This window comes from Heteronotia binoei, chromosome 17 (genome assembly GCF_032191835.1).
Source record: "Heteronotia binoei isolate CCM8104 ecotype False Entrance Well chromosome 17, APGP_CSIRO_Hbin_v1, whole genome shotgun sequence".
Lineage (NCBI taxonomy): Eukaryota > Metazoa > Chordata > Lepidosauria > Squamata > Gekkonidae > Heteronotia > Heteronotia binoei.
Window position 1 is genome coordinate 16266724 of NC_083239.1, and position 1130638 is coordinate 17397361.

The 1130638-nt window shown below is 45.5% G+C and overlaps 2 protein-coding genes across 3 annotated transcripts; one reads left to right on the forward strand and one right to left on the reverse strand.

Moving 5' to 3' along the window:
• Positions 1-17372: 17372 nt before the first annotated feature.
• On the reverse strand, positions 17373-36878 carry C17H1orf94 (chromosome 17 C1orf94 homolog). Its single transcript, XM_060258599.1, has 6 exons — positions 36589-36878; positions 27109-27779; positions 24967-25136; positions 23033-23107; positions 19381-19565; positions 17373-17788 (listed from the first exon to the last, which is right to left on the reverse strand). Exons 1-6 carry the CDS (start codon positions 36864-36866, stop codon positions 17713-17715), a joined length of 1455 nt encoding a protein of 484 aa, XP_060114582.1. The 5' UTR covers positions 36867-36878; the 3' UTR covers positions 17373-17712.
• A 23417-nt stretch (positions 36879-60295) lies between these two features.
• CSMD2 (CUB and Sushi multiple domains 2) lies at positions 60296-892028 on the forward strand. 2 transcript variants are annotated; one of them, XM_060257873.1, is made up of 71 exons: positions 60296-60544; positions 145839-146055; positions 205765-205877; positions 327689-327883; positions 373566-373773; positions 541853-541965; positions 544435-544512; positions 551885-551972; positions 555343-555467; positions 563295-563416; positions 577520-577623; positions 588113-588225; positions 605836-606018; positions 639374-639700; positions 642962-643156; positions 650789-650927; positions 652506-652693; positions 660708-660896; positions 662275-662391; positions 672509-672724; positions 674291-674479; positions 676460-676629; positions 679081-679237; positions 683500-683691; positions 693704-693830; positions 705736-705938; positions 708480-708671; positions 716568-716706; positions 718883-719070; positions 732261-732455; positions 732913-733029; positions 743242-743355; positions 744272-744367; positions 750805-751008; positions 754071-754195; positions 764549-764645; positions 767876-767980; positions 772641-772759; positions 773063-773132; positions 779545-779661; positions 780584-780793; positions 785516-785704; positions 791904-792081; positions 795055-795200; positions 795734-795814; positions 798551-798664; positions 801283-801471; positions 803403-803549; positions 808750-808938; positions 821604-821789; positions 823434-823628; positions 827046-827219; positions 833037-833210; positions 839556-839729; positions 841930-842118; positions 854972-855145; positions 858322-858507; positions 863713-863889; positions 870295-870474; positions 875070-875243; positions 876993-877166; positions 877567-877640; positions 882574-882685; positions 883241-883420; positions 884626-884691; positions 885406-885567; positions 886927-887027; positions 888984-889071; positions 889338-889473; positions 890370-890547; positions 891448-892028. In XM_060257873.1, the coding sequence occupies exons 1-70, from the start codon at positions 60388-60390 to the stop codon at positions 890527-890529; spliced, it is 10782 nt and encodes a 3593-aa protein (XP_060113856.1). In that variant the 5' UTR covers positions 60296-60387; the 3' UTR covers positions 890530-890547; positions 891448-892028. The 2 variants fall into 2 exon arrangements, with proteins under 2 accessions (XP_060113856.1, XP_060113857.1); XM_060257874.1 differs by lacking the exons at positions 551885-551972; positions 555343-555467; positions 563295-563416; ... (1 more) ...; positions 588113-588225; positions 605836-606018 and having other exon boundaries at positions 60297-60544.
• The last annotated feature ends 238610 nt before the right edge of the window (positions 892029-1130638 follow it).

Genomic DNA, 1130638 nt, shown 5'->3' on the forward strand with positions numbered 1-1130638 from the left:
TTCCAGCAGGTGCAAGTGGAGGAGTGGGGAATCAAACCTGGTTCTCCCAGATAAGAGACCGCACACTTAACCACTACACCAAACTGGCTCTCACTAGAGGGCAGTGCTTGGGGAGGGTGGAATGTGGAGAGCGTATGATAGCACTTCTGGGTGAAGCTCTAGGCTCCAACCCCTGCCTAGTATCTATGGCAGGAGAGTCCCATTGTGGTGCCCATGGGTGCCATGGTGTGCAACAACACCTTTCCTTGTGTCTACCAAATGTCTTCCAAAAGTGGGTGGAGCAAGGTGGGGATCCTGCCCACCAGGGCTTCTGATTGGCCACTGGAGATCTGATTGGCCATACTGGTCAGTTCTTGTTTTTACAGCATCTGCTCTAAAAGTTTTGGTTTTATTCTGTCCCATTCCTCTTTCTCCATGTTTATTTTAGTGACTCCTCTGTCACATGCCCTTGTGCTTTGTGTGTGTGTGTCTGTGTGAGTGTGTCTCTGTGTGTGCGTGTGGTTGTGGTGACTCTGCCTCCCATGGCAACCCTTTCATGCTTGCCCACATTGCCCTGTGTCACAATTTGAAAGGCGCCCACAGACTCACAAAGATCAGGGACTACCACAGAGAAATTTCTACAGCATCACTATGTGGAGGTAATTTTTTTTCTCTTCAGTTCTTCCAGGGGTAGGAACCTGGGGTTGGGTTGGGATAATTCTTCTCCCTGGGCAGGTAAATGGGAGGCGTAATGAGCTGGAAACTGGGTTAAATCTACAATATGGAGCTAGAACTGCGCATATTTCTTGCATCAGGAACACATGAGCAAGCCACACTTCCTGTTTCCATGTTGAAGTTGCAAAAATCTTTTGTTTACAGGCTCATGGTGGACATTCTACAGCCCTTTTATCCACACACATTTGAAGAAGAAGAAGACAACATTGGATTTATATTCCACCCTCCACTCAAGAGTCTCAGAGCGGCTCACAATCTCCTTTACCTTCCTCCCCCACAACAGACACCCTGTGAGGTGGGTGGGGCTGGAGAGGGCTCTCACAGCAGCTGCCCTTTCAAGGACAACCTCTGCCAGAGCTATGGCTGACCCAAGGCCATGCTAGCAGGTGCAAGTGGAGGAGTGGGGAATCAAACCCAGTTCTCCCAGATAAGAGTCCGCATACTTCACCACTACACCAAACTGGTTCTTGCATTTGTTTAACCCCATAAAGCTTCACCTGTTGGTTTCTGCCAATCAGAAAGCCTTTAAATGTGTAGGAGCAGAGCAATGTATGTCCCCCTTCTCTCTCTCTCTCTTTTTTTTGAGGCAATGCATTCCCTGTTTCAAACAACCCTATCTTTCAGGCAACCCTACTGTCACATTTGAAAAGGGTTACTCAAAGGGGAAGGGGAGATAAAAGAAGGTCCGAGCCCTTGATGCCAAACAGGTTTATAGCTCTTCTCAATCAGATTCTTGCTCCATGAGCTGATAACTGACAACCTCTCAAGAGGAAGGCCTGCCATGGTAACAGACCAGGGAGGGGGGGGGGAATAGCTCACTCATAGGGGAGTGCTATTTATAGACCCCGGCTACCAGAGTTAATAGAGCCATTCGTAAAATCAGACAATAAAAACGGTTGGTATCTGTGTCTGTGTCAAAGTGACATTGAAGCACGTATGGGTAGCGCAAGACACAAAATATACTGCAGAGCATTAATAACATCCCTTCTTCCTATAGATCACTTAGGAAAGGGAACCACAAAGCAAGAGCCAGTTTCTGGAAACAGGCTGGGCTTTTGCACTCTGAGCGTCCTCGTTTTGTTTGAGGAAGAAGATTTGAGAAAGTATAAGGGAGGGGAAGTACAGAGATTGTAGTAGTGTCCATTAGCTTCCCTTTAGGGTTGCCACCTGACCAGAAAAGCAATCTACTCTGCTCCTGTGTCTTTAAGAGCCATGTGATGTGCAGAAATCAACAGGTGCAGCTTGAAGGAAGCAAACTAACACCTGTTACCATCTGCAGATGAAGTTGCTAGGGAAGTTGTAACCACAGAGGCCCTGTTAAAAGAGAGCAGGTATCAATGCTATTTCCCTTTGACTTTCCATTCCCCGTTGCCTCCCTTGACCAGTGTGTTTGAAATGACAAAAATACCCCCCAAAAGTGCAAACTTTTTAAAAGTTTAGAAGTCCAGAGGGGTGGATGTGTTAGTTTGTTCTAGCAAAACTAAACAGGTTTTCTACGGCTTAAAAGGAAAAAAAATCATATGTTCGTAATTGAAATTGAATATTGCAAGTAATGGAGGCAGTCCATTTAATTCTTCAGGTTTAAAAAATTATTTCCTTTTATTACAGTTAGTAAAAGATAACATTGTGGTAAGAATGGTCTTGACAGCTGGTTGTTGGAAGGCACATGTTTTTCTGCAGACCATTAGAAACCCTGACCATGGTTCAAATCATCATTCTGATTCACATGAGATCTTGGGGGCATATAATTGCTCCACACGGATGGGGTGGTGGGCAACACAGGGTCCCTTGCTAGTCCTGCCACCAAGCCTTCCACCCAGTTCAGCACCGCAAAGTGCCAAGGGCAGGCACCAGAATGCAAACACAACTTCCTATCAGAAGCACCCAACAGAACAAGCCACTCAGAAGATCACAGAGAAGGAGAAAAACTATATCTGCATGTGTGAACGCCTGCATGGTTTTTGTGTCCTCTGTGCGATAGATTGACTTGCTCTGATCTTTAGCTCCCTTTCTCAACTGATTAGCTGTTTCACCCCAGTTTAAAATACTCTGCTGTGGTTTTAATAGCTACTGTGCAGAGTGGCTCACTTCCTCAAGAGATTGCCTCTGCATGAACTTCAGATTCTCGGCTGTGGGCTCCCTGATTATCTTGAATTCTTTCCTCTGCAGATTGTAGAAGGGTATGCTTCTCTGTCTGTTGGTAGCAGTCTATGGACTGGCTCTGAATTTCCTAGACAATTAGGAATGTAGAATTATGTATTTCTTAGTCTCATTTCATTTCCATGCATGGCTGGGAAGACAATTTCATACAGCTTTTCTTTTTTAGCCCATTTCCAATTTTCTGTTTCTTTCTTTATTGGCATTTTAATGCAATTGATGCAAAAATGGGCATCAATTTCCACAGTAATACTTCTATCTAATTTCATTGATACCCACAGTTTTGTCCCCAGTGTTTCATAGCAGGAACTCCTTTGCATAGTAGGCCACACACCCCTGATGTAGCCAATCCTCCTGGAGCTTAGGCCCTGTATTAAGAACCCTGTAAGCTCTTGGAGGATTGGCTCCATAAGGGGTGTGTGGCCAAATATGTAAAGAAATCCCTGCTACAAAAAAGGCCCTGAAATCCATCAAAGAAAACTGAACTTTTGAATTGAATCAAACTTGTCAAAAAATTTGGTTGTATCCCTGTTGGTCCACTTGGCATGATAGAACTCCATCGCTCAGGATGATAGACATCCAGGCTGTTTTTTCTTCCCCAGTCTCCACCTGCCAGATTCTTCCATTCCCTTCTACCTGCCCAGCCTCTCTCCACTTTCCTTCTTACTTGCAGAGTGAAGCAAAAGAGTTCATCAGCCTTTAGCTGACACTCTTGGTCCTGGTTTAGTTGTCTGGGATTTCATCCTCCTAAGATCAGCTTCCACAGTCTTTCTGGACACAAGCTCCAGCTTTTGGCCCCAAGACTGAATCCTGCCAGTGTAATCACTGGACAAGAGTTAAACACGTCCACTATTTTAATAAAGGATCCTTGCATCTGAAGTCACTGATAAAGACATACTGGCTGCCACTGATTAACTTTATTACAAAGTATAATACTGAGGCACCAGGCAATCCTAAACTAAGCGCCTTTCATTTGGAGTGTGCTCCTCAGCACTGTTCTCTAATCACCTCCCTTCAGTTGTGAATGAGAGGAATAAACAGATTAGAATGAAAATGACACATAGTGCATATTTAGGAGTGACGGTGGAATCAAGATAGCAATACCACAGCAGTAGCAGATACTGAGTGACTCAGTGAAATAAACAGGCAGATCCACAGGGATTAAAATCCTCCCCCAGGAGAGGTACAGGACCCATGACTGACTCTGAATGGCTAGCTACAGCAACAAATCAGTCTACTCCTAATCCCATAACCCCATAGCAGTTTGGAAAATGTGAAAATAATGCTTTTAAAAAGTATATTGCTAAGATGTGCAACACAATCCAAGAGTTTGTAAATGTTGGTGCTACTGAACTCAGGCTTTGTTCTGCTGCTTCAGACCAACGCAGCTACCAACCTGAATCTGATTTCGATAAGAAAATCAACTATGTGATCAAATCGCTCTTGTTGAAATCAAAGGGGCTTAAAAGAGCTCACCGTTAGCTGGATCATGCCTATAAAGCAGGGCTTTTTCTGTAGGGAAAAAAAACAGCAGGAACTCCTTTGCATATTAGGCCACACACCCTGATGCCAAGCCAGCTGGAACTGCATTCCCGTGCATTCCTGCTTAAAAAAAAACACCCTGCCCTTATATAAGGCTGAAATCCTCTGGAGAGGGACATTATATCCTCACAGTGACTTCCCATCCCCACTGCCATCCTACACAACATAAAATGCTCAAAAACCCACCAGTCACAAACAGGGAGCTTCTTTTTCAACTGCCTGTTTGTTGATTTGTTAGCCCAGCTGAGGCGGCTGGGCAGGTTGTTTTACCCTCATCCTTCTTAAAAGTTCAGTAAAGTGCAGCAGGCTTTCTACTACCGACAAGGAGAGAAAGATAGAACTTCGCCTAGATTTTCCTTTGTGGAATAGATGGTCCAACTGCAAGTGACTCTGACAGCATAATGATAGTGCCCTGTCTAAAAATGTTTGGCTGCAGTCTTAGACTCTACCTTACACCAGCTCTGAAAAACAGCAAACCTCTGAAACATCTATGTGGCTCACTGGCTGCTCCTCTCAGTGTGCATGCAAGACATAGCATCCATGGTATTCATGCGCACTAGATCCTCGTAAAAGGCAGCAAAAAATTTAAAAGCGCCTGTATATGGACTTGCAGTCCTGGGGGTGGAACTCCTCAACCTAGGGTTTAAAGCTCTGCCTCAGCCAATGTCAAGCATACTGCAACCCTCCTAAGGGGTCTTAACTCCAAGTCCTGACCCATGAGTTCAAGTCCTCTGGCTTTGCCCGTTTTTTTGCAAACCCTTTCCCCTTCTTTCCTCCAGTTCTTCCTGCTTCTGAAAGATTTGGCTGAAGTCACCAACAGCAAACAAATATACTAAAGTCCTAAGTGGCCACGATCCCATCTCCCAGCCAACCACATGGGGAGGGGGGAGGGGTCTTTCATGCTTATCAATCCATGCCACTTCTCTCCAGTCACAGAGATTGCCAAGACCTTGACAGCAAATCATTGGAGTTCATCTCTTCCATTCTAAGAGAACGCTGATGGGTCGGAATGATTGCCTTCGGACTCCTATCTGTAGGTGACATTGATGGATGGTTTGGAGGCATTGATGGAATGGAGGATATCAAATTGCAACAATTTCTAATCAAATCAAGGGGTCGGCAATCTCTCCCACCCTCCTCTGAGCTCCCTCCAATGCAAATACTTCCCTACAGGTCTGCTATTTTGAGTCAAGACACCCTGCCTCCTTCCAAAACGAGAAGCCATCTTTGAACAGTGTGCTGTAAATCAGGCTTGCCAACAAGCTCACAAAAGATAATAGTCCATAGTTTTCCAAAACTCATTTGAATTTATTTGGCTGTCAGTCCATTGAGAGTTACTGCAGGGGGAGAGTTTGTGAAACCACCCTGCCTGGTTGCCTTTCAGCAATTTTGACTCACTGCAGGTGACTTGGCCACCAGATTCTAAGTACCAAAATTGGACTCATTTGGAATTCAATCCACAATTTTGTAAGACTGTGGTATGCCTAGCAACAATGGAAAACAACAACAAGAAAACCTCTTAGGTATGTTTCAAATAAACCTGACACACACAGCCTTTGTTTAGTATCTGACTTGGAGAGTTTTAGTCCAGTGATTTTCTGTATACAAAATCTGTTATCACTGATTGTAATTATTGGAAATCATTTTATTTCTAGTTGCTATGAATGAATCCAGAAACTTAAAAAGCAAATCCAGAAACTTAAAAAGCAAACCTGCCATATAAGCAGGTCATTTCCAGCTGCAAGATGCAGCCAATAGAATGATCTTACATGACCTTGAGCTAATGTTACAATTTCTATCCAACTATCACATGGTAGGAGTCATGAAGTATACTGGGTGATTTTTATGCCAGTCATTCAATCACAAACCAACCTGCTTCTAAGGATTGTTGTGAAAGTAAAATGGAATCTAGAATTCTTTATTAATCACATTGGAGGGGGCTGTTGAATACCCAGTTCCCCACCAAAACTTTTAAACTGGCAGGTTATTGCATCATGTTGCTCAAAATCCAAAGGGCAATTTTTTATTTAGATATTTCCTCCACACTTCTCTGTCTCTCCGTCTCTCTATCACACACAGAGAGAAAGAGAGAGAGAGATCTAAAACTTTCTGTTTCCTGATTTAGATGCTGAAATACCATTTATTATAGAGTGGGGGAGATTGAACTGGATCAGAATCCATTCTCTTTGAGTCATTGTGAGCCAAACTGAAACAAATGCTGGTTTGACTTCCTGATCTGAATCCAGTACTTTGAGATCTGCTCCTGGCTTATCTCCACTAGATACTTCCATACCACCACCACACCACCCCCACAGTGCTGAGGAGGTGAGTGTTGACCACCAATTCAATAAGACACTTAATTTCTGATGAGGCCTCTTTGCATAAGTGCCCTGGAAAGATTAACTCACAGGCATGTTCATTTTAGAAAAGAAAAGGTGAATATGCAAATGGTATTAGATTTCCATATCAACGCATCAGGTGCCATTCCAGAGCACCCTTTGCTCTTCCCTAATGACAGATTCTCTCCTTTGCTTCCATCAGAAAGATGGATTTAGCCACTCAGAACCGTTGACAGCCCCTCTCCCCCCTCCCCAAGAAGAGCAATTACACACACAGATTGATAAATACCTCCTTGGCATGTACTGCGTTTCAGTCCCTGAGGCCTGCTAACAGTACAATGTGCTCATTACCTGTGTCTATCACGGCACAATCAAGTGTTAAGAGGTTAATCTGCAAAGTGCCTCCACGAGTCAGAAAGAATGTGCAGCAAGAAACTTAGTGTCTGATTTAGCAATGCATAAAGAAGGGAGCTTCATTCAGCCTTGGAAGAGTGGTAAGAATGAGAGATCGTTCGTGGCTTGGGAAATTGAGGGTAGTAAACACACAAGAAGCTGCCTGACACTGAATCAGAACAGTCCATCAAGGTCACTCTTCTCTACTCAAGGTTCTCAAGCAGTGGTCCTTCCCACCACCTACTTGTGAGGAAAAAGCCCCCTACTTCTCATACATATGGACATCGTGATCACCAGTATGGTTGCCAGGGTGCCTGGAGTTTTGACTCTCACACATCTGCTCTAAGAAGTGGACTTTGCTTACAGTTTCTAAGGCTTATGTGGATACTATAAGCCTCAGCTTTGCAGCAGCATTCTACAAATGAGCTGCCAGCTGCTCGTGTGCCCAGTCTTGGCCACTGCAGTGGCAGAAGCCACACCACCATGAACTGTACAGGCAAGCAGTTTCTAGCCTGTTTTCCATGAACCAAGGGCTAACACCACTCGTAGCCATCTTCCTGCCAGACTGGACTTCATTCCTTCATAGTGGAAGGCTCACGTACACACCCTGTGTCACCCTTGGCTCGCAAGCAACCCATCTGCCCCATGAATGGATTAACAGCTCAACTAATGTTCCTGATTGCCGGGCGATACCGCTGTGGTGACAGCTGCTGCTGAAGCAATGTTTTTAAAAATCTGCCCAGCCCCTCAAATCTTCAGTGACCAATTAGAAGCTTTTCTAATGGGCAAAAGCCCCATCTGTCCCTGCCCACTTTATAAAAACATGTCAGGCACCAGAAAAGGTGTTGGAAGGTGCCATGGCACCCACAAATACCATGTTGTGAGTGGCACTGTGATAAAGGCACAGAGGTTGATTGGCCAACATATCAGAGTGAGAAGTTAGAAACTCTGGATGTCACTCCTTTAAGACAAAAGCTCCTTTGACCCCAGTCTGGGCTGCTCTATACTTGGAAAAATTGGAAATTTCTCTAAATTTCACTTTAAATCATATGTAGTAGTAAATGAGATTCAAAAGGAGGAGGGAGGGAGCTGGAGGACAGACTCCAGCTATTAGACTCTGCCTCATCTGTTCTAACTTTTCTTCTAAAATGCAATTTTTATGCAGCATGTTACCTCCCCCTCCCCAATTCTACCCTTTCCACTTTATGTAAAGAAATTTACCAGATAGGCAGAAATGGCTTATTAAAGCTATCTATTTTTCCTGGCGTCGCAGTAATTTAATGAACGGCTCAGGTTTCAGCCGTGGCATCTTGTGACATCACAGGAATAATAAGCCTCTTGGCTGATTAATAGCGAGTTCAATCAAGCCCACCCCCTCCTTTCTCCACCGTGTGTTAGCCAAAGTGGAATGGATTGTCTAGGAACGTTGCTAGATAATTGCTAGAACAGCTGGCTTGCCCTTGCAGGGTTAAATGATGCCGTTGCAAAAACCACAAATATGGGAACCGTACACCTTCAGTGTGTGGGGGGTGGGGGAGGAATCTGGAAGCCTGTGTGCTGGAAAAGAAGAATGATGGATACGGACAAGGTGTCTAAAACCATGTCAGCAACCTTAAGATTCACATTTAGCTTTCCAAGGCACATGGCAATGCTCCCCATAGGTGGTGGGAAATGCTGTCAGGTTGCAGCCATGTTATGGCAACCTGTCATTTTTTTCAAGACAAGAGATAAACAAATGTGATTCGCCGAATCCTTCCTCTGCATAGCAATCCTGGACTTCCTTAGTAGTCTCCCTTCCATGTACTAACCAGGGCGCCCCATAGCTACTTTACAGAAATTACCAGCAGAGAATCTGTTAAGTCTGTACAATGAACATTGATATCACTCTTCAGTTCCATGAGGTAGCCGCTGGCTTTCATTTTCTCCCAATAATATCCTTTCCATTGGCCTGTATTGCCCAGTTGCCATCTGGCCCTCCCTTCTCAGCCCACATAAGGGGAAGCTTGCCCTGCTGAAGCAGAGAAAGACAGGCTCTAGATCAGGGGTGGCAAGAGCTTCACAAAAACACATCCTTTCAAATTAAGGTTGCCAGCAGAGATTTGGCGAATGCTGGGAGATTTTGAGGGTGGTGCCTAGGGAGGATGGAGTATGAGGAAGATAGCACTTCTAGGTGACACTCTAGGAATTTTCCTTAAGCTCCATGGCAGGGGTGGCCGAACTGTGGTTCAGGAGCCACATGTGACTCTTTCACACACATTATGAGGCTCTCAAAGCCCCCACCACCCCATTGGCCAACTTGGAGATGGCATTTGTCTCTTTAAATCACTTCTCCAAGCTGAACCAGTCAGCAGCTTGGAGAATGCATTTGAAGTTAAAGTTGCTTTCTTTCCTCCTCTCTCTTCCTCCTCCCTCTCCCATCTATTTGTCTGCCTGCTTGCCTTCCTTCCTTCCTTCCTTCCTTCCTTCCTTCCTTCCTTCCTTCCTTCCGTCCGTCCGTCCGTCTTGTATATATGCACATATGAACCTTCAGTACATCAAAGTCGGTATTGTCTACTCAGACTGGCAGCGGCTTTCCAAGGTCTCCAGCTGAGGTTTTCCACACCTATTTGCCTGGACCCTTTTTTAGTTGGAGATGCCGGGGCTTGTGGCTCTCAAACATCTGACATTTATTCTATGTGGCTCTTACGTTAAGCAGGTTTGTCCACCCCTGTTCTATGGTAAAGACCATACAGACACAGGGAAATTCCTAGAAAGTCAATGTAGAAGCCATTTTCTGGCCATTTTTCTCCTGCTCCTCAATTTCTTCTCAATGTTCACAAGGAGCTTTTATAAAGGGAATAGGGCTGTCGTTTATTGCACTGCTTATTGAATGTATTTTCTTGGTTTTACTGCATTGCTTCCTAATTTTTGTAATCAAGTTTTTATATTGTTTATGGTATGTCATAGTTTATACAAGTTTTTTTCGATGGTTTTTCCATGGTTTGTAATCCACCTTGAGTCTCCATGAGGAAGGCAGACCATAAATAAAGTAAACAAATGCCTGATTTGTGTCAAGTCGAACACTTCACACAATTTTCACAATCACTTTGAGCAACTGAACATTTGAGGCATTCAAAACAAAGCTGGCCAGATAGCTATTGATGAAGCCCACTCACCATTTACTGCCTTGCTTGCATTATGCATGATGCAGGGCTATCAACCTCTTCAGAATATATGTTCTGCTTTTGAAGTTGGTGGCATTCATTGTGATCAAAACTAATCTGATTGAACTATATCTCCCAGGTGGCTGTGTGAGAACACGTAAATACAGTTAATACAGAAGAACATAGGGTTGCCAGGCAACCAGAAAGAGGTTTGGGACAGGGATAGGGGGCCATGATGTCCTTTGCACTACTACATCACTTTTGAGGAAAAACCAGAAGTTTATGGTAGAAGAAGGAACATTTTTATACCCCGCTTTTCTCTATCTTAAGGAGACTCAAAGTGGCTTACAATCTCCTTCCTTTCTTCTTCCCACAATAGGCACCTTGTGAGGTAGATGAGGCTGAGAGAGTTGTAAGAGAACTGTGACTGGCCCAAGCAGGTTTCATGTGAAGGAGTGGGGAATCAACTGAGTGCTCCAGATTAGAGTCTCCTGTTCTTATTCAGTACACGATATTGGCTACATAGGGTACCTATAGGAATTGCTGGAAATTGTGTGGTTTTACCACAAAGTTTCAGACCATTGCTAGAGCTACTGTACATCACTTCCTGTCTTTCTAGAAGTGACAAAGTGGTGCACACAACTCCACATTTTTAAAAGAAAAATTATCCTAGCCCCACTTGGAAAAGTAGTGGGCAAGGACTGCTGCCATCAGGAAGCCTCCCACCATAGGAAGTCCGGTAGCCCTAGCAGAATGTTTGGCTTTGGGATTTGGACAGGAAGGTGAAATGGCCAAGGCTTGAAATGTAATGAGGAACCCTAGAACCGTAATCCCAAACCGAGCAGGATCCAGGGCTTTTTTATTTTTTAGCAGGAACCTATAGGAATGCAGTTTTGGCTGGCTTGGCATCAGGGTATGTGACCTAATATGCAAATAAGTTCCTGCTGGGCTGTTTCTACAAAAAAAAAAACCCTGCAGGATCAAAACAACCAAAGAAACCACCTCCTTTGTAAATTAGGGGTGTCTGAAGAAAAGAAGAATCATTTTGGCCTTCAGGACTGGGAAGGGGTCCTAGCTTCTAGCTTGTGAGTGACTACAGGATGAACAGCAAACAGCCTCTGCAACATGTTGGCCTCGTGACCCTCTACGGGGACTCCCGAGGGTCTCAGCCTCTGATGACCACCCCTTCCACTCTGCCATCTCTGTCTAACTTGTTTCATGTGGCCAAGTGCAAAGTAATAGAGGGCCCAAAAGGAAATTTAACTATGGGAGTTTGTTATCGCCCACCAAATCAAAAGATAGAGGATGATTATAATATGATGGAAGGATTAAAGATAGTGGCTAAACATAAAAACTGTATCGTAATAGGTGATTTTAACTACCCGTAGATTGATTGGGTCAATATGTGTTCTGGTCAAGAGAAAGAGATTGAGTTTCTTGATGCTCTCAATGACTGTGCTATGGAGGAGATGGTCTCAGAACCTACCAGGGGTGGGGTGATCCTGGATTTGGTCCTAAGTAATGCCCAAGACTTGGTGAGATATGTGAAAGACCATAACATTATTGATTTCACCATTTGTATAAACAGAGAGTTGCCACAAAAGACCAGCACAAACAAGGGGTAAATTTAAAAGGGGTAAATTTTCTGAGATGAGGCATGTGAAGAGGAAAGTGAAAGGAAAGGTAAATACAGTCCAAACCCTTGGTGAAGCTTGGAGGCTATTTAAAACTACAATCCTAGAAGCTCAGATAAAATATATACCACAAGTTAGGAAAGGCACAAACAGGTATAAGAAAAGGCCTGCATGGTTAACAAACAAAGTAATGGAAGCTGTAAAAGGTAAGAAGGACTCCTTTAAGCGGTGGAAAGCTAGTCCAAGTGAGATTAATAAAAGGGAACACAGGCTGTGGCAAATCAAATGCAAGACTGTGATCAGGCAGGCAAAAAGGGACTATGAGGAGCATATTGCAAAAAACATAAAGACCAACAATAAAAATTTCTTCAAATATATTAGAAGCAGGAAACCAGCCAGGGAGGCAGTGGGGCCCTTGGATGACCAAGGGGTAAAAGGATTACTGAAGGAGGATAGGGAAATGGCTGAGAAGCTGAATGCATTTTCCCCCTCAGTCTTCACTGTGGAAGACGAAAAGTGTTTGCCCGCTCCAGAACCACTAATTTTGGAAGGGGTGTTGAAAGACCTGAGTCAGATTGAGGTGACAAGAGAGGAGGTCCTACAACTGATAGACGAATTAAAAACTAATAAGTCACCGGGTCCGGATGGCATACATCTGAGAGTTCTGAAAGAACTCAAAGTTGAACTGGTGGATCTTCTGACAAAAATGTAATCTTTCGTTGAAATCTGCCTCCGTTCCTAAGGACTGGAAGGTGGCAAATGTCATCCCCATCTTTAAAAAGGGTTCCAGAGGAGACCCGGGAAATTACAGGCCAGTCAGTCTGACTTCAATACCGGGAAAGTTGGTAGAAACCATTATCAAGGACAGAATGAGTAGGCACATTGATGAACACGGGTTATTGAGGAAGACTCAGCATGGGTTCTGTAAGGGAAGATCTTGCCTCACTAACCTGTTACAGTTCTTTGAGGGGATGAACAAACATGTGGACAAAGGAGACTCAATAGATGTTGTTTACCTTGACTTCCAGAAAGCTTTTGATAAAATTCCTCATCAAAGGTTCTTTAGAATGCTTGAGTGTCTTGGAGTAAAAGGACAGGTCCTCTTGTGGATCAAAAACTGGCTAATTAATAGGAAGCAGAGAGTGAGTATAAATGGGCAGTCTTCGCACTGGAGGACGGTAAGCAGTGGGGTGCCGCAGGGCTCAGTACTGGGTCCCATGCTCTTTAACTTGTTCATAAATGATTTGAAGTTGGAAGTGAGCAGTGAAGTGGCCAAGTTTGCAGATGACACTAAATTGTTCAGGGTGGTGAGAACCAGAGAGGATTGTGAGGCACTCCACAGGGATCTGTTGAGGCTGGGTGAGTGGGCGTCAACGTGGCAGATGAGGTTCAATGTGGCCAAGTACAAAGTAATGCACATTGGGGCCAAGAATCCCAGCTGCAAATACAAGTTGATGGGGTGTGAACTGGCAGAGACTGACCAAGAGAGAGATCTTGGGGTCGTGGTAGATAACTCACTGAAAATGTCAAGACAGTGTGTGATTGCAATAAAAAAGGCCAACGCTATGCTGGGAATTATTAGGAAGGGAACTGAAAACCAATCAGCCAGTATCATAATGCCCCTGTATAAATCGATGGTGGTCTCATTTGGAATACTGTGTGCAATTCTGGTCACCACACCTCAAAAAGGATATTATAGAATTGGAAAAAGTCCAGAAAAGGGCAACTAGAATGATTAAAGGGTTGGAACACTTTCCCTATGAAGAAAGGTTAAAACGTTTGGGGCTCTTTAGCTTGGAGAAACGTCGACTGCGGGGTGTCATGATAGAGGTTTACAAGATAATGCATGGGATGGAGAAAGTAGAGAAAGAAGTCCTTTTCTCCCTTTCTCACAATACAAGAACTCGTGGGCATTAGATGAAATTGCTGAGCAGTCAGGTTAAAATGGATAGAAGGAAGTACTTCTTCACCCAAAGGGTGATTAACATGTGGAATTCACTGCCACAGGAGGTGGTGGCGGCTACAAGCATAGCCAGCTTCAAGAGGAGGTTAGATAAAAATATGGAGCAGAGGTCCATCAGTGGCTATTAGCCACAGTGTGTATATATGAGTGTGTGTATATAATTTTTTTGGCCACTGTGTGACACAGAGTGTTGGACTGGATGGGCCATTGGCCTGATCCAACATGGCTTCTCTTATGTTCTTATGACTACCTGAAGCTGCTTTATCCCGAGTCAGAAAGTTGGTCTTCCAAGGTCAACATTAACTGCTCTGACTGGTAATAGTTCTCCACAATGTCAGGCAGAGATCTTCCATATCTCCTGCTACCTGATCCCTTTACTACTGAGCTGCTGCCCCTCTGCAAGGCAAGAGCAGAGCCCCTTGACAAAAGGCTCTCGTCACACATTCCCCCCACAGATTTAGCCACCCAGAGGTTAAGAGGGGTGTTATCACAGCATAGGATGTGACACCAACTCTAAAGTTCAGGAGAAGGCATACTCAGTAGCAGGGCTTTTTTGCAGAAAAAACCCAGCATGAACTCATTTGCATATTTAGCCGTACTCCCTGACACCAGCCCAGCCACAACTGTATTCCTGTGTGTTTCTCCTCAAAAAACGCCCTGCTCGGGAGGGGAAGAAATGCAACAGCAAGCATTAGGGAAAGGCAGTGCACTGATTCACTCCTGGCCTCAAGGTAACTGCCAGATAAGAAATGCAATCTACTGTATTTCACAAATACTTTTACTGATGGTTTTCCTCAGCACACTTCGCAAAAGGGGTGCGGTGAAATATTGCTTTGAATATTTGTTTCTTAAGTGTATTTATTAATTCCTTGCATTACATTTACAACCCAATGGCCCCTCTGGGCAGCTCACAGCACTCAGGGTAATGCTATATCTTTTTTAAAAAGCCCCAATAAATAACTCCAATGTTAAAAACACTCAAGATAAAATATCACAAGAGCTCCATAAAAAGAAATGCAGAGACACATTTTTTTAAAAAGCAAACAAGGTCTTAACCTGTCTCCCAGATGCTGTACATTTTTTGCTTCTCATTAGGCATACAAGTCAGAGGCATATTGAGATATATACCCTTAAAGCAAAGCATCTTGAAACTGGGTCTGTTCAAGAAAGATTTTGTGTTGTTTTTAAAGTATTAATGTTAGTATTGCTGAGTTAAAATATGAATTGGCTTGCATTTGTTGATTGCCTCACTGAACATGTAGAAAAATATGGGTATTTGTCTGCCATTCAACTTATTTTATGTTCACCTTACTTGTGGAAGACCTTAAAATCATATGACTTCTTGCCATAAAATCATGTGATCACAGAAGGGATCTTGAAAAAAAAGAGCAGCATTTTTCCTCTAAGTGCTTTTTCATCTACCCTGCTGATTGACAGATGAGAGTTTTTATTGGATACTCTAACTTAATGAACTCCTTTGTGGTAAAATAATTCAATAACAAATCAGGTTCCTACTTTGTCAACAGCCTTTTGCAAAAGGAGAAGAGGGGAGGGGGAATGTAATTTGACTTGACGATGGCGTTATCTCATTACCTTAATTGTGTTAAGAATCCTGGAGCAACATGGTTAGCAGAGTGGCTCTTCCCTAGTACTGGAAGGCAAAAATATCAGCCTAGCTATCCATCATAATCTCCATAACACAATGTGCTGTTCAAAACTCACTATGATTGAGCTATGCCATTGGTTTTCACACCATAATCTGAGGACCTTTGGGGATCCTCAACCAACCTGACCTGGAAACCTTTATAGGGATCATGGAGCTTCACCTGGTCTATCAAGATAAAGAGACATTCATGGCTGATGCAGCTGATTTCCCTACATTTCATTCCAAACCCAAAAAATAACACAAGACTGATACCGATTCCACACTAGCAGTCACTCCGCCCCTGGGATTCTGCCTTCCTCAGAGCAAGTGACTAATTCCCCACTAGTCACTGCTCAGCCGCATTTTAACTTGCACAGGTACTGGTGTATTAAGCACAATATATCCTTCAAAACCTCAGCGGTTGAATTATCACTCGCACACTAAAAGTGTGTAAACAAACATTTAGTGCACAGTTTATAATAAGTTCATATAGCAAAATAATAGAACGAACACCTACACGACGCTCCCCCAGACTGTTTTCTAAAGTCACGTCTCAAAGGCACTGCCTTCAGCCGCTTCTTGCAGTTCAGAATCTGGGTAGAGACAGGGAGCGTTGTTCTGCACAACCTCTCACAAAGAGATCAAAAGACCGTATTTCCTGGATTTCCTATGGTTTTGTTGGTTTTACCCTTCGTCAATCTTCTCTCAATGCTGTTTTAACTGGAGCCACAGTACAAAGAATTCAATCACGGATCAACGCGTACATGCTCAAGTCTCTGCTACCGGCTCTCCAGGAAATGGATAATTCAACCGGTGAGGTTTTGAAGGATATATTGTGCATTTTAACTTGCAGCTCCCTCCAATTTCCCTTGCAGCTTCCAGATCTCCAAAAAACAAGACCAAGTCACCACAGGGGAACTAGAGGGAGCCGCAAGTCAAAATGTGGCCACACAGCAACTAATGGGGAATCAGTTGCTTGTTCTGAGGAAGACAGAAGCCCAGGGGTGGAACAACTGTGAGGAATTGGTATGAATCTGCTTCCACAAGGTGCTTTTACCCTGAACAAAGAGCAGCATGCCCCTTACTTTTTTGGGGAGGGGGAGCTTCCATATGACATTGTGCTTATTCCAAGCATCACTTGTATGGCTCTTGGGAGTTCCCTGTTTACGAAAGAAGGAGGGGAATCAAAGAACAATTTCCTTTTATCCAGTTTAAACAGGGCAATGCAAGGTGCCTGTGGGTGGAACTTCTGTGTGGGAGCTCCACTCCCACACTTGCCAATATGAGGCAAGGGCTCTGCCTTCAAAATGGCAGTTTAGTTTTGCACTGTGGCTCCTTTGAGAAGAGGGAAAGGAGGGTTCCTTGTACAAGGGTCCTGTACAAGTATCACATGGATTTCAAGGGGGAAATTCAGGTGGGGAGAGCAGCATCAGAAGCAAGTGGCCCAGGAATGGAGCATCTCTCTACTCACTTTGACACCACTCTCTGTTGCTTCCAAAGCAGGAGCACCCTTTTACAAATTCCATGTGGATGCAGCCTGAATCTGACACAACTCATATTCTCAGTTGAAAACTTATGGTTGTCTGGAGTGCTGCCAGGAATTTGGAATGTAGTGGGAAAGTAAAAAGCACAAAGACTATTTTTCCCCTCCTATGCATGCATGCCTATGCATGGTGATTTTTTTCCCCCTCCCAAAGATGAGGGATGGTTTTCAAAGATACAGCGTATCAACCTCCATGGCGTGTCACCCAGCCACTGAATTAATCTCAATTCTGAATACCCACTTCTGAATACCCAACAAGAGTTATCACCTCCAGAAATTTCCAACTGTGAACTTTCTCTATCAGCCATCTTTATTACAGCAAAATTCAGTTTTATGTAGCACAGGTATTGGTCATAAATAAAACTTTGAAAATGTCTCTTTCTCTCTCTCTCTATCCTAAAAAAGAAAAATGATAACTTTCTAAACGAGTATTTCATACATTCCAGGTAAACAAAATTCTGCTCTGTTGGAAGAATTGACCACTCATTGATCCTCCTTGCTCTGAAATTATGTGGACTCACTTGGAGAATGATTCTTTAACTTCAGGGCAAATGTTTTAAATACAAGTCCTTGCAAAACTCCAAGCATTTCTCACTGTCCTCAAAAGATGCTTATCTTCAAATAAATAACCAAAAAGAGTTAAAAACTGTTGCCGCCTCCATTGGAAGAGAAATATGGGTTGGTTCTTACAGGTCCAGCAGTGGTAGTCGTAAACCTGGGAATAAAATAAACAGATTGTCTTATTAGATAACGAGCAAAATGCCAGCCGGGAAGGTACAGATCAGCTCTGGAGCAGCCTCTGAATATTTATGAACTTCATCTTGTTCATAATTGATCTAGGGGGCAGAGGTGAGTAGTAAAGTGCCCGGCATTACAGATCACACCAACAGAGTCACACCAATCCTAAGCAAAGTTACAGCAAGTCAACTGGATTCAGTCAAAGTTAGCCAGAAAAATCAGACCTGCACCCATTCCATGAATGTCTTAAAGGAGCAGATGGCATCCTTGCTACACTGATTACAAAGATTTTGTATTTTGGAACTATCATCATCATCATCAATTTCTATCCCACCCCTCCTGCATGTGCATTCAGGGTGGGTTACAACATAAAACTCACAGGAATAAAACCAACTCTACTACCTGAAACAGAAAGAAGTGGTAGAGTCCAGCCATGACAGCAGCCTCTACCACTTCATGCCACAGATGGGAGTACTATTAATGAACGCATTATCCCATGTAAAAAAAAAATTAAAGGAGAACAGTGCAATGTGGAGAGGAAGCTGGGCTTGAAGTGTTCCTCTGGTGTTGCTGCCCTTACAGGGAGCCCTTTCCTGAACAGTATACAGCCTGACCTACCACCTACATTCTACTGTGCAGTTATCAGCAAAGAGTTGGTCTCTTCTTATTTCTCACTACATCCTGCTGTTCTGCACAAGATTTTTGAAATGCGTTCAGTGGCATGACACTGTCTTCAGGGGCTGCAGCTAACTTGGCCCCCTCCCTGAATCCCCCCAGTTTCTCCCTCTTGAGGGCCTTTCCTGGTATTCTGATATCCCCCAGGAACAGCTTTTGGGAAACCCCTTTGAGCTGCAGCAAAATGGGGAAGGTAAGAAAGTATGCTGATGGAAATCTTTCCCTCTGGATTCAGTCTTTTGTCTCTGGATGTTCTTTGCCAGCAGTTACTAGCTATGGTGACTAAAAAAAACAGGGGGCTCTTTATTAATCAACCCCAGACAATAATGTTTGGCATCCCTGAACTTGAGAAACTGAGCAGTGGAATAAAAAATGGCACTCTGCTGGCACTCTGGGAATTCTCTCCATATCTCAATGGTCTTTACCACAGAGATTAGGGCTAATTCCAAGAGCATCATCTGGAAGTGGTATAATTGCCTCCCCAAACTCCACTCTCCCCAATCAGTGCCCTCAAATTATCCCAGCATTTACTGAGGCAGTATGGGCAACCCTAAAACTTACTGACAATGTGACAATGTCAGACTGTCCTGAAGTCAGTCAACTCTCACAATGTCACAAAGTCAAACCAAAATGGCCATTCTTTCTGTTCATATTGAATTGGTGAACATTCATCAGTGGGTTGTGTAAACCCCCTGAATGACCAATGAAAGCCAGCAGTGTTTCAGAGGCTTGAGGCCATTAGCACCTATCCATATAGCACTTTAAACTCTCCTTTTAGCATTAAAAAAGCTATTCGTCCCATATGGGTTGCCTTATCACCATCTGCAAACTGAAACAGCTTCCCAAATATGACCTGGATATCTTGTACATATTGTCACTACTTAACATACTCACCCATAAGAAGGAGAAAATGGATATTGTGGCCCATCACCTGCCATGGCTGGGGGATCACGGACACTGTTGGCTGGTTTGGCTGGGGTCCTCTGCTGGTAAGAGTAACCAGGTTGAACCAGTGGGATGTAGCTGAGCACAGGTGTGTAAGGTGAGCGGAAGAGTTGCTGGGGGTTGTAAGGAGTTACCTATAGAACAGGGAAAACATTTACTTTGAGGAAGGAACTCTTTACTTAACAAAGTCACAACAGAATTGTCAGGGGATGTGGCTGAACAAAAGAACACATGAGGACATGCAACTGCCTTATACTCTATCAGACCATTGGCCCACCAAAGTAAGTATTGGCTACTCAGGCTGGCAGCAGCTTCCCAAAGTCTCAAGTAGAGGTCTTCCCATCACCTGCTAGCTGGTCATTGTAACTGGAGATGCCAGGAGTTGTTCCTGGGGTCTTCTGCATGCCAAGCAGATGCTGTACTTCTGAGCCACAGCCCTTTCTCAGACATTTGCTTCATGTTCTGGAAGTGTCAGACCCAATCTCCAACAGCTCCAGGTAAAAGGATTGTAGGTAGAAGGGTTGGGAAAGATCAGGAACTGAACCAAGGACTGATCTACCTCTGAGCCACTCCCCCTGCCTTTTACCCAAAATGTAATTCCATATGACACAGTGTGTGATGCTGTCTTATACTCAGGCACACTGTTGGTCCATCTAGGCAGCCAAGCATTCTCCACTCTGACTGGAAGGATCTCAGTTTAAGATCTCTCCCAGCATCTGCTACCCAAGATCCTTTAATCAGAGTTGTCAGGGATTGAATTTTGGACTTCTTGCATGCAAAAGTTTCATCCTCTCTCTGCCTCCACTCTCTTCCTTCAAGCTGACATCTGCAAAATCGGCCTAGCTTGCTTTGTTGAAGCAGAAGAATCACACCCTTCTCCTTAGCCTGATGGTGGCACAATTGCCTGCAAACCATGGCAACTCATCCTAAGAACATAAGAAAAGCCGTAGCACTCTGTGTCACACAGTAGCCAATATATGTGTGTGTGTATACACACACACACACACACACACACACACACACATATATATATATATATATATATATATACACACACTGTGGCTAATAGCCACTGATGGACCTCTGCTCCATATTTTTATCCAGTCCCCTCTTAAAGCTGGCTATGCTTGTATCTGCCACCACCTCCTGTGGCAGTGAATTCCACATCTTCCTTTGGTTGAAGAAGTACTTCCTTCTATCCGTTTTAACCTGACTGCTCAGCAATTTCATTGAATGCCCACGAGTTCTTGTATTGTGAGAAAGGGAGAAAAGGACTTCTTTCTCTACTTTCTCCATCCCGTGCATTATCTTGTAAACCTCTATCATGTCACCCTGCAGTCGACGTTTCTCCAAGTTATAGAGCCCCAAGCATTTTAACCTTTCTTCATAGGGAAAGTGTTCCAAGCCTTTAATCATTCTAGTTGCCCTTTTCTGCACTTTTTCCAATGCTATAATATCCTTTTTGAGGTGCGGTGACCAGAATTGTACACAGTATTCCAAATGAGACCGCACCATCGATTTATACAGAGGCATTATGATACTGGCTGATTTGTTTTCAATTCCCTTCCTAATAATTTCCAGCATGGCATTGGCCTTTTTTATTGCAATCGCACACTGTCTTGACATTTTCAGTGAGTTATCTACCATGACCCTAAGAGCTCTCTCTTGGTCAGTCTCTGCCAGTTCACACCCGTTCAACTTGTATTTGTAGCTGCGATTTTTGGCCCCAATGTGCATTACTTTGCACTTGGCCACATTGAACCTCATCTGCCATGTTTACGCCCACTCACCCAGCCTCAACAGATCCCTGTGGAGTGCCTCACAATCCTCTCTGGTTCTCACCACCCTGAACAATTTAGTGTCATCTGCAAACTTGGCCACTTCACTGCTTACTCCCAACTCCGCCCTTCTAACCAAGCATCTTCCTAAGCAGGCAATTCTCAACCTGCTCACCTCAGTAATATGTTTTATTTCTCTCCCCTGCTTCCAATATTTTACACTGCTCCTTTCAGGGGTTTTTACTGGGGCCAAATTTATCTTTGGTACTGGCCTGTAGAACCTCAAGGCTGGGTCAAGCCAGGCCTGGGGGCAGAGGAATCAGCTTCATCTCCTCCCCTCAGCTTTTTACTGTCACCATTCATCTTATTGTGGTTTATCAATTCCAGGGCCAGCATCAGCATGCAACAAGGTGGGGCAGCTGCCGAGGCCCAGGGTTTCTGGTGGGGCCCACTGCCACTGACTATATGCCTCTCCTGCGGCCCCTTCACTTTCTCCCCACTTGCTTGCTTGCAAACACCCTGCCATCTCAGCTGCCCAGTCTTGTCAGGAAATGGGCATGTGAGTGGTGCAAGCAACAGTGAATACAGGTGGTACAAGGGCTCATGATGCATAGGCATGCGGGTCAGTGGGTAGGAGGAGAAGCATGATAGGGTGGTAGGCAAAAAAAGAGGAGAGGGACCCTGGGCATTTTGCCAAGAAACTGCCCCCCTCCCAGTCTGGAACTAACTCTGATCCATTTTATTCCCCATCTGTCTCGTTTAAAATAGAAACTCTGATTTCATTGTGCGGGGTTGACTGTGCTAGTTCCCTCTGAAAGCCCATCTGTCTAAGCTGATGCAAAACTAGAAGGCGGTTCTGGTGCTTGGCTTTGGCTCATCACATCTCATAATTTTGAGTGTATTTACTACAAACACTCTTAAATGCTCCTTCTGGGTTGACAATGCACAAAGTGCCATGTGGGTTCAAGACAAGGACACCTCACTTGCTGAGGCTGAGAGTCTACAATAGCTGGGATGTGACGGAGGCCACAGACTGACATGGGTCAGAGAGATGCAAACTCTCTCTCATAGGCACCCATCACCTCCATAAACCTTTGCTAATCTTAGAATTCCTATGGCTTGAATACTGAAAATTATTTCATTATTGCAGTCAGTGCAGCTGGCAAAAAAGAAAAGGCACCACACTACACAAATTTGGTAGAAATGACTTGGCTGAACCCACAAGTGACTGTTTCCAGGGCTAGTCAGGCCATTCAGACAATGGCAAGGACTCATTCTGCTCCTAGCCCTCACCAGCACAGGAAGTCTGGTGTCCTCTCCTTGGTATGTAGCAACATGGGTCCAGGAGGGGATGGGTATACCTTGCTTGAGAGAACAAAATACTTTAAACAGGCTCTGAGCCTCTGACTATTACTGTTGATTTGGCATTTGCAATTCATGTTTACTGGTTTCCTGTGGCTTTTCTTGCATGAGGTCCCTCTGATGTAAACTTAAACAGAGGTACTACCTCTGGTTTGGGAAATTCCTGGAGATTTGTAGGGTTGCAGAGGGGAGGAATCGCAGAAGTTATAATTCCTCCAAACAGCCATTTTCTCCAGGGGAATTAATCTCTGTAGAGTGAAGATCAGCTGTTATTTCAGGAGATCTAGTCCAAGCCCCACCTGGAGGATGGCAAACCTAGTAGACTGCCTGTGATTCATCTCTAGGGGCTTGAGTTAGCAGGATTTGTTCAGAACTACGAAAGCTGAAACAGGGACATACGTTTCCTCTGCCCAGTCCCAGCTCTCTCCGTGCCATTGAAGATCTGCTGAAGTGTAAAATACCTGTCTGGAGTAGCACCCCAGCTGAGGGTGTAATGTCTGCTGGTACGGGATCCGTGCTCTTTGCTGATACAAACTCTGTTTTTGAAAAAATACACAAGGAGGGAGCTGAATGCAGAGGATCTGGGGTCTCTTATCACTACTACCCCCGTATTCAAAACCTACCCCCAGAAGCCCACACAGGAAGAGATCAGTGTTCAGATACAAGCTGTTGTTTTGACAATCTTTGCTTCCCGTCTTAACTTGATGGGTAATTCAGCCTTTTCCTTCAACTGACTGATCGATTAATGGATGAATCATATTTATACTAACTGGCATATTACTAAAAGCTCAGGATGTGCTTTTTCAAAGGTAATTGAATGAAAAAATAAGACAACTTGCAATTTAATAAACAGGAGCTTCCGGTTGTTTGAAAGCCTTCTCCAAAGGACTGCCTTCTGTGGGCCTATTCTGCAAGCAGAGGGACTTTTCACTAGCAGAAAGAGCTTGCCCCTCACCCAAGATACTCCTCAGAATATCCTGCATCAATGAAAGCCTCCTTCTGCTAGTAGAAAGCACCTCTGTTCATGGAATAGATCCATAGGATCCAATCTCCTATCCAACAATATGAGACCCAGTGTCATGTAGTGACTGGTGACAGTGTCAGACTAGAATCTGGGAGAACCAAGGTCAGATTCTCATTCTGCCATGGAAGCTTGCTGGGTGACCTTGGGTCAATCACATACTCTCAGTCCAGCCTAACTCACAGTGTTGTTGTAAAGCTAAAATACAGGAGAGGAAAATGAAGGGGGAGGGGAGTCAGGATACAAATGAAGTCAATAAATATAGAAATGCAGTGTACACACAACAAACTGTGGTACAGGATTAGCTCTCCAGGACTGGCCAATTCCTAAGTTTGTTGAGGGGAGGGCTGCTTTGGCCCAAGGATTCCCAAGTAGCTTCCTGGCCCAAGTGGGGATTTAAACCCAAGTCTTCCCTGCCCTAATATATGCCAAGATCTATCCTGACCCAGCTTTGATTTGGGAAGAAGATTCTTCAAAGAAGAAGGACTAAGGGCTGAGGAGTACCTTTTGACCCCCCCATACCTTCCTGCCCCCCAGCATCTCCAAGGGAAGACCTCCTGCCTTCTCTACCACAGCAGCCCCTGTTCAAGACCCAGTGGAATAAGTATATTAGGAACCTCCTGAAGTATCCCCCAGAATATCCCAGAACATCCCCCAGAACCTCCAGAATATCCCCCAGGAACAAAGAAGGCACAGAACCAAAGCCTGGAGCAGGCAAAAAAGTGCACACCTCACAGCTTTAGAAAACCCACTCTCCTATAGGAAGAGAACACCTGATTGTCTTGGCACGATCTGAGACCCAACTCTAGATGTAGGAAGAGAGGATGTTATCGGCTCTCTGTATGAACCTCCAGTTAAATGCTAGCATTTGCAGGTCCAACAGCTCTTCAACATTGTTTGTGATGTTCTTGTATAGCTCCTTATTTATTTCTTTTCTCTCCCCGCTGAAGGAAGGCTCAGGGGAGCTCACAAATTAAGGGTCACACAATCACATTAGTTGTTCCTAATCCTTGCTGTTACTAATCCTTGCTGTTTAGCTTTTCTTCTGCACTGAGGATCAACTACAGCTTCATAGAATCATGGCTCCCTGGTGGAGACCACTTTCCCTGATGGTCCATGTGCAGAATGGGAGAATAGGACACTCTTGGTATCACACTCTACTGGCTCTCCATACAACTGGCAACCCCCCCCCCTCAAATCTCCCATATTTTGCCTTCTTTCCAGTCAATGGGGGCTGATTCTTGCTGACTCTTCAGCAGGAAGTTAATTGTGTTTCTAAATTTGAGTCCGTACAACCTCATAGTGATCTCTACCTCCCAGCGCTGTACAAAGACCCTGCCTCTCCCCAGCTTTTCATCAGTTTGGTAACATTACCTGGTACTGTGGGAAGCTTGAGTGGTTTGGGAAAATGGGAGGTGGAGGATAATTCAGGCTAAGCCACAGTGGGTGTTTCAATGTAGTAGTTGTCGAGGTTGTTGGGAACCGTGGAGTGAAAACATTCCCATTGTACTTCAGATTGTTCTTATCCATGGCTGCTGAAGTTGCTGTGGAAAGTTCAAACTGTTGTTATACAAGTTATCCTAGATGCTGGGTTTTGCGTATGGAGGCCAGGCCTCCTGAAAGATAGACTCTAAGATTCAGGAGGTAGAACTTGGCAAATCAAAGAGTGAAACCTGGTAAGATATAGAGAAATCTACTGGAGGGGAGGGGGGTGACTGCATACCATCATCTCCTGGGCCTGTGCTGCCACTAACTGCATCCAAGCCAAGGCTGCCCAGTGGGGGCCCAGGAGAGGATATCAGAAACTTCCCATGCCACTGATGGCTAAGAATGAGCTGACCTCTGTGGAATATCATGATGGACTGCCCAAAGATGCTGCTTGGCCCAAAAACTGGCCCTGGCTTGGACTTTGGACAGCCCCTTCCTGAATGACATCTTGAACTGCAAGTCACAGGCTATAAGAACTCCCTGGCAATGCATTCTGCAACTCAAGCATAACTATCTATACTATAGATAGAATTCATTTCTTATGAAGGCTGGATCTAACTTGTTACTTTGTCAGGGTGGGCCATATATGCCATAAAATGTAATGCCAGGTATTGGAGATATGAACTTTATAAAAGACACAGGCAAACCCAATTAACACAAGCAAATCCAATTATTTTTACTCAAAAGGCAAACAAAAGCAATTGATTCTTAGCAGTGAAAGCAACTGGTTTACTGGGGAACCACCAAACCCCAAATAAATGTATTTAATCACATGCAAGACAAGTTTTTTCCATAAAAGAGGGGGGTATCTTAAACTTCCATACAAATTAGCTGCTTTTTACATATATAGCACTTTTAAGAGATGACATCATCCTTGCAAGTAAATAGAGTAGTTTTTCAGGGGGGGCCCAATACACCCAACCTCAGCAGCTGAGCACAGCTGTGATCCTTCTCCTGCTCTTTGTTTCCTCTCTTCCCCCATCCTACTTCTGAGGATATTGAGGAGGCACATTGGATTCCCCTCTGCACCACCCCATCCTCATCAACAACAACTCTGTGAGGTATGCCATGCTGAGTGACTGGCCCCAGGTGACCCAGACAACAGGGTCCTGGCTCAGGAGGAAGGGGGTCTGAACCTGGCTCTCCCAGATCCCCCATCCCAAGTTCTTATCCCTCCTGTGTTTCCCACAGAAGTGGTGGGCTGAGGGAAGGCCTGAGGGAGAGACTGTTTCTAAAACCTCCAGGGGACACTTTTTGTCCTCCTGTACCCTTTTTCCCTCATGGGCTGAGAACGGGGGGGGGGGGGGGGGGGAGGTCACCATCCCCAACACTCATTCTGCCTCCCGGCTCTGTGACTCTTCAGAAGTGCAGTGGCAGCATCAGTGGCCCGTTTCCCCATTGTTTCTCCATTTGCTTCTGAAGCTGGGAAGAGTTTTCTCCTCAGAGCAGCATGCACATGACAGCCCCAGTTGCTTCCCAATCCATGGGCCAGCCCTCCTCCTCCTCCTTTCTTCCTTGCTGACCCTGTCCCTCCCTTTGTCAGCTACCTGCCGCTCTGTGTGCATGCTCTCACCAAACCCCCTCACTGTCACCATTTGGGAAAACATGAAGCCAGCGGATGCAATGAGGGCAGCACCAGCCGCTCAGCTCAGCCCCGCCCCCCGCCCCATGTAGTGGCTTCTCCAATCCTTGCTGAGCTGAGGTAATAGGAGGTGGGATTGGGAAAAACCACACTTCCCCTTTCTTTGCCTTCACTTCTTTTCCCTCCTCACTATTTTAACTTAGCCTCCTAGCCCCACTCTATAGCAATTTCCTTTCTATTGCTTGACAGCTTTGACCACACCATGTGCTCCTGATTGCACCCCCAAGAAGCCTCCTGCCTTCCCTTCCTCACACCGGTTGCTCATGGACTGGGTAAGAGCCCTGGATGGGCCATATCTGGCCCCTGGGCCTTATGTTTGCCAGTCCTGATCTATAGCCTAGCCATGACACTCCCTCACTCATAATGACCCTCCTGGGAATCCTTACCATTGTTTTGACAGAGCCCGTCGACAAACAGTTCAGGTTCTGTTTTTGAGCAGATCTTGGCAAACACGGGGAGCTGCTTCTTCTGCCCAGTTCCTTGACTTTCGGCCACTGTCATTATCGAAGCCGGCCTTGTAAAACTGTCTTTGTGGGCAGCAGACCCAATCATATTGTTTTGCAAGAGGTCTTTGATCAACTTGGTTTCTTCAGCCACCATCTTATTGTCCAGAACTTTGGCTGCCTCCACACGTTTCAGTGGGAACTGTGCCAAGAGCTTGGCAATCTGAGTGTTGGAACCCATCGTGTTACTGTTACCACCATCTGCGTTTTTGGCACTCTTGTAGATGTATTTTGCGGGCAGCAGGATGCCCGTGACGGTGGACTTTGTGGACAGCTGGACATCACAGATGGACCTCAGTTTCATCTCCCTTTTGTTTCCAGTGAGAGCTCTGTAGACATTTTGCACTGCTTCCCTCTCCTCTAATGTCTGGTCTCCATCAGAAAATGTCATAAGATTGTTATTAGATGGACCTTGAACTGAAGGAACAGAGGCTGCCTTGTCGTCTTCCAGCCTCTGTAACTCTAGTTCGGTTGTGTTCTCCTGGGTGAGACTCAAATATTCTTGCTCAACCAGCAAGGAAATTTCATCTTTGCCAATGCTGGTTTCCAAAGATCTGCAGGAAAGGAAAAAATGAACCATCAGACCCTCACTTATAGGCCCAAGCCCAAAGGAGCTTGCTGTCTGAAAGAGCAGCAATGATATACATGAACCATAACCCAGAAAAAAAATCAGTGCTTCATGTAGAGTGCACAGGGGCTGTATGGATGTGCAAATTCTCTGCACTAGTCCCTTTGGACAACTTGGCCATGGTGGTGGTGCAACAGGAAGAGTGTTGAACTAGGACCTGGGAGACCTGGGTTCAGGTCTCCACTCTGCCATGAAAGCTCTCTCGGTGACCTTGAGCTAGCCACACCTCTCAGCCTAACCTACTTCACGTTGCTATGTGGATAATATGGCAGGAGGTGAGTAGCTTAATGCTGCTTTGGGTCTCTATTGAGGAGAAAGGCAGGGCACAAATGGCATTAATACATAACAAATGGCAACCTCAGGCATCAGGAGGACTGTAGGCCGCATGTACTAACTCATAACAACTGAAAAAAGCTAATACCTTATATATTTTGGGGCAGTAATTTTACACTCCATCCCAAACTGTGATCCAGGACAGGTAGGGTTGCCAACTTCAAGGTGGAGCCTGGAGAACTTGCACTTTTACAACTGATCTCCAGCTAGCAAAGATCAGCTCCCCTGGAGAAAATGGCTGTTTTGAAGGGTGAACTCTATGGTACTGTACCATGCTGAAGCCCCTCCCTTCCCCAAACCCTTCCCTCTCCTGGCTCCACTCTCAAAAGCCTCCTGGTATTTTTCAATACAGACCTGGCAACCCTAGACAGAGTCCTCAACCCTGGCGCCCAGTTTCAATCGGGCTTGTGCCAAACAAGGAAGTTGTGGTAATCAGAACAGAATTATGCTTCACCATGGAGCCCAAAGAATGATGCACAAGAAAGGCCAAACTGAGGGATCCTAAGTCCTACCTAAAGCTAGGGACTTGTTTGGCTGCCTTGCAGAAAGACCCAGAAAACATCACATTGAGACTTTAAAGAACAGTGCCATCTGGAGTCTCCAAGAAGAACTTCCTCAACTTTCCACATTTGTTCCCAAGCACCAGGAAGCGCTGACACATGGTTTTCTTCTCTCCTTTGTTTGTCATAAGCTCCAAGGACAGAGAACAGCTGGTGTGATAAACATGCGCTACATATGTACTTATCTATACATATAAATATCGTGCCAAATTTCTTAGTAAACTGCATATTACTTAATTATCTCCAATTATGGTATCACTGTGTAATTAGAGCCGTCTTTATTATTCTGCAAATTGAACAAATCTTGCAATCCTTTTCATTCAAACCATCCCTGAAACTTTGGTGCTTCTTGAGACAAATAGATAATCCAGCGTTTCCTCGCCAAAGACATACACATTGCAAATTGATCAGGAGTTTAAAATGTACTTTATGGCCATCAGTGAGAAGGGCAGGAGGTCAAGGACCTATGTTACACATCTCAAAATGTCTTGGTGACATAGTCAAACATTCTCGGCTATGGTTGCCAACCTCCAGGTGGGGCCTGGAGACCCAGAAACATAACTGATCACCAGACTTACAAATACAGTCCCCTCCTGGAGAAAATGGCTGCTATGGAGTGTGGACTCTATGGCATTATACCCCACTGAGGTCCCTCTCCTCCCCAAACTCCATCCTCCCCCGGGTCTACCCCCAGGGCTTTTTATGTAGCAGGAACTCCTTTGCATATTAGGTCACACACCCCTGATATAGCCAATCCTCCAAGAGCTTACAGGGCTCTTAGTACAAGGCCTACTGTAAGCTCCAGGAGGATTGGCTACATCAGGGGGCATGTCCACCCCTAAATCTCCAGGAATTTCCCAATTCAGAGCTGGCAACCCTATGCTCAGCCATACCTCACTTTTACCTTAATAGGAAGCCAAAAGGCAATAGAGGCTAGATCTGACCCACAGAGTGCCAGCTACTGACCACCTCAACTGCGTTGCTTTGATTGAAGTCCAGAACTAGTCATAGAGATGGGGTTGAACTCAGATTAAATTGGCCTTTTCCACTGATTCCCCCTTTCTGCAGCAGAGCCCCTTCCAGTCATTCCTTGGGATCCCTCTGTTCTCCAGGAGCTGCATTCATGGAGATCAGTGGGCTGCACTGGGACAGGGGAGAGAGGAATGTTTCATTCAGCCGGTGGAAAATTTAGTCTGAATCCAGTCCTTAGTTGCTTCAGCCCAGCCATTTCAAAAATCAGTTTAGCTAATCCCACCAAGCCCTGACTTGAATGGTTTGGGAAACCCAATCTCGTCAGATCTTGGTAGCCAAGCAAGGTCAGCCGTGTTCAGTACTTGGATGGGAGACTACCAAGGAAGTCCAGGGTCACTATGCGAGAGACAGGCATTGGCAAATCACCTCTGAGCATCTCATGCCTTGAAAGCCCTTTGGGGTCACTGTAAATTGGCTCTGATCTGATATTTTCCTCTACCATCCTTTTCACAAAAGCACACCAAGGGAAAGAACATCTATATTAGAGAGTATCTGGCCTTCATACTTAAAATCAGTAACAGTTATTTCCCTTCCCTCAAATAAGAGGCACTTTTTGAAGCAGTTAGCTCCCCTCTGAGCAATTCAAAGGGAATTCAGAAGTTCCTGCCTGGGAAAATTTCAAGGGAAACTGAAGGCGAAGTTATGATGTCATGCTGAGTCATGATATCATCACGAGGCAGGTTAAATACTATGTGTCACAGACCTCGGGGGCTCTGATCTGGGACTCCCACATTCAAAGACAGCCCCCAGATTCTTGATCACACGTCCTGCCTTAGAAGACTATTATGAAAGGCAATTGAGACAAGCCTGATTCTATGTCTTAATACATATTCTGCAAGCTAGCTAATTTCAAAGTTGCAAAGCAAAACCTGAGACATTTCACATTCTAACTCAGGTACCCATCTCCAAGTGGGGTCTGAAGTTCTCCTAGAATAATAGCTGATCTCCACACTACAGAGATCAATTTATCTGGAAAAAAATGGCAGCTCTGGAGGGCAGACTCTGTGGTATACTTGAAAGTTTAAGAGAAATATCTCCAGTGACCTCCCTAGGGTTGTCAAGTCCAATTCAAGAAATATCTGGGGACTTTGGGGGTGGAACCAAGAGCAACGTTGTGACACGCATAATCAAACGCCAAAGGAGTTCTAGCCATCACATTTAAAGGGACAGCACACCTTTTAAATGCCTTCCCTCCACTGGAAATAATGGAGGAAATGGCTGCCTTGGAGGATGGACTCCATGGCATTATGCACTGCTGAGGTCCCTCCCCAAACACTGTCTTCCCTGGGTGCCAGCAATTTCCAGCAGTTTCTCATTCTGGAGTTGGCAACCCTCTCTGGTTTAGAGGTACTGCCTGGGGAGGGTAGAGTTTGGGGAGGTCTAGGGTTGCCAATCCTCATGTGGGGGATCCCTGGTTTAGGAGCCTTCCCCCCACTTCAGGGTCATCAGGAAGTGTGGGGGGGGGAAATATCTGCTGGGCACTCCATTTTTCCCTATCGAGACTGATTTCCATAGGGTATAATGGAGAATTGATCTGAAGAGTTCCAGGCCCCACCTGGAGGTTACACAATAAAAAAGAGAGACTCATGGGACAGATTACATTCATTATTTCATTATGAATGAAATAATTCCTGGGGATTACTTCTTTGTAGAAACTCACAATTCATATACTGGTAACCCATACAATAGGTACAAAAATCAGTCTCTAAAGTCTTCCAAAAAAAGTTCAGTCACATGCTGTGCAAAAAGTTTCTTGATGAGTGACTTTGGAACTTTTTTGAAGACTTTAGAGATTGATATTTGTACTGATTGCATGAGTTACCAGTATATAAATTGTGAGTGTATTTGTAGGGCATTTCTATGGAATGGATGTAAGATGTTTCTACTTATGTGAAGATTATCAATGACAAATATTCTTACAAACATTTCATTAGATTTATTCAGAATTATATATTTGGACATTGTATAAGATTTCAGCATTCATTATTATGTTCATAGTTTTTCCCACCTGGATGCTGGCAACCACAGGTAACCCTAATATCAGGCATTCAGTCGCTATGTGGGAGAGAAAATGGGGGATGACGTTCAAAATGTATGCATGGGGATGTGTGTATTCCTGTTGGCTTCCACTGAGGCATCAGATTAAACCTTAGTAAGGAAAATGAAGAGGATTTTTCTTGTCATTTTACAGTCTCCTGATCTTGGCAGCCAAAGCATCTCTTCCAGATACCTTTGTTGTATAACCCTCCCCTCCAAGGGCAAGTTTTTTGGTGCTACTCCCCGTTTAGATCTCAGTCCACGCTCACCTGCCAAGGATAGAAAGTGCCTGTTCAATTTGTCATCCTCAGTAGCATTTGGGACCAAGATTATACCTCGTGCCCTTTTGCTTGATCCGGTGGCCTTTAATTATTTTAACATATTGACTTATGCAAATCAGGCTCACCAAGAGCAATCTGAAAGGGCTCTGGAATCTTTTGAACAAACATCAAAGAATCCCTTTTCTGGTCTGGCTTTCTGTTTTGTTTTGTTTTGCAACCACAGGGGGATGAGAATTAGAAATATGCGAGTGTTCCTTCATATTCCGTGTCAACATTATTTTCCATTATGTTAAGGCTGAGAAGCGCCACTCAACACCAGGCCTCCCTTCTGGCCCCATTCATTATCCTACTCTTATTCTGACCGTTGAAGTATGTTTCCCAAATGTTTGATACTTGCAGCACAGATCAATAGGTACAAGTCTAATAGTGTCCCCAGCTGCAAAGTTCATCTTTTGGGGAGACTGTTACCTTATCTAAAACAAGTTGACTCCTTAGTCCTCTGCCAATTAGCAAGTGCTAGCCCACAGTCACATAATGTAATCCTACACCTAATGAGGGGAGCATAAGAATGGTTTGGCAGCTTGAGATGGGAGCTCTGTATTTCCATATACGGTCACCAACAGCTGGGGGGGATGTCCTGCCCCTTTAACAGAAGCTCATTGGGTTATTATTTACCAGGTGATGTCATTGACCACTGTGCCAGAAAAGTGTCACCTGTCTGTTTCTGCACATTAAGCCCCTATTAAAGTAGCTCCAGGCCTGTTGGCAACCCTTAGTCTCATTACTCTTAGCTTCACTTCCAGATTCATGTCTGCCCCCATTATAACAATATGTGTACATTTTCAAAATACAAATACAACAATTAAAGATTCACAGAGACCAACTTTTCTGGACCGGGTGAGAGGGGTTGTGGCTCACTGGTGGAGCATTTGCTTGGTATGCAGAAGGTTCCAGGTTCAATTCCTGGCATCTCCAGTTAAAAGAATCAGGTAGGAGGTGGGGTTGCCAAGTCCCCAGACTTCCCCGGCAGGGGACTTTCGTGCGTGCACATGGAATGATGTCAGCCAGAAGTGGCATCATCATGCCGGTGATGTTGTTCGCGGCCGCTCTAGGCATTTCCAGGAAAACTCTATGGTTTTCCCGGATGCTCTAGTCATTTGGGAGGGGAAAACTCTATGGTACCTATTGTACCATAGAGTTTTCCCTCCCAAATGGCTACAGCATCCAGGAAAACCATAGAGTTTTCCAAGAAATGCCTAGAGTGGCTGCCACATGATGTCGCTGGTGTGCTGATGTCACTTTCGGGTGGCGTCATCATGCCAGTGGCGTCAAGGGAGGTTCCCACCGCCGGCCCAATGTGGGCCGGTGGATTGGGAACCTCCTGGGTGGGGGAACCCCTGCCCGGACCGAGGGTTTGGCAGCCCTAGTAGGAGGTGATGTGAAAGACCTCTGCCTGAAACCCTGGAGAGCTACTGCCAGTCTGAGTAGATAGTACTGACTTTGATGGACCAATGGTTTGACTCAGTGTGTTCATGTAACCACATGAGAGCCAGTGTGTTGTAGTGGTCAGAGTGTCAGGCTAAGATCTGTGAGTCCTGGGTTTGGAACCCCATTTCACCATGGAAGCCTGCTGGGTCACTGTGGGCCAATCAGACACACTCTCAGGCTTACCTACCTCATAGGGTTGTTGTGAGAATAAAATGGAAGGGAGGAGAACAATGTAAGCTGTTGTGAGTACCCCTTGGAGAAAAAGGCACAGTATAAGTGAAGTAAAATGTAATAAAAACATATACTAGATTTGTATGGAAATATCAACTTTCCCCCCATTTTTTAAATAAACAGCAGCACCTGGACAGCTGCTAGTTGCTACTAATTAATGATAATATTTGGAAAATTTCCTATAAACTTCCTATTCAGAGACATATAGGAAATGCTGTCTTCTCTTATTTTCTCTCTTCTTTCTCTACCCTGCTCCTGAACATTTCCCCATCACCAGAGGTTTTGTTAAAACTTCTTCATGCCAAATTCAGGATTTCTGAAGAGCAGATGTTCCCAGCCACTACCTTTTGTGTTGTGATTTTCTCCTTGTGAATACTCTTTTCTTCCCCCTTTTCTCCTGTAAATATTTTGATTCGTTTCAATGCAGAAACTATGGAGGGGACTTGCTGCATGTGGATAGCTGCTTCCAAAATCACAGATGAAAGTGAATACCATGGGGAGACGATTTTTACACAGAAAAAAAACATTTCTTCATTACACTCCTCCTCCATTACTGTGTTATGGAAGCTTCTTGGTTGGAGGGCCAAAGCAGATTTAAGGCCGGGCTTGGAAACTGGAAACTGTTCCTTAGCCCCTTCAGTTCTGGAAGATCCCTTTGGTTTCCCTGTTTTGTACTTTTGGAGGGCAAGAGTTCTAAAACTGGGGAATAGCCACTTATAGAACACTGCAGAGCAATACTCCCTCTAAGCTGTGGAGTCAAAAATTCTTCTTCGTGAGCTACTGACATTAAAGACATGAGCTACTGCATAAATTAGTTTGCTCTGGGGCCATTTTTCCTAAGCTAAGACAAAAATGTGTGACCTGGAGGCTAAAAACCTGTGAACAAGCTCACACTAACTCTGCTTAGAGGGAACACTGCTGCAGAGTTAGATCCTGGATGCAAAACTGGGCTAGCCCTGGCTAGTACTTAGATAGGAGACCACCAAGAAAATCCAGCATTGCTACACAGAAGGACACACTGAGATCACCTGTGTTTGTCTTTGCATTGAAAACCCTACAGGGGTTGCACTAAGTCAGCTGGAACTTGACATCACTTTCCATCACCACATGCTCTCACCATTTGGAGCAGCCAGATGTAATGCCATATAAACTGCAATTCTTTGGATGGTTATCTGGGAGTAAACCCAATTATATACCATGGGTTTACTTCTTTGTAGAACTACACAGGATTGGGAAGTGCTGAAACTTCCTAGAAGTCACACTGCTCAAGCCTTAGGTTCTCTTGTCCCAGGTCTGTGAGAGTGCCTGCGGTGATGAGAATGGACTCTATAAGCACAGGGGCCCCCCCTGCAGTTTACTGTGATTTCACAGGTCCTTGGAATTCAAATGGAGATTGTTTTATTGGGCACCAGAAGGACCTGGCACAAAAGCTCTACGCTAAAAACAACACAGAAGAAGATTTGACTTCCATTGAACACAAAGAAAACACACCAGTGTTCTCTCTAAGCTGAGTTAGTGTGAGCTAGCTCACAGGTTATTTAGCCTCCAGCTCACACATTTTTGTCGTAATTCAAGAAGGAAGGACCCAGAACAAACTAATTTATGCAGTAACCAAATTGCTTGCTCACAACCTTAATTCCAGTAGCTCACAAAGTAGAATTTTTGCTCACAAGACCCCACAGTTTAGAGGGAGCATTGATGGTAAGACATATGGGAGGAACAGCCCAGGCTGTTGGCGTCAATATTTATATTGAATATTTTCTTCCACTTTATCCTCATAACAAACCTATGAGCTAGGTTAGGCTGAAAGTGTATGTGCCTAGAAATCATCCAGCAAGATTCCATGACAGGGCAGAGATTCAAACTTGGGTCTCCTGAAACCTAATCTGACACTCTAATCACTATACCACCCTGACTTTACTAGGGCACTATTTATTTATTTATTTACTTGGTAGGAGCATTGTTGGTTCAAATAAATCAATGAAAGAAACACTCTCCCATTATTCCCTTTTGGTGCCTCGGAAGATCTCTGCCAGTGTCATTTGATACGGGCACGTACATCTTCAATGGGGAGTAAAAGTTACCTGAAACATTCTCTCTCTCCTCTCCGAGGAGGGGGATGGACCTCCCCTACCTTCTGCAATGGCCTGCCTGGGGAGGTAAGAAAGGCTCTCCCACAGAATGTGTAAAAGAGAACTATTCAGGAGAACATTTTAATAAAGGGAATTGGGGTATAGCATAAAGGATTTGGCTCAGAAGGAGTCTATTGCACTGTTCATGGTATGTATTATCTTTTTCATATTGCATTGTGTTCTGCTTTTATCATCCGTTTTCTGCACTGGCTATGGTAAGCCATAACTTTTATAATTTTATAATTTGCATTGTTTGTTAAGACAGCTAGCATGGCACAGTTGTGAAAGTGTTAGAGTAGGATCTAGGAAACCCAAGTTCAAATCCCCACTCTGTCATGGAAGCTCACTGGGTGACCTTAAACCAACGGCACATTCTCAGTCTAGTCTACCTCACATGTTGCTGAGTGGATAAAACAGAGGAGAGGAGAATGATGTAAGCCACCTAGGTCCCCCTTGGAGAGAGAGGCGGAATATAAACAAAATAAGTCAATTGTAATCAAGTCCAGTTGAATTATTTACTGGACACCTTGCTGGTCTTTGAATGCATTGCTCTTACTTTTTGTGATCCACCTTATTCCCAGTGAGCAAGGAGAACTACAAATAAAATTAGAAAATAAAATAAATTTTTAAAGAAGACTCACTCCTTTTGAGAGCTGCTGCTGGTGCTGCTGTTGTCTTCTATGAGGGTCTCTGAAGATGGGATGGGAGGGCAGCTAAACTGAAGAAGCGGTGAAGAGGATCTTGGTTGGAGTTCCTCAGGAAGACCTTGGACCCTTTTCCAGATCTCATGACAGGCTTTATCCAAGCTGTCAAGAGGAGTGTTGTGATGGATCCAGATGTGTCTCGGGAAAGGACCCAACGGAAAGGGGCCTTTGGAATTGACTGCTGAACACTGAAGACCACTTCTACTCGTCAGCATCCTGCCTCTCACACTGGCAAGGATCTGGAGAAGAATGTAAGAAAAAAAAACAGGAGAACTGTTCACCTTCTTTTATTTTGCAGTTTATTGTGGGGGTTTTTTAAAGACAGCCTAGAATGGAATAGATGGCAACGAACCCTGGTAGCCAAGTAACCATAGAACCCTCATGGCCTGGAAACTCAGAAGAAAGATAACAGGTGGATGGAGTTACAGGGAGTCCCAAAAATCCAGGAGTAGTGGTAGGAAGTTGATCTTGGCAATGTTGACTGAAAAGCATACAAAATATACCTCAAGGATGTCACTTTCCTGTCTTCAAATGAAGTGGGTTGTTTAATTTAATTTTAATTTAATTTTTAATTTATATCCCACCCTTTCCTGCATGTGGGCTGTTGTAGCATTGCCAGCCTCCAGGTGGGGCCTGGAGATTCCCAGGAATTACAAGTGATCACCAGACAACAGAGATCTGTTCCCCCGGGAGAGGGGGAAAAATGGAAGGTTTGGAGGACAGACTATATGGTATTATATCCTGCTGAGGTCTCGCTCCTCCCCAAACTCTGCTCTGCTGAGGCTCCTAGCCCCAAATGGCTAGTATGGTATGGTGCTGCCATCAGAAGTATTTTTTTCTTTTTTTCTAGCTATTGTGCATAGGATACAGAACTACTCCTAGGGTTGCCAACCTCCAGTTGGCATGTAGATACCTCTTACACTTGATCTCCAGATGACCAAGATCAGTCCCCCTGGAGAAAATGGCTGCTTGTGAAGGTGAACTCTATGGCATTATACCCTGCTGAAGTCCTCCCCTCCCCAAACTCACCCTCCCCAGACTCAACCTCCCAAATCTCCAGGCACGGTGACTGAACCCATGCCCAACTAGAAAAAGGCCCATTTCTTATTAAGGGGATTTTGATTTATATAGCATTGTGAAGAAATGCCTTTTTTCCTGGGAGGTTTGAAATGAGCAAAACTTCCACATTTCATATTTAAAGTTTATTTTTTCCATCTGGGCAGAGACAAGGTAAGCGGGGGACAGAAATCAGTTCAATTGTTTCCCAGATGTACCTCAGCTCACCTTCATAATGCTAGTAGATCTATCAGAAGAGATAATGGGTGGGTCAGAATAATGGATAGTAGATCTATCAGGAGAGATAATGGGTGAGTCAAGATCTCCCCCTTCCTCCTAGCAGGGGACAGAGAATTGGAGGGATGAAATGCCAAAGGGGCTTCAGGAAAGAAATGTCCTGGAGATCTCCAGGAAAAGCCTCTTTGACTTGGCATGATCTGACCAGGGAGTGGAGAAACAAATATGATAAAAAAAAAATATTGCAGCAGAAAGGAACGTGTCTTTTCCATGAGAGGAGACAGGACTCTCAGTTGAGGAGACAGCCATTGACCATGTGGTTGACCTGGACAGCTGAAAGGAGCTTTAAGGCCATGGTACTCTGTAGAGATCTGTAGCTTCTTAAACTAAAGAAGCCTGTCTTATTTTAATATCTGAAAGGGCATATATAGAGAAAGGCGTTTTGCCCATTTCTGTTGGAATCCCTTGCTCAGTCTGCTGCTGTGCTAAAAGTATGCTTCTGAATATTTTATTTTTAATAAATACTTCATAACTTTTGATGCTGGCACTGGTTCTCTGTACCAGATAAGCCTCCACCATCTCAGACACAAGATTTTCGAAGGAGCACCAGGGGGGAGGCAGTCAGTTGGCAAGTGGCTATTCCTCCAAGGGGTGCAAGGCAGTAAATTGTCCCCATGGTGACCAGGCACTGGGCAGCAGAAAATACAGAGGCAAGGCCTCAGAACTTGAAAGGAAAGCTGGGAGTCCTGACCCTCTCCATGAGCAATTCTGTAGAAAGGTCAGGTGGTGGCAGCTAGCTCTCTGAGAGTGGAAGAAAAGCCTCTGCAGGTAGTGAGAGGAACCTAGGAGGGTAGGGCAGAATAGGTCCTGCAGGTCAGAGCAGGCACGTTCCACTACAAGCACCATTGCCTGACTGTGATGCTTTACAGATCATTGGGCCCCCCAGATCTTACTCCAAGGAACATACGTTCTGTCTTTTGAAAGAGGGAGGGGAAGAAAAGAGAGAAAGAACCTAGTATGTCAACATGTACAAATGCAGGCCTAGAAGTGGTAAAATGGCTAGGGTTCCGAGCTGCAAGGTTGGAAATTCGTGGAAATTTGACGTGGAGCCTCAGGGGGTTGGGATTTAGAGAGGGACCTCAGCAGGGTATAATGCCATGGTCTACCTTATGAAGCAGCCAGTTTATCCTGGGGAACTGATCTTTGTAGTTTGAAGATATTTAGGCCCCACCTGGAGATTGGCAATGTGGTTGACCTGGACAGCTGAAAGGAGCTTTAAGGCAGTGGTACTCTATAGAGATTGGAATGTTCAGGGTTGTGCTACCAGAGACTTTGCTGAGCTTGAGGCTCCAGAACAATAGCTACCTGGACTTTGGGAGGTGGCCAATCAGGAGTCAGTGGGCCAGTACTTGTACCTATAGTTAAGAGTTTACACCATCCACCAGGCTGTCTCTTCCTTTGAGAACGCACGCATAGCTGGTCTTGAGGACAAAAGGAGATTGAGGAAGAATCGCACTGCTACAGCACCAACCCCAAATCAGACTTTTCCCTGCAGCCACTGTGGCCGGATCTGCCTGTCCTGCATTGGTCTTGTCAGCCACCAGCGAGCCTGCAGCAGACGTGGACTACTGCACCCTTCTTAAATCTTCATTTGCGAAGTCAAGCCGAGAGAGAGTTAAGAGTTGACAGGCTTAGGGTGGGGTCATTTGCATGTATATAAGCAGGGCCGTTGGCCTGGGTCTTCAGTCTTGTGCTGATTTCACTAAATAAAGCAGAGCTGTTTCACTGCAATGTGTCTTGAACCCAGTATTTAATACTGGTGATGAAGGTGGGATCCTGTTGAGTGGAGCCCAGCATCTATCTGCACTGCACCACACCGCCCATTGAGCTCCATTGCCATCACACATTGCATTGCATCAGAACCAGACCTGACCATTGCTGCCACTCCAGGATACTTCAATGAATTTGAAGCTACCGCCAAGGACTGGGAGTCCTGCACCACCCAGTTTGCCTTCTTCTTAGAGTCCTCTGACATCACAGACAATGCAAGATCGCCCCTTTCACTGCTGGCTCCAGCCGACCTCAAAGACACTCCGTAGCGGAACTTTATGAATCGTCTACAAGAGCACTTCGCTCCCAAACCCTCCATTATAGTGGCCCATCACGCATTCTACGCAAGGAACCAGGTAGCCAGGGAGTCAATCACTGCCTTTGTTATGGCTAACCAGAGGGCGGCCCACCACTGCAATTTCAGCAACCTGGAGGAAACACTCCAAGACCAGTTGGTGTGCAGCAGTTCACACCATAGTCAATGCTCCTGAACCCAAGTCCAAGCAGGAGCTGCAGGCTTTTCTGGGACTCCTGAACTTTTATCATTCTTTCCTGCCCCTGAAAGCAACCACAAGCCCTTCCTGGGTCTCCTCGCCTCAGACCAGCAGACCCTCCTGTGGAGAAACGCCATTTTAGGCTATGGTTATCTGGGAGTTGTCAGGAAGAGGCTGTCAAACTTGAGGCAGGCTTTGGCCTAGTCTCTTCCTCCTGCCCCCTCCCCTCCAGCCTGGAACCAGCAATTTTTTTGGGGGGGGGAGGGCTCCTGGAGAGACAGGAAGTCCTTGTGGCCTGTCTCCCAGAATGCTGTGTTCAGTTAGTTAGTATGGAAACCGTCAGAGGAAGGTATGGTCAAGCTTGCAACAGTCTAAGTAAAGTGCCTGCCCTGCATGTCATCCAGTTAGGGCAAGTATTATAACAGGGAGAGAAGGAGTGGTTTTCCCCTACTATGATTTGTTTTTTCTGTTTATTTTTTTTAAATGCCTGTAAATAGTTGTATACTTTAAATAAATGTTGTTTGTTTAAAGTGGAGTCCCTCTGTACCACATAGTTCCCCTAACCACTTGGAACACTAGGAGTGGGTTGGGGAATCCCTAGGGTGAAGAGAAGTGGCACAGTGGCTGGTTGTCAACTCTCCAGGGGAGCCCCAAAGGTCCAGAGGGAGGTTAGGATAGGCTTCCCAATCCTCAGGTCACAGCGGGGGATCCCCCAGTTTTACAGGCTTCCCCCCACCCCCAGCCAGCTGGCTGGCGGGGGAAGCCCAGCACCCACAGCTACCATGCAGCTCTAGATCTTGGGCAGGTTTAGAAACCTGCAAAGAGGTCCATTTCAAAATGTGTGTGTGTCTGTGTGCCTTTAAAGTTGAGCAGGAAGTACTTCATGGGAAGGGTCAGCAACAAAGTCCCTTGGTTTGTTTTGCTTTCATTTCAGAGCAACTGTGTGTGTGTGAGAGAGAGAGAGAGCAGCACAGCCCCTATTCTTTTCAGATGTCGTTGTGGAAGAAACAGACCCAGTAAGTGTGTGTGTGTGTGTGTGTGAGAGAGAGAGAGAGAGAGAGTGTTGCCAATCCCCAGGTTTGGATCCCCCCCCCCCCCGCTTTGGGGTCATCAGAAATTGGCCATGCTGGCTGGGGCTGATGGGAGTTGAAGGCAAAAAACATCTGGAGAGCTACTGTTTGCCACCCTTGCCATAGGGAATAATGGGGAATTGATCCACGGATATCGGGGGCTCTGGAGGGGCCCTGTTTTTTTTAGGTAGATGCACTAAATTTTCAGTATAGCATCTTGTGCCTCTCCCCAAAATACCCCCCAAGTTTCAAAATGTTTGGATCAGGGGTCCAATTCTATGAGCCCCAAAAGAAGATGCCCCTATCCTTCACTATTTCCTATGGAAGGAAGACATTTAAAAAGGTGTGCTGTCCCTTTAAATGTGATGGCCAAAACTCCCTTGGAGTTCAATTATGCTTGTCACACCCTTGCTCCTGGCTCTGCCTCCAATGTCTCCTGGCTCCACCCCCAAAGTCCCCAGATATTTCTTGAATTGGACTTGGCAACCCTAGGTTAGGAGGCTGTTCTGCCTAACTAGAGCCCAGAGAGGGACAGTGGTGGCAGCGAATATCCTGAGGCAGCAAAGTGGAATGGCCCTTTCAGGTCAGTGTACAAGGAAGGGTTGGGCAGGATTGGGGCCAGCTAACAGATGCAAGACCAGTCTGCCACACCCCCAAATGTTGTCTCTTTGGGTGCTGGTTGTGCTGGTCCATTTTCCTGGCAGGCTGCCAATACTCCCTCCAGTGCCGTCCTGGGAAGGCTATGGATTATGCTGATGCCCTGTTGCATGCTGCTTCATGCCAATGACTCAGATTGGGGCTGGGGGCTGCAGCCCCCCCCCCCTCGGATTTTCCTGCCCAGGGCTAAGCCCCTGCTGGGCAACCAACACAGGATTTGGGGCTTCAAAGGCATGAATGGAGTGATAAAGGCTATGTGTGATTTTCCCTCTGAGCTTCAGAGTCAGTGAATGACTTTATGAATGACTTTACAACCCAACCTTAGCTCCTTAGAAATGCTAATTGAGCTTCTCCCGCCAGAGGCTAGATGTCAATATGCATATTAACCAGTGTTGGTAAACTCTAAATTGGTAAATCAATACATTGGCAGACAAGAGTCAAGGGGGTGAGGAGATCATAGCTTTTGCAGCACACATGAGATACAGACCTCTCTGAGATCCATCCAGCCGATCCAGAGTGTTGAAGGACTCTTGATTTTGTAAGGTAATTGGGATATTTAGGACCTGCCTACCTAAAGGACCGCCTCTCCCCATATGTACCCCGGAGAGCACTGAGGTCTGGTTCCCAGAATTTATTAACAATCCCTGGGCCAAGAGAAGTTAGGTTGAAGGCCACTAGGGAGCAGGCCTTCTCGGTGATAGCCCCTCGTTGGTGGAACGACCTTCCAGAGATGGTGCGAGCCCTGCGGGACCTGAACCAATTCCGCAGGGCTTGCAAAACATTTCTTTTTCAGTTGGCATTTGAGACAGAACCTGATTAACTAACGAACAGACGCTTAGCCATCTTATGTACATCAGGATTACATCATTTTAGCACCTATTTTTATATGTTTTATCTATTTTAATTAATTTATTTGTAATTGATATTTAAACTGTTATGTTTTATGTGAATCATGGGACTCCCATGTCTGTTATACTGTTTAATGTGAATCATGGGACTCCCATGTCTGTTAGCCGCCCTGAGCCCGCCTGGCGGGGAGGGCGGGATATAAAAATAAAATATTATTATTATTATATCTGCAAAAGTTTTCACTTGTATCTTTGGATTCTCTGGATTAATTACTAAAGTATTGATATCCAGCACATATCAATCCTTATAAGTTTGGTGTCTGTTGGAAAAAAAAGCCTGGCTGGTGGCTACACCCACTTTTAATGTACCAACAGTCAGACTGCAGGCTCTCTTTGGTGGATTCAATATACTTGCTTGGTTCCAATTCACATTTGGGAGGAAAGTGAGATTGAGTGTGGGTGGACATGAAGATCAGAGGCCTTTAAGAACAAAAGTTGAGGCCACTGGCACCTTTAAGAACCAACCAAGTTTTATTCTGGGCATCAGCTTTTCTGTGCATATACACTGTTTCATTTAGATTGCACACACACTTATTTTATCTGACATGAGCTTCTTTTTTTGCTATTAATCATTGATCTTATTTATTGTTTTCCTGCTGTTGGTTTTATGATGTGAGCTATCCTGAGCCCATTTTGTGGGTCGGGCCGCCAACACACAGCCAGACAGCCCAGAGCCAGAGGTATCACCTCCTGCTGCCACTGACTTTCTGGTGTCTGCTCCTGCTCCTTCACTACCTGCTAGCACAGCTTCATCAACCCCAACCAGAGTTCCTGGTGCCTTGCCTGCACTGAGTGTGCTCCAATGGTCCAACCGAGAGTGGTGCAAGCCAGCACACCTCAAGGACTATGTTTGTTAGCTGTTTTGGGACTTAGAGGGGAGGAGTGTTATGTATTGGTACTGGAATGTTCAGGGTTGTGCTACCAGAAACTTGCTGAGCTTGAGGCTCCAGAACAATAGCCACCTGGACTCTGGGAGGTGACCAATCAGGAGTCAATGGACCAGTACTTGTGCCTATAGTTAAGAGTTGATGGGTTTAGGGTAGGGTTATTTGCATGTATATAAGCACGGCTGTGGCCCTGGGTCTTCAGTCTTGTACTGATTTCACTAAATAAAGCAGAGCTGTTTCACTGCAATGCATCTTGAACCCAGTATTTAACAGGCAGCTTTACCTGTACTTCAGATTCCTGGTGAAGTGAGCTTTTTAACACTCTCCCCATAAAAACTCTTAGCAAATGAATAAGGAAGAAAGGTTGGGATGGTGCTATGAGTCGGGTGCTTTCACACGTGCTCAGCAATGCACTTCCGATCCATTTTACAACTGGATTTTACTGTGTGAAATGGCAAAACCCACTTGCAAATGATTGCTAAGGTGCATTGAAAGTGGCCTGAAAGCTCATTATTCACTGTGCATGAAGATTTACAGGGATTTATGAATAGAAGGAAACTCCAATTTTGGTTAAAGCTGCACTAGCAGGAGCCACAGCCAGTTTAGCAATATCTTCCAGATGAACAGAGTTATTGTGGCAGAAACCTTTTGTGAAAGAGAGCACTGTGGACAAATTATATCTGACCAAATAGGCCAGGGATGAGCATCTTGTTCTGTTTCTGTATTGCTCCAGAAGGTTGCTCCGCACTGTATTTCAATCTCATTCTGGTTAAACTCAGTATATTTATAAATTTAATTCCAGATCTGGAGTGTATGTACTGCACTGAAGCTTTTCATTCCTGCATTCCATTTTTATCTGTATCCCCCTTCTGTGTTGTCAGTGTGCACGTACATCTGGACAATACAATGTGCGTGCAGGAGAGGGAAGCAAACAGATATGATTGTACGTCAGGCTTATGATATTTTACTAATGCACACAAGTGCTCTTAAGGACTGGTTAAAAACATCACGCGTACAAAGAAGCATCTTGTTTCTGTACTCAGCTCCCAACTGTACTTTCAATGCTTTATCAAAGTGTGCATGATGCAGAAGAAGGAGAAAGAAACCACAGAACTGAAAGCCAGAAGTCTGCTGTGGTGTCATGGTTAGAATGGCAGGTCAGGATGTGGAGATTAGGGTTCGGATCCCCTCTATAAAGCTCACCGGGTGACCTTGGGTCAGTCCCACTCTCAGCGCAGCCTACCTCACAGGGTTGTTCAGAGGTTTACACAAGAGGGAAGAACCAGCTATGCTGCCTGGAGGATGAACAGAATTTTTAAAAAAATGGTAGACAAGCTCTATGCGGAATGTAGGAATATGACATGAAGCAATGGAGGGAGAGTTGCCACAGCACTGGGCTCCTCCTCGGAGAGCTAATTTCAGAGGCATCCCTAAAAGAAATGAGTTCCTGCCCACAAAAGATTTTTTCACAGCACATTTCACAACATATTGTCTCTCTGAGTTCATCAAGACTCTTTGCTGTTTTTAAATAATAATATATAGCAAGAATCCTGCAAAGATACACCTGCAATTTCCAGGAACTTGGACAGATCTCAAATTGCAGCACACCATCTACCAATCAAATATTTAACTGTGACAATTCTGCACCAACATCATCATCAATCATCCTTTTTCTTTTGACAACAACTGCAATGATAAATAATTACAATTATTCATTTACGTTGACTAAGTGCAAAGGTTTATTTTGAACCAAAATAAATGGATTATCCCTTAAGGTGCCACTTGGTTCTTAATGTAAAACCCAGAAAGTATGGGGAGCACACAAGCAGGAATTCCTATTTCACTCCATCTTCAGTTCTCTGGAAACCCCCGCCCCGCCCCCCTCCGCCAATAACTATCTCCATCCCTAGGCTTCTTGATTGGGAGCAGGTTCGCTGACTGAAGTCACTTTGTTGTTGTTTTATCTTTTGACTGTAGGTGGCAGTGCAGAGCACATGTTTCCGCTGCAATTTTTGAAAAAGATAAAGGGGGTTTAAAGAAGTTCTCTTTGCAAGAGGAAAGACCTTACCAGTGTGTTAACCACCACAACCCCCACCAAACTATAATCCAAAACCATTATTTGGAACATATGCCAACTAGAAATGTACGTATGTGTATTTCTTGTTTCTCTTAATTTTCATGGATATTTGGGAAGACATTATTCATCCTGCCAATTTCTTTGGTAAATTTCCTGCTTTAATTCACTTCTGTCATGCATTTTTGCATCATTTATGTACAATGGACATGAAAGCACTGTTGACAGCATTATTTCCAGCAAATTTCATTGATTTGGTCTTGGAGAGAAAAGATTTGGAGTGCAAAGAAGCCATAAAAGGTCTTTGATTTTTCCCTGCAAAGCCAATTACTTCACTGTTTCTTAAAGGTATTATTTATTTATTTATTTCCTTTACCTATAGCCCACCTTTCTCCCCTAGACTTGAGGCGCATTGCAAAATATTAAAAATATATATATTCAGGTAGCATAAAATATCCAGGAAATGATGCAATGCAACTAGGATTACAGAATTAGAGAACAGTGCAAAGAAAAAAATGGTCTAAGAAATTATTTGTCATAAACAATGAAGAAAATGGATTACAAATGTAGAGGAAAATGCAGTAAATATCTGACACAAAACAAACATTGCAAGAGAATACAGTCCTATTCCATTATAAAAGTGCCCTCATGAAGTCCTCAAGCGGGGGGAGGTTACCAGCATCGAGGCACTGCTGTTGAAGACGCAGCTGCGCTGGGCAGGGCATATTTCTAGGATGGAAAACCACCGCCTTCCCAAGATTGCCCTGTATGGCGAACTCTCCACCGGCCATCGAAATAGAGGGGCACCAAAGAAGAGGTACAAGGACTCCTTGAAGAAATCCCTTAGCACCTGTCACATCAACCATCACCAGTGGTCTGACCTAGCCTCAGATCGCAAAGCATGGAGGCACACCATCCACCAGGCTGTCTCTTCCTTTGAGAACGCACGCATAGCTGGTCTTGAGGACAAAAGGAGATTGAGGAAGAATCGCACTGCTACAGGACCAACCCTAAATCAGACTTTTCCCTGCAGCCGCTGTGGCCGGACCTGCCTGTCCCACATTGGTCTTGTCAGCCACCAGCGAGCCTGCAGCAAACGTGGACTATTGCACCCTTCTTAAATCTTCGTTCGCGAAGCCAAGCCGAGAGAGACATGAACTGTTCCATTATGCTACAATTCTAATCCCTTTATTTAAGAAATGCTCTCCTGAACATTACTGTGCTGTGCATGCTGCAGAGTGGCAGATGCTTGGAAGCCTTCCTGTGGTCCTCAGGCAGGCTGTTCCAAGAGGTGGGAGCCACAACAGAATAAGGCACACTTGTGGCCATTTGCCAGTCTTACCATTTGCAGGGTGGCACCTGCAAGCTTTGCTCAGATTATGGAGGCTGTTGCAGTGGAGCAAAGCAAGAGAGGAGGTCCTGCAGGCATGTTGGTCTAAGCAAGCAGCAGAAGAAAGATGCACTACTGCAGACACCAGATCCTTATACGTTTTGCATGCTGCTTCATCAGGGGATTGTAGAGTAGCAATTGTAGAGTAGAGTTCCCATTGTGATTGAGGTATCAGTCCAATGTCATGAAGTCTTTCTAGAAATTATAGAACACTCCTACTGCAGTCAACAGGATAGCTCAGGAGGAAGATTTGTAGGCTTGACACAAACAGAAAACTAGTGAATGTTCATTTTTTTCCCCTCCCAATTGTCACTGTTTAGCAGGTAAATATGTTTATGCTTCTGCAAGCCAGGAATTCATCCCAAGCAGTGCATTAGATCATTCGCTTAGATAGTTTATACCTTTTGCAAAATGTATTTTCAAGGCTGGGGCACCCTTCTGTGATAACTAGGACGGATGAGCTTGTACAGTAGTCAACAAACCCAATCTTTCTCCTATCCTACCTTGGTTCTCTCTCTTTTATGGGGGGGGGGTCACTTTGAACAATATAATTGGTATGAAGGATAGTCTGGAGGTCTTCCACTTTTCTAGACCCACTGAGCTGCAACCCTGTCATTTGCCAGGAAGAGGGGACCCAGGCTTCTATCACATCATTTTCAGGCTTCCCTCTGGTCACTGCAGAGCCATTCCTCCTCTGTAGAGATTGCTTCCTCCACCACTAGCATTTCTGCATGCATAAAGGCTTCTTGAAAAACATTGATCTTGCACAAGGGCAGAGGAAGTTTGCACCACAGTGAAGGAAAGACTCTGCAGCGACCAGGGAGAAGCACAAGGTGAATGACATCATAGGATCCGACTAACAAAGGTATGTGACCACACAGGGGTAAAATCAAGGACAGTCAACTGTAGACCAAAATAATTGGGGATAGAAACACAAGCCAAACACCGGAAGGTGTACTGCAGTGCTGAGCAAGTCAAGGGCCAGAGTCATGGAGGAATCTTCTGCACTGGGTGACCCCCCTTCACCAACAAGATGCTCCTCTTAGTGTGTGTGCAAATACTGACAGAAAGTATGGTGCCCTATTTAGGATTGCTGGCTTATTCAGTGTAGGACATTTCCTGCTGCCTCCTTTTGACCCTATAATATAGTGGGTTCTATACATTAATGAGGCGAGGTGGTAGTGAACATAGCTCTTTTATTGAATACAGCATGGTATAGCGCTGCCTATGAAGACTGAAAACTAGGGCCGTAGGGCCCACTATATATGCACACCCAAAGTTCCCGTGCTGCCTGTGACTGGACCATTCAAACCAGTCGGGGGCTCTTGATTGGAGCAGGGCAGCAGGATTTGGATCCTGCTGCCTATTGTTCCTGAGTCCCCCAAGCTCTGTCCTTCAGGCCCCAGTGAGCCATGCAGGAACTCCAGCTTATAGATACAATTCTAAGCACATATACAACATCCCTCCCCCCTTAGTTTGCAAGCCTAGCTGATGTAGTCATTGAGGTAGGCTGGCTTGCGATGCTCTCTGTTGGACCGCCTGAGCCCCGGAGGGGGTGGTGGAGCGGATGCAGTTGCAGCGGCGGTGAGTGGAGGGGCTGCTACAGTATCACTCTCAGTCAGCAGTTCCCGGGCCTCTGTGACCGCCGGCTCCACCTGAAGGGCGGGGCTCTGGGTCCCTGCCTCTGCTGTGGTGGTTGGGGAAGGAGTGGAGGTGGCGGTCTGGTTGTCAGAACTGTAATCCTCGACTTCTACCTAGGGGCTCTCGTGGGACCTCAGCTGGTCGATGTGCCTCCTTATGGTGGTCCCCCCCTCTGTTGTAACCTCGTACATTATGGACCCCAGCACCCTGGCAACCCTTGCCAGAATCCAAGTGCCCCCCCAAGTTCTTAGCCATAACCCGGTCCTCTGTATCTAGCCCCCGAGGTGCCCAGATCGATTCTGGAACCTCCTGCAGGTCGAGGGCTCTGTCTGGGTGCAATCGGTCTAGTAGGGTGGCTCCCTGGCAGCCCATGAGGTGTTTGGCAGGGCTGCGGCCCATGGCTGAGGAGGGGATACTGTGCTGTGATAGTAAGAATTCTGCAATGTGGCCCTCCCAGTCCCCCTGGATGATGCAGCGGAGCGATTCTTTAGTCGTCGGCACCACCCTTTTGGCCTGGCTGTTGGTGGCCGCGTGGAAGGGGGCTAACCTGATATGCCTAAAGGGGTTGCGGGCGCAGAAGTCCTGGAATTCTCCCAACATGAAGGCCTTCTTGTTATCCGAGACCAGCATGTCCGGGAGGCTATGCGTGGCGCACACCCGGCGGAGGCCGCCAATGGTGGCCTGGTGGATGCCACCGGGAGCACCTCCAGCCATTTCGAGTATGAGTCCACAATTAAGAAAAACGTTTGTCCCTGGAAGGACCCCGCAAAGTCCAGGTGCAACCAGGACCAGGGTTTTCCTGTGGATTCTCAGTGGTGCACCGGAGCCCGGAGAGGTGCCAGCCGGGTCTCCTGGCAGGGCTGGCATCGAGCAACCCAAGACTCGATCACATCAGCCATCCCGGGCCACCATACATAACTGCGGGCGAGTGCCTTCATGTGCACGATCCTTGGGTGCAGCGCCGTGAGGACTTGGTGTCTCAGAACCGGGGGCACCACCACCCTGTTCCCCCATTGCAAACACCCCTTATGGAGAGAGAGCTCGTCCCTGAGGGACGCGAATGCCCCAAACTCCGGTCCCACCTGGCCCGTGGGGCATCCCCTCCATACCCAGTTCAGAACTCGGGAAAGTATTTTGTCCTTGGCCGAGCAGTGTGCAATGGGTGGTCCGGGAGGGACTCTAGAAGCAGGATCTAGTGTGCTGGGGCTGAATCCGGATCTTCGGACGACAGTAGCAGGAGGCTGAGAGCGTCCACGTGGCCCATGGCTTTCCCCGGCCTATACTAAAGACCATACTGGTACCCTGCCAAGAAAATGGACCACTGTAGTACCCTGAGTGACAAGATCTGGGGCGTTTGTCGGTCAGGGGCAAAGAGGCCAAGTAAGGGCTTGTGGTCTGTATGCTGGTGAAGGACTGGCCATATAAGTAATCATGGAATTTTTTTACTCCTGCCATGATTGCCAGGCCCTTCTTGTCTATTTGCACGTAGTTGTGCTCCAGTTTCTGCAATGTTTTGGAGTAATAGGCCACCGGGACCTCCCTGACATCTGGCAACACATGGGCCAGGATGGCACCCACCCCATAGGGGGAGGCGTCGCAGGCCAAAACAACGGGCAGCCTCTCATCGAAGGGTGCAAGCTGTTGGATGTCAGGAGGTCTTTAATGGCCTGGAAGGCGGCGGCTTGCCGGCGGCCCCAAACCCACAGAGCCCTTTTGTCTAAGAGCCTATGCAAGGGTTTTGCTACTGCCACCTTGTGGGGGAGGAAGGAATGGTAAAAGGCATGGTGAGGACACCGCGGAATGATTGCAATTCGGCTTTGTTAGTGGGAGCTGGCGCATCGCAAATGGCTTTGATTTTGTCCTTGGATGGGTGGATCCCATTCACATCCACCATGTACCCCAGAAAGTCTATTGTAGGGACCCTCAGCAGACATTTTTCCCTCTTTACCTTGAGCCCTGCCTCACTGAAACGCTGTAGTACAGTGCGGAAGCAACTGGCGAATTCCTCTTCCGTTGCTGCAGTGATCAGCACATCGTCAAAGAATGGCTGGACTCCGGGAATCCCTTTTAAGAGAGAATCCATTAAGCTCTGAAAAATTCCCGGAGCCACGCTGACCCTGAACTGGAGGCACTTTACCCGGAAAGTGCCCCGATGTGTGACTATGGTTTGGGCCTCGGCCGTGGCGGCGTCCACCGGCAATTGCTGGTATGCTTGGGCCAGATTCAGCTTCCAAAAAAATTTGGCACCTGCAAGGGATGCTAACACATGGCTGACCACCAGGACCGGGTAGGCGTGGTCCTGCAGCACTTTATTGATCATGCATTTGTAGTCTGCACAGATGTGGATGCTCCTATTTGGCTTGATTGGGCTTTCCCATCGTGTGTTGGCGACCGGCTCCAGGACCCCTTGTGCCACTAGGCGGTCTAGCTCCTCCTCTATCTTGGGTTTCAAGGCAAAGAGTACCCGCCGGGCCTTTAGACGTATGGACGGCACGTTGGGGTTTATTTGTAACAACATGGGGGAACCTGTGTATGTTCCTAGTGTCCCATCGAAAACTGCCGGGAACTCTCCAGATGTCCTCAAAATCCATGCTGGCGGAGGCATGATGGATTCCCTCTACTCGGATCCCCAAGGGTGCAAACCAAGCCCAGCCCAACAGGCTACTCAGGTCCCCTTGTGCCACCAGCAAGGGAAAGTCTCTCAAAAATTTCCCGTATTGCACCTTGACTACCCCTCCTGTGTTAATAGAGACTAAAAGATTAAAAGCCAAGTTATACCTCTACACTAATATAACCTGGAATAGCCTGAGGAGTGAGAAAACCCTAGTAAAAACAACATTGTGATAACCAGGGACAAGGGGGGGGGTGAACCTGAGTTTAGTATAGTAAGTCATTTCAGGGACAGGGCTGAACTAGATTCAAGTCCTAGTAGGCTGAGGAAAAATCTACAGTGGCAAATTATGTATGACACTGTTTACAAGTTTGCCCAGTTTCCAGTCAAACTAGTCATACCCTGGCAGTTCTGAGTTTGGAGCGCTCAGTGATTTTTGAAACTTCTGTGTGAGGATTTGCAACTGGGCTCTGAGTGCACATAGGTGGCTTAAAGCCTTTCTCCCCATGCTGTTGCTCCTGACCCAAAATGGCTCAGGGAAGCTGTTGTTTGCCCTGTGGGATGCTGCACGTATCCTGATGGACTACAAATCACATTTCCAAAATGAAGCCAAAAACTGGCTTCATGGGGCCATTTTTGTTTGGAAAAATGATGTGTGGAGGGGAAGTCTAGGTCCCCTCTGCCCACATGAGGCCCACTTGTGCCTGGGAAGCACCCAACCCCTTAAGATGTCCCTTTGAAGCAAAATATGATGTTAGCCCTGCAGACCTTTCATCAGTTATGTGAGAAATGCCTCCACATTGGAATGGGACATTGGTACCCTCCTAGACCATGCTAGAAGTTTCAGCTAAGCTCTGCAGTTCATTGCTATCAATCCAAAATGTCTTGTCAACCTCTTTCACCATTACCTCAGCACATCCATGAGGCAAATGCATGTTGTTGGATGGAAACTTTTCCTCTACAGTCCAAAGCTTCTAGATGCTTTCTTTGGGTGATAATCTAGTCAATTCTTAACATACAGGATTGCCAACATCCTGTACAGAAAGAGCCCTGTCTCTTTAAAAACTTAATGAGGTGTTGTTTACTTCTATGCCATGAAAAGTTTCAGCTACCTATTTTCACCCTGTAAGGGCCAGCACTTATAGATCTCAAGGCTTTCATTAATTGTGGTCAAGCTGCATGTTTTACAGGTTAGTTGCAGCCTGTTTGAGCTGAGCATTAATTAAAAGCACCCGGTGGCCTTGACCAACTGATATAGGATGCTCTGTGTTTTTGTGTGTGTAGAAAAAGTCCAGCAGGAACTCATTTACATACTAGGCCACACCACCTGTCCTGGGAGCTTGTGACTGCTGCATGGCTGGTCGGTCCGTCCCAAATCCTGGCCAGCCTCCACAGAGCTCTGCTCCTGTGTGCTCCAGCAGGGGGGGGGGGCAGGATGCTCTTATCTGGTTGTGGTGGAGCATCAGGAAGGCAGAGGTTCAGGCCTCCAGGACTTCAAGCTGGAATGGCAAAGACTGCTTCAGTAGGAATGGACTTCCTTTCTTAAACCTCTTGGTGAGAAAATCACTGTGGGATTATCCCAGAGAGGAAAACCAACAAGCAATTAATGTTTTAGTGACTCAGCCTCTACCCAGCACAAATATATTGTCATTCTCTTCTGCACCACTGTTGTGATTTGAGAGTGATTTCTGCTCCGCATACATTCTTCATTATCTGGAAGACTGAATAAAGGCAAAGGTAGCTTTTAATTTACTGCACCAGGAGTACTGCCGAAGGTCTGTTCATGTCCTCAAAGCAAACCCAGAAGCTAAAAGGCCTCAGTAAGGGACTCAGGACCTGGTGAGTCCTAGGTGGCTGGGGATTCAGTGCCTGAGAATAAGAGTAGGGGTCATCATTGGTCCAGACACACCCCTTTTGCAGGGCAGATTGTTTATCGCCAGGCCTGTTGACAAGCTACTGGTAGGGCAGTGGAAAATGCAGCCTAGTCACAGCTGATTTAGGATGACCCCATAGAGTTTTTCAAAACATAAGACAAGCAGAAGTAGCTGCCTCTGTGTAGCAGCCCTGGCCTTCCCAGTCCCGTCCAAATGTTAAGCAGGGCTGACCTTGCTTAGCTGCTGACATCTGATGAGACTGGATTAGCCTGGGACATCCAGGTCAGAGCAACTACCAGTATAAGCCCCTCTTTTTGTTATGGAGCCCTGTATGTTCTTAATCAACTGATGTCTCTAAGGACCTCTTCCTTGGGATTGTGTTGCCACTTTGTCCTCTCTAGGGACTTTCCATAGTTCCAAAAATGTTGAGTCCCCCCCCCCCAGGTTACTCTGAACTTTTTGTTTTTTACTGCATTTTACAACGAATTGAACATAAGGAGAGGAAGATAGAATAACAGACCAAAAATCTAGTTTCCTATAATAAAGAATTGAACATTTCTGTTCAGTTGGGGGAATACTGTCAACGTAACCTGAGGATGCTATTTTCCCCACTGGGGAAGCACAGGGCTTTTTTTGAGCAGGAACACAGTTCCGGCTGGCTTGGTGTCAAGCGGTGTAGCCTAATATGCAAAGGAGTTCCTGCTGGACTTTTTCTACAAAAAAGCCCTGTGCTAAACAATGGTGGCCTCAGAGGGTGTGGCCTAATAAGCAAATAGTTTCTGCTAGGCTTTTTCTACCAAAAAAACAACAACCCAACCCTGGGGAAATGTATTCATATCGGTATGTGAGTCCCCTCCCCTGGGCAAATGGTGGTTCCAGGGGCCATTTCAGGTTAGGAAAAGGGTGGGGGGATTAACTTTGCTCTCCCTGTGTGGCATGATCCCTATCTGAACTGGTCTTCCATATGCCTGAGAGTGAAGTTTTGACACAGAATTCCCAGCACAGATCTGGTTTTGTTGGACATGGGACAAACTCAAGCAATGTAACATGGAGTTAGTAGGGTTTGGATTTTTTAAAAAACTCCTGTCTCCTTAACAGAGGCTTAATAGGATGCTCTTTACCTGGGGCCGGATCTAGGGGGAAGCAGAGGGGGCGCTTGCCCTGGGCACTGCCGGAGGGGGGATGCCAAATTGGGTATGGAGCCCATTCTATTCTATGGGCCCATAAGGGGTCATCATTTTTAAAATCCTCCCCCCCCCCTCAAAAAACATGTAGATCCGGTCCTGTGATGTGATTTCCCCGCATAACACAGAATGCTGCAGCTATTCCTTTCCTCACCTTAAAGGAACACAGCATTTTTATCCTGGCCTGCTGGCAATTCCACCTCTCTGCCTCTGTCCACTCTTTCCACAAATGTTGGCTTTGTGCACTTCTTGCCTAAATAGAGAGTGGTAGTCCTAGCCTGTGCCTCTGAATTTTTAATAGCCATTAATGTGAGAAATATAAAATGAGCAGGAGACAAGTTACACAATTGCACGGTCTGCCTCCATACATTTTTAAATTAGCATTTTAACATGTTTTATGAAGCTGCCTTAAGTAACTCCAGTATCCGGCTGACGCAGGCCTCTTCAGAAGTAACTCCAACCATGTCCAATGAGGCTTCCTTCTGTGTAAGTGCACACAGGATGGAATGCAACCTGAATGATGGAAGTTGCTACAATAATCACAATTCTTAGTATTAATGTAGTGCTATTAGGGATCAGAGTGCTTGAAACATGTGATTTTGTAATCTTCAGCCCTGCAGGCCCATAGCCACAGGGGGCTTGTGGGGGCACTGCCCCCTGACTTCCAGGCAGGGGCACCCAACCCCAGGGAGCCCTTTGAGGCACAGCCTCCTTTTTTATTTTTGCCATGGCTGAGCCAGTGAAGTGTCATCAGTGGCAGCCAGAGATGGGAGAGCTGAGCAGGGCACAGTGCGCAGCAGCAAAAGCAGCAGGTGGAGAGGAGGAAGGCAGAGGAAGCTGCATGGAATGGGCTGGGGAGGTGGGAATGGATGGAGCTGCTGGCTGCAAGGCACAGGGGTGGGGGAGAGGGAGGTGGAAGGAACTCCTCCTATTTGCACACAAAGTGAAGTCCCTTCCAGACTCCAAAGTTTTAGGCTTTACTGCCTTGACTTGGCCACATTCAGAGCCTCCAGTTTTTGCCCCTACCCCAGAAAGCTTCTGAGAAGTGGCGAGCCCCAGAGTGGATGGCAAGGGGTGCCCCCTGACCTGAAAAAAGCCCCCAGATGGCTGGGAAGAAGACGTGAGTTTGTTTGTGGAGGTGGGATTAGAACTTGATGATGGTGGAAAACTCTGTCAAGTCACAGCCGACTCATGGCATTCCCCGTAGTTTCCAAGGTAAGAGACGTTCAGAGGTGGCTTGCGATTGTTCGCCTCTGTGCAGCACCCTTGGACTTTCTGAGAAGTCTTCCATCCAAGTAGCAACCAGGGCCGATAATATTTAGCTTCCAAGATCTGACAGGACTGGGCTACCCTGAGCCACCCAAATCAGCACAGAAACCTGCACCTCCTGGATGAAAAAAAAGACACATTCTCTGAGCCTCTACACTGCATCAGAAGAACACTGGCTCTCAAGTTGTTTGCCCTTCAGATGATTTTCTGCATTGGTCCAAATATCGCTGTTCATGAAGAACACGGGCTCCCAATTGCTATTGCTAATGGGCAGTGATGTCACATTCCACAGCCTAGTAGAAATTTTGGCGCCGTCAGCTGCCCATTTCTCAAGCAGCAGCTTCAACAGTTACCTGTGTTTTCAGTTGGCAAAGGCAAACCGTGCATTTGGCCGACTGCACAAAAGAGTGTGGAGCAACAAGCATCTGAAAAAAGGCACAAAGATCAATGTTTACAAAGCGGTTGTGATGACAACCCTCATCTACGGCTCCAAATCGTGGGTTTTATACCGTCATCACCTGCGACTCCTTGAGCGCTTTCATCAGCACTGCCTTCGCACCATCCTCAACATCCACTGGAGTGACTTTGTGACCAACACTGAAGTCCTCAAGAGGGCGGAGGTTACAAGCATCGAGGCACTGCTGTTGAAGACGCAGCTGCGCTGGGCAGGGCATATTTCTAGGATGGAAAACCACCGCCTTCCCAAGATTGCTCTGTATGGCGAACTTTCCACCGGCCATCGAAATAGAGGGGCACCAAAGAAGAGGTACAAGGACTCCTTGAAGAAATCCCTTGGCACCTGTCGCATCAACCATCACCAGTGGTCTGACCTAGCCTCAGATCGCAAAGCATGGAGGCACACCATCCACCAGGCTGTCTCTTCCTTTGAGAACGCACGCATAGTTGGTCTTGAGGACAAAAGGAGATTGAGGAAGAATCGCACTGCTACAGCATCAACCCCAAATCAGACTTTTCCCTACAGCCACCGTGGCCGGACCTGCCTGTCCCGCATTGGTCTTGTCAGCCACCAGCGAGCCTGCAGCAGACGTGGACTACTGCACCCTTCTTAAATCTTCGTTCGCGAAGTCAAGCTGAGAGAGAGAGACTGCAAGCAGCACCATTTTTTACCGCAAAAAAACACAGCAGCTGCCACAAGAAATCTGAGGAGGACTGCTGCCTTTGGCCCAAAGTCCATAAAAACCTTACTTAGATGATTTATAAAACATGTCTAGGCTGGTGGTATTTTAGAATAATTAGGGGGAGAGAGGCCTACTGCCATCTTGTCCAGCTTCTCCAGAAGCATCTCCTGTGGAGAACTAGATGGATGCTGCTTCTGATCCAGTGGGGTCTTCTCATGTTCTAAACCTGCAGCCAGCCATGGAAGCAGAAAGAGAACACCGTCATAGTGGAGCAAAGATAACTCGCAGGGAGTGTATCCGGGGGGGGGGGGGAGGACCCAGCATATTTTAGCAACTGCAAAATAAGGGGATAAGGGGAGTGGATATGAGAAATGGCATGTTGTAAAATTAAAGATTGGGGAGACCTGGGTCCCAGTCCCGTGTTTGTGTGGTGTACGGAGAAGATGACACAGAACAATACTCTGGGAGATCGAGGTTCAGCTCTGCAGTCTGCCAAGGAAGTTTGTTGGGTGACCTTGGGCCAGTCACAGACTCTCAGCCTAACTTACCCCCACAGGCTTGGTTGCAAGTTTAAAGGGACTTTCTTCAGGGCTGGTTCCCCCCATACCTATTCCCTCCTGGTCCCTGTTGCTCCCAGCTGGGTCCAAGCCCAGGGTTTGGCTTGGCCTGAGCTGGGGCTGCCAACCTCCAGGCTGGGATTTGGAGACCTCCCAGAATTACAGCTTACCTCCAGACTAGAGATCAGTTCCCCTGTGGGAAATGGCAGCCTTGGAAAGCAGATTCTGTGGCTTCCAATCCCAGCTGAGTTCTCTCTTCTCTCCAAATCAGGGGCTTCCCTGAGGAAATCTCCAAGCCAGACTTGTCATCCCCAAAAAGGCTTAGTAGGGATGCCAGTCCCCTCTTGCACCACCATGGATTGCTAGTAGCCCATGGGGCATCAGCACCTGGTGGCTCTGCTGGGAACCATCCCAGACTTGGACGTGCTTAGGACAGGTCTTCTAAATCAGGGGTCCCCAACCCCCGGTCCGTGGCTTCTTAGCAACCAGGCCACGGAGTGAGGCAGAGACATTTGCCTACTCCTCATTTAAAGACTCCCATAGGGGGGCAGGGATGGAGTGTAAGCATGGGGGAAGCCCCAGCACCCCCACCAGTCCATGGAAAAATTGGCTTCCACAAAACCGGTCCCTGGTGCCAAAAAGGTTGGGAACCGCTGTTCTAAATAAGCCTGCAACAAATTGTGGGTTTCCCCTTCTGCACATGAAAAAGAGGAACAGTGTCCAAGATCATTAATTTAGGGAGAAGGTATTTGTGAGTTTCCTGCATCATGCAGGAGTTGGACAAGATGACCCTGGAGGTCCCTTCCAACTCTATGATTCCATGAAAAGGGGAGGGGGGAACCATTCTGGAAGATAGTAGGCGGAGAGACAGGGTGAGTGCGCCTGAATCAAGGTCCTGCTCCGTAGGTCACATGAGAAAAGGAGCATTTCCCTCTCTTCTCTTGGCACTTTTTCCCTACAGGAAAGGGTGCATGTCGGGAAGGTGGGGGGAGCTTTATGGATGCAGCTGGGCTGGCAGGCCTGCCACAGACACAGCCTGAGCCTATGCACTTTACTCGGTAGTAACTGCTCTTCATCTCTTTGCGACTACTTACTTCCTCCAAATCCACAGGACTGCAGCCTCCCCACCGCTTTCTCCAGCAAACCTGCGGCCCTGTTGTCTGGCATAGATGCGTCGTCTGGAAGCCAAGGCAGCCGGGGGAGGGGAGGGGGAATTCAGGCTCAGGAGTTTCCCGGCTCTCTGACTCTCACGCTGGTTTCCCTCGCGCATCCCTCCCCCCTTTACATCGCGGAACTGTTGCGATCTTCCTTTTCGCCCCCTCCAAATTGCTACATTATTTCCCCGTTGCCACCCCCCGCGCTTTGCAATAATGATCGCTAGGCTATAAGGGTGATGGGGGGAGGGGCTTTCATTTGGGGGAAGCATCAGAAGATTCACTGCAAAAGTGGAGTGTCTGGGAGATACTTGGAACCTACCCAGAACCGGGTAGGGGGGGGGGAAGGAGGTTGCATTCATAGCGCGATTCATTCCAGCCCCCGCCCTGCGCATCGCTGCCAAACCTAATGAAGCCTCGAAATGTGGTGGGTCTATTTAAATTATATTGCAAGCTTCCTCCCCCCCCCCCCATTTTGTTTTGCACTGCGTGCAATTATAAGGGGCACCTCTGAGGGAGACTTGCAAGGAGATATTTCAGAGACAACACCCCCCACCGCAAAGCTTTCTCGCTCTTCGCTTCTTGGGCCAAAGGCCCGCAACAGCCAGTCCCGCAATGGGCATGTAAAAACTGCCGCTGGGAAGAGTGTCGGTGAATGGAGAAAGATTATAAATCGTCGTCCCCCTTTTCCAACACCCCCCCCCCATGCTTGTCCCACCCGAAGCCGTTCGACCAAATCGTCAGAAAGACTTCTCTACGACGGCTCTGCTTGATTGTGGCAAAGGAGAACTACCTGGTAATTCCTAGCGAGCTTTGTAGGAATTGGCTTTGCAAGAGCTTGCAGATTGCTCACTATTGCAGACAAGCTCCCCCCCCCCCCGCCTTTCCCTTACAGAAAAAAAGAGGGGTGATTCTTGCCGCTTTCTCCATCTAGGGATTGAGTCTTGTCAATTTCACTCCAAGATCTGTGAATTGTTCATCAGAAGAGATGGTTAAAAAAAAAGGACTTTTTCCCTTTTAAGGTGCGCGAGGAAGATCTTTGCACAGGTTTTATACACGGAATGGAAGGGGGAGTGTTGCAGAATGGGGAAACCAGTGGTGGTGAATTAACGTAGCATAGAACAGCAATCCAAATCCCCCCTACCAGCATTTTAGCAAAAAAAAAAAGAAAGAAAGAAAGGGTACCATTAAAAAAAAACAACCCTAAGGATGCAGCAATTATTAATCACTTGGAATTTAAACGTATAACACCCATGGGAGTTTTTGCTGTTAATCCTTCAAAAGCTCGATCCAAAATAGGCGACGTTGTTTAAAAAAAAAATGCAAGAAGAGAAAGGAAAGGGGAGACAGAACCAGTTTTCCTTTCTCCCCAGCTCTTGTGCGACTTGGTTTAGTCCGGCTGCAGCCGCTGGAAAGTGGGGGGGAGATCTTTGGATTTCTTGTTCCCTGAGCAAAAAAAAAAATACAAATAATGTATAGACGACATTAAATAATAGCTATCCCGCCCCCCGCCTCATTTTATTTTTAAAAGGTAACCTGATTTTCCTTCCATTGTAGATCATTCCACTGAGCAAAAGGAGGGGGATTTTTTTTTTTTTAAAAAAAAAATCCAAACCAATCATCCTCCGCTCCCTCCCTCCCCCCCTCCTTCCCCTCCCTCCTCCTTCTCCTCCAAGCAAATCAACCCCCCAGCCCCTCTTTGACATGCAACCCTCTTTTGGCTGGGACAAGCCGGCATGCCGCTGCAGCTTTAAACGGAATTGGGGGAAATTGGGGATTTTTGCTCTCATGACGGTGGAGGTGAGCTACTGGAGCCGGATTCTTCTGCTATCGGTGGGGGTTCTGGCAACATCAGCCGCCGGTAAGTGCAACTAGCGAAAGGAGGTTAAGTTTCGGGGAGCGTTCTGTTGGGTATGTGTGTCTATTGCATGGGTAATGTTTGCGCTTTGGTTGGAGGCTCCCCCACCCCCTGGGAGAATCTCCAGTTATTTTGCATTTCCCCCCAACTTGGGTGTGTGTATGCGGGGGGGGGGGGGAGTCATTCTGTTTGGGTCTCTCTCTGGAAGGAGAGCCTCTTCGTGGCAATTGTTTAAAAGCATGATGTTAAAGTTTGCAAGAATGTGGAGTAAGATCAACAAATATGAAAAATAGGTTTTTTTTTTGTTTTGAAGGATGGGAAAAGAAGGGGGGGGGCTCTGCTTCTTACGAAGAGTATCATTTGGCTGTCTTTCTGGGGGAGCCACTGTGTGAAGTCATCAAGGCTGGGGAAATAAATATTCTAATAGCTTGCCCCCCCCCCCCCCATTCACTACGTACCTTGGACCATGTTTTTTCTGGAGATGTTGCATTCCTATGGAAACACTGTATGAATGAAGCACACGCCTTGCCCTGCCTGTGATAAGAAAAGCAGGAGTGAGGATTTGCCCCCAGCTTTCTGATGCTAACAGAGCCCACCTGCTTTCTGAAAAGGGACCCAGCTAGGTGAAACAGGAAGGTTATTTCCTTAGTAAAGGCTCCGGTATGCCCTTGCAGCAGAACCCAAGCAAAGAACTAATCTATTGCTGAAGTTTCATTTCTTGATGGAGTGACATTCCGGCAAGGAGGGGGATATGGGTCCTCCTGTCCCTAGGAAGGTTTTTTTGCAGAGCTTTTGGTGTAAGGTTTCTTCCTCGCTGGATCTTTTTGGCAGATTCCCTTCAAGAATTGGGGGGGGGGGGGGGTCTCCCTTCCATTTCTCTCTCTGTCTGTTTTAAAAGAAAGTGAATTATACATGGATGTAATCTGTCAACTTCGTGATTCCAATTGAAATGCAAGTCTGTTGTCTCTCATCATGGGGAGATTCTCTCCAAGAGGTCTTTGGCTGACAATTGGCTGTTTGTTCAAGGACATCTCTTGGAAACCCTTCCAAGGATGGAGGTGGGGGGGAGAGATACAGAAAGAGAATGAGAGTTAATGAACTGATTAGGGCTGAAATATTCCTTTTGACTCGCTGCATACCATTTCCTGCCTCAAGGAACCTTTGTGACTTTATGCATGGTTATCCTACAAGTGGGACACTGGGCCAGAGTTGAAAGTGGTTGACGGATTATCTGCTCTCTTTGACTACCAACAGGCTGCTAAAAATTGATCTTGGTTTTGAAGTCAACAGAAATGTCAGATGATGGCCCCTGATGGGTACTCCATCTCTGTTGGTTCTTGCCCCCATCCGGGCTTGGTTTTGATGGGCGGTGGTAGTGTCAGAGAGTCTTTTTCTTCTTCCCTGCAAACCTTTTCCCTTCTGTGCATCAGCTGTATTCATCTGTGTCCCTCTTTACTGAACCTGATTATCTGTTTTTCCCCTTCCTCTAACGCAAGTCAAATCCTCAGACTTTCCTTTTCTAGGGCAAGTAACTAGTGCTTAATGAAAAATAACACTGGGATCATTGTATGCCCCATTGGCTGCATGAATACTATTGTTTCTAGTTTGTAGACTTTTAACAAAATAGATTTTGGTAGAATGATGAACAATTAATGAAAGGTTGCTGTTTTGTGGTGGATCGGAAAATGGATCTTTGGCGATGGGTTCCACATTGTCATACAGTGCCCGCTCCAACCCATTTCTTTGCTTGGAAAAAAGGTACAGCGCTGGAAGTAATAACCCGCAGTGCCCAAAGAGTGGCAGTACAGCTGTGCAGAAAAAAATTGCTGGGGAGTAGTTATAGCCTGTATTAAATATATACATCCAGATGTATACCTAAATCCACCTACCTTTGCTGGTCTTCTTTGCATCTGGTTACTGAAACTTGCCAGTAAGTCTTGTTGATTGACAGAATACCTTAAATGAGGAGGATTTAAAGGTGGGGGGCAACAGATTGCTGCCAACATCTGTACAGATGTTGTTATCTTGGAGAAAATCATAAGCAACAATGAGGTCCCTGAGCATGCTGGCAGTTCAGGCTGCATTAGCAACCAAATTCACTATCAAAAGGGCTTTTCTGTGAAGAAAGAAGAGGAGATTGCAGCCAGTTTCCAGTGAAATACCAGGGTTCTGTTGTGCTGGGGTATTTCCAAAATAAAGTGCATTAAAAAAAAAGTTTTCTCAAAACAGGCTAGCCATAGCGGTTGGTTACTGAGCCCAGTTTTGTGTCCTAAGACACATATTTAAGCTCTCCGCATATCTCTAGCTTCTTGTTTCCCTAACCTTCATGTTCCATTGCTGAGTTGCTTCTGACAGCATGCTGTCCAAAGAAGACTAAGCAGCTTTAAATCCCCTTGAAATCAATGGGTGTTGAGAGTATTCTTAATATTAAACTTCAGCTTACTTTCCTGTGATTTGAATTAAAGATGTGTGGAGACACTTTGCACATTGTGAGAGATTCAGATAGCCTTGTCAACATTCTTTTTTACTTCCCTCCAGATTTTTCAGACGTTTTCTCTCAGAAGGAACACAGCCCCTGGCCTTCAGTTCTAACCCTTTCCTTTTGTGCCAAGTTGGCCTGTAAAATTTCTTTTTCCGCTGCCTTTTTGGGACAACATTGGTGTGTGCCATTAGTCTATCATTAGTTTAAGGAACCTGGAGGTTAATAGTATCTCCTCATGGCAGCTCTAAGATCACCACTGAGCTTCATGGCTGAAGGGGGATTTGAACACAGTTCTCCAAGACTAGTATTCCATTCATGTCACCCCACTGGTTCTCTTGTTTAGACCTGGAAGACCAGAGGTTGTAGGTTGTCTTCAGCCCACTGTATCATGTGGCTGTGTGGGGCTACCATAAGGTAAACAGCTTTTCCATATCACCTCTTTGACCGCTTTGAAAACGTTTTGTAAACCATCAACTGATCTACCATCCTCCATCTTTTCTGGGATAAAACAACACGTCTCTCTCTGTAGACGTCATTTGTGCCTCTCAAAAGCTCATATTGATACCATATGTTATCAATAAAATTGTTTAACAAAAAAAGCTCATATTGATATAAATATTGTTGGTCTTTAAGGTGCCACTGCATTTTTGTTATAAATGCAACAAAACATCCTCTGGCTATCTGTATTGTGAGTGTGAGTCCTCTTGCAGACAGAGAATAAACCAGGCTTTAGTGACTGGTGTTCTGTTTATCTTGTGCACTTTTATCCTTCCCCCATCCTCTGGAGCTTTGAGTGGCATATGCCTTTATCTCTTCTTTGTATTCTCACAACAACCCTGTGAGGTAGGTTTGGCTAAGACTATGGATCTGCCAAAAGTCACTAAGTGAACTTCATAGCAGAAGGGGCTTCTAAAACCAGGCCTCACAGATCCCAGGGCAGTGCCTTAAATATTGTATCATGCCACCTCCTTTTTAAGCTCAAAGGGAAAGTCTCCCCCAGAAATATTTGTACATTGGTCCTAAAGTGAGCTGTTTGGTGATGGTGTTTGGGCAGTTTCTCCCAGCTTCAGATTGCCGGGGATTTAAAGCATCTCTTTTCAGAGTCAATGGCACAGGACCTGAGCTCATGCTGTAAATCTTTATGTCAGGGGTGCCCAACTTTGTGATGTCCTTGAGCACTTCTGGCTTTTTGAGAACATTTGGTGAAGCAATAAGGGGGCCAGGAAGCACCTCAGCGAGGGCCATGGCAGAAGGCACCATGTAGCGAATCTTTGGTCTATATGAATGCCAGTTCCTAAGATTCTGTCGTGATTTGCTATGACCAGCAAATTGGTGGTGCTATGCAAGTGATGGAGTGGATGCTGTATCATCTTGCAGGATGGAGTGGAATCTGTATCATCTTGCAGGGTCATTCAGATGTGCTGCACCTCTGAGGATTATTTGCCTTGCATTCATCATTACTATATATTTTTAAAAAGATATGCTGCACTTTCTGCCCCCCAAAATAGGCCCTTGAAGAGAACTGCAGTCATGAAAACATTTAAAACTGCATGTCCTCCCTCCAAGCAGGTATTTTGCTAGTTACATATAAAGGTCATTTTCTGAATTCCTTATCTCTTAGTTTTCCTAGAAACTGTATGGCACAAATAGGTGGGCTCTGGCTTCATAATAAAAAGGGTGTGGCCTGTTGCGCAGTTAAAAAGAGGGAGAGAGACCCTCCTGCCTTGGATAACACTTCTAGGAGTTCTTGCAAGGTATGCTGATCTTGGACCCCACTGGGAGTCTCAAGTCTGTTGTGGACAAGAAGCTCTGTTCACATGTTACAGTGAATGTGTGCACATCTGTTATAAGATACAGCCAATGTTCATTTGGTTTGCAATTGAACCTAGGACCTGCAAAAACATGTGGTTTGTTTCACACATTCATGTTCAGGATACATGTGTTGAATGTAACATGAGAATTACTCTATACATGTATTTTTTAAAAATCAAATGTACACTGAATATGAATTGAATGTGTATTCACTGTAATGTTAACAGGGCTTCTGACTTGAAAGGTTCATCGTTTTTGAACCTGCAAATGATGCCAATAGCTAGGGTTGCCAACTTTCAGGTGGCACCTGGAGATCTCCCATTATTACAATTAATCTTCAGACAACCAGTATCAGTTCCTCGGAAGAAAATGGCTGCTTTGGAAGATGGACTCTGTGGCATTATACCCTGCTGAGGTTCCTCCCCTCTCCAAACCATGCCTTCCCCAGGCTCCACCCCCAAAATGTCCAGGTATTTCCTAACCTAGAGCTGGCATCCCTAAAATGCTGCTTTTGGTGTACACATAATGGACATGAGAGTGGACAGTTGTGTATTCTGTCTGAAGCAGATTATATGCATACTTGGTAGTTAAACCTGAAGCAGTAGTTGATAGAAATGAGAAAGAGATCCTGATATTTCAGGGACTTTTTCTCCTGCTACCTTTGTGGCATCAAATCTTTATAAAATGTAGATTGGATACAACTGGAGATATGCTCCCAACTTGATGAAGGCCCTGTTGATAGGCCTTCATTGTGCCAGATAATGAATAGTTAATATTTTTTTTAATAAACTATGGCGTTTTTCTCACTGTAAGGCTAAATGGACAGAAGCAAATTCAGGGTTATGTTCAAATGAACATGGTATCTTTTAATCAAGTGTTCATGTTTTATGGTGTGCTGGACAGTCTAGAGAAAACATCTGGATGGATCTCCATCTTATATTAGGATGCCTATTCAAGAGAGAGGGCCAACTCTTAAGGAATCTCCTAAGGGAGGTGTTGAATTGATGAAACAGCAGGAATATGATTTCTGCTCTAAAAACCATTATGAATGTACCTCTGTTCTTAAACTGTTCCTTCATGGCAATACCACCACAGTCTATAAGAAAGGAAGGACTGCTTTGCTGCATAAAGCAGCTAAGGTATCATTTGAAAATGCTCAGGGGAACGGTAATAGGTTTCCAGTATTGCTTATTTGTGAGTGTTCTTCTAGTGCTTTTGTCTACATTGATTCTGAATTTGTTTGTGCTTGGACAGAAATAACATTCCTTTGATTCTCCACCACCTCTTCTCCCCAGACCTTGAAGTGTATATATAGGCTTTTCTTATTATCTTTCTTATTATCTTCACAACAACCTTGTGATGCAGATCAGGTGAAAGAAAAATTGTCAACTCAGATTAGATCATTGAGCTTCTGGGGTGAAAGGGAATTTGAATCTGAGTCTGCCTAATGTTTTTTGGGTCCTTTTTGACATATAGAGTAATACCATTGGCTAGTGTAACCTTCTCTGGTTTTGTTGGTCATATATGTAGGGGTCATTGAATCCCAAACCATCAGAAGTCTGGTGATATTCAATTTCAAACATTTATATCTTTTACCCAAAGACTTGGATTCTAGGCTTGCTTCTGGTTGTTCCCCTCTTTGTGGTGGAGACGATGCATAGCACTTTTGTCTGGTACTAGGTGCTTTTTGTTTTATGGAAGGTTTCGCAGGAATGGAATTTCCTAGTGGTGGAATAACACATTTTTCAACAGGACAACTGTCTCCACCATTGGAAAGCATGCAGCACAAGCTGAACCAAAGCTTAAGCATTACCGAAGCAGGTAATATGAGCAATAATTAGAACAAGAAAAAAAATGCAAAGTCAGTGATAATTATAAAGCCTGCAGTGAAACAAATTCAGGTTAGGAGTGTTAAAGTATATATTTTTCTTGTTTCTTTTTTTACATTTTTACTTTGCTTCCCCCCCCCCCTTGGGGACCCAACATGGTTTACAATATAGTTACCCCCTCTGCCATTTCATTCTCACAGCAACAACCCTGTGAGATCTAGAGTGATTGGCCCAGAATCACCCAGCAAAATTCATGGTGGATCAGGGATTCAGTCTGATACTCTGGGTCTCAAGTATGTCCATGAACTCTGTATCCTGTCCTGGATAGCCCAGGCTAGCCCAATCTTGTCAGATATCAGAAGCTTAAGCAGGATCAGCTAGGGCTGCCAAGTCCTTACCTCTTGCTGGTGGGGTGGGAGGGAGCCTTCTAAACGGAGAGCAGTGGCATCGTCAACGCAGTGATGTCGTGCAGAACTGATGTAATCACATTGGGGGTGTCACATGAGGGCATTCTGGTTTGAGGGCAAAACTGTATGGTAAAATAGCCCTCAAACCATAGAATTTTGCCCTCAAACCAGAGCATCCCTGTGTGACGTTCTCCAGTGTGATGATGTCACTTCCTCCTGATGTCGAGTCAGTGATGCCACTGTTTGGGGATGAGGTTTCCCTGGCTGGCAGGTGGTGGAGAGAAGCCCCCAAAAGTGGACTTATGGACTGGGAACCCTAGGGTCAGCCCTGGTTAATATTTGGAAGGAAGACCACCAAGGAAGTCCAGGGTTGCAATGCAGAGACAGGTAGTGGCAAACTACCTCTGAATTGAATGTCTCTTGCCTTGAAAACCTTATGGAGTCACCATGTCAGCTGTGGCTTACAGCAGAACAAAAAAAATGAACTCTGTGATAGTTTGAAGATGCACGAATGTGCTCTTTCTTTGTTTTCATTCTGCGCATTGTTATTGTCAGTGTTTGGACAATACAGCATTTTTATGGCATTTATATACCACTGACAATTAAGACAGAAGAAAGAAAACACATTGGACCTGAGAGGGATATTATTTCCCACCCTTGTATATGATGAGTAGTTTGCGTCTACATGAGGAAACTGTATCAGGATGGATGTCTATTCAACTGGGCCTAGTTATGCCAGTCTTTGAAATCCTAAATCCTTTGAAATCCTAATGATTCTGAACATGGTGCCCAGGGGCACCATGGCACCTGCCGACATGATTTCTGAAGCCTGCCAAGTGTTTTTTTATAAAGTGGGTGGGGACAGGTGGGGCTTTTGCTCAATAAGGCTTCTGATTGGCCACTTCTGATATTTGCTGTGCAGATTTTTTTTTAAATGTTGCTTTCGCAGCAGCTGATGCCACAGCACAAGGATCTTCACTTGTGACTAAAGGTAATCTGGGACAACCATTTTGTAGATGGCTCTACTTTCTGCAGCAGCCATTTTAGTGGCAGTCATTTTTGTGGCTGTGACCAATCTCAGCATTTGTAATTCTGTGACAGAATTACATTGTTGTCCTCAGACTCAGAAAGGTTGGGGATGTCTGCCCTAAAGCAGTCTTAGAGAATTATTTTGAAAACAGAGTGAGAGGCTGAGGTTCATGTCTTCCCTTCTCATAGGGATGCCAGGTCCAACTCAGGAAGTATCTGAGGACTTAATGGTGGAGCCTGGAGACTTTCCCATTCCCTAAATAAAAATATAGCAGGCTGTCCCCCTGAATACAGTCCATTTCCTCATCCTCTCTTTACCTTCAGATGTTTCCCCAGCACCTGCACTTCCACTAAATGAAAGTATAATTGTCATACCCCCACTTGTGAAGTATAATTGTCATACCCCCACTTGTGATGTTGCCATCCCCCTTGCCAAGCTCTGGTAGCATTTCCGAGTGTGGCTTTATTAAGGGGCATACATACACACATAGCAGCCAAAAAAAACAATTAATCCTTTTCCAAACACAAATAGTTTGCAAGTCTGCACTTTTGTGATCTCATTTGGGCAATGGTATAAATTGCTTTACTCATGGGAGTTGCTAAATGTATCCAGTCTGTTTCATTTCAATCAACTTCAGACTAACACAGAAAAAGAATAAGGAAGAGAGTAGTCTAGGGGTGGAGTTTTCCTCCATCTCATAATCAGATTCTAGTTGACTCTTTACTATCCATTTTAATATACACACACAACTTCTGAAACAAATGCAAACCATAGAGGGACTCTGCTCACTTCTCTCTCACACACTTAACACACTCACTGGGAAGAGCCATGTGACTTGTGCCTGCTTGCCCCACCCCATGCAGCTTTTATCCTGTTGAAATTTAAAGGCATACACACATCCCTAAAACAAGCAGTTTGCTAGCTCCTATCTACGGGACCGCCTTTCTCCGCATATTCCCCAGAGAGCACTGCGTTCAGGGGCAAAAAACCTACTCTCGGTCCCCGGACCAAAAGAAGCCAGGCTATGCGTGACAAGATCTAGGGCTTTCTCGGTGGCAGCACCAGAGCTTTGGAATGCTCTTTCAGAAGCCATACGGGCCCTGCGGGATCTGTCTGCATTCCGCAGGGCCTGTAAGACCGAGTTGTTCAAGCAGGCCTTCTAGGCTTGACGAAGATGGCTGCCACCGGACATCACACAGAACGCCGGTGTTCACGGCTTGGAATTCTAATGCCGCTATAATGTATTCATCACTATATAATGGTTTTAATAATCTCGAATTGTAATACGTTTTTAAACTGAAAATGTAAATTATGGTTTTATATATTTTATTTGTTTAATTGTCTAGATACTGTGAGCTGCCCTGAGTCCGCTTGCGGAGAGGGCGGGATATAAATCAAATGTAATAAATAAATAATAAATAAATAAATAAAATATCCTGCCCAGATTTAAAGGCACATTATGGCTGTTGGGGTGGGGAGGAGCCTGCAAAATAGGGGGATTCTCTGCCCAAACCTGGGACTGGCAAGCCTACCTCCTCAAAGTACTACAAACACTCCTTCTTTATCCCTTTTGGCCTCTGGATTGGTAACTGCTAGTGGTAACACTCACTGATTGCCCCAAAGCAATCAGCCTGGTGGTAACTCTCACTGATTGCCCCAAAGCCCTCTCGTTACTGATCCTTGAATGAAAAGAGAGCAAGAACTTTTTTTGTGTATGAGTGGGTGTTATGTGCTAAAAATGAGTTAATCAGGACTTTTTTTGTGTATGAGTGGGTGTTATGTGCTAAAAATGAGTTAATCAGGAGGTTTGGTATTTGAGGCAAGTAACCAAGTTAATCTGCTGAGGCCCAGTAATATGTGCCAGTGCCTTCCCACTTTATAGGATGAGATAGGTAGCTTATCAGGGGCATTACCTTCTCTTCTGTAGCACTTTGACTCCAGAACTCCCTTCGCAGAAGCATTTGCTCAGCACAGGATCTCTTAAAATTCAATTTAATTTCAACATCCAGCAAGAATGTGAACTTTTTTTATTGTTCTAGCTGAATACTGCTAGGGACCTTGAGAATATTTTAATGAGAGAATGGGATCTGTATATTAAATTAAAATGCTTCTTTTCACATATACTTGGTTGTTGGTTGTTTTTCCCCTCCCCGTTTCTGAATCTTTAATAGCGGTCAAATAACTTGTTGCTGTACAGGTTTTAATGCTGGTTTTATAGTCTAATTTTAAAAAAAAACCATCCTTGTTAGCCAATTATATGAGCACTATTGAATTTCTCATCCCAGTTGGTTCAACTGAAAAATACTCGTTTCAGTTTTTCTTCTCCCTTGTGCAAATTGAACCCATGAATCTTTATTTTAAACCCATGGTGTTCTCTCATGTTGAATTTTTCTGATCCAGTGTATGCATTTCTCAACATTACTGGTGTGTCAGTGGTATATAAAGGTTGAAAGAATTGCAGCGTTAGTTGATCACAAGCTGAACATGAGCCAGCAGTGTGATGCAGCTGCTAAAAAAACGAATGCTGTGTTAACAGAAGCATTCATTTCTAGGCTGCAGGAAATGATTCCATTCTGTTCTGTGCTGGCCAGGGTTCACCTGGAATACCATATCCAGAACTTGTAGGTCCCGTTCTGGGCCCTGCATTTCAACAAGGATGTTGACAGACTAGAGTGCATGCAGACAGTGTGACCAGGATGGTGAAGGTTCTGGAAACCAGAGGAAAGCTAGAAAGACATGTTTAGTATGAAAGATTAAGGAGATACACAATTGCTGTCTTCATATATCTAATTATTAGGCTTTTTGTTGGCTTGGTGCCATATAAATAAACTGACTGGCATATATCTAAAGGGACATCATATAGAAAATGAAACAGAATTTTTCTGTCTTGCTACAGAGAACAATGTATGGAAATTACACTGGAATACATTTTGGCTAAATATTAGGAGAAGCTTCCTAATGCTAAAAGCTGTTCAGTAGTGGAAAACCCTGCCTTGGGGGGTGGTAGATTCTTTTTCACTGAAAGGCTGTAAGCAGAGGATAGATGACAATCTGCTAAGCAGTGTACATAAAATACTCTTGCAGTGAACAGTTGGATATATTAATGTCTCAAAACAGTTTGATATCTTCATGTTAAGGTCAGGCAGTCCTTGTTCCATAGCCAGGATTTGGTACGGAGGTCAAGCCAGTAATACAGGTGTCTTTATTATTTTTAATTTGGGGTGAAAAGACAAATTACCTTCTTGACAGATAAGTGTCAAAATTTCAGATTTGGGTACTTGTTTCTTCCAGGAGTCAGCTTCATTTCTGAGTACTTCCAATCCAGTCCTTGTTGGGTTACCCATGCAAACCTGGAGCAGTTGACAGTCTCTTTGGTAGCTGAGCTATTCTGCAGAGCTGCTGCTTGAGGGAAGGGAGGAGGGAAGATCTGGCTGCCTTCCAATTGTCTTGGAGTTCTGTCAGAAGGAAACATGCATCAAAACAGGTGCATGGAGCATGATACAGGCAGTCTGCCATGGACCTTGGTCCTGCACGTTCACTGTCAAGTTGGTTCAATGTTGAGAGCATCACTGAGCAATTTGCCAGAGTGTGTTTTTCCTCTCTGTGCATTTTGCAGTAAGCTCTCCTCCATTAAGGCTGTCTGAAACAGTGCAGAGAGTGATGAGGTCCTCTTTGCCACCGGTTGCTGGGCCAGTTAAAAAAACAAACCTGTTATTTAGGCACAGTTAATATAACTTCAGATGTGGTCCCTGGTATGGGGCAATGTTTGTGGAAGAATTCATATATAAACGAAGAGAAGTTCTTGCAGTCTGTAACTAAAAGTGGAATTCTAGGTGTGGCTATGAAGATGAAAGGAGTGGAGCTGTGCAAATCACATGGACTCAGTTCTGAGATTCTCTGAATCTAAAGTGATCACCCTTAGTGGCTTTTTCTTGAAGACCTCCAAGGGTAGTGATTTTATGCCATCTCTCTTAGGAGCTCGTTTTGTTTCTATGCTGCCTGGAATGTCCTGTCTAGAGTTTATATAGTTGTTTCAAATGTTTTTAAGCCCAATTTATTCCCCCAAAACAAATCTGAGTCAGCGGATGATGACAAATTTAAAACAATAAAATAGCCTCTCAGTTTAAACAAAATACAAATCCAGCTTGGATGATTGGAGCTGATGTACAGGTATATACAGGAAGGCAAAGTCATTGTATGTGGCTTGCAGGTTGTGGGGGGCTTTTAAAGATAGGTGCAGGCACCTTGAATTGAATCTAGAAGCTTGTAGGTAGCCAACATAAGAATCTGTAATGATACTAGCATAACAACTTACTCCTGATGGCAAATGGCTGCAACATTTTGAACCAAGTGCAATTTCAGGATACCTTCAAGAGCAGCTCCATGTACAGTAGCCAAGCCTAAGGGCCATCTGACTTTATCTGAAGCACAATGTCAAGGCCTGCCCTAGTCCAATCTGCACTTGGGAAGAAGATGCCTCAGAAGAGGAGTTTCTTGCTATGTGGTCCACCCAGAAGCTCCAGGGTGGACCACATTTCTTGTTCAAGTCCCCTTGGAATCAGCAGGCCAGGAAACCCCTCTGAATAGATCTGGCCACCTCTTGCACCTCCAGAGTTTTTTTCAGGTTTGAAGAAAGGTGGAGAGCCAGAGGCAAAGTCTGGAACAGGCAGAGAACTGCATACTTGGCAGATTAAAGTCTCCATTTCCACTCCAGTCTCTTGGCAAGATCAAGGACCCAACACTAGAACTTAAAAGGAAGAAAGACCTAGGTCTCGCTACAGGAAATGATGGGACTTTCTGTTCCATATCTTGAAGATAAGTCTAAAACTTAGTTGGCTCAGAATTGATGCAAACCTGGAGTTTCTTCCTGGATGAAACGTTAGCAAGAAGCTTAAAGAGTGCTTTGATGACCAGTGAAATTGTTCAGGAAGGTTTTGTGTATTGCTAACCAACACTAATTTTAAAAACATACTGGGGTTGGAGCAAGAGAAGAATTGCCCACATCTTTTTGTTAGTGTGGAGTAGCACTGTTCTTTTTTTTTGTTAATGGGAAGAAAAGCATACAAAGCTTAAAGGACCTGTTGAATTTTCCCCTCACTTCCAGTTATTCAAGGCGTGGAAGCCATCTTACAAAAAACAATGGCAACTTCCTTTCAACTAATTCCAACTCCAGATAGCTCCCCTTGCCCTTCCATGGTTGAGCCATTTAACAAAATGCAAACTCCAGGGCATGCATTGCGCCTGCATTCACTGAACTTGTGAAAAAGGCATTGGTGTACACAGGGGGGGGTTTTTTGTAGCAGGAACTCCTTTGCATATTAGGCCACAGACTCCTGATGTAGCCAATCTTCCTGGAACTTAGTACAGAGCCTACTGTAAGCCCCTGGGTGTACGGTATATATTTGATTTTTTTTTATTTGTGTGTTGGGTAATTCTCATGTTACATTCAATGCATGCACACTTATTCAGGACCTGCATTCATTGCTACTTGTTAATAGAGTTACTGTAAGTCCACTTTATGGGGAACATCAGTATTGATGATCAACATGGTTTTCAGGGAAGCTGATTCTTTGTTACTGGTTTTGTTATTGAAGCTTTCCCATAAGCTTCCTGGGATGCCAAGGATCTCTTGAGACACAGGGCATTTTCGCACTGACCTTTTACTGGCGCGACCACCCTCCTCACGCCGGCGGATCTGCAGGGATTTCGCACCAGAAGCGCCGGCGCAGCCAAAAGAGCCGGCTACTTCCGTCGCGAAACCCGCTCAAACGTTTTCCTGCTTCTTGGCGGTTTCCGTTTGAGGTGGTTTCAGGACGGAAGTTGCCGGCTCTTTTGGCTGCGCCGGCGCTTCTGGTGCGAAATCCCTGCAGATCCGCCGGCGTGAGGAGGGTGGTCGCGCCAGTAAAAGGTCAGTGCGAAATCAGCCACAGTTTTGGGGGGGAAAACCCACTTGTGTTGTGGATAGACTGTTGGCCTTAGATTGAGGAAACCTGGGCTCAGATCCTTGCCCAGCTGTGAAGCTGGACCTGGTGGGGTGGCTGTGAATGAGTCATTTTCTTTCAGCCTGTTCTACACCACAGGCATGTTGCAATGATAAAGTGAGATACCCCTCATAAATGCTTCTTGTGGTTCCTTAAAGAAGAGATGGGATATAGTTCTGGTGTGAACAAAAAGAAATATTAAACCATTTATATCATCTGAAGCCGGTGAGAATTAACGGGTCTGCTGCAACTGTGCAGGATTGCACCCAGAATCAAGGAATGACAGTGGTCGGCCAGAATGGTGTTTCTCTTGAAGATGGAAAATCATTGATAATGCTATTTTGTCAATAGTCACCATAAATATTCATAGCTTGGCAGAGTAATTTATGCCCTATGGTAAAATGCTTGACCTCATAAGTCTTTTTTTTCTCCATGGCTCTTTCACACGGAAAAGCAGGTTTTAATGTGCTTAATAGAAAGTCAGCAAAGATTGTAAGCATAGACTTCAATGTGCTTGTATCAAGTTCAGATTTCATTGCAAACCAAGCTATTTAGTCACTTAAAATCACAATTCCAGCTAGATAAGAGTCTGTAACAGCAAAGTAAAACAGATACCTTCAGGTCTAACAAAATTGATACCAGCACAAGCATTTGCGAATCAGCTTGTACTTCCAACAGATGTGTTGGGGTATATGTCTGTTAGTTGGATGTATCTGTTAGCTGGATATACCTGTGTTTCTTTTGTGTATATAAAAAACATTGATTTAATGGATATACACTAAAAAGCATCTTGTTGCATGTATGCTGTGACTTGGAGCAAAAAAAAAAAAAAAGCTTATGCTGCAATTAATATTAGATTTTTGTCTGGGTTGGAAGTCCCTCACATTCACCTACTCTAGAGGAGACTGGAGCAAGAGATGTCCTTACCCAGGCACCTCTGAGGCAGGCAGCCCAACCAACAGTTGTGGGGGGAGGATCAAGGGCAAGGCCATGCTCAGAGATGAGCCAGCAGCAGCACATGCCTCAGAAGAGAGGTGGTAGGCCCAGCTCATGCCTCAGAAGGAAATAAGGTTGCCAGGTTTGTGTTGGAAAATACCTGGAGATGTTGGGGGTGGATCTGGAAGAGGATGGGGTTTGGGAAGGGGAGGGGAGGGGCCTCAGGATGGTACAATGCCATAGAGTCCACCCTTCCAGGCAGCCGTTTTCTCCAGGGGACCTGACTTTTGCCAGCTGGAGATCAGTTGTAAAAGTGGGAGATCTCCAGGCCCCACCTGGAGGCTGGCAACCCTAGATGGGAAGTGGGGATCAGGCAATAGGCTGTCCCTGGGAACAAGCCAGGGGCCTGGCAGCAGCTGCAGTCTCTTGGGGGCCTGTGCAGGCAGGCAGAACAGCCTCTTAAGACCTCATGGCAGGGCAGAAGGGAGGGCCTAGCCAGGGAGGCCGTTGGCTCAGATTGGGAGTCAGCCAACCCCCAGGCAATCCTTTGTTGGGCTTGGTCAGAGAAGGCCAAGGAGGAAGGGCCAGACTGCTCCCATGATGCTTGGATGGAGAGGGTCAAAGGTGAGCTAGAACACCTGCCTGGATGACAGGGTGGATGGAGCGGGTCAAGGGAGAGCTAGAACCCTTATCTCTCTATACTTGAGGCTTAACCAAGGTTGAGCCAAAAAAAAAAGGAATGCTGGAAGATAGGGTTGCTAACCTCCAGCTGGCACCTGGAGATCTTCCACTCTTACAGGATCTCTGGATGACCAAGATCAGTTACCCTGGAGGGAAAAAATGGCTGCATTGTAGGGTGGACAGGCATTATACCCTGCTGGGGTCCCTCCCCTTCCCACGTCCACCCCTCCTCAGGCTCCACCCCCCAACCCAGTGTTGGTAATCTTACTAGAGGGTGCTTTGTCCCTGAACTACAACCTGCCACTGAGGGCATCTGGCAACTTTAAGGTGCCACAGAACTACTGCTTTATGTTACTGAACGTGGCAAACTTTTTGATTTTTTTTAAATGTTAAAATAAGTTGATTTTATTTTTTAATTACACTACATGCCATTTTTTAGCTCTGTAGTATTTATATGGGTTTTGATGTGTATTCTGCCATATTCAGGCAAGATTATTGTTCTTATGATTGGCTGCTAGCTGCTATTCCTTTTGCTAAGTGTGCAGTCTACTTGTTTGAGCAGTGATGCAGCTGTGTGGTTGCCAGGTCTGGGTTGGGAAATACTTGGAGATTTGGGGGCGGGGGGGAAGAAGCCTGGGGGAGGGCAGAATTTTTGGATGGAGGGACCTCAGATGGTCTAATGCTCTTTTTTAAAAAAAAGTATGTCCCATTTTTTTTCTGATTTGGAAATCAGAGAAGCTAATGCGATAGAGCCCACACTCCATAGCAGCTGTTCTCCAGGAGAACTGATCCAAGTAGCCTGGAGATCAGTTGTAATTCTGGGAGATCTCCAAGCCCAACCTAGACACTGGTAACCCTAGTTTATGGCTCTGATGTAGTGAGTGGTGATGGAGCCGTGAATTTATGGCTCTTATTATGCAGCTCTTGTGAATGAGCTCTTTTGGGGGGAGGAGGGGGGAATTACCATAAATCAGTCTCAAGCACACATCATCAGAGGTGAACACTGTACTAGGGAGTCCCTTGGTGTAGCCTTGCTTCAGTGGTCCTACCGTTTTTGAAATCACCTGAAAGCAGTTAAGAGAGTGTATGAGGACATTGCCTAGCAACGGCACAGTGCTGGTTTGTTGATCTCCTCCTCCTCTGCTTCCCAGGGACAGACACTCATTCAATAATAATGGTGACAGAGAAGGTGGGTTGTGTGTGCTGAATGAGGACAAGGGGGGAAGTGGTAGGCGTTTTCCATTTGCCCTCTTCCCCTTTTCTCTTGCTCACATCCATTTCTGCCCTTCATTGGCTAGGTGCATTACAAGCATCCCCCCCCCCCCCCCATATGGGAGGACCACACCATTTGACAGTGTATGCTGACCCACACATGGAAGCCCTTTTGTTATCTGTTTGTTATGTTTTCCCCAACAGACTACTCCCAGAATACCCTCCCCAGATTTCTCTTGCAATGAGACAGTGCTGCTTCTGTGGTAGTGTGAAATCTCTGCAGATGCCTTCTCCATTTGACAAAAAGCAACTTTGCATGTTTGGGACACTTATCTGCAAGAGCCACGGTTTACTTTTTGCAAGAATAAGAAGTTCCTGTGTGATATTCATTCCTGTGGGATATGGGAACAGGTTTGGATAGTTTATCTCTTATGGCTGCCAGTACAGCCCAGTGGCAATGGAGCTCCAGCAAAGCAGGCTTCCCTGCATTTTTCTTGCATCAGCCCCTGGCAACAGCCCTTCCCCCATGTCACCATGGACTTTTCCAGATTTTTATTAAAAAATGGCTCATAAATATTTTACACTGCTGTAACATTTATAGCAATCTGTCTGTCAGGTTCTCTGAGGCCTTAGTTTTCATGTAAAACAAAAAGTCTCTGCCCCATTTCTTTGTGGAGATATAAGGGGTAAAGCATATGTCAGCATTAAAAGGAACTGGAGCCTCTTTAAAAAATAAAATCTGAGGATTCAGAGAACATAAAATACAGATTGTTATGATATTATCTTATGCCAGTTGCTGTGTGTGTGTGTTTTAAAGGCCTCTGCTGGTGAAATGATACAGAAGTGGGTGGAATCAAGAAGATATGGACTTTTGCATCCATATGGGTGCAAGTCCAGCTTCACAAAACATCACAGCAAAGCAGGCTAGCAGAAATTATGAGAACAGACATGGAAATGTACAGAAACAGCATGGTGTTGTGGAGCAGGGGTGGGAGGGAAGATTCACCAGTAGTATCCAAGCTGTGGCAGGTATAGTCTTGCTGATCAATGAAGTCTCAAGACTGTTCAGTTTTCTTTTCACCACTCCTTTCTTTATGAGATCCTTCATGAGAGCTTGGTAACCTGTTGCTATATCTATGATACTTGTCCATAACAGCAAATATGGGGTCTTCATTCACAAATTGCAGTAACTGGTTGTATCTAATGATAACCTTTCTATGTATAATATTCCTCTAAAATAAGAAATGTCATTGGATATTTTCTCTGAGAAGAAACCTGACTGGCCAAATACAAAGATAAAGGGGTATTGTTTCTGGGTCTATTTTTAGTGAAAAGAATACTGAAAGGGGGGGTGGGAATGTTAATTACTCAACAGGTGCTGAGGAATAAAAAAACAAAAAACCCCAAGCTTCCTCCACTACAGCTCCAGCAATAAAAGCAGAGATGACCTTATTAATCCTGCATATTCGACTGGATTTCCCCCCTATATTCTAGTTCAGTGATTTTAATGAACTCCCATATATAGGTATGAATATTAACGGGGCACTTAAAAGCTTTGATTTGTTCAACTTTCTCTTTTGCGAGCATGTCGGAATTTACTTCCATTTTCCCTCCTCAATAAATTGGTGTTATATTCTATATGTTGGCTCTCAATGAATGTGATGATGGTCAATCCACCCTGAGCCCGTCACAGGAAAGGGCAGAATATCAATTTACTAAAATAAATATAGTTGAGCTCTGAATGTTGTAACATTTCAATAAAGTGTATGTGTAAATTTGTCAAACATAATAAATACTACGATTTTTGTATTGCTTTATTGTTTACCCAGAAGTAGGGGTGTGCAAAAAACCAAAAAAATTCAGTAGTACACAGATTTGGAAATATACGGGGGGGAGGGGGGAATATGGAATCCTGTATATTTCTGAATTCTGTAGTCGGAATAGCTGCATATACGGAAGATGCGCAGCTATTTCCAAATATATGGCCCCATTATACCCTATGGGCCATTGAAATCAATGGCAAATAGGGTATATTTGAAGCCGCCTGGAGTGGAGGGGGTTTGAGGGAGAGCCCCCAAATTTGCAGGGGACCTGCAGGGGACTCTCCCCTACAAACCCCCCAATTCCCAAAAAGATTGGGCCAGGGGGTCCAATTCCTGGGGCACCCAAAGCCAAACCTAACTTCACACCACAGAATCTCTATAGGACCCAAATGCACTATATACATCTATCTACTCTATGAACCCTGCCACACAAAACACAATCTGCTCAAGGTCTGTAGAGCAAACTGGCTGCAGCAAACCCAGATGCCAGCTCTCCAGCCCTGCCCCAAAGAACGCAGGGAGAGCTGGCCAAGCACAACAAGCATGCTGGCTCTGGGTCTCTCACCCAGGTGCCAGCTTCCCTGTCACAGAACACAATCTATAGATGCCAGCTCTCCAGCCCTGCCCCAAACCATACCATACCATACCATACCATACCATACCAAACCTTTAATGGCATAATAGATTCAGATAAAAATACACAGAATATAAAAATTTAAACATTGGAGATAAAATCAAAATAAAACCGAGCTTACAGATACATTCAAACATGCTCAGAATTAAATTTAAGGATGTCAGCCAGAAATTTTGCCACAGCCTCACTAACCACCCCCTCAGTATCACTCAATAAATAATAACAGGGTGGCAGAATAGACAAATCTGGAGAAAAAGAAAGCTTGCCAAATAAATCTTTACGGAGGTTATGGTAAAAAGAACAATCAAGCAATATATGCTGGATTGAGTCAGGGGTATTCGCTCCACAGGAGCAAAGTCTGTCGGCTAAAGGGACTCGCTGATATCTCCCTTGTAAAACTTTGGAGGGAAACGCGTTTAGTCTGGCCAACATAAATGCCCTGCGATGACTTGGAGTGGTTAGGTCTGATAGATAATTGGGCATTTTGCCACAAAAAGCATAAAGACCTAAGGAAGCTGGAGAGCAAGTATAAGGGAGAGTTGGCCGTAATTTCGTTTCCTCCAATTCCCACAGTCTCAGTTTAATACATCTGAAGATATATGACTCTTCAGAGGTAGAAAAATCATCTACCTCTAACCCCAATTGATTGAGTTTAGACAGAAGCACTGCTGTCCAGGACGAAATATATGGGTCTCTTTTCATACAATCAAGAAGGCTGTTGGGATCTGTTCTAAAATGAATTTTGAGCCAGAATTTAAACACTGCAATCCAGGCTTTTGTCTCCACCAAAGACTGACCCACTTCAGAGCAGAGAGCAAAGTAGGACACACATTTTGGCAAACCAAGAATTTGTCTAAAGAATGAGGCTTGAATGCCCTCCACTTTCCTGGTAAAAGCTGAGATCCATATAGGGATACCATAGAGGATTTGGGCAAGCGTTTTGGCTTTGAATACTTTAATAGCTGCTGGAACTAATTGGTTGCCCCTTGCAAAGAAAAACTGTTTAATTTGAGCAGCTGAACACTTAGCCAAGTTGATGGTGTTGTTACGATGTGAAACCCAGCTTAACTTGTGGTTAAAAGTGATCCCCAAGTATTTAAAATTTTTTGTTTGCTCGATTGTTGAATTGCCAATAAACCATCTCTGTGGGCCCCAGCAATTTGAAAAGACAACTACTTTAGATTTGGTATAATTGATAGTAAGTGAATTACAATTACAGTAGTCATAAAAGGCGTTCAAATACCTTTGCAGGCCCACTCTTGTACAAGAGAGGATGGTAGTGTCATCGGCATAAAGTAATAAGGGGACCGCTCGGCCTGCAAGTTTAGGCGGATGACCATTGATAGGGGTCAAAAATTGTGCCAGGTCAGTTAAAAATAAATTAAAAAGATGTGGGGCCAGCACACAACCTTGTTTTACCCCCTTTAACACTGGGATTTTACTAGTCAAGTCACCGCTAGAAGAAAATTTCACTTGGCAAAAGGTATTAGAATGAAGTTTCCTCAAGAGAAACAGCAAACGAGGGTCCATTCCCAGGTAACCAAGCCCCAAACAACACAAGAGAAGCGGTGGACCGCACCTAGCTCCACATCATTCTGTATCTGACACAAAGCAAGAAGCATTTAGACTTAACTTGAGTGATCGATGTTGGCTGGTCTAGGCTCTTTTGCGTTACCCAGGGTGCACCACGAGGAGGCGAGCCAGAGTTGCACCCCAAATGAGGAAGATCACTGGGAGGGCCTCAAATTGTGTGAGAGGAAGGCAACCATTCCTTCTCTTTCAGCTCAGCAGCAACACACCAGTTATCACTGTCCCATTAGCGGGACCTCAGCATTGGTATGGCTGCTGGCTGCCTGTCATCATCAATGGCACCTTCCTCTTTCCTCCTCCTGCCCCTGAAAAAAAAAAACTGGGTTATCCTGGCTGGGCCTGTGGGTGCTGTCGGTTACAGTTGGGGGCTGCAATGGCCCTTTCTGTATTATTAGGCATGTGTGGATGGGGGACTGGGAAAATTTGGATTGCTTTGCAGATTTTAAACCAGCATTCACTTTTGATTTGGGGAGGGATGAGGGGTGGGGGATGCACTGCCAATCAATTTGTGAGTGAGTTTTTGAGCTGTCTTTGGACTCTAGTCTATTTTTAGTGGAGGAGTGTTTTACACCCACCTTCCAAGCACGGGCCAAGAGAGGATGCAGGCACAAGTAGGTGCTCACTTCATTCACTCTCAAACTCTACGTTCGAGGAGCCGAACAGAGGCAAGTTGACCTTCAGGAAGACCAACTGCTCAACTGTCCAAGGTTGCAGGCGATTGCGATGTGGGCAGACAATGTCGCCCATATGCGAAAAGACGTGCTCGCTCTGCACGCTTGTCTGTGGGCATGAGAGCAACGCCTTGGCCATGGAGGAGAGGGCTGGCCAGACCTCCTCCTTCATGACCCAGTAGTCCAAAGGAAACGTTTCCTGCGGCTCGAGGGGCTCCAAAAGATAGTCCCTCACCATCGCAGCACCTGTCTTTGCTCTTGGTTCCCTACCCACTCCTAGAGGGGCCAACGACCAGCCCGATGAGTGTCATCTCAGGACTCTTTGTGGCATGAGTCTGGTGGGAAACACTGCCTAGGAGGTTGGGGATGAACAACAGCAGTGGAAGTGGCAGATGAGCTGCTTCCACCCCTCTCCTCCTCACCTACCAGCACTGGGCCTGCCCTGACTCTGGAATGCTCGACCTTCTGGGAGAGCTCGTCTCGCCAGTGATTGAGCTCGTTGGCCCGCTCGGCGACTGTGCCCTTAAGGCATGGGTCTAACATGGTCGCCATCATGTTGACCTGATCCTGGGTGAAAGTCTGAAAGTGGGCCTCAAGCCCTTCCTGCAGCCTAACAACCAGGGCATGCACAAGTGGAAGAACGTCTGCATGGCCTTGAGCTGGCACTAGAAATGAGGCCAGGTCCTCACGCACCATCTGGACCATGGGGACGACCAGTGTGATGCTCGCCGTGTCAGACGAGAGCATTTCTCTGTGGGTCTTGAAGGGCTGAAGAACCTCCACAGTCTGAGAAATGACCACACAATCCTCTTGGGTGAGACGGTTCTCATCCCGAAAGACCCTCGTCTCAGAGACAAAGGCATCCAGGGCTGCTCTCTGTTCCACCATGAGCTCCAGCATGGCACAGGTGGAGTTCCAGTGTGTGCTGACGTCACCGATCAGGTGGTGCCCTGGCACGCCTGTCAGTGTCTGTTTCTCACGCAGCCGATATGAGTCCGTATTGCTGCGTGAGAAGTGAGCCGTAATGTGCCGACACTTCTGGAGCAGAAGTCGGTACTCATGGGTCGCGGCTAGATACCGACGATCCTGGCTTTTCGTCTGGCCCAATGCGTCCTTAACCACGAGGTGGAGAAGGAGGGCCACGCAAGGAAGGCGTTTTAGGCCCTGACGCTGGACAGCCGCCTTGATGTTGGAGCCACCATCAGTCACCACGAAGCCCATGGTGACGTCCCCGCTGCCTACCCAGCCCTCTAACTGCCATGAGAGGATGGCTCTGAGAGTGTCCGCCGTGTGCGACATGTCGACTGCTTCGGCGTGCAGAAAGGCCCAGCGATAGCTGGCCTGGCAACCCTGACCCTGCCTGCTGCTACTGCTGCCACCCCCACACTGCACTGCCCCCAGCTCTCTGGGTTGCCACCAATGCGCAGTCAGGGAGAGATACCCCTTGAACACATGTTGGGAGCTCCAGATATCTGAGGTGAAATGAACAGTCCCCCCGGCAGCACGGCACAAATGCTCCTTCACAGATCTGGTCGCCCTGAAAACAGCTGGCACAATCGTCCTGCTAATGGTGGTTCTCACAGGAACTTTGTACCAGGGCACCAGGTACTCGAGCAACCCTAGCTCCCCAGGATTCTCAATCACTGAAAATGGAAGCCCATGGGTGATCGACCTGGCAAGGTTCCAGGCGATCACCCTCCTGCCATATCTGATTCCCCCTCCTAGCACACAGGTGCGTCCCCCACCAAACATCTCAGGCAGAGATGCCTGGTGTCCCTGTACTCCCACGGAACGCTCCTGGAGAGCGGAGGTAGTCGCGATGGGACGGACCTCCTGGCTGGGTGGTGTTGGCCGCTTGGGCACCACAGCACCAGCCTGCTTCTCCCCCTTAAGAAGCCCTGAAAACACCCTTAAGGGTGGTGCTTCTGCAGGTGATTCCGCATCTTCCCTGGAGTCAGGTGGGCAGGGTCCTGCCCACGACTGATCCAGGCCCTGCTCAGCTGGCACTGCACATAGCGTGGATCCTCCATAAGTTGGAAATGCTTCCAGACTTCGGAGGTGAACGGATGCCCAAACTGACTGGCAGCTTGGGTGTCCTGAGACACCTCCTTTGAGGTGCTCGGGGCAGACATATCGTGTGTCGGGGTGGCAGGAGGGGCTAGCCGCTGGGGGGAAGTGGGCAGAGATGGAGGCACCTCGTGTGTCTCCATCTCTTCCCCCTCCATTCCATGCGGCCTCCACTCCTGGTCACCCCCTGAAGGACTGCTGGTGCCTGAAGAAACCGAAGAAGGGGGCTGGTCCTCCTCAACCTGCTTCTCCTCCAGCTCCTGCACGACACTCTGCACCCTCCTTGGGGTGATCATTTTGGACAGAAAACTGTCCCCAAAGCTCATCTCCAAGGAAGGCTGCTCTTGCTGCCCCTCTTCCGGCTGCTGAGGCCAAGTGACATCAGCTGGAGGAGAGACTGCCCGAGCAGCAGACCCCTGCTCAGTGCCAGTATCTACCCTGCTCAGTGCCAGTATCCAAGGCGGGCCTTCTTCATCGCACTCTGGCCAGACGTCGGAGTGCTGGAAGGCGGCTGTGGAGTGGCCCCACGCACAGGTGGGGGGGAGACCTGGGTCCTCCCCCTTCCCTCCACCCCTCTAGTCTTCTCCTTGGCCTTGCCCCCAAGGCCCCTCTTCTGCTGCCTGTCACTCATGTCACCCTTGGCCAGTCTCACACAGCCTGAACTGAGAATGGGGTTTTTTACAAACAGTGGCCCTATACACAGGTGGGGGGGGGACTGGGTCCTCCCCTCCACCCCTCTAGTCTTCTCCTCGGCCTGCCCCCAGGGCCTCTCTTCTGCTGCCTGTCACTCATGTCACCCTTGGCCAGTCTCACACAACCTGAACTGAGAGTGGGGTTTTTTACAACCCCCCCTCCCAAGAACCAGAAGTGAAAAGGAACAACAGCAGCACAACACAGCAGCAGCAAATCAAACACATAATCATTTTAAAACAGTAAAAAAATTAACTTTTAACAATACAGGAACTTTACCAACCCCTCCCCCCCAAAAAAAACCCCTTCACCCTAAGCCCATGAAATCCAAGCCACCCAAATCAGGAAAAGTAAAAGGACACTGCACTTTTAAAAGTCCTCTCACTAAAGTAAAGTCAAACCCTAACCTCAAATAAGCTACCCATCCAAATCTGGATAAGTAAAGGGACTCTGAGTCTTAAAAAGTCCTTTTACTTTTAGCCGAACTAAAATAAAATCAAGAACCCCAAGACTGTCTTACCTTAGATGTCTTCTCTTCTTCAGGCAGGTCAGGCAAGGCTGAGAGAGAGCAGCAGCAGCTGAGGCCAAGGGCCAGCACAGCACAATCTCTCTCACACCAACACAGCAGCAATGGAATGGAGTCCAGTCAGGCAGACTCCTTAAAAATGTTCTCTGGCGCTACACAGAGCAGTTTCAAAAAAATACCACTGCTCTGTGATTGGCCAGAGAACAGTGTTTACTTGGATACCCAAGTAAACAAAAGAACAACAATGTTGCTGATGGCTGGGGGATTAGCCCAGCCATCAGCTACACAACAGCCCTGCGAAGCATGCATTTGCATTGCATTTTGCCAATGCATGCTTTGGATTGGCTGCTGGGGCTCCTCTCCCCCTCCCCCTCCCTTCCTGATCCCATGGAGGCTATGGGAGATGCGGGAAAAGGCTTCCAAAGGCAGGAAAGGAGGCAAGCAGCTTCCCTGAGGCTGCAGAAGCTCCTTTCCCGCCTTTTACATTGACTTCCGAATACTTCCGAATATTGATTTGGAAGTATATGGGAGCCGTATATGGCTCCCGTATAATGCTTGCAAATTGGATTTGGAAGTATACGACACCATATACTTCTGAATTGGGGTATTCGGTGATCTATTTGGTTCGGCCGAACTGAATGCATACCCCTACCCTAGACTTGATGGTGTTTTACACACACACACACACACACACACATGCATGGAGGCGGAGTGTGTGTGGCTTTTAACACACATCTGATTAAAGTCTTTGCAGAGTATGCTGTCTCAGCCTGAGGACTTGGCAATATGTAGTTAGGTGCAGTAACTGAAACAAAGCCTTCCTAGTAACTGTTTGGTGCCTTAGCTGCTAAATTACAGTTGTGCTGTATCAGGCACCAGGTCAAACAAGATGAGTTGTTAGAAAATCTCTGAATATCCAGTGTATGTTTAATAGCTGCAGACCAACCAGAACATCAGAAAAGAGTAAGTTTGCAGAATTCTTTACTGTGCTAGAGAATCTTGAAAAAAATGAGGTGTTTCAGGAAAAGTTCCAAGGTTGTTGTTTGTGAAGTTCTGCAAAGGGAGTATCAGCACATGCTTAATTCAGGCTAACTGTGCAAAATACATTCCAGGTTGTACAACAGGTTAAGGGGGCAGTGAAGTGTGTAAGAATCATAGGAAAAGAGATGTTAATTTAATAGGAAGTCTTCAAAGACACAGGTAACTATGGCTAGAAGCTGTATTAGTAGATGAACCAGCTAAAGCTTTAGTTGACAGATTAACTGTGCTGTGATTTAAGTAGGACTTTCCTTCCTAACAATGGGGAGCACCTTTTTTTGAGGCCTTGGAAGAAGAATACCAAGCTCACAACTAAATAGAGTTTTCTTAATTTGTATTTATTAATCAAATGCCTGATTTGATTCAATACAAATACTTATTTGAATCTTCCTCAGTATGTAAAAGGTAACTTGTTCATGTGAAAGGTAAAGGTATTCCCCTTGCAAGCAACAAGTTATTACCGACCCACAGGGTGACATCACATCGTGATATTTTCTTGGCAGACGTTTTGTTATGGGGTGGTTTGCTATTGCCTTCCCCAGTCAACTATGCTCTACCCCCAACAAGCTGGCTACTCATTTTGCCTACCTTGGAAGTCTGAGTCAATTCTACGCTAACTACCTTGAACCCAGCTTTCACTGGGACCAAATTCCGGTTGTGAGCAGAGCTTGAACTGCAATACTTACTACTCTGCACCACAGGGCTCCTCATAAAAAATTGCTCATGTACATTGATGCAATTTGGATGGGAGAGGAAGAATACAGAGAAAGGAGGGATTATCCCTATAACTCCTGCCAAGTTTTTGCTACAAGAAACTGGCCTTTCTTCACCATTTAGCTTCCGAGATCTCCTCTGATCTCGGAAGCTAAATAGGGTCAGCCCTGTCTAGTATTTGGATGGGAGACCTCCAAGGAATACCAGGTTTGTGATGTGAGGCAGGCAAAACCATCCCTGAACATCCCTTATCTTGAAAACGCTGCAAGGCACATTCCATCTCCAGTGTTTTGAAGGGAAATGGTAGGATTTAAAAGGACACATCTTTAAGGCTGTGATAACTGTTAAAGGGAGCCAGTTCATGACACTGGAACCACTGAGTGTCACCACTTTCCAATAATTAGAACAAAATTATCACAGAATCTGGTAGTTGTCAAAAGGCCTGACAGTTCACTAGGGCAGAGGTGTCAAACTCATTTGTTATGAAGGTGTCAAGCATGAGATCTCAAAATAACCAGTCCTTGAATCTTGAAACAAAGTTTGGTTTATTGATAATCCATGTGGCTCATCCGAGCTGGGAAGAAATTGGAACTGATACTTTGTAACAGTAGAATACAGGCTTTAAAATGGCACATCAAAGGTTCTATAAACAATTCTACATTCACGTGTGAAATTCACACGCTGGGTTCCTTATCTATCTTGTGGCTAGCACATCCTGGGTTCAGGATGTTGTAATGCCAGGTAGCAGAGATATGAACTTTATAATGGACACAGACAAACACAATTAAATATTTTTTTAAAAAAAATATTTAAACATGCTTAAAACATTAGCACTTGTTGGTCTTAAAGGTGCTTTCTTTGTATCTCTCCCTTGGGATCCAGGAGCTCGTGCTCTTTACTTCCTTCCCCAGAGGACCAGGAGGGGGAGGAGCTTCAGCCAATAGAAGGAAGAGAGGCTTGGCTCAGTAGCTCTGCTGTGTGATTGAGGGAGCCTGGCAAAGCAAGCTCCCCTCCCCCCTTCCTCTCCAAGGGAGGAGCATCAGCCATTGGAGAAAATAGAGGTTTTGCTCTGTAACTCCTGTGGGATTAAGCAAGCCTTGCAAAGCAAGCTGTTATGCAGAAGGAAGCAAGAGAGGGAGAAGGAAGCAGGCAACAGCCAGTTGCTTGGGGGCCTGCTGGAGTCCTCTGGCCTGATTTGGCTCCTGGGCTGCATGTTGACACCTCTGCACTAGGGGGTTGCAATGTTGTGGTGATATGCTTGAACCTTGGGGATATGGTGGAAATGATGACACTGGCACAAATGGGGCCATGGCCCAGTGGTAGAGCATCTGCTTGGCACACAGAAGGTCCCAGATTCAATCCCCGGAATTTCCAGCTTTAAAAAGGATCAGATAGTAGATGTTCTGAAAGACCTTGGACTGAGACTCTGGAGAGGCTTTGCCAGTCAGGAGGCAAGACAGCCCTTGATACAGTGATCTGGCTATGTACAAGGCAGCTTCATGTAGGAGGCAATAATTATAGTACTGAACATTTACAGTCCATTTTAAGTCTTCAGAGCCTTTCATGTTGGTGGACTGATTCAGTTCATACGTTGCCCCAAACCATTTGTTATGGAAACTTAATTATTTATCAGTTTAGAAGCAACAAGTAAATTCAGGTTTATTTAGACACTTTGTAGCATTGCCAACTCCAGACTGTGAAATTCTTGGAGATTGGGAGGTGAGGTGGTGCTTGTGGAGGGCAGGGTTTGGGAAAGGACCTCAGTGGGGTATAACAGTATAGAGCCCACCCTCCAAAACTGCCTTTTTCTCCAGAGAGACTGGTCTCTGTAGTCTGGAGATAAGCTGGAATTTTGGGAGAACTTCAACCTCTGCTTGAGGTTGGCAGTCCTAGATGCTTGTCCACTCAGGAATATATGTTTTGTGAAACAGGACACTGAGCTCCTAGGCCATTAGCATGATCCAGAAGGGCTGTTCTTACTGTCTTATGCAGCCTGGAACTTTTTATTCTTCTTCAACCCCAAATCTGTCAGTATAAATAAATGAATTTACTGCTGTGCCAGGATGGCATGCCACTGCTCTGCTGGGGATGAAAGCGCATGCTTGAATGCATGGCTCCCTGTGTTAAAAGCCTTGGTTAAAAAAGAGCATCGCTCTTGGAACTGATCTAATGAGAGCTGCAATTGCAATCCAAAGAAACCTGCTGCGTTTCACTTTGTTCCCTCTGAACTCACTCTGTCCTTGCCTGGTGTGAACTGCTCTGTATTGGGCCCTGTGCTTTTGTAAGATTTGCCTTGGTGTTTGAAGAGAGATGCAGGGGCCTTGCTGGGAGACTAGCTGTTCATCAGTGCAAGATTGCGCAAAAGTTCTTGTTGAGGTAATGTGGGAATCTGAGAACTGCTTGAATCTGAAGCTTTGCACATTGAAAGAAACTAGGAAGGAGGGGTGTGTGTTGCTTTTGTAAAATATTTGTGGGTATGTTTGCGAATTTGAACAAAGGAAGAAAGAGATTAACCAAATGTGGCCATCCATATTGCCTATTTATGATCTACTTTAAACAACCCCCCCCACACACACACACACACCTCTTTTTGTAATGTGAAATTGAAACAGAGTTGTGGAGATTTATAACTTCTGCTTCTGGTAAACATAGTGCAGTGTGAGATTGGGATGCATGTATGCACACACACAGTTCCTGTTGTGCACTGCTGCAGTGGGCTAATTCAATGGCATTTAATGTGAAATGGAGAAAATCCAATTGATTAAAAGAATCTAATTAGCGTGCTTTAACTGCCTCCCCCCCCCCACTACTGTGGGTGTGCTGGTCAATTGGGTAGAGATTCTCTACTGCTGTTCAAGGTACACTGAAGCTTTATCTGCTTTCTGACATGTGGAAGGATGCAGACTGAAATGGGATGTCTGCTTGTTGAGTCTGCTGCTGAGGGTAAAGACAACAGTATGTGTATACCTGAATTCTCTCTGTTTGTGTATGCATTGCACAGGGCTGCTGACTCAATGGTAAGAAGTCACCCTGCAGTGCCCTTCTTCCTGTCCATGGTTTGCTTGGAGTGTGGGTGAGTGTGTGTGTAGTACAAAGCCGTGGAAATTGTATTGTGCTCAGTTTCGTGGACATGGCCTCTGTGCTTAGGAGACAAAATTCATCACAATATTTATCCTGTTTGGAAGAAGATGATTTCCGTCTGTCAGGCATTTGTGAAAAGTTCCAAGCATCAGTCCATGAATCGGATGGAAACACTGAGTGGAAAAGCTGGGCTCTCCTTCCATAGCAGCTTTTGACAGACGCCATTTTCTTTCAAGAAAATTATAATGTTGTTCATATTGTTTAAGAATTCTTTGTGTTACACTTTCATGCATATGTTTATGGACACTGGTAGAATGTAAGCAGATGCTTCCTGCTCACTGTTGGAGAAGTCAAACCAGCTCCAGCTCTGGCTATGTGGAGTGTTACTCAAGTGCAAAAGGACTGATGTCTAAATGGTTTAGGAATATGCCCTGAGAAACTTCTGAAAATGCAGACTTTACATATTGAAATCTGTGTGTTATTGGGGGGCAGGATATTTCACCCAGATAACCAGGTTTCTGCACATCAAAAGTGAATTCAGAACGGTAAATGTGTATCATTTGGCATAATTCTGCTTTTCTGAAATATAAAGAAGGAGCAAATTTCATCCCCTGACTGATAGGAGGAATTAGTTATCCCTCTGGTGTCTGAGATTTCTCTAGGTACTGCACATTTTCTAGCGCATATTTTCCAACCATGAGGGCTAGAAACTTGCTTGCGAAATAGTAAGACAAAAGTAAAATTGAGTTTCTTGAGAAGCTGGAAATATGTATCCAGTGTTGTGCTTGTATGTTTAGTGCCATGTATGCAGCCCTGGCTTATAGCATCAATTTGGAGAGGGAGATTTATAATTTAAGTGTAGTCTTAGAGAACTCTGCAATGTTTCCCTCTTCTAAAATCACTGGATTTACAAGACCTTGTTCCTGAATTTACTAAAGTTAGTGTAATCAGAACTGCCACTGCTTCTTTGGATGGCATTTTATGGGTTAACAGAGCTCCTCCAGTTTGGGGCATTTAAAAATGTGCAGATGGTTAACCCATTTGTTTTTTTGTCACCATGCTATTATCCAGCAATTCATGTGCCTTCAGAGCTGTACTTGCAGAATTTGGCATGGGTATTGCCCTGAAGAATGCTGTATAGGCTAGGATGGGGTGAGGCCTATCACGTCTGACCCAGTTTCTACAAGAACTGAAGATGACCTGGAAAATATGCTCCCAGGGCCTAGTACATCACACTGGGGTCCTGTGACAGATGTTCAAGAGTCCCTTGACAAGATGCATCAGTGTAGAAAAGATTTCCTGAAACTAGATGGAAAGAATCATTGCCCAGGGCCAAATCTAGGGGGGAGCAGAGGGTTTGTGTGCCAAATTGGGTATGGAGTCCATTCTATTCTATGGGCCCATAAGATAGAATGGCCCATAAGGGGGTGTCATTTTTAAATTTTGTCCCCCCTCAAAAACATGTATATCTGGTCCTGTCATTGCCCCCTTGAAAGCCTCCATGGTGCAAATTAGATATGAAATGAGAAGGAACATCAAAGTGACCAGAGCAAGATTCGAGTCCAGTCGCACCTTTAAACTAACAAGATATCCAGAGTATAAGCTTTGGAGACGCAAAGCTTCCTTCATCGAATACCAGTAGCAAACTGACAAAGGGAGCTTTCACTCTTCTGCTACAGAACAACATGGCTACTCACCTGAAAATAGAAAACAATCAGCCTGTGATCCATCTGCAGCAGTGCCCTCCGTAGTGCCTGCCAATGAGCTTCCTGCTGCCCTTTTCCAACAAAGTGATCTCTTCTCCAAAGCAAAGAGCCTGTCTTGGATTTCCTGCACCTCATGGTGGGGGGGGGGTGCTTTAGAAGAACCCAGGAGGTTGCACCTTTGTTTCCACAGGGAACTCACATTCAGGTTGAAATGGCTGCCTTTGTTGATTGGCTTTTAATGTTTCTCTGTGTTGTGATTAGCTCCAGCACCTAGAATCAAAAAATATCTGGGGACTTTGGGGTGGAGTCAGAAGCAAGGGAACAAGCATGATCTAACTCCAACGGGAGTTCTGGCAATCACATTTTAAGGGACCGCACACCTTCTAAATTTGGAAATAGTAGATAGGAGCACCTTCTTCTGGGGCTCATAGAACTGGACCCCCTGGTCCAATTTTTTTTGAAATTTACATGGTGTTTTGAGAAGAGACACTAGATGTTATGCTGAAAATGTGGTGCATCTACCTAAAAAAACCAGCTCCCCTAGAGTCCCAGATACCCACAGATCAGTTCTCCATTATACCTTATGATGGGAATCTGTCTCCATAGGGAATGGAGTGCCCAGCAGACATTTCCCCCCTCCTACCCACTTTCTGATGACCCTGAAATGGGGAGAGGGCTTCCAAACTGGGAGATCTCCTGCCCTCATCTGGGGCTTGGCAACGTTACCAGCACCCCTTGGCAGCCATTTTGTGGTGGTGCCTACTCCTCAAAATTATAAAAGTGTCCACAGAATGACAAGATTGGGGACCTTTGCTCTACATACTGTATAACAGGAGTCTTATTTCCTGAGAAGAAACATTTCAGAAAATGGGAAGTTTATCAGGATACAGTGCATATTCTTGCTATGGCCCTTCTATATTACCTTTGCTTTTGCAGAGCTGCAGTAACTGCAGCCTATGGACATCTGATAGCAAAGCACAACAAGGGCTGTTTGTGTAAAAGTCAAGTACCATTTTGCAGAACGGTGACAATAAAGCGGCATTACTTAGAGGAATCCAGGGAGATTTTTCGTGAAGTTGCCCCTTAAATGTTAAAGGCTGTTAAAAAGGAGTTGACGTTCAATAAAGCAGAAATGAATTTGCAGCCTAATGTTTGAATTCCCTCATGCCAAAGCCAAATGTCATGGAATTCTGGGGTTGTTTAGAAAGATTGCATTTGAGAAGCTCAGCTTATTTTGTTCCAGCTAGGCATGGGCAGACTTCTTTCTTTCGGTGGAAGGTTAAAAAGAGAGGTGACAAGGGGCTGCCTCCATCTAGAATCATCCTCATTCCTTCATTCAGTTTTAGTGGAGAATGCAGACCACAGTATTGACAACATTTTATCTGAGTATTTCCCCCATTGGCTTCCTTTCTCTTGGTCAGATGTGATTTGTGGTGATTCCCCCCCACCCTATACAATGGCAGCAGGCTGCTTGGTGTGCACAGTGGTACTGAGGGTTTCGCAATGCTGCTATCTGTTCTTCTGTACTGTATTTTCAGGGCTAAATTACGATTCATTCTTCCTGCCGCTGTTTCTGTTTTTCATCTTTAGTCATTAATACTTTTTTTTTTAACTTTCTGCAATTAATCCTTTGTTATCCATTCTTATTCTTAAGTGGGTGCTATTCTCTGCCCTTAAGCAAGTTATTAACCCTTCCATGAGGGGGAAATGATGATACTACCTTAGCACAAGGGTCAAAGTGACCCCATATTACAGCAAAAAATAATGGAAGCTTGATAGTGCTCTCAATCATGGCATTCGCTACTAAGAAAAAAATCAGGCCTTAAGAATGACTTTTTTAGCAATGCAGGACAAAGAGTGAAATTTGGAACTGGGGTCAAAAATCTCCCTCATTGAATGCTGCTGTCTGTCTTAATGCTGCAGATGGCTGTACCATTTCACCTTTGGCCTAACGGGTCATTTGACATTCAAGGAAGTGATGCCTTTTCTTTGTTTTGGATCAGTGAAGCTGTGAACAATTCGTAATATAGCTCTGTATGGTCTCTTTTGATTGGTTGTGGCTCTCCAAGAACTCATGGGGAGAGAATTCTTTCCCACCTCTGCTTCCTGAGCTCTTTCATCTATCCAATCAAGATGGCTTGATAGAATATTAGATGCTCCTACCGAGTCATAGTTAACATAGTGTGAACCAATTTGGGAAGAACCACTTAAGCAAATGAGCTGATATAGACACAGCATCATTGGTAGTTTAGGGGTGTTACTGTGTATGGATGCTAAACTTAAATAATTCATTTGATGGTGTTAGAAAGTGCTGCCAAGTTGCAGCTGATTTATGGTAACCCTGTAGGGTTTTCAAGGCAACAAGCAATCAGATGTGGTTTGCTATTACCGTCTCTGTGTAGCAGCCTTGAACATGGACCCCTGTCATGATCCTAGGTCTAGTGAGGCCTCCAGGGAAGCCTATATTAAATTAGTTACAAGGCCCATATTTCTCAGGATCCCTTCTGTCCCTCTGATTGGGTGGGCAGCAGTTTTGGAGGGAAAACTTGCCCAGACGGCTGGGACCTGGGAGAAAAGCATAAAAAGGCTAGCTACAGAAAAGAGAAGTGTTTTCAGTAAAGGCTGGGCTGGAGTAGGGTTGCCAAGTCCAATTCAAGAAATATCTGGGGACTTTGGGGATGAAGCCAGGAGACTTTGGGGGTGGAGCCAGGAGACATTGGGGGCGGAGCCAGGAGCAAGGGTGTGACAAGCATAATTGAACTCCAAGGGAGTTCTGGTCATCACATTGAAAGGGACAGCACACCTTTTTAAAGCCTTCCTTCAATAGGAAATAATGAAGGATAGGGGCACTTTCTTTGGAAGCTCATAGAATGGGATCCTCTTGTCCAATCGTTTTGAAACTTGGGAAGTATTTTGGGGAGGGGCACTAGATGCTATACTGAAAATTTGGTGCCTCTACCTCAAAAAACAGCCCCCCAGAGTCCCTGATATCTGCGGATCAATTCCCCATTATTCCCTAAAACTGCCGGAGATCTAGAGCTGTGGGGGCTGGGGGGGTGGGACTTCCCCCTGCCGGCTAGCTGGCTGGGGGGCGGGGGGACACCTGTAAAACCAGGAGATCTCCCGCTGGGACCTGGGGATTGGGAAGCCTAGGCTGGAGAGAGGGGTGGCCAGACCGTCCCGGTCTCCCGGGACATTCCCGGATCTGGCCACCCAATCCCGGATCCCGGGCTGCCTATACCGGGACCATTAAAGGTCCCGGTTTAGGCAGCCCAGGAGCCGGTGGGCCGCGGGCGCGGGCGGGGAAGGCGGGGAGTGAGGGAGGGAGCGTCCCTGCGCCTGCGCAGGGCCCCTGCGCACGCGCAGGGACGCTCCCACCCTCACTCCCCGCCTTCCCCGCCCGCGCGCGGGGCCCGGCGGCAGTGGTGGAGGCCTCTCCGTGGCCTCCGCTGGTCGCTGGAAGCCCTCCAGAGACTCTGGAGGGCCTCCAGCGACCAGCGGAGGCCGCGGAGAGGCCGCGGGGCACCCGGCGCTGGTCCCGGAAGGCCTTCCAGAGCCTCTGGAAGGCCTTCGGGGACCAGCGCCGGCCAGCGAAGGCTTCCCCGCGGCCTCCGCTGGTCCCTGGAGGCCCTCCAGAGTCTCTGGAGGGCCTCCAGGGACCAGCGGAGGCCGCGGGGAAGCCGCGGGGCACCCGGCGCTGGTCCCGGAAGGCCTTCCAGAGCCTCTGGAAGGCCTTCCGGGACCAGCGCCGGCCAGCGAAGGCTTCCCCGCGGCCTCCGCTGGTCCCTGGAGGCCCTCCAGAGTCTCTGGAGGGCCTCCAGGGACCAGCGGAGGCCGCGGGGAAGCCGCGGGGCACCCGGCGCTGGTCCCGGAAGGCCTTCCAGAGGCTCTGGAAGGCCTTCCGGGACCAGCGCCGGCCAGCGAAGGCTTCCCCGCGGCCTCCGCTGGTCCCTGGAGGCCCTCCAGAGTCTCTGGAGGGCCTCCAGGGACCAGCGGAGGCCGCGGGGAAGCCGCGGGGCACCCGGCGCTGGTCCCGGAAGGCCTTCCAGAGCCTCTGGAAGGCCTTCGGGGACCAGCGCCGGCCAGCGAAGGCTTCCCCGCGGCCTCCGCTGGTCCCTGGAGGCACGCTGAAGCAGCCTGTCGGTCACTTCCAGGTTCCTGTCCTGCATCTTGACCGGTGTTATTAGTGACAGGCTGCTTCGGCGTGCCGCTGCGCCGGCCCCCTTGGTCCCACAACGATGGGACCGATGCCACAGGGACGGGCTCGAAACACTCTATAACCCCTCAAAAGAACAGCAGTCTAGCTCGCTTCCCCCGAGCCCTGCCGCCATAAGCCTCAAGGGGGCTCATTTTGCGGCATCTCCCGGCGGGAGGGTGGCACCCGCACGGGACACATATCAAATGAAAGAGGGGGCGCAGGGCTATCAGAAACAGTCGGCGGAGGGAGTCGGGAGACCACCCCACTGGGGGATCCACACCCCGAAAGTGATGAAGGTGGCGCAGATAGAGCCAACAGAGCCAACAGGACAAAATAAATAGGCTGCATTATGCAGCACAGTTGAGAAAGTGCCTTATCCCATATACTGATGAAGTATATACAGGATTTGAGAACAAAATTGTTTCCGGCGGTGATATTTGGGGGATTTTTGGGGACGTCACAGGAAGTGCTGTGAAGTCACTTCCTGTTTCCGGCAGGTGACGCGGGGGAAATGATGTCACAGGAAGTGATGCCACTTCCTGTTTCCGGTGGTGGCATGACATCACCGGAAGTGACGTCACCGGAAGTGACGTCACTTCCTGTTTCCGGCGGCGCGCGCGCTTCGAGCGCGCGCACCCCCCCCCCCCCCCCCAGTGTCCCTGGCTGGCCTTCAGACATTATGGTCACCTTGGAGGTTGCAGCTAGAAGTGATCCCTCACCCAAGGGGGTGGTGAGTCTGTAGAGGAAGGAAACCTTTAGTTCGTCATCTCAGGGCTATTATTTTCTTTGCATCACCTTTACTGTTTCTACCTTTCACTGTTGCACTAATAATTAAAACTGAGTCATTTAGTTTTGAGCACCCACAATAAAATGATTGTTATACTGCCTGGGTCCTCACGTCTCTTTGGTCACGGATAGAAGGTGCTTTGTAAAGAAGGAAGACAGAGGTGGGTGGGTGGTCTGGGCCCTCCCACACAGACTCTTATCAGAGTGGTGGCAGCCAGTAGAAGCCCCTCTCCGGTCCCCTGCTGCGTGACAACTTTACACTTTCTTTACCATTGGTGGTGTCCCATCCAAGTACTAACCAGTACTGTCTCCTTTATGAGATCTGTCAAGATCAGGCTGGTCTGCTCATCCAAATCAGGGTAAGAATTCATTTCCTGTATAATATACATTGCTGTGAACATTTAAATGTTTTCCGAGGTTTAGGAGATTGTCAATTGCAATTGTTTGTTGCAGGATAGTCTCTGCTTGCAGAATGTGCGTTTTCCAGTATGGACTTTAAAGTTAATCATCGGCTAGACCAGGCTGACACAAGAGCATGTTAATATGTTAAACTGCTTTAACGGAAATCATTAGCAGAGCTGATAATGTGTATGGGGACTAGATGGATTGTGAGCTTGTTAATGTTCAAACGATAACGGTTTGGGGTTGTTTAAACAGATGCTTTATTAAACAGAATTGATATCCCTGCTATTGTTATGCTGTAGCTGTCGTTCCAACTTGGCTGTCCTTTGCAGAGAAGGCAATCCAGGAGGGAAAAGAAGGCTATAATGCAATATCCAGTGTGGATGCCACTATAGAAACAGGCAGTTTGTATGGTTTATGAAATGAGAGATTTCAAGTTTATGTCAGGGCTTATGCATTTTTCTCTTCGATTTGTGCTTTCCAGGCTTTATTAAGACTTTTAAAAAGTTTTTCTTTACACTTTTAAAAATAGGAATAGAATTAAAAGAAATATTTGACTAATAAAAAGCCCCATACTCGGAAGACATAATTGTAGCTGAAGTTCACTGTACAGCTGTATGCCGGAGCAAAAGTAGATCTCCTCCCCTCTAAAATAAGCTTAGAGCACCTTAATTATCCTGTGATGGAAACCACAGGGGGAAAAATGATGGATCAGCCTGAACCTGCTAAGGAAATGGGTAGTAAATAGAGCTTGTTTTTTAAACTGAAGGCTGTAAAATGACAGTCATCAGCAAAGGTCTTCCAACTGGCCTGTTCAAGAAAATGACTTTGCTTAGCTTTGAAAATGAAGGATGGCATAGAGGAGACCTTCTAGCAGCCAGAGAGACAGAACAGCTGCAAGGAAGATTATGTAGACAAAGGTTTAAATAAGTGTAGTGGCTGTTACAAACCAGTCCAGGTCTGGCAGGGAAGTGATGAGTTTTGTCAAATTATAAATGACGTGAAGCAAGACTGAGAAGCATTCTTCCTCCCCACCCCCTTCTAAATACTCGAATGTGGGGTCACCCAAGAAGATTTACAGCAAATGTCAGGCAGACATGGTGTGTAAAGACCTCAGCCTTGCGAATGGATCTGCAGAAGTTGCTGCTAGCTCACAAATGCTTTTATTAACCTTCATGTTCTTATGTTAGCCATATATTTATTTATTTAGATATTCATACTCTGCTTTCCTCCCCAGCGGGGACCTAAAATGCCTTACATCGCTCTCCTTGCTTCCATTTTATCAACAACCCTGTAAGGTTGGTGGGGCCGAGTGTGAGTGCCTAGCTAAAGGCCTCCCAGGGAGTTTCCATGACAGAGATTCGAACCTGGGTCTTTCAAATCCTAGTCCAGCACTGACTAATATACCAGTAAGGCATATCGAGAGCCGCAGAGAGAAGAACCCTGTTACCTTTGAGATTGCATGAGCTTGCCTAGCTGATCAGTCCTTGCTTGCTGCTGTTTGAATCAGACATGAAGCTGCTTTATACTGAATCAGATGTGCCTTGGTCCATCAAGGTCAGTATTCTCTGTTCAGATTGGCAGTGGCTTTCCAAGTTCTCAGGCAGAGGTCATTCACATCACTGCCTACCCAATCTGTGTATTGAACCTGGGACCAAGCAGATGCTTTACCATGGCCCGTTGGCCAATGAGTGGCTGCTTGGAAGCCTGTATTAATTTGTTCAGTGTATTGTCACAAGGAACTGTGAACCCTGCTGATATAAGCCTGCTTTACCTAGAGAGCAGAATGAGAAGTAGAATCCTGAAGTATACTGCACCAGTTCAAGGTGCAGGTGAGGAAAGACTTTTTAAACGTCCCCCTCCCCACTTAGGAATGACAATCCTCTGTGTTGTTAAAACAGAATGCAGCACTTCTGGAGGAGAGATTCTAGTCTAGCATATTCCCCATTGTGCTAGTTTTCTATTTGCAAGGAGTTTTTCAGATAGGGGAGCAATGAAAAAGTGGCCCCAATGTGCAGCTTTCAGTCTCTTTGGTGACTGTTAGTTATGGTATATCAATGAAACCTCTTGCAGTGTACTCCTGAGTAACATGTAAATAAGAACCGTCCTGCTGAATCACTGGGTCTCCAAGAATCTCTTCCAACAGCAATTAGCTTGGTGCCTCCAGGAAATTTCCAAATGGGTTAGCTGGCCTGTTTGGAAAGCTTCTGGAAACATATGGCTGCTTGCTTAAAGGGGGGGGGGTGGAGAGGGGAGATTGGATTTACCCCATCCTTCACTACCTGAAGGAGTCTCAGAGTGACTTACAATCTCCTTTCCCTTCCCCTCCCCACAACAGACACCCTATGAGGAAGGTGGGGCTGAGAGAGCTCTCCAAGAACTGCTTTTGAGCAGAGCAGCTCTGAGAGAGTTATGACTGACCCAAGGTCACTCCAGCAGTTGCATGTGGAGGAGTTGGGAATCAAACCTGGTTCTCCCAGATAAGAGTCCTTTGGGTAGTGAAAGGTGGGTATAAATCCAGTATCCTCCTCCTCCCCCCAACCCCAAGGAATTGATGCAGGTCATGTCCCTGACCCACTACCTCTTACTTTTTTCTCATCCTCCAGAATACATATTTTCCAGATATGAATAATCCAGGCTGCAGTTTACCACATGGAGGTGATCACAGACAAATACTTTTGGATGCCTTTGAAAAGTGGCGGGATGTTGCTGTGCAAAGTAGTTTTCTGATGGGTAGTGTGTTGGGGCTAGTGGATAACACAAGGGCAGAAGAGCTCATGACCTGAGAAAAGCTTGGTTTTGTAGCTGTACTAGACTGTAACCACAAGGAAAGACTCTTACCTCTGGTGTAAGGTGACTGCTAGCAGAACAGATCTGTAGGATCTAACCCAACCGAGTGGGAAGCATTTATTTGAAAACTGGTTTTGCTTGCCTCTAAGTTTCTGAGCTGGATAACAACAAGCAAGAATTACAGTTCAGATGGTATTAAGCAATTACCAGTAAAAACTGCAGTACTAATCCATCAGTAACCAAACAGTAATATAGATCCAGGTGGGTAACTGTGTTGGTCTAAAAGCAATAGAACAAAGTGAGAGTCCAGTGACAGCTTTAAGACCAACAAAGTTTTATTTAAGGTATGAGCTTTTGTGTGCATTATATCTGAAGAAGTAGGCATGCACACGAAAGCTCATACTTTGAATAAAACTTTATTGGTCTTAAAGGTGCCACTGAACTCTCACTTTGTTCAAACAGTAACATGTCGGGATAAAACATTTCAGCAGTCAAGAACAGTGCAAGTGTGGTGAAGGCGGTGAATCCAAGCTTGGATTGTGAGGTTGCCTCTCTTCTAGTACCTTCACACAGACACACATTAAGCTGCTTTATTCTGAATCAGACCACTGGTCCATCAAGGTCAGTATTGCGCCCTCTGACTGGCAGCAGATCTCCAGGGTCTCAGGTGGAGGTCTTTCACATTCTCTACTTCCTTTTAACTAGAGATGCTGAGGATTGAACCTGGGATCTTGTGCATGCCAAGCAGATGCTCTGCTTCTAAGCAGCGGCCCCTCCCCAGTCCATGTGAAAACTCTACATTCTGGCCTTGTGTGTGGTTTCAAGAGAAACCACAGGAGTTCCATCAAATGGTACAGTGAGACCCAGTGTGTTGTAGTGGTTGGCAGGTCAGAATAGAATCTGGAAGACCCAGGGTTGGGTCCTGATATGGCCATGGAAGTTTGCTGGGTGACTTTGAGTCTGTCATACACACTTAGCATAACCTATCTCACAGGATTGTTCTGAGGATAAAATGAAGGGGCAAATGATGTAAGTTGCTTTGGGAAGAAAAATGGTGTATAAATATCTCAATAAGTAATAGCCAAACAAATCTGCAACTTATCCCTGCCCCAATTCATTAGACAATCTACTGGAAGGAGGGATTCTTTCCTGCTCTCTATTGGGGTCATGGGCTCTTGTTTCCATTAAAAAAATAATAGAAAGAGATGGTGGTGGAGGCACTGTATGACTCCTTGCTACCTTGCAAATGGGGACTTCTCTGGAATATGGAAGCCTATGAAAAACTAGTTACAAATCTACCAGAATTGTTTTGGCCCATCTGGGTTCTATTTTTCTCGTCCAGCAGAGGTCTCCTTATATCTTACGTAGCACATACACAGTGAGGCATTCATATGTATGTGTACATAATGGTATTTGCATATGTTATGCATGCAATGCATATGTTATGGACAACCATGTGGAAAACCTGTCCTTTCAGTAAGGAGTGCTTGCAAGTGGCTGATACTATTTCAGAGGTGTGTTTGTTGTGATTGCATACATACATGTTCATGTAACTGTCACTGTTCAGACAAGAAAGCTATCTTTGGCCAAAAATGAAGGGGCCCCATTCATATGCTCAGCTTGTAATGGAGATGCCGATAACTGCCTCTTCACTCTCTGTTATGTCAGACTTTTGCCATTTGCAAGGGGATCTAATAATGGGATCATTGTGAATAGCGAAATCCAGAAGTCTTGGTGTCCCCCAGTAGCAAATAACCAATTTCCTTTAATAGGTGACAATTACAATGTAACTGAGCTGGAAATAGGACAAGAAAAAATTGATGGAAATTAGTTAATCCTGAAGTAGGCAAGAGATGGCTGCGTCAGTTTTCTGGTGTTGTTATAATGACGATGTTGATGCAGCAGGACAGAGTTGTGATGGTAAGGGACCCACCAGAGGTGATTACAGAGACAGTTTTGAAAGGGGAAAAAATTGAAAAGGTAAAACTTTGTCCTTAGAGAAGAATCTGTGGATGAAACATGGAGAGTTCTCTGATATTTGCTGCTCATTTAGAGGAAGGAAAGTATCCTTGACCCAATTCATCCATCCACCAGAGGGCAGTGATACCTTCCCTGTTTCAGCAGTTATGGTCTGTGTGGAGTTCCTGGCTGCCTTCTGCCCTGCAATTCCCAAAGCAGCATTACATCCCCACTGGAAGTGACTGCCTGACTGGGGTGTTCTGTGAAATCTAAACATAATGCTTTCACACACACTAAACAATGTACTTTCAATCCACTTTCAGTGCACTTTACAATTGGATTTTACTGGGTGAAATGGCAAAATCCACTTGCAAACGGTCACTGAAGCTGCATTAGTTATCATGTGTGAAAGCACATTAAACTTGTTATGTCTAGAGCACAAAGCCTCAACTGTGAAGTAACACATTTGACTCTGGTGTTTGCATTGGGAGTGGTGAGTGTCTGGAGTTACTGGGGTTTAGAACTGCAGGCTTCCTGATCCCTGTGTTGCTACTCCTTTGAATGCTTGAGCCATTCAAGTGAGAAAGCTGAAGCAGCTGTATTAAGCTCCCAGGCTTCACTTTGGCTCTGTTTATTCAGGAAGTTTTGTGGGCTGTCTTCAGGATAAATGCACCTGGATCGGGTCTGGGTCTTTGCCTTGGAAACAGCCACAATTTGACCTTGACTGTGTTGCTTTCTAGGTGCCATTCAACAGCCTCTCCCTTGATTCAGCTCCTCTTTGTTTGCTTTCTGTGGTCTACTGTGAGATTCATTTCAATATTTTCCTGTGAGACAACTCTGTTGGGATTCAAACCACCTTGTGCCCCTGTCTGCAAGTTACAGACTGCATTGGATTGCTTTGTCTGTAGGAAAACTTTTTCAAACAAAGCTCCCAGCTTTCCAGCAAACTGGACAGCCAAATAGATGTCTAAAGGCTAGATTGTGGGTTAAACTGGTTAAGTGGACTCTTAACCTCTGCCCACGTTGTGTGGTTTTGGATTTTGTAACTTTTCTGAAGCATTTGTCTCACCAGGATATTTCTACTTGGGGTTCAAATTTATGCAGTTGGGGTTGCAAAGGTAAGAGAGGGGCATTGTCCCAGAATACTCCAGCTTGATAGGTTCCCATTTTCATAGAATCATAGAGTGGGAAGGGGCCATATAGACCATCTAGTCCAACCCCCTGCTCCATGCAGGATCAGCATAAAGCATTTCCCATTTTAAAATCATCCCATTTTAAGGCATGTGGACAAAAAAAAAATTGGGTAATGGAAAAGAACTTTCGATAATTTCTAAAGGAGTTTCTTTACAGGACTTTGGGAAATATAGGTGCTTTTCCTTGTTTGTTTTTTTTTCTCATTTGATATTGTCCTGCCTATAATACTCTCTAGTACTATTCCTCTCCTCCCCAGTCTTATTAGTTTTCACAACCTCAGTGAATGTTAATCATGGCTGCTGGAAAGCACTGGAACCATATCAAGTCATAGCCAACGTATGGCAACCGCATAGGGTTTTCAGGGCAAGAGGTGAACAGAGGTGGTTTGCCGTGGCCTGCCTCCATGTAGCAACTGTAAACTTCTTTGCTGGTCTCCCATCCCAAGTACTCATCATTGCTGTCCCTGCTTAGCTTCTAAGATCTGTTGAGATCAGGCTACCTTAAGCTCTCTAGATCAGGGTTTCCTTTAGTATAAGCTGACATTTACTTATTGTTCCCAAAGACATCCTTCTTCATTTTCCCTCTGTTGCCCCCTGCCCTCCAATATTTGCAAAGCTAGTTTGTCTGTCTTTAGAATTCCATAGGAAAATCTTGGGATGCCCTAAGGAAATATGGATTCCTCCCTCCCCCCTCCCCCAATTGACTGGTTTTAAAACCTTTTTGACTTCCTTGAAAAGTTTTTAATATTTAAGGGTGCTCCACCGCTGAGTCACCCACACAGCCATACCCTTCTTGAGGCCATTTATTTCTGTGGATTTAAGAGTGTAACTGCAAATCTAATTTAGGTTTTAACCTTAAATCTACTTAAGTCTGCAATGAGCCTTAAACTGGTAGCCTTAGTGAAGGATTCATTGGAGTCAGGCCCGGCACTAGAGGTACCTGCGCCCCGAGGCCGAAAGCCACTCCTTCGCTCCCTCCCCCTTTTTCTTTTTCATGTGGGAGATCTCAGCAAAGACTGGAAGGGCAGTGGGCACACCTAGAGCTGAGCTCTGAGCATGCTCGCTGCCCGCCCCCCGACTTTGCTGAGGCCTCCTGAGCCTCGGGAGACCTTGGCAAAGTCAGGGTGTGGGGCATAGGGAGAGGGGACACCTCGGGCCACCCCTAGACCAAGTGGTGCCCTAAGCAGTCACCTACTTGGCCTATTCCCATGCGCCGGCCCTGATTGGAATGTATGCTGCCACTTCCCCTGAGCAATGATTGTTTGTTAATTAAAACTTTTGTACTCCATCTTTTCTTTTGGCTCACATTTAAAGCCTTCCTCCAGTTTAAAGAGACTTTTTCCAAATTAAGTGACCTTTCAATTGGAAGAAGAGCCACATGCATTGAATGAAAGCCTCTTAGGCTGGAGGAAGGCTTCTTGGAGGATGGTTGGGTCCAGTGTGTGCTGTCACTTGACTTTAAAAGGCTTACAGACAGACAGTTCCTGCTTTTGCATGTGTTTCTCTGTGGCTTCCATTCAAGGAGCTGACTCAGTCTACATTTCCTCTCTGTCAGCCATGCTGCAACTTCAAGAGCGCCAAGACTATTCCCAGTCACAGAATGACTGTATCAACCAAGTGGCCACTTACTGAGCTCTGTGGCCAATGGTGTGATTTGAACTATGGCCAAGTCCGGCTCCAGGATTTTTGGTGCCCTTGGCTGCAGACCCCGCTGCCCCCACATGAGCCCAGCCAGCTGGGTGAAGTAGGCATACAGGAGCCACCTCTGCTGCCTGATGGCGCTATAGGCAGCGGTCTGCTGTGCCGACTCAGTTGCGCTGGCCCTGGCTAGGGCAGCTTCACAAATCGCACTCATTTCTCATGTGACCCATCAGGAACAAATTCTTCCTCCACTGAAATCAAAAATCATTTTGCCTCTCTTACCTATGATGAGATGGTATCTACTTGCCTTGTTCTGCTCCTGCGCTGCTTTATACCACCTTCCAAAGCCTTCTGACCAGGAACTCTTGTGTCTTGTTCCCTGTTTCCAGCTCCTTGTCCTGCAACTACATAAAGCCTGCCAGCACTGCTGCCCTCTCTTCCCTTTCCACACGAGTTTCATGTCCTGTGGTGTATCAGACTGCAGTTTGTGTTCTCTGAATACTGATCATTTTTTGGTGCCGCAGAGGCAAGGAGGCCACAGACTTGAGCGGCATCCTCCTTGAACACAAGACAGGAGTTTGCCAAGAGCCATCGGTTAGTCCAGTCCACCCTCATTCTTTCTCCCTCAAAGTCTTTGTCCTTAACCACCAAACACTTGTTATTTATTTATTTATTTGCTTCCTTCCAAAGCCCGGCTGTGAGGGAACGGCGGCTCAGCAATTTCCTGTGTGCATTTTGCCTAGCAACTGTGCCTAGCAACGTCACAGCATCACAACCAAGAATCCAAGGGTAGGGGCTGAGCTGGGTTGGCTGTCAAGGAGCTGGTTAGAATGGTAATTTGCAGTGAAAGATACTTGAGCCTCCTTCATGAGGTGTTCAAAGGCTTGTTTCTCACGCCTTGATCTTCAGTCTTTCTTGCAGAAAGCTTTCTGATGCTCTCCCTCAGCCAGCAGGATAGGGGAGGGACACTAGCCTGCAGATGCAGTCCTTCTGAAAAGACTTCTGTTGCTTAATAGCAAAACCTGTAATGCTGTTGAGTGTGGCGATATTGTCACTTGGGAGAAAAGACTTTTGGTAGAGAATGGAAGTATTTAAAAATAGAAGTGCGTGTGTTTTAACTGGGTTGTGCATGGCTCTGGAATGTACGATGTATAAGTGGCAGTAGCCCCCCAAGTGATGGCTACAGGGTGTGTGAACCCCCTCCTCCAGAACCTACAGGCTACAGTCAAATAGCATGGCTATTTGGGATGTCTGACTGCAGGCAGCTGCACACCCAAACACACATGAAGCTACCTTACACTGAATCAGACCATTGGTCCAATGAAGTCAGTATTGTCTACTCTATCTGGCAGTGGCTCTCCAGGATCCTCAGGCAGAGGTCTTTCACATCACCTACTGCCTGGAGATGCCAGGGACTCAACCTGGGTCCTTTCCAGACAAAACGAAGTCACATTCCCTCCCTTGACAGCCCCTCCCCTAGTCTTATTGACTGGTACCAAATCAAGATTTCAAGTTGGTATTTGTTACTGATTTGTGAATCACTAATTGTGGTTTGCGATGATGTCACAATTCAGAAACCAGCCTTGGATGCCAAAATTGAAGAGGTGCCTGCCTCAACCACATGAATGACTTGCAGTCAGCCGTAGCGAGACATGGTGAGAACAAATGTTTATGCAAATCGGATCTGAACTCACACTTTGGCAGCATGCAGCCAATGCAATAAAGTGCGGTTTGCACAAACACTGGTTTGTCAGCCTGCTGTAAGTAATACATCCTCATTCATATGTAAACCCTATTTCTTCGCTTCTAGTCTCTCTCCAGCCTCCCAGCAGCGAGAGTATCCTCCCTCTATTCCCATCTCTGTACTCCCATGTATGTAAAATGCCATCAAGTCACAGTTGACATGGCAAACCCTCAGGGGTTTTCAAGGCAAGAGATGAACAGAGGTGGTTTGCTGTTGCCTGCCACTGTGTGGTAACCCTTCCTTGGTGGTGTCTCATCCAAGTATTAACTAAGACTGACCTTGCTTAGCTTCCAATGTCTGATGAGATTAGGCTAGCCCAGGCTATCCAGGTCAGGGCAACTTCTGCATTTGGGAACTGAATTCCCAGTTACAGAAGGAACTGATTTGTACTGGGACTGCAACATGCAGGGTTGCTATTCTCACCATGTCTCACGATGGCCATCTGTAAGTCATTCATATGGTTGAGGTAGGCACCTCTTCAGTTCTGGCACTCAAGGCTGCCATGGTCACCTTTGTGCTTGAGGTGCTGCTGGCTTTGAGTACTCTAGATCAGTGTGGTGTAGTGGTTTATAGCATAGGGTGGATAGACTAGGGAGATCTCTGTTCAGATCCCTCCTCTGTGAAGCATGCGGGCTGAATTTGGGCCATTTGATGAGGAAGTGGTAAACAATGCCATCTTGTCCATGGAGGAAGGATGAGATGCAAATGCAGCAATATATGTCTGGTTTGTAAGTAGGGTTGCCAGCCAAAGGTGCCCAAGGTATGTCTGAGGAGACTCTCTCCAGTGATCTCCTGACATTACTGATGACCTCACTTCTACTGTTACCTGGAAGTGATATCATCAAATGGGGTAGTGCTCCAGCATTTTCACTCCAGAAGTGACATCAGCAATGATGGCAAGTTACCTCCTTCCCTTTACCCCTGTTTTCCCATCAAGTGGTGGTGGAAGAGGATTGGTGGTAGGAGGTCTTCCACTCTTTGAGGAAACCTGGTGGCCCTATTTGCAAGTGGTCAACTTTTTGACCACCTGAGAAGTGCTTCTGTTGGATGTTGGAATGAAAATGAGCAGACTCCCTCTTATCTTATTTCTTCTGGACTGTAGGAATCTTCACAATCTTCTGCTGGTGTGTTTATCTGGCGGAACTGAGAATTCCCATAGCTGGAATGCAAGTCTATTGTATGCTCCCCAGAGAGATGAAAAATCAAGTCTCTGGCAAATAGTTTAATTAGAGTAGACCTCCTGCTTGGCACTCTGCAGAATGCTACCCCTCAACCACCCTGCACTGCATGTCTTCTTAGGAGCAGCACTGCCAGAGATCTATATTATTTAACCTTATTTCCGCTCCCCGACCAAGTGGGAGGCAGACTTGCTTGTGTGATGTTTTTGGAGGGGTGGGGAGGAAAGGTGCTAATTTAGTGTGTTTCCAGTGAGACCATCAAGGAGCTCCAGTTGCCTGGCTATGTTTTCCTTCTGGGCTTCCTTGTAGCATAGCTTTGGGCAAAATATGTTTCTGTTTTCTCCCCTTGTGAGCCAGGCTGGCCCCTCCTCACATTCACCTGTGACCTGGGGCCAGTAAAGCATCATTGAGCCTTGCTGTTGCAGGGAATAAAAAGCATGGCACAGAGTGGTAAAGCTGCAGTACTGCAGTCCAAGCTCTCTGCTCACCACCTGAGTTTGATCCCGGTGGAAGCTGGGTTCAGGTAGCCGGCTCAAGGTTGACTCAGCCTTCCATCCTTCCAAGGTCGGTAAAATGAGTACCCAGCCTGCTGAGGGGGGGGAAGTGTAGATGACTGGGGGAGGCAGTGGCAAACCACCCTGTAAAAAGTCTGTCATGAAAACGTCGTAATGTGATGTCACCCCAGAGTCAGAAACAACTGGTGCTTGCACAGGGGGCTACCTTTACCTTTAAGAGCAACACAGGGAAGGAAAGTTACTCTCCAGTTTTGCTCAGAGATGCCCTGATTCTTGGCCCTTCTTAGAATGTAAAGGAAAGGTGGGGAGCAGACCAAACTCAAACCTTCAGTCTTGACATCCTAGTAGGAGAAGAAATGTGGAAGATCCTGATAGCAATCTTTCAATCATAAAGCACGTGCTTCTCAATATTACTGTTCCAATACATTAGCCATTCAGATATCTGACTATGATTAGATAAGAACCAACATCAACATTCCTAAGTCTCATAATTGATTAGCCATGGCCTTTTAGGGCCTTGCGTCTTTGAGAGGAGGGCTTGAACACATGAAACTGCCTTCTACTGAATCAGACACTCAGTCCATCAAAGTATTGTCTTCTCAGTCTGCCATCAGCTCTCCAAGGTTTCAGGCAAAGGTCTTTCACATCACCTGCTGCCAGATCTTTTAACTGGAGATACTGGAGATTGATTGATTGACTGAATCTGGGACCTTCTGCATGCCAAGGGAAAGCTCTGCTACTTAGCCATAGCCCCTTCCACCAGGGTTTGTGTCTGGCTCAAAAACTTCATGGTGAGGTGGCACAAGCATGTGTAAGCCAGAAATAGTATGCCAAAGATCTCTTTCAGTGTGCATTCTGTGTAGCTCCATTATGTTATTCCTGAGTGATAATGACCATCTAGTTCAGGGGAGGAGGAGATGCTTTGTCCTTGCTCAGTGCATTGAGATGTTCCCTGGTGGAGTTGAGAAATGTGTTCTGGAGTTCTGCAGTTCCCAGATGTGCGTCAGCACCATTTAACTCAGGAGGTGACAGGGGCTTAGACTTTCCTCGGTGTGCCATTTCCCCAACCTGCTGTTTTCCATGTTGGGTGCACCAGGTGTCCTCATGGACTTTAGGTCATGCAGGGCAGATGGCACCCTGGGCAGGGCTGGTCCTGCCACTAGACAAACTAAGCAATCGCCTAGAGCAGCTTTCTGGGGGTGCCAAATTGGGTGTCCCCCATGTGACTCAGTGACGTTATCAGTGTGTTTGTGTGTGTGTGTGTGGGGGGGGAGTTAGCCTTGCCTAAGGTGCCAGGCAGTCTAGGGTCGGCCTTGACCTCAGCGCAGTGTCAGGTTGGGGAAATGATGCTGTGGGGCGGGAGGGGGGAGGAGGAGATCTAAGTTCTCTCTTCTCCCACCATGGTCATTACCCAATTGGGGTCAGTGTGTGCCCAGAACGCACAAATCAGGCTCACATCTTTGAAGCTGTCCTCAGTCTTCCACTTTCGTCAAAGAAAGTAAGCCCTACTGTGGTGGTGGCTAAACCTGCCCCTGGTAAGGCTTGTCTCTTGGAGTCACACATGCCTCTGTTTGCATAGCCCTTTCTGGGTTTTTGTTTCTTAGTCATTCAAGGATGTGATGGAATATAGGGAACCAGATGTATTTGTGTAATAATATATAATGAAAAAAATAGATAGGATTCATTTTTTACTTCTGTTGATTGGTCTAAGACCAGTGTGGCATAAAATATTTGCAAGCTGTGTGCTTTCCTCCGCCCCCCCCCCCCCTCCGTACACATTTTTCCAGGGTAAATGGTGGACAGTGCGGGAGGGAGGTTTAAAGCCCTTTACAGCATTGTTCTGATCCAGTGTGGGACACCATCTGTGTTGTGACTTTTAAAAAATGCTGGGAGCTCCTGATACGGAGTTCCCCATATGTATTGCCTGGTTAGATGTCAAAACCAATGAAGAACTTACGGCCCTGCTAGTCTAGCCTGGTCTCTTGAAGAGCTTCCTGTTTCTTCTGTTGAAGCCTGTTAGTTCTGCACAGGGAGGAACTTGAATTCTGAATTCAAAGTATTTTATCCACGCTAATTAAATGTATGCAAGTTTCGTTTTGCATATGTTTGCTCAATTTGCATGATGTATTTATCGGCTTTATTTACCACCCTCTCTTCTGAGGTTCCCAGTGGCAAGAGAAATTTAAAAGTGTGAAGGAAGAATGTTACACAAACAGTAAAGAGTAAAATGAGAAGAAACATAAACAGGAATTAATTTCAATTGATACAAATTGTGTAAAGTAATAATAGCAAAAAAAAAAATGTTTTACCATGCCTCCCTGAAACCCCTTTGTAATTAATTTCAGTATTCACAACAATAGTTTGATTTTTTTCTAGTACTGAGAATGGGTGAAGAAGGAGTATAGGTATCAGGACCCTGGGCATTATAGAAGTACAAGGTGGGACATGAAGCTTGTGTGGGGACTCCCATCCTCCCACACTTATTGAAACAGTGCATCCTGGCCCAACCGCACGCGTTGGGCCCTTGCTGCAGTGGTATCTGGGAGCCACTCTAAGCCCTGAGTGTCTCCTTGTGTCCATAGTGGCAGTGGCCAGACTCCAAGCAGGTCCCAGAGTTCACTGCTGTTCCCACTGTGTGACTGAGCCCCAAGTGGCTCCCTGCAGCTACCACTGCAGTGGCTGGCCCCCTAGTGGCTCCAGGACTACATTGCAACTGCTGCCAGGCTCTGCAGAAGTGCAGTAAGTCTGTGTATGCTCAGACAACTTTTTTTTTTTTACAATTTTTACTTTAGTTTTGGGGAAATTTAAACATTTCATATTTTTTTGCACACCTGGGGAGACCCCCAAGTGTATTGAAGAATATTTTTAACCTCTGTGTGGCCCTGATCTGCAGATGGGGGCCACAGGTAGCTAATAGTATATAGATGTCAGCAAGTCTACAATATGGAGTATGATGAAAGGTATACAAAGCTTAGAAATTCAGTTAGCATTTATTCCAACATGAGCTTCTGTGAGACCGAGCTCACTTCCTCAGATACAGTGGAAAGAAAGAAAACCATTTTCTTCATTTTAAGAAAGTTGCATAATGTGGGGGAATGTCTTTTGAAAATGCCTGGAGTCATTCATTATACTTTTATCACTTTTGTTTTGTTTTGGGCATCTTGTTCACAGAGCAAGTCTGGGTCTTTGGAAAGACACATTCTCTTGCTTAGGTTTCCTCTTAGATCTTTGTCATTGCGGAGGAGGCATGGCTTCTTGAAACTCGAAGAGAAAGCAAGTAAAACTTTTTTGTTCTGTCTGAAGAAAACGGGAGGGAAGTGGCAAGGAATGATAGATGAGCTTGGGTGGGGAACAGAAGGTGTAGTAGAACGCACAAGCTGCAAGATTTGCATGGATGGCGCAGTTATTTGATTTTGAGGTTACCAAGTTTGGATCAGATACCACTACACATGGAGGTGCCTTATACTGAATTACAACTTTGATCAGGCTACCAGCCATGGATGGCACACCTCTTGTGCCAGCCCAGAAGGCAAAGAGCCTGGGAGTGATCCTGGGTGCCTCACTTTCTGTGAAGGCCCAGGTCACCCCAGTTGCCAAGTCGGCCTTTTATCATCTTCAACAGATTTAGTCAACTGGTACTCTATCTTTCCCCTCAGGATTTAGCTACAGTGACCCATGCAATGGTCACTTCCAGATTGGATTACTGTAACTTGCTCTAAGTGGGTTTACCCTTGGGGCTAATCTGGAAGCTCCAGCTGGTGCAAAATGTGGCAGCATGACTGTTGATGGCATTGCTTATATAGGCGTGTATTTGACCGGTGCTACGCGATTTGCACTGGCTACCTATTGAGTACCAGATTTGCTTCAGGGTTCTGGCCCTTTAAAGCCCTGTGTAGCCTGGGACCAACGTATCTGAGGGACTATTTCTCCGTATGTGCCCCAAAGGGCTTTACACTCACTGAACCAACACCTGCTGGTTGTCCCCAGCCCTAAGGATGTCCGTTTGGCCTCAACCAGGGCTATAGCTTTTTCAGCCCTGTCTCTGGCCTGGTGGAACATGCTCCTGTTGGAGGTTAGAAGCCCTGCCAGAATTGTTACCATTCTGCAGGGCATTTAAGATGGAGCTGTTCTCCAGGCCTTCAGTTGAGGCAGCAGGCGTCCATACTAAATCAATATTGGCCTCCTTTGCCACAGTGCGCTGACATGTCCAAAGTATACTGAAATGAAGTGTGCTGAAGTGTCCATTTGATGGCCCAGTTATGACATGATATTATCTGATTTATCTGCCAGCTGGAAATTTTGTGAACTGTTTCTGTCTCCTGTTCGTGACTACGAGGTTAACTGTTTTAAATATTGTTTCATTGATTTCATTGCCTTTGTTTTAAATGTTTATCGACGGTGTAATGCGTCCTGAGCCCACTTGTGGGATAGGGTGGAATATAAATATTTGATGTAAATAAAATAATAATAAATAAATCCACAGAGGTCAGGATTGTCTACTCAGACTGGCAGTGGTTCTTCTTGAGCAGAGATCTTTCACATCACTTCTTACTTGTTCCTTTTAACCAGGGGTGGAATTCTAGCAGGAACTCGTTTGCATATTAGGCCACACACGCCTGATGTAGTTAATCCTCCAAGAGTGTACAAGGCTCTTTTTTATAAGCTCTTGGAGGACTGGCTACATCAGGGGTGTGTGGCCTACTATGCAAACAAGCTCCTGCTAGAATTCCACCCCTGCTTTTAACTGACAATGCCAGGGATTGGACCTGGGACCTGCTGCATGCCAAGCAGACGCTCTGCCACTGAGCCATAGCAGAGGGTGAGTCTACTACTCTATGATGCGTCCATAGAGCAACAGTTGAAGGTTTCCAGAAGATGACTTTCCCTGCCCTTTAGGATTCTGAGGCTGCATTCACATGCTGCAAGGGAGAGCTGAGGGGACCCAGAGAGCAAGGATATGCTGCCATTGTCTGTCCTAGTTGACTGTTGCTGGTTCAAACTTTGTTGGTCTTAAAGGTGCCACTGGACTAGAACTTTGTTCTCCTGATTCGTACCAACATGGCTGCCCATCTGAAACTGTAGGAAATTGTTCTTGAAGAGAGAAGTTCCCTTTTCTTTGGCATGTGGTGCACAGAAATCTTATTCTTTTCCTAGTGCTGCAGAGTTGTATAATTTGGGCAAGCAATTTGTTATCTCTTTTGTTAAGGTGGTTTTTCATTCATTCTATTCCCCCCCACCCAATCTTCTACAAGCATGAATTAACAGAGAAGAAAGAAGAAAAATGGTTGGTTCAATATCACAGAGCTGTCACTATTTATCACAGCTGACAACATGATGCCGTTTAAGGTGACATGGAAACAGCCCGGCCCAAAGTAGCTTTGCTGGCTGTCTCTCCTGTTAGCCTCCTTCTCAGTTCCACACCCTGTTTTGTCCACGTTGGCAGAATCCAAACACAGACCTATAAATGGCCATAGAGCAAAGTCAAAATTCATTCCACATTATCCAGTCTTTTGACGTATGTGGAAAGAGGATACTGCTTAGCTGATAAAGCACATGTCTTGCACATGTCAGCTGCTGCTTTCTATAGTAGACTTTCAGAGCTGAAAGACTTTTGATGTCTTGTCCAAAATGAAGAAGAAGATGATATTGGATTTATATCCCGCCCTCCACTCCGAAGAGTCTCAGAGCGGCTCACAATCTCCTTTACCTTCCTCCCCCACAACAGACACCCTGTGAGGTGGGTGGGGCTGAGAGGGCTCTCACAGCAGCTGCCCTTTCAAGGACAACCTCTGCCAGAGCTATGACTGACCCAAGGCCATGCCAGCAGGTGCAAGTGGAGGAGTGGGGAATCAAACCCAGTTCTCCCAGATAAGAGTCCGCACACTTAACCACTACACCAAACTGGCTCTCCCGAATGAATCTGTGAGAGGAGGACTACTTGAATTATCCAGGACAAGAAAATAAAAATTTAGTTTTAATTTTTTTTTATTAATAATTCGTGTATTTTTTGGAGCAGCTCTTTCCTTAAGGTTTCCAAGCTCTTTACATACAAGCACCATTGTGAAGACTGCTAGCTAAGGATGTTTCTGCACAGATGTTTTTCTTTTTCAAATTGGAGCACTTTTGTTTTCCAGGGATGTCCACACAATGCCATATTCAAATTGTCCACTTTCCTGGTTTCCCCTCATTCCTCAATATGCACTTTCCCACACCCGCTTTAAAGGTAGCGTATACTGTCAAGCTGCAGCTGACCCATGGTAATGCTTGTGGGGTTTTCAAGGCAAGCACTGAGCAGAGGTGGATTACTCCAGTCTTCTGCAGTGGTCTCCTAGTACTGATGAGATTGGGCTAGTCTGGGCTCTTAGGCCTGCCACAAACCTGCATTGCTCTGATCTTCAAAAGAATGGAGGCCAAGTATGGTATTGCATTAAGTTGCCTTATGCTGAATCACCACTGGTACATTAGAATCAGCATTATCCACTCAGAGTGGCAGCAGCTCTCCTGGGTCTCAAGCTGAGGTTGATGATGATGATGATATTGGATTTATATCCCGCCCTCCACTCCAAAGAGTCTCAGAGCGGCTCACAATCTCCTTTCCCTTCCTCCCCCACAACAGACACCCTGTGAGGTAGATGAAGATATTGGATTTATATCCCGCCCTCCACTCCAAAGAGTCTCAGAGCGGCTCACAATCTCCTTTACCTTCCTCCCCCACAACAGACACCCTGTGAGGTGGGTGGGGCTGGAGAGGGCTCTCACAGCAGCTGCCCTTTCAAGGACAACCTCTGCCAGAGCTATGGCTGACCCAAGGCCATGCTAGCAGCTGCAAGTGGAGGAGTGGGGAATCAAACCCGGTTCTCCCAGATAAGAATCCGCACACTTAACCACTACACCAAACCGGCTCTCCTACTGGACAGGAGGATGTGCCTTTTCAAACATCCCACCTGCATTCATACCATTAAACCCCTTGCAGCTGCCCTTGTCCCTTTGTCCCATCAGAAGCCCTTTGGAGTTTTTATTTATTTATTTAGATTTTTGTTCTGCCCTCCCCTCAAGCAGGCTCAGGGCAGACCACAACAAAAGCATAACACTGGGTCAGTAATTATATAATTAAAACAGTTAATCTAATTGGTTAAAGTTGCTATGGTACACTAACAGTCACTGCTACCCTCTGGTGGTATGGCAGGGGAAATTCTTCCTTGGGGCAGCATAGAAATGTTTTAAATATATGTTTTGTTTTGTTTTTAAATTGTTGACTTGGAGGAGCTGGAGGCAGGAAATGCATAGAAACCTCCCATTTAGGAGCTCCATTTCCAGTGCTGATGCCTCTGTCCATACAGCGGTGATGAAAGCTGTGGAGAATCTTTGCTGAAAGGGTGCCACTGTGATGTATTAATGCTTTACATAGAACTTGCAGAGAGAGGGTATGTTCTGCATAGGGTTGCCAAGTCCAATTTAAGAAATATCTGGGGACTTTGGGGGTGGAGCCAGGAGACATTAGGGGTGGAGACAAAAGGCTGTGACAAGCATAATTGAACTCGAAAGGGAGTTCTGGCCATCAAATTTAAAGCGACAGCACACCTTTTCAATGCCTTCCTTCCATAGGAAACAATGAAGGATAGGGGCACCTTATTTTGGGGCTCATAGAATTGGACCCCCTGGTCCAATCGTTTTGAAACTTGGTGGATATTTTGGGGAGAGGCACTAGATGCTGCACTGAAAATTTTGTGCCTCTACCTCAAAAAACAGCCCCCCCAGAGCCCCAGATACCCGCGGAGAAAATCTCCATTATTTTCTATGGAAATAAATCTCCATAGGGAATAATAGAGTCCCCAGCAGACATTTCCCTCCCCTCCCCCCGCTTTCTGATGACCCTGAAGCAGGGGGAGGGGCTCCAAACCGGGGGATCCCCTGCCCCCACCTGGGGATTGGCAACCCTAGTTCTGCAGGATTTATTTTTATTTTATTTATTTTATTCGATTTTTAGCCTGCCCTTCCTGTAGGGCAGACTTCTTGATTAAAAACAATCAACAGTAAAAACAAAAGACCAAATTAAAATATATAAAATCTAAAACTACAGAGTGACAATAGACTAAAATGGCAGGTTCTGCCTCACAGACATGGCCTATTGTCCAAGTCCAGCATATTTTATAGCACTGGGATGGAATGAAGAGAGGAGGCCGGATTTGGGTTTGCACCTCAGGAGATGGGATGGACATTAACTAACTCCTGTGGGGATCTGAGTGCCTAGAAACTAAAGTGGGGTGATTTCAATTAAGAAGGGCCAAAATACAACTATGGTTTGAGACTGTTGACTAGGGCTCTTAAGGAACAAAATTTGGCTGCTGTGCTCTCAATATCAGGGAAGCAGGAATGCATGTGTATAGTTGTCTCTCTGTGTGGCTTTATGGATTCCCAGATTTTGTTCTTAAGAGGGTGTCAGAACTTGTAACTTTTCCTCTGTCTGCCTTGGCCAAACCGACTCCATGCTGTAACTTAATACTAACACAGAATCCCTGGCCTGAGCAATTAACCCTGCCCTCATAGCTATTCCAAATATTTAGGGCAGCAAAACGGGCGACAGATAGTCTCTGTTCAACATCCACAGGTGCCCTTTTGAAGACAGGCCGTTTGGCCTTCACCACAGGGAAGCATCCTCCCTTCTGATAACGAAGCCTGGGAATAGAGACACTTGTCTGTGACCCGTGTGAATGATAGCTTTATTGTACTTTACTGATGGCATAAAATGTAACCAACTGCCAGAACGCGGCATTACTGTTATCTCGTTGCTCTAGCACTGTAGTTCTTCAATAAAGATCCTAACTTTGTAACAAGTATTGGAATCGTCTGAAGTTCGTTCCAGTTCTGACATTATAACAGTAATCTCTATTTTGGGACTTATCTGGACTGGCAACCTGGCCCAATGGCGGCAAAGGCTCCAGACAATGGAGAGCCCAACATTCCGCCGGAGGAGGAACCTTTAGACCCGAAGGTAACGGGGGCGAGACGCAAACTCAAAGTCCCCGCACTCTTCTCCGTCGACGCCTTCCCCCCGCGGACCTGGAGCCCGAGGAAATCCACGGCCGCTATGGACGCTGCGGAGCAGCGATACCGGGTCCTAGCCACAGGCGGAGGGGAAGGAGAGGAGGACGAGGCCAGAGACGAGGGACTCGGCACCTACGGCGGTGGGGACCCGATCCGAACGCTGCGCAACAAGCTGTTCGATTGGGTGAAAGAGATCCACGACGAGGTCCACGCGTCCCGAGTGCTGATGGCCGAGGAGATGCAACAGAACATAGGCGCGATCCGCGACCAGATACAAGCGCTCCAGGGCGCTGCGCCTGCAGCGCCGGTTCCGCCGCCCCCGGGCCCTGCAGGCGGAGGAGGGGGTGGTCCCGCGGGGCCACCGCCGGCCGCCCCTCCGGCCCCGCCACCGGGCGGACTAGCACCCCCCGCGGCTCCAGTGGCCCTGGCAGCGCCGGTGCCGCCCGCCCCCGCCGCCCCGGCAGCCCCAGCCGCACCGGTGGTGCCGGCTCCCGCCGCCCCGGCCGGGGCGGATGACGGAGGGGCCAGAGAACTAAAGATTACGTTCGACGGGGACGGGGACGAAGTCGAGTACTTCACCATCCAGTGCAACACGTTTTTTACGCACTGGGGAGCGGGCTACCCCACGGAGGCGAGCCGGGTCGACCACATCGCCTCCAAGTTGAGGGGGCCGGCGCGGAATGGTACGTGGGGCTATACACGGGAAGGAAACCCGAGCTGGCCACGGTAGCCGACTTCCTGCAAGCGATGCTCCGTCAGTACGGGGATCCCTTGAGGGAGGAAAAAGCCATCAAGGCGCTGCAGAGGATCGAGCAAGGGAACCGGACAACGCGCGAGTACGCCACCGAGTTCATGGGCCACTGCGCGGCGGCCCGGGGTTGGAACGAGGTGATGAAGTACACCGCGTTCAAGAACGGACTGAACGCGAACATCCTTGACCGATGCTACCACCAAGGGAGGCCTGACACCCTGGTGGGATGGATCCAGCTGGCAGGGGAGGTGGAAACCGACCTCCAACACGTCGGGATGCGGCGTCAGCAGCAAGGGAAAAAAGGGGAGAAGCCGAGTCCTGCGTCCGGCGAACCCGAAGGGAAGCGAGTCCCCGCAACCTCGACCCCTACCGCCGCGGCTCGCAAGTGCTTTAGGTGCGGGGATCCGAACCACCTAGCCGCTAACTGTCCGGTGAGACAGACACCAACCCCTACTCAACCCAAGCCGGCACCCACCGCGCAGAAGAAGAAAGGCAGTCGTTCCAAGGAGCCCAGTCGGGGCGCCGTCGCCACCTCCTTGGCGATTGACGAGGATGTTACCACCATAGAGGAGTCCAGCGAGGAGTCCTGGGACCAGGAGTCGGCGGGAAATGACAGCGACCTGCTTTAATCGGTGCCGCAAAGCAGGTCCAGGAAACGCCGGCACTACTGACGCCTGCTTCGCAAAGATCCTGGAGCTACGTCCTTTCACCCTCGCCCTCCGGAACCGCCTCTGACGCTAGTGAGGGGTCAGAGTCACCATGAGGTGCAGGAGATCCTGGATTCCAAAATCCAACGGGGTGTGTTGTACTACCTCATCAGGTGGAAATACTTCCCCCCGAGCTGTGATGAATGGGTAAAGGCTAGCGATGTATCCGCTCCGCGACTGCTTAAAAGGTTTCACTTACTGTACCCACACAAGCCCAAGGCGAAGAGCTAAGGGGGGGCAGTATGTCAGAACTTGTAACTTTTCCTCTGTCTGCCTTGGCCAAACCGACTCCATGCTGTAACTTAACACTAACACAGAATCCCTGGCCTGAGCAATTAACCCTGCCCTCATAGCTATTCCAAATATTTAGGGCAGCAAAACGGGCGACAGATAGTCTCTGTTCAACATCCACAGGTGCCCTTTTGAAGACAGGCCGTTTGGCCTTCACCACAGGGAAGCATCCTCCCTTCTGATAACGAAGCCTGGGAATAGAGACACTTGTCTGTGACCCGTGTGAATGATAGCTTTATTGTACTTTACTGATGGCATAAAATGTAACCAACTGCCAGAACGCGGCATTACTGTTATCTCGTTGCTCTAGCACTGTAGTTCTTCAATAAAGATCCTAACTTTGTAACAAGTATTGGAATCGTCTGAAGTTCGTTCCAGTTCTGACATTATAACAGTAATCTCTATTTTGGGACTTATCTGGACTGGCAACCTGGCCCAATGGCGGCAAAGGCTCCAGACAATGGAGAGCCCAACATTCCGCCGGAGGAGGAACCTTTAGACCCGAAGGTAACGGGGGCGAGACGCAAACTCAAAGTCCCCGCACTCTTCTCCGTCGACGCCTTCCCCCCGCGGACCTGGAGCCCGAGGAAATCCACGGCCGCTATGGACGCTGCGGAGCAGCGATACCGGGTCCTAGCCACAGGCGGAGGGGAAGGAGAGGAGGACGAGGCCAGAGACGAGGGACTCGGCACCTACGGCGGTGGGGACCCGATCCGAACGCTGCGCAACAAGCTGTTCGATTGGGTGAAAGAGATCCACGACGAGGTCCACGCGTCCCGAGTGCTGATGGCCGAGGAGATGCAACAGAACATAGGCGCGATCCGCGACCAGATACAAGCGCTCCAGGGCGCTGCGCCTGCAGCGCCGGTTCCGCCGCCCCCGGGCCCTGCAGGCGGAGGAGGGGGTGGTCCCGCGGGGCCACCGCCGGCCGCCCCTCCGGCCCCGCCACCGGGCGGACTAGCACCCCCCGCGGCTCCAGTGGCCCTGGCAGCGCCGGTGCCGCCCGCCCCCGCCGCCCCGGCAGCCCCAGCCGCACCGGTGGTGCCGGCTCCCGCCGCCCCGGCCGGGGCGGATGACGGAGGGGCCAGAGAACTAAAGATTACGTTCGACGGGGACGGGGACGAAGTCGAGTACTTCACCATCCAGTGCAACACGTTTTTTACGCACTGGGGAGCGGGCTACCCCATGGAGGCGAGCCGGGTCGACCACATCGCCTCCAAGTTGAGGGGGCCGGCGCGGAATGGTACGTGGGGCTATACACGGGAAGGAAACCCGAGCTGGCCACGGTAGCCGACTTCCTGCAAGCGATGCTCCGTCAGTACGGGGATCCCTTGAGGGAGGAAAAAGCCATCAAGGCGCTGCAGAGGATCGAGCAAGGGAACCGGACAACGCGCGAGTACGCCACCGAGTTCATGGGCCACTGCGCGGCGGCCCGGGGTTGGAACGAGGTGATGAAGTACACCGCGTTCAAGAACGGACTGAACGCGAACATCCTTGACCGATGCTACCACCAAGGGAGGCCTGACACCCTGGTGGGATGGATCCAGCTGGCAGGGGAGGTGGAAACCGACCTCCAACACGTCGGGATGCGGCGTCAGCAGCAAGGGAAAAAAGGGGAGAAGCCGAGTCCTGCGTCCGGCGAACCCGAAGGGAAGCGAGTCCCCGCAACCTCGACCCCTACCGCCGCGGCTCGCAAGTGCTTTAGGTGCGGGGATCCGAACCACCTAGCCGCTAACTGTCCGGTGAGACAGACACCAACCCCTACTCAACCCAAGCCGGCACCCACCGCGCAGAAGAAGAAAGGCAGTCGTTCCAAGGAGCCCAGTCGGGGCGCCGTCGCCACCTCCTTGGCGATTGACGAGGATGTTACCACCATAGAGGAGTCCAGCGAGGAGTCCTGGGACCAGGAGTCGGCGGGAAATGACAGCGACCTGCTTTAATCGGTGCCGCAAAGCAGGTCCAGGAAACGCCGGCACTACTGACGCCTGCTTCGCAAAGATCCTGGAGCTACGTCCTTTCACCCTCGCCCTCCGGAACCGCCTCTGACGCTAGTGAGGGGTCAGAGTCACCATGAGGTGCAGGAGATTCTGGATTCCAAAATCCAACGGGGTGTGTTGTACTACCTCATCAGGTGGAAATACTTCCCCCCGAGCTGTGATGAATGGGTAAAGGCTAGCGATGTATCCGCTCCGCGACTGCTTAAAAGGTTTCACTTACTGTACCCACACAAGCCCAAGGCGAAGAGCTAAGGGGGGGCAGTATGTCAGAACTTGTAACTTTTCCTCTGTCTGCCTTGGCCAAACCGACTCCATGCTGTAACTTAACACTAACACAGAATCCCTGGCCTGAGCAATTAACCCTGCCCTCATAGCTATTCCAAATATTTAGGGCAGCAAAACGGGCGACAGATAGTCTCTGTTCAACATCCACAGGTGCCCTTTTGAAGACAGGCCGTTTGGCCTTCACCACAGGGAAGCATCCTCCCTTCTGATAACGAAGCCTGGGAATAGAGACACTTGTCTGTGACCCGTGTGAATGATAGCTTTATTGTACTTTACTGATGGCATAAAATGTAACCAACTGCCAGAACGCGGCATTACTGTTATCTCGTTGCTCTAGCACTGTAGTTCTTCAATAAAGATCCTAACTTTGTAACAAGTATTGGAATCGTCTGAAGTTCGTTCCAGTTCTGACAGAGGGCGCCTAATGTTCTGTGACAGAGACATGAAATAATTAGAGGTCCAAATTTCTCCCGTATAGAGGAGATTGTCAGCTGCATCTCTGTATGAGTCTTTAGTTTGGTCTTTCCTATTGGCCTTTGGTTGCAGTGGGTGATCCTGCTGTCTCTCTGTGATTAGACGTCATCTCTCTCGGTGCCCAAATATGAAAGAGATTGCTTGTTCTGTCTATGTTTTATGAGCTGGACTGAATTCCTGATTAGGATGCAAGCTCAGATAAGTAACTTCTGAGGAAATACCAGGCATAAGCTGCTGTGTAGGTAAATAATTCACATTCTGCAAATGGTCTTCATGAGAAGAATGGCATTCCAATCTTTGTTGCTTCACTTTTTTCTCGGTGGAATAGAATTGCTTGCTTATGCCAGCTTCCCTGCCCGTTTATTTTCTGTTTTTCATTCTAAACAGAAGGGGGGAGAGGGAGAGAGAGGTGTCTGAGAGCCAGCAGGTGCTACAATTCAGCATCCTGGTGGCACATGGCGATGACTACTGTCCTTTGTGTTCTCTTGACATCTTGAGACCTCTTGTTTCTGTTGCCAGAGAAAGTGGAAATCAGAGCAGTTCGAAATAGCAACAGCAATGACACAAAAATGTGCGGCTATTAAAAGCCTCTTTTGGAGAGCCTTCTTTCGGGAAATGCTACTTCTTTTGTCTGGCGACGTTTGGGTCAATTTATGCGCTTGTTTGTGTGCCTGAGAATAGACCAGCTTAATAGAAGGGGGGGGGGGGAGAACTCAATAGGATAATGAAATTACTGATGAGTTCCTGGCTGCTTCCGAATAACTTGGTTAAATTTTGTAGCAGGCAGCCTTGGCTGAGGAAGTCACTTTCTGACAAAGAAGTGGCCATCCTTACTGATTGGAGTGATTGAAAACACTGGGCACCTGAACTCTGTAAAACTACTGGCTGTGAAAACATTAGAAGCTTGGTCGATTATTTGTTGTTATAAGAATGAAAGCCAACCTGCTAAGCCTAGAGATGGCTACTTGTGAAATAGTTGCTCATTCGAAACCATGATGCCATTGAAACCAAACAGAAACCTTCCTGAATCTAGAGTTCTTGAAAGCCAACCTGCTAAGCCTAGAGATGGCTACTTGTGAAATGGTTGCGCATTCGAAACCATGATGCCATTGAAACCAAACAGAAACCTTCCTGAATCTAGAGTTCTTGAGAGATTTTGTTTTAAGTTTTGAAGGGTTTTTGTGTGTGGGAAAAAATAGCAAACCAGGTGAGTTTTAAAGGGCATGTGAAATTTGAGAGATGTAGGTATGCTTTGTGGTTTCTAGGTCAACTTGCAACATGTGGCCTGGATTGGCCATGGCCAACATAGGGGAAGAGGTTGTTCCTGATTGATGTGGATAGGATGCAGTTTTGTAGTGGGGATCCTGGGCTACCAACTTAGATTTGTTGCTCTTCTCCAGATTTGAATAGTGACTACTCCATTGGGGAGGTGCTGTGGCTCAGTGGTAGAGCATCTGCTTGGCATACAGAAGGCCCCAGGTTCAATCCCTGGCATCTCCAGTTAAAAAGGACCAGGTACTAGGTGATATGAAAGACCTCTGCCTGAGACCCTGGAGAGCCACTGTCAATCTCTGTAGACAAGACTGGTGTTGATGGACCACACATCTTAATCAGTATAAGGTGGCTTCATGTTTGTGTGTGGACCTCTGAATTGCTTTACAGCACAGTTACCTTGATCTTGGCTCTAATGGAAACATTCAAATCCTTTTCCCACCCTGGAATCATTTTTATGGTGTGTTGGACAGGAAGAACAATCCTTCTTTCAAATGGAGCCAAAACTGGCTGAGACTTTCTTTGATTCAGCAGTCCATCATGGCCACTGGTTGAAATGGCTTTCAGAAATAACCCAAGGTAAACTCATTAATGGCAGATAGGTCTATTTAGTGACTACAGAGCCAGTGTTGTGTAGTGGTTAGTATATTGGACTAGGATCTGAAAGACTCATGTTCTAATCTTCATTCTGTCATGGAATTTTGCTGGGCCTATTATACATGTTGTAAACCCATCTCACAGAGTTTTTTGTGAGGATACAATGAAAGAGAGAAGAATGACATAAGCTGCTTTAGGTTTCCATTATGGAAAAAGATGGGTGTAAACAAAGTATATTACAGTGCAATAGCAAAAATGGAGTGCTGGTGTTCAGATACTGAACCTGATTCAAACTGCATTGAGAATTGTTATGGTAAACCCCAGTCAGTCATCTGGCTAGCTTCTGTAGGGAACCCTGGAGGTAGGCTTCCCAAACCTCCCGCTCTGGCGGGAGACCCCTGGGTTGGCAGCCTCATCTCCCGCTCTTCAAAAATTGGGAAGTGGGGGGGGGTGGAGGGGGGGAGAGCATACCTGTAGGCTTCATGTTATTATAGAGCTCCTGAGCCGTTTGTAAAATGTATGCCCCTTTAAGGCTGGGCAGGAAGCAGGAAGGGCTTGGGAGAACGGCCCCTCCCTTTCTTTTGCTTTCGTTTTCACAGCAAGAGTTCTCCGGAAGAAGATCTGGTAAGTATTTGTGTGTGAGAGAGAGGGAGGGGGCAGGGGATTCCCTGGTTTGGAGGCCCTCCCCCCCTTTAGAAAGCGTGGGGGGGAGGGAAATGTCTACTGGGCACTCTATTATTCCCTATGGAGAACGATTCCCATAGGGAATAATAGGGAATTCATCCATGGGTATTGGGGCTCTGGGGGGGGGGTCTATTTTTTGAGGTAGAGCCACCAATTTTTTAGTATAGCATCTAGTGCCTCTCCCCAAAATACCCCCCAAGTTTCAAAACGATTGGACCAGAGGGTCCAATTCTATGAGCCCCAAAAGATGGTGCCCCTATCCTTCATTATTTCCTATGGAAGAAAGGCATTTTAAAAGGTGTGCTGTCCCTTTAAATGTGATGGCCAGAACTCCCTTTGGAGTTCAATTATGCTTGTCACACCCTTGTTCTTGGCTCCACCCCCAATGTCTCCTGGCTCCACCCCCAAAGTCTCCTGGCTCTGCCCCCAAAGTCCCCAGATTTTTCTCTAATTGGACTTGGCAACCCTACCTGGAGGAGAGGAGTCCTTTGATCAGATTCAGGAAGTTATATCTGGACCATAAAAAATAAGGCTTGATCTCAAAAACATTTAGGTTTATCTGATCCATGCAAGTGACAAGGCTGAGATTTTCAGTTGCTGTACTGTAAGCTTCAATCCCTTCCTATCACGAACAGCCTGGGTTTTGCCACCTTCTGGAACTAGTTGCAAATTATTGAAAAAATTTGACTTTCAATGAAAGCTTTTAGCATTGAGTCTTGTTTCAGCCATGTAATTCACAAGGTACAGTGTGGATAGACTGACTCCTGATTGCATTTTCTGAGATTAATGACTGGCTGTACTTGGATTATGGAAGGTGTTTTTATGCTAGTTTGATACTAGCTTAATGTCTGTGGCTTCCTTCAAAAAATCAGGAGCATTGTAGCTGGCAGAGGAGTCAAGTTCTGTGTTACAAATTCTCTCCCCCCCCCCCCCAAAAAAAAACAGCCTTTCTCAGGGTTCTCTCAAGAAGAGGGAATGGGTGATAACTGGTTTAAGTCTGTGTCATCGCTACATCTGGCGTACAAAATGTCCCTTTGGTAGGTGGCCCTGTCACCCAAAGGCCAAAGCTTCTAAGCAGGTTGCCTTGGGTGATGAGACAAGAAGTTCCTGGTTTAGAGCTCAAGCATACTGTTGAACATTTTACATGTGTTTTCTTTAAGATATAAGCAAGCATTGACTAGCCGAAATGACATCCGCTTTCCCCTTGGTGTGCTCTTCTCTATACTGGTGAATTTTGATTAAAAGTAATAGCAAATGGAATTGCCCTGCATTATTCATTGCCCAGAAGACTTCAGCTATGAGACAGTAAGCTAAATACAGAGAGCAGCAGAAAGCTGAAAGGTTTGGTACAGAGGCCAGAAAAGAGCTTCAGCTTGAAGGGTCATCCCTGGCTGCTGTATGATGTGTTTGAGACTAGTCTAGGCATAACACAAAATTTATTGCTGATACCTCAGAAACCAGATTTGCAGCCAGAGTAACCCAGTTACTGAAAGTTGCTGCAATCAGAACTAGGATCTCAGAATTTGTAACTATGATCGCAGAATCTTGCAACATTTTATGTGGCAATCCCCTTGGTTGTGTGAGGCTTGCATCTCAAGATCCTGCTGCAGCAGAATGTGCTTTGTTGATATTACCATTCCACAGTTGGCACTGAAGAATGCCCCAAGGTTCTACATATTCTTTTATCTCAGTCACCCCATCCCCTCTGTTAAACTTAGCATGACAAGGAATAAGCCCTTGACTTCTTGCCAGCTAGGAGCTGAGGAGCGTGGTGTCTATCTTTTCAGTTGCACTGGGTTTTGGAGGCTCTCTAAGTTCAGCAGTACAGCAAAGATGAGACTCTGCCCGGATAGGACTGGTGGCAAGAACAAGAGTGGGCTGCCAAGTAAGGCTGTCCAATATTTGCGGACCCCTGCTCTGTGCTCTGGAAGGGCCATCTGTGTTCTGGAGAATCCTGGTTCTCTTTAATTTTGTCACTGTATTTTTTAACAACAACAAAAAATCATTTGTCTCCATACTCTCCTGCAAAATATTTTCTGTATTGTTTGAATGGCGCCCTCCTTACTGGATGGGGTCAGAGGTCTCAGAATGATTCCCCACTAGTTTGTGCTGCTCTTCTCTGTGGGGCTTCAGTCGGATTTCACACTATGTGCCCTGGGGCTGCAACTCTCTTCACCTTTTTCGCATGGCAAACAGAAACCGGTTTTTAGAAAATCTTGTTTGCTGCATGGAAGAGGTGGAGTGAGTTGCAGCCCCGGGGCAGATAATGTGAAATCCGACTGAAGCCCTGCGGACAAGAGGAGAGTGAGAGCGGCATAAGGCTACTGGGGAATCGGTCTCAGTTTCTAAGTCCTGGTGGTGCTGATGGATGTCATTGACATGTGCCTAGGCTGAAGGATTGCTTAATGAACTGATACGGATCCGGATAGACTCTGAATAATTTGTGATCAAGTCTGAGATAGATTCTTGGGGGAGAGTGGGCTGACTCTGTTCTGCAGTGCAGTTGAGAGTAATACGTGTGGAGGCACTGAATGGTTCTTGGGTAGCTTTCTTTAGTGCCTGCCCAACTGTAATTTTTGCTGTCCCAAGTAATATTTTGCTGGAGTTGATATAGGCTGGTGGCTGTTATGGTTGGGGGAGGGGGGCTTGTCTCATAGATTGCAGCTTAAGTCTTTGTTTATGGGTGTGGATTGTGTAAATTAATTTGCAGGTTGATAGTCTAGGGTACTTGGCTTGATAGACTCTTAGTCTCTTCGTTACTCTCTGACCTGAGGTCCAGGCAAAAAGCATCTCTCTGTCTCACTCTCCCCTAGGATCTGCTGCCTGCCCCGCTAGTCAAGCATCCCTGCTGCTCTAGGAAATTGCATTTTGCAATCACATTGGTTCTGTCTGCCCTAGTGTTTTGCTGGCATCCACTGTGATGATGATTTAGCTTGATCGGGCAGCTCTGAGACGATTTGCAGGGACAGTGCTGGGACACGCTGGATTTATGACAGCATTGGGTTCCGCCTAAACCGTAAATGACTCAAATGAAGTCCTGCTTCACAGAATTTCTTACAAGGGCATTCCCAGTCAGATTTAATTCTCTGTGGAAATATTCACATGATACTTTTGTAAGGGTTGCTGAGAAGGGCAAGCGTTGCTGCTGTACTGTTCACATACATGCACTTCATTTTGGGGAATGCTTGCTCTACTCCTCTCCCTCCCTTTTAGTCATCACTACTAAAAGGACTGCTTCATATAGCGTTAACAGGATATCTGAAGCTTTTTCTCTGCCTTAATTTGGGGCGACTGTGTAGTCTTCTCTACAGTGGGAAGAGATTATTTGGACTGGACCCAACTCAGGATGTACCCATTTTGAAAAAAGGAACCCGTGTTCCTTATTTAGCCCCACGTTTACTTCTCTCCAGAATCTGTTCCATGTGCAAACTTGCAGGGACAACACAATGGGCTGATGGAGTCTTTCAGTGTGCCTGCCGTTGTGATGCTGGGTTATTTCGTCACCCTGATATAAAAGCAAGGGGAAGCAGCTTGTGTGAAGGAGACTTTAATGGAAAAAGAACAGGAGATTTTCTAAAAAAATGAGTCAAGTAATTGTTAAGCCACAGTAGTTGGGATTTTAGGTGGAGGTTACCAGTGACTTTTTAATTCTGAGATATAAAAATAGATCATTTGACAACAGCAGATGTCTCTTGCTACCTTCCCATCCTGCAAATGCTTAGCGTGGACACTTCCTGCTGTTTCAGGCTAGTTTTCTGCAGTCATCTGCTTTGGAGACTTTTTGAACATCGCGTCCTTACTTTGCATGTTTGGTTGGTCTGGGTTATTTCTTGGGTACTGCAGGCTTTCCCCTACTGTGTAAGTGTTTGCATGTGGTCAGTTGAGATGCCATGGTCTGGTTTTGTTCTGGTTTGGAGAATGTTTACACCATTATTATCGAGTGAGAATTACCTTCTACACATGCCTTGGAGGGGAGAATGTCTGGAGATGTTCCTGAGAAACAGGTGGTTCTTTCTCTGCCTCATTTCCTCTTTCCTCATGTCTCCCTTCAGAGTTTTATCTTACAGTAAATGCTTATTTTGTGCTTAAGGACATATTAACCTTTTCTAGTTGTTCTAAAACTGTAATTGTTCTAAAGCTCTAGTTGTTCTAAAGCTCAAACTGATGATGTGTCTTGAACCCATCTTGTTTTGCTCTGGAATTAGCTAAATGGGAATGCAACTTGTGTGCTACCACCCTGCCCTGGCCCAAAGAAGGTATTATACACCCAAACATGAAAACAGTAGGCCAGGAAGACTGTGTTATCTCACCTGGGAAAAAGAGTCTTGCTCAGACTTCCTTGATACAGTATTCAGTCCTTCCCAAGGCTCAAGGTGACCTACATTGCCAAGATTCAAAACATACAAAATACAGAACCTCTGCAAGAAAGTACCTACATCTTTAAACCCTATTAAAAGCTCTTGTAAGTAAAACAGGCTTTCAACACCTCCGAAAAAGTTCTGAGTATTGTACTTCCCTCTCCTTCTTTGGGTGTCAGTGTCAGGGCCAGTTCCAGGTTTTGGGGACTGCAGGCAGAAATAGGGTTGCCAATCCCTTGTTGGTTATACTGAACTCCTCAGCTAGTTGTGAGGAAGGTGTTCTTCAGTTGCGGGGCAACTGGGTTGCACTTCCTGCTTCCCTCTGCTCCCTCAAGGTGTGCAGAAGTGTGTCTGTTGCTCACCTGATCCTAGTTCTCAAAAGGGATGGCTAAATTTCCCCCAGCATCCCAGGTATTTCTGTATCTTCTGAACTTAAAAAAAAATTTGCAGGTGAGAGAAATACACAAAGAGGCATGTGGAGGAACCACAGGAGGGTGAGATCCACATTACAAGCAGGCCTCTGAGATGCTGGCAGGGGATTTGCTGAAACATAAACTCCTTTCTGTATTTAACAAAGGCTGCTGGCAAGAGAAGCAAAGAAAATTGTGATGAACCTTCACCGTGTCTCCCCCCACCCTTCCAAAATGCAGAGTTCTAAATCTAGGATGGATGATCAAGCTCAGACTGAACAAGCGCCAACCCAAACTAGATTATTTAGTGTGAATGAAACCTCCTGTGGCTCCTTCATCTCTCCCCCAAGCCTTCTGACGGGTCTCATCACCGTCCAATATAATCCAAGCTCCTGCCTATTATCGTTGATAAAGAATATATTGCCTTCTTGGTTGTCAGCTTTGGGGAAAATCTGATTTTTTTTCCTCCCCTTTTTCCTTGCAGTAAGCAATTCTTCTTTTGGACACATCCATCTGCAAAGTGCTTCTTAGCCAGGATCATGAATGCGAAATTATTTTAGTAGATTGATTGGAAATGTATGTGGCTCTTTCTTCTGTTCATTTTTTCCCCCTTTTCTTGTTTTGCACTGCAACCATCTGTCTTCAATCTGGTCTGCCCCTTCTTTTTAGGATGTGTCTGGGGCACTAAAGAGCCCCATGGCATAGAGTGGTAAAGCTGCAGTACTGCAGTCTGAGCTCTCTGCTCACAACCTGAGTTCGATCCCAGCAGAAGCTGGGTTAGGGTAGCTGGCTCAAGGTTGACTCAGCCTTCCAGCCTTCCGAGGTCGGTAAAATGAATCCCCAGCTTGCTGGGGGGGGGGAGTGTAGATGACTGGGGAAGGCAGTGGCAAACCACTCTGTAAAAAGACTTTGTGGGGCCAGACCATGTGTCTCATAAAATGTAATGCCAGGTAGCAGAGATACAAACTTTATAAAGGGAACAGACAAACACAATTAAAGATATTATTTCTTTAACCTAAAATACAAAGATGCTTAAAACTCTTGCAGTATTGTGTTTAAAATGAAAAGGTGGGGGAATAGCAGGATTTGGCAATACAATTTTTAAAAAGAAGACATCAAGAAAAAGCACAAGGGTTACAGCAGAAACTAAAAAGATAAAATGCTGTAAGCCTGGGAAAATGACCGGGGATTGCAAATTTCTCCCCCCCCTCCCCCGGTGTATACTCAGATTAGCAATGGGTCTCTAGTGTAATATCCCCCTTTGGTTGTGGGTTGCCTGGCTAGAGTGCTCACCAGGCACCAGATCTCAAGGCCACTGAGCAGAGACAAGCTGGCTCAAAGTATCAACCTTTTATTTGCAAGAAGCATCAGCTTCAACTGGCCATACAAACAATGGAAACTGAAACTACTTGAGCTCCACTCCATTAAAATAAATTGCAGCACAGACAAAGCTGCAAGGAAAATGTGGAATGGATTTTCCATTAAGGTATCTGGGCCAATATAGACTACTCCCAGAGTAGTCTCCCTGGGTGCAGAGGCCTTTTTTAAAATCCATTCTGCATTTTCTTTGCAAGCCCAGAAGAGCTTCCTGTTGACATAGCCAAAGACAAGGCAGAGGGAGCTGGAAACAAGCTTCAAAGGGTGGGGACAGGAAAGGGAGGAGAGGGGAAAAAAAGAACTGTAGGCTTCATTAAATCCCTGGGCAAGCCGGTAACCATCCCATGGGCTGTAAGTTTGACACCCCTGGGCTAGAGTGTTGGGTTAGGATCCACTTCCATCATACAAGTTTGTTGGAAGATGTTGGGCCAGTCACCCTCAGCCTGACCTACTTCACAGGGTGGTGATTGTAAGGGAATAGTGAACAATGCTCTAAGCCACGGGTGGCCAATGGTAGCTCTCCAGATGTTTTTTGCCTACAACTCCTATCAGCCCCAGCCAGCATGGCCAATGGCTGGGGCTGATGGGAGTTGTAGGCAAAAAACATCTGGAGAGCTACCGTTGGCCACCCCTGCTCTAAGCCAGGGGTGTTGAACTCATTTGTTATGAGGGCCAGAGCTGACATAAATGAGACCTTGTCAGGCCAGACCATGTCAGGCTGGGCCGTATGCATACCTATGTAAGATTAGGTAGGAGGGATATAAACTTTATAAAGGACACAGACAAACACAATTAAAGATTTTTTTAAAAAAAAAAAACCCTTAAAACAAAACATGCTTAAAACATTAGCACCCGTTCTTAAAGGTGATTTCTTTGTACACACACAAGCCTTTATTGGCATTTATCAGATTATAAATAAGGCAAATAACAGATACAGAAATAACAAAATAAACCAGTCATATACATCGGACAATCAGTCCTTATCAGACTCAAGAGTAAAGCAACCTTTTCAGTTATTTCAAATGACAAATCATTCAGAAGATGGCATACCTTTGCAGCATTTGAGCAACTTGTCATATTGAGCAGAATTGGGTCTAGAAACCTAAGGCGTATAGTATCATATTGGGAACAATAAAGAAGAATATGGGACAATGAATCAACTTGTTTTAAGTTGCAGGTACAAAGTCTTAATGAGAGTGGGATTTTTTTATATCTACCATAGGTTGATGGGTGCTTTCTTTGTATTTCTCCTATGGGAGAAATCTTTCCTTTCTTCCCTAGGGAACCAGGAAGGGGAGGAGCCTCAGCCAATAGAAGGAAGAAAGGCTTGTCTCAGTAGCTGTGCTGTGTGATCGAGAGCCTGACAAACAAGCTCTCCCTCCACCACTTCCTCCCCAAAAGAGGATCCTCAGCCAATGGAAAAAATAGAGGTTTTGCTGTGTAGCTCCTGTGCGATAGGACAAGCCTTGCAAAGCAAGCTGTTATGTGGAAGGAAGCAAGAGAGAAGGAGAAGGAAGCAGATGACAGCCAGTTGCTCGGGGGCCTGATAGGAGCCCTCCAGGGGCCTGATTTGGCCCCTGGGCTGCATGTTTGACACCCCTGCTCTAAGCTGCTTTGAGTCCCACCTGGGAAGAAACATGGAATATGAATAAATAAGTGCAGGCATGCAACATTCAGACTCCATAAGCAAATTCTTCAGGTACCTGGGAAATATCAGTATTCCAGAATATTCAAAAATCCCAATATTTGGGAAACCTGAATTTATTCAGCTCCATTATACCCTATGGGGACCATCACCGCAGGGTATAATGGAGCTCAGAAGGGATTTAAACTTTAAATGTCTTCTGAGTTTACTCACCGAGTCATGCTGCAGTGGTGGCACAACTCAGCACATTTAGAAGGCACTTAAAGAGACCACAGTCTCTTTAAATGCCCTCTAGCCATGCCCAAATAAAAGCCAAATAATATTGGGGGGTTTTCCGACGTGGCTATTTTTGGTAGCTGAATCAGGTTCTCCAATCTAGGGTTTCCCAAACTTTCCTCCTCCATGGCCCAGTTCCTTCCCTGTGGTCCGGGCGGAGGACAGTCAGGGAGATATACAGACACTGTGTGCTGGCCAGGAGCTTTCCCAGCTCTCTCTGATGTTTCCGAACATCAGAGAGGAACGGGGGAGGGCTTCTGGCTAGCATGCAGTCTCAGTATCACTCCGTGATCATTCTCTGGGCAGAGGACGATCAGGGAGCAATACAGGCACTGTGCACCGACCAGGAGCTTTCCCCATCCTTATCTGATGTTTCTGGGGCTGGAGGGGCTGGAGCGCAGCAAGGCATGCAGCACTGAAGATAAATAGAGAGGATAGGGGGCGGGGACTGCAGGGTCACTCCTGGCGACCCGGTATTGAGGCTTCCGTGGCCCAATACCGGGTCATGACCCTGCAAATGGGAAACGCTGCTCCAATCTGATTCATCTGAATAAATATCTGAAGAGTACTGATAAGATATTTTTGGGGTATTTATTCAGCTTGGTATATATCAAGCACACACCCCTAGGTTGCTGCCAACTGAGCCCCACAGACATAAGAGGCTTTTTAAAAAATGTTGCCAACTCAGCACATCCAACACTTACTAACTTTTGCCTTCTTCCCTGCTTTTCCCCCCAAGCCAAAATGGCCCCATGGAGTGTTTTTTGTCCTGTTGTGGTGCTGCTTTAGAAAGTAACATATAGTTTGTGTCTAGCTTTGTCCCTAACTTATTTGTATCCCATGGTGTGTGTGTGTGTCTATGTGTGCCTATCCATTTTATCCTGATGATAACCCTGTGACGTCCTTTGGACTGAGAGGTCACCCAGAAAGTTTCATGATTGAGCAGGGATTGAAGGTTCCTGTTTTGTCATATTGCCTCTCATTTTGTTCCCCTGAACAACCAACATATGAACATATGAAGCTGCCTTATACTGAATCAGACCCTCGGTCCATCAAAGTCAGTATTATCTTCTCAGACTGGCAGCGGAACAAAGATAGCCTCAAAGCCTCTGTGAAGTTTATTTCCATTGTGGGAAATCCATGCTCAAATCCCCAAGAAAACATCCTTCCCTTTGGTGTGTGAGGTTTTCAGCTGTTTGCGATTTTTTTTTCTGTGTGCACCTCAGCCCTGCAGCCTTGAAATTGTACAATTAGTGCAGTTGCTGGCACCTGACGGACTTCTCAGGAGCATCTCTGGCAAAGTGGTCTTTCTAAATTGCTACTCTTTTCATGTTGTCGTGACATTTCCTGATTATTGAAATTAAAAGTGTGCTGTAGAGTCAAATTGCTTCCTCTGTATTTTTTTCCTCTTTCCCATTTGTTCTTGTATGGTGTGACTGCATTTGTGATGAACGCAATTTGACAGAGAAGGTGGGGAATTGTAGGTTGGCGCTCCTGAGATCTGTCTCTGAGGTGTGGAGGTAAACATAGAGCTGTTCCACACTTCAGGGTCTCTGTAGCTGTAGCACTTTTCCAACACATGCATCACTTCTGTGCAGGAATAGAGCTTGGCCTGTTGTGTGTATGCCATCGTGGCTGAAGAACACACATGTCTATTTGTCTGAAGTGATATTTAAGAAGGGTGCAGTAGTCCACGTCTGCTGCAGGCTCGCTGGTGGCTGACAAGACCAATGCGGGACAGGCAGATCCGGCCACAGTGGCTGCAGGGAAAAGTCTGATTTGGGGTTGGTGCTGTAGCAGTGCGATTCTTCCTCAATCTCCTTTTGTCCTCAAGACCAGCTATGCATGCGTTCTCAAAGGAAGAGACAGCCTGGTGGATGGTGTGCCTCCATGCTTTGCGATCTGAGGCTAGGTCAGACCACTGGTGATGGTTGATGCGACAGGTGCCAAGGGATTTCTTCAAGGAGTCCTTGTACCTCTTCTTTGGTGCCCCTCTATTTTGATGGCCGGTGGAAAGTTCGCCATACAGAGCAATCTTGGGAAGGCGGTGGTTTTCCATCCTAGAAATATGCCCTGCCCAGCGCAGCTGCGTCTTCAACAGCAGTGCTTCGATGCTTGTAGCCTCCGCCCTCTTGAGGACTTCAGTGTTGGTCACAAAGTCACTCCAGTGGATGTTGAGGATGGTGCGAAGGCAGCGCTGATGAAAGCGCTCAAGGAGTCGCAGGTGATGATGGTATAAAACCCACGATTCGGCACCGTAGATGAGGGTTGTCATCACAACCGCTTTGTAAACATTGATCTTTGTGCCTTTTTTCAGATGCTTGTTGCTCCACACTCTTTTGTGCAGTCGGCCAAATGCACGGTTTGCCTTTGCCAGCCTGTTGTCAATCTCCTTGTCGATCTTGGCATCTGAGGAGATGATGCACCCCAGGTAGCTGAACTGCTGGACTGTCTTCAGTACTGATTCACCCACAGTGATGCAGGGAGGGTGATAATCTTCCTGGGGTGCAGGCTGGTGGAGAACTTCTGTCTTCTTCAGACTAACTTCTAGGCCGAATAGCTTGGCAGTCTCTGCAAAGCAGGACGTCATATGCTGCAGAGCTGATACCGAGTGGGAGACGAGTGCAGCATCATCAGCAAATAGTAGCTCTCGGATGAGTTTTTCCATTGTCTTGGAGTGAGCCTTTAGTCGCCTCAGGTTGAACAGGCTGCCATCAGTGCGATAGCAGATGTAGACACCATCGTCATCATCTAGATCTACTGCGGCTCTTTGAAGCATCATGCTAAAAAAGATCGTAGCATACTGTTTAATGTAGCGGACAGCCAACAAACAGGACAAAGAGGCCAGGACCTTCCCATGATGTTGCCTCTTAGCACCAGTATATGGGGATATACTGTCTTTGAAAACAGAGGCTTTCTTTTGATGGCATCCTTTTTGGCAGGTGGACTCTCTTTCCTCCAAATTCTCTCACTGTTTTTGAAACTCGTCTGGCTTCCTTCAATACTACCATCTACTACTCGGAAAGCCTGCAAATACGCCACCAATAAGTGAAACCTGGCAGCAAATCTTCCTGCTGCACCATTCCTTGCCTGTCTTCTTGATCATACCACGTTGCCACTATAGCAGTTGTCTTGGTGTGGCATTTGCATCACCCTTTTAATTTAAATAGTAAAGAAAATGTCAGTATGGCCTGAAGCAGCAATGGGTGTGAATGAAAACTCTGCTTTATAGATAAAGTCTATCAGCAGTCGCTAGCCCTGAGAGGCAGAAGGGAAAATATACCTCTAGCTACCAGTTGCTGAGCTCTTATTTTCTTCTGTCAGAAAGGATCAGTGCTTAATTGTCAAAATGAAAAGTACTTGTGTAGCTCATGTCTGCCTGAGTTGGAAGCATGCTACATTCACTCCAGCTGGTAGGAGAGAGGAGGAAAGCTCTGCATGTGATTAGGAGCCACTATCTTGTATTACCTCACAATTTGCACCCCTAGCAGCAGATTTTCAGGCCGGTGTGCTTTGGATAAAGTTTGAGAAAGAAACTGAAATGTTATGGACTTTTGTAGAATAGGGTAAGCATACAAGAGAAACTTGAAAGACTATGAAAATCAGCCCTCTGTGTAAACAAAAGTCTCCAAACTTGGGTCGTTCAGCAGCCATTGGCTATAATTCATGATATCAGAATATTGGGATCTGCTGATAGGGTTGCCAACTGTGGGTTTTCCTGGAGTTTTGGGGATGGAGCCTGGGAAGACTTAAGAAGCAGAAGGATCTCAACAGGGTATCATGCCACAGATTTCATCCTCCAAAGTAGCCTTTTCCCTCAGGGAACTGATTTCTGTAAACTGGAGATAATTTGTGATTCCAGGAGATCTTTAGGCCCTACCTGGAGGCAGGCACCCCTACTTATGGTGGATGTCCATAAGTAGGCTGCTAGGTCCTACCTGGCTGCTGGTGGGGGGACTTCCTTTTGCACACTTTGTACACATTGTGTGATGATGTCACCTGGAAGTAGAGCGTCACATGGGGATGCTTTAGCATTGGTATAAAACTCTATGGTGCTGATGACTTCCAGGGTAGGAAAATGCCGAGCTGAGCTGCTTCTCATAAAGGGAGCAGGCTGGAACTTCTGTTTGGGGTAGTGGAAGGCAAATTAATGCCTACTGCCTACTTTTCTCAGTCAGAGATTAGTCCAAGATATGCACAAAAAACTTTGAGATTTACCTTGGCTAAAAGGGAGTCCCGGGGTGGGGCTCCTTTGAGGCTTTGAGGGGTCTTCGGAGAAGAGTTGCATTTTCATCATCTGCAGAAGTTTCCGGAGTCATTTATCTGACATAAGCTCGACAGAATCCTAACCTTCTTGGACATTACTAAACATCTAAAGCTACACAAGACCGGTGTGGATCTGGATAATTTGCTGAAAAGGTACAGATTACTATCTTTCATTCCAGGACTATTTAAAGTTAAATAGAATAAATTCAGAAGGTGGGGAATGGAAATCTAGAAAGCTTGGAAGAAGAAGGGATGAAGAGGTGAAATTTGGACTTTTTAAATTTATGGGACAGTGCTAAAAAGTGAGAAAGAATTTGTTTGGTCTACTTGTGGTTTTGAAAAAAGAGCACCATCATCACAGACCTGCAGCATACACAGTCAACACAGGAAGTACGTCAAGTATCGTGAGATCTTTCTACCAGTGAAAACGGGATTTGGTGGCAAGTAAAGCAGGAAGCATTAGATAAAAAGCCTACTCTAGGACTATAATACCATAGAAAAACATCTGCGGCCATTGCAAGGAGGTCAAAATTAAAATAATATTTTAAGCTGTTCGGGACATTAATAATTGTTGGAAACAATTGAGGTGATGAAAAGATAAATACTATTGGACATTATTGTTAATAATGGATTTTAGAAGCTTTTAAAGGAAAAAAGAATTTTTTAAAAAAGGGAAGTAGAAAGTCGCGACTGCCATTTTGAAAGAAATAAAAACTTTAAAAATTAATATCTCAGCCTAGGAGGTTCTGAGGATGGCGAAATTAGGATTGTTGGAAAAAGCAAGCTCTAATCTTTTGAATCTGATAGTCAAATTTTAAATTGGTTAGAGTAAAATTTTCGGTGTTTTTAAATGTCAGAGCATAAGCAAACCTGTACAAGGGCTACTTCTCTGAAGAAAATGCAAGAACAATTAGAGGCAATGGAGGCTAGAATGATGAAAGGTATGAAAGAGATGATAACTGCCTCTAAGAAAGAAATTATAGAAGAGATTAAAAAAGATATTGAGGATCTCAGAAATGAGACTGTGGAAACATCTAAGAAAGTGCAGGATGTAGAAAAGAGAATGAAAGTACATGATTCCATCTTGTTGAAAATACAAGAAAAAGTGGCAATCCATGACTGCAAATTGATGGAGACTCAGATACGTCTGAGAGGAGTACCTGAAAAGGAAGAAAGTGACTTGAAAGAATATATAATAAAAACAATTGCAGAATTTTTGGAGGAAGATCCTTAAGTGACTAAAAATATGTATGACTATATGTATAGAGTGAATTCATTCTATGCAAAAAAAAAAAATAATCTACCAAGAGATGTGGTCATAAGATATATGACAAAGGAAATGGTGGGAAAGATCATGAACAAAAATTTTGAAAAGACATTGATAGTGAGAGGTAGTAGAGTAAGAATCATAGTTACCAAGGCAAGTGATAAATGATAGAAGAACATACAAAAAACTGACAGAGAAATTACGGGAAAATGAAATGAGGTATAGATGGATAATACCTGAAGGTTTGAGCTTTGAACTTCAGGGAAAAAGAATTACAATTACAAATGAACAGGAACTGCGTAGATTTTATGAAGAACATAAAGAATTTGCATCATGATGGATTACAAATTATTATCTTGGAATGTAAATGGACTAAATTCACCACAAAAAAGGGCAACATTTCATTTGATTAAAAAGCAAAATTGTAATATAATTTGTCTACAAGAAGTACTGGCTGAGCAGAAGAAAAGGGGAGTGATTTTTTATGTTAAACAGGAATTGGGTCCAAAATTAGTACTTAAAGATAAAAATGGAAGATTTGTAGCAGTAGAAATAAATTTGAATGGGGAAAAAACGTTATTGGGATTGTACACGCCAAACGGAGCGAAAGATGTATTTTTTAAGGATGTTATACAACAACTTGATGAATTGACATATTATCAAGTTTTGATAATGGGGGACTTTAATGGAACAATTCAGAATGCATTGGATAGAACTGGACAAAAAAAATAATAAAGAAGGAAAATTGCCAAAATCTTTTTTTTTGAATTGGTTAAACAAGAAAACAGGACGATATATGGAGGAAATTTAATCCTGAAGTACGGAACTATACCTTTTTTTCAGCAAGACATAATTCTTTTTCTAGAATTGACTACTTGTGGGGCACTAAAGATTTGGGCCTTATAACAAAGAAAATTAAGATTTTGCCTAAAATAGGAGCTGATCATAACCCAATAATGTGGATTACAAATTCGTTGAAAAAATCAAGAAGATGGAGATTAAATGATTTACTACAGAATAAAGAAATAGTGACATCTCTAGAAAACAAAACCAAAGCTTTCTTCCAAATAAATGACAGAGAAGATATTGAATTCCAGATGGTGTGGGATGCCTATAAAGCAGTAATGAGAGGAATATTGATAACATTGAACAATAACGATAAGAGGGCAAAAGATAAACAGATGTTGGACATTCAAAATGAAATAAAGAAAAAAGGTGAATTAAGGAAAAGGCCAGGGAAGAAGAAAATTATGAGGGAGATTACAATATTGCAAACACAAATGAGACATTTGTTAAATAAAGAACTGGAATGGAATTTGAAAAAAATTACAGCAAAAGTCTTTTAAGAGAGCAAATAAACCTGGAAAGTACCTGGCCTGGCAATTGAAAAAAAAGAGAGAAAGTAAAATTATTAGTAAGATTGTGGCTGATGGAAGAGAGATGGTGGACCAAGAAGGAATAAAAGGAGAATTTTTATATAATGCTAAACTATTTAAGGGTGTTAAAATAAGGACAGAAAAGATGGAATTGTATTTACAAAATATTAAAATAGCACCCTTAACAGAAAATATAAAAAAAGTTTTGAATGTGCCAATTGAAAGAATAGAGATTGAAGCTGCGATCAATGCAATGAAAATTGGAAAGCCACCTGGGCCAGATGGATATACAGCTAAGTTCTTTAAAACCTTTAAAGAGGAATTAATATCGAAACTCCAAAAATTGAAGAACATGATAAGATTAAAAGGTAAAATACCAAATACATGGAAGGAAGCAGTGATTTCGTTAATTCCTAAAGATAGAGATATCACAAATGTACAAAATTAAAGACCGATTTCATTATTGAATAATGACTATAAAATATACACAAGAATACTGGCAGAACGACTTAAGCAATATTTGATAAACTTTATAAAGGAAGATCAAGCTGGGTTTCTTCCCAAAAGACAGATAAGAGACAATATTAGGACTGTTGTAAATATTGTAGAATATTATGAAAGACATCCAGAAAAGGAAGTATCATTATTCTTTGCAGATGCAGAGAAAGCATTTGATAATCTAAACTGAGACTTTATGTTTGCAGTTATGGAGAAAATGGAGTTGGGAGAAGACTTTATAAGAATGATAAAAGCAATATATACTGAACAACGTGCAAGGCTATGTATAAATGCAGACCTTACAGAAGATATGATAATTAGTAAAGGTACAAGACAAGCTCTCTCCACCGTTGTTTATAATGACACTTGAAATTTTGCTGATGCAAATTCAAGAAGACAAAGAAATAGAAGAATTACAAATAAAAGGATTTACTTATAATATAGAGCATTTGCAGACGATATAATATTTATAAATGAAAATCTCACTCAAGTAACACCCTTGCTGTTAGCTAAAATACAAGAATATGGAGAACTGGCGGGATTTTATATAAATAAAGAAAAATCAAAAATTTTATGTAAGAATATGCAAGTAAGTAAACAAAAGGAGTTACAAAAGCTAATGGGTTGTGAAGTTACCTCGAAGGTAAAATATTTGGGTGTGGAGATAACAATGAAGAATATTGATTTGTTTAAAAATAATTATGAGAAGTTATGGCGCAAAATGGATGAAGACATGAGAAAATAGAATAAACTTAATTTGTCATTGCTGGGAAGAATAGCTGCAATTAAAATGAACATTTTACCAAGAATAATGTATTTATTTCAAACTATTCCAATTGTGAAGGACAGCAAACAGTTTAACAGATGGCAGAGGAAGATCTCAGAATTTGTGTGAGCTGGGAAGAAACCAAGGATCAAAATGAAAATGTTAACAGGTGCAAAAGAGAGAGGAAGATTCCAATTACCAGATTTAAAACTATATCATGAAGCAGTCTGCTTAGTGTACATAAAAGAATGGGTGATGCTACTAAACGGAAAACTTTTGGCGTTGGAAGGTCATGGAAATAAATTCAGCTGGCATGCTTATATGTACTATGGGGGGAAAAAGATGGATTTTTTTTTCTCTCACCATTATATAAGAAATAATTTGTTGAATTCATGGATGAAATATAAGAAATATGGTGATGAGAGAAAACCGTTATGGATAGTGCCAGCAGAAGTGATAAAAATAACGGCTGAAGTGGGTGAAGAAAAGTGGTTGTCATATAATCAGCTATTAAAAATACAAGGTGGTAAAATAGAGCTGAAAACTGCAAAAGAGTTGAATAATAAATATGACTGGTTTCAAATGCAACAAATAAAGAGTTTGGTGGAAAAAGACATTAAAACTGAAGGAATAAGAAAAGAACAAACAGAAATTTATACCAAAATGCTAGAGTGTCTCTGTGCACTTCTGGGTGACATCATTGTGCCAAGCATGTCAGGTGCTTTTGGAGCTCTTTGGGGCAGGGGGGCTCCCACTGCCAGCCAATCCTTGAGACTGGCAAAACCCCCCATACCTAGCAGGAGTTTGAGAATCCTACTTTGGAGACTAGGCTGACAACCTCCAGGACATAGGCCTTTGCTGGAGTAGCCGCTTTCCTATGGGATTTCTTTCCGAGAGGTGCTAGTTTTGTGTGCCTTGAAAAAAACCCTCTTGCTGAGTTCAGGCTTTGGAGGGGTGAGGTGATTGTTAAGTAAGACTGTAGTTTTTATAAAATAGTTTTTTAACAAAACTATTTATAAAATAGCTTACCTTTAAAAAAAAACCCTGAGATTTATAGCATCTTACATGCCTTTTTAAACTGTTGCTCCTTTGATCTTGTTATGATTTTATGCTCTAATATGATGCTTGTAGAAAAAAGAGGTGGGCTATTCATGTAAAAATAATTATATATTGTTTCATTTAATGCATACTGAATCTATGAAGCTGGCTTCTATAGAAATCTTTTGATGACTAGGAGCATTAGCTGGGAAAGGATAAGATGCATGAACAAAATTGCTGCCATGGATAGAGATGGCATAGATCTGTCAAGCAAGTGATAGGTATTGCCATCATGCCCTGTTTGTGAACTTTTCATGGCCATTGTTAGAAGGCAGAATACTGAGCAAAATAAGGTTATCCTCTGACTGCAATAGCATCTTGCAAGTTATTTATAGACAGGTCACCTTGGTATTTTCTATTGTAAAGGCACTGTACTTTCCCTTTGCTGGAATGACTTTAACTGTATGACTCAGTTATGTGCTATCCCTCTGATGCCACGCTAATAAATATGGTAATTTTCATAATCCCACCATAGACAAGTTCTTGTCTTGGGATAAATACGGTAGCTGGAGATCTATGGAGGCATAAACGCTTGCAATCAGGCTTGGGGAAATCCAGCCAAACCCTTGCATCTTTCACAAAGCAGGGATACTTTGAAGATCTGTGGGTTTCTTTTAAAGATTTTTTTTTTCTTTGTGCAGGAGCAGGTCAATCAAATTATATCTGGCTCTAATGAATGCTCATGTTGAGTTTAGTTCCTTGGAATTTTTTTTCCAAGAGTGCAGCTGCCTGGTATGTGTTTGGGTGTATGAAATGCTGTTTGCAGTTTTTGGAAAAGAGGCCTTGAGCAAAAGAAAATCAAAAGGCTGCTGCATTTTAAAATGACAGATGTTCAGCAATTGGCATATGCAAGAAACCAGAATCAGAGGCTCAATAGAGATGTCTCACATCCACATCTATGGCTTAATTTAAATAATTATGGTTACTGTGATTATCTGAACTATGGGCTGCTCTGCTAACTTTGGTTAGTTAGGGTACTCCAAAGTAGGATCTGAATCCATGGATATTAGTTTGATAACTGCAGGTAGTTGTAATTGGTTTCAAGTAGACTATGAGCTGGGACACATGAGGCTGCCTTATATGGTATCTGATCATTGGTCTGTCAAGGTCAGCATTTTCTGCTCTGGCAGAGACTCTACAGGCCTCCAAGTGGAGGTCTTTAATATCAACAACTGCCTGATAATTTTACTGGGAATGTCAGAAGTCAAACCCTGGACTCTGCTATTGAACCACATTCCTTCTTGGCTTAATCCTGGCACTGCTGGGAACTGAATTCCTAGCTGTAACATCCTTTCCCTGCCTCCAACCAGCTTGGTTTGGACATAATGCAAAACCATGGTTCCTTTTTAACTATGGCTAACTTAAAAGTCCAAGCTTCAGTTTTCAATTACTGGTTTGCTTTGAAAAATCCCATCTCCCCCACAGTTGAGGCATAACTGGGAAACAAAGCAGGATATTAGGCCTATACTTCTGTGTCACTTGAAACAATAGTTAAGACCCATAGTGGCTGGTAAACCAACTTTTAAACCATGGTTTCAAATCTAGGTTTGATGTATCCTAATTAATCATGGTTACGGGATTGTTCCTGTCACACCACTGGGCACTCTAATCCTGGGAGGAGAGGGGTGGAGCAGGTCAACCAGGTATCCTCTGGAGTAATGTTCTCAGGCCTGGATAGCAAGGCATGGGCATTGACAGGAGCTAGAGGACCAGGTCTCTCTCTCTCTCTCTGCCATTAATAAGAGTGATGTAGTAGTGGGTTGGTTTTTGTTGGCAAAGCCATTTATAGTGGGTGACAAAGGCTTGTACCTAGTAGACCAGTTGTTTCAGTAAGCTTCCCCTCCCAGCTCAAGGCTTACATAGGGCAAGAGAATAGCAACTCCACCAGATGTGCAAGCAGCAGCTAAAACTCATCTCATATAGGCTTAACTAGGGACAGAATCCTGCAAAGCATCCATCATGATCTGGCCCAGAAGGTGGAGCATGGGCTGCAAGCCTGGCATTGTGCTAAGAAAATCCCAGGTGGTTTCTAGTCTAGGTACTAGCCAGAACTGACCTTCTTAATGGTAGCAGAGTGGTTGCATTATATATGTGTTTGACTAAACTCTGAACTCTGCCCTTTATTCAGATAAAGATTTCTTTGAAGTGGCCATAATCCAGCATGGTATGTTTATGCATATGGAGGTAATTGGTCTTAAGGCAGCATACCTCAAAGTTTTTCAGTTTACAGAAGAGATGACTAAAAGGGGAGACATGATAAAGGTTTATAAAATAATGCTCGGGGTAGAGAGAGAGTGGATAGAAAGAACTTTTTTGACTTTTCCCAAAATATTAGAATATAAGAGTGTCCAATGAAGCTGATGGACAGTAGATTCAGGATGGACAAGAGGATTTTTTTTTATTAGGGGTGGGCATGAACTGGCTCAAGAACTAAAGTTCATGACAAATTTTGGCCAGTTTGTCACAAACTGTTGTTCTTGAGCCAGTTCATGCATGAAGTTTGTGGCAGTTCAACAGGCATGAATTTTCCATGAACTTTCAAACATGTTTGTGGGCAGTTCATGTGGTTGGTGAATGGATATACTTCCTGCTAGACAGTCTCCACTCAATCAAAATATTCACCTAACTTCTTGTCAGTTTCAAGAGTGCCCCCCCTCTTTGCCAGTGTTCCTTCATGTTCCCTTCCTATTTTCTTGCACAGAGCTTGCAAAATCCACCCCTATCTTCTTGGATTTGTGACTCTGTGCTTTGAGATCAGTTGTTTTAAGCTTGAACTGTTGTGTCACTAGGTATTGCTGGACGTTCTACACATTATAACTGGTTGTGCTGGGCTTGCTTACAAAATTCTACTGCAGAGATTCTCTGGTTTGACCTTAGTTGTGTTGGGTTTGCAGTGCCCACAGTGCCACTGGTTTTGCTGGGCACTTTGCACTGATTCTGCTGGGTTTGCAAAGATGCTCCCCCACCTTCAGTTTCTACTGAAGAGATTCTCTGGGACTTTGATTCTGTTCTGCTGGGTTTCTATTGGAGGATGGGGGCATCTTCTATGAAGGGCTGTAACTTGAATCCCCATAAATCCAATCTTGGGAGGGCAGGTAGAGGAGAGTCAGCTGGAGATCCTCTGTGAGCTTGAGGTGTTTTACCACATTACGAACCTCGCAAACAGAACTAGTTAGTTCAGCTCTTAAATTTTTTTGAGGGTTCATGGCTTACGAACTGGGCATGCCACAAATTGAACTGAACCACATTTTCTTGGTTTGTGTCCATCTCTATTCTTTACTCAATGAGTGATTAAAATGTGAAATTTACTGCCAGAGGATGTGATGATGGCCACAGGCATAGATGGCTTTAAAAGGAGGTTTGACAGATTCATGGAAGCGGTTGTTAGCCATGGTGGCTAAGGGGAACCTCTGAATAGCAGTGCCAGGAGGTCTCATTCTGTGCCACATTTATTGGCTCTCCATTGGAACTGGTTTGCCACTGTGTGAGACAGCATGCTGGACTAGATGGCAAAGCTCTTTTTTTGGTTCTTAATTGTTTGTGGCATTGGGATGCAATGGTTGGAAAAGAAAATGTATTTACTACAATTCCACTTCTACAAGCTGTGGGGCTACACATACTTCAATTTAATATTAATTTTTTTAAATGAAAGCACAAAGCGCACTTGGGGTAATGGAACATACATCAGATGGTTTGCATGATTTAATCTCATTTAGCTTTGAGATTGTGTCTGAAGAAATACCTTGCGCTGCTTCTTGGGAATCAGAAAAAGAGAGTGGGGATACAATTGCTTTCACTTAGTGCACGTAATATGTAACTAGATCCCTTAGGATGATGAGGAGTAATCTTAGCACTAGGACTATTTCACTTGTGGAAATCTTCTATGGGATCCACCCCATTGAGTTGACCAGTCTTCTGATGAGACATTGGAATTCCAGTCAGATTTGGCACTTCCACTCTAGTGCAGTTGGTAGCACTAGCTGGGGTGGTGGGGGAACCTTCTCTCTCTCTCTCTCTTTTCTTTCTGTCGTTAAAAAGAGTGATGTAGTAGTGGGTTGGTTTTTGTTGGCAACATCATTTATAGGTGACTAGGTTTATTTACTTACTTCATTGTACTCTGCCTTCTCTCCATTGTGGGGACCCAAAGAGACTTTGCAACATTCTCTCCTCCCCTGTTTTATCTTCACAACACAGCAACCCCTCAGAGAGGGTTAGGCTGAGAGTGTGTGACTGGCCCAATGTACCACAGTGAGCTTCCATGGCAGAGAGCAGAGATTCGAACCTGGGTCTCCTGGATCCTAGTCCGACATTCTAGCCATTCTACAAGACTGATCTGCGTTGGGGTGCTGGACAGCTGCTGTTCGACTTCTTAAAATGTTGGGATGATAGTTTCATAGGTCTTCTGGGGTGTCATCTAGTTATGTAAATCCTAAGTCATGTACTCACAAATAACTTGGATAGGATTGCAGTTGTCTGGCTGTGAACCTGCAGTTATAAAGATAATTTATATCCTTTATTTTTCCCCTCTCTTTTCTCCCCAGCCCAGAACTGCAGTTACATTTTGCAAGGTCCAAACGGGACAGTGCAAAGTCCTGGCTTCCCGTACGGTTATCCAAATTATGCCAATTGTACATGGACGATCACAGCCGAGGAGCAGAACAGGGTGCAGCTTGTATTCCAGTCCTTCGCTTTAGAGGAAGATTTCGATGTTCTATCTGTCTACGATGGATTGCCACTGCAGGGAAATCTAAGAACGAGGTATGGAAATGAGTCTGTCTATAACTTTTTTTTTTTAGCATCCTTTCCCTTGATGGGGAAGTTTTTGTAATCATTCTGAGATGTTTGTTGGTTGGATTAAAACATTTATGAAGGTTTTGTATTGCAATAAGAGCTGGGGCTATTTATTTTGGTGAAATTATCTCAGCTTCCTGGATGTCACATGCTTGATAAAGCCTCAGAAGTATAGCTTAAGAGTATTTGATGGCGCAGTGTTTATCTGCTTGGAGTTGCCACTTGAAACATCTGGAAAAGTTGATTTAGAAGTTGTTAGCAGAGGAGCAGGGTTTGGAAGGAAGTTCCTTAAAAGGGAAGGTAGATCACTACTTTGGCAATTTCTGTAAATCCTAGAGGTTGTTAAACCCCTCTTTTCAGCCACTTGAAGATTTGTCATTATTACTGTGTGACTCATGAAACCAAGATGACAAGAGGAAAAGTCAAAATTGTTTGCATAGAATTTGATAAAATTTAGTTTTGTCTAAAGTGGACCTTTTATCATAAGGGTTTAGTTTAAACACAACTAAATAGGTTGAACAGGGTTCCTAGTGGTACGCTTGGTTCCTTGTTCCTTCCCAGTTGCTACTTAAATCAGAACAGGTGCCATCAGGTTATATGCAGACCTGTCCCAGTAACACAACAGTTGAATTACCAACATCTTCATCTTTGGCATACAGAGAGTCTTCGATTCAGTGCCTGATATCTTCATTTATAACAAGACTTCTGGTCTAAAGAGTGGGAAAGAATGCTGCCTGAGATTTTTGTAGGGTGCTAACTGGAACTAAGGGTCTTGTTTAGGATAAAGATTCCCATGTTTACTTGTGCAACAGCATACTCAATATTTGCTATCAGAGGTTGAGAGTCTGTGTTTCTCTAGCATGGGAAGGCCAGACAATGCAGGTGACATACATTGGGTCAGGAGCTGCTGACCTGATCTGTGCTCACGTGATACTCAAGGGAATTAATATTTCCCAGTTCTATGGGGCCAGAATTGCCAGAGAGAACTGAGGCAGTGATCTCCCATCAGAGTTGCAAGGCAGGAATTAAGTGGTTGGATTTCTTCTATGTCATTTTTCCTTTTTTTTGTACACGGAGGTCAGATGTTCACCCCCTCTAATGGTCTCCTCTGGCCTTGAAGTACTCTGAAAGTTCTAATGTGTTACATGTGTACAGGAAAATATTTGCTCTCCTGTGTGACTTCTGAACAAGTCCCACAACCTTTGTCTCTCTTGGTGAGCTCAGCTGGAAGAATCTGGGTTAAAGAAGCAGAAAAAGACAGTGAACACTATCTGCTCTGATGGTGTGAGAGATGAACAGAGTTGTGATGGGTAAATAAATGATGTCCTGTGTGTCTGAACAGCATTTTTTAACTTCATTACTGGAGGCAAGGGATTACTTGGCAGGTCAGAAAGCAGAAATTGTCTTGTAACTTATCCCAAGAGGTCCTGGGGTATGTTCTTTGGCAAGCACATCAACTTGAAGGACACAAATGTCCATGTTACCTGTTCATGGAAGAAGGTGGATTGTAGAAAAAGGTGGCATGAGAAAGACAGCATGTCCCCAAATCATACATATAATCTTGCAACTGATTCCCCTCTAGAGGTTGTCATGGTTCTGTTAAATCAGCAATCAACAGCCATAGTAGTATGCTCCGGATTCCTTGTCAACCCCACCCCCCGCAAAAAAAAAACCAAGCATGATCACGTTCCTCTACTCTGTGCAGCGTCCGTCGGATTTCCCACTATCTGCGCTGGAGTTACAGGAAGTGTTGCGGCTTTCATGCAGCTAACGGAAACTGGTTTTTAGCAGTTTTTGTTTGCTGCGCAAAAGCTGCAATGCTTCCTGTAACTCCAACGCAGATAGTGGGAAATCCGATGGACGCTGCTCAGAGAAGAGGAACATGACCGCGGGGTAAACTGAGTGCGAAATCAGTCATGGTTATAAAGTACAGTGGCATAAGAAGAGAAGGTAATATGTGGATGGATTCTTGTGCAGTTCCTAGGAGTGAATAGCCCACTGGTACCTCTTGAGAGTCAATGGGAAGAGGCGAGTCAGTTCCAGCCAATGGATGATTCTGAGATGACTCACGTGTTCTTTCAGCCAGGTAAAAGAACAGTTTTGATGCATCCGTTGAAGGAAGAGGTGTAGCTGAGTATCTGCCTTATATACAGAAGGTCTCAGATTAATCTCCAGTCTAAAATAATCAGGTAGTAGTAGGTGATGTGAAAGACTTCTTATCTGAGCTTTGTCTCTTCATTCACATCTTTTTTTATAGAATTTCCATGCACAGAGGGAGTAATTAAAAACCAACTGGAATAAAATAAAAATCAGAGGAGCTGAGAAGGTAAAATGGAGACATGGGTTTTTCCTGTAAGTGTGCCCCTGTACTAATCTGGTGCAGAGAAAAGATGCTTGCATGCAGTTGCAAAGAATGAGCTAGGATGTTCAGATCTCACCTGAGCCATAATGAAAAGTGTGGGTGAGTTCATGCAATCCTTTGATAGATTGTTAATGTGTTACAGGTGTTCTTTCTTCCATTCATGAATGTTCTACAGCCAATAGTTTCTTGAGACATTTGAACCTGGTAACTGTACTTTAGTGTGAACATTCAAACCAGGGTTTAGGAAACCCACTTCATATTATAGCTGCAAATGCTAAGTATTCTTTCTGATTCCTTAGGTATAGTCTTCCTCTGTCACCTCTTGCAGCTTCTTTTAAGTCAGTAGTCTTTCTGAGTTCAATGTGATTTAGTTCCTGGTGAAAAGATTTAGGTTTGCACATGCAACACAAACAAGATTCTACCTCTGTTTCACCTTTGGAGAGCAAACACACACACACACGTTCTTATTGCCATGGACCTAATCAGCCTTCCAATCTCGGTTCATTTAGTATTTTTCACAGCAACCTTTTCCTCATTAAACTTTTTCTTTTTTCTGCTGTAGCTCCCCAAAACAGAATTTTCGTTTCTTTCCTAAGCTATCAATTTTGTATCCCCTCCCCCTTCTCTCTCTGCTTTCCAAATGTACTCCATTCATCATCTAAGTACTAGTCTTTGAGATGGATGACTGTACATCATTTATCAAAGCTTACACCACCAGCCTCTTGGCCAGAAAACACCAGGGGGAGGGAGGCTAGGGGGAATGTTCTGGGAAGTGGATGTACAATAGGGTGCATCTGGGCAACAGCCAGAGGTCCCCAAACTTGCTGTGCCTGTGGACACCTTTGGAATTTTGAGAAAGGGTGGTGGGCTCTGCTACCAAATGGCTGCCCTGAGGGAAATTACAAAATGACGGAGACCCAAAGATGATGTCTCCAGGGTCTTCTGAAATGCCTCCTCCTCCAGTGAGATGAAAGAAGGCCATGGTTTGTTTTGTGTTTAAGAAGCATCTGGAAATCAGGCACCATGGAGCTCAAGAAGGCTATGCTAAGGATCACTAACCCTGTACAGACAATACACTCTCCCCACACACTTAATGAACTTTCAGGGAGAGAGATCGGACCCAAATGCACTGGCCCCACATCCATCCTGCATGCAATGAGCATTGGCCTGTGAGCACATTGCCTATTCTCAGATAGTGTACACAATCTCCCCATTGTCAATGATGCAGTTTTCTAAACACTGCTGATCACAGGCAGGGAGCGTATGTGCAGATACTTTTTCCACGTGTTGTCACCATACAGTCAACCTGGGGGTTGTGGGGGGAGGCAGCATGTTGTGCTACCTCTTCCTCTCCATGTATTCAGAGTGTGAAGAGGATGCTCATAAAGGGCTACTGTGTCAAGGGGCAAATTGTATGCACATATGGATAATGAAGTGTTTCAGGAAAAAAAAAATGAAAAAGAGCCTAGGAAGGCTGAGATTTACACCTGAGGAGCAAAGGAGACAAGAGTCCTTCATCCTTTAACTGCAAGCTGTTTTTTTGCTCTGAATGCTACCCCCAGCTGTTTTTCTCCCTCATTGGCCCCCAGATGCATGTCTGCAAGGTCAACCCATATCGGAAACCTCATGAAGGGTAAAACAGCGGAGGTGACTTTGAGTGGTGGCAAAAGATGCATCAAAGTTTTGTGTGGTACAGCTTTTTTCAAATTGCCGTTTTGAGAGCCATTAATAACTTTGACCTTCGATTTTTCTTTTTTGCACCTGTTTTCTCAATTCTCATTCCCTGGGTCTGCTGCTGGGGGGGGGGGGGAGAACTCTTTCCAGTTGCCAAGGCAACCCCAGCATGTTCTGTGAATTAAATAAATCCCCAGTATTTTAAAAATGTAGCTGTGGTTACTCTTTATTGTATTAATTCCAGTGGGATGTTCATTGAGGCAGGCATCTTAAGGTGAGGGTGTTTGTCAACTGGGAGACCTGTTCAATGGCCTTTCTTAAAGGGCATGAAAAACTAAAGGAAAAAAAAAGGGGGTGGTTTCATGGTAAAGTGGTAAAAAGGTTTGGAAAAGGTCCCTCCCTTTCTGCTGAGCATTTTAAAATCTTCCCTGGCCTTCCTTGTCTTCAAAACTGTATGTTTCTGATCCTGGGTTTCATGTTTAAAAAATTACATTGGATCTTTGTTGCACACAAAGCAAATGCAGCTTTTGCTCCCTGTCTCTCCTGCCTGTTTTTTCTTGAATTTAGCTGCTATATTTTTTTTCCTGGCATTGCTTTCAAACGTAACACATTTGCCCTTTCCCTAGGCCACGTTCTTTGCCCATTGGCTTGAGTACCCTTCCCAAGAGAGTGACTTGCAAGGAACTCTGTAAGAGGAGTGCAGGAAAGATATTGATCCAAAATTACAATGTGTTGCTGGGGGGGGGGGAGGGTGCTGTTCATCCTTCCATTCCATATAATATTTGATGCCATTATAGGTCTCTCCAATGAATGCACTGGTGTTTGAGTCTTTGGATTGTATAGCTTGGAGTATGTGTGAATGATTCTTGGGCTATAGTCTTTTTCAAATCCTGTGGAAGAATAGTACATTTCTCTTTGTGGTCTTTGTGCATCACCCTAATCATCTTGTTCCTCTGCTCTTTTTCCAGCTCTGTAGTTTGTTTGTTTTTTGAAACATGGGGACCAGAACTGTACACAGTATTCCAAATGTGGCTGCACCATAGATCTATATAGGGGCATTACAATATCAGCCTCAGTTCCTTTCCTAATAATCCCTAACACAAAAGTTTGCCTTTTTCACTGCTGTAGCCATTAGACTGAGACTTCCATTGAGTTATCCACTATGACCCCAAGATCTTCTTCCCTCTCCGTCTCAGCAACTTCAGACGCCATTAGACTGTACTGGAAATTGAGATTGTTTGTCCCAGCGTGCATAACTTTACACTTTCCAGCACTGAGCTTCATTTGCCACATTGTTGTCCACTCACCCAGTTTGTGGAGGTCCTTTTGAAGATCTTCACAGTCAGCCTTGTTTTTCACCATTCTGGATAATTTAGTATCATCTGCAAACTTTGCTGCTACATTACTCATCCCCAGTTCTATTCATTGTTGAATAAATTAAATTACTGCCCCCCAGGGCTTTTTTTGTAGCAGAAACTCCTTTGCAATTAGGCAACATCCCTCTGATGTAGCCAATCCTCCTGGAGCTCACAGTAGGCGCTGTACTAAGAGCCCTGTAAATTCTTGGAGGATTGGCTACATCAGGGGTATGTGGCCTAATATGCAAAGGAGTTCCTGCTACAAAAAAAAATCCGCTGGCCCCAATACCAATCCTTATGGGACCCCACTTCTTAGTTCCCTGCCCTGATTCCTACTCTTTGCTTCTTGTCATTCAACCAGTTTAATCTGAAAGAGAATCCATCCTTTTATCTCATGACTGCTAAGTTCACTAAGGAGTCTTTGGTGACATACTTTGTCAAAAGCCCTTTAAAAGTCCAGGAATATAATGTCTTCTGGATCACCATTGTCTAAATGCCTGTTCAGTTTCTCAGAGAACTCCAAAAGTTTGATGAGGCAGGACTTTCCTTTACTGAAGCCATGTTGATTTTCCATCAGCAAGCTTTGTCCCTCTATATGCCTAACAATTCATAATTTTATTACAACTTCTATTAATTTGCCTGGGAAAAATGTTAGGCTTTCAGGCCTGTAATTTCCTGTTTTCCCTCTGGATCCCTTTTTAAAAATTGCTTTCAATTTGTTACTCTTCAGTCTTCTGCAGCTGAATGTAGTGATAGATTACATATATGGGTTAGTAGATCAACAATCTTACAACTGAGTTCCTAAAGAACACTAAGGTGTATTTCATCAGGACCTGGAAGACTTTCCCAGTAGGTCTAGAATTTCATCTCTGGTCACCTCAATTTGGCTCAGTTCTTCAGATTCCCTTCCTGAGAGTAGGGACTGTGGCATGGCTATATGTCCCACACTTTCTACAGTGAACACAGAAGCAAAACAGTATTGAGCTTCTCTGACATCTCCACATCTTTCTTTAGCAATCCTTTTATTCCTTTGTCATCCAAAGACGCCATTGATTCTCTGACTGATTTTCTGCTCTGGATATATTTAAAAATGTTAATTGTTTTGATGTTTTTAGCAACCTGCTTCTCAAAATCTTTTTTTTTTGGTACACTAATTATTAACTTACATTTTTTTTGCCAGAGCCTGTGGTCCCTCCTGTTCCATTCATTGGGAAGACCTTTCACTTTTTAAGAGACACTTCTTTACTTTTTATAGAAGAAGACAACATTGGATTTATATCCCACCCTCCACTCCAAATCTCAGAGCGGCTCACAATCTCCTTTATCTTCCTCCCACACAACAGATACCCTGTGAGGTGGATGGGGCTGAGAGGGCTCTCCCAGAAGTTGCCCCTTCAAGGACAACTTCTACGATAGCTATGGCTAACCCAAGGCCATTCCAGCAGGTGCAAGTGGAGGAGTGGGGACTCAAACCCGGTTCTCCCAGATAAGAGTCTGCACACTTAACCACTACACCAAACTGGCTCTCTTGACTTTTCTTGACTTACATTGTTAACCATGCAGGCATTTTTTTTTAGACTTGGCAGTGCCATTCCTCATCTGCATTCTATTTGGGCAATTAGTATGGTTTTAAATAGCTTCTAAGCATCCTCTAGGAATTTGACTTTCTTCTGCTTCCTTTTTATTATTCCCCTCATTTTTGTAAACTTCCATCTTGTACTGTGGGGGTAACTTTTCATTGATCTGTACTACTCTGTTACCTCTATGTTTTCCTTAGAAAAGATAAGCAGCTTTGATACAGGGGGAAGGAGTCAATACCATGCTGTTTCTCTGTCTACAACAAGGGTGCATGCATGCTTGCAGGCATGGGGAGGAGGTGGAAAAGTGTACTGGAAAGGGTGCTGGTGTGCTCAGTTTCTCATCCAGAGAAATTAGTGTCTCCTTCTCCTTTGCACAATAGAGAAAAAGAAGAGAAACTGTTGTGGTAGCTTTAAAGAGAAGGGATACAAAAGCAATAGCAGTAGTAGTGGAGAAGGAGCAGAGAGTGACTTTTGACTGCTTGAAGGGTAGCTGCTCACCTCTGGTCTTAAAGAATGAAAAGAAGGATCTTTCATTAGGTTTGCAAAGCTGCCTGGCTGACCTGGCAAGATTCTTTCTCACCCAAGGTGAGCAGGAAGGCACAGCTCAATAAGCTGGAATTAGTTATCGTGACTTGCAGAATTTGCCTCCTTTTTGTTCTTTGTGCCTTCTGCCATGTCTGGACCAGCTGATTTCTTGTCTTCCTCTTACTTGTCAGGGAGGGCCAGGGAATGATCAGAAAGGATGTGCTGCTGGTCTGCCAAAGAGAGGAGAAGCAGGTGTAGCTCTGTAAGAAGCCGGACTAGGAGACCCTGCTTGGGAGCCATATGTTGGCTGCTCATAGTTCTTTGGAAGGGTGTGAGTGTGAACAATGGGTAAATAAATATGGCACTGCATAAATCAAGAAGAGGGAGCAGAAGAGACTGTTTTGATATGCCTTCTCCCTTGTTGTCCGTGTTCTGATTATGGAACCTAACATCAAGGAGAGAACATTTGCTAACAGTGTTACTGTAAGATTAGGGGAAACGCTGGAGTCTCTTATACATTATTCAGTGAGCGTCTGTTGGCAATCGCTGGCTGCTTAATGGTAGCTGCTGAGCCTGGTGCCAGAAACATACATCATTTGTTAATAGAGAAATGTCCTTCTCAGATCTGCGAATGAGCGCTGTTGGCTTTGGGAGAACGAGTGTCTTGAAATGCTTCTGCCACCATAGGTCTCAACTTCTTTTGGCTGAATTTTTAGCTGATGAAAGAAATAATTTTTAATATTACCATTTTTTTTTAACAGAACACTTTCATCATGAGATTGCAGGGCTTGGTTGATGAGGTGGCAATTCTAAAAGCAAGGGAGCCAATTGAAAGATCACCCCAAATTGCCCGTTTGAGAGTGTTGGAGCAAGAATCTACATAAACCCAGTCCGACAGCTACAGTATGACAGCTGGTGATCTAGCTGCCAGGCTAGGTCACAGTGACCTGATCAGCAGACCGGCTTGAGCCGGCAGAAGCCAAGTGATGCAATCTGCTGAGTCAGCATGGCCAGGATTGGCTGCTTGGACTATATATGATCTGTGTGTGCATCACACAGGTCTCTCCCTGTGAGATGGTGGTTAGGCGAAGCACTTTGCCCGTGGAGGTGATATTGTATAGACTGCACAAGAGAGCACTTGTCGTGTATATATGTTAATACACCTTTTGGCACTAGTTGCACGTGTCTGCCTGATTTTCTTTCCTGAAGCCCTGTGTCGGGCAAGTCATCTCCCTCACTCTGCTACTCCCGCTCCGACAGGGTTATGGGCCCAGGGCGGTTCCGCTGCGCGGAGGAGAGAGTTGAGAGTTGAGCTGACTGTGAGTTTGGAAAGAGCCGGAGGCGAGGAACGCCGGTGAAGGACACAGAAGCACCACCGTTCTCTGTTTGAGAGCCAGAGGGACGTCGGCAGCCAGCCGTGAGGAGGAGTCGGCACGATGGCTCAGCAACAGCTTGGAGTAGCCGTTGAGAAGCTCACCTCAGCCAACTACGCGGTGTGGAGCCTGAGAATGCAACACTACCTCAAGCGTGAAGGGCAATGGCTGTTCGTGAGTAACCCCCCTGCTGACTTATCTCCTGCCGAGACTGTGTTATCGGATAAGGCACTGGCCAACATAGTGCTGTCTATAGGAGATGACCAGCTGGTTTATGTGCGAGGGAAGGACACTCCCAAGGCTGCCTGGGACGCGTTGAGTGCGGTGCATGTTAGCACCACTGCTGGTTCCCTCATGGCCTTGACAAGGAGGATGTTCCGCACCGTTATGCCGGCTGGAGGGTGTGTGAAAGATCACATCAAACGGCTAACGGACTGTTTCGTTGAGCTGGAGGCAAGAGGCAAGACTGTAGCTCCAGACGACAGAGTGTACATTTTGCTGTCGTCGTTGCCACCTGAGTACACTCCCCTGATAACTTCTCTGGAGACGGTGGACGTAGCGACCCTGACCATGGAATACGTCTGTGCCCACCTGCTTGACTTCCAAGAGAGAATTGCGGCCGTGAGCTGTCCGGGGGTGTCGGCCGGGCAGCGTGCTGTTATCGGTGTGTCCGGGAAGACAGCCAAGAATGAGCCAGCTTTTGCTGCTGGCAGGCGTCCGAAGGTGGAGGAAGTGGAGCCGACTGCGTTTGCAGTCCGTCGCTGCTATGGATGCGGGTCGTCGCAGCACCTGCTCCGAGCTTGCCCTGAGAGGGAGAAGAGGCGGGGGCGTGTGCGGCGAGAGCGGAGGACCGCCAGCCCGTGTGAGGAAGCAACCCGGCTGGTCACGTCTGCAGTAGAGAGCACAGGGTCTGCTTGGATTTTAGACTCCGGGGCAACGAGCCATCTCTGCTGCGAGAAGGAGTTGTTGAAAAACATTGACAGTCCTGAGCATAAGTATGTGAGATTGGCTGATGGGACCACTGCCAATTCTGTTTGCTCAGGCAATGTGGAATTTCCTGCACTGAAATGTATGTTGCAAAATGTGTTGTATGTACCCTCACTGCAGTCTAACCTGTTGAGTGTTAGCACACTGTTTGACCAGGGATACCAGGTGAGATTTGAGAAAACCTGCTGCAAAATCCTGGGAGGTGGGGGAAAGTTGCTTGTGACAGGAAAGAGGGAAGGTAAACTGTATGTGGTCCAGAGTGATTGTGCCCAGGTGGCTCAGGTGTCGAATGAGCCTGTGCACAATGATTGTATACATTTGCTCCATAGGAGACTTGGGCACTGCGGATTTAGGGCGTTAAAGAAAACCCTGGAGCTTGTGCCTAGTTTGAAAGTAAATCCTTGCAAATGTTACTTGGATTGCCAGGTCTGCAAGAAGACCAAAAGCAAGGCGTGTGCTGTTGCTAAAGAAAGCTCAAGGGAAAGCACACGAGCCCTGGAACTAGTCCATTTAGACGTTATTGGCCCATTGCCAAAGAGTCTGTCGGGGAGGAGATACTGCTTGGTGGCCACCGACGACCACACGAGGTACGCGTGGGTTTTCACCATGGTGCATAAGTCTGAGGTGTATAAGACATTCACCAAGTGGGTCAAAACAGTGGAGAGACAATTAGGGGTTAATCTCCTAGCTGTACAAACCGACAGAGGGGGGGAATTCTTATCTAACCAGATGAAACGTTGGCTGGAGAACAAGGGCATTGCCCACCGTCTGACGAACCCGGCAACGCCCCGAGAAAATGGGCATGGGGCTGTATTGCAGAATGTGATGTATTGCATGTTAGAGGATGCACAACTGCCAATGACCTATTGGGCAGAAACCATACATGCAGCTGTTTTTTTGCAAAACAGGGTTTGGTGTAATACTGTGAAAAATGTGCCTTACAGGTTACTGTTGAACAAGACCCCAGATTTGAGTTCTTTAAAAGTCTTTGGGTCACGGGCTCGGGTTGGCATCCACTCCACGAGTAGCGGGGAGGGGGATGTCCGGGCAGAGAGCCTAATTTTTCTGGGCTACAAGCCAAGGGCCAGGTGTTATCGTTTCTGCAATAGCAAAAGCAAGATAACACTTAGTAAGAGTGCCCAGTTCAATGAAGAAAGCAGCTGGCCAAGGTTGCACTCCTTGCAGAAACAATTTGTCCTGCTGCCAAGTAGCGATAACGATGTTGGAGCGCAGCCCAGAACTCCAGCCCAGGAGGTGGCACCCAGTGGGGCTGGAGAAGGTGAGCCGAATGCTGGCACAGAGCCTGACGAGCAGAGTCAGGAGGCAGAGCCTCAAATGCAGGAACTGGAGGTAAAGTGTGAGAGTCAGGAGGTTCAACACCCAATTACAGGGGCAGAGCAACCAGCCCAGGAGGTGGGAACAGAGCAACCCGAAGAAGACAAAGCTGGTCCAAGCACAGGGCCACGGGTGTCTGCCAGGTCCACCAAAGGCCAACGTCCCGCTAGGTACAAGTGTCCCTATGTCACTCTGACTGTCAATCCAGACCCACCCGGATTTGAGGAAATGTTAAAAGAAAAGGCTAAGAAATGGAAAGCCTGGGTGGCAGAGTGCGAGGCAAGGGAGAAGGAGGCTGAAGCCAAGCGTCTGAAAGAGCTGGCTGAACAGGAACACGATGATGTGTTTTACAATCATGATGAGTTCCTGAACGAATTCCGGAAAGGGTTCCGAGCTACGTAAATATGAACTGTAATGTTGCTGGTGGACATGTATGTAAACTGTGTAAAGTGTTTTGGTGCACTGGGTTTAAATAGATTAGGAGGTGTGTTGGAGCAAGAATCTACATAAACCCAGTCCGACAGCTACAGTATGACAGCTGGTGATCTAGCTGCCAGGCTAGGTCACAGTGACCTGATCAGCAGACCGGCTTGAGCCGGCAGAAGCCAAGTGATGCAATCTGCTGAGTCAGCATGGCCAGGATTGGCTGCTTGGACTATATATGATCTGTGTGTGCATCACACAGGTCTCTCCCTGTGAGATGGTGGTTAGGCGAAGCACTTTGCCCGTGGAGGTGATATTGTATAGACTGCACAAGAGAGCACTTGTCGTGTATATATGTTAATACACCTTTTGGCACTAGTTGCACGTGTCTGCCTGATTTTCTTTCCTGAAGCCCTGTGTCGGGCAAGTCATCTCCCTCACTCTGCTACTCCCGCTCCGACAGAGAGGTCTTTGAATGGAGTTTTGGAGAGAATTGGACTGTCATGTTATACAGTCAGGTTTGACCAGCATTTAAGGCTTTTTAAAGAGGGGGGTGGAAGTCTGTATAAAGGTCTATCTGCAGCAGTATTGTCTATTCCAGTTGGCAGCTCCTCTCCAGGATCTTGGGCAGATGTCTTTCATACCACTTACTACCTGATCCCTTTGACTGGAAATTCTGGGAATTGAACCTGGAACCTTCTACATGCCAAACAAATTGTTCCTTGCTCTTGCTGTATGAGCCCCAGAGAGCGCTGAGGTCAACTGGAAAGAACCAGCTGAATATCCCTGGGCCAAGGGAGGCCAGATTGAAGACCACCCAGGATCGGGCCTTCTCCATTGCGGCTCCACTGCTATGGAATCAACTCCCGGGGGAGGTACGGGCCCTGCGATGTTTAGACCAATTCCACAGGGCCTGTAAGACCTACCTCTTCAAAATAGCCTTCACCTAATACTGAGCTAAGGAAGTGCCGCTGGATACATTTTTTCTGCCACTGAACCTAGGAAAGACCTATATTATAGCACCATAATGTTAATTTTAACATAATCTGTAAATTGATTTATGATGATTTTATTGTTATGTATGATTTTATTGTATTGCATTTGTATGTTGTGAGCCGCCTTGAGCCTGCTTGTGCGGGAAGGGCGGGATATAAATAAAAAGTATTATTATTATTATTATTACAGTTTTGAGGGAAAAGGCCAATTTAACAATGAACCTCTTGAGTAGAACCTCAGGGCTAAGGAGTGGACCTGACCAATGGGTTTTCTCACTAAGCCAGCATTTCCCTTGCCTTTTTGGCTAAAGCCAAACTTTCCTGTGCTCCGGATCACCTTGTTACTTAACTTCCTTCCTTGCAGCCTCTGCGAAATATCCAAATAGCTGTATTCAAGAAAACTATGAATCTCTGCATCAGCCTTTTTGAAAGACAAGACCTTGCTATTCTGGAGAGACGTGGGAAGTTTATTTTTTTGTCATGTTGCATTAACTTGCCTGCCGGTGGAATGTAATAAACTATGCGCTGTTTTGCTTGCAGATATATTCACCTGAGAAAGGTCAGATTGTCAGAGGTCCTGTCATATCACTGTAGGGAGGTTCTGAATATTTATACCTAACTCTCACTGCTGCATCAGGCAGGAGACAGGCAGGGTGATCAAGGCCAGTCTCAGGGAGATCAATCTGTACATTTCTGCAGAGGCAAGAGGTTGGGGATTTTGTAGCAGGCTAGAATGGGGGATATGAATACATCCAACTGCAATGAGATAGGTGTGTGCGTGTTGTATTGGTCAGATATCACTCATAAGCCAAAGTTCCGTTGGTTGATTAGAAGGGATTTGGAGGAGAGGAAGAACTCTATGTCTGTCTGTCTGTCTCTCTATCTATCAAATCATACTTAGCTGTGAAATGCAGTTGCTTTTGAATTGAGGGTACAATCAGACAAGGCAAAGGAAGAGAGGAAAGAAGGTGAGAACAAGATCCAGTCTCTGAGATGTGCATACCAGCAAGCAAGCCTGACCTGCAATCCTTTAGAACAGTGGCCCCCAACCTTTTTGGCACCAGGGATCGGTTTTGTGGAAAACAATTTTTCCACAGCCCAGTGGGGATGCTGAGGTTTTTGCTGCATCAGGCTGCCTCCCTATCCCTGCCCCCTATGAGGGTCTTTAAAGGAGGAGTAGGCAAAGGTTTCTGCCTCACTCCATGGCCCAGTTGCTAACAGGCCACAGACCGGTACTGGTCCACGGGTCGGGGGTTGAGGACCCCTGCTTTAGAAGAGCCACATAGTCCTCTTGTCAAGCATACATATTTCGGTGTGCCATGATGGTTCCTTAGACAAAGAGCAGGTCACCAATCTCTACCCTCCCCTTTCCTTTCAACCTTTGGGCAAGTAATAAATCTATCTAGTCCAAGGATGTTTACGCTGCAACCTGGCTAGTAAAGCTGTGAGGTGCATCTCCCCCAGATTCACACAGACAGTCCTTATCTGATCTCAGAGAAGTGTGAGAAAGGGAGATGTTTTTAAATAGCCTAAATTCCTTAGTAATAAAATAGATACTGTGTAGTAACCTTTGGACCCGTGAATCAAGCTGCATCTGCATGATACCCTTTGAAGTTATTCTATATAGTAACTATGTATTGAGTTCCTACAATAAAGCAACTTTTGATTTAATAACAAAAGACTGTTTATTGAGAGATATCAATGCTTGACACCTCTTCTATCTGTAGTTTTGTTGTCCTTTTCTTAGCGCATGCTTACAATGTATGCAGACAGATCCTCTTTCCAAGCTCTGCTTTCTGTTCCCTCTCCTGAAAAAGTAGGGGGAGAATGAACAGAAACCGGACTTTTTCAGTGGTGGCTCTTTGCCCTTGGAATGTATTGCCCCTTGAGGCTCACCTGAAATCTAACACAGTGTCCTTCAGGTGCCAAGCCAAAACATTTATCTAGGCTTTTTTTTTTTTTACAGACATCATATTTGCCACTAAATGTTGTTTTATGCTGGTTTTTATGCTGTAGTGTTGTTTTAGTGCTGAGAATTATTATTTTTAAATTTATTATTGTGCTTTTTTTTTTTTTTACTTCATGAGCCACCTCAAGTGGGTTTCAGGAGTGGTAGCATATAGATTCTCGAAATAAATAAGTATTGCTTGGGCTTTGTTTTTCCATATTTCCTTTCAGGAACTCAGGTTCTGAGCAAAATTCCACTGCTGTTGTCCACCTTAGCCTGGAGGCTAGCACAAGATATATTAAGGAAAATGAATTTCTTATGCTATAATGTGGTGGGTTCAAAGCATTGAGGAGATGAGGCAACAGTGATAACAGCTCTTTATTAGAGGTAGCATGGTAGATGGTTGCACTAACAAGACTAAAGAATGGGCCCACAGGCCAAACCTATATACAACTACTGGTTCCCGCACAAGCACGTTATTGGATCATTCAAACAGGCAGGGGCCTGTGATTGGTGTAGGGCAGCAGGTACTTGGATCCTGCTGCCCATTGTTTCCAAGACTCCGAGCTCTGTTCTCATGGCTCCAATGAGTCAGACAGGAATCATATCCTAAAACCATATACATAACATATGGGCAGGCCATAGGCAGAATGTCCAGTCTGTAATATTGATTACGGGTGTGGAAAACACTGTAGGGCCAGTAAAATATCCTGGTAGGGCCTGTAAAATATCAGACAGTTGGAAGCTTTAGCCATTCTTAGGTGTACAGATGTCCTTTCTGAACTGTTCAGATTATTAGCTTATCATGTGCTGGTGATGCTGGTTTTGGGAAGGAGGAGTTTACTCTCCTGCTGCTGCATCCCTCCTCCATCTGTCAGTAGTGGCATCTGCCTCCCCACTGCTTCTGGACTGGAGGTGTTACAGAGTTCTCTGAGGTCTGTGCCAATGAATGATGGTATGAATAGAAAGTATTTTTAGTATCTGTCGCCTCCGTTTCGCTAGGAAGCGTCTTGCTATCACTGACCCCAAGTACTTGCCGCAAGCAGGTTTCACAAATTGCTATGACTGTTTTTTTTTTTTGTAAAAAAATAAAGCTATCCTATTGCTTAAAATAAGATGCTATTCAGACCAGTTTTTCTCCCCTTTAAAATGTCATTGTTCCCTCCTGGTTCTGTCCTAAAAAATGATTTTTTTTTTAAGTATTTACCTGAAAAGTTGGTTTTGACCTTCAATTAGTATGGTTAATGAGAAAGTGTGGAAGAGCTTGTTGAATGAGAAAAATAACAATTCAAGATTAAAAATAAGAAGAAAATTGTTTTTAAAAAGAGGGGCTGAAATGGAAGCCTGTAACTTAGGCTGGGTGACTAGAATATTTAAATTCTCCCAGGCAATCCAGAATCCTCACCAAAGGTGAGTTTTGGAAAACCATATGAATGATACAAATGGAACTTATTTGCATAATGTGACTTGAGTTAACTCTGTATTTTTAGTTTTATATATAGTTTATTCCAGAATCATTAATAATGGTGAGGAGCAAACAGTTTTATAGACACTGCGTTGTTATTCGCAATCCCTGGAAATCAGATCCAGCCATACATGTGACTTCTGAGATTTTTGTTCAGCAGGTCTTTGCATCTGTAAGATCTGTCTAAAAACAGAGCTGGGGTTCTTAAGAAACTGAAGGGGCTGTGGCTCAAAGGTAGATCATGTGCTTGGCATGAGGAAGGTCTCATTTCAATCCCCAGCATCTCCAGTTAAAAGGGTCAGGTAACAGGTAGTATGAAAAACAGCTACCGAAGACCCTGGAGAGCAGCTGCCAATTGGAGTAGACAGCACTGACCCTGATTCTCCATACAAGGCTGGCTCATTTATTTATGTGTGCCCAGTGGTATATTCCTGCAGAATTGTGGCATATAAGCGACCTTGATAATGATTGCCTGTGGGGTTGTTACAAAGGCTAAGGTCATAGAAATTTAGTTTGTACATATAGTCTGTCTTTCTCACTGGGACTCAGGGCAGATGGGACAATTAAATACAATGCAAAAGAGGACAGTGTTATACAGATGGTACGGTGTCACTGGTTGACATGGTTAACAGCAACACATGCTATGCAGTATAGAATATATAGTGAACAATGGCAAGAATTGCCTAAAATTTCACAAGCAATACTGTAGCTGTTTACAGAACTGCCCTTCTGAATAGTTCTGCTGCATGTTTTCTGTGGAATGATAAAGGCTTGATGGCCTTGCTGACCTCTCCAGGCAAGGTACCACAATAAGGTACTGGGGCCTATTAATTTGCAGGGCAGAATTTTCGGGAGGCTTTGCTCAGATGAGTGATGCTGCCTATTTAAAGAAGTATGGACAAATAACTGCACAGGGCCTGGTGGGGTCAGGTGTGGACACTGAGGTTTCTTCGAGAGCCAGTTTGGTGTATTGGGTAAGTGTGTGGACTCTTATCTGGGAGAACTGGGTTTGATTCCCCACTCTTCCACTTGCAGCTGCTGGAATGGCCTTGGGTCAGCCATAGCTTTTGCAGAAGTTGTCCTTGAAAGAACAGCTTCTGTGACAATTCCCTCAGCCCCACCTACTTCACGGGGTGTCTTTTGTAGGGGAAGAAGATAAAGGAGATTGTAAGCTGCTCTGAGACTGATTCAGAGAAGGGCAGGGTATAAATCTGCTGCCTCCTTTTTCTTCTTCCTCCTCCTCATGAGCAAGGATCCCTGTAGAATTGCTTTTTCATAGAATCCTTGAGGCTCTAGAGTTGATGGATGTGAAAAGAACAGGAGAGATAAGGTAATGGAGAAGAGATCTCACTGCTACTGCAGTCCACCAGGAGGGAAGACTGAATAGTAGCATCACTTCTAGTGCAAGTTCATTTGAACCTAGGCCCAAATTTGTGATTTAGCTGCAAAAAAAAAAAGTCAATGTGTGTGTGGTGGGAAATATGAACTGAGGGATGGGGCAACTAATTGTTTCTCCTGTGCCAGTTTTCTCAGTTGCAGATGTTTTCACTTCTTTCTGGAATGCTGAAAGCCCCATTAGAGAAAAGAGAGGGACAAGATGGCAACCTGTCTCTTCTGTGATGCTGCAAGGGGACTTTAATGGCTAGAGGGAGTTGGTGCAAATCTGGGAGAGGCGGGTATGCATGAACAAAGGTGCCTTCTCTCAGGACACCAAACTGATGTTGTAGAGGGTGGCCTTGGGCCTGCTTTTCTGCTTAAGGAGAGAACAAGTGTGTGTGCAAAGAGGGGACAGGGCACTCAGCTCATGCTGATGTTGTAACTGTACATATTGGGGGAAAACAAAGAACTTGTAATAGAGAGCTTGTGATTCTGTTTGGGTGGGGGAGTCCCAGCACCCCAAAAACTGTCTCTATGTTTGTGATACATCAACATAAGCATGCCTGGGGGAAAAGAGAAAGGCTCTCTCAACTTCAGTTTAATAACAAATACTTCTCAGGCGCGACCTTCAAAGTTTCCCCCTGGAGCAAGGCACCTCCTTAGCTGCTATATTTGCCTTTTATCAAAATTAATGACTGCCTATGAGAGGAGATGCAATCTGAGTAGATAATTGAAGATACAATGAAATTGTGAAGTGCGATTGCAAGAGATATCAAATGGAAAATTGACAAATCTTCTCTGCACCCATTGACTTTAATTCATTACTCCTGCTGGGTCCTCTGGGAGTGGGGTGGAGGAGGAGGGGGGGGATGCAAGAGCTGCTGGGAGAAGTATCTTCAGAACCGGAATGCGGCATATGGGGAGGGGAGCTTCAAATCTCTCCCCCTTTCTGCACAGGAAACAATTTCAGTAGTTGAAGGAAATGCTTTTTGGCCTCATCTTGTGAACCCCTGTGATGAGGGTGGAAGTATGTTACAGAGACTACCAGGCAGCTGCTGGAAAGTAACATCTCCAGGGTTTAATTTGACCCCCCCCCCCCCTTTTTATGATGCAATTCTAATGCATGTTTCCCCACCACTGCTCTGTCAGGCTGGTAGGATGGATGCATTATCATCATGTCGTGAAGATGCAGGATAAATTAAAAGACACTCTATGGAGAGGGAGGTAGGGTTGCCAATTTGGGGCCAGGAAATTCCTGGTGTTTTGAGGGTGGGACCTGCATAGGGGAGGGACTTCAGTGGGGTATAATGCCACAGAGCCCATCCTTCAATGCTGCCATTTTCTCCAGAGGTAATCAATAATACCCAGGAGACCCGGGGTAAATGTATAACTACAAGATTAAAGGGATACCCCAGGTTGACAAAATTCTTAGATATTTAACATCAGTAATTAGGTACACCATGTAAAACTTCAAAACACACAGTATAGCAATGAAATTCACAATCACCAAAGTAATACAATTTGTAGTACAACGAAGTGCAGTAGCACAATACAGTTGCTGGTTGCTCTTAACAGATAGAAATCCAACTAGTCCAAAAATGTAGCCCAGCAAACAGTATGCTTCTCCTGTCACTCCAGACTTTGCCACCTTAAGAAAGCTGAGCTGAACCGGGAATCAATAATGTCCAGTTCCAAGTAGTCTTAGTCTTCAGCTCACATAAATTTTAGAGCAATGTCCCCATATCAGAAATAAATTCCAAAAAGGGAAAAAAATATTCAAACTGTTGGATAGTCCAAAGGGCATTCGTGGTTCGTTTTCACTGACAATTTCTTTGTCAAATGCAAACATTCTCCCATGAGGCTTCCCTTTTGGTTGGGAGTGGGGACTTGAATGTGGTTAATAATACATGCAGGCTAGCATATAGATGTGTTTAAAGTTAGTGTCCATGTGACAGAATATCAGGTCAGTGGATATGCCTTTTTAAAAAAACCTTTTGAACAACTGTAACCTGAAAGATGGATGTTCCCAGCCAACATTGGCATTTGTTGCCCTTCAGAAATATGCTTCCAAACTCACTTCCTTGGGATCAAGCAATTTTGCTCTAGAAATTGGTGGGTCTGGGGCAGATGAGAAACACCCCCTCTTTCCACAAGTATGCCCTGAACAGTTTGGTGAAGGATCTTAGAGCAGAGTTGAAAACACTCTTGTCAAAGCAACCTCTGCTAGCTTCATCAACATGGGAAGTATGTTTCAGGCCAAGTCTGCAAGAAGTGATGAGTCAGCCCTGGCACATCGACCAGTAATGGTATACCTCCAATGGCAATATTTCTTTGTACGAGCTGGGAACTATTCTTAGTCTTTGGCTTAGGTTTGCCTCTAATTTCTGCCTCAGCTCTGGATAAAAATAACCAAGTTGCTATTAATTGAAATTGTTCCCTTGGGGTGCTTGGAATCATTATTCCTAGTCATCCCTTGGGGTGCTTGGAATCATTATTCCTAGTCATATTGGTCACTGTTCACACAGCTGTTGCATAGAGCAGCATGGGAAGAACTTGGGTGGAAGCATCTCCCACACTGTTGGGATAGCATATGAATTGGCCCAGAGTCAGGATTATGCCCTCCTACATACGGTGCACTCTGTGTCAGTGTGTTTGTGTGCGTGTATGTTAAGTGCTGCAAGTCACTTCTGCCTTAGTGACTCTGTGTACTAATGGCCTCAGAATGTCATTTCATTAACAGACTTGCTCAGGTCTTCTAGAACCCACATGTTCATATTTTTGGCATTCCACAGTATCCATGCACCTGATTTGTTGGTGTATGTGTATAGTCATCCCCAAAAGCCCTCCCTCTCCTCTGAATCAATCCCTGTGATTTAGGCTTCATGCAAATCCGAATGATTGTCAGCCAATCAGGGCTATGGTTGCCAGCCTCCAAGTGAACCTGGAGATCTCCTGGTATTACAGTTGATCTCCAGACTACAGAAGTCAGTTGCCCTGGACAAAATGGCTGCTTTGGAGGATGGGCTCTATGGCATTGTACCTGCTGAGGTCCCTCCCCTTCCCAAACTATGCCTTCCTCAGGATCCACCCCAAAATCTCCATGTATTTCTCAACCCACAACTGGCAACACTACTTTGAGTCCATGGAACTCCATTGGGATGGGAGCAGGTGAGTCAGGTTCTACGTAAGTAGGAGAAGAATCCCCCTCCCCTTTGGATGGGGATTTTGTGGCTCTGGAAAGGAATGTCAGCTTAGCCAGGATTTGATTTGGCCTTTAGTTAGGGGTTGGGGATTGGCTTAGGGAAGAAAGCTTATTTTAGTGCGATAAGTAAGCATCCTGTTACGGACCCATCATTCCTAATGTGTGTGTAGCTTCTGTTGCAAGGTGATCTGCGTAGGAAAAGAGCAGCTATGAACCTGCTGAGGTAGCCTGTCCAAAGGAAAAGGAATCAAATCTTCCTTCAGGGTTTATTTACTGTACTGCTTAGCTAAAAAGTTTATTTATTTATTGGACTTTTAACCTGCCTACCCCTGCAACCATCTCATTGGGGAAATGTTTATAACCTTTGGGGTTGAAGTGGAGAGTCTGCTTTACTTGATATACTGAAGCCACCCACACATAATATTTATCCTGTTAATCTTATCTTCTGTTAAATAAACATTCATTTATTTCCATCTGTGTTGTTTCTGTCTAGTCAGATATCGAGGAAAAAATTATTTCCATTTACTTCACAAATAATTACAGCCTTGGTCCTACAAATTTGAAATAAGGGAGCTTTAGGGAGCATATAACTTAGACGCTACCAAGTCTTTGTTTCAAAACTTGTGTTCTCCATTTTATTTAATTGTGAGTGGCTAGAGTTAAAAGAATTTATAGGAGAAGCAAGAGTGGTGAACTGGACATTCTTCAGTCCAGAAAACAGTTTCCTCAGAGCCTTCCTTCTCTCTCTCACCCCATAGCCACTGCAGAAGATGCTATATGTGAGCAGGGCTTTCTTTGTAGAAAAAGCCCAGTAGGAACTCATTTGCCTATTAGGCCACACCTCTGACACCAAGCCATCTGGAACTGCATTCCTGTGCATTGCTGCTCAAAAAAAGCCCTGTATGTGAGTAATTCCTTGCCTTTGAAGGTAAAGGAATATTTAGCTTGGGTTTGGAGGGGAAGAACTGAGAAAGGCTGGTAAGATTTGTAAAAGAAGCAGAAGAGACCAAATTGTTTCCTAATATTGTATTGGATTACTCCTGTGATGCTGTCAAATCTTCTCCATCCCCAGATTTGCCCTTGCATGTGCCTTCTCAGGGATGGTATAAAAATGGAGGAGCCTTCTACATTGTCCTGGAGATCAGAATGGCTGAGCTGCCAAAGAATTGTCCCTTTTCTGAAAGAACACAATAGGAGACTTGCTGATAGTCCTTGCAGACCAATGTAGAAAGACGCAAAATACTGGAATAAAAGTGATTTGCTAATTTTATCAGCAAGTGTAAAAATAGCTTATTGAAGTGCTGCTTTCTGGGAATCAAATTTCTGAGTGGAGGAAGAATCTGTTGCAACACAAGGATCAGGCCCAAGGCAGTTAGAATAGCACAATTACCACTAGCTCAGATATTATGAGCAAGTTACCAAGAGGTTCTCGCTCTGAGGAGGAGGGCATCTTGGAATGGGTGATTCCCACCAATTGCTCAGGGTGGCAGGACTAATCTCTTCAGGTTCCTGTCTCCTGGGGGGAAGTCCCCCTGGCTCAGTTTGCTTCCTGCCTCATTAGGGAGTGCAGCTTTGGCCATGCCCACGAGTTCACAGAGGGAAGATAGGAAATGTTTTATTTAATTTGGTTTTATCTGTTTCTGGAATGTAAATTGCTGTGAAGTTCCCTGAGCCGGACTATCAGTCTCCCAGATCTCTTCCTTCCTCTCTCCCTCCCCCTACCAAACTTATGGCCTTTAGAGACCGTTCCCTCCAGAGTTTACACTGTATTGTGTGTGCATGCCCAAGAAAAACAGGGACTGGAGAGCCATTCTCAACCTGAAATATGTGAACAGGTCACTTCCACATGGAGACCCTATGATCTATCAGACCTCCACCTATCTCACGGAAGCCTGCTTACAAATTCCCATTCTTTTTGGGCATCTTAGGTTTCTCCAGTTTCTCTCCAATTCAGGGTTCTTTCCTCTGGCCTAACATTGACTTCTTGGGTCTTACTCATGGTCCTCATAGCTCTAGTGGTCCTGAACCACTAGCAAAAAACCTAAATCCATCTTTATCTGATCACATTCTGATCTGTTCTCCTACTCAGGAGCTAGCAATCAGGGATGCCCTCAGAGCCATTTAACTCCTGGAAACCCAAGGTTTCATTTTAAACAAGGAAAAGACCAACCTTACCCCATCGCAGGGGCTACAACACCCTGGTGTGATCATAGGCACATGTCAGAATATGCTGTACCTAAAAAAAAAAAAACCCCTCCCCAGCGGACAAGGCTTCTAGGATTTTGGGCTTGGCCAAAAGATCCTATCAAAATGAGGACTACCCAGCTGATGCTCCTAGCATGACATGACTCCAGGGCCTAATAACCTCCCCCATAGGGACAGTTCCATGGATGTGATTACCTGCCAGATACACTTCAGGGGTTTCTCCAGCTCTATCAGCTAGAGATCCTGCAGAGGAAGATAAGTCTTGGGCCACATCTTGCAACTTTTCAGACCATCCATCTCCTGGTTAGGCAACATCATGCTTGGCCATTTAACCCAAGGCATATGAAGATCAAAGGCAAAAACAAAGGATATCAGCACCTTGGATTTCTTCTGGCAGACATTATGAAACTGACATGTACTCATCAGGGCAGGTAATTTTTCAGCCAACATCCATATTAAATGTGGGGAAGGGGTTTCTAGATAATTCCGCCCCCCTCCTCATGCCCAACTTATCCTTTTTCTGGGTAGAGAAACATTCATCTAGAAACAAAATGTGTGCAGAAAGCCTGTGCAAGCACCGTCCCAATGTCTGTCTGCACAGATATTGATGAACAACTGTTAAAGCTTAAAGGTAAGTTCCAGGTCTGTTTTCTTTGGCTCTCACTAATCCTCCTGTAGGTATTTGTGGGTTTCCTGCATTGTGCAGGGGTTTGGACTAGATGACCCTGGAGGCCCTTTCCAACTCTAGAATTCTATGGTTCTTTGATTCTATGATTCTATGTTCTTAAGAGAGGTTCCCCCTAAAATGCCTATGCACAAAACTCTTCTCACAGCAATGATTTGGACTAGAAGAGTGTCAAAACTGAAAGCCTTGTCAGCCAGAAAAGGCCTTCATGTCTTCCACAAGGATTAGGTGGTGTTCAGGCTGGATCCCACCTTTATTGCCTCTGGAGGGCCCTTAGAAATTACTCCCAATGTACAGAATACATTTTTGTGTGCATTTTAATAGATTTATTGGATTTTCAGGTGAAAGGGAATGGGGAAGGGAAATGGAAGGAAAGGGAAAAGGGTGGGGTACATGAATTAAAATTTTGTAGTGTTTCTACTTATACATTGTTCATTTTGTACAGAATTCAAAAGGAAGATGGGCTTTCTGTTCATTTAATTAACATCTACAAATAAAGGATAGTTAATCTCTGATGCCTACAAGGCAAGCAACTTTCTGGTTCCAATGGGGATCATGATCCATTTGGTGAGAAGTGCAGCCTCTACTGTAGACTTAATTCCTTCTCCTCAGCCAGTGTCACCTTCTAGTGTAGACTGCTGCAGGATATGGTGGGAGATTGCAATTCCCATCATCACTGGGACACAGATATTGGAAGTCCCATTCCAAGATGCGCTCCTCCTCAGAGCAAGAACAGAACCTTGGTTACACACTGAGGGTTCCTTCTGCTCTGAGTCTATAAGGTCATCATTGTTTAGATTCAACAGGGGAAAACAGTGAGTCAAATAAATATGTCAGAATTGGTGATACATGTGTAAATATCTACTTCTTAATTATGGAGTGTTTAGAGCAATCATCTGACCCTACTGTCATGCTCCATCCGTCTCCTCTCAAGTGTGAAGGAAACTGATGGTATCTTTTTCTAAACTTGCTTGTTAGTACTGTTTGCATCTGTTAAAACATTTCATTGTGTTGTATGCTAATTTACTGTTCAACTTTTGCCTTAAATGTATGGACTAGTAAGTTTCATTTCAGTTTGTCTGAGGAAATGTGCATGCACATGAAAGCTTGCACTTTGTATAAAAGTTTGTTGGTCTTAAAGGTGCCACTGGATGCTCACTTTGTTCTGTTGCTTCAGACCAACACTGCTGCCCACTCACAAGGACTCAGTGGTGGTTGGATCCTGTCGTTCTGTTCTGCAAGTGGAGGCACTTTCCACCAGTGCAAATAGCTGAGTCTCTGCATTAGGGAATCTTCCTCTGGTTTGGTCTCTGCCAGGGTTTGACAGAAACTATATGTTCTCTTTCCTTTGAATTTCTGGACACCACTCACTGGAACATGGGAGATGCCTCAAATCTTAAATGCCTCAAATCTTACCTTGAATCCGGAGAAGTCGCTTGCTCACTGTTCTCAAACAAAATAAAACTGAAACTGGTGTATTTGCTCCCTGCTGCTGCCATACCGTACACCCCTTGCCTCTTCCTATATTGTATCTCCTGCCTCCAATCAAATGGAGGTGGTAAGGTGGTTGAATCTTCTGCCCTTGATATCCTGTGAAGTGGTGTCTATACTGATAAAGTTGTATAACCAATGATGCATGTTTTTGTTTGCTATTAAAAACACACATTTGTGCTGTCTCTCTAGAGAACCTGCTTGATTCAGCTAACAAAGCAAAATTTAATAAAATCATAACAGGCATTAGCAATTTTAAAAAACAGAGTTAAGTAGAACATCTTTAGAAGAAACTCATGAAACAGGTCTCAGGCTAGAAGCAGACTATCAATATGGTTTTAAAAGATCAACCCCTTGGTTTAAAAGATCAAAAATTTGGATAAACAGAAATATTTTGGCCTGGTGCCTCAAAGAGAGTAGGATAAGTGCCAGGTGCATATCAAGAGGATAGCAAGGCAAGGTGCCACCACTGAAAAAGCCCATTCTTTGACTACCTTTCACCTCTCCTGTGAAAGTGGGGAGTGGGGATTGTGAGACAAAGAATTTAATAAGGAAAATTGGGGGGGGGGGGAGGGGAGAAGCTTGCAAGAACCTGCAATCTTTACAATCCTTCAATTCTCAAGTTGCAAGAGTGTGCAACCTTTCCAATCCTTAGTTGTCAAGCCATAGTAACATTCTTGCGTTATTCCTGTCTCCTTTTTCCGCAGCCCATGTGCAGAGTGGCAGAAAGAAGCTACTCCCATGCAAGTCACATATATTTGTAGCGAGCCCAGAATAGCCAGCAAGATTCTCATTCGCTGTGTAGATTTGTGCTGTCAATCCATATTTATTTTGCCCATCAGCTGCTGTTCATCACAGCTGGATGGGATTCTGTTGTCTTAATCCCACGTCTCTGGCTAATGGGCTGTATACGTGTGTGTGTCCCCCCCCCCCCCCCATCAAGGCTAGAAAGTGAGTAAACACATATTTCTCAATTTTGATTTCTAATCGCCCCACTGCCTGTGAATCACAGAGACTCACCATATTGCGGAGATGATGGTGTGGTTGTTAGTATTGTTATTTTTAATAACACCTGTCTTAGTGTAGCTCTTCCTTGCTGCTTGTAAGAGCTTCCTTGATGGGAACTTCACTGTTCAACCACCCTTTTTTTTACAATACCCATCTTCCTACAATGGCGAGATGACACCAGAAATTTTGTAGCAGCTAATCAGCTGCAGCACACACAGGGGAGCAGGTATAGAGGGAAGATAGTTTTTAAGTCATTGCAAAAGTGCAAGAGATCGGTGTACAGAGGTGGAAGGAGCTGTGTCATTTGAAGTGAAGATGGGAAATAAAGGATTGGATCCTAGGGAAGATTTCAGCATGTGAGCAGTCCTTGTGCAGGCTGAAGCACTGAAAATATTCATTGCAGGATTCTTCTGCTAAGCGAAAGTAATTGTATCCCCCCTGTCTTTTCTGCATGCATAAAATATAGCACAATGTATTTCTTCTGATACAGTTTCAAAGGAGAGTTAAATAAAATCATGTCAACAATCTGTTGTACATTCTTTTTCTCCAGATGCACATTATTTCATTAAACATTATATTAAAGCGCTGTGTGTTGCTGCAGCCCCTGCACCTACTGTCCATGCAAATGGAAAAGATGCTAAGTGCATTTTCCTTGCTGCCTACGTGTGGCTGGACCCCCAGCCCCCATATGTACACTGTTGTGGATCAGAGGAAGCAAAGGTCATTTGCGGGGCTTAAATGTTTCTGTTTTCATGTAGATGCTTCATGTTCTTTGACCTGCAACAGGAAAGCATTTACCAATCAAAAAAGTCAGTAGCTCTGGCATGGAACACAACTCCTTCAGTGCAGGCTATTGCTAGAGAACAGCTGCTAAACTGTGACCTGGGGGTGCCCTGCCTGCCAACTCCCCCCTGTCTGTTCCAGCTTGGTGTGAAATCCTTCATTCTGGAGCTGACCATTGCTGACAGCTCCCAAGAAACCAAAGCCCAGCCGGGTCACATCCCCTCTCCTTCTACTCTACTCTGCTGCTGATGTGCTGCCTTCTGGTAAGTTTTCAGATATCCACACTTCCCCCAGGCTTGTGCTCGAGGCCTGACTTAAAGCTAAACTAGATATTATGTGTGACACAAGTCAGGATATGGGCGTCCAACCAAACTCACTGTCACATGTAAGAACCGGGGCACTGGTTGGCTCCCGAGTGCTGCGATGGGGGAGAAGGGGCCTCCTTCCTGCACTGTGCTTGCTGGTGGAAATGGCCACAGGAGGGCCCTGTTTTCCCTTTTTTCCTTGTTGCAGTTTCCCCCATGGATGTTTTTGGGGGTGAAAATTGTGCAAGAGTGAAGTTCAAAGCCCCTACTCCATCCTTGCAGCTCTCCAGAGCAGAACAGAGAACTTCTTTTAAGTGAAACTCTCCAGTTTATATGTGTGACAGCTAGTCAGGTCAGGCACCCATGTCCCAGCTCATGTCACACAAAACTTCTAGTTTGGCTCTGAGGCACCATCTGCAGGTTGGAGGTGTTTGTTGGGGAGCAAAGCAGACTTTCTACCATTTGTGTGATGAGCTTTTTGTGCATCTCAAACCCAAACCAGTTATTTTTAGCTAGCCACCGTGATGTGTATGTAACACAGTGATTTTGTAATGTGCAGATGAAGCCCTAGTTTGTGGTAACATTGAAGACTTAGCCGGGCTCAGGGGCTGGTTGATAAGGAGCTTGTACTCTCTGCTCTATTTGGGAAAGTGAGCAGTAACAAAGACAGGTTCTTTCATTTCCTGGGGGCAAGTACAAAAGATGATATCCTTCCTCTTTGCTCCTCCTCCATGAGGATGATGGGGAGTGTGAAGGTGAAGTACCAAGAGAACTAGGGGTGAGGGGAGGACCTGGGGTAGGCCTGCCAAGAGCCTGCTGTCTCCTTGCCTCTTGGGTTGTGGGGGGTGAAAAGAGGGGGGAGGCAGAAATGATATCTGGCTATGTACCAATGGCCCACATGGGCAAAACCCTGGAAGTGTAATCAGTTGATGATCTAAAAGTTCTGCAGTGCCATGCTGGTTGAAGCACTGATGTCACATCCAGATTTTTGCCCAGATGTGATGTACGTGGCCTAACATCATTTCTGTCCATTGCCTGGTCCTGGAGCTAATATGGGTCCTATGCAAAGTCAAACCTTGCCCCTGAGAAATGCTGTGCTCTGCTGCCTCAGTCCCCTCCTGCATCTCATACCTGGGCCTCCAACTCCAACATCCTGAAGCTTACTCAGTTTCTGTGGACAGTGGTCTACCAGTGTATGTAGCGATGGCTGGCTTAACACACACCTTTTCTTGTTTGCATCAAGGCATTATTTTATACCGCATTCATAAGTGGCAAGTGTTTTATGACAAAGTTCTTCATCTGTTAATTTCATTATTTTACTAGGGGTAACTTCCCACTTTTCAAAGCCAATCTGTCACTCTCCAGCCAATTCAGGTATTATAGTGTGTAGACATGTGCGCGCACACACACACAAATGCACATCCTTCAGAGAAATCAAAAAGCAAAGGTATTTTGAAGAGTGGGAAATAAATGCAACTATTACAGAGCAATTAAGGGGGGGGGGGAGAAAGACAAATAAGGGGAGGGGGAACTACCCTGACCTATGAGTCATATATTGGGGAGAAAAGATACCTTAAACTGTCATTTACCCCAAATGGCTGCAAATTGTTGATCAAAATGATATAATAACAAAAAATAACCCATCCATAAATAAAATAGTTCCATAAAGAAATGGAGAGTGAGATTGGGAGGAAAGTGAACCATTTGCAGGAATGGCCTGTAGGCAGTAATATTCTCTTTTGACATTATTGATTGCATGGTGCATATTCTTCTGGCTAGAAACATAATTAACCATTCTGTCAGGCTGACTAGATGGACCCGCTTGTCAAAATTTTGTTCAAATTGATGTTTTTGTTGCTGCAAGAAACAGAAACAAAAAGGGAAATAGACGTACGCTTAAAAAAAGAAAACAAAGACCTACTATGTTACTAGTCTGCATGCATCCCTTAAATAAAGATTTCTGTGGCGAAATCAGGTTTAAAATAGGCCCCCTCTGTGAAGCTACCTGAACCAGTCACTCTCTGTGTTACTTACCTCACAGGTTTGCCAGCTCTTGCTTGGGAAATTCCTGTTGGTTTGGGGGTGGAGCTTTAGGAAGGGAGCTATCTCTTCAGGCTATAATGCCATAGAGTCTACCCTCTAAAGCAGCCATGTCCAGAGGAACTGATCTCTGTCATTGGAAGATCAGTTGTTAATTCCCAAAGACCTCCAGTACTCACCTGGAGGAGCCAAGCAGGAATGTGATCTATGTAGTCCACCCTCAGAACCTGTCATTTCCCTCCAGAGGGATTGGAATCACTGCTGACTTAGTCCACATCAAAGAAGAGTATATCCAATAATGTAATTGAACAATGGAACACAGAACACCTTCACCTTCTGCATTCTGTTGCTGGGGGAAAATAGCAAGGGTAAGTGTTGGCTTACAATAAAGTTTCTGGCAATTGCTAGAGCTATTCACTTCTCACTTTTAGGTAGTTCTAGGAATCATCAGGAACTCTATGGTCAGAACTTTTGGTAAGTAGCCAGGGTCTTACTTTCATTTTAATCCTGGTACTCGGATTGTCAAATCCGATTTAGGAAATATCTGGGGACTTTGGGGGTGGAGCCAGGAGCAACATTGTAACAAGCATGATTGCACTCTGAAGGGAGTTCTGGCCCATCACATTTAAGGGGACCACACTTGTCAAGTCTGATGTTTCAATAACGAGACCTTCTTGATAAAAAAAGTTTCTAGTTTATTGTAACATGTTGCAAGACTGTAGAAGCAGATTGAGAGACTGGCGAGCATGCACAAAGAGCAAACATTTAAGGTATACATCAAAGGAATTCCTGAGGGTGGGGGCACTCTATGCAGGGCACATTCACACATTGTTATTATTTTATCGTTCTCAAGCACCGGCTGGCCTTGGGCGCTCTCTTAGCACCGGCTATCTCTGAGAAGGCACCACAATCTTGTTCCCATATTCCCATTTCCAAGCATTGCTACATAACAAAGGAGGGGAGGGAGGGAAGGAGAGTTTAAGCTAGCAGCATCTGAATACAGAGTGGTTTTACCCAGGATCCTTTTTCTGAACCAGAGTTTGTGACTAAACTACTCAAGCATCATAGCAGACTTGACAACACTCCTTTTAAATGCCTTCCCTTCATTGGAAATAATGGAGGAGGGGGCACCTTCTTTTGGGACTCATAGAATTGGACCCCTGGCCCCATCTTTTTGAAACTTGGGGATTTTTTTTTGAGGAGTGGCATCAGAAGCTATGCTGAAAATTTGGTGCTTGTAGCTCAAAAAACAGCCCCCAGAGCCCCAGATAGCCACTGATCAGTTTTCCACTATACCCTATGGAGATCTGTGTAGTGACCCTAGATTTCCTTGGTAGTCTTCCAGTCCTGCATAGCTTCCAAGACCAGATGAGATCAGGCTGGCCTGGGCTATTGAGCTCAGGGGAGCCTTTATTTTCTTGTGGCCCAAGTCATGCACAAGGAGCCTGTATGTGATGCTAGTGGCTAAGCACTGCCTAGATTTTAATCATGGGTAATTTCTTATTGACCCTTTTTCATTGCCATCTCTGCAGTCAACCCCCAGTGTGGCAAATATACAACTTGTACAGTGTCAGTGTCTTTCAAGGAGTTGGCGCTCTATTTTAATTTTAATTCCTGCTTATTATGTAGGGATGAAAATGAAAGTGTGTGTGTTTCTTTACTTAATTGCATTTCTCCAAGCTTTTCCGTCCATTTAATTTAATTTAACTTTACGTTAAACTCTTCATAAACCTGAAAGTATGTTGTGAATTTGCTTATGCAGACACCATGATCAGAGCTGCTCAGGTAGACTCGGTTTGGGGTTCAGGTGTTGTGAAAGGCGCTGTTCCTGAATGTTTGCAAAATGCAGATAGGTTGTCTGTTAAAGGATCATTGCAAAAAACCAAGGCTTCCAAAAAGTCTAGTAATATACATTTTCTGTCCTATGTGCAGTTGGCACCTAAAAGTTCAAACTTCAAAAAATGTGCTCCCTCACCATCTAAGTGGTATTTTGACCTAGACCGATTCCCCACTAGCCTTATCCCGCTCTCACTCTTCTCTTCTGGATTTCACATAAGTTGCCCCAAGGCTGCAACTCACTCTGCCTCTTTTGCAAGATCCTCTAAAAACTGGTTTCTATTTGCCATGCGAAAGAGGCAGAGTGAGTTGCAGCCCTGGGGCAGCTTGTGCGAAATCCAATGGAAGCCGCATGGAGATGAGGAGAGTGGGAATGGGGTAAGGCTAGTGGGGAATTGGTCCTAGTGTGTAATTAAGATTTGGATATCAATTCACATGGGAGCAGGAGATGGAATCATTCACACTGGACTTGTTTTGAAGCTTTTGCAACATTTTCAGAAATCTTGGTTTGTTGTTTGGGGTTGCTGTTTGAAATGGTGTGTTGCTTCTGCTGAAATCTTTGTTTTACATCTGCTTGTGACCTTTGAGAAGATGCGAGGCAAGTAAGCAACCCAGTGTTAGTAGGAATGGAATGTTTTTCTACTCCCTTGAATGCGCAACATGAAAATGTGATTTGTTGGGGTTTGTAATGTTTCCAGCTAACGGAGATGTGCAGGCCTTGGCTTGGATCCAGACTAACATTTCTGCTAGTAGAAGGGGAGATGTAACTTCCATCATTTTCCCTGTCCTGCTGTAGACCCCCATCCTATTTGCCTCAGTACCTATTCTTGAGGGTCCCCATCCACCTAGGAGTAGCATTTCAGGGAGATTTCAGTGATTGTAGTGGGAGAATTCTGCTCTGTTCACAGAAGTGCCTTCTATTAGCAGGAGACTTAGTCTGAATCCACCCCTCTGTCTGTGCAGGCTTAGACGTTTGCTGTTAAGTGTTGTTTTTTTTTTTCTAACAAGGAAAGATAAATGGAATGCACAGATCCATCTGGTCTGAAGTGTGTGACTGCCCCAAGAGGCCTTAGGTATGTGGCTAATGTAATGTTTATTGTGTCAGACTGGCAAGCAAGAAAGCATTTGGAGGCTGACATGTTGCCTTTGGTGCATGGAGAGTCAAAGAGAAAAAAAATGGGAAAGGACTTACCTGCAGTGTTAACGCTCAAGCTCTTTATTTCAGTTGCTAGGTTCGGGCTGAAGTGGTAACGATTTGAGCACATAATATATGTGGAAAGGCCAAAGAAAAGAATCCCATTGGAAATTAGAGAAGGAATCTTAATTATAAGGGCATTCCACAATGTTCCAAATTCATTTGGCATGAGCTGTGGCTGTAGGACAGAATTGGAGTCCAGTAGCACCTTTAAGACCAACAAAGTTTTATTCGGAATGTAAGCTTTCATGTGCATACACCCTTTGTCAGACAATAAAATGGGACACAGTGAGCAGAGTTACATATAGCTCCTGGGCAGTGGTTAAGCATGAAAAATAGTACAAAGTTAGAATGCAATGGCAAAATTGTTCTTTCAATGTGTTTATTTCACTATTTTGCCATTACATTCTAACTTTGTACAGTTTTGCATGCTTAACCACTGTCCACCAGCTATATGTAGCACTGCTCACTTTACCTTATTTCATCATCTGACAAAGTGTGCATGCACCCGAATGCTTACATTCTGAATAAAACTTCGTTGGTCTTAGAAGTCCCACTGGACTCCAACTTTTTTCTATTGCTTCAGACCAGCATGGCTGCCCACCTGAATCTGTTGGCTACAGGGTTACAAGCACTAGGTTGGCAACAGGGGCAAATCAACCAGTCTGGTGGGCCTTGCTGGCAATGTAGTGATATTGTTGGCACCATGATGACATAACTTCAGGGTGACTGAAAGTGACATCATTGTGACATAATGATGCCAATAGCTGCATTTCCCTGCCCCCCCCCACCCTCGCCACGCAGCTGAGAAGCAGTAGGAAGGGGCACTTTGGGGCATGAGACCTGGCAAGCCTAGTTGACTGAAGGTTCCCTCCCCCTCCATTTTGCATTGCTGTTCTGGCCAGTGAGTAAAGATAAGAGCTGCATTTTAACTTCCCTTTATGGATCAGATTAGATACAATGTGAAGCCATGGGGATGGATCCACTGATAATTTCTGCTGGTGAAAGGAGCTTCCATCCATGGAGTGTGACTTTCTTGCCTCCCTCCCCACCTCTCTTCTGTAGCTTCTCCTGGGAAGTTCTGCATTCTGCTTGATGTACAAGTGGATTTTTCCCCCATGAAAGAGTTCATATAATTATAGAATTAGATGGGACCTCCAGGGTCATCTAATCCAACCCCCTGCACAATGCAGGAAACTCACAAATACCTCCCCCTAAATTCACAGGATCTTCATTGCTGTCAGATGGCCATCCAGCCTCTGTTTAAAAACCTCCAAGGAAGAAGGAGAGCCCACCACCTCACGAGGAAGCCTGTTTCACTGAGGAACCACTCTAATGGTCAGGAAGTTCTTCCTAATGTTGAGCCGGAAACTCTTTTGATTTAATTTCAACCCATTGGTTCTGGTCCTACCTTCTGGGGCCACAGAAAACAATTCTGCACCATCCTCTATATGACAGCCCTTCAAGTACTTGAAGATGGTGATCCTATCACCTCTCAGCTGTCTCCACTCCAGGCTAAACATTCCCAGCTTCTTCAACCTTTCCTCATAGGACTTGGTCTTCAGACCCCTCACCATCTTCGTCGCCCTCCTCTGGACCCGTTCCAGCTTGTCTATATCCTTCTTAAAATGTGATGCCCAAAAATGAACACAATACTCCAGGTGAAGTCTTAACAGAGCAGAGTAAAGTGATACTATCACTTCATGTGATCTGGACACTATACTTCTGTCGATACAGCCCAAAATTGCATTTGCCTTTTTAGCCACCATATCACACTATTGAAGATCTATTCACATGCGCAACTGGTCCCGCCATAACAAGGTTCTTCTGTGTGCCTTCCTCTTCTGTGGTACCAATTCTAAAAGCACTCCTGCCACAGTAATGTTTAGAAGGATGGCCTTCATCCCTGCTTTTAGGGCATATACTCAAGACAATAGGAAAGTGGCATGGGATGAAACATTAATGGCTTGGCTCAGGTTTGCAACTGCCTCAGCTTGCAATTATCCTTTGTGGTATAGACAAGAGAATGTACAAGAATACAGCTGGTTGTGTTTTTCTTTGCAACATGGCCGTGACTGAAGGTGTTTGTTTAGAGATCTATTTGCAGCTTGACTTGAAAATAAAAGAGGCCTGATTTTGGTCATCAATCATTCCAGTGTGTTGAGTGGACCAGCTTTCATTTTCACTGTGGGAGTGATGAATGTTTTCTCTCTCCCTCATGGGCTGCTCATTGGGTTTTTAAATAAAATATTAAAGATGAGAATAAGTATATGGGGATCAGCGAGCTGTGTAACAGGCAGCAGAAGGCTTGACAACATTTTGGTGAATAGTCAGTAGGGATGGGCAACCTCTGTCTTAGTATTCTCTGCTGGCCTTGGATCTGCTTTGCAGGATGAAAGTTCTTTGGATTTTCTACCCTTTTAAGGATTTAATTTAATTTTTCAATGTATACCCTGCCCTATCCTGCAAGCGGGCTCAGGGTGGCTTAAAACATTAAAACCTTACAGCAACATTAAATAAACCGCATCAAAATTAAGCAATATCATAAATACAGAAATATTAAATTAAGTCAAAAGACCATAATCCATATCATTGGTAACAGACCATAAATCATTGGTATCTATTGCTTGCATATCACTAGGCCACTCACTTGAACAAACATCCTTGTTTCTTAAACCTAGGTTAGCTTGGAAAAGAGTTGGTGTATAAAGCTACCCGAATCATGTTCATCTTCTGAAAGGTTGCTGCAGCACTTAGAATTCTGGACATTAAATCCAAGTCTGGGCCTCAGAGGAATGCCACCTTGTCCCCTTGCCCATTTTTGAACCCAGAGTTAAAAGAAGAATAAAGAGAGGGTGGGCATGTCTGTAATAACAAGACTAGGTAGTGTGTATATGCTGTGTGTGTTGTCTGCTCCTTTCTACTCCCTTTTCAAAATGCCTTTGGAAAACCAGTTGCTGTCCACAGATTTTTGTTTTGTTAATGTGTCCTAACTGTTGCAGTGACATTCTTAAATGTCTGGGTACTTTCCTCTAACTTGCTGTTAGGAGGACAAATAAACTGGAGGGATTAACCTAATCATAAGGACATGGACTGAATGCCATTAAGCAAAGACAAATGGATGTCCAAACCCTGCATGGAGGCTTTGCTTTTTGTTATGTCATAACAATATAATTTTAAGTCAGCGGAGTCTTTTGGTGGCCCAGAGCACTGCTTCTGCCTGGCGGGAATGCAAACTAAAGGACACCCATCATCATTGCGCCGCCAAGCACAGCTTGGCAGACAGCACTGGCCTTTAAATGTTTCCAGAGAAGGCGACATGGTAAAATTTCCCTCGCCTCCTGCGCTGAACTAATTTTCTTTGCTGATGGATGAGGTTGTTTAAGATATCAATTATTATTATGCCAATATAAAACAGTGTCACTCCAACAAATCTCATTGTAATGGCTTGTAGTATTAAAAATTTAAAGTAACATCTCAAGGAGAAAAAAGGGAAATTGATGGCAGGAGAAAATACAGAGTGAGATCTTGGAACTTTTGGCAAGGACTTTTGTCCATTCGGTTAAGGCCTTCTTTGGACAGGAGGTATCCTTGAAAAGTTGAAGGCAGTAAGGAAACAGGAAGTCCCCAACTGAGATAGACTGACTCAATAAAGGAAGAAACTACGGCCTTCAGTAAAACCTAGACAAGGCTGCTTATTGAGAGAACATTTTGGAGGTCATTAATTCATAGGGTCCCCGTAAGTCGGAAGCAACTTCACGGTGTGTAAGTTAACCCACACATTCTTCCATGGTGGTAACAGTGATGGCCAGTACTAAGCTCTCATTGTCCATTAGCTGTCTTGTCTTTACCTAGCATTATAGAAGGGGCTAGGAGCCCAGTGGTGCAGAGTGGTAAGCTGCAGTACTGTAGTCCAAGCTCTGCTCATGCCTTGAGTTCAATCTCCACAGAAACCAAGTTTAGGTAGCCGGCTCAAGGTTGACTCAGTCTTCCATCCTTCTGTGGTCAGTAAAATGAGTACCTAGCTTCATGGGGATAAAGTGTAGATTACTAGGGAAAGTAATGGCAAACCACTCCATAACAAAATGTCTGCCAAGAAAATGTTGTGATGTGATGTCACTCCATGGCGACAGTGATGACTCAGTGATTGCACAGGGGACTATCTTTACCTTTATAGAAGGGGCAAAGAAGACCGAAGACTGTGGATTTATACCCCGCCTTCTCTCTGAATTGGAGTCTTAAAGCAGCTTACAATCTCCTTTATTTTCTTCCCTCACAACAGACATCCTGTGAGGTGGGTGGGGCTGAGAGAGCTCTCGCAGAAGCTGCCCTTTCAGGGACAACTCCTGTGAGAGCAATGGCTGACTCAAGACCATTCCAGCAGCTGCAAGTGGAGGAGTGGGGAATCAAACCCGGTTCTCCCAGATAAGAGTCCGCACACTTACCCAATACACCAAACTGGCTCTCGAAGAAACCTCAGTGTCCACACCTGACCCCATCAGGCCCTGTGCAGTTATTTGTCTGTATTTCCTTAAATAGGAAGCAGCACTCATCCGAGCAAAGCCTCTTGAAAATGCTGCTCTGCAAATCAACAGCTTCCAGTACCTTGTTGTGGTAGCTATGGTTGCAGCCCTAAAAGAAACACTGGGGAGCAGATGGGATGAGGCAGTATCACATAAAATATCAGGGTTGGATCCAGTGGCGGAGTTTGCTGAAGTGGTTGGCAGAGCAGATCTTTTGCCTGTTTATATGTCTTGAAACTCCTCCAAAGGGTGGGAAAGCCTCACAAGCAAAAGTGCAGGATGGGGCTCTATGGCTATGTCGGGAATAAGGGGAAGTTGTGTTTCTTCTTTAACTGCTGATTCCATCCTCAAACGAGACAAATTTACCAGATCCCCACTACTCACTGCAGTGCCCCAGCCTGTTGTGCATTTTGCTTGTGTCCTGATCCTCAGAGAGGGGTTTGCTTGTGGGAAAAAGTAGGGAAAGAGCCACAGTAGCTACACCTTGGATCCCGTTCTGCATGTAGAAGAGTAAGTGCTGCAGAGACAACAACAAGGTTTCATTAAATTTGGCATCAAACTCTTAACTACCTTCTAGGCCAGATTTCCTTCCCAGCAGATGCCTTGGGACTGCATTCCTCCCCCCCTCCCCCGGACAAATGTAAATTCTGTCTGCATTTTACAGAAAATTGTTAAGCACTGTGAGGGAAATGGAGTGAGATGATGCCAATGCCACTGAAGGCTCCTTAAGTTCTTCCATTGGACAATCTAGTTTTGGGCAAATCATCTGCGGCTAGCTCAGGCAGTGGGCACTGGTAGACCACCTGGACAGGAGTCACACTCTTATGGAATCTACCTGGGTGACCCAGACTCAGATTCACACTGCAGCCTGCCACATGGCTCAGGAGACTGTTTATGTGCTTGAGTGGCATTATGGATCTGGTTTCTGTAGCATGTTTGGTAAAAACAGCTGGTCATTCAGAAGTCTTGCCATTTCCAAGCTCAGAAGGCACCTAAACACTATGCCAAATTCTGATGTCACTATCACAGAGCATAGAGACTTCTATTTTTGCTAACTTTGTTGGTTCACAGTTGTGATACTGTACTTTATGCTTCCCCCCAGAGTTGCCAGGTCTGACTCAGGAAATACCTGGGAGCTTTGGGGGTGGAGCCAGGAGCAAGGTTGTGACAAGCATGATTGAACCCTGAAGGGAGTTCTGGCCATCACATTTAAAGGGACCACACTTTAAAAAAAATACCTTCCCTTAATTGGAAATAGTGGAGGATGGGGGCACCTTCTTTGGGGGATTGTAAAACTGGACCCCCTGGTCCAATCTTTTTGAAACTTGGGGGTTTTTTTAAGGAGAGGAAAATTGGGTACCTCTACCTTAAGAAACGCCCCCCACACACACACCAAGCCCCCAAAACCCATGGATTGATTCTCTGTTATACCTTGTGGGGACCAGTCTCTATAGAGTATAATGGAGTGCCCAGCAGACATTCAACCTGCTCCTCCATTTTCTGATAACCCTGAAGTTGGGGGAGGTTCTCCAAACCAGGGGCCCCCCTATCCCCAACTGGGGATTGGTAACCCTGTTCCTCCCCTCCTTGCCTTTAGAAGCCATTGGAATGTTGGTAGGAGAAGAATTGCTACAAATCAGGTGATGCTAAAGATCAGCTATTAACAGTTGATAAGTCTAAAGTGGACAGAAACCACACTGATATAGCACCTCTCCAGCAGATTTCAGATGTTTCCTTTTAGATGTGTTTACTTGCTTCATTCTTGAGAAGTCAGAAAATCTGTGTCTTAAGATGCTACACCCTGTTTCCCTGAAAATAAGACCGACCCAAAAAATAAGCCCTAGCAGGATTTCTATGCATTTGTTAAATATAAGCCCTACCCCGATAATAAGACCTAGTGATGGGCGTGGCTATGAAGCGTATCTGCACAGCCACACCATGCATTTCGGCGCAGAGTGGTAAGGAAGACTGAAATACCTGGAGAGTTATGACAATGTTCCAGAAGATGACTTCACTGTATTTGAATAAATGTAGATTGTTGTATCATACTTAATAAAAAATATGACATCCCCTGAAAATAAGCCCTAGTGTGTCTTCTTGAGAAAAAACAAATATAAGACAGTGTCTTATTTTCGGGAGAACACGGTATATATTGACACTATTTCCTACTGTAACACCAGATATAATAAACATGCATAGAAAGGTGGATACAATATCTCAGATCTCCAAAATGATACAAAGACTGGAACGCCTCCTATATACATGAAAGATAACAGTCCAAGCAACTGTAAAAACAGCTTGTGAAGCGGAGAGAATATTACAGGTGCAGATTCCAAAAGAAGTGAACACTTAGCGACTTCCAGATAAATCCACTGTTTCAAGATTGAAGCTCTTCTTCAGGAGAATATTTCTAAAAGATCAAGGAGGAGGAAAACAGGATAACATTCTCATACAACAGTAATACACTGTTGCCAGCATCTTCTTGTATCCCGGGTGGGTGGCATTTCCTAACCTCCTAGTGCTTTTTTGATTAAAGAGGTTGTATACATAGTGGGCAAAGATGCAAGACTACGGAGGAAGCGAAAGCATTTGAAATATACAATCAGGGCCTTTCCGTTGATTTCATTCATGCCTGTGGGGCTGAACGCTCAAATGAGTGCAGATTTTTTTTAAAAAAAGTTTTGCTAGGTTCATCAAATTTTAATTTTGAGGAGCTTAGATGTTGTTTTGCATCAAATATAGACACTGTGACATGCTCATGATGCAAACTGAAGTGAATTAATAGCACTTCCCTGAAAAAGAGGCTCCAAATGGGGAATACTGTGGATGATTTTGTTGATCTGCAAAGACAGGACTCATGGACCATAGGTGGGTAAGATGATACTTGCACTCCAGAAAAAAATCCAGAATCAACATATATGTGCTTTCCATTTTTCTCTTCCTATTTCATTATCTGAATTTTGTGTGAAACTGAATGTTGGATTGGGGTGCATCCAGGGCTGACCCTAGACTGTCTGGCCCCCTAGGCAAGACTACTTCTGGTGCCCCTCCCCCCACATTGAGTCACATGGGGGGTGCCCAATTCTGTACCCCCAGAAGGGTGGTGCCCTAGGTGATCACCTAGTTTGCCCAGTGGCAGGGCCGGCCCTGGGTGCATCAAGTTGGGGGAGCAACTGGGGTTCATGTGTTTAGAATAACAGGAAACAAAATTATTGCTTCAGATAACAACTGATTTTATTTCAGTCACAAGGTTAAGATCAATAGGAGTAACACTTTTAAGGCCTTACACCAAAAAGAGCCAATGAATGGGTGTAACAAGGAATTGGGACTCAGTAAGGGTCAATTAGGGCTTCAAGAATTATTCTACTGGCCTATGTGCTGGTTTCTGTTGCCTCATGTCCAGAGTTCCAGGATCTCAGCTGTATGGATTTCTTGGTGAAAGATGTTGCCTGCATCATTGGAGGAGATGTCAGAGGCCCTTCAATAGCTGGTTTGGTATCCAGGGGATGCAGTTGAATGCCTTTTGCTCTCTGTTGGCTGCCAGCAGCGTAAGTAATTGCAAAGAGGAAGTAAAGAAACAACAGCTATTGAAAATTAGGTCATTATAAGTGTGGCAAATATGAACTCTTCTGGTGACAGTGGGTACCTTCTACTGTCTGATTGACCAGGCTGGGCAGAAAAACCTCCAACTGGGTCGCATCCACTTGTAGTCAAAGGAGACAAACTTACTGAGAAATTGATAATTGATGAGAAGAAATACTGTCTCTGGGAGAACTTTGATCAGTATGACTTCACCATTGATCACCAGTCCTGTTCCTGGATCCATGCTGCCTTGCTCTGCCACAAACATTTTGAATCCGTCTTAGCAGCACATTTGGCACAGTTTTGAACCACATTATAAATCTCCTAAGCCACAGTAGATTCAGTTTGACAGTGAGTTGAAGGGAATAGTTGGCCCTTTGGCCTAACTTAAGAGGAGACAGAGTTAGATAACCTGGCAGAGTTTAACACAGCCCACAACAATATGGTTTCCATATTTACCACAGAAGAAGGTAAATTTTCAGAGACCAAAATAAAAATGGAAGAACTCAAGATTCAGGTTTGCTGATGATAATGAGATCATCAGTCCCAGAGGACATGGACCCTTGTTGGAGACACAAATGTGACAGATGGCAGTTGTCCGATAGAAGAGTATTCATTGTGCTGTTGTCTTGCTGCTCAGCATGTAATGTTATTCAAGATGTGGTGGGGGACAGAACTTTATAGTTTCTTTAGGGTGGGAAAATCTTGGGCTAGCCTTGCCCGGAGGCTGCAGAGGAGAGGGAAGAGCAGCATATTGCATCACTGGTCCCATGGCTCTACCTCCTGGAAGCTCATTGAGCCATCCTGTTCCCCCTTTCCATATCAGCCCAGGACTTTTGATTGGGCAACAGTTAACTTCTCATCTAGCTTGAGCAAGATTCTCCAGTTTTCCTTCTGAGACGTTGCCTGCTCATCCTTTCTGCATGCTTCTCTTCCAGTCTTTCCAGCTTCATTATCAGCTTGCGTGCCTGCATTTTTATTTCTACCATAGCCTCCCACAAATACTTTGGATAGACTTCTTAGGTCAGTATGCCTTATGATGGATTGACACTTGTGTCTTTGCCTTAGTAGTGGTACACAGGGTTGATAACTCAAGTTTGGGAAATTCCTGGAAATTTGAGGGGGGCGGGGAGCCTGGGGAAAGTGGAGCTGGGTAGGACAGGTACCTCAATAGAGTATAATGCCATAGAGTCCATACTCCAAAGCAGCCATTTCCTGACCTCTGGAGATTGGCTTAAATTCTGAGAGATCTCTAGGCCCCATTTGGAGGTTGGCAACCCTACTCAAGTCAGGGTTGGATTAACAATTAGGCAAAGTAGGCACTGGCCTATGAGCCCTCACAGCTTTAGGGGCTCCAGGCTGGTTCCCCCCCCCCCCATTTCTCCCCTGTTTGCAGCCCTCCCAGCCTGCACTCACAGCAAACAACTGAGCCGCTCTTTGCCCGACTTGCCTGGTGTGGCTGCTGGCGTCATTTCCAAGTTTGCCTCTCTCTCCTTCTTCCCCACAGCTTTGTTAAAGGGGCTTTTGAGAAGGGGCCTGCAGGCTGCAGTGGGGGCCGGCAGCAGTAGGGCAGGTGCTCCAACTCTGAGATAATTTGTGATGGGGCCCTCAAGATTTTGACTGCTTAGGAGCCTGCACAGAGTTTAATCCAGCACTGACTCAAGTTTAATTGTTTATTCTATATTTAGAATTGTTTATTCTATATGTGATCCTTGATTGCCTGGGATTGCTTGAGAAAAGAGGAGGATTACTCTGAAGCAACAATAAGGGGAAAAGATGTCTGCTAACATCTTTCTTTTTCCCTCCAAAGACCAGTGGTTGCTTACAAATTGACAATACGCAATGCCTCTGGATAAACTTGAAAACAGTGAAGTATTCAGCACCTACCTAATTTTGTTCTATGCAGTTCGCTGATAGTGAAATGAGAACAGCAAATTAATGAAGGCTGAACATTCATTTTATTAATCCTTCCTACGAAGAACAGTTAATTCCTGAAAAGGCTCTTTGGTTAGCCTTGGTTATTGAGTGAACTTTAAGAGGTCGACTGCTTAATTAATAGTTGAATATTAAATGTTTCATAACATTTGGTATTCTTTGTGCTTCCATCTCCCCTCCTAGTGTGTTTTACCATACTATCATTTTTCCTGGAATAGATACAATGCATGAATCTGAATGCTGTTTTTCTCCCACAAGCTATCATATCATATTAACTGCATATGGTTAAAAGCAGGAGTGCAGCTAATTTGATGGGGAAATTCTCATTAATAGGTGGCTTTTAAATTGGGTGCGGGAAAACTCACTGGACTATGAGGTAGAGTAATTTAATGCCAGGTTAAATGATGCATTCTGCTGGCTTTCCATTAGAGGAAGCCAGAAAAGTTTGGAGAGAGTTCTTCAGCTTTTTGTGCTTTAATGGAGGGTGGGTAAGTCACCGGTAGCAATAACAGGTTTTTTAAAAAATTGCTGTAGGAGATGGTGATGGGAAATGCATTCGGGGGGAAAAATGTAATGCACGCTATATTTAATTTCCCTGTCAGGGTTTAAGATACATGTTGGAAGTGGAGGGAATGTGCCATGTTTAGTAATATGACAGAATCCTGTTCTGTATTGGGTTGTATGACACATAAACTTGTTTGTTTGTTTTTTTACTGGATGAAATCAGTGTGGTTCCCTGAGATGTTTATCTTTACAAAGGAATTGTCAAATTGGCTTCATATTTTTCTTTATGCAATTTCAGTGGTTGCTAACAGATGGATTCAGGTGAGTAGCCATGTTGGTCTGAAGCAACAGAACAAAATTCGAGACCAACAAAGTTTTATTCAAAGCATAAGCTTTTGTCATATCTGAAGAACTGTGCATGCACACAAAAGCTTTATTCGTTCATTCTTTATTATGGTCATTTGACCAATCATCACGAAAGCTTACACCTTGAATAAAACTTTGTTGGTTTTAGACTTGCATTTTGGCCTGTTGATATAGTCTCCGAAATGATACTCATGCTCCAAAATTTTTGTAAAAATGTTAACCATACCCTTTCTGAAATTACAATAAATAAATAAATAAAAATTCTCCTACCTGTTATCCAAGAGACATTTTTCAGATGGTCTACAGTAGGAAAGCTGTGTTGGTCTGCAATTGAAGAGCACGATTTGAGTCCAGTAGGAATTTAAAGACTAGGAAGATTTCCAGTGTACAGTGTTTTGAGAGTCAATTACCTCTATAATAATAATAATAATAATAATTTTTTATTTCTATCCCGCCCTCCCCGCCGAAGCAGGCTCAGGGCGGCTCACAGCATAAAACACACATTACATCAGTTGCAATTATAAAACACGGTTAAAACAATTACAAAATATTAAAATTCACATAATAATATGGCGTTATAACAGATTTCAATAAATTTCAGCAGTAAAAACATTTCAAGAGTAAAAGCATTTCTAGCAGCATATCTAGTTTTGTCACAGTTTTCCACTAATTTTCGCTAGTTGAAGGCCATCCTGAAAAGGTGGGTCTTACAGGCCCTACGGAATCCCTCTAAACATCGTATGGCCCTCACCTCCTCAGGAAGTTGGTTCCACAGTAGTGGAGCAGTAATAGAGAAGGCCCGATCCCGGGTGGCTTTCAGTCTGGCCTCCCTTGGCCCAGGGATATTCAGCTGGTTTTTCCCAGATGACCTCAGTGCCCTCTGGGGCTCATATGGGGAGAGACGGTCCCTTAGGTAGGTAGGTCCCCGGCCATATAGGGCTTTAAAGGTAATAACCAGCACCTTGTAGCGAACTCGGTATGCCACTGGCAACCAGTGCAGTCCGCGCAGCCCTGGCTGTATGTGCTCCCACCTTGGGAGCCCCAACAACAGCCTAGCCGCCGCGTTCTGCACCAGCTGCAGCCGCCGAATTCGGCACAAGGGCAGCCCCATGTAGAGGGCGTTGCAGTAGTCCAGTCTCGAGGTGACCGTAGCATGGATCACTGTTGCTAGGTCACGGCGCTCCAGGAAGGGGGCCAACTGCCTCGCCCGACGAAGATGAAAGAACGCGGACTTGGCAGCGGCCGCTATCTGTGCCTCCATTGATAATGAAGGCTCCAGAAGAACCCCCAAGCTCTTGACCCTGTGTGCCGCTTTAAGCTGCACACCGTCAAGGACTGGCAAGGGGATTTCCCCTCCCAAGGCACCGCGACCCAAGCACAGGACCTCTGTCTTCGTTGGATTCAACTTCAGCCCACTCAGTCTGAGCCAGCCTGCCACGGCTTGCAATGCTAGGTCCAGGCTTTCTGGGACGGAGCCAGGCCGGCCATCCATTAGCAGATAGAGTTGGGTGTCATCAGCATATTGATGGCACCCAAGTCCAAACCTCCGGGCAATCTGGGCAAGGGGGCGCATATAGATGTTAAATAACATCGGGGAGAGAACTGCCCCTTGTGGGACCCCACATACTAGTGGGTGCCTCCGGGACCGTTCCCCCCCAATGGCCACCCTTTGTCCCCGTCCTTCGAGGAAGGAGGAAAGCCACTGTAAGGCCAATCCCCCAATCCCCGTGTCGGCGAGGCGGCGGGCCAGTAACTGATGATCAACCGTATCAAATGCGGCCGACAGATCTAACAATATCAGCACCGCCACGCCGCCTCGATCCAGATGCCGCTGGAGGTCATCCACCAAGGCGACCAGCACTGTCTCCGTCCCATAACCCGGACGGAAGCCGGACTGGTGAGGGTCTAAGGCGGAAGTGTCATCCAATATTTCTAATATCCTATATTTCTAATATCCTATATCTAATATCCTATATTTCTAATATCCTATATCCAATATTTCTAATATCCTATATTTCTAAGACTCTGTTCGATACACAGATGGAAGCTTTATAGGGCCAGATGAAAGCCCCACTACTGGGCTTGTGTGATCTGACAGCTATTGAGTCAGCAACTGCCTCTGACCCAGTGCATTAGTTGTACAAAAGTGCAATGGACAGCATTCCAGAGGCAGCTTAGGGCTGCTAATCCCCAGGTGGGGGAAGGGGATCCTCCCCCCACTTCAGAGTCATCAGAAGGTGAGGGGGTGGGAGGAACTGTCTGCTGGGCACTCTATTATTCCCTGTGGAGACTGATTCCCATAGGGTACAATGGAAAATTGATCTGAGGGTATCTGGAGCTCTGGGGGGGGGGGCTGTTTTTTTAGTTAGAGGCATCACATTTTCAGCATAGCATCTGGTGACTCTCCTCAAAATACCCTCCAAGTTTCAAAAAGATTGGGGATCCAATTCTATGAGCCCCAAAAGAAGATGCCCCTATCTTTCATGATTCCAAATGGAGGGAAGGCATTTAAAAGGAGTATGTGGTCCCTTTAAATGTGATGGCCAGAACTCTCTTTGGAGTTCAATTGTGCTTGCCACACCTTTGCTCCTGGCTCCACCCCCAAAGTCTGCTGGCTCCACCAAAATCCCCAGATATTTCTTGAGTCAGACTTGGCAACCCTAAGGCAGGTCCTTCTGGTAACCTCCTGTGGGGCCAAGGGAGAGTAAGGTAAATAGGTTGTGTTTACTGTAATCTCTATTTAAAAAAAAAAAACACCAATTATCTCTTTCTAATGGCCACAGAGGTGTTGGCATCCCATTATGTTTCTAGTGCAGTTATTCTCCTGTGAAGCCTTACCAGGCTTGATAGATAGCAGGTGAGTCTTTGCTGATGGTAGCCTTATTGCCTCTCCATTGGCAGATGATTTTGCCGCACAGTGCTCTTGTCAGATGATGTGAAGCGTGTATATGTGGGCGTTAAAGACTCTTCAATGTGTCAGGGCATTGACATTACTAAGAAAACCATTTTATTGACAAGAATGTGTATTCTCCTTGAAGTGCAAGAAAGTGTTCATGCATCGCTTTTCATGAGCAGCTGTGTTTAGTTGACTTTCCCCTATTATTCCAGTTAAAACCTACTGTTGCGACCATGACACGATTGTATATATGAAACTGCCTTATATTGAATCAGGGCATCAGTCTATTAAGATCAATATTATCTACTCAGTTTTGCAATTAGATTGAACTTGGGACATTCTGAATGTAAAACAGATTTGCTACCTCTGAGGCCCTCTCCGTGTATGCATATGTATCTGAGAGCTGAAAATCAAATGTCACTGAAGGTCACAATTGCCACCACGTTCCAGAGTATGAAGGTCAGTAGTTTACAGCTGAAGACAAGAATTGCTACCCAAGAATTCTTCTCTGACTTGGGTTATACTCCAAACCAAAGAACTTAGGGGTGAAGCTTTGGTAGACCACTCGCTTTGCGTGTAGAACATCCCTAGTTCAACTGCAGCATTTCCTGTTAAAAGAATTCAGTCGTGGGTGATGTGAAAAACCTCACCCCAAGAAGCTTGGAGAACTACTGCCAGTCAGAGTAGACAAGACCGACTTTGATAGATCAATGGCCTGATTATGTATAAGGCAGCTTCAAGTGTCCCTGTGTGTATTCAGCTACTACTTGTCCACCATTCACCCGCCTATCCAACTGTTGCAGAGGCAGAGAATGTCCAGGTGCCATGGATTTTTGACAGTGCAGTTCCTTCAGGGTACTGTATATACAACTATATTTCTCAGGCCCTTGTAGCATTTCAGTTAACCTTGGTAATGAGTCCTGAATTCCCTGTTGCCCACATTTCATGAACAGCAAAAAGTTTTTCATGGTTCTTTGTGGGATCAGGGTGGTTTTAAACTTACATTTCCATTGTGATATGCCTCTGGAGTCTTTTAGGTCTCAGAGATGGGATATAAATCTTGTAGAATGGTATTAGGAGTTGTCCAGGTGAAAATCCATTCAGTTCCTTCTGCTTTGCTGAAACCGGAAAAAAGGCATGTGAGACTCTTGACACCTCATTGCTTCACTTTACTAGTGGGGATCCTGTTCAGGTATACCTGATATTGTGCCCCCAAAACAAAGGCCATAATCAGTGCTCAGAAGCTGGTAACAAGGCAGCAAAGCTGGTATATTTATTTATTTACTTAATTTATATTTCACTTTTCTTCCCAGTGGCGACCCAAAGTGGCTCACAACATTCTCCCCTTCTCTTTATCATCACATGAGGGAGGTGAGGTGACTGACCTCAGGTCACCCAAGAAGCTTCCTCAGCAGAATGGGGATTAGAACATGGGACTCCCAGATCATAGTCTGACACACTAACCGCTACACTACACTGGAACTGTATGATGGGACATCAGTGTTTTGTCTGTTGTTCTCTGTACTAGCTGAAGTTTGCGAACCCTTTACAATAGTATTCCTATATATAGTATGTTACTATGGCAGAATGGGCCCACTCTGGCCTGCAGGCCCTGTTCCACCATGCCCTCCAAGGTTTTCCCAAGACCTGGAGAGGCTTTTCTTCCTTTCTCAAGTACTGCCTGACCTTTGTAAGGAATTGTCTGCTTGGAAGGTCAGGCCTCCCAGCTTCCCTTTAAAATGTTCAGGCCTTGTCTCTGTGACTCCCACTGCCCAGTGCCTGGTCACCATGGGGCTGTTTTTGTGTGCCCCTGGAGAAATAGCCACTTGCCAACTGTCTTCCTTCCCCCAGCACGCCTTTGAAAATAGCATGTCCAAGTTGGTAGAGATCTATGTGGAACAGAGAACCACTACCAGCATCAAAAGTTACAAAGTATTTATTAAAGCGCAAATGTTCAAAAGCATACTTTTAGCACAGCCCCATACTGAAAGAAATTGGTAAAATAAAATTCTTCTGTCCCTCTCTCTATACATGCCTTATCAGATGTTGAAATACAATACAGGCTTTTTCCTTTAGGATATTATTGATCTCTACAGAAACCATTGCCTTCAGCTCTTCAGGCCAGCACATTGTTGCTGTTAAGAGTTCTGTCTGCTCTGATAGACTCAGCACAAAAGAGCCCTTTCTCCTTGCTCCCCTGAGTTTTATCACCTCTCTTTTCCTACCCACTGAATGGTTAGCATGGTTTAAAGAGGTTTTTCCTGGAAACCTCCAGTTACTTCTTGAAGTCTCTCTAATATTTAATTTCTCCAAATCTCTATTCTCTGCTTGGATAGAGGGGGGAGGGTGCATGACTATCCCATTGTCTAGACCTATTTGCATTTTTGTGATGGTGGACTGAAAAGCAATTGAACGGACTCCCCCTCTTTCTGCCTGTTCTCCATCTGAGAGGATTTTTTTTTAAAAAAAACAACAACCCTCAGAGTGAAGGTTTTGTTGAATTCAGACCTCTACAGACTAGATGCAAACCACGTTGAATGCAGGATCAGATTGGTTGGTAGTGGAAAGTGCTGTCAAGTTGCAGCTGACTTATCTATACAATTTTCCAGGCATGAGACTAAAAGAGGCAGTTTGCCTTTGCTTGACTCTGCATAGCAACCCTGGCTTCCATCTCAGTACTAACCTGGGCTGACCTTGTTTAGTTTTCAGGATCTGACAAGGTTGGGCTAGCCTGGAACATCCAAGTCAGGGCTGAATTTGGTTACAGTTCCTTAAATAGATGAAGTCAATGCTTGTGTGATAGTGGCCAGATGAGCTCTGCCTGAGAATAGGCACAGCAGGTTTCACAGCCTGAACAAGAGAGGAGCACCCCTGGCCACAGCTTCCACATGGCAACCAGGAGCTCTCCAAAATTGTAGATCTGATTTGGGAGGGTGACAAGAAGTCCCATCCCAAAGAGCCTAAATACCTAATCTTGGACCAGCCCTCCCACTGTCCATCAGTGCCTCCATCTTGTCTGGTTTTAAGATTCAGGTGGCTAGCCTGGCTCTTTGTAGGCATCACTTCAGGATTTCCACAGACTCCTGGAAATCTGATGGGAAAGTTGTAATAGCTGGAAGTTATAATCTGAAGTGAAACAGGCATAAGGGAAAAGCCTGGCCAATCCAGAAGCTTCATAGTTCCTTCCAGCCCTTGGAAGTAATGTTGCACATCTGTTTTCTTCTGCACCTAAAGCAGCCCAGGAGAACTGTGAATACCCTGTCTAGTGTAGGTCTTTGTGCTACATATTGATCTAAGGCCATGAGATTCTTGGTTCAGGGCCCTGAATCCCTGACTTTTCTTCCTAGTCCATCTTGTTTATACCCTTGATATGCTTCTAGCTAGGGTTCCCAGGTCTGTTGTACCAGCACGTGAGGGAATGAGGGTAAATACAAATTTAAAGTAAATAAATGAAATAAACTTACCAGGAGCAGGGAGGGAAGGAGATGGAAATAAATGTGACAAGGCTATGTCACTCGGAAGTGATGTAGGCACATTAGAGACTCTGCTCTGGTTTGTGGGCAAAACCTCTATGGTAGAATTAGCATCTAACCATAGAGTTTTATGCCCAAACCAGAGCATCTCCTCTGACATCATGTTTATTTATGGCTTTTTGCCTGTTGGGAGAGTAATTTCCCCCTGGCAGCCAGCTGGCTGGTGGTGGATTGGAGTGCCTGAAACTGGGGAACCCCCACCCACACTAGGGGTCTGGAAACCCCACTTATAGCGGAGATGTGATCCTCTAAAGTCTCAGGGGTGTCGAACTCATTTTTTATGAGGGCCAGATCTGACATAAAACAGATCTTATTGGGCCGAGTCAGGTTGGGCCGGGACATGTGTGTTGTACCTATTTAAGATTAGGTAGCAGAGATATAAATTTTATAAAGAACACAGACAAACGCAAATATATATTTTTAAAACACTTTAAACATGCTTAAAACGTTAGCATTCATTGGTCTTAAAGGTGCTTTCTTTGTATTTCTTCCATGGGATCCAGGGAACTGGGCAAAGGAAGCTCTGGCTCTTTCCTTCCTTCTCCAGGGGGCCAGTAGGGGGAGGAGCTTCAGCCAATAGAAGGAAGAGAGGCTTGACTCAGTAGCTCTGCTGTGCAATTGAGATAGCCTGGCAAAGCAAGCTATTCCTCCCCAAGGGAGGAGCCTCAGCCAGTGGAGAAAACAGAGGTTTTGTTCTATAGCTCCTGTGTGATTGAGCAAGCCTTGCAAAACAAACTTTGATGCAGAAGGAAGCAAGATATAGGGAGAAGGAAGCAGATGACAGCCAGTTGCTCGGGGGCCTGATAGAAGCCCTCCAGGGGCCGGATTCAGCCCCCAAACTGTATGTTTGTTGCCCCTGCTCTTAACACACCTGGTACAGTCTCTTGATGACACTGTCACAGGAATTAGGGTGATTGATACTACTTTTCATGGGCTGCTCTTTTGCCCTTTGAAGTGATCTGACCCTCAGAAATTCGGCTGGTGTTCCCCCACCTTTTGCCTTCATGCTTGGAAAACTAAAAGCATTGCTTGTCAAATATCTACACATTAGACACACAAGCAAGGTCAGGTAAAAGTAATGGCAAGCTGACTTAGGCAGGGTCGGCAAGCCCATTAGGTGACCGTAGGTGGTCGCCTACAGGTGCAGCTCTGGGGGGTGCCGAATTGGGTGCCCCCCTCTTGGGAAGTGGGTGAAGGAATCGGCAACTGAGCATGGAAGGGAGAGCCACTGCCCTTTCCACTCGCAAATACGTGCTCTGCTGATCAGCTGATGGGTGGGCTCTTCTGGTGCCCTCCCATGCATTTTAAATTGTCTGGGAGGCGGCAGAGGCAAAAGCAGGGGTGTGCATCTGGACATGTGTACAGATTGCAATGCCCACAGCCAGGTCGTGCAATGCCACAGCAGTGCAGTGAGACCGAATCTCCAGCTGGCAAGGTGGCGGCAAGTCTGGCCAGGTGTCTGTGGGGGGAAGGATGGGGGTCTAGGGTGGCCATAATTTCTGCAGGCCAGCCAGGGACACCTTGAGGGGGGAAGGAATGTGTGTGCGCACGCTCCCCGCCGGAAACAGGAAGTGACGTCACTTCCAGTGACGCCACTTCCGGTGATGTCATGCCAGCGCCGGAAACAGGAAGTGACATCACTTCCTGTGACATCATTCCCCCCGCACCACCTGCCGGAAACAGGAAGTGACATCACTTCCTGTGACATCATTTCCCCCGCGCCACCTGTCGGAAGCAGGAAGTGACATCACTTCCTGTGACATCATTTCCCCCAAATGACATCATTTCCCCCAAATGCCACTGCCGGAAACAGGAAGTGACTTCACAGCACTTCCTGTGACGTCCCCAAAAATCCCCCAAATATCACCGCCGGAAACACCAAGATTATTTATAGAGAGGGAAAGGGGGAAATAAAGTTAAATAAAACTCTTTTTTTACTTTTTTCAAAGTGAGAAGACTAGAGAGAACGGGTTCCACGCTGAGAAGCCAGTCAGATTCCAGTGAGATTCCAGTGAGACTGTGCTGCATAATGCAGCCTATTTATTTTGTCCTGTTTGCTCTGTTGGCTCTATCTGCGCCACCTTCATCACTTTCGGGGTGTGGATCCCCCAGTGGGGTGGTCTCCCGACTCCCTCCTCCGGCTGTTTCTGATAGCCCTGCGCCCCTTCTTTCATTTGATATGTGTCCCGTGCGGGTGCCACCCTCCCGCCGGGAGATGCCGCAAAATGAGCCCCCTTGAGGCTTATGGCGGCAGGGCTCGGGGGAAGCGAGCTAGACTGCTGTTCTTTTGAGGGGTTATAGAGTGTTTCGAGCCCGTCCCTGTGGCATCGGTCCCATCGTTGTGGGACCCAGGGGGCCAGCGCAGCGGCACGCCAAAGCAGCCTGTCACTAATAACACAGGTCGAGATGCAGGACAGGAACCCGGAAGTGACCGACAGGCTGCTTCAGCGGGCCACTGCGCCGGCCCCCTGGGCCCCACAACGATGGGACCGATGCCACAGGGACGGGCTCGAAACACTCTATAACCCCTCAAAAGAACAGCAGTCTAGCTCGCTTCCCCTCAAGGGGGCTCATTTTGCGGCATCTCCCGGCGGGAGGGTGGCACCCGCACGGGACACATATCAAATGAAAGAGGGGGCGCAGGGCTATCAGAAACAGCCAGCAATGGGAGTCGGGAGACCACCCCACTGGGGGATCCACACCCCGAAAGTGATGAAGGTGGCGCAGATAGAGCCAACAGAGAAAACAGGACAAAATAAATAGGCTGCATTATGCAGCACAGTTGAGAAAGTGCCTTATCCCATATACTGATGAAGTAAATACAGGATTTGAGAACAAAATTGCACCAGAAGACACAAACACAAAGCTCCCTTACACTGAATCAGTGCTTGGGTCCACCAAAGTCAGTATTGTCTACTCCAGGGGTGGCCAGAGTTGCTTAACAAAAGAGCAACCCAGAATAAAGGTCAGATGTTTGAGAGCCGCAAGACATGAACATCGGATATTTGAGAGCCACGGACAGACGGAAGGAAGGAAGGAAGGAAGGAAGGAAGGAAGGAAGGAAGGAAGGAGGGAGGGAGGGAGGAAAGGAGGGAGGAGGGAGGGAGGAAGGAGGGAGGGAAGGAAGGGAAGAGGGAGGGAAGGAAGGAAGGAGGGAGAGAGGAAGGAAGGAAGGAGGGAAGGAAGGAGGGAGGGAGGAAGGAAGAAAGGAAGGAAGGAGGAAGGAAGGAGGGAGGGAAGGAAGGGAGGAGGGAGGGAGGGAATGAAGGAAGGAAGGCCGCCCCCTCCCGCCAGCCGCCCCCCCCGCTTTCGGCCCCCTCCCTCCCTGCCTGCCCTGCTTACCTGCTTCCAGGGCGGGTGGAGGCCCGCGCGCGGGGCCTGGCGGCGGCGGAGAGGCCGGGGAGGCGGCGGAGAGGCCGGGGAGGTGGCAGTGACCAGCGCCGGCCTCTCCGCCGCCTCCCCGGCCACCGCCGCCGGGCCCCGCGCACACAATCGCCGCAGCCCGCCACCATCGCCCTGCGCACGCGCAGGGACGCTCCCTCCCTCACTCGCCACCTTCCCCGCCTGCGCGCGCGGCCCATCAGCTCTCTGGCTGGCTAAACCGGGACCTCTAATGGTCCCGGTATAGCCAGCCCGGGAGCCGGGAATTGGGGGCCAGAACTGGGACTTTCCCGGGTGACCGGGACGGTCTGGCCACCCTAGCTTTGCCTGTGGAGGGGGTGGCAGGTTCAGTCGGGCACCCTAGCATCAGTGCTGGGCTTAGGCTGAAGTGTTCAGTTAAAAATGCAGACAGGATTTCCCTGTCAAGAGACTAGTTCTTGTTTTAAGCAATTGTTGACTCTTGGGTCTTGAAAAGAGATTCGGAGTTTATGTCTGAATCCATTTTATGTCTTCCTCACCTGTTAATGTCATCAGTGGCTTTCCACCTATCTAAAAATGACACCCAGATGGAAGATTATTTTATGAGGCCAGGCTCAGTGGTTTCTGCGTGGTCTTGTTCTGCTGCTGGCCACTATTGCTAGGGTTGGATGGAAGGATTTTTTTCCTGTTATTGCTGGAAGGTTGATAACTAATGCATCCTCAGTTATTGTATTTAGATACTGTAAGAATTCTGTGGCTAATGACTCTAGAGGTTTTCTCTTAAAAGCCGCTGAAGCATGGAGCGTCAGATCTCTTTGTTCAGGCAGGGGTCCGCTGGCACATTATTTACACACTTCCAATGGGGTTTCAAAGAATGTACTTCTAATCGTTAGGTTTTAATTTTTCAAGAGCGGAGAGAAGAAGCAGGTTCCCTGGCGCTATTGTAAATCGGTGGGATCTGTGCTGTTTAATAACCTTTGACGTCTTTCAGATCCCCAGGTTGCCTTGTCGTCATCTGGTTAAATATGTCATCCGATTGAGCCCTAAAGGTCAGAGTGGGGGCAAAACATGTTTTAAAAACCACTGAGACCTGCAGGGCTTCATTCCTGCTGCTCTGAAGTGCTGTTACTGATTTGTTCATCAGTATACCTGACTTTGCAATGTGTTTTTTTGTGCAAAAGTGGTGTTGTGCAGAAGGTATTATACAAAAGGAATTGCTTGGTAGCCCATGTGGGTCAGAAGAACCGCCCCCCCTCAATAGTTTCCAGTAACCTTGTATTAGGATGGACCCCTCTAGATATGACAAAAAAGTGTGTATGCATTGGGCTCTCCAGAACTCTTCATCATGTTGGCTGCTCAGTACCTTAACAATTATGAACAAAATGGAGTGGGGCGTGGGAAGAGATCTTTGGGCCATGAACAAAAAAGAAAGTACTTAGCAGAATAGTCAAGACTTTTGCTGTGAGACTGAATCAGCATTCAGGGGTGTCAAACATGTGGCCCAGGGGCCAAATCAGGCCCCCTAAGGGCTCCTATCAGGCCCCTGAACAACTGGCTGTCATCTGTTTCCTTCTCCCTTCCCTCTTGCTTCCTTCTGCATCGCAGCTTGCTTTGCCAGGCTTGCTCAATCGCACAGGAGCTACAGAGCAAAACCTCTATTTTCTCCATTTCTGAGGCTTCAGTGGTAGAGCATCTGCTTGGTAAGCAGAAGGTCCCAGGTTCAATCCCCGGTATCTCCAACTAAAAAGGGTCCAGACAAATAGGCATGAAAAACCTTGGCTTGAGACCCTGGAGAGCGACTGCCAGTCTGAGTAGACAATACTGACTTCAATGGACCGAGGGTCTGATTCAGTATAAGGTAGCTTCATATGTTCATAAGGGGGGAGGAATAGCTTGCTTTGCCAGGCTCTCTCAATTGCACAGCTGAGCTACTGAACCAAGCTTCTCTATTGGTTGAGGCTTCTCCCTCTCCTAGTTCCCTGGGGAACGAAGGAAAGAGCCAGAGCTTCCTTTCCCAGTTCCCTGGATCCCATGAGAGAGATACGAAGAAAGCACCATTAAGACCAATGAGTGCTAATGTTTTAAGCATGTTTTAAGGTTTTTTTTTTTAAAAAAAAATCTTTGTGTTTGTCTGTGTCCTTTATAAAGTTTACGTCTCTAATACCTGGCATTACATTTTATGACACACATGGCCTGGTCCGACAGGGTCTTATTTGTGTCCAATCTGACCCTCATAACAAATGAGATAGACACCCCTGGCATAGGTGATCTGGGTGTAAATTTTTTCTTGAAGGTATTGAGCTTTCTGGAATGGCAAAGAAAAAAATGGCAGCCTCTATTTAAAATGCATACAAAATTCAGTTGTTGATCGAATCTCTCCAGCAAAAGACGTGCACTGTTCTGTTAAAGGGCAGAGGAAAAAAGGTGGTAGCAAAGCTGAAGATTAATTTAGATGATGCCCTAGGTAAGGAATCAGCTTCCATTGCAAACCTTATGAAATGCCATCAGAGATGGTGCCTTGCGGACAGTCTGTGGAAGTCCATTGCACAGTACAGAGAAAGTAATTGAAAAGTCCCAGGAACATATGGAGGCAGAACGAGCCAATTAAGAAGAAAAACTGTTAAGGGAAATGCAGTTAGTATAAGAAGAGTTAGTCCTTTGGATATGTTCAGTCTCAGGTTGTAAGGAAATAGGAAACAGCACTTTGAATTGAACCTGGAAAAAATAGGTAACAAGTGCAGCTTTGAAATTAATGAAATATGCATGTAGTAGCTAAGCCCTGCAAGAAGATGAGAATTCACACTTGGAAGCTTGTCTTCAAGGCCAGCCCTGCACAGAGCTCTGTTGTGGTCATATTTATCAAGGCACAAAAGTTCTGAGAGCAAAGAACTGTGGCAATCCTACTTCTGGTCCTTTCACTGGCTTCTAAGCCCTCTCTGCCTTCTTCATTATGTGCTCTTGCTAAGATGTTCCACCTCCTGTAATATTTCAACTGATCTGCCTTTCCACCCTGCTTTCCCCTGGGCAGCCTTTTTAGGATTAGCTGTTGCCTAGGGTACATCTCTAGTTAGAGACTTTCCCTGTGGATTGTTGTGTGTAGTCTTTCACCAAATGAGATACATTCCTGGCCCAGATCCAGAAGAGACTTGACTTTGATTCAAACAGGATGGAAATCACAGCCACTCATTTAAAGGGAAATGATAACTGGGCAGAAGCCCAGTTTGGAAGAGGCCTGTATGAGAAGGAGAGAGCAAATTCAATCCTTTCACTTCTTGCATGGTTTCTGAGATCAAAACTTCACCCACTCTGCCATTATTGGCATTTTGGGGGAGGGGAGATTAGCTTACCCATTTTTTGCCCATCTGTTTAAAAATACCAAATTATAACTGTGTAGAGGAAACTTGTTTTGAACTGCAATTCACGGATGAACTCCCCTCATGGTCTCGATCATGCCCCGCACTATAATTGTGTGCGAAGTTAGGATTTTTAAAAACCAGTGCGCATCACTTCACATTATGGATGATGCACTTCCCTGCCATGTTGTTTCCCGCTCACCAGCTCTGTTAAATAAGCTGCAGCTGTTCCATGCAGGCTCTGTGATGCTCCAACATACAGGCAGGACCGTCATAGAAATTGAGAAATTAGGAGTGCGAGTTGAGCCCCTTCCCATATTTAGTCATATTGCATATATTGGGCAGACTCGTACCTAGCGTCTGCGCTGGGACCCACTTGAGTGCTGTGAGTTGGGCTGAAGTGTGTCTTGAAAAAGAAGGCTAACAATCTGTGTAGAAGAATCCCAAGTAGCACTGGTCTGTCTTTTTCTCTGCCTTGACCTGGATAGCCCAGGTTAGCCCCATCTCATCAGATCTTGGAAATTAAACAGGGTACTACTTGGAAGGGCAACATCCAGGGAATAGCAAGGCTGTGACTCAGAGGCAGGCAATGGCAAGCCACCTCTGAAATGTCTCTTGCCTTTAAAACAAGTTTAGCTCACCACGTAGTGGTGCATAACATTAAAAGAGCAAGAACTTCTGGCTGCCAGACAATCTTGGGATCCCCTAGCTAGACTACACACAATGCCATACAATCATCGTCATCATCGTCATCATCTCTGTCCTTTCCCACTCTTACAATGCTTATGCAAGCATGTGCAGAACTGACTAAAGTGATTAAATTGATTAACTCTGCACAGAATTGCCCTGCTAGTCACTTTGGCAGAGAGATCAACCCAAGAGTGGAAGTTAAGGACATATTGGGCTTCCCTAAAATAGAATATGGTACATTGATGGCTATGGAGGAAATCTCAAAATCCAGTAGGGTTAGAATAAGGATGAAGAACATGCCTCTTCTTCTCTCTCTAAAATCAAAACTGTGGGGTTATATAGCCTCAGTCTGCAGGAAAGGGAAGAGGGACTTTAACCCTTCAAAATATAAGTCCATCGACTCCTTAAAGACTAACAGCATTTTGTCAATCAGAGACCATTTCTTCAGATGGTTCTGCTAACAGAACCTGTTCTGTTGTTAGCATTTTAAAAGGGGTGCCTTTTCATCTTTAAAATGCTGTTTGCAGAGTGGGGAGTGGCAAAATCTGAAAGGAAGTTAAACCCCTTCTCTACATGGCCTTGAGGCAAATTGAGGCAACACAACCCTGCACTTTGCATTTTATGGACAAAGCAAGATCCGTAATCTCCATTTCCTTTGTTTGTACCCTATGGGCAGGTCTTAGAAGCAATAGTAAAAAGGCTATGTGCCTTAGTTGCAAAAACAATGTGTGTCCATTGTTACAGAAGGTTGGTGGAAAATCTCTCTCTCTCTCTTTCTCTTTGCTGGTGAGAGTGATGTCTGCCTTACATTTTAATTCAGAAATGATAAAAAAAAAATCTGTGCCTAGGTAGGGGGAAAACAGGATTAAAGTTTTAGACTAGACAAGGAAGATAAAGGAGAATAAAACTGTTTGAATTCGTAGAAAGGCCCAAGAAATTGCACATCAGAACAGAAGACTATTGCTGATTTGATTCTTCAAAACCTGCTTTAAATCCAGTTGGAATCTTCATGACAGTGAGTTCTTAGACTGATTGTGGAGTTCAAAAATATGGGCTGGATAGCAATAGAGGACTTTTACATAGTAGCATTTTGTACTTTAAGCTGATGGAAGCCAAAGGAGGGGAGGGTTCCCACCCCCCACCCCCCATCCCCCGCTTTCAAATTAAAGCCCACATTTAAATCTATTTTGTGAATTGCCTTAGCCAGGTGAGAGGCAGTTGGATTAGAAGATAAAACTGTAATTGTTTGCCAGAAATGTATATTAGTCGTTTCCCAGCTGTGTCAATAGAGCAGCTGGGAATTAATACCTGGGATTGTAATGTTAGTTCAGAATTATTGCTGAACAAAAAAAAGCTTGTTAATAAAATTAACAATTGCTATCCAGCTAAGGAAGAAAAGTTGTTCCAAAAGACAGAGAGAGGGGCTTTAATATGTCACCAAGAAGTATTCTTCATTCACTTAACAAAGTCAGTACTTTGAAGCTGAACCTATGAGTTGCTTTGTTGGCAACTATGATGTAAATGAAGGTGTAACAACATGATTGTTTCATTAAGCACTTCCAAAATGATCACCCTTATGTTGCATCAGTTTTCCAATATTTTCCAATATTTCCCTTCAGAAATGGCACATTAGGCACCCTTCACCAGCTTAACAGGGTTCAGATTTATTTGAACAAACTGGTAGGGAAGGGAATAGATATCTACAGATGGGTTAAGTTTTGGAATTGGTAGACAGAAAGTAAAATATTTTTACAGAACTTCAATTTATGGCTCTGAGTACACTAGAGACGTTTTAGGACTTGAGTCTGTTTTGCTTTCTTTGAAGCTATTAGAGATGTTACAGTGATTTTGCTTAGATATTACTTGTTCTGGATTTCCTTATGTTTGCTTAGATATTTCTTGTTCTGGATTTCCTTTCCTTTTGAATGTAATATATTTGTTGGTCACACAGACTTGAGGATGTACTCAACTTTATCCCTTTGTCTTCCTACCGGACCCCTTTCTCTGGCAAGAACATTATTAGCTTCTCTTTAAGATCAATAGCCTGGGCTTTCTGCATGTTTAAGGCCTTTCAATGCCACTTCAAACCATTTGCCAAATCCTTATCTTCCAGATGTATTGTCTCTTCACACTGCTTATTAAATTTATAAATGGAGAAGTAATTCTCCTCTCATGTTTCTTTGTTTCGCATACAGACTGTTTGAACTGTTAGAACAGTCTCCTTCAGAGTCTGTCCTTTTTTAAAAGCCATACCACACTGGGTCTGAAACAGACGCTGCTTTTTAGATCCTTCTCACACTAGAGAATCTCCCAAGCCATCACTCTCTTCTCTAACCAACTCTCCAACTGCCTAACTGTCTCACTCCCATCTACAGTTAGCTGCAGCTCTCCAGTCAAAGTGAGTTCCATGAGGTGTCAATCAGTTCAGCTAACTCTCTTCCAAGCAGCACTGCCTATAATTATGCCTCTGCTTGCTGTCCACCACAGAAGAGCAGGCCTTGAATTCAGCAAGAGCTCACAGGAGCACAGCTCCTGAATCTTTCTGAGGGTTCCTCCTCTTCCTCCCTCTCCACAGTCTTCAATGTCACTTTTTGCTTGGAGATGAGTCTTCTTGTAGCCCTTGTCATTGGGTGTATCATTGGCCTCTTCGACTGGCAGGTATGTGGGACATTTGAGTCTACTTGACAGTAGATCCCAGGTTGTGCTGATCTGCCCAACAGTTTGTGTAACCCAGTCTTGGAAGCCTAATGTGAAACTATTTCTGTTTTTGACTGTTTTTCAGGTTAACCGGTTTCCAGTTGCCTCCTCCCATCGTGAGTACTGGGATGGTGCTGTCCTTGTGGCTTGTGAGCGATTATGCAGTCAGTGCTCAAGGTTTCCAGGCAAACTACGAAGGTAGGCTTGCTTCCCAAAGTGCTGTTCTATATTCTGAAAGCAATTTCTGAACTTGAAAATATCCCTTTGCTTTTTGGAAGGGTCAGATTTTGTATCGCTGCTCAGACCTTTACACTCTATAGAATCCTTTCTGTAAAGTGCACACCCAGATCTGTTGACTGCACATGTGGACAGATTCTGTTTTGGGTTTTCCTTGTTGTCCTTTTGATATTCTTAAGATATTTTTAAAGCATAGGTGGTCATTGGGCCAGCACGCTCTTGTTTTGAACCTGCTTGCTAACAAAAGGGCTGACTCTGCCTTTCAAATGAAAACATGCTGGGGGATCGCTTGTTTGTCTTTAACCTTCCTGTTCCTAGTTATTTTGCTTGAGGTGGTGAGTTGGTTGCTGTACTGTGTCAAAGAAAGAAACACCTTTGAGAGGAAACAGCAACAACTTGGATCCTATAACAAATCTCTGCTGGCAAAAGGGACTCTGTTTATTGGAGCAGGTTCTCGCTGACTTCCAAACTTGAATTGCAGCCCAGAATAGCACCAGGTATGCTTCTATTAGGGTTGCCATGCAGTCCTTGGCTTCTGATGAGAAGGCTATGGGCAGGGAGATGTGGGGCTGTAACACCAACTGCAGTGCAACATCACTTCTGCTAAGAATCTGGAAGTGGTGCAGAGCAGCTCTAGGAATCATCAGAAATACCAAAAAACCACAGTTTCTGGAGATTCCTAGAACTACCCTACATCACTTCCAGGTTTCTACCTGAAGTGACCCAGTGCTTCATGTGATGTTGCCAGGTGTTTGACATTTTTCTCCTGCCTCTTGTGTGTTAGCAGAAATTTTCTGTTGGATTCAACCCAGAGTTTGCCCTTCATTCCTAATAGAGATCTACCTTCCTGAAAACTGCACATAATATTGCAATATTAAAGCTGCTTTTATTGCTGCACTTGTAAAAGATCCTAAAAGAAGCTACACTTGGAGAAAGTCATGGGGGTCCACTTCAAGTAATCTTCTTCTTTAATGTATAACACAACAGAGACCTTGTTCATTCATGTTACATCACCATGCCTGTATGTTTTTTTCCTACCAATGATTACAATCTCTGCACAGTACAATGATCCTCAATTTGGGGCCACCATGTTCTGTGGTATCTTAATGTACAGATCTTCTTTGTGGTCTCTGTGGTGCACACTCATGGGATGAAGCGCCAGCGCCGATCCCCAATTGGTAATTCCAAAGTCCGGGATTTTTTGCTGCCCAACCCCGGTAGGCATGCGCGACAGCCCCAGTGTGCATGCCCACCCGGTGGGCGCAAATATCCTGCCAGTTCCTTCTTTACCGCTACGTCAGATAGACTTGTTTTTATCACTCCGGTCGGTAGTTATTACTTTTTTCCTTCTCCGGGTTCTCTTCGTTTCTTTGGTTTTTTCTCCTTGTTCCTGTTATATATATAAATTAGAGATTATTAGTTAGTTGTTTCACCCCTTCGGGGTTTCCCCCCCCCCCGCCCTTTTCCCGCCATCCCTGTCTATGGAAAAGCGTTGGGGTTTTTTTAAGCATTGGGGGTTTTTTAAGTGTGGGAGCAACATCCCTCCTCTGGACGGACATTCTCTTTGTCTGCTGTGCCTTGGGGAAGGTCATCGGGTGGAATCCTGCCATCACTGCTCAAAATTTTCTAAACAGACCAGGAAAAACTGAGTGCCGAGATTTTCGGTGGTGCTGGTGAAATCGGCTCTTGCACCGCAGATGTCAACATCAGCGTCGACAAGCACTTTGATGGCCGCCCCGGCATCGATATTGGTTCTGGCCTCATTGTCGAGCCAACCGACCCAATCATTCCAGGGAGTCGACCACCCCCACAAGTGTGCGGGCTCGACATCCCATTCGGAACCATCGACCCTGGCCAAGAAGGCCAAAGGGGCCTGGGACTCATGCTCTGCTGAGCCCAGGAAGCACAAGGAGAAAAAGAGGTGCCAAGACAGGCAGACCCCTTTTCCACCACCGAAGGACCTGGAAATTGTTTTGGGGGAGCCTCCGGAGAAAATCCTTGCTTCTCCAATTCGACTGAAGAGCCCCTTGGGTCCGACGGATGTTCCACAGACCTCTCTCTCTGGCTCCAACCAGGAGATCGACCCTATAGAATGGTCAGCAGACTCGAAAGAGGGTGGTGATCTTAGCTCGGCATCGGACTTAGAGGTTTCGCAGCCGAGGGACCACTCGACACCGAAGATGCCCTTGATCCAGCCCGAGAGATTCGGGGAGCCTTCGGACCTTTTTAGACGTCCTCATTCTCTGCCCAACTGGGACCCGCGACCGTGGGTTTGTGTATTATATATATATATATATATGTGTGTGTGTGTGTGTGTGTGTTTATATGTGTGTGTGTGTATATATATATGTGTGTGTGTGTGTGTGTGTGTATATATATATACATATATATACACACACACACACACACACACACATTTTTGGTCACTGTGTGACACAGAGTGTTGGACTGGATGGGCCATTGGCCTGATCCAACATGGCTTCTCTTATGTTCTTATGTGACACAGAGTGTTGGACTGGATGGGCCATTGGCCTGATCCAACATGGCTTCTCTTATGTTCTTATCCTTACCATTCTCCATATGTGTGATACCCTCCTCAGAACTCTGATTGGGATCAGCACTCAGAGGCTTTGCACCACTCTAGAGTCTCGGCACACTCTCCACCAGGTCGCCAAGAGGCATCGATGCCAACTTTGACCCCGAGGTTGGTCAGGAAGCCGGCACACTCCAGCAGTCCCAACGTTGAGAAAACTTCCTCGACTAGGATTGCCATTGACACCCCAAGTTTACCATCGGCTGAGAGCATATCTTCTTCGCCATCGACCTCCAATGATGATGGGGAAGAGCAATCAGGCCATCAGGAGGGATTGTCCCCAGAATCTAGAATAGCCAAGGACCTTCCAATCTCTCCTTCAGAAGATTTGAAGTCCTACGGGGAACTCATTAAAAGGATGGCAAATTCTTTGTCTTTGCCTGTGATCCAGCCTCAACCGGTCATTGACGATACAGACTTATACATTATGCAGAAGGACACTTCAACAGTGGTAGCCCTTCCCATTACCAAGGTCATCTTGCAAGCCATCAAAGATCCTTTGTCCAAGCCTACCTTAACCCCTATCTCGTCCAAGCGCATGGATCACATGTATAGAATCCAGGAGCAGGGTGCAGAGTTCCTCTTCAACCATCCACGCCCCAACTCTGTAGTAGTGTCGTCCTCCTCTAAGGCAAAGAAGACCCATGCCTCACCTCCAGATAAAGAGGGGAAGAGGATTGGAGGCTATTTAAAACTACAATCCTAGAAGCTCAGATAAAATATACCACAAGGTAGGAAAGGCACAAACAGATATAAGAAAAGACCTGCATGGTTAACAAACAAAGTAATGGAAGCTGTAAAAGGTAAGAAGGACTCCTTTAAGCGGTGGAAAGCTAGTCCAAGTGAGATTAATAAAAGGGAACACAGGCTGTGGCAAATCAAATGCAAGACTGTGATCAGGCAGGCAAAAAGGGACTATGAGGAGCATATTGCAAAAAACATAAAGATCAACAATAAAAATTTCTTCAAATATATTAGAGACAGGAACCAGCCAGGGAGGCAGTGGGGCCCTTGGATGACCAAGGGGTAAAAGGATTACTGAAGGAGGATAGAGAAATGGCTGAGAAGCTCAATGCATTTTTTGCTTCCATCTTCACTGTGGAAGATGAGAAGTGTTTGCCCGCTCCAGAACCACTTATTTTAGAAGTGGTGTTGAAAGACCTGAGTCAGATTGAGGTGACAAGAGAAGAGGTCCTACAACTGATAGACAAATTAAAAACTAATAAGTCACCAGGTCCAGATGGCATACATCCAAGAGTTCTGAAAGAACTCGAAGTTGAACTTGTGGATCTTCTGACAAAAATAGGTAATCTTTCATTGAAATCTGCCTCCGTTCCTGAGGACTGGAAGGTAGCAGATGTCACCCCCATCTTTAAAAAGGGTTCCAGAGGAGATCCGGGAAATTACAGGCCAGTCAGTCTGACTTCAATACCAGGAAAGTTAGTAGAAACCATTATCAAGGACAGAATGAGTAGGCACATTGATGAATACGAGTTATTGAGGAAGACTTCGCATGGGTTCTGTAAGGGAAGATCTTGCCTCACTAGCGTGTTACATTTCTTTGAGGGGGTGAACAAACGTGGACAAAGGAGACCCAATAGATGTTGTTTACCTTGACTTCCAGAAAGCTTTTGATAAAGTTCCTCATCAAAGGCTCCTTAGTAAGCTCAAGAATCATGGAGTAAAAGGACAGGTCCTCTTGTGGATCAAAAACTGGCTAATTAATAGGAAGAAGAGAGTGAGTATAAATGGGCAGTGTTTGCAGTGGAGGACGGTAAGCAGTGGGGTGCCGCAGGGCTCAGTACTGGGTTCCATGCTCTTTAACTTGTTCATAAATGATTTGGAGCTGGCAGTAAGCAGTGAAGTGGCCAAGTTTGCAGATGACACTAAATTGTTCAGGGTGGTGAGAAGCAGAGAGGATTGTGAGACACTCCAAAGGGATCTATTGAGGCTGGGTGAGTGGGCGTAAACATGGCAGATGAGGTTCAATGTGGCCAAGTGCAAAGTAATGCACATTGGGGCCAAAAATCCCAGCTACAAATACAAGTTGATGGGATGTGAACTGGCAGAGAATGACCAAGAGAGAGATCTTGGGGTCGTGGTAGATAACTCAATGAAAATGTCAAGACAGTGTGCGATTGCAATAAAAAAGGCCAACGCCATGTTGGGAATTATTAGGAAGGGAATTGATAACAAATCCACCAGTATCATAATATCCCTGTATAAATCGATGGTGCAGTCTCATTTGGAATACTGTGTACAATTCTGGTCACCGCACCTCAAAAAGGATATTATAGCATTGGAAAAAGTCCAGAAAAGGGCAATGATTAAAGGGTCAGAACACTTTCCCTATGAAGAAAGGTTGAAACGCTTGGGGCTCTTTAGCTTGGAGAAACATCGACTGCGGGGTGACATGATAGAGGTTTACAAGATTATGCATGGGATGGAGAAAGAAGTCCTTTTAACCCTTTCTCACAATACAAGAACTTGATGAAATTTGATGAAATTGCTGAGCAGTCAGGTTAAAACAGATAAAAGGAAGTACTTTTTCACCCAAAGGGTGATTAACATGTGGAATTCACTGCCACAGGAGGTGGTGGCGGCTACAAGCATAGCCAGCTTCAAGAGGGGGTTAGATAAAAATATGGAGCAGAGGTCCATCAGTGGCTCTTAGCCACTGTGTGTGTGTGTGTGTATATATATATAATTATATATATATATATATATATATATATATATATATATATATATATATATATATATATATATATATATATATATATATATATATATATATATATATATATATATTGGCCACTGTGTGACACAGTGTTGGACTGGATGGGCCATTGGCCTGATCCAACATGGCTTCTCTTATGTTCTTATGATACATTTGGCAGGTGCTTCTGTTCTGCGGGCACTCTGGGGATCAAAATTTCTAATTATTCTGCATGCATGGAGAGGTACCAGTATTCTCTATGGGAGCAGCTTTTACCACTCCTGGCTTCTCTGCCTGAGGATAAATGCACTTTGGCCAAGAAGGCTCAGAGGGAGGGAATGCTCCTGGCAAAACAACAGCTACAGGCTTCCAAACATATGGTTGACACTTCAGCTAAAACTCTCACCTCATCAATTATGTTGCATTGTCAGTCTTTGCTTTGGTCCACCACTCTCTAATTGGACACAAGATCCTGGGTCGAGGATCTTCCTTTTGAAGGTGACCGTTTATTCAGCTCCACTACGGACGCGGTCCTACAGGAGATGGACAAGAGTATAAAGATGTCTTGTAACTTGGGAGTACCTTCATCTTCCTCTCGCCCTGGTCTCGCCCATGGTCCAAACAATGGCCTAAGAAACCCTAGCATGCTAAATCCCCTGAGGGTCTGTGGAAGCCGCGTACGGGCATCATGAGGCTAAGAGTTCCTTTACTGCTGGAAGGAAAACCAAGTTGTCTTCTTTTTCCTCACTTATGGGAAAATTTAAGGCTGGCAGGAATCCCAAGCAGGGACTTTGACTTTGGTATCCCCCTTTCTCCCCCCCGCCCTCCTCGGGACCCACCCGCCTCCACAGTGTCTTGCAAGCCTGGCATCAGATTACCACCGACAAGTGGGTCTTGTCCATCATACAGGAGAGTTATGTGATAGAATTTGTTCAGTCCCCTTCGTATCCCAGATTGGTGATAACGCACCCTAAAGTGGTTTTGCTGGAGGAAGCCAAAAATCTGCTCAGCAAGCGAGCGATGGAACCCGTTCCCAATTATCTCAAGGGCCAGGGGTTCTATTCCAGGTACTTCACGGTTCCCAAGCGGGGCGGCAGACTTCATCCGATCATGGACCTGAGGGGCTTGAACGAATTCATCGCTTATCAGAAGTTCAGACTCTACAAAGCATCTTTCCACTCATCAACAAAGGAGATTGGATGGCTACCCTGGACTCGAAGGATGCCTACTTCCACATCTGCATCCTCCCCAGTCACAGGAGGTTTCTTCGGTTTGCCATTGGGATGCACCATTTTCAATATCAGGTGCTCCCTTTTGGGCTCTCTGTGGCCCCCGGGGTCTTCACAAAGACCATGGTTGTTGTGATGGCTTACCTTTGGCTGCAGGGTATCATCCTTTTTCCCTACATAGACGATTGTTGGTGGTTCTCTCAGAGCACATCTACAGGTGGTTCTCAGCCTCTTGAGTGCACTAGGACTTCTGGTGAAGACATCTCACCGGGTCCCATTGCAAAGAGTTCAGTTTATCAGAGCAATTTTGGACACCACCCGGCATCTGCCGTTTCTTCCATATTCCCAGGTGATGGATATCATCTCCCTGGTCCAGCTCATTCAGACAGTGAGATGCGCTTTTGTTCTGCAGATCCAATGTCTCTTGGGCCTCATGGTGGCTACTACCAATGTTCTGCGCTTTGCGAGGCTGAGGATGCGAGTCCTCGAGCTTTGGTTCATCAGGAACTACAATCCGGTGAGAGATCTCGCCTCCAAGATTCTGCAAGTTCCTTCGCTGGTGCTTCAATCTCTGGATTGGTGGAAGCTGAAGTCCAATCTTTACGGAGAAGCTCCATTTCATCTCTCTCTCCCCTCACTCACGGTAACAATGGATGTCTCGCTGTGGGGGTGGGGAGCTCATCTCGGAGATCTCTGCATAGGTGGCCAATGGCCCCCATCGATGGCTCACCATCATATCAGTTTTTTAGAGCTCATGGTAGTTCATCTGGCCTTGAGGTCGTTTCTACCCCTAACCAGTGGTCAGACCCTAGCTGTGATGTCGGACAACACAACAGCTGTCATTTATATAAATCACCAAGGGGGGACTGTGTCCAGACGGCTCTGTGCTTTGGCAATGCAGCTTTGGGAGACCTGCATAGCTTTGTAGACTTTCATTGTAGCCACCCACTTACCCAGGGAGCTAAATGTTCAAGCGGACTCCCTGAACAGGAGAGAGGTCTCTCATCACGAATGGAAACTGAACTGGAGATACCTCGAACCTCTGTTCCGGGAGTGGGGTCATCCCAGAATAGACGTGTTTGCCACGGCAAACAATCGGAAGTGTGAACAGTTCTGCTCTAGGTGAGGGATGGACCCAAGATCCCTAGGGGACGGTCTTCTGCTTCCATGGGTGGACAAGTTCCTCTTCCTGTTTCAATCCTTGCCTCTTCTCATCAGACTGCTTCACAAATTGACCCAGGAGCGTCCAGAGTGTATCCTAGTTGCTACTTGGTGGTCTTGACAGACTTGGTTTCCTGTTCTCCAAGCCATGGTGGGGGGTGTCACCACAAGTTCCCGTCGGAACCAGACCTTCTTTTGGCTCAAGGTGGCCGCCTGTTTCACCACGACATCCCTCACCTCAAATTGATGGCTTGGAGGGTCAACTTCTAGAATTCTTTGACAGAGTGCAACATGTCATCTTGAACAGTAGAAGGCTGTCAACTCGCCGCTCCTATGTGGGAAAGTGGTCTAAGTTCCTGTCCTTTCTACAGAACAAAGGTATCAATGCATGTTCTGCTGGTCTTGAGTTTGTGTTTTGAGTTTTTACTTTCTCTTGTTGATGTTGGACTTAATCATTCTTCGGTTCGAGTATATCTCACTGTCATCTCGGCTCATCATGACCCTGTGGATGGCGCTTCCGTTTTTACCCATCAGCATACAAAACATTTTTTGAAGGGTCTTCTGCGGCTTCACCTGCCGTCTAAGGTTCCTTCTCCTGCTTGGGATCTGATGCTCGTACTGGTCCAACTCTCTAGGCAGCCTTTTGAACCATTGGCTACCTGCCCATTGCATCTTCTAGCCTGGAAGACTGCCTTCTTAGTGGCCGTCACTACAGCCAGGAGGGCAGGTGAGCTTGTGGCTCTGCGATGTGATGCGCCGTACGTTTCCTTTCAGGTGGGGTGTCCTTGGCCCTGGACATCTCGTTCCTCCCTAAAATGGTGTCTAGTTTCCACCTTAATTTGGAATTCTTTTTACCCACTTTTTGCCCTTCTCCTCCTTCGGTGGAAGAGAGACGTCTGCACGCCTTGGATGTTAAGAGGGCGTTGTTGTTTTTTGTGCATCGCACCAAGCCGTTCAGGAAGGATCCCAATCTATTTGTCTTCTATGCGGCGCCTAGATTGGGTGTCAAGATCTCCTCACAGAGACTTTCTAAGTGGATCACGGAAACCATTACACTTTGTTACCTGTTGGCGAAGTGTCCCTTGCCGGGGCCGCTCCGTGCACATTCCACTAGGGCTATGGCTACATCCACAGTGTTCCTGAAGGGTCCTTCTCTGGTGGACACCTGTTTGGCTGCAACCTGGGCATCTCCTCATGTCTTCATGTGACATTATGCCCTGGATGTCTGGAAGCGTCGCAGAGCACAGTTGGGTATCCTGGTCCTTCAAACCCCTACTTCTGCATAACTGCCAGCTCTCTCCTCCAGGTAAGCCTAACTTGCTACTCTCCCATAAGTGTGAAGCACAGAGACCACGAAGAAGATAAACATGTTGCCTACCTGTAACTGATGATCTTCGAGTGGTCATCTGTGCATTCACACTACCCACCCTCCTTCCCCTCTGCTGCCGGTCATGGTATACTCTTGATAGGTGGCGGTGGGAAGGAACTGGTGGGATATTCGCACCTACCAGGGTCGGGCAGCGAAAAATCCCGGACTTTGGAATTACCGATTGGGGATTGGCGCTGGCGCTTCATCCCATGAGTGTGAATGCACAAATGACCACTCGAAGATAATCAGTTACAGGTAGGCAACCTTTTTTTTCATCAGTGACTCCAGACGTTTTGGTGGGCGAGTTAAAAAATCTGCCTGAGATCCCTCCCTTCCTCAACTTGCTATAGATTACATTCTGCAAGGAAGTTCTCCAGTACAAGTCCTTTTGAGCCAAATAAGACTGTTGATTTCTAAAAGGCCTGCCTAAGAGAATTGCCTGCTAGATTGAACCCCATAGCTTACTTTTGCTTTCATCTCCTCTTTCTGTTCTTAATTTAGCCTCTTCTACCCCCCTCCCGTTATTTTTGGTTCCCAAAATTGCTTTTAGCATCTTCCACCCGATGGTAGACATCTCTTTAATCTGTTTGTTTTAAACAGGCATCCTTTGAGTCTGTCCTCTCCCCACTCTGAGCTACTGTACTTTATTATTTTTGACTTGCTGTCTGAAAATCCTAGCCACCTGGGATAACTTTCTGAGATCTGGCTCGGAGTGTGAGTTTTCTGTTGGTATTTTGCTTTTGGTCCAACTTTGAGCTCCCTGTGAAAACTGATGCTGCTTTTGTTCCTTTGTGAAAACCCTCGTTTCTGAGCAGTCCTGCTTCATTACATATCTCGAGCAGGTAAAGAGCTATCCCTGCAGAACTGGCCTAGCAATCTGTCTGCTAGTTACTCTGAGCACCAAATATAAATTGTTTTATCATTTATAATAATAAGTAGAATTACAGCCAAGGATTTTTTGGCAGTGCAAACAAAGACATTTTCTCTGCAGTGTCTGTATTTTTCTTGGAGCAGTATTTTACAATAAATTTTGCAGTGGACAGGGTTTATCTGGGGCCACGTACTTTAGAAAAATAGAAATTTTACACCAAGGTAACCTAAATTTTTCACCAGCAGCAGAATTCAGGAACCTGTATACATTATGCAAGTTAATAATTTATATAGGTTGTAGCTTTTGCATATTTTAGCCTGCAATTTAGATAATTTGCATAATTTATTCTGCTTCTGGTGGTTATGCATAAGCATCAAGTGTTATGCGGGACAGTGAAGTCTCATCCCCAATGAGTGGGAATTCACTCAGCCAGCATGTTGGAGTCTGAGATCTCAGCACGCTTTGACGCATATCTTCTCTGCTACAAGGGTGAAAGTTACAAAATTGTTTTTGGGTTTTAAATAAGATGGGAAAATGAAATCTGTACTTGCATTTTGGTAGAACGGCAGCTTGTGGTCCTGGCTATATCTGTCAGATATTGGGCAGACTGAGGGGCTATCCAGCCATTCTTTGTGAAAGAACCTGATTAAATGGCAACAACTCAGATTGATGGCTTTACTTGACTCTTGCATTGGGCCAATATTTTCTGCCTGTTTGGTAGGGGCCAATGTCATGGATCACATAGGGCTTTCTCTAGTAAGGGAAAATAGTTATTCTGTGGTATAAACAATTTTATTAGTAACATATGGTAGCAGAACTATATCTACAACTTATAAAAGCTTAAAGTAAAAGAAAGATCTTTCTACCCCATATCTTACTTTCCCCCCACCCCTCCCTCCGTTACTTGACCCCCGCCAGTGTTATTTTCTTTAAAAAAAGCAAATATTAAAGGTACCCTTAACTATTAAGAAAAAACAAAAAACCCCCAAAAGTTATATTCTGGAGCTTCTTTGTGTGGGTCTTTTCAGTGTGTATCCTGCACTTGTCACAGAATTTGATGGTACATAAACATCTATAAAATTGCTTCAAATAATATTCTTCTTACCTGTAAATGCAGATGTCAAGTGCTTGGAACACTCCAAAGCTTTGATATCAATAATAATAGTAGTACCACTAATATTTAAGCACAGACACAGTGCTTTGGATATGACGAGAGCAACAGTGAAGAAATTTAGCTCTTGTGGCAGAATAAAAGTCAGAATGCTCATAAAACATTGCACGTGCACTGTATCAACAATTACTAATGCCCCACCCACCAGCAAAAATTGTCTGCTGAACATGTTTGGAAATAGTTTTTACTGTTTGGAGCTTATCTCCCTTCATCTATGTGCTTTTCCCTCACCATAGAGGCAATACAGTGACATGGGTGTATCAAAATATATGAAGCAGTTCACACGGAGTAAAACTACTCTTGTGGCAGAATAAAAAGTCAGAATGCTCATAAAACATTGCACGTGCACTGTATCAACAATTACTAATGCCCCACCCACCAGCAAAAATTGTCTGCTGAACATGTTTGGAAATAGTTTTTACTGTTTGGAGCTTATCTCCCTTCATCTATGTGCTTTTCCCTCACCATAGAGGCAATACAGTGACATGGGTGTATCAAAATATATGAAGCAGTTCACACGGAGTAAAACTACTGGTCCATCTATTCAGTACTGCCTGGTCAGATTCGCAGTGGATCTCTAGGTTCTCAGGTGTCTGGGCAACAACATGGCAGGTAAAATTCTATAAAGGTGAAGTATAAAGTAATGCAAGTTGGGGGAAAAATCCCCATCTTTAGATATATACTGGTGGGCGTCTGAAATAGCCAAAAATGATAGGAGAAAAAGATCTTGAGTTATGATGGGCAGTTCAGTGAAAATATTGACTTGGTCTGCAGCAGCAAAACCATGCCATGGGTTATTAGGAAAGGATTTGAAAATCAATGTATTGTAATGCTCTTGTATTACACTATGGTGTAACCTCATTTGAAATACTGTGTAAAGTTCTGGCCACCATATAGCAAAAAAGGATATTGCAGAACTGAAAGAAGCACAAAGGAGAGCACCTGAGATGATAAATGGGTAAGAGAAAAGGCTAAAGAATCTGGCACTTTTCAGTTGTGGGGGGAAACAGTAAGGAGGAAACTGGTTAAAAAGGTAAAGGTAGTGTCAGAACTTGTAACTTTCCTATATGCTGTTAGCCTGAGTGACGCCATATTGTAACCAAACACTAACCCATGCAATCTTGCCTCAGCCACTAACCAACATTTTCATGCATTTCAAACAAACTGTGATCACTGAAGGGTGACAGATAGCCTCTGGTCAACATCTGCAGGTGCTCCTTTGAAGCCAGGCCGGTCGAGCTTTCTCAGCGGGGCTCCATCCTCCCTTACTGATAACAGACCCTGAGAAACAGACAGTTGTCTCTAGCCATGTGAAAGATCGTTTTATTGTTGTCACCATAACCGCCTAAAATGTAACCAATGCTAACTTTCGGTATCAGTGTTATCCTGTACCTTCAGCTCTGTAGTTCTCAATAAACGCCTATACTTTTGTAACAAAGTCTTGGGCCTCATTTGGAGTTCTTCCAGTTCTGACATTATAACACTGATCCCTTTATTCCGGGACTTATCCGAACTGGCAACCTGGCTGAATGGCAGCAAAGGCTCCAGACAACGGAGAGCCCAGCACACCACCGGAGGACAGACCGTTAGAGCCCGGGGTGAACGCGGTGAGACGCAAAATCAGAGACCCGGCGCACTTCTCCACGGACATCTTCCCCTCGCGGAGCTGGAGCCCGCAAAAGTCCACCACCCTAATGGACGCGGCAGACGAGAGATACCGGGTACTCGCCACTGGCTCTGGCGGAGACGACTGGGACACCGACAGAGAAGAGGGCCGGGTCCCCGGGAGCGGGGACCCCACGCAAACCCTCCGCCACGAGCTGTTCCAGTGGGTGAGAGAAATACACGACCAGGTCCACGAGACCCGGATCCAGATGGCGGAAGAAATGCAACTGCAGCTGGGCGCCATCCGCGATCAGATCCGTACCCTGCAGGGAGCCGTACCGGTGGGGCCAGTCGGGCCCCCCGGAGGAGGACCCGTCCCGCCGGGGCTGCCTCTTGAGGGGGGCCCCTGCGGCTCCAGTTGACGGGGCGCCGGGGCAGCCCGCGGGCCCCCCCCCCCGACGGAGGAGGGGGGGTCCGGCTGGGCCATCGTGCCCGCACCGCAAGCCCCGGCAGCCCCGGCTGCACCCGCGGCCCCGATCCCTCCCCAACTACCGCCGGCTGGACCACCCGGGGGGGCGACGGCGAGAGGCCTCACGAGCTACAGATCACGTTTGATGGGGACGGGGACGAAGTGGAGTACTTCACCACCCAGTGCAACAACTTCTTCACGCACTGGGGGGTGGGTTACCCGACAAAAGCCAGCCGGGTAGACCACGTCGCGTCCAGACTAAAGGGGGCCGTGAGAAAATGGTATGTGGGGGTTGTACACCGGGTGGAAGCCCGAGCTGGCCACGGTGGTGGAGTTCCTCCAAGCGATGCTGCGGCAGTACGGGGATCCCCTGCGGGAGGAAAAGGCCATCGAAGCCCTCCAGAGGATCGAGCAGGGGAACCGCACCACCCGCAAGTACGCCACCGAATTCATGACCCATTGTGCGGTGGTGAGAGGTTGGAGCGAGCTGATGAAGTACACGGCGTTCAAGAATGGACTGAACGCGAACATACTAGACAGGTGTTACCACCAAGGGAGGCCCGATACCCTCGTGGGGTGGATCCAGCTGGCAGGAGAGGTAGAGACGAACCTGCAACATGTCGGGATGTGTCGGCAGCAACAACTGGGGAAGAGAGGAGGAAAAGCGACCCCCACAGCGTCCAAGCCAGAGGGGAAGAAACCACCGGCAACCTCCACCCCCACCGGGACCGGCAGGAGGTGCTTTAGGTGCGGAGATCCGGGGCACCTTGCCGCCAACTGCCCCGCGAGGCCGCCCACGGCCACCCCGCCGCCCAAGCCATTCGCGAGCGCCCCGAAAAAGGGAAGAGGCCACGCCAAAGAGCCCAGTCGGGGCGCCGTCGCTGCATCCATGGCGATTGACGAGGAAACTATAACCATCGCGGAATCGAGCGAGGAGTCGTGGGACCCCGAGCTGGCGGGAAACGACAGCGACCTGCTTTAATAGGTGCCGCAAAGCAGGTCCGAGAAACACCGGCACCAATGACGGTGAGAGTTACCGGGGAACCTTTGTTTATGGCAGTGACTTTATTGAACCCCGGCCCAAAACGCTTTATGCACACCCGAGCCCTAATTGACTCAGGGTGTACCCGAGACATCATTTCCCCCCGACTAGTAGAGGCGCTCGGTCTAACCAAGTCCCCCCTGCCCCGCCTGATCCAATTCGAGCAGATGGACGGGTCAGTAATGAAAGGGGAACCATGCACCGAAGAAACCCAGGCGGTGCCGGTAGGGACCAGCGACCATTGGGGGATAGAAGTGTTCGTGGTGGCACCCTCCTCTTCATTTGACCTGGTGGTAGGGGCGGGCTGGCTAGCGAGGCACCAACCAGACATACAGTGGGAAGCCCAGATAGTGCGTTTCCCAGACTGGCGGTGTGAGCACCACCACTGGCGGGAAGAATGGGGGCCCAAAGCCCCGCCGCAAAACGAGCGGCTGTGTTTAACCATAGAGGAGGTACGATCGATCCCTAGGGAGTATCGGGATCTGAAAAAGGCATTTAGCAAACAGGAAGCAGACGAGCTGCCCCCGCACCGCTTGACCGATTGCGCCATCGAGCTAATACCGGGGCAAGAGCTGCCGAAAGCTAAGCTTTACTCGATGGGCTGGGCGGAGAAGGCGGGATTTAAAAATTCATAGACAAAAACTTGAGACGGGGTTTCATCCGGCCGGCTACAGCCCCCCATGCCGCCCCCGTGCTATTCCGAAAGAAGAAGGATGGTAGTTTGAGACTTTGCACAGATTTTCGCGGGATAAACGGGATTTCCATGTCGAATGCCTACCCGATCCCGCTGATAAAAGACCTGCTAAGCACAGTGGCGGAGGGCAAAGTATTCACAAAACTCGACCTCCGCGATGCGTACTTCCGGGTCCGAATCAAGGAAGGGGACGAATGGAAAACGGCGTTCAACACGCTGATGGGACAGTTCGAGTACTTGGTGATGCCATTCGGACTGCAGGGGGCACCGGGAGTGTTTATGAACTTTATCAATGAAGTACTGAGGGAATACTTGTATAAGGGGGTGGTGGTTTACCTGGATGACATCATTATCTATTCGAAAGATCTCGAATCGCATGTGCCGTTGGTCAGAAAAGTGCTAACTACCTTGTACCAGAACAAATTGTATGCCAAATTGACCAAGTGTGAGTTCCACAAGTCGGAGCTGGACTACCTGGGCTTTAGAGTGTCGGGGGAGGGGTTAGCGATGGATCCCGCGAAAATACAAGCCGTCTTAGACTGGGAGCCGCCCCGAACCCGACGGCAGCTACAATCATTCCTCGGGTTCGCAAATTTTTACCACGGGTTCATTAAAGGCTTCACCCAGGTCATGTTACCCTTCACTGAGCTCCTCAAGACAAAAGGGAAAGGGGAGGAGGCGAAAAAGCCCAGGGCGCGTCTCGCCTGGTCCCCAGAGTGCCAGCACGCCTTTGATGAACTGAAAAGGTTGTTCACTAGTGAACCAGTACTGGCCCACCCCAATGAGCTAAAACTGTTCATAGTGCAATGCGACGCCTCTGACGTCGCGGTGGGGGCCATATTAATGCAACGGCACAATGAAGGGGGGCTCCGACTTTGTGCGTACATTTCCCACAAGTTTTCAAACAAGCAGAGGAACTGGTCAGTGTGGGACAAAGAGGCTTTTGCGGTCACGTTCGCCCTAAAAACCTAGCGGTCGTGGCTGGAGGGAGCCCGGGTCCCATTCGAAATCTGGACAGATCACAAAAATCTGGAGGCGCTAACCGGCCGACGTAAACTGACCGCCAAACAAATAAGATGGGCGGGGTTCTTCGCCAAATTTGACTTTGTGCTAAAGCACATCCCCGGCACCAAGAATTTTTTGGCCAACGCGCTCTCACGCATGCCCCAACATGACAGTCAGAGGGAGGAGGTGATAGATTCCCTGGTTCCCCCCACCCAGGTAGCGGGCGGGGTCACCACCAGATCAGGGAAGACGACAGGGATCCCAGAGCCGAGAGAAAAGGAACGCTTCGTGGCCGAAACGGAGGCGGAGGGAGGGGAGCGGCCCGAAGGAATAGAGAAGGGAGAAGGGGGGCTCTGGTACCGCAACAGGAAGATCTATGTACCAAAGAACCTAAGGGGGGAAGTACTGGAACAGTGCCACTCAAACCGCCTAGCGGGGCACTTCGGCTACGTAAAGACGCTGAACTTAATCACCCGGCAGTTCTGGTGGCCGCAACTGAAAAGAGACGTGTCGGAATTTGTAAGCTCCTGCCCAACATGTATCATGGCCAAGCGAAGGGGGGGGAAACCGCCAGGCCACCTCATCCCCTTGCCAACGGTGACTCGGCCATGGGTGGTGGTTTAGATGGACTTTATAGTCGAACTACCCCTCTCCCAGGGGAAAACGGTGATACTAGTGGTGGTGGACACTTTTTCTAAACAGGCTCATTTCATCCCATGCAAGCAACTCCCCACCGCCAAGAAATTAGCCCATCTGTTCTTTAATCACGTGGTCCGCCTCCACTCGTTCCCAGATAAGGTCATTAGTGACCGCGGGCCACAATTCGTTGCCAACTTCTGGCGGGAGTTTAGCAAAATCACGGGGATAGAGCAGGGACTCAGCTCAGCCTACCACTCCCAGACGGACGGACAGACGGAGAGAGTGAACGGGCTTCTCGAGCAGTACCTTAGGTGCTACGTTAACTTCCAGCAATCAAACTGGATGGAACTGCTGGCCTTTGCCGAATACGGGTACAACAACAGCCTGCACAGCTCCACCAAATCCTCTCCGTTCCAAATAGTGAATGGTTATGAGGGCAAGCCCTTCCCCCACCTCCCACTACCCGCGGGGGGGCCAAACAAACCTCCTGTCAACAATGGTGGGAAGGGATCCGGCAGGGATGGGGGGTGATCCAAGAAAACCTGGAAAAAGCCAAAGAGGAGTACAAACGGCAGTTCGACAGAAAACACTCCCCCCAGTGGGAGTTCAAGGAAGGGGAGAAAGTCTTTCTGTCAACCAAGAACCCTCCCCTGCCTCAGGCCTGCCGGAAACTGGCCTACAAGTATTTGGGCCCGTTTAAAATAAAGCGGGTGATCAATAGCGTAAAGGTGGAGTTGGAGCTGCCAAAATTGCTGAGTAAGATCCACCCTGTTTTTCATTGCAGCCTACTTCACAAGGATCCTGGGGCTACATCCTGGCACCCTCGCCCTCCCGAGCCACCTCCTACGCGAGTGAAAGGCAAGAGCCACCATGAGGTGCAGGAGATCCTGGACTCCAGGATCCAGCGGGGGGTGTTGTACTACCTAATCCGATGGAAGTACTTTCCCCCGAGCTGTGACGAGTGGGTCAAAGCTAGCGATGTATCGGCTCCACAATTGCTTAAGAAATTCCACCTACTGTACCCACACAAGCCCAGGGCGAAAGCTTAGGGGGGGGCAGTATGTCAGAACTTGTAACTTTCCTATATGCTGTTAGCCTGAGTGACGCCATATTGTAACCAAACACTAACCCATGCAATCTTGCCTCAGCCACTAACCAACATTTTCATGCATTTCAAACAAACTGTGATCACTGAAGGGTGACAGATAGCCTCTGGTCAACATCTGCAGGTGCCCCTTTGAAGCCAGGCCGGTCGAGCTTTCTCAGTGGGGCTCCATCCTCCCTTACTGATAACAGACCCTGAGAAACAGACAGTTGTCTCTAGCCGTGTGAAAGATCGTTTTATTGTTGTCACCATAACCGCCTAAAATGTAACCAATGCTAACTTTCGGTATCAGTGTTATCCTGTACCTTCAGCTCTGTAGTTCTCAATAAACGCCTATACTTTTGTAACAAAGTCTTGGGCCTCGTTTGGAGTTCTTCCAGTTCTGACAGGTAGTCCACCAGTTTCTGACTCTGGGGTGACATCACATCACAACGTTTTCATGGCAGTCTTTTTACGGGTGGTTTGCCATTGCCTTCCTCAGTCATCTACTCTTTCCCCCCCAGCAAGCTGGGTACTCATTTTACCAACCTCGGAAGGATGGAAACTTGTTAGAGGTGTACAAAATATGTATGAGATGGAGAAAGTGGATAAAGAGAACTTTTTCTGCCTGTCCCAAAATGCTAGAAATCAGGGCACCTCATAAAGTTGATGATAGATTGAGAGAATACTGCTTTATTCAAAGACTTCTTCAGTTGTGGAATTCACTGTCAATTGATGTAGTGACGACCACAAACATCGATGGCTTAAGAGAGAATTAGATTCCTGGAGGGCAGGCCCATCAGTGCTGTGGGGAGGCCTTGGCCTCTGTGCCCTATTTGTCTGCCCTCTAGGGCAGGCGTCCCTAGCCCCTGAGGGAAGCGGTAAGCCACTGTGTGAAACAGGATGCTGGACTAGATGGACCACTGGTCTGATCCAAAAGGGCTCTTCTAATATTTTCATGTTCTTATGTTTAGATAGAGGACGGTGTGTCCAGGTCCTTTCCCTGGAGATATGGTTTTAACCTAAGGAGCTTATGAAAGTGAACCATGTGCTTTGAGCAGGTACAGGCTAATGTACTGTGTGGCACCTGCTATGTAACTAGGGTTGCCAACTAGCTTAGGAAATTTCTGGAGATTTGGGGGCAGTGCCTGGGGAGGAGCATCTGTTTCTCCTAAACTCTTTGGGATACCATAAATTCTGACCTCTGGAGCTGCCTTTTCTTCCAGGAGAAGTCAGCAACAGCAGAAATGGTTTGACAAATACTTTGTTAGAAGAGTCAAAACCAAGTAGTGTTAAAAGGAGAAGATGTTCTAGTCTTTTTGGATTCATTTTGTTAGCTGAATTACTGGGAGTCCATGCTATTGCTTTGAATTTTATTGTTGTATCATGGTATGAAGTACTATGTCTTGTGAGCCGCCCTGAGCCTGCTTCGGCGGGGAGGGCGGGGTATAAATAAAAATGTACTATTATTATTAGTAGTAAAGATTCAGAAGCTGACCCTCAGATTTCCAAAACATATATTGACGACTTCTCTCTGTTTTATCGACCAGTGTCTCGCATTGGTTCCAATGCATAGTCACATTCAAATGAGGTGTTAATGTGTGGCCTGGTATATTTCGCAGAATCTTTTGCATGGGCTCAACCTCTGTGGCAGTTGTCTGGGGATAACTTGTCAACTGTGGCAAAAATGTTTTCTTGATATTCAGGATCAGGGGGGGGGGGGAGGGTGTCTAGCAATCAGTCCAAGATTTTTTTTGGAGGGTGAAGAAATTCTTTGTGATCTTCATAGTAATGTAGATGGTCTGACAGTTTTTGCTGCATGCCTGTGCTGACCCCCTTTTGTGGGATTATGTATGCTAGTCGCATAGGTACGATGTGAAATTAATTACAGTCTCCACTACAGCATACCTGATGAATATATAGCGAGGTGACATTTAAAATAAATTGAGTGAGTGTTTTGCAGTAAGTGGGAAATCAGTATGAATTCCGCACCACATCCTGGTTAATACCAACAACAGTTCATCATGAGTGCAGGTTAGGTAGGGTTTTTTTTCTTTTTTTTTACTTTCAATAAGAGCGTATTAATATTGTATGCATGACAGAATTGCATTATAATTTATACACCGCAGCCTCTCTGCTGTCTTGTTGTTATCGTGGAGAGCATGAGAAATAAGTGTGCGCACCTATGTGTATACTCAATGCTGGTCAGATTTGTTCTTTTTCGGCATGCAAATTAAGAAGCAGCTATCTATAAAACAATGCCTGGGTTTAATAAAACTTTCATAATGTTCCAACATTCTGTATGCTTATTTCTGGTTCCAGCTTTCAAATTCCTTAGGGGGAAAGAAAGCTGTCTTTCTTGATTGTGTGGCATTAGGTATCCTGTGTGGATATCCTGACATTGGTGGTAAGCAGTTTGAAGAATTTAAGAGCAGTACTGAAATTCATTTATCCTTCCTAACCACACCGATCAGCTATGCATGGTGTGGTATTTGTAGAATATCAAGGGAAATTTAAAGTTCAGATCCGGAATGAGAAGTGAAAAGCAAATCTCTGTTCCAAGAGTTCTGTGCCACACTTTAAGCAAGTACCAGGGAATGTTTAGTGTGAATTCCAGGACTACTTACAAAATCTAAAGGGGTGATAATGCGTAGTATAGCACATTTCCCAGAATATTTTCCAGTGTGTTGAATCTCCACAGCAGTTGTGTAAGGGTTGTTTTGATATATGGCAGAAAAGATTCTCTGATGTTAGGTTGGGTGAGCCCAGTTGAAGTCCCCCAATGTTCTTCTAAACTGGTAAAGAAATTCTCTTGGAGCTTTATAGGAATGCAAATGGTTTGGCAGTTTTTGCTGGGTGTGGGGGGGTGGGGGGAGGAAATAAGCTACTGGTGGTAGAAACAGCTGTCAAGTCAGAGCCGACTTATGGCGACCCCAAAGAGTTTTCAAGACAAGACACAGCCAGGTGATTTGCCAGTGCTTGCCTCTGCATAATTACTCTTGACTTCTTGGTTGTCTCCCGTACAAAGTACTAACCAGTGTTGTCCCTGCTTAGCTTCTGAGATTGCCATCTTGGGCCATCCAGGTCAGGGAAAATTAGCTGCTAGAAAGTAGTAAAAAGTACTAAATAAGTTACTTTTTTCAAGAATCAAAAATGCTTGAAGTTAGATGGGGCAATGCTGGAATAGCTCCCAGGGCTTGTCCTAGCAGGATTTTTTTTAATGGTTCCCCTTTTTCTGTTCTAAGAGCCCTGCGGCGCAGAGTGGTAAGCTGCAGTACTGCAGTCCAAGCTCTGCTCATGATCTGAGTTTGATCCCAGCAGAAGCTGGGTTCAGGTAGCCAGTTCAAGGTTGACTCAGCCTTTCCACCCTTCCGAGGTCGGTAAAATGAGTACCCAGCTTGCTTGGGGGTAAAACGTAGATGACTGGGGAAAGCAATGGCAAACCGCCCCGTTAAAAAGTCTGCTATGAAAACGTCGTGATGCGATGTCACCCCAGAGTCGGAAACAACTGGTGCTTGCACAGGGGACTACTTTTCCCTTTCCTGTCGGATGGAATCACAGTGAAATGCTGACAAGGTAGATATCTCTTTGAAGTTTTCAGGGCTTGTTGAAGAGGCAACCCGTTTTCAGTTCCAAATTTAAAGGCTCTGCGTGCACACAAAGCTACATCAACCTAGTGCTATTTTTTTTCCTCATGGATGGGATGATCTTGACTACCTCACATCTTATCTTTGCAAAAGCAAGATGTCATTCTTGTTCCTCTTGTCCATGCTTTGGTTGGTTTGTCTACATGGTCAGTTGTAAGAAGGCTATGAAACTGCTTTAGAGATGGGAGGTGAGTTTATGAAACAGTTACCAGCCAATCAGTTCTGTGCACAGCCAGCTTCTGCTGTAGACTAGCAGAATCTGCCCCCCCATACAGTTTGGCCTCTAAGGGGAATGTGAAGGCTGTGAGTGATGCATGCCTCTAGAATCCAGCTTTGTAAAATTAACTTTGCACGGAGAGGTGGAGTCGATGACTCGTATGTTTTTTCGATGCCCTTTCCACCAGGTACAGAGGGATAGGTTTGTTTCCCCGTTTGTAGTTAAACCAATGGCAGACGCGGACGAGGCATGTTTGGAGAAACTTTTGGTAGATGCAAGTCCAACTATCTCTAGACAGATAGCCAAATTTTGCCATTATCTTGTGAAGTTCCATACTAAGAAACAAGAAACTGCATGTCTTGTATGATCTCTTGGAATTTTAGTTTATAAATGTTTTTATATACTCTGATTTAAAGGATTTATATAAATTGGAACTGACTTGAATTTTAAAATTGGTTCAATTATATTTTAGTTATCTTGGATTGTATAGGTGGGGAAATGTTTATGTATTTTATTGTATTTTATGTTTTTTTAGGAGGGTATTTTATACTATCTTAGGTATTTTAGGAGGGTTTTATATGATGTGTTATAGTTTTTATATTGGTCTATGACTGTAATAAAGTTCATTCATTCATGCCTCAAAACATATTGCTTATTTTAAGAAATTAGAAGCATTTAAATACAGGGAGAAACTGCCTGAAGTAAATGTGATAGTTCCTTATTTAATAAATACTTCCTTTCCCTTTATTTTTGAAAAAAAGTCCACAAAATCTCTTTCTTTCTCTTTTTGCTAAAGTCGTATTTATTATTAACCTTTAATACTTTATATATGTATATATATTTCCTCTTGGCTCATGGCAGCTTGTACTCTGGTGATGTTGAAATGGCCTATCTCCCACAGCTGTTTCTGGTGTATGGCCTGTTTCCAGTCTCTAGTGTGCTTAGGGCTTTTTTTGAGCAGGAACACACAGAAACACATTTCTGGCTGGCTTGGCATCAGGGGGTGTGACCTAATATTCAAATGAGTTGCTCCTGGGATCTTTCTACAAAATGGTGATGTCAGGGGTGTGGCCTAATGCAAATGAGTTCCTCCTGGGACTTTTCTGCAAAAAAGCCCCTGAGTATGCTCATCGCTCGAATGACAAAGCAGAAGCAGGAATCTGTCAGCTGGAATGTGTGTGATGTTCAGTTTCAAGGAAAGCCAGTCAAATTCATTCTTAAGTCTAGGTAACTGGTTGCAGGTATTACCATTAGACTACTTTTCAGGCTGGCTTTTCAGGCGAACTTCTACCTGCTTCTTGCTGGTGGGGTGCTTTGTACGTTTGCCCCCTTTGTTACTTGTCCTTTCCAAGCATGTCATATTGAGCTGGATCCAACAATTTTACAGAACTTATACCTGTCTGACTTACACAAAGCATCCCACTTTTCTTTGGTGTTGGTTCCTGTGCAACCTCATCAGGTGCTAGGGATTACCACTTCCATTCTGTGTTTCTGAGTGCCTGATAGTTTAGGGAACCCCTTTGATTGGTTCTTAAGCTGCCTTGGGGCTCCTTTTTTATATTATGACATCCCTCTCTCCCTAAGGAAGGCAAATTCCAACTGGCCTTGGGTAACTAAACCTTGGCTACCTCCAGTCAGCCCCCCCCCCCCCACACACACACATTTGACTGTTGTATTAACAAAGGAGATTTCTCTGTTTTGTCAGAGCCCTTATGCATTTTGTGGAATGGAGGAGCTGTCTGACAAAATGGCTTGCAATCAGCTGCATCCCTCTTAATGTCCTAAATTATTGAACAGGTTCTAAAGAGCACCTCTATCTTTTGAGATGCCTTCTGAATAGCTTGAGGCTTTCTGGGTTGTGAAAGCATGGTCTTCTTTTTTCCTAACACTTAGAAGCCTACTTGTCCAAGACTTTGGGCGCCAAAGTGAGGTTCTTCTGCGTGCTGGTTCTTGCACCAAAGGTACCTGTTGTCCTACCTTCTAAGCCAGAGGAAGTCCTGTTTCTTACCAAAGATTACTGAAAATGTATTCTGTTTACATGGGACTGGTGAGATGGGAGCGGGCGAAGATGGCTTGACAGTTATGATGATGGAACATGGTCTAGGCTTCATGGCTAGGGAGAAGATGCTCTTTGCTGGATTCAGAGCATCCTTTCTAGCTGGGAGGGGGTAACATGCCAGCCCTCTTGTTTGAAGGGTGCTAGTTTGGTGGGCTGGAGCTCCAAGGTTTGTAGGAGTCAAGGAGCCGTGGGAGTCAAGATACTGTGGGAGTCAAGAAACCAGACGAGATGACCGTGGGGTAAAAAAGCTGCTCTGTCGGGCCAGGAGCGGTGCTTTATTTTATATCCTTGTAAGCCAGGCGTTGGCTCAGGTAATGATTGATACCCTTTACAACAGTGCCATGGCAGGGCAAAGTACAATGCATACGAAGCAGTTTCGGTTGGGGCCCTGCAGGGTACAGGTAGCACAGGCAAGTCACGTGGTTTGCCAGCGTGATGTCTGATACTTGTTCCTGTACCCCTACATCTCCCCCTTTTTGTTTTTAAGCTGATGATAAGCATAATACAATGCACGCCGTTGCCATGTTTCCTTAGAACGTGTACACATTTGCAGCAAATTAGGAAGGCACTGAATACAACAACAGGCAATGATTAAAAGAACAACAATTACAATTATGGCACAAATCAATTGTCGGAGCCAAGTAGGGTCTGGGAGCAGGGAGGTTAGCCAAGCGAAAGGGTCCCAATCAGGACGGAGTGCATTATCCGCAATGAGGTTGTGCAAGTGCTTCAACTCTTCCTCGATGGTCCGGTTGAAGTCTTGAAACCGTACCTCACAGGCTGCTGGCCCAACAATCTTGCAAAACCCTCCTTGGTGTGCCAACAGATAGTCCAGGGCAAGCCGGTGCTGCAACTGTATTTGGTGCAGACTGAAGATTTCCTTCTGTAGGTCACGAATGATGGAGGTAGTTGCATGAATGGATTGTTCTAGACGGCAGGTGAGTCCAATGATGGAAGCGCGGTTCTCCTGCGCTACTATATTAGAATAGCCGCCTAAGGTTAAAATGCCTGTGAGACTTGCAGCGGCTGCCCGCCCCGTACCCCAGAAGAACCATAAATCGGGGTCTTTTATGATCCACCCACTACAAGTGGACCCGGGGGTAAAGGTTGAAACATTTGGAAACAAGAATGGAAAAGTGACATGAAGCATGTCCCAAGTAGAATTCATGAGGGAAATATTAACATTATAAGAAGAATTACAGTTCATGTTATTACCGCCTCCCACCCAGAATCGATCACTACAATGAGTCTGATTCTTGTGACTAAGCCAATGTTTGTTCCCATCAGCAAGTCCCTTCCACTTGGAAAAGGCGTTATTTGTAGCGCCGCAGCAAAAGCACAGTCCTGGTAAGGCATATTGGTAATGAAACATGCGAAAGCGAGTAGCATTAACATCGTCCTCCAATGGGTTGGTAAACATATAGGATCGATTTAAGTTCTGTAATTGGGCTAACACTATTTCTGGAGCTTGAAAGGGGGTGGGCAGGAAAGACATAGAGGAAACAGACATGGGGGGTTCATATACAAGTGTAACATTAGTACCATGGTGCCAAAACATATACGCAGCGTGTCGAACCCACAAATTCTGAGGAGGAGACTGATTAACTAGTTCTGCATTGACTGGAACCAACAACAAACAGTAAAAAGGTTTTGTGCTCAGAGCATGTCACAGGAAACAGCGGAGGGGGATTCTCCCCCTTTCTGTTTTTCAAGAACAGCCAGGGCAGCGTTCAAGGTACGGTTGGCACGCTCCACAATAGCTTGACCTGTGGAATTAAAGGGAATACCGTAGAGATGCCGAACGTGCCAGTGGCCACAAAATGCAGCAAAGGCGGAGCTACAGGAAGCAGGGCCATGGTCTGTTTTGAGGGTGGCAGGACGATCCATAACAGCCATGGCGCGGACAAAATGAGAAATAACCCGTTGCACGTTCTCCCCTCGTTGATAAGCTTCTTATACTGGGGTTGGAAGAGGATCTTCTGCCATGGACCTATTGGGTATGTGAAAGGCCTAGGGGAGGGTGAACTAAAGAGCCTGCCCACCCCCCCCCCTAGCACCCAATGAAATGTGTCTTTATGGTTGCCAAAAGGGAATTCCTCCTGTAACCCAGCATAGAATTGGCAACGGTGCTGTCCTGCCGGTATCACCGATGGTCCATACAGCAACAGGGGGCTTGAGGAAAAAAACCAAAAAGGAACCAAAAACATTCACACATGACAACATGGAGATGACTCCGTACCAGTGTAGGGAGCAGTGAAAGCAGATCAAAAATGCATACATTCAACCATGAAGAAAGGAGTCTTAAAAAGTTATTAGTGAAGCGTCTTCCTGTCCAGAGTATGGTGACCAGTGAGCTTTGACGTCACAAGCGTACATATGTCACGTTAGGGGCCTGCATTGGGCAGGTTTGCCTAGTACACTAAGCATTCAGGACTTCAGGAGGCTTCTTCCTTGTCAAGGGAGGAAAGTAACATACACAATACAGAAAACACAACCCAAAATATTCTTTGTCGCAACATAAAACTTAAAATAAAACATTGTGCACAATCCAGGAAAATGACCATAGGTTGGGGCGTCCCCCATATGATGAAAATAGTTCCATAAAAAAGAGACAAAAGAAAACCTTTGCTGTAGCCTTGGAATATAATAAATTGTCAAAACAATATAAAAACTTCAAAAACAAAAACCGAGGCCTCAATAGAACAATGCTAGCTAGCTTTATATGATAGGTGAGCTAGATCAGAGAAATTAAAAACCTGGACATAAGTGAGGTGATCAGGTCCCACCAAATCCAGTGTTTCTCTGGGCTAGGTCAGCTAAAACGATCTTGGCATGGGGGTCTCACATGTGAGCATAGAGTTCAACAAAAACTTAACAAAACAAGGATTCTGAAAAGGAACATAATGGTTACACATACATAAAACAATTCTTAACAGGACTATCAACAACCTTTAGAACTACTGAGCATGCATTAGACTTGATTTGCAGGTCCAGATTCCCTGCACATCTATATTGAAAGAAAAGATGAGCAAACTTAACAAAAACAGTCACAAAATCCTAGAAATCAAATTATGGTTAATACCTTGATAGACACACTAAAACAATGCATAAAAAGAGAAAAGATGTGTCAAGGCATCTGTAGGACCAAGATTAAAATGCTGAGTTGTTGCAAGGACAAGTCAAAAGAAAGACTAGAAGCACGAAAGCATATCCCTTTAAGAAGAGACCTTTTATGGAGTAAAAGGTAGAACTAGGATGATGGCACAATGCTCCAGGTTTAAGGCTTGTGCCAGAGAATGATTTTCCTCTGTGCATACACAGAGTGCAAAGAAGGTGTTGCTGGAAGGCAACACGCTGTCAGTAATACCAAGGAGACCAAAAGTTGAGCATAAGACAACAAGACTTAAATTGAAGGGCCTTTATTGAGGCAAAAATAACACAAAAGGACATTTAGTAGCAAGAAGAAAATCATGATCAGAAATGAACCCTGAGGGATCTACATTAAGAATCTAACAGGTTATGGCTCATTTCCTTGAGAACATGGAAAATAGAAAAGGGTGTTCACTCAGAAAAGTCTGACTCTAACAAGATATACTGAGCCCACAAGGTGGGGCCTTTTAAGAACATGTGGATACCTCTTTCCACAGGCAGACTGGATTAAACAACAATTAAAACTCAAGCTGCACCAAATAGCTAGAAAGGGGAAGATTGATCATAGATGGAACATAACTACAAATGACATGCAGAGGGCAAATGAAGATATCAATAGTTGAAATACATTTGAGGAATCCAGATTTCTAAGGGAGACCAAGAACTTTCAGGAATTCTGCCAAAAAACAAGAGTATGAGGTCTGGAAGCTTAAGAGAGAAAAAGCACAGGGAGAGGGTAAGTTTACCCCAAGGAAATGTACAGATGTCCTATACTGCTTGTAGGAACCAAAATTTGTGAGGTAAAGTTTAAAACATTGCCCTGTATAAGAAAACTACTAGAAATAACAAAAAGGATTCTCTATGAGGTGCACCATTTCCTTAGAACAATGGAAATCATAGGCGGACTATTTTAAAAGGGTTTACCAGTCACTAGAAAATTATTAACCTAGGAGAACTCCTGGTATTAGGGCAGTTTACAGGCAGAGGAGTCTCTCCAGCGGAGAAGGATTAGCTGTAAGTAGAACTTTGGGATGCCAGCTCCAGGCTGGAGATTCCTGAAATATTGAATCAGATGTGAGAATCACAAGGCATGCAGTTCATTTCCTTGGACACTTACTTTCTCCAGAGGCACTAGCCTCAATGTACTGGGGAAAAGGCTATGATTTTGGGAGAGACCTCCAGGTCCCACCTGGAGACTGGCAACCTTACAAAAACAAAGTCGTATGCACATCTTCCATCCAGGTATTTCTCTGGCTGGGGAGAGGCTGTCTGTGAGAGACTGCAATATTAGAAAAAGGTTTGGTAATGAAAGACTTTTGAAATTATATCTTTTAGACCCAAAATCAGGAGATGAGAATTCAAAATAGCACAAAAATATTTCCACACTATGTCCACCCTCCCCCCCTAGATGGGAAAGAAGGGGAAGGTTTTAACAGACACAATGGATTTGGCCAGTACTCTCTTATCTAATCCTGATAAGTTTTTACAAAGAAAGGTGGAAAAGAGGGACGTAATGAGCTTTCTGCCTGGGTGGGGCTCAAAATTGTAACTCTTTCCAGTTTCTTTAACTCAAGCTGAATCTGGCTGAGTTTATTTCAAGAGGGTTTTCCAATCATAGGGCAACATGGCATATCCTTGGGCGATGCCCTCCAAGGTCCCTTGCACAAAGGTGGATTTTAACCCATATTCTTTAATAGATTTATTCAATTCTCTCAGGACAGAATAAGGTAGACCTGACCAGGTTACCTGAACTCGGTTAGGGTGATTAGGATCTGGTCCCCGTGTTCTGGGGAACAGCCCTGGAGATTCCCCCCCCCCCAATCCTCTGACAAGTCCAGTTCCCCTGCCTCTTGGGCTCGAGCCAAAGAGAGCTCTAAGGGACTGAGAAGGATGGCGGGAGAGGACTGGGGCACCGGGAGGGCTGAGCCCAGAGGCTCACTGGGTGACACAACCGTCTGGGGAGCTCCCACGGGAGCTGAGGCCTCTGACCAAGGGGCCAGGGCCGGGTAGAGATAAGGAGGGGGTTCACCCGACGTCTCAGGGGGCTTACAGAGGATGTTCTCAGCCGGAGTGAACTGGCAAATAGCATGATGAATCCGCTGCCAGGTTATGAGCAGAGACATAGGAGCGCGGGGTTCCTGTTTTAATTCCGCCCCGATTTTCCCCCAGTCACTGGGCTTCATGGAACCACATTGTGGATACCATGGACACTGGCAGTCTATCTCCCGCAGGAGCTCAAGGATCTCTTTCCCTGACGGGCATCTGTCTGGCTGCTGTGACTGACATAATTTCCTTAGTTCATCTGCATGCACTACCTGTTCCTTAGACAACGTTTCCCCCATACTCACCTGAAATTGGTGCACCGTGAAGACCGAAGGGTCGGGTGAGCAGGAGCCGGGAGCTGATCACGTCGGGGTCACCAGCTGTAGGAGTCAAGGAGCCGTGGGAGTCAAGATACTGTGGGAGTCAAGAAACCAGACGAGATGACCGTGGGGTAAAAAAGCTGCTCTGTCGGGCCAGGAGCGGTGCTTTATTTTATATCCTTGTAAGCCAGGCGTTGGCTCAGGTAATGATTGATACCCTTTACAACAGTGCCATGGCAGGGCAAAGTACAATGCATACGAAGCAGTTTCGGTTGGGGCCCTGCAGGGTACAGGTAGCACAGGCAAGTCACGTGGTTTGCCAGCGTGATGTCTGATACTTGTTCCTGTACCCCTACAAAGGTTTAACATTGAGATTGGGTGAAGACCCTAGAATGCATGTGGGGAGGAGGTTCTTCCTTAGTTTGACGCTTCTTCTTGGTTCAAGCTTGTGGGGGAAGGGCTCTGTGCTTAGCAGCTCTTTGGAATGTATGTGTGCCATGAAGGATGACAGAGGAGAATGATGCTAAAGAGAGTTGCAGATGCACAAGGGCAGGGGCATTATGTAACTACTTGAATTTGATGCCACCTGGATTGTAAGTACTTTAGTTAGTACGTCTCTTTTTGACTATTTTCCATAGTGTGCTTATGTCCTGTCCTTTACTATATGCTGAATCTGTGCCTTGTAGAAATTATATTTTAACTTAAGAGAGTCTGCATAAGTTCTTACCCACCTGCCTAGCTCCCTGCGAAGCTGGCTTCAGGCAGCCATGTGACAGAGTGAGGCTGGATTTTACCCAAAGTAGTGGTAGTGACCAAAGCGGGGGCAAAACAGTGTCTAATGTTGCCCCACAACATGACAGAGAGCACAACAGGCACTCTAAAAAGACCACAACAGGCACTCTTTTTCCCAGCAAGTCACAGCCGACCCTGTTCAAGGCAAGCAAAGTTTAGAGGTGGTTTACTGTTGCTTGCCTCTGTGTAGCAACCCTGGTATTTCTTGGAAGTTTCCCATCCAAGTACTAGCCAGGGCTGATCCTCCTTAGCTTTTGAAATCTGATGAGATTGGGCTAGTCAGGGCTATCCAGGTCAGAGCAGAACTCTGTTAGACTTTGCCTAATACCTGAGTGAGGTTCCAGGCTTGAATCTCACCTTTGTCATGAATTCACTAGGTAGCTATTGTTCTGTCTGCCTCACCTTTCCATGTGCAGTATGGAGACAGTGACAGCCTTAGACTGGAGGCAGTTGCGCTGGAGGAAGAGCAACTTACGTTGAAGAATATCTCTTTATGCTGGAGGAGAGCTGGAAGCTTGGCTCAGTGTGTTTTTGTAGGCTGCTTCCTGGAAGTAACTCACACCAGAGTTGTTTATTTGAAAACATACTGCTTTCAAAAAGTTTTAAAATAAGTTTTAAAATAAATATAATTTGGGGGGAAAAATTGTCACGAGCAGGAAAACTTGAGGAGTGCCTTGAGGCATCTATTGATGAAGAGAGTTCACCTAAGTTTCACCTAAGCCAGCTGTACAGCCAGGAGGCATGCTCCCTTGGTGCAAATTCAACCTTAGCAGCTGTATGGCAATGAGGTGGGGTGTTGGTGGAGCTTGTCACTTGCCACACATCTGTGCAGGAAATAAACAAGATGCCAAAAATGTCCTTGCCATTCTGATTTGCAAAGCAAAAAAGAAAAGAAAAAAAATACTAGGCACACAAAAATTTCATTAAATTAATGCACAAGTCAGTGGGCTTTCTCTGGGTGTGCTTGTGCACTGGGTGTGCTCAGTGTATACAAGTCATTGATCCAATGTCCAAAGTTGCTGTAAGGATTGCCTCACAGTAATGTGTGTGGAGCATTTGGAACATTTCAAAGTATTATATAAATGCTAGGTATTAGTATTTGTTGGTTTGAAGCATTTTTGTCCTACCCTTCCTTATAGTTCAAAGCCTTTTTTGACAGTAGACTCACAAAGAATGCCATCAAACCACATACAATCGAAAAATGGCCATTTAAACAACTATCAGAGAGCTACTATCAATAAAACTGGCAAAAAGACCCCTTCAAAAGTGCTGTGCTTTACAAACCTTGCAAAAAGAAAAGAAAAAGCAAAGGCTGTTCAGTGCTCATTGATTTCAGCAGATAGGTCTGCCTGTGCTGTAGCTGAACCAACTTGCCTCCAAGAAGGGCTGAAAAGCAGACCTGGTTAAGAAGAGTGGCGTGATCACACAGGTTTATATAGGGAGAGGCAATTCCTTGGATATGTGGGTCCTAGGGTGTGATTGTGGAACAGTGGTAGAGCATCCACTTTGAGTGGTTCAGGTCCTTACATCTCCAGGAAAACAGGATCAGGAATTTCTCATGAAAGCTAAAATGTGTAATCTGAGGTTATTGTACTTGGAACAGAAGACAAGAGTCACTGGAAAAGACAATTATGCTAGCATAAGTTGAAGGCAGTAGGAGAAGAAGTTGGGCAAGAAATGGATTGTTTCAATAAAGGAAGCTATGGTCTTAAGTTTGGAAGACCTGGGCAAAGCTCTTAACAATAGGATATTATGGAGGTCATTAATTCATAGGGTTGGCATAAATTGAAAGTGACTTGATGGTAAAGAATACATTCAGTAGGTAATGTGAAAGACCTCCAATTGAGGTCAGAGGTAACCATACCAGCCTTGATAGATCAGTGGTCTGACCCAAAATACAGCAGCTCCCAGTTTTGAAGGCCTTTAAAAGTAAAATAACAAGCATCTTTAACAGAATTTGGAAACACATCAGCAGCCATTATAATATAGGTGTAATATAATGAGACTAACGCTGCTGCATTATGTATGAATTGCACTTTCTGGTTTATCTTTAAGGGTAGCCCCAAATAAAAGCATTGGGTCAGTATGGCTAGACTGGGTTTGTTCACAATGGGATACAATTCTTAAGCCGGATGTAATTGATGGGAGTAGGGGGCATTGCTAATAGCACTAACTGACTGGCTTTTCCACCAGCAAGCCTTGATCCAGGAGTACTTCCAGGCTCCTAACAGAATCTGCTGATGCAAGAGCTATCCATCCAAAGCTGGGAAAGCAACCCCTTCTCAGAGCATCAGCCTTATCAAGTGGCATTTCTTATAAGATCTAATAAAGTGTGCTTTGACTCATGAAAGTTTATGCTGCAATACGTTTTGTTATCCTTTAAATTTTAGGTGCCATTGGCTCCAGTTTTATTTTTCAGCTACAAACTAGAATGATGACCCATCTGGGATCTACAACACCTGGATTCATTTTTGCTTGTTCTATCTTAGCCATTTGATCCTGGAATTCAGACATTGGCTGAGAACAAAAGAGGGGGGGGGTGTTCTTAGCATATTGAGAGCATGTGACTTTGGAGCAAGGGCAAGTATCTTTAAGTGGTGGTGACCCAAGAAAATGGCATAATCATTTGTCACACGTTGCAAACAAGTTCACTAGGGATATTTTCCCCATCCATCTAAAAATGGAGATTTTCTACCAGAGCAATCAAGGCTCTCTTGACCTCTGAGCCAAGAAGGTCAAGGGCAGATAGTTAATCTAAGAAAACCTCAAGTTGATCTGCACAAAGAAGTCACCTTACCACAAATAGGAAAGATGTGAAATAGGTGTATCATCTGCTAGCTGAATCATCTGCTAGAATTGGGAGGGGGAGTTGTTTGTTTTTTCTTTTTAGCAAAGAGCCAGTTTGGTGTAGTGCAGGGGTGGCCAATGGTAGCTCTCCAGATGTTTTTTGCCTACAACTCCCATCAACCCCAGCCATTGGCCATGCTGGCTGGGGCTGATGGGAGTTGTAGAAAAAACATCTGGAGAGCTACTATTGGCCACCCCTGGTGTAGTGGTTAGGTGTGCAGACTCTTATCTGGGAGAACCAGGTTTAATTCCCCACTCCCCCACTTGTAGCTTCTGGAATGGCCTTGGGTCAGTCATAGCTTTTGCAGAGCTGTCCTTGGAAAAGGGCAGCTTCTGTGAGAGCTCTCTCAGCCCCACCTACCTCGCAGAGTGTCTGTTGTGGGAGAGGAAGGAAAAGGAGATTGTAAGCTGCTCTGAGATTCTGAGATTCAGAATGAAGGGCAGGATATAAATCCAATATCTTCTTCTTCTCTTTGGGAATATTACTCAAATAATCTCTTTGGGAATATTACCCTCTGCCAAACAGCTGTTCAAAATCTAACCAAAGGTACTGCAATTTGTTTTCAAGGCAATACTGCATTAATGGAAGAGGGTGAGAACTTGTTTACAGAAAGCAGCAACAATTCTTTCCTGTCAGTATCCATCAAAGAAGCCAATCTGAAACTATTCATACAAGCCTGACCTGGCAATGCTATGCATATTGACAGGGACAGTGCTATGCACACCTCTAATTCCTGAACTGAATCATAGATCTTTTTCACACAGCCTACATATTCCAGTATGCCAGCTGGTCAGTTATTGATCAGTAACGGGTTTCTGCTGGCATTTCAGACAGACCCGATTCAGTAACTGGCTGCTACCGGAATACTCTCACCTTTTCACACAGTCCCGCGGCTGTCCCGGTAGTGAGGCGTGCCTGAGTCGTTACTAACAAAGAGCAGCTTCTTCCACTTTTCAACCCCTTCTTCCGGGTTGAAATCGCTATGAGGTGATGTGTGAAATGTCCAGTATCTAACCCGGGAGCAGTTTTCGCGCCCTTTTTCGCCTGCCGGTGCGCGCGATCTCCGGCTTTTTTTGGGGGGGAACGTCCGGCTAAGATCGCTATAGCAACGTATCACAACAGCAACACCATAGGGATGTCTGGGCTCCATTAAGATGCCAGATATCGCCGCTGCTGAAACCTGGTAACTTATCTCAATAGAGCCTAGCCATCTCTATGGTGTTGCTGTTATGATACATCGCAATAGCGCTATAGCGATCTTTGCCGACGTTCCCCCCCCCCAAAAAAAATAAGCTGGAGATTGCGAGCCGGCAGGCAAAAACAGCTGGCGCTGGTGGAAGCGAGATAAGAGTGAAACAGTGTGAAATGGCTCGCTTCAATCACGGAACCCTATAGGAAAAAAAAACATGTGTCTGAAAACTCCCATCCCTGTCTCGGATTACTGCAAGGCGGCACAATACCGACTCCCTTCCGGCTTCCACTGGTAAGTGTGAAAAGGGCCATAGTGAAGTATGACAAACCTACAAATAATCTAGCAAAATAGCCTGAATAGCCTAGACTAGTTCATCAGAGCAGGATTGGCCATGGGTAGTACTTGGATGGGGAAGCCACCAAGCAAGACAAGGGCTGCTTTGCAGAAGAAAGCAATGATAAACCACCTCTGAGAGCCAGTTTGGTGTAGTGGTTAAGTGCACAGACTCTTATCTGAGAGAACTGGGTTTTATTCCCCACTCCTTCACATGCACCTGCTGATGTGACCTTCTCTCAAGGCTGTTCTGCTCAAGAGCAGTTCTGGGAGAGTTCTCTTAGCCCCACCTACCTCACAGGGTCTCTGTTGTGGGGAGGGGAAGGAAATGGAGATTTGTAAGCCACTCTGAGACTCCTTTGGTTAGCAGAGTGTGGGGTATAAATCCAATCTCCTCCTCCTCCTCCTGTACATTGCTTGCCTTGAAAACCCATTGAGGGGTTTCCATAAGTCAGTTGTGACTTGATGGCACTTTAATTATTTTAATCTGGCAAAATGATTAGTTCATAAGTAAGTCTAATCTCCTTCTAATTAATGATTACTCTCGGCTGCACTAGGAGAGTCAGCTTGGGTTGATTGGTTCTTCCGGGATGCCCATTTTTGGTTTGTCTTTAGCCAGCTGAGGGGGATTTATACTGTTTCCCCAAACCACTTTCATTATTATTGTTTTCTTGGCAAAAAGCCGTCCTGCTTACTGGCTGGTGATTATGGGTGCTATGTAAGTAATATTAGTTATATTTTATAACGTTTTTATTTTGTTTTCACCAGTCTATTCTGAAACTGCCTGCCAACCCAATAAAGAAATATTTTTGCTCATCTTTGAGTTGCGTTGCCTTGTCTGCCACTGTAAAGAAAACACCTATCCCTGCCTCGGGGTGGGGGAGTATAGGTTGTTTACATGGTAGGATGGTGGCTCAGTGGTAGAGCATCTGCTTGGTAAGCAGAAGGTCCCAGGTTCAATCCCCGGCATCTCCAACTAAAAAGGGTCCAGGCAAATAGGCATGAAAAACCTCAGCTTGAGACCCTGGAGAGCCGCTGCCAGTCTGAGCAGACAATACTGACTTTGATGGACCAAGGGTCTGATTCAGTATAAGGCAGCTTCATATGTTCATAAGTCAAGTTTGAATCCTGCCAAGGTATCCAAAAACCCTGTACAATTTTAAATAATTGGGCTGAGTGGTATTTCAGCAGATGCAGTTGTAATGGATGGGAAACTGTTCTTCCATGCTGTCAGCCACCACCTCATAGGTGTGCTGTGCAAAGTGCCAGCAGGATGGTAAACCAGCAGGAGACTCAGTCTGTTTGGTGTCCTTCACAATGTATTCTACATACTATCAATACCAGCTCTTTTTTGTGTGCTGGGAAACTGGAACAGGAAAGGGTCATAGTTTTCTGCACCTGAACTGATAGTGCACCTTAGTATGCATCCAAAACTTCTGCTCCTGGTGGCGTGGTACAGAGGAAAATCCATTACAAAGTGATGCTGGTCAAACTCCCTTTCAGGGAAGCTTTGTTTATCATAACAGATCTTTTCAGACAAGACTCTTTCATAAGCTGTTGATTCCCAGGGTTTGTAGAGCACTGTTGAAGCAACTAATGTCAGGTCTGTTTCTTCATTGAGTTCTAATTGCATCCACAACGTGACTCTAGCTAGTGAAGTTCCATTAATTGGGCAGGATCTTGGATTCATATTCCATCTGTGCCCTGGAGGAAGATGGCCCTACCCTCGATTTCTGTCTGTAAAATAGGAACAGAGTGGTTGTGGTGGCCCATGCAGTTAATAAAGCTCTAGGGCATTTTTGCTATCCAAAGGAGTTTAATAATTTTTAATGGCTACCAGAGAATTTACCCAAGCAGGGATTATACATTCTTGGGCTTCAAGGGAGCTAGTTGTATAGATTATTTCATTGTTTCTTCTGATCTCAGCTCAATGGCCAGCTTCCTGGGAGTACTGTTCTTATGGAGCAGTGATCATTTCCTGTTGTTTCGCACATGAATATGCCTAATTAGGGTTGCCAAGTCCAATTCCAGAAATATCTAGGGACTTTGGGGGTGGAGCCAGGAGACTTTGGGGGTGGAGCCAGGAGACATTGGGGTGGAGCTAGGAGCAAGGATGTGACAAGCACAATTGAACTCCAACGGGAGTTCTGTCCATCACAATTAAAGGGACCACACAGTAGTCCAATGAGATGGTATTGTTTCTGAATGCTCCTCCTTGCACAGAAAAAGGGACTTTCTGCAAACACAATACCAGCAGCCCAGGGAGAAGAGACTGAAACCCTCCAGTCCAGATTTTTTTTTGTGTAAAGAACCCCCTCCACTTTTTGTCTAGGCTATCATCCCCCAACTGCTATCATGCACTTGTTCTCTGAGGTGGTACAGCCCTCCCCACAAAGCACCTGAGGACTCTACCACCACCCCCACGCACTGGGTCAGGGGTGGCCAAACTTGTTTAATGCAAGAGCCACATAGAATAAACATCAGATGTTTGGGAGCTGCAAGCCATGAACGGCAGATGTCTGAGAGCTGTAAGACAAGGAAGGGATACAAATAGATGGAGGGGGAGGGAGGTGGAAAGAAAGTAACTTTAGTTTTAATGAGGCTGTGGGGGCTTCGAGAGTCACACAATATGTAACACAGTTTGGCCACTCCTGCACTGGGTCAACCCAAGGAAGGCCACTCATCAGCTGCTTAAGGTCCTCCTGAAGGCGGGCCGGCCGGCTGCTGCTCGAACTCATAGCGGGTGGTCTTGGCCACCACCACCACCCGAGAGGGGCGGAACCCCCTGCCGCCGGCTTTCGAGGGGAGCTCGGAGGAAGCATCCACGCTGAGGTGCCGTGGCTTCCTCAGCGGCGGCTCTCCCTGCGCTGCCCTCCACTCCCTGTTCAAATCCTCGGGGCGGCGCCAGCATCATCATCACCATCAACGGCGCTTCACCTTAACGTCCAAGCTTACCCTCCTCGCCTCCGCCGGGCGGTGAAGCGCAGTTGATGGTGATGATGCTGCTGGCGCCGCCCCGAGGATTTGAACAGGGAGCGGAGGGTGGTGCAGGGAGAGCCGCCGCTGAGGAAGCCAGGGGGGCAGATCATAGCCCCGGGGGCTTCAGAACGTCCTGCGGGCGCTGCTGCCACCACAGACCGAGGCCAGACAGCCACGAGCCGGCCGGCCCGCCTTCCCTCAGCCTGCACTTCAACTACACAGCACGTGCTCTCGAACGGAGCCACTGCGCATGCGGCCTGCCCCCCCCCCCGCGCCCCCCTCAGAGGCGGAGCGGGTGATGCCGCTGCGCCGCCGCCCCCTCCCCGCCCCATCCCAGCTGCTCCTCCGAGATGGGCCCAGCCTGAGCCCATCTCGGAGGAGCAGCCATGGTGAAGTGGAGAAGGGGCGGCTCGCCACGCTCCTTCGTGGCGTTTCTTCCCCCGCTTCCGTTTCTTTGGGGAGCGGGGGAAGAGGCTGGAAAACCTGGGGTACCCCGCTAGGGCGGGAGGATTGGGACCCCTATGCCTAATGCCAAACTTTCTGTTATTAATTAAGACTGTACATCTCAGAATCAAAACTCCCTATGTTGCATCCACTGGAATTCAGCAAGTGAAGGAGTTTTCATCTTTGGGTATCCCTTTCACATCTAACCTAAAACGGGGGCCTCAGTAGTTAATGATAAAGAGAAAAGCATAAGCATGTGCCAACAGCATACTAAACTTTTTTCCCCCTAAATGGTGGTGGGAACTACTTTCCAGGTGCTGCTCAAATCCTTAACCTAAAAGTCATTCCTATTTTCCTTTACAGAGCAGCCAAGAGGTTTGTCTTGGTAAATGAAAACACTGACCATCTTATTTTATATTTTCGAAGAAAATGATTAAACATCCCTCATTGTGGCGCTAGTGTGGCTCTCCATTCAGCCAACCTTCCCTTGAGGCAAGGGCTTAGTTACAAACATTAGATTGTTCATCGAGTCATACTTGAGCACCAAGGGCTACCTGGCACTCCTGAAAGAAGTTTCTTACAGTTCAGTGTGTTTTAAGGCTGTCTTTGAGAAACTGTTGGCTCTTGATGTTAATCTGGACACTGTCCAGGCCCTGCATTTTCATGCAGTGTCAGCTCTTGGGAAGGTTCTGTTGAGCAGTCTGGACTGCCCAGCAGAGCCCCAGCCAAGCCTGTGGGGAGAACTCTTCCGGGCTCTGGTGGGCAGTCCAATCTAAACTGGGCTGTCCAATTGCAGGCCCAATGGAGCCTGTGGGGATAGTTCTTCCCACAGGATCCGCTGCTTGGCAAATGGTTTTTTGGGCAGTCCACTTTAAGGAGACTGCGCCAAAGAGCCTCTGCTGAGCCATCTCTCAGCTGTTTTTAGTGGTTTTGCTGCTTCCTCCCTCCTCTGTGGTTTTTGATTCAGAACTGTTGGACAATGAAGTGTTTGATTTCTTTTTTCTTTTCTTTTTTAAAGGATCAAAATACTATACCGGTATTGGGATCTTCCAAGGTCGGTAAAATGAATACCCAGCTTGCTAGGGGTAAAGTGTAGATGACAGGAAGGCAATGGCAAACCACCCCATAAAAATTCTGTCGTGAAAACGTCATGGTGCAATGTCACCCTGGAGTCAGAAATGACTTGTGCTTGTACCTTTACCTTTATTGGGATCCAGGGTTTTGTGGAATCCATTTTTTTCAGTCTCTCGGCTTGGCTTCGCGAACGAAGATTTAAGAAGGGTGCAATAGTCCACGTTTCCTGCAGGCTCTCTGGTGGCTGACAAGACCAATGTGGGACAGGCAGGTCCGGCCACAGCGGCTGCAGGGAAAAGTCTGATTTAGGGTTGGTCCTTTAGCAGTGCGATTCTTCCTCAATCTCCTTTTGTCCTCAAGACCAGCTATGCGTGCGTTCTCAAAGGAAGAGACAGCCTGGTGGATGGTGTGCCTCCATGCTTTGCGATCTGAGGCTAGGTCAGACCACTGGTGATGGTTGATGTGACAGGTGCTAAGGGATTTCTTCAAGGAGTCCTTGTACCTCTTCTTTGGTGCCCCTCTATTTCGATGGCCGGTGGAGAGTTCGCCATACAGGGCAATCTTGGGAAGGCGGTGGTTTTCCATCCTAGAAATATGCCCTGCCCAGCGCAGCTGCGTCTTCAACAGCAGTGCCTCAATGCTGGTAACCTCCGCCCGGTTGAGGACTTCAGTGTTGGTCACAAAGTCACTCCAGTGGATGTTGAGGATGGTGCGAAGGCAGCGCTGTTAGGGTAACTGCTCTCAAAATGAGATTGGGGAATTAGATTGAGAGACAGTTGTCCCAATAGGAATCTTTATTATCTGTGTATACCAGGCTCAACCATTCAGAGAGTCAATGCTCAATAAAAGGACTCTAATTTAATGAAAACCAATTGTAATTTATTTAGAATAATATTTCTTTCATACAAGGTAAAAATACAAAACATTCACACATTCATACAGGTCTAGGAAAAATAGATAGATTGATAGGGACACATATCAGGGTAGACATACAGGGCGATATTTACCATCGTAGTTCTTCCAGGAAGGTTCCAATGGCGACATGAGAGGACAGGGGAAATGGACCCAAAACTGTGGCCAGAATTGGGGATGGATCTAGACAGCGGAAGGTGGGTTGCTGAATAGAAGCACACATGAGTGGAGTTGGGTCAGAGGTTAAATAGGCTTCCTCAGACCCTTAGGGACTGGGAGGTCCAGGGGAGGAGCAGGGGGAGGCTCTATGATGACCAAGGAGGCTGGACATCCCTTGCTGACACCTAATTGGATGCCAGTTTTGACCAATGAACTTCACCTTAGTCTGGTGAAGCTGGAAATTTCCAAGCTGCGATGCTGCCTGGGGCGGCTCCAAGGTATTAGACTAGGGTGAGAATGGAAATGGCTGGATACTTAAGATTAAATGGGATTAGCTGGGAAGGTGACAATAGGGAATCAAATGCTGGCCTAGGTACCACCCGGTGTAGACAAAAGACTTGATGGAGACAGGAGATGTCCTTCCTCTTTCTCATCTTCTGCTGGGCAAGATTTATTGTTCTGGTATTGCTGAGCAATTAGGATCAACAGTGGAGCTATTAATCCATTCATGAGGTAAATGGGTTGCTTGCAGGCTCAGGGTGTGTACGTGTGACTTTCCCACTAAGAAGGAATGAGTTCAGCCTGGTAGGGTATGCTTGGGTCAGGAAAGCAAGCTGGATTCTGCTGTTGTTAGCTTTAGGTCCATGGAGCCAGGCTGGAAACATGGTGGCCTGGCTTCTTCCACTGCAGTGGCCAAGACTGGACACACAAGGAGCAGCTGGAGCATGTCTGTAGTTCTGGCTAACACTCTTCAGAGATGTAGAATGCAAAGCTGCCATATAAGCCTTAGAAACTGTAAGCAAAGTCCACTTCTTAGAGCAGAGGTGTGAGAGTCAAATCTCCAGGTACCCTGGCAACCATGCTGGTGATCATGATGTTCACATGTATGAAAAGTAGGGGGCTTTTCCTCACAGCGCTGATGAAAGCGCTCAAGGAGTCGCAGGTGGTGACGGTATAAAACCCACGATTCGGAGCCGTAGATGAGGGTTGTCATCACAACCGCTTTGTAAACATTGATCTTTGTGCCTTTTTTCAGATGCTTGTTGCTCCACACTCTTTTGTGCAGTCGGCCAAATGCACGGTTTGCCTTTGCCAGCCTGTTGTCAATCTCCTTGTCGATCTTGGCATCTGAGGAGATGATGCACCCCAGGTAGCTGAACTGCTGGACTGTCTTCAGAACTGATTCACCCACACTGATGCAGGGGGGGTGATAATCTTCCTGGGGTGCAGGCTGGTGGAGAACTTCTGTCTTCTTCAGACTAACTTCTAGGCCGAATAGCTTGGCAGCCTCTGCAAAGCAGGACGTCATATGCTGCAGAGCTGATACCGAGTGGGAGACGAGTGCAGCATCATCAGCAAACAGTAGCTCTCGGATGAGTTTTTCCATTGTCTTGGAGTGTGCCTTTAGTCGCCTCAGGTTGAACAGGCTGCCATCGGTGCGATAGCGGATGTATACACCATCGTCATCATCTAGATCTACTGCGGCTCTTTGAAGCATCATGCTAAAGAAGATCGTAAAGAGAGTTGGCGCGAGAACGCAGCCTTGCTTTACACCTGTGCCTATTGGGAAGGGCTCCGAGAGGTCATTGCAGTGTCTGACTTGGCCTCGCTGGTCTTCGTGTAGCTGGATGATCATGCTGAGGAACCTTGGGGGACATCCTAAACGTTCCAAGATTTGCCACAGGCCTTTCCTGCTAACGGTATCGAAAGCTTTGGTAAGGTCGACAAAAGTCACATACAGAGCCTTGTTCTGTTCCCTGCATTTCTCTTGGAGCTGCCTGAGAACAAATACCATGTCGGTGGTGCTCCTGTTAGCTCTGAAGCCGCACTGGCTCTCTGGGAGGAGTTCTTCTGCAATGGTGGGCACCAGTCTGTTCAGGAGTATTCTGGCAAGGATTTTGCCTGCGATGGAGAGCAGGGTTATCCCCCGGTAGTTGGAGCAGTCTGACTTTTCCCCTTTGTTCTTGTATAGGGTGATGATGATTGCATCGCGAAAGTCCTGTGGTAATTTGCCTTGTTCCCAGCAGGTGACAAGTACTTTGTGAAGTGAGCTATGTAGTACTGTGCCCCCATGCTTCCAGATCTCTGGTGGAATTCCATCAACTCCCGCTGCCTTGCCACTTTTCAGTTGCTTGATGGCTTTAACAGTCTCTTCTAGGGTGGGGATCTCATCCAACTCTGTTTTCACCGGTTGAAGTGGGGTGAGGTGGATTGCTGAATCTTGAACTACGCGGTTGGCACTGAAGAGAACCTGAAAATACTCCGACCACCGGTTCAGTATGGATGCCTTGTCTGTGAGGAGCACTTGGCCGTCTGCACTATGCAAGGGACTCTGAGCCTGATATGATGGACCATATACTGCCTTTAGGGCTTCGTAGAACCCTCTTAAATCACCAGTGTCTGCACACAGCTGGGTTCTCTCTGCAAGCTTGGTCCACCACTCGTTCTGAATGTCTCGAAGCTTGCGCTGGAGGTTGCTACATGCAGCGCGAAAGGTTGCTCTTTTCCCAGGACAGGAGGGCTGAGCAAGATGTGCTTGGTAGGCAGATCTCTTTTTTGCCAGTAATTCTTGGATCTCTTGATTGTTCTCATCAAACCAATCCTTGTTCTTCCTTGTGGAGAACCCGAGGACTTCTTCAGAGATCTGCAGGACGGTAGTTTTTAGGTGTTCCCAGAGTGCTTCTGGAGAAGGGTCTGTGGGGCAACTGGGGTCCTCAATTCTTGACTGGAGTTTTGCCTGGAAGGCAGCTTTAACTTCGGCTGACTGGAGGCTGCCAACCTGAAACTTCCTCCGAGGGATACCTCCTCTCCTGGGTGTGGGTTTAAAGTGAAGACGGAGATTGCAGCGTACAAGACGATGATCCGTATGACATTCTGCGCTGGGCATTACTCGGGTGTGTAAGACATCTCGAAGGTCTCTCTGGCGCACCAGAATGTAGTCGATAAGGTGCCAATGCTTGGACCGTGGGTGCATCCAGGTTGTCTTCAGACTGTTCTTCTGCTGGAAGATAGTGTTGGTGATGGTGAGCTGGTGCTCCATGCAGAATTCTAGTAGGAGGCGCCCGTTGTCATTGCAGTTGCCAATGCCGTGTTTGCCAACTACTCCTTTCCAGGCTTCTGAGTCTTTACCTACTCTGGCATTGAAGTCGCCAAGGATGATCACATTGTCCTCTGTAGGGGTCTTCCGTACGAGGTTGCGTAGATCAGCATAGAACTTGTTCTTTTCTGCAGGATCTGCTTGAAGGGTTGGGGCATACACACTGAAGAGTGTTGCATGCTGCTTGTTTTGAAGTGGGAGGCGCATGGACATGATGCGATCTGAGTGACCTGTTGGCAGGTTTTCGAGTTTGGAGGCAATGGAGTTCCTGACCATGAAGCCAACGCCAGAAAGGCGGCTCTCAGCCTTTGACTTACCCGACCAGTAGATGGTATAGCCAGCACCGTGTTCTTGAAGACTACCTTCCTCAGGGAAACGGACCTCACTGAGAGCTGCTATGTCGATATTCAACCTGAGAAGTTCGTGGGCAACTAGAGCAGAGCGTCGTTCAGGGCGACCACTGCCTACTGTGTCAAGCATGGTTCTGATGTTCCAACACGCAAGCTTTAGTCTTTGCACACTTTGTGAGGCAGGTGCATGCCTTTTCTTTGTTGTTATTTTTCGACCGCAAGTAAGGATGCCCGTTGACCGCGGCTAGCCAACTGGGGTGGGGGAGACGAGCTTTGTTTAGGCCACCTTTTCTAGGCCCCTCTCCGTGTGGAGCAAGCAGTGCTGTCCCTAGATAAGGCTGCTTGGTCGTTCAGGGTGCTGCCGAAAAATGCTTTTGTCTCCGGGTTAGCATCAGGCGACCAATACCCTGAACCGCCTACATGCAGGATCGGGACTGCGGCTTCCAGTGGCACCTTCCACCTGCCGTTTCGCCCCTTGCCCATCGCTGCAGGACTTGATGCGTTGTGTGTTGTGTGTGTGGATATGCCCTTCAGGCCTGCGCAGAGGAATTTTTTAGGTGAAGCGCAGTGTGCGCGGTACTGGCTCCACCCTTTCACCTGGGGGTCATCTGCCATGGCCCAGTAAGCCGGGACGCCGGCAGCGAGTCCTCCAGGTGGTAGGTGTTACATTAACGAGCTCTATCTGCCCGGGTTTGATGTTAGAGTTTTCCTTCTCTTAGGCTGGCGAGGTTGGTGGGCCCAGCCTGCCCTTCCGGTTATACCGCCGGACATTCGGTCGCACCATGACGTAGCAAACTCTGTGAAAACGGGGGGGACCAGCGAGAAGGTGTTGCTATGGATGCAGTAATGCAGGAGAGGCCATTGCAGTGACCATCTGCCAGGCATAGCCAGACAGTGACCACGCGGCGTTCACTACACCAGGAGAGGAGAGGCTATGTATTGCGCATGCACTTTCCCTGGGGGGGTAGGATTCCCAGAGGGAGCCCACCCCCCACCCCCCCATTTTTTTCAGTACTGAGGGGAAAAAAGACAAGTACAGAGAGAAAAATTGCATACTCCTATCAATCACCTGTTCATTCAAATTGTTCGTATTCCACCTCCAGAATCACTTCTCCGCTGTGCCTGTCTGTTGTCTTCACAAAGCCTTTTTAGGGTGTCATTCTGGCCAGACTAAATGCTCACTCCTCCTCTCCTGGTAGCCTGAGTTCCTCAGGCTCTTCTGCAAGGACTCTGAATCTCAGGGCTGGTTTGAGGAGGTCATGACAAGTTCAAAGCATGTTGCAGAAGTGGAAGTAACTTTGGTTTTTGCCATTGGGAGGGAAGAGCAAAACCAGGCCTATGACTGTTCTGTGGCATTAAAACAAACAGTGGTGGATAAACTGTGCCTTGATTGCAATCTAGTTTATGATAAATGATCCAGCAAACCAGGCGTTGTTGACTGTCACCAGATTGAGATTTCGAACTAGGAAGTTAGGGATGCCTCCCTCTAGGTGGGGCCTGGGGGATTCCTGGAATTACTATAACTCTCCAGACTAAAGAGATCTGTTCCCCTGGAGGAAAGGATAGCTTTGAACAGACTTTACGGTCTTTTCATGTGTTTACCTTATTCCGAACGAATCTGCTTCTGTCCTTAGTTAAGATTGACACAATAGCACGTATCTTCCTGGAGTTTCCTTTGTACACTAATCTCAGGAGGCATTATATTTTACTGTGTTTGCAAATTCATTTGGACATATATTCCTATGACTTAGTTACCTTTTTACTTTCTGGCAGGGATCCAACAAAGAGCAGGCAGTTGCAATTTTTAAAAATCCCTTTCATTGCGTGGTAAGTGATTAGCAACTATTAACTGCTCAAGATTGATGTATATTAGAGCTTTTATGGAATAAAAGGGAAGAAATGAAATTTTACATTCTTAAACAGCCGAATTCTGTAGCTGATTTTGCCTTTTGTAATTTTGCTGTGGGTTCCATGGTATCAGAGCACACCCCAGCCTTTGTCTGATGCTCTTCTGTGCTTTTGTTTCATGCTACTAACCCTTCAAGAAGAACATCTCTACTTTGGGGGCATTGTATGAAATGAAGGTCTTCAGTACAGCTGAGATCTATTCTGGAAATTCTTGGCATTGTAAACTTGAGAAATGTTCCTTGTTTTGTATATACATAATGATTGTAAATGAGTTTCTAACTGGTTGTTTAAGAGGTGGCCATTCTTAAGCCCACGAATTTCCTTGCTGGTGAGCAATTTCAGTTTGTATCCATGCTTAAAGTAATTTAAATCCACATAAACAGCATTCCAGTCCTCAGGGATTTCTTAATCTTTTTTTTAAATACAATTTTCCTATTCTAATTTTTTCCCAGTGGAGCTGGCCTCATTTGCCTTTGTTTTATGTGTTTAGCCCCTCTGCGGATAAACCTTGCAAATTTTGATTGCAAGGGATCCAAGAGACACCCTATATCATTTCTGAGTTTTCTCTGGAAGTGACATCACAATGTAACTAATGTTGCTTAAAAAAGAAATCTCTCACTGCCACTTAGAAATGAGGTGGGCAAACAGGGTTGTCTGCAGTAGATGTCCCACCACAGCAGAAGGCCTGGGAGCTTTAGAAAAAAATCAACAAACATAAATGGGGGTTGAATTTTGCCATCCCTGCCCCTAATTTGCAGCTGTAAGAGGCATCCGGTGTTGGCCCTTGCACTTTGTTACAGATGGCTTGGGGCAGAATTAGATGAGTGTCTCCAGGTCCATTCCTGGGGTCAGTTGCAGCTTGATCATTCCTCCTTGCCTTTTCATGTTCCGCCCTAACTTCCATGCCATGTGGTTCCAGGGCAGGAGAATTTGCAAAGCTGCATGACCCTGCAGCTGTTTTAACTGCTGTTTTACAACATCTGCGTTGCTAGCTACAGAGTGTCACCAAATAATTGGCCAAGGCACGCAAAAGTTGGCAATAACATTGAGTGGCAGTTTCTGCCTTCAAGAAGAAGCAGTTTTAAGGGAAGGTGGGGGCACACGGATAGAACCATGGCTTCCCCTCTGCTAGTGTTGTGGCCTTCAAATTGGCAACAGCTGGGGCACAGCTACACGTGCTTGCATGCCATGTGTCTTGACTCTTGACATTTCTCTGGAATAATCTGTCAAGGGAGAGTTGCTAAACAGATTTCATCTCAAGCAAAAGCGGAGGTGAATTTGGAAGTTCCTGATCAGGCAAAACACCTAAGGAGGTGCATAGTAATTGTGCAAAAAGCCTGCCTGTCTTGTGCATTGAGGTCTGAACGCTGTCCCATGTAAGCATCCCTGCCACTCAAGATTACACTGACTGTGTCGTGAAATTAAAAATTATTGTGGCAACACAATCGAAGTTGGCTGCCGTGTTAGAATAATGCCCAGCCTTGTTTTGCTAGTTTGTTTTGAATTATGGCTCCAGGGAAGAGAATTCTAAATTTATCAGGTTTGGATAATCACCTGTTGGAAAATAGATTAGCATGAGATCTACAAGCCCTAGATTTGGTGCTGAATAAATGTAGAGTCTTTAATTCTCACCCATGCTTAATATTTGGCATTTCTTTCCAACGACAAGTCTGTGAGGTAGGTTAGCCTGAAAGCATCTGACAGCCCAAGGACACTCAGCAAGCTGGTTGTGCAAAATGAAGATTTGAACCTGGATCTCTCAGAGACTAGTCCTGTGTTCTAATCCAGGGTTATTCAGTCTGTGGCGCTTGGAAAGCCACATCCCCAAATAGCATCAGCCAAAATAGCCATGTTTGTTTCCATCCTTGGCATGAAGCCTGCACCTCAAGGAGCTTCACAGTTCACCTGTTTCTCTGGCAGTGGCTGTTTCAGGGTGGGGATGACCTGCCGACAACAAGCCCCACAAGGCAAGGGCCTTGCCCACTTTTCTAAAATATGGGTAAATGCCTGGGTCAAGGAACAATATGGGACTTCCAGGCCCCTGAGCGAGCATTGCTCCTTTAGCCACTATACCACACTGGCACATGTGGGAGACAGTGCTTCCCAAACTTTTGCACCCATTTCTCATCTTATTGCACTTTTTGGTTCCAACTTAAGTTGCAAAATAACTGCATGCTGCTTTTCTGCCCCCGGCAGAGAATGCAAGAATCTTGTGTCACTGAACAGTGAACAAGCTTATGTTTTACCTTTTTTCATATTTTACTTTTTCATGTTTACTGTTTAGAAATAGACAGCGTTCTTTAGCAACTGGCTGTATTTCATGGCCACGTTGGCACAGTGACAGTGAGTCATTTTTTATTTCCCTTCACTTTTGTAGAAGGATGATGAATGCTTTGTAAATTTATGCTGGATGCCAACGATGGGTCTAAGAAGAAGGTGGGAGTCAGAGAGTCATTGCTTCCAAAGGAAGGCCAGCAAATCTGCAAGGGGGAATGAAACAGACTTAAGTATTTGTTGAGGGCAGGGAGACATCTTCTCCCAGCAATGGTGAGGCTGGGATGTCTTTACTCTGCTCTGGTAAGACCTCACCTGGAGTATTGTGTTCAGTTTTGGGCACCACATTTTAAGAAGGATATAGACAAGCTGGAACGGGTCCAGAAGAGGGCAACGAAGATGGTGAGGGGTCTGGAGACCAAGTCCTATGAGGAAAGGTTGAAGGAGCTGGGGATGTTTAGCCTGGAGAGGAGGCGGCTGAGAGGTGATAAGAATCACCATCTTCAAGTACATGAAGGGCTGTCATATAAAGGATGGTGTGGAATTGTTTTCTGTGGCCCCAGAAGGTAGGACCAGAACCAATGGGTTGAAATTAAATCAAAAGAGTTTCTGGCTGAACATTAGGAAGAACTTCCTGACCGTTAGAGCGATTCCTCAGTGGAACAGGCTTCCTTGGGAAGTGGTGGGCTCCTTCCTTGGAGGTTTTTAAACAGAGGCTATATGGCCATCTGACAGCAATGAGGATCCTGGGAATTTTGGGGGAGGTGTTTGTGAGTTTCCTGCATTGTGCAGGGGGTTGGACTAGATGACCCTAAAGGTCCCTTCCAACTCTATGATTCTGTGTTTCTCAGGTGGGTTGTATTTCCTTCCCTTTGCTATGATTCATGGTTGATTGCGAGCTACTGGCCTCTTGGTGAATATATGATAGTGTCTTTGACTAATATGTGTGGTGGTGAGGTGTGAGCCATCCAACTGATGAACAGGGTGGTAATCAGCTCGACTAAGGGATGAAACACAGCTCTGCCATAGGTAATGAGAGGATGTTACAAGGTCAAGCATCCTAGAGAGTCATGTTGGCTGAGATACCTGGCAAAGTCTCTGCTGTAGTGAATGGTGAGGAGAAAGACAAGAAGTTTGGAAGAAGGCGGCATTGTTATTATTTTTTTTGGTCACTTGAGTTGCCCATCTTGAGTCCAAGGGTTGAAAAGGGTAGAGCTGCAAGTAAACCTTGGACCTGGGATGTTCCTGACTACAGCATTCTGTAGTATCCCCCACCCCACCCCTAAAATGTAGAAAACATGTATGATGTCAAGTGCCAGCACTATATTTTGTGCTGCTCTACTCCATAGGGAATTGGAAGAGAAGTGGGGAAGAGTCCTGACTCAGTGGTAGAGCATCTGCTTGGCACACAGTCCCTGGTTCAATACCTAGCATCACCAGTTAAAGGATCAAGTCATAGTTGATGGGAAGGACTTCAGCCTAAGAACCAAAGAGTCACTTCCAGTCTGAGTACGCGATACTGGCTCTGGTGGACCAGAGGTCTCATTCGGTAAAAGGCGGCTTCATATTGTTCTTGTGTTCAAGTTCACATAGGGTTGCTAGGTCCGACTCAAGAAGTATCAGGGGACTTTGGGAGTGGAACCAGGAACAAGGCTGGGAGAAGCATGATTGAACTCTGACTAGGAGTTCTGAACTCTGAAGGGAGTTCTGGCCATCACATGTAAAGGGACTTTCAAATGCCTTCCCTTCATTAGAAATAATAGGGGCAGCTTTTTGGGGGGCTCATAGAATTGGATACCCTTGTCCAAGCTTTTTGAAACTTGGGGACGATTTTGAGAAGAGGCACTAGATGGTATGCTGAAAATTTGGTGCCTCTACCTCAAAAAACAGCCCTCCCAGAGTCCCAGATACCCAAGGATTGATTCTCCATTATACCCTATGAGAACTTGTCTCCATAGGGGATAATAGAGTGCCCAGTGGACAGTTCCCTCCCCTCTCCCACCCACTTTCTGATAACTCTGATGAAGGGGAGGACCTCCAAACCAGGGGATCCCTGCTGCCCCCAACTGAGGATTGTTAACCTTAAGTCCACACAAGGGTGCTTGTTGTGTATGTGTGTCTTTGCTGAGAGGAATGAATAGCTCTACTCTCCAATCATCAGCAGGTACCTGGGGGGGGAAACAGTATTCAGGTGGCTTCAAATCTCAGCAGGTTGACACAGACATTTGTGAAATTTAGGCAGCAGACTTGCATGGTTTTCTGGTGCTTCATCTCCTCCCTCTCATGTCAGACTTCTGGCTTATTTTAAATTCTTCTGTTCCTTAGCTACTTGGGGTTCTCTCTCAGTTCTAGTCTTGCCTTATTTTCAAGACTGATGTGGAAGCAAGCTGGCCCAAAGAGGGGCAGCAAGTGAGCAAGGAATGGTAGAATGGGGAGAAGACACATCTGCATACACACCCTCATTCCCATGTTCTGTCCTGAACTGGTTGACTGGCCAACTTCGTTGCTGGCCACCAATCATGATTAATGAAATGGTTGTCTGTTTTGCTCTGACGAAGGCCTTGTTCTCTCTCTCTCACCTCTGCTGCAGCCGCTGCATCCTTTGAAGTGCTAACAAAGGAACAGTCCTGCTGCATTTTGTTCCTGGAGACAAAGATGTGTTGGCTGGGAGAAGGGGCAGTTCCCGCTTATCTCTGCCATTATGCCCTGTGCATGGGTAATACTATCAATGTAACATCCCATTTCAATGAATAGTCAAACAGATGCCGAACTCTCCCCCCCCCCCCCCATTCCCCATTACAACTCCAGATTAAAACGACTCCCAGGGGGCACTTGGGACTCGTGGCCAAGTCTCCTCCACATGTATTTCTTCTTCTTTCTCTTGTACTTTGTTAAACGATACAAAAAAGATTTTTATTACTTAAATGAGCTCCCAGCTAGTGTGGCTTAATATACTAACTAATTGATTTTTAAGGCTGGGAAAGCAGTGAAGTTTAATAGCATTTGCAGAGTCAGCTAGAAGACGAAGAAAAAGAGCTGCTTGCAGACATGAGACACCCATTTCCTTCGAGTGCAAGTCTCGGGCAACCAGACGTGGGGCGTAATTGTTTACTTAAAATACCCATTTCCTTCTTTTCCGTATGCTCCAGGTGGCTAATTTCATTTAAAGCAAAGTAAAAACCAGCTACCAAAACCGAACTGGTATTGAGATGCAGAGTTGTAAGCCATCCTGTTCACAAGTTATAATGAATCACGTATGATCCCTGGACAGCATTCATTGGATTTTTCTTTGTTGCACGCATTGAGTAATTATCATGTTACTTTCAGCGCATGTGCAACTCAGTGCGTGATTGAAACCACACATTTATCCAGGTACTGATCCCTGGTTTCATTTGTAAAGTGAACACATGTTTACTCTTTCTTACAAGCAGCTGTAGGATGTACATTCACTGTAACATGTGAACAGGGCTAGAGGCAAGAGTTGCCAGCCTCTAGGTGGGGCCTGGAGATCTTCTGCAATGAGAGCTGTTCTCCAAACTTCAGAGATCAGTTCCCCCAGAGGAAATGACTGCTTTGGCAAGTGGCGTCTATGACATTATACCCTGCTGCAGTCCTCCCCCAAATGTGCTCCCCAGGTTCTACCTCACTCAAATCTTCAAGTATTTCTGAACCCAGAGCTGGCAGCCTTCCTAGAGGTGGTGTTGCATTAAGCACCCAACAAAGAGGCATGACTTGTCTGTATCACAGGGGAGGGACTGTGGCTCAATGGAAGAGCATCTACTTGATATGCTAAAGGTCCCAGGTTCAGTCTCCAGAGTTGGTAGGAGGTGATGTGAAGGATCTCTGCCTGAGACCTTAGAGAGCCACTGGCAGTCTGAGTAGACAGTACTGACCTTGATGGACCAAGGGTCTGATTCAGTAGAAGGTAGTTCCATGTGTGTTCATCATTAAAAGTATAAAGGTAGAGATGAGCCAGGGACTGAAAGACAGAGATGAGCCAGGGAATGAAATTGCTGAGCAGTCGCGTTAGAACGGATAAAAGGAAGTACTTCTTCACCCAAAGGGTGATTAACACATGGAATTCACTGCCACAGGAGGTGGCGGCGGCTACAAGCATAGCAAACTTCAAGAGGGGATTGGATAAACATATGGAGCAGAGGTCCATCAGTGGCTATTAGCCACAGCATATTGTTGGAGCTCTCTGTCTGGGGCAAGTGATGTTCTGTATTCTTGGTGCTTGGGAGTGGCAACAGTGTGAGGGCTTCTCATTTCCTGGCCTCACTGATGGACCTCATGATGGCACCTTTTTTTTTTTGCAACTGTGTGACAGATAGACTGAATGGGCCATTTGCCAGATCCAACATGGCTTCTCTTATGTTCTTATGAACCTGCCTGGTATGAAGCAGTGCAAGTCTTGAACAGACAGCCCTGGTGTCAGGTCTCCAGTCTCAGAGAGAGAAGTATGGAAGGTGGCATACACTGCATTCCAGTAACCAGAAACCTCTTGGCAGGACCTTTCCAGCCACAGTGAGTTCATTCATAAGGGATTCTTCCTACAACAAAACCCTCAGGAATTCACTTGCATGAGTGGGTCATGCATAGAAACAACTTGGCAGCTCCTCAGGAACTGTGAGTTGCTTACACCTGCACACTTTATTCCACTCCACCAGTCTGCTCTGTCCAGCCTTGTTTATATGGTGCTGCTGAATACCTGGTGGTAGGAGTGTCTCTTGTGCAAATCTCTTTGAAACAAAGGGGGTGGGGCCAGGGCTGTGTAATTCACTTCCCTAAGTATCTCAGGTCATTCTTGGGGCACTGTTTTTCTCTGTGAAACTGTGAACTGCATACTCCATGGACAGTCAGCCTCTGACGTTCACATGAGAGATGATGGTACTTGGCCCTGGGTGCTGAGACAGCAGTTGCAGGCTTGCCTGCAGGTAGCTTCATTTTTTCTCTTTAAGGGAATATAATATTTGAAAGAGTATAAAATCATTGCATCTGTTCTACAACTCTGTGGCTCTTGAACGTTCTTGTACTAAAACTCGCTCTGTGTAGGGCTACCATTGAGACTGACTCGAAAACTCCAGCTGGTCCAGAACGCAGCGGTGCAGGTCTTACAGCGACCCTGTGACCAGCACATATTTTATCTGTGCTGTGTGAGCTGCACTGGCTTCCAGTGGAGTACTAGATCCCATATAAAGTCTTTATTCTTTTATTAGTTTGTTGACAATCAGATACATATATTTAGCAACATTGTAAGATGCAGATTTTCCAATAGGAAACAGCAATATCAGAGTGATGGTTTGTGACAGAGGAAGATTTGAGGCAGCGGAAGTGTAATAATAGCATCTAACAAATAAAGACTAACAATACCTCAATATAGCATATAAATAGATGGTATCTAAAATTGAAGTGTATTCTTTAGTTGACAAATAATTGAGGAAAGGGAACCGTGTTGGTACAAATCTTGATGCACATAGATCTGTATCTTTCGATAAAAGAGGTTCAGTAAGTTTGTCCATTATGCAAAACTCACATACCTTACCCATCCAGTCGGAGATTAGCAGTTATGTGTTACTTTCCCACAATCTGGCCAGTGTAAATCTGTCTGCAGCATAAGATTTTTTTAAAAAGAAAGTTTTTAATAAAGTTTGTTTAATACATGCTACGTACATATCACTCCACAAAAAAAGAGGGAGAAGGAAAAGAATGAAGTGAAAAACAAGAACTTATACAATCAAGGGAAGTATCAACAGAAAATCAAGGCAGGGAAGGTCAACGTTATATTTCAGGTTTGATCAGAAAATTGCCTCCACTCAGTATTTTGGGATCTACCCCATACTAGATACTACCCCAAACTTCTTTTTGGCATGCAGATGGTTCCTGGTTCTATCCCCTGCATCTCCAGTTAAGGGTCAGCTCATAGGTGATGTGGAAAAACCTCTGCCTGAGACCCTGAAGAGTCAGTCAAGAAGAGAAGACCGGCTCTTGTAGACCAAGGGACTGATTCAGGATAGGGCAGCTTTGTTTGTTGGCTACTGTGTAAGAAGAAGTTGGGTTGTTGCTTAAAATTTCCAGTGGGTGCTTTCACCCAGATTTTGCTATTCTTACACAGTGAAAACCCAATTGCAAAGTGTGTTACTTAGTGTGTGTGAATGCACCCAATGATGGAAAGATTTCCACCAGCATAACTTCCCTCCCTCCCTCCACCCTGTGCAGGTCAAGATGCCTCCTGAAATGCTGCTTCTGGATGACAGGGGATTTATAAAAGGCAGCCTGAAGGGGAAATTGGTAACCTTCCCACTGTCAGCAGAAATCTTCTGCAGGATCCAGCCTGCTTTCAAATAGAAGCTCAGACGTCTTTATTCATTCTCTGTTGCTGTGATCTTGTAAAGCTGTATTTTCCCAGAGAACCATACCCTTAGCCAGGGGTTTCTTTGGTGTCTCCAAGATAGCTGCTTGCGCTGCAGAAAAATAAAATTGGCAGCTGCTTTTCAGGTTGAATCATTAAAGTGCCATCTGAAATGTGGCTTGCTTCTTCAGCGAGCTGGAGGGATTTTAAAAGATGCCCTTTGCTTTTCTGCATTTTTGCTACAACCTCAGGAACCAGGACCACCCTTTTAGATCTGCTGGTGTCCGTTTAAGTGAACCAGCTCATAGCGAGAATTCACCTGGGCTTTTTGTGGGCAACAAGTTTTGTTCTTAATCAGTTAATTTCCCTGTGGCGGAACCGGCCCGATTCTGCCTTCAGACCCGGTCCCGTCAGCTCCCTATTGAGTCGCCAACTCCTGGAGGGAGCTATTTCTCCTCCTGCCCCTTGGGCGCGCTGCCACCACCTGCTCAGTGCCGGGGTTCAGATTGAGAGGAACAGGACTCCCAATCCCCCTCTCCCGCTATGAGGCCAGGCCTCCAGGTCCTCTGCCACCCTGCACTTGGGTTTCACAGAGACCTCAGCGCTTCTTTGGGGCACCCCTGGAGGATTGGCACCTTATCCAACTGCATGCCTTCCTCCTTCCCCGGGGCCCCCTTCTCAACACAGCGTGGTCTAAAGCGGTTTGGGGATCTATGTGGTACAGAGATTGACTGCCAGTATTTAAAACAGAAAAAACATTTATTTAAAAGAGAAAAAGATAGGGAAAGAAAAACAAAACAAAAACAGTTGCCTTTAAAAAGTTAGCACAGCACAGCACACGCACAGCAAACAGCATAACAAAATAAAGGTGGTTTTTAAACGCATCGTATTGTCCCTGGTCTACACTTGCCCTGACTATGAGAATGACTTACTTGGTCTGACTGCCTGGGGCCTCCCAGGCAGGAGCCTCCATTGCTCACCACATGCTCGCTCGAGCGCTAGTTCAAATCTGGCCTCTCTTCCTGCCTAACACATGCCAAGAACAAAAGAACTTCCTGCCGCTCTAGGAGGCTTTCCCCCTAGAGTTGTTGGTTTGGCTCTGGAAGGGAGGGGGGGAGTGAGGGGAAGGCTACAAAGCCTGCTGAGGAATTTACTGATCCCTGCCAATGAAGCACCAACACTCTAAGATGGTGTTTCTCCACATTCCCACTAGAATACTCTTTTCCTTGTCTTTTGCAAAATGACTACACTGCTCATTTTGGAGATCTGTTTGCAGATCACAGATTAGCTGTGTTTGGTTTTGATAGAACAGACAACCTCTCTGCTTTTTACCTCACTTTTTGAATATTGGCTATCAATGAGCAAATGTTGGCTACTAATTAGTGGCAGTTTTGGTGCCAAGCCTGTTTGGTTAAAAGGCTTGCCTTTCTTTATTAGCAACTGAGCTGACTTTGTGCTCACAGGAGGAACAAACAGGTGTAAATTGTTGAGGCTGCCAAAGGGAAGGAGATGACATTTCAGATCTTTGGAATAGCCCCTCGCCCAATGCTGTACAGCTGCTCCCTTCATAATTTTTATTTGGTGTAGGGTTCTTAAAATTTTTATCCTCCATATGTTAGTTTCCCAGTTGTATCTCATCAGTGGAGCTGAGCCATCAGAATCTAGAACAGATTTTCACAGAGCTGCTGGTGTTTCTGTTCAGATGTAGAATCAGCTGAGTCTCTCCCCATGCCTTTCTAAGTTTACCCAGTGTATGTATATAGATCTAAGTTGGCAGCCGTGTTGGTCTGAAGCAGCTGAACAAAGCAGGAGTCAAGTTGCACCTTAAACACCAACCAAGTTTTATTCAGAATGTAAGCTTTCGTGTGCTCTCTAAGAACACTTCATCAGACGAGGAGATCAGGTATAGACATACCAGTGTATGTATGTGTGTGGTGTTAGAAACAGCCTTGTCTTTCTTTTAGACTTGCAAGTAGCCAATACCACTCAGCTCTGAGTACAAATTATCCCCGGAGGCAAAATGGATGTAGTAAATTGGAAGGGAGGATTGGTTTTGTGACCTTTCAGACTCTTTTTCCAAGGACTCACACTTTGTATGTTTGAACAGATGCAGTAAAAGTTTTGTGGGCTTAGATCTTCTGTGGATTTCTTTGATCCATTTAAGTATAATCTCTTCTTGGAATTTTATATCCATCCACAAAACATTTTGTTATATACGTAAACAGCCCTGATCACCCCAAATGTGGGTGATGTGATATTTAAATATGTTATTGGAGGTTTCACAGGTAGCCCAGTAACTGTCAGACCAATCAATGGAGGGCAAGGAAAAGCCATAGGATAAAACAAAGGAACAGCAGTGCTCTGTGTCTTAGGAGGTTAGGACTTGTCTTGAGATCAGAGAAACACTTCTCCTTGAAGCTTTGGTAAGGCATCATGCTGTACGATATGATAGTCTCTGGTCTGTTGAGGGTAAGGAAGCATCATGTTGACTTGGCTGGTTTCCCTACAGTCCTCTCTTGGCTAGAGTTTTTGGTGGTGGCAAACAGTTGAATTCTCATTAAACATCCTTCTGGTCATCTCTAGACCTCCTGTGGGTTTGAGCTCAGTTAGCAGCTGTGCAAATTTCAGCCACCTGCTTCTGTGGTGGCACAGGTCACAGAACAGGTTTGTCCACCAGAGTGCATGTCTGGAACTGGAAGCATCTGGGGTTACCGTTGTCTTGCTGCAAGTCTAACCAGGAAAAAACAAACAAACAATAAACCTTCACTGGTATTAGGATCTGAAAAGACAGTATACTGAAGAACAGCAATGTTGATTCTATGAATCAGGCAGGTCATGAGAAGGAGGACAGGAAGGGTTGACCCTTTCTTACATGCCTGGGGAAATGCTGATTGCCACTTTGGAGTCAGTCAGCAATTTTTCTCCAGGCCAGTTTGACAAGGGATCAAGGTTTTTGCCATCTTCTGGGCATGGAGAAAGGGTCACTGTGGATATATGTATGTGGGGGAAGATATTTGTGAAGTTCCTGCATTGTGCAGGGGGTTGGACTAGATGACCCTGGAGATCCCTTCCAACTCTATGATTCTATGATTCAGTATTTGCTGTAAGAGATCAGAGATAAAGTTTAATATAATGTGGGGCAGCTCTTGTAGCTCTTTCCAGGGCTACTTGTAAGATGCTTTCCTCTCTCCATTGTGGAATGTCCACATTTCATCCTGGCTCAACCCCTGATTCATCACACACACCTGCTTCAGTAAGGAAGCCCAGGATTAAAAAAAAAAATACTTAGAAGCTAGTTGGTATGATGCTATAGATATCAGCTATGTGAAGAGGTTGTGGCTGAGTAGTAGAGCCTTTGCTTGGAATGCAGAGGGCCCCAGGTTTAATTCCTGGCAACTCCAGTTAGAAGGATCAGTCAGTAGGTGATGTGAAAGACCTCTGCCTAGAACCCTAGTGAGATGCTGCCAATCACAGTAGACAATACTGACCATGATGGATAGGTTCAGAAGGCAGTTTCATGTGCTTGTGTGGTCCATCAAGGTCAATATTGTCTACTCAGATTGGCAGCAATTCTCCAGGGTCTCCAGTAGAGGTCTTTCACATCTCTTGCTACCTTAATACTTTTAACAGGAGATGCCAGGGATTGAACCTGGCACCTTCTGCATGCCAAACAGATGTTCTACCACTGAGCCCAACCCCTGAAGCTTTCCTCCCTCCAAGTCAGAATGGAACATTGGACTCAGTTATGCTTGTAGATAATAAGAGAATCCTTTGTCATGTCCTGTTTTTTCTAGGGCATGGGGGTTTAGACCTCGCACTGGGAGCTGTGGCTGTTCTCTCCCATTATCTTGGCATCCTTGTCCTTCAACCTTTTCACTGTGATTGACTGAGGGGTCTCCCCACATATAAATAGGGCTTCCTTTATAGTGTTTCTTTTGTTCCCCAGTCTCCATATACACTTACTTTCTACAATAAATTATGACATCATTTTCCTAGTGTGCTTTACAGTAATGGTGGAAGTCTTGAATGGGAGGAGGTGCATGCAGTTGGCATGCAAGCATATTTTGGCCATTACTGATACTTTTGATGTGTCCTTCCTTTGTCCCATAACCTAAGCTCAGAAAGAGAAAGTTTAAAGCCCCCAACTCTAATACTTATTGCCATCCCCTTCTAGAATCCTGGAATGGACAGTCAAGCCTCCTTGCATGTAACTGCCTCCCTCCCCTTTAATGTAAAGTGCTGTTGTTTCCTTTCCCAAAGAAACGCCCCCCCTTCCCTTTGCATCCCACCACCCACTCCACAGAAAAGACTCCTGATCGGATGAGTTCCTCCCATGGAGACAGGAAATGGGAGAATTGTCCAGTCTCCAAATCAGGTTAGAAGGGTGCTTTTCTTACTGCCAGGTAGAAGGAACAGTTGTGGCAAATCCAGTGTTCTTTTTTCTTTCCTTAAAGGAAATAGCTCAGTGGAGTTCTGTATTTCTTACCTGGTTCTCCTTGTGTTTTTACTCTTGTGTTTTCTTTGAAATGTCAAGTGGGTTTTCCCCCCTGATTATGCTTTTTCACTCTCTTTTACTATGCTAAATGCGCCTCACATCCTGTGCACGTTTTTCCCCTAAGGGTCCCCCCCTCTCTGTCTTTCTGTCTCTGTCTCTCTCTCTCCCCTCTCCCCCTCTCTTGTTTTGGCCTTGTGGTGTCACTCAGGATCTTGTTGCTTTGTGATGTCTACGCCACTCTGCATGTGTTGCATGAGTGCATGAAGCTGCCATGTGGGGCGGTCCTGGGGCAAGATCCCGGGGAGGGCACCGGCTAGGGCCCTTTCGCCTGCCCTTGCCTCCATGGTGAGGGAAATCGCCAGGCACAGTTGTGGCATGGCAGGGTGCCTGTGCCTCATAGTGCACTGCCAGCTGCCGTTGCTCTGCCTCATGTGTCAGATGCAGGAGGTGGAGCTGCAGCAGCCTGGTGGCATGTGCTCTAAGGTGTAGCTATTGTGCCATGCAGCTGCTGCACCCACCCTCACCAGGGATAGGGGCGGAGCACTTGCCTAGGGTACTGGCCATGCATCAGCACTCTGGAGCCACTGCCATTTACTGAGTCAGACCCTTGAGCCATCAAAGTCACTATTGTCTACTCAGAGTGGCAGTGGTTCTCTAGGGTCTCAGCCAGAGGTCTCTCACATCACCTACTACCTGGTTCTTTGGTCTGCAGTAGTACAGCTAGATTCAAGTCCAGTAACAACCTAGAAACCAATAACATTTTCAAGAGTCAAACCTGACAAAGGGCGCTTTGACTTTCAAAAGCTTATACCCCAAAAATCTTGCTGATCTCTAAGGTGCTCTGGACCTTGAATCTAGCTGTTCTACCTGGTTCTTTAACTGGAGTTCCTGGGGATTGAACCTAGGACCATCTGCTCTGCCACTGAGCCTTCTCTTCGCATTTCTCCTCTAAAAAGCCCAGCTCAGTAAGGGAGAGGAAACCTTTCTTGAAACTGGCCCAGAATCACTTTTGCTGACACCAAGTAAAGGAAGGTAACAAAGGCAGCTAAGTAAAATCCACTTTTACTGGCTGATTTGGATCTAAGCTGTTTACAAGTAATCTCAGCCTGCTCAAATCTGAGTGGTATTCCTCGCCCCCTTTTTTCACCCAATGTCATTCCCTCTCTCCTTCTTCATATCATTAAAATGTCAACTGTTCAAGCAGAACTGCGCTGCAAAATCTTAACAACAAAACTAGGAGTTCAAGATATGTCTTCCTTGACAAAGAAATAAACATCCCTTCTTTGTTCTGCAGCTTCTGAGACTAGTGTTCTTGAATTCTAAAATGCCAAAGGAGGCTTCTGGAAGCAATTTGCTGGAGAAACTGGTAAATTAAGCTAAAATGATCAAGTTGATGCTATTGTACTTTGGTCACATCATGAGAAGACTCACTGGAAAAGTCAATAATTCTAGGGAAAGTTGAAGGCAGCAGGAAAAGAAGACAACCCAACATGAGACGGATGGACTCAATGAAGGAAGTCACTGCCTTTTGTTTGCAAGACCTGAGCAAGGCTGTTAAGGATAGGACATTTTGGAAGTCAGTAATTCATAGGGCTGTCATAAGTCAGATGTGACTTGATGACAGTTAACACACACATGTGACAAATTTTAACAGCTGCTGTGCCCTAACCTATATAGCCTAGTCTTGTCAGATATCAGAAGCTAAGCGGGGTCAGCTGTGGTTAGTACTTGGATGAAGATAACTAAATTAGTCCAAGTTTGCTATACAGGGGCATGCAATGGAAAACCACCTTTGTTCATCTCTTACTTTGAAAAAACTGTGGGTTGCTATAAGTCAGCTGCAACTTGTTGGTAATACAAACCAATCTGCTATGGTGTCAGAAGATAGATCCAATGCAGACTCCTCCTACCTTGATTGGGAGGCTGGGCAATTCTCCTATTTCCTCTCTCAGTTGGAGGAAGTCATCCTAACAGGAAGCTTCTCTGTGCAGAGGGAAGATGCAAAAGAAATTCTTAGACAATCTAAGCCAATGGGCAGTTTAGAGGATCAGTGATTTCAATGCCTGTTGTGATTTCAGAGCAGCCCAGCTGATGGTCACCAAGATAAGTCAGAAAAATGATGGGAAGATGAGAAAGCAAAAGCGACTGGAGAGTGTGGGAGGGAATTCAAGGGTATTGCAAGGGAAGATCGATGATGCTTGCGGCTGTTTGCTAGTGGAACATTCAGTGTTGCAATACAGAAGGGGATGAACCACAATTCTGGCTGAACTAAGGGTGGGGGTGATAATAGGACTGTGTGCATTTGGGCAAGGATCTGTAATGTGTACCGCTTGAATCAAGTTGGAAGATGGCAGCATGACTGCTGAGGGTGACTGCAGAGTGAATCCATCTTAATTCAAATTAAATGACTTTAATTAACGTAATCTCTGCTTCCAGAAGTGAGTTCGCGCACCACATGTTTATCTGTGTCTGTCTGATTATATTGTATTCTCACCTTGAACAATATTTTGATTAAGAATTGCAGGACGATTAGCTGTCAGCCGTTTAAGATAAAGATAGGACCAAAGGAATTGGGTTGGAGGGAGGAGGGAATGGGCTGCCTCCCTCCTTCCAGGCTGTGTTTCAGATGGATGTTTCTACTCACACTTGAGCACCTCCCCAACCAGAGGCTGATTGCTAGCCCATTCCACTGAGTTGGATGAAAGCCTACTTTTGCTCTACTTCAAGTAGAACAGTGGTTGATTTGATGTGTAATCATTCCCCCTCCATTGATACGTAAATGCAGCTCAAAGAACTGATTGGCTTGTAGGCAAGGGAAGGTGTTCATTTATTGAAGATATTTATATCCTGGCAGCTTCCTTACCAGGGCACCTTTGTGCCACCTCTATCAAGTGCCAACATGGTGTACTGGTTAGATTTTTGAACTAGGATGTGAGCGAATAAGGTTTGAATCCTCACTCTGCCATGAAAGCTTGCTGGGTGAGTTTGGGTCAATCACACATTCTCAGCTCACCTAGCACACAGGTTGTTGTAATGATAACATGGAGAAGAAGATAATGATGTAAGCAACTTCAGGTCCCCATTGGGAAGAAAGGTAGTGTTAGAAATGAAGTAAATAAATGTGAATCAACTGGAACAGTTATTTTAGGGCCTTCCTCATGCTTCTTTGTATAGTGATCCACCTTCTGGGTTTTCTCAGTACCACAGTGGATTTCCCCAAACTTTCTTTGGTACAGTTGTATCCAAAAAGGATCTGGGGAAAAGTATAGACAGGAAGGGGTAGATTTCTGCACATGCCCCATATCTAGTGTCGTCTCTCCATGATCTGTAGGCTTTTTGCTGGTATTTTAAAAATCTGTAGTATTTAGTTATAGCATTACATTATGGCAATATAGCTACTACTATTTATCAAAAAAAGTGAACCCAGTGTATTCTGGATGGGAAATAGCTGGCATGAGTGGATCCTGCAGGAAATATCCCTGTGTAGAAGTTCTATTGCCTCTTTGAAGCAGCAGTAACAGCAGAATGGAGAATTGTTCCAGTGTGGAAGAGTTGTCTATTTTCCTGTTCTCAGGCCTCCTAGGGCAGCTCACAGTAGCTAAAATGCAAACAAAAAGATCCAAACCAGCATTTTAAAAATAATGTTATTTAAAGCAGCAACATCATCATCCACCAAATGTTCATTTTTACTTGGCACCTGAGAGGCAGCGAAGCTATGCAAACATTTCTGGGCATCAGTGCCACAAAATATGAAGCTTGTGCAGATCTATTTAGGGCTCAGCAGCCAGTTGAAAACTGTGTTGGAAAAACATATCTGTGAGATCCTGGAAGGTTTGTATAGTCTGATGGCTTTTAGACAGTGTTTCCAGAGAAGCCTGGGGACTTTGGAAGCTAATCTGGGGTTCCTCATTGGGAAGACCAGTGCTTCAGATTGCAAACTTCAGATTGCTTAGTGACTGATCACCCCATATGAAGTGAAACTGCAAAAGTGTGTTGGACTCATTCTGGGCTGCATTTTCAGTTCATACATGGTGACATGAAGGTCCAATAAACTCAACTATTGCCCTGCATTAAACTGTGCGTGCGTCTTAGGAGGACGAGGAGACCATTTCCAGTCTTGTGTGGTCTAAATTTTTCTTTGAACTAGAATTTCCAGAGGCTACTGATTATGTTTTGAAAAGCTTCAGAGCAAGAGTAAACACTGAAAATATCTCTTTAGCAGTTCAGGCCTAACATGTTTGTGGTTTATAAGCCATCAAGTCACTTCCAATTTATGCTGTTCCTATGAATGAATGACCTCCAAAAGGTCCTATCAAACTAAAGACCATGGCTTCCTTTATTGAGTCCATCTGTCTCATGCTGGGTCTTCCTCTTTTCCTACTGCCTTCATTTTCCCTAGCATCATTGTCTTTTCCAGTGAGTCTTGTCCTCATGGTATGGCCAAATTAGTAAAGCCCTGGTTTACTAATTTTATCTTAATTTACTTTGTTTCTCAAGTAGAATTGCTTCCAGAATCTTTCTTATAAACTGATGTACACATGTATGGACAGGTTCACTGTCATTTGTCAATTCGGCTAGTATGGATGAGTACGAGGACTTTGGATCAAATGTGATGGTAGTTTTGTGTACAAAACTTAATCCCTAGGCATGTGGAGGTCTGGTTTAGTTTGGGACCACAGCACACAAGGGGAAGGTTCTGAATCCTCCTTCTCTGCACTGTTTTCCATAGTTGAAATGGCTCTTAAGGCCACTTTTTGTCCCATTGGGGAAATGCATAAGCCATCAGTCTACATGTGTTTTCCCTCTGAGGCAAATACTAGCTTCCTGTGCTGTTTCAGGTCAGGAATGGATGCATGTACAAGTCCCTTCTTCCTGTCTGCCACAGTCTCTGCACATGGCTATTATGTTCCCAGTAGCAAACTCCAGGTACATAGGGGAGAGAAAGTCCTTGCAACAAACTCAGGGACTTCAGAACAAGCATGTGTGAATCAGCTCCTTGTTATGCTTTCTGTCTCTGAGATTTTACCAGGTGTTGTCAACATTATTGCAAGTACATATTTGCAGCCTTAAAGGCCAGAAGTTTGCTGCTGCTTTTTTAACACGTGAAACCTGAGCAGCTTGGGAAGCAGAATTCTGGCAACTGGTACCATATCCTGCCCTTCTCTTATGTGTCTGCTGCAGAATCACATCACAGATGTAGCACTGAATTTATCCAGCTGAATTTTTAATAAGGGGAAAAGAGAAGGGGCAGAAGTATTTCAGAAGATTGTTGTCCTGGGGCTCAGAAATCAGAGAAGATAAGGGAAAATCTTTATTAAAAATAGTGTTTGTTTTTCTTTGTTGATTATTTCATTTTCTTGTCATTGTTGGTCAAACAGTTCTGTCCTTTTCTTAAGATAAAAGATCTTGATTATTTCCCTCTGTCTCTCTTTCTGCCTTTGGGAACAACAAACTTGTTTATGTTTTAATGCTGGCAAAGATTAAATGACTAAAATGACATGCGCGCACACACACACACACACTGTCTTGCAGTGCTTTGGACATAGAACAGAGCCAACCACAAAACAGCCTCTGCAGGAAGTGGAGATGCACAAATACAAACACATACACAGAATACTCAAGTGAAGAGGATGTAAAAGTAATATATGTATATGTCCCTTTATGAATCTGATCTTTGACCCATCAGGGAAAAAAACAGTCACCTTTTGTGGAGCAAATAGGAGTTTTGGGGCAAAGACTGCAATTCAAATGGGGAAACCAGCATAGGGAAACTTCTCCTCCTCCTCAAGTTGGCTATTCCCAAGCTTTTTTTTTTTTTAAGCAAACGTTTCTTTCTCTGGATTTTCTTCCGCCTTCCACTTGGACCCGTAATATACAGCATTACTGGTTAACACTTGATCCCTCTCCAAAACATGCAGATTTTAATCTGTAGTATGAGCTGCCACATTTAATGTTGGGATTTGTTCGTAAATTCCATTTCAGGTCTGTGAAATGAAATCCACCTGTGCATAAGTTCTGCATGTCAGTTGCTTGTGTTGGTTACCTCACAGGTGCTCTTTCATGGTTGTGTCAGCCTCACAAAACAATTGGCTCATTTATCTGGTTATTGGCATGAAAGTGAGAGAAATCACATCTCGATAAAGCCATAGAAATCACCTTCTGCCCCTGCGGCAAATGTTGTACTAGCTTGAAAATTAAGCAATGAGGGATTGTAGTTGTACGAAAGCAAAGCAACAAAACCCTGAGAGCAGCAAATGTGCCTCCCCCATCACTCCTACTCAGATATTTATCAACCTCCAGGACCATTAAATTTCCTTTTGCAGCCAGATTAATTCAAGATGGGTTTACATAATCAGCAGAATACAATGATGAAATTTGCCTACAGGTATTTTCCATTTTCATATTCTGTATGTCGGATTGCATGCTTGAATGCTTTTCTCAGGGGGACAAAAATAATTCCTTGCTTGTGGAAAACTAATATGTCAAGGAGAAAGCTAGGCCGATTCTTATCCTTGATAGCTTTTGATACGCAGCCTGAAGTGCTACACCTCCCCAAATAGAAAGAGAAAACTCCTGAAAGCCCCTCAGCTTTATTGTGGTCATGCACTGATTATGTAAGGTGACCCTGAACTAATCTGTGTGAACACAAAACACACGCAGGAAGCTGCCTTATACTGAATCAGACCCTTATTCCATCAAGGTCAGTCTTGCCTCCTCTGACTGGCGGCAGATCTCCAAGGAATGTCAGGCAGAGGTTTTCCCCATCATTAACCACCTGATCCTTTTTACTGTAGATGCCAGGGCCTGAACCTACACCTTCTGTGTACAAAGTAGATGCTCCAGTATGTGTATTACCATATATTTGAACTCTGTTATGGTTTGTGTGTGTGTAACCATAACACAGTTCAAATGTATGAAAATGCCTTCTAAGATTCAGACCCTTGATCTGTTCAGGTCACTGTTGTGTGCAGTGACTGGCAGTGGCTCCCCAGGGGTCTCAGATGAAGATCTTTTCGCATAAACTGACCCTTTCCCTAGATATGCTGGGGATTGAACCGGGGAGATTCTGCATGCCAAGCCTGCAGCCATGGCAAAAGCAAGCTGTAATAAACCAAATAGTTGATGAAGCAGCATTTGATTCCTTGTGTATCTAAACCTTTTCAGTTTCTAGGCTTTGTCATTACTTTCATCCCTACTGTTGATGTGGGAGATGAGTAAGCTTCCAATGGGTTCAATGGACCACATGCTGAAGTGTGACATGGGTCACCATGAGTCTCCAATCCATCCTCACAGAGCCCCTGGTATGTCACAGGATTTACACATGATGAAAAGGTTTTTTAGATATTTATTCTGGTTTCACAGCCTGAAGTTGTAGAGTAAGTTCAAGCAGCTTTTGGGAAGTCTCACATTTCAGAGTTCAAAGGATGTTTTCTTCTCACCATCCCCCAACATTTGAAGAAGAAGATGATATTCGATTTATACCCCACCCTTCACTCTGAATCTCAGAGTGGCTTACAATCTCCTTTACTTTCCTCCCCCACAACAGACACCCTGTGAGATAGGTGGGGCTGAGAGAGCTCTCACAGCAGCTGTGCTTTCAAGGACAGCTCTGCAGGAGCTATGGCTGACCCAAGGCCATTCCAGCAGCTGCAAGTGGAAGAGTGGGGAATCATACCCAGTTCTCCCAGATAAGAGTCTGCGCACTTAACCACTACACCAAACTGGCTTTCATTTGGGCCATGTTCCTGTAGGAATTGCATGCTTGTACCCTTTACATACTAGCAGGTTTTAAGGCAGTGTATTCAAAAAGGGGTCAGGCCCTGTGATTTAGCCAGCTCCAGCCTTTTGCTTCAAAAGGTTTTGTTCATTTATTTATATTCTGACTTTCTCCCCACTGGGGACCTGAAGTGGCTTACAACATCTCCCATAGGAATGGGCACAAACCTTGTTATGAGCCTTGTCAGTAGACACTTTGTCCTTCTTCCAAGGAGCCTGTTAATACCGCGCATGTGTCCCCCCCCCCCCCCAATCTGTCTAGTATGTTTTTATTCCATCTTCCCATCCCAGGAATTCTTTGCTGACTCTTTCCCCTGTCCTTGCACCTCATGAATTTCATCCAGTAGTCCATTGAACAGTTTTCTGTCTCTGTATTTAAGCACCTATTAGAAAGTAACACTGTCCACTGACTGGAATTTGGGTTTTGGACTGCTGCAGCCAATCTCTATTAGTAGAACCTGTGTTTTTATGGCCATGGCAATCATGACATATGGTGATTATGAGTTCCATGGGTTTAACTGCAAGCGGTTTGAGGAACAACTGTGCGAGGTACTGAGAGCCAGTGTGGTGTAGTGGTTAAGAGTGCTTGACGAGTATCTGTGTTAAAACCTCCACTTGTGCCATGGAACCTCACTCGGTAACTTTGGGCCAGTCACACTCTCTCAGCCTAGCCTACCTCACAGGGCTGTTGTGATGATAAAATGGAGGAGAGGATAATAATGTAAGCCACCTTGGGTCCCCATTGGGAGACAGGTGAGCTATAAATGAATTAAATAAATAAATAATAGATGTTCTGAACCAGAGCAGAAGTTCAAATTAATCCCTGGATCAGATTCTGAACTTCCGGATGAATATCAGATCTCACAAAACAGCTTTGGTGACAAACTGTTGGGCATTGCCACTGAACTGAAATGGCATCTGAACAGAGACTCCACTGTTAAGCAGATGGTGTTTTAGAAACGTCACAGGGAGATGTATTGCTAAGAGATTGGCCTTAGGCTACAGCTCCTGCCCTGGAGGAATGTCCATCAAAATTGAAAAGGAGGGGGAGAGAGCAGAGAAGCACAGCAAGCATCATTAGGTATGAATTTTTTGTGGTTTTGCACTTCAGATTTCTTCACTTTCCTGTTGCATTTGAGCTGTTGCTGGCTTGTTGATTTATGGCTAGGGTGCTTATTTTGGAGGGATGGTTTATGGAAAGGTGTCAACTCTTCTCTCATCTTTTTGTGCACATTATGTCTGGGTGCAATAGGGGGGCACCTACCCAGGCAGGTGGCAGGTTCGGGTGAGGTTAGTGGGCCGCTTATGATTTCTTGGATCTGCTTTGTTTTGGTGAGCCACCTGCTCCAGGCATATTAAGATCAAGCTGGAGGGGGAAGAAAATCCCAAAGGGCTGCAACACTTTTTAAAATTGAAGGTGAGTATTTGAGAACCACTGAAAGACTGTATCTCAGGCATTGATTCACAACCTTTTTGGTATGAGGCCCTACAAATCCAAATGTACTTGGCATAGTGACCCACTTAAAAACAACAACAGCATAATAATCAGCAACAACAGCAGCATGCACAAGTCAATATAATGACAAAAGCCATTTTCAGAGCCTTTGCAACCCAGTTTTGAGTTGAGGCCCACAGACTGAAAATATTGTTCTAAGGAATACGAATTTTTGATGTCATCCCTAAACTTTCTAGATCAACCTAAGATCTGCTTCCTCCTGTATTTTTATTTTTTTTAAAGATCCGAGCAGGTACTTGATCATCCACCAGAAATTGGCCACTGGCCACTAGTGAAACACCATCGACCTTCTTCTATACTCTGTATATACTTTAAAATGTATATGTATAGCACCCTTCTCTGAATTCACAGGGCAATTAACAACGGAAACATACAATTTAAAATCCAGAAGTGGAAATAGCTAAAATAACATCAGATGGCACCAAAATACTCATTCATTATGCATTGCTGTCTTGAAATATGTGGAAAAAGCAGGGTGAGGGAGGGGAAGGAAGTGCCAGGTAGTGGCCAAACTGTGGCTTAGGAGCCGCATGTGGCTCTTTCATGCACATTGTGTGGCCAATTTGGAAAATGCCAAGCCAAGCTCTCTATAAGCCAAGCCAGTCAGTAGCTTGGAGGCTGCATTCAAAGTTGCTTTCAATGCACCTCTCCAACCCTCCCTCCATTTGCCTTCCTTCCTGTCTTGTGGCTCTCAAACCTCTGACATTTATTCTGTGTGGCTCTTACATTCAGCAAGTTTGGCCACCCCTGGCCTGGAGGAACATCTTTGCCTTGCATGTCCTGCAGAACTGCATAAGGTCCTGTAGGGTGTGGATGTTGTTTGGCAGAGAGTTCCACCAGGTAGGAGCCAGGGCTGAAAAAGCCCTAGCTCTGGTTGAGGACAGCCAGACGTCTTTAGGGATGGGGATCGCCTGTAAGTTGTTCTCAGCAGAGCATAAAGCCCTTTGGGGGACATACCAGAGCCCCCACTCTGTGAAATGCCCTGCCTGAAAACATCGGGGCCCTGCAGGACCTGCCACAATTCTGCGGGGCTTGTAAGACTGAACTGTTCAAATTTGCTTTTAACAGTTAAGGGGAGGTGACTACTCTTCCACAGCACCGACAATCCCACTGAACCAATACAACTGAAACCAGAAACATCAGAATGATCAGGAACATCAGCGTGCATCTTGGACTTTTAATGATGGCAAAACATTGTTTTTAACTGTTATTAGCCCCCATGAGCCCGCCAGGGGAGAGCGGGATATAAATTTGATTAAATAAATAAATACCAGATTAGGTGGTCCCACAGATACATGGGTCCCAGACCACTCATGACCTTAAAGGTCAGTACCAACACCTTGGACCTGACCTAGTACTCCACTGAGAGCCAGTGCAGTTGGTGCAACACAGGTTAAATATGTGTGGTCTGTGGTGTTCCCATCAGGACTTGTGCCACCTCATTCTGGACCAATTGGGCCAGTTACACAGACCAGCATAAAGCAGATCATAGTAATCCAGTCTGGAGGGACTGTTGCATGGATTACTGTGGCTTGGTCAGGGCGAGGCAGGAAAGAGGCCAGTTGCCTTGCCTGGCACAGTTGGAAAAACTCCAGCTTGGCAATGTTTGTGATCTGGGCCTCCATAGACAAGGAGGTATCCAAGACCGTGCCCTCTAATGTCTTTTGTCTCATTGGTCGTTTTTGCACTCACCTCCAGCTGGCGCGACCCCCCTCTTCACCGCACAGGATCTGCGCGGATTTCGCACTAAATGCCGCGGAGCATCCTTTTGCGCCGGAAACTCCCGTTGCAAAAGCCGCTCAAACGTAAATTGCCAAAAAGCAGTTTGGCGTTTGCGCGGCTTTTGCGATGGGAATTTCCAGTGCAAAAGGCTGCTCCGCGGCATTTAGTGCGAAATCTGCGCAGCTCCTGCGCGGTGAAGAGGGGGGTCGCGCCGGCTGGAGGTGAGTGCGAAAACAACCTCTATCACTCTTGGTTGATCAGACCATGTAGGTTTTAGATTGCTATGAAACTCTGCAAAAAAATTTCTCACCAGAGGTGATAGTTGGACAGCCAGTTTGGTGTAGTGTTTAAGTGCGTGGACTTTAATCTGGGAGAGCCAGATTTGATTCCCCACTTCTCTACTTGCACCTGCTGGAATGGCCTTGGGTTAGCCATAGCTCTGGCAGAGGTTGTCCGTGAAAGGGCAGCTGCTGTGGAAGCCCTCTCAGCCCCACCCACCTCACAGGGTGTCTGTTGCATGGGGAGAAGATATAGGAGATTGTAAACTGCTCTGAGTCTCTGATTCAGAGAGATGAGCGGGGTATAAATCTGCAATTCTTCTTCTTATAAATGTTGTATTACTGTTAGCTTCCAACTTGTCTCCCACCACAGAAAAAAACAAACCGGACAAATCTTAATGCCTGAGTTCTTCCATTTGGCCATTTTGCTGTCTAAATTCTCTACCAAGAGGCTACATACAAATTGAATCTTTTTTCTTCCCAGTGTAATCTAGATCTCACTGTTATCAAATTCCTCCCACTCATCTTCTCTTTCTATGAAATTAGACTGGGATTGCAAAAATGTACACTGGGAAGAAAATTAATTTTACTTCATTCTACGGTAATTTGAGAAGTGATTTCATTAGCAGGCATGTGCTTCTGCTTGAATTTGCAGTGTGTGTGTTCAACACTTTCCCCATTACTGTGTTCCCCATCACCAGTGCTTGTAGAGAAAAAGTTAGGAAAGCTAAAGCTCAGTGTGAGTTTAGGCTGGCCAAAGATGCTAAAAACAACAAAAAAGGGTTCTTTTCTTAGAGTAAGAAAAAGAGCAAGGACATGGTAGGCCTGTTGCGAGGGCAAGAAAGTGAAATTGTAACACATAATGAAGAGAGGGCGGAACTGCTCAATTCTTACTTTTCCTCAGTCTTCTCTTCTGAGGGGAACGGTACTCAACATGGCAAAAACAGAACATATGAGGAGGGTATGAAGTTCCAACATAGGATCAGCATAGGGATAGTACATAAACACCTAGTTTCTTTAAATGAAACTAAGTCCTCAGGGCCAGATGAATTGCATCCAAGGGTTCTAAAAGAGCTTGCAGATGTAATTTCTGAGCCTCTGGATATTATTTTTTGAGAATTCTTGGAGAACAGGAGAGGTGCCGGAAGATTGGAGGCGAGCGAATGTAGTCCCCATCTTCAAGAAGGGGAAAAAAGACGATCCGTGTAACTACCGACCCATCAGCTTGATGTCTATACCTGGAAAAGTTTTAGAACAACTCATTAAACAGTCGGTCCTGGAACATTTAGAAAGAATGGATGTGATTACTAAGAGCCAGCATAGGTTTCTCAAGAACAAGTCATGTCAGACTAACCTGATCTCTTTTTTTGAGAAAGTGACTACCTTATCTTGATTTCAGTAAGGCTTTTGATAAGGTTCCACATACTATCCTTGTTGACAAGTTGGTAAAATGTGGTTTGGATCCTGTTACCGTTAGGTGGATCTTTAACTGGTTGACAGATCGCACCCAAAGATTGCTTGTGAATGGTTCCTCATCCTCTTGGAGAAGAGTAATTAGTGGAGTGGCTCAAGGATCTGACCTGGGATGTGTTTTGTTCAACATCTTTATCAATGATTTGGATGAAGGAATAGAAGGAATGCTTATTAAATTTGCAGATGATACAAATTTGGGAGGGGTTGCAAACACAAAAGAAGACGGAAACAGGGTACGGGATGACCTTGACAGGCTGGAAAACTGGGCTAAAATCAATAAAATGAATTTTAACAGGGATAAATGTAAAGTTCTGCATTTAGGTAGGAAAAATCCAATGCATGGTTATAGGATGGGGGAGACTTGCCTTGGCAGTAGTATGTGCGAAAAGGATCTAGGGGTCTTAGTGGATCATACGCTGAACATGAGTCAACGGTGTGATGCAATGGCTAAAAAGGCAAATGCAATTTTGGGCTGCATCAACAGAAGTATAGTGTCCAGATCACGTGATGTGATGATATCGCTTTACTCTGCTCTGGTAAGACCTCACCTGGAGTATTGTGTTCGGTTTTGGGCACCACATTTTAAGAAGGATATAGACAAGCTGGAACGGGTCCAGAGGAGGGCGACGAAGATGGTGAGGGGTCTGGAGACCAATTTCTATGAGGAAAGGTTGAAGGAGCTGGGGATGTTTAGCCTGGAGAAGAGGCAGCTGAGAGGTGATAAGATCACCATCTTCAAGTACTTGAAGGGCTGTCATATAGAGGATGGTGTTGAATTGTTTTCTGTGGCCCTGGAAGGTAGAACCAGAACCAGTGGGTTGAAATTAAATCAAAAGAGTTTCCGACTCAACATTAGGAAGAACTTTCTGACCGTTAGAGCAATTCCTCAGTGGAACAGGCTTCCTTGGGAGGTGGTGGGTTCTCCTTCCTTGGAGGTTTTTAAACAGAGGCTGGATGGTCACCTGACAGCAATGAAGATCCTATGAATTTAGGTTTGCGAGTTTCCTGCATTGTGCAGGGGGTTGGACTAGATGACCCTAGAGGTCCCTTCCAACTCTATGATTCTATTCTATTCATTGCATCCCCCCCCCCCCTTAGAATTCTTATCTACCTGTCTAGTTAATTTTTACCCTACCCTTCATCCAAGGAACTGGGGACACCATACATACTTTCCTCTTCTCTTTAATCTTCACAACAGCCTTGTGAGGTAGGCTAGATGGAGTATGCAGCCCAAGGCCGCTCATCAAACATTATGACTAAGTGGGGAAGCTGGAATTCTCAGGTTCTGAGTCTGATGCTTCAGCCACTGTGCCACACTGGTTCATTAATATGAGTTTGCAAAGGGGTTTTAGGAGACGGTCAATCAATGTCTACTAGCCATAATGACTAAGGGGAACCACTGTATTCAGAGACAGTAAACTTCTGAAACCCAGTCTTAGGAGACCACATTAGGGAAAAGCCTTTGCTTCTGTGCCCTGTAAGGCAACTGATTGGGCACTGTGTGGAACAGGATGCTGGACTAGTTGGGCCACTGGTATTGGTCTTCTTATAATCTTACATTCAGAGTGTAAATTCTTGAAACTGTTGAACTATCCCCTTGTGCATGGATCTTATACCATGCTTGTCTGGTGTGTGATTTGTTTTAGTGGGACAAATACTGTAATAGAATGGATACCAATGCTGAGATACATTCAGAGGTTTCTACAATCCTGCCTTTGTCTGTGACAGGCCTGAATGCAGCTTGTTCTTTTGCTCCTCTGCTCCTTACCCCTCATGCGTGAATACGACTGAAGGCTTGTGGGATTGGAAGTGTCAAATCAAAGCTCTGGTTTTCTGTGGTGCCTGAATGCAGGCTGGGGTGGGTGGGGGGTTAGTCTCTGTTTGTGGGAGGAAAGAAGTTCCAGTTTGTCTGGGTACCTGTGTTTAGATGTGATTTATTAATTAATTAAATATTTTGCCCTGCTTTTCCTCTTGGCACAAAACAGCTTACCATAGTAATTAAAACATCACAAGTTAAAACTAAAATAAAGCTGAAATAAACCAACAACCCCCCGTAACTTCCACCACCACATGCACACACAAAAGATGACTGCTATTCATTTGCTCATTAAAATACCTGCTGGAGCCTCTTAAAGATCTCCAGCAAGGTGACACCCCTCACTTCTTCAGGAAGCCCATTCCACAGAGTGGGAGACTTGCTGGAAAAAGCTCAGAGTCTGGTCCACTGTGTGTGCAAACAGGGAGCTAGCGCTATGTGTGGCAGCCTAAAGACCTTAATTGAGCCGTGAGAATATAAGGGATGAGATAGTTCTTCAAAGAAGGGGGCCCCAAACCACAAGGCCATATTGAACACCATGAACTGAACTTAGGAAAATGGGCAGTTGTTTCAAAGTAACATCACAGCAAACTGGACCTTAATTGAAAGCTTCCCAGAAATCTTTCAGTCATAGTCTGTGCATGAAAGAGGGAAGGATTTGTCCACATCACAAACCAAAGTTTGTTGTGATATCTGAATGCAGCATCATTTATGTCACAGCTCACTGCTTTAGAAGGGAGCAGAAAACCTATCTGCTCCAACCCTCACCATTTCCCCAGACTTAACCTGCCCAGTCTGGATTTGCAGTGTGCTTCATGCAGAGGGCAGATGCACCAAGATAAGTGTTCACAGCTCCAGATAATTCAGGCATACCTTACTGCTGCTTGCCTCTTGTCTTAACACCTTGACATGTTGAATAACAACATGTTCTTACATTATAATTAGACTTGCCAGTGAAATTGTGCCTCAAGCCAAAATTGGAAGCAGGTTTGGTGAGTCTGCCTCAGATGTTTTGCCTGAGGAGGTTTGAAGGATGCCGAAAGGGTTTCCATAAGACCAGAGTCATCTCCCCCCAAGGGCTTCACACATCTCTTGCTGTAGTGCAGTGCACTTCACACCTATAGTTAGACGAACAAACCCAAAATAAGAGGTTAACAGCAAACAAGATGCTAAATTTGCAGAAAGACGAGTCCCTTGCATCTTTGATGTCCTACAAGATTCTTTACCTTTTGCTTTCAGCATGTTGGGTTTTTCTTTGAGTTTGAACTAGAAAGGAAGGTTGTCCTTAAAATGTTGTTACTTTTTTTTATTTGTGCTGCTTGTGTTGTTTCATCTTGCTAAATGACTGGTTACATATTTCTTCTGATTTTCAATTAACAAGAGCATGAGCATTTTGTGCATTCCTGGCAGTGCATCAAAGATGAGTAAGCCTTCGAAGAACAGTGGATGGTGTAGAAGTGGTCACTGAAGCCTTGTGGCTGGGTCTGTTTTCACTCTGATTCTGCAGCTTTGGCGCCCTCTGTGGATTTATGAGGTTGGGGTGTGTGTTTTTTTCTCCTGAACCACCTCCCCGCATCAAATCAGGCTTTAAGTATTTTGTATGATGAAATGCAATGGAAACATCCCCTGAGATCCAGTATGGTATAGTGGTTAGGAGTGGCAGACTCTAATCTGGAGAACTGGGTTTGATTCCCCACTTCTTCATATGAAGCCTGCTGGGAGATCTTGGACCAGTCACAGTTCTCTTAGAACTGTCTCAGCCCCACTTACCTCACAAAATGCCTATTGTGGGGAGAGGAAGGGAAGGTGATTGATTATAAGCCACTTTGTGACTCTTTAGAGTAGTTAAAAGTGGGGTATAAAACTAACTCTTCTGTCTAGCGGCATGAAGTGATAATAGAACTGTGGCAATTGTGCTGCTTCAGTAGAGGGCCCACTGATGACTCCAGTCTAACAAAGTGGCAAATGCATCATCTCTAATTCACTGTTAATTGAAAATGCGGTAGTTATCACCAAATGGGCATGTTCTGATTTATATTTATTTATTTATTTATTTATATTATGCCTTTTTTCCTGATGGGGTTCCAAAGCAGCTTACATTGTTCTCCTCTACTTCATTTTCATTCCCACAAAAGGAACACTGTGAGGTGGGTTAGGCTGAGTGGGTGTGACTGCCCCAAGGTCACCCAGCAAGCTTCTAAGGGAGAACAGGGATTTGAACCTGGGCTGCCCAGATCCTAAACTAGCACCTTAGCCACTACACTATGCTGGATCTCCATTGTAACATGTTTCCTGTGTATGAAAAGACAATGTTCCCAAACAGGGTTGCTAGTCTCCAGGAGGAGGCAAAACCGGAAACCACAGTGTACTGATTAGTAACAACTGAAATAAACCACTGCGTTACTTATATATTGCAAATAATTGCTTCACAGATATTTCTTATATCCTATTCATGTATTATTCATCACAATTCTTAAAAATGTTCATGAATACAGCACAACTCAAAATACAAATTAATTTCCAATTGCTGTAATGGTACCAAAGTCCACTGTCTATATCCTTTCATTGATAGACATGTGCAGTACCGATAAATGTGCTACTTCTTGCCTGGGTAGCAGTCCGAAATCCAACAGGTGCGGCGACACGGGTCCTAGGTTCAGTCCATGTTTCATTCACCCTTCTACTGGCTGCTTTTCTTCTGTTCTGGAACCCGTGCCCACAGGCCCACAGACGGCTCCTATCAGGCCCCCACGCAACTGGCTCTCATCTGCTTCCTTTTCCCTTTCTCTTGCTTCCTTCTGCATAACAGCTTGCTTTGCAAGGCTTGCTCAATTGCACAGGAACTACAGAGCAAAACCTATTTTTCTGCATTGGCTGAGGCTCCTCCCTGGGGGAGAAAGGGGAGGAGGGACAGCTTGCTTTGCCAGGCTCTCTCAATTGCACAGCAGAGCTACTGAGCCAAGCCTCTCTTCCTTCTATTGTCTGAGGCTTCTCCCCCTCCTCATTCCCTGGGGAAGGAAGGAAAGAGCCACAGCTTCCTTTGCCCAGTTTCCTGCATCACATGGGAGAAATACAAAGAAAGCACCTTTAAGACCAACGAGTGCTAACATTTTAAGCATGTTTTAAGTTTTAAAAAAATGTATATATTTAATTGTGTTTGTCTGTGTCCTTATAAAATTTATACCTCTGCTACCTAATCTTAAATAGGTACACACATGACCTGGTCCAACATGGCCCGGTGCGACAAGGTCTAATTTATGTCGCATTCGGCCCTCTTAACAAATGCGTTCAACACCCCTGCTTTAGTCTTTCCTCAGCCTGGCACCATTTAACCTTTTTTTTAATGGCTGCATATTCTAGAAAAGAGAAGGAAGACACCCACTGAGCATTGCTTGCCCTTGCTGTGGGATGTGCCATGTAAGCCTTCTGCAGAGGGTTAGGGTTATCTCTGTGAAGGCTGAAGAAGGGAAGACAGAGAAGTGTTAAATCAGATTTGTTGCATTCCAGGTTCAACTTTGGCTGCATTGTTCTGTCTTGCCTATGCACGCAATTCCTTTTCAGAGTTCTTCACGTGAAAGTACATGGTTTGTTTCCATGGTGATGCTCATAAAATACCCTTGTTGTTCACCCCTTCTTTCTTGCCTATTTCTTTTCTGTTGAAACAAACAATTCCATGTGATTTTATTTTTTCCAAACAGGGATGCTTTTTGCTCAGACATTGTTGAAATTCTCTGTTGTAAGCCAAAATGCCCTCAAAACGAGGTTGGGGAATTTTCAGGTGGGCACCTGGCTCACTTAGGAACTTTTTACCTGTGTATACAGGATTCCACGTCCAGAAAAGTAATGCTTAAAATATTAGGGACTCTAATTAAGTAAAATAAGTAAAACATTTATTAAGAAAAATATAGGCTTCCATACAAGATACAATACTCATCAAAACACACATTCAGTCCTAGGAAACATAGATAGGGTAACACATGGGTAGACAAACAGGGTGATATTTACCTATCATAGTCTTCAAGGAAGGCTCCAATGGCGGCAAGCGAGGAAGTGGGAGAAGGGGACCCGAAACTGATCAGGAATCGGGGATGGATCTATGCAGCGGAAATTGGGATACTGATAGAAGCACACCTGTGGGTAGCTAGTCCACAGATTATAAGGACTCTCTTGAGCCCTTAGGGGATGGGAGGTATGAGGGAGGAGGAAAGTGGTCAGCTGGTGCATGACCTCATGAAAAGGGGAGGTTTCGCAGTGACCATAAGGGCTGGACTACTGCGACAACCAATAGAAAGTTCATTGGTGGCACCTAATTGGGTGCTTGCTCTTGACCACTGGACTGGCCTGGATCCTGGATACCTGAATGAACTTTCAGGTTAAAATGGACCAGGGGGGAGGCTCCAAAATGACAGTTGGGGAGAAGAATAGAAAGATTACTTGGGTGGAGAGATGCTTAGGACTATGGACTTATCTAAAAGGGTGACAATAGAGAGTCAAATCATGGCCTAGGTAACACCCAGTTTGTACAAAGGAACTTGGCTCTGGCTGAAGATGGTCTTCCTCTTCTTCTGTCTTCTTCTGGGCACCAGTCTTTGTCTTGAGTTCTGTCAAACAAAGAAAGAAGCGGTTGGATGATTAACCACTCCTGGGGTAGGTAGGTTGCTTGCAGGCATAGGTGACATCTGGTGTGTACGTGAGCTGTCAGCTTCGCTGGAATGGAGTCAAGCCTGGTAGGAAGATGGCTGCGTGTGGTGTTAGCCCTCCACGGTGGATTCCATGGTCAGAACTTCAAAACCATTCGCCTGGATAGCTCCTGGCAGCGCAGTCTCTTCTGCTCCATGGCTGAGATGAACGTCATACGGAACGACGGGAAACTATCCGTTCTCCTGGTGGGCACTCTTGTACCGCTCTAGAGTGCCTTTGTAGCATTATGGCTGCTAGTACTGCATAAGTCCCTTTTGCCCCTGGATAGGTTTACCCACACTCTCTGGCCAGACGTGTGTGTGAGTCCCTTCTCCAGGTGCTCTGGCAACCAAGCTGGTAATCATGAAGTTTAGTAAGGGGGGGTTTTCCTCACACTGTGTCTTCCGAAATCTCATTTAAAACTCCGTAGAAAAATGTTTATGTGCTATGGAAAGATGATAGTACATAAAGTTTGGCAAAAAATTTATTTGATGAATTTACTAAGCACCTGTATCCTCCTGAAGGCTATTGGGAAGCTATATATTTTTATTTCTTTTTTTAAAGTGTGTGTGTATATGTGGTACACAATTTGTTACGGAGTTTTACAAAATACAATTCATTAGTTTTGACTTGTCAGGGCACCCCCAGCTTCCTGTAAATTTAGCTCCCAGCAAAATCTTATTAAAACCTAAGAAGGAATTACAAAGATACAGTCCCTCCCCACCCCCACCCCACCCCCAAAAATCACCTCTCCTAGAGAATATCCCCTCTGGAGAAATACCTCACCCATCACATTCACTTTTAATTTTGTGTTATGCAGGATTTTGGTAGCTACACATGTTTTAAAAAGATAATCTCAAGATAACCTTCAATTACTGATGAACAGTCAAGAAAAAAGGCAACCAGTTTCACACAGTGGGCAACCAGTTGCCTTGGAGGGCCAACAGGGCATAGAGATTGTGACACTCTTAGCACTGGTGTTCTCATCATGTCGGATACTTTTACTCACCATGGCTAGTAACCTCCCCTCCATGAATCTATCTAACCCTGAAGCTATGAAGCAGGTCTTGGCTGTGTACAAATAGGATGGCAAGATACAAATGAGATGGAACCCCGCCAGTTGTCTTCCAAAAAGAGGGCAAGTATTAGTCCCCCATGGGTGCAGAGATGAGGTTAATATCAAAGGCCTGGGTGATCAGAAACATAAGCCCTAGCCACAATCCAGCAGCGAACTCTGCAAAAGGTGTTCACCTTTATAAATGTGGACTGCACTGAAGACCTCTGCTGTCCTTTGGTGGTAATGTGTTTGGCTGCTTTTCGCCCTGAACTCTTGGGTCAATGTGGGCCGAGCTGCTTGTTCAGACTAATCTAAAATATAATTTGAAGCAAAAAAAAAAAAAAAGAGTGATTCCAGCCTTACCATTTTCCTATGACATTTTGTGATCTTTCAGTACCATTTTAATGTTTTGAGGCAAGTTATATTAGCAAAATTCTGCTCTTGTTTCTTTTTCTTCGGCTGTGGTGGGGGAAGTGGTATGTGTATGCTGCTAGGTGTTCTGTTACTGGGTTTGAATGTTAAGCAAATATAAGCTGCCAATCAGTGGTAGGAGGGAGTAAGCAGCCCCTCCCCTATTCCATTTGCCCTTCAAATCCTACAGGTGCAATTAAGGGTTGCAGTGCAAACCAACCCTCAGGGTGAGTGTTGTGGTGTGGATACCTTTAAAAAAAATCATAACACTGCATTTGGTACTGCAGAGTGACTGGGGGGTCTGATGTGTCCCCTGATACTATTTCAAATGCATGTGTGTTGCAGGTTCAGTCTTTTGCATTGGGTGAACTAGCCCTTTTGTAGACCTATGATCTTTAGCATCCCATACAGGCATTTTAAATACTCTTTATACTGGGGACCCCCAGCCTTTTTGGAGCCTTCAGGCACCTTTGGAATTCTGACACCAGGTGATCAGTGCAGCCACTAAATGGCTGCTGCAGAGGCAGAGCCCTCCACAAAATGTCAAGAAGTGAGATCATGCAGAACTCTTAATTGTAACTCTTCAACTTTTCAGGCAGAAACTCTGTTTAGTAGGCACCTTTTAAAATGAACGTATTGTTCAGAAGTATTCTCTTGCAAACACACAACTTACCTTCAGATATAGTGATGATCTTTGTTCTGTAGTGGCAGCTGCTGCCAAAGCAGTTTTAAAAATCAGATCTCCAGTGGGCCGGTAGGAAGTTCTGCTGGAGAAAGGCCCCACCTGGCCCTATTCATTTTCTAAAGAAACACTTGGTGGGTGCCAGAAAAGATGTCAGTGGGCATCATGGCACCCTCAAGCACCATGCTGGGGTCTTCTCATTTATACTGTTGAATTGGATCACTCCCCACCCCTTGGTTTTCTGGCATCTTTTGCATTTCATTCAATAGACTATAATTGGCACTAATCCCCTTTTGGCTAGATAAATCTGATTGCTGCAGTTGTCAGAGTGGCAGACAAGAGGTGGTTCAAGTCCCCAGTGCCATAGTTCCCTCTAAGCTGCACTAGGGGGTGCCTCCAAAGAACAGAAGGAGGATGGGGTCACCTTCTTCTGGGGCACATAGAATTGGACCCCTTGGCCCAATATTTTTGAAACTTGGGAAGGTTTTTGAGTTGAGGCACTATATACTGTAAATGTGGTCACTCTAATTTAAAAAACAGCCCCTCCCCGAGCCCTTGATGCCCCCAGATCAATTCTCCATTATAGCCTATGTGGCCATTGACTATAACGGTCCCCATAGGCTAATATAAAACATTTTTTTGCACATCTCTGTTATGCTTTTCAGTATGATTTGTAAGCTGCCTTGAGTCACAGCAAAACATGGGATATCAATATTTGAATAAATAAATAGTTTGGGCAGGTTGATAACATTTAAGCAACTTCCTGTTTGTTAGGCTAGCAGGGTTCTGACTGTGATTGTTCTTCCTTTGTTATACTTACCTGTAATGCTGGTTGTCATATTTCACTTAAAAAAACCAAAGTAGATTGCAAGAGGCCCCCCCCCCACCCCTTTGCCCTCCAAACTGGTATGTTTTCTAAGGCTCAACACAGAGCTGCAGTCTGGGGCATGTAGACCTGTTCTCCGGACAACAGGTCTACCAATATAGTGGAAAGATGTGAGTGAAATTGGACTTGATTCTGTTTTCTCTTATACTGTTTATATTATTCTTAAAATCTAGTTTTAATATGATTTTTAAAAATTATTCTTAGATTTTTATATGGTTATGTTATGGAAGTAATCTGAAAAAACTAATTTACACAACACAAATGTAGACTCACTCACAACTTTAATGCTACTAGTTTTTTTTTTGCTCATGAGATAGAATTTCTGCAGACAAGACTGTGGAGCTTAGAGGGAACATTGGTCCCTACTCAGTCCTAAAACTTAGGTAGCTTGGGACAGTCATGGTCTCTCAGCCTTACCTTTCTCAAAGAATCATAGTGGTAAATGGTGCAGGAAAGAATGATGAAAACTGGTCCTCCACTCTGTTGAGTAATGATAGGATAAAAATGGAGTAGGCAGAATCCTCATTGTTTTTCAAACAGGAGCAAGTATCAAGTTCCCATGGTTGCAGAGATGAATTTAAAACCAGTGACATGAGTAAAATACCAAACAAAAGACAGCTGTTGCTGGAACAGCCATGACCTTGCTCTTAAGGGGTTGAATCCCATCAAAAACATCCATGCACAGAAGAACTTCCACACACAGGCACTCAATTTCCTCATCACATCCCTCCAGTGGCAACACAAAATGACCCCAAATGCTGCTCGAGGGGGGGGGGGGGATTTCGGGATTCTGTAGAGTGGGGGAGGTCATATGTCTCTGTGTGGAATCCTTCCATATGTCAGTCTTTTCAACATGACTCCACACGAGATTTGCAAAGGCTTTTCACCTTGTTTTATGTGGAATTACCTACCAGTGATCTTCCAAGGACTTCAAATGGACATGGTTTGCATCCAAATGTGTCTTTGCATAATGTTCAGTGGCCGGATTTGCAATAAAGTGGTAGGTGAGAATTTTTAGTGACAGTCCGAAAGTCACAAAATATTCTACAAGAAATGTTTTGTGCTTTGTGTATTCACAACTCCTTGGGCAAGCTAAATGTGAGATGTCACTGAAACTTGGGGAACCAGTAATCTGTTTCAGAATCTTTCTGGAACCTAGACCCGGGGCTGATTATTTTGTTGCACTTTTAGGCATGTAAGGGAACATGTGTTTGAGCCTCTCATTGTTTATTTCTTCCCTCATCTCTTTTACAGTGGAATTTGATAGCGCGCCTTGAAGATTAGGAACCTGTGGCTTAAACTTTACAGCCAAATTTTGCAGAATATTAGTATTACCTTGAAACATACCCTCTAGGGTTGCCAACTTGAGGTTAGCAACCAGTGGGGGACTTACCTGGGTTGGGGTTTTTTTGCTGGTGTTGCCTTGATGTCTCTTATAATGTGATATTGTGTCACTGGTGATAGCCTAGAAATCATCCCAAACCATAGAGTTTGGGGTGAATGTTAGAGCACTGCCCAATGCAATGAAATCATGTTTGGATTATGCCAGGAGTGATGCCAAGGCATTAGATCTTTTTCTCCCACCTCACAGGTAACCAGCACTGATCAGAGAAAGTGGAAAGCTAAAGCAGAAGACCTAGCTTACCTCATGCCCACATACTGATGTCAGAGGGTCTGGTCATACTTAAATTTAGATGAGGCAAATGTGCTCTCTATCCCTGGAGGTGGGAACTGGGGTGAAGAGTTCAAAACACTAGAGCCAGAAGTGCACCAGGAAAAAACTAAGGATCTGTTAACTGGGGGAAGGCAGATGACCCGGCTCCTAGCCAGGGCTTTTTTTGTAGCAGGAACTCCTTTGCATATTAAGCCACACACCCCTGATGTAGCCAATCCTCCTGGAGCTTACAGGGCTCTTAGTACTGGACCTACTGTAAGCTCCAGGAGAATTGGCTACATCAGGGGTGTGTGGCCTAATATGCAGAGGAGTCCCTGCTACAAAAAAAGCCCTGGCTAGTAAAGGTACAAGACAAGGGTGTACGCTCTCTCCACTGTTGTTTATAATGACTCTTGAAATTTTATTGATGCAGATTCAAGAAGAAAAAGATATACAAGGTTTACGAATAAAAGGATGTACTTACAAATACAGAGCGTTTGCTGATGATATAATGTTTATAAATGAAAACCCCATACAAGTTACACCTTTGCTGTTAATTAAAATACAAGAATATGGGGAGTTGGCGGGACTCTCTATAAATAGAGAAAAATCTAAAATTCTGTGTAAAAATATGCAAATGAATAGACAACAAGAATTACAGAGACTAACGGGTTGTGAAGTTACCTCTAAGGTAACATATCTAGGGGTGGAGATAACAATGAAAAATATTGATCTGTTTAAAAATAATTACGAGAGGTTATGTCATAAAATGGATGAAGATATGCTAAAATGGAATAAGCTTAATCTGTCATTGCTGGGCAGAATAGCTACAATTAAAATGAATATTCTACCAAGGATAATGTATTTGTTCCAAACTATTCCTATTGTGAAGGATGCCAAACAATTTGATAAATGGCATAGGAAAATTTCAGAATTTGTGTGGGCTGGGAAGAAGCCAAAGATTAAAATGAAAATTCTGTCAGATGCAAAAGAGAGAGGCGGATTTCAATTACCAGATTTAAAATTATATAATGAAGCAGTTTGCTTAGCGTGGATGAAAGAATGGATAACGCTGTTAAACAAAAAACTTCTAGTGTTGGAAGGTCACGGAAATAAATTTGGCTGGCACGCATATTTGTATTATGGAAAAAAGAGGATGGATGGTCTTTTCTCTCACTATTATATAAGAAGCAATTTATTAAATACATGGACAAAATACAAGAAATATGGAGATGAGAGAAGACCTTTATGGATAGTGCCAGCTGAAGTAATAAAGATTAACGGCTGAGATAGGTGAAGAAAAGTGGCTGTCATATAATCAATTGTTAAAAATACAAAGTGGAAAAATAGAACTGAAAACTGCTGAAGAATTGTCACAAATATGATTGGTTTCAAATGCAACAAATAAAGAGCTTGGTAGAGAATGACATTAAAACTGAAGGAATAAGGAAAGAGCAAACAGAAATGGAAAAAGTTCTGCTTGGAGACAATGATAAACTAATTTCAAAAGTATACAAATTACTTTTACAATGGTCTACAGAAGATGAAGTAGTGAAATCTCAAATGATTAAATGGGCAATTAATGTAAATAAAGAAATAAAGATGGAATCTTGGGAATATCTGTGGAAAAACTCTATAAAACTCGCAACATGTCAAAGTATTAAAGAAAATTGTTTTAAGATGATGTATAGATGGTATATAACTCCTAAAAATTGGCAAAGATGAATAATAAGATGCCAGACAGATGTTGGAAATGTAAAAAGCATGAAGGTTCTTTCTACCATATGTTGTGGATTTGTGAAAGAGCTAAAATGTTTTGGTAGATGATTCAGCAAGAGATTTCTAAGATCTTGGGATATGAGTTTAACAAAGTTGCAGAGACTTTTCTGTTAGGACTACAAATGGAAACATTTCCAAAAGAAGATAGAACTTTAATCTGGTACTTGCTCTCAGCTGCTAGGACATTGTATGCGCAGTTGTGGAAGCAAGAAAAAATGCCAGAAAAATGGGATTGGATTATAAAAGTTATGACATGGAGTGAAATGGACAAATTAACAAGAATATTAAGAGATTATGATTTGGAAATTTTTAAGATGGAGTGGAAGAAGTTCAGAAGATACGTAGAAAAAGAGTGGAAAATAAAAGGACATTGGACAATTTTTGATAATGATTAAGTTTTAAAAGAAGAATATAACTTTTGGTTTTCTTAATAGTTAAGGGTACCTTTAATATTTGGGTTTTTTTAAGTAAATAACACTGGCGGGGGTCAAATAACGGGGGAAGGGGTGGGGGAAAAGTAAGATATGGGGTAGATAAATTTTTCTTTTTAAGTTGTAAGATATTGGTATAGATTTGCTATCATATGTTACCAATGAAATTGTTTATACTCAGAAAAAAGCCCTGCTCCTAGCATTTATACAAAGTGCGGCCAATCTAGGAACTTCTAGGTAGTCCCCTGTGCAAGCACCAGTCATTTCCGACTCTGGGGTGATGTTGCATCACAATGTTTTCACGGCAGACTTTTTTACAGGGTGATTTGCCATTGCCTTCCCTGCTTCCCCCTCCCCCCCCAGCAAACTGGGCACTCATTTTACTGACCTCGGAAGGATGGAAGGCTGAGTCAACCTTGAGCCAGCTATCTGAACCTAGCTTCCGCCGGGATTGAACTCAGGTTGTGAGCAGAGTTTAGGACTGCAGTACTGCAGTTTTACCACAGAGCTTCTAACTGCTTGCCAATTCTGAGAGTGGATCTTGCATAGCCTCTACCCTTCCTAGCCTGTAGGGGGCTCTGAGGCCTGAACATTCGAAGTAATTCTCCTGCTAGGCAGAACAGTAGGCTTCACTCCAGGAGCATTCCTGGCTCAAGCCCTGGAGTCTGTGGAGCTTCCCCACACAGATCTTTGCATCTGGTCACTTCTGCAATGCAAGCCTCCGTGAATAATCCCTGCAATGAGACGCTGAGCTCTCAGGCCTGTGTTTATAGCACAATTATGCGCTTTTTAGCTTTGTTTGCAGTGCAGCGTAATAGAATTTCTTCTTGGACTTCTTCCCCTCCCATTTGATGATCGTTTATGACTGCGCATTATGTCATCAATCTCCCAGCCTCTGAGAGAAAACGCCATAATCATTACAACAGTGCGATGGGCTGGCGGCCCTGTTGAGGAGAAATTTATGTGGCCTTTTGCCTGGTAGCGTAAGCTTCCTTGAACTATGAGCTCAGCATTTCTGGAGTGCCTTATTAATGAGCTGCTGGCTGCCAGGGAAGAGGCCAGCCCTTGCCTTCTCCTGTGGCAAAGGTACACCGTCTAGGGCAGTCTTGGCATCATGGCACTGAGATGTCAAATGTGTAGAGTATTCTTTGATGATGTGACTAGCTGCACACTGCTTAGAGTATATGATTCCAACCCCCTTCAAAAAAGTATGCACAATCCCACAGTTTGGGAATAGCAAAATGTTCCCTCTTTTAGGGATATCTATACCACACACCAGGATTCTAGCTAGAGTTGCACACTTTGGATTTTGATTTGTGACTTTGTCTTTTATTGGTAGATATATGTTTATTTTTGTAACTGGTGTTTATTTTGGGGTGCATTGTCCCTATAATATATGCAGTGAGCGTTCCTGAGTAAATGGCTTCTTATATTTATGGTTGTGTGCTGCGCACTGTGTGCATGGTAAACCCAACTTTATTCACTTATTTGCATCATTTATTCCCTGCCTTTCTCCCCAGTGGGGAGTCAAAGCAGCTTACATCATTCTCCTCTCCTCCACTTTATCCTCACAACAACCACCCAGTGAGGTGGGTTAGGCTGAGAGAGTATGAGTGGCCCAAGGTCAGCCAGCAAGTTTCCATGGCAGAGGGGAGATTAAAATCTCCCAGAGCCAACTGCTACTCCACACTGTTGGTACTTGGTAATGAACATGCTTGGTACTAATAAGATTTACAGTGCAATCCTAAACAGATTCCTGTCTTTTAAGCCTGTTGATTTAGATGGATTTAGAAGGGTACATCTCTGCTTGGGATTGCAGTATTAAATCGGGGGAGGGTGAGAGTGTTGTGCGTAGGAGCACAAGAACAAGTGGATACAATTTGCCAGCTCTGTGATTCTTAATGCTGTTAGTCACAAGAATAGCCAAATTATGCCTTGAAAAATGACAGCACCATGTTGGCTGCACACCCTACTGGACTGGGGAATGTAGCTATTGGATGTACCCATAAGATTGGGGAAGCCCCAGGCAGTATTGATTCCCCTGGATTGACTAAGGCCAATTCCCACTTGCCTTGCCGCAGAGCTGCGACTTAGCTGTCTCCCAAGTTCTCTCTGCGCCTGCAGGATTCTCTGAAAACTGAATTTTGAAGCCGCAGAGAGAAGGCCCGGCCCTTCCCAGCCAAGCCGGCATCGCCGGCGTTCAGGCTGGGGGCCGTATTTGCCCCCCCGGAAGGAGGGAGTGACGGAATGCCTTACAAGGTACATCCGGGTCTGTTGCTGGGCGCGGCGTCAGGGCTATATGAGCCCCGGCCCCGCCCAGAACTTCTCAGTGCCTTCGGGCTCTCTGAGGGAGAGCCATGTGTGAACGAGCCCGGCGGGAGGAGGCCGGGTGTGTCGGGCTAGGGCCGTTCCGAGGCATTTATAGAGTGTTCGGCGGCTTGGCGGCGCTGGCGGCGGCTGAGGCGCGAGCGGCCGGTGCCAGTACTTGGGGGGAGCGGCGATTCTGCGTCCTTTCGGATCGGGTTTTTTCCTGTCAGCGCGCATGCAGCGACCATCCCTGTATGAGGGTTGAGTGGGCCCCGGGTGGGTGGTATCTCTCCCCCCCCCCCTCCAACAGGCCAGTACTGCCCATGTTACTCTCACAGAGAGCGGGCCGTGGAGTGCGGAGGTCTTTGGGCTTTGTCCAGCCGCTTCTTGCGCTGCGAGCCCCCCCCCTCCACATTAGGGCGGTAAAGGGAGGCAAGAAGCGCGCGGCGGCCGTGGCGCTCGGCTCGCGGCGCGCGCGGCGGCCTTTTCTACAGAATATTACCCTGTTGGGCGGGGAGACTGGATGGGCGCATTCGGTGGTCATTTGGAGAATGTAAATGTGGACCCTCGAGTCAGGCGGTTGAGCTTGCCGGTGGTGCAAGCGGCGGCCATTATTTCTGTGATAGGGCCTAAGCTTGTGGTGACTCTCGAGTGCGGCCTGCAGCGCATGTGGCCGCCATCTTAAATGGAATGCGGCGGCCATTTTAATGGATCTCAACGGTTCCCAGGTGGCATAGGGGACAGTAATTATATATTTTGAGGGAGGTATATTGCAGGCACATAGGGGTTTCACAGAAGGCTAGGCATTTTAGATTCATCACACAGCTGAGGCTGTTGAAGAATGGAGTTGGGTTTAGTTTTCGGCCTGAGCCCTATTGGGAGGTCCCCCCCCTCTTCATTTCATGCTGCCTTTTGGGTCCCGGCCTGGCTTCATCCACGCCCCCCCCTCCGTCCTTCACGGTGGGGGGCTGCGTGGCTCATATAACCGCACAGCTCTGTCTCTGTGGTGCGGCCGGGATTAAAGGCAATACCATGGCGTCTAAGAGGGGTCAGGGATTTTCTAGGGCATGCGGCCTGCCAGCTCGTCCCATAGGCGGGGGCAGCAGCCATGCCTTGCTGAAGACCCAGGTCGAGGGGAGCGGGCCCGGTTGGCCACCATGAGCAGCGTCAGGTGCGGTTGGCCATCTTGAGCAACAAAGGGTCGCCACGGGGGCTCCCTTATGGCTGGGATGTCCCATATGGAAATGGGGGATGGAAGAGTTGGAATGTCTCATATGGAAAGGGGGTTGGAAGAGCCATTTAGAGGGTTAAAGCTGCCGTACTGCAGTCCTAGGCTCTGCTCATGATCGGAGTTCGATCCCCGGGGTAAGCTGGGTGCTCGGGTAGCTGGTTTGAGGTTGACTCAGCCTTCGATATTGGAGTTGCTGGGGGTCTTACTTGATCTTTCTCTCCCCTTGTGGGGCTGGGTGGCTAATGGGTACATTGCCTTTTAGGCCCCCTCCCCCCCTTTTTACCTTTTTTCGGGTCAATTTGCCTTGACACGGGAAACTTGAGCCCGGCTAGCTAAGTGAGCACAGTCACTGCTTTGGGCCAGGCTGCGGGTCTGACGCATTCTTAGGGCACCCACGTAAGTTCAGCCCAGGTTTAACAGCCTGCTCACCCGGCCCGGGGGGCGGGCCGGCAGCTCGGTCATGCTGAAGAGCTGGGGCAGGGGGAGCGGGTTTGAAGGGCCATTATGGGCCTGTTAGAGGCTCTGGAATTAGGAAGGAGTTGTTAGGGGTGCTTCCACTTGAGAAGGGCGTCATTGCGTCTCTGGGCGCTCAGCGCGATCAACTTTGGAGTCGGAGGTGCTGGCCCGCTCGCCGGCTTTATACGGCGGCGCAACGGGGCCCGAACCTCTAGCGGAACCGGACCGGGTTGACGGCCCTGATGAGGGTCCGTCGGGCGAACAGGCGAGTGGCGGCGCATATGGGGCGGAGTGCAGCAGACCCCGGGCGGGGTTCGAACGCGCTTGGGTATTGGTGGTGAGCTTCGGTTGCAGCGGACACAAGGGTTGCCTTAGGGTTCTTTTCAAATGCCATCCCTCCCCTCGGCGGCGGGGGGTGGGGTTTGGGGCTCTGGGCGGTCCGTGGGGTGTCTGGGCTGCTTTGGGCCCGGGGGCATGCAAGGAGTGGCTCCCTATGGGTCCGCTTTGAGTAGTTCAGGCTTTGGGGCCGGGGGGTCAACAGGCTGCCCCGGCATTGGCGCCTGGTGCCCTCATGGTGTCTCTCCCCCCCCTGCTGGGCATTTTGCCCTGGGATGGGGTGGCAGTATGTGCGTAGGCGGTTGGCGTGGCCCGGTGTGCAGAACAGTGGCTCTAGGCGGTGCCTAGTGGGCATGGCAGAAAGCCCGGCAGTTTCGGGCACTAGTGTCCACTTTTTAGGCACGGGCGTCCACTTTACAGTGGGGTTCACAACTTCTCCGCAGGTTGTGGGTCGAAGCCGAGGCCCGGGGGTAGGCGCCCCGGCGGTGGCAGGGGTGGCACTCAGTACCCCCCCCTCCTGAAAAAGGGGGGCCCTCCCCTTCCAACTGAGCGTGCTCAATAGAGTATTGAGTAGGGGGCCTAGGAGAGGCTGATGGCCTGTAATTGTAGGTGTGGTTTTTCTTGGGGGTTTCAGAGTCCTTATCAGGGACCTAGCCCCCCCCCCTTTATTTTGGCGGTTAATCGTCGGTTAGTGTACGGTCTTGAGCATGTAGTGAGGGCCAAGATCGCCTAGGAGGGTCAGGGGGGCAGGGTTTTAGGACCCCCTTTGATTTCTGCCTATACCTGCATTGTGCGTAGTTACCTTGTGGGTGGTACCTATTAAGGCGTCAGGGGAATATCGCCTTATTTTTTCACTGGCCATACCCCAGCAGGAGGTTGGTAAATCATGAATTATGGTTTGGTACGGTACATTTCTTTTGACCAGCAGGTCGAAGTATTGCGGGGTAGTGGTTTTGGGGTAGTGATGGCAATGTGCGACATCTAGCCGGCATTTTGCCTCTTGCCAGTTCATTTCAGGAGTTTAGAGCTCCTGGTGGTTTTTGTTTTGAGAGCAAACTTTACATGGATCGTGGCATCTCGATTGGGTGCCCAGTCTCCTGTGCGACATACGGGTGCTTTAGCTCTTTGGTTGAGAGGGTGTTATAGGATTGGACCGGGCTTAATGACCCACCGCTTTGTGCGGCTACCTTTTGCCGGTCCAGCTGGTGCCTGGTGGCTCCCGGCTCTTACATGCCTTTCCGGAGTTGGCCATCAAGCTAGGGGTACCTCTGGCGTAGGCGAATATCGAGGGGCACAGTTCGGTGAGTGCATGTTTCGGCATGTAGCTCGATACCCATCAGCAGGCGTTTTGGCTGCCGGAGTATGAGGTTGCTGACCTTAAGAGCCGGTTTGCTGCCCAGAAGGGGCACTGCAAGGTGTCACTGCTCTAATTATTGTGGGTGGGCGGTCACCTTATCTTTGCATGCAAGAGGTGGCACCTGGCAGGGCCTATTTGAGGCGTCTTTGTGTGCTTGGGTCACCTGCGTGGGACAGCGGGTTCAGTTGGGACCCGACATTTGGAATTTTGCCCTCTGCTAGCGTCGTTTGGTGTTGGCGAGAGCAGCTCTCCAACTAGCTTTTGCTTGTCTGGGGCGATAACATGGTGGTAGTGCATGTTACCATCCTTTTTACCTGGAGTTAGGTTGGTGATAACATGGTTAGGTTATTCACACCTCATTACCTCCGGTGGCGTTATTTGGTCCCTGATCGGGCATGTACCCAAAGGTTGCTATGGGGTGACTGACGATCTATCTAGCCAATAGATGGGACATTTTCGGCAGATCACCCCGGAAACTGACTCGCAGACAGCGCACAAGCCCCTGGTCCTTTGGTACATTGGGAAGCGGAAGATGGTAGGGACATTCAGCGGGCTTTGCTACCCAGTAACAGACTGGCTTATGGTAGAGCGGTTTCCCTACTTGGTAATTCGGAGGGCCGCTGCGCTGCATGATTGGTGGACAATTTTGACGGCTTATAGGATGCAATTCTGTGTATGGCCGAAAGAGAGGTTTGGGTTGTGGGTTATGAGGGGCCAACTGGCGGTGTTGGCCTCTGTCTGTAAAGCCCATAGGTTTGCAGAGAATACCTACTAACAGTAGGGCATGCGACAACGTAGCTTCCCAACTCTGGGCAGTTGGGAGCACCTCGGGGCTGCATGTTAGTTCATGGGTTCCGCAATATGGGTTATGCTGTTCCCCGGTTGAGGCCACTCTGCTTCATATGGCCTCGTTGAAGGCCTTTTTTCGGCGCTATGCATTAGCGAGTTGGTGGTGCAGTCTAAGATCTCAACATTGGGTGGCCGGTGGAGGGCTGCTGCCTTGTGGACCAGGTGCGCCTGTTGGGGGCAAACTGGTTGCCCGGCGTTTCAACTTCTGCAGGCGTCATCGTCAGGGCGCAGCCGGCTTGTGCAGCCGTGGTCTCACAGGGGGTAATTTTGGGGGGCGATGGTTTTATCGTCTCTGGGTTTTTTCCCTGTTCTGACAATGTTCTGTTTTTTCAGGTGCTGTGGCTCGTAGTGAGAGGTATCGTGTTCTCATCCGTGCGCACAGCGGGATGCTCCAGGCGGCCCATTAAGCCCGGCGGTCTCCATCGGGCACCCAGCTGGGCCTCAGTGCTGGGGCAGCGGGCGAAAGGCTGGGTCGTCGGGGGTCGGTGTTGGCCTATGATTAGGCCATCGTGGTGCGGAGAGAGGAGGGCACCTCTTCCGCATATATTTTGGTCATTCACTTGGGCGGTTCAGGGGAGCACCTATGGCCTAGCACCAAGTGTGCAGGTGTTCTGTATGAACCGCAGATGGGCTATACGGCTCAGTGTGGGGACTGCAGACCACTGAACAGCCTCACCAGAGCGTATCTTTCCGTGGGGGATTGACGCTAGCTCAGGGGGTGAACGGCTCGGGGCCTGGCCGCTCAGCAACAACCCGAATCTGGCGGGCTTGTGCTGGGGGCAGGGTTGCTCGCCCTTTGGACAAGGCGGGGTTCGGTGGGCAACCCCAGGGGCTTGTCCTTCTTGGCTGGTCCTGGTGTGGTCAGCCAGATCGCCCATAAGAGTTGGAGGTGTCCCCATTTCACCCGCTAGGTTAGAGCGGGCTAGACTTAAGGCCTACTGGGCACTGTAACAACCATGGAAAATGGCTGGGGATTGTTCTCCCTCATCCGGCCATATGGGTCGAAGATGCCGTCCTGTAGCAGCCAGATGGGGTCTCATCACTCGGAGTTGGGTAACCGGGCCTTTTTAGAGGAGTTGCGGCAGGGTGGCGGTCGGCTCAGGGCCGTCCGGTGGGGCGCTAATGCCTAAGCAGAGGCTTGGCATTGGCGGTGGCTGGAGGATGTTTTGGCCACAGCGTTTTCAGGGGAGCACCTATGGCATAGCACCAGTGGTGCGGGTGGTCTGCAGGAACCGCAGATGGGCTACACGGCTCAGTGCGGGGAATGCAGATCACGGAAAGCCTCACCTGGGCGGATCTTTCCATGGGGGATTGATGCTTGCCCAGGTGGAGAATGGCTGGGGCCTGGCCGCTCAGCTACAACCCGAAATACGGCGGGCTTGTGCTGGGGGCAGGGTGGCTCGCCCTTTGGACAAGGCGGGGTCCGGGGGTTGACCCCAGGGCTTGTCCTGTTAACGCCCATCCCTGCCAGTTATAGGTTGATTAATTATTAATAAAGCGGCCCGGTTTTTATACCCAACACTTTGTGTCTGTCTCTTCATTCCGATTGGGGGGGCAAGGCCCGGCCCTTCCCAGCCAAGCCGGCGTTCAGGCTGGGGGCTGTATTTGCCCCCCCGGAAGGAGGGAGTGATGGAATGCCTTACAAGGTACATCCGGGTCTGTTGCTGGGCGCGGCGTCAGGGCTATATGAGCCCCGGCCCCGCCCAGAACTTCTCAGTGCCTTCGGGCTCTCTGCCCGCCCACCCTCCCTTGACAGTACAGGTTTATACTGGTCGCCTTGTTAGGGGCCAGGTAGGAATTTTTTCATCTTCACATAATTGGCTCTTGTGGAGTTGTTTTTCGCCTACCTTGTACTGCCTTTTAGCCTTAGGTGTTATCGGTGGGAATTTTTTATTCGGTCGCAGGCTGGAGGATGTTTTGGCCACAGCGTTTTCAGGGGAGCACCTATGGCATAGCACCAGTGGTGCGGGTGGTCTGCAGGAACCGCAGATGGGCTACACGGCTCAGTGCGGGGAATGCAGATCACGGAAAGCCTCACCTGGGCGGATCTTTCCATGGGGGATTGATGCTTGCCCAGGTGGAGAATGGCTGGGGCCTGGCCGCTCAGCTACAACCCGAAATATGGCGGGCTTGTGCTGGGGGCAGGGTGGCTCGCCCTTTGGACAAGGCGGGGTCCGGGGGTTGACCCCAGGGCTTGTCCTGTTAACGCCCATCCCTGCCAGTTATAGGTTGATTAATTATTAATAAAGCGGCCCGGTTTTTATACCCAACACTTTGTGTCTGTCTCTTCATTCCGATTGGGGGGGGCAATGTGGGAAAGAGACGAGGCAAGTCGCAGCTCTGTGGCAGCTTGTGCAAAATCGGGCAGAAGCACCGTGGGAAAAAGGAGCACAAGGCCACAGCAAGGCTAGTGGGAAATTGTCCCCCAGTGTCCAGAACTCATACTCCTGGCCCTACTTCCTGACTGCCTGGGCTGGGCAAAGGGATGGGGTGTGTGTGCTTACCTGGGTTGTGGGAGACTTTCCTGGCTGTATTAATTGCCTTGTATTAATTAGAGGGAGGGGATGTCAGTTGGGTTTTCCATAGTAAGAATAACTGTGTTCTGTAAAGTCACTGACAACTTGTGGAGACTCCAGGACAATGGGGTTTTCAAGGCAAGTGATGAGCAGAGGTGGTTTGCCGTTGCCTTCCTCAGCATAAGAACCATGGTCTTCCTTGGTGATATCCAGGGGCGTAGCTAGGACTTTGGGGGCCTGGGGCCCAAGATTTATGTGGGCCCCCCTATGTGTGTGGCGGAGGGGAGGGGCTTCCCTGCCTTAAGACGCCGAGCGGCCCGCGGCCCTCCCCACATCCCTCCGCCCCCGCAGCCTGCCTCGCGCAAACTTTCCACCCGAAGTTCCTCTTTCTGGCACGCCGCTGCGGCCCGGGCCAGGAGCGGCTGAGTCGTTGGCGCCTGGGAGTTGAGGGGGCCGGAGAGCTCCGGGGCACTGCTGCTGAGCGCGGGGATGCGGCCACTGGGCGCGCAACGCCGCCGCCGCCTCCTCCTCCTCCTGCTGCCCGCCGCCGCCTTCTGCTTCCTGCTGCTGCCCGCGGCACGTGGAGCAGCAGGAGAAGCCTCGAGCAGGCGAGGGTCGGATGCCGCTTCCCCTGCCCCGAGCTGGGACTGTGGCCGGAAGGTCTGCGCAACGCTCCGGAGCCCTGCCGGGGAGGGGAGGGACCCCCCTTGGCAATGCGGGGGCCCCCCAGACCTAGGGCGATCCTCCCCCCCGCCCCCCCTTCCTACACCACTGGTGATATCCCTTCCAAGTACTAACGATGATTGACCCCGCTTTGCTCCCAAGTTCTGATCAGAGTGGGCTAGGTTGGGCTATCAGACTGCTGGATTTTCACTGTGAGCAGCAAACTGTCTTCACCAGTCCTCCCCCCCCCCCTCCACTTTCTCTTCTTGACTGAACATCATTCTCATTGTGTGTGTGAGAGAGAGAAAAGCGAATCCACGTAGCAAATTATATTTTCACTCACTTTGATGAATGTTCCCAACCACGTTCTTGGCAGGATGTTTTGTTCTTCTTAGCTGGGCAGTAGCTAGGGAAGGTCAATGAGAAGGCAAACTTTCCTGACTCCTTAAAAGTTGGAAGGTTTCAGAGTATTTTCTTGACCAGCAGCAGAAATCTTGTCTTAGACCCAAGTATATTGTAGTGTAGATCAATACTGGCACCCAGTGTTTAGAGGAAATCATTTCAGATTTCAACTTCAGAGAGCATCACTCTCATTCTTTATTGTTTGTTTGTTTCCTGGGGTGGCACATCAGAGTCAAAGATGTTCTGGCCATGTTTGATAGGTAGACTCCAGGAACACAAACCTCGGTGTCGGTGACATCTATGGCTGTTCACATGCTCAACACTTACAGTTGGTGCTAATGCTAAATCATTGGAACCTGACTTTCGTTTTAGAATTTTCTGAAGTAGAAATTTGAGGGTCTTAATGAGGTTTCTGATCCAGCAGCATATCTAGGGAAGTTTGAGGGAAACTAAAGGAACATTGGCAAGGCTAGTTGAATGCCTTGAAGGGGACAGGACTGTAATCCTGCTTTTGGTACTGAATTCTGCCTAAATTTCAGCTGGATTCGATGGTTCCTTCTTGTTCAAAACCATTGGATCAATATTGGGAGAAGTGCAAGCAGCTTCACCATCTTAGGAAAGTGTCATGCAGTCCCACCTCCCCCTCCCCCCCAAAAAAATCATCCCTTGACTTTTGATACATTTCTCTATGGCTCAAGAGAGGCTGATATTTTAGAGTGTTTTCTCTGCCCTGGTTCTCAGACTGACCTGTGGTTTTTCAAAGTATCCACACCATGTTGTTCTCCAGCTGTCCTGTGGTTTCCTCTGGTTTACCCAGTGTTTCACAAACCTTCTTAGCTCCACTCTTTCCAAAAAGATTAGAGTCAAAGGAGGTTTGGACTCAGCGAGGACAGGACAGAGTGAATTTGTGAACTTCCCGACTCACATCAGGTGCCATTTCCTCTCCCTGTCTTCTTGCATCTACCACTACTACCCTGCCACCAGCAGGCTTGTTCTTGGCTTTTCAAAAGCAATGTAGTGATATGCTTACCAATTTTTTTTAAGCCAGCAAAAAGCATTTTGGCAGTGGTTGGTGGGGAGGTAGCAGACACATGAGGATCTATTTGTAGTGACAATGAAAATCCAGCACGGAATTACCCCCATGTGGGAGCAGCCAGAGTGGTACTTCTAAAGCCAAAAATAAAATAGCTTCTCAGCCACTCCAATATGAATCGGACCATTGCACTTTACCATAGTTTGTCTTAGTCACTGAGGTCTTTTCCACAGCAGGCTTTTGTATCAACTTGGCTTCTTTAACCACATCAGTCCCCCCACCCACCCACCATTACACCCAGGATCATTTGCTGGCTGTTGCTCTCTTGGGTTTTCATTGGGGTTTTTTCCTATGTTTTTTTTTTCAGACCATTTTTGTGGTGGTCTGGGGGATAAACATGGGTAAAAGAAAACAACAACAATAAAACAAGAGGAGGGCAAGGAACGATACTGTGTGTGAGGGAGGGGAAATGTAGAAAAGCCTGAAATGTGGCAGGGAGGATGTTGGGGATGTGTTCTAGATCTTCTCTCTGAATTTTCATTTTCTGTTTTATTTAAAGTAAGTTTATCACCTTTTATTTTTTTAAGATGGGAGGATGCGCCTTGGAAATCTTTCTACCTGGTTGGGGAAAGTAATGGACACCTGTCCCTTGTGATGGAGCTCTTATAGAGCACCTGACACTTCATCATGGCTTCTAATGATTTTTCAAAAAAATCCATTTCCCGCTTTTCTCCCTGATTAGGGATTCAAAGTGGCTTTTTGATTCGTTCCCTCCTCCTCCACTTAATTTTCACAACAGCAAATTTGTGATGGTGGGTTAGGTTGAGACATTGTGACGGGCCCAAGATCACCTGGCAGGATCCCACAGTTGAGTGAGGGATTTGAACCTGTTTGTCCCAGGTCCTCATTCAATTCTCTAACCGCCATGCCATGCCAGAAGATCTTGCAGTGACTTCCCAGGGGCATCAAGTTTCACATTCCTAGACAAGATGCCCCAGTATCATTTCTCTCATATCTCTTGTAAAGAATTCCACAGTCATTGCTGTGTTTATTCCTAGTAATCAGAGAACAGGTTTTAAGCAACAGAGGTATTGAAATGATAAAGCAAGTCCCCCTTCAGCAGATTTCCTTGAAATGCCAGTGTATAAGGGTGATTCACGCTTAAGTGTTTTTCTGAATGTGAGCCAAAGTGATGTGGATCTATACACTGGACAGATGGATCCGGGAACAACAACAACAAAAAATCCCTGAGGATCTGCAGTTGAGGGGAGAAATCTGCAATTACCATACACATTGTTGAGGTGGTGGTTCATTCTCTGTACTGAAAAGGCATTTCAGAGTCATTTTTGGGGATACCTACTAGTCAGAAATGAATTTTGGAAAATGCCTCTTTATTGGAGGCTGGGTTATTTTTATTAATTTTGCCATCAAATCACAGTCAACATATGGCAACCCCATAGGGTTATGAGGACAAAAGAAGTTCAGAGGTGGTTTGCTGTTGCCAGCTTTTAAGTAGCAATCCTTGATGGTCTCCCATCCAAGTACTACCCAGGTCCAACCCTGCTTAGCATCTTCAACTTGATGAGATCAGGTTAATCTGGACTGTCCAGGTCAGGCCAGCAGGGAGGCTGGGGAGCAAAGGTTTCTTTACCGAGAGCCAGCAGAGCATAGTGGACGGGTTGGACTCTAGGACTGGGAGTTGAGAGACCTAGGTTCAAATCCCTATTCTGCCAGGGAAGCTTGTTGGGTTATCTTGGGCCAATCACTGCCTCTGACCCTAATTTACCTGATGGGGCTGTTGTGAGGAGGGAAGAACCAGGTTAAATTTTCTGCTAAAAGAAGGGGAGATGCAATTTCAGCCATTTCTCCCTTCCTGCTCCAGATACCTCTTCCTGATTTGTCCCTTGTGCCATTCTTGAGGGTCCCCCTGTTCCTCCCGGAGCAGCTTTTCAGGGAGATCACTGGACTTTACTGGGAGGCAGGAAAGTTTCCACTAACTGCTCCATTAGTGGAAAATTTAGTCTGGATCTCACCCTGTGTATGTTGTCCTGAGCTGCTAAGAGGAAGGATGGGATACAAATGTACTAATTAATACAATTAATAGAATTCTTTGTCATATTTATTCCAGAAAATGGAAAATGCCAGAGATGACTAGTGCTATAAAGTAGAACATTGGAACAATTAATGTTCATAACAGAGAAGGGGTTGATGCACAATATCATTGTGTGTGTGTGGATGGATAGATAGATAGACAGACAGACAAACAGATAGAGATGTATACCATTACTGTGATGGCCAGGTGCTTTTCCCCCATCATACCTTTCAGTAACAATGACTGAGTATGGCGTGGGTTGCAAGTGGTAAGTAAGGCAATTTTAACAAATAACTGTGCTGCTATTACAGAGGGAGCCTAGGGAGGTCGAATAGGAATTTGAGGTAATTTCTACTACTTCCCCTCTCCGCTTTTCGTAGAGTGATTCGTGCCAACATCTTCTTTTCACAACACAAAAAAAAGTTTATTGTCTCTTCTTTAAAAGTGCTAAATGCTTAGTGGTTTGGTGGGTAGGACAAGGAATGTAACAGGTTTTTGGTTGTTTACAGCAAGGTACAGCAGAACTCTGCTCTAAAACAGTTGCAGTTTTACACACCCACAGTTTTACAGAATTGACAGAGTGTTTCTGTCAGAGAGTAAAAGAATGATTTCATTTGGAACTCCTCCCTAAGCCCAGGCATCTCAGCCTATTGAGATAGGGTTAGGTTATTTCTTAATGTATTTCCCTCACAAGTCCCTAACCTCCTCTTTCCCTAAAATAACACAGGATATCTGCTCTATTTCTGCTTCTTTATAGGCCCCTGAGTCCTGTGTACCTATACCAAAGATGTCTTTCTTTACCTTCATTGGGCAAAGCCTAACAACTTAACTAATCTCCTGATAGTTTTTCCCTGTTGCTTCCTCAAGTCCTGTATGAAGCAATGACAGACTTTCTTTCCACTTAACTCTGCTTCCTGCCCAGAGATCCTGCAGCCTCTCATTGGCTGATGCTGCTTACTATTGGCCTACTCCCTCCATAGTTATGGATTTGCTGGGATTCCTGAAGGGCAGAACTAGAGACTGTCCATCAGAATTCAAAACTCACAGTTTGATCTCCTATCAGCAGGCGATCCTCTTCAGCAGGGGATCACACTTATTCTAAGATTTTCCTTTTGGATATTATGTGGCTTTGAAGTTCCACGGTCTTTTATTTTTCAGTTGAGTAGCCATGTTGGTTTGCAGTAGAAGAGCAAGATTCAAATCTGGTAGTACCATAAAGACCAATATTATTTCCAGGGTATGAGAGTCAAAAGTAGCTGATGAAGGGAGCTTTAAGTCTTGAAATCTTTACACAATTAAAATCTTATTAGTCTTCTAAGATGCTGCTGGCATCTTGTTCAATCTTTATTTTTTTTTAACAATGTCTGTCTGTCTGTCTATCCGTCCATCCATCCATCCATCTATCTTCGTCTATCTATCATTGTCTATCTATCATCTATCTATCTGTCAAGCATGCAGATTCAATGACAAGTCAAAGTTGATACAAAGACTACGTTTATTGATAGACCGATACTTTCTGTGTAACAGGTTCTTGAGAGTAATGCTGCCAATACATTGATACAATACTTTTAAGGCTTACTTCAAAAGGATTCCAAGGGATGGGGGTGCGGGGTAGCACTCACACATAAACCATCATAAATGTCTATGTTCCCATAGTGTTATCAGGACTTCGTCCTTGCTTTCCCCAGATGTCTCGTACTCCCTTACAGGAATGTATGGGAAGGTGCTGATTACTTAGTTTCAGTTCTCACTACTTCTATTTCTAAGCCATAAAGCAAGACGGGGGAAGGGAAAGAATAACAAAGCTAACAAAGTTGGATCCTCCATGATACTTCACAGACCAGGTTTAGGCAGGACCATATAACAATCAATTATCAATGGAATTTCACCATGCTTGACACTATCATTTATTCATCTGTCATCCATCTCTCCGTCTGCCTGCCTGCCTGCCTGTCTGTCTGTCTCAGAGTTACTTCAGTCTAAGTCTGTTGAAATCAGTGGACAAACTTGGCTTAACTTTGCATAGGATTATACTGTTAAAGCCTGTTTGTTTTTTGTGGTGTTTTCCCTCTCCTTCTCCCTTTATTCCTTTAGTGGCAGTACCAAGATGTGGCTGGTATTGTGTACGTTCATGACTTGGTGAATGACATCACCAAGTGCATATCTGAATTTCCATTATCACTTTTGTTTCTTCCTGGAGGCTGGAAACCATATGTAGATTGCAGCACAATTTGCACAAGACCTTGAGTCCATGCAAGGTCTCACAGTGCCTCTTTGCTTTGCTAGTATCATGATTAAAATCAGGCCTAAGCTGGGTTTTCTGGGGCAGGAGCCAAGGAGATAGAAGTCACAGCAATTAGTAGTAGCATTAATATAATTGTGTGAGATTGTAAATTATCCAGAGGATGTTGGGTCCCCTTATTACCAGATGTTCAGGCTCTTCTCTTAAGAGATTTAATAAAGCATGAAGGACCTCTGGGAAGGGGGAAAAAAAACATTCTTGAGTCCTGCTAAGGAAACAGGGTGTTAATTTGTCTTCTGTTGCTTACTAGAGATGACAGACAAGAGTTTTACTGGATACCAACCAAACCCATAAGATTGGTGGGCAGAAATGCATATCTAGAAAAAATGTGGGTTTTTTTTTTATCTGGATATCAGGGAGCCAAAAAATATTGGTATTCCTGGTTATCCAGGTTCCAAATACCAATTTAGTATTTGGATCTAGGTTGTTTTTTTGGGGGGGAGGGGGAGATTCTGATATTATTTAGCTCCATTATTCCCTATAGGGAATATTTCTGGAAGACTAAAGGGTTTGGGTTTTGCCCTCTGAATAACTCCCTGGGTTTCAATGGGCCCCTGAACAAGGTGATCCCAATATCCTCCATTGTTTCCTATGGTGAGGGGGGGGGAGAATTCATGCTTTGTTCAGGGCAAAGAATAGCCAAAGACACAAGAAGAAGCAAAGTGAACCTAGCCAAAAGCTTCTCAAAACAGACAGAACCAGTGAGCCCAAGGAACCAATTCAGAACCCTAACAGAAGTGCTGGACAATGTGGCGAGCCTAATACAACAAATGTAAAACCCAGTGTCAAACCAGAGAATCACCCAAGACAAACAAAAACAGTAGGGGTGTGCATTTGGCTATATCTGAGCTGGAAAAAAACCCCTGGAAAATACCTTAGTGTTATTTTTTTGGTATTGATTTAACCAGATAATCATGTCAGATATTGTTCATCTATCCAAAATGACTAAGACATGAAAATTCTGAAAATATTTGGGATTTTCAGGACTGGTTGGTTAGACAAAGGACATTTAAAGGGATCATGATCCCTTTAGGGTATAATGGAATACACACAACACAAAATCAACTATAACTATAACGGTCCCTATAGGGTATAATAAAACAAAAAAAAGGGAGGGGGGGTCTGAATATTTCCCAAATCTGAATACCATACCAATATTGAAATTCAGGAATATAAGAAAATACCAAAAATTTCAGGTTCAATGTACCTGAAAAATACTTGATTTTTTTTTTTGCACAACCCTAAAAAATAGAAATGTGGTTGCAACCTCAACAAATGTAAAATGAGAGAAACTGAGCAAATGTACAACCCAAGAATCAAAGCAGTGTTGAGCAGAATCCACCGCAAACCAGACACAAACCAACTCACATAAAATAATACAAGATTTCAAGACCAACAAAACTAATTTCAAAGGACAGAATCAAAGCTAAGCTAACATTACAAGCCCATACAAAGCTACAGGAAGATACAGACACATAGACAAAATAAAGAACAAACAGTCCTAGGAGCCTTAATATGCTGGCTTTTGATAGCTTCCAGTTACTGCTGAATATTTCTGGGATATTTTGAGACCCATTTCCCAGTAACCTGAAAAATCCCAGTTACCACCCAGACATTTGAATATATCTGGATTTATATTTGGACCAGCTGTATCCAAATGCTCATTCCTGTTAGGGTGCAAAAGAAGTGAATAGATTTGCTTCTGAGGAACCACCACTTTTCGATTCCGTCTCCTGTGCCAACAGATTTCAGAATCAGGGAATTGAAAAAGTGAATTTGCGCGTGAAAAAAAAATCCTCTTAAAGCTACATCTGCAAATAAGATGGATGATGGAACATCTAAGTCTATTACTGTTGCGGATGGGAAGGAAGTATCTCTCTGGCTGTTTTTTTAGTGAACAAAGAAATAAGTGAAGAGGGAGAAAATAGTTTCCATTTAGCTTTATCTTTCTTGGCCATACTACGAATGAATCATGACATAAAAAGGGGATAAAATGAAATAAAAGAGAGAGAGAGATACCATTTATTTCCTCTTCTTTAGAGCTCACTGGACACTTATTCTGAAGGTTAAAAAACTTTGCTTCTGAACTGAAACACATCATGTGAAAAGCTAGATAAAAGGCCCCCAAACAGTCGTGCCTTACTTAGAAAAGAATTATAGCCTAAGATGGGAGGAAAAGAATTTATTTCCCCATCTGCCTACAAAAGCTAGTAAGAGTTAAGTGTTTTTAAAGGTGGTAAATTTTCAAAGAAAGGCCATAGTTTAATGGTAGCATCACTTACTTGTGCTTTGCTTGCACAAGGTCCTAAGTTCTGTGTTTGATCCCTCTAGTTGAATACTCACACAGTCACTTTGCATGCTGGAAAAAGCTAGTGAATACACACATGCAAGTGACCATGTTTAGAAAGGAAGAATCTGCCCCACATTAAGGTGCATGTTTTCAGTTTGCCTCACCATAGAGTGACCACATATCTTCTTTTCCAGAATCTGTCCTCTTTTTTGGAGGCCTCTCTTCTGAAAGATCTGGATTGTGTCCTAATTGCTTGCTGTTGGAAGGTGGACTGCCCAAATTAGACCAGGCTCTTTTGGGATGACTCAAAGATGAGGAACCCTAAGGCTTCTGAGAAGTTCCCCATCTACAGTTAGCACCTGGACAGTAGATAGAACTGGCATTGAATTGAATTATTTTTTAAATGAAAATTGATGTATAAATTGGCATCTTTGATGAATATTGTGGTGAAGTGTTATCAAGTCCCTGCTGACTCATGCCCCCATAGGGTTTTGAAGGCAAGAGACATTTAGAGGTAGTTTGCTGTTGCCTACTTCTGTGTCTAAGAGCCCCGTGGCGCAGAGTGGTAAAGCTGCAGTACTGCAGTTGGAGCCCTGCACACGACCTGAGTTTGATCCCAGCGAAAGCTGGTTCAGGTAGCCAGCTCAAGGTTGACTCAACCTTCCATCCTTACGAGGTTGGTCAAATGAGTACCCAGCTTGCTGGGGGGGGGGGGGGAATGCAGATGACTGGGGAAGGCAATAGCAAACCACCCCGTAAAAAGTCTGCTGTGAAAATGTTGTGAAAGCTACGTCATCCCAGAGTTGAAAACGATTGGTGCTTACACAGGGGACTACCTTTACCCTTTTTTTTTTAACTTCTACGTCACAATCCTGGACTCCCTTGGTTGTCTCTCTTCCAAGTACTAACCAGGGCTGACTTTGCTTAGCTTCTGAAATCTGATGAGATTGGACTAGCCTGGCTATCCAGGTCAGGGTGTGAATGTAAATTTGCACATGCAAATTCTACTCTCTTTCCTCCTTTTTTCTGTTGAGGGCTGTTTTCTCTCCCCCCCCCACCCAGTTATCTGTTATATACCTCCTACCCCACCACAGCTATATCTTAATAATTTTATTTCCTGCCCCTGTGTAATAACTGTCTTAGTTTTCAGCAGATGGGAAAGTAAGCAAAGTAATCACACAAGCACTGACCACATTCTTGCATGAGGTCTCACTGTCCCAGAGCTAGCAGCAGAGACTACTGAACATACAGAGGGAAGAGTAGTGTTTGGGCCACTGTCCATTTCCTTCTGAATAGTGAGCAGCATGTTCTGGAGCCCTGGTTTGTTTGTTTTGTGTCCCCCCCCCCCCCCCAGCATCTCTCTGGGAAATAGTAGTGCTTATTGAATGAGTAAACTGGGAGCCGGGATGTTTGTAACAGCAAAGCTGCATTCTTCATTTGCTTTTCCAGTGTTTGTCTTTCTAGATCTCATGGTGTATGTCATAATAGGAGCTCAGAGAGTGACACATCATTTCAAAAAACTTTGGGAAGTTGAGTGGGATTTTTGGTGCAGGGTGTAATTTTGAGGGATTTTTTTATTGCTGTTTCCTGTGTGATACAGCTCTTAGGCATGTAGTGCATAATGAGTCAATCCCAAACATGACCTTGTTCTCTTTCATGGTGGTGAGATTTTGGAGGACCATGTTTTGAGCAGATACTAGAATAGATACCATTAGCAATATCTGGTTTTACCACTTTTGTTTTTCTGGTTTTATCACCTGGGGACTTTGGGGGTGGAGACAGGAAACTTTGGGGAAGGTGTCTAGCAAGGATGTGACATCACTTTATGATGTCATGTCTTGTGTTGTCACTTCCAGGTCAAAGATAAGGTGATGGCACCTCCCAAACTCCATTCTTCCAATGATGTCACATCCTGCACCAAACCCCCACCGCTTCTTGCGATGTCACTTTCAGGTCAGTCTCCCAGACCTGCCTCTTCCTCCAAAGTCACCTTGCAACTCTCAAGCATCTGACATTTAGTTTATGTGGCTCTTACATGAAGCAAGTTTGGCCTCCCCTGTCCTAGAGGCAGAAGTTCATCTTGCTTTTGTTGGGTTCTTGTAATCTTCCAAGCCCATTTTAGAGTCTGGGAAAGGCTTCTTCTGCCTAGGACAGTGGCTGCCCCTACAAATAATGCTGTTCCTGTGGTCTGTTTTTCTCTTTAAGTCTAAAGTAATTTCACTTAGTGCATTTAAAGATGAAATGTAGTAGAAAATAATTTTTGCATATATACTAAATTTTCACCAAACAGGGTTTTCTGTGTCTGCTCATAGACCCCACATGTAGACAAGAGGAAATGGGGAGAGAAAGAGGGACAAATGACCTTCTCTGTGCAGAAGGAGGAAGATGAGGTGTCAACACAGAGAGCAGTTTTAAGCCAATGTCACTTTTTCAGTAGCTGTACATTGCAGCAGTTATTTTATTTTCTTGTTTTCCTTATACAGTTGCATTTAGTGTTACTTGTCCTGAGGCCATGGGGGAAGACAGGTTCAGTATTGAAATAAATAATGTGCATCTGAGGAAGCTTCTCCTCCCAGCACTGTTCACCTGGCCTCGGCGTAGGTAGTGCAAAAACTTCATTTCCTAAAGGCTGAAGATGGCTCTCTTCTTGATAAGGCTTCAAGGTTAGAGCCACAATAGTATTAACATAAAGCTGTCATGGACTGCCACAGATAATTCAGGCAATAAAATTGTTTCTTTTAGCCATGTAAATAGGGCAATAGGCTAGGCTGAAGTGGCATTCAGCTGCTTATTTGATATGCAAGCTGTGTGGGGGGAAATGTGTTGGTGGGGGTGGGCTGGGAGAATAGGGCCATAGATTGATCTGAAGGAGAACTGGGGAAGACATTTAATCAGACTGGCCAGTAAGCAAAAGATGGCTTTCTCCAGCTGAAAATTGCCTGAAATCATGCCTGTTTGAGCAATATTTGACTGCATGAGAAATAGTAGGAAGAGGCATCTCTTCTTCTGTTCTGCAGAAGGGGGCAGCCTGTGAGCATGTGTGATGCAATGCAAACTAACAGGAATATTCACCCTCAGGCAGGTTCATAACCAATAATGTTATGACAAGGTGGAATAAGAGTACCTGGGGGTGGGGGTGGTAGGGAGTTGTCTGGTTCCCAGTTTGTAAGACACTGAGATTCCTGGAGTGAGGATTGGTGACATCATAGGGTGGAACCCACTGATCACATTGACTGGCAGTCTTAATGGTAGTATGATCACAATGCGTATGAGGGATCACTGGGTGGTAGCTGTTGGAGTGTATCTTCACAATCACTTTTGAAGTGATGGGCTATTCACGGTGCTTAAAATTAATTAAGTGCTAAACATAAGATTGAGATTTATAAAATTATGCATGGAGAGAATGAGGTGGATAGAGGGAGTTTTTCCTCCATCTCCCCACAATATTACAGTCTGGGAAAGAGGTGGACCCGGTGAAGTTGTTGGGTGGTAGTTTACAGAAAAGACAAAAAGAAGTACTTCTTAACAAATAATTAAACTGTGGAATTCACTACCAGTGAAGACAATAATGACCAGTGTTCCTTCTAAGCTGAGTTAGTGTGAGCTAGCTCACAGTTTTTTAGACTCTGTTTCACACATTTTTGTCTCAGCTCAGGAAGGATGGCCCCATAGCACACTAATTTATTCAGTAGCCAAATCGCTCACTCAGAACTTTAATGCTGGTAGCTCACAAAGTAGAAATTTTGCTCATAAGACTCCACAGCTTAGAGGGAGCATTGATGATGACCACAAGGATGAATTACTTTAAGATTAGATGGATTCATGGAAGGGCAGCTCGTCATCAGTAACCTCCATATTTAGAGGAGAAACCTCTGAATGGCAGCGCTAGGAGGCAGCATCAGTGAAGGGCCTTGGGTCCTATGATCAGTTTGTTTGGCTCTCTGGGGCAACTGTTTGGCCACTGTGTGAAACAAGATGCTGGATTAGATGGACCGCTGGTTGCTCTATCAGTGCTCTTGTTATGTTCATAGAATATAATTGAACTGTTAGAGGCAGGGACATGGTGTGGGGGGGGTGCTATCATGGAGTGTGATGGCATTACTTCTGAGGAAAACATGGAAGAAATGGCGGTAGTTCTAGGAGTCACTGGAAACCATAGCTTAACGACATTCCAGGTTTTTCAAGGAAGTGATATCATCATGCTCATGACACTGGTGGGCTTGGTTGGCCTGGACAAGAGTGGGGGCACTGCCAGAAGGCATCTTGGAACAGTAGAGTTCTAAATAAGCTTGATAAACTGAAAGGTTACTTATGAAATTTTAAGTTGAACTGGATTTAAAGTCCCAGGTGTCCAAATGTCCATGCAGGGTAGCCTACTACCTTATTTGTCCTTTGCTTAACCCAGACTTGTAAGCAATAGAGCAATTAACAGGCAGCTTTTATTACCTCCTATTGGTTTCCCATGAAAATGCTATCCAGACCAAATGCTCTTTCAATTTGTTAATTTCACTATTTTGCCATTGAATTCTAACTTTGTACAACTTTGCATTCTTAAACACTGCCCACCAGCTATGTGTAGCTCTGCTCACTGTACCTCATTTCATTGTCTGAAGAAGTCTGCATGCACACGAAAGCTTACATTCTGAATAAAACTTTTTTGGTGTTAAAGGTGCGACTGGACTCCTGCTTTGTTCTGTTGCTTCAGAGCAACGTGGCTGCCCACCTGGATCTACCTTTTTTTCTGTTCACAACTCTGCCCAATATAGTTTTATCTGACTAAATACTTGTTTTGCATTTGCCACAGAGATGAGAACCCTCTGGTTAAAGGAATGGGGAGTAATGTGATATGTCAGAAATAATCCTGAATTCCTGCCCAAATAGAGCTCAGGATTCACTGGGGTTGGGGAAGGAGGCAAGCTGGGATATCAGCATGGATCTAGATAATATAATTCAGCTATTTTTTATTCAACCTGTTATTTTTAAAGCTATGTTTATCAGTTGTAACTAATGATATGTAATCAATTTGTAAAATGGATTTGATTATAAGACCCTGTTAGCTCTTTAATTAAACATAGGTAAAAGGTATATTTCTTTGAGAGCTTTATTTTGTGTTTTGCTGGTGATTTCTTAATTTTTAAAATTTGTCCTATGAAGTCAGAGAGAGTACCATTAAAACACCTAAAATGTTTTTTTAAACATGCTATTGGGCTTGTGAAGGCTGTAGTGTTTCATACCACCAGGTTTTCAGGATAAAGTGATTTGCTTCTAATCCTTCTACAAGCTCCTCAGTGATTCTGTTGTTAAGACATGATGTGCAACATAAAGACTGAAATAGGGCTAGGAACTGTTGGGAAAGCCAGGGCGGGTGGCAGGGAGCAGTGGCTATTAATCAGTGTTTTAACGCTTGAAACGAGAGATTTTTAGAATTAAACGTGTCTGCAAATTATTCCCTCCAACTTAGAAATTCATTGCCTAACTCCTGGTAGATAGATATAAGTGGTTTGTAGTCCTATTGCGCTTTTAATTGGAGTTCTCTGCTGTCAGATAATTTCATAATCTGTAATCTATTTTGAGTTTTAGCAAGAAAGGCAACTGACTGTTAATGAAGTAAATAATAATGCCAGAAGAACATTCTGTGCATGCTTAGAGTATTCTTCAGGAAGTACTCTGGGCATGTACAGAGTGTTTTCAGCCTTAGCATTCAGACTGGGGATTATTCTTGACTCAGATTTATTTGCATCCTCCTGTCCATTTTTTTTTTAAAAGAGAGGCGGTAGGCCTTAAGGACCCCTTAGCCTAAGGTTGCTAAGTCAGACTCAAGAAGCAGCTGGGGACTTTGCGGGCTGGAGCCAGGAGCAAGGTTGTGACAAGCACAATTGAATTCCAAAGGGAGTTCTGGCCATCACATTTAAAGGGAAGGCACACCTTTTAAATGCCTTCCCTCCATTTGGAAAGAATGAAGGATAGGGGCACCTTCTTTTGGGGCTCATAGAACTGAACACTTACTAACATCCTTTTTGAATCTTGGGGGATGTTTTGAGGAGAGGCAGCAGATGGTATGTTGAAAATTTGATGCCTCTACCTCAAAAAACAGACACCCCCTTCCCCAAGCCCCTGATACCCATGAATTGATTCTATAGTATACCCTATGGGAACCAGTCACCATAGGGAATAATGGAGTGCCCAGCAGACATTTCTGTTTCTGATGACCCTGAAGTAGGGGAGGGCCTCCAAATCAAGTGATTCCCTGCACCCAACTGAGGATTGGCAACCCTACCTTAACCTCTCTGATATAGGCTTCCCAACCCTCCCACCCTGGCGGGGGACCCCTGGATTTGCAGCCTTTTCCCCCGCTCTCCAAAAATTTGGAAACGGGAGGAGGAGGGGGGAAACGGCACCAAGGACTATGGCGAGCCGCGAGTCCCGGTCTTTCTGAGCCCATCTCGGAGGAGCAGCCTCTAAATAGATCCAAGTGGGCAGCCCTGCTAGTCTGAATCCTACTTTGTTCCTCCAGCCTTGGATCGCTCCTACATTGTAGGATGCGTTCGCGGCAGACCAGGCAGGCCAGACTCTCTTTTGGTTGCGCTCGTTTAACCAGATAACGCCCTCACTCCCAGGATTACTTCAAGCTGGGAAAATGGTGGGGAGGGGGCCTGAAACCCATTCTCCATGCACACCATGGTCTTGATCAATGTTCCCTCTAAGCTGCAGAGGCTTGTGAGCAAAAATTCTTCTTTGTGAGCTACTGGCATGAAAGTTGTGAGTAGGGTTGCCAATCCCCAGGTGGGGGCAGGAGATCTGGGGGGGATTGTTTTTTGGGGTAGAGGCACCAAATTTTCAGTATAGTATCTAGTGCCTCTCCCCAAAATACCCCCCAAGTTTCAAAAAGATTGGACCAGGGGGTCCAATTCTACGAGCCCCAAAAGAAGGTGCCCCATCCTTCATTATTTCCTATGGAAGGAAGGAATTGAAAAAGTGTGCCGTCCCTTTTAATGTGATGGCCAGAATTCCCTTTGGAGTTCAATTATGCTTGTCACAGCGTTGATCTTGGCCCCACCCCTAATGTCTCCTGGCTCCACCCCCAAAGTCTCCTGGCTCCACCCCCAAAGTCCCCAGATATTTCTTGAATTGGACTTGGCAACCCTACTCTGATATGTATATATTCTTAAAATAAATTCCTTCCACCTTTGTCCTGCATGGTTTTATGAACCTCTACTTGTGTTCTTCTCCTTTGGTTGTTTGTGTTCTAAAAAAGATCTAAAATATATATGCAGAGTGTTGGTCTCCCACTTCCAGTTGGAACACCCAGTTGTAGTAAACTGTGGAATTCACTGCCAGTGGGCATAATGATAGACATGGGTTTAGATAGCTTTAAAAGGGGATTAGGCAGTTTAGATAGCTTTAAGAGGGGATTAGATGAAGGAGGAGAGGTTCATCAGTGGCTCCTAGTCATGGTGACTGAAGGGAGCCTCCATTGTCAGAAGCAGCAAACCTCTGAATCTCAGTGTTAGGCAGCAACTGGATGGACACTGCAAAAAAGGGATGCTGATGTAATGGTCTAACCCAGCTGCAACCCAGGCATCTTTCTGGAGGGCCAAACTTGCCATGCAATTCCTGGTCTAATTCAGTGGGGCTGTTCTTATTCATTTTAATAGGTGATAGATTTTGTGCAAAATGGAGAATCCTTGCCATGTGGATGGAGCTATTGCTTGTTTTTCATCTTTCTCGCGTTTAGCTTTATCACTAGAAGTCACAGCTAAGCCTATTTCTCCCTGTTTTAGAATGTCCAACAAATCCTCCGACAGAACCCAAACTCATTTTTCTTTTTTACACCCATTAATTTAATGCATCAGGCAAGGGATCAGATTTTATTTGCTAGCCAATAAACAAAGCTTTTATGAATCTATCTCTGTCTTTTGCCTGACTTCATCTTTATACAGTTGTGTGTGTGTGTGTGTGTGTGGGTGCATATGTTTGTGTGTGCGTGCAGTGGGGGGGGCTTAGGTTGATTGGTTGACAAATGTTTTTATGGGGATGGGCTGAGAGGGGGAACATCCAAAGGCTACATAGGAATTTGAAAATGGCTAGAGCAAAGGTCTTGTATTATTATGCTGTGCAGCATCCAATATAATAAATAATACAGATGCCTTAATCTTGGTAGCGGTAGAGGGGGAAAAAATGATCGCTTTGACAATCAGGCGAGTGTAAGCAATAATATTAGTTCAGGGGAGGTTTGAGGTAGAATGTTTATGTATTTAGATTTATACCCTGCTGTATCCCTGGAGCTCGGGGGTGTGATTTACAGAGCATTGTAAAACATGAAAATATACTGTTCCTTGGCCCAGAGGCACACAGTCATTGAAAATGTGGAGTTATGAGAGAAGGAGAGGGAGAAACATGAAACTAACTGGTCTTATTCCCCTGGATGTCACCCAAGGTGCTGCTCCTATTTGTTCTTTCTCTTCCTCTACCCACCACATCAGCCCAGTTTGTGGATACACTGGGGAGCCCATTTTGTTGTGGCAGCTGCCCTGTTTGTGCTGATTGTCAAAGATTCGAACTTGGTCACTTTGATACATGTCCAAAGGTAGACATGTATCAAGCAGTAATGTATGGAGAACAAGTCCGGGTTGGTGCTGTTTCGTTCAGTAGGAGCATGACTCGTTCAGTTCTCTTTTGCACAATCGGTAGCACTTGTCATGTCATGTAATCATATTTCCGCTTTTAAATCATGTAGCACCGGGTTATTAATGGTGTAAATAAATGGCCTTTCATTGTCAACCTTGGTAGTCTTGTGCAAATGGAAATAGCTATTTGGATACAATAAAGCAGGGGTGTTGAGCTCACATAAATGAGACCTTGTTGGGCCAAGCAATGTCAGGCCAGGCCATGTGAGATTAGGTAGCAGAGATATAAACTTTATAAAGGACACAGAAAAACACGGTTAAATATATTTTTAAAAACAACCTTAAAATAAAACAAAACAAAACATTAGCACTAGTTGGTCTTAAAGGTGCTTTATTTGTATTTCTCCCATGGGATTCAGGGAGCTCTGGCTCTTTCCTTCCTTCCCCAGGGGACAAGGAGCAAGAGGAGCCTCAGCCAGTAGAAGGAAGAGAGGTTTGGCTCAGTAGCTCCGCTATGCAGTTGAGAGAACCTGGCAAAGCAAGCTATTCCTCCCCCCCTCCTCCCCAGGGGAGGAGCCACAGACAGTGGAGAAAATCAAGGTTTTGCTCTGTAGCTCTGAGATTGAGCAAGCCTTGCAAAACAAGCTGTTAGGCAGAAGGAAGCCAGTTGCTCGGGGGCCTGATAGAAGCCCTTCAGGGGCCTGATTTGGCCCCCGGGCCATATGTTTGACACCCCTGCAATAAAGTTTTATTTTCACAGCACTATACTGCAAAGAAGAGGAACCACTTCCATTTTCTTGGTGCCAATTATGCAAGCAGATATGACTTACAGGACACACGCCATTGTACCTGCTGTGCCACACTGACTGACACAGAGCAGGTCACAAGTGGAGTGTTATCATTTTAAATAAATGAACAAAAATTCCCTTACTCTAGGAAGAATCCCCATCTGATTCAGCTCCCGTGGATCCATTCACTTGTGCCCACATTTTCCAGCAGTGGGTGGGTCTGGATTAAGGATATGCACAAACCAGGAAAATGGAGGTCTATTTCAGTTCATGGGGCTGTAGACACTGCTGACACATCCTACCATGAGACACCCAAACCTCCAAAAACCACTTGGAGGGTTATGGGAGGGTCATTGAGGCAAGATTGCATGGACCTCAGCTCACAAACCATGACCCAGGAAATTTTAGTCATGAATTTAGGGTCATGGTGTCAAGTCTGCTGTATTTTTGGGAATATATTTTTTAACTCTGGTTCAGAAGCAAGGGATTCTGGGTCCATACTGAACACCGAATGCTGCTAGCTAACTCTCCTTCCCCCCCCCCTCCTCCTAGCTATGCCTTTGTTGTGTAGTCTACTTTGAAATGCTGATATGGGAATGAGATGTTGGAGCCTTCTCAGGCCAAAAGGGCTGTGGGAGTACAGAGCGCCGCGGCCTTGGTGTGAGAATGAGAGATTAACATCCTAGTGTGAAAACCTGCTGCTTAGTGTACCCCACCCGTAGGAATCCTTTCATCTATACCTTAAAATGCTTGGTTCCTGTTCTTGTACCTTAGTCCTTCAATTGTTATCATGGTCTACTCTTCTGCTTTCAATAAACTAGAAGCTTGTTTTCAACCAAGGACTCGTTATTGAATCCAGCTGACTTGACACATGGGTAGGTTTGTGTCCATCCCTACTCTGGATAGGTGGAGCTTGCTCTGCACAGAGCAACTTAGAGCTGGGAACCAGATGCCCTCCTCAGCCAGAGACATCACAGCATAGCTGTAGCTCCAAGGTGAGATAAACAGAGGTGGCAAATCTTGCCTTGCATAGCTTTCTAAGAACTGTAGCTAAGGGGATTGGTGTTCTGAAAGATTGTATGTAGGGGCTGCCTTGGGACCCTTTGAATTTCAAACATGACATGTGATCATTTGGGGCTTCATCGTAGTCCAGTTATTCAGTCAAAATTACAGGTTGGATCCAACCTGCTATTCCATTGGTGAAAAAGGGAGAAAGAGGTCCACATTCATCATCCAAAAGACCATGCTGGGATTGCAGGATATGTACTGCCAAGTCATGTTGGGTGAGGACTGAAGTAAGGGAAGGAATTAGGGTGAGACTGAGACAGATTTCTCGCTAGCTGTTGCTCTACCCCCAGGCTTTTGCTTTCCCCAGCTCAAGCAATCAATTCCCCACCAGTTGCTGTGTGGGTGCATTTTGACCTGTGACTCCCCCCAGTTTCCCACACAACTTCTGGATCTCTAAAAAACCAGACCAGGAAGCTTCAGGGGAATTAGAGGGAGCTTTAGATCAAAATGCTCCCACACAGCAATTGGTGGGGAATCGATCACTTGAGGTGGTGAAAGCAGAAGCCCAGGGGCGGAACAACTGCTAGTGAGGAATCAGTCTGAATGATAAAGCTGAATTGATCCAATTTAGGACTGCCATGCCAAGCCTGGCAACCAGCAAGAGGCCTTGGGGTGGGAACATAGTGGTGGTGGGGGCTGTGTCACAAGAATAGCTCTAGGGATTGCCAGAAACGTGGTTTTAACATAGTTTCTGGTGATTCCTAGAACTGCCTCTCTGTTGCTTCTGGAATGCATCTTTCCTAGAAATGACATAAGGACAAAAGAAGAGCCCTGCTGGATCAGACAAATAGTCCATCTAGTCCAGCTCCTGTCTCGCAGTAGCCAACCAGTTCTTTCGGACAGCCAATAGGACATAGTGGCTAAGGCCTTCCCCTGATGTTGCTTCCTGGCTCTGGGATTCAGGGGCTTAGTGCCTCTGAGTGTGGAGGTTTCCCCTCACTCACCATGGCTAGCAGCAATGGATAGACTTATCTTCCATGAATCTATCTAAACCTCTTCTAAAGCTGTTCATTCCGGTGGCCATTATTACATCCTCTGGCAGCAAATTCCACATCATACTACCATTCTGTGTAGTATTTCCTTTTGCCCATCCTGAACCTATTGCCCATCAGCTTCATTGGATGCCCTCAAGTACTTTGGTAGGGAGAAGGGAAATCTCTTTGTCAACTCTCTGCATTCCATGCATAATTTTATCAGCCTCTATTGTGTCCCCCTGAGCTATCTCTTTTCTAAACTGAAAAGTCCCAGACTCTTCAGCCTTTCCTCCTAGGGAAGGTGCTTCAACCCCCTAATCATCTTGGTTGCCCTCCTCTGTACTTTTTCCAGCTCTGCAATGTCTTTTTTGAGACATGACGGTCTGAACTGTAGACAGTATTCCAAATGAGGCCACACCATAGATCTATACAATGCTGACCATTTTATTCTCAGTCCCTTTCCTTACACAGAGTTTGCCTTTTTCACCATTGGAGAACACTGGGCTGACACTTTCATTGAACTATCTCCTATGAAGAAGAAGACGACAACTGCAGATTTATACCCCACCCTTCTCTCTGAATCAGAGACTCAGAGTGGCTTACAATCTCCTATATCTTCTCCCCCCACAACAGACACCCTGTGAGGTAGGTGGGGCTGAGAGGGCTCTCACAGCAGCTGTCCTTTCAAGGATAACCTCTGCCAGAGCTATGGCTAACCCAAGACCATGCCAGCAGCTGCAAGTGGAGGAGTGGGGAATCAAACCCGGTTCTCCCAGATAAGAGTCCGCACACTTAACCACTACACCAAACTGGCTTAATACCTTTGAGCTTTGGAGATGAATGCCTTGGTCAGCAGCTGGATGCATAGGCAGGTCATTTTGAGAAGAAAGTGTGGGATCTCCATTTCTCCCAACGGAGCCTTCCAGCAAGTTTTGTGGCTTCAATTCTTTTGCTCCTGGGTTCCCAGATTTTTTCCCCTCTTAGTCTCAGCAAGTTCAGACCCCATTGGCCTATACCTGTAGTGGATATATTTTGTTCCAATATTCATCACCTTACAGTTTTCAACATTGAACTTCATTTGCCACATTGTTGCCCACTCATCCAGGTGATGTTAATGAGGGAGGTTTGTTTTATCTTTCCTGATGCTGCTTGGAACACTGGTGAGCTCAGGGCAGAGAATTTCTCATGCCAGCCATGGAATTGGCATGCCTAATTGAACCATACACAGGCATCATGGGTCCTTACCTCATGAAGCATTGACAGGAACAAAAGTGTTCATCAATGGCTCCCATGATTGCTAAGCAGCATGCAGCTTCTGGGTTGGCCAGGTTAGGTATGAGTATCAGGAGCAGGGTTTCTTCCTGCTATGCTCAGGGTGCATGTCTTCCTTCTGCTCAGATTTTGGTTCTGGAATTGCAAGATTTCTGCTCTGTTCCTGTCCATAGCCAACTCATGTTGCAGTTAGGCGTTGGCTGGTTGTAATTGTGCACCGAAGCCCTCAGTCTGTGCATGTTGCCTAGAAACGTAATGCGACATTAGCGAACAGGGGCAAATGAGGCAGAATTTGTAAATGAGACCCTGGCTTTCCAAATATGATGTTAAGAAGCAGACAGTTTCGACCTGCGTCGTCCCTTAACGGTTCATTAACTAAAGAGCAGTGAGTGTTAGAAAGTGTCTTTAAAAAATGATAGATTTTTTTATTACTTGGAGTGAAGCACCAGTCATTAATTTCCAAAGAAGAGGGTTCAAAAGCAGGAGTGTATCCATTAAAAAAATGACACCAGCAATATAATTAAATTGAGGGGTTTTTAGCATCAGTGCCGAAAATGAAGCATGAGTTTTGGGCTGGTCCCATCTGGGATCTCAAAATGTGCCTGTCCTTGGCCTGGGAGTGTGGAAGAAAGCCTGCCTCCCAGCTGGCCACATATTATCTGCCTTGGCACAGGTGTTCTTTGGGCCATAATCATGGAGCAGGCTTAAAGGCTCAGGCTATTAAAAGATGTTTAATGGGGTGTGTCTGCTTGTATGGAACATGTCATGATCATCGTTCAGGACTGCTTCATATCACTGAGCTACTGAGATGAATGCCCTGGTCAGCAGCTGGATGCATAGGCAGGCAGGCCATTTTGAGGAGAAAGTGTGGGATCTCCATTTCCCCCAGTGGGACCTTTCAGTAAGTTTTGTGGCTTCAATTCTTTTGCTCCTGGGTTTCCAGAAGGCCAGTTCTTACATGACTCAAGCATCAGTATAGTGAAGGAATTAGTGTATTCAAGTCAAGCCAGTGTGGTCTTGTGGCTAGTGTTGGGCTTGTAACTGAGAAACCCAGCTTCGAATCCTTGCTCTGCCATGGAAGCTTGCTGGGTGACCCTGAGCCAGTCATGCAACTCTCAGCACAATCTACCTCATAGGGTTGTTGTGAGGATTAACTGGAGGAGGAGGGTGTTGTAAGCTGCTTTGGTCCCCACTAGGAAAGGCAGGTGGGTTGGAAATGACATAACTAAAAGTATCTACTTATCTATAAAGTTCATGGGTTTGAGTGTGCATCAGTTCCCTTCTGTTCATCTAACATATCTTGCCAGGTGACTGTTGGGATAAAGTGGAGAATGGGGGAACCATGCCATGAAGCCCCTCAGAGGAAATGAAGAATTAAAAGTGTGTGCCAGTCTTGGCCTTGAGGCCTTCCATTATTGATTGCTGGCAAATCCCTATATTCATTTTAAATCTTATGCAAAATATAAATGCAAACAGAGTGTTTAGAGACATGTTTTTCATTTATTTTAAAAAATTGTCTTTCCATTTTCTGTTATCAGAGTGGTATCTAACACAATAAAAGTGTTACAGTTTGCAGCACTGAAGCAGTTTTAATTTAAAACAATTTTTATTTAGTAACATATGATAACAATATCTATTTCTTGCTTCATTAATAACTTCTTTTTATCTATCCCATATATTACTTTCTAACCACCCCTCCCCCCGTTACTTGACCCCCGCTGGTGTTATTTACTTAAAATACTAATATTTAAAGGTACCGTTAACTAATAAAACCCAAGATTAATATTCTTCTTTCTTCTAAAACTTAATCATTATCAAAAATTGTCCAATGTCCTTTTATTTTCCACTCTTTTTCTACATATCTTCTAAACTTTTTCCACTCCATCTTAAAAACTTCTAAGTCATAGTCTCTTAAAATTCTTGTTAATTTGTCCATTTCACTCTATGTCATAACTTTTACAATCCAATCCCATTTTTCTGGTATTTTTTCGTGCTTCTACAACTGCGCATACAATGTCCTAGCAGCCGAAAGCAAGTACCAAATTATAGTTCTATCTTCTTTTGGAAATGTTTCCATTTGTAATCCCAACAGAAAAGTCTCTGCAACTTTCTTAAACTCGTATCCCAAGATCCTAGAAATTTCTTGTTGAATCATCTGCCAATACTTTTTCGCTGTTTCACAAGTCCACCACATATGGTAGAAAGAACCTTCATGTTTTTTACATTTCCAACATCTGTCTGGCATCTTATTGTTCATCTTTGCCAACTTTTTAGGAGTCATATACCATCCATACATCATTTTAAAACAGTTCTCTTTGATACTATGACACATCGAAAGCTTTATAGAATTCTTCCACAAATATTACCAAGTTTCCATCTGTATTTCTTTATTTACATTAATTGCCCACTTAATCATTTGAGATTTCACTACTTCATCTTCTGTAGACCATTTTAATTTATACAATTTTGAAATTAATTTTTCATTGTCTCCAAGCAGAACTTTTTCCATTTCTGTTTGCTCATTTCTTATTCCTTCAGTTTTAATATCATTTTCCACCAAGCTCTTTATTTGTTGCATTTGGAACCAATCGTATTTATTATTCAGCTCCTCAGCAGTTTTCAATTCTATTTTGCCACTTTGTATTTTTAATAGTTGATTATATGACAACCACTTTCCTTCACCCGTCTCAACTGTTATTTTTATTACTTCTGCTGGCACTATCCATAACGGTTTTCTCTCATCCCCATATTTCTTATATTTCATCCATGTATTTAGCAAATTGTTTCTTATATAAAGGTGAGAGGAAAAAAACATCCATCTTTTTTTCCCATAGTACATATAAGCGTGCCAGCCAACTTTATTTCCATGACCTTCCAACGCTAAGAGTTTTTTGTTTAACAGCATCACCCATTCTTTTATCCACACTAAACAAACTGCTTCATGATATAGTTTTAAATCTGGTAATTGGAGTCCTCCTCTCTTTTGCATCTGTTAAGATTTTCATTTTGATCCTTGGTTTCTTCCCAGCCCACACAAACTCTGAAATTTTCCTTTGCCATTTATTAAATTGTTTACTGTCTTTCACAATCAGAACAGTTTGAAATAAATACATTATTCTTGGCAGAATATTAATCTTAATTGCAGCTATTCTGCCAAGCAATGACAAATTAAGTTTATTCCATTTTATCATATCTTCATCCATTTTACGCCATAGCTTCTCATAATTGTTTTTAAACAAGTCAATATTCTTCATTGTTATCTCCACACCCAAATATTTTACCTTAGAGGTAACTTTACAACCTGCTAGCTTCTGCAGGTTTTTTTGTTTGCTTACTTGCATATTTTTACATAGCAGTTTTGATTTTTCTTTATTAATATAAAGTCTCACCAGTTCTCCATATTCTTGTATTTTAATTAACAATAAAGGTGTTACTTGTATGGGATTTTCATTTATAAACATTATATCATCTGCAAATGCCCTATATTTACAAGTAAATCCTTTTTCTTTTAATCCTTCTATTTCTTTGTCTTGGATTTGCATCAGTAAGATTTCAAGAGTCATTATAAACAACAGTGGGGAAAGTGGACAGCCTTGTCTTGTACTTTTACTAATTGTCATATCTTCTGTAAGATCTGCATTTATACATAACCTTGCACGTTGTTCAGTATATATTGCTTTTATCATCCTTATAAAGTTTCCCCCCCAACTCCATTTTCTCCATTACTGCAAACATAAAGTCCCAGTTTAAATTATCAAATGCTTTCTCTGCATCCGCAAAGAATAATGCAACTTCCTTTTCTGGATGCTTTTCCTAATATTCCACGATATTTACAACAGCTCTAATATTGTCTCTTATTTGCCTTTTGGGAAAAAACCTCGCTTGATACTCCTTAATGAAATTTATCAAATGATGATTAAGCCGTTCTAGCACTTATGCAGTTTTGAAACACATCACCTACAATTTTTTTTTTAAATTACTCTTAAAAATAAGCAAAAGTTAGCAGAAGCGCATAAACCAAACCCACTCACCTTCTGGTGGCACGTAGTGCGATCCTGAGTAGCCAAGTTTTTACCAGCTGTCAAAACACTCACGGAGAGGTTTTGAAGTCTACTTCTAACATAAGCGTACTTTAAAGTGTGGTAACACAGGAGGTGTGGGAGTTTTCAGTATATATGTTAAAAAGACAGCTAAGGAGAGATGGTCATGGGGTGGAGAAAGTAGATAGAGGGAATGTTTTCTCCCTCTCCCATAATGCTAGAACTTGGGGGCACCCAATGAAATGGTTGGAAAATGGGTTCAGGACAGACAAAAGGAAGTACTGACTAAGAAGAACAAGAATGTTCCATGGAGTTGCAGCTGACTCATGGCAACCCCAGCCCTGGGGCTTTCAAGGCAAGAGAGGAGCAGAAGTGCTTTGTCATTGCTGTCCTTTGCGTAGCAGCCCAAGTCCTCCTGCACAGTCTCCCATCCAAATATCGACTGTGGCTGACCCTGTTTAGCTTCCACACTCTGACAAGCTCAGGCTAAGCTGGGCTAATTGGGCTGCTGCTTCTTTCTTAAATGAGTATTAAATGAGATCAATGCCAGCAGTGGTAGTGATGGCCGCAAGCATACATAGCTTTCAAAAGAACTTAGATTGTGCTGGAGAGGCCCATCCTTGGCTTCTAGCGATGGTGACTTAAGGGAGCCTCCATTTACATAGGCAGCAAATCTCTGAATACTAATGCTCAGAGGATCTTAGCCTCTATGCCCACTTTATTTGGCCATTCAGAGTAACTGGTTGGGCATTGTGTGGGATAAGATGATGGACTAGTTGAACCACTGATCTGATCTGGCAGGGCTCTCCTGGTATTCTTATGGCAGTCACCAGCTCTTTGAATTGAGCTCAGAAGCAGATGGAGAACAAATGCACCTCAGCCAGGATAAGCATCACAAGCATCAGTGTTGCTGTAGCTGCAACCTCTGACATGAAGGCAACTCCCATATAGAATGCACTGAAGTGACCAGTGTGTGAATTTTCAGAAACATGACTGATTGATCTTGACTGAGAAAGAGAGCTGCAGCTGGATCTACAGCTGGGATGCAGAAGGTGATCCTGTCTTAAGGATCCAACAGCAAACAGAAATGTAGGAGAACATTCAGATTACTGAAGTGATCTTTTAAGGGAGCTGCCTGTCTGGGGTGTGGCCTGGGACCCTGGGTGCCCATTGTAATTGTTCTGCCACAAGACAGGTGAGGTGAGGTGAGGCAGGGTGCTTTAAGATAGGAGCTCCAAACCACCTTTCCAACCCTTGTGACAATGGCTGGAAATTGAGGTTGCCAATCTCCCAGTATGGTCTGAACATTCCCAAAATTACAACAGATCTCCATATGGCATAGGTCAGAATTACTGGAGAGGAGAGGAAAGCAAAAGGGCAGGGGGAAAGGAGGGTCCAGCAGGGCTACTGGCAGGGGGAGTAAGGGGACAAAATTCGAGTGGACTAACTCAGTTGGAGGACCCTTGAAGCCAGCATCCTGCTGCATCCAGCTGAATGTCCATTTATTTTAATGCAGTCCTGGCTGCCGCCACTAGGAGCACACGGAGGTCTGAGCACAGTAAAAGGCTCTCAACTATGAGCTAGACTTGCCTTTCTCCAAGACTGAAGCAAACTTGCCTAACAGTTCATGCTAAGCCCATCAATCAAGCGAGCACTGGAGCAAGACAAGACAATATGCTGATGGCTGTTTGGTATTTGCCAGCCTGCAGCCTGCTAACAAGGTCATTTTCTTCAACAGCCTAGCCTTTCTCTCTTCCTTTCCTTGCACCCAGTTCAGTCAGATCTTGCAAAGTGGTAGTTAGGGTGCAGCACTAGGATAACCTACACCACAGGGTTGATGTGAGGATAAAATGGAGAAGAGGAGAATACTTTGGGTTGTCATTGAGGAGAAGGCGGGATATAAATAAATAAATAAAAGCAAGATGGACAGATGGGCTTATTCTTTTATTACTATGGATTCATGGTGACAGCAAGCTGTCTTGCATTCAGTGAGTAATATGGGAGACAGCGGTCAAGTCGCCGCAGAATTGAAAATTCTTATCATCACCACCCCAACATTATCATCAGCCAACAGTATCAATGCCATATCTTATGAGATCTGGATAGTATTGGTGATGATGCTTCATTAGTTATTATTTTTAACTGATTTATATATTGTATCTTACTATGTAATAACTGTTGTGATTATCTTATGCTTTTATGTTTTTATAGCCATAATGGTTGTTAGCCGCCCTGAGCCTGCTTGTGGGAAGGGCAGGATATAAAAAATAAGATAAAGCCAAGTTTCATAATATTTGGTTTGGATCACGGTCATATGCAGAGGCGCAGGTGGAATCTGTGGCTGGAGGCCCATAGTGGTTCTCAGCGACCCTGAGGTTCAGTGGAGAATGAGGAGGGGTTCAGGGTTTCCAACTTCCAGCTGGGCTGAGGGATAGCCTGGAATTACAACTGATTTCCAGACTACAGAGATCCTCTCCCTTGGAGGAAATGGCAGCTTGGCAATCCTTGCTGAGTTTCCTTCCCTCCCTAAAATCCACCCTCCCCAGGCTCTGCCCCAAAAATCTCCAAGGATTTTTCGAGCTGGAGTCGGCAATCTTAAGTGGGTTGGGTTGAAGAGGTAATGAACTGCCATGCTAGTTTTTGAGGGAGAGTAGCTACTGCCAATGGGATGCTTTTGGATTGTGCTTGAATGTGATTTATCTCTCCCGACAGTTCTACCAAGTCACACATGTGGAAACCCGGGAAGGCTCCAGAATGGAATCCAGCAGGGGACAATGTTCAGCGTGGGCGACAAAGTGCGTTACAGCTGCAACCCAGGCTTCTTTCTGGAGGGTCATGCACTACTCACTTGCCATGCAAATTCGGAAAACACCGCCTCCTGGGACTTCCCTCTGCCCTCCTGTCGAGGTAGATATGCATTCCTTTATCTTATTGCCCATTCAGCCCCATGTTTTAGCTCAGAATGAAACAGGATGTGTTCTGGATATTTTCTCCAGCCAGGAGAGGGAATCCAAAGCAGTGCCATAAAAATAGAGTTCCCTCATTTTTGTTTTTATTTAATGTTAAGTCACAACCAACTTATGGCAACCCCATTGGGTTTTCAAGGGAAGAGACGTTCAGAGGTGGTTTGCTGTTGCCTTCCTCTGCAGAGTGACCCTGAATTCCCTTGGCGGTTTCCCATCCAAGTACTTACTAGGCCAGGCAGTGGCAAACCACCTCTGAATGTCTCTTCCTTTGAAAACCAAACACTAACCAGAGCTGACCCTGCATAGTTGCCAAGATCTGACAAAATTAGGCTATTCTGGGCTATCCAGGTCAGAGTGGAGTTCCCTGATAGCATCACAATTTATTTGGGGAGATGGTCGCTTGTTTGGGTTTGTACAAAAACATTTAAAAATATGTCCAGGCAATCTGGATTCTGCGCCAAAGAAAGGTGAATTCTGTGTTCTGCAGAGGTATTGTGTTTACTTGAAAGGAAAACTATACATCAGGAGGGAAGAAGTATCTCCTTAAAAATGTTAAAGTTGTAAAGCTTTTTATTATTGAACATAAATATAATTTGTATGTAAATATAAGACACTCCCCCTCCTTTTTTTGATGACATACCTGGAGGAAAAACCTAATCTTGTATTTGAATACAATGTGTTGAGATAACGTGTATATATGATTATGCGCATGTACTATTTTCATAACTGATTCTGATTCTGCTAGTCATGGGTAGAGGAAGGAGTGATGCAAAAGCCCTGCTCTTAACTATGAGAAATCTTATTCAGCTACCTCTTTATTATTGGATTTCAGCAAAAGTTGCTCACACACTTTCAGCCAGATGTTTGTAACAATAACAACAACAACAAGCCTTTATTGGCATAAAACAGAATTAGCAGTACAAATAACAATATAAGTAATATAAAATCCTGGATAATAGAGTACGCAGGGGAGCTAATGTACATAAAATGGGTAAAATATATGTAATTTCAAGTTTAACAAAATTAAATGAATAAAACAAATAAGATATGGTCATTCCAGAGCCAGTCTCTGTCGGATTTTCTGCATAGGTGATCTCATTATCAGTGATCACCTTCCACTTATTTTGACCCTCCATGCAGAGTTTTCCCCTGACCTTTCCCTTAATCCCTCTCTACACTTGGTGGATTCTGCGTTCTTACCAAAAATCTGCTGGAATAATCAGACAAAAGCTCAGTTACTTTTAAACTCTCATTCCCTTTCGAATCTTAGAAGTGTTTTCACTAATGCAACTAATCCTTCAGTGCTAATAACAGCCGATGATTCCCTAATATCTAACATTCTTAGTTCATTAAATGCTAAACCTAAAAATGTAAAAAAGGAAAGAAACATGAAATCTCTGCAGCCCTGGTTTGATAAAGAATGTAGAGCCGTTAAAACTCTGTTGCGCAATACCTATAGATGCTACCGTGACTCCGGGGCTTTGTCTTTACCATCAGAGTACTTTGATCTTCAGATGTTTGTAGCTGTTAGAGCTAGAACCTTGAGTTTCTAAAAGAAAATGAAACTTGAGATACTCAAAAACCGGAATGCCACAATCTGCAGTTTTTTTCCTGCACCCTGGCATATATGTAGCCCTACCTATGCTGGTTTGTTTTTTGAATGTGTAGGAAAGGTTCTTAATTCTCTTTTGCTGCATTTTTGAGGGACTAGCCAGTGAGTAGGCATATATAACTGTTTATTGTAATCTCTGAAGGAAAGTTGAGTGTTACTCCTGTGCATCACCCTTCCCAGCAAGTAACCCCAGCATCCTTTAGTTGAGTATCTTGTATTGATTCTTGTATTGACTCTGCGCTTGTCTGATCAATTAGCAATCCCAAGCCAGAACATGAATCTTGCATTTATATTGAACAAATATGGTATGCCCAGAGATATGCATTTTTAGTGTTTCCCTCAGTAAGCCACACAGCCATGATATATGTGGCTGACTTGTTTTTATCTTGTGCTCATCTGTTGTTGCCCGCTTATGTTCCCAATGCCCCAAATATGAGGCGTGGAGTAGATGCAGCGGGATTGATACTGGAGAAGGGACCATTCTACCTCCTCTCATTTTTCTGCTCTTAAGTTAGCGTCATCCATCTTTGACTTCTTAGCGGAACTTCATGCTGAGTTGGTGCTTCCACTGCGAAACCTTATTTTTCAATTCAGCTGTGGGAAATAACCATTTCATCTTAGTGTTCAGCATTGGATCATTCCTCCCCCCACATGAATAAGGGGGGGAGGGAATGCTGTCCTAGTAGAGACCAATCTTAGGTTGAACTGAGCTGAAAATACTTGCTGTTTTTGGATAACATTCTTGGTGACAGTGAAAAATGCCACCTCTTCTTAGTCTGTTTTTTTGTGCTGCTTATAAAAACATTTGCCTATTTGATCAAATGAGAGCGGGAATCCATGAGAAACTGCAGAGAGGGGACCTCTTGCAGCTTCAGCACTTGACCTCCCTCCCCCCAAACATGGTTCCCCTGCCTCCTTGTCACCACCCTGCTCTGGTCCAATTCCCCACCTTCCTGGCTCCTGTTCTCCCCCATCTTCGTGGCCCCCATTTCATCCTTCCCCACTGCCATCTCCACTTTTCCTCCACCCCCCACTTCTCCCCCCTTGTCTTCTCTTAGTCTTTAAGTTGCCTAGGAAACCTGTAATGGCAGCTGAGATTTGTATGAAAATCTTGGCATGCTTTGCCTTTTGCCCTTCCCCCTCATTTTAAGATCCTAGTTTGGGGTGATCCACTTAGCAGATTTATTTTTTATTTTTTGTATTTATCGTTAGGTACAAGATTACTCTCACTCACCATTGCCTTCTTCACCTTCAGTGATACCATTCTGTAGGATGGTTACTTACTGTCTGGAGAAAAATGTTTTCTCCCTTTATGTATGAGTGCTGCCAAGTTGCAATCAACTTCAAGGCAAGTGGAAAGTGGAGATGGTTTGCCACTGACTTCCTCTGCAGAGTCTTCCTTGGTGGTCTGCCATCCAAGTACTGAACCTGTTTAGCTTCTAAGTCCTAAAGAGACTGGACTGTACCATGCTGCCTTCCCTCTCCCTTTTATAAAGGCTTAATGGAATGTTCTTTACCAGGTGATGCTGTTAACCTTCACACCATGAAAAGCTTCAGCTGCCCATTTCCACACATTAGGCCTTTATAAAAAAAGACCAGGATCTTTTTTCTCCAGGTCTATTGGCAACCCTATTCTTTAGCCCAATTTGATATTATCTCTCTGAATTGGATATTTCGACCAGCATAAGATCATTTAACCATGTTCTCTGACATAGTGCTTGGATCTGTTGCTGTGGCGTCATTGTTTTACGTGAGCTCTGCATCAAGTGGGGCCTGGAGATCTCCTATAATTACAACAGAGTTCAGTTTTCCTGGAGAAAATGGATGCTTTGGTGGGTTAATTCCATTGCATTATACCCCACTAAATAGTAAAGAGTCCATTAGCGCCTCTGAGACTAACAAATTTTGTTGCAGGATAAGCTTTTGAGAAACACAGCTCTCTTCGTCAGATGAGAGCTGCATCTGACTAGGAGAGCTGTGTTTCTCGAAAGCTTATGCTACAATAAAATGTGTTAGTCTTAAAGGTGCTACTGGACTCATTTCTGTTTTGCAGCAACAGACTAACAAGGCTAACTCCTCTGGATCCATCCCACTGAAGTCACTCTCTCCCCTGGGCTTCACTCTCAAGTTCCCAGCAATTTTCCAACCTGGACTTGGCAACCCTAACGGAACTTAGTAGTGACTCACGAGCCTGGTACCTCCACAGAACTTGCTTCACGTTCCAGTCCTGAGCTCCTGAGAAAAGAAAACTGTTGTGCTGGAGTTTTGGTGGGATAGCAGTCAGCACTGGACAGCGCAGTTCTGTATCCATACTATAGAGTAGTTGTTGCAGCTGAGCTCAGTAGAGGCCTTTCCCACAAATTTCTTGACGTCTGTGAGGCAAGATGATACATTTTATTTTGAGGCATAAAACCTCATGATTGCTTTACATGCACACATGCCCCGGAGCCAACATTTGCAAACAGATGTCATGCCTCGTCATGATGGCAACAGCTTTCTTTTATTAGAATGGCAGGATGCTGCTATTTGTCTGTCTGGAATTCTTGCTTTTTGCGGAGTGGATGAGAAATGCACCCAGCATCCCTAACGATGGATTGATGTAACTGATACAAAAGACCGGAATGCTGCTAACCCTCTGTTTGGAATTGCAGCTACCTTGAGCTTCCAATAAAGCATTATAGTAATAAGCTCAATAATATTAAAGGGAATGGGTGGGATAGGACAGTATTTTTCAAGTGTTTTGCTGCAAGCTGTAATGGGGTCTCCAGTCTAATCCATTTATTGTCATCACAGCTGGGCAGTATGGTGATCTGTTCTTCCAGACGGGGAGGTGGAGGTGAAATGCTTTAGCAAATGGGCAGAATGGTCATTGAGGGTGCTCCCAGGTTATCTTTAAAAAAAATACAAAATTTTCTTTATTATAAACTCAAAACAGCTCCCAGGTTATCTAGGTACAGGTAGGGATTGGACTTCTCCTTTAATTGCATCTTATCTCTAGATTACACAAATCCATTCAAGTAGAGGAAATGGAACCTTTGGAAGGTGGAATCACATAGCCTGTCAGCTCCCTCCACAAAGCCCATTGTCCCCAGGCTGTGACCCAAATCTCCAGGAATTTTCCAAGCTGGAGTGTGCAGCCGTAGTAAGCCCTCAGTCCTTTTGAAGTTTGAGGATGGTTCATGTGCCCAGTTGGAATTAATATTTGCATCGCATATGACTTTATGCTCTGAACACACTGACACTGGAACACAAAAAGGAAACATAACATGACCTTTAGTCTTCAGGGGACCACTAGTGACCCTGTCACCTGATTTGTCTCTCATGTTAATAGGCCTGGCAAGTCTTCTATCCCAAAGTGTTTACAGGCATTTTTGCAGGTTGGGACACACTGACTCTATGGACCTCTGCTACTTGGAAAACAGTCCTTTCTGACAAATTTCACTTTTCTTTTCAAAGTCTTAATGCTTTCCTTGACATTTCCACATGTATATTACAGAAGCAGAAGCCAGTGTGGTGTAGTGGTTAAAACTGTTGGGCTACTATCTGAGAGTCCAAGGTTCAAATCCCCACTTTTGCTACTGAAGCTTGCTGGGTAACCTTGGGCCAATTACATTCTGTTAGCCTAATTTACCTCACAGGATTGTTGTGAGGGGAGGAATGGAGGAGAGGAGACTGATGTAAGTGGTTTTGGGCCCCCACTGGGAAGAAAGGCAGGGTATAAATGAATAAATAAAATTTTAAATTTGCTTCACATTTAGGTTTTAGTGAAATTTAGTGACAACCTGTGGGGGATATAAAGTGCCCTCACCCTAATGAAATTCACTTGGTATTTAACGGCCATCAAAATTCCTTGGATTGTTTGTTGTAGCAGGAATCTCCCAGCTGCACCTTGAACTCTGACGGTGGTAGTAGCAAGGAATCAAAAGTTCCACCTTATCTTTGGGCAACAGAAACATTTTGCTTTTTTTGTTCTTTAAAAAAACTGTTTGCAAAGTTAAGAATCCATTGACTGTGAAGAATTCCCTTGTTTTTCATTCTAGCTAGTTCCTTACGTATCTTTGTAAACACCAGCAATTTGTTCTGCAGTTACAAAACCACTCTTGGTGACAATGGGAGCATCAATTATGCACCACCACCTGCAGCCCATTAGAGGCAGAATTGCCCAAATAATACTCATCCCATTCTGGAAATTAGGATCACATCCCTGCACAGCCAGCGCTGGTTTTTTGTTCTTAAGACTGTTTCCCCCAGTGATCTTGTTCTTTACACACACACCCTGGCTTGGATTGTTTCTGTTCCCTTTGTGCTGTTGACCTAAACTTTCCTGTTCTCTGCCATCGTAGTATCACCACAAAATACAACCAGTTGTAGAACTAGAAAGATGCACACTAGGCCACCTCCTTGCCATATAGGTCAACCCACATAAACCACACATTGGAGCACCACAGAGCAGATGCACTACTGAGAAAAAAGAATATGAAGAGCAAGTAGTTACACATGATAAGAGTTGAAAAATACAAATTCTTCCAGGGCCTGCTCAGATGTAGCTTAGACAGGGAGACCACATCCTATTTGGAATAGGACTTCACTATACCTGAAGATCAATAACAACTGGCAGAATCGTAATCTATACAGAGAAGCTGAGATACAGCCTCTAGCCTCACTCAGGGGAATGTGGAAAGGCAGGAAGCCAGGAGCACTGTGATTGGACCCTTCCATGTGAACCAAGTGTATACCTAAAGCATGGTTCATGGTGTCAGCAACTCACAGGAGCTCTGCATTGAATGTAGGAAGGTCCCTGTTTAATGCTGATGTGAGAAGTGTTCTGTAAAGGTAGAAAAGTTTCAGAATTGCTTCTGTAAAGGATGTCTCTATTGACAGAAAGAGTAGGAATTGTTAAGCCAAAGAATAATGGATATCCCAATAAACTGTTAGTCCCTTGTTAAGAGGTCTAGACAAGTCAATAGGTTGCTCATAACCATCCATCATGCCTTCCAGAGAGTGAATCCGGAACAGTCTTCTCATTTACTTGGGCTTCTATTAGTAGCATAAATTAGGGATGTTGCAGGAGACCTGAGCCAGCCTCTGTTCTTGTCACATTTTTTCAGCAGGATCTTTCAGGTGACCTCTGAGGGTTTTTAGTTTAAATATTGCAATCTGCCTTGAGCCTCAGCAAGAAAGGCAAGCTATAAATTAATATGTGCCTCATTTTGGTGAGGTTGTGGTGAAAAGAACACCCTTACACCCAGATCAGCCCCAAACAGGTTTTGCTAAGAGTAGGAAGGCAGAGGATATGCTTTTTAGGAGGAATGTTGTCACAGGACTTGCTGCTTTCTGTTAAGTGGTTCCGAAGCCCTTGACGCCACAGTTGATTCTGGAGCTCTGCTCTTCAAGGGGGCACTTAATGCCTCTTGGTTGCGCAGCCTTCTTGGCAAAGATAAATCAAAGCTGGCAGTTAGCCAAAATGAGAGGATTGCCCTGCTGACCCACAGCCCAAGAGTTTGGGGCAGGGAGCCCTGCTTTTTGGAATGTTTGTGCAGGAGCAGGTTGGTACCTCTACTCAAGGAATACACTACAGGAGACAGATTAGCATCATTCTCTGCCTCAAATTGTTCTGAAATTCCCTCTCTGGTTAGTTTACTAGATTGTGGACATATTATGTTCAGAGGTTTCTTGCAGAGACATCATCTTGGTTAAAAAAGAATACCATTGCCCATTTGAAGTACCTTCTTTCCCTTTACTTTGGCAGTTCAGGTTGCTGAGAGCATGACCTCAAAGAGACTTGAAAACAGCACAAACAGCCATGTTTTCATTTGGACTTTGTGGCCTGGATCCCACCTTGCAAGATTTAGAAGTGAAAGAAGGATACTTACATCTGCTGAACTGCACCAGCCAATGCAGAATAGCTAATGCCTACAGTAGCCTTTGCTGGCCACAGGAAAACAGACCCTTCTCCAGAGGGGAGCCAATTATGCTAGAGTCATTAGAGGGCCAGATTAGGATTTGAGTGACCCAGGTTTTGAATGCCCACTCTACCATTGAAGCATTGTAGGTGACTCTGGGTCAGTCACATCCACTCCTTTCAGCCCAATTTATCTCACAGGCTAACAAGCTAACATGACTGCCATGTTGGAAACATCACTGATAATTTCTCTAAGTTTGAGGAGTATTTTCTCTTTGAAACAGCCAGTAATCAAACTCTGAGTTCCAAAAACATTTTAATCAGACATTATTTTCATTGCTCTGTGTCTGGAAAAAAGAATTGGCTTGTGTGGGAGAGGCAAACATACTAAAACTGAAAACATTAACATCCTTTGAGCATGCTCAGAAATGGCTAATGTGTTGGAATATATAGCCGTTAGTCTCCCAAGTTCCTCTAAGGTCCTTTTGGGGCTTTCTCAGGCTATTAAATGCAGAATTCAACTTTTCAAACAGATTGAGCATCTTTCTGCTAGAAGAACCAGGGAGAGAAGCATTTGCTTTCCATTTGCTTAGGCAATTGGAATCCAGCTTCTTGAAATGTGCATTTTTGTGGCCTTGTTAAAACCATTGCAAATGCAAAGCCAGGTGTCTTCAGACAAATAAAACAAATAACATCCAATTTAAACTGCTTATAAAAGCCATTTCTTTATAGGCTAAAGTGGGCTGGAGCCAAAACAGGAGCCCTGAAAACAGCAAGCACGGCAGCACAGCCATTTCCTATTTCATATTATTTGGTTGTGGTTTAATTGTTCTTTTCTTGTTTTATGAGAAACCCTGTGTTTGTGTGTTGTTTGTTTAGTATGGTACTTAGCGTATTTTATGTTCTTGAAGTGCCGTATTTTATGTTCTTTGTATGAAGTGCCACAGAATGAAAGCAAATTCCAGTCCTCTGAACTTGCATTGCCCCCAAAGCTACGGATCCTCCAAAAAACTGAAACTTGGTGAATCTTCCACAGTTGCATGGCTGTCATGAAAAGTGCCTTCTTGCAATTTTTTTCTTGTTGGTGGGTAGGAGAAGAGTTAGACGACAAGATTAGCATTCAAGATTACATATTAGTGCCCATCAGGGTTGACTGGTTCTGGGTTTTTATCATGTTTATATTTACAGGCAGGGGTCATTTTGTAGAAAAATAGGTGGTAGAGCTTGTTAGCATAATTAATTAGCATATGCTGCCCCCCTCCCCAGCCAAAAGCAACCTGGTGCAAGAAAGGAGACCCCCCCCCCCCGGGTGAGCGAGGCTTGCTTGAACTGGCTAGAGATCCAGGCAGCCCAAGCAGGCCTTGCTCGCCTGGGATTCTCCTGGGCCACCCCCCACCCCCAGTCAAAAGACCAGCAAGCCACCCACCCACCACCCAGAATCACATAAGAAGTGGAGAAAGGGTGGTGTGGGCTTCTCCAGGGGTTAATGAGGGCTGCTGGGGGCGTGGCAAAGCTCCTGGTGGCTGAGGTGCAGGAGCTCTGCTTCTGTGAGCTCTTGCTGAATCTGAGGCCTGTTTACAGGACTGTAGTGGGAAATTTCTTTGTTCCCTAGGATTGGAAGCAGTTTTTTTCAGATGTTTGAAAATGGTGTTTCTGTCTGTTCCTTGGCCCAACACTTTCTTTGGTCAAATACATTTTGCAGATTTTTAAAGTGCTCCAGAAAACTGTGAAACTTGTTTGATCAGAAATAGTCATAGGACTGGCAAAAATACATGTAAATATCTATTGTGAACTGGAGTGGTCTTGGGTTCTCCATGCATAGCCTTACCATGCTAGCCACAGCTAGAATGTGAACACAGCCAGCTACAGATCTCTGTGGGGCTTTGAGTGCATAGGGTCCACAAGGCACCTGCTACAGCTCCCTTCCATCACTCCCATTGTATCCCCTCAACCCCCAACTGTGTCATCCTTCTTTGTTCCCCACTTCTGAACAGGTAGCTCATGCTGGAGGGAGCAAAGTATGGTCATCTTTCACACATCCTAACTTTTCACAAATTCTATCCAGGAGACTGGGGGACAGAGTTATAACCTCACTGGTTAAGGATTCAGCAGTGTGGGCTGCAGACCAAAAGAGCTGGGGATGGGAAGTACCAGCCAGGCATCAGGAGAGGGGCTGTTGTAAGTTGCCTTCCCACCCATGAATGACCTCAGCTCATCCATGTTTATTTTCTTCTCAGAATGCATGCAAAGGGTAGCAGAAGCCCCAGAACCATACTGCTTTCTAGGCAGCTGGTCCTTCCAAAAGTGAAAACAAAATGAAACAAAAAAACTCAGGAGGGGCTTATGCCCATCCAAAGGTGCTCTGCAGTCCACCCGAGAGTGTGTGAAAGTGTCAGGGTTCTGCTGCCTCCATTATCCTGCCCATCCAGATGGCCCATTGACCCAGGAACTACTGTGATGCCATCAGGGTCTCTAGGTAATCTCCCATTTCCCAGCTGGAGGAGACAGTAGAGCGTTCCACTTCCTCCACCATTCACTTTTGCCTTTGGCCTATGCGTGGTTGACCAGTCATTCCCAGCTGGGGTTGGGCTCTACATCAGCTGCAGCAAGTCCCCAATCAGTGATAGGAGAATCAGACTAAGGTCAGTTGTGGCAAGATGAAGAAAAGTTCAGTTTTGAAGAAGATGGCCAGAAGTCAGACTGACGGGGCAGAGGGAGAAAGAAGCCATCTTGTGGAATCATAGTGGGGAAGAGAGACTGTGAAATGTGTGTAGAGGTGGTCCTCTGCTTCACAGAAACTAAGTCCTTTTCAGAGTACAAATGGGCATAATGGGAGTATGAGCTACCTGCAGTCCCCCGATCACCATGCTGTGTGAACAGGGTGAATGTGTATATTTACCATGCATGTACTGTCTTGGTACATGTGAACATGAACCATGAAAAATCCACTGTCCAGTTTGCTCCTACAATAAATGCATAAGCATGGGTAAATGCAGGCCTCATTTTGGGCAGGAGCTCAGAGGAGCGGAGCTCTGGAACCTCTAAGTTTTATTGTGCTGTTGCTTTCTGACTCCCCCCCCCCCCCAAATACTTGCTTCTTGGCTCCATTGTTTTTTGTCTATTGAGAATTTTGCTGAACTCTAGGATTTGGCAAACTTTTTCCTATTTCCCCCCATAAAAAAATGGGGAAATAACCAAAACATATAAAGCAGACAGATTGAAATATTCATTATGCCGCTTTGAGCACATAGGGAAAAGTAATTTAAAAGGTATGATGGGAGTAAGGTTTTATTATGACAATTATAATTCAAGAAGCATTGTAAGGTAGATGCTGAGCTGATATAATTTAGTACACCTTCCAGTGATGTCAGGGGTGTGTGTGGCATATGCAAATGAGTTGCGTTAATGAGCTCCGGCACCTTTTTTCCTATGAAATGACACCTGGGTAAATGTATACTTTACATCTGTTCATGCAACATGGTGACCGCACATATGGGGGGATTTCAGATAACAAATGCTCCCATTATGTGTGATTGGTAGGCTCCTGGTACATGCAGTAATCATGTCTGTAAAGGACCAGATGTCTGGGGAGAATCAAGGGGCAAAAGAGAGGAGGAAAAAGAGCCAAGGTGAATGATGATGAAAAGTCAAAGTATGTACAATGTTACTTGGATTTCAGGAGGTGTTTGCTCCTCAAAGAGCTACAGTGGCTCATGGATTTGGGCTTTAACTCAGTTCCAGAAGGTCCTGTGGTTTGAGACCACTGATGACTCATGACTCTGACTGGAAGTAGTGGCTTCATCATACCTTTTCCAGCTCTCGTAGCAGTGGGAAGACCCCTACAACTCTCTTTCTAGCCATAGAGATGGCGACATCTAAACAAACAAGCCTTTCCTAGTTTGTTTGCTGAATTTAAGTGAACCTGATGGGTTTATGACTCCACTCGGCAGCTCAGCCCAGATTCAGTAAACCAGACAAAGAAGTTGAGAACATTTGTAATGCCGCTTTTTAAGCGTATCAAATATGCATTATCTCATTAAAAATGTCCCGGCCTATTATGGCTCCAAACAGTGCTTGGAGTGTACTGTGCCCAAAAAGTGTATGCATTTGTCTTTGTTTTAAATCCAGGGTTGTTGATAGGCATTTTGAAATGTCACAACAATAACTTAAAACCATCCTCATCAAATTAGAGGAAATGTTAACAAACACTTATTGGATTTGGAAGCTGTTAATATTTTAACAGGATTTTTAATTAAAGTTCCAAGAACAAAAAGGAAGATTGGGGCCTGGGGGGGGGGGGGGAGGCCAGCTGGTTTATGCTGATTTAGTGCTGGTTCTGATGTATTAATTTCCCTCTGAAGGAGTGCTGTGGAATGATTTCTGTGGAGAACTACATGGCAGCTTCTGCCCAGGGAAATTTTCCCAGGTGGAGCACAGCCATCTCTGTTTTCATAAGGAGCCTTCACAAGACACAGTGCTTATTGTTAGAACAATTTGTGGGGCTGTTGTGGCTTTTCCATTAGAGCTAGGGCAAAGGGGGGGAAACCTCCTTTGTTCTGACTTAAAGGGGAAATGAAACTCTGCCCTCAGCCAGCCCATGGATGGTGCGGAGTGTAGAGCAGCTCTCTAGATCAGCCCTTTAATGGGTTTTTTCTTCAATGACTGAGCTTCTGTGAGCCATTCACTGATGCTTCCACAGTGTGGTACCTGCCCAAGTGGGGGGAGGGAGGAATTGTCAAAATGGAAAATTGCGGTTTACAGCTACAGAGCTCCAATGATTTTACATTGGTTTTTAACTTTTTTAGTATTTTTGCTGTCTCATTTCTTAAATAACTTGTCAGTGGGACCTGTCTTAGGAGATCAGCCTCACAGCTCTCTTGAGGGAGTGAATTGAACAATAGAAACTTGCAAGAATTTGTAGAGGGATCCTCCTTTTCCCCCTTCCTGCCCCTGCATTACCACTGCCTTTACATCTGTCTGGGTTGATATTGCAAAACCAAAATTAAGGAGAGCTGTCATTTTTAAGCTGTTTTATGGTCTTCTGCAAATTTGTGGGCCAGGATTCAGCAACATGCTGCCTGTGAGTGTTGTGGTACCTGCAGGCACCTTTCCTAGAGCCTGCCAAGTGTTTTTAGAAAGTTGGTCGGACTTTTGATTAACAGGGCTTCTGCTTGTCCATTGGAGATCTGATTGGTTGTGCAGATTTTAAAGAAGTTGCTTTGGCAGCATTTGCTACCACATCACAAGGATCTTCACTGTATGACTGAAATAGGGTTGTCAGATATCCCTGACAAGCAGCAGGGGGCATGAGACTTTCTGAAAACAAACACAGGCCTATGCTTGCATTGCTGGTGATACAGTGGTATCACAGAAGTGATGTCACCGGGGTCACTCTGGTATTTGGGCAAAAACTCTATGGTAAAAGTTGTTCTTTTCACCATAGAGTTTCTGCCCAAATACAAGAGTGTCACTAGCAACACGATAATGGTACATCTTCTTCGTGATCTCTGTGCTTCACACTCATGGGATAGTGCGCCTGCGCCGATCCCCGAATCGGTACCTGAAAAAGCCCGGGATTTTTCCGCGCTCGGCGCCAATGGGCATGCGCAGGCATCCCAGTGCGCATGCTCACTGGCACCAGTGAGGGGATCCCGCCAGTTCCTTTCTGACCGCTGCGCTGAAAGGTTTACCTTTCGTGTTCCCCGGTCGGTGAGATTTTTGGCTTTGCCTTTTCTTCTCGTGCCTTTAGCCCGTTTGTTCTTTCTTCGTGTTAGTTAGTTAGTTTACTAGTTAGTTAGTGTTTTTTTTTTTTTTTTTTTAAAGAGGACTTTCCCAGTTTGTTTTCGCGGGTTGCCCTTCGGGGTATCCCGTTTTTTCCTTTTCCCCCAGTTTTTCCCCTCAGACTACTCTGAGCGGTTTTTCGCGACTAACTTCTATGGACAGTCGCTGGGGGGTTTTCAAGCGCTGTCGTGCTTGTGGGAAAAAGATCGCCCCCCCAGACGGCCATTCCTTGTGTCTGCTGTGTCTGGGAGAAGCACATCGAGTGGAAGCGTGCCCGCACTGTCTTCGCTTCTATAAACAGACAAGGAAGAACCGTGCGGCCCGACTGTCGGCAGCTTTGACTGAATCGGCGCTTCGACCACAACGATCGATGGCGACGTGTCGACACCGAAGTCAACTGACACCCCGGCACAGGAGCTTGCATCGGCTGATGCTGCTCCGACCCTGACTCTAACTGAGTTGCCGGAAGAGCGCGGCTCCACGAAACGTCCCCGTGAGGGTTCGGTGGACATGCCCGCTAAGAAACGCCGAGAGGACTCGGGGACCCGAGCTCCTAAGAAGGCAAAGTCGAAGGAGAAGCGAAAGCGACTCCGCACTCCTTCGCTTTCGGTCGACGCTTCGGCATCGGCAACCCCTTTGCTGCTGAAGAAGATCTTGGCCTCCCCGCGCCATAGCTCACTGGCTCAACCGCGTCAGCCGACCTCGGAACAGGAGCGTGAGATCGACCTGATCCAACGCTCCTCGTCATCGGGTTCCCATCGGCGCACCGCTAGCGAGTCGTCGTCGGAGGTAGAAGTTTCGGCACCGATCATCCCGCCGGTCCGGATGTGGTCCCGAGAGAGAAGAGAGGTGGAGACCTTCCAGGCACCGCACCGCTTCCCGATACCACCGTGGGAGCAGCGCAGGTGGCAACCTCCGTATTCCCGGTACCAATCGTACCACTGGTACCCGGAGGAGTACCCAGATTGGGAACAGGAGTCTGAGTTCTCTTCCATGTCAAGGGTCTCGCATCGATCCTGAAAGGCATCGGTGTCGATCCCTCCGGAGCGACGCATGGTCCCACTCGACGTTCATCGACGACCATCGCCACCAGTCCGGTCTCCCCCGAGGGAGTTGACGCCGATGCTCTCGGAGCACTCCGCCCACCAGGAGTCTTCGTCATCGGAGTCAGATAGCGAGGCCCAAGACGTGGAACCTTCACCAGTCTCCCAGACGGCTGAGGATCTTCCGATTTCACCGTTGGAGGATCTAAAGTCTTATGGGGACCTCGTGTGACGGATCGCTGCCACCCTCAATCTGCCTGTGACTCAGCCAGAACCCGTAGTGGACGACAACGTGTTCGATATAATGCAAAGGAACACGTCCACTGCGGTCGCCCTGCCAGTCACCAAGGTGATCCTCCAAGCTGTCAAGGAGCCTTGGAAGAGGCCTTCATCTACGCCGGTCTCATCCAAATGACTGGACCACATGTACAGGGTCCAAGAGACAGGGGCTGAATTTTTATTCACCCATCCAAGACCAAATTCTGTCGTAGTCTCCTCCTCCTCGAAGGCTCGGAAGGTTCATTCCTCCCCACCGGATAAGGAAGGGAAAAAGATTGACGGAATGGGCCGCAAGGTCTACTCAGCGGGGGCACTCGGTATCAAGGTATCTAACTATGCAGCCTGCATGGCTAGATACCAGTATGCCATGTGGGAACAATTCTCCCCCTTCCTCTCTTCATTAAGTGAGGATAAGAGGGCTGCGGCAAAAAAGTTGCAAAAAAAAGGGCTTGCTGTAGCCAGACAACAACTGGCTGCAGCAAAACATATGGTGGAAGCTTCGGCCAAGGCCATCACTTCTGCAGTCTGCATTCGACGCCACTCATGGCTTAGGTCAACGGCTCTTCACCAGGACACTAGAACCTTCATTGAGGACTTGCCCTTTGAGGGCGACGGGCTCTTTAGCACCACGACAGACACGGCGCTGCAAGAGTTCGACAAGAGTGTCGAGACCTCAAGGAACTTAGGTGTCCAAACTGCTCCCAAGGCTTCCAGGTCCAAGCAATGGCCTAAGCCCTGGACCAAAAAGCTCTACCAAAAGTTCTCCCCTGAGCACTGGTGTCCTCGTTCTTCACAGGCTGAGCGTCCCTCTTATCCTGGCAACAACAGGAATTGTTACGGAGCCCAGCCAACTAATAAATCCAAGGGGACTCGTCCCCAGAAGCAGGGGGTTTGACTTCCCGCAAGCACGCGTCATCGCCCCCACCGGTGTTTCATCTATCCGCCTACGCTCTTTCCTGCCTGCCTGGGAGTGGATCTCCACAGACAGGTGGGCTCTCTCCATCGTAAGAGAGGGCTATAAAATAGAGTTTGTTCAGACCCCGAATCAGTCCGTGGTAGTTACCACTCCCCCTTCCCCACCTCTGCTGGCGGAGGTGAACAACCTCCTACAGAAACAAGCCATAGAGGAAGTTCCATTGGAGGCCAGGACGGGAGGCTTCTACTCTCGCTACTTCCTGGTTCCCAAAAGGGACGGGGGTTTGAGGCCTATCATGGACCTTCGGAATCTGAACAAATTTATTCTGTACCAGAAGTTCAGAATGGCCACGCTGCAAACAATCCTGCCCCTCATGAATCAGGGAGACTGGATGGCGACCCTGGACCTCAAGGATGCTTACTTTCACGTCAGCATTCATCCTGCGTTCAGGCGTTTCCTAAGGTTTGCTGTGGGTGCTCGGCACTTCCAGTTCAGGGCCCTACCGTTTGGACTGTCTACTGCTCCTCGGGTGTTCACGAAATTGATGAGCGTGGTGGCTGCCCGCTTTCGTCTTCAGGGAGTAGTTGTCTTCCCATACATCGACGACTGGCTTCTTGTGGCGAAGTCGAGGGAGAATCTAACTGCTCACATTGCCATCACTCTGCGTCTCCTCGACACCCTGGGGTTGCAGGTCAACCTGGAGAAATCTCATCTGACTCCATCAAAAACAGTTCAATTCATAGGGGCTCTGCTGGACACAGATCAACATCGAGCGTTTCTTCCTTTGCAGAGAGCAAAGGACATCATCAGTCTGGTACAGCTTCTCCAAAGGCGGCAGTGGGGCACGGCCCAGCAGCTCCAGCGGATGCTGGGGTTGATGGCTGTGACGACAAGCGTGCTGCGTTTTGCAAGACTATGAATGAGGGGTCTTCAACTGTGGTTCTTGCGCCATTTTCGTCCCCTCATAGACTCACCTCGAAAGAGGTTCACCATCCCACCTGCGACTCTCCAGTTACTGCAATGGTGGGGATCGGAGAGCAACATCTGCCAAGGGGCTCCCTTCCACCTTCCAACCCCTACCGTGACTATCGCTACTGATGCTTCCCTGTGGGGGTGGGGAGCTCACCTGGGAGACCTATGTGTGGGAGGTCAGTGGCCACCGAAGCTGAGTCGGTGCCATATAAATTACCTGGAACTGCTGGCGGTGCACTTTGCCCTTCGTTCTTTCCATCCACTAATAGCAGGGAAGACTGTGGCGCTGCTTACAGACAATACCACTGCCCTGTGCTATATCAACAGGCAGGGGGGGACTGTGTCTCACAGGCTATGCTCGCTGGCGATGGATCTTTGGACGGAGTGCCTCCGGTTGGACATTTTTGTGAAGGCAGCACATCTGCCGGGGGTCCTCAATATACAGGCGGACTCTCTCAGCAGAGGTGGAGCTTCTCCACACGAATGGGAACTGCAATGGTGCTTCCTAGAGCCTGTGTTCCGACTCTGGGGGACCCACAACTAGATGTTTTCGCGACAGGGGAAAACAAGAAGTGCCCCTTGTTTTGTGCCAGGGGGGGTGCAGATCCAGCCTCGTTGGGAGATGGACTCCTACTTCTGTGGGGGGGCTGGTTCCTTTACATGTTCCCACCCTTACCTCTGCTGACAAGGGTAGTCCACAAGCTAGTGCAGGAGAGGCCATGTTGCATCCTGGTGACTCCTTGGTGGCCCCGTCAGGGCTGGTTCTCGATCCTGCTCCAACACTCGAGGGGGGTCTTTTACCAGTTTCCGGCGGAACCGGACCTGTTGTCGGCTCAGGGCGGACACGTACTCCACCACAACGTGCCACACCTGAAGTTGACAGCGTGGTTCATCGACCATTAGGTTTTTCTACCAGGGTCCAGCAAGTCCTCCTAAGCAGTAGGAAGCCTTCCACCCGTGCCTCTTACGAGAGGAAGTGGAAGAAATTTAGTAGCTTTGTGGCTGACTCTCCTGTGCCGCCGGACGCTGTCGGGCTTCCGGCAATTTTTGAATTTCTTTTGGCTTTGGTGGATGAGGGACTGGTATTCTCCTCCATCAAGGTTTATCTGGCAGCTATTTCTGCTTTCCATGGTTCAGTGGAGGGTTACTCCGTTTTCACTCACCCTCATTCCAAAAGGTTCATGAAGGGATTGTTTCGCCTTCATCCTCCCTCTAGATCCCCTCCGCAGTTGTGGGATTTTACTTTGGTTCTTTGAGCCCATGGCAACTTGTTCCTTACAACTTTTGTCTTGGAAGACTGCATTTTATTTGCCATCACTTCAGCACGTCGTGTGGGGGAGCTCACGGCGATGCGTTGTGACTACCCCTACCTTGCTTTTAGAGAGGCTGGGGTTTCTTTAGCTCCAGACATCACTTTTCTTCCCAAGGTGGTTTCCCAGTTTCACCTTAATTTAGAAGTTTGGTTACCTACGTTCTACCCTAGTCCTTCCTCGGATGAGGAACGTAGGCTGCATGCACTGGACATTAAGCGTGCTCTCCTGTTTTATTTAAATCGTTCACGGGGTTTTCGTAAAGACAAGCAGCTTTTTGTCTCTTATTCTGCCCCCAAGCTAGGGTCCAAAATTTCGTCTCAGAGACTTTCAAAGTGGCTTACTGAGACAATCAAACTTTGTTATTTGTTGGCGAAGAAGCCTTTACCTGGACCTGTTCGTGGACACTCCACAAGGGCGATGGCCACGTCGGTGGCATTCCTGAAGGGTGTGTCCCTTTCCGATGTCTGCAAGGCGGCTACCTGGTCTTCTCCGCATGCCTTCATGAAGCACTACGCGCTGGACGTGCATGCTCAGCAGAGGACTCGGTTGGGAGCTGCGGTGCTGCAAGCTGTTTCTTCAGGTTGACCGTCTTCCCGCCTCCAGGTATGCTTTGCTTGCTAATCTCCCATGAGTGTGAAGCACAGAGACCACCAGTTACACAGAGACCTGTAACTGTAGATCTTCGAGTGGTCATCTGTGCATTCACACTACCCGCCCTCCTTCCCCACTGCTGACGGTCTCCCTCCAGTAGGAGCTTCCAGCGGTCAAGAAGGAACTGGCGGGATCCCCGCGCTGGTGCTGGTGAGCACGCGCACTGGGACGCCTGCGCATGCCCATTGGCGCCGAGCGCGGAAAAATCCCGGGCTTTTTCAGGTACCGATTCGGGGATCGGCGCAGGCGCACTATCCCATGAGTGTGAATGCACAGATAACCACTCGGAGATCTACAGTTACAGGTAAGCAACCTGTCTTTCCGGTGCATGCCAGAACAGGCATCACTGCATTGCCGGTGACACAGGCCTTGGCCTCCTTTTGCTATTGGTAAGTCCCCCATCAGCCAGCTGCTCAATGCTGGGGAGAGGGACCCAGAGCAGGGATTCCCTTGTCTCCAGTGCAGCTCTAGCAACTCTAGATTGAAGGTAAGCTGTGTGCATGCAAAAGAGTGTTTTTAAAAATATATTTATTTTTAAAAGCATCCTGTTAAAACAGGGCTTCTGAAGAGTTACTATTAGAGTAATGCATGACCTCACTGCCTGATATTTTGTGGTTGGCTCTCTCTTGTAGCAACCATTTTTTGTTGGCTCTGCCTTTAGTGGCTGCTGTTTTGAGGTTGCACATACCACCCTAAGTCAGAGTTCAGGATATGCCCATTGGCTCAGAAAGGTTGAGGACCCCACCTTTGGATTGTCCTATCAATATAGTTTAGACCACTCTATTTGTGTTTTGCTTCGGAAAGCCAATTTGGTGTAGCAGTTAAGTGTACAGATTCTTACCTGGGAGAACCGGGTTTGATTCTCCACTCCTCCACTTGCAGCTGCTGGAATGGCCTTGGGTCAGCCATAGCTATTGCAGGAGTTGTCCTTGAAAAGGCAGCTGCTGTGAGGAGCCCTCTCAGCCCCACCCATCTCACAGGGCATCTGTTGTGTGTGGGGGGGGGGAAGATATAGGAGACTGTAAGCCGCTCTGAGACTCCGATTCAGAGAGAAGGGTGGGGTATAAATCTGCAGTTTTCTTCTTTTCTGCCTTGGCATGTTTTTTATGACCTAGCTGGTTTCATTGGCTTGGTTAGTTCTTGTTGTTTTTAGTTGTAAGCCACCTTGAACAGGTTCTAGAGAAGGAGTATACACTAAATAAATACATCTAGTGGTAGGCACAAACAACCACAATCACTGTGACTGGCTGCCAGTATGGAATACTAGACTAACCAGACCAGACCAAGTATCAGTTGCCTGATGCCTCTGGCTACCACTTACCAGCTACATCGTAACCCCAGTTCTGGCTCCAGCAATATTTCAAATAGTTTGGTATCACCCATGAACTCATGAAGTTACTGTAGGCCAGGGTGGCCAAACTTGCTTCATGTAAGAGCCACATAGAATAAATGTCAGATGCTTGAGAGCTGCAAGACATGAATATTAGATGTTGGAAGGAAGGACGGAAGGAAAGAAGGAAGGAAGGAAGATGGGGGAGGTAGAGGTAGAAGGAAAGCAACTTTAGATGCATTCTCCAAGCCGCCATCTAGTTTGACTTGGAGAAGTTATTTAAAGAGAGAAATGTGTTTTTCAAGCTAGCTGATGAGGTGTTGGGGGCTTTGAGAGCCAAATAATATGTGTGAAAAAGCCACATGTGGCTCCTGAGCTGTAGTTTGACAACCCTGTTATTATAGGCAATATTGCTTCAGCCTCAGTCTCTCCATTCCCATTTACAGTATAGTAATGATAACTTTGCCCAGACCTGAATGGCCCAGAATAGCCTGATCTTGGATGGTAAGCAAGGTCAGCCCTGGTTAGAATTTGGATGGGAGACTACCAAGGAAGACCAAGGTCACTAAACAGTCAGCCTCTGAACATCTCTTGCCTTGAAAACCCTGTAGGGTCACCAGAAGTCGGCTCTGACTTGGCGGCCCTTTCTACCACCAATGATTGCTCTGCCCTACCTAACAGAGCTGGCATAAGAATTGCTGAAAGATCATGTGTGGAGTGCTTTGAACACTTGAAAGGCGCTCCATGGATGCTATGTAAGTTGTATTCTCATTCATTCAGTTCTGTATAGAAGGAGGTTAGCACAGATTCTGGGCTGCCTGTTCTTGAGGTTTGCTCCCTTCTGTGCCAATGAAAGGCTTAATATCCTGCTCTGCAGGAGACCAGACTAAACCCTTGGAGGTCGGGGGTTAAAGCATTATTAAACTTGATTCCTCCCCAAGAGCTGTGGCTGGTCTCTATTCTGAGTTTGTAAGCTAGGCCCAGATTACAACATCCCCAAAGCCCACTGTACATCTTATTTACTAACTGGGTTATTATTTTTTCAACATCAACACTGGGTTATGGTTTGGGACTATTGTCACACCTCTGCATGCAGCCCTCCTGTGTTTTGCGCTGCCTTTGCCTTGGTAATAAATGGTCATGAGAAATCTGAGATGGTGTAAGCATGGCTTGTTTTTGTCATGTAATGGAAGGGCAACAGTTGCTGGCCCTGCCATAGTTTGACTTATGTCAATAATTCAAGGTGCTTTTATATAACCTGCCCAGTCCAAAATGGCTTATGTCTGGTGTACTTTCAACAATGATGCCTCCTATTGCATCCCATTTTGATTTCTGAGATTGGAGGTCTTCTCTTTAACAGTGGCACTCTCCCTGCTGTTGACTGACCAAATTCCAATCCTGGGCACAATTTGGAAGCACAACTACTTACTTGGACTGCTGTTTGGGGCTGAGGGGTTATATCTAGAAATGGTGGGGTTATTTCTGTGAATTTGGTTGTTGTTCTGTACAGTTCTCTCTTTTGCTGTTTTATCGACCCTAAGCTTTTGCCTTAGGCAATAAAGCAAGCAAGCAACTGCTGTTGTGAGTGGGTGAGACCCAGCCAAGTCCTGTGCTGTGGTATTACAGCCTAGCTTACACAGGGCATCACATAATTATGTGCCATTATAGGTTTGGCACAAGAGCCCCATGGCACAGAGTGGTAAAGCAGCAGTACTGCAGTCGGAGCCCTCTGCTCACGACCTGAGTTTGATCCCTGTGGAAGCTGGTTCAGGTAGACAGCTCAGGGTTTACTCAGACTTCCATCCTTCCAAGGTCGGTAAAATGAGTCCCCAGCTTGCTGGGGGAAAGCATAGATGACTGGGGAAGGCAATGGCAAACCACCCCGTAAAAAATCTGCCGTGAAAACGTTGTGAAAGCAACATCACCCCAGTGTCAAAAACGACTGGTGCTTGCACAGGGGACTACCTTTATAGTGTAAGCCAAAATGCCCTCAAAACGAGGTTGGGGAATTGTCAGGTGGGCACCTGGCTTAATCAGGATCTTTTTACCTATGTATACAGGATACACGTCCAGAAATTAATGCTTAAATTTACCAAGGACTCTAAGTAAAACAATTAAAATTTATTCCAGAAAAATATAGAACTCACATACAAGGCAATGTGCTCATGAAACATACATACAGTCCTAAGAAAAGAAAAAATACCTTGAGCCCTTAGGGGATGGGAGGTACACGGGTGGAGGAAAGGTGGTCAGCTGGTACACAACCTCAGAAAAAGGGGAGGCTCTGCAGTGACCATAAGGGCTGGACTTCTGCAGTAGCCAATAGCAAGTTAATTGGTGGTGCCTAATTGGGTGCCCATAACTGACCAATGAACAAGCTTGGGCCCTGGTTACCCGACTGGACTTCCAGGTAACAATGAACCAGGGTGGGGAAGCTCTAGGATGACCGTTGGAGAAAAGAATGGGGGGAAATCACTGGGTGGAGGTGTGCTTAAGACTATTAAACTTATCTAGAAGGATGACAATAGATGGCCAAATTGCTACCTAAGGTAACACCCGGTCTACGCAAAGGAACTTGGCTCGCTGAAGATGGTCTTCCTCTTCTTCAGTCTTCTCTTGGCACCAGTCTTTGTCCTGAGTTCCATTAGACAAAGGCTTAGGCAGTCCAGCTGGATCCACGCCTAGATAAGCTTGATGGCCTCATGGATGGGTGACATCTGTTGAGTACATGAGCCTCCCGCTTTGCTGAAACGGAGTCTGGCACTGCAGGAAGATAGCTGGTATTAGCCTCCCAAAGTGGATTCTATGGTCAAGGCTGAAACTGCATGGCCTGGATAGCTCCTAGCGGCGCACCTTCTTCTGCTACAACGATAGAGATGGTGTTCGCACGAAGCGACTGGAAACCATCCATTCTCCTGGCTACCACTCCTCCAGAAACACAGAGTGCTGCTGTAGCATTGTAGCTGGTAGTACTCATGAGTCCTTTCCAGTCTGGTAGACAAACCCACGTTCTCCTAGCAGATGTGTGTGAGTTCAGTCTCCAGGCACCCTGGCAACCAGGCGGGTGACTACGATGTTCTGAATATTAGGGGTATTTTCTTACAATAGGTTTGGCACAGCCCATAGCGAGTGATGTAAGTAGAGTCTTAGGGCCCATATAGCCATCACCAAGTCCTCATATTTGTTGGGCACACCACAAAGATTTTGTCTAGGGCCTGAAGTGGGGCTTTTGTGCCTCTCAGAGTTGCACTGGCCCTTTTCTAGTTGCATTTATAGCGAGAGGGAAGAGAAGAATCAGCTTCCCCATCCCATCTTTTCACCCTCCAACCTCTGTATGGAGTTGTTAGTGGTACTACTGTGAAAATCATGTAATTTTCACAATGGAGCCAGAGTCTCCATGGAGCAGAGTGGCTAGCTGAAGCCATTTCTTCCCATGTGCCGCAGTCATGAGCAGAAAATTCCCACCTCAAGTCCGATACAAAGTCCAATAACTGTGACTACTTTGTAGTATGTAGGCTGGCCCTTATAAATATTCCTCCCCCCCAATCTGATAATACGTAGAGTGTGTTGTTAAATGACACTTTTGTGTCTGGCATAACATCATGACCTGCAATCCAGGCTTGATCGGTGTGACATGACACCCACCGTAGCTTGCCAAGTGAAGACCACAACTTCATCTTGAAAGTTTTTAAAAATAGCCTACTTATGCTATGGTTTCAAACCCACTTGAAATAAACAGGTGCTTTGTTCATACTCTAAAGCCAGAGAGAGCCCCTTGACTAACGCATCTGAAACGCCATTCTGTAGGGCACATTGGAAAGTTAACAAGCTTTCGCTGTACCTTCTCCATAAATAGCATGGCATTTTTGACGGCACTTGAGCATGCACCAGTGACACGCCGCCACAATACAAGTCAAATTAATTCTTGGTTTCCTTTTATCTTCCTACCCATGTTTTCCTTCGCTCGATCCTCCTACTCTCGTTTGCTCTAATAGCTTTGCATTAATAGAGGCTGCTTGTACAGGCAGATAACCTATGGCAAGTAGCGGATCCAGTCCTGTTCTCAAACATTACGCTCTGTCAGCTATTCAGTGACATCCCTGGTTCTTCTGGCAATGTGTAATTTATTTATATTGGCTTCTGCGGGGTGTTCCCCCTTCCCTGCATTCTGGTTATGTGGTCTGGAGTCTAGCTGCAACTAGCACTTGAATCTAGCTCCTTTACCATCTTTAATGTTCACATCCCACTATGATGTGGGGGGCTGCAGTGGTGTCCTTGATTCTGCCCCCTTTATTTACAGATCAGTTGGTATGCTGATGCAGGATGAGCCAAATATCTCCCTTTTCTTATGTATTCTGCTTATGGCAATTTATTAGCATTCTTGTTGGCTTTGGAATACAGGAGTACAAGACAAGTTGCGCAGGCACAGTTTGTTTCTGCACATTTCATTGTACAATAACCTTAAAAAGATCCTGGAGCAATCCTAGAGTTGGACTGAATGTCATTGCTGGTTTTTTGTTTAATGATATTTCGGGGAGGGATTGTAATCTGCTTTGCATCCACCGTAGGAAGAAGAGGGGGCTATAAATATTTAAACATATCATGAAAGAGAAAAAAAAACTAGTGTAGAAAAAAAGTCGCTTGGTTTCCACAGAAGACTTTGCTTGTCTTTCTTTTCATTGGCTGTTGAGAAGGCAAACACTGCCACTAGTGGTGCTGGTGGGATAGCTAACCTAGAACAGATCCAAGAATTAGCCTATGCAAATGCTTGCTACTTGTGGTCATTAAAAAGCGTTACTTTTATGTTGTATACTTCTCATTTGGCCACTGGTCATAAACAAGCCATGCACTCAGGAAGGAAACTGCTCAATGAGGAACGTGTACCCAAAAAGGATTGAACTGGGGTCAGATCCACAGAATGTCTTATTAAATCCAAAAAGCCTTCAACTGTTAATTGCTCTTGGTACACAGTCAATACAGGCAGCTATAAAAGGTCAAGAGAGGGAAGATGTCTCTTGATGAGACAAATCTCTAGAACAGGGATCAGCAGTCTGTTGCAATGGTTCCCCAATTCAGAGCGAGAGAGCAGCAAAGAGCCATTATAAAAAAGCCTATATGAGTAAGTGAAAATATTTGTATAACTGTTTGTATAACTTAACAATTACTGATAATTGACATGTTGCTTAGTAATCTATCCATTCCTACTGAAGCTCACAAGCAGGGGTGCTTCTTAATGTAGAATTGAACTTCTGCGGTTTAAAGTTCCAGATTAACTAGTTTAGTGTTTTATTTCTGAATTTTATATGCAGCATTGTGCATGCATGGTTTCCTACAGCTTTCAGTGAGCAGACTCTTATCTGCGAGAACTGGGTTTGATTCCCCACTTCTCCACATGCACCTGCTGAATGACCTTGAGTCAGTCACAATTCTTGAAAGAGCTGCTTTCTCAAGAGCAGTTCTTGAAAGAGCTTTCTCAGCACCACCTACCTCACAAGGGTGTCTGTTGTGGGGAAGGGAAGGGAAGGGAAGGGAAAGGAGATTGTAAGCCACACCCATGGGTAGTGAAGGGCAGGGTATAAATCCAATCTCCCCCTCCTCCTTATGCACAAGGGTCACTCCCCCAAACTGCAGTACTAGTTTGGAGATAGAAAGCTGTGAATCTGAAAGCCAGCATGTGGTTAGAGTGTTGGACTAGGACTTGGGAGACCCTGGTTTGAATCCCCACTCTGCATGGATGCTTATGGGGTGACTTTGGACCAGTCACAAACTCTCAGCCTGACCTTCCTCACATTTGTTAGGATAATGTAGAGAAGGAGAAAATGTTGTAAACCAGTTTAGGTGGGGTATAAATGCAGTAAATAAATCAAACAAGAAGGTTATCATATTTCACCTGCATTAAAATTTGACGCTAAGGCTAAGGAGTTTGGAAGGCTGCCCAAGGAGTTTCATTAGGATGAGCAGCACTTAGGGGCCTTTTCACATCCGTAACTAAGGTTCTTCCTGGAATAGGTCTCTGCTTCCAAATTGGTTTGCCCACCTCAGGGAAAATGTGTGTGTGAGAGAGGAGAACACTCAGACAGCATCTTGCAGGCACAGAGACAAATGGTCCTGTGGTTCAGCAGTCTCAGGGGATGTGATAGCAGTTATGTTCTTCCTGGTACTTAAAATCAGGCTGAACAAATCACTTGTAATCATGCCTTGGGGAATATGCATGGTATAGCAAAAAGATGACCTGAAAGACCTTGAAAAGCGCTATAATTCTTGGTAGCCATAGAACTGGGGTGGGCGGAGGTGGTCTGCCATCAGCTCCATGTACAAAAGAAAGAGATCCAGTAGTAGTGTCTCACTGATGATGTTCTCTGAAAGGTATACTTTGTGATTGCTATCATTATACTTTTGAAACATGGAGGGAGGTGGGCGAAGGAGAAAAATCTGAAGACAATTGTGTTTTTGTTATTTTCTTTGAAGCTGTTAATTTCAAAGGGGAAAGAAGAGGATTCTGAGGTGATGTCAGTTGATCAATCTGTCTTGTCTTAAGCGATAGGATCACTTTACAGCTATATGCATCAATTGCCATATATTCAGTGTATGGTAGACAGATACTGTTAAGTGAAGAAGTGTTAGTACAAAAAACAATGCAAATCAGTTGCTAACACAAGAGATAATTCAATACAAATTGCCAAAGTGATACAAGACATTTCTATATACAAGATTATACAAAATCAAGCAATTATGGATCAATTATCTGTGTTGCTATCTGCTTGCTTGTTTTGCAGAGATTGTGCTCTGAGATTCAGTATACTGATTTTTTTGTAACTGATAGTGGTGGTATTGTGATTTGACTGTATGCACAAACACTTTAGACTTTATTGCATTACCATTAAGACTAGGAGTATACAAGAGGGGGGAAACATTTTTCCAGATTCAGATATATTTGACTAGGAAAAGATTAATATTTCCCAATATTCCTGAATCCCAGTTCCAGTATGGTATTTAGATTCGGTAAATATTTGGGAATCCTTAATTTTTCAGGTTATACCCCATGTGGTCCATTAAAGTTAATGGCAAATCTATTGTGGGGTATATTCAGTGGTCAAGAAGGAGCTGAAGTTTTGTCTATGGAAGATGAAGTAGTGAAATCTCAAATGATTAAGTGGGCAATTAATGTAAATAAAGAAATACAGATGGACACATGGGAATATTTGTGGAAGAACTTTATGAAACTCTCAACATGTCAGAGTATTAAAGAAAATTGTTTTAAGATGATGTACAGATGGTATATGACTCCTAAAAAGTTGGCAAAGATGAACAATAAGATGCCAAATAGATGTTGGAAATGTAAAAAAAAAATGAAGGTTCTTTCTACCATATATGGTGGACTTGTGAAACAGCGAAAAAGTATTGGCAGATGATTCAACAAGAGATTTCTAAGATCCACAGGATTTTGCAGGGGAGACCCTATAGCCTAGCACCAGTGGTGCGGGTGGTCTGTATGAACCGCAGATGGGCTACACGGCTCAGTGCGGGAAATGCAGACCACGGGTAGCCTTACCTGGGCGGATCTTTCCATGGGGATCGATGCTGGCCCAGGTGGTGAATGGCTGGGGGCCTGGCCGCTCAGTTACAACCCGGATTACGGCGGGTTTGTGCTGGGGGCAGGGGTGCTCGCCCTTAGGACAAGGCGGGGTCAAGGGGTGACCCCAGGGCTTGTTCTGTCAGGCATTCTCCCTGCCGAGTTTACAGGTTAATTGATTTAATAAAGCGGCCCGGTTATAACCCAACACTTGTGTCTGTCTCTTCTTTCGACTGGGGGGGCAAGGCTCGGCACCTTCCCAGCTGCGCTGGCTTTGCCCGCGATTAAGCTGGGGGCCGTCTTTGCCCCCGCGGAAGAAGGGAGGAACAGCTTGTCAGCTTGATGCGTCCGACTGGGGGTGGGGGCGTGGTCAGGGCTTTATAAGCCCTGGCTCCGCCCAGACTACCCGTCGTCTTCGCTGGCTCTCTGCCCGCCCACCCGCCCTAGGCAGTACAGGTTTCGACCGGTCGCCCTTTTGGGGGCCAGGTAGGAATTTTTTCTTCTTCACATAATTGGCTCATGTGGAGTTGTTTTTCGCCTACCTTGTACTGCCTTATAGTGTTAGGTCCGGAGTTTTCTGCAGTTTTGGTCGCTGGCTGGGGATGTTTTGGCCACAGGATTTTGCAGGGGAGACCCTATGGCCTAGCACCAGTGGTGCGGGTGGTCTGTATGAACCGCAGATGGGCTACACGGCTCAGTGCGGGAAATGCAGACCACGGGTAGCCTCACCTGGGCGGATCTTTCCATGGGGATCGATGCTGGCCCAGGTGGTGAATGGCTGGGGGCCTGGCCGCTCAGTTACAACCCGGATTACGGCGGGTTTGTGCTGGGGGCAGGGGTGCTCGCCCTTAGGACAAGGCGGGGTCAAGGGGTGACCCCAGGGCTTGTTCTGTCAGGCATTCTCCCTGCCGAGTTTACAGGTTAATTGATTTAATAAAGCGGCCCGGTTATAACCCAACACTTGTGTCTGTCTCTTCTTTCGACTGGGGGGGCAAAATTGTTTTAAGATGATGTACAGATGGTATATGACTCCTAAAAAGTTGGCAAAGATGAACAATAAGATGCCAGATAGATGTTGGAAATGTAAAAAAAAAATGAAGGTTCTTTCTACCATATATGGTGGACTTGTGAAACAGCGAAAAAGTATTGGCAGATGATTCAACAAGAGATTTCTAAGATCTTGGGATACGAATTTAACAAAGTTGCAAAGACTTTTCTGTTGGGTTACAAATGGAAAAATTTTCAAAAGAAGATAGAACTTTAATCTGGTACTTGCTCTCAGCTGCTAGGACATTGTATGCGCAGTTGTGGAAGCAAGAAAAAATACCAGAGAAATGGGATTTGATTGTAAAAGTTATGACACGGAGTGAAATAGACAAGTTAACAAGAACCTTAAGAGACTATGATTTAGAAGTATTTAAGATGGAGTGGAAAAAGTTCAGAAGATACGTAGAAAAAGAGTGGAAAATAAAAGGACATTGGACAATTTTTGATAATGACTAAGTATAAGAGGGAGGAAGATATAAATTTTGGTTCTTATTAATCAAGGGTACCTTTAATATTAAGATTTTAAGTATATAACACCAGTGGGGGTCAAGTAACAGGGGGAGGGGTGGGTAGAAAGTAATATATGGGATAGATAAAAAAGTTATTATTAATGATATAAGAAATTGAAATTTATTACCATATGTTACTAATAAAATTGTTTGAAACAAAAAAGGGGCTGAAGTAGAGGCACCAAATTTGCAGCATAGCTGCTGGAGCCTCACCTTAGAAGAACCCCCAGATTTTGAAAAGGTTGGGTCATGGGTCAAATTCTGTGGACTCCCAAAGAAGGTATCCTCATCCTCCTCTCTTTCCAATGGAGGAAAACTAGCAAAGCAATACAAGCACAGCAGAATGTCCCAGAGAATCTCTGCAGTAGAAAGTTAAGTGTATGTGTGTGGGAGAGGATATTGTTACAAGTCTGGCAGCAGAACCAGTCCAGTGTGCCCAGCAGAATCACTACCACAATAGCAGTGCCAAAAAGCAGCAGGACTAAAGTTGAATCTGAGAATCTCTGAAGTGGAAACTTGAGGGAGGGACATTTCTGCAAGGACAGCAGAACCAGTGCAATCATTAGTGCCCAGCAACAGAACCCAGTGCCAGCATTCTAGTGCCCAGCAGCAGAACCCAGCACCAACATCTTAGTGCCAAGCAGCAGAAACCAGAACCATTGTGGCAAACGCCAGCTCAACCTGCTTGATGTCAAGAACAGAATCACAATCTGAGTGAGGGGGAGGGAGGTTTCAAGAGTAGCAGAAGCTCACCCGAAAAGACAGCTCAAGCAGCTCCTCCTCCTGCTGAGCCACAGCAACAACAGCTGGAGAAGGGGCTGCCTAAGCAGGTGTCACCTCTGCAGGGGACATCCCAGCAGCAACCTCAATGAAGAAGGCCTTGTGTGGCCTTGCTGTTGCACCACTCTGGCCAGAGGACTGAGCGGTGGAATGCAGCTGTGGAGCAGTCCTCTGTACAGGTAGGGGGAAACTGCATCACTTCCCAGTACTCTTCTCCAGGGCCTTGCCTCCAGGGCCCTGTTGTGCTCCCTTTCTGCCACTCATTATTACCTCAGGCCAAACTCTTTCTAAGTAGTACTTTTGGAGACGGTATTATGCAAGTAATTACCTGCACTGCAACCTGAACCTAACAGAGTCTGACACCATTTTATGGACTCTCCCAACCCCAAACTAGGTTTTTGGTCTTTCAAAAGATACTAACCTACTCTTGCTTCAGTTTTTGTGTAATTTCTTTTTACGTTTTAGAACTATTGACTTCCTATACTGAAACCTGGCCATGGTTTAATAAACTTATGCTTGAGATGGAATAGCAAATCTTTTAAAAAATTTAAGGCTCTTTTATTAAATGTCTTCTGATTAGATTCTATTGGAACAAGCCTGATTTCGCTTCTGGAAATGTGGGAACTCCCTCCTGAAAATTGAAAAACTACAGGACACCCTAAAGGGAAATTTGTCTAAAACGCCTGCCTTCACTGAAGCTCCGAGTGCCACATGCTGCTTTATAAAAAATCTAGGTTATTATACCACTGTTTTGAAGACACACACAACCTTGCCTCTTAATATCCTCCAACACTGGCCTAGTTACGAAGGAACTAAAGCCCTATGCTGAAATTTAATTAAAAGAGTTTAGCATTTAAACAATTCCTAAAACAGGCCCTTATTACTAAAAGCCTAAAAGCAGCACCTAAGTATTATGCTTACTAGCCCTTGAAACCAGAAGCCCACACTTTTAACACAGAACAGTGAACCTGAAACTGCTCCCCCAAACCCCCCCCCCATCAACTTTCTAGAAATTACAGGGAAGAAATATGAGGAGGGGAACTGCTCAGGGAAAAGGCAAGGAAAAGGATTTAAGATAGAAGAGAAAGCAAGAGGAGCCTAAATCAAAAGCACCCCCCCCCCGACCTGACCAAAAAAGAAACGAAAAGGAGGGGGAGAAGCAGAGGAAACAAGCAACAAAGCCTCATTCCCCCCAACTCCCCCCAAAAGAGGAAAAAGCGGTTGAAGCAATGGTGGAGAGGTTCTGATCTGAAGTCAATAGCAGAGTCAGGTGGCAGGAGTCAGAGCAGCAGCTGACGCCAAAGCCAGTGCACAGTCTCCAGAACTCTCTTAGCAATGGAGTCTAGTTCAGCCAAAGCCTTGTTTTTGTGCTCATTGCCCATTTCATTTCATTTGATTTGATTTATATCCCACCCTACCCCACTGAGGCAGGCTCAGGGCGGCTCACATGCACAGAAGAATTTCAAAAAAGAACAAACCTCTGTGATTGGCTAAAGAGTAGTGTTCCCCCTAATCTAAAACCCTATTTGCCAAATTGTCACTGCTGCTTCCTTCCTCCCTCCTGTTCCCTGGAAAATGGGTGGGGAGAGCAAGTGGTTACTTAGTTGGACTTCACATTTGAAGCCAAAAGCCTTGCAAATTACAGACCTACACTGCAATGGTATTTGCAAAAACATTGCAATATTTGGCTCTTAGGCACTGTAGCTCTCCCTAAGGTGTTTTTGCCATTGGTCTGCAGAGATGTCTCTTTCCTCTCCCCCAGAGCAAAAAGGGGGAAAGAACCCAAGAGGAAAGAACTGAAAGTTATATTTGTAGTGCTTTAAATCTCTCCACCAACAACTATTTGATAAAACCAAATATACCTGGAAAACAAACAAAAAATTGGCTTTATTTGGGATCAGTTAAGTCAATCAGATTCTCTGATCAATATTTGGCTTAAATAATAGCTTCAAAATACCTGTAAGGTATTTTTCAGGGAGGGGGGGTTGCCTTGGATACAGCCAAATGCACTCCCCTACTTGAGATGTTATGACAACTGCTATTGTTAGGCATCTGTTTTGCAAATGAGACATTGAGAACAAGGTGACCTGTAGCTTCCCGGGGCGCTTCTGGCTGATAATGGATTTCAACCTGGGATAATAATGCATTTCAGAAAATGAATGGAATGCCTAGTATAATATAATTACCAAATAAGCACAAAGTGGGAGTTAAACAAGACGTTTCCAGGAGGAAAAAAAAAGGAAAGAAGGAAGGGGGGTGGGAGTTAAATTTTATTCCTAGCAGCAACTGATATTGTACCAAAGTGTAACAAGAACACTTGTGGATCAGAGCAGTGATCTTTCCAGTTCAGCATCCTGGTTCCCATAGAAGCCAACCAGCTTCTCCTAGAAAGCTTACAGGCAAGGTACAATGGCATTACCTCCCCCTTCTCTGCTGCCCCCTAACCACTGGCATCCAGTCTCATCCTACCTCTGAATTTGTTGGCTCAATTTTAACCATCTTAGTTAATAGGCATCAATAGACCCTGTCCTCCATTAATCTGTTTAATCCCCCTTTAAAGCTATTTGAGCCAGTGGCCATAACCACATTTTATAGCAGCAAATTCCTGAAATTAATTATCCATTGTGCAGTAAAGTACTTCCTTTTACCTGTTCAGAATCTATTGCTGATCATTTTAGTTGGGTGACCCTGAGTTCTTGTATTATGAGAGAGGGAGAGAAAGTTTCCTCCCCATCATGAATAATTCCATAAATCTCTGTCAAACATTTTGTCTCATTGCCTTTTTTCAAAACTTAAAAAAGTCCCAAATTCTTAAGCCTTTTCTCAGCAGGAATGTGCACCAGTCTGTAAATAGTATGGGCTGCCCTCGTCTGTATCTTTCTTAACACCATAGCATCCTTTTCTGAGGTGGGGACGACCCGAACAAATATCTGAAATACATTATGGTGCTGGCAGAGGTTTTTTTTAAAAATCCTTTTCCTAATAATTCTTAGTGTGGAACTTGTGCTCCTCCTCTCCAGCCCACAAACCACCTGCACGTTTGGTTGACATGAAGTATCCACCACTTTCAACAGTGTTTTTTATGATTAGCAGTCTCTGGATGGGAGGATCTAGCCTTTAGCCTTTTTGGTGCTGAAGTCATTACTGCTGCAGCAATACCCTGCTTGCCCAAAGGCAATTTCAGTTCCAGAAGCGTGATTATCTTCTGCCTGACAGCTAATCCCAGAAAGAGAGGGCCCCACCAAACCTCAATGTCATGTCTTCCAGTGGGGACTGACTCCCAATATGTCTCCCATGACCTAAAAAGACCACCACAAAAGGAATGTATCTGGTCACCTATAACTTGTTCTCCTCTCCCTTCCCCCCAAAAAACACATGCAAAAAGTTTTAGAGGCTACCCATTACCTCACTGACATAAGTGATGTAAGAAAGTTCTTCAGCAAGAAAGGTACTGAGGGTATTCTACTTGATTATCTTCACTAATTCAAAGAACGGAGAATGGAGAGCCATTGTGGACCTTCAGAGACTCAATTACTTTCTCAGGTTAGCAAGTTTTATTACACTTACTGAGCTGCTGGGCAACCAGCAGGAGGGAGGGGTGCAGAACATGGGTGTGTGTGTGACATCATGTGTGTCACTGCATCACTTCTGGATACAATCTGGAAATGCCAGTGGGTAGCTATAGAAATCGCTGGAAACTCTATGGTAAAACTGTAGACTTCCCAGCCATTCCTAGAGCCACCTACTGCAACTTCCAGGTTGTAACTGGCTGTGACATACTGTGATGGCACAGTGCCCATCAGTTTTTCTTTTTGTTCTGTCACTTGGAACTGCTTCCCATCTCATTTTGAACTGTCTCTTCCATACAGAGGCAAGGTACAGATTTCTGCGGAACCATCTAATGCAAGCTGAATCTTTAAATCAGTCTCAAGCTATTTACTTCCTCCTTGGGGATGGGAGTGATCAACTTGCCCTGGATCTTGCTAAGTTTCTATATGTTACTGACCTTGACAGGAAGAAACTTAATGTCGCTTGTATTTGAATGAAGATGCGATCTGAGTGAACCATGCTGTTTTTAGTTATATGTTGCTATATCAGAAAATTTTAACTTTAACATTATTTTGATGGCTGTACACAGTTATTAGATAGTTATGTCGCGTTTTAGTTTGGTGTTGTGTTGTACTGTTGTTGTTGTGTTGTTGTTGTTGATTGGCCTAGAGCCGCAATAAACTGACTGACTGACTGACTGAGTTAGAAATAAATAACTGTACCCAGGATATATGTTAGACTAACGACCTGTAACTTCTTAGCTCCCCACTGGATCCTTTCATAGAGAAGTCAGCACTATGTCAACTAGTTTCCTTTCCTCTAGTAAGGAGACTGTCCTGGAATGGATGACCCAGGTTTGACCACTCTCATCAGATTTTGGAAGCTAACCAGCTGCAGCCCTGGTTAGTACTTGGATAGGAGACCATTGAGGCAGGAGATGGCTAACTACCTTTCTTTGCCTCTGCCCTTGAAACTCCTAGGGATCACCATAAACTAGCTGCAACTTGATGGTGCATGCACACACACACACACACACAGTAAGGAGGCTGATTTTAGTGACATGTAGCATTATTTCAGTTGGGGGTAGCAATTCCACATTTGAGATATCATGGTGTGTGTCATTTGGACTCCCAGGATTGCCCCAAACATTGCCCACCAGCCCATTCCCAGCTTTACCCACCATATTTTCTATTTGCCACATGCCATGAGTCCCTGGCCACCTTGAATTCTGAGACTTCTCTCTTTAAAAATTACTTGTATTCAAGAAAACGGTTTCACTTTAAAGCATTTTTGCCCTGGATTTCTAGTGGTCTAAAGCAGTTTACATATTTGGATTCATTTAGGTGCATGGCTCCCTACAAAAAGAAAGCAATAAGAATAGAAAGATCATTGCTTAATTCAGAATGTAAAATCTCAATCAATTTTTCTTAGACAATATCATCGACAAAATCATAAAATAGTGGCTCATCTCTCCCCCCCACCACCACCACCTCACTGAGTCAAAGAAGATTCCTTATCTAACTTAAAAATAACAAAGTAAGACCAATTCCCCAGTGGGCTTGTTCCGGCGTCAGAGCTCTTCCCCCCCCCCCCCAATGCTTCAGTCTGATTTTGCACAAACTCCCCCGCAGCCATGACTTGGCCCGCCTCTTTCCTGCGGCAAGCAGAAACCGGTTTTCAGAGGATCTTGCTTGCCATGGGAAAAATGTGTAACCAACGAAGAGTAACATGGATAATGGAGCAGGGAAACAGGTCAAAAACCTTCGTGAAAACCAGCTTCCAAAGATAATAATCAACAAAACACTTAAATAAATATCAAAAAGTCTTTTTGTCAATACAAGTTGGAAGAATAATACATTTAGAATCTACAAACCCACACCCAAAGTCATTCCAAGGCAATTAAGTCTCCAGACATTCATAGAGGTGCAGGCAGTAGTTCTATGGGTAGAGTTGGCCACGGAGACCAAAGCTCCAAAAATTCCTTCCGTACAGCAAGGCACAGTGAAGATAACGTGACATGGTAGTACTTGATCCCAGACGCCTGCTGACAGAGCTCCGTTGAAGGGGAGTACTGTTGTTTGGTTTTATTTCAGTTTTAGCCTTTATACTCCAATAGTAATCTTATCTTGCAACCTTTTATAATGGTTGCAGAGATGGGGGAGGAGTGAGGGCTTTTAATGAGCAAACAGTAACGAGACTGCTGCTCCTTACTTCCCACGGACTTTTTGACTGTGTTACATTTGGTCTCTGACTGTTGGAGATTTTAGCCTTGAGATTTATACCTCAGTAGAAGGAAAGCCTTTACTGAAAAAAGTTGAACTATGGGCTAGGCTTTTCTTTTCTTTTCTGTTTAAGAATCTCAGTACCCTGTGTCTGGCTCTGCAGCTTTTAGAGTTTTTTTCTCTCTCCTTCTGAGCCTAGGTCTGAATCCCGCTTCTTCATTATGGGCATCAGCAAAAGAACTTGTGACCTAGATGACTCTTTCTCTCAGCCAGCACGTAAACAAACTAAAATTAATGATTTCTATGCTTCAAGTCTACTCCCACCAACCTGTGATATTCCAACTTCCAACCGCTTTACACCCCTCATAAATCTCGAGGAAGATACCAACTCCACTGATGAGAGGGAAGATAAATCTTTCCTGCTGCAAACAGTTGACAAAGACTTTGAACTTGCTACATATACAGCTAATTGCTAAAACTGTTGAATCTATTTTTGAGAGACTTAGACAAACTGAAAATAAAATTGACCACTTGTCTCAGAAATTCTTGCTAAATACTAAAGTTAAAACAAACCCTGGGAAATAATAATAATAATAATAATAATAATAATAATAATAATAATAATAATAATAATAATAATAATAATAATAATAATAATTTTTATTCCTACCCCGCCCTCCCCGCTGAGGCAAACTCAGGGAGGCTTACAGGACGTGGCAAAAGCCATATTAAAACAATAAAACGTTATACAGTTCAATACAGTTAACAATTAAATATTTAAATAATCAAAAAACAGTCTGAAAATATAATCTAATAAATTAGCAAGTGAAGAGGTGAAGAGCCCGAAGAAGAACTTGGTACAGCAGCAGTGTGAGGAGGGAGCCCAATTAAAATTAAAGCTGCAACCTTCCAAAGTGCATTTAACTGTCTGCCCTTACAAAGGACAGAAGTTCTTATGGAACTCACTTCGATGGGCTACTTATCATCTAAAAGCCCTTCTAAGTGGATAATTACCATCAATTGACTTAATTATGGTGTTGCCTCTTAACAGCCCAAATCAGACTCAAAGAATCTTGCTCACTTTCAGCAGTTCCAGGATCCTCAGTCTGCTGCAGTCCCAGAAAGACTTCCTTCACACCAAGGGGATTTTTCCAGCTAGGGTCTTTGTCAATTCTCTTATAAACCCCCTGCTACCCCACTGGCAAAAAGAGGGCTCTGACAGAGGACATCAATTTCAAGGCAGGAATGATGAAAGCTGGAGACCAGAGTGACTTGGCTCAGGGTCCTGATTCACCTTTCTACCTGAACCCAGCTTCAGAGCATCTCCTTCTTGAGAACTCCATAGAACAGGATCTAATTAACTCTTTCAGAGCCCTCCCATCTATGAAACAACTTGCAATCACAATTAAACTCAAAGTGTTGAGGAACAAACTTTTGAAAACAAAAAGTGATCACACGCAACAAGTATCTAAGCCGCTCATGGTGCCCAACACTCTTGAGAATGGTTCAGCTTTATCAGTCCCTCTAACTTCGGCGGGGGAGGGCAGGATATAAGAATAAATTTATTATTACCATTATTAACTCCTCTCATTTCTATGGAGGTAGACCAAAGGAAAACAGGAGTAAACCACCCACCCTCCCAACAAGTGAATCATGAAGAGAAGACTGATTTAATTTCCACCAAGGAAGGTAAATTGGATCTCAATGAGAACCTAGAGTCATCAACACAAGCTGAAGTTCATACATCTCCAGTAATGGCTGAGAACTCCCTTCTGAGCAGCAATAGTGAGATTGTGTGGCCCAATACAAGTCAACTAATTAAAAACATCTCGAGCGGCTTGGGTAATGGATCTGTGTTTCATGATACCAATGGCACCCTTGAACAACTAACTAGAGAAGACTGACTCACCACCCCTTTCATACTCTCGCCATCCAAACCCTTCACAATTCTGGATATTAAGATCGTCTCCTGGAATGTGGCTGGCAGAATAAACCAATGATGCTGAGTTTATAAGATACCTTACGGGGTTTGATGTTATACTACTACAAGAAACCTGGTCACCAGATCCAACTAGAAGGGTACAAGTACTATTCCCTCCCAGCCTTCAAGAGTAATACAAGGGGTAGTTTTCAAGCAGGATTGTCTATACTTGTCTCCTCACATTTTGCCTTGGAACACATCACTCTACAGGCAAACAACTCTATGGTGCAGGTCGTCAAGCTTCTCCTCAAAAAATTCTCCTTAATTATTGTGAATTTATATGTACCACCCTCTCTAGATAAGCTAACTCTTTTGCAATATTGGGAACACTTGGCCACACTCATGGAGGAATTAGAGAGGAAATTTCCAACCATATAAATAATTCTAGTGGGCGACTTTAATGCTAGGGTAGGAAAGGACTGTAGCATATTTTTTAAAGCTCTTGATTTTAACCAAGACGACACCTTTCCACCCATTTTCTCCTATCCAAGATACTTCAAGGATCGCCTTCAAAATTCAGCAGGCATCTATCTTGCCAAATTCTGTATGCAATACAACAGAATTTGGTTAAATGGTTTGATTGGCTACCCAAATTCAGGAAAATTCACTTTTGTCTCCCCAAGGGGCTGTAGAGTAAATGATTACATTTTAATCTCTCCTTTATTGAAACCTTATGTCAAAGATTTCACATTGGGGAATTTTATTATTAGTGACCATTTTCCCCTCATTTTGACTCTTCAAATTGGTCCACACATTTATCCCTCCTGTCCTTGCAACCTTACAAGACTGACTTATTGCCCAGAATTCCATGGAACGATTGCACAGTTTGGAAAACCCAACAGCTTTTCAGATCTGGTCCCGCTGTAGAATACAGATCCTCTTTAATATGTGCATTTGACCCTAATGTATCTGTATCAACTTACAATTCTTTAACATCTTATATCTCTGAATCACTGCGTGTCAGTTCAGGGTGCCCAAGCAGAGGTGCAACTATTCTAGTAAACTCTACACACCGATGGTTTGACAGAGAATGTAAAGAAACAAACTCTACTGTGTAAAGTTTACAACCAATACTGCAATTCAAAGGCCCTGACCTTGCCATCACAATACTTTGAGCTTAAGACTCAGTTGTAGCACCTTATCACAAAAAATATGCACAATTATATTAAAACTCAATGGGAAGAGCTATACCATGCTGCTGCCTTAAAAAATTCTAAGAAGTTTTGGGCCATAGTCTCGGGTGCATTCCAGGCTGATGACCCATCTATGGCTGCCATTTCCTCTTATGTTTGGTTTCAGCACTTCCCAGTTATGTTCCATCAAGATCTAACTTGTGCTGAACCATCTGATTTTCCTCTAGCCGATTTACCTGACTGGCCTCCTGTCCCTCCAGAGGAAACAAAAGAATTAATTACACAACTGAAATTAGGAAAGGCTCCTGGGTTGGATGCCATTTCCTCCAAAATCTTTAAATTAGACCCAGACTGGTGGGCTTCTCCCCTTGCATCTCTGTTTACAATTGTAGATCAAACTGGCATAATTCCCTTGGCATGATTGAATGCAATACAAAAACGCTATACAAAAAAGGTGATCACAGTGACCTTACCAATAACAGGCCGATTAGCCTACTCTCCATCATTGGCAAGCTTTAATCCAAACATTTATTAGTCAAGCTCAATCTCTGGATGTTGCAGGAAAAAATTCTTGGCCCTGAACAGCTGCGCTTCTGCAAAGATAAGACCACTTTAGACCACTTCATTACCCTATCCCATCTAGTCAACAAGTACACTGTGCAAAATAACCAGAAATTATTTGTTGCTTTTTTAGATTTAAAAGGCGCATTTGATTCAGTTGACAGGGACCTCCTCTGGATTAAGCTAGATAAACTAAACATGGATAAAAGACTCCTTATACTTATTAAGAGATTACACACTTCTACCACCTGCCAGATTAAATGCTCATTAGCAGGCAACCTAACATCAAAGATTGCTGCCAATAAGGGTGTCAAACAGGGTTGCATTTTGACTCCCTTTTTATTCAATCTCTTTCTTAATGACCTGGCTATTCAGCTGTCTGGTCCTGACTGCCAGTTGAAAACTCGGTGCATTACATGTTACTTTATGCTGACGATACGGTGCTGTTGTCCTGCTCTAGAGTGGGCTTAAGACATCTGTTGTCCTGTTATGTTCTGTATTTTACTAGTAATAAGCTCCAGCTCAATTATGAGAAGTCCAAAATCTTTTCTCAAAAAAGTGGAGACTTTACAAATGGGTTACTGATGGCAAAGAGATAGAGCAAGTCAAGTATTTTAAATAGTTAGGTGTTTATTTTCAATATAATGTGACTTGGTCTACTCATCGCAAGTATGCAGTGAAGATAGCTAACATCAGTGCATCTGCCATAGCTCGTTTTTTTTATGGCAGAGGTAACCAATTTGTGCCAGCTGCCATAAAAATATTCAAAGCCAAAGTGATTTCACAACTTCTGTATGGCATCCCAATCTGGATTGGATTTTATGAATGTGCTATCGAACATGTCCCATCCAAATTCTTGCGTAAAATTCTGGGCATGCCAAAATGTGTCCCATATGCAGTTATCTGCTTAGAAATTGGCATGTCTTTAATGGTTACTAGTGCATGGCTCATGACCTTCAAATTCTGGCTACACTTGCACTACAACTCTGAACCGGGGAGCTATATCTCTCAAGTGCTCTCTGAATTTAATTTGTCAAATTAGTCAGCACATATTGGGAGAAAAATAAAAGCAATGGGTTTATCCCTAGAACTATTGCCCATGCTGTCCTTTACCACCACAGTCCAAAAAATTAAAAACAGGTTGCTAGATATTGAGTGCCAAGACTTATACAGTCTGGTTAAGAAAATTTGTTCCCCACTGAGTTTTGAGATCTCTCTTAGTACTGGAAAAATGGCGTCATATCTATCCATCTTGCAGGTGCCATAGCAGCGTAGAGCTTTTCCCCTTGCCAGATGCAACGCCATGCCCTCTGCCATTCTTTATGGCAGATTTAACAAGACAGCCTACTCAGTCAGATACTGTCTCTGTAAGCAAAAATGTGTGGTATCAGTTACTCATATTCTTCTTTATTGTAATTTGTATACAGATCTTCATCACAAGTATTTACATCCTCTTTTAGTTAGCATGGTTGATTGTTCTGATGCACTTAAGGTCTATAAACTTTTGAATGATACTTCATCTAGTGTCACTGAGAAAGTGACTAAGTTTCTTTATTTTGTTTTAAAGGCACGCCAGAGGATCTCATAGAAATAGTTTATGCTTTTCCTGATGTATATGTATGCAGTCGTTCCATTTTACCTTTTTTTTCAACCAATTTGCTCTGATATATATATCTATATATTTTTATACCAATAAAGGCTGACTTGACTACTTGCTCCCACATTTTGCAGAGGCTTCTACGAGCTTACAGAGAATCTTATACAGTTTACATGCTGACGCTCACAATCACTTTATTCCAATATGCTTGTAGTTGTTTCTAGATAGAAATGACTACAGGCATATTGGATGAAAGTGATTGTGAACGTCAACATGTAAACTGCATGGGGGAAAGGCAATTGGATGAAAGTGATTGTGAGCATCAGCATGTAAACTGCATGGGAAAAAGGCAGGCCAAGTTGCTGCAGTGTGGCAGCTTGTGTGAAATTGGATAGAAGCGTCAGGGGAAAAAGAGCTCTGATGTTGGAAAAGACTAGTGGGTGGTGGTTGTAACTGTCCAATTTCCAGAGGTTCTCTCCACTAAGGAAGCTGTTAAGTGCAAACTTATTTGTAATTATTTATTTAATTATAGAAATAATGTACATTTATCTGCCTGTTTTCTCTCTGAATCAATCCTCCGTCAATTCTATTGATTATAAAACTTCTTTATGGTAGTACAAGCTATTGAAGTCTTCCTTCAGGATTCCTGTGTTTTGAAAGCATTTTGGAACCTCATAACTATATTTTGTATTTCCTGTGCAGTCTGCAGGGGGAGGGAAGTCACCATGGTATAGCTTGTTCTTGTCAGATCTTGGAAGATAATCAGGGTCGTTACTTAGAAAGGAAACCTCTAGGGAAGACTTGATAGAGCAGAGATTCCCAAACTTATTTGGCCTAACGCCCCCTTTTCAGAAAAACAATTAGCATCCCCCTGGAAATCTACCTTCAGGCAGTGGACTAAAAGATGCAATGACATATTAGCACACAGGGTAAACAAAGATGTTGTAAAGAAGACACTTTAAAGCTTGAAATCCAAAATTATTTTATAAAATCAACCATAGTAACATTTGCATACACAGAGAATTTTTGAAATTTCTTTATAATTATTATCCCACCCTCCCTGCAAGTGGACTCAGGGCAGGTAACAGCAATTGAAATATAGTATACAATGCATCACTTCCATCATAGAGAGCAATGCAGCAAAACCAATGAAGATAAAATATGCATGTAGCAGTAAACAGGAAAACAACAGGCAGTCTGAGTTTAATTCGCCAGTTAGTTCTGGCTTGCAAAATGTTGTGGTCAGTTAAGTCCTACTTCTCAGTCTTGCTCATCCACTTCTCTTTCAAATAGATTCAGTTCCAACAAACTGGCAGCCCTGCAGTCTCCAACTTGAAAATTTATACACACAGGGAATTAAGATAACAAACGATAATATTAAAATAAAAATAGGGTATAATGGAGAATTGATCCATGGGCAGCTGGGGCTCTGAGAGGGCTGTTTTTTGAGGTGGAGGCACGAAATGTTCAGCATAGCATCCAGTGCCACTACTCAAAACACCAGGTTTCAAAACAGTCGGACCAGGGGGTCCATTTCAATGAGGCCCCAAAGAAGGAGCCCCTATCCTTCATTGTTTCAAATGGAAGGAAGGCATTTAAACAATGTTCAGTCACTTTAAATGTGACTTCTTTCAGAGTTCAATTGTGCTTGTTACAACCTTGCTCCTGGCTCCACCCTAAGTCTCCCAGCTCTAGCCCCAAAATCTCCAGATATTTCTTGAATCAGACTTGGGAACCCTACCCCCCACATGAATAGTTGGGGGAAAGCCACCTTTGCATTTTTTTTTTAATTTTGAAATCATTACTTACCATCAGCAGTGCAGAGATTAGAGTAGTATTTGATGCAGCAGCTGTTTATATCTGTTTATCTCAGTCAACTCCGTGGGAAGTAAGGTCAGAGAATGGGAAACATGAAGTAATGAATGAAGCAGGCAGCTAGCAGTGGGCTTCAGGCTTCAGGCGATTCAGAAAACACTTAACTGCTTCCGGAATGACATGAAAGAATAAGGAAGTTTCTTTGAAGAGACTTTACTACTATGGAGATAGAGAGGCTTCCTTGATGTAATGCCAGTTGGTCATTGCTTAGTTTTTTAATCACTGTGTCGTAGCTACAGGATTGGGTTGGGAGGGCAGACTAGACTGCCATAATGCCACATTCACAAGTCGCAGAAGCCTCCTGTCAAGAAATTGAGTGTTTCATCAACCATGTGTTTGTCTACATCATTACCTGGAAAATACCCAAGTTCTAAGTGTTTGTGTGCATTGCTATCAGCTTAAGTAAGTCAAGAGACCATGTTTTTAATGGCAAACACTTCTAAAATAGTAAACACCTGTGAACTGTCAATTCCAACTGACGGGCCATCTAGTTTGACAGGTATTTGACAGGAGAAGATCTAGATGGGCCCAGCTAAATTAGTTGTTTTGTATAATGATTGGTTGCACAATTCTAGCACTTTGCCAGTCAGGGATATAAGTGGATTAGTAAAATATCCAAACTCAAGAAGAGGAGCAGAAGATCAATGCTGGCGATAGGGGTTCCGCCGCCCTAGGCATGCCCCCCATGCGCTCCTAATAGGGGGATATTCTTCACACACCGGCGATGGCATCATCGCACCAGTCAGCAGGCAAGCCAAGAGCCCCGGGCGGTGCACACAAGTGCTGCCCCACTGCCACTTTTCTTCACAGGGCAAACGTCTGTGCTTGTCAGAGACTTCAAAAGAAGCCTCCGAAGAGTTTTACTGCTGCCTGCTGCTTTCGGGTTGAAAGCAACTGGGCGGGCAGCACCTTCCCATTGCACTCATCAGCTCTGACTAGTGCAATGGGAAGGTGCTGCCACCCAGCCACTTTCAACCTGAAAGCAGCAGAGAGCAGTAAAATGGGGTTCTCTTTGGAGGCAACATTTGCCCTGCAAAGAAAGCAGTGGTGCTGTAGCACTGCCCAGGGCTCTCAGCTTGCCTGCTGGCTGGCAAGTTCGTGCAGCATGGGAAGAGGGAGTAAAGGGGTACCCTAGGCGGTTGCCTACGCTGCCTACTCCCATGTGCTGCCCCTGCAGAAGACACTCTTGTGTCTGGGGCATTGCAGTTGGGGCATTGCAGTTGGCTAAAATCAACAGAAGCAACCACTTGGTAACCAGAGGACTGTAAGAAGTTTGGTGCTCTGCAGAAAACCTTGTGAGGAGAAAGCTGCAGGTTGGAACTCTTCAGAAAAGCTTGTTCAATTGCCTCAGTGCTTCCACTGTCCTGACTTGAACTGTATTGCTGAGAGAGAAACTGCAAGCAACCTTGAGAAGCTGCTAGCTGTAGCAAGTATTGGCTAGGATAGCTAATAAGGTTTTTTGTTTATGTGTTCCTTGTTTGTCTGTACACCTCTATTTTTTATTCAGTCTTGTAAATAAACTGTATCCTTATATTTTAAGTGGAAGGAGTTCTGGTCCTCATTCTTAGTCTAATTGGGTGAATTTGCACTAAGTAGCTGACAAAAAGGAACCCTCTATTTTTTAGTTAATGGGATTTTTTTTCTAAATTAGAAATTCTGGATACCTCCCAGAAATGTGATGCTTTGACACCTCCTGCCCTCTTCTCTTCTCTTCTCTTCTCTTCTCTTCTCTTCTCTTCTCTTCTCTTCTCTTCTCTTCTCTTCTCTTCTCTTCTCTTCTCTTCTCTTCTCTTCTCTTCTCTTCTCTTCTCTTCTCTTCTCTTCTCTTCTCTTCTCTTCTCTTCTCCTCTCCTCTCCTCTCCTCTCCTCTCCTCTCCTCTCCTCTCCTCTCCTCTCCTCTCCTCTTCTTCTTCCTTTATGCTTCCACCGCCCCCCCCCAATTGCACCCAAGTCTACTATCACCCCCCTGGATTGTTCCAGCACCCCCCAGGGGGCAGTATCGCCCACTTTGGGAAACACCGTGATAGAGGAAGGCACTGGCAAACCATCTCTGCCTCTTACTTGCATTGAAGGCCCCTTCCTAGAGATTTCAGGGGGTCAACATAAGTTGGTACTTTACACACACACAATCTGCATGAGATGGATTGGTTCAATAAAGAAAACTAAGGCCTTTCGTTTACAAGATATGAGAAAGTCTGTTAATGATATTTTGGAGGTCATTAATTCAGAAATGACACACAGTCTGCTGCCAAGCAATTTGGGAAATAAATATGAAGTAATTCACCATATTATTTTTTTTTTTAAATGTGTGTGTCTCGTTATCCTTACCATCGTCAGGGCTTGAGCTGGCAACAGCTCTTCAGTCCAGATTTTGAGTGACCTCATGTCATAGTTTGTTCTGACCCAGGGCTTTTTTTGAGCAGGAACACAGTTCTGGCTGCTTGGCATCAGAGGGTGTGGCCTGTATGCAAATAAGTTCTTGCTGGGGGTTTTCTAATAAACACCCCGTGTGAAACAATGGTGACATCAAGGGGTGTGGCCTAATGTGCAAATGAGTTCCTATTGGGCTTTTTCTCAGGGCTTTTTGTGTAGCAGGAACTCCTTTGCATATTAAATCACACACCCCTGATATAGCCAATCCTCTTGGAGTTTACAGTAGGCCCTGTACTAAGAGCCCTGTAAGCTCTTGGAGGATTGGCTACATCAGGGGTGTGTGGCCGAATATGCAAAGGCATTTTTGCTACAAAAAAAGCCCTACTTTTTCTACAAAAAAAAAAAAGCCCTGTTCTGACCTATTTCTGTCCACAGCAACTAGGAAGATAACAGCAAGGGAGCATCTTAGTGACACTTGGCCAGGACTGGTCAGGTGATAATTCCTGACTCCTTTATAAAGCTTCCCAGTTGGGATGTCTTACACTAGCCTGTAGAACAAGGGGACAAAACATTTGTGCTTTGTAGCAAAACACACCTAGCTTACCTTTGTGTTTGCCTTTTCAGCTGATGATGCATGTGGTGGGACCCTTCGGGGGCAGAGTGGAATTATTTCAACTCCCCATTACCCTTCGGAGTATAACAACAATGCCGATTGCACATGGACCATTCTAGCGGAGCCCGGAGACACCATCGCATTGGTGTTTATGGATTTTCAACTGGAAGATGGATACGATTTTTTAGAAGTTACAGGAACGGAGGGGTCATCGCTATGGTAAGACAGCTGTTATGCTTCATTATATAATTATAGGTTAACTCAGGGCTTGGCAAATCCCAGGTGCCAGGTTGCCATGGCACCTAGAAATTTTATTGTGGTACTCAGTGCTTATATGTGCATGAAGTTTTTATGGTTTGATTATATATTCACTTCATACCACCCAGTGGCAGTAGATGGATTTATTTCTTAACTATTTGCTATCTGTCCTGTCCAATATTCAGTAAAATGGAGTTTTGTAAAGTCATGGTGAAATTATAAGAAACTGGAGACATGTTCATTTAGGATTAGAGGCTGGGCTTTTGTTTTGTTGGCAGTCAAGGCTACCCCCATATTTATTCAGATACAACACTTTTCTCATGGCTTAAATAAAATAACAAGAATCTGTGAAGAGCTTTAGATAAGGTTCTTTGGTAGCAGTAATTAGAAAATGTGGTTGTTAAAATACCAGACTCTCCTACATTTTTGGGCTGCGCCTGCAGTCAAAGAAAATTTGTCGGTATCTAGGTTAGCTATCTGTATGTCCTTAAGCCTGCAAAATATGTGTGTGAAGCTATATCTGACTGAAAGTAGGACTGAAACACAATAGTACAAAACAAAGAAGTGGTGAAACTTCATGATCTCTCTATGTATGCCAAATGGGGATCATTGGCAGAGAAATGCAGGAGTAACTGCCTTGTTTAGCATAGCAGTCAGCAATCATTCACTGCCCTCCTTGGAACAATCCCTCTTGGATAGGGTAGGAAATAAAAAATCTTAAACAGACATGCTGAGACACACACATAATGTCCAGGTGAACTTAACCATGCTTAGACTCTTTCAATTATGTATGAGATGAGCTCCTAAACTAGGGTTGCCAAGAAGTATCTTGGGACTCTGGGGGTGGAGCCAGGAGCAAGGGAGTGACAAGTGTGATTGAACTGTGAAGGGAGTTCTGGCAATCACAATTAAAGGGACCTCACAACTTTTAAATGTCTTCCTTCCATTGGTAATAATTGAGGATAGGGACACCTTCCTTTGGGGCTCAAGAACTGGACCTCCTGGTCCAATCTTTTTGAAACTTTGGAAGAGGGGTGTTGAGGTGAGGCAACAGATGCTATGCCCTCAAATGTCATGGGTGCTGGGGACTCTGCAGAAGGAGCGGAGCCTGCAGAGGAAACTGTGCCCCTGCCACCTGCACCAGCGCCCCTGCCTCCTGCTGGAGAAGATCCCAGCCCCCCTGCCTCACCCTCTCGGGTGGCTCGTGTGCGTGACCGCCTTCGTCAGGACCTCAGGGATCGGAGGAGAGCGGCACGCTCACAAGCAAGACGCTCCCTGAGCCCTGAGTTTTGAAAGGATTCTGGCCCTTCTAAGGGCAAGGATGCTTGAGTTGTAGCAGGATCCTGGCTGCCTCTCTGAGCCAGCAATTAGCCCAAATGGGCAACAGCCAGCAGAGGGCTATATAGCTGTGGGCTTTGGGAGGAGGCTTTGTGGAAGCAACTAGTCATCTACCTGATGTTCTAGCATCCACTCCGGCTTTGACTTTTGGACTCCCTGACTTCGGCTCTTGACTTCTGGACTCCCTGACTTCGGCTTCTGAACCTCTGACCTGTGTTACCTGGACGGTGATTCGGATTTGGCGCCTCGGACCCTCTTGCCTACCGGCTACAGACCTCGGCCTGCCCTTGGACTTTGCCTGACCCAGCCCCAGCCATGACAGATTGCTTCCACCACCACAAACACCCATTCCACAGGATGGATGCTGAAGCAAGTAGAACCACAGGACTACTGGCTGCGCTCCAAGCCCAGGTACAGCAGCTGACACAGGCAGTGGTGCACTTGCAGCAACAACCTGCGGCCAGTGCTCCAGCCAAGTGCCCAGTTCCCCCACCTGACAGATTTGGGGGTGCCGTGGAAGAATTTCCTGCTTTCCTAGCACAGTGTCGGCTGTACTTCGAACTGAGAGCACGAGACTTCCCCAATGACAAAACTAGGGTGTGTTTCATCATCAGCCTGTTAAAGGGGCAGGCGGCCAAATGGGCCACACCCTTGCTGCTTGCGTCCTCTCCCCTACTGACTGATTACCAGGGGTTTGAGGCCCACCTGTCTGCTGCCTTCTCAAACCCCGTCCAAGCAGCCACAGCCAACTGGAAGATCAGGGCGCTGAAACAAGGCAAATCCTCGGTGGCTCAGTATGCCACCGAATTCCAGCTCCTGGCCCAAGACTTGGCGTGGAATGAGGCTGCCCAGATAGACCAGTTTACCGAGGGGCTAGCAGAGGAACTCCTGGATGAACTGGCCAGGGTGGAGCTGCCACCCACGCTCCACCCAATGCCTCCGCATTGATGGCCGCCTGGAAAGTCGCCGCCCAGCCAAGACCAGAGGGCGCCAGCTCCCTGCGCCGTGCCACTTGGCTCCTCGCCCATCCCCAGCTAGTACCAGAGCCGAGGAGGAGCCTATGCAGCTTGGAGCTGCTCGACCCCACCTGACTCCAGAAGAAAAGGCCAGACGCCGCAAGAAGAATCTGTGCCTTTACTGCGGCACGGCAGGCCACTATGCCTCTGGCTGCCCTGCTAAGCGTCAGATACCCAGACCCTCGTTGCCACCGCCGCCAAAAGAGCAGCCCCAGGCGTAAGTGGGCCCTCCAGCCTGGGGCGACTAGCTGGGTCCTCCGAACCGCAGACTGATACCCCGGGCCCATTCCTGCTACCAGTCAAACTTCATCTGCCTGACGAACGCTGGCTGTTCGTGTATGCCATGCTGGACTCGGGAGCGGCCCACTGTTTTGTAGATGCCACCTTTGTAAAGCAGCACCAGATTCCAGTGCAGACAAAAGAGACTCCGACGCTGGTGGAGGCTATCGACGGGCGCCTCCTCCGTTCTGGGCCCGTCACCCAGGAGACCTGTCCCATCACCTTCCACGTTCAGCAGCACCAAGAACAGCTGCAGTTTAACGTCGCCCGCATGCCTCGCTTCCCGCTGATTCTGGGCCTTTCTTGGCTGAAGCTGCACAACCCCATCGTGGACTGGGCCCAGCAGGAACTACGTTTCCGGGACCCATGCCCCCATCTGACTCCTCCCACCACTCTAGCAGCCGGCATCCTGAGTGGTGGTCCTCAGTTCCCTCAGAAGTACGCAGATTTCGCCGATGTCTTCGAAAAGACAGGAGCGGATCAGCTTCCCCCTCACCGGCCCTATGACTGTGCCATTGACCTGGTACCTGGGGCACCACTCCCGGTGGGGCGTCTGTACCCGATGTCGGAGCCTGAGTTGGCAGCTCTGCGAGACTACCTGGACAAGAACCTGAAACGCGGATTTATCCGACCCTCAACTTCTCCCCTGTCTGCTCCAGTCCTCTTTGTAAAGAAGAAAAGTGGGGAGCGCCGGCTGTGCAATGACTACCGGGCCCTGAACAAGATCACCATCCGCGACCGGTACCCTCTACCACTGATCCCTGAACTCTTGGATCGCTTAAAGGGGGCCCAAATCTACACCAAGCTGGACCTCCGTGGAGCGTACAATTTGGTGCGCATAAGGCCCGGAGACGAGTGGAAGACCGCGTTTGGGACCCGATACGGGCAGTACGAGCATCTGGTGATGCCCTTCGGATCGACCAACGCCCCCGCTGTCTTCCAGAGGTTCATGAACGACATATTCCCGGACCTGCTCGACCGCTTCGCAATCATATATCTGGATGACATCCTGATTTACTCCCGCAATCCTGCCCAGCACGCCGATCACGTCCGCCAGGTCCTGCAGCGCCTACGAGCCCATGGCCTCTACGCCAAACTGGAGAAGTGCGACTTTGACCTGCGCTTCGTCGAGTTCCTTGGCCACATTGTGTCACCGCAGGGAATCCTCATGGACCCTAAAAAAGAGGAAGCGGTCCTGACCTGGCAGGCTCCTCAGAACCGCAAAGACCTGCAGCGGTTCCTTGGTTTTGCCAACTACTATCGGCAGTTCATCCCGGCCTATGCATCCCTGACAACACCCCTGACTCAACTACTCCGCCCCAAAGAACCCTTCCGCTGGTCCCCAGAGGTTGATAATGCCTTCTCCACCCTGAAGACCCGCTTTGCCACCGGGCCACTCCTGAGATATCCGGACCCCCAGCTTCCCTTTACAGTGGAAGCTGATGCCTCCAACGTGGCCCTGGGAGCAGTGCTGTCCCAGCGCGAGGAACCGTCCCAGCCACTCCAGCCCTGTGCCTATTACTCGCGCCAGCTCACTGCTGCAGAGAGGAACTATACCATTTGGGAGAGGGAGTTGCTCGCGATCAAGGTGGCTTTTGAGGTTTAGAGGCATTACCTCAAAGGGGCTCGCCACCCTGTTCAGGTGCTCACCGACCACCGGAACTTGGAGCACCTCCAGACCATCCGCCGTCTCAACCAGCGCCAGATCCGGTGGTCCCTATTCTTCTCCCGCTTCGACTTCCGGGTCTCCTACATCCCCCATACCCAGAACCGGAAAGCAGACGCGCGCTCCCGGAAACCGGAATACGCCCCTGCTACAACTGAGACCGCGCCCGCTGCTCCCATCCTGCCGCCCTCAATGTTTGCTGCCACCTCCACTTCACCAGCACTCGTGGAGGACATTCGTGCTAGCCAGGCCAACGATCCCTGGGTCCAGCAACACCTCCAGGCACTCCAAGATGACTCCACAGGCGAGTTCACGACTCGAGGCAGCCTCTTGCTACACCGCGAACGCCTCTATGTGCCGCCCGGGCCCTTGCGGGCAGAAGTGCTACGCCTGACCCACGACTCGTTACCCGCCGGGCACTTTTACAGCATAAGACCACCCACTTGCTGACACGGAAATTCTGGTGGCCACGAGTTCGCTCCGATGTTGCCCGTTATGTCAGCTCCTGTGACATCTGTCGACGGGCCAAAGACATTCCAGCCAAACCCTCAGGGTGACCCCTTGCCCACACCCTCAGGACCCTGGGATACCATCTCGATGGACTTCATCACGGAACTTCCGCGATCCAAGGGTCAGACTTGCATCTTGGTGGTCGTCGACCTATTTACCAAGATGGCCCACTTCATTCCGTGCCCGAAACTTCCCACAGCTCAAGAGACAGCCCAGCTCTACCTGCAGCACATCTTTCGCCTGCACGGACTCCCAGCACACCTGATGTCAGACCGGGGCCCCCAGTTCTCCTCTCGGTTCTGGCAAGCCCTCCATTCCAGCCTGGGTACTCGAGTGCACCTGTCCTCAGCCTACCACCCACAGACAGATGGTCAGACAGAGCGCACCAATGCCACGCTAGAGCAATATCTCCGCTGTTACACCTGTTACCAGCAGGACGACTGGACCACTCTGTTGCCTCTAGTGGAGTTTGCATACAACAACGCGGTCCATTCATCCACCCAACTGACCCCATTTGCTGCAACCTACGGGTACCACCCTCGGTTCTTCCCGGCGATCCTGCCCCCACGAATGTCCCCGCCGTCGATGCCTACCTGCAAGAACTCTGCGCCAGCCAAGACTTGCTCCGAGAGCAGCTACAGCAGGCCAAGGAAGCCTATAAACTGGCTGCAGACCGGAAGAGGCAAAAAGGCCCCCCAATCCAGCCAGGGGATCAGGTGTGGCTCTCAACTCGCTACCTACGCCGGCCTGGTCGGTCTCACAAGCTGGATGCGCGGTTCATTGGACCCTACCCCATCGTGGAACAAATAAACCCCGTCGCCTTCAGGCTCCAGTTGCCACCCCACCTCCGTATTCACCCTGTGTTCCATCGCTCCCTCCTTGTTCCAGCTGCACCCCCTGACCCAGCTCGGCCTCCTTGCCCACCGCCGCCACCACCGGTGCTGGTGGATGACGAGGAAGAATATGAGGTGCGCCGGATCCTGGACTCCCGGTACCATCGTGGAGGCCTCCAGTACCTTGTGGACTGGGAGGGATACGGCCCCGAAGACTGGTCTTGGGAGCCTGTGGACAATCTTCATGCCCCGGACTTGGTGCAGCGGTTCCACAACGACCACCCCGACCTCCCAGGCCCCTCGACTGAGGGGGGCCCTGGGGGGGGGATAGTGTCATGGGTGCTGGGGACTCTGCAGAAGGAGCGGAGCCTGCAGAGGAAACTGTGCCCCTGCCACCTGCACCAGCGCCCCTGCCTCCTGCTGGAGAAGATCCCAGCCCCCCTGCCTCACCCTCTCGGGTGGCTCGTGTGCGTGACCGCCTTCGTCAGGACCTCAGGGATCGGAGGAGGGCGGCACGCTCACAAGCAAGACGCTCCCTGAGCCCTGAGTTTTGAAAGGATTCTGGCCCTTCTAAGGGCAAGGATGCTTGAGTTGTAGCAGGATCCTGGCTGCCTCTCTGAGCCAGCAATTAGCCCAAATGGGCAACAGCCAGCAGAGGGCTATATAGCTGTGGGCTTTGGGAGGAGGCTTTGTGGAAGCAACTAGTCATCTACCTGATGTTCTAGCATCCACTCCGGCTTTGACTTTGGCTTTGGCTTTTGGACTCCCTGACTTCGGCTCTTGACTTCTGGACTCCCTGACTTCGGCTTCTGAACCTCTGACCTGCGTTACCTGGACTGTGATTCAGATTTGGCGCCTCGGACCCTCTTGCCTACCGGCTACAGACCTCGGCCTGCCCTTGGACTTTGCCTGACCCAGCCCCAGCCGTGACATCAAACCCCAAATACCCGCACATTGATGCTCCATTATTCCCTATGGGGACCAGTCTCCATAGGGTATTATGGAGTATCCAGCAGACATCCCCCCCCCCACTCCCTTGCTTTCTGCTAACCCTGAAGCAGGGAGAGGATGTCCAAATCAGGGGCTCCCCTGCCCCCAACTGGGGATTGAGATGCCTACAGTATCACAGTTAAAGTCTGAAACCAAGCATAAACTGTGAAATAATTAACAAAAAAAACTCAGAACACAACTTGATAATCTAATTACAAAATTTTAAAGACAAAAACTTATAAACTAAATAACATTAGCTTGAAATATACAAGACAAGAAGTGAAATATCAAAAATTCAACCTAATTACAATAAAGTGACAATTAGCAATTCTGTCGAAATTACATTAATTTATTCAAGTTCTTTTAATAACGTCAATTTCAAGTTTCTTAAAAACTTACAACGATTCATCCGTTCCAATGGACTGAATTAAAGTGCTGGTGCTCCAGATATAATTCTACAGGAGAAGTTTCTGTGTTTTCAACATACTTTTTCAGTCATGCCAAACTTTATGGCTACTTTTCAAGAGTGAAGTTGAAGTGGGTAGGCAGCAAGCCTTTAACAGGAATACACCTTTTACTTAGGCTTCCCATCCCCCCCCCCCGCCCTGCCGGGGGACCCCTGAATTAGCAGCCTCATCCCCCGCTCTCCAAAAATGTGGTGGCGGGGGGGGTGGGGGTGGGGAAACGGCTTGGTGTCTCTTTCCCTGCCTGCCTTCCTCCCTTGCAGGCTTTAGGCTTTTCCCTTCCTCCGGGTCACAAAGACCCGCCCACCGCCGGCCTGCTATTCGTTCTAGTCTGGCCTCCCTTTGCAAGGTGCATGCTGGGACTCGTAGTTCTTGCATCCTCTCCGGCTGCCACAGGTGTTTCCTCGGGGAGTCTGGCCGGCGTTATTAAAAGGACTTGAATTAATTTATTCAAGTCCTTTTAATAACGTCAATTTCCAGCTTCTTAAAAACTCATGATGATTCATCCATTCCAACAGACTGAATCAAAGTGCTGGTGCTCCATATATAATTCCACAGGAAAAGTTTCTATGTTTTCAACATACTTTTTCAGTCATGCCAAATTTTATGGCTTCCAGTATTCATACAGGAACTTTTCAAGTGTGAAGGTGAAGTGGGTATGCAGCAAGCCTCTAACAGGAACGCGCCTTTTACTTCTGTTTCAGGGAAAACCATTCCTCAGAGAGGCATATCCCACTGTACTAAAACAGCACAGATCCAAATACATTCCATATCCATCACGAGCTGTTACTTTTTAAAAAACCAACTCAAACATTACTATACTCACTGTATCTTATCATTTATCACTTGCACACAGCACTCAGGCATGGAGAAAATCTCATCCGTGCTGCCATCACATGCTCTTCTATATTCTTGTCAATTATATATAGCTGTCCTATTTCTTAAAGTGACATCAAAACATTTACAAAAAGGAAATGTTAAAAATTTTAAAAATCCAGAATGCCTCTTCCTTTAATAAACTTCATATCAGTCTCAGTATGTTGTGCAGAGAGTTTATACACCCAAATAATGGCCAGAGGACTATTCTTAAATACTTCAGTTCATGTTCAACACGCCAAGTTGTGTACATAATCATGTGTGGATGTGAAAAAATCTACATTGGGAACACTATGAGACAGATAAGAGTACAGATTTTGGAACACCAATCTAGACTTCGCGTGAAAAATATAGAGGCTGCTCTCACAAACTACTTCATTTCTTCACAACATACTGAGACTGATATAAAGTTTTGTGTTCTTTATGTACATCAGGGACACCATCAGAGCCAAAGTGAGATTCAGAAAATTTTATTAAGGGAAGAGGCATTCTGGATTTTTAAAATGAAATCAATGGAGCCAGAAGGTTTGAATTCCGTTATGGATCTTTCTTGTTATTTATAACATGTGACTAATAGTAGTATGATATTTAGCTTTTCTTAAAAAGTGTAAGTTCTGTAAATTATGTATGAGGGTGTTTGTCTTCCTCTTTCTATTTCCTTTTTATAAATGTTTTGATGTCACTTTAAGAAATAGGACAGCTGTATGTAATAGACGAGAATATAGAGGATCATGTGATAGCGGCGCAGATGAGATTTTCTCCGTGCCTGAGTGCTGTGCGCAAGTGATAAATGATAGGACACAGTGAGTATAGTAATGTTTGAGTTAGTTTTAAAAAAAGTAACAACTCGTGATGGATATGTCATGTATTTGGATCTGTGCTGTTTTAGTACAGTGGGATATGCCTCTTTGAGGAAGGGTTTTCCCTGAAACAGAAGTAAAAGTAGGGTTGCCAAGTCCAATTCAAGAAATATCTGGGGACTTTGGGGGTGGAGCCAGGAGACATTGGGGCAGAGCCAGGAACAAGGGTGTGACAAGCATAATTGAACTCCAAGGGAGTTCTGGCCATCACATTTAAAGTGACAGCACACCTTTTTAAATGTCTTCCTTCCATAGGAAATAAGGAAGGATAGGAGCACCTTCTTTTGGGGCTCATAGAATTGGACCCCCTGGTTCAATCATTTTGAAACTTGGGGGGTACTTTGGGGAGAGGCACTAGATACTATACTGAAAATTTGGTGCATCTACCTCAAAAAACAGCTCCCCCAGAGTCCCCGAAACCTCCAGATTAATTTCCCATTATACCCTATGAGAATCGATCTCCACATAGGGAATAATGATGTGCTCAGCAGACGTTTCCCTTCCCCCCCCCCCATTTCTGGTGACTCTGAAGTGAAGGACTGGCCTCTTTACTCATGAGTTGCTGCCAACTTCAAATGGTCTTTTTTTTTTTTTAATATAAAAGCTTTATTGGTATAAAGTTCAAGGTACAAAGGTGGTTTCAAATGGTCTTCTGGGGGCGGGGCTTCCCCCTACTAGCCAGCTGACTGGTGGCGGGAAGGAGCCTGGTGAAGCAGAAGAATCCCTGCTGGGACCTAGAGATTGGCAAGCCTAGTCAAAACCGTTACCTTGCAGCAAAGTATAGGAATGTAGTTGGAATTAGATATGAAACCTGCATCTTCCCAAGGGTTTAGGATGGGCAACAGATTCTGCCCTCTCTCTGGAGACTAAAAGCCATTTCAGACTTCAAGAAAACAAACAAAAAAAACCCTGTTCATACAGCTTCTGGAAAATTCACAGGCTTTGGCCTTGGTGAATCTTTAGAGGACAAAAATTGTAAAGCTTGGGGCAGCCACTGCGAATGCTTAGGTCCACTTGTTGTCCTGATTTGAATAAGAGCATTGCCTGGTGGATGTGGGAATTGATGCTGTCAGTTAAGGAGGCTGGAGGCCTTTAGTTCATTGCTGGTTTGGTCTGGAAGATTCTGAAGCCAGCCACACAACTACTGCAGAGGTGTATGTACTAGTGTGCATCTGTGCTCTTAAATGTGAAATTAAACCGCAGGGTGACATCCACAAGTGACATTTTGCACTTAAAAGGGAAGATTTCATGATAAGCGTTTGCAGCAGTTATTGCTGCTATTAAGAACTTTTTAAAAAGGGTGCAGTTAATGAGAAATCTCTGCATATTTTTGATAGCTTGGTTAAACTTTACAGCAGTGTGTTTCTGCCTTTGATATGTGTCCCCTTCCTAATGATTTTCAAAGCACAGGTCTGGTTAACTAAAATTTAAAGCCCTGAATGTAATGGCCATAAGATTTCTCCCTCCACACTATCCTAAAACACAATGATGGCAAAATGGATTATGATCTTTGACTGCTTTGGCAGTTGTGGAGACAATGCCAATGATCCTTGAGGAAGAACTCAGTGCTTTCAGACAAGGTATCACTGGGAGCAGAGTGGAGTAGGCGTGAGGAAAGCAGTATTGCTTAACCAAGTGATAATGTGAAGGAGATGGCCCCCTAGGGTGGGGGATAACAGCCACATGTTCCTCATAATTGTGTAGTTGGGGGCTTAATTTCTACTGTGCAAGCACACCAGCAGCCTCTCTTGTTGGCAAAGATCTCCATCAAGCCCTCTATTGAGACTGCTGCAGCTGCAAGACTCCAGGGCTTTGCTCCTTGGATGCAACTGCAACTCCTCTAAAGACTTAAGGCCATTCTTACAGATGCCAGTGAAGTGATTCACATTTGTCCCCCCCACACACACACACCTGCTGAGAGAAAGAGAGAGAGAGAGAGATCTGGCAAATAAAAGATGCACTACATCATTTGTGCAAGAGCCTTAAAATAGCACAGGCTCCATCTGTTTACAGCCAAATCGGTAAATCTTCCCTTATAATCTGAATTTTGTTGCTCTTTATTTTGGTGATGACTCATAAAAAAGCCACTAAAAGGGTGAGTATCATCCAAGACATGTTAGAAACGACGCCACATTCTGGCATGAGAAACCATGAAAACCTGAAAAATCTACTCCCTCCCCTTTTTAAATGTTGCAGCCTCTGGCTTGATGAAGAGTTCTGGGGGACTCAAAAGGTTGTCCACTGCTGTTGGTCCTAATAAAAAGCTGTTCCATGGCTTGTGATCTTGACTTCAGGGGCATCAAGCTTGCTTTCTGAGAAGGGAGCTGGTCTGGATGACCACTGTCAGCTTTGAGTGAGGGATGGCTTTGTATGTGTCTTTGGCATGTGTACTGTTTTCTGTTGAGTGTTCTGTTTTCTGGACAATGGGAAGGAAGGAAGGAAGGAAGGAAGGAAGGAAGGAAGGAAGGAAGGAAGGAAGGAAGGAAGGAAGGAAGGAAGGAAGGAAGGAAGGAAGGAAGGAAGGTAGGTCTGGAAATGACTATTAAATGTCCAGGTGCAAGTCTCCATAAGCATTCTGCACTCAGGTTCCCATACATGGAAATATTTTTTACAGGGAAACAAAGAAATAGCTGTTTTGTATGTGATAAACCTCACCCACTCCCAAAATTTCCTGGTGGCATATCTTATGGAGGGAGTAGCTTATTTTTTTTACCAGAGCTCAGGTGGGTGGAAACTCAATAGAAAATGGAAGGTACTACCCAGTTTGGTGTTGTGGTTAAGAGTGGTGGACTCTGATCTGGAGAAGAAGATGATGATGATATTGGATTTATATCCCGCCCTCCACTCCAAAGAGTCTCAGACTGGCTCACAATCTCCTTTACCTTACTCCCCCACAACAGACACCCTGTGAGGTGGGTGGGGCTGAGAGGGCTCTCACAGCAGCTGCATTTTCAAGGACAACCTCTGCCAGAGCTATGGCTGACCCATGGCCATTCCAAGTAGGTGCAAGTGGAGGAGTGGGGAATCAAACCCGGTTCTCCCAGATAAGAGTCCGCACACTTCACCACTACACCAAACTGGATCTCAGGTTTGAACCAGGTTTGATTCCTCACTCCTCCTCATCTTGTGTCAGTCACAGTTCTCACAGAGCTCTCTCAATCCCACCTATCTCACCAGGTGCCTGTTGTGGGGAGAGGAAGGGAAGGAGATTGTAAGCTGCTCTGAGACTCCCAAGGGAATGGCAGTGTATAAATCCCATCTCCTCCTCCTCCTCCTGTCATGCCTGTAGTAGTGGTTTCTTCCACATGGTTGTTTTGCTCCTTGCCTCCACCCCTGGCAGCATTTGTGGAGGGCGTATGTGTCTGTATAACTTAACCATGCAGCTGTCCACCTTCCAGGCAATGCTGCAACTTTCCCCAAACCAGTTTTGAATAAGTCTCTTCCAAGTAAGTTAGAGGCAAGGGAAGAAGCAGATGGCAGGTTCAAGGGGGAGGCATGAAGAATATAACTCCCCCTCTGAAGGCTCTGTTGCCACTGCAAAGGCAAAGAAAATCTTTGTATTTGCCATGGTAATAAGAGTTAAAAAAGGGGAATTATCCCTGTGTGGAAGCAACCAGTATGACATGAGGAATAGCTGACATCCCCAAAAGCAAAGGAATCAACGCCTGACCTAGCAGCCAGCCTCCAATCATACCCAGTGCAAAGGCATACTAAAACCACCAGCCCTTGGAGGAGAGTCACCTGCTGATTCCTAATCTTTTTGAATGCAACTTTTAAGTGTGCCACCATTGCAATTCAGGGGGAATATAATTAAAAATGAAATAAAACAACTAAACATTCAGAAGCCCGAGGAACTGTGCTGTAGATCTTCTCTGATTTCACCAATAGCTTTTCTCTTAAATGGAGAAGACACACTAGCAACACACCAGAAAAACAAGAGATTCTAGGTCAGGGCTGTCCAAAATGGCACCCGCTAGAAACCTTTCCCAGCACTCTCTAAGTGGAGCTTTGGCCAACAGAGCTTCTGATTGGCCATTGGAGATCTTTTAAAAAGTGTGTAGATCACTTTGTGTCACTTTATCAGCAGCTGTCATCATAGCCCAAGGATCTTCAGGGCAGGCCTTCTGTGTTGTGCCCACCACCCTGTATCAGAATTCCAAAGGTGCCCTTAGGCTGAAAAAGTTTGGGGGCCTCTGTGCTAGGTTTACACATTTGAATAGAGATGGATGATGACCCTTTCGTTAATATATCCCCATCTACTGGAGAGAGAGAAGTGTTTGTGATTTAGGGGAGTAGTTTAATGTTCCCTTGAAAGGACCATGATATCTTTGTTCCCTATGCCATTGCGTACATCAAGACAGACCAGTAAACAGAGGGCTACAACAGCTTAATAGCATGGCTGCTTGTTATGTCTTGCAGTTCAGTCTTAATGTTACAACACAGCGAACGCTACAGAGGCGACCAGTGGAAGCCCACGGGTCTCCGGATGTAGCTCCGCAAATACGCTCCACCAATCACGATCTGTGGTGGGAAGTTTAACTGGCCAGGATTGGACCTGGCCAGATGGAGGGTTGTTCCGGGGGATGTATATAATCGGGACCCGGCCCTCGTGTCCTCCTCTTGTGATGTACTCGCCAATAAAGCATGTTGCCTTCAACATGTCTCATCACTCAGTACATTACACTGCTCAAAGCCATTTATGCATGCTGATGGCCTGAAATGAATATGAAAGGGGGTGGGGTAGATGGATGTGCTCTCTCCCAGTAGACAACTCTTTCTTGCCCAGTAGCCCCAAGGCAGATTTTGCAAAAGAGAAGCTGATTTTCTTTGCACACTTTCTCTGTCGGACTGCCTTTAGGTGGTTGGGATCCCTAGCCTGATGCTCTCATCTCTCCAGGTTCAAGAAAGGATCACAAATTAGGTACAAGGACCTTCGGCAGACAGACATTAAGTTCCCTGTGCCTTGCAGGAAGCACACAGGCTGCCCTGCACTTCATCCAGATAAGCACCTCACACTGCTTTGTACTTCACACTGCACACAGTTTTGTACATTAGCCAGCCTCAGAGGAAAATAATAGAACCCTGAAATATTAATGCATGCTAATAAAAACCATTTTGGCATTGAAAACAGCAACATCTAATTTTCTCAGAAGCACTGAAAACATTAAACAATTGGGAACCTGTTAAATGGCAGCTATTGCAGTTTTGTGGCGCTGTATCTGCCCCCAAATAATTTGTCAAGCAAGGGTAAAATTAGCTACTTGAACGTGCTGTTATATTCAGCAGCGACACGTCCATTGTAAATGCATTACCTTTTAATTTTACGCCCAGCCGTATCTTTAATTATGTCACTCATTGACTTCCTTTCCCCCTTTCTCACACAATCTGGAGCACACAAAGAATACCCTTTCCCCCTTTATCCTGTCTTGTAAACAGGCTAGTCACTAGTGAGACATAAGTTTTAAAAGGGGAACAGCGAATCCTGTGAGCTCATAGGAAGAAAGATAGGCAAAAATGTACCAGACTTATGGGGGAACTGAATTATATGTGAAGTGGCATAGAAGTCTATCTCTGTAATATATTTTTATCATGCCATTTCTTCAGAGTTTCATACAATGTTCTCCCTTACCTTTTTTATCCTCACAACAACACTGTTGTTGGCTAGACTAAGAGAGGGTGACTGGCCCAAGGACATCCACTGCACTCCATGGCAGAATAGGGATTGGAACCCAGGCCTCCCCAGTCTTAATTGACCACTTTGGTCTACTCTGACTGCAAGAAAGAGGGAATTAGTGGTGACCGGGTTTACCAACTCTGGCTTCAGAAATTTCTGGAGATTTGGGCATGGAAGGAAATGGAGGGCATGGAGGAGGGTATGGAGCTCAGCATGGAAGTATGGTTTAAAGTCTGACCACCAAAGCTGCCATTTCCTCAAGGAAAATTTGTCTCAGCATTCTGGCAACCAGTTACAATTCCAGTAGAACTTCAGGCCCTGCCTTCTTTCTTTCTCTGGGGTCAAGCAGAAGTGCATCAGTTTGGATCCAAGCCATTTTGGCTTTTTTACGTATTACTCATAAATCTTTCATTAGGAGGAAAAAAAATGAAAGTATGCTTTATTTTGCAGTGTTTCCTCTCATATCAAGCTTTACTTCTTTTCAGCACATGGACCGATTTGTGCAATTAATCCCTGTTGACTTAGTTGGAATCAGGTGAGATGTTGATCCCCTCAAACTAGGTCCCTTAAAATGTACATTGCTCTGCTTGGGAGAATGGGGGGTGGGGTACAGTGGTTACTCAGCAGTGCCATGACCAACAATTGAGAAGTCCCTGGGCTTATCCTGGCTTTATGAACTGACCCTGATTTGTGTGATCTATTCACAAGTTACATTTATGCCTTGTTCACCCACTTTAGTCCAGTTGTTGATAGGGTTGTCAGGTCCCCCCTGGACACCAGTAGGGGATGGGGGAGGTACAGTTGCCAGATCCAGGGTGGGAAACTCCAGGAGATTTGAGGTGGAGCCTGGGGAGGACTGGAACCTCAGTGGAGTACAGTGGCATAGAGTCTACCCTCCAAAACAGCCACTTTCTGCAGGGAAACTGAACTCTGTAGACTGGAAATGACTGTAATTTTGATGGATCCCCAGGTCTCACCTGGAGGTTGGCATCCCTAGTTGATGCATAACTGCATCATGAAGAATGTTCCAACCTCATAATACGACAGAGAGCCTCGGGGGGGGGGGGGCACATTCCTCACATTGGACATAGAATTTTTTTAGTGCAAACCTAAGAACATAAAAGAAGCCATGTTGGATCAGATCAATGGCCCATCCAATCCAACACTCTGTCACACAGTGGCCAAAAAACCAGGTGCCATCAGCAAGTCCACCAATGGGGCCAGTACACTAGAAGCCCTCCCACTGTTGCCCCCCCCCCCCCAAGCACTGAGAATACAGAGCATCACTTACCCCAGACAGAGAGTTCCATCAATACGTTGTGGCTTATAGCCACTGATGGGCCTGTCCAATCCCCACTTGAAGCTGTCTATGCTTGTATCTTCTATCGCCTCCTGTGGCAGTGGTGCTAATCACTCTTTGGGTTTAATTCCTTTTACCTCTGTTTATGCATGTAGTTTTATTTATGAATGATGTCCCACTACAGAACTCTATTGGCCACAGAAAGAGACAGATGGATAGCATGAGCGGGACGTATTCAGAGCTAAAATGGGTGAGCAGAATCTGCATTGAATGCACACGCTGTTGTTCAGTGCCATTACAGACAGCAGGTGAGGGACAGAAGGTTTGACTGCTGCCACATGAAAAAAACCTCCACAATAATTCTGCCCATGCAAAAGCTTGCATTTTGCAAGAAAGACTTGCTCAAAACCCTTAGATAAAGGCTATATAGGAGAACATCCTGCTGGATTATGCCCCATGCTAATTAACATGTGTGCAGGCACCATGTGGATTTTCCTCCTTGGGCTCTAAATTGACTTGTAGGGTTGCTAGGTCTTGCCTGGCTGCCAGCAGAGGGACTTCCCTCTGGCACGATCTGGCCTGCCTGCGCTAGGTGTTCCAGTTCCCAAGGCTGAAAGCAGCACCTCTGCCCCCCTTTAGGCTCTAATTTCACGCACGCTTGGTCCACCCCTGTGCTTGGCCCTCTCCCGCTTCAAAGGGCCCTTTCTGAGGTGGGAGAGGGCCGACCACCCCACCCCGACCTTGCTGAGCTTTTTCAAGCCTCGGTGGTGCTTGGTAGGCCAGGTGGTGCCCCTAGACGGCTGCCTACTTGGCCTACTCCCACGCGCCACTCCTGGGCACAATGCCATCACCCAGAGGTGATGTAATCTCAGTGGGCATGTTTCGCAAGCACAGTCTAATATTTTGGTTTTTAAAACTCTGTGGCACCATAGAAGGTTTTTTACCAAAATGCTAGAGCATGCCCGCATGATGTGCTCGGTGCAATTACGTCACTTCTGGGTGATGTCATTGTGCTGGGCTCTTTGGGTGCCAATGGAGCTCTTCAGGGGCGGGGCTCCCCCATCAGCCAATCCTGTGCAGTGGGGTTGGAGGCCCCAAAATTGGGGGAAACTCCACCCTCAGCAGGAGGCTGGGAACCCTACTGATTTGCCTTTCCTTAATTTCCCAAGAGGAAAGTCTACTCTGTGCTGTTGGTTTAGTGCAACATGGCTACCCGCCTGAATCTATCTTGACTTCCTGTTACCTTTACCCATACATTCCTTTGGTGACTATGCAGACAGGTGGCTAGCAGGCCATCCAGATTCCGCCCCCCCCCCGTCAATTCCACTTTACTTCCTGGGCACCCCCGGAGGGGGCTTCTTTAATGATGGGCAAAGCTTTTGCTTTTGGGTGTCAACAGGAGGGTCACCACCACTGGCTGTCTACCAACTTAAAATCCCCTCCCGTTCTAGAGCAACAACTTTGTATATTCTTGAGAAACAAACTTTCCAGTCCCAAAAGCAGGCTTATAAAAAGGCCTTTTAAATTTTGCTTTTGAAAGCTGCTATAGAATATCTGGAGGTAGGTAATTAAATTCAAATGATTCATTTTCCCCTCTGCTTTTTAGAAGTAATTTTTGCCTGTAGGGATGGGGTATGTGTGCAGTCTAGTGTTTTCTTTTAAAATATGTTTATGATTCAGCTTCAGAATATTGCTAGAAATCATTCTGCTTCTCTCCTTTTAATTCCCTTTATTTAAAAAACAAAAACAAGAACCTCTGGTTTTAATTATTAGTTACATGGCAGATAGACTCGAGGCCAAATAAAGCATTATGACTCAAATATTTAGTGTTATTAACAACTGTAATCAGGTCCAGAAATACATGTACACAAACAAGCCTCCCGCATGGCCAATTTATGTAGGATATGATGCAAGCCCCCATGGGTGGGTGGGGGTGGGTGAGATGGAAGAATAGGAGCTGCAATACAGAGACCATGTTGTCTGCTTGCATAACAAACCTGCTCGGGTTTCTAGTCCTCAGGGAAATCTATTTGTCACTGTCTTGTCCAGTGACCTATAGGTCAGGATCCAATAACAGGAGGCCAAACAAGATGAGACAGCTCAGACAGCAGCAACAGCTGGGCTGAGTCGGCAGCTTTACAAAAACCTTTGGAACTGTTGTGTCTTGCATTTCAGTCCTGAAATTACAACACAGCGGATGCTACGGAGGTGACCATTGGAAGCCCACTGGTCCCCGGATGTAGCTCCGCAAATACGCTCCGCCAATCAAGATCTGTGGCGGGAAGTTTAACTGGCCAGAATTGGACCTGGCCAGACTGAGGGTTGTTCCGGGGTATGTATATAATCAGGACCCGGCCCGCGTTGCCTCACCTTGTGATGTACTCGCTAATAAAGCATGTTGCCTTCAACATGTCTCGTCACTCAGTACATTACAGGAACTGTATTGGCTTCTGAGGCTTCCGGATCCCTCCTTTGCCACGCTTCATTTTTCTGCAGTGGAGAAGAGACCAGCAGCTTCCTCAGCCTGCAAACGCCCACAGTAAGACATGCAAGTCAGAGTCCCCAACCTGAAATCCATACAGCATTTCAGTTGTACCTCAGGGCACAAAAACAACAGTGATGTATGTTCAAGGACATTGGGAGAAGTTCAGCTGGAGGAGAGCTCAGGAGGAAGACTTCACACTTTGTTCAGTGGAATGATTGGGAGCAGTGTTTCCTCTAAGATGAGTTAGCATGAGCTAGCTCACAGATTTTTAGCCTCCAGCTCACACATTTCTGTCTTAGCTCAGGAAGGATGACCCCAGAGCACACCTTTTTATGTTGTAGCTCACACCTTTAATGCCAGTAGCTCAAAAGTAGAATTTTTCTCTGCAGCTTAGAGGGAACATTGATTGGGAGATCCAGGTGGGCAGCCATGTTGGTCTGAAGCAGTAGAACAAAGCAGAGTCAAGTAGCACCTTTAAGACCAACAAATTTTTATTCAGAATGTGAGCACACAAAAACTTCTGAATAAAACTTTGTTGGTCTTAAAGGTGCTACTTGACTCTGCTTTGTTCCATTGATTGGGAGGCTAGCCAGTCTCTTCATTGACACTTCTTCAAGATTCCCCAACACAGAGACACACACAAACTCTCTCTCTCTCTCTCTCTCTCTCTCTCTCTCTCTCTCTCACACACACACACAAACTTCTTACCTTTATGTGTCTATCATATTTGGACTCCAAGGTATGGGAATAGGGAGGGAATCTATTAGCAAGTCATATGTGCATTCTGCATTTTTAAAAATTGTAATAAAACAAACAGGTAAAATCCATTAACTTACTAAATTTACCACTTACAGAGAGAAGTTAGAACAACATATGCTAGTCATAGATAAGCCTGCAGGCCCTCTGCTAAAGTAATGAATTCTGCTAATGACATTGATTCCCAGTAAGGTTTCCAACCCTACCTTAGCAAACACCAAGAGATTTTAGGGGCAGTGCCTTGGGAGGGTGGAGTTTGGGGAGAATATGATGTCACTTCTTAGTGACAGTCTAGGCCCACCCTAGCCTAGCCTAACAAATAGAAATCTGTGGAATATGTGTGGGTCTTTAACAGAGACTTAACTGCATTCTAGGGTTGCCATGCCATGCAAAGCCTGACAACTGATGGTAGGGTTTGGGGGTGGGGACATGGGGATGATATTGGCTGCATTATTATGTCACTCCTGGGAAAATCTAGAAGTGATGCGGGTAGCTCTAGAAATTGCTGGAAATGTTGAGTATTCCCTGGAAATGACATAGCGACGAGGCTGATTTTGGTGGATTCCCCTTCCCAGACACATGCACTGCCTCTTGGAGTGTTAGCAGGCAGCTAGGATTCCCAGCTGGAGGCAGACCTACTGCATTCTGACCTTGATACGGTGGGACTTTGTGCTAGACCTCCATTGGTTGGTTTGATTCTATGTTCAGACATCCTTGAATGTCTTCTGGCTCTCACCTGCCTCCAGTTCTAAAGAGATACGTTGGTACCATACGGCTGTGTATCAGGTGATTCAGGAGTGATTAAGTGAGCACGGAATGCCTAACAATAAAATTGTGCTTTTCACATCTCTCTTTAACGGCTGTATCTGGTGGGATCTTGGGTCCTCCTGTTTTCCTGAAATGTGAGAAATGAAATTGTAATGGAGATAGGGAAACACAAGGAGTGGAGCAGTGAGAGAAGATGAAAGCCATCTAGCCAATTAGGAATGACAGTTTTCTCGCCCGGTAGGAAGATGTCAGCAACATTCTAGTTCATTGGGCCTGCTCTAATTGTGTTTTCTCTCATAGGGAGCAGGTAAACTGGTTTTGTAGGATGCAAAAAGAAAAAGAAAAGCCGTATTTTTCTGCTATGTTAACTTGTTGCCTGTCAGAAGCATTTTTTACCCATTTCTCCACCAGCATTGAAACACAAAGTTACAGATGGGTATCAAACCTCCTTCTCTCTGTAATGCATCAGACAAAACATTTGACCATTATGAAAAAGCATATTGTAGCAACCTGTTGTAGTATCCATTGGTGACATATCTAACAGAAAAATAAATGGTTCCAAAAATTCCTTATTACAGAAAATTGATATACTTCTTAAGCTTAGTTATCCTGTCTTGTTTTGTGTATTACCATGATTTACGTACTGCTGTAACTGTCATTGTAAATTTTGGATTGAGATTTAATTGTGTGTGTATATTTTAAAAACCTACTTCTCTCCCAGATTCTGCCTCAGTTACAGCCATCTTTGTTCAAATTCGGAGTGGTGGCAGAGGCAGAAGAAGGTGCAATGCAGCTCTTGGCTTGCAAGCCACTTATATACTTCCATCTGTCTGCAGGTCTATCCTGGAAAGCTTTATTTAGGGATTTGAGGTAATGTTTTCACCTAAGGGGTTTCTAGGCTCGTCTGCCTTTGCTCACAGTTGGATGGTGGCACATTCTTTCCCTTTGCCCTGATCTTGCTGAAGTCCCATGTTCAAGATCACCTGAACATGTGTTATCATTTGTATAGTAGCTAGGGTTCTACTTCGGATTGGGACATTCCTGGAGATTTTACAGGTGGAGCCTGAGGAGGATGGGGTTTGGAGAAGGGAGGGACCTCAGTGGGGTATAATACCACACAGTCCAACCTCCAAAGCAGCCATTTTCTCTGGGGGAACTGATCTCTATTATTTGGAGATCAGCTGTAAGAGTGGGAGATCTCCAGGCCACATCTGCAGGTTGGCAACTCTAGAAGGGAAGTGGGGCTCAGGCAGCAGCCAGAAGAGGGGCCTGCAGTTCCCTTCACATACTGCCTCTAATGACATTCCACCTACCCATCTTGTACGCCTTGATATACAGATTTCATTTTCCTTTTGAAAGAGCCACATTCCATGCTGAGCCTAATTTAGCTCTGGAGCCATACATTGAAGAGCCCTGAAGTAACAAATGAAAATTTGTGGCTTGTGTGTGGGAGATTTTCCTTGTAGGCAAAGGGATAGTGTGAATTGGGGAGATGGGTTTTATTGGTGCTGATTGTGACCTTGAGCCAGGATTATCTCCTCCAGGGTATCTCATGCTCCCTGAATATCCACATCTACAGCATGGAAGGGAGCTTGTTTCTGAGAAAGATGGTGATTGTCACCTGACTTAGTCCTTTTGGCAATGTGGCAAACACATTGCTTTCTTTCCTAAAGGTCTCCCTGGAGAAAGCAAGTGGTCTTTCAACTTAGGTGGAAGAGTTCAAGTTGGTCTTACCTTTGTCTTCTGAAGTCCCCAAAGGCTGTGAGGGGGAAGGGGAGTCTTTTCTCTTAAGCAAGGCAGGAGAAAGTCTTAGGGTCAGTGACTACTCTAGTGTCCTTTAGTCAAATCTAGTAAGACACCTGAATATCCCAGACTAGTCTGAGTTTGACAGAGCTTGGAAGCTAATCTTGGTAGGCCCTGGTTAGAACTTGAATGGGAAACAATGAAGGAGGATAGGAGTTGCTTTGTGGAGGAAAGCAATGGCAAACCACGTGTTCATCTCCTGCCTTAAAAACCCCATGTGGGGTCACCATAAGTCAGTTGCTTGCAACTTAACAGCACTTAATTATTATTAACATTATAGTTAGACATCAGCCATGGCTCACAAGCTTGGGGAAATGATTGACTCAACTTTTTGCCTGGTACTGAGTTAACCTGGACCAATTTCAGTGATTTAAAATAAGGATTATTTATTAATTGATTGCCTTCTCCATCAAAAAGCTGTCAATGCAAGCAATAAAATGAAAGTGCCAGAGCCCGCAGTGTCTTAAGGCAAAATGTTCTTAGATATCAGGATGATGAATATGCAAGTTTAAACTGTAATATCTTTTAATTGATTTTTATAACTTTTGGCCAATTGTCATTAAACATGGAGCTTTTCAAGGAATGTAGGGGAGGAAAAAAAGTCCCGATGTTTAAATGATAATTTTTTACAACTATTCCATTCCCCAGAATATGAACGTCTTCTTTACCATCATTAATTATTCCTTTACAACCGAACATTGTCTTCTTTAATAGTGATGAACAGCTTTTGATTTCAGTACTGGAAGACAGAGTACTTAGAAGACAAAGTTGCAGATTTCAGCCTTAAAACATGGTTAGCCAAAACACTCATGTACACTCACCAGGGCACAGTGATTTAAATTGAGGCAATTAAAATAATCAAGAAAGAAAAATGCTGACTTAAAACCTAGTTTCCCCATTGGTAATTCATAAATAGTTCTTAAACAATGGCCCATACTAAATGGTTAATATGATCAATAAAGCATGCTAATTTTGCAACTAATGGATCATTTCTACTATCTAGGAGGGTATAATTTGTGCAAATGTATAACAACTTGATGTTTTTTCATTTTTTTAAGGAGATGTAACATAGCATGCTTTATTTAATGGATGGCTTTGCTGCAGTTCATTACAGTTGTTAACTATAAATAGATGACACAAATTTTATTAAACAGCTTTAAATGTTACAGTTTCTCACTTTTGTAACTGTCCCTTGAGTTCCCTTGGCTGTCCTAAAACTTTTTAAAACTAGTAGATCTCAGCCCCATACCAGTTTGGATTTTATTTAGCTATTGGTACATAAATTTAAGGTTTCCTGTGGTGGAGGGGGGAAGTGGGATGATTCTTATGTCAAACTTGGAGCAGGGGCATAGCCAGGATTTTAAAATTTGGGGGCACCCTTTCCCATCCACTGCACGGGGCTTGTTGCTTTTCAGAACCTTTTTTTCTGGCAAAAAAAGGGGGGACAGGCTGTGCCCCAGAGGGCCCCTTGGTGGTAGTCAGGGGGCCCTACTTAGAAGTCAAGGGGCAGTGCACCCACAGCCCCCCCCCCCCCCGGTGGCTGTGGGCCTGACTTGGAGTCTCTTGGAGTCAGGGGTTGGATCTCAGAACTTGTGAGGGCTTGTAAGAAGCATACCAGTTATAATAATAATTTGGTCATAGTAGGGTTGCCAGACTAAAGGTGGGATTTGGAGTTTTCCAAGAATTACAGCTGATCTCCAGACTACAAAGATCAGTTTCCTTAGAAGAAATGACATCTTTGAAGGGTAGTCTCTGTGGCACTACATTCCCGCTGAGCTTCCTTCCTTTTCCAAAGTCTGCCCTCTCCAGACTCCACCCTCGTATTTCCAATAATTTCCCAAGCTGGCATTGACAGCCCTAAGCCATAGGGATCCTCCCAGCTTTTCTACCACTGAATGAGAGAGGATGGCTCTCTTTTGACAAATTAAAGTAGTTTATGGTGGAGCTTGTGAGATCCACATCAACAGGAGCCAAGAGGGGATCCATGGGTAGGGAAACTGAGTAGGGAGGCCTACTGCGTAGGGAGGCCTTGTTACTTGCTGCCACTTGGAGGGGTGGCAGGAAAAATATTGATAAAAAGTCAATGGCATCCAAACCACAACATCACTTCTAGAGCAAAAACGGAAGTACAATTGGAAAACTTTAGAAATTGCCAGAAAATCTGTGGTTTCACCATAGAAGAAGAAGAATTGCAGATTTATTCCCCGCCCTTCTCTCTGAATCAGAGACTCAGTGGTTTACAATCTCCTTTATCTTCTCCCCCCACAACAGACACCCTGTGAGGTGGGTGGGGCTGAGAGGGCTCTCATAGCAGCTGTCCTTTCAAGGACAACCTCTGCGATAGCTGTGGCTAACCTGCAAGTGGAGGAGTGGGGAATCAAACCCGGTCCACGCAGTTAACCACTACACCAAACTGGCTCACCAAACTGGAATTTTTGGCATTCCTAGAAATACACAACATCACTGATGCATTTTCCTGGAAGTGATGTCATGGTGCAAATGACATGGTCCCCTCCATATCCCCACCCCCAAATTCTTACTGACCTAACCTGGCAACCATAGAACTCAGTGATATTGAGTGGAAAAGCTCAGAGGATCCAATCCATAATGTAGCATGCTGGGCTGGGGCTCTGCTGGGCAGCCTGGTTCAATCTGGACTGCCCAACAGAATCCATAAGTCATATTAGTGATCCCTTGGAAGTGGGGTGGGGGGTGGGAAGGGCAATGAAAGGGATCACTTAAATGGCTTAAATCTATTTCAGCTGATGGGTGCACCAGCCCCTCTGTTAGGTGAAAATGAATGCAAGCCATTTCAGCGATCCATCTTACTCTGCCCCCTGTTGCCTACCACGAGCCCCACAAACCTAAAAAAAACAATATGGAGGTTTATGGGAAGTTTGTGGATAAGGATGATGCAAACCACCACGACCCAACCATGAGGAATTTAGGATCATGGGGAGGTTTGTGCCCATCCCTAGTTGTCACTGTTAGTTTAACATTCAGATTTAATTTTAACAAGGTTATTTTTTAAGGGAGACTTTTTATAGTCCAAAACAAAATCCAGTTTTTGCTTTAAAACAAACAAAGCATTGATTTTTATCTAGTGTGATTTATACCACTTTTCAGGTAAGTAATTATTTGTTTCAAGCAATAACGCATACTGAAAGCCATTTAAAATAAATTTTCACAATTGTTAAAGCAAGCTGGGAATATAATCTATAAAACTGATAAAATACAAGGACCAATCTCAAATGCAATCAGGATTTAAAAATAGAAAGAAGCCATACTGACACTACATCCATCCTTTTACAATTTGCTGCATGCACTGAAATCAATTCAAATCTGGCTTTTGAAACAGGACTCGGGAGCAAAGGCACCCTACCTTGATCGTAATTGAAACATTTTCTCCATTCAAAGCATAAATACGTTTATATCTTGATGACCAATCGCAAGTCTAATGCAATAAATCCTCTTTAGGAGTCTATTCATAAATTGAAACATCTGAAAAGATAATGCAAGATGTCCTTGATCTCAGATCCTCTGCAGATACGGAGGCTCAGCTTGAATCTTCCAGAAAGCATTTCTGTCTCTATGGCCTCTATCTGAAGAGGCAGGAGAGCTTTCACTGTTGCACAGTTCAAAATAGCAATATCCCTGCTACCCCTTTGGATAGTGCTGGGTAATCACTTCCACCTCTTTTTGATTTTAGTGAGATAGTTACACCCATACTCAGTTTCTCCTCAGCAGTGAAACCCAGAGGGACTCCAAAGTACTTGGCTTTTCAGAAGGCTTTGAACTTTTGGAAAAGCAAGAACAGCACCTCTTTGTATTCAGGATGCCAATGAAAGCTTATTTGTGACCTTGACCCTTTGTAACTTTGGACTGAGAAGGATATGCTGTGAAGCTGCACAGGGACAGGAGCCAGCCCTTCTTTGGGGTTTTCATTTTCCATCTCTAAGCAGAATGGACACACGTAGTTCTCCCCCCCACCCCCCAGGGTCTTGATTTTTTGCTTCTACATTTATAAAGCTTCAGTTTTGTTTTATTTTTATTTTTTCCAAAACAAAGTCTTGGGTTTTTTTTAAATTAGAAAAACCACTAAGAAACTTCCGTTGTCATTCAGTCGAGTCCGACTCTTTGCGAGCCCATGGACCAAGTCACGCCAGGCTCTCCTGTCTTCCACCATCCTCCAAAGACTGCTCAAATTCATTTTAGTTACATAAGTAATGCTGTCCAGCCATCTCAACTTTTGCCGTCCCCGTCTTCTTTTGCCTTCTCTCTTTCCCAGCATCAGGATCTTCTCCAGTGAGTGTTCCCTTCTCATTTGGTGGCCAAAGTATTTGAGCTTCAGCTTCAGCATCTGATCAAGTGACAAGGATTTAGCTTCTGCATCCGCATCCAGCTGGGGTTGAAGGAAGGAACTGCAGGGTGATGGGCAGCTTGAGACAAGGCAGGCCATATGCCAAGAAGTGAGCGCAGGCCAATTGTGTACGTTGACCATTGTCAAGGGCTTGGCACCCTGACTGAGCCTTAAGTGGACTGGGCGCTTATTGCTGCTGGCTGGCTGTGAGCTTTAAAATCATGGCCTGAAACAGAGTATGGTGTAGTGGTTAGAGTTTTGGACTAGAATCTGGGAGGACCCAGGTTCAAACCCTCACTCATGCCAAGGAAGCTTGCTGGGTGACTGTGCTGCAGTCACATACTCTCAGTCTAATTTACCTTGCAAGGTTGTTATGAGGGCAAAATGGAGGAGAGGGGAATGTTGTAAGGAGTTTAGGGTCCCCGCTGAGGAGAAAGGCAGGATATAAATGAAATACATCTTCCCCCAACTCTTTTTTTTCAAAATGAAATATCCATCCTGAGGAAGAGATCTACAAAACCTGAAAGCTTTGAACACTGTTTTGTATTATTATGGTTGGCTCTGATAAAAGGTATTATATGGATTGTAGTATGATTTTAGCTGTAGATCAGCTTTCTCAAAGTGAACATTGCTGAAAGAATCTCAGTGTTTGTCAAAAATAATGTACATTAGGATGTTCAAAAGAGTTTTGCTTCAGGGTTTCTGAACTGATGAAAAAGAAAAGATTGTGGCTTGGACCCCGAGGCCTTACTGCCCAGTAGCTGGTGGGAATAACCCGGTCTCCTCTCCTTTGGCTGGGCAAGATGAGGTATTCCCTTCCTCGTTAGTGCTTCCTTGCTGGATTATCCCGCAGAGCAGAGCTGAGAAAGAGAGAGATTAAGCCTTTTTTTTACTTTCTTCTTCTTAAGGCTAAAGTGCATTGCAGAAAATACGTTTTCTCCTCAGTTCAAACTGGGAAATATACTAATCCTTCCCAATGGCCAGAGAGTTGCCAGTTGTAATATGAAATTTATAGTCTACGAGACTATATAGTGTCATCACAAAGCAATACAAACCAACACTCAACAAGTTTCATTATTATGTAGGGTTCGAAATAGAGTGGGAAATGAAAGAAGCCCTGTCTGCATTCTCCAAGTGATGGGACATATGCACATGAAACTGCCTTATACTGAGTTAGACCATCAAGTATATAGTAAGGTCGATTCTAACAGGCAACAGTTCTCCAAAGTTTCAGAGGCCTGTGCTCGGAAGGAAAGGACTACCTGGCCTTTTCAACTGGTGCTGCCAACAACTGAACCTTGTGCATTCCAAGCAAGTGCTCTACCACCGAGCCATGCTTCCTTGTCCTGGGATCCCAGCCAGCTCAGAAGCCTTGCAGCATCCAGGTAGTATCTGGAGATCAGTGCTTAGAGAATGGAACTACAGTACGCTGGATTGTAGGTTCCTCTCGAATCTGGGTATTGGGTGCTTCCAGTGTGCTAATCCACTGTTACTGGCTGCTATAACATTCCCAGTTCAAGGAATCTGGGCTCTTGATGTGACTGCCCTGCCTGCCCCTTACCCAATTTCATAGCTGCAGGAACTTGCCAACTTCTTCACCTGAGTGCCAGACAGTCTGGCAAACAGTCATCTTGCTGGTGCTGTGTGCTTGCATCATTTCAGTTGACCAATCTTTTTGCTATACTTTGAAGGGTGTTTATGTGTGTGTGTGTGTGTGTGTGTGTGTTGGGGGGGAGGTGTCACTGTTTAACAAGTTTTTTATAAGGGTTATTTACCTCATGTATACACCACTTTTCTCCTGAAGTGGCTTACAACATCCTCCCCTTCTGAGGTTGCCTGAATGAGCTATTAAAACCTTTTGTTTCACCCACTGTAAACAGGTAGCTCCTTCTCCCAACCCTGAAATATTTAAATGCCTTTGCCTCCCTCAGATCCTCAGAAAATTAGACAAGATGAAAGAGTAGGAGCTATATATAATATACTAATTCTCCACTTAAATGTCAATTATCGTTTCATTAAGTTTGTGGAAGCCGATTCAGTAAGCGTTGCTGTAACTTTAAATAAAAGTGCACAATTAGTCTCAAAAAGGAGTGATTATTTCCCTGACTCCCAGGGCCCTGGCTGTTCTATTTTTAAGTTCTTTCTTTCCCAGGTGAGAATTATCCTCTGGCAAAAACCTTCCAGGGGAACTCTAATCCCTGCCATTGTTCACTCCTTTCCTTCTGAGTGCTGTGGGCAGATTGAAGAGCTGGTCACAAAGCAGAAGGATTGTCTGAATGGTGACTAGATACCCCCCCCCTAAAAAAAAAAAAAAAGGAGAATTAGGCCAGGCGCTCATCAGCAGTCACTGAAGGGCAGCATTTGGGAAATGAAACATTTGTCATGGCCTTTGTCAAGTCTAGTTCCTGCAAAGGGTGGTGATGGTTTCAGAACCTTCAGGAAGCGTCCAGGGTGGCCAAAGAGAACTGAGCCCTTGGCAGGCATGTTCTCAGGAGTAGTAATGGCCTGGAAACTTTTATGTAGTGGGGCAGTGCTCTGCCCTGTTGCTGTTCTAGCTGCTTTTGCTGCCATCCCTTCTTTGGCCACAACTGGGCATTGGAGAGCAGGTTGAGTTCTCCACAGCCTACTGCTGGGCTTCCTTTCAGTCTCACCTCCCTCAGGAGTGCGATGGTGCTGACCTACTTTACTGGAGCGTTGTGAGGATTCCTGAGCTGGCATACGCAAAATACCTTGAATACTTCAGAAGCATTATGCAGCTGCTTGTCACTAATATAATGCAGAGCTGGGTAAATCCCCAAACAGTTGATCAGTCAGGTAGATGTTTGATTTTTCTTCTGGTTGCAGTTGAAATGTTCCTTCCTTGGCCTCCCTTTTCCTTGTTTCAGCTCTTATTTTGCAATGTTTTTGCATGTGTAAGAAGGAAGGTTTTGCGTGCCTGAGACAACAGAGAATGAAGTTCAACCAGGATCACAGTGGAAAGGCTACAGAAGATCTCTGGGCCTGTCATCAACTTCTGAAAAGCTGTTATCTTCCTACTCTGGTTTCCTTTTTCTTCCCACAGACTGAACATGCAGTGGTTGGATGCCTGGGGGTGCCTCCAGCCCCTTCAATGCTTTACATCCAAATTCTTCAGAATGCAGGCTGGCATTAAACTAGCAACAGGCAGGTTGGTGAGGCAACAGGGTTCCACATTTTGCTTCATCATCAGCTGCCTTAACAAAATCCATCAAATACCTTTTATTAGGGCCAGCCAAAATGATGCAAAACAGCCCAAACTTGTTATGGCTGCTATAGGAAAGGCTTTCTGTCACGAAGCATGGGGCTTGCTTGATCTACTGTGCACATGCCAGACACTCAGGCGGATTTCCCAGTGCTTGTTCTTAAAATATGGGCTGCTTACCTGGAACCCCTGCATACTAAATTCAGGTACATGAGTGTGGGTCATGGTGGCAGTGGGGCACGTTTGTCATTCAGCAGTGAATTGTCTCGGCACATGCTCAGAGGTGCCCTGTTTTTTGTCACTGTATTATGTTCCATAGCTGAACCCAGACACTGAAAGGAGCTTCTTGTGAACTGTGGCACAGCTTCCTGTTCACTGTCTCAGTCTTTGAAGGGATGTGTCTGAGATGCTGGAAACTGGGAAGGCAAAGCGTTGTGCTCAGCAGCATTTAGAGGAAAGGGCATTGTTTGTTCCTGGTTGTTCCTGCCTTCTGACTTCCTCTTTGGCACCTTTGGCAATTGGCCAGTCTTATATAGCAACCCGTACCAGTCACACATGCTTTCCTCTCCCTGCCCTGTAGTGTCATGAGACTTGCCAATCTCAGTCTGGTAGGGTTGCCAGCCTCCAGGTGGGGCCTGGTGATCTCCAGCTTTTACAGCTATCTCCAGCTTGCAGAGATCAGCTCCCCTGGATAAAATGGCTGCTTTAAAGGGTGGTCTCTATAGCATTGTACCATCTGAAGCCCCTCCCCTCCCCTCCCCAAACCTGCCCTCTCCTAAATCCACCCCCAAAGTCTCTAGGTATTTTCCAACACTGACTTTGCAACCCTATGTATGGTGGGATCTGTAGAAAAGGGAAAGAGTCCAGTAGCACTTTAACAAAAATACTAGTGGGTATGAGCTTTTATGAGTAACTGCTCACTTCTTCATATATCTCAGTTCTTCAGATATCATATAGGCACAGTATATGTTACTGGATGATATTATTTGAAATTACTTTTTTCGCAGCTGTTATATATTGAGCCACCATTTTCATTGGTTGTTCACTATAATCCAAAGATTTAATCTGTTATAGTCATCACCTGTTCAGATTCCATCAGTGTACATGTGGTTAGAATACTGAACCTCATTTCTCAAACTGTCTGTTCATCCAGTTTGGAGAGATTTGGGTGCTTTTTGAATCTACTTCAGTTTTTGTTATCTGTTTTTATTCCACAAATGTGGCCACTTTGCTGCTTAGCCACAATTGCAGATTGTTTAGGCTTGATACAGTACATGATATAACTGTGCGTGTGTGTGTGTTCTCTGTGATACTCCTGCAAACTTAACCTTATGACCAGGAAGTCCTACAATTTTGCACTCTGTTTACTTATTTATTTTACAAATTTATACCCTGCTTTTCTGCCCTCATAAGGGCCACTGGAGTGGCTAAGAAATTGAAAACACACATAATAAATCAAATCTTAAAAAGCACTAAAACCAACAACCCCCTTCATCATTAAAATAAAACCAGTTAAAATACATGCAAAACAACAAAATTCTGGGCAGGAAGCATCACTGAGGATATGCCAAACAAAACCCAAGAAGTCTTCATTTGCTGACAAAAGATGGCAACAGAAGGGGACAGAGGATGCTCCCTGGGGAGAGAGTTCCAGAGATTTGTGCCATAATTTAGAAGGCCTCTTCTGGGTTGCCACCCATGTAATCTCAGAAGGCAGTGACATCCAAAGCAGGGCCTCCAAACAGGACTGTTATGAGGGTTGAAGTAAAGCAACCACAGGGTGTTACATGTCCTGTGAGTGTTATAACCACACATGCTCCATCAAATCCTCATTTTGGTCAAATAGTCAAATCCCTTTCATTGGCTGAAAATGGCATGCTTCTCTCCTCCTTTCAGATGTCTCTCTTGGAAAGAAGCCATCATTGCTTTTATTAAATTCTCTCCAAGGCCTTGTTCCTTGATTTCTGGGTTACTGAAGGGTGCAGTGGTTTTGCAGTGTCAGGTCTTTGGTGCCCCTCCCGGTCCCCCGGCGTCGCCGTTGCCCCACCCGGGCACTCTGGGGCGTTCCCCGGAGGTCTCAGAAACAGGGGGGTGGGCACTGGGTTACTTCACCGCAGGCCCCCGTTCCCTCCTGGCTGTGCTATGGCTCCTGTCCCTCTCTCTCGCGAGGCAGCCTCTTTGCGCATCAGCCAGCTCTCCTCAGCGACCTCCTCCCTCCCTCCTTTTATGCTTCCCGACCCATCCTCCCCCCTCCCAGGACCTGCCCCTCTCTGGCTCCTCCCCCCTTCAAAGCCCCAGACGCCCAGGAGAGGTGCGTCGGGGCCGGGCTGACTGGGCGTGCCTCAGGCGTCCCAGCCCTCAGCGGCGTGCTGCAAGGGAGCGTCTCGTGCTGCGACGAGCTGAATGGCTCTCCCTCTTGCTCTCCGGCGTCTTGCCCCGGCCAGACCTCACGGACTCGAAGCCGGGCTCGCCGTCTGGGAGGCGTCGCTCGGGTGGCTGCTTTCGCCCCGTCAGTCGAGGTGAGGGGTGGGGCCTCCACAGGGGCTTGGAGAGGTGGGGGGGGCTCTTGGGGCGATGCCGGGGGCTTGGAGCGGCTGGCAGGCGCCGGGGGGTCTCCTCCGCGCAGTCCCTGCCCGGGCTGGGCGGGACACACCCCCCCCCGTGTCTCTTGCTTCTCCGCTTCCTCCTCGAAGACCCGGGAGAGGTAGTCGGCCACGCGGTGGTCGGCCCCGGCTTGATGGTGCACTGTGAAAGAAAAGGGGAGAAGAGACATATACCAGCGAAGGACTCGGTCATTGGAGTCCTTCATCCTCGACATCCACAGCAGGGGGGCGTGGTCCACCACCAACCGGAAAGGGTTGTTGGTGAGGTAGAATTTCAATGCCCCGACGGCCCACTTGACCGCCAGGGCCTCCTTTTCTACGGTGGAGTACGCCCGCTCGGCGGGCAGGAGCTTGCGGCTGATGAATAGGACCGGGCGTTCGTCCCCAGGGCCCCCCTGGAGCAGGGCTGCCCCGATACCGGTCCCCGAAGCATCTGTGTGCAACACAAAGGGCTGGGAGAAGTCCGGGTTTCTCAGCACGGGGTCTCGGGAGAGGCTCGTACGCAGTGCCTCAAACGCTGCGTCTTGGGCTGGCCCCCACTGGAGGACGTTCGGGCACGCCTTCCGCAGGCAGTCCGTCAACGGGGTGGCCACTGCCGCAAAGTTGGGGATAAATTTGCTGTAATAGCCCGCGAATCCCAAGAAGCGCCGTAGCTGCTTCTTGGTGCGCGGGCGGGGCTGCTGCTCCAGGGTGACGACCTTCTCGGGCAGGGGTCGGAGTTGGCCTTTCCCTACCAGGAACCCTAGATATTTTAGCTCCTGGAAGCCGAGGCGGCTTTTCCGCGGGTTAGCGTGGAGCCCGGCGGCCTGCAGGGCGTGGAGTACCTGGCGGAGGTGGAGCAGGTGGGCCTCCCAGGTGGGACTGCACACCACGATGTCGTCGATATAGGCCCGAGCGAAACCCTCGCATTGGGCTAGGGCCTTGTCCACCAGCCGCTGGAATGTGGCCGCAGCCCCATTCAAGCCAAAGGGCATGCGCTTGAATTGGAACAAGCCTTGTGGGGTGGCGAAAGCGGTCTTTTCTCTGTCGGCCGGGTGCATGGGCACCTGCCAATAGCCCTTGGTGAGGTCCAGGGCGGAGAGGTACCGGGCCTCCCCCAGCTGGTCGATTAGGATATCGGCCCGCGGCATCGGGTAGGCATCGAATTTGGCCAGTTTGTTCACTTCCCGATAGTCCACACAGAAGCGCACGCTGCCGTCGGGCTTTGGCACCAGGACCACCGGGCTGCGCCACTCACTCTGTGATGGTTCGATGACGTCGAGGCGCAGCATCTCCCTTACCTCCCGGGCGATCACGTCCCAGCGCTTCTGTGGGACGGGCCTCCACCGGGCGCGTGCCACCTGGCCTGCAGGGGTTACTACCCGGTGCTTGACCAGGGTGGTCAGGCCCGGCTGGTCGGAGAATACCGTCGGGCACTCGGCCAGGACCTTCTGCAGCTCCTGTCGCTGGCTGGGGGTGAGAGCGGCGTCCAACACCGGGCCTCCCCCGGCGCCCCCCGCGGTCGTCCAGGGCAGGGTTCCGTCCGGGAGCTCGCCCGGATCTTCGGCCACGAGCCCCTGCTCCGGCTGCGCCTCCCGCCGCACCCAGGCCTTTAGGCTGTTCACATGGAGGGTCTTCCTTTGGCGAGCACGAGGCCCGCACTGGACCTCGTACGTCAGGGGACCCAGGACTCGGGTGATTTGGAAGGGTCCCCGCCACGGGTCCCCCTGGCTCTGGCCCATCGCTCCCCTGTGGACCAGGACATCGTCTCCCGCCTGGAACCCGCGGGCCCTAGCGCCCTTGTCATAACGCCTCTTCTGGACCTCCTGGGCCTGTGCGAGGTTCTCCCGGGCCTCCCGCCGCACGTCTTCTAGGCGTCCCTGCAGCTGCCTGACGTACTCCTCCGGGGCCTCTCCCGGCACTGCTCTGCCTTGCACCCACTGCTCTCCGAGCAGGCCCAGGATGCCCCGGGGTTGCCGCCCGTACAGCAGCTCGAACGGGGAATACCCCAGGGATGCCTGGGGCGTCTCTCGGATGGCAAAGACCAGCGGGTCCACATAGAGGTCCCAGGCAGTGGGGTGGTCATATGCTGTCTTCCTCAGCATGGCCTTCAGGGTCTGGTTCATCCGCTCCACCAGCCCGTCAGTCTGGGGGTGGTGGACGGAGGTGAAGAGCTGCTTGATGTGCAGCGCCTGGCACACCTGCCGCATGAGGCTCGCCGTGAAGGGTGTGCCTCGGTCTGTGAGTATCTCCCGGGGCAACCCCACATGTGCGAAATAGTGCATCAAGGCCCTGGCCACGCCCGCGCTCTTCATGGTGGGCAGGGGGATAGCCTCCGGGTACCGGGTGGCGTAGTCCATGAGGACCAGGATGTAGCGGGCCCCACGTGGGGTGCGGGGTAGGGGCCCGACAAAGTCCATAGCCACTCGTTCGAACGGGACCCCCACTATGGGCAAGGGGGCTAGGGGGGCTTGCGGCTCGGCCCTAGACGCGAGGCGTTGGCAGATACCGCAGGAGCGACAGTAGGCCTGGACCTCCCGGGCTACGGAAGGCCAGAAGAAGTTGGCTAGCACCCGGGTCAGAGTACTCTTCACCCCCTGGTGGCCCGCCCATTGGTGGTCGTGGGCGCCCTTCAGGACCTCGGGCCGGTACCTGTGAGGGACCAACAGCTGCTTCCCGGGGCCCAGCCGCCCTTTTACCTCTCTGAACCACACGCCCTCTTCCCGGATGATTCGAGGGAGGCGCCGGCTCCGGCGCTCGTCTACAACCACCCCGTCTCGGACTGCTTCGTGCCGCCGCAGCACCTCCAATTCTTCGTCTTCGGCCTGAGCCTCCACGAACTGCGGGTCCGCCGGCCACGCCTCTCGGCCCCCCGCCACGGGACGTTCTGCGTTGGACGGGCCCTCCCCGGGGTCGCTGTCCTCTGTCTCCCCAGCGGGGGCGGCGTCATCATAACCGGCCCCGGCAGGCTGGCCTGGTCGGCCGGGGTTGGCTGCTTCCACTACGTCGCCAAAACGCGGAGCGTCCCGCCCGAGCAGTATTGGGTAGGGCAGGCTGCTTACTTTGGCGACCGGCACGCTCCAGTAGCGGCCTAAGTATTTCAGTGGGATGGACACCACCGGGCTTCTTTCGATGTGCCCATGGACGCACCGGATGGCGGCGGTGCGGATGACAGGCAGCGGGGCGGGCACCAAGTGGGCTCGTATCATAGACAGCGAGCTGCCGTTGTCGACCATGGCCTGCAGTTGCCGCCCTCCCAAGGACACCGGGATCGTCCAGGGGGGGGGGCGAGCCCCCGCCTCAGCCGTCTGCCAGGACTCTTCCCAGCTCACGTCGCACTCCATCAGGGGGCACTCGCGTTTGAGATGGCCCCACTGGCCACAGGTGAAGCAGGGCCCTATGTCTCCTGCTGGACGGCGGGCCTCCGGCGGCGGGTGCCCCTCCTTCTCCCCCTCGCGGCCTCCGGGGCGTAGACCAAGTCCGGGTAGCGCCGGGCGTGCTCCGGGCCTCCACCACCCCGGCGTGGCACGGGCCGGCGGCGTCCGCGCCCGGCCCCCCCGGTCTCCGGCCCCGGGCGCCCTCCCGGGTGTCGCTCCTGGGGCGGCCCGTCCGCCGGGTGGGGGCAAGCCCTTCCCTGGCTTGCCGCCCTCTGCGCGGAAGGGCAGGCCGCGGTGGTCGGCGGCCTGAAAGTTCTCCCACAGCTCCTGGACCTCGCTGAGACGGGTTGGCTTCCAGCAGGCCACCCAATGGCGGGTACGCGGCGGCAGCACCTGCAGCAGCTGCTCCACTACCACCAGCTCCACGATGCGCCGCCCGTCGCTGGTGGTGGGGTTGAGCCACCGGGTGGCGGCATCCTTGAGGGTCGCTATTGCTGAGCGTGGTCGCGTCTCCCCCGTAGGCAGCCAGGAACGCAGCTTCTGGCGGTGGGCCTCAGGCGTGATCTCCAGGCGGTCCAGGATGGCTGCCTTGAGCGCTGTATAGTCCGCCGCCTGAGCCCGCTCCAGGGCCTTCATGGCAGCTTGGGCCTCCCCGGTCAGGTAGGGTCCCAAAATAAAGGCCCACTGCTCTCTGGGCCAATGAGCGGCCTCAGCCACTCGCTCAAACGCTTCCAGGTATGCCTCGACATCGTCCTCCGCCCCCAGCTTCGTTAGAGGGGGCCAGGGGCTCCTCCCGGCGCCGAATGGTGTTGGCCCTGCGGGCTCCGGGCGGGCGAGGAGCGCCTGGTGAAGATCCCGCACGAGGGTGGCTTGGGCCGCCGTCTGCTGCTGGGTGACCTCCCGTAGGAGCTGCGCCTGGTGGTCTGCGAGCCACTGCCCGAACTGGGCCAAATCCACGGGGGCGGGGTTAGTGTCCATGGCGGCGGTCCGCCCCACGTGTATCACGGAGTCCTCACTTGACTCGTCCGTCGACGACTCGCTGGACTCCGGCTCAATGGTTGGGGTCGCCACTCGGCTTGAGTGCCACCCGGGCGGGGCCGGAATATGGGGGCGTGGTCGTCCTAGGCTCGGGAGAGTGCCCGCCTCCTCCACCACGTTGTCAGGTCTTTGGTGCCCCTCCCGGTCCCCCGGCGTCGCCGTTGCCCCACCCGGGCACTCTGGGGCGTTCCCCGGAGGTCTCAGAAACAGGGGGGGTGGGCACTGGGTTACTTCACCGCAGGCCCCCGTTCCCTCCTGGCTGTGCTATGGCTCCTGTCCCTCTCTCTCGCGAGGCAGCCTCTTTGCGCATCAGCCAGCTCTCCTCAGCGACCTCCTCCCTCCCTCCTTTTATGCTTCCCGACCCATCCTCCCCCCTCCCAGGACCTGCCCCTCTCTGGCTCCTCCCCCCTTCAAAGCCCCAGACGCCCAGGAGAGGTGCGTCGGGGCCGGGCTGACTGGGCGTGCCTCAGGCGTCCCAGCCCTCAGCGGCGTGCTGCAAGGGAGCGTCTCGTGCTGCGACGAGCTGAATGGCTCTCCCTCTTGCTCTCCGGCGTCTTGCCCCGGCCAGACCTCACGGACTCGAAGCCGGGCTCGCCGTCTGGGAGGCGTCGCTCGGGTGGCTGCTTTCGCCCCGTCAGTCGAGGTGAGGGGTGGGGCCTCCACAGGGGCTTGGAGAGGTGGGGGGGGCTCTTGGGGCGATGCCGGGGGCTTGGAGCGGCTGGCAGGCGCCGGGGGGTCTCCTCCGCGCAGTCCCTGCCCGGGCTGGGCGGGACATGCAGATTGGACCCTGAATTGTGTCTTCATCCCTGCCCCCTGCAACAACCCTCAGTCTTCGTTCCCTTCCAGCAGAAAGGCAGTTAAGAGAGAGATTGCGTAACAGATTGCAGCAAAGGGGCCCTTTAACCTCTTTCACTTAGTTTCATTCAATAAAACATGATTAAATTTTATATACCGTTTCCTGACTAATCTTATTTTCCCCCATGCATTAATATGATTAATTCAACCTGTCAGATAGCAGAGGGTGTTTCCCATGAATATTCAGCCTCCTTTTTGGAGCCTTAAAAATGCTCTAGTTTTGCATCATTTTTTTAAAAAACAAGCTGATCAAAGTTGATCCTCTTCCAGCTTCTTTTCCCCAGAACTGGAATCTTTGTCTCTTGGTCCCTACTTTTTAAAAGGAAACACCTCAGAAAGTTAAGGGAAACTTTAGCTGCCAATCTGTTGACATTTTACCACCAGGTCATGTGCATACATTGAGGCATACTGTATGAGCCAGAGTTGTTTGAAGAAGACAATGGAACTGTACTTGTTGACATGATCGGGGAAAAGTACAGAAGATGACAACCAAGATTATCCTGGGGTTCAAGCAACTTTCCTATGAAGAAAGTCTGGAGAGTCTGGAACTTTTCAGTCTAGAAAAAAAGACAGCTAAAGGAGGATAAGAAGGTGGGGAAATGTGCTGTCAAGTCACAGCTGACTTACAATAGTAGTGTGGGGGTTTTAAGGCAACAGATAAACAGACATGGTTTGCCATTACCTGCCCCTGTGTAGCAACACTGGACTTCCTTGGAAGTCTTCCATCCAAGTAAAAACCAGGGTTGACCCTACTTAATGTCTGCGATCTGGCAAAATGCTACCCTGGGCCATCCAGTTCAGGATGAAGACAAAGCTGAAGTTTATAGAATTATGCATGGGGTTAGGAAAGTGGATAGAGGTAATTTTTTCTTCCTGTCCCATAGTACTCTGGGACACACAATGAAATAGGGAATAGGTAATTAGGTGATAAAATTATGGAATTTACGCAATGTATAATTAAATTAGGGAACTGACTGCCATTGCAAGTAGTTATAGTTATAAGCATAGTTGGCTTTAAATAGAACTTTCATGTTCAGAAGCAGTCAGCCTCTGAATGCCAGTGCCAGGAGGCAACGTCAAAGGAGACCTTATTCTCTATGCCAAATTTATTGACCCTTCAAGGGAACTGGCTGGCCACTGTGTGATATAGGATGCTGGACTAGATCAACAGATCCAGCAAAGTTCATATGTTCATTGCCCTGCCATTGAGATGGGTCACACAGTGATTTGGAGCAGTGTCACAGGGTTTGTGTGGTCCAAGTATCTTATCTTTCCTTGGTAGGGCTGCCAAGCCGCTAGTCTGGGTGGGGATTCCAACGGCCAGGAGGTTCCCAACCCGCTGGCCCACATTGGGCTGACGGAGGGAACCTCCCCCGACGTCATCACCGCAATGACGTCACCCAGAAGTGAAGTCATCATGCTGGCACTGGTGTGCAGCAACCGCTCTAGGCATTTCCGGGAAAACTCTATGGTTTTCCTGGACACTCTAGCCATTTGGGAGGGAAAACTCTATGGTGCAATAGGTACCATAGAGTTTTTCCCTCCCAAATGGCTAGAGTATCCAGGAAAACCACAGAGTTTTCCTGGAAACACCTAGAGCGGCCACGAGTGCCATCGTGATGACATGACTTCCGGGTGACGTCATTGCATCACGTGCACACTTCGCACACTCACGAAAGTCCCCTGCCAGAGAGCGGAGGGGACTTGTCAACCCTATTTCTTGTCATTGTCATAATCTGATGGCTAGTACGGCCTAGAGGGTAGGAAGAAGCCTCCCTGTGAGTAGATACGGAAGCCTACATTGTCCAGGATCCCTTCTGTCCCTCTGATTGGGTGAAGAGATTTTGTAGGGGAAATCTAGTCCAAGAGGGATGGGACTTGGGAAGAAAGCATTAAAAGGCTTGGCTGGAAAGGTGGTTTGTTCTCTCTAGAAAAGGCTGCAAGGAGAAAGGTTCTCTCTGGAGAGAGATCCCTCATTCAAGGAGGTTGAGTTTTGGTATTAGGGAAGGAAATGCTTAGCAAGTTTCGTTAGGGTTTTCCCCCTCCCATCACCACCATCCTTTACTATTTATAAATTTCATTGTTGCCCTAAAATTTTTAATTATCCACAGAGAATGGAGGGGACTTGGCAACCCTATTTCTTGGTCATTGTCATGATCAGATGCCTAGTGCGGCCTTACAGACCCTTACCAGAATGGTGGCAGTGGTTGGATTATCTGGGTCCTCCCTTACAGACCCTTACCAGAGTGGTGGCAGCCAGTTGAAGGCCCTTCCTGGTTCTGTGCTGTGTGACAGTCATCCAGACCTGTAGCCATTGTAGTAGCTCTAGAATGAACCCACTGGTCCCCCATAAAACATGTGAGCATTTTTTTTCACACTCTTCATGCCACAAGTGGTTTCTGCTCACACCAGTGTATTGTAGGGTTATAGATTTTACCATGGGAAGGTAACAGGAAAGGCTTATAGTGTTTCTTTTATTTACAAATGGTACAGGTTTTGCAGGCATTATCAGAGGGCAGGAACAAGTACCCAGGCTGGCAGTGCTAGTCCTTTAAAAAAAAAAAAACAGGGAAGGGAATGAGATAAGGGGACAGCATGGCTCACAGTAATTTTCTCACTTAAATTTTAATTTAACCAGTTTCTCACTTAGTTTTTGCAATCTCCAACTTGGGAGCAGTGGAACCAACTGCAAGACACACAGTGCTGCAATCAGAATATGAAACAGGAGAGAAAACACATCTAAAAATTCCTGTCTGCTAGTTCTCCACCCCCATCCTGACAACTGTACCCTGCCTTCCAAAAATACTTTTTTACCTGCAGGCTAAAAAAGAAATTCTCGGCAGGATATGCAAATGCAGCTCAGGGAAAAAAGAGAGAGAGAAGAACTTGGATGGAAATAATGCTAAAAGATGAACAGGGAAGCAGCCACAAAGACGAAATTGTAGACTTGGGAAGCTGAAGGTTTTGCCTCCCTAGCGGCTGGATTCTGACGCAGTTAGGCATGCCCAAGTCCATTGAAATCAAGAGATTTCAGCATGGCTGACTTCACACAGAAAGCCAGCCATTGTGGAGTGGATGAAACAGACATTTCTTGTGGTTGTGATTGGGGTGGCAGAGAAAAGGGGGAGGCAGCGAAACAAAAGAGAGAAGGAAAGCCAACATGTTAGACCAAAAGAAATGATCATGGAAGCTAATTAAGTTGAAAAAGTTGTCCCAGTTTGACACTATTAGTAGTTTAAAGGGTGGGGGGGAGAGTCGAGGGAACTAGGAAAGTGGCTACTTGTGCCTTTCTAGAGAGGTCCATTTCACACAAGAATCAGTGTGCTGATTCACACCCCCATACCGTTTCCTCCTCTACAATTCTCTCTTCTCATAAAGCTCCCCCCTCCCCTGCTTTCAGCCCTGCTTGGGAAAAAAGTAAGTTTTCTTGTGGCAGTCGTCCAAAATAAAACAGTCCCAACAGTATAGTTTGCACACGTGTGTGCACATGCACACACACACACACACACACACACAGAGGTTTAAAATAAGCTCAGAAGCGGCTGTAGTGTGCATATGAGCCATGCCCTTTCTCAAAGTTTCTCAAAAATAATGTCTTCTACATTTAGAATAGCCAAACCATACATTTTGGCATAGGACTTAGCACATTCTCATAAAAGGGTCCCTGTAGAGGCAAGTTTGTAATAAATCTGTTGATACGTCCTTCTATCCCTGAGCAATATGAAATCCAAGGCAGTTTGCACGTGTCCCATTTTCCCTTTGGAACAGAGGACCCAGAAATGCAGTATTACATTTGTGTTTGGGCTGGGAAGGATGTGAGTGCAAGCACTTCAAGGGTTGGAGCCTTACTGGCTTTTCTGTCAAGCTTCTCTTTTAACTACCACAGCCCTCCCCTCCTTGGATTGACAGCTTCGGGTTGGAGAATTCCTGGAGATTTGGGAGTGGAGCCAGGGAGAATGTAGAGATTGGGGTGGGGAGGGAGTTCAGCAGGGATATGATGCCATAGTCTGCTCTCTGAAGTTGCCATTCCTCCAGGGGGTCTCTCTAGTCTTTGTATCAGTTGTAATTCCAAAAGATCTTCAGGACCCACCTGGAGACTGGCAACTCAAGGAGGAAGCCATGTAACTCCAGTGGCACCTGTTTATTAGTGACCCGCATCCCTCCATGGGGAGAGAGAGAGGGGTTCATAAATGATCTTCAGTATGGCTGGATGGGTTGCATTCTGCTCCAGCTGATTTACTTTGACTGGGAGAGGGAAGTGAATTGGCCACGTAAGAGGGTTTTGTTCATCAAGCTATTGTACTTAAGTCCATTTTGGATGTCAGAATGCTAATATGGATCTCACTCCACAATTAAAACCTAACTCCAACCACCCCTCTAATTTCCATACCATGCTAATTCATGAAAAGGAAGAGGATTTTTCATTTCCCATGTATGTTTGAAGTAAAACGGTGGTGCCATGCCATTAATTTTTGGGTGCAATCTCATTGGCCTCATTCCTTATTCATCTTGGTCTTTGCCTGCATGTGTGGGGAAACAAAGCACCTTGTTCCCAGTGGCACCTTCCCATCTAAACAGGGTGAAAATCTGCCTGGACTGTGTTCTACATAAAATAATAGGAGAAAAGCAACGAGGGAATAGTGTGTCGAGGATAGGGAAAACTTGGAAGGAGCATGGCATTGGTGCAGATGCTCAAAAACATTCTACACGCATGTGGATGCTCTGAAACAAGGTTGAGTCTCTCTTTTCTCTGTCTCTCTCTTTCTCTCTTGTTGCTGCAGGTATTTATAGCTTAAATGTAGCCATCTTTGGCCACAGATTAAAGGCCATAGCTTTGGCCAGTCAGATAGAGCTGGTGATCGTGATATCTTGTCAAAAGTTGGATTTTTGCTTGTTTTTTAGACTCTGTGAAGAAATGCAGTTTTTCTTCTGGGAGGTTTGAGATGAGCAAAGCCTCTGTTATTCGTTTAATTTCTCTCTCTCTCTGAGAATAAAACAGGTGTAGGGGGCAGGGCCGGCTCGCCCACTAGGCAAACTAGGCGGTTGCCTAGAGCACCAGGAAGATGGGGGTGACAAATTGGGCTTCCGACCCCCTCCGGGTGCCCCAGGCAAGCACCTAGTTTGTCTGCCTCCCCCGCCTGCTGCTGCCCGCCCCTCCATTCCCTTCCCTCCCCCTCCTCCATGGCTCTGCACCCCCCACCGCGCTTCTTCTTCCTCCCCCCTCCCTTTGGACCCTTCCCCACCCCATGTCAATTTCAATGCTCGAACCGGCTCTAGCACCATGTTCCAGTTATCCAAAGCCCGCCCTCCCCAGCCGATCACTCAATTGCAGGTAAAACTGCACCGCAGGGCCGGGATGTGGTTACAGTCTGTCAGGATCAGCGTCCTGAAAGCATGACCCTGCTGCCGCTAACTCCTCTCCCATCCAGGAAGTGGGGAGGGGAGGAGTCAGCGGCAGTGGGGTTGCGCTTTCAGGACGCTGATCCTGACAGACTGTAAGTGTTTCCCAGCCCTGTGGCATGGTTTTACCCATGACTGAGTGATTGGCCGGGGAGGGGGGGCTTTAGATAGCTGGAATGTGGCGCTAGAGCCGGTCCCAGCATTGAAATTGACATGGGGTGGGGAAGAGTCTGAAGGGAGGGAGGAGGAGGTGAGGAGCCACAGGGGGGAGGCTCAGGGGTACTTGGGGTGACGCCAGGCAGTGAGTCTGCCTAGGGCACCATGGGGTGTTGGGTCGCCACTGGGAGGGGGAAGTCTGTGCAATTCCTTTCCAGATGTACCTCAGCTCCTCTTCATTCAAATGATAATAGATCTGACAGGAGAGATAATGGGTGCATCCAGATATCCCTCCTTTCTCCTACCAGGAAACAGAGACTTGGAGGAATGAAATGCTAGAGAGTCCTTCCTGAAGATCCCCAAGAAACTCTTCCTTGTCCTGGCCTGGCCAGGTCAGTGGTAGGGGAAACAGGTATGATTAAAAAACTCCTTGCCACAGGAAGGTGCTTTCTTTTTCTGGAATCCTGAGTCCATGAGAGGTAGCCATTGGTAGCCATTGACCACATGCTTGCCTTGAGTAAACACATAATTCTATATATGCTGTATATCTTGTTATAATTCAATAAACACTGAGAATTGGAAAGAACTGGAGCTAGAGCTGCCGGGTCTATATTGCAAACTACTTAGAGACTTTGGGAGTGGTGCTGGGAGATGGAGGAGAGGGGCCTCAGCATGATACGATGGCATAGACTCCACTGTTCAGAGCAGCCATTTTCTCCAGGGGACTGATCAAAGCCACCAAGTAATACACCCTCTTACAAAAAGTTTGTAAAAATATATTATAAGGATTGTGTACAACACATAGTAAATGATACAATATTGATAAAGGCCAGTGGTGCTAAGGTCTTTTAAAGTAACAGAAACCCCAAGGGGGCAAAAAAAAACCCCATCCCCAAATGAATAAATATAAGTCCAAATTTGAAAATAGTCCAACTGAAATTCCCAAGGTGGCTGCTGCTAAAGAATATAGCTTCAGTGCAGCTGCTTTCTTAAAAAGACGTCTCTCTAGATTATGATGACGTTTCAATTCCTTCTTCAGTTTTAAAGGCTCAGTTGTTTAGGAACTCTGTTCTACATTCTTTAATCACGGCATTAAGCTTCTCATTTTCAGTGTGAACATTGGGCTCAGGCGACCCAGAGGCGAGGCCTCAGAACTTGGAAGGGAAGCTGGAAGTCCTGACTAGGGTTGCCAAGTCCAATTCAAGAAATATCTGGGGACTTTGGGGGTGGAGCCAGGAGACTTTGGGGGTGGAGCCAGGAGACATTAGGGGTGGAGCCAAGATCAAGGCTATGACAAGCATAATTGAACTCCAAAGGGAGTTCTGGCCATCATATTTAAAGGGACGGCACACCTTTTCAATTCCTTCCTTCCATAGGAAATAATGAAGGATAGGGGCACCTTCTTTTGGGGCTCATAGAATTGGACCACCTGGTCCAATCGTTTTGAAACTTGGGGGGTATTTTGGGGAGAGGCACTAGATGCTATACTGAAAATTTGGTGCCTCTATCCCAAAAAACAGCCCCCCCCCAGAGCCCCAGATACCCACAGATCAATTCTCCATGATTTTCTATGGGAATAAATCTCCATAGGGAATAACAGAGTTCCCAGCAGACATTTCCCTCCCCTCCCCCCGCTTTCTGATGACCCTGAAGCGAAGGGAGGACCTCCAAACTGGGGGATCCCCTGCCCCCACCTGGGGACTGGCAACCCTAGTCCTGACCCTCCCAGTGGGCAATTCCATACACAGGTCACGTGGTGGTGGTAAGCTATGCAAGAGTGGAAGAAAGGCCCCTCCAAGTGTGGAGAAACACCTAAGAGAGCAGGGAAGATTAGGGCCTGCAAGATGGAGCAGGCTGGTTCTGCCGCTTAGTGTGTTTGTAAATTTAATACACACACACATGTAAGCTGCTTTAAGTTCCCCTGGAGAAGAAAAACAGCATAAGAATATACTAAAGAAGTAAATCATAAAGCAAAAATGCCCAGGTTTGGAAGCAAAGGCTAGAATGTGCCTGCGTGTGTCGAAGTAACCCTTTAGGACAGTTGGGTTCACACACTATAGTGGCTACTGCTCTATTTACTTGCTTTAAAACAAACCAAAAGCTTTATGGAGAGGGTGCTGGGTGTTCAGGATCTGCTATGTGGGCCACTCACCAGTCATTGCAGGGACATGTTCATACTCCACATTGGGGAGGAAAAGAGCCTGGCATTTGAATACATTAAGCTCTCTTGTTATGATGTCAGGCTGCTAAGCTGATCTGGCCCATGGTCATAGGTCAGGGGTGGCCAATGGTAGCTCGCCAGATGTTTTTTGCATACAACTCCCATCATCCCCAGCCATTGGCCATGCTGGCTGGGGCTGATGGGAGTTGTAGGCAAAAAACATCTGGAGAGCTACCGTTGGCCACCCCTGTCATAGGTGACATCTGGAATTGGTGGTACACTGGAGGGAAAAAAGAGAACACAAAGCTTCTTCCATTTCTTTCCTGTGCCTCCTGACTTGGCTATTGGTCATGAGATATGACTTGGAGGTTTGGATGCAGAGTGTGGGAGCAAGAATCAAGTTAAATGCACCCCTTGGCTTCCACTCTGGTTTGGAGAATCAGTTGATCTCTGTTTGCTGGAAAGGACTCCCTTGCCCCTAGGGTTGCCAATCCCCAGTTGAGGGCAGGGGATCCCCCGGTTTGGAGGCCCTCCCCCTGCTTCAGGGTCATCAGAAAGTGGGGGTGGGAGAGGGAAATGTCTGCTGGGCATTCCATTATACTTTGTGGAGATCGATTCCCATAGAGTATAATAGAGATTTTATCTGTGGATATTGGGGGCTTTGGATGGTTGTTTTTTTAGGTAGAGGCATCAAATTTTCAGCATAGCATCTGGTGCATCTCCTCAAAAAAAACCCCAAGTTTCAAAAAGAGGGGGGGGGTCCAATTCTATGCGCTCCCAAAGAAGGTGCCCCTATCCTTCATTATTCCAAATGGAGAGAAGGCATTTAAAAGGTGTGTGGTCACTTTAAATATGATTGCCAGAATTCTCTTCAGAGTTCAACTGTGCTTGTCACATCCTTGCTCCCAGATCCAGCCCCAAAGTCCCCTGGCTCCACCCCCAAAGTCCACAGATTCTTCTTGAATCAGACTTGGCAACCCTACTTGCCCCTTGTGGCAAGAATCAAGGTGCCATAGTATGGTGGGTGAGGCCATTTGTGATCGGTGACATGCATTGATAGCTTGGTGGCACACAGGCAGTGCTGTGCATTATTGGCCCTACACCTAGGATCTTGTCCCGTGTTGTCTGCTCTGACAGCAAGCTCCCAGAAGAAATTCAGTCTAGATCTCCTGTCCCATGTCATCTTGTCTGGGATCTTAGAAATGTGATACTTTGTGCCTTCTTAAACAAGTGTGGACTCAAGGGTTAAGGGAGGTCATTTTTTTAGGGAGCTATTGTGTGCTCTTTTCACCAAGAGCTTGTGTGTACGTGTGACTAAAGCCTCAGATTTTGTGCTTTAAACAGAGATCCTAATCAAACCTGTAGAACTGAGGCAAGAGTCTCAACTTCACTGTCTATACAGATGCTTCTAAGTATATGTAGTGGGTTTTTTTAGTTTTTTCCTCCTCTTCCTCCCCCTCAAATCAATTATGGTTTCCCATGAGAAACCTTTATCTGAAATGAGGAGAAAAAAAGAGAGAGATTATTTTTTGTTTTCCTCAGTACAAGGTCAGATGCTTTTCCCATAAACGAAGCAGGAATTGGGGACAAAGGCAGAGTAATCTGGCACCATGAAAAAGGCTACTCACAAAACATTTAATTAAACGTGTATCAGAGGCCAAGAGTTGTGTGGCAGAAGAGGTGAAACAAAAGGAACACCTTATCCCAATCATCTCTCAGCCACAGCAGAGTGGGACTTTTTTTTTTTTTAGATAAAGGATTAGAAAGTGTTTGGACGAGGTCCATTGTACTTATTTCACCACTTTTAATAAGTTTGTGTTTTTCCTCTCTCCTGCCCTTATGAAGTTCAACTTGACAAGCTTACAGTGAATTAGGAAGGACCTTTGTCCTTGAAAGCGCTCTCCTTCTCCTCCCACCCTCTGTGCACTGACTGACTTGAGGAATTTATTCAGCTGTTTTTGGCTTGTTGACTTTTCTGGCAGTTATATCTCCTTAAAAAGAATAAATTCTGGTGGAGAGCAGCTTATTATCCAAGAGCCCATATCGTGTAGCAGAGACCCTAAATCTCCTCATGAGGTGATGGCTGGCTAACAAGGTGAGACAGATGTTCCTGAGGAAAGAGAGAGGCGGTTGTCGTCTAAATAGTGCCACTTTGTTGGCCTTGCAGTTTGCGTATCGGCTGAGTTCTAACACTCACCAGATACCAGGAAATTTCACAACTATCTGTGGCATTTCTGTGCGGTTTTCTACACTGAGTATGCTGGAAGGCATTTTGAAGCATTGATTTGACCATGCTGCATGATCCAAAAAATTCACTCTGCTATCCCTTGCAGTTGTGTGGTCTGGGTCCTGAGGTTCTCATTCCATAAATTAGCAGTTTTCATCAGTGCCTCTGGAAACATTAGGTTGGATCAAGATTAAATCGGGAGTTTCCACTGATTCCCCACTTTCTGCTGCAAACCCCCCTCACATTATTCTTCAGGGTCCCCTGCCCCCCAGGACCAACATTTTATAGAGATCAGCAAGCTGCAGTGGGAGGCAGGAATATTCTAGTTCTGACACTGGAAAATGTAAGGTCCAATACTACTGTGTCCATGGCTCAGACCTGTGGACACCAACATCATTTTAGAGAAGACAGCTACTTAAAAATGTGAGGGATTCATTCAGATCAAACCAGTAATCAGTGGGCCTGGCAATCTTGTCAGGGCCCACCCAAATATACCTAATCAGGATAAGACCCTTCTGATGTTCTGAAGAGGCTGAATTCTTCTCTAAGAAGGCATTGGTAGCTACCAGTTGGACATTTAGTTTGGCCCTCTTTCTCTATCCAACTTACTGTAATCGCAAGAGATTTTAGGTTTGTTATTGTATTTTGATTTTTTTTTAAAAAAAACCCCACCCTATTATTCTAAGTCCCCTTATACCATGAAGACAGGCAGGCTATAAATGTTTGAATAAATACATGGCAGCTTGAATTGCTTCTTCTGTTGTATGATGGCTACTAGGCCTCTAAATGTGCCTCACCAAAGCTCCTGCCAACATGATTTCATTGCCGTAAGCTGCTCTTCACTCCACATGGCACTGTCATTGTGATGTGTTTCCTTAGCCTCAGCAACCAACGTCCAAAAAGTAGGCTGGACCAGTTCTCCCTACTTTGTGTGTTGCTCTTGAATAAGTTGCTCTGTTGCTTTTTACAGTGTGCCTCTAGCCCTCCTACCTTTTGTGTCTGTATATGGTAGAGCTAGCAAGGAGTTCCTACGTGTGCCAGGCTAGGAGAAGGCATGGAGGCAGGAGCTTATTTTTCTTTGTTCCTCAGACAAGGAGGCCTGAAGTGTGTAAAAACAGTGCCCTGCTTTCAGATTTTTTTCTGGTAGTTCAGACTTTACCAAATCTCTGCTTTCCAAGCCTACGTGGAAGCACTCTTAACCCATTTTGTCACCTTAGCCGACCATTGCCAAGCAGAGTTGCGTGAGCTCCCTCCCTCACTTCAAGATTTGTCTTGGGTAACCAGAGCTATTTGATGATCACTTGTTTAATATTCAGAACTCCCAGTGATACCATGGGATCCCTAAATACCTCTTAACCAGCTTATTTGCTGCAAGCCAGTCAACCAGTTGGGTAAAAGAAACAATGATAAAAATTATCTGTCTTCCTTTTCCTGCCCAGTACTGTGGGGAAAAAATACTTCCCAGGAGATGTAACACCCTAACACCAAGCATCCTGGGACTCTTGTGAGAGCCAACATGGTGTAGTGGCTACAATGTCAGAGTATAATCTAGGAGACCCAAGGCTGAATCCCCACTCTGCCATGGAAGCTTGCTGGGAGACAGGGCTGATTCCAGGTTTTGAGAGGCAGGGGCCCGCTATCCCCACTACCAGGCCCTTCTTCTTTTCCACCCATCCATGTGCCCCCCTTGCTTGTTTATCATTCTCTTGGCCACTTGCAAGCTCTCCCACTATTTGCATTAAAAGCTTCCCACACTGCATGCAGGCTCTTTCCCAGATGATGCTGAGTGCTGGGTGTAGCAAAAAGTGCCACTGCCATGACCACCAGGAATACCGATGCTTTGTGCACCACCACCCTTCTTCAGTAGCACTTGAGAGCTGAGGCCACAGATGAGAAAGCACTCATAAGCGGGCAGTGTAATGGTATGACTGCAGACATCAGAGGAGACATGTGAGTAGGAAGTCCACAGCAGTGGGCCAAGCCTCCTAGAAGCCATGGGCCTTGGCAGCTGCTGCTCTTCAGGGTATGCTGATGCAGGCTTTGCCTGGAGACTTTGGGCTAGTCACACAACTCAACCTAACTCGTCTTGCAGTAATGTTATGAGAATACAATGGAGGACAGGAGAATGATATAAATCTCTGTGGATCCCCCATTGGGGAGAAAGGTGGGGTATGAATTATATAAATAAAGGTTGGTCCTCATATTGAAGGCAAGGATTACAAGCCACTGGGTTTGTGCTCTGAATTTATGCATGGAGAATTTTATCATCTCCAGTCTGGCACATGTGTTTATGAAAAATGTAAGATTGAGACTTGCCCTTGGTGTTCCTTGCCAAATCCTGTCCCCATTGCCACATCCATTTCATAGCAAACTGAATTTCAGTAATGCCACATTCCTGACACAGTCAGAAGTAGCCTGCAGAACTTCAGCTTTGAAGAAGGTAAGAATTGAGATGCTCAGCAGTATTTGCACACACTGTGACCCACCCTGAGCGTGCTTGCAGGGAGGACAAGATATAAATGGAAATAAATAAATAAATAAAATCAGTATGGGATAGTGGCTGGAGAAAACAGTTGCCACACCACTGGAGAACTAAGCAAAGGTAGGGGTGAGTGAAACTGAGTAGGAATAAGCAAGGTCAGATTACGTAACTGACAGTGCAGTCCTAAATTGAGTTGTTGTTGTTGTTGTTCAGTCGCACAGTCGAGTCCGACTCTTTGTGATCCCATGGACCAAGTCACGCCAGGCCCTCCTGTCTTCCACCATCCTCCAAAGTCTGCTCAAATTCGTATTTGTTACATCAGTAACACTGTCCAGCCATCTCATCTTTTGCTGTCCCCTTCTTCTTTTGTCTTCTGTCTTTCCTAAATTGAGTTACTCCAGTCTAAACCCAATGAAATATATTGGTTTACACAGGAGTAACTTTGCATAGTATTTCATTGTGAATCTGTGAGCAGCATATGGAAAAACTGTCATGGAGAAAGTCTGCAAGTAGGAAAAGGAAGCTGTAGAAGGCTGGGAGAGGCAAGAGTTGTACAAGCTTGCTTGTTGGGTTCATTTCTTCCCACTTCAATGTTGTGTCCTTTTCATGTAGTCAGACCCTGTGGGTTAGATTGTACATGCAATTGAGCTTGAGGTCTTCCTTTGGTGTAAGAGCCTTTTCAGCCCTCATTGGGGTGGCTCATGCTACCCTGATCTTCTCAGATCTCAGAGCTAAGCAGGCTCCTGGACCTGGTCAGGATTTGGATGGGAGGACCACCAAGGATGTCCAGGGTTACCCTGGCAAACCACTCCTGTTCATCTCTTGCCTTGGAAATCCTACAAGGTCACCATAGATTGGCTGCAACCTAATGGTACTCCCACCACCAAGAGCATCCTCTGCTGGATGAAGGCTTCTTGGAACACAGGAAGAAAGGCTCCAGTCATCAGGATACAACTCTCTGCCATTACTTTCATGCAGCTCTGTTTCCTTGAACATCCCCCCCCCCTCCAAAAAAATTGTATACATCTTTTAACGTTTGTGTGCTAGTAAATCAAACTTATATGTTCTAACCAAAAAGAGCAAAAGTCCAGTAGCACCTCAAAACTAATTAAATTTGTGGCAGGGTATGAGCTTTCATGAGTCAATGTGTATATCTTTACTCATTGTGTTAAATAAACAAATTGGATGACACCAGTGGAGAAAATCAAGCAGACAACGGGTTGCATCCCACAGATTTGTTTCTCTGATGGAGGTCCTTTTCCTCAGTTGAAGGATCTTTCCCCTTGTGCAAGTACCTTGAATTAGAAGATAGGCTCCTTTCACCAGTAGAAATCACCTCCACCGGTTGAACATAGTTGGCAGTGTCTAATCCTGAAGTGGCATACAAAAATGAACGGAATGGTGCACATTTGTACATCCCTAACAGGCACTACTCACAGCATAAAGAGGATGAACTCCAATTTGCAGCTAGAGTCCACCTGTGCTTTTTTCTGCCTCAGTTTCTCTGCCTGTAAAATGGGGCTTTTCATTAACTCCCAAGGATGGTCATGATGGTGAGAAAGACAACAGCAGTAAAACACTTGCAAGCTGCTTTGAAACACCATGCTGTGGCTGCAATGTATGTGTTTGTTTTCATTGACTCTGCTCAATGGAAAGTTTGCTGTCATTTGACATTCCCGTTTAATGGCATCTGCTTTACATACTCCCTTATGATGGACGCCTCTTTAATATCTTCTTGAATGTCACACTTTGTTCAGAAATGTGTCAGTCTTCTCTTTCATGTGCTTCTGTCCATTTTGTGGAGAGCTCCAGCAGGCTATGAATGTGTGTACAGTTTAATTCTTTCCCAAGAGAACATTGGCAACCAGTGAAAGAATACCAGATAAGAGCTGGAGAACCCTGCAATGGTAACATTTCAGATTTTGGCAAGTGTTTGACTCTAGAGGATGCTATCAATGTCCACAGGCATCTCCGTAGGTTTGGGAAAGAGAAATTGCCCATCTAATTACACAGTCAATAGTCTACCAATGTGCTTAAAAGCTGTATTTCCTCAGGATCCCAATCTGTAGTGTTGTGAAGATGTATTCCAGACTTTTCCGGTTGTTGTTTAGTTTCCTGAGAGAGAGAGCTTTTTCTTCAATGTAAGAGGCCATTGAAAAAATGGTACCTTCCAGAGTTGAATGGTGGCGATCTGAGCCTTGTGGATTGAAAGTGCAAAGAAGGCAGTGGATCAGAATCCAGTGTAAGCAGGCATATAAAGCCCTAACCACATGATATATTTTTCTTGTGTCTTGTCCAGGTCCATCCATGGGTCTTGACAATCAGATGTGCACTGTGATTTCTGCACCTGGAACTCACTCCCCTGTTGCATGGGGCCCAGTTCTCAGTAGAAGTGTACATAGGGACTTTCCCCGTGGAATTACATGGCCCTTCCCCTATGGAATTTTATTTATTTTATTTTATTTTGGTTAATTTATATTCCTCCCTTTCCCAGGTGGGCTCAGTCCTGAAGCAGTCCCACTATTTGCCTTAGAATGTAGAATGTTTCCTTTAATTGCCTTCTTGTTGTCTTGCAGTACATGTACAGAAACGAGTATCCTTTAAATTTCCCCATCAGGAAACAAAGCAGCTACTAGCTCAGTTTCAGACTGAGCAAAGTGTTCAGGGGGAAAGTTTAAGCTTCCTCTCTCCATGTGTAGAAGTCCCAAAACAAATTCAGTGCCTTCTTGTCTGGAACTTGAGTACCAAGCATACAACTCACAGCACACATCTGACCATAAGAGCCTGGAACAGACATGGACCAGATGCAAGGAAAATGTAATGTGTAGTTATGTCTTGTCCTGATATGACAAACCTGGCTAGTGCAATCTCATCAGATCTCGGAAGCTAAGCTGGGTTGGTCCTGGTTAGTACTTTGATGGGAGACCACCAAGGAAACCCAGAGTTGCTATGCAGAGATAGGCAGTAGCAAACCACCTGTGTTCTTCTCTTTCCTTGATGAAAATCCTACAGCAGGGGTGCCAAACATGGAGCCTGGGGGCCAAATCAGGCCCCCAGAGAGCTTTTATCAGGCCCCCAAGCAACTGGCTGTCATCTACTTCCTTCTCTCTCTTTCTCTCTCTTGCTTCCTTCTGCATCACGGCCTGCTTTGCCAGGCTTGCTCAGTTGCACAGGAGCTACAGAGCAAAACCTCTAATTTCTCCATTGGTTGAGGCTCCTCCCTTGGAGAGAAAGCGGGGGGAGGCAGAGCTTGCTTTGGAGAGCCAGTTTGGTGTAGTGGTTAAGTGTGCGGACTCTTATCTGGGAGAACCGGGTTTGATTCCCCACTCCTCCACTTGCACCTGCTAGCATGGCCTTGGGTCAGCCATAGCTCTGGCAGAAGTTGTCCTTGAAAGGGCAGCTGCTGGGAGAGCCCTCTCCAGCCCCACCCACCTCACAGGGTGTCTGTTGTGGGGGAGGAAGGTAAAGGAGATTGTGAGCCGCTCTGAGACTCTTCGGAGTGGAGGGCGGGATATAAATCCAATATCTTCTTCTTCTTCTTCTTCAATCGCACAGCAGAGCTACTGAAGACCAACAGGCGCTAATGTTTTTTCAGCATGTTTTAAGGTTTTTTTTTTTAAAAAATCCTTAATTGTTTTTTGTTTATGTGTCCGTTATAGGCTTCCCAACCGCCCCCCCCTGGCGGGGGACCCCCAAATTTGCAGCCTCCTCCCACGCTCTCAAAAAATCTGGAAGCGGGAGGGGGGCGGGGGGGAGAGAGAACATACCTGTAGGCATCATGTTGTTGTAGAGCTTCTGATCCGTTTTTAAAATGTGTGCCCCTTTAAGGCTGCACATGAAACAGGAAGGGCTTCATGGGAAAGGGTCAGTAACAGTTTCCATGGAGAACGGACCCTCCCTTTCTTTTCCTGTGCAGCCTTGCTTTCGTTTTCACAGTAAGCAAAGTTCTGCTGGAAGAAGACCAAGTAAGTATTTGTGTGTGTGAGAAAGGAAGGGGGCAGGGAGGGGGGATTCCCTGGTATGGAGGCCCTCCCCCCTTTAGAAAGCATGGGGGGAGGGAAATGTCTACTAGGCACTCTATTATTCCCTATGGAGAACGATTCCCATAGGGAATAATAGGGAATCGATCCGTGGGTATTGGGGGGGCTATTTTTTGAGGTAGAGGCACCAGATTTTTAGTATAGCATCTAGTGCCTCTCCCCAAAATACCCCTCAGGTTTCAAAACGATTGGACCAGAGGGTCCAATTCTATGAGCCCCAAAAGATGGTGCCCCTATCCTTAATTATTTCCTATGGAAGAAAAGCATTTAAAAAGGCGTGCTGTCCCTTTAAATGTGATGGCCAGAACTCCCTTGGAGTTCAATTATGCTTGTCACATCCTTGTTCCTGGCTCCACCCCCAATGTCTCCTGGCTCCACCCCCAAAGTCTCCTGGCTCCGCCCCCAAAGTCCCCAGATTTTTCTTTAATTGGACTTGGCAACCCTAGTCCGTTATAAAGTTTCTATCTCTGCTAACTTATCTTAAATAGGTACACACACAGCCTGACCCAACATGGCCCGACCCAACAAGGTCTCATTTATGTCAGATCCAGCCCTCATAACAAATGAGTTTGACACCCCTGATAGGGTGTAAATCAGCTTTGACTGGATGGCACTTTCCACCACCAGTTACATTCCTACTGGGAAGTGAAGGAGAATGATAAATGGGCTAGAGAGGTGAGGGGAAGCTTCTCAGGGCTATGAAGAAGAACAGAACAAGATGAGATGATATTGCTGCTGACCATGTTCCATTTGACCCCAAAAGTCCTCTGAAGAGTCTTCCAAAATGGCCTTGGGTTTTATTGTCAAGATGTTACATTGCACACTTTAATGCTTGTTGCTTATGGTGCTGGAACACATTAATGTCAGAATGCTCTAAGAAAAGGATGGCCAACTGGTTTCCAATGGGTTGCAGCTGGTCCCCAAAGGAAAGGCATATGGCTTTTGGTAGCCCTGCCAGATTTTAATCACTGTGTGGTTAAAGAAAGATAGAACATTCTCCATCTCTATATATGCATATATTCTGCGCATTCACTGCATTGATAACTTTGCACTTTTTTGGAAAGACCAAGGGTCATTTTCCATCTTTCCTTCTTTGGTCCCTCCAGTAAGTGACCCTTTTTCATCTTAGCATGAGTATCCTTTAAATTTCCCCATCAGGAAATTTCCCCATCCATACCTTTAATACACAGCACCAACTTCATTACTGAGCCACCTCTTTGTGTGTGTGAGTTTAATCTCCCCTCCTCTGGATAACAGAGCTGCCCTGGGAATACAGAAATGGATGTTCTCTGCTCTAAGAGTTGTTCCAGATTTTCAGAAGTGATCTGCATGCGCGCTTCAGTGCACTAACATTTCCAAGCAATTCATCCAGGGTAAGCAACAGTGTTTCAGGGTTAATCAGTGATTGCTTTAGTTTGATTTCTGGGATGTTTAAACGGTGCCTGATTGTGTGTTGTGTTAGTCCTCTAGCTATTTGTAAAGATAAATGCCCATGGAAAACAGCCAAATGAAACATTGTAAAACAGGTTGAGGCCATTCAGACCCAGTCAATTTGCTTCCATGTCTAATATCCTCTTTTTTTGTTTTGTTAATGGGAGTTGTGTTACATAGATGGCTGTGAGCTTCAGGGACACATCTGGTGGTAACCCTACTGAGAGAGGACAGTCTAGCCTGTCATAGTGTTGTTTTCTTTCTTGGCAGGGAGCTTTTCAGAGGCACCAATCAGAACCCTTCCTTGCACACTGCTTTGGACACATGATTATGGCCCTCAGGCGCTTTGCATAGGGCAGCATAGTCCAGCAGCCTGCATATCGGTTCTCAGGCTGTCCTGAGCAGAAGGAGGAGCTGGACTGTGCACAAGGGGTCAAGGAGTAGCTAGCTGCTGTGCTGAACTGTCCCACAGAAGCTGTGGAAGAGCTTCTGCTTGAGGGATATGGTGCTTGAAGTGATATAGTCCTCAGCAGAGTAACCTCCTTCTAGAACTCTTTAGAAATCAGTGGGCTCAGAAGGGTGTGGTTCTCCAGTTATGACTGCATTGTATGGAACCCTGGCACACCTGAAGAACTATTCCACTCTTCTTCCCTTCCCCCTGCTGATTTTCTTAAAAGCTCTTTTGCTGAATTGTCTTCTAGACAATGAAAAGATTAAAATTAGCTCTTTTGGCAAGGATTCCTTGCATATTAAGATTCTCTTTTTAAAAACATAAATGTAATTAATTGCATCAATTATAATAATATGGGTAAGTTCCTGTTGCTTTTCTCAATATAAATTCCATTTTATAAAATGTCTGCTTCAAAGGGAAGGGAGGAAGGAGGAAGAGAATCTCCAGGCAAGATGGGTATGTGAGGGCTTTGGTATAGAATCTTTCATGGGGCAGGGTTACCCATGGTCACAAAAGCAAAGTGGAAGGAATTGGTTGCTGGGTGGCTTTAGGTGTCAGGCGTAGGTTCATTGAAGCTTACAAGCAAGCAGACTTTGATATTTTGAAACAAAGTTGTCTTTATTGCATACTTCAGTGTTACTCCAGCATGGTGACTATTGGAACTGATGGAGATCAGCTCGAACTATTGGCATTTATCTTTCTACTTCAAAGCAATGGTTTCTACCCCCTGATTCCCAAAACAAAAGGTTGCTATGCATGTGAGATTTTTCCCAATGCTTCTCCCCCTTATCTTGTCTGTTGGTGGTTACAATTCCCAGCGGCAGTGTCCTGGGCCTCCGGAGTGGAGGTGAGAATTTGGCACATACTGTAGGCTTCAAAGGGATCTTGGCAACCTTTGATATTCATAGGAAGCGGCCCCTACTCTTCCCCCCCCTCCCTCCTGGTTGTCCCCAGCTTCTATGTTAGTTAGCATTTTTATGCAGCATTGAATATGGTTAGTAACAGCATTACTTAATATCATAAATGATCAGAGCCTGGCATTAGGGGTCTCCTTGGAAGTTCATATGCGATAGCCAAAAGATCCTGGCATAAATAGAATAAGAGGCCATTGGTTCTGCAAACTGCAGTGATATTCAGCTGTCCTCTTTTGAAGAGGAATCAGCTTTCTAGCCCTCAGTGTGAAAATGCTTTTGTATTTGGAGCTTAAATCATCAACTTGTTTTTGTTGTTGTTGTTCTTGAATCAGTGATATCCCTGCTCTGATTTAGGCTGCAGTCACACTGGAGGCTTGGCACAGTCCCGCGTGCCTCTAGTTGCAGTGGTTTAAATTGTTGTGGGAAGATCTGACCAGACGGCACACCCTGAGGTAGTTTCCCCGCATGCTTGAGTGATGGTCAGGCATCCACATTACTGCAGCCCCTCAACCATGAAGCATGCTGTCCAGTCAGGTCTTTAAAAAAAAAAAAAAGCAAGCAAGTGCATGTATTCATGTACTTATGCACATATTGGCAGCAGGTTTTTTTTTTTTTAAATGGTAGAAACAGATCTGGTTCAGACTTCCCATCCAGCTTCAGTTCGTGACAGGGGAGTTCAGACGCCCAAAAACTGGCAAGTAAATACTGAACTTTCTCTGGTGCTTGATTACTTTGCTTCCATAGTGGGACAAGGTGGGGTACTGATGACTGGGATACAAAAGGCAGATGTTGTCATCTGATCATCCTAATTAAATCCACAAAGGCACCGCAATGATACCGCTGTGAACTGCTCATCTGACTGCAGCCCTAATCTGGGCTGAAATAAGTGTCAAATTCAAGGGAAAAGGAGGAGATGGGAGGAGAAATTGTGCAGATTTGTTGTCTTGGTGATTAAGGATTGTGACTTGGAGGAGTTTGGGGCAGGTAGACACCCAAACCATGTTAGTATGCATCTATTCTTTTCCATTGGCTGATGTAAACATTTGCATCCTGAGACTGTATACTATTTTGTGGGTTTCTGAAGTCGGGTCTAGTCCCCACGAGAGACTGTTGCCCTGATTTTCATCCCTTTCCTTCCTTTTATTCAAGCAGGCAAAGCAACAGATGTCAGGGGTTTTTCTTGGTTTACATAAAACCACCCTTTTTATTTCTTCAGCCATCACCACTGAGGTCACATGTTTGGAATACTTATCTAAAAGATCAGTTATTCTGTTTTTGTACCACATATACAATTAATGTATCTTGGCTTAAGTGGATAATATGTTCCCTGTTCAAGAGGGCAGAAGTTTCTGTAAATAGATTACTGTAGAGTGGGTCTGTAACTGTGGACTGTCTGTCCCCTTTTCCCCTTTCCCTTTCTGTAGATGTAGTGATAATATTTCCAAACTGGCTGTCTGATCAGGAGGCTGATCTGCCACATCAATTGCGCTATGATTCACACTGGCAGCAGAAGAGGATGTAAATCTGCTTTGTCTAGTAGTTGTTTCTCATCATGGAGTCTCATATCAGTCCCAAATAGGGATGTGTTTGTGACATCTCAATTTTCATAGCGAATATCATCTTTTTGTTTCCCTTTGCCCCCAGTATTGTGCATTATTAAAGACCCTTCCCCATCTTCCGTATTCTGTGTTCATTTTCTCTACAGCAGCCTTCTTCTGCTAATTTAAAAGTCAGAAGGGGATTTGATCTTCTTTTTAAAGATGTACAAGAGATGCATTATTGTCTTAAAATAGATCATCAGCAGTGAAACATGCATTCAGTGTCAAGCATGAGATTTCAAAATAACCAGTCCTTGGGTTTTGAAACAAAGTTAGGTCTATTGATAATCCATGTGGCTCATTCGAGCTGAAGATTGGAACTGATACTTTGTAACACTAGAATACATGCTTTAAAATGGCACATCAAAGGTTCTATAAACAATTCTACATTCACATGTGAAATTCACACGCTGGGTTCCTTATCTATATTGCGACTAGCACATCCTGGGTTCAGGCCTGGCTGAGCCTGAGAACAAGTCCCAGGAGGTCTTATCTTCAAAGAGGACATTCCTGCATCTGTTAGTAAAAGCAAAAGAAGAAAGGTGGGGGTTGCTACTTTGGTGTGCCCATATTTAATTCTGGGTTAGTAACAATTCTAAAGTCTGGATTCCATAATATGAAATGAGTATACAATGCTTGACATACTGCCCCCCTAAGCTCTTGCTTGGGGTTTGTCTGGATGCAGTAGGTAAAATCTTTTGAGGAGAAGTGGGGCCCAGAGGTCGGATGCTTTCACCCATTCATCACAACTGGGGGGAAAATATTTCCAGCGCACTAGGAAGTGCAATACCCCTCTTTTCTCCCTCGCATCCAATATCTCCTGCACCTCATGATGACTCTGACCCTTCACTTGAATAGGTTTGGGCTCTGGCAGGCGGGGTGCCAACTCGTAGCCCCCGGATCTCGCCAAAGAAGGCTGCAATGGAAAACAGGATGAATTTTACTAAACAGTTTTGGTAATTCTAGTTCCACTATCACTTTGTTTATCACTCTCTTTATTTTAAAGGGCCCCAGGTATTTGTAAGCAAGTTTCCTAGAGTTTTGTGGCAAGGGCAGGTTCTTTGTAGATAGGAACACAGTCTCTCCTACTTTAAAGTCCCATTCCGGGGTGTGCTTTTTGTCATAATGTGCTTTATATATTTGGCCGCCTCCAGGTTTTCTTGAATTACAGTCCACCCCTTCCCCAGAGTCTCCCACCACTGCTGACAAGAGGATGGGGGTTTGGTTCCATTGCCCCCGGGTAACAGGGGGAATGGCTTCCCCTCATAACTGTTCACAATTTTAAACGGAGATGCTTTGGTTGAGCTATGGAGGCTATTATTGTATCCATATTCTGTAAACGGCAGTAGCTCCACCCAATTGGTCTGTTGATAGTTCACATAGCACCGTAAATACTGTTTTAGAAGTGCGTTTACACGTTCCGTCTGCCCGTCCATCTGGGGGTGATAGGCAGAGCTCAACCCCTGTTCCATGACTGTTAGTTTGCAGAACTCCTGCCAGAAGTTGGCAACGAACTGCGGGCTGCGGTCGCTAATGACCTTATCAGGGAAGGAGTGGACTCTAACAATGTGTTGGAAAAATAGGTACGCCAGTTTCTTTGCTGTGGGCAATTTTTTGCATGGAATGAAATGCGCTTGCTTTGAAAAGGTGTCCACCACTACCAGTATTATGGTCCTGCCCTGAGACGCCGGCAGTTCCACTATAAAGTCCATAGATACTACAGACCATGGTCGCTCTGCAGTCTGAGTGGGTTGAAGGAGACCGGGGGGTTTTCCACCTCGCCTTTTTGCCATTATACACACTGGGCAAGTAGTTAAAAATTCTGAAATGTCTTTCTTCATCTGAGGCCACCAGAATTGTCTATTGACCAGATGTAACATCTTCACGTAACCAAAGTGGCCAGACAGTTTATTACAGTGACGTTGTTGTAATATCTCTTGCCTCAGTGCTTTTGGAACATAAAGTTTCCCCTCGTGATACCAAAATCCCCCTGTCCCTTTAGTTAGTTTTTCTGGCCTTCCCTTGCCTTCTTGTTCTGTTTCTTCTATTAGTCTATTATCCCCCCACTGCTCTGGCTCTCCCTTTTTCTTCCCCGACCGGGTAGTCACAGCGCCGGCCACCGTGCTGGGGGGAATGATGGAGTCCACCACTTCCTCCCTCTGACTCTCATGTTGGGGCAGTCCGGATAGCACGTCGGCTAAGAAATTTTTTGCCTCAGGAATGTGTTTCAGGGTGAAGTCGAATTTCACAAAGAATCCCACCCACCGAATCTGCTTTTCAGTTAATTTCCTCCGACCAGTCAGTGCTTCTAAGTTCTTATGATAGGTCCAAATCTCAAATGGTACCCTCGCCCCCTCCAGCCAGGACCGCCATGTTTTTAATGCAAAAGCCTCCTTGTCCCACACCGACCCGTTGAGCTGCTCTGGTGAGAATTTTTTAGAGATGTAAGCACATGGTCACAATCTCCCTTCCAAGTCCCTTTGCATTAGTATGGCTCCTACGGCCACGTCGGAGGTGTCGCATTGGACCACAAAGGGCTTAAATTCATCAGGATGGCTTAATACTGGTTTGCTTGTGAACAACCGTTTAAGTTTCTCGAAGGCTTTTTGGCAGGCGGGAGTCCATGCCAGCTTTGCCCCCGGCTTCTTCGCCTCCGGTCCCTTCCCTTTAGTCTTAAGCAAATCCGTTAGAGGTAATATCACTTGGGCGAACCCCTGAATGAAGGTCCTATAAAAATTTGCGAACCCAAGAAAGGATTGTAGCTGTCTACGTGTCCTCGGGGGTGCCCAATCTAATACTGCCTGTATCTTAGCGGGGTACATGGCAAGCCCCTTCCCGGAAACTCTGAATCCTAGGTAATCAAGTTCAGTCTGATGGAACTCGCACTTGGATAGTTTCGCAAACAACTTGTGCTCATACAAGGTGGAGAGCATCCTCCTCACTAACGGTACGTGGGAAGCCAGGTCTTTGGAATAGATAATGGTGTCATCCAGATACACCACTACCCCCTTATACAAGTATTCTCTCAGGACCTTATTGATAAAGTTCATAAACACTCCTGGAGCCCCTGTAATCCAAAAGGCATCATGAGATACTCGAACTGCTCCATTGGAGTGTTGAAGGCTGTCTTCCATTCGTCCCCCTCTTTGAGCTGCACTCTAAAGTACGCGTTCCTCAGGTCCAGTTTTGTGAAAATGGACCCCTCGGACACTGTACTCAGGAGATCTTTGATCAAGGGGATGGGATACGTGTTGGACATTGAGATCCCATTTATCCCACAAAAATCAGTGCAAAGCCTAAGGCTCCTGTCCTTCTTTTTCCAGAAAAGCACCAGGGCGGCGTGCGGGGCAGTGGCCGTCCGGATAAAGCCTCTTTTGAGGTTTTTTTCTATGAGCTTTCTTACTTCTGCCTTTTCAGCCCACCCATGGAGTATAGTTTGGCCTTGGGCAGCTTCTGGCCAGGGATTAGTTCAATCGAGCAATCGGTACTTCAATGCGGAGGAAGCTCATTCGCCTTCTTGCTGAACACTCTGCGCAAGTCTCTGTACTCTCTGGGGATGGATTGAACCTCTTCCACCGACACGCACAATCCTCACATCTTTCCCCGGGGTTCCCGCCACCTTTGCCCTCTCGCACCAGCCTCGATAGGATGATTTTGTAGCATGCCATTAGTTCTGTGGAGGTGCGTGGCTCCCACTTCTGAGGGGTGATGAACAATTGTTACACGTGTAGAGGGGATCCATGCCCCCTGACTCTCCGAGTCCCAAAGATGTGCCAGCGGGGGGGGTCCGCACCTCTACTCCTTCGAATGGATCAGTAGGTTCTCCGTTATCTGGTGCTCTTTCAGCCATCCGGCTTAAAAGTTGCCAGGTCAGATGAACTCTTAATAAAGGATCAGTTCCAAAATGTCAAGCATGAGATTTCAAAATAGCCAGTCCTTGGGTTTTGAAACAAAGTTAGGTTTATTGATAATCCATGTGGCTCATTCGAGCTGAAGATTGGAACTGATACTTTGTAACACTAGAATACATGCTTTAAAATGGCACATCAAAGGTTCTATAAACAATTCTACATTCACATGTGAAATTCACACGCTGGGTTCCTTATCTATATTGCGACTAGCACATCCTGGGTTCAGGCCTGGCTGAGCCTGAGAACAAGTCCCAGGAGGTCTTATCTTCAAAGAGGACATTCCTGCATCTGTTAGTAAAAGCGAAAGAAGAAAGGTGGGGGTTGCTGCTTTGATGTGCCCATATTTAATTCTGGGTTAGTAACAATTTTAAAGTCTGGATTCTATAATATGAAATGAGTATATCATCAGCAGTGAAACATGCACTCAGTGCCTACAGAGTATGGAGCGACAGGCTATGCACTACATCAGGGGTGGCCAACGGTAGCTCTCCAGATGTTTTTTGCCTACAACTCCCATCAGCCCCAGCCGTTGGCCATGCTGTCTGGGGCTGATGGGAGTTGTAGGCAAAAATATCTGGAGAGCTACCATTGGCCACCCCTGCACTTCATGATGCCTAAATGTTCATGCGCCAGTACTCATCTGCATGTTTGTTAGGGACTGGATACATTTGGTTACCATGCTAACATCTAGAGACTCTGGAGAGGGAGCATAACACTATAAAGTGACAATTCACATACACAACCATACACACATAACCCCAAAGACAAAAAAGTGGAGGGGATAGGGAACTAACACACATACCCTGACCAGTAAAGAGCTCTTGTAACAATTGGAGCATGTCCTATTTAATTGTCGTTTGATTTTTCTCCAATGGTCTGTCTCTCATTAACATTTACACTTTGCTCAAATATCATCAGTACAGCTTCTGAAGTGTTTTTTTTCACGTAACATGTAAAGACTCCAGAGCAGGTCTCTAGAGAGACAAGTGCATCTTCCAAATAAATAAAGAATAAGTTCTTGTCATCTAGAGTTCCTTGCACCACACCATCCCTTTCCATAAGGACACCCAGCTTTTATTGCTGGCTTCTCTTTAACATCCCCAGTGAAACCTTTTCTTTTTGCAAAACTGTCACAGTGAGAAAGGACCTGAGGCCGAACTTGCTGCCTGCAGACCTGGGAGTTGGGCTTTGTGAACTGGGCTGCGTCCCAAGAGGATTGCACAAATCAGCCCCTGTTTCAATCCATGAGAGCTTTCTCTTTGGCAACCAGCATCTATTGAGAAGAATCTGTTATGGATTTCCATTCTACAGAGACTCTGAGTATTTTAAGCTCCAGAGGAAGCGGAGAATGTCAAGGCATGTTTACAATATGCGGAGGGGTGACTGTCGCAGAGTGTGGCACTAAAAGTTTTCACAAGCTTGGTGTTTCTGTGTGTTTTCTTTTCTTATCAGCACCTGCAATGCAAGTCTGGGCTGAACAACTTGATAGCCCCAAGTGGATTTGCATTTGGGAAGGTCACCCTGAAGTCCCGAGAACTGCTTGCAGTAGCAGTAAATAACTTGGTCAGGGCGCATTGAATCCCATGTGCGGTACTGATTAGCTATTATGATTCTAGCCAGTCCTGAGCATCAGGCCTCCTAGGATTCAGCTTGTGTTGCATCACCCCTTTCTGGGCAAAAGAGGGATTTGCAGGGAGACCAGCATGGGGATGTGTACGATCGGGCAGTATTAGGTGTGTTGGGTTACCTGAATGCCTTCTTTTTCTTGTTCCTTCTTTTTCTTGACATTTGTCGTGTGTGCAGTCCCACGGCCCCTGTGTAGGCCATATTTAAGTAGTACCTTTTTTTGGCAGAGAAAGTAAATTGATACTCTGGGAACCTACATTTTGCTTTTTGTGCAGAAGCCAAGGTGGATGATCTTTGCATCATCTGTTTGATCCTTAAATCTCAGATTAATTTTAACATGCTGTGTTAGCCATCTCTGCCTCATTATAGTGTCCAAACCAAGTCAGTGTGGAGTAATGGTCAGACTATAGAGTTGTTGGACTAGGATCTGGGTGACCGAAGTTCAGATCTTCACTCAGTCATGGAAGGCTTGGAAGCTTTCTGGGTGACTTTGGGCCAATCACACTCTCTTAGTTTAACCTATCTCAAGGAATGGATGTTGCGAAGGTAGATTGGAAGAGGGAAGAACGATGTTGTAAACCATTTGGAACATATTTTTATTATAGCTAGACCAACAGAAACAAATAGATATTTACAAATGTCTCTGCTGTGCTGGCTACTCAGTATGTATGTTTTTGGTCAGCTGGCATGGCACCAGGATAACACCACACATGGGCCAAAATTGCACTCCAGGTCTGGAGATGTGGATTCCCAGACCCATATTTGCCCTTTGAAGATGTATGCAGTGGCAGGGGGTATGCAGATGATGGAGGAGGGGTGCTGCTAACTCTTGCCACCCTAGTAATCCTCCTGTTCTAGCTGCTTGTCTGCTTATTTTCAGAAAGAATCTTATGCTTGCAGACTGCAGCGTAGTTGCTCCTCGTCGGCTCCTTTGTCTTGGCAGACGATCAGCCCTCCCTGCATGTTATGTGGGCAATTTGCTGGTTGCCTCCTTGGAGGAGCCAGGTAGGAATTTTTTACACCTTGGCTGATTGGCAGTGGCTGGGGTGCGTTTTTTGCCTACCCTACATAGCAATGCAGTGGATTGAGGATTTGGCTATCAGGAGGTGCTGTTAAATAGGCGGTCACTTTAGTGGCAGGTTTTTGGGGTTTAGGGCACTATGCGGCTAGGGGAGGACTGTGAAGCATCCCCCTTTTGGGGAATTTGGGGTCTGGCATGATCAGCCTTCGGGTTTGAAGACCTGGGTTTGGAGAATGCAGACTGTCCGGGAGGCTCGGCTAGAGGGTGCCTTTCTGGTGAGACGTGCGTCTGGGTTTGGGCCCTCTGGTGCGTGCCTCCCTATTGGGCCTGCCTGGAGGGAGTTGAGTAACACTCAGCTCCGGCTGGGGAGCTGGGTCTCTCGCCCGTTAATGGCAGGGGAGCGGTCGCGGTGACCCCTAGCCCTGGCCAGGCTGCTGGTGGGGTACCCTTGCTGTTTATTAGAATATTGAATAAAGTGGCCAAATTTAATACCAACACTCTGTGTCTGACTCTTTATTCTGTCCTTGGGGAGCAAACCCAATTAAAAAGAAAGGTTGTGTATCTGTATTTTGGGGAACAGGAGAAGGGTTAAGAATGCAGCTGTCCACCCCTTTTCCCTTGCAAATGCCCCTCCTGCACAATCCCTCTCCCCCACCCCTCTGCACTTTATATTATTTGACAAACAAAGAACTGGATAACTTTTTCCCCAAGTGCAGTAGACATGTCTAGCCTTAGTATAAATCTTGGCAGAGGACAAAGTATCCCACTGGCTTTCCTTAATTTCAGTTAACATGCTCTCCTATTTGGTTGTTTTCATACAATACACTAGACTTCTGGGGCAGTCTTCCTCAAACAAAAGTTACAGTTTTTAAAGCAGCAGAGGTGAAAACAAGAGTAATTTCCTACATGGCAGTAATTTATATAAAGAACAGAAGCTTGGTTTGATGGTTTTTTAAATGCACTCCCCTTTTTATTAGAAAACTGTTTGGAAGAGAGTAAAGGGTTAATAGAAAAACAGCTGGGCTGATGATAAAAGTAATGTGAGCAAACAGAGGAAGAGCCACGTATTAATAACACTTAGCACTTAATGGCACTTGAACTGCACATGAAGCCCCGCCAACATCAGCTAATTAGTTCTCTTCCCTCCCTGTTGTTTTCTGCCCCAACCCACTGCCCAACAAAAAGAATCCAGCAGAAGAAATTGCAGGCAGGGTGTTTCAGCCGGGTCAAGTGGGTTAATAAGATGTTTAGTATTTTCATTTATTTAAAATATTTCTACCCTGCCTCTTTATATTAATGGCCAAAAAAAAAAAATCCTGCTGAAGGCGGCCAGTAACAACAAAATAAAATAATTCACTTTAAAAATAATTAATTAACATTTAGCAATAAAATTATGAGCAGTAAAAAGGTAACCGGAAAAAAATCAGCAGCGTAAAAATTTAGACGCATAAAAGGCAGGCCTGCAGACAGGAGATTAAAATACTAAAAGTGGGTAAAAAGGTATCTGAAGAACTGAGCAGTGACTCATGGAAGCTCTGCCACAGATTTTGTTAGTCTTTGAGACACTATTGGACTCTTGCTCTTTTCTGTCTAAAACACAGAAGATTAAAATAGTAAAAGTGGATATAAAGTCTATTGAAAAGGCTGGGGACAGAACAGTTTTCACACAAAAGTCAACGAGGTACATACTGGGTAAACATCAAGATGAAAGGCTTTCCCTGACCCCAGTATAAGGTGACAGGACTACTGGCAGGTCAGGCTGCCAACTCCAAGTTTGGAAATTCCTGCAGATTTGGGGATGGGGGGAGCTTAGTGGGGCATAATAGCTTAAGAGTCCACCCTTCAGAGCAGTCTTTTCTCCAAGTGAATTGATCTCTGTAGTCTAGAAATCGGTGGTAATTCCAGGAGATCTCCAGGTCCCACCTGCAGTTTGGCAACTCTACTTGTTCAGTTTGTACTAATGTTCTCAGTTGGACAGTGGGACAGTGCTGGAGAATACAGTTCTTAGGTAACTCCATCCACAAGCCGTTTTGTGCTTTAAAGGTGTAATCATCTTGTTGTAATCCTTGCAATGACCTGGGAAGATAGTCCAAATGTATTGTCCCTGTGTTGTCTGTGGAAAGTTGAATTTGAGAGAGGGTGGCTTGCCTAAGGACAACTGAGGTGGCATTTGGATGGTGGGCTTCCCAACTCATAGCTGGCATGTTGTAGTCCAATGTATTTTATTTTATTTTATTTATCTAAGATTTATATCCCGCCCTTCCCACTAGGTGGCTCAGGGCGGCTTACAACATATAAAACTAACATAAAATCTAAAATTAAGCATTAAAATCAACATTTCATAAGTTATAGTTAAAAATCTAAACATTTGTTATATACATAGACATTAAAATCACAAAGCGGACCTACAGCTACACTCATCGGTTGCATGTTCAATATTTGATGTTCCGTGTTCGATGTTCAGTACTCAGTGCTCTGTGCCGATTAGTTGTGGGCCAGCCGGATTAAAATGTAGTTTTAATTTAATATTTGCACTGTAGGGAAAATAACTTATGTATGATCTGCTTCTTTTGCATGCATCAGTATCATACCTACTTCTGATCATCTGAGTCTCACAGGGTTGATCATACACATGGGACTCCTTTATACAGAGTCAGACTTTAGCTCTGTCAAGGTCTGCATAATCTACTCTGGACAGCAGGGGCTCTCCACGATCTCAGGTGGAGGTCTTTTATATTGTCTACTCCCTGGTTCTTTTAATTGATCATAACAGAATTTCAACCTGGGACCTTCTATATGCAAAACAGGTGCTCTAACATGGAGCTACAGCCCCACCCAGTTTCTCTGCATTATGGGAGGTCTACAACCTCCCAGTTGTTCTGGTATCAACAAGTTGTTCCGCTATCCCAAACACAACTTAGGAGAGGTGGGGAGGAGGTAAGTCCTTCAAGTAATATATGTATTTACTAATGCATAGCTTAGGAGATAGAAAAACAGAAAATTAGGAAAGACTGTTCTGACTCCTTCCTGCAATCCAGGTCCAACCCCCCCCCCCCAAGCTATGTTAAAAACAGCAATACATAAATAAATAAAATCCCTGTTTGTTTTATAAGGCTCCTCAGCATTTCAATAAGTTTCCACTGTCTATATTGTTGCTAATTTTTCAATACAGATCGACATAATAATAACTGTATATCTCATGTCCATGGTCTATAGTAGACTTCATTAAGCATCCCTTTTCACCTTCAGCAGCAGTATAATAAGGAGCAAAGTGTATGTAAGAAATGTGTTTATTTTTGAATATGTCACTTCCCCTCCCACATACACACACTGATGAAACACAAAGCATCTCACAACAATCAACCATGTATATTAAAATGTAAAAAAATATAGACTATTAAAGCACATGTTGCCTGGATAAATGGCTTAATTCAGCCTTTTATGGCCGCAGGATGGGGTGGGGGAGAAGCCCAAATCCACCAAATAATCTCTTACAGTTTCATGCCTGCAATGACAGCTTTGCAGCTTTTGCCTTGCAGTGGGTGGAGGTAGAATTACAATTATCTGCAGCTCCTCCTATTATGTATCTTTCCTCTCTCAAGACAATATTTTGGCAGTTCAGGATAGTTCTAATTATCATGTTTATAGGGATTTCAGTGTTCAAAATATGCACATTATCTTGTTCTATTACTTAACAACCACCCTGTAGGGTAGTCCAGTGTCGCTAATACACATATTTAGAAATTTGGGAGGAGGGGAGGGAGGCTGGCTGGTCTAAGGCTACCAAAATGAGTTTGTGGCAGAGGTGAGATTTAAATACTTAGGGGGTGTACGTGTGTATATCTCAAGTCATAACTTGTTCTGCTACTGTGTCCCACACCATTCAACATTTTACGTATCTTTGAGTGTACATTTTCCAGAAGTGATTCTGAATAATATTCTCTTGGATGCTTCTTTATTATAAACTGCTGTGTAAAGTGCTGGAGGGCAAAGTAGATATTTGAAGGTGACTTGGGAGCAGATGAAACATCCTGTTAAATGCCTTGGATAAGGAGAGCCAGTGAGTCAGACAGCTCACCCAATGAATGGTAGAAATTGGCAACCTTGTCGGGGCTCAGCAGTTAATTGTAGTGAGTGCTTTTACTACATCCAAGGGCCGTGTGCAACTATGTGTTAATCAGTGAGTAATGCAGTGGGATGCTGATGTGTCAGCACAACTGTAGAGAGACTGAGCATCTGGGGTGAGTGGAAATTATTGGGATATTTGCTTTGTGTGTCTTCCATTTAAGTCCCTGGCGGGGAGTGATGCAAAGAGACACACAGAGAGAAACAAAAAAGAGATGAACTTAAAAGAGTTTCCATACCACTCAGGATTTTTTGACAGCCCAAGAACGCATCTCCTCTCAAGCGATGTGTTGCTTCGCTGTCTCTAACAGTTTGTTTTTCTTGTGGTCAGTTATCCTGGGAGAGGATCCCTTTCATCTCATCTCAACCTCTAATTTGGTTATGTTCCAAGGAATGAATCAGAGACAGGAGGACAGTTGACAAGACAGGCCCTGACTCATCTCTCTCCCAGCGTGATCCTGAATTTAATTCCCTTCCTTCACTGAACTTCCTGCATTGCTGTGGATTCTTAGGGTTTAGTTGTGCGACAGTCAGCTATGGGCCACAGGTAGGCTGATCGTACCTGTGGTCAGGAGCCAACGCCATCCAACGCCAGTGCCTAAGGAAGGGACTGACCAAAGACCATTTGCTGTTCAGCTGAATTAGTGATCAGAAATGAGCAGAAGGCAGGCGAGGAAACAAAGCAGGCTTGACATCAAGGGTAATGAGTTAGAGCAGGGGTGTCAAACATGCGTCCCGGGAGCTGAATCAGGCCCCCAGAGGGCTCACTTGCACAGCAGAGCTATTGAGCCAAACCTCTCTTCGTTCTATTGGCTGAGACTCCTCCCCCTCCTGGTCCCCTGAGGAAGGAAGGAAAGAGCCAAAGCTTCCTTTGCCCAGTTCTCTGGATTGCATGGGAGAGATACAAAGAAAGCACCTTTAAGATCAACAAGTGCTAATGTTTTAAGCATGTTTTAATTTTTTAAATATATATATATATATATATATATATATATATTTGTATTTGTGTCCTTTATTAAGTTTATATCTCTGCTGCCTCATCTTAAAATAAGTACACACATGGCCCGGCCCAACAAGGTCTCATTTTTGTCAGTTCTGGCCCTCATAACAAATTAATTTGACACGACTTCCGGGGTTGGAAAATGCCGAGCTGAATTGTTTCTCTGAAGGGGAGCAGGCTGGGGCTTCTGTTCGGGGTAGTGGAGGGCAAATTAATGCCTACTGCCTACTTTTCTCAGTCAGAGATCAGTTCAAGATATGCACAGGAAACTCTGAGGAGATTTACCTTGGGTAAAAGGGAGTCCCGGGGGGGCTCCTTTGGGGCTTTGAGGGGTCTCCGGAGACGAGTTGCATATTCATCATCTGCAGAAGTTTCCAGAGTCATTTATTTGACATAAGCTTGGCAGGATCCTAACCTTCTTTGAGACTGCTAAACATCTAAAGCTATACAAGACCGGTGTTAGATCTGGATAACTGTAGAAAAAGGTACTGATTACTATCTTCATTCTGGGACAATTTAAAGTTAAACAAAATAAAATCAGAAGGTGGGAAATAGAGATTCAGAAAGCTTGGAAGAAGAAGGGGAGAATGGGGTGAAATTTGAATTTTGTAAATTTAAAGGACAGTGCTAAAAAGTGGAAAGGAATTTATTGTTTTGTCTACTTGCGGTTTTGGTGAAAAAGCCCCATCGTCACAGATTTGCAGCTCCCACAGTCAACACAGGAAATACGTCAAACATCGTGAGATCTTTTTACCAGTGAAAACGTGATTTGGTGGCAAGAAAAGCAGGAAGTGTCGGATGGAAAAGGGAAATCATTGAAGCAGCTAGCCTACTCTAGGACTATAATATCATAGAAAAACATTGGCGGCCATTGCTAGGTCAAAATTTAAACAAAGTTTTTAAAGTGTTTGGGACATTAAAAATTGGTGAAGCTGACGGAGGTGACAATTATAAGGTAAATACTATTGGACATTATCGCTGATAATTATTTTAGAAGCCTTTTGAAGGAAATTTTTTTAAAGGGAAGCAGAAAGTCGCGACCGCCATTTTGGAAGAAATAAAAACTTTAAAAATTAATATCTGAGCTCAGGAGGCTCTGAAGACAGCGAAATTAGGCTTACTGAAAAGGGCAAGCCTTACTCTATCAAACCTGATAGTTTAAATTTAATTTGGAGAGGTCAATTTTTTCAGTGTTTTTTTAAATGTCAGAGCATAAGTTAACCCCCCATGAAAGGACTGCCTCAATGAAGAAAATGCAAGAGCAATTAGAAGCAATGGAAGCCAGGATGATGAAAGGGGTGAGAGACATGATAACTGCTTCTAAAAAAGAAATTAGAAAAGACATTGAAGACCTAAGGAAAGATATAGATCTCAGAAATGAGACTGTGGTAACATCAAAGAAAGTTCAAGAGGTGCAAGAGAGAGTGAAACTACATGATTCCACCTTGCTAAAAATGCAAGAAAAGGTGGCAATTCATGACTGCAAATTGATGGAAACCCAGATACATCTGAGAGGAGTACCTGAGGATGAAGAGACTGATTTGAAAGGATATATAATAAAAATAATTGCAGAATTTTTGGAGGAAGATCCTGAAGGAACTAGAAGCATATATGACTATATGTATAGAGTGAACTCACTATATGCCAAGAAAAATAATCTACCAAGAGATGTGGTTATAAGATATATGACAAAAGAAATAGTGGGAAAAATCTTGAATAAAAATTTTGAAAAGACATTGATAGTGGGAGGCAGCAGAGTAAAAATCATGAATGAATTGCAAAGACAAGTGATAAATGACAGAAAAGCATACAAAAAATTGACAGAAAAACTATGTGACAATGAAATGAGGTATAGATGGATAATACCTGAAGGTCTGAGCTTTGAGCTTCAAGGAAAAAGGATTGCAATTACAAGCACACAGGAACTGCATAGACATCTATGCTAGACATCTTTTATCTAAATTGGAATCATGGGTCTTTGAGAAGGAACTGTTAGCACCACACCAAGCAGGTTTTAGACAGGGGCACTCTACTCTAGATCACTGCCTATTACTTCATCATCTGGTCAATAAATATACAACGCGCCCTTTTAAAAAACTATTTGTGGCATTTGTTGACCTAAAAGCAGCGTTTGATTCGATCTCGAGACCCCATTTATGGGCAAAGTTAAATAAACTGCACATTGACCCAAGGCTGCTTGCAAGGATAATAGGCCTCTATTCCAATATGAGTATGAAGATTCGTCTTGGCCCATATGGCCAATTGTCTAGCCCAGTTAAAACAACAAAAGGGGTTCGTCAAGGGTGTATTTTGGCTCCACTTCTTTTTAACCTATACCTGAATGATATAGTTGATTTTCTTGCAGGTCCCCACTTTTTCCCCATCAAAGTTGGTGAGAAATTTATTTCCACCCTGTTATATGCAGATGACACTCTGCTAATTTCTCATACCCAAATTGGCCTGAGAAGACTGTTGAGACGCTTTAGTCAATACTGCAAGGATAATCTTTTGCATGTAAATTATGACAAAACTAAGATTATGGTATTTGCTCGTAGTCCTAAATACTATAACTGGAGGTTGGATGGGAAACCAATCGAACAGGTTCCCTTGTTTAAATACTTAGGTGTCATGTTTCATCAGTCATGCTCCTGGGCCGCTCATATAGACCATGCTAAGCATAATATTGAAAAAGCTGTAGTGGGACTATTGTGATTTGATAGAAGAAAAGGTGGCTGCCTTATACACCCAACTGCCGAAATTTACCAAAGCAAATTATTACCGCAGCTGCTCTATGGAGCACCAGTATGGGCCTCTGGAAGTTCTCTAGTTGCTAGCAACCGTAAAAGACTTTGAGATACTGTATTTTTCGCACCATAAGGCGCTCCGGAGGATAGGACGCACCTTCCTCCTGGGGGGCGATTCGCTGCCTCTTCCTCCAATCCGGCACTTCCCCCGCGCCTGCTTGCCTGGCTCCATCTTCTTCAGGCAAGCACTGGGATTGCTTCACGTGGCCCCAGCGCTTCGCAAGTGCCGGCTGCCTTCAGCTGTGATGAAGCGCTTGCTTTAAACATCACAGCTGAAGGCAGGCACACAGGGAAGTAGGAAGCACGCTGCCCTCGCCACAGCCGGCACTCGCAAAGCGCTGGGGCCACGTGGAGCGATCCCAGTGCTTGCCTGAAGAAGATGGAGCCAGGCAGGCACGGGGAAGCACTGGATCGGAGGAAGAGGCAGCAAATCCCCCCCCCCCGAAGGTACGTACCTTCGGACTATAAGACGCACACACTTTCCCCCCCCCCACTTTTTTTTGGGGGGGGGGGGGAGTGCGTCTTATAGTCCGAAAAATACGGTAACCTGTGAAATTGTGAGCAATTGCTATGTGTCCCAGGAAGCCTCTTGGGAGTCTCATTCTCGTAATGTCAAAGGATTCAATTAATTTTTTCTAAGAGAATCAACCAAGGTTTTACTGTCCATCCTAGGAGCTTTACAAATGCAACTTTCAATTTATATTAATTGCTTTTAATTACAATGAGACACAGGCTTGAGGCAAAACAGGCAAGAGGGAGGCAGAAAAAAAATCTACATTGAGCTCAGGTGGTATTCTGCTATAGGCTGTGATTCCCCCTTCCCCCTTGGGCTTCTCTAATTAAAACAAGTTGTGTGCATACAATGATTTACTTGTTTGGGTTGTGGCTGTGAGCAACTTGAGGGAATTTTCCCACAAAGGGCAAACTCTTTAAGAAAATGAGTTCAGGTGAAAGACCTGCAAATGTGCTCTGTTGCACATTCATTCTCTCTTCTAAAAACTTGAACTATTTAAACATAGGGGCTGCACATTTACATTTTCTTCTTTTGTGCCTGTCTGCATGCAGGCCAAAAAGAGAAATAAAGTCATCATACAAATTAACGCCACCCTGGAATATTTCTACAAACCTTGAAGGCTTGCAATTAACACTTGGTTTTGAAGCAAGCAGAGGGAAGATTTGTTAATGCTTAACAAAGCTTTATTGGTGTCATTCTTTGCAAATTTGGGATAATTAAGTCTAAGGGGACAATATGATAGATCATGCGTCTGCTTGGGTGACAGGCTGTATATGCTAGCAATCAATTAGCTTTTGGCATTTTCACCCTCCTTTCTTTTTTGGAACAAGTTTCTGGATTTTCAGAAATTCCCCCTTTCCACATAAGGATCTTCTAATGAAATCCCTCGGTGCTTTCATCTCAGTTTTCAGTGTATACTACTAAATACCAAAGAAGTTATCAAGTCTTGATGAGATTTTTGCATACTTATGGGGAAGTTTGCAGCTGGCATTTTGTTTTTCATGCCAACATGTTAAGATATTCCCGCCCTCGACCACAGATACAATTTCCTATGTATCACTGTAGCATGTAGATAGGGGCCCAATTTTGAGCAGCAGCCCTAAAGAAAGACCTTGCTTTGCTTGCAATGTTAGAAACCTAGTTCCAATCAGAGCAGATGGCATTGGTTTATCAGGAACAGAACAATAACATCCCATTGCTTACCATATTTATACCATATCATCCCCTCTTCCATTTTATCCTCACACCAACCCTGTGAGGTAATTTAGGCTAAGACTGAGTGATTGGAGTTGACCAAGGTCACTCAGGGAGTTTCCAGGGCAGAGCAGGATTGGAACCTGGTTCACTACCCCATCCTAATGTGACACTCTATTCCCAGCACCACAAAGACTGTCATATAAGGCAGCTTCACATGTTCCATCTATTCCCATTTGACAGATGGGGAAAACAGTAGCTGCAGAATCTGTTGAGAACTAGGTACAGTCATCATCAGAGTTCAGAGTCAACATCAGAATCACTCCAAAGTCACAGTTCCAGAAGTCAGGCAAAGTAGAGTTGTTCAGTCCAGTGTTGTACACAAAAGCAAGCAGGTCCAAAGTCAGTCTGAAGATCACTGGAGCAAAGCAGAGTCAGGAGTTGTGGTTGCAGAATTCACCAAATGATGACTTGTTGTTTCCACGTAGAGTAGTTCCCCTTAACTGGCTTTTATAGACATCTGCTAGAAGCTAACTACTTGGCACTAACCCTGCAGCTACTCAGCAGCAGCAGCAGCTTGAAGGGCACTTGGTGTAATTAGTAGACTGATCAAAGCCACCAAGTAATGCACCTTCTTTCATTTTGCAAAATCTAGAGAGACGTCTTTTTACGAAAGTGGCTGCGTTGAAGCTACGCTCCTCAGGAGCACCCACCTTGTGCATTTCAGCTGGACTATTTCCAAGTTGGACTTACATCTATTCATTTGGGTATGGGTTTTTTTGGCCCCTTGGGGTTTCTGTTACTTTAAAAGACCCTAGCACCGCCGGCCTCTATCATTATTGTATTGTTTATTATGTGTTGTACACAGTCCTTATAATATATTTTTGCAAACTGAAAGACGGTGTATTACTGGGTGGCTTTGATCAGTCTACTCATCTCATCAGCAAGCAGCTGGTATAGGGCCAGGAGACATGAACTTTGTCTTCTCTCCTGGAGCTCTATTCTAAGCCATCTCCAGTGCTCAAAAGCTGTGGCTGGTAATGACCACCTGCATTTCATCCATTGGAACCCAGCTGGAAGGTGCTGGTGGCTCTGCATCAGCTGTTGGCTGTGAATTCTGACATGCCTGCAGTTCATCTTCTTGCTTGCCAGCTTCAGCTGATTCACAGGAGAAGTCTTCTCCTCCTGAAGAGTCCTCCTCTCCTGACTGACCCACAACAACTATTCAGGTAGCAACAAGTCCACAGGCAGGATTTGAACCCCAACTTTCCCATATTAGTTATAAACCATCTGGGCTACATTAACACTACAGTTCAATAGGATCCATTTATTCATACACACACACACCATTATTTTATAGGAATGGTTCATTTGAGTGACAGAGTCCATGTTTGATTAGAGAAGATCCAGTAACCCTTTGCATCTCTAGCACTCAAAGATATTTGGTAGCATAGTTAGGGGAGACCTCTGCCTGAGGCCTTGAGAGTTCTCAGCAAAATGGTACAGTGGAAAGACTATATATAAGGCACCTTTTATATGTTCAGTAGAAATAGCTACCCCAGAACCCAAGAGATTTTGAACAATGCAGCTAGTTAGCTAGAAGGAGTCTTGGTGGTTTTCATGTGACACAAGCAAGGACTTTCAGCGGCCACAGGGTTTGGTAGCCAGCTGCAGGTGCACAATATTTCTGACTATTGGATGTTGGTGATGAGCCACAGAGGAAGACAATCTTCTTGAGCCCAACTCCTGAAATCCTGAAGGGAATTAGCTGGCCACTCATGGAATCAAAATCCATCTAGCCCAGCATTTGGATTTTTTATAGCAATGCAGATCTTACGTTCACAGCAAATTTGGGCTGCCCTCTCTGACTAGCCTTTTGGAAATGCATCTGGGCACAGCATTTTATCATTTATGCTTGATTGCATGGGGAAAAGCCCCACTCCCTGAACTTAAAAAAAAAGTGCACCAGTGTCTTTTGCGTTAAAGTGATGCTTAGGTACCCAACAGCCTCATTTTCTATTGTCATCAGATGTGCTGTTTTAGAGTTACTTACAATTTGATGGGGAATATTTCTAGTACACTGTAGGCAACTGTGGCACGTGTGTGCTGAATCTCTTGCAGTAAACACTCAGCTCGAACTCAGAGAGGATTTTTAATGGCCTTTTATTGATTGAAAGAAGGGGGAAAAGTTCATCTGCACTGTGGCTAATTTTGGCCATTTTCTCAAATGTTTGACTGCAGCAGAGCAGTAATCGCAGCTGGAAGCTACAGAATGGCTTATAAGTAGCGCCACTATTAAACCGATTAACATATTATGCATGTTTTTGCATTGTGGAAAACTGTTTTGTTAACACCACTTGGTGTGCCTGTCATACAGGGTAATTGGCAAAGGACTGTATCAAATTGCTTGGAGGAATAAAATAAATCTGGTCTGGATCTCGAGGCTGGTGAGACTCTGGAAACATTTGCTCATTTTTAAAAAAGAAAACAAACCACAGCAAATTGGCTTCCAGAAGTCTGTGGGCAAACATGTATTCTAGGTGAAGTATGGTCCATGTTCCAAGGGGACCAGATGGAGTCTGCAATGTAGTTCCAGGGAGATGAAAGAGATGGGACTGAGGGATCCATGTAGTTCAGCAGCAAAACCTGTTTTGAAAAGCCCAGGTACAGTGCCCAGTGTCTCTATTTGAAGGGCTTCAGACAGAAGTGCTTGCAAAGAGCAGCTTTGTTTATGAGGCTAGCAGAGCTGATGCTAGCCAGCTCACACAGCATTGGAAAGAGAAAACATTTGTCTGAGTCTAGCTGAATCCTTATTCTTGTCTCCTTATTCAAGAAGGGAGGTTTATTAGTTGCACTTGTCCCACCCATCTCAGCCAGTCACATTATGCACCAAATGGAATGTGACTTCCAACTTGTGGTCATCATGGGGACCTGCATTTACACTGCAGTTGCAAATTCCCCACAGGAGATCAATCTAGGTTGGCCTCAAGAGACCATGTTAGATTAGAGCTGCAGCATAGAGGGGAGGAGGTCCTTGAGCCATGAGTTAGATGTCACATTTTGCTTGGCTATGTCACAGTGGGCTACTGTGTATCAGTATATTGAATTTGTTAAATGGCCTCATCCGCGGATATTTAGTGATCCAGAGATGGGCCACAGGCAGGCAAACAGGGTCTTTCTGGAAACTGAAAACAGCTCCAGGTTTTCCGAAAAAAATGTGCAATTTAAAAAATTAATGCCTCCTTGAGATCTTATTGGCAATTGGGGGGCAATTGGGGGGGGGCTGCTAGGTAACCATGACAACAGCCCTAGCCTTCTCAAACATTAGTTTCTGACAGTAAAAGGCAGGTCCTTTCCAGGACTATTTGGCTACCCCTGCTCCCTGCCCTCCTACCCTGGAGAGGGGACTCATTGGGGTCAGGCCTAGCAGCTTCCACTAAACAACTTGCTACAATGAAGCTTGGTCAGCTACACAGGTACAGTGGTGACTGCTGGACAAACTGATGCCACACAATTCACCTGGGCTAGGGATGCCAGGCTTGCACCCACTCACCTGGGAGTTCTTTGAGGGAAGGGCTTAGAAGGCATTGCCTCTCCACTACACTCTGAAGAGTCCATGAGTCCAGGCACACTCCATACAATTTGCACAACTTGGCTAGGCCTGGAAGTGGCCACCACACAATTCACTTGAGTGACTTGCTAAGGCATGACTTTTGGATCTGAGGCAGGCCACTTACATTATCTCACCATATCCTTCAATCAATTAAAACTTACTATGTCGCAGGCCCTAATCTTATTGGTTCTAAGCTAAAGGCCATTGTAATAGGCTATAATTACAACTGACATTCTAGCCGCTACCCAGTGGAAGGGGCCTAGTTCTCTCTCCTTTACCTTTTTGACAAGGACTTTTGTTGACAAAGCTTGAGAGGGTGGAACAAGGTGAGAGTTGGCCAGGCAAGTTTACAAGCTGAGCCTTTTTCTCTCTCCCTTTTTTTCTGAAAGTTTGCTGGCCACTGAGCAAGCATCTTTAGCAGCATTTCCATTACAAAGCTAAAGAAAGAGATAGGTAATTGCCAACTTGGATGATATGCTCCTCCAGAAAGGAACAAGAATCTAGGGCTGCTTGTGTGGAACAGCAGGAAAGTTTGAGGGTTTGTCTGAGGGTCACTTTTACTAGTCTTGTTCTCTAAACCTCTTGGCTGCACTGGCTTCAGGGCACAAAGATGAAAGACATTTATAATAGAATGCGCTGACACAGTCATAACTCTGTGGGTTGGAATGGTTATGGCAACAAATAACCTCTATTAGGAAAGTGATGGGGGGGCTTTAGGACAGGCTGAAGGTAACTCCCTTCCTGCCATGGATAATGTGCTTTCTCTTTGTACAGTGAGTTTAGGCAGCTCAGTTTTATTGCCCTTGTTGTTTCTTGGTTGAGGACTGGTTGAGCACAGGTTAATCATGAACCTTTATCCAAAACGTAATCTATCGGCCAAGAGAAGAATCTTAATTGTGTTCATCTTTGTTCAAGGGATGTTTATTGACCTTCACACATATGAAAAGGAGAGACCTCTGTGTGCAGGTTCCGAAAATGCATTGCCTTGTCAACAACTACAGCCCAGTCAAAGAGTCTGAATACAGCACCAGCAGATCAGTGCTGAAGCATTGTCTCCAGTCTAACATCCGTGTGTCTTGTGGGCATGCAAATTGTGGGGTTGGGTGGAATGTTTGTTTTGGCCTCAGAAGATTGATACATTTCCCCAAGTCTTTCTATTTACTGGATTCCCTCTCCCCACCAACTCCCATGCACAGACACTTGGTATTACTTTCATCCACATATTGGGGAATGGAACAACCTTTCACAGAAGGGTCCATGGCTCAGTGGTGCATTAGATTTTCATAGACTGCATCCCTGACATTTCTGTTTAAATGAAAGGAAAAGATAGCAAAGCTTTGGAAGTGTCTCTGCCTGAAATTTGCCCAAACCAGTGATCTGACTGTAGCTTCATGTGATCAGGACAGATTCATTTCAGCACCTCCTAATGGATAGTTCCAGGGGAGAGGAGGAGGGGAGAATCCATGCAGATTTCAAATCTAGAGGCATACTTCTTATGTGTGTGCCCAGGAAGGATTCCAGAAATATACTAGCAGGGTCAATAGTTATAAACAATATGGAATGCAGGTTAACCGGTGCTCAGAAAAAAAACAAACCCTTAGCAGTGTGGTGCATGCCAAAGGGAACACAGTGGGAAGACAGATAAAGTCCCTTTGAGAAACGTCGCGGCTTATCAAAGCTTCATTTCCTCCCTTTGCCCGAGGGAAGGGGGAAAAGCTTCAGGTTTGCCTTGAAATGTCACTTTAGGTGGAATTTGATGGTGATTTTAGAATATATACTCAGTAGAGGTTGTCAGCCCAAATTTTAAGCTCACTGATATGTGGAAGGGAGGAATTCTGAACTCCCAAAGTAACAATTGCTCAGCTCCAGTCATTAAAACACTGTCTCTGAGGGGAAAGTCTCTGGGGAAATAGTCTTTAGCTTATAAGAGCCAGTTTGGTGTGGTGGTGAAGAATGGTGTACTCTAATCTGGAGAACCAGGTGTAATTCTCCACTTCTCCATATAGAGTAGCTGGGTGACCTTGGGTCAACCACAGTTCTCTCAGAGCTTTTCTCTCAGAGCTCTCTCAGCCCCACCTTTATCGCAGGATGTCTGTTGTGGGGAGAGGAAGGAGGGTGTAAGCTGCTCTGACTCTGGGTGAAGGGTGGGGTATACATCCAATTTCCTTCTCCTCCTCTTCCTCCTCCTTCTTATCGAATTGTACCGCTAGACAACTCCTACCTAAATCATCTCTCCATATTCTTCTCCAGTGATTGGTCAATTTAGAAAAAAAATAGTCAATTAATCCTTTTGGTTTTAGGGATCAGGTCCTCTTGGACGAATCCAGCCAGCTGTTTACTGGACTGCTGTTCAAGTATTTCAGTTACACAGGTTCTAAATCTCAGTTCAGATGTCACAAATACACTGCTTGATTGCCATGAACCTGATAGTTTGATTCACATGTTTCCCATTCTTCCTCTTCCCTCATCCCCTCACTTGACATACCTGGGCTGAAGACAGAAATAAAACTTCAGGTACCTCTGGTTAATCATGAGATTTGAATGCTGGAGTCTTAATAAACTGAGGTAACTTTCATTCCCAGTGTTGGGATTCATAATCAAGATTAGACTGTGATGAAGAAGCTCCTTTACTGGGAAAGAAACTAAGCTTTATCAAGCCAAGTGTATTCAGACCTCGTGACTTCCTTGAAGAGATGCGTCTTTGATTTTGGCATGAGAAGAGCTGGGAGGGGGGTTTCTCAACCCAGCAGTTTATCCAATTCATGCCCGTCTCGAACAAAACTCTGGTTTATGTGACAGTTGAATTGAGCCTGAGGCATGACTATTACAGAACTGAGCCTGAGGGATCCCTCAGTTTACGCACTCCTTCCTCTCTCCACTTTCTTTCTTATAAACTATGAAGTGACATGTGAAGCACTTGCTCTGTCTTTTCCCCCTTCCTGCAGACTGGGTTTCCAAACTGCAACATAAAATCTTGAAGGAGGGCAAGCGACCATTTTTATATTTAGGTGAAACTACAAAAGAGAGACTGCGACCAAGAGAGACTGGGACTAGGAAGGGCATGTAAGATGGTGCATAGTGGTAGCACTCCTGGCGGCAATGGCAGCAACATTCCCAGAAGGAGCTAGAAAAGATTCTTAAGTTATGTCAAGGTCAAGTTAATTCATGCCATGGTATTCCCTATTACTATGAATAGGTATGAAAGCTGGCCAGTGAAGAATGCTGACAGGAAGTGGATTCATTTGAAAAGTGGAGTTGGAGGAGAGTTTTATTAATACCATGGACTGCCAAAAATAATAACAATTAAAAAAGCCCCAAAACAAATGGGCTTTAGACCAAGTCAAGCCTCAACTCTCCCAAGAAGCTAAAATGACTAAGCTGAGGCTATCCAACCACTAGTTGGAATTTGTTATTAATTAATTAGATTTTTAGCTAATCAATTGGTAATTGAAATGATTATTACATATTTATATATTTATATTTTAGCATATTAATTGGGAAGATTGATATGGAGGGGATTATTTATTAATAATGCTGGGAATGAATTTATTAACTTTTGACCAATCAATTAGAGGGAGCATTAGGGTGGGCTTTCAGATTAATTAACTTTGAGTAAATAAATATTGAGTCAGACAATTGGGGGACCGAAGTGGCTGGTGGGGTGTGAATCTAAGCTATAAGCTGAGATAATCTAGGTGGGAGGGTGAGGCTGTCCTGATAACGACAAGACCATTCCGGGCATAGGTGTGGATGCTTGGCCAGGGGATTCCAGTGCTCTTGAGGAGGGGAAGATACAATGGTGGGAATAGACAGAAGTGTAAGGGAAGGGGACGGAGACAAAATGCTACTCGGCCCCCTTCCAGTCTACTTCCCATCCAAACGGTGACAGGTAGTGGGGCCAAGAGGAAATGCCCGTCTCCGTCATTGGTGTTATGCAACTCCAGGTCTGTAAATAATAAGACATCGATCCTTAGGGAGTTCCTGCTTCAGCAGGATGTGGACCTGGCTTGCGTGACTGAGACCGGGGTGCGAGATGGGGAGATTGTGGCTCTCTCTCAGATGACCCCCCCCCCCGGGTTACTCGGTCTTTCACCAATCGCAGACTAGCGGGGGGGAGGGGTGGCACTATTCATACGGGAGGGTTACTCCTTCCGAGCTCTCTCGGCGCCAACGATTGATGGTATCGAATGTGCCGGTCTGGCGTGGGATGTCGGAGAGGGGTTGGCGATCTGGCTGGTGTACTGTCTGCCTAACGCACCAGCTAGCGCCTTACCATCCCTGATGGAGGCAGTGGCGGGCTGGGCATTGGAGTACCCAGGGCTTATGGTCCTGGGTGATTTCAGCGTCCATGCTGATGACATGGCTTCCACTCAGGCGATGGATCTAGTGTCTTCCATGGCGACACTAGGACTCTCTCAATTTGTTACGACCCCCACGCACCAGGCAGGGCACACGTTAGATCTGATCTTTGCGTCCGGGATTTTGGTGAACGATATCACGGTAGAAGCAGTACCATGGTCGGATCACCTAGCCCTCAAGGCCCGTATGGAGATGCCACATCAACGCTGTATGGGCGGAGAGCCTATTTTGGCTCGCCCGCGGAGCCTGATGGACCCGGAATGGTTCCAAATGGCTCTGAGGGATCCCTGGCCCCCTGTTGATTCCCTTGATGACCTGGTAGAGGCCTGGCAAAACCGGCTATCCAGGGCTATCAATGAGTCGCACCTCGACATCCTCTGTGCCCTTGTGTGAGGCTGGCTCCGTGGTACACCTGGGAGCTACATCAGCTGAAACAAGGGCTCAGACGACTGGAGAGGCAGTGGCGGCATACTTGGGACGAAGCGATGAGAACATCCTATAGAACGTTTATGAGGTCTTATGAGATGGCAGTAAAGGCTGCAAAGAAAGACTACTTTGCGGCCAAGATTGCATCTGCAAATTCGCACCTGGCACGATTGTTTAGAATAATTGGAAATCTTACTGCACTGCCTCAAGGCAGACCAAATGTGAGAGAATTAGAGATATGTCAAGATCAACTAATAACGACTTAAGACTGGGGGATCATGGCCTAAACAATAGGCCCTGTTAAAATCTTAATGGATCCACTGCTACTAATGTTCTACCTTAGTTGCTCCCCTTCCTCCCTTTTCTTATTTTGATTTGTAACTGGGGTGAAGGAACTAGCCGGCGCCTTCTCAGGGCCTGAGGTGGGAGGAAGCCTTGCATAACAATTCAAGAGCATTTGCTAGCTATCCTCTGAGGAAGTATCTAGTAGTTGTGTGTGAATGTTTCCTCCTGTAAACCACCCCCCCCCCGGGAATGTTTTGAAGTGTACCTTAAAACCCATATATCATTGTATTGGTTTCATTCTTAGCAAGCTAGAGGCTTGCGCCAGAGTACCGGTTATCAATAAATGGGAACTTAGTATCAACTTTGACTCATTCTTGAATCCGTCGACTTGACAGGTGGGTTCAGAATGGGGTGCAGTCTTGTCTTAGTCGAATGGGTATAAAAGATATGTAGCACAGATCTATTCCAGAGGGCATCTGACGGAGGGCAAATTCTTCTAATAGTTTTACCACAATGGTTTGTATTTTTAATTTTAGTTTTAATTATGTGATTTTAATTTATCTGTATATTGCAATTCTTGGCATTTTAAAAATTTGTTATGTTTTAATGTGAAAGCTTTGCTAGTTGGGCTGTTATGTTTTGTCCTTGGAACAGGTGTTGCTTTGTGAGCTACCTTGTGTCTGAGGAGATAAGATGGGATATAAATATTTTAAGTAACTTATTGGTTGCGGTCAGAACATGGGTGAATCTCACCTCTCAGAGAAGGGTCACTGCTGGCAGACTGACTGAATTTGGTAGAAGGGGATACATACAGGGCTCATTTTGTTGCAGGAGCTCCTTTGCATATTAGGCCTGATGTAGCCAATCTTCCTGGAGCATACAATAGACCCTGTACTAAGAGCCCTGTAAGCTCCTGGAGAATTAGCTACATTAGGGGTTTGTGGCCTAATATGCACAGGAGCTCTTGCTACAAAATGAGCCCTGGATACATATATGGCAGAGAGTTGAGCCTCCATCTGTAGACGCAGATTCAGCAGTACCCCCGGTATGGGAACCTGAAACACCTAGACTGGTTCCTTCATCTTCCTACTAGATCCATTATCAACCACCCTGGTTTCATCTGGATCAAGCTTTGAGGATGTTCTGGTTTCTTCAGCTGTCGCAGTAGTGACTTGGCATCAAAATGGAACCCTTTTGCTACCCTTCCCCCCCAAATATCTGCTAATGATCCAAATTAATCCATTTAGCGTGTCCCACTAAATTGAAAGTGGCATTGCTGCTGATTTTCTTCGGCAAAACTTAAAAGGTATTCTCTTTACTCAGCTCTTGCCTCTTAGCAACGGTAACAAAAGCTGCATTAAGCTGTATAAAAATGATATTACAAGATCTATTATAATGTCATTATCATTAGTTCAGAGTATATGAAAAGCATGCAGAGCAGCTTTTCATGCTAAAGGGGATGTGCGTGAGAGTGAGTGATGAGCCTTGATTGTTCCAGGAGGGCAGGAAATTCAGGGGCTACAAATGCAAGACTACTTTTTTTTAATTGTCTAGCTGTAATGTCTGCAAAATGTAGACAGTGGCTGTAATCCAGGTTCTTGATGTGCACAGAGAGCCTGATGTCAACTGGATCTAAAGATGAGCTCCTCCCTTAGGAATGTTCTAAGTGGAAAAAGGGAAATGCAGAATCCTCCACCTCCTTTTTCTCTGATGATAATGCAGGGTTAAGGGGGCATTTGTGTGTGTGTGGGAATCTGAGGTTGGAAAATGTTATGTATGTGGACTCAAGTGAAGACTTTCGGTGTTCCTGCCTGGCTCATTGGAGCCATACAGACTGAGCTTGGGGTCTTGGCAGGATTCAAATCTCTGCCACCCAGTACCAATCACAAGCTCCTGCCTGTTTGAATGACCCAACAACATGCTTGTGCGGGAACCCAGAGATGCATATAAGTTTGGCCCCCTTGGCCTAGTTCTCAGTCTTGATTGTGCAGCCCTCTGCCATGCTGTACCAAATAAAGAACTTGCTATCACTCATGTGAGCCCCGTGGCGCAGAGTGGTAAAGCTGCAGTACTGCAGACGGACCCTCTGCTCACAACCTGATTTCGGTTTCAGGTAGCTGGCTCAAGGTTGACTCAGCCTTCCATCCTTCCGAAGTCAGTAAAATGAGTACCCAGCTTGCTGGGGGGAAAGTGTAGATGACTGGGGAAGGCAATGGCAAACCACCCCATAAAAAAAAGTCTGCTGTGAAAATGTTATGAAAGCTACGTCACCCCAGAGTTGGTGCTTGCACAGGAGACTACCTTTACCTACCTTTTTATCACTCATACCATGACTCATCGATGCATATAACCCACTATATAATAGAAGGAAAGGAAACGTCCCCTGTGCAAGCATCAACAGTTGTTTCTGACTCTGGGGTGTCGTTGCTTTCACAACGTTTTTGTTGGAACTCAGCCCTAAAATGGCTGGCTGACTCCATCTTAGTAATAGTAAATGTTGTTTCTGCAATGTCATGCTGAGTCATGCTGCATCATGGCTCAGCTGTTACATGTTACTGAGGTAAGGTGGAATGACCTCACCTGTAATTAGGCTTTGTGCTGACTCACAAAGCTGATGCAACCTCTGGTGAGCTTGCAGGATTGATGTGTGTATTTAGGGAAGCTCAGTGAGCCTGCTCTGTCTGCCTGTAAGGATTGCGGGTACTGACAGGCTCACTGTCTGGGTGGCAGCAAACACTGCTGGTGTTGGATCCTATGCTACTGTGCTTGGATCGTGCTGTGTATACTTACTGGAGTATACTGTTATCTACTGAAGTGTGTACTGATTACTGTGTATGACCTTGGCCTGGCAACGACTCTGAATATTGGATACTAGTCCTGGTAAATATATTCTACCATTGAATACAGTTATCTCTCTTGTCTATTAATTCCTGTGTTTGCCTGTTCCTCTCCTTCAGCTCTTCTGCTGCGTGCAAAATTCTCTAACAGTTTTTACAGCAGGCTTTTTACATGGTGGTTTGTCATTGCCTTCCCCAGACTTTTACACTTTCCCTCCAGCAAGCTGGGTACTCATTTTGCCGACCTCAGAAGGATGAAAGGCTGAGTCAACCTTGAGCCAGCTACCTGATTCCAGCTTCTGCTGGAATCAAACTCAGGTCATGAGCAGGGAGTTCAGACCACAGTACTGCAGTACTTCTGCTTTACCACTCTGTGCCACGGGGCCACTATATAATAGAAGAGGAGGTTCTAAACCCCTTTCTCTGCTGGTTCAGTCTAACTTACAACCTAATCTATCTCACCCAGAAGTTAACTCAGTTGTACATAGTGGTGAGGGTGGCCCAGGGAGGTATTTTCAGAGCAGAACCAGCATTCTTATCATTCGCTCTCCTATTTCTTTTGTTATCTCTACAAAAGTGGGATTGTTTTATTTGCATTTTGCCCTTTAGGGCTAAGTCCTGGCAGGGTAAAGGATAGTTAGGAGACTGCCTTAATCAGACCACATTACAAGAAAGGGGAAACCATGCAATATCTAGAAGGCTGGTCAGAGAGAGGCTCCAAAGGATTAATCTCATGAAGGTTGGGTTCTCAAGACCTCCTGATTGTCAGAAGTGAAACCTAATAGTTGCTGTGCTTAAGTACTGGAAGTGTGAGCCAGGTTTGGGAAAGGGACATGCAGAGTTCTGTGGCTATGGAGAAGTTTGATAAGAGAGCATCTGCACAACATCCTGGTACAGGGAAGCAGACTTGAAACCCACAAATGCCACCTAGCAGGTCTTAGCTTCTTGTGATTGACCAGAGGTGTCTGGCAGTACTGAAGCTATGTGGTTCCCCCCTGCAGCGATTAGTTGCTCTCTCCTCCCCTAGGAACTTAGAAAGGTCCGCTATTTGTTGAGCTCCAAATCAGTCTGAAGGCAACCTTCTGTTGCTTTCTCCATCCTTTCCTTCTGTCCCTTGTGGACGTTGCCCACAAGGGTTGGTAGAAGCTGCTCAGGTGGCCAGCAGAAAACAAAATTCCCTTCACCTCTCTTTCTCTTTTCTCCTCCTCACTCCTGCTTCAGTACATAAAACTGCCTTATGCTGAATCAGATCATTGGCTGATCAAGTTCTGTATTGTCTTCTCTGACTGGCAGCACCACAGGGTTTCAGGATAAGGTCTTCATATTACCTACTGCCTGGTCATTATAACTGAGACCTTCTGCACACAAAGGTGAGTCTCTTCCACTGATCCAAAGCCCTTCCCTAGTACCATGCCCAGTGCATCAAAAATAGTCTAAGGAATGCAGTACCCAGGATGACACCAGGGAAAGGACAGCATACTGAGGTCTATATTTCCCTGGATGCTTCTCAGATGCTACCCAAGGGCTGATACACATGTTACAAAGTCTATGTGACAGACGTATTGACTGTCAACAGAGTGTGCCTGGAATACCATGCTGCAAAATCATTTCTCAGACATGTGAGAGCCCGTTTCACATTGGGACTGTAGCGCACAGAGAGAGGGGGGTTAGGGCTTCCCTGCTATACTGTTTTCCCAGGGCTCCCTGGGAAGCACCTGTGTACCCCACTGGGAAAACTTGTGTGTAAATTATCAGCAGGCAAAATGAACAAAAATACCTTTCTGCATTAAGCTGCTGTATACTGAATCAGCCTGTTGGTCAATCAAGGTGAGTATTGCCCCCCCAGTCGGAATAATGAGACAGACACCAAATTGGATTAAAGGGCCACTTTATTAACTTAACGGCAAGGGCAAACATGGGGACAGGTCAAGCCAGGGGTCAAACCAGACCACCTCCTTGACCTGAAATGGGCGAGCCCCCAAAGCCCCGGGTATGAGCCAACCCAACGGCTCAGACCCCGCCAGCCCAGCAACATGATCACTGCTCACCAAAGCTCCACCATCCCCAAAGCCGTACAGCCTGGAATGTGGACACTCTCTGTGTGACGGGATCCCCAGGCTCCCTGGATCTGATCTTGGGCTGTACAGCTTAATGGTTACCCAGGGAGGCCATTCACCAAAAATGGTGCGGTGCAACGGGAACTCACCAATCCCCAAAACATATTCCCAACAACAAACAGCCACATAAAGTGCCAAGCCTCCGCTTAGGCCACTGTACCCAAACCGACCCCCAAAACCTCCACCAGCCCTTGCCGCAAGTCGGCCAAAAAGGCCTCATTGCCCTTTACAGAAAGATGAACCCCACCCTCCCTATACAAGTCCGCACGACTCACCTGAATGGAAGGATGAGGCACGTAAACACCCAACCCCCTACTAAGGGCTTTTCACAAGGCCTTGTTGGCCTTAATATGGGCACGCTCCAAACCTTCTGGGTCCCAAGCTGCCCGCCACACCCGGTGCGGCAACATGGCCAACCACAGGATAAGGATGCCCAGCCACCTCTTGCCAATCAAGGCAATATCCGCCTGGGCCTGAATCGAAAGGGCCTTCCCCTTCATCAAGCCCAGATCATTCTCTTCCAGATGTATCACCAAAATCTGCGGAGGAGTGCCCCTCACACCCCCAAATAGCAGTGGCAGGAGCCCCGACCACCTCATGCCCCGGTGGCCCTGCCACTCAATGACGGCTCTTTCGCTCAGACCCAGCTGTGAAACAACCGGCGTCTGTTGATCCTGATGTGCCACCCAAAACACAATGCTGTGGCCACATATAAGGACCCTTTTCCTTTCAAAACCAGCCACAGCACCTAGAAGAAAAAAGCCATTAAAACTATTGAACAGCAAAACTAAACTTTAACCCTAACAATTGGGCCAGAAAACAGGGAGGGGGGGGTAGACAGCTAATGCATATAGCTCCCGGCCTCAAGGCCGTAATGGCTGAACATAAGTTCGATAGGCCCTAGACTTCCACCGACCCACCTGATGAATGTCCTCCCCCCCATATCCCATCGCCGCAGCCGTAGAAGCGGCTCCAATCCTAAAAGAATGGGTGCCAAACTTAACCCCACCAAGACCAATCTCTGCCAAAGCTCGGCTCATGATGGTCCAAAACTGATACCTGGTTATGGGTGACCCATCTACAAGGCAAAAAAGAGGTCCAGCTGACCCACCTCGCAACTCCATGTATTGCACCAGCGCAGCGACTGGGCATAACTCCTTCTCCGAGCAAGGCCCAAGAGTAACCGTGCAACCCTGCTGCTTCTGGTCTGTCTTTGACCGGCAGACATGTAACAACACCTGATCGCCAACTAATTTAAAATCCCCCAACTGCAGGGCCCTTGCAGAAGCATCATTATGGGAGAGCGCTACCAATTCAGACACTCAAAAAGCCCCCCAAAAAGCTGTCAAAGCGGCTGCATGGAACAGCGCCTCCTCGTAAACCGAGCCACAAACAAGTGCCCACGTGGCATGAAACCCCAAGAGGATAAATGGCGAAATAGGTTGCCTGTCATCGGCACGATGGCTCAACTCACAAGACCAACCCTCTAACATTTTTAAGATACGAAAATCCTTAGTCGCATCCAGGTGCCTGCGTGCCTTACTCAAAAAAGGCAACGCGGCCATTTGGCCTCTGATAGATTTTACAGAGAGGCCCCGCTCCCTCTGATGAACACAAAATTGCAGCAGCTGTTCCACAGGAACAGGCCATACCTCTGATAACCCGGCCCCTTCCCTGAAGGCTAAGAACTGGCTAGCTGCCCGGTCTTACGACCTTTTGGTGCTGGGAGCTATGGTGAGGTGGATTGCCCGGCTAACTTCATCCCTCCAAGCTGCCACAATTCTGCTGGGATGCACAGGGGAAACAAGTCGGCCTCCGGAGCTAGCTGACGAAAGCGCTCCATCTGTTGGCGAGACAGAGCGTCCGCCACACCATTACAAATACCAGGAACATGCTTCGCCAAAAACAAGATATTTAACTTCAGACAGCACAAAGTAAATGCCCTAACCAACCTCATAACCGGGGGAGACTTAGATGCCAGGCTGTTACCAACGTGTACCACAGCCATGTTCTCACACCAGAAGTGCACTGTGTGATTAGACAGAGCATTGCCCCACAGAAAAATGGCAACCACAATAGGAAAGAATTCCAAATAAGTCAAGTTCCGACATAACTCGGAACCCAACCACTCCTGTGGCCATTGCTACGCACACCAATGCCCCCTAAAATAAACCCCAAAACCAGTGGTACCAGCGGCATTGGAAACAATCTGGACCGCATATCCCCTCTCCAGAACCACATATCCCCTCTCCAGAAGGAAATGCCATTACACACCTCCAAAAAGGTCTCCCAAACACTAAGGTTGTTGCACATCTCCCTAGTGACTTGCATGTAATGATGCGGCAAACGAAGGGCAACCATTCCATCACAAAACTGTCTTAAAAAGGCCTTACCAGGAGCCACCACCTTGCATGCAAAATTCAAGTGGCCGACCAACTGTTGCAACTCCAAAAGAGTAACCTTACGCTTACTCGGTACGGACGTAACTTGAGCCAGAAGGCACACCCGCTTCTCCTCCGGCAACCTAGAAAACTGGCTAACAGTATCGAGTTCAATACCTAAAAAGGTCAAAACCGTAGTTGGGCCCTCCATTTTTTCACAAGCCAGTGGTACCCCTAGCTCACTCGATAACCCCTCGAAAGACCTTAACAAGAAGAGACACTGCCCAGATGTCACGAGCTGGGGCCAGGCCAGGCGAAGTCCAGGGGCAGTCCAAGGTCTGTAACCGGTGAGCAAGAGTGTCCAAGGTGCCAAAGCCAAATCGTTGTCCAGGTATCGTAGGTCAGAGGTTCAGAAGCCGTAGTCAGGGGGTCCAGAAGTCAAGCCAAGGTCAGGAGGTCCAAAGTCAAAAGCCGAAGTGGATGCTAGGACGTCAGGTAGATGACTAGTTGCTTCCACAAAGCCTCCTCCCAAAGCCTACAGCTATATAGCCCTCTGCTGGCTGTTGCCCATTTGGGCCAATTGCTGGCTCAGAGAGGCAGCCAGGATCCTGTTGCAACTCAAGCATCCTTGCTCTTAGAAGGGCCAGAATCCTCTCAAAACTCAGGGCTCAGGGAGCGTCTTGCTTGTGAGCGTGCCGCCCTCCTCCGATCCCTGAGGTCCTGACGGAGGCGGTCACGCACACGCGCCACCCGAGAGGGCGAGGCAGGGGGGCTGGGATCTTCTCCAGCAGGAGGCAGGGGCACTGGTGCAGGTGGCAGGGGCACAGTTTCTGCTGCAGGCTCAACTTCCTCTACAGGGTCCCCAGCACCCATGACACTATCCCCCCCCCCAGGGCCCCCCTCCGTCGAGGGGCCTGGGAGGTCGGGGTGGTCGTTGTGGAACCGTTGCACCAAGTCTGGGGCATGAAGATTGTCCACGGGCTCCCAAGACCGGTCTTCTGGGCCGTATCCCTCCCAGTCCACAAGGTACTGGAGGCCTCCACGATGGTACCGGGAGTCCAGGATCTGGCGCACCTCGTATTCTTCTTCATCATCCACCAACACTGGTGGTGGTGGCGGTGGAGAAGGAGGCCGAGCTGGGTCAGGGCGTGCAGCTGGAACAAGGAGGGAGCGATGGAACACGGGGTGAATGCGGAGGTGGGGTGGCAACTGGAGCCTGAAGGCGACGGGGTTTATTTGTTCTAAGACAGGGTAGGGTCCAATGAACCGCGCATCCAGCTTGTGAGACCGACCAGGCCAGCGCAGGTAGCGAGTTGAGAGCCACACCTGATCCCCCGGCTGGATTGGGGGGCCTTTCTGCCTCTTCCGGTCCGCAGCTAGTTTATAGGCTTCCTTGGCCCGCTGTAGCTGCTCTCGGAGCAAGTCTTGGCTGGCGCGGAGTTCTTGCAGGTAGGCCTCAACGGCGGGGACATTCGTGGGTGGCAGGATCGCCGGGAAGAACCGAGGGTGGTACCCGTAGGTTGCAGCAAACGGGGTCATTTGGGTGGAGGAATGGACCGCGTTGTTGTATGCAAATTCCGCTAGAGGCAACAGAGTGGTCCAGTCGTCCTGCTGGTAGCAGGTGTAACAGCGGATATATTGCTCTAGCGTGGCATTGGTGCGCTCTGTCTGACCATCTGTCTGTGGGTGGTAAGCTGAGGACAGGTGCACTCGAGTCCCCAGGCTGGAATGGAGGGCTTGCCAGAACCGAGAGGAGAACTGGGGGCCCCGGTCTGAGATCAGGTGGGCTGGGAGTCCGTGCAGACGAAAGATGTGTTGCAGGTAGAGCTGGGCTGTCTCCTGAGCTGTGGGAAGTTTCGGGCACGGAATGAAGTGGGCCATCTTGGTAAATAGGTCGACGACCACCAAGATGCACGTCTGACCCTTGGATCGTGGAAGTTCCGTGATGAAGTCCATCGAGATGGTATCCCAGGGTCCTGAGGGTGTGGGCAAGGGCTGTAACAACCCCGAGGGTTTGGCTGGGATGTCTTTGGCCCGTCGGCAGACGTCACAGGAGCTGACATAACGGGCAACATCGGAGCGAACTCGTGGCCACCAGAATTCCCGTGTCAGCAAGTGGGTGGTCTTATGTTGTCCAAAGTGCCCAGCGGGTAATGCGTCGTGGGTCATGCGTAGTACTTCTGCCCGCAAGGGCCCGGGCGGCACATAGAGGCGTTCGTGGTGTAGCAAGAGGCCGCCTCGAGTCGTGAACTCGCCTGTTGAGCCATCTTGGAGTGCCTGGAGGTGTTGCTGGACCCAGGGATCGTTGGCCTGGCTAGCACGAATGTCCTCCACGAGTGCTGGTGAAGTGGAGGTGGCTGCAAACACTGAGGGTGGCAGGATGGGAGCAGCAGGCACGGTCTCAGTCGAAGCAGGAGCGTTTTCCGGTTTCCGCGAGAGCGCATCGGCTTTCCGGTTCTGGGTATGGGGGATGTAGGTGATCTTGAAGTCAAAGCGGGAGAAGAATAGGGACCACCGGATCTGGCGCTGGTTGAGACGGCAGGTGGTCTGGAGATGCTCCAAGTTCCGGTGGTCGGTGAGCACTTGGACAGGGTGGCGAGCCCCTTCAAGGTAATGTCTCCAAACCTCAAAAGCCACCTTGATCGCGAGCAACTCCCTCTCCCAGATGGTGTAGTTCCTCTCTGCCGCAGTGAGCTGGCGTGAGTAATAGGCGCAGGGCTGGAGTGGCTGGGACGGCTCCTCGCGCTGGGACAGCACTGCTCCCAGGGCCACGTTGGAGGCATCAGCTTCCACCGTAAAGGGAAGCTGGGGGTCGGGGTATCTCAGGAGTGGCCCGGTGGCGAAGCGGGTCTTCAGGGTGGAGAAAGCGTTATCGGCCTCTGGGGACCAGTGGAAAGGTTCTTTGGGGCGGAGTAGTTGAGTCAGGGGTGTTGTCAGAGATGCATAGGCTGGGATGAATTGCCGATAGTAGTTGGCAAAACCAAGGAACCGCTGCAGGTCTTTGCGATTCTGAGGGGCCTGCCAGGTCAGGACCGCTTCCACCTTTTTCGGGTCCATGAGGATTCCCTGTGGTGACACAATGTGACCAAGGAACTCGACGGAGCGCAGGTCAAAGTCGCACTTCTCCAGCTTGGCGTAGAGGCCATGGGCTCGTAGGCGCTGTAGGACCTGGCGGACGTGCTCGGCATGCTGGGCAGGATTGCGGGAGTAAATTAGATTGTCATCCAGGTATATGATCGCGAAGCGGTCGAGCAGGTCCCGGAATACATCATTCATGAACCTCTGGAAGACAGCGGGGGCGTTGGTCAATCCGAAGGGCATCACCAGGTGCTCGTACTGCCCGTATCGGGTCCCAAACGCGGTCTTCCATTCGTCTCCGGGCCGTATGCGCACCAAATTGTACACTCCGCGGAGGTCCAGCTTGGTGTAGATTTGGGCCCCCTTTAAACGATCCAAGAGTTCAGGGATCAGTGGTAGAGGGTACCGGTCGCGGATGGTGATCTTGTTCAGGGCCCGGTAGTCATTGCACAGCCGGAGCTCCCCGCTTTTCTTCTTCACGAAGAGGACTGGAGCAGACAGGGGAGAAGTTGAGGGTCGGATGAATCCGCGCTTCAGGTTCTTGTCCAGGTAGTCTCGCAAAGCTGCCAACTCACGCTCCGACATTGGGTACAGACGCCCCACCGGGAGTGGTGCCCCAGGTACCAAATCAATGGCACAGTCATAGGGTCGGTGAGGGGGAAGCTGATCTGCTCCTGTCTCTTCAAAGACATCGGCGAAATCTGCATACTTCTGAGGGAGCTGAGGACCACCACTAGGAATGCCGGCTGCTAGAGTGGTGGGAGGAGTCAGATGGGGGCATGGGTCTCGGAAGCGTAGTTCTTGCTGAGCCCAGTCCACGATGGCGTTGTGCAGCTTCAGCCAGGAAAGGCCTAGAATCAGCGGGAAGCGAGGCATGTGGGCGACATCAAACTGCAGCTGTTCTTGGTGCTGCTGGACGTGGAAGGTGATGGGACAGGTCTCCTGGGTGACGGGGCCAGAACGGAGGAGGCGCCCGTCAATAGCCTCCACCAGCGTCGGAATCTCTTTTGGCTGCACTGGGATCTGGTGCTGCTTTACAAAGGCGGCATCGACGAAACAGTGGGCCGCTCCCGAGTCCAGCATGGCATACACGAACAGCCAGCGTCCATCGGGCAGATGGAGTTTGACTGGTAGCAGGAACAGGCCCGGGGTATCAGCCTGTTGTTCGGAGGACCCAGCTAGTCGCCCCAGGCTGGAGGGTCCACTTACGCCTGGGGCTGGCCTTTTGGCGGCGGTGGCAATGTAGGTCTGGGTATTCGATGTTTAGCAGGGCAGCCAGAGGCATAGTGGCCTGCCGTGCCGCAGTAGAGGCACAGGTTCTGCGTGCGGCGTCTGGCCTTTTCTTCTGGAGTCAGGCGGGGTCGAGCAGCTCCAAGCTGCATAGGCTCACCCTCGTCTCTGGTACTAGCTGGGGATGGGAGAGGAGCCAAGTGGCATGGCGCAGGGAGCTGGCGCCCTCGGGTCTTGGCTTGGCGGCGACTTTCCAGGCGGCCATCGATGCGGAGGCAGAGGGTGATAAGTTCCTGGAGCGTGGGGGGCCGCTCCACCCTGGCCAGTTTGTCCAGGACTTCCTCTGCCAACCCCTCGGTAAACTGGTCCATCTGAGCAGCCTCATTCCACGCCAAGTCTTGGGCCCGGAGCTTGAATTCGGTGGCATACTGAGCCACCGAGGACTGGCCTTGTTTCAGGGCCCTGATTTTCCGGTTGGCTGTGGCTGCTTGGACTGGGTTGGAGAAGGCAGCAGACAGGTGGGCCTCAAACCCCTGGTAATCAGTCAGTAGGGGAGAAGACCCAACCAGTAGGGGTGTGGCCCACTTGGCCGCCAGCCCCTTTAACAGACTAATGATAAAACACACCTTCGTCTTGTCATTGGGGAAGTCCCGTGCTCTTAGTTCAAAGTACAGCTGACACTGTGCCAGGAACGCAGGGAATTCTTCCACAGCACCCCCAAATCTGTCAGGTGGGGGAACTAGGCACTTGGCTGGAGCACTGGCTGCAGGCTGTTGCTGCAAGTGCACTACTGCCTGTGTCAGCTGCTGTACCTGGGCTTGGAGGGCAGCCAGTAGTCCTGCGGTTCCACTTGCTTCAGCATCCATCCTGTGGAATGGGTGTTTGTCTGGGTGGAAGCAATCTGTCACGAGCTGGGGCCAGGCCAGGAGAAGTCCAGGGGCAGTCCAAGGTCTGTAACCGGTGAGCAAGAGTGTCCAAGGTGCCAAAGCCAAATCGTTGTCCAGGTATCGTAGGTCAGAGGTTCAGAAGCCGTAGTCAGGGGGTCCAGAAGTCAAGCCAAGGTCGGGAGGTCCAAAGTCAAAAGCCGAAGTGGATGCTAGGACGTCAGGTAGATGACTAGTTGCTTCCACAAAGCCTCCTCCCAAAGCCTACAGCTATATAGCCCTCTGCTGGCTGTTGCCCATTTGGGCCAATTGCTGGCTCAGAGAGGCAGCCAGGATCCTGTTGCAACTCAAGCATCCTTGCTCTTAGAAGGGCCAGAATCCTCTCAAAACTCAGGGCTCAGGGAGCGTCTTGCTTGTGAGCGTGCCGCCCTCCTCCGATCCCTGAGGTCCTGACGGAGGCGGTCACACACACGCGCCACCCGAGAGGGCGAGGCAGGGGGGCTGGGATCTTCTCCAGCAGGAGGCAGGGGCACTGGTGCAGGTGGCAGGGGCACAGTTTCTGCTGCAGGCTCAACTTCCTCTACAGGGTCCCCAGCACCCATGACACCAGAGCCTGCAGGGCCCACAAAAAGAAAATCATCCAGATAATGCGCCATGTCCGCACCCCAGTTCTTGCCCGTAGCGCCCATTCCAAAAAGGTGCTGAACTGCTCAAAGGCGGCGCATGAAACTGAACATCCCATTGGCAGCGCTCTATCTATGTAATAACTCCCTTCAAACTTAATAATTCAAAATCCCGCGGGTGCACAGGTAAAAGGCGAAATGCCGACTTAATGTCACACTTGGCCAGCTCCGCCCCCACTCCACACCACCGCACAGTCTGCACTGCCCGGCCAACAGAAGTATATTTTACCGAACAAAGCTCAGCTGGGATCGAATCATTAACAGATTGCCTCCTGGGATAAGAAAGATGATGGATTAACTGGAATTCTCCAGCAGCCTTCTTAGGCACCACCCCGAAGGCAGACACCTGCAAATTTGGAACCGGCAGGGTAGCAAAAGGGCCCAGCACACGGCCTTCTGCACATTCCTTCTTAATCTTTGCCCTCACAATGTGCTCTAAACCTTTCACCGAATGCAAATTTGAACAAGAAAACGGGGTCCTTGGACCCTAATAAGGAATTCTGAACCCGTGCAAAACCCCCTCCAAAAGATAACACACTTCATCCAAACGTGGATAGTTCTGCAACAAATCCTTAAGAACCCTCAGATGAATGAGGCTGGGCCCCTTTTGCAGCATGCTGCCCTGGCCCCGCACTCGGCCTCTTGTTAGCTCCCCTTGGCTTCAACTTGTTACAGGCCGTGAAAGTGTGAGGCCCTCCACACAGCGGGCACTACTTAAAACTGCCTGATGCACTATAGGCGGCACCGCCCCCAAATAGCTAGCCCCTAAGGCCTGGGGCCCCCAACCGGCCCAAAACACGATGCCGTATTGGGACCCCAAGTACCCCATGGCCATACCATCCCTTGCTGCCGAGCAGGTAACTTACCTTCAACCACGGGCGGCACCACTGCCACAGCATCAGGCGGATCCCTCTCCTCTTCCTCCAGCGGCGGCACCTCCCGTGCGCTGCTACTGCTTTCCTCGGCTCCCTGCAAAACAGAAGTTGTGCGAGCACCTCCTTTTGAAAGGAAATGGTGGCCGCTCTCCCAGCACCCATGAGCCTAGTGGCTCTACGCGAAGGCCCTCCCACCCCTCTTGCTTCCTCCATGGCAGCCAACCATTCCATGATGGCCTGCCTGGTCCGCACGTCCTCTCCATCATCAGGTGGGGGCTGGTCACAGGGGAGGCCTCTTAGCAGGCTGCTTCCCCTTGTTCTTCCCTTGACCCTTTTTAGGCCCCATGCTGACTGTTACCAGCCCTCTCCAAGTCTAACCCCAATCTAATCTGGGTGTCTAAAAAGGGAGGGGGGGGTTCACTCACTCCCTGTTACAAACAAGACCACCCACACTCAACAAAGAGGCCACCACTGCCTCAAGGCACCAGGAAGCCCACTATATGCCCCCCCAAATCAAACACACAACAAGCCAAACCCCCTCCCTCGGTCCAGCTGACACATGGCCCCCGCGGGGCTGAAACTCCGGCTCCGTGCCTTCATGCAGCCAAGGTTCGGGCTCAGAACATGCCACGGCTCCTCCGACGTCCCGGCCCCTCTGCCGCTGCAACCACTCGTTCTGACTAGCCGGCTCACGACGAGCCCGGGCCCCGATGCACTGCTCCGGACACAGCAGACGCTGCTGTGCTCCCTGTCCAAGAGCGGCTTTCCAACTGCGTGGCTGGGGACGAGGACAGGGCGAGTCCACTGCCTCCTATCCTTCCGGGGAGGCAATGGACAGCCCCCAGCCTCAGCAGACGATGGTCCGCTCAGCTGGGAAGGGGCCGTATTGTCTACTCAGAGTAGCAGCAGTTCTCCAGGATCTCAGGCAGAGGTTTTTCTCATCATCTGTTACCTGATTCTAGAGATGCCAGGGATGGAATCTGGGTCCTTCTATGTACAAAGCAAATATTCAGCCTTAACTACACTTTCTGGAAAGGCAGTGACACATTCATGCCAGGCACTGCTGAATGCTTGTGTCTGATGGAGGTGGGCCTTCCCTTACCTAGCTTGAGGACATCTGCTTCCAGCTCTGTTTTTCTCTGAAGCAGCAAAGGAGATACATGATCCAAGATTTCACCCCAGTCCTCATTGTCCTCCAATGGTGGCATGCTGCAGTGTGCAAATGCAGTTCTTGAGAAACACCAAAGCTTGTGTGGTCTCACTGTCACACTGAATGAACTAAGTTGCAAATGAGAACACCCTCAATGCTCTCTTGTGGCTGTGCATTGCAGAAAGAGGTCAGCCGTGGTAAGCAAGCTGTCTTTAGGCCATTAGCCACTATTATTCATCTTCTCATTGAGGAGCCCCTGCTAAGCCTCCAAGGGACCCTGCAACAGAGTGTGAAAATGTCTGTAATTAAACTGGCAAGCAAGTTTTGCTTCCATGTCAATACATCTGATGCTCAGAAGTCACAATTGGGAAGGAAATATTGATAGATGAGTTTGTTTTGGGGTAGAAATGTTCCCGTTTAGAAAGCGCATTACACATTTTAAATATAAGCTTTTAAAAAAACCCTTTTCCTTAAAAAAAAGTTTTAGCTGCCACAAATAGGCAATAAAAATAGTCCAAGAAGTTACCCTTCTGGAGTAGAGCTAGAAATAGATTTTAATGGATGAAGACTGTCAGGCTGATGGTGTCTCATTAGGGCAATAGTTCCCACTCAGTTAAACACACTTTGCCACCAAATCAAAAAGCAAATTTTCTTTTCTGTTTTCGCCTAACATGACAGTGCCATGTGCAATGACAAACTGTCACCACTTCTGAGATTTCTCTCTTTTTCTCTGTGGCCAAGGCAAAAATCATGACCCACCTCTAAATTTAGTCACTTGGCATCAAGAGCAGATGGTGTCGTATTCTTGGGGGGATGACCAGGGGGGACTGAATGATAGGAAGGAAAAGAGAAATGTTCTGAAGTAGGGATTTCTTTGTAGAAGACAAGTAGTCCACCCAAGATACAGGGAGACTGAGCACCACAGTAAGATTTGGAAACTAGTGCTGGTATTTTTCAGTGATAAGAACATCTCCTGAGTAGTATAAGTGCTTTCCTCAGTAAGATCCTTAAGAGTGGAGATTAGTCATTTCAATTCATCAGCTCAAGTACAACTGGGGGCTCCAATGTATATATTTAGATGCATTTGAATAGGGGCCTACATTTTATCCAAAAGTGGAGAACATTCTGTAGATGTGTGCTGATTTAAACATACAGAGTTTATTGTCTTTTTTAAAAAAGGAAGAAATTGCATTCTGAATTACAATTCAGTCAGATATTAGAGGGAGAATCAGTTACCAATCAAACCCATCAATCATGCTAAAATGCATTTGTGCCATGTTATCCAGTTCATGCTGTTGTCCTCTTAATATGTTTTTAAAATACATCATCATGTGCAGCTTCTAGTAAATTAGTAAAAATACATATAGATCTCTGATGAGCAAAGGGATATAATCTTTCTGGCAGAATATTGTTCTCTGGTGAAACACTCTGCAGTCTCTGTGGAATTGTCTGTGGGATGAATTTATCCTGCTTTATCTAGCCTGTGTTGGTAATAAGGAAGCTGTTAAGTATCAGAGAAGTCACTTGCGAGTTTGCTACAGCAAGCTGGTAATTATTAGAATCCCCCTATTTCAGGCTTTCTTCCCCTTGATTTTCTTCAGGAATTCTAAGGCCCAACCCTGTGGTTGCCTCTGAAGAGGGCAGTCATGCATCTAGACCCATAAGACCTTGCCCTAACCCTGTGGTTGCCTCTGAAGAGGGCAGTCCTGCATCTAGAGCTCCCAACCCTTCCCTTGCATAACATCTGGTAGAATTTGTCCTGACAATATGAGATTCTTTGTTTTCTCTGCAGGATATTCAGCTGGTACTAGGGCAGCAGGTACAAGTGCAAAACAACTGTGCTCTGATAACACAAACTGAGTACAGCTTAAATCAAAGCAGTTTAAGTCACTTTGGGCGGAGGAGGGGGAAGGCCGACTGAAGTAACAGATTTAAATCAAAATTACCCATTCATTATTTAGATACTCAGTAAGTAGAAGTGCATATTAATAGGCTGCCAGAACCATAATAAGATATTGCTTCAGAAACAGAATGGCGCTTTTATAACAGCTTGTATACAGTGCATGGTACACTATGTGTTTCTCATTTATTTAACTTCATATTGTTGCTAGAGCAAAGCAGTGACTTTTTAAAGATTTATTTTTAGATAACTTCACACTCTTCATTCGAAATCTACAACTTCAAGTCAAGTCTCTTTTACAACCTGTAGCCTTGATGGACTTTTGTAGAATCGATAGTAGAAAGTGCTTTTCCTTTCCAGTGGCCTGTTCAGCTTCAGGGTGTAACTACGCAATATGAACATAACGTGTCAGGCCATTGTTGTGCAACCAACACTCTTTTTAAAGAAAGTGAGAGTCCAGTGGCTGTATTGCTTCAGACCAACACAGCTGCCCACCTTTGCTAAAATGCATCCTGTTAGTGTCTGCCGTCTGGAAATGGCAAGGGAGAGGGCTTGTCACCCCTTTTCTCTCTTTCATAGCGCATGTGGAGCCAAAGAAAAGGGACAAAAGCCCTCTCTCTGATGCCCTTTGCACTGGCAAAAGTAGGAGGGAAACTGAGCTTCTTTCCTCCCATGCAGCACTGAGCAAATGAGCACTTCTTATGTCTGACTGCAAGTCCATTCATGCACCCGGGAACTCAACATGTATCAGCTGTTCATGTAGTTACATCTTTAGTTTGCCCCCTTTTTGTCCCTGAAGATGTCCCATAAATGCAAATAAATGCCCCCTTTTTGTCCCTGAAGATGTCCCATAAATGCCCCCTTTTTGTCCCATCCCATAAATGCAAATAATCTCCAGGACCAAGGGCTGGTAATAAATGCTTGGATGAGCTGGTAATAAATACTTGGCAGATTTGTACTCCAGTGAGATGGAAGCTAAATGTTTTGTGTACTTTGACTTGTAGACAGAGCCATAAACACTTTTGATTAGATCAGGTAGTTACTAGTCTTGAAATCAGAGTAAATGTTTGGATGGTCCAGTGGATGACATTTAAGAAGACTTAGTAGTCCCCACCCCCAGTAACAAGCCACAATGTAAGTATGATACATATTAGTTATTGAATTATGCATAAATTGTGTGTCCCATGATCCACAGTGCCATACAGTTAAGTACTGTACCAAAGCATTAAATCATAATCGTAACATTCAAAATACACTATAGAGTATTCCTTAAAACACCACTAGCAGCGAGTGGGGGAAATCAGCCTCTACCAAACAACCATTTAAAGAGAAAGGCTTTTCAGTGCCCTTTGAAAACCATACTTCTTAACCTCTTCTCAAAGACTTTTACAGGACTGGTACTATGGCTGAAAAGGGTTTCTTGTCCAATAAATTAAAAGGATGGGTGGCACAGTCAGAAGAGAGCTATGAGAGAAAATAAGGCAGTACACAGGATCATTCAGGAAGAAGTGCTTGAGGTCCCTGGGAATGTGGGAGAGAGTTGATGAATAAGATGCATCTGGACCAGATTGATGATATTATTGTTGTCATCATCATCATTGTCATCGTCGTCTTCTGATATTTGACTGGTAGATGGTGTTCTGCAATTTGAGATCTAGCCAAGTTCTTAGGAGTTGGAGATGTATCTTTGCAGGAGTCTTGCTGTTACAATGAACACTCTTCTGGAGCTTAGCTGATGTTATTTGTTCATTGCCCTGAATTTCTAGGTGTTTCTGATACTTTTAGGCACCGTTCCAAGGGCTCTAATGACAATTGGCAAAGTGGTAACCTTCTTCTCCCAGAAGCATTCTAACTCTATTTGTAGGTCTTGAAATTTCATGGTCTTTTCCTGTTTTTTCTTTTCTGTTTTGCTGTCTCCTGGGATTGTAGTGTCAGTGATCCAAAACATATTTTTCATTTTTTCTACAATTATGATATCGGGTGAGCTATACTAGGGGTGTTTTTATCTGTTTGCAATCAGAAGTCCCAAAGATTCTTTGTTTCATAATTCTCCATGATCTCGTCTGCTTTGTGCTCCCATGTATTTCTGACTGATGGTAAGCCATACTTCTTGCAGAGATTTGGTGCAACACAGCTGCAACTATGTTGTGGCATTCTGTATAGTCAGGTTGAGCAATCTACTGCAAGCCCTGACCGTGTGGTCAACTATATCATTATTGGTCTTCCCGAGTCGACATTTCCTGTCGTCACTGGTCTTCTGAATCTTGACTTTCATACTTTTTGTTCTGAGTGCCTGCTGTTATATACAGCCAGAATGAGTTCTTCAATTTCTTTCTTAGTGCCCATTCTGGAGCCACTTCTAAATGTTTTCATTATCAACTTTATATCTTTCAAGTATTGCCTATGCAAGTGCTTCTGAGCTTTGTCCTCCATGCTGGATTGGTAGAGCAGTGGGAAGAAAGGAGGGGGGGGCAACAGTTTGATTGTTGTGATGTCACATTTGGGTAAGCACCTGGAAGTGATTTGTAGCATTCACAATACTCTAGGCATTTCCCCAATCTCTATGATAAAGAACAAGGAACATAGAGAAGATGCATAGAGCATAGTAGATAACCATGGCATCACTTCCAGGTACTCACCCTGATGTAATATCATGGCTCCCCCTGACTCTGCCCCTGAAATGCTCCTGGGAATTGACAGCAGAGAGCAGGAAACCCTGGGCAGTCTGTATTGTGCTATACGATGATGACAGGGAAAGATGTTTTCCCTGTAGGTCTCTTTACAAAGAAAATCAGCCTTTTACAAATTCCAATCAGAGGTTCACTTTTAAGACATCATGGTTGCATTTGGACATCACAATCATATGTCTGTTTGTAAGGGGTGCACAACTTGGTATGTTGACTCTATGCTGCTTTTGTTTGCAGAGAGCTCTTTGGCTCAGATACGTTGGATCAAACTCTGCAAATCAGAATGCAGAATCCTCTAAGTGCAAGTGACCTACGGCATTGGAGTGGGCTTCCTCCCCTCAAACTGTGGTTTAGAATTCCACTGTTTTGAGGAAACACATTTTATTTTTTTTCCTGGATCCCCCCTACATTTGAACATTTTAGTGGAACTGAACTCATGTCTTTTGCAGCAAATGAGCCTTCAGTTGCACTTCATATGTAAGAGAAGAAAGTGGCAAAGTGGACAGGAAGGAGCATAAGAAGCAGAGTTTGCATGTAGTCTGAACAAACACAGTCTTGTTAGTGACATCTGAATGGTCCCTTTGTGTTCTGCATATATCATTTTGAAATTAAAGAATAAGCTTTGTTTTTTAATCTGACCTGTTACACTTTCAGATCAGATTCTAAAAAGACTCATGATGCAGTCCTCCCCTTGAATAATCAGAATTTAGGAATTATTTTATTCCAGATGTTCTTCCCTTCCGTTTTCACAAGTTGAGGCGGCTGACCATATAATTTAAAGTGTAATACAAGAGCTACATAATTATTTATTTGGTGCATTTCACTGCATCCTTCCTATGAGGAGCTGAGAGTGGTGTATGTGGGTCTCCTCTCCTCCATTTAAGCCTCACACAAACCCTGTGAAATAATTTAGGCTGTGAAAGTGGCTGGCCAAAGGTCAGCCGGTATGTTTTATGGCAAGGGAGAATTTGCACCCAGCTTTTCCTTGGTCTGAGCGTGTCTAAGATGGCTGTCACTGATGTCAACATTCCTTTGTCAGAAGTCATGGACTGTGAACAGCAGATAAAAGAAACAGCAGATCTCTTCCCAAAAGTTTGCTTTATAGTACCACACAACTCACTAAAATGCTGTCCTGGAGATACATTGGTTTGCTTTTTGTGGGTGTTCTGGACGTTGCAATATCTAGACCTTAAGAAGTTTCCTGTCATCCTGCAACCTGCGTAAAAGAGAGCATTTCCCCATCCCATCATATAGTGCTAGAACAGTAGAAGTTAAATCTGGTAAAAATCTTACCCCTTGCAATCCTTAAATGGGAGTTGGCAGCCATGACCTGGATGGCCCAAGCTCGCCTGATCTTGCTGGATCGTGGATGGGAGACCACCAAGAAAGAAGGGAAAACCCATTTCCCCTCTATTCAGATACGACTCTTGTCCCTGTACTCCAAATAAAATCAAACAATTATACTAGGCACAAATCTGCACTTTACTCAGACATTAACAGCAGTGTGGGCTGTACCAGATGAGGAACTGTCTTCAGGAGGCTTCGTAATGTCAGCAGCAAACCAAACATTCCAGCTCATCCAGGAGTTTCCTACAGTAACTTTGGTTTCTCCTCTTCCTCGTCTTCTTTTTCTTCCTTTTCTTGGTGCAATTTACTCTCTTGATTTTACAGCGTGTATTGCGTAATCGTGCTGCTTTCCTGAGGTACCTTTCTTTTTCAGCACAGGACTGCTGGTGCCATGCTGTCCCCAGTTTTTTGGCCATTTGGACTACAGTCCAGTTTGGGTGCTCACACCTGAGCTGAGGGCGGTAGTCTTCCATGAAGAGGAAAAAAGCAGGTAACGGCTTCCGTTTTGTGGACCGGTGTTTTCTCCTCTTTGATTGTCTTCTTTTTTTTCTGCAACGGGATCTTGACGCTCTCTGGAAGCAAGCAGAAGTCCTCCTCCTTTTTTGAATAGTAGTTGTTGCACCCCCTGGCCATTTCTTCATGTTTTCTCTTTTGGGGCTAGGATCCTCCACTGGTCCAAGGACTTTTCCAACAGCCCAGTGCAGCTTAACCCTTTGTGCTTTCTCCTTGAAGATGCTTACAAAGGTGGTGCAAGGAGAGATGTCTTTGCTTAATTCTTGGCATTGTACACCAGTCCAAAGGGGGTGTTAATGCATGAGAATGGCCATGTTGGAAAGGGTCTGCCTGTTTGTACAGCCCACCTGTATTTCAAAAGTGGATTGTCAAGTCAAGCTAACATGGGAGGGGATTTATTGCTTACTTTGCATTATTCCATAAGCAAGAGTGATTATGCCTTCAACTTCTGAGTTGACCAATGGGAACAAGGACTAGGTTTCTTAATTTGCATACTCCAATCTTACTGGCTAACATGGCATGCTAATTGCCAACAGGAATGTGCCAATTTATGAGTGATGCAAGTGTCAACTCGTGTTAACTTATGCGTGATGCGGAGTTGTTTTCTGTTGCCCCAGAAGGTTGGACCAGGACCAACAGTTTGAAATTATATCAAAAGAGTTTTCAGCTAAACATTAGGAAGAACTTCCTGACAGAGTGCTTCCTCGGTGGAACAGGTTTCCATGGGAGGTGTGGGTTCTCAGTCTTTAGAGATTTTTAAACAGAGGCTAGACAGCCATGTGACAGCAATGCTGATTCTGTGAACTTAGGCAGATCATGAGAGAGAGGGCAGGAAGGATTGCATCAGTGCTTAGCTCTTGTGGCCCTTTCTTACATACCCAAGGGAATGCTCTTCACTACTCAGGAGGCAGTTTTTCCCAAGCCAATTTGTCCAGGGATCCTGGAGGTTTGGGTGGTGTTCCTTCCCCATTCTGCTATCTTCTTGGCATAGAGCAGGGTGGGATAACTTTGTGTGTGTGTGTATGTGTAGGATATTTCTGAATTTCTTGAATTGTGAAGGGGATTGGACTAGATGACCCTGGAGGTCCCTTCCAACTCTATGATTCACTGAGTGTGGGACAGGATGTTGGACTAAATGGAACACTTGTCTGATCCAACAGAGGTGTTCTTGCATTAGTTAGGACTGTCTCTGTTATTATGAGCCCATATGTCCACATTGCTCAAAGCAGCTGTGCCTTTGGGTTGTTCTGACCACCACCACCCCCACCCCCCCACAAGGATACAATCTGCTTCCTTTGGTTTGTGGGCATTTTCTGTGTCTGCTCTAGAGTTGTAGAGTAGCCTCTTGGAGGAATTTAGATCATCTCTGTGTCTCTTGCAGGTTTAAAAGGCTTGTAAAACAGAACACTTGAGAAGAAAGTGCATTTGGCTCAAGATAATGGCTTTGTTTGCATCTTGAAAGATAACAATATCTGTTGGACTTTGTGGAGAATTTACCTCATGAGCTGTGTTATGTGCATAGGGATGGTTATGGGGGTGTTGTATTCATCATTTGAGGGGGTCGGAATCCATTGGTCACTCATGAACCAGTGCTTCGTTTCTATGTCTTTGACCCCCGCCCCCAGAACAGCAATTGATGGCTTGTTACCTTTTATACTCCTCTGACTTAGATTGTATGGATCTCCTCTGATTTTATCTTTGGCGAAGGCTCAGTAAGATTGTATGGAGTTCCTCTGATTTTATCTTTGGTGAAGGCTCAGTAGATGGCTGCCAAAGAAATAGCAAGAATTCCAGGTGAAGTAGGAATAAACTGTTGCTTCTTATTTTCACAGGCACTTGAGGGAAAGCTATTTAAGGGCTGAGACTTATTGATATTTGTAGTTATTTGTACTCAACATTTCTTAGGCTTGCCAATCTTAGTTTGGGAAATTCCTGGAGATTTGAAAGGAGTGTTTGGGAGAGAGCTCAACTGGGGTATAATATCATAGACCCCACCCTCTGCATCTGCTGCTTCCTGCAGGAGAACTAATCTGTGAACTCTGGAGATCATTTGCAGTTCCAGAAGAACTCCAGGCTGCCATTGGTGGCCAGCAAACCTAGTATTTCTCCCCAGTGTGCGAATACAAAGCATCTTATGACATTGCCTTCTTCTCTGCTGGTTTTTATCCTCACCAACCATGTAGGTATAGGCAGGCCTGGGATTCAGCGGGAGCTTACAGGAGCACAGCTCCTGAACCTTTCTGAGAGTTCCACCTCCTCCTTTCCACCTTGTCCATTGAATAGTAGGTACAGCTGCATAACAATCCTGGATGAGCTCCACCACCTATTTTGCTACAAAATGACCCCTGGGTGTAGGTAAATCTGAGAGACAGTCACTGGCCCAAGAGCACCCAGCAAGCTTCCATGACAGCACAGGGAGTCGAATGTGGATTTCTAAGATCCTAATCTGACTATTATGCCATGCTGACTCTCAGCTGGGATTGGTAGAGGTGGGTATGAATCAGATTTCTATCCTGCAGTGTGTTGATACATTTGAAGGACTTGCAGTTTTTGGAAGCAAATATGCAATATGAGAAGAAATAGCATATTGTGCATGTGCGTATATACACATGCACACACCATGTTATTTCTTCTTGCATTGTACCATGGGATAACCCAAGAAGTTCCTACATATTTTTTGTTCCAGTTTATGGACATGATGAAACATGAACTCTTGCTGTTAGCCGCTGAGAAGCGGCTTGCCCATAATGTGAGAATAGTTTAGTGGCAGCCCTAAAAATAATTGTATGTGACAGCTATTTCTTGGTCGCTGTCAGACTAACTACAGTAATTTAAATTTCCAGCACTTGGGCTACAAGTCTAATTTACTTGGGTGGACTTTTCATTAATTTGAAAGGTTCTGAGGGCTTAAAAGCCTTCATTAATTACATTTTAGTAAATGAAAATGTAATAAGGTTCTGCAAGTTCACCAGAGAACGCAACTAGCTACCCCCACTTTCAGTTTATTTATTCATTTATGTTTCATGTAATTTATAATGCAATCCTAAACAGTTACACTGGGGGAGAGGGATACAGACATCCCCTCTCACCAGTTTTCCTGGCACAACTTTTGTTTGCTAACTTTGGACAATGTTTTTTTAGAAAAAGCCCAGCAGGAACTAATTTGCATATTAGGCCACACCCCCTGACATAACTATTCTTTCACACGGGGCTTTTTTGTAGAAAAAGCCTGGCAGGAACACATTTACATATTAGGCCACACCTCCTGATGCCAAGCTAGCTGGAACTGTATTCCTGTGTGCTCCTGCTAAAAAAAAAAGGCTGACTTTGGGGTAGTTATGATAGTGGAATATAGCTGTAATAAAGCTTATTGAGGGCCAGAATTATGTGGTGGCCATTACTGGATTTACATTTGAGGCATACAAGGAAAAAAAACCCACTGTCTGTCCGCCTGTCTGTCTGTCTCTCTTTCTCCGTTTCTCTTTCCATCTTTCTTTTTCTCTTTCTGTTGAACCTATGAAAAGATACTTGTAGGGACCCAGGCTGCCCTGAAAAAAAACATCACATCTTAGAAGCTAAAGAGGTCAGCCATAGTTGGTACCTTAAAAACAAGTCTAGCTCACTATGTAATGGTACACAGCACTAAAAGAGCTAGAACAGTCTTAGGATCTCTTGTCTATACTACACACTGTCATACAATAATTACTAATAATTTTTAGTTCTTGGATAGGAGACCACCTAGAAACTCTAGGGTTGCTACACAGAGGCAGGCAATGGCACACCATTTGTGAATGACTCTTGCCTTAAAAGCCATAAACCAGTAGACGTTTGATGGCATTTACCACCACCACAAAAGACAAGATGAAAGAGTAATTGCAAAAGCATTTTTGCAGAACAACAACAAAAAGCACTTACCAGATTCAGCATTGGGGGGAACGTACAAAGCCTTTTATTGGTTTGTGACATTGCGTGCCTTTTGATTTTTCAATCTTGGCTGCTTTCACATAGAGACAATTCTCTACGTAACTCTGTTTGCTGGTGTGGATGCAGAGGCATTTGCAGTGACAATGACATGCCCTCGTGGAAGCTCTTCCCTCCACTTTCCAGACCTCAGCCCCAAGCAGCCCACATGTCTGTTCTCACTAGACAACTTTAAGAAAAACAATCAGAAATTTTTATTTTTATTTTATTTTATTACTTTACATTTATATCCCGCCCTCTCCGCAAGCGGACTCAGGGCGGCTTACAATATCATAAAAACAATCAATTCCATAAAACATATAAAACCATAATACACTTATCAGTTTAAAACTATTTGCGCTGTCTCAATCCAGTCTGGCGGTAGTGGGTTCTGACTATGATCGCCAGCTTCTGCAGGATGTCCGGTGGCAGCCCATTTTCAGTCAACCAGAAAAGCCTGTCTGAACAGTTCGGTCTTACAGGCCCTGCGGAATGCCGACAAATCCCGCAGGGCCCTTATAGCTTCTGGGAGGGTGTTCCAAAGTTCTGGTGCTGCCACCGAGAAAGCCCTAGATCTTGTTGCGCATAGCCTGGCTTCTTTTGGGCCAGGGGCAGACAGCAGATTTTTTGTCCCTGATCACAGTGCTCTCTGGGGGATATGTAGGGAAAGGCGGTCCCGTAGATAGGCAGGTCCCTGACCATAAAGGGCTTTAAAGGTTAGTACCAACACCTTGAAGCGAACTCGGAACACAACAGGCAACCAGTGCAGCTCTCTCAGCACTGGCCGAATGTGCCCCCGTCGTGGTAGCCCCATTAACAGCCGTGCTGTTTCTAAGTCACTGTAATGTTACGCCATTATAACAATGCATTTCTAAATCTGCTAGTTCTCAGTTGTTTTTAAAAATATCCCCTTGTGGTGTGAATTAGTGAGTGTGGAGGCTGAGGCAAGGGAAAAGGCATTGTTGTGGACAAGATTTGCAATGATGCACACTATCCTGGCCAAATGATGTGCAAAGGCACTTAGACGATGATCTTTCCAAAAGGCTATACTGAACCAGGTGAGGGAAAGATCTTGGTAAAGGCAGGGTACAGAAGCAGGGTGAATAGAGGCCAAAGATATGTGGATATATCCTTCAAAAAAGCAGAGCAGTAATGAAGCCTATGTAAAGCAGAATTTTAATATGAAAACAGCACATGATACTTAGAATTATGTTGTGTTCTGAACTGTGATGATGGCTCTCAAACAGAGAGGCAAACCTCTACTGTGGATCTGACAGTGATTACTACTGAGAGCATATGTGTTAGGGCTGTTAAAAGATTGAGGTGTACCACTTAAGAGGTCTTATGTGTCCATTTTAAAATGTCTTTTGTGAATATAGCAAATGCCTTTCCAAGCAAGTGTGTCGGGAGCTTCAACTAATAGAGGATCTTTGGTGCAAACTAGGTTTATTGTTGTATGCCAGGCGAATATAATCTCAGCAGTGAAAAACATATGTGGATGACTCAAAAGTTTACAGTATGCTTGGTTCTTGGGGGGTGTATTTAGGATTGTAGAACCGGGACAGAGGCACTGAAATGCAGAACAAAACAAATCCAAAAAGAAAACAAGATTCTGATCTCATGGATGCAGTCTGGTTTTTGGAAGTTGCATTTTGTTGTTGTGAGAAACCTGAAAACTTCCTACACTTTTGTTGAACAATGTGTCGTGCTGAAACCTCCAAAATCTGAAACTTGACTTTTCATTTATTTTGGAGCAGAAGTTTGCTAGCAATGGGAATCAACCTGTCATCAGAAAGGAGTGGTCCTCCTACACAGAGAGGGCAGTAACCTTTAGATCTCCTTATTAACAGAGCACTCAGTCAGAGCACTCAACTCCCACCTGTCTGCTGACATGAAGGCTTCTGTTCATTTATCTGACAGAGTTGGCTCATGCCATTGTCACCCAGGTATCCTCAATGCCATCTTATCTGGGGATGTGCAGCTCTGCTGAATAATTATGTTAGTCTTACAAAACTCATTTGGGTTCCCTTAGTCCTTCAGACATGGTGTCAAAGGATGAGCACTTTTGCAGCTTAATGCACACACTTGTGTGTAGGGCCCCTCAAGAGTCACAGGAAGGAGATCCTATCCTGCCCCCTGCTTGGCGGCAGTGGATCCTGTTGCCCCACCCACTCCCTAGCAGCATCTCTGGGTGGTTCATGGGCTGGGGAGGGGTGGGATAGCAGTGGCTCCAGTCTTCCTTCTGTCTGCTCACCACATTCCTTTGCCCACCTGTATACAGTACCTCGCTGATAGCTGGAGAAATAATAATTCCATAGTGTTTCTAGAGCACTGATTGATGCGCTGAAGTTGCATCCTGTTCTTTACCTGGATATGACATCAGCACATAGCCTGACATCATTTCCGCCTTTTGACCCTCCCTCTACACTCTACACAGCCCCATGGCACAGAGTGGTAAAGGTGCAGTACTGCAGTCCGAGCTCTCTGCTCATGACCTGAGTTCAATCCCGGTGGAAGCTGGGTTCAGGTAGTCAACTCAAGGTTACTCAGCCTTCCATCCTTCTGAAGTTAGTAAAAGGAGTACCCAACTTGCTGGGGGGAAAGTGTAGATGACTGGAGAAGGCAATGGCAAACCACCCTGTAAAAAGTCTGCCGTGAAAACATCATGATGTGATGTCACCCCAGAATTGGAAATGACTAGTGCTTGCACAGGGGACTATCTTCACTTTTACTACACTCTCAGGAATGGCAAGCCACTGTAAGTGCAAATTATATGTATTATATATATAATATGCAGCCCAAGCAGGGCTTTTTTGTAGAAAAAGCCCTGCAGGAACTCGTTTGCACACCTCCTGACACCCTCTCTCTCTCGGCTTGGCTTCGCGAACGAAGATTTAAGAAGGGTGCAATAGTCCACGTTTGCTGCAGGCTCGCTGGTGGCTGACAAGACCAATGTGGGACAGGCAGGTCCGGCCACAGCGGCTGCAGGGAAAAGTCTGATTTAGGGTTGGTCCTGTAGCAGTGCGATTCTTCCTCAATCTCCTTTTGTCCTCAAGACCAGCTATGCGTGTGTTCTCAAAGGAAGAGACAGCCTGGTGGATGGTGTGCCTCCATGCTTTGCGATCTGAGGCTAGGTCAGACCACTGGTGATGGTTGATGTGACAGGTGCTAAGGGATTTCTTCAAGGAGTCTTCAAATTATATGTATTATATATATAATATGCAGCCCAAGCAGGGCTTTTTTGTAGAAAAAGCCCTGCAGGAACTCGTTTGCACACCTCCTGACACCAAGCCAGCTGGAACTGGGTTCCTATGCGTTCCTGCTCTGACACATAAACATTGTAAACTGTGTATGTTGCACTTAGAGCAATGATATAGGGTCGTCAGCCTCCAGGTGGCGGATAGAAATCTCCTGGAATTACAATTAAATTTCAGGCAAAAGAGATCACTTTAGCTGGAGAAAATGACTGCTTTGGAAGGTGGACTTTATGGCACTTATAGAATTCCCCCCTCCCTAAGCCCCACCCACCTCCACCCCAAAAATCAGCAGATATTTCTCAGACCACAGCTCACAGCCCTAGAAACAATGCAGAAAATTAAGCAAAGAAAGAATTGTGAGGTTGACTTCCACTGGGAAGAAAGTGAAATCGAAATGGGGTTTCATGTTATAACAGCCAGGTTGAAAAATGATGAGAAACTGCCAAATTCACTGATGATTTTGTATTGACCATAAGTATAATTGAGAACCTAATGGGCATAAGCCTAGAAAAATTTTGAAAACAGCAGTCTTGTCAACTCTTTGGACTTCCCTCAAAATCCCTCAGTTGTTCTGTTTAAGAAAGAACTCTCAAATTTGCTTTGGGCAAATTCCAGGAATATCTCTCTCATTCAAGCTCCTTTGTGTGAGAGTGCATCTTTTATCCTGCCAGGACCCAGCTGTTTGCTTCCCTTCAGTTCTGCAGAAAAGCACCTGATGATCTATGGTTCACTCACATTGTGGGTGCCTTTTAGCAATGACCTCACAGTTGAAAATAAACATTTAATAAACCCCCAGCCAGTTTGGTGGGAACGTTGAGCTCAGTTCTCATTTGTCATTCTTGTTTACTGCAGATTTGTGTCTTTATTTTTGTAGTGCCTTTGTTTCTTATTTGTGTTCTGCTTATTTCCTTCTTTTTGAGGATGGAATTAACATCTTTGAATCTTCTGAGAGAGCAAAATAATGTGATTGCAGCCCCTTTGTGGGGTTCTAAATTATCTTGCTAATTCAATGTCAAAGACCGTGGAAATGCTTTATTAGAATTCAAAGGAGCTTCTAAATCTCTGTGTCCCCATCCCACCCCCAAAAATGTTTCTTCAACTCTTGTTTTAGCTTGTTTCCCCCTACTTTGCCAAAGCCTGTTCCTGACTTTTCCTCAGAACCACAAGAGCATTTTGAGCAACCATTTTGGACAACATCATAGCCTTTTGATAGAGGTCATATATAAAATGGCTTTGGAGACATGGCTGTTAATTACATCTGAACAGAGCACTTTCCTGTGTCCTAAGGTTTAAGTGAATAATCCAGCCAACGAGGCAACATGTGCTCAGAGAGAGGCCCATGACCGGAATATTACAAAGGAAGGCAGTGCCCAAAGCTTAATTCATGTTAGACCAAGATGAGATAGCAAATCTTTACCAGGCAGCATTGTTTCATATTTTAGGGGAATGTTCTTCTATACCTAATGGCAATGACAAACCACCTCTATCTCTTCTCTTGAAAACGCTATGGGATCACCATAAATTGGCTGTCAGTGATTTGATGCCACTTTCCACCAGGTCTCCTTGACAATTCTGGTTTACTGTGTAAAAAAAGCTGTTTGCAACTGGCTCCATTCATATAGATTCACACACAGCGCAAACAACTCCTTACACATTGAAAACCAAAACGGCAAGGGGACAGGCTTGGGAAATGAGACCCTTCTCTAGTGGCTAACAACACAGCTTGCTGCATCATCCAGAGCTGCAATCCTGGACAGGTACTGAAACCTCAGGTACAGCATAACAAGGAAAATGGGTCCACAATGGGAGGAGAGAGTCAGCAAAAACCGCCCACTCCTTTTCTGTTGGTGGAAATAGATGGTCAGTATCTGTTTCAGTCTGGCTTCGAGAATCAAAACAGTGTTGGTTGTTTGGATTCCTCCCCTCTCCTTTCCATCTGGGTGAATTATACTAAGAGTAGGGCTGCTAAGTCCATAGTGGAGGTGAAGGATCCCCTGCTCCTAGGTCCCATTGCCCATCACCACTTGAAACAGCAGAGTGAAAAAGATGTTTTCGGATCTCAGAAGTTCAGCAGAGTCAGCCCTGCTCAGCCTCATTTTCTTTATGGAAGTTCTTATCAGAAGTGGCAAAGGGTAACTCTAGGAATTGCTGGAAACTACAGTTTTAGTGATTCCTAGAACTTCCCTCTGTCATTTCTTTTCTTTTTTTCCTGGATGCCGCAGCCCAATGGCCCTCCCCAAGGGAGAGATGATGACTAGTCACCTGGTTGATTCCTTGTGCTCATGAGCAAGTGACCACATGGAGACTGCATCAGAACACTTGCACCCATCTTCTCTCTGTGTATGTTGACTTAATGCTCAGAAGCATTGTGTGTAAGAGCAGGTTTGTTGTCCATATATCAGCATCCCCCCCAAGTCTTAAAAAAAAATTCCCATGAGATTGCATATTATTCGACTTGGTTTCTAAATAGCTTGAGAATTTTCACATCTTGGACTGCCCATTCTTGTCTGTTTGACCAATTTTTCACAGCAACATCCTGCTTGCATGCCAGAAATAGAGTGAAAAACAGACAAATAAATGTTATTTAACTCAAACAAACCGATGCCTTGATGTTGGAGGAAAGTGCTGTCAGATCACGGCTGACCTATGGTGACCTCGTAGGGTTTTCAAGGTAAGAGACATTCAGAGTTGGTTTGCCATTGCATACACATACACACCACCCCCACACACATTTTAGTTTTTTGTAAGTGAAGGTCTCTTAGAATTCAACTATCTACTGCCACCTTCAGAGGTAAAGCCAGAATTAAAATTAGAGTGTTTAAATCTGTCTCGGAGGAGATGCATCAGGCCTGCTTCATTGGATTAATTGCAATAAATCCTGTGCATGTTTAATGAGGAGTAAGTCCTATCTTATTCAGTGGGCTTGCTCAGAAGGTAAGTGTGCATAGATTTGCTGTTTCAGAAGATTGGTGAATGTATTGTTTTAATATGTTGTCGAAGGCTTTCATAGCTGGAGTTCATTAGTTGTTGTAGATTTTCTGAGCTGTTTGGCCATGGTCTTGGCATAGTGAGACATGACATTTCACCAGCAACTGTGACTGGAATCCTCAGAGGTATAACCCAGAAAACAGGAGTTCTCTCTGGGTCAAAGTGAGAAGAAGATGGTAGGCTGGTAATTTATATGGTAGGCAGGTAATTTATATCTATTCAGGAAGGTAGGGTAGGGCTGAGTCATTATCTTGTAGGAGCTTCCCAGTGACATGCTAATATAGGAGCTTTCCTGAGGAGGTTCCTTTGTGTATGGATTGGCTGTTGAAATTCTAATCTTATCTGTGGTGTCGTTGTAAAATGTAGAACATTTTGTGTTTTTCAGGACTGGAAGCCATGCCCTATTCATTTTTAAACTGTCTACCTCCCTGTTGAAATTGTGTTTATGTTTATGGATTTCAATGGCTCCCCTGTGTAATCTAACATGGTAATTGGATGTGTTGTCCAGCATTACAGTGTCTTGGAATAAAATAGTGTCCTGTTTGAGTTAGGCTATGATCAGCCGCTGCTGATTTTTCAGGTTGGCCAAATCTGCAGTGTCTTTCATGTTCCTTTATTCTTGTCTGGATGCTACATTGTGTGGTCCCGATGTAAACTTGTCCACAACTGCAGGGTATGAGGTGTACTCCTGCAGAAGTGAGGGTGTCTCTTCTGTCTTTTGCTGATTGTAGCATCTGTTGTATTTTTCTGGTGGGTCTGAAAACTGTTTGTAGGTTTTCCCCGTCTGATCACTGATTCCTTTGATATATGGCAAAAACACATTTTTTTTTTTGTGGGAGACTTTTTTCAGTTGTTTGCTTAATCGCTTTTTTGATATCATTTTTGGAGTAACCATTTGCTTGAAGTGCATAGTTTAGAAGATTTAGTTCATAGTTGAAAAAAATGTGGTTCACATATCTGCCTTGCACAGTCTACTAATGTTTTGATTATGCCTCCTCAGGAAAGCTCCTCCATTAGCATGTCACAGCCTGGGAAGCTCCTACAAGATAATGACTTAGCCCTACCCCAGCTTCCTGAGTAGGTATAAATTACCTGCCTACCATATAAATTACCAGCCTACCATCTTCTTCTCACTTTGACCCAGAGAGAACTCCTGTTTTCTGGGTTATACCTCTGAGGATGCCAGTCACAGTTGCTGGCAAAATGTCAGGTTCCACAATGCCAAGACCATGGCCATGCAGTCCGGAAAATCTACAACTAATGTATTGTTTTGTTTTTAAATTGAGTTTGAATTGACTATCTCATTAAATTGAGTATCTAGTAATAAAAAAAAAAGTTTAAACTACTCTGAGGAACTTGGGGGCTAAAAGGTGGACTATAATTCAAAACATAAACAGTAAATATACATGTTTTCACTATATGAGATAGAGTTTTAAAAAATGTATATAAAGATTATGCCAACAAAAATCTGCTATCTCTAACATAGACCACCTTTTCTGAATTCAAGACCGCTTTTTCTGGATCTGTATCATTATAGTAGGCAGAGTAAAATGTCCCATAGTGCTTCCAGGAACAACAGTTTTTGTGTGCACAGTTTTCCTTTGGTGGGGGGGCATTCTATTGGGAGTGCTATGGCACTGAATTTCCAGACAACCAAATGGTGGTCTGTTTTGTGACCCTGTTTTTAGCTCCATAGAGCTCCCAATAGCATTTTTTTTAAATTCTCCCAGAAAGATCATGCACATGGGGGAAGAGGGCAGGAAATGGAAAGTGGCACAGTTTGAAATGACACAATGCTTCAGAGACTAATTCCTACCAGAAGGAAAATTGCTGTGTGAAACTCCCATCCCTGTACCAGATTACTCCATGATAACCCACTAATGAGTGCCTTCCAGTTTAGAACAGTAATGTGAAAAGAGCCTATATTTATTGATGAATAATCTCTTCTTCTCCAGGTCTTTATGAAGATCTTGTTTGCCTGAGGCTTTGTTGCCTCAGGCTTTGTTTTGAGGGCTGTTGTTTTTGTTGGTACATCACATTGGTCCAGTCCCGTTGCCAGGATATGGAAGGCCGGGGGGGCCTTTAATTTTGGGGGGGCACTCAGCGGCCCTACCCCGTATCCTTCTCTCCCACTGTGCTGAAAGTGACTGAGCAGAGGTGGAAAGGTCTCTCCCAAAGTGACCTGCCAGAAGGACTGAAGCACGGACAGAGAAAAGTTCCCAGCGGTACCAGATCATGGAAGCGCAAAGGGCCAATCACCCTCCCATAAGAACCCAGGTCTTAAGTTTGCGTTCCACTGTGGACAGCCATGAGGGAGGGGAGAAGGAGGGAAGCTGTGGCTGCTGCTAGAACTGACTGCTCAGTTTGTTATCATTTTCAGTAATTAAAAACAAAATCCAAATCCTTTTCAAGCGCGTGTCATGACTGGATTTGTTTTGGAAGAGAAAACCAAAAGTAGAGAGGCTGTGCTGAAGGGAGGGGGAAGGGGAGGTCATAGCTTAGCAGGAACACATCCATATTTGGATGTCTGTGTGTGCCCCAGTGTCGGGTGGGTGTGGGTGGGAGTGAATGTTTGACTACTTTATTTGATAATGTGTATTGACTGCACAGTGATGCCATACAGACACACAGGGAGAGGCAGACAAAGAGAAACACACCCCTGACCTACCATCATGCTGGCTGGCGCCCTGCACAAACTTCCCTCCCTGATGCTCTCGCCACCGCTGCCCTCCCTTCTCCACCACTCAAATAGTGTACGGGGTGGGCAACAGAAGCAGTCTCCAGCCTTCTGTGCAGGCTAAAGGGCCCACTAACTGGCAGGCCCTTTAACTCCCGCAGGAGGCCGGCGTCGCGATCTGCCACCCACCCCGCACACAATTTGAGTTGCAGGGAAGGGCGGGTGGTAGGCTTCCCAGTCCCCGGGTCCCAGTGGGGGATCCTCCATTTTGACAGGCTTCTCCCCGCCCCCAGCCAGCTGGCCGGCAGGGGAAGCCCCGCCCCCACAGTCATCCTGTAGTTTTAGAGCTCCTGCAGGTTTAGAAACCTGCAAACAGTTTTTAAAATGTGTGCTTTTAAGGCTGAGCAGGAAGCAGGAAACAGGAAGGGCTTCATGGGAAAGGATCTGAAACAGTTTCCTCAGAGAACGGCCCCTCCCTTTCTTTTGGTTTCATTTTCAGAGCAAGTAAAGTTCTGCAGGAACAAGACCCGGTAAGTATTTGTGTGTGAGAGAGAGGGAGGGGGCAGGGGATTCCCTGGTTTGGAGGTCCTCCCCCCGGTTTAGAAAATGTGGGGGGGGAGGGAAATGTCTACTGGACACTGTATTATTTCCTGTGGAGAACGATTCCCATAGGGAATAATGGGGAATTGATCCGCGGGTATTGGGGGCTCTGGGGGGGCTATTTTTGAGGTAGAGGCGCCAAATTTTTAGTATAGCATCTAGTGCCTCTCCCCAAAATAACCCCCCCAAAGTTTCAAACGATTGGACCAGGGGGTCCAATTCTATGAGCCCCAAAATATGGTGCCCCTATCCTTCATTATTTCCTTTGGAAGAAAGGCATTTGAAAAGGTGTGCTGTCCCTTTACATGTGATGGCCAGAACTCCCTTGGAGTTCAGTTATGCTTGTCACACCCTTGTTCCTGGCTCCACCCCAAAGTCTCCTGGCTTCGCCCCCAAAGTCCCCAGATATTTCTTGAATTGGTCTTGGCAACCCTAGCGTGTGGCAGCAGCAAGAGCAGCAAAGAGGGAAGAGAAAGGAAGATCGTGTGTGGTGCCAGCTGGCACAATGGTAGGTCAAGGGCTCTGATTGAAGTTGGGGGCTGTGTCCCCACAGGGCCCCTCGTAGCTACAGGCCTGCATTGGTCCTACCTGGAAATACTTTTGTTCTTCTGAACAGAGATGAAGTATTTCACTCTAAAGTATGTAATCTATATTGTTTCCCTTTTGATTGTGTAAGTGCAGCTATAGATGCATCGCAGATGTTTGTGTGTTTGTCTCATCACCGTTCCCTCGCGTTCCATCACTCATGTCCAATGAAGCTGCTTGCATGGAAGGTGGGTGACATTTATTTCCATTTGGTAGTGTAGTGTCTCGCTTCAAGCTGTCCTCTCCTCAGGTTGTTTCTTGATGTCTTAGGGTCAAGTCCATATCTTTTCCTGTTTCTTGTCCATCTCGGGAATGGCATTTTATACTTGGCTTAGCCCTTGACAAGTTATCCCTTGCCAGTAAAAGTGTCAGCATTTGGACTGCTTCTTTTTTTGTTTTGCCTGTCGTACATGATAAGTCAGTAACTCCACAATAAAATGGAACATGGAGTTATCTGATAGCAGTTTACAGGGGACTGTAATTTAAAAATGACTGGCCCTGCCTGATAACAGAAGTGAGGTGCACTGAGCTTGCTTTATGTTCTGATCTGGGGAAGCCTCAGTGCCTTAATGCACTTCAGTCTGCATTTTCGCCTCATGTTTGCAGTGTTGACTTAAAAGCTCAGCCTTATCTTTTTGAGGAATCTGGCCTCTTATTTCTGTACAGAGTACATGTCTCTTGGCCCTTTTTATAAGAGGGATGCTTCAGCTCTTTCCTATTCATTGTCTTCTGGACAAGAGTTGTGTCAGCTTGCTATTTACACCTTTGGTGGTGGTGGTGGTTTAGTTGCAGCTGATTTATGATGACTCCGTAGGGTTTGAAAGGCAAGAGATGTTCAGAAGTGGTGTGATATTTCTTGCATCTTCATAACAACCCTATCCTTCCTTGGTGGTCTCCCAGGACTAACTAGGGCTGACCCCAATTCACTTCCAAGGTCTGATGAGATTGGACTAGCCTGGGCTATCCAAGTTAAGGGATTTACACTTAGGGTTGAAGAAAGATTCCTAAAGCCTTCAATTTCAAGGAAAATATCTGATGTCTAGCCAGAATGTGACCAGCAGGCACCTGACATACCCCCTTTTTAACTCTCTTTTTTGGCATGGCAAAGTCATCTTCAGTTGGTTTCACAAGGCAGTGGGCTGCTAATTCTTAGGAACACTAAAATTCCTGAGAGCCAAAAACAGATTTAATAATAGATAAATTGGGCATTTTTAAATCCCTGGTCAGTTGATGAGCAAGCCTGTCTTTTGGATCAGTCATTTGAGGACCCAACCTTGAACAAAACAGGCTTAAGACTATTAGAATTGCTACCTCTCTATCAGTTGCATATTCTTCATGGCACCAGGTTTGACACCTGTGGTGGTACATGTACATTTTTGTCCCCTCGGGGAGCCAGCACAATTGATTATATAGCAATCTCATCCTCACTTCTATGCCATACTTCTGTGCCTTTGAGGTTGGTAACAGAACAGAGAGTGATCACTGCCCATTAAGACTTTAACTTAGTTTTAGGGATAACATCTTCTTCAATCCTCCTCAATCATCTTCTTCAAAGCCTCTGAGACCATGTTAAATTACTGTGGCAGGAATTAGGATTAGCTGTCCAAGAGAAGAGGGAGGTATGGTCCCGAGAATTGTTTTTTTGGGACAGGTATACCTCCTCCTTTGTTTGAAGCCCAGATTTCAGTGAAAGACTGGCATGTGCATTACAGCCAAGTATTTGGGGCTTCTTCTGTTCTGCAGAATGAGGTACTAAAGCACAAATCTCTTCTTGATCTTTCTACTTTGCCGCAATGGCCTCCTGTCACTGAGCCTGAAATCAGTGGACTCTTTTCATCACTTGCTTCTGACAAGTCCCCTGGTGAGGATTTGATCCCCCATGAGTTGTTTAAGCCCTTTCCTGATTGGTGGGCACCCATTCTAGCCAAGTTATTCACCCAAGTAAATTCAACAGGAGTCTTCCCCTTGGGGTGGCAACTGAGTATCATAATTCCAGTATTAAAAAGAAGAAGCAAAGCAGAACTATCGCCCAATAAGTTTGCTAGACATTCTTGCCAAACTGATGATGTTATCAGGAATACCAGGGGGCTTCCAAGATCTGTAATTCAGCTGGGGTGAGAGAGAAAGCTATTTCCCCACTTTTCAAGAAGGAAAATAGCTCAGTAATTATATCTCAGGGTATTTATACACTATTTTCCCATGACCATATTTACTGATGAATAATCTCTTTGTCTTTATGGAGATGTTTGTTTTTTGCAAGAACTTGCTTATCCTATTCCAAGGAATTTACTTAAATCTGAAGAACATTAGTACTAAAATCTGTCTCCAGTTCCTATTGCTTACTATTTCTGGTTGGTCAGCTTCCTACTTTTTTGTTTTGTTTTGATGGCATTGGTCTGATCCAGCAATCTCTACTGATGGTCTTATGCTCTTTCTCCCACCCCAGCACCTTGAACACTGCTTTGTCAGCATCCTAGGTGATAGAAGTCCTTGGAATATAGATCATGGGATGCTTGATATTCTAATTTAAACCTAAGGTAGAGAAAAATCTCTTTTTGGGAGCAGTCCTGATTGTTTTCAAATACTTTGGCTACCAAATGAGAAGGGAGCATTCACTGGAGAAGACCCTGATGCTGGGAAAGATTGAAGGTAAAAGAAGGGAACAGCAGAGGATGAGATGGTTAGACAGTGTTATCAATACAATGAACATGAATTTGAGCCTGGCATGATGTGGTTCATGAGATTGCAAAGCTAGAAGGGCCTGGCGTGATGTGGTTCATGGGGTTGCAAAGACTTGGGCTCGACTGTGCCACTGAACAACAACAACAGGAAAATTTTGTTGGGGGGGCAATCCTAATTGTTTTCAAGTACTCTGGTTCCTTCTGTCTTTCACTCTATGTATTTAATTGTACTTTAACTTGTATGTGTGCGCGCACACATGCCTGGAAGTCATGGTTGACTTCTGGCAACCCCTACTGGAGTGGCTTACTCTTGCCTGCCTCTGCATCCCAACTCTGGTATTCCTTGGAAGTCTCCCATCCAAGTACTTGCCAGGGTCGGCCTGCTTAGTTTCCAAGATCTGACAAGCAATTGTAGTTAAAGTTTTAAAGACTGTCAGTTGCCCTGAGTATTCTCCAGAAGAACAGGGCTTGCACTAACTAAGAAAATATGTGGTTTACTCATCCGCTCTGCCACTTCATTACAGTGTCTTGACAGCTGGGACTAGCCCAGCATGAATTACCTTTCATTATCTTTATGAATGATGGCCATTAATTAAAGAAAAGTTAACAGCAGTGTTTAGCCAACCTTGATGAGTGTCCTTTTGTTAATGTCAAACTTTTGTTTCTCAGAGTTTTGCTTTTCTAGGAGCTGGATGAGAATAGGCATCCCAAAGGATCTAGTGCAGAGCCACCAGATGGGCATGCCCAGCCTCTCACCAGGCATTCTGGAGTCAGTAGCTGGCCCAGGTTCCTCCTTTTGCAGGTGGCTGCTGATGCTGAAGTCCAAGTCACCACATTTGCTTATGACTGTTTCCCAGGCATGGCATTTAAAGATCTTTTTTCAGTGTTGTAACTTGAGCAAGTGTCAAGTCCAATAGCATCTTAAAGACCAACACGATTTCCAGGGTTTAAGATTTTGAGAGTCGAAGCTCCCTTCATCAGATAAGCAAAAGTTTGCACACTGGGAACCTTGTCAGTCTTTAAGGGGTCACTGTACTCGAATGTTGCTCTTCTACTGCAGACGTACATGGCTGCCTGCCTGAAATTTGTAACATGGGGATTTACTTTCTGTAGAAGCATGGAACCATTTTCTCTGCAAGTATATATAATCCATATGGAGAAGAACCTTGTCATTTTCTCATTGGGTGGAGATCCAGATGTTACCAGAGTGGCATATGAATGACAATTCCTCATCGTTGTAAATGGCAGTGCAGTTATGGATGGAAGGTTAATAGAAACAGTTTGTTAGCTCCAAGAGAATCTCATCTGAAATGTTGATTCCCACCCCCCCACACACACACACCAGTTTCCAAGGGTATTGTGTGCTGCATGAAATCTGAAGTTGTAAGGTTCTGCACATTACTGAGTAACAGGTTGTATTTGGGGTGTGTTGTTTGGGGACCCCACAAGTATATTTCTCAATACGATATCTCTGTGTGAGACAACCCTAGAGAAATTATTTTTATTCAAAGTACCACACAAATGAACTGTTGACAAGTTGTCTCAAGTCACTCTGAGACCCAATTAACATATATGAAGCTGCCTTATACTGAATCAGACCCTTGGTCCATCAAAGTCAGTATTGTCTTCTCAGACTGGCAGCGGCTCTCCAGGGTCTCAAACTGAGGTTTTTCACACCTCTTTGCCTGGACCCTTTTTTGGAGATGCCGGGGATTGAACCTGGGACCTTCTGCTTACCAAGCAGATGCTCTACCACTGAGCCACCGTCCCGTCCCATTTCTGGGGAAGATTGGAAGACTCCCCCCCACCCCAATAATTTAAGATCAGGAAAGTGGATGGGAAGGTTGGAGTTGCTTCTCCATCTGTGCCTTGGTCTTGATCTAAATTAGGCACTGCATGTAAAGAAAGTTAGAATAACCTGCTAGTGATGTGTAAGTGTTTTGCAGGACATAGGGTGGGGAACAATCTGTGTGTTCTGAATGTGTAAAGAGACATTAATGAAATTGGGGGCAGGGGGAAGTCTTCCAATCTTCCCCAGAAATGTGTGAATTGGGTTTCAGAGTGACTTGAGACAACTTGTCAACAGTTCATTTGTGTGGTACTTTGAATAAAAAATAATTTCCCTAGGGTTGTCTCACACAGAGACATCGTTGTACTGAAAGCTGCAAAACAGCGGACAACCTTGTTAATTAATTACATTCCTCATGTGATTGTGGACTTCTGAATCTGCTTAATTTAGGATACAGAGAGCCAGAAGTTCCTCCTCCCTCCAACAAAAAAGAAAGAGCAGTCGTTTTGCTGATACCGACCTGAGATTAGTCCCTTACAGTTAACCTCTGAAGGGGACTGTCAAATGTTGAATGACAGTCAGTTGGCTTGAAAGGGCTGGCTTCACTGATTTTCAGCAAGAGACTAACTTGTACCTATTCAGTGTTCTGGCACCTAAAAGTGAATACATTATTGTCTACATCTCAGGGAGCAGGATACATTCCTGACCCTGGAACACAAAATGGTTTATTTAGTTTGAATTTGCTGAGTGCTCTGTCAACAAGAGCCCATTTTGTTGCATAGGTCTTTGAATAAAGAACATTTTTTCCTAAATAATTCACTCAGGTGTTGGGGCCTGAGCTTTGTTGCACATTCTTCTGCTCCAGTTATTCATCAACGGGGTTAAAAAAATGTACATGATCTTATAAGCACCACTTCAGGATCCCTCTCTGTGAAGAACTGAGCCTCTTTATTGCTGCCATCAGCAGCAAGGAGAGGAAAATTTGTGTTATACTCTTCTCCAACCAACATGGGGTCAGCTGTTGTTGAAGATGGGGGCAAACCAGTTATTCCAGCAAAAGGGTCCCCCATTGCTGCAGACGTTCTCGGTGATCAAATGTGTGTGTTTTAAATCTTTGGGTTTCGGTTGTCAAAAAGAAGCCTGAAATGTGTTGGTTTACAAAATTTCAACATTTCTTTCTATCTGTTGCCCTGACCTGAATGGCCCAATCTCGTCAGATTTCAGAAGCTTAGCAGGATCAGCTCTCACTAGCACTTGGATGGGGAGCCACCAGGGAGGTCCACAGACTTGCCACACAGTGGCAGGCAATGGCAAACCACATCTGTTAATCTCTTGCCTTGAAAAACCCAATGGAGGCCATTGGGTTTTTTTGTGGCCTCTTTCCAACATATCAAAGGCACAGCTTGACCCAGGCTTGCAACATCCTTGGCCTATTGAAATCAACAAAGCATTCTACTCACCCAGTCCACCCATTTTGCTTTTAATGTCCAATTCAAAGAAGGGGTTGTTGCCAACCTCCATGTAGGGCCTGGAGATTCCCCAGAATTACAGCTGATCAGAACTACTCTACTGCCGTCCCTCCCCCAAACCCTGCCTTCCCTGGACTCCATCCTCCCCCTCAAATCCCCAGAAATTTCTGAATCTAGAGTTGGCAACCCTGTGTCCTTCAGAACATATGAAGCTGCCTTATACTGAATCAGACCCTTGGTCCATCAAAGTCAGTCTTGTCTTCTCAGACTGGCAGCGGCTCTCCAGGGTCTCAAGCGGAGGTTTTTCACACCTACTCGCCTGGACCCTTTTTTGGAGATGCCAGGGATTGAACCTGGGACCTTCTGCTTCCCAAGCAGATGCTCTACCACTGAGCCACCGTCCCTCCATGAACTCAGTTGCTCATGCAGTTTCTTATGCTATTTTGGTCAGCTTTAATAAAATGTATTATGTGGCTTCTGTTTTTGAATTTTGCCATGGATCTGTATGGCTACCTACTTTTTTTGTCTCTTGTGAAAGGGTTAGGAATAACATGTATTCTTGCCATTGGAATATTATAGCTGCTTAAAATGAACTGTACTTGATTATAGAACAAAGTTTGAGTCCAGTGGCACCTTTAAGACCAACAAAGTTTATTCAATGTATAAGCTTTTGTGTGCATTCACACTTCCTCAGATACAATGAAATGGAATTTACCAGTGCACACATATAAGGCAGAGGTTGAACAGCAACTTAGCATACAACTTAATGGAGCTGTTTTAACAGATGCAAGTTGATGGTGCGGAAGAATGTTCATATTTGCATGAGCCAAATTTTGACTTGAAATTTCTTGTTATTCTACAGAGTCCTATGGCTTCCTTCTAATTGTTGCTGATCAAGGGTGATGGTGTGTCATCACTGCTGAGACAAATTGATGTATGATTAGATTTGAACAATGAAGGAATTTGGATAACCAAATGCATACATTTGCATTAAATTGTTTATTTTAATCACTGCATTATATTATTGAGAGCAGCCGGTATAGTAAAGACAATTGAATAGTTTGATGTCTAATTTGGGAGTTGGATCTTCAGGAACATATATGCAAAAAAATAATAATAATAACCTGGCTTATGAATGAATTTGGGGTCAACAGCTATAGAAGACCAATACTCTTTCAAGAGTAGTATTCTCATTGCCACCATGTGGTGGTGTTCAGTTATGGGATTGAATCCCTGGGCTAGCATATGGCAAGAAATAGCCTGAAATTACTGGCTCATTTGTGATGTTTTTAAAGGATAATCTTCTTCTCCAAACCAGACTGAACAGTTAGGGTGACAATATTTCTGCAGATAAATTATTTGTTGTTGTAATATCCATCTGTGATAATCAGCTCTCTCTTAGAGTTCCAGTGAGAACTGAAACTCATTGGCGAAGAATGGGCAGTGTAAGTAACCGGTATGGGATTGTACAAATTGGTCTGAAAACAGAAGACCTGTTTGGCACTTTGAGAAGCTGTGTCCTTTTGTGTGATCCCATCACATGACCTGACATTTTGGGTATTTAAAATGGGCATGACATTTTGTCTACCTGTATGAATCAATAAAATCCATGGGGGGGGGCAGTGGCTCATCAGATGGTAGGGATTTCCACAAACAGCCCTACCAGTTTGAGAAAAAAAAAACAGATTTCTTTTTAAATTGTGGGGCAACATCCCAAACACCAGTAACAGTGATTTCTGCAAATGCAGCGGTCACAGGAGCAAAATGGTAACTTTGGGAATGGTGCCCAGAAACCAGCACCACAAGACGAGGGAGGAGCAGGAGCTGGCAGAGAATGGAGAAAGGCAGGATATGCTGTTGGGGCTTCTAGAAAGGAGGGAGGAAATAGGGAAGGAAGTGGTGGAGGAGGAAGCAGAGAAATAGGTTAGTTGGGCTAGTGAGATGGAGGAAGAAGGGAGTATTATGAGCCAGCAAAGGAGGGTTACCCCTCATGAGTCATCCCTTTCCCCCACCTCATTTCATATTAGGCTTGCCAATCCCCAGGTCTCAGTGGGGGTTCTTCCGCTTTCCCAGGCTGCTTCCCACCCCAGTCAGCTGGCCGGCGGAGGGAAGCCCCGCCCCCAGAGGACCATGTGCCTTTCTACCTCCGTAGGCTTCAGTCTCCGATTGAAAGGCTTCCTCTTGGGATGGTGTGTCTATGTTACTTTGAAGAAGTTGGGAGCAACTCATGAGAGGCCAATCCCTCACTTCAAAGTCGCCAGACCGGGTGGGAGGGGGAGGGAGGGAAACGTCTGCTGAGCACTTTATTATTCCCTATGTGGAGATCGATTCTCATAGGGTATAATGGGGAATTGATCCGGAGGTTTCGGGGGCTCTGGGGGAGCTGTTTTTTTGAGGTAGAGGCACCAAATTTTCAGTATAATATCTAGTGCCTCTTCCCAAAGTACCCCCCAAGTTTCAAAACGATTGGACCAGTTTTATGAGCCTCAAAAGAAGGTGCCCCTATCCTTCATTATTTCCTATGGAAGGAAGACATTTAAAAAGGTGTGCTGTCCCTTTAAATGTGATGGCCAGAACTCCCTTGGAGTTCAATTATGCTTGTCACACCCTTGTTCCTGGCTCCACCCCAATGTCTCCTAGCTCCACCCCCAACGTCTCCTGGCTCCACCCCCAAAGTCCCCAGATATTTCTTGAATTGGATTTGGCAACCCTATTTCATATATTTATTTGCAGGATTTATATGCTTCCCCCTAGCTATGAAAGCCTGTAACAATGAATACATGTGGCAAATAGATAATAAAACAGGCACATTTAACAATCTCAATACTTACAATGTTCAAACCAGCCAACAATGTGAACCAGTAAAATACCAAAATTACATCATAAACCCATTTCCCATTAGGTTGGATGGAGAAGAACTTCCCTGTTCCTTTAGCCAGGATTCCTTTAGCCCAATTCACATGTTACAGTAAATGCACATATATCTTGCATGTGTTTGTGTTTCTAAGAAAGAGCAAATGCACATTTACTCTGCAGCTGAAACCAGAATAAATATAGGGTTTGTGTCACAAGTGGGACTGTAAGTGTGTTGACTGTAACTTGGGACTTACTCAAGACGTGTTTTTTACTATATACCAAGGGTATACTGTACACAGATTCTATATGTGTTCATTGTGAATAGGATTAATCATTCAAAGGCCAGATGACTTTTAAAGCCTGATAGTTGAATCATGAATTTGGAGCTACTACTGAGAAGCAGGGTTCCCTCTAAGATGAGTTAGTGTGAGCTAGTGTGAGCTAGCTTCCATCTCATACATTTTTGTCTTAGCTCAGAAAAAATGGCCTAGAGCAAACTAATTTATGCAGTAGCTCCGGGCCTCGGATTCAGCGGGAGCTCACAGGAGCGCAGCTCCTAAACCTTTCTGAGAGTTCCACCTCCTCCTTCCCACCTTGTCCATTGAATAGTAGGTGCAGCTGTATAACCAATCCCTGGATGAGCTCCACCACCTATTTTTCTACAAAACAACCCCTGAGTAGCTCACAATTATAATGCTGGTAGCTCACAAAGTAGAATTCTTGCTCACAAGACTCCACAGATTAGAGGGAGTATTGCTGAGAAGGGTCCTTCTGCTTTGTTTATACCTTTCTGTCCTCTACAGATGGAAGCACATAGGAAAGACCTCATGTTCAAAGTTTAGGGCTTCGTTATATGGAAGCAGATGGTCCTTCAAGTACTGTAATGGTAGTAACCAACACTTTGAACCGTCTGTAGACCAATAGGATCCCAGCATAATTCTTTCAGTATTCCAATCCTTTTTTAATGAATGCCTCAAAAGGTTGCTTTCCTGCGCTGCAGAACATCACCATACTGTCCCTAATTCTGTGCGGCATATTCTGCAGCTTTAGATAGTGGCCCAGGGGACACATTAGGCTTGGGGCCAGCATGGTTTAGTGGTTAGAGTGTTGGACTAGGATTTGGGACAGGTCTGAATCCCCGCTCTGCTATGAAAGCTTGCTGGGTGACACAGGTCCAGTAACTCACTGTCAGTCTAAACCACTTGACAGCATTGTTGTGAGGATAAAGTGGAAGGGGAGGAGAACAATGTATGCTGCTTTGGGTCACCATTCGGTAGTGTTGGCAGTAGGGTTGCCAAGTCCAATTCAAGAAATATCTGGGGACTTTGGGGGTGGAGCCAGGAGACTTTGGGGGTGAAGCCAAGATCAAGACTGTGACAAGCATAATTGAACTCCAAAGGGAGTTCTGGCCATCACATTTAAAGGGATGGCACACCTTTTCAATTTCTTCCTTCCATAGGAAATAATGAAGGATAGGGGCACCTTCTTTTGGGGCTCATAGAATTGGACCCCCTGGTCCAATCTTTTTGAAACTTAGGGGGTTTTGGGGGGGAGGCACTAGATGCTATACTGAAAATTTGGTGCCTCTACCCCAAAAAACAGCCCCCCAAGGGTCCCAGATACGAGCAGATCAATTCTCCATGATTTTCTATGGGAATAAATCTCCATAGGGAATAACAGAGTTCCCAGCAGACATTTCCCTCCCCTCCCTCCACTTTCTGATGACCCTGAAGTGGGGGGAGGGCCTCCAAACTGGGGGATCCCCTGCCTCCACCTGGGGATTGGCAACCCTAGTTGGCAGTCTCCAGGTGCGGTCTGGGGATCTCCCACTTTTACAACAGATCTCCAGCTGGCAGAGATCAGCTCCCCTGGAGAAAATGGCTGCTTTGAAGGGTGGTCTCTATGGCATTTACCATGCTGAGGCCCCTCCCCAAACCCCACCCTCTCCTGGATCCATCCCCAAAGACTCCAGTTATTTTCCAATGCAGACCTGGCAACCCTACCATTCAGGGTGAAAGCAAGGTACAGATGAAGCATTAAAAATAAATTTTCATCTTTCTGATATGTCTAAAATATTTCCATGTCAGTGAGCCCTGTGGGTAATGTGTACCTACTGCTGTCACAACAGCTCATTTATTTATTTCCTTTATTTATACTTCACCTTTCTCACTAAGACTCAAGGGAGATTACACAATTAAATACTGTGCGGTCAGAACAGCATAATGCATAGAATCAACAGTGCAATAAAACAGGATTTATCACAGAGATAAAGAGCTACCTAGAATAACAACCAGAGAAACAAGCACATTTATGAATGGTTTGAGAGTGACAATATATGACATGTGGTCCTTAGAAGGCATTTCTTCTGTGTGTGAGTTCTGTAGACCTCACAAAATCCCAAGGTTAGACTGCTGTCTTGTGTTCTGCCTGGCTCTGCCCTTGATGGAGTCTCTGGCAATGTTTCTAGGAGCAGATTACAGTGGCCCTTGTTTAACCAGCTCACCAGGGCATCTACTATGGCCTCAATTTTTTTCCAAGCACAACTTGGTGTTGCTTTTATGCTACAAAGTCCATAAAGGGCAAGCACCCTCTGTGAGAAAAATCCTCCATAATATGCATCATGGCTTTGTCAGATTTAATAATTTGACAGTTTGCAAAGAACCCTCAAAAAGGAAACAGGGACTCACATTAAGAAACACAGTCTAGATATGGACAGCATCTGGCTGAGCGAGGAATCCACTGGGTTATAAAAGTGTTCCTTCAAAAAAAGCGATATATTACATCCCTGTAGCCGTTGTAGAAATTACCTCAGGGGCCTCCCCACTTTGCCTCCTGCTTCCGCACCATCACCATTACTGTATCTTCGGGCCTTCATAAACATTCTTCTTGGTCATGGCATTGCTAATTTTGCTTGCTGCTGCCTGCTTTTCCATGAATGAATTACCCTAATAAAGCAGCATTATTAATGTGCCCCTTTACAGGAGTGCAGGAAGGTATAAGAGATCCTTTCAGATAAATTCCCTTAATCAGGTTGTTTTCAAAAAAGAAAGAAAAGTAGAAGGAGCCATGATGGAAGAAGAGGTGAGGAAGAGGAGTTGGGCACAAGAGAAGGACTTCTGGGAATTTGACTCACCTCGTATTCTCAAGCCTTGCCATTTTTCAGAAAGCCATTCCAATGCTTTCACCGTGCGTGTAGCTTTGGAAAGCAGCCAGATGCCTTGGTCCCCTGCCCTTCTCTTTGCCTGGAGGCTTAGCATGGTTTATTTACAGTTTCTCCAGCTATTTTTTTCCCTTTAGTGACAACCTTTGGAAGTGTACTAAGTGCAAATTGAGTTAACTGTTTATTTCCCTTCCTTTAGCGGAACATAGCTTATTTGAAGAAGTGGCATAACAGTAAAAATATTTACTTAAATTCTTATTCTCCACTTTTCACCTGGAAGAGACTGAAATGGCCTACACTTGGAAAAAATAAATAAAGAGGAGAAGAGAAGAAAAGAGTATGCCATTGAGTTGCAGCTGACTCATAGAGACCCCAATCCCAGGGTGTTCCAGGCAAGAGAAGAGCAGAGATGGTTTGTCATTGCCTATTTCCTCATAGCAACCCTAGATATCCTTGATGGTCTCCCATACAAGTGCTAACTGTGGCTGACCCTGCTTAGCTCCCAAGTTCTGATAAGCTCAGGTTAAGCTGGGCTATTCAGACTCTCCTTGTTCCTGTGCTTGGGTTTAGTCAGGCTATTCAGGCTGCCAAAATCAGTCAAACAAAAATAACCATCTATAGCTTGGGTTAGTCCTGGAGCTAGATGCTCTGGTGGTACCAAACCAGAAGAAAATAAGTCATGAGCTAAGAACAAGGATCCTCTGGCTCATGCCCAAGGATGTGTGGCTCTAACCATGTACAGGCCTTTTTAAAAGAAAAGGCCCAGCCGAACTCATTTGCATATTAGGCCACACCCTCTGATGTCACCATTGTTGTACACATTGTAGAAAAAGCCCAACAGTAACTCATTTGCATATTAGGCCACACACCCCTGGTGCCAAGCCAGCCTGAACTGCGTTCCTGCTTTTTAAAAAGCCCTGGATTTATACCTGGAAGGAAGGAGGAAGATTCAGCTGAGATGTTACAACTGGCAGAGATGGTCTTCGAATCTAGGAAGGAAGTTGGATGTGCAGTATGATGCATTAGCACCAAGGCGCCTTGTACCATCAGTGTTTGAAACACTGAAGGGGATCCCATGGATCAGTTTAATGGATGTCTGTTTTATTTTGGAAAAGATCCTTCCCTGACATAAGGGAGCCATGCATCAGAGTAGGTTTCATGTCCCAGAACCCCTGTTTGTGGCATTCATTAATAGAAGGATGGTTTGTACCTCCAGTTTCAGCTGCTCATTTCCACACATTAGGTCTCTTTGAAAGGGGCAAGCCTAGACCCTACCCAATATGCCTGAGGAGTATTTCCCATGTTTTTGAGCTGATATATTGTAGGTAGTTGAGTGTGTGAGCTGGGAAGACCCATGATTATGCCCCTCTAGTACTTCAAACTCATTGGTTGTCCTTAGAGAAGTAATTGTTCATTCAGCCCAGGGTTGCCAGCCCTGGGTTGGGAAATTCCTGGAAATTTGAGGGTGGAGTTTGAGGAGGGGAGGAAGCTTGCTGAGGATGTAATGCCAAAGAGTCCATTCTGTGAAGCTGCCATATCCTCCAAAGGAACTGGTTTGAGTAGACTGAAGATCAGTTGTAGTTCTGGGGGATTCCAGGCATCACCTGGAAATTGGCAAACCCATCTCAGCCTCACCAATATGAGGATGAAATGTCCCTAACTTAAAGGATAGTTGTGAGTGACTAATGAGGTCATATTTGCAAAACTGAACATTTGAAATGTACATTCTTTTTTTTCCTTCTAATTATCCGATCACAAAATGCTTGATTCAGCTTAGTTACATCTAGCTGTTTGGGGGCTAGGTAGACTTTGGGGCTGAACTTGTCTTCCATTGTTTTCCACCACCATAACTTTATTAATAATCTTAAAAACAAACACCTTTCTCCCCTTTTAAAAAAAATGTAATGAGGTATCTCTCTACAAAAGGCTAGAACAAATGAATCGGGAAATTAATATCCTGGTGTTCTGATCACAATTGTGTTTTCTTGAAAGCAAGTGCCGTTTACTTTGCTTGAACTATCCTTTTCACAGCAACCACAAACCTGTGCTAATTTAAGTACTATGCATATACAATCAAGAGACCTGCAAGACGCATGGGGGGAACGGTCTACCCCTACCTTTTCTCCTTAGGCCACCCACTGGCTGGCCAGTCCACTCACCTGCAGCACCATGGCTCCACCTGCCTGGCTCATGCTGTAAATTCAGTTCTAGGGTTGCCAAGTCCAATTCAAGAAATATCTGGGGACTTTGGGGGTGGAGCCAGGAGACTTTGGGGGTGGAGCCAAGAGACATTGGGGCGGAGCCAGGAACAAGGGTGTGACTAGCATAACTGAACTCCAAGGGAATTCTGGCCATCACATTTAAAGGGACAGCACACCTTTTTAAATGTCTTCCTTCCATAGGAAACGATGAAGGATAGGGGCACCTTATTTTGGGGCTCATAGAATTGGACCCCCTGGTCCAATCGTTTTGAAACTTGGGGAGTACTTTGGGGAGAGGCACTAGATACTATACTGAAAGTTTGGTGCCTCTACCTCCCACGAAGCCCCCGAAACCTCCAGATTAATTCCCCATTATACCCTATGAGAATTGATCTCCACATAGGGAATAATGAAGTGCCCAGCAGACATCCCCCCCCCCCATTTCTGGTGACTCTGAAGCAAGGGACTGGCATCTCTACTCACGAGTTGCTGCCAACTTCTTCAAAGTAACACAGACACCCCATCCCTAGAGGAAGCCTTTCCAATCGGAGACTGAAGCCTCCAGAGGTGGAAAGTCACATGGTGGCTGTGATAGCGGGGCTTCCCCCCACCGGCCAGCTGACTGGGGGCGGGAAGTAGACTGGGAAATCGGAAGGACCCCCGCTGGGGCCTGGGGATTGGCAAGCCTATTCAGTTCCCACTCCTCCCCCCCCACACACTATTCATTTGCAATGCCACCTCTTTTGCCTTGAATAGCTTATGTGGCGATTGTGTGGCAGCTGCCTCTCTTGCTTCAGCACTACCACCTTCCTAGCTTACACAGCTGCAATACTTTCAGTGCTCTCCACACTCTGTCAGCGCTGCTACCACCTACATGTCTCCTGCAGCAGCTGTTCCCTGAAGATGGCAGCTGAGCTATCTCAGCATTGCATTTGAGTTCTCGGTTTTTTTCTGCCCACATTTTAAAGTGTTTTTTTTTTTTTTAATATCATAATAATAAATTTTGCAAATCTTGGGGCTGACCCAGATTTGCACAAATATCCCCCTGTTCTGTTTCTGACTCCATGTGTGGATTTAATAATCCTTATGCCAAGGTCCCAGTTCAGAATTAGATATATGATGGGCTGCGGTTGTTCCTATGGCTGGGTCAATTGTAATTTACTTATCCCTCCCAAATCAGTGTTCCCTTTGTCTCCTGAGACAGGATTTGCACGTCTTGCATATACTTGCAGTGGACTCATTCTGGCTTCTGTCTCCTCTCCCTCCCTGTCATTGAGTTGCAGTTGGATTCTCAAGAATTGCAGACTGGGTTTTGAATTTCCTGTCTTTCATAACTCTTGCTCCAATGTTTTGTAATAGTTGATCTCCCTCATTTTAAAGCTTTAATATACAGCACACAAATATTTCAGTTTTATGAATCCTTGGGGAGGCCTCATTTACCGAGAACCTAGCAAGATGACCTTGGAGGGCAATTTAATTCTTCCTTCCCACTACCTGCCTGAAGTCATAAAAAGCCGCTGATAGTTCTTGCCAGAGCTTAGAAGTAGTTTATTAAGAATTAAGGGGGCATATATTTATCTCTGTGAATGCAGTTTTTGCTGACACTGATTTGGGAATTATACAAAGCATCAAACAAGCAGGGTGTAGTCGCTTTGGTACAACTGAAAGCTCCCTATTTTCTTAACATGACTGTATTTGCCAGAAGTAGCCCTGGATTTTCAATAGATGTTCCTGATAAAACAGGTGTCTTGTAGCACCTTAAGGACAGTGCGTGCAAAATTCTGCCAAGTCACAGCAGACTTATGGTCAGGGCTTTTTTGAGCAGGAACACACAGCAATGCAGTTTCGGCTGGCTTGGTTTCGGGATGTGTGGCCTAATATGCAAGTGAGTTCCTGCTGGGCTTTTTCTACCAAAAAAGCCCTGCTTATGGTGACCCCAGCAATGGGCTTTCGAAGCGGGGGTGGTTTGCCATTGCCTTCCCCTCTGTGGTCTCCCTTTCAAGCACTCACCCTGCTTAGCTTCTGAGAACTGGTGAGATTGGGCTATACTGTGACATCTTCCCTCCCTTTCTTAAAGACTGGCAACTGTTCATTCTGTTGTTAACTTTTGTTGCCCAGATCCAACTATCAGGCACAAGAAGAGACTTTCACTAGGCATACAACACACGGGTGCAGATGAGGGGTTATGAAGGGGGGGGAAGTATTAAGGTCAAAGGGCCATGGAATTCAGAAAGTATAGGTTGCAATGAAATTGCGTAAAATTCAGTCTTAATGAAGGAAAGTACAGATGCCATTCACAATAGCAGTACTTGATTATAAGAGCCTGGTTTTGCAAAATTAGGTAACACCTGCAATGAATGAGGAATCCCATGTCTTTGTTAAGTCCTCAGCAGATTGTGTCAGTCCTCTTGATCAATTTTAATTTAAAAATTTAATACGCTTTGAAGTTCTTTAGCTGGAAAATGATTTTTAGGTCAGCAACAACTAGGGTTACCAGACTGTTAATGGCAACTGGGGGGCAGTTCAGGGGCACGGACATGGGGGGCATGGCATCATTTCCACAGCTATGTTGCTTCTGGTGAAAACCTGAAAGTGACAAAGGATAGCTCTCGGAATTGGTGGAAACTGCCATAGAGTTTTTAAAAAACTTTTCTTATGCCACCACCTGGAGTGGTGGGCAACTAAGGTTTTGGGTGGAACTACTCTCACCATAGTGAGAGGAGCCTAATGGCACTGTGTCCTGGTTTCTGAGCAGTGCCATTCTTAATGTTTGATTTTTTTCACCTTATTCTTATGCACAGGACTGGCGCTTTTATCTCATGTAAACAGCGGAAGGGGTGACTGCTTCTGCATCCTCACGCTGGAGGAGGAGCTCTTGATTGGGGGGGGGGGGTTTGATCCTAAATAAAATTACTTGAGAAGATGTTGGGATACAGTAGGGTTGCCAGCTCCAAGTTGGGAAATTTTGAGAGATTTGGAGGCGGAGCCTGGAAAGGACAGATTTTGGGGAGGGCAGGGAGCTTGGCAGTCATGTAATGCCATAACATCAGCCTTCCAAAGCTGCCATTTTCTCCAAAGGAGCTGCCCCTACAATCTGGAGATCATTGTGATTCTGAGAGGACACCAAGCTTTTCCTGAAGGTTGACCACTCTAGGACAGAGCTGGCATCTGGGTTTGTTTGATGGTCTACTCCAGCTTCCATCTCTGTTGAGTGGGCCATTGTGGTTGGTAAGAAGCTGTATGAGGTTGTAGGGATATTTTGCCTTCTGAGGAAGATTTTGGGGGTGTCTTTTTAAAAGGTCATTTACATTTAAATTTCTGCTGTCTTTCTTCAGCATCTGTAACCATGTGTTCATGTGTTTTGACTCTATTGCACACAAGTGTGGATTGCATTGGATGCAGATTGCCAAAGGTTTATTCCTCCCTTTCTGGGCTCTGGGTTCTTTTGTTGTTCAAAAGCCTACTTTCTGCTGATTTTTTTAAAGAAAGAAAACAATAAGATGATTTTGGATAGTATGACGAATTTTGATTGAATCCTAAAATAAGTTGTCCAGCTGTTTGAACACTGGCTGCAATATGTGAAAGGGACCCAGAGTACCTTAGTGATCATACGGATGCATTGAGGCTCAAAATGATCTATCCACCAGCTCTGAAATTTAACTTACAGAGACACTGGGGCAGGGCCCTGGAGGGTGACAACTCTAGAAAGTCACATATAGGCTGTGATCACACACACTAAATAATGCATTTACAATCCACTTTCAGTGCACTTTTAAACTGGATTTTACTGTGTAAACTGGCAAAATCCAGTTGGAAAATGCATTGAAAGTGGGTTGATTAACCATAGTATATAACTCAAGGGGGGAGTTGAGAGTTGGAGGGGATACACCTCCAGAGTCCAGACAAATGTTATAGACTCAGTAAATACAGCATTTATCTTAGATCCTGCAGCACTGACTGATTGAGGTGTGTTTGTAATGCTGGTGCTCAGACATTGGTTCTTGGTGTGATTGTAGGTATTATAAAAAGTCCACGTCCCTATTTTTTATTGGAGACATTTTTTCTTGATTTTTGGTCTTCAGAGTCAGACCAATTCCTCACTAGCAGTTGGTCCACCCCTGGGTTTCTGTTTTCCCTGGCTCAATCGATCAGTTCCTTACCTGTTGCTGTGCAGGCGCATTTTGCTCTATGGCTCCTACCAGTTTGTTTTGCAGCTTCTGGATCTCTAAAAAACAACTTCTCCTTTACCATATTTGAATTACTTTTGGGGGGTGGGGGGGATAGATTTACAAAGGAGCATCAGTGATGGCTTAAATTCTTTTGCATGTAGAATAGTTCTACACAATCTTCAATAGGCCTCCTCTCCTACTGTCTTAAGACTGAACTTAAGCATAGACCAAGCTTAACTAGCACTGCAGCACCCTTTTCTGTAGATCACAAAAAATCCCTTCCCTGTTGTAGACTTTTTGTTGGCTCTAATAAAAGTATTGCTTTGCCAGCCTTATACGTTCTAGTGGAACAGCATACGTTTTAGTGGAACAACATGGCTGCCTGTTTTGATAATTTAAATTTAACCTGCTCCTTGAATTGGTTTGCAAGTTATTCTGCTCACCATCCAAAGAGGTGATATTACCTTTTTGTTTTTGCTTGCTTTACATTACATGGGAGACTATAGCTGCTCGATCTTTCTATCCATTCATGACAATAAGGTATAAATTAACCTCACAGTATATATTTTCCATTGAGTTTTGTTGTCATCATCATTATTTTTATTAAGCCCAGGGCTTTTCTTCTTCAGGAGTCCACAGGACTGGAGCTCCGGCTGGCCTGACCCGCCATGTGAAAGCCATGTGCTCCCAGGCCAGGCGGTGTGGCTTAATATGCAAATGAGTTCCTGCTGGGCTTTTTCTACCAAAAAAATCAAAACCACTGATAAAACACACACACACACAACTAAGCCAGAAGTCTCTTTCCCCTTTGCGGGTTTAATTTCTAGGATCCCCAGCATCTCGGTGGCTGACTTCTTGATTCTCTCCCCACCCCAGTTCCCTAGGCCCATTGGGAGCCTTGAGAGAGGATGCCTCATTAACCTAGTGAGAGGGATGGATACACACAATTTGTGTATGGATGCAAGGAAAGGAAAGGGAGGGAGTGGCAGGGAAACTTATGGAAATGTCTAATGAATATTCCCACTGAAGCTGGGCTTTGAACAGCAGATAATTATAATTAAAGCTCTTTTTTTTTTCTTGGCAAGTTAACCACTTCTAAAATTGGCTCCTATGAGATCGATGTCTTATGCAGAGATATTTTGTGGAGATTCCAGACATCCAGTACAGGGTAATGCTGCAGAACTGGGAAGTGCTTTAAGGGGAATCTGGTCAGAGAATCTGGAAAAAAAGATGATGGGTCTTGAACTGGGATCTCTGCATCCAGAAGAAACCTCAAGTGGCTTCTTGGCAAGAAACAAAGAAAGAAACAGAAACCCTTGGTTGTTGTTGTTTTTTTGCCTTGTTACTGAAGTACAACAGCACTCAAGTACTATAGTTGATGTATTTAATTATCAAAAATGTACATGCCAAAGCCTGTACTTTTAAAATTATTTTTTGTCACACAGCTTTATATAAAAGAAAAAGAGAAGTTTGACATTTTGAAAGTGTGTGTGAGAGAAGGAGAGAGAATAATGTTGGTCTTGTCATTTTCGTTCTTTATTTGTTTAGACATTTATATCCATTTTCCTCCACACTGGGGACACAAAGCTGGTTACAGCAGGATCATCCCCCCCCCCCCTTTCCATTGCATCCTCACTACTACCCTGTGAGGTAGGTTAGTCTGGGAGAGAGTGCCTAGCCTAAGATTACCCAGCACGCTTCCATGGCAGGCTAAGGATTTGAACCCGGAGTCCAGCAGGTCCTAGTCCAGTGAGTGAATTCAAAGTTTATTCACAGCCTAAGCCAGCATTTAAAATGGTAAAATCATACAAATTTAAAACTAAATAACCATAAAATCATAGTTAAAAAAGCATAAAATACTGTGAAACTACAAATATAACAAAACATGACAGTTACAGCAAACAGTTTGGCAAAGGTGTTTAGCCATTTCCTGTCTGTGCTATTAGTGTTTTTCTTATTCTTGAGGCAAGCCAGTCAAATTTTGCTAATTTGTATGTAACCTCAGGGTTCTTATCCTTGATTCTTAAGGAGTTGCAGTTTTTGGCTACTGGTAAAAGGTATGGCTGTGGAAAATGGAAGAGCTTTGCGATGGACATTATAAGCCTCACAGTCAAATATGATATGGACTAAGGATTCGATGCCACCATTGCAGCAGGGACATAATCGTTCTTGAAACAGCACTTTTTTGTATCTCCCCTCCACAACTGCTGAAGGGAAAATGTCCCCTCTCATAAGAGTAAACATTCTCCTATATTTGTTGTTTGTTAAGCAGTATAGGTAGGGCATTGGGGTCACCCTGTTGATTGGTTCTACCAGAGCTTGCTAGTGCTCTGAACTTCACAAAGCTGCTTACGACATCATTCTTCCATTTTGAATAATAGATTCCAACATCATGAGAGTTCTACTCCCATCAGTATTTTCTCGTAATATAGAATTCCACAAATCTGTGGCGATATCCAGGAGAGGATGACTCCAGATACATTGTTTGAATTGTTGCAATTACTGGCCATCATTCCATGGTTCTTGGATGCCATTTCCACAGAAGGTGTTATTGCAGCTATTAAGCAGTTGCCATGTGACAAAAGGGGCCAATGAGAATTCTCCTAGTCCTGTAAGACTTGTTCTGGCTGGCTTCTTTGTCTGACCAAAATAAATTAAGCTGTCCATAGCTGCTTGCAAACCCACCCGTCCATCTGCTGTGGTTCTTGACCTTCAGTTTGCTCACAAAAGGACAGCCATCTTCCTATGGCTGTGCTTCCAGATTGCCAACTCCGACACTGTTGCAATGGAAAATATGCTACCCATGTTAATTCTGCTGGTCTGTCTGGATGATCAGTCACCATGTTTATCAGCATTTTGTGAACTATGGCTGACCTGTGCTGTCTTTAAGACATGAAAGTTACCAGGGGCAGGTTCCCCCCCTCCACACCAACATCACTGCTGTAATGGAATTGCTTTCCCTCATAGCAGATTTTGTGACATTGTGTTACCACATACTTGGAGGAAGCCTTAGGTATGTCTAAAAACAGAATCAACATTTTAGCCACAGCATGAGGTGCATGTCGGCATATGAAGCTGCTTTATAGTCGCATGTGTCCCACCACTCCAGAGTAGAGTTTGAAGCTTTCCTCCCACTTGACTAATTGTGTTGGACAAAGGTTTTGAGCTTTGTTGAGCTGAGTGGTACCGTAGAGACCACTGAGTGAGACTACTAGTTTATCAAGGTTGAAATTGTCTTTGGCTGGCAGCAACTCTCCTGGGTCTCAGGTTGGAAGTCCTTCATGCAGTGTACTCACTGATCCTTTTGACTGGATTGACTGCATGCACACAAAGGAGATGTTCTGCCACTGAACTATGGCATCTCTCCGGTACAACATTCAACAATTGCGGGTCAGCTCTTTTTGGAGGGGGGTCCTTTCCTTAGCTCTCTGCTTTAAAAGACTTAGGGCTCAATATGGGTGATCCAAAGCACATTTTATTTTTAAGGCATCTTTTATTTTTAAAGCCCATTAGAGCCAAGGGAAGACAATGGCAAACCACCTTGTAAAAAGTCTGCTGTGAAAACACCTTGATGCAACATCACCGCAGAGTTGGAAACGACTGGTGCTTGCACAGGGGAACTACCTTTACCTTTAGAGCCCAAGAATGGATAAATATTTCCCCTTTATTCCAAGTAAGCAAATGATTATTAGGTTTTGGAAAAGAAGTCCAAAAGTCAAAATGCTGTTAGAAATATGTCTTCTAGGAAGATCAATGTAAGAGATGATGAAGTTGGAGATCACAACTATAGCACCATGTGGGAATATACTAGAATGAAAAGGAGAGGCTTCTTCTTCGTCTTCTTGCTAACAGAACATGAAGTCAGTTTTATAGCTGTCAGGATGATTGTTCAACAGTGAAGTAAGCTGTCAAGGGGCTGGGTTGAATCATGGTCAAAGGTGATATTGTGAGGCTTAAAGTTGGAAAGAACACCAGGAGGGAAACCTTCCACCTTCTGTTCTGTTTGTGTGTGCGTATTACAATCACTACTCTCTGTTTTGCATTAAGGTTTGATCAGTGTTGTTCTCTGTGCCCTCTTAGCACAATGCCATTTGTTCCAAAGAAACTGGTGAAAGCCACCCAAAAGGGGTTGTGCTAAACTTCAGTTGCTGTTCTTGGGAGAACTGATTCATCCTTTGGATTGAGAAAAAATTTTGCCTGAAGGCAGGCACTATTAGGCACAATTTCTGTTTCCTCTGGAACCTTCTGCAGCTGTGTTTGTTCAATGGTGAACCTCTTCTACCTGCCTGTCATGCATGTTACTACCAGGCTTCATGGGGGGGGGGGGGGCTTTAAAGATTTCTTCTTTAGGAAACAGCCTCCCCAGACGGAGTACACTGATCTCCTCCAGCCTTTGTGGTCACCTCCTTAGGAAAGGCAAGCATCTTAAATGTATGTTTCAAGGACAAAAAAAAGCAAGGCTTTTTTTAAATTAAATATTTGGATTCTGAACTTATTTTGCCAGGTTTAAATGTGAGTGTAAGAAATATCATTCTTCCTCTAGCACAATTAAACCTCCCCCTCCCCTGGCAAATATAAAATGACTAAATTTGAATTAAGCCTACTCTTAAATTGAAATTCATCAATGAGACTTAAGGTGTAGTTGCTACTCTTTCCTTCCCCCTAAAAAAAATGTAAAACTGCAAGATGCAAAGAATTATACCCAGAATGTCAGATTTCACATTCAGCTTTGTCTAAAATATAGTACACAGACCTTTTTTGGTGTGTGTGTGGGGGGGAGTCATTTGCTTGGGAAAAAAAGAAAATAGAATCAAGGGCCAGGTAGGGAGAGGGGCATGGGAAGGTTATCCCCAGGGCTTTTTTAGCAGAAGGAACTCCTTTGTATATTAGGCTACACCTCACTGATGTAGCCAGTCTGCCAAGAGCTTACATTAATCCCTGTAACACCCACACTCCAAAGAGTTTCCAATCAAAGAGCCCCCAAGCGAACAGCTCCCCTTTTCTGACCTCCACCCTGCTTGTGCTCTGGGACCTTCAGCCATTCTGGGTGCAAGCCTTGGAACTCAAGCCCACCAAACCTGAACCCTCCAGTCAAGAGGTATTAACACATCAAAGACCCAGCATGTTATCCCTCCCAGTTGGAAAAAGGGCAGTCTGTACCCAGCCAAAAGCACCATCTCCCTAGCCACAGAGATGCCTGGGCCCGCTTTCCATCACCACAACCATCAAGCCATCTCTTACCCCCACCCCCCTTATCTCATCATATTGCACTTTTCAACAAGCTCCTTAGGAGTCTGGAAAACTATTGCCTACCAGCTATAGAGAAAGCAGTGTGGTATAGTGGTTGGAATGCTGAACTAGGGTCTTAAATCCCCAGTCTGCCATTGAGGCTTGCTGGATGACATAGGGCCAGTCTCCCGCCCCCTTCCCCCAACTCACAAAGTTGTTAGTGGATGGAATGGGGAACTATGTGTGCTGCTCTGAAGTCCTCAGAAGAAGAATGTCCTTTCAAGGACAGCTCTGAGAGAGCTATGGAATACTATGCTTGGGTCAGTGATGCGCTGTATTCTTGGTGCTTGTGGGGCAACAGTGAGAGAGCTTCTGGAGTTTTGGCCCCACTGGTAGACCTCCTGGGGGCACCTGAGTTTTGGCCACTATGTGACTAGGGATGGGCACAAACCAGGAAAATATGGTTCAGTTCAATTCACAGTTCATGGCATGCCTGATTTGCAAACCATGAACCATCATGAACTTTTAGGCGCTAAACGAACTGGTTTGGTTTGTGATATGGTAGAATGGCCTCCCAGCATGATTCTTTAAAGTTTTTGTTTGAGTGGAGGCAGTATGTCTGGAAATATAAACATTAGCAAACCGCCACAAACTGCTTGAAAGGTCATGCCAGCTGACCTGCCACAAACTTCACAAACCAGAAACTGGCCAAAATTAATTACAATCTTTAGTTTGTGAGCAGATTTGTGCCCATCCCTACATGTGACTGGATGTGTTTGATTGGATGGGCCATTGACCTGATCCAGCACGGCTTCTCTTATGTTCTTAAGACGACAAGAACTGAGACTTCGCTGCTTCTTCAGATCCATGCTATGTTAACCTTCCCTTATTGCTAAAGAACAAAAGAAACACCCTTATATTGAAAGAGATGCCCCATCTCAGTACGAGCTCTGTTACAAGTGACAAAGGCCTTTCTCAGTGCCAAAGAGATGTGACACCTTTTGAAGAGCTGGATTTGGAAATCTGGACCTGACTCACTTTCCTCCCTTCCACACAGCAGCTGCAGGGAATGTTGTTTTGAAAATTTGTGGGAGCCTGTTTCACCCCAAAACTGCAGCCATATTGGGGCGTGCTCCTGGAGAGCCAGTTTGGTGTAGTGGTTAGGTGTGTGAACTTTTATCTGGGAGAACTGAGTTTGATTCCCCACTCCTCCATTTGCAGCTGCTGGAATGGCCTTGGGTCAGCCATAGCTCTAACAGAGTTGTCTTTGAAAGGGCAGCTTCTGTGAGAGCTCTCCCAGCCCCACCCACCTCACAGGGTGTCTGTTGTGGGGGAGGAAAGTAAAGGAGATTGTGAGCCGTTCTGAGGCTCTGAGATTCATAGTGAAGGGTGGGATATAAATCCAATATCATCTTCTTCCCCTCTGCAATGTTTCCCTGAGCCAAAATGGCCATGGGACCCACCGCACACTGCAATTCTTAGCCTAATTGGGCTCCCAGCGATTTTCAAATGACATTTACTAGAGCTTCTGTATAGCTGCTGGGACAGTGAGTCGGGTCTGGGGAGTGGGGTGTGTGTGTGTTCTTATCACTCAGTTTTACTTCTGGGAGAACTCCAGGCCCCAGTTAGAAATAGGAAGTCATAGCTGTTAGCCCTCTTGGGTCATACTGGGGATGCAGAAGAGGACTTCTGTCCAGTAGAGGGCTTTACAAAATACAGTAGACAGAACCGCCATTAATAAGTTTAAATTAACTTCACCCCATTGTGTGTGTGAGTGTATTTGATGGACCGGCAACTCTCTGAGGGTTGTGTGCTGTACTGAAAAATGAGCTGAAGTAACTTAAAGTGGTTTGCTTTCTTTCATTTTATTTTTTTTTAAAGCAAATTAAGGATGTCAATGTAAATCTTTCGCAATAAGAAAAACAAGATTGGATTTTTTGGAAAAAAAGCCTGCAAATGTAATGTGAGAGCGGACAGTAATTAAAGCTGACAGGCCAGGCTGAGGCTTGTCATTCTGCACAAATCTTTGCGTTGTTCATGAAAATTCAACCCAAAAAGAAGTGGCCATACTAATGATTGGTATGATCCGGGGTCACCTCCAGCTGGGGCCTGTGCTGCTGCGGATGTCTTCCAAGAACAAGACGTGGCTGCCTGAGATATCTGCTGCCATAACTTGCCACTGGTGGGCCTCAGTTTCTTCTTGGGAAATTCACTCCAGTTACACCTTGCCTGTTCAGTCCCAACACAGAGGTTGTTACTCGGAGGAAGTTTCTACACAGGCAAGAAAATCCCAGACAGTTTTATTCCCCTTGCTATTCATCCCCCTGGGGCCTAGGGACCTGAAATGACTATTGCATCTGTTGCAGTCTATCTGTTGCAGTCTATGTTGTACTGATTACTATGCTGATTTTTTTAGATGTTTTTAACCTGTGATTTTAAATGTTACGATTTTATTTGCTATTAACATATGATGGAACCTGCCCTGAGCTCACTTGCGGGAAGGGCAGGATACAAATCGAATAAAATAAATAAAATCATGTCTTTTGCAGAGGATGCAGTTGACTCTGTACTTGCCTTCCATATTTGACCAGTTCAGGGCTTTTTTTTTTTTTTTGAGCAGGAATGCACAGGAACGCAGTCCCGGCTGGCTTGACACCAGAGGGTGTGGTCTAATATGCAAATGAGTTCTTGCTGGGATTTTTCTACAGAAAGCCCTGTGTGAAACTATGATGACATCAGGGTGTGTGGCCTAATATGCAAATGAGTTCCTGCTGGGCTTTTTTCTACCTGGACCAGTTCCACCTTAATTGATCCCATATTTAGAAATATATCAGTACATACCTTTCCTCTGATACTTTCCAAACCTAGAATTCACTTCCCTGGGTTGTGAGTGTGCCACTGTACCCATTGTCCTTTGTGGCTAATTTAAAGACACTGCTATTCTGTGGTCCTTTGAACTGCATTGATTGCTATGGGATGGCACTAGGCATGGGCATGAATCTAAGCACGAACTGCAATTTGTGCAAATGGCCAATTCATGGCTCTTTACAAATCATTTCGGCAAATGGTGCTGCGCATGAAAAAACCCGAACTGGCTTGTTTTTTGGGCGGTTTGTCTGTGTCATTATTGGCAGGGGATCCTCCTTGCATGCTGCAATGTGCCTGGCATGATGACATCACCCAGAAATGACATTATTGCACTGGGCACGTTGCCAGGGGAAGCTCTATCAATTGGGGGGGGGGGAACTCTATGATTCCCCAAGTGATAGAGCACCCCACGCCCAGTGCAATAATGGCACTTCTGGGTGACATCGTTGCTCCAGGTGTTGTGCACCTGCACTTTCTAGCCTTCTTGGGGGCCATTCCACATCTTCCTAAACTGAACGAAACAATGAACCACAAATTGTTCTGAAAAAAAATGAAATGAACCACCAAATTGGGTAACTCAACGAACCACAAAATGAAACCACCATTTTCACATTCCGTGGCCATCCCTAGATGGCACATGTTGTCTTAGATTACTTAATTTTTTTTTTAAAAAGTGATACACATGTTCAACATTTCTTCTTCAAGTGTATATTGTACATTTTTGGTCATACTGTTGGTGACTTTAAGGGTCTTTTATGGCAAAAAGATGGTGTATGAAATTTGCTTTACCTGGTGAGACCTTGACATCTGGACTGAGCGTTTTTCATCTGCTCAGCCCCACCCTATGACAGCTGATGCCTTTGAAAGGAGGGTACTGCAACCTGGGGGTGCTGCTTTTGCTAGGGGAGACCCTCTCATCTAGGCATTCTCCTTTCCCAGCCCACCCCCTAGCTGTTTGCCTGTAAAATAAGCAAACTTGTAAGCTGGTGCTCTTTTTTAATTAATAGATTATTTATGTCTGTATTAGTCAAGAAAAGAACACCAGATCCACACAGCTCCAGGCCTGGCTGTGATAGCAGTGGACCCCAGGGTTTGCCCTGGGCCTTGCAGCCATGGTGACTGGGCTTGAAGTGGCTCCCAGAAACCACTGCGATGGTGGTCAGGTTCCAAGGTGAGTGGTGGTGCCTGTAGCTGTGCTGAGGTCATTGATTTAGGGGGGGGGGGGGATAGGATAGGATTCCACCCCGTGCAAGTCTCATGGACCCTCCATTAACTTGACAAGGAGGGAATTGGGTGGGGGTGCATGAATTCTCTTTGCGTCTTGTGTCCCACAAGCTGGCAGTGAGGGGGTTGGATGGGAGGGCGCAGGATTCCTTGCTGTCCCTGACTGATCCAGCATGCCCATCTGCCAGCTGAACCAGCTATCAAGGGAATCAGGTGGAGTATCACGAGTTGTCTCCTCCACCCACCCCCCAGTCAGCAGCCAGGAAGTCAGGTTGGGAGGCACAGTAGTCCTTACTCCCCCCCCCCCCCCTCAAGTTAACAGTGAGAGAGTTGGGTGGCTGGGAGCTGCAGCAGCCCAGCAGCTGCAGCAATGGGAGGGAGGGATTCCCCCATGTGAGTATCACAGGCCCCTGCTTGTGTGTTTCATAATTGCAGCGTTAGCCACCTTGAGTGATCTGTTGTATAGAAAGGTAGGATACAAATAAATTATTAAATAAAAGTAAATAAACAGAGATATACGTAAAATATGCCATGGCAAGTTTAAAAATTAGTGTTGAGGGAGTAATCATAATTTTAAAAACCCTCAGGCACTGTTTTTGCACATGCAGTGAATGCCCTTATAATTATGGACATACTAATAAATTATTTATTCCAACAACCCTGGAGACACACATAGATGCTTAATAATTAAGGGACAACAGATAAGACTTGAGTCCCGCATTCCTGCATAAATCACTGGCTATGAGCAGAGGCTTGGAATTCTGCCTAGATTTCCATAGGCACAAAGAGAGCCTGAATAGCTCATCAGAGCTTGGGAGCTAAGCAGAGTTGGCTACTGTCAGTATTTGGATGGCACATTTTTCTTCTTCAAGGGGTGGTGGTGGTATGATTTTTACCGATTCCTTCCTTCCTTCAGCAGCCCAAAGCATGCCCTGAAAGGAGGAAGAAATAGTTTAGATGTGGAATCAGAAGTCTCTCATAGGGAGGGAAATAGCAGCAAAAATTGCCTTCCCTTGTACCCATAGAAATCTAGGAGCAATCTAAGTCACTGTCCTGTCATGAGAACTGATTTACTCATGGATAGTTAGTCTGCTGCTTGAAATGTCAGGCCTTAAGGGGTATCTGCTCCTGAATGCATTTTCTAGTAGCTCGGTTGACCCAGAGTACTCACCTTCAAGTTCCCATCCTGCTGTTTCAAATGCCCATTGCATCTGCCTTGGGGAAACAGTTCTAATCATGTTAAATGGGTGAATGCAGATGACTGTTTACTTAACCTAAAGGGGAGTGTATGCAATCACTTGTGTACCTCTGTATTATCTTTTCCCACTGTTTGGCTCCTAGCCAAAATCTGGAGAAATTACGGAGTACTTAGCAAGATGACATTAGTGAGTAGTTAACCACGTGCCTACCTTTAGACATTGCCAAGTGGCACAGAGTTGCTTGCAAATGTGAAGGCATTGGAGAGCCAGCTTGATGTTGCGGTTAGAGTGCTGGACTACGATTGAAGAGTCCTAGATTCGAATCTGCGATCTTCCATGGAAGCTTACTGGGTGGTCTTGGACCTGTCTCACACACTGTCAGCCTAGCCTATCTCATATGGTTGTTGTGAAAGTAAAATTGAGGGAGAGAAAAATGATGATGTAAGCTGCTTTGAGTCCCTATTGGTGAAAAAGGCAGAGTATAAAGGCAGTGAATAAAATAAACAATATAAATACAAAACTGCTGAGGGGAAGTCTGCATCCCAGGACTCAACGGGGAAAGCCTTTGATCCAGAGTGAAGCATATAATGTAAATGAGACCTCAAACACTGTGGGATTCCCTGCTGGTGCAAACAAGGTGAATTGTTTACCGATTGAAAGTGGAATCCCGGAGACAGTTACAGACAGGTCCTTAACTTCTCAAGCCCCCTGGCATACATCAGAGGAACTCTGGTGTTATCAGTGGCAGTTTGTAAACAGGATGAGTAGATTCAGCAAAGCGGCTCTGCTCCTTTCTCCTGTGGTTTTTAATGCTGAAAAATGCCTTGACCTATTTGCCCCCCCCCCCCTTGCAGAAGTCCAGCCCTGATGGGAATGCTCTCATCCTGCTGGCAAAAAATAAGATCTAGGGGGTTCCTCGCTGCATGCTTTATTAAAGAGGATGGCCTCAAATAATGTATTTTCAAATTAAGAGCCCTCTTTTCACCTCTCAAGATAATTAGACTAGAAGTCTGGAGGAAAAGGTTAAGGGGCAAAAAAAAAATGAATTTAGTACAATAATATGTAATAAAGAGGTGCCTGTTAAATGGTCTTTCTCTTGCCTACCCAAAGCATGAGGAAGAAACACCCTGTAGTGGGTTTATTTCATAATGTAATTTTCATACTTAAAAACCCTGCATCTTCTGGGTAAGATAAGGATGCCAGATATTTCTCTCGAGAATTAATAATATTTCCATAGACATTACATGTGAAGGCCTTTCACTTTGCTGTCAACATTTTAAAGGCAAAAATCAGTATTTTTAACCCCTCCCTTTGCCTCTGAAGGCCTCATATCCTGATTCTCATTCTAATATTCCTGTAATGTAGACTTTGCTCCCCAGAACCTAAGGAATGGATAGTGGCTTCCACCCAAACCTTAGGACTCTACCAGAAAGTGGCACACACTAGGAAGAGAGAGGACTATAGCTAATGGCTAACCTTTGTTTTGTCTGGAGCAGAGCATGTGCAAAGTTCAGGAAATTCCCAATTTTAAAAATTCCCTCCTCCATTAAAAGGGAGGAGTTCTGTTCACATGCAAAAAGGATAAGGGGATGAGCTTTGTAAGCGAGGGCATTGCATTAAAACTCAAGGAAGTTTTCAGGCAAATATACAAAAAGAAAGCTTGTTTGGATGATCCTGTCAAGCAATGTTTTATTTTACTATGACTGTCTATGTTTATCAGAATATAACTGCCATGCTGTAACCATTACTAACCCTAAAACAAAGCTGAGGCACATCAAAGTAGAGAGTTAGCCGGCGCCTCCTTCCTGCGCCTCTTTCGCTTTTACTAACAAATGCAGGAATTTGTTCTTTGAAGATAAAGCATCCATGGACATATTCCCAGGCCAGACCTGGGCCCAGGAAGAATAACCGCAGGGAGATAAAGAAAGTACTGTGTGAATTTTCACACGTGAATGCAGGACTGTTTAGTAATTGTAGCTTTGTTGATAGAACCTTTGATGTGCCATCTTTAAGTATGCCTTCTGCTATTACTCTGTATCAGTTCCAATTCTTGGCTCAATAGAAGCACATGGATTATCAATAAACCTATACATAGTGTCAACTCAAGAACTGGTTACTTTGAGATCCGCTTGCTTGACAGATCCGCTGATCTCCACCTAGGCAAAGGGTCATTTGGAAGGAACCAAACTAGAGCAGAGTGAGCAATGGTTCGAGGGCAAGTGGGCAGGGAAATGGCAGTGCAGTTTTCGAGGTGCTCACCGTGCCAGGGTGTGCTATATCTGTGAGTTCCCTTGCAGTCTATATTGCAGGATCAGCTCTTGAGGGAGTCACTAATGGTAACCCCCCATAGAGTTTTCAAGGCAAGAGATGAACAGGGGTAATTTGCTGTTGCCTGCCTCTGCATAGCAATTTGGGCTTTTTAAATGGTTTCCCATCCAAGTACTAATCAGGGCCGAGCCTGTTTAACTTCCAAGATGTGACAAGATCAGGCTACCCAGCACTGTCTAGGTCATCTGGATAGCAAAAGGACAATGTATTAAAGTTCCCTCTCCCTTCACTCCTTCCTGCTCCCAAGCTGCCTTTCTGGTTATGCAATACACTCCTATTTTGGACTAGGTACGTATGTGTATGTATGTGGAGAGTTTCTGGCTGCATTTGGAAGCATGAATCATCTGGCTACGTATTCCACTTCCTGCAGATAGTGACATGCTAATTGGAAAGTTGCAAGGGTTTGGATGACTTACTGTCTATTAAGATTAAAATAAAAATCAATAATCATTACTCACTTGTGGAGGCTCAATATTCATTCTAAATTAGGCCTTGTGTGGGGGGTGGGGGAATGTGAAGGGCGGGGAGGAGAGTGGAAGTGTTTGGAAGGCAGGAACTGCAAGAGAAAACAGCCTACAATGTTCAGGTCCAAAACGTGAATCCTTGAAGGGCCCAATTTATTGGGTTTAGGAATGGTTTATACAATGAGATTGCAGGATTTATCTTCCAGATAGGTGGCTATGAGCACAGACTTACACACAAGTAGTCAGAGGCAAATCCCTTTGAGATCACTGACACTTATTCCCTAGAAAGTGCTCTAAGGATTGCAGTGAAAAGATTATATACACAATCCCTAATGATCTGTTGTGGATAAGGGGCAAATGGGCAAGATATACTGTGATGGTTATGGAGATAGAAGGCAAAGACTGGCAGAGTATAGGAAAGATATACTTCATGAGATAGAGGGGGGTCATTTACAACCCAAAGGAAAAACATGCCATCTCTTTGATGTGTTAATACATCTCAGGTGTTGTTGGACCACTGGGTGACACCAGGTGAGGGGATAATTTAATCCAAGGGGGCAGCATGTTACCGTATTCAGAAAAGGGCAAGAGACTCCCTTCTGCCCCCAGCTTCCCAACAGGTCTGCAGGCTGGAGAGCGTGGAAGTGTGGGGGAGAAAGCACTCATGAGCCTCTGTCTGATGACAGTGACTCTTACATGGTCGGATACATTTCACTCTTTGCTTCATGTCAGCATTGGCCATGTATTTCTCTCAGGTACCTTGCGTACTCCTTCAACTATATTTTGTTTCCCACTGGTCTGTCTTTGTAGCATCTTCCCTCCACTCCAGTATGTAAAATGAGACAATTTGGGCTCATAAAAATGGCACAGGGGGCAGGCACTCTTACTCTCTTCTGCAGTGCAATCCCAAACATCTAGTTGGGACCTAGACTGGACTTCTTGTAGGTTGTTTCTTATGCTTGCCAAATTTACTTTGTGCAATCAGGAGAAACCAAGGAGGTACATACTGCAAGGACATCTTATCACATTCCCTTGTAGGAAAAGAAAGACGACCCATAGTGGCAGGAGCTCTGCTTCTTATTACCTTCAGTGTCCTATCACATTATAGAATTATCAATACATTGTGAAATAAGGCAGGAAAATGACACAGACACACCAAAACAGGTGCTTGAGCCAAGCGGCTGTTTCCATTCAGTTTGTCCACACCTGTAATTAAAGATCTCCTTATCATTACAGCTTCATAGCAATTCTTTTAGCCCTTTGGAGGTCTAGCCTGCAGTTGGTGGAAAGGCATTAGTAGTCATTTGCCAGCAGAACCATAAAATACATTTCTTCAAGAGATTTTCTTGCTGAGGCAGCAGTCTGGCCACATCTCCTTGCCTCTCTCCACAGTAGTGATCAAGGTATGGATGGACACGTGGGCTTTCATGCCAAACATCTTTTTTTGACAGTCAGAATAAGCTGAATACATCCATTGTGTTTAGGTTATTTGTGTCCCAAAGCTGTGGAAAACAGCTGTTCTATCTAGAAGAGGAGTGGGAACTTTGAGTGAACATAATCTGAGAGATTATGTTCAGAACACATGGGTTAAATGAGAGCATTGCTTGGCCTGTCCTGATTTAGATAAATGTGGACGACTGTAGGTTCTTGTTCACAGCTGGCTGATTAGGAATTATACTGGCACTTTGAAATGGTGCAGTTTAGTTTTGATAATTTATTTGTTTGCTGTGGATTGCTGTACTCAGGGGAGCCAGAATAGTGAGGAAACCAGCATGGTGTATTGGTTAGGAGCAATGGACTCTAATCTGGAGAACCATGTTTGATTATGCCCCTTTTCACTTGAAGCCAAGGTGGGTACCTTGGGTCAGTCATAGCTCTTGCAGCCCAAAAAATAAACTCAGTGTTCCACAGAGAATGACTCAACCAACAACAAAAAATTGTGGAAAAATAATGAAAAATTAGTGAAAAATACTTCAAAAGTGTAATAGATAATTAAACACTTCAACTTCACACATTTTCACATATCATTACATACAACAGCATATTATCACAAATGCAAGATATAAAGTACAAAGAATAAATACTCAAAAGTGCTTGCAGTTAGTCCATATCCAGTCTGAAGTCCTTGAAAACCATTAATTAAAGTGCCAGTGTCCAATATGTTGCAACTGCAGATAATTCTTGTTTTTCAACAAAGAATTTATGATGTTAAGACGTTGCTTTAAACTTCATTTCTTTAAAGACGTTTATTATATAGTGAATGGTCATAAGCCTCTAACAGTAAAGCTTGTAATACTGTTTCAAATGTCTTCATCTGAGAGACGTATTCCACTTATCAACTTCCAGCATACAACATTCCTATAACACTAGCTCTGGAGAAAACCAGAGGTTTAAAGCAACGTCTTAACATCATAAATTCTTTGCTGAAGAACAAGAATTGGGCAAGCACATCTGGCACACCACCTTCATGCTTTCGCTCCCTGGTGGGTTGACAGGCGTGCATGCACACGATACCTGTGTTCCGCATTTCCTCAAGGAGCTTGCTATTGGCTCAGCTAAGGACAAGTCAAGCGGGAAATAAAAAACACCCTTCTTGACTGCGAAACCTCACTCTTTCTGGTGCCCCACCCTTCATGCTGATTGGCAGCTGGACGTCTTCTATCCAGGCTTTGGGCTGCTCTGGCTCTTTTGGTCTTTAAGGTTTCATTTCACAAGAAGAAGAAGAGGTAGAGAGGAGGAGGAGAAGAAGAAGAAGAGCGTGGGGCAGGCTGGATTCGCTTTCACAGTATGGGAGATGAGAGGGCTGGGCAAGTGGTTTTCTTCCCTGTTCTTCTGATCGGCTGCCCTCTCAGTCACAGTTTCAGTCTGGAATGAATGGGAGGTCAGCGGGGTTGCCGACTGGCCTGGTGTTGCTTTCCTCCTTTTTTCACAGGTGCTGTAACCCCCAGCTGGCCTTCTGCTGGTGAACCCCCAATTCCCGCCACCAAACCTCTCCCCTCCCTCCCTCACCTAGGGTGCCAAAAAACCTGGCACTAGTTCTGGTAAAAAATGAAAAACCTTATGTAAAATACCAGAATCCAGCCAAGCACAAAGCAGCTTGGGGAATCAATAACAAACCTGTGAAGCAGGGAAACACAGTGAGGGAAAAGGGGGAAACAGTTCTGACAGCCTGTAAAAACTGGCTCTAGATATTCTTAGCTAATTCTGAATATTTCCAGGATTTTTCAGGAGTCATTTTTATTTTGTATCCTGAAAAATTCCTGGTGTATGCAAGTGTCAAAAATGTATCCAGAAAGTACCAATAAGGTATTTTTTCAGATACATGTTTGAACCAAGAATATCTGAAAACACATCCCTAAGCCAGATGTCCAACTTACCTTTTATATAGTGCCCCCCCCCTTTTTTTTTTACAACCTGACACCTTTGGGGAACATGTTCATTATTTTTTCACAATTCAAAATGGCAAAATAGTTGTTTTTTTAAGTCCAGTAGCTCCTTAGAGACCAACAAGATAGAGGTTTCTTTGTGTGCCTGTGTAGTTGTGAGCATCAGCATGGTAGCTGGCCAGGGAGCCGGTGTTGGCATTGTCATCAATTTACATGCAGCTGGAGGCATTCCTGTTGGTATTGTTCATCATGCTGAGAATTGGTTGTCTTAAGTCCCCATGTGACAATGTGAGCACATGCAAAGTATTTATGATCCAGATAATATTAAACATGCAGCTTTGGGAAGCAGGCCAAATAGGCAAGGTTTAGACAGAAAAGCCAAGGAGCTTCCCCCAACCCACTAGAACTGAGTCAGTCAGTCAGTCTGTCTGTCTGTCAGATCAAGACACCTCTTTTAATTGTGCTGATATCTTCACCTATAACTGTCAGGCGATGGAGACTCAAGGCAGTATTCATTGAAACTCATAGCAGGATACAAAAGTTGAGACTAATACCTGGGAATGGGAGTCTCTTGGTCTTATGGAATTCTACATCAAAGCGATATCTAAACAAAACCCCTATTCTCAAAACAAAAGGGAGTGAAGGTGCAAACTTTCACACGAGAGCTTCCGCTTATCTCTGCCTCTGGGAAGATGCTGGCCGACTGCAGTGTCTATTAACGGTTGCATTCCTTTGCTCTTTTACCACCTAAACAAAGTTAACACTTCAAACGTCCCTTCTTTGATATGCATGCTAGCTACAATATAACAAAAGGCTGTATGTTAGTATGTAGAGTCCATTGGTTAGTACTTTATAATTTCAGCAAGATAGAGTTACAGAGCCTGACATAAACAAAGAGGAGAGATGGTCCTAGAAAAGGCTCACAGCAGCGTTGGCGACAGAGACGATCTTTGTGAGGCTTCCCACCATAACAGGAGGTCTGACAACCCTAATTGCTACCCACTCTGTTTTTCAAAACAGTTTAGAAAAAACCTGTACAATTTGGGAACACACAAAACAAACCTGGCACAGCAGTTGTAAAATGGCTATTTTTCTCCCCATGCATTTGACTGATGTCGCAATCCCAGAAGCACTGTTAGGAGATGTAGGAATGTCACATGACTCAGGGTTGAGGTTTTTCACACCAGTCTGTCTCTGCTGCTTGCTCGTCCTTCTGAGACAGTGGTGATCATTTTATTTTATACATTCTGCTCTACATAATCATTTACTAGAAGTATACAAAGCAAGGAAACATATGTTTACTTTAGCTGTCTACCCCAAATGTGTATTCCAGGAAGGAGGTGGAAGGGCAGCACATTCCAAGGCCCTCAGCATTCTTGCATAGGACAAAGTACAGGAAGACTTAAGCCTCCCTTCTAAGTCTCTAGATGAAATCAGGGCAAGGTTGGTTTTCCAGACCGTTGCCCTTTCCTTCATCTCACTCTTTTTTGTTTTTATTTTTAAAAACTGCCCTCTAAGTCTATAGATGAAGTCGGATCAAGGTTGGTGTTCCTTCCTCTTCTGTTTTTTAAGGGGTATCAAGAACATTTTGGCCCCTCACCATCACTCTCTGGAATTGATTGTATTAAAGGGGTGTATCGTTCCAATTGCTTTGCTAATACATATGTATTATTGGCTTGCAAGGTATATTCTTCTCTTGACGGTTTACATATTCTTGTACATAAGACACAGTCAGCCTGAGATAACAATGCCATATCAGAAGAATCACAGGCAGAGTCTAAGGGGATAGTTTCTCTGCTAACGCGTGAGGCAGAGAGTTCCATAAGCCAGGATTTATGAGGCAAAACCACAGCAAGGTGACTTAAACAACATACAGAAAAAGATATATTAGCAGGAATATAACTAAAAGTTCAATGGAAGCAAGAGGAAAACCAACCAGGTGGTGGCCATAATTACTGGTTACATTAATTGTTGCATTACATTTCCACAAAGGGGCACCTGTTTGCAGGCAACTGTGCAATGGCTTATGGTGGAAATGCTCTAATTGGGTAAAGGTGCATAAGAGATCTAGGATTCATTTAAATATTTACCAAGAGTTGTATCAGTTCCTGGAGCCTTGCAAACAGGAATTAGACTCCTAATAACATATGTAAATCAGTGTATTGTGTCAAACAATAATGTGAAACATTGTTAATGTTAGCTAAGCATTCCCAAATATTAAACTGAAGACGATCTCCAAAACTAATAGCCTTGACAGGAGACAAAATACATAAGCACAAACAACAAAGTTTGTTAGCTGTGCAAATACAGCAGTCACCAAGTCCTCTGGAGATGGCTCTTGTCCAGCCTCTTCCAACGTTTGCTGAGCTTGATTAGTTAGACGCTTCACATCCCCCCATGTGACATCATGAGCTGTCTGGGTGTGTGAATTTCACCATCTCCCTTTTGAGGCTGAGATTGAAATTGGGAATTGGATTTGGGAGACCCTGATGCCTTGGGATTTGGGAGACCCTTTAATAACTTCTTTTATCTATCCCATATATTACTTTCTACCCACCCCTCCCCCCATTACTTGACTCCCGCCGGTGTTATTTACTTAAAATGCTAATATTTAAAGGTACCCTTAACTATTAAAACAAAAATTTGTATTCTTCTTCTTTCTAAAACTTAATCATTATCAAAAATTGTCCAATGTCCTTTTATTTTCCACTCTTTTTCTATATATCCTCTAAACTTTTTCCACTCCGTCTTAAAAACTTCTAAATCATAGTTTCTTAATATTCTTGTTAATTTGTCCATTTCACTCCATATCATAACTTTTATAATCCAATCCCATTTCTCTGGTATTTTTTCTTGCTTCCACAACTGCGCATATAATGTCCTAGCAGCTGAAAGCAAGTACCAAATTACAGTTCTATCTTCTTTTGGAAATCATATTTTTCTAACCTTGAGGAATCACAGTGTATCCATTAGCGAGTCCTTCTAAAAGACTCTACACATCGGTTCCCCCTATGCCCATGTCTCTGATAGCCTTTTGAATTTCACTCAAAACAGAGTGGGGCAACACAGTACAGTTAACAACCTGTTGCTCATTCTCATTCTGTGCATAGGTTACTGGGCATACCGATAAAAGGTCAGGCAACTCTTCCCCTGTCAAATGTTCAGGGCAAATAGACAACATTTCTGCCAACTCTGGGACATTTTCCAATTTAGGCTGATCAAGTTCTTTCTCCAAAACTTCACAGACCATCCATCCCGGGGCGTTAGATAGTGGGCACACAGGTGGATCTGTTGGTGGAGGAGGAAGAAGAGGAGGGGGAAAAGGGGCAGGGGGCACAAGTTGGACACCAGTGCATTTTAGGGGACAATCTTTGGAGAGCTGGCTTGTGTTAGAAATGGTCATAAATTTCTCTACTGCATACCTGCATTTATGCCAGGCTTGAAGCAGTTCAACAAAAGCTCGGGGCTCTGTGTGAAAGGTCTTCCCTATCTTCTCCCAGTCCCGAAGTTTAAGAGAATCTCCCTCCAGGTACCAGGGGCATTGCTTACTGATCTCTTGTAAGAGAGTCTTAAGTTGCCCAGAAGTCATGGACCCGCCGTACTTCTGAATGAGGAACCGCAGCTCCCCCAAATGTTTCTGCTGGGTTTGCGAGAACTGTCCTCCCATACTCACAAATGAAGGGGTCGTTTAGAATGACAGAATGTACTCAAGGGGTCTGTTCCAGATGTTTGTGAGAGGGGTCCCTGTTCGCTGCCCCACTTGTAGGAATGTCACATGACTCAGGGTTGAGGTTCTTCACACCAGTCTGTCTCTGCTGCTTGCTCGTCCTTCTGAGACAGTGGTGATCATTTTATTTTATACGTTCTGCTCTACATAATAATTTACTAGAAGTATAGAAAGCAAGGAAACATATATTTACTTTAGCTGTCTACCCCAAATGTGTATTCCAGGAAGGAGGTGAAAGGGCAGCACATTCCAGGGACCTCAGCATTCTTGTACAGGAAGACTTGAGCCTCCCTTCTAAGTCTCTAGATGAAATCAGGGCAAGGTTGGTTTTCCAGACTGTTGCTCTTTCCTTCAAGTAGACCTCCATACACAGCTGATATGCTACATGTATTGGTTCCCACTAGTGCAGGTCTGTCCTACAGAGATATAGCATCAGCTCTCCCTTTTGGGAAGGTGTAGGATTTTAATGTATTGTTATTCTAATTATCGTTAACAATAGTCAATGTATGATGGTGGTGCTTCATGCATCTTAGGCTCCTACCACAGAGGTCTTGTGCCCCAAATCAAATTCACAGACTGTATAAATCCAAGCTGGGTGAGTTTTGCTCATTGTACTCTGTATTCGCTCTGTTACATACATGATTCCATTCTGCATCCTTCCATTTTTATTTCATATATAGTTATGTATCAGAATTGATACTTTCATAGTAATACTACCCAAATACATGTTCCCATCCTTTAAAAATCTGAGGCATACAAATGGAAAGTAGGTGAAAAGGATATGAGGATCTATCTCCAACATGGACAACTTGGATCAGAAAGGATACATTGAGGAACATTCCTATCAACGAGGAATTCGGAATAATACATAAAATAAACAGCAACCAATAATTTTGAATTATGCCCTCAAAATGTTTGCTTGGATCCAGCAATGTGCCAGCAGAAACAGAAATGGACTTAGCATGGATGCGTGTGTGTTGTTGTTTTAGAAATCAACATATGTAATTTTCTGCACAGATCAATAGATAGTGGTTACAACCAGAATTATTCCTTATGCATCCTGTATTAATTTCTCCTCCAGCAGTTTGGAATGGGGTTCTGAGATAAATACAGATTTATGTCAGCTGGAGATGGCTTTCTAAGCAATTAGACTAATTAATAGGAAAGCTCCTTTCAAAAACACAAAAAGCCTGACATTATTCTTATTCCCTTGGGTCAGATCCTATTAATGAAGCTCCACATATGTACAGATTCATTTCCAGTAGAGAGGGGAAATCAATTCAATGCAGCCTTTGAGTTTGAAGGAGAAAGAACTGACTTCTCCGAAGTATCTTACACTGTAAACCAAATTGGGGTTAATATTTGGTGCTTCCTCCCTGCCGCCACCCCCACTTCTTGAAAAGAAACGGATGAAACAATTGTTTTGAGAAATGTGTCCATATGTTGTGCTTTTGCCCCAATCTTGGGGCCCATTTCATAACCCAGGTCTCTGTCAGGATAAACAATCAGGAGGCTGGTGTAGCTAAGCTGTCCATTTTGGTTGGCTTTTCTTTTTCCTCCTGTTATCTGAGCAGTCTGTCTGTAGTCATGGTGTGTTTTCAGCCACTATGCCTTGTTTATTAAACCTCCGGGGCAATTGAGTGGCTATTGTGTAAAACAGGAAACCAGACTAGATGGGCCACTGGTCTGATCAGTCAGGGTGGTTCTTGTGTTCTTATTGAATCATGCCTCTCAGAAATTAATGGACGTACAGTTAGGCATAAAAGATCTGGCTGTGTCTGCACTCGTATTGATAAAGTTTATACTAGGAGTGCACATTTGGTTCAACCAAATGGAATACAACCCCGAATAACAACTGATTTGGCTGTATTCAGCTCCATATACCGCCGGATCAGATTCTCTAATCTGATTTGGCTGCCAAATACAGCAGTCCCGAATACTGCCAAATCTATTCGGCAGCTATTCAGCTCCATTATACTGCATGGGCCATTAATAGCAAAATCTCACAGGGAGGGGGAGAATTTGAGAGAGAGGCACCAATTTGCAGTGTAGCTGCAGGAGCCTTTCCCCAGAGAGCCCCCAGATTTCAAAAAGATTGGCCAGTGTTGCCCCCATTCCTCATTGTTTCTTATGATGGGGAAAACTTGCAAACACAGGCCGCAGTCAGATTGTCCTAGAGAATCTCTGCAGTGGAAAGTCAACTATGGTAAGGGTGCTTGTTTGCAAGGAGCATAACAGTGTTATGTGCCACTGTGGTACTAACAATGCCACACACAGGACCTTAGTTCAAATCTGAGAATCTTTCTGAATTACATACCTTAGGGGGGTGTTTTCTGCAAAAAATCACAAAGCTGACCAGCCTGTTTTACTGCAACATCATTTCAGAAACAGACTGGAACAGGAGATTGCTGAATTACAATCATTACAAAATTCAGGGCAATGAAACCCCCAGGCACCCAAAGAGGTTGCCCCCATTCCCTCCATGGCCTCCTATGGTTTTCTAAGACAAATTTATATTTAAAGTGTAAGCTTCTGTGTGCAAGCACACTTCCTCTGATACATTGCAATACAGTAAATTTACACAGTAAATCAGATTTCTTCAAACATTACATGCAGGTAGGAATGAGTTAGTTTCCAGAAAGAGCTGATTGAGAAGATGCAAAAATAACATAGTAATAAACACAGTCAAGATTGGAATAACACATTTGCTAGGACATGTAAATGGCAGCAAATTGAGGAATAAAGGAATAAAAAGCAAGTGTGAGAGTCAAGTTTGAGTCCAGTAACCCCTTTAAGACCAACAAAGTTAAAATCTCATGTATAAGCAAAAACTGAATGACTTGGCTTGTGTAATGAGTACCTTGCCCTGAGTACCTTGCCTTCTACCTGGAATTCAGTCTCTATAATCCTTTGATAGTTCTTCCCAAATTGGGCAAAGACCTAATGAATCCAGCTTCCTTACTGCCCAATATCACTGCTAAATCAAGACTATAAGATCTTTACACCCACTGTTGCCAGACGTCTAAATTCTCTAATAGTAGATTATATCCACCCGGACCAGGCTAGTTTCATGCCAGGCAGAGAGATCCCTGATAACATCTACAAAACCTTCCACATTATCTTAGCTAGTGAAAAATCTTATTCTGCTACCATCAGTGTTCAGAGAAAGCTTTTGACTCATTTGAGACTTCATATCTACTTTCTCATCTTGAATGCATGGGGTTTGGCAACAATTTTATCAGTGCTGTCAGAGCTAGCACCTAGCACCTAAAAGTGCACATAAAAATCAATGACTTAACTTTAGATGAGTTTATGCTTCATAGGGGGACCAGACAAGGCTGTCCCTGTCTCCTGTTCTCTTCACGTTGGCCCTCAAGCCACTTGCTTGGACCATTCAAGGAGTAACAGTAGGCTCACACACTTTCAAGTTGAGCTTATTCACCAGTGATATGCTGTTCTATATCAACAATGCAGAAATCTCCTTACCTCACCTTCAGAATCCTCTCACATCTTTTGGTTCTATCTCAAGTTTGAAGGTAAACCTATCTAAATCATGCATTCTTCCATTAAATGTACCTGCTAAGTCCAAATTGGCTCTACATCATCATTATCCTTTTCAGTGGTCTAAGATATCTTTGCCATATCTGGGTATCCAGCTTCCCCATAATTTGAAGAATCTTGTGGAACTTAATCATTAAAAAAAAAGCAAAGAGATACAATCTGATCTCCTTAAGTGGGACAAATTTACATTATCTTTTGCATCTACTGCATCTACTGAAATCCTTTGCTTTCCCCAAACTACTTCCATACAATCCCTCTAGATTTGCCATCATTGCTGCTTCATAAATGGCAATCGTCCTTTAATTCCTTTCTTTGGCAAAACAAAAAGGCATGAATTGGATTCCAGACAATAAGGTGATGAAAAGACATGAGAGGACTGAATTATCCTGACATTACTGTCTATCACAAGACAACACTACTGGTAAACATAATGAAAATGGCACATGCTGGTGATTGGGCTCCTTGGGCGAAACAATTCCAACCATTACTTTCACCTCTATCCATCCAATACTCTGTTTGGATGTCCTCCCAAATCAGATTGCCCCAATTCAAAACAATCCATTCCTCTCATCCATCTTCAAAACATGGGCATGACTCCAGATTATTCTCACGACTCCTCATTCTTGCACCAACATTGTTCCCACCTGAGAATGACAATTTCAATTTCCAATCTTGGACCTCAAATGTCACCCGCCTGATTTAATTTAATTTTCCAACTTATACCCGCCCTATACTGCAAGTGGGCTCAGGATGGCTTACAACATTAAAAACTTTACAACAACATTAAATAAACCACGTCCAAACAAAACAATACCATAATTACAGGATTTTCAGATTAGATCAAAAACTGCATATAGGCTGGTAGTATTTGGCATAAATTACACATCTAGATAGAAAGACACTGGGGGAAGTGATGATTTCAGGGGACACTCGCTTGATCGATATTTCCTCCCATACAAGTTTGCTCTCAAAATTTGCATTGGAGCAAAAGATTGCCTCATCCATCCCTTGGTTTTTTCTGCTTACAACTGAATCATGCTGTATCGAACATAAATCTCCCTAACATCCTAGATAGACCAGTGACTGCATTTGAGAAACTTCTCGCATCATCAGACAGTAATCACAGGGGATGAATTTCTTCAATCTATGACGCGCTTATCCACCTTGACAGTAGCAAAACACTGAACTATCAAGAAAAATGACATCAAGACTGCAATATTGATCTAACAACTGAACAATGGTCTGATATTCACACCTCTTCCCTTTTCACTTCCCCAGTACTCCATACTAAATTGCAGTCCTTCAAAATTATTAACCGATGGCATACAACACCTTTGAAAATTGCTTCTTACTTCTCCTTGACCTTGCCTCTTTGTTGTAAGAATTGTGGAGCCCAAGGTTCTTATGCCCATTGCTGGTGGGAGTGCCCCAAAACTGAGAGATTCTGGATGGATGTTCTTCAGCAAATTAAAAATATCACATCTTATTCCATCCCTCTCTCACCTGAACTGATTTTCTTTAATAACTGGGATGGTGTACAAGTTCCCAAAATTTTCCATGAACTTATCAGCCTTCTAGTGGCTGCCAATTGCTTTGTATTGGAAGGTTTCTTCAGCATCCACAAGAATATCTTGGTTTACTAAGATATTGGAACACTTCATTATGGAGAAAATTACAGATCACCTTCAACTGTCGGAAATTTATCCTAAAAGTACTAACTTCTCAGAAAAGTGGCTGCCTTTGCTGAACTATGTCTCCTCCAATTACATCACGCCTAATAATCCCAGTTACTCCAGCATGTTCTACCTTTAATTCTCATCACATATCCCCACCCCTTTCTCTTTTTATTCTCTGATGAATAACCAGAGTGATTGCAATACATGATGTATTGTTCTGTATTTTATTTTATGCTGGTCCACGTTTCTTTTCTGTTTATTGACTCCATCATATGCATTTACTATTATCCTTTCAAAGAGCACTGCAAGATAGTCGTTTTGAGTTTGATTTTTTTTTGTGTGGTCTCTAGGCCATTGATTAACAGATATATGTACATCTTCTTGTAATTTCTGTATTTCTCAGCAAATTCTTAAATATTTTCAAAATTTACAAAACCCAGCAAGAGCTGAAGTTACAAAAGTATGCATAGAGCACCACCATGTGATGTAACAGAAAACTACAAAGAGAAATCCAAGAGAAATGAAAAAAATAAATTTCCTTCTTTGAAAGCGAAAACAAGGAAAAGATAAATCAATGGATATGTGTAAAATAAGACTTTGGAAAAATAAATTCCACTCCCCATAACAGTGCTAGCTGCCACCAAACAGTGGCTGTAGAGTGCAGGTTTTGGTTTTCAGTTGACAAGGTTGGGAACTAAGCTGAAGGAAAGGAACCAGGCTTGTAAAAGTGCTCCGTCTGTCCAATTTGGCCTCCTTGATCCCAGATAAGAAGAATGACGCTTTCTCTTCCTATTTGCATAATCTGTCTAGTATTTCTTAAAGGCAGAACAGATACCTTCTCCTCATTGTTGATATAACAAAAACCTTCATTCTTTGAAAACAGTGTTGTTTGTAGAACACCAGTAGCCCTAATACTAATATAACACTGCCTCTAATAAAATGTCTGAAATGGACTTTGTTAAAAGTAAGTGCATTTTGTAATGTCAATGTTGTTTGCTCTGTTCTAGTTAAGGGTGTTAATTTTGTTCTGATATACCTCAATTTCCAAGGGTGCCCATGAGTATTAGGTAAACATTTGTTTCTGGCAGAATGTATGATGACTTTAGCCATTGAGCTATTATTAATTTTGGTTGCTAATTATTGCCTGCTATTTAATAACATTTTTTTAAAAAGCCATAGCATAGCATCGAATAAATGTCTGCAGATTGGAGTGGTTGCTTATTTAATTGGGTCGCTAATGGGATAGTTAATGTCATATGGAGATTTCCACCACCAGTTTAGGGCTCCCAAATTATCTGTGGTGAATGTTTGACTGCTGTTCTATGTCCCTCTCTGAAGAGATTTTCTTGCTCAGCGAAGAAAGAAAGCAAAATCACACTACCAAAGCAGCTTGGTTTCTGCATCCTGGGTTCACTTTAAATTCTGCCTCTGCTACAAACATTAACCTGTTTGTGGCCTGTTTTAACTGTTGTGGCTCCCAGTGACTGGACTGTGGGCATTGTAGCTCTGTAAAAGGTTTAAAGCAGTTGTTGTGCCATTACCCTGTGCGACAAGTAGGGTTGCCAATCCCCAGTTGGGGCCAGGGGATCTCCCAGTTTGGAGGCCCTCCCCCTGCTTCAGGGTTATCAGAAAGCATGGGGGGGGGAGGGAAATGTCTGCTGGGCACTCCATTATATACCCTATGGAGACCAATCCCCATAGGGTATAATGCAGAATTGATCCATGGTTATCTGGGGTTCGGGGGGGGGGGCTGTTTTTAAAGCTAGAGGCACCAAATTTTCAGCATAGCATCTTGTGCCTCTCCTCAAAATACCCTCTAAGTTTCAAAAAGATTGGACCAAAGCCCGCCCCCCCGCAAAGTGCCCCAGTCCTTCATTATTTCCAAATGGAGGGAAGGCATTTAAAATGTGTGCAGTCCCTTTACAGGTGATGGCCAGAACTCACTTCAGAGTTAATCATGTCACACCCTTGCTCCTGGCTCCACCCCCAATGTCTCCTCGCTCCATCCCCAAAATCCTCAGCTGTTTCTTGAGTCAGACCTGGCAACCCTGGGGCAAGACTAGCCATTGCCTTGCCCTCTCTTTGACTGTCACTGCAACCACCTTGTTAAAATCCATACCCCCATCTATCTCTCATGGGCCACTGAAAGCAAAGTCCACGGGGGTGTATCACGGTAGCATGTCCAGTAGCCAAGGCAGCTGGGTAAGGACTTGTGCAAATCCTCTCTAATTAAACAACTTTATAAGGCACAAACTCCAGGCATTACCAGAACAGAACTTGGCGTGCTAAGCAAAATAAACAAAGGGACAGTTACTAACTAGGTATTTACAATGTACCTGGTCTTTGTTAGTTGCACAATGCCCCTTAACACAATGCACAGTACACATGCAACCTCTCTCTCTCGGCTTGGCTTCGCGAACGAAGATTTAAGAAGGGTGCAATAGTCCACGTCTGCTGCAGGCTCGCTGGTGGCTGACAAGACCAATGCGGGACAGGCAGGTCCGGCCACAGCGGCTGCAGGGAAAAGTCTGATTTAGGGTTGGTCCTGTAGCAGTGCGATTCTTCCTCAATCTCCTTTTGTCCTCAAGACCAGCTATGCGTGCGTTCTCAAAGGAAGAGACAGCCTGGTGGATGGTGTGCCTCCATGCTTTGCGATCTGAGGCTAGGTCAGACCACTGGTGATGGTTGATGTGACAGGTGCTAAGGGATTTCTTCAAGGAGTCCTTGTACCTCTTCTTTGGTGCCCCTCTATTTCGATGGCCGATGGAGAGTTCGCCATACAGGGCAATCTTGGGAAGGCGGTGGTTTTCCATCCTAGAAATATGCCCTGCCCAGCGCAGCTGCGTCTTCAACAGCAGTGCCTCGATGCTTGTAACCTCCGCCCGCTTGAGGACTTCAGTGTTGGTCACAAAGTCACTCCAGTGGATGTTGAGGATGGTGCGAAGGCAGCGCTGATGAAAGTGCTCAAGGAGTCGCAGGTGATGACGGTATAAAACCCACGATTCGGAGCCATAGATGAGGGTTGTCATCACAACCGCTTTGTAAACATTGATCTTTGTGCCTTTTTTCAGATGCTTGTTGCTCCACACTCTTTTGTGCAGTCGGCCAAATGCACGGTTTGCCTTTGCCAGCCTGTTGTCAATCTCCTTGTCGATCTTGGCATCTGAGGAGATGATGCACCCCAGGTAGCTGAACTGCTGGACTGTCTTCAGAACTGATTCACCCACAGTGATGCAGGGAGGGTGATAATCTTCCTGGGGTGCAGGCTGGTGGAGAACTTCTGTCTTCTTCAGACTAACTTCTAGTCCGAATAGCTTGGCAGCCTCTGCAAAGCAGGACGTCATATGCTGCAGAGCTGATACCGAGTGGGAGACGAGTGCAGCATCATCAGCAAACAGTAGCTCTCGGATGAGTTTTTCCATTGTCCTGGAGTGTGCCTTTAGTCGCCTCAGGTTGAACAGGCTGCCATCGGTGCGATAGCGGATGTAGACACCATCGTCCTCATCTAGATCTACTGCGGCTCTTTGAAGCATCATGCTAAAGAAGATCGTAAAGAGAGTTGGCGCGAGAATGCAGCCTTGCTTTACACCTGTGCCTATTGGGAAGGGCTCCGAGAGGTCGTTGCAGTGTCTGACTTGGCCTCGCTGGTCTTCGTGTAGCTGGATGATCATGCTGAGGAACCTTGGGGGACATCCTAAACGTTCCAAGATTTGCCACAGGCCTTTCCTGCTAACGGTATCGAAAGCTTTGGTAAGGTCGACAAAAGTCACATACAGAGCCTTGTTCTGTTCCCTGCATTTCTCTTGGAGCTGCCTGAGAACAAATACCATGTCGGTGGTGCTCCTGTTAGCTCTGAAGCCACACTGGCTCTCTGGGAGGAGTTCTTCTGCAATGGTGGGCACCAGTCTGTTCAGGAGTATTCTGGCAAGGATTTTGCCTGCGATGGAGAGCAGGGTTATCCCCCGGTAGTTGGAGCAGTCTGACTTTTCCCCTTTGTTCTTGTATAGGGTGATGATGATTGCATCGCGAAAGTCCTGTGGTAATTTGCCTTGTTCCCAGCAGGTGACAAGTACTTTGTGAAGTGAGCTATGTAGTACTGTGCCCCCATGCTTCCAGATCTCTGGTGGGATTCCATCAACTCCTGCTGCCTTGCCACTTTTCAGTTGCTTGATGGCTTTAACAGTCTCTTCTAGGGTGGGGATCTCATCCAACTCTGTTTTCACCGGTTGAAGTGGGGTGAGGTGGATTGCTGAATCTTGAACTACGCGGTTGGCACTGAAGAGAACCTGAAAATACTCCGACCACCGGTTCAGTATGGATGCCTTGTCTGTGAGGAGCACTTGGCCGTCTGCACTATGCAAGGGACTCTGAGCCTGATATGATGGACCATATACTGCCTTCAGGGCTTTGTAGAACCCTCTTAAATCACCAGTGTCTGCACACAGCTGGGTTCTCTCTGCAAGCTTGGTCCACCACTCGTTCTGAATGTCTCGAAGCTTGTGCTGGAGGTTGCTACATGCAGCGCGGAAGGTTGCTTTTTTCCCAGGACAGGAGGGCTGAGCAAGATGTGCTTGGTAGGCAGATCTCTTTTTTGCCAGTAATTCTTGGATCTCTTGATTGTTCTCATCAAACCAGTCCTTGTTCTTCCACTTTTAGCATAATTCCCCTCTGTCATCCTTCATGGCAGGAAAAAAAAAATAAAAACAGGAGAGACCACTCCCCTGACAAACTCCAAAAAACAATTAATTCAATCAAGGAACAGCTCCCCTTTTCAGATCCCACTCCACATGTTCTCCAGGGCGCTTAGCTAATTTGGGTGCCAGATTCCAGGGCTCACTAATAATAATAATAAAAAAGCATTATCATGATCCTAGGCCTAGTGAGTCCTACTGAGGAAGCCTGGATTAAAGTAGCTACAGGAGCTCTATTTCCCAGGATTCCTTCTGTCCCTCTGACTGGATGGGCAGCAGTTTTGGAGGAAGAAATTGCCCAGTGGAGACCAGAGAGGTGAAACCTGGAAGGAAGGAAATCAAATGCCCAGCTAGAGAGGGAGAGTTGTTCTCTCTGGTGAGACTGCAGTCAGGAGAGTTATGGATGAAGATGAACTAAACAAAGTAATATATTTATACAGATTTCTTAAACATCACTGTATATTTGTACTGTGTTTTATGATGCAGTCCATTTGGTTTTTATGTAGAAGAGACTTAATAGTAATGGTTAAACAGTAATGATTGTGCTAAGCTTATTTGCTTAATTTCTTGGGGTAAGTCTGCTCTTAAGGCTCAAGAGGAAGGCTGATCAATGTTGAAAGCATGGGAAGTTGCTGATTATCTTCTGAAATCATGAAATTATATTTATGCTATGGAGCACCACTTAAAGGGCTATGGTGAGCATTCTTGATCTTCCACATCACAGTTTCTGGAAAATGACCACAAAAAAAGCAGCCTTTCTTTCAAACCAACCAAACAAAAAAAGCTGGCCTTTGATTTTCACCACATTATTTTTTTTTTTTGCAGGTTTACAGGAACCAACCTTCCCGCCCCAGTAATCAGCAGCAAAAACTGGCTTCGACTTCACTTCACATCAGATGGAAACCACCGGCAAAAAGGGTTCAGTGCACAGTACCAAGGTATTTGCGGGTCTAAGTTTGCAAACATTCTCACCTAGGCCTTTTAGAAACTTACCACAATGTTATGAATTAATGATCTCAAGGGTTGGCTAACTCCAGGTTGGGAAATGCCTTGAGATTTGGGGGTGGAACCAAAAGAGTGCAGGATTTCAGAAGGGGAGGGACCTCAGTGTGATTTAATGTCAAAGAGTCTACCGTCCAGAGTTACCATTTTCCCCCAGGGGATCTCTTCTCTGTTTTTCTGGAGATTGGTTGTAATTAGGAGGAAAGAATCTCCAGGCCCCACCTGGAAGCTGGCAACCCATATGACCCCAAAACAACCTATCATTGCCAGCCTTGTTCAGGACATGCCAACTGAAGGCCATGGCAGCCTTTATTGAGTCAATCCATCTTGTGTTGGGTCTTTCTCTTTTCCTACTGACCACCTTTTCCAAACATTATTATCTTTTCCAGTGACTCTTGTCTTCTCATGATGTAGCCAAAATATAATAGCATCAATTTAGCCATTGTAACTTCTAAAGAGACTTCTGGTTTGATTCGATGTAGAACCCAGAGAACCTTAAATGCAGGGCTAGTAAAATTCAAGATGCTTTGTTGTCTTGAGACATTATCCCTCCACCTGGAATTGGCTCTGGTGCCTTGGGATTTGAAATGTTGTTGTCCAGCCCTGCTGCAAGGAATGAGTTTAGAGGTAATAAGGAAACGTGCAACTTGACTCCAAAGACTTTTCTGGACAGAAGCAAGATAGAACTGGTGATAACTGCTTTTCCATATGTCTCTCTGATTTGTCTGGAGTATTCCAGAGCTTGGCAGGCTAACTCAGGCCATGTCAGGAAGACAAAGAGACATCATGTCAACTCAGTGGGTACACTTTCATGGGTTATAAATGTAGCACATGGGTGTATGTTTATGACTCATCTTTAAAATGTAATCCCTATACCAATTTAGTCATAATGTACACTTGAACAAATGCCCTGTAGCTTAGTTACTGCTGAGTTTAAACAAAAAAAAAAAATCAGAGTCACAAGTGCCACTTTGCCATTAAAACACACTTGGATGAATCATGCCTTTTTGGGAAAAGACAGACAAGTAAAGATTAATGTTGTAATTTCCTTCCTTATTAGGGAAATGTCAGGGGCCCCTAATCCTGTCAGCTTGATGAAACCCATTTTGCTAGGCATAAGAAGCCCAGCATTTATATGTTGAGTACAGTACTTTAAAAGATAACTTTCTAGGAAGCTATCCCTTTGTTCATTCGAGACAATTTATTTAGTTACTTTGAAAAAGAAACTGAGGTTTATGTTGGACAATCAGTGTTTGATATTGGGAGAATACAAAAAATGTGAGAGTCAAGCAAGACTTTATGCAGGAGAGGTGTGAACAGCAAAGATCTGTTTTCTAACTGAAAGGGGGAAACTGCATCAGAAACTGCAATTGGAAAAAAATATGTTTGACAGTCCTTTTCTTTTCTGTGGTTTGTTCAAAATCACTCCCCCCAGGCTTCCTTCACTTTGTTGGTCAAAAATAAAGGGGCCTTGTATATTTTCCAGCATGGGTTTTGTATGATTCTGAGTAGGAAAGAGGGAAAAAATGCCTCCCCATGATTGGAGCTCCTAACAGTTACCGTTTCCAGAAACAAAACATGGGGAGATTGTTCATTTACAGCATATCTCCTGAATTGGATCCTCTGTGTGTGTGTGTTTGTATATGTGGATGCTGTGATCCCCAGCATGTCAGAAGGGAACCCTCCTTTCTTTTTCATCTGTAGAAGCTTTGGTTGGGTCAGCCCAATGTCTACTTTGGTCCTCAAAAACTAAGGGATCACAAAGCACAAGGGAATTCTAGGGAATGGATTACACGACCCTTGAACATGAGCTATGCAGGGTTCACACACATATACACCCGGGCCAAACTGAACTTTTGTGGACTTTTGATGCTTCAGGTGTCTTTGGTTTCAAGCCCTGGCCTGCTATGAATTAATACTTTATAGTTTTGAAATCCAATTCTATTTCTATGGCCTGATTCACGTGCCACTGTCAAGCTATAGTTTGGCTATGACAGTTGCACCTCTGTCTCCTTGGTCTTCCTCCTCCTCCTAATTTCCAGTTCCCTCCCTGACTTCTTGGTTCATGGAAAACCAGATACATGGTTCAGTCAATTCACAGTTTCCTGTTCTGGTTTGGAGAGAATCTAGTTTCTTCACAGGATGCACAGTTTAGATGTAATAGAACATGCAGGGAAAGATGTGTGCAAGCTGAAGTTGTTCTGCAACAGGGATGCATCAGGACTCAAACACTGGAAGAATGTAACTGAAGCAGACTTATGCCGGCATGCATATGCAATCCTGGGTTTGTGAATTGGATTTCCCAGACACAGCCCCTTTTCAAGGATTTAATATGGGTTACATCAAATAGTTTTCTTTTGGGCTCCTCCTTCTTGCTAATCTGTTTTCTTGACTTTCCTTTTCAGTCAAAAAGCAGATGGAAATGAAGTCCCGGGGAGTGAAATTGATGCCAAGCAAAGACACAAACCAGAAGACATCTGTGTGTAAGTTTCACCCGCAGCTGCACATTCAATGAGACCTAGAGCCTTCAACATTCCATTATGAATTTAGATCAGTCTCTGGATTATTGCCACTCTTTTTTCAAAGTTTCAATGCTTGTTTCTCCCACCTCCTACCCTGCATTACTACCTCACTTCCTCCTTCCAGTGCTCTGTATGCAAACACGTACTAACTCTGTAAAGACTGGTGGGGGGGCATGGAAGCAAAGGGAGGGCTGTATGATATATTCAGTGTTAGTGATTTTTCGTTGTTGTCAAAACACAAAGCTTTGGGCAATACAGTTTCTGTGCTTTTTCTCACTGTTTGTGGAGTCATCAAGATGCAAACACATTTCTGATAGCTAAATGTATTTGTCTAGCACCAACATAACAGGACTCAGACCAGCCACAGAAGAACTGGCAACAAAGAACCTGCAGTAACTCCAGTAATAATCTGAAATAAGATCTCTACTTTCTCCCTTTCCCGGTTATTGAATTTTACTGTGCCTATCTGCTGGAAATCTTCCTAAGGAAAGAACTATTGGCTGAAATGAAAAGACAGCAGGAGAGACAGTTATAGCTTTTCATCATATTTGTACTTGTTCCCTTGTGTTTTGTTTTTTTCCCCTTGCTAACCTTTGTTAGAGACAATCTAGGATAGATCTAATTCATACCTGGGGTGTTCCTTCACTGCAGTTTGTAAGCAGTTCTGACACAGTTACGCGAGAAGTGTTGGAGCAGGAATCAAGCTAGCTTTTTGCATCAGGGTGTAAATGCAGCAGCAAATGGGTGCCAGCTGGTGGCATAGGTGCCCACGGTGGCACAGCCAAGAAGAAGGGGCTCAGAGAACAGGGACCTGACACCTAGCAAGGAGTCAGGTCTACACTCTTGTTTCCATTCTGGAGCTTCTGCCTGCTTTTCTGTTCTATATACTAGAGGCAAAACCTCACAGAATGAGTAGTGCTTGAAAGGTCTGCAGAGGTCTCTAGACATCTTGACTCTGTGGGCACATATGGAATTCTGAGAAGAAGTAGTGACTGACTACCATGGGGGGGCAGACAAGGACCTATCATAGAATGTTAAGATATTCCAAGGGAAGCATCCACTTATGGTAGAGGCAGCTTTTTCCAAATGGGTGCAGCTTGCAGACAGGTGATGCCTCCTGGACTCTTCTGAAGTACCTTATTGCTCCTCGAAATAGAGGAGAGCAAGGATTTGTTCTTTTCTCCACTGAAAAAGGAAATGGGCACCAGGAAATCCATTTGTGGGTGCCATGGCATCCTTGGGCCCCAGATTGGGGATGACTTTTGTAGAGCATGCTGTAGTGACATTGTATCATGATGCGCTTCCTGCAGATGTGATCCACCACTGTGTTTGCATGCCACAGAACGGGCATGCAGTTCTGGGGGAAGGGAATGTGACTTTTTGTGGTTGAGTGAGCCTTTGAAAATGTGGGCAGGTTGGGACATACTGTTTCAGGCATTCCTTGCTGAAAAAGAGATGGAGTAGAAAAAGAAGGGAATGGCTTCTCATCTTTGGAATGCAGTTTTGTGGTTTTTGTTTAATTCTGGCATTGCATAGGATGGAAGATAAATCACAAAATGTGAATATTGAGCTCTGAGAGTTCCCTGAACATATTTAAAGAATGCAAGAGAGATTCTCAAAGTGAAAGATGGTGCAAGGGCCAAGTTAATTTTCTAGCAAACTGCTATGGTTGGAGATCCTGCTGGTGCCCCATCTGTTCCAAAGTGGTTTGTTATGTGCTGCTCACTCATACAGGTGGAAAGTGGAGTTCTTTCAAATGGATGAATATGAGCGAGAAGGAAGGAGACTGGGCTGGAACAAGCTGCATGTGGGATAGTACATAGCAGTCTCTGTTGGAAAGCCTATTTCTTCAATGTAAGATGATCTCCGATAACTCCATGATTTGCATATCAGAGAGGGACAAATTTTCACTTGTTGGATATATTTTATTGACCCTCCCCGCTACCATCAGCAATCCCAAATCCGTGTGATTCATATCAGGTTTGTAAGACTGAAGATTTGTACGGACCTTTCCTACAAATGTGGTTGTCAAGTCAGATTCTTGTGTGTATGTGTATATCTGATGACTTTGTGGGTCTTGTCCTGATCAAACCAGAAGTCTAAGGGTGTCATGCTGGCCTTTCTAGTATGTGTAGGTGTCAGGAAAGGAGATATGAAGTGCTCCATGATCCTCCCATGCAGGGTTTTTTGGGGGGAGGGAATGGATAGACTGGAAATCAATTTGCCAGTGTATCTAAACAGTTGTCTAGGTAGACAGCCAGTGCTCCAGCATTCTGCTTATACTGGTGTTGATGATGCTGTGTACAAACTGTGGGAAAATACCATGTCTGCTGTGTTTATTGTACTTCCCTGGATTTCTCTCTCCCAAAGGACTCTTGAGATAGTCTTCTTTCTTGGTTTCCTGTGCCGAATTTGGTCTACAACAATGCTGTACAAAACTGATTTAGTAGGCTCACCACTCTTGTGAATTTATGCCATATTTTAACATGCTGCATGAGATTCTTACTCTGGTATAGCACATCCTTTGGACTGAGTGAGTGGAAAACTCAGATAAGGGGCCAGTGGAAGTTCACATCCTAGTTACTGATAGCAAATATTTGAAGGCCCTTAGAGTTGGATACTAGGAGACTTAATTCTACCAGAGCTTGTGTATGAGTCTGTTCAGGACAACCATGCCTTGCAGCCATGCACAGTTTCTTTTGTCACATTTTTCTTGTTGCAGGCAGGATCCAAGAGTAGAACAAGGGGATGTTGGCATTATGATCTCTGCCTTCACAGTGTTCCATTGTCTCTGCAAATAGTTCCTCCTCCTTCAAGAAGTTTGCTCCAGGAAACAGACTCCTCCTGAAATGGTTATGTTCTGGTCCCTTTCCCTTCTGGGTCCTGAGTGTCCAAGGAAAGGAAGAGAGGAAATAATTGGGTTTAGAAGCTTATCACTGAAAAATGTAACAAAACCCCGAGAGGCTCTGGTTTAAGTGAGGTTCTCAATTTGCATGCTGGCTGACTATTTCAGACATGATATGTACTGTAGATTCTGTGTTGCTGGGTTTTCACTATCTTTGGTCCATGGGTAATAATATGGGAGTGTTCTGTGCTTCCCTGCCCTAATTGGAAGTGGAGTGGTATTAGCTGAGACCTTTCTTCTTCAGCTGGATATGTAGTGCAAGGTCAGCAACAATATATTACTTTTAATCAGCAGAAACTTAATAGAGGCTGTGCTTCTTGTCCGCATGCAGACTGGATGGAATTTTGTGTGCATTTTGGAATGTGATGAAATTTTAGCATATGAATCATTCTAGTTCCCCTTCTCCAGAATTGCCTTTTCAAATTCTGTTTTCAGAAATACTTAAACAATTATGTTTTGATGAATTAAATTTTTTTTTAACAAAAATTGGCCAAATCCAATATTTTGATTCTGTTTACCAAATCCAGTACAGAGGTTACAAAAAATCCCCACCAAATACAAAAGAAAGACAATGTTGAAGCAGATTATTGACACAGAGGGCTTAACATTTAACACATTTTGCAATTTATCTTAAAAGATATAGCTGAGAGAGGAAGTCTCTTTCCTAAAATCTTTCCCCTAAAACCATGTAAATTCATCAACATCCATAAATGCTTTAAATATTGGAAGAACATGAATAGAAAAAAAGGTTCTATGAGAATTTTGCTTAATGCTCCTCCCGCCCCCTCCCCCCAAATCATTTCTTTCAGCTTTAAGTACTGACAGCTTGCATTAACCAACATCTGAAGATCCATGCAATTGGTTTCATGTGCTCAGGGGAGTTTTTGCCTTCCATTTCTCAAAGAGTGCCTTCCTTTTCTGTGTGACAAGCCCTTTTTAAAGTGAATGTGGTATAGATGGCAGATATCTGAAAGCCCTACCAAGCATCTCCAGTCCCATCTGGGGACACCTAGCAGGAGCTGTCCAACAATGGAAGCTAAAAAGCAGCTCAGATTCAGGAGTAGTTGTGTCAGGACCAGCTTTTACAGGACTTGGAGAGCTCCTAAGGAAAGTTATATGACCCAAGAGAATCCAAAGTGCAAATGCATGTTCATTTCCCCAAGTGAGGAAGGATGACTGCCAGAACCCATGGAAATTTCATAGAATTTAAAGGGACAGTGCTTGCTCAGAAACAGACAAGGCAGAGCTATTGAATCCACAGACAGCAAAGATTCTGAGGCTAGAGAAATAGCCTTCGACAACAGATGGACCTGAAAGGTCTGAGCTTTTCTTCCCAAAGTTTGGGATGTAACATTGTCTTTGTCAGAGAGCTGCCCTTTAGGGTGCTGGTCCAGCACTTTCATTGTCCTTTGGGAACCTTTGAGCAAATGTTCATCATGACGCCATCAGAGGAGTTTCTGTCTGGCCATCTGGGTCTCACCAACAAGTTCTTTGAATCCAGACATTGGGTTGGGTCCTATGATGCCTTTCCATGAAGTATTCCTCCATGGGGTGGGGTGGGGAGCTGCATTCAACAAAGAAAGATATTTCCCAATCATGGGGATAAATTCTTCATCAGAAAAAATAATTACCTATTGGCAGCTATCTTTCCTCTGCTGAAGAGAGACTTAGAAGATGTCATAGAACCCAGTTTGATTGAAGGAATCATAGGATCTAACCCACAGAGTTTATCCATGCCTGGTTGTATAGTCTATTCTGATAGAACATAACACCACTGGTCTTTCATCTGCAGTTAAAAAAAATAATGTTTACAAGAGGCCTTCAAATAGCTTATCAAACAATTATTCAAATTTCTGATATGATTTTCCTCTGTAAATTAGCCCTTTTCCCCTTCAAGTTTTTCAAGTGCTTTATGATAGAAGCTGCTTGATTTCTAAAAATTGATGAGGAATAATGGGTCAAAAATAACTTTAGGATTTAATTTCTTGAGTGTTGACTGAAAATCCTGCTTCCCTGGACAATAAAACAACTTATTTATCTTGTATCTGTCGCTAAAAACAGACTTTCCTTTTGGTAGCTAAAGTTATCACAGCAAACAATGAAACTACAGTTGATTGGTTTTGAAGAGAACCATGTTTTGGCAGATTAATAAAGGGGGGTGGGGCTACAGGGAGGGCACTTGCAAACAGTGACCTCTCTTTACATAATGCCTGTCAAGTCCCCAAGCATAGACCATTCATAAGAAGCTGTAAAGAAGCGGTAGAGGAGTTCCACATGTTCTGGATTAGTTGTAGAACTGCTTTGCACATTTTAAAGGTTTGGCAGTGGAGCAGATTGTACAACCTTTTCTTGTGGAATCCCTCTTCACTACAGTCCTTGATCCCTATGGCTTGTCCCTATGGGTCCCATGGTCCCCATCATAGCCTTTTCAGTAGTGTAAAGGGTACATCCTCTCCCTTTTCCCCACCTGGCAGGATCCAGCCCAGCATCTCTGTGCACAGTAATATGTGACTATGTGAAGTAGCAGAATGTTGTTAATCTTCAGTAGGGTGGGATGTGTCCACCACCATGTTAGAGGTAGGCAGTGTATGTGGACATGGAGGCTATATTGGCTGTGCATCAACTCCCAGTTCATTTCCTGTGACACGTATACATGTAAATAGATTGTGGAATTTTCCATCCATACAACTTGTTTGCAGGGAGAGCTGATACTGTGTTCCCAGAAAGCCATGATGCATGAGTTGATCTACAGGTTGGTCACATGGATGGCTTCTTTCAGCATTCCAGGCTGGAGGTGGATCTCTACCTGCAGGCAAAACTGGAGTATGTGTGTGGGTAGCTTGGAGGGGTGGGGTGGGGGTGGGGGCTGGAAGAGAAGGAAAAGTAATTTTAGAGCTTCTGTTTTAATAAGAGTACCACCTTCTGTATGTTATATAATGCCTGAAAGATAGCATTTAGTTGCCGAGATCTTTTGTAAGGCATATTTCTGGCATAAAGGTTGTGCATCTTACATGGTTAAAAAGTGCACAGATACAAGGAAGAATGATGTAATACTGCTCAATCATGTACCCCAACCAAAGCAAGCATATGAGAGGTGCTTCACACATTGCATTTCTGGGTTTACACCTAAAATGTTTTACACTTCAGACCGTTGTGAATTTGACCAACATGTGTATTAACAAACGTATGTAAAGTACTATATTATTCAGGGAGCCAGGATACCCTACAACTCCGCATAGACATTGCACACTCAGTGGTCAATTTGAGCATGCCCTCTCATGATGTGTGAAACAGTTCTGATACACCTGTTGGCAGGTGAACCTCGCATTTCATTGCAGCACCATTGGAGTCTCAAGAGCTCTTCAAGGTTCTATTCTAATGCAGGTAGATATTAAAGTGCAGTTGATTCTGGGCAGATAATCTGTATTCATTTAGTAGGCCAAGACCCGGTGGGAATGAGGCACGTGTTTCATGCTCTTTTGCTTTTTCATTGCTAAGAATTGTTCACATTTCCCTCCCCACCCTTTATCCCACTCAGTTCAACATGACAAAATTGAGATGTGACATTTTCAATAATTTTTATGGTAGGAATTTTTTTTTTGGGGGGGGGGAGGGAATCTTCTTAGCTGTTGTCTTGTCTTCTGCATGAGATGTATACAGTCAGGATGGTTCTGCTTGGGGAGGCTGGGTTTTACTTTTTTTCTGCCATACTTAAGACCAACCTATTTCTTCCAGATCTCATTTCATTCCAGTCAGAGCCATGCCTTTTTAAAAATATTTGTTTCATAAGTTTGTGCAGGTTGGCTCAGTTGAGGGAGGGCTGTTGGGTTCCGTCTCGGAGCTGGTGACTTTGCTAGGGGAGAGGCAGCTCCAGGTTTTCCATTCTGTCTAAATTTCCACCTTTGAAACTGCCAAGCTGCCTTCTCTCCTATTTCCTCCATCTCCCTACACACTTTCGGTATTGCATTATACAAGTTCTTTTTTTAAAATTTAGTTGTGTCTTTCATTAGCATCTGCCAGATGATGGTTGAGTTTTATAAATGCTCAGAATTGCTCCATGGGTGTCCTTTGAAAATAGCCAGCTTTCAAAACATGCCCTTTAATTTGGGCAGGTTTTTTTGGGTGAAATGCAACAAGGCACTTAACCATCTGCTTCCATTGTGGCTCAGAGAGGGGGCAAGGGGGCGAGAACTGTGTTGCTAGTGGGGATCATAGTTCTTGCTAAATTGAGCTGAAATAATTTCCTTTGCCTGGGCTCCTTATGAAGGCATTAAAAAATATATACACACAAGCCAGGTGCATTTCCAACTTGTAATTTATCCATTTTCTCTCTACATTTTCCAACACCAATGCAGTTGATGTTAAAAAAAAAAAAAAGCTTCTGTGTTGTATTCTATCTCTGTTTGTGCTGTTTCTTTTGCTTTGTAGTAACACAGGTTGGTGTGTCCCAGGGGCATAACATGTGTCCGGACCCTGGGGTTCCAGACAGAGGCAAAAGAATAGGCAATGATTTCCGGTAAGAAGTTATTTTTTTTATTCCCTCTGCCCCCCACAGTTTGTGTGTGTGTGTCTCTGTGTGTGTGTTTTCCGCCCTTTCCTTCACCTCTTCCTTTTCCTCCCTCTGTTTCTGTTCAGTCTTCAGGTAAATGTATCTGTTAGCTTCTTTAAATTCCACCCTTCCTCCAAGAAGCTGAGGTGCCATACACCCCTCTTTCATTTTATCCTCACTATTACCCTATGAGGTATGATAGACTCAGGGAGTGTGACTGGACTCAGACCACAATGTAAAATGCATGGCATAGTCAAAATTTGAACTCAGATCTCCCTTTTCCTAGTGCTGCATGCTAACCTCTGCATCTCACCAGTTCTCAGTATACTTGGTTTACATTCCTTCTTTCTGTGATTCAATTTTTTTGAAGCAAGGATCCCTTTTTTTACTTATCCCTGGTATCCATTTGATATCTTTGGTCATCTCCTCCTGGTTATGTCTCTCATACCACTCTAGAGGGCCAAAGCTCCATAGCTTAGTCCTACTTACTCTGACTGGTTGTATATCTCCAAGCTCTCAAGGAAGGAAGATCCAACTTTTGTCCAGTTTGTCCCTTTTAGCTCGAAATGCTAAGAATTGATCAAAGGATCCTCTGTATACAAAGCAAGTGCTCTGTCACTGAGCTACATCCCCCCTCCCTGAAGTTGGTGCAAGTTTCAGCCTGGTAAGATAATGAAGCTGCCAAAATATGTTTCATTTTGAGCCGAGATGCCACATTGCAATTAAGTCCATAGCCCCTTTTTCAGACATTTGATGATTGCTACCACATGGTAGTCTCATTTCCTTTGGAGATTATGTCCTGTTGATCTAAACTGAAGTGACTCCAAGTTCAGTGTGCTTAGGATTAAAACATACACACTGTCTTCAATAGCATGGATCAGTAGGTTGGCTGAAGGCCGGAAGTGTGGCCATCTCATGTGATCCACCTTGTAGCTTGGCATTTTCTGTGAAATGTTGACAGTGCTGGAGTTTGCACCAGCTTGTCACCATCCTTTTTTTTCATGGCAGCATCGACATCTGAAGGTAAAGATGTGGCTCAAGGCCAGCCTGAATTTTTAAAGTAATGCTTCTAATGCCCATGTGTGGGATATGTCACCCCGTGGTGACCTACCATTGACCCATAGTGCAGACTTAAATGCATAGGGATGCCTCAGGAGAGCACTGCTTAAATGTGTATCCCCCTCTTAAGCAACAGCTTTGTCAAACTTTCTCTCCCTGGGATCTGCATTGGTTTGTTTACCAAGTATCCTTTTTGTGTCAATGAAGATTCTGGGATTTGTTCTGGGTGGCTCCTTCCAGCTGCATAAAGCATCATCCAACCCTGTTGGGCTTTGCTGTTGCCCCATATGAACTGACAACTGTTCTTCTTCAAAATACAAGAACACTCTCAAATACACACAGCTCTCTCCTGAAGTTCTGTTCCTTAAGCAGGATGCTCTCTATAAATTCTGCTAATGTGAACAAACTCCACAGTCAAAGGAGGAATTTCCCTTGGGTCTTCTATCTGCTTTCTTTTATCAGCTGGATAATGACTATCTAACTTATTTCCCCTGGTCCATCCAGGTGCAGTCTCACCAGACTGGTTCACACATGTTCTCCTCCATTAAATCTCCATCAAGTGGCGCTTCATAGGTGTGAATTGAACTACTGCAAACAAAGCTTTTGTCTCGCCTCCACAGAATGCTCCCTCCCTGTGAGGTCAGTTCACACATTGGGCAGTGAGTCATCCTTGTGTCCTGAGAAACACACACAAGTGTGAACCAGCCCAGCTGTGCTGTTCTGATTCATGAGAGCCTCCAGCCATCCTCTCATGGGCATATTGTCCTTTTTGCCTAAAGGAAGCCAATGAAGTTCATATCAAGTATGTCAGAGGAACAGATCAGTATTCAATATTATACCCTTCTGCTCACAAAAAAATTGTTCTGATTTTCACCCCAGGGTAACTGTACTCTCTTGAAATTGGAAACCGGGATGGGGGTGTCCTGTGGGCAACAGAGGCAGGAAATGTGCCCCTTGAGAATATTTTCAGTTCCTAAACAGCCCAAACCTTGTGTCATACAGAACATATGAAACTGTCTCAAAGCAAGTCCTACATCTGGCTAATGATGCTGACAGCCGTTTTCCCAGGTCCTAGAAGGGAAGTTTGTGTTTACTTCTTTCATTTGTATCTTTTTTTTCTTCCCTGGAACTTTGGTGGTGTATATATGGTGCCCAGAAGCTCTTCCACCTAGAAACTCACCAGACCTATACCCGCTCAGCTGGTGATGTCTTCCATTCAGGTCTGCCCCTAAGTCTTTACCTCCCCCTACTGAGCCACAGGTTAAATACTATGGATGTTATGAACTGTTTCCTTGGCATTATTGAGAGATACCTTGTTGATGCAGTGCATTTAGTCCACTGTTCAAATTAGGGTTAAAATGCTCTTTAGAAATGCCCATAGGTTGATCTGAATAAGTCCATTGATTAAACCACACATGCTACCCATTAGAAATACAAAATACCATGTCATTATTTTTTAATGGTTTTGTGTTAGCGACTTAAAGATTTCACAGCTTAGATTTTTCAAGGGTGCATATGGTCTGCATGTTATAGGTATCCATCAAAATGTATATGAATGTTTGCTTCTTTTGATAAAATTTATATCCCATAACTTAGCCCTACTGTCTTTCAAGGCAGCATATAATTAAAGCAGTCCTCAATAAAAATATAATGGCTTTTTAACAACACAGAACCATAAAGTGTCAATGTGCAATTTAAGTAACTTGCATCCTTACTCTATGAGATCTGTTTTCTCCTATTGCTTGGTGCAGTCTCTGGATATCACCTGACGTTCTCCCATGTCTGCTTTTACTCCCTGTTCTTTTCTGGGCTCAGTTTTAACCCATGAATCCCTCTGTGGCTGAAGCCCAATGGACCTTTAAGGTTAACTACCACCTTCATGTGGCTCTTTGAGTGTACCCTCAGTTGTACCCACATAATTATGTTGCTGTCTTTGGGTCATGTTCAGTAACCCAGAGACAAAAAAGAGGCATTCTCAGCGGCTGATTCCCCGCACTGATTATGGAACTCCCTGCCACTGCAGGCTCACCAACTCTGAGCTTGTGTAACCTCTGCAAGTGGTGTAAGATTTAGCTGTGTGGCTGGTCTTTAGAGACTTGGGGGCTCTCAAGAGAGGCTGGAGAAATTTGATTGCAAATTATCATTCTGTAGATCTGCTTTCTTCCTCCATCCAGTGGGGTGGTGGTGGTGATCCAAGAGTCTAAACAGAACATATTAATCCCCGTCATTAATTCTTTGCACGGACCCAGATTGCAAGGGCATCCATTCTGTCTTGCAGGTTAGGATCCAGCGTCCAGTTCACATGCAATGAAGGCTATGATTTGCAGGGCTCCAAAAGCATCACCTGTAAGAAGCTGAGTGATATGATAGCCGCTTGGAGCGACCAGAGGCCGGTGTGCAGAGGTGAGGCAAGGAGCGGTATGGTGCTCAGAGCTCCAGGTTGAGCAGGAAATTAGTTTCAATTTCCACCTTCTTGGGGGTTCATTATAAGCAAGGAAAAGGGGGGAAATTATGATGCTGTGAACTGTATCAGGCTCACCCCTTAGGGGTTCCTTTTCAGAATAGCATCCAATAACCTCCTTGCTGAGCGCCTTCGTTGTCCATTAATTCACTAACGCCTGTAGCCTACAAGGGAACTGAAGTTCATTTAATCACTTCTTTTGTTTATACATCTGAGCTCATCTTTCTTTCTTTTTTTTTCAAAACGGCACCCTCCTAAAGAGGCACAGCCAGTTGCTGGGGTGATGTAAACTCCTCTTACAACTCTTTTCATGTGCCTCAGTGGGGTCAGAGTCAAAACTTCTGCCTTGGTCTGAAACAGATGACACAGTTGCCCCCCCCCCCCAGTTTTGTTTGGAAGTCATCACAGAATCAACATGGGATGGCATACTGCTATCCAAGATTTAAAAGGACCAAGGATGTGGTTTCCAGAGTCCATTATCCAGGAAATTGATATTATTGGCAACTGACTGGAAAAGTGGATGTATTCCATTGTTTAAAGGCATTTCCACTGAACAAACTTGAATGCAGGCTGCAGAAAGGTGGTAGTGGAAAGTGTCATCTAGTATGGCAACCTGGTAGGGTTTTCAAGTCAAGCATTTAGAGGTGGTTTGCCATTGCCTGCCTCTGTGTAGCAACACTGGACTTCCTAGATAGTCTCCCATCCAAATATGTAACAACCATGACTGACATGTATGTGTTACAACCATGCTTAGCTTCCAAAATTTGATATTGAGCTAGCTGGGCCATTCAGGTCAAGGCAGCAGAGAGGTAACCTTGAACTAAAGATAATCTTGGAGCTCTCCTACTGCAATGCAGAAACATATCCTGTTAATCAGTGTAGTACATTTAAACTTGTAAGCCTGGACTTTATGAGTACATTCCTCATGTACATCACTCTGACCACCACATGGCTTGCTTCCTCTGCCACGAGTGCTTCTGTTTGCACATGATCAATGGTTTTCAAGGAGTTTTGTGCAAATGGAAGTGCTAGCACAATAGAATTGAGCTGTGCTGTGACCAGAACAAAGTGTTTGCAGAACATCGTCAGAGGATCCAAGTCGTGGGATATTGATGCAATCCCTGTATTACCTTATAATATCTTGGAAGCTAAGCACTGCCAGCCATGACTAGTACTTGGATGGGAGACCACCAATGACAACTGGGGGTGTTACATAGAGGCAGGCAATGGTCATCTCTTCCCTTGGAGCCCTGTGTGTCTGCTATAAGTTGGCTGCAACTTGACAGCACTTCCTACACTGTGTATTGTTTAACAATGATAAATTCATTAAATACTTGAATGCCATTTCACAAGTTGAGGCAAATGGGTTTCCTTTTCAACTCTGTAAGCCATGGCCTTGAAAGTGAAAGGCAAAAGGTCTGATGTGTGCAATCTTATCTGTACACTAACCCTAGGAAATAGGTCCCAATATGTTGGGGACTGTGACAGAACACGTCTGCTTTGACTTGCAGACCCTGCTCTACCCATCCCTCCTTGGCATTGCCAACTTCTGGAGGGGGTTACTTCTTCCTTCCACTAGGGTAACTCACTGTTACCACCTGCCCTTTTGGGTGGCTTTTCTTCTAGGAGGGACAGGGCTCCTAGCCCTCCCCCGCCTTTCCAATCTGGGGCCCCACCTCTATGTCTTCTTTTACCAGAGCCTGATTAACATGGGGACCAATTACAACTTTGGGGCTTCCCTGGAGAAATAGCCCTGTGCACACTAGCTGCTTTCCTCCCAATCTGGGGGCCCCTCTTGCACTAGCATGTCCAAGATGGTGGGGGAATCTGGGTGGTATGGAGACTGAGAACCAGCCTCCAAAGTAAAAAAAAGCTTTATTAAAAAAGAAAATATTTACAAGCATCCTGAGATCAGAAAATTGATTTCAAAAGAAAACTGGTCATAAACACAATCCTCTCTCCCTTTTCTAGACATACCCTAACTGATGTTAAAGTGGGGTAGGCACTAATCATCTTAAAAAGCTAGAAGGTTCCTATCTGTCTCCCATAACCTGGAAGACTGCACGGTTAGCAAAAGATGGCCGCCACAGCTGTTCATCACTCAGAAGTCTGTTCTCTTCAAAGAATCAGCAACAAGAGATCCTTCCTCTTTGGAGCAAGGGTGTTTATCAAACCTCTGTCTCCACGTTCTTTACATCACTCCCTCCACCCTCTTGATCTGGTCTGCCCAGGTCACAGGTGCATCCTGGGAGCTCCCCTGAAAGGTATTCAGCTGGTCTTCCTACCAGAGCCATTAGCATATGTATTGATGTAATCTAGCAGGCAACTGAACTGGCTCCCTGCCAGTTCCAGAGAGGATGGGGGGGAAACCACACTATAAAAACTCTGAGTAGGGAGGGGGAATCTCCATAGGGATCATTGAACTGTGGACAGCCATGACTATGCAGGAAGGCATAGGAAGAAATGTGTTTGCTGCAAAGGAGTTTCAGGTAATCTGCTTCTCTACCCACTGTGGCACTAACTGATGCTCGTGAGCACCAAAGTGACCCCTGATACTTTTTGTTTCTCATGCGCTCTGCCATGGGTCTTAAAGCTACCCCTGCCAGTCTGCTCCATCTCCTTTTCTTGAAGTTTATTAGGCGTTCAGCCTGCCAGACAGCTGGAATCCAGCTAATTCCTTGACGCTGGGGTGGAATGAATTAAATCTGTTTAAGAGGACATTTGGCATAAATATGCAACTCTGTAAATTATATTTATAGTGGCCTTTCATTTGAAATAAAGAAGGATGTGCCAGTGTGGTTACAATGCTATTAATCAATTTTATTAGTTCTCTTTAATTAGGGGGGGGGGGGAAAGCAAAACTAGGAGGTTAGCAACACACCTTTATTTCTTTATCTTTTTAAAAATCGCATTTATACAATTGTGCCCTTGCCCAAGTCTTCATTTTCAATGGTTTTTTAAAAAAAAATCCTTGAAAGTTTCAAAGGCGTGGCCTTTTTTGCACAATAAGGATGTTTAGCCATTAAGTTTTGGCCCTCAGGGTTCTTCTGCAAGGTCCTCTCTGTTTCACTTGCCATGCCCGCTGTAAACCTTGAGATATAACCACTGTATGTCTGTAAATAATTCATAACTTGATCTAGCTTTGTGTGAGGTTTCACCCATCCAATTACTGAGTATCTTTTCTCAGGTATTGTTTCTACTTTGATGCTGTCAAGAAATCAGGGAGTCACACACACACACTCATTCCCCAAAGTCTAGTACAGATGAGTTCCTACCTATTCTGTTAAGAACTGTCTGAATTCCTCTTCCCCTAAATATCCAAGTTCAAGATAGCCTTTATTCGCATAAAGCTCTAAATATCCAGTTTTGTTCCCTGCTACTAAGTAGTAGAGTCCAACAGCATTTCTCATGTTCTCATTGAGGTGGAAAACCTGTCCAGGCAGTAAAGAATCCTCCCTATACAGAAAACTAGGATATCTAGGAGGAGAATTTTCTTCCCTGTCAAATCAGCCTTCTTTGCAGTGTTGGGCTCCCAGACTCCCCCCTGGGGGTGGGTTTTCACCTGGTTTGGGGGGCCTCAACCTTTCAGCATGACTGGTGGGGGGATCCCCACCCCTGAAGAGCTGTCAACACCCAATGTGCCCAGTGTGATGATGTCACTTCTGCATGACGTTATCGTGTCCTGCACACTTTGCATGCAGAAGAAACATCCCCTGCCAGGAGCCAAATAAGACCTGGCAACACTGGTGTGGTGGAAATTGTTTTGCATGGAAGAACTTTCCATCACACAAGTCCTCCATTTGCAATCTGAAGTGGTATACCCTTGGCGAAAGTTGACCAGTTAAGTGGCAATTGGACTTTCATTTCATGATTCTGATTTGGGGGGTCCTTGTACTGAAAGGCAAGCTTGCCTGGAGATCTCTTGTCTGAACCATTTGTCTGGCATAAAGTTATAATTCTATGAGCAATGGAGCAGCATCTCTGGCTTTTCTGCCTGGAGTGGCATCTTAAAGGTCATGGTGTCACAAATCAGGGACATTTGTTCCTGATGACATTGAGATAAGAATATCTTTAGGAGTGGCTTCTAACACGTGCAGCTTCCTATGTATGACTTGTACATCCACAGTGATGCCAGAGACCCTGGGGAAGTGTACGAATTGTCGCCAAGTTGTAAACACATGCATCTCACTTGTGGTTAGAAAATTTGAAATCTGATTTGGACATTACCCCTCCCTCCCAGGGTTCAGAAACCAGAAGTCACTTATGTTTCCCATTCATTCCTATCAACAAGGCTTATTTTGGTAGCAGGAACTCATTTGCATATTAGGCCACACACCTCTGATGTAGCCAATCCTCCAAGAGCTTACAATAAGCCCTGTAATAAGAGCCTTGTAAGCTCTTGAAGGATTGGCTACTTCAGGGTTGTGTGGCTTAAAATGCAAAGGGGTTCCTGCTACAAAAAAAGCCCTGCCTCTCAGTGTTCAAGCCTGCATCAGACTCTGAACCATGAAATTCCAGGCTGTTGGGTGGAAATTCAACTTTTGCTGCACCACCATCCAGCAGTGGCTAGAAGTTGCTGGAAGACCAGCCAGACCAGCAAAGGACACAGGGGGAAGGATCTTTTTGCAGTGATGCTCATAAGAATTTCCAGGCCAGTGGTCTAAGGCAACCATGTGGACTCTCTGATGGCATCCCCTGAAGATGGCATCCCCTTCTTTGAAGGTGTGCTGCCAAAAGTGGCCTTGCACTACCTTGTTCACAGCAGGCACCAAAACATATTGGGGCTCATCCTCACTCGCTGTATTGGACTACGTTTTATGTTTCGCTCATGTGCCAGGGTTGGCCCCACCCAGTAGAGAGAGAAGGCAAAGGTGGATGGATGCTTCAGATGGAACTGGAAAGTATAGGGGCACATGTTCTTCTAGTATTTCTATCCCGATTCCTGCACTCTACATCTGGCCATCTCTCATTAGTCCCAGTTGAGATGCTATGCTTAGGTGCCGTCTCTGCTCCTAAAGAGCTACATATGCTGTCTGCGTATTTGAGTCACAGTGTAGCAGAAAGTTTTGTTTCAATTATGATGGACCACCTGCTGAAGCGTTCACCCAACATATGTGACTTTTTGGCTTTTACCTTCCCCCCGTTTTCAAGACTGGGTTTGACAGCTCTTTTCTCCAGGACCAAAGCCACTCTTGTGACATCTGAAGAGGGTTATGTGAGCCCATTTCCATCTCCACCACGTGCCTGGCTGTTCCAGTCTATCAGTTTTGTCATAAATTGTATTTCATCAGCTCCACTGTCCAGTGGCATTTGTTTGACATACCTGTGGTTTGCTTACATTCTCTCTTGCACTGTCTTCATGTTCCCTCTGTTCTATGGGTGCCCCTCTACTTGTTAGGTTTTTGCTTTATCCTGCTTCCTTTTCTTTTGTGAGGCTTCCTGGCACATGGGCATAACCATATGACTAAACAATGGCTGACCTGCCTCTTCTCTTGAGCTCTGTCTCTTTTCCTGCATTGGTTTTGTCTCATTCTCCACTTCAGTAATAGCACGGGTTTCTTTTTCCAGATGGTGAGTCTGTGGGTAAGACTGGCCCTTCTGGACTTCTACACCATAAGAAATGATCATGATGTGCAGGAGAGTTTAGCTTAGATGCAGCAGAATTCATCCAGAGAGGACAACAGGGTAGACAATATAATGAGGGAGACCAGATAGAATTTTGCAGGTTATGGGCCCTGAAAACCATTGGAAGGATGTTCCAGAGATGTTGTCTCCAAGACTAATACTTGGCACTTTGTTTAATGAATCATAAATTTCACACATTGGGTGTCTTAAGGCCAGTTGCTAGCTCTCTACATGTGACTTTTCTGCTCATTGACCAATAGCTCAAAGACATAGAGGACCACTCTTACCCTCATTCTCACCATCTGGTCTCCCTTACATGTCTGTTGGAAGGATTACTAGGGAATGCATGTGAAGTACTTTGAACCCTGAAAGCTCTCTATGAATGAGAGGCATTATTTATTGACTCTGATGTCAAATTGAAGTCCCAGAACCAGGCTGACAAGTTTTCTCACAAACCAATGGAAGGGAGTTTGTTTAGCTTCTCTTCTCTTCTCCTTAAGGTTTCTCTTTTTCTTTCCCTCTTTGCTCTCCTTGAAATGTGCTTCAAAACAGCTGCCATTCTCATCCTCCCAGGATCCATGGAGAAATCAGACTGAATGCAGGCTCCCTCTATTAAATATGTATAGTGTTGTGCTTTGATTTGGCTTCCAGTCTGAGGCTGGGTGAAGGAAGCTACAACTTCCTTCTCTTGCTGTAGGAAAGCCACACTCAAGAGCAAAGTCTGCTCTCACTTATCAGCCAGGCCTGGGCCTCTGCTCTAGACCTCCTCTGTTTGCAGACACCCTGAGATTTCTATCCAGGCACACAACCTTTGCCAGGTCACTACCAGATGTCCAGGAGTGCAGAACCGCATGCATAGTTAGGCATCTGACATGCTTTTGGTGGGCCCTTCAGGTACTGCTGAGGTTGAATTTTATTTCCATTTGATTCACACAAGGAGCAGTGCTTCTCAAGTTCCAGCACTTTTCCTTGCGGAGTCAGAAGCAAGAGTCAGGTCTTCACACTAGAGCTTGTTCCAGGTAGAGAGCCCTTTTGCCCCTGGGGCTTCTCTCCATTCTTGCATAAGCTGCTGCTGAGCTGCTAGTTGGCGTGCTGCTTTTCCACAGTAAGCAAAAACTGCTTGTCAGAGGATCTTGCTTGCTGCGGAATAGCAGCACACCAACTCACAGCTCCGGGGCAACTTGTGTGAAAACAGAGAGAAGCCCTGGGAGCAAAAGGGCTTTCTACCTGGAACAAGACTATTGCAAAATCGGTCACAGATTTTAGAAAACTGTTGAGTAAATCATAATTCATTGTTAATTTCTTTTTAAAAATAAATTTTGGGTTGGATCCTGTTATCCATTCTACTAATGGCAACCCTTTTCTCTAGCCTAAGAAACCTGCTAACATGAGAGGATTTTTTTTGCCGATCCAATATGTATGCCGAAATACATTTCTTACTTCTAGAAGCTTTGCATGACTTAGTTTTTCTTTTAAAAGCACCACTTTGGTTGTTGATCCCCTTCTTTGCCTGCTTTGTTTTGCTTGTTTCCTTTTCCTTCAACCTGGTGAAACCTTCTCAGGGCACCATTTTCATCTTCAACCCTCTGCTTGTGTCCTTTCTCTACCAGATGTGGTTTGATCCGGCCTTCAGACAGCATGTTCAACTAGTTTAGCCTTCACAGTTTCTGCCTTGTGAACTCTAATGGAATCCGCCACTCATAGATTGCAGCTAGATGCTGGACAACTGTCCCCTTCTCAAATCCATTTTCCAACAAGAGGACTGTTGAGCTGCAGGGGTGCTGCTGTTGCCTTCTTCCTGTTGTGATATGGTGGTTCAAACTAGCTGTTTGTTAGGAAGGGAATGGGGGTCCAGCTCCGACAAGCCAATGTCTACTGAGTCTCATCAAGTGCATGAAATCCTGACCCCTACACCATGGGTGGGGTCCTAGGTAGGACTGCAAAAGGATAAGGTTTTCTCAGTCTCCAGGTGACTGTTGTACTATATTCAGCCTGATGGCTCACTTGCCATACAGCCATAGGATTGGATCCCACAGGAAATTCACATGCCTGTACAACTTTGTCCTCGACTGAAGGACCACCTTGAACTAATAATTTCTCCCACACATGTTCCTGTCTTTTTTTTTTTCTTTTTCCTCCTACAGCTAGAATGTGTGATATGTACCTCCGAGGTCCCAGTGGTGTTATCACATCTCCCAACTATCCTGTTCAGTACGATAACAATGCCTACTGTGTGTGGGTGATAACAGCAGTCAACCCAGCCAAGGTAAGTCTCGTGGATGCATGACCCTGGGACTGAACAGTCTCTTTTTGTGGGAGCCAAGCAGTAGGGTGGCTCTTTGCAAAGACAGACCCATGGAAGCTATGGAGAGCTTTGTAAGGAGCAGAGAGAGGATCCATATTGGATCAGAGGACCCTGTTGGTTGGACATTTATCTTAGAGTGAAAGGTTGAGATGGATTGGGAGGTTTCTGTTCAGAGAAAACATTTTGAGGATTGTTGAGGGAAGCCAAAGAGAGAAAAATCGCAAAATTCTTCAAAAGGATTCCATACATTCTGGAGGAAGGAAATTATACCCTCCTGGCACTACAATTGTGCCACCATCTTTTCCTATTGCTTGCATGCCAGCTTATGTATTACTCTTCCACATCAACTTCAAGCTTTTGGTCTTTGTACTTAAAGAAGACAGCTCCTGCTTCTCCCTTGTCATAAGCAGGGGACCAGTAAGGGCCTCTACTGGCTGCCACCACTCTGGTTTGGGTCTGTTTGGGAGGACCCAGAGCACCCATCCAATTCCTGTGTCTTCCTTCTCAACAAGTACCTTTTAACCATGACAGAAGAGACATAAGGACCCAAGCTGTGTAGCAATAATAAAGAAGATATTGGATTTATATCCCACCCTATACTCTGAATCTCAGAGTCTCAGTGTCAGACGATGGGATCTCAAATCAACCAGACCTTGAATTGTTGTAAAGTTAGGCTTTATTTGATAATCCATAAGCATTGAAACAAAGGAAGATTGAGACTGATACATTGTAGCATTATGTGGCAGGCTATATTGGGGTACATCAAAGGGAACTATACAAAGCCACAATTCTAAACATTGCTGAGGTGAGGTGCAAAGATTCACACGGTCTCTGCCTCTTATCTTATTGTTACTGCTAGTCTTCCGGGGATAGCCAGGCGGCTGTCCCTGGAGGCGCCTTATCTTCAAATGGGGGAATTTCTGCCTTTGTTAGTATCAAGGGAAAGAAATGTTCACATCAAGCATTAACAACATCTGCATTTTCTACTTTGATATGCAAGGTCCTTTTTCATGGTTAGTAACAGTGTTTAAAGATGGCTACAGCATTTTATTCAGTAAAGTTACATCGGCTGACACTCAGAGCAGCTCATAATCTTCTTTATCTTCCTCCTCCACAACAGACACCCTGTGAGGTGTGTGGGGCTGAGAGAGCTCTCACAGAAGCTGCCCTTTCTAGGACAACTCCTATGAGAGCTATGACTGACCCAAGGCCATTCCAGCAGCTGCAAATGGAAGAGTGGAGAATCAAACCCGGTTCTCACAGATAAGAGTCCGCGCACTTAACCACTACACCAAACTGGCTCTCACATGTGGTTTTAATAATTAATGCTACAGTGAACGGTTTTTTTTTAAAAAAAGGTGGTGCAAAGAAAATAAAAGCCCTGATGTGACTAGCTAACATGTTCCTTTTTTCTGTTTTCAACTCACTTAACCATTCCTGGATGAGGGAACCCTCCTGCTGCAGCCTCTCTCCAGCTCAGCCTTTCCAGAGAGAACCCTCCTGACTGCAGCCTCTCCAGAGAGAACAACTCTCCCACTCTAGCTGGACCTTTTACTGTTTCCTCCCAGGGCCCAACCCTCTATTCTCCATTGGGCAAGTTTTCCTTCCAAAACTGCTGCCCACCTGATCAGAGGGACAGAGGGATCCTGAGAAATGTAAGCCTGGTAGCTACTCTAACACAGGCTTTCCTGGAACCTGTAGGCCACACCAGGCCTAGGATCCTGACACCCCTACATCTGGAATAGTTTTCTCCCACTCTCGGGTTAATCAAACAGAACAAAACCCCCAACTTCTAGTCTCTATTGCTTCAACTACCTTCTTTAAAATATATGAGCAATGCCTGCTGAAGTCTCAGACAGAGATATCGCAGAACAAGATTTCAAGGAAGTTACTTGGGGAGAGGGGGTTATTCCAGAACTTCTGTAGTCCTTGTCCCTCCTTATTACTGGTAGACAGAATAATTTATGCTTAAGAGTTTAGAAAATGCAGAATAAATTATACACGGTAAACAAAATTTGTCTGGCAGGTTGTAGAATTCTGCTTCTCTCGATACAGAACTTTTTTGGCACAGAACTCTGAGACCTGACTGTAGTGCCTCCATTTTGTTTTGAAAGCGTTCCACATATTTCAATAATCAGTAATTGTATGACCAGATTTGGCATAAGAACTGGTTGGAAGTATATCCTCTGGTCTGTATAAGCCACACAAGGGCCCCTCCCTATTCGTGTATACACACTCTGGAAACAGCAAAAAGGCAGTCAACAAATGAAGAGTAGATAGGATTGGGGGAGTTTCTGGCACACCTGAAGTATATGGGCAGTGCAGACACTGAAGACTGAAAAAGGAGTGATACTTACAGGGCTGATGCCCATTAGGTGACCTTAGACAGTCACGTAGGGCTGCAGCCCTGGAGTGCGCTGAATTGGGCACCCCCTTGGAGGATGGAGGCCGCTCCCTCCCTCCCAGGTGATTTAAATCATGCAGGAGGGCCCAAGGAGCATCTGCTGCCCTCCTACACCAGTGAAAGGTTCCTGTCGATCAGCTGATTGGTAGGAACTTTCACTGGTGTGGGGAGCACTGGCTTGAAGGCCACCCCACCCCCCTTGGCTTGAAGGCCACCCCCAGTAATTCAAATTGCATGGGAAGAGCAGCAGGAGCAGCCGCACACCTCCCTGTGTGATTGAAAGAGCCTGTCAACCAGCAGGCTGGTGGGGTCTTTAAATCGCCCGGGGAGGGGTACAGCTGCTTCTGCCAGCCCCTCCTGCATGCTTTGAATTGCTGGTGGGGATGGCTCTCAAGCTCCTGCCCCTACCTGCGTTTCAAATCGCACAGGAGAGGTGGCAGAAGTAGCCACACCCCTCCCCATGTGATTTAACTGCTTCTGTTAGCTCTCACTTGCACAGGAGAGCAGCGGCTGCTCCTTGGCCTTCCTGCATGATTTAAATCACCTGGGAGGGAGGGGGCGGCCCCCACCCTCCCGACCTAAAGCAACAGGAAGCCTGGCACTGGCCCTGGATACTTAGAAATCCATTTTATTTCCTCTGTAAGGGAAAGTATGCCATTAGCAGCCACATATGTTATAGAGCTGGACTGGTGCTGAACTGCGGGTAGAACACTGAATGTCTGAAGACAATGGCTCAGTGGCAGAACTGGGGTTTTCACTCCAGCTCTGCCAGGCCTATGTTCGACAGGATACTTGGGGCCATTGGAAGCCCATGGAAAATGATGGGTTGGCATCTTTTGGATGGCTGTATCCCTGCAGTGAGCATGGAGGGATCCAGCTGGGTCTTTTGCTAGGACTCCTTTGCTGCTGCAATACAAGTGGCAGCGTGAAAACCCACTCTCTAGATGATTTCCAGGCGCCCCCTCTCGACCATCATTGCTTCTTTCCACGAATGAGATGATTGGCGAAAAACTGCATTGATGGATTTTGGGCAAGCACAGCTGCGCCCATTTGTTACTGCTCAGCTTGTTGCTGTTAATGCGAGAAGTTGTTCTGCGACTGCAGCCTGATGTCTTTCCTGGTGTTTAAATGGCTGAGAATGTTCCTTTGGTTCCCTTGGGCTTCTTGTCTTCTCAGACAGATGAGAAGAGGAGGAAAAGAGCGAGAGAGAGAAACAAGTGGAAAACAAATCAATTCCTTTTAGCATTTGTCTGCTCTCACTAGAATCTGCAGAGATTGCAGAAACGTATTGCTAGAAGATATTACAGTGTGTTCAAAAATGGGAATGTGGGTTGGGGGAGGGGGAGCCGAACATGGGCACATGAGAATCCTGAATCCCTGCTCAGGAAGAGTAAATTAGTCAACAGAATCGTTGTCCATTTATTCCTTGGCACTCTGCAGAGCAGTATAGCACACCTGCCTTGTGGGTTGCTGAACCTTCTGTTCCTCTCTTTATTATTCTTGTTAATTATTATCAAGTTGCAACCCATGAAAATCTCATGGGGTTTTCAAAGCAAGAGGTGAACAGAGGTGATTTGCCTTTGTCTTCCTCTGTGCAGGAATCTCCTGTCTTCCTTGGTGGTTTCCCATCCAAATATTCTCTGTGGCCAGTCCTGATTAGTTTCTGAAGTCTGGCAAGCTTGGGCTAGTCTGGGCTATTCTGTCTGCTCCCTCTTGGTTGTAACTCCCTTATATTTAATGTGTATGTGACAAACACAGCATGAGTTCTGACACGATAAATGTGTATAATACAATAAATTTGTTAAGATGTTAAGGTATCAGAACACATTTGTTGTTTCGGCTGCAAAAGCTAACATGCTTCTTCCTCTGGGATTTGCCCATTTAGACATTGCCCACTCACCCCTCCAAAAGCAGCCGGAGAGGTACAAAAGAATTTCTCACTTGGCCTGATATGACTTGAAAGTGGATGCTTTGATTGGGTACTTTTAATCTGAGGCAGAAATCATGTTAAACATGTTAAACTTAGGGACAAAGTTTGACAGGGAAAATAAATAGACACCAACGTTGAGGCCTTTTGTTCTGAGTTTGGGGATTAGCACTTTCTTCAACCTGCAGCTCACTGGATGAAGGTTTTTTTCTTTGGTATGGAAAGACTTGGAATGATTGGTCAGTGCTAAGTTAGTGGATGTGAACTAGGGGATAGCTAAGGACTCCAAGCTATTTTGCACAGTGTGGAAACTGGGACTAAAGGAAAACATTTTGCAGCTGAGCTTTTCTCATTTCTGCTCCCCACCTCTGTCACAAGGACCAAATAGTTAGCTGTATAACAGCTGACACAATTTGCATACCAGGAAACACTGTGATCAATTGGAAAAGCAAAGAGCACTACAAACAATAGGCATAAAGGCAAGCATACAACTATCATCTAAAATTAGCCAGAGTAGCTGAACATAGTTGTTCAAAATACATTCAGGTAAGTAGCTGTGTTGGTCTGAAGCAATAGAACAAAGTTTGAGTCCATTGGTACCTCTAAGACCAACAGAGTTTAGTTCTGTGTATAAGCTTTTATGTGCATGCACGCTCTTTGTTGGGGACACAAAAGCTTATACCACTTCTTCAGAAGCGTAGCTGCACACAAAAGCTTACACCCAGAATTAAACTCTGTTGGTTTTAAAGGTTCCTCTGGACTCAAACTTTGTTCTGCAGGTTTTTAAAGAAAGGTTTCTTTGAGGAGAGAAGAATTTGGGCTCCTTGAGCATTAAAAAGCCCCCAAAGAACTGAAAGTCATCATGTCCAGCTTCCCTAGCGGGAATTGCATTTGCTGGCTACTTTATCCAGGAGAATGAGGGGAGCTAAAGAACCGTGGGAAAAGGCATGGAGGGAGAAGGTTCTAGGTGTACTCTCCAGTATCCCCACTGAAAAAATTCTGAGGTAGCAGAACTGAGGAAGAATCCTCTTTGCCTCTGCCCAGCTGAAGAGCCACTACCACTTGTGGCTGGTCTGTGCTTTGCATAACAAAACCTCACATCCTCATAGATTTCTAGGGTTTGTGGCCCTACCTACGTGTGGTGACCAGAGAATTTCAGTAAGGGCCAATGTTCAGTTCGTGATGCCCATTGAGAATACCTGACTGGATTTAGTTGGATGTGGCATCTCTGAAATGGTCAGAGATCAGTTCACGAGTAAGTCTATATTTCAACATGGGATGCATTGATGAGTGTCTGTGTGTGCAGGGATGTCCAGTGGCTGTACTCCACTTGATAGCTGGAGCTGTCAATACTGATCTCATTCAGTATTGTATTACCAGAATACTAAATGCCTCCCTGCTCACAAAATGGAATACCTTCTCTTCCTTTCCACCAACACAAATACTTGATTACCTTTGCGTGGTCCTGCTGTCAATCTTGCTCTGATGCTACAAGGGGGTGGATGAGTTTTGTCCTCCCTGCCTTAACACAAGGTGCCTGTCTTCCCTTTGGTCCTCTGGCCCTTCTGAAGGTAGGGGGGAGTTTCCCAACCAGTATTACATTTAACAGAATTGCCTGTTCCCTGCCCTCTCTCCCTCTACCCAGAGAACTGCTGGAGAAGACTTTCTTACATACAGAACAAGCCTTCCTTCTCCTTCCAAGCTTCCACAGCCTGCCTTCCTGCTTCTAACTGCATGTCTGTGTTAAAGCTGCCTCTGCTTTGCCTGTTGCAGTCAACAGTGGCCTCTCATGCTCTTTTCCCTGCATTGCACCCCCCCCCCCAGCACCTTCTGTGGCTGAATGTGGAGCAGGAGAAGATCTTCCTGCTGGCCAAGGACGAGGTTATAAAGCTGCTCAGCCATATATCTTGGTCCTTGATTTTTGTAAGATTGCAGCCTGTGACCATGGGTAGGATTACCATTTCTCCAGTCAGGATGGGGATCCCCCATCCCAACCTCCCATTTCCAGTGACTTCTCCAAGTTGCCGTGGTGGATTTTTTTTTAGAAAAGTGTCAGCAAATGAGCCATTCCATCATTGCCTGAGAAAATCCAGAAGGGATGAAAGGTAGTTCACTGGAAACCTCTGGAAGCTTGGAAGAAGGAAGGCTTGTTCCTTATGTAAGAAAGTCTTCTTCTCCAGAGGTTGCTAGTGATTTCAAGTGCTACCTGCTGTCATTTCTAGGTCTTCCTCAAAAGTGACATCATCAATGCCCATAGTGCCACCCTCCCACTTTATCCCCATCCCAACTTTTCTGCCAGTTGCCAGCTCAGCCTGGAAATCCAGCATGGGTAGTCTGGGCCAGCAAATCCAGGACCATCCCAGGATTTGGAGTTGTGTTATATATTTTTTCTTTGTTTAAATTATAAGGTTTTTATGGAGCTTTGAGTTTCTGTTGTGGAGAAAGGCAGAACAGAAAGAGTAATTAAAAGTTCATGATTGAATCTTTTTGTTGTTGTTGCTGTTTCTTTGGTGAACTAAATCATGCCCAGGGTTGTAGTCAGAGGGGGAAGGGTGCATGGGGCTCCTCCTCCCCCCACTTTCTCTTCTCGCTGATGATCTTTTTACTTTCCTCTGGGCACTGGGTGGATGCAGTGGTGGGCTGCCAAGTGTGCCATACTGGCTGGGGAGGGGGGGGTGGTCAGACCAAAGTAGCAGTGCACAGACAAAGTGGGGCTGGCTGGGCAGGGAGAGCCACTTGTGACGCATCCCCTCCCCTCAAGAAAAAGGAGGATGTAATAATTTAATTAATTCTGTTTTAATTAATTTACTTAAAGTATTTTAATTAGTGTCCCCTGCCACTCCCTCTCGGAAAAATTCCTGCCTACGGGACTGATCATATCTGACAAAGCTCAAATTACAAAGCAGGAGACGTCCACCAAGTCAATGAGGCTGCTTTATGAGTTTGTACTCCCCCCCCCCCCCGCTAAACTTTGGGGTCACATCTCTTAGCCAGGGTTTTTTTTCCTTTTCTTCTTTTTGTAGCAGGACCTCCTTTGCATATTAGGCCACACAACCCTGATGTAGCCAATCCTCCAAGAGTTTACAGCAGGGCTCTTAGTACAGGGCCTACTGTAAGCTCTTGGAGGATTGGCTACATGGTAGGGGGGGTGCTAATATGCAAAGGAGTTTCTGCTACAACCCCCCCCCCCCTGCTCTTAGCTATGTAAATTTTTGCATAGTACAACCTTGTATGTTAGCTGCCCAAAACATTTAACTACCTTGCCTAATTTAGTCATCTGGCCTAAACAGAGGAGGGAAAAACCTCCACATTTGTGATATTTCCATGCCTGCTCACGAGGAGATGATCCTTTTCTCTCTCAAATGACCAGCTGAGTGACTTTTATAAACCTGCCATAGCCCATCTCACTTAATTTAACATATCTTATTAAATGCTTTGCCTTTGTGATCTGTTTTCTGTGACTTTTAAAAACTGAATGCTATTCATTTATCTATATTTGCCAGAAGGTCTCTTGTTATTTAATGACTCATTAAATAATTTCAATCTTTAACTAAAAGTAAAAATAAATCTAGGTCAAGGGGTAGATTGTGGGAGGGAAGAAGGAAAGAATATATAAATCTTGCACTCTGAAAGCTTGTTCCTATGCAACAAGGTTACGGTCTATGGTGTACTAAAATGTAATTAGCTGTTTAATTAGGGTCAGACTCGTTAAAATGCAGTTTACTTGAATGACTGCTTTAACTAATGATGTGTGCCACTTAACAACCCTTTGTTCTTTGGATTAATTACATTATTTTATCATTACATGGTTTTAAACAATATTTTTAGCACAGGTGGATACATAGTTGTAGTAAGCACATCAGACTTTATACATCTTGTATGGAAGTAGCAGTAAGATGCAGGTAGAGATACAGGACACAGCCATGTTTGAACAATATTTGATTTTGAAATTGAAACATGATGTTACTTACACTCTTTGACCCCCCTCTCAGCTTATGAATAAATATTAACTCCTTTGTCTTCATTTAGGAAACAGTCTTTAATTTGGTGACGGAGGTTAAATAACTAGTGTTGTTTATTAAATGTGCAACATGTTATGTGTTTGCTAGCTTTAATTAATAGGTAATTATGTGTGCTGTGTCAATGCTTTTTGTGTGTTTCAATTGTTGTGTTAACATAGAATCTTTTTGCCAGAAATAAAGGCAGCTTGTGAAAACATTGGAAGGTTTTTTTAGGTTGTTTTGATGGGAATATTTGCCAGGATTTCTCCTCCACTCTGAGCCCAAGAATGTCATTTCAGAAAGAATATTGGGTGTGTGTGTGTGTGTGTGTGTGTGTGTGTGGAGAGAGAGAGTGTGTGTGTACTGGATACAGAGAAATGAAGCTTGGCTCTGGTCTTCACTCCGCAATAAGGATGTGATGCTCAGTGGATCTGTTCCACAGATGAACTTTTACCTTGTTTGACACTCATAATCAGACCTTGGGTTGATCAAGGGTATGTTTGGATTGCATCAAGTAACTCAGACAGCTGCCAAACAGTACATTTGCAGCTGCCTGTTATATAGAAGTTGACATTGCATGGGGATAGAAGCAACATGCTCAATGTCTGTATTGCAAAAGGGAGAGTAGAAGGAGCTTTTTTCTCTTCTTCCCTCTTCCAGACAGGGCAGGGAAAGCTACAGTGCATCTGATCTTTGCACTGTAAAAGAAAGAGGAGAAAGCTATTTCTCTTTTTATTTGAAGTGCAAACCAACTAGGCTTGCCAGTCCCCATGTATGGGCAGGGGATCCCCTGGTTTTGCAGACTCCTCCCCACCACTAGCCAGCTGGCCAGTGGGGAGAGCCTTCCCCCTAACAGCCACAATGTGCCTTTAGATCTCAGGCAGGTTGAGAAGTTTGCAACTGCTTCTGTTTTGGAAGTTGTGTGTGTGTGCCTTTAAATCACAGTGAGACTGAAGCTGTGGTGGGGAGTGAGCAGGAAAAGCCATGTGTGTGAGAGCGAAAGGAAGCCAGAGAGCCCAATCCCTTTGTTTTCCATAACTTTCAGAAGCTGTTTGTGTAGTACAAGGGATAGTAAAGAGTTAACTAGAACCTGAGTATGGAATAGAGGAAAACTCCATCCCTAGACCTCTCTCTCTGTGCACATTGTTTGAAATACAGAAGATAGTTACATTCAGCAACTCCAGTGAGTAAAGCTATCTATTCCATTGCCCTAGGGAGATCACAAAAGTGTGGGTGTGCAAACTGTTTATTTTGGCTGCTTTGTGAGTGTGTGAGTTCACTTTTATTTTAGTGGAAGTGCAGCTGCTGTGGAACCATTTGAATGCAAAAAAGAGGAGGAGGAGGAAATGAAGACTGTATTCAGAGGAACTGCACTGCTGTATTTTTATTTATTTGTTTTTAGGGAATGGGAAAGTCTCCCAGCTCCACCCCCAAAGTTCCCAGATATTTCCTGAGTTCATCCTGGCAACCCTAAAACCAACAGCTTCAGGTGGGGAGAAGAGAAGGGGAAATTAGCTGGGCTTCAAATCATTCTCCCTTCCCACTCCAAAATGGATGCATCTTTACAAATTTGAAGGCAACAAAGTTTCCAAGATGGGTGATTCGGGGTGGGGTGGGGAGAACCAGCTTTCAGCAGATGCTCAGACTCTGTTTTTGACCCCCCCCCTCCTCCCACTAAAAAACTTTGCTGGTGCAGAGCAAAATTCCCCAGCAGAATATCAGAAGCCAATTCAGCTGGGAGTCAGTCACTGATGGCTGCAACCAGCCTGTTACTGTGAACATACATGAACAGGTTGCAAATAGCGGAACAACCTGTTGATTAAAGGGGGCTGTCTGATCACTCAAGCAAACAGGAAGTGAGCAGAACTGGCAGGTGTTGGAGTTTCCCTACTCTGCAACACAGGGCAACCCACCACACCAACTTGGAGGTCTCACCCTGCCTGAGACCTGGATGATTCAAGACACTGTTGGGTATCCAGTAGGGTTGCCAGGTCCCCCCCTCCCTGATGCCTCTGGTTGCCAGATCTAGATTGGGAAACTCCTGGAGATTTAGGAACCTAGAGAGGACAAGGACCTCAGTGAGATACAATGCCATTGCCCCGCTGATGGAGCTGGACATCCATCCATCCATCCATCCATCTATCTATCTATCTATCTATCTATCTATCTATCTATCTATCTATCTATCTATCTATCTATCTATCTATCTATCTATCTATCTATCAAAGGTAAAGGTAGTCCCCTGTGCAAGCACTAGTTGTTTCCGACTCTGGAGTGACGTCACATCACGACATTTCCGTGGCAGACTTTTTTATGGGGTGGTTTGCCATTGCCTTCCCCATCATCTACACCAGGGGTGGGGAACCTCTGTGCCGAGGGCCACATGTGGCCCTTGAGGTCACTTGGTGTGGCCCTCGGGGATTGCTGGGCTGAACCGAGTCACATGGCAGCCTCCCTGGGGCCTGGCTGGCCAGCGAGGATCGTGGGGCCCAGCCACACTGTGCAGCAGCCTTCCCAGGACCAGCCAGGGATCACAGGGCCCAGATGTACTCTGCGGCAGCCTCCCTGGGGCCTGGCTGGCCAGCCAGAATTGCTGCAGGGCTTGGAAAGGTTACTGTCACAGTTCAGTTTGCTTTTGATTATCTCAGATGGTGTGGCCCAATATGCTAATATTAGGGGATGTGGTCTAATATGCTACCAAGTTCCTGTTGCACTTTTTCTACAAAAAAGCCCTGGACCTATGCATTTGCCTAGGGCAGCGGGCCCTGTGTGTGTGTGCCAGATTAGGCTCTCCCCACATGACTTCAAATAGAAAAACAATTATTTGCATTAATTTTGCTGGTCTGAATCGTTCTCCCTAGGCAGAGCACTGATAATTTTTATGGCCCACAAATGATGTTATAAATATCCATAAGGCCCTTGGCAGAAAAAAGGTTCCCCACCCCATATCTACACTTTCCCCCCAGCAAGCTGGGTACTAATTTTACCGACCTCGGAAGGATGGAAGGCTGAGTCTACCTTGAGCCGGCTACCTGAATCCAGCTTCCACCAGGATCGAACTCAGGTTGTGAGCAGAGCTTAGGACTGCAGTACTGCAGCTTTACCACTCTGTGCCATGGAACTTTTCTTTCTTTCTTTCTTTCTTTCTTTCTTTCTTTCTTTCTTTCTTTCTTTCTTTCTTTCTTTCTTTCTTTCTTTCTTTCTTTCTTTCTTTCTTTCTTTCTTTCTTTCTTTCTTTCTTTCCTATCATCTATCTACACATATACCTATAGATACAGATACATAAAGCCTTTAATCAACCAACCCCCACCCCCAATACTCTGGAAACCTTGGCTCTTTTTTCTCGACAATAAAGACCTCAAGTTTAGCATCTGCAAAATTTGTCTCATGCCACCTTCCCTCTCTTGCATTACAGTTTATTCCCATTACAGTACTTTAAATAAATAAATGGAGAATATCATTTGAAGTTCTTTGACCAGATCTTTTCAAAAAAAATATCTTTCCAGTTATTTGTAAAATTATACATACTTCCTTTCTTTGCCCTTACATAAATCCGAAATCTCATTCCCTTCAGTAGGCAGTGAGATTTCATTCTGAGCAACCTTGGTGTGGTCAAAGGAGGATTGGGACTTTCTGCAAAGGAATAGCAACCAGCCAGAGTACTGCACATCTGGGATCATCTTTTAACCACCCACCTTGCAGTTCTTTGATAATCCCTTCTTTCTTTTTTAAACTAGTGAAACATGTAACAGTATCAGAACAGTCAGCACTAATCATTACAATGCTGTTCTGTGTCCTCCTGCTTTGTAGTCTGCCAATATTATTTAAAAAAAACTAACTTCCATAAAAGTGTATTTATGTGCATCCGTTCACAATTGCTAAGACTTAATTTAATGGTTTTTAAGTCTTCAGAAGGCAGTATGGTGATTTCTGCTGATTTCACCTTCCCTCTGCACACACACCCATCTTACCCCATATGTCTGTTTCAGAGAATCTGCAGAAGAAAATTGGGGGGGGGGGCATAGTTGGCTGCAGCAAGCCAGGGAAATCAAAAAGTTCCACTCTATAAAGTTCATGGGTGGTTGAATGCATGTCCGTGGTACTTGTGGTCTCCAAGGCCAGTAAAATGGGTTAATGTACTGCAATCTTTGGCAGTCAGTAGTCAGTTAAACAAATCAAAACTGTTGTCATTGTGCTCCTTTTTTGCTTTAGTATTAGTCCAGGGATATCATTGCAAGTTCCTGTCTTCCGTTGATGTGATCTTTGGGTAATCCCAGTAATGCACTTTTGGTCACCTTAAGGGATTTTAAGGCCATCTCAAGACATCTTGGTACCCAAGGCAGAAATCCAGATGGCATCATCTCCTCCTACTGATTAACTTGAGGCACAGTCCACAAGGGAAGTCTTTTGTGCCAAGCTTCATTGGATTGAATCCAATGTGGTGTCTGTATTAGTCTGTTGCAATGAAAACAGACAGGAGTCTAGTGGTAATTTAAAGAGTTACAAAATATTATCCCAGTTTAAGTTTGCATGAACTAGAACTCGTTTCAAGAAATGCATCTGTTGCGGTAGACTGTAGTCTTATTCTGGGAAATTATCTTCAAGGTGCCACTAGACTCCTGCTTATCAAAATGAGTGAGTTCTTAATTGATTTAAGTTAATTAAGGTGCCTCCTATGGCTCAGTACAGTATAAAGTTCAAAAATCAAAAAACACAGTTTCATTTCCTTCCAACTGAAGTGGTCTGCCATCCACCCACCATAAAAAGATGCAGAGATACGCTTGAATACATTTGTTCTGATGATGCTTCTGTTAACCACATTAGGTGAAGCAGCCATTTCATCTTTTGCAACAGCAAGAAGATGCCAAGCTGGCAGTTTTCCTCCATGAGTAACAAGCAGTACTTTTTTTCCTGGAACTCTCAAGAGGGAAATGAAGGAGAAACACATGGGTGCCCCTCATGAACTTTTAAATATTTTTTGAGAATTTTGTTTCTATTAAGAGTTTCTGGAACTCCATTCCGCTGCATTCCCCCAGGGAAAAAAGCCTTGTTAACAAGGATAGGGCGGCTCCTTACCTTCCTGGGAATGTTCCTAGTGCGCTGCTACTCCCGACAGCCCCTGGTAGCCTGGGCCAGGGGGCCTCTGCAGCTTTGGCAGTACTGCAGGGAATGCTGGATTTGAACCTGGGTGGTGACAATGGGTTGTAGTCTCGCCTTACGGTTACCCTTCGTCACTTTTGCTGCAGTCAGCCCAGGTCAAGCTGGCTCTGCCAGTACCACTGCAGAGGCTGTTTTGCTTACCATGCAGTGGGTGTGGAATGATAGGGTGGAGCCCAAAATTGCTGATTGAGGTGGGATGTGTCACTTGTCTATATTTATGGGAAATTGAATCAAGTTGTCTTCCTGAGCAGTGATTGCAGTTAATTGCTTCTATAATGCTGAACGGTTCTTTAGAATTCATGGCACATGTATTCATTTTTTACAGCAACTTTATGAGATAGAACAGGCCAAGAGACTGACTTGCTCCATGCCATCCAGATAATGTTGACTCAGGATCTGACATTTGTAGGAGTATATTATCAGTCAATCAAACCAATCAAAGGGTATATTATCTCTGGCTCAGTACTCCAGGCTAGCATTTGCACCTTGTGCCCAGTTGCCCCATTGGTCTGGTCCCACCCTGACATTTCAGGCATTCTGCCTTTCATTCTAACTCTATATATCTTTGGTAGGTCATCAAACTCACCTTTGAAGAATTCGACTTGGAAAGAGGATACGACACGCTAACAGTGGGGGATGGAGGGCAAGTTGGCGACCAGAAGAGTGTGCTTTATGTGTAAGTAGGACATGCTTTAGACGATGGTGCATGTGGGTCATACTGTATGTGAATATCTGATTCCCTGCATGCAGTTTGGATGTCTTAGCAGCATGCGTAATCTCACTTTCTTACAGTGAATAATTTGTTGGCACGAAAGAGGAACTGGATGTTATTTAAATAGCCATTCCTTTGGGAGAGAGGTACTAAGATCACAGACTTGAGGCATATGATAAATGGTAGCCAGCCTAGATGGAAGAACTCATTCCCTTCAGTGGGATATTTTTTCTTGGCCTGGTAGAAAAGTATAAATAATTGGGGGTGGAGGCAGAGCATGTCCTTCCTTCCTGCCTTGGAAGTCTGGCACCCCGTTGCTGGTCCCTCTGCAGTGCTGAGCAATGACATCAGATCTCTGGTGACCCATAACCAGTGATTCCCAGTGACTTCTGGTTCTGTTCTGCCTTTTGTTGCCTATTATATCAGGCTTCAGTTTATGCAGTAAATGTTATGTGGTGCATGCTCAGTATTAGGCTGTGACATGAAAATATACATTGCACTGTCTCTGCACTTAGGATTAGGAGAACTGGGAAGGATTGGAAAGGGGTGACCACCTGGAAGAGCTACTGTAAAGAGAAAACAAGGGCAGTTCACTCTTGTTTTATTTATACATTAAAAATCTGTACCTCCTTTTCTCCTCCTTCTAACAGTCATCTCCCAATTGGCTTGAATCAAGTCTTACTTTAATGAGGAGGAGGAAAAACTTGCCTCTGGTTGCCCATACATCTGCAGAATTCTTGCTTCTTATATGTGATGCCAAACTTTGTGCCATCACCAGCAACCTTAAGTGCAAGGCTAAATTGTGGCTTAGAATCTAAAGGAAAGTGATCCTGAAAATAAAACAAAGCAGGAGTCAAGTAGTATCTTTAAGACCAACCAAGTTTTATTCCGAACGTAAGCTTTCTTGTGCTCTCTAAGCATACTTCATTAGACAAGGGGATCAGGTAAACGCTTACGTTCTGAATAAAACTTGGCTGGTCTTAAAGGTCCAACTTGACTCCTGCTTCAGACCAACACGGCTGCCCACTTGGATCTACCTGAAAACAAAAGGCTTTGCAAGAGGAGAGAAGGGGAATAATTGTATCTTAAGATACTTTGCTCAGTGATGTGCTTTCCCTCTTTTGACCAAGATCTGGCAGCACAGGAGACCTCAAGTGTATAGATGTCCCATAAGCCATGGAGTCTTTTGAGCATACTTGGAAGCATCCATTGCCCCCAGGAAGCCCCAGAAAATCATTTGCTGTCTGTTGAGAAAATCATTTGCTGTCAGTCTGTTAAGCCAGGAACAATCAAAGGCCAGGTTGCGGCAGACACGAGCTAGGGCTTTCTTGGTGGCAGCGCCAGAATTGTGGAATACTCTCCCAGAGGCCATAAGGGCCCTGTGGGATCTTTCCACTTTCTGCAGGGCCTGTAAGACCGAACTGTTTCGACAGGCCTTTGAGATCTAACCTAATTTGGGAGAGAGCTGCCACTCTACACCATTACAGAGTACCATGATCACCATTTACATCTATATTTATGTTAAATTATATCATAGTGGTACAGCACCAAAAATGCAATGGAATGTTGTAATGTTTAAGAGTTTTAAATAATTTTAAATTGTAGTTTTATTGGTTAAATTGTAAAAATGTATGTTGTTAGCTGCCCTGAGTCCGCTTGCAGACAAAAGCCCAACCCAATATAGAACAGTATAAGTAGGCATATTAAAAATAGGGGTGTATTCTAAGCTACAAGTCAGTCATCTGATGTTATTTTGCAACTTATACAGGCTGTGTAAGGGATCTTTTTGACTCCTAGTTTTGAATTAGTGGCTTGTCTGAAAATTATAAATGGTCTGAGCAAGCAGGACAACACAGGAATAGGCTGATAAAGATTGACTCAAAACAGAGTTTGGTTGGCAGTTCTTCTGTTTGTCACTTGTTTTAACACCGTTTTGATGTATTATATATTTATAAATTCATACCACCCATTTTCCAGTGCTTGTTGATACCCTGAATATTATTTATAACTGTATGCATGATACTTTTCCATAATGTGGGTTCTGGTGGTGTTTTTAAATTGTCGTTTACAACACCCACATTTTTAACATACTTTCTTGTAATTTGCCCACAGTGGGGCAGACCCACACTTTCCTTATTGCACGCATTTGAAGCCATTGCTATTCACATTTTTGTGAAGATTGCTTCATTTAAACTCTAAATGTCACTTTTCATTGGTTTGCTTTGAATTGTTTCTTCTTTGCCATCAAAACCAATGTCTGTGTGTCAGAGGCAACACGTTGTGCCTTGCTTTCCCCACTCACATCATGTTTACACTTTGACAAAGCATAGATTGTGGAGGAAGCTCTTTTTTCCTGCTTTCGACAAATAAATTATCATGGATAAATAAGTTATTTAAAAAGTAATGTGACAGGAACAAGCTATATTCAGGATTTCTTAATGTAAATGTTTTTCCATGTTTACTTTGTCATAAAAGACAAAATATCATTTTATGTTTATATACATACAGTTGTGTTGCTGTGCATTAAATAAAAGATTATAATTTCTCTTTGGGTGTGGGGAAGAGCTTTTTTTTAGTAACAGACCAATGCTAGGATTTAAGTTCCATTGCATTCAAGGTATTTACTCCCAAATAAGTGTGGTCACACACCTGGGAGGAACCTCCACTGAGTGCAATGGGATTTCAAGCACAAGATTATATTGTAAGACTATTAAGAAATTATTTTAGGGTAAATGATTGTGCATTGAGGCGAATTGATTGCAAATGGAAATACTTGTTTCCATGTAGAGCAGCCAAATCAATCACAGAATCATAAGAGTTGGAAGGGGCCTCCAGGGTCATCTAGTCCAACCCCCTGCACAATGCAAGGAACTCACAAATACCTCCCCCTAAATTCACATTGCTGTCAGATGGCCATCTAACCTCTGTTTAAAAACCTCCAAGGAAGGAGAGTCCACCACCTCCCGAGGAAGCCTGTTCCACAATGTCTCTCTTCTCTCAGTAACTTTTGTCAAATTGCATATCTGAGGATTTCCTCTTTGGTTTACACAGAACCACATCCCAGGATGTTCTTTGGAAATAAAAACTTGAGACAACCCTTGGGCACATGGTACTTCCATGCCTGGACAAAGCACTCTGCAGCCTGCCTGCTACAGTCTTTCTGTCTTTTGAACCTCATACATCCAGTGAGGAGCTTCGGCAGGGAGAGAAATCTTCATTGGTTTTCCTAACCTCCCCCCCCCCCCCCCCCGTTTTGCTAGCAAGTTGCAGCTAACTTATGGTGACCTCATATGGTTTTCAAGGCTAGAGAGGATCAGAGGTGGTTTGCTATTTCCTGCCTCTGCATAGCCACCCTGGTCTTCATTGGTGGTCTCCCATCCAGGTACTAGCCAGTGTTGACCTTTCTTATCTTCTGAGATGTGATGCCATTGGACTAGCCTGGGCCATCAAGGTTAGGGCTTTCCTAACCCAATGAATAGGAAAACAAGCACATTTAAAGCCCCTTTCAAATGGGCTGTTTAACTTGTTTTGGTTTCTGAAGGCAAGTGGATTTTTAAAAAGTTTTGTACTCCTTAAGAATCGAGCTCAACAACAACAAAAAATCAGATCAGTACAGGTTTTGGAAAACATATATTAAGGTTTTGTTAACTGAGGGAGAACAGCCTTTTACCCTTCAGGCGTGTGAAGCCTTTTAAATCTGTTGCCTTCAGAAGCCAAAGAAACTGTTTGAAAGGAACCTAGGGAAACCTCAGAGAAAACTCAGGAGGGGAACAAAACATTTGGTATTCCACATAAAATGCATAAAACAAAATTTGGGGGGACCTGTCAGACCCTAATGACTGCATGCATACCATTTGGTTCACTTCAAGAATCATTCACATCCTCCTCAACACAGATCTAATATCATACCAGCTAGAGACCAGCAGCATGGATTTGTGCACCAGTAAAGCATCCTTTGGCAAGACTTGGTGGGTGGGTGGTGCTCAGTACTCCAGGCCTAAATTATATGCTGTTTTTGGCATCACTGACCTGCATGATCCTCGTAACTCACAACTGGGAAAAAAGTATGTCATGACATCATCTGGTAAGTTCACTTGCCCCTTCCGCTTTGTGCTCATGCAGTGCCACTCACAAAGGAGGAGAAGTAATGACATCATGTCCTGTCAGCGAGACCCATCCATCTGCCCCAGGTGGCCATTTTTGAGGCTGGGAAAGACTTTTCTCCAGATCTAAATTTGTCTAGTGACCTTGTTTTGAAGGCTTTGCACATAGTTTTTTTCCCACTTGATGCTGTGATCTGTGTTCTGATGCAGACTGCTACTGGAACAGGTTTCCAGTGTTAGGTTACTGCATCTTCCCAATAGAAACAAGACCAGAGGAGGATACAGGGGCAGGTGGCTGGCCTTCAACTGCCAGATCAGAGCTGGATGATGGAGGTGATTCTGCATCCACTGTCAGCTGCAAGTCAGGGAACGCCTGCACTTCATTTCCCTTCTGGTTGGCTCCTGTCAACTGCAGGCTGGCTATATAAGGCCTCTCCTCTGAGGAGTCCTCCCAGTTGCTGAGTCCTGGCTGGTCCGTGGCAGTACGGATTGGCTTAACATCAAACAGATCAATAAAAGCCATTCAGGTTCTAAAGCACCCCAGGGACTGTAAGGCTCCATTTGAAACAGTAGAAGTGTACAGCTTAAAAAGTCTCAGGACAGGTTGCTGTTTGTTTAGCCCACATGGCTGAATTCCTCTTGGCATTTCAGGAGAATTTGGAGCATTGGCAAAGGGGGAAGGTGACCCCCTAATGCTTTCCTGTCCAAACAGATGCCCAGGATGACCTTGAGGCTGCAAATGTATATAATAAGTGATCATTCAAACCACATTAAGCCCGACTGCCTGGGAAAACAAGTACATTAGATTATGCCAAGACTGAATTATGGGGGAGGATAATTCCGTTACAGATTTCCCTCTCGGCACAAAGTAGTAACCAGACACGGTCTTTATTTGAAGATGGATGGACAGATGGATGCATTAGGTGTTGAGACGAAGCGCTCAGCATGCCTGGGAGAGAGAGAGTTAGAGGGAGATTTCCTGCCTGCAAGAGATTAACAAGGAACCCTTCCTTTTTGAGAGACCCTGTGCCAGCAAAATTCCTTTTGAGACCCATGGGGATGTAATTTGGCTAAATGAAGTGTTTCTGTAACTAGGGGGCTTCAAGGTAGACACCCTTTGAAAAGAAGATATTTTAATCAAGCACACTGAAATGCTGGATTTATTGTAGTACTGAACATTTTCCTTTCTTGAACTGCAGGTCCATCTTGCGGCTCTCTTTGACTTTACAACAAACACAGGGTTCTTTTGGGTGTATTTACACGACAACGTTCCCCTCTGTCAGGGGGTTCATGGGAACTATAACTCCAGGGGTCTGTAACAAAGCAGCCTTGATGCCTTTCCAAACTGTAGTTGCCAAGGGGCAATGTTCTTTCCTTATGATTTTCCATGAATATTGTGTTTATTTCATTCTTCTGCCCTTTAAAAAAGGGAAATTGTCAGAAAAACCCCTGAGAAGGGCGCTAAAACAGAAGATAATTTTGCTTTAAAAATTAATGTATTTTTGTAGAACAAGATGTTCCCTGGGAATCCAGATGTTTTCTGTAAAATTGCTTATGCAAAATAATTGCTTGGGTATATCAAAATAAGCAGTTCCTGTGGAACAGGAGGAATTTGCGTGGTTCCACACTTCGTGCTGCAGTTGTGTTTGCCCTGGTTGTGCCAAGGGTGCATCTGTAGTTCCCACATAATGGTCATACGTCTTTAACATATTGAGCTGTGTCCCAATCAGATTTCCAGGTTTTCCTTAGAAAACATAATCTTCGTGTAAAGCCTAGAACTTTTTCATATGGCAAAGATCCCTGGATATTTTTTTTTAAAGAACAATTATTAATTGGCAAATATGAAATTATATCATTCCAGGATGGTGGCATGTTCCTCTAATTAACAGCTGTGTGTTGGGTATTATTGTTTCCAAGGAACTGGAAAGGATCGTGGGTATAGTTCTTGTGGTGAGCCCTGTCTTCAGCAAAGCCTTGTGGGAGCTGAAGAGTCTTGAACTCTAATTCTGAACACCACTTATTCTTTTCACTCTCACTCCTAGGGTTGCCAATCGCCAGGTGGGGGCAGGGGATCCCCCGGTTTGGAGGCCCTCCCCCTGTTTCAGGGTCGTCAGAAAGCGGGGGGAGGGGAGGGAAATGTCTCCTAGGACCTCTATTATTCCCTATGGAGATTTATTCCCATAGAAAATCATGGAGAATTGATCCATGGGTATCTGGGTTCTGGGGGGAACTGCTTTTTGGGGTAGAGGCACCAAATTTTCAGTATAGCATCTAGTGCCTCTCCCAAAAAAAACCCCCAAGTTTCAAAAAGATTGGACCAGAGGGCCACTTCTATGAGCCCCAAAAGAAGGTGCCCCTATCCTTCATTATTTCCTATGGAAGGAAGGAATTGAAAAGGTGTGCCGTCCCTTTAAATGTGATGGCCAGAACTCCCTTTGGAGTTCAGTTATGCTTGTTACACCCTTGCTCCACCCCCAAAGTCCCCAGATATTTTTTGAATTGTAGTTGGCAACCCTACTCACTCCTCCATTAAAATCAGCAGGATATAGTGCCCTCTCCTCCCTGCCTCAGTCCCTTATGTCCTCACCACTCCCATTGGGAACAGGGCTTGAGGGGCTTTTTAAAAAATTATGATCAACATGCTGCTATAACAATATGTTAGAAATTTAATTGCCAGTTTAAAAAAAACCTCAAAAAGGTCTTTGTTGGTGCTGGAGGCAGGAGTAGGAATGGCTCCTACAAGGGACTAGGGGCAGGGGAAATACAAGGTACTCCATTATGTGAAGGCCTCGTTGCCATGATGTTGCAGCAGCAACAGGGGTGGGGGGGGATCCGATTCACTGAAATTGTAATTACATATAAAACCCCTTATTCCCTATCTGCTTAGAATATCACAAATTCCAAACACTCACCCAGGCTCTTGACATCTGGCAGGGTTTGATTGCATCAAACACACCAGAGGGGCAGCACTATGAAAGAGGAAGAAAATGAAATATCTTTTTTAAAAAAACCACTAAGAGGAGCAGGAGACAAATGGTGGAAAGTACCATCATATGGCAACCCCATGGAGTTTTCAAAGCAAGAGACGAACAGATGCACTTCACCATTGCCTGCCTCTGCCTGGTAACCCTTACACCTCTTTATTGGTCTCCCATCTGAGTACTAACTGGAGCTGACCCTGCTTCGTTTCTGAGATATGATGAGATAAGGCTAGCCTGGGCCATCCAGGTCAGGGCATCTAGGTCCCACTCTGACATGCTTGAAATACTTGAGTCCAGCGTGTAGGTCACAGTGCATTTAAAGCTCTTCATCAGGAAAATATAGAGTGACTTGGCTAAATGTCTCCAAAAGAAGAGCCACCATCAGCTTAGCTCCCGCAGTACTTCCAGACTACATTTTGATATGTGCTGCTAACATCAGAAGTGGATCTGTCCTCCTGGTTCTTTGTAACAGGCAGCATGGTATAACCCACCATTGCTTCCCTGCATTCTGCTTCCCAAGACATGCTCCTTGGATGCTTTCTATTTGTTCTGTTCAATTTGAGTCTTTACCCATTTGGCCCTAATCAACGTTTGTAGTTGGAGTCATTCATGCTCCCACCTTCGATTGTTTTACCTACTGAGTGAAGTCACATGCTTGTGCATTCACATGCTTGTGCATTCTTGCTTTCTCTGATGAGCTCTACTGTTGTGTGATCACAGTCCATGAGCAAAGTGCAGCACAAGGAAAGGAACACATAAAAAAAATGTTTCTTCTGATCCTTTTTGTAGTAGTTGCAATCAGTAGACAAACCAGTAGACACAGAGCAACCAGTAGACAAAGCAGATGTTGAGGTGCTTGCTTTGCATAATATACAAAGTAAGCTGCCCCGATTTGGGCAACTGGAATAAGGCTGCCCCACTTTGTCATCATGTGAACCTGCAATGATTCGTTATTGATGGCTGCATCAATATCTTCTCAGTGCTATTGCAGCAATGTAACCATAATTTGCAAATGGAACCTCCTGACTGGACAAGGCAATTCATCTTTGAATTATTACTGCAGTGCAATAATAATTTTGCTATCATTTTTATTGTTACTATTATTACCTTTCTTTTCATCTCAGTGAGGACCCAAAGCCTCTCATAATATCATTCCCCTTTTCTCTGTTTTATCACAACAAAAAACAATCCTTTGAGAAGATAGATTTGGCTACAAGAGGAAGTGGCAGGCCCAAAGTCACCCAGCCAGCTACTGTGGCAGGATGGGGATTCAAACCTGGGTCCTCTCAGACCCTAGTGCAATACTCTACACATTACACTACACCAAGATATCCAGCAAGGCGCAAATGCAGTCTCAGACTGATTCCTCACTGACATTTGCTCCACGCCGTGCTTCTCCTTGCATCGGCACAAGCCATCGATTCCCCACCAACCGCTCCACAGCACCTCTTGATTCAGGGCTCCTTCCCATTCCCATCATGGCAACTGGAACGCCAAAAAACCAGCATCCTGTTTCTGTGAGACAGTTTTTGCACACAACTTACCACAGAGTCACATTCCTGTTCTTTCCGCAGCGTCTGTTGGATTTCCCATTATCTGCGCCAAAGTTACGGGAAGTGCCGCGGCTTTTGCGTAGCAAACGTAAACCGCTAAAACCCAGTTTATGTTTGCTACGCAAAAGCTGCGGTACTTCCTGTAACTCTGGTGCAGATAATGGGAAATCTGACAGACGCTGTGGAGAGAACAGGAATGTGACCACGTGGTAAGCTGTGTGTGACAGTTATAGGAAGGAGCCACAACATAAGAGGTGCCTGCGGAGCAACTAGTGGGGAATCCATCACTTGAGCCAGCACAGGGAGAAGTACAGGGGAGGAACAAATACCAGTGAGGAATCAGTTTCGACACTGACCAGACAAATGGCCCCAAGATGTCCACAAGCAGGGCAAAGTCCTCCCCCCATTTGTTTGCTCTCAGCAGTTATGGGGGGGGGGGTAGTCTATCCTGTCTTTGCTTTGCTTTCAGTGCCTTTGCAGTGGCTAACACAGATTAAAACATACAGAATCCGATGAACACTAGGCGTTACAATCACACACACTCAAAAGCCATAAAAGGAATCTGACCAGTCACTGGGTCAGGACTGTCACTTCAGCTGTGAGAGCAGAAAGAGGCTTTGATCTCTGACTCCAGTGACCACTTTTGGCCCTGGACTCTCTATTGGATACATTCTACATGCCTGTTGTGTTAGTCACTGGAACCAATGTTCACCTTTGTATTTCCTTGACTGTAGTTCTGTTAGTTATGTTAATAAACCTCACAACCAAATGGGTTTTTGTGCAGTTGTACTGCTACAACATTCTTAGACTACCAATACAGGAGAGAGTAGTTGGCTTGTATCTGCTTTCTTCATGTAATGTCAACACACCAGATCTGTATTGACATGTGGGTAGTGTTAGTTTGCCTGAATTGTACCGAAGCAACTCTGGAAGTGTCAGCTTGATAGCAATTAGCTTCAGTGATCCTGTGATGATAGACCCATTTTAAAGCAGACCTGATCCCTGGTGATATCATACATATTATACTGTAACAAGAAAACATAAACATACTATTTAGAAGTTTGATGTTGGTTTTGTCTTGTTTTACCAAAGATTATGAGGGTAGTTTGCTTGAACCATTATTTTTCTGAACCTTAAGGGGGAGGGGAATTAAAACAAATGGTATATAATGTCTAAAGTCTCTGCAAGCTTCCAAGACCAAGGTTGACAGCTTTTTCTTTAAGAAATTCTGGTATTTGGGCAGGACCAGAGGGCAAATCCAGAGGTGGAACCATACACAGAAGCAGCTGTGAGAACCATCTTCACTGCTGCTGCTACCACATCACCCTGTTGATTTGCTCCCCCACCCCCCAGCTTCTGCTGCCTCAACAGAGACAGTAGTGTGTGGGGAGGGTGACTGTGGAGAAGCCACACATGTGCACTCTCCAACCTTTCCTGCAGCACCATGGGAAAAACTGTGCTGAAGCCAAGGTAACAATTTGAATGTACAGGTTTATGCATTACATTAGATTACTTTCTCCCCCCCCCCCCAAAAAAAAAGTTTTCTGTTTTACTCAGAATATTCTAGTGGTCAAGCCAAGTTATTTGCTCAGATTCTGTCCCCTGGCTCATAGGAAGCTAAGTTGGCCAGGGGTGACCCACATAACCAGTTGATCCTTTATATTTTAGATGAAAGGCAACCTTAGCATTCCTCCTCCTCATTTTGCTACTCTGACCAAAACTCCTACCAGTGCTTCAGACATTGGCTTTAGTCAAAATTTCAGCTTAGTTGCTGCTGCTTGTTATTCCTTCATTTTGTTTTGTTTTTTCTTGACAGTTTAACAGGTACATCTGTCCCTGATCTGATTGTCAGCACCCAACATCAGATGTGGCTTCTGTTCCAGACAGACAGTGTCAGGAATTTACTAGGCTTCAAAGCAACATATGAAGGTAATACAGGTTCTTTATTATTTATTTATTTTTGCTATTTTATTTTAAATTTCATAGAAACACAAAGAATTGCAAACATAGCATAGAATGGTGTGTAGGGTTGCCAATCCCCAGGTGGGGGCAGGGGATCCCCTGGTTCAGGGTCATCAGAAAGCGGGGGGGGGGAAGTGTCTGCTGGGCACCCCATTCTTCCCTAGGGAGACCAATTCCCATAGGAAAAAAATGGAGGATTGATCCACGGGTATCTGGGGCTCTTGTAGGGCTGTTTTTTGAGGTAGAAGCACCAAATTTTCAGCATAGCATCAAGTGCCTCTCCCCAAAATGTCTCCCAAGTTTCAAGAAGATTGGGCCAGGGGGTCCAATTCTACGAGCCCTCAAAGAAGGTGCCCTATCCTCCATTATTTCCTATGGAGGGAAGACATTTTAAAAGGTGTGGGGTCCCTTTCAATGGGATGGCTAGAACTCCCTTCGGAGTTCCATGGTGCTTGTCACCCCCTTGCTCCTGGCTCCGCCCCCAAAGTCCCCAGATATTTCTTGAATTGGACTTGGCAACCCTAATGGTGTGACTGGGAAGCAACTGTATTTAGTGTACAGGGATATGTCTCTTTTCTCTTCTCAGTTTCAGGTGGGTACATGGGTACTCATAACATGGCTACTCATGTTAGCCTGGGGTGGCAGGACAAAAAAAATCCAATAGCACCTTAAAGCCTATCGGTTTTTCAGTGATGTTACAAAAAGACAACAATGCCAAGAAACATTGAAGGCAGTAGGAAAACAGGAGGACATAGCATGAAAGGGTTGACTCAATAAAGAAAGCCTTCAGTTTGCAAGACCTGAGCAAGGCTGTTAACAATAGGATCTTTGGGAGGTAATTAATTTATAGGAATGAAACAAATTGTTTGTCTGTAAAGTGCTACTGGATTCAATTTTTGTTCTTTCTCTTCTTGGTGGTTCTGAGTATTAGGAGCACAGATCCATGTTTTTCACTCATTCTATCTCCTGAAAAATATTTCATCATTTATCTAATGATAGGGAATGAGTCCTGTTGGGTCTCACAGCTGCCCTGCACAAAGTGGTGATGTGCCCTGGAAAATGCCCAACACCCCTCTGCGGCTGTGCCTTGCAGAGAACTATTGCCAGTGTTGCACGAGCTGTCTGAAGGAGACCCAGGGTCTATTCCCTTCTGCTCTTATCACTGACAACCTCTGATCAGTTTGAGAGAGACCCTGATGGATAAGAAAGTTGGATTAGATGGTATGCATAGAAAGACAAGCAAGTTTTCTAGTCCATGTACGTACATGGGATGTTGGGTTTAACTATGTCAATATGATCCTTAACGTAATGGAAACCTCAAGCAGGACAGCTGGCAAGGAATTGTCAAAAAATCTTCTCTCCCCACCCCCAGTGTTGCAGTGCAAACCAATATTTTGTACAGGCCTCATTTTGGGCAGGAGTTCACAGAAGAAGAGCTCTGGAATGTCTACATTTTATTGTGCTCTTTCTTACTTACTCTCCACCCCATACTTGTTTCTGGGCTCCATTGTTCAACCCCCCTGTGAGAATTTTGCTGAACTCTTAAGATTTAACAAATGTTCTAATATTCCCCCCTCCCAAAAAAATGGGGAAATAACCAAAACATATAAGGCAGACAGATGGAAATCATCATCATGCCACTGTGGCCACATAGGAGAAAGTAATTTTAAAAGTATGATGGGAGTAAGGTTTTATTATGGCAATTATAACTCAAGAAGCATTTTAAGGCTTATGCTAAGCTGATATAATTTTGTACACCTTCTAGTGATGTCAAGGGTATGTGGCATATGCAAATGAGTTGTGCTAATGATCTCTGGCACCTCTTTTTCTAAAAAAAAATGACCCCTGATTTTGTAGAATAAGTTTCTTACAATATTAGGGGCACATGCTTGTGATTTAAAAAAAAAAGATTTTCATTTCTGTTCCATTGCTCTTCACTGCATATTAATGCCGATAAGTTAGACAAACTAGATTCAGAGCCATTCTGCCTGTCTAGCTGTTTTATTTATATCTACCCCCAAGGACCGCAGAGCATGGTTCTCCCTTTCTCCAATTTTAGAGCTGTAAGGTTTTCTAAGCGGTATCAACTGCTGCCAGTGGCGGTCTGTCATGACTCACTCATGTAGTTGCTCCATATCTGTCTGGAGTAACTATTCTGTGAGATGCACAGTCATCCTGTAAGATGCCCTACTTTCTAGAGGTCAGTTAAGCTGAAGAGACTGGCAGTACTTGCTTTGTTTTTAAGAGTATGGAAAGTGTTCTAATGTAGCCATTGTTACCTGTGGCACAATTTGTAGCTATCTTGTACTGAGTCAGATCCCTGATTGTCTGTCCTGGCAGCAACTTGCTGTGGTCTTAGGAAAGAAAAGGATATTTCATAACCTCCTTTCCTGTGATCCTTCATTGGACATGATGGGGGTTGAACCTGGGCCTTCATCACTTGAAGCAGAGCCTCCACCTACTGAGCTGTGTCCCTCCCCTGATTTGGAGGCATGCATATGCATTTATTTTGTCCTGGTGGGCAGCTGTGTTGGTACGAAACAGTAGAACAAATTTGGAGTCTGGTTACACTGTCAACAAAAGTTTATTCAACGCATGAGCTTTCGTGTGCAAGTGAGCTTCTTCAGATACATAGAAGTGGAAGCTAATGTTTCATATATACAGGCAGATGCCTCTACGTAGGTGAGCAGCAAATACCTATATATATGAAAGGTTAATTTCCATTTCAGGAGAGCCAGTTTGGTGTAGTGGTTAAGTGTGTGGACTCTTATCTGGGAGAACCGGGTTTGATTCCCCACTCCTCCACTTTAACCTGCTAGCATGGCCTTGGGTCAGCCATAGCTCTGGCAGAGGTTGTCCTTGAAAGGGCAGCTGCTGTGAGAGCCCTCTCAGTCCCACCCATCTCACAGGGTGTTTGTTGTGGGGGAGGAAGGTAAAGAAGATTGTGAGCCACTCTGAGACTCTTCGGAGTGGAGGGCGGGATATAAATCCAATATCTTCTTCTATGCATCTGAAGAAATGTGCTTGCACATGAAAGCTCATACCTTGAATAAACTTTTGTTGAAGGTGCCACTGTTTTACAAATCTGTTTTATTTTGTCCTGTTTGTCATGAAACAGGCATTGTGAGGGGTTTTTTTATACATGTGAACTTTTTCAGTTCCTGTGCTTCACTCACTCCGTGGACATTTATTTATTTATTGTTTAAACTTCCAGGCTGCCCTTCCCTGCAAGCAGGGCTCATGGTGGGTTACATTGAGATAAAACAACAAACAGTATAAATCAATTTACAATAAATTAATGTTAAAAATACAATATAGTTCTAATTTTAAAACAGTTCAGATGGCAAATAATTTAAATAACATTGCCACTCTGCAGTTTCTAAAGGCAGGTAAGGGGTTGGGAAACAAGGGAGCACCAGTTTATTTATTGCCCATCGCTGTCCTCAACCAAAGGCTTGGCAGAACATGTTTGCCTTGCAGGCCGTGCAAAGAGATAACAAGTCCTGCAGGGCATGGATGTTCTCTGGCAGAGAGTTCCACCATAGTGTGGATTATCGTGGCTAGATTGGAGCGGGATGGGTAGGAAGCCAGTTGGTCTGAGCAGGACAGGTCGGGCCCGGCTCAGGTGGAAAAACATGTGAAGTAATGTCAGTTGCTGATACTGTGTTCAAAGGAGTGTTTACCAGGGATTTCGGGAGACTGCTTTGTGCCTGCCACAATGTGCCGTATAACTCTTGGCTGCCAGTCACACAAGTTGTATAAGTAACTCAAGCAACATTCATGCATTTGTGAACTGGCCTTGAGAATTAGGCAAAAACCCAGATCTGAAGAGAGCAGCTTCACTTAGAACAGAAAGAAGTGATCCAATTTTTGCATCGTGTGTTCTTTAGTGTGTGAGGTTGTGTTTCGAAGAAAGGTCCACACAAGCAGCCACCAGTAACCAGCAAATAGCTAGCTGTCTGTCGGGAATAGGAATTCACCTACAGGTGACTAGAAAAATACCTTTTTGTCGATTGGAAGGGATGGGCCGTCCAAGCACCCAAGTTTGTGTGAGCTGGCAGTCTCGCAAAAGTTGCTGTGGTTTATTTTTCCTGCTGAAAATGGTGGATTTATTTGGAATCCTTATCTCTGTAAAGTTTTTTTTGTCTTTTTTTTAAGACCATACAAATCACACCCAGAACTGTCTCTTAAGATCCCTTTTTGGGAACCAGTATTTGTGTATGAATTAGCACCACAGTCAGTTTTCATGAGGTTCAATTTTGTTTGCTCCAAAAGCTAGTGTTTCAGTGTGTGTGTGTGTGGGGGGGGGGGAACAGACTTGAGAAAAACTGTCTGCCATATGTTTGTCATGACTATTTGGAACCATTTTGGTCTGCAGCTATTTCTGTACCCCCCCCCCCTTCTAATGGGCGCTTATGGGTGCTTGAGCCAACTGGGGATCATGGACAGAATCATAACCTATCAGTGGTAGCTATGTTGATTGCATTACTGAAATCCCTCCTATTGCCCTCACACTGAATGGGGCAGGAAAGAGGAAACGTATTCTCAGTGCCAGAGCAAATGAGCTAGTACACCCACCTTTGCCATAAAGCATCATCAGACATGTGGCCCACTAGGGAAACTCAGGAAGAGTTTTGTCCTGATCTGGCTCTACTTGGCACATAGTAAGTTACATTTGGATCGATATTATTTTTCACTGGAGTCCAGGGGTGAATATGTATCCAACATCGACATTCTGTTCTAGCTAGTCAACAGTATGTGAATGGATTGGGGCCAGGGAGTTCCAGCCCAATTATGCTGTCCATTTGCATGCATTTGCTCTTCCCCTTATATCTCTCTTGTGCAAATACCTTTCCCCCTCTTTTACCATCAAGACATAGCTGACTTTTGGCCACCCTGTAGAGTTTCCAAGGTAAGAGATGTTCAGAGGTTGTTTGCCATTACTGGCCTCTGCATAGGAACCCTGTATTTCTTTGGTGGTCTCACATGCAAGTACTAACCAAGGCCAACCCCATGTAGCTTCCAAGATCTGATGAGATTTGGCGGGGGAGGAGTTATGGGAGCAGAGCTGCCAAGAACCACCAGGGGTGAGATTGAAAGGAGCACTCTCAGCCTGTCTTCACACTACCCATTCCAGGCCAAGTATAATATAAAAGGAAATCACATGATTCAGATATCTCCAGCACAAGTGGGATGACCGGCCCCCAGTGGTGCTCCCCACCTCTTGGCAGTCCCAGATGTGGAAGGCTTCCTATTGCCCTGACCATGAATGGAGCAGGAAGGCAGGAACATGTTTCCAGGGCTTGTGTGGGAGGCAAATTTATTCACCCAGATGCCCCCTCTCCCTCCATTTAAACTAAGGACTAGGATGCATGGTGAAACATATAGTGCATCATGCAGCTCGCTGTGAGTCGTCCCTTGGGGGTAGCTTCTCACTAATTGAGCCAGCTGCAGGAGAGAAGATTTGGGGCGGGGGGAGCCAAATTCCTACCACATGAGGGATCAGAGCCGGAGCATAAAATGAGGAATGTTTAAAGGAAGGTGGCAATTAAGGGGCTGCCAGGGAGATGAGGGAATTATGTGCAGCATACTTACAGATTTCAGATGCAGCTTTATGGCCAGCTTGTCTGAAGGAAATCACAGCTAATGGAGCTGTATAAAGTTAAGGTGGGAGGAGAGAGGAGAGGAGGAGATTGGCTTATATAGCATGTTTTAAATAGCTGTATATCCTGGAGACTTTATGCCATCTCAGAGCATAATGAAATAGTAAAGTGCCAGAGTGGAAAATGAAATTGTTAGTCTGGGTCCCGATATTAAGATAGGAAAGATTCAAAGGTACAAACTGTCAGGAAGAGGGAAACTGGTTCAGCACCATTGGCATCCAGAGGATAAAAAGTCAGGATCTTAACCTGCCCCTGCTAACCCACTTAGGATAGCCTTTGTAGTGCTGGTCAGATGTGAAGTCCTGCTGACCCCCACCCCAGTATTGAGACCTTGGCATCATTTTAATGTAAACTGCTTTGAACAGTGGTATAGAAATGTAGTAAGTCAATAACATCTGGAATACTTCAGAAAAAGTTTTCAAAGGGAGGCTTCAGGGAGAAGCATTCATGGTTACCAATGTGATGTGGGGGAATTAGCTAAAAAAGGCATTGTTCCTCCTTACAGCTGTTTGTTTGCTATTAAGATTCATCCAATTTTGCCTGTTTAGTCATCTTCACCTACTCTGAGAGGAGCATTTATTCTTCTGTTCTTGATAGATCAAGTTCCCATGTAGGCTTTAAACTGTTTGAGGGCTTAAATAGACCTAGTAGTGGTATACAGATGTCCAGGACCCATCTCCCTCAAGAAGCAGTATTGTGTAGTGGGTAAAGTATTGGACTAGGATCTAGGAGACTCAGGTTCAAATCCCTTCTCTGCCTCGGAAGCTTGCTGGGTGACCTTGAGCAAGTCACGCATGCTCAGCCTAACTTACCTCATTGGGTTGGCTTTCTGAGGATCAGCTGAGGAGGAGTAAGCCTACTGGGAAGAAAAGTGGACTATAATTGTCTAAATAATTAAATCTGCTGTGATTTAAATGGGTCCATGCTAAAATATAGAAATGTGAGCTCTAGGAGGGCTATGGTACTTCTTTATTTATGTGCTTTATAGTCTGCCCTTCTCGCACAGACTCAGGAAGGATTATGGCATGGTCAATCGGTACACTATAAATAATGTAAAGGAATAAATACAATGATACATCTAATAAGCAAAGTAATGGGACTAGAAACTGTAGAATGTTTGGAACAGATCTGTCCTCTGAACAGAGCATAAATATTAACATCACCATAGAAACAGTGCATTTTCATGGGCCACTCTGTTTACAATGATAGATGCATTTCCTTAACAAAAACACTCTCCTGAACTATTCTGTTTTATGTAGTTTGTGAAACACCAGGAGTATGGGAGCCTTCTCAGACAGGCCATTTCCCATGGCGGATCACTACAGAGTATTATTGTGGTGGATAAGTATTGTAGTGGGAACTCATTTTGCTTCCTCCAGTTTTACCTCACAAACATGCTTCAGTCCACATTTGGCTTCAGTTCTACCCTCACTTAACTGAATGTGACAGGTTTATTACCTGTTTTGCCATGGGTTATCCCCACCATATCAGGAGCAGGGGTGTCCCACCGTTCTTAAGTTGTCAGTGAGCATTGCCTCAAGCAAAATTTCAAAATGAATTTGAACATCTCTTTTCAGATGAAGGGTATGTCAGTTTTAAAGGAAGCAAACAGCATTATGGTAAGACAGGCAGAATTCTTTTCACCAAACCCCACCAAGGTGGTTAGATATCGTGTCTTTCCGAATCTCTTTGAGTGCAACTTCTCAGTAGCTTTTTAATGTACCCAAATCACTACTGCCAAGCTACTGGAGGTGGGTGGAAGAAAGGAAAACTCAGTGGTAGGAGCAGGGAGGAGGTATCTGTCAGCTTGACTCCCCCTTCCTTAATCCGTTAAAATCAGCCCTCTCGGCTGGACTTCATTACAGTTGCCGAGTTTCTTATTTAATCCTCTAATTAAAGTCTTTAGTGGGGCTGAATTTTCATATTGAAATGTAATTGGATAAATAATAAATCTGAAGAAGCTGGCCTCTAAGGAAAGGTTGGTTCTGTGCGTGCGTGTGTTAACATCTCCCTCTTCCCACGTTCTTCTGCCCTGTGGTGAGGTAAAGCCAAAGAATTATCTAAGCCACAAATGTCTTGAATTATGCGTTTCTGTGGATTTACAGCACCCTTCTGTGGACTTATAGCACTGTCCCTTAACCAGACAGTGTTATTTTTCCCCCCTCTTATTTAGGGAATGTCCTTGATTTTTGATCATCCAATACATATTCCCTCAAAGAGCATGAGACACCATGCTAGGGGTATGTACAGCCCCATTTTTCACCTCCCAGCAATCCCTATAAAGTTGCTTAACCTGAATGGTTAGAACAGGGATTCCCAATTTTTTTGATCCTGCAGGCACCTTTGGAATGTTGAGTCAAGTTGCTGGGACCACTACAAAATGGCTGCCCCAGGAGGCCAACCCAACCACAAAATGGTTGACACAGGTTCACCAAGTGCACATACACACACAAGAAGAAAGGGACGGGGAATATAAGCAAACAAATACAGAAGAGAAGTCCAAGAGGGGGAATCACATACAGACAGAAGATGACTGCCAATGTGAGGAAGGAAGAATCAAGTTCATAGAGACCTAGCAAGGGAGAGAAAGAGTGCTCCACTGCTCTGGTGCTCCGTAACCTCCACCACCTTGTAGCTGATCTCTGCGTCCTGTTTAAAGGATTCTGGATCCTTCTTCAGTGACTGGTAAGGAAAGTATTACAAGTGGAAAGTATTTTTATGAAGTCACTGGTTCTGCCTACTTTCCTGAAGCACGTAATAGGCACATGGAGAAGTGCCTGTAAATACCCCGGATTGGAGATCATCCTAAACCCTGGAATTGAGATTGTCCCAAAGTCTCCCAGTGAGATCTGTGGGTCAGGATTTCCTTCCAAGTTTACCATTTTCTCTGCTTCTATGCACTGGCTGTCCTTGGGTGCCCCTGCTCTTCACTGTCTGTTTTATCTGTTTTCTCACAGGTTCCTTCTTTCCCATTATGGCATATTCACTTCTGCTTCATAAGCCTGTAAACTTAGGGCCCCTCTCATCTTACTGTCCACTAGCTGTGCCGCAAACAAATCTTGCTCCTTTGGGAAGGCTGGCATCCCTATGATAGTTTTCCCCCAAGCTCTTCCCTTGACTCTCACCTTGCATGTTGCCCTTTACTGAATACCTTTCTTTCTTTCATTGATTCTTGTGTTATTTAGCTAACTGTCCTCTCCTTATATTCTTGGCCTCTAGGACTTATCAAGATGCCTAGTGTTTGTGTCTCCTACCCTCTTCCTTTTTCCCATTACACATATTGACTCTTGTAAAAAAAAATCAAAAATCAAATCCCCTTTCAACGTTTTAAAGAACACTGAAGCAAACATAGAGGCCAAGCTTCCAGCTTTAAGCTACAGTTATTCTTAGCAAATTCACCTTTGTCTTATTTACCTTTAAGAAATAAGAATGTAAGAGAGCAGGAGTTGTATGCAGCTAGGTCTCCAGGGGATGACGCTGCAAAAGATATTCAGACAGCATTCCAGCCAGTAAACATGTTTCATTTGTGATTTTTTTTAGGGCAGGGGAAAGATTCCCATGTTGCTGCTTTTAAAAATCAAAATGTTCCTGAAAGCAAAATGGTAATTCCAGCTGCTGAGAGGTACACCAGAAACCTGCCAATGTGTGTCAATACACGTTAGTGTTGCTGTTATAACTTAAGGGCAACTGAAACAAACATCTTCAAATGGCAACTGAGAAACTTTCAGGTGATGCATTAAAGATGGTTAGATATTTTTTTCTGGATCATCTCACAATAAAATACAAAATTAAAGCAGAATGAGCAAGAAAAGTGATAAGGCTCACCATATAACAAGACAAGAATCACTCAAAGAAATAATTGCAAGGATTAAAAACTGGACATTCAAGCTCTAAAGAGAATTTAATTAAAAGCTTCCGGGGGAGGGGGAGTTGGCACTTGATGTATAAAGACCAGAAAGGAGGATGGCAGGTAAATTTCCCCCTCAAGGATGCCTTCCTTTAAGTGGACCATGCTTACCACAGTGGGGCAGAGGGGTGTCAGAAGTCGTCTCAATGCAGGGAAGAGCCCAAGCATAAGGGAGAAGTCATTTTTCAGAGATGCAAGATTTGGTCCATGTAGGGCCTGGAAGTCAAAATCCTTTGGATGCTGGAATTTAGTATGGAAACCGAAGCTGCCAATGCAGGTCTTTTAGAACCAGGATGCCTGTAAACTCAAATGGCCAGGGGGTGGTAGGTGGGGTGGGGTGGACCAGTCATAGATGAGTTTCAGCTTCTAAACATGCCATGCATGATCAGCATCAGAATCCAAGCTCATTCAGATGTATCTTGTTTGCGCACTTCCACTGTTTCCTTCTGTGATTAGGTGGCTTTTTTGCAGCAGGCACAACAAACAGAATTGTGCCCTTAATCAGGTGTAAGGCTACTTGTATCTGCGGGGTCTTCTGCAGTAGCAGCTGCTCTCCATGTATAGTTTTCAAAAAGAAATAGGTCAGAACAAATTGTTTTCTCTGAGTGCTATATATTTCTTCTTTTCTCCCCTTCGCTTCTATGCTGAAACAGCTTTATGAGTTCACTGACCTTTGTAATGGATGTTTGCCGAATATTCAAGGGATGTTTATTTTTAATGTACTTCTCTCCCTATACTTCCCCCCTCCCCTCGTTTTCTGTCGCTCCTGCTGACTGACTGTTATTGACCCCTCCTAACGACTTCAGAGCTTAATGGAGTGAAGTCTAAAAAGGAGCAAGATTTCAAGTTACCGCTTGACATTTTGCCCCAGCCATCTGGAGTTTGTGTTTGCTAAATTCCCCCTTCCCCACTTCCCAAGCAGTCCTTAATTTGCAAAATGAGACAGTCCAGGGCTCATGGCTACCTACCAGCTGGGCCCCCTTGATCTGGAAGCCCCAATCTCAGATGTGTAAGGTCTGCTGGCAGCTTTCAACTATAGCCTTACCCTACAATAGAACAAAATTTGAGTTCAGAGACACCTTTAAGTCAAAAAAAGCTTTATTCAAGATATGAGCTTTCATGTGCATACACATTTCCACAGATACACTGAAATGGAAGGTAATAGTTCAAATATATAAGCAGCAAATTAGCATGCAACATGATGAAGATCAGAGCTTTTGGGGTAGAAAAAGCACAGCAGGAAGGAACTCATTTGCATAGTAGACCACACCTCCTGGCATCACCGTTGTTTCATACAGGTCTTTTTTTGTAGAAAAAGCCCAGCAGGAACTCATTAGGCCACACCCCCTCATGCCAAGCCAGCCAGGACTGCATTCCTGCTCAAAACAAAAGCCCTGATGAAGATGTTTTAAGATACAGAAATACAAAACAGGAATAACATGCTAAGTTTATATAACAGAGTTTTGGTTAAACTCTTGTCTGTCCACAATTAAGAAGGATACTTTTACACATTTATCTCCTATTTTGACATATTTATTGCTTCACTGTTTTCCCCCGTAATTAAATCCAAACAAATGTTGACCATATAAACTTAGCTTGTTATTCCTGTTTTGTGTTCACATATCTTAAAGCATCTTCATCATGTTGCATGCTGATTTGCTGGCCAGCCTCTGCTTATATATTTGAGCTATTACCTTCCATTTCAATGTATCTGCGGAAGTGTTCATGCACACGAAAGCTCGTACCTTGAATCAAACTGTGTGAGTTTTAATGGTGCCCCTGGACTCAAACTTTGTCCTACTGCTTCAGATCAACACAGCTGCCCACCTGGATTTACCCCACAATTGTTTCACCATTCATATCCAGTGCTGCCCAGATGGTTCTAGTTGAAAATTTCACTTCAAGCAAAATTAAGAGATGACTCGAATAAGTTTTGCTCAGGGGTGAGGGAAAGATCCTTTGCATATGCTTTGCTTCCCTCTTTCCTAGCCAATTATTAGTTCAAGGTTTGTGAGCCTTAGCTCCATCATATTGAAAGCTCAGTAGCAATAAGTTTTTGAAAATAGACCCTGAGGGTCTGGTGTTGGAAGGCTGAGGGTCAAGGTGTTTGAATTAATTGAAGGTTAGCTTGCCTCCATTGCTAGTGATCTGGTGGCACAAACACAGCCGAAGGGGTATATTCAGTTGGGTGATTCCACACTGAACATTGAAAAAAGGGATGGTCTTCTCAGCAATAAAATACTCACTTTATCCTTGCTTTCAGGAGAAGCATTTAGTGACTGTAGCTGATTTGCTAGCATTTATGGACAATGTTATATTTCTGGAGGAAACATACCTGAATGGCAGCTTTGGCCCTTGGTAGAGTAGCCAACATCCAGGTGGAGCCTGGAGATCTCCTGGAATTAAAACTGATCCACAGATCCCAGAGATAAGTTGTCCTGGAGAAAATGGCTACTTTGGAGGGAGGGCTCTATGGCATCATACCCTGTGGAGCTCTATTTCTTCCTCAAAGCCCACCTGGCCCCAAGTTCCACCCCCAAATGTTTAGGAATTTCCCACCCTGGAGTCGGCAACCCTAGCATTGGTTATTTGGTCCTGGAGGGCCAAGCCCTTTTCCATGCCAAGTGCACAGCTCACGTGGAGTGGCGTATGGGGGTGAAGATAGGGTTGCCAAGTCCAATTCAAGAAATATCTGGGGACTTTGGGGGTGGAGCCAGGAGACTTTGGGGTGGAGCCAGGAGACATTTGGGGCGGAGCCAGGAGCAAGGGTGTGACAAGCATAATTGAACTCCAAGGGAGTTCTGGCTATCACATTTAAAGGGACAGCACACCTTTTAGAATGCCTTCCTTCCATAGAAAATCATGAAGGATAGGGGCACCTTCTTTTGGGGCTCATAGAATTGGACCCCCTGGTCCAATCCTTTTGAAACTTGGGAGGTATTTTGGGGAGAGGCACTAGATGCTATACGGAAAATTTGGCACCTCTACCTCAAAAAACAGCCTTCCCAGAGCCCCTGACACCCGCGGATCAATTCCCCATCATTCCCTATGGGAATCGTTCCTGGAGGTGCATAATGGCTGTGGGGGTGGAGCTTCCCCCGCCGGCCAGCTGGCTGGGGGAGGGGGGAAGCCTGTAAAACCAGGGGATCCCCCTCTGGGACCTGGGGATTGTGAAGCCTAGGTGAAGAGAATATCTCAGAAGACCCTTTACTGCTACAGTTGACTCTTGAAGTGTTCAGTTTCTCTCTTCTGGAAAGGAAAAGCCCTTCTTGTGTCTAGACTAATTCAGTTCTACTAGAAGCTGGGTTTAGAATGCTAGTTTGTTTTTTGTCCAGTTGACATCAAATGCCTGACCCTGCCAGCCTCTGGTACTGACCCTCTGCAGTTTGGAAGCAGCTCTCCCATGCTCCCAAGGTACATGCGCAGTTTGGCTGCTGTTTCTCACCACATTCTTAGAAGTCTTGCTGGCTTCCTCCCACTATGAACTAATACCAGGCAGCTGATGTTAAAGTGCCAGCCCTACAGTGGCAGAGACCTGCCTAACAATACTTGCAGTGGTGGAGTGCCAGCTTAGATGCTGCGATGGTCAGAATTATCTAGGCCTTCATATAGGCCCTCCTGGGAGGTAGCAGTGGGAGGGAGGGGTACCATTTCTGCATATAGTTTGCAAACTTGATGAGTATGCAAAGTTGAAAGTAAGATGCTGTTGTGTGAGCGCTTTTATTCTTTAAAGATTTGAAATCCATTAGGCAGGCAGTCAAGGCATGGGTGGTGACGACAGGAATGGACTTTGAGGTGAATATCCCGGGCTCCTGGCTCAACAGTCACCACCCCCCACTAGCCCTAAGCTATACCTAGAGATAGATGACCTCTGCACACTCAGCTTTTTGTTCTTCCTTTCACCCAGTGCATTCTGGGAACAGTAGTTTTAAGAATACCAGGCATTAATGTAGAAGGCAGCCCCCTAAAACCATGCAGTCTGCAGTCAAAAATAACCTAAGTGTGCCACTAATTCCTGGTGCTGGTCTGTGGCAAGCTGGGGCTGGCTAACATGTATTTAAAGGGGGGGGTAGGGTTGTCAGGCCACCTGCTATGGTGGGAAGTCTCCCTCTGGCAGCAATGAGGGAGGATTTAAAAACAACAACAGTAACATCATTATTTCTCTGTCACTCTTGGGGAGAACCCAGAAATGACATAGGGTAGTTCTAGGAATTGTCAGAAACTGCAGTAGAGTACATCGTTTCCGGGGAAACCCCAAAAGTGACCTAGCAGCATCACCAATGTTGCACAGCCTCGCCGTGTCCCTGCCCCCAGCCCCTCCCACTGGTTGCAAGCCTGGTAACCATAGGGAGAGGTCTGATATGAACAGGATCTTGCAGGAATTTGGGTGATGGTTTTCTAGCTGCAATAATCTCTACCCGCAATTCAAATTATTCTGTATTGTGAGCTGCAAGGATGGTAATTAAAGTGGACATGCTTCTTTTGTGTTCCTGCCAGGTCAAAAGCTCTCACAAAAGACACTTTTTTATGAGCATACAAAGCTGTTTTTTATTAATCCAGTCCAGGTTCCTTTAACTGGTGGCAGTTCTCTGCAGTTTCCCTTGGAAGCCTTTTCCAGTCTTTCCACCTTGAGAACCTTTGAGCAGAACTGCTGGGGCCCCTGGGCCCTATTACGCTGCAGCTGGAAGAAACTTTTTGACACATCTAGGCTAATTTCTAGGCGGCTGCCATCATTATCATGGTGTTGATATGAGATTTCGGGGGGGGGGGGGGCAGGTTCAAGGAAGGCTGCTTCAGAGAGCTGGGTTGTGTTGTGTGCCTGTGCACGTATGTGTATTTTAGGACAGAGTGAGAAATAAAGTTTGAAGAAATGCAACAGATCTATTTTTCAGGTGTGCAGCTATTAATAGCCACTGCCAGATGGGAAATCCTACCTGCTGTACTGAAATTTGTCTCTAAATTTGTAGACAACTGCACTTACTTCCTTTATGTTACATAAAGCTATTAAGTGTTGTTTTGACACACTCTCTTTCTGCACTTTGAAAGGTGAATGTACTTCCCACGGTGGATGCCATAATGCATGAAGAATGGGGAGGGGGAGAAGCCTGCCAGTTTTGTTGCCCAGAATTATGCTTTCCAGCTGAGTTCTTCAGGGTTCTTCAGTGGCAAACAAAGCGTCCCTGGAACATGCGCCCAATGGCTGATCTCTCACTGTAGCGTGCAGCCACAAAGGGAATCGGTGGGCATGTTCTAGGTCTCTCACTCAATCCATAGGAGTCAACTTCAAATCCCAACAGGCCTGCAAGTCCCTGTGCGAATGTGACCTGTGCCCTACAAATCCCATAATCCTCTGCAGTACATAATTGTTTTTTCAGGGCATTCATTAATGATACCCTGAAGATAGAAAGCATGTTCAGTCTTGGTTCCTGCTAGTAATTTCACTGTGTTCAATAGTATATTTCTGCCCTAAGCATTTTTGTTTGTTTTTAATGGTGTGGCAGGGGTTCATCAGAAAAGTCAGTCTTTTTCCTTTGAACTGGTCTTCACAGATTATAGATCATCAGAGGCCAGAGAGAGAGAGAGGCAACCATTTCTGTCTCTCTCCCCTCCATGGTGCCTTATTTGGCTGCAAGAAGCTAACCTCTATCAGAGCGTGTGGTTTTTTCCTCCAGAGATAGTTTAGCAGAGAGAGAATCATGTTGCTGTTCATCAATGTCCTGGATAGATTAATGCAAATCTTGGGTTATATAATCTCTGTAAGGAAAAGTGTCACAAAAGAAGTTTCCAGTTTGGCATCAGAAATTGAACAGCCAAGAAGAACATTAAAAGAGAGGGAGAGGATGATGTTAAAAAGAAAGCCCGAGAAAGTGGTAGATGAGAAGAAAGCAACATAGATTAATAACACCAAAGCGCTGAAGAAGGCATTAAAGGGAGAGCATCCTGGTGCTATTAGCAACAGGAAGAGCAGAATCCTTTAGAAATGAAATGGTGTGGAAGCAGATAATGGGGGGAAATTGCACACACATAGAATTCTTGGATTCCAAATGGTGTTAATCTCTCTCTGGCTGTATATCTCTGCAGAAAAATAAAAAAATGCTGTCACCTTGGTTTGAGAAATGCATTGAACAGCTTAGTTTCAGTTCTTCAGTGACCAATACTGCCGCCCACCTCCCCCAGTTTTCCATCCCAGTCCTTCAACACAACAGGCTCTTTGATTAATCTCTTCCTGTTGCTGCTACTGTTAGACATTTTCTTTAGTGTTGGCAGTGTGCAAGGTGCTGGCTAGGAAGCCAGGTGTTTTGAGATGGCCCCTTTTACATTAGGTGAACAAGACAGGGGCTGATTTCGCACTTACCTTTTACTGGCGCGACCACCCTCCTCACGCCGGCGGATCTGCAGGGATTTCGCACCAGAAGCGCCGGCGCAGCCAAAAGAGCCGGCAACTTCCGTCGCGGAGCCAGCTCAAACGTTTTCCTGCTTCTTGGCGGTTTCCGTTTGAGCTGGCTCCGCGACAGAAGTTGCCGGCTCTTTTGGCTGCGCCGGCGCTTCTGGTGCGAAATCCCTGCAGATCCGCCGGCGTGAGGAGGGTGGTCGCGCCAGTAAAAGGTAAGTGCGAAATCAGCCAGGGAGAAAAAAACAGGGCTGGGGTTGCCAGCAGGCAGTGGGATAAGGGAAGGTTGGATACTGTTGGCCCAGCGTAGGTAGGTAAAGGTTGGGATATGGACGGAAGAGGAAACAGCTTGATCACCGGTGATGGAGATATCCTTAAAGGCCAATTCACACAGCCATTTGTTTAAAACTGAGGCAAGATGGTCTCTCTCCTTTCTTCCTAACTGTATGTCCCTGTTAAGTGTAGCCCAAGAAACTCAGCTCAGTTTCACATTCTGTCTGCTCTTGATGCCCCACTGATTTTCATGCTCCAGAGGTCTCTGAGCCTTCAAATGTTTTCTTAGCAAAGTAGCTTTTTAAAGACAGCTTACTTCAGATGGCTGTGTCCATAAAATGAAATATATATCCCATTCCTGCACCGTAATACTGTCCAGGAAGTATAACGTATCTCAGACTGAATATCTGGATACCTTTAAACGTGAATCTCTCTCTCTCTCTCTCTCTCTCTCTCTCTCCCTCCGTCCCTCCCCCGTTTGCATGCATAAAGAATGTTCCAGTTAAAGAGGTGCACGGAATCATATGAGACTGGAACATTTAATGAAAATGTGTTTTTAAAAAAAATTATCTACCCTTTTCAGTATTCGTACCAGAAAGCTTTATGAGTCTTAGCGAGTGAAAAGGGCTGGCAAGGGGGGAGGAGAGCAGTGATGTTGGCTGAGGATACCAGAGGTCAGACTTTATTTTTTATTTTATTTCTTTATGTGTGCTGTACCATAAAAGCAAGGTAGCAGTCTGGGTACAGGACTGGTGTTGCCCCCAGCTTCATTTATTCCAAAGAGCAGTTTGAGTAGCCTTGCTTCAGAATTAGTTTCTTATTTATGGTATTAGTGTAAACTAAAATCTGGAAGTCTAGAGGGTTTTGCTTGGTTGAGGGGGTGTTTTTTGTAACCAGGAGGGCAGCATGGCAGCTAACATGCTGTATCTACATACTTTCTGTCAAGCTGCACGTTCTTGGTGCCCATACAAGGTTGGCTACCAGAGGCACAGAGCCACTTCCTCCCTGGCCCACGTTTCCCCCTCCCCAGTTCCCCAGAAAGGGAGCATCGTGGGGCAAGATGTTGAACTGGGGTTTATACCCACCTTCCTGTGCAGAGACAGATGATGGAGGCTGACAAGGTCATGGGCAGATTGATGCTTGCAGGTGTTCTGTGAGGTCATTGAAATAATAATTTAAAAAGAACACATGCTTTTATCTTGTTAGGCATTTGAGAATGTTACTAGCATTGCGGTTGTTTTTACAAATGTATGCCTGCAGAGGGCGGCATGTTATTCCTGCCGTGCCATACTCTGCGTCTGTTCCCCCACGTCTGTTCTTGTCTTTCTTTTTGTTTTTTTCAGAAATCGACCAGGGTGGTTGCGGAGATCCAGGAGTCCCGGCCTATGGCAAGAGAGAAGGGTTGACGTTTCGCCACGGGGACACGTTGACATTCGAATGCGAGCCTGCATTTGAACTGAAAGGACAGAAAACAATCACTTGTCAAAAGAGTAGCCAGTGGTCCTCTCAGAAACCGGTCTGTGTTTGTAAGTCAGAGAGAAGGGACTGCCGCAAAGTATTTGTGAGGATTAATAAAGACCATGATCCAGATTGTATACTTGGGCAATAAGGTGCTGCATAGCATCTTTGGGAATGATGTGGGGAAAACGCTGCAGTTCTTTTGTATTTTATTTTTAACAGGCAGGATTTTGAACATGCCTTTTGCATGTCTGCACCACTGGCAAACTAAAAATTGTCTCAAGAGTTTAATTCTCAGCAGCCTTTGCACAATTATTTGTGGAAGTGTAGATTGTTGGATGGCCCACACCAGTCTGATCTTTTAAGATCTCAAAACCTAGTAGAATTGGCCTGAGTGGTAGTTTGATGGGAGACCACCAAGAGGCAGGTGATGGCTAACCACCTCTTAATATCGCTTGCCTTGAAAACCCTGTAGGGTCTCCATAAATTGGCTGTGACTTGAAGGCACTTTCCACTTCCATATTGTTATTGGGCTGCAACCCAGTGGGGAGTCTTGTGGATGTATTCATTGTGATTTCTGTATATGCAGACTGCAGCCACCATAGTCATAGAAACATAGAATCCCAGAGTTGGAAGGGATATTCAGGGTCATCTAGTCCAACCCCCTGCACAACGAAGTTACTTCACAAATACCTCCTCCACACACATACACCCCCAGTGACCCTTGCTCCATGCCCAGAAGGTGGCAAAAACCTCCAGGATCCCTTGCCAAGCTGGCCTGGAGAAAAATTGCTGACTGACCCCAAAGTGGCAATAAACATTTCCCTGGGTGTGTAAGAAAGGGTCTTGAGAACTAGTCACATGCAAATTACAGCTGCCATGTTTATTGTCACCATGTATATTTTATACACCTAATGCCTCTACACAGGGCTGACTCCAGTTTTTGGGAGGCCCCGGAGAGAGAGTGCCTGGGCCCCACATGTCCACTATTAGGCGCCGTCTTTGCCCGCCCACCCATGTGACTCTCTTGCCTGTGCATCCTTCCCACTCACAAGCTCTCTCACCATCTGTAGTCAGTTGCCCACACTGCCTGCACACCTGTTCCCTGATGGGAGAGTGGGTGCAATGAGGGTGGGTGCCATGGCTAACAGGAACATTGATGTTTTGTGCACCATCCACATGCCTTCTCCAGCAGAGCTCAGCGGTGTATGCAGGCTGGGAGCACAGGTGACAAAACGCTCACAAACAGGCAGTGGACAGTGTGATGGCAGGCATCAGAGGAGATGCATGAGTGGGGAGTCAGCAGCAGTGGGCCCTGGCAGAATCCATGGCCCTGGCAGCTGCCTCACCTCTACATCATCTGCAGAGGGTTGTGAGTGTCATATTCCTCCATCACCATAGGAAATTACTTGACTGCTGGCAAATGATTGAACCATCTACTGAGCCTGCTCATTGGATTGGATCCAGTGGTGTGCCAGAAGAAAGGAAACGTACTTAGCATAGTTTCATTTGTGCAAGTGGTAACGCAATGGCTGCAGCAACGCATAGCAATTGCAAATGAAATAACTGTGTGCATCTGTAGTAACAGAATGTACACCCGATGCTTTGCACAAGTTAATTGAATTTGTTTTTGAAATCATATCAGAACAAATACCTTGTGCTGTGGTTTATGCCTGCAGAAAGGACAGTGGGGGTAGAATCACTTTCACTTAGTGCAAGCAGATAGCAAAGAGTAATCTGTGCAAAGGCTCTTGTGCATGTGGAAATAAACAATGGGGATCCGGCCCATCACATGAAAAGTGGTCCTGTGGAAGCCAGTCTCCTGTTGTTGATGGTTCTCAAGCTCCCCCAGAAACAGGCAGAGAAAACTGGAGGGGATTATAAGCAAACAGACAGGGTGGCCAGAGCCCCTGGCAACCTTTCTATATCCCTCAGTCGTTTACATCTGCCTATCTTCTTTCTCCTTTTCTAGTTAACAGCCATTGCTTCTTCTTCCCTTTACCACTAGAAAAAATTAGGTATTATTATTATTTTGATTTAATGAATCTCCCCATCCTGGCTGGCACCAGACAGTAACATACATGTAAACCCTATTAAGCTAAAAGCTCATTATGAACCCCAATAGCATCCTACTAATAAGAGCCCCGTGGCGCAGAGTGGTAAAGCTGCAGTGCTGCAGCCGGAGCTCTCTGCTCATGACCTTAAGTTCTATCCCAGCGGAAGCTGGTTCAGGTAGCTGGCTCTAGGTTGACTCAGCCTTCCATCCTTCCGAGGTCGGTAAAATGAGTTCCCAGCTTGCGGGGGGCGGGGAGGGGAGTGTAGATGACTGGGGAAGGCAATGGCAAAAAGTGTGCCATAAAAAGTGTGCCGTGAAAACCTTGTGAAAGCAATGTCACCCCAGAGTCAAAAATGTAATCCATGATGGAGGTGACCATCATGGATTACTGTGGCCAGATCATAGTGAGACAGGAGGGAAGCCAATTGCCCAGCTTGTCAATGAAAAAAATGCCACCTTGGCAATGTGTGTGGCCTGGGTTTCCATTGAGAGGGAGGTACCAGTGTCACTTTCAGACTCTTGACAGATGGCACTGGTGTTAATAGTGCCCCATCAAGGGCCAGTGATCTATGCTCCAATTCCAGCCCTGCTCCAGATTCAGCTTAACCTGCTGTTTCTTAGCCAGCCCCCCATGGCCTCCAATCCCTCAGTCAAAGATGACAGGACAGCGGCCGACTGGTTGTCTAACAGAAAATACAGCTGGGTGTCATCTGCTTGACTAAGGAGTTACTAATTTAGAGATGAGTTGTGCAGAGATAAAAAGATAGACGGAGAAAGGCTGGCTGGGGCTCTCATTTCTTTTTGTGTTTGTCTAGGACTCCCTTCAGGTTTATCTGTCTGTTTCTGGAGGATATTTAAAATCCTCAAAAGCCTGGGTTACACTGGGCCACTTTTCATGTGGTGTGTGCAGTGTGTATCTAAGCTTCTTGATTCTCCATCTTCGTCATCCATGGCCCTTTTGAAAACTGATTGCATAATGTTTGGGCCTAAGTAATATTTGGGTTTAAAATCTACTCCCTTGTTAGTCAAAGAATGTACACCTTCCGTATTAGTGATATGAGACCCAAGAGGGATTCCACATGTACCATGAATGTCAGGTGTCTGGAGCAGACATTATCGGCGCAGTTTTCTTTCCACCGTATTGCTTTGCATTTTGCTATATCTGCCCATGGATCATTGTGAGCATCAGTCACATGGACACATCCCTGACTTAATGTAGAGATTAATCTTCATGATTGCTTAATTAAGCAGGCATGTGGTTGCTTCAATACTGAAATATGCCTGGAGTTCCTTAATTCTTTCAGTCAGTCAAGTTCCAGTGTCTGCCTAGAGCATTCCTTGCAGATGTAGTTTTCAAACTGAATTTCAGAGTTCCTCAGAACTCTATCTGGAGGGGTTTTTTTCCAATTAGAACATTATTGGTGTGCAACAAGTTGCCTCATTTTTTTCAAAAAAGAAATAAGCTTCCCAAAAAGACGACTTGTCCCATCATTACTGTGATGTTCATTTGTCAGGAGGGTTCAGTGTCTTCTTGACTGCATAGTCTACTCAGATGGAGCATAGATCAGGTTCACTAGACTCAACCATTACTCTTACATGAATGGACTATAGGTTGGATGCTGCAGATGAGTTCTAAGAAGGGCAGCACTTTTCCCTGGCACAAGTAGTTTGCTGGAAGTGTTGCTGTTTGTGGAATGAATCTGCAGAATCCAACCATAAGTGGCTTAGAACATACTGTGGAATCCTTGCAGTGTATAGGGGTTCCATTAAAGATGTTCAAGAGTTCCTCCAATCTATTATGGGATAATTTCCCTGAAATCCATGACTCTGAAAATGTTATTTAACATACAAGTGACTCTTTAGAATGATCCTGTCTGGGCACATTGGGGGTGGAGGGGAGTTCCAGGGAATCCTGGGTTATTTTCTGGCAATTCAGCCCTGACTCTAAAGCAAGGTGGTACAAACATCTGCTCAGGAAGCAGCCATTTTGATTCTGCCCAGATGAAAATGACATGCTGTACAGCTACATTAGAACATCATCTCATTGTTTCAGGTTGGTCTGTAGGTCTGTTGGTAGAACTCAGTGGCATGTAATAATTTGTCAAAAAAGGTGGGTGTTGGGAGAAGATGGATAATGGAAATGTTAATTGTATGGCATGCAAATAAAGCCATGGCTGTGCATGGGTAACAGAATGTCTGCACCATGCACGTTGTATTTGTGCTTAGTCTGTTGGCTGAATGCATGGCTTTGGAACAGTTTGTGGGCCTCTGCCTCAGCATTGCTGTAGAGGAACTGTTAATCAGGCATTTGAGGGCTAAGGAGGCCAAAATGTACCTTTCCCTGCCTTGGCCATTTTTGTCTAAGGGGATTGCTGATTAAGGTTAGGATGTCTCCTTTTCATGCCTGCAACTAAGATCAAGAGAGAGGTTCTATCACTTGATAGTCTGGATTGCTGCCCAGGACTTTGAAGCTCCTCCAATCTTCCTTGTCAATCTTGAGCATTCTGCTCTCTCTGGGTGACCTCCTGGTTCCTCTAGGGCCTAGAACTCACTCCAAATTTGGCAAGACAGTTGTGAACATCTCAGTGTTTGGGGCACAAATACCAGCATACTTGGGTTCCTGATGCTTCCAGTTCCTTTGGCTCCTTTTGGCTTCTCCCCTTTCCTTTTACATTACTAATATGTCTGAGGAAACACTTTAAGAGAGCAGTCTGGATTTGGGCTAAGGGAATTCCTTGAATCGTCGGTATGATATCATAACACAATGTAAAACCAACAATGGGAAAATAACAGAAGCCCTTCCAAAACCAGCCCTTGGGAGGGGGGAGTCAGGTTTGAAGGGTTGTTTTAAGTGGAAGAGAAGAGCATGATTGTGCTTATACCACTTTAGACTGCAGATGGGAATCATATTTATGAATCTTTCCCTACATTAAAACGCCCTGCAAATATGAAACAACCATTGCAGGCAACAGTTCTTTCTTGTATTGGTTTTGTGTTTTCAGGGAGTTTGGGTTTTTTGTTTTCTTTCTTTTTTTAACAAGACCTGTGCCCACTGCCTACAGTCTGAAATGGCGCAACCCATTCAACCACTTCAGCACTGTATTGTCTCATTGTGATGCATGGGTAGATGACCATGGCCACAGACCGCAGCTGTTTCTTGAATACACAGTTGTTGCATTTATCACATGATAGCCATCGATGTGTATTAATTGGGAACAGCTGTATGGCTGTTTCCAGCAGGGTCACTGAAAATTCCTTTATATTTTTCTAATTATTTTTGTTGCTGTTGTTGGGTTTTGTGTTTCTCTGAACCTGTGAATACAGTTTGAAGTGGCATTTAATTTCTGGAATAGCTCTTCTCAGTTTGAAAAGTACTTTTAGATTTAAACAGTTGGATGATTGGGATGATTTTCCCTCTTTGGTGGACTACAGCCTTCCATGTTATTGCTCCTTGCCATAGAGTTCACATGGCTTTTGGGCTCTTCTTGTGATGGTAGAACCTTTCGATTAAGCAGCATGTAGGAAAAACACATGAATTGGCTACTGCCCTGGTATCTCTTGGTATCTTCCTCATCATGTGTACATCAATACAGTGTGTGGAGGTATTGCACTATGTGCCCAAGCCCAACAGTCAGGGTGGTGGACACAACACAATCATTTTCCAATGAATGAGCCACTTAATTTAGAGGGAGGCTTCTTAGATTGGAGAAGGATTCAAACTGAACTGAGTGTAAAGGTGGGATATAAATATTTTGCTCAGTTGAGTGGTAGGACAGATAGGAACCATCCCGATGACATTGCATGATGTAGGGGAGTTTCAAAAACAATATAACAATCTATCAACAAGATAAAAACGGCACAGGAGATAAGATTTAATGATTTTAAAAGAAGATGTAATCTTGTAATGAAAATGGCCACTGGACATGTAGAATCTTGCATGTGTTGGCCCAGAATTGGGTGCAGCTCTAAAAAGGAGGGGAGGGCATCCCTCCCTAATTCCAGTTTCTCAGTCCTTTTGATCAAATTCTAACTGTAGTCATTAAATGCACAAAGTGTCAATTGGAGGACAAAGAATTCCATTGGCTGTGTCGCAAGTCAAAAGTCTGATCTATTCCTGTGGCCGGATTGTTTGGTGTGGCACATTGAATCAAGGCTACATTGTCCCTGCACCCACTCATCCTGCACAACTGCCTTGTATGATCAAAGAGATTTCTTCCAGTGTCACAAACAACATCAAGGAGCAACTGTTGGTTTTTGTGCAACACTGCGAAATGGACAAACAAGCTTTGGGGAATCCAGAATTTCTCTTGGAGGGCCTGATCATGGGGAAATAGCCTTCATGGGTCTTTCTCTGCCTTAATATGAAGGATTCTTAAGTCATAATTTCCCTATGTCTTCTACGCACATGAACTACCATTCTTTGGAACTTTTCTCACCCATGTGTGTTTTTGACTATCCACTGTGTGGAGAGTGGAAAGTATTTGCAAGTGTGCATTGATCCAGTGCACAGTAGGAAACCATTTGCCTTTGACATGCTAAATTATTTTGGTAAGCCAGTGAGTTTTATTTATGTGGATGGAAATAAAGAACACATAGGGAGGCTGGAATATTAACCCACACATGATATGATAGCTTTCTCCAGCAGCTCCAAAATGTGAGATATTTGTGTCCTTCAGAGATTCACAAGCATTTAGCAAAGTGGCTGATATGGAAAAAGGGTTCAGTTCCATTACCCAAGTGGATTTCTCCATCTGAAACTCAAGACTGCCGGCTCTGGGATTTATATGGGTGACATAGATTTTTGTCAAATTCAGTGCTGAACAAATTCAAATTAATCAGGATGAAATATGAGACCTTTGTCAAAACTTGCATGTATGTGATGCTTTCATTTCCCCACCATTGTAGTACCCCCCCTGCACCTTTGTTAAAACCAGCAAAGGGTTGGATCCTGTGGACCTATACTGATGTTGGTGACACTTTCCCCTGGTGCAAGAGGTTCAAAGGAAAGTATATACCAGAGGAAAGCACCACAACCAGTGGAGCAATCCAAGGGATCCCAAGTCACATGGTTTTGACAATATTTGATGCAGATAGTTGATTGTTGAATTGGAGCTCCATTCTTATAAACCAGCATCATGCAATGCATTTGTTCAGGTAGAACCAGCATCATACAGTGCTTTTGTTCAGGTAGCTTCTGGTGGGAAAAGGGATGAGCACCAATTCTGTAGCCCTTCTTTTATGGGGAGGCACTTTCATAATGTTTACAAAGTGAGGCAAGCTTCTTTTATTCTACAATGTTTTGGGATGCTGGTTGGGCAAACGCTTTTAATTTATTTACCATCTGCTATATCTTTTAATTTGTGGTTTATGTTTGTTGATTTAATGATATTGTTGTCCTTGGCATTAATGGTACTATTTATTTTTTATAAGCCACCATGAGGACCCATTAGAAATTTGATAAATAAGCATGGGAACACATGGTGAACTTGGATGATTAAGAGGGTGAGTGAAGTTCAAGCAAAAGCTGCTGGGATGGTACATTATTGCAATGGAACTCACTCAAGTTGCTGTTTACTGTAGAGGTTCCTTCTGGTATTGCAGTGATGCAGTGAAACAATCCACTGGTTGCTTTCTTGGACCCGACGTTCATTAAGCAAAATACATGGCTGGTATTTTGATAGATGATGATCTGATCTCCTGGTTGAATATTGTACACATTGGCTTCGTTGATGGCTTTGCAACCAATAGCCAACATATGAGCATATGTTGAGTTGGGATACGTAAAATTAAGGGTATCTTCTTTCACTGATTCAGTTCTCTTTCCTTGTTATAGAAGCTAGGCAAATGTGGTCATTTTGTTCCTGCAGTCTTTCTTATCATTCATGAACCATTCCAACACATGCATGGATTGTTCAGAGAGCAGTGACATTCTAATGCCTTAAATGAAGTATTTTTATAATTCTATATCATGGGATGATCATGCAGCAACATCCAAATTTACTGTTTTCAGTTGCAGAACTGAAAAAAATACAAGACTGTAGAAGAAATATGGCAATTCTGACATTCCAACCATATCTTGCCCTTGCAATGATTTGCCCCACTGCATGGTATTGTTTCAGATTGGATGAATTTGTTGAATGTGCAGAATTTGTTCTGCTGCCACAACTGCAGTTGCTGAATGATTTTGCACTTCAGCACAAAGATGGAGAAAATACCATCCTGGACATTTTTGCTGAGGTTTTGGAGATTGTGGATGGTTGGTTGAAGCAGAGACGACTGAAATTAAATCTGTCAAAGACTAAAGTCCTGCACCTGAGCCAGAGGAATGTGGAATCAGGGATCCAATTCCCAGCTCTTGATAATGAGCTGTTAACACCAACAGTGAAGAGTCTGGGGGTGATTTCCGATGCCTCTCTTTCTTTGGAGGCCCAAATCATAAACGTTGCCTGACTAGCATTTTTCCACCTACATCAAGTCAGACAACTGATTCCCTTCCACTCTTCCCTGGACTTAGCTACAGTGATCCATGCAATGGTCACCTCCAGGCTAGACTACCGTAACTTGCTTTATGCAGGGCTAACCATGAGACTGACCTGGAAACTCCAGCAGCTGGTTCAGAATGCAGCAGCTTGTGTCCTCACTGGAACATAACTAAGAACGCACATTCAGCAGGTGCTCTGTACTAGTTCAAGGTGGAGTGCTAGATTCAAGGTGTTGGTTTTGACCTTCAAAGCCCTATGCAGTCTGAGGCCAACATATCTAAGGGACTGGTGATTGCTGGCCTCAAAGATATCTGCTTAGTGCACTGGCCTGGTGGAGATCCTGTCCCTGTGGGATTTCATGCAGTACTGCAGGGTCTGCAAAATGGAGTTGTTCCACCAGGCCTGTGGTTGAGGCTGCAGTAACCATCTGGATTGGTCTCTCCTTGTGCTCTCTCTTTCTTGTCGGTTTGTCCTGCTCCTCTGTATTATTTTTGGCATCTATTATTGCACTTGATGAAAAAATCCTCTGGAGTGCATTAACTTGCTCCAGTGTTTCAGCTGCCATCTGATAGTGGTATTAGACATTGTTCTTAATGTTAATTTATATTTATTGCTTTGAATGTTTTGTTGTTATTATTACTGTTGTTAACTGCCCTGAGTCTGCTTGCAGTGGAGTATGGGATATCAATCAAAACAAAACAGAGAGAGGGGGATAAACGGCTCTGAACTGCTTGCTCCCCCCCCCCCCCAGCTGGAGGCTTCACTGTATGCTCTGCAATCACGTTGAATTATATGGTCATAGCCAAATCTTGTGTTTCCATAATACTGTCCATAGATATTTGGGGTACCGGGAGACTAGGCCATACCATTTGTTCCAGAAACAATCCCATTTTCTGACAGTCTGTCCTCTTTGCAAGTTGAGATCATCAGCCGCCTTGTGTCCATATATAGTTGCCAGTCTAGCACTTTGCTCACTATTGAAATGTGAGAATTGCAAGACTGACTCAGCAAGATAGTTCCTTCTTAAATAATACCATGCAGAAGTGAAACTGACCAGATAGTTTGGGACTGTTACATTTGATTCTGCATTAGGAACAACAATCCAATTGAACAGTCACAAAAGTTTTCTTCCCCTTTGAAAGCCCAGCATATCTGCTAATCCTTCTCTAAGGCCCTCCTGTGCTCTTAAATAGCTTCTTCTGTGCACGTTAATTTTGCAACCCTCAACAATAATTACTCTTTCTTGTTAATCCCATATTGCCTTATTATACCTACTGAATGATCCCTGCTCCCCACTGTAAATGGGCTGCTTTATGATGGTTAGCCATTTGTCCGCACTGCCTCACGTGTACATTCAGGATTATAAGATAAGAATTCCAACTGTGATCAATGGTTTTCTCCTAGCAGCATTTTCAGAGTCACCATATAATTTCCTGTTAACTCTGATGAGTTTTACATTTAGCTCCAAATTAACCTGTCAATTGGTCATTGCTTTCCTTTTGACTTCTTTCCTACCTACAGTGTGCAACGTCTAATAGAAGCCTAGAATGGCAATTTGGAAAAATTAGTTGTGATAGGAGGCAAAATATTTCTTTCATTGTTTTGGTAAAGGGTTGGGGATATTTTGTTACAAAAGAATCTGAATAATTGTACTGCAAGAGAGAGATTCTGTGGGATAAGACACATGCTAGAGCTCGCTTCGAAGCTCTGTGGTGCAGAGTGGTAAGCTGAGTACTGCAGTCCAAGCTCTGCTTGCAATCTGAGTTCGATCCCAGCAGAAACTGGGTTCAGGTAGCCAGCCTTCCACCCTTCCAAGTTCAGTAAAATGAGTACCTAGCTTGCTTGGGGATAAAGTGTAGATGACTGGAGAAGGCAATGACAAACCACCCCATAACAAAAAGTCTGCCAAGAAAATGTCATGATGTTACATCGCCCCATGGGTCGGTAATGGTTTGGTGCTTGCACAGGGGACTATCTTTTAGAGCTCACTTTAGCCTCTATTTATACAGTATGTGTCATACCTGTTTTCTTGTTTCTGCTACTATTTCCGGTTTCTCACACTTCAGCATCACATGTTTATGGTCGAAAGTGTATGTATGAGTGTGTTAGAGACACCAGGCTACATGCTGACATCTCTGAGAGATTTAGGAGTAAGGCAGTGGGTGGAAATTGCACAACATGCTGTGTTACGTCCTTCCAAAAAACTCAGCTGTGACATAAGCTTGTCAGTCAGTGTTCTTACTGTCCCCAAAAAACTGGAGATTTCATGGTTGGAAAGAGCATCACCTGATGTCTTTACATCACATGAGTGTTCAGGCAGATGTGACTTCAGGCTTTGCGCAGCATCCTACCTCCCCAATGGACTTTCCCCCATTTGGTCCTGGGATCAAGGGCAGGAGGGTTGAATGGTTGAATAGTAAACGGTGTGTGTGGTTGAATAGTAAACCACACATGTGTGGTTTAATAGTGTCCCTGTGTGGTTCAACCACTGGTTGAATAGTAAACGGGGTGTGTGTGTAGAGCAAGCAAAGGAATTTCTGTTAATAGTAACATTTAATGTGCACGTTGTGTCCCCCCCCCCATTCAGAACAACAAACAGTGTTAGAAATGAAAGCAGACCTGAAAATATAGCATATATATATATATATATATATATATATATATATATATATATATATATATATATGAATCCTGTGCAGCACAGTTAAGCCCCTGTGTGTGTGAGTGTGTTTTTGTGCGCGCGTGAAAGAAAGACAGACAGGAAGTGAGTGGGACTGAGTGAGGGGGAGAGAGATCTGGTACCTGCTCAGGTGGCTTATCTGAAACAGCAAATACACGTTGTTGTTGCTTTTCTTGGAATGGGAAAAATCAGCCATATTCTTAACATCTTGCTCCTGGAGATGACTCCTTTTAGAAACCTCTTGAGCACATATGTTCTAAAATGTTCTGCTGAAATTGTTTTCCCAGCAAACCTAGGTTCCCCATCGGGTCCTGCTTATCTCTTCAGTTTGGAAAAAACTGCTTGGTAACTAGCTCCGCTGTGACATTTCCAGGTTCCTAGGTGAGCAACAGATGCTCCTTTTCAATCAGCCCTTTATTAAAGACCGTTGCCATTTAGAAACATTTGAAGCAAATGCCTTTCATCATCTGCTCGTTAGCACATCTTCTTCCCTCCTCCTTTCCTGAAATATTTTCTAAATTTCCTGCTCAACAGAGACAATTAAGTATCTCAGAACTCAGGCCCAAACTGAACAAGAGGTTTGGATGCATGCAGTTCCCTCCATGCCCCCCCCCAACTTTTTTGTTTGTTTTACAAGATGAAGTAATGGTACCTTAAACTTTTATTGGTGAAGAGAGAGCTTCTTACCTCTTTTCCTTGTAACCTCAGCCCATTCCCTTTTGGTGGTTTTTCACCCTCCTAAAAATTGCCTTGCAATTTGCAAAAGAAAAAAGCACAATGAGAAAACTGTGGGACAATATAATTTGCATCTCAGTTTCCTGCAGCAGAACCAAGAAGTGAAGAATTAACCAGTGACTTCATTGGCATGTCCTGCCCCTCTTTTCTGCTGGAGGAAGAGCCACTTATGTTGGAGGATGTCTTGTTGGGTTGGAGGAAGGCTCCCTGGAGGATCCCAATGTGAACATGGCAGGTTGAGATCTGGAAAGAGCTAGGGGTATGCATTTGGCTTCATCTGAGCCAAAAATATCTGATCAATATTGTTTGGCTATTCTTTCAACCAGATATAGGTCAGAGTACTCCCCCCCTCCGATATCTGAAATGGCTGAACCTCCAAAATCAAAAAAATATTTGAAATTTTTCAGGACTACTTGGATAGTTGAAGTGAAAGGGATGGTAGTCCTTTTAAACATTTCTGGGCGAGCTTGTGGCTTAGAGAAGGTGTTTAAAGGTACTGCAAGCCTTTACTTTTGGATTTCACTCAAGGCTTGCACAAGGCATTTAAAGGGACACTCTCTCTCTCTCTCTCTCTCTTGGCTTGACTTCACGAACAAAGATTTAAGAAGGGTGCAGTAGTCCACGTCTGCTGCAGGCTCGCTGGTGGCTGACAAGACCAATGCGGGACAGGCAGGTCCGGCCACAGTGGCTGCAGGGAAAAGTCTGATTTGGGGTTGGTGCTGTAGCAGTGCGATTCTTCCTCAATCTCCTTTTGTTCTCAAGACCAGCTATGCGTGCGTTCTCAAAGGAAGAGACAGCCTGGTGGATGGTGTGCCTCCATGCTTTGCGATCTGAGGCTAGGTCAGACCACTGGTGATGGTTGATGCGACAGGTGCCAAGGGATTTCTTCAAGGAGTCCTTGTACCTCTTCTTTGGTGCCCCTCTATTTCGATGGCCGGTGGAAAGTTCGCCATACAGAGCAATCTTGGGAGGGCGGTGGTTTTCCATCCTAGAAATATGCCCTGCGTCTTCAACAGCATTGCCTCGATGCTTGTAACCTCCACCCTCTTGAGGACTTCAGTGTTGGTCACAAAGTCATTCCAGTGGATGTTGAGGATGGTGCGAAGGCAGCGCTGATGAAAGCGCTCAAGGAGTTGCAGGTGGTGACAGTATAAAACCCACGATTCGAAGCCGTAGATGAGGGTTGTCATCACAACCGCTTTGTAAACATTGATCTTTGTGCCTTTTTTCAGATGCTTGTTGCTCCATACTCTTTTGTGCAGTCGGCCAAATGCACGGTTTGCCTTTGCCAGCCTGTTGTCAATCTCCTTGTCGATCTTGGCATCTGAGGAGATGATGCACCCCAGGTAGCTGAACTGCTGGACTGTCTTCAGAACTGATTCACCCACAGTGATGCAGGGAGGGTGATAATCTTCCTGGGGTGCAGGCTGGTGGAGAACTTCTGTCTTCTTCAAACTAACTTCTAGGCCGAATAGCTTGGCAGCCTCTGCAAAGCAGGACATCATATGCTGCAGAGCTGATACCGAGTGGGAGACGAGTGCAGCATCATCAGCAAACAGTAGCTCTCGGATAAGTTTTTCCATTGTCTTGGAGTGAGCCTTTAGTCGCCTCAGGTTGAACAGGCTGCCATCAGTGCGATATTTTTTTTTTATTTATTTAGAATTTATATCCCGCCCTTCCCACAAGTGGCTCAGGGCGGCTGTAGACACCATCGTCATCATCTAGATCTACTGCGGCTCTTTGAAGCATCATGCTAAAGAAGATCGTAAAGAGAGCTGGCGCGAGAACGCAACCTTGCTTTACACCTGTGCCTATTGGGAAGGGCTCCGAGAGGTCGTTGCAGTGTCTGACTTGGCCTTGCTGGTCTTCATGTAGCTGGATGATCATGCTGAGGAACCTTGGGGGACATCCTAAACGTTCCAAGATTTACCACAGGCCTTTCCTGCTAACGGTATCGAAAGCTTTGGTAAGGTCAACAAAAGTCACATATAGACCCTTGTTCTGTTCCCTGCATTCCTCTTGGAGCTGCCTGAGAACAAATACCATGTCGGTGGTGCTCCTGTTAGCTCTGAAGCCGCACTGGCTCTCTGGGAGGAGTTCTTCTGAAATGGTGGGCACCAGTCTGTTCAGGAGTATTCTGGCAAGGATTTTGCCTGCGATGGAGAGCAGGGTTATCCCCTGGTAGTTGGAGCAGTCTGACTTTTCCCCTTTGTTCTTATGTAGAGTAATGATGATTGCATCGCGAAAGTCCTGTGGTAGTTTGCCTTGTTCCCAGCAGGTGACAAGTACTTTGTGAAGTGAGCTATGTAGTACTGTGCCCCCATGCTTCCAGATCTCTGGTGGGATTCCATCAACTCCCGCTGCCTTGCCACTTTTCAGTTGCTTGATGGCTTTAACAGTCTCTTCTAGGGTGGGGATCTCATCCAACTCTGTTTTCACTGGTTGAAGTGGGGTGAGGTGGATTGCTGAATCTTGAATTATGCGGTTGGCAGTGAAGAGAACCTGAAAATACTCCGACCACCGGTTCAGTATGGATGCCTTGTCTGTGAGGAGCACTTGGCCGTCTGAACTACGCAAGGGACTCTGAGCCTGATATGATGGGCCATATACTGCCTTCAGGGCTTCGTAGAACCCTTTTAAATCACCAGTGTCTGCACACAGCTGGGCTCTCTCTGCAAGCTTGGTCCACCACTTCTTCTGAATGTCTCGAAGCTTGCGCTGGAGGTTGCTACATGCAGCGCGAAAGATTGCTTTTTTCCCGGGACAGGAGGGCTGAGCAAGATGTGCTTGGTAGGCAGATCTCTTTTTTGCTAGTAATTCTTGGATCTCTTGATTGTTCTCGTCAAACCAGTCCTTGTTCTTCCTTGTGGAGAACCCGAGGACTTCTTCAGAGATCAACAAGATGGTAGTTTTTAGGTGTTCCCAGAGTGCTTCTGGAGAAGGGTCTGTGGGGCAACTGGTTTCCTCAATTCTTGACTGGAGTTTTGCCTGGAAGGCAGCTTTAACTTCGGCTGACTGAAGGCTGCCAACCTGAAGCTTCCTCCGAGGGATACCTCCTCTCCTGGGTGTGGGTTTAAAGTGAAGACGGAGATTGCAGCGTACAAGACGATGATCTGTATGACATTCCGCACTGGGCATTACTCGGGTGTGTAAGACATCTCGAAGGTCTCTCTGGCGCACCAGAATGTAGTCAATAAGGTGCCAGTGCTTGGACCGTGGGTGCATCCAGGTTGTCTTCAGGCTGTTCTTCTGCTGAAAGATAGTGTTGGTGATGGTGAGCTGGTGCTCCGTGCAGAATTCTAGCAGGAGGCGCCCGTTATCATTGCAGTTGCCAATGCCGTGTTTGCCAAGTACTCCTTTCCAGGCTTCCGAGTCTTTACCTACTCTGGCATTGAAGTCGCCAAGGATGATCACCTTGTCCTCTGTAGGGGTCTTCCGTACGAGGTTGCATAGATCAGTATAGAACTTGTTCTTTTCTGCAGGATCTGCTTGAAGGGTTGGGGCATACACACTGAAGAGTGTTGCATGCTGCTTGTTTTGAAGTGGGAGGCGCATGGACATGATGCGATCTGAGTGACCTGTTGGCAGGTTTTCGAGTTTGGAGGCAATGGAGTTCCTGACCATGAAGCCAACGCCAGAAAGGCGGCTCTCAGCCTTTGACTTACCCGACCAGTAGAGTATAGCCGGCACCATGTTCTTGAAGACTACCTTCCTCAGGGAAACGGACCTCACTGAGAGCTGCTATGTCAATATTCAACCTGAGAAGTTCGTGGGCAACTAGAGCAGAGCGTCGTTCAGGGCGACCACTGTCTACTGTGTCAAGCATGGTTCTGATGTTCCAACACGCAAGCTTTAGTCTTTGCACACTTTGTGAGGCAGGTGCATGCCTTTTCTTTGTTGTTATTTTTTGACCGCAAGTAAGGATGCCCGTTGACCGCGGCTAGTCAACTGGGGTGGGGGAGACGAGCTTTGTTTAGGCCACCTTTTCTAGGCCCCTCTCCGTGTGGAGCAAGCAGTGCTGTCCCTAGATAAGGCTGCTTGGTCGTTCAGGGTGCTGCCGAAAAATGCTTTCGTCTCCGGGTCAGCATCAGGCCACCAATACCCTGAACCACCTACATGCAGGATCGGGACTGCGGCTTCCAGTGGCATCTTCCACCTGCCGTTTCGCCCCTTGCCCATCGCTGCAGGACTTGGTGTGTTGTGGGTTGTGGATGTGGATATGCCCTTCAGGCCTGCGCAGAGGAATTTTTAGGCGAAGCACAGTGTGCGCGGTACTGGCTCCACCCTTTCATCTTGGGGTCATCTGCCATGGCCTAGTAAGCCAGGACGCCGGCAGCAAGTCCTCCACAGTCCTGTTAAAGGGACCACAGTCCTGTTAAATGCCATTTTCCCCTTTCCATCAAAACCAATGGAGGATGGGGGCACCTTCTTTGTGGGCTCATAGAATTTAACCCCCTGGTCCAGTCTTTTTGAAACAAGGGGTAGGAGGGTTGAGGAGAGGCACCAGCAGCTATGCTGAAAATTTGGTGCCTCTACCTCAAAAATAGGCCCCCAAATATCATGAATCAATTCCCTATTATGAGGACCACTGATTATAATGTTCCCCAAAGGGTATAATGGAGCTGAAAAAATTCAGGATTTCTAAAAAAAAAATCCTGAATCTGAATACCCTATCGGTATTGGGATTCAGGAATCTTGGAAAATACCATTATTTGGGGGGTTCAGTATACTTGAACCCACAACATATCTTTTTTTGCACATGTCCAGAAAGGACTGGGCCCCACATACCATTCCAAAAATCAAGTTTGTTGGCAAAAAGTAGATGTTGGTGTATCTGCTGAGCACTGCAGGGCTGAAGAGTGCTGTATGCATGGATTTTTTAAAAAAGCATTGTGCATTCCAGCTTGGACTTCAAGAGCACACCACAAAAGCAATGTGTAGATTAACCCCCTGCAGCTTAAACCAAATCCTCTTAAGATGAGTTACATGTGCTGCTTGCCTGAACAATAAGCTGCCTACCCGCAGAGAAGGTGCAAGAAATTGTGTGGGGACCATTTCAGGGACAAAGGCAGCAATGTGTATGTGTATAGGGCAGGCAGGGAAATGTGTATATGTTTTCCCCACATAGTTGAAAACCAAGTATTGCAATCTTAGGGTGCTGTTTCACTGGCGTGGCACATCTCTTCTAATGCAACAGTTTTCCATTTGTGGAGGAGGGGAAGGTGATTTTTGCCCAGTCCCTGGAGTAGATTCCCAATTGGGCCAGTTATGTCCACTGATCCAAAATAGCCTGATTTGAGGGAAGGGGACAAAGAGAGTTGCAGAGAGAGGGCAGAGATGTTTTGTTGGTAGTGGTAGTGAAAACTTTGGCACTGAGTGTCTGAGTGTCCCTAATGTTTTAGGGGGAAGAGTAGTCTAGGGGGTCCCTGCCTGTCATTGATGGTGCTGCCGTCATCTTAGAGGGATGCAGGGAAAGCAGGAAGATGTTAAGGGCAGGAGGGTCAGAACAGTTGATGGCCCAGAGGAAAGAGGGGAAGACCACAGGGAAGCATCTGTAAGAAAGGAAGCCCAAGAGGACGAGAATCGGCAGAGCAGAAAGGTGCATGTGTGCAAGGATCCACAGAGACAAGCACGGCTGATACCCAATGCCAGATCTATGACTCCAGGAGTCCACTTGTGTTCTGAATAATCAGGAGATCAATTCTCTGTTTCTGTCTTCTACTGGGGAAAGAAAAAGGATCGAGACTGAACTTCCATGGTGCCTCTGTTATTGCTTCTCAAGCAAATATCTACATGCGCTGGTGTGGTTTTTTTAATCACATTGCGGTAGAAAAGGGGGTTGGGCCATACCTTTGACTTATGCCTAAGGACAAAAGTAACAGCTGAGCTTTTTGGAGGTCTGTGCACTGGTGGAGAGGAAAGGTATACATGCTGTAAGGTGTGCTTAATGTTCCTAGTCCTCCCTTGCATTGTTTGCATGGAACGTTGTTGGAATATCACACTTGGAAAATTGAAGTCTATTTCTCTTAAGATGGCATTTTTTCACAGCCTGGTCTAGTTTGTCGCTGTGTTTCAAATCAAATCACTGGAGTAGGTAGGCCAATGTGGAATGTTCTGAGATAGACATACTTAAGAAAGTAGGACAGCAGTTGGGATGAGCATGAACCAGTTCAAACGTCTGGGCCGAACTTTGCTTAGTTCAAAAGCCACGGATCAGGAATCACTTGCTTGACACGGACCTATCCAAGCTTTTCACCAAGGCTTGGAAGTGGTCCAGAAAAGAAAAGCCACTCAGAAACTTTTGCATGAAAATGCTTGCGAGGGTGGGCTTCTGCAGCTCTGAAAATGCCAATACAGACCTTCCTAAGCTTGACAGGCAATGCTGGTTGCATATCAGAAAAGCCTCCACTCTTCGCAGTGTGTGTGTGTATGTGTGAGAGAGAAAGAGAGCGGCGCACATTGTCTTTGTTTGCGTCAGCTCTTTGGGAGTTCTGGGCATCTTTGCATTCATGGAATAGCATTGCTTGTGGACCTGGGAGGGGGGAATTGCTGGATCTCTTGGATATAATAAACAGAGCCAAACAAGATTTCTCATCAACATTAGTTTGTCAGGGGCTCAGGAAAATTGCCTTCCCCAGGTTTCTTTGCTGCAAAGGGTGTTACTGCTTTTCATTTCCCATCTACTCACTTCTCCTTGGTTTGTCCGTGTCTGGATCACTTCAGAGTGATTGCTTTGGGTTCCCTCAGTCTTCTCCATCTCAAATTCCCCCCTCCCTTTTTTCCTGAGTTTTCTGCCAAAATTGTTCTAAATGTCATTGCCTTGGCTTGCCTTTTCCTTCTGCTTCTCTAAAAACCAGGGCCAGCATGTGGGGTTCTGCCGCCTGAGGCAGACCCCCGACACGCACCTCCCCCCCTCCCGGAAATGGATTGGGTGCACGATTTGTGCCGCGGTTGCCAGGGGAGACTGGAAAACTCCCACTTCCCTCACCACCGCCCCCCATCGCCCCGTGTGGTTTCGGAGGAGTCCCAAAACACATCTGTTACCCCAAGGGGCTGTCATTCCAGTCTGCAGGCTGCCATTCCAGTACCAGAACACATTTGCTACCCCCAGGGACTGTCATTCCAGTCTCAGAGTAGTCTATCTAGGCCCAGAGACCTTAATGGAAAATCCATTCTGCATTTTCTTTGGAACTCTTCTTGTGCTACAATGTATTTCAGTGGAGCCCATGCAAGTCACTTGGCATTCCTGGTTCCCTTTATTTCTAATGAACCTTCATGCCTCTCCCATTAATGGGCAATCCTGTCATTCCTTTTCATACATCCTTTTTCTGGGGTTCTGCTGACTGTACTGCAGAGTTGTGTCTGGGGCTTCCTTTCCGCTCTTTTCCAATACAACCCCTTTCTCCTGGGGTTCCTGCCTGAATTCTTCCACAGTCATTGCCTTGGGGTTCCCTCCTTCCTCTCTTATCACCCACCCCATTAATTTCTGGGGTTCTCCTCCCTGCACCATCCAAAGTTGCTGCCTGGGACTTTCTTTCTGCTCCCCTCCAACATCTCACCCCCTACCTCCTGGGGTTCCTGCCTGAATTGTTCCACAGTCATTGCCTTGGAATTCCCCCCTTACTTTGCATCTCTAACACCCACCCCATCACTTTCTGTGCTGCCTAGGGGTTCCTTTCTGCTCTGCTGTCATATGCCCCACTTTCGGCTGAATACTTCCACGGTCATTGCATTGGGGTTGCTGCCTTCCTCTGCATCCCTAACACCCACCTAATCACTTTCTGGGGTCCTGCTGTTCTGTAGTTGCTACCTGAGGCTTCGTTTCTGCTCTCCTCCAATAAACTCCCTTTTCTTCTGGGGTTACTGCCTGAATTGTTCCACAATTGTTGCCCTGGGGTTCCTGCTTTCCTGTGCATCTCTAACACTCACCCCACACCTCTGAGGTTCTGCTGTCTGGGGTTTCCTTTTCACTCTACTCCCATGTATCCCACTTTCTCCCCACTCCATGCCCAATAATTCTTCAAAAAGCACCTTCCTGGGGGCCCCTTGCTTGGGGGTCCATAACTCAGACCCCCCCCCCCAATCCAATCTGCATCTAACTTGCTGGGCATATGGAGGGATATCCTCAGGAGGCACTCTGCCAGGCGGATGCCTCTAGCTCACCAAGGGTCCCTTTTGTACACTCCTAAACCAACACGAGACCTCTCATTGAAAAGCACTGGATAGGGGCACTTTGTTTGGGGGTCCATAACTCAGGCCCCTGAAGCCCAAACTTTACTGAACTTGGTGGGCACATAGAGGAGAGTTGGCTGGAGATCCCCTGTAATTTTGGAGCCTCTAGGCTTTTTTCATCTAAAATGGTTCACAAAATGGTTCAGATCCAGTTTGCAAACCAGTTTGGGAATCGAGCCAGTTTGGTTCACAAACCAAACAAAGATTTCCTAGTCTGTGCCCATCCCTAGATGGCAGTTCAGTATCTAATGATGAAGTGGATAGAATGTACGCTAAATATACTTTGTTACCAAAATCAATTGATTTTACAGCTTTTCCTTCCATTTAATGTTCTGTGTGGTAAGAGAGAGATCAGTGTTCTCGCTTTATTTTTAGTAATATGGTTGTCCTTGTCTGCATGCGTATCAAGTTTCCAGGCGCTGTGGAACTATACCATAAGCATTTTGATGCCCCCTCATGAGAGGGACCATGCTCAGCATTTTCATATTTAGAACCGCTGATCTCTGCTTCTTGGTTAATTTGGGGTGTCCAAACAGAATCTGTGCGTGTGCTTTACTTTTTCCACTCCCACCAAAGACTTGAGACTCTTCTATTGCCAGTGCCACACTATTTTTCACCAGCTCAAAAAAGATCCCCCATCATTTCCTCCATCCTCAGCTTCTGGAAGTGGTTCAAAGTTGCAGCCAGCACTTTCTGCATTCTCTGAAGCCGAGGGCATTCGAGCTTAGAGAATGAAAGGGGGAGATAATGACAACTCGTGGTGGGTGGACAAACAACGTCATACATAATAATAATATTTAGCATTCCTGCACTAACTTTTGACAAAACAATCTGCTGAGTTATTCCTTCTGAGCAGCAATTACTGAGAAAGGGGCACATGTGTCAAGGTGGGGGTGAATGGGGTGAGGATGTGGCGGCAGGAGGTGAAATGTGGAAGTCAAATTGGGAAGGGGAGGCAGGAAGGGTGTCTGCGGGCCATTGTGTCTGGGATGTGTTTGATAAACAGGAGGCAGGAGATCAGTCTTTGCTGTTGAAAGCAAATGGACCCTGTCAGCTGAAATAAGGCAAAGCCTCCCTCCAGACAAGCCCAAAAGAGGCTCTGAATTCACTGGTGTACTTTAAATATTTTGCCTAATTGCCTCTGCTTTCCCACCATCTGTCTTCGCACCTAATTAACTCAAGCCACTGACCCACTCCTAACGGGAAATAAACAGGGCTGGGGTGGGGAACGGTTATTCCTTAGTAGTTTACAGTGCACACTTGTTGAGTAGAGACCAGACTGCTCTTGACACTGGATGTGCCTCTCTATTTGAAATGGCCTTAGTGTCATATCTTCGCTATGTTACATCTCATGAGTGCTTCCAGCTTCAGATGATTTCTGCAGATGACTGAAAGCAGAGATGTGCCTTTCCCTTCCACTTGGACTCAATCCAGTAAATGCTCACAATAACGTTAGGTAACTTCAGCATTCACTGCTGAACTTGAAAACGCTTGAGAGCCAATACACATAATACAAAGGCCACATGTTTCCCAAGTATAAGAAATGACTACGAGAACTAAGCACTGATGCAACCCTTCCTGCCCTCCTTCTCATGGTCTGTCTAAGTTCACAGAATCAGCATTGCTGTCAGATGGCCATCTGGCCTCTGTTAAAAACCTCCAAAGAAGGAGAGCCCACCACCTCCTGAGGAAGCCTGTTCCACTGAGGAACCGATCTGACTGTCAGGAAGTTCTTCCTAATGTTTAGGCAAAAACTCTTGATTTATTTCAACCCGCTGGTTCTGGTCTGACCTTCTGGGGCAACAGAAAACAACTCCACAGCATCCTCTATATGACAGCCCTTCAAGTACTTGAAGATGGTGATCATATCTCCTCTCGTATACTATCACCTTTTTGACATGGAGCCCCAGTTGCCCCCAAAGGTCGGAATGAAGAGACTGACAACATGAGTTTGGTAAAATGGGCCCTTTATTGAAATAAACAACTATAGCAAGCATGGCAAGGGTTACCAGAAACGGACAAGCCCCGGGGTCATCCCATGACCCCACCTTGCCCATGTCTGAGCGAGCCACCCTGCCCCTGACATTAGCCACGGTTTTGGCTCATGTCAGGCCAGCCAGGCCAGATCCTCCTACCCCACACCGGCATAATCACCCAGGAAGAGCCGGTCTTGTGGGAAGGGATCCCACAATCGGCATTCTGCAACACTGAGCCGTAGAGCCCATCTGCCGCTCCTGCCGATCGCTTGCACCCACAGGTGCAGTGCCCTGGGTGCTCCCCTGTGTTTCCGTAACCCCTTGCTCCTACTGCCTACTCCTACCAATCTACCCTCCACTAACAAGCAGTACAAGGTAGGCGAAAAACACCTCACCAACAGCCAATCAGGTGAGTGTGAAAAAATTCCTACCTGGCCCCAAAACAGGCGACCGGTTAAACCTGTACTGCTGAAGGGCGGGTGGGCGGGCCGAGAGCCGCGAAACAAGTGCGTGCTCAGGGGCGGAGCCCAGATTAACAGCTCTGGCGCTCCACCCGCTCAACTCCCCGTATGCCCGGGAAGGCAAAGCCGTCTCCTCCTCCTCCCAGGGTGCAACTGCGGCCTCCCCGCCTATAGCCGCTAACACGGCGCGGCGGTATAGAGGCCGGATTGCCCCCAAAGGTCGGAATGAAGAGACTGACAACATGAGTTTGGTAAAATGGGCCCTTTATTGAAATAAACAACTATAGCAAGCATGGCAAGGGTTACCAGAAACGGACAAGCCCCGGGGTCATCCCATGACCCCACCTTGCCCATGTCTGAGCGAGCCACCCTGCCCCTGACATTAGCCACGGTTTTGGCTCATGTCAGGCCAGCCAGGCCAGATCCTCCTACCCCACACCGGCATAATCACCCAGGAAGAGCCGGTCTTGTGGGAAGGGATCCCACAATCGGCATTCTGCAACACTGAGCCGTAGAGCCCATCTGCCGCTCCTGCCGATCGCTTGCACCCACAGGTGCAGTGCCCTGGGTGCTCCCCTGTGTTTCCGTAACCCCTTGCTCCTACTGCCAACGCCAATGCCAAGCCTCCGCTTAGGCATTAGCGCCCCACCGGGCAGCCCAGAGCTGCCCGAAGGCCCACCTTAAGCTCGCCTAAAAAGGCCCTATTACCTGCATCAGACAGATGCACCCCGTCAGATCTGTATAACTCACTACAACCCACCTGAATTGCTGGGTGAGGTAAAAAACTCCCTAAACCACCCTCCAAAGCTAACTGAAGGGCTCGATTGGCCTTTTTCCTGGCCCTTTCAATACCCCCCGGGCACCAAGCCCCTCGCCAAACCTGCCGCGGCAGGATGGCAGACCAAACTATGCGAACCCCAGGCCACCTCCTCAGGATGACCTGCAGGTCCGCAACGGCCTGTAAGGAAAGGGCCTTACCCTTCATCCATCCCAGGTCATTCCCTCCCAGGTGAATGACCAGAATGTCGGGCTGCACTCCCTTCCGCTCATAAAACAACAGTGGCAACAGGCCGGGCCAACGTAGCCCACGGCGCCCCTGCCACTCAACTGTGGCCCACTCACTGAGGCCCAACTGTGAACCCATGGAAGACCTCCGGGCAAAGTGGGCCGCCCAGAACACAAAACTGTGCCCGCAGACGAGGATGTGCAGCCTCTCCTGACGAGCCACCGAACCTGGAAGGAAAAAACAGTCAACCAAGAACACACCGGTTTATCCGGACAACTAGATTAAGCAGGAAAATTGCTAAACCGGCCTACACTGCCGAAAGTAACGGCCGAACATACGAGCGGTAGGCAGCAGAACGCCATCTACCTACCCTCTGAATCTCTGGGCCCGGATACCCCAACATTGCTGCAGTGGAAGCTGCCCCAATTCTAAAAGAATGGGTGCCAAATTTCACCCCTTTAAGCCCGAGCAAATCCAAGGCTCGCGCTGTTACTGCCCAGAACTGAAATTTGGTAAGCGGTGACCCGTCCAAATGACTAAATAATGCCCCCACCGCTTCACCCCTTAATGCGACATATTGCCGAAGTGCCCTAACAGGGCATAACTCGGCTTCACTACAAGGGCCGAGGATCACATTGGCCCCCTTTCCCGACTGGTCCGTTTTGGACCGTCGAACCCTTATCACCACTTTCTCATCTTGAAACGAAATATCATCGTTCCTAAGAGCGCGATAAGCCCGATCACTGCGGGATCGGGCCACCAACTCGCTAACCCTCAAGGCCCCAAAAAAGGCAGTTAGCGCTGCCGCATTGAACAAAGAAACCTCAAAGGAGGATGAACATACCTTAGGCCAAACCTGGCCCAAGCCTCGCAGCACCGCTGGAGAAATGGGTTGGCGTGGGTCAGCCTGGGTACCTCTTTCCCTAGACCACCCCTCCAACATTTTTCTAACCCTAAAGTCTCCGGTGTTTTCGGCAATGCCCTGGGCTTTGCTCACGAAAGCAATTGCCGCCAGCTGCCCCCTAATTGACTTGACTGCCAAGCCCCGCTCCTTCTGAAAAACCAAAAACTGCATGAGCTGGGGGACCGGCACTGGCCAATCGTCATGCAACCCGGCGTCCATTCTGAACTCCCGAAATTGCCGCACAGCACGCTCGTATGCCCTCAGCGTACTCGGCGCCAGGGCTAAAGTAATGGCCCTACCCGCTTCGACCCTCCAAGCTGCCAAAGTTCCTGGGGCATCTTGACCGGGAAAGGGTCGGCGTCCGGTGCCAGCTGGCGAAATCGCTCCATCTGTTGGCGAGACAGAGCGTCCGCCAGCCCATTATTAACGCCCGGAACATGCCTGGCCATGAACAACAAATTCAACTTAAGGCAGCGCAGCGTGAAGGCCCTAACTAAATTCATCACCGGAGCAGATCTGGATGACAATGAGTTGATCACCTGAACAACAGCTAAATTGTCACACCAGAAATGCACTACATGGTTGGCCAGATCATCCCCCCAGAGCCACAACGCCACCACGATGGGAAAAAACTCCAGGAAGGTCAAGTCTCTGCTGAGACGACCGGCCAACCATTCCCTGGGCCACCTTTCTGCACACCAGTGCCCTCTAAAAAATACGCCGAATCCAATGGAACCGGCTGCATCAGAGTTTATCTGGAGGTCAGCTTCGATGCGCATGTCATCCCTCCAAAAGGAGACCCCGTTGAACGATTCCAGAAATCGTTCCCAAACTTCGAGGTCCCTAACCATCCCCCGACTTAACCTCATTCTGTGATGGGGGAGGCGGAGGTGGCCCATTGCGTCGCACAATCGCCGAAGGAATGCCCTCCCTGGGGCCACCACCCTACATGCAAAGTTCAAATGCCCTACAAGCTTCTGCAGCTCAAGCAAAGAAACTCTCTTTTGACCCTTAACGGCCACAATTAGCGATTTCAAGCCGAGGACCTTATCCTCCGGAAGCCGTGATGTTTGATGGCGGGTGTCTAACTCAATGCCTAGGAACGTTAGCACCGAAGATGGACCTTCAGTCTTTTCATGCGCCAACGGGACACCCAATTCCTCGGCCAATTGCATAAAGGTCTTCATGAGCCTTACACATTGACCCGATCCCGCTGGACCCACGAAAAGAAAGTCATCAAGATAGTGCACCGTGGCCGTTAACCCTGATCTGACCCGCAGCGCCCATTCCAAAAAGGAACTGAAGCGCTCGAAGGCAGCACACGAAATGGAACAGCCCATCGGTAGGGCACGATCCATGAAATATTTCCCTTCAAACATAAACCCTAATAACTCAAAATCGCTGGGGTGTACGGGCAGCAGACGAAATGCAGACTTAATGTCGCATTTCGCCATTTCAGCGCCAGAACCACACCCCCGCACCACTTTGACCGCTTGGTCAAATGAGGTGTACCGCACAGAACATAGCTGTTCGGGGATAGCGTCATTCACTGACCCCCCTCTTGGGTATGACAGGTGGTGAATGAGGCGAAACTCCCCAGGTGCCTTTTTTGGCACCACCCCAAGGGGAGAAACTTTCAAATTAGGGACCGGAGGTGCATCAAAGGGTCCAAGAACCCTCCCCTCCCTGCACTCCTTAGCAATTTTTTCCCGTACAACCTTTTCCATCCCTCTCACTGAACTTAAATTAGAAGCCCTACAAGGCCCTCTGTCGCCTTGAAAAGGAATTCGAAACCCATGAATGAAACCCTCCAACAAATAGGCACCATCCGCCTTTGGAGGGTATCCCTGCAGCAAATCCTTAAGCACTTTCACCCGAATGGGTCTGGGGCCCTTTTCCAGGTTGAGGGTTGGTGCCCCCAGCCCCTGCCCGCTTGGCCCCGCTTCTGGTTTTGGCCTTTGTGCATGCAGAAAAGGCATGCGATCCCCCGCATAACGGGCATTCGTGCTTAAATTTGCACGCTTTCCTAGAACACACCCCCTGGGAGGAATACTCCCAACACAACAGTCGGGGTTGAACCGACTGGCCCGCTGTTGGGCGGGTAGCGGGAGCACTGAAGGACTTATGTACAATATGCCCACTGTCAGCCCGATCACCCGAATTGGGTTTAGCAGGGGACATTAACTGAAGCCAGAGCTGTTGATTTATCTGGTTCCATGGCATCGTGGGATTGATGGCAGCCCTCATCCTGAAGGCTTCATCATACTGCAACCACGCGGCGCCAACAAAATCAGTGTACGCCCGATAAATTATGTCACAGTACTGTAGGAGGGGGGCGGCCCTAAATGGCTGGGCCCTCGCTATCACCCCTGCATAAATTAAGAACCCAGGTAGCCAATTGGCCCAGGTCCGATCCACCTTCCTGCGCTTCATTTTTTCTTTCTCTCTGTCATCAAGCTCTTCTTTTTCTTTCGTTTCCAACTCCCGAAATAGCAAACTGAATACGTCCACGTATTCGCCACGTAAAATTTTTTCTCTGGTAGCGGGGGTCAAATGGTCCCCCAACGGCATCGCCGTATCCCCAAAGGGGATGGCGTGAAAGGGGACGGACCCATAAGGGTTGGGCAAGTAACCCCAAGTACTCCATTGACCCCCGGGCCAGCCACCGGCCTGAGGTGACATCATCTGCCCCCCCCCATGGAAGGACCCCGGTCACTGTCTGCCCCATAGCACCTTGCATACCCGCAGGCGCCATGATCCCCCCCGAGGGCACCGCACTGCCTGATAAACTGCCTTGACCTATGTTCTGATGGGGCGTAGCTGGAACAGCCCAAGAAGGTCCAGGTTGTGCAGGCGGAGGCCAGTGTACATCTAACCCTGTTGGGGGGGGAACCCCACTCCCCGAACCAACACCAGAAGATGTTGGCAGGGGGCCCCATGGCCACATTTGCCCCTGTTGTGGTTGCCAGTACTTACCTCCTGCACCAGATGGTGCTACGACCACAGCTATTGGCGACGACTGGCCCAGCAAATCCTGATCCCCCACGGGCTCCGGCACATCCGCTCCACCATCCACTCCCTCGTCACTGTCTGGTTCCGGCTCGGAGGGGTGCGCCCCTGCCTGGTCACCGCCGCCACCGCAGTCCTGCAAGGCAGACAGCCGTGCAAGTACCTCACGCTCAAACGTGGTAGAGTCCGCCCCACTGGGGACCACAGGCCTCCCGCTCCCTCCAGCAGACTCCCCACCAGCAACCTTCTGCTGCTCTAAGGCCCCCAGCTTAGCAATGATGGCTAACCTAAGGCGCTTGGCTTCCTCCGCTGCAGCCTCAGAGGGGGTTGCCTGTCTCTTCTTCCCATGCCCCTTAGCCGGCTGCTTCCCTTTTGATTTACCCTGCCCTTTTTTGGATCCCATCCTAACGTGGCAAATGGCAGCAGTAATAAAGCAGCTAAAGAAAGATGCGTGAAGAGGAGGGGGGGGGCAAGGTTACCCACCAAAACAAAGCCTCGCCCTTCCTCCAAACCCTAAACCCCTTGACGTAGAGAAAAGGGAGGGGGGCAAGCCACAAACTCTTCCCCCAACTAGCCTAGCAACAGCGGCAAAATGGCCGCAGCCAGCCAAATCTGCCCAGCAACAGGCGCTTCACTCTGCCCAGCAACAGGTGCTTCGCGCCCTCTCAACCCCAGTACAAGCCTGATCCTCCCGACCGAGCAGCCGGTGCACGGCCCGACGCCTCCTCAACGCTCCTTCAGTCCTCCGGCCCGACGATCAGACCTCCCGACAGTCCCGACTCCTCCGAATCGCCACCAAGGCCACCCGACGCCTCCAACACGCTCCGCAAGCCGCGGGCCCGCCAGCCAGGCCTCCCGATCCGCCGCGACGCAGCCAGACAGCCGACCGGACCTCCGGACCTCTCCCCAACACGCCCGAACCGGCCCGTCAATCCAGCCCCCCGGAACCGCCGCGACTCCAAAGGACCGCAACAAGGCCTCCCGGCTTCACACAACGCCCACCACGTCCTGCTCGCCCGAGAGCCGCGAAACAAGTGCGTGCTCAGGGGCGGAGCCCAGATTAACAGCTCTGGCGCTCCACCCCCTCAACTCCCCGTATGCCCGGGAAGGCAAAGCCGTCTCCTCCTCCTCCCAGGGTGCAACTGCGGCCTCCCCGCCTATAGCCGCTAACACGGCGCGGCGGTATAGAGGCCGGATTTGACTTCTTGGCAGTGAAAGATGGTTGGACTGCTGAGTCACCCATCCTGGGGATATTCTCATGATGCCAGCTGCCTTCTTCTCTGACCAGCAGTGTCCATGTTGCCAGGCTGGAGTTCCAGACTGACCATTCCACAGAGAAGCAAAGTTTCAATATCACATTGACCAGTAAGTGGGCAGAAATGTTTATTTGGCCAGGATCCTGTGGATGCATTTTGTAAATGGCGGTACTTTCCCCAGACATGAGGAATATTTCCAGATTGGTCGAATGGCTGCTGGCAACCCAGTCCTGAACTCAACAGAGACCAGGTGACCATGTGTCCACCACATGGATGCTGTAATGTGTGAATTGGCTTACAGAAAGGGATTGTCACCATTTGTATATGTAATTTCCAAATTTGAAACTTGGACTGAATGACCTTTATGGATGGTGGGACATGTATGTGGACAGGGTTGTTGGAACAGAGAACTTAATCATCAAGAGGCATTGGTGATATTAGGTACCATATAAAGTAGTCCCAGATAATGTTTCTTCCATAAGCAAGCAAAAGGGTAATGATTCCATCTTTTCCAGTCCCGTTTTATTTCCAGTTCCACTAGAGATAGTGTGTTTGCTGCTATATTGTTGAGAAGAATTGAAGCTAATGTGTGGTGTGCCTCCCCCCCCAAAAAAAAAGGGTTGTTCAAAGCAGACTCCTTGCTGACCTCCCCCAAATGGCTTCTTGTACCAGGTATATTTCTGGTCTCCTTGGATTTTCTGATCTCTTCTTTGCTTCTTAATGTGATACAAAGGGCGTTTTCGCACTGACCTTCAAGTGGTGCGACCACCCTCCTCACGCCGGCGGATCTGCAGGGATTTCGCACCAGAAGCGCCGGCGCACCCAAAAGAGCCGGCGACTTCCGTCGCGAAACCAGCTCAAACGGAAACCGCCAAGAAGCAGGAAAACGTTTGAGCTGGTTTCGCGACGGAAGTCGCCGGCTCTTTTGGGTGCGCCGGCGCTTCTGGTGCGAAATCCCTGCAGATCCGCCGGCGTGAGGAGGGTGGTCGCACCACTTGAAGGTGAGTGCGAAAACGCCCTTAGTTATTTTGTGGGTAGGTGATGGTGGTAATTTTGCTGCAATATTATGCAATTTAGCACTACTTGTGATTTCTGTATTTGACTCCTTAGACTGTAAATTTAGCATAGGTATTGTACACAGTCGTTCCTTTGCAATTATTTTCATTTTGATTTTTTAAAAATATATCATTAAAAGACCGACAGTATATATGTGCATGAGAGAATTGTTTCTTGGTAATCTGTGGCCTGCTGCCTTTGTATTATAACGAAAGTATGTTGTGCCTGCAATGGCTTCTACAGAGGCGTTCTGAACGTTGCCCAGGGGAGGATCTTGCTGATACTACTTGGTAATTTAGAAAATATATGTGTGATGGAGCTCCTTAGCAGCTTCAAGATACATTCTCTGTCTCTTTGAATCTGGTCAGTCCAGTTTTTTTCTTCCATCAGGATCTACCCTTGCTTTTCTGGCCAGATTGGCCAAATGGATGCTAGCCACCCAGTACTGCACTCAACAGAAACCAGGTGACTATTGATCACTGTTGAACGAAAACTTGATCACTTTCAAATTCAGCCCTTGTTAGTGACAGCCTCAAGACTGGACCTTCTTGTGGTAGCCAGGCTGAGGCACAAGCCATGCCTTACTGTGCCACTGCAAAAGTTGCTTTTGTATAGTTGAGACCCATGTGGCTCTGCCAACATGCGCTTGTTGGAACTTTTCCGTAAAAGAGTCTTGCTGTTGGCCCTAACCAAATGTTCTCACACACCTGTGTTTCTAGAGCAGTAATGAAGTGACTCCTCCAGCATTTTGGTGAAGCTTCAGCTGGGTTTTCAAAGTACTGTGAAATTACCCCCCAAAGCTGCACCTCATGGCTGGCCTTTCTTGGTGCGACTCAAGGCAAGTTACATATTACAAGACAATGCATCTGAGTAGCCCGTGGCATCTAACAAACAATGCAATAGAATTGGGATCACAAAAAAATTAAGCACAATACTTGAAGCTGCCTTCTACTAAATCAGACACTTGGTCCGTCAAAAGTCATTATTGTCTACCAGGCCTCAGATTCAGCGGGAGCTCACAGGAGCACAGCTCCTGAACCTTTCTGAGAGTTCCACCTCTTCCTTCCCATCTTGTCCATTGAAGAGTAGATGCAGCTGCTTAACAATCCCTGGATGAGCTCCACCACCTATTTTTCTACAAAACGACCCCTGTTGTCTACTCAGACTGACAGCAGCTTTTCAGGGTCTCAGGCAGGAGACCTTCAATATCCTCAGGCAGGAGGATATTGCCAGATCCTTTTAGCTGGAGATGCCAGGAATTGAATCTGGGACCTTCTGTGTGCCAAGCAGATGCTTTACTGCTGAGCCACAACCATGCACACACAAAAAATATCAGGTACAATGTGTCATAAACGGTGCAAATACTTAAATCACAAAGGTAGAAGACAATGCTGTAATAACAAGATAATACATACAATAAAAAACGGAATAGAGTACAATCCTGTTCCCTTTATTTCTTTACCATTTCTTTATATTGCAGTCTGATTTCATTTGTAAGCATGCCCTCCTGATTAATTCTGTTTTACTGTTTGTAGAATGAGAGAAGTGCGGGGCAGGCCTCCTGACCTTCAAAGTCTCTAAAGAATTGCAATTTCCAAATGGCAATTCACCTGGTTAAAGTGTGTGGTAATACAACTGAATATCACCAATGATCAGTGTAGGCTCTTGAAAGGCTACATACCCCCTCAGCTTTTAGGATTATGGATTTATGGCAGAATTTGACTCAGTATCTCCCCAAGGATTTCAGGGATACTAACAAGTGGCTTAAAGGAGTTATCTTTTCCATCTTTTCAATATGGGTGCCCATCTCTGCCATGCAATTTGCAGGGGTGGGGGATAAGAACATAATGCAGGGAATGAGACTATTGCCTCATTAGTTGCTTTCACACTGATGGAGGAGTTGAAACACTGCCTCCTTTTACCTGTTAGATTTTGTCTTCATTCGTTACCTTGGCATTGAAGGCGCTGTTGAAAGAAGCAAGATAGCAGACCTTGTTGTGCTATATTATCTGATGGTAAATTTGAGGGTCCCTTGTAAGTTGAGATCCTGGTTTGGAAACATCCACTACCACCAGTCTGAGGTCAGAGGTTCATTTTATCCCATGTTGTTTCCATGGTGAATTCTCCCAATTTTGTGGGTGCTATTTCCACAGCATATTGGAAATCCTTAATCTGAATACTTTGAAACCTCCCCTCCCACCACACTTCCTGGAAAGGCATAACAAATTGGGTTCAGCCAAAGCCAAGCATGCAGTAATACCTGGCAAGTGTAAAAAAAAAATAACTGAAAGAAGCTTTGTGAAGAAATCTGCAGAAGATAGTAGCCTATAGCCTTTAGTTACTAGCTCAACTGACCACACATGGTAATGTAAGTCAATTGGGGCACAACTGCAGAAATGTTTTAGTGTGTTGCTGTTGTTTAAATAATCTGTTACCTTCATATTTACAAAAACTCCATATCTGACTGCCAGAAGGCAAATCTTTCTTGTCCCAGGTATGTCCTTATTGATAAACCTGCATAGAACATCACTGTTGTTTTTGGCCATGCCAAAATCCACCCTAGGAAATCCTATTTTATGTGCGTGTGTGTGTGTTATGAAAGGATGGCAATTCAACACCCCCAGCACATCACACATAACCCAGATGTAGGAGTCCAGTCGCACCTTTAAGACCAACAAAGTTTTTTTCAGAATGTCAGCTTTTGTGTGCATGCACACCTCTTCAGACAAAGAATGAGGTACAGTAAGCAGAGCTACATATAGCTGGTGGGCGGTGGTTTAAAATGCAAAGTGGTACAAAGTTAAAAACCAGTGGCAAAATAGTGTAATTAACAGTGTAATTAACAAATTGAAAGAACATTTGGTCTGTATAGCATTTGCGTGAGAAACCAATAAAAGGTAATAACAGCTGTCAATTAATTGCCCTATTCCTTGCAATTAGGGTTAAACTAAGGACATATTTTTTCTTAAAAATGTTCTTGTCCACCTAATGTATTTTTAAAATGTAACATGCATTATAAACATCCTTCTAGTTTGTCATAAGAAAAAAAAGAATACATTAAAATATAGTGAAAATGGGTTTAGTATATGTAACGAGATAAGCAGGCTGTACCATTTTGCATTCTAAACCACTGCCCACCAGCTATATGTAGCTCTGCTCACTGTACCTCATTCCTTGTCTGAAAAAGTATGCATACAAAAGCTTAAATTTGGTCTTTGTTGGTCTTAAAGGTGCTACTGGACTCCTACTTTGTTCTGTTGCTTCAGACCAACACGGCTGCCCACCTGGATCTATAACCCAGATGTGTTGCTTCAGACCTCTGGCACAAATAGACAGGATATGCAAACATGTCCACTTTTGATTTCTACTTCTAGACCATTCATAGGCTTCAAACAGTGACCTCATCTCCATTTTTTGCTTTCATGGCCTTTGTGAAGGAGAGAGAACATGCGTTTGTATGAATTTATCTTAGCCTTAGCCTAGTATTTTTGCTAAATGTACCAGTTGAGAAAATGGATCGACCCACATGCCCTTTCACTGACATTCCCTTTTTTCTCCTTCTCCTTGCAGTTTCCTGCTTCTTCAACTTCACCACCCCCTCTGGAATCGTTCTGTCTCCTAACTACCCAGAGGAATATGGTAGCAGCTTGCATTGCATCTGGCTGATCATAGCAAAACCTGAAAGTCGGATCCACTTGGCGTTTAATGATTTCGACGTGGAGCCTCAGTTTGACTTCTTGGCAGTGAAAGATGGCGGGACTGCTGAATCACCTGTCCTGGGGACATTCTCGGGAGGCCAGCTGCCTTCCTCTCTGACCAGCAGTGGTCACGTTGCCAGGCTGGAGTTCCAGACTGACCATTCCACGGAGAAGCGAGGTTTCAATATCACATTTACCAGTAAGTGGGCAGAAATGGTTATTTGGGCAGGATCCTGAGGATGCTTTTTGTAAATGGTAGTACTTTTTCCAGACATGAGGGATATTTCCCTGATGCAAGAGACTCTCAAGTCCTCTTACGTCAAAGTAAAGGTTCTTGAACTGGGGAAAGCCCCAGAACTGTGGGTTATAACCCATTGCACGGGTTCACCACAGTCTTTTTATATTTCAGGCCAGATAATGTGTTTGTGTTGAATTCTGGAATTGCCCTATTCCTTACTTAGCCTTTGTAGACCAACCTAGAACCAAAATAGGAGCTGATCAAAAGCTATAAAAACATGATTGCTCCTTCCTCTAGCTCCTTCCTCTGATATTGAAGTGGCCAATATCAGATTTTTTTTAAAAAAAGTAGTCAGAGAGACAACAGAAGTCAGTCACGAGCAATAATTTACTGAGAAATTAATTTTCAAATTTCCAATATGTTTGAAATTTCCACATTCTTCCTCAAAAGGAACTGAAAAAATAGTCAGTTAAACTCAGTCCAGTCATACATGGCAGTGAAAACATAAAGGTGGGGAGGGACGGCGGCTCAGTGGTAGAGCATCTGCTTGGCAAGCAGAAGGTCCCAGGTTCAATCCCTGGCATCTCCAACTAAAAGGGTCCAGGCAAGTAGGCGTGAAGAACCTCAGCTGGAGACCCTGGAGAGCCGCTGCCAGTCTGAGTAGACAATACTGACTTTGATGGACCGAGGGTCTGATTCAGCAGAAGGCAGCTTCATATGTTCATATGTGTGCCTTCCTGTTACATTCTGTGGAATATTACCATTCCTTTCAGTCAATGGAGCACCAACAAAGTATAAATGACTTTAGTATGTTTTATTCTGCTATTCTGCTAGGGAGCTCAGGGTGGCATAAATCATTCTCTACTCCTCCATTTTATCCTCGCAGTAACCCTGTGCTGTAGGTTAGGCTTAGAACATGTGATTGGACCAAGGTCTCCCGGCAGACTCCAAAGAGGGAGATTAAAAAAAAAAAACCTACAAGAAACATTGATATTGTGAACTAGCATCTGGAAACCTAAATTTATTTACAGCCTGTAGTGCTGAAAAAGAAATTGTGTTATTTTAAATAAAAATGTTATCTAGTTGTGCCTATATGTTAAATGTGCAGTTAAGACTAACAAATGTTGTGTGGGGCCTCTAACAGAGGCCTCTCTTCATAATTCTCATCACAACTCAGACCTTACAAGGCCATAAAAGTTGGCAAAGTCAGGAATCGTTAAGGGTTTCATTTCTGTAGGTTGTGTTGATTTGTTTAAATAATTAAATGCTGCCTAGCTTTAGCTGTTCACCATTTTATTACAGAAGGAATAGTTTTAGAGCCCACATATTGTAAGGCAGATGGGAGATCTTTAAATGGGTTAAAATGCTGCCATGTAAAAAAAAAAAAAAGACTCATGTCTCACTATAAACTGTGTTATTTGCCATTCGTTAAATGATGGTTGTAGGAGCTCACCTTTCCCTGGAAACCACACCTTTCTGATACAGAACACTTCTTACAAAAGTGTGTATCTGTGTTCACTCAAATGCTTGAGTGGCTTGCTGGTGAATAAGGTGGGAAGCTTTTTCCCGTCTTCCCCTCCCTCAATCCTGCATCAAAAAGCAGAGCAGCTATATGCTGTGTCAGGCTGTTTCACAAAATGACAAGGCTATTACACATTCAACATGTTCAGTTCAGTTGGCTTAATGCTGAACATCTGGTACAATGACATAGCAATTTCTTCCTTGCATCTTATTCTTTTTTTGGAGACTCTCAGTAACTATTTTTGGAAAGCTGTGCCTTGGAATGTTTCTCTGTATCCGTGAATATAGTAATATCCAAAATATTTATTGTGTCCCTATTAAGTGCCAGCCAAGATTCCGGTTTGAACTAGCATGCAGTGGTCTGTACTCATGCCGAGCCAGGGGTTATACCCTTGGGATAGTTTGCTGTGTAAAAAGAAAGCATTCGTGACTTAGTGACATGGGATAAATGAGTAAAGATTATTTTGTGGGTCCTTCTAAATCTGAGCCTTCCATAGTCTGCGCAAATGGCGACTACCCACAGCAATTTGCTTCCCCCCTCTTTTCTGTAATTTTCTAAGGAACATGATTGTGTTGGCTTCGGCAGGAGTGATGAATGACCTTTGTTATAACAGTGGTTAACGGCTCTGCAAAATTAATGGTATTTCTGGTTGGCGACTGCAAAGCAGCTATTATTAAAAATAATTTGCCGTGCTGGATTAGGGGACAGGTTCATCAGAAATGGCTAACCTGTGGGGGTTTTTTCCCACTGGCTTGAAGCCCAGCATTCAAGAGTATAGATGAGGAATTTGTTCACTAGGTGGGGGAGCAGGGTTTATTCTGGGTCACAAAATGGATTGAGGGGTTATATCCGACTGCAGTCTGGGCATTAGTCAGCAATGAAGTTGTAAATTTGTTGTTGTTGTTTTAAAAAAAAAACCCTGCTGTAATAATGCATTAACAGAAGCACTGTAGTCTGTGAGATTGAAAAAATAACAGAACACTAACTGAATAGTTTTTAACCAAATGAGTCTGTCTAGTTTTTGACACCCCAGTCTAAGGTGGATTCAAAAACTACGTAGGCAAAATAAGTAGTGCTGCAGTTTTTGGGAGGGCTCTAAAAAATCTGCTTGGGAATCACTAAAAATGTTGATGCAGGATAATGGATCAAAGTTATCCTCTGCTTCACACTAACGCTTGGTGTTCTGTTTGCAGCCCACAGGTGATTACAAAACGTGATTTCTGAAGTGGAGTCAGCTGTTGTATGAGAGGAAATAAAAAGTTGGAGCAGGAGTGCTTTGGAAATTCTCTTCCTTTGAATGTCTTAATGGGTGTTAGAGCAGCATATCATCTGGTGCTGTTTTCCAAAATAAAATTTTGGAATAATGTGTTAGGAATCCTTCACTGTTTCTCCTCCTCCTACCATTTCCCCGTTGCACACACAATGCTATACATATGCAATGCATCACATGTTCTAGTCCTTTGACAGTTTGGGTAGGTGTAATATTGAAGATACTGAAAGCTCTGCCAAACTGTGCATGCTCCATTTCTGAAATTATTTTTAGACTGTCTCCTAAATGAACCAAGATTCGGGAGATGGATTATAAGACTTGGTGAAATGTCTGACCGAGGAAGAAATGGAAGAGATTATTTCATCTCTAGTGTTGGGTTTTAAGGAAACTGTTTTTGTACATCTGCTATCTGTCTTTCACTTTCCTCCAGCTTTCAGGCACAATGAGTGCCCTGATCCAGGTGTGCCTGTCAACGGGAAACGGTTTGGCAACAGTCTTCAGCTTGGCAGCTCAGTGTCTTTCCTGTGTGATGAGGGGTTCATAAGGACACACGGCTCAGAAACCGTCACCTGTGTCTTGAAGGAAGGCAATGTGGTTTGGGACAATGCTGTGCTGAGATGTGAAGGTAAGCCACCAAGTTGACTTGTCATCTGCATTGCGGAAAAGAAGAGAGAGGAAGGGCCAGAGCTCAATGATGGAGTATGAGCTTGGCATTCAGAATGTTCTCAGCGTGGTCCCTGGCATCTTCAGTTGCTAGGGGTCCAGTAGAAGAAATCGTTAAAGAGGAAAAATAAGCTTGAAATAAGAAGATAGGGGGCAGCAGAGAAGTAGTCAAGCTTTCAAGATTCCCAAAGAGTTTGTCTTTTGGAGACAAAATGAGAAGCCAAACAGGCTTTTGAAACAGGAATGAGAAGAACTTAACTGGTGTGATTTCTATCCAGCCTACTGGTTTTCAGAATATTAGGTTTCAGACAGAACTAAAATGTGCAACAATAGCAAAATCAGTTCAGTTTATTTTGGTTTCCGAAAAATAACCATAATTGACAAAACAGACATCGTACATCTTAGAGCAGAAGCAAAATTCCATATAGAGATAACATTTTTAAATTTCACTGTAACTGCAATAGAATAGAAAAGTTGCCCCTGATAATATATTTGTTTTCATTTGTGCCAAAACACAAATTTGACACCACAGAATTGGATGAACTAAGTTAAAGCAGAGTAGGTGATGTTTCTTTAGGATCTCATGGACCCTACTCCACCCATCCTTTGTGCTCAGGGTACAGTAGTAGTAACACTCTCCTCCCTATGGGTTGGATCCAAACTAAACATTTCTGCGTGGAGCAGGATTCCAGGGGCAGGGGGATTGTGCTGTCTTGGGAGGGGAGAGGTGGGAGCATCACACTACATAGGCAGAAGTTCTTGTGTCCATGGAAACATCTAGTTTGGATCCAAGCTTAAATGTTTGCACTTGCTGTCAAGCATTGCAAGGCAAACAGTGATAAATTACTGCTGAGACTCAGCTTGTGTTCCTTGCAATGTCATATTAAAGATCAAAGGGAGCTTTTTTCATCTTGGAACTTTGGCATGGGGGGAAGGGGACCCTCCCTTCCCCAACTCTCCCCCCTGCCTTCCTCTGGCTCCACCCACAAGTCTTCATGGATTTCTGAACCCAGAGTTGGTAGCTGCTGCTGGCTGTTTCAGACACTTTTAGGAAGAGTTGTCTGCCACTCAGAAATTTACCATTTGTACCATTTCTCACTGATTCCATAAAAGGAGTAATTGGAACCATTTTGGATCCTATTTACCAGGAAGAACATAGGTAGCTCCGCTTACACAAAATTTGCTGGAGGGATGAATGAGCCAGCAGCTCCAAAGTTGCCTTGTAACATATCTGAAACTCCTGAGTTCTAGTGTACTTAGAGTTTGATGTATCATCATCTGTCGCTCCGTATCATACACCTTGGATGAAAGAGGGAGTGAAGTTAAAGTGGTAGTGAATTAAGTTTCTGATAGAACAGACTTCCCCTCCCCCAAGCCACTCTGAGAGCTTTCAAATTTTTTGTTGGAAGGAAACAGAAATTGAAATGAAAGGAAGTCGTTAGGAATTAAAAAGGCTTCCTCCAGCTCTCTGTTCTCAGAGAGAGATGCCAGCAAGCAATATCTTTGCATTACAGACGGGTTGAAGTCTTGAAAAGTAATTCCATTAATTGGCTGTCTGTGTCTTTAATGCCAATCATGCTATCACAAGGGTGGGGAAGAATAGGTTTTTAATCTGTTCCGTGTTGGGCCTTTTTTGAACACCCTCATATTGGTAACAAAAAAGTAGCAATATAATGAGATCCTTGATAATTAGCTGGCTTTACATGAGGCCCCAAAATCTGTTGCTTTGAGTTGGGCTGTCTAATTATAAACCTCCTCATATTAAGGAGAGAGGAAAATAGTAAGGTCCTGGTGTAGTGTTGCAAACCTCCTGCTGTCCTCCCAGAATTACAACTGATTTTCAGACTAAAGAGATGAGTTCCCTTGGAGGAAATGGCTTTGGAGGATGAGCTCCTACCTGGAGGTTGCCAGACCTACGTCTTAGACTCTTGGCTACATACTGAGCTGTTCTGCTAAGCCCTGCCTGTTCCCCTCCTCAGCTGCCCTTCTTGCAAGGGCTTCCTTTTCCTCCTCAGGCAGTTCTCACTCAGTAATAGGGACTGCAGGATATTTTTTTTCATTGGTGTCAGTTCCCTCCCTCCCTTCCTTTTTTCCTTCCTTCCTTCAAGAAGTCATCAATATGCCCATCAAATATGTTTGACATTTTTTAAAAAAAATACTAGTTTTATCCCACCTCATCTTCATTTTCCCTTCAAGCACCAGGGAGGAAAAAGAATAAATAACTAATATCAATATTTTTTAAAACCCCGCTTTTCATCATTGGGAAGCTTTGATAACCCTGCTGCTATTAACATGTTCTCCTTTATCGCCCATCTTCTCGGCTCGTCTTTGACTTGCCCTCCAGTGAGAGCTCAATTAAATGTGAGTCCTAATTAGCTTCCTTTTTTTAATTAAATAAGGGGGAAGGGGGAAGTCTGTCTAGAATATTTAAAGTGCTGTTTAACATTTTTTTAAAAAAGTCAGAACAGGCCTAGCAAGTTGCTTGGGGCTGAAAGGGGCGGTGGGAAGGGATTGACAATAGAATTTAACTTAGGAAAATTTTGAAATGAATTTGGGGGTAATTCATCTGAGAAATTCTAGAAGACAAAAATGTTTACGCGAAACTCATAAAATGTCTAAGAAAAGATCTGCAGATCCTTAATTCATCATCTAATTGTATTCTGTATCATTTATTTATATCTTGATTTTCTCTGGGAAACTAAAGTAGCTTACAACATTCTTTCCTCCTTTAGTTTATCTTCAGAAGAACCCTGTTAGGTAGAATAGGCTGAGACCATGTGAGTGGCATTCCATGGCAGAGTGGGATTTCAGACATGGGTCCCTCAGTTCCTACTCTGACCCTCTAACTGTTACACTATGTTTGGTGATGCACACAATTCAAAACAAATATATGTTGGTTTGATTTTGTATTTTCCTCAGGAACAATTTTACAAGACATCAACCAGGTTTCAAGAAACATAGTAAAAATTCTTAGCAAGAGTTTCACATGTCCCTCAATAGGAAACGACTCCTATCCAGGCCAAAACCTGGCCAGTCACAACTTCACATTGTTTTTTTTTTTTTTTGGACCGAAGGTGGAAGCTCCTTTTTGTAGGCTGAAGTTATAGCAGCAGTGGTCTATGAGAGAGCCCTATGCATTCTCAGCAAGCCGATGGACTCTGAGAGGTTCTAGATGTGTTACGTTCTCTAGGCATGACTGAGTACATCCGGGCTGATTAAGCCTTCCCTTAAGGCTTGCATTTTCTAGTGGTTTTGTTGCCTGTGACTAACTAGGAGCATTCCTGTGACTAACTAGGAACATATGAAGGCACAATAACCGATTAAAAGCTTTTAAAAAAATTAGATTTCTAGCTTTTGTTTTGAATTTTGTATCTTTGTGTGTGTGTGTGTGTGTGTGCACACATATAGTTGCATCTGGAAGTCATGCCAACTTCTAATGATTGACCTCTACTGGGGGCCTGGAGGATATTCAGAGAGGTAGCCAAATAAGAGCCTTCCCCTTATCCTCTTGACTGTGTATTCCGGAGGAGGTCTCCCCCATCCAGGTACTAACCACAGTCAACCCTGCTTAGCTTCCGAGATCTGACGAGATCAGGCTTGCCTACGCTATCCAAGTCAGAGCGGCTTTCTGCCTTTTAATTACAGTATTCAGTGTCTTGTCTCTTAATAGTCAAAATATGTGTACATAAGTATTATGGTAAAATTATTTTATTTAAAAGAAACCTCTCAGATCTCTGACTTCAAATAAATACATATTGCAAATTCCCATAATAATTCCATAATTTCCTGAAGGGAATGCAATAAAAAAGGCCAGTGCCATGGTGGGAATTATTAGGAAGGGAATTGAAAACAAATCAGCCAGTATCATAATGCCCCTGTGTAAATTGATGGTGAGGTCTCATTTGGAATACTGTGTACAATTCTGGTCGCTGCACCTCAAAAAGGATATTATAGCATTGGAAAAAGTCCAGAAAAGGGCAACTAGAATGATTAAAGGGTTGGAACACTTTCCCTATGAAGAAAGCTTGGGGCTCTTTAGCTTGGAGAAACGTTGACTGCAGGGTGACATGATAGAGGTTTACAAGATTATGCATGGGATGGAGAAAGAAGTACTTTTCTCCCTTTCTCACAATACGAGAACTCATGCGCATTCGATGAAATTGCTGAGCAGTCAGGTTAAAACAGATAGAAGGAAGTACTTCTTCACCCAAAGGGTGATTAACACATGGAATTCACTGCCACAGGAGGTGGTGGCGACTACAAGCATAGCCAGCTTCAAGAGGGGGTTAGATAAAAATATGGAGCAGAGGTCCATTAGTGGCTATTAGCCACAGTGTGTGTGTGTGTGTGTATTTTGGCCGCTGTGTGACACAGAGTGTTGGACTGGATGGGCCATTGGCCTGATCCAACATGGCTTCTCTTATGTTCTTAAGGGGGAGAAGGTTTCTTGTGAACTGATGAAATGTTTAATCTTTCCAGGAGGAAATGCCATATCTAGTTTTTTCTCTTTTGTGTGTGTGTATGTGTTTAACGTGTGTTTTGTGTGATGGTGTTTAAAGTGCCGTCAAGTTACAGCTAACTTATGGGAACCCCATAGAGTTTTCAGGGCAAATGATTAAGCAGAGGTGGTTTGTCATTGCCTTCCTCTGCAGAATCTTGGTTGGTGATCTCCCAAGGACTGACCCTGCTTAGCTTCTGAGATCTGATGAGACTGGGCTGTACTATGCCATTCCACATCCCCATTTTCTGTCTTTCTACAGAATAAACAATTAAGTGCCATCAAGTTGCAGCTGACTTAGGGTGACCCCTCATGGGGCTTTCAAGGCAAGAGATGAACAGAAGCTGTTTGCCATTCCCTGCCTCTGAATAGCAATCCAGGTCTTAAATGGTGGTCTCCCATCCAAGTACTGACCAAGGTTGGCCCTGCTTAGCTTCCACGTTCTGACGAGACAGAACTAGTCTGGCCTGCTAGGGCTGTTTTCATAGGTGAATAGAATTCTTTCAACAGTAACAACCCCCAAGCCAATATTCATTCCAAAAATATAGCAAGTTCAATACCCAACAGTGACGTGAAAGATCTAAGGCTGGATCCAGACTAAATTTTCCAATGGCAGAAAGGAACTTACCTGCTTCCCCACTCCCAGTGCAACCTACCATTCTCCAAATGATGCTGGGTACCGTAAGGAATGACATTAGAAGTGTCTCCAGCATTAAGAGGGGAGAATCAGTAGAAACGGTGAGTTCAGTCTGGAGCCAATCTAGTGACTGAATGCCTGCTTCCTTTAAAATCACAGTTTGGTCAGCAGTCTCCAGATTGGCAGGGATTTTTTGTTTGCTTGGGTTGATTTCATTTTTTTGTTCCTTAAATACTGACCAGTGATCAAAGGTTTTGGTAGGTCACCTGAAACTGTATGGAAATTTCTCTTCTGGCCATAATTCCACAGTGTGGGTTGAATACGCTGAAAGTGTTGAACTTCAATGATAGCCTGATCTACCTTGGATTCTGCAGAATAGCGTTGGAAGATTGATATAGTTGTAAATCAATATAAGAGAAACCTCCTGGATTGTAATAAATATGTATTTATCAAAATATTTATGCACCCATCTTTCTTCCAGCGCTGCTGGGACCAAGGCAAGTCACAATATACTCATTAACTAAAATAAAAAAAACAATTCATAAAAATGTCTTAAAATCATAAATGACAGGCAGGACCTAACATTAGGGTAGTCCTGATATTGCAATAAAAGAGCTACCTTGCCTGGTGCTCTCCTGAACAATCTAGTCTTGTGACCTCCCTACATGTAAGCAAGACAGACACCTGCCTCAGTTTGGTATACAGATGGCACTCAGCTGTGTGGATGGATGGATACTGCCCCAGACAGTCTACCAGTTGCCTGGAAGAAGTGGTTGGAAGCAGAACTGGCTGAAATTAAATCCATCTAAGACAGAGGTCTTATGGCTGGGCTGGAGGGATCTGGGATTAGGGTATCAACTCTACTCTTGATGGGGTGCCATTACCACCAATACTGAGGGTCAAGAGTTTGGGTATGATTCTGGATGCTTCCCTTTTGATGGAGGCCCAAAGTATAGATGTGACCAGACTGGCATTATTCCACCTATGCCAGGTTAGGCAATTGGCCCCCTACCTGTCTCCCTCTGACTTAGCCACAATGATCCATGCAATGGTCACCTCCAGATTAGACTACTATAACTTTCTGTACGCAGGGCTACCCTTGAAGTTGACCCGGAAACTCCAACTGGTCCAGAATGCAGCAATACAGGTTCTCATGGGAATCCAAGTGAGAGCCCTCATACATCCGGTGCTCTGCCAGCTCCACTGGGTCCAGATTGAATACGAGATCAGGTTCAAGGTTCTGGTACTAACCTTCAAAGCCCTAACAATCTGGGACCGCTGCCTCTCCTGGTATATCCCTCAAAAAGCATTGTGCTCAACTGACAACAAGCTACTGATGATCCTTGGCCCGAAAAGTGTTCAACCAGGGCCAGGGTTTTTTCAGCCCTGACTCAGGCCTGGAGGAACAGTCTACCAAGTGAGATCTGGGCCTTGCTGGCTTTGATGCAGTTCCACAGGGCCTGTAAGACAGAGATGTTCCTCCAGGCCTATGGCTGAGGACAGTGATGATCTCTAGTTAGGCTGACTTCCTCCTTTTCCCTTTTCTTTTCCATCTTCTTTCTTCCCCTCTCTTACAGCCAGGAAATGAGGCACTGTTTGTGCTCTCTTTATGTGCCATCTTATCAATTACTGTCAGGGCTTTTTTTTGTAGAAAAAGCCCAGCAAGAACTCATTTGCATGTTAGGCCACATCCCCTGATGCCGAGTCAGCTGGAACTGCATTCCTGTGCGATCCTGCTCAAAGAAAACCCTGATTTTTTAGTAAATTTTAGGGTTGAAACGTTGTGAAAGCAACATCACCCCAGAGTTGAAAATGACTGGTGCTTGCACAGGAGACTACCTTTGCTGTTACCTTTTTACTCACTGTGAGCACTGCTATGCAGGGAAGAGTGGGTTATAAATCAAAGATATAAATAAATAGGATTGCCAGCTGCCAGATGGGTGCAGAGGATCCCCTATTTTGCAGGCTCCTGCCCACTGCCTGCCAGCTGGCTGGCAGGAGGGGAAAGGTCTGCCCCCAACACCCATGACCCAGCATGACATCCCCTATGTGATGTGTGGTGGCTTGCTTTGCACCCTTCCCCGAAAGCTTCCTTCCACCCCCCGCTGGCAAGAGCCTAGGACCTGCCAACCCTATAACTGTCGGGATGGATGGATGGATGGATGGATGGATGGATGGATGGACAGACAAACTCTCCTGGAAGGTCATTCTAGAGCAGAGAAGTGGCAACTGGAAAAGCCTGGGTTCAGGAAGCAATAGAATACAGCCTGCCAGAAGACAGGACAGCCAAAATGTCCTGATAAGACGATATAGGGATATGCCAGGAGAGAATATAAAGTAAAAAGCCTTCTGTGAATGTGTTGTGTGAGTGGAAGAAAACAAAGTGTTTGTTGCACTGATCTTTTGCAATAAGATTCATGTGTTTGTGTTCTTTTTATCTTTCCCCCCAACGCTGACAGCTCCATGTGGTGGCCATCTGACCTCTCCAAGTGGAATGATCCTGTCCCCAGGCTGGCCAGGTTTCTACAAGGACTCTCTGAACTGTGCATGGGTCATAGAAGCTCAGCCAGGATATCCCATAAAAATTACATTTGACAGGTGACCGTTCTTTTACTCCAGCAAAATAGATTTTGACCAAAAAATAACATGGTTTTGCTTTAATAAATATTTGGCAAACCTCCAGGTAACTTAAAGTAGAGCCATTGTCTTTTTAGCTGCAATGTTAAGGCCCTTGGTAAGATTGCACTCAAATGAAATTTCAGGAAAGAGAATGGAGGAGTAGGTTGTCAGGGAATGTGCCACTCGCACTGTTGAATGGCTCTGGTGCCACTCTAGGGTACAGGCCACAGGGGAAGATGTTTGGCCCAGAGGTGAAGAATGTGAGAGGCCAGAGAAAGCCTAGATTTGAGGAGTATTGTTTGGGCTGAGAATGTGGTGAATGACGTGTTTCTTGTGTTTGGGGAGGATACTGTTGAGGGAATCTCTGTTGTAGGGTCTTCTGGTCAATTAAGGATAGAGTCGGTGTTGTAAACCCTTTATTGAGATGTAAGACATGTTAGTCAATACTTACCTGAGGATGAGTGCTCTGTTTTGCCTCAGTGTTTGAGTGGGATGGAGGGTGGGCTAATGGAAGACTTAACCCACTGTTACTGAAGCTGTGTAGAACAGATATTGTCAAAAGTACTCTACCAGGATCAATCAAATTTACTTCCCATTCACCTTATGGAAGGTTCTGGAAAGGAAGAGTCCACAAAGGACTTTATTAATTTGAGTCTGACCATTCTTCCCATGTTCAGGTTCCCAGTAGTCTCTCTGTAGTAGATGAGAGCTCCCCATTGGACTGATACATAAGGTTGGATCTAAGAGGGCAGCCGTGTTGGTCTGAAGCAGTTGAACAAAGCAGGAGTCAAGTTGCACCTTTAAGACCAACCAGGTTTTATTGAGAACGTAAGCTTTCGTGTGCTCTCTAAGCACACTTCATCAGATGAGGGGATCAGGTATTGATCCCCTCATCTGATGAAGTGTGCTTAGAGAGCACACAAAAGGTTACGTTCTCAGTAAAACCTGGTTGGTCTTGAAGGTGCAACTTGACTCCTGCTTTGTTCATAAGGTTGGATCCTTAATGCTGGCCCGTCCAGGCAGCCAGGTCCTTGGTTTTGAGTATGGGGCAGAAACTAGCAAGAACTGAGACAGTGAGTGAGGTTGGATGTCAGTAAATCAAGGTTGGTCAGTCTGTTGAGGGGGCCGCACTGGAACCAGAGTTCAGCATGTCAAACATGTAAGAAACCTGTTTTCTGTGCCACATCTCAATTTTGGAATGTGTGAAGTAATTGGGGGAAAGAACAGAATATTCCAGAGCATATGGAAAGGGCCTTTTGCTCAGCACTGAGAAATCTCACATGCATTTCCACTATTAGAGTGTAAAGTTCTGAGGTTTCCAAAAATATATTAGCTTTGGCTTCTCCATTTTAAGGATTCCAGCAGCTGAGAGACTCACTGGGAATCATTGCCTATTTGTTCAAGGTTTGGTGATACAAACATTAACTTTCTAAATTTGATTTTGCATTGGCCAAGAGGTTAATTAATGAAGGTTGCAGCTTTGAGCTTGTCATAGTGCCAATATTTACATGGTAGAGTCACTATTTTAAAATATGTTTTTTTCTCAACTCATTTCAGGTTTAAAACGGAAGTGAATTATGACACATTGGAAGTGCGTGATGGCAAGTCTTATTCATCACCCCTGATTGGAGTCTATGACGGAACTCAGGTCCCCCAGTTCCTCATTAGCACCAGCAACTTCCTCTATCTTCTCTTCACCACTGATAAAAGCCACTCGGATCTTGGCTTTCAGATCCGTTATGAAAGTAAGTGAGGAAATGCAGGTAATGATCCCTTTGCCAGCATAAAATGTCCCTCAAACCCCTTTGGCTGCTGTTTTTTTTTTAAATATGCATTTAGTGCAGACAAGTTATGTGACTCACAAACTTGTGTATGTGTCAAGCAATTAGATCTCAAAGAAATCAGTCCTTGATTTGAAACAAAGTATGATTTATTGATAATCCAAGATTGAGCTGAGGATTGGAACTGATACATAGTAACAGTGAAAGGCATACTTAAAGGTGGCACATCAAAGGGTTTTCTAAACAAAGCTACATTCTCTAAACAATGCTGTATTCACATGTGAATCTTCACATGGCCATTCCTTATCTCCCCTGTGGTTTCCTTCCTTGGGATCAGGCCTGGGAACCTGTCCCTGGAGGCGCTTATCTTCAAAGGCGAATTCCTGCATTTGTTAGTAAAAGCGAGCGAGGCAAAAGAGGCACGAACTACTGCCTAGATATTTTCGGCTTTGATGTGCCCAGCTTGACCCCTGGTTAGAGTTTCATAGATACATCCAGTTAGCATTATACTATTAGCCTTATATTATTAAAGGAAAGATGTACATTGCTTGACAGTATGTTGATACAATTAACAATGGTTGACAAAGGATTCTGGGAACAGCTTTGGTAATTTCTAACTATATAGGACATGGTGTAAGGCTGTAATTCCATTGTTATACCATAGGACCAAGATCCCCAGCCCTACTCTAAACAAAATCTAAAATGTGGATTATTCTTTAAATGTTCATTATATATTAAACAAAATATTCTGTTTTCCCCAGATTTCTGACATTAACTTCATCTGGTCCACCAATTACTAGTTATAACTGTCCTTTTTGATCTATCCTTTTTGATCTTCTTCGTGGTCTCTGTGCAGTCCCACACATGGGTCTTGCCGCAGGCAACGGATCCATACCTCGGAGCTCCAATAGCTCGCCTATAGCGTTTTTTGGCGTGCTTCCCTCCCGCCCCGGGGAGCAGGCACCGACCGCGCATGCCTGGAGCGGGGGGGGAGCGGCCATCCCACTCAGTTTCTTCCCTTCCGCCGCCCGGACAACACCTACCTTGCTGCGTTCCTCCTTCTGCTTCGCCTCACCTTGGTATCGTATCACTCTTTCTTTCTTATTCTCCTTTCTGATTTTCGTCCTACAACTTAAAAAAAAAAAAAAAGAAGAAGCCTCTTCTGCGCTGTTCCTTTTTCTACCCCCCCCCCATCCCTTCCCTTCCATCTTCCCCTCCCCGTCCGGAGCGTATGGAAGGGAAAATAACGTTTAAAAGGTGTTCGAGGTGTGGGGCCAAGTTCCCCTCTTCTGACGGCCACTCTCAGTGCCTATTCTGCTTGGGGGAATCCCATCGTGTCGACTCCTGCACTCATTGCACCAGTTTTTGCAAACAGGCGCGGAAAAACAGAGCGGCCCGCCTTCGCAGTTTCCTCATAGAAAAGTCCCTCCGGGCGATGCCCTCTTCGGATTCACCGCCTCCCCCACAAAGAGCGGGAGATTCGGCTGTGTTGGCCCTTCTGAATATTCCTAAGAAGCATAAGCCCGACAAAAAGTCAACTAAACACTCTGAGGGCAAGGTACCGAAAAAACTACATCATTCGGAATCGCCCTCTGTGTCCGAAGGCAAGGCGCCAAAAAAACTGCGTCACTCCGGATCGTCCTCGGTGTCGAAGTCTCGCCACTCCAGTCCGAAATCGTCGGCTCCTAAAGGACCTCGCGACCCGCTCGCTTCGACTGCCGCTGTCGCCATGACTTCTGCGCAATCCACTTCTGCTGGGACGGGGCGCTCGATCCCGATTTTGCCTCTGGAACTCTCGGCGCCGTCTGATGTTATTTCAGACATGCCGCAGCTGACTCCTCATTCCCCAAGGATTGAGATCATACCGATTGGCTCCAGGTCACCTTCGATCCACAGCGAGGTTCTGTCGGATATTCTACAACCGGAAAAGTCAAGCGTCCGCCCCGAACTCTTTCGAGACATTCCAGTTTCCTTGCAACTCAAGGACTCTTCTACCCAGGTCCCTATTCAACGGTTCCGCTCACGCTCTCCGGTCCGTGGCGAACGTATTCGCTCCATTTCTCCGTACCGAGACGACTATCGGGGTCGCCATTACGACTGCTCCCAGTCTAGATCCCCGTCTCCTAGAACCCGTACAGAGTACCGAAGAGACTTTCGATCTCCTTCTGAACAAAGCTATTACAAGCAATATTCTGACTTTGAACCCGAACCAGACGTCCGTGACGTTTCGACTCCTCGGATCCGAGATGTCTATTCTCCTCGGTACCGTTCTCGGGATCGTGATTTTCACCATTATCGGCACACGTCTCCCTACGCTAGAGACCAATCGTATCAGACCCGAGATGCTCGGACCCGAGAGATTCTCGACTCCACCAGGGGGCAGCATTACTACGCCCATCGGCCTCGTGAGGCCTTCGAGTTTCCTTCTCATCCTCGAATCCGAGATCTCCCAAGACCTCCTCCCAGACCACCTTCCGCGGCGCTTTCTAAACCACCTCCATCAGGGTCTCCGCGCGCTGGACCGTCCCCATCCGGGTCTCCTCGCGCTGGGCCGTCTCGGGACCGTTCACCGCGCAGGTCCATGACGCCTCAACGACATGACTCACACTCAGAAGTGGATACTTCAGATCATTCAGACTCCGAGGGACCTTCAGCCTTGCCTACTTCTGACATGCCCACTCGGCTTTCACCATCGGACAGTTCCAAGGCATATCTCAATCTAGTAACTACAATGGCCTCGGCCCTTAATATCCCTATGCCATCAGACTCTCCTAGGGTCTCCGACGTGGTGCATGACCTCGTTCAATCCGACTTACCTGACGGCTCAACACTGCCTATGCTTCCTGTCCATCTGGAGGCCCTCCGTGAATCTTGCGAAAAGCCTGCCTCCATACCAGCTATTTCCAAACGCCTCGACTCCCTCTACAGGGTGCATGCTACTGATTGTAAATTTCTAGCCTCCCATCCGGCTCCTAACTCTATAATAGTTCATTCGGCCATTAAGGCCAAGCAATCTCGTCACCCTGCTCCTCCCGACCGCGAGGGTAGGAAATTGGACACTTTAGCAAGGAAAATTTACGGCTTTGCCTGTACTAACTCCAAATTAAACAACTATCTGGCTTATTTTGCAGCATACACGTTCAATCTCGCAAACCAGATAACTCCTCACCTTGCTTCGATGCCTGACTCCTCACAGAAGACCGTTTCCGGCCTAGTTTCGGAGCTGTCGCGTGTCTCTAAACAGCAGATAAATTCCCTTAGACACGCCGTCTCTTGTTCCTCCAGAGTGTTTGCAACCTCAGTGGCCCTGCGGCGCCATGCCTGGCTGCGTTCGACTAACCTGCAGCCAGACATTAAACAGAAGATAGAAGATCTTCCGTTCGACGGTCTCGGACTGTTCCACGCTTCGACGGACGAAGTCCTCACCTCTGTGGACGATGGACGGAAGTGAGCCAAGCGCCTGGGGGTCTCACGGCCGACTTCTCAGACCTTCAGCAAGCAGAGACCATGGAAACCTTCTTTTCAGCGCCGTCAACGCTCTCCCAGACAGCAAGATCTCTGGAGAAAAAAGCCTCAGCAACAGAAACAACCGTTCCAACAACGGCCGCGTGCGCAACCATCCAAAAAGCCATCTCAACCAACTAAGCAGTCTCTTTGACTCTCCTACAACACTACTGCTGAGTCCTCTTTACCATACCAGACTACTTCCATTTTACCCGACGTGGCATTCCATCACCACAGATTCCTGGGTCCTCACCATTGTGCGTCTAGGTTACGCAATAGAGTTCGCTTCACCTCCTCACCTCCGTTACTTTATAGTTACTCCACCCTCCCCTCACCTCCAACAGGAGATTCTGGACTTGCTCCAGAAAAATGCAATAGAACCAGTTCCTCCTCTACACTGCGGAAGGGGGTTCTATTCAAGGTACTTCCTTGTCCCAAAGAGGGACGGGGGCAGGCGCCCTATCCTGGATCTTCGGAAGCTAAACGAACACATAATTTACAAGAAATTCAGAATGATTTCTCTTCAGTCCATACTCCCTCTTATCCCCCAAGACTCCTGGATGGCTTCCCTAGATCTTCAGGACGCCTACTTTCACATAACGATCCGCCCCCACCACCGCAGATACCTCCGTTTTGCAATAGGTCATCAACACTTCCAATACCGATCCCTACCCTTCGGACTTTCCACTGCACCCAGAGTGTTTACCAAGTGCATGGCGGTAGTGGCAGCTGCCCTGCGCCCTCAGAACATTTCAGTATTCCTGTACATAGACGACTGGCTCCTGATTGCACCGACTCAGCACCAGCTGGAGAGGAACCTCGACACAACCCTCTCTCTGGCCTCCCTGGGCCTCTGTGTGAATACCACCAAATCACACCTCACGCCGACCCAGGACCTGCAGTTTATAGGTGCTCGTCTATGTACGTCCCCTCACTTTGCGTTCCTTCCGCACGACTGGGCCCAGTCCATCATATCACTGGCCAATCTATTCCTTCTCAACCCACGCTAGTCTGCTTTCAACATTCAGAGACTCTTGGGCCTTATGGCTGCGACCACTTCGGTGCTTCGCTTTGCTCGCCTGAGAATGCGACATCTTCAGCTCTGGTTCGTTCGGGCTTACCACCCGCATGTACAACCACAGAGCACTCTCCTCACCGTTCCCCAAAAGGCTCTGCACTCCCTTCGTTAGTGGACAATACCAGAGAACCTCTTCTCCGGAATGCCCTTCCTTCTTCCTCCGCCATCAGTCGTTCTAACCACAGATGCCTCTATGTGGGGATGGGGAGCCCACTTAGACGGCAAGACTGTCAGAGGCCTTTGGACAGGGGCCGAGCGGGCCATTCACATCAACTGCTTGGAATTGATCGCAGTTCACCGGGCCCTTTATTCGTTCCTGCCATTAGTCGCAGGTCGTCATGTTCAGGTCTCCACCGACAATATGGCGACTGTATTTTATGTCAACAAACAGGGGGGCACAAGATCTCTTCGGCTGTGCCGCATTGCCATACTGCTCTGGGAATGGTGTGTGAAACACAACATCTACTTGACTGCCATTCACCTCCCGGGTGTGGAGAATGTTCTGGCCGACTCCCTCAGCAGAATTCGGATAGACGACCACGAGTGGTCCCTCAATCAAGTCTATCTCCGCCGCATCTTTCGCTGCTTCGGAGTGCCCAGGATAGATGTTTTCGCCTCAAGGAATAATGCGAAATGTCCTCGTTTTTACACCAGGAGGGGCAACGATGCGTTCCTGCACACCTGGAGAGGGCCACTACATTACCTGTTTCCACCGACCCCCCTTATAACACGGGTGTTAATCAAGATTGCTCGAGACGGCACGGACTGTATCCTCATTGCTCCATGGTGGTCACGGCAGCCATGGTTCACGAGACTACTTCAAATGTCCAGTCACACCTACCGCCGGCTTCCCTTAGCGGGCGATCTCTTGACTCAAGCAGACGGCAGGGTGCTGCATCACAATCCACGCACTCTGGCCCTAACGGCATGGAGGATCTGTCCTCCTTCCTCTCTACAGAGGTAGCGAATGTTATCCTTAATGCAAGAAAGCCTTCCACCAGACTCTCGTATAAACATAAATGGAAGCGTTTCTGTTCTTTCGCGGCCTCCAATCATCTCCAAGCAGAATCTGTGCCTCTCAATCTGATCCTAGACTATCTACTTTCACTGCAGACATCAGGCCTCTGCTATTCCTCCTTAAAAGTTCATCTTTCGGCTATTTCTGCATTCCATGACCCTGTGGAGGGTAAAACAGTTTTTTCCCACAAGTTGTCTAAAGCCTTTCTTAAGGGCATGCTGCACTTGCATCCATCTACTAAACCTTTTGCCCCATCTTGGAGTTTATCCCTAGTTCTCTCTTGCCTAATGAGAACCCCATTCGAACCCATGGCTACCACGCAGCTCAACCTCTTGTCCTGGAAGACTGCATTGCTGGTAGCCCTTACCTCAGGCAAACGGGCAAGTGACTTATGCGCCTTCCGTCACGATCCTCCCTACACCATTTTCCACAAGGACAAAGTTGTTCTGTGACCGGACCCTGCATTCCTTCCTAAGGTTGTCTCCCAGTTCCACCTATCAACTTCAACTTCTCTGCCAACGTTTTTCTCCAACCCATCTGACCAGGGACAACGAGCCCTGCATTCTCTGGACATTAGAAGGGCTTTATCTTTCTACCTTGATCGTACACAACCTTTCCGTAAGGACCCTAATCTGTTTGTGGCCTACAGAAATCCTCACAGAGGACACAAAATCTCTACCCAGAGACTATCTAAATGGGTAGTTAGTGCCATCAGGTTGTGCTACGAACTGGCTAAACAGCCTCTGCCCGAAGGTCTTAAGGCCCACTCTACTAGAGCGGTCTCGACGTCTTCGGCTTTCCTGCAAGGCGTCTCCCTAGAGGACATTTGTGCGGCTGCATCGTGGTCCTCACCATCCACGTTCGTCTCCCATTATGCTTTAGACGTTCGTGCAAGACGTGACGCCTCCTTCGGTCAAGCGGTCCTCAGATCCATCTTCCACTGAAGTCAGGGGTGAGTGCATCCGCTTCCATCTCTGTGTTGCATAATATGATCTGATTTGGTTATGTGACTAACTTTCTTCTTTTACCAGCACCCTCCTCCAGGACATTTAGCTGGCTAGTCACCCATGTGTGGGACTGCACAGAGACCACGAAGAAGATAAACAGGTTGCTTACCTGTAACTGGTGATCTTCGAGTGGTCATCTGTGCAGTCACACACGCCCACCCAGCCTTCCCCGCTGCTGGCCTCTTCTTATCGTTCCTTACCTTATACCGTTAGTGTCAGTGGCGGCTGGAAGAAACTGAGTGGGATGGCCGCTCCCCCCCCCGCTCCAGGCATGCGCGGTCGGTGCCTGCTCCCCGGGGCGGGAGGGAAGCGCGCCAAAAAACACTATAGGCGAGCTATTGGAGCTCCGAGGTATGGATCCGTTGCCTGCGGCAAGACCCATGTGTGTGACTGCACAGATGACCACTCGAAGATCACCAGTTACAGGTAAGCAACCTGTTTATCTCTCTTTGTGGGGGGGGGGGATGGGGAGCTTTCCTTTGTCATTTTCTGCAGTTTTTTGGAGATGACATCTGCAGAAAGGAAGGAATAGATATAGAATCTATAATGATACAATTTCTTCAGGCATCTTGTCTTTTCTTAGAATAGTCTTTAGTTGATAGATCATTTACATTTTTTCAACCACTAAATTAAGTAATTAAAATTAAATAAATCTGCCTATCATCAGCCCCTCATATTAACTCTTTTTTTGAAATATTGAATGATCTGTGACAAGATTGACAATTTAATGCACAAGTGTTTCAGAAGAAAACCTTTTGGCAACTTTCACATGGAGCTCTTTCTCCTCCGTATCTCCCAAACCGGAGGAGTTCTACATGACATCATCATCCAGTTGACTACTTTCCTTGTTTCCCCCAGCTCTGCAAAATCTAGGATTACAACAATATCCTCCTCTTAAAGGACGTGTTTCCTTTCCTTTCCTTTCCTTTCCTTTCCTTTCCTTTCCTTTCCTTTCCTTTCCTTTCCTTTCCTTTCCTTTCCTTTCCTTTCCTTTCCTTTCCTTTTTCCCTTTCCCTTTCCCTTTCCCTTTCCCTTCCTTCCTTCCTTCCTTCCTTCCTTCCTTCCTTCCTTCCTTCCTTCCTTCCTTCCTTCCTTCCTTCCTTCCTTCCTTCCTTCTGGTGTCTGCCTTCTTTTGGGCTCTTTTTAAAGAAACTGATGAAAATGTTCTCTTTTGTGTTGGAAGGGTAGATAGATAGATAGATAGATAGATAGATAGATAGATAGATAGATAGATAGATAGATAGATAGATAGATAGATAGATAGATAGATAGATAGATAGATAGATAGATAGATAGATAGATAGATTTCAGTGCCAGCATTTGGGGCTGTAGCTCATAAATGGTAAACCTGTACTTCTGCATTGTTTGCAGCGGTAAAGCTCCAGTCCGATCACTGCTTGGATCCTGGGATTCCTGTCAATGGGCTTCGACATGGGAATGATTTCTATGTTGGGGCCCTGGTGACCTTCAGCTGTGATCCAGGCTACACCTTGAGTGATGGTGAAGCCCTGGAATGTGAACCAAATTTTCAGTGGAGCAGGCCTCTTCCCAGCTGTGAAGGTAAGGACAGAGAACTGGGATTTTAAAAACCCTGTAATAAAATTGTATACATCAATCTCACCCATCCCTCATACAGTGCTGTCTGTCTACTGAGTGGATTTCTCTACTTTTTGACTTTCCTCTCTTGCTATATTTTCTGTATTGCTTACTTCCATGTGCCCTTTCTTCATTCATCCAATCAAGAGTGGGGCTTTCATTGGGCAATATTTGTTCAGGTAACTGTGTGCTTCATTTTGGCTTTTCACTGCAAATCAGGTATGTGAAGGAGAGTTGTCATGACCTAGTTAGAAAAGTTTTGCATTAATGTTTGCATCGTGTTCTTAATCTGGAGACCCCAACCATGAAGATGAGGGGTCACAAGTAGCAGTTGGTTCAACTCAGAATGGTACATCTTGCTGTGGGTGTGTTACAGTACAAATCTATGTAAAGTTACTCCAGGTGTAAGACCATTGAAGGCAATGAATGTAGGCATAGTCATTCTGCTTAGGGTTGCAGTGTTATATGTAACAGCCATGGAATGTGTATGGATGGTGGACAGAGAAATTATGTGCAACCAAATACTAACTGCAGAGTTACTGTGCTACTATATCATAATACGTTGAAAGCAATGTTCCCTCTAAGCTGTGAAGTCTTGTGAGCAAAAATTCTACTTTGTGAGCTACTGGCATTAAAGTTGTGAGCTGCTGCATAAATCAGTTTGCTGTGCGGCCATTTTTCCTGAGCTAAGACAAAAATGTGTGAGCTGAAAGCTAAGAAACTGTGAGCTAGTTCACACTAACTTGGTTTAGAGGGAACACTGGTTGAAAGCCTCCTTAGGGGACCATGTTGGTTGCATGAAGGCCTCGCAATACATTAAAGTAAATTAGGGATATGGTCAAAATGGACTCAAGAGAAGAGATGACTACCTAGCATAAATAATCTCAGTGGCTTTCAGCCACTACCAAGGTGGGACATCCCCTCCACATCCTTGTATGCTGCGATTCTTAAAAAAAAAAAGAAATTGCATCGAATCAGAATAGGCCAGGCTAGCCTGATCTCATTAGATCTTAGAAGCTATCTAGGGTCAGGCCTGGTTGGAAGAGAAGCCACCAAGGCAGTCCTGGGTTGCTGTGCAGAGGCAGGGAATGTCAAACCACCTTTGTTCATCTCTTGCCTTGAAAACCTTATAGGGTTGCCATAAGTCCACTGCAACTTGATGGTTCTTTCCACCACCAGTGAATCAGGCCATCCTTACCTGTCAAGATGTGGACAAAACTCAAATGTGCATGTTCAGAGGGCATTTTCCTTTACTAAGCAACTATTCATTCCTCTTTAGGAAGGAACTCAGACTCTGAGGATTGTAGGGGGTTTTTCATGTTCCTTTTTTTTGGGTTTTCAGCTCTTTGTGGAGGCTACATCCGTGGATCCAGTGGCACTGTATTATCACCAGGTTTTCCTGATTTCTACCCTAATAATTTAAACTGCACTTGGGTAATAGAGGCATCTCATGGAAAAGGTAATACATATGTCGTACTTGGTATCGTATTTGCAACCCTTGTGGGAAGAGCTGACCCTTCCAGGTGTCAAGATACTTCTCAGAACATACCCCCCCACCACCCCCCGCTACCTCAACTCTCTGGAGTTAACATAAGATGAGAGGAGTAGGAACCTTGTTCCAGGGTGTTACCAGGACCAGTTCCCTGGCTAAGCCCTCCTAAAAAAAATTGGTTGGAGTGACAGTAAGGAGGCTACTGATGTGCCACAGGGTTTGGCTTTGCCAACTCCCACCCTAGGACTGCAACCCTCCAGGCAGGGCATGGAGGTGTCTCAGAATTACAACTCATTTCCAGACGACAGGCTTCTGTTCCCCTGGAGAAAATGGAGGCTTCGGAGGACAGCTATATAGTATACCATAGGTTCTAGGCAAAATCCTTCCCTAAATTCCTCCTCCACATACTCCACACTGAAATCTCTATGGATTTTCCAGAGCACAGTTTGGCAACACTGTCGCAGTCATCTATCACATAGTGTGTGACTAAGATCCCCTCCACGACCCCTGCACTGCCTCCAGCCAGCTACAAGCCAGGCCTCTATACCAGCCCTGAGTAAGATTGTGCTAAAATGTGTGCTGTTGTCTGGGAAGGCCCAGGTTCAAATCTCACTGCAGCCATGAACACACCAGGTGCCCTTAGTGAAACCTTGCCTCCGCCTCACCTCCTTGTCTAAATCATGAAGTGAAGGCCTGCCTCACAGGATTTTTGTGAGGATTACTGCAATCATATATGTGATGTTTTGCAGATGGGGTTTTTTTTAAAGTGTTGTACAAATCTTGAGACTGTGTCAGCTCTGGTTTTGTGGGCAGGTACTAGCAGGTCAAGCAACAAGTGAAAAGACGTTAAGTAAAAAATGAAAAGATATTAATAGTGAAAAGTGAAAAGGCATTAACAGCATGGAAGAAAAGACTTTAATAACATGGAAGAAAATAAATGGAGTGGACTGTGGGCAAGATTGCAGTGTGGGCTTTACTGGCTGCCTTCTGGTAACCTCCACCATTAAGAATCAAATGTGACTGTATCTGCATAGTCCCACCTCTTAATCCACATATTGCTGCCTGGAATCTGTTTCTTGGTTTATCTTGAATACGGTGGGCTGTTAATGAGGTTTTGATAAATGACTTGATACGTGGGTGGGTGTGTTGCAAGGATTCTTCATGATCCCTATCAATAGAGGGGAGGCCCCTGCCCAGAGTTAGGAATTCATACCCCTCCCACCCACTCCCTTTTAGGATGGTCAATTATCTGGAAGAAGAAGACCTTGTCTCTTTAATAGAGGTTTAAGGGATGTTGTTTACCTGGTGGGTTATACTGAGCCTGGATCAAAGAACATACTGAACCTCAGTTAAAGGGACAGAACATTTTTCTCCAGGTCTCTTGACAACCCTTCTAGTCCTTTTCTTTTCCCCACAGAAGATATTACCAACCTGCTCCCTGTCCCATTTTTTTTAAAGTTTGCTACTGCCCTATTAGGGTTCTGTTTCTTTATCACACTTGGGCGTGACAGAAAGGTGTGAAGACATTTTCAGTAGGTAACATACTCTTTTGGCCAAGCAGCCATTCTTTCACTTTCTCCAGGATCCCTTCTTCTCACCTTTAGCCCTCTTTCCCCTTCATCTTCAGCATGTGTCCCCTGTATCCCACCCTCTCTCCCCATTCTCCTTTTCCCTACACCCAAAAAGCTCTGGTATACATTTTCTGCCACCCACCCTGAAAGGCCTTGCCCTTATCCCCCACCTGTTTTCACAGCAGCACCCAAAGGCTGGCGTGCCTCTAGTTTTCTCTCCCTACTCACGTTGCTTTTCGACAAAGCTGGATTTGCCGAATGGCTGCTGCAAAACAACCTGGGTTTTAGAAACAGAGAGAGAAACATAAGTACGTATTAATTTTTCAAGCTGCCTCCAGTGTCTCAGCTCTTCTAGCCTTGCTAGATACCAGCACAATGGGAGCTTCCATCAATCAGTTCCATGATGCTGATAGTATTAAGGCAGATAAACCAGTTGCTGAAAAGCACAGCGCATTAGTGGAGTTGTTGCATGCTGTGCAAGCTATCCCACGGAGCAGAAGCAATCCACTCTTCATTAATCCACTCCGCCCTGGATTCTCTCTTCTGATGAGAGGCCTCCCATTATCCCATTGCTAAGCTTAAAGTGCAACACACCGAGCAACCCAGTGCACTCCTGAAAGATGCAACTCATGCTGTTTCCTTTCCTGAAGATCAAAGAGCGGCTTCTGGCCACCCAACATGAGCGGTGTTGGTGAACACCCTACCTGGGAAATGTGGCAGCCAGATTTCAGGACACCAGTTCTACAAATGAGTTCCTTCAGAGTAGAGGTGGAGACCCCTTTTAAGTTACTCTTATAGGGTCAGAATGAATGATTATCAAAAGTAAAAATGTGTGATGATTGCTATAAGCTATCTGCTCATTAGGATGCCTCATTTTGGGCAGGAGCTCACAGAAGCAGAGCTCCAGAACCTCTAAATTTTATTGTGCTCTTTCTTTCTTTCTTTCTTAACCCACCCCCTCAAAAAAAAATACTTTGCTTCTGGGCTCCATTGTTCAAATCCCCTGTAAGAATTTCACTGAACTCTAAGATTTGACAAACTTTCTAATATTTCCCCCCACAAAAAATGGGAAAATAACTAAAACATATAAAGCAGACAGATGGAAATCTTCAACGTGACAGATGAGGTTCAATGTGGCCAAGTGCAAATTAATGCACATTGGGGCCAAGAATCCCAGCTACAAATACAAGTCAATGGGGTGTGAACTGGCAGAGACTGACCAAGAGAGAAATCTTAGGGTCGTGGTAGATAACTCACTGAAAATGTCAAGACAGTGAGTGATTGCAATAAAAAAGGCCAATGCCATGCTGGGAATTATTAGGAAGGGAATTGAAAACAAATCAGCCAGTATCATAATGCCCCTGTATAAATCGATGGTGCGGTCTCATTTGGAATACTGTGTACAATTCTGGTCACCGCACCTCAAAAAGGATATTATAGCATTGGAAAAAGTCCAGAAAAGGGCAAATAGAATGATTAAAGGGTTGGAACACTTTCCCTATGAAGAAAGGTTAACACGCTTGGGGCTCTTTAGCTTGGAGAAATGACGACTGCGGGGTGACATGATAGAGATTTACACGATTATGCATGGGATGGAGAAAGTAGAGAAAGAAGTACTTTTCTCCCTTTCTCACAATGCAAGAACTCGTGGGCATTTGATGAAATTGCTGAGCAGTCAGGTTAAAACAGATAAAAGGAAGTACTTTTTCACCCAAAGGGTGATTAACATGTGGAATTCACTACCACTGGAGGTGGTGGCGGCTACAAGCATAGACAGCTTCAAGAGGGGGTTAGATAAAATTTATGGAGCAGAGGTCCATCAGTGGCTATTAGCCACAGTTTGTATATATGTGTGTGTGTGTGTGTGTGTGTGTATATAATTTTTTTGGCCACTGTGTGACACAGAGTGCTGGACTGGATGGGCCATTGGCCTGATCCAACATGGCTTCTCTTATGTTCTTATCATGGCACTGTGGTCACATAGGAGAAAGTCATTTTAAAAGTATGATGGGAGTAAGGTTTTATTATGACAATTATTATTCAAGAACCATTTTAAAGTAGATGCTGAGCTGATATAATTTAATACACCTTCTGGTGATGTCAGGGGTGTGTGGCATATGAAAATGAGCTGTGCTAATGAGCTCCGGCACCTCTTTGTCTATGAAATGACCTTTGAGAATGAGGATAAGCCTTCATTCACCCAGCAGGCAGTTCTTCAGCAAAACTCGCCAGGGCAAGATAATGGCACAGATCCTCTGAATGGAAGGGATTTCCTTCAGCCAACTTCAACTTTCTCACTTCCCACCAAAGAACAAAATGCTGAGCCTGTAGGGCAGAGGACGCCTCCAGGAATAGCTTGGAGGGAAGGACTCAGATGTTTGGAATACAAGGGGTGGGGAATTGGTAGAAATTGCCCCCCCCCTACCCACTCCACCCACACAAATTCTGTCTGCAGTGGTGCTGGAAATGTTCTTAGATGGCTCTACAGAATGACTTCTTAGACAAATGTGTCATCTCACTTTTGGCTATAAGCATAGTAGTTGCCCTGGATGTTCTTTGTGTAGAGGAAGTGTACCTCCAAACACCAAGGACATGGGGCACGCAACAAGGAAAAGCTGTTTCCTTCACATCCTGCTTGGGAGTGTCCAGAGAGGCATCTGCCGGCCACAGTGACTTAGATCATTGGCTTTTTAATCAACAGCTATTCAATCCAGTTTTTAAGCTCCTTGTGTCCATAGCCAGTTCAGAGCTTTGAGGTGGGATCTTAACACTTTTTTGCCTTGCTATAGTCTTAGAATCCATAGGTACGTTTTCTAGGCCTCCCACTTCCCTTTGTCACTTCCTGATTATACCCAGATGTGATGTAACAACATGTGCAACATCACTGACATCACATGCATCCACCCCCATGTCAACCTCCCACCTATCCTTCTGCCTGTGGATTCCTTAGACCTTAGAGAGGCAAAAAGGTGTTAGGATTCCAGGTCAAACTCTGGATGGGCCCAAGAACAGGGTTGCCATGCTTCAGGTAGCACCTGGAGATCTCCCACTATTAGAGTTGATTCCAGACAATCAAAGTCAGTTCTCCTGGAAAAAATAGCTGCTTTGGAGAATGGACTCATGACATTAGACCCTGGTGGGGTCCCTCTGCTCACCTTGCCCTCCCCAGGCTCCACCCCCCAAACCTCCCTGTATATCCCAACCCAGAGCTGTCCAGCCCTTCGCAGGAAGCAACCAGTGCTGGCCTGAAGCCATAGTCTCAACAAGCCTGAGGGTTGCCAGCTCTGGATTAGGAAATACCTGGATATTCTGGGGGTTGAGCCTTAGGAGGGTGAGGTTTGAGAAAGGAGTGGGGTGTACTGCCATAGAGTCCTCCTTCCAAAGTGGCCATTTTCTCCAGGTGAACTGGTCTCTGTCCCCTGGAGATCTGTCATCATAGCAGGTGATCTCCAGCTACCACTAGGAGGCTGGCAACCCTATCAAGCCCTGAATTTCTTCATATAACTCTACATAAACGTTTAGGGTGTGTTCCTTCTCTTTCTTGCCATCTAAGGCTATCTGTTCATAACAGTGCCACTGAATGGGTGAGTGAATGGCATGTTGTTTCCCCCTCCCCCATCTCATAGGGTTACAGTCTCACTTTTTGCATCCCGGTCTTCAGGAGGCTTTTAAATGTTTGCTCTCTCTTTACTCGATAGCGTACACAAGCAGACAGAGAGTGCTGATCTCTCAGAGTCTCCTGGGGTGGAGCAGAGTGTAAAGGATAAAAAAAAATGCACTCATTTGCATATCAAGGATCTCTGAACCTCTGATTCACTCTCACAGATCCAGCCAATACTCTTCTATGAAAGTGAATGCTCCTGCTTGTTCACTAAGCTAAAGCTAAGCATAGGGCTTCTGCATCGTCTGCCGGAATGAAGTCTAGCCTTTCAAAATCTTGTGCTATCAAAGCACCAAAGAGGTTAGCTGGGCTTTGTGCACAGGGGCACTTTGCAGTCAGCAGCCTCCCTTCCCTTGCTTACCACCAAACAGTCCTTTAGTGGCAATGTTCCTAAGGCACCGATCTTAAAAAGAACCCAGTCCTTGTACCAAAAGCTGTCATTCGAAGATGGAAGAGAGAACAAGAACGACCATTGGCAGGGGTGGAATTCTAGCAGGAGCCTCCTTAGCATATTAGGCCACACCCCCTGATGTAGTGAATCCTCCAAGAGCTTACAAGGCTCTTTTTAGGCTACATCAGGGGTGTGTGGCCTAACATGCAAAGGAGCTCCTGCTAGAATTCCACCCCTGACCGTTGGGCTCCTGCCAGCGCAGCATTACAGAGTGCGCAGGTTGAGTCTGGAGTGTCGGCACCAGGCAAGGATTTTATTTATTTTGTTATATTTATATCCCGCCCTCCCCTACCAGGCTCAGGGCAGCTAACAATTAACAAATAGATAACAAATTTAAATTATTACAGTAAATTAATTATCAGTGGGGAGGGCAGGATATGTGGAATAAAATAAATAAATAAATAAAACATTAGAATATTAAAAGCAATTTTAAATACAGTTTCGGTTTCAGATGGCATTCTGTCAAATAATTTATGTTAGTGCTGTGGGATGGTGGGTACTGTGCACCCCTGTAGATGTTAGGAGCGCCTCCAGTTTGTTATTAAAAGCCTGCCTAAACACATATGTCTTACAGGCCCTGCGGAATTGTGGCAAGTCCCGCAGGGCCCTGGTCTCTTTAGGGAGGGCATTTCAGAGGGCAGGATCAGCCACGGAGAAGCCTCTTGCCCTTGTAGTAGTCAGACAGGCATCCTTTAGCTTGGGGATCTTCTACAGATTTAATGAACTTGATCGTAGTGCTCTCTGGGGTTTGTGTGGGGAAAGACAGTCCCGGCGGTAGGCAGGTCCCAAGCCATGTAGGGCTTTAAAGGTCATGAGCAGCACTTTGAACTGAGCTCGGAACACCACAGGCAACCAGTGCAGCGTCTCCAGTGCAGGTTGGATGTGCACTCGTAAAGGCAGCTCCAATACCAACCTGGCTGCAGCATTCTGCACCAGTCGCAGCTTCCGAGTCTGAGTCAAGGGCAGCCCCATGTAGAGGGCATTACAGTAGTCTGTTCTCGAGGTTGCGTGGATTACTGTTGCCAAGTCGCTGCACTCCAGGTATGGAGCCAGCTGCCTTATCTGCTTAAGGTGATAAAATGCAGATCTGGCAGTGGCTACCACCCGGGCCTCCATAGATAATGAAGGCTCCAAGAGTACCCCTAAACTCTTAACCCTTGAAGCTGGCACTAAAGGCGCCCCATCGAAGGTCGGTAAAGGGATCTCTCTTTCCAGGCCGCCCCAGCTTAGGCACAGAACCTCCGTCTTTGCTGGATTCAATTTCAGTCGACTTTGTCTGAGCCATTTCACAATGGCTTGTAATGCCCGGTCCAGATTTTCTGGGGCGTAGTCAGCCTGGCAGCCCATCTGGAGATAGAGCTGGGTGTTATCCAGAGTGTCATTCATTAAGATGCACAAATAGCATTCAGTCTGAATTGCAACTGTACCACATATAAATTTTCCCCATGCCATTTTTCTGATGTGCAGCAGTTGGGGGTGGGAGTCTCTGTTTGGTCTGTTGGGGAAACCCGCATGAAAGTATGCACTGATCATTGAGCAGGAAGGAGCCATGCAATTAGGTCCAGCCCACAAGGTTCCTGTATCCAGGTGCTTAGCTGTGCCATGTGGCTTCCATGCTGCCATGAACCCGGAGAATTGGAGCCTTGGCTGGTTTGGAAAGGGCTAGGCAAATTCATGGAGGGCTGGAAGCTCAAGCCACAAATGTGCCTGAGCCAGTGTGGTGTAGTGACTAGAGTGTCAAAGTAGGATCTGGGAGACCCAGGTTCAGATTTCCACTGTGCTCTGGAAGCTTGCTGGGTGACCTTAGGCCAGTCACACACTTGTTAGATCAGCCTTTCTCACAGGGCTGCTGTAAAGATAAAATGGAAGAGAGAAGCACAATCACTGTTGGGGAAGAAGACAGGGTATAAATGAAGTAAATAAATTAAAAGCCCAGTTGCTAGGGGCAGACAGCAGTCTTCATCACCTTGAAGTAAACACAGTGATGTCACACGTGTGCTTCATAGCCAATCAGGTGCAACATTGTAGTGACATCACCAAAGGCAAGTGACAGCTACTGACTCAGAACCAAAAGAAAGCAATAAACAGGAGGATTTTTCTCAAGGAATTGATTTTTTTTTTCTGGGGGAGAAAACATGAATAGTTTTTTTTCAGCTGTAGTTTTCACTTACATTTTAGCACATTAGTGATAACATGGCTCTTCCTCCCTCCAACTGTGATTTTCCCCCCCTGCGTTTCCAATTTATTCTTTGTGTTGCCAAGAAAACTTATCTACATTGTGGACTAATGAGGTATAAAATTACAGTTTAAAAATAAATCTGTTTCTAAGTTATTAGGACAATTCAGGAAGAATGAAACAAATTCCAGCATATTTGCTAAGAGATTAGATAATTCAGAACCAACATGACTGATTTCTCTTCCCGGCCCCAGTTTTGTAAAAAGAGATGCAAAGCAAGCAGCCAGGATTTATTCCAGTTCAGACTCCTGACCTGTTTTCAGGCTGGCTGTCTCACGCTGAATAAAAGTACAAAATGTCTTTCCTTTACCACTGTGTTTACTCACCATGGCCAGACTCATTTGGGCATCCCAGTTGGAGGTATACGTTTGAATGAAGAGCATTGCATTTGATATGAAACACTTAGCTGTGTGGCTTGAGCTGTTATAGCAGACAGACAAATCAGGAAGTTCTGGGTTCAAATTTTACCTCTTTTGTCAAATCACCACTCAGACAAGCCACAATCTCCTCTATCACAACTCCCCTCTATGATGTAGGGGAAATGATAAGGACCAAGCTTGCAGGATTGTTGCAAGTGCTTCACTGAACCCCTTCTCCCTAGAGCCCACTGCAGCATCTGAGCTCTTCCCCCAGATGATACTTCCAAACCCCCTGAATCACCCCAACCTTTCTATAGTATTTAACTGCCATGATGAGCCGCTGCATCTTTAAGAACTGATAGCCTACTCCTGGATGGCCCAAGAGCTTGTATCTCCACCTCTTTGCAAGAGCATTTAAGTCCTCCACCCATCCTCAGCCTTTGCCAAAACAATGTTTGCGATACGGTACTGTGGGCTCCACCCTGCCCTGGTTGGCCCAAGGTAGCCTGGTCTCATCAGATCTTGGAAGCTAAGCATGTCAGCCCTGGTTAGCATTTGGATGGAAGACCCTGGAGGCAGGCAACGGCAGATAACCTACATTCTTCTCATGCCTTGGAAACCCTAGCACTTTCCAGCCCTAGCAGTGTTGGCTCCAGTGCCTTAGGAGACCTAGGTTCAGATTTCCACTGTTCTCTGGAAGCTTGCTGGGTGACCTTAGGCCAGTAACAAATTTGTTAGATCAGCCTTTAAATCAGCTAACCAGGGCTGACATGCTTTCAAAGCAGGAGATTTTCCTACAGGGATTTCCAAAAAGAGATGTGCAGCTTGACCATCAGAAGCATTTACTTAGACTCAGTCCCACTGACTCCCAAGTAATGCTTTGCAAGTTTCCAACCATGCCTTCTCCAGCTGAATTCATGGCCTTGGGATTCAGTGAGGTTTGAAGTCAGGGCCTTGTTTGTGCTGTGATCCCACAGGAAGGTTGGACAAGCTCCCATGGTAATTCAACATCTCATTAAAAGAAAGCAGGATTTCAGCCCTGATAAATGGAAAGGTATGCTTGAGAAAGCATGGGCAATATCTACTAAAATCCTGCCTGCCAGGATAATGTTTCCCTACAGTTTATTCTCAGTGTCTAAACCAAATAATGTAAAATAGCCTCTCTCTTTTAAAAAATCACATTTTGGAAAATATGTTCATTTGCATAATATCTTAGTTTCCACATCCTTTCTGAAGGGAAGAGCTCGTTTTACGCCAGGTGAAGAGTTCTGAATAACTTTGATGCTTGTGCCCAGAAGTTGTAGGTGCTGCAACGGAAGGTGCTTTCTTACCCATGCTGCTGCTTTTTTCCCCCAAGGGCTAAAATAGAGTAAACAAATTTGGGTCTGTTCATAAAAAGCAAATTGCAAGTTCACACAGCCTTAGTATGCCTCAGGATTTTTCAGGGAAGGAAGGGGGGATTAATTCTACAACCTCCACTCAGGTTTGTTAATTGAAACCAGGCTTCTCTGCCTTGTTTTTATCAATGTCAAGGGAAGGTTGGGTTTAAAGGACACATCTTCTTTAAAATGATATCAGAAGACCAGAAGAATCCATTTCCGATAGCAAACATCAGTGGAATTTTGAAGTATTAAAGCCCCCCTCCCCTCCCCTCCCTTCCCTGCGCCACCCCAAGGCAACCTGAGGATGCAGGAGTGTTGCTGTTGTTTTCAGTGCATCATCCTAGTTTCATGATCTTCCTGTCATCTGTTGGAGCTCCTTGTCTTCTGTCTAGTGAATCTCTCCTGCCTTTGCATTGCTCCACAGGTGTGTTCTTCACTTTTCATACCTTCCATTTGGAAAGCGGCCACGATTACTTGCTGATTACGGAAAACGGTAGCTTCAGCCAGCCACTAAAGCAGCTCACCGGCTCCCGCCTGCCCGCCCCTTTCAGCGCTGGCCTCTTTGGGAACTTCTCGGCTCAAATCCGTTTTATCTCAGACTTCTCTATTTCTTATGAAGGATTTAACATCACCTTTTCAGGTAGGGCTGGTTGTTCTTTTATGGTGTGGGGGGACATAGAGATGATTTGCATTAGTCTGTTGCTCAGCCCCTCCCCAGTTGCAAATTTAGAGCAAACAATGGAAGAGATGGCAGAAACTGTGTTGTACTTCCATGCAGAGCATAAGTGAATAACAAGGTCCAGTCAAATGAATGCAAAGTTCAATCAAGTGAACAAAAGATGATGTTAGATTAGATGTGACCTCCCCTGCTGGGGATTAATTGTCATAGTATAAGGACTATTGTATTCTTCACTGTAGCCCCCAACCCTCTTGGCTTTTATCTACATGGGTCCCTAGGGCAGACAGGCATTCTGGGGTGGCTAGGAGGTGGTCAAAAGTGGGGCAGCCCAAAAAGACCCATCCCGGAGCCTCCACGCAGTCCCCAGTGAGGTGGCCCCATCCCGTCCGTCAGGCGGCCGGGCGCCTCCAGACGGGGAGGTGCCTCAGAAGTTGCTGCTCTGTTTTTTGTAATGGGTTTTTGTAATGCGCACAAGCGCTCTGACTGGCCTGTAAAGGGGAAAAAAGCTGGAAATGACTCAGGGCAGCTTGGCACTTCCACACTGCCAAGTTGCCTCATGTACGCCCTTCTCCATCTGGACGTTGAGGAGGCAGCTGGCCCAAACATTTGCTACTGCTTTGGCAGTGGTAGCTTTTTGATCTGGGTGGATCGGCCTGGAGGACGGGGTGAGTATGGGACAGGGACAGGTGGCAGATGTTGCCATCTGGAGGGGGTTTGGGGGCTGAATTCAGAGGCATCTCTGAGTTGGCCCAAAGTGCCATTCTGTAATCACCTTAGTATAGCCTTTTCAGTGTTCAAAACTAAGCTTTCCTCCACATTTCACCAGTGGCAAAGCTAGCAGCATCCAGCCTCTAGTAGGGAGCTGGCTTTTTCTGATCTCTCTTAAACCTAAATTCCGGACACTCAGATTAGCTAATGAATTTGGTGGCGGCCACAACTTGATGGCCTCACACTACAGTCTCCCTTTGAAACATTGTTGTTCTGTTGTCAAAGATGCTTGTGACTTGAACATCTGCACCTGGACCTCCCCTGAGCATCTCATTCTGTCTGCCTCCATGGAATGCAGTAACTGTTAAATTCACTGCAACTTTTTCCTAACAAATGAAGCTCTGAGCAAACTTTCTTTAAAAAAAAATCAACCTTGATTAAAAATTGGCAGAGCCTCCCAGGAGCCAGATAAAACCTCTTTGCAGTGCAACATCTGTGGCATGGTCCAAAAAAGAAAGGTAGAGTACCGGATTGTTTCCCAGTGCATAATACAGACCACCTGTTCTCATCTGTTAAAAGCCCTTCCATACAAAGACAATTCCCTTTACCTTAAAAAAAAAAACACCCTAGCATTTCATGAAGAGAAGATCAGGTTTTCTACATCAGGTGCAGTGACATTTGAGGCTGTGCTTGCAGTTTGATGTGGTTACAGTTTGAAGAACCAAGTTTTCAGCATCAGTTAGGCCTGAAGGTGGAAGAAAAGCAAATTGAGGGATTGTGGTCTGTTTGGTAAAGTCATGGCTTGTGTCTATCTATCAGAGTATGACTTAGAACCTTGTGATGAGCCCGAGGTTCCAGCCTACAGCATCCGCAAGGGCCTCCAGTTTGGCGTGGGGGATGTCCTGACTTTCTCCTGCTTCCCTGGATACCGGCTAGAGGGTGTCTCGCGTATTACCTGCCTGGGCGGTCGACGGCGTGTGTGGAGTTCCCCTCTGCCAAGGTGTGTTGGTAGGTGGTCACGTGCTTTAATTTTGCTTGGGCAATCTACTGTACCATAATGTTCCATGGGGAAGTGGGCTGGCCCTGTGTAGGGTTGTGGGGGTTTTGTTGTTGCCCTCAAATGAGGTGCGTTGTGTTGTGTTGAGGCGGTGTGGCACAGGGAGAAAAGAGGGATTGAAATGAAATATGGAAGGTTCAGGCTTTCTTGTCATCACTTTTATTCTTGATCTTGCCATGCTGTCCTTCTACCAATGAGGGCTCAGCTAGACAATACAAGCTGATACAGCTGTGGTCAGGCCTTTTTTGCCCCACATGCTGAAGTCGTTCCTCCCCACTGCACGTGTCATCTGAATCTAGCCCCATTAATGTGACAGAAATTGGTTTGGGGGACCTCCCAACCCAGCTCATGTCACATACCTTCTAGTAGAGCCAGGTAAGTGGGACAGGAAGGGCAGGTGGGATGACAGGGAGCAAGTGGAGCCAGGTGAGAGTTTCAGCAGCTGATACTAAATGCTGAAGTTTGGGTTCTGTTCCTAAAAACTTTGGGAATGGCATGCTTGTAAATTGGTTATTACAAGACTCCCTCCCCCTTTTTTTGAGCTCCGGTACTTTCATTCCAAGGGATCCAAAGGCCATTTTGGGCGTTGTGGCTCAGAGTATCTCCTTGGCATGCAGAAGGTCCCAGGTTCAGTCCCTGATATCTTCAGTTAAAAGGTCTAAGCAGTAAGTGATGCAAGTTACAGTCAGTCTCAGCCTGAGCCCTTGAAGAGCCATTGCTGTTCTGAATAGCCTGTATTGACCTTGTTGGACCAAAGACCCGATTCAGTATATGACAGTTTCATAAGTTCACTTTCCAGCCCTCTCATTCTATAAACCAAATGTGTTTCCTTTTGAGTGAGAAAAGCTGATATTGGCAATAAGCCTATCTAAGAAGATGAGCTGCCCCACATAGGACCTTTTACCTGGGAGAAATTCCTTTAATTTGACCCTGAAATCTGGGGCTACAACTTAGACTTACTAAATCAAGGAAGATGGAGCTGGAGAGGAAAGAATGGCTGGACACTGAAGAGGAACAATGGGAATTCTGTGCATGGGGAATCAGAGTCTCTGGGTTTCCATTTCCCTTTTTGATCACCTTGCCTCACTGCAGGGACATCTCCTGCTTATAAGGGCCAGTCACTCTGCCTCTTGCAGTGGGATAAAGTTACTTGACTGAATGGGAGTTTTGGTCCAAGTGTTGATGCCCCCAAACAATAGTCTGGAACTAAACTGGATGGGATTTCAAGATCTTGGACTGCCTATAAGTTCTTTGGGGGCAACCAATGTTCAGGACAGATAAAAAGGAAACTCTTCTTTTCTCAATTAGTAATCAAACTGTGGAATTCACTGCTGGTGGGCATAGTGATGGTCACTGACGTAGCTGGCTGTAAAAATAGATTAGACAGATTCATGGAGGAGAGGTCCATCAGTGTTTACTGTCTATGGTAACTAAAGGTGTTAACACCTCTTTAGTCAGAAGCAGCAAACCTCTGAAAAACCAGGGCTGGAGGGCAGCATCATGGAAAGGCCTCGGCCTCTGTGTCCTGTTAGTGGTTGCCTGCTGCATGAAACCAGATGCTAGATTTGGTGGGCTTCTGGACTGATACAGCACACTGTACCTATGCTCTTGTGTTGACTAGCCAGAGGAAATACTGGAATTCTAGGAGCACCTGAGATCCCTGATCATCCAGCACTGCTACTTTTCTATAATTCATTGAAGTTTTGACATTCACTGTGTGTTTACTCAAGACTCTGAATGTATGTACATCTGTCTGGAGTTTCTACATATCCAAATACAGATTACAAGATAAAACTGAGATGCACACTCAAACACATCTGTCCAGTGTTTCTACATAACCAGACACAGATTAAACTGAGATGTATGCTCACACTTTATACTGTGTGCATCCTCTAAATGTTAAAATTCAGTCGCTCTGTTTTTCTCTGTAGCGGAATGTGGGTCTTCCGTAACCGGCACTCAAGGCGTTCTGTTGTCCCCAAACTACCCCCTCAACTACAACAACAACCATGAATGTATCTACTCCATCCAGACACAGCCAGGAAAAGGAATCCAGCTGAAAGCCCGTTCTTTCAACCTGGAGGCCAAGGACATCCTCAAGGTAATAACTGCTCATCTGGTGAAAGAGGAGAGATTTACAGGCAGGTTAAACAAACAGCCTGATGGAAAAATCAGCTCAAATCCAATTTGCTTAATCCCAAGTGGAGTTCACAGCCTCAGCAAGTGGAAAGTCACAGTCAGGGTGAAGTTCATTGGTTGCAAATAGATCTGGCAGTGCAGATTTTCTCAAAACAGTGCCAAAGGAAACACCATCATGAAACATGTATATAGATATAGATTGATTTAATTCAACAGTTTTTTCTCCCCTGGGGGGGGGGTGGGAATAGTGGCCTGCATCATACTATTCCACTCAGCAAAGTTGGAAGCTGGCCTCTTCAGTAAAGAGCTTCCTGCCCTGACTTGGGATGACTCAGGCTAGCCTGATTTCATCCAATCCTGGAAGCTAAGCAGGGTCATCCCTGATTAGTACTTGGATGGGAGGTCACCCAGGACGTCCGAGGTTGCTGCACAGAGGCAGGCAATGGCAAACCACCTCTGAACATCTCTTGCCTTGAACCCTATGAGGTCATAATAAGTCAAGGGGCATCTTGACAGCCACCAAACAGCCTCCTCCTTCCAATTTCAGTGGCTCTTCTGGTTGGAGAAAGGCTCCGTAGGCTTCAGATTTGCTGAGTAGAGTATCTGCTTTCTCTGGCATAATTTTAATGTTGAAACGAGTGTTGATATTATTTCTGTGTCACAAATGGTGTAGTCTCCACCACGGTTTCTTCTCTTGCTGGAAACCACCCTAGAGTGTACTCTATCATGGGGGGAGCACCTTTAACCTCAAACTGGAATATGGGACCCCATAATTTAAAAAAAAAACCTTCTGAATTTGCTCATCTTTCTTGTAATCAGTCTCTCTTTCTCCCCTACCTGCCTTTTAAAAAACAACATGACTCCCCCACCCACAGAGCTGAATGGCAACTGTAGGTGGGGGCCACCTTTGCCTCACCCAGGAGGAGGCAGGTGACTGAGTACACAGGTGTCCCTACATCAGGATACTGGGGGAGGAGCTGGCTGCAATATAGTAGCTGTCTCCTCCCTCCAGCTTCTTCTTCCGGCTGGAATTTCATTGGTGTGAGGAGCTTTTGAGTACTTTAAAAAAACCACCCTAGCATTTCAAGAAGAGACCAGGAGCATGGTTGGAACAAGATGTGCCAGATATGTCATCTGAAGATGCCAGTGTGGCTAGCAAAATCCGCGTCGTGGCAGTGGGAAGGTTGGGGGTATAAATGGGGGGGTGCTTGTAAATTGCAAAGACCCCTATTTCATATTGCACAGAGATATAACTGACTACACAAACATTGATCAGAGCGGTAAGGCCAGCCCTTGACCTAGTTATCTCCATAAAAGGGTGAATGGCACAAGCATTCACATATGGATAAAAATAAAGGTGCTAAACTTGATCCTGATGACTCCCCACTCACCCACTGAAAATCAAGACTCCTCCCACCTGGATAGCCCTAGCCCTGGTTGGGCTTTCTTGGTCATTTGAAGGAAAGAATTGGTTCAGTGTGTGCCATATGCTCCTGTGGAAAGGGCACGGTGCCTTGATTCATGGGCCCATGTCCTTGCCTAGGCCTCAGCCTTAGCCCAGAGGGAGCTTATATCACTCTCCCTTCTGCATGTTCTTGCCCTGTTCTCTTGGGTTTGCTGTGAGTTGCCCTGGGGTTGACAGTGCCTATATCCCACATACCAACCCTGCCCCCTTTTCCAGCAATTCTCCCAGGCCTTGAAGCCTCAAGCAAGCCTGGTTGCTAGGATAATAGGTTTTCAAAACTAGTGGAGGCTTCAATCAAGGCCATCACCTTGGCAACTGCCCATTCCCCACTTCTCTCTGGCCCTTTAGCCCTGTCCCCAGGTCACCTCTTGAGTGTCAGTGGGGTCTTTTCACACAGCTTCAGTGGAACATGAGCACAACTCCCTTTCCTGGCTTATTGGAGGATGACACCTGGCCCTTTCAAATGTGGTAAGCAGGGCCCTCCCATGGGATCATAAGCGGGAGCTTAGCCAGTGCCCTCAAATAAGGGACCAACAAACAAATCCTGTGGGAAAAAGCTAAGCTGTGTTTGGAGATAGCCTTAGTAGCCTGGTCTCATCAGAGCTTGGAAGCTAAGCAGAATCTGCCATGGCTAGTAGTTGGATGGGAAGACTGGGGTTGTTGTGCAGAGGAAGGCAACCTCAAACTGACTCTGCACATCTCTTTCTGTGAAAACCACATGTTCTGCAGTCGTCATGAGTTAGTTGCCACTTGATGGCACACCATTATTGTTATTATTTGGGGAAAACTGGTCCAGCCTCACTGACAGGTGTATGTATAAGACCATCAGTAACATAAGCAAGGAAAACAGATTTGAGTCCAGTTGCAAGTTAGAAACCAACAAGAGATTCAGCGTACAAGACAAGAAGGGGAACCCATCCTCACATGCAGTTCTTCTCTCTTTTCCAGATCTATGACGGCAATAATAACTCTGCCCGCTTGCTGGGTTCCTTCACCCGAGGGGAGATGTTGGGCCTCAGCATCAACAGCACTTCCAGCACCATGTGGCTTGAATTCATCTCAGATGGCAACAGCACCAGTCAGGGCTTTGAACTACAGTTTTCTAGTAAGTCCAAGGCTGGATTGCACAGACATATGCAAAGGAATCAGGTTGTATTCAACTGAGTTCTTGCAACCTCCCTCTCCCCACCATCCCTTTCCCTCCAGCACAGCATTGTGCTCAAAGGCTTAGTAAACTCACAATGAAAGTCATGCAATCCTTTTTTTTTCCTTTTTCTTTTTTTTAGGAAAATCAAATGACACAAAAGAGGGTGGGAATTCTTTTCTGGAGAATAAGAAAAGGTGTTACAATGAGGCTTTTAGTTTCTGGATTTTCCTTTGAACCAACATGATACCTGGAAGTTCGCTTCATTTTGGAGATCCATAATCCAGGAATCAATCTCAGTGTAACACGTGAAGGGACAAAGAGAGGGAACAGAAGCATTTTAGGCTCGTACACATTGTGAACAAGTTTATGGTGTCAGATTTGAGTCCAGTAGCACTTTAAAGAATAGCAAGATTCCCAGAGTGTAAGCTTTTGAAAGTTTAAGCTCCCTTTGTCAGGTATCTAATGCAGACTCACACCACCACCAGAAGTTATGGTATGTTTGTGATGTCTGAACATGGCTCTAGAGTCACAAGGAATTTTTTCCATAGCCCATTTGTAATAATGGTAGATTGTCTAGATAGCAAATGGAAGTCACTCACAGCTTCTATGTAGAGAGAAGAGTTGGAACAGAAATACAAAGGGTAACTTCCCAAGTCTTTTTCTTTGTTTCTTTCTTTTTTAAAAAAAGGCTTGGTCTCAACTTCTTTTCCTCTTGAGAACTCGGGAAGAGGGTATTCAAGCCATGCTTCAGATATAAGCAAATTTCCTTTTATTCATTTCCATTGGTTCATATGAATCTGCCAGTTGTTAATTGCTTCATTGAAAAATGATTAGTCCACTTATTCTTCTGCAGATAGCTACTCTCACCCCCATATCATTTTGTTCTTTTGTTCTCATTATCCAAAAATCTAGTAAGTATTGTTGTTATGTATAGTTTAACAGATCAATTTAATAAGATTTCCTTGTTCTTTTTTTTTTAAAAAGATCCCTCTAAGCCTTCTGTCAGTCTCCTTCCTTGCCCAGGAGACCTTCAATAAATGCATCGGTTAAAAAGTAAAATACAGAATGTGAATTAGGATACCATACAAAGGCAGCCTGAATGGCCTAGACTAATTTGAGCTTGCTGGAATTTGGAAGCTAAGAAGGGTCAGCCTCAGTTAGTACTTGGATGGGAGACCATCACAGAGGACCTGTTTGCTGTGCGGAGCCAGGCAGCAGCAAGACACCTCTGTTCGTCTGTTCCCCTGAAAACTCTGCAAAGGGGTTGCCATAAATTAGTTGCATCTTTCCACCATTTAATTATTATTACATAAGAATAGGCACCTGATGCTCGGGAGTCTATTCTGCCCCTCAGCATTGTCCCTGAACTCAGAATAATCTCTCACAATCGACCGGTGTCTAATTTACCGTTTCTAGGTAAAATTATTGAGAGGGCTGTGGCGTTGCAGCTTCAGAGGTTTCTGGATGACGCTTCTGTCCTGGACCCATGTCAGTCGGGCTTCCGGCCGGGCCATGGGACGGAGACGGTGCTGGTCGCCTTGGTGGATGACCTCCAACGGCAACTGGACCGAGGCGGCGTTGCGGTGCTGATGTTGTTAGATCTGTCGGCTGCATTCGATACAGTCGACCATCGGCTACTGACGCGCCGCCTCGCCGACATTGGGGTTGAGGGGTCGGCCTTGCAATGGCTTTCCTCCTTTCTCCTAGGTCGGGGACAGAGGGTGGCTATTGGGGGGGAACGGTCCCGGAGGCGCACACTGGATTGCGGGGTGCCTCAGGGAGCAGTTCTCTCCCCGATGTTGTTCAACATCTATATGCGCCCCCTCGCCCAGATTGCCCGGCGGTTTGGGCTGGGTTGCCATCAATATGCAGATGACACCCAGCTCTATCTACTAATGGACGGCTGGCCCGACTCCGCACCAGGGAATCTCGACCGGGCTTTACAGGCTGTTGCGACATGGCTCAGGCTGAGTGGGCTGAAACTGAACCCAGCGAAGACAGAGGTCCTTTGCGTGGGTCGCGGCGCTCTGGGAAGGGAAATAGCTCTCCCGGCCTTCGATGGTGCGCTATTGAAAGCAGCGCGCCAGGTAAAGAGCCTGGGTGTTTTACTGGAGCCTTCACTATCAATGGAGGCCCAGATAGCAGCCACTGCCAAGTCAGCATTCTTCCATCTGAAGCGGGCAAGGCAGTTGGCCCCTTTCCTCGAGCGCCGGGACCTCGCAACAGTGATCCACGCAACGGTCACCTCAAGACTAGACTACTGTAATGCCCTCTACTTGGGGCTACCTCTGTGCCGGACTCGGAGACTGCAGCTAGTGCAGAACGCGGCAGCCAGGCTGTTGCTGGGACTCCCAAAACGGGAGCATATACAGCCGGGGCTGCGTGAACTGCACTGGCTGCCGATTGTATACCGAGTCCAGTACAAAGTGTTGGTCGTTACCTTTAAAGCCTTATATGGCCGAGGACCTGCCTACCTGAGGGACCGTCTTTCCCCATACGAACCCCAGAGAGCACTGAGGTCAGTCGGGAAAAATCTAATGACCATTCCCGGGCCGAAGGAGATAAAATATCAGAGCACCAGAGCACGGGCATTCTCGATTGCGGCTCCTACTCTGTGGAACCGACTCCCCGAGGAGGTGCGGGCCCTGCGGAACCTTGAGCAGTTCCGCAGGGCCTGCAAGACCGTCCTTTTCAAATTTGCACACCCGGACTGTTAGGAAGATCAGAAATTAAGGAGCCGCCAACGCGGTTGAAGAACTATACCGCAGAATAACTGTATTTATTGAACTGGTTTTTAATGTTATTAAGTTTATTGTTGATGTTTTATATTGTTAAACTTAAAGGTTTTATTATTATTATTGTATGTTTTTATAAAATGTTGTTAGCCGCCCTGAGCCTGCTGAGGTGGGGAGGGCGGGATAGAAATAAAATTTATTATTATTATTATTATTATTATTATTATTATTATTATAATGCTGCTTTGCCTTCTCAATTTCAAGCTGAGACCACAATCAAAGGACTTTTTAAAATTGTTTCACCTCACCAGTGTCAATAAGATCAAAGAGTCTTCAGAGATCAGCTGTCCAGTGTTGCTCATCCTTCAGTTCTAAACATAGTCCCAGTTAAAAATTTTAGTTGCTGTTGCTGACCAGGGAAGTAGAGGAAAGTGAGAAACCTGAATTTAAGCCACACTTTCTTAGAATGGCTGGCAAGAGACCATGCATTTCTGCAGTCCCCCCACATACACATAAAATGGGGAAGAATTTGACTGATGCTGAAAAATTCTTTTGTGCAACTAGGAAGAAATGTCTGTGTGCCGCCAGTTGCTTACTTGCTTAGCTAGGCCCTGTTCAAATGGAGCAGAGGGAATCCCTGCTGCTTAATTTCAAAAATAAAAAGGGCTGCCTGAGAACATGTCCTGGAATCACTTTTTAAAATCCAGACACATTAGCCGTTGTTGCATTCTGCACATGCTTAGGTGCACTCTCTTCTTTTAATTTTTTTTTTAAAATGCAACTCACAACCAGTTTAAAAAAAAATTATTGCGACCCAGAGAGAAATAAAAAATATAGGAAAATATAACAGTGCTGGCAAGTCTACAGATAAAGTCTAGAAAAGGTTTCCAAATATCTAAAAATATACCTGTACACAGTTGCCACATGTTGATATTGCTCTATCAGTATGCCATAAAGCTGTAAAGTCCTCAATCCACTGGATTACTGGAGGTGGACCTCTATCTCTCCAGTGTAGCAATGTAAGTCTTTCAGCAGCAGTAAGGACACAGAGGGTCTGTTTTCATTGACCACTTTTTCCCTAACTGTTACCTTCTATTATTTCAACTTTGCTTAGTCGCTATTACTCTGCTCCATATAGGCTTGGGTCTTAATAACCAATTTCGCACACAGCTCACCTCGGAGTCACGTCCCTCTTCACTGCGCAGCGTCTGGTCGGATTTCCCACCATCTGCGCCGGAGGAGCAGGAAGAGATGCGGCTTCTGCCTCGCAAACAGAAACTGGGTTTTAGCGATTTCCGTTTGCAATGCAGAAGCCGAGGTGAGCAGTGTGCGAAATCGGTTAATATTTTAAGACGGGTTCTGGTGCAAACAGCCTGAGAGTTTGAGCTCCTTGGAGTACCCCTAGGAACCTGGTGGATGCCACTGGAAATATCAGGTTGAATATCTGATATAGCAAGCTGCCCTTTGCTTCTGCTTTCCTTTCAGGTTTTGAGCTGATCAAGTGTGAGGATCCCGGTGTCCCACAGTTTGGGTACAAAGTCCGTGACGAGGGCCACTTTGCAGGGAGCTCAGTCTCTTTTAACTGTGACCCTGGCTACACGCTGCGAGGGAGCCGTGCACTGGTCTGCTTGACGGGGGAACGGCGTGCCTGGGATCAGCCTCTACCCATCTGCGTAGGTATGAGTCCTCCCCTTTGGTCTGGTTGCCCAATTGAGTTATTGTCTTCAAGCATGGCTGATAACGATCCCAAGCAGGTTTCATTTGGTGGACCAGTTGAGTTTTAAAAGCCAAGCTTGTGCTCTGCTAAGGACAACATGATTCTGGAGATAATGGGTCCTGGGAACTTTGAGATTAATTTTTTATTTTTTCCTCTTGATTTCAAGGCACAAGCTACTGAATTTACTCAAATACAAGGTTCTTTTTTTTTTGGTATACCATTAAAAAAGAAGGGTTTTCTCTCATTTGCATACAGTTACAGATAAGTCCAATAATAAAGATGTGTGTGTGCGCGTGTGTAAGTTTTTAGGGAGGTTGTCTGACATTAGGGGCCATTTTCCTTTTCAGTGAATACGTGCATTGCATTTTCTTGGGGTTTTTTCTCTCCTCCTCCTCCTTCTTTCTTCTTCTTCTTCTTCTTTCTCCTTCTTCTTTTCTTGTTAAGGAGCCTAGATCTTGAACAAGAACCTCCTTGACTGAGTCTCGGGCATATCCTAATGATGCAATCATAGAGTGTGAGAGCATGCCGAAGCCTCTAAATTCTCTTCAGATACAGAAGAGTCTTTGATTGGCTGGAGACATGACACTTCTGCTACCTTGGCAGCATGAAGCTTCAGGATTGTGTTGCTTTCTGGGTAACATGAAGCTTCAGGACTGGCCTGCTCTCTTGCCTAGTTAGCAGAACAGGGCTGTCTAGTTGTACTGACTCCAGTTTCTCCATCAAGGAGACACCTCTCCACCCACCACCCCAGTTTTCTTTTTGCTTACCACTCTGATGTTGAATCTGAAGGCTGCAACATGGCAACCAGCTGCAGTAAAATAGGACCTCTGTGTCCAGAAACGGGAAATCAATCACCAGAATGTGACCATTCCAGAAGATTTACTTACTAGTGCCTCTTCCAATCTAGTTTTAAACGCCAGCAATAATTTTAATTGCCAATGTTTCCATTTCAGGCTCTATGCTGCTCCTTTACAATAACCTTCAGGTTAACTAGACAATTAATAGGAGCGTGGGTTGTCTGTCTTTTTTAGTACACAGGGAAGATACAAATCAAGCCCTCTTTTCCTTATGTTTGCTTTAAGAGTTTGGCTACAGTTGCCCACACGAGATAATCTGTCCTTTGGTTGCCAGCTAAGTTAGCAGAGTTTTACTCCGGAGTGGGAATAAGGCAGAAATAGCAGGATTTGTTTTAAGGGTTCCATTCCAGTCTTCCAGCATTGTTAGTGATGCTGCTGTTCATTAGTATAATTGCTTTGTTTGTGGGTGGGTGGGTGTATATAAACACACACACTCATATATTCTCACAAAAATTTCAAAGGGTAACCTGCTCCGAGACAGCAAAACAATAACAAAACAGCACTGGTGGACACATACAGCTCTCAGCTCAAACCAGTTCAGCACATCATTAATGATCTTCAGCCTGTGCTGGACAATGATATTCCTCTCTCATAGATATTGGGAGGGAAACCTTTTCTTGGTCACAGAGAGTTTTCTAAACTTAACTTCTCACCCACAATAATGCCCTACCTGACATGGACACAGACTCTAGAATCAGGGCCTGCAACAAGTCAACTCTGTCCCCATATTCATTCTGACAACACTATCACTGGACCTAATAACACCAGCCATACCATCTCTGGTTTGGTCACTTGCTTATCTTCCAATGTTATATATGCCATCAAATATTGGCAGTGCTCTTCTACTTTTTGCCTTGGACAAACAGGTAGGTCCCTACATAAAAGAATCATAAAATCATAGAGTTGGAAGGGACCTTTAGGGTCATCTAGTCCAACCCCCTGCACAATGCAGGAAACTCACAAACACCTCCCCCTAAATTCACAGGATCTTCATTGCTGTCAGATGGCCATCTAGCCTCTGTTTAAAAACCTCCAAGGAAGGAGAGCCTACCACCTCCTGAGAAAGCCTGTTCCACTGAGGAATCGCTCTAACTGTCAGGAAGTTCTTCCTAATGTTGAGCTGGAAACTCTTTTGATTTAATTTTAACTCATTGCTTCTGGTCCTACATTCTGGGGCCACAGGAAACAATTCCACACCATCCTCTATATGACAGCCCTTCAAGTACTTGAAGATGGTGATCATATCATCTCTCAGCCGCCTCCTCTCCAGGCTAAACATCCCCAGCTCCTTCAGCCTTTCCTCATGGGACTTGGTCTCCAGACCCCTCACCATCTTCGTCGCCCTCCTCTGAACCCGTTCCAGCTTGTCTATATCCTTCTTAAATTGTGGTGCCCAAAACTGAACACAATACTCCAGGTGAGGTCTTACCAGAACAGAGTAAAGCGATACTATCACATCATGTGATCTGGACACTATACTTCTGTTGATACAGCCCAAAATTGCATGTGCCTTTTTAGCCACCACATCACACTGTTGACTCATGTTCAGTGTATGATCCACTAAGACCCCTAGATCCTTTTCGCACATACTACTGCTATCAATGTTTACAAAGCGGTTGTGATGACAACCCTCATCTACGGCTCCGAATCGTGGGTTTTATACCGTCATCACCTGCGACTCCTCGAGCGCTTTCATCAGCGCTGCCTTCGCACCATCCTCAACATCCACTGGAGTGACTTTGTGACCAACACTGAAGTTCTCAAGCGGGCGGAGGTTACCAGCATCGAGGCACTGCTGTTGAAGACGCAGCTGCGCTGGGCAGGGCATATTTCTAGGATGGAAAACCACCGCCTTCCCAAGATTGCCCTGTATGGCGAACTCTCCACCGGCCATCGAAATAGAGGGGCACCAAAGAAGAGGTACAAGGACTCCTTGAAGAAATCCCTTGGCACCTGTCGCATCAACCATCACCAGTGGTCTGACCTAGCCTCAGATCGCAAAGCATGGAGGCACACCATCCACCAGGCTGTCTCTTCTTTTGAGAACGCACGCATAGCTGGTCTTGAGGACAAAAGGAGATTGAGGAAGAATCGCACTGCTACAGCACCAACCCTAAATCAGACTTTTCCCTGCAGCCACTGTGGCCGGACCTGCCTGTCCCGCATTGGTCTTGTCAGCCACCAGTGAGCCTGCAGCAGACGTGGACTATTGCACCCTTCTTAAATCTTCGTTCGCGAAGCCAAGCCGAGAGACTGCTAAGACAAGTCTCCCTCATTCTATAACCATGCATTGGATTTTTCCTACCTAAATGCAGAACTTTACATTTATCCCTGTTAAAATTCATTTTATTGGTTTTAGCCCAGTTTTCCAGCCTGTCAAAATCATCCTGTATCCTGTTTCTGTCTTCTTCTGTGTTTGCAGCCCCTCCCAATTTAGTATAATCTGCAAATTTAATAAGCATTCCCTCTATTCCTTCATCCAAATAATTGATAAAGATGTTGAACAAAACAGGTCCCAGGACAGATCCCTGAGGCACTCCACTTGTCACTCCTCTCCAAGAGGATGAGGAACCATTCACAAGCACTCTTTGGGTGCGATCTGTCAACCAGTTACAGATCCACCTAACGGTAACAGCATCCAAACCACATTTTACCAACTTGTCAACAAGGATACTATGTGGAACCTTATCAAAAGCCTTACTTGAAATCAAGATAAACGATGTCTACAGCATTCCCCCAATCCAGCAAGGTAGTCACTTTCTCAAAAAAAAAGAGATCAGGTTAGTCTGACAAGACTTGTTCTTGAGAAAACCATGCTGGCTCTTAGTAATCACATTCATTCTTTCTAAATGTTCCAGGACCGACTGTTTGATTATTTGTTTCCAGGTATAGACGTCAAGCTGACGGGTCGGTAGTTATCCGGATCCTCTTTTTTTCCCTTCTTGAAGATGGGGACAACATTCGCCTGCCTCCAGTCTTCCAGCACCTTTCCTGTTCTCCAACAATTTTCAAAAATAATAGCCAGAGGCTCAGAAATTACATCCGCAAGCCCTTTTAGAACCCTTGAATGCAATTCATCTGGCCCCGAGGACTTAGTTTCATTTAAAGAAACTAGGTGTTTATGTACTATCCCTACGCTGATCCTAGGTTGGAACTTCATACCCTCCTTATATGTTCTGTTTTTGGCATGTTGAGTACCGTTCCCCTCAGAAGAGAAGACTGAGGAAAAGTAGGAATTGAGCAGTTCCGCCCTCTCTTCATTACCCATTACAATTTCATGTACTTGCCCTCGCAATGGGCCTACCATGTCCTTGCTCTTTTTCTTACTCTGAACATAAGAAAAGAACCCTTTTTTGTTGTTTTTAGCATCTTTGGTCAGCCTAAGCTCGTACTGAGCTTTAGCTTTCCTAATTTTTTCTCTACAAGCACTGGTGATTTGTTTATATTCATCCTTGGTTATTAGGCCCTCCTTCCAGTTCCTAAAGGAGTCTTTTTTATTTCTCAAGTCTTTAGAGAGCTGTTTATGGAGCCACTTCAGCTTCTTTAGGCTTTTTCCATTTTTTCTTCTCATAGGAATTGTCTATGATTGCACTTTCAGTATTTCGCTTTTAAGAAACTCCCACCCCTCCTGAACCCCTTCCTCCTAAGTATTTCTGACCATGGGATTTTACCCAGCATAGTTCTAAGTTTATCAAAGTTTGTCTTTCTTAAGTCCAACCTATAAGTCTGACTACGTATAGCTTTTCCCTTTCCTAAGACTGTAAATTCCAAAATCACATGGTCACTACTGCCCAGGATACCCCCTATTTCCACTTCTTCAATCAATTCTTCCTTGTTGGTGAGAATCAAATCCCAGATAGCAGATCCCCTTGTTTCCTTCTTTGCTTGCAGCAAGGAAGTTGTCAGCAAGACAAGTCAGGAATCTATTTGACTTTTCATTTTTGGCAGAGTTGGTCTTCCAACAGATGCCCGGGTAATTGAAATATCCCATGATCACTGTATCCCTTCCCTTGGAGAACTTTGCAATCTGCTGTAGAAGTATCTCATCCAAGTCCTCTGCCTGACTTGGTGGTCTGTAGCAGACCCCCACAATAATATCACTGTTGTTCCTTACTCCTTTTATTTTTACCCAGAGACTCTCAGCTGAACTGCCATGTTCCAATTCACATATTTCCTCACAAGTATATACCTCCTTCAAGTATACTGCTATGCCTCCACCCTTTCTCATTTGCCTGTCCCTTTTAAATAAGTTGTACCCCTGAATCCTAATATTCCAGTTATGAGTGTCATCCCACCACGTTTTAGTAAGGCCTATTATGTCATAGTCTCCTTCCTTTATTAGAACTTCCAGTTCCTCCTGTTTGTTTCCCATACTCTGTGTATTAGTGTAGAGACATCGGAATCCACGTTTTATGCATCCCAAGGGTTTGGTTTCCATACAAGCCTGCAAGTTAACATTACCTAGCATATGCATCACTCTCTGCAAATCTTTAATGTTCTTATCCCCTGTTTTTGGCATCATACGAGGCTTTGAATTATTGTCTCACTCCCCCATACAATTTAGTTTAAAGCCCTGCTTATTACATTAGCAAGGCTGTTACCAAACACCCTTTTCCCTACCGCCGTAAGGTGCAAACCATCTCCCGATAGAAGACCACCATCTCGAAAGCATAAGCCATGGTCCAGAAATCCGAATCTTTCCTGACAACACCATCGACGTAGCCAGTCGTTTATTTGAAGTATTCTTCTTTCTCGTCCTAAGCCACAGCCTTCAACAGGAAGCACTGACGAGAACACAACATGTACGCCCAGCTCCTTCACCTTCTGACCCAGAGCCACATAGTCTTTTCTAATACGTTCAGGGCTATGATGGGCAGTATCATTTGTTCCCACATGGATCAGCAAGAAAGGATAGTAATCTGTGGGCTTGATAAATCTTCCAATCCTTTCTGTCACATGCTGGATGCATGCTACCGAGATGACAAGTCTGGTCGGCACACTTTAGGCTCCACCCCTCTGAACAAGGAGTCTCCAATCACCACCACCTTCCTCTTCCTATATTGGGGAGCAGAAGCTCCAGGCTTCTTATCCACAGGATCCTGAGAAACTTTGTTCAAGCTTCGTGGAGGCTGGGGAAGTAGGCCTTATTCCAGTGGTTCAAAATCAGTTACGGTGGGGAGATCCTGGAACCTATTGCTGAGCAGCAGGGGCTCAGAACATCTCCTGATTTTTTTTCTCCTTCGGGTTACATTTTTCCAGGAACCCTCCTCCTGTGTTGGGTTCTCTTCTAATTGCTGAGATACCATTTCCTCTCCCTCCTCTTGTCCTTTCAAGAGCATCTCATGTATTTTGTCAAGAAAATCCTCACCTTCCTTTATGCACTGCAGTGTGGACAATTGTGCCTCCAGTCCCTGTATCTTCTCCTCCACTAACTTACACTTGCTGCAAGTGTAATTCATGCTACTCTCAGGTAAAAATACAAACATCCCACAGTCTTTACACGTCACTACCTCTGCTCCCTCATCAGCCATACTGCTGCAATCCATTTCAAAATTTTCTTTATCTTCACTTATCTTTAAATCCCACTACCAACTGCCACTTGAAACTACTTGTGGGTAACTACCCACCTATCTATAGAACCCCCAAGCTAGACCCCCCAGGCCACTAGCCCTTTGGCTCTTGCCCTTTGGCTCAAGCCTCTGGCAAGGATGAGCCTTGCAAATTAAAGGCTCAACCCCCCACCCACCTCTGACTTAACAGCTAGAGCAACAGCAGAGGGTGGGGCCAGCAATTACCCCCAGGCAAACAAGCTCTCCTCACTCAGTAACAGCTACACAAAAGACACACAAAAGCAATCAGAAACTTCTCTCCAGCAGGTACCAAGGACACACAGAGTTACGTCCCACAGCAACCCTAGGTAATGCTCCCCAGCAGTTTTAGAAAAGGAAATCAAGTCTCACTCACCTTACCAGCAGCTCTGTTCCAGATCCAAGCACCTTCTCCTACTGCAGCTGAGACACTTCTGGGCATAAATCTGACTTTAAAAATCACAACAGACTCCAGTACAAGAATATTTTAATCTTCCAAGTCATTCCATTGCTGTCCTCAGAGCGGTAATCCTGAAATAGCAACGTTTCGGGGTGGAGGGTTTACAATCAATACTCCCTCTGAACTACAGAGCCTTGTGAGCAACAATTGTACTTTGTGAGCCACTGGCATTAAAATCATGAGTGAGCAATTTGGCTACTGCATAAATTAGTTTGCTGTGGATCCATTCTTCTTGAGCTGGAGGCTAAAACACCGTGAGCTAGCTCACATTAACTCAGCTTAGAGGGAACACTGGTTACAACAACATGAGCTTACTGAATTTGAGTTCATTCACAGTTCCAGAACAATGAACATCACCTGGGCTGAATAGGGACATAGGATTCTTATCACACTACAGATGCTAATTTTCTGCCCCCAGGCGTTTCCCCTCTGCTGTAATCTGTTTGACTACAATGTGCATTGTACTTCTGCATCCAGAGTGTCTTCTGTACGCCTTTTGATTGGGATATAAGGACTCAGAGACCTCCATTCCAACTGGAATACTGACTCTCAAAAATTAATATCTTGGAAGTCTTGTTGACTTCTAAAGAATGACTGGACTCGAATCTAGCTCTCTCATGAAACCTTTACAGCTTTGAATAAATGCTGCTTGCAGAGCGGTCATGTTACATCACACAGTTTTCTGCATATGGTAAAACAACTTAGACAATTTATTACAGCAATTTTATGTTGTGTTCTGGTGCTCTGAAAAGCTTCATGTCATATGAGATGGTGCTCCACCACATCGGGGAAGGGAAGTTCAAGATGACTTTAATGCAACATTTCCAGATCACTGGATCAGTAGGGGAGGTTCAATCTTATGACCTCCCTGGTCTCTTGGCATAACCCAGCTAGATTTCCTTTTGTGGGAATACGTCAAGGACACTGTGTACTAGAGGAAGGTAAACACAATAAAGGGAGTGCAACAGAAGATCACTGATAACGGTTGCAAAAGTAAATGTAGGCACATTTGAGGAGAACTAGATAAAGTATCAACTCGATATCCTCCAGGTGGCGAGGAGAGTTCATGTTAAAGTGGAATTTCAATAACTATGTAAAAATAAACTTTTAAATAAAGTTTGGGGTATGTTCTGTTCAATAAAGTAAACATCATTACTATACATGAGATTTTGTATATTGTTATTGCTGGTTAATTGACTGTAATAAATTGAATTGGACTATACATGTTTTCTCAATATTTGTAAAGGTTTTATTTCAATATATTCTGTGGGTGTGGGTGTATATATTGAGAGAGAGATTAGTAACACTGCTCAATGCACAATTTCACAGGGTTAACAATAGAAGGTGGGCAATTTTCCCTTTTTTAAAAATTATTTTTCTTATGGCTGAGCCTCAACCCAAGTGTACACATACAGAGCAATTTTTTTTTTTGGGGGGGGGGTATGCTCAAAAGGGGGTGAAGGGGTTTTTTTATGTATAAATCAGTTTATTGGTTAATAATTAAAATACATCAAATGCGTAATAAAGGCAAAATACTGCCAGAAAAAATTGCCTACTCTATACATAAATAGAGTGCATTACAAAACAAATAATAAATCCTCAGGGGTGAAGATATTTGCGGTGCATCCCCCCTCCCCCGCCACATTCAGGTTCTATTCCCCTGGCTTTGGCATTCTAACACAGCAAAGTATTTTTACAGGAATAGGTATAAGCAACTGCTTAAGCTGGTGGTGCGCCAGCGATCTTTCTGCTGCTTTGTGGCTCAAAAACAAACAAAAATGTGTAGTGCCAGTGTTCACACCCACTTGGGTTTGGCTACCACCAGTTGGAGACAGCTTTGAGATTCAGAGTAGAGTTTGGCTACTGAGAGTGGTAAAGACCATCAAGATAGAAGTATTAGGGGTGGAAAGTCACAGCCAAGTTCTGGCAATTTCATGGAGTTGTCAAGGCAAGAAATATACAGAGGTGGTTTACCATTGCCTGCCTCTGCATATCAACCTTGGACTTCCTTGGTGGTCTCTCATTCAAGTACTAGACTACATTCCCCTTCATTTCCTGTTTGGTTTGGGAAACTCACTGATCTTTTGCCTGCTGAGAGGGGCCAATCCTGCCCTCAGTAGCAACAGAAATAGGTCTTAGATCCAGGAAGGCAGAAGACTAAAGGTGTTATTTGTTTATTTATTTTTTGGATTTATAACCCACCCTCCCCTGTACAACAGAGCTCAGGATAAGCCAAGACACTTCTGCTTCAAATGAAGCTGGTCAGAGCAGGAAGATGAGACTCATTTGCCTTGGTGTAGTCCTTCACTGTATTCTCTGCCGAATTGGCAGCCAAGAGCTACGATGGGAATGAGTTGTAGGGGCTGAACAAAACCAGGTTATAGGACCCAATATTGCTTGAAGCCTTCCAAATTGATCACCTTTGGGTTAGGAAGTTTAAGAAAAAAGTTAATGTTGAACAGTCTTGCTTGAATTTTGGACAGCTTTTCCAGGGAGAATGGGAAAGTATATCTCTATTATAAGGCTGCTACCAAGAATGCTGCTCTGCATGTCCATCTCTTTAATCATCTCCCTCTGTTTTTGCACACACATCAAAACCCTGTGTCGGCAAGTCTGCTGCTAAGGTGGGTATGAGAAACAGCCTTATATATTGACCGCCAAGAACTTTAGAAAAAGATGATGAAATTTTATATAGATAATGCTCATACTTCCCTTAGAACTGTACGTTTCTCTTTACTTATCCTTGCTGCCTCTTTTCCAGAAGTGACAGTAACATATATTTCTTATTGGTATTGTTTCTCAGATGAGGAACCCAAAGCAGCAGACTTCAGTAATCCCTCCCCAGTAGCAATTTACTTTCACCCCTGCAATGTTATGCTGTGTTGTTTGGCTACTATATGCATTTGATCTAGAATCTGTAGAAGCATCAACTATTTTAGAGAGCCAACCATAGAAAATCAAAGAGGATTCTTTCCCCCAGCCCTCAATGGGGAGAGAAGCAAAGGAAATGTTGGATGTTCAGACCCATGCAAACCCACAAGCTTAATGTTTCTCTTGTTACTTCCAGCTGAATGTGGGGGCACTATCAAAGGCGAGACTTCAGGAAGGATCTTGTCTCCAGGCTACCCAACTCCGTATGATCACAACCTCAACTGCGTTTGGACGATTGAGGCAGAAGCTGGATGCACAATAGGGTAATTGCATGGGACCCCAGAGCTGGAAATCAGCAAATGAACATGCGCTGCGGCTGCTGCCACCATCATACTCCCCCCACACCAATTGGCAATGTACAAATAGGCTCTCTTTTTTGTTTCCAGATTTGAGCCCATTTGCTTTGCCAGTGTACTGTGCTAGTGCTTCCAGTTAGTCTGTCTCCTTTATGTATGTGCAACAGACGCTGACACCCCTGCACATTAGGTGTCCCTTTCAGTGGTATTCTTATTATTTGAAGGTTTATACAAATGACGAACTATTTAATATCATGATTACATATAACACACAATAGATTACAACAAATTAATCCAAGAGCACAGACAGAATATTCTTAAAGCTGCTATATAGACCGTAGAAAATTTCTTCATTGTATAAACTATCAAAGAGGACCAATTCTCATTAATTTTTCCCTTATTTTTAGATTATGATATGCTGTTCATTTCATTCACCCAGGACTTAATTAACAAGTCCTATTTTTATGGGAGAGTCTTGAGTTTTCTAGTGACTCGCAAATACTGATGTAGTTGGTGTTATCCCACTCAGTACTATTTTTTGAAATCTGGTAGATACCTTTACCATGTAGTTCAAAAGGAGGGACTCTGGATGCAAAGATTTATGTATTTATTGCTTTAGAGGTTATATTGGCTGACATTCCCCAAATTTGTTCAGTTCTAACATGCTTCTACCCAGGGGTCATTTTGTAGGAAAAAAGGTGGTGGAACTCATCCAGAGATTGTTATGCAGCTGCACCTACTATTCAGTGGACAAGGTGGTAAAAAGGAGGTGGAACTGTCAGAAAGGTTCAGGAGCTGTGCTCCTGTGAGCTCCTGCTGAATCTGAGGCCTGCTTCTACCTAATGTTCCCTCTAAGCCAAGTTAGTGTGAGCTAGCTCACAGTTTTTTAGCCTCTGGCTCACACATTTTTGTCTTAGCTCAGGAAAAATGGCCCCAGAGCAAACTAATTCATGCAGTAGCTCACAACTTTAATGCCAGTAGCTCACATTTTTGCTTACAAGGCTCCACAGCTTAGAAGTATTGCTTCCACCATGTGTGGAGGAAATCAACCCCACATTCATAGCAAAACCAACAAGAATCTTAGTTCTAGAGCTAGGAAGGGGGCTTTTTGGGCCATCCCTCAGCATCCCTGGCAACCAGGCCAGACGTTCCCTCCAGTGCTCTTCCCAGGCTTCACTGGCCAGTTGCCAGGGCAATGGTCCACCCTGCTTGGCTCAGTGGTAGGGCCACCTGTGCAACAGTGACCATGGTAGGAGGATAGGCTGGGGCTGTCAGAGGTGAGCAAGGGTCTTGGCAGTCACAGAATTGCTCTTCCATCATCAGGTAACATCACACATCCAGTTTTCCAACAAAATTTATATGGGTGGTAATTGATCACATCAAACAATCCAGTTCTTACAGAAACATTGAGCTGGAAGATACCCCAAGGGTCATATAATCTGTCCCCCTGTACAATGCAGGAAGTTCACTCCACCAGTGGCCCCTGCTGTGTGCCCAGACAAAGGCAAGGCACCTGGGATCCCTGAGCTATTTTGGCCTGGAGGAAAATTCCTTCCTGACTGAAGTAGCAATGAGCATTACCCTGGGCATATAAGAAAGTGCCATAAGAGCCAAACACTGGCTCATCCCTTCCTTCCTTCCCTCTCACGAGCTATCCAAATTCATAGTGAGTCAGAGAAGCAGTGTTGCTGTGAGATGGCCATCTTGCCTCTGCTTGAAAACCTCTAAAGAAGCAGATCCCACCACCTCCTGAGGAGCCTTTTCCACTAAGAAACCACTCAGGAGCTTTTTCCCAATGTTTGGCTGAAAACTCTTCTGATTTAATATCAACCCATTGGTTTGACCTTCTGGAAAAACAGGAAACAACTTCATTTAATCCTCTATATGACAGCCCTTCAAATACTTGACAATGGTTATCGTATCACTTCTTAAATCATCTCCTCTCCAGGCTAAACACACCCAGCACCTTCAACCTTTCCTCATAGGGCTTGGTCTCCATATCTCTCACCATCTTTGTCATCCTCCTCTGGACATGTTCCAGATGTTTTATCAACTTCTGCACAATGTTCTTGTTCATTATCTGAGTTTTAAAAATACTTTAAAAAAAAAACCTTGCTTGAAAATATTGGAACATGAGGAACTTTAATTCACTGCTTATATATCAGCTTCAGCATTTGAAATTGCAATGTCATTGGTTATCAGATGCTCACAAGGAGCTATGCAATGCTTCTCCCGCAGACTTGAAGTTCCCAGATACTAATCAGGGTTAAAATCTCACTAATACCAGTGGGGGAGCTGGAAGCAAAATGGTATACTTATACCAGGGCATCAACAAAGAATTTATAATGAAGTGATCTTCTTCATAGTATCTTCTTCCTCATCTTTTAAATTAGATTACTGCATCAATTTATCTGCATAACAACATTGAGGAATCCTCAGTGTTTCTGTTCCCACAGGTATCCTGAATAGTTCTAAACTCATCTCTTGGCTCCTTGTTTTCTCATGAAAAGTTTTCAGTCTTTTAAAACCATTGTTTCAATATTTTATTGGATAGAGAAATAAACACATTACATAATTAGAAGTTCATTGGCAAAATCTAGATGGCCCTAATTGGACACACACACATGCCAAATATAACATAATTACAAGTGTGACTTTATGATCTCAGTTAAGAGTTTTAAGTTGCTTTTTAACCTTCTCCTTATTGTCCTTGGTTAAAAAAATATATAAAAGCTGGCTATTATATTCAACTTTATGCAGAAAAGTATCCTGATATAATTGTTTAGCAATAATGGTTTTACTTAACCTTCTACATATGGAGAATCCTGTAGGTTAATCCCAAGCAGGGATAACTTGTGAGAAAGTAGAATTTTCTACTTGAAACACAGACATTCAGTAACACTCCTACATATCCCAAAACACACGTCCACCTTTCTAGACCAGCCTAAATTAGAGGTATTGAACTCATTTGTTACAAGACTGAGTCTGACTTTTCTCATTTTGCCAGGCTGCACCATGTGTGCCATAAAATGTAGTGACAGGTACCGAAGATATAAGCTTTATAAAGGGCACAGGCAAACACAATTAACAATATTATCTTTTTACTCAAAATACTAACAAAAGCAATTGATTCATAGCTCTGAAAGCAATTGCTGGGGAGCCCACAAAAGCTCTAATAAATGTATTTAATCATATGCAAAATTAGTTTTTCCCCAAGGGATGCCATAAAAGAGGGAGTACCTTGTATTTCCATACATACCAGTTGTTTGTGGGGCAGGTAAGGGCCTTGCGTGGGGGGTTCTGGCCCCCAGGCTTTATTTCTGCTACCACTGGTCTAGATGATATATGTATACCGTATTGGGCCATAAGCTGGAATGCCCCTAGATGCCCTGGCACTAGGCCATTTAACCTCCATAAATAAAAACCAAAGAAGTCAAAATTTCTGTGCCAAAACAAACTTCTGGCAGGACCAGCCAAATTTCTCCACCCCTTATGACTGACCACACATATTTTGCTTCCTCAATGTGGATATACACACCGTAGAGCTACAGTTCACTCTGACCTTGCTTAAAGTGGACCATGAACAACCACAGTCTGAAAAATGATTTCGGTGGTCCCAGTTGATTCCAATAATGAAGTGGGACTTAGCTAGTTAATGAATTGGCCCTACTTCTTGTGAGTGTTTTAAAGCTTAGGTCAGAAATGCTGAGTAATTTTACTTTATGATATGTATTTTAATAATTTGTACCACTAAAGAAGGCCTTATGGCCAAGATGCATTTTGGCCACATAGCAATGATCACAATTCTGCATAAGCAAAGGAAGTCTGAGGCTACAAGCTTTAATTAGTAAATGAATCAACCGAATGTTTAGTTGATTAATTGGTGTCTAGGGAGCTAGTTGTAATCACTGAGGTTGTGTGAGTTTTTAATTGCTAGTTTGGTCTTGACATCTTGCTGTACTGGAAAAACAAAAGAGGCAGAAGTTTTTAGAGTCAGCTGATCCATTAAAACAATAATGCACCCTTTCTTGGAACAATCACTGTTTCTTGCAAGAGTTTTCTATCTTGATTCCAGCCAGTTCCATGAGAGTCAGGAATGTTTTTAGCTTCCATACATATATCTGTGTGTGTGTATGTTTTAAAAAGAAAACAGGGGTACAGGAAAAAAGGGAAAGAGGGAATAAGATTAGAAAAAAGATTTTAAATACACATAACAAGGACAATCAGAAATATTAATAAACATATAATATTTAAATACATATTCAAGTATAAAACCTGATATTCAAATGTATTGTCTCTCACTTGAAATCTTTGAAATCTTGAAATCTCACTTGAAACCTGAAATCTTTGATATTGTCTCTCACTTTGGTACTTTTCTGAAAATTTGCTGAGCCCAGAATGTAGGATTTACGAGAGCCCAATTGGGGACATTTAGTCTGGCCCAGACTGCAATCAGCCAGCCATCTCTGGGCATCTCAGTCGTATAAGAACTTAAAATTTGAGTTGCCAAAGGCACACATTCTCAGGAGAGGTTGAATCATATCTGGTCTGTCATCTTTATTACAGCAGGCCCCCTACCCTATCCTAAGTCCCATTGATCCCTTTCCTCCTGTTGGGACAACTTCTGTTTTTTGAGGCATAAAGATTTTTGAGGAAGCAGCTACATCTATAATAATATTAGTAGCTGGAAGGAGAAGGAGCTGAATAGCCCCATATTCCCTTCTGTCATTTTCATTGCATTCTTCACCACTATCCGCCTTAGATTTGGTTTGGACAAGATACTGTTGAAGACACTTCCCCATATAATGGTGGCCTCTTTCTGGCTTTAAATCCCCTTAGATTTTGGTATGTCCTTTCCCTTTGATATTTCAGTGCCTTGCTCCATTCCCATGTAGTTGGGATCCCTCAGTCTCCTGCATATCCACTTGTTTCTCCTGTTTGTCAGCTTAGAAAATTGTTCATTATGAAATAAATAAATGACTTCTATCAAAGTAGTGCAAAGGTTCAGTACAGAGTCTTCTTTATTCTCTTGCAGACAGTGAGAAACACAGGCATTTCTCTTCCTCCTTCCTTTCAACACCAGTCTCTGCTGTTTTAATTTATGTTCCTCACATATAAGCTGTCAGTTGAAATGGGTTCTTAGTTCAATAAAACACCACCACCACCATCCCCAAAAATCTTATCAAAAGGCTACTGTGGAGGTCAAGTTACTAACTGCTGCTGCAGAAAACCACTGCTTTATTTAACAGTCGGGCTGTTTGTGTTGCATTTTTCCTTGTGTATTGCCAGACTCCTCCTACCCATTCTCGAGAAAAGGTACCTGGAGCTTCAGGCTATTGAGGACACCCAGGGCCAGCCCTAGACTGTGTGGCCCCCTAGGCAAGGCTAACTTCTGGTGCCCCCCCTGCACTGGTAACATCACCAAGTCACATGGGGAGTGCCCAATTCAGCACACCAGAAGGCCAGCACCCTAAGCGATTGCCTAGTTTGCCTAGTGGCAGGGCCGGCCCTGAGGACACCTCCCCATAACACACTGTGTATAAAGCAAGTTGCCTTATTCTGAGTCTCAGACCATTGCGCCATGTAATTTGGTATCGTCTACCGTGGCTGGCATCAAGTCTTTGAAAAGGACCTTCCTCAAAACCAGGCACTTGGAATCTGTTAAGTGGAGTTACCAGGGATTGAATTTGGGACTTGCTGCATGGGAGGGCACGTGCTGTACTCAAGGCCACAGCAACGAGAGGGCTCTCACCACGTAATGCCCCCTCTCCAGTTTGTCCAGCCTGTCTGGCAAGGGAGATCATTAACATTTCTAAAGTGTTTTTGGGCTGCAGCATAGGTATGAACTGACCATGTCATTGTTTCTGGCCAGAGAGGTCATTAGCATTTCTAAAGGGTTAGCCCTGACCTGAAAAAATGTGGCTACTCAGTCAAAACAAAACAAAAGAAGCTTCTCCGTTCCTTCTTACAGTCTGATCTGCTTAGCAAGTTTCCTCAGAAGTAAACTCTACTGTGCCAAACTGCCCCCGCCAACTCCCCCAAGAAAAAAAATTCCTGGCTATGGTGTTTAGGGTTGCCAATCTCCAGGTGGGAGTAGGGGATCCCCCAGGTTGGAGACCATCCCTCCACTTTAGAGTCATCAGAAAGTGGGGGTAGAGGGAAATGTCTGCTGAGCACTCCATTATTCCCTATGGAGACCAATTTCCATAGGATATAATGGAGAATTGATATGTGGGTATCTGGGGCTCAGGGTGAAACTGTTTTTTTGAGGTAGAGGCACCAAATTTACAGCATAGCATCAAGTGCCTCTCTCCAAAATACTCTCCAAGTTTCAAAAGGATTGGACCAGGAGGTCCAATTCTATGAGCTCAAAAAGAAAGTGCCCCTCTCCTTCATTATTTCCAATTGAGGGAAGGCATTTAAAAGGTGTGCAGTTCCTTTAAATGTGATTGTCAGAACTCCCTTTGGAGTTCAATTATGCTTGTCACAACCCTGCCCCTGGCTCCACCCCCAAAGTCCCAAGATATTTCTTGAATTGGACTTGGCAACCCTAATGGTGCTGACTGTATCACCGATTCTGGGGCCCTCCCTCATTATCTTTTTTGCACATTGCTATGGTTGTAGCTTGCTATTATGAAATCCTTTGCATCCTGGTTTGCTGTATATCATTTCTATGGCTCTGGTCCGGATGTTCAGAGCCTTCCTCCCCTCAGCTTGTGACTGTCAATTGATGAAGGGAATACTTTTCTCTCACTGAAGACTGACTAGCCTTTCTGATATGCAAGATGTGGATAGATTTTGAAGTTGTTTCAAACATTCTCCCAGTTTAAATCAAATGCTAAATTTTCTAAAGTTAGGAGCTGAAAATCTCTAAAGTTAGAAGCTGAAAAGAAGAAACTGCAGCTCCAGTACCCTTCTCATTTTTTAAAAAAAGTTCCCTGTCAAAGTCATTTTATTATCAAAACTGGGTCAAACCAGTCTGTTTTAGGTAGAAAATTAATCCATTAAAATATTTTAACTATGCTCCACCTACCAGTAGTGTGCAGGTGCTAAAACTGCTTCTCTCTTAATTGCACCACACTCTCAATCAATATAAAAATACACTCGCCAGACAATTATTTAAAAAATAATATTATAAAAGATAAATGATCCAAGAAGCACCATCTTATACCCAGCTACAGAAATGAAAACTAAACTTAAAATCATATTCCCAGTGAAATAAACTAGTTTTAATTTTTTAAAAATATCTTTATTTCTGAAGATAGTTTATAAGGAGTTCTGAGATGTTCAGGAAAAAGGTGAGCATATAAATGTTTTGAATCAATAAATACACACCTGCATAGAAAATAGGAGAGTCCATGGCTTCAGTGCTACCCTGTTGGAAAGGCTCAGAATCTTGTTTTCAGGGAGGAAAAGGCCTTCTTACTTTTTCTCTTCTCTTGTGAGGTATGCTTCCTTACCTCCCTTAACTGAAAAGACATTTTTCAATTTATTGAGGTTTAGGTTCTTGCAAAAACCCCACCAATGTTTTAGCTGAGTTGAAGCCTTCAAATTCAAAGTGAAATTTGTTAGTGAGTCCCTAAGTGGGGGAGGCTTCCCCAAGAAGCCCTGCTGGGGCACCAGAAAACAGCCCATCCATAAGCCTGATCCTGGTTGGGCAAGCCTGACCCTGTAGCAAGAAGCTAGGCCAGAACTGGGTAGCAGGCAGAGTCCCATCAGGAGAAGGAGCAACCTCCCTTCCAGTTTGGTGTAGTAGTTAAGTGCATGGACTCTTATCTGGGAGAACCGGGTTTGATTCCCCACTGCTCCACTTGCAGCTGCTGGAATGGTCTTGGGCCAGCCATAGCTCTCACAGGAGTTGTTCTTGAAAGGGCAGCCGGTGTCAGAGCTCTCTCAGCCCCACCCACCTCTCAGGGTGTCTGTTGTGTGGGGCAGAGTTAAAGAAGATTGTGACTGCTCTGAGACTCTCAGATTCGGAGTACAGGGTGGGACATAAATCCAGTATCTTCTTCTTCCTCTCCTCTGGCAGAAAATTTTTGTACCACAACCTTTGCAACTGGAAGTAGAAAGAACCTTGTTGAAACCTGGCAACCCTTGTCCAGCATATTGCATGGACTTGCAAACCTCCAGCTTGGGCCAGGAGACCTTCCACAATTACAATTAATCTCCAGTCTACGGAGATCTGGAGAAAATGGTTGCTTTGAAGAGTGGATTGGATGGCATCACTTCCCTACTGAGTTTCCCCCCTTCCCAAGCCCTGCCTTCCCCAGGCTCCATCCTCAAATCTTTATTAAGGGACGTCCCCAACATGATGACATCACACAAAAGTGATGTCATCATATTGGGGACCAGCGCCTCATATGCCTGAACTCAAAGTAGCAAATTCGCTGCTGGAATTCAGGTGCCTCCCCTTGCAGATAGCATTTAAAGGGACCCTTTAAAAATAATAATATTAATAAATTAAAGATTCCACAGTTTAGGGAGAGTATTAGTCCCCAACCCCTCCAGGAATGTCTCCCAAAGTCCCCCACCAGGGAGGAGGCAGGACCCGGCAATCCAAAGACCTGGCAATCAAACCCCTTAGAGATTATGTAACTCCTTGTTGCTGGGCATATTACCTGTGGGATGACTTGACCAGGGGGAAAGGAAAAGAAACTTACTGTAGATTTGTCTTGCCTCCTTCTCACATGTGAAGCCCATATTCCTCAATTGCTTGGAATGTTAATTGTTTGGAATGTTAATTGGAAATGGGTGGTAGGCACACTCTCCCTTACACACCTGCATTGTGTATAATAAGCATAACAAAGTCAAATTGTTTCGATATGTCTCTTCTGTCCCTGGGAACACCCTCTAGGCCACACTTGCCACCTGAACCACAGATTTTTAAAAATAACAACATTTTCAAGGAACCATTTTCTTTACATACATTTTATTTCTAGAAACTTCTGAGAGCTACCTTATGTCTTTTCCCGGTTTTTACTGGGAGTGATGTAGTGCCACACGCAGTGCTGCTTGTAGCCCTACTTTTTTCTGTTGGCAGGTTTCTTCTGATGCTGGCAAGCCCTCTTCAGAAGGAGCTCTGAAGAGTAGAATTTCTTCCTATTTTCCTCAGTCATACTTTTTCATGGACCTGGGATTTGCATCGGCATTAACCATTGTGTGCACAGGACCAGTGGGTGGTAGTTACTCTAGATTGCTCCATTTTAATTGCAAGGGTGGGATTTAGTATTTGCAATGTAACAATAAATCTCTGTTCTTGCTAAAAAGCAAGCCTGGTTGATTGAGAGTGTGCTGCAATTAAGAGAGAATGAATGTATCTGAAATAGGGTTGCCAAGTCCAATTCAAGAAATATCTGGGGACTTTGGGGGTGGAGCCAGGAGACATTGGGGGCGGAGCCAGGAACAAGGGTGTGACAAGCATAATTGAACTCCAAGGGAGTTCTGGCCATCACATTTAAAGGGACAGCACACCTTTTTAAATGTCTTCCTTCCATAGGAAATAATGAAGGATAGGGGCACCTTCTTTTGGGGCTCATAGAATTGGATGCCCTGGTCCAATCGTTTTGAAACTTGGGGGGTACTTTGGGGAGAGGCACTAGATACTATACTGAAAATTTGGTGCCTCTATCTAAATAAACAGCTCCCCCAGAGCCCCCGAAACCTCCAGATCAATTCCCCATTATACCCTATGAGAATCAATCTCCACATAGGGAATAATGAAGTGCTCAGCACACGTTCCCTCCCTGCCCCCGTTTCTGGCAACTCTGAAGCGAGGATTGACCTCTCTACTCACGAGTTGCTGCCAACTTCTTCAAAGTAACACAGACACACCATCCCAAGAGGAAGCCTTTCAGTCGGAGACTGAAGCCTCCGGAGGTGGAAAGGCACATGGTGGTTGTGGGGGACCCAGTTTCCCCCTGCCGGCCAGCTGACTGGGGGCAGGAAGGAGCCTGGGAAAGTGGAAGAACCTCTGCTGGGACCTGGGGATTGGCAAGCCTAATCTGAAAGCACCAGTTTTCTATCAATATGGTCTAGGATCTGTTGCTAAAAATTTTGCTGTAATCAAATTGATCAACTTGAAAAAAATCACTTAATTTCAGTTTTGCAGTGCAACAATTCTTGCTAGCCTGAACTTCCAAACTAATGGGGTGGAATGCAGGTGGCAATTCATGTCTCATATCAATATATGAAAATAAAGTTGAAGATGATCATAGTTTGTTTTTCTAGAGATCCATTTGTTTTCTCACCAAGGTTTTCGGAATTTGAATTCCAGCAAAATCAACAGCCACCCCAAGATCTGAAATACCTGCTCCCAGGGAAAACCAACTTTCAGAGTCCATAGCAATGCACCAATCACCACTATAAATTCTATTTCTAAGGAGATCTTCTTCAAGCACCCTCCGCCTGTTCTGTAGTACAGACAATGGCTCCTGTCACCGCCCTCCCCAGTTTAATCAATCTTTTATTACACCTCCAGTACAAATTTTTACACTAATGCAAACGTAAGAGGCTTCCTGAAAAAGCAGTCAATTAATAACCGTGCAGTTGTCTGACATACATAATGCATTGCTATGGTACCCATTATCTTGGAGAGGGAATTAGAATATTAAAAGCTTCATGCGGCTGCTGCCGCCTAACAAGGGGGAAAGAAAGGAGGAGAGTAATTCAATTCTACCTCAAGTGCTCAAAGACCTTTTTAAAAAGGCTATTGCCTTCTTTTTAGCAGCCCCCACCCTATATTTATTTATCGCTTGATCCAGAGGGTTCTTTTACCATTGAGTTTGTGTGTCCCCTGGCAGTTATTTGGCCTTTTTCATAGCAGATATTTTCTGTAACTATAAAGCTCACTTTTGGTCATGATTTGAAAAGAAAAGAAGCAGTTGTGTGGTGTGAATCTCCTGTTCTGTCCAGCCTGCAATTAAGGTTCTCTTTCTGTGCTCTGCCATCTGTGCCCTTGCCTGCAGAGGTGTGCAACTGGAGATAGGGCTCTTTTAAGTGGTGGCACCTCACCTTGGTAATGCCCTCCCCGCTTCAGGCTCACATGAGGTAACTCTTTCTCTTATTTAGGCCCCAGGATTTTACCCCAGAGGATTCTATATTTCTTATCCCTTTTTATGAACTGCTTCTAGCCTGAAGACTATTTTACAAATATCAGTTGAGACTGCTGATTATGACTTGTCTTACAACTGATAATCCTTACATTGTTTTATGATTTTGTGTACTTTTTTTTTTTTTACTTTGTGAGCTTCCTCATTTAGGTTTTTGAAGGAGCAGAGTTTATCTGTTTTCTAAGTAAATATAATGTACTAGAACGAACGTTGAGTCCAGTGGCACCTTTAAGACCAAAAAAGTTTTATTCAAGGTGTGAGCTTTCATGTGCACAGATAACTTCCTCACACTTTTTTGGTCTTAAAGGTGCCATTGGACTCAGAATTTGTTCTGCTGCTTCAGACCAATTGCCCACCTCAATCAATGTACTAGAAGGTTACACTGTTTAAGCAGCTGTTGCTTTTAGCAAGGAAATCCTAGGAACAGTGCTTTATTCATTCACTTACTTCATTTATACCCTGCCTCCCCACCCCCAGTTGGAACCAATAGCAGCTTACATTGCTCTGCCATCCTCCAGTTTATCCTCACAGCAACCCTGTAAGGTAGGTTAAGCTGAATATGTGTGGCTGGCCCAAGGACACCTAGCAAGCTTCTATGGCATAGTGTGGATTCAGACCTGTGCATGCGCTAGATATATGAGTTCTCACCATCCTTGTGAAGGTGCAGCTCCTGGGGGTTCTCTGGCAGAAGCCATGACAATTGGAACTCCTACAAAGTGGATAAAAGCTTGGAGTACAGCTGTCTCTATTCTCCCACCATACAGGCTCCATTTCATGGTTTTCCACACAGAGGAATTCCATGACGTTTTGAGGATCTGGGATGGGCCAGTGGAGAAAGGGATCCTTCTAAAGGAAGCAAGCGGCTCCGTTTTGCCCAGTGATGTCCACAGCACGTTCAACTCTGTGGTCCTCCAGTTCAACACTGACTTTTTCACCAGCAAACAGGGCTTTGCCATTCAATTTTCAGGTAAGACTTTTAAATATGTTGTTAATTATTAAAGATAATGGGGGGAGGCACTCTAGGGTGCAGAGGCTAGGGCAGGCCTTTTGGGCTTTGCTGTCACCCAAGCTGAGTGCAAAGTGCTTCTAGAACACGCCCCACCCCCGCACATTTGAGCATTGTATTGTTAACTCTGACCATTCAGAGCAGGGCCATCATCAGCATATCCTGAGAGGGGAGCAGCTGCCAGGGCCCATTTGTTTCTGGCAGGGCTCACTGCTGCCAGCACTCCCATCCACTGCCGGCTGCCATGAGCACGGTCAGTGGAAATGCCTGTGGATGGACAAGAGAGGGACACCAAGCAGATGAGTGGGAGGGAAAGAAAGCATGGCTGTCTGCAGGGGGGGCCCTGGGGACTCTCTGCCTGGGTCCTCCTCATTATTATTATTTGTTTATTTGAGTCTCAAAACCTGGAACTTGCCCCGATTCAAAGATTTGTCAGTGTTGGCTGGGAGACTGTCTTTCATGGAGGTTGTTGATCTTCTCGTTCAGGGAACCCTGATAAGCTTGGAGGACAGGAACCCTGAAAACACCTTTTGGAAATTTTAAAAAAAGTAAAGGTAGTCCCTGTGCAAGCACCAGTGGTTTCCGACTCTGGGGTGATAGTCTCATCACACTCTCCCTTTTGAAAAAAAGCTAGTTTCTTGCATTTCATGCTTATGTTCCTAATTGACTCTCCTCTTCCCCCCATCAAGAGGGATTTTGTCCCTCGTTTTTTAAAACCCTAGGCACTGAAATGTACAAGAGCAATCTTCTACTTAAAGCCATGGGAGATTTCCCAAGGTTCTTGTGTTCGTTTCATGAAAAGGTCAGGCCCAGCCACTGCCTCAGAAAGCTAGAGGCAAAATTCCTCTTTCGTCTCTCACCAGAAGAGAAATCTACTAACGGTTGAGTTTATTTTACAGCATATGTTTGACATAGGATTGTAACAAAATGCCATGTAAGATTAGCAGATGCCAGACTTATTAAGTAAACATGAATCTGTGTGAATGTACATCAGGCTGCGCACCATGGCGCATGCTTGAACTTGCTGTCCCCCGCAGCTCTTTCCTGCTGCAATAACAGATATGGTCTGTGAAGTCAGGGGTGGCTTGTGTTTGAATGTGTGCCCCTGCTGATGCTTACTCATGTGTTTAACCGTGTGTCTGTATGTGTGTGCTGAGCTCAGAAATCTTATTTACAATGCGAGATTTTCAGTGCCAGACCAGAACAAAGGGAGTGACTCTAGGTATGTACAGAGTACATTTATATCAGAGTCAGCAAAATCAATATCCAATCACTGGCTGTGAGCCATAGTGTCTAAAGGGAGCCTCCACATTCAGAGGCAGGAAACTTTTGAATGAAGACCTTGGCCTCTCTGCCCTGCTATTGGCCCTCCAGAGTAACTGGTATGTAAGACAAGATGGTCTAAATGGACCACAGGTCTGACTCAGCAGACTTTTCTTATGTTCAGAGCAGGGATGGGTGGATTTCCATTCAGGTAATAAGTTTCAGAAAAGTTTTGAAAACTCACATTTCATATTCTATAAAATTTAAGACTGGTGCTTGCTCTGTGGGGCTGAGCAGGAGGGAACCTAGAACATTGAGGTACGCGAAGTCAGATACCGTTTTAGTTCTTGAGGCTGCTCAGCAGTGACACAGTCCAGCAGAAGGCAAGGCCCTGCAGCCTTTTCAGACCCGGGAGGGGCCCATTCCACCTTTTATTCCTAATTTATTATATTTTTGCCTTGCTTTTCAATTAGCTCGGTAAGTGGATGACAGTAATTTAAAAAAATAGGGCTATCGCTTAAAATGTTGGTTGCAGAGCAGTTCTCAGTGAGATTGGGTTTTCAAGTTTTGGGAAGTTTTAACATAAAGGACTCTTGCAAAATGTGATCTGACACCTCTCATCTGATCTACTACCACCTCCGTGTTCTGCCACCTAATTCTCTTGCTTGTGTAAAATTGGACCTTAGTGCTCATCACTGTGAATACTGTGGTTCCTCCCACCCACCACTAGAGGTCTTTAATGTCCTGAGAGTCAAGTGGGGAAAGTGGGAGGAACCACGTGGTGCTCAGCCTTGGCTGCTGGAAGGGCCAATAGCACATGAACTTCTATGCCTAGAAAGAGCCTAGAATGCATCTGCAAAGACTCAGCAGTTTAGGCCCTAAGCTGGGGACTTGAAGTTCCCAGTTTATAGATATGGATCCCCTGATAAAAAGTTGGATCCCGCGCAGAAGATTTCTGCAGGTGGAAGAGAATATTCTTCTTGCTGATTCCCCCCTCCTGTGGCAGATCTCCAATTCTCCACTCATGCTATTGGGGGGGGGGGCAGGATTAATCCCTGGGAGCAGCATTTCAGAGAGCATTTTGGGCTATGGCAGGTGGGGGGAAAGCAAAAACACCAGGTTTCATTGGCAGAAACCATTCAGTCAGATTTATCGAGATTCAGGCTATACCATCTGTGTTAACATGCGGCACATCCTGGCCATGTGATTCACTTTTCTTTTGTCCGACTGCTTCTCTAGTGTCCACTGCGACCTCCTGCAATGACCCTGGGGTTCCACAGAATGGAAGCCGTAGCGGTGACAGCAAAGAAGCAGGTGACTCCATCGTCTTCCAATGTGACCCTGGATATGCCCTACAAGGGGATGCCAAGATCAGCTGTGTGCAGATTGAGAACAGATTTTTCTGGCAGCCTGACCCCCCCACCTGTATAGGTAAAAACCTCTGCTTGATTCACTAAATGCCTAGAATAAGCATCAGGCCCTTCTGGAGGAGGACAGGGGAAGCTAAGACCCAGAGGGATGACACAGACCCAGACATCTTGGTCTGGAACAGGGCTGTAATGATGGGAAGCTCTTGAGCTGGCTTAGAAGGGCTCCGGGTGAAAACCCCACAGGTAAAAGATGTGGGGGAGTGGTGCAACGCCATGCTCCCTTTTCACCAAGGCTCTTTGCACTTGGCCTTGTTGGTCAGGTTAAATAAAACAGCATTGTACAAGTTGCAGTATCCTACCTCTAGGAATTTTGTGTTGCAGACAGGGTATTATCGATGGCTGTCTAGGACAGTGCATCTCCAAAGAAGGTGTGGTTTCTACAACTGTATAGTTGAGTGATTTTGTTGTCTTGCCAGTGGGACTTTGGCCTGTGTGCTTTTGCTCCAGACAAATGGTCAAAGGAAGGTTATAATAGTGGGCGGTAAAGACTTCTGCAGGGCTTAGAGAGGTCACAGGGAAGACTAAATGCCTTGACTTCTGTTCCTTTCCCCCCACCCCCGCCACATACACACACACCTAGCCTATATGAGATTCTGAACAGGAATGTGTCTGATATTGTTTTTGAAGCTCAATTTCCAAGAGGGGTCCCACAAGGTGTTGTTCTGTCCCTTATACTGTTCAACACCTACATGAAACAACTGGACAGTGTCAAGCAGGCGGATTCAATGATGAGTCGAAGTGCTACAAAAACTACGTTTATTGATAGAACACTACTTTGGCTCAAGCCTTGGCTTGAGAAGAATGAAACCAATACATTGATACACAAGTTTTAAGATACACTTCAAAGGGATTCCTACGGGGAAGCAAGGGAGTGTTCACACATAAAGTATCAAAACTACATACATTCCCAGGGTGTTATCAGGCACTCGGCCTTGCATTGCCCCGATGGCGCTTCCTCCCGCAGGAGGATTCATGGGAAGGTGCTGATTGCTTTGGTCCCTGTAATTAAGTCATAAAACAAAAAGGGGCCAGGAAAGGATAATAAACTAACAGGATAAGAAACTAGCAGCATTTGGTTCTGTATGATCTTACCCAGGCCTGCTTATGTCAGGCCAGAAACCCATCAGTTATTGATCAGAATTAACCATGCTTGACATACTCCCCCCCTTAAGCTGAACCCCTCGGTCTTTGAGGGAATTTCTTGTGAAATTTACTGACCAAGTCTGGGGCCAATACATCTTTTTGTGCCACCCATTCATTTTCACTAGAAGGAAAGTGTTTCCATTTGATTAAGTAATACAACATCCCCTGTTTGACTTTTGAGTCCAGAATCTCCTGGACCTCATGGTGACTCTGATTCCTAATCTGGATAGGTTGCGGAGCTGTCGGTCAACCATATTCAGCAAAGGGGAGGAGATCCACCCAGTTCGATTGTTGGTGGTTTATATAGCACCGCAGGTATTGCTCTAACAAGGCATTTACGTGTTCTGTCTGTCCGTCGGTCTGGGGGTGGTAGGCAGAACTCAGGCCTTGTTCCATCCCTAACAGTTTGCAAAACTCCCGCCAGAAGTTGGCAATGAATTGCGGGCCCCGGTCACTAATTACCTTGTCTGGAAATGAATGGAGTTTAACAACATGGTTGAAAAACAAATAGGCTAACTTTTTAGCCGTGGGTAATTGGGCACACGGAATGAAATGGGCTTGTTTAGAAAAGGTGTCCACTACCACCAGAATTACGGTCTTGCCATTTGATGGCGATAGTTCCACAATGAAGTCCATTGAGACTACCGACCAGGGTCAAGTAGCCGTCTCTAGTGGTTTCAGCAGTCCAGGTGGCTTCCCCCTTCTCCTTTTCACCATTATTCATATGGGGCAGGAGGATACAAACTCGGATACATCTTTCTTTAGGGAGGGCCGCCAGAATTGGCTGCTAATTAGGTGGAGCAACTTCACGTACCCATTATGCCCGGCCAGTTTGTTTGAGTGGCAAAATTGTAAAACTTCCGCCCTCAGAGTTTTGGGGACATACAGCTTCTCCCCTCTATACCACAACCCATCCTCTTTTCTGAATTTCCCCTGATCGGTCGTCACCTTCCTCTTCCGTCTCCAAAGCCATCCTTTTGGTCCCCCACCCCTCCAGCTTACATTTGGTCTGGGACTGGGTTGTTACAACAGCGGCCACTTGGGAGGGAGAGACTAGGGAATTTATGACTTCCTCCCTTTGACTGTTGTGCTGGGGCAGGCGGGAAAGAGCGTCAGCCAAGAAATTCTTGGTGCCGGGAATATGCTTCAGCACAAAGTCAAATTTGGAGAAAAACCCTGCCCACCTGATCTGTTTCTCCCTCAGTTTCCTCCAGCCCGTGAGGGCCTTGAGGTTCTTGTGGTCCGTCCATATCTCAAAAGGGATTTTGGCCCCCTCCAACCACAACCGCCAGGTTTTCAAAGCATAAGTTACCGCAAACACCTCTTTATCCCACACCGACCAGTTCCTTTGTTCGGCTGAGAACTTTTTGGAAATATATGTGCAAGGTCTCAGCCTTCCTTCCTCGTCTTTCTGCATGAGAATTGCTCCTACGGCCACGTCGGAGGCGTCGCATTGCACAATGAAGGGCTGCAACTCATTGGGGTGGCTTAGGACCGGCTCGCTAGTAAACAGCCATTTGAGTTTGTCAAACGCCTCCTGGCATTTCGGTGTCCAATTTAGGCGGTCTCCCGGCCGCTTTGCCTCTGGCCCCTTCTCCTTCGTTTTTAACAACTCTGTGAGGGGAAGCATAATCTGGGCGAAACCCACTATGAAGTTTCTGTAGAAATTTGCGAATCGAGGAAAGATTGTAACTGTCTACGTGTCTTCGGGGTGGGGGGGGGGAATCCAATACGGCCTGTACTTTGGCCGGGTCCATAGCCAGCCCTTGTGCGGACACCCGAAACCCCAGGTAATCTAGCTCGGCCTTATGGAACTCACACTTGGACAGTTTAGCGTATAACTTGTGCTCCAACAGGGTGCTCAACACCTCCCTCACCAATTTTACATGAGACTTTTCATCCTGTGAATAAATAATGATGTCATCCAGGTACAACACCACCCCCTTGTACAAAAATTTCCGCAACACATCATTGATAAAGTTCATGAACACCCCTGGTGCGCCCTGTAGTCCAAACGGCATCACCAAATACTCAGATTGTCCCATGGGAGTATTAAAGGCCGTATTCCATTCATTCCCCCTCCTTTATGCGCACTCTAAAGTACGCATCCCTCAAGTCCAGTTTGGTGAAAATCTTCCTCTCGGACACCGTGCTCAACAAGTCTTTGATGAGGGGGATGGAAGGTGGAAATCCCGTTAATCCCGCGAAAGTCCGTACAAAGACTAAGCGAGCCATCCTTCTTTTTCCTAAACAACACTGGGGCGGCGTGGGAGGCCGTTGCCAGTCTGATGAAACCCCGTTTCAAGTTCTGGTCTAGGAATTTGCGTAGCTCCACTTTTTTGGCCTTTCGGCCCACCCCATAGAGTACAGCTTAGCTTTAGGCAGTGACTGCCCAGGTATTAGTTTGATAGAGCAGTCAGTGCTCCTGTGAGGGGGAAGTTCGTCTGCTCCCTGCTCACTAAACATCCCCATTAAGTCCCGATATGCTTTAGGAATGGCTGGGACCTCCTCCATTGTCAAACAGACTTTCTCCTTCGAGGGAGGGGGCTGTGGACCCCAGTCCAAACTCCAGTGGTGGTTCTCACACAGTGGGTCCACAAATTTTATGGATTGATCCCCCCATCGGATGCTGGGTTCATGTTTCGTTAACCACCCCACTCCCAGGACTACATCATAAGAGCAGGAAGGAGCGATTACAAATGACTCTTGGTCCCAATGCCCTTCCATCCCTACGGGTACCAACTGAGTCTCTAGCACGCAGGGCTCTCCCTGCATCACTGTCCCATCCATCTGCTAGAATTGTATGGGAAAGGGTAGGGCTGTGGTGGTCAGCCCCAAGGCATCCACCAACTTAGGGGTGATTAAGTCCCGATTGCATTCTGAATCAATCAGGGCTCGCACCTGCATAAATCGTTTGAGTCTAGGGTTCAACAGTTTCACCGGTACAAAATATAACGACCCAGTTACTCTCACCCTGAGCGGTGCTGGTTCCTCCGCGACCTGCTGGTTGGCACCCTTTAGAGCAGGTCATCCTCGTTTCCCGACGGCTCCTCCATCCAGACTAGCTTGCTCAGCTCATCCGCTAGGAAGGCGTCATCCTCCGGTTCCCCGGTGGTGGCCGTGCTGCCTTTCGCCACTTCCTTAGGGCGGCCCGGTGTTTTCTTCAGCACGGGGGTGCCTGGCTTGGGTGCACTTCAGTCCCTGCTGCATGTTGCGCAATGCTGCTAGTGCCCGGGTCCCTTGGAGGGGGTCTTCATACTGGGCCATCAGAGCCTGGAGGAACGTAGCGACATAGTCCAGTTCTGGGCTCATGGCTTCGTACAAGCTCACGTACCATCTCTTGGCAGCCCCCTTTAGTTTTGATCCCAAATAGTCCACTTGGCTAAATTTGTCGGGGAAACTGTTCCCCCAGTAGTTCATGTAGCTTTTAGCCTGGATTGTGAAGTATTCCACTTCCTCCGGGTCCACGTCAAACGTGGCGTCCAGCTCTCGCCCACGGCTGCTGTCCCTTGGTGCCGGAGGCGCAGCTGGCCTAGGTGCCGGCCCCGCCGTTGGTGGGGCCGTTGGTGCCACAGGGGCTGCGGGCTGCCAGGCCGGAGGGGGTGGCTGAACTCTCCGGGGCTCGAGCAGTCCCAGGGATCGGGTGATCTCTCTGGTGTTTCCTTTGCCATCTGAGTGGTCATCACCTGCATCTCGTTCCTCAATCCCTTGGACACGGCCTCCACCTCGTTGCAGACCATCGCATGGAACTCGTGGGCCATCTCATCTTCCTCCTCCTTCGGGGCCGGGGCCTCTGGATCCCTCTCCCCCAGATCGGGATCCCCGTCTGGAAGAGGAATGACCACGATGGAATCAATCTCCTCTGGCTCCATCAGTCCCAGGTTGCCGGCCCCTGCATTGGCCATCTTTACCCGGCTCATGTGTCGGGTTAGGATGGCTTCTCTCCACACTGGTGCCTCGTCCATCGTGGTGGTGGAGGTCCGCGGTTGCCACTGCCGGGGTGTAACCAGGAGCTGCTAGATCTGGGGAGGCGAGCCTGCTGCTCTCCGGGCGTCCAGTACATGCCACGGTACGGGCGCCCCGTCTTCAAGATCGGGAAGCTCACCACCTCCTGGAATCTTTTCAGCCATTCAGTTACAAAGTAGCCAGGGTGGTTAAGCTTCAAAAAGGATTCTTCTCAAAATGTCAAGCAGGCAGATTCAATGACGAGTCGAAGTTGCTACAAAGACTACTTTTATTGATAGACCGCTACTTTGACTCAAGCCTTGGCTTTGGTCCATGTAATTAACAGTCATAAAACAAAGAGGGGCCAGGAAAGGATAACAGGATAATAAACTAGCAGCATTCAGTTCTGTATGATCTTACCCAGGCCTGCTTATGTCAGGCCAGAAACCCATCAGTTATTGATCAGAATTAGCCATGCTTGACAGACAGGGCTGGATCTAGGGGGTGGGCAGAGGGGTTTGCTTGCCCCAGGCGCCAATGGGGTATGGAGTCCATTATATGGGACCATAAGATAGAATGGCCCAAAAGGGGCACCATTTTTTAATTTTGCCCCCCTTCAAAAAAATGTAGATCCGGTCCTGCAACTGGGATAGATCGACCAGGACTTCAGTGAGATGCCACCACCTTGCACAGGACACCCTGCTCTAATTCTGCTTAGCATCTGAATCGGATGTGTCTGCAGAGGTCCTGGAAATGGTTGGAGAATGTGTGGTTGGAGAATGTGATGGAGTGGACGAGGGCCAATAAACGGAAGCTCAGTCCTGACAAGACTGTGGTTCTGTTGATAAACAATAAAGCCACTCAAGGAACTGAGGAGTCATCTTGTCCTCGAGGAAGATGCACTCCCTGCCCCACCCCCGATAAGGCAGTTTTGTGCTTCTGAAACCTGGTCTACAATTAAAGGCTTAGATCTCCTCCTGGCACATAACATCATTTATGAGCTTTGGCTGCTACTCCAGCAACTGCCAAGTGTGTCTTGACTATGGTTAAAGTACTGCAGTGTGTGTCAGAGGCCTCTGAAAACTGAAAAATTGATCTAAAATACAGTGACTAGATTGCTGTCCAGGGTGGAGAACAATGGTCATATCTCCACAATGATGAATGATCATGGACAGGGCTTTCTCTGTGGTGACTCACTCAAGCTGTAGAACATCCTCCCTTTAAGATTTCTGTGAGCTTCTTTAGGGACTTGTAAGCATCAGGTGAAAACCGTTTTTCACCCAGGGTTTCAGCTATAAACGTTTTCTACCTTTGTTATTCTAATGATGCTACAATACTCAGATACTTTATACAGCCTGCCCTCTGTTGTGATTTATTTTTATGCAGCTGATTTTATCAATTATTATTTTTATCACAGAGATAGTTTAATGCTGAGTTTTCTGAAGCATTGTAAAATGGTTTGAATTAACCTTATTGTTAAATTTTATACTTACTGTTTTATAGGGTTTTTTGCCGCCTTGACAAAAGATTTTGGAGGGGCTGGACAGAAATATTCTAAATAAATAATAAGTAGAAGAACCAGTTACACACAGAGACACGCACACACAAGTGTGTGTGTGTGTGTGTGTGTGTGAACAGCATATAAAAATTGTAATTTCAAGCACACCGAAGCAATAAATGTTAAATTAATGGGCTAATTAAATGTTAGCTGTCTGCGTCCTCTCCTTGTACTTCATTTGTATTTATAAAATGTTATCCCAAGCAAGGGAAATTAATTAATTTCTTTTCTTTCTAAAACTGATTTAAAGGTAAGTCAGGGAGGGCTTCTGCTTGCCCCCCTCCTCTTCAACCCTTTTTACTTCTCTCCTTTTAATGACAGTGTCAAGATTTACTGTACCCTTGGAAACTATCAGAATGGCGGCTGGGGTGTGCATGCAGCCTTTGATTTGTTTTTTGAGTGACAGGCGACAGTTTGGCATGTCACCGTAATGGACAAAGTTTATAGCTGTTCTGTTAGGGCAGAGCCAGACATTAGCTTGGTTGGCAGAAATGTGTTCCAAATTTTGCATTTTCTAATGTGAGCACAAGTCCTTTTAAAGAGAGAAGTGTCCCCCCTCCCCCACCAAGGCTGGTTTTCAAGCCTTGTGGGGGGGGGAGGAGAGATGGAGACTGGTAACCAGTTTGTTTTCCCCAAGGAGGCATCTCTGGAAGATCATTTGAGTTTGGGCAAACAGTGCAGGGGGAGGGAGTTAAACCCCTTTCCCCTTAACTTGGCCCCCAGCTCAAGGACAGCTGTTACTTATCAGTTAAAAATACTTGGGAAATCTATTTACAGATTTTTCAGCCAACCTCCCATCTATTGTGGCCCTGGTGCAGGCCACTTGCCTTAAGGCCACTAGATAATGCTCAAGTTAGAGGACACAGAGATCTCACATGTTGTTCCAACTGCAGGCACATCTAGCCTCCATTTGCCTTGGGGGGGTATGCAGGGAAGGGGGGTGGTGGTTAACCCTTCAGTCTTCACTTGATTTTTATATCCAGAACGTTTTTGCCTGCTTTGTAATTAGCATGGTAGTTACAGGAGGTGTTTCTGAGGAACCCATCTCTTCGCCTTTATAATCCCTTCTCCCTTCCTGGCCCAGCTTTGAAGCCTGCACTTGACATTTTATGGACAGAACAAGATGTATGATTTTGGTTTCATCTGTTTTAAATTCTCTTTAATTCATCATATCCCTTGGAGAAGTACCTGACAAGAGAGCCTGAAAGATCAGCCACATGCATTTCCTTTTCTGATTTTGTTTTCTTTTAGCTCCTTGTGGGGGGATCCTGACAGGGCCTTCAGGGGTGATCTTGTCACCAAATTACCCAGAACCCTATCCCCCAGGAAAGGAGTGTGACTGGAAGCTGACTGTGTCTCCCGATTATGTCATTGCTTTGGTGTTCCACACGTAAGTGTTCCTATTTCATTTCTACTGAGATGTGCTTGTAGGAAAGATGAATTGGAGCTTTTTTTGAGCAGGAACACACAAGAACACAGTTCTAGCTGGCTTGGCCAGGGCTCTGTCTCAAAAAAGGTCTCCGGCAGAGGGAAGGCACTAGGCAGACATGCACTCCCTTCTCGTGCGCTCCATCCTCTCTGCTGCCTCCAGCTTCCAATGGACTTGCAAAGGGAGCGTGAGCCACAGAGCCTCTCACAAGCACCTCCTTCCTGGTAGAAGCTGGGCCTTCCACTGCCTGCTCTGCTGCACATGGCTCTCTGTCTCTCCAGCTGTGTTGGGGGTGGGGTGAAACAAAGTCTCTCATTGGGCTGTGTCCATGAAATGCAGCTGATGATATTGTACTGTTCTGTGTCAATATGCAGAAAGTAACCTATTGAATGTCACTTCCGGTGATGCCAGAGGGTGTGGCCTAACATGCAAATGAGTTCCTGCTGAGCTTTTTCTACAAAGAAAGCCTTGAGCTGAATCATGAGTCAGGAATATTAGTAGATTGTGGTTCTCTCTTCAGAAGTCACTTTGGTTCTTCCATTGTTTCTGAGGGAAATTCCCATATACAAACCTCATGCCAGAACTGGGCAAAATCCTAAGGATGCTTGAAAAATTCTTTGTACCCAAATGTCCCCCTAGAATTGGAGATTCTGAATTACCTCACCTTCTTTACAGGGAATTAGCAACCTGTAATTCCTCTGAGGCATTTTTGAATGCCTTGAAAATGTGGCAGTGTTCACAGGTTGTACCCATGGAGTCCGTCACATCTAGTTTGGCCCTGACTGTCAAAGATACTTGCATGTAGGATGTTCATATCAGGCATGCCTACTTGCCATAAAAGATTTGTACCCATACAATCCCGTGCCAACAAAAGTGGGATGCAGACAGCTTTTGCTTTCTTTGGTGTATTTAATGTCAAATGTTAGCTAGTACCAGAAACCAAAGTCGTAGTACCCCCCCACCCCCCACAATCTAGGGAGCCAGCCTCCAGGATCTGGGGATACCTCAGAATTACAGCTAATCTCCAGACTATACAGATCACTTCCCCTGGAGAACATGGAGGCTTTGGAGGGTGGACTCCATGGCATTGTACCCCACTGAGGTTCCTGTCCTCCCCAGGCTCCACTACCAAATCTCCAGGAATTTCCCAATCTGGATTTGGCAGCCCTCCCCTCCATCCCCTGATGGTGTCCCGGGGGGACTTGGCAACCCTATCCCCAGTCATGAAGCATCTGCTGCTGCTACCTTAAGAACCTAAGAGAAGCCACGTTGGATCAGGCCAATGGCCCATCCAGTCCAACACTCTGTGTCTCACAGTGACCAAAAAAACCGGGTGCCATCAGGAGGTCCAGCAGGGGGCAAGGACACTAGAAGCTCTCCCACTACTGCCCCCCCAAGCACCAAGAATAAAGAGCATCATGTGCCCCAGACAGAGAGTTCCATCTATACCTTGTGACTTATAGCCATTGATGGACCTCTGCTCCATATGTTGATCCAACCTCCTCTTGAAGCTGTCTATGCTTGTAGCTGCCACCACCTCCTGTGGCAAAGAATTCCAGGGGGCTCCCTATTCCCTGTCCCAGTTTATACAGGTGAGACTGGTGGTGAGCATGTAGGAGGGCCAGTTTTGATAAGAGTCAGTATGGCATAATGGTTAGAGAGTCGGACTCGGATCTGGGAGACCCAGGTTCGAATCCCCATTTTGTTATGGAGATTTGTTGGGTGACCTTGGGCCTACCTCACATGGTTACTATGAGGATAAAATGGAGAATGTTGGAAGCTATTTTAGGTCCCCATTGGCATATAAACAAGGTAAATAAATACACTTTTATGTTGGCACCCACCTCATTCCTTACAAAAGCAGATGGAAAATGTTCTTTCCCCTTCCTTACAGTTATTCCTAACTACAAGATAATCTGTATGTTTTCTTCCTAATATCGTACTTAAAATTTGAATCAACATATCTACTGTCTGAATATTCTTTTCAGTGTTTTGAGCTATCCTTTTTAACGCCATAGTTGTGCTTCTATAGTCCCTTTTCTGGAGTGTTGAACTTCAGTAGAAGGGCAACTAATACTGTATTACAAGAAGTAAATCTAATGTATGTTTTCTCCCTCCCCATTCTTTCTTCCCTCAGCTTCAATTTGGAGCCAGGGTATGATTTTTTACACATCTACGATGGGCCAGATTCACTCAGCCCCCTCATAGGGAGTTTCTACGACACGCAGCTGCCAGAGAGAATTGAGAGCAGCAGTAGCAGCCTCTTTCTGGCCTTCCGGAGCGATGCCTCTGTCAGCAACACAGGATTCGTAATCCATTACACAGGTGTGTGTTACATTCCAGGAGATATCTTTGTTGTGTTTGTACTGGATCCATCTATCCAATTTCTCTCCCATCCATCCTTTGACTGCAGGTCTCTAGTCACGTTTAATACAGCAGGACAGCAAACATCTATTTTATGCTGTCTGAGTGATGGTGAAGACTTTGTACTAACAGCAAGTATATCAGGGAAGAAACGATAGAGAGTAGCAGGAGTGAGATGGAAAATAGGGGGGGGGGGAGAGAGGAAGGGTATTCATCAGGGTTGAGGGTGGGAGAGATATTCTTCCAGGATCTAACTGATCAGCTGGGTAGCAGGGAAAGAGTTGTGTGACTTAGTAGGATATACCAGCTACAACAACAATGGCCGGCCCCCAATCCTCATGAATGACAGCAATAAGGAAAGAAACCCTTTGAAGGAAACCCACTAAAATTTCTCCTCTGACTCCATAGCCTCCCCCCAAAATCAACCCCATCTCCATAAGCTGATCAGAACTTTTGCAAATGAGTGATCATTTTCAAAGCAGTTCTCTTGTGTAGGACACATTTTGCAGGGTAGCTGAAAATCAAGCCTAGATTAGATTTTCAATGGGGTGGAGAAATAGATGTGGGAGGGGGCATAATTTTCTAAGCAGATGCACAGCATAGAAGCTGTACAATGGAGGAAGGGGACAAGGTATATGTAATGCTTTCCATCCTGCCACCTTTTCCCTCTCTGCTCTGTATTTAAATAATCCCTTCCCCAGCTGTCCCCTTCAAGGATCAGAGCAAGGCATGCTGCTTGCGGCCTCCCCAGGGCTTTCAACCTTTGGAACACTTGAGAACATCAGAGGGTTAACCAGGTACAGCCTCCCCATCCTGCAGTGGGATTAAAGACCTCTTCATTGTGGTCAGCTCTCTCCAAAGGGAAGGAGGCAGGGTGCCTGTCGCTCCTCTCTATGGAAAGCACAGATGTCAGGTTTTGAAAAGGGAATGGATTGCTCTCTGCGTTATCTTCCTCTCTCAACGCTAGTTCATTCAAAGGGGGAAATTAACAAGGATCTCTGCTCTGGAATCATGCCTCCCTTTGATGCAGTTAGTTACAGCTGAGAGCTAGTAGAATAGACATGCTGAAGGAGGGAGCTCTGAGATCCCACCCTGTTCAAATCCCGCCTCCAACAAGCTTGTTAAGTAGGCCAGTGTCATTACCTGTTGGAGATGCAGTAGGGGAGGAGGGCAGTGAGACTTACCAAACACCACTTGGTGAGTTCATTTCTCATAATTTAAGAAGAACCCTTCTGAATTAGACCAGGGATCCTTCTCACCCCATAATGAACACCCAGCTGCTTCTGAAAGTTTACCAGCAGACATCCGTAGCTCTCCCCTGCTCCCCCTCTTCCCCTGCCATGCACAACTGGTATTCAGTACACTGCTTCTAATCTCAGAGGTTTAATTGAGCCAGCCTAGTCAAACACTGTAGCTTCCATCAATCTAACTCCCTTTTAAAGTCATCTAGGACTGTGGCTATCACCAGGTTAGTGGCAAGTTTTCTGAAGTGGCAGTTTCTTTTGTCCAGGTCTCTGTACACACAGAACCTTATTGTGCATTATCTCCATATCAGTATAGGATGGATACAATGAAATTTTCAAGCAGCAGGATGGAGCTTTCCTGCCTCACCCCCTCCCAGCTGCCTACTGATTTCCACAAAATTTTCTCCAGGGGGACGGGAGACCTTGAGGAATGACACGGGAGGGATCTGCAGCAGGGAGAAGCAGGTTGAAATCATTGATTTAGTCTGGACCCAACCCTGTAGAACCCCTAATCCTCCCAGGCATTATTGACTCGACTTAACCCTATGCATATGGAAACAGATCATGGTTTGGGTGGGTTCAGGGATTGTTATTTTAGGTTGTCTTCATCAGGAAACCATAGGTTTGTAATCCAAGATATTAAAACACAGTACGATAACCGTATTATTATTTCTTTTCATAGACTCGACAGCATTGGTGCTAGGGTGCCTGCCACCCAAGCAAGGTGCCCCCGACGCCCCACCCTGCATTGTGCTCTTCCTTCTTTCCCCCACCTATGTCCAAAGCCAGGGCTTTAATACTCACCCTAGTGTGCACCTGAGCGGGGGGGGGGGCTGGAGGCGGCAAGAGCAAGCACGGTTGGTGTGCTGGAGTGCTGCCATGCCATGCTGTCCCTCTGCCCCTGTTGGGAATGGCTGGGGGGCTGCTGCCTGCAGCTCCTCTCTTGCTGCCAGCCTGCCTCCCTGCTTTGGTGTTGGTGGCAGTGGTGAGAAGAAGCTCCTCTGGCCACAGACACAGCCAAGTCAGGAAGAGGCGGAGGGGAAGAGCCAAGAGCAGCAAGCTTCCTTCCCACTGTGCCTCCTCTTACTTCCAACTGCTTTTATTTGCGAGCTCCCATGGCAAAGCCAGGGAAGCTGTACTGGCAGCTCAGCCTCCCACGAAGGCTGCTTGGGCCACCTGCAGGGAGGGGGGGTGCCCTAGACAGCTGCCTTCCTGGCCTGTTCAAATGCACTGGGCCTGGACCCCCATTGCCAGACTTAGCAGTGAAGTAATTAGACAAAAAAGGGAAAAGATCAATTATTCACATCCAGCCAATTAAAAATAGAGGATCCCTTTAAGTTGTATGAAGACGGCTTCCAGATTTGTCCCCACGCTCCTTTTTTTTCCAGCTGTGCTGCATTCAACGAAGGGTGTCCTGATTCAGTCAGTGACGTTGTGTGGGCTGTAGGGTGCATGTGTGCGTGAGCATGTGTGTTTTCTTTCTGTCTCTTCTCCTAAACACACCTATGGAGTTAATCATTCCTGTGTCGCTCTCGCGGAGCACTTCTGCTGGGAGCAAAGAATGAGGCTTTCACACTGCTCATTAGCTTCCCCACACATGAAAAGGAAGCCGGTGAGCCTTGAGTTTCAAGATACTGCAGAAAACTGAACTGGAGGAAGCCAGGAACAGCAAAAAGAGCTTGTTGGTTGGGGGCTTGTCAGTTGTGCAGCTCACATGTCAATTCCAAGGTGACCCCTCCACCCCACCCTGACCCCACCAAGCTCTGCTTTCTGCAGCCCTTGCTATGTGGGGTCAGGGCAACAGTTCTTGTACCAGTTAGGGGCTCTTCCTGTTCCCCCAAATAATGTGTCAGCTGTTTCCTGATCGCAGGGTTTTTGGAACATTTCTCCAGAAACAGACCAAGACACATTCAAAAGCAGTTCCCTTTCCCACTGCTGAAACACAGATTATCATCCTCTTTGAGGCTGAAATCAGCTTTCACGCCTGGAGCTACAATATGCTAGGTGAATTTCAAACAGCCTCAGCTTTTCACATTAAATTGGTTCAGGGGGCAACTGTGCTTAAAGTGCCAGCTTTCACACTGGCAGGAGGTGAGGGATCTTGGGAAAGGGACAGTGCTATTTTGACTTCGATGGCATCGCTTTTCTCCTCTTCTCTCTCTCTCTCTGCACACGGCACAAAGAACAGACTTCCAGCTCAGCTTCTTGATGCAAAGGTATATGGAATAGCAGTGATGGGCGAGGACTTAGAAGGTTAGAGTCCCAATCATCTGAACTGGAAGCGTAGGAGTTATAAGTTTTGAAAGTATTAGCTGTTGCTCCCAGTTAACCTTTGTGAGTTACTAAAATCAGAGGCAGCTAAAATGATCAAGAGGTTAGAATCCCATCCCAACAAAGGAAAGCTAAAGTGTTTGGGGGCTTTGTAGCTTAGGGGGCGAGAGGTGACTCAGGGAAAGATTATGATAGGGGTCTATAACATTATGAATAGTGTGGAAAGTGTAGATAAGCAGACATTTCTATCCCTTTGATAAATATTAGAACTGGGGTCATTCCATGAAATCATTTGGCTGTAGATTGAGTTCAGATGAAAGGATGTGCTCTTCTTGTTCAGGATGTAAGAGCACCGGCAGGCATGGAATGGGTTAGTTTTCATTTCCTCCAGAAGGAAGGCCAAAGTGAAGTTGCCATCCCTTCAGGAAAGGAGTGCAAATTTTTGGTGCTGCCTCCTAACTAAAAGTGTGGTCCTACCAGCTTCTGTGCTCAAGGTTCAGGAGTAGAGAAGTTTCTCACCTCTGCCTTTACCTCTTACCTCTTTCTTTGCTCATGTCTCTCCTTCCAAATAACCTTAGAGGGAAGAGCCAGTTTGGTTCACAGAAACGTTCATTTTAAAACATTGGTTTGTAGCTGCCAAGTCTCAACTGTCCACCACTACTCCTTTCCATAGCAAGGAACTGGTTGACAAACCAAAGAAGCTGAAACCAAATACAGAAGCCTTCTCTGCCTTTCTTGGACAAGAGGCTTGCTAGAAAACAAGTCTTCTGATTCATCCCTACAAAACCACACAAAGTCAAAACGGACAGCGAAGCTACCATTACACTCCAGCCTGTAGGAAAGTCTACATCTCCATTCTTACTTGTCAGACCTCATGGAAAATAAGATAAACTCCAAATGTTTCCATGTCAGTAGAAGGAAGACTGTGTAACCATACATCCATGACCTGCAACCAATTAGTACTAGAGGTAGGATTCAATTCAGGGTTATTTAGAACTGGGCTCCATTTCCAGCGATGGTTCTCCACAATCATCATAAGCAAAATCAGCTGAAATACTCCTTTGAGTCCTGAAAGCCTTTTGTTGCCTAGCAAACATTAGAGCCATCACTCAAAGTACTACTGCACAAAATCCATATTCTTAACTGTTCCCCAAAAGAGTGGAGAACCAGCCTGGATCTGAAGCATAAATTCAGAATGGAGAGTTTGTTGCTCCAGGAAACTTCAGAATCAATTAGGCTTTCTGCTGATGTGGTCCAATGAAGGGGATTTCCTGACTTCCGTTGATTCAACTGTAGTACATCTCCAAGTCCCTCTCCATCTGCTGTTTCAAGGTTCCCTCGTTTCATGTACAAATGCTCAAGAGTTCCAGTATCATCCACTACTTATGTGATAGTGGTCTTGTGATGAGGCTGTGGAGCTCTTTCTAGAGTTGTTGATGAAGTCATGAGTGTCCAGGCAGAGTAACGTGAGGTGCTCAACATGATGTGTGGTGAGAACTAAGCCAACCTCTTCAGGGCACAGCTCTACTAGCAACCTGTACTAATGTTTTCCGTGTATCTCCAAGTAGGGCTGTACAGAGCCTGCCTGAAATGCTCATTTGTTTTCTTTTATAAGATCAGAGTTTTCATAGGGGATAACCCCACACATTTATCTATTTTAGTTACTATTTGAATTTATGTTCTGTCCTCCCCAAAACATACACACTGAATCAGAAATCACCTCACTTTATCTGTGCCTTCCCAACTACAATGCAGCATTTTGTGCTGAATGTTACTAGACTGAAAGGGAAAATTGCAAAAAAAAATACAATTGGGGTCTCTGAAACTTCTCCAACTCCTTGGGCTTCCCTAAATGCCTCTCAGATGTTCTGCCTGAGGAACCCACTAGTTTTTTCTGCAGATTTCATTTTCAGCAGAATTTTGGTGGTAGATCCAGTTGCATGGGATAAAGAAAAGAATGTGAAGCCAATACACTGCAAAATGAGATAAACGGAGGGGAGCCAATGTGAAGCAGAGAAAATATCCAGAAAGCGCAGTCTAGTGTTCTCTAGAATGGTTTTGAGACAAATGAAGAAAAGAAAGCAAGAAAAATCCCCCAGGAAAAATAAAATATGAGAATGCAAAAGGAGAGCAAGAAGAATGGTCAAGACAGATGCTCCTGCCAGCTTCAGAATGAGAGACAGACTGGGCAGCATGATTTTATTTCATTTTATTTTTTTTTTCACCCCTCAGAGGAAGAACGGAGCCAGAGATCAAGAGTAAAGCTAAGATGTCTGACAGCCGGGCGGGAGGCCAAGTGTCAGGCTGCGTCTTACATGAAAGGCAGCCCAACTCTTCAGAATAACAAGAAAAAGAAGAGAAATGGTCAGAGGAAGCCTGTTGGTTTCTTTTGCATGAGGGGAAACTATTCCTCAGAAGTGACTCCTTCACCCACAAAAGGCAATGCTGCCACTTTTTCTTGTTTTGCTTACAAATGGTTTCTGAGCTCTGGTATATGCTGGGCTGCTTTTGCTGCCAAGCATCTACGAGGCGACATTGCTGAAAAAGAATCTTCCTACCATCCCCTCCCTGATGTGGGAGCCATGGTTGAGTGGCAGAGCATCTGCTTTGAATGCAGAAGGTCTCAGGTTCAGTTCCCAGTATCCCAGTATCTCCAGTGAAAAAGATCAGATCAGATCCTCTCTGGCCCTGATTTAGCCATGGTAATCCAATGGTCACCTCCAGACTAGATTAGTGTAACTTGCTCTGCATAGGATTGCCTGGGAAATTACTGCTGATCCAGAAAGCAGCAGCACGGGTCCTAACAGGGACCCCACTAACAGCACACATTTAGCCAGTGCTTCACCAACTGCACTGGCTCCAGATTGAACACCAGATCAGGTTCAAGGTTTTGGAGTTAACCTTTAAGACTCTAAATGGTCTGGGACCATGTGCCTATGAGACTGCCTCTCCTGGTATGTCACCCGGAGAGCATTATGCTCTGAGGATAAAAATCTGCTGGTGATTCCTGGCCCGAGAGACATCCAGCTGTCCTTATCCAGAGCCAGGCTTGTTTCAGCCCTGGCACCAGCTTGATGGAACTCTGCCTAATGACATCCATGCCCTGCGGGACCTACGATGATTGCTTTGGGTATGCAAGACAGATATTCTGCTGGACCTGTGGCTGAGGACAGCAACACTTCTTACCATCTAACCTGGCCCTCTCACCCTCCATCTACGTCTGTCATCGTTCCTCATCCTTGTGGGGAGAATAGACAGCATATTGGTTTTTAATGCCATTAGTCCGATAGAGTTTTGATGGTTTTAACGATTATAACTGATAATTATAATTCAATCTTAAATAGTTATTGGATGCTTGGAGATGTTGTACAATGCTCTGAGCCTTGTTTGGTGAGGGGGGGGGGACAGCAGTTTATAAATCAAATAAATAAATAAATGATGTGGAAGGCCTCTGTCTAAAACCGGAGTGAGCCCTGCCAGTCCAAGCAAACAATACTGACTGTGACTGAGTGTTCTGTCAGTCTGAGGTTCAGTCTGAGGCAGATTCATGCCTTCAGGATTTTGTGATTTCTCCAAGGTCATTCTGGTCTTGATGTATATGTATGTTGCTGCATCTGTATGCCTTCTGTGTTGTTCCAGAAAAAAATGGAGATTTGGGACACGTAAAAGGGAACCTGTGACATGATTACTTCTTTTGAGAACAGGGCTAGTGCTAACGAAGAGTCAAATTGATGACCTCTTTCCACTCAGACCTAGAGCTTACTCACCGCAATGAGGGAGGGGCATTCTCTCAGCAGAACAGGCAATGTGGTAAAATGTCATCCTGGAGTTCTTCCATCACCAAGCTATGGAGGCTGTGGCAGTGGATGTTCAGTGGCAACTGTACCGTTTTTGTTCCAGTGTGATTTTAGGAGGAGGGGTGGCTAGAAAATGCTGCCTTTTTATTCTTACATCTTCATTCTCATTACTCCTCTCCTGCAATGGGGAACAGCAGTATCTTTGTGCTACCAAATTTACAGCACCCCATCAGTCATGGCCAGTCCCACCACCTTCCATGCTGACCTGCCGTCCTTCAGTCTTCATTGCTGGGTTGCCACTGGTGGGAGGGCTGAGACGAAAGCAGGCGCATTGGGGGGGAGGGCACCAGTTACAGTACCACATCACTTCTAGTAAAAAATCAAAAGCTACAACCATAGTTTTGGAATTGTCAGTAACTCTGTAGTAAAGAGCTACCCAGAGTTTCTAGTGATTGCTACAGCTCCCCTGTGTCACTTGCAATTTTGTGCCAGAAGTGATGTAATGCCACAGTCAACAATGGGGTTTTTTCCCTCTTTCTCTCTGTGTATTTTGTTTTGTTTAAATTTTATTTTTGACCCACTCACTGCAGGGGCTTGGCAGTTCTGGGTCCAGCAGACAGATCAAGTGGAGATTGATGGGTTTCTGATTTCAACACCTCAATTATTTTGTGTTGGGTTTTTGAGCTGCAATGCAGTAGAATGTTTTCTGGTGCACCACCAACTTAAGCATCCCTTTTTCGTAACATGCACCCTGAGCAACCCTTTTTTCATAATGTGATCCTCACCTGCCCATCCCGCTTTATTTCTTTTTCCAATGCCCATGTAGTTTTCTCCAGTATTTCCTGGCAGGCACAAGTGCTTATAAAAGCGACGATGTGGAGTCCTGTGCTAAAGTTTTGGTGGGAGGAGTTCCAAAAGGAATCACTGGACTAGAGACAATCAGGTATTTGAAGTTCCCATAACAGAGAAGTAGTTTTGGTTAGGAAACCCAGTTCAGTTGCAAAATACTTTCATACCCAACAGACTTGGGTGCAGTTGCACTTTGCAATGGTGGAGGCAAGTGCTGTCAAGTTAAAGCCAACTTATGGCAACCTCGTAAGGTTTTCAAGGCAAGAAACCAACCAAGTTAGTTTGCCATTGACTGCCTCTGCACAGTGACCTGAACTTACTAGCCGGTTTTCCATTCAAGTACTAACCAGGACTAACTCTGCGTACGTTTTGAGATCTACTGAGATTGTTCTAGCTTGGGCCATCCAGGTCAGGGCACATTTTGCTATAAGGCCTGCAAAATGTAATACCTGCTCTACACAGCTAATGAGCCACCTTTAGTCAGACAGTGCAAATTCAAGCCACATGGACAAAAGGGATTTAAAAAAGGAAAAAAAGCCCTCCAATATGATTTAATTTCAAGGCACGCTTTCGGATTGTTCTTGGACTTCACTGATCACAAATAAAATAAAAGATCCATGGCTTTGAATGAGTCATTGTCAAATGAAAAAAAGCTCTGGATTAATCAAAGTCCCTAATTATATTTCATGCACAGTGTGGTGGAATGGGCCTGCTCTGGCCTTCAGGTCCTGTTCCACCCTGCCTCCAAGGTTTTTCCAGCACCTGGAGAGGCTTTTCTCTCTCTCCACCAACCCACCACCACCATCTGTCTTTTATAGGAATTACCTGTTGGGAGGGTTAGGGTTCCCAGCTTCCCTTCCAAGTTCTGAGGCCTTGCTTCTGTGTCTCCCACTGCCCTCACAATCACCATGGAGACCATTTAGTGCCTTGTATGCCCCTGGAGGAATAGCCACTTGCCAATTGCCTCCTTCCCTCGAGAGCTCATTTTAAAATAATGTGGCCAAGACAATGGGGGTCTAGTTGGTACAGAGCAGCATTACTATCATCAAAAGTTATAAAATATATATTTAAAATGTTCACAAGCATATTTTTAGCACAGCAAGGGATTAAAAAAAATGAGTAAAATGCACTCTATACATGCCCTATCAGGTGTTATAGGACAGGCTCCTTAGTTAAGGAAGTTACAGACCTCTGCAGAGCATCCTTTACCTAGAAGCTTTCTGTAGCTCTCCAGGACAGTGCATGGTTAAATGGCTGCCTCCTCCAGACCTCAGTTAAGAGTTCTATCTGCTCTGATGGACCCAGTACAAAAAAGAGCACCTCATCCTCACTTCCAGGAGTTTAATCTCCTTTTCTTTCCTACCCACTGATCATGTCAGGCCAGGTCAACAACGCTTTTCCTGAAGTCTCTGGAATTTTCCTTCCTGAAAATTCTGTATTTAATTTCTCCAAATCACTCTCCTCTGCTGGGTTTGGAATGGGGGGGGGGGGGAAGCTTGACTATTTCATTGTCTAGACCTATTAGCATTTGTATGAAGGTTGGCTGAGGTAAGGCTGGAAAGTAATTGAACTGACTCCCCCCCCCTCCTGTTCCCTGTGAAGGTTTTACTCAATTCAAACCTCCAAAGAAAAAAGGGGGGAGGAAATCAGAAGGGAGGATTCTTTTTTTTTTAAAGCACCTTTGTGAAATTCAATCCTTACTCAATTTTTAACGCAAATCAGGACCTTAAAAAACCCAAAACTTTAGGGCAATGGGAACAGTGTGCCCATTTTAAAAAAAAATGCATGGTGTAATAATCTAACAGTGAGTTTGGCAGGGTTGTTCATCTGGCTGAGAGCCACAGCTATAAGTAAGGGCCATTGTTTTGACATGAAGTGCATATTTTGCATGCAGGTGATTGCCGATTCAATCTCTACAGTCTTCTACTTTAAAAACTAGAGCAAGGTTCTGCCTGCAACTGTGAAGAGCCATTGTTAGTCAGAGAAGATGATGCAGGGCTACATCAACAAATGGCCTGACATCATATAGGGTCACTTCATATGTTCAGAATCACAGTTTTGATGAATCCCTACATCTGGAATAGGGATGCTGGAAGAAACACCTGCTCATTCAGTACATGCTCTGCTTGCCGGTTGCAAGGAGAGAGCCAGTTTTTGGATGAGCTGCTCATGAGCAGCTTGAACCAGTTCATCAGGTTACTTTTCACATATTCATACAGTACAGTACAGCTGGCAGTATTCCATGCATGAGCATTCTCACACAGCCTCGAAGTAGTCCTATTCTGCCCCATTCCCAGATCTGTCATTGTTGCTCACCACTAATCAGTTTTTTGTATAAATAATGAGCAAAATAATCAGCCGATCCGTGGTTATAAAGTCAAACTTTTTAAAAAAATGTTTTAATAGTTGGTGTTTGTTTAAGGTCATTTCACCATTTCACCATTTGTTTAAGGTTATTTCACATATGCACAGACTTATGGGAGTCATAGAACCCTCCCTGTCATTCAATTACCCATCTGCCCATCAGTGATCTTGGGTGACAATCCAGTTCACCTGCTATGCAGGTATGAAGGCAGCTTGCAAGGCAGCAGGAAATGAACGTGAAACACTACAACTACTGCAGGGCCCCAAAACTGCTGGGCAGATGCTCAAGCCCAATGGTGGCAAGGACACGAAGAGGACATCCCAGGCTCAGCTGATAAATAATTACAGCTATTGAACACATGTGTTTGTCTGCCCAATCCGAATCTGGCCAACTGATCAAAACCACCAAGTATTACACCATCTTTCGGTTTGCAAAAATATATTATAAGGATTGTGTACAATGCATAATAGACAATACAATAATGATAGAGGCCGGCGATGCGAGGGCCTTTTAAAATAACAGAAAACCCCAAGGGGGGTGTGAATCTGAGTAAGTAGAATTTTTTGGTTGATAATGTCTGCTTCGGGTTTCCATTAGAGTAGTCAGCGCTACAGGTAGAAATGCAGCTACCTAACCCACTTTTAAAGTCAAGCAATTTTAAGTTTCACATGCTTAACTTTCTCCCATTATAGTGCACATGATTTTGCAATAGAAGAGCAATCTTTGGAGTCCTTAAAAAGCGACAAGATTTCCAGGGTATAAGCTTTTGGAAGTCAAAGCTTTTGGAAGTCAAAGATTATTGCCAACATACTTTGTTGGTCTTTAAGGTGCTACTGGACTCAGGTCTTGTTCTTCTACTGCAAATCAACACAGCTCTCCCTGCCCCCCCCCCAAAAAAAAACCCCCCTAATTTCACAATAAGTTGTTTCAGAGACAATGCAAGGTGTTGTGTTAAAGGTTAATGATAATCCATGTTATGTGATTGTGAGAATGCACCAAAAAGTGTGTTGGCCACCCTGAAATGATGGTTCTTCCATGAATCCAGGACTTACCATAACCTGAACACATGGCAGGTAGTCTGTACAAGGCTAAGATCTGAAAAAGATTAAATTCATTCCAGGAGCACAAAGTTCTATCAAAGACAATTGCAGTTGATTGGGGGCAGAAGGGGGATATGGCCCAGGCTGCTCTTGTGCCTTTAACAGGAGTGTGATGGGCAGAAATTGGTACTTTAAGCTTTTGATAACATGAAGAAAAACATAGTAGCTTGCCAGCTTTTGCACATCTGAGTGCTGTTTGAGGCAAAGATGCAATGTGGCTGGTTAAAAGGTAAGAATTGTCCAAGGTTTGGAACCTTGCTGGAGATCTAGGCTGTGATATAGAGAAAGAGGTAGTTTCCGACTGAGGTTGTGAATGCTCTCAGAATTTATTATTTTCCAAAAAATTGGTATCTTGATAACTACCACAAGTGAGCCTTGGCTGACAGGCCACAAAGGAATACTTGACTTCTTAAACTGGGTGCCAAATGGGGAGTATTTCTGCTTTGCCACCTCAGTTGGTGGTGAAGTTCTAGAGAGGATATCTAACACATAGAACCTCTCCTGGCACCTCTTCTGCATCAGAGCCCAGTTCTGGCTTCTGATTGTCACAATTCAGACCCCAGCCTGAACCCACAGGTCCTTCATCACCTCTCATAAACTTGAAGGCCAGTGAACATAAGAACATAAGAGAAGCCATTTTGGATTAGGCCAATGGCCCATCCAGTCCAACACTCTGTGTCACACAGTGGCCAAAAAATCCAAGTGCCATCAAGAGGTCCATCAGTGGGGTCAGGACACTAGAAGCTCTCATGCTGTTACCCCTCCCAAGCACCAAGAATATGGAACATCACTGCCCCAGACAGAGAGTTCTATCTATACCTTGTGGCTAATAGCCACTGATTGACCTCTGCTCCATATGTTTATCCAATCCCCTCTTGAAGCTGTCTATACTTGTAGCTGCCTCCACCTCCTGTGACAGTGAATTCCACGTGTTAATCACCCTTTGGGTGAAGAAGTACTTCCTTTAATCCATTCTAACCCAACTGCTCAGCAATTTCATTGAGTGCCCACGAGTTCTCATATTGTGAGAAAGGGAGAAAAGTACTTCTTTCTCTACCTTCACTATCCAATGCATAATCTCTATCTCATGCATAATCAATGGCTGCCCTTCAAACTCTGGGTCAGATTTCTCAGCCCACAGCTTCATTCAGTCCAGACCCTACCACTCCAAAATTCAGCCAATCTCCACCCATCTTGTGCAGTTCTCCTGTTTCTGACCTCTTCAGCATTGTCATTTTTGTTGTTTTGGGTTAATGTCCTCATCAAGTTGCATTCTTATTGTCATTACATGATTATAAATACCATCTGTATGGATAAACCCTAGTTGGCTAATGAAAGCAGATTGCTTATCTCGTCTCTTTACTGTTCTCATAATCATGGTCCTTTGCAAAAGCTCAATTTCTTTGTTAGCTCAGCTAACCCAATGGCCTCTTTTCTGTATGAGAGGTTCCTCTGGAATATAGTTACTCAGCATGAAGCGGGACTGGTAGTAAGCAATTAACCTCCTGGCGCTTTTCTCTTGCAGAAAACCCCAGAGAATCCTGCTTTGACCCTGGCTTGATTAAGAATGGCACCCGGGCTGGAGCAGAACTGAAGCTCGGCTCCACTATCACATACTACTGTGACAGCGGCTACTTGATTGAGGGGGTGTCCACCCTGACGTGCATCATGGGAGGAGACGGGAAACCTGTATGGAACAAACCACGGCCTACTTGTATAGGTGAGCTTGGCAGATGTACCTGCCTTTAAGTAATATCACTGAGTGTCACTAGTTCTGTCATAGTTACATCTAGAATGGTGGGGTAATAGGATTCAGGCAGTTCAAGAGGTGCTTGTCCAATCCCACTCCATAGGCCAACAACCCAGATATTCCAAGCCATAATTTTAATGCCATTGCAAGTTGCAAGTTCAAATGTATAGTAATGAAAAATCACCTATTAAGGTACATGACATCCAGTCAGTGGCTCTGTGTTCGTAATGAAATATGTATCAGGCACAATCTTTGCTTAGGGTGGATTCTGAATTTCCTTAATGAGAGTTAGCAGCGTGCCTTCTTTTTTGCCGTGCATTGAATTAACAAGGCTTAGCTGGGCATCTTCAAAAGTAAAGCATAGGGAAAGGAGAGAGGGACAAGCTGGAGGACTGGTAACTTGACAGCCCTGTTTAATCTGTTCCAGCACCCTGCGGTGGCCAGTATACGGGTTCAGATGGCATCGTCCTGTCTCCAAACTATCCCCGGAATTACACCAGTGGACAAGTGTGCCTGTATTTCATTGTGGTACCCAAGGACTATGGTATATCCCGGATGATAATGAACTCCTTATCTCTAGCTGGGTCTTGCTTATTCTGTTTCTGTTCACCAGGGATAGCCCAAGACATTTTGAGACTTGAGACAGAACATCCAAATGGTGTCCCATGTGATGGTGGAATTATTAGTACTGAATAATTTGCTTTTTTAAATGATACCCCAGAATCTGCAGTTTGAGGCAGGCTTCTTCACCCAGCTGAATGGTGCCTTGCTTTCCTGGGATAGGTTCATAGAAAGGAAGTGGATTCCATTCACCCGTTCGTTGTTGGGTGGGGCCATGTGTTTCCTCTTCACTAAAGTAGGGAAAGGGGCTGAGAAAAGGAGCTGCAATTTGGACCTGACCTCTGTATTCTGTGTTCTTGCAAGGTAGCTTAAGGAAAGACATACTCTCAAAACCTTAACCCTTTCACCTGTAATGTGGGAGATAGTAACAGTGGCCTACCAAGATGAGTGTGAAAAGAGTGTGTTCAGTTAGATGTACCTGGGCTTAGTTTTAATGGAGAATATCAACTTGGCTTTAAATCTGAAGGGAGAAAGAAAGGTTTTCTTGGAGGGGTACTAGGCATATGGAAAGTGGAAGCACCCAAAGAACTGTATAGTGTAGCAGTATAGCCACATGAATTACAAGTCTGAGATGGTGGAGGCAGTTTAGGGCATATCCTCACAGGACTTTGATCTAGGAAGGCAGGAAATTCATAAGGGCTTCCTAAGTAGAAGCTGGTTTGTATTTAACAAATTTAGCTGTTGCAAAAAGAGATGAGCCGTGGTCCTTTGTATCTCCTGTTGGATCACCCCAAAGCAACATCCTCTTAACTTCATCAGCTGAGCACCACGTTCCGAGGGCCAACAAAAGGCATCCCTATGGTTTGACCCAGCAAGGATCTGGTGCAGGCAGAGCCCCCCCCCCCCCCCCCGCATAGCATTCCAGCTGATTTTGCAGCATTCAGAAAACATTGCTGCTGGTCTTAGTGTTGAAATTTCCTAGCAGGAGACCATGGAGGTTGTGAATCTGTAAATGGGGCATTTACAAGCTGCAAATAACAAATCTTGCAAACAAAAAAACCCTCTTTCTAAAAAAAAAAAAAAAAAAAAGCAGTGACAAGAATTTGAGCCGCAGGGTTTCGAGGCAGAAAGCTGTTGTTGTGCTTTGGGGAAAAAATGCAAAGAAACATAAATAACCCCAAACATCGGAAAGCAGCTCTTTTGAAAAAAAGTACTCTAATGATCCCCTTGTTTGTAAGAGAGGAAAAATTCTGCTTGTCACCCAGATGCATTTAGAATGAAAGTGATAATTTTAAAAAAGAAAACACAGAACATGGAGCATTGCTTCTGGGCACAATCCACACAAGCACTTTCACAGAGCAATCACCATTCCTTTTCAGTGGGGCTTCTGACTCAAAAGTTTGGTTTGGTGGGGCTACTGGTAAGCAAATGTAGTTCTGGCTGGGTAATTCTTAATAATAATAATAATAATAATAACAACAACAACTTTTATTTATATCCCGCCCTCTCCGCCAAGGCAGGCTCAGGGCGGCTCATAGACATGGCATGTGCCATGATTACGATAAATACATTATACAATAAAATACATTCAAATAAATTAATTAAAACCACAACAGTTAAAGGTACTATAGTACAACACAGTATATATCAGATGGCTAGGTGTCACTTCAGGATTCCATCTTGTAGGCCATTTGAAAAAGGACAGTTTTACAGGCCCTGCGGAACTTATTATAGTCCCGCAGGGCTCGAACCTCCGCTGGTAGTTGATTCCACCAATGGGGAGCCATTATTGAGAAGGCCTGCTCTCGTGTTGTTTTCAGTTTGGCCTCCCTTGGTCCAGGGATTTTTAGAAGATTTTGGGAGCTAGATCTCAGTGCTCTCTGGGGGATATATGGAGAGAGGCGGTCCCTAAGGTAGGCAGGTCCTCAGCCATATAGTGCTTTAAAGGTAATAACCAGCACCTTGTAACGAACTCGGAACACAATTGGCAGCCAGTGCAGCTCCCGCAACCTAGGCTGCATGTGTTCCCTAAGGTAGGCAGGTCCTTGGCCATATAGGGCTTTAAAGGTAATAACCAGCACCTTGTAACGAACTCAGAACACAATTGGCAGCCAGTGCAGCTCCCGCAACCTAGGCTGCATGTGTTCCTACCGAGATAGTCCCACTAACAGCCTGGCCGCCGCATTCTGCACTAGCCGCTGTTTCCGAGTTTGGTACAGGGGCAGCCCCATGTAGAGGGCATTACAGTAGTCCAACCTCGAGGTGACCGTTGCATGGATCACTTTTGCTAGGTCGCCGCGTTCCAGGAAGGGGGCCAGCTGCTTCGCCCTCCTAAGATGGAAGAAGGCGACTTTAGTAGTGGCTGCTATCTGTGCCTCCATTGTCAAGGAAGGCTCCAGTAGCACTCCCAAGCTCTTGACCCTGCACACTGGTATCAGCGATGCACCATCAAAGGCTGGTAGAGAGATCTCCTCCCCTGGCCCGCCGCGACCCACACAAAGGACCTCTGTCTTCGCTGGATTCAACTTCAGCCCACTCGACTTGATCCACCCTGCCATGGCTTGCAGCGCCCGGTCTAGATTTACAGGGACGTCGCCAGTCCGGAAGCCGGACTGGCATGCATCTAAGGTGGAAGTGTCATCCAAGAAGCCCTGTAACTGCAACGCCACAGCCCTCTCAATGATTTTGCCCAAAAAGGGCAAATTTGAGACCGGCCGATAGTGAGCCAATTCAGCCGGATCAGATGTAGCCTTTTTCAAGAGAAGGCGAACCACTGCCTCCTTCAGGGGCGTTGGAAAAGAGCCCTCCGTAAGAGATCTATTTATGATGTCCCATATAGGACATCTTAGCTCCTCCCGGCAGGCCTTAATTAGCCAGGAGGGGCATGGGTCCAGATGACAAGTAGTTGGGCGTGCAGTGACAAAGATTCAGTCGACTTCCTCCAAGCCGAGCGGGTCAAAGTGGTCCAGGATCAAACCAGAAGACACGCACGGGGCCTCGAGTTCACTTACTGTATCTAATATGGCAGGGCAGTCGTGGCGGAGTGACTAGACCTTGTCTGCAAAAAATCTCGCAAAAGCCTCACAGCCTATCTCCAATTCCTTAACAATTGGTTTGCCTTGTGGCAGTGTGGTAAAGTTCCGAATTATCCTAAATAATTGTGCCGGGCGCAAATTTGCAGATGCAGTCTTAGCCACAAAGTATATTTTCTTTGTGGCCTTGACTGCCATCCCATAGGACCTCATAAACTCCCTATAAGATGTTCTGGCCGCTTCGTCACGAGTACGCCACCATTGCCTCTCTAGCTGTCTAAGACCTTGTTTCAGCTGGCATAACTCCGGGGTGTACCACGGAGCCAGCCTAATCCGAGGTCGTAGAGGGCGTCAAGGTGCGATCTCATCAATGGCCCTAGAGAGCCAGCTATTCCAGGTCTCAACCAGGCCATCAAGGGGATCGCCAGAGGGCAGGGATCCCGCAGAGCCGTTTGGAACCATTCCAGGTCCATCTGGCTCTGCGGGCGAGCTATAATAGGCTCATCGCCTAAACAGGTTCTTAGTGCAATATGTCCTTCAAAACCCCACCGGTTGAATTATCATACAAAAAGTGTGTAACCAAACATTTAGTGCACAATTTATAATAAGTCCATACAGCAAAATATTAGAACAAACACCCACATGACGCTCTCTCAGACTGTTTTCTAAAGTCACGTCTCAGAGGTGCCACCTTCAGCCGTTTCTCGCAGTTTGGAATCTGGGTGGAGACAGGGGCTTCGTTCTGCACATCTTCTCACAAAGAGATCAAAAGACCGTATTTCCTGGATTTCCTACAGTTTCGTTGGTTTTACCCTTCACCAGTCTTCTCTCAATGCTGTTTTAACTGGAGCCACAGTACAATGAATTCAATCATGGACCAATGTGTGGCAGTGTGGTAAAGCTCAAGTCTCTGCTACTGGCAATACATTTCCTGCATTATTGTTGCCCTTAGTACATTTCCTGCATTATTTCTTGCATACACCCAAGCAGGAATATTATATCTGCTGTCTCTTAGGGTTGGAACAGGAGACAAAAATCACTGGTTTCATAAAAACGCAGGAACATAAGAGAAGCCATGTTGGATCAAGCCAATGGCCCATCCAGTCCAACACTCTTTGTCACTCAATGGCCAAAATTGTGCGTGCAGTTGCAATTTACATCAGGGTAACATGACTGGGGAAGCCAATGGCAAAGCACTCTGTAAAAAGTCTGTTGTGAAAACGTTGTAAAAGCAATGTCACCCCAGAGTTGGGAACGACTGGTGCTTGCACAGGGGACTACCTTTACCTTTAATATCATCAACAGTGGAGGGGAGAAGCCTTGAAGAGTAAGGTGGTTGGAAGCCACATGGGGCTTCTCACCACTGAAGAAGCCTTGGCATGCTCGGCAGCCTAGAGCCATGCAGGACTTCCTACATTTGACTGGGAAAGAAGTTTTGGTGAGTCCAGTGGCTGGGTGCTGCACAGGGCTCACCAGTGCAGTCTTTGATGGGGATGGGAGAGAAGCCTTGGTGGGTCTGGCCACCAGTACCTATGTGGCTCTTGCTGGTGGGGGAGGGAGAAGCCAGGCCCAGCAGCAGCACTGGGGTGAGGGAATAAAACCAAGACGTTTAATGGATCTCTCCATGGTTATCACAGATCTCTACTCATTCTGACTTAGCAACAAATAAAGAAAGAGGTCTGGGTGATGGGATAGTATACAGAGCACTAGACCCTTTCCCCTTTGGTGCTATTCTGCTTTAGCCCATGCATTTTTTATTTAGGGTTCAACAAATTGCAGATGCCAGGTTGCCATGACACCTAAAAAAATTATTGTTTTCAGCACTGTCTCTTCAGTGTTCTTCAGTAGAAATTCAAAGCGTATTTATTATTTCACATCAGAATGTTTTATTGTAGAGCACAAAAATGTATGTGTGTGAAGTTCTTGTCATTGCTTGTTTGTATGTTAACAGTACTGTATTCAGTAGCAGATGAATTCATTTCTTTACCACCTGCTTTCGCTGCTGGCTCCAAAATTCAGTTAAGTGGAGCTTTTTAAAGCCATAATGAAGTTATGAGAAATCAGGGACAAATTTGGTGAAGGTTATCGCTTTTTATAGTGTTGTTGACAACTGTAATATTTCTGGGGAGAGTAGGTGTCACAGTATAGCTCAACCCTTCAGGTCTCAGAAGCTAACCAGGGTCAGTGTGTGGACTGGACAACCAAGGCGAGCTCTGCAGAAGAAAGCAATGACAGAGCACCTCTGCTTCTCATTTGCCTTGAAAGCCCTTGCTGGGGTCGCCATAAGTCGATTGTGATTTGACAATGCTCACATACAGAATTTCTATCATTGCTTTGATAAAATTATGAGAAACTATGAAGAATTTGGGATAGGTTTTGCAGCAGTAAATAATTGGGAAGTATGATCATTAAAATACTAAACCCTGAAGGCTGAAAAATGTGTTTGAACATAAGAACATAAGAGAAGCCATGTTAGATCAGGCCAATGGCCCATCCAGTCCAACATTCTGTGTCACACAGCGGCCAAATATATATATATATATACACACACATACACACTGTGGCTAATAGCCACTGATGGACCTCTGCTCCATATTTTTATCTAACCCCCTCTTGAAGGTGGCCATGCTTGTGGCCGCCACCACCTCCTGTGGCAGTGAATTCCACATGTTAATCACCCTTTGGGTGAAGAAGTACTTCCTTTTATCCGTTTTAACCTGTCTGCTCAGCAATTTCATCGAATGCCCACGAGTTCTCGTATTGTGAGAAAGGGAGAAAAGTACTTCTTTCTCTACTTTCTCCATCCCATGCATTATCTTGTAAACCTCTATCATGTCACCCCTCAGTCGACGTTTCTCCAAGCTAAAGAGCCCTAAGCGTTTCAACCTTTCTTCATAAGGAAGGTGTTCCAGCCCTTTAATCATTCTAGTTGCCCTTTTCTGAACTTTCTCCAATGCTATAATATCCTTTTTGAGGTGCGGCGACCAGAACTGCACACAGTACTCCAAATGAGACCGCACCATCGATTTATACAGGGGCATTATGATACTGGCTGATTTGTTTTCAGTTCCCTTCCTAATAATTCCCAGCATGGCGTTGGCCTTTTTTATTGCAAACGCACACTGCCTTGACATTTTCAGTGAATTATCTACCACGACCCCAAGATCTCTCTCTTGGTCAGTCTCTGCCAGTTCACACCCCATCAACTTGTATTTGTAGCTGGGATTCTTGGCCCCAATGTGCATTACTTTGCACTTGGCCACATTGAACCGCATCTGCCACGTTGACGCCCACTCACCCAGCCTCAACAGATCCCTTTGGAGTTCCTCACAATCCTCTCTGGTTCTCACCACCCTGAACAATTTAGTGTCATCCGCAAATTTGGCCACTTCACTGCTCACTCCCAACTCTAAATCATTTATGAACAAGTTAAAGAGCATGGGACCCAGTACCGAGCCCTGCGGCACCCCACTGCTTACCGTCCTCCACTGCGAAGACTGCCCATTTATACTCACTCTCTGCTTCCTATTACTCAGCCAGTTTTTGATCCACAAGAGGACCTGTCCTTTTACTCCATGGCTCTCAAGCTTTCTAAGGAGCCTTTGATGAGGAACTTTATCAAAAGCTTTCTGGAAGTCAAGGTAAACAACATCTATCGGGTCTCCTTTGTCCACAAGTTTGTTTACCCCCTCAAAGAAATGTAACAGGTTAGTGAGGCAAGATCTTCCCTTACAGAACCCATGCTGAGTCTTCCTCAATAACCTGTGTTCATCAATGTGCCTACTCATTCTGTCCTTGATAATGGTTTCTACCAACTTTCCCGGTATTGAAGTCAGACTGACTGGCCTGTAATTTCCTGGATCTCCTCTGGAACCCTTTTTAAAGATGGGGGTGACATTTGCTACCTTCCAGTCCTCAGGAACAGAGGCAGATATCAATGAAAGATTACAGATTTTTGTTAGAAGATCCACAAGTTCAACTTTGAGTTCTTTCAGAACTCTCGGATGTATGCCATCCGGACCCGGTGACTTATTAGTTTTTAATTTGTCTATCAGCTGTAGGACCTCCTCTTTTGTCACCTCAATCTGACTCAGGTCTTTCAACACCCCTTCCAATATTAGTGGTTCTGGGGCGGGCAAACACTTCTCATCTTCCACGGTGAAGACGGAGGCAAAAAATGCATTCAGCTTCTCAGCCATTTCCCCATCCTCCTTCAGTAATCCTTTTACCCCATGGTCATCCAAGGGCCCCACTGCTTCCCTGGCTGGTTTCCTACTTCTAATATATTTGAAGAAATTTTTATTGTTGGTCTTTGTTTTTTGCAATATGCTCCTCATAGTCCCTTTTTGCCTGCCTGATCACAGTCTTGCATTTGATTTGCCACTGCCTGTGTTCCCTTTTACTAATCTCACTTGGACTGGTTTTCCACCGCTTAAAGGAGTCCTTCTTACCTTTTACAGCTTCCATTACTTTGTTTGTTAACCATGCTGGCCTCTTCTTATACCTGTTTGTGCCTTTCCTAACTTGTGGTATGTATTTTATCTGAACTTCTAGGATTATAGTTTTAAATAGTCTCCAAGCTTCCCCAAGGGTTTTGACCGTATTTACCTTTCCTTTCAGTTTCCTCCTCACATGCCTCCTCATCTCAGAGAATTTACCCCTTTTAAAGTTAAATGTGGTTGTGGCGGTCTTTTTGGGCAACTCCCTATTTATACAAACGGTGAAATCAATAATATTATGGTCACTGTTCCCAAGCGGCGCAATCACTTTTACGTCTCTCACTAAGTCTTGGGCATTACTTAGGACCAGATCCAGGATCGCCCCACCTCTGGTAGGTTCTGAGACCATCTGCTCCATAGCACAGTCATTGAGAGCATCAAGAAACTCAATCTCTTTCTCTCGACCAGAACACATATTGACCCAATCAATCTGCGGGTAGTTAAAATCACCTATTACGACACAGTTTTTACGTTTAGCCGCTATCTTTAATCCTTCCATCATATTATAATCGTCCTCTCTCTTTTGATTTGGTGGGCGATAACAAACTCCCATAGTTAAATTTCTTTTTGGGCCCTCTATTTCAACCCAAAGCATTTCTAAAAGGGAATCTAATTCTCTGACCTCAGTCTTACTGGACCGTATATCCTCTCTGACATACAGAGCCACCCCACCTCCAACCCTTCCCTCCCTATCCTTCCGATATAACTTATATCCAGGAATCACCGTGTCCCACTGATTCTCCTCATTCCACCAAGTTTCTGAAATTCCCACAATGTCTATGTTTTCTCCCAACACTAAACATTCCAATTCACCAGTTTTACTTCGGACACTTCTAGCATTTGCATACAAACATTTATAATTTCCCAGGCAAGCTAGGCCCGCCACCTCTGTCCTGCCGCCTCGAGACTCTGGCAGACAGTCCATACTGTTTGTCACCATCACAGTGGACAACTCTGATCCGTTACTTGGTAGAAAAATAGAAGCCAACCCTTCATCTCTTTGAGATGAGTCCTCCCGAACCAGAGACATTCCATCTCCTGTCCTGTTTGGCTCCTGAATTCTTGGACTGGCTCCTTGAGCAACAGGAAATTTGTCAAGACCAGTTTTAATTACATAGGAATAGTGTGGGGCTGCCTTAGGCTGGGTTAGACTGCCAACTCTGTCTAGTTTATAGAGCTGACTTAGCCTCCTGGTGGTTGCAGCTCCCTAGAGTTGGGGACTTCCATATCCTTCCTACTTACGATGCTTTTACCTGGAAATGCCAGGGATTAAATTTGCAGATGTTTCTCACTAAACCTCAGCTCCTCCTCAGGATGCTGTGTGAGGCTGAAGTTCACATCTGCTGATCTTGCTTGAGAGGGGCAGAGTTCAGCTGACTTGTTTAGTGGCACAGGGACCAGGGCAACATCCACACATTTCTGAATGTTGTGCTTTAGTTGTGCTACCACAGCTGGAGAGATGCAGGTGTGTAGCTGTGTTGGTCTGAAGCAGCAGAACAAAGATTGAGTCCGGTGGCAGCTTTAAGACCAACACAGTTTTATTCTAGATATAAACTTTTGTGTTTGCACACTTCTTCAGATATCTAATCAAGTGTGCATGTACACGAAAGCTTGTATCCAGAATAAAGCTTCATTGGTTTAAAGGTGCCACTAGACTCAATGTTGTTCTATCACTGTTGGATGTCTGGCTTGTCTCCACAGAAAAATGCAGTTTGTGAATGATTGCTTAAGTGGAGTAATAGCACAATATATCCAACGACATATGGATGCATCAAGAGCTGCAAAATGTCCCTAGTTCAAATGTCCCCTCTTTAGGTAAATTCCATCTAGCAACGGAGGAGCAGAAAGGGCAACACGCTTAGTGCAATTCCACTTGTACGAGCAGGGGCTGCTGCAGGACATCACACTTTAATGTTGTTAACAAGTTTTGTTAATGAATCAATGTGCAGATGGAGCAGTGAAATTTACAGCAGATGGTTTACATGATTTTGTTTAATTTGGTTTCAATATGGCATCAAAAGAAATACCTTGTGCTGCATCTCATGGTTGGGATGCAATCACTTTTGTTTAGCACCAAGCAGGCAGCAAAGAAAAACTTTAGCACTTCCGCTTGCCCTGAGACTGTTGGGCATATGAAAACCTTCCATGAGATCTATCCTGCTGAGTGCTCTGGGCTCTTCACGTTCTCTATATCAACCCCGGGTTTGCAGTGAAAGGGTAGTAATGCTGTTCTTTTTATGCAGGATTCATGTATGAATTAGAATGATAACAGATATGCAAAGCACTTTGAACCCCCTGAATAAATGCTAATTTATTTTGATCTTATATTGGTTTAACATATTCACTTGGGACATTTCTTTTTTGGGGGGTGGGGGGAGTATTTGTGTGTGCGTGCACATGTGTGCATGCTTGCATGCTTGGAAGTCATGGCAGACCTCTGGCACCCCCTTGCTTGCTTGCCTCTGTGTCCAAACCCTGGTATTCCTTGGAGGTCTCTCATCCAAGTACTTGCCAGGATCAGCTCTGCTTAGCTTCTGAGATCTGAGAAGATCGGGCTTGGGGGGTATTTCAGTTTTTATGCTTGGATTTAATCAGCTGTGTTGAATTGCTATCCTTCAGCCTTTCTCTCCAACCATTTTTTTCCTTGGCATCTTTCATCAACAGTGGTCTTCGGCCAGTTTGCCTTCTTCCAGACAGCTCTACACGATATCATTGAAGTGCACGATGGCCCCAATCAGCATTCCCGACTCCTCAGCTCTCTCTCTGGTTCTCATACAGGTGAGATGAAGCAGTCTCAGAAGTCTAATCTAAATGGATGCTGTGGTCATGGACCTGAGGCTACCCACTAGCTCCTTCTTTGCTGCTTCCATTTCGGTTCCTTTATTTGAACCCTAATTGCACTCTTCTGTAATGCAAACAAGGATCGCCTTCAGCAGTAGCCCTATCTGTGCTGGAAAGCTTCTATTTGTACAGTTTGAGGAGGGTTTTTTTTTTTTTTTTTTAAAGGGGTTTACACCCACTAAGGGCTAGTTTGGGTGGAGTTTCTATCATTTCCCCCCCCACCCTCGCCCCCGTATTGCTGTGGTTTTTCAGGCTGAGTTTATCCTAATATACCTATATCTTGGGGTGATAAAAATGCTTTGGGGATTTAAAAAAAGAGAGAGAGAAGGGAAGACTCCTGCCCAACATGTTGCAAATCTGCACCCCCCTTCATCAGCAGTATTGGCAAGCATGAGGCAGGCAGTGTTTGTGGATGCTCTGCCAGGAGATGAGGCAGGTCTGAGTATGTGCACAAGACAGGAGGTTGTGATCCCAAAGTGTGTGAAATACATGCACAAAGCTGCCTTGTGCCGAGTCATATAATGGATCTACCATGGTCAGTCTTGTCTACTCTGACTGTCAGTGGCTCTCCAAGGTTTTGGTTGGAGGATTTTCACATCACTCCTATCTAATCCTTTTAAATGGAGATACAGGGGACTGAATGCGGGACCTTCTGAGATATTCCATCTCTGAACCACAGCACATCCCCAACACTAGGTCCTTGGCGCTTAACACTTTTCATAAATGTGTGCATAGCTTTAAGAGCTAGAATTACTGGCCCCCTTACCTTTGCTTTTATCATTTAATGAAAGGAAATCCTTTATTTGCTTTACTTTGGTTGGGGATTTCAATTTCATTGTGTTCTCCTCCATAGGGGAATCGTTGCCCCTGGCCACCACCAACCAAATCCTGATCAAGTTCAGTGCCAAAGGCCAAGCTACTGCCAAAGGTTTCCATTTTGTCTACCAAGGTAGGTGCAGAGACTGGCCACAGGCTTCCAGAGAATTCAGTGTCTCAGTGAAATGGGCAAATGTGTTCCGCTAATAGCATTGCTCTACAGCAAGGTCATACAGCGAATCATCACCCCTAAATCTCACTGAACAAAGAGGAGCAAGTTCCTGAATCTGTTAATCCTGCATCTTTTGGTTGGTTTAACCCTGGAAGACACCTGGGCCTGAACTTGGAGTGATAATGCATTTGTGTTGATCTCTTCTGCCTTCTCTTCCCCTGCCCTGAGTCCACCTTTTGACAAATCCACCCAGTTGTTATTTTTTTTTCAACATTCCCCAATGCGTTTCTGCTACTGAAGATTTAAAGAGGATAAAAATTCTTCCACAGGCAGTTGCCAGAATTCCATCACATTTGAGATCAACTGAGAAAAGAGTCCCATTGTCCCTTTTCTCAGTTGTATCCCGGTAAGAGCTCTCTAGGCCTCAGGGACAGGTAGGGCAGGGAGTAGATTTGGGGTATGATCTGCAACTACCTGTCCCTTCCCTACCTGGCAATCCAGTATAATACTGAATTTAGACTAATAGTAAGGAGCAGGCAAAATCTGTGAGCAATGTTCCCTCTAAGCTGCATAGTCTTGTGAGCAAAAATTCTACTTTATGAGCTGCTGGTATTAAAGTTGTGAGCAACTGCATAAATTAGTGTGCTCTGGGGTCATCCTTCCTGAGCTAAGACAAAAATGTGTGAGCTGGAGGCTAAAAATCTGTGAGGTAGCTCACGCTAACTCAGCTTAGAGGGAACACTGTCTGTGAGCCAACTTTGGCGTGTTTCCAACCAGTCACAGATTTTATAGGGCAGGGGCTGTCCTGCTTTCCCCTCCTTCTGCAACCAGCTGAGCTCCCTGAAATGTTCCTGGGGTCAGCGGACATGCAGGAACAATATTGACAGCAAAGTTGTGGTGGCACAGGAACTAAAGTGAAAGAGGAAATGATCAGGAACAGAGGAGTATTCTTCCTCAGGTGGAAATGCTGTGCCATCAGAGGAACCACATGACTGGATGCATGCAACTATCAAGGGAACTCAAAAAGCTTTTAGTTTATGGGGTTGAAGGTATGTACTTATGCTGGAAGGAGCTCAGGCATGCTTGTTGTTTCCTCTCCTCTATCTGTGATTGGCAGGGTCTCTTCCCTTGCCAGGCCTTGGGTCCAAGGAAGAGGGATTAAAGATGCCCTTAATCAGGGCCAGATCACCATTAAGACTACAGGGGAGAGTCTCCGTAGGCTGAAGGCCTGGGGCACTGCCTCCCATCACCCACCAGTGGGTGTAAGTTGTAAGCTGGTGGCCCCTGTGAGGGGGATGGGATCAGCTGCTGCTGCTGCCACCTGACAGATGCCTCCCTTCCTCAGATTCAAGGTCCTTATTTTAAGCTATCAAGCTACAAATAGCCTGTGCGCTGCCTGACCCCTTAATTAGCCAGTCCGCTTCCTAACATCATGTTCAGAGTCCCATTGTCCCTTCAAAAAGTGAGGCAGCTAGGAAGAGACACTTTTCTGGGATACCATTGTACCTCTGAAAGTCTCAAAGGATGCTCACCTGATGGCATCGTCAAGCATCAGGTAACAAAACGATTCTCTTTTCTTCGGCCTCCAGTACACTTTTACATTGACCTTAATTCCCTGAGTTTCATTTCTGCCGCTGTTCCTTGCTTTTAAATTGTTGGCTTAAGTGTGTTTTGTTTTTCTACTGCTTTCAAGTATTTCAGAAATGCTTCTGACAAACCACCTGCCATTTCAAGGCAGCTCAGGGCTACCATCTAAATGGCTGCACTCCCAGTTGACCCTTGATCAGAGGTGATCCATGGTCCATCAGCATTGCAAGAAACTTCCGTTGGAGATCTTGAGAGATGCCATTCAAGATGCCATTTTCAGGCTATGGTGCTTCTTTCCATGCTGGCTGGGCAGCCATCATGTACTGGCCAAGCATAATGGCTCTTGCAGTCCCCATATGAAGGGTGCATGCACCATGGAAAACTTACCTAATGCTTCACTGTAGCCTCACAGTGCTCTAGGAAAAAGCATTAGTGATAACTATCATTCAGAAGAAGTTGTCTGCCATTACTGATCAGTGTAGTGATTTTCTCCATAGTCCCTTTATTCCACCCCCCCCCCCTCTAAGCAGAGCAGTTCACAACCTGAGCAGAATATAACTGCTGTAATCTTAAAGTAGGCAATAGGCAGTAGCCCCAGGGCTAGGGGTTCTGCTGTTCAAGGCAGATCCCTGCGCCGCTCCCCCCCCCCAGCTCCACATGCACTGAACGTGACGTCATCACACAGGGCAGGGAACAAGGGAGTGATGGGCACCGCTTTCCCTTACAGTACACTCTTTGGAGGCTTCCTTAGAAGCCTCCAAAGAGTGCACTGTTTTAGCGGTGCCTGGCTACTTTGGGGTTGAAAGTGGCCAAGCGGTGCCTTCCCATTTCACTGTGCGATGGAAGGCGCCGCTCGGCTGCTTTCAACCCGAAAGCGGCTAGGTACCACTAAAACAGTGCGCTCTTTGGAAGTTTCCAAGGAAGCCTCCAAAGAGTGTATTGCACTGTGTAGCACTGCCTGTAGTGCACTACGTAGCACTGCCTTGAAGGCAGGCTCAGAGGAATGCTCTGCAAGGTCAGGGGAGAATAAGAGGACCCCAAGGCAGGGTAGCACTTTAGGCAACTGCCTACCCCACCTACTCCCTCAGATGGGCAGACTGCTGCTGAGTGGGGCTTCTGTGTTGATGAACAGCTGCTGACGCACATAAGCTTGGAGGGAACACTGCTCCATACTGAATGCTGCGCCACATTAGCACTGGATGAGGAGAGCAAACACTTTTGGACAGCAGTTGCAGGAAAAACTGGCTGCTGCTGAACCAGCAGTTTCCCTACACAGGCCAGGATGCAAAAAGGCAGCTCCATATTTTAATGGGGGTCCCAAGTATGGTACTGTTGATGCACTCTCTCCCTCTCCCTGGGGTCCCACACAAAGTTCTCTTGCTTCAAGTATGCTGCCTGCAGGTCGATTGTTGTGTAGCTTGTTTTTTACCTTGCTTGGAGCATTCTATAAACACAGAAATGTGTCTCTGGTCTAAATGGACTTGAGCCAAACCTTACCATCCATTCACATTGGCTATATGGTTTGGGTGAGTGGCCCTCGCCAGAGACTGTGAGTGTCTAGGAAGATCAGATCCTTCCATGTTACTGTTACTTTACTTTCCCCCACCACCCAGTATCTGTCATTGCTTAGTAGTTCTAACAGCCTGGACTAGCCTGATCTTTTTAAAGCTTAGAAGCTAATTAGGGTTAGTAGCTGGAAGGGAGACAGCCAAGAGAGACTGGGGGTAGTCTCAATGCTCTCTTTAAGCTGCAGAGTCTTGTGAGCAAAAATTCTACTTTGTGAGCTACTGACATTAAAGTTGTGAGCGACTACATAAATTAGCTTGCTCTGGGGCCATTTTTCCTGAACTAAGACAAAAATGTGTCTGCTGGAGGCTAAAAACTGTGAGCTAGCTCACACTAACTTAGCTTAGAGGGAACACTGGCTACTATGCAATGGAAGGCAATGGCAGACTACCTCTGCTCATTTCTTGCATTGAAAACTGAGTTGGTTATGGCTCACAGCCAAACTTTATCTGTATCTACTTCTGTAGGTTCACACACATGCATATCCAGAGTGCCCTTCTGGCTTCCAGCCTACATACTCTCACTTTGCCAGTCAAAACGCTTCTCTTAGATTGTTCTTGAGAATGGTACTCCTTTTAAAACCGTCTTTCCCCAGGGGTATTTTTCGAAGGCTTAATTTAGAGTCCCCAATTAACAGCCATTCCTGCACTCATGCTTTATCTTGGTCAGGGAAACATGGTGAGACTTGGCTGTTTCTTCCCTGGAAAGGGCTCCTAGTTCTGGGAATCCCTGGTTCAACTCACCCAGCTGAGTTGCAGGCTTGAGCCTCCACTGGAAGACCCAGGCCTGCTTCCTTCTGGCTGATTTCTCTTTTTTTGCCCTAATCAGAGAACCTTTCAGCTGACTCTCTGCTTTAATTATGGGGGAGATTTGATGGCAATTGTTAATGATTTAACTGAATCAAAGGCCTTGATGAAGTCAAATAAAAAATTGCCTCCTTCCCTCCGGAATGCTAATTGCAACCCCCTGGGCTGTGCACAATCTTTGCTGATTGCCGCAGGGAGAGGAACAGCAAAAAAGTCACAAACTCCTCCCAGAGTCTGACCCCCGCCCCTGAAGCCTGAATCAGACAGCCTCTAGTCTGCTTTGATGGCTAGCCACATGCAGGGGATGATAGATGGCTCTTTGCTCTCACAGTCTTTGGAGAAGGGTGAAGAGCCTTTTGATAATAGCCCCTGTAGCCAGGTTGGATCCTGCTTCAAGGAATGCATTTCCTGCCTCTGGGCCAGGATGAGCAACTGGTGGCCAAAGGGATGGCATTCCCCGCTCCCCCCCCCCCCCCGCCAAAGGATTCCCATTTCTCTGCCAGCAGGGCCTCCAATCCTCCCTTTTCCTCAGGTGCTCTTCTGGCAGAAATGTGTCTGTTCTCTTACTTTGCCTGTGGCAGCATGCAAGACACAGCATAGATGCATGGGAGGAAGCTGTTGCCATGCAAAGCGAGAGAACTGCAAAAGGTACTCTGTCTAAACTGGTGGGGCTGGATCCGGGGGGGGGGGGCAGAAGGGGAGCTCACCCTGGGATGGGAATGGTTTGGGAATTGGGGCCTGCTCATCCCTCAAGTCCATTCATCTGCAGAATATTTATTTAATCAAATCCTGAGGAGGAGGCTGCACTGAAGATAAAGAAAGGGCAGAGGTTGGATTTGTAAAGTCTGAAAAACTTAGTGAGCAGGGCTTTTTCCCTGGGGGGACTCACAGTGGGGTGTTTAAATGAGGTAGGGGAGTCAGATCCCCTGCTTTTGCTGCCTCTCTGCAAGGTGGAAAAGCAGCCCTGTGGTTTCCCTTCACTTAAATACCCCAGCAGGGTGTTTAAATGGGGGAGAGGAGTCAGATTCCCTCCTTTTGTCTCCTCTCTGCAAGGCAGAGAGGCAGCAAAAGCAGCCTCACAGCTTCCCATCCCCCATTTAAGCAGTTAAATGGGAGGGAGCCAGATCACCTTTGGTTCCTCCCATTTTTTGGTTTTGCCCCTACTCAAAAAATATGTAGATCCAGCCCTGTAAACTGGGGAGGAGAGGATTAACGAGCCTTGTGTGTTTTGTAGAGAGTCAATAGGCTGGTGGTAGATAGGGCTGCCAAGTTCCAACCAACTAAGGGCAACCCTGTGGTTTTTCAAGGCAAGAGTTGAACAGAGGTAGGTTGCCATTGCCTGTCTTTGTGTAGCAACCCTGGATGCCTTTGTGGTCTCCCATCCCAACACTAACCAGGGCTGACCCTGCTTAGCTTCTGAAATGGGACAAGGCTGGGTGGTCAATAGGCCAGCTCCTCCTGTTGATTGTATTGACTTGCTCTGTGTAATCCACCTAGAGTCCCAGTGAAAAAAGAGGACTATAAATTACATAAATAAAAACAAGGGTCTAGTTTAAAAAAAATGATTTACCAACCAAGACTCTCTAGCAGGGCTTTTTTTTTTTCTGGAAAAAGAGGTGTCGGAATTCTCAAGAGGAAAATGAAGGAGAAACACACAGCTGCCCCTTGTGAACTTTAAACATTTTTTGAGAACTTTGTTTCCACAGAGGGGTTTTGGAACTGTGTTACACCGCGTTCCCTCAGGGGATAAGCCCTGCTTGCTAGATTTTTTAATAAATCCAACCTCTGCTCTTTGTTTATCTTCAGTGTGGCCTCCTCATCTGAATTTGATTAAATAAATGTTCTGCAGATGCGTGGACCTGAGGAATGGACAGGCCCCGATTCCTAGACCATCTAATGGCAGTTCAAAACATTCATCCAAATTCAGCCTGTCCCATTTCCAGTTAGCCAGTGTGATGTAGTGGCCAGACTAGGATCTAGGAGGGCAGAGTTTCAATCCCCACTTTGACCAGGGAGCTCATTAAGTGACCTTGGGCTGGTCACACGCTCTTACAGTCTAACCAACCTCACAGGGTTGTTGTGAGGATAAAATGGAGGCGAGAACAATATAAGCTGCTTTGGGGAGAAAGACAAGGTATAAATGAATAAATAAATAATAACTGGTTGAATCTAGATTTGCTCTGGGGAAGGAAAACAGATATTCCACATCACTGTTTTGCCTGAGTTTTCCTTGAGACACTGTAGATAACATTCCAAAAAAATAACTCTGGGAGGGGAAATCAGAAAACTGACATTTGTATCTGCCTCTTGATATAACCCCATCTTCACCCAGGAGGGGATGCACACCCAGCATTCAAGAGCCTGAGCTCTGCACACAGCTAGGATTTTTCTTTTAATTGCTCTGTCCTGTAATGTTCTCTCTTCTGTGTCTTTCTAAAGCGGTTCCTCGAACCAGCGCCACACAGTGCAGCTCTGTGCCAGAGCCCCGCTATGGAAGGAGGATAGGCAGCGATTTCTCTGTGGGGGCTGTGATCCGGTTTGAGTGCAGTGCCGGTTACGCCCTCCAGGGGTCCCGCAGCATCGAGTGCCTCACCATGCCCGGAGCCCTTGCCCAGTGGAACTCTTCTGTGCCTACCTGTGTCGGTATGTACCTCTCAAGCCCAGGCCAGGGCTGCGGATTGCCGTATCTGAAACCATGCCTGGAACTAAGGGTGGTTGAGGGCTGGAGGCTGAGCTGGAACGTGTAACATGCAGCGCAGATTGTTCTGTTACCCAGACAAGGACACAAAGCCATTGTTAGTATTGGAAGGCGCACCAGGCTGGGTGAGGGTTGCATATCCATTGTCCCAGGTGACTGCTTGGAAGGCTGCTCAGACCCAAAGGTGCAGTGCAAGTTTCCTTTCATTATGTAGTTTCCCTGATACAGTCCCTGGAGGACTGGTTTGCCTCCCTGGGCATTTCCCTCACTTTTCCCTGCTGGGCTCCCTTCCTCCAGCTTCTGTATCCATCATCCATGCCAGGGTTCACAGGAAGGCACCTGTTAAGTAATGGGCCAGAATCTGGATCTGCCCCCTATGTTGTATTGCACTTTCTCTTCCCATCCACATTCCCCAGGAGAATCCCCTCCCTGCCCACTGCAACAGTAAAGGCTCTTCATCTGATGGAACCTGGCTAGGCAATCCAGCTGGCACTCAAAGCATAAAGATGCCAATGGCACAGTTAATCCAAATATCCAAGAATCCAAGACCGATAAGGTAGCCTAATCAGTTTAAAATGTAATTAAAAAACTACAAACTGTGGAGCAGCTAGATGAAGCTACTCATCCTTTGTCATCTTGTCCCACAGTTTATAACAATGCCCAACTGGAGCCTGGTCACACCCAGGCTATGGGCCTTTGGGGTGGCTTCTTGGTCTTGGGTAATTCCTCTGGAAAGGGCTTCTGCTGCTCTTTCCCTTGACCTCCTTTGGGGTTGCCTGGCTGCGTTCTTGGCATTTTACCTATATCTTTAAGAGGTATCAAGTCACTACCAACTCATGGTCAGCCCTTCATGGGGTTTTCGAGGAAAGCGGTGAGCAAAGAAAACAGCTTGCCTCTGCCTTTCTCTGCATAGCAACCCTAGGCTTCCTTGGGGATCTCCCATCCAATTACTAACCAGTGCCAACCCTGCTTAGTTTCTGAGGTCTAACAAGCTCTGCAAGTCTGGACTATTCAGGTTGCTATGTGCCTAACACATATTTGATCTCATCAAATCTAGGAAGCTAAGCAGGGTCAGCCCTGGTTAGTACTTGATGTCAAGCATACGGGTTCAATGATGAGTCGAAGTTGATACAAAGACTGCGTTTATTGATAGACCGATACTTTGGTAACAGGTTCTTGAGAGTAATGCTGAATACACATTGATACAATACTTTTAAGGCCTACTTCAAAGGGATTCCAAGGGATGGGGTTGCAGGGTAGCATTCACACATAAACTATCATAAATGTCTACATTCCCATAGCGTTATCAGGACCGTGTCCTTGCTTTCCCCAGATGTCTCTTACTCCCTTACAAGAATGTATGGGAAGGTGCTGATTACTTGGTTTCAGTTCTCACTACTTCTAATTATGAGCCATAAAGCAAGGCGGGGGGAAGGGAAAGAATAACAAGCTAGCAAAGTTGGATCCTCCATGATACTTCACAGACCAGGTTAGGCAGGACCCCTAAACAATCAATTATCAATGGAATTTCACCATGCTTGACACTTGGATAGGAGGCCAGCAGGGAGAAGTCCATGATTGCTAGGCAGAGCCTGCCAATGGCAAACAACCCCTCTTCATCGCTTGCCTTGAAAACTCTTACAGGGTTGCCATAAGTTTGCTACAAATGAATGGCAAAAAAAAGTCTTTGTGTATAAGGCTTAAGAGGGAAGACTTCAGCTGCTCCCAACTCTAGGCTCTGTAAACCACAGCAAGGAGTCACTCCAAAATGCACCCCAAATGACAGACCCATGGATACCTTCAAGCAGAATCTAGGGTACAAGCAGTAGAGGGCTGCTTGTACCCTAGTGTACTTATTTGGGTACACTATGGGATGTGAGTATACTGTAATTTCCTTGGGAGCACCAATAAGAAATACATAAATATGACATTGAATGCAGAATTCAGCTTCCTGGAAATATTAGCTTACTTTAAAAAAGAGAGGCAAGTTTCTAGCCCTTGTGAAATGCTTGAAGGTTTGGCCGAATAGGTTTTCTGTTGGTTGGGGATGGTATTTCAGAGCTCTCTGGCACTCTTTGCTCTTCCCCATGTGTGGCAGAAACAAAATGAATCACACAAGGTAAGAGCATTTGAGTAAGTTGATTTGTAGAATTTATTCAGGCTGACTTACTGGTGTTTTCAAAGATTGAATATCAGGTGAAACACTTCCCCATTGCCTAGGCATCCGGGCTAAAGCATCCTTGCCCAGATTCATTTTCATGTAGTCCACTAGACAAGGTCCAAATGCACATTCTTTCACAGAGTGGATGGGCAGTGTCCACGCAAGCCCTTGAAAGCAAATGTTCTTGGCCCTCTCTGCATTGCTTTCTATAAGATGTACATCTAACACTCTCCTTAACAAAATGGGTGTAACCAGGGGTCATTTTGTAGAAAAATAAGGGTGGAGCTCATCCAGGGATTGTTATGCAGCTGCACCTATTATTCAGTGGACAAGGTGGGGAGGAGGAAGGGGAACCCTCAGAAAGGTTCAGGAGCTGTGCTTCTGGGAGCTCTCGCTGAATCTGAGTCCTGGGTGTAACCATGTGCAACTGGAGCCAAATTGGGGCAAGACTCTTAGCATCCAGTCGTCAGTGCTGGAGTTGCTCATACAGTGTGGTCAAGCAGGAAACATCAGGCCTGTTGCCGGGGCAACAGAGATGCATCCTCTGTGCCCACCCCCCCAAAAGTGTCAGGAGATCAGCAGCTGTAAACTGTCCCCAGAAATGTGCACAGGAGCCAGAGACAGAGGTTTGATGCAAATATTTACAGTGAAGATCAAAGCTTAGTGCTGCACAGGGTTACACAGTATTAACAAGAGCCTCCTTTTTTCCCCACAAGAGGGTATGTTGGAGAGGGAAGGGAAAGTAATTCTAAGCAGTGTATGCAGAAACGCTTTCAACAGAGGGGCAGTAAGGCTTTTACAGTGCATACAGTTGACATGTCAGTGTCTCTCGCTTATTCATTCCAGTGCCCTGTGGTGGAAATTTAACTGAGCGGAAAGGCACCATCTTGTCTCCTGGATTCCCTGAACCCTATTTAAACAGCCTCAACTGCGTGTGGAAAATAACTGTCCCCGAAGGAGCCGGGATACAGGTAAAAGTTTTGAGTGGGTGGGTGGAAGGGTACACCTTTTCTCCCAGAAAATTTATTTATATCCCAGTTCAACTACACTTGGAATTCTTTATTTTGACATTCTTGTCTGTTGTCCTGCTTTAGACTGTCTTCTTCCTTGATTTATTGTTGTGTATCCTTATTTCCTTCATTTATCTGTACCCCGCAAGAGGCTAGAACCTCTGACCCCTCCCTCTTCACCCTTTTTGTGTAACAAACTCATCCACTATCCAGCCCCTTACAAAGAGAATACCTTAAAAGATCTGTTACAGGAATCATACCAAATCCCTTCTCCTGCTCTCCTCACTCCAATAATTTCCCTTATAAATCAGTTTTAAAAATGTCTGCCTTCCGATACATATCTGAAGAAGATAACCCTCACAAAAGCTCATGCTGGAATAAAAGGTGTAGTTTTCCAGGTGCCCCTGAACTTCCTGTCTGTTGTCCCACCTCCATCCTGAGAGCACTTCACCCCTTTGGGTAGGGCAGATTGCATGACAAAGAGGGGGGCAAAACATTCCTGTGGTTTGCGATTTTCCTAACATCCAGGATATGATCCAAATAATACCCTTTATGAGAAGTAACCAAATGATACTTACCAGTGTGCAAATGTTTAAGTTCTCCAGATCTCTTATTCAGACTAGATGTTATAAAAACGAAATATCATTATCAAGGACAGAATGAGTAGGCACATTGATGAACACGGGTTATTGAGGAAGACTCAGCATGGGTTCTGCAAGGGAAAATCTTGCCTCACTAACCTGTTACATTTCTTTGAGGGGGTGAACAAACATGTGGACAAAGGCGACCCGATAGATGTTGTTTACCTTGACTTCCAGAAAGCTTTTGATAAAGTTCCTCATCAAAGGCTCCTTAGAAAACTTGAGAGTCATGGAGTAAAAGGACAGGTCCTCTTGTGGATCAAAAACTGGCTTAGTAATAGGAAGCAGAGAGTCAGTATAAATGGGCAGTCTTCGCAGTGGAGGACGGTAAGCAGTGGGGTGCCGCAGGGCTCGGTACTGGGTCCCATGCTCTTTGTTCATAAATGATTTAGAGTTGGGAGTGAGCAGTGAAGTGGCCAAGTTTGCGGATGACACTAAATTGTTCAGGGTGGTGAGAACCAGAGAGGATTGTGAGGAACTCCAAAGGGATCTGTTGAGGCTGGGTGAGTGGGCGTCAACGTGGCAGATGCGGTTCATTGTGGCCAAGTGCAAAGTAATGCACATTGGGGCCAAGAATCCCAGCTACAAATACAAGTTGATGGGGTGTGAACTGGCAGAGACTGACCAAGAGAGAGATCTTGGGGTCGTGGTAGATAACTCACTGAAAATGTCAAGACAGTGTGCGTCTGCAATAAAAAAGGCCAACGCCATGCTGGGAATTATTAGGAAGGGAATTGAAAACAAATCAGCCAGTATCATAATGTCCCTGTATAAATCGATGGTGCGGTCTCATTTGGAGTACTGTGTGCAGTTCTGGTCGCTGCACCTCAAAAAGGATATTATAGCATTGGAGAAAGTCCAGAGAAGGGCAACTAGAATGATTAAAGGGCTGGAGCACTTTCCCTATGAAGAAAGGTTGAAACGCTTGGGACTCTTTAGCTTGGAGAAACGTCGACTGCGGGGTGACATGATAGAGGTTTACAAGATAATGCATGGGATGGAGAAAGTAGAGAAAGAAGTACTTTTCTCCCTTTCTCACAATACAAGAACTCGTGGGCATTCGATGAAATTGCTGAGCAGAAAGGTTAAAACGGATAAAAGGAAGTACTTCTTCACCCAAAGGGTGATTAACATGTGGAATTCACTGCCACAGGAGGTGGTGGCGGCCACAAGTATAGCCACCTTCAAGAGGGGTTTAGATAAAAATATGGAGCAGAGGTCCATCAGTGGCTATTAGCCACAGTGTATGTGTGTATATAAAATTTTTTGCCACTGTGTGACACAGAGTGTTGGACTTGATGGGCCGTTGGCCTGATCCAACATGGCTTCTCTTATGTTCTTATGAAATAAATAAAATAAAAACTAGGAGAAGAAAGATGCTAGAACAGGATGTAAAGGCCTGGCATAGTCTGTGTTGTGCTTAGATGTTAGATGCAGAGTTGATGCAGGTTATCCAATGGCACCCAGCCTGGTTCTCCCCACCAAAGATACCATGTTTGGAGTGTTTCACATTTTTTTGGCTATAGTTATCCTGGGCCAAGCTCTAATCTGCTGGTAGTGGATAGTATTTTCCCAGCACTGGGGTGGGTGGTTTATCCTTCTGTGGCCACACAGTTTTGTGAATTCAAAAGCTCACCTACCTACCTACCTACCTCTTCCGCCCCCTCCTGCTTTTCAGTGTTATTAGCCATAGGATTGCCAAGTCAGACTCAGGAAATATCTGGGCTGGGGACTTTGGGAGTGGGGTAGAACAAGGAGACTTTTGGGTGGACGCAGGAGCAAGGTTGTGACAAGCACAATTGAACTCTGAAGGGAGTTCTGGCCATCACATTTAAAGGGACTGCACACCTTTCAAATGCCTTCCCTTCATTGGAAATAATGGAGGGTAGGAGCATCTTCTTTTGGGGCTTATAGAATTGTACCCCCTGATTCAATATTTTTGAAACTTGGGGGGGGGGGGGGGGTTAGGAGAGGCATCAGGTGCCGTGCTAAAAATTTGGTTCCCCAGATATCTGTGGATCGATTCTCAATTATAACCTATGAGGACCAGTCTTTATAGGGTATAATAGAGTGCCCAGAGGACATTCAATTCCTCGTCCACACTTTCTGATAACCCCGAAGCAGGGGATCCCCTGCTCCCAACTGGGAATGGACAACCCTAATTAGTCATCTAATAGAAGAAAAATGGGCAGCCCACACAATTTGGTGAACTGTTCCCCAGCCAGAGTTCTTCAAGTCACTTGCTGGAGCCATAGCTAAAGTTTGAACTGGAGCCCTGGTGAAGGCACAAGGGCTTGGTGGGAAAGTGCCATTGTCAGAAGATACAACTCTGTAGGTGAGACAAGGGGAGTTTATTCGAAAGTTGGCCAATCCAGAGGCTTCATGCTGCCTACCAATTCCAGGGGTCAATGTTGAACAATATTCTTTCCTTCCTGTGGCTGAGGGTGGGGCATGTATGGGCTTGAGCACACACAGTCCAAGGTGACTCAGTCCAAGGTGACTCAGCAAGTTCAGGCCAAATTCAAAAGGATCAGGAAGCCTTGAATTTTCCCAGTCTGGGGCAATTTCACTTCTGCCCTAGTTGATAATGGATCTACTTTTGCAGGCAGGCAAAGAGGAGAGAAACAATTAGAATCAGCTTCTTGCAGCTTCCAAATGAGCAACTGCCAAGTTTTTCCTTGGGTGCTAAAGCTAATTAACAGATTCATTTTGTTACACGGGTTTTGTTGTTCTTTCATAAATAGTTAATTCCGCCCTGGATTTCTTCTGACTTATTTGCATGGTTGTTGATAATTTCTCCAGGCATGACAAAGGGGAGCAAGGGTGGGGGGAGAACCACACTTTAGAGGAACAAGACTGTTAAACTGTTGAGGTGTTGCTGCAAAGCGCTTGGTGCTTGCAATCCGAAAAAGCGATAATTCATTCATTTACAGAGGGGAAGTGCCACTCCGCTATTAAGTCGCTTTGTCCCTGCTTTTGTTTAGAGTGTGCTTTCTAAGTGAGAACCTCGGTGATGCAAAGCTGTTAACAGATTTCTAACACTTGCACAATGAGGTTACAAAAAGGTGAAGAAATAATGAAAACATTCAGAAAACTGAAACTCCCCCCCACCCCCCACCCAGCCTCTCCAACCCATAATTGTCAGGCTATGCTTTAGTGGACTCAAAAGTTCCCTGGATGTTTATTGGGGGTTTCTTGATGGGATCCTAAGAAAAGAGAGAGACCTCTCCTGAGAGACGCAACTGATGCACTCCCCGCCACCTGCAACACACAGCCACAGGTTTGGGAAGGAACCATAACTCAGTGGTACATCAGATTTGCACACAAAAGGTTCCAACCAAGTTCACTGTCCAGCAACGCCAGTGAAAAAGACCAAGTAGCAAGTGATGCACACTAACACGGGCGGCCCAGGCTAGCCTGATCTCATCAGATCTCAGAAGCTAAGCAGGGTTTGGCCAGGTTAGTTTTTGGATGGGAGACCTCCAAGGAAGTCCAGGGCTCCTACCCAAAGGCAGGTAATGAATTACCACCACTTTTCATCTCTTGCCTTTTAACCCCTGTGGGGTCACCATAAGTTGATTGTGGCTTGACAGCACCAATGGTAGGTGATGCAAATGACCTCCACTTAAGACCCTGAGGAGCCACTGTTCACCAGAGCAGACAAGACTGACCTTGGTAGACTGACTTGGTAGACTGATTCAGTAGCAGACAGCTTCATATGTTCACAGGATGGTTGATGCTCTAGCCATCATCCTGCTTGAATGGAGCATGTGCCCTAAAATATGCCCCAGAATCCTCTGCTACACGAACAAGACTTCCTCACTAGACAAGAGCAAGTTAAGTGTTGCCCAGAATTCTTATTTTTAAAAGTAGCAGTCAGATGTGCTTAGGAAACTTACTGTTGCTGTTGCTGTTTATGGTTGATTGTTGATTTCATGGTCATCTGCCTTTGTAGCTCTTCCTGAATAACAGGGCATATCATAAATAAGCAAACCTAGAAAAAAATAGGAGAACCTATCAAGCTTCAGACATTCTTTCCATTGCTCCTGCCCTGCCCTCAACTCTGCCCTGCCCTCAATTTCTGAAGATCAATTTTCATGAGATGGAGTGCACAGGGGAGAGGGGAGAGGAACCATGGAACCAACTTGTAAGCAGGTTCAAAGTAACACATAACTTATGTGACATTCTTAGTTCCCATATGTGCAGTTCCCACTCTGGATTGTGACCACAAGACCTATGCTAATGGAGTTTTAGCCTTCCCTATCCTGAACAGAAATGGTGTAGAGGAGCAGAACCATAGGACACTAGTGGGTCAAATAGTTCCTCCTCTGGACCCTTTCAGTTCAGGATAGAAGCATGTTGGCTGGAGTGGGGGAGACTTAAGTTCCTTCTGCACATGCATCATGGTTGGGGAGGGGCCATAGCTCAATGGTAGAACATCTGATTGGCATACAGAAGCTCCTGGATTAAATCCTTACCATCTTCTGTTAAATGGATCAAGTAGGAGGTGGTGCTAAAGACCTCCTGTTGGAGAACCTGGAGAGCTGCTGCCATTCTGAGAAGACAATCCTGATGCTGATGGACCAGTGTCTGGTTAGGGTTGCCAAGTCCAATTCAAGAAATATCTGGGGCTTTGGGGGTGGAACCAGGAGACATTGGGGTGGCGTCAGGAGCAAGGTTGTGACAAGCATAGTTGAACTCCAAAGGCACTCATCAGATTAGGAAATTAACCATACCCAACGGACATTGTTGTAAGCGATAGCATTTAAATTGGATTAATAATTCTAGAAAACTCGTAGAAGCATTAGTGAAACATGGACTGAGTATTGCCGTGTCGCGTTCATCTCCTGTGCCTGGCTGTACAGAGGATAAAATTCTTGGAGTGTGGTTCTCTGTGTAAGACTTCTTGAAGTACAATTAGAATATGTGAGGAGCAGCGCTCTGTGTTTGAAAACTCTACCACTTGAATCCCTGTCTACACCCCATGATTTATACTATCTGGACATTAATGTGTTTTTAGGTGATTGTGGGTGTGGACTCTTGTTCCTTTATATCTTTTTATATTTTTTTGATTGACTCATTGAAATTTTGATGATTTATTTATTGACTGAGTGCTACAAGTGATACTTAAGGTGTAATAATTTTGAAGCTGGTTTGTGTGGAGATTCTTGGTAACCTTTATTCCCTGCCCCACCTGGAGATTGGCAACCCGAGGTCTGATTGAGTATAAGGCAGTTTTATTTGCATGTCTCCTGATCCAGAAGGAGAACTGTGTGCATGGGAATTGAAGACAACATGAAAATCATGTGCAACTTTGAAACTGTCCAAAAGTTGGATCCCTCATTCCCCCAGCCTGCAAATTCTGTTTCATGGGAATCAGCCCTGACAGTTCTCGCCATATATGTGGAGACTGGGTTGGTGATCAAGATGGAGTGGAGGTCTGGATTGGGGTTCATCAGTTGTCCAGCCATGTAGGAACCCACTCACTCCATTTTGTTTCATAGGTCAAGGTTAAACAATGACAAATCAGAGAAGACGATGGGAACGAAAGTGTTCTTTGCGGCGGTGTCAGGACGATGAGGATTTTATGTAATCAGCACAGTAGCGGACGCTTCTAATATGAATTATTCATTCCAGAGACAGCTCTTTCCTGGGCAAATTAATTTATATCCCTGACAGTAAATATATGCTGGTCTCCCCTGAATCCCGCACATCGTCCTAGAATTAGAATTTCTGAATGTTTATGCCTTTCCAAAAAGAAGAAGCTCGGGGGTGGATATCGAGAGGGGGAGAACAAAAGCAACTCTCTGGCTCTCTAATATCGTAAATCTTCACTATGGGATAATTATGCAGGGACTCACACGGCCAGCGTGATCAGGGGAAGCCCCACGGGGTCATTAGCATTTCAGCGAGACGGACTCTGAAGGTTTGAGTCTCTTCTTTTTTTTCCTTTAGAGTCCCTACAAAGTTAAATTAAGCAGGAAAACAAGTTATAATGCCATCGATAATGGTTTATGATCTTTTCTGCCAACACACACCTTTTTTTCCTGTGTTGCATTCAGCAGAGGAGAAGACGGGCACAGCTACAGATGAGTTTGTGGTCTCATGGGTGAAAAATGGATAGGAATTCACGAAGGCCCTGTTTTCCGGGTGTTCGTAACAGAATAAAGGAGGCTTAGAGGTGTTAGAGTGTCGTGCTAGGACCTGAGGCAAACAGGTTCCAATCCCCCAGGCAGCCATGGAAGTCTACCAGGTGACCTTGGGCCTATCACAAGCTCTCAGCCTAACTTACCCTCACAGCATTGTGGTGAGATTGCGGAGGAGAGCAGGAATGATGTGAAAAGCCACTCGGGGTCCCCCATCAGGGAGAAAAGCAGGATCTACTTCAGGGGTGTCAAGCTCATTTGTTATGAGGGCCAACTCTGACATAAATGAGACCTTGTCAAGCTGGACCATGTGTATCATAAAATGTAATGCCAGGTAGCAAAAATATAAACTTTATAAAGGACACAAACACAATTAAATATTCTTTTAAAACTTAAAACATGCTTAAAAGATTAGCAATCTTGCAATATTTTGTTTATTTAACATTCTCTGATCATTGATACCTCTTGCTCTGAATTATTGCTTTGAAATCTGGATTACAATGTCTGTGCTGTAGCAATCTTGAGTATGCTGTTCAGGTATATATATGTAGGTTGCAAACCGACTTTTGATCTACTGTCGTTCATTACAGAAATCTCATGGTCAATGCTTTGAGCCTAAACCCAGAGGAAAATATGAAATGGCTGGGCATTGGGAGCTTTTATACATAAGTTGCTTCATGTGCTGGCCAGCCAGTGGAGAAAATAGAGGCTTTGCTCTGTAGCTTGATTGAGCAGGCCTGGCAAAGCAAGCTGTGATGCAGGAGGGAGAATGAAGCAGACAACAGTGAGTTGCTCGTGGGCTTCATAGGAGCTCTCTGACCCAGCCCATGGGCGACATGTTTGTCATTCCTGATCTACATAAATAAAATAAGCAGCAAATCTTGCTCCCAGATCTCAAAAGCACCATGGGACCCAGGAGCTTTGGTTTTGCATGTCCACAGCTTTATTGACAAAACTGCAGGAAAGCCCAGGACAGACCTCTTAACACTCTATAAAGAGAGGCTAGAGTTGTCCTCTTTTAGGCTGCTGGGAAAGGCTAACATGAATTGATTAGAATGTAGCTGCCTTGACCAGTGGTCCTTAAATACAATTTTGTACTTTGTGTCTCTGTTTGACATTTGGCTATGCCTGCAGAACTGTGGGAGTGGCAAGGTGACAAGAACTCGTGGGCATTCGATGAAATTGCTGAGCAGACAGGTTAAGACGGATAAAAGGAAGTACTTCTTCACCCAAAGGGTGATTAACATGTGGAATTCACTGCCACAGGAGGTGGTGGCGGCCACAAGTATAGCCACCTTCAAGAGGGGTTTAGATAAAAATATGGAGCACAGGTCCATCAGTGGCTATTAGCCACAGTGTATGTGTGTATATAAAATTTTTTGCCACTGTGTGACACAGAGTGTTGGACTTGATGGGCCGTTGGCCTGATCCAACATGGCTTCTCTTACGTTCTTATGTTCTTAAGGTGCACCTCAGTTCATCCTCAGAGTGCTGATGTCATCTCATCTGTACCATGTCAGCCTTAGAGAGCAAGTTCTTCCCCAGGCCATCCTTACAATATATGCCTCAAGTTAGCCCTTTACCTTGATTGGGTATTCAAATCAGTTTTCCCATCCCACTTCTGAGCTCTCGGCCAACTAAAACTCATGACAGCTCTTGGAACACTTCCTTTCCCTTAATCTTCCAGCCTATCTAGTAGCACTATGGTCCCAGGCAAAAGTCAGTACAGAATCAAGGAGCAAAGAGCTGTCCTGGGCTATGCTGGCCAGTCTCAAGTAGTCACCTTGCTGAGAGACAAAAGAGTTCCAGTTTGGCCCTACAGCCACCTGTGCATCCCTGCACTTCTCCTAAAGTTAGGGATGGGTCAGTAAGTGGAGCAGTTGAACTACAGTCTGTAAGTCAGTCAGTATCTAACATCAGAGGCTGGCTTGACAGGGACTGATTTCTCACTAGCCTTACACCACTCTGACGCTCCTCTTCTCTGAAGGGCTTCAGTCGGATTTCACACTATCTGCCCGGGGGGCTGCAACTAGCTTCAAACATTTTTTGTGTGGCAAACAGCTGCAACTAGCTTTTGTGCGGCAAACAGAAACCTCTAAAAACCAGTTTCTGTTTGCCGTGTGAAAAAGGCGAAGCTAGTTGCAGCCCCGGGGCAGATAGTGTGAAATCCAAGGGAACCTCCGCAGAGAAGAGGAGCATGAGAGCGGCTAGTGGGAAATCAGTCAGGGTTTTAGCTCTGGTCCTGGAAAATCTGCCATTTTTCTCCTTCATTTTTAACATTGAATACATGAAGGTGCTTTCTGCTAAATTGGACCATGGGTCCCTTAAGATCAGTTTTGCCTACTCAGACTTGCAGCTGCTCTCCAAGGGTCTCAGGTTCAAGGTCTTGCACACATGAACACATGAAGCTGCTTTGTACTGGATCAAACCATTGGTCCAGCAAGGTCAGTATTGTCTGTTCAGAAAAGCAGTGGCTGTCCAGGATCCCAAACAGAGGTCTTCACATCACCCGCTATCTGATCCTTTTACCTAGAGATGCCAGGGATTGAACCCTAGGATTCTCTGCTTGCCAAGCAGATTTTCTACCACTGAGGCACAGCCCCTCCCAACATCTAGCCTGATGAAGAGGTCTTGATGAGCTCAAAAGCTTTCACAGTTTTAATGGCATTTAGGTTGGAAAGGACATTACATGCACACCTGGCACCAGCTGCCTGACTGGCCATGTTCCCATGCCCCACCCAAGAGCCGAGGTGAAACCTTTCCATTGGCTTGGTGAAAAGAAGGCATCCCCTCCCCCCATCCCGGAATACACCAGCTCAGGCTGTGAGGCTGGTATGTATATTTGTCTGCCCAAGGAGCTCATGGGGTCATAATGAGTTCTCTCATCCTTGATATCCTTTTCACGGGTTAGGCTGAAAGAGACTGACTGAGCCAGTCCTTCAGTGCACTTCACGGTAGAGTGGAGAATTGAAACTATGTTATCTTGGTCTGACACTGTAATTGTTACACCACACTGATCCTCACGTTTTAATGCTCTCCGCCTTAACTCTCCCTGTATCAAAAATGCTAATATTTCAGGGACAAAGGTTTATTCATGTTTCATGATTAAAATCTTTTGAAACAGGTTAAGCAACCAGCTGCCTCTCAACCACCATGCTTTCATGAGTTCTTCATCATACATCCGAATTCTCTGCTTGTGGACAGCTGGCCTACTCTCACTGTCCCCTCACCCCCGCCCCGCATCTTTTGGGAGTACTGGTTATCTTTAAGGGCACTCTCCATTCATGTGGAACAACAACAAAGGCAGATAGGTCTGGGCCTGATCCTTGGTGAACTGAATGAATTGCTCTCAAACAAGTCCCAGGATTTTCTACAATACCGAGGGTTTCCTTGATGGGTCAGTCAGTGTGTGTGTGTGTGGGGGTTCTTAGATGACTTGATTGGCTGTTTAAAGAAGGGTCCTCGTCAAATTCAACAGTAATTAAAATCTTAATACAGGCTTCCTTTTTCCTGGTTCTCCTTCCCAGATTCAGGTGATCAGTTTCGTCACAGAACAAAACTGGGATTCTTTAGAAGTGTTTGATGGCGGGGATAACACAGCCACCATGTTGGGCAGTTTCTCTGGTAAGTTGGAAGATAGTTGTGTTATGAATAATGCTTCATGCATATGACATGCAGAATATGACATATTTGTGGGTAAGGGGGTGGGTAGGGTCAATGCAGCACTCGCTAGGCTTGATGTTCCAGGCAGTTTTCCTCTGGAGCTAGAAGTGCCTACACCAAAGGGGGCAGATGATGGAAACCTGTTCTGGTTTTCCTCCAACCACAGCATCCTCTTCTTTCAAGCCCCTTCCCCATCTGAGCTCTGTTTGGGTTTCCCAACCCAGTGGGCAACAGTGGTGGGGACAGAGTTTATAGAAGAAGAACAGCCCTTGGAGGACTCTGCCTCTCCCCTGCAAAGGTCCTATCCTTGCTTCGCATGGTGGGGGTAAAAACCAGATTTGGGATTTCATGTGTCATCGTTGCCTAATTCTGCCAGATTCTGCAATGTCTGAGAGAGGCAACCATTGTCGCAGTACCAGTTCATTGGCATCATACTGAAGAAGAAGAAGAAGAAGAAGAAGAAGAAGAAGAAGAAGAAGAAGAAGAAGAAGAAGAAATTGGATTTATATTCCACCCTCCTTTCAGAGTCTCAGAGTGACTCACAATCTTCTTTATCTTACTCCCTCACAACAGACACCCTGTGAGGTGGGTGGGGCTGAGAGGGCTCTCACAGCAGCTGCCCTTTCAAGGACAACCTCTGGCTGACCCAAGGCCATTCCAGCAGCTGCAAGTGGAGGAGTGGGGAATCAAACCTGGTTCTCCCAGATAAGAGTCTGCACACTTAACCACTACACCAAACTGGCTCTCTGCAGTTGGTATCCCATGGCCTGGTTTCAGCTCTGGGCCTCTTAAGATCAGTACCCAGATTTTTGCAATCACCGTTAACTGCTGTCTAGAGGGGGTCTCTCTGTTTCCGTCTGCATAGCCAGATTTGGCTTTAATGTTGTCCCTTTCCTCTCCTGCTCACATCTCACTTATGCAAGCTTGGCATGTTTCTCGTGCAGCCCAGAGCTGCTGTGTAAGTACACACACACACCAGCATTTTTCACACCACACAGATGCAATACCACATATCATGGCTTTAATAGCTCACTTGGCCTAGCAGAGTACGGAAGTGCCGCTGCAAGGCTGAATGAAGGGTACCTTCCTGTGCCTGTGTGTACAAAATGGGCAGAAATGCAATGGCCTCCATCAGTAGCACTGGCCTGCATAGTGCAGGTTTGTCAAATGTCCCAATGACCCAATAGTGGAATAAGAAGTAGCCTGAACCAGGTTGGGTGCTACAAAACCACAAGAGAAGGCTACATAACGAACACTGAAGAAAAAACCAAACCCAAACAGGGCACACAGCCTGTAGTGCTGCAAATACTTATATAACACTCATATATCAATCTTACAAATGATTAAATGTTTTAATCCATCGTGCTGCCTCAATAGTAAGATCCCGTTTCCTGGAATCGCTTCCTAGACGCATGCGTGCTCCAAAATTATATGCTTGATGGGACAACATGTTTGGAGACGCCAACAGTCCATGCTGAGTTCATGAGAGCATTATAAAGTTGGTTTTGTCCCATCAAGCATATAATTTTGGAACACGCATGCGCCTGAGGAAGTGATTCCGGGAAACGGGGTCTTACCGGTGTCCTGTTGTGCAAGACCTCCATACATGGGACTTTTCATTTGATTCTTTTGGACTGAGACATCAGCTTTGGAAGCTCTATGATGCTGTTATGAAATGTGTAATAATTTGTATGTGTCCTTAAGAATCTTTAGGTCATGAAGCGAGTGCTTTCCACGCACCATTTCAAATACTTCTATTGAGGCAGCACGATGGATTAAAACATTTAATCATTTGTAAGATTGATATATGAGTTTATATAGGTATTTGCAGCACTACAGGCTATGCGCCCTGTAGTTTGGTTTTTTCTTCAGTGTACCAGGTTGGGGGCTTGCTTTAAAACACAAGGAAAAGGTCAGTTTTTCTCCTCTGTCTCAGCTAATCCCCTTTACTACAGCACCCCACCCACGTGACTTTTGTCCATGTAGGTCTCATGATCCCCAGCATAGCCTTTTTGGACATCAAAGGGGACCTCCCATTTCCTTTTTCACCAGCGGAAATACTAGTTGGATCTAATACTCCAGGGCTGCTACTGTGTCCTTTCCAAAGATCTGTAGATGGTTCTCCTTGCAATGACCAATGCCTATTGAGAGAGACTGCATTCATTCACAGTTCCTAAAATTCAGTGGGAGATTCACATGAAAGCTTTCTGGAGCTATTCCCTCTTTCCTCCGGGGCTGCCTTTGCCTCTCTCTTTCAGAACCCCCACACCTCCCCATCATTTTTCATGCAATAAACATAGGAGAACACAGGCAGAGGCTCCCCCATGACTCTAGCTCACCCATTTTTTGCAGGCCTTCTCATCTTCAAATCCTGTTCGCGACCCATTAGTCTAACCAAAGAAAGCTTGATGTAATGAAATGCATCTCTGTTCTTTGGAGAAAGCCTTCCAGAGCCTCGTTCTGCCAGCCTCATTAGAGCCTGATCAAACAGCGGACTGGGCTGTTCGTATTCCAGGACAGCATTCTCAGACGCATCTTAAGATCAAGCAGGAGTTGCCCTCCGGATCTTGAAAGGCAGTGGGAAAGGAGGAGGCATGCAAAATAGCAAAGAGCCCCCGCCTTCCCAAACCCAATTCATTATTTTGTACACTTAAAACAGATCGATTAAGTAGAATCTGTCTGGATATTTGAAATGAATCTTTTTTATTCAAAAAAAAAAAAAATAAAGCTGCATAACAAGCCAGTGAAGATTCTATGCCTGAATGTGCACAGCTCAAAAGCACACAAGAGCCAGAGGTTTCCCTTCAATGTTGAACAGATCTGACCAAGCCACACACACTGTGCTCCTACACCATAGGCAAGAGAATGGTGAACAGCAGACACACACTCTTCCCAATATAGTACAGGTTAGATCTGGACTAAATTTTCCGATAACGGAAAGCGGAGAGTAATTTCCACCAATTCCTCCTCCTTGCTGCGGATACCTGATTTGCCATTCCTGAGGGAGCCCTCCTGCCTCCTCCCTGGAGCAGAATTTCAGGAAGCTGTTATGGAGAAGGGGGTGGGGGTGGGACAGTTGCATTCCACTGATGGAAGTGTCTTCTGTTAGCAGAAAATTAATCCAACACAGTAAGTTTATTCTGTCCCTGGGGAAATGCTGCAACCTTTGCCTTCTGGTATTTTTCTCCTAGGAACAACCGTCCCTGCACTGCTCAACAGCACCTCCAACCAGCTGTATTTGCACTTCTACTCCGACATCAGTGTCTCTGCTGCGGGATTCCATCTGGAGTACAAAAGTAAGAACACTTGCTTTTTAAAAGTTTTTAAAAGTGGGTTAGACAGATCCGTGGAGGAAAGGACCATGAATGGCTATCAGTCGTAACTAAATAGAATCTCTGAATTCAGGAGCAGCCAGTCTATGAATACTAGTGTTAGGAGGCAACATCAGGGAAAGATCTCAGCCTTTATGCTCTATTTTTTGCCCTCCAGGTGAATGGTTGGCCACCTTTGTGAAGCAGCATGCTGGACTCGATGGGCTGCTGGTTCAGCACATTGTGCTTGGGAACACACACTGCCTAAGTTGGGTTGTTGGCAGACAGGATCTCTGTTGTAGGGTTGTGTGGTTGCAGATGGGATCTGTTATCAGGGTTGTGTGTATGTTGTTGCAGCTATGACAGGAGCACAGGATTTGGCGTACAGGGACGTGGGCTTGGACAGCACCAAGATTTCTTCTTTAGTATGAATCACATCCAAAGTTTCTAGCCCTCGTGACTTTTGTAAAGGATTTGGGAAATCCTTGAAATAACCCTCAATAGCATGGTCTTATCAGTGCTTGGAAGCTAAGCAAAGTCAGCCACAATTAGTACTTGGATGGGAGACCACCAAGGAAGACCGGGGCTGTTGCATAGAAGGAGGCAGTGGCAAACCACCTCTGCTCATCTCTTACCTTAAAGCCCCATTGTTCCTGGTTGGTTGTGACTTGATAGCACACAATTTTTATTATTATTAGTCAGTGTGTGATTAGTGCTATAAAAACAGAGAGAGCTAAGTTGAGCCTAGAACAAGCAAGATCTAGAAGTGAAGTTTTCAGCCACTGGAGTCTAATCAGCAGGCCAATACATTCACTAAATTCTGTAGGCAGGACTTAAAAAAAATCAAATAAGTGTATAGATGAGTAATGGGGCATCTCAGTGGGATGAGGAGATATGGCTGCTGGGTACGTGTGTGTGTGTGTGTGTGTGCACGCGCTAAGTGCTTTCATTGCTCGTTCTTCCCATCGCTGCTGCCCTTGTGCCGATCATGAGCACACCAGAGGGGCAGCATGGGAGCAGCCAGCCCCCTGTGGGGTTTTACCCGCCGATCTGCTGATCGGCGTTGGGGGGGGGGAGACCTTTCAAGAGCCCCGGGAACGCTGCACTTTACCACCAGTTCTGGCCATTAAAATACAGAGGAAGGGAGGGAGGAGGACTCGAAGGTTGGGGAGGCAAATAGGCATTTGCCTAGGAGGTGGGAGGGGAGGCCGAATTTGGTGCCCCTACCCTGCCGGCCCCCTAGGAAATTGCCTAGTTTACTTAGTAGGTGAGCTGGCCCTGCCAGCAAGAGCCTTCCAAGGCAAGTGAGAAGCAGAGGTGCCTGGTCATTGCCTTTCTCTGCAGAGTTTTCCTCCATGGTCTCACTTCCAAGTAGTAACTCTTTGATATCTGAGAAGATTGGGCTATACTGGGGGTGGCCAATGGTAGCTCTCCAGATGTCTTTTTGCCTACAACTCCCATCAGCCCCAGCCAGCATGGCCAATGGCTGGGGCTGATGGGAGGTGTAGACAAAAAAAGCATCTGGAGAGCTACCACTGCTCACCCCTGGGCTATACCGTGCTGCCTTACCTTCTGGGCACTTAGAGAGGTATAAAGACATGGGGCCTGTTGGCAGAGGTTAGCTGATGGATGCTGATTTGAGGAAGGCATCAGCCTTTTAATGGGAAAACAACCTTCATAATGGTGAAAGGACCCCCATCAGGATAAAGAGCTTCATCAGGAGCTTGAGGGCCACATTTTCTGACTGAAAGCGGGAGGCACATGTGTGCCTGACAGCTGGAAAGATGTACTTTAAAGAGTAAAAGGGTAAGAAGAATTATCCTCTCTCAGAGGAGACCCCCCCCCCACACACACACACACACATTGTTTCTGAATGAGTAACTGATCTGGGCATACTTTTGATTAGGAGAACTATATGCCTCCAGCAGAAGCTGCCCAGAGACACAAGGAATCGAGCAGAGGCAGGTCGGGCAGCCTCCGCTATGAGTGCTTTTTTTACGCTTACAATAGCCTTTAGTTGGTTTCTTGAGCATATTTTTGTGCCTGAGAATGAGGTTATTGGGATTGTTGTATTGGCCCATGGAGGGACATGATGTCGAAACAGTCATTCTAGGTATTAATATTTTAGCAGTGAGGGTGGAACTTAGACAAGGAAATGCTAATCAGGACAAAGAACTTTGATGCTATTTGTTGGGGACAAATGGCCTCAAAATTATCAGGTGCAGACCCTGTCATACTGCAGTGCTCTCACCAGTTTCTTGACTGCTGCATCACTGATCACTGAGATGTGAAGCCCATGCATGGACTTTGCTGCAGCCTTCGCAGCCAGAAGCCTGGCTCACATTGCTAGAGCGGCTGCGTTGTACCACTTGTGCCACTCTTAGCAGCTGAGATGTGAAGAACCAGCACCAACCGCTGGAGTAAATCCCCCAGGGGAGGCAGTTTCACAGAAAGTTGCTGTTTGTGGAACATAACTCAGTAGCTTGACACTGCTTCCATGCAGGTGGGTACTTTTTACTGCTGGGAGCACCTCATTTATGTTTTAGGCATGCTTTCTGTGGTCACACCATCAGAATCCCACACCTTTTCTGTTTAATTCAAGTTTTGCTTCAGTACGTCTTATTCCCAGCCTGCAACACTGCTGCAGATGCAGGCATCCCTTGGTTAAAGCCCCTCTGAAGTGGTAAATGGTCTCTCTCTGCACCCACAGGTTAGAGTGGTATGGTGCATATTTGTAAACTAACAAATACAAATAGACTACTGATATGTAATTAATTGTGAACAGCAAAAATTCATTATAATCTTTCACATAAACTCATTATATATATATTCCATAAATGATTTGAATAAACATAATATTTCATACAAGGAGTCCTTCAAAGTCACACCTTTTTAAAGAGCTCTCAGAGATTTGAATATTCCAGAAGTCTCTAGTGAGCTTTACAGCAAATCGAAGTCCTCCATACTGCAATGAATCCTGTAGATGTGTCTTATCGCATCAGCCATGGTCATTGCAGACAAAATGCCAACTGAATGTTGAAACAAGTGTAGAGATAAGTGGTCATCCAAAATGAAACAGCCAGCTGGATGTTGAAACGAGGGCAGAGATAAGTGGTCAGCCGAAATTCTGTAATTGTAGCTTTTCATAAACAGGAAGATTCCCTACATGGCAACCACTGTCAGTGTTGGCTGAAGTTGGCAACCACACCTTCAGATTCAGCTGGTTTTGAAATGCCTTCTTTTCCAAAGCCAACAGGCTATTCAGATAAAATCCCAGTTAAGTTGGAACCATGCCTTCAATCTAATTACAGCAGCTTACATCAAAGCTCACAAACTTTCTGTCTGTCTGCCTGTCCTTCCATCTGTCTGTCTTTTCCATTTTATCTGCTCAGGGCAGATAACAACATAAATATTAAAACAATCAACATTAAAGAATTAAAACAGCATTATAAAATGATGTAACTAAATTAAATGGATTATGGCAACAGGTCCCACATTCAGCATCCTGCCTCAAACCTCCAGCAGGGATGTCCAATAGACATAAACAGACTTTTGACCCATTTTATTTTGTTTATGAGATGGGGGTAAAATAAATGAATATTATTTTACTGGTACTGTCTTTCTTACCTGCCTTGAAGCAGAAGATGAGAGGTACCATTTCAGCCACTTTCTTACTGCCTCTCTGTTGTTTCTCTCTCTCTCACACACACACAAACACACAGAGGTGCCTGTTTTTGAGCCAGGATGCAACAGTAAGTCACACTATGTCCATGCTGGTACCAGGATTTTTTAGATGTCCTCTGCCTGCTGAGGTACAGAATATTGAGATATTGGCCTAGAGGGGCTAGTGTGGCTGACCTCAGTGTGACAGCTTTCTAAGCCTGTTCCACCCAAGTAAATGCTGTTGTGTTAAAGAGGGCTGTATGTGAGTGCCCGACATTTCCCCAGACTTGCTTTTCAGACTTAAAAGGTGATGCATCACTCCCAAGCGAAGAGGCATTCTCTTCCATGCAGGAAGCTGGCTGCTTTCAAGAGCCTTGGAAGGGAGAGAGGAGTTTGGATTTTGCATGGGATCAACTGCCCAAAAGACTAATAGCTCGGCTGTTGGCTTTGAAAGCCTTGATTCACCCACTGCTTGCCAATCACTGGTTACCTTTTCACTTCTTGGTTTTTGGGACAGCTGAACAGAGTAATCATTGTTCCATCTGTGTACATGGCGTACGCACTTGTTCTTAATTGTCAAAAGCCTTTTTAGCAGCCAGGGCACCTCTTCCTTTTAAGAGTGCACTGCAGTTTTCTGGGTGGTGGCATGCAAGCTGAGGCTGCATCTGGCATCCTTCAGGCCCAAAAGATGCTGCAGCCTCAAGTCCGTTTCCAGCTGCATAGTTCAGACCAGATCCCCTAGGATCAAAACTCAGCGGCCCTGTGGCAGGGAACAGTCAGAGTGCCATCAGACAGCAGGCAACAGTGGGCATCAGACAGTGAGAGTGGCCACCACTTTGAATTAGGTTTGGCAGCTGAGCGAGAGAAATGTGTGCTGAAAACCTCCAACCATTCTTGCCACCCAACAACTACAGATGCCGCCATGTTTGCCTGCAGCACCATGCTCATCTCAATGCCTTCTTTTCTTGATTTTCTTTTACAGCTGTTGGATTGTCGAGCTGCCCAGAACCCACCGTCCCCAGCAATGGCTTGAAGATTGGGGAGAGATACTTGGTGAACGATGTGGTCTCCTTTCAGTGTGAACCAGGTTATACACTCCAGGTACTTAACACAGTTGAGTTTCAGTTGCTGTTCAAGAAGAGTGATAATTCCAGCAGAGCAAAACCAGGGAACAATAAAGAAATAGGGAAAGGGAAAAATACAACCAAAGTTCAATAAGAAACTTGCTGAAGGAGGGCTGATGGCCAAAGGGCCCACAGATACCAAAGAAATGCATACTGGTGCAGAACTTGAAGTATTGCTGTTAAATTTTGACACAGATGTTCTCCAACTTTCCCCCATTAGGCTTGCTTTTTAGTTTGTTGTGCATTTTTCACCCACTAATGGTCTCATTTCCTTCTCCAGGGACATTCTCATATCTCCTGCATGCCAGGGACTGTCCGGCGCTGGAACTATCCTCCTCCTCTCTGTATTGGTAGGACCTCACCACAGTGCATTATTAAAATCTAAGTGAAGCTAAATTGGAGCAGTTGCCCAAAATTCTGGCTGGGCAGCTGCCTCCTTATTGTTAGTGAAAAAAATGAGACAAATGTTAGAGTCCCTTTATATACAGATCCAGAGGAATAATAGATGAATGATGGATGTTCATTGCCAGATCTAGAGACTGGCTGCTATGTTTATACGCAGAGCATGTGGCCAGGTGTCAGTCTCATCTTACTGAGAACGAAGGATGGGCACGAACCAGGAAAATGCAATTTGGTTTTTGGTTTGTGGTTTTATGGTGTGCCCATTTCACAAACCATGAACTGTCACAAACTTCTAGGGGCTAAACAAACCAGTTCAGTTTGTGAGGTTCATGACACAGTAGAATGGCCCTATGACATGCTAGAGACACCAAACTTGCAGAAGATCTCTAGATGACAGTCCTCTACTTGCTCTGCAAGTTTGGTGAGGATTGAATGATGCCCCCTCCCCAAAGGAGGTGCCCAACAGAATCAGTGCCATTGTGGCAATGCAAACCCAACAGGACTAAGATCAAGCTAGAGAATCTCTTCAGTAGAAACTGAAGGGGACATTTTTCCAAGCCCAGCAGAACCAGGGAATTTTACTAATGACCAGCAAACCCAGTGCCCTTGTGGCAATGCCAGGTCAAGTGTGGAAGGAGCTGCAAACCCAGCAGAACCAGTGCAATGTACTAGTGCCTAGCAGAACCCAGTGCCACTGTGGCAATGCAAGTAAAAGGAAGACTAATGTCAAATCATAGAATCCCTGCAGTTACAGAGTGGAGAATGCCCAGCAGAACCCAATGCCACTAGCATTACAAGCTTAAAAGGACTGATCTCAAAGCACAAAGTCACAACAAATCCAAGCAAGGGGGTGAATTTTGCAAGCTCTGTGCAAGAAAATTAGAAGGTACTCTGGCAAAAAAAAAAAAATCTTGAAATTGACATGTCTAGTTTGAAACTGACCAGAATATTTCCAAGGCTGGAGACTTATGTTCCCAATGTTGCTTTGAAGTCTGGTAAACATTTTGATTGAGCTGAGATAATCGGTCTGGAAAGTATCCATTCACAAACAGGCAGGAATGTCCAGGAATAGCTTGAAAGTTCTTGGAAAGTTTGTGCCAGTTGACCAGCCACAAACTTTACTTTGCAAAGCACAATCTGGCCAAAAGTCATGAAGAACTTTAGCTCATTATCCATTTTGTGCCCATCCGTACTGAGAACTCCCACCACCAACCCCAGGATAACTCGGCCTTTATGACAAGAAGTATGCCCCTGTTTCCTACTTTGGCCTTGGAGACCTTAGGAGTCAGATGACCCATTCCTCAAAATCAGGGTAATCTAGACAAGCAGTGTCTCTTAAATTCTCGCCATAGTGATTAAGATATAATAAAATAGTCAAATCCTGCAGCTGCTTTCTGGAGCAGACTCAGAACTCCATATCAACCCTGATTATGGATGTTTGAATGAGTTTTAGACAAGGATCTGGGAGAACCAAAATCCCCAATCTGCAATGAAACTCACTGTGGGCCAGTTGCATACTCTCAGCATAACTTATGTCACAGGGTTGTTGCGAGGATAAAATGAAGGAAATGAGAATGAGTAAATAAGTACTGCAAAGACATGCAGAACTGCGTTGGACAGGAGACGTTTACAGCCAATCTGTGTTTCTGCACTCATCACTGAGATTGAATGATTAGATGTTACCGATGAGTCATGTTCCTTTCAAGGCACCTGAAGAGCCTTCCTGAAGCGTTATGACTATAAAGCAGTTTCTTCCTATCTGATAAACGTGCTGTGCCTTTCATTCACACTCCACGTTCAATACAGTTGCACTGGAATTCAGGTCTTTCAGGTTGCCCTTTCATGGACCATATAAGAGAACATGCCACACAGAGTAGTGGTCTACAGTACAACCATGCTTAAGTACTGCAGTCTTAAGGACTAGAACACCTGTAATCAAAAGCTAACTTCTCAGTTAGCAGGAGTTATTTGAGGGGAGAGAGATGGGTGTAATCGTGGCTCCCTTTAGAAATTCCGAAGCTTAATTTAGTGCATAAATACATGTTGGAGCCTTTTGCAGATTCAAATGAGAGATTGCTGTGGGTCATTGGTAGAACAGAGATGATCAGTGGATCAGAACATCTGCTTGGAATGCTGGAGGTCCCAGGTTCAATCCCTAGCACTTCCAGTTAAAGGACTGGGTAGTAGGTGATGTGGAAGACCTCTGCCTAAGAACCTAGAGAGCTGCTGTTGGTCTGAGGAGACAATACTGACCTTGAGGGACCAGTGGTCTAATTCAGTATATGACAGCTTCATGTGTTCATGTGTTAGTGGAGTCCCCCTCCCTTCTTTCAAGATTAGAGACTTACAAATACTTCTTCCTGTTACATTTAATAAGGCAAATGTGATAAAGCTTTGGTGAAACATTTCAGAGTCTGCCTGCAAGTCATGATCGACTGGGGTTTCTCCCCTCCCTTGTTTCCTTCAATCCAGATGTTTCCTTTTTAAATAATTGAGGAGGGATTCCATTTAAGTAGACATCAAGGGGATGGAGTAGTGAGTTAAGGAGTAGCAAAGTCAGCAGGAAGAAAAATGCATAATGAGCTGTTGAATAGAAGAGAATTTGCACTGTCAGTTGTCTGTGTTGAATAAAAGGGCAAGCTTATGTGGTCTGTGCAAGCAGGGGCAAGTAATAATGCCCCAGAGCTTTAGGTGATAGGGTGAACAGGTGAGAAGGTCTGTGTCTAGTGGGCAAGACTGTTTTGGATGTCAGATATGCACCCTGGACTCTTGGTGGGCAGGCTGCCTCTCCTCCCATACTGAAATCCAGCAGTGAGGGCAAGAGGGCTTTCTGCATCATGGATGGGGTGGTCCAATGGGAGATGACTTTCTCACATTTGTGCACTTCCTTTGGAAGTGAATCTTATGTAAATCGAGGGAGCACATCTGAAGGCAGGATGAGGGGGGTGTTGCAAGCTGTGACCATAACAAGCACATTTAACCATCAGAAGGATTCAAAAGAGAAAATTCAGTATTTAACAGGGAGGACAAAAAGATGCCTTTGTTCCTTGATTATCAGCAGAGGAAACATCGGTTACCTACTTCATCTGGGGCTTAAGCATGCTTTAAACATTGGCACAATTGTTGCCAAGTGAACTGAATGAAAGTTTAAATCCATGGGTAAAAAAATGCTTATTAAAGAAAGAGTGTATAGTTGAGAAGATATTCTGCACCCCATCCCCCTCCCTCCTGTTGAGAAAGGATCAGGAAAGACCCTCTTTGGAGAGAAAAGTGAAATCCTGTGCAAAGCGACTCCGGACAAAGCCTTTTCATTTCAGTGGGTGTAGACTACCGTCACTCTGCACACTGTTGCACTCTAAATGGAACATTGTTTGGAAGTGTGGGAGAAGCAATGCCTCAAGGGTGAGCATAACTGCCTCAAATATGTACATGCCACGCCTTCAGAATCCTGGTTGAGATAGCTGACAAAATAATATGTGAACTTATGAAACTGCCTTATACCCAGAGCTTTTTTTGTAGCATGAACTTTGCATATTAGGCTACACCTCCCTGATGTAGCCAATCCTCCAAGAGCTTACAGGGCTCTTCTTACAGGGCCTACTGTAAGCTCTTCGAGGATTGGCTACATCAGAGGAGTGTAGCCTATTATGCAAAGGATACCTAATCAAACTATTAGTCTATCAAGGTGTGACAGGCAACAGACCTCCAGAGTCTCAAGCAGAGGTGTTTCACACCACATGATCTTTTTATCTGGAGATGATAGAGGTAGAACCTGGGACCTTCTGCAAGCCAAGCAGGTGCTCCATCATGGATTCACATCCTCTCCCCGTGAAACAGATAAAACCCACAAAATCATAAGCATTATCTATATTCAGGGAGCATGACCCTTCAGTTCAAGGTCTTCCTGTTCTTTCCATGCTTCACTTTGTCTTCTGAGCTGGCTGTTGGTTTGTGTTTTTTTCACTCCTCTTTAACACTCAATAGTGTTGAGTTATGACTGTAGGCAGAGTTATTCCAGCCTAAGCCCATTGAAATCCATAGGTTTAGACCGGTGTGTGACTACACAGGATGGCATTGTTAATGTGCATGGTTTCCACTGGAAAAGTTGGAAGTGCTCAAAAATTTTATTAACAATTTTTGGAGGGCAAATGCCATACCATTAGCTGAGTGGCAACACTGGGAAGTGCCTCATTACTGCATCCGTTCACTCGTAGATGGAGTGACAAATATATGATCATTATGCTCATTTGGTAGAATGACACAATAGAATTCTGGAAGTGCCCTTCAGAATGCAAATGTAAGTATGGATGTCATATTTTGAACCCCTCCCACGCACACATAAGGCTCTCTGTAGGTGTGCAGCTCAGAGAAATGGGATGTGTCTTTGTTAAACTTCTCCCCAAGTTATGCTTATTTATTCATTCCTAACTTCTTAGCAAAAGGCTTTTCAGGGTGAGTATGTACCTCCAGCAGCTGTAGTCAGAAGTCGTATAGGTGCGTAGTCCAGAATTGTACCTCCCTATCCAGCGTAATGTGGCCAGATCTATACATGAAGAGGAATAAGGTAGCTCTAGAGGAGGGGTGTCAGACATGTGGCCCGGGGGCCAAACCAGGCCACCAGAGGGCTCTTATCAGGCTCTTAAGCAACTGGCTCTTGTTTGTTTCCTTCCCCTCTCTCTTGCTTCCTTCTGCATCTCAGCTTGCTTTGCAAGGCTTGCTCAATCGCACAAGAGCTACAGAGCAAAACCTCTGTTTTCTCCATTGGCTGAGGCTCCTCTGCCTCCTGATCCCCTGGGGAGGGAGGGAAAGAGCCAGAGCTTCCTTGGTCCACTTCCCTGAATCCCATGGGAGAAATACAAAGAAAGCACCTTTACGACCAACAAGCGCTAATGTTTTAAGCATGTTTTATTTTAAGGTTTTTTAAAAATCTTTAATTGTGTTTGTCTGTGTCCTTTAGAAAGTGTATATCTCTGCTTCCTAATCTAAAATAGGTACACACATGGCCCGGCCCAACCTGACAAGGTCTTATTTATGTCAGATCCAACCCTCATAACAGATGACTTTGACACCCCTGCTCTAGAGTCCACCCCCCTTTGTGATGAGTTCTGATCTTCATTCCTCAAGGGGAAAAAAGCTATTCAATTTTTTGGCCATCCCAGTCTCTGTCCTCTTGTGGTGTGACGTTGCACAAGATTTGAGATGTTAAGCCTTCTGTTCTATCTTTGACCAGTATAACTAAGAGCTTGGAGAACTCTGTGCTGGGGGGGCCGGAGAGAGAGAGAGAGATGCCACATCTGCTGTAGTTTTCTTTCTTCCAGGCTCACTAGCATTGTAGCCTCTGGAGTGTGCATAGAATGTAACCCCAATTAATAAAATATCAAGATAGATTCTATGCCCATATTTTAAAAACTCCCTGCAAGGTGGAGAGGGAGAAAGCCAACATAACACACTAGTAAGGAGGTTCTTTGCTGCTCTGGTTTTCACTGCATATCCCTCTTTGTTTTTTAAAAATGTAATTCCACCCCCCCGCACACACACACACACACACACACACACACACACGTGCATCCCTGAATTCACAAGCCGAGCTGTCTTCCCCACCACCATATTTTGTTACACATGTAGATTGTACCACTGCAGGTTTCAAAGTGTGACGTCACCTCTGCCCCAGGGATTTCTGCTGGAATTCTTATACACCGCTTTAACTTTGTCTGTTCTAAAGGGAATTGGTTTCTATCTGCTCTTTGTTTGCTTGTTTTTTATTAAAAGACATTTTGTGATGGCTCTATGCAGACAGATGTGCATTCACATATTTATTCAAGGAGTTATTTCACAAAGTCGATTCAATCAGAAGGACACTTGAGAAGTAGCTAAACTGATACATTTCAGTTCTGATATTTTCTGAAACTGTATTTTGTAAATATACTGCCTGTTATTTTTACTAGCTTTCTAGACCAAGGGTGACCAAACTGTGGCTCAGGAGCCACATGTGGCTCTTTCACACATGTTGTGTGGATCTGAAAGCCCCCACCGCCGCTTTGGCTAGCTGTGGGGGCTTGGAGAATGTGTTTAAAATTAAAGTTGCTTTCTTTGCACCTCTCCCTCCTCCATCTATTTCCTCCCTGTCTTGCAGCTCTCAAGCATCTGACGTTAATATCTTGCAGCTCTCAAACATCTGATGTTTATTCTATGTTGCTCTGTCATTAAGCAAGTTTGGCCTTAGGTGTAACAACCCCTGTTCTAGACCATTCTTTGTAATGATAACTGGGCATTCACTGACTATCTTAGGGTAAATTGTAAAGAAGGTCACAGTAGATTTTTATTTTTATTTTGACATGCAGATCTATTCTGTCTTGACAGCTCAGTGTGGTGGGACAATGGAAGAGATGGAAGGGGTAATCCTGAGCCCTGGGTTCCCAGGAAACTACCCTAGCAACAGTGACTGCACGTGGCGGATATCCCTTCCAGTGGGGTTTGGTAAGAGTATGCCATTTCCAGTGCCTGATAAACAGTCTGAAATTAATAAATCACTGCATAAATACTTTTGTTAATCTGACCTGAGCTGGAGCAGTTTATGCTCATCTGTACAAACAGGAAAATGAGGTTGTGGAATCTTGAAATGGCAGAGTGGACTTTTTTGCATTTTTGAATGCTCCCTTCCTCATTTTTAAACTTTTGTTTGGGATTTTTTTAAAAAAATGGAGCAAAAAAAGGTTCCCTGCTTTCTATCTGCAGGGAAAGGGTTTTTTTTTTTTACCATAGAACATTAAAACTGTAATTAAACATTAAACATTTACAGAACATTAAAACTGTAATTCTCTCACTGGAGTCTAAAATGTGAAGCCATGAGTGCTAGGAAGCACCAGAGCTGCAGAGCCCCCTTTTCTCTTTGGTGAATTCCTCTCTGTGCATGTTATCCCACCCTTGGGTTTTTTCTGTGCATGTGTTTATTTATGTTCTCCATCTATCTTCCTTTTGTGTGTGTGTGTGTGTGTGTGTGTGTGCTGGGCTCAGCCTCCTGTGGCAGCCATTTTGTAGTCGTGTCTGCCACCATGTCTCAAAATTCCACAGGTTCCTGTGTCTCAAAAAGTCAGGGACCTCTGGATTAGTGAGTGAAGCAAGTAATGGGATGGGATTACTGATTCTTTGGGGTCACCAGACTTCTCAGACCTCAGTGCTCTGGAACTTACTTTCTCTTTCACACCTTCAAAATAAACCTTTTGCAGTATAAAGGTCAAGTGTGCGTCAGGTTTTTTTTAAAAGTGGTGTGTCTGCTACCAGAAATTTTGGAAATCCTGGTGTACATCTGGGGGTAGGGGTCGTCCATGTCAACCCATCCTCATTTTTTTACTTGACTGCATCACTGTGCTTCTCCCCCACCCCCCAAAACCCCATGCAGGTGCTCACATCCAATTTTTGAACTTTTCCATGGAGCCCAATCATGACTTCGTGGAAATCCGCAACGGGCCCTACGACACCAGCAACGTTATCAGCAGGTTCAGTGGGACAGAACTCCCGGGTTCCCTCCTCTCCACGTCACATGAAACCACGGTCTATTTCCACAGTGACCACTCACAGAACAAGCCTGGCTTTAAGGTAGAATACCAAGGTAAGTAGGAGGCAGCCAAGTGAGAGAGCTGATGCAGCCATCCCATCCATGGGCTCTGAACATGGGAGAGGTTTTGGAAATGAGGACATGCTATATGAAAGATTGTCAAGGGATCATGCAAGAGCCTGGCTTAATCCAAAAGCTGTTTATAGCCAAACTGGTCCCAAATCCAAAAACAGCCCACAACCCACATTATTTATACCTTCTATTATGGTGCATTCACACTACACTAAATAATGTGTTTTACATCCAGATTTTTACTGTGTAAGAATAGCAAAAATCCAGATGTATTATTTAGTGTGGTGTGAATGTACCACAAGTGTCAGCTACATTGACCCAAAATGGTGTACAAGGTTTTGAGACCCCCAAAACACTTTCTCAGACTGGATGTTACAAAATAAAAAAGAGGTAGGGAAGAAGAAGAGAAGTTTTGAGGCCATGTTTTTAAAGCTCCCTGCCCTCTTCACCTCACTGATGCAGGCAAGATAATTCACAGCACATTCTCTGTGCCCGTTCCGTCTTAGAATTCAACCTGACTCTAAAGTCTTGAAGGCAGTTCCAGTTGCAGAGAAGAAAAGCCGTGGCCATCACCTCTCTCCAGAACCTACAAAAGGCCTGGCATAGATCAGCAGAAGCACTGGAAACAGGTCCCCACACCTCGAGAGTCTACATAAGGGTCTCTTTGTGGTCCTGTGGACAGCATGGTGCCTACTGATACCTTTCCTGACACATACCAAGTCTTTATAGAAAGTGAATGCAACCAGCTGACCAGCAGAGCTTCTGATTGGCCATTAGTTGTCTGATTGGCTGTGCAGATTTTTTAAAATGTTGCTTCAGTGGCAGAAGCCACCACAGCATGAGGATCTTCACTGTGTGACTGAAGGTTAGCTGTGTGTGGTGTGCAAGAAAATATTTTGAAACAATATGTTCATTTGAAAAGGCATCCTGTTAGGCAAAGGTTTTACCTGAGATATTGAAGGCTTACTTTTAGAATTATTCATACCTTCAGTCTCTGACCTTTCTTTGGCTGGCTCTACATCCCACTGCAGCCCTTTTGTGCTTGCTCCCACCACCCTGTGTCAGAATTCCAAAAGTTCCAGAAGCCTCAAAAAGGTTGGGGACCCCTCGCCTACATTTTCTCTGGGGTGGGGAAAAGGAAGAAACAGAGGGAGAGGAAAGAAGAGGAGAGGCAGTCTGTTTCCATAGAGGCTTGATTCTGGGTGCCCTCACCAACAGAGTTGAGATTGGTAGCAAGTAAGAGGGGATGACCATTTCCTATGGCTATACCATATTTGTGGAACAGCCTCCTCTGAGAGGTTCACCAAGGATTATCTTGTTTGCCATTTGGCTCATGTTGAAGTTATCATTGTTTCATCTGGCTTTTGGTGCACTTGGAATTTTATTCCGCCTCACCCCAGATTGGTGGATTAGCTGCTGATTTTATTCGTGGGTATTTGTTCTTATCTTACTGTGTCAGTGAAATTCGCTGGGTTTTCTTTCTAATTGACTGGTTATATTGAATGGTTTTGTTATTGTTGTAATCTGGAGTTGTTTGGGTGGAAAGCTGGATAGAAATAGTTTACCTCAATAATGGGAGTGAATGTTGTGATTCATACTGCTGCTTGGCTTGTAAGTTTGTTGTGTAGAAAAATTCCCCAAACAAACATTTAGTAATAGCTTTTTAAAATTAGGACTAATGCTACTGCAAAACAATCAGTGAGCGTTGGATTTCCTTAAAACACTCCAAAAAGCGTTCTGATATATATTTATTTCAAAAGTGGTGGGAGAGAAAGAAAAAGATGTTTTGGTGTTTGGCTTCACATGGGTAAACCTAATCAAAAAGATTAATGGAAAAGATTCATTCTAAGGAATGTCTAGAAAGAAGAGAGAAAAGGGGAGATAACTTGTGGTAGAATTCCAAGGAAAACCAAAAAGCCCCACCACACCAGGGTTCCTTAGAAAAGGCAACAACACTAGAAAGAAATGAAGGCCGCAGGAAAAGAGGAAGACCCAACACAAGATGGACGGACTCAGTCAAGGAAGCCACGAGGGCCCTCACTTTGCAAGACCTGAGCAAGGCTGTTAATAATAGGACATTTTGGAGGTCATGAATTCATAGGGTCATCATAGGTCAGAAGCAACTTGACAGCACTTAACACACACACATCCCTCCACCCCTTTAAGCAATAAAAAGCAGGATTCATTACTTTGTGTTGTATCAGCTGGGAAGATTTCTAGTCTCTTTACTGTATTCCTTCTTTTTATACTTATTCACAGCTACTGAAGCATGGAGCTCACAGCAGAACAAGCAGCACCCCCACCCCAGGCATTTCAGTTCAGGGAAATCATGGGGGGAGGGTGTGGCTGAAAGACTTCCTCCCTGAACTGAATTGGGCTGCAGAGATCTTATTCCCTGATATCACATCTACCTGTAAAATCTTTCTTGTGGCAGACATAATGTTTACCTTGGCCTTAAAGGGAACCTCTATAGTCAGAGGCAGCAAACCCATGAATGCCAGTGCTTGGATGCAACATCAAGGGAGGTGATGGTCTCTATGCCCTGTTGGTTGGCCCTCCAGTGCAGCTGGTTTGGCTGCTGCGTGAAACAGGGCTCTGGATTAGGTAGACATCTAGTCTGAGCCAGAAGGCCTCTTCGTTTTGTTCTTGTGTGTGTACACCCTGCTGGGGTGTACACCCTGCTGTTCCCAACAAAAGCATTCACAGTATTATGTTTTCATGCCTAGCTTTTCTTCCCCTAAGCTTGCTTTTGCACCCATATGAAAGAACAACAGGGAAAGGGGACCGGGGGTGGGGGGTGAGAAGGGGGGCGGGATGATATCTTTTTCTAGCACAAATGAAAAATCAGCTTGGAGAAGGGTGAAATTGAACCAGAAATAGTTTGGAGTGTGGAAGGTTTTAACAGCCTTTCTCCAGCTGTCTTCCTTCAGATGCTTTGGCTAAAGAAACCCAATAACAGCAGAGGAAAGATTCTGAGCTTCAGTTAAACTCCAGGGTTTTCTGACTAACAAAGAAAAAAGAAAGGCACCTGAATGAGATCCAGGATCTTCACTTAGGGCTGGGAGGATTCCTCCAGCTTTGTCCCTATTAGAAATCCTTCTGCCTTTCACCCAGGGGTTTCAGTCTGATGATCTTTCATCAAATTTCATGGAAGCAGAATGTGAGGGTTAAAGGAAGAATGCTTCTCCTCGGTTTCCTGGTGTCTTTGAAGGGGCCACAAGTGTAGGAGGGAGTGTGTGTGTCAAGGGAGGGGGAGGTTAATGCATCTGCAATCAGAGATCCTGGAAAAGGTGGACAGTTGTGTGTTGCAGTGACAAACATCCCTTCAACACTAGCCCTGTTTGCCAAAAACAAACATAGTATCTTCAGCCTGCCAAGAGCTAATTTTGTAGTTCAAAAAAAGCATAATTGTACACTCTTGTCAGATGGAATAAATAATCAAAAGTTATAGGAACCCCTTTAAATGTTGAAGGGGGCTCTATTTGCTTTTGGCTTGCTTTTATGTTACAGTACACAATTATGCTCTACAGTATCATAGAAACAAAAAGAAGTAGAAACTGTTTCAATATTAGCTATTGGTATTTTAAAAAGCGAAAAAAAACCCTTTTTACAGGGCACAAAGGGGTAGTTGTGAAGTTGTTTGTTCTTTGTATGTGTATGGAACAATCACCTTGAGACTGGATTACTGTAATGCCCTCTACATGGGGCTGCCCTTGTCCCAAATCTGGCAACTTCAGCTAGTGCAGAATGTTGCAGCCAGGCTGCTAATGGCAGTTCCTCTATGGGAACGCATTCACCCTGTGCTGAAAGTGCTGCACTGGCTACCAATAGTATATTGGATTTGCTTCAAGGTGCTGGTTATTACCAACACCTGCAGGAAAAGGATCAACCCATAAAAACATTACCAGCTGTCTACCTCATCACGCTATGGTGATCCTTGGACCTCTTAGAATGGCTAACCACCATTAGAACTTGATCGCTCTCTGAAACCATGATTCTAGCACACGTAGATGTTTTAGAAATTGTTTTTATGTTTATGTTTTTATTGTTGTTTTATTTTATTTGTTCACGCTACTGTGACTGTGTGACCTTTAATTTGTGAGCCGCCCTGAGCCTGCCTTTGGCTGGCAGGGCGGGATATAAATCAAATAAATAAATAAATTTTGCAACACGATTGTACTTTTCCAGGGATTACTGAATTTGGAGCAACAGATATTGGGGAACTTCACAGAAAATATATGTTCACAGCCTATGCAGATACCAAGGAACAGCTAGGGATGGATTAAAACACCCCAAAAGTGCAGATCACTGCTGCTAGACAGATACCTTATGGATTGGGTTTCAATCTGGAAAGCAATCAGTTGCAGAAATCCTCCCAAGAAGGCTTTCATGATCATGCCTGTCTCCCCAGTGTATGGGAGGAGGAGAACCCCTACCTGACTTTGCCATATTGGTCTGCCCTTAAAGATGATACACCCCAGGCCCCTCTAGACCCAGAAAAAGTCCAAAGGCAGCCCTGCTAAAAGACTATGCTCCACTCTATTGAATAAACAAAGGGTGTGTGTGTGTGTGGGGGGTAACATCTCTCAACTGGCTGCACCCAAAAGAAGTGGGAACCAGGGGCAGACACCAACAGACAGAAGAGGTTCACAAGTTTTGGGGAAGGAGTATATATAAAGAATGCTTGCTTCTTTTGGTTTCTAGCCTATGAACTCCAAGAGTGTCCTGACCCTGAACCTTTTGCCAATGGGATTGTGCGAGGAGCTGGTTACAGTGTGGGCCAGTCCATCTCCTTCGAGTGTCTCCCTGGCTATCAGCTGATTGGTCATCCGGTCTTGACCTGTCAACATGGAACCAATAGAAACTGGGACCATCCCTTGCCCAGGTGTGAAGGTATGGCTTTATTGGGTCACCTTTTGTGAGGGTGTCTGAGTGGACAGAGAGTGAGAAAGGGAGAAAAAAGATACGTCCGAGCGTAACCACTGGCAGTGCATATTCCTTTAGCAGTAATTTTTTATCTTTGATTCATAAATCAGTTTAACAAATATATACATCTATAATTTAATGTGTTTATTTGTCAGCTTGTAGGGAAGTCTTTCTTCATGCCCCACCCACCCAGAGTACCCTTAAAGGCTGAGGTGGTGTGTATGTGTGTGAGAGAAAGCTTTCATCCTCTGTTGTTTTCTCAAAAAATTGAAAAGTCCAGCAGCACCTTAAAAACTAACAAAATTAATTCCAGCATGAGTCAGAGGTGACTACATTGGAAGCTTGAATAGCACATCCATTAGACCGATAGAGAAATGTGCAAATGAATGTATCTGCCTAATGGCCGTACATTTCATGCATCTTATGTAGCAAGCACTGACTTATGAAGGCTTATGCTGGAATAAATTTCGTTAGTCTTATGCGCCTGCACTCTTGTTTGATTTTGTTGCTGCAGACTAACATGGCTGCTCATCTGGAATGGTTTTCAGGAAGAAGCTTCCTTTTCACCTCTGGAATTTTCTGGATGTAGAAAGAAAAAAAATGCAATTCCTAGATCCAGGAGTGGAATAAGAAGGAAAAATGACCTTGGATAACACCCTACCCTGGTCCCACCCCCACAAGGGAAGGGAAGGCAGTCTGTCTGCCTCATGCCCTGGTCTGACCCAGCCCTGCTTCCCAAAAAGAGAGATGAAGAGGCAGTCTACTTGCCTGCCACTGGCCCACTCCAGCCCTGCCTGCCCAAAAGGTGGAGGGAGAGGCAGCCAGTCTTTACAGTATGATGGGCACAGCCCTCCTTCTTGCTGCATCAGGCCAGACGAGGTTGGACACAGTCCATCTATAGGTCCTGGGCTAGTGCTGTCCAGCCGGGAGGGGTGGGGGGCTTGGCTCACCAGGAAAAGTCCTGATGTCTATAATGGCCACTCTGTTCCTGCTTAGATGCCACTCATTCAGAAAGCTGTAAAACTTCCCTTGCACACACCGTGGAGTTCATTGGATCTGTCTGTTATTCCTCCCTTCCTTGTAATCAGTAGCTTCCTTTCCCACTGCCTGCCACTTCTGGCCCATCTCCTGGTGGTTATTTAAAACACATCATCTCTTTCCCAGTGATTTGTGCAGTCTGAGAGATGACTGCCAGGCCCCTGGACAGACAGCCTTCACTTTATGGTCTCTCTGTACTCTTTTTCAAGCCTCTCCCCCCGTTAGCATGATTAGAAGGATGTTTTACTGTCCTAAATAAGTTTCCCCCCCCCCCCTTTCCATATTCAAGCAGCTCTCAGAATCAGAAATTTATGACGAGGTGGGCGGCAGAGTAAATAAGGTAGAAGGAACGAGCCTTTGATCACGTCCTCGCCTCGTGTCTTTAACATCCACCTTGCTGCGCTGGAGTACGTTTAATGACTCACCCCACGCTGCTCCCCTCGCTGAGAGGCAGCCTTTACAACCATGGGCTGGGGAGGAGTAGTCAGCACGCCCTTTTCATCTTTCCTGCACGCACGGACAGCGGTTGTGATTCCGAAATGCTGCAGACTTTTTGTCTTGGAAGTGCTGAGTTCTTTTTGATGATCTTTTGATGAATGGGCCATGTCTATCAGTGGTTTTCAAACAGTGCTCCTGGGATTCCTGGGATAGTACACAGCAGCCTCACGAAGACAATAAATGGTGATGCACGGCCTTCCTTGGAAACAGCTCCCCCCTTCTACCAGTCTCCCCTTGCAGTGTGCACCCTCTGCAGGGTGTATTCTAGGGCTAGCTCTCCAATCACGCATCCCAACACATCTAATTAGTGGCACTGTGTGTTCCCCAGAATCTTGTTGAGGGTCCAGACCAGGCCCTTTATCCCAGCTAATCTTCAGGCAAAGAACAGTTGAATATTCAGCTGCCCACCCCTTGAACTGTGCCTAGGGCTTTACACCCCATAATAGTCAGGGCTGCTGAAAGCCACCATTCATTCCATGAATGCAGTTGTCAAGCATGCAGGTTCAATGACAAGTCAAAGTTGATACAAACTTGGCAATGAACTGTGGCCCTCTGTCACTAATGATCTTATTGGGGAACGAGTGGAGTTTCACAATGCGGTGGAAAAACAAATAAGCTAATCTCTTAGCGGTGGGCAATTGCGCACAAGGAATGAAGTGTGCCTGTTTGGAAAAGGTTTCCACTACTACCAGAATTATGGTCTTTCCTTGCGAGGCTGGTAGTTCAACTATGAAATCCATTGACACTACAGACCCAGGACATGTGGCTGTTTCTAAAGGTTTTAACAGCCCGGGGGGCTTTCCTCCCCTCTTTTTTGCCATCAAGCAAATAGGGCAGGGGGCCACAAATTTAGAAACGTCCTTTTTCATAGAAGGCCACCAAAATTGTCTATTAATCATAAGCAGTGTCTTCACATACCCAAAGTGCCCAGCTAGTTTGTTGGAATGGCAGAACTGCAGGACCTGAGGAATGATTGGAGCTGTCTACGTGTCCTCGGGGGAGCCCAGTCTAATACTATTTGAACCTTACTCGGGTCCATGGCCAGCCCCTTCCCTGATACTCTGAAACCCAAATAGTCGAGTTCGGTCTTGTGGAACTCACATTTTGACAACTTAGCATACAGCTTATGCTTCAATAGTGTGCTGAGAACCTCCCTCACCAGTTTCACATGTGATTGGAGATCTTGTGAGTAGATAATTATGTCATCCAAGTACACCACCACTCCCTTAAACAAATATTCTCTCAGCACTTCATTGATAAAGTTCATGAACACTCCTGGCGCTCCTTGTAACCCAAATGGCATTACTAGGTACTCAAATTGTCCCATTGGTGTATTGAACTCCGTTTTCCATTCATCCCCCTCTTTGATGTGCACCCTGAAGTACGCATCCCACAAGTCCAGCTTAGTAAAAATCTTCCCCTCCGACCCAGTACTGAGTAAGTCCTTGATGAGGGGTATTGGATAGGTATTGGAGGTGGAAATCCCATTAATCCCCCGAAAACCAGTACAAAGTCTGAGCGAGCCGTCTTTCTTTTTCCTAAAGAGGACGGGGGCTGCATGGGGGGCTGTGGCGGGTCAGATGAAGCCTCTCTTCAAGTTCTTATCTAGGAACTTCCTCAGTTCCACCTTCTCAGCCCACCCCATCGAATACAGCTTGGCCTTAGGTAGGGTCTGCCCTGGGATTAGTTCAATGGCACAGTCCATGTCCCTATGGGGTGGAAGTTCATCGGCTCCCTGTTCACTGAACACCCCCCTTAAGTCTCAGTAAGCCTTAGGGATCATCTGGACTTCCTCCATTGTCAAGCAAACCTTTTCATTTCGGGGCAGCAGACTGGGACCCCACTCCTTAGTCCAATGATGGGCTCGACATCTCAGATCATTGAATTCTATCGTCTGGTCTCCCCATCGAATGTCTGGCTCGTGCTTGGCTAGCTACCCTACCACCAAAACTACATCATAAGAGAAGGATGGGGCTATTACAAATGCCTCCTGGTCCCAGTGGTCTTTAATGCCCACCGGTACTAATTGAGTCTCTAATACGCATGGCTCCCCCCCCCCCCATCACTGACCCATCCATCTGCTCAAACTGGATGGGGTGTGGCAAAGCCGTTGTGGGAAGCCCCAATGCGTCCACCAGCTTAGGAGTGATTATGTCTCTCGTGCACCCCGAGTCAATCAAAGCTTTCACCTGCACGAACCTCTTGAGTCTGCTGTTTAGTAAAATTACTGGCAAAATATATAGCGACCCTGTTACTCTCACCCTGAGTAGTGCTGGTTCATCAGCGACCTGCTGACTGGCACCATTTAGAGCAGGTCATCCTCGTTTCCCACCAGCTCGTCCTCCCAGGACATCTCACTCAGCTCATCGATGACGATAGTGTCCTCATCAGGCATCGAGCTCACGGCTGCGCTGCTCTTCGCCACGTCCTTAGGGCAGCCGGTCTGCTTCTTTGGAGTCGGAGTGCTTGTCTTGGAGGCGCTAGATGGTGGTCTAGGGGGGTTCGGGCAGCTGCTGGCCAGGTGGTTCGGGTTCCCGCACCGAAAGCATTTGTGAGGTTGCCGGGGGCTTCCCGGCTGCTCCCCCCACCTGGGTTTTCTTCGCCTCCGTCTTCACCCCTGGTTTCGGGTCACGGCCCGACTTGCTGCTTTGTTGCTGGCGTTGCATGGCCACCCGCTTCATGTTGGTTTCTACTTCCCCCGCCAGCTGTATCCATCCCACCGGGGTGGTTGGTCTCGCTTGCTGTGGGGCTCGATCCAGGATGCTTGCGTTCAGCTCACGGGTGAAATGCTCGATCTTCATCAGTTCACTCCACCCCCTCACCTTAGCCGCATTGGTGCGGAACTCGGCCGCATACTCACGAATCGTCTTGGAGCCTTGTTGCATATCCCTCAGGGCGTCTAATGCATGGGTCTCCTGCAGGTCACCTCATACTGGGCCAGTAGGGCTTGTAAAAAAGTGGCTACAAAGTCCAGCTCTGGGCTCATGGCTTTATACAGGTTCACATACCATCTTTTGGCAGCTCCCTTCAATTTCGATCCCAGATAGTCCACACGACTAAATTCATCGGGGAAGGTGTTCCTCCAATAATGCATGTAGCTATTCGCCCGGATCTTGAAATACTCCACCTCCTCAGGATCCCCATCAAAGGTGGCTTCCAACTCCCTTCCTCGGCCCTCTTCTCGAGGGGCCGGGGGTGCCGCCAGTTGTGCCTATGGCAGTACTGCTGAGGGTCTAGCCGCAGGCGGTTGTGGGGCTCTTCTCAGGTCAGTCGGCCCCAGAATCCGGTCGACTTGCCTGTTGAACTCTCTGGCCATCATGGTGGTCATCGCTGGTTTCATGTTGGTATGATGGTGGTATGATGCTGGTTTCAGGAGCCCTCCAGCTGATTTGGCCCCAGGAATTTTGCCCCCCCCAAGCCTCCCCCATCAGCAGCCCTGACAATAGGACAGATGCCCTGGTAATGAAGCATTTCACCTTTGTCCCCAGTAGCAGGACACACCTGAGTGGCCTCCCACCCTGGTTCCCCAGGAGATAGGTGATCTCCATGCAGCCCACTTTAAAGCCTTTGGCTACCAAGTCACAGGAGGGGTGTAGTCTTTGCATGTATTCGGGCAGAGAAAGGGCCAAAACAGCCCATGAATCTTGGAAGTCCTAAGAAGTGAAAAAAGCCAGGTTGGGGAGGGAGAGAGAGGCGGAACAGCTGGACCTGGGTTCTACAACTCAGGACCCAGGGTCACAACCCTACCAGGCCTTCTGGCCACAATGGGGTCTGATTTCCTGCAAAGAGATTGACATTGGTTTTATGTCTTGGGCTGCTTGACTATGGATCCCTGACAATTTGACATTCCCTCCCTCCCGCACCTACCCACACACTGATGCAGCACACAGTTCCATGATAGCCAGGAGTTCTTCAGCAGTCAGTTCTTCAGCAGACATGATAGCCAGGAGTTCTTCAGTTGTGCCCTTATTGCAGGGACGAAGTTTGGCAAATGTTGTCCTATCATGTTCCTGCAAATCATTTCTACATTGCTTTATAGTGTGCATAATGCCCTACTGCAGATAACTTGACAGGGGAGCATGCACCCTGTCCTTGCTTCATTCCTCCTGCTATTCCCTGTCCCGCTGGTTCTCCTCACCCCTTACTGCAGCTTGCTCCCCTGGCTGATTGCCACTTCTGTACTGCCTTTCCTTTTGCTGCTCTTTGATGTGTTTGGACAAGTCTCTTGTGAAGGGGCAGAGGCAGAAGTTTTAAAGGCCTTGCACCTTATCTTCCCCATCCTTCTCCTTTTCAATTTGATGCAAGTGATCATTTTTGTGCATCACTTTGGGAGCTCTGAGAAAAGCCAGCAACAGTCATTAAGATAGAGCTGGTGATGGAGCTGCCTGCAAAGAAGGTCTAGGAGTTTCTTGGTCTGGGCATATTCCTATGCAAGAGTGCCGAATCAGGCGCACTAAGCACAAGTTAGTTCTGCCTTTACTGCTAAGATATCCTGAATATGCTGTGTTTCTTGCTAAATTTAACTCACACCAGCAGGCTGCTGGTAGTAGACCACACAAAGCTGATGTCAGCCCAGCTGGGACTTGATTTATCAAATTTCCCTTTCTTTTTTGCTGTCAATCGTGCATAGTTCCCTGTGGAGGAAATGTCACTGTACACAATGGCACCATCTACTCCCCCGGCTTTCCCAATCAGTATCCCAATTCTCAGGAGTGTTTGTGGCTGCTCACGGTGTCCGTCGGGTATGGCATTTTCCTCAACTTCACTCTGCTGCAAACAGAGCCATACAATGACTTCATCACTGTCTGGTAAGTGGGACTGGGTGGATTGAGAGAATCTACAACTGGGCCCAAACAGTTGCCCAGGGATGGGGGGGGGGGGGGGTGAGGAGATGGTGGGCCATAGCGTGTGGAGGATCAGAACTGCTCTTATGCACGGTAGTGGTGATGAAGGTGTGTTTTGACAACTTCAGCCTCATATGTTTATAATCTGACATCTTGTTCATGTGGTTTGCTGGCATAAGGAGCCACTTAGAACAAGTTTACGGGCTACTTAAAACGAACTCATCTGCCCTCACCCACCAGGTAGATATATGTTAATGTTATTTTGATATAAGAAATAGCCCAAACTAGTCTGAGAGCATCAGAGTTTGGAAGCTAAGCAGGGTCAGCCACGGTTAGTACCTGGGTGAAAGATCAACAAGGAAGACCTGGGCTGCTGGTAGGAGTGTGCATGTTTTTGTATCCAGTATTTTGCAGTTTGGAACTATTGGACCTGAAAAAATGGCAGTATATCCAGAAAATCATAGGGGTTTTTTGGTCCAATAGACACAAACAAACAAAAAATAGCAGTGTATGTGTTTTTTAAGCCAGCTCTATCTTGGGGCTGCCTTGGCTTCTCCTGCAGCCTGATTTAAACCAAACTTCAGGAGAGGCCAGCCTCAGGATCTGTGTGCCATGGGGAGGTCACTTTCCACAGCATTCAGATATTGGCTGGAATGGCTTCTCCTGTAGCCTTGTTTAAATGTTAGGATCCCTTTAAATCAGAGGCGTCAAACTCATTCGTTATGAGGGATGGATCTGATATAAATGAGACTTTGTTGAGCCAGGCCATGTGTATACCTATTTAAGATTAGGTAGCAGAGATATAAACTTTATAAAGGACACAGACAAACACAATTAAATTTAAAAAACCCAATAAAACATGCTTTAAAATTTAGCATTTGTTGGTCTTAAATGTGCTTCCTTTGTATCTCTCCCATGGGATCCAGGGAACTGGGCAAAGGAAGCTCTGGCTGTTTCCTTCCTTCCTTCTTTCCCCAGGGGACAAGGAGGGGGAAGGGAGAGGGGCTTGGATCAGTAGCTCCGCTGTGCGATTGATAGAGACTGGAAAAACAAGCTCTGCCATCCCCTCTTCCTCCCCAAGGGAGGAGCCTCAGCCAATGGAGAAAATAGAGGTTTTGCTCTGCAGCTCCTGTGCGATTGAGCAAGCCTGGCAAAGCAAACTGTGATGCAGAAGGAAGCAAGAGATAGGGAGAAGGAAGCAAATGACAGCCAGTTGCTCGGGGTCCTGATAGGAGTGCTCCAGGGCCTGATTTGGCCCCTGGGTCGCATGTTTGACACCCCTGCTGTAAATATTAATGTTAAAGGACAAGCAGCTGAGAGGCAGGAGCAATCTGCTTCCACCTCTTTGATGTTTTCAGAGCTACCGGTAATTTCTGAGAAAACCTGGATATAATTGAGATGCCAAAATATACCAAAAAAATACCAATAAGATATTTTGGGGGGTATATTTTCAATTTAGGTAGATTCGAATGCACACCCCTAGTTGCTGTGCAGAGCAGAGCAAAGACAAACCACTTCTGGTCATCTCTTGGCTTGAAAGCCCTATAGCCCTGGGGTCACCATAAGTCAGTTGCCATTTAATGGTATCATCATCATCATCTCATACGAAAAAAATCCCGTGTGTTTGGTCCAAACCATGGCCTGCCCCAGAGCATGATAGCTTAGTTTGGGCCTACACAAGATTATTTTGAAGCATACATCATGTTTGCACATGATGCCCTTGTGCCAACAGCTGTTCCACAGGACCAGAAGAGACCAACTGGTTGATTACAAGCAAATGTGAGGCCAACAGAAATTTGATGTTGATTACATGAATCCATTTATTTATGGTATTTGTTTCTTCTCAAACTCAAATGCTCCAAGTAACATGCAAAGAAAGTATAAACTGCATGATAATAATAGCAAAGTGCCACTAAGTCACAACCAACTTACTGTTTTCAAGGAGTTTTCAAGGCAAGAGACGTTCAGAGGTGGTTTGCTATTGCCTGCCTCTGAGGAGTAACCCTGGACTTTCTCGGTGGTCTCCCGTCCAAGTACTAACCAGGGTTGAATCTGCTTAGCCTCCAAGATCTGACAATAATTTAGACAAAACAGTCGCATAAAACTAAATTAAAACAATTCAGTGAGCAGGAGTCAGTCCACTGAACTGAAACAGTACTGCACTGATAAGGATAAAGAGCAATTTGGACAATTCAGCAGGAAGCAAAAAATAAAATACAAAATAATTGAAGATATGAAGCTGCCTTCTACGGAATCAGACCCTTGGTCCATCAAAGTCAGTATTGTCTTCTCAGACTGGCAGCCGCTCTCCAGGGTCTCAAGCTGAGGTTTTTCACACCTATTTGCCTGGACCCTTTTTTGGAGATGCCAGGGATTGAACCTGGGACCTTCTGCTTCCCAAGCAGATGCTCTACCACTGAGCCACCGTCCCTCCCCAATTGACTTAAACTATCAAAGCTCCTGCTCCCCCAAGAATTGGATTTGCACTGGGTTTATCTTAATATATGGAGAGAATCATACAGAGGAAGATAGTTTGTGATGGATATGGGGTATGTGAGGACAGTGGTGCTGGCATGTGATGGACATTCAGGTCAAGAGCAGACAAGAGCTATGCTCTTCCTCATTCCCACCTTGATTAAGACCAAAGATTGGCAGCATGGCTGTCAGGGCAAAGACACAAGTCTTCAGGATTCCCTCAGTGGCAAGTTGCCTGGACTGACCAAACATTGAAGAACTGGGAGCTCTGTAGCAGAATGTAGGCATCCCCAGTCGTAGGGCCAGAGTGTTCTCGGCACTGGTATCTCAAATACAAGTGCCATATTTCCAATTGTCTGGATCTTTCTGACTGTCTGATCCACTGGACTCGCAGTTAGATCTGACTGTATGATCCACTGGACTCCCATTTAGAACACCGTCTTTTCCCTTTCATCCATCCAGGGATGGGCCTCAGCAAACAGCCCCACAGCTGGGTGTTTTTACAGGGAATTCTGGAAAGAAAGCCACTCAGAGCTCTTCAAACCAGGTCCTCATGAAATTCTACAGCGATGCAGCCAATGGAGGGATCTTTGCCATCCATTTCTATGGTTTGTACCTAAATTTCTATGGTTCAAGACTTGCATTGTGCTAAATTAGATGCATTACATTAAAATCAGGTGTATTATAATAAAATTATTGTATGTAATTGTTGTGTGTTACTGTGTTATCTGGCACACAGCAACTTTTCTCTGCTGTGTCTGGGCCTGTATGTCCTTATTCACTTATTTATGTTGGCATTTATAAGCTGTGTTTTCTGTCAAAGAAGAGCACCCAAAGAGGTGTACAAGAATGTTAAAACATCTAGAGTCAACAAAACAATGCCCATAATTAATAAAAACAGCATCATCGGTCTTAAGAAGAATAATCAACACAGCACAAGCTGCAACAAGAAAAAAATCCAAGCAGAGTTTAAATGGCAACCATGTCAACACACCTTTGATTAAATTGGCAGAGGATGCCTTTGGAAAAAGCCAGGTCTCCTCAAATGTTAATGACAGCCTCCCTCTTTATTCTTAAATGTCTTGCATGAATTTTAAATGTACATGTTCATGTTCTGATGTGTTGTCCATCGCATTCTCAGCTTATCAGCTTTCAAGATGTCAGCCTCCAACCATGGTCCCCAATGCTGAAATCATCACCGAAAATGAGGACTTCAACATAGGTACCTGTTGCATGCTCTCTTTTGCAAAACACCCTGCTCTCAAATGTTCCCCTTTGTTCTGTAAGAACTCAAAGTTGAACTTGTGGATCTTCTGACAAAAATATGTAATCTTTCATTGACATCTGCCTCCGTTCCTGAGGAGTGGAAGGTAGCAAATGTCACCCCCATCTTTTAAAAAGGGTTCCAGAGGAGATCCAGGTAGCTACAGGCCAGTCAGTCTGACTTCAATACCGGGAAAGTTGGTAGAAACCATTATCAAGGACAGAATGAGTAGGCACATTGATGAACACGAGTTATTGAGGAAGACTCAGCATGGGTTCTGTAAGGGAAGATCTTGCCTCACTAACCTGTTACATTTCTTTGAGGGGGTAAACAAACATGTAGACAAAGGAGACCCGATAGATATTGTTTACCTTGATTTCCAGAAAGCTTTTGATAAAGTTCCTCATCAATGGCTCCTTAATAAGCTCAAGAGTCATGGAGTAAAAGGACAGGTCCTCTTGTGGATCAAAAACTGGCTAATTAATAGGAAGCAGAAAGTGAGTATAAATGGGCAGTCTTCGCAGTGGAGAACGGTAAGCAGTGGAGTGCCACAGGGCTCAGTACTGGGTCCCACGCTCTTTAACTTGTTCATAAATGATTTGGAGTTGAGAGTAAGCAGTGAAGTGGCCAAGTTTGCGGATGACACTAAATTGTTCAGGGTGGTAAGAACCAGAGAGGATTGTGAGGAACTCCAAAGGGATCTGTTGAGGCTGGGTGAGTGGGCGTCAGCGTGGCAGATGAGGTTCAATGTGGCCAAGTGCAAAGTAATGCACATTCGGGCCAAGGATCCCAGCTACAAATACAAGTTGATGGGGTGTGAACTGGCAGAGACTGACCAAGAGAGAGATCTTGAGGTCATGGTAGATAACTCACTGAAAATGTCAAGACAGTGTGCGATTGCAATAAAAAAGGCCAACGCCATGCTGGGAATTATTAGGAAGGGAATTGATAACAAATCAGCCAGTATCATAATGCCCCTGTATAAATCGGTGGTGTGGTCTTATTTGGAATACTGTGTGCAATTCTGGTCACCGCACCTCAAAAAGGATATTATAGCACTGGAAAAAGTGCAGAAAAGGGCAACTAGAATGATTACAGGTTTGGAACACTTTCCTTATGAAGAAAGGTTAAAATGCTTGGGGCTCTTTAGCTTGGAGAAATGTTGACTGCGGGGTGACATGATAGAGGTTTACAAGATTATGCATGGGATGGAGAAGGTAGAGAAAGAAGTACTTTTCTCCCTTTCTCACAATACAAGAACTCGTGGGCATTCAATGAAATTGCTGAGCAGTTGGGTTAGAACGGATAAAAGGAGGTACTTCTTCACCCAAAGGGTGATTAACATGTGGAATTCACTGCCACAGGAGGTGGTGGTGGCTACAAGCATAGCCAACTTCAAGAGGGGGTTAGATAAAAATATGGAGCAGAGGTCCATCAGTGGCTATTAGCCACAGTGTGTATATATATGTGTGTGTGTGTGTGTATATATATATATATATATATATACAAATTTTTGGCCACTGTGTGATACAGAGTGTTGGACTGGATGGGCTATTGGCCTGATCCAACATGGCTTCTCTTATGTTCTTATGTTCCTAATTAGGTGTCTTCCCTCTGCCCCCACACCTCACTGCAGCATATCCCCTTCAGGGCATCAGAATTGCTATGATCTCTAGCCAAAGAAATATTGGAAGGAGTGGGTTTTGTTGGGTTTTTGAAAGGAAAAGCTGTTACTAAAATTGTGCTTGATGCTAGGAGCAAGAGGGGAACCTCTCTGAAAGTAGAAAATTGGCACAGAAGATTGAGAGCTGATGGCCCATCCTACTCCTTGCCATATTATCTTTTTTGCTTGCACAGAGGTGGGTTTTTTAAAAAACATAGTTCATCATTTATGAAGAAGTGACCTCTCCTCTGAGCAGTCTATTCAATCCATTCTACTACGTCAGGACTTTGCTGTTTCATTCTTTCTTATGCCTTAAGGGAAGGAACTTCACCTTTCCAGCAGCCATAGCGTTTGGAAGAATCAAGGAGAATGGTCACAGTTCATTGGTGGAGCACACATTTTGCATGTAGAAGATTCCAGGTTCAGTCTCTGTCATCTCCCATTAAAGGATCTCTGGGAACATAAGTGAACATGTGAAGTCTTACAGTGAGTCAGACCATTGGGTCCATCAAAGTCAGTATTGTGGACTTGGACTGGCAGCAGCTCTCCACATCACCTACTACCTGGTCCTTCCAGCTGGAGACTCTGAGTATTGAACCTGGGACCTTCCACATACCAAGGAGATGCTGTTCCTTTGAACCATGATCGCTCCCCATAAGAAGCTCAAACTCTGTGTCTATCAAAGTCTGCTACTCAGACAAGCAGCAGCTCTGCAGGTCTCTCCCATAGCTGATGTTGAGAGTAGCCTTTCTCTGTCTTAGGCTCTGAAAAACTGCTGCTGAGCTAAATAGGCCAGAGCTGTGAAAAGAAAGGACTCCATGGGATGCATCTGCCTGAGGTGGTGGGGGGGAGAAGCAAAAAGGGATGGATCTAGGTTGACAGAGAACCCGGAGAGATGTGGCAGAAGATCTTGGAATTCAAGAGTTCAAAGACCATGTTGCTCTTGTAGTGTTTGCATATATTTCTCCCTATTGTGAGCCCCATCCAAGTTCTGGGCATTTCTTCTTTTGAACTTCATCTGTATCCTCCAGGTGACATCATTCGGTACCGATGTCTTCCTGGTTTCACCCTGGTTGGAAATGAAATCCTGACATGCAGGCTTGGTACCCACCTCCAGTTTGAAGGGCCTCCCCCAACATGTGAAGGTAGGCCTTGAGCTCCTTAAAGCTCTAGTGCACACATGCAGTAGAAGGTGACAGAAATGGTAGCCAGCAAAAAGCTGGTTGCCCTCACAAGTGGTTTTGACAGGATCCACCAATGGCTTTCAGCAATAATAGCTAGAATAGAAATGATATGTTCAGAGGTGGATCTATATAGACACCAAGAAAACGGGCAATAGTTTGCTCTTTCATGACCATGGGTATCTGACTGGCTGCTGTTGAAAGGATAATACTAGAATCAAGGGATACTTAGTATGATTTTAACACATCTCTGATTTTTAGCCATCTCTGACTTTAGAGATTTTGTTGTTTACCAAGGAGGAACTGGGACAAGGGTTCCATAAATGCTATTCAACTGAGATGTGCTTGTAGGGCATTCTTCTCCAAAAAATTTTCACATTCTAACAACTTTTTAATCGAACTATGAGATTTGAGGGTCCATTTTATCGGAACCAAGGATGTGAATGATGTGGATGGTGTATGTGAAAAGGGTGCCTGCTGGAGAGATTTGTGTGAACAGGCTTTGTGGGTGTGAGAATGGAGAAACTGGTACAGAGACATTAGTACAGATCAGACTGCAGAAAATCTCACACAGTTGTAGGATGAAAATTGTGTATTTTGAGGTCCCAAAAGTGCACTGGAGGAAAAAGATACCTCTGAACATGTTCAGCTTTTTCATACCTATTTGCAGTCGCTGTTCCTGTGGTCTACTGCTGCTTTTTCTCCATTTTGTTGGAGATTGCTTCTTTTTCGCTGTGTGATCCCAGCCACCAAAGATCACATTGTGATGAGATGGCCTTACCATACTGGGTGATGTAGTTTCCGTGTGATGGCTATATGATGATACTGTGTAGGTAATTAGATTTTGGCTGTATTAGGACCTTAGGATGCTCTGTAACCATTCTGATTTGGCTGTGTGATGACATTATGATGCTATGTTATTGTGCTTTTTTAGGGGGGGGGGGCATGCCTTCCCTTCTCCTTTCAAATCAACCCTAATTACAAACAAACACACGAACACACCTGTGAATTTTGATGGGTCTCTATTTGTAACACTCTAATTACATTCAGGTGGGATATTAAGGGCCATTACATATTCAGGCAAACAAGCAGACCCGCTAACCTTTATTTATTGATTCTAATTTATAGCTAGCCCTTTTCTGAATGCTTGGGGAAGGTAGCAATTATATGGGAAAAATGGGAAATTTCAATTAAAGCTCCATTTAAAAGGCTTTATAGTAAAGTGAGTGCTAAAATAAAGCACTAACCCGTCAGCATAACCCAACCTAAGAAAGCTGTTCTGACCAGAAAGGTCTCCTCTGTGGCCAGAGGCAGGCTGTGCCAGAGTGCCCTGCTGCTGAGCTTTCATAGAAGAAGAAAAGTAGGTTTTTATACCCCACTTTTCTCTACCTTAAGGAGTCTCAAAGCAGCTTACAATTGCCTTGCCTTCCTCTCATCACAACAGGCATCTTGTGGGGCAAGTGGGGCTGAGAGAGTTCTGAGAGAACTGTGACTGGCCCAAGGTCAGCCAGCTGGCTTCATGTGGAAGAATGGAGAATGAAACCCGGTTCTCCAAATTAGAGTCCAGCACTGATAACCACTACACCATGCTGGCTTCGGATAACTTTTGCTGGAAAGAGAATGCTGGACCACATGGTCTCCTCAGACACAGCAAATCGGTGCTCTTCTGTTTCCATAAGATGCTCAGGCTTTGAAGAGCTTCCGAAAGGGGCATTTCAAACTTGGGCTGATTCCTCACCAGCATTTGCTCCACCCCCACACTTCTCCTTGAATTGGCACAAGCAATCGATTTCCCACCAATCACTCTGCAGCACCTCTTGCTTCAGGGCTTCTTCCTATTCCTGTTGCTGTGATAGTAACAGGAAGTAGCTGCGACGTAAGAGGCACCCACAGAGCAACTACTGGGGAATCCATTGTCTGAGCCAGCACAGGGAGAAGAGTGGGGGCGGAGCAAATGCCAGTGAGGAATTGGCCTTGGAAAGCAATTGCTAAGAAGGGCAGGCTGTGCTTCCACTGAACTTGAACATAGGGTTAAGAGAGCTCACTTGCTTGATGTTGGAGAATTGAGTGAAGGATGAATCAGCTTTTAAAATCTAAGTCAAGGCAAATCCTTCAAGGCAAGGATCCCCAACCTTGTTAAACCAGCAGGCACCTTTGGAATTCTGATATTAGGTGGTGGGTACAACCACAAAATGGCTGCCACAGGAGTTCATGACATCCACAGAATGTTAGGAAGTGAGGTCCTGCATAACTCTAATTTCAGGCAAAAGCTCAAAAATGAACATACTGTTTTAAAATGTTTCCTTGCACACACACAGAGTAACACAGTGAAGATCCTTGTGCTGATGTGGCAGCTGCTGCTGAAGCAACTTTTCAAAAATCTGCGTGGCCAATCAGATCTCCAGTAACCTGTCAGAAGCCCTGCTGGGCAAAAGACTCACCTGTCCCTGCCCACTTTCTGAAAACATTTAACACCTGGGAAGGCGTCAGCAGGTGCCTGGGTAGGGCCCTTGCCTTAAGGGGATAATCACTGCTATCTAGTGCTAGTGCCAACAACATCTTGGTCTCCTCTGTGCCTTCAGCCCAGTGCCCAATGAACAAGGTACTGACAGACTCCTGGGGGGTGATCCTGAGCCCTTCTGCCATAGGAAGCTACCCCCACTTCCAGACTTGCTCTTGGGTGATCAGAGTGGAGCCTGACTATAACATCTCCCTCATCGTTGAATATTTCTTGAGCGAGAAGCAGTATGACGAGTTTGGGATCTTCGATGGTGAGTCACCTATATAATTCTAGGGTAGTGTTGGCCAGTTCAGCTCTTTAAGCCATGTAAATTTGTAGAAGTTAGGAAACACAATTATTCAGAGCATTAGAGTGTGGATGGAGCCATTTTTTTCTCCTTGTAATATTCTCATATGGGGTGACTGAAGCTAATTTGGTAGGAAACTCAACACAATGAGGGGGAGGAAGTTCCTCATAAGTTGTGTAATGGATGTGAATTCATCACCATACCATGTGGTGGTCTGTAGCTAAGACAGAACATCCATGGAAGTCATTGTACACCAACTGTGGTAGTTAAATGGAGCCTCTGTATTCAGAGGATGTATATCTCTGAGTACCAGATGTTCAAGCAAAAGGTCTGTTGGCATTCTGCTCATCTTGCAAACTTTTCTTTGCCTGATGGCCAGGCCCGTAGCCAAGAAATTCCCAGTAGGGATGGGGGTGGGAATAGTGTGTGGTGGGGGAAGCCCCAGATATGCACTGACACCACAAAAGAAAGTAAAATAAACACATGCAGGCTGGCCAGTCCCTACCCGCAAAAGAAAACACTTGTTTGCCAGAACAGGAAGATGAGCACAGGCAGGCAAGCTCTGCTGCCCAGGAAGGCTGAGTTCCATCCCAAGCCAAAAATAAATTATATGCAGCAACTTATAGCATAAAGGAAAGACCCTCTCTCCCCTTCTGGCTGCCCCTTCCTCCAATTTATATGCTGATAAGCCACTCCCCCTATCTTCCTCTTCTGCATCCCCTCAATTTGGCACTGACCTGCCTTTGTAAACAAATGACACAACTCAACTCCGCTGGGGAACATCTGGCTGCTCTACAGCTTCTCAATGGAAAATCCTCCCATTTCACGTCGGCTGCATGCCTAGGAAGCACAGTGTCTGCTGGGAATTGTAGTGCTTTCCTGGCCCAGTTACTGGTTGATGACAATTTAGGCATATTCCTGCACCAGTATTCTTCCCTTGAACAGGAACACTGCAACATTCCCCCTCAGCCCACCCTAGAATCATAGGTTTGGTTTTTCCTTGCCAGAAGGAGACAGACGACAGGCAGCTGCCTACATCTCCATTTGCACGTCAGTCCCACTAAATTCAAAACAAAAGGGAAGCGTGCGCGCACATACACACACACCCTGCATCTTTCCTCTTGAGTGACACAGCTAGGAATGTCCAGCAAAATATTTGGAAATCTTGCTCACCAGAAAATTTTGAAATAGCCAGATATGGGGCATGGCCATGCATATTGTCCGGCTTCTGACAACTCAGGAAGTTTCCTTTCCCGTGATCCCACCACCACATCCAGCCCAAGTTCACATGCCGAAATGCACCACTGGGAAAATCCAGGAGAGCTACTCATGAGTAGGCAGAAGCATCTTGGCAGAAGAGGAACCAGTTGAACCGGGAGTGGGGGCTTCTGTGGCACTCTGATTTCTCCATAGAAAGCCATGGCTTTTCCTCTAGAAGAACACTGCAAAGAAAGTTTCTTTGGGTTGGGGATGTTGCAAGAGCCATCCCTGCAGGCACAGAGCTGGTCATAGGCATGCCCGCCAGCACTGAGCCCTCACATAGCCACGGGCGAGTGAGAGGGCTCATGGCAGAGTGAGAAGGTGGCTAGTCAGCAGCTTGAGACTTGGCAGCGGCAGCGGGTGAATGAGAGCGCTCAGGGCAGCATGAGAGGGCAGCTGTCAGGACGAGGCTTGGGGTGGTGGTAAAAATTTTGATTGGGAAGTCAGGGGGCCTAGGGTGGCTGGGAGGTCGGGGGGTGGGCTTGAATGTGAGTCGGAGGCGGGGCCTATGGGCTGGGTAGCTATGGGCCGAGCCTGTTCACTGTTGGCAAACTGAGTGGGTTGGGTTAGAGGGATCAGGGGCTTGATCCAGAAAGGATCTTAGCACATTCCTTTGGGTCTGCTGTTTCCTACAGGTCCTTCGGGCCACAGTCCACTGCTGTTATCCCTGAGTGGAAACTATTCAGCCCCTCTCACTGCAACCAGCACTGGGAATAGAGTCTACCTCCACTGGTCCTCTGACCATGCCTATAGCCGAAAGGGCTTCCGGATTCGCTACTCAGGTTAGTAAACATCAGGGAAAGGAAGAAGGGTTAGGGCTGGTGCATGTTGAAGCCATGAGAGAAGAGCTGAGAAATTTATGTGCTGATTTTTCCCCCCCTGGTATAAATCTATTAATAGAATTCTTTCATCTCCCATTCCTTGCATATAAAAATAACCCATCAGTTTTCTTCTGCTCTCTTCCTTTTTTTCTCCTCTTGTGTAGCCAAGCTGAACAACACATTTTTCAGAGTTGTGTCTCTTGCTTTTACTGCTTCAATTAATTGGTACGAGGTCCCCCCTCTTCAAAAATCAGTAACCTTGAGCACATTCCCTAACAACGTGGGCAGGCTATTCTAATCTACAACAGAGGTTGTATTATTTAATCAGAATTTTAAGAGACAGTGATTTAACTCCAAACCCAGTGTAGGACCAGATTTGCATGTGGCTGTGATCTCCTGTGGAGGGAAATCTTTCAGGTTATGAAAAATGTGACAGGTATGAATTGCAGGCTCATGAGAAATCACTGGGCAGAAAAATTATCTGTACATTTTCCCTGACCAGGATGTCTCCCTCCAACATATTATGAGCTCTTAAAGTAAAACCAAGACAATTTCGGCAGTCACACGTCCCATTTCCCCAGGTTGGTGCTCAGCTGCTTTCAGTGTCCCATCTCGGGGGGAGTAGTAATGTGCTCTCTCTCTCTCTCTGTGTTATTTCTGTGTTAAAAATATATCCAGATATTTCTGTGTTAAAAATATATCCAGATATTTCTGTGTTAAAAATATATCCAGAATTTGCTGTTTTGTTCTGGCTCGGAGATATCCAAACAGCAAAAGGCACACTTCTGCAATGTTGGGATTCCTGAAATTATATCCCACCTTTTCAAGATTTTTTTCCAGGTTATTTTAACTTTGCAGTACACCTGGCATCTGATTGGATTCCAGGTCTACCACTTCTATATATTCTCAAACCTGGAAAAAAAAAAAGTAACAATATCAATACTCCTGAATTTTGCAGTAATGGTATAATCATGCAATTTCTAAAATATAGAAATGAAATTAAAATGGACATTTTTGAAGAGCACACATGTACTCTAGCACACGAGGTTCTTTTTTCTCAAGGAGGGGTGATACATCACTTTTGAAATCTATATTCTTCTGCACACTGGGGAAATTTATGCAAGAACCTTTATATTTTCTGTTAACTGGCTCTTTTTTTTTACTACCCTCCTGATAGGCACTCAGCCATTGAGTTTGCTATTAGAAGGGATAGTGGTGACAATAAATTCCCTGAGAATCCAGAGCTGCTGTTGTTAGGGAATATCTAAAAAGAAAAACACTGAGTCTCACTTTATTTTTTGCTGGTGGTCCAAATTTTCTTAGCTGGATTCTGAAAAAGGTATTACCATCACTTTACGGAAAGAAAAACCTTACATTTTTTGCAAGACCTCTGGTAGCCAGGAGGATGTTAGGGCTCTGTATTGCTTCTGATTTTATAAATATTGGGCCACTCTCAAGCTTTGGAGAGGTTGAATACCAGTGTTTTAAATAAATAAATAAATGAGAATGTGACAGTCATTCAGTCCATAGCAAAAAATGGCTCTTGGATTGCATCATTGGGGGAAATTACCAGTTTACTATCAAGGGGTGTGGCATATGCAAATAGAAATTACCAGTTTGATATCAGGGGGTGTGGCATATGCAAATGAGTTATGCTAATGAGAGAATAAAAGAGAAAGAAAGTTATAACTTATGATAATAAAAGAAAAGAAAGATGGGGAGGGAGGAGGAGAAGAAAGAAATGAAGGAAGGGAGGAATAGAGAGGAAGGGAGAGGGGGAAGGGAAACAGAGAAAGAAACAAAGAAAAATAGGGAGAGAGAGAGAGAAGCTGGGGATGGAGGAAGAGAGCAGGGAGGGAGGTACGAGGGAAGGGGAAAGAGGGAGAGAAAGAAGATGGAGATGAAGGAAGGGAAAGAGAGAGAGAAAGAAGATGAAGATGGAAGAGAGCGAGGAGGGAGGAACGAGGGAAGGGGAAAGAAAGAAGATGGAGATGGAGGAAGAGAGAAGGAAGGGAAGAAGGAAGGAAAAGAGAGAGAGAAAGAAGATGAAGATGGAAGAGAGAGAGGAGGGAGGAACGAGGGAAGGGGAAAGAGGGAGAGAAAGAAGATGGAGATGGAGGAAGAGAGAAGGAAGGGAGAGAGAGAGAGAGAGAAGATGGAGATGGAGGAAGAGAGAGAGGAGGGAGGAACAAGGGAAGGGGAAAGAGGGAGAGAAAGAAGATGGGGATGGAGGAAGAGAGAAGGAAGGGAGAGAGAGAGAGAGAAGATGGAGATGGAGGAAGAGAGAGAGGAGGGAGGAACAAGGGAAGGGGAAAGAGGGAGAGAAAGAAGATGGAGATGGAGGAAGAGAGAAGGAAGGGAGAGAGAGAGAGAGAAGATGGAGATGGAGGAAGAGAGAGAGGAGGGAGGAACAAGGGAAGGGGAAAGAGGGAGAGAAAGAAGATGGGGATGGAGGAAGAGAGAAGGGAGAAAGAAAGGGAATGCTCAGCCCCCTGTCACCTCCCAGACAGCCTGGGAAGAGCTGGAGGGGGTGTGTGTGGAAAGATCTTCCTCTTGCTTCTGCATGAGGAAAGCCCAACCAGCTGCGCTCCTGCTGAATCCAAGCCCTGGTGGTCCCAGGCCGTTTTTAGTATCAGAACCGACCACTTTGAATTGTGCCTGGAAATGAATTGGAAGGCACTAACTTTCTAAACTGGGAAAAGGTGCTCCCAAGCATCCCTAGTTTGTCAACTTGTCTTGCACTGTCATTCTGAAGACCAGTGGAAGCCTCCAGACAGACACATAGCAGCACACTGTTGTGATGTAACATTATGGTTGTGTTCTTTGGTTGTATTTCATTAGCAAGCTGAGAATACTGTCTGAGCCATTTCTTTTTGTTTCTGCCACTTTTGTCTTGTGGGAAACGGCAATTAAAAAAAAAAAAGATATTTCCCAGAAGAGGAATAGTAGCCAGTTTCCCCATTATTATTTTCAGTGGTCTTGGTTTCATATGAACTTTAATTACTCTGCCAGTATAAAAGCAATTACAGAATGTTTGGCAAAGAGTTTCTTAAGATTAAACAACCCACTCTTGGAACATAGCAAATTTTAATTACTTAATGAAAAGCAATCAAACTTGGACAGGGACACATATAAATGTGTCATAAATAAGTTAATGCTGTTATTCAGTAAATGAATGAAATTAATATTTAATTGACAGAAATTATGTTTTGTTTCGCTGCTGAATGAACATTGGTGGCTTTGTTCTTTCGAGATCGTTTGTGAGTTTCCTTTTTATCGGAACATGTCCAATACGGGAACAGTGTAGAGTTATTCACTTCTAGTGGAGACTAATTGGAAAGAGATTGGGTCAGAGCAGTCAAGCATGCAGAGATGTAGTTACTGTCCTCCTTTGTGGGTGGGTACGTTAGGTCAACAGGATCCCATAAATTTTTGCAGGAGTTTTTTTTAAAAAATATTGATTTTCCATGGCACAGAATTTAGTCTTATTCCTTGGTCACTCTCTGGGTGGAATCACACTGGGAATTTGGCACAGCAGTATCCCGGCTTTGAAAAACCTGATTCTCTTTGATGTGAGCTACAGCAGTCACACAGCCCTAGCCCTGCTGCCAGAAGAGGCACAGACTGCATACGTGCAAGAGGAGCATTCAGACTGCTCCTGTGCATGCGGGGTGGGTGCATTGCATGATGCGGCCATTCAGACAGCCCGGAAATGCTCCCTGCATGTGTTTTAGAGATTTGCTACTGGGAAGTTCCTGGTAGCCTTTTTATCTGGTCCCATCCCAGGCCACATCTCTTGTGTGATCTCACCCTCAATGTCTACATTCCACCTCTCTAGCACCTCCTTGCCATTCCCTTCCTTCTGTTCCACTAGTCCAAATTAATTTGGTGTTTTGTTGCAGAATTTGGATTTCTTTGGTTCAATGCATACAGCATGTGGAGGGAATTTGATTGTCATTCCAGCGCAGTAGTAATTTGCAACAACACACTTTCCAAACTAATTTAGTTGCCCAAACGTTGCCAGATACCTGTGCTCTGTAATGGCTTTCTGAATTATTGGTGGCTTGAATTGCATGACTTTAATAGTCTGAACAGCTTTTAATTGTCATTGACTGCTTTCTGCAAGCTACCTGGGGATCTTTTTTTGATAGAAGGGAGGGACAGAAATAATTCTGGGTATGTTGAACAAGCCTGAAAGACAAGCAGTAAAGACAGCAAAATGTTTTATGTAGCCAAATCTGGGACATCATCATGAGCAGCACAATGGATGTGTATATCAGCTGCAATGTTTATGGCTCTTGTAAGCATAAAATGAGCTAACAAAACTGGTCCCTGCCCCAAGGTACTCGCAGTCTAAATGTCAACAAGGAAAGAGAAAAATTCAGGAAGGTATGGGAAGAGAGAGACAGGAAGAATGTGCCAATATATGCATGACCGCAGTTAGGATATATTTATTTATTTTACTTCATTAGTAACCCACATTTCTCCACAACGGGGACCCAAGGTGGCTTACAGCAATCTACCGTTCTCTTTGATCCTCACAACAAGCCTGTAAGGTGGGCTAGGCTGAAAGTGTGACTGTCCAAGGGTTCCTGGCAAGTTTCCAAGGCGCAGTGGGGGGTTCAAACCTGCATCTCCCAGATCCTATTCTGACACTCTAACTGCTACCCCACACTGGTTAAGGTAAACATTTCCTTGCCAAGGTGAGATTTGAATAAGCAGGAAGACAAGAGCCCCTGGGCATAATGCCCAAATTAAATGAGGAGATCAGAATCGCACATGACAGTTCCATCCCCACCCTAGTGCACATGACTTCCCACAATGGGTATCACATTTGGATAGGGGCATACATAAATATATCCATCGCATATGATCTATGCTCTTCACAGTGGGGATGTCAGAGATCATGCAGAATGGGCCTTTGTGCATTTAGGCTCTGTGCACCTGCACCTCTGTTTACCCAGAGTGTTTTCTCCATAGCCTATCAGACAGGTCCAGGACCTAGGTATGCATACGGGAAAGTGTAGTCCTGTTTCCCTTATTGCACAGCAGTTCTGTCGTCTGTGCATGAAGTAGAGGGAAATGCAGGATGAAAAGTATCTTCATACTTTTCAAACTTGATTGAATAATTTGGAGCATGTACCTTTCCTCCTTCATTTAGCCCCCTACTGCAGCCTGCCTCCACCTCCCTTCCATGGCTCCATCCTCAGCCACACCGGTCTGCAGCCAGGAAGCACCATCCGGTTCAGTTGTGATCCTGGGTACCGTCTCGTTGGCCACAGCATCGCCACCTGTGTGAGACACCAGCAAGGCTACTACCACTGGAATGAAGCCATCCCACTGTGCCAAGGTAGGCAGAATCAAATTGTTGTTATTAGCATACCATCTGCATTCAAGGCGTCCCTTTAAACCATCTCACAAGGAAACGGTTCCCGTCCTCAAGGAGTTTATTCTGATCATTTTGAGACAAGCAGACAGTTGTGGGGGGAAATGATAATGGAGCTGGGGGAAGGTGAATAGTATCTATTCTTTCAAGTAAGACTTATGACGTGAAGGCATCAAGATGTAGGTAGGGGACATAGCTCAGTAGCAGAGCATCTGTTTTACATGCAGAAGGTCCCAGGTTCAATCCCTGGCATCGACCACTTAAAGGTCCAGGCAGTAGGTGGTGTGAAAGTCCTCTACTAAAGACCCTGGAGAGTCACTGCCAGTCAGAGTTGACAAGACTGACCTTGGTGGATGGATGGTCTGACTCCGCATAAGACAAGTTTCATGTCTTTATAATAATTTTATTTATTAGGATTACATCTTTTTGCTTTGTCCTAGAGATTGCAAGTGGACAGTTATGAAAAGGAAAGGAAAAGTCCCCTATGCAAGCACCAGTCGTTTCCAACTCTGGGGTGACGCTGCTTTCACAACGGCAGACCTTTTTATGGGGTAGTTTGCCATTGCCTTCCCTGGTCATTACACTTTCCCCCCAGCAAGCTGGGACAGTTATGAGCAAGGCATTAAATTACAGTCAGGAGAAGGATCTGTAACTGTAGTGTTCACATGTGCCCAGTGATGCATTCACAACACATCTTTTGTCCCCAGCTTTCCAACTAAAACAATTAATTTGCATTTCTGCTGCTTGGCTGCTTTTTGCCATCCCCATTTTCAAAAATATCTCTGTAACCATGAGAACCAGAAACTTAAAAAAAAAAAAAGAAAGATGAAGTAGCGGCATTCCTCATGGCTGGTACAAGATTACACATAGCTGCCTCCATTGAAAGCATGATACGGCACAAGTTTGAGCTGTGGAAGGCAAATGCATTAGAAAGTTGAGTGGAATCTCTCAGAGAGGTCACAAAGTCCAAACATTCTTGGTTTTGCCACTGCATTTCCCCTGCATGGAATTAAAGTGTGACTGTGAAACTGTGTTTGTGGCATTCCAATGAATGCTTTGGGAAGTTTTGATACAATCGGCACAATCTCTTGTTATAAATGAATTTCTGTACTTTATCCTTCTCCTACCTCCTGAATCTCAAAACTTTCATCCTTTGGGAGGAGGGGGTAATGGAACGCCTGCCAAGAAGTAGGACATGGCTGTTACATGAATGTTTCTAACAGTTTCCCCCTCTCATTGAAAGATGGGAATCTAACCAAAGTGTGCTAAAAGCAGCTCTTTGAGTGGAGCAGCTGAATCAGGTGGTCCAACCCTGTCAGCGGTAGCCTGGGGTTGTCGTGGCAACTGTAACTCTCAAATCCCACTGGGAGCGATGCATTAAGCCCACCGGTGCAAGCACATCTCTCTACCTGTAAAAGCAGGAATTAATAACCAGTGTCTTCAGAAATGAAGAGCTACTGGGGTTTTTTTTTTGGGGGGGGGGGGGTTGGGGGGGGCGTTAAATGCTGCTGGAACCTAGGGCAGCCAAGTGATAATGCACAGCAATTACCATTCTGCTGTCCCTGAAGAGCTGGCCGCCCCGAAAGAGCAGATTGCATTGAATAACACTAACTCTTGAGCAGCTATAAAAAGAGTGTTTACCAGGCAGTGATGCTTGCATCTTTTCAGGGCAAGGGAAGTTCCGGCAGCCTCTCTCTTACAGCTGGAAAGAGCACACCAGTAGCCAGATAACAGAGTAAAGGAACCTGAGAAGGGAAATTACCATTTCTGGCATTTCATCAGAACTGTTGATACTGCTGCCAGTGATCTATTGCGGGAAGCGGGGGGGGGGGGAGGCAGATGCTGCCATTTTGCTAAAACATTTGCTAAATTTTTCTGGATCATCTTTTCTCTATTTGGGACATAGTTGGTGGGTTTCAGTAAATGTACGTTTTGCAGTTTCAGTAAATGTACTTCTTTTTGCATGATGCCCATAGTGAAGGGTTGTGCTGTCGTACACTCCAATGGGTGTGGCTAAACTGTAGCTTGGAAGCTACATGTGGCTCTTTCATATTGAAGCCCCCACTGCCCTGTCGGCCAGCTTGGAGAAGACATTTCTCTCTTTAAATCTCTTCTCCCAGCCAAGCCAGCTGGCAGCTTGGAGAATGTTTTTAAGTTAGAGTTGCTTTCTTTCCACCTCTCCCTTCCTCTGCCTCCCTCCCTTCCTTCCTTCCTTGTCTTGTCTTGTGGCTCTCAAACATCTGATGCTTATTCTATGTGGCTCTTATGTTAAGCAAGTTTGGCCACCCCTGGTTTATATTATTGCTAGGAAATGGCAACCATGCATCTGTGCACTGCCTCACCAATCCAGCCTTTCAGCAGCCGCACATCTGTGCATTGCCTTGCTGACTAGCCCCAAAACAGCTCATGCCATCCGTGTGCCATCTCACCCACTGGATGGCACCTCAGCAGCTGCATTGTCTGTGTGCTGTCTTGCTGTGCCCACCGACTGATGGCCCTCATTGACTCTCAGCATATTGGTCACCCTCAAGGTAGAGTCACATTGTGGTAGGGGACTGGTGCCGGGGGCAGGGACACTCCCTGGAGGAAGGGATAGAGGGAGGGGAGTTTAGCCTGGCAAGGACAGATAACTTTAATCAACTTTAATTAGATTATGTTTAATTTAAATTAATTTTTTATTTATTTATTTATTTTATGACTTCTATCCCGCCCTTCCCAACAAGTGGCTCAGGGCGGCTTACAACACAAGAATATAACATAAATAGAAGTTAAAGATAAAACATTTAGATTTAAGTATTAAACCATTAAAGACATTAAAACATTTAAAACATTTGGCATTTAAAACATTTAAAACATCGGGGCAGCGGACATCCAGTATAGCTACACTCAGTTTCTTGTACCAGCTAGTCATAGGCCAGCCGGAAGAGGGTTGTCTTACAGGCCCTGCGGAACTGGGCTAAGTCCCGCAGGGCCCTCACCTCTTCCGGCAGCTGGTTCCACCAGGAGGGGGCCATAATAGAAAAGGCCTGGTCCCTCGTCGATTTTAAGCGGGCTTCCTTTGGCCTGGGGATAACTAGGAGATTTTGTGTTCCTGATCTCAGTACTCTCTGGGGAACATGCGGGGAGAGACGGTCCTTCAGGTAGGCAGGTCCTAGGCCATATAGGGCTTTAAAGGTAATAACCAGCACTTTGTACCGGACTTGGTAAGCTATCGGCAGCCAGTGCAGGTCCCGGAGCCCCGGCCGGATGTGCTCCCTTCTTGGGAGCCCTAACAGCAGCCGGGCCGCGGCATTCTGCACTAGCTGCAGCTTTCGGGTTCGGCACAAAGGCAGCCCCATGTAGAGAGCATTGCAGTAGTCCAACCTCGAGGTGACCGTGGCATGGATCACTGTTGCTAGATCGTCACGTTCCAGGAAGGGAGCCAGCTGCCTTGCCCGCCTAAGATGAGAAAATGCGGACTTGGCAGTGGCCACTATCTGAGCCTCCATCGTTAAGGAGGACTCCAATAGTACCCCCAGGCTTTTGACCTGGTCCGCCGCTATCAGCGGCGCACCCTCAAAAGCTGGTAGGGGGATTTCCCTCCCCAGGCCCCGACGACCCAAGCAAAGGACCTCTGTCTTCGCTGGATTTAACCTCAGCCCGCTCAGTCTGAGCCACCCAGCCACTTCCTGTAATGCCCGGTCTAGATTTTCTGGGGCAGAGGCTGGTCGGCCATCCATAAGTCGATAGAGCTGGGTGTCATCAGCATACTGGTGACAACCCAGCCCATACCTTCGAGCAATCTGGGCAAGGGGTCGCATATAGATGTTGAATAACATCGGGGAGAGAACCGCCCCCTGAGGCACTCCGCAATCGAGCGTTCACCTCTGGGATAGCTCACCCCCAATCGCGACCCTTTGTCCCCGACCTTCGAGGAAAGAGGAAAGCCACTGTAAGGCCAGCCCCTGAATCCCCGAGGCGGCGAGGCGGCAGGTCAGTAACCGATGGTCAACCGTGTCGAACGCAGCCGACAGGTCCAACAACATCAGCACCGCCAAGCCGCCCCGATCCAGATGCCGTTGGAGGTCATCCACCAGGGCGACCAACACAGTCTCCGTCCCATGACCCGGGCGGAAGCCGGACTGGAGTGGGTCAAGGATGGAAGCATCCTCCAGGAAAGTCTGTAACTGCACTGCCACTGCCCTCTCAATAAGCTTGCCCAAAAAGGGCAAGTTTGAGACCGGCCGCTAATGCGCCAATTGGGCCGGGTCTAAAGTTGGTTTTTTTAAGAGGGGGCGGACCACTGCCTCTTTGAGCGGCATTGGAAAATGCCCTTCCATCAGGGATCTATTTATGATATCCCGTATAGGATATCTAAGCTCCCTCTGGCACGATTTAATAAGCCAGGAGGGGCACGGGTCCAGATTACAAGTTGTTGGGCGTGCAGATAAGAGGATCCTGTCAACTTCCTCCAGGCTGAGAGGGCCGAAGCCATCCAGAACACAATCCGAAGACAGGCCCGGAGCCTCGGTTTCACTAACTGTCTCAAATATGGCTGGGGGGTCGGGGCGAAGTGACGCGATCTTGTCCGCAAAGAATTTCACAAAAGCCTCACAGCCAATCTCCAATTCAATAGAATTTGGTCTGCCCTGTGGCAGTGTCGTTAATTAATGCATTACAGTACTTTCAATTCGATTAGCCAGTGCTCCATTGTAAATTTAAATGTCCCCTGACTTTAAAAAAATCCTAGCTACAGACTGGCCAAAGGGAAGGGGGCCCCAGGTCTGGTCCCTGCTTGCAGGTGAAGCTCACTGAGTGGTTGTACCCCAGCCACATACTCTCAGCCTAACTGGTTTCAGAGTAGGGCTCTTTCTCATTTTATAGGAGTATAAAATGAGAAAGAGCCCATCGACACTACCTTGAGCCCCTTAGATATATGGGCACCAGGGAACAAATGTAATACATAAATGGAATGAGTAACCTTTGATTTAGTTACATGATTGGTACCTTAAAAGTATAGGGCCCAAGGGATAACAAAAAGAAGACAGGATATATATCTGTCACATTTTTATCCCTTCTTCTAAGAAGCTTAGAACTGTGTACATAGCTCTTACCTCCTCTGCCTTATCCTCACAACAGCCGTGTGAAAGGTTGGACTGAGAAAGACAATAACTTGGCCCAAGGTCACTCAGTGAGGATAGGAAGTCAAACCTCCTTGGTCCTTGTTTGACACTTACTTATCTGTATGGCTCAGGCTAGCCTGATCTTTCCAGATTTCAGAAGCTAAGCAGGGTCAGCTCTGGTTACTACTTGGATGAGAGGCCACTGAAGAAGTCCATGGTCACTCTGCAAAGATGTACAACCTCTGTTCATCTATTGCCTTGAAAACCATTATGGGATTGCCATAAATTGGCTATCACTCGATGACATTTTTTCCACCAGTCCAGCTTTCTAACAATTGCATGGTACTGGCTGTTTATTTTGAGGGGACAACAGAAAGCTCAAGTAACTTAAAGGAAGTGGGACAAAGGAGCAATGCAATCACAATAACAAGCAAAAGTGAATGAACTCAAAATGCTAACAAATCAATAAAAAGAATCTTAAGAATAAAAAGGTCTCCAGTGTTCTGTACTTGAGAAGAAGACTAAGAAAATGATGTTTAAAAGGCTGAGAAGCAACAGGAAAATGCATTTTGCATGGATAAGTTTAAGAAAATGCACATTTTATCCAATAAGAGAAAGGGAGAGCAAAGCAAACAGCGGGGCTTGGGGCAGAAGAGCAATATAGTTGCAGATCATCAAGGCAGTATTGAAGACCAATGAACAGACAGCGGGACCACGGAGAAGAATACCAAGAGCAGAAAGGAAGGAAAGAAACTGCTGTTCAGTCCAGCCAACTTACGGCGATCCCAAAGAGTTTTCAACAGAGGTGGTTTGCCATTGCTTGCCTTTGTGTAACAACCCTGGACTTCCTTAGTGGTCTCCCATCCAGGTACTAACCAGGGCCGACCCTGCTTATTTCCCAAGATCTGACAAGATCAGACTAGATTAGAAAGGAAAAGACCTAGAAATGAAATCACTGGAAGAAACTTGAAAGGCACAGTGAAGAAGATATGGTGGAAACCATGACAAAATACATGAAAAGTCAAAAAGAGAGTGAGTGTATCAAAACTGAAGGAAAGTTCCAGAATACAAAAAAGCAGAACCTTGCATTTTGGACCAAGAACACTATTAAGAATATGAACTGAAGTCATCTTAGTAGAATGAATAGAGTGCCTTGCCCAGTTTCATGAGCCCCTGGGTTTTTTGGCTTCCTCTCACCCACCTGCCTGGTAGCTCTGTTTGACTAAGACTTGATGACTCACAGATGAATTTGTGGCTTCTCTCAACTGAAAAGCAACATGTTAAACTTTGTGAAAATTCTCTCTGTGGTGTTAGATTGGTGATGGCTTTATCCACACATGCAGGTCAGACCTTGACGTCAAAAGCTAGCTGTTAGCTGGAATTCTCACAGCACTTACTGCTGGCAGCAGAAGACATACTTTTTTTTGTTAGACTTTATAAACTTCAACTTGTGTTCTGCCTGCAGCATAGTGTATCTTACTGTTCCTACTAGCAAAGCAAGAAACAAGCTTGAGATTGGGGTGCATGCATACACAGGTGAACACCCCATCCAGTAGGAGCTAATGTGTGTGTGCAGTCATCAGCTGCATGAAATCAAGTTACCTGGAACATCCCCCTTTTCAAATTCCAAACTCCCATTTGAAGTGGAAGACCGAAAAGAAAGGAGAGTGATAAAAGAATACTAAGTGTGTACAGATTCAACTCCCTTAAGTTTCATTTAGCCCTGATATGGATGGTCAAGGCTCGTACAGTTGTATCGGATCTCAGAAGCTAAGCTGGAATGACCCAAGTTAATGCTTGGATGGAACACCACCAAGGAAGTTCAGGGTTGCTAAACAGAGGCAGGCAATAGACAAATCCTTCTGTTCATCTCTTGTCTTGAACACCCTATAAGGTCAACACAAATCAACACAAGTGATTTGATGGCACTTTCCACCCCCCAGTTTCATTTTGATTGGAAATTAAGATTAGGAATGGGCAAGCTCATTGATTTGGGTTTAAATTTACTCATTTCCACTTGGGCATTCTTCAAGTCAAGCTCACAAGATTTCCTGCCAACTCTCTCTGTCTCCAGTTAGCCTTCCCTCCTTCCAAATAGTACCTTGAAGAGAAATCCAGTGTTGAAGAGGGCTGGCAATGAACAAAAAAAATTACTCAGCCTTGATACTCCAAGTTACACAGGTTTGCTGAAGAATCTGTTAGGATCAGAAAGTGCAGACTCATGTCCTTCCTGCCTCTACCACTGTCATGTTGAACAATGACAACTTCCTTTTCTTTTACGGTTCATAAACACCTTGTTGGCTATTCTGGCTCTTTTCTTTATTCCTTCATACGTGCACCGCTTCATAAATGCCACTACCCTGGAAGCCTTTCCTCTGTAAACTCTTGGATGAATTTCTTTGAAAGGCAAATATTGACTCAGCTTTCCCCACAAAGGGGGCATGTGTTTTCATCCTCTCTTCCATCACTCCTGGAAAGCAATGATCCCAACTGGGTACTGTGGAGCAGATGGAAAATATATTACCAAACTGAGTTTCGTTGCACTGCATTGAGCCCTGTAAATAACAACTTGATTATGCAATATTTTGCTGGGGGGCACCAAATTCTGCTAGCTAGGATGTTGTGTTGATGCAGAAGGGCACAAGAGGCACCCTTTCCTTTTGTGCGGTACCAATTGCTGAGTCCAATAGATTGTAACTGAGTCCACTTGTTGTTGTTTTTTGCCTGACCATCTGTGCTACCAGCGAGGTGGATTGAAGTTGGTTGGCCTTCTGCAGTGGCGTAATGAACTTTTGCAATGAACTGCAGCTGGTCTGGGCAGGCCAGCATTCAGACTCACTAAGCTTGGTATTGACACAGGATTAATGGAGCTTCTCCAACTGGAGGCAACTTCAGGAAGACAGGCGCAAGCCAGCTTGCCAGATGTTAAAATGTGGTTAATTAAAATGTGGAATATCACAGTTATGGAGCAAATAACCAATTACATAAAAATGAAAGAGGACATAATTTCTGCAGGCAATTTCAAGCCTTGATTGTGTGCTTGTTACATTGGATTCCAAGGACAAATTAGATATCCTGCTAGTATAATGTCCACCTGGCTTTCCAGTAGCTACCCTGTCTGTGCTGGTGGAAGTGGTCCTGTCCTGGTATTGGACGTCCCCAGATCAATTTTGGGGGGATTTCATCTGTAGAGGCCAATTTAGCAAGTTATAATCAGTGCTTCCTGTTCCAAGCTGTGAGCCCAACACATGAAAAAGCTTGTATCCTAAACTAAGAACATAAAAGCCCTGCTGGATCAGGCCAATGATACATCTGTTGCAGGGTCCTGTTTTACAGAGTGCACAACCAGTTGTCCTGGAGGGGCAACAAACAGAGCAGAGAGGCTGAGGCCTTCCCCAGTGTTGCCTCCTAGAACTGGTATTCGGAGGCTTCCTTCCTATGAAAATGGAGACTCCCTTTGGGCACCACAGCTAATGGCCACTGCTGGACCTCTGCTCCATTAAAGCTTCTAGTCCCCTTCTGTAGCCATCTGTGCTGGTGGCCAACACTGTGTCCACTGGCTGTGCCTGGGACAATAGACAGGGTTGCTTCCCAGTGTCCTCTTCTTTCCTTGAGTAGGAAACTGGAAGACATCTGAGCACCACTGGTGGAGAACTTAGACCATTTCTTACAGAGAACACCATTATTTATTTATTTATTTATTTTATTACTTTAAATTTTTATCCCGCCCTCTCCACAAGCGGACCCAGGGTGGCTAACGATAATTATCAATAATTACAATTTAAAACCAATGAAACACAATTTTAAAATTTTTTATGGTGCAGATTTAACTTCAGTATAGGCGGGATCTTTCTTTCTTTCTTCTGACGGTGATCCTATGATCATAATTCCTCAGCAGTGTACAGTGGCAGTCCTCTCCCTATTTAGATGTTGGAGGCCTATTGAAGTAGTTCAGTTTTGCAGGCCCTACAGAATTGAGAGATATCCTGCAGGGCCCTTATGGCCTCCAGGTGCGCATTCACATTTCTGGTGCTGCCACTGAGAAGGCCCTCGCCCGTGTAGAACACAGTCTGGCCTCCCTTGGTCCAAGGATGGACAGTAGATTTTGTGACCCTGAACGCAGTGCTCTCTGGGGAACATGTGGAGAAAGGCGGCCCCATAGATATGCAAGCCCCCAATCATAGGAAGTCCATGTGGTGATAGTAACATATAAAATATTTTGTCTATTCCTGTTGCATCAAATGAATTGCATCCAGCTCATTTATATAGAGTAATCTGGCATTTGACAACTTCAAGAATAGCATCCTGGAAACTAACTGTTAGCTGTGATAAAATCTCTTGGATCCACTCCAGCATAGATGGGAAAAGAGAAGGTCATAGAGGTGTCTGAAGCAGCATCTGATCTTTTTGTATAAATAGCTTCAGCTTGGTATCTTCAGACAATGTTTACAGGGTCCTGGGTGCTGTGATCATGGGTGCTCTGGGCCCTTGACCATCCTGGCTGATAAGATAAAATCTTGCAGGGTGAAGATGAGTGAACAAGAATTATCACTGCTTATCCCCTCTTACTGAGTGGGATTTCCTGAAGATTTTGAAGGAGGCTGTCATTTGTCCTCTACTTTTAAAAAGCCTTTGCTGGATAAAAATATAGTGACTAATAACAGGCTGGTTTCAAACAGACAATGCTTAAGGAAGATGGTTTCAGAGGGTGATTGTCAAGTAGCTTCAGTGTTTCCTGGATGACTCATCTGTTCTTAACCCTCTTCAGACTGACTTCTGGCCTGGTTATGGAACAGCAAAAGCCTTGCTCGCCATGGTAGATAGAATCTGCTTAACAGATTTATGGTGGGGAAAGTCTTGCTATTAATCTGATTTGATCTCTTGGCTGCCTGTGATGCAGTTGATAGCTCAGTTTTGTTACAGCACTGAAATGTGGTGTGGGGATTAGAAGGAAAGCACTTTGATAGTTAAAATCTTTCTGATTCAGTGGTGTGGAATTAGGCTGTAGTTTTTCACAAGCTTCGGGATTATCATGCAGGGATTGTAAATATCTGTGTAAGTATGTTGAAGGATATTGTCCAAAGATTTGGAGTTGACATAATCAATATGGTGATGACACCCAACAATACATCGGCTTCACTAAGCCTCTAGAAGCAGCTGTGAGTGTTCTAGACCAGTGTTTATTGGCATGATCAAGTGGCTGAGGAAGAACAAAATTGAGATCAAATCCACACAAGACGAAAGCTGGCTAGGCTGATGTCTTGAATAATATCTTACTTTCTACCTTGCTGTGTTACTGCCATGGATAGCCAGGCCAGGTAATTAGAGAGCCAGTTTGGTGTAGCGGTGAAATGCGCTGACTCTTATCCGGGAGAACCGGGTTTGATTCCCCACTTTTCCACTTGCAGCTGCTGGAATGGCGTTGGGTTAGCCATAGCTCTTGTAGGAGTTGTCCTTGAAAGGGCAGCCTCTGGGAGAGCTCTCTCAGCCCCACCCACCTCACAGGGTATCTGTTGTGGAGGAAGGAGATAAAGGAGATTGTAAGCTGCTCTGAGGCTCTGATTCAGAGAGAAGGGCAGGGTATAAATATGCGGTCTTCTTCTTCTAAATTAGACTGGGAGAATACTACAGCTATCACACCTGCACAAAATACCCTCAACAATAACATTGACTTAAATGAAAACCAAACAGAAAAGCCTTTTTAAAAAAATCATTTAAATTTATAATCATTGATTAACTAATCAGTTTGTTCATTGTTGGATTTTCTGCTGGCCAGCAAGCAGCTGTGATAGGTCTGTGGGATAGGGGGAAGCTAAGACTATAACTTGACCATGTGAGAATGCACATGTGTGAAATACTACCAATCGTATTGTAATATATTGTACTGTTTGAGAAGTACTGGGACAAACAGGCTTGAGCTTCATGCATTCACTTGGTTGACCTGCTAGGTGAAAAACTGTTTCCCTGCTCCAGACTAATGAGCAGGATCCAGCCAGTTAAGTATCCCTAATTCAGATTTCATTTCCCCTAGCCTGGTCTGGATGTATTCCAGTGTTGCTTCTGCAGCTGCATGAACTGGACACCGCACACCATTCTTCTGCCTGTGGCCTGAATAGCCAGAGAGGTAGCACACACTGTGCAGCATAAGCATGGAGTGGCTTTCTGGGACAGGGTGGGCTGATGACCCAAAGGAACTAATGGCCAGTGCCCTAAGAGGTTAGAAAGAAACATGATCTTACAGGATGGCAAGCAGCTTGGAGGTGCTGTGCCGTAGGTCCTTGTAGTTATTTTAATGTGATAACACTGAAAGTTTAAAAGGGATTACAGAACTGGAGCTGGAAGGGGTGAGGATTTGCAGATGCCTGTTGTTCCACTTGTGGCTGCTGTGTGAAATTGGTATTCATTGCAACTCACCGTCTAGACACCTGGCCCTGCTGGAGGATTTGCTGAGCTCCTTAACTTGCACAGATGACATGCACGCAATTATTGTCGCAAAGCCAGGATGCGACTGATGTCACTCAACGCCAGTCGGCTACATCCGTTTACGCAGGATCCTTTTTATCCTGCTGCAACTTCATTTCTTTCTAAGCCAAAAGCCTTCTGAAGGAATAAAGACCCTTGGGGTATGAATTCTTTTCCTGCTGGACATCCTTGTTGGAATCCCTCCCAACCTATCTAGCACCTTCTTTTGTTCCCATCTGGTTACCCTTTCCCAAACATGAATGTCGTCTGGACTTCTGAGTTGTGATCTGAGTCTATTATATTACAGATTTATTTATTATTAATATTACAGCCCACAGCCAATATGTATGCATTCAAAAAAGCACAGTCTGTACGTAATGTAAAAGAACTGACGTCAAGCCAACAACAAAAGGATGCAGAAGTCCTTTGCACTTCAGGATTGTTCTTTTAGATAATCTTTGCAGATTCTGGAAGCTGCAAGCAGAAATCTAGAACACACAAGAGTGACTTGTGGATTGGAAGCTACTAGGAGTAGTCTGTTCTATTACACCAGTTTGTCCTTAAGAGCCTTACAGTGCAACCCTAAGCAGAATTTTACTGCTCTGAGTCCATTCACTTAGGATTTATGACAGTTTAACTCTGTCTGTCTCCAGCCTTCTGGTGCTCTGCATTGATCTGAATCTCATTCAGCATTACAGAAGAATCCGTTTTTCTCCTTTTTTGCTATGGCTACTAAAGCTGGTGGCTTTTTAATCTGGACAGAAGGCATCTGGAGATGGGGTGAGAACAGGTGCGGCTCGGAGGGCAGATGTGCTCGTGTGATCATGTGCTTTTAATCCGAATGGGTGGTGGGGCTAGGTTGGGCCAAATATCTTGTGTGAAAGACTGAATTTCCAAAATGCCCTTTGCCTTTGTGTTGCCTCTTCACAACCGGTAGATGAAATTCGAATCTCATTCAGAGGGAACCTCAGACATATACTTGTGTATGTTGGCTGAGAAGGTTTTTGGAGAAGTGAAGTGGGCTGATTTAGAGATTAAACCAGTGTTTCATTATTTCCTTCCCAGCTATCTTCTGTGGAGTTCCCCAAGCTCCCAAAAATGGTGTTGTCTTTGGAAAGGAGTACACAGTGGGCACCAAGGCTTTTTACCAGTGTAACCAGGGCTTTCACCTCCCAGCCCTGGAAGATTCCAGCGTGGAGTGCTTGCCAAATGGGCAGTGGAGTAACGGAAACAGCCCTCTCCCGTGTGTGGGTAAGTGGCCTGGTCTGGGTTGAATTCTGCTTTTTTATAGGGCTTGGCATATTTTTTCAAACGAAAACCCAGAGTTATTTAAAGAACATAAGAGCTCTTCTGGAGCAGACTATAGTCCAGCACAGGAGAGCCAGATGTCAGTAGGAAGCTAACCACCTTTCCCTTTGGTTACCCCCAGGGTTTGGAATGTCAAGGTAGGCATCGAAAACATCTAGAGGGAGGAAGAAAGAAGAGTGTTCAGCGTGCTCTGGAAAATGTAGTTCCTTGCACAAGATGCTTCAGGAACTTCATGTCCAAAGCATCAGGGAGGGGAGCAGCTGGCTCACTGTCTGCTACTAACAGTAATTTCAGAAGCAGCAGGCAATTTGAAGAGCAGTTAAGGGAATGGGAGAAGAGGAGAAAGGATATCATATTTGGCCCAGAGGCAACATGTAAGCCAGGCAAGGATTCAAGTGGATATAATGGTTCCCTTGTATTACTGCATTACAAGCCACTGAAGCTTGGACTCCAAGTCAAGGGAGAGTGAACTTCAGTGGCATCTCTGTTCAGGGGTAAGTTGCCCTTGAATACAGAGGTACCATTTTAGCTGTCAGAACTAATATAGATATCTGCTTCTCTGCTGTTTGCTCTTTCATCAGAGTCATATTTCCTCCAGAGATGTCAAGCATATGTTCCACATCACCTGGCTAGCACTGAGTGCTGTGTAGCATAATAGTAATAGTGGCAGGCCAGGACTGGACAGGCCTGGATTCAAATCCTCACTCAGTCAGGAATCAGACCAGATGCAATTCAGTGTCTTATTTTGAGCCAGACCCTCTCTGATGGTTTTACCTACCTCAGAATGCTGTTGTGCAGACAAAATGGGGGGGGGGGGGGGATGGCTGTACATCTCCCCAAGCTCCTTGAAGAAGGATAGATCCTAACCATAGGAAGTCTTGTTCTCTGCTAACCCAATTTTTTGATCTATGGAAAACTCAGTCCATTTTCACCCAGCAACTGGGACCTTCATGTTCAGACATAGTATATATCTGTTCATTAGTGGGGATTACACAACAATATCGCTTGTGAGTGTCTCCAAGGGCATCTGGCTAGCTATTCTCAGAAGCAGTGGTGGTTTGGGCAGGCCATAAGTTCAACTGAGCACCCCAGTGACTCTCAAATTGGGGTTGGGACCCAAGAGTAGGTTGTGACTTTCTCTATAGGAGGGAGGGGTAAAATAAGGTGAATGAAGAGTGGAGATTCTTGGAGGGTGGATGGCAAATGGGGGTTTGCTCCTGCATAATGTGAAAAGTGGATGTGAAATAGTTATTCAGTAATGCTATACTTGTGTAAAACTGACTGTATGTTTGTGTTGGGTGTATAGATGGATGGATGGATGGATGGATGGATGGATGGATGGATGGATGGATGGATGGATGGATGGATGGATGATAGGTTTAATGAGAGATTTTTGCATTTTATGTTGGGGAGGGGGAAAGAATCATGGAGATACTTTGCAAGTGAGTCATGAACAGTAAGATTAGAAGTGGGCCCTTTTCCCAAAGTTTGAGAAATTGTTGTGAACATGACTCCATCAGCCTTGACCTTACAAATAATGCGTGTGTTTGTTTTTTGTCTCCTTGTTTTGGCATTACTGGTGTTCAGCTGTCAGCTGCCCTGACGTCAGTAGCATTGCAGTGGAGCACGGCAGATGGAGACTGATCTACGAGACACAGTATCAGTACAATGCCCAGCTCATGTTGATCTGTGACCCTGGCTACTATTACATGGGGCACCGCGTCATCCAGTGCAAGGCCAATGGGAAGTGGAGCATAGGAGAGCCCATGCCAACCTGCAGAAGTAAGCTGGGCTCTGCCTTCATGGTCAAACAAAGAGAGGAAGGCTTTGGAGATGACCTGGGTCTGTGTGCCTAGGAAGCACAGGCGATATTGAGATCTGTAACATTCGGTGTTGCATACTTGATGCATATGGGAAACAAGCGCATGAAAGTAACTTTAATTGAACATTAGATGGAAATACACATGGCCTAAAGAAAACAGTGCTCTAGTGTCATGGTCTCTCTCCTGTTTCCCTTCATTTAGGCATATGCACTTGTATTGTGTTTAGGTTTGAAATGTTCTCCCTCTGAATTTCATCCTGGATTTTAGGGTTCTTAATATACGAGATCTGGTTTGCAGAATAATGCATTAGGCATCTGCTGGGTTTTCATTTTTGATTTCTAGGATTCAGATTGCTGTCTTTGTGCAGCTTAACACAGATTTCAGTTTGGTTTTGGATTCCCCCTCCTTTTTAAAGTTACAAGTGCACAGGAAATCACATGCATGTGTTTTAAATCACAGCAGTTCCTTGATCACTTTTTAAAAGATTTTTTTTAAAGATGCTCACTAAAAATTGTATCTATGCAATTCCAAAGCTGATTTTAGAAAGTCCCCAAACTTGACTGGAGGGCACAGTAAGAACACAGGGCATGTACCATCCAAAACCAGACCTCACAGACAAGGCCAAGGTGGTTGCCTAGGGTGCCGGCAGACTGGGGATGATGAAATGGGTGCTCCCCATGTGACTCGGCTGCCTCTTGGAGTCCCCCCGCACCTCTTGGGAACCTCCTGAGAGGTGTGTTCTGTAGGGACTTTCTCCCTGCCTTTGCACCCCTGGGGTTCAAAAGCAGGGAGAGAATCTGCACCTCGCAGAGCCTCCCAAGAGGTGTGGGAGGGGGGGCTTTCTTTTCTCCCTGCCTTTGCACCCCTGGGAGAAGAGGTTTAAAGTTTAAATCTCCTTCTCTAGCATCACACTACAGAGGTGGCACAGTCCCTCCATTCTATCCTATGGGCCCATAGGAAAGAATGGAGTCCATTTTATCCTGTGGCCCATAGGATAGAATGGACTCCATTCTTTCCTGTTGGCCCATAGGATAGAATGAAGGGATTGTGCCGCTGTGCTGTGCAACTCTAGAGAAGGGGATTTAAACTTTAAACCCCTTCTCTGGTGTAACACTGCAGAGGGGCGAGGAAAGTTAGTTTTGCCTACAGCAAAACGCTCTAGGGCCGGCCATGCTCCCAGAGTGTGCCCTCTCTCTCTCTCTCTCTCTCTCAGAGAGAGAGAGAGAGAGAGATACTGAAACCATTATTAGGCATTTGTGTTAATATCACAATACTACGCAGCCAATCCAGTTTGAGTACACGCTGACATCATTAACACTAATTTAGATGCAGGCAGTGCTTTTTGGAGTGGTCACAGAGGTGATTCCAGCCAGTCATATGAGGGCAAATGAAGCCTAAGCAGACTAATCAGTCAGCTGCCTTTGTCCTTCTTCCACAAGAGATCGCCAACATCAAATCTGTTGCTGAAAGCGTTTGCTAAAATCACCCTGGCTCAAACTTCTATACAACTGCTTTATAAATAAACCAGGGGCTTTAGCCTGTCACTTACACACCGAGCTAACAAGGGCAAAAACTGACAGCTCTCTTGTAATCCCTGACAGAACTGTTATTATTTTTTTTAAGAAAAACTTGTCATTTACAAAAGGCGCTAGAAGAAAGAATCCTGATTCCCTATCACGACAACATTTCTTGCATGATTGTTCTTACTTCCTGTGTTGGGTCATTAGATGAGTTTGTGGATGGGTTTTAGCCTTTCAGGATCTGGATGGATCAGGAACGCTAAATGGGGTCTGAGGCTGGCAAACCAATGATGTCCCCACCCCCAACTGCCAAATTGAAAAAAACTAATGTGTCAGTTAAAAAGTTTAAGTCTTGTTACAAAACAAGATGCCCACCAAACAGTGAGCATTCTTTTTTAAAAAAAAAAATGAAATATTAGTTATTCTGTGCTGCAGTTCTGCAAGAGTGCAGAATGTGATACTGGGCACAGGATTAAGCCTCTTGAGACTGTCCTCTTGTTTTAGAAAAGAACATGTTTCTAGGCCTTATGAGGCTTGAAAGCAGGGGCAATGCTTACTGAAATCTCTGAAAGTAAAGGGAGAGGTTACTTAATGTTTGTAACAGTGGCTAAAGCAGGAAATTCCTAGTTCAACTCTCACGTCTACCACTGAAGATACTAAATAAGCCCCTCTTCCTTAATGACCCGCATCTTCAAAATGGGAATACTAATGATGACCTACCTTATAACAAGAAATGCTGGAACACTTGAAAGTACTATATGGCACACTAAGTACAATAGACCCTCACCATTCATAGGGAATCTCTTCCAAGGATCCAAGAAATTCACAGATATTGGGATCCAGAGGTCTGCTTGCCTCACTGTCGCGAAGAGGGAAATATTCCCATGACATTTAACAGTGTAATGATTCCAAATATTGTGTAGTGGGTGTAAAGACAACTGGAGACCATGTCATGTCAGCTAATTGTGGACCGTGAATAAATGATAGATCCAGGTGAGCAGCCATATTGGTCCGGAGCAGTGGAACAAATTTTGAGTCCAGTGGCACCTTTAAGACCAACAAAGGTTTATTCAAGGTATGAGCTTTTGTTTGCAAGCACAATTGTTCCACAAATAAGTAAAATAATGAACTGGAGAGTGGTGTGGGGATCAGCTGTATTATTATTTTTGCAGTGTTCAGAGGACAAAACCCCACTGTTGTATGGAGCTCTGTGCCCCCCACCCGGCCTGGGCAAATATGGGTGGCAGTTGGGGTTGCCAATCTCCAGGTGGGGCCTGGAGGTCTCCTGGAACTATGACTGTTTACCAGAAAACAGAGATCAGTTTCTCCTGGAGAAAATTACTGCTTTTGAAGGTAGAGTTTGTGGCACTATTCCCCACTGAGGCCCTTCCAGTCTCTAAACAAGACTGACTTTGTTGACCATATATTTTTTGATTTTCCTAAATTTTCAGAACCAAGAGCTGAACTGATCTCCTTGTTATTCAATCAGAACTCCCTTTCTCCAGAAGTGAAATCATCCTGGCTACTCAGAGACAAACAAGCCTCTCTGTGTGTGGCAAAATTTTGGCAGCTGTTGTTAAGTTACACAATAACTAACTTTTAGGTTCTTCTCCCATGGGATGAGGGTGTGTTATTTATGGCTTAGGTTGCAGAAACAGCAAAAAGTCAAAGTAAAGTAGCGGTGGTCTGCTTGCATTCAGTTTGGTGTGTTGTTTCTTGCTCAGGCCTTCGTTAATATAATTATTCTGTGGCAGCAAACTAACCATTAATGCAGATGCTTACTTTGGGGTCTTTGCCTCAAATTGCTTCCCCTTCCCCCATCCACTAAACCTAAAATGGTTTCATTCTTCTTACAGTCATCTCCTGTGGAGACCTGCCTGTTCCACCCAATGGGAACAAGATCGGGACCTTGACAGTTTATGGGGCTACCTCCATCTTCTCATGCAATACTGGCTACACATTGGTGGGGTCACGTGTGCGGGAGTGCATGGCCAATGGTCTCTGGAGTGGACTGGAAGTGAGATGCCTAGGTGGGTATTTTGCAGGCCAACCAAGTACACTTGTTCAACACCCTCCTTCCCTAGTCAGTCATATTTCTACAGCCTGCCCAACTGGTGCAACAGAAACACAGACCAGTAGATTAAAGCTGGCGTCTATTGATTAGCCAGCTGAAGTTTTCAGTGCTTAACAAGTTGTAGGTGTCTGTGAGGAAAGAGCACATTTGGTTTATAAAGCCATTTTGGTTCTGGGTGGTTTCCACTGAACATTACACCTTCCTTCAGTCAACCAATGCTACCTTTTTGTTTATTAAACTACAAGTTAACATCTTGCCACTTTCTTCAATTTCTTAGTCAGCTGGGGAAAGCCCTGAAAGATCTTAATAAATGGGATTACAAATAATGTGGAATCCCCTTCTGAATTTCTGCTATGTCTTTTACCTTTCTCTGGGCTTTATTTCTTCATTGTTGTTTTTGCCTTCTATTAAAACCAGAATTGGTCCCTGAAGTGACTTTAAAAGCAACACAAGTATTGATTAAAATATAATGTAAAAGTGTTCTGGGAGCAAATTCTTGAGGAGACCCAAGCATAATGCTGGCTGCTGCCTGATCTTCTTCGTGGTCTCTGTGCTTCACACTCATGGGGCAGAGTGCCTGCGCCGATCCCCAAATCGGTACCTAAAAAGCCCAGGATTTTTTCGCGCTCGGCACCAATGGGCATGTGCAGGCATCCCAGTGTGCATGCTCGCCGGCGCCAGCGTGAGGATCCCGCCAGTTCCTTTCTGACCGCTGCACTGAGAGGATCACCTTTCGTGTCCCCAGTCGGTAAAGTAATCTTGGATTGCTGTTTTGCCTTTGTATATAGCCCATTTGTTATTTTCTTAGTGTAGTTAGTTAGTTGTTAGATAGTTAGTGTTGGTAAAAAAAAAAAGGGTTGTTGGACTTGCCCTTCGGGGCTCAGTTTTTCCCCCGTTTTCCCCCCTCAGAGATTTTCCTGGGCGGGTTTTTTTCCTGGGCGTCTATGGAAAGACGGGTTTTTTTTAAGAGGTGCCATTCCTGTGGGAAGAAGATTGCCCCCCCCCCCCGACGGCCATTCCCTCTGTCTCCTCTGTCTGGGCGAGGGACATCAAGTCGATTCTTACGCTCACTGTTTGAGTTTCTCGAAGCAAACTCGTAAGAATCGAGCGGCGAGGCTTTCGCCAGCTTTGGTCGAGTCGGCACTTCGTCCACAGAAAATGGTATCGGGCCCGATGGGTAAGGCCGTGGCCCCGACGGTCACATCGGCTGAGACTTCGCCGATCAGAACTGAGATGCCGGTCGAGTGCAGGTGTTCCACGAAACGGCCTCCTGAAGGGTCAGTGGACACCCCGGCTAAGAGGCGTCGGGATGATTCGGGGACCCGATCATCCGCGCCGAAGAATGGGAAATCAAAGGAGAAGCAAAAGAAGAGACCATCCCACACACCTTTGCATGACGCTTCGACATCGACACCCCCACCGAGGAAGATCTCGGCATCCCCACATCGTAGCCCTTCAGTGTCGAGAGGCAGTGCTTCACAGCTGCGCCTATCGGCATCGGAGCAAGAGATCGACCTGACTCAGCGCTCCCACTCTTCAGGGTCCAGGCATTGCAGTGAGAGCGACTCAGTCTCAGAGGTGGAGGTGTCGGCGCCGATGGAGCTTTCAGCACCGATGGATCAGGTGAGAGGCCGGAGAGAGCTGGAACCGACTGCAGTAGCTCGTCGCTTCCCACCGCTCCCGCCATGGGAGCAGCGCCAATGGCCTCCTTACCCTTATCCTTACCCACCGTACCAATGGTACCCTCCTCACGCGTTCCAGCAATCCGAGGCATCCCACATGTCCAGGCTGTCTCAACATTCCAGACGGCGTCCTTCAGCATCGATCGCTGTCCCGCCTGACAGACGCGGCATGGTGGTGGAGGAAGTCCAACCTCAATCGTTGGGGTCGATCCAATCGCCCATCAGAGAGTCTACTCCGGTGCTCTCAGAACGGTCTCTACACAGAGAGTCTTCATCATTGGACTCCGAGGTCGATACCGACGATCCGGACCGGGCTTTGGAACCTTCCCCGGTGTCTCATACGGCTGAGGATCTTCCCATCTCACCGTCGGAGGATCTGAAGTTGTACGGGGACCTCGTGAAGAGGATGACACTCTCCCTCTTGCTTCTGGTGTCACAGCCGCAACCCGTTGTAGACAATAACATGTTTGACATCATGCAATGGGATACGTCTACAGCGGTTGCCCTGCCGGTGACGAAGATCATCCTACAGGTGGTGAAGGAGCCTTGGGCGAAACCTGCTTCAACACCTGTGTCATCGCAAAGGTTGAACCATATGTACCATGTCATCGCAAAGGTTGGACCATATGTACCGTGTCCAAGAGTCCAGGGCTGAGTTCCTCTTCACACACCTGAAGCCAAATTCGGTGGTTGTTTCCTCCTCGTCGAAGGCCCACAAGACGCACTCCTCTCCACCAGACAAGGAGGGAAAGAAGCTGGATAACGTCGGGAGGAAGTTCTATTCTGCTGGGGCGCTGGGAGTAAAGGTATCTAACTATGCCGCGTGGATGGCTAGATACCAATACTCATTATGGGAACAGCTAACCCCCCTCCTGTCTTCCCTGAGTGAGGAGAAGAGGTCAGCTGCAAAGAAGTTGCAGAAGGAAGGCTTTGCTGTAGCCAAACAACAACTGGCTGCAGCAAAGCACATGGTCGACGTCTCAGCAGGGACCATCACTTCTGCTGTCTGCCTCCGCCGCCACTCCTGGCTCAGATCTACGGCTCTCCAGCAGGACACCAGGACCTTTGTTGAAGATCTGCCCTTCGAGGGCGAAGGCCTGTTCAGCTCTACCACCGACAATGCGCTCCAGGAAATGGATAAAAGTATAAAAACTTCCAGAAACCTGGGCGTACCAGCATCTTCCAGAGCTGCGAAACAGAAACAGTGGCACAAGCCTTGGGCAAAGAAGCTGTACCAAAAGTTCTCCCCGGAACAGCAGTGGAGACCTCGCTCTGCTCAACCTGAGAGTAGGTCCCCATACAGGGGGAACAACAGAAACCGTTATGCTTCACAGACCACCGGCAAGTCCAAGGGCACTCACCCTCAAAAGCAGGGCCTTTGACTTTCTGGCAGCACGCATCACCGTCCCCTCTTCCACTTCGTCTATCCGCCTCCGCCCATTCCTGTCGGCCTGGGAGTCCATCACTACAGACAGGTGGGGGCTTTCCATCGTAGCGGAAGGCTATAAAATAGACTTTGCTCAGATTCCAAACCAATCTGTGGTAATTACCACTCCCCCTTCCCCATCTGGCGGAGGTGAGCAACCTCTTACAGAAACAAGCCATAGAGAGGGTCCCGATCGAGGCCAGGACAGGAGGCTTCTGCTCTCGTTACTTCCTGGTTCCCAAGCGGGATGGGGGTCTAAGACCAATCATGGATCTTCGGAATCTGAACAAATTCATTTTGTACCAGAAGTTCAGAATGTCCACTCTGCAAACAATTCTGCCCCTCATCAACCAAGGGGATTGGATGGCAATGCTGGACCTCAAGGATGCATACTTCCACGTCAGCATCCATCCTGCGTTCAGACGTTTCCTTCGGTTTGCAGTAGGTTCTCAGCACTTCCAGTTCAAAGCTCTTCCATTCGGCCTGTCCACTGCACCTCGGGTGTTCACTAAGATGATGAGCGTTGTGGCTGCCCATCTCCGGCTTCAAGGGATAGTCGTCTTTCCATACATCGACAACTGGCTCCTTGTGGCGGAGTCGAAAGAGAGTTTGTCATCCCACATTGCCGTCACTATTCGTCTTCTCGACACCTTGAGTCTGCAGGTCAATTTGGAGAAATCACACCTTACTCCATCGAGGACAATTCAGTTCATAGGGGCTTTGCTGGATACGAACCTTCATCACGCGTTTCTGCCTCAACAGAAAGCGATGGACATTATCAACCTTGTCGAACTTCTGCAGAGTCGAAAGTGGGGCATGGCACAGCAGCTGCAGCGGATGCTGGGGCTGATGGCGGCGACTACAAGCGTGCTGCTCTTTGCGCAGCTGAGGATGAGAGGCCTACAGCTTTGGTTTCTTCGTCTGTTTCGCCCATTAAGAGACTCACCTCGAAAGAGGTTTGTAATTCCACCTGTGACACTTCAAATGCTGCAGTGGTGGAACTCAAAGGACAACATTTGTCAGGGAGCTCCCTTCCATCTACCTGCACTGACTGTGACTATCACGACAGATGCGTCTTTATGGAGTTGGGGGGCCCACATGGATAATCTGTGTGTGGGGGGCTCTTGGCCTTTGAAATTGACTCACTGCCACATAAATTACTTGGAACTGCTGGCAGTTCTCTTCAGTCTTTTCGCCCCATGGTGGCGGGGAAGATTGTTGCTCTGCTAACAGACAATACCACTGCCCTGTGTTACATCAACAGGCAGGAAGGGACAGTCTCTCGACGGATTTGTGCGCTGGTGCTGGATCTGTGGTTGGAGTGCCTGGACCACAACATCTTTGTGAAGGCAGCGCACCTCCCAGGGGTCCTCAACTTGCAAGCAGACTTCCTCAGCATTCACACTACCCGCCCTCCTTTCCCACTGCTGATGGTCTCCCTCCAGTAGGGGCTTCCAGCGGTCAAGAAGGAACTGGCGGGATCCTCGCGCTGGCGCCGGCGAGCATGCGCACTGGGATGCCTGCGCATCCCCGTTGGTGTCGAGCGTGAAAAAATCCCCGGCTTTTTAGGTACCAATTCGGGGATCGGCGCAGGCACTCTATCCCATGAGTGTGAATGCACAGATGACCATTCGAAGATCTACAGTTACAGGTAAGCAACCTGCCTTTCTTTGTCTAGCCTCAATGATGACATTTGATAGCTGGAAAGAAGAAAGATATAGAAATATTTTAATTAATGAAACAAGCACTAACTTGAATACCCCTAAGTCAGGGCTGCTTCTAAGGTGCAATTCTGCAGCAGTGCTGGATAGATGGAAGGAGGGAGGGAGGGACAGATGCAGGTGATAGTACTAGATCTGGAAACATTCAGAGAATACCAGTTTTAATGTTTATTAAAGCAAACATCTAGACTAATGACTACAAAAACAAGCTTGGGAGTGAATGGGCCTTGCCTGCTGAAACCGTGAGAAAGCAGAAGGGTTTCTGAACAAAATTTCCAACAGCACGAAGTGGGACTTTGCACACCACAGATTGCATCCTGATGGAACCTGGATTTTGGTCACTGTGTGACACAGAATGTTGGGCTGGATGGGCCATTGTCCTGATCCAGTTTGGTTTCTCTTATGTTCTTACACCTCCTGTGGAATCCAGATCCTGCAAAGCCAAAATTAATTATGCACCATAGTAAAGAACCTGAAGAACATAGTATGGAAAAGAAAGAAAAATATGCAGATTTGGCCACTTTAATTGGAGGATTTTTGAAGCTTACAGCAGCTGTGGTGTGAGATTTGGTCTGCCCAGGTGCAGAACTTGAATTTTTTGGGAGGATGGGGTTCACCCAGGCCTGTCCTGAATATAGGTTTGTTAGTTATAGGATCCCCTGACCTGTAGGACCCAGATCTTGGAAATGAAGGAGAGTCAGCCCTGGTTAGTACTTGGATGGGAGACCATCAAGGAACAACAGGGTCGCTGTGCAAGGACAGGCAATGGCAAACCACCTCTGAACATATTTTGCTTTGAAAATCCTATGAGGTCCCCCCTACATTGGCTGTGACTTGATGGCACTTTCCACCACCACCAGACATAAGGTCAAAAGGATATTATTCAGTGCTTGGAAGTCCAGCAGACATGCCTGATGGGATGTTCTGATTTGATCTGTCTCCAGCGGGTCACTGTGGTGAGCCAGGCCCAATTGTCAATGGACAGATCAATGGTGAGAACTTCAACTACCGGGGGAGTGTGGTCTATCAGTGTAATCCAGGCTTTCGACTCATCGGGATGTCCGTCCGGATCTGCCAGCAAGACCATCATTGGTCTGGAAAGACTCCTGTCTGTGTGCGTAAGTATGTTGCTGTCTTTATTAAAGAGGTATGCTAGTTTTAGCAAGGCAGGACGTACGTCTGAGTCAGGGATTCTTGTAGATGTTCAGGGCAGAAATGAATTGAGACAAGAAGGCAGTGAGGGGAGGAAGTTGCCCCCATCCGAAGGGGACAGAAACTCAGGGCCAAACGACATGCTTTGTTTTTCAACAAGATGGGCCTTTCCCTGCAGTCACACACCACCTGTGAGGAAAGGCATTTTTAAAGTTTGTGGGAGCCTGATTGTACTCAGGGTGACACTGCAATGGGAGTCCTGTTGACTCCCATGCCATTTTTGTGAGCTAAAAACTGGGGAGGGGATTAATTTGCTGCTTTTTATGCATGTGGGGGCAAAATACTTCCTCCTGGCCATTTTGGCTCAGGAAAATGGCTTGGGGGGGAGCAGGAACCCCTCCTAACCTCAATCTATTGTCCTGGCTCCTGTGGAATTTGAAAGCGCCTTTCCCTACAGCTGCTGTGTGACTGCAGAGGACACATAGTTTGGCCCTCAAATAGATCAACATGGAAGTCAAGTAATTAGCTAGGCCATCTCAGGGTGTTTTTACATTCTGTTTGATCCAGAGTTTTAGAGTCTTCAAATCGCCTGCCACTGTTCCACTTATTTTCCTTTTACATTTAAGCATTTCAGTGTTTTTCTTGGGGGGGGGTGCCTCTGATCAGAGGGCAGCCAGAACACCAGTGCTTAGTTAAATGTATACAATTGCTTGGAAATCGGGTCAACACTGCAAAATACAAATTTAAATCACTAGATGAGGCAAGCACTGATATGTAAAAATTTCAAGTGCTGTCAGTTCTCATGCAAATTACTGCACCTTGTGGTGGCTTTTGGAGGAGTCTTTTAAAACGCAGGAAAACTTTTACAATACAAGTTTGAAACGCCCGTAGAGAAAAGACCAGACCAAAACTAGTCTCGCTTTTGTGGCGTCGTCGAAACCCATCTCACTGAAACAAATGTAAATGCCTCAGGAAGCAATGATGTGAAACAGTTATGAGAACGTTATGTAATGTAAAAGGTGAGTTTACAATGTGGAGATAGAGAGTCGCAAACTGCCAGTGTAAAAACACCCTCAGTTTGTGAGTAGTATCTTTGAAAAGGAAGAGCAGGTAATGCAAGAAGATTTACATTGCATTTGAAATGTACAATCACAAATGCAGTTAAGGATTCCCCTTTTCTTTGTCTCTTATTACCTTTTGTATTGTTTATAGTCTGTTCTAGGCTTCCCAAACCTCCCGCTCTGGCGGGAGACCCTGGGTTCGCAGCCTCATCTCCCGCTCTTCAAAAATCGGGAAGCGGGGGGTGGGGGGCGGAGGGGGGGAGAACATACCTGTAGGCTTCATGTTATTATAGAGCTCCTGAGCCGTTTGTAAAATGTATGCCCCTTTAAGGCTGGGCAGGATGCAGGAAGGGCTTGGGAGAATGGCCCCTCCCTTTCTTTTGCTTTCGTTTTCACAGCAAGAGTTCTCCAGAAGAAGATCTGGTAAGTATTTGTGTGTGAGAGAGAGGGAGGGGGCAGGGGATTCCCTGGTTTGGAGGCCCTCCCCCCTTTAGAAAGCGTGGGGGGGAGGGAAATGTCTACTGGGCACTCTATTATTCCTAGGGTTGCCAAGTCCAATTCAAGAAATATCTGGGGACTTTGGGGGTGGAGCCAGGAGACTTTGGGGGTGGAGCCAGGAGACATTGGGGTGGAGCCAAGATCAAGGCTGTGACAAGCATAATTGAACTCCAAAGGGAGTTCTGGCCATCACATATAAAGGGACGGCACACCTTTTCAATTCCTTCCTTCCATAGGAAATAATGAAGGATAGGGGCACCTTCTTTTGGGGCTCATAGAATTGGACCCCCTGGTCCAATCTTTTTGAAACTTGGGGGGGTATTTTGGGGAGAGGCACTAGATGCTGTACTGAAAATTTGGTGCCTCTATCCCAAAAAACAGCCCCCCCCCCCAGAGCCCCAGATACCCACAGATCAATTCTCTGTGATTTTCTATGGGAACAAATCTCCCTAGGGAATAATAAGAGTTCCCAGAAGAAATTTCCCTCCCCTTCCCCTGCTTTCTGATGACCCTGAAGCGGGGAGAAGGCCTCCAAACTGGGGGATCCCCCGCCCCCACCTGGGGATTGGCAACCCTACTCTACAGTCAAGTGTTGATGGTGGCTCAGGTTCCTGCACCCTAAAAGAACCTACAATGTTGTGTTTTGCCAGTGCGAAGAAAAAAGAAAAAAAAGCATGAAATCTGAGTTTTAAAGAATGGTGCTTTGTTGTTAACCAAAATAAAGATTTGTCATATGGATATTCTAGAAGTAGCTCTTCATCATACCACTGCAAAAGTCAAATAGTCTTTTACTCTTAGCATTTGTTTAAACTCGCTTGCCGTTTCTCTCTTACTGCAATATGAAGCATCATTCCCTCAGCAGTATCAGATTTGAGCTCCGAAGCTTCATTTCCACCTCTTTTCAAGAAAAATCTACTTGTGCCCAAATTCCATGCTGGGAATTATTAGGAAGGGAATTGAAAACAAATCAGCCAGTATCACAATGCCCCTGTATAAATCGATGGTGCAGTCTCATTTGAAATACTGTGTGCAATTCTGGTCACCACACTTCAAAAAGGATATCATAGCACTGGAAAAAGTGCAGAAAAGGGCAACTAGAATGATTAAAGGTTTGGAACACTTTCCCTATGAAGAAAGGTTAAAACGCTTGGGGCTCTTTAGCTTGGAGAAACGTCGACTGCAGGGTGACATGATAGAGGTTTACAAGATTATGCATGGGATGGAGAAGGTAGAGAAAGAAGTACTTTTCTCCCTTTCTCACAATACAAGAACTCGTGGGTATTCAATGAAATTGCTGAGCAGTCGGGTTAGAACGGATAAAAGGAAGTACTTCTTCACCCAAAGGGTGATTAACATGTGGAATTCACTGCCACAGGAGGTGGTGGCGGCTACAAGCATAGCCAGCTTCAAGAAGGGGTTAGATAAAAATATGGAGCAGAGGTCCATCAGAGGCTATAGCCGCAGTGTGTGTGTGTGTGTGTATATAATTTTTTGGGGCCACTGAGTGACACAGAGTGTTGGACTGGATGGGCCATTGGCCTGATCCAACATGGCTTCTCTTATGTTCTTATAATGCAAAGCCTCCTCCCCAAACAGCATGTTAAAAAAGACAGGCATTCTTAACACACTGTGTTTTATGGATTTTAATTTTTGTACTAGATTTTGATATTTGTAAGTAGCCAATATTTGCTGAAAATAATGGCACTAATATTATAAAAAATATACTCACTGGTGTTTACCCTTGGTCAAGTAGCTCACTGCCCAGAGACACAGCTGATCATACCACCTGATTCTTCACATTATATGGTGTTGTTATAACTTATATCTATGCAAATGTTACCATGCCCACACAACAAACACATGAATATTATGTTCAGATCAACAAGGAGAATTAGCTTTGCATGTTTGTACAGGGCAAAGAAAACCAAGATCTTTTACCTCAAGTGGCAACAGTGAGGAGCAAGTTTTCAGTTGGAAAAGGATGGCAGAGATCTGATTTTAAAAGGGATACAAAATTTATTCAGAGAGTTGGTATGGTTGTGTGTGTGTGTGTGTGTGTGTAGGGGGAAATAACCTTAAGCAAATACTAGAAGTACTAAATAAAAAACACAGACACATTCGTTATCTTATTAAATATAGCAACAAATAGTCAGCAGAACTGCTCCAAACTGGAACAAGGGATACTCTTTGGGCTAAAGGTGTACATGTGGTTTGGAAAATAAGAGAGGGACAGATCAAGAGGGAAAGCAAAGACTACCTGCTGTATTCTGCAAAGAAATCTGATGGAAGAAGGAGGGATCCAATGTATGTGTTGAGAGCAGACTCTTCGGCGCGCTTTCGGGCGCATCTGGAGGGGGCGAGGCTTCAACGCTTGTATTGAAGCCTCCGCTCCCCGTCTCGGCAGTTCTCTCAGCGTGTTTGGACTGCAGGGAGCGTGCTTGCACGCTGTTTCTGAACGGGGAGGTGATTAGGCCGGGAGGCTGCTGCGTCAGTGGATCACGGCAGCGGGAAGCAAGGAGTGTCGTGGGACGTCCAGTTCTGTGGCTCACTTTTCCCCCTGCCTCCACCATCCCATTCTCTCATTTGACTTCAGAGGCAGAGCGGGTGACGCCGCTGTGCTGCAGCCTATTCTCCACTTCAGTGTAGATGGGCTCAAAAGCAACCGGACTCGCGATTGCCCCCCCTTCCTCCTCCTCCCGCTTCCATTTGGGGGGTGGGGTGGGGGAAGAGGCTGGGAATCCAGGGGTCCCCCGCCAGGGCGGGAGGATTGGGAACCCTAATTATTCCCTATGGAGAACGATTCCCATAGGGAATAATAGGGAATTCATCCGTGGGTATTGGGGGCTCTGGGGGGTCTATTTTTTGAGGTAGAGGCACCAAATTTTTAGTATAGCATCTAGTGCCTCTCCCCAAAATACCCCCCAAGTTTCAAAACGATTGGACCAGAGGGTCCAATTCTATGAGCCCCAAAAGATGGTGCCCCTATCCTTCATTATTTCCTATGGAAGAAAGGCATTTTAAAAGGTGTGCTGTCCCTTTAAATGTGATGGCCAGAACTCCCTTGGAGTTCAATTATGCTTGTCACATCCTTGTTCTTGGCTCCACCCCAATGTCTCCTGGCTCCACCCCCAAAGTCTCCTGGCTCCGCCCCCAAAGTCCCCAGATTTTTCTCTAATTGGACTTGGCAACCCTAGTCTGTTCCCAGGTTTATAAAGAATACAAAAAGCAAGACAAATAGGCCAATCTTTTAACAAATTTTAAAGTATTGTTTATAGTGGAATTGTATGCGGGAAAGTCAGCAGTCTGAACTCCTCTATACTGCCATATGCTATTTAGTTGCTAACATGGCTAAACTCTAAGGCCTGCATATTTGTATCAGCTTTTGAAAATGCCACGCTTCTAGCACTTTTTAAAGAGACACCCTAAACTGGAGATGTGGTAGAGAGCTAGGAACTTTCCTTACACTGCATATTATCAGGTTTAAGCTAAGATTGTTTAAAAATAATAATAAAAACATAGTTTTAGTATAGTTGCCCTCCGTCTTATTGCATTGTGTGTTCTTGAGGGTGCAACATTTCACTTGGAGAATGTTATCAGGGCTGAGCTAATAAGGAGTGTTCTCTAATGAAAATAAAGTTGAGAAGGGATGACTCTGGATCCCCTGGGGCTATTCCACTAATGGTGATGCTGCCATTATTAGAACAGAGCCTGCATGGTGTAGTGATGAGTGTTGGACTGGGATCTGGGGACACCCAGGTCTGAATCTCCACTCTTCCACAGAAGCTTGCTGGGAACCTGTCACAAATACTGTCAATCCCACCTACACAAAGGGTGGTTGTCCCTCAGGAAGATAACTTTTCAGAAAATATTCTGTGGGATTGAAGCCAATGTTTTAAACTAATCTCCACTGAGGGAGAAAAGTGGGGATTAATTAAAAAATGGAATTGTAGGATCTAAACCACCATGACTTGATGGCTAGTCGCCATGCTAAATGTGGGTGAGCGTGTTTGCAGGAGTGTAACATAAATGTACATAGGAGAATGCCTGGTACTGTGTGAGATCATTTGTCTGCCTAGCCTAATATTGGAATTACTCCTACCCCTGTCCTACCACTCCACTGAACAAAGTCTTATGTATTTGCTCACATATTTATACTTTATCTTTCCTTCTGGCACAAGTTGAACCCTTCCTCCAGTCCAAGGAGCCTTTTTCTAGATTCAGTGGCTCTTCAGTTGGAGGAAGAATCCTTGGGTCAGAGAAAGTCTTGGGCGGGGTGTGGGGGTGTGGATCAGTGTTTCCTCTAAGCTGAGTTAGCGTGAGCTAGCTCACAGATTTTTGGCCTCCAGCTCACACATTTTTGTCTTAGCTCAGGAAGGATGACCACAGAGCACACAAATTTATGCAGTAGCTCACAACTTTAATGCCAGTAGCTCACAACATAGAATTTTTGCTCACAAGACTCCCCAGCTTAGAGGGAACATTGGTGTGGACACATTGGCTACTCAGCAGAGCAGCACCTCTCTGAAGTTTCCGGCAGAGAAAGGCCTTTGCCTGCTGCTGAGATTCTTGAACTGAAAATGCTGGGGGGTTGGATCTGGGACCTTCTATGTGCAAAACAGTGGTCTGCCCACTGAGTCACAAGCCCTCCACTGCCAACCTGCGGGGACATGACTACATTCCGCTCTGTGGGTCAGATGCTGTTCTGTGTTTGCCAAACAGCAAGGTGGTAACATTTCGGCTTTCTCACTGCAGCCATAACCTGTGGTCATCCAGGCAACCCGGTGAATGGCCTGACGCAGGGCAGCCAGTTCAACCTGAACGACATGGCCAAGTTTGTATGCAACACTGGGTACCACCTGGAAGGGGCATCCAAGTCTCAGTGCCTGGCAAATGGCCAGTGGAGCAATGCCTTGCCCATCTGTCGCAGTAAGTTGTCCTCCCTGCCCCTTTCTTATGTTACGTGAGGCTGGATGATGCAGGCATTTTGGCGGCCCCACCTTCTCATTTCTGCGGTCTGGACTAGCCCACCTCTTTCCTATCATTTACAGAGAAGGGGGCTGTATAACTGCCATTTCTTTCCTGTTGCACAGAAAAGAGTAAGGGAGCCTGAAGGCAAGAAGATTGCAATAATAGTGCTAAGGAGGATGATACTTCAGCTTAAGTGCAGTGCAGAAGCCATGAGAGATATACCACTTCGTCTTCCTTTCAGCCACAGATTTGCTGGTGATTCAAAAGAAGGATCAATCAGGAGAAAACAGATACAGCCTCTCTATAAATGCATATTCATGATGTTGTTTAAAAACCTACTTGTTATGCACTGACAGAAATAAAGAGTAGCTCAGGAGAGGAAAGAGGGTCTCTCCTAGCATCCCCACTAGCTTTTTTCCCCCTAATGCACAAAGCCCTTTATAGCACACAGGCCAGCTTCATGTAATCAGGGAGCACTGTGCATCCATCCTTCTGCCACTACTAGGTGGTGCTCCTCATGTGCACCATTAGCCAGCCCTCAGCAAATGAACAGGCCCTGGGTCCCTTTGGCCGTAGCACTCCTCCCTTTGGGTGTCTGCATGGCTGTCTCCTTGGTTGCTCCCAGGAAATCAGTTTCATACTTTTATCTTTCAATTTGCTTGGCCCGATTCTGTTGATAGATTTACTAGTATTCTGTCAAAGTTGGGATTGTTGCTGAAATGTTTCTATAAGCCTCTTTGGAGGTCATTGACCAGCAGACAGGATAAGGGGGGGAAATGCAAGGCACAAATAACAATTTCAAATGCGTCTTGTAATCATCGAGCCAAAGTAGAAAAAGAAGCTAGCTATCTGGTGGCCTCTAAGGATCCCAGAACCACTTTTGGTTCTTCAAGTCGCCAGGGCTGTCTAAGCTGCTTTTAACATCATATTTCAAATTCACTTCTCAAATTCCCTTCCTTCTGCCCATCTCCACCTCTGGCACTTCCCTACCCCCACCGTCCCTTTCATATCGCCTGCCTTCCACATCCCTGACCGATACCCCCACTTCTCATGTCAACATGTTGCTTTTAAGTCAAGATGAAATGGGGCTTCAACCCCAGCATGGCCCCCCAGTAGTCAAGTGTTCTCTACCTTTTACTAAGGGGTCCCCAACCTCTTTGAGCCTATGGGTGCCTCTTGGAATTTTGACACAGGCAGTAGGCACAACCACAGAATGGCTGCCGCAGGAGACGGAGCAAACCACAAAAAGTCATAGATCGAAGTTACACCTAATTCTAACAATAACTCTCCAATAAAAGCTCTGCTCAACAGGGTGCCTGTTAAATGAGCTCACTGTGTAAAAATATTTCTTGCTTGCAAACATACATCAGGCACCCAGGGAAGATCCCTGTACTGTGGCAGCATCTGCTGCCAAAGTGATTTAAAAAAAAATCTGCACAGCCAGTCAGGAGCCCTCTTAAGCAAAAGCCACACCTGACCCCGCCCATTTTGTCAAAATGGGTGGGGTCATATGTGCACATCCGTGGCTGCCAGGAAAGGTGTCAGTGGACATGATGGGAACCCTGTTGGGGATCCCTGCTCTACTTCCTTGCAGAAGTGGACTCCCTCTACTTAATGTCTGAACAATTTATTTAGCATTATGGTTGCATCCACACAGCACTGAATAATTGCATTGTTGTTGCACTGCAACAGTCATTCGCAGCTGGACAGGCTTGTATGTGCAGGAGAATCTAGTGGTAAACCTGCAGTACTGCAGTCGGAGCCCTCTGCTCACGACCTGAGTTCAATCCCAGCGGAAACTGGTTCAGGTAGCCGGCTCCTGGTTGACTCAGCCTTCCATCCTGCCAAGGTTGGTAAAATGAGTACCCAGCTTGCTGGGGGGGAAAGTGTAGATGACTGGGAAAGGCAATGGTAAACCGCCCTGTAAAAAGTCTGCCATGAAAACTTTGTGAAAGCAACGTCACCCCAGAGTCGAAAATGACTGGTGCTTGCACAGGGGACTACCTTTACCTTTAACAACTATGCAGTATCCAGCATATTGTGGATGCAGTCAATACTGGAATGAAAGCTGAGCATTTATTGGAAAGGAATCAATTTCCCTTGTTACACCCTTTGTTATTTTTTTTATTATTCTTATTTTTCTGTCATTTGCTTGCAGTTGTAAATTGTACTGACCCTGGGCACCTGGAAAACAGCGTCCGACAAGTACAGCCAAGCGGGCCTCACAGATACAGCTTTGGAACAACGGTCTCTTATCTGTGCAACCATGGATATTACTTACTGGGTACCCATGTCCTTACCTGTCAGGGGGACGGCACTTGGGACCGGCCCCTCCCACAGTGTCTTTGTAAGTCCTTCAGTTTCCTTTAGAGGCTCATTATTCCCAGCACAGATGTGGTTTTGCAAAAAAAAAAAAAATTAAATTACTCCCCCCGTCACTTTCCAGATTATTTGCAGACAAGATAGTTCCTATGCTACAAGATAGTTCCTATTCTACAATTGTGATTGTAAGTGGAGTCACACCCTCCTGAGTCTCTTCAGGACAATGAGCTTTGAAGAGTATAATTTGTTTTAGGATTGCACTGAAATATTCCCAAATCCTGCCCAAGGATGCTCTAATGCTGTGCTTAGAGTGAAGCCCTCAAAGCAAATTGGAAGCTTGCTCTGTTGGACAACTCTGAGCCCAGTGTATTGAGTTTGAATAAAACATAGGACAAGGGATAACACATGGCAGGAGGAGGAAAGATCAAGATACATCTAGAAAAAGTACTGGTGCATCAACAAGTGAGAATCTATAGGTGTGATCACACATACCTGGCCCAATCTAACCATTCCTCCCCTCCGGATTAAATGTGCACAGTCACACACACCCATCTGCTCCCTGAGTCCCACCCATACTTAACTTGTTTTAGAACAGGCTGGGACCAGATTAAATAGCTGCCAGGAACACATGCAGGGCACGTTTCCCGGCTCTGAACAGCTGGGGTGCGCAATACACCTGCATTACACATGCAGAAGCAGTCTGAATGCTCCTCTTGCATGTGTGCAGCCTGTGCCTCTCCTGGCAGCAGGGCGGGGGCTGTGTGATTACCTCAGAACACACAAAAGAGAACCAACTTTTTCAAAGTCGAGATACTGCCACGCCAAATTCCCAGTGTGCTTCCACTCTCTATGTTTTCAACCCATTCTCCATGAAGGCTAGAAACTTGATTAAAACCTAGAATAACAGTCGGGAGTCCCAGGAACCCAAACTGAGTACCAGTCAGTATATTTGGCGGATGGAAGCTCTGAAGGCAAACCACCCTGAGCACAGGAAAGCAACTCGAACTTGTGAAAATTGAATCCCTTGGAAAAAAAAAACATTAGTCTTGTATCTTTACCAGTGAGACTCTTCTTAAAATGATGCTGCTTTCAATGGGTCCCTGCTGTAATTTAGGTAGCAAAAGTTTAAGATAGGAAACAAGTAGTGATGAAACTGCTCTAGAAATACAGTAATGTAGATCATGTAGGTTTAATCTCAGCAAGGAAATAGTCTTTTTAAAAAAGCAGGTTTGTATTAGGTTCAAGATGCTTATTAGCTTACTCAATTTCCTTTGGCAGAGATCTGCTTCTCCCCAAAGGAATTGTCTACTTTGATTATATTTTGGCCCCAGCCAGCTATGTTGCTGGTTCCTAGATGCGACAGGTTACAGTTACAAAAGCCTGGCCATGTCTTATATGCATGAAAAAATAGCTATGTAAAACAGAGTTCTGCCGGAGACAGGCAGAGAAAGCCAAAGGGGATTGTAGGGCCTCTGCCCACTTTCCCCATCCATCTGTTATTAATCAACCCTAACCTTTTCTCTAGCTGTCCCTGTGCCTTCTGCTCCCAGTCCATTAGGACATTCAACCAGGAAAACCGAGCTATAAGACTAGCAGAAATAATAAACAGAGGGGATGGACAGTAGAACAGATTTTGAGTCCAGTGGCACCTTTAAGACAAGGTATGAGCTTTCATGGGCACATACAGAAGTGTCATATGTCTGAAGACATGTGCTTGCACATGAAAGTGCATAAACTTCTGTTGGTCTTAAAGGTGCTACTGGACTCAAAATCTGTTCTACTGCTTCAGCCCACCTGGATCTAACTTTGGGGTATATAGACCAAAAAAGGAAGTGGCAGGAAGGGGGCTCCTGCCTCCCTGTGTGCCCACAGTCTCCTGCCAACTTTCTTGTCTTTGAGAGAGCTTCCAAACTCTTCACCCACAGGGCCAGGCTGTTTCTCGTGTGCCATGTTTACCCATGTGCCCAAGTGAGGAATGCATGAGGTGTTTCTGTGGCACTATCAAGGCTCCCAAGGTTGTTTTCTGCCTACTGAAACCAGCTCAGAAGCCAACTGTAGACAAACCTCAGCAGCACCATCGTGAGGGCTGACAAGTATTAGCAGATGAAGGGGGATGAATATGTATAAAAACTCCATAAGGGACCAGTGAGTGTGACTGTATGGGAAACGGGGCAGACATAGACTTGACCACTAAACCTTGAGCACTGGGATGCCTCCTAGGATAGACACCAACCATTTGCCAATGGAAATTTTAAAAATTACACCCACAGAAATCTGACTGTGCAGGGGAACCCAAACAGGTATTATATTGCTCCACTAATTAATCTGAGCTGTTCCAAAGTCTCACTCTTCTTAAAAACAAATTTTTAAAGTTGCATTTTGTTCCTCTTCCTCCTCCCTTCACGGTAAGCAATGCTGAAAAGACACCTTTAAAACTAATTTTACACAATTTTACCCACCCAGCACCTTTGTTTTTTCCTGCGTTACCAGCATGCCACCTTGCCACAGTGTACAAAGCATGGGAAATTGACAAGTGAATCCCCCCGTGCTATTTGTATGGATGGGAAAGAAATAGTGGGAAAAGCCAGGGAAAAGCACTGCTGTTTTTAAGTTTAAAGTGTCTTCCAAACTCGGCCTAAACCAGAATTTCAAGGCAGATTTGGAGGTTGCTGCTTGAGCAAAAATATCTGAGGAATTTCAAGGGATGGGAGGAAAGATTTTGGTGGTGCTGTGAAGTTTCTTAGGACTTTCATCTCCCATAGGAGATTATAATGCAGGTTGCTATGGCATAGCTGTTTCTTCTGCTTTCATCAGGAGATCTCCTCTTGGTTATCTGAAGTTACTGAAAAACTTCTCCATTTTGCAGGCGAATGTGGGAATACCTGAAATTAGACTTGTCCATTGCACAATTTCAAGGCAAATTCATATGTTTATTGGATGGGGGGGGGGACGGGGAGTAATCACTGAGTATTATTAAGGGAAGCCCTGGCTGAGAACAGATGGGCATTTTAAGCCGCCTGGGGGACAGGAGGCAGGAGGACCAAAAAAACGCATCCACACATGCACATCTGCCTCCCATCCCCATCCTGCCCCCGGCTTGCTGGAAACCAGCTCGAAAAGGCATCACTTTGAAAGTGGTGCCTTTTCACTGGGGCGCCTCCAAGGCGCCTCCCTGGCCATTTGGAAGGCCGGAGAGCACCCAGGAAGCTGTGAGCATTCCAGACCCTCCCCGGGAGCCCACCGCCCGCCCCTTTTCCAAGCGCCGTCTGGAAACTCCAGGGCACTCTATTTCCAGTCAGTTTTCTTTGGGGTAGCTTCAAGCCACCCCGAACCAGCCATCTGCTATCAGCCTATAAGAGTGTTAATTGGGTGAGACAATGGGTGTTTTTACATTCTGTTTGATCCAGAGTTTTAGAGTCTTCAAATGGCCTCCCACTGTTCTGCTTTAATTATTTTCTTTTTACATTTGTGTTTTCAGTTTGGGTGGGTGGGGTGTCTCTGATCAGAGGGCAGCCAGAATACCAGTGCTTAGTTAAATGTATACAATTGCTTGGAAATCAGGTCAACACTGCAAAAACAATACAAATTTAAATCACTAGATGAGGCAAGCAATGATATGTAAAAATTTCAAGTGCTGTCACTTCTCATGCAAATTACTGCACCTTGTGGTGGCTTTTGGAGGAGTCTTTTAAAATGCAGGAAAACTTTTACAATACAAGTTTGAAACGCCCGTAGAGAAAAGACAAGACCAAAACTAATCTCGAGAAAAATGCTTTTGTGGCTGCATCGAAACCCATCTCACTGAAACAAATGTAAATGCCTCAGGAAGCAACAATGTGAAACAGTTATGGGAACATTATATAATGTAAAAGGTGAGTTTACAATGCGGAGATAGAGCGTCACAAACTGCCTATGTAAAAACACCCAACATTTCTCATGGGATTTCTATTGCAGTTATAGTCTGGATACTACATAGAGTAAAATGTTGCTCTGGTAGTATGCCTGAGCTACCTTGAGCATTGTTTGGAAGTGATAAACTTGTATTCTTCTGCAGAGGATATCCCTTCAAGGATGGAAGCACAAAAAAGCAAAAAAATACAAATACAAAAAACCGCCACAAAAATTAAGATACTAAAGTTGTTATAAACAATAAATACTTATATTCCAAGAGCAACTGTGTTGAACATTGCAAGAACTTGAGCATTGCAAAAAAAATGTCTAAGCTCCTGGTTTGAAGTATGTTTCAGAATGGTTTACAGTCACATTGCGAAGCAGTCCCAACTTTGAGAAAGCTTTGAAGAGATGGTGGTTTCCATGGCTAGCTCACTCACTGCTGGGACTGTGTTTGGAAACATACTACTAGCAATCTCTGTCAAGCTCCTGTCCTACTTGGAATGAAGACTGGATGAGGGTTTTCCTCTACAGTAATGGGATTTCCAGTGAATAAGTTGATTGGACTATGATTCACTTTAATGGACTGTGACTTTGTGAACAATCTTAATGAATAAGTCCCCACTGGTTTTTGGGGATGCATTTTGTAATTTCCCCCCATTTGATGATATTCTAAGATGCATCTGGAGAGGAACACTTGATATGAGCATTTGCAAAAATTGGGAAATTGCTGTTCTTGGCAGTGAAGAAACAGGGTGTATCAGAAACCTGGTAGAACAGAAAGAGCCAATGGGATGCAGTTACCTCTAAACATGCACTCCATAAAAAAGCAGGGAAGGATGTTCTGAATGTAATATCATTGTATATCAAAGAGAAGGTATAGAATCCAATAAACTAGGAAACCTCAGAGGAAGAAACACTTCTACAGAATCAGGAATGGAAATATCAGGCTTATCTAACTTAGTGTTCTGTGGCTTCCCTGAACAAAAGTCTGAGGGTGATTGGAGCATTGGTAACTTGCTTTTCAGTCATGTTCTTAAAAGTGGGCTGTAATACAAGAGATGGAGAAAGAAACCAGGGCACAAATCTTGTAATCATACTGGATAAATATATGCTCAGGCTATAACAGAGAGACAAAAGGTCTAGATGTGCTATGCAGGTCACTGTTCTTTCATGTGCAGCCTCCACATCTTAAGTATGATAATAATGCCTACTTTTTGAGGCTGCAGTGATTGTTCAAAGTGTTTTATCTTTATCTTAGGAATAATCTAGCTGGATAAGTGATAAGGGGCAGCATGAGAGCAACCTTCACCTACTCATTTAAAGACTCCCATGGGTCCATGGAAAAATTGTCTTCCATGAAACCGGTCCCTGGTGCTAAAAAGGTTGGGAGCCACTGTCCTAGAGCATGAGTATAATTCAGTCATGTGGTCAGAATCTTTGTTGATACTTTGCGGGGTTGGGGGGGGAGGGTCTTTCTAGAAAAGAATCCTGGCTTTCAGTGGACACTTTTGAGAAATCCAGCTTGTGATATCTTTGATGTGATGCAAAGCAAGACAACAAAAAATTGCTCTTAAAAAGTCAATCTGGGAAAGAAATCTTAACTTTAGAATCCAGGTTTGAAAATGTTGGCCATGTTTTACAGAAGGGGAATAAAGATGCTCTTTTTAGGGAGCCATATTAGTGACAATTACTAAGAGGGGTTTACCAAAGTAACAAGTGCTTTCCAAGACAGATAAATGTCACTTCCTTTACTCTGCTCCCTGCCTGTGTGGACACAATTGATAAGAATGGCAAACCATGGCAGATGACAAAAAAATGTGCTGTTCCCTGCAGCTGTTGAGCACAAGAATCCCACTGGAAAGTGCAGATGCCAGAAAATGTCTGATATCTAACTGTTCAGAGAGGAACAGTTAAAATGATGACCCAGCCACAGAACAGCAATTCTGATTTTTCAGCTTAAATTTGTGTGGAAGAAATTCTGCACTGTCACTCAGAGTTAAAGGATCAAAGACAACATGTGCTTCTTGAATAAAATCATGCTGGCTAAAAAGTCTTTCATAAAGTTTTTACTGGGCAAATGATGGCCCTAGATTTTAGAACATGAGGGGGGGAAATCAAAGACTTTTCTCAGAAAGAAGAAGCTTTTATAGATGGTCTGCAAAACCATTCCAGAAGGAATAATTTGAGATTAAGAGATTTGGTGAAGGGATATCACATCCATCATTATCTTTCCTGGTGGCCATGTGATAAATTGTTCACTGGGATTGGGATTCCATCTGGCACAACCAATGTTCACCTTTAATTAAATCTTTTCCCAAATACTTTGTTCAGCTCTGTCTCAAGCAAAATTACCATAATTATTGTGAGATTCTCGGAAGAAAGAAAAGAAGCATCAATAGATTGTTTTGGAGAGTTTTCTCACTCTCATTTTGAAGATCCAGTGGCTCACGCAAGCCAATCGCTCTTCAGTGCAGTGGCAGGAAATATGCCTGACCACCAATACAAAACAAAACTGTTGTTTCTGGTCAAAGTGGAATTCCACCATCATTATGACCCTAGGGTAGCTAGAAGCCACCAAGAGTACCCTATTGGCCATTGTCAGAAAAGTGGATCAGGATTCCTCAATAAACCTGTTTCAGTGGAGGATTTATAGTCAAAAATAGGTACTTCTCTGTGTTAATTATCATCTCCAGAAGTGTCTCAAAACACCAAATTGCATTGACTTGAGAACTATCAACCTGGCCTGGTTTCAGATCATTTTACACATCAGGTATCTTAGTTTAAGGGATCAAGAATATCTTTTCAGCCAAAATTTGCATAAGCAGGGCAGGTATTCCTCAGCATTCCCCAAAGAAATTTGTGAAACATGGCTAGGAACAGAGAGGAATGTGGAGTGCTCTTCAGACAGACAGTGGTGCATGGAGCTTTGATGTCTTTCCAGACTGGCTGAGACATAGAATTGGTGATGAGGCAAAGTGAACATTCCAGCAGAACCCCTGACATTTGGGATGTCCAGAAGTGGACATCTTTGCCTCATCACCCTCTGGTGATCAGGTGGAGAAGGTTCATACCAGACAACATCTGTGACTTGGATTAGTATCTTCCCAGCAAATTGCAGCTACATAGTACTCTGATTCAGATCAGTTTTGAGAAGGGAGAGGGATTTTAATCCTTCCAACCTTGCAGGTGTTTGCCTATCAGCCTTTCTCTATCATACACACATAAATTTCTATTTTTGAGCAGCCCTGGGAGAGCCAAAAGATAGATGGCTACTTTTTGAAGGTGGTCACTTTGACAGGTGAAACAATTCAATAGTAGAAGGATTCAATCACAGGTTCCTCCTCTTTACATGGTCAAAATCCCAAATAGACCTGTATGCAGATCCAATTTATTATTTTAAAAGTTGAGAATATGTGGTTATGATTTAGTTTGACCTAGAGATGTTTAGAAGCAATGGGGATTTTTGCATTTTTGGCCAAGATTTCTTTTTGTACCTTCATCTGCTCATGTTTGGACATAAGTACTGCTGGTGGCATTTCAGTGGTCCAGGAAGTTGTTGTTCATGGATGTTGTTCGCCATTTATCATCAACTGCAGAGTTTTCTGGTTCAGGGTTTTATTCAGTTCCCATGTCTAGAAGTTTTTCATGCAACCTGCTCAGAGGTGAAGTGTCACCAGTTTTCATGTAAACTGCTCAGAGGAGACGTGTCACCAGAACTAGCAACTAAGTTCCAGAGTCAAGAGGTGGCTGGAAAATAGATGATCCATCCTAAAGATAAGCACAACAGTATTGTTGATAAACACTGGCAGCAGCTCCCCAAAGTTTCAGGTAAACTTTACCTGCTCCTTTATTTTTAACTGGAGATGCCAAGGATTGGACCTGGGACCTTCTACATGCCAAGCAGAGGCTCTGCCACTGAGCCACTGCCCTCCCCCTGTGCCTGGATGGGAACTTCCTGGGAGTCTAGATATCCATGATGGAAGGAGTATGGGTATGATATATAAATTAGAATGTTCTGATTCTTCCAAGGAATGTGCTTCCCCTTTGCTGACTTTCAGAAGAGCCTTGTCCATCTAATACAGTCTCTGAATCTGTTGAATCTTTGTTGCCCTTTGCCAGGAAGAGGGAAAGCCCAACTAGCTGATGGTCATTCAGAACTTCTTGTATTTTTGTAATTGGATCTGCAAAACAGTCTCAGCCTCAAGGCCTGGACATCTTCTGGAATCTGTCCTGAAGTAGAGACAAGGGTAGGATCTCATAGACATCCAGCAGGTCTTGATAGGGCAAACTGTTACCCATAGCTCCTTGAACCTGTCTCACTTGTGCTTTGTTTCTGAATTGAATGCAGTTTTGGTGAACTTGCTCATCCCCACCTTGGGACAGCAGTGCTGCAATTCAGTCCGCTTATGCCTAAGGTTCTATAGGATATGGTTCTTCCATCTTCCTGTCCTAATCCTTTCTACTGGTTAGCAGGTAACTGCTAGAAGTATGCAGAGCTCTGAAATTCCAGACTTAAAACAAAAGGAGTGCCTGTTTGTTTCCTTTATGGATTCCCTTCACGGCAAGAAAATCCCTACTGCCATGTTCTTCTAGTTGGCTAAAGGATGTATCCCATGAAGCTACAAATGTCTATACACAGGACACCCCTGCAGTATATGAGTGTGTGTTGCCTGACTAGAAGTGCAGTGGCTGCTGCCTTCTGAGGCCCTGCTGTTAAGGTAATCTGCTTAGCAGTTACATCAACATCAGTTCCTATGTCTGCCCAGCACTGAAACAATCAACACCTGTTCCTCTGCAGGTGCTGCTTCTGAAAGGAAGCCCTGCAAATAGTTTGAGAAAACTAATTGGTTCTTACTCAGGTTGGAACTGCTTACATCTGTCCCTGTGAGCAGACTGGGACTGCAGCTCCATGGAAGAGCATTTGCTTTGCTCAAGAAAGTCCCAAGTTCAAACCTCAGCTTCTCCTGTTAAAAAGGACCAGGCAGTAAGTGGTGTGAAAGACTTCCAATGAAGATCATGGGGTGCTGCTACCAGTCTGAGCAGACAAGACCAGTGTTCCCTCCAAGCTGAGTTAGTGTCAACCAGCTCACAATTTTTTAGCTTCTGGTTCACACATTTTTATCTTAGGCAGGATGGCCCCAAAGCAAACTAATTTATTCAGTAGCCAAATCACTTGCTCACAACTTTAATGCCAGTAGCTCATGAAGTAGAATTTTTGCTCACAAAAGCCCTTAGCTTAGAGGGAGCATTGGACAAGACTGACCTTGATGGAATGATGGTCTGATTCAGTATAAGGCAGCCCTCCAACCACCAGGTAAAGAAATAGGAATTTTCCTTTCCCTTGAAATGTCCTGTTTTCTTGCCCATCTTGCAGTTTGTCCCTCTGATTCAGGGAAGTGGTGAAATGGAGAAACATGGAGATGTCTGTCCTGTTCTCTCAGTCATCTTTATCATGTACATGTTTGCTCAGTTGCCTTGGAGAATATTTTAGGTCTCTCACTGTTTCTTGGGTACAGTCCAGTTATTTGAACAGTCTCTTTTCCCAGAGGAAACCTTGTTAGAAGCCTATTCACTCTTTGGCTAGAAGGATGGGGATTTGCAATGAATGTCTAGTATTCCTTAGCAAGACTTTCACAGGTAAAAGCCAAATTCCTGTTTCTAGCTCATTGGCTCCAGCACTCGGTTGAAGAAGTGGGGCTGCTATCGATCTAACCTTTGCGGGAAGGGGCACCAAGAGTTATTACTGATAAGTTACAGCAGTTTCCAGTAAAAAGCCTGCTAAGATCAGTGAATTGTAAGTGGAATCTGGCATGCTGGGAATAATCTTTAAAAATGCTATGGCTGCTCCACATTTTCAGCTTCAGTGTAAATTCCTAGAGTATCAGTTATTAAATTATCTGCCACAGTACTTCAGAGTACCTCTTTGGAAATTTTGGCATGGTGCCATTCATGGCTCAATGCCAGAATCATTTTTAAATATATATTTAAATACATAAAAATTCTCCACATATGCAAACACATTTATTCAATCAGCTCTTTGTTGCAATAGCATACATTATGGATATTCTGTTCTGTCGTCTGTGGGAACACTTTTAGAAGCCATCAAAGGGCAGTGTAGAAGAAAGAACCTCCACGGCTAAGATTTCCCTTTATGTTTGGAACCTTTCTGGTAAAATTGGATTTAATGGCCCTTCGGTTCTTTTTCAGTAGTCAAATCTCTCTTCTCTTGAATGGCCAGAATAAAATGGTGAGATGTACTTTTTTAAAAAAAAGTTTCAGACCAGGCAACACAACCACAACCTGCCTCAATTCAATCAAGCATTAATTCCATCAAGAAAGAGTCAGCTAACAAAGAGTGTTGATGGGTTCACATAACCAGGCAGAATAAGCAATCAAGTAGGTGGGCTGGCTTCATGCATTTCCACCTTTTATTAGGTCATTGCCTGAGAGGCCAGGACAGAAAACTCCATGTCTGTGACAGCAGCTTCATAGATGGAGCCATAGCTGTGATCATTATACCGTGCACAGACTTTCTGCTCTTTCTGAGCCATATGTGGAAATTGCTATTTCAGCAAGAGATTCTTAGGAAATAAATCTACAAAAATTTTCACAGGGGTTCTATACATTACTAAGTTCTCCCAAAGTTTTGCTCAAGCTAGACTTTCAAGATGAATTTGGATGACTGCATGCTGTAAAAACACCCAAGGAACTGTAAATTGATAGGCCCAAAGTAATGCCTGATTCTTAGGAGAGAGGCTATTTTTACTGCTGACTAAAAGCCAGTCTGGGAGGGAAGAGATGTGAAGCAACCAGGTTTGACCCTTATAATGTTGATTATTAGGATTTATTTATCTAGGTTAGTTGTTATGAGGTACCATACTGAAGGCCAGTACAGGAATCGTCTGTGCATCCGCATGAATCTTCGAATGAGCCTTCACTAGGTCAGAAGCAGGCTTAATTCCCCACTCCTCCACATAAAGCCAGCTGGGTGACCTTGGGTCAGTCACAGTACTCTCTGAGCTCTCAGCCCCACCTACCTCAAAGGATGTTGTAGGGAGAGGAAGGAATTGTAAGCTGCTCTGAGACTCCTTTGAATAATGAAAAGTGGAGTATAAAAACCCAACTCTTCTTCATCTTTGTGGCACAAAGTGAACTTAGTGTGGAAGTATTGTGTTTGGGGCCCAGTGTGAGGGTTTTCCACCAGCTGTGAAGCAATGGGAGTCAGACCTGAGTCTTTGTTGTTTGAGAATGCCTTAAGGGCTTTGAGTTGATGAGTGGATAATGTTACCAACTTCAGGTTGGGAAATACCTGCAGATTTGAGGGTGGGGTTTGGGGAGGGGAGGGACCTCAGTGGGGCATATTGCCATACAGTCCACCATTCAAGGCAGCCATTTTCTCCTGGATGACTAAGCTCTACTGTTTGGATGTTGTTAATGGAGGAGTGATTTTCTAAGGCCTGCAAGTGGAACTGAGGTAGCAGAATGGACTGCACCTTTGAACAGCAGATAGATAAAAAACAGAACTGTTTTTTAAACTGTTGTCTTACTTAATCAGTTCCCTACCACAAGAAAACTAATAATGGAGGGAGCAGGCTGACTTAGAACCTTTTCACGTGATATGCTATTATTTTTATTTTCAGAAGTTTCTTTCAAAAATGGCATCCCTGGTGTGCAGTCTGAAGTACTGCAATCCTCCCCATCACTTCAAGTTTCTCTCACCTGGTTCCACTGCGCATCAAGTGGATTTAAATGTGAGGTTTGGTGGTTGAGAAGAGCTCACCCATGAGATATTGCACACCTTTAACTTGGGTTGCAACATGTGGAGTTCCATAATCTGAGCCAGCACAACACCTTCCTGAGCGAAAGATTCTGAGTGTGCAAATGTTGCTCACATAGAAGCTGAGGGCCTGATTTAAAGGAGGCGTTGGCCATGGGAAACTTCATACAAGTACACTGTTATTGCTCACAAGCATGTTGTTTAAATGGTTTAAACCAAATAGAGCAGGTTTAAGAGTGAAATCGGGACTGTCAGAAATCCTCCTGGGATGTATGTTTTGCCAGACTGTTTTTCAAGCTGCAGATGTACCAGATGTTTGAATATTTCTCTGTATAATTACAGTATGTCAGGACAGGGCTGTCAAATGCTTGCTGAGGGCATATTTCTTTCCCCCAGTGGCCATTGCCCATTGGCGCTCCAGCAGCCAGTGGGAGGAGAAAATTTAAATCACCATTACTTCTGGGAAAAACTGGAACTGACATCAATCTTTTCTAGGCATCACCTAGAGAATCACCAGAAACTCTGCCATTTTACCATAGCATTTTTGACAATTCCTAGAGAGGATTGAAATCACTTCCAGCACTCCACCATGTTCCCCAAGACTCCCACTTTATAACCCTGTGTCAAGGAGATTATTCTTGCCTCTAGCATGTTAGTTTCATATTCATAGGGAGTATTTTATATTAGGCATTTCAGATATTCCCCCACCAGCGCCTGCAGTCTGAAATCATGTGGCCTACCAACAAATATAGAAGATGATTTTTTTTTTTGCTCCTATCTAGGAGAGCCAAATCACATCACCACTTTTTCTAACATGGACAAAGTCAGTGTAAGTTGACATAGTCAATGGAGTTTGATGCTTCAAAGCAGTCCAGTGAGTGGCCAAACATAAATCCTCTTTGAAGTTTGCCCGCATCTTGATTTCAAACCATTAAGGGAAAATTTACCAGGACAATCTGAGGTATCACCTAGAGGTAAAAATGCCAAAATTCTCTGAGGAAATTCAGCTTGGATTGATCTCGGTGCATTAGAAAAGTTTCTATGAACTGACCCCAAGACTATTAAGCGGGCTGGAGGGGGAAAGCCATACTAGAGAGGCCGCAAAGCAGGAATTCCATCAGCTGCACTTTTCCATTCTTTCTCTAAAGGTTTTTGCTGGAAGGTTGGATGATAATAATTCAGCAATGTGTTGTCCCCCTTGTTTCAGTGGTTTCCTGCGGCCACCCTGGATCCCCACCCTATGCCCAGATCTCAGGGGACGTGTATACAGTTGGTTCTGTGGTGCGCTACAGTTGCCTGGAAGGGCGAAGCTTGATTGGCAATTCTACACGCATGTGTCAGCTTGATGGGCGCTGGAGCGGCTCTCTGCCTCATTGCTCAGGTGGGAAAGATTGGCAGCATGGTGGAGGCTGATGGAATATTTAACTTGTGAGCGGTTTTGCTTTCCAAAAGAAAAAAAAAACATTGTGATGAAAAAGTCACCATTGCCTGCCATTAAGAATTCCCCTTTTTTATCCAGGGTTGTCCTTTCCAGGTCCCATTGATGTTTGGCTTAAACAACAGGGGAAGGGTGATGCATTCACATGCTGCATCTCAGCTTGTTTAGTTAGAAGCCCAGCTCCAGGAAGCCCATCCAAATAGATTTTTTCCTATCTTCAGAAACAGAATCCTCTCAGATGGAAGCAGTAAAAACACAAGCACTGGCCATCACATTAATGCCCCACTTGAGACTCTTCGGAGGCATATTGTCCATTGTTGAAAAGAGCATATAGAAATAGATGGACCTTTGGTCTAATTCTCTGGAACTCTCCCTATTTCCTTCTGTTCCCTGCATAAAGCAGACGCAAAAAGTGTAAAATACTGGATCGGACTTTTTAGAGCTGTGGGATCAAAGAATTCACTCTGGTTCAAGGGAGATATTTATTCATGTGATATGTACTAGAAATATGATGTGTTCCTCTCCTCCTGTACTCCCCCATGCTCAGGGCTATTGGAGTGTGCTGTGATTATAGATTGAAAAGAGCAATCAACAGCCTCACTTGAAGAGTAGAACAAAATAGGATCCCAGGCTTCCTGGGGCCGGGCTTCTAACCAGGCAAGCTGAGATGCAGCATGTGAATGCATCACCCTTCCCCTGTTGTTTAAGCCAAACACTCACTTGAGGAGTGTTTCTGGGCTCAGGCCTCTTCAGACAGTGGATGTAGAATAGTTTGAATGCCTCATCCTGTAATAGCCTCTCTGCTCCTGTATGCTGTGATCTGGATTGTGGGAACAATAGGTGACCTTGCCTCTCAGCATGGGGCTAGAAGGAGGGAGGCTGTCTTCAGATTACTTTTTTAATTTGCTTTCCCATCAAAGAGAGTGTTCTTGTTTGCAAGTAAATCTTTTTTGCATAAGATAAAAGTGTTTAGTAGGTGTTTGCCCAAGAAATCAGCTTTGCAAGACTTCAAGGGAGGGGCTGTCACTCAGTGGTAGAAGACATGCTTTATGTGTGGGGGGGGGGGAGGAAGGGGACTTCTTTTCAAGACCAGTTTAAAAGAGTGGGAGAGGAAGAGTCATTGCAGCTCTCCCAACAGTGGTACTTGCTTCCTGGTCTGGAGACTGAGGGTACTTATAAATTGGGTAGGTGGAGGGAGCCCAGAACAGATGGCGGGAGAGGAGCAGGTGCCATTCCAGCCACCAAGATGGCCTCCTTGACCGCCTTGCATCCCTCAAACTCTGAGAACAAACAATTTGCTGGCCCAGCAAAGCATCTGTTTCTCAGCTTGGTCACCCAACCAGTTGCTCTTTCTCTGTGAGGACAACAGGTAGCTTTGAAGTGCACTGTGATTTTCTGTTGGAAGGAGGCAGAGGCAGCCAAAAGATGCCCAAATAGTGGCAGCTGCTTCTCTCACCACCTAGGTCCACATCTAGCCAGGATTTTCCCCAGAGCTCTTTTTTTTTGGGGGGGGGGGGCAAGTTCACTGTTGATGTGCTACCCATTGATGTGGCTTCTCGTTATTCTGTAGTACTGAATCACATGTGCAAAGCCTGGCACTGGGCATTAAATGCAGCTGTGTGACCATGCCAGCTTTCTGTTTTGTTTATGTTTGCAGCTCTTCAGGCAGAATGAAGGTTTGCAAAAATGTGGATGGCTCCATAAACTTCTTGGTTTCCAGGCTGTTATGTTTCAAGTCTGAAGCCCCTCCACTGTTAACCTGTTTCCTCCCCTAAAGAGATTCACGGGGTGTCAGGAAGGTCTTTGTTGTCTGTTGGCAATCAAGCGAAGTCAAGCAGAAGAGGCCCAAATAGCCAGAAACCTTTCCCTTCTTGTGGGAGTTTAGGCATGACTCTGCTCCAGAGCCAGTTCTCCAGCCGAGCAACCTAAGCAAACACAACACTGAAAGCAGCAAAGCTTCGTGGGAGCTCTGCTAAGTCCGAGCAATCAAGCTCAGTGGCTGGTGTGGAAATTGCCATCTATCCTCCTACTGTTGACCCTCTTTCACATCTGGCTGCAGGAGCTTAACTTGGACCTTTCCAGGGGCATTGTTGACCCAGGAGGGACTGGGCATACTTTGGTCTGGCAAGAAAATACTTTAAGTCAGTCCTGTTCTTTTCTGATGAGCTGAGCAAGTTTTGTGTATTTACTTCATTTCAGGGCTTTTTTTGTAGCAGGAATTCCTTTGCATATTAGCCCACACATCCCTGATGTAGCCAGTCATCCTAGAGCTTACAGTAGGTCCTGCACTAAGAGCCCTGTAAGCTCCTGGAGGATTGGCTACATCAGGGGTGTGTGACCCAATATGCAAAGGAGTTCCTGCTACAAAAAAAGCCCTGCTTCATTTATACCCCACCTTTCTCCCCACTGCGGGAGCCAGAGTAGCTTCCATTGTTTTCCTTTTCTCCTTTGTGTCCTCAAAACAACCCTGTGAGGTAGCTCTGGCCAAGTGTGTATGACTGGCTCATGGTCCCCCAGCAAGCTTCCATGTCAGAGCAAGGATTTGAATGTGGGTCTCCCAGATCCTAGTCCTTCCTCTAACCACTACACTATGCTCACTCCCTTCTTTTCCTCCTTTGCTCCTCCTCTTTCCTGACTGCACCCAGCATGACCACATCCACTCCGGGTCACCCACTCCTTCACCTTTCAGTTCCTTTGTGGCTCAAAACCCTACCTCTAGTGAGATATGTAGGTACAGTGTGCTGTCCATGGCTACAGATTGGGCTCTCTCTAAATGACAAACGACATTGAAGATCAACTCAGGATTTGGATGAGGAATTTAGAGGCAGAAATGTTGGAGTAATGCCCATCCTTCTTCTCAGTTTGACTTTGGGAAATCCATCAATCTCCGATTCTCTGCCTGATTTTACAACTGTGTAGATGAAACCTTGTTTCCAGCAGCAAAAAAAAAAAGTGAATGGGATCAACCATGGTTGGTAGTGCCCAATATAAACTTGGCCATGCAAAGGCACTATTGTGCTCCATGCAAAGGCACTTGTGCCCCTCAAAGTGCAGGGAATGATGCAAGAGGAGCAGCCTCTTTGAGTGTCTGATGGTGTCTTTTGATTTTCCTCTGGCAGGGAGCATCCAGGGATTGTGCGGTGACCCAGGAATCCCTTCCCACGGCATTCGGCATGGTGGCAATGACTTAGGTGTGGAGAGCACCGTCTGGTTCAGCTGTGAGCCAGGCTACACACTCCGAGGGTCCCTGCAACGTGTTTGTCAGGCCAATGGGTCCTGGAGCGGCACACAGCCGGAATGTGAAGGTGAGCATACCTCAAGAGGTCCTCTGAGCATAGCAGTGCGTTGTTGCAAAGTGATCATTAGGGATCAATGCAAAATCCAACTAGGTGGGGTTTTCAGGTGGGTAGCCATTTTGGTCTGAAGCAATGTGACAAGTTAGAGTCAATAGCACCTTTAAGTCCAGTGAAGTTTAATTCAGGATCTGAGCTTTTGCTTGCATGTGCATTTTGTCAAACAAGATGGAATTAGAGCATCAGACTTGCCTGTTCATATATATAATGGATTCAGCATCCCCTCCTCCCCCACAACCCACTGCTGATCAAATTGATCCCCATTCCAAAAGATTTCTGATGGCCATCCAACAAAAGTTACTTTTTTAAAAAGCCAATTTTCTACCCACAGTCAGTAGTGACTGCAACCACTGGGGATTTTTACTAGCATGCCACCTCCACCAATGTGTGCCCCTAGGCAGCATCTCATTTCTTTACAAACCCATGCTCCTCCATGGGTCTTCTTGGCCAGTTTCACCTTTTGCCTCCTTGTTAGTCCAAATGTGACAGAGCATACAAGGAGGAATGTGGACATTCTCAGCATGTATCTCATCATGAGTGCATTTATTTCTATATAGAGTATCTGCTATGCGCATTGTGTTTTATGGACCACCAGACAGGGCTTCAAGAGCAGGCTCCTCAGGAACTTTTGCACTTTTTTGCCCCAGTGTGGAGCCTGAGCATTTTGAGTCCAGTGTACAGAAGTGGGGTCCGCTGCAGGAATCATGCCCCAAGCCTTACCACTGTCTTTTCCCAATGCAGGTTCTGTGGGGCAATGCAACTCGAGAGAGTTTATTTTGTATTAGAGCTTAAGCAAGCATCTTGAAGTCCTTTGCCTGCTACTCAGGCATGAGATGGTTAGCAAGTTCATGACCCAAGGGCAAGGTGTCAAGACATGCTGGGAGACAGTTCCCAGAAATGCCACCAACATACCTGCAGCCCCTAACTCAAAAGCTATGACTAGTTCAGATAGTCTGAATTTGTCTCATATTGTCCGGCCTGCCTTACATGCCCTGCTTTCTGTACCCCCACCTTCAGAGGTGAAGCAGGTGGCAACCAGAAACAGGGCTTTTTCAGCAGTGGAACCTTCCTTATAGAATACCCTTCCCTGTGAGGCTTGCCTGGCACCTACATGGCTTTCTTTTAGGTCAAGGACAAAATATTTCTGTTCATCCAGGCTTTTAATTAAAGGGTTGATTTTTTTTAAAACACAATTGTAGTCTGGAAATACTTATTCCAAGCTGTCACTGGTCTGTTTTTAATGGTCTGTATTTTTCTCCTGGGCTGTGTTTTTAAAGGCTGGGTTTCAATTAATATATTTTTAACGTTTTGTTTTTACTATCCTATAAGTTGCCACGGGCAGGTTCCTGGAGAGGCGGCATAAAAATTTTCTAAATAAATAATAGGAGGTAATGGAGTAGAAAGAAGCTTTTCAGTTTCCCCAAAGCATTCTCGGGCCAGACTGATTTGCATTAAATTTCATATCAAAAGCCTCATAAGCATCAGCGTGTGCTATAATTAATTCCTTGTCTTGGGCAGTGGTTATATGAAGCAGCAGAAGAATCCCGAGTAATGCAGTGTGATAAACCTCAGGCAAACTTTTTCTGATTCTTACTGCTCTAAAAGTATTTAAATATCAATCAAGGGAAGCACAAAAAGCCAGAGAGAGGCAGGGAAATGGCACGCAAAGGGACCCAAGCGAGCTTGCCTCTCCCTCCCTGGCTGTTCAGAAAGCCGAGGGCTTTGCAAATGAGTTGGAAATTTATTCTGAATTGATGCGGCCAATGATTGAAAAGATGCTGTGTCCCATTTATTAATATACTGGAGTCTGAAGGGTTTGATTTTATTTCAAAAGTCTTCTTTCTACTTATTCTTCTATATTTCCCCCCCTTCCTAGCGATAGGGAGGGGGTTATGTGTATTAATCCCAGGATAAATAACTTGTCAAGTTCAAAAGCGACCAGGAATACAGAATCCCAGGCAGGCTTTTAATCACAGCTTTATGAATAATAGGAATATTATGCCCCTAATGCGGATCCTTTAATGTTAGGCACTCACTGATCAGGGGAAAGGAAGTAATTCGCAGTGATGTGTCGTTCGTGGACGCCTCTGATTGGTATTCAGGACAAGGAGAGAAGGGAAAGTATTCAGAGGAGTGGCAGTCAAACCTGAATTGCAGAATGATACTGCTGGAAAAGAGCCAAGTGAATCATCCCTTCAATGGTCTGGGACTGGACTGCTGTAAGCAACTCAGAGGTTCAGAACTTGATTGAGGACCTCTTTATAGGCTGCAGCTGAAGCAAAGCAGAGATACTGCTTTTGGATCCGAGATGGGGATGGAATGGTTTATTGCAGAGAACTGGGCAGGTACCTTCAAGATGCTGAGGCATAAAATGCAAATTACTCTCCCACTGCCCTTGAGGTAGATAAAATAATGAAGCTACCAAAAGCTACTGCACCGAAAGCCCAGGTCTTTTCCGAATGCATGCATCTCGATGAAATCATAGTGCAAAGTGGAATCCTCCTCTGGGATGCATGTGCTGTGGTGTGCCAGTGAGACCCGTGAGGCTGGGGGTGGGTGAGAGACTGAAGGCCACAGCGAATTCTGCATAGAGCAGTCCTGAAATGAATTTTAGAAATCCTCCCAGTTAAATTGGAGTGCTAATGACGGGGCAGATGGTCACAGAACAGACTAGGAGATATCCATGCTCTCAGCTATTTTCATCTCCTTAAAGCTCCCCAGGAAGGCGCTACAAGCTTCATTGCAAACTTTGGTACAGGATGCATCAGGAACATGATTTTGCAAACAGAACCAATAGCAGCTCCCCAGGATGCTTTAAGGAGGAGGACAAAGTGTGGTGGGGAAGGCACGTCTCAGTCCTTTCTGTGCACCTCAGACATGAGGATAAAAGGGCCTGTGTGAGACAGGGAGACACAAAACTCCTGTTGAATGTCTGTTTCAAAGTCCTCGCCTGCTGTTACAAGTACTTTGCAACATGTAAGAGCCCCCTTAGGGTGGCCTGTGGATTACACTTGCCTCTTAAATGGGCTGTCGGCAGACACAGAGAATGTGATATCCTCCTCTAGACCCATATCAGACATGCCATGCAGTGGGATGCAGCTGGAATGTGCTTCTGCCCACCTTGTTCTACATCATGTGACAAAGGAGCTTATTCTCTTCAGGATTTATAAATTGTTGCTTTTCATAATCATAGACATTCACAGGGAAGAGGGCTTTTTTTTTAAAAAAATCCCAATCGATATTTTAAAGACCTCGAATGGTTCAAAATTAAGCAAGTGAATTAATCAGCGTGCATGAGAACTTTGCTGTGTTTGCGTCTCTGTTTTATGCTGCTCTGGCCACCTTATATCCAAGGCTCACTTTCCATGCTATGTTAGGCTTCATTTGGCTTTAATTTCCAATGTGTTTTAAAATGGTAATTGGCATTTTTAAAAAAAAATTAAGGAACAAAAAGCCCAGAGCTTTTGTCATCCCTCTTCCAAGCCAAGAACTGAACGAGGCTGTAAGAAAGGGGGTGGGAGATGAATGATACCAGGAGATTTTTCAAGACCTGTTTGCCGTAGCTGTTGTTGCTGTTTTTCTAGTACTCTCCAGTTATGTTTCATACCCCCAACTGGATTTCCAAATGAGACTTTTGTTTAAAATCAAACCACTTGAATGCAACAAAAGACAGGGCTACACTGAACACAGGCTGCCGTTATCTCTTTTTAAATTAATGCCACAGAATTCGTATTTTAATTGGCAAATATTGTTCTGTCCCATGTTCTGATATGAGCAGCAAAGGTACATTTACACTGGCAGTTTTGTTCAGATGTTGTCATTGTTCCCCCCACTTTGTATTTCAAGTGAAATATAAGATGCTGCTTAATTTAAATAGCATGTGTAATATCCAGTTCCGATGCCAGGAATTCAGAGAATGCTGGAGGCTTTCAGCCGTGTCAAATATTTCATGAAATATGTTGTCACAGCTTGTAAAGGCCATGGTTTTGGACCTTATATTAAGTACTGCTGAAGAAAGGGGGAGTGTGTGCCAGTAAACAGGCATAAACTCCCCCTGTTGGTGGGTTTCCAAAGCCCTATGAAGCTGCCTTAGATGAAGTCAAACTAGATGAGCATTGTCCTTCTGACTGGCAGTGGCTCTCTGGAGTCTCAGGTGAGGACCTTGGCAAGCAAAACAGGTGTTCCCCACAGAGCTTATGGACCCTTCCCTAAAAAGCACACCTTCATTCAGAGACTAGAACACTTCACTAGTAACATGGCCTCTCCTTCAATCAGGCAAAGGACATCTTTTGTAAGTATCTATGGAGATGAAGATGAACATTCCTCCAGACCCTTCTTAGGAGCAGGGTTTCACCTAAAAGGACTGGCCTGATGTCTTTAATACCACCTGTTCTGGAGGAGGTAACTGCAGTTTTTCCGTGGAGAGATTTCAAAGCCATCCTTTTCAGTACAAAAGTACAGCTGTTAGGAGGATCTGTAGCATCCCCTTGCTCTTGTCAATGAGGATGTTGGCAATTTGACAAAAAAAAAAAGGTTCAATGAGAAGCTGTTCAGATGATACAGAGTCTAAAAAATTGTGCAAGGGAAGATGAAAGGAGCTCAGTATGCTTACTGAAGGGGAAAATTGTATAAGGGGGATATTATAAGGATATTTTAGTAGTAGAACAAGAGCTATGTAGGACAACTTCCATTTTGAAATAACCTTCCCTACTGCTTGTTTTTCCTGAATGTATCCTACAGCAGTTCCCTCCTTCTGGTTGGTGTAGTTTCACACACATGTCTCAGGTCCAGTCTGCAACATCTGGAGGTTCTCAGACTGGGGGACAACCTTCTCTTTACAGCAACAAGTACTGAGTTAGATGGACCACTAGTAATGGGGAAGCACTTTTAGCATGGAGGAGTTCTTGGTTCAGTTCCTGATGTCTCCATATCAGGGCCGGGAAAGACCTTTTGTCCGATACCACAGAAAACTTCTGCTACTCTGAGTATTACTGGATAGGTGGATCAATAGTCTGACTTGGTAGAACCAGTCCAGTATGTTAACCCAAATGCTTCTTCAATTGGGCTTTCCTTTGCAGGTAACACATGTGGGGAATCATTATTACTTTTGCACTTCTAATTCGACCTTTATTTTATGTGTTAATGTATGTATTGCAGTTATATCTTGTGGAAACCCAGGGACTCCCAGCAATGCAAGAGTGGTGTCTTATGATGGCCTGGAGTTCTCCAAGTCCATTGTATACAAATGTCGGGAGGGATATTACTCTACAGGTGTGCTTAGTCGGCATTGTACTGTCAATGGAACTTGGACTGGGACTGCTCCAGAGTGTACAGGTGAGTAACCTGAGGAGAGTTGACACAGAGCTTCCTTCTTCATATACAATAGGAGAAATGAACCCTTTTTACCCCAGTTTTACAGAAAATTCCTGACAGGGAGGGGAAAAGGGAGGAGCTGAACAAAAAAGAGGTCTGTGATAATGTCAGATGAGATTCTCTATTGAACCATTTGGATGGTTTAATGAATAATGGGAGAGGCTGTCTTACATGCAGTGAAGATAAGCCAAAGAGCAATGAAGTACATAACCAACTAATTAAGAAAAACACAGTTTGAAGCATGAAGAAATTGACTGGCATTAGTAAAGGGTTATGATTTGGTGCAACATGATAAGAACAGTCTATTGAAGTTATTCAAAGGAGGGTTACCTTGGGTTATTAGAAATCATAATTAGTGAGGAATTTCAAGTCTTGATTTAAACCAGGATGACAGAAGGTTTTTTCAAGTTTCTTGATGAGCTCTATCTCAGTGCTTTCATGGGGTTCTGTCATTGCCTTCCTCAGGTTTGTCTTGTAATAGGCAAAGTATCATTCTAGCTTTAGGTCAAGGTATCATTCTAGCTTTGTTCATTTTAAACAATTATTTTGATAACATATGGTAACAATTTCCGTTAATAACTTCTTTTCATCTATCCCATATGCTTCTTTCTAATCACCCCTCCCCCCATTACTTGACTCCCACCTGTGTTATTTACTCAAAATACTAACATTAAAAGGTACCCTTAATTACTAAGAACTAAAATTAATATTCTTCTTTCTTCTAAAGTTTAATCATTATCAAAAATTGTCCAAAGTCCTTTTACTTTCCACTCGTCTTCTACTTAACTTCTAAATTTTTCCCATCCTTTTTAAAATCTTCTAAATCATAGTCTCTTAAAGTTCTTGTTAATTTGGCTATCTCACTCCATGTCATAACTTTTACAATCCAATCCCACTTTTTCTGGTATTTTTTCTTGCTTCCATAACTGCGCATATAGTGTCCTAGCAGCTGAAAGCAAGTACCAAATTATAGTTCTATCCTCTTTTGGAAATTTTTCCATTTGTAATTCCAACAGAAAAGTCTCTGCAGCTTTCTTGAATTCATATCCAAAGATCCTAGAAATTTCTTGTTGGATCACAAGTCCACCACATATGATAGAAAGAACATGTTTTTTTGCATTTCCAACATCTGTCTGACATCTTGTTATTAATCTTTGCCAATTTTTAGGAGTCATATACCATCTATACATCATTGTAAAACAGTTCTCTTTAATACTCCGACATGTTGAAAGTTTCATAGAGTTCTTCCATAAATATTCCCATGTATCCATCAGTATTTCTTTATTTACATTTATTGCCCATTTAATCATTTGAGATTTCACTACATCTTCTGTAGACCATTTTAAAAGTAACTTATAAGTTTTTGAAATTATTTTTTCATTATCTCCAAGCAGAACTTTTTCCATTTCTGTTTGCTCTCGTCTTATTCCTTCAGTTTTAATATCATTTCCCACCAAACTCTTTATTTGTTGCATTTGAAACCAATCGTATTTGTTATTCAACTCCACAGCAGTTTTCAATTCTATTTTGCCACTTTGTATTTTTAATAGTTAATTGTATGACAGCCATTTTTCCTCACCTGTCTCAGCTGTTATTTTTATCACTTCTGCTGGCACTATCCATAATGGTTTTCTTTCATCACCATATTTCTTATACTTATCCAGGTATTCAACAAATTATTTCTTATATAATGGTGAGAGAAAAAACTATCCATCTTTTTCTTCCCATAATACATGTAAGCGTGCCAGCCAAATTTATTTCCATGACCTTCCAACACTAAAAGTTTTTTATTCAACAGCATCACCCAATCTTTTATCCACACTAAACAAACTGCTTTGTTGATCTGCTGTTCTGCTATGCTGGGAGGGTATCTGAATCCCCCCAAATGTTTTTTGTAAATCCTCAAGATGCGAGTCCCTGGCTGAGGGATCAGGACAAATGTGATTGTAATGTAGTGCTGGAAAGCTGATTATGGATTTTTGGATATGTTCTGGGTGGTAACTGGAAACATGCCAGTATGCCTGGCAGTCAGTGGGCTTTCAGTATAAGATGGTGTTAGACAGAGTTTCATAGTGTGTGTCAAGTCTGAATATGACTCTGGCTCAACCAGAGAGCATGCTGGGTAGAACCAAAGTAGAACCAAATGCTGCTAGTACCTCTCTACTGTTCCCCCTCCCTTTTCTTAGAAGCTCTCCCTACTTTGAAATGGTGATGTGTGAAAAGTCTTATCTGAACCTTCTCAGCCCAGGCCTGTGGGAGTCGTAGGAGCCTTGTAAAACATCAAGGCCACTACGCCTAATCAACATGAGAATGTACTAGTAACATCTACGTGTGAATGTCCTCTGCACAATTTCCCTGCCCGTAGGAATGCTTTTGAAGTGATCTTTATATGCAATGTATTTACTGTATGGTTTTAGTCTCTTCAAACCCTGGCTCAGGCCACAAGCATCCAGTATCAATAAACTAGCTTCTTTGTATCTACATCGACTCCTTATTGAATCTGCAGACTTGACAGTGTGTCCAGGAAATATACCTCCTATGTGTACTGGTCCATGCTGAGGTTGATATCGGGGTAAAAATTGTTGAAGTCCTGGTCGAAGTTCTCAAGAGCTTGTTTCCTGTGCATCTAGATGATTGTCACTAAAACTTAAGCGTAGAACAGTTGTTAATGGGTAGGAACTGAGGAAGCATTGTTCTACCTCTGCTATGGAACTGTGCCCTGTGTGTGCCCGTGGCTATGCCATTAATCTAAAAGGATAAACTGTTACCAAATACAAAGTGGTTCTGGGTGAGGACAAGCAAGCAAAGCTTAGTCTTGCTGCACTTATTTATTTTAAGCTATTGATATCCTGCCTTCTTCTTAAGACTGCAGGCAGCTGGTAATTGATGGAGCAAGCTTGTGAAAGCTGAGGGATGAGTCTGCTCGGATATTCCCATATTTCAGGATGGGAGCAATCACCAATAAATAATAATTTAATTATGGGTTGCCAATCCTCAGGTGGGGGCAGGGGATCCCCCAGTTTGGAGGCCCTCCTCCCACTTTATGGTCATCAGAAACTGGGGAGGGAGAGGGAAATGTCTGCTGACACTACATTATTCCCTATGGAGACCAATTCCCATAGGGTGTAATGGAGAATTGATCCACAGTCATCTGGGCTTGGGGGGGGCTGTTTTTTGAGGTAGAGGCACCAAATTTTCAATGTAGCATCCAATGCCTCTCCTCTAAACATGCTTCAAGTTTCAAAAGGAGTGGACCAGGGAGTCCAATTCTATGAGCCCCAAAAGAAGGTACTCCTATCCTTCATTTTTTCCAAAGGAGGGAAGGCATTTAAAAGGTTTGTGGCTCCTTTAAATGTGATGGCCAGAACTCCCTTTGGAGTTCCATTATGCTTATCACACTCCTGACTCCACCCCCAATGTCTCCTGGCTCTGCCCCCAAATTCCCCAGATAGTTCTTGAATTGGACTTGGCAACCCTAAATTTAATGTAAATAGCATATTCAGTTGGCAACTCTAAAGCCAAGGACTTTAGTGGACAGTGAAATAAGCAAAGGCATAACAGTTTTGCTGGGTTACCTGTTCTTAGCCTTGTTTTTAACAGTGTCTAACCAGATTTCCATAGAGGTTCAGATGTCCTAAGCCAAAGCACACAGTTGATCCAACAGAGATCAGCTGAATTAACCCTTTTGATCTTCTACCTTTTTGTTTTTCTCCAGATAAATATAAACAATTTGGCATTTATGGGTTGATTGCATGAGGCTTTGTATCAGAATTTCCCGTGCACTCAGAGTGGGTGTGAGCAGACTGGGAGTTAGCTGCTGCAGTCTCTTGGCTTTTAAAAAAGCTAATTGGAGAGCCAGTTTGGTGTAGTGGTGAAGTGTGCGGACTGCTATCTGGGAGAACCAGGTTTGATTCCCCACTTCTCCACTTGTACCTGCTGGCATGGCCTTGGGTCAGCCATAGCTCTAGCAGAGGTTGTCCTTGAAAGGGCAGCTGCTGTGAGAGCCCTCTCAGCCCCACCCACCTCACAGGGTGTCTGTTGTGGGGGAGGAAGGGAAAGGAGATTGTGAGCTGCTCTGAGACTCTTCAGAGTGGAGGGCAGGATACTAATCCTGGCTGAGACGCACCTCAGCAATCAGATGGTGCCCAGCTGGCCAGCAGCTGAGGCACAGGCCGCACACGTGCAGGATGGAGTGATCACACACCTAGGCCAATCGGACAGCTGGGAACATGCCCTGGAAGCACTGGAAGTTCCTATGGGATCTTCCTGGTGGCTCTTTACTCCAATCCCAGGCCATCCTACCACGAGGTAAGGACAAGTGGGGCTGCAGGGAACAGATGTGCAGTGTGGCTGCACACATTAAATCTGGCGATGGGGAATGGCTATGGCAGGTCAGAATGCCCATCCAATGACCCCCAGTGACTCAAGGATAGAAAAAGATAAAATCTCATTAAAATGGTTCAGTTTAGAGCCAAGAAGCAAGTGAGCATCAATGTTTGCAAAAACAACACCACAGTAATTCAGAAATACCAGCCATAAACATTTATGTCACAAATCAAAACATTGCTTGCAGCTTGATCTTGGATCTGATTCAGAAGGCATAAGTTACAGTTCACCCCTTTTCTCTTATATCTGTTTGCAAATGGGAGTGCTGACAGATCAATGGTTTTTCCTTTGCAGTAAAATTTATACAAGTGGCCAAAAGTTTGATTGTTGATATGCTTGAAATATGGATTGTCAGCATTAAAAAAAATTGGCCTGTGTTCGATACATTTAATTTTTAAGGGGAAAAAACCCACTCCACATTGCTATGCATTAAAAATCTTATATTTAAATGCAAAATATTAGCACCTGGTTTGCAGGAGACACAATCCCCCCCGAAGCCCACTATTAAAATTGTGTGTACGTGCAGTATAGACCAAGAAGTCTATATTGCTATATATTTGTTTTTAAAGTGAAACTTTCAATAGTGTAGGTGATTTCCCTCCCTCCACCCCAGAATTCAGCTAATCTAATTGGAAATAGGTAACCTTATTATAGTGGTAATAGTCTGAGGGCTAACGTAGTCTAGTGATGAACAGTGTAATTGTAAACAGAATTAAACCCTTCTGAGTCCATTGGAGTCAATGGTGCTTAGCAGGGCTTTTTTTGAGCAGGCTGGCTTGTTGTCAGGGGTGTAGCCTAATATGCCAAGGAGTTTCTGCTGGGCTTTTTCTATAAGAAAGCCCTGTGTGTAACAGTGGTGGCATCAGGGGGTGTGACCTAATATGCAAATGAGTTCCTGCTGGGCTTTTTCTACCCCCCCCCCCCAAAAAAGCTCCAGTGCTTAGGACTAAACTGAAAGATTGTGACAGGGTCTCTCACCTTGTTTGTGGCCTGTCTTAGTGACCTCACATCAGTGTTTCCCAACCTTCTGATAGCCAAAGCACACTTTTTTCCTGAATTAAATTTAGTGGCACATTTCCTTCTTACACCTGAAAAGACCCCCCATCAATGTTCCCTCTAAGCTGCAGAGTCTTGTGAGCAAAAATTCTTTGTGAGCTACTGCTATTGAAGCTGTGACCTACTGCATAAATTATTGTGCTCTGGGGTCATCTTTCCTGAGCTAAGACAATAATGTGTCAGCTGGAGGCTAAAAATCTGTGAGCTAGCCCACACTAACTCAGCTTAGAGGGAACTGCCCCCACCCCAGTTTTTTTTGCATGTAGAAATATGAAGTTGCTGTGCAAGTCTCTGTTCTGGGTCTCCCTCCTCTGAGAACAAATGATTCTATCTCGTCTTTGCATTGGGAATAATGGAATGCTTTGATCATATCAAATGAAGAACTGTGGCATTACCACCCCTGGTGGAGGCTGATTGGCAGGACACAAAACCCAAAGCAGTCACTCATACAGAAATGTGGTGACCAGCTTCCTCTGAGAGTGGATGGTTTTGTTTTGTTTTTTTGTGGTGCAGGTTGGTGCCATGCACACAGTTCTGAAATAACTGCCTTAGCTGCTTCAGTGTTTTAAATATTTCTACCCTGCTTATTCTCCTATGGGGGACCCGAAGCAGTTCTCACCACCTCCATTTTATCTTCACAATGACCCTGTGAGGTAGATTAGGCTAAGAGAGAGTAACTGGCCCAAGACCAGTCACCAGACTTCTGTGGCAGAGTAGGGATTCAAACCTGAGTCTTCCAGATTCTTCTCTAGCCTCTACACCAGGAGACCCCCACTGACCTACTTTTCATAATATAAGGGATAATAATTTTGGCCTGTGTTGCCATGCAGTGGTAACGCCCTATTAATATAATTTCTCTCAATTTAAATTTGAGATATACAGCTTTGAAAGTTTCATTCTCTCTCTCTCTCTCTCTCTCTCCAGTGATAAACTGTGGGGATCCTGGTGTGCCAGCCAATGGTATTCGGCTGGGCAGTGATTTCACGTACAATAAGACTGTTGTATTCCACTGTATGCCTGGCTATACCATGGAGTCAGACAGGGCCTCTGCACTGACCTGCACGAAAGATCGGACTTGGAACAACACAAAGCCTGTCTGCAAGGGTGAGCTGGACTTAATTGCTCAGCATGCACAAGGTTTGTTTTTAATTAGGTGCCATGGCTCAGTGGTAGAGCATCTGCATGGCATGTCCCAGATTCAGTCCCTTTGGCTCGTTAAAAGGGTCCCATAGTAGGTGATGTGAAAGACCTCAGCCTGAGCGAGACCCTGGAGAGCCACTGCCACTCTAGGTAGACAATACTGATCTTGGTGTACCAGTATAAAGCAGCTTAATGTGTTCAGGACTTGTATGCCTAAAAATACAGGTTACCCAAGGCCAGCTAGATAGCAGCCAGAGACAGGGCCTTCTCCACAGTGGCCTTTGATTGTGAAAAACGCTCCCCATTGTAGTTTGCCTGGAGCCAAGCCTGTTTAACCTTTGTTTGGCAGATGAAAGTATTTTTATTAGCCTGCAGGAATGTCCCCTCAAATCTTGTATCCTTCCTCCTGCTAATATCTTCATTGTTTTATTGCTTCTTTTAGCACATTTATTTATTTAGACAAATTATTTATAAAAAGAGTATGCCTCCTCCAGACAACCAGTTGCTCTTGGTGGGTTTTTTTATATTTATGCTTTTGATGTTGTAAGCCACCTCAGGCGTTTTTAATAGAAAGCTGGCCAAGAAACATTTTCAATAAATTAATTTGCAGTATTTCCAAAGAAATGTGGATAACAGCAGATGGTCACTGACAAACCTTTATCAAGGTAGTCAGTTACCTTATTAACTGTTTGTAACCACAGTGTGAGTGAAGCTTCATTTACAGAATTACTTCATTTATGCCTCACCTGTCTCCCCAGTGGGAACTCAAAGCAGCTTATACCATTTCCCTGTTCTCCATTTTATGCTCACAACAACCCTGTGAGGTTAGATGGTGCTAAGAGTATGTGACTGGCCCAGGGTCACCCAGCAAGCTTCCATGGCAGAGTGGGGATTTACAGCTGAGTCTCCCAGATCTTAGTCTAACCACTACACAAATCTCAAGAATGCAAAAAACAAAAAATGCTATTCCTCCCCAACCCTGAAAGAGGAGGAAATCCCTCAGAGAAAGGTGAAATTCGGCATGCCACCATGTAACCCTAGGAGAATGTCAGCACAAGGTCTAAGCCATGCAGAAGTAGAAGCAAGCGCCATGCCACTGGCTCCCATTCAGCTTGTGTGGTAAGAAAAGAGGAAAACTGCCACCTAAGGCTGGGTTTATGAGGGGAGGGAGGGTGGAACAAGCCCCTTCTGTACCCCTCAGCTCGAGTGCTGGAGTAAAGTTCAGTAATTGAATTTGGAGACTTAAAGGGTCAGATTGCTGTTTCTCAAACTTGAACAAATGGAAACAATTGCACACATTCCAACCAGCTTGATGAGGCTTGAACATGCTCATTGCTCTTTGTGAGGCATGCGGGACTCAAAGCAATTGAACATGAGTTAAAGAAAGGAAGATGGGGGAGGGGAGAGAGAAGAGAGAAGAGAAGCAAAACTGGCTTGCTCAAGCCCCTGAGAGCTTCTGAGCCATGGAAGGCAGTGATGCACCCATCCCTCACTCTCAACAAGAGAATGCACAAATCTTCCTCGCCTGTGTTGTTCCATTTCCTGACCACTTAGCATTGGGACACCTGAACACCAGTTCACTCCCTTGCTGTTCATCAGTGGTGGTCAGGCAGCCTATTAATTGGCATGTTGTTCAGCTATTCACAATTAGAACCTGTTTGGGTGTTTTCACAGGAACAGGCTACTTGCAGCCATCAGCAGCTGACTGATGAGGGATCAGCTGGGAGTTGGCAGCATCTGATCTCCTGCTGGGTATCTCCTTTGCTCTATACCCAGCAAAGGTGTTTTTGTTTTGTTTTTTAAGTGGGGAGGATCAGGAGCTGCCTAACAGCTGATGAGCTGAATATCTAGTTCTTCTAATCTCACATCCAGGAAATTTTCTGCCATCCAGATTTACTGAGATACAGCAAATTGGTCTGGGGACTTGTCAAAAGCCCAGCTGACTTTCCTTCTCTTCTCCCCACTCCAAGCTGTCAGTTTGGGTTGCAGAGAAAAGGAAACAAGCTGTTTCTCCTCTCTCTGTTACAATGCTGACATTAAAATCATTTCTTCTTGTTCCCATGCAGTTTGGGTGGGAGGGAAGAGAAATGAGCTTTTTTCTTTGCCTTTGCAGTATGAAGATCATTGCTTCTATCTCCACCTAATTTGGAGGGAAAGGTCTCCCTTTTTGCAGCTTCACCATGTAGCTATTTTTCTCAGAGGGGTGGGGGGAGACATTAGAATCTGTCAATCAGCTGTAAGTCAACTTCTGACCAATAGGCAGCTGCGGGCTTGTTGGGCAGCTGTTCACATTGCTCAGTTCAATCCGAACATCCCCTTAATCTGCTCACAGAGAGTGTCAAACAAGGTAAGTCTGACTGCCAAAAAGATTCACTGAAAAATTTGCGGTATCCCTACTTAGCACCCCTCAGTAATATGTTATGATGTGACTATGCTGTTGTTTTAGACTACCAAGCTTCAGGACTAGATGAGCAGGGAGTGACTCATCTATCCCTAAAGTTCACTGATTCCATGCTACCTGAGACTGACCATTTCCAGCTGTTTTATTTCTCCACTGCTCTCTGCCCTGATACCTTGCAGGCCCCTCAACTTGTAGTGTTAAATATTGGTGTTATTTTTTTAAAAAAAATCAGAGTTTCTCTCAGCTTTCATTTCGCTAATAGCTGGAGATTCTTCCTCAGTGGCTAGAACATCAGTGGGTTGTGATGGCTGGTGAGCGATCGCTGCAGAGATTTATGACCCATTCCATCCTCCTGGTGGGAATTAGAGAAACAACTTTCTGGTTTAATCCTGATCCAATAGATGGCAGTGTTCACAAGTAGCAGCAAAACATGCATTTTCGTTATGGGAATGAGCCTTCGAAATTGTCGAGCTCTTGTGCCCCCCTCCCCTTCCCTTGCGCACATCTGAAATGATTTATGTTTTTGCAGCAAATGATAGTTTATTGTTAAGGTGCCACAAGGCTCCAGTTTATTTAAAGGATGGTGTGTTCCGTTGCTGTGAAACCAGAATTAAATTGTGATTTAATTTTCAAGCCACACATAAGGAGCAAAGGGAGGGGGAGAGAATGCAAGCCCCGGGATTTCTGAGAAACAAACTCTGGGTTTTGGTAACTTGCGAACCACGCTGCTCAAAAGGAGAAATAAACAGTTGTCGGCCTGATGCAGGCTAGGCATTGTAGCCATCAGCACACAGAAAAAATGGATTTGTAAAAAGGAAAAAAGCCTCATCACAACTGATACCGCTAATCTTTGCATTTCCCTGGCAGGGATAAGCTTGTCTCTGAAGTCACGGGCACAGGCAGAGACACTTTTCAGTTTATAGATTTGCAAAAGAAGGGCTTATAATCCATCTCCGGGAGCGTCTCAGGCTCCTAGAACTGGCATTTAACTTGGAAGGATGTCTTACAGGCGCGCTAGGAAGAAGTGCTAATGCTTTGCTGCGCAGAAAGGGTGAGGTGTGCTTAGACAACAATCAGCCAGATTTACATCCTTTCTCAATCTTTATATCCTTTGCTTGCACTTCCACTGTCTCACCCCCCTCAGAAATAAGCTCCATTGATTTCAGTGGAATATATTTATTTTCAAGTCGCGAGGCATTATGATCTCAACCTATGCTGTAATCCTGAAACATTTAACTGATCACCCATTGGGTCTTTCTGCTGGTTTGCACATTTCTGCATCACCAAGCAGTAATCTACATGTGTGAACGGGCCATCACAGAGGAAACTCATTGTGCATAATACTTCTGAAGGGATGTGGCTCACGCAGTCATCAAGTCAACCAACTCCAGAAGACCCAGGTTTGAACCCTCCAGTCTGCCATGAAGTTCCCTGAGTGGACGTAGGTCATTCATTCTCAGCCTGATCTACCTCACAAGATTCTGTGTTGTCAGAACAAAATGGAAGAAGGGAAAATGTTGTTGTAAGCTATTCTGGGGCTCAACTGGAAGGGAAAGTGGGGAATGAATGAATGTTTGAACAAGGCTATGGTATTACCAAGAGGTATTATTACTCCTTCTCCAAGATAAAACCATACTTTCAAGCTGGGACAGTAACATTGATGTAGGGAGCCCAGAACTTGTTACTTTGGGGCAGATTCTTGGCCTGTTCTGGAAAATTCTTGGAAGGCGGGATGTCCTTAGCCAAAGTACCTTCACACCCCTGCTCAGAGGCCTCCAGCATATTCACAGGGGACAGTGATCTGGCAGCAGATGGGTTAGGAGGACTATACTAGGCCTCCCCTTGTCTGGCCTGGCAATGGGGTTATCTCTGCCTCTTGTCATACTGGAGTCCTCAGAGCATGTGCAGAGGATTTGCCACACTAATAGTGCCATCCTAAACAGAGTGACGCCCTTCTACGCCCACAGACCTCAATGGACTTCAAAGAGTGTAACTCTGCCTAGGATGGCCCTGAACTAATCCTATCACATTCCTGAAGTGGACTGTGTAGTCCATTCTAGATATGTGACCCCATTTGGAGTTCTGGAGTGAATTTTTTGAAATGAAATCACTTGTGGTTGTTGCCAGATATTGAGTCTGCCATTTGTTCTCTGTCTAGCTATCATCTGCAAACCTCCCCAAGCTATCCCCAATGGCAAAGTGGTGGGTTCAGATTTCACCTGGGGCTCCAGCGTCAGCTATGCCTGCCTAGAAGGATATCAGCTTTCTCTGCCTGCTGTGCTGACTTGTGAAGGAAATGGAAGCTGGACTGGAGAAATCCCACAGTGTTTTCGTAAGCAGACAATCCTCTTTGTGCCACAAACAAAAATGAGAGTAGGGCAGGAGGGACAAATTTTACACTACCCATCATGGTCAGTGTCAGAAATCATTTGAGTTAGGCAAACATCAGGGCCCAGAGGCCACCAGAGTGGCCCACTGAATGGACGGTGGGATGGTGGCTCAGTGGTAGAGCATCTGCTTGGTAAACAGAAGGTCCCAGGTTCAATCCCCAGCATCTCCAACTAAAAAGGGTTCAGGCAAATAGGTGTGGAAAACCTCAGCTGGAGATCTTGGAAAGCTGCTGCCAGTCTGAGTAGACAAATACTGACTTTGATGGACTGAGGGTCTGATTCAGTATAAGGCAGCTTCATATGTTCATATGACGGTGCTGTCATTTTGACTTGATCCCAGCACAGAAGTGGAGATCCCTCTCCTTCATCTGAGAAATGCAGAGAAGAGGTGACAATTTTCACCATGATATAGAGCAAAGTTGGAATCCAGTAGCACCTTTAAGGCCAGCAAAGTTTAATTCACAATGTAAGCTGATGAAGTGTGCTTCTAGCACATGAAAGCTTACATTGTGAATAAAACTTTGTTGGTCTTAAAGGTGCTACTGGACTCCAACTTTGTTCTGTCGCTTTAGACCAGCACAGCTGCCCACCTGGATCTGTGGCCATGCTAGAGAGGGACCTAGAACCAATGAACATCAGAATGGGGAGAGAAAGGTCTGGATAAATGCTGGGAGCACCTTAAAGGCCTCCATCATTTTGTATCCCCCAGTCTTATCCATTCCTTGCTGGTTAAGGGTTTCCACTTGGGAGTCTTAGCCAAGGGCCCCCAAAAGCCCAGTCCTTCTGTCTATTTTCTTTTATCTTGATTTAGGCAGAAACACTCAATAGTGTTTGCTGAGCTTTCCCCCAAACTCCTTTTTCATGTAGACAGCAAAGAGGATCTCAGCCTTGTTTGCAGATCCTTTCCTCAACACCTGGAATGTGTTTGAAGGAGTCTTGCATGGCACAATCCCTCGCTGAAGGCAATTGCGTGTGATTAAACAAGTGTTGAGTCTCTTGGTTCATTGAGAGAAAAGTTACTGACCACCATTCAGGACCAAGGCTTTGTCCACTTCTCATTCAACAACCATTCCCATGCAGCAACTATTAGATGACACACACAAAAAATTGTAGCGTTCTGCATTCTGCACTTTTTACCTCACCTATTATATAATGAATTGAGTGCAGGGGTTAATGCAGTGCCTCATGGTAATTTGTCATTGTGCAGCTGAAGAACCATTTTAAGTTTAAGCCACTGCATGAGAGAGCAGAATGGAAGCTTGCCGTCTGTTCTCCCCTAACCTGTCTGCCAGGAGATGATGAAAAGGCAGAAATTAATTAATCAGTAATTGACAACAAGACGGAAGTGCACCCAAGGACAGACCTCTCCTGCCAGCAGCAGGATTTCCCCCCCTTGAAATGTCACAGCTTTAGGGAGGCAAGGCAGCATGGTGCAGCCCAGTCCTGTCATATCTCAGAAGTGAGGCAGGGTCAGCAGTTGGATGGGAGACCACCAAGGAAGGCTCTGCAGAGAAAGGCCATGGAAAACCACCTCTGCTTCTCACTTGCTTTGAAAGTCCCTTGCTGGGGTTACCATTAATCATTTCTAACTTGACAGCACTGTTGTACATGGAGAGGGCTGAAATTTGGGCTGGGAGATTTTTACCTGAATCAAGTCAGCCTTCATTTGGAGCTTCCTTGCCCTCTTGCAGCTGTTTTCTGCGGCGATCCAGGGATCCCAGCTCAAGGAAGGCGTGAAGAGAGGGGCGTCACCTACCGGTCCTCCGTCTCATATTCCTGTATCCCCCCATTGGTGCTGGTGGGCTCCCCTAGGAGGTTCTGCCAATCTGACGGCACATGGAGTGGAACGCAACCCAGTTGCATCGGTAAGGGCATGGGGCCTCAGGGGGAACTGCCCCAACGAGGGCCATTGAACATGCCATCATCCCCACCACCACAACCTTCTGCTGCTATTTAATCTACAGAAAACAAACAAAGCTGAAATTATTTCAGGAGAAATTCCTGTCGACAGAGTACAGTCTTTCTTTGGGATCAATCCCATTGAACATATTTGAGTAGGACTCTGAGTAGTTCTGCTTGGGCTGAAGTTGCCAGGTTTGCTTCCAAAGATTCCCACAATTTGGATTCCACCCATAGAAAGTGTATGCAGCATTGCGGTCAGAAGTGTGAATCGTGAGCAGGGATGATGCCCCCCCCCCAAAAAAAATATGTTGCAACTTTCCTATGTTCATCAGTCTAACCACATTCCTTTGTTCTTCCCTTTAGACGCGACTCTTACAACATGTGTGGACCCTGGCGTACCTTTGTTTGGGACCCAAAACAATTCTCAAGGTTACCAGGTAACCAGTTTTATCATCATCATTCAATCTTTAGCCTATTTCCCCCCCTCCTCTCTTTCTAAGCTGTCTTCTTTACATAGTGTTGAACATGCTAGTATCTGTTGATCCATCTGATTCACAGTCTTCCAGGGGCGATTCTATGTGAAGTTTTCCAGAGCTGGGATGACTCTTATGAGCAGGCCATATGGATGAGGGGTGTCATACTCATTTGTTATGTGGCCTGGATCTGACATAAATGAGACCTTGTCAGGCCAGGCTATGTGTGTCATACTATGTAATGCCAGGTAGCGGAGAGAAAGACTTTATAAAGGACACAGATTGCAGTTGAGCAAGCCTGGCAAAGCAAGCTGAGATGCAGAAGGAAGTGAGCGAGGGAGAAGGAAGCAGACCACACTGAGTTGCTCACGGGCCTGATAGGAGCCCTCCGGGGGCCTGATCCATCCCGCAGGCTGCACATCCCTGTTATAGACAATCAGTCTGAACTGTTCCTTCTGTAGGAATTGTCTGGAAGTTGTTAGATCACATATTTTGTTCCATCTTTCGCAACTAGGATGGAGCTCCTCCATCTTGGAAATGAAGCTCTGTTACTGCTCCACACTCCCTGTTTCACTAAGTGGGAAGTAGCTCCTAGGGCAGCTTTATGGAATCAGCAACCCAGTGAGGAAAAAGTACTAGAGTGCTTGGTGTATCTCTGCAGATAAGAAGCATGAAGAAAGGATGCTGTTGTTCCCCGATAGTATCAGAACAGCAAAACATCAGCCTTTGCAGCCTTTCCCGCACCTCCTATCCAACATCCCAAGCAAGCCTGCTTTCTGGGCACTTTCACACATGATGGATAATGGAGTTTCAATCCACTTCAGCAACCGTTTGCAGGTGGATTTTGCTATTTAGTCTGTGTGAAAGTGTCTCAGATGCAGTTCACCAAAGCCTATCTCTTGGGCTCTTTCTTGTAAGTCACCTATGGCTGTGCTACAGACAACCCTTATTTACCACCCTGGAGAGACAGCATTCCTGTTCACAATTTACAGTGAATGCATGTGGAATCTGTGTACAGCATATGTTTGATTTTTTTCTTTACATGCGTGTTGACTAATTCGCATGTTACACTCAATGCCTGTACCAGCTGAATGTATGACATAAACCCCAGAATTATCCCGGTACTAGTTCCCAGTTTCATTTCTAAAGTGAAAACATGTTGGTTCTTTCTTACAACATGTTCACTAATGTACATGCAGGTTGTATGTACATTCAGTTGTATGTACAAGGGTGTATGTATGAGCTCTCCCTGTAACATTTGAACAGAGCTACCTTCAAACAGCGATCTCCACTTCCTCTGTGTTGCCTGCCCACCTAGAGCTTTCACTGTGCATTTCCTCCTCTTTCATACATGCCATTTTCAAATGCTGGAGTCCTGGCATTTTTGCTTTGCCTGGGTTGAGCAAGATGCAGTTCCACCACAGATCTAGTCATTTTTTTAATATATAGGAATTGCATTTAAATGTACTTACTGTTTGTTCTATCAATATAATATACAGAAATTATGGAATTTTCTCCCCAGGGAGCTCCATTTGTCCCCTCTTTTACTGTCCTCTGCCAACAGGCAAAGACTTTTCCATTTTGTTTGGTGTCCCCTCAGTGGCTTGCATTCCTATTGATTTGTTTGTGGTTTTGTGAATTGCTTTTATTGTTTTATATGTGTGTATGATGTGCTGTCAAGTCGCCTCCGACTTACGGCAACCCTTTGAATGAATGACCTCCAAAATGTCCTGTCATTAACTGCCTTGCTCAGGTCTGGCAAGCTGAAGGCTGTGGCTGCCTTTATGAAGTCATTTCATCTCATATTAGGTCTTCCCAGAGCTTTATTTTTTTTAAAGCAGGAATGCACAGGAACGCAGATCCAGTTGGCGTGGCATCAGGGGTGTGGCCTAATATGCAAATGAGTTCTTGCTGGGCTTTTTCTACAAAAAAACCCTGTGTGAAACAATGGTAACATTGGGGCTGGGGCCTAATATGCAAATAAGTTCCTAGTGGGCTTTTTCTACCCAAAGAGCCCTGGGTCTTCCTCACTTCCTGAACTGGGCAGAAAGGTGACATAAAAACATTGCAAATAAATATCGCAAGGTGTCTTGGGAGCACATATGTAAAAGATAGAGTAGAAGCTTTCTTTAGTAATAATAAATAACATCTACATCACTGTGGGCAAATTCTTCTCTGCTAGTTGGACCCTTTTGTTTTTTCTGAATGGTGGGTATGACATCCTGAACCCTATGGACAAACGGGGTGATGAGCAAGTTGGAACTATTCATTTATTTACTCTCTTTATAGCCTGCCTGTCTTGCTGAGACTCAGGTCAGATTATACATGGGAAGGCAACAGAATCAAAAAGCATGAGATGTCCAATGAAAAATTCAGTAGGGCTAGGATCATAAGAATGAGAAGCAATGCAAAAAAAAATTTCAGACATGATATGTCATAAATAGTGCAAAAAAGAACAGAATTTCAAAAGCAGTGCAATAAGAGCATAATATATAAATAAACATAGGAGTGGGCTACGATCCCATTCCCTTTATCAAAATGCCCTGAACAATCCAGTTTTGCTCTTTCTAAAGGAATGATAGATGTGTGGGAGCCTCCCTGATGTCCTGAGGCAGTCCATTCAACAAGGTGGGAGCCTCAACAGAGAATACACATGTGTGGAATCAAAAGCACCAAACTACCCACAACTTTACCTTCTATGTGAGCTTTTATCCCAAAACTTGTTGGAAGGTTAAGGTTCTGAGGATCTCTGAAAAGTAGCCCAGCATAGCCTGTTTCTGCTCAAGGCCCTAGAACTGAGCAAGAATGTGCAGAGATGTATTTCCCCTCAGAAGTGTTGCAAGAGAAGGTACTTTCTTCTCCTGTGGTGATTCCAAGAGACAGAGAGCCATGAACAGGCAAAACCGGCAAGAACTGACGAGCATACATTTTCACAATGCATAAGTGCGGGACACTCCCTAATCCCAGAAATGATGGCTAAATATGAAATCTGGTGGATGAGTACATGGGGAAACATGGATCCCATGAGAATTTCAAAGAGAGAACTGCCCACCTGCAGACTGAAAGGCAAAGCAAGAAAAGCACTCTCCATGATAATCAGGGGTTCCCTGTTAATCAGCACCTTTTTTCACTAAAGTACATCTCTTTGGGGAGCTAGATTCAATTCCAGGCACTTTTGAGGCAGACAAGATTTTGGGGATATGTGCTTTCGAGTGTCAAAGTCAATTTCATCACTAGAAAGCTCATGCCCCAAAAAACTTCTTGGTCTGTAAGGTGCTACTCTGCTCAAAATCTAGTCCAACTACAGACCAACAGAGCTGCTCTCTGAAACATCTCTCTCTAGGGCAGTCAGAGCCCACGGCTCTGGGTGTATTCAACCCAAAGTGATGGTTGGCACCAGTAGGGTAGAATAGGACTGCAGTTGGGAACAGACGTGTGTTGCATGAGTGGCCAAATCGGGGTCTCGTGAGTGGAAAAACCACACCAACTGCTCAAAGCTGAACATCTGTATACCTGCTTTCTTGAAGCTCAATTTGCCCTGCTGTCTATAGCCTTAACCCCAGTAGAAGGGCATGTCCTATATTCCACTCCTCAGGTATATCAGTTAAACATCTGCCTATAGTGATAAGGCCATATAAGAAGGCTCCAGACTTTGCTTTGCACAGCAGAGAAGTGTGACTACATACACATTATGCACCAGGTGTCATTAGAGCAGTGGATCCAAGAGGATTTGTGAGGCCCGTGCTTCGAATTCATTTTCATGAGAAATGGATAACCAAGTCCTGCTCGAACTCTCCATGCATGTCTTAGCCTTAATTCAGTTTGTGGATCCCGAGTCACATTCCACTTGGAAGTAATTGATCCCTTCCCCCCGCACCCCCCACCAAAGTATCTCACTTGCTGAAAAGATACCACAGAAAGGGATTAATAATATATTTTGAGGGTGTTTGGCTGTGATAGGACAATGTAGGCAGTGGGGGGCCTTTGACAGAAGAAGGACTGATTTTAAAATCAGAAATAAAAGCTTATCAATTATTTTTTCCACTTCAAAGGACTCTTGCAGCCCCATGCATTTGACTTTTTGGAATGTCTTGCATTATCTGCCATGCGCTCTTTGTTTGCACTTGTTCCTCTAGGGAAAGGGGGACAAATCAGTGAGTTCCATCTTGCAGGTTAGAAATTAAGGTGGTTTCTTGGCTTGAAAGCGTACTCTTTAAAAGGTTCAATTGCTGGATTCCCACAGGGAGGTGCAGATAGTTCTTTTTTTAAAATGTCATTCATTTTCATTTCATTCATAATTAATCCTAATTATTTTCATTATTACTGTTGTTTTCACTGCCACTGGCTGTAAAAGGAAACCTGTTTCTTTTGGTTTTGCATACAGTGTTGTTGAAATTTTAACTGGAAGGATCATACCTATAATATAAAAGGTTTTCAAGCAATTAAATGCAAGTTCACATTTCTGGCTTCAGCTTGTTTTCCATCTAGTTAGGATGAAATTCTTAGTATTGCCTAGCTTGCCCTGGGGAATTTCCCCTGTCAAGTTTCAGAGGGTTAGGAGGAAAGGGACCCTGATGTATCAGAAATTTAAAATAAAGGCCCTTGAATGTTGTTGTTGTTGTTGTCTTTTACAAAATTAACACTGATATCTAGAAATCTACTTATCCAATTATTTAATATGGGGAAATATTTGCAAGGGTTCTAAACAAATTGAATGGGGGAGGGCTTTCAGTTTAGAAATGTGTATGCCATAAAAGGAAACCGAATATGAGTCATTCATTCATTTTCATTGCTTTCTTTATATGCTTCCAAACAAATTAAAACAAACAGGGATGTTTCAGTTCATTCTTTCATCTGTTGCAAAATGAACCAATCTCTCGCTTTCCCATTCTGACAGGTTGGAAGTGTTGTTTTCTTCCGGTGTCATAAAGGATACCTGCTGCAGGGATCCACTACCAGAACGTGTCTCCCGAATTTAACCTGGAGTGGAGTGCAGCCTGATTGTATCCGTGAGTCTCTGTTTTTAAGTGGAACATTTCTGCTTGCTTTTGTGAGGTGTTGTGCACTCAAAACACAAAAACAAAAGATCCAGATCCTTGTGCCGTGAAGCAGATCATCCATTCTTTCTCCACTTCTTGAATTTCTTGTGTGTAGAATATCAGGGTGGGCAGACTGAAGGCCAGCAGATGTGGGCTAGACGTGAATGTAAGCAGGGAGCAATAGGTCAGAGTGAGGAGCTGTGTAGCCAAAGTCCGCACCTTTATATGAACAGGTGGAGGAGCCCCATTGGCCCTTTGGGTCATGTGACGCCTCCATTGCGCTGATAGCTGCAGTACCTTCCTCTGGCCAGTGGTGATGCTGGTATGCAGGTGAGATCAGGTAAGGGGGATGACGGAGCTCTCTGCAGGCAGCAACAGAAGCTGGGCAACCAGGGTTTCTTAGGCAGGGAACTCTGGTGCCCCTCCCTCCCTCCTTCACGCAGGGACCTTGATTTTTATTTCTTTGTTTTAAGTAGGTTAGAATTACCTTAATGTTTCAGAATGCTCTTGTCTCAACTGTTCCAGCTCACAACTGCAAAGAGCCAGAGATGCCATCCCACGCCAATGTGGATGCTTTGGATGTGCCTTCCCTGGGCTACACGTTGATTTACTCTTGCCAGAGTGGTTTTTATCTCACAGGAGGATCAGAGCACAGGACCTGCAAAGCAGATGGCAGCTGGACAGGGAAGCCACCTGTTTGCCTTGGTAAGCACACTGAGATAAGGCTTAGTTTAGTTGAATTGATTTCTATCTTGTTCCATTTCCTTCAAGCAGGAGCCAGGGCAGCATACAACATATAATATAGATCAACACACAGTAGGATACATGCAATACAGTACAATATAAGGTCCTCCATGAAAGTTGTTTTAGTAATTATTTTTACCCATCTACATTTATGTCTTGCATAATCCCAAAGACCCCAGACAGTTAATATTTTCTCACTACCCCATGAAAAACATTAGCCATGACCTAGATGGCCCAGGCTAGTCTGATATTGTCAAATCTCAGAAACTAAGCAGCGTTGGCCCTGGTTAGTACTCAGATAGGAGACCACCAAGGAAGTCTAAAGTTGCTACAGAAGCAAACAATGGCAAACCACCTCTGTTCCTCTCTTGTCTTGAAAACCCTTTGGGGGGTTTTCCACCACATAATAGTGTAAGAACTGCCTTGATGGATTCAAACCCCAAGATTCATCTAGGCCAGCATCAGGGGTAGAATTCTAGCAAGAGCTCCTTTGCTTATTAGGCCTCCACCTAATATGTAGCCAGTCCTCCAACAGCTTACAAAAAAACTCCTTGTAAGCTCTTGGAGGATTGGCTACATCAAGGGTGTGTGGCCTAATATGCAAAGGAGCTGCTGCTAGAATTCCACGCCTGGCCAGCATTCTGCTTCCAGCAGAAGCCAGACACATGCCTCTTGGGGATCCTGCAAGCAAGACTTGAAAACAACATATCTCCCTTGTTGCCAATACCCAGCATCTAGTATTCAAAGGAGTACTGTCACTGGACCAGGATGTTCCATTTAGCTATCATGGCTGACAGCCACCAGTAGACCAGACCTTCTTTTAAAACTATCTTAGCGAGTGGTCATTGCCATATTATGAGGCTGTGGGTTTTATACCTTAATTTATGTGCTAAGTGAAGAAGTACTTCCATCCATCCTGAATGCACAGCCAATCTTCCCCCAGTATTATGACAGAGGAGAAATCCTTCTCTTTATCCCCTCTCTCTAGACCACTTACAATTTTATAAGCCTCTACCAAAAAAGCCCCCAACTTTTGACTTTGCATGGGGAGAAGGTGTTTTCTTCTTATGTCAAGCTGACTTTTTACATGCCAACGTGCTATGGTAATATGATGTATCCCAGTGCTTGAATATTAGCTCTCTGTTTCCTTTGCTTGTCTCTTTCAGCGGATATCCGACCCAGCGGCAGACCAGTGGGCACTGCTCGGGATCTTCCTCTGCCAAAGATGTCAGGTACAGCTTTCCTTCATTAACCTTACCACTAAATTGCTGTCATAACAAGAATGAGTGGTGGGTAGTGCTATCAAGTAGTAGCTGATTTCAGGCAACCCCCTAGGGTTTTTGAAGCAAGAAATGCACAGAGGTGCTTTTGCTATTGCCTCCCTCTGCATAGCAATCCTGGACTTCCTTAGTGGTTGTCCACCCAAGTACTAACCAAGGCCTACTTTGCTTAGTTTCCAAGATCTAAGGAAACTGAGCTACTGTGGACCATCCAGATCAGGACCAATACTCCCTCTAAGCTGTGGAGTCTTGTAAGCAAAAATTCTACTTTGTGAGTTATTGGCATTAAAGTTGTGAGCTAATGCATGAATTAGATTGCTCTAGGGTCATTTTTCCTGAGCTAAGACAAAAATACATGAGCCGAAGGTGAAAAAACTGTGAGCTAGCTCACACTAACTCAGCTTAGAGGAACGCTGGTCAGGACTATCCATCTTTACCCACTCCCAGTGATATAAAGTTTCGGTGCCAGAGCCCAGGGAGAGAGGTAAGAGCTGACATCACACTAGAAAGACATTATGATAGCTTTAGCAAGTATAATACCACTATACCACTAGCTATGGATATATCCTGAAACCAAGGTTGGGCAGTGTCAGTTCTCTTGTTCCCTATTGACTATCCATCCTCTTGAAAACTCCTTTCTCTCTCCATTCTGTTTATCTTTTCCAGTTCCTGCAGATGTCTTTGCGAAGAATTCATTTTGGAAAGGCTCTTACGAATACATGGGCAAGAAGCAGCCAGCCATGCTTTCTGTCACCAGCTTTGACCCAGTGACCAGTAAGGTCAATGCCACCCTAATAGACCACAGTGGTGTGGAATTGCAAGTGTCAGGTAAGGTAACTGGCCCCACCCAGCTTCAGCAAATCTGACTTTTAGTGGGGTGATGATGATATTGGATTTATAACCCACCCTCCACACTGAATCTCAGCGTCTCAGAGCAGCTTACAATCTCCTTTACCTTCCTCCCCCTCAACAGTCACCCTGTGAGGTGGGTGGGGCTAAGAGGGCTCTCACAGCAGCTGCCCTTTCAAGGACAACCTCTGCCAGAGCTCTGGCTGACCCAAGGCCATTCCAGCAGGTGCAAGTGGTGGAGTGGTTCTCCCAGATACCACTACACCAAACTGGTTCAAGAAGAAGAAGATGATGATATTGGATTTATATCCCGCCCTCCACTCTGAATCTCAGTCTCAGAGCGGCTCACAATCTCCTTTATCTCCCTTCCCCACAACAGTCACCCTGTGAGCTGGGTGGGGCTGAGAGGGCTCTCACAGCAGCTGCCCTTTCAAGGACAACCTCTGCCAGAGCTATGGCTGACCCAAGGCCATTCCAGCAGGTGCAAGTGGAGGAGTGGGGAATCAAACCCGGTTCTCCCAGATAAGGGTCCACACACTTAACCACTACACCAAACTGGCTGGGGATGGCATCAGTTGCCTACCCACTCAAGCAGGGCAGTGAAGAGTATCCATAGATCAAACTTCAGTTATTGTTTTCCTGGGATGATTGGAAAAGAGAGGTCAGATTCACATGTGGTTGGCCAGGGGGTTTTGAGAGCCACAGCTGGGCAGTGTCTAGAGTGCAGGACTGGGATATGGGAGCCCCAGGTCTGATTCCCCACTCTGCTGCAGAGGCTTGCTGAGTGACCTTGGGCCAGTCATACATGAGCAGCCTAAGTTACCTCATATGGCTGTTGTGGAGATAAAATGCAGCAGAGAATGATGTCAGCTCCTTTGGAGAGAAAGGCATGCTATAAATGAAGTATATAAATAATCTTGCCAAAAGGCAAAGCAGAATTGCTGGCCAGAGTGCCAGGCTGAGGTCAGTTCCTGGATAGCTGAAGCCATCTGGATGCCATCGTCATTCCTGTTCACAGGGAGTTGCAGGATTCCTGTGCTCCCTCACTTAGTTTAAGGAGATACTTTTGGAGCTCTTTGCTGTCATCCTGGGATTGACAGCATCCTCAGGAACTTTAGGGTCACCCATGGACTCAGGCAATGACATGCAGGTGCTCTCCAGCACAGCCCCACTGGAGTCAAATCCAAGCCCAAAGGCTCATGAGGTTCAATGGCATGCTGTATTTTTAGATTGCAGTGAGCCTTTCTGCAGTCTCTCTTTTTAAATGTATTTATTTCCACCAAGAATCAGTAACAGATTCTTGCAAGTGCAACCCTCCTTCTGTGTTCTTCTTTTCAGGGATATACAAAAAGGACGAGATGCACCTCCTCCTCCAGGTGTACCAGATCACGGGGCCGGCAGAGATGTTAATGAACGATAAATGGGCCTTAGATGGACGTGTAAGTACAAGCACCAGCCAGCTCGTCAGTCTGCAGAGATCTCAGCCATGCACTTGGTTTGCAAAGTTTGCCTGAATTGTTCAGGTGGCAAAAAATGCAGAAGGGGCTGGAAAAAATTGGAGGAGGGAGAAGAGGGAGCGGCTGCATTGCAACTTAACCTTGGCTGAAATGTGGGCTCAAGTGGACCTTCAAAAGTGACGGGAAAAATGATAAAACTTAATTTTTGGTTCATAATATTTTATTAAATTTTATATAGATAATAAAAAGAAAAGGAAAAAAAATAAGAACTGACTGGTTAACACCTCCACACACAAAAAGAAACAACTAGAGTTGTAAAAGAAGGAATTAATTTCTGATTTTTATCTGGAGAAAATCAGATAAAACTTCATTTTTGATGTTCTGCAACTCCACACTCTCTGTATCCCCCAGCTTTAGTGAGTTCAACAATCCTGTTGTGTTTCATGCCTCCACTCCCTCCACTTGTAATTATTTTGTAAATTGTAGCATATATTCTAAGGGTATTGGGGGTTGTTTTTATCGCATTGAATGGGAAAGTCAAATAAGGATACAGGATTAAATTGGGGGGAAATTTGAGGATTTTTAAAAAAACTTTTAGTATTTTCCTCCCTTACCACCTTTTGCTGATGTTCCATTCCTGTATTTCCCAAAAGAAATAATGAAGTATAGCTTTGTTTTGTTTTGCAGCTAGCACCATGTTCAAAGAAATGTTCAAGAATATTTGTTTGTTTATTCCTTTGGATCTATTTAACATCCAAAGCAGTTTGGAGAAAGTACATACCGTATTTTTCGCACCATAAGGCGCTCCGGAGGATAGGACGCACCTTCCTCCTGGGGGGCGATCCGCTGCCTCTTCCTCCGATCCGGCGCTTCCCCCGCACCTGCTTGCCTGGCTCCATCTTCTTCAGGCAAGCACTGGGATCACTCCACATGGCCCCAGCGCTTCGCAAGCACCGGCTGCGGAGGGGGCAGCGTGCTTCCTACTTCCCTGTGTGCCTGCCTTCAGCTGTGATGTTTAAAGCAAGCGCTGGGATCGGAGGGGAGAGGGAGCGATCCCAGCGCTTGCTTTAAACATCACAGCTGAAGGCAGGCACACAGGGAAGTAGGAAGCACGCTGCCCTCGCCACAGCCGGCTCTTGCAAAGCGCTGCGTTTGCGGAGGGGGAGGGTGCTTCCTACTTGCCTGTGTTCCTGCCTTCAGCTGTGATGTTTAAAGCAAGCGCTGGGATCGGAGGGGGGAGGGGAGGGAGCGATCCCAGCGCTTGCTTTAAACATCACAGCTGAAGGCAGGAACACAGGCAAGTAGGAAGCACGCTGCCCCCTCCGCAGCCGGCGCTTGCAAAGCGCTAGGGCCACGTGGAGCGATCCCAGCGCTTGCCTGAAGAAGATGGAACCAGGCAGGCAGGCGCGGGGAAGCGCCAGATTGGAGGAAGAGGCAGCAGATCCCCCCCCCAAGGTACGTACCTTCGGACTATAAGACGCACACACTTTCCCCCCACTTTTTTTGGGGGGGGGGAGTGCATCTTATAGTCCGAAAAATACGGTATTTTTGTTCAGGTAAAAGTTTCTAACAACGGTTGTGTAGACCTTGTTCTGTCTCCTTTTCATCAAAGATACAAGATCTTCCAAGATTCAGAGCATAGTCTTTGCATGGGTAACTCTAGTTATGGCTAACCAAGATGGCCTCACTGCATTACATCTTTCCTTTCTTGACAGCCCTTTTTCTCCAGATTTTTAGGGCCTTATTATTCTGTACAAGGGCCCTGATCTTTTTTGCTGTGCTTTAGGTTTTTATCATTCTAAGCAGGTTTCATTGTTTTGTGCATACCTCTCTCATAGGAAATTCTACAACTAAAGCTCCTCTCTATGTACCGTCAGAAGCTTCCAACAATCTAAGAGTCCAACAGTATAACAGTCTGTTGGTCCTTCCCCAATGCAGGTCACCCCCGAGTCATCGAGTGGGACATTTGTCTACCAGGGATTTGTGCACGGCAAAGGTTTTGGACAGTTCGGCCTCCAGAGGTTAGGTAAGCTGGCAGGTCTTGCTTGCAGGCTGAATTCATTATTATATTTTTTTTGGTAATTAGATTTTTGACAACATATTTCCATCACATTAATACCTGTCCTTGGTAAATGGCAAAGTGATATTTCAGTTAATTTGCATGCTACTTTTCTACCTTAATAAGGCAGTCAGATGCTGTAATTATCTGTTGCATTCCTGTGTGGCAAACACATGCTGAGGTCCCCAGCCTCTTCTTCTGGATTATAGCCTAATGCCGCTTTCCCTTTTCAGACAGCAGAATTGAGCATGATCCCGAGTCGATGGGCCATCCCTTTGCATCTAACAGCAGTTCAGTGGCAGCTGCTATCCTCGTGCCTTTCATTGCCCTGATTATTGCAGGGTTTGTGCTGTATCTCTACAAACACAGGTGAGTCCTACACAGGAGCAAAGCCAGTGGAAGGAGCTTTTGAGATACAGTTTTATATTCACAATCTTCCAAGGAGAGGAAGGTTTAAATAGTAAAAAGCCCAAGGCTTTTTTTGTAGCAGGAGCTCCTTTAGGCCACACACCCCTGATGTAGCCAATCCTCCAAGAGCTTACAGGGCTCTTAGTACAGGGCCTACTGTAAGCTCCAGGAGGATTGGCTGCATCAGGGGTGTGTGGCCTAAAATGCAAAGGAGTTCCTGCTACAAAAAAAAGCCCTGGTAACACCTCCCCCCCCCCCACATACAACTGTTGATTACGACCTCTGAGGCTACTTTTCAGTAAAGAATAAAAATCAAAGGAAAGAGATGTAGATCTTATTGCCATGCCTGCTTTGGCCTCGGGCAGCATCATTGCCAATGGAGGAAGGAATTGAGATTTTCAAATGTCACTTAAGGGATGCTCTGAAGGTTCTGTATGCTGGCAGCATTTGTAGTGGGAGAGGGTAGAGTGATCACAGAAGGGATTTTCAGGGTCTGGGCAGTTTGTCAAAACGCTGGGAGAGATACAGCCATTGGGATGTATTCAGAGAAGGAAACGAAAGGTGGAGCATCCCTGCAACTGCCTCATCATTCAACATACCGTGGGGTGCATTGGGAGGGAACACCTTTGGTAGCAAGCAGTATGGACTAAGCTCCAAGTTGTCTGTGCAGCATTTGAAGAAAGGAGGTTCAGTTCAGTAACTCTTTGCACTGTCCGTGCACCGCGATGATCAACACTGTGCTGGCAAGGGGGGCAGGGGAGATGCAGCAGGGTTTGGCAGTTGTCTGGCCATTTCACACTTAAACATTAATGCTGAGGGACTGTCTCCAGCTCATTTGTTGGTCCTGGTTGATACAGGAGGAGACCGAAGGTGCCGTTCAATGGCTACGCTGGCCATGAGAACACCAACGTCCGAGGCACGTTTGAAAACCCGATGTACGACCGTAACTTGCAGCCAACAGACATCATGGCCAATGAGGCAGAGTTTACAGTCAGCACTGTGTGCACCGCAGTATAGCACTTGCAGTCTTGCGCAGTAAGTCTGACTCCACTGGCCGCATATGTGGTGTTCACTTGCCCCACACACCACCCCGGCTTAATGTTTTAATTTGCAAAACGCTTCCTTAGTCTTCATTGCCCTTTCCATTGTGCCAACCCTTCTGTGGCAGGCCACTGTTCTTCCCATGCTGCAGGTGGGAACAACTATCTGGGGGATAAGTGACTTGCTCAAGATTGGAGAGTTGAATCCATGTTTCTCAGATCCAAGTCTGTCAATTGGACTACAAATCTCTGATAATCAGTAACAGGCCTGTGCCTCCTTTGAGCCATAATATTTAAGGTACCCAACTGTCCTTCGCCCTGACCTGGGTAGCTCAGGCTAGTCCAGTCTCATCAGATCTAGGAAGCTAAGAAGAGCTGGCCCTGATCAGTGTTTGAATGAAAACCACCAAGGATAGCTAATTAGAGGCAAGCAATGGCAAACTACTTCTCTTTGTCTCTTGCCTTGAAGACCCTACTGGGCCCACATTTCAGCTGCAACTTGATGGCACTTTCCACCATTACTTCGCTTGTTCAACTTTGTAATGTCTGTCTGTCCATATCTCTTGATCTGCTAATAATCCTGGGAAATCCACTTCAGGAACTGCTGAAGTCAATGGGGAGTATCAGACAGACCAAGCATTGAAACCATACTCCTTTCCAAAAGTGGAGAGGACACTCCCTATTTGTCCAAGATGATCCTCCAGTATTAGTTAGCACATTGAAAGCTTCCGATTGCCAGACTGGCATGTGATAGGTGCTGTCTCCACAAGAATAATACAATCCATTCTCATAGTAGGCAAGAACAGAAGATAATAGCATGTAATGATTTGTTGAACCAAAGTTTACTCCTTATGCCCATCTGGTCATGTTTCTCTCTTCCCCTGTTCTACTGCAGCATTCTCCAGGGACAGGAGCCTCACCAGCGCCCAGTGGTCCTTCTGGTTCATCTTTGCCCATGATCATCACTCCCCAAGGTGGTGGGGCTGTGGCGTTGGCGTGGTGCCTTTGTGCTGATCCAGAGAAAGAGGGAGAGAGACTGCCTTTCTGTCCACCACTGCTCCGCATCTTCATTGCCAATCTGTCATGCTCTACAACTGATAATCAAATCAACCAAAGCATCCCCTCCTGCCCATGAGTGGAGGGCGAAGGAAGCAGAACCTGCCCCCCCCAATAATGCTTCTCCACCTCTGAGCTTTCCCAGTCAATCCTGGCCAGCTTCAGCGCTTGCTGACTCTGATGCGGAGAGACCAAAGTCCATCCCACCACTCCCTTGTGGTGGATGATCGCCTTCTGGTGAATATCTCCTGGTGACGTGGAGAAGCTGAATGGTATTCGTCCCCTGGTTATGGGACTGTGTGACGGACCCGCAGGAGAAGACAGCCCACCACTCTGTTGTGTCTGAGAAGGCCCTGTGGACGCAGAGACCTGGAACAAAATCATTTTGAACTAAAATGGCAGGTTCAACAAAAGGAGAAATGGTTGTTTTGTTTCTGTTTATTCTCCTCCACCCCCACCTAATCATACCTATGTATTTCACGTGAACACCCTACCGCAAAGATCTGAGGTTCCCGCAAAGTCTGACCCTCCCCTCCTCTAGTTCTAAGCATCCTCTCCTGCACTGTAGATGGATGTTGCTTTTATTATCTTACGGTCTGCTGCATTTTCTTATTTGGGTTCCAGATGTTAGACCGGTTCAAATCCCAATTTTTGAACCAATGCTGCCGTTGCTCCTTTTCCCCTGCTAGCTTTGGTCAGAGAGCCAGAAAGGAAGAACTTTTCCAACAGCTTGTTCCCTAGCATGAGGAACAGATGGGTTTTGCATGGCTGTTGCAGGGAACCCAATTTATGCATTTACTGCAGGTCAGTTATGTTTTGCCCACCCTCGAGTTGCCGTATTTTTGTCATTGGAAGAACATGTCATTTCTTGCCCTCCCGTCTTCCCACCCCCACCCCAGCCAAGCCCTTCAATTATCTTTGGAACGCCAACATGTTGCCGCATGAGGCTCATGGGCACCTATTGGATAACATCTGTGATGTCACCAGTGCCCTGTGCCACTAATTTATTTTTCTTTTCTTTTTTTAACCTAGAGCCAGTGTCCCATTCTGAATCACCTCAACATGAATTCTCATTGACCCTTCAAATCTTGGCATATAAAACTGGCAAAATAACTAGCAAGGATGCTCCCATCTCATCATGAACCTTCCCCCACCTTTCATTAAATTCTGTGATGTGTGCTCCCCTCATTTGAGTGCTGGAGCAGACAGTGTCAAGGCAAGCCAGTGATCAGGCCTAACTCACTGATTCCCAAATTTGCTGTAAGGACAGGATTGTGATCTACCAACATAAATGATGACTTCAATGCTGATGTTAAAATCCAGAGTTTCCTCATTGGGTTGAAGCTCATGAAGTGTTTCTGTAGTTGGAGGGATTTCCACCAGCGGAACACAACTGTCTCCATAATGAAAAAGCTCTTCAGGGGCATTTGGGGTGGCAGTGATAGGTGGGAAGTGAGACAGTCATGCCTCACGGTTGGAAATCCTTCCAGCCACAGAGATGCTGTTGTAGTCAAGCCTTTGTCTGGAGCTCAGCCTTCTCTTTGCTTTGATGATAGGTTTGTTTCTGAAGTCATTTTTAACCTGACCGTTCTAGGCTGGCCTACTTCACACAAAGCATATGAGGCTACTAACACATAGGTGAATACAGCACATGATATAAGACCATCTTATTGTGCATTCTCATATCTGATGGCCAATGATGCCATGAAGCCTTACATAATTCTCTTCTCCTCCATGTTATCCTTACAATAATCCTGGGAAGTTGTTTAGCCCCAAGGTCATGCAGCAAATTCCCATGGTAGAGTGAGGATACAAAGCTGGTTCTTCTAGATCCCAGTCCAATATCATAACTACTACACCACACTGGCTTTTGTATTTTATTAGACCTTAAGATATGGGAGTGATGAAAAGCAAAGAAACCATCAAGTGACAGCAGCGCTGGGCCTCCTGTGATGTCTAAAAAGAGCCTTAGGCTAACCTAGTAGGTAGACGAATCTTAGTGGGGTGCCATCCTGCACCCATGGTGCAACTCAGTTGGTCTTATGCCTTCCAGCCAAAGGCATAAGAACATATTAGATCAAGCTAATGGCCCATCCAGCCCAACATTCTGTCACACAGTGGCCATAAACCATGTGCCCCCAGTGGGGCCAGAACTCCAGAAGACCTCCCACAGTTGCCCCCCAAGCACCAGGAATTGCAGAGCATCATTGCTCCAGACATAGCATCCCATCTGTATCTTACAGCTAATAGCCACTGATGGACCTCTGTTCCATATGTTTATCTAATCCCCTCTTGAAGCTGTCTTAAGCTTGTAGCTGCCGCCACTTCCTATAGCAGTGGATTCCATGTGTTAATTACTCTATGGGTGAAGAAGTACTTCCTTTAATCTGTTCTAAACCTACTGTTCATTAATTTAATTGAGTGCCCACAAGTTCTTTCATGGGAGAAATGGAGAAAAGAACTTCTTTCTCTACCTTTTCTAACCTATACATAATTTTGTAAACCTCTATCATGTCATTCCTCAGTCATCGTTTCCCCAAGCTAAAGAGTCCTAACTTCTTTAACCTTTCTTCATAGGGAAAGTGTTCCATTCCCTTAGTCATTTTAATTACTAATTTCTGCTGTTTTCCAGTGGTGACTAGAACTGTACACTATTCCAAATGAGGCCACACCATCAATTTGTACAAAGGGATTATGGTACTGCCTGATTTGTTTTCAATTCCCTTTGTAATAATCCCCAGCATAGCATTTGCCTTTTTGATTGCCATCACGCATGGGTTGACATTTTCAGTGGGTTATTTACCAAGACTCCAAGATCTCTCTCCCAATTGGTCTCCAACAGTTCAGACCCCTTCAATGTGTGTTTATAGTTAGGATTTTTGGCTCCAATGTGCATTACTTTGCACTTGCCCACACTGAACCTCATATGCCATGTTGATGCCTACTTGCCCAGCTTCCACAGATGCCTCTGGAGTGCCTCATAATCCTCCCTGGTTCTCGCCATCCTGAACAACTTAGTGTCATCTGCAAACTTAACCACTTCTCTGCTTACTCCCAACTTCAAATCATCAATGAACAAGTTAAAAAGCATTGGACTCAGTACTGAGCCCTGCAGTACCCCACTGCTTACCACCCTCCACTGTAAAAACTGCCCATTTATAATCACTCTCAGTTTCTTGTTAATTAACTAATTTTTAATCCACAAGAGGACTTGTCACCTTATCCCATGACTGCTGAGTTTACTTAGGAGCCTTTGATGAGGAACTTTATCAAAAGCTTTCTGGAAGTCTAGGGTGATTAAAGAGCTTTGCTTGAGTGGGTGGTAGACCTGGACTCCCAGGGATAAGATCCATCACCCACTGAAAATAATGATCGTTAGCATTTCAAAGGGGCAGATCTGCCATGACCATCCAGGCCTCACTTCTCTTTCTCAGCCCCCTCCCGTTTTCTGGAGAGGCAGTAAAAATTATCATTTTAATCTCATCTTGTAATTTCATGGCTTTTCAATACAATAGCAATACTCCTGATATTTAATGCAAATTATAATCATGTCCTTCCAAACATTTTGATACAGAATTGAAATTATCTTTTTTTGAACTACAGACCCCTTGTAAATCTTCAGCTCCTTGTGCAAGTCCTGATCAGGACCAGCAGGGCAAATGGCAGATCTTCAAGAGAAGACTTAACATCCCCACCTGCACCAGAGTACCAATCCGCCCACTTCTGCTGTTGTGGGATCGATACATCAACAAACCTAAGCGGTTGTCCCTTGCACATGTAGGATTTAGCAGTACACCTTTATCACTGCGAATTTAATCCAGCCACCTCCAGGCACCATAACAGCAGAATCTAAGCACAAACCAAAATCCATGGCTAATCCCAAATCAAAATCCACTCACTGCTGCAAAATATTTAATTTAATATTGAGTGCATAGCCTGGGTTTAACAAGTAACTGTTTTCAAATATGCCTGATTTTTTAATGAGCATTGGCTTCTTCTAAGAGTCCATTTCTCAAATTACCAGTTGCTGGCATTCATGTATTTTCACAATGGAAACAGAATAGATTTCAAATTACTAAAAAATGCCCAGGTAGCATGTTGCTGTATTGCAATATGCTATGCTGATTTTCTTCAGTGTTTAAAGTACATCCTTTTCAAGGCTGGTACTGAATACAAACAGCATTTTTCAGAGGGAAGAGAAATTGGTAGAAATCAGTGGAAACTGTTAGATGAGTATTGGCATTTATTCTTTTTTTTTTTTAAAGCACTGATTTTAGGACTTAATATGTAATGGGGAAATTTGTAGCACAGGATATATAGATGGTAAAATGAAGCTCAGAGATTAGCAGAAGTTCCTACCACCACCCTCAAATTTGGCCTGTTTGGAATGCAAGAATTCAGTCTAACCTTGAGGCTTACAGTCTTGTTTATATGACAGAAGGTAGTAAAGTATCTAACACAGAGAACTGTTGCAGGGGGTGGGGAATTAAGATTTGAATGTAATCACACACACACCTATCTGCAAATAGAAAAGTAGCCAGTCACTGAAAATCTTATGCTAGGAATCTCTCTGATATGGGGTCGCAAAGAGTCGGACTCGACTGTGTGACTGAACAACAAATATGCAGGGAGGCTGAAGGAGAATTGCATCATGCATTTTACCATTGTGTAATTTAAACCCAGACCGTTTTAGTGCCTCATATGCTGTTTGTGTGAACTAGCCCCTCCCCAAGACCTAGATATACACACCTTTTATTTGAGTTGGCAATTTCTATATTGATTGGCCGTCTGCATAGAACATGGGGCAAAGATCTATTGACTGCATTAACTATGTCTGCTTAAACAAATCGAGGGTGCAGCAAATCCAGACCAAAGCAAACCCATTTAAGTCAGATTGATCTCAAAGAGAACATTAAATGATGTTGAAACTGGTGGCGCTTAGAATTGGATGACTGCATTGTCTTCTGCCTTACCACTGTTACCTGCAAAGGCTATCGTGATGCTGCCATTTTGTCTGGTGATTTCTGGATTGGGACCTATGCATAATGCAAATGCTGCCTCCAGGCCTGTTTGCTTTGCCTCTGTCTGCTCCAAGGAGGGGACTGGAAAGATTGCAACCCTGAGCAGAGTTACACCCTTCTAAGCCTGTTGACTTCCATGGACTTAGAAAGGTGTTCTTTGCTTAGGATTGGACCGTTGTTGTATCAGTTGTGAAGCCAGTGCCAGGATTTGGGAGGGAGACGTGCTTCTTCTGCATGCTAAACTTGAAAGGAAGAGTCTCCCTGGGGGATTTCACTCGCCTCATTATAAGGACTTCACTCGTTCTCCAAATACCAGCTGTGGAATTTCTACTCAAGGCCACCTCAGACTCCCAGAGGAAATCCAAAGCCCCTGTTTGCTTTCTCAAGTGCAAATACAACAATTTTTTAAGCCCAGAAAGGGGATTTGCATTCCCTCCACCTATCCCAATAAAGGACTCTTGATTTTCAAGAGTCTGACATTTGGTTGGTTCTTCCAGCTTGGAGGAGAACTGCGGGCTGGAAGGTGCTGTTTGATTCATATGCAGCTCACATCCAGCAGAAACGAACTGGCGGTGGGGTGGGGGGGGAGAGAAATGTCCCACTGTTTGGTGCCTTAATGCCCAAGTGGACATTAGGGAAACTGGGCCAGAAAAATCGCATTCATGCCTTATCTGTTTTTGTGTTCATGGACTTCTGCAAAGAAACACAACTAAGTTTCCAGACCGATTGGTTTGAGATGCGAAATACGTTTTGCCTTCTTTCTCTTCCATGTCCATAGACAAGAAATTTAGGTGATACGAATGATTTTGTGCTTTATCCCTGGTTTACTTCTGTGACTTCAAGCTGGGCATGCCCCCTACTTACATCATCTTATCAAGGTGCTATTTTGTTAAATTATTGCTGGGAGACGCAGGCAGTACTTGTGAAGTTCCAGAGGAGCGGCATGGTTACTCCTCTGTTTTTCAAGTGCAGTAAAAGTTGGGGAGAGGGTCTATTTCCAGCAGCCTCTATTGCTCAGTAATGCAAGGGGGGAAGGAATAGTCACCATTTTGTTTCTTGGGCAGTAGGCAAGCAAAAAGAAGCATATTTGCCATGAGGGGTGGGAGATCTGCAAAGACATTAAGTTCTCTAATTTCAACATACAAAGCAGTGTTAAAAAAACCCCAGTCAGCTTTGAGGAACCACATGCCTGAACCTCAGATCTTTTGCTTCTGAAACGGAGGCCCCTGACCTAGAGGGGATTCTCCATCAGTTAACAGCAGGCCAGCAGCACCTGCTGGTCTGAGCGCCAGTCCTTTGCAGTGGCACTCCAGAGCTAGCAAGTTGAATTTTTTTAAAGGAACTCTGACTCATTCACCACTATTGCCATGTTGCTTGCTTTGCTCTTGCCAGGTTTCTGCTTTGGGGCCCGTTAGAATCTGGTCAGTCAAAAAGCTTTGTTTTTACAGTCCTCATTTTGAATAATTGAACAGAACCCTCATGGTTCATTCTTCATCCTGCTTAGATAATGCAGTAGACTGGTGGTTTTATAAACTTGGGGGATCAATATTGGCTTCCTAGAATGTTTCTTCAAATGTTTGGCAACCTGCGGGAGTTGTTTCAGCAAAGTAGGTGCTATGGAAAGGGTCCCTGGAGGTAAACAGTTTGAAAATCACTGCAATATGAGGAGGGCTGGTATAAAGAAATGCCCATGCTTCTTCTTGGGCTGTAGGTGGTCAGTTCATTTCAAAATTCCTGTTCCCTGATTAACTGAGGGGAGGAGGGAAGAGGATATTTTGAGGTCCCCCACCCCTTTTTTTCAAGAGCTGGACAAAACATCTTATTTTCAGTGCCCATTTGACTTGCGTTACAGTTTACCAGAAAAAAAGATTAAAAAAGAAAAAAAAACCTTTTGTACAGAGATATATTTTTATGAAACAAAGGTTTGTACAGTGGGGGAAAAGACACAATGTAAATTTTTTTTCATTATTGTAGTAAACGGTAGTGGAAGATTCAGCTTTTTTTTGTAAATGTAATAAAATGTATAAATATGGTTTTGATTTTTTAAAAAAAGAAAAAGAAAAAAATTAAAACTAATTGTAAATATGTATTCTACACATAAAACCGGCTTGTCTGCTATATATACAATTTTAAGTTATCCTTTATCTGTATATGAGGCTTCTCCTTTGTGTCTCGGCATACTTTACTGAATTTGAAAGCTATTTTAAATTTTTGAATTAAATAAAATATAAATTTTTGCATTGCTTTTCTTGCATGAAGTTTCTCCCCCCCGCCCCCTGCCCATTCTTCTCAAACAAAAGGTTTTGCAAAGATCTTTGTTTATTGCTTTATTTAGTGATTTGCTTCACTTGTACCTCAGCTTTCTCCCTGATGGGGACCCAAAGTTGCTTGTACTGTTTCTCTTGCCTCCATTTTATCCTCACAACAACCCTGTGAGGTAGGTTAGGCTGAGGGTGTGTGACTGACCTAAGGTCACCCAGGATGTCTCCATGGCAGAGGGGAGATTCAGATCTGGGTTTACCCAGATCCCAAACCGACACTTTAACCACTACACCACACACTGGCTGTCTTTGCATCAAAACAGTTTAGAACATGTGAACAGAAGGTAATTGGGGTTGCCAGGTATGTGTTGGAAAATACCTGGAGTGGATCTGGGGGGGGGGGGGGGGGTTGGGGAGGGCGGGCTCAGCATGGTGCAATGCCATAGAGTCTAAAGCAGCCATGTTCTCCAGGAGAGGGGATCTCTGCCAGCTGGAGATCAGTTGTAAAAGTGGGAGATCTCCAGGCTCCAACTGGAGGCTGGCAACCTTAATTAGGTAACCCACCTTTTCCTTTATGGATTTATTTTATTTACTTCATTTATACCCCACTTTTCTCCCCAGAGTGGCCTATAACAGTCACCCCCTTCTCCATTTTACCTTCACAACATCCTTTGAGAACAGTTATGCTGAAAGGGTATAGTTGGCTCAAGGACATTCAGCAAGCTTCCATGGCAGAGTGGGGATTCAAATCTGGGTCTCTGAAGTTCTAGTCCAACAGTCTAACCCCTTGATCACACTAGCTCTTACTTCCTCTTTCCAATCACAGGCCCTGCTTCATGTATCATGTTTAGTGTGCAATAGATCTCTGCACAAGTTGGGTTTTTTTCAGTGGTGGCTCCAAAATTATGGAATTCTCTCCTGAAAAATACTTGCTTGCTTTCTCATTTTTAGTCTTCAGACAGAAAGTTAAAATATTAATGTTTCAGAGAGGCTTTGAGATGAATTAATTAAATATTTTGTACTTTGGGGTTAATTAACTAAGCCATTAGTAGAGATGCTACCAACTTTTGTGACATGTCTCATGTTAGGAAAGTTTGCATTTCTTCCACTGTTACTCCAGACTTGGAATGAAAATGTGCTAACGTTTTCCTGACCATAATCATAAAATGCAGTAGAAAAATTGCCTTTAATGTTCAGATCTGATTTTAAAAAAACACATGGAAATGGAAACAGTAACTTTTTCCAAAGAAAATTAGTTGTCTTCCTGAGATTACATGAGGTCTCTCCTACAAAAATTATGGTATCCCCCCAAGCTCCCCAAAAGCCTGCTGGAACATCCAAACTTGTAAATGCCAAGCAGAACCCAAACCAGCTGCCAAGTAAGGAGAGGCAGCATTGGTTCGTTGAATCCCCAGTGGCCTATGTTTGCCTAAGTGGGCTCACAAGCACTGCAACCCAAACCTAGTCTAGGTGGGGGGTCTCCCAAGAGTCAGGAATCAATTCCAGCGCACCAAATCAGGACATGCCCAATCTTCATATCAAGCATCAGTTTCCACATGCACATCTGTCATTCCCAGCATATTTTGTGACATGAACCCACTTTGTTTCTGCCACTCACCCCTTGGAAAATGTGCAAACGTTGGAGCAGCGTGCAAAAGTGGGAGAGGGAAGGGGGAGCTGATCCTTTGCTCAATTGCCGATCTTGCCCTTTTGATCAGGTTCTAATTTAGCAGCCCACAGCAAGCATTTACCAAGCTAATTAACAGCAATTTATACTAACTCTTTGAAAATTAGTGATTAACTCCCGGGGTATCCTGCACATTCCAGCCCTCCGACTCCCCTCCCTCTCTGTCCCTGAGACAGCGTTGAGTATTTATGCAAGGGAAGCATTTGCTGTTAATTGTTCCAATTAAAAGAGATGCTTCTTGAGCATCCTTAATTTTTGTTTCTTAAAGGGTTGCCTATAAAAAAAGAAAAGAAAGATGTTGAGCATCTTCATTGTTTACAACCTGACAGCCAAATGGCAAGGCCATCCCATCTCCTTTTCTGGCCTTTTACCCCATCTCCAAAATGTATTTTCCTTTCTTATTGTAGAAAATCATTTGTCTTTCTCTTTGGTGGTATTAATAAGATCTGTGACACCATTCTATTCATTACAGCAAGAAAAAGCATCCTTCCCCCCGCCCCCAAAAAAGAAAGCTCTAGAAGCTAGAGGAAGCTAGAGTTGGGCACACAGCACTGCTGGTCTCAGTTGATATGAGTACCCAGACAGACTCAAGGCAATGGAATGTATTCTCAGCTGCACACTCTGCACCTACCAAAATTAAGGACATCACCAAGGGCACCTTGCCTGAAATCCTGGAGCTAACATTGACCCAGAGGCAAGCTACCCAAGCAATGTTTTGAGGTGGCACAGCAAAGACGCCACCAAGATCCTACCGGGGCTCAAAGCACACAGCAGCATGGAAGGAGAATGGCATCTCTTTAGGCTTGCCGATCCCCAGGTCCCAGCGGGGGTTCTCCCGCTTTCCCAGGCTCCTTCCCACTCCCAGTCAGTTGGCCGGCAGGGGGAAGCCCTGACCCCACAGCCACCATGTGCATTTCCACCTCCAGAAGCTTCAGACTCCTCTTGGGATGGTGTATCTGTGTCTTTAAGGCTGAATGGGGGGGAGCAGGCAGAACAACATGGCTGCTCCCAGTGGCTGTAAAAGCAGCTCAGACAATCTGTTGTTTGTACAATCTTTTCAGAGGTCGTTTGCATAGGAAAGGACTTGAACCTTTGGTTGCTCTGTGTTACTTTGAAGAAGTTGGAAGTTCAGCAACTTGTGAGTAGAGATGCCAATCCCCGCTTCAGAGTTGACAGAAACGGGAGACAAATGTCTGCTGGGCACTTCATTATTCCCTATAAAGATTGGTTCTCATAGGGTATAATCGAGAATTGATCTGGGAGTATCTGGGACTCTGGAAGGGCTGTTTTTTGACATAGAGGCACCAAATTTTCAGCATAGCATCTGATAACTCTTTTCAAAAAGCTCTCCAAGTTTCAAAAACATTGAACCTGGGGGTCCAATTCTATGAGCCCTGAAAGAAGGTGCCCTTATCCTTCTTTATTTCTAATGTAGGGATGGCATTTAAACGGTGTGCGGTTCCTTTAAATGTCATGGCCAGAACTCCCTTTGGAGTTCAATTGTGCTTGTCACAACTTTGCTTATGGCTCCACCCCAAAATCTCCTGGCTCCATCCCCAAAGTCCCCAGATATTTCTTGAATTGGACTTGGCAACCCTACGTCTCTTTCTGGACCTGCATCTCCCCTGGCCTCATCCAAGTCAAGCTGGTTAGGTTTGACTCAGGGCTTTTTTTTTTTTGTAGCAGGAACTCCTTTGCATTTTAGGCTACACCCCCTTCCCTGATGTAGCAAATCCTCCAAGAGCTTATAGGGCTATTCTTACAGGGCCTACTGTAAGCTCCAGGAGGACTGGCTACATCAGGGGTATGTGGCCCAATATGCAAAGGAGTTCCTGCTACAAAAAAAGCTCTAGTTTGACCCACTGGTGGCAGTAGAGACCAACAGGAACACAGGCGTATCTTTCTTGGACTGACTGAAAGATCTTGAGCCTGAAACCACAACAGCCTTTGTTCTTATTGTTGCAGCTGTCTTGGACGTGAGTGTCCTGTTAATGTAATGGATGCTATGATGTCTTGCTTTCATTTCCAGAGAGAAACATACAAAGAGAATTAGAGTGAATGTCATCAGCCATGGATATAATTCAGTACTAGGAGTATGTGGCATTGGTTTGAAAACGTCACCATGGCAGCCTTTGAAGGCCCTCGTTGGTTTTTCTCAAGGAAGAACCTATAAAACTGACTAGGTATGTCAAGTGAGGCCACATTTGATGGCAACTACCAGAGGGAAAACAACATGGATCTCCGAAGCTGTGTTGCAGCTTGGGTGGGAGACCACTGAGGAAGGCTCTGCAGAGGAAGGCCATGGCAAAGCACTTCTACTTCTCACTTGCCTTGAAACCCCTTGCTGGGGTCAACCTAAGCCAGCTGTGACTTGATGGCCTTCCTCTGCAGAGGAACTTTTCCTTATTTGGTCAGTTCAATGGAAGGGGAAGGCTGAATGGACTACAGACATTTTGTTAATCAACACCCTACCACGGTGCCCATCATAGGATTTAAGACAAGGATGGCAAGACACTAAAAGTTACTGTGGGTGAGCTGAGCCCAAATTGTGAGCATCCCCATAACAGTCTGAATCGATGCAAGTGCGATCTTGTTTCGGGCCCAGCTCCATTAGGTGGCTCTCATAATTTCCTTTGCCCTCATACAAATTGGGATTGCTGGCAGCTGCACTCTGCCTTCAGTTTCCATTTCCCCTGTCTGTCTTCATTTTCCTGGGACAGTCACAGTGGGAGGGAGCAGGCAGTCAAAAGAGAGGAGGATGGCTCTGCATATACATTCCTAGACAGATGCACCAGCCAACCAGAACAATTATACTGCATTCCTGCCACAGAGTGGTATCTCTGATTAGCGTTTTTTCACACAGAAATAGACATGCATCTCATCAGATTGCTGGGTCACTGGCCTAAGGAAGGCTTTAGTTCTATATAATCAGGGACATGCTGTCCCAGAGGCATTGCTGTTGTCTGGTATTAGCCTGATGGTAAAAATGGGCAAATGCCTAGCACTTGATAGCATTGGGACAGAAGGGGGAGGAAGGCAAAAACTCAGAGGCCTTATCAAATGCCCACCTCTACCCTGCCGCATAGGCTTCCCAACCCCCCCCCCCCGCCCTGCCGGGGGACCCCTGGATTAGCAGCCTAATCCCCCGCTCTCTAAAAATCTGAAAGCGGGGGTGGAACGGCACCGTGTCTCTTTCCCTGCCTGGCTTCAAGCTTCTCTCTTCCTCCGGGTCACAAAGACCCACCCACCGCCGGCCTGCTATTCGTTCCAGTCTGGCCTCCCTTTGCGAGGTGCATGCTGGGACTCGTAGTCCTTGCATCCTCTTCAGCTGCCGGGTGGCGTCTCCTCGGGGAGTCTGGCTGGCGGGGGGGGGGGAGCTCCGCCCCCAGAGGACCGTGTGCATTTCTACCTCCGGAGGCTTCAGTCGCTGATTGAAAGGCTTCCTCTTGGGATGGTGTGTCTGTGTTACTTTGAAGAAGTTGGCAGCAATTCATGAGTAGAAAGGCCAATCCCCTTCAGAGTTGCCAGAAATGGGGGGGGGACACGTCTGCTGAGCATTATTCTCTATGTGGAGATTGATTCTCATAGGGTATAATGGGGAATTTATCTGGAGGTTTTGGGGGCTCTGGGAGAGCTGTTTTTGAGGTAGAGGCACCAGATTTTCAGTATAGTATCTAGTGACTCTCCCCAAAGTATCTCCCAAGTTTCAAAATAATTGAGCCAGGGGGTCCCATTCTATGAGCCCCAAAAGAAGGTGCCCCTATCCTTCATTATTTCCTATGGAAGGAAGACATTTAAAAAGGTGTGCGGTTCCTTTAAATGTGATGGCAGAACTCCCTTGTAGTTCAATTATGCTTGTCACACCCTTGTTCCTGGCTCCGCCCCGATGTCTCCTGGCTCCACCCCCAAAGTCTCTTGGCTCCACCCCCAAAGTCCCCAGATATTTCTTGAATTGGACTTGGCAACCCTACTGCCGCATGCTTTTTATCTTTGGGAGAAAAGGCTTGGATTTGTTTATATTTTTGTAGGGCGAGGAAGAGCTGGGGAGCAGCCAAGAGTCCTGGGGATGAAAGTTGTTGTGCTCCAGTCCCCCTGCTTAAAATACATGGATTGTCTACTTTGCAAAGTACAGGTCTCCCAAATTAAAAGAGAGAACACACAAGGTCAGTGATAGGATAAAGAGATGGATGGACTTGATCACTCTTAAACAGGACTTTTTTTGTAGCAGGAACTCTTTTGCATATTAGGCCACGCACCCCTGGTGTAGCCAATCCTCCAAGAGCTTACAATACTCTTCTTACAGGGCCTACTGTAAGCTCTTGGAGGATTGGCTACACCAGGGGTATGTTGCCTAATATGCAAAGGAGTTCCTGCTACAAAAAAAGCCTTGCTCTTAAATGACTGTATCCCTGGGAAGGGAGGCTGATTATGCACAGATGGATGTTCATATATTAATCACCAATAGGAATCAATTTGGTATTTTAAAAAAAAAAAGCATGCAGGCAAAGGGAAGTAAAACTAGTGCCCTCTTGCACCTTATTATTGGACTGCCAGCAAACTGGATATTAAAATAAAAATCTTGCCCCATAAGATGTTATTTCTGGGGTGATGTTACTGACCTCCAAGGGCATGACAATGTTTCAGCTGCCCATCTTCACACATCAAACATCTATTTAAAGGGCAAGACATTTTTTCTCCAGGTTGCTGGCAACTCTATCTCACCATATGAGGAAAGAAGACATAAAAGAGTTTGAACACTTTTAGGTCTTGAAAGTTCAAAAAGCCTTGTTTCGTCCCTCCCTGAGCTGTTTTTCCAAAATCCAAACTGAATGATTCTTTTATGTTAGCATGATGTTTGGTTTGCAGTTTTACAAAATTCCAAATTTGCACTTTTAAAATATCTGAGGTTTAGCCATCTTTTTATCAATTAAAAATCTTTCTTTATGTGAAGTCTTTTCTGTTTCCCAGAATTATCCTGAATAGTTTTGATTTCTCTCCCTATGGATAATGGGGGGGAAAATCAATAGGTCTTAGATGGATCTTTTCTGCCACTCTAGGTACATTACTGCAAATTGCGTCTGTCCTTCTCACCCAGAATGAATGTCACCATGCCATTACTCCCTCTTTAGAAATCAATCGAGACACAAAAAAGTTTTCAGCTGAACTGATTAGGCTTAATGTAATCAACAGTTACACCTGTCTTTCTCTCTTGGCATGCACAGATTCTCACCTTCTCCCTTCCTTCAGTTGTAAGGGGCTCACTTCCGCTAAGCTCCCATAGACACTTAAGAGCACCGCCAAGGGGCTATCTCTGAACAATTAGCACCCACTGGGAAACCATCCACCAACCTGAGACATCAATCTAATAAAGGGAATAGCACCTGATATTGGAGAGGGGGAGTCTTATAAGTAAGGATACAATCCCTAAAATTCCATCCCAGTTGGTTTAGAGAAAAATATTAAGGGTGGGAATGTGTTCTCCATTGAAACCCATGTAAACATCACCTGACTCTGACACATTAATTTTATTTATTTACTTATTTACTTTAAATTTATATGCTGCTCCCTCCGCGAGCCAACTCTGGGTGGCTAACAGTCATTAAAGAATTCAAAGTTTACATTGAACAAAATGAGTGGAACCCTGAATAAAAAATAGGGAGTACATGATCCCTTCCTAAGTCCAGCTACTGTACCAACAATGTGAATGGTGCAGAACTGAGAGTGAGTCACTTTTCCCACTGTTTTTTTTTTAACAGATGTAAGTCCAAGTTTTAAGTTCTATCAACATGCACACTCATGTTTCTTGGGTGATAGCATTATCTTCACATAATTTTAACTGTTTAATTGTATCTGCTGTCTCTGTGATCCTGGATAATCTTTTAACTCTGCAAAAATAAGACTCCCATCCCCACCTATGTTAAGCAGAGGTTTCTGCTCTTTCACAAAAATCTGGATGAGTTACGGCAAGTAGGAATTTTTGCCCTTTTGAAGAGGCGATCCCAGGTGAAGCTGCAAATGCCAGCTTGAGGATGCTATCTGTGGAAGGAAACAGCAAAGGAGCTGCCTGCATCTGCATGATAAAGCCAAAGCTGTGGTTTTCCTTAATCAATCTGTTTGCAAGCACTGTGCGCTGGAGAAGATAAAGCAGCCACAAGGGACCAGTCGATGCCTCCAAAGCTAAATGCATGGGTCTCATCCAAGCCTGTCCCCCCACAGGATAGTGTCAGCTTAAGCATGGCACCTTGGCCAGCTCAGTGGGAAACTATCCTGAATTGCCATAGAAGCAGTCCCCAAAACAGGCCAGAAACCTAAGGGTGTGATCAGATACACTGAAGATCTGATGTCACTGCTGATCCCCATCAGATTTAAAATGCACAATCAGGCAGCATCATCCCTATCCTGTCCTGCAGTCAATTCATTGAGCATGCGGAACAGTAGGTTAAGGGTAGATGTTTAGACAAAATTCTCAAAAAGGATCAAATTAGAGACACATCCAAATTGCACTAAACCTGTCGTCTGACTGCATCCTAAGTGTGGGCCACACAACAATGCATAAGGCAGACACAGGACAGGAGAAGGGAGGCTGATTTTAAAAATGATTATACAAGGCTACAAAGTCCAGAATTGGATGAGTGTAGAAAGGCAGGGGCTGCTTACCCTCTCCCTCTCCTACCATTTTCCACTCATAGTTGCTTCTGCATCTTCACTAGGGTTGCCAATCCCCAGATGGGGGCAGGTGATCCCCCGTATTGGAGGCCCTCCCCCCGCTTCAGGGTCATCAGAAAGCGGGGGGAGGGGAGGGAAATGTCTGCTGGGAACTCTATTATTCCCTATGGAGCTTTATTCCTATAGGGAATAATGGAGAATTGATCTGTGGGTATCTGGGGCTCTGAAGGGGCTGTATTTTGCGGTAGAGGCACCAAAATTGCAGTATAGTATCTAGTGCCTCTCCCCAAAGTACCCCCCAAGTTTCAAAAAGATTAGACTAGGGGGTCCAATTCTATGAGCCCCAAAAGAAGGTGCCCCTATCCTTCATTATTTCCAATAGAAGGAAGGTATTTAAAAGGTGTGCAGCCCTTTTATATGTGATGGCCAGAAATCCCTTTGGAGTTCAATTATGCTCGTTGCACCCTTGCTCCTGGCTCCACCCCCAAAGTCTCCTGGCTCCACCCCCAAAGTCCCCAGATATTTCTTGAATTGGACTTGGCAACCCTAATCCTCACCCTGTGTCAGATGGTCTCAATACCACATGAGTTATTGGTGTATGTGTGTGGAGGGGTGCTAATGTACTTATTAGTGAATTTTTGCCCTTTTGAAGAGGCGATCCCAGGTGAAGCTGCAAATGCCAGCTTGAGGATGCTATCTGTGGAAGGAAAGAGCTATCCCAGGGAACAGTTGCAGCTTGGAAAACTGGCACAAGGAATGAATGTTGAACCACCTTCTTCATGTGTCCCCTGGTCCGGCTCCTAAAGGGGCACCACACACACAATTAGAATGAGGAGAACCCACATGTGGCTGTGTTACATCTGACACAAGATGGGAACCCCCAGGCCCAAGCTGTGTACTCCATAATGTGCAAAGAGGCAACCCAAGCCCTTTTCAGGCAACACAGAACATTCAGTCAGGTCTGGCCTGTTCACTAGGCGACCTTAGGCAGTCACCTAGGGCAGCAGCAATTGGGGTGCCAAAATGGGTGCCCTGCATGTGACTTGTGGGGCAGGGCCAGCACAGCACCACCCAGTCCTGCTACAGCACACCACGCACAAGCCTGACAGCTCTGCCCTCCCAAGGAAGGTTTTCCCCTGCCCACACCTCTAGGAGACCCTGAGAGGCACAGGTGGTAGGGCTTTCTCCCTGCTTTTGCACCACTGGGGTGCAAAAGCAGGGAAAGGATTCCCCCCCCCATGCCGCTCAGCAGCTTAGAGAGGCATGAGGCAGGGGGCTTTCTCCCTGCTTTTTGCACCCTTAGAGTAAACAAGCAGGGGGGGTCCCCCCCCCCCATGTGCCACAGGGACACTCCGAGAGACATGGGCAGTGGGACTTTCTCCCTGCTTTTGCACCCCTGAGGATTTTTCTCAGAAGATTGTACTTCATGTGGGTGAAAGGTGCTCAATTTTGATGGTCCCACCTATATTGGTGCCATTTTCCTTTCCCTATTTCCTCCCCAAGGCCTTCACCCCACCCCATCCCCCACCACTGGGAGGACATTTTTTTTAAAAAAAACGGTCAGTTGCTAGATTGCTATGTCACTATATATTACTATGAATTCCTAGCATTCATTAAAAAGAAAAAAAAAAGTATTTGCCCCTTTGCATTGCAGAGGTATAAGAGGAAAGGTACAACAGCAACAAGAGCTACACAGAGAATCATCTCCATGTGAAATCAGCCTGGGAAGAAGGCACAGTCATTCAGTCTAGTTCAATCTGTCTCCATAGTGGATGATTCAGCGAAGCAAGGTTTATGGGCTTTTGAAGCACTGCAATGTCCCATGTTGCCTGTTTCCTGAGGTAAGGGGGGGAATAGGTACAAAGCAGGCATCAGTATCTCCCTCCTGCCATCTTTGACTCTCGGGGGTGGGGGGGGAAGCCCTATAATTCCTCTCTGGCTGCTCACTAATTTGCATAAGAGCGTTCAGGGTGCAGGAGGTCACATTATGTTCTCTTTCTCCCCCATAATCACTTTTTCTCAGAGAGCCTGTTTGCTTGTACACTTGAGCCCAAAGAAACAGAAGAGGGAGGAATAGGGAGGCAGTGGCATTTGAAAGATGCCCTCCACCAAGGTTGCTCACGATGCCGCTGACAGGAGCAAAATTACAGCTGACAAGTTTCGCCGCCGGTACTTGTTCGATCTCCCATTCTGAGGAGGGAAATGGTAATTGGGCTGGCAAGCCAGGCACCGTTTCTTTGCGGCTCCCTGCAATTACGAGTGTTAACACGGGCTGACACCTACAAAGCCATGGAGGGCCAGAGAGGACTGCTGGAAAATGAGCTTTCAGGAGCCTGTTCGCATTGCAGAATAAGAAGGGCACAAGTGGGAAACTGGAGCAGGAGATGGGCTAAGCAGACTTCTGAGCTCCTGAATCCTCCAGCAGAGTAAGAGAGTTCTCTTTCGGAAAGTGGAGCATCGGAGAGAAAGAGAGAGAGGCTGGTGGATTGGAAAGTCAACCAGGATGGTGCAGCTGCTACTGGGCTGGGAAGAGAGCCTGCACACTTGATGGACCAGTTCCTCTTGAGAAATAACGTCTGAGTTCAGTGCTTTTTGAGTTCCATCCCCTTACAACTGAGTTCAGTGCTTTGAATGCAGAAGGTTCCTGGTCCCTTCCCTTAAGTTAAAGCACCTCAAGGCAGCAGGTCTGGAAGAACCTCCTTTGCTTGAGAAGCTGGAGAACTGCTGCCAGTCACAGTGGACCATCATATCTAGCTGGACCAGGGGGCTGTAAGTCAGTTTCATATGTTCATAAGCAAAAAAAGTACAGCTGTGCCTTTGTACTTTTAGTGCTTCTACCCAGGTCATTTGCTTGGGTTGTCTGGCAGCAATAGGACAGCAATTCTGGGTGGGTGGTGCTGGAGTGGAGCAAGTTACAGCCAGATCCTACACATTGCCTGTGCCTGCTAGGCATTGCCAGTGCCAGATGCAGCTGCCCTCTCAGTTGCCATTGCCAGCTCTGGGTTGGGAAATTCCTGGGGATTTGGTGGGGGGTGGGGTTGGAGCCTGGGGAGGGGAGGGTTTGGGGAGAGGAAGGAATTCAGAGGGGTATAATGCCATGGACTCCACCTTCTGAAGCAGCCATTTTCTTTAGGGGAACTGATCTCTGATCAGTTGTAATTCTAGGATATTTCCAGGCCCCACCTGAAGGCTAGCAACCTTACACTCATTGCCAAGAAATGGCTTTGTTAGCATATTTGGCCAGTCAACAAATTCCCTTTCCTCATGGATGCCAATGTGTTATGTGCCATAAAGTCACTTCTCACTTATGGCAACCCTAGAAATTAACAAGCTCCAAAACATCTTATCATTGCTCAGGTTTTGCAAACCGAAGACTGAGCTTCCCTTATTGAGTCAATCCGTCTTATGTTGGGTCTTCCTCTTTTCCTGCTGCCTTCAACTTTTTCTAGCATTGGTGTCTTTTGCAGTTGGTAGTGAAGAAAAGCCCCCTACTTTTCATACATGTGGACATCGTGATCGCCAGTGTGGTTGCCAGGGTGCCTGGAGATTTGACTCTCACACATCTGCTCTAAGAAGTGGACTTTGCTTACAGTTTCTAAGGCTTATGTGGCAGCTTTGCATTCTACATCTCTGAAGGGTGTTAGCAAGAACTACAGACATGCTCCAGCTGCTCCTTGTGTGCCCAGTCTTGGCCACTGCAGTGGAAGAAGCCAGGCCACCATGTTTCCAGCCTGTTTCCATGAACCAAAGGCTAACAGCAGAATCCATCTTGCTTTCCTGATCCAAGCATACCCTGCCAGGCTGGACTCATTCCCTCTTAGTGGGAATCTCACGTACACACCCTGAGCCTGCAAGCAACCCATTTACCCCATGAATGGATTAACAGCTCCACTGTTGATCCTAATTGCTCAGCAATACCAGAACAATAACTCTTGTCCAGCAGAAGATGAGATAAGAGGAAGAACATCTCCTGTCATTGTCAACTCTTTTGTCTACACCGGGGATACCTAGGCCAGTATTTGATTCCCTATTGTCACCTTCCCAGATAATCCCATTTAACCTTAAGTATCCAGCCATTCCCATTTCTCACCCCAGTCTAATACCTTGGAGCCGCCCCAGGCAGCATTGCAGCTTGGAAATTTCCAGGTTCACTGGACTAAGGTGAAGTTCATTGGCCCAAACTGGCATCCAATTAGGTGTCAGCAAGGGACTCACCATTGGCTCTGTGAATGTCCAGCCCTCCTTGGTCATCATAGAGCCTCCCCCTGCTCCTCCCCAAGACCTCCCAGCCCCTGAGGGTCTAAGGGAGTCTATTTAACCTCTGACCCAACTCCACTCATGTGTGCTTTCTATTCAGCAACCCCTAATTCCCGCTGTATAGACACATCCCTGATTCCTGATCAGTTTCGGGTCCTCCCCCATTCCCTCATTCGTCGCCATCGGAGTCTTCCTTGGAGTCTGCGAGAGGTAGTATCACCCTGTATGTTTATCCTTATATGTACCCCTATCGATCTATCTATATTTCTTTAGACCTGTGTGAATGTGTGATTGTTTTGTATTTTTATCTTGTGTGAAAGAACTATTATTCTAAATAAATTACAATTGGTTTTTATTAAATTAGAGTCCATTTTATTGAGCATTCACTCTCTGAATGGTTGAGCCTGGTATACATTGATAAAAAGATTCCTAATAAAGCCGGGTGTCTATCAAACTAATTCCCCAACCTCGTTTTGAGGGCATTTTGGCTTACAGGTTTGTGTTCTCATGATGTGACCAGATTGCAATAGCCTCAGTTTAGTCACTTAAGCTCCTACAGAGTAATCAAACTTGATATGATCTAGAACCCACTTACTTGTCCTTTTGATGGTCTATGGAGTCTGCAAATTTAGTTCTCCTCCAACACCGTATTTCAGTTGAATCCATGCCAGTTAACCAAGTTTTCACAGACAAAAAATTCACAAATGACTTTGAATGTTGTTGACTAGCTACAAAAATGTGCTTCCTGTTTGATTCTGTAGGCCATGGCCTTGAAGGTCAAAGGTGACGGTTCAGACAGGCTCAGTATTATTTGTCCACTAAACTTAAGCATTATGAACCCATAGGCAGGTGGCTCTCTTTCTTGTAGGGTCTTGAGGTTGTTTGTTCCATCTCTGCACCACTTCACCTGCCCCGACATCTGGGCCCCCAGTCCACTACTAGAAGGTTCATCCTCACAGTCAGCACAAAAATCACTTAGCAGTGCTCAGAGTATGGGCTGGTAGTGCCACTTGCTGTTAGCAAAAGACGGAGCAGACTCCCTCCCTGAACTCTCTAGCTAGCTGTTTAGAGCTGCCAATCCCCAGGTAGAGGGAGGAAAATGTTATTCCCTATGGAGACCAATTCCCAGAGGGTATAATGAAGAACTGATCTGTGGGTATCTGGGGTTCTGCAGGGAATGTTTTTTGAGGTAGAGGTGCCAGATTTGTAGCATGGCATCCAATGCCTCTCCTCAAACCATCCTCCAAGTTTTAAAAGGATTGGACTAGGGGGTCCAATTCTATGAGTCCCATAAGAAAGTGCCCCTATCCAATATTTCTAATAGAGGGAAGGCATTTAAAAGGTGTGTGGTCCCTTTAAATGTGATGGCCAGAGCTCCCTTTGGAGTTCAGTTGTGTTTGTCACAACCTTGGTCCTGGCTTCACCCCCAATATCTCTTGGCTCCACCCCCAAAGTCCCCAATTTCTTGAATTGGACCCTATAGCTGTTCAAGGGACAAGCAAGGTTTTTGTCAGTACCCCTGGACTCTGGTTGGATTGTTGCTACAGACTACCATTATCTTAAAGCAGAGAGGCAAGGAAATAACCCTTCCTGCTCCAACTTGCCCTATATATTTATATTTTTACCCTTGACCAAGCCTCCTTTTCCCAATTCTTGTTGCTGCCTCCTTCCCTCCCCCCCACCCCAGCCATGTCCCTTTCCCTCCATCCACTTGTGCCTTAATCACGTGTGATGTGGCAGCTTCTGCTTGTAACTTCTAATTGCAAAATTAAGCCCGTACCTGGAGAATGCGGCTGCAGTGGCAAAATTAAATTATTCAAATATTGCCAGACTATTAATTATGCATGCCCTTCAAATCTTTCATCTCCTGATAAGCTCCAGCAGCTTTGGGTAGGTGGGGGTGGGGGTGGGAAGGATGGAAGTGAATGAAAAAAACCAAAATGAAAAATGCACACACACACACACACACCAAAAGTTTCAGGGGGAAATGTGCAGAACTGAATGATGCAGAAACCAGAAGGGGCTTTGGGAGGACACTGCTGCCCCACTTTGCTGCAAAACAAACTTGTAGTGGCTGGCTTTGGCCAGTAAGAAACAGTTAGCATGATCCAGCCCAAGTGAAAGGAGTCTATTAAAAAGAAGTTCCATTGAGAGTGAAGGGAGATAATTGCTTGACCAGCTTAATATTCACACTGAAAGCAGAGGAACATTTTACAACTATATAGTTCAATTGAATATCTCAGCCTTCTTTGGTGATAACTTTTGGCAAAAGACCTGGCCCTTTTTCTTTTTATAACCATTGAAGGCATGACTTTGTTATGAAGTTTCAAGATTTCAGCCTCCAGATTTCTAAGACAAATGTGCTATTGATTCGTGGTGACCCCAGCCACTGGGTGTTCAAGGCAAGAGGTGGGCCAAGGAACTTCACCATTACCCTCCTCTTCATAGCAACCCCAGCCTTCCTTCATGGTCCCCTAGTTTTCTAAAAAAAAAAAAAAAAAGGAGTTAAATCAGTGGAGGGAGGGAGGGAGTGGAGGGAGGGAGAAGTGAAGAAGTGGTTATTTCCCCCAAGGATCATCCACCTGTCTATCTCTGGAGCTTGTCCCACTTATTCCCCTTCAAGAAATCTGGCACATCAACAGGCAACCATCCTGTCTGACCAAAGGGAAGCTGATAGCTCTTGTCCTCTGTCAGAGGCAACTGGGTGAATCCTGCACTGCATCAGTGGCAGTTTTACAGTATTTTGTGATTGGACACACCTCCCAAGGCAGCCATTTTGTAACTAGTCTCCTCCTTTCATGGCAGCTATTTTGTTATTAGAGTTGCCTCTGGGTTCGGAAATGCCTGAAGATTCAGAATGTGCAGCTGGGGTAAAACAAGATTTGGGGAGGGGAGGAACCTCAGCAAAGTATAGTACAGTCCACCCTTCAAAGACACCATTTCCTTCAGGGGAACTGATCTTTGTAGCCTGGAGATCAACTGTAAATGCAGGAGATCTCCAGGCCCCACCTGGAGGCTGGCAACCCTAATTCATTATAGTGCCCTTTTTCAGAATGCCAAAAGTGCTCCTAAGCTCAGTATCTTAATAGCAGTCCAAAACATTACATTTATTTATTTATTATTCTAGCAGTTCTTATGGCCATGGAGCCAGTTATAGCACATTTCCCATTCCTAACCCCACAGTTTTTAAAAATCCATTATAATTTAATGTAAAATAAATCTGGGAGCCTCTGCTCAATCCCAGGTGTGGATGGTATTTCCAGCACTCAGTCCAGCAGGCAGATCCATCTTCACTTCTTGATCCAGGAATCCCCTCCCCACACACACACACTCCTATAGCAGTTTGAACTACCAGCAAGCCCACAAGAAGGCAGGACTCTCCTGACCTTATAGCAGCCCTCCATGAAACTCCCTACCAATCAAGGAAAAGCTCCAGTCACCCAGCCCAAATCCTGCCTTATGCAGTCTTCTTTGCCACAGTGGCTATTTTAGAGAAGGAAGAGCATCCAGTGCATACGATGGGTACATAATGCATTCAGGGATCTCATCCTTGTCTGTATGAATCTCTCTCCTGTGCAAAAGGCATAGCCATGAACAACTCCACCTCTCAGCTGTGCAAAAAGGGGGAAAAAAGCATGGCCATGACCCTGCCTGTTGGGCCTGACCCTGAGTCCACATCAGAAAACCAGAAGCTGTGGCTTTGGTGTCCATGTATGCATTAGAGATTGCTTTAAAGTAGAAGAGAGATTCTTTGATCTCTGGGCCAACCAAGGAAAATACTTTGATCTGTGCGCATTCCTCAGAGGCCAAGAGCTGTGTTTGATCCAGGAAATGGACTCCCGGCCTTTAGCAGATGATAGAAATCCAGGAGTCAGTCTGCCCCTGCGTTGATATGGCAACATGAGCATGCAAATCTGGCACTGAATTTTAGAATACGGAGAGCAAGGTCCAACTAGAAACCCAATTAACTCAACAGAAGTTTGATGATCCCAACAGTATTCAGACATATGCAATTTTTGCCTTTCTTCTGCTTTCCTTTGGCTAAGACCACAATAATGAATTAGCGGATTAATCAATGAAACTTGTAACCAATCAGTTGGTGGAAGCCAACTTCATCAGTGAGATAGAGCATAAAGTATATGGAGGGGGGGAGTATTTTTATCCTGATGTGTTATTGTATCTGAGCATGAAATATCTGAAGGGCAAAATACTTGGCAGTATTATAAACAATCTTTCTTTTACTTCTTTAAATATACTCCATTCCCCAAACCACTAGGACCAAAATAGATTCAAAAATCACTTAGGGTATCTACAGCCAGCAGGCTCACCAATTACCTTTTCTCCTTACAATTTAAAATTGGCTTCCAGCTCTGAATCAGCTATGACCCATATCCATCAAAAATTAGTAGCAGCAAAGGTTGCTGCTCCCTTGGATACAGTGGGGTTTAATTCTGAATAAGTATATATTGCATAGGAACTGCATCAGTTACTACTTGGCAATTTGTTCCACTAGGACACAGACTAGTCACAATTAAACGTTGCAGGATTGTAGTGTTCCCAGCATCTCCCCAGCAACTCTCAGGAGCTTTCTATGGTGCAAGTCTTAAGAAAATGCAGTTGTGATATCATTTCCAGGTGAAAACCCAGAAGTGACCTCACAGCCAAATGAAACACTGTAGGAACTACACAAATCTCTATCATAAAAAATCATAGAGATTGGTAGAAGTCCTAGAGCATTGCAGTAGGCCATGACATTGCTTCCTGCTTTTCAACTGGAAATGACATTACAGCATCAGGAACATAATTTCCCTGCACTTGAATTGATTGCTGGCGAGAAGGTGAGTGTGGCAGTGCTGGATTGCCCCCTAGCAGTGGACAATTGGCCACTTTACTGGATTAAGGTCTAAAGTTTATTTAAAGTGTTCAGATTGTTTTCTGAAGTTTACAGATTTGACTGATTATTGTAGAGGGGAGAAATTATTGCAAATACAGCAGAGATTCGCATTTATTAATGAGAAAAATCTCTAAGAAGTTATGGGCTGTCCAGGAAATGTTTACGAGGATGCGCTAGCAAGAACTGAGCTGCTAGATCAAGGTCAAACATCTTGCACAAGCTCATCTGCAGGGCTGAACTTGAGCTGTTGCTGTATGGCAGGGGTGGGGAACCTTTTTTCTGCCAAGGGCCATATGGATACTTATAACATCATTCAAGGGCCATAAAAAATTATCAACTTAAAAAACAGTGTTCTGCCTAGGGAGAATGATTCAGGCTAGCAAAATAAATGCAAATAATTGTTTTTCTATTTGAAGTCATGTGGGGAGAGCCTAATCTGGCACACACACACACACACACACACAAACACCCGGCCAGCCGCCCTGGGCAAATTCATAGGTCCAGAACTTTTTTGTAGAAAAAGCCCAGCAGGAACTCAGTAGCATATTAGACCACATTCCCTAATATTAGCATATTAGGTCACACACTCATTAGCATATTAGGCCACACCATCTGGGATAATCAAGTGCAAACTGAACTGTGACAGTAACTTTTCCAGGCCCTGCAGCAATTTGGGCCGGCCAGTCAGGCCCCAGGGAGGCTGCTGCACAGTACATCTGGGCCCTTTGATCCCTGCCTGGCCCTGGGGAGGCTGCTGCACAGTGCAGCTGGGCCCCACGATCCTCGCTGGTCAGCCAGGCCTCAGGGAGGCTGCCAAGTGGCTTGGTTTGGTCCAATCCTCGAGGCCCACACCAAGTGACCTCGAGGGGCTTATACGGCCCCTGCTGTATGGTTTGTGAAAAACAGAGAGCCACACAAATCCAGGCACCCATGTCCACAATAACAACATGCAGGTAGACCTGTGAAAGGATCTTGAGTTTAGTTAATCCCACTGGGAACAGAGTTTGTTAGTCCTGCAAATCTAATAGGTCCTCCTAGGCCATTAATCCTGTTTGCCTCCAGCCATTTCTGATATGTTAGACATTATGCCAGAATTATGCAGGCAAAGGGGAGGGGCAGGACCAGCCTCTAATTGGACTTTATAAAAGCAAGCCAAGTAAAGTAATAAAAAAAACCCAGCCTTATCTTTCTCATCAGTTTAATGGGATCTGTTTTAGGTCTTGGAAAAGGAGGGAGTTTGCAGTGCAAGGGATGCTGGGAGAGAAGAGGGGAAATTAATGAATCTTCCAATGCCTTAATGGCACCCCACGGTATCCTCCAAACAAAGATTTACTTAGCCTCAAATGACAGTGAGAAATTGCTGATGTAACAGAAAAGTCCGCCCGGATCGCGAGGGGATCGTCAGCCGCTTCTGCCAAGTGTCTTCTGCAGATGCAGACTGATGGAATGGCCTCAAAGCGAGAGAGGATGTGCAAGTTATCCCCCCCTCCCGCCTTTGTTTTCCTGTGCCAGTTTTATATCTGTCTGCGCTGTAAATTCCTGGAGGTGGTCCTCAGTGGGTGCTTGCATTTACAACTTCCCAGAATGCGGGTCCAAGCTGGAGGAAGGATGTGGGTGTTAATTTGGTGGCTGGAGACAAGCAATATGTTTTAAGAAAGCAGATAGGGGTGCAATAAAAGCACTATATCTCATCACAGGGACATCCAGTACAATGCTACATAAAACCAAGGCAACAATGGGAAAGGTGAGGCCACAATGTTTCTGTTGGCTGCCCACCAACGCTACAAACCAATCTCTGGCCTGTTAATTAGAGCAAGGATTCTCAACCTTTTTGAACTTGCTAGCACCTTTGGAATTCTGACACAGTGATGGGAACGATTACAAAATGGCTGCCACAGGAGGCAGAGTCAACCATAATATGTCAGGGAGTGAGGTTATGCATAAATAAAAACAATGGTGATGTCAGGGGTGTGGTCTAATATGCAAATGAGTTCATGCTGGGCTTTTTTTTTTTTTACAAAAAAAAGCCCTGCAGACAGCCACTCTCCATGGTCTCTGAGCCCGTTTGAGGGAAAGTACAGGATATAAATCTAAAAATGAAATTAAATTCCTTCCAAACCTATTAGAGATCCTTTAATTGGAGATGCCAGGAATCAGACCCATGAGCTTCTATGTGCAAAGCTCTGCATTCAAGCAATGCAATTGCTGTCCTCCAATCAAAAGGCTATCACCCATCGCAACAAAGGCACATTACTGCTACTTCTCCCTTTCCCTGGCTCCCTTCTCTCTTCCCAATAGCTGCTCATTGAGCTGCACCTGGCCCACCTCCACCTCCACAGCAATGCCTGCCAATAAACACATCAATGGCAATTGGAAACTATTAGGTGCCTTGCCCTTGGGCAGGTATTACTGAGCAATGCAGTGATGTGGCCCAGAATATGAAGAGACAGCTGCCTCACTGGTATGCGAGAATGGAACTGAAAGGAACTGTTAATGTTTGACAAAGAGATTTATGTGAACAGAATCAGACTGAAGCATATGTTCAGAGGAAAGAAAGAGAACTAATGTGTTTGGACAGGGTCTTGGGACGAAGTCTTTCTAAGGCAAAAGAGTCAAGATGCCAGACTCTGGGAGAAAAAAGGAAGAAAAGGAATAATGGACAACCCATTGACATGGAGTTTAAATTGCATCTTGAAGTTCCAAAACCTCTGATAATAATCTCCCACAGGCTCCAATGGATGTTTCCCACTATGGAAGCATCACTGTGAATGATATTCTTTAATAAAAAAGATACACGTCTGGGAACTCTGTCACAAACAGGACATTTCTCACAATCACCAGAAATGAGAAATTCTGACTGCGTAAAGGAAAATACTGATGTCATTCAGACAACAAATAGTTTGTTGCTATGTGGACCTCTGATAACCTCTGGAAGACCACTGGCAGACAAAGACAAATTCTGAAACTTTTTACAGGCAGGAACTCAAGAGATGATGAACAAGATTCAAATCCAGTAGTACCTTAAGGATTTCTTGTGGTTTACAGTACTCCTGGGCTCAGAATAAGCCATTGCTGGCTGTTATTTTGACAGTATAACTTTTCAAGTATTCAGGCTTCACCATACAAGAATGGAATCTAGCCAATAGGTTCAAAGAACTGCATGTTCCCGGTGCTCAGGGACATATACTGGAATCTTCACAAGTCAAATTCAACATGAACAAGCCAACCAAGAAGAACACACAAGTAGGCATCTCAAAAAAGTCCACGCTTGTCAACCACACCTGATTATTTGACGTATCTTCAACGGGCATTTAGTGAGGGACCGTGGAATATCATGTCTTCTTAATACTTTGCTACAATTTCAGAGGACTGCCTACTCTACAGGAGTGACATGAAAGCATGGGAAGCTGACACTTAAATAGGGATCTTACGGGATGTCTCACTTTCAAATATTATCTGCCTTGTAGAGAGTGGAATTATGAGGAACAGCAGATGAGAGGCTCTGATAAATATGTGAGCCGGCATAGAGTACAAGGACCATGTTCAGCAACTCGTGAGCAGCTAGGCATTCCAGCATCACAAATCAAAGCCAGAGCTAAGCAATTTGCTGTGATCCCTCAGGAGCGGAAAAGCACTGCTGAATATATTGGCCAGGGCTTGTTTTGTAGAAAAAGCCCAGCAGGAACTCATTTGCATATTAGGTCACACCCTCTGGTGCCACCATTGTTTCACACAGAATTTTTTTTAGAAAAAGCCCAGCAGGAACTCATTTGCATATTAAGCCACACACCCCTGACACCAAGCCATCTGGAACTGGGTTCCTGTGCGTTTCTGCTCAAAAAAGGAGCCCTGATATTGGCTATGGAACTCAGTTTCCTGATCATTTCAGGTTTACTTTAAAGTTTTGAGTCCTCTTGGCTGGGAGGGGGGAGCTTGAAAGTACATGTGAGGTGTGTTGAAATCTCAGTGGAGATGGCTGAAAAAACCAAGAGGCTTTTGGAGCTGGGGTTTCATAACTTTGGATAGCTTCCCAAGTCTCATTTCCATACCTTGGCACCATAACTGAATTCCTACAAGTAAAACACATTTCTCTTTCCTAGCCCATTCTAGTTGCCTACCAGAAATTTGCTGGTGAGCGTGAGGAATGCCCTAGTTGTGGACAGAATTCCTACATACTTTACATGCAAGTCCAGAACAGATTATAGAAAAAATCACATTATACAACTCAAACAAAATTACTAACATTTGCATAATATTATAAATTCTGCTGTTTTTCTTAGCGCTGAATTTGGACTACTTGAGCACCTTGTTTCCTTACCCATATATAAACTCAGCTCTGAGTCTGGAGACACTGGTCTTGGCTCACTGGGTGTTTGATTCCAATGTATAGCTAAAAAGCCAGATGATGGACCAGAAATTGGCTCTCCACAAATTGCTGACTTTCTGCCCTTCCCTAATGATTGAAGTCTAGTTGGCCAAAGGACAAGGACAACTTGTTGAACAAGCAACAACGAATGGCAAACATCCATTGGATGTAATGAAGGTGATTTGGAGGGCAAGATCTCTCCCTTCTCTTTCGCCCACCCTTTCTTCCAGCCCCCATCCCAGTTGGCCGCATGCTGACACTTCACTTTCTATAATGCATTCTTAGTGTCCACACACTTGAATTATTGAGCTGGCCCCCTTCCTGCTCCCAATGTATTATTTATCTTATTTTCTGTTACAGTCTGTTATTTACAAAGCCTTTCATGTTGGCCTTTTTTGGTTTGCTGGTCTAGCTTGTTTGGGTGACAAGGCCAAATCCAGGGCACATCTGGAGTTCTTGTTTTTAATGGCTGGTGACAAACTGCACTAACAGGATCCCTCCTTAAGTGATTTCCATCTTGCTGACACTGTCCTCAGAGCATCAGAAAGAAAAGCAAGCTGATGGCCAGAATTAAGGCTGCACCAGGGTTTTCTAGACAAAATCAAACCTGAGTTCTCCCTAAACACAAAAATGACTAAACAGAGACTATCATACTTCAGTCACCTCATAAGAAGACAGGACTCATTGGAAAAGCAATAATTCTAAGAAAAGTTGAAGGCGGAAGGATAGGGTTGCCAAGTCCAATTCAAAAAATATCTGGGGACTTTGGGGGTGGGGCCATGAGACATTAGGGGTGGAGCCAGGAGCAAGGGTGTGACAAGCATAAATGAACTCCAAGGAAGTTCTGGCCATCACATTTAAAGGCACCGCACACCTTTTCAATTCCTTCCTTCCATAGGAGATAATGAAGGATAGTGACACCAGGGGCAGCAGGGCCGGGTCAGGGCGGCAGCGGTGGGGCGGCATGGCGGAGAGCAGGAGCCCCGCAGCCAGGCCCAGTGCCAGCGGCACCGCAGGCAGCCCCGAGGCCGCAGCCAGCAGCCGGAGGAGGCGGGCGGCAGAGGCGTTGAGCAGGGCCGGGTTGGGGCGGCAGCGGTGGGGCGGCAAGCAGGAGCCCCGCAGCCAGGCCCAGCGCTAGCAGCACCGTGGGCAGCCCCGAGGCCATGGCCAGCGGCCGGAGGAGGCGGGCGGTGGAGGCATTGAGCAGGGCCGGGGGCAGCAGGGCTGGGTCGGGGTGGCAGCGGTGGGGTGGCGAGCAGGAGCCCTGCAGCCAGGCCCAGCGTCAGCGGCACCGCGGGCAGCCCCGAGGCCACGGCCAGCAGCCGGAGGAGGCAGGCAGTGGAGGCGTTGCACAGGGCCGAGGGCAGCAGGGCCGGGTTGGCAGCGGTGGGGTGGCGTAGTGGAGAGCAGGAGCCCCGCAGCCAGGCCCAGCGCCAGCGGCACCGCGGGCAGCCCCGAGGCCGCGGCCAGCAGCCACCTGCGCCGTCCAAAGCCCCCCGCCGGCCCCAGCAGCCGCCAGTCAAAGGCCATGAGCCGCTGCAGCCCCAAGGGGAAGAGAGGGGAGGCTACCTGGGAGCGCCGTTGAGGGCCGGTTGGTGGCGGCGCGGGCAGGCCACTAGCTGCTGCCTCCTCCTCTCCGCTCCCGGGTCTGTTGGCTGGTGGGAAGGTCCAGCCCAGGCAACCTGCCCAGCTCTCTCCCACCCCCAGATTTTTTGAGAGCGGGGGATGAGGCTGAAAAGTCGGGGGTCCCCTGCCAGGGCGGGAGAGTTGGGAAGCCTACGGAAGGAAGACCCAATGTAATATTAAATGAATTGACTAAAAAAAAAACATCCATGGCAACAGATTGAAAGACCTGAGCAAGGCTATCAACGATAGGTTGTGCTGGAAGTCATTAATTCATAGGATTGCCATTAAGTCAGAAGCAACAGCACACAACACACTCAGACTTTCCTTTCTTTTCCTTTCTCCAACATGAAACTGTGGTAAGTTGTGTGGTATCTTTTGCTCCCTCTGTGGAAGCTCTTGACACTTATCATAGGTGCATGGTAGAAGTCTCACACTATATTCTGTAGCATGTGACTAGGCATGCTGAGAGTTTCACTGTGAACATACTTGCCAGTCAAAACATACCTTGCTCAAACTCCTTGGATTACCTGCCTAGTGAGGCCTACCTCATTGCTGATAAGAGGGGGAGAGTCCTCACACTTTTAAAGATTGAACAGGTTAAGCAAACCAAACTGCAAAAATGTCACTAATATATGCTGATGCTATTGCAAAACATTATTTACTTATGTCATGATCCTAGGCCTAGTGAGGCCTACAGGCTCCATGGAAGCCTGTATTTGAGTAGCCAAAGGCCTCTCAGGACCCCTTCTGTCCCTCTGACTAGGTGAGCAGCAGTTTTGGAGGGAAAACTTGCCCAGAGGGGTGGGACCTGGAAGAAAGGAAATAAAAGGTCCAGCTAGAAAGGGAAGTTGGTCTCTCTGGGAATGCTGAGCTGGGTGGAGGTTTCAGCATGAGGGATTCCTCATCCAAGGAGGTTGAGTGAGGCTGATTCCGCATTTGGCATTTGCCTCCCTCTCGCTCTGGGGCTGTTCTATGCGGGTGTGATTTCCCGATTCCTCAGTAGAGGATTTATTCCGGATTCAATTCCCAATCTGTTCTGTGTGTTTGGATTCCGCATTACTGTTGCTCCCGGAGTTTCCACCACAATTGGAGCAATTTCCCCCTCCCCCGCCTCCTTAATCATCGATGCATTTTCCTTTTTTTTTTAACATGCATGTGTGTTCGCATTACAATGCAATCATTTATTTTTTTTTGCGTTACAACGTAATACCACAGGCACAATACTGGCAAAGTCACACATTTTCCTTTTGCCCTGCCATTAATAGTTTATCTAAGCCCGGGAAATCTGAGTTGGCAATCCACCATTTTTATTTAATTATCTTCTAAGCGCTGTTTGAATGCTTGCGTGCCGTGCATGGATAATTAAAAGCTATAACAAATTAAAAACAGATGCCTGAAGGGGGGGGGGAATCAAAAATATTTTCCCCAGCACATCAACAAATAAACATAATAAAATTCCCGTTTGAGGCCATACGGTGGGGGGGGGGGACAATAAAGTTGGCGATTGCGCATCTTAAAGGTAGTTCGCGTAACATCACTATTTATTTTGTTGTGCTGTAATGATATTATTGGCAAAAAAATTACAATAGTATGGCGTGATTTCAGTTGGAGGGGGGAGGAAATTTGTGAACGAAAAATGGCATGGCGGAGTACTTCCCGGATAATGGAGGGCAGCATTAATCACGCCTGTAATCACAATGCAATGACACATTATCAAAATCATGTGGAATACCATAAAGAGTATGGGCGGGTGAAAGTAAGGGATTTATTCAGTAAAAAAAGAAAATTGCGTTACATCGTTATATGTTGGAGCATTGTAACACAAAACCTGCTTTGTTTTTTAAAAAAATACTTTTTTATCGGATAATGGCAGATAATTTTCAAAGGGAGTAAAATTAAAGAAGTGTGACGTAATAACTGGGCGGAATCTGTCCGTGGAATTATGTGGGTGTGTACTACTGATGCGTAAGTTGACAGCATATTGCCGTGAGCTTTGCACATAAATCTCAAGCCTCGAACCCGCATCAGAAATAAACTTCTCACAAAATTACGATCTCCTAAACACGGGGTGACACTGCTCTGGAGGCGGGTCAAACTGCTGCCCTGGGTCAAGATATGCGAAACCCAACATCTGCCCCGGGGGAAACACAGCATCAGAGCCGGAGCAAAGGCTAATGTGGAATCAGCCTGAGTTTGTTTGGGATTAGAGGAAGAGAATGTATAGCTAGTCAGGGTTTTTATTAACTTGTAACAGGACTTTTTTGGAGCAGGAACTCACAGGAATACAGTTCTGTCTGGCTTGGCATGTGTGTGGCCTAATATGCAGATGAGTTCCTGCTGGGCTTTTTCTATGCCCTGCTTTGTACCAACCTTACTGTTTTTGTATTCACTGTTCACTGTTTTGTATTCACTGTTGCACTGAAAGTTTTTACAAACCACTTGTTTTTGAGCACTTGCAATTTTTTTTTATTATTATACTGCCTGGATCCTCATGTCTCTTCAGTCACAGATAGGAGGTGTTTTGTTAAGAAGGAAGATCAGTTGGGTGGGTGCTCTGGGACATCCCAAACAAACCAGAGTGGTGGCAGTCAGTAGAAGACCCTTTCTGGCCCCCTGCAGTGTGACAACTTAGTTTATTTGTGATCAGCCTTTCTCAATGAGACTCAAGGTGGATTACAAATTTTTAAAACAATGTAATGGAATAGGGTAAGATGTAAGATAAACAATGTAATAAAATTGGTTGACAAGATTATGAAACAATGCAATAAGAATATAAGATGAACCCTGCTGGACCAGACTACTGATCCATCTAGTCCAGCATTCTGCCTCACACAGTGACCAACCAGTTCATCTGGAGGTCCAATAACAGGGCATAGAGGCCTTGTGGTTGCTGCCTCATACTGCTATTCAGAAGCTGACTGCTTGTCAATATGGAGGTTATTTTTAGTCACCATGGCTAGTAGCCTCTGAGAGACCTGCCTTCCGTGAATAAAACAGTGTAAGACCTGACTCACTATTTAAAAAAAAATGCAAACTGTTATCCAGAGGGGGGAAGGCCACAGCTTTTAAAAAGCCAGCCTGACATTTTTGGGGAAAGGGATAAAGTATCACTTTTTTTTTCTTCAAAAATGCTTGTGCTAATGAAAGACATTTAATTTCCAGGTCTCCAAGTTGTCATGAGAACATGGAGAAGGCCCTAAGTTCCACTGGTGTCATCTTCAGCTAAAAGGATCTGTAGAAGGAGATTTGAGAAAAACCTCTCACTTCCCAAATTCCTGAAGAACTGCTGCTGAATTAGTTTATAGGAGCCTTAGAGTGATAAATATAAGGTTTGAATAAAAAGGAGGCTTGATAGCCATGTTGAAGGTCATCACCAAATGTTACATACCTGGATACACCTACTGAAGTAGAATTCATTGGCATAACAATGAATTATAGGTGTGCACTGCAATGCTCAACCTCAAGGCTGTTCATATTTTTGTGAGAAACCAAAGTATTGAATAATATTTACACACTTCAAATAATTAAATTTTTAAATGTATTTTTTCCCTCACAAGGTGGCTAACAAATTAAAACAGACATAATAAAGCCATATTTTAAAACCAACTCCTCAACATCATTAAAACAATTAAATCCAGAGCTAAGATACATACAAAGGCATAAACACAACAATTAAAGATTGAGCAGGAAGGAGGGAACATCAAATGAAATACGCACAAAAATTCTTCACCCACTGGCTGAGGATGGCAGCAGAAGCTGACAGACAAGCCTCCCTAAGGATTCAGAATTTTGGTGCCATGACTAAAAAGGCCCTCTCCAAGGTTGCCACCTGCCTAATCTCATATATACTGGTGACCATCAGCAACTCAGAAATTCAATGAGGAACTGAAATTACTAACTGGACCAGCCACCAGCAGACTGAGCTTCTGGGTCTTTCAGAACCCCAACCCAATTCCATCAGTCAAGTTTTGTGCTTGGTGTATATGTGTGTGTGTGTGTGTGTGTGTGTGATGAGTGTGTTGATTTACAGCCTTCTACACCTAATAATTATTGTACACTTTTTATAACACAGGCACAATTACGTGTAGGAGCATGTATTTAGTGAAAGTATTAATCAAATTGGAGAACCCCCATCCACCAAACCCTTCAAAAGTTCATCTCTCACCCTCATTGGAACTAATTTGTTTTAAAGCTATGGGTACTATCAAGTCCAATTAACCCCCTGATAGTTTCAGTGTAAGAGATCTTAACATGCAGCATGTGTGATATTCCATCTGAAGGCACTGCACTGGAAATATCTGTTCCCAGCTCTCATGCCTTAGAGGGCATTTCAAGGGCAGCAGCCCTGTTGCATTTCCTATCTATCCCTTTTTTCAGCTGCTGGTTCTGGCCTGCAGGCAGCAGACCAAGAGAAGCAGGCAGCTGTTGAAGGGATGCGCCCATTGCTGAGGGCCATTTGTCATCATTAGTGCCTCAGTAAAAGCTATTAGGAGTCACTCAAAGCCTTGGGGAATTCACCAGGGCACGGATCAAGATCCAGATCATCATGAGCCACATAAATTGAGCAATTGCCTTTCTAAAAAGGAGACTTTCCTTGCCTCATTTCTGTTACCTTGTTATCTCACAGTTTCTCCAAGTGCCAGATATGTAGAATTTTTGTCATGTTGATACACATTTGATCATGAGACCTCTTCCAATGGAGAATTTGTAACCAGAGAAGGCGAGCAAGGTCATTGAAAGATCTCTTTGAACCTATATGGACAATACACAAATTCAGAACATAGTATGAGTATCTCATCTCTAAAAACAAAAATGGAAATCCCTAGCCCTTAATTGGTTCAAGAGAAGTTGGAAAGTATGTGGGAGAAATGGCTACTGATATTTCAAAGCCAAGAGGTGGAAAGTGAGGGGACTGAGCATTGCCATAATCTGGGTTGGGAGTTTGGTGCCTTCTGTGGCTCCCTCTGCCCCTTTGCCATAATTGCACTTCACTGGAACCAAAAGATGAAACTGCCCATCTGTTTCCAAAACCTGTCTTGTGAGGCATGATGAACTTTACAATCACTAGATTTATGTAGGACCACAGGGTTGGGTCTACACTAAATTTTCCCGCTAGAAGGTGTAGTCCTGGATCCACCATATACCCCCTACAAAATACATATCTCTGTGTAATGAATTTTGTTGTTTGTGTTTCAGGGCACTACTGCTTTAAATTTTGGAGGGATACACATTCCAATTTTGGGACATTTCCCCTGTAGCCTCTACTTACCAAGATTGCAGTTTATGGTTTTTGTGATATTTAATAGTTACATTGGATGCTCATCTTGGTGACAAATTGGATATTTTTGAGGTTGATAAAGCCAAATACACTATATCAGTTGTAGACATCTATTTTTCTTGTAGCCACCATTTTGTAAGACAGTGGAACTTTTTCACATTCTTATAGGATGCTTATATTGGCATTAAACAATATGTCTTGGGAGTCGATAAAATCAAATATACTATTCCTTTAGTTGTAAAAACCAAATAAAGTATTCTTTTGGAGGAAGGACAAATCCAGACAAGCAGGGTTTTTTTAAATGTTTGTAATATTGGGACATCCTGGAGTGCGAAGTCAAATGGGCCTTAAAAGCATTACTAACAACAAAGCAAGCGGAGGTGACGGTATCTCAGTTGAGCTATTCAAAATCCTAAATGATTATGTTGTTAAAGCGATGCACTCATTATGTCAGCAAATTTGGAAAATGCAACAGGGGCCACAGGATTGGAAAAGGTCAGCTTATATTCCAATCCCAAAGAAGGGTAATGCCAAGGAATGTTCAAACTATCGCACCATTGCACTCATTTCTCACACCAGCAAGATCATGCTAAAGATCCTACAAGCTAGGCTTCAGCAGTATGTGGATCGGGATCTACCAGAAGTACAAGCTGGGTTTCAGAGAGGTAGAGAAACTAGAGATCAAATTGCCAACATTCACTGGATTATGGAGAAAGCACGAGAGTACCAGAAAAGCATCTATTTTTGCTTCATTGACTACACTAAAGATTTTGATTGTGTGGATCACAACAGACTGTGGCAAGTCCTTAAAGAGATGGGAGTACCAGACATCACATGTCTCCTGAAAAACCTGTATAAGGGTCAAGAAGCGGCTGTCAGAACAGAATATGGAACAACTAATTGGTTTAGAATAGGAAAAGGAGTTCAACAAGGATGTATATTGTCACCATGCTTATTTAATTTATATGCAGAGTACATCATGTGGCATGCTGGCCTGGATGAAGCAGAAGTCAGAATTAAGATTGCCGGGAAAAACATCAACAACCTCAGATATGCAGACAACACCACTCTAATGGCAGAAAGTGAAGAGGGCCTAAGGAACCTCTTGTTGAGGGTGAAAGAGGAGAGCACAACAGTAGGCTTGAAACTCAACTTCAAAAAAACTAAGATCATGACAACTGGCTCCATCACTCCTTGGCAAATAGAAGAGGAAGACATGGAACTAGTGACAGACTTCACATTCCTGGGATCCAAGATTACTGCAGATGGCGACTGTAGCCATGAAATTAAAAGATGTTTGCTCCTTGGGAGGACAGCTATGGCAAACCTGGGCAGTATAATAAAAAGTGGAGACATCACCCTGCCAACAAAAGTCCGTATAGTCAAAGCTATGCTATTCCCAGTAGTAATGTATGGTTGTGAGAGTTGGAAGTTCCATAAGGAAGGCCGAGCACAGAAGAATAGATGCTTTCAAATTGTGGTGCTGGAGAAGACTCTTGAGAGTTTGTTGGACTGCAAAAAGATCAAATCAGTCAGTCCTAAGGGGAATCAACCTTAACTGTTCCCTAAGGGAAATCAACCCTGACTGTTCCCTGGAAGGTCAGATGCTGAAGCTGAAGCTCAAATACTTTGGCCACCAAATGAGAAGGGAGCACTCAATGGAGAAGATCCTGATGCTGGGAAAGATAGAAGGCAAAAGAAGAAGGGGATGGCAAAAGATGTGATGGCTGGACAGCATTACTGATATAACCAACATGAATTTGAGCAGACTTCGGAGGGTGGTGGAGGACAGAAGGGCCTGGCATGACTTGGTCCATGGGGTTGCAGAGAGTTGGACTCTTAAGATACTTAAGAATCACATGAGGGGCAGATTGAAGACATCTGCAACAGGAAGAGGCAAATTGGGAAGAGGGTCTGCAATAGGAAGTGGAAACTGGTGGAAATTAGCATAAAATTTAGTCTGGATCCAATGCTTACCATTTTACCCCTTCAGAAAGAAACAACCCCTTCAGAAAGAAACCCATCCCAAACTGTACTTCTGATGGTGTGAAGAAAGGATATCAAGTCTAAGCTCAGTGTTTCAGCCACTGCATCATGGCAGCAATCTCACCATGCTATCCTCTGCTGGATCAGCCCCTTCCACTTAACACTGGTGTCAAACATGCAGCCCAAGGGCCGAATCAGTACCCCAGAGGGCCCCTATCAAGCCCCTGAGAAACTGGCTGTCGTCTACTTCCTTCTCCCTCTCTTTTGCTTCCTTCTGCATCACAGCGTGCTTTGCCAGACTTGCTCAATAACATAGGAGCTATGGAGCAAACACTCTATTTTCTCCATTGACTGAGGCTCCTCCTTTGGAGAGGAAGGGGGGAGGGATAGATTGCTTTGCCAGGCTCTCTCAATTGCACAGCAGAGCTACTGAGCCAAACCTCTCTTTCTTCTATTGGCTGAGGCTCCTCTCCCTCCTGGTCCCCTGGGGAAGGAAGGAAAGAGCCAGAGCTTCCTTTGCCCAGTTCCCTGGATCCCATCGGAGGAATACAAAGAAAGCACCTTTAAGACTAACAAGTGCTAATGTTTTAAGCATGTTTTATTTTAAGCTTTTAAAAAATCTTTGTGTTTGTGTCCTTTATAACGTTTATATCTCTGCTACCTAATCTTAAATAGGTACGCACAAGGCCTGGCTTGACATGCCCCAGCCCAACAAGGTCTCATTTATGTCAGATCCAGCCCTCATAACAAATGAGTTTGACACCCCTGATTTAGAGCATACTCAGTTGCTCGCTTCACAACAATTAGCCAGTGTATACGCATTCCTGAACTCTACAGACCAGCCATCTAGTGTCAGTTATCCACCTTCATGAAAAATTATTCCCTAAATGTACAGGTCAGGACAGAATCTGCCTTTAGCATAATGCCTTTTTCTCATACCATTAGCACCAACCACTATCAGGTAGGTCAGCTTGCTAACCCTTTTCACGTATGCTTGCCCAGAAGTCATAAAAAGGAAGTAGTAGCCTGTAGTTGATTCAGGTGGTCCTCTGTGCAGTCTGCACACACACCTTCCCTTGAATGTACGGCCTTTGAGTCTGTAAAGTGCAGTCAAATTGTAACAGATTTATGGCAACCCTGTTAGCTTGTCAAGGCAGGAGACAAACAGGTAGCTGGCCATTGCCTGCCTCTGCACAGCAACCCTGGACTTCCTTGTTCATCTCTCATCCAAGAACTAACCAAGGCCGACCTTGCTTCGCTTTTGAGATCTGACAAGAGCAGGCTAGCTTGGTCCATCCATATGAGGTTATGTGACCTTTACCCTGTTACATTGTCTAGAGCAGGGGTCCTCAAACTACGGCCCCCGGCCAGATGCGGCCCGCTGAGGACGTTTATGCGGCCCGCCGGGTTATGGCAAAATCAGACCGGAAGTGACGTTCAACCTAAACTCGCGTTAGCAACGCACACTTCCGGCACTGGGCTGAGGCAGCAGAGACAGAGTGTGAGGTGATACCGAGGTGAGGTGAGTCCCCAGGCCGGGGTGTGTGGTGTGGGGAAGGAAGAGAGATGCAGAAGACGGAGAACTGACGGCCCGCGGCCTTGTACAGTAACGGCAGTCCGGCCCTCCAACAGTTTGAGGGACAGTGAACTGGCCCCCTATTTAAAAAGTTTGAGGACCCCTGGTCTAGAGGAAGAACTGAGGGTGGTGGGTGGTGTTCTGCCCCCTTCAGGAAAGTGCACCAGCACTCCTTCCTCCAAATGGGTAGAGTTGGTTCCACAAGTCTTTCAGCTTAGTTTGAGAAAGTTTTGAAAGATTGTCTGCACAGGCATAAGATTCCACAGGCATAAGATTCAGAGAGACCACAGAGAAGAATAAGTGCTTTGAAAGCAGACAAGGGGCACATATCCAGCCATGCAGTTCCAAAGACTTGACGGCATTTAGGCATTCAGAATAGGTAGCAGTGATTCCTCCAAGTTTCCTTTTTCAACTGAAGATACCCCCTTTGCCCTCTATGCTGTTCCTCAGGGCTTTTTTAATAGGAAAAAAACCCCAGCAGGAGCTCATTTGTATATTAGGCAATGCGCCATGATTTCACTTGTTTTTCACAGGTCTTTTTTGTAGAAAAAGTCCAGCAGGAACTCGTTTGCATATAATGCCCCACCCCATGCTGTCACCATTGTTTCACACAGATCTTTTTTGGTAGAAAAAGCCCAGCAAGAATTCATTTGTATATCAAACCACACCCCATGATGCCAAGCCAGCTGGAACTGCATTCCTATGCATTCCTGCTCTAAAAAAACCCTGCTGTTCATAATGGTTTGCTGATCCTCAGGAACAAAAGTTCATCCTGTGGGTTTGGGATTCAGTGGGTTGCATCAGGTGTGAGGGTGGGAAAGTCCTGTTTGAGGAAGTTCATGAATGACTGGATGCGTATCAGTCTTTAATGGACCAAGTCTTTGGACATTTGCTGCAAATTTTACTTTCCATTCCTTAGTGCTGAAATTTCTTTCTTTCTCTATCAGACTGAAATACCTAGTGCTACATTAGAGATCTTATAAACCCGGAGGCTCTTCCCTTCCGAGTTATGTTTTTTTTAAACAAAAAAAGTTGGATCAAAAACCCGTCAGTAATTCCATTAAAAAGAACATGCATTGTTCACACGGTTCATCTGATAGGCTTCTATCTCGCTGAACTGATTTGAAGAGGTTTCTATTCTCCCCCCCCCCCTTTATTTGCAAGATACAAAAGCTAAAATATTTCTCTCCATCTCCTTCCTCCCCCCCCCCCTCCCCAAGCTTGAGTTAGGAATAAAGAAGTCTGGAATCAGTGAGGAGAGGCAGAGGAAAAGAACAACTTTATGTACTTTTCAGACCTTGACAAACCTGAAGGTTGGGATTTGGCACAGTGGAGAACAGCAAGACACCCAGTGGTTGATTGACACATGACAAGAGCAGACCCTTACCTGGCAGGAATCCTAGACATTGGGGAGCGGGGGAGGGGGAAAGACTAATAATTCCTTCATGAGAGAGAAGCATAGCGGGGGCGTTGTGAAAAAAGAATTAAAAACTCAAGTTTGTTTGTTGCTGTGCCAACTTTTCTTCCTTCTCTTAGATGGTGGACTGACATGTAACATTAGCACTGCAAACAATGGTCCACAGAAAGATCATGTCATGCTCCCCAATTTCCAGAACAGTCAAGAGTTTGGCATGTCACATGTTTAAAAAATCAGTTTCCTTGTGAGGAAGGAGTCAAGGAGATTTACACTGTTCTTGCAACATGTGTTTATTTACAAATATGTAAGTAGTTGCATGCTGGGCCCTGGGTGGCATAGGCTAGCCCAGTTTCATCAGATCTCAGAAACTAAGCAGGGTCAGCCCTAGTTAGTCCTTGGATGGGGGACCACTAAGGAAGTTCAAGGTTGGTTGCCTCTGTTTGTCTCTTGCCTTTAAAACCCTACAAAGTCACCATAAGTCGGTGTGACTTAACAGAAGTTTCCACCACTACCAAGATCATGGAGGCAAGGTTTCCACTTATGAGAAGCTGACTTCAAGTTGCCGTTTTGTTGCTCACAACACGCAAGAAATTGACTTCTGACAACTCCCCAGTTGGTCACCCTCCTACTCCACTGAGCTAAATCTGAAGCTTTCTTCTCTCTTAGGGAGACTTCCACCAAAATAAGTGGTTCTTCATCCAATGGAAGAGCCACAGGTTTAAGGAAGCCCTTTAAGGTAAGGTATGGCCTGCTTTTTCCGTTATGGTGCTTAATTTCAAACTGATAACAAGCATTTCCATGAGGGAGAAATTCCAGGCAGGCAAAAGGTAATATTTTATTCCAGCTCTCTGTTGCTCAGCTTTCCTCTCCTTCAGGACTGACACGATATCACCCAAGGCAGCAGGCAATGGCTGTTGTTACATAATTGGCACTCGGGGCTCTCAGCAGGGAATGTGTACAGGATTCTATTTTCTGGGACTTTAAAAAAAAAATGGCCAAGTCACAAAGTAGCACCACACTTTGTGCAGTGCTGGTTGTCACTGATTCCTAGTTAGAGAAACTCATTAAGAAAGGGAATCCATTCCCCAGGCTCGGGGGGGGGGGGGGTGGTGCACAGGGCATAGCAAAAAATGACACCTAACGGACCCAAGAGAGAAACACTTTCTGCACGTGGGATTAATTTATCCACCGGCACACATTGATGCTGAAACCACTGGCATATGTTGCTTTTAGAAAGGAATCAGTAAAAACTAGAGCTGTTGCCATCTTTAAATAAAGTTGTTTCATTAGAATGGTAATTGGTGTATTGTCACAGTTGGAGAAGAGAATGTGGAAGTGCAGTGTTTGCTTGTCAGCTCAGCTCTATGGTTCTTTTGTTTTGTGGTTGTAGTGGTGGCCACAAACTTTTTTTCTTTTCTTTTCTTTTTTCTTTTTGCCTTCAAGTTACACCAACTTATGGCAATCCCATGAGGTACATACAAGGCAAGAGACACTCAGAAGTGGTTTGCCATTGCCTGCCTCTATGTAGCGACCCTGGACCTCCTTGGTATTAACCCACCCAAATACTAACTAGGGCAGACCCTGCTTAGCTTTTGAGATCTGATGAGACGGGGCTAGCCTGAGCTAGCCCGATCACCACTGGCCATGAGGATAAATAGCATTAAAGGAGGTTGCAACAGATACATGGAGAAAAAGTCCATCAATGGCTGTTGGCTACTGTAACCAAAGGGTCCAGCCTCCATGTACTGGTGGTAGGAGGCAACATGAAGGGAAGACCTTGGCTTCTATACCCTCTTCGTTGGCCTTTCGGGGCATCTGGTTGGCCACTGTATGAAACAGGATGGTGGACTACAGGTCCTATCCAGCAGGACTTTTCTTTTTTATATGTTAATTTTTTATTGAAATAGCATCAGCATAAAAATTATAAGTATCCAAGATAAATGGGGGGGGGGACAAATTAGTTCAGAGTATAATTTATTCCCCTTAGCAATTTAAATTGGTAACATACAAATGCTCTGATTCAAGGTTTTATCAACCTCTTTCTCCAAGACATCAAAGACTAAATACTACTGAAACAATGCACAGCTGAATAGATTTGAGCCAAGTTTTCTCACATAGTAATGCAAGCTAATGACTAAGGGTGCTTTTTATTGATAAAATAAAATGAAACAAAATCAGTTTGACAGAAGCAGGTAATTTTATCCACAAAACAACCCTGTGAGATAGGTAAGGCTGGGACTGAGTGACTGGTCACCCAGCAAGCTTCCATTGCAAAGTGGGATTCGAACCTGTATTTCCCAGTCTGACACTGTAAGCAGTACATCACAACTGGCTCTAGTCATTATTCTGTTCTTTGGAGTGGTTCATACTTTGTTTCTCCAGAACATTTGGCACTATTGTGGGGGTCTTTTGGCAATATCTGAAGAGCTGAGTACTACCACTAAGTCACAAAAGTCAGTAGAGGCAGAGTCCTATCCAATGGTGCTTCAGAGCAAAAAAACACACACTCCCAACTCAACAGTAAGGGAACTTATGGAGAAATAGGGCAATGGTGGGTGGAGAGCTCTATTTGCTAAGCCGAACTTCTTAAATTCAATTCCAGACAGACTCTCCCTGTTTCTACTTCTTCAAGGGCTTCTGCAAGCTACTCCCAGAAGATCTTGTTAATCCTTCGGGAGTGAAAAAAAGTGAACATCAATGTCCCATGCTCCAGCTTCTATCGACATCTCTATTGCTTATTCCCCAAAGTCTGTATTGGGATGAAGTTGCTCTCCCTTGCCCCACTGAGAGCTAATTTAAAAGAGTTGACTCCCAGGGCTTTAATAAGACTAGGAACACTAAAAAATATCCCATGGAACTATGAGACACACACAGGATTATTAGATTCAAATGTATGACTCCCATCCATGGCTGCAACATTTCAAGTTTCAACATTTCAAGAGAGCCAGTTTGGTGTAGTGGTTAAGTGTGCGGACTCTTATCTGGGAGAACCGGGTTTGATTCCCCACTCCTCCACTTGCAGCTGCTAGCATGGCCTTGGGTCAGCCATAGCTCTGGCAGAGGTTGTCCTTGAAAGGGCAGCTGCTGTGAGAGCCCTCTCCAGCCCCACCCACCTCACAGGGTGTCTGTTGTGGGGGAGGAAGGCAAAGGAGATTGTGAGCCGCTCTGAGACTCTTCGAAGTGGAGGGCAGGATATAAATCCAATATCTTCTTCTTTTTCTTCAAGTTAAAACAATTCACACAGGGTGCTACACCAGCAAAGAAGAAGTGTGAAACCTATGCTGTGGATCACAGCCATACATACCTTGGTTGCACAGTAGGCCAATCCTATGTCTACATGGCAATCTGGATACTACTGTGCCATAGGCAGATTGTGTTTTAGTTTGCAAAAGGGGAGGATCGAATCCCAGCTCAGCCCTGGAAGTCCTCTGGGTAACATTGGTCCCATCACAATCTCTTAGCCTCAGCGACCTCAAAGGTAGCTGTGAGACTTTAAAAAAAATTATTTATTTTAGTAGTATAAGCAAAACAATATATTTTTCAGTATACATACTAATATTTTATTGTTCTGACAATCACGTTGTCTCAAAATCACAACAAAAGCAAATCAAACTCAATATTACTCCAAATATATCTAAATTAAAAATATATCATCTTTCGGTGCTGAGCGTTATTTGGAATAATGTCGTCATTCTCTGTCATATAGGTTATAAGGGGATACATACCATACTGAAATAACTTTCTTCTCATATTGATCTATCGATGCATTGGAGGTGTTATACACAATCTTACTCATAATGAAATGTTCCCAGAGTGTCTTTTGCCATTGTTCAGTCATTGGTGGTTGTTTGTCTACCCATTTGGATGCATGCTGTGAGACTTAAATGGAGGAGCAGAGGAAGACTTAAGCTGCTTTGGGTCCCCAATCATGAAGCAAACCAGGATATAAATACAAACATTAAAAATGGAAGTGGATAACCTTCTGATTTCAGTTGCCACCTGTGGCTACTTATCATTCCTCAGGAGCATTTTGCAATGTCCTTTTAAAAGCGGCTGCCCACTAGCAAGACAGAAGGGAAATACCTGGATGTTAACATCTGGGGCTGTAGATCTGGTTACACAGAGTAACCAGTAACTAGAGTAACCACATACAGAATGTGACCAGATGTCCCAGAAACCTCTAGGGTTGCCAGTTCTGACTTGGGAAATACCTGGAGATTTGGGGGTTGAAGCCTGGGGAGGATGAGATTTGGGGAGGGAAGGGACCTCAGCAGGGCATGGTGCCCTAGAGTCCACCCTCCAAAGCAGCCATTTTCTCCAGGGAAACTGATCTTGGTCCTCTGGAGATTAATTGTAATAGCAGAAGATCTCCATGTGCTACCTGGAGGCTGGCAGCCCTAGAAACCTCATTTTTCTTCTAGCAGTTCACCTCCTTTCTCTCCTTGTTAAACTTTTAATGGAATCACCTGTAGACAGCCCTCACTTTGCTGTTGGCATTACTTCCAGGGCATCTGCTAGGCCTGTCTCGCTCACTTCCCCAAATGCCCCCAAAGCATCTTCCCTTGACTCAGTGAATGACAAGGAGCCACTGCTCCCCTGTGGATTGATGCCACTAATTAAGTGTAGAAGAGCAAAGGCCTTTGGACTCTTGGAGGAAAGGACTAAGCAAGCAGGGGCTTTAATAGCCCCCTAATGAATTGCCATGTAATTGGAGGTGATGAAAGCAAATTAGTGTCAGCAGAAGTGACCTTTCCGCACACCACTGCCTTAATTGCCTCTAGCTTCTCTGACCAGTGGGTATGTATATGAGCTTGTCATGACACAGCCAGGGCTTCAGGAAAGTGCCTTCAATTGAAAATCAGCTCTCCTCAGGCTTATTCTATACAAAAAGTAGAAGCAAGAATTCAAAAAGCGCTTTTTCTCCTTATATATATATTTTTAAAAAAGCATAGGCCTGAGGCTGACTGTTAGATCCGGTGCTGTCTTTGCAGAAGGCCCTAAGGGCAGTCCCTAGCATCCACTGTTCAAACGAACCTGGGCCAAGGAGGCAAGGGGAAAGATCCTTCTCCTTCCAAGATCTTGGAGATCCATAACTAGGCAGACAGGATGTACTAAATGGATCTGTAGTGTGACTCTGTACAAGGCAGATTTGTACATACAATGCTTATCTTTCCACGTCAGGGGTACCCAATAGGCATAGTTATGAAGTGAACTGCAAATCATGATTTGTGCTCAAAATAGCAGATTCGTGGTTCGTTCTAAACCAGTTAATTTCATTGTTTCATGCATGAACTGGAAAAGGAACTGGCTGTTTTCCTAGGCGGTTCATTTGGTTCATTATTGGGTTGTTTTTCCAGACAGCCTGACACTGATGCAATCAATTCCTAGGCAACACTGTAGGTGGATGTCTGGGAGCCCTAGAAACACCCATAAGTAGTTGCCCATAGTTTGATTGGCAGCTCTGAGAGCCCATCACAGGGCTTCTATTCTGCTTCATTGGAGCAGATAGTATTTATTGCCACACCCTTTGTCAGCTGCTTTCACTTTGCCAGCAGCTTCTGCATGAGTTAGTCATGTATGCTTGTTGATTTGGCTGTTGCTGTGTGCTAGAGTTCAGGGACTCCTTTTGTCCTCCAGTCCACATTGTGGGACAATTTTAAACACTTATCCCACCTGGGAAGGTGTTGCCAGATGCTCCTCTGTGGTTTAAGGGACCCTAGCCCCAAGGAGAAGCTGTTTGTGTTGGGTTTGGTGGGTTCCCCCTCCCTCAAACTTATTTGTTATTGCTGGGGTTTGCTTATCCACAGAACCCAATTGTTTGTGCCTTGTTGGTATCAAAGAAACCCTGCCCCCTTCTGTTTCTTGTCTTACTTCTACAATTTTATTTTGAATCCTAATTCGTTATTTTGGTGGGCTTTGGTTTATTTCAGTTTCAGAGAACAAGCCAACTTCCTTGTGCCTCTGTGGTTTTCAGAGACTTCAGCTACTGAGTTTCATGTTTGTTCCCTTCCTTTCTCCTGCTTTTTTCAAAATTTAGTGGTTCTGTTAGGGGTTATTATTTTGCTCTTGCCAGCATGGCTGTGTTATTTTTTGACTTTCAAAACTAACTTGCTGAGCCATTCTTTCAGTATACATTTTCCTTGACTGGGTGCATCACCCTTATTATTAAATCATAAGCTTTTGTTTTAACATTTTATTTCTATCAGTTTACCAAAACCAACTCTGCTGGGGACACCTGATTTGGGGCGCTGTTACTCAGCCTCCCAAAATTCAATTTTCACCAAACTTGGAGACCAAGTAGGGGAGAGTCCACTGAAGACTTTGCCACAAGTTTGATGTTTCTAGCCCACTTAGGGTCTGCTATAGCTCCTTCCTGAACCAAACAAACCAATGAACTACAAATGGGTTTGGGAAATTAAAAAAAAAACATAAATCAACATGAACCAACAAATCAAGTAACCAAATGAACCATGAATCAAAATGAACTACTGTTTTCCCAGTTCGTGCCCATCTCTAGTACCAAACCTTTTTGAGCCTGTGGGTTCTTTCTGAGCCTGTGGGGACTTCTTATATAAGCTGAAATAAATTTTGGAATTTTGAGAGGGGGTGGCAAGCATCACCTCAACATGGCTGCCTCAGGAGATGGAGCCAAATGGAATATCCCACTCCTTATACCTCCTGGGAAATCTTGAAGGTGGAATGGAACAACACACTCACTAAGAAAAGCCAAGTCCTCCTTATCCTCCAGTGGAAACTCCTTTCATTAGAATGAGGACAGCCAGTAACAAGTCCTGCCTTAGAATGGCTGGCTCTGCCCACTTTACTTGATGCCCACAAAAGCTTGGTGGGCATCAGCAGAAGAACTGGTGGGTGTCATGGCATCCATGGGCACCATGCTGAAGAACTCTGCTCTAGGTGAACCAGCTATCAATATTCACTACATATGTCAAGCTAGTATTGTAGCCAGAAATTGGGGTAAGTGTGGGGTGGGGGCTAAAGGTACACTGGGGGTAGAATATGTCAGAGCAAACCACACATACAAAAATATCAGCAGAAGCACTTTTAATCTGCACACATATTGTACAATAATAAAGTTTCATGAAAGGAACCACTTGATTATTAGTTTTATTTATGATTGTCTTAATTTTTTTCTTGAAAAAATATCCTGAAGGGATGTACAAATAAAAGTTTTTAAAGAATAAATCTATTTTTTAAAAAAAAAAAACACCTTTAAAACATTTTAAAATTCTACAGGGAAAGGCATTTAAATAACAGAGGATACGGGCAGTTAACCACTGACTCCAATTTTGAGGGAAAGCCTTTAATAACCAAAACAAATACATTAAACATTATTATTATTATTTTAAATTTTATCCTGCTTTCCTGTATAATCCCTCAAAGCAGATCAAAAGGAATAGCACAAAACACAACACAACACAACCAATTATGATTACCAGGACATGAAACAGATTAAGGCAGCAAACCTGGATCTCCACTGAAAGCCTCCCCAACCCACTTACTGTCTTTATTTATGCCCCCCTTTTCTCCGTGTGGGACTTGTTTTCCCCTCCTCCATTTTATTCCCATAATGGCCACCCTGTGAGGGGGGTTAGCCCAAAGTCACACAGTGATGTTTCATGGCAGAGTGGGGATTTGAAACTGAGCCCCCCAGATCCTAATCCAAAACTCCACCCACCACACCATGCTAGCTCTCCAGTCCTCTAGCCCAAGGGTCCCCAACGTGGTGCCCGCCAACATTTCCCTGATGCCCACCAAGCATGTTTCCAAAATGGGCAGGACCAGGTGGAGCTTTTCCCAGCAAGCCTTCTGAATGGCCAGTGGAGATATGAGTAACTGTGAAACTTTTTTTAAAATAAATGTTTCTTCAGCAGCATCTCTTGTCACAGCACAAGTGTCACAGCTGTGTAATTGAAGGTAAGATGAGATTTCCTCCTGAGGCAGCCATTTTATAGTGGCTATTGTGTGGCTTCACCCATCGTGCCATGTCAGAATTCCAAAGACACCTGCAAGTTCAAAAAGTTTGGGGAACCATTACACCATATTGCCATTGATTACATCACATTTGCATCTATTTCTGTGCCAGCTGCATATGCATGCAAAACACACACACACAGAAGAGGGAGGGGAGACACCTTCCAATAACATTCTGAAATGTTTCTCTCCTCTGTTCATTTTGCTTTGTGACATTCAAACTATCATAGCAGCAACATGACAGGAATTTCAGAAACATGGCTGTCTGGACCTTACTGTTGCACGAGATTCTCTAGCTGAGGGGTTTTTTGGGCAGTGGAGGGTGTTGCAGTCTTATTTTTGCACAGGGATGCCTCTGCACTTGGAGGAGGCCACTGTCTATTCCAGATGGCTCTTTAATTAAAAGATGCTGACTGGACTTCTCCAAGGAATGATGGCATATTGACAAGGCAAGACTTTCCTGCTACCTGAACTCTTTAATGGGGGCACTGGGGTTGCAAAAACCTCATGAATACAGGAGTCTGGGAGCGGGCATGGCCATTTGGCAATAAATATTAAATGCTGCAGGAACCTCAAGCAACTGCTTTGTTTCTCTTTCTTTCTGCCTCCCCACTCAGAGCGGTGCTACAGAATCTAGCACCACGGACAGTTCATTTTGTGCTCATAGGATTTAATGAAGACCCAGGTGTTTTCCTACCTAGATGAAAACATAGGGGTGGAAACGGGAAATGATGAATACTGTCTTTCTCTGTCATTTCCCCCTTTCTTCATATTTCCTGTTTGCTGTGATTTTCTTTCTTTGTTGATCCTTTCCCTTGTCTCCCTCCCTCCCTCCCTTATGTTCTCAGGAAGTTTTTCTTCCTTCCTTTTGGTTAGAAAAAGTTCTGGTCTGTATGCTGACATATGGGCAGGGCACTGCAGCTGGCTGTTTGCCTAGCAGGAAAAGACCTGAGAATAAAGCTTGTAGAAACCAACATGTCAAATTAGATGTTCACCAACATGCTTGGCTACCAATAAAACAGAAGCTGCGTGTCCAGCTCTTTATCCCCTCTTCTGTTTTAAAAAGGTAGTCTCCTGTGCAAGCATCAGTCGTTTTCGACTCTGGGGTGACGTTGCTTTCACAACTTTTTACAGGATGATTTGCCATTGCCTTCCCTAGTCATCTACGCTTCCCCCCCCAGCAAGCTAGGGACTCATTTTTTTTTATGACAACAAAGTTTATTAACCAATATACATGTACAAATACAGCCACAAACAACAATAATATAAATATACAACATTCACAATAACCACCACCTACCCCCCCCCCCCAACACCAAGAGTTAAGGGGTGTTTCCATAACACAAATTCAGATTCCTCATATCAATTCCCATACGTTTTATCCATGAATACAGTGGGTCCCAAGTCTTTTTACAATCTTGTAAGTTTCCTTCTCTTAATCTCATTGTTAACGTATCCAATTCTGCGGCTTCTAATAACTTTTGTAAAAATTCATTCCTATCTGGTATTTTGGGGACCTTCCAATATTTAGCATATAAAATTCTAGCCGCAGTAATAATATGCACCAAGAGTTTTTTCTCCAGTTTGGGCATATTTTCTTTAATGACACTCAACAAATATAATTCTGGAGTATGTGGAATCCTTACTTTAAAATTTTTTTGACACCAGATATTGATTTGGGTCCAATATTTTTTGGCATGATTGCACTGCCACCAAATATGGTAAAGGGTTCCCTTTATTTTCCCACATTTCCAGCATTTGTTAGAATAGCTTGGATAAATCTTAGCCAATCTTTCTGGAGTCAAATACCATCGATACACCATTTTATATAGGTTTTCTTTAAATACCGATGATTTGGTTAGCTTTAAATTTTGCTTCCAATTCTTTTCCCATTCCTTCAACTCAATATTAAAACCAAAATCTTTCAGCCATTTTACCCAGCTCTCTTTGATTATCTCATCCTGCATTTTATTCTGTAATAACCAATTATAAATTCTAGAAATAAGTTTCTGATTATCTTGTATTATCATATCAAATTCATTTGGTTTTCTAGAAAAGCCCATTACCTTGTCAGCTTGATAACTTGAGTTAACTTGCGTCTTTGTCCACCAATCTATTTTAATACTATCATCTAAATTCAGATTTTGAACAGTATCCAATAATACTCCGTAGTTATAATTAATATCCCAACAGTAAAAAAAAATGATTGCATAGAAGCTTCTACAGGGGATAACCAATAAGGCACATAAGTATAAAACATTTTTGTAATTTCCGTCCACAGTCTATAAATTGTTTTCCTAATTACATGTCTGAAAAAGATGTTACTACCAGGAGGGGTCTGGTACCAAATATATGAGTGCCAGCCTCTAACTAGACCTGCATCTTCTAATAATAACAATCTTTTATTTTCCAATAAAAGCCAATCCTTGGCCCAGACTAGACAACATGCTTTGTAGTAAATTTGCCATTCAGGTAAGGCTAGACCCCCTCTCATTTTACTGTCTTGCAGGATTTTAAGCTTTATTCTTGGCTTTTTGTTTTGCCATATAAATGCAAGCATCATCTTGTTAAGCTGTTGGAAGAAAGTATGTGGTAATGTAATAGGGATCATCTGAAACAAAAAAAGTATTCTGGGTAAGACATTCATTTTAATGGAATCAACTCTTCCCAACAGATAAATTTGTAAGTCTTTCCAGTTAATCAGATCTGCTTGGATTTCTTTTAATATTTTGTCATAATTGTCCTTTTGCAATGTTCTCAAATCATTTGTCAGATAAATGCCCAAATACTTAACTTTCAACTCATGTTTGAAACAAGTTTCCTTTTCCAAGTGTACTATTTGTTCCCTTATCATGTTTTGTGCCAGAAATTTAGTTTTGTGCACATTTACTTTAAAACCAGATATTGCTTTGTATTGTTCAAGTCTCTTCTTTAGATGTTCAATTAAATGGATGGAATCTTCTACTATAAATAATACATCGTCCGCAAAGGCTTGAATTTTAAATTTTTCATCTTAGATTTTGGCACCTTTAATTTCGTCATCGTCTCTTATGCTCTTAATCAGAAATTCCAATGTTAGAATGAAAAGCAATGGGGGCAACGGGTAAGCTTGTCTCGTACCCTGTTCAATATCTATCACATCTGTAAAGTGCCCGTGTAAATCACTTTCACTAGCTTGTTAAACTTTTCTCCGCATCCAATGGCCTTTAAAGACTTTAAAATAAAGCTCCAGTTAACGTTGTCAAACGCCTTTTCAGCATTTAACATGATACCTGCAAATTGTTTATCGGGATGCTCCCGATAGTACTCTAATATATTTAAAAGGAATCTTACATTCTGGCTCATCTTTCTCCCCGGAACAAACCTTGTTTGATCCTCATGAATTACAGATGAAATTACTTTTTAAAGCCTATTTGACAGAATTGCTGCAAATATTTTATAATCTGCGTTTAAGAGCGAGATAGATCGATAATTTTTTATCTCTAAAGGGTCTGTCCCTTTCTTGTGAATCAGAGAAATTAGTGCCTCATTCCAAGATACAGGGGTTGTAGCAGAGTCTTGTATTTCCTCTATCACACTCTTGTATGGAATTAACAAAAACTCTAACATTATATTTTGCAGCTTATCAATGGCATCTTGACTGATTGGTGAGGGAGCTGGTTTACTCCCCCCTGGTGGGGTAGCCTGACCAAGTTTCTTAATTTTAGCCTCCATATTAAACAAACCTAATAATAATTACTTCTTCTAAAAATTGCGTAAATCACTAATAACAAGATTCTGTGTCCAAGGGTTTCTATAACAACATTATTTACTACAGTTTATTCTCCAAAATTAAATTCACCCCTTGTCTAGCACCACTAAATCAATTACCTTAACCCAATAATTAATTATTCCAAATCAATTTTCCAACCAATCAATTAATCACATAATAAATACAATTCATTACTCTTTAGCCCTATTAGGTAACAGTTTTTAAGTCATGATAATATTACAACACTGTATAACTTAAAACTCAGTCCCCTTTTCTTCTTCCTTCTGTTCTTCTTCTTTGTTCTTCTTTCTTCTGTTTGACTTGTATCCAATACTAATCCACACTATTCAGCAAAATCTCATTGTTCTCGTTTCCACTCCATCTCAGTACTCAACCACTCTTCAAGGGAGAGGCGGCCGCAACACAAAAGTATCGCTAAAAACCACACCTTCCTTCTTGAAAGTCTTCTACTCCTTCTATCTTCTATCTTCTCGCTTCACTCTTCACCTGCTAGTTGCCACCAACCACTTTTAATTACTTGTCTCGTCCTTACTGTTTTTCTGAGCCAACAAACGTTACTGAAAAAAGCCTCTCAACTTCCATATCTTCACTTCTATTTTATGTCCACACTATCCTTTGTTCCTTCTTTAAACACTATATCTCTCTTCACAGACCTTCTCCAACTTGCTATTCCCAGCTTAAACTTTCTTGCTCACTGTCCATTCCAACCCATCACTGCCACCAGCGCCATTTCTATCTTGCTTTTTCTCTGCCTCCTCACCCTTCAGAATGCCGTTAGTGCTGTAGCCATCGCCTCCTCCGTCTCCACACCCCCAACTTTCCAGCAGGTCTGTTTCCACTCTTTTCCTTCCTTATTTCAAAATAAAACAGACCCTTCTTTCCCCTCGACAGCCATCCCAATCACAGTCTCTCTCAGCAGCTCGTTTCTCACCTCACTTCAGTTGCTTCAAAGCGAAAGTAATCTCCACCACTGCCATTCTCTCCGTCACCATCACTTCCACTTTTCTTACATATTACGTTCTCTTCTGCTTTCTTTATTCCTTTTCACCCACCACGTCCACCACATCCAGGTACAGGAACAGACAACAAATACAAAATTGAGGATTTGCTTTGCCCCTACCAGCTCTTCTCCGGCAACCTAGTTAAAACACCGAAGCGTTAGCTAGCTCCGGACAGGGGGAAGGCAGGAATCAGAAGGGAAAGCCTCCGCCTCCCCTCCAGTCTCCCAAGCCGACTCCCCAGACTGTGAAGTGTCCCCTGGCACTTCTTTAAGAGGTATCCTCTCGAAGAGGACCCCCTCTGGAACTAGCTAAACAGAGCGCTCACCGGAGCTCAGCGAACACACTCTGCCTCACCACGCCATCATACCAGAAGTCTCTAAGCTGGGGACTCATTTTACCGACCTCGGAAGGATGGAAGGCTGAGTCAACCTGGAGTCGGCTACCTGAACCAGCTTCCACTGGGATCGAACTCAGATCGTGAACAGAGGGCTCCACCTGCAGTACTGCAGCTTTACCACTGCGCCACATGGCTCTTTATCTTCTGCTTTATCTAGTATTATATGGCTATTACAGTCTTCTATGTTTCCACACCTTGCCAAGCAGTAACCACTGATATGTGAAGGGAATGGGGAAGTTGGAGAGGGATGGTTATGTTCTGGTAAACTTGACTGCTGTTTTCAGTGGCAGCTGTACTTACACAGTAGAATATCTAGTGTGGTCCTTGAAGGGAACTAAAAGAATCAGTTTTCCCTTCAAGATACATAGTCATATGCTTTGTCCCTTGTCTCTCTAGTCAAACAAACAGGCTTTTGAAACGCCTGCAAAAGTTGTTTACCAGGGAGAAATTGATTGGTTTGAGACAGGGCAGGGGGAAAGGAAAAAGAAAAGAAGCATTTCCTCATGATTAACTTATGGAATGCATTGCCACACAATGTGGCGACAACCATTAGATTAGAAGGCTTTTAAAAGAGATCAGATACATTTGTGGTGGAGGATAGTCTATCAATGGCTATTAGCCATGATAGCTTAATGGAAGCTCTGTGTTTCTCTGAATACCGGATCCCAACCAACAGGGGAGGGCCGTTGCTTTGCAAACTTCCCAGAAGCATCTGGCTGGTTGCCATTGGAAATGGGATACTGGTGTAGATAGGCCTGATCCAATATGGCTTCTCTTATGTTCTTATGTTCCAAATTATTCATGGCCACAGTGTTCTGTAGATCCAGATCAGGTGACTTATTATGAAGCTACATGAAGGATTTCATTCCTGTCCCTGCCCTTCCAACACCACAACACCCGTGTCTCTATGTGATATGTCTCCAAAAAGACATTCAATTCTATTTCCTCCCTCCATAATACATTTTCCACAGAAGCAGGTTTTCCCTCTCGTCCTGATAACCCATTTGAATTTCCTCGCAGCCCAGATGAACATCCACTTCCCTCGTAACAGCTGCCCTGTGTTGTCAACATTTGTTATCACTACAAGCCTTCCAAGAAATGCTCAAAAGAGACAGCCAGAATTTACTTTTGCACATGCTCACTGAAGAGGAGTCCTACAAGGAATCATGCATGCTTTCATTCCAGCACTTTCTCTGTAACTGTTCGCATCGCCTTCTATTTTCTTCAATCAAGTTAGTCTCATAGAGTTGGGACCTTCAGGGTCTAGTCCAACCCCTTGTACAATGTAGGAAATTCACAAATACCTCCCCCCCCCCACACACACACACCAGTGACCCCTCTTCACATGTTATGGCCCACAAACTGCATTTTGTTCCATCTAAATTGCCCTTGCCCTGACTTTGATGGCTCCGGCTAACCTGTTCTTGTCAGAGCTTGGAAGCTAAGCAGTTTTGCCCTGGTTAGTACATGGATGGGAGACCACCACAGAAGACCTGGGTTGCAAGGCAGACACCAGCAATAGCAAACCACTGCTGTTTGTTTCTTGCCTTGAAAACCCAATGGGATTGCCATAAGATGGCTATGATTTGATGGCACTTCCCACCAGCAGGTGGGGAGGGGAAACACAAGCATGTAATCATGTCCCCTGCAGGGAAGACAGGGGTTTAGGAGCATTTTAATCAAGAAAACAGAGTAGAAGGAAAGGCTCAAACATTACCAGCACATTGACTAATCCACTGCTTTTCAGTTTTTTTAAAAAAACAGCTAGAAGGGGATCTAGTCATAGAACCCTCCCCCCCCCCCCCAATAGGTCCCCTTTAGGCTGGCCTTGACTCTCTTCTTCTGTCAAGATAAACAAAAGGTGAGGTCAGATGGGCAGGTTGCCACAGCAGTATCTCAGCTTTAAATAAGCCACCTGAGTTTGGGGCAGTTTCTGTTGATCAGACAGCACCCCCTAAGCTGGCATCATAGTGCCAGGGGCCCATGGTTGCTCATTCACATTGCTAATGCACCACAACCATGGACCTGTGTCTGGGTTGGTTTATGTTTTTTTCTAGGCCCCACTGTGCACAAGCAGAAGCAGACAAATGCACCCATGCTCCTGGCTGTATTCTTTGGGGGTGCTGAAGCACACATTGGAGCGGGGTTGGGAGGAAAAGGATGCATCAGAAATGGAATGGAACTATCACACTGTGCATGTGTTTCCCTGGTGCAACAAGGTGATCAGACCACTGGAAACCCACCATAAAAGCACTTTGCTGAGGTAGCCACTGGAATTTGCCAGATGGGGTCATTTAATCCACATGGGGGTCATTTTAACATAAGGTAGGGATAAGTGGGGCACAGTAGCCAGATATTTACATTTGATTGTGCTCATTTGACCCAGGGGAAGGAGTGACTATGTCGGGTCAAACTGCTCATGTGATTGCACCCATAGTAAAGCTGCTCCTTCTCCTTTAAACCTCTCTCCATATCTGTTTCCAAAACTAGCAAGGCCCTTGCTTAGCACATAATCCTCCAAGCACCACCTTTTCTGTCTCTAGATTTTTAAGAGAGAAAGAATTATCTTTCATACAAACCTTTCCTTTTTTAAAAAGAGAGAGAGAGAGAGAGAGCTTGGTCTGCACAGTGAATTATTATTGTCATAAAAACTAATGAGGTCCCTTGTGGTCCGCGCCCTTCATCTCTTTGCATTCCCCACCTTATTGATTGCAGTTGCAGAAAAGGCATAAGTGTACATCAGCTCATTCGAAACAAAAGCTAGGTTGTATTTAAAATAAAAAATAATCAGCCCTCTGCTGTTTTATAAAAACAGCCTTTACACACACACACACAAATTGTCTCCTGAATTTCAGCACTCCTTTGGAGAAAAGAAGGTCACCATTTGGATTGCCCTCACTCTCCTGTGCTCTCACTTGCCTTCTGTGATCTCATCATTTAGGCAAATTTAATTCAAGCACATTTGGCATAATCACATTATTTTCTGCCACGAAGGTGAGGCAAAACAGCAGAGGTGCCACCATGCTTGCAATCATTCATCTGATCACTCATCTGCTCAGATATAAAACCCTCCACAAAGCAAGGAAATGACCCCTCCCTGGCAAGAAAATGAAACTCTGCCACCATTGCTACTGCAAAGCTGTTCAATGGATAGATCAAAGGTTTGACTCGTGAGTGACTGTGACCATTGCATATGTTATGCACACCACATCCCTAGTGTCTGAGTGCTTCATGGCTCTGGCCCATTAGTGAAGGATACTGCCTCCATTAACCCAGCTAGATAAGATGCTGTCCTCAGTTTCACCCATGGGATGCACCTCTATTTTGCACAGTCCTGAAACACCTTTTAAGAGTGCTGTGGAGATTTGGAAATTTGGGGAATTTCAGTTGGAAAAATGACATGAGGAAAGGCAGGAGCCCCTCCTGTCCCCCAAACCCAAGTGGTACCAACTAGAATCAGACCCCCCCCCCCCCATGTCATTTTTCAGGCAGGAACTCCCCAAATTTCCAACTCCCCATAACATTCTTAAAAGGTGTTCCAGGACTCTACAAAATGAAGACACACCCTGGTGGCAAACCCAGTGTCAGCATCTCATCTAGCTTGGCCCCAGGTCTCTGAAAGTCTCATGGCTCTCTTGTGTCTCTTCTAATCTGGAGGGGAGGGTCTGTTGTGTGTCTTTACTGGGAATCATTCAGTCATCCCAACACTCAAGATGCACAAGATCTTATGCATTCACACAGGAACGGGGGGGGGGGGTGTCTATGAGGAAGGGTAATTCCAACTGTCTTACTCTCTAAAAGTAAACTCTTCCAGGTATCTTAGTGATCTGAATTCAGGGAGAATAAAGAGTGTGGCTCAAGTCAGCAGGCTTGTCCCTTAATCAGAGCAGGTGGCAGGGAGCTCGGATATTGCAAGTTTTTGTTTGATGTATCTCTGGTCTAGCTTGGGGATGTTTATTCTTTCTGTCAGCTCTTGGATCGGATCTAATATAAAAGATGAAAAGAGGGAAGTCTTTGTTGAGGAGGAGAAATCTACCAGTGATCATGGTTGCCGCTGGTGCTAAGTCTCTCTGAAGGTTGGGGGTTATTTTTAGTCTAGAAATGGCTACAGGACAAGGGGGCCACCAACGCTGCCTTGTTCCTTTGAGCTCATCTCCAAATACCTTTTAAACACAGTGGTATGTCTAGCCTAGTACTAAATTTTCCTCTCCGTATTAATACATTTCCCCGAATCGGTCCACTTGATGCAGGAACCATGGCAAGGCACTCAGTAAGATCTGCATGTGTCATTTTAGAGCATAAAGATAAAGAAGACAAGACGCAACTTTCTTTATGGTTCAGTTAGTATGCAGGCTTTAAAAGTTACACACAAGATTACCTGATGATGAATTCTGTGAAATGTAAAAGGCTACATCCCCTAGTTATAAAATACAAGAAAAGCCACAGGGTAACAGAAGACTAGAATACTTAACAACACTTTAAAGTTTTAGACATCAGTAATAATATCCAGTTTCGGGTAGCCTTAGTCTTCAGCTTGCATAAATCCCAGAGCAATGTCCCCATTCCTGAAGCTGCAACAAAACAAACTCACAAATCTTTCATTCTACCCTTATGTCTCCCTCCCCAAGAGACTAGCATCATGTACTCACCACATTCCAAAAGGGGAAAAAAATATATTCTAGCTGTCGAGACGTCTATCGCCTTCCTTTGGATTGAAATATGATCCTTCTACTCCTAGGCTCAGCATCCTTGCACTAATCTCCTATCTGAAACCTAAATAGAAACCCTGTGCTGGCCATCACTCCTTCCTTAAAGAAACCTCTGTGGGAGCAGGACCTACAGAAAGCAACTTAATTCCAAGCTTTGGTTGAGACCTCTTGGTTCTACTGTATCAAATTTATAAATGTATTTTGCCTCTTGCCTCAGTAGAATCTTCATAGTGTCACTTCTATTATATGGATCTTTTAAAATTCTGCATAGGGCAACCACTCTAAGTTGATCAGGAGCATGGCCATCCCCTAGTTAGTCTGATGATGGGGAAAAAATCCTTACCTTTTTCTAATTCCTTTTCCCCTCCTAAAAACAAGGACTCTAATTTATTTTCCTTTTTAAAAACAAGGGCGGGTGGGAGACATGTGAAAAGGAAAACAACATGCAAATATATGTAAGAAGAGCCCCCGCTTCATAAGAACTGAAGTCTATCAAGTATTGACATTCCAGCAGGGGGCTTTCAAGGCAAGTGAGAAGCAGAGGTGGTATGAAATTGCCTTCCTCTGCAGTCTCCCTGCAGTTCTCCCATCCAAGTACTGAGGTTGCTTAGCTTTTGAGATCTGACAAGATTGGGCTATACCGTGTCACTTTCTCTCCAAAGTGTCAGACGTTAAACTTCAAACAAGAACAAATCATTTTGTTGCAAAATTAATCCATTTATTTGAGAACAAGCGGTCTGATATAGAAGCAGATTGAGTTTGATGCTCTCCAAGGTTAAGCCTTGGGGTTTTGTACTTTATAGATATGCATAACAATAAAACAATTCTCATACTCTCAGAGACAGTCGACGCTTCCCATGTCCCCTTATCTCCTTCCCAGAGAAGGAACCCTGCTGGTTACCTTGGGGCCTGCCAACTTCAAAGGCCCCAGATGTTCTTTGTACTAAGTGAGAAATTCCTCCCCTTGCGGTCAGCGATTGCTTTGGGTAAAATGCATATCTCTGTTCCCAGGGTTAGTAAAAAGCACAGAATATAACAGTTTACAAAATGGGGTTAGTCATGTCAAGCAAGCATTTTCTACTATAGCATTAAGACTGAATTACAACGTCTGACATACTGCCCCCCTAAGCTCTTGCTCAGGGTTTGTCTGGGTGCAGTAGGTAAAACTTCTTTAGCAGTTGTGGGGCTCGTAGGTCTGTTGACTTTACCCACTTATCACAGCTATTAGGGAAGTACTTCCAGCGAACCAGATAGTACAAAACCCCCCTTTGGACCCTGGAGTCCAGTATCTCTTGCACCTCATGGTGGCTCTGGCCGTTCACTTGAATAGGAGGTGGCTCTGGAGGGTGGGAGTGCCAAGATGTGGCTCCAGGATCCTTGTGAAGAAGACTGCAATGAAAAACAGAGTGGATCTTACTAAACATCTTTGGTAACTCTAGTTCCACTGTGACCTTATTAATCACCCTCTTTATTTTGAACGGCCCTAAGAATTTATAAGCCAACTTCCTACAGGATTGTGGTAAGGGAAGGTTCTTAGTTGATAGAAACACACTCTCTCCCTCTTTGAACTCCCATTGTGGAGAGTGCTTTTTATCAAAATAGTCTTTGTAAGTCTTTTTTGCTCCTCGAGGTTCTCCTGAATTACTTTCCACCCTTTCCTGACTCCTTCCCACCACTGTTGGCAAGAGCCAGGTGGCGCTGTTTCCCCTGTGTTTGGCAGGGAGGGGAAAGGCTTGCCTTCATAACCATTGACGATCTGAAATGGTGATGCTTTGGTGGAGCTGTGCAGACTATTGTTGTAACCATACTCAGCAAAAGGCAGCAGCTCAACCCAATTCGATTGTTGGTAATTGATGTAGCACCTTAAGTACTGCTCGAGAAGCCCGTTCACCCTCTCTGTCTGTCCGTCCGTCTGCGGGTGATATGCTGAACTTAGTCCCTGCTCTATTCCTGCTAGTTTGCAGAACTCCCACCAGAAGTTGGCAACGAACTGCGGCCCACGGTCGCTAATGACCTTCTCGGGGAACGAGTGGAGCCGGACCACGTGGTGGAAGAATAAATACGCTAGTTTCTTAGCTGTGGGGAGTTGTTTACAGGGAATGAAATGCGCCTGTTTTGAAAAGGTGTCCACCACTACTAGTATGACTGTTTTCCCTTGCAAGGGGGGAAGCTCCATGATAAAATCCATTGAAACCACTGCCCACGGTCGGGAGGCGGTGGGCAGCGGTTGGAGGAGTCCTGGCGGTCCCCCCCCCCCCTTTTCTTAGCCATGATGCAGATTGGACATGAACTTACAAACTCTGAGATGTCTTTTTTCATTTGGGGCCACCAGAACTGCCTGCTCACCAAGTGTAAAGTTTTCACATAGCCGAAGTGCCCTGCTATTTTACTGCAGTGGCAGTGTTGCAATATTTCTCGCCGGAGGGTTTTGGGAACATAGAACTTCCTATCGTAATACCAGAGTCCCCCCTCTCCCTTTTCCACACCTTCCAGCTTCTCCCCTCCTTCTTTCTCGGCCTCTTCCTTCAGCTTGTCACCCCCCCCCCCCCGTGGCTCCACTGTCCCGGTTTTCCTCCCCGATCAGGTTGTGACCCCCCCCAGCCACTGCGGAAGGTGGGATGAGGGAATTAATGACCTCTTCTCGCTGGCTCTCATGTTGCGGGAGAGAGCGTCAGCCAAGAAGTTTTTTGACCCCGGGATGTGCTTGAGCACAAAGTCAAATTTTGCGAAGAATCCCGCCCACCGGATTTGCTTGGCCGTTAGTTTTTGTCAGCCCGTCAGGGCCTCTAGATTTTTGTGGTTGGTCCAAATTTCAAAGGGTACTCGGGCCCCCTTCTAACCACGAGCGCCAGGTTTTCAGGGCGTACGTGACTGCAAAAGCCTCCTTGTCCCACACCGACAAGTTCCTTTGCTCGTTTGAAAACTTTCGGGACACATACGCGCACGGCCAGAGCCTCCCTTCCTCATCTTTCTGCATTAATATGGCTCCGATGGCCACATCGGAGGCATCGCATTGCACCACGAAGGGCTTTAGTTCGTTGGGGTGGGCTAGCACTGGCTCGCAGGTGAACAATCTTTTTAGTTTCTCGAACGCCGCTTGGCATTGAGGTGTCCAGTGCAAGCTCGCCCCGGGCTTCTTTGCGTCCGCCCCCTTCCCCTTCGTCTTTAGCAAGTCAGTTAGTGGTAGCATTACTTGGGCGAACCCTTTTATGAACCCCCTTTTATGAAGCCCATCAAGTACAGGCAACCAATTCTGAGTAGTATTCATCCAGACAGTTCTCAGAAGCCCACAAGCGCAACATGAAACCAACAGGTCTTCCCTATTGGTTGCCTACGTCTCTGATATTTAGAGGAATGCTCCCCCTGAATGTGATAGCTCTGTTTCTCTGTTATGATTAGTAGCCAGTGATCAATTTATGGTCCATGAATTTATTTGCATATGAAAACAGTTGAAGAAAACTGTAAAGGCATACCACATCACTTTGATGTTTTATTTATAGATCCGGGGGCGGGGGGGGGGGGGTTATTCACCCCTTGGAATGCAGGCAATGATCTCCCATGCCTTCATTTTTATTTCTTCACCCTTTCAACATGCAGGAGGCAGAAAACCCACCGAAATTTGGATAATACCATTTTAATGAGGAGCGACTGCTTTCTGCTACAGGAACCCAGGACTTCAATTACCCATCTGCATTATGCTGACAAGCCAGCTCCAGTTCAGCAGATGAAGATACTAATAATGAGGCCACTTGGTTTTCAGGTGGTGGAGAATGGGAGAACTTCAGAAGCAAGGCAACTTTCTGTCTTCTCAAGGGAGAACAAAAGTTTTCCATGACGGGCAATTTGACAACTGCCCCACAGCCATCCAAAATGCTCTGTTAGAGGCACAACCGCACATGCATTATGGGGAATTTTTGCCTCCCCAAGCTCTTCTGACAAAACCTCATCCAAAGAACCTGTAGGACTTACAGGGTCTTTGGATGCTGTGGAGAGATTTATAAGGGGAAATGACCGAAAGGTAAAATCTTGCCTTGAAAGAAACAGTTTTTTACAAACAAAGGGGCAAAATGTTGGGGATTGGATCCTGCAGTCCTATTCCCCTGATGGTGGTGCTTTTCCCTGACACAAAAAGCCTTGTCCTGAAGTGTTCTATAAGATTCTAGAATAATTCAGATTTTTTACTTGGAGCACAACAGCAGCCATGTAACCAGTCTGAATGGACCTTCCAGTCCAATGTCTCTCATTTTACAAGAATGTATGAAATTAAAACTGTTAAGGATTTTTTTCTAAGCAATGTATGATGATATTTCAGAATTACCAGGTGCTTGCAATATTCGATTTTCTCAAGGAAATCTGGGATTACAACATTTCAGATGTCCAAGAAGTGGGTCTAAGGGAGATCTAATGAGGATTAATGTTCCAAAAGGATTTCAAGCAAAGATTTTAAGTTAGAAAAGCTGGGGGCCCAAATCCAGCCCCCAAAGACACACACACAGCACACACACACTTGTGGTCTCGTTCAGTTGTGGGGAGCTGTTATTAATTAAAACACTGTATCCTATCTTTCCTCTTGGGTCGAGGTGGCCTACAATAGCCATTAAAACATCCCCAGTTAAAATTTAGTACAACTCTTCCCTCACTATAGTCATGTCTGCCATAGTTGGTAAACCCCTGCCTTCAATCCCAGTCCCCATCCTTGAGAAATTGAGGTGTAGGAGAATTAAAACTGGTTCCATTGTGATGCTCTAGGAATTCCCCATCTCTATCATCTTTAAACACAGAAATTAATGGAAATTCCTAGAGCATCACCTGGAAGAGGCATCACATTCTCCCAAAATTCCACCCTCTCCAGGTACTGCCCTCAAAATCTCCCTCTGTTTACTGAGACAGTGCTGGCAACTCTACTTGTGCCTCCTCACTATAAAATTTCTGATTATGGGCCTGATTACAACTAGGGTAATCTTGCATTGCTGGCCTCTGGCTCACACCACTGTTTGAGCAAAAAGGAGCAGCAGGAGCAAAAAGGGAGGGGGGAAGGAGTTGCATAACACAGTGACACTACTTCTGGGTACTTGCCCTCAAGTAACATCGAGGCATTGCATAAAACTAGTTTTGCCTGTCCCCATGGGTTGCCAGCCCTAATGCCAACCCAAACAGTTGTTGGGGTGCATTAATCAGAGACCAGGACCTGAGGAGGTCTCCCATTCAGGAACTGAGCACAGCTCTATCTACTGAGCTTCAGCAAGGTCATCATTCTCCAAACTGAGAGTCTGCAACATGTTGACTCTAGAGCAAGGGCCCTCACCCTTTTTGAGCCTGTGAACACCTTTGGAATTCTGCCAGGATGATGGGCACAAGCACAAAATGGCTGCCACTGAAGGTGGAACCAACAGCAAAATGGCTGCCCCAAGAGGTGGAACCAACCACAAAATGTCAGGGATTGGGAACATGCATAGCTCTAATAGTAACTCTTCAACACTTCAGGCAGAAGCTCTGTTTAACTGGTGTCTTTTAAAATTAACACATCATTTAAAATATTTTTTTGCATACACACATAGCAACTCAGTGGAGATCTTCATGCTGTGATGGGAGATGGTGCTGAAGCAACTTTTAAAAAATCAATACAGCCAATCACACCCCCAGTGGCCAGTCAGAAGTTCTGCTGGGCAAAAGCTCTACCTGGCCCCACCCTCAGTCTTGGTGGGCAACAGAAAATGTGTCAATGGGTATCATGGCACCCATGAACATCATGTTGAGAACTCCTGCTTGGCAGCCAAACATGGCTCAGTATGGAAGCAAACACTGCCATTAAAAGGGGGAGGGGGGAATCAAACATTTAGGTTAAAGTGGATTGGATGGGTAGACGAGAATGGCAGAATCACCAGTGTGTCAAGAGGATGACAGGCAAAGAGTTTAATGGCACTAAAGGACTTCTTAGAGATGCTTTACAGAAAGGGAAAATAGAGAGGTGAACATCTGCCAGGAATCCAAATGCAAACCATGCACAGGTTCATGCTAGGGCAGAGAAACAATCACGTGCAGTGTTCCTGTGTTTTTTTATAAGTTATTTTCATAGATAAATAAAGGGTTTACAACAACCAGTGTTTGGGCTGCAAACACTTCCTGGATTATTAAGCGACATGTGAAATGACTAGGTTGTACATTTTCAGTTATGCAAATAGCTCTTTGTTGATCTCTAGCTCTGAATTTTGACATAGTTTGGTCCTTCACTTTTAAAACCTCTGGCTCCAGACCATTTGTTCTTTGCTGATGAGTTTAGCTATGATATATCCAGTACTGAGGTCACCCCTGAAGCCACTTTATACTAAATCTGATCATTTGTCCCCCTCATGGTCAGTTTTGTCTCCTCAGACTGGTTGTGGCTCTCTAGGGCCACAGGATTTCTCTCATATTACTTACTAAAGGCAAAGGTGGTCCCCTGTGCAAGCACCAGTCATTTCCGACTCTGGGGTGATGTTGCTTTCACAACATTTTCACAGCAGACTTTTGACGGGGTGGTTTGCCACTGCCTTCCTCAGTCATCTACACTTTCCGCCCAGCAAGCTGGGTACTCATTTTACCGACCTCGGAAGGATGGAAGGCTGAGTCAACCTGGAGCTGGCTACCTGAACCCAGCTTCTGCTAGAATCGAACTCAGGTTGTGAGCAGAGAGTTTGACTGCAGTACTGCAGCTGCGCCACGGGGCTCTATATCACCTACTTCCTGATCCTTTTACTGGACACAGGGATATTCTGCATGCCAAGCAGATGTTCTGAGACACAGCCCCTCTCCAAGGGTCAGGAAAATAAACTTCAGGCTGTGAATTTAAAAGCTTCTGCCCTGTCTCCACAATTGATTTAGCTATCTGTTTATTTATTTCATTTATACCCCCACTTTTCTACTGTAGACTCCATCTTTATTCTCCGAACAGGCTCCACCAGTGATTTTCTGGACTCCACCTTCCCTATTCAACCAGGATTCAGTATTAAACCTCAATGGGCAAACTGCACCCAAGTGTTTGCTTCATGTTTTACAATTCAGAGCACAGGGATTTTGCCAGCATTTCTCTTATGCAAACCTTTTTTGGGGATAACAAAGTCATAGCAAACAATTTGCATTTGACGACTGGGAGGGGGGGAAATGCTGTCCTCATAATGGATTGCACAGTTAAAATATAAGCCTTTCTTGCTTGGAATTCATTGTCCCCAAACATTTACTAAATGGAGACAAACAACAAAATATATGCTGAATTCAGTGGAAGACCAATAGTTCCCCAGGAATACATTTTCTCCCCCATGGTTAATAGGGAACATGGAAGGCAAGATTAGAGGTACTTAAGCAACAAGGCTTCTTTCTTTGTTTCTTCCTTGGCGGTTCAGACCATTCTATTGGTGTGACCCTGTCGGGCGCCACGCAGACAACATTCAACATATTCCAGTCCAAAAAGGAAACAATTGCTACAAAATACACATTATGCAAAATATGCTGGCTACCAAAAAGACATGCATGCATAATTGGAGGGGGGGGTGGGGAGGGAGGCAGCATTCACTGAAAAAGCGAAAGCAAGTCCTTTTGTAAACCGGTGTTGTTTCCTTTGTATAATCCAGGTTAGCATCAGAGCTGAATATCAAACAGTTCCTGTAGCTGCAGCATTTTCCAACCCAGCTGAGAGTTCAAACTCCTACAGAACCAAGCAGTATGCATTGCGTGCTCTCTCTCTCTCCCCTGTCATTACAATCATCTTGCAAAGTAGGTCAGTATCCCCACAATGCAGATGGGGAGCTAAAGCCAGAGGTTGAGGCTTGCTTATGCCTATCCAGTATGTTCACGGCAGAGGAGAACAAATTTCCAGATCCACTTGGTACAAGTCAGGATTTTTGTCACTGCAGTACACTCATGGCAGGGAGCATGCTGATGAGGCTCAACCACAGAGGCCAAGCCCAAAGCCAGTCACTGGAATCAGGCCCAAGGTTGATGGCTGGATGACAGGGTCTGACATGAAATCTCCCAGATGTAACCTCATTCCTACCTCACAGTGTGTGCCCAGGATTCTTCAGTGAGGAGAAAGAATCAAGGGGATAGATCTTTTGTTACTTTGGCCCATCAGAGGATTCAGTTATGAAGAGTGTAGGTTTAACCAGGGGTCATTTTGTAGAAAAATAGGTGGTGGAACTCATCCAGGGATTGTTATGCAGCTGCACCTACTATTCAATGGACAAGGTGGGGAGGAGGAGGGGGAACCCTCAGAAAGGTTCAGGAGCTGTGCTCCTGTGAGCTCCTGCTGAATCTGAGGCCTGGGTTTAACTCTATAGTACTTAAGTCCATTGTATGTTTTCCCCTGGTATTCTTTGAGTCTGCATGATCAGACATGCCCTTGTGAGAGCGGCCCGTTTGGGAAGCCAATTTCCAGGTGCATGGAGTCCAGCTTGGATCAAGATTATAATGCACAGAGAGAAGGGGTTGATGCCTCCCCACCTGTTTTTCCCACCAGAAATGGCTATTTACCCCATTGGGGGAGTCATGTGTACTGATAGGGTACACAGAGGTATCCCTGGGGGCCAGCTCAGGTTACAAAAATGATGCTGGAGAAGCAGGGTTTGCCAACTCCACCTGGCACCTAGAGATCTCCTATAATGACATCTAATTTCCTGATCAGTGCCAACAGAGAAAATGGCTGCTTTGGAGAATGGACTGTACGGCATTATACCCTGCTGAGGGTGCTTCTCTCCCCAAACCCCACCCTCAAATCTCCAAGAATTTCCCAACCTGGATTTGGTAATCCTAAATGGGAGAGAGGGAGGTATAAGATCCTTTCCCCCATGAATGTGGGCCCAATCTGAATCAGGGTATGGGAATTAAATTATCAGCAGGGAGATGGCATGTGTACCTCTGACAGTCTTCACGGTTGACCCAGAACTGGCTCAAGGATCATGGAGGCTGATATGTGTTATAATTTCTTCCTTATTTAAAATAAATGTTTTTCCCTTAAAATTTTGGCCACCAGGATTGCTTTATGAAGGAGAACCTTGCACAGAGAGAAAACTTTAACCTCTTTCTTCTCCGTTTCTTACTGGATGAAGTCATCCCTGGTCCCTGTGGTGCAGAGTGGTAAAGCTGCAGTACTGCAGTCCAAGTTCTGCTCATGACCTGAGTTCGATCTCGGGGGAAGCTTTGTTCAGGAAGCCGGCTCAAGGTTGACTCAGCTTTCCATCCTTCCATGGTCGGTAAAATGAGTCCCCAGCTTGCTGGGGGGGGAAGTGTAGATGACTGGGGAAGGCAATGGCAAATCATCCTGTAAAAAAGTCTGCCAAGAAAATGTCATGATGTGATGTCACCCAATGGGTTGGTAATGACTTGGTGCTTGCACAGGGAACTACCTTTACCTTTTTAGTGGGAAGTTAGAAGTAGCTGTATTTTTTGCCAGTGTTCATATAAACAGAGTAGAGGTGGCTTTTCCAGGGGAAAATGGCCATGAAGGAAGGTTAAAGTCTCCATGATCTTCTCCTTGACAAAGCAATCTCAGTAGTTAAATTTGCAGAAGCAAAAAAATATTTTAAATAAACCATAATATGTCCTTGAGCCACAACGATGAAATCATGTGTGCTGGGAGGCTGTGACATGATTTTAAACTCTGCCTCCTATGTCAGAAACCTGGTATAAGTTGGTTTAGAACTTCTTTTCTGTTTTCCCCATCATTACAGCTACAGTGAGAGAAGAGCTAAAACGGCTTTAAGCAGCACATGCAAACTCCACCAAACCTACATTCTAGGCAATATGGTTTTTAACCCTTGCATTCTGGAAGAGTACAATGCAAAAACCCCTGCAGAATTCTCAGCTCTCTTTCTTGTCCAAATTGCTCTTGTAAAGTTCCATTTTCAGTTGTCTTGTTAATGCCAAGAGAAAGTATTTTTACACCTTCCACCTGGTAAGTGAGAGAGAAGTTAATTGAATTAGAGCTCTAAATAACTCACTTGCCTGTGGTAATAATATTTCTTGATTTGGTTTTACAAGCAGAAGGATCTGCAATCTCCGTTTGGAGCTGTGCGATAAAAGGTAGCCAAGTTTATTAACTTCCACTCCATGCTCCCCCTCCCCAATAAAAGAAGATGAAGAGAAAGAAAAAAAGGGGGAAGCCATCATTTTGCTTAGTTTTTGCTGGCCTTTTTTAAAGAGAAAGGAACATGTTTGAAGGGAAAGTATTGACCCTCATGAGCAGCTTATGAAAGAGATGGCCATGGGAAACAGAAGCGTAAATGCACTTAGTACAGTTCTGCTTGCACAAGGTTTTGTGCAGTTCCTCATCCCATTAAATCCACTCTCCAAATCAACCATTTTCTCCAGGGCAGCAACTGATCTCTATCCTCTGGTGACCAGTTGTAATTCCAGGACATCTCTGGGACCCACCTGGAGGTTGGCATGCAAGTGTTTAAATCTAACACCTACAGTAACCAAACTATGAGCCTGCCAGCATCCAGCGTAAGGCTGGCAAGACAAGGTTTTAAAATATAGATCTGGGAATTTGGTTGTTTGCTCCTTCATTTTTAACATTTTTTGTAACATCTGCCTGATGAAGAATTCTACAGAACTTGAAAGATTGCTCAATATGTTGTGTGATTTGAGTGGGCTCCAATTTAAAAAGTCATTAATAAGATTATGTTCCTATATTTCCAGAGACCAGGCTTAGCCCTAACAAAGTATCATAGATTGTCAGGTGCTTGCACAGACTCCATTATGCACTTGATGTAAAGTTGACAGGCAGTGTCTAGCAACCTGCAGGAGGGTTGCAGGTGGGGTTACGTTGGCAACCATTAATTCATCTATCAGTTTCAGTAAAAAACTGGAAGTGACATAGGGTAGCTCTAGGAATTGGTGGGCAGTCTACGGTAAAACCAGCATTTTCTAGAGTTACCCTATGTCACTTCCAGGTTTTCCATGCAAGTGGCATAGTGACATTGTCTTCTTCTTGTTGTTGTTTTTAGAGTGGTAATGGGCAATATGAGTGGGGAGCAGAGGATTCTTCACTGAGGAAATGGGACCCCTAAATTGATGCCATGAATGGGACCATAAGTCCAAACCTGTGGCAAAGTGCAACTTTTGATTAATTACTCTTTCTTGGAACACACAATCCTTGAACATAGCCTGTTCCCTTATAGACAAATGAAAATGTGATGGAGACACAGGGACAAGAAGATAAGACCATGATACAACCACCCATTGTGATGCTTAACTAATTCCCACTCCCAGCCTGAAACTCTCCAGGAAACACTTTGAACAGGAAACCTCCTTCAAGAGCTATTCGCTTCAAGCCACTATTGCCTCCATTTGCTGGTGCATCGAATCAATCATTCCTCTCTGATGGACAATTTATGTGTTATTAAGGGAGCCACTGCAATATCCAGGTAGATTATAACTACTGACAGAGAAGCTACAAATCCCCATCTTGCATGCCACCATGGGGCAGTCAGGAGATGAGACTGTAAAACTCCAGCTCCTGCAGCCTTTGATTCACTGCTCTTGACCAAATCTTTTGCTGTGATGAAGAAAAATGAAAGCCACATCCAGATAAACTACAGATACACTTTCTGCTTCTTTTTGAAGGTTGTTTTATTGCACTGAGAAGATCTGGAATGTAGATGTCTTTAGAATGAGGTTTCTTAGGTTATGGCTACCCCTGTTGCTTTCCTCCAGAGAACATTAGTAAGAAACCTTCCAATAATCAATGTTTAAATTAAAATAAGTCTTAACCCTAAAATCCCATTTCCCACAACAGGATTCAGTGATCAAAGTGGGTTTGCCAAGCTAGTGGAAAGGTTGGGGGCAGGGCCCTGGGGGACACGTGACATCACCAGCATCACTACATCACTTCTGAGTACAAACTGAAGTGACAATAGGTAGCTCTAAGAATTTTACTATAGGTTTTACCATAGAGTTTCTGGGTATTCCTAGAGCTGCCTATTGTCATTTCCAGTTTGTACCCAGAACTGATATGCCAGCACAGAGGTGGGAGGGTTGTTTTTTTATTCTTTTAGTTTTTTCCCTCATAACAGCATTGATCAGTGGGATGGCTTGCTTCAAAGCAGGAGGCCAGGTAAACCTATTGTCAACTCCAGCTTGAGAAACTCTTGGAGATTTGGGGAGGTAGATGCCTGGGGAGGGTAGAGATTGGACAGAGGAAGTTCAGTGGAGATGTGATGCCATATTTTCCACCTGCGCTTTTTTTGAGCAGGAATGCACAGGAACACAGTTCCGACTTGTCAGACACTGGAAAGCTCTACTGTTATGATGTAATGCTTTAGTATAATATGATGCTATGTTTAAGTAGCTGGGAGCTGCTTGACCTAACCTACTCCATTTTGTAACATCTGCTACTAACCCCAATGTAGAAACCCTGCATATCAAAGTAAAGTGAAGTTGTTATTAACCCTGCTGTGAGTTCCTGTCCTTGGTACTAACAAATGCAACAATCCTTTGAAGATAAAATGCCTCAGGGGCAGCTAGCAGCTATTCCTGTGAGAACGGGAACCACAGCGAGATAAGAAGAACCTAAATTGTGAAATGTATCACCATACTGTGGGAATGTAGTCTTGTTTAGAAAAGCCTTTGATGTACTCCTAGTTAAAATGTCTATGCTCTAAGGGAGGGCATCAGTTCCAATGAATCCCTGTTCAGAACCTTTGGATTATCAAAATCTTAACATTGTCTTAACATTGTAACCAATGGAAGCCTGCTTACTTTGAATTTCCATCGTCTGACACGACTGGTTTGGTGTCAGGGGGTGTGACCAAATATGCAAATGAGTTCCTGCTGAGCTTTCTCTACAAAAAAGCCATTTTCCACACTGTCAAAGCTGCCATTTCCTCTAGGTAGGAGGGACTGATACCTGTAGACTGGAGATAAATTGTAATTCTGGGAAATCTCCAGGCCCCATGAGAAGGTTAGAAACCCTGACTAGAAGATATACAGTAAGTATATGCAACAGAGCAGCTTACATAGTCCTGACTAACTAGCCCAGTCTTGTTAGATCTCAGAAGCTAAGCAGGGATAGCCACAGTTAGTACTTGCATGGGAGACCACCAAGGAAATCCAGAGTTGCTACTAGGGTTGCCAGGTCCCCTTGCTCATCCAGCAGGGGAAGCATTTGGGGTGTTGTGTGATGTCCCTGGTGCAATGACATCACCTGGAAGTAATGCCATTGCACTGGGGATGTAGCACTGAGATGCTCTGGTATTTGAGGAAACCTCTATGGGATTTTTGCCCTAAAAAAAGGAGACCAAAGCATACCTGTGCGATGTCCCTGGGGTGGGGTGGATTGAAGTCCCCAAGAGTGGGGGAATCCCCACTGGGAGCTGGCAACCTTAGTTGCTACACAGGGGCAGCAGGCAATGGCAAACCACCTCTGTTCATCTCTTCCCTTAAAAAACCCATAAGGGGTTGCCATGAGTCATTTTCAACTTGATGATACACAGTTATTAATTATATTATAGGTCAGGGGTGGTCAAACTTGCTTAATGTAAGAGTCACATATAATAAACATCAGATGTTTGAGAGCCACAAGGCAGGCAGAAGGAAGGAAGGAAAATAGATGGAGAGGGGAATAGAGGGAGAGGAGGTAAGAAAGCAACTTTAACTTTAAAGGCATTCCAAGCTGCTGGTTGGCTTACCTTGGAGATGTGATTTTAAAAGAAAAATACCCAAGCCAACCAATGGGGCAGTGGGGCTTCAGGATCCACACAATATGTGTGAAACAGCCACATGTGGCTCCTGAGTTGCAGTTTGGCCACCCTTGTTATAGGTAATGGTCAGTTTGGTGTAGTGGATAGATTCGGGGCACCCTTTCACAATGAAGACTGCTGGGTGGCTCACTGGGTTGTTTCAAGGATGAAATTGTGAAGGGAAACCTGTGTGTATGGTGTCAAGTTCCTGAATAAAAGGTGATTAAATAGAGCTGAGTTCTGTGCAGCCTGCACCATTTCACAAATGAAATTGGGGATGATTTTGTGAATGAGAACATAAGACGATAAGAGGATAGGGTTGCCGAGTCCAATTCAAGAAATATCTGGGGACTTTGGGGGTGAAGCCAGGATACTTTGGGGGTGAAACCAGAATACTTTGGGGGTGGAGCCATAAGCAAAGTTGTGACAAGCACAATTGAACTCCAAAGGGAGTTCTGGCCATCACATTTAAAGGAACTGCACACCTTTTAAATGCCTTCCCTACATTAGAAATAATGAAGGATAGGGGCACCATCTTTCGGGGCTCATAAAATTGGACCCCTAGTCCAACCTTTTTGAAACTTGGAGAGAATTTTGAGGAGAGTCATTAGATGCTATGCTGAAAATTTGGTGCCTCTACCTAAAAAAACAGCCCCTTCAGAGCCCCAGATACCCCCAGATCAATTCTCCATTATACCCTATAAGGGTATAATGAAGTGCCCAGCAGACATTTCCCTCCCCCCACCTCCCCGTTTCTGATGACTCTGAAGTGGGGGATTGGCATCTCTACTCACAAGATGCTGAACTTCCCACTTCTTCAAAGTAACACAGAGCAGCCAAAGGTTCAATTTACCTTTACCTTTCCTATGCAAACAACCTCTGAAAAGATTGTGCAACCAACAGAGGGTCTGGGCTGCCTTCACAGCCACTGGGAGCAGCCATGTTCTTCTGCCTGCTCCCCCCACCCCCATTCAGCCTTAAAGACACAGACATCCCAAGAGGAAGCCTTTCCAAACGGAGTCTGAAGCCTCTGGAGGTGGAAAGGCACATGATGGCTGTGGGGGCGGGGCTTTCCCCATTGGTCAGCTGACTGGGAGCGGGAAGGAGCCTGGGAAAGTGGGAGAACCCCCGCTGGGACCTCGGGATTGGCAAGCCTATAAAAGGAGTCCTAATGGATCAGACCACTGACCCTAGACCACATCCTCCCTCAGCTACTCTGGGTTGCCAACAAGCCGAGCACAAAGGCCTAGATCTTCTCTCCAATGTTGCCTCCTAGGAGTGAGATTCAGAGGTTTACTGTCAGTAGAAGTGATGGGACAATATGCTGTATCACAGCAGGCAGTGACAAAGCCAACAAAATCCAGAGGCAGTTGTACCAGAAGATGAATGCTCCAACACTGCCTTCTATTTGGAATTGAGATCACAAACATGATTTTTGGGGCAAGAAATGTTTCCTTGTTACTTTCTGCTCCACATCTTAATTCCATCTGCTTTTCCCATCCCTTTACTTGCAGTATCATTCTCTGGCTGTTGTTCTCCCAGTTTTTCTTCAAATTTCTCGCATGGTTTTCTTGTTAAAAACAAAACAAAACCCAGTGCATTTAAGAGGAATCATTGCAACAAAACTCAAGAGTAGGGAAATCCTTTATTTACTGGGGAGGGTCTGTGGCTCAGAGGTAGAGCATTTCCTTTTTATTGTTATCTGCTTGGCATGCAGAAGGTCCCAGGTTTAGCTCCTGACATCTCCAGTTAAAAGAACCAGGCAGGCAGCAGGTGATGTGAAAGACCTCTGCCTGAGACCCCGGAGAGCCGCTTCCAGTCTGAGTAGACAATACCTACTTCAATGGACCAATGGTCTGACTCTGTATAAGGCAGCTTCTATGTGAGTCACCATTAGTTGGCTGTGAGCTGACAACAATAAAAATGTTTTTAAAGTGGGGAGGGGCTGTGGCTCAGTGGTATAGCACCTGCTTGGCACGCAGAAGGCCCCAGGTTCAATCCCTGGTATCTTCAGTTAAAAGATCCCTGGAGAGCTTCTGCCAGTCTGAGTAGACAAGACTGAATGTGATGGGTCAAGGGTCTGGTTCAGTGTAAAGCAGTTTCATGAGTTCATGTGTGTTCCACTTTCAGAAGAAATAAGACACAAATCAAAGTGATCCAAGGGTTTACCTGTATTGTGAATGTGACCATAAAGAAATAGAAGACTACAGAGAACTGTGGACTGGAGAGACTAAACAAGAACGCATTTTGATGTTGCCTGTATGATCCAAGAGGACTAGGAAATGGTGTGCATGGATTCCATGTCTCTGTAAGTTTTGGCATGTTATGAAAGGACAATATAGACACAGTCATATTCAGATTTTACCTGAGTGCCAAACTGAATGTGATACAGATCTAGGAGTGGATCTTCCACATATTCATTATGGGGCATCTTTCTTGCTTCAAAGTAGTCCCATTATAAGAGTGTTAATTTGACTGGGGAAGTTAAGGCCCTCAAGGAAAGTTAAGGCCCTCAACACAGTGTTCTGAACAGCCTGAAGGGGGAAAAACATGTTAACAGTATGTTATTTACTTCCTTGCCTTTACCTTCATGCCACAAAAAGCTTCAACTGCCCATTTCTCCAGATTAATGGAGCAAGCCCCTCCCCCTTCAGGTTGTTGGAAGACTTATTCCAACTCTATTTCCTTATCTCAGACTCCTCTTGCCCAAACTGAAATTGTTAATACTTGTAGAGCAATGAGAAGAACAAATGCCCTATCTACTCCCCCCACCCCCAATGCTACCTGGAAACAGAAAACTGGGCAAGAAGGAAAAATGCCCAGTGTTTGGCACATCCTAGCTCAGATTAGCAACCTCATGCAGTTTAAAGAAGTTGAATTCCCCATGTCCAGGTTTCTCCGCATTGTATTGGTACCTCAATAGGATGTAATACTATAGCAACCACTATCCAAAACAGCCATTTTCTCCAAGGGAACTGATTTCTGTGGTCTGGAGTCAACAGTGATTCTGGGAGACCTTCATGTACCATGTGGAGTTTGGCAACCCTAGCCCACCCTACTCTGGGACAAATGAAGAGATGTTACTGGGAATGACCCTCCACTATGCCCAGTGCCTCAAGACACTGACTTGTTAGCCATAACCATCCTGAGCATCCTGCCCTATTCTTGCCAAACTATTTAAGGTCTACATAACCAAAGACAAGGCCTCATTATGGCACATCCTGAAACATCCTGAAACAAGTTAAAATACTCCCCCTATCAGCCAATGGTAGGGAAACCCAAACATTCCTGCTTTGGCCCTGAAGCAACTCACTAATCCCACAATGCCCCATGGGAAGGTGGATGGGTCAGCAGCATGTGACCAAGACCTGTGTTGGAGGGGCTGAGCTCATTTATAAAGCCTTCTTCCCCCACCCCCTCCCATTGTCTGGATCCTTATGAGCCCTGCCAATTAAATTGCCTGCCTCACTGGAAAGGCGAAGGGGCCAGGACAACACAATGCCTAGCCATGAATGCATTTCTCGTTAGGAGACTGAGTTATCTTCACCTGTTCAACCGTATAGAATATTTACAAGGAAACATTTCACTGCGCATTTTATTCTCCTTCCTAAAATCCAATGTGCCATTCCTCTGCCAAGGAAGCAGAGCATTAAGAAACCCACAAACTGGGAGATGGCCCCTTTCATTTATTTTTCCATTAAGAACAGAAAGGATCAATCTCTGCACAAAATCTATTTTGGGGAGGGGGAGTAGGGGAGCTAATGGCCCGACATACAGTTCCAAAAACAATGCCTCCCTTACCATTTCAAAGTTTTTCAAGGCCTTGTGCGCTCTGAAAGACACAAAAATCCAGATTTCAAACCCAGGAAGCCCGCGTTCTGTTCCCAGAATTCATTATGAAAATGGACTGCATGGAATGTTAACATTCTGCTTATGAGATTAAATAGTCAAGTCACTTAGGTTACATTACTGTGCTGAGTTTTATGTGGGCTGTGTTTGAAAACTGTCCCATGCATTCAGCTGGTCTGGATGGAGTCAGCTAGAATTCTCGTTAAACCAGAATTCAGGAAGAGTGGAAATGCAACACAGATATAGTTTCCAGAGCAATAAAGGAACAGGACTGAGGGATTCTCTTTAAGTCCCCAGCATCCTCTATTCTATGCCTACCATGAACATATGGGCAGTCAGTAGAGATGCCAGCCTCCAGGTAGGATTGCCAAGTCCCCTGTGGGCTCTGGCGGGGGACTTATTTTGCAAGCGCAACGTGTGCACTGCACAATGATGTCACCTGGAAGTGATGTCATCTCACCGGTGACATCGCTCGCCGGCTGCTCTAGGCATTTCCATAAAAACTCTATGGTTTTCCTGGACACTCTAGTGATTTGGGAGGGAAAAACTCTATGGTACCTATTGTACCTTGGCAGCTCTACCTCCAGGAGAGACCTGAGGATCCCCTGGAATTTCAGATTACAGAAATCAATTCCCTTGAAGTAAAAAGATGTTTTGGAGGGTGGACTCTATGGCACTGTACCCCACTGGGGTCCCTGCCCTCCCTAGGCTCTATCCCCAACTCTCCAGGAGTTTCCCAACCTTACTCTTCATCCCCAACCAGTGACCAGAGGGAAACTGGCACCTCTAGGAGGCAGCAACAACTCCCTAAGGGAAGAGAACTAGAAGAATCCTCAGAGGAGGTGAGGAATCTGAAAACCACAGTCCGATTTCTGAACCTTGACCAAATGGAACAAGGAGGAGAATGGGAAACTGGGAGGCAATGCTGCAACATTGTGTAATGATTAGAGTGTTTGGATGTAGGACCACCTAGGTTTAAATCCCCACTCTGCCATGGAAGCTTGCTGGGTGACTTTAAGCCAGTCACATGCTCTCAGCCGCACATACCTCACAGGGCTGCTGTTGTGATGATAAAATGATGGGTCCCCAGTGGGGAGAAAGACAAGGTATAAATGAAGGGGAGAAGAAGACTGCAGATTCGTACCCCGCCCTTCTCTCTGGATCAGAGACTCAGAGCAGCTTACAATCTCCTATATCTTCTCCCTCCACAACAGACATCCTGTGAAGTGGGTGGGGCTGAGAGAGCTCTCACAGCAGCTGCCCTTTCAAGGACAGCTCTGTGAGAGTTATGACTGACCCAAGGCCATTCCAGCAGCTGCATGTGAAGGAGTGGGGAATCAAACCCGGTTCTCCCAGATAAGAGTCCGCACACTTAACCAAACTGGCTCTCTCACTGTTAACTGAACCATCCCACTGTTAGACAGGCAGGGTTGCCCCATCTCTGTGTCAGGGGATGGAGCCCAGCAACTAAGGGACTGGAGATGGGAGGGGGTGGAGCCAACAGAACTTGGCAGGAATGGCTCTACATACAGAGGTGAGGCTCAACTGTGTCATGTAGCTCAAGGTTGGGATCCTAATAAATGGGGAGAGGGGGAAATTGCAAAAGTTCTCAAGAAACGTTAAAAAGGGAGAGGGAGTTTATTCCTTTGGTTTGTTCCCTTCATCACATTAGAGACTTCCCTCAAGAGGTAATTCCAGAATTTCCTCTAGGCCAGGGGTAGGGAACGTTGGCTCTCCAGATGTTTTTTTGCCTACAACTCCCATCAGCCCCAACCAGCATGGTCAATGGCTGAGGCTGATGGGAGTTGTAGGCAAAAAAACGTCTGGAGAGTCAACGTTCCCTACCCCTGCTCTAGGCTATACCACTTCAGGCTGCAGATGACACTTGCATGCTTAAATTGCTGCAGCAGGAGCATAGAGAAATGACACCATAATTATAAGGACAGTGATATCACTTCTGGTTGCTGCATCTGCTTCATTCTATAAAGAATTTCTTTATTCCTTTACCACTGAGATTCAGGAAATTCCTAGATTTCAGGAAGAGTGGAAATGCAACACAGATATAGTTTCCATCACTTCCAGGTCTTCAGAAATGGTGTCATGAGACCTGACCAGGAAAGCTGTTATGTTCTGTGTGAGGTTTAGTTTAAGCATGCTTATATTCTTTCTCTGGATTCTGATACCTACAGGCTGAGTGCCCAATCAGAATGGAGGGCTCTCCTATTGGCTATGCTAATGAAGGATCTGAGGGGAACCAATGGGGCCCAATCTCATCAGATCTCAGATGCTAATCACAGCCAACCCTGGCAAGTACTTGGATGGGAGACCTCCTTGGAATACCAGACCCCAGAGGAAGGGGCAGGCTGTATCAAAATCACTTCTCTGGACATCCTCCGTGCCCCAGTCAGGCCCAGCAAATCTGTAAGGCAGCATTAGGTGGCTGCCTAGGGGAGTGGGCATGGGAGAGGGTGCCTGATATCACATGAATGCCCCTTTGTCCTCCCCTCAGTCCTCCCACCACACAGCCCTGATCCAAAGTGCCCCGTCTCCTCCCCACAGCTTCCTTTATGGTTAAAAAGGGTTGGGAGATCCAGGACCGTATCCAGTGTGAAGCTTGGACCTTGGTGAGAACCAAGGTCTTGAGAAAAAGCTAGTAATCATTAAACCTCTGTGCAAGGCAGACACCTGTGGTAAAGATGACAGCAGAGCTAAATATGGGGAAAGAAATGGGAAAGAATGAGTCAGACAGCAACACCGGATGGGGAAACAAAAGGATGACTGAATTATCCTCAACGCCTTCTCTGTCTGAGAAGGGCACCAGGGAGGGGGAAACGGGAGCCAGCGAAGTGAGCTTTGAAAGCAAGCCGTTTGATAGGCAGGGAAGCAAAGGTCTCTGGGTAACTTTGCATATCTAATTGGTCTCAGTTCAGAGTCCAGCCGTCAAAAGCCGGCACCACTCTTGCTTTTTAATGAGACATTTTCATACTTTAACACTTCATTACACCCACAGCCAAGGAAATTCGAGATCAATTTTAAAATGCATATGTCAGGCCGGCCTCTGCTCTCACCCCCTCACCTGAGGGCTACCATCCACCCAAGTCAGGGATGCTGCCTGGCCATCCACACAGGACGGAGGCTTAGAACAGCAGAACCCGCAAGGGGGTCTGTGGAGAATGCATATCCAACAGTCGGGTCACCTGCGGAGGGTTACGCAAATGCCATCTGCACAGAAGCCCAGTCAGCTTCTGTCTCAGCCTGTCCATAGCCTAGATGGGCAATCCAAATGATGGATGATTTCTGTCTGAACCCTCATGAAAACTTTAAAAACCTGCAGATTGGTTTATTATAAATCACTAGCTGGCTGTGGCACCCTGACACACTGTAGGAGTAAGGAATACCCCAGGGGCTCAAAGGCTGAGGAGACAGGTGGGAGGGGGATGTGGAGTAGGGTTTTTAGAAGAGTTGGGTTTTTATACCATTCTTTTTTGCACCCTAAGGAGTCTCAGAACGGCTTACAATCACCTTCCCTTCCTCTCCCCACAACAGGTATCTTGTGAGGCAGGTGGGGATGGGAGAGTTCTGATAAAACTGTGACTGGCCCAAGGTCACCCAGCAGCCTTCATATGGAAGAGTGAGGAATCAAACCCAGTCCTCCAGAGTCCATCACTCTTAACCACTGTGCCACCATGGCTCTCTTCTAGGGTTGCCAGACCCCTGCTGGGGGAAGGGGAACTCCTGCTTTTGCAGGGTGCTTCCCTGGCACCAGCCAGCTGGTTGGCAGGGAGAAACCATGTCCCCAACTCACATCATCATTGTTGTGCAGTGACAATCTACTTTTTGGGCAAAACTCTATGGTAAAATCAGCTACGAACCATAGAGTTTTCCCCCAAAACTAGAGCGCCACCCCCTGTTGTCAGCAATGTGATGATGTCACTTCCAGGTGTCTGCACAGTGCAGAAGTTCCCAGAGAGGACCAAGGATCCCCCCATTGGCAGCGAGGTAGGACTTGGCAACCTTAGGGAGCATTTTGCTGCCTTGTTTGCTTTATACTTTGCTTTCTATCCCATCATTCTGCAAATGAGATCCTGTCCCCCACTTTATCCTTACAACATTACTGTCAGGTAGGCTAGGATAGAGGAGTGAGCATGACTGGATCAATGTCAGCCACTGAGATTAAAGGAAGAACAATAATTTGAATCCATGTCTCTCTCAACACTCTAACCACTACACCACACTGCAGAGTTGCCAAGCTGAACCTGACAATTTGTAGGGTGGGGGGTGGCATTTGAGACTGTGATTACAGCACTTGCAGAGGAAAACCCAGAACTGCAGGTGGTAGCCATAGGAATCATTGGAAACTCTATTGTAAAACAGAATTTCTGGTGATGGATAGCCTCCACTGAAAGATAGACTGTGCCTTTATTTATTCAGAAAGGAAATGAACAGGAAAACTGACATTTGCCACTATTCTGATGTCACATTGTTAGATTTAAAGCATACAACCCAGTTTCAAATTCAAAGGGAGCTAGAGAGAATGAAACTTGAAGTTTTCCAGTTATCACAGTCAAATAGATACACAACAAAAGAGTGTTTGCCTCATAGGTCTTTCTTTCTAAAGAGTTTCTACCAGTCTTGAGTGGGTTCAGGAGACCTTTCTTGATTTTAACTAAGCAGCCTTCCTCAGCCAGCATCTCTCTGCTTAAGATAGCTCTGTTCACTTTTGACAATATCTCACAGGCAAGTGGAATGAAGAATTTATCCAGGTAACCCATTAAAAAGGGGTTCTCCTCTCTGTCAAGCATGCGGGTTCAATGACGAGTCAAGGTTGCTACAAAGACTACGTTTATTGAAAGACCGATACTGTGGCTCAAGCCGTGGCTTGAGAAGAATGAAACCAATACATTGATACACAAGTTTTAAGATACACTTCAAAGGGATTCCTGCGGGGAGGGAAGCAGGGGAGCGTTCACACATAGAATATCAACACTACCTACATTCCCAGGGCGTTATCAGGCATTTGTCCTTGCATTGCCCAGATGGCTCTCCTCCTGTAGAAGGATTCATGGGAAGGTGCTGATTACTTTGTTCCCTATAATTAACAGTCATAAAGCAAAGAGGAGCCAGGAAAGAACAACAAGCTAGCAGCATCTGGTTCTCTGGGATCTTCCCCAGGCCTGCTTTGGTCAGGCCATAAACCCATCAGTTATTGATCAGAATTAGCCATGCTTGACACTCTCCATCTCAACCCTGAACATTCTTTTGAAGATAGATTCAGGTGGGCAACCTTGTTGAACTGATGACCCGGAAGGAAGTGACACCCAAGACCAAAGTTTTAAACAGAGGTTTTTTTCATACATATATCTATGACCTGGTAGTTTCTATTTCCACATATCTGAGGAAGTGTGCGTGCACACAAAAACTTATACTGTGAATAAAACTTTGCTGGTCTTAAAGGCGCCACTGGACTCATTCTGTCCAGTTCCTTTGAAAAAACTCTCTGCTGCCACCTGCAGGCCAATAGAAGTATTGCAGTCAGTTTCAGCGGGTAGCCATATTGGTCTGTAATAGAACAACTAGATTTGAATCCAGTAGAACCTTAGAGACAGGCAGAGGTTTGGTAATCCCCGAAGGGAGGCAGTGTTACAGAGCAAACACAAGGAGGCATCTGGGACCATGAGAAAGACAGACAGCTTTACACAGCAGCCTGAATTGCTGAAGACTATCAATTCGAGGTGCACTTGAACTTCAGCATCTAACTCATTTATGTGCAAACTGCGTGTATTAGGGGCAAGACAGTATACACAGTGCATTAATGCTATTTTACTGAGTTCATTATTTGAAAAACCAAAAGCAGAGTGGGGTATTTTGCTTGGAAGCATAGTGAGGGGTATGCCCCAAATCCTTCAGTGAGCCACTAATCTGAGGGAACTGGGTTTGATTCCCCACTCCTCAACATGAAGCTAGGTGGGTGACCTTTGGTCAGTCACCGCTCTCTCAGAGCTGTTCTTTCAAGAACAATTCTCGAAGAGCTGTCTCAGCCCCACTTACCTCACCAGGGATGCTGTCACACGTCACATTAAAAGTGGGCATGCAGCTCTCCAATTTGAACCGCTGAATATTGATTCAACGCAGGGCTGATCAGATGAGCATCTAAGAATGCAACTCGTCCTGATATCGTCTTGTTGTTGAACGATCAGACATATTGAATGCTATCACGCTCTTTTCTTGGAGCATGAGCACAACCGATCAAGCAGATTCAAAGGCAACTCTGAGCAATCATACGGTGATTCCTTCCATGGTGTTTTCATTAAGCATGCACCCAAACATTGGGAGGTGGGGAATCAAATGTTGCTTCAAAGGGGGAGGGGTTCCAGGAATTAACGTTTCCGATTCAAACTAGGGGATTGCCAGGAACTACTTTTCTGAAAATGGGCAGTGACAATGATATCTGGAAATCCTCCACATTGAAAAGAGTTTTTTCCCCCTGTTCTTCCACTCACGTGGAGTCTGTGTTGATCAGAGAAGCAGAAGCCTTACCTCAGATTCCCGATGATCTGGTTGTGTGCATGTCTCCTGGGGCTTTTTAGAAAAAAGGCGGGAGGGGCAGAAGGCAGATGCCAAACATCCCAAGGAGCAGTATCCTGCATGAGCTGTCCAAACAGGAATAACCTGAATGTGTGCCACTTCTGCAGAAAAGGACTGGACGTTCTCCGGTGCCCAATAACGCCGACATCAAACCAGGGCAAGTCGGGATGCTGATGAGTTGCATTCAAGGGATAGATGTGATTGTCTGGATGTGGTAATAAAACCCGAACCGGAACTTCAACTTTCTCCTCACAACAACCCTGAGAGGTAGGTTAGGCTAAGAGTAATAGGCCCCAGGTCATCCAGTGAGCTTCCATGGCAGAGTTGGGGATCCTAACCTGGGTCTCTCAGATCTTAGCCCAACACTCTAACCGCTACACCACTATCCAGTGTGCAGTTTGTCCATCTACCATTGGCAAATGGCTCTCCCCAACTTTTTTGATGCAGAAAAAAGCAGGTTCTCCTCTGTCCCCTTGCATCCCCCAAAATCTTACGGGTGCCAGCCAGGAGTCCTGAATTAATACCAAACACTCTATTCAGGCCCTTTTCCAATCCAACTGGAACATTTATTATAAACCCAAGTCAAAGCAGGTGATGGATTGAAGCTGTTCCTATTTCCCCAGGAATGACATTTGTCTGCTAATGGCATGGGGTGGGGAGAGATGAGGCATTGTGCATTTGGAGGGCATGCCACAAACTGTATCGTTGTCCTCCGCTGCCCCCCGCTGGTTCTCGCCTGCCCCTGCTGGGATTCCGATTGCACCAAGACGCTCGAAAATAGATCTCCCCTGCAGGACACCTGCCTGCCTAGTCAAGGCCTCTCTCTGAAATGTGAGCTGGACTCCCCGGGTGACCCTTGGTAATTTTCCAGATGCCAAAGGGAAAGTATGAGACAGTTGGAGCAACGGCTACAGGGGCAGAAGGCAGAAAATTTTGAATGCAAACCTAACTTGGCAGGATGTTCAGCAGTGGGTGAGGGGAAGGTGAAGGATCCCCTGCCCCCTACACATGCCGTGTAGAAGAAAAGGTGGACAAGTTTTCACAAGAGCTGAGAATTGAGTCCTGATGGCGATCAGGGGCTCCAATGCTTAACAGGGTCCAAGTATTGCTACTCCAATTCTACAAATATGTTTTTAAATAGAAGGATGTGCATTTGGATATACCTGAGCCAAAATTAAATCTGAAATTAGCTGTTTTGGGTCTGCTCTGGGATTTCCAAAAAGACATACAAAAAACCAATTACTTAATTAATCAATTAATATTTATCTCCCAAATTTCTGGGACTGTTTCAGGTTTTGAGAGACGAGGAGCAGGGAGGGAAGGAGATACATCTTTGGGAGTCACTGCTAATGGAAGCAATGAACACAGGCACAGATAGCTTTTAAAAAAAGAATTAAATCCATAGCTACTACCTGTTTTGCTAGTAGCCACAGTGCCTGAAGGGAGCCTCCATATACAGAGGCAGCAAACCAAACTGGTACTGGGAGGTTGTAGCAGGCAGGGGAGGGCCTCGGCCTCTATGCCCTGTTTGTTTGGCCCTCCAGGGCAACTGGTTTCCCTGCCTCTTTCCTGCAGCAAGCCTATATCCTCTGAAAACTGGTTTCTGCTTGCCATGGGAAAGAGGCAGAGCAAGTTGCAGCCCCGAGGCAGCTTGTGCAAAATCAGACAGAAGCACCAAGAGGGAAAGGGCTCCAAGACCGAAACAAGCCTAGCGCAAAATTGGTCCCAACCTTCTGCAAATTTTAAAGGGACACTATTTCCAGTGGTAGACCTCTCCTCAGACTTGTGTGGTAGATCATGCACTTGACCTGTGTTTCTTGTCAGGATGGGAAGAGAGTGCTCTGCTGCTGAAGACTTTGAAGCAGCTCTTTTGTCATGGGAAAATCACTCTCTGGTGGTAGTTAGCAACCAACAGAGACAAAACTTCTGCATGGGTAGAAGACTAATTTTTAAAAATCTCCACCTTTGAAAACTGATGAATCCAGCTGGCTCTGAGGTAGTTTCTGACTGGAATGACTGGCGGTTCTCCTGAAGCCCTAGCCCACCTCTGTGAAGGAAAAATGACCAGCATGGAGGATACACTTGTCAGCAGTGTTCCCTCTAAGCTGAGTTAGTGTGAGATAGCTCACAGTTTTTTAGCCTCCAATTCATACATTTTTGTCTTAGCTCCAGAAGAATGGCCCCAGAGCAAACTAATTTATGAAGTAACTCACAGCTTTAATGCCAGTAGCTCACAAAGTAGAATTATTGCTCACAAGACTCCACAGCTTAGAGGGAGCATTGCTTGTCAGCACCATCTTCTCACATCACCACTCCTATGGCTACCTGGTTCATCTGACAGAGTTGCCATCCTCCAGGTGGGAGCTGGAGATCTCCCAGAATTACAACTGATCTCCAGATTTCATAGATCACTTGTTTATTATTGATTTAAAACATTTATTCCACTTCTGGAGAAAATGGCTGTTTTGGAAGGTGAACTGTATGGCATTATATCTGACTGAGTTCCCTCCCCTCTCTAAATCCTGCTTCCTGGCTCCACCCTCAATTTGCCAGACGTCTCACATGGGAGTGTGTGAACGAGATTTGTCTGCTCCATTTTAGTGTGATGCAATTTGAGAGGCATCTCACACACATGGAGCTGCCCGTCTGTACCAGCCATAGTGAGCCCTGTTAGCAGTTGGTTGAATACACATTAAGCTGTTTTATCCTGAATCAGGCCCCTGGTCCACCAAAGTCAGGCCTGTCTACCCAGACTACTCCAGGTCACCAGAGAGAGATCTTTTGCACCACTTACTATCTGATTATTAACTGGAGGTGCTGGGGATTGAACCTGGGACCTTATGCATGCCAAGCAGACACTCCACCTCTGAGCCACAAAAATCAGATGCCCAGATGACATCAACTGGACTCGCATGCAAGCTGGTGATGGTGGGGAGTAAGCAGGATTCTCCTGAGCTCAGACTGCCAAATGAATCACATGCTGGCCTGTGGGTGACAGTTTAACACTAACGGCAAAGATAAAACCCAGAGATGGCTCAGCTGCAAACCTGAACATTGCATAATGGAAGACATGGGGAGTTCTGGAAGTTAATAAGAAATCACAACCCCCCTCACCCCTGTCCCCACCTGTTTTTTGCTTCGCTGGATAAATGGGTTCCACTCACAGGTGATTGACTAGAGGCTTAGAGAAAGCTGAAGGTTATATTACTAGTACAGTATTGATGATCTTTCTCCAAGGATCACGGCTCTGCGTCTGCGTCTTCTTGGCAAGGAATGATTGAGCAGCCCGGAGCGCAGACTGCAAGGAGAATAACTCTCTTCCAGTCCTGGCCCTAAAGAGAATCGGTGACCAAGTGCATGTCCGCAAGAAAAATCCTAACTCCCCAGATTTTGACACACCATAAAACTTTAGCTGGAGCTCCTGTGTTTGGAGGAAGAGTCCTTCGACCAGTCTTTGGACAAGAGTGACAGGGTGGCAGGTTCAGTTGCTGTGCAAAGATAGACAGAAAGGCCAAGGCCCGTCCATAAGTAAGTCTTTTGGTCCCCAGCAACTTTTTTTAGTGAGGATGTGCAGAAACTCTGCCCCATTCATTAATATCATAACCCACCCAAAAATTTAGCATGATCATATTTGGAAACTTTGACTCCATTATTCTAGCACCAAGCTTAGTCTTCAGAACCCAGGGAACAGTAAGAGAGATGATGAACACATGAATCTGCCTTATACGAAGTCAGTCCATTGATCCATAAAGATCAGTCTTGCTTCCTTCCTTCTTCTGACTGCCAGTGGCTCTCCAAGGCCTCAGGTCTTTCACATATTTACATCATGTATACCCTCCTATCTGGCCTCAGTGGCAAGATGAAGATTTCCATTCTGTCTGCTTTATATGTTTTGGTTATTTTTCCATTTTTTGTGGTGGGAAATATTAGAAAGTTTGTCAAATCCTATAGAATTTAGCAAAATTCTCACAGGGGGTTTGAACAATGGAGCCCAGAAGCAGGTATTTGGGGGTGGGGGTAAGAAAGGAAGAGCACAATAAAATTTAGGGGTTCCGGAGCTCCGCTCCTGTGATCTACTGCCCCAAATGAAGCCTGCTTGTAGGATCACAGATAGCCAGAATCTGTGCCAGAAGCCACAAATGAGGTCCAGTGGATAAGAAGCCAAAAGTTCAGAAGTGAAGACTATACCGATATGCAGATAACACCCAGCTCTATCTACTAATGGATAGCTGCCCAGGCTCTGCCCCAGAGGAGCTGGATGGAGCATTGGAAGCTGTGGCTGGATGATTGCAACTGAGCTGGCTGAAACGGAACCAATTAAAGACAGAGGTCCTGTGCTTGGGCTGCAGGAGACTGGGATTGGGAATCAGGCTTCCATCCTTTGATGGGGCTCTGTTGGTGCCAGGGTCAGGGGGTGAAGAGTTTAGGGGTTTTCCTGAATGCCTCTTTGGCTATGGCGGTCCAGCTTACTGCCACTGACAAGTCTGCCTTTTTCCATCTGAGGCAGATCAGGCAGCTGGTCCTGTGTATTGCGCCCCCAATGACTTGGCTACAGTGATCCATGTGATGGTCACTTCCAGGATGGATTACTGTAATTCTCTCTATGTGGGGCTGCCCTTGGCTCTAATCCAGAAACTCCAGCTGTATGGATGTTGACTTTGTTACCTATGTGGGCACAGATCCATCCTGTGCTGCTCAAACTGCACTGGCTGCCTATTGAGTACCAGATCTGTTTCAAGGTGCTGGTGCTAACTGTGAGGAAAAGCCCCCTTTTCCCCGAACATCATAGTCACCAGTATGGTTGCCAGGGCGCCTGGAGAAGTGAGCTTGCACACGTCTGGCCAGAGAGTGTGGGCAAAGCTATCCAGGAACCTCAAGGGACTTATGTGTACAAGCAGCCTCAAGTTTGCAGGCATTCTAACCCGGTACAGAGTGCTTGCTAACACACACAGACGTTTCCCCGTCACTGCATTGGCCAGCCATGGAACAGAAGAAGCTGCGCCGCCACGGAGCTATCCAGGCGATCGGTTATACAGCGCTGAACATGGAATCCACCTTGTGACGCTAACACCACTCGTAGCCATCTTCCTGCCAGGCTGGACTTCATTCCCTCATAGTGGAAGGCTCACGTACACACCCTATGTCACCCTTAGCCTGCAAGCAACCCATCTGCCCCATGAATGGATTAACAGCTCAACCGTTGTTCCTGATTGTCTGGCAAAACCCTAGACAAAGGCTTCTGCCCAGAAGATGATGGAAAAGAGGAAGAACATCTCCTGTCTCAACCAAGTCTTTTGTCTACACCGGGGATACCTAGGTCCATATTTGATTCCCTATTGTCACCTTCCCAGATAAGCCCATTTAATCTTAAGTATCTAGCCATTCCCCATTCTTCTCCCTGTCTGACACCTTGGAGCCGCCTCAGGCCCTGTTGCAACTTGGAAGTTTCCAGGTTCACAGGACCAAGGCGAAGTTCATTGGTCAAAAGCAGGCACCCAATTAGGTGCCACCCATGGACTTGCTATTGGCCCTGCGGATGTCCAGCCTTCATGGTCATCGCAGAGCCTCCCCTTTCTCCTCCCTGATACCTCCCATCCCCTGAGGGCTCAAGAGAGTCCTTATAACCTGTGGACTAGCTACCCACAGGTGTGCTTCTAGCAGTAACCCACTTTCAGCTGCATAGATCCATCCCCGATTCCTGATCAGTTTCGGGTCCTTTCCATTCCCTCACTTGTCACCACCGGAGCCTTCCTTTGAAGACTACGAGAGGTAATATCACCCTGTCTGTCTACCCTTATATGTTCCCCTATCGATCTGCCTATATTTCCTAGGACTGCGTGAATGTGTGATTGTATTTTTATCCTGTATGAAACACTATATTTTTCTCAATAAATTATAATTGGTTTTATTAAGTAGAGTCTGGTTATTGAGCATCACTCTCTGGCTGGTTAGACCTTGTATACATTGGTAAAAAGATTCCTAGGGAGCCAGGTGCCCACCTAACTAATTCCCCAACCTCGTTTTGAGGGCATTTCGGCTTACATTACCTTCAAAGCCCTATATGTCCAGATGTCAGCATACCTCTCCCCATAAGAATCCTGTAGGTCTTTAAGATCAGCAACTCACCATCTTCTGGTAGTCCCCAGCCCCAGAGATGTCCAACTTGCTTCCAGTTTGGTGTAGTGGTTAAGTGTGCAGACTCTTATCTGGGAGAACTGGGTTTGATTCCCCACTTTTCCACTTGCACCTGCTGGAATGGCCTTGGGTCAGCCATAGGTCTGGCAGAGTTGTCCTTGAAAGGGCAGCTGCTGTGAGAGTCCTCTCAGCCCCACCCACCTCACAGGGTGCCTGTTGTGGGGGGAGAAGATAAAGGAGATTGTGAGCCACTCTGACACTCTGAGATTCGGAGTGGAGGGAGGGATATAAATCCAATAACTTCTTCTTCTTCCCTTGGAGATCATGTCCCTGTGGGACTTGTTGCAGTTTTTCAGGGCCTGCAAAACAGAGCTTGTCTTCCATCAGGCCTTCAGTTGAGGCGGTGGATGTTGTCCTTTATTAGGCCTTTGCCTCCCCCCCTCCCCATTGGCAATCTTGGGATCTGGTGGATCTCTGATCATGACCGTTGCGGCAGAATTCTTTAAGTCTGTATTTTAACTGTTTTATACTGTAATTTTAATCTTGTTTTTTATTGTTTAACCTTTTGATGGAACCTGCCCTGAGCCTGCTTTGCAGAAAGGGCGGGATATAAGTAGAACAAAACAAACAAGCAAGGAGCTGAGGTCATAGGAAAGCCCAGAGGTCAGACACCAGAAGATCAAAAGCCAAGACCTTGCTAATCATACACCCACAGCTAAGGCTGGCAACTCCAGTCTGGGAAATTCCTGGAGGTTTGGGCATGGTGCCTGCGGAAGGGGGAGTCTGGAGGGGGATTTCACCTGGGAGCTGTGGCAAGCCACATAATCCACTCTCCAAAATAGCCATTTTCTCCCAAAGAACTGATCTCTGTGGTCTGGAGATCAGTTGTGATTCCAAGTGATCTTTAGCTTCCACCTGGAGATTAGCAACCTTACCAAAACCCAATGTCATAACAGTCAAGGATGTTGACTTAACAATTCCTGTTGCTGGAGTATTATGAAGTTGTCATTCTGTTAGTGCGCTCAAAGGATTCTAATAAATATGAAGTCTCTCAAATAACAATCTATGATCTAAAAATAATATCTGAATAGTCCAGTTAAAAAAAAAAGTCAAGCCAGTGGCACCAGTCAAGGAGCAAGGCTCAAACAGAAAAGCAGTGAGGAGTGGTGGTGGTGACTTGACAAAGGCTACGGGGAATCTCTGAAGCTTTATAGTCATTCCCTACATAGGGTTCCCAACTTCCCACTGGGGGCGAGGTTTCCCCCCAACCTGCTGGCACAGAGCTGGGATTCTCACCCCCCAAAGAGCTCCGTCAGTGTCCAACGTGCCCGGCACAATGATGTCACCCGGAAGTGACATCATCATGCTGGGCATGTTGTGCAGGGGATGCTCTAACATTGAAGTAAAAAACTATGACATCATAGAGCTTTTAACCTAAATGCTAGAGTGTCCCCTGTGTTATATGCCCAGCACAATGACACTTCTGGGTGATGTTATTGAGCCGCATGTGTGAAACATATGCAAGGGACATCCCCCACTGGGAGCCAGGTAAGACCTGGCAACCCTATCCCTACATCAGGGAGCCAATGACTTAGTTCCTGGGCTGAGTCTTCTGTGTGAGCCACAGCTTCCTAGACATGCAAGGTTGGCAGCTCTGGGTGTCAAGCAAGCGGATCTCAAAGTAACCAGTCCTTGAGTTGAAACAAAGTATAGGTTTATTGATAATCCATGTGCTTCTATTGAGCCAAGAATTGGAACTGATACAGAGTAATAGCAAAAGGCACATCAAAGGTTCTATCAACAAAGCTACAATTACTAAACAGTCCTGTATTCACGTGTGAAAATTCACACAGTACTTTCTTTATCTCCCTGTGGTTATACTTCCTGGGCCCAGGCTTGGCCTGGGAATATGTCCCTGGAGGCTTTATCTTCAAAGAACAAATTCCTGCAATTGTTAGTAAAAGCGAAAGAGGTGCAGGAAGGAGGCGCCGGCTAACTCTCTACTTTGATGTGCCTCAGCTTTGTTTTAAGGTTAGTAATAGTTACAGCATGGCAGTTATATAAACATAGTTATATAAACATAGACAATCATAGTAAGATAAAACATTGCTTTACATACTGCCCCCCCTAAGCTCCTGCTCGGAGTTTGTCTGGGTGCAGTAGGTAAAATCTTTTGATATTTCTTGTTGTATCATCTGCCAAAACTTTTCGCTTTTTCACAAGTCCACCACATATGATAAAAAGAACCTTCATGTTTCTTACATTTCCAACATCTATCCGACATCTTTTTACTCATCTTTGCCAGTTTTTTTGGAGTCATATACCACCTGTACATCATCTTGAAACAGTTCTCTTTAATACTCTGACATGTTGATATTTTCATCGAGTTCTTCCAAAGATACTCCCATGTATCCATTTGTATTTCCTTGTTTACATTAATTGCCCATTTAATCATTTGAGATTTTACTACTTCTTCTTCTGTAGACCATTTCAACAATAATTTATATACTTTCAATATTAATTTTTCATTATCTCCAAGCAGAACCCTTTCCAATTCCGTTTGCTCACGTCTAATTCCAACAGATTTAATATCATTTTCCATTAAGCTTTTTATTTGTTGCATTTGAAACCAGTCATACTTGTTATTTAACTCTTCTGCTGATTTTAATTCAGCTTTATCACCTTGAATCTTTAACAGTTGGTTATATGACATCCCTCTCTCTTCATCAGATTCAGCTGTTATTTTTATTACTTCTGCTGGCACTATCCAAAGCCTGTGGAGGCTATTGTTGTACCCATACTCAGCAAATGGTAATAACTCCACCCAGTTGGACTGCTGGTAGTTAACATAGCACCGTAAATATTGTTCTAAAAGGGCATTCACTCGTTCCATCCGTCTGTCCATCTGGGGGTGATATGCAGAGCTTAGCCCTTGTTCCATGCCTGTCAGCTTGCAAAACTCCCACCAGAAGTTGGCAACGAACTGTGGCCCGTGGTCACTAATGACCTTGTCTGGGAACGAGTGTACTTTAACAATGTGTTGAAAGAACAAATAGGCCAGCTTCTTTGCGGTGGGCAATTTATTGCAGGGGATAAAGTGGGCTTGCTTTGAAAAGGTGTCCACCACAACAGGTATCACAGTTTGTCCCTGGGACACCGGTAATTCCACTATGAAGTCCATAGAGACCACCGACCAAGGGCGTTCTGCTGTGGGGGTTGGTTGGAGGAGACCTGGTGTCCCCCCCCCTTTTCTTTGCCATTATGCACACTGGGCAGGTAGCCACAAATTCTGAAATGTCCTTTTTCATGTGTGGCCACCAGAACTGCCTGTTGACTAAGTGCAGGGTTTTTACGTACCCAAAATGGCCAGACAGTTTACTACAGTGGCAGTGCTGTAAAACCTCCCTGCACAAAGTCTTGGGGACATACAGTTTTTCATCATAATACCAAAAGCCTCCTGCCTCTTTTGTATGTCCTTCTGGTCTCCCTTCACCCTCGCGCTCCGTTTCCTCGATCAATCTATTCCCCCCTTCCCCCACGGTTCGGACGCTTTGGGCTTTTCCCCCGATCGTGTGGTCACCATGCCGGCTATGGCACTAGGGGGAATGATAGAGTCCACCACCTCCTCCTTTTGACTCTCATGCTGGGGCAGCCTCGATAGCGCGTCAGCCAGAAAGTTTTTTGACCCAGGAATGTGCCTGAGAGTAAAGTCAAATTTTGCAAAGAACCCGGCCCACCGAACCTGTTTTTCAGTCAATTTTCTATGTCCAGTAAGCGATTCTAGGTTCTTGTGGTCAGTCCAGATTTCAAACAGCACTCTTGCTCCTTCGAACCAGGACCGCCATGTTTTCAATGCAAAAGTCACTGCGAACGCTTCCTTGTCCCACACTGACCAGTTGCGCTGTTCTTGTGAGCATTTTTTAGAGATATAGGCACATGGTCTTAACCTCCCCTCCGGGTCTTTCCGCATTAATATGGTGCCTACGGCCACATCGGAAGCGTCACATTGGACCACGAAGGGCTTAAGCTCGTCGGGATGAGCCAGTACGGGTTCACTGGTAAATAAGCGTTTGAGTCGCTCGAAGGTTTTTTGACAGGTGGGGGTCCAAACCAATTTTGCCCCTGGTTTTTTCGCTTCGGGCCCTTTTCCTTTAGTTTTTAGCAAGTCTGTTAGGGGCAACATCACCTGGGAGAACCCCTGAATGAAGCCCCTATAAAAATTGGCGAACCCAATAAAAGATTGTAGCTGTCTGTGTGTCCTTGGGGGTTCCCAATCTAGCACAGCTTGTATCTAGGCGGGGTCCATCGCCAACCCCTTCCCAGAGACACGAAACCCCAAATAGTTGAGTTCTGCTTTGTGGAATTCACACTTCAACAGTTTGGGATACCGTTTGTGTTCATACAAGGTAGTGAGCACCTTTCTCACCAGTTGTACGTGGGAGTCTAGGTCTTTTTAATAAAAAATGATGTCATCCAGGTACACGACCACCCCCTCGTACAGGTACTCTCTTAGGACCTCATTTATAAAGTTCATGAATACTCCCGGGGCCCCTTGTGGTCCAAAAGGCATCACTAAGTACTCAAACTGTCCCATAGGAGTGTTAAATGCCGTCTTCCACTCGTCCCCCTCTTTGATTTGGACTCTAACGTAGGCGTCCCTCAGGTCCAGTTTTGTGAATATGGACCCCTCCGACACCATGCTTAACAAGTCTTTGATCAGGGGGATGGGGTAGGCGTTGGACATCGAGATCCTATTTATCCCGTGAAAATCGGTTCAGAGCCTGAGGCCCCGTCCTTCTTCCGGGACAGAACAGGAGCAGCATGTGGGGCGGTGGCTGGTCTAATGAAGCCTCTTTTAAAATTCTTGTCTATGAATTTCCTTAATTCCGCTTTTTCCGCCCACCCCATAGAGTACAGCTTAGCTTTGGGTAGCTCTTGGCCGGGGATGAGTTCGATAGCACAGTCGGTGTTCCAGTGTGGGGGGGAGCTCATTCACCTCCTCCTCGCTGAACATCCTGCACAGGTCGGTACTCCCTAGGGATGGATTGGACCTCTTCCACAGATATACACATGTTTTCGTTCCTGGGTGGTGGATTAGGTCCCCAATCCCCCAGCCACCGATGGTGTGTGCACCTTTTGTCGGTAAAGTCTATGGTTTGATCCCCCCACTGTATATCCGGTTGGTGCTTGGCTAGCCATCCGACTCTCAACACTATATCAAAAGATGAGGAGGGGGCGATCACAAAAACCTCAACGTCCCAATAGTTTTCTATTCCTACCAGTACGCCCTGAGCCTCTTCTACACAGGGCTCCCCTCGCATTATGGACCCGTCCATTTGTTCAAATTGGATCAGGTGGGGCAGGGGGGTTTGGGTTAGTCCAAGGGCATCCACTAACTTTGAGGTGATAATTTCCCTTGTGCACCCGGAGTCAATTAGGGCTCGGGCATGCATGAAGCGTTTGAGCTTCCGATTTAGCAAAGTCAATGGAACAAAAAACAGAGATCCAGTTATTCTCACCCGTAACGGTGCCGTTAGATCCACGACCTGCCTCCCGGCACCTCTCAGTGCAGGTTGCTCTCGTTTCCCACCGGCTCGGCTCCCCACGACTCCTCACTCAAGTCATCCAGAATTATAGTATCCTCATCTAGCACCATCGATGTCGCAGTCCTCCCCCGGGTTTAGGAAGGGGAGGAACCTTGGTAGGATAGAATGCTGTGCAATCTACCTTCTCAGGCAGCCATTTTATCCAGGAGAAGTGGAATAAATGTTTTAAATAAATGAATGAATGATAAGTGGTTTATGTAATCTGGAGATCAGTTGAAATTCCAGGAGAGCTCAAGCCCCCACCTGGATGTTGGCAGCCCTGTGAGCCAGCTCACTGGGAATCCTCCATGTTTGTTTGTTTTTGTAACGTTGAGAGATGAAGGTGGCCTCCAGTGGCTAATTCTCACTGCTCGTTGTATCTTTCCTCTCATCTTACAGATTTCCATTTCTTTGATTCAGACTATTATGAGTTGTGTGTGTGTATGCGTGTCATTTTAAAACCACATGATTAATAGTCAGTCAGTCACCTTTATTGGCATATACAAAAACGACAGATGATTAATTGCTGAGGGAAAGTATTTTTTTGAAATACAAATAATTTCATGTTGAAATAGTTCCATATAGATAACTAAGTATGGGCCCAGCACAGGGTCATCCCTGCACCCCCTTTAGGAAACTGGGAGTCTGTGCCGCTGCCACATAGGTCAGTAGAGCACCACACTGCAGGGTTATCAGTTCAAATCACCATGGCTCTTGATGTCCCTGCCAGGTCTTTCATATCAGTAGCTGCTCTGTAGCAGCAGTGCCAGTGGAGGTAAGCTGCTGTTGTCTCAGTTGGGCCTATTGATTGGCCACTTTGAACAGAACTCCTTAACAGCATCTGCCATAATAATTGACTGCCAAGCCAAGATGGAGTTGTGCCCATTGGCAACTAGCTGACGGTTGGGATCAATACACTCTGCCCAGGCATCAGCCCTTGACTGATGATAGAAGGAGAGCAGACAGACACACCCAGACTCTTAGTTAAGGGTGGGGATAAGGGGGGAATCCATGCAGTGCCTTCAATAAAAGCCAAATTCATGGAAGCAGTTAAGAAAATGCTTGCTAGGTTTTAAACTGTTGATTAGCGCCTGCAGTTTTGTGAACTACAAAATCTATAACCATGCAAAAGTCCAATAAGTGTCCATATTTTTGTGGGGGTGAGACAGAGAATGAATTAAATGAAACTAGAAGACTTGCTCTTGCTCTCACTGAGGTTACCTCCTTCTGCTATTAATTTACACTTCTTAGGGTGATTGCCCTCCTCTTGTGCAGAACAGAGGCATGGGGTCTGTGATGTGAGAACAGTTGTGCTATTGTATTGCCATATTCTCAGCATGATGTTATTTTCACGCATGCTGGAAAGCACAATTCTGGTTCTCAGTGTCCAAATCACTTGCTGTGGTCAGGATTTAAAAAAAAAATGTTTGCAATTTGGCAATATTGCACAATGATACTGCTGCGGATTTTTCTCATTTCTTTCTCTACCATTAGCTGATCTACCCTTTTCTCTTCTACTGTACCCTGATTTTTGTCTGTTGCTACTTTGGCTTTCTCTGAAGCAAGGTGGAAACAGAGAGATGGCCTTTAAAAGTAGAAAAAGGAAAGGGGGAGTCATCTCTTAAAAGGAATGTATTGCAAAAATCCCTAGTTTAGTCTATAGAGGCAAAGCAACCCCTTCGCCCAAGTTATTGTGGTCTGCAAAGAGACCCTGGGTTTGCAGAAGAAATGCCACATACAAGGATAGTCTCCACTCCTGGGAGCTTCCATCTAAAATGAGGTCTGGGTACTTCTAATAGAACGGAGTTTGAGAATTCCATCTGCACTTCTTTGGTCCTATTATAAGGATTTTGGCATAGGAGCGTGGATCATTGCGAACTGTTCTTTAGTTTTCATATATTCTCTTTTGAATATTCCTGGAGAACATTTTTGTCTGACTATCTGCTTTGTGCACAATATTTTGAATTACAAATAACAAACATTTATTGTTGAAAATTATTTCTCGGGCTAACATTCTGAAGTGCTTTCCCCCTAGTCTTCTTACACCTCTGAAGTGGCTGTAGGTTGATTCCCTCCTCCCCACAAAAATGCCATGACTTTGAATGACTTGTGCTCACCTGGGTGCCTACTTCAAACAGGGAGACAGACCTTTGAAGGCAAATGAATGTGCCACAGAAAGAAAAATGGGATACACCCCACCTCAAGCATCAATTATGTACTGTGGAAAGAGACGGGCACGCTTGTTTTTGCAAAATGCCCCCCTCCTTTGGCAGGCACAAGTAATATATTGGGGGGAGGGGGGAAGAGACACAGCCTTATCCAGTCAGGAAAAGGTCTCTAAAAAGTTGGTGGCATGGTGCAGATTGCTACTGACAGTGATGTATGACTAAGCTAAGTTCATATACCAGCTCTTGCCTGCTTCTCTCTCCCTTGGTGCGAGAAGATTGTTTAACTCCCCCCAATACTTTTTTTTAAAGAAAAAAGGTCACTGGCTTACTCTTGTGCAAAACCACTTGTCCTTTTGCCCAAAGCAATCTTCTTGGCACAATCTTCCAGATAAATGGGAACTCAATCTTGAGGGGGTTTTTGTCTCCATCCTGCAGCCTGTATTAATGATTTCTTATTCTACAGTAATGGTAATTTGTAGCATTAATAGGGTACCAAAATGAATATTCTCTTCACCCCAGAAGAGGCTGAAATTTTCTGACTTTTCCACAGACTTTGCATTTGAAAATCTGTAAGGGAAATCTTGCATCTGCCTTCTGAAGGTAGCATTTGGCCTCTGAGCTCTCTCAAATGTTTTTTAGACTTGTTGATTCTGTGGTCATTTTGGCAGACAGCAGATGTAGGATTGCAGAAGTCGTCAACCGCTAGATACTTCCCGATACTGTCAAGAGACTGACTGCTACTGAATGTCAATTGCCAAACATCTTTAAATACCAACTGTCAAAAGCAAACAATGAGATAAAACATAATACAGTGTCTTATTCCTTCATGTAGATAGATCCAAGCGGGTAGCCGTGTTGGTCTGAAGCATGTAATTATCCAACAGTAGCTGCCTGAGCAATTGGTGTGTAGATAATTATATTAGGATATAATTTCAGGGGCTGTCTCTTGTATATTTGCAAATACTGTTTTGCAAAAAAATAGTCATTGTCCTTCATCTGTGATGGTGGGAAGTGCCAACAAGTCACAGCTGATTTACAGTGACCCCAAAGGGTTCTCAGGGCCATGAGATGAACAGCAGTGCTTTGCCATTGCCTGCTTCTGCATAGCAACCCTGGGGTGCAGTCAGACGTACCATTAGTGGCGACACAGCTCCATCTTGCTGATGGATTAAATGTGTTCATTCAGACATCCACATCTGGCAATCGAGCGTCATCCAGGGTCATCCTGGCTTGCTGCGCCTCAATTTGACAGCGCAGAAAGTCCAGCCCTTTTTCAAAAAAAGGCACAATATCGGCTTTTTTCTGTTTGGACAGCTCACGTGTGATACTACCCCTTGGAATGTTTACTGCCTCTCCCACCTTTTTTTTTAAAAAAAAAAAGCCCCAGCAGAAATGCACATTGCCAGATCATCTGGGAATCTGAGGTGATGCTTCTGCTTCCCCAATCAACACAGGATTGAATGGGGGTGGGGGGGAACGTTATCCCACTATTCAGAACAGGAAGAAAAAAAATCTTTTTTTTCCGATGTGGAGGATTTCCAGATATCGTTGTCACTGCCAATTTCTAGGAAAGTAATTCCTGGCAGTTCTCTTTGAATCGGCAACCTTAATTCTGGAAACTTTCCCCCCTCCCCCCCCCCCGCCTCTGAAGCAACGTTTGATTTCTGATTTCTCACCTCCAAACAGTTGGGTGTCAAGTCTGTCTGTAAACTCTGGCTCAGTCAGAGAGCATTCTGGGTAGACCCAAAGTATAACCAAATGCTGCTAGCTCAAACCTTTTCCATCCCCTCCTTCCTGTAGTGGATAGTTTTGCTTTGAAATGGAAAGATGTGAAAGCCTTATCTGTGCCTTCTCAGGCTTGGCTCTCAGGAGGGAGTCGAGAGCTCGGGACGATCAAGGCCATCAGCCTGGGAACGAATTGGTAACATCATTGTGTGAATGTGCCCTGCATAATCCCCCCCCCTAGGAATTCCTCAGAAGTACCCCCTTAAATGCAATGTATCAAGGTATATTCTTTAGTCTTTCAATGCTGGCTTTGCCTCAAGTAACTGTAGCAATAAACTAGTTTCTTTGTATCAACAAATGACTGGTTATTGACTCTGCCGACTTGACATTGGGCACGTGCTCAATGGACCCCCCCCTCCCAGAAATCACCATCTGATCACGCATGCGCCAAGAAAAGATCGTGATATTATTGGATGTCTGATCGCTCAACAACAGAATGAGTCGCATTCTTGGATGCTCGTCTGGACGGCCCTGCATCGAATCAATATTCAGCGGTTCAAATTTGGGCGCTATGCACCCACTTTTAATGTGACGTGTGACCGCACCCCTGGAGTTCTTTGATGATCTCACATCCAAGCGTTCCCTGGAGGCTGACCCTTCTTAGTTTCCAAGATCTTAGCTAGCCTGAATCATCCTAGGTTTTTTAGATTCTTGGAGAGGAAGTCCAACTCCTCGCTAGCAGTTGCTCTGCCCCCAGGCTTCTGCTTTCCCTGGCTCAAGCGATCAATTCGCCACCAGTTGCTGCATGTGTCCATTTTGATCTGTGGCTCCAAGGCTTTTTTTGTAGCAGGAACTCCTGTGCATTTTAGGCCACACACCCGTGATGCAGCCAATCCTCCAAGAGCTTACAGTAGGATATGTGGCTTAATATGCAAAGGAGTTCCTGCTACAAAAAAAGCCCTCCTTCCAAGTCACAGCTTCTGGATCTCAAAAAAGCAAGAGCAAGAAACTGTGAGGGAAATTGGCGGGAGCTGTGGATCAAAATTCACCCACGCAGCAACTGGTGGGGAACTGTTCACTTGAACCAGGGAAGGCAGAAGCCCGAATGAATTGGTCAAAGTGTTTCTTCCATGTCTGGGCAACCACCTTCCTTCCCTTTACAAATATTTCTCAAGCCATGAGGATCTGCTCCAACTCTTTCAATTGCTGTGTAACGTTTTTAATCTGGCATTCTGTTTTATTAGTCTTTCTAGTAGCCAGTAAAATTGCAAAAAGGCATATTGGCACCATAATTCAATTTTTATAGTGTAGTTGTCTAGCATCTTTGCTAATGAGCGGGTGACAGCAAGTTATTCATAGACTCTTCATAAAATTTGACTTTGAGCTCTTCCATAAGTGCCCATTTAATTGGTTGCTGATGCTCTTCTAAATTCACCACATTGCAAATGATGCTAAGGTGGCACAGACAGTAGCACCGTCACAAACATAGCCTGTCCCATTCCAAAGGCAAGGGTTCCACTTAACAGAAGAGGAGACATCAGAAGAAATGCAGCATAATCTGCCACAAATTTGTGTCAAGTCATTCTTGGGAGCGGGGAGGATTTTTGCATAGGGTGGGTGGGTGGAGGAATGTGCAGGGCTTTTTTGAGCAGGAAAGCACAGGAATGCAGTTCCAGCTGGTTTGGTATTGGAGGTGTGGCTTAAAATGCAAATTAGTTCCTGCTGGGCTTTTTCTACAAAAGAAGTCAAGTGCATGTGTATGCCTGGAAGTCAGATCAATTTTCCATTGTACCCTGTGGGAATCGGTCTCCATGGGGAATAATGGAGTTCCCCATTGACATTTCCCCCCCCTCGCTTTCTGATAACCCTGAAGCGGGGGGAGGGCCTCCAAACCAGGGGATCCCCTGCCCCCACCTGGAGATTGGTGACCCTATTCCATGGCCAAATAAGGATTTGAACGTGGAACTCCTGGATCCTAGTCTCCCTCTAACCACTGCACCTTGAAAGCCACCATGAAGCTATTGCAAGCATCAGGCTATAAATATTTTAATAAAACTAAGTAATCAGAAAGAGCTCTTCTCTCCTGTTACTTCAACTATGCAAAGCCAGTATGAACAGGGGGGGGGGGGGGGGGATTATAGCATTTCTGGGAAATCATCAGGGCTGCTTCCAGTTTTACCATTTATCTTTGTGGGAATATGAGTGGTGTGAATTTTATACTAAACAAACCTAAACAAATTTTGAACCAAAGTAAATTAACTTTGGTGACATGAAAAGCTGGATTTTACAGCTTTTGTAAAATTTTGCAGCTGTTTCTCAATGAAATTATCCTACTTTTCTTAAGCAGGAAGAACACACAGTTATTCAGGAAATGGAAGCCACACCAGAATGACAGAATTCCCACAAAGCTCTCTCTTGGCTCCATACTTAGAGGCTAGATCCCCCCCCCTTTTGTCAAAACTCAGCTTAGAATTGTCCACACAGTGTCCAGCAATTTGCTGATAAAGCCTTGATTGATCTAATCAGGAAATGTACTAAAAACCTTCTGAAATGACAGCCATGCACAACAGACCCTCAAACTGGTTCAACGCATCATTAATGTCCTGCAGCCCATGCTGGACAATGAGATTCCTCTCTCTCAGGCATTGGCAGGCAAACCTTTTCTTGCCCACAGACAGCCTCCTGACCTTAAACAACTTTTCACTCACAACAATGTATATTTTAACGAATTATGTATTTTTATGTGATGTAATCTGCCCTGAGCCCACTAATGGGTAGGACGGGATATAAATCAACAAATAAACAAATAATGACTTTCCTGACATGAACATGGACTCTGGGACCAAGACCTGATAACACAAGCCATACCATCTCAGGTTCATGCACTCATTCATCTTCCAATATTATAATATAGGGGTGGCCAAACTGCAGCTCAGGAGCCACATGTGGCTCCTTCACACATATTGTGTGGCGCTCTAAGCCCCCACAGCCCTATTGGATGGCTTGGATAATGCATTTAAAGTTAAAGTTTCTTTCTTTCTTTCTCTTTCTTTCTTTCTTTCTTTCTTTCTTTCTTTCTTTCTTTCTTTCTTTCTTTCTTTCTTTCTTTCTTTCTTTCTTTCCTCCCTCCCTCCCTCCCTCCCTCCTTCCTTCCTTCCTTCCTTCCTTCCTTCCTTCCTTCCTCTGATGTTCATGTCTTGTGACTCTCAAACATATGATGTTTATTCTATATGGTTCTTACATTAAGCAAGTTTGGCCACCTCTGTTATATGCGCCATCAAATGTCAGCAATGCCCTTCCACTTTCTACATCAGACAAACAGATTGGTTTCTTTGACTCTTGAAAGCTTTTACCCTGAAAATCTTGTTGGTCTCTAAGGGGCTGCTGGACTTGAATCTAGCTTTCCCAGTGAAGACCAATTTGGGTAGCCTCTGAATCTGGATTCAGAGAGGGGCTGAAATTTTGCATAGAACAGAGAAACATATGAAGCTGCCTTATATTGAATCAGACCCTCACTCTGTCAAAGTCACTATTGTCTGTTCAGACTGGCAGTGGCTATCCAGGGTCTCAGGCAGAGGTCTTTCATATTATCTATGACTTGATCCTTTTAGATGGAGATGCTGGGGACTGAACCTGGGACCTTCTTCATCCCAAGCATAATTGCCATATGCAAAGGTCTAGATTCTTTGACATCATTGCCACATGCAAGGGTCTATAAGGCTTTGACATCATTGCCATATGCAACAGTCTAGAAGGCTTTGACTCTTGCAGGGGACTAGGGTTGGCAAATCGAAGCAGGGGAATATCTGGAGATTTTGAGGGTGGGATTTGGTGGTGATTTGGTGCTGCGGGTTGGGGAAGGACCTCAGCAGGGTATATTACCATAGAATCCACCCTCCAAAACAGCCATTTCCTCCAGGCGAACTGATCTCTGTCATCTGGAGATCAGTTGTAATTCTCGGGGATCTCCAGTCACTTTGAAATTGGCAACTCTACAGCAGCCTCCTTTTGTCAGCGCAGGGACATTGAAGTTTCAACAAGGAACAGGCTTAGCTTTGTTGAAAACAAAGTTTCTCTTTATTGATTACAGCAATGCATTCCACTACACAGGTTCGTTGATACTAATAATGAAAGGGGTGCAAGCATGAGCATATAAGGATACACATCAAAGGCCAGGGGATTTAAATCATTTCCCACCATAAAACTGGGCTCCTTGCCTGAGAAAAGCCAGGGCGCCTATCTGTTATCTCCCACCTACATAGCAGCCTCCCCTCCTCTGCAATGGCCTTGCTTGTCTCTTCCAGGCACCTGGGAACTGCTAGATGTTTTGCATTTCAAAGGCCTGCTGGTATTCTGGCTCCCCCCCCCCTCCTGGCCATCTCTCTACAATGCTATGGTTAGTATAGCAAAAGGCATGGGGTTAGTTCACAGTAAATAAACAGTTCAGGTCATAAAGCAAGACTTCAATGTATACAAGCTGACACCCTTGGGCTCTTTTAAACCACCTTCTTCCTATTAACCTGCCTGATAATGACCATGTGATGACTGAGACCAATATGGATCAATTTTTAATTGGGGGCAGGCCCAGGCCATGTCTTGTTAGCCGCCCTGAGCCTGCCTTGGCGGGGAGGGCGGGATATAAATAAAAGTTTATTATTATTATTAACTTGGCTCCATGAGGCATGGGTTAAACTGCAGCTTCTAGTGTGAAATTCATCTAATCCATGTGCCAGAGAGATCCTTGCCTCCCGAAGAGAGGTTAGAAAAAAGAGGAAACAGGCTCTCCCTGTTTGGCATCCTGAAGAGAGGTAGCATTATGATGCAGTATGCCTGCGAAATTTACAAGCTTGGCACGACTGAAGCATTCTCACCTCAGTGTCTTGAAGGTACAGGATGCCACCGGACCAAATTGGCGTCCATGTCACACGCCGTGTTGCTATCCATTGCCCCTTGGAGGCCCACTTTAAGCACACTTGGAAGAAGCTGAAGCAGCAAGCTGTGTGAGATAAAAAAAATCTCATTCACTTGATGTGGGTTGTGGGGTTCATTTCTCTTTTCTTTTTTCTTGTTCTGCCTTGAATCTTCAATAAAGGGAAAAAACCTGCCCTTTGGTGAAAAGGCAGAAGGTTGCTGTTGTTTCCCAGGGAAGTCAAGCACCAACTCAAGGAGGCAGAATTTGTAAAGGAAGCATAAACAGCTTCAGATTTCAGCCATCTTTCACAAAAATGTCCCTTTCCTTAAAACAGAAAGAAAGAAGAATAATTGGTTTTTATATTCTGCTTTTCACCACCCAAAGAAGTCTCAGAACAGTTTACAATTGCCTTCCCTTCCTCTCCCCATCAGAGACACCCTGTGACTAGGTAGGTGGGGCTGTGAGAGAACTGCTCTTGAGAGAACATAAGAACATAAGAGAAGCCATGTTGTATCAGGCCAATGGCCCATCCAGTCCAACACTCTGTGTCACACAGTGGCAAAAAATTTTATATATACACACACACTGTGGCTAATAGCCACTGATGGACCTCTGCTCCATATTTTTATCTAAACCTCTCTTGAAGGTGGCTATGCTTGTGGCCGCCACCACCTTCTGTGGCAGTGAATTTGGGTGAAGAAGTACTTCCTTTTATCCGTTTTAACCTGGCTGCTCAGCAATTTCATCGAATGCCCACGAGTTCTTGTATTGTGAGAAAGGGAGAAAAGTACTTCTTTCTCTACTTTCTCCATCCCATGCATTATCTTGTAAACCTCTATCATGTCACCCCGCAGTCGACGTTTCTCCAAGCTAAAGGGTCCCAAGCGTTTCAACCTTACTTCATAGGGAAAGTGTTCCAGCCCTTTAATCATTCTTGTTGCCCTTTTCTGGACTTTCTCCAATGCTATAATATCCTTTTTGAGGTGCAGCGACCAGAACTGCACACAGTACTCCAAATGAGACCGCACCATCGATTTATACAGGGGCATTATGATACTGGCTGATTTGTTTTCAATTCCCTTCCTAATAATTCCCAGCATGGCGTTGGCCTTTTTTATTGCAAACGCACACTGTCTTGACATTTTCAGTGAGTTATCTACCACGACCTCGAGATCTCTCTCTTGGTCAGTCTCTGCCAGTTCACACCCCATCAACTTGTATTGGTAGCTGGGATTCTTGGCCCCAATGTGCATTACTTTGCACTTGGCCACATTGAACCGCATCTGCCACGTTGACGCCCACTCACCCAGCCTCAACAGATCCCTTTGGAGTTCCTCACAATCCTCTCTGGTTCTCACCACCCTGAACAATTTAGTGTCATCCACAAACTTGGCCACTTCACTGCTCACTTCCGGAGCTCAGAGAAAACTGACTGGTTCAAGGTCACTCAGCTGACATCATGTGGAGGAGTGGGGAATGAAACCCGGTTCCCCTGATTAGAATCTGCCACTCTTAACTACCACCGAACTGGCTGTCCAGGAATCTTGGAGTGGCTTACAATCACCTTCCCTTCTCCCCACAACAGACACCCTGTGACTCACAGGCTGTGAGGTAAGTGAGGCTGAGAGAATTTGTGACTGGCCCAAGGCTACCCAGCAGGCTGTTCATCTCTTGCCTTGGAAACCCCATGGGGGTCACCATAAGTCAGCTGCAACTTGATGGTATTTCACACACACACACACACACACGTTTGCTTTTCTGCTGACCAAAGCCAGGACTGAAGGCAGATGAAAGGGGAAATAAAATACAATCAAATTGGTTAAAATCACCTACTTAAATGTGTTTCTTGTAATATCTAATTCCACCTTGAGCAGTGAGCCAGTCTGATGAATTGCAGCTTGACCCAGACCACTTCAGAGTTGAACCAGGATCCACCACAGGCAGTGACATACCACATGCCAAAGACCCCCAGTACTGACAAATTGATTAAGATTAGAGCACTAATCCTTCTGGTTCTGTTTCCCATTCCTAGACATGTTCAGGGTTTATTGTTTTCCAGTCTTGCTTGAAAAAGTGCATCAAATCATTAAAATTCTGTAGCATAAACTGGGCTTGGGTTAAGTCCTAATGGATAAACACCATCTGCGTTGCCGAGCGCATTCCAAACAGCTTTTTAGTTCATCTCCCCTGTTCTTCCTTTCTCCGTTCTCTCAGACACTCCCTTTTTGGAACTCTCCAGGTTGAAACACCTGCTTGGGGTTATCCAAACAGGCAGATGCTTTTTTAAAAGGTGTCCTTGAAAGTGTGCCTTTCTCAGGGGAACAGGTGGGGTTAGAGACAAGAAGAGAAGGTAGATGCAGAAGGGAGCGTCTGCCCATCAGATACCAACAAGGTGACTTTAAAAACATTGACTGTCGCTTGGCTTATTTTATTCTTCCTTGGAAGTGTTAATATTAACATGATGTGATGGGGACTCAGTGCGCTCTGTTGGTCTGAGTTAAGCATCATTTCCCCTCCATCACGGCTGACACCTTGCGAGTGAACCAACTTCTCACAGTCCGTTCGCATCATCTGCCATGATAACTTTACCAAACTGACTCAAGGGAGGGGTGTTTTGACACCTGTCTTTGGAAACAGAGGACAAGCCATCCAAAGAGGGCTTCAAAAGGGAAAGTAGATGAGCCCTAGCAAGAGAGCAGATGGAATGATCTGGTGAAATGGAAGTGGCTGAGGAATTAGTGGGGCAATCATGCACACAACACATGCTCAATAGAAAAGAAGAATTAATGCGCCCTTGGCTGCTTGTACCACCTGCCTTATCCCAAGGGCAAGAAACCTGATGAATGGAAGGAAATGGTAAAGTGGGGGCAAACTGCACACACCTTAATTCTGAGATTAGAGAAATTCTCTATAAAAAACTGGAACCAGTCACAGCCAATCTGTGGAAGACAGAAGAGAACAACTGCATCCACCCTGAAGGTTCTGCAAGTATCCATTTCGACTGACAGAAGGGAATAGCCCAAGAATATGTGAACAATTCTGGAATTCTCCAGAGATGGCAAAGCGAGATGATCCATCATTGAGAATTTAGAAGGTGATAAAGAAAAAGAAGAAGAGTCACAGTCAGATGTTTGACTGGTAGATGATGTTCTGCAATTTGAGATCTAGCCAAGTTCTTGGGAGTTGGAGATGTATATTCACAAGATTCTTGGTGTTCTATAACATAGTGGGTTCAATGCATCGATGAGGCAAAGCCACTGTAAGAACAGCTCTTTATTGGAAGCAGCATGGTAACTGGCTACACCAACAAGACTGACTAAGAAGCCTGCAGGCCCAACATATATACAGCTCTGGTTCCCGTGCTAACATGCCATTGGGTCATTCAGACAGGCAGGGGCCTGTGATTGGTTTAGGGCAGCAGGTATTTTGGATCCTGCTGCCCATTGTTCCCAAGCCCCCAAGCTCTGCTCTCCTGTCTCCAATGAGCCAGGTAAGAACTACATATCCCAGTTCAATACATAACATGTTCCAAGCCACACTGTCCTCTGAGCTGGTGTTATTTGTTCAGTGCCCAGAATGCCCAGGTGTTTCTTAAGACTTCTAGGCACTGCTCCAAGGGTGCCAATGACAACTGGCACAATACCTCCTCCTCCTTCTTTACTTCATTTGCACCCCACCTTTTCCCACGATGGGGACTCAAATCAGTTTGCATCGTTCTCCTCTATTCCATTTTATCCTCCCCAGAACACTATGAGGTAAGCTAGGCTGAGAGTTTGTGTGGCTGGCCCATAGTTACCCGGCAAACTTCCTCACAGAATGGAGATTCAAATCTGGCTTTCTCAGAGCTAGTCTAACACTCTAACCATTACACCACACAGCTTAAGCCTACTTTCAACAAAACCATCTTCGCTTCTGTACCCTGTGCCTGCTCGAAGGAAGGTCATGACAAGTCAAAAGAATGCATGTGCAAGTATGCCTAGCCCTCTGAAAGGATTCCAGAGGACCTCTGTGGAGTAGAACACATCAAGATTAAAGATGTTCTGTTTCACCCCTTAATTTAATTAGTGCTTTTCAACTCCATTTTGTTCATCGAAGCATTGCTCATTATTTTTTTTAAAAAAAAACAGCTTCCCTCCTCCCCTCCTTGCAAAGGTGCTTAAATATTAATTATGACCTCCACTTCAGATCCTGACAAGTACTTTGACACCTCTAAGGAAGCCATTTGAACCCTGCCAACTGATGCTTTTAGAAACCCAGCTCAATATGTTCCATCTCCTTTAGCAGAGGCAATAATTTCTCCAGCAATTTTTTAAATTGAGCACTCGAACCTCAGGGTCATGTGAGGCAATATGACAAAATCATGAGGAAGAGCAGGTGTTGAATTGGTCACAAGTTCTGTCAGATATGTAAAGGCCAAGAGGTCCAAAATATATGGTGGCCGGCTGAGCAGAATGAGGCCTTTGGGCTTAGCTCGGCAGTTTGGTGTTAGTTTGCTGGCTAGTGACTATGAAATCTCTCTTGAAACCAAAGATAATCAAGACACAATTCTAGGCTGCAAGTCTGAATACAGCTAAGTCCTTGCAACCACTTTTAATGGGGTTTGGAAGGAAGTCTGAAATGCTATATTTGTTTTGAAGGCCTGGCGTCTGGGTATCTAAAGGACTGCCTTTAGGGTTGCCAATGATAGCTTGTTTGGGAAGGGGACAGACTTCACTGGGGTACAATGCCCTCAAATCTACTCTCCAGCCATTCCCCCCAGGACTACTGCTCTCCATCATCTGGAGATCAGTTGGAATTCTGGGAGATCTCCAGGCCCCACTGGAAAAATGGAACATCTCCCCTGCACTGTAGTTCTGAACTAAACTGCAACTTGGAGATCTCCCAGAATTATAATGAAGCTCCAGATGACAGAGGTCTAGGGTTGCCATATCCTACCTGGCTGCCAGCAGGGGAATCCTGGAGCCTCTCTGGGAGTCTTCTTCCATGCCCATGTTGCATGTGAGGCACAATGACACCACTTAGAAGTGACATCATGCTGCTGACATCATGCTCAATGCTGCAGGCTTTGGGCAAAAACACTATAAGGGGTTTTTTTGCTATAAAACCATAGAGTTTGCCCAAAAACCAGAGCATTGTTGTGCAACATCCCTGGCACTATGATGTCACTTCAGGGTGATGTCATCACATCAGGGACATCACACAACAACGGCCCTATATGGGGGCTGAGCTTCCCCCAGGGGCCAGCTGGATTGGAGCCCCCCAAATGGGGGAACCGCCTCTGGGACCTGGAAGTTAGCAAGCCTACATCAGTTCATCTGGAGAAAATGACAGTTTTTAAAGGTAGTTTTGAGGATGTTATACCCCACTACAGGACTTTTTTGTGTGTAGAAAAAGCCCAGCAGGGACTAATTTGCATATTAGGCCACACCCCTGACACCAAGTCAGCTGCTCAAAAAAAGCCTTGCCCCACTGATATCCCTCCCCTCCCTAGACTCCACCCCCAAATCTCCAGAAATTTCCCAACCCAGAGGTGGGAACCCTGATGGGCCCCTGTGACTCTTGGCAATAAGTTCCCCATAGCTGCTGTTTGGCTTCAGGGAATGCAAGTCAGGGTGGGGGGTTCCATATGAATCACATCCAAATGGATTATGTACTTTAGCCCCTGGCACCAGGTCAAGTCAGTCCTCTCCTTTATACTGCAATTCTGACTTTTATTTTATCATTTGTATGTTTATAATCTGGGTTGTAAACCTGCTGTGTTCTGAAAAGCACACCAGTAAAACTCACAAGCACATTAACAAATATTGGAATGGGACTTTATACATATATTTAATGAACTGGTTTTTATTTAAAATTAAATACCTCCTCCCACGCACACACATGTCCATTTTTAATTAGAGGGAGAAAGATGGAAAATATCTTGTTCTAAATTTCCCAGTAAGACTTTTGCCTTTCCCCCCTTTCAGCAGCAAACTCTTTGGTCATCTCACAAACCACTTTGGATGAAAGGGCTCTCAGTTTCAAGAGTCATTTGTTAAGGTTATTGCTCTGTGAGAAACATAAACCCTAAGGCTCCACTGGGCCTGTAGAACTTGATGATGTTTTAATTCCCAGCTATTGGAATTTACTGTTTATTATATTTAAAATCTAGGGTTGCCAGACTGAGCATAGCAATCAATAGGAGAATTTGGGGAAAAATAGGAGGACAAGCAACATCAGCTACATTGCAATATCACTTACTAGGGTAAACCTGGAAATGACTTAGGGTAGCTCTAGGAATTGCAGGAAAGGAAAGTCTTTGGAAAACCAGCAAACGTTGCTGAGGTTTTTTACTCCCTCTGCTTGTCAGAGTGGAGATGAGCAAACAAAGCTGAGGCAAGAGACTTGACAGCCCTGTTCGAACCTGCACATTTCTAGAGGTATCCAGCTCACTGCCTTGAAAAGAAGTCACTGCAGGCCATAGACAGCTCCATTTTCTCAGGGTTCAGGCCTTTTCTCATAAGTTCATCACTTTTGCAGAACAGTGCTTTGTTGCACATATTTGCATGCAACATCCAGCCCAGGCTTGTGCCCGGCCCTTCCCCAATGATTCTGCTTGGCTGAAGGCTCAGCTTATTTACACCACAATATCCAGCTTTGCTTGGCTTCTCAATCTGGGCATCCTTATTTAAATCTGTATGACAATTTCCTTTCTTTCTTTTTTGAAAAATAGGATGTTTAATATGATAATGGATCTAATTGTGGGGTTTTTTTTATATATATATAAACCCATTTTTACATAAACTCAACAGCCCCAGTTCAAACACATTCAGCTATTTTAGCATCTGCACAGATGAGAAACAAACAATATGTATTTGGGGTCCATATGAACACAGTAATGTGCAAGCGCCCAGGAGTCAAAATGTTTCTGCCTCACTTCCAAATTTCTCCTTTCAGTGTCCCTGCTGGGTTTGACCAACTGGTAGATTTCTTGCTGCAGGCCCTGCTGCTCCTCCTGTTGTTTGGTGGAGCTGGAGGTGGGGAATTGGCATCCACAAACACTGCAATGTCACTGCCAGTCCAAATCCAGAAGTGACACTGCCAGGTTATTTGCGCAGTGAAGAGCTACACATAAGTTTCTCCAACAGGGCAAAAAGCATAAGCTCCCTTTCCCCATACATAAAATCATTAAGGTTCCCAGCCTCCCCATGGGGACAGGAGTTCCCCCAGTTTTTGGGCCTCTAACCTGCTGGTGCAGAGCTGGCCAATGGGGGATCCCCACCCCAAAGAGCTTCATCAGCGTCCAATGTGCTCAGTGCAATGATGTCACCCAGAAGTGATGTCATCGCACTAGGCATGTTGCACGTGGGATGCTCTAGCACAGGGGTGGCCAAACTTGCTTACCATAAGAGCCACATAGAATAAACATCAGATATTTGAGAGCTACAAGACATGGGGGTTGGACTAGATGACCCTAGAGGTCCCTTCCAACTCTATGATTCTATAATTCTATGAACATCAGATGTTTGAGAGGCCACAAAACAAGGAAGGAAGGAAGGAAGGAAGGAAGGAAGGAAGGAAGGAAGGAAGGAAGGAAGGAAGGAAGGAAGGAAGGAAGGAAGGAAGGAAGGAAGGAAGGAAGGAAGGAAGGAAGGAAGATAGATAGGAGGGAGGGAGGGGAAGATAGAAAGAAAGCAACTTTAATGCATTCTCCAAGCTGGCCAACAAGGTGGTTGGGGCTTCGAGAGCCACACAATATGTGTGAAAGAGCCACATGTAGCTCCAGAGCCACTGTTTGGCACCATAGAATTTTTTTTATCCAAATGCTAGAGCATCATGCCTGGCCCAATGACATCACTTCTGTGTGATGTCATCATGCTGTGCAAGAAGCCTCCTCTGCTGGCAGCCAGGTAAAACCTGCCAATCATAATCATAGAGTTGGAAATGACCTCCAGGGTAATCTAGTCCAATGCTCTGCACAATGCAGAAAATTCACAAATACCTCCCCCTCCACACACACACACACACACACACACACACATACAATGACCCCTGCTCCATGCCCAGAAGATGTCAAAAAGCCTCCAGGGTCCTTGGCCAATATGGCCTGGAGACAAATTGCTGCCTGATCCCTAAGTGGTGATAGGAATGGTACCACAGAATTTACAGCAAATCCTAGAGCATCCCCGGTGTGATGTGCCCAGCGTGATGATGTCACTTTTGGGTAGTGTCATAGCACCATGCATGCAAAGCGCACACAAGAGAAGTCCCTTGCTGAAGTGGTGGAGGGACTTGGCATTATCCACTGCTGCACTGCAACCCTGGACTTCCCTGTTGATCTCTCATCCAAGTACTGAGCAGCACTAACCCTGCTTAGCTTCTGAGATCTGATGAGACAAGGCTAGCTTGGACCATCCAGCTCAGGGCCCCTTTCCCCCCTATCGGGGTTTGAAACAGCCTGATGATGTAGCATTTTTGATGAAGAAATGGCTCTGGGGAAGAGTTAATGCCCCCTTCCCCAGAGGCATGGTCCTCATCTATATCTCCATGGTTATTTTTTTGTAGCTCAATTGCATGTGTGATCAGATTCAATATTGTGCACTGTCTGGCTGTGTAAGAGATGGGATATAGTTGCCAAACCCCAGGCAGGGATTAGAGATCTCCCAGAATTACAACTGATCTCCAGATTACAGAAATCAGTTGCCTTGGAGCAAATGGCTGCTTTGGAGAGTGGATTTTATGGCACCAAGGTCCCTCCTCTCCCAGCCCTTCCCTGAAATCTTCAGGAATTTCCTATCCTGAAGTTGGCAACCCTAGTAATGGACCATTACAACCAGTTGCAGAGAGTGGATAAACTGTGATTAAAACAGCATTTTGCATGCAGACCATGTATTTTTCCAGGTAAAGTTCGACAGAAAATAACCCTTGCATCAGGATCTCCATTATGCTTAACTCTGTTAAGTTCACCTGTAAGGTTCTTGACAGCCAGGTTCAATGACAACGTGTGTTGTTGTTTTTTTTTTCCTTTTTAAAACACCTCCTATGGAGCAATCTTGCAAGCTAATCTGTTTGCTCATTTTTTGCAACAACTACAGTCACTTTTTAAAAAATTAGAAAAGGTTCAATGCACAGCATAACAGGGATTTAGGGGTTAATTTTCATATCCAAATCAGACACTTGCTCCCCAGATTAAAACATTTTGCCAGTTTTAGGGCTGGTATGGGTGCAGAAATGGAAAGCAGGGTCTGTATGAAAAGAAAAAGTTCTATTAATTCCTGGTTCAATTGATGCATATTCAGATTGCATAAGTGGAAGCCGCACTGTTTCAATTAGCATTAATGCGCTGTTATTTTTTTTCCTCCCCTGCATATTTATGTCACTCTAGCTGAGATGTGGGGCGGTCCTTTCATTTTTACATTTGCATGTTAATGTGATGGTTAAAATAGCTTTCTTCCCCCCCAAAAGAAGAAACTGAGTTCCTGATGATAAAAAGATAGATTCAGGGAGTAGCGATGTGGGGGGAAGGGGATATAGGCTAGGATTAGAGGTGCCAGCCTCCAGGTGGGGCCTGGAGTTCTCCTGGAATTATGACTGATCACCAGACCACAGAGATCAATTCCTCTGCAGAAAATGGCCGCTTCAGAGCTTTGGACTCAATGGCATTATACCTTGTTGAGGTCCCCCCCCCTACCCTTTCTAGACTCCACCATCCCTACTTCACCCCCAAATCTCTGGGAGTTTCCCTAACTAGAGTTGGCAGCTCCAGCTAGGAAAAGTCATGTGACATGTCATAAACCATATTTCCCACTCTGCACTGCAAACAGCGGGCCTGCAGAAAACCAGCTTAGGCCGAGGTCAGATGTACATAAACTGACGACATGGGCATGGATGAAAGCCAGATGCATGTCAGGTTTTATGTGGTTGTCCAAACATCAGCATCTGGCAATGGTCGTTGGGCTTGTTCGTATCCCAAACTGCCATGACTGAGACGCGGACTTATTTGATAGTACATTGAATCCAGAATAAGAATGCTTCCGATGACTCCCGCGCGTACTTTCTATGTTTGAACGCTCCATTGTAGCCGACTCGTCGCAAGCGCACATCTGCTTCCCTGCGAGAGCCCACTCCAAATGATATCATTGTGCCAGCAATTGTTGACTCAGCCTTCCAACTTTCCAAGGTCGGTAAAATATGTACTATAGTGTCTTGGGCTTAACTAAAGCACCGCGCAGCAATGCAGCAGAGGCGACCAGGGGAAGTCCCATGGTCACCCTGCGCAGCACGGGAAAAGACTCCGCCAATCAAGATCAGTGGCGGGAAGTTTGACTGGCCAGGATTGGACTGGCCAGCTGGAGGGCTGTTCCGGGCCGAATGTATATAAAGCGGGTCCTGGCCCGCGTTGCCCAGTTCTGTTGTGATGTACCTTACATTAAAGTATGTTGCCTTCAACACGTCTCGTCTCTGAGTACATTACACTGGCGACGAGGATGGGATCTAGCTAGGAAGGCTTCCCCAGTGGATAGTAGCTGACCTGGCTGGAGATGAGGAAGGCGCAGGACCGCAAGAAACTGAGACACCCGCCGCCACAATGGCGAACTCTAGCGTAACGATGGGCCATCTTGCTGAATTCAACCCCGACCACCCCGAACGGTGGGAGACCTACACTGAACGGGTCAAATGCTACCTGAGGGCCAACATGATCACGGACCACAACCGAATGAGGGACGTCCTGTTGAGCGTCTGCGGAGAGGCAACCTTCGAAATCGCACGAGGCCTCTCTGCCCCAGCGAAGCTCACTGAGAGGACATACGGGGAAGTCGTCAGACACCTCACAGGGCACTTCTTGCCCCAACCGTCCCTTGTCGCCCGCAGATTCCTCTTTCACAAGAGGGATCAGAAGCCCGGGGAAACGGCTGCAGTCTACTTGGCCGCTCTCCGCCAGATCGCAGGAAACTGTAGTTTCGACAAGCGGGAGGAGGCTCTGAGGGACCGATTTGTCTGGGGCCTCCGTGACGAAAGGCTGCAGCAGAAGCTCTTCGCCAAGGAAGAGCTCACCCTCCAACAAGCCTTCAACAAGGCGACGGCCTTCGAGAGGGCCACCAAAGCGTACAGCCACCCACGTGGAGAGGCAGTCCACCATGAAGAGATGGTGCCGGGCGAGCGGGAGGACAAAGAGGCTTTCCAGCTCCGGCGGCCACAAGGAGCGGACCCAAGAGCCCCCACAAGACAGCGAGCGATGGAGAGATCTCCCGCCATCAAATGCGCCAGCTGCGGCGACCCCCACGAGAGGAGGGACTGTCCATACTGCAACATGGACTGCCGAAGCTGCGGGAAGATGGGCCACATTGCTCGGGCTTGCCGGGCCAAGAACAGCCGCCGGCGACCGACAGCGCATCACGACTCCACTGAGGCCCACACGACAGCATCAACCAGCCTGCAGGTATTGAACTTGCCCCTCTCCGCCCCCGACAAGGTCAAAATGACAGTCCTCATCGAGGGCGCCCCATGTCTCATGGAGGTGGACTTGGGTTCCTCCATCTCCATAATTTTGGAGGAAACCCTAAGGAAACTCTGTCCTCGCCGCTGCCTCCACCTGAGGCCGGCTGATTTTGTTCTGAGAGATTTCCAGAAAAACCCGGTGCACATCGTGGGGTGGGCCCGGGTACAGGTAGAGAGAGGGAACTTCTGGGGGCCACTGGACATCCTGGTGGTCAAGCGCCAGCTCACAACCTTACTGGGGCTGGCCTGGTTCCAACCGTTAGGGATCCAGTTAGTGGGGGTGGAGCAAGTGCAGACGGGCAGTTTTGAGGACGTCTGCCAGGAGTTCCAGGCAGTCTTCGATGGGTCCCTGGGGAGTTACAAAGGGCCGCCCATCACCCTGCCGTTCGATCCCCTGGTCAGACCGATCCGGCTTAAGGTGAGGCGAGTCCCGTTTGCCTTAAAACCAACGATAGAGGCGGAACTGGACTGTCTCACAGCCCAAGGTGTCCTAGAACCAGTGCCATATGCGGCCTGGGAAACCCCCATAGTCACGCCGGTGAAACCCAATGGGGACGTGAGAATTTGTGCTGACTACAAGTGCACAATAAACAAAGCGCTCCAGGACAACCCCTACCCCGTCCCGGTGGTTAGCCATGTACTGGCGGCACTAGCAGGGTCCAAAATTTTTGGAAAGCTGGATTTAGCTCAAGCGTACCAGCAACTACCGGTCGACGCCAAGACAGCTGAGGCACAGACCATAGTGACCCACAGGGGAGCTTTAAGGGTTCGGAGGCTACAATTTGGGGTTAGCGTGGCTCCGGGGATCTTTCAGAGCATAATGGACTCTCTCCTTAAAGGGATCCCCGGAGTGCAGCCATTTTTCGATGACATTCTAATCGCCGCCCCGGACGCACGAGAGTTCAGCAGCCGCCTGAGAGAGGTGCTCAGCCGCTTCCAAGCAGCGGGGCTGAAGGTCAAAAAAGAAAAATGCTTGCTAGGAGTGCCGCGGGTGGAGTTCCTGGGGTTCGCCGTGGACGCAGCGGGAATCCACCCTACGGCAGACAAGACCAGGGCTATTGTCCAGGCCCCAGGCCCCACGCGCAAAGCGGAGCTACAGAGTTTTTTGCCCCACAAAGCTGCCATAGCGGAACCGCTTTACCGGCTGCTGGACAAACAAGCCCCGTGGGTTTGGGGGAAGCGCCAAGCCACTGCGTTCCAAGCAGTGAAAGACCTCCTAGTCTCGAACGCCGTGCTTCACCACTTCGACGAGAGCCTGCCGCTGATCCTGGCCTGCGACGCTTCCCTGTACAGAGTGGGCGCCGTCCTGGGGCACCAACTCCCGGACGGGAGGGAAGTCCCGGTGGCGTACTATTCCAGGACCCTGACCCCTGCGGAGCGCAACTATGCTCAAATCGATAAGGAGGCATTGGCAATCGTGGCGGGGATGCACAAATTCAACAACTACCTGTATGGTAGGCGTTTCATCATAGCCACGGACCACAAGCCGCTCCTGGGTCTCCTTGCCCCTGACCGCCAGACCCCACAAATATTATCTCAGCGGGTCCTGAGGTGGAACCAATTTCTGAACTCGTACACGTACACATTGGTGCACCGCCCGGGCAAAGCCATGGGGCACGCTGACGCCCTCAGCCACCTGCCGCTGCCCTCGACAGACCCAGATCCCGCCCCGGCCCACGGGGTGATGCTCATCGAGTCCCTGCCCGAGCGCCCCCTCCACGCCGCGGAGGTGGCTCGAGCAACAGGCCGGGACTGTATCCTCGCTCGGGTTTTGGACTGGGTGGGAAGGGGGTGGCCCACGGGCAAGGTGGACAGTGAGTTCAGGCCATTCGCATCCCTCAGAGACGAACTATCCTCCCACAAGGGGTGCATACTCTGGGGCAGCAGGGTGGTGGTTTCCCCCCCCCCCCATGCGCAAACAGGTACTCGAAGCTCTGCACGAAACCCACCCGGGGATTGTAAGGATGAAAGCCCTGGCCCGAAGCTATGTGTGGTGGCCAGGCATGGATGAGGAAATAGAGGGGTGGGTGAGAAGGTGCCAACCATGCCAGGAGTCCAGGCCCGATCCGCCCTCCGCACCAGTCCACCGATGGGAGTCAAACAGGTGGCCGTGGTCCCATCTTCACTTAGATTTCGCCGGGCCATACCAGGGTCAAATATTCTTTATCCTGGTTGATGCCTATACAAAATGGCTCGAGGTAATCCCGGTAGCGTCTACCTCCACGGCCGCAGCCGTCAGAGCCTTACGGAGAGTTTTCTGCACGCATGGGATCCCCGATACCCTGGTCACTGACAACAGTACCGCATTTACCTCCCGGGAGTTCCGGGAGTTCATTGGGAGATACCTCATAAAGCATATTAGGTCTGCCCCCTTCCATCCGGCCACCAATGGCCAGGCAGAACGCATGGTGCGAACCACCAAAGAGGCGCTGGGTCGCATTATCCAAGGGGACTGGGACCACCGCCTCGCAGCCTTCCTGTTCCATAACAGGATTACCCCCAACCCAACCACAGGGTCCAGCCCCGCAGAACTACTCATGGGGAGGAAATTAACAACCAGGCTAGACAGGCTACACCCGGACCGAGCCACAGATGCCCGTAGTTCCCCAGAAGTCAGGGAAGCGGTGCGGGGGTTTTTCCCGGGTGATCCCGTGTATGTGAAGAACTTCGCAAGTGGTCCAGAATGGGTGACGGGGTCACGATCGTACGAGGTAGCGACCGAGGGGGGCCAGGTTCTGAGGAGGCACATCGACCAGCTGCACCGCTGCACCTTGCCGGAGGAACCACCAGAGGTGGGGAAAGCGATGAGCAGGGAAGAGCCAGCGACGGAAGCCCCAGAAGCGGCCCCCCAGCACCGAGTCTGCCTACATACGATCCCCCAAGGCCGGCCGATCCTGAACTGCAACCAGAGACGGCCTGCCAGCCACCGGGGGCGAATCCACAGGAGGAGACCCCCGCCTCGGTGCCCGCTTCCACGCCGCTAGCAACCTCGCGGCGATCTACCCGGGAACGCAGGGCGCCGGCCTACTTGCAGGATTATGTATCATAGACTAGGGGGGGGGAGGAGTGTAGTGTCTTGGGCTTAACTAAAGCACCGCGCAGCAATGCAGCAGAGGCGACCAGGGGAAGTCCCTTGGTCGCCCTGCGCAGCGCGGGAAAAGACTCCGCCAATCAAGATCAGTGGCGGGAAGTTTGACTGGCCAGGATTGGACTGGCCAGCCGGAGGGCTGTTCCAGGCCGAATGTTTATAAAGCGGGTCCCGGCCTGCGTTGCCCAGTTCTGTTATGATGTACCTTACATTAAAGTATGGTGCCTTCAACGCGTCTCGTCTCTGAGTACATTACATGTACCCAGCTTACTGGTGGGGAAAGTGTAATGACTGGGGAAGGCAATGGCAAACCACCCTGTGAAAGCAGCATCACCTCAGAGTCAAAAACAACTGGTGCTTGCACAGGGGACCTTTCCTAAAATGGGGGGGGGAGGCAGATCGGCCAACTTTTGCCTTCTCCCTGCCAGCCGGAGAGACGGCAAAAGGAGTTCCTGTGCTCCCCCCCCCCATTTAAACACCCTGGTGGGGTGTTCATTTTTTGTGACAGTCTACGTTGTTTGATGCCCATTCTGGCTTTTACCCTGCCCCATTTAAATTGGGGGGGGGGGGAGGAAGATGACCCACCTTTGCCATCTCCTCGCCAGGTGGAGAGACAGCAAAGAGAGTTGCCGTGCTCCCCCCCATTTAAACACCATGGTGGGGTGTTTAAATGGGGGGGGAGGAAGATCAACCACCTTTGCTGTCTTTTTGCCAGGTGGAGAGACAGCAAAGAGAGTTGCCGTGCTCCCCACCCCAGTTAAACACTACGGTGGGGTGTTTAAATGTGGGGAGGTGGAGAGACAGCAGGTGGAGAGACAGCAAAGAGAGACAGCAGGTGGAGAGACAGCAAAGAGAGTTGCCGTGCTCCCCCCAATTTAAACACCATGGTGGGGTGTTTAAATGGGGGGGGAGGAAGATCACCCACCTTTGCTGTCTCCCTGCCAGGCGGAGAGACAGCAAAGAGAGTTGCCGTGCTCCCCCCCCCATTTAAACACCACGGTGGGGGGGGGAGGACGATGACCCACCTTTGCCATCTCCCTGCCAGGTGGAGAGACAGCAAAGAGAGTTGCCGTGCTCCCCCCCCCACATTTAAACACCACGGCGAGGTGTTTAAATGGGGGGGAGGAAGATCACCCACCTTTGCTGTCTCCCCACTAGGTGGAGAGACAGCAAAGAGAACTCCTGGGCTTCCCCTCCCTGGCCGAAATGGGGGGGGGGGGCAGATCGCCCATATTTTCTGGCACCTTTAAAAAAAAAAGCCAAGCACGATATCCCACAGTACAGAGCTTGCGCGAGTGTGGAATGCCATCTCAAAAAATGAGGTCTGGTTGAGACCTCTGATCAACCAATGATGGAACCAACGCTGCCTAGAACCGAAGGATGGAGGGATGTCCGATCAGGAAATTCATTGTAAAAAAGCTGCGGGGTATAATAGAGACAGGTTAGGGATGGATTTAATGTTGAGTGTGACCGCGGCCTTCAGCCAAAGACAAATGGGAGTGTGACGGAACCGGCCCGATTCTGCCTTCAGACCCGGTCCCGTCTGCTCCCTATGGAGTCGCCAACTCCTGGAGGGAGCTATTTCTCCTCCTGCCCCTTGGGCTCGCTGCCACCACCTGCTCAGTCCCGGGGTTCAGATTGAGAGGAACAGGACTCCCAATCCCCCTCTCCAGCTGTGAGGCTAGGCCTCCAGGTCCTCTGCCACCCTGTACTTGGGTTTCACAGAGACCTCAGCACTTCTTTGGGGCACCCCTGGAGGATTGGCACCTTATCCAACTGCATGCCTTCCCCCTTCCCTGGGGCCCCCTTCCTAAAAACAGCGTGGTCTAAAGCGGTCTGGGGATCTATGTGGTACAGAGATTGACTGCCAGCATTTAAACAGTAAAAATATATTTATTTAAAAAGAGAAACAGATAGGAAAAGAAAAACAAAACAAAAACAGTTGCATTTAAAAAGTTAGCACAGCACAGCACACGCACAGCAAACAGCCTGACAAACAAAATGTGTTATAAACGCGTCCTGCTGGCCCTGATCTAAACTTGCCCTGTCTTGTGAATTACTTACTTTGTCTTACTGCCTGGAGGCCTCATTCTCTTTTGAATAGGCCGCATGCACAGGCAGGAGCTCTCCCACTGGCAACCTCTTCCTTCGAGCTGCAGCTGAGAACTGAACTCTCTTCCTGCCTAACACATGGCAAGAACAAAAGCACTTCCTGCCTCTCTAGGAGATTTTCCCCCTAGCGTTGTTGGTTTGGTTCTGGAAGGGAGGGGGGGAGTGAGAGGAAGGCTACAAAGCCTGCTGAGGGATTTACTGATCCCTGCCAATGAAGCACCAACACTCTAAGATGGTGTTTCTCCACACGTCCTCCTCCTTAAATTCTGAGCCGGAGGGGTTGCCTCCTACAGAGGTGACCCCGTAGCAGAATCCAATCAAACATGGAGAAACCCATTAACCAAAATATTACACAAACATTCAGGTATTTCTCCAATAATACACAAAGTCCAGCACCCTAGGTGCCCATGTCCCTTCTGGACAACAAGTCGCATTGCTGCATTCAGAAGGAATGTCCAGTCTAAGATGTACTCCTCCATCTCCCAGGACCACCTCTGGAGTTTGGTGCTCTCCCTTCGTTGCTGCTGTTGCTGGGGTGAGTGGTCCATCAAAGGAGGAAATCCCTGGCCCCACATATGAGGTTGGAAACTGCCCAGTTCCCACACAGTTGCTTCTTCTTTATCCCTCATTGGTGGAATATTCCCTCTGTCCACTCTGACCTCCCAGAAAACCACCTCTGGAGCTCCAAACAATTGCTGTCCCAGCTTCTTTTTGTCTCCTTCCTTCCTACCTATATGCAACACCATGGACCTCGCAGAGAATGGCTGTGGCATATTCACCTGCACCACTTTAACTGCCTTTCCCATTTTCTCCATAGCCACCACATAAGTAGCATCGTCCAGGTCATCCACAATCATATGGGGTCCCTCCCATTCCACTTTCCGTTCACCAGTATGAAGGGGCAGGAAATCCATCACCCTATCCCCTGTCTCAGCTTCTGAGAACTCCACTTTCTGGTCCCTTGCCACCTCACACAGTGGTTCCAGCCTAGGGTCACTTTGAACCTCAGACAGGAACATTTCTGGCTCCCCCAGACTTCCTGTCACCTGTTCCTTCAAGCCACCCCTAGTCCCACTGTTTCCAGAACACTCAGCCAAAGTTTGATCTGGGTTCTCCGCCCCCTCAGTTGGTTTTTCAGTGTCAGCCAACTGAGCTCCTTCCTGCCTGGAAGGCTCCACAGCATCCTGCTGCCCTTGTGGAAATTGGCACCCCTCTTCCCATTGGGCACACCCTCCTGCAGGGCTTGAGACAGGCTGGTCCTCCCCCTCCCTCGTTGGTGGTGAGGTGGCTTCCCTAAAGTTGCCTTCCTCCCCCCACCTTCCCCTGAGGGTTTGGCTTGGGTTCTCAGTCCCCTCGGTTGGTTTTTCAGCACTACCAAACTGACCCCCCTCTTGCCTGGAAGGTCCCACAGCTTCCCAGGACTCCTGTCGGCCCTGCTTCAAGACAACCTGTTCCGAGAGAGTCTCGGACGATCCCACTTCCTGATCCACAGCTACTTGGTGAACCGGTTCCAACCTAAGGCCGCTCCGGACCCCCTTCTGGAACCGCTCCCGTCCCCCCAAGCCTTCAGCTATGTGCTCCTCTGAGCCCACATTAGCCTTGCTGCTCTCAGAACCTCCTGTGAAATCTCCACTCTCTACCTCGGTCTCTTCAGCTTGCACATCCTTTACGCTAGACAGGTTCCCTTCCTCGCTAGGAACATCCACAGCCTCTTGCTGCACTTGGGGAAAGCTACACCCCTCTTCCCCTTGGGAACACCCTACTCCAGGGCCTGAGACAGGCTGGTCCTCCCCCTCCTGGGTGACTGCCCTCTCTTCATCCTCAGTAACCTGGGCTATTTCCCCCTCCCTGGTTGGTGGTGAGGTGGCTTCCCTAACGTTGCCTTCCTCCTCCCACTTTCCTCTGAGGGTTTGGCTGCGGGTTACAGCATTGATAGAGTACTGGCCAACCAACAAATCCCGGCCCAATAACACTGGAACTGTCTGTTCCTTCATTACCCCACATTCAGCATAGGATTTACCTTCTTGTGGAGCCAAACCCCTGAACTGCTTTCGGGAGTGGTCTGGCCCCAGTTTAAACCTTTTAAATACAGTGGCTTTATAGGCCGCAAAAGTTATCCCCCCATCTTCCATAGGCATGCTGTGATAGATGGCTGAGAGTTCTCCAGTCAGGTTGCTACAGAGGTAAGACATATAGTCCTCCTCTGCAATCCCCCACTGTTTGGCTGCCCTCTCAAAGTTGGAGAGGTATATGGAGGGGTCTTCTCCCTCTTGGTACACTGCAAAGTCCTTGGGGGTGACTTGGATCTCTTTGCTTAGTTCAGCTTCCAGACGTAGCACCTCAAGCTCATGGCGACGTTGCTCTTCCTGCTCCCGTCGGTGGATCTCAGCTCTCTCTTTCTTCCCGTCTGCGGATCTCAGCTTTCTCTCTTTCCTCCTGTCTGCGGATCTCAGCTTGTCTCAGCTCCCTCTCTCTTTCCTCCTGTCTGCGGATCTCAGCTTGTCTCAGCTCCCTCTCTGCTTGTCTTTCCTCTCTCTTTCGTTCCTTTTGTCTGCGGTCTCGGTCCGCCTCGATACGCATTCTCTCCAGTTCCAACTGTAGCCGCAAGATTGCTTCTGACTGGGTGGGGGCCACTTTTGCAAGTGCCCCTGCATGCTGATGATACTCCAAAAGGAGGTCTTTCATATCTACTACAGTCATGTTGTCACACTCCAGCTTGTGCTTTGCACACTCTTCCTGGAGCTGTGGCTTTGTCATCTTCAGGATTTCCCGCATCTTAGCACGCTCCATCCTAACTAGCTAAACTTTCCCTACTCCAGTTGACCCGAAAATAAAACAAAACCGCTGTTGCTTCCTCTGGGTGCTTGCACGTATCAAAAACCAAAAATGCCTGGCCAATCAAGTTCTCTGTTTGTTCTCATCCCACCGCTGCCGCCAAGTGTGACGGAACCGGCCCGATTCTGCCTTCAGTGTCAAGTCTGCTATGAGTTACTCAATATCTGTATTAAGTTTGGTTCTGAAGTAAAGGAGTCTGGGTACTTTACAGTGTACACCGGGGGCTGCTAGCCCACTTTCCTGCCCCCTCACTAGAAAGGCCTTTGTTGTGTAACCTGCTTTGAAATGCTAACATGTGAACAAGATAGTGGCGCCTTCCCAGCCTTGTTCTCTGTGGGGAGTATGGGGTGTCAAGGCTTCGGCCTGGGAACGAAAGAAGTAGCATCCTAGTGTGAAGATGTGTTGCATAGATTGCCCCCCCCCGTAGGAATCCTTTAGATTCATACCTTAAATACTGGATTAGTGCATATGTATTTCAGTCCTTCAATCTCTGCCATGGTCTCTAGTTCTGATTACAATAAACTTGTTACTCTATCAAGAGACTCGTTATTGAATTCAGCCGACTTGACATTTTGAAGGACTCCTCTATCTTGGAGTTCAACCTTTCCGGCAACTGAAAAGGCGATGTCCGAACAGTCTCCGGAGAATGGAGGATTCCCAACCAGAGTGGAGGGGGCCGAGACACCCTGGCACATCCATACTGCCAGAAGGACCGCGGCCTCCCCTCCACAGTTTCAGCTGGTGGTGACCCCACGGCAATACCAGCCAAGGACCTCCACTACGCTGATGGATCAAGCCCCGGTCCGACGGGAGGCGATCATGACCCGCCACACCAAGCGGGTCCAACTGGCTGAGGCCGCCGCCGCCCACCCGGGCGAGGCGAGCGAAGGCGCCAGAGCCGCGGGGGCGCAAGCCCCCGGGAGTGGAAGCGAAGGGGCCGAGTGCGGAGCGGATGACGGAGGGGCGAGCCCCAAGGACCAGACCGATGAGGAGTACGAGGCGTTTCGCGCGATGGTCCGCAGGGAGATCGACGGGGCGGTGAGAGACCTCAAGGACCAGATGCAGACCCTGACCGCGCAGCTGGGCAGAGCGCTGGGGGTGACCGGGGCTCGCCAGCAACAGCCAGCCCCGACGGGTCCGCGGGGACCCCCGGTTCAACAGGGCCCCGCCACCCCTCCACCCGGAGCGGCTCCGCAAGCCCCAGCGGCGCCCCCTCCTGCCCCGGTCAGACAGAGAGACCTGGGGGGAGGACGGGAGCTGGACGCCACGTTCGACGGGGACCCGGAGGAAGTGAACTACTTCGCGATCCAGGCGAACAGCTACATGCACTACTGGGGGGACTCATTCCCCGATGAGATGAGCCGCGTGGACTACCTCGGGTCGAAGCTACGGGGCGCAGCGAAGAAGTGGTATGTGAGCCTATGCGAAACCAACAGCCCGGTCCTCCACTTCGTAAAAACTTTCGTGCAAGCCCTGCTGACCCAGTACGAGGACCCCCTGCAAGAAACCCGAGCGCTGGCGGCGCTGCGGAACATGAAGCAAGGGGCCCGATCCATCCGAGAGTACGCGGCCGACTTCCAGGCCAACGCCGCCCGGGCTCGGAACTGGAACGAGGTGATGAAGATCGAGCACTTCACCAATGGGCTGAACCCGAGCATCCTGGATAGAGCGCTCACGCAAGCCCGCCCCGATACCCTGGTGGGGTGGATTCAGCTGACGGGGGAGGTGGAGACCAACCTGAAACGAGTGGCGATGCTGCGCCAAGCACTGGCCGCCGGCAGGGGAACGCCGAAAGCAAGCCCCGGGAAGGCTGAGCCACCTAAAGTCAAGAAGCAGGCGGTGGCTGCCCCGGGGGGGGCCCCGACGTTGTTTCCGGTGTGGGGACCCCAACCATCTGGCCTCCGGCTGCCCCCAATCAGCCACCGGGGCCGCCCCACCGCAGGGAGCCACCCGCCCGGGCACCCCCGGCCCCAAGAAAACCACCGGCCGCCCTAAGGACACGGCGAAGAGCAGCGCGCTCCTGGTGCAAGACGACCTACAAGAGGAGGAGGTGCGTCTGTCAGAGGAGCTGGCCGAGCTGGCGTGGGAAGAGGAGCCGGCGGGAAACGACGCCGACCTGCTTTGAACGGTGCCAACCAGCAGGTCGACCGAGAGGAGGCACCGCTAACGGTGAGACCCACGGGAAGGTTGTACTTTATAGTGGTCAAATTGTTGAACCCAAAGCTAAAAAGGTTCCTACAGATCCGGGCCCTCATAGACTCGGGCTGTAATAGAGAGCTGATTTCCCCCAAGGTGGTGGAGGCTCTGGGGTTGAAACGCTTACAACTGCCCCACCCCATGCACTTTGAACAGATGGATGAGTCAGTAATGGGGGGGGAACCCTGCACGCAAGAGACTGAGCCGTGCCCCCTGGGGATTGAGGACCACTGGGACTCAGAGACGTTTGTGATCGCGCCCGCCTGTGGCTACCCCGTGGTCCTGGGAGTGGGGTGGTTGGAGAAGCACGAGCCCCTCATCCACTGGAGAGCCCAGACCATCAGATTTCCCGACCCAAGTTGCAACCAGCACCTTTGGCAGGCAGCATGGGGGCCACGAGCGCCAGCCGCTCGGGAGAGGGCGTGCGTCCTGGTGGAAGAGGTGCACCATGTCCCGGACGCCTATCGCGACCTGATGGAAGTATTTAGTGAGCGGGAGGCCAACCAGCTACCCCCCCACAGGAGCACAGACTGCGCGATAGAACTAATCCCCGGGGAAAGCCTTCCCAGGGCCAAGCTCTACCAAATGGGGTGGGCTGAGAAGAAGGAGCTGCGAAAATTCCTAGACTTGAACTTGAAAAGGGGGTTCATCAGACCCGCGACGGCCCCCCACGCGGCCCCCGTGTTGTTTAGAAAGAAAAAGGACCACAGTCTTAGGCTTTGCACCGATTTTCGTGGGATTAACGCGATTTCCATGTCAAACGCCTACCCCATCCCCCTCATCAAAGATTTGCTAAGCACGGTGGCGGGGGGGAAGATTTTCACAAAGCTTGACCTGCGGGACGCGTACTTCCGAGTGCGCATCAAGGAGGGGGATGAGTGGAAAACGGTGTTCAACACCCCGATGGGGCAATTTGAATATTTAGTCATGCCGTTTGGATTGCAAGGGGCACCTGGGGTGTTCATGAATTTCATAAATGATGTATTGCGGAAATTTCTGTACAAGGGGGTGGTGGTGTACCTTGATGACATCATTATTTATTCGCAAGACGAACAATCCCATGTGAAACTAGTGAGGGAAGTGTTGGCCACCCTGCTGAAGCACCAGCTCTACGCCAAGCTGTCTAAATGCGAGTTCCACCGCACGGAACTAGACTATTTGGGCTTCCGGGTGTCTGGGGACGGGCTGGCCATGGATCCAGCTAAAGTTCAGGCAGTTCTAGAGTGGGCCCCCCCGAGGACACATAGACAGCTCCAAAGTTTCATCGGATTCTCCAATTTCTATAGGACATTCATTGAAGGGTTCGCCCAGATCGCTCTGCCCCTAACAGACCTCCTGAAGACGAAGGGGAGGGGGGAGGAGGCAAAGCGACCAGGGGCCAGGCTGAATTGGACACCGACTTGTCAGGCGGCTTTCGACCGGCTTAAACAACTGTTCACAAGCGAGCCGGTCTTAAGCCACCCAGATGAGCGGAAGGGGTTTGTGGTCCAATGCGACGCCTCCGATGTCGCCGTAGGAGCCATTCTCATGCAGAGGGATGAGGAGGGGAAGCTGAGACCCTGCGCTTACATTTCGCGAAAGTTCTCAGAGGAGCAGAGGAACTGGTCAGTGTGGGACAAAGAGGCTTTCGCTGTCATGTTTGCACTGAAAACTTGGAGGTCCTGGTTGGAGGGAGCCAGGGTGCCCTTTGAGATATGGACGGACCACAAAAATCTAGAGGCACTAACAGGGAAAAGAAAATTGAGTGAAAAGCAAATCAGGTGGGCGGGCTTCTTCTCCAGATTCGACTTCACCCTGAAGCACATCCCGGGGACCCGCAATTTTCTAGCAGACGCCCTGTCCAGGCTCCCACAGCATGAGAGCCAGAGAGAGGAAGTGGTAGATTCCCTGATCCCCCCCACACAAGTGGCGGCTATGGTCACTACCCGCTCGCAGAGGAAAAAGGAATTGAGTGGGCTAAGCAAAGAACGAATCACCCTAGAGGCCGAACGGGAGGGAGGTGGGCGGCCGGAGGGGTTGCAGAAAAGAAAAGACGCTCTTTGGTACAAGGGGGAGAAACTGTACATCCCGGAAACATTAAGGAAAGAAATTCTCCAACTATGTCACTGCTCCAAATTAGCTGGGCACTTCGGCTATGTAAAAACCTTGCACTTAGTGCACCGGCAGTTCTGGTGGCCGTCCCTAAAGAAGGATGTGTCGGACTTTGTAGCTGGTTGCCCGGTGTGTGTGATGGCAAAAAAGAGGGGGGGGAAACCCCCGGGACTCCTACAGCCTCTGGAAACAGCAAAACGGCCATGGGCCATAGTGTCCATGGACTTCATAGTCGAGCTACCATCCTCCCGGGGGAAAACAGTCATACTGGTGGTAGTGGACACGTTTTCAAAACAAGCCCACTTCATCCCCTGCAGCCAATTACCCATGGCCAAGAAGCTAGCGACTTTATTTTTCGACCACGTGGCCAAGCATCACTCCATCCCTGACAAGGTCATAAGTGACAGGGGGCCTCAGTTCGTTGCCACCTTCTGGCGGGAGTTTTGTAAATTATTAGGGATGGAACAGGGGCTAAGCTCTGCCTATCACCCCCAGACGGACGGACAGACTGAGAGAGTGAACGGGGTGCTAGAGCAGTACCTACGGTGCTTTGTGAGCCTACGCCAGTCAGACTGGGTGGACCTCCTCCCCTTCGCTGAATACGCTTACAACAACAGCGCTCACAGTTCCACAAAAGCATCTCCCTTTGCAACAGTGTTTGGGTATGAGGGAAAGCCGATCCCCATGCTGCCAGGGGGGGAGGGATTGATGGGCTCAAGTTTCGAGCAATGGTGGCAAGGTCCCAGCCAATGTTGGCCAGCCATTCAAGAAAACCTGAAGCTGGCTAAGGAGGCGTATAAAAAACAGTACGATAAAAGCCATGTGCCAGTCTGGGACTTGAAGGTGGGGGATTCCGTATTTCTGTCAACAAAAAACCTGCCTCTGGCACAACCGTCTAGGAAATTGGCTTTTAAGTTCTTAGGGCCATTCAAAATCAAGCGGGTGATCAACCCGGTGACAGTAGAGTTAGACCTCCCCCCTGCCCTTGGTAAAGTCCACCCTGTTTTTCATTGCAGCCTACTGCGCAGATCTCCGGGGCCGTCCAAATGGCATTTGCAAGATTCACCAACCCTCCCCTCGAAGGGGGAGTGCCGGAGCCTCTCGGGGCCCGAGTTCCGGAGCCATAAATGTGAATCGCCCTCCTTGCAAGGCCGCCCGGCAAGGGGGGGCCCTAGGGGGGGCAGTATGTCAAGTCTGCTATGAGTTACTCAATATCTGTATTAAGTTTGGTTCTGAAGTAAAGGAGTCTGGGTACTTTACAGTGTACACCGGGGGCTGCTAGCCCACTTTCCTGCCCCCTCACTAGAAAGGCCTTTGTTGTGTAACCTGCTTTGAAATGCTAACATGTGAACAAGATAGTGGCGCCTTCCCAGCCTTGTTCTCTGTGGGGAGTATGGGGTGTCAAGGCTTCGGCCTGGGAACGAAAGAAGTAGCATCCTAGTGTGAAGATGTGTTGCATAGATTGCCCCCCCCCGTAGGAATCCTTTAGATTCATACCTTAAATACTGGATTAGTGCATATGTATTTCAGTCCTTCAATCTCTGCCATGGTCTCTAGTTCTGATTACAATAAACTTGCTACTCTATCAAGAGACTCGTTATTGAATTCAGCCGACTTGACATTCAGACCCGGTCCCGTCTGCTCCCTATGGAGTCGCCAACTCCTGGAGGGAGCTATTTCTCCTCCAGCCCCTTGGGCTCGCTGCCACCACCTGCTCAGTCCCGGGGTTCAGATTGAGAGGAACAGGACTCCCAATCCCCCTCTCCAGCTGTGAGGCTAGGCCTCCAGGTCCTCTGCCACCCTGTACTTGGGTTTCACAGAGACCTCAGCACTTCTTTGGGGCACCCCTGGAGGATTGGCACCTTATCCAACTGCATGCCTTCCCCCTTCCCTGGGGCCCCCTTCCTAAAAACAGCGTGGTCTAAAGCGGTCTGGGGATCTATGTGGTACAGAGATTGACTGCCAGCATTTAAACAGTAAAAATATATTTATTTAAAAAGAGAAACAGATAGGAAAAGAAAAACAAAACAAAAACAGTTGCATTTAAAAAGTTAGCACAGCACACGCACAGCAAACAGCCTGACAAACAAAATGTGTTATAAACGCGTCCTGCTGGCCCTGATCTAAACTTGCCCTGTCTTGTGAATTACTTACTTTGTCTTACTGCCTGGAGGCCTCATTCTCTTTTGAATAGGCCGCATGCACAGGCAGGAGCTCTCCCACTGGCAACCTCTTCCTTCGAGCTGCAGCTGAGAACTGAACTCTCTTCCTGCCTAACACATGGCAAGAACAAAAGCACTTCCTGCCTCTCTAGGAGATTTTCCCCCTAGCGTTGTTGGTTTGGTTCTGGAAGGGAGGGGGGGGAGTGAGAGGAAGGCTACAAAGCCTGCTGAGGGATTTACTGATCCCTGCCAATGAAGCACCAACACTCTAAGATGGTGTTTCTCCACAGGGAGCATATTAGAATTTCTGTGCACCAGCAAGAAAAAGTTCCAGTAAACAGGAAACATTGTTGTGTTGCTATGGCAGAAGGGGGAGGGTGAACAGAAGTTTGGATCTTCAGAGGCACTTTAGTAGCTCTTGCATGAATCTGTTTTTCACCTGTCTTCTGCATTGTGATTTAATTGACACTTAGGGCTGCCAAGTCTGGGTTGGTAAATTCCCGGAGATTTGGGGTGGAGCCTAGGGAGGGACCTCAGCAGTGATAATGCCATAGAGTCCACCCTCCAATGCAGCCATTTTCTCCAGGGGAACTGATGTCATTCCAGGAAATCTCCAGGCCCCACCTGGAGATTGGCAATCTTACTTCTGTTCTCTTTTTGCAGTCCCTCCCTCCCTCACTATTCATAGGTTGGGGCATATATGTCTGCCAGTAGGATGTGGAAGACTTCCTGCACTGGATGAAGTGGGCTCTGGCTAGGCTGTGCTTCCTGCCTATGTTCAATAGAGCAGCAAAGGGGGAAACGAGGGAGGGGGGTTGACACTGAGCAATGTACAATGTCATGTGACACTTGGGTTGCCAACCTCCAGGTGGTGAGAACCCAAAGAAAAACCATGACAAAATAATGAATACAATCATTAGTTCATTTATAATTATTTATGCATGAAACTTCAAAGTACTTGATTATCATGATCTAATCCAACAATTAGTATTTTAAGGAAGTACATATAATTCATTTACAAAACGCATCTAAGCACAGTTACATCACAACAAATAGCTTAAAGTGCTTAGTGCTACAAAGTGCTTGTAAGTCAAAGTGCCTGTGCAGATTTTTCTTCCAAAAGGAATATATCTGAAGATTTCGATCCGTGCAGCCTGCAGCAATGCTGCTAGGCTGCACTAGCAAAGTTTGCTGCCCTGGGAGGGAAGAGAGGATCTTCAGCCCGTTTGGGCGCATATTTAAGGGGGCAGGGCCAGGCTATTGTAATGGCCAGACCTCCGCTCCCTGTTTTCAGTCTTGGCGATGATCAGTCGGGGCAAGGAGTGTTTGTCAGGGCTCTGGGAGAGTGGCCTTTGCTTCTGTTGGCGTCAGCGTGCCAGGCAGCGGGGTCGGGAACCACTTGTTCCCGGGTGTTATTGTGGCTGGTTCAGCACTGGAAGAAAATCAGAGCTTGAGCTGTGTGCTCTTTGGGTTTCGGAGGCTGCCTGCAAGCTTAATTTAAGGCTGGTGTATCATGGGCGGTCTAATTGTTTCTTTGCTTTGGGTTGCGTCTCTCTCCCTCCTTTGGGGCAAAAAGGGCTTTTTGGACTCCCTGCATGGGTTGAGAAGTGTGTTGCTTTGACTGAGTCAGCATACTGGGCTTCCCTTATTAGTCATGTGGGGTGGTGGCCATATTGGGTTCCCTTTCTTTTCAAGGGAAGGCGGCCATTTTATAAGGTTTTTGTAAGGAGGCCATTTTGTCGATCTACCCTAGGTGGTGTTAGAAGGCGGCCATTTTATAAGGTTCTTGTAAGGAGGCCATTTGGTGGGTTTGCCCTAGGCAGTGTTATTGGCTCGTAAGTGGCATTGTTATTATCTGAGGGCAAAGCGGTCATTGCTGTCTGTCGTTCTAAGACAGACCAGGGTCAAAGAGGTACTGTGCTTGAGCTTGGCACTTGCTCCGAGGTTGAGCTGTGCCCAGTTTCTGCTTTGGCTGCTTATTTGGCAGCTCAGGGGTCCAAGGAAGGGTTTTTGGTCTGTCACAATAATGGTAGCCTGTTGACAAAGCATCAGTTTTGGGCTGTGACGTCATGGGCTTTAGGTGAGCTGGGGTTATCTGGGGTGCGGTTTGGGACCCAGTCCTTTAGAATTGGGGCAGCTTCGACAGGTGCTGCCCTGGGTTATCATTCCTCCTCCATTCACCGCTTGGGCCTTTGGCGCTCATCAGCTTACAAATCTTATGTTCAACCTTTGCTCAGTCCCTAGGTTTGCTTGTTGGTTGAAAAGTTATTGGTTATGTTCTTGTTTGACTGTTTTTTCCTTTTAGATGCTGTTGTTCCTGGCCAGAGGAGCCGAGTTCTCATCTGTGGCCATAGACATGTGTTTTGGGCCGCTCATCAGGTGCAGAGAACTTTGGTCGGCTCTCAGCTGGGACTCAGCCAATATGTTTCTATCAAGTGGCAGGGGCGCCAGGGCCTTCAGTGGCTGGGCCTGCTGCCTTTGTTAGTCCAAGGGAGTATGGGCCTTCCTCCTCAGGTTTTAATTATTCACCTGGGAGGGAATGATCTTGGGCTAGTAAAAGGCAAGGCGTTAGTCTGGCAGGCCCGTGAGGAGCGATAGCCTGGGACCACTATAATTTGTTCAGCCATGATTCCCCGCCTTGTTTGGCGCAGTGCGTGGGACCCTGCAGCTATTGAGAGGGCACGCTACAAAGCTAATAAAGAAATTAGGAAGACATTGGAAGGAGGGTTGGGCCACTATCTGCACCATCTGGACATTTCTACGGAATTTCCTTACCTCTACAGAGGGGATGGGGTACATCTCTTGGAAAAGGATAATATGCTTTTCTTGAGGGATCTCTGGCAAGCGCTGTGGGTAGCTTTGGGCTTCCTGATGGGTGCTAAGCCCTAAGTAGAGACTTGGCCTTAGTGGTGGCAGGTTTTTCTGGATTAGGGTACTATGCGGCTAGGGGAGGACCATGAAGCATCCCCCTTTTGGGGAATTAGGGGTCTGGCATGATCAACCTTGGAGTTTGATGACCCAGGGTGGGGAGAATGCAGACCGTCCTGGAGGCTCGACTAGAGGGTGCCTTCCATTGAGACGTGCGTCTGGTGGTTGGGCCCTCTGAGGCATGCCTCCCAGCTGGGCTGGCCTGGCGGGAGCTGTGTCACACAGCTCTGGCTGGGGGCTGGGTCTCTCGCCCGTGAATGGCAGGGGAGTGGTCTGTTGAGATCCCTAACCCTGACCAGGCCGCAGTTTGGGTGCTCTTGCCGTTTTATTATGATGATTAATAAAGTGGCCCATTATTTATGCCAATGCATTGTGTCTGACTCTTCATTCAAACTTGGGGGGGGGGGGGGAATTCCCGACATCCCTCTAATGGAGCTTGGAGCCGGCAGGATGCTTGTTGCACCGTTTCCACTGTCTTTATCAAATACAAGCACGCAGTATCATTCCCAAGGCGTATTTGGCGGTAATACGCTTTGGGAATGATACTACATGCTTGTATTAGCTCCAGTCCTTGCCCTGAAATACATCTTTTTGGATATCCCTCTTTGATAAAGACAGTGGAAACAGTGCAACAAGCAACCTGCTGACTCCAGGTTCCATCAGAGGGACGTCGGGGAATCTTCAGATATATTTCTTTTGGAAGAAAAATCTACACAGGCACTTTGACTTACAAGCACTTTGTAGCACTAAGCACTTTAAGCTATTTGTTCTGATGCAATTGTGCTTAGATGCGTTTTGTAAATTAATTATATGGACTTACCTTAAAATACTAATTGTTGGATTGGATCATGATAATCAAGTACTTTGAAGTTTCATACATAAATGAACTAATGATTGCATTTGTTATTCTGTCATGGTTTTTCTTTGGGTTCTCATTTTTTCCGTGATTCTCTTTACTGTATTTTTAACCTCCAGGTGGTGGCTGGAGCTCTTCCACTATTTCAAGTTCTCTCTAAGCAACAGGTATTAGTTCACCTGGAGAAAATGGCCGCTTTTGAAGGTGGGCTCTGTGGCATTATACCATACTGACATACCTCCCATCCCCAAACCCCACACTTCTCAGGCTCCACTCCCAAAATTTCCAGGTATTTCCCAATTCAGAGCTGGCTACCCTATGTGACAATTTAGGAAACCCACCAGTCTCAGTAATAAGAACCATAGGAGTTGGTAGAATTCCTAGAAGGTCACTTGATATGCTGACATGTCTTCCAGGTTTTTACCCAGAATTAACAGGGTGCATTGTGAGTTTTCTTCCATTGCCCTCTCCCCAAAAGTCTCCTGGGGTTCCAGTCAAGTGCTTGGCAATCTTAAATGTGTTAGTTTTTAAGGTGCCCCAGGATTCTTTTGTTTAATTTGTACCAGGCCTCAGCTCTGCATTTCGCCTCAACCTTGTTTGAGACATTTGTCTTGTTTTCTTTGCAAAAGCATGAGAAGTTGTTGGTAAAAATCTTTTATTCAGAGACTTTCTCCCAAAGGATGATTCAAGAATTGCTGGGCCATCAGGCAGGTGGTGGAGATGTTTCCTTTTTTTCCAGCTGCAAAATTATAATTGAACAGGTGTGTGATAAGTGAGTCCTTGGGTATTTATTCTGTTTTCATGGACTGTGGGTTCTGGAAAGGAGAGACGTTCCACCAGGAATTGAGATGGTGCACAAAGGCACATCTGCTGAAAGAGTTTTGGGGATAAGATACTTTAAATTGTCCCTTTGGGATGTAAACAACTTTGCAGAGTCTTTTGCAAAGTAGTTACCGTATTTTTTGCACCATAAGACGCACTCCCCCCCCCAAAAAAAAAGTGGGGGGGGAAGTGTGTGCGTCTTATGGAGCGAAGGTACCGGTAGAGACCTTTCGGGGGGGGGCGATCCGCTGCCTCCGCCTCTGATCCCGGCGCTTCCCCTGCGCCTGCCTGCCTGGCTTCAGCTCTAACGCTTACAGCAAGCGCCAGGATCGCTCCCTCTGCCCTCTGATCCCGGCGCTTGCTGTAAGCATCAGAGCTGAAGCCAGGCAGGCAGGCACGGAGGAAGTACCCGCCCCCTCCGCAAACCCAGCGCTTTGTGAGCACCGGCTGTGGAGAGGGCAGCGTGCTTCCTCCGTGCCTGCCTGGCTTCAGCTCTGATGCTTACAGCAAGCACCAGGATCGGAGGGCAGAGGGAGCGATCCTGGCGCTTGCTGTAAGCATCAGAGCTGGAGCCAGGCAGGCAGGCACTGAGGAAGCGCCGGGATCGGAGGCAGCGGATCACCCCCCAGGAGGAAGGTGCGTCCTATTGTCCAGAGTGCCTTATGGTGTGAAAAATACGGTAAATACTCTGGGAGGTGTGGCCTCATTTCCTCATTTCCCTTGGAAGTAGGCCGAGGTTAAGCAGAACACTAATGCTCAGGGAGCCTTCTCAATATCACAGTCTCTCCTTCCCGATAAATGCATTAGATGGATCTGATCACTTGTAATTGAGCTACTGCAATGCACTCCACAAGATGTTAACTGCCCAAAGTGTTTCTGACAATGTTTCTGGCCCCAAATAGCCAGTTTGGTGTAATGGTTAAGTGTGCAGACTAGGGTGGCCAGGTCTGACTCAAGAAATATCTGGGGACTTTGGGGGTGGATCCAGGAGACTTTGGGGGTGGAACCAGGAGCAAGGGTGTGACAAACACAATTCAACTCCAAAAGCAGTTCTGGCAATCACATTTAAAGGAACCATATGCTTTTTAAATGCCTTCCCTCCATTTGAAAATTATGAAGGATAGGGGCACTTCCTTTTGGGGCTCATAGAATTGGACCCCTTGGTTCAATCTTTTTGAAACTGAATGCTATGCTGAAGATTTGGTGCCTCTACTGCAAAAAACAGCCTCTTCAGAGCTCCAGATACTTGCAGACCTCCATAGGAAATAATGGAGTTCCCAGCAGACATTTCCCTCCCCCTCTACTTTCTGATAGCACTGAAGCAGGAGAGGTCCTCCAAACCTGGGGATCCCCTGCCCCCAACTAGAGATTGGCAACCCTAATGCAGACTCTAATCTGGGCAGATCCAGTTTGATTCCCCACTTCTCCACATCCAGCTGTTGGGTGATCTTGGGCCAACCATAATCCTCTCACAACTGTTCTCTCAAGAGCAGTTCTCTCAGAGCTCTCTCAGCCCCACCTATGTGTCAGAACTTGTATCTGTTATATATACTGAGCTGGGCAATGTTAGCCTAACTGACTCCATATTGTAACTGCATACTAATCCTATGTCCTTGTAGCTAGGCCCACTAACTAAATGCTTTGCATTTCAAACAAACTGTAACCACTGAAGGGTGACAGATAGCCTCTGGAAAACATCTGCAGGTGTCCTTTGAAGCTAGCCTGCCAGAGCATCACAGCAGGGCTCCTTCCTCCCTTCGGAGATAAAGGACCCTGGGAACAAACAACTGTCTCCCAGAGTGTGAGAAATGGTTTTATTGTTTCTGTAACAACTGCATAAAAAATGTATCAATTGCTGAGCCTGTTATCAGAGTCAACTTGTGCCTTCCCTGAACACAGTTCTCAATAAACGCCTTATACTTTTGCAACAAAGTAATGGGTCTCGTTTGAAGTTCTTCAAGTTCTGACATTTTGACTCTGATCTTTTTTGGAGCTTATCCGAACTGGCAACTTAGCTGAATGGCAGCAAAGCCTCCAGATAACGGAGAGCCCAGCACCCCACCAAGGGAGCGACCGATCGAGCCCGGAGTTACGGTAGTGAGGCGCAAGGCGAAGGAACTGGCGCACTTCTCCATGCTCATCTTTACCCCGAGGAGCTGGAGCCTGCGAAAGTCAACCATGCTCATGGACGCAGCGAACGAGCGCTACAAGACGTTGGTGACGGGCAAGACCCCAAGAGAGAGGAGGGCCCGATCCCACGAGGGGAAGACTATGCCCAGGCACTATGCAACGAGCTGTTCCAGTGGGTGAGAGAGATCCACGGTGAGGTCCATGAGAGCCGCGTACAACTCGCCGGGGAGATGCACCGGCAAATGGACGCCATCCAGGAGCAGATCCGGGCACTACAGGGAGCTGGAGCGCCCGGCAGAGGGGTGTCGGCCGGACCGCCTGGTGGAGCACCGGGCCAGCTGGAGGCGCCGCCCAACGGGGGGCCGGGGCAGCTGGTGGCGCCTGACGGCAGAGTGCCGGGCCAACCGGCGGCCCTGCCCGGTGAAGGGAGGGGCCCGCCGGGCCACCCGAAGGGGTCCCCGGCGGTCAATCAGCTAGACCCCCGGTGGGGCCGCCACCGGCGCAACCCGCGGGGCCGCCGCCAGGGCCAGGTCCGGCACCGGCGGGCCTGGCAGCATCGGCCGCCCTGGGAGCCGGAGAGGGGGCGCGAAACCGGGAACTTCAGATCACCTTCGACGGGGACGCAGAGGAGGTGGAGTACTTCACCATACAATGTAACAACTTCATGACCCACTGGGGAGCGAGTTTCCCGTCGGAGGAGAGCAGAGTGGATCACATAGCCTCCAAACTAAAAGGGGCTGCGAGAAGATGGTATGTGGGGCTGTACACCGGGAGGAAGCCGGAGCTGACGACCATGGCAGAGTTCCTCCAGGCGATGCTACAGCAGTACGGCGACCCGCTGAAGGAGGTGAAGGCCATAGAGGCCCTCCAGAGGATCGAGCAGGGGAACCGCATCATCCAGGAGTACGCCACCGAGTTCATGATGCACTGCACCACGGTGAGAGGCTGGAGTGAACTGATGAAGTACACCGCGTTCAAGAACGGGCTGAACGCCAACATCCTAGACCGGTGCTACCATCAGGGGAGGCCCGACACCCTGGTCGGTTGGATTCAGCTCGCCGGTGAAGTGGAGACGAACCTACAACACGTAGGGATTCGCCGCCAGCAGCAACTAGTGAAGAAAGGGGGGAAAGTGAGCCCCTCCATCACCAAACCCGAAGGGAAGAAGCCCTCGACGGCCCTGGCGCCGCCGGGGCCACCGGGCGGGAGAAGGTGCTTCCGATGCGGGGACCCGGGGCACTTAGCCGCTAACTGCCCAGAGAAGCCGCGGCTTGCGACACCACCCCCCAAGCCACTTGCGCCAACCCCAAAGAAAGGGGGGGGACGAGCAAAGGAGCCCAGTCAGGGCGCCGTAGCCATGTCCATGGCGATTGACGAGGATGTTATAACTATCGAGGAGTCGAGTGAAGAGTCCTGGGATCCCGAGCTGGCGGGAAACGACAGCGACCTGCTTTAATGGGTGCCGCGAAGCAGGTCCAAGAAGCGACGGCACCGATGATGGTGAGAATAACCGGGGAACTATTGTTTATGGCTGTGACTTTATTGAACCCTAAATTAAAGCGATTCATGCACGCCCAGGCTTTAATAGACTCGGGGTGCACCAGAGACATCATCACCCCCCGCCTAGTAGAGGCACTAGGGCTGGCTAAGTCCCCCTTACCCCACCCGATCCAATTCGAGCAGATGGACGGGACGGTGATGAAGGGGGAACCCTGCACCGAGGAGACACAGGCAGTGCCGGTGGGGACGAAACAACACTGGGGGATAGAGACGTTTGTGATAGCCCCCTCGTCCTCGTTCGATGTAGTAGTGGGGGCAGGGTGGCTAGCAAGGCACCAGCCCGACATCCAGTGGGAAGCGCAGATCATCAGCTTCCCAGACTGGAGGTGCGAGCACCACCATTGGCGGAGGGAGTGGGGACCCAAACCCCCGCCGCAAAACGAGAGGCTATGCCTAACCATAGAGGAAGTTAAGTCAATCCCCAGGGAGTACCGGGACTTGAAGCGGGCGTTTAGTGAGGAGGAGGCCAACGAGCTACCCCCGCACCGCCCCACTGACTGTGCTATTGAGCTTATCCCCGGGCTAGAGCTACTAAAAGCCAAGCTCTACTCCATGGGGTGGGCGGAGAAGGCAGAACTAAAGAAGTTCATAGACAAAAACCTGAAATGGGGTTTCATTCGCTCCGCCACCGCACCGCATGCGGCCCCGGTCCTGTTCCGGAAGAAGAAGGACGGGAGCCTGAGACTTTTTACCGATTCTCGCGGGATAAACGGGATTTCTATGTCCAACGCTTACCCGATCCCGCTCATAAAAGATTTACTTAGCACGGTGGCGGAGGGCAAGGTGTTCACAAAGCTCGACCTCAGAGATGCATATTTTAGAGTACGGATCAAGGAGGGGGACGAGTGGAAAATGGCATTTAACACCCCCATGGGACAGTTCGAGTACCTGGTGATGCCGTTCGGGCTACAAGGGGCACCGGGGGTGTTTATGAACTTTATAAATGAAGTGCTAAGAGAGTACCTGTACAAGGGGGTGGTGGTGTACCTGGATGACATCATTATTTATTCAAAAGACTTAGAATCACATGTACCCCTGGTTAGAAGAGTACTAACCACCTTGTACCAGAACAAAGTGTACACTAAGTTGACCAAATGCGAATTCCACCAAACGGAACTAGATTACCTAGGGTTCCGGGTGTCGGGGGAGGGACTGGCGATGGACCCCGCCAAAATTCAAGCGGTACTAGATTGGGAAGCACCCCGAACCCGACGGCAGCTACAATCTTTCTTGGGGTTCGCAAATTTCTACCGCGGGTTCATAAAAGGGTTCGCCAGGGTCATGCTGCCCCTCACCGAACTCCTAAAGACCAAGGGAAAGGGGGAGGAGGCCAAGAGACCCGGGGCCCACCTAGACTGGTCGCCCGAATGCCAGGAAGCGTTTGATGAGTTGAAAAGGTTGTTCACGAGCGAGCCCGTACTAGCCCACCCCAACGAACTTAAGCCGTTCGTGGTGCAATGCGACACCTCCAATGTCGCCGTTGGGGCAATACTGATGCAAAGGGACGAGGAGGGGGGATTGAGGCCCTGCGCGTACATCTCCCGCAAATTTTAAAATGAACAGCGGAATTGGTCAGTATGGGACAAGGAAGCGTTTGCTGTCACCTTCGCCCTGAAAACATGGCGGTCGTGGCTGGAAGGCGCGCGGGTCCCCTTTGAAATCTGGACCAATCACAAAAACCTAGAAGCGCTGACCGGTCGGCGCAAACTCACAGACAAGCAAATCCGGTGGGCGGGGTTTTTCGCTAAATTCGACTTCGTGCTGAGGCACATACCCGGAACCAAAAACTTTTTGGCCAACGCCCTCTCCCGCATGCCCCAGCATGAAAGTCAAAGGGAGGAGGTGATAGACTCACTCATTCCCCCATCCCAGGTTGCGGAGGGGTCACCACCTGATCCGGGAAGCGAACGGGGACCCCGGAACCGAGAGAAAAGGAACACCTCATGGTCGAGTTAGAAGCAGAGGGAGGAGAAAGACCCAAGGGCGTGGAAAAGGGGGAGGGCGGACTTTGGTATTACAACGGGAAGATATACGTGCCGAAATGCCTACGGGGGGAAGTCCTGACGCAATGCCACTCCAGCCACTTGGCAGGGCATTTCGGCTACGTAAAGACATTGCACTTATTAACACGGCAATTCTGGTGGCCGCAAATGAAAAAGGACATTTCAGAGTTTGTGAGCTCCTGCCCCACTTGCATCATGGCCAAATGAAGGGGGGGGGAAACCACCTGGGCTCCTCCAACCATTGCCAACCGCCGCGAGACCGTGGGCGGTGGTCTCAATGGACTTTATAGTAGAGCTACCACCCTCCCAGGGAAAGACTGTGATCCTAGTGGTGGTAGACACCTTCTCGAAGCAGGCCCACTTCATCCCATGCAAGAAGTTGCCCACGGCTAAGAAGTTGGCCCATTTGTTCTTCCATCACGTGGTCCGCCTCCACTCATTTCCAGGTAAGGTGATTAGTGACCGCGGGCCTCAGTTCATTGCCAACTTCTGGCGGGAGTTCTGCAAAATCACAGGCATGGAGCAGGGACTCAGCTCCACCTACCATCCCCAGACTGACGGACAGACAGAGAGGGTGAATGGGCTACTGGAGCAGTACTTCAGGTGCTATGTCAACTACCAACAAACTAACTGGGTGGAGCTCTTACCTTTTGCGGAGTATGGGTACAACAACAGCCTGCACAGCTCCACCAAGACCTCCCCTTTCCAAATAGTCAATGGCTACGAGGGGAAACCCTTCCCACTCTTACCGGCGCCGGCTGGGGCCCTGAAACTAACTTCATGCCAACAATGGTGGGAGGGAATTTGGGAGGGGTGTAAGGTGATACAGGACAATTTAGAGAGTGCAAAAGAGGACTATAAAAAACACTTCGATTGAAAGCACTCCCCCCAGTGGACTTTCAAGGAAGGGGAAAGTGTATTCCTCTCGACTAAGAACCTTCCCCTTCACCAGACCTGTCGGAAACTGGCGTACAAGTACCTAGGCCCTTTCAAAATAAAACGGGTGATAAATGAGGTGACTGTAGAATTGGAGCTACCCAAAATGTTTAGTAAGATCCACCCTGTTTTTCGTTGCAGCCTTCTTCGCAAAGATCCTGGAGCTACGTCCTGGCACCCTCGCCCTCCAGAGCCACCACCTACTCAAGTGAAGGGCCAGAGCCACCATGAGGTGCAGGAGATCCTAGACTCCAGGGTCCAGCGGGGGGTATTATACTACCTAATAAGGTGGAAGTACTTTCCTCCTAGCTGCGACGAGTGGGTCAAAGCCAGTGATGTGTCTGCCCCGCAACTGCTCAAGAAATTCCACCTACTGTACCCACACAAGCCCCGAGCAAGAGCTTAGGGGGGGCAGTATGTCAGAACTTGTATCTGTTATATATACTGAGCTGGGCAATGTTAGCCTAACTGACTCCATATTGTAACTGCATACTAATCCTATGTCCTTGTAGCTAGGCCCACTAACTAAATGCTTTGTATTTCAAACAAACTGTAACCACTGAAGGGTGACAGATAGCCTCTGGAAAACATCTGCAGGTGTCCTTTGAAGCTAGCCTGCCAGAGCATCACAGCAGGGCTCCTTCCTCCCTTTGGAAATAAGGGACCCTGGGAACAGACAACTGTCTCCCAGAGTGTGAGAAATGGTTTTATTGTTTCTGTAACAACTGCATAAAAATGTATCAATCGCTGAGCCTGTTATCAGAGTCAACTTGTGCCTTCCCTGAACACAGTTCTCAATAAACGCCTTATACTTTTGCAACAAAGTAATGGGTCTCGTTTGAAGTTCTTCAAGTTCTGACACTATGCTACAGGGTGACTATTGGGGGGAGAGGAAGAGAAGGAGATTGTAAGCCACTTTGAGACTCCAAGTGAAGGGGTGGCTATAAATCCAACCTATTCTTCTTATTCTTCAAATACTGTATTTGGATCTCACACCGGTTCTAGCCAGAGATATTACATGTGCAGTGCAGAGAGGAAATGTGCATGGGGAAATGGAGTAGAACACAGAAATCACATATGACTATGACAGAGTTTTCAGGTTCAGATTATGTCTCCACCCTGTGAACATCCTTTCTGTTGCTGAATTGGTGGTTGCCAACCTCCAGGTGATGCCTAGTGATCTAGTGGAATTACAACAGGTCTCCAGGCAACAGTGATCAGTTCCCCTAGAGAAATGGTTATGCTGATGGGTAGGTTCTATGGCATTATACCTGCCAAGCATCTTCCCCTCCACAAACTCTGCCCTCCCCAAGCTCCACCCCCAGATCTCTAGGAATTTACCAAGCCAGAGCTGGCAACTCTGGCTTACGTGCTGGTCCAGGAAAATGTCTTTTACCTCTCCCTTTCTTCTTCCACTGGCTTCCTCTTTGGGTGGTCTGCCCTCTGACCTGAACATTGCCCCTTGTTCGGAAATCTGCACTATATTTGTTTTAGACTGGGAAATGCCACCAACTACATAATTTCTCTAGGGCAAATTTATTTCTTTGGAAAACACTGTGATCAGGTTTCAGTAGGAGCTCCATGGTTTCCATAACCTCTGGGACTGTATCTTGGAAATTATCCTCTTCCTGTAGCTTCTCGCAGGTAGGGTGAAACAGCCGTAGACATGATCTGATTCCTGAGCAAGCCTGCCTTTGATTCTGTCTGTACTGAGGTAGCATAGATCACATATTGATTAAGAACTCTTGGAAATAGCTGCCAAGAGAGCTATGTACAGTGAGCACAGCAGGAGAAAAGAATCAGCTTATAAAACATGTTTCATTCTCTCTCTCTCTCTGATGTAAATACCTACGTATCAGATATGAAGACCTGCCACTGGCCCATACAACTTGATGTTGTGAAGCAACTAATCACAAATCTTTCCTTGCCTCCCATGGCCATTCTGAGTTCTCTCACTGCACCCAAGCCTTTAGTTCTAAATGTGTGATTGGGAATGGAGAAAAAGCAATCAATTGCTTCCAGGTTCCAGAGATTTGCTCCTCTGTGATTCCAGTTTAAATAGGCAAATTTGTAAAGTTAATGTCAGAACTGGATCACGCACGGCTTGCAACAGCTTTCAAGTCTAGGCTTGCAACAGCTTTCAAGTCTAGGGTGGCGAAATTCCAAGTAGGGCCTGGAGCTTTCTGGAAATTACAACTGATCTCCAGAGTACAGAGATCAGTTCCCCTGGAGAAAATGGCTTGTTTTGGAGGGTGGACTCTGTGCCATTGCATCCCTGCTGAGCTCCCTGACATCCCCAAGTTCTTTGTCCCTAAATCACCAGGAATTTCCAAGTTAGAGGTGACAACTCTGTTTCAGCACCTCTGCTCCATTAGGGTTACCAGGTCTGGGCTGGAAAATATCTGGAGACTTTGGGAGTGGGTCTGGGAGAGGGTGGGGTTTACAGAGGGGAAGGACCTCAGCATGGTCCAATGACGTAGAGTCCCCCCTCCAAAGCAGCCATTTTCTCCAGGGGAGCTGATCTCTGCCAGCTGGAGATCTGTTGTAAAAGCAAGAGATTTCCAGGCCCCACCTGGAGACTGGCAACCCTATATATTTTCTCCATTCTACAGTACTCACGTGTAAATACAAACACTGATAAAATACCACATAAAAATCTAGGAATGATCCTTGGAATGATTGCCTCAGGGTTATTTTTGTGTGATGCTTATTCATATAGAAGCACTCTCCTGTGCTTGGGCAAAACTCTGCAGGCATAAAACATCTTGATTGAGTGTTTCTCAGTGTCCTGAGGCATTCAAAGCTGAGGCTTGGCCAGATGTAAGCTCTTGGGCACAAACTGAAGAGCAAGAACTTAAGGGCTCTTGGCCTTATCCCATGGATCACAGCCCATGGCTTTGGTCTGATGGATTAACCTGGTCAACATCAACCCAGAAGGAGACTGAAGAGGTCCAAGGTAGGTAGCAGTGGAACTGTGCAACACTGTGACATCATTTCTGGCTGAAAAACCTGAAGTGACATCACCATATTTCAAGATGCTTTAGAACCTCACCCTCCGCAATCTCTATGATCTATGGTTTCCTCTCCCTGTTTGCTCCCGCTGCTCATTAAAGCAGGTGGGGGAGGAAGGGCAGGAGATTCACCCATCAGAGTGGGAAAGCTGGTAGCCTGTTCCCCAAAAGGCTTACCTGTGTGTGGCCCCCAACACTTGGGATGTTCCCCTTGCTCATTAAGAGCACATAGATATGTTCACAGGTATGGTTACATTAGGTACCACAAGGTCCAGAATTTGGTAGTAGCACTTTACTATGGGAACGTAAAGGTTCTTAGGAACAAACCAGGTGGGAAACTGAATCAGAGTCTAAATTTTTATTTAGAAATAGGGTTGCCAATTTCCAGTTGGAGCAGATAGAACGCCACTGAAAAACAATGAGTATACTTCAATCCTCTTTATATATGATTTATCCTATATACAACTTTAAACCAGTGTATACAAATATCAACATCAATTTCCAATTTCTTCCCTCCAGAAAATTTAAAATTATTTTGTTGTTGTTCAGTCACACAGTCGAGTCCGACTCTTTGTGACCCCAGGGACAAAGTCACACCAGGCCCTCCTGTCTTCCACCATCCTCCAAAGTCTGCTTAAATTCGTGTTTGTTACATCAGTAACACTGTCCAGCCATCTCATCTTTTGCCGTCCCCTTCTTCTTTTGCCTTCTGTCTTTCCTAGCATCAGGATCTTCTCCAGGGAGTTCTCCCTTCTCATTTGGTGGTCAAAGTATTTGAGCTTCAGCTTCAGCATCTGACCTTCCAGTGAACAGTCTGGGTTGACTTCCCTTAGGATTGACTGATTTGATCTTCTTGCAGTCCAAGGGATTCTCAAGAGTCTTCTCCAGCACCACAGCTCAAAATCATCTATTCTACTGCGCTCGGCCTTCTTTATGGTCCAGCTCTCACAGCCATACATTACTACTGGGAATACCATCGCTTTGACTATACGGACTTTTGTTGGCAGGCTGCTGTCTCTACTTTTTATTATACTGCCCAAGTTTGCCATAGCTGTCCTCCCAAGGAACAAATGTCTTTTAATTTCATGGCTACAGTCACCATCTGCAGTGATCTTGGATCCCAGAAATGTGAAGTCTGTCACTACTTCCATGTCTTCCCCTTCTATTTGCCAAGGTGTGATGGGGCCAGATGCCATGATCTTAGTTTTTTTTATGTTGAGTTTCAAGCCTACTTTTGTGCTCTTCTCTTTCACCCTCAACAGAGGTTCTTTAGGTCCTCTTCACTTTCTGCTATTAGAGTAGTGTCATCTGTATATCTGAGGTTGTTGATGTTTTTCCTGGCAATCTTAATTCTGGTTTGTGCTTCATCCAGGCCAGCATTCCGCATGATGTACTCTGCATATAAATTAAATATTTAATTAAATAATAAAATTATTAAAAATTATTAAATTAAATAATAAAATTATTAACAAACAACAATTAGTTCCAATTCTTTCCAACAGAGGGATTTTCAGAAATCCTCCCTCCAATAAACAAATTTCATAATGCAGTCCATAACTTCTTGTGAAATTCTTTCAAATGGAGGGGCCAGGAAATCCTTGCAGTCTTTATAAGATGTCTCCTCTAGATTTCAAGATGTTTCAATACTGGTCTTCTTCAGCTAATCAGGCTGTTATAATGGAACTCAATTTCAATAATTTCTTACACAGACTCAAAGTTCAACGCTAAAACAGAATCATTGGGTTCTTGGAAAATATAACAAATACAATATAATGGCGAATACAAGAATATAACGATATAAGCCTGATCTGATGTGCTCTGGGTGTTCTGGGTGGAAGGAGAGAGAAGAAGAAAAAGAAGAAGAAGAAAGCAGGGGAACAGCTCCAGATCTCTGTGGGTCCTGTGTTCAAAGCTGCGCAGGGACAGTAGCAAGGAGGTCCAGGGGAATGGTTGCTGCAAAATTCAGGAGTTGGGCAGGGAGCTATATTCATACTGTAAAAATGCTGGAAAGTGAACATCAAGTGGGCTCCAAACCCAGGATTGGTTTCGAGCCAAAAAGCTGGAATCTTACTGGTCAACTCGATTCTAACTGCCAGGCAGGAAAATCATAGATGCAAAATAACACACCAAAGGCGTGAACTGATGGTGGTATCTGGGGGAAACAATAGGCTTACCACAAAGGGTTGATCGCTGAGTTGATCCTTCCATGCATTATGGGGGTATTATCATAGCTAATCACTGAGATATTGCCTGCATTTTTGGGGTGGGGAAGGGGCCAATCCACAACTCCTATTCAGGCTGTTCCAATTCCAATTCCAAAAACTTTAATAACATAACACAAATTTCACAAAAAAAGGAAAAGGATAAAATACAGTATAAATACAGTGTAAGTACTAGTACTACATAATGTAGTAATATTAAAAGACAACTCAGTGATCTTAAATATTATAGTAATTGGCACAATACAACACCATAAGAAAAGGCAAATGATCAGGGGATTTGGGCTGTGTAACCTTCTGGGTTCGGACACGAGTAACAGTCAACATCCTTTATTAGCTAGTACATCACAAAGACAACATGGCAGGGCCAGGTCCCCGATTATATACATTATCTGGAACAACCCCCTTCCTGGTCAGGTCCAATCCTGACCAGTTAAACTTTCCACCACAGATCTTCATAGGTGGATTGCATTTGTCCCTTACATTAGGTGACCCGTAGTTTCCCGCTGGTCACCTCAGCGCATGTAGTCGTGCTGTGTTGGAAATTCAGGGACTGAAATGCAAGACACAACAGGCTGTTTCCCTTTTGTGACATTAGGAAGTGTTTTAGGCAGAGTATTTGAACTGCTTCCCTATTGTCATACTGGGGTAAATGTCTTACTAAAGCCCCATTTGAATTCTACTGAAATATGGGGGCTTCCTTATAGATGTTTATATGGTCTGATATCAAACCTTACCAGAATATCATCTCTACTCTTTGGCAGTTTGTTCTATTATGTTTCACGTAAACGTTTTTCTTTCTCTTTTTTGTAAACCACTTTGGGTCCCCACTGGGAAGCAGAATAAAAATATACTAAATCAGTCTTGCAACCCAGGTTATCCACTGCAGTTTACTAGTCCTCAGTGTCTAGAGGCCATTTAATTTGTTGGCTTGTTTGTCCTTTTCTCCTTTCATTTGCTCTCCTCTCTCCCTTGCCATATTTTATTTTCAAATGCATGTCTAAGACAATGAGGGCCAGAAACTCGTGTGTTTTTTTTAAAATGAAGGCTATTTTTTAAAATTTAACTGGAAAATAGAAGGATTTTTCAAGTAGGTGCTCATGGGTCACAGGCCCATTTCTTGGGAGGTGCATAATGCCAATTCCCTACATTGGCATTTATTCCTGCATTGTACAGAAAGAAATCAAAATCAATTGAGCTGACAGCTCTTTCCGTGTGCCAGACTCACAATTTAAGGGAGGAAGGAAATGGTAACTTAGGTAACCCATCGTCCAACAAACAGCAGCTCTGCCTCTCTGCATGATGAAATGGCAAGAACACCTTAATAGCACCCTGTATACAGCTGGGAGTATATAATTTGCTGTGCAAATGCGCACAGGAAAACTTGGGGGCTGTTAAAACATCGTCCTTATACATCATTTCTCCAAGCTCCAAATTATATGTTGCCGGAATGATCTTTTAGACAAATGTACAACTGAGTGATCAAAAGAAATAGAACCGGTAATGTATCAGCATTTCATGTTGTGCTTATATAAGCAAACTGGCATGAGGATGCTAGTGGTACATGTTTTCTAAAGAATTTAAAGGCACAGGAAGGGCAGAGGAAGAAGGTGTTCCCAAATTGGGGGGGGGTCTCTTTTTCTCATTTAAAGGCAAGACACCAGACAAGGTGATTCCTATCACTTCAGACATGATGCTTTGGGTTAGAATTTAACTGTTGATCAAGTGCACAACCAAGAAATCAAGTGATGTACATTTCAGATGTGAGCCAGTCTAAATAGCATTTGGACCTGTGAACCAATTTTCCTAAGTGCACAAAAGCTTAATGCAAAAATATCTTCTTGGGTGCTGAGAGACTATCCTTGACTGGTAACAGTCCAGGTCTATTTATTTTATCAAATTTATATCCCGCCCTCCCCTAACAGGCTCAGGGCAGCTATGGTGATTGGTTGCCATTTAGTCAATGGGAGCCAATGGCAAAGAGATGTTCTCTTGAAATCTGGGAGTTTCTTTCCAATTTTGGAAAGGATTGTTAAGTCCTCTCCCCTAGCAACATGGCCCCAGGGCAAACTTCACACCCAGGGACAATTTACATTAAAAAAAAATCACTGAACTGTTACATTCATGGATCTCTCCCAGAATCTCAGCTAAGAGTTGGGGGGGGGGGGGATTGAGACTGTCTGAGTGGCACACCTGTAGTCCCATGCCATCTCAGACCCTGTAATTTGGCACTCATATTGTCTAAGACACTTTGATTATTGAGACATCTAGGGAACTTTCAACATGTTGCTCTGTCAAAAAAGGAACATGAAGCATTCCCCCTAATATGTTTATGGTACTTCCACATCAGCTAGACAGCTGGAACTTAGTAATAGCTTTCCTGAAGTAGTCCAAGGCAGCCAGCAATCATTTGAGACTGACTAAATGAGAGAGTTGAAACTTGTGGGTATTCCGTTTGCATCTGTAAGTGAAGAAGAGTTGGATCTACAACAGGAGGGAATTTAGGGACACAAGCAAAGTGAGAAGGAGCCTGATTTGCTGGTTTACAGTCATGCCACACCAATTTCCATGCTGTATGCCACAAAATGAGGCAAGTGGGGTACAATGGCTAGAACGCTGGGCAGGGACCAGGAAGTAATGGACTGGATGATGGTGACCAAGCTGAAACTTAATTCTGACAAACCAAAGGTTAGCAAAAAGATAGACCAGGGACTTGAGATCTCTCCTGTTGAATGGAGTCGTGCTCTCCTTGAAAAGCCAGGTTTGCAGCTCCTGCATGTCGCTTGATGCAGCAGTCACTTTAGAAAATCAGGTGGCTGTGGTGGCTAGAGTTGCCAGGCCCTACTTGGCTCTGGGCGGGGGATGGCACCATAGAGTTTTTACCAAAATTGCTAGAGTATCCCCCATGCAATGTGCCCAGTGTAATGACATTACTCTAGGACACAATGGAGCTCTTTGGGGGTGGGGATCCCCCAGGTGCCAGGTCTGTATCAGTGGTTTGGAGGCCCCAGTGGGAGGCTGGGAACCCTAGTGGTGGCTCAGAGGAATTTTGCCCAGCTTCAGCTGGTGAATTAGTTATGGCTGTTCCTGGTTCAGTCATGTCTAGTTACAGTGCTCCATGCCTTAGTTACATTGAGGCTGGACTACTGCAATGTACTCCACTTCAGGCTACCCTTGAAGAGTGTTCAGAAGCTGCAGCTAGACTGTTGGTTAAGATCAGCTAGTGGGAGCATATGACCTTGATACTACAGCAATTCCGTTGGCTACTGATCCACTCCTGAGAACAATTCAATGTGTTGTTTTTGTCCTTTAAAGTCCTACATGGCTTGGTACCAGTATTCCCTCTAAACTGAGTAAGTGTGAGCTAACTCACAGTTTTTTAGCCTCTAGCTCACACATTTTTGTCTTAGCTCTGGAAAAATTGGCCCAAGAGCAAACTAATTATGCAGTAGCAAACAACTTTAATGCCAGTAGCTCATGAAGTAGAATTTATGCACAACTTTAATGCCAATAGCTCACAAAGTAAAAATTTTGCTCACAAGACTCTACAGCTTAGAGGGAACATTGCTTAAGACTGGGGTATCTTCCCCCATGTTTTCCTGTCTGGGAATTAAGATCACAGGGAGATGCTGGGGGCTGAACCTGGGGCCTTCTGCATGTCAAAGAGATCATCTACCACTTTTTTTCTCACATCTTAAACTATGTCACAGGGCTGCTCCATGGGCCATAAAATAACTACTAGTATGGCATGATAAATGAATTAATGAAAGTGACAGAAAGAGCTTGTAAATTAACCCAACCATCCCCAGAACATACACAAACAGGTTGCAGACTTCTGCATGAATCACTAGTCAGGGTTGGCTGGGCCTCCCATTTTCTTGCCAAGGTAAGGAATTACCTATTCCCACTCCCAATTTCCCACCTTCAAAGAATTGAGAAGTGGAAGAAAAAAATTGCCTCCATGTAGTGTGACCCTTTATGAATTTTCCCTAGTCTCTATGGTCTTGGCCACAACCAGTGGCACTTGGTACCACTTGGTATCTAATTACTGATGCTATGCCAGTGGATTCATGTTCATTCTTTATCATCACAGCTTTTTTGTAGAAAAAGCCCAGCAGGAACTCATTTGCATATTAGGCCACACCCTTGACATCACTGTTGCTTTGCTTTTTGCATATTAGTCCACGCCTCCGGATGCCAAGCCAACTGGAACTGCATTCTTGTGCGTTCTTGCTAAAAAAAAAAAAAAAAAGCCCTGCTTATCATTCTGGATTCTCGTCAGTTGTTTTCCCCCTCTTTTTAAAATTTGTGAGCTCAATGCTAGAGCATGTGTTTAGCATGCATAAGGCTCCAGGTTCAACCCCCAGCATCTCCAAAAAAGAAAAAAAGAAAAAACACCAGGTAGCAGTCAATGTGAAAACCCTCTGCCTTGGACTCTGGACAGCTCCTACCAGTCTGAGTAGACAATACTGGCCTTGATGGACCAAGGGTCTGGTTCAATATCATGTGTTCATGCATGTGTGCTATGTAATTTTTTTTTTTTTTTGCAAAGCAGCAGAGCAGGGCATAGTTGAATAATTGCTCCTTTCCTCCTGGCTCCCCACTCTCTGTTAACTATCTGCGGTTGATTTCATGCATCTGGCTAGGGCAAGGGAGGTGGGAGCACATTATCAGTATTATTTTCCTTTTGCCAGCCCAAAATAATGTGCTTAAAAAATAAAATAAAATAAAATAAAATAAAATGACCCAAATAATTCTTCAGTTGCCATGGATTCAGGTATATTTAAAAAAAAACCAAAACACCCTGACACTGATGTTATTTGTGGGTTCTGAAACTTTTCTATTATTTTTATGTACCTTTTGCTTGAGGAGAGCTGCAGCTGCCTAAATTTAGATGCCTGTTTGGTGAAACAGCAAAAAAAAAACCTCATGTTGACCACAGGCTTTGTCTATTGAGTTCTGCAAATGAACAAACAGACCTAAAGCTCAATTTCCAAATGTAAATGATTACAGTGCTGTTAAATGGGCAAAATTGAAGCATAATCTGTATTTATGGTTAGAAGGCATCTGCCTGAAGGTCATCCAATCTGACCCATACATAAATTTAGCAAGTGAACATTTTCCTGGCATGTTGAGATATGGGGATATTATTCATTTATACTCTGTCTTTCTCTCCACTGGAGACCCAAAGTGCCATAGATCATTCTCCCCTCCTCAGTTTTATCCTCACAAGAACCCTGGGAGGTAGGCTAGACTATGAGGAAATGACTGACCCAAAATCACTCGTCCAGCTTCCATGGCAGGGGACGTGAGTCTCAGTCGGGGGCAAAACCAGATGGGAAAAAGGCCAGTACCGCTGGGGGAGCAACTAAGCCAGCCACTCCCCGATGCTGCTTTAGGTGTGGAGACCTAAACCATTTGGCCGTCAATTGCCCAGAGCGACCTCGAGGCCCCCCCCCTCACTCCAAAACCCGAAGCACCCAAGGCGAAGAAGACCGAGAGCCGACCGAAGGAATCAGTGAAAGGGAGCACCGAAATAAAGTGGGGGGAACAAACCATAGACTTTACCGATAAAAGGTGTGAACACCATCACTGGAATGGAGATTGGGGCCCAGAACCACCCCCTAGGAACGAGAAACTGTGCTTAACCATTGAGGAAGTACGGTCGATCCCTAAGGAGTACAGAGACTTAAAACGAGTGTTCAGTGAAAAGGAAGCCAATGAACTTCCCCCCCACAGGAATACTGATTGTGCCATAGAGCTAATCCCAGAACAGGAACTCCCGAAAGCTAAACTATACTCAATGGGGTGGGCAGAAAAAGCCGAGCTACGAAAGTTTTTGGACAAAAATTTAAAGAGAGGTTTTATAAGAACCGCCACCCCACCCCAAGCCGCTCCAGAGCTTTTCCAGAAACGGAAGGATGGGAGGCTTCTGCTTTGCACAGATTTTAGGGGGATTAATGGATTTCCACCTCTAATGCATATCCCATACCGCTGATAAAAGACCTACTCAGTACAGTGTCCGAGGGAAAGATTTTCACCAAGTTAGACTTGCGAGATGCTTACTTCCGGGTGTGCATCAAAGAGGGAGATGAATGGAAGACCGGGTTTAAAACACCCATGGGACAATTTGAATATTTCGTCATGCCTTTTGGATTACAAGGAGCCTCAGGGGTTTTCATAAACTTTATAAATGAAGTCCTATACCAGTACTTGTACAAAGGGGTAGTGGTGTACCTGGATGATATAATTATTTATTCCAAGGACTTGCAATCTCATGTGAAATTGGTTTGGGAAGTATTAAGAACCATTTATGAAACTGTACGCCAAACTATCCAAATGTGAATTTCACAAGACAGAACTGGAGTATTTAGGATATAGAGCGTCTGGGAAAGGGCGGGCCATGGACCCAGCTAAGATCCAAGCAGTATTAGATTGGGAACCCCCGAGAACATGTAGACAGTTCCAATCCTTCCTTGGATTTGTGAATTTTTATTGTAATTTTATACAAGGGCTCGTGCACACAATGCTACAAGGGATGTGCAAAAAAAAATTGGTATTACACGGATTCGGAAGTATATGGGGGAGAAAATTCGGAATCCCCGTATACTGTCGAATACCGCATTCGGAATAGCCGCATATACGGTAGATGCGCGGCTATTTCCGAATATACGACCCTATTATACCCTATGGGCCATTGAAATCAATGGCAAATAGGGTATATTTGAAGCTGCTTGGAGGGAAGGGGGTTTGAGGGAGAGCCCCCAAATTTGAAGGAGACCTGCAGGAGACTCTCCCCTCCAACCCCCCCAAGTCCCAAAAAGATTGGGCCAGGGGGTCCCTGTCTTTGGGCTCCCCAAAAGGCCCATTGCCAACAATGATGGGGAAAGCCCAATTAGCCACTTCCTCACTGTAATTGTCGTGGGAAAAGTGGCTCTGGGGAGCAGGGGGTTTTGAGGAGAGCCCCCCAAACTGCTGTGCAGCTTCAGGCACTGTCTCACACAAAACCCACAAGGCCAAAAAAAAATTGGACCAGGGGGTCCAATTCCTGGGGCACCCAAAGCCAAACCTAACTTCACACCAGAGAATCTCTATAGGACCCAAATGCACTACATCCCTTTATCTACTCTATGAACCCTGCAGGCCTGGAACCAATATAAACTCAGTTGCCAACATCACTGCCACAGAAAACACAATCGGCTGCAGCAAACCCAGATGCCAGCTCTCCAGCCCTGCCCCAAACAACATGGGGAGAGCTGGCTAACCACAACAAGCCTGCTGGTTCTGGGTCTCTCACCCAGGTGCCAGCTTCCCTGCCACAGAACACACAATCTACAGATGCCAGCTCTCCAGCCCTGCCCCAAACAACACGGGGAGAGCTGGCCAACGACAACAAGCCTGCTGGTTCTGGGTCTCTCACACAGGTGCCAGCTTCCCTGCCACAGAACACACAATCTACTCTATAAAAACAAGAAAGTGACCCAGCACACACAGCCCTTACACACCCTCGCCAACCCCCACACCAATCAGAGGTAATTTAAAAAAACCAAAACAAAACCAGCAGAATCACAAAAGGCCAAGTGAAAAAAGTGGCCTTTTCACCAACAAGAAAGCTCAGGCCAAATAAGTCAACAACACCCCCCCCCCCAAAACCTGAACCAGGAAAAGGGGGACAAAAGTGGCCTTTTAAACAATGGAAATTAGGCCAAACAGCACCCCCCCACAAGAACCAGAAGAGAAGAGTAACAGCAGCAGCACAACACAGCAGCAACAAATCAAACAGTAAACAAATCAAACAGTACTTTTAAAACAGTAAAAAAAATAACTTTTAACCATACAGGAACTTAGGAAATTAAGCCAAACAGCACCCCCCCCCCAAGTACCAGAAGAGAAGAGTAACAGCAGCAGCACAACACAGCAGCAACAAATCAAAAACTGAATACTTTTAAAACAGTAAAAAACTCAACTTTTAACAATACAGGAACTTTGCCAAAACCGCCCCCCCCAAAAAAAAACCCCTTCACCCTAACCCCAAGAAATCCAAGCCACCCAAATCAGGAGAAGTAAAAGGACACTGCACTTTTAAAAGTCCTCTCACTAAATTAAGATATGGGAAAATTAGCAACCCCCCCACCCCAGGCCCCCACCCCCAGCAGAACCTAACCCCAACCCCAAATAGGCTACCCACCCAGTACTCACCCACCCAAATCTGGATAAGTAAAGGGACTCTAATCCTTTTACCAACAAAAACTAAAACAAGAAGAACCCCAAAACTGTCTTACCTTGTCTTCTCTACTCCAGGGAAGTCAGGTAAGGCTGAGTGAGAGAGCAGCAGGCAGCAGCTGAAGCCAAGGGCCAGCCAGCAGCAGCACAATCTCTCTCACACCAACCAACATACACCAACACAGCAGCAATGGAGGAGTCCAGCCAGGAAGACTCCTTAAAAAGGTTCTCTGGCCATACAGAGAGCAATTTCAAAAAATAGCACTGCTCTCTGATTGGCCAGACAACAGTGCTTACTTGGATACCCAAGTAAGCAAAAGATCAAAATAACAACAACAGCCCTGCAAAGCATGCATTTGCAATGCATTTTGCGAATGCATGCTTTGGAATGGCTGCTGGGGCTCCTCTTCCCCCTCCCCCCCACCTGATCCCAGGGAGGCTATGGGAGAGGCGGGAAGAAGCTACTAAAGGCGGGAAAGTAGGCAAGCTGCTCCCCTGAGGCTTCAGAAGCTACTTTCCCGTCTTTTGCATTGACAGCCGTATTCAGCTGCCGCATAATAGGCTTCAATGGGAATCAGCTACAGCCGATTTCGTATACAGCCGAATCAGTGGTGATTCGGCTGTATATGCGGTTTGGCCGAACCGAATGCACACCCCTAAATGCTACCCTTAACAGATCTCCTGAAAACGAAAGGGAAGGGTCCAGAAGCGAAACGGCCGGAGCTAAATTAGAATGGACGGCTAAATATCAAGAGGCATTCAATGAACTGAAAAGACTATTCACTAGTGAACCCATCCTAATTCACCCTAATGAATTAAAGCCCTTTGTGGTGCAATGTGACACTAATGACATCGCTGTGGGGGCAATTCTGATGCAACCCGATGAAGAGGGGGTGTTAAAGCCTTGCACCTACATATCCACTCATGAGCAGAGAAATAGGTTGGTTTGGGACAACGAAGCTTTCGCAGTGACTTTCGCTTTAAAAACATGGAGATCATGGTTAGAGGGAGCGAAGGTTCCGTTTGAAATCTGGACAGATCATAAGAACTTGGAAGCCCTCATAGGACGAAGAAAGCTAACTGAGAAACAAATCTTTGCTAAATTTGACTTTACTTTAAAACACATCCCGGGTTCTAGAAATTTTCTAGATGATGCATTATCCAGACTCCCTCAACATAATAGCCAAAGGGAAGAAGTGATTGACTCCTCCATCCCACCGAGCCATATAGGAGGGGCAGTAACTATCCGCTCCAAAGCAAAACGCGAAAAACTAGAAGAAAAGTGGGGAGGAGAAAGATTAATCAGCGAAGTGGAGAAAGAGGGAGACCACAAACCAGAGGGAGTCACAAAAGGAGAAGGAGGCTTCTGGTACAAAGAGGGTAAACTTTTTGTACCTGAGAGCCTCCGAAAAGAAGTCCTGCAATTCTGTCACAATAATAAACTTTCAGGACACTTTGGATATGTGAAAACACTGCACCCAGTAAACTGACAGTTCTGGTGGCCATTCATGAAGAAAGACATTTCCAACTATGTAGCATCATGCCCAATATGTATAAGAAAAGGGAGGGAAACCCCTTGGATTGTTGCAACCTTTGGAGACAGCTACACGACCGTGGTCAGTAGTCTCAATGGATTTTATTGTGGAATTACCCATGTCGCAAGGGAAAACTGTAATTCTAGCAATAGTTGACACGTTCTCTAAACAAGCCCATTTTATCCCTTGCATTCAAATCCCCATGGCTAAAAAGTTAGCCCAATTGTTTTTTCAACATGTGGTGAAACTACACTCATTCCCGGAGAAGATAATTAGCAACTGGGGCCCGCAATTCATTGCCAACTTCTGGCAGGAGTTTTGTAAATTGACCAGGATTGAACAGGGATTAAGCTCAGTTTACCACACTCAAACAGATGGACAGACAGAGAGAGTGAATGCGTTGTTAGAGCAATATTTAAGGTGTTTTGTGAGTTATCAGCAGTCAAACTGGGTGGAACGCCTGCCGTTCACAGAATATGAATACAATAACAGTGTGCATAGCTCCACAAAAACCTCTCCATTCTTGGTAGTGAATGGGTACGAAGGAAAACTATTCCCACTATTGCCGGGGAGAGTAACACCAGAAGTGCCTTCCTCTTTTGAACAATGGTGGGGGAGACTAGGAAAAGTTTGGAAAGTTATCCAAGAAAACCTGGAATTAGCCAAAGAAACATACAAAAAGCACTATGACAAGAGCCATACTCCAGTTTGGGATTTTAAAGTGGGAGAGACAGTCTTTTTGTCTACCAAGAACTTACCTTTACCCCAGCCTTCTAAGAAACTGGTATACAAATTCCTGGGACCTTTTCATATCAAAAGAGTGATCAAAAAAATGACAGTGGAACTTGAGTTACCCAAACTGTTTAGTAAAATACACCGTTTTTCATTGCAGTCTACTCCAATGAGATCCTGGAGCTACGTCTTGGTGCCCTCAACCTCAAGCTCCACAACCTATCCTGATTGGGGGTCAGAGTCACCATGAAGTTAAAGAAATATTAGATGCTAAATTCGAACAAGGGGTTTTGTATTTTCTGATCCGATGGAAGCATTTCCCACTGACCCATGACGAGTGGGTTGAGGGCTCGCATGTCAAAGCCCCGGACTTAATAAAAGAAGTTTTATAACGCTCACCCTTCTAAACCCCAAAGAAGATCTTGGGGGGGGGGCAGTATGTCAAGCATGCTATTTCTAAGTGCTGGTTTATCCATACCTTTCTTCACTCCCCCCCGCCCGTGGATTCATAATAAATCCCTCTGACTCCAGGATGTTTAGTGTAACCTTGTATTAACGGTGTAAAGTGCCTCTCCCCCAGATTCACACAGCCATGTCTTATCAGCTAGCAGAGAATGTGTGAGAAATGGAGATGTTAACATTCCTTAGTCATAAAAGAGATACTAGTGAGTAGCTTTTGAACCTTCAACACAATTTGCATCCTTATTTTATTCTTTTGAAGTTATCTGTAACCCTGCCTTTTGAAGTAGTCTATAAGATACTATTCAATACTGTGTCAATTATTACTTCCAAGAAATCCATCCTTGGAGCAAGTCTTGGAGTTTCAATAAAGCAAGTCTTTGATTAAAGAACAAAAGCTTGAGTATTACGAAATATCGATGCTTGACAGGGATGGGAATTAAGGTTGCCAGATTCAGTCTGGGAAACTCCCAGAGATTTGGTGATGGAGCATGGGGAAGACAGGGACCTCTGTGATGTACACTGTCATAGAGACCACCCTCCATTTTCACCAGGAGAACTGATCTCTATAGTCTGGAGATGAGCTATAATTTGTTACCAAAAAGCCATGATTTTTAGCAACCCCCACACTTGACTTGGGCTCTAATGGACTGTACATGGGCTGGCACCTATGCCAGACCAGCTTCTGGGCATTTGGCCCTCCTGGACTATCCTGGTGCTGAGTCAAGCAAGACATAAGGCACTCCTCACATGGACTGTTGCATTGTGAACAGAGCTGCCCACAGAAACAAGGACCTCGGACTGTGCTTCATCCCCAGCTGTCCAGTCATCTTGTTGCAGACCACTGCAGCCATGTCTTCACAGAGACAAGACCGGCAGCAGACTTGGGTGAAGCCATGTTCCTGAAGATAAAAACAATACACTATTTTCCTGTAGCACCATGAAGAGGCTGCATCTTCATGACTTACTACATCCCAGAGCCTTACATCAAGCTTTGGTAATGCAAATGCCAGCTGCCCAGCTAAAGACAAAGAAATTGATGTGAGGCAATCATAGCGAATATCTGCAGACAAAGGAGTCTTCCTGCCACTCATTCAAACAGCACCTCTGACAATAGACCATCATTGGGTTAATCTCTTTACCTTCTGATGATCATCAGCCAAATCCTGCTGCTTATCTCTTCCCCTCCCATTCCCTTTTGTTTTCCATTATTCCCCAAGAGGTGTCACTACAGCAAACGATCAGACCCTTTTCAGAGAAACATTAATTGCTCTCTGAGTTCTATTGTCAAATTTCCTGAGAACCAGTGACTGGCCAGGTAATCCCACTATAGGGCCCTACCTCAGATCATAAATCTGACTACTTATGGCAGAACCTTCTGCCATTCAGGTGTGACTTCCTCCTGACCACTACCTTGCTGGAAGAGCTACCCCCACTCCTGATCAGTTTGGGCTCTGGTCCATGTGATGCTGGTCATTTTGTAAGTTTTCTCCCTCCCCTTCTTTGCTGCTGGATCGCTGCTTCTTGCCTGGATAGATAACATATTACCCACCAACAATATTCCTGCTATTGCAAATGTCCCTATCTTTTCCCAGCTATTTTACTTAGTTCTAAACTGTGTGTTGAATGTATGTTTTTCCCCTTGTATGCTTGAGTTTCCTTCAATAAATAAATAAATAAAGTTTACTTTATCCAAACTCTTGTCATTGACTTAAGGGCTCCTGGGAAATACCAGCTCTGGTATATATATATATATGTGTGTGTGTGTGTGTGTGATTGACCCCGGGGGGGTGGGGGGGGTGAGCTCCCTCTGGGTATCCTACCCCCCCAGGGAAAGTGTATGCGCAATACATAGCCTCTCCTCTCCTGGTGTAGTGAACGCCGCGTGGTCACTGTCTGGCTATGCCTGGCAGATGGTCACTGCAATGGCCTCTCCTGCATTACTGCATCCATAGCAACACCTTCTCGATGGTCCCCCCCGTTTTTCACAGAGTTTGCTACGTCATGGTGCGACCGAATTGTCCGGCGGTATAACCGGATGGGCAGGCTGGGCCCACCAACCTCGCCAGCCTACGAGAAGGAAAACTCTAACATCAAACCCGGGCAGATAGAGCTTGTTAATGTAACACCTACCACCTGGAGGATTCGCTGCCGGCATCCCGGCTTACTGGGCCATGGCAGATGACCCCCAGGTGAAAGGGGGGAGCCAGTACTGTGCACACTGGGCTTCACCTAAAAAATTCCTCTGCGCAGGCCTGAAGGGCATATCCACGTACACAACCCATAACGCATCAAGTCCTGCAGCTATGGGCAAGGGGCGAAATGGCAGGTGGAAGGTGCCACTGGAAGCCGCAGTCCCGATCCTGCATGTAGGCGGTTCAGGGCATTGGTCGCCTGATGCTAACCCGGAGACGAAAGCATTTTTCGGCAGCACCCTGAACGACCAAGCAGCCTTATCTAGGGACAGCACTGCTTGCTCCACACGGAGAGGGGCCTAGAAAAGGTGGCCTAAACAAAGCTCGTCTCCTCCACCCCAGTTGGCTAGCCGCGGTCAACGGGCATCCTTACTTGCAGTCGAAAAATAACAACAAAGAAAAGGCATGCACCTGCCTCACAAAGTGTGCAAAGACTAAAGCTTGCGTGTTGGAGCATCAGAACCATGCTTGACACAGTGGTCGCCCTGAACGACGCTCTGCTCTAGTTGCCCACGAACTTCTCAGGTTGAATATCGATATAGCAGCTCTCAGTGAGGTCCGTTTCCCTGAGGAAGGTAGTCTTCAAGAATACGGTGCTGGCTATACCCTCTACTGGTCAGGTAAGTCAAAGGCTGAGAGCTGCCTTTCTGGCGTTGGCTTCATGGTCAGGAACTCCATTGCCTCCAAACTCGAAAATCTGCCAACAGGTCACTCAGATCGCATCATGTCCATGCGCCTCCCACTTCAAAACAAGCAGCATGCAACACTCTTCAGTGTGTATGCCCCAACCCTTCAAGCAGATCCTGCAGAAAAGAACAAGTTCTATGCTGATCTACACAACCTCGTACGGAAGACCCCTACAGAGGACAAGGTGATCATCCTTGGCGACTTCAATGCCAGAGTAGGTAAAGACTCGGAAGCCTGGAAAGGAGTACTTGGCAAACACGGCATTGGCAACTGCAATGACAACGGGCGCCTCCTGCTAGAATTGTGCATGGAGCACCAGCTCACCATCACCAACACTATCTTCCAGCAGAAGAACAGTCTGAAGACAACCTGTATGCACCCGCGGTCCAAGCACTGGCACCTTATCGACTACATTCTGGTGCGCCAGAGAGACCGTCGAGATGTCTTACACACCTGAGTAATGCCCAGTGCAGAATGTCATACGGATCATCGTCTTGTACGCTGCAATCTCCGTCTTCACTTTAAACCCACACCCAGGAGAGGAGGTATCCCTCGGGGGAAGTTTCAGGTTGGCAGTCTCCAGTCAGCCGAAGTTAAAGCTGCCTTCCAGGCAAAACTCCAGTCAAGAATTGAGGACCCCAGTTGCCCCACAGACCCTTCTCCAGAAGCACTCTGGGAACACCTAAAAACTACCATCCTGCAGATCTCTGAAGAAGTCCTTGGGTTCTCCACAAGGAAGAACAAGGACTGGTTTGATGAGAACAATCAAGAGATCCAAGATTTACTGGCGAAAAAGAGATCTGCCTACCAAGCACATCTTGCTCAGCCCTCCTGTCCTGGGAAAAAAGCAATCTTTCGCACTGTATGTAGCAACCTCCAGCGCAAGCTTCGAGACATTCAGAACGAGTGGTGGACCAAGCTTGCTGAGAAAACCCAGCTGTGTGCAGACACTGGTGATTTAAGAGGGTTCTACGAAGCCCTGAAGGCAGTATATGGTCCATCATATCAGACTCAGAGTCCCTTGCGTAGTGCAGACGGCCAAGTGCTCCTCACAGACAAGGCATCCATATTGAACCGGTGGTCGGAGTATTTTCAGGTTCTCTTCAGTGCCAACCACGTAGTTCAAGATTCAGCAATCCACCTCACCCCACTTCAACCAGTGAAAACAGAATTGGATGAGATCCCCACTCTAGAAGAGACTGTTAAAGCCATCAAGCAACTGAAAAGTGGCAAGGCAGCAGGAGTTGATGGAATTCCACCAGAGATCTGGAAGCATGGGGGCACAGTACTACATAGCTCACTTCACAAAGTACTTGTCACCTGCTGGGAACAAGGCAAATTACCACAGGACTTTCGCGATGCAATCATCATCACCCTATACAAGAACAAAGGGGAAAAGTCAGACTGCTCCAACTACCGGGGGATAACCCTGCTCTCCATCGCAGGCAAAATCCTTGCCAGAATATTCCTGAACAGACTGGTGCCCGCCATTGCAGAAGAACTCCTCCCAGAGAGCCAGTGCGGCTTCAGAGCTAACAGGAGCACCACCGACATGGTATTTGTTCTCAGGCAGCTCCAAGAGAAATGCAGGGAACAGAACAAGGCTCTGTATGTGACTTTTGTCGACCTTACCAAAGCTTTCGATACCGTTAGCAGGAAAGGCCTGTGGCAAATCTTGGAACGTTTAGGATGTCCCCCAAGGTTCCTCAGCATGATCATCCAGCTACACAAAGACCAGCGAGGCCAAGTCAGACACTGCAACGACCTCTCGGAGACCTTCCCAATAGGCACAGGTGTAAAGCAAGGCTGCGTTCTCGCGCCAACTCTCTTTACGATCTTCTTTAGCATGATGCTTCAAAGAGCCGCAGTAGATCTAGATGATGACGATGGTGTCTACATCTGCTATCACACCGATGGCAGCCTGTTCAACCTGAGGCGACTAAAGGCCCACTCCAAGACAATGGAAAAACTCATCCGAGAGCTACTGTTTGCTGATGATGCTGCACTCGTCTCCCACTCGGTATCAGCTCTGCAGCATATGACGTCCTGCTTTGCAGAGGCTGCCAAGCTATTCGGCCTAGAAGTTAGTCTGAAGAAGACAGAAGTTCTCCACCAGCCTGCACCCCAGGAAGATTATCACCCTCCCTGCATCACTGTGGGTGAATCAGTTCTGAAGACAGTCCAGCAGTTCAGCTACCTGGGGTGCATCATCTCCTCAGATGCTAAGATCGACAAGGAGATTGACAACAGGCTGGCAAAGGCAAACCGTGCCTTTGGCCGACTGCACAAAAGAGTGTGGAGCAACAAGCATCTGAAAAAAGGCACAAAGATCAATGTTTACAAAGCGGTTGTGATGACAACCCTCATCTACGGCTCCGAATCGTGGGTTTTATACCGTCATTACCTGCGACTCCTTGAGCGCTTTCATCAGCGCTGCCTTCGCACCATCCTCAACATCCACTGGAGTGACTTTGTGACCAACACTGAAGTTCTCAAGCGGGCGCAGGTTACCAGCATCGAGGCACTGCTGTTGAAGATGCAGCTGCGCTGGGCAGGGCATATTTCTAGGATGGAAAACCACCGCCTTCCCAAGATTGCCCTGTATGGCGAACTCTCCACCGGCCATCGAAATAGAGGGGCACCAAAGAAGAGGTACAAGGACTCCTTGAAGAAATCCCTTGGCACCTGTCGCATCAACCATCACCAGTGGTCTGACCTAGCCTCAGATCGCAAAGCCTGGAGGCACACCATCCACCAGGCTGTCTCTTCTTTTGAGAACGCACGCATAGCTGGTCTTGAGGACAAAAGGAGATTGAGGAAGAATCGCACTGCTACAGCACCAACTCTAAATCAGACTTTTCCCTGCAGCCACTGTAGCCGGACCTGCCTGTCCCGCATTGGTCTTGTCAGCCACCAGCGAGCCTGCAGCAGACGTGGACTATTGCACCCTTCTTAAATCTTCGTTCGCGAAGCCAAGCCGAGAGATTGACCCCATGTTACTTTTTGCCATTTTGCCTCATTGTCTAAAATTCCCTAAATTAACTTGATAAGGGCATTTTGGCTAACAAATTCCAGGGGACCCTCAGGTCCCATCTGGAGACTGGCAGAAAGTTAAGTGATATCAGGGGAGTGAGATCTTCCAGGAGTCTAGTGAGCTTGGATCAGATATAGGGTTGCCAGCTCTGAGTTGCAAAATACCTAGAGATTTTTGGGGTGGGGCCTAGGGAGGGCATTTTTTGAGGAGGGGTGGGGACCCTGGCAGAGTATAATGCTATAGAATTCACCCTCTAAAGCAGCCACTTTCTCCAGGGGGACTGAGCTAGGTAACCTGGAAATCAATCTCCAGGTGTCACCTGGAGACTGGCAACTCTAATTCAAATAATAGAAGTGAGAGAACATATCGAGGGTTCACGTCTGTGCATGCACGTGCACACACACCCTTGGAGAATGAGACTCAATAGCCCTTAAACATAACTCACTTATAGTCTCAAAGCACAACCAACACGCAAACAAGGAAGCTGCAACCCACATCAGCCACACACCCCAAACTACCGGGGCCTAAGAGGTCTGTGTGTTGATTTTCTGATGAGTGCTGTTTTGTAAGAGGCATGAATGCTGGGGAGAATAATGTTGTAAAGCTTTGGGTACTCACTGGGGAGAATAGCAGGATATAAAAGAAAGAACTCAGTAGCACCTTAAAGACTAACAAAATTTGTGGTAGGGTATGAGCTTTTGTGAGTCACTTCAGGTAACAGCAGCTTTCAAACTTTCTGAAGTGGGCCCCCCTTCTAAATTTACTGCCGTTTTCTAAACTTATCCTTTTGCTATACCATAAACTTATCTCTAACTTGTGTCGTCAATTTCTAATAATTTCATTATTGCTATATAAAGCAGCATTTAACTCAATATTCGAGGCTGTAGAGAAAAGCAACTGTTTAAGAAATGAATTTATTTATGACCACCAAAAGATGTAAAGTTAACATATAAATAAACATTCATAAGAACTTCATAGACATGTATTTTTATATCATACAAAAAAAAACATTCTGATGTAAACTGGTAAATAAGCACTGTACTTCTGAAATTCATTGACAGACACTACAATAGAATCATTGCTGAAAATACTAGGCACCACAATGAAGTTTCTAGGTGCCATGGTGACTTGGAACCTGGAATTTGTCTAGCCATGGTTTTAAAAAGAAAACCCTTCAAAACTTGCTGAACCAGAGACAAGTTTTCTATATGCACTGTCAAGAGAAAGTGCTTCTAATTCTCCTTAAAACACTCATCTGTTCTCTGCCAAAGCGCATGCATTTTTAATGTGCCCCATCTTTGTGTAAGTGCAGTTGCCCCACAACTTGGAACGAAGAGACTGACAACGTATGTTTGGTAAAATGGGCCTTTTATTGAATATATAACCATACTGTAACTAGCCCTGCAAGGGTTACCAGAAGCCAGACAAGCCCCGGGGTCATCCCATGACCCTTCCTTGTCCAGGTGTGAGTGAGCCACCCTGCCCCTGACATGAGCCACAGATTTGGCCCATGGCAGGCCGACCAGGCAAGATCATCCTACCCCACACTGGCATAATCACCCAGGAAGAGCCAGTCTTGTGGGGAGGGATCACACAATCGGCATTCTGCAGCATTGAGCTGTGGAGCCCATCTGCTGCTCCTGCCGATAGCTTGCACTCACCTGGTGCAGTGCCCTGGGTACTCACCTGGGCTTCCGTAACCCCTTGCTCATTCTGCCAATGCAAATGCCAAGCCTCCGCTTAGGCATTAGTGCCCCACTGGGCAGCCCAGAGCCGCCCGAAGCCTCTGCCGAAGCTCCTCTAAAAAGGCCCTGTTACCCGCATCGGATAGATGCACTCTGTCTGGTCTATACAGCGCGCCACAGCCAACCCGAATTGCTGGGTGCAACAAGAAAATCCCAAGGCCACCCTCCATAGCCCTTTGAAGGGCCCGATTCACCTTCCTCCTGGCCCTCTCTATGCGCACTGGATCCCACGCCCCTCGCCAGACCAGCCGAGGCAGAATGGCAGACCATACCAGGCGATGACCTGCAGGTCCGCCACCGCCTGTAGAGAAAGGGCCTTTCCTTTCCCAAGGTCATTCCCTCCCTCAGGAGGAAAGCCGCTCCTCCCCTGAAATAAGAGAGGCAGTAGGCCAGGCCAACGAAGCCCACGGCGACCCTGCCACTCCACCGTGGCCCATTCACCGAGGCCCAATTGAGAACCCACTGAAGACCTCCGAGCGAAGTGGGCCGCCCAGAACACAAAGCTGTGCCTGCAGACAAGGATACGCAGCCTCTCCTGACGAGCCACCACACCTGGAAGGAAAAAAACAGTCAACCAAGAACCAAACAGCCAATCACAGCCTAACCTTGTTAAGAAAAGGTTAGCCGTGCCTAAACTGGAGGAAGCAAAGGGTGCACATATGAGCGGTAGGCCGCAGAATGCCACCTACCAACCCTCTGTATTTCAGGACCCAGGTACCTCATCGCCACCGCTATGGAGGCCACTCCAATCCTAAATGAATGGGTTCCAAATTTGACCCCCAGAGCCCGAGCTTATCCAAAGCCTGAGCAGTTACCGCCCAGAATTGGAATTTGGTAAGCGGAGACCCGTCCCAATGACAAAATAACGGACCCTCTGCCTTCCCCCTTATTAAAACATACTGCCATAGTGCCCTAACCGGGCACAATTCAGACTCGCTACAAGGTCTGAGTATAATAGCTGCGCCCTTGCCCGCTTGATCCGTCTTGGACCGCCTGACTATTATTACCACCTGCTCCCCTTTAAAGGTGATATCGCTGGTCCTCAAAGCGCTGTTAGACTGATCCCTACGGGACCGAGCCACCCGCTCGCTAACTCTCAAGGCCCCAAAAAAGGCTGTTAGCGCTGCTGCATGAAACAAGGCAACTTCAAAGGGTGACACACACACCTTTGGCCAAATCTGACCCAGCCCCCTAAGCATGGAGAGTGCAATAGGCTGCCATGAGTCAGCTCTAGACCCTCTTTCCCTGGACCAGCCCTCCAGCATCTTCTTGATTCTGAAGTCGCCGGTGTTTTCGATAATTCCGTGGGCCTTACTTACAAAGGCAATTGCTGCCAACTGCCCCCATATAGACTTAACTGCCAAGCCCCTCTCCTTTTGATATACCAAGAACTGCATCAAGTGGGGCACAGACACCGGCCAACTGCCTGGTAATCCTGCTTTGGTTCTAAACCCCCGGAAATGGCACCAAGGCTAAACTGATTGCCTTCCAGCTTCGACCCTCCAAGCTGCCACAGGTCCTGAGGCATCCTGACCGGCAATGGGTCGGCTTCTGGTGCCAGCTGGCGAAAATGCTCCATCTGTTGGCAAGACAGAGCGTCTGCCACACCCGGAACGTGCCTAGCAACAGGTTCAATTGAAGACAGTGCAACGTAAAGGCTCGGACCAGGTTCATTACTGGGGCAGATCTGGAGGACAATGAGTTAATCACCTGAACCACTGCCAGATTGTCACACCAGAAATGCACCACATGGTTGGCCAATTGCTCATCTCAGAGCCACAATGCTACCACAATAGGAAAAAATTCCAAAAATGTTAAATCTCTGCAGAGCCGGCCAGCCAACCATTCCCTGGACCACCTTTCGGTGCACCAATGTCCCCTGAAAAACACCCCAAATCCAATGGATCCAGCAGCATCAGAATTTATCTGGAGGTCAGCTTCGATACGCATGTCCTCCCTCCAAAAGGAAATCCCATTGAACAATTCCAATAACCTTTCCCAAACCTCAAGGTCCCTACGCATGCCCGCAGTTATCCTCATTCTATGATGAGGCAAGCGGAGGGAACCCATTGCATCGCTTAGCCGCCTAAGGAACGCCGTCCCCGGGGCGACTACCCTACATGCAAAATTCAAATGCCCAATAAGCTGCTGTAGCTCGAGTAAAGTCACTTTCCTTTGTCCCATAAATGCTGCAATTCGTGCCCTCAAACTCTGGACCTTGTCATCCGGAAGCCATGACGCTTGCTTGCAGGTGTCCAACTCGATGCCTAAAAATGTCAAAACCGATGACGAGCCCTCCATCTTTTCGTGCGCCAGTGGAACTCCTAGCTCGGCTGCCAGTTGAACGAATGCCTCCATTAACCTATCACATTGCCCAGAGGCCACTGGGCCCACAAAAAGAAAGTCGTCAAGGCAATGAACCGTTTCGGTCAGCCCCAACTTAACCTGAAGTGCCCATTCTAAAAAGGAACTGAAACGCTCAAAGGCTGCGCAAGAAATTGAGCAACCCATTAGCAGGGTGCGGTCCATGAAATATTTACCGTCAAACATAAACCCCAACAACTCACTATCCCTGGGGTGGTCAGGCAATAAGCAAAATGCCGACCTAATGTTGCATTTTGCCATTTCAGTGCCCAAACCACACCCATGCACCACTTTGACCGCCTGGTCAAAGGAGGTGTATCGCACCGAACAAAGGTGGTCAGGGATGGCATCGTTCACCAAGCCACCCTTGGGGTATGAAAGATGGTGAATGAGGCGATACTCCCCGGGTGCCTTTTTCGGCACCACCCCTAGGGGGGACACTTTTAAGTTAGGCACCAGAGGGGCATCGAAGGGGCCAATCACCCAGCCTTCCCTACACTCCTTGGTGATTTTTTCCCGTACCACCTGTTCCATACCCTTAACCGAACAAAGATTGGACGTCATACTAGGTGCCCAAGTACCCTGAAACGGGATCCGAAACTCATGGGTAAAACCTTCCAACAGATAGGTGTGGTCCGCAACTGAAGGATACCCCTTCAATAACTCCCTAAGTGCTTTCACCCGAATGGGACTGGGACCCTTTGCCAGGTTGTGAAAGGTTGCCCCCGCCCCCAGCTCACTTGGCACCACTTCTGGTTTTGGCTTTTGTGCAGGACGAAAAAGCATGCGACCCCTCGCACAACGGGCACTCATGCTTGAACTTACACGCTTTCCTCGAGCAAACCCCCTGGGATGTAAACTCCCAACATAACAGTTGGGGTTGAACCGACTGGCCCGCCATAGTGCAGGCTCCCGGCGTGCTCTGCAATTTTTGTACAATGTGACCACTGTCAACCCGATCACCCGCGTTGGGTTTTTCTGGGGACATCAGCTGGAGCCACAGCTGTTGGTTTATCTGGTTCCATGGAAGAGCCGGGTTAATTGCCGCCCTCATACGAAAAGCATCATCGTACTGCAACCACGCAGCACTGACAAAGTTAGTGTATGCCCGATAGATAATATCACAGTACTGAAATAGGGGTGCAGCCCTAAAAGGCTGTGTCTGCGCAATAACCCCAGCATAAATCAGGAAACCAGGCAACCAGTTGGCCCAGGTCCTGTCCACTTCCCTGTGCTTCAGCTTTTCTTTCTCTTTCTCATCAAGATCAAATTGCTATTAAAGGACAGCCTTTTTCTCAAGCTCCCTGTATAACAAACTAAAGATGTCCATGTATTCCCCCCATAAAATTTTCTTGCAAGTGGCCGGGGTCAAATGGTCCCCCAAAGGCATCGCCGTATCCCCAGAGGGGATGGCCTGAAATGGGACTGACCCATAAGGATTGGGCAAATAAACCCAAGTGGTCCACTGACCACTGGGCCATCCCCCAGGCTGATGCAACATCATCTGACCCCCCCATGGGAAGACCCCAGTAGCTGACTGCCCTGAAACACCCTATGAAACTGCAGGTACAGTAACCCCCACCTGAGACTGGGGGCTCCCGCTTAGGCCACCTTGACCCATGATCTGCTGAGAAGGCCCGGGCACTGCCCATGATGGACCAGGTTGACCAGGATACGACCACAGCGCCCCCTGCCCGACCAAGGGAGAAGACCCGCTGACCGGGCCCCCACCCAGTGGCATTGCAGGGAAACCCCATGGCCATGCCTGCGCCTGTTGTGGTTGCAAATACTTACTCTCAACACCGGGTGGAGCCACCACCACATCTACCGGTGCTAACTAGGCCAGCCGCTCCTGCTCCACCAAAAGCTCTGGTACCTCCACACCGCCATCCAACTCGTCTTCAATGTCAGGTTCCCTTTCCAAGGATTGCCCTCCAGACTGCTCCCCGCCGCCTCCGCTATCCTGCAATGCAGAGAGCCGTGCAAGTACCTCCCATTCAAACGTCGTAGTGCCCGACCATCCAGTGACCCTAGGCCGCCCCGTCCATCCAGAGCACTCCCCAACAGAACCCCTTTGTCACTCTAAGGCACTGATCTTATCTATGATTGCCAGGCGCAAGCGCTTCGACTCATCCGCACCATCGTCAGGGTTAGTCTCCTGTCCCCTCTTCCCAGGTGCCTTGGCAGGCTGCTTCCCCTTAGAATTTCCTTGCCCCTTCTTCGGCCCCATATCAATTGATAGGGGTTGGGAGTGGGGGTAAAAAAAAGAGGGAGACACACGAAGGGGAGGCTTCCTTCTCTACCAAATTCACCCCCCTCAAACACCAAGAGGGGGTGGGGGAGGAGGGACAGGTAGATTGCCCCAAGCAGCCCCCCTTGCAAATAGGCCGTCAGCCCCCCTGCGCTCACACGCTGACCCCAATGCGCAAAAAGCGAGGCCGCCCAGCTGGCACTCTGTCACCAGTCCTTCCCCAAACAGGCCTGAGGCCCCAAGGGAGGGACCCGATTCAGCGCCACAACGCAAGCCGTGAGGCCACCGAGCTGCTGCCCCGCTACCAGTCCTCACCCCCAAACAGGCCGGAGGCCCCAAGGGGAAGACCCAATTCACCACTGCAATGCCAGCTGCCGCTTTTGACAGGCTCCTTTTGCTCGCCTCGCCGACATCCCCGAGGCTCTCGGCCACCTGACGCGCTCAAACAGCCGCAAAAGGGAACCCCCTGGCCAAGAGCCACAAAACAACTGCGTGGCTAAGGGCGGGGCTGGGACTCTTATAGTCCTGACGTTCTGCCTGTCTGAAAGCCCCAGATGCCTGGGAAGCCCACAGTCTCCTTCTCCAACAAGGAGGCAACTGCGGCCCCCAGCCTACGGCCGCTGTTGCAGCGCGGCTTGGAATGGGCTGAATTACATTTGACTGCCCTGGAATGAACAAGGATATTCCACTTGTGTTAGATACCCAAACAAATAAGGCTGTGTTGTTCTTTGCTCCATTTTATGCCTCATTGATGGCTTTTAAAGTTTGCATTTTCAGGAAGCATGAAGAGAAGGGTTAAAAAAAAGAGGAACTATCAATCTTCATTTTTACTGCCACTTATCATTTTAATAGCCACTGGTGCATTGAGTTAAAAAATGCCTTTTTTCAGTAAATGACTTGCAGAATCTAAAAGACTGGAGCGGGGTGGTGGTGGTATGAGTTTTGCCGTGATCATTTTTGGCAAAGGGTCATTTACATGATTGATTGATTTTATTTCCTTGTATTTTCAATTCACATTCAGCCATATAATTCAAAGGAAGTCTCAGGGATGCTTAAAAAGGCTGAAAAAGAACTAATGACAACCCTTACGCACAAAATCAGCTCCATTATATCCTCATAACTACCCTGTGAGAAAGGCTGCCAACCTCCAGGTTGCACCTGGAGATATCCCATTATTACAATTGATTTCCAGACAACCAAAATCATCAATCCTAAACAGATCTGCTCAGAAATAAGCCCAGTGGGGCTTACTCCTTTGAAAGTACCCTTAGAATTGCAGCCTCAGTATCTTTTACTTGTCTTATCCTTTATAAACTGCTTGTTTTTAACTAAACCTTGCTTCTAAAATTACAGCATTTGTATACACAGCAAGAGACGTCAGCTTCTCTTTAAGTGTTTATCCATCTGCCTCTGTACTTGCGGAGAAATAACCACAGCTAACTGTAGTACATTTGGATCTCAGTCTAAACAACTAAAAAAAAGATAGTTATTGTAAGGAATCCCCACAAGTATTTAGTAAGAAAGAAATTACTAGAGGGCAAGGGGTGGGGTGGACTGACTGTGCTTATGTATTTTTAATTGATTTTATTTTATGCTATTGATTGGATTTTGTGTGGTTCCATGGAGCGGGAGAAGATAGCTGTTTATGAAACCACAAAACCAAGAGAGGATAGGGGACATAATGAACTTGATGGAAGTTTACAGGGAACAAAAGATGCAAATTTGCAAATTCCAAAGGCAGTGCAAAATAAACAGACTGGCTTGCACACAGCTGCTCTTGGCATGTTAAAGAAATCCCAGTAATCCCCACTACTCCTCTGCACAAAGTGGCTCTCCTCTCATATGTTGAGGCATCTACAATTTGCTCCATACCAAGAAGCTTCAGGCACAACGTTTCTGCATATTATGCTATAACAATGACAACCAGGAGCACTCCACATTTATTTTTATGCTACAACTCTTTTCTATAACTTTAGTAAAGTCATGAGAAGCTATGAGGAGTTTAGGATGGATAGCAATAGCTAGAAAATATTATCATCAAAATACAAAATCATAAAGGCTTAAAAATTAGTCTGGCTCCTAAATTTTTGGTCTGGCTCCTACAGCCAAAGAAATATTGTCAAGGCCTTTTTAGAGTTTTCAAAAGTTGTATTAGTTTCAGAAAAAGTAAAGGTAGGGGATAAGGGGGAATAGAAAGCACAATACATTCTGGCCTTATTTTACATAAAAATACTTTCAGAGAATACAAACTTAATTCTACAATACTTTCTTTACATAAATTGTCCCATATTATTTTGTCTAAACTAAACATCATCCATTTTAAAATTTTATAGTATAAATCTTTTGTTAAAATTATCTAATAGTTTTGACAATTCCAGTAAAGGTAATTTTATAATGTAAAATACAGGGGAAAAAAGAAGAAATAAGTTCACACCAGAGAATCTTAAGAGACTTGAATGTCTAATCAGGCATAAAATTTCATCCAATATTTTCTTGCTTCTTCTTTAGATTTCCCAGCTAACAGTTGAGATAGAAAGTCCAGCTCTGCTGTTTCCAAAACTTTTCCTACCAAGTCCATTTTCGTGGGAATTTCCTGAGATTTCCATCTCTGCGCCAAAAGAATTCTAGCTGCTGTTTTAAAATGTGCCAACAGATGTCTCATTTCTTTGGAATAGTCCTCAGGATATATGTTCAATAAAAATAGTTCTGGTTTGAAATGAATCAGTGTCTTCATAATCTTCTGTAACATTTCATGCCCCATTTTCCAAAAACCTTTCACCATCTCACATGTCCACCACATATGGTAAAAAGAACCAATCTGTTTAGTGCATTTCCAACATTTGTTAGACATATTAGTATAAATCTTACACAGTTTCTGAGGGGTCAAATACCATCTATAAAACATCTTATACAAATTTTCTTTAAAAGTTACTGACCTAGCTAATTTAGCATTAAGCTTCCACAATCTCTCCCATTCTTCTAATGTGATATTATAACCAAAATTTTTTGCCCATTGGACCATACAGTCTTTTGCAACTTCATCTTGTGTCTTCATTTGAAGTTAGTATGCATATAATTTGGAGATTAGCTTTTCGTGAGGACCCAAAAATTTTTTGTCAAATAGATATTGTTCTGTATTAAAACCTGTCGCCTTGTCTTTGGCATATCTGGATTCAACTTGCATTCTCTGCCACCAATTCATTTTAATATCCATAGTCAAGGCCTTTTGATCAATGATGATAATTGGCCAAATTAATGTGTGACTGCCAAAGAAAATGGCTTCTACTTTAGATCACCTTTAGTAAAATGCATGAATGTCTCATCGTTGCTTCTGATTTATGGTGACCCTGCTGTGGGTCAGCCTCAGCGTGAACTAGCTGATTCTGATAGCATCAACGGCCATGTCAGTGACTCAGCGGTGGACCCCAGCCGGGGCTGATGCCAGGGGTTTTGGTGCCCTGGGTGGCAAGGGAGGGTTAGCCTTCCTAGGTCTGTGCACAGATGCCTGGCCACCATTGCTTAGCCTCCCATATCTCTGCTTCTGGAAGTACAGACCCAGGCGGCTGAGCAATGGCAGCACTCTGAGGCGCTAGAGCTGAGGCCCACCACTGCCATGGCACTCACCCTCACCTGGGGCGAGGGGAGGGGAGGAAGGGTGCAGGTGTGGAGGGGCAAGGCCTTGCCTTGGGTGCCAGACACCCTGAAGCCAGTCCTGGATACTATTGAAAGAAGCATTTCCACCATTCTAGATTTTCTTATGGAGGAACTTTTGATTAGTTTCTGATGGACACCTAAATTTCCCAGATTGTGGCTTTATAGCTGTTGTGCTATCCACTGGAAAGCAGGATCTTTTTTTATTCCTGTGTTCAGGAAACACAGATACCTATCCCCAATTCAGTGGGTAACAGCAGGGAAGGTGAAGCATGAAGGAATCTATCAGACTTTCCCCACCTTCACTACAGTGAATCCCAGAAGTCAGATATGGAAAGAAGCAGGTGCTGCTGTTGCACCTGTTTTGCTGGCTATACTCCTGGACCTGAGATGCTCAAAATTAGCTAGTGAAGTTTTTTTGTTTGTTATGGAATTAAACAGTGGTGGTGGGAAGCTTCTTCCTTGCTAAATTTCTGCATGACAAATTGCTATTAAAGGTACAACAACAGGGCCCATGCATTTTTTTAAAAAAAGATCCATGATGAATTGGCTGCAACTGACAGTGTCTGTCTCTGTACAACCATTTTCTTGGTGGATTTCAGCAGACGGTAGCTCTCTAAGCCTCCATCAAAAGGTCTGCCGGATGCTAACAAGCTTCCTCTTTATTGACAATAGCTCCCATTATTTAATCCAAAACCCAATCCTCTTACAGATTTTTAAAAAGCACGGCCAGGACATCAAGGATTGATGGTTGGAGGAATTAGTCTTTAGCACCTAGAGTCACTTAGGGAGATAGCAAAATAGATATGATAATATAAGGTTCTTTCATCGTTTTTTGTCTGATCTCTTCGGCTATTTCCATAATGGCCTCTTTTGCTCACTTTCTGCCAGGCAGACACACTGGAGAGGACAAAAGGGTTGAATTAAACCTGTTTCCCACTCCTACTGGGTAAGCTTGCTAAGCATGTCAAACAAGAAGTAACAGCTGCTCATTCGGTGCGTGCATTGATTTCCCTGGCTGATGAAAATCTATAGCTCAAGCCACCACCTGTAGATGGGATTCCATCATAATGCCTTGGATAGCAACTCATTTTGAACAGAGGCATAATTAGAACGGAGCAAAGGCAACACAGGGGGGAGAGACGGAAGCAAAGAACCCTTTGAGTGAAGCAAAAGCAAGCCAGGAGGGGAGACAGAAGCAAAGAGCCCTTTGAGCACAGCAAAGGCAACACTGGGAAAGAATGAGAGTTCTTTAGCTCCTGTTCCCCCAGAATGAGCAACAATGGCAGCTTCAGTGTCTCCTTTCCTACAGGCATCTTGGTTGCTTGAGTTTGCAAATGTGAGCAAGTGAGATGTGCAAAAAGAGAGCCTCTGTGGTTGGCAGTGGAGGAAGAAAGGTTGAGAGAGCCCTTTGCCAATGTGTCAAGCTTGAGGAAAATGGCTGATGACAGTAAAGTCAAGGGAATTACAATCCAGGCAGGGGTGCTAATTTGGCCTGTTGGGGGAATCCATGAATGAACATGTGAGTTTCCCCAGTGGGTGAAATTGCCCAACCTTGCAAATCAGGAAAATGGTATCAGGGAAGGCTGAAGCCCTTTTCCCACATGCTCTGCAGTCATAATCCAAACTGGGCACTGCATATCCAGGATTTAAGGAGGACCTGCAACTCCTATGGCTGTGTGTCCAAGGTAGAATCGCCAACCTCCAGGTGGGGTTGGAGATATCTTGCTATTACAACTGATCTCCAGGCAACAGAGATCAGTTCACCTGGAGAAAATGCCCATTTTGAAGGTGGACTTTATAACATTATACCCCACTGAAGCCCCTCCCTTCCCAAAACCCTGTCCTCCTCAGGTTCCACCCCCCAAATCTCAAGGTGTTTCCCAACCCTAGTGCTGTGTGTTTCATAACATATGAGCTGGCTCTATAGTCCTTGGGATCTGGCTGCAAGAAAAAAGATAGCTCTGGACTGGGAAATACTTGGAGATTTTTGGGATGGAGCTTTGAGAGGGCAGAGTTTGGGGAGAGGAAGGACATCATTGCCATATAATGCCATAGAGTCCACCCTCAAAAACAGCCATTTTATCCAGGGGAACTGATCTCAGTTGCCTGGAGATAATTTGTAATAGCAGGAGATCTCCTGGTGTCACCTTGAAGTTGGCAATCCTAAGAGGGGAAACTTTGGGAGCGGGTTGCCAACTCCAGGTTTGGAAATTCCTGAAGATTTGGAGGTGGAGCAATGGGAGCATGGAGTTGGGAGAAATCTCAGTGGGTCATAATGCCATAGAGTATATTCTCCAAAGGCGCCATTTTCCCCAGAGGATCTGATACCTGTAGTCTAGAGTTTTGATTTTAGGCGAACACCAGGTTTCCACCTGGAAGTTGGCAACCCTACTGTAGGGGGGCATAATTTATTGCATTATAAACCATGGTGAAGAGCAATGTGTGCTTCATCAAGTATCAACACAAAATGGAATCAAAAATCTGATCCTTCCTGCAGCCCTGGCAGCCTATCAGTACGCTGACCTCAGGCTGGTGTCCCTGGATAGACCATTGACTGTGTTGCCAGGAATTGCCAGAACCAGTCCATCATAGTTAGCTCCTGTTGCTCATGAGCTGCCAGGGCTGGAGCCCCAGCACCCCCAGTGGTAGGCAGAAGTCATTACATGGTGGAAGATAGTTTACTAAGATGCTGCTACTACAGTATTTTAGGCTAGGTTAGGTTTCTTTGTTTTATATCCTGCCCTCCCCACCAAAGCAGGCTCAGGGCAGCTGACAATTCCTAATAAAACAACAATAAAACATTAAGTTTAAAAACATTAGGTTAAAACAATTCAGATGCTAAATTCTATACAATTAAATACTATAGTAACTAAATATAAAGATGGCATTCAGTGGTCTTAAAACATCCATTCAGGTCTAATGTCTTCAGCGATGGCTGTCATTTCAGTTGAATGCTAGCTGAAATAGCATAGTCTTACAAGCCTTGTGGAACTGGGCAAGGTCCTGCAAGGCTCTGACATCCTCTGGGAGTTGATTCCACCAATAGGGGGCAGCAATTGAGAAGGCTCTTTCTCCTGTTGTTTTGAGTCTTTCCTCCCTCGGCCCAGCGATTGATAACAAATTTTGAGTTCCTGATCTAAGTACCCTTTTGCTTCCCCTTTTAAAAATTGTGCACAAAAGCAGCCCTAGAGTTTACATTAAAATAATTAGTTTCATTTTGAACTGTAGTTGCAAAGATATAGACATTCTACTAAATTCCACTGGTTCTCTGGGATCTTGGTAAAGGAAAAATAAACCCTTCAACCATTTAGATGAGAATACCCCATAACAGACCAGGTTTCTTTGAAGTCTTATGTTTTGAGAACTGGGGTTTCTCTCATCAGCCCACATCTAAGCATAGCAGATAGCCACCACATCGAACACGAGTCTTACCTTTTTATTTTTCTCCATTAATGTGTAATATGATTAGAGGCAATACAAGGTATGATCTGCAACATTAAAGGGATTATTTTGTGGCTTTGGGGCCTTGTTCTAAGACGAAATGGATGGAGAAGCTTTTTGCTTGTAAGCTTAGGTTGTTGCTTAAAAATCTTAAAAATTAAAAATGAAAAACCCACTTCCTTACTCTCAAGCTTTACTCACCACATAAGCAGAGAGGGTTTTAATTTTTTTTTAATCTGGAGGCAATCCCTTGCATCATGCAGTCAAAGCTCTCTGAGGCCAAAGGACATTGCCAGTACAGACTGGCAATAAGGAAAAGCAAGAGGAAATCTGGAGGTGTAATTAATGTACGCAAACAGACATTAGGATCCATCTCAGAGCTGGTCCTCCTGTGGATTCAAATATGACAGATAATTGGGTGAAAATCTTTAGTCAGGCCCTTAGAATATCATTCTACAGTATGTTGTATTGATTTGTTCCTGCAAAGAGCAACACATCTTTTGAGGATTTTCTTTCCTTCGAACATTTCCCTGCATAGTAGGAAGTTGTTTTATTTTAAAATCATGGGTGAAGGGGCAGAGAGGTTTATAGGGAGGGGGAATAGTACACAGAGGTGACAGATATTGATACCAAATTAATGCAGCAGAGGAACTATTCAAAGGAAATCATTCAGTATCATGGGGACAAAATGCTTTGCAAGCAGAGAGACCAAAAACATGAGCCACCAGGAAGTACTCCTACATAAACCCACATGCTCCCAGAGAACTCCTGTCCATGTCAATGGGGTTTTTGTAGGAGATCATGTTTTTAAGGACCCCCCCCCCCCACACACACACACACACAAGCTTGCCTGCCTTGATTCAGCTGTAGCCTCAATGGTTACTATTATGCAATTCATCATCTGCATCCCTCGGCCCAGATAAAGACTGAATTCCCAGCCCTGCAAGAGACTAGGGGAAATTCATACCACAGAGACTAGGGGAAATTCATAGATTGTCAGCATTGATGGTATCCCCCCCCTCATTTTTTCCTGCTCCTCAAATTGTTTGGGGTGGGATGGGGGGGGGTTCCTTAGGATTGCCAGGTCTGTGTTGAAAAATACCTAGATACTTTGGAGGTGGATCTGGGAGACGGCGGGGTTTGGGGATGGGAGGGGTTTCAGCATGGTACATTGCCATAGAGCAGGGGTGGCCAACGGTAGCTCTCCAGATATTTTTTGCCTACAACTCCCATCAGCCCCAGCCACTGGCTATGCTGGCTGGGGCTGATGGGAGTTGTAGGCAAAAAACATCTGGAGAGCTACCGTTGGCCACCCCTACCATAGAGTCTTTCCTTCAAAGCAGCCATTTTCTCCAGGAGAGCTGATCTCTTTCAGCTGAAGATCAGTTGTAAAAGCAGGAGATCTCCTGGTCCCACTTGGATGCTAGTAATGCTTGGATACCTTCTGCTGGCAGGCAAATGGCAAGCCTACCTCAGAACAATGACCTAGTTCATAGGGCTGTTGTGATGATGAGCGAGGGAGAAGCTTGTACCTGTTCCTGAACTAAGGTGACATTTTCCCTGTTTTTACCTTTTCCAAATGATGCAGTATGTTACATCAGTCACCAAAGAGTCTAAAGCAATTGTCTTTCTCAATATCCACAAAAAACTGGCATGAATGGGCATGTGAGTTATGGGGCATGTGAGTTATGGGCCATTCAAGCAGCCGTTATGGGAATGGATAAGTCACTATGAGGCATGACCCTTCTCTCCCGAGCACTTCAGTTTTGCACAATGGCACAGTCAGGCAAAATAGCGCTAAATGTTGTAAGACTGCTGACCACCACATACTGGAGAATGCTAAGAAAGCTGTGCATGCCAAGTTGTTTTCTGATCTGGGCAAGCTGAGAACCTGTGGCATGCTGAGCCATAGATTTGGTGGGGGATAGGTAGGTAGGGATGGATCTACAGCAAAGTACAACCTGAAGCAGGTAATGGTGTGATGTAGGAAAGAACAGGAATTGAGTAATAGAGCCAGTTACAGACAGCTGATCAGAGTTTTGTGTCCAGAGCTCCTGGCGTTTTTTGAAACTCACTTATTATAAGAGCATTGGGACTTGATTTGGATTGAGATCACAGCATAAAGGGAGGGGGTCCTTAGGTTTCCCCCCATCCATGCCACTTTCCTAATCAAAAACAGGCCCAAGGGAGTGCCCTTCTCCCTATTGTGAAAATGTACTGCACCATTTTCAAACTTAATTTTGGTTTGGTTGTTGCCCTGAACGATTTACATCTATTTGGAAAGCTCTTTCAGCCTGGCACCTTCTACAAGAACAGACCGCAAAGATGATTAAAAGACATTGGCAAAAACATTAGAAACAGCATTTCTTTCTAGACAAGTGTTTCCTTAGTTACAATGTCACCAAGGGGCTGCTAGGTGCACTCATAATAATGAAAGAAATTGAAATGAAACATATCAAAGGTAATGCACAAGCAATCTGCCACTTTAAAGATGCACAGATGCTTTTTTAAAAAGATGGTCTCAGAAGGAGGGGGAGATAATCTACAAGTACAGTCAACCCCAAAATCAGATAAGTCAAAAAGGGAAAAGGTATGTCTGTGAAAAACAAACTAGTTCTTTGTAAAATCAAGTAATTATAAATGCAATAAATTTCCTTTGATGTACAAAAAGTTGCAAAATAATGCCATATATCAACACTGCTATTACCAACAGATAAAAGACCAAAGATGTTTTGACAAGGTTTCTGCATCAGCAGCCTGAATGAGACAATACTGCTGATTCCTTTGTGAGAAATACATGAAAACCATACACAAGGATCTTAAATACAAGTTTGCTATACTGTTTGACGTTCACAAAAGTTCCACAAAATAAAATATTGGAAATGTAAATGATGGAATGTCCCATCAGAGCATGCCTGGCCAATATCCCATTTTTTTTTCTGGAGGCTGGTTTCCAATAACCCTTAGTAAGATAAAAATTCACAATATTCAATAATAAGGGTGTTCACAGAGTTTCCACAAGGCACTAAAATAATTTTTAAAAACAAGGAAGGAAGAAAGGAAGGATCAGACTGACAGGCAGAGAAACCTGGAGATAGATTGTAATCTGGCTGCTGCCCAACCCTCGCCTGGGAGCTATCCAAATTGTCTGGATAATGGTTGTTTGGGGGGGCTTGTTGACATGTGGGGTCATTTAAGGATCATGGCTGCCCCTGCTTTCTTCAGTCTTCAGCCTTGAGTGGTTCACTGCCTAAAAAGGACTCACACAGACAGATTCCTAATTCATATCCCTGGAGTGCCTCAGGGATCTATCCTGGTACCTGTTTTGTTCAACATCCTTATAAATTATTTGGATGAAGGAAGAGGGAACGCTTATTAAATTTGCAGATGACATTAAATAGAGAGGGGTACCAAATATGGTAGAAGACAGTCAGGATACAGGATGATCTTAACAAGCTAGAAAACTGGGCTAAAACAAATACAATGAATTTCAATGGGGGGAAATGTAAAGTTCTGGATTTAGGTAGGAAAAATCAACTGCATAATTGTAGGATGTGGAGACTTGTCTTGGCAGTAGTATGTGCAGAAAGGATTTAGGGGTCTTAGTAGAACATACACAACATGAGCCAGTAGTGTGATGCAGTAGCTAAAAAGGCAAATGAGATTTGAGGCTGTATCAACAGTAGTGTCAGATCACGCAAATTGATGGTATCACTTTACTCTGCTCTGGTTAGACCTCCCCTAGAGTATTGTGTTCAGTTTGGGACACTACAGTTTAAGAAGGATATAGACATGCTGGAACATGTCCAGAGGAGGGCAACGAAGATGGTGGAGGACCCTGAAGACCAAGTCCTATAAAGAAAGGTTGAAGGAGCTGGGTATGTTTAGCCTGAAGAGGAGATGACGGAGAGGCGATATGACATCTTCAACTACATGAAGGGCTCTTGTATAGAGGATGGTGTGGAGCTGTTTTCTGTTGCCACAGAAGGTCAGACCAGAATCAGTGGGTTGAAATTAAATTGAAAGAGTTTTTGGCTAAACATTAAGAAGAACTTCCTGACAGTTAGAGTGGTTCCTCAGTGGAACAGGCTTCCTCGGGAGGTGAAATAAGGATGTTGAAATACAATGAATTTCAATGGGGGAAAATGTAAAGTAATGTAAAGGTTTTTAAACACAGGTTAGATGACCATCTGACAGCAATGAAGATCCTGTGAATATAGGTGGATCATGAGCGAGAGGGCATGAAGGGTACATCCATACTTAGTTCTTGTGGCACTTTCTTACACGCCCAGGGAAATGCTGATCACCGCTTTGGGGTCAGAAAGCAATTTTCTCCAGACCAGTTCCAGGATCCTGGAGATTTGTATTTTGTTTCTTTTGCCATGTTCTGGGCATGGTGCAGGGGTCACTGGGAGTGTGGGGGAAACGTTGTTCTGAATTTCCTGCACTGTGCCGATGGTTGGACTAGACCAGGCATGTCCTACTTTGAACAGGTTGTGATCTATTTTTTCTGGACAAAAGTGCTGGTGATCTACCACCATGAAAATTAAGTTTCAAATTAGTTTCGAATTAGATTGCTGACCTTGAAGGATGCCATGTGACCTTGACCAAATGTGACCTTGGCTTTGCCATCAACTGTTGCTATGCAGTCAACTGTTGCTGTGCAGCCAAGTTCTTTGAGCTTCAGTTTACGAATTTCGCTTTTGGGTGGAAAATCAGCATCAAACTTATTGCTATGCAGAGCCTTATAATGACGCTTCAGATTACCCTTTTTGGGCAAGGATACAGCGGCATTACAAAGTAGACAACAACACTTGTCTTTCACCATAATGAAGAAGTAGTCCATTTCCGATTCATCATGAAAGAGGTAGGTTTTGCTCTTCTTTGGAACACTCATCGTTATACTGGGTTGGCTGGGGTGCTAAGTTAACACTGGCTGAATCTGGTCCAAAACTGTCACTGTCCCAAAGTATTAAAGATCAACAGGAACTGAAGACCTCTGGATGATGCCAAAACCACACATGCAGTTCTAAAAGTAAAAATAAGAATTCATCATACTGGCACCAATAATCAAATACCACCACACCAAACAATCATCAAAAAACCCCAAACACCTGTCCAGCAAACCATGAGACCAAGTGGGGCTGGTGATCTACCTCTGACCCCACCGCAATCTACTGATAGATTGCGATCTACCTGTTTGACATACCTGGACTAGACAACCCTGGAGGTCCCTTCCAATGCTGTGATTCTAAGTCCCAATTAATCAGCATAGGCAGGCATAAAACAACAGGCTTTTGTTCTGTATGTTTGTTGCTTTCACAAGACTGTGCTGAAGAGAGGGATGAATGTGTGAGCTTGGAAAGACTGATAGCACTGTACTAAAGTGTAGGTGGTCTCTCTCCTCTGCCCAGGGTGGAAGGTACTCAAGGCTATTTCACCACCTTCTATGGCCAGCTTCTTTTGTGCAACAGGTACTTCACCATCAGAATGCCGACTTGATTTAGAAGAGGTGTGATGTTCTTGCTGCGACCTCTGACGCTAAGCCCTTTGTCTTCCTCACTGCAGCTGATTCCATAGAAGTGACATCTCCACTTAAAGGACAAATTACTGAACGCTCTTCCAAGGGAGTCATCATATCCGCACCAGAGGACAATTGACTGCCTGTCATATTGTACTTGGGGCCCCAGTAGCTTTTGGCGTCAATTTCCATCAAGGCAAGCATCCATCAACGGCTCTTCTGTTTAGAGACTTTGTTACCCATACATTATTAAGAATTGTGCTACACTCCCCCCCCCAAAAAAAAAGAAGAGGGGAAAAAAGAGGAGCACAAGGTGAGAGAAACCCTCTTGGAAGTGGGATAGACTAGGTAACTATTTATTTACTTAGTTCTTTTATACCCCACCTCTCTCCCCAATTTTAAAGTGACTTACTTCATTCTCCTCTGGTCGTGACATAAGGAGGTAGAGGGTTTGTCTGGTCTTAGGTCACCCAGAAAGTTTTCATGACAGAGTGGGGATTTGAACTTGGACCTCACAGATTCTAGCCCAGCACTACTCTCTGCTGGCTCTAGGGTAATAGTCTACATTTTCCACAGCCAGGATTTCCAAACCATACCATAGGATGGCAAGATGTGCAGACAGGCCACTCCCTCCAGCATTTGGCACAGGAATTTAAGTGCATTGGTTTCATGTTAAGCAAAAACAGGGCTCATAAAATGCAGGCAGAAATGATCATCTGTAGCTACCAAGTGGCTCCATTACATGAGCCCGGTTCTTCTAATATTTGGAACAGCAGTTAGAGTGACAGTGGACAGTTCTGTGGCCTTGTACCCAGCCATGTTCAGACTGCTGATAGAGTATGACATTCTTCCCTGTGCTTTCTTACATCAGCCAGAAATCTGTTGATCCAGGGGGAAGGGAAATCACAATTTTCCTCTCATAGGCTAGGCTGAAGCTGCAAATGTCCAAGCCTGAACACGGACCAAGCAGAATACTTTGGTACAGAGTCAGACGTGTGGGATAAAGCGCTCTATTGCTTATGAAAATACAGAAGATCAGGCAAATGGTCTTTATATCATGCCTGGCCAATGAGGCTTAGCATTGCCACCAATCACAGAGGTTGCTCTATGTCCTTCCTTGAGATTTGGTGGGGAGGGGGGATGTGGTTTAGTGGCAGAGCCTCTGCTTTACATGCTGAAGGCAGCAGGCTCAATCTGCAGGAGTTCCAGGCACGGACAAGTGCAGGTGATGTGGAAGACTAATGTGCCTAAGCCCCCACTGGGCAACTGCCATCAGAGAAGATAAGACTCATCTTGATAGACCAAGGGTCTGGTCCCATATGAGGCAGCTTCATGTGTTTCAGAGTTCATGTGATCAGTCACACAGAGTCCCAGATAGCTCACAAGTCTGGAAGCCTGGCAACGTATCACAGTCCTCATGTCGAAATCATATAAGCAAAACACTCACTGTTAAGGATTCTGGGATTTTTTTTAAACATGGAGAAAACGATACTCTAGAGCCCCAGCTGCCTTTTCCATCAGTTATTTCTCTCTACTCATTTCGTAGTTTACAGGCTAACTTTCTCTAGGAGATCAGGAGAAGAGCAAGGGAAATTATTCGCTAATCTAAGAGGTGGACTTGGGGCCAATACAAAAGGTGGCCAGGGACTCCTTTCCCCCTGTGTTTCCAAAGAACAACCTTCTTTGTCTTTCAATGGGAACCTTGGGAGCTGGACTCAGACAGGATTATCGACTGTTGCCTTTTTCAGATGATACGATTGTGAGCACTGGGAGTCCAGGAACTATGCATGGAGTCTGCTGATAACATTTATGCACCTTATTAACTGAAAGGGGCAACATACAGGTTTTCATCTTTTGTATGCATGAACCAGAAACTTGAAAAATTAAGATTTCTGATATGGTCTTTCTGTGCATGCGTGCAAAATCCACCTATTGCCTTTTTCAGACAACATGGTTATCATGGGTATTGGAAGGGTTATGGTCAGCATTGCGGTGCCGATGGCAGGCTCCCAGGTTGCACAAACCATAACATTTGAAGAAGTCTTATAATGGATGCCTATGGGGATCCTGATTTCAATACCAACAGCGTCAATGGCTTTATGATGGGTATCTATTGGCATTACCATCAGGTCACTAGAGTTGCCAACTTCCAGGTAGGACTTGGACACCTTCCATAGTTACAACTGATCTCCAGTCTACAGAGATCAGTTCTCCTGGAGAAAATGGCTGCTTTGGAGGGTAGACTCTATGGTATTATGCCCCACCAAGGTCCTTCCCCTCCTCAACGCCCCCTCCAATGTTCTACTTCCAGATCTCCATGAATTTCCCAGGCTGGAGTTGGCATCCCTAGGCTCCACAGTAACAATGACACCTACCCATCCAGCTTCAGGTTGACGTAGAATATTTCTCAGTCCAGTCATGATGCTTATAGTCCTTTAATTCCACCCCACTGTTGCCTCAACAATAGACTGGTCCATAGACACTTATATTTCTATATGGCTGTATATCAGAGAGGGTGAACTTAATATCATGGGGAGGAAAAAGAGGGAGAAACTGGGAGATTAATTTAGCTCAAGCTTGCTAAATTAACTATGAATAAAATATGAAAAATGTGAATTTAAAATGACTTATAAGTATTTAATCCCCCAATGTGGATTATGAATACATTTATTTGCAGACACATAGGCTAAAGAAATCTCTATGGAATCTACAGAATGAATGGACAGGATTTAGTTGGAGTAACTACCATCTGCCTGCTTGGTGTTTTGAAGAAAGCTGCCAGCTGTCTTAGCATCCTCTGCTTCTGTACTTTCAATAGGAGCTGGATTTGTGGACCTTAGAGGTGATGTTGCCATGAAACTTCCATGACATGGCATAGTTCACCTGTTGATGGGTATAGGTCATAGAACTGTTAGTCCCAGAAACAGACTAGACAGGGGTTTTTTTTAACCTGGTCAGCTGACCATCTTATTTAGTCATTTTTGCCAAGAACATCCAGATCTAGAGTTCAAGTTTCCCCTCAGGTCAGTTTTCATAGCTTCCAAAAGCCTTGAAAAGAAGGTGGGTGGCCATTGTTAATTCTATCACACCTTTGTTCTGCTCTTTGTTTAAGAAGCTTAGGTGGTGCTGGCCTCCTCCATTTTATCCTCACAAGAATAATCTTGTGAGGGAGGTTAGGCCTGAAACAGGCAAGGCCCAAGTTAACTAGTGAGGGAGTTGACAACTGAGCTGAAAAAATAGTCCTGTTTGGAATTTTTTTACACAAAAATTTACACAAAAATTGTCCTATTTGGAATTTTTTTACACCGTCTTTTGCCACTTGTGAATAACTTTGCTCTGCTTTACTGAGTGACTTTGAAGCATATGCTAGAGGCCATTCTTGACTTCCCATGTTGTGTGACAATACCCCTCCCCATACCACAAGATGAAGCATCACAAGACAGAATAAATTCCTTTGTAGGGTCAAAACGGACCAGCAGATTTGAAGATTTCAGTAACCTCTTAGATTTTTGAAAGGCTTCTTCTTGCCTCTGCCCCCGTGCCAGACAGTCTCTTTCTTCAAGAGGAAATAAATGTAAGGGTTCCAGTAGGGCTAAGAGATTTGAAAGACATCAGTGATAATAATGCAACATCCTCAAATAGACCTGGAGTTCTGTTGTATTTTATGGTGCCAGGGCATTTTCAATAGCCAAAACTTTACCAGCCAGAGGCTGCACCCCTTCGTTGTTGATTTTATATCAAGACCATTTTCAGTCCCAGCCAGTTCAGATCCCATCAGCTTATATTTAAAATCAGGATTTTTTTTTTGGGGGGGGGGGGGTTGGTCTGAGTAACCATCACTTTGAGAGTCAGTTTGGTGTAGTGGTTAAGTGTGCGGACTCTGATATGAAAGAACCGGATTTGATTCCTCACTCCTCCACTTGCACTTGCTGGAATGGCCTTGGGTCAGCCATAGGTCTCATAGGAGTTGTCCTTGAAAGGGCAGCTTCTGTGAGAGCTCTCTCAGCCCCACCCACCTCACAGGGTGTCTGTTTTGGGGGAGGAAGATAAAGGAGATTGTGAGCCTCTCTGAGACTCTGAGATTTGGAATGGAGGGCGGGATGTAAATCCATTATCATCATCATCATCATCATCATCATCATCATCATCATCATCATCATCATCATCATCATCATCATATCTCCCCATGTAGAACTTCATTTGCCATGCTGTTGCCCACTCAACCAATTTAGAAAGATCTTCCTGTAGCTCTTCACAAACTACCTTGTTTTGCACCATCCTGAATAATTTGGTATCATCTGTAAACTTGACTACTACACACTCACCCTCAGTTCCAAACTTTTTATAAACCAATTCAATAGCACCAGTCCCAATACTGATCCTTGTGGTACCCCACTGCTCACAACCCTCCCTCCATTGTGAGATGATACGATTGCTTCCTCTGATTCCTGCCATTTAACCAACTATTTAATCCCTAAGAGGGCTTGTCCTCTTATCCCATGACTACTAAGCTTACTCAGGAGTCATTGGTGAGTGGGCAGGGCACCCTACCCCATTCAAATCGAAGCCCCCCACTTAATGTTATGAGGTCCCACGACACACTGCCCTGGAGGGTCCATTCCAGAGCAGCAGGAATGTGGCCCAACAACAGTCAGAGAATGGCATCCTTCCTATGGCTCAGCTAGCCTGTGGGGCTTGGCTGGTAGATGGAACTGTGTTGCTCCCACTTCTGCAGGCCACCTGGCTGAAGGAATGTGCAGGCAGACATGAAGACCCAGCCAAGGGTCAGAGACCAAGCCAGGGAGCTGATTTGCCAGGAGGGGATGGGGGTGTTGTTACTCAAAGGGCACTGACTCCTATTTTGATTGGAGGCACTAGTAAAGGACACAGAACTTGCAAGAGGAGGTAACAGGGAGATCTCCACCAGGGTTTATGGGGATTTTTCTCTTAGAGAAACTCTCAGACATGAACCAGTCCGAGTTGAAAGAAATGGGTTTTTATTGAACAGGGAACAAAAAAAGGGGGGGGGGCATGGACATACACACAGAGACAAGCAAATGAACTCTGAAAAACATACACACTAACTAATGGGAATAAAGGAAGGAATGGGAAAGAAAGAGATCTTTTGAGGAAATTATAGTTACCAGTCCAGTAGAGTCTGCAGAGAAGGCTGTGAAATGAACCAGCGTTTCGTGGAGATGGAAAGGAAACCCAAATAAATTTCAGAGTGCAAGTTGGCACCCAGAATATACTGACTGAGAGCTGGATGCTACAGTTATAGGGCAAACTGCTGCCTGGGGGTATGGATGACATGTGTCCCCCAAAAAACAATACCTGGAAACACTTTCCCAAGATAAACAAAAACCTAGGGAAACTCATGATGGTTTTGCACAATTGTACTGGATGAGTTTGTCCAGTGCTAATGTAACAAAAGTAAAGGTGTTTTGATTAGATTGCTAAATGTAAATGAAAAGTGTAAGTGTTCTTCTTCTGACCTCTGAATACAGGATAGGGGAGGCTATCAGATAAATAGCCTATTGATTAAGGTAAGTAAACAGGGGAAGTATGACCAGGTATGATGAGGTCACATCAGAGAAGGATACTGTTTTCTGAGAAGCCCATTGATGAGATTAAGTATCTCTGTTTAGGATGGGGAGAGACCTACTAGCAAGCCCATGACCCAGAGTCACCATCCCAAAATAGTGCCCTGGGCTTGCCTCTGGCCAGGGTCCATATTGTTTGTTTCAGCTCCATCTTGGTTCCATTCCTGGGCAAGCTGTGTGGCATACCCATGATTTTTTTTTTAGGGGGGGAATGATATAGAAAGAGGGGCATCCTCTACAAACTGCCCTTCTGCAGGAGGGGTCTAGTTGCTAACAGTGGTATCCCAGCTGGAGGGAGGTGAAAAAAGCTTCCGAGACCTGATATGCCCAAGCAACACGGGTAGAGCAAGTAAAGGCTACAAGAGCCCATTTAATCCCTCAGCATCAGGCCAAGGAGGAGATGGCTGGTGCTGCTCCTTTCTCAGTGTCAGCACACTGAGAAAGTGTCCAGAAACTGAGTTCCCAGACCCAGGTTGGGAAACTCCTGGATATTTGGGGATAAAGCCTGGGGAAAGCAGGGACCTCAGTGGAGAATAATGCCATAGAGTCTATAATGACTTGAATCCTTATTTGAAGCTGACACAAAAATAGAGAAAATGTAAACATGCTGCATTTTGCCCTACTCTTGAACATGTACAAAATTGCACTTACTCACATGAAAATAAAGAGAAAAGTGTGAGTGTCATGATTCTGGGTCTAGTGAGGCCTGCAGGCCCCAGGGAAGTCTGCGTAGGAATTACTGGGGAAAGCTTACATCTCCCAGGATCCCCTCTGTCCCTCTGATTGGATGGCCAGGTTTTAGAGGGAAACTGGTCCAGAGAGGGGTGGGGCCTGGGAGGAGGACATAAAAGGGTAGGGTTCCCAAATCCCTCGCCCTGCCGGGGGACCCCTGGATTAGGAGCCTTTCCCCCCGATCTCCAAGAACGTGGAAGCAGGAGGGGTGGTGGGGGGAAACAGCGCGGCCTCCCTTCGTGAGGTGTTTGCTGGGACTCGTAGTCCTTGCATCCTCTCTGACTGCTACAGGCGTCTCCTCGGGGAGTCTGGCCTCCGGAGGGGGGGAGCTCCGCCCCCAGAGGACCATGTGCGTTTCTACCTCCAGAGGCTTCAGTCGCTGGTTGAAAGGCTTCCTCTTGGGATGGGGTGTCTGTGTTACTTTGAAAAAGTTGGCAGCAACTCGTGAGTAGAGAGGCCGATCCCCCTTCAGTGTTGCCAGAAATGGGGGGGGGGGGAGTCTGCTGAGTACTTCATTATTCTCTATGTGGAGATCGATTCTCATAGGGTATAATGGGAAATTGATCTGGAGGTTTTGAGGGCTCTGGGGGTGCTGTTTTTTGAGGTAGAGGCACCAAATTTTCAGTATAGTATCTAGTGACTCTCTCCAAAGTATCTGCCAAGTTTCAAAATGATTGGACCATGGGGCCCAATTCTATGAGCCCCCAAAGAAGGTGCCCCTATCCTTCATTATTTCCTATGGAAGGAAGACATTTAAAAAGGTGTGCAGTCCCTTTAAATGTGATGGCCAGAACTCCCTTGGAGTTCAATTATGCTTGTCACACCCTTGTTCCTGGCTCTGCCCTGATGTCTCCTGGCTCCACCCCCAAAGTCCCCAGATATTTCTTGAATTGGACTTGGCAACCCTATAAAAGGGCCAAACTCAGGAAGTGGGTGTTCTTTCCCTGGAAGGCTTAGCTGAAGGCAGGCTGTAACCTGGAGAGCTAGAAGCAGGCGAAAGGCCCTTACCCAAGGGGGTAAGTGTAAGTATTATTTTAGGGACTGTATAGATAGACATGTTAAGACATTTGATTATGTTTCTCTTTACCCTTTTACTGTTTTATACACCTTGTTTGTTATATTGCACTGACCTTTTAAATAAACCTTTTTCCACTTGTTAACTCTGCCTGGTCCTCATGCCCATTATTATTTGTCCTAAGCTAAGGGAGGCCTGGAAGGGCTTGGGAGGGAACTCTGGGCCTTCTCAAGGGAGACCCTTAACCCAGAGCGGTGGCAGCAATTGGTAAGACCCCCCCTGAGTCATGACAGTGAGCATGCTACATTTTGGCCTGCTCTTCAACATGTATAAAAATCACACCCACTGGAATAAATTTTACATGAATCTACACTTTGTCTTGCTATCTGTTTCTTCTTTTCAGTCCTAAAGGCACTTAGTGTTCATATGCCTCTTACAGAATTAGATATTCTCTACTGAACAGATTGCCAGCAGCTGTATCTACAGAGGAAAAAATCCTTAAAGTGCTAGCTCATAGCATCTGTAATAAGTAATGCTCATTCAACAGGTAAGTCATTTCCACAAATACAAAATGACGAACAAAACTACTTAACACACCATTGTATCTCTAGAAGTTAGATTCCTAAAGTGGCAGTATAACTCATAATGCTAATAGTGTCTGGCTTTAGTTCCAGGGGATCCCCAGGTCCCAAATGGAGACTGATATCCCTACTCATAAGTGACAAGCATGGAGCACCTCAATGGCAGAATGTCCTAGGTAAAGTTGCCAAGTCAAATTCAAGAAATATCTGGAGACTTTGGGGATGGGGCCAGGAGACTTTGGGGGTGGAGCCAGGAGACATTGAGGGTAGAGCCATAAGCAAAGCTGTGACAAGCACAATTGAACTTTAAAGGGAGTTCTGGCCATCACATTTAAAGGAACTGCACACCTTTTAAATGCCTTCCCTACATTAGAAATAATGAAGGATAGGGGTACCTTCTTTTGGGGCTCATAGAATTGAACCCCCTGGTCCAATCTTTTTGAAACTTAGAGAGCATTTTGAGAAGAGTCCAGATGCTATGCTGAAAATTTGGTGCCTCTACCTCAAAACACAGCCCCTCTAAAGCCCCAGATCAATTCTCCATTATATCCTATGGGAATTGATCTCCATAAGGAATAATGAAGTGCCCAGCAGACATTTCCCTCCCCCCCCCCATTTCTGATGACTCTGAAGCGGGGGATTGGCATCTCTACTCACGAGTTGCTGAACTTCCAACTTCTTCAAAGTAACACAGAGCAACCAAAGGTTCAAGTTTATCTCTGAAAAGACTGCAACCAACAGAGGGTCTGGGCTGCTTTCACAGTCATTGGGAGCAGCCATGTTGTTCTACCTGCTCCCCACTCCCTTCAGCCTTAAAGACACAGACACATCATCCCAAGAGGAAGCCTTTCGAAGTAGAGTCTGAAGCCTCTGGAGGTAAAAAGGCATGTAGGGGGCGGGGCTTGCCCACCGGCCAGCTGACTGGGAGCAGGAAGGAGCCTGGGAAAGTGGGAGAACCCCCGGTGGGACCTGGGAATTGGCAAGCCTAGTCCTAGGTGAGCACAACCCCTTTACATCTGAGGCCTGAGAGATCTGAAGGCTCCAGCCACCGGGCTCAGCTCCTACTTCCCCACTCTAGTACCCTTCTCAGCTGTGCCAAGCCACATTTCTATGGCTGCCCTTCCCTGTGGTAGTCCAGCATGACTCAAGCCTCTTCTAGGTGCCATGTCAAAATCCTTTTGAAAGTTCAAGTATATGATGTCATTCTGTCAATCTTTATTGCATTAGCAACAAAATGCCATAGCAACTGACAACTAGACAAAAAAATAAAATAAAACATTCAATACAACAATAGAATTATATAAATCATGATAAAATTTAGGCTGAATTGTCAATAAAATTTATCCAATGACATCCTAAGAAAACAATTTACAGTAGTAAAAAAAAGAGTAATTAATATATCTCTTTACTCATTTTTTTATCTATAATGGCAGCCATAAACTTTGCCACTTGGAAACTAATATACTTAGCTCTATCTGACAATAGGAATACTAATTTTTCTTGGTCTGACCTTCCATTTTCCACTTTTCAGACCAAGAAGGTCAGAAATGGTACACAAAAACCTATTTCATTCTGTCTCGTGTTTTATGCAATAAAATGTGACATGAGATAGGTCTTCAATAGACATTTGATCACAGGGGCAAACTCTTTTCTCATAAGGTATCCGCTTAAAATGATCTTCATTAACCAATAATTGTAAGCTATCAAAATGAGCCCTAGTAAAAGCTTTTTGATACTTGAAATTAATTAGATTAACAAAATATGGAGAAGATACCCGAGGTGAGGGTGATGACTATCTATAAATCACAGAAATTCTCAATTTGCCTAATACTCCCATGTCAGTTTGAATACACTGATCCAACAATCTTTGCTTAACAAAAGATTTGGCATTGTAAAAACCAAGGAATCTCAGATAATCAACCACTATTGATTGGCCGCTATTCTTGGCCACTATTCTCAAAACAAAACACCAAGACCTAGCCTTCATTTCCCCTTATGCCAAAGTAAGTAATTCGGAAGCCATATGAAAAATAATCTTCAACCAAAAATTGATAGTTATTTTATGAACTAAGGTTGTTATCTGAGATAAAGATAATTCTATTCTAGACATTACAGAAGGTGTTGAAGGTGGGACAGCAAGAAGCCCGTGTGTAAATTTATTTTGGAAAATTTCTAAAGTATGAAGATTTCCAGAAGCCCATACTGGCACTCCATACAGAAGCTGGGGTACATAAGAACATAAGAGAAGCCATGATGGATCAGGCCAAAGGCCCATCTAGTCCAACACTCTGTGTCACTCTGGGATTCTTGGCCCCAATGTGCATTACTTTGCACTTGGCCATACTGAACGTCATCTGCCACGCTGATGCCCACTCACCCAGCCTCAATGGATCCCTTTGGAGTTCCTCACAATCCTCTCTGGTTCTCACCACCCTGAAAATAATAACTGCATTTTGTAGATTTCTACAGCTGGATGTATCAAGCATCCACCTCTTCGCCTATAAAATTGCAATAGCCCCACAGCAGCTTTTTCGAGATTAAGCTTAGCGTAGTCAATATGAGAGGCCCAAGAGGCTGATTGATGGAACAGCACACCTAAATATTTTAAAAAGGGAACCTGTTCTAGTGGTTTCTCATCCATTTTCCACTTATAGTAATGGGATCTTCTAGCAAAGACCGTAGTCTTGGTTTTATCATAGTTTACATGTAATAGATTGTCCTTGCAATATTGGCTAAAATGTCTCAATAATCTTCTAAGGCCAATTTGGGTATGAAAAATTAACAAGGTGTTGTCTGGATAAAGCAGGGTAGAAATAAATTTTCCTCCTACTTTAACTGGAAAAAACTGTGGACCTGCTAGATAGTCTACTATATCATTCAGGTATAAATTAAAAAGAAGTGGGGCCAAAATGCACCCCTGTCGGACTCCTTTTGTTTTTTCAACTGGGTTGGACAATTGACCATAAGGGCCAAGTCGAATCTTCATACTTGTATCGGAATAAAGACCTTTTATACATTCAAGCAGTCTATGGTCAATATTCATATTACTCAGTTTCATCCATAGGTGGTTCCTTGAGATCGAATCAAATGCAGCTTTAAGATCCACAAATGCCACGTACAATTTTTTGAAAAAATGAGTTGTATATTTACTAATAAGATGCTGCAGTAATAGATAGTGGTCAAGAGTGGAGTGATCATGTCTAAATCCTATTTGATGTGGCACTATCAAATTATTCTCAGATACCCATATTTCCAATTTAGATAGAAGATGAATGAATTATAGCCAGTCCTTTATAGTGACTCACTTTTGGAAATAAAAAAAAATATTGGCAACAAAGGATCCTGAGATTATTTTGTCATTCTATGAAGAGCTAATTGAATTATTAAAATCTTTCTTAGTCAAGAGTGGCAAATTAACAATGGATGGTTTGATAGAGAGTGTATTGACATGAAAAAACAGCTCAGGCATTCTCTTAGGGCATATAAACAAAAGGAAGTAAATTTTCTACCTAAATCTTTTTTTGATCTTTGTAATAATTTTTAAGTGTTTAATTAGGAGGAAAAAATTAACTTCAGTAGGAGAATCTTGGCAGGAACTTGCCTTGGCCTTAAGCAAGAGAGACATGTCAAAGTTCTGGAGAATTCTTGCAGCCTCGGAAGGAAGGGTTCGGTTTGAATCATATTCTTATATTTCCAAACAACAATGGGAAGAACATTTTTAAAGGTATTCAATGATCAATCCCATGACAGCATTGCAATTAATTGTCCACCCACTTCCTTATTGACTAGTTAGCCTGAGTGGCCTCCTGTAACTGTGAGTGAAATAAAATCCCTCATTTCCTCAATGAAGCCCCAGGTGAAAATTTTATTCCACCAGATATGCTGAAGACTTTTCAAGACTGGTGAGCACCAGTTTTAGCCACTTTCTTCACTAACATTGACATGACTGGCAGATTTCCTAAAGAATGGACCTCCTCTATTGTGGTCCCGATTTATAAGAAAGATAATCGTACCAACCCTGTAAACTATAGGCCAAGAAGCTTGTTGTCTACCTGATCGCCCTTATTTCCATGCTTGTGAACTCAAAAAACTCCAAGAGGTTAGTGAGGCAGGATTTCCATTGGCAGAAGCCAAGCTGATTTTCCTTTGGCAAACTTTGTTGTTTGATGAGCTTAATAATCCTCTTTAATAACAGTTTCTACTACTTCATCGGGGACTAGGCTTGCTCTGGCAAACTTTTTTACCTGCCACTGCTCATAGGAGCACCAGGAGAATTACAAAAAAAAAAAAGCTCTCTGTGAATTTACCATAGAGTTTTTGTAATTCCTAGAGATACCCTTTGTCACTTTCCGGTTGTGCCCAGAAGTGAGGCAGAAACATCAATGGCATTCTACTTAACCCCAATGTGGCCGCCCCCAGCCCTCTCACTGGCCACCCCCTTACCTTACACAGATGTTAGGTTAACTGGCCTATAATTTCCTGGATACCCTCTGGACCCTTTATAAAAAACTGACATGATGTTTGCTATTTTCCAGTCATCCAACGTAGAGTCTGATTTTAGCAACAAGTTGCATATACTTGTTAGTAGATCAACAGTTTCACATTTGAGTTCTTTAAGAACCCTCGGGCATATGCCATCTGGACCTGCAGATTTATTCTTTTTCAGGTATTGTAGCTGTCTTAGAATTTTGTCTCTTGTTACCCCAATCTGAGTCATATTACAGCATACTCTTTAATTAAATGTTAGGGCTGCCACCTTTTTTTCCTAGCAAGCCTCCTGTGTCTTTAATAGTATCAGTTCTTTGGAGTTTTTCCATCATTGTTTTTCCATTCTAGAAAAAACTTCTCTTGAATTTCTGCTACAAAAAGACATTTTTTTCCCTGCCAGGAAAAAATTAGTTTGGAAACCAAAGCCGATAGCAACACATGAGTTTCTTTTTTCTTTTTCTTTTTTAAATCAGATTTACTTTCGTTTGTCCAAAGCTTTCTTTAGAATAACACTGAAATACAGAAAGCTTTTTGAAAGGTATCCAAGATGGGTGCCAAGAAAGCAGGACTTTTCACCCCATTAAAAAAAAGATCTCCCTCAAGTTTTAAGGGATGTCAATTGATTAAATCTATGTAAATTTGTTCAGGAATAAAATCCAACATTCTGAAGAGGAAAAGGCATATGTTTTTTGCTTTTAAGAAGATGATTACCTTGTAAGAAAAGGGAATCTCTTCTTTTAAAATGGGTCCCACCACCCTTTTGAAAAACCTTTGCTCTTAAAAAAATGGAAACAATGGGAAAAAAATCAGCCACTCAATGAATCAGGGAGCACCATTTCAGTCTTCTGAAAGATTTTTAATTAAGCCTACTGATTTTCTACTGAACCCTGTGGCTCTAAAGAAAACCTTGTGTCGATTCAGAAAACAGCTTCATTTTCTTCCGACAGCATAGATCTCCACTGGAAGACAAGAGCAATCTTAGCTGAAATAACTTCTTCCTCTTTTTTCTGCTCTTTGCATATCCAGGTTACATTACCCAACCGTAACACATTTAGAGATCAGGACAAACTTAGCCAACCGGGCATTTATGTTTGACAGATGGGACCACTGCCTTAGACGTGGGTGGCTTTAGCAATGGGCTAGGGACTTGTACCACAAATTAGCCCTGCTAATGAAACGTCAGAATGAGTTTGCAAAACCTTGTCACGCCAAAGGGTCAGACTTGCTAGTGCTTGAGTGGCTGATGGGCTTCTTTGCACAGGAAGTGACCATGAATTTTGCTGGCATAGGAAACTTGAGGATGAAACATGGAAGAGAAGGTGAAGGGAAGGGGAACTTTTTTGAAGAATATTGTCCCTTGCCCTGGTCAATGCCTCAAACACCTCCCCCCATCCCAATACCAAGGTCTGGTTTCTCAGGAAGGCCACAATGAAGATACATCACAGAGACTTAGCTGACTCCCTGCCATCAGGGGTGGGGGAGGGGACCACCATCCTCTCCTGGGCCAATGCCAGCCAGGCCTAAGTTCAGGGGTGATCTTAGTTATTCTGTGTTCCTGGGCAAAAGTCCAGGCTACCACCACCAACAATAACCACCTGACCTACTCCAGGCTCAAGCAAGGAGCAGCCCTGTGCAAGGAGGACAAGCCAGTGGGTATGAGGGTCACCAAGCTGGCTGCTGCCTAGGCCCTTAAGGAGGAGGACAAATGTGTGTGCCAGGCAGCTGCCAGCCACTACCTAAGCCTCTGAGGGAGTGGGTAGGCTGTGTGGCCACTAGCTTATTGAGTGCATTCACACGACCCTAAATAATACATTTTGCAGCTGGGTTTTTGCTATTCATACACAGTAAAAATCCAGTTGCAAAATGTATCAGTTAGTGAATGTACCCATTGTCTTCTTTTCCACCTCCCTCAGGGAGTAGGGTTTGGCTGTGGGCAGTCAGGGGTGTCTCAGATCAGGCAGAGCCACAGGAGTTCCTGGAGGGCAGTCAAAGTCCAAGTGGGGGAAACCAAGTCAAGACCGTAGTCCAAAAACTCAGAGCCAAGAGAGCCATTGTCAAGGAGTTATCCGAGAGGCATAGCCAAGCAGTCCAAGGGTTACTCATGAACAGAAATCAAGCAGAGCAAAAAATCATAGTCAGAAGCTGGTCCAAGGGGCACATGGGCAAGACAGAATCCAAGGTTGTGGTCACAGTAGTAGATTGACTTGTTGCTTCCACACCTAATAGCCTTGGCTGTTTTTCATAAGCATGTGCCTAAGGGTCCAATCTGCAGTCAGCTGCTTTGGAGTAATTACTCCCAACTACTCACACAACTGATGTCAAGTCAGGAGGTGAGCACTCTGCAATCTCTCCTGTAGTTCTGCTTGTAGCTTCTGTCTGCAGCACTCAAAGTGTGATGCTGAAGGGCTGGGAACGATTTGCTTAATTTCACCTATAAACTCAGGGCTGGAGACTGGTAGCTCTGTACCAATTGGTGGCTATGAATCCTGGTCAGCCTGCAGTTCGTCCTCCTGCTTGCTGGCTTCTGCTGACTCAGAGCTGGCTACACATGGCTCCTCTTCTTCTGAAGAGTTTTCTTCTCCTGCGGAGTCCTTACTGGGCGCTGAGTGACCCATGAAAGGGGGCCCACCCAGCCCAGGGCAGCTGCCCCGGATGCCATATGACAAAGACCTCCCCTACTCAAATCCAGTTCCTTTAGTGTTGCTGCAAAGCACTATTACCAGCCAAGCATGCCTGGAAGATTATGGGGCCACCTTGCTCAGGACTACAAAATACCTTGAACCATAACCCATCTTTTCCCATGAAGCTTTTAGTTTCCCTTCCATGTCAGCCACTAAATTTAAGGGTGGCTCAAGGAAGACCCTCCATAGCATTAAAATGGACAGCCAGAAAATCTTGCTGCTACCCACTCTTGACTCTTGCTTAGCCAGCTGGTTGGACCTGGGGCTTCCTGTTACTGATTCCCAGCCTAACACACCAGTTTTCACCACAAATTGAAGTTGGAGTAAAAGAAACTGTAAATACTTTCCATCTGTTGTTACACTTTCCATTCCATCCATATTCCTATGAAGTCAGGAAGCCAAGCAGGGTCAGCCCTGGTTGATACTTGAATGAAAGACCACCAAGGAAGTCCAGGGTTGCTACAACTACCTGCAGACTGATTTGGTCAATATGTGATCGGGTCAAGAGAAAGAGATTGAGTTTCTAGATGCTCTCAATGACTGTGCTATGGAGCAGATGGTCACTGAACCTACCAGGGGTGGGGCAAGCCTGGATTTGGTCCTAAGTAATGCCCGAGACTTGATGAGAGATGTAAAAGTGATCGCACCGCTTGGGAGCAGTGACCATAACGTTATTGATTTCACCATTTGTATAAACAGAGAGTTGCCCCAAAAGACCAGCACAACCACGTTTAACTTTAAAAGGGGTAAATTCTCTGAGATGAGGAGGCATGTGAAGAGGAAACTGAAAGGAAAGGTCAGTCAAAACCCTTGGGGAAGCTTGGAGGCTATTTAAAAACAATCCTAGAAGCTCAGATAAAATATATACCACAAGTTAGGAAAGGCACAAACAGGTATAAGAAAAGGCCTGCATGGTTAACAAACAAAGTAATGGAAGCTGTAAAAGGTAAGAAGGACTCCTTTAAGCGGTGGAAAACTAGTCCAAGTGAGATTAATAAAAGGGAACACAGGCTGTGGCAAATCAAATGCAAAACTGTGATCAGGCAGGCAAAAAGGGACTATGAGGAGCATATTGCAAAAAACATAAAGACCAACAATAAAAATTTCTTCAACTATAATAGAAGCAAGAAACCAGTCAGGGAGGCAGTGGGGCCCTTGGATGACCAAGGAGTAAAAGGATTACTTGGTTAAAACAATTTTATTGGTAACATTTGGTAATAAAACTATTTCTTACATCTTTAATAACTTCTTTTATCTATCCCATATATTACTTTCTACCCACCCCTCCCCCCCGTTACTTGACCCCTCGCCAGTGTTATTTACTTTAAATGCTAATATTTAAAGGTACCCTTAACTATTAAAACAAAAAATTATATTCTTCTTCTTTCTAAAACTCAGTCATTATCAAAAATTGTCCAGTGTCCTTTTATTTTTCACTCTTTTTCTACATATCTTCTAAACTTTTTCCACTCCATCTTAAAAACTTCTAAATCATAGTCTCTTAACATTCTTGTTAATTTGTCCATTTCACTCCATGTCATAAATTTATAATCCAATCCCATTTCTCTGGTATTTTTTCTTGCTTCCACAACTGCGCATATAATGTCCTAGCAGCTGAAAGCAAGTACCAAATTAAAGTTCTATCTTCTTTTGGAAATTTTTCCATTTGTAATCTCAACAGAAAAGTCTCTGCAACTTAAAGTTCCTCATCAAAAGCTCCAGATTCATATCTCAAGATCTTAGAAATTTCTTGCTGAATCATCTGCCAATACTTTTTTGCTCTTTCACAAGTCCACCACATATGGTAGAAAGAACCTTCATGTTTTTTACATTTCCAACATTTGTCTGGCATCTTATTGTTCATCTTTGCCAATTTTTTAGGAGTCATATACCATCTGTACATCATTTTAAAACAGTCCTCTTTAATGCTATGACACATCGAAAGCTTCATAGAATTCTTCCACAAGTATTCCCAAGTTTCCATCTGTATTTCTTTATTTACATTAATTGCCCATTTAATCATTTGAGATTTTACTACTTCATCTTCCGTAGACCATTTTAAAAGTAATTTATATATTTTTGAAATTAATTTTTCATCATCTCCAAGCAGGATTACTGAAGGAGGATAGTGAAATGGCTGAGAAGCTGAATGAATTTTTTGCCTCCGTCTTCACTGTGGAAGATGAGAAGTGTTTGCCTGCTCCAGAACCACTTATTTTGGAAGGGGTGTTGAAAGACCTGAGTCAGATTGAGGTGACAAGAGAGGGGGTCCTACAACTGATAGACAAATTAAAAACTAATAAGTCACCAGGTCCGGATGACATACATCCAAGAGTTCTGAAAGAACTCAAAGTTGAACTTGTGGATCTTCTGAAGAAAATATGTAATCTTTCATTGAAATCTGCCTCCATTTCTGAGGACTGAAAGGTAGCAAATGTCACCCCCATCTTTAAAAAGGGTTCCAGAGGAGATCTGGGAAACTACAGGCCAGTCAGTCTGACTTCAATACCGGGAAAGTTGGTAGAAACCATTATCAAGGACAGAATGAGTAGACACATTGATGAACATGAGTTATTGAGGAAGACTCAGCATGGGTTCTGTAAGGGAAGATCTTGCCTCACTAACCCGTTACATTTCTTTGAGGGGGTGAACAAACATGTGGACAAAGGAGACCCAATAGATGTTGTTTACCTTGACTTCCAGAAAGCTTTTGATAAAGTTCCTCAACAAAGGCTCCTTAGTAAACTCGAGAGTCATGGAGTAGAAGGACAGGTCCTCTTGTGGATAAAAAACTGGCTAATTAATAGGAAGCAGAGAGTGAGTATATGTGGGCAGTCTTCGCAGTGGAGGATGGTAAGCAGTGGGGTGCCGCAGGGCTCAGTACTGGGCCCCATGCTCTTTAACTTGTTCATATATGATTTGTAGTTGGGAGTAAGCAGTGAAGTGGCCAAGTTTGCAGATGACACTAAATTGTTCAGGGTGGTGAGAACCAGAGAGGATTGTGAGGCACTCCAAAGGGATCTGTTGAGGCTGGGTGAGTGGGCGTCAACGTGGCAGATGAGGTTCAATGTGGCCAAGTGCAAAGTAATGCACATTGGGGCCAAAAATCCCAGCTACAAATACAAGTTGATGGGGTGTGAACTGGCAGAGACTGACCAAGAGAGAGATATTGGGGTCGTGGCAGATAACTCACTGAAAATGTCAAGACAGTGTGCTGTTTGCAATAAAAAAGGCCAACGCCATGCTGGGAATTATTAGGAAGGGAATTGAAAACAAATCAGCCAGTATCATAATGCCCCTGTATAAATCGATGGTGCAGTCTCATTTGGAATACTGTGTACAATTCTGGACACCACACCTCAAAAAGGATATTATAGCATTGGAAAAAGTCCAGAAAAGGGCAACTAGAATGATTAAAGGGTTGGAACACTTCCCCTATGAAGAAAGGTTGAAACGCGTGGGGCTCTTTAGCTTGGAGAAACGTCGACTACGGGGTGACATGATAAAGGTTTACAAGATTATGGGATGGAGAAAGTAGTGAAAGAAGTCCTTTTCTCCCTTTCTCACAATACAAGAACTCATGAGCATTCAATGAAATTGCTGAGCAGTTGGGTTAAAATGGATAAAAGGAAGTACTTCTTCACCCAAAGGGTGATTAACATGTGGAATTCACTGCCACAGGAGGTGGTGGTGGCTACAAGCATAGCCAGCTTCAAGAGGAGGTTAGATAAAAATATGGAGCAGAGGTCCATCAGTGGCTATTAGCCACAGTGTGTAGATATATAATTTTTTTTTGGCCACTGTGTGACACAGAGTGTTGGTCTGGATGGGCCATTGGCCTGATCCAAAATGGCTTCTCTTATGATCTTAGGCAGGCAGCAGCAAGCCACCTCTGAATGTTTCTAGCTTTGAACATCCCGTGGAGTTGCCATAAGTCAGCTACAACTTGACAGCAAAGAGTAGTCAGCAACAAAGAATCACACGAATGTGCTCTGTGGTATCTGCTCAATGATGGATATTTCTCTGCGGTACGCTGCCTCAGATACTGGAGGCTTTGTCTAGCTTCTATGGTTAATACCATTTGTTATGAGAGATGCAGGATCCCATAATTTATATTCAGCAAAGCCCTGATCTCAGAGAACACATTCCTTCTCTGGGAATGGAAGTATAAATTGATCAAACTGCAGGCTTGGAGGAGATTAGTTTGCTTTAGGGAGACAAATAATTAGGATTAGATTACCATTTGTCCGCCTGCCAGGAAGGAAAGAGATAGATGGCTATTTAGATATAGCGAGTGGGTTTATAAAAAGTTGAGATATGCACCTGGGATCCCTTCCCAGTTTCATGGGAGGTTGAAGTTTAACCCTCCAAACTGTAACAGGAAGGGTTAAAGGTTCTGACCATCCTGTCAGGAGATGCAAGCCAAGGACTGGGAACAGAGCACAACAAAGTAGAGTCTGTCTTGACCAGCCTCTGTTTTCAGTGATTGTATAACCTAGCTAAACCTTGTATATTTTATGGTCTTTTACTTAGTCTTTAATACCCTGTCGTGTTTTGATCTAGTTTTCCTATGCCTCATCCTCTAGTGAACGGAAAGTGTATTTTAGTGGCTACACATCTTGTCCTTTTAAAAGATCTTAAACTGTGGTCAAAAAATCTCATCTATGTTTCTAACTGCTTGTTTCAGACATAGACTAGAAATTCCTGAAGTTAGATGACCAGGGAGAAGGGGCTGTGGGATACAGAACACACCACACAGCCCTGCCACTAGGCAAACTAGGTAATTGCCTAGGGCGCTGGCCTTCTGGGAGCGCTGAATTGGGCACCCCCCCTTGTGAATGGTGATGTTATCAGTGTGGGGGGAGGCACTGGAAGTTAGCTTTGCCTAGGATGCCAGTCATTCCAGGGCCAGCCCTGCACATAGCCTAGTAGTGCATACAGTCCCTATCCATGAGCTGAAAGAAAAGAAGCACAGCTTGATTTGTTGATACTCTACCTTTACAACAAGAGGGAGTGGCAAGTGGAAGTAAGCCCTCCTACATGCATACAAATTCCCAGTGGGTTGCCAGGTCTGTGTTGGAAAACGCCTGGAGATTTTGGGGGTGGTTCTAAGAAAGGGGAGGTTTGGGAGAGAAGAGGGGCCTCAGCATGGTACAATGCCACCCTTCATAGCAACCATTTTCTCCAGGGGAGCTGATCTCTGCTATCTGGAGATCAGTTGTAAATGCGGGAGATCTCCAGGCTCCACCTGGAGGCTGGCAACTCTAATTTTCTCTTCTACCTCTTGGGCAAGGACAGCAGGAAGGAGGGGAGCAACTCTTTTACACCAGCCTCCACACTGTACCTGTTGTAAAATTAGGGTGACAACTGAATTAGATTGTTTTAAAAAGTGTGGGTGTTACATGAATTCATGGGGATTGAAAGTATTAACCATAGCAGCTGGAGAAAATCCACAAGAGATGGCTGGCTTTCTCATCCTCTTTGTGAGTTTCCTTGGGAAGCGGAGGAAAATGTTGCAAGCTGAATGCTGTGCTATATGGAGCCTGGATTTGACCCCTCAGGACTCTTCCTGTACCAGATGGACTTGCCCAGAGCACAGCAAGCAAGCAAGCGAGGGATGTCTGTGTCAGCAGAGATAAAGAAGACATCTTAAATCCTTAGATAAAAAGGAATCTGCATTCATTGGCAGTAAGAAGTCTGTTAGGAACATAGGAAGCCCCCTGCCTGGCTCCCCTTGAAGTAACACACGCTTAACTCCCGGAGCCCCCACCCGATTTGCAACCCCGTTCCCCTCTTCCCAGCTACTTCCTATCTGTGCAAACTAATTACGTTCATAAGGCTTCAGACAATCAGCTGGCGGCCCACAACTCTTTGTGTTTAATCATGTACTAATGGCGGTTTCTTGGCAATAATTACAAGATAACAGTGTTTGCAGGCTGTAATCAGAACGATTCCCATAATTAAGACGGCCCTTTTTGCAGCACTTTCTACAGTCTTCCCCCCTTTTATCGCCTTGAAGGAAGCACACATGGGGGGGGGGCTCTTCCAACAGGGAATGTGCATGTTCTGAAGAGCCCCCTCTCCTGAGCTCAGGGGTCATTTCTCTGGGGTAGATGAAGCAGAAGATTTCCAGTTCTTTGCTGAGGAAAATGGAGTTTCAGCTTATGCATCAGGGTACACTGGCCCTCTGATTTGCCAGAAAAATACTCTGTGGGTTGCTGTCCTGGGGGGATACTGGTGGCAAAAGAATAAGCTGAGGCCAGTAGCTCATGTTGAAGGGTGTGGGGGGAGAGAATGCTTGGCTTGCATTCAAATTATAATGCTGACAGTGAGTAAAATAATGATAGTAATTATGCCATCAAGTCTTGATTGATTTGTGGCAACCCTTCATGAGGTCTTCAAGACTAGCAATGTTCAGAGGTGGTTTGCCATTGCCTTCCTCTGCATAGAAACCCTGGTCTTCCTTGGTGGTCTCCCATCCAAATACTAACCAGGACCTACCCTGCTTACTTTCCAAACTCTGATGAGCTCAAGTTAGCCTGAACTATTCAGACTGCTGACAGTGGATATAGGCTTGCCCCGTTCTGTCACTACTGCCATGGTTGGGTCCCACCCAAATGCTGCTGGTTGTGAAAAGGGAGCTGATTGCTCAAATGACTGTTAGGTTATCAGACCATTTGAGGCTGCTTGGTTGTGTCAACTGTTCCTTCTTAGCAACACAGTATACTTTGTTGTGCATGTGAGTTCTTGGAACAGACTAACGGAGTTCTGCTTTGCTCCCATTTACCGAGTGCCTAGGCTTGCCAATCCCCATGTGGGTGCAGGAGATCCCCTGGTTTGGAGGCCTTCCCCCTGCTTCAGGGTCACCAGAAAATGGGGAAGGAGGGAAATGTCTGCTTGGGCCCTCCATTATATTCTATGGAGATCAATTCCCATAGGATATTATGGAGAATTGATCTGTGAGTAACTGGGGCTCTAGGGGGGGCTGCTTTTTTAGGTGGGGGCACCTAATTTTCAGTATAACATCCTGTGCCTCTCCTCAAAGCACTCCCCAAGTTTCAAAAAGATTGGGCCAGGGGGTCCAATTCTATGAGCCCCAAGATAAGGTGCCCCTATCCTTCATTATTTCCAACAAAGGGAAGGCATTTAAAAGGCATGTGGTCCCTTTAAATGTGATTGCCAGAACTCCCTTTGGAGTTCAGTTGTGCTTGTCACATCCTTGCTCCTGGCTCCACCCCCAAAGTCCCCAGATTTTTCTTGAGTTGGGCCTGGCAATCCTACAAGTACCACTGCTCTGCTTGATTTAAATTGTCTACTAATACTGGGATAAGGGCTTTTTTTCTGGAAAAAGAAGTGCTGGAATTCTCAAAAGAAAAATGAAGGAGAAATGCACAGGTGCCCCTCATGAGCTTTTAAACCTTTTTTTTTTTTTTTTTTTAGAATTCTGTTTCCACAAAGACATTCCAGAACTCTGTTCAGCCATGTTCTCCCAGGGGAAAAAAACCTGGCTGGGATATTTGGTTAATATAGCAGAGTTTTGTCAAATCATAGAAGTTGATACTGAGTTCAGTAAATAAATCTCCCAAGAAAGATTGCAAAAAAGGTAAACTTGCATTTATTCAAGATGATCCAGTTCCCATTCAAGTTGCAGTCAAAAGAAGAGAAAGAAACTTAAAGAGTATTTTCCCTATCACAAATGGCTGCTAATCTGGCATCATGTGTGTGGGAGTTTGAGGGCATTGTATCTACAGGAGACACCTGCACAGACATGTATCTCCATGGAAGGCCATGTGATTATGTGAGAGGACAAAGTGAGAGAGAGAGAGGAGAGGTCATAGGGCATCTCATTCAAGGAGATAACACTGATACTTATAGTGATATAGCCCCCTCTCACAAAAAAAAAATATGTTCAGACATGTTGAGTCACTCACTCCAATACTTCCTCTCGACTCGGTATGTTGTCAGGATTCACAATGTTCAGGTTATTCTGCTGGCCTTGCTATTTGTCCCTTAGTAGTGGTTTGGTAAATATGTCTGCTGTCATTTTCTGAGCGGGACAATAGTGAAGCTTGACAGCTCCTTGTTCCTGCAAGATCCTTACATACAGGTTCCTAATTCCAGTGTGCTTTGTCCACACACACTGTTCTGTTCTGAAAGAGAGAGGGCTATACAACTTTGGTTACCCTCTAGCGGTTGACAAGACCGGATCTACATTTTTTTCAATGGGGAGCAAAATTAAAAAATGGCACCCCCTTTTGGGCCATTCTGTCTTATGGTCCCATAGAATACAATGCACTTCATACCCAATTTGGCGCCCCCCCTCCATCGGTGCCCGGGGCAAGCACCCCCCTCTGCCCCCCTCCCAGATCCAGCCCTGGCGGTTGAACTGGCAAAAGTTCCTTAATACCAAAATCCTCCATGAACATTATAATCCATTCTAATTCTCTGCATGCTTTGAAGTAGATACAAATTCTGTTTCAGTGGATGAGCAGGCAAAAATTTATTGTTTATAACTTGCCAAACTTATAGCACCAACCTCCACAGAAAAATACATTGATCTTAGGTCTGATTTTTCTCCAGCACAGTCTGCATCAGCATATTCCAACAGTGTGGGGTTGTTAGTTTCTGCAGTCTCAGTTTATGTGTGCAGTAGCCTTTAGGTACCTCATCACTCTTCTAACTGCAGTCCAATCCTTTGTGGTGGGTGTGCTAATGCTTCTGGGTAATATAGTTCAGCTGTTGCAATGCCAGCTCTTGTTGTCATCACTAGGTATAGAAGCTTGCCTATGGCAGCTCTGTAGTTATTGTTGTCTGGCAGTGGTTTATTGGGTACCTTTTGCCCCCAGAGTCAGAAAAAAGAGTCAGACACAAGTTATTGGAATAAATATGGGCCGCTATATTTAAATCTTTATAATAAAATGAAAGGGGCTAACCTGAACTGCAGCAAGGTCAGGGCCAGGGGTCTCAACAGACACCTCCCCTGCCATTCAATGGGTGAGCAACCCAGCCCCCTGACTGGAGCTGTACACTTCAGCTCTCGCCAGGCTGGCACAACAAGCAGGCAAGCCCAGAAGGTAGGCCCATTCACCAGACGCACGTCTCGATGGAAGGAACCCTCCAAGTAAGCCCCAAAGAACGGTCTGCAGTCCCCCACCTTGGGTCATCCAATTCCAAGGTTGATCCTGCCAGACCTCTAACCCACAAGAGGGGATGCTTTCTGGTTCTTCCCTAGTCACATATGAACCTCAAACACAGAAAAACCTGCCACAACTAAGGCCAAGCCTCTTCTTAGGCCTTAGCCCCCACCAGGAGGCCCAAGGCCACCCGCAACCCTTGCCGTAGATCTCTCAGGAAAAGAATGTTACCCTTCTCTGAGAGATGCACCCCATCACCTCTGTAAAGGTAGGGACACTTAAGAGAGATATTGGGGTGGGGCAGATAGTGACCCAACCCCCCTTCCAAGGCCTTCCGAATTTCCATATTGGCTTTGGAAGGGGGTTTGGTCACTATCAATGCCCATGGGGTCCCAAACTCCCCGCCAAACAAGGCAAGGAATCATGGCCAACCAAATTATCAAGGTCTCGGGCCATTTCTCTTTAATTGCCAGAAAATCATCCCTGGCCTGCTAAACCAAAGCTTTTCCCTTCACCATCCCAAGATCATTACCCCCCAGATGAATAACTAAAACCTGGGGAGGAAGGCCCATATTCCCATGAAACAATAATGGCATCAGGCCAGGCCAATGAAGACCCTTGGCTGAGTCCCAGCTGAGAGCTGACCGAAGTTCTCCGAGCCTGATGTGCAGCCCAAAACACATAACTGTGTCCACAGATGAGAACTCGGCTCCTTTGGCCAGGAACAACAGCAGCTAAAAAGAAAAAACAGTTAAACTAGCAACTACAAACTTAAAGTTACAGACCACAAGCTAAAGGTACAGACCACAAGCTATAAACCCAACAGCAGGCAAATGTAGGAAGTATAAGCTGCTGAACACCATCTGCCTAGCCGCTGAGTAGCAGCTGAAGGATAACCCAAAGCTGCCGCTGTAGAGGCAGACTCACTTCTAAATGTCTGGGGGGGGATCATGGAAGGTGCTGCTAAGGTTGCAGCAAACCCCGCCCCCAAGAAGCGTGCCCGAATGGGCTAGAAAAGTCTTCCTCTCTCCCTTCAGTCAACAAATACATCCCCCGGCCTCACAGCGAGGCTGCCGGCCGGTAGGGATGGATTCTTTGTAGAAGCCTGATTCCATAGGTGTGGGCATTGGATTAACTATTCCGGACCCCAGGGCTTTCTTTGTAGAAAAAGCCCAGCATGAACTCATTTGAATATTAGGCCATGCCCCCTTATATCACCATTGTTTCACACGGGGCTTTTTTGTTAGAAAAAGCCCAGCAGGAGCTGATTTGTATATTAGGCCACACCCCCTGACACCAAGCAAGCCGGAACTGCATTCCTGTGTGATCCTGCCCCAAAAAATGCCCTGCCAGACCCAATAGCTCCAACATCTTTTGCTTTTGACTAAGAAGATAACTTCCATCTGGTCCCCATTCAGTTTCAATCCTCAAGTAAAAGTTAGCATTGCCTAGGTGTTTGGTTTCCACTCCCTTGCTCAGTTGGAATATAATCTCATTTTGATTTTCATGGCAAATAATTGGATTGTCAACACAGGTCAGAATAAATGTCTGTCTTCCATCTCTGTGTCTATCCATCACTGTGTTTGTTGTAAAGACAGGGGTCAGCTTTGATTGGTGTAGTGTAGTGTAGTTTGGTGCAGTGGTTAAGTGTGCGGACTCTTATCTGGGAGAACCGGGTTTGATTCCCCACTCCTCCACTTGCAGCTGCTGGCATGGCCTTGGTTAGCCATAGCTCTTATAGGAATTGTCTTTGAAAGGGCAGCTTCTGTGAGAGCTCTCTCAGCCCCACCCATCTCACAGGGTGTCTGTTGTGGGGGAAGGAGATAAAGGAGATTGTAAGCTGCTCTGAGACTCTGATTCAGAAAGAAGGGTGGGGTATAAATCTGTGGTCGTCTTCTTCTTGTCTTAAACCTTCATTCAGTGGCACCTTGATCAGTTTTTATTTGATGATGCTTTCACAGCTTGTTTGTGCCCATAAAGCTCTTCTTGAAGTTAAAGACTAGATGTTTATTATTTTCATCTGTAAACCCTGGTGGCTGTTCCATGTATAATTCTTCCCATATTTCACCATGTAAAAAGGCTGTCTTAATGTCTAAGTGCTTTGTTTGCATGTTTCTGGAGGTTCCAATGCTTAGGAGGATCTTAATTGTGTGATATCTTACAACTGGTGTGAAAATTTGGTCATAATCTGCTCTATAAATTTGAAAGAATCCCTTCACCACTAATCTGACTTTGTATCTCTCAACATCACCTTTTGCATCCTACTTAGCCTTAAAGTCTCACTTACATCCAATGGCATTCTTACTCTTAGGTAGTTCAGTGAGAATCCATGACTTGTTCTTATGCAGTGCGTACATTTCTTCTTGTCCTGCTTTCCTCTGCTTGCTTGCTTCTAGTTCAGGCACAGGGCTGGCTTGCCCACTAGGCAAACTAGGCGGTTGTTTTTGGCACTGAGAGGGTGAGGGCACTGAATTGGGCTTCCCACTCCCAGTGCCCCAGGCAAGCACCTAGTTTGCCTGCCTCCTCTGCCTGCTCACCACCACTCACCCCTTGTTTCCCTTCCCTTCCCCTCGCCTTCCCCCCACATGATCACAGCATGCTGTGCCTGGGCCCTGCCCGCCACAACGTGGCGTACATCTTATCTTACGAAAGACACCCTGGAGAAGGCTTGGCTCCCGCTCCCTTCCGATTCTGGAAAGGAGGGGGGAGAAGCCTCCAGCGCATTCTTCAAAAGATAAGATACACACCACATCACAGCCGGTACAGCCCAGGCGTGGTACGTTCTGATTGCAGAGAGGGAGGCAATGGGAAGGGAAGAAGAGGGAGGGGGCTATCAAGACTTGGATCAGATAGACTCAGGGGGTGTGATGGAGCACAGCACTGTGGGAGGGGGGGTGGCAGGGGAGCACCTGCCTGGGATGCCACACTCCCTTGGGTCGGTGCTGTTCAGGCATGTGCTGTAATTCAGCCCATGATGTTGGGTCATGTGGTAGCAATGCCCTTGCAAAGTAGGTTAATTTCTCAGCTGGAACTCCCTTGTTGGCCTGTTATGAACATCTGAGGTCCAGGGACTCTTCTGCTTCTGCAGTGGTTTCTGGCTACTCTGGTTCACCTTCTGGTTCAGGAACTTCTGCCTTCATCTCCTCTTCTGTTTGAGTATCTGGTTTTGACTGCATAGTGATTTGCATTCATTAGCTCAGGGCTAACAACCAGCCACTGGTTGTTTTCACTATCTTCCTCTGGACAGCCATCTGTCACAGCAGTCTGGTCGTTCCTTGGTCACTCATCAAACTGCACCACTCTGCTTGTAGTAATTTGGTTGATGCTTTGGTTGAATTATGTATCCTTTGGTATAATGAGCAAAGGACTTGGATCCAAACACTCTTTTATGCTTGTCTTTCTGTTATGCCGTAGCTCATAAGAAGTTTTCTCTGTGGCTTTGGTTGGCAGTCTGTTTTGCAAGTAAACTGCAGTCATTGTAGGGTTTCCAGCTCTTCTTACCTTTCTGGTGGGGGCCTTTGGGGGGCATTCCAGGAGGAGGTGGGCAAGGACCCAAATGACATTGTAGACCACTTCCAGTGAAATAGTAAAATGACTGGCAGCCATTTGAGCAGTCCCAAGAGGGAAGTGAAAGGGACCACTCAAATGGCTGCTAGCCATTTCACAGCCAGTTTTGTTCCCAAGCCTTCTCAGTGATCAGGGTCACTGAAGGACTGAAGCTATTTGACTGGTCCTTTTTGCTCAAGTGGTTGCTTGGACCATTTCTGTCTGGGAATAGAAGACCAAGTTGCCTTTCCCTTTATACAACTTACACACAATTGATTATCATTGGCACGCTCGCTTATGTTGATACCTGTTACCAAGTCCTTTGTAGTTTCAAGATGGCTTCTTTGGTTCCTGGCTATCTATCTCAGACTCCATTTCTGAGAACACCTGTGGAATATACCTCACTTTGGCACAAGACAGTACATACGTTATTCTCAAAGTCTATGAAAAAACCCCTTTCCTGAGAACACTTAGCAAATTTGCCTTTGAATCAGGAATGTATAAAACATCACCTGCAGGAATCCCAATTCCACCATCACCTATTTGGCAATTTTGTGTCACTTTCCCTTTTCCTTGTATGTCTACTTGATCTCCATTGGCTGTACCAAAAATGCTTTTTCTGAAGCATTTGTGTCCAGCTCATCAAACAAATTGATATCTGATGCCGTATGTATAGAAGCACCACTATCAATTAGCCAAGGCTTGTGATTTTCATTCATTTGTGCTAAATGAGATACCCAATAATTACATTGCTTTCTTTGGGAGAAATCCTTTTGTGAATGTGAGATTGTTTGCTGGAGCTGGCATCTGTATTTCTGTTGATTCTATTGATATGACCTGGTTTGCTATAATTGAAGCAGCGAGGGACATTTCTTTTGTCTTTGGGATTGGGTTTTTTGTGGTCAATTGGCTTAGTTCCTGCCCTGCTTGACCTGACCTCTCTGACCATTTAACTTGAGTCATTCTTGCTTTTATGCTGCTCATGATAGCCCTTTTGTATATGGTACTTATGAGCCCCAGAACTTCCGCCAACTTAGATCATTCCCATTAATATCCAATTTGTAAATCTTCATCTAGCACTTTACCAGCAGTTGCAAATTTCTCAATTAAATTTAGTAACATTTCTGCATTTCCATTTTCTTGTAGCCTAATTGAGAAAAGTTCTCTAAAGAAAGAAATCTTGCAAGCCTGCTCTTGCTCTCTATAGACCTTTCTTAAGGCTTCAAAAATCCCTTTTGCAGTTTCTTGTCCTTTTATTCACACCAACCTGGAATTAGCCAGTGTACCAATAATTAAATTTTGTGCTTTACTGTCTGCATTCTCCCTTTTCATGATCTCACTTTTGGGGCCTGAAGGCTGTGGAGCAGTTAATGAAAAATTAGCCTTTTCCTCCTTGAGCTGATGCTCAGTTCTAAAAAGCCTTGAAATAATCGCCCTTAAATTTCTCTAGGATTGCATATCATTGTGCCATTGTTTATCAATTCAAAAGGAGGATGGGGGAGAGAGAGAGAAAGTTTCTTTCTGTACTCAGAGCTTGGGACCAGCTGTTAAACAACTCCCCAGCATCTTTTGTTCTTACCAGCAGGCCTTGTAATTGCCTTGTAATTGCTTAATCAAGAGAAAAACAAACAATAAGAAAAATTCTTTTTAAACTTCACTCAGGGCACCCATAACCCTATTGGGATATCTTGTTAACATAGCAGAGTTTTGCCCAGTCACAGAAGTGTGAAACTGAGTGCAATAAATCAATCTCCCAAGAAGTATGTTCCAAAAAAAAAGGTAAACTTGCATTTATTCAAGTAGATCCAGTTCCCATTCAGGTTGTAGTCAAGAAGATAAAGAAGCCTAATCTAAAGAGTACTTTTCCTATCACAAACGGCCAGCTTGTCCAGCATCATGTGTATGGGAGTATGAGGGCATTGTATCTGCAAGAGAGACCTGCACAGACATGGAAGGCCATTTGGATATGTAAGAGGACAAAGCGGGCGGGGGGGGGGGGTTCACAGGGCAGCTCCCAGGTTAAGACGAAGAGAAGCATCCCATTCAAGGAGATAACACCTATACACATTTAGAGTGATGTAGCAGCCCACAATGTCCAGCATGCTGAGTCGCTAACTCCAACAGTTAAATCAGTCACAAATCATATCCATCAGTCATAAATAAGCATTGCAGTTTGTTTGTTTTTTAAAAATCCTACTGTTCTGGCTCCTCCAAGTAGACCTTAGCAGCAACAATGGCTGACAGCAATTTTTGGATTGGTAGCATTTTTTTTTCCACATGGGCAGTGTAGCAAAAATCCAGTGCAAACCTGTTCAGCAGGCATTCAGATTACTTGGCACAGAACCAAAGAGACCCAACGATCAGTTCATCTCTGATCACTACAGCTGAACACAATATGTTCAACTGTCAAACACGTTCACCTCAAAATTCACGGCATCACGTCTCAATCTACCCTGTTTTTCTTACAATGTCTTTGTTGCAAATGAGTAAAGCTGTCAAAGTGACAGAGCTGTTTGAAGCACTTTATGGAAACTCCCTCAGGGGAAAATGATCAGTCTCTTACTGGCTCTTTATTGTGATGGCTATATTGAACCTCCATGAACAGAGGCAGTCTACCTTCAAATAAAACCTGTATGGCACAGACAGCAGGGAATGACATTCCTTTTTCATGTCCTCCTTGTGATCTTCTAGAGGCAGCTGGTTGCTGATGCTGGAACCAAATCTGTGATCTGATCCCACTTAGCAATGTAACCAGGACAGGCTCTTCCAACCTAATTCAAGGGGAGAGAGACTTTTTTCTCTCTTTACCTCCACATGTTCTGGCTACTCACTGTTCTCTGTTCAGAAGAACTGTACGGATGCAATTATATTTAATATTGCTGTAAGTTTAATTTTCATGACAATACTGTTACTTCTCAGCAGCTAATGAATCTGAATTAGATTTGGCAAAGGGTTTCCCCCCTGCCCCTGTAAAGGTGATCTTTACCAGGAAAAACAAAGCATCCAGAAAACGGTCTGCTTATGAAAGCCACAAAGAGGTAAAAACAAGGATGAACTGCAAATGAAAATATGAAAAGAGAAACGCTGGTGAATGACTGGCCAGGGAAATCTGAGTTCATTATCAGAGGTACAGTGAACAAGTGCACAGCACTAACCTGAAACTATTGTGTGGGATTTTTAAAAAATAAAGTTCACTGTGTTTTTTCATTCCCCCTTCACTTTCTATCAATTTATGGCAGCCCCTGAGAGAACAGAGGTTTCAAAGACTGTCTCGTAAAATTCTTCCTGTCATCAAAACTGCTCTCCTCAAATAACTGACCCCCAAATAACTGACCCTCCCCCCCAAATAACTGACCCCATGCAGCTAGGATTTGGAATACTCTATGGATGAAGAGAGTGTGGTGTAGTGGTTAAGAGTTCAGACTAGTATGTGGGAGATACAGGTCTGAATCCCCATTCATATTATGGAAGCCCACTAAGAAAGTCACTTTGGGCCCATCCTGCTTGGGGAGCTGGGTATAAATGAATTAAATAAATAAATGGGAATGACTAGGCTATCTTAATTTAACCTGTTAGGATAAGTATAGAAGGTGCCATGGTTCAGTGGTAGAGCACAAGCCTGGCATGCAGAAAGTTCCAGGTTCAATCCCCAGCATCTCCAGTTTAAAGAACCAGGCAGTAGCTGATGAGAAAGACCTCAGCCTGAGACCCTGGAGAGCCACTGGCAGTCTGAGTAGACAAGACTTTGATGGACCAATGGTTTGATTCAGTGTAAGGCAGCTTCATGTATGCTCATGATTAGAGTTTAGAGGGATGCATGTTTGCGCCTTTTCTCTGTGTCAGCCTGATGCTCTACAGACCATATATCTGCTTTTTATTCATTTTAAAGCTTTTTTTATAATTCTAAACCCTGAACTCTTTCCCAAAGACCAGAAAAGGGGAAGGATAACAGTTGAACTTACCATCCCTGGAATTTGATAATGCAAAATCATCCCCATGCTAGCTCTGCATGAGTGATAGCTAGGTGGAACCTTTAACCAGTAATGTAGATACAGATAGCTAGATGTTCAAATTCCTCTAGCAAGAGATAACTCTTTCAGACTTCTTGGTGGCCCCTAGAGGGAAGCTGATAACCACCAGGAGTAAAGGGGAAGAATTGCTATATCAGATGAATATGCGGGATGGAAGAGGGGGCTTGTCTAGTCTCTCAGGACCAGAGAGAAAATGGGGCTTGCAAGACTGTTCTGTCACACTTTGCATCTCAGAAAAAAGCACAAAGGTTTAAAAGGGAAAAAAAAGTTTCTTGCTCTTATGACTGAGCAAAAAGACTTAAAAGTGGGTGGGAAACCTTGCTAACCAGAGGAGGTGTCTGAATTTAGATTGCCAGTGGACACAGATTTAGAATTTAGATTGTCAGTGGTCTCCATTGCCCCTCTCTGGGACTATAAGAAGCAAAATAAAGTATGCAAACTAATTGAAATCATGCTGATTTGTAATCTGTTATCATGGTTCAGAAATGAGGTCCTGTGCAGCAAATGGGTCCAGAAAAGTCCTCTCCCTGTGTTCAGCCAAACTCGTATCTGGATGTTCCAGGAGAAGCATTGCAAAAAGGGGCCAGGGCTAAACCCTGGTTTGGATTAAACCCGAGGCATCAGAAGAAGTGGAAGAGAGAATGGGACTAAACACAACAAGCCAGGGAAGTGGGATGAGGTGAAGAACTGCCAAGCAGAGTCAGTGATACAGCAGAGAGTAACGCCTGCCTTGATATCTAGAAAGTGGAAAGAAGATGTGAGGAAGGAAAAAAAGTCTCTTGCTTGATCCTGGGGAGATTTCATTTCTTTGACCAGCATGACAATGCTCCTGCCAGTCTCCTGGAGTGGGTAGATTGACATGCTGCCACGGGTAGCCTTTTTTTTCTGTCCAGCATTTCAGAAACCCAAGTAATGTCTTATTTGCTCCTGACCATTGCATTTTTTCCCCTGCTAGCAGCTGGAGCCTCTGCCACAGCCTGCCCGTGCTTTCATTTCCAAAGAGAGGAAGGAAATGATGCAAAGCAGCCAGAGGCCACACTCACTGACCTGGAAGCCATGCCCTCTGCCCTCATCTGCTTGTGGTTATGCAGCTGTGTGAGAGAATCCATTGTTGTCCCAGGATGCCCTGAAGCCTCTGACTCTCTGAAACTCCTTTGGTGCCCTTTATGTCTGGAATGCCTTCTTGTCCCCAAGGGGCTGACGTGGTACCCCCTTTTTCTTTTCATCCAAATTCTTTCCCCAGACTTTCTCATTCTGTTCTGGCAAATTCCTGGAGATCTGGGGGGCTGCTTGTGGAGTATGGTATTTGGGGAGGGATTTCACTTAGAATCTATGCTATACCATAGAGTCTGCCCTCCAAAGCTGCCATGTTCTCCAGGTGAAGTGAACTCTGTAATCTAGAAAGCTGTGGTGATTTGCATTGTGGGGTGCCTCAGGGGGCAGTTCTCTCTCCGATGTTGTTTAACATCTTCATGCACCCCCTTGCCCAGATTGCCCAAAGGTATGGACTGGGCTGTCACCAGTATGCTGATGACACCCAGCTCTATCTATTGATGGACGGCCAGACTGGCGACGTCCCTGTAAACCTAGACCGGGCGCTGCAAGCCGTGGCAGGGTGGATCAAGTCGAGTGGGCTGAAGTTGAATCCAACGAAGACAGAGGTCCTTTGTGTGGGTCGCGGCGGGCCAGGGGAGGAGATCTCCCTACCAGCCTTTGACGGTGCGTCACTGATACCAGTGCGCAGGGTCAAGAGCTTGGGAGTGCTACTGGAGCCTTCCTTGACAATGGAGGCACAGATAGCAGCCACTGCTAAAGCTGCCTTCTTCCATCTTAGGAGGGCAAAGCAGCTGGCCCCCTTCCTGGAACGCGGCGACCTAGCAACAGTGATCCATTCAACGGTCACCTCGAGGTTGGACTACTGTAATGCCCTTTACATGGGGCTGCCCCTGTACCGAATTCGGAAACTGCAGCTAGTGCAGAATGCGGCGGCCAGGCTGTTAGTGGGACTACCTTGGTGGGAACACATGCAGCCTAGGTTGTGGGAGCTGCACTGGCTGCCAATTGTGTTCCAAGTTCATTACAAGGTGCTGGTTATTACCTTTAAAGCCCTATATGGTCGAGGACCTGTCTACCTTAGGGAACACATGCAGCCTAGGTTGCGGGAGCTGCACTGGCTGCCAATTGTGTTCCGAGTTCGTTACAAGGTGCTGGTTATTACCTTTAAAGCCCTATATGGCCAAGGACCTGCCTACCTTAGGGACCGCCTCTCTCCATATATCCCCCAGAGAGCACTGAGATCTAGCTCCCAAAATCTTCTAAAAATCCCTGGACCAAGGGAGGCCAAACTGAAAACAACACGAGAGCAGGCCTTCTCAATAATGGCTCCCCATTGGTGGAATCAACTACCAGCGGAGGTTTGAGCCCTGAGGTACTATAATCAGTTCTGCGGGGCCTGTAAAACTGTTCTTTTAAAATGGCCTACAAGATGGAATCCTGAAGTGACACCTAGCCATCTGATATATACTGTGTTGTACTAAAGCACCTTTAACTGTTGTGGTTTTAATTAATTTATTTGAATGTATTTTATTGTATTTTATTGTATAATGTACATATTTAGCGTAATCATGGCACATGCCATGTCTGTGAGCCGCCCTGAGCCTGCCTCGGCGGGGAGGGCGGGATATAAATAAAAGTTATTATTATTATTATTTTGGGGGAAACTCCAGTCCCCACCTAGAGGCTGGCAACCCTCCTTCAAACCCTTCTGTCATGTGAAGCCCTTGTCTCCAGCCCTTTTGCCTTTTCACCTCCAACTGAAACCAGAGCTGCTTCTCAGGCTAAGCCACCCAAAGCACAATGAGGAAGGTACCAAATTTATTTATTGTTCTTTATTTATATTCTACCTTTCACAGTTATCATTGTTCTTTCTTCCTCTATTTTATTCTCACCACAACCCTGTGAAGTAGGTTAGTCTGAGAAAGTGTGACTGGCCTAAAGTCACCCAGGGAACTTCCATTTCAGAGCATGGATTTGAGCATGGGGTCTCCCATAGTTTGACACTAACCACTACTTCAGTCTCCATGGGGGCTTAGCTCAGTGGCAGTGCAGGCCCTAGAGGGGAAAGGTATAGCTTTCTTAGGGGTGACAAAATATCTCAAACTGGCCCTGACTGAAATGAATCCTAAGTACATATAGCTACATTTGCTCCCAGTCTTACACAACTCTTTTCATTGCTTGTCTCCCAGTGCTAAAACGGAGCCTTTTGGCTCCTTTGGGGCAGGATGGCTTCATTGGGCTTGCTTACTAACCTGGACACTGAACTCACTATTGAATACCCATCCGCACTGATGAATTTCGAAAAAGGGAAGATGCAAGTTGAGGACTGGTCTCAGCATATGACTTGGGGCAGCTGTGAGGGCCCAGGGTTTCTGTCAGGGCCTGCTATAGTCATCTCCCCACCCACTACTTTGTGAGCACTCCAGCCACCACCCCCATGCTCCCAGATGCTCTCATTGCTAGTGCTATTGGGGCCCTGAGACTCCTATGCCCAGCCTCCCCCCCAAAAAAACCTGGAGCCAGCCCTGCAAGATTTTCTAGAACCACACCCCATCGGCTGACCCATGAAGCTGGGAATCATTCCCAGACAACCCGGGACTGAAAGCAAGCTCCACTGACCGTTTGAGTCAAATAAGACAAGACACAGTCAGTGTGAGGAGGAGGATAAGGAAGGGAGAATGTTGTTTTAAAATGCATTTCCAATTTGAGCAGCTGAGATGTGAGGATCTAATTTTTTCCTAACTCATTATAGAAAGAGAGAGAAAAGACAAGCCACTCCTAAATTGAGTGGAGCAGGCGACTGGATGCGAAGGCAGTATGTGCTGTCGGCAATAAAGTCAGCTAACAGTTATTTAAATTTTCAAAAGGGAGCTTTCTGGGGCTTAATAAAAAGATGTTATGGAGAGAATTAGCCAGAATAATATATCTATATATTTTAAAAGTACTGAGTGTTAGATCCTAAATTATATATCTTCCTTCAAACTACAGAGCACATTAAGTTTTCTTGGATCTATACTGGCTGGCAAGACTGGATGTACAGTCTAGTGGTTACAGCAAAATGTCTGGCATTGGAGTCAATGGCCATTTTGGACCTCTCTGCTCTGTGCTTTGCTTTCCTGACCCTCTTTCAGGATCAATTCGTCTGGCCAATTGAATCAGTCAATAAAGCTTCCCCTGGATCTGCTCTGTTCCAGGCTGCAAATGGAGAGATAAAGTGCTCTGTGCTAAGGAAAATTCCTTGCAAACAGAAAGCTCGCATATTGTGGAAGAATGAATCCTTCTTCCTGAGGAGTTAGTTTTCTGCAGGCAGAAAGTGATTTTATGGATGTACATTAAGTGCCATCAACTTGCCAACGGCTGATGGAGACCCCAGGAAGGGGCTTTTAAAGCAAATGAGAACCAGAGGTGGTTTGCCATTGCCTTCCTCTGCAGAGTTTTCTTTGGTGTCCTCCCATGCAAGTACTAACTCCATTTAGATTCTGAGACCTGACCAGGCTATACCAGGGGTGGCCAACTGTGGCTTGAGAGCCACACGTGGCTCTTTCACACATATTGTGTGACTCTTGAAGCCTCCACCACATCCCATCAGCCTGTTTGGAGAAGCCTTTGACAGCCTGTTGGCCAGATTTAACCCACAGTGGCCACATGGATTTCTGGGATAGAACAATGAGATGTCAGGCTGTCTGGTGGAAGTATATAGATTCCCAGAAGCTAACACTGAATGCGTATTTCTTGCTATTTAGTCTCAAGTAAGCTGACTATTCTCTTCTTGGGACAAGGTTACAAGTTATGCGGTTGGCCCTGCAGAAGTCCAAGAGTTTTTTAAAGTGGATTCCCAACAAATTTACCAGTTAATCTCTGTGGACAGGGATTGTTATATTTTCTGTATGATAAATAAAATTCTAAAAGCAGTTGGAACTTAAAAAAAAAATCACTTCTCTAAGCCAAGATAGCCAGCAGCTTGGAGAATGCATTTAAAGTTGCTTTCTTTCCACCTCTCCTCCCTCCCCATCTATCACCTTCCTTCCTTCCTTTTTTCTGTCCTTCCTTCGTTCCTGTCTTGCAGCTTTCAAAAATCTGATGTTTATGTCTTGCGACTCTCAAACATCTGACATTTATTCTATGTGGCTCTTATGTTAAGCAAGTTTGACCACCCTTGGGCTATACTGTGCCACCTTCCTTTCCCTTTATAGAGGACAGGGTTGCCAACTCCACCTTGGGAAATTACTGGAGATATTGCGGTAGAACTTGAGGAAGGCAGGGTTTGGGGAGGAGAGGGTCTTTGGCTGGATAGAATATCATAAAATGTACCCTCTGAAACTGCCATTTCCTCCACAGAAACTGAACCCTGCAGTCTGGAGATCAATTGTAATTCTGGGAGATCTCCAGGCCCCACCAGGAATTTGGCAACTCTAAGAACATTTACACATGAGATACACAGGCATGGCATAGTTGCAGCTAGTTTTTCTTACAACTCTGCTGAATACCTGAAGTGCACTTGGGAAGCGATTTGCCCTCACTGTGCAGTTACTGCCCACTGTGGAAACAGTGGAATGTTTGTACCTTCTTTTATTCTAAGAAATGGAGGGGAGGACTGGCTTTTGTGTTCTGTGGGGGGAGGAGAAGGCAATTAGCTTGCTTGGCACCCCTCAAAGGGCATCCTTCTGTAGTATCAGCAACCATTCAGACCAAATTGGAGCTCATGCCCAGACTTGAAGGGCATAGAATGGCCCTTCTCCAAGTGCCCACCCCTGTGACAACCCTTGCTGGTAAATGCTAGCAATTGCAGGCTTTTTTAATTGCAGAGCCCTTCAGCACCCCAGTTTCTTTGATTTTCAAGAGACTGAGAGAGAACAGAATGAATTAATAATATTTTTTAAAAAGAAATTGAAAGCAAATGGCAATCTCACCCAGCAAAACGCTTTTGAGTGAATGCTATGAAACAGAGTGAACAAGAAGAGCCAGACCCAGGTGTGGTGTGGCCTCCAGACCCTATCAAAAAAGAAGCATTCTTGACCATGACCCACTCCTGGCTACTTTAGGCTACCTGAACTCAGCTTCTACCAGGATCAAACGCAGTACAGCAGCTTACCACTCTGCACCACAGGGCTTGGTAATGGGCCGCAAGTCAGGGCTAATCCCCTCCTCCCATGTGTCACTGGTGCAAAAGTAACTATGAAGCACTCAATTTTGATCTCTGAAGCTATTCAGTCTGTATTTTTTTAATTAAAAAAAAAGCCTAATCCTGGTGGCCTGCATAAAAATACAGAAAAGACCTATTTTCCCATTTGAACTTCTCTTCATTTTATGGTCAAAGAAAGTGCTGTCATGTCACAGCTGACTCATGATGACCCTGTAGGGTGTTCAAGGTAAGAGACTAACAGAGGTGGTTTGCCATTGCCTGCTTCTGATTAGCAACCCTGGACTTCTTTGGTGGTCTCTCATCCAAGTACTAACCAGGACTGACCCTGCTTAACTTACAAGATCTCGTAAACTTGCACTAGCCTGGGCAGTTCAAGTGTGTGTTTAGTGCTGTCAGGTCACTTGCAACCTATGGCAATCCAATGAATTCATGACTTCCCAAACATCCTATCCTTAAAAGCCTTGTTCAGGTCTTGGAAACTGAGGGCTGTGGCTTCCTCGACTGAGTCAATCCATCTCATGTTGGGTCTTCCTCTTTCCCTGCTGCCTTCAACTCTTCCTAGCATTATTGTCTTTTCCAGTGAGTCTTGTCTTCTCATAATGTGACCATAGTATAATAGCCTGAGCATTGTCATTTTAGCTTCTAAGAAGAGTTCAAGCTTGATTTAATGGCGAACCCACTTATTTCTCTTTTTAGTGGTCCACGGTATCCATATAACTTTCCTCCAGTACCATATTTCAAATGAATCAACTTTCTTCCTGTCAATTTACAAAGTGGTACCTAATCACTGGGGTGCCTCGGAGGTGCCTCCCTGGCCGTCTGGACAGCCAGGAAGTGCTTGGGAAGCACCCAAGAGTGGAAGATGGGTGCATGAGCACTCTGGACACCTGCAGCCTGTCCCTGTTCCATGGGCTGTCCAGACACTCCAGGGCGCTCCTCTTTCTGCCGGCTCACATCCAGGTCAGCATGCTGCTGTCCTGAACCGGTGGTATGAACTCAGCCATTCTTACCCTTAAGGATCTTTTCTAGTTCCTTCATGGCTGCCCTTCCCAGTCTCATCCTCCTTCTGTTTTTTTGGTTGCAGCCTCCCTTTTGGTTGATAATGGAGCCAAGGAACAGAGAATCTTGGACAATTTCCATTTCTTCATTGTCAGCCTTAAAGTTGTGCACATTCCTCGGTAGTCATTACTTTTATCTTCTTAATGTTCACCTGTCATTGTCAAGCAATGTTTTATCTTACTATGATTGTCTATGTTTATCAGAATATAACTGCCATGCTGTAACTATTACTAACCCTAAACCAAAAGCTGGGGCACATCAAAGTAGATAGTTAGCCGGCGCCTCCTTTCTGCGCCTCTTTCACTTTTACTAACAAATGCAGGAATTCGTTCTTTGAAGATAAAGCCTCCAGGGACATATTCCCAGGCCAAGCCTGGGCTAAGGAAGAATAACCGCAGAGAGATAAAGAAAGTACTGTGTGAATGTTCACATGTGAATACAGGACTGTTTAGTAATTGTAGCTTTGTTGATAGAACCTTTGATGTGCCATCTTTAAGTATGCCTTTTGCTATTACTCTGTATCAGTTCCAATTCTTGGCTCAATAGAAGCACATGGATTATCAATAAACCTATACTTTGTTTCAAGTCAAGGACTGGTTACTTTGAGATCCGCTTGCTTGACATTTTGGAACTGATCCCATTAATAGGGTTTATCTGCACTGACAAATTTTAAGCCATCATCAGTGCCCGGAGAGCCAGGGGACACAGATCCTCACTACATATCCAGGAACTGTTCATCACCCCTCGGAAGTGGGAACCCCGCACCTCTACCACCCTGATGGACAAGGCTCCGGCATGGCACGAGACCTTTCTGATGAGGCCCGTAAAGGGGGGGAAGAGCGGGAACCCTGGAGAACATGGGGATGAAGGCTCCAGCTGAGATGAGGAGGAATGAGGAGGGCCACACTCCGACGAGGACCGCCGTGAGGGGTCAGAATCAGAGGAGGAGGACAGGAGCCCCCCAAAGGAAAAAGGGGTCCTAAAAACCATAAGGGGAGAGATGGCAACCATGGCTCAGGAGCTGCGGGATGAAATCCAAGCCAATGCCACCTTCATGGCGCGAGAAATGCAGAGGCAGATCGACTGGCTGTGACTGCGTAACTTCGGAAGGGCTCCACCAGCCCCACCGGCACCCCCCACTCCACCGGCAGCATCACCGGCGGCTCCAGCCCCAACAGCAGCCCCTGCGGCCCCAGCAATCCCAGCCCTGGCTGGGGTGCCAGCGCCGGCGCTCCCTGGACTGTGCGACTATGGGAGAGGCCGGGAGCTAGATGCCACCTTCGATGACAACCCTGAAGAGGTGGAATATTTCACAATCCAAGCCAATAGTTACATGCACTATTGAAGGAACACATTCCCAGACGACTTCAGCCAAGTGGACTATCTCGGGTCCAAGTTAAAGGGAGCTGCTAGACGCTGGTATGTGAGTCTGTACAAGACGAGGGGTCCTGAGCTCGACAGTGTAGCCGGGTTCCTGCAAGCCCTGCTAGTCCAGTACGAGGAACCCCTCCAGAAAACCCGGGCCATCACAGCCCTGCGAAACATGCACCAGGGGTTGAGATTGGTACGCGAATACACGACCGATTTCCGAGCGCAATGCGCCAAAATTCAAGGCTGGAGTGAGATGATGAAGATCGAGGCTTACCAGCGGGGCCTGAATGCAAGCCTTCTGGATTGGGCCCTTCAACAAGCCAGCCCACAACTCTCGTGGGTTGGGTACAACTAGCCGGTGAGGTGGAAACCAACGTGAAGCGAGTGGCCCTCCAGCGCCAACTGCAGCAAGGGGGAAAGGGGGGACGTGAGGCTCGGTCAGGGGGCAAAGCAGAACCGAAGAAAGGATCGGCCCCAGGGGGAACTGTGAAGCCCTCCTCGGGTCGTAAGTGCTTCTGCTGTGGCAACCTGGGCCATCTAGCGGCCAACTGCCCGGAGAAACCTCGAGTCCCCCCTCACCTCGAAGCCAACCACAACGAACTCCAACCGCAACGGACTCCAAGAAGATGACAGCCAGGCCCAAAGAGTTGAGCCGGGAGAGCACCGCGACATCGATGGTGCTAGACGAGGATACTATAATTGGAGAGCCAGTTTGGTATAGTGGTTAAGTGTGCGGACTCTTATCTGGGAGAACTGGGTTTGATTCCCCACTCCTTCACTTGCACCTGCTAGCATGGCCTTGGGTCAGCCATAGCTCTGGCAGAGGTTGTCCTTGAAAGGGCCCTCTCCAGCCCCACCCACCTCACAGGGTGTGGGGGAGGAAGGTAAAGGAGATTGTGAGCCGCTCTGAGACTCTTCAGAGTGGAGGGCGGGATATAAATCCAATATCTTCTTATAATTCTGGACGACTTGAGTGAGAAGTTGTGGGGAGCCGAGCTGGCGGGAAACGAGAGTGACCTGCACTGAGAGGTGCCGGGAGGCAGGTCGTGGATCTAACGGCACCGTTACGGGTGAGAATAATTGGATCTCTGTTTTTTGTTCCATTGACTTTGCTAAATTGGAAGCTCAAACGCTTCATGCACGCCCAAGCCCTAATCGACTCAGGGTGCATGAGGCAAATTATCACCCCAAAGTTAGTGAATGCCCTTGGACTAACCCGAAAACCTCTGCCCCAACCAATCCAATTTGAACAAATGGATGGGTCCATAATGCGAGGGGAGCCCTGTGTAGAAGAGGCTCAGGGCGTACTGGTAGGAATAGAGGACCATTGGGACATTGAGGTTTTTGTGATCGCCCCCTCCTCATCTTTTGATATACTGTTGGGAGTCGGATGGCTAGCCAAGTACCAACCGGATATACAGTGGGGGGGGGATCAAACCATAGATTTTACTGACAAAAGGTGCACACACCATCAGTGGCTGGGGGATTGGGGACCTAATCCACCCCCCAGTAATGAAAAAATGTGTATATCCATGGAAGAGGTCCAATCCATCCCTAGGGAGTACCGGGACCTGCACAGGGTGTTCAGCGAGGAGGAGGCGAATGAGCTCCCCCCACACCGGAACACCGACTGCGCTATCGAACTCATCCCTGACCAAGAGCTACCCAAAGCTAAACTGTACTCTATGGGGTGGGCGGAAAAAGCGGATTTAAGGAAATTCATAGACGAGAATTTAAAAAGAGGATTCATTAGACCAGCCACCGCCCCACATGCTGCTCCCAACCTGTTCTGGAAGAAGAAGGACAGGAGCCTCAGGCTCTGCACCAATTTTCGCGGGAAAAATGGGATCTCGATGTCCAATGCCTAACCCATCCCCCTGATCAAAGACTTGTTAAGCATGGTGTCGGAGGGGTCCATATTCACAAAACTGGACCTGAGGGATGCCTACTTTAGACTCCGAATCGAAGAGGGGGACAAGTGGAAGACGGCGTTTAACACTCCTATGGGACAGTTTGAGTATTTAGTGATGCCTTTTGGACTACAAGGGCCCCGGGAGTATTCATGAACTTTATAAATGAGGTCCTAAGAGAGTACCTGTACAAGGGGGTAGTTGTGTTCCTGGATGACATCATTATTTATTCGAAAAACCTAGACTCCCACGTACAACTGGTGAGAAAGGTGCTCACTACCTTGTATGAACACAAACTGTATGCCAAACTATCAAAGTGTGAATTCCACAAAGCAGAACTCGACTATTTGGGGTTTCATGTCTCTGGAAAGGGGTTGGCGATGGACCCCGCCAAGATACAAGCTGTGCTAGATTGGGAACCCCCGAGGACATGTAGACAGATACAATCTTTTATCGGGTTTGCCAATTTTTATAGGGGCTTCATTCAGGGGTTCGCCCAGGTGATGTTGCCCCTAACAGACTTGCTAAAAACTAAAGGAAAAGGGCCCGAAGCGAAAAAACTGGGGGCAAAATTGGTTTGGACCCCCACCTGTCAAAAAGCCTTCGAGCGACTCAAACGCTTATTTATCAGTGAACCAGTGCTGGCTCATCCCGACGAGCTTAAGCCCTTTGTGGTCCAACGTGACGCTTTCGACGTGGCCGTAGGCGCCATATTAATGCAGAAAGACCCGGAGGGGAGGTTGAGACCATGCGCCTATATCTCTAAAAAAATTCTCACAAGAACAGCGCAACTGGTCAGTGTGGGACAAGGAAGCGTTCGCAGTGACTTTTGCATTGAAAACATGGCAGCCCTAGCTCAAAGGAGCAAGAGTGCCATTTGAAATCTGGACTGACCACAAGAACCTAGAATCACTTACTGGGCATAGAAAATTGACCGAAAAACAGATTCGGTGGGCCAGGTTCTTTGCAAAATTTGACTTTACTCTCAGGCACATTCCTGGGTCAAAAAACTTTCTGGCTGACACACTATCAAGGCTGCCCCAGCATGAGAGTCAAAAGGAGGAGGTGGTGGACTCTATTATTCCCCCTAGCGCCATAGCCAGCGCGGTGACCACACGATCGGGCAAAAAGCCCAAAGCACCCAAACCGTGGGGGGGCAATAGACTGATCGAGGAAACGGAGTGCGAGGGCGAAGGGAGACCAGAAGGACTTACAAAAGGGGCAGGAGGGTTTTGGTATTATGATGAAAAACTGTATGTCCCCAAGACTTTGCGCAGGGAGGTTTTACAGCACTGCCACTGTAGTAAACTGTCTGGCCATTTTGGGTATGTAAAAACCCTGCACTTAGTCAACAGGCAGTTCTGGTGGCCACACATGAAAAAGGACATTTCAGAATTTGTGGCTACCTGCCTGGTGTGCATAATGGCAAAAAAAGGGGGGGGGGACACCAGGCCTCCTCCAACCAACCCCCACGGCCCAACGCCCTTGGTCGGTGGTCTCTATGGACTTCATAGTGGAATTACCGGTGTCTCAGGGATGAACTGTGATACTAGTAGTGGTGCACACCTTTTCAAAGCAAGCCCACTTTATCCCCTGCAAAAAATTGCCCACCGCAAAGAAGCTGGCCTATTTGTTCTTTCAACACATTGTTAAAGTACACTCATTCCCAGACAAGGTCATTAGCGACCGTGGGCTACAGTTCATTGCCAACTTCTGGCAGGAGTTTTGCAAGCTGACAGGCATGGAACAAGGGCAAAGCTCTGCATATCACCCCCAGACGGACGGACAGACGGAACAAGTGAACGCCCTTTTAGAACAATATTTACAGTGCTATGTTAACTACCAGCAGTCCAACTGGGTGGAGTTATTACCATTTGCTGAGTATGGGTACAACAATAGCCTCCACAGCTCCACCAAGACAACACCGTTTAAAATTGTAAATGGCTATGAGGGGAAACCCTTCCCACTGTTACCCAGCAACAGTGGAACCCAACCCCCCACTTCATGCCAGCAGTGGTGGGAGACGTTGGGAAAAGGATGGGCTGTAATCCAAGACTACCTGGAAATGGCCAAAAGGGATTACAAAGCACACTTTGACAAAAAGCACTCTCCGGAGTGGGAATTCAAAGTGGGAGCGACAGTATTCTTGTCCATCAAGAATTTACCGTTGCAACATACATCCAAAAAACTGGCATACAAGTACTTGGGGCCATTCAAAATAAAATGGGTGATCAATAAAGTGACAGTGGAGTTAGAACTGCCTAAACTGTTTAGTAAAATTCACCCTGTTTTCCATTGCAGTCTTCTTCAGAAAGATCCAGGGGCTATGAGCTGGCATCCCCGCCCTCCAGAACCCAAACCTATTCAAGTGAAGGGTCAGAGTCACCATGAGGTCCAGGAGGTGTTGGACGCGAAAAAGAACTGGGGGGTACTATATTACTTAGTCCGTTGGAAATATTTTCCCCCTAGCATATTCTTTCCGAACAGTAGCCTCTTGTCCAAGGTACAGGTTGAACATTAAAATAATCAGATGTTGTGTGTCACACCTTTTTCTTTTAACTTTTATTTCTATAACTTTTCATGATCCACATAGCCAAACGCTTTGCCGTAATCTATGAAACAGAAGCTATTTTTCTTCCGAAATACTTTTGTATGCTCTGGTATCCTAAGTAAATTTGCTATATGATCTCCAGTGCCTCTACCTTTTCTGACTCCAGCTCAAACACCTGGCATTTCTTTTTTCCATATATGATAATACTGTTGTAATAATAATAATAAATTTTATTTGTATCCCGCCCTCCCCGCCTAGGCAGCTCAGGGCGGCTAACAACATTTCATACATTTACATAGATAGATAAAACTTTAAATTTAACTATTAAAAATTAAACATAAAAACCAGTCAATAGAATTAAAATACATAATTTAAGTTAAGTTAAATGTGTCTGGCAGCAATAAAAATATTCTGGCACTGGTTCTGCCAGTTTAAATATTTCCATAGTAATATTATAGATGGCGGTTCCTTTATTCCTAGCAACTCAGCAGTCGATATCAATGTAAGCTTGTCTGAAAAGGACAGTCTTGCAGGCCCTGCGGAACTGGTCAAGGTTCCGCAGGGCCCGCACTTCCTCCGGAAGGTGGTTCCACAGTGCAGGGGCCGCAGCTGAAAAGGCCCATGCTCTGGTGTTTTGGAACTTGAGCTCTCTCGGCCCGGGGGTGGTCATTTTATTTTTTCCCATTGACCTCAGTGCCCTCTGGGGTTCATATGGGGAGAGACGGTCCCTTAGGTAGGCTGGTCCTCGGCCATATAGGGCTTTAAAGGTAATGACCAACACTTTGTACTGGACTCGGTAGATAATTGGCAGCCAGTGTAGTCCGCGCAGCCCCGGCCATATGTGCTCCCGTTTCGAGAGCCCCAATAGTAGCCTGGCCGACGTGTTCTGCACCAGCTGCAGCTTCCGGGTCCGGCACAGAGGTAGCCCCAAGTAGAGGGCATTACAGTAGTCCAATCTTGAGGTGACCGTTGCATGGATCACTGTTGCGAGGTCGCGACGCTCCAGGAAGGGGGCCAACTGCCTTGCCCGCTTCAGGTGGAAGAATGCTGACTTGGCAGTGGCTGCTATCTGGGCCTCCATTGATAATGAAGGCTCCAGTAAAACACCCAAGCTCTTTACCTGGCGCGCTGATTTCAATGGTGCGCCTTCGAAGGCTGGGAGAGCTATTCCCCTCCTAGGGCGCCACGACCCACACAAAGGACCTCTGTCTTCGCTGGGTTCAGCTTCAGCCCACTCAGTCTGAGCCACGTCGCTACAGCCTGCAAGGCCCGATCTAGGTTCCCCGGGGCGGAGCTGGGCTGGCCGTCCATTAGTAGATAGAGCTGGGTGTCATCTGCATATTGATGGCAACCCAGCCCAAACCTCCGGACAATCTGGGCAAGGGGGCGCATATAAATGTTAAACAGCATTGGGGAGAGAACTGCTCCCTGAGGCACTCCACAATCAAGTGTGTGCCTCTGGGATCGCTCACCCCCAATAGCCACCCTTTGTCCCCAACCAGAGAGGAAGGAGGAAAGCCATTGCAAGGCCAATCCCCCAACCCCTATGTCGGTGAGGTGGCACTTTAGCAACTGATGGTCGACTGTGTCAAATGCTGCCAACAGGTCTAGTAGCATCAGTACCGTGGCGCCGCCCCGATCCAGTTGCCGCTGAAGGTCATCCACCAAGGCGACCAGCACCGTCTCCGTCCCATGGCCCGGTCAGAAACCAGACTGGCACGGGTCAAGAACGGAAGCGTCATCTAGGAACCTCTGGAGCTGCAGCGCCACTGCCCTCTCAATTATTTTACCTAAAAATGGTAAATTAGACACCGGACGGTAATTTGCCAATTTGGCCGGGTCTGCTGTACATTTTTTTAAGAGAGGGCGAACCAACGCCTCTTTCAGGGGTGTTGGGAAATGCCCCTCTGTGAGGGATCTATTTATGATGTCCCGTAAAGGACATCTGAGCTCCCTCTGGCAGGATTTAATCAGCCAAGAGGGGCAAGGATCCAAATCGCATGTTGTTGGGCGAGCAGCGGAGAGGATCCCATCGACTTCCTCCAGATTGAGCAGGTCGAAGTGATCCAGCACCAAACCCGAAGACAGGCCCGGAGCCTCAATTTCGCTCACTGTTTCCAAGGTGGTAGGCAGGTCTTGGCGGAGCAATGAGATTTATTATTTATTATTATTATTACTGTTGTAAGATTTTGAGCATCACTTTATTCACATAAGAAATTATGGAGAAGTTCTGATAGCTGTTGCAGCCTTTGACATCTTTTTTTTAAACTGGAATTTAGATTGAGCCTTTCCAATCTGTGGGGCATTGTTTCATTTTCCATATTTATTGGCACATTCTTGTTAAGATTTTGATGGGCTCCATTTCTGTGGCTTGAAATAGCTCTATTGATATTGCATCTACTCCTGGTGGTTCATTTCTCCCAATCGTTTTCAGTACAGCTTTCACTTCACTTTCTAAAACTCAAAGTTCTTCAAAAGATTTGTCTCTGAAGAATCTGTTATCCTTCTGTCTCTTCTGTATAGCTCTTTGGTGTATTGTTCCCATCTTTTCTTTATTTTGTCCTGTTCAGTTAATGTATTTCTGCGTTGATCTTTTGGGATGCTTAACTGTGGTTTAAATTTCTCTTCCATGTCCTCGATCTTGTGGAACAGGTCTCTTTGTTCTCCCTTTTGTTGTTGTTTTCTTCTACTTCTTTACGCTGGTTATTATAATAGTTTTCTTTGTCTCAACATGCAAGTTGCTGGAACATTCCTTTTAGACTTCTGATTTTATTTCTGTCACCTCTTACTTTTACCTTATCTATCCTTAGCAATTTTCAGAGTTTCATTGGTCAGCCATCGAGGCTTTTCATTTCTTTTGGCTGCAAGAATAGTTTTTGCTCATTCTTTCTAGCTAATACCTCTGATTGCAACCCATAGTTCTTCTGGTTCATGTTCACTTGAACTTAGTAATGCAAATCTATGCTTTACATGGCATTTAAACTATTCAGGAATGTTGTTTCGATTGTATTGTGTCACTATGAATGTTTTGATGTTTTTCTTTAGCTTTATTCTAATGTTTGATATTAACAATCATGGTCTATACCACAATCAGCACCTGGTTTTATTTTAGCAGAGAGAATAGATCTTCTCTGTCATCAGCTTCTGACTATGCAATCTATTTTATTTCTATATTGGCCATCCAGTCATATCCACATATATAGGGCTTTTTTTGTAGCAGGAACTCCTTTGCATATTAGGCCACACACCCCTGATGTAGCCAATCCTGCTGGAGCTTACAGTAGGCCCTGTACTAAGAGCTCTGTAAGCTCTTGGAGGATTGGCTACATCAGGGGTGTGTGGCCTAATATGCAAAGGACCCCCAGCTACAAAAAAAGCCCTGCACATATATATTCATCTGTTTGGTTGCCTGAAACATGTGTTTGCAATGAACAAATTGTTGTCTTCACAGAATTCTATACATTACTCAGATTTCTAGTTTACCTTGATTCATACTTCTCATACTAGTTTACCTTGAGTCATCCTTCCTTTCTTTTCCTTTTGTACCCTTAGAAATTTGTTGATTCATGGATCTTGAGCAGCAGAAGACATTTATTTCTTATTTTTTATGCAAGGGCTAAAAAGGACTGAGACAAATTTTGCAATTGCTAGAGTGATCTTAGGATCTTTATCACTGAGCAAAACAGCCAGGGTTTCTGGAGTATGTGGGGGATGATTGGCTGAATAAAGGCTTAATATAGTAATCCCTCACAACCTAAAAAAAATCTGTACTCCAACAGAGCATGAAAGGATGTATCAATCCAGTTAAGGCCATAAGGGCAGATTCCATCAGTGTAGGACCTATTCAAAAATCTCCCTTGCAAAACCATTAGTAGGTATAATGTTCAGTTTTGCAAACAAAAAAGCTCTGTAATAATTTGGGAGGGTAAGATAATACAGCACGAGCCCCATGGTGCAGAGTGGTAACACTGCAGTACTGTAGTTGGAGCCCTCTGCTCATGACTTGAGTTTGATCCCAGCAAAAGCTGGTTCAGGTAGCTGGCTCCAGGTTGATTCAGCCTTCCATACTTCCAAGGTCAGTAAAATGAGTTTGCTGGGGGGAAAGTGTAGATGACTGGGGAAGGCAATGGCAAACCACCCTGTAAAAAGGCTGTTGTGAAAACATTGTGAAAGCAACATCACCCCAGGGTCGAAAATGACTGGTGCTTGTCTACCTTTACCTTTTTTAAGTTAGTACATAGAGGGGGGGTAAAGATTTTGGGTAAGATCAAAAAGTAGGGGTGAGCATGCTCTGCGGACTTTCACGTTGAAACTGCTATGGTCAATTTTGAGGACTCACTTTTTGATCAGAGAAAATTCTTTGGTCTCAAAAATATAATCAATCGGCATTCTGACTTTCATCAGTTTCTCATCCAGGGCTTTTATCAAAGTTGATCTATGGGTATCCCAATTTAAAGTGGCTAACAAACCATCTTAAGCAAAGAGCTGTTTTAATCTCAGTTTGAAGCCAAAAAACCATGCTCTTGCTTTCAAGGATATCTGCCCAAATTCTGCTCATAATACAGCAGCACATATACTAAAATTAGAACAATACTTCTCACATTCATTGTTTCTATTATATGTGTTAAACAGCTTTGGACTTTCCTTTTGCATCCATTTGCATCAACAACTGAACATCCTTTTGACTTTAGTCCAGTTGCATAATTAAGAATAGCACTACTTATATTTGTCCTCAGCTCTTCCCCAGTAGCTGATTGAGTGCCATCTGTCCTGGGAGACGTATCTTCCAGCACTGTATCTTTTTTTCATTTTGGATTGTCTCATCATAGGGTTTTTGGAGGCAGAGTTGGTCAGAAGTGGTTTACCATTGCCGCCTCTTGCATGGTACTAACCAGGGTTAGCTGAAGTGTAACTGCTGTTGTCTATGAAGTATCTTTTCACTACGGTGGAGCATAGGGATGACAGGGTTTGGGGAGGGGAGGGAACTCAGTGGGGTATAATTTCAAAGTGTCCCTTTCCACTACTGCTGCAGCCAAGTAACTACCCTTCAAGGATTCCTCTGCTCATCACTATTGGGCAGTCTATACTGGACTGTATTTTTGCTTTCTTGGCTGTCATGTCAATTTACAGCAGGGCTTTTTTTCTAGCAGGAACTCCTTTGCACATTAGGCCATACACCTCTGATGTAGCCAGTCCTCCAAGAGCTTACAGTAGGCCCTGTCATAAGAGTCCTGTAAGCTCTTAGAAGATTGGCTGTATCAGGGTCTGTGGCCTGATATGAAAAGGAGTTCCTACTACAAAAAAAGCTGTGGTCTACAGCTATTCAGTTGGTTATCTCTTTGAAATGCTGTGCCTAGCTCCCTCCTGTCAAGTCGGTAGATTCAATAACGAGGCTTTGTTGATACAAAGTAGCTAGTTTATTGATATCATAGTTCTCGACTACAAGGAGATTGAAAGACTAAAGATCATACAGTAGAATGCAATCATATAAGGTACACTTCAAAGGGATTCTTGAGGGAGGGGTACTATGCAGGGCACATTGACACACTGATGTTACAATTTCGTTCTCAGGCCTGCTTTGGCCTTGAGCGTCTCCTCCTCCAATGCCCGGCCTGAGAAGGCTCTATAATCTCTTTCACATATTCCCATTTCAAAGCACAACTACATAACAAAGGAAAGGAGGGGGGTGAGGAGAGTTCAGGCTAGCAGCATTGGCATACAGTATGGCTTTTACCCAGGATGCTTCGCTCCTGAACCAAAGATTGAGTGCAGGCTTGACCAGAGTTAAAGCAGACTTGACACCTCCTGTGCAGGTTTTTTAAGTCCTGGTCTGGTTGAAGGTAACTCATCATCTCAAGCAAGGTATACCCACCCCCTCCTGCACCTGTGCCTAGGTTTGCCAACTCTGGGTTTGGGCATTCCTGGAGATATGGGGGTGGAGCCTAGAGAAGACAGGGTTTGGGGAGGGGAGGGACTTCAGTGGGGTATAATATCATAGACTTCACCCTCCAGAGCTGCCATTTCCTCCAAGGAAAAACTGGGGGTCTCTCTCCCAAGCAACTGGAATTCAGAGACTTGCTTCTTCTGAACTTGGAGGCTCCATTCAGCTGCCTTTGTCTATTGTTGCAGACAGATCTGTCCTTTACGTATTTGCAGAATCCCTGCTTCTCATGGCAGTGAAAACCATAGATGACTTGTGTGTATAGTCTGCAGCCCAGCAATTTCAGCCACCAAATGCCTTCATCCGACCTAAGCAAAGGATTGCAATTCCTTCATCATTTTGCTTCCACTGGGAGGACCACAGCTGAAAGCTCTCATGAGCATCACAGATATGGGGCTCATCCCGCCCCCCCCCCCAAGGTTGCCAACCAGATGGGGTGGGAGGATTTCTGTCCCATTAATGGAACTAAGTAGTCAAAATGGGCAGTTGAAGCTTTCATGGTGGAGGTGGGGAAGTAACATCACCTGATAATTGTCTTCCAATCAAACTGATACTGGCTAAAGGGATTAGTTTAAAAGTTAGCTGTTCTCTGTCCCTCTCCTGCCCCCATCTGAGCCTTTGGTTTTACTTCAGTTATTATCAAACAAACTAATTTTAATGCTGGTTTAATGCCAAATTTTGTGTTCCCATCCTAGTTTTTTAATGGTTCAACATGCTGGACTATTGCTGATTTTTGTTCTTATCCATTTGTTGGTGTAGTTCCATACTGGTGCTTTGATGAATTGCTTAAATGCTGTTTTGTTTTATTTATTGTCAGTTTCACTGCTGTTAATAGAGTTTTTTTTAAAAAAAATACTACTTCGAGAGTGCAGAATGCAAATAATTTCATATTTTCAATCTAAATGCAATTAAGACAGGCAATGGCCCTTCCTGATCTGAAACTTACTGAATCTTTTTGATAAGATTTGCAGGGTAATGTGCCAGATTTCCACTCTGTGCTGAATTAGTTTCCTTTTACTGCCTTGCCTTCTACCTTAGCAATCCACTGTCTGCCTTATGGTATGCCTTAGATATGTTTTGTTTGCACTGTTGTACAATTCTGTAATCGCAGTCCTACGGAACTGTTTCCTGGATGTCTTATTGTCAAGTTGACGGATTCAAGAATGAGTCAAAGTTGATACTAAGTCTTCATTTATTGATAACCGGTACTCTAGAGAAAGCCTCTAGCTTGCTAAGAATGAAACCAATACATTGATACATGGGTTTTAAGGTACACTTCAAAAACATTCCTATGGGGGGGGGGGTTACAGGAGGAAACATTCACATACAACTACTAGATACTTTCTCAGAAGATAGCTAGCAAATGCTCTTGAATTGTTATGCAAGGCCTCCTCCCACCTCAGGCCCTGAGAAGGCACCGGCTAGTTCCTTTACACCAGTTACAAATCAAAATAAGAAAAGGGGGGAAGGGGAGCAACTAAGGTAGAACATTAGCAGCAGTGGATCCATTATGATTTTAACAGGGCCTATTGCTTAGGCCATGATCCCCTAGTCTTAAGTCATTATTAGTCGATCTTGACACTTATACTGTCTGATTGGTTTTAAAAATATATTTTGCAATCTGTCTTAGTAAGAAAGGCAGTTGCCAAGATCAGCAGCCCCTGCCAGCCTCAGAAGACAAACTGACCTTGGCTCATGAGAAATGGCAGGTACACGCCCTGTCTCTTGGTCTGGCCTTTCTGAGTCTTGGGAGATATCTACAAGTTCGAAGTTAACAGGTATTTCCTATGTTCTGTGTAAGTGGAGTGAATCCAACAAATCAAAGCTGTTCACTGACAAAGAAAAGGAAGAGAGACACCAAGACTTTGGGCAGCCTGTTTTAATTAAAACCTAATCTCTCTTAATGTGTTCAAGCACTGTCCTTCCCAGCCAGTGCAAAGAAATCTAGTTCTAATTTCATTGGTTCGAGCTGGTGGAAAGTCACCCCCGATGGAGGGGAAATGCTCTTTTTGCATTCTTGTTTGTATTACCATTACTGCAGTCTGAACTCTCTGCTCACAACCTGAGTTCGATCCTGGCGGAAGTTGGTTTCAGGTAGCTTGCTCAGGTTGACTCAGCCTTCCATCCTTCCAAGGTCGGTAAAATGAGTACCCAGCTTGCTGGGGGGAAAGTGTAGATGACTGGGGAAGGCAATGACAAACCACCCTGTAAGAAGTCTGCCGTGAAAACATTGTGAAAGCAACGTTACCCCAGAGTCGGAAACGACTGGTGCTTGTACAGGGGACTACCTTTACCTTTCTTTTTTTTTGTATTACCATTAATTAACTTGTGTTGCATTTTCTGCAGCCACCTTGATAACCCTGGCAGGAGCTGTGCAGTTCTGAACACAGAAACTCTCCCAGAGTTATAAATATTCCATATGTTAATCCTGTCAAGGAAGTCATGGCCCTCAGTTTGCAGGATCTGAGAATGCCTGTTATCGAATAGGACATTTTGGAGATCACTAATTCATAGGGTCACCCTAAGTTGGAAATGACTTGACAGCACTTAACACACACACAATTGCAGGAAGAAGTACTTTGGTTGGCTCACAATCTACTTCCCGCCCATTTCTTTCAACAACTCCACCCTACTTCTAGTCTGGCAAGAGACAGAGAAGAAAAACTCCCATCTTCTTTCTCAGCACCATGCTTAATTTTATAAACTTTGATCACATCTCCTTTGCAAAACTCTGTTTAAAAATTGCTTTAGATTTTCCTTTAAGAAAGGGATCTCCTTTCTTTGTTCTGTTAGGTTAAGCAACAGGAGAAGATGACTCGTGCCTTACACCAACCTATCTAACCCAGTAGCAGAGCTGTTAACTCTGGCTTGAGAAATTCCTGGACATTTGGGGCAGTGCTGGGAGATCGTGCAATTTGGGGAGGGGAGAACTCAGTGGTAATGTGATGCCATGAAGTCCAACCTCTGATAGAGTCCACTCTCCAAAGCAGCCATTTCCTCCAGGGGAACAGATCCCTGCTGAATGGAGAACAGTTGGAATTTTAAGAGAACTTCAGGCCCCACCTGGAGGCTGGCAACCTTACCAGAGTGATAACTCTGACAGGCAGTGCACTGGTGGTTTCTGCTCTTCACAAACCTCTGTGAACTGCATCACAATTCCTGAAAGTTCGTGGTGATTTTTCAGTTCATAAACTTTGTTTTGTGAACCACGAATTGGCCAGAATTCATGATAAACTGATTCATGAGCTCCTACCTTATTCCAAATTCTGCCCTTCCCAGGCACTGCTCACTAATCCCCATGGATTTTCTAAGCCGGAGTTGGCAACTTCACATACAGCTGAGATTTGAGCATCTTCGAGCAACAATTTCATACATTTTATAGTCCAGACATTCAGGAAAGCTTCCCTTTCCCTATCCACTGCCTTCTTCCCATTCCACTTCTGCACCTTTAGCACAATTGCTTTCATATTTATCTATTTTTTGCACACACGCACACAAAGGCAAATCCAAGCCATACACCCTCAACCTGTCTTTTAGAAAGCAAACAGTGCCCCCTTATTTTTGAAAAGAGGAAACACTTCAGTTTTAAAATCAAGAAAGAAAGCCACCTTGATGGCAAAAGAGGTGATGATTTGAGGTTTCTTTTCTAGGTTGCTAATGGCAAGCTAGGGCAGCAGTATTCTCTGAGCTGAGAGAACAGACATTGAGATACATCCTGCTTCCCCTGGTGCTCAGGAATAGGAAGTGGGGGAAATGAAAAAAGAGAAGACAGAGGAAAGGGAAGCCAGAAGGAGCAAGAGAAGGCATGATTGAACCCCATGAGGTGCCAGTGGATGAACATTAGCTGTGTCTTCTTCCCTCATCCTTTCTGCACTGTCCAAATTTAGATATTAAGTGGCTTTAGCATAGCACTCAGCTTCTGCTACTGCTAGGGCAGGGCCCTGGAGGTGGGACAGGCATCAAACCAGTCCACCAGGCAAGCAGAGATGGCCTGCCTCACACCACCTCATGTTTTGTTCAAAAAAAAGTTGCTCAGACATAGCCAGGACTTGGATCTGAGCTTTTATAGTTCCAGGAGGAACTCCACTGGCCACTTCGTGTCACCTGACTCAGGCATGATGTTTATAGGGCAGGAGTGCCCTCTTCTGGTAAACTGCCGTTTCACATGAAGAAAAAGATGCTAAAATCTAGGTAAGAGAAGCTCTGGTTCCCAACCTTAAATATCCTTTGCAAAATATATTCTACCTTAATGGCACCATACAGATAAATTATTAACCAAAGGTGTCCATTTATGGCCAAATTGGAGAAGACTTTTGATGTAAGTGGACACACTCGACTTGGGTGATATTTCTGTGCCGTCTCTTCTCCCACTGCCTGAATTAATATTCACAGGCATTCCTTCCCAAAGTCCATTACAATTAAAGCAGCAGCAGGCCTTTATTTAAAAACATTTGGCTAACTCTCTTCCAATTTACCCTCAAGATGGAGATGACGACTCCGTGACAGGTTGGTTTCTTAGAGTCTGTGCGTAGCGATGATTTATTGTTATTTGGGGCGAAGCTTGGACCCTCGCCTGGCCTTTCATTTCAGCAGAAATACTCTGATTTCAATCCCTTTCCCCTGTCGCTTTAATGACATCCAATCTTCTGTTTATACAATGAATATTTATGAAGGCCTTAATCAAGAAGATGGAGCGTGTGTGGGGGGGTGAGGAAAGGAGAGAGGTTTTGTTCATATTTGTCAGATGCATCGCTGAGCCTCTTTAGTATGCAAGTGGCTTAATTTCTTGATTAAATTTCTTCTTACAAATATAATACTGGAATTTAACTTCCACCTTTTTTACCCAAAGGGGGGGGGCTGAAAATCAAGAGGGAGGGAGAAGTGGCCCTTCACCAAACTGGACTTCCTGGCAATGGTAACCCCCAATCCCTATATTGGCTGAGGGCAGGGTCCAAGTAATCTTTTTCTCATTAGTCTTTCACTGATTCAATTGCTAGGCTGGCATTAGATAAAGAGTCACACTCCCAACAGCGACAAGCAAAGCCATGGCATTATTATGAATTCCTATTGTACTATTAAAGTCCACTTTTTTTTTTTGCAGCTACATTAATTCCTCTGGGGATGCTAGGGAAATGATGTTCAACTCCAACCAAAATGTGTGTACACACACACACATCTTCCCATGATCCCCTAGAGAGGTCACCCACTTATCTGGGATCTGGAATGTAGCTGATCTTTTCTTTCTTGGGCAGCACCCCACAAGCTATTCCAACATGCCTTCTCCATTAATCATCTCCCCTCTTGTTATGGCTCCACTTCCCTTCAGTGCCTGGTCCCTGTGGCATGTAGGAAAGTTTGCATGGATTCATGGTCCAGTGTGTTATTTACTGTGTAAATGTAAAGTTGTTGGGGTTTATTTTGATAATACACTTTTCATATGCTACTGTCCATTCTAAAGGAAACAAAAAACTTCCTGCCTAACCAAAGCCAATTATACTCTTTGTTAAAGGCTGCTGCTAATGTTGACTGCAGAGTAAGACACACAGTTAAAATTCAAGAAGTGCTTCGAGTTGGTGCAGCAAACCACTGGAGATTTCTCTGGGAATGCACTCTTGTTCAGGACCTTGGAGAGTTCTCCCTTGTTTTTCACCCACAATCGCATCTTTCATCCACAACAACATCTTAAGATTTCAAGTTCAAAGGTATTTCAGTTATTTCTTTTTCATATAAGCTTTCAGTACCGAATTAGAACATCACAAGGCTTCAGAGTTTGGTGACTTGGAGTTCAAAATCTGGCTAAATTTCCATAATAAACTTGAAGCAACAGAGGGCTTTGTAGCATATTAAAAACAGCAATTTATTGGGGCAGAAGCATTTGTGGACTAGTGCCCAGGACTAGCATTATTCTTAGTTGACTAATATTGTAAAACTTATAAATATTTTTCCTTTATATCTTCGTACCCAATATGTCTGAAAAAATGTGACTCTAGTCCACAAAAATGTACGCCAGGAGAAATCTGTATGCCTTGAAAGCGCCACAAAGCTCTTTGTCTGGAATTTGTGACAATGCTCACTGTCCCCATCCCCCAGATGGTAAGTGAGATGCATTTCAGATCTTATGCAAATGTTTGTTTTCTTTCAGAGAGAGCCTGTCTGGTGTAGTGGTTAAGTGTGCGGAGAACCGGGTTTGATTTCCCACTCCTTCACATGCACCTGCTGATGTGATCTTGGGTCAGTCACAAGTTCTCTCAAGGCTGTTCTGCTCAAGAACAGTTTCTGTCAGAGCTCTCTCAGCCCCATGTACCACACAGAGTGTCTGTTGTGGAGAGAGAAAGGGAAAAAA

What these genes read in the sequence shown, in the direction of transcription:
- C17H1orf94 (XM_060258599.1), bottom strand. Translation starts at nt 36,866, where the DNA reads ATGCTGACGAGTAGAAGTGGTCTTCAGTGTTCAGCAGTCAATTCCAAA. An exon ending in CGGGCTCTGTCAAAACAATG is followed by an intron (nt 25,137 to 27,108) that starts GTAAGGATTCCC and finishes AACTTTCCACAG; the next exon opens with CAACTTCAGCAGCCATGGAT. An exon ending in TGGGGTGCTACTCCAGACAG is followed by an intron (nt 19,566 to 23,032) that starts GTATTTTACACT and finishes CCTGTTCTATAG; the next exon opens with GTAACTCCTTACAACCCCCA.
- CSMD2 (XM_060257873.1), top strand. Translation starts at nt 60,388, where the DNA reads ATGCAACCCTCTTTTGGCTGGGACAAGCCGGCATGCCGCTGCAGCTTT. An exon ending in AGAATAGGCAATGATTTCCG is followed by an intron (nt 551,973 to 555,342) that starts GTAAGAAGTTAT and finishes TCTGTCTTGCAG; the next exon opens with GTTAGGATCCAGCGTCCAGT. An exon ending in AAAGACTCCTGTCTGTGTGC is followed by an intron (nt 833,211 to 839,555) that starts GTAAGTATGTTG and finishes TTCTCACTGCAG; the next exon opens with CCATAACCTGTGGTCATCCA.